The 1,026,624-nt window shown below is 44.9% G+C and overlaps 1 protein-coding gene across 1 annotated transcript; it reads left to right on the plus strand.

Annotated features, from left to right (window-relative positions):
• The first annotated feature begins 39,077 nt into the window (after positions 1-39,077).
• On the plus strand, positions 39,078-866,241 carry IQCA1 (IQ motif containing with AAA domain 1). The gene is made up of 19 exons (XM_030209164.1): positions 39,078-39,467; positions 64,221-64,548; positions 78,732-78,851; positions 113,491-113,682; positions 131,335-131,406; positions 286,348-286,553; positions 366,524-366,608; positions 379,630-379,761; positions 440,653-440,728; positions 460,529-460,635; positions 515,779-515,877; positions 584,676-584,737; positions 641,979-642,061; positions 713,487-713,594; positions 728,098-728,297; positions 789,086-789,172; positions 793,739-793,916; positions 840,258-840,496; positions 865,072-866,241. The coding sequence occupies exons 1-19, from the start codon at positions 39,457-39,459 to the stop codon at positions 865,234-865,236; spliced, it is 2,550 nt and encodes an 849-aa protein (XP_030065024.1). The 5' UTR covers positions 39,078-39,456; the 3' UTR covers positions 865,237-866,241.
• Positions 866,242-1,026,624: the final 160,383 nt, after the last annotated feature.

A 1,026,624-nucleotide genomic window follows, 5' to 3' on the forward strand; every position in this document is an offset into this window, starting at 1 on the left:
GTTCCCTCCATTGCATGCCTTTACATGAGCAGGTTTGAGGACCTGTTCGTGTGTGGGTCCAGATACAGTAATCATATGATATCATGGATGAGGTTCATCGATGATGCCATTATGATATGGAAGGGCTTGGAGGAACAGCTCAGGGAATTTGTGTCCTACATTAACGGAGTGAATCAGAATATCACATTCACATCCCAGTGGGATAAACATCATGTTATGTTCTTGGACATTTCTATAACTTTGTCTGATCAGGGAGTATTCAATACTTTGGTACACAGAAAGGTGACTGATAGGAATACAGTCCTTCATTATAAGAGTTATCACCCCAAGGCACTGAATAATAGCATTCCAGTGGGGCAGTTCCTCCGGCTGAAAAGATTGTGCTCCGATGTAGGGCAATTTAAGACACAAGCATAGGATATGTTCCAGATGTTTTGCCACAGGGGATACCCCATGAATGTAGTGAAAAGAGCATATAAAGGGGCGCTACATGCGGATAGGCAGTGGTTATTACAGGATGTTAGCAAGAAAGCCAATACTAGAGCACTGGTGTGTGTGCTTCCCTTTTCTCCTCAGGCCCATAAAGTAGCGAGTATCTTACATCAATATTGGCATGTGTTGAGCACGTCTGGAGTGTTTTCTGAACACCCCAAAGTTGCCTACAAACGAGGTAAGAATCTTGGGCAATTGTTAAATAATACAATTAAAGAGTCGAAGGCTGATAGGGGCCATTACAGATGTGGAAATTATAACACGTCAATATGTGATTCAGACTAAGGAAATAAAGATTCCCAACTCTAGGAGAAAATTTCAGCTAAGTGTAAGAACAGATTGCAATTCCCAGGGAGTGATTTATTGTGTAACATGTCCCTGTGGGCTGTATGACATTGGGCAGACTTCGAGGAAGATTAGGGTGCGCATTGGCGAGCATGTCAGCAATATAATGAAGATACATACCTGTAACAGGTATTCTCCGAGGACAGCAGGCTGATTGTTCTCACGACTGGGTGACGTCCACGGCAGCCCTAAGGAATGGAAATTTTCCTAGCAACAAAAGTTTGCTAGAGCCTTTGAGCGCGCGCAGGCGTGCGCACCGCACATGCGCAGCCATCTTCCCGCCCGTCGCATGAGAGTCCCGATCAGTTCGATAACAAAGCAAAGAGGAAAAGGACAACTCCAAAGGGGAGGCGGGCGGGTATGTGAGAACAATCAGCCTGCTGTCCTTGGAGAATACCTGCTACAGCTATGTATCTTCATTTTCTCCGAGGACAAGCAGGCTGCTTGTTCTCACGACTGGGTATCCCTAGCCCCCAGGCTCACTCAAAACAACAAAGAAGGTCAATTGGATCTCGCAACAGCGAGGACAGAACAAGGATTGACCTACGAAGAAACATCTAACTGAGAGTGCAGCCTGAAACAGAACAAAAATGGGCTTAGGGGGGTGGAGTTGGAATCTAAACCCCGAACAGATTCTGCAGCACCGACTGCCCAAACCAACTGTCATGTCTGGTATCCTGCTGAAGGCAGTAATGAGATGTGAATGTGTGGATTGATGACCACGTCGCAGCCTTGCAAATCTCTTCTATAGTGGCTGACTTCAAGTGGGCCACTGACGCTGCCATGGCTCGAACACTATGAGCAGTGACATGACCCTCAAGAGTCAGCCCAGCCTGGGCGTAAGTAAAGGAATGCAATCTGCTAGCCAATTGGAAATGGTGCATTTCCTGACAGCAACTCCCCTTCTGTTGGAATCGAAAGAAACAAACATTTGAGCGGACTGTCTGAAGGGGCTTGTCCGCTCCACATAGAAGGCCAATGCTCTCTTGCAGTCCAATGTGTGCAACTGACGTTCAGCAGGGTGGGTATGAGGATGGGGAAAAATGTTGGCAAGACAATTGACTGGTTCAGATGGAACTCCGACAGAGGACTACTCTATTATGATGAAACTTAGTATAGGGAGCATGGGCTACCAAGGCTTGAAGCTCACTGACTCTACGAGCTGAAGTAACTGCCACCAAGAAAATGACCTTCCAGGTCAAGTACTTCAGATGGCAGGAATTCAGTGGCTCAAAAAGAGATTTCATCAGCTGGGTGAGAACGACGTTGAGATCCCATGACACTGGTGGAGGTTTGACAGGGGACTTTGACAAAAGCAAACCTCTCATGAAGCGAACAACTAAAGGCTGTCCAGAGATAGGCTTACCCTCTACACGATAATGAAAAGCACTAATTGCACTAAGATGAACTCTTACGGAGTTGGTCTTGAGACCAGACTCTGATAAGTGTAGAAGGTATTCAAGCAGGGTCTGTGTAGGACAAGAGCTAACTTTCGGAGAACAAAACCCCCTTCCTCAGGTCAGGATAGGATACTGTAACAGAACTATACTGTATTGACCTGAGGAAGGAGGGTTTGGCCTCTGAAAGCTAAATGTATTAGTCTAATAAAATGGTATTATTTTATTTTCTATATTTGTTTTATTTCTATTTGTTAATTTGTAAAGTGGTGATTGGTACTTGTTAGTTTTTTCAAATTTACATCTGCTGTCTTTATATTTTGCACAGTACTAGGGGACATTTTCTGTTTCTGTAGTGTTGCATTGTATGCAGAGTCTGGCATCTTGGGGGTTCAGTTTAATTTTTGTCTAAATAGAAAGTTTATTATTACTTATTCTATAGTGGATTAGGGTGTATCTGTGTTTGTGAAAAAGACATGGCTCTCAGTTGGCATTGATTTGTGCAGGATTGACGATCTGTACTATTTGTCTGGTTTCGTTTTACAATAGGTGAATTGATGTTCTAGTGCTCACTGTAGTGTTTAAGATGCTTTCCTTTTCCTTGTGTGATTTGTAGAAATGACTGCTTATGGTACGGTAGAATTGCTCTCAGGGCCGGTCTTAGGCAGAGGCGACCAAGGCGACCGCATAGGGCCCCGCGCCTAAGGGGGCCCCGCACGGCGCGCCTAAGGGGGCCCCGCGCAGCGCCTCAACTCTGCCTTGCTCGTGCCTCTGCTCCGACCTCCGCCGCTGCTCGCCTTAGTCGCCTGAGATGATCCCCATTCCCGCGGCCCGGCCACTCCACTCCAGCCACCACCGGCGCGGCATCCACCCCCGGCTTGGGCCCGCTACTAATTCTAGTGGACTTGAACTGAATAATTTCTGGGGAGGGGAGGTTTCATGATAGCATTGTGCTTATTATTTCAATCAGTTTTTTTTGTACAAGTTTAGCTTCATTTGTCTTTATTTGAAATTTCGTAAATAAAAAAATGTTCTAAAAATGGAATAATCTTATCAATGGGGTGGAGCTAGGGTGGGGCGGGGCTATGATAGGCGGGGCTATGATGGGGCCCCCACCAAATTGGTCTGCATAGGGCCCCGCACTTGCTAAGACCGACCCTGATTGCTCTACAGGTCATGAGTGTTTTGTATTCTCGGCATGCCGAGTACTAGATTTTGGAGGGGGGTGTTAAAAAATGACCGGCCAAGGGTGTCAACTACCATAGCTACGCCACTGATTGGAGGATCTAGATAAAGATCTGGTCACAGATATCCATAAGTTGGGAAAGAAGAGAGAGGTGCTGTTGCTGGGAGATTTCAATCTGCCGGATGTAGATTGGAAAGTTCCGTCTGCGGAATCAGAAAGAAGTAGAGAGATCGTGGATGCTTTTCAAAGTGCTCTGCTCAGACAAATGGTGACGGAACCCACGAGGGAGGGATCGACATTGGATCTGGTGCTCACAAATGGGGATAGTGTGTCAAATGTCCAAGTGGGTGCCTACCTGGGCGGCAGTGACCATCAAACGGTTTGGTTTGATATGACGGCTGAAGTGGAGGGCGGCCACTCAAAAATCAAAGTCCTGGATTTCAAGCATGCTGACTTTAGTAAAATGGGGGAATACCTGAGGAAGGAGCTGATGGGATGGGAGGATGAACGAGAAGTGGAAAGACAGTGGTCCAAGCTGAAAGAAGCTATAAATAGGGCCACAAACCTTTATGTAAAGAGAGTAAATAAAAGCAAGAGAAAAAGGAAACCGATATGGTTCTCCAAACAAGTGGCTGAGAAAATAAAGGCTAAAGAGTTGGCGTTCCTGAAATACAGAAAGAGTCAAGAAGAGGAACACGGGGAGGAATACCGGATGAAACTGAAAGAAGCCAAGAGAGAGATACGTCTGGCAAAAGCACAAGCGGAAAAACAAATGGCTAGAAATGTAAGGAGGGGTGACAAAAATTTCTTCAGGTATATTAGTGAAAGGAGGAAGATTAAAAAGGGAATTGTGAGACTGAAAGATGCTGAGAACCACTATATAGATAATGATGAAGAAAAATCAAATTTGCTAAATAGATACTTTTGTTCTGTTTTCACAGAAGAAAATCCTGGAGCAGGACCGCAATTGACTGGAAAAAGTACATGTGAGAATGAAGTGGATATAGCACCGTTCACGGAAGAGAGTGTGTATGAACAACTTCAAAATCTAAAGGTGGACAAAGCAGTGGGACCGGATGGGATCCACCCCAGGATATTAAGGGAGCTCAGAGAGGTTCTGGCGGGTCCTCTTAAAGATTTGTTTAATAAATCCTTGGAGATGGGAGAGGTTCCGTGGGATTGGAGAACGGCGGAGGTGGTCCCTCTTCACAAAAGTGGTGATAGGGAAGAAGCTGGAAACTACAGACCGGTAAGCCTCACTTCAATTATTGAAAAAGTAATGGAAGCCATGCTGAAGGAAAGGATAGTGAATTTCCTGGAAGCAAATAAGTTGCAAGATCCGAGACAACATGGTTTTACCAAAGGGAAATCGTGCCAAACTAATCTCATTGAATTCTTTGACTGGGTGACCGGAGAATTAAATCAAGGACGTGCTATGGGCGTAATCTACTTAGAATTCAGAAAAGTTTTTGACACTGTTCCCCACAGGAGGCTCTTGAATAAACTGAAGATAAGCTGAAGATAAGACCCGACGTGGTGAACTAGATTAGGAACTGGTTGACGGACAGACGCCAGAAGGTGGTGGTGAATGGAGTTCGCTCGGAGGAGGGAAAGGTGAGTAGAGGAGTGCTTCAGGGATCGGTGCCGGGGCCGATTCTGTTCAATATATTTGTGAGTGACATTGCTGAAGGCTTACAAGGTAAAGTTTGCCTTTTTGCAGATGACACCAAGATTTGCAACAGAGTGGACACCCCGGGAGGGAGTGGAAAGCATGAAAAAATATCTGCGGAAGCTAGAAGAATGGTCTAACGTTTGGCAATTAAAATTCAATGCGAAGAAATGCAAAGTGATGCACTTAGGGACTAGAAATCCACGGGAGACGTATGTGTTAGGCGGTGAGAGTCTGATAGGTATGGACGGGGAAGAGGGATCTTGGGGTGATAGTATCTGAGGACCTGAAGGCGACGAAACAGTGTGACAAGGCGGTGGCCATAAGTAGAAGGTTGTTAGGCTGTATAGAGAGAGCTGTGACCAGCAGAAGAGAAGAGGTTTTAATACCCCTGTACAAGACGTTGGTGTTAAATTTTATAGGCCGTATCTTGCGAAGGATGTTAAAAAAATGGAAGCGGTGCAAAGAAGAGCTACGAGAATGGTATAGGATTTGCGTTGCAAGACATATGACCTGAACATGTATACCCTGGAGGAAAGGAGAAACAGGGATGATATGATACAGACATTCAAATATTTGAAAGGTATTAATCCGCAAACGAACCTTTTCCGGAGATGGGAAGGCGGTAGAACTAGAGAACATGAAATGAGATTGAAGGGGGGCAGACTCAAGAAAAATGTCAGGAAGTAGTTTTTCACGGAGAGAGTGGTGGATGCTTGGAATGCCCTCCCGCGGGAGGTGGTGGAGAGGAAAACGGTAATGGAATTCAAACATGCGTGGGATAAACATAAAGGAATCCTGCTCAGAAGGAAGGGATCCCCAGAAGCTTAGCCGGTGGTGGGAGGCAGGGCTGGTGGTTGGGAGGTGGGGATAGTGCTGGTCAGACTTATACGGTCTGTGCCAGAGCCGGTGGTGGGAGGTGGGGCTGGTGGGTGGGAGGCGGGGATAGTGCTGGTCAGACTTATACGGTCTGTGCCAGAGCCGGTGGTGGGAGGCGGGTTGGGTGGTTGGGGGGCGAGGATAGTGCTGGGCAGACAGGTACAAATCAAGGTAAGATATACACAAAAAATGGCACTTGTGAGTTTATCTTGTTGGGCAGACTGGATGGACCGTGCAGGTCTTTTTCTGCCGTCATCTACTATGTTACTATCCAGCTTATAATCAAAAAAGAAAAACGCCTATATTCCGACCCAAATTGGGAGATGGGTGTTTTTCTCGCAAAGGCGCCCAAATCGGTATAATCGAAAGCCAATTTTGGGCGTTTCCAACTGCACTCCGTCACGGAAACAAATAAAGTTGATGGGGGCGTGTCGGAGGAGGGACTGGGGTGTGGTTATAAGCTGAGGAGAGATGGGCGTCTTTAGCTGATAATTGAAAAAAAAGGCGTTTTGACCGCGATTTTGGGTCACTTTTTTTGGACCCTTTTTTCTCACGAACAAGTCCCAAAAAAGTGCCCCAACTGCCCAGATGATCACTGGAGGGAATCGGGGTGAACTCCCTGGACTCCCCCAGGGTCACTAACCCCCTCCCACCAAAAAAAACCCCACTTTAAAAACTTTTTTTCCAGCCTGTATGCCAGCCTCAAATGCCGTACCCACCTCCATGACAGCAGAATGTGTTTGATCCTGTCACAGCCTTTCCCTGGGTCAGATGAGGCTCTCGGGTGCAGTACAGGGTCACATCAGCATTGCATTGTGGTGGGTGTAGGGTATTGGGCTCCATGATTTCATTAGCTTGTGTTACAGTCTCACAATGTTGGTAGTTGGTAGGCTCTTCTCCCATGGTGCGTTTCCCCCTGCCTACTGGGTCAGAGTGTGCCCTGTTGTGTTTCCTGTTGTAGTCCATGCGGTAGTGGCCATTTTTATAAGCCAGTTTTAGTTCCCTTTCCTGTGTTAGCCACATTAGAGATCTTAGTTATTACCTTTAATGTGGCTGAAAGAGGGCATTGTACAGCATTCTGCCAGCTCTGACCTACTGCTAATCTCAGTACCAAGGAGACTCGTTGCCAGTGGGGCACAACCTCTGATTTGCAGTTAACTGTGAGTAAACGCGGTTATTCCAATAAAGGATGTTTTCGGAGAGATTAGTCTTCAGGTGTCAACTGCTGTGCCAATGTTATATAGCAGAAACAAGTCCTAGAGGCCTGCGTGTATGTAGGTCTGTGGAGCACTTTTAGTGGGTACCGCAGTGCACTTCAGCCAGGTGGACCCAGGCCCATCCCTCCACCTGTAACACTTGTGCTGATAAATGGGAGGCATCCAAAACCCACTGTACCCACATGTAGGTGCCCCCTTCACCCCTAAGAGCTATGGTAGTGTTGTACATTTGTGGGTGGTGGGTTTTGGGGGAGGGGGGTTGGGAGCTCAGCACCCGTGGTAAGGGAGCGCTGCATGAAGGAGCTTTTTCTGAAGTCCACCAAACTGACCTATGGTGCCCAGTTGGTGTCCTGGCATATCAGGGGGGCCAGTGTACTACGAATCCTGGCCCCTCCCACGACCAAATGGCTCAGATTAGCACATTTTTGAGCTTGTTTTTAGTTTCCATTATCCAGGGCTGTGCCAATGCAGTAAGCGGAGTAAGCAAGGCAGGGGGGCGCTTGCCTTTGAGGGGCACTGCTTCCCTGCCATCCGCTCACTTGCAAAGTCTTTTACCTGAAGTTGTGATTCTCCTATCTCCCCTGCCCTCCTTTTCATGGCAAACCGGAACGAAGCAGTATTAATTGAGGCAGGCTCTTCAAGTTATTTGAGAGAATGCAACCAGATTGCTATATATGTCTTTGGTTTGGGGATAACTCCTCACTCAGGGTGAGCTTCAGAGCTTAAACAGCATTCAAATTAAAGAGAACCTGAAATTTTAAAAGTGCTAAAAATAAGTTTTAAAAGTATTTGCATTAAATCTAATTGCAGAATTCAGGTGCTGGGAGTCTGTACTTGGTTGTCATATGCTCAGATTTGTTTAAATCATATGCAAATTAGTCTGTTTTTGGGAGGTTCTCATTTGCATATTTATGGATAAAAAATGATGGAAATGTTTACAGCCTTAATGTTAGGTCATGGCTCTGATCAAAAGTGTGAAGTTTGATCCAAAAACGAAGGGTTTATCTAGTGTTTTTCACTAAAAATTCCTATGAGTGTCTGTATGTTAATCTGCATTCAAATAGAGCTCTCTGATTGGATGATCAGCTTCTGTTAGAAGGGAAGGGAACAGAGTGAAACAGCAACTGACCATGGTTTGGCCAAGAGAGACATGCAGCTGTGAGTTCCTGTGTGTGTTGACTGAAATTATAAAAGAGTGCCTGATTATGTGGTAAATGAGAAAATATGAGTGAAAAGAGGTTGGTGGAGATTGAAGTTTGAGGTTTCTCTAGTGAGAAAAGGATCTGAATATTTCAGGATTACTTGAAGTTTATGAAGAATAGAAAAGGGTGAATTTCAGTTTAAGAGTGTTTAAATCCTATAAGCTATATAAAGGCTAGGTAGATTTAAGTGACTGTAAGCAAAAAAACCTTAATATTTGATCTGAAATAAATATTTGATCTGAGATAGTTGATCAGAGATAAATGTTTGATCTGAATTATATCCTTTGGTGCAAAGGAGATTAGAAAAAGAATCTTTGGAAACTAAGAGGACTTTGCTCACATTTTGAATTAGCATTCCTATTTTGAGTTGGAAATCTTTGAAGTGTTATGAAAATACATTTTGCTTTAATGAAATTGCTAAGCTTTAGAGTCAGAGACTTATCAATGAGGGATACATACAGTGCTATTTTTTCCTGAGGTCCGACTTACTTGCCTGCTCCCTTCTGTTCCTGCTCTGCTAGATGGAGGGGGGGGGGCTGATAGTCTGCAGGGGGGCACCAGAGACCCTAGCCACGGCCCTGCCATTATCGCTAACAAAAAACAAACGCCCAGCTCAAAAACGTCCATTTTTTCAAAAATACGGTTCGGCCCGCCCCTTCACAGACCCGTTCTCGGAGATAAACGCCCATGGAGTTAGGCGTTTGCGTTCGATTATGCCCCTCCACATTACTATGTATTGAAAATGACCCTCCATACATATAACTATCTAACAGTTGCCATCTACATTTCTTAACAGCACATAATGGATACCTGTGCTCCAACACTCTTTCATATCCTCTGAACAGACTAACCCAATTCCGCCACAAATGTACATTAAGCTCACAATTATTCTTCCAATGTCTTACAATTAGTTTGCAGGAAAGATATTATAGTTATAACTTCCTGAATCTGTGGTTAGGTTAACAGTTCTGAGTGTATTTATTCTGAGGATTTCTATAACTGATTGCAATTTTAATTTTATTTGTTATGTTTATCATATTTTTGTTTACAAAGGGAAAGGGGATGGGATTTGATATACTACCTTTCTGTGGTTACAATCAAAACGGTTTGCTTATTATATAAAGGTAATTATTTTGAACCTGGGGCAATGAAGGGTTAACATCTCCCTCTGGACCCACTGCTTATTTTATGCTGCTTTTTCTAGGATAAGCAGCATAAAATGTATTGTACTGTTTTTGGATCTTGACAAGTTCTTGTGACCCGGATTGGCCATACTCCTCCACTGTTTATTCATATTTATGTCATTTTAATATTTCCTGTCTTTCTTTTATAATATTGCTTAGGACTGTCAGTGATTATCAGGATATAAATGTTTTAAAATAAAAATCTATTAAGATTGTACTCAATGTCATAGAGCATCAGTAGGATTTGAACCTTGCTTCCCTTGTTCTCAAGCACTGCTCTGACCATTAGGTTACTCCTCCATGCTAAATTTCAACCAAATGTCATTTAAAAAGCGATGTAAAACCCTGCTTTTATGGTACAAACTGCTTACCTCATTGGCTTTAATCAAAACTAATGAAATGAATCAAAAGAAATATTCGGTATCCGAAAATGGATCAAATTGATCTGAAAATTAACAGAACAGAACATTTTCCCATGTGCAACCCTAGTATAAAACTCATTTAGCTGAACTCATCAACCCAGGCTGGACGCATCAGGCATTAGGACAATAGAATATGAAAATTACCATGGAAATTATGTAGAAAGAAAACATCCTTAGTGCTGTTTTGCTGATGTCTGATGACTCCACCTCATTTCTTCCACTGCAGAAACTAGGTCAAAGATTCTGACAAAAAGAAAGAAAGCCGCCACCTTGGATGAGGAATTTGTGCTCTATCATAGTGCATTGAAGTCCAGGGGAAAATAGGCAGACAAAACATACTAAAATTGGGAAGAAAAATAAGTATATAAAGTCCCCCTGATATTCAAAGCTATTTAACCACCCAGATACGGCCTCTGACCGGTTAAATGGCGTTTAGGTGCCCAACTGCGAATATTCAGTGGTCAGCACCGAAATGTTAACTGGTTATATTGTGTGATAACCTGCAATATTCAGCGCTGACTGGCTAAGTTTAGCAGACAAATCGGACTGCATAAATAACAGTCCTATCTTTCTCCACTCCACTATTAACTGGCTAGCACTGAATATTCACTTAGAGGTCCTTATACTAAGTTGCAGTAAAAAGGGCTCTTTGGTAGCAATTGCGGCTGTTTTTGCTGTGTGCTGAGGCCCTTTTTACTGTAGCAGGTAAAAAGGCTGCAAAAATACGTGGCCATATGGTAAGATTGCTCTTATCATGCCTCTTACTATGTGGCCAAGTAGGGATAAGAACTTACTACCACCCAGTGAGGTGACGATAAGGGCTCCTGCACTAACTCGGTGAGCGCTGCCTGATTACCACTGAGTAACATCACACAAAAAAATCAAGTCTTATTTTCCCCAGTGTGGAAAATAGCACACGCTGGGGTTGGAACTACCACCAGCGCCCACGTCGGGCCAGCAGTAGCTCCAAATTGGCATGCAGTAAACCCACGTTGGGCTTACCGCCACTTTGTAAAAGGGCCCCGCAGCCAGTTAAGTTAGTGCTGGCCAAAAAAAAAAATGGATATCCAATGCTAGTCACCGAAAACAGTCCACCATTGAATATCCGGGGTCAGAACTGACTGCAGCACTTATGAGGGCCAAAAAAATGGGTATCCAATGCTAGTCACCGGAAACAGTCCACCATTGAATATCCAGGGTCAGAACTGACTGCAGCACTTATGAGGGCTGTCTCCCTTTGGCTGCATATCAGTTCCAGTGAGTCTGGGGAAAAAAAGGGTTCAGCTATACCCATTTGAGGGATTGCCTTAAAAAAGACAACAGGAAGAAAACGATGGAAAACTAGTCAGTGAGACACCACAGCACTGGCGCCATATTTTGCTATACTAATGGCACATATTCAGAATTAGACCACCTCCACCTCATTTACTTGCAGTAATGTTTATGAGCACTGGTCAACATTCTTATCTCTGTGATTCTTGTTTCCATTCTGCATTTCTGTTCTCATCTTTGAGGAATGTTGATTCCCCACCTTAGATTTTAGCATAATTTGGATTTTAGATTTAATTATTTACCTTTTCCAAATCTGAATTCAAGATGAGTTTAAAACAAGAGGGCTTACAATCTAAGTTATCCTGGAGGCAAGGGGTGGTGATGTAAATTGCCCAGGGTCATAGGAAGTGTTGGTTATAGAGGTGGGATTTGAATCCCAGCTTCCCTGGTTCTCAGTCTGCTACTCTAACCACTAGGATACCCTTATTCCCTTTTACTTTCCCCCCCATACTCTATGTTAGGCTCCTGTCAGTCTTTAAATGGAAAAGAAAATGTCTGAGAATTCAGGATGCCATGTGACTGTCTTATACTGACACTCACAAGAGTTAACAGTCATTTTTATCATCAGATTATCATCTTGTGATAAAGTAAGTTAGGAACAGTAATTAATGCACAAAACTGGATGGTATGACCCTTATATACAAATTCCTGCACTGCATAACCATATGCAAGTCATTTTACTGGCCTCTATTCTCATTCCCCTTTAAAAGATGCAGGGGGAAATTATCAACATGGGCTACTGTTAAGTCAAATTATTTTAGCACAGGGTCTCATTGCATTAAATGGGACCTTGTGCTAAAATAACCCAACTTAACAGTAGCCCACATTGATAACTCCCCCTTCCCCCGCTATATCTTTGGTAATCAATTGTGCTGAGCCATTGATGACTGTAATGTGCATATGCATACTGTTTCAATGAAAATTTTGATGTAAACTGAGAGTAATTTTCTTAACATTTACTTGGGTATGTCTCAATTTACTGGGATAAAATGGCTGTTTGAAACTTGCCCACCTAACACCCATTAGTTAGGTAAGAAAATGTAAGTAGGCTCAGTAGTCACACATGTTGTGGATGCTCCCACCTCCTCCTGCAGCCTATTGGCTGGTTTAGGCAAGTCTGACCAATGGGCTAACAGGTGGGATCAGAGAGAAGCAGCAGTGTAGGTCAGACAGACTTCCTAACTTTGGTCTGCTACAAAGAGGGAGAGAGGTGCTGAATCTGATAGAGGTACCAGGAAAGCTAATGAGGAGGTGATAAAGAGGAAGGGGATGGAAAAGAAGGGTTGAGAGAGGGGCAGAGAACCAATGAGAGGTGCAGGCAGAGAACATGCTAGAGGAACTAGAAGAAGGGATGCTAGCTGTAAAAGGGAGTACTGGTTAAGAGATATATGACTGCTGTGAGGGTCTGGGAGAGTAACCAACAAGAAGGAATCCTGTCTTGTAAAGGAAGAAAAGAACTGAGGGGAAGAGGATGGAGAAGAGGTTGATAGCAAAGATGAGGGAGAGGGAGAAGAGAAGTTACAGGCACTGAAAGTTGGAAGTCATGGGTTTTGAGTGGAAGTGAAGCTGAGACATGGGCTGTGAAAGGGAGAAGAGAGCCAAAGTGAATGCAGGTTGGTGGGGAGGAGGAGGAGGGGGCATGGGCTGTGATACCAAGAGAAGTGGATGAAGGATGGGCTGAAGAAAAAGAAATAGAGATAAGGACAAGAAGAGGAACTGTGTGGGACTCAGAGAGGAGGGGAGCTGATAAGAGAGATAAGCTGACAAAAGGGTTTTGAGAAGAGGGGGGGGATCATGGTTGGAGGGCAGAAGCACTAAGAGAGGGATGGAAATAGTTGGAGAGGTGAGACTAGGAAGAGAAAGTCAAGAACACTTAGAGAAAGAGGATAGATTTAAGCCATAGGCACAATTTGAAAATTCTCAGCTGCTCCTCAGAATTATGCAAACCTAAGTATCACTGGATATTTGGGCTGGGTCAGTTGTGGGGTGGCAGCTGGTATCTGCCTTTCCCCCCCAGCCTTACAGGACTGGGGTAGGATGAAGAAGATTGTGGTAGCATTCAATATCATGAACTAATAATCTCCCTTTTACAAATTCCTTTCCCATGGCAGTTCCAATATTGAGAGGAGCTACAGTTAGGGATTGAACCAAGGGGGAATGGAAAGTAGAACTGATCCTGTTCATAGGAGCCGAGTTCATGGGTGCTGTGGATGCTTGAGTACCCACAATATTGAGATAATTTCTTGTATGTGTCCAAGGGTTATTTCCACTGGGCTTAGCACCCCTAATAATTTTGAAAAGTTGGCTCCTATGTTCCTGTTCTTCATAAAAAATACAAATATTATTCCCCCATTAGATCCCACAGAAGGTAGAAATGGTGGGACTAGTGGGGGCATTGGACTATGTAAACCTAAAGACATAGCACAGCAGTAGCATAGGGAAGAAGTGGCTGAAGAGAACTGGCAGAGTTTCTGAGGGGAGCGAAGGGCATATTGCCTCACAGACACTGTATTTCCTGGCTTGGCTCCCTGGATTTCCTCCTGCTTAATTGATGAATCCTTGCTCTGCTGTTGGTAAAGTTCTGCAGCCACCTCCCTCAGCTGGATATTTATTCCTTAGCCATTAGAGCAATAACAGGCCAGAACACAGTGACTCAGTATGAGTGCATGCCCCAAGCTCTGGGCTGCTGGAACATGTTCTCCCATTCTGTATGTACTTTCTGAAGTTTCAAGCTATGACCTTTGCTGATCTTCTAGGGCTCAGGGTGGGCATATGGTAGAGAATCTCATGTGGACTCACTGTGGGGGGCACTATCCTAGAATTTATGAATACCAGTAAAAAGTGCTGCAGTGTAGGAGATGGGAACTACAGACCTGCACAGGAATGGGGTTCATGGGAATCCCGCAGAATCTGCGGGAATCCCTTCTGGACTGAGGGGTTCCCGCATAGATGGAAGCAGCTCTGCGGGGTTACCGTGGGGACAGAAGCAGTTCCTGCAGGGTTCCTATGGAAGTGTAAGCTGAACCTGCTCCAGGTGCTCACCTACCAAGTTCTAAGTTGAGTGCCACCTCTTTCTCCTCTTTGCTTTAATAGCACAGATGTAGAAAGTCTTCCATTAACCCTCTCTGCTCCTGGGCTGAAGCACAGGCCTCAGCTCTGACACAGGCATGAGCATCAGAGGTCACCTGACCTATTGATGCATGCATGTGGTGACTTCTCAGCAAACAGTACCAAAGAATCAGAGACAAGCCTTACATGTGCGCACCAGAGTGTTCCAAATTCCATTTCTTCCTTGCTTGAAGTGCTGTGGCTTGAACCCAGAGACTGAGAGAGCCTACTGGAATTTTATTTTTAGGAGATAGGTGTGGGACGGGTTAAATAGTTGCAGGGACAAGTGGGGACAAATAAGATTCCAGCGGGGACAGGTGGGGATGGGTAAGATTCCAGCGGGAATGAGAAGGAACTGGTAAGATTCCAGCAGGGACGGGTTAGATTTCTGTCCCTGTGCAACTCTCTAATGGGAAATAGTTTTAGAAAATAGGAATATGCCTGGAGCCAGGGAGAACAGAGCAGGGAAATAATCCAAGTCTGTGAGAGCTGTGGATTCACAAATTGAAAGATGAGTTAAAATTGCTAATGAAAGGAAGTCTCATCTGCAGGGGCAACTGGGTATGGAGAGGTGCACTGGAGTTTGCTGGAGAGTTGTGGGAAATAGAAGTCTGGGTTAAGGGTAAGTGAGAAACGTAACAGGCTAAACCGATGTAGGGAGTAGAGTTATTAAACTCCCTGCCCCCAAAAATAAAACAGCAAATTATAGCTGTACAGGAGGAGAAAAATTAAAAAGTGTAGAGGAAATAAGAGGACGGGGGAAAAAAGAGTATGAGGACGAAGAAAAACTTAGGTGGTGTGAAAGAATGGGCGAAAGAGTGACTGTGGTGTAATTGGGCTAAAAGTAGAGAGACACCGGTGATAGACTGACTGCAGGGGGTAAGAGGTGGAGAGTCTGGCAGGACCATAGCTTTTGATTTGGCCACATGAGTCTTCCCTATGCGCATACTACTTCCCCTCTTCTTGACATTTAAAATTCAGGGTGATTACTCACCACTAACCATACTTTGTTTTTATTTTATTCACTGGACAACGGGAAATTTGTGCTGAGTTCATGAATTCAGCACTCCCAATCATTTTCAAAAGTTGGCTCCTATAGACTCAGTAGTGTGGTTATGTCTAGGGAGGTAAACATGCATAGATTAGATTTTCAAATCGATAAAATATCCCAGAAAAACAAGGAGCAAACTGTTGTAGGCACTTTTTCCTGAGACAATTTTTGGAGGGAAGGTACTTTCTTGTTTTCCGTTTTGAAAACTGATGCAAAGTCTGGGGGTAGAAGTACCCCCGGACTTGCAACTATGTGAGCAAACACAAAACTTGCCAAAAGTTTGCTTGTTTTAGTCATGTAACAAGCTTTACAAGCAATGGCTTGATTCACAAATTCTGCTGAACCTTAAATTACTATTTGCATTTCCCACAATTATGTTATTGACTTGGAAGCAGAAACCATTGTTCCAAGAATCTATTGTAAGAAAAAGAATGAAAGGGAAGGAGCAAAATGAAATGTTTTATTTTAACCCAATGTTGAGAATAATTGGGAACTGGAAACAGTTGGCTTCTGAACATTTTTGTAATGAAAAATATCTGACAATCATTCTGTCCAGTAGATTGAAATTCATTAGGGGCTTCTGGAAGTCATCTGGTTGTTAGAGCAGGTGTTCAAACAATAGGTCCTGACCTCCTCTGCATCTGCAATACAAAGACTTCCTCTGTGTTTACAAGAAACAGGATAACCTGCAAAACATCCTGTCTCCGGCACCTGACAGCAAATTTCTTTTTTTTTATTTTGTTTTTTGTACAAAGTCTGAATTTATTTATATATAATACATCTAAAGAAGTGGAGAAATAAAGCAAAAATGAATCAGAAATGCTTCTCTATAAGTGGTATTCTTGGTTGTGGAAAAGACCTGAAAAAATTCACTTCACATGCTACTACTTATTTCTATAGCACAACTAGACATATGCAGCACAGTACACATTATATAACGGTACTTTTTCTGTCCCTAATGGGCTTATAATCTAAGGTGTTTTTTGTATCTGGGGCAATAGAGGGTTAAGTGACTTGCTCAAGGTCACAAGGAGCTGCAGTAGGAATTTAACCCAGTTCCCCAGACTCTCAGCTCATAGCACTAATCCTTAGGCTATTCCTCCACTCCTGCATGTGATACACTCCAGACCAAACCCTCCCTATTGCAGATAGCCTGAAAATCCTCGGCGTCGGCGTCACTATCAACCGAAACCTTACACTTGAGAGCCAAGTTAAATCTACAATTAAGAAAATGTTCAACGCAATGTGGAAACTCAAATGCGTGAAACCTTTCTTCCCGAGGGAAACATTTTGCAGCATGATACAATCAATGGTACTAAGCCATGCAGATTACTGCAATGGAATCTATGCGGGATGCAAAGAAGAACTCTAAAAGAAACTTCAGACCGCTCAAAATACAGCAGTCAAGCTTATATTTGGCAAAGCATGATTCGAAAGTGCCAAACCACTCAGAGAAAAACTACACTGGCTACCAATCAAAGAACGTATTGCTTTCAAAATCTGCACCTTGGTCCACAAAATCATCTACGGCGCAGCCCGGGATACATGACAGACTTCATAGGCCTACCAATAAGAAACACAATCAGATCAACACGAACATACCTCAACCTCCACTACCCAAGCTGCAAAGGACTCAAATACAAATCAACCTACGCATCCAGCTTTTCCTACATAAGCACACAAATGTGGAATGCATTACCAAAAGCCGTGAAAACCATGTACGACCACCTGAACTTCCAAAAAGCACTAAAAACCTGTTCAAAAAGGCATACCCATCCGACCCAACCTAAGTGCCTAAACCTCACAACACAACGAAACCAAAGCTCGTAGCAGACTCTACGCAACTCTTCCCCTCTACAGTTCCCCAATGTGCCTATAACACATGAACCTTATTCGTCTACAACAACTCTTTGTATTTGTTTCACTACCGGAAATGGCAATTGCCTCTACGGTATTATGTAAGCCACATTGAGCCTGCAAATAGGTGGGAAAATGTGGGATTCAAATTCAATAAATAAATATGTTTTTCCATTGAGATCTACTGGAATCTCATTTAGATAAACTCTATAATCTTTTGATACAGAACAAATATCCTGCTGGAAGTAGCTCACTAGGAAGGCAGTCAGTGGATTTTACTGTATGTTGGAAAAATGTCCAGAAAAAAGGAAGGCACCACTAAGGCAAAAGTTTGACATGCTGAGTAGAGATTAAAAAAAGTCAACCTCTCTGCTCCGTGGAAAATAATAGACTGCTGGTTCTGCGCTCGAGCTTTGGGCGGGAAGGCACCCGGGCATGTACAATGGGGGCACTGCACCAAAAATTTAAAATGACAATGTACTTGGTAGAGTCCGCACCAGGCTCCGTGGATGTCATCACCCACACGTGAGAATGTCTGCTTGTCCTCCGAGAATGTTAATTACAATTCTCAAGAGTTCCACAGAGCCTTCTCAGTTCCCAGCACAAATAGCAATCGTTTTAAAGCCCTCTAAAAAGAAAAGGAGATTACAATTCAAGAAAAAGTTTAACCAAATAGCCACATCTTTGTCAATTATTGAACATTAATTAGTTTTTGCTGCAGTTCAATAGATGTGATCATTTTCAAAGCACATAAACTTACAAAGTTATGTAGGGGCTCATTTTCAAAACACAAAAATGTCTAAAAAGTGGCATAAAGCAGCAATTGGATGTTTTCCTCACCAAAATGTCCAAATTGGTATTTTTGAAAACCCATTTTTGCTCCAAATTCAGTGCTAACGGCAGACAGCTACAATAAAGGCAAGCCTTCTCTGTTCCTCCCTCCCTCCCTGTAGTTCTTATATCCTCTTCCTTGCCTGCTCATTTCACCTTGCCTTGATATTAGTAGTGGTGTAAGAGAGTTCCAATACTTTTCCTTTGGTCTCCATGAAGTAGCCAAAGTGAAACATGGTCCAAGTTGGGAACCAACAAAAAGGATAAAAAAAGAAAAAAGGGATAAAAATACTCAAAAAAATTATTTAGGACTGTTCTTTATTCACTATCATCACACAGATAAGCACTTTAAGAATACACAATACTATTGGTGAACTGGTATTGCTCACAGTTTTTGAAGTATTTCTATAAGAATAGGTTTCAGTTGTTTTTTATGATTTCATTAAACTGAAACAGTTGGCTATCATAACCTGAATGTTTGGCCTGGTGCCACTGTATGATATGAGCATAATAAAATAATTTCTGTAAATACTTTTGAAGATTTTTTGAAGATTATCAGGTTTATTTTCGAAAGAGAAGGACGCCCATCTTTTGACAAAAATCGGAAGATGGGCGTCCCTCTCACAGGGTCATCCAAATCGGCATAATTGAAAGCTGATTTTGGGTGTCCCCAACTGCTTTCCATCGCGTGTCGGAGGCGTAGTGAAGGCGGGACTTGGGCGTGCCTAACACATGGGCATCCTCAACCCATAATCGAAAAAAAGGGTGTCCCTGACGAGCACTTGGATGACTTTGCCTGGTCCTGTTTTTCTTATGACCAAGGCACAAAAAGGTGCCCGAACTGACCAGATGACCACCGGAGAGAATTGGGGATCACCTCTCCTTAATCCCTCAGGCCCAGATGCACTAAACCTTAACGACCCTTTTAACAACCCTTTACTGACCCTTAACGAAGGCCATTTTCCGAGGAAGCTAGCAGCTAACGAAAACGGAATGCAAACGAGAAACTACCATTGAAATGTGGACAATTCAGAATGCACTAACCATACCGACGATTGCAACGAATCATCTACCGTCTGAAATTTAACGTGAGCTCAGACCTGTGGTTAAGGCCTGAGCTGTCATCTCCTCGCTGGCCCCTGCACCATAAAAATCCCCTGGCATGTTTAAAAAGAAAAAAAACACAAACACGTGGCTCCCCGCTTCCCTCTGCCTAAAATAAAAAAATAAAACAAACATCAAAAAAGTATCGTGAGGGGGCAAAGGCGCTCAGGAGCGTCCTGTATGGACGGCCTTGCTCCCCCCCCCTGAGGTCACCACTGCTCCCTGCTTCTGCTGGTATAAAATAAAAAAATGAAAACAAAACTAAAATGTTTAGCAGCCCCGGTCCACCTCCCTTCCTGTCTCTCTCTGTACTGCTGTACTCCCGGCATCCTCCGCCCCCTTTGTATGAGGAAGGCTCACAAGGATTCAGACCATGAAAAGCACATCCTAGCTTCAGATCTGAGCTGTGTACCTGTAAATCTCTCTCTCATTGAAATCCTAGCTGCACAGAGCCACCTGACAGACTCTGCAGGCGAGGCAAGAAGAAGCTTTTCCTTTCCTACTGCCATACTCTCTGCAGCTGCAGCTCCGACACATTGGGGGGGGGGGGGGAAGGCAGTTACGTAGGTAACTTACGTCAGAGGAGGGCGGGCACAGGAAGAAGGAGAGAGACGTCGGTGAAGGCAGAAGAGATCGCTGATCAGCTGTTCCATCCCGTGCAGCGCCTTCACACAGAGGTGAGAGGCGCTGTGCGGGCCTGTAAAGCAGAGAGGGGTCCAGTATAGGGGGGGAGCGGCGGTGATGAACTCAGGGGGGCAGGGCACGGGGGCGGAGGATGCCGGGAGGCGGAGCTATGGGAGAAGCAGTACAGAGAGAGATGGGGCTGCTAAACTTTTTAGTTTTGTTTTAATTTTTTATTTTATACCAGCAGAAGTGGGGAGCAGCGGCGACCTCGGGGGGGGGGGGGGGGGGGCAAGGCCTTCCATACTGGACGCTTCTGATGAGCGCCTTTGCCCCCTCCAGATCCTTTTTTGATGTATGTTTATTTTTGTATTGATGCAGGGGGAAGCCGGGGAGCCACGTGTTTGTGTTTTTTTTTTGTTGTTGCTGTTTTGGACGTTTGTGGCATGCGCAGAGCAGCCAGCATAACGCTTGGCTGCTCTGTGCATGCTTTAGGGGCCGATTACCGATGGGGATTACGAATCTTTGATACATTGTACTTTTCAATACCGCACCGAACATGTGCGACTTGTTTTTTTTGGTGCATGCTTCGTTTTTTCAAATTCGTTAAGGACTTTAACGTTTTAGATTTTTTTACATATGGTTGATGCATCTGGGCCTCAGTGGTCACTAACCCCCTCCCACCCTCAAAAAAACATCTTTAAAAATCTTTTGTGCCAGCCTCAAATGTCATTCTCAGGTCCATCACAACAGTATGCAGGTCCCTGGAGCAGTTTTAGTGGATGCAGTGCACTTCAGGCAGGCGGACTCAAGCCCCCCCCCCCCCCCCCACCTGTTACACTTGTGGTGGTAAATGTGAGCCCTCCAAAACCCACCACAAACTAGGTGCCCCCTACACCCGTAAGGGTTATGGTAGTGGTGTACAGTGGTGGGTAGTGGGTTTTGGGGAGGGTTGGGGGGGCTCAGCACACAAGGTAAGGGAGCTTTCTGAGAAGTTCCGAGAGAAGAGGACATTTCTCTGGTAAGTGAATGCTATTTTGCTTTGTGCTTTGGGAACTTAAAGATAAAAAGCAAATTTTATCAACTAATCTCCATAATCTTTTCCACTTAGTTTTAAAAACTTTGTACCACAGCATTAACAGATAGAATCTAGCAGGCACTGCAGGATCTAGTTTAGTATTAAGGGGGGAATAAAGAGAGAGAGAGAGAAAAAAGCAAGCATCATTAACTAGTTGCCGTGGAGGGGCATAATTGAACGGGGACGACCATTTCTAAGGTTGCCCATCTCTAAGGACGTTCCAGCGAAGGGGCAGGAAAACCGCTATTATCGAAACAAGATGGGTGTCCATCTTTCGTTTCGATAATACGGTCGGAGATGCCCAAATCTCAACATTTAGGTCATCCTTAGAGATGGTCGTCCCCGGTTTTCGGCGATAATGGAAACCGAGGATGCCCATCTCGAAAATGACCAAATCCAAGGCATTTGGTCATGGGAGGAGCCAGCATTCATAGTGCACTGCCCCCCCTGACATGCCAGGACACCAACCGGGCACCCTAGGGGGCACTGCAGCGGACTTCACAAATTGCTCCCAGATGCATAGCTCTCTTACCTTGGGTGCTGAGCCCCCCAACCCCCCACAACTGTAGACCACTACCATAGCCCTAAGGGTTGAAGGGGGGCACCTACATGTGGGTACAGTGGGTTTTGGTGGGTTTTGAAGGGCTCACATTTACCACCAGAAGTTTAACAGGTAGGGGGGGATCGGCTTGGGTCTGCCTGCCTGAAGTGCACTGCACCCATTAAAACTGCTCCACGGACCTGCATGCTGCTGCCATGGAGCTGGGTATGAAATTAGAGGCTGGCAAAAAATTTTATTTTTTTTTTAGGGTGGGAGGGGGTTGGTGACCACTGGGGGAGGAAGGGGAGGTCATCCCCGATTACCTCCGGTGGTCATCTGGTCAGTTGGCACCTTTTTGAGGCTTGGTCGTGAAAAGAAATGGACCAAGTAAAGTCGACCAAATGCTCGCTCGTCAGGGACGCCCTTCTTTTTTCCATTATTGGCCGAGGACACCCATCTGTTAAGCATGCCTCAGTCCCACCTTCGCTATGCCTCCGACACCCCCCGTGAACTTTGGTCGGACTGCAGTTGAGGACACTCAAAATTGGAGTGGCTGTGAGGGTCAAAAATTTACATCAGGCGTGGATGCTGTTCAAAAACACCATCCTGGAAGCCCTGGCCAAATATATTCCGCGTATTAAAAAAGGAGGACGGAAGACCAAACGACAGCCGGCGTGGTTAAAAAGTGAGGTGAAGGAAGCTATTAGAGGTAAAAGAAAATCCTTCAGAAAATGGAAGAAGGAACCAACTGAAAATAATAAGAAACAGCATAAGGAATGTCATGTCAAATGCAGAGTGCTGATAAGGAAGGCTAAGGGGGACTTTGAAAAAAAGATTGCGTTGGAGGCAAAAACACAGTAAACACAGTAAACTTTTTTTTAGGTATATTAAAAGCAGGAAGCTGGCAAAAGAATCAGTTGGACCACTAGATGACCGAGGAGTAAAAGGGGCGATCAAGGAAGACAAAGCCATAGCGGAGAGATTAAATGAATTCTTTGCTTCGGTCTTCACCGAGGAAGATTTGGGTGGGATACCGGTGCCAGAAATGGTATTCGAAGCTGATGAGTCAGAGAACCTTAATGAATTCTCTGTAAACCTGGAGGATGTAATGGGGTAGTTCTACAAACTGAAGAGTAGCAAATCTCCTGGACCGGAAGGTATTCAGCCCAGAGTACCGATAGAACTGAAAAATGAGCTTGTGGAGCTATTGTTAGTAATATGTACTTTATCCTTAAAATTGAGCGTGGTACCGGAAGATTGGAGGGTGGCCAATGTAACGCCGATTTTTTAAAAAGATTCCAGAGGATATCCTGGAAATTATAGACCGGTGAGTCTGACGTCGGTGCAGGGCAAAATGGTAGAGACTATTATTAAGAACAAAATTACAGAGCATATTCAAAAGCATGGATTAATGAGACAAACAGGCTTATTTTCGAAAGTGATCGGCGGGCATCTTCTGACATAAATTGGGAGATGGCTGGCGATCTCTCAAAAGCGGCGAAATCAGTATAATCGAAAGCTGCTTTTTTGACACTATCGCCACTTTCCCGTCACCGAGCCGGCGAAAGTTCAAGGGGGCGTGTCGGCGGTGTAGCAAAGGCGGGACATAGGCGGGCATGGGCGTGGCTACCAGATGGCCGGCTTTCGCGAATAATGGGAAAAAAAGCGGTGTTAATCAGTATTTCGCTGGGTTTACTTGTACCTTTTATTTTCACGACCAAGCCTCAAAAAGGTGCCCCAACTCACCAGATGACCACTGGAGGGAATGGGGGATGACCTTCCCATACTCCCCCAGTGGTCACCAACCCCCACCCACACTAAAAAAATAAAAATAAAAACCTTTTTTGCCAGCCTCAAATGTCATACCCAGCTCCCTGACAGCAGTATGCAAATCCCTGGAGCAGTTTTTAATGGGTGCAGTGCACTTCAGGCAGGCAGACCCAGGTCCATCCCCTCCATACCTGTTACACTTGTGGTGCTAAGTGTTGAGCCCTCCAAACCCGCCCCCCAAACCCACTGTACCCACATGTAGGTGCTCCCCTTCACTAATAAGGGCTATGGTAATGGTGTAGAGTTGTGGGGAGTGGGTTTGGGGGGGATTTGGGGGGCTCAGCACCCAAGATAAGGGAGCTATGCACCTGGGAGCTATTTGTGTATTTTAAAAATTTTTTTAGAAGTGCCCCCTAGAGTGCCCGGTTGGTGTCCTGGCATGTCAGGGGGACCAGTGCACTACAAATGCTGGCTCCTCCCATGACCAAATGCCTTGGATTTTGCCGGGTTTGAGATGGCCGGCATTTTTTTCTATTATCGCTGAAAAACAAAACCGGCGATCTCAAACCCAGCGAACTCTGGCATTTGGCCGGGCCAAACCGTATTATCGAAAGAAAAGATGGCTGGACATCTTTTTCGATAGTATGGTTACAGACAGCTGTTGTGTCGCTGCCAAAATAGATCCGTTTGATTATGCCCCTCAAAGTCAACATGGATTTAGTGAAGGGAAGTCTTGCCTCACCAATCTACTACATGTCTTTGAAGGGGTGAACAAACGTGGATAAAGGGGAGCCAGTTGATATTCTGTATCTGGATTTTCAGAAGGTGTTTGACAAAGTACCTCATGAAAGACTCCAGAGGAAATTGGAGAGTCATGGGATAGGAGGTAGTGTTCTATTGTGGATTAAAAACTGGTTAAAAGACAGAAAACAGAGAGTAGGGTTAAATGGCCAGTATTCTCAGTGGAGAAGTGTAGTCAGTGGGGTTCCACATAGGTCTGTGCTGGGACCGCTGCTTTTTTAACATATTTATAAATGACCTAGAGATGGGAGTAACTAGTCAGGTAATTAAATTTGCTGATGACACAAGGTTATTCAAAGTCGTTAAATTGCTGGAGGATTATGAAAAATTACAAGAGGACCTCACGCAGACTGGGAGACTAACCTGCTTATTTTCGAAAGAGAAGGGTGACCATCTTCCAACACAAATCGGCAGATGGCTGCCCTTCTCCCAATGCCTGCCAAATCGGCATAATCAAAAGACGATTTTGGCTGGCTTCAACTGCTTTCCGTCGTGGGTACGCCGAAAGTTCAAGGGGGCGTGTCGGCAGGGTAGCGAAGGCGGGATGGGGGCGAGGTTAAGAGATAGCCGCCCTTGGCCAATAATGGAAAAAAGAAGGGTGGTGCTGACGAGCATTTGGCCGACTTTACTTGGTCCATTTTTTTTCACGACCAAGCATCAAACAGGTGCCCGAACTGATCAGATGACCACTGGAGGGAATCGGGGATGACCTCCCCTGACTTCTCCAGTGGTCACTAACCACCTCCCAACCTGAAAAAAACAACTTCAAGAACTTTTGTCTTTTTTTTTTAATAATACAGTGGGGGAAATAAGTATTTGATCCCTTGCTGATTTTGTAAGTTTGCCCACTGACAAAGACATGAGCAGCCCATAATTGAAGGGTAGGTTATTGGTAACAGTGAGAGATAGCACATCACAAATTAAATCCGGAAAATCACATTGTGGAAAGTATATGAATTTATTTGCATTCTGCAGAGGGAAATAAGTATTTAATCCCTCTGGCAAACAAGACCTAATACTTGGTGGCAAAACCCTTGTTGGCAAGCACAGCGGTCAGACGTCTTCTGTAGTTGATGATGAGGTTTGCACACATGTCAGGAGGAATTTTGGTCCACTCCTCTTTGCAGATCATCTCTAAATCATTAAGAGTTCTGGGCAAGCGACTCGCAGCTTCAGCTCCCTCCATAAGTTTTCAATGGGATTAAGGTCTGGTGACTGGCTAGGCCACTCCATGACCCTAATGTGCTTCTTCCTGAGCCACTCCTTTGTTGCCTTGGCTGTATGTTTTGGGTCATTGTCGTGCTGGAAGACCCAGCCACGACCCATTTTTAAGGCCCTGGCGGAGGGAAGGAGGTTGTCACTCAGAATTGTACAGTACATGGCCCCATCCATTCTCCCATTGATGCGGTGAAGTAGTCCTGTGCCCTTAGCAGAGAAACACCCCCAAAACATAACATTTCCACCTCCATGCTTGACAGTGGGGACGGTGTTCTTTGGGTCATAGGCAGCATTTCTCTTCCTCCAAACACGGCGAGTTGAGTTCATGCCAAAGAGCTCAATTTTTGTCTCATCTGACCACAGCACCTTCTCCCAATCACTCTCGGCATCATCCAGGTGTTCACTGGCAAACTTCAGACGGGCCGTCACATGTGCCTTCCGGAGCAGGGGGACCTTGCGGGCACTGCAGGATTGCAATCCGTTATGTCGTAATGTGTTACCAATGGTTTTCGTGGTGACAGTGGTCCCAGCTGCCTTGAGATCATTGACAAGTTCCCCCCTTGTAGTTGTAGGCTGATTTCTAACCTTCCTCATGATCAAGGATACCCCACGAGGTGAGATTTTGCGTGGAGCCCCAGATCTTTGTCGATTGACAGTCATTTTGTACTTCTTCCATTTTCTTACTATGGCACCAACAGTTGTCTCCTTCTCGCCCAGCGTCTTACTGATGGTTTTGTAGCCCATTCCAGCCTTGTGCAGGTGTATGATCTTGTCCCTGACATCCTTAGACAGCTCCTTGCTCTTGGCCATTTTGTAGAGGTTAGAGTCTGACTGATTCACTGAGTCTGTGGACAGGTGTCTTTCATACAGGTGACCATTGCCGACAGCTGTCTGTCATGCAGGTAACGAGTTGATTTGGAGCATCTACCTGGTCTGTAGGGGCCAGATCTCTTACTGGTTGGTGGGGGATCAAATACTTATTTCCCTCTGCAGAATGCAAATAAATTCATATACTTTCCACAATGTGATTTTCCGGATTTAATTTGTGATGTGCTATCTCTCACTGTTACCAATAACCTACCCTTCAATTATGGGCTGCTCATGTCTTTGTCAGTGGGCAAACTTACAAAATCAGCAAGGGATCAAATACTTATTTCCCCCACTGTATGTCCTTTGCTATGCTTCCGTCCCTGTGACAGCAGTTGAGGACGTCCAAAATGTTTCTGTGAGAAGGACAGCCATGCCTTTGCTATGCCTCTGACACCCTTTTTATTTATTTATTTGGATTTTGGATCACAAGTAGCAGCAGTGGAATTTGAACCTGCTACCTCTAGATTGCAAGACCAATGCTCTAACCACTAGGCCACTCTGCCAGTCCTCCACTCTCCTGAAATTTGGCCATCCCTGGGGGGGGGGGCAGTATGCAGGTCAATGGGGGGAGGTATGTGTGTGTCAGCGGAGGCATAACGAAGGCATGGACGTCCTTCTTTCAAACATTTTGGACGTCCTGAACTGCCCCCCACAGGGCTGGCCAAATTTCAAGGGAGTGGAGTACAGTAGAGTGGAGGAATGGCAAAGTGCCCTAGTGGTTAGAGCACTGGTCTTGCAATCTAGATATGGCTGGTTCAAATCCCACTGCTGCTACTTGTGATCCAAAATCCAAATAAATAAAAAGGGTGTCAGAGGCATGGCTGTCCTTCTCACAGAAACATTTTGGACATCCTCAACTGCCGTAGCTTCCCCTCCTTAGGAAGGAAATCGTGTGCAAATGAGCTAATAGCAAGCAGCTCATTTGCATGCAATTTCCTTCATGCATGCCCATTCCTTTCCAGATCGGTAAGGGAAGGGCTTTTTACATTCAGTTAGTGGGACCAGTGCACTACAAATGCTGGCTCCTCCCACAACCAAATGCCTTGGATTTGGCCGGTTTTGAGATGGCTGGCCTCAGTTTCCATTATCGGCGAAAACCGATGTCGGCTATCTCAAACCCAGCAATTTCAACATTTATGTCGAGATTTGGCCGGCCCCAACCGTATTATCGAAAAAAAAGATGGCCAGCCATCATTTTTTAAAAATACGGCTGGCTCTGCCCGTTTGCAGAGCCGGCCACGGAGATGGCTGGCGCCATTCGATTATGCCCCTCTGAGCGTCTAAATGGCAGATGACGTTTAATGTGAGGAAGTGCAAAGTGATGCATGTGGGAAAGAGGAACCCGAATTATAGCTACGTCATGCAAGGTTCCACGTTAGGAGTCACAGACCAAGAAAGGGATCTAGGTGTCGTCGTTGATGATACGTTGAAACCTTCTGCTGAGTGTGCTGCTGCGGCTAAGAAAGCAAATAGAATGTTAGATATTATTAGGATAGGAATGGAAAACAAAAATGAGAATGTTATAATGCCTTTGTATCGCTCCATGGTGCAACCACACCTCGAATATTGTGTTCAATTCTGGTCGCCGCATCTCAAAAAAGATATATTGAAATTTGAAAAGGTGCAGAGAAGGGCGACGAAAATGATAAAGGAGATAGGACGACTTCCCTATGAGGAAAGGCTAAAGCAGCTAGGGCTCTTCAGCTTGGAGAAAAGGCGGCTGAAGGGAGATATGATAGAGGTCTATAAAATAATGAGTGGATTTGAACGGGTAGATGTGAAGCGTCTGTTTACGCTTTCCAAAATTACTAGGACTAGGGGCATACGAATTGGAGAAAAGTTTTCTTCACTCAACATGTAATTAAACTCTGGAATTTGTTGCCAGAGAATGTGGTAAAGGCGGTTAACTTAACGGAGTTTAAAAAAGATTTGGACGGCTTCCTAAAGGAAAAGTCCATAGACCATTATTAAATGGACTTGGGGAAAACCCACTATTTCTGGGATAAGCAGTATAAAATGTTTTGTACTTTTTTTGGATCTTGCCAGGTATTTGTGATCTGGATTGGCCACTGTTGGTAACAGGATGCTGGGCTTGATGGACCTTTGGTCTTTCCCAGTATGGCGATACTTATGTACTTATGTAGCTATGTTCCTGGCAGCAATTTCTGAACTCCACTGCAATGCCCCCTAGGGTGCCCAGTTGGTGTCCTGACATGTCAGGGGGACCAGTGCACTACGAATGCTGGCTCCTCCCACGACCAAAGGGCTTGCATTTGGTTGTTTCTGAGATGGGTGTCCTTAGTTTCCATTATCGCCGAAAATCAGAAACGACCAAGTCTAGGGATGACCATCTCTAATGACGACCTAAATGTCAAGATTTGGGCGTCCCAACCATATTATCGAAACGAAAGATGGACGTCCATCTTGTTGTATTAATATGGGTTTTCCCGCCCCTCCACCAGGACGTTTTGCGAAGACGTCCTCAGCAAAACTTGGGCGTTGTGACAAGGCAAGCCCAGAGATTCCCCAGTGAAGCAGTTGAGCCCAGAACTACGGGTCCCAGAAGTCCTTGCAAGAATGAGAGAAGAGAGTAGTCCTACAAAAATGGAATGGATTCCCAGCCCCAGCAGGGGGAGCAATGGCTCGAGGCAGGGTGAGCCTGTTCTCCCTTCCCCACTAGAGGGAGAGGGAAGGATGAAGCTCAGTTTCCGTGGCTTCACCATCAGTATATAATTCCCCTCAGATGTGAGAAGGGGAGAGCAGATTTCTTGGAGGCTCTCAGTCAACAGGAGAGAGGGGAGATGAATGGAGAGAGAGATTCTATGGAGTATGTGAAGGAAGGAAGTAGCCTGCCACTAGAGCTGCCTAAGGGAGAGGAGCCAGCTACCATGGAGTGGGAGAATTCAAAGGTTGCCCTGCCCAGCACTTGAGGGCAGTGGAGGAGGCCACACCGGGTGTGGTGCTGAGAGCAGGGCCGGTATTAGCAAGTGCGGGGCCCTGTGCAGACCAATTTGGTGGGGCCCCATCCTAGCCCTGCCCCTGCCTTAGCCCCGCCCCAGCTCCTCCCCATTGATAAGATTATTCAATTTTTAGAAAATGTTTTATTTATGAAATTTCAAATAAAGACAAATGAAGCTAAACTTGTACAGAAAAACTGATTGAAATAATAAGCACAATGCTATCATGAACCCCCCCCCCCCCTCCTCAGAAATTATTCAGTTCAAGTCCACTACAATTAGTAGTTCCAATTCTCATAACCCCGGGGGGTCAGAGGTGCGGACACACAATCTCTCCACTGCAACACAATATACACAAACCTGTGCAAAAACACACTCATAACCTTACCAAACCATAACAGCATTAATTCCAAGGACAGGACGAGCTACAACCTTATGCGTGGAAAGGCAGAAGGTAAAATTATGTATCATACCTGATAATTTTCTTTCCATTAATCATAGCTGATCAATCCATAGACTGGTGGGTTGTGTCCATCTACCAGCAGGTGGAGATAGAGAGCAATCCTTTTGCCTCCCTATATGTGGTCATGTGCTGCCGGAAACTCCTCAGTATGTCGATATCAAAGCTCCATCCGCAGGACTCAGCACTTAGAGAATTACACCCACAAAGGGACACTCTGCCCAGCTCACCACCGCCGAAACGGGGGAGGGGAATTAACCCAGCTCATCCCCACACAAGTGGGGGAGGGGAATCCGTCCAGCTCATCCCCGCGGAGCGGGGGAGGGACACCACACCCGCCGATGCGGGGGGATCTGGCTTATCCTGCAACCGCAACCGCGGGAGGAGCTGACTGACCCTAACACCGCCGAAGCGGGAGGGGTACAAAGCTGCCCTACAGCCGCACGAAGCGGGAGGGAGTGCCGGCAGAATTTAAATCTCAATCCAGCCCCGTAAAACGGAGGGGAGAGGAATGCAGCAGCTCACTGTAACACAAACTCGTCTCAACTCTTGAAGAATCCAAGTGAAAAAATAACTTGAACACGAAGTCTTCCTGAACAGGAACTGAAGACTAAACTTGAATCTGAAATGCAACCAGAATATAAACAGTACAGATATCTGGGAGGGACTATGGATTGATCAGCTATGATTAATGGAAAGAAAATTATCAGGTATGATACATAATTTTACCTTCCATATCATCAAGCTGATCAATCCATAGACTGGTGGGATGTACCGAAGCAGTACTCACCCAGGGTGGGACATAGAAATCCCTGACCGCAACACTGAAGCTCCAAACCGGGCCTCCGCCCGAGCAGCCACAGTCAAGCGGTAATGCTTGGAGAATGTATGGGCCGAAGCCCAAGTTGCCGCCTTGCATATCTCTTCCAAGGAGACGGAACCGGCCTCTGCCATCGAGGCCGCCTGAGCTCTTGTGGAGTGAGCCTTCAGCCGGATAGGTGGCACCTTCCCCGCGGCCACATAAGCCGCTGCAATGGCTTCCTTGACCCATCTTGCCACTGTAGGCTTAGCAGCCTGCAGACCCCTACGAGGACCTGCAAACAGGACAAACAGATGATCCGATTTCCGGAAATCATTGGTCACTTCCAAGTATCTGATGATGACTCGTCTCACATCCAGACATCTGAGAGCAGAGTATTCCTCTGGGTAGTCCTCCCTACGAAAGGAAGGGAGACAGAGCTGCTGATTCACATGGAAGCGAGAAACAATCTTGGGCAGGAAGGAAGGCACTGTGCGAATAGTCACTCCTGCCTCAGTGAACTGCAGAAAAGGCTCTCGACATGAGAGCGCCTGGAGCTCGGAAACTCTTCTGGCTGAAGTGATAGCCACCAAAAAGACTGCTTTCAACGTCAGGTCTTTCAGAGATGCCCTCGACAAGTGTTCAAAAGGCGGCTTCTGCAATGCTCTTAGCACCAGATTGAGATTCCATGCAGGCACCACAGAGTGCAGAGGAGGGCGCAGGTGATTAACTCCCTTAAGAAAGCGCACCACATCTGGCTGGGAAGCCAGGGAAACACCCTTCAGGCGGCCCCTGAAGCAAGTCAGAGCCACTACCTGGACTTTAAGGGAACTGAGCGACAGGCCTTTCTCCAGACCTTCTTGCAGGAACGCCAACACTGAAGAAATTGGAGCAGTGAAGGGAGAAAGTGAGCCTGCTTCACACCACGCTGCAAAGGTACGCCAAACCCTGGCGTAAGCAGTAGAAGTAGAACGCTTCCTCGCTCTCAGCATAGTGGCGATGACCTTGTCTGAGAAGCCCTTCTTTCTCAGACGCTGCCGCTCAATAGCCAGGCCGTAAGACCAAAGGGGGAGGGATCCTCCATCACCACGGGACCCTGATGTAACAGGCCCTGCTCCACAAGCAGTCGCAGAGGATCGTCGACTGAGAGCCTGATCAAGTCCGCATACCAGGGACGTCAGGGCCAGTCTGGACCCACCAGGATTATCCGGCCCGGATGCTTTGCCACCCGGTCTAGCACCCTGCCCAACATGGGCCAGGGCGGGAACACATAGAGAAGCTCTTGTGTCGGCCACTGTTGGAGAAGAGCATCTACTCCCAGGGATCGAGGGTCCCGTCCTCTGCTGAAAAAGCGCGGCACTTGGCAATTGGCCGATGACGCCATCAGATCTAGGCTCGGCTGGCCCCAGCGCTTCGTGATGTCCAAGAACGCCTGAGCAGATAGCTGCCACTCTCCGGGCTCCAAGGTATGGCGACTGAGAAAGTCCGCCTTGACATTCATGACTCCGGCAATGTGGGCCGCTGACAGCTGTTCCAGGTTCGCTTCCGCCCACTGGCATAGATTCATGGCCTCCTTGGCTAGAGGGGCGCTCTTGGTACCTCCCTGACGGTTGACATAGGCCACAGCAGTGGCATTGTCCGACAGGACCCGTACTGGCTTCAACGCCAGTACCGGGATGAACTCCAAAAGCGCCAACCGAATGGCTCTGAGTTCCAGGAGGTTGATAGACCACTTTGCCTCTGCAGGAGACCAGAGCCCCTGCGCTGTCCTTCCCAAGCAGTGGGCTCCCCAGCCCGTCAAAGAGGCGTCCGTCGTGACGACAATCCACTCTGGGGTCACCAGAGGCATTCCTGCAGACAACTTGTCTGTCTGCAGCCACCAGCTCAGCGCCTTGCGCACTGCTGGGTCCAAGGGAAGGCGCACAGCATAATCCTCCGACATCGGAGTCCAGCGCTGCAACAGAGAGTGTTGTAGTGGTCTCATATGAGCCCTGGCCCAGGGCACTACTTCCATCGTGGCCGTCATAGAGCCCAACAGCTGCACATAGTCCCAAGCCCGAAGAGGAGAGGCTACTCGGAACTGGTCCACCTGAGCCTGAAGTTTGACAATCCGATTGTCTGGCAGGAACACTCTGCCCACTTGGGTGTCGAATCGAACTCCCAGATACTCCAGGGACTGAGTCGGGCGCAGCTGGCTCTTCTCCCAGTTGACGATCCACCCCAGGGAGCTCAAAAGAGCAACCACCCGGTTCACAGCTTTGCCGCACTCTGCATAAGAGGGGGCTCGGATCAACCAGTCGTCCAGATAAGGATGGACTTGTACTCCTTCCTTTCGCAGGAAGGCCGCGATGACCACCATTACTTTGGAAAAGGTCCGCGGAGCAGTAGCCAACCCGAAAGGGAGGGCTCTGAACTGGAAGTGTCGTCCCAGGACTGCAAAACGCAGGAAGCGTTGATGAGGAGGCCAGATGGGAATATGCAGGTACGCTTCCTTGATGTCCAAGGAAGCCAAGAACTCTCCTGCCTTCACTGCCGCTATAACAGAGCGGAGAGTCTCCATGCGAAAGTGCCGCACTTTCAAGGCCCGATTGACCCCTTTGAGGTCGAGGATAGGCCGGACAGAACCTCCTTTCTTTGGTACCACAAAGTAAATGGAGTAACGTCCCTTGCCAATCTGATTTTCTGGCACCGGAACGACCGCACCCAGGCGGATCAGGTTGTCCAAGGTCTGCTGCACTGCCACAGCTTTGACCGGAGACTTGCAGGGAGAGAGTACAAACCCGTCTCTTAAGGGTCGGCAGAACTCTAGCTTGTAGCCGTCTCTGATGACTTCCAGCACCCAAGCGTCTGAAGTTATTGTGGTCCACTCGCCCAGAAACGAGGACAGCCGTCCTCCAATCTGCACTGGGGCGTGGACCAAGGCCCCGTCATTGGGTACGAGACCCTGGGGGAGGACCGGAGGGAGCACCTCCGGGACGGCGGTCTCTGCGAAAGGAATGCTGCTTGGGGGAGAAAGTCCTCTTGAAGGAAGAGGGGGCAGAGGAGCCCGACCTGCCCGGGCGGTACCGACGGGCTTCCTGAAACCGTCCTCTGGAGGTACCGGAACGAGTACTAGCCCGAGCCCTGACCTCTGGTAACTTATTGCCCTTAGACGTGCCGAGATCGGTCACGATTTTGTCCAGCTCGACCCCAAAGAGCAGCTTGCCTTTAAAAGGCAATCTAGCCAGGCGGGATTTAGAGGCGTGGTCAGCAGACCAATGTTTCAGCCAAAGCCACCGCCGCGCAGAGACTGTCTGAGCCATGCCTTTAGCTGAGGCTCTCAAGACATCATACAGCAAGTCTGCCAAATAGGCTAAGCCCGATTGCAGGGCCGGCCAATCAGCCCTCAAGGAATGATCCGAGGGGGAAGCCCGCTGCACCATAGTCAGGCACGCCCTGGCCACATAGGAACCGCAAACCGAGGCCTGCAAACTTAAAGCAGTCGCCTCAAAGGACGACCTTAAGGCCGCCTCCAATCTTCTGTCTTGGGCGTCCTTTAGGGCCGTGCCACCTTCCACCGGCAAAGCCGTTTTCTTAGTCACCGCAGTGATTAAAGAATCCACGGTAGGCCACAGATAGGCCTCACGTTCACTTTCAGGCAAAGGATAGAGGCGGGACACAGCCCTAGCCACTTTGAGGCTCGCTTCCGGGACATCCCATTGAGCCGAAATTAAGGTGTGCATGGCATCATGCACGTGGAAGGTTCTAGGCGGGCGTTTCGTCCCCAGCATAATGGCAGAGCCAACAGGGGCTGAGGGAGAGACGTCCTCCGGAGAGGAAATCTTCAAAATGCCCATGGCCTGCACTAACAGGTTGGGCAAATCCTCTGAGCTAAAAAGCCGTGCTGCAGAGGGGTCATCCGCTCCAACCGAGCGGGGATCCGTCTCCTCCAAGGAATCCGCAAAGGACCGTTGGGAGAACTCAGATACGCTGCCCTCATCTACATCGGAGGAGACAAGGTCCTCCAAGGCCTGGGAATCAACCCAAGGGCGTTTACCTCCGGGGACCTCAACCTCTTTACCAAACGAGGGAGCAGGGGCAGCGTTTTGCATAAGGAAGGCCTGATGCAGCAGCAAAACAAACTCAGGGGAGAAACCCCCCCAGACTGTGCACTTCCGCAGCCTGGGCTACAGCCCTAGACGCACCCTCAACCGGCGCTCGCAAGAGCGGGGGAGAGACATGCTGCGCATCCAAAATGGCGTCCGGCGCGACACTCCGCGAAGGAGCCGTGCGGAAAAAATGGCGCTTAACTTTAGCCGCTTTGGTGCCGTCGCCCAAATTAAGGGCGTCCATGGCATTAATGTCTCCCTCAAGGGCGGCCCACGAAGAAGCCGTCCGAGCCGCGTGGCCGGCCAAGATGGCGGAGGCGAGCAGCGGGGGATGGGCGTTTATGGCGGGAAAAACCGCCACGCCGGAGGAAGGACCGGGACACTCATCGGTCACGAAACTGTCACCCAACAAGGGCGAATCAGACTTTAAGACCCCCGCATCCCCTCTAGAAGCGCCTAAGCGATCCGGGGAGCGACTCTTTGCGCCCTCGCCCTCCGACGCCATATGCCACGTGGAGATCAATTGGGGAACCCCCTGCCCGCTATAAAAAGGTAAAAATTACCTGCTTTCCGCTCCGAGCTGTAACGACCTGGTGTCCCAGTGAGTAGCTGCAATAAACGTTTAAATAAACGTCGAAATAAACGCCTTTAAGGACGTTCAAAATTTTTCTTTTTTTTTTTTTTTTTTAACGGAGCCAGCGGGAGGGGGGAGAAAAGGAGGGACCTGGCGCCACCAGGTTTGCACTTGCTCAAGAAGAGCCCTCAACCCCAGGCACTCAAGAAAACCTAAAAATTAGGCTTGGAGGCCTAGCCAGAGCTACTGCTGTGTGTGACCACCACCTGCTGAGATAGAGAACATACTGAGGAGTTTCCGGCAGCACATGACCACATATAGGGAGGCAAAAGGATTGCTCTCTATCTCCACCTGCTGGTAGATGGACACAACCCACCAGTCTATGGATTGATCAGCTTGATTATATGGAACTGTAATTACACCAGGCTCTAAAACACCAATACACTACCTCGTGAAAAAAAACAAAACAAAAAGGGCTGCAAATACTACACGCTAGCAGGATACTGCACCTTGATCACACATGAAAAACACATGACACAACAGATATGAAGGCAAAATACTGAACTGGAGAGTTACCTCAAGAAGTCAGACTCAGCATGCAGCAATACTAGAAAAATTGAAACTTACATGCAAAATATCACAGATGCACATTTCCAAAAGCTGACATATTCCAATTAATAAATTCTGAATAAAATACTTTTTTTTCTACCTTTGTTGTCTGATCATTTAGTTTTTCTATTCGCTTTGGTCCCAGTGTCTTCTGTTTTATGCAGTGTCTTCTTTCCATTTGATATTTTTTCTCTCACCATGTCCACCATCTTCCTGTGTCCTTATGTGTCCTGTCTACCTGTCTGTGGCCCTGTCCCTATCCTTTCTCCAGTTTCAGCATCTGCCTTCAAAGTGTTCCGATCCAGCCCTTAAATTCAGCAATTTCCCCTTCATCCATATCCAGCATTTCTCCTCTCTCCCTTCCCCTCCATCCATGTGCATCTCCTTCCTTTGTCTTTCCTTCCCTCCATTCCGGCCCGTTTCTCCTCTCTCCCCTGCCCTCCCCTCTATGTCCAGCAATTTCTCCTCTCTCCCTGGGCCCTGCCCTCCCATCCATGTCCATGCTTGTCCATCGATGCTCCTCTCTCCCCTTCCCTCCTCCATCCATCCATATCCAGCAATTCTCCTCTCTCCCCTGCCCTCCCCTCCATGCCAAGCAATTTCTCCTCTCTCCCTGGGCTCTGCCCTCCCATCCATGACCATTGATGCTCCTCTCTCCCCTTCTCTCCTCCATCCATCCATATCCAGCAATTCTCCTCTCTCCTCGCCCCTGCCCTCCCCTCCATGTCCAGCAATTTCTCCTCTCTCCCTGGGCCCTGCCCTCCATCCATGTCCATCGATGCTCGTCTCTCCCCTGCCCCCTCCATCTATCCATATCCAGCAATTCTCCTCCCTCCCATGTCCAGCAATTAATCCTCTCTCCCTAGGCCCTGCCCTCCCATCCATGTCCATCCTTGTCAATGCTCCTCTCTCCCCATCCCTCCCATTCCCATGTCCACCTGCCCGCCCTCTTCTCTCTTCTAGTTCAACTATTTAACATCCGTTTGACTACATTTGCATGCTATTTGCACTAATCTTTGGCATGCACATTTTCTCCCATGCTGGAGACCTCTGAGCATTCTGTTCTCGCTAATCGCCTCTAGCACTAGCATTACATTTTTAGCATCGGCTTGTTAGGGCACTAATAAAGCATTGTTCCCATACAAGGTTAAATTTTAAGCTCTGGTGATAAGGAAATAAATACCTAACATTCCTTGAATTACTATTGAAAGGCATGAGCTAAATCCAAATAAATAAAAAAATAAATAGGAGACAACCTTAAGTAAATGAGCCATTTAAACTGTAAGCCCTCCGAGGACAGGAAAGAACGTGCTACACCTGAATGTAACTCACCTTGAGCTAGAACTAAAAAGACATGTTGTACACTCTTCATAAAAGCAATTAACATATCTCAATAAATAAATAGATGCATCAAAAAAAATCGTTACCTCATTGATTGGTGCAAGAGGCATTTAATCCTTCACAAAGCAAGGAAGGAAGCCCTTCTCTGAACCATAGGGGCAGTGCCATGTTTGTAGTGGTGGTGCAAAAGAAGAATGGAGGACTATGGGAGGAAAAATAGGGAGGGGTTTGTAGGGGTGCCTGCTTAGCTAAGAATTTGTGAAGGGATCACTGGTGGGAGTTGAGATTACAGGGTGAGCAGAATGAGGAGAAAGTGACAGAGGGAATATCTGGGATGAGTGGGGGGGGGGCAGCATAGGAAGAAAATGCTTGAAGAATGAGGGGATTGGAGGTGGGGATCAGGGAGAAAGGGGATCAGAAGTGCTGTGGAGTATGAGTGGTAATTGAAAGCAACGGGAAGAAAATGAAGAGAGCCTTCTCCTGAGCACCCTCTCTACTGTAAGTTCTATTCATTCTCCATCACCCCTTCATAATTCCTTTCCTCTCCCTTTTCCTTTCCTTTCTCTGTTCCATGCTTCTCCCTACACCTCTGCTCACCATTCATCTTTCCATCCTCCCTCCCTCTTCATCTCCAGGTCCTCCTCCCCACAAATGCTCCAGGTGCTGGTACTGCATTTGCTCCCTTCCCTCGATCACCACCCTATTCCCCCCTAAAACTAAGCATGAATGTCTTTCCCCAAAATAGGCCCAAATAAAAATTGGACACATAAAAATAGTAGATGACATTTTTACGTTTTAAAAATTATATCAGCTAATATGCAAATTAATGAGAATGTACCACAAAATTTGCAAACTCTTGCTAAAGAATATTGAAAAATCTGCTATAGTAAATCGAGGCTGTGCACCAGATTTTTTTTTCTTTCCAGAGCACTTTCTACGTAAGTACATAAATACTGCCATGCTGGGGCAGACCAAGAGTCCATCGAGCCCAGCACCGTCACCGACAGCGGCCAAAAGAACAAGCAATTTGTCCCGCCCATCCTAGAAATACTATATTCCCTCGTCCATTCAATAACATTATCTGGCTTTTTCCTCCAGGAAGCCGTCCAACCCTTTTTTGAAGTCCGCTAAATTAACCGCCTCAACCACCTTTTCCGGCAGCGAATTCCAGAGTTTAACTACGTGTTGAATGAAGAAAAATTTCCTCCGATTTGTTTTAAATTTACCACACTGCAGCTTCATCGCATGCCCCCTTGTCCTAGTATTTTTGGAAAGCGTAAACAGACGCTCCGCATCGACCCATTCCATTCCACTCATTATCTTATAACCATCTATCATATCTCCCCTCAGCCGCCTTTTCTCCAAGCTGAAGAGCCCCAGCCTCTTCAGCCTATCATGATAGGGAAGCCATTCCATCCCCTGTATCATCTTTGTCGCTCTTCTCTGCACCTCTAGTCCTGTCTCTGCTACTCTCTAGAAATATAAAGGGTTAATACGCAACTTTCTAAGTGCTGGTGCCAAGTTTCCCTATGGCAAACCTTTCAAAATAATTCTAGTGTCTTTGGAACCATCTGAGGTTCCAACAGAAATCAATTCTCTCGAAAGTTTCTTCAGATTTTCAAGAGCCCAGAACGCAGGAACTGGATATTGTTTGTTTTCTCCTGTGTATATCAACGATTTCCCTATTCACGTCACACACAAATTATTCAAGCTTTGTCCCAATAACCGCATTCCTTCTGCTTTAAGATTCCAGTTTTGAAACACCAAGGTTTTAACCCAGCAAATTTTAAAGTGCAAACATCGCCAATGTTTTCTGTGGGTATTACAAAACATCACAGCAACCTTGAGCTAAATATCTTTAAAAATGGCTGTAAATTGGTTGAAATTTGGAAATATATAGTTAAAAGTTTGCGGCCTGCCCAAGGCCCTCCAGCTACCGTCGCCGTTGCTAGGAACAGGACGTCCCTTAGTAACGACAGCGTGGAGGCAGTACGCAGGCGCAGCGTCCAGTTGCTAACAGCGCTTGGTAGGAAGAGTGAGAGTGTGAAACACTGTAGCTAGGGCAGCAGCCTGGTGCTGGTGAGCAGTGAGTGAGGAATTGCAGAGCCTGGCTAACTTCAGCTGGGGACGCCACAGAACCCAATGAAAAACCAAAGAAATCGTGGGCTTCAGGACGCACGTGAGGACTGTGCTATTCATACTGATTGTTTAGTATTGAAAGCGTGTCGGTGAGACAGCAGCTTCATGATGGCAGAGTGCTACATGAAAGAGGCATGGCAGAATGAAGGATTTAGCAACACCTCGTTTATTTCTAGTAAAAGCCAACGGGTGGTTGCTTAAGTAATTGCTGAAGCACCTTAAGAAGAAGGACTGGGCACTTAATCCAACTTCTGAAATCAAATTATTTAGTTTTATGATTATCTACTGAATTGGAAATCTTTGAATGCAGAAACATGTCTAATAGGTAAGTAGAGCTCTACCTGGTGTGAGAATGCCAATGGGATTTTTTTGGGGGTGGGGTGGGGTGGGGTGGGGGTGGAAAGTAACTGAAAGAAAAATGTTATATTGAAATACTATGTTTTATATGATGGCTCTCAAGGGCAATCTCTCCAAATAGATTAGTTTTGCACATGCCAATGACAGCAGTGAACCTCATTCCTAAACCAGGGTATGCGGAGTACGATCCAGTTTCCCAACTTTACTGCTCAGGCATGCTGTAGTGCTTATATTGTGCCAAGATAGCTGTAAGAATCAATACTTATAAACAGGCTTGTGTTATAATGTTATCTTTTGTTGGTTTGTATTAAGGGTATCTTATTGGTGATAGAGTTGTACATAGGGAGGAGGAGGAAAATAGTCATTTTCTCTGTAACATTTTCCAGCATTTTATTTAACTTTCTAAGGGGTCCTTTTACAAAGGCGCGCTGAAAAATGGCATGAGGTAGTGTAAGCGCGGGTTTTGGGCGTGTGCCAATCCATTTTTTAGCACGCCTGTAAAAAAAAGGCCTTTTTAAAATTTTTGCCATAAATGGACGTGAGGCAAAATGAAAATAGCCACACGTCCATTTTGGATCTGAGACTTTGCCACCAGCCATTGACCTAGCAGTAAAGACAGGGCGGTAATGACCTACGTGTGCCAAATGCCACTTGGTGCGCGTCCATTACGCGTGCCCAAAAATAAAAAATATTTTGCAGACGCACGTATTGGACGCACGCCAAAAATGAAATTACCACAAGAGCCATGCAGTAGTCGGGCGGTAACTCCATTTTGGCGTATGTAGATGTTTACGCGGCTTAGTAAAATGGCCCCTAAATGCACTGAAATAACTTGTTCAGCAAAAATGCTGTGACTAGTTGAGACTTTTAACCATTTCTAGTATCTGGATTATGGAATTTGTAGCTCTTGTTTCTGTGTGAAATCAGCATAATACATTGATGGTGAGTTTGAAAACATCAGGACTATCTTATAGTTTCATTCCAGAAACTTGATCAATTGGTAGTTCTTCATGTTAAGCTGTATGGAAGCTAATGGACATTTTTGGATCTTTTAAGCAGATGTTCATCTAAATTAGGCCTATCCTTGGGACCCAAAGTGCAATGTGGGACAGGAAAAACTTTCTGCATCATATTTTCTTTTTGAATGACAAGGTATATACAGACTCAACATGGACCGTGTTTCAGCAATAAAATTGCCTGCCTCAGGAGTCAAGTATCTTCAGAATGTCTAAACTGTTAAAGAAACAACATCCACAAAAATGATGTCTGCAGACATACATACCCTCAACATGTAATATGTATTAGCTCCTATTTCTGTTTTCTATGGCAACTATTACTGCCATCCATCAATAAAAATAAAAACCATCAGCACCCCAGCATTATGCCACTGCTTCTTTCAGCATGACACAAAATTACCTAAGAGATTTTGTGTTTCTGTGAAATTCTGCATCAGTGCTGATAAACAGGATCCCAAATTTAAATAAGTGGCAAAGTGCGTGCTAGAATCATTCTAAATAGGCACATTTTGCTGATTGACTGGATGAAATACCATCAATGTAAGTGTGGGATTGGATAGGCAATAGCTCGCGTGTGTGCTGGATAGTGCAGATTCAGCAGCAGTACCCTACTGACAATCAATTCACCTGAACAGTAGAGGACCCTGATCTGATTGCTGTGTTGCTTGTTCCCTTGCTGCTGAGTCTGTTGTTGCTGCCATGTCTGCATCACATTTTAAGTTATTTATCTTTCCTTAAGAGACAAACTGGAGACATTTGGATTTCTTACTACATGTACATAAATAGCTAAAGGCTTTTCAGCAGTTCATGTATAACTAAATTCACAGTAAAGGCTGGAATGACTTAAACTGCTATATAACGGGCCTCTTAAAATGTTCCTGTTTTTGGGACTTGTAGCCAGTGAGTATTTGTAGATCCAGAATGACCATGCTGATATTTTATTCTAATTGTGCTCTTTTTCTGGGGTGGGGGAATGGGAAGTAAGATTACCATTTAACTTCCTGTAAGTAAGGTGAGGCATTCATTACTGGTTTCATTCTTACTGCATGAGGATTGGCATTAAGGGGTAATTTTGTAACAGGGTGCCTAGGCGAAATGTCAAAAAAGCACTTATTTTATGAACACAACTTAGGAACTTATTTGCCTTTTATAAAATAAATCTCAGAACTATATCTAACTCCTTACAAATTCTCTCCCACAAATTTGCACCTCTATTGAAGGATGTGTAAATGTATGCACATATTCAATGCATGAATATCTGTATTTTATAAAATATGCACACCCCACATCACAACTGCACCTCATCTTGTCCTATTTTACCCCCCAGTAACATCTACAGATAGTACATAAAAGTAGATGCTACCTTTCAGTGCACCTAATTTTTACACGTGTTCAATTTTTGTAATTTTTGAATTACCCATTTTCTGCATGCAAACCATGCTTTGGATTCAGAAAATGCTGTATAAAATTACCCCAATAAGTAAGCGTAGAAAGTCTTTCTGTGTGTAAAACCCAATTTTATACATACAGGACTAGATTCTATAAATGGCAGCGAGAAATTGATGCTGAAAAATGTTAATGCTGAGCGCTATTCTATAAAGTGTGCGCTTTGTAAAGGAGCGGCTAAGCATATAAACGGCATCTAACTTAAGGTGTTGGCGATTATGCCTGCTGTAAATGCTGGGGCCTAAGGGGTATGTTTACTGAGGTGCGTTAGCGTTTTTAACTCGCCTGTAAATTTAAGGCACTTAAAACGATAATACGCCTATACATTTCTATGGGTGCATTAGTGTTTAATGTGCGTAAACCATTTACGCACGTTAAAAACACTAATGTGCTGATAGCGCCGCTTAGTAAACATAGGTGATAGGTGCCAATCGGGTCTATTCTGTAACAATGTGCTTAAATTCTAAGAATGCTCCCTTGAATTTATGCTCTATGTAATGTCTGCACACATCGTTATCCCAATTAATGCCAAGTAACACCAATAATTGGTTGTTAGCAGCTAATTATTAGTGCTGACTAGCACATTAGTCAGTTAATTTGCATGTGCAAATTAGCAGTGTGCGTTGATTTGTGCACAGAAATGTAGTCACCGTATGTACAATCTGTGGGAGAAAGTGTATTATGTAAAAGTCAACACAAAACAGCAAAAGTAGAGGCTGACAAATGTGCAAACCAATAGGGAGATAATATCAAAAACCATTTTATTCAGAATATTCATATCAAGGCAATCCTACATATATTTTTATATGTGTATAAAGTAGGCATTCCTGGGAAGAGAATTAGCATTTTTCAAAGTATACATACAGGGCACTGTTTACTAAGCCAGGCTAGTGTTTTTAGCGCATGCTAATGCTAGAGACACCTATAGGAATATATCAGTGTCTCTAGCATTAGCGTGTGCTAAAAACACTAGCACACCTTAGTAAACAGGGTCCATAGTACTCCAAAGTACACATGTATAATCTGATAGACATACATATGTATTTACACCAGCTGTGAAGCAATCAAAAATATACACTTATATCTGCTGCCTCTGGCTGCACTTTTAAACGGAAAAATATATATGTACTAGTAAAAAAGGCCCGTTTCTGACACAAATGAAACGGGCGCTAGCAAGGTTTTCCTCAGAGTGTGTATGTTTGAGAGAGTGTGTGTGAGAGTGATTCTGTCAGGTTCTCAGGTTCAGAGCCCGCGGGACTGGGCTCTGGAGCAAACGTGAGCCCTTGGGCTGCTGACGAGGAGCGACAGCAGCAGGCAAAACCCACCAACCAACACTGGGTAAACACACCGGCAGGGACTGCAGGCACTGCTCAGCGAACCGGAACACATGGACTGGAATCCCCCGGACTGGAGGACACAGGACTGGAACACTGGACTGGAGCACACCGGACCGGAACACACTGGACTGGAGCACACTGGACTGGTCCCCCGGACTGGAGGACACAGGACTGGAACACGGGACTGGAGCACACTGGACTGGTCCACACAGCTTCACCTGCACTTAGCTACTAAGCCCCCCAGAAGTTGAGCTCCTGGGTTCGAGTAGCCGACAGGACTTACTGGATACCGGATGACATAGGGACCAGGACTGGAAACAGAAGTGCTCCTAAACCTAAACTGATCTACGTGCTCCCAATCCCTAAACCAGCAGGAGTGTTCCTAACAGTAAACTGACAAAAGGACTTCCTAAGCCCTAAACTAACAGAGCAGGGAACTAAACACAAAGCTAACACAGGTGCTACTAAGCACCAAGCTACAAGCAGAGCTTTACACTAATAAGCTAAACACAGAACTAACCAGCTACCTAAGCACTGCTCTAGCAAGCTAGATACAACTAACAAGGTGCTTCCTAAGCACTACTCTGGCAAGCAACCAGAAGAGCTCCTAGCACTAAAAGGGAAGACAGGGGAGGCACAAGGAAAAGCAGGGAAGCTAACACATAAGCCAAAAGTGATTCTAAATCACCAAACACCAACAGCAAAGACTGCAATGCTCCCAATAGCACAAACACCAGAAGTACTTCTAACAGCAAACCCTGCAGTGTTCCTAACAACACCAAACACTGAAGTACTTCTATCAGCAACAGAGCTTCCAAAGCCCTACACACAGCAATGCTTCCAAAACCAAGAGGGAAAAGCAGGGGAACCATAAGGGGAAAGCAGGAAAGCTAAACACACAGTCACCAGTGCATACTGCACTAACACTAACCAGGACCTTAGCAAAAGCAAGCAGGGAAACTAGACACAACGTCCGAAGTGCACACTGCACCACCCTACCTAAAGCAAACACCACTGTTGCAAAGGCCCTGAAGGAAACAAGACCACTTCCTTATCAAGGCCCTCCCTGATGATGTCACACTCCCTAGACCTAGGCAAAAGCACACTGACCCAGAGAGGCCCAACCCACACCAATGCAAAACCGTGAAACCCTTGAAGCCAGTACACCCAAAGAGAGTTAGAGCAACTCAGGCAACACACAGCTGTAGTAAAGTAAAACAATTAACCCCATGCTGCTGGAAGCTGCCAGCACAGAGAGACAGAGCCAGCTCAGAAAGGACAGAGAAAAGAAACAGAAGCCAGCTAAGAAGCTGACCCCCAGGAAAGAGGTAAGTTTGAGAGGGGTTCAGACCCCAATCATAACAGATTCTGTGTGAGAGAGAGAGTGAATGTGCGAGTGTGTGTGTGTGACAGAGAGAGAGTGAGACTGGGTGCGAGTGTGTCTGTGAGAGAGAGAGTGTGTGTGTGAGAATGAGAGTGTATGCCAGGGGCCCCCCTCCCTCCCTCTCTTTGAGTGCCAGGGTCGTCCCCCCTCCCTCCCTCCCTCTCTTCGAGTGCCAGGGTCGTCCCCTCCTTCCCTCCCTCCCTCCGAGTTTCAGGGTCTCCCTTCCTCCGAGTTTCAGGGTCCCTCTCAGTTTCAGGGTCCCCCCTCCCTCCCGCTCTCTTCCCCATCCCAATTCAGCATCTCCCTTCTGTCACCCTACTCCCACCATGTCTACTATCTACCCTTCTCTCCCTGAGCAAGCATATTTCCTTTCTTCCCTATCCTCTTTACTCCTCTATCCAGAATTTTTCCCTTGACCGGTGGCATAGCAAGGGCAGGACGGTGGGGGTGGTCCGCCCCGGGTGCATGCCGCTGGGGGGGGGGGGTGTCGTCTCCGCTGGTTCCCTGCTCCCTCTGCCCTGGAACAGGTTACTTCCTGTTCCAGGGCAGAGGGAGCAGGGAACCAGCGGAACTGACACCCACCAATGGCGTGCACACGTCAGGCAACAATGCACTCGGGGCGGGGGGGCTTGGGTGATACACTGAGAGGGGGTGTCATTCTGCACCCCCCCCAGGTTTTTCGGGAGGGCGGCTGTTGAGCGCGTCAGTGGCGTCAGGCAGGCTCAAGCCTTTTTTGTGTGTGTGTTGCTGTCAACCTGTATGGCAGTTTGGGGGGGAGGGGGTTGGATCAGCTGTGAGGGATGGGTTTTTTTTTTACCCCGGTTTCTGATGTTGATGTCACAATGCGTTTGCTGATGTCAGCCTGTGCTACAGAGCCTAGCAGACCAACTCAGAAGAAGTCACGAACACAGGCAGCAAGGCGCATAGAACGCTGGAGGTGAGAATTATTATATAGGTTACGTCCTGTTTCTAAAATTACTGCTTTTTAGATGTTTACCAGCCATGTCCACATATGAGACAGGTTCTAAAATTAATTCCTAAAGAAATGGTAAGGGCAAAGATATTAGTTTTTGGAAAATACAAAAGAGCATATACTGAAACATAGAAACAGAGAAAATGACAAAAGATAAAGACCATTGTAGGCCCATTCATACCAACTGATAAGCTATGCAGTCCTTTCCTCTCTCTTAGAGATCCTCTATTGATCCTCCCTGTCGAAGGTAAAGGTCGAATGAGAGAAGCTTGCATCTTGGAGATAAATGCCTGGCTGCGTGGTTGGTGCCGACGAGAGGGCTTTGGTTTCGTAGACCATGGGTTGATTTTCCAAGAGGCACTGAGCGGTGATGGTGTCCATATGTCAAGGAAGGGAAGAAGTATCTTCAGCAACAGGCTGGCTAAAGTACTAAAGAGGATTTTAAACTAAAATTGATGGGCATGGGTATAACAGGCCACGAAGCCATAATTAACCCCAAGGAAGGTAGGACATCTAATGCCTCTATAGAAGTGAATAAAAAGAGTAAAATCTGGAGAGCCTTGTATACCAATGCCCGTAGTATGGGAAACAAACTTCTAGAACTTGAGGCTACAATGATGGAAGTGGACTTGGATTTAGTGGCAGTCACGGAGATGTGGTTCACGGAGAGCCATGACTGGGATGTTGCTATACCTGGCTATAATCTATTCAGGAAGGACAGAGTAGGAAAAAAGGGTGGAAGTGTGGCATTATATGCTAAGAATGATATCCAAGTGACAGAACTGCAGGACATGTGGGGAAGGGAAAAAGTGCTGTGGGTTAAACTGGAAAGAGGGAAAGGAAAATGTATCTATATCGGAGTGATATACAGACAGGGCCGTGCCTAGGGTCTCTGGCGCCCCCCTGCAGACTATCAATTGGCGCCCCCCCCCCCCCCGTGAAAATGATCACGCCCCCCCCCCCCCATGAAAATGATCGCTCACCACTTGCCACACTGAAAGGAATTGTCAGCAATATTCTTAGAAACAAATTGGTATACATTGCAAAATAAGATAGCAGATGTAAATTCTCAAAGTGGACATATTCCAAATGCTAAAATGAAAATAAAATGATTTTTTTTCTACCTTTGTTGTCTGGTGACTTTCTTTTTTCAATCATGCTGGTCCAGTATCTGATTCTGCTGCTATCTGTCCTCTTAACTCCATTTCCAGGGCTTCCTTTCCATTTATTTCTTTACTTTTCTCCTTTCTTCTTCATTTCTTGCTCTATATCCATTTCCAGCAATTTCTCCTCTCTCCCTGGGTCCTGCCCTCCCATCCATGTCCATTCTTGTCCCTCTCTGCCCTTCCCTCCTCCATCCATAGCCAGCAATCCTCCTCTCTCCCCTCCCCTCCATTTCCAGCAATTTGTCCTCTCCCTGGGCCCCCATGTCCATCCTTGTCCCTCTCTGCCCTTCCCTCCTCCATCCATAGCCAGCAATCCTCTCTCCCCTCCCCTTCCAGCAATTTGTCCTCTCCCTGGGCCCTGCCCTCCCATCGATGCCTCTCTGCCCTCCCATCCATGCCTCTCTGCCCTTCCCTCCGCGCCCTGGGGCCTTTAAATCTTTTACTTCTGGTCGCAGCAGCGTCAGTGAAAGCGGAGCGCTGCCGACATCTCCCTTCCCTTTGCGCTCTTGGTTCCCTCAGTGTCCGCCTTCTTCTGACGTCAGAAGAAGGCGGGACACTGAGGGAACCAACGAGTGCAAGGGAAGGGAGACGTCGGCAGCAGTGGCGTAGCTAGGGTAGTTGACACCTGGGGCCGGTCATTTTTTAACACCCCCCCCCCCCCCCAAATCCAGTACTAGGCATACCGAGAATACAAAACACGACCTATAGAGCAATTTTACCATACCATAAGCAGTCGTTTCTATGAGTCACACAAGGAAAAGGAAAGCATCTTAAGCACTACAGTGAGCACTAGAACATCAATTCACCTATTGTAAAACGAAACCAGACAGAATAGTACAGATCGTCGATCCTGCACAGTCAATGCCAACTGAAAGCCATGTCTTTTTCACAAACACAGATACACCCTAATCCACTATAGAATAAGTAATCATAAACTTTCTATTTAGACAAAAATTAAACTGAACCCCCAATGCCAGACTCTGCATACAATGCAACGCCACAGAAACAGAAAATGTCTCCTAGTACTGTGCAAAATATAAAGACAGCAGATGTAAATTTGAAAAAACTAACAAATACCAATCACCACTTTACAAATGAACAAATAGAAATAAAACAAATACAGAAAATAAAATAATACCATTTTATTGGACTAATACATTTAACTTCCAGAGGCCAAAATCTCCTTCCTCAGGTCAATACAGTATAGTGCTGTTACAGTATCCTATCCTGATCTGAGGAAGGGGGTTTTGTTCTCTGAAAGTTAAGTCAAAATGTATTAAAATTAGTCCAATAAAAAGATTACCTTATTTACATGTTCTATTTATAAACATTTATTAACACAGCTAAAATACTATATCCTAAAGCAAAATAATAAAAATATATATTTACAGTTTGTTGTCTTTGGTTTCTGCTTTCCTCATCTTCTTTTCACCGTCTTCCTTCCATCCAGCATCTGTCTTCGCTCTCTCTCTGCCATCCAGTGTCTGCCCTCTCTAATGTGCCTTCCATCCACCATCTGCCCCAGTCTGCCATCTCTCTCTCCCCCTTCCATCCACCATCTGCCCTCTCTCTCTCCTTTCCCTCCAGCATTTGCCCTCTATCTCTGCCCCTTCCATCCACTGTCTGCTCTTTCACTCCCTTTTATCCACTGTCTGCCCTTTCTCTCTGCTCCTTCGATTCACCATTTGCCCTCTCTCTTTCCCCCTCCCATCCATTCAGGGTCTGCCCTCCCTCTCACTCCCCATTCCATCCAGGATCTATCCCCCCTCTCTCAATGCCCCCTCTTTTCAGCTCCCAGTTCCCACCTGCGGCTGCCCCTAGTTCCAGATCCATTGATTCTCCCATCCACCTCTGCCCCAGGCATGACCCCATTCTCCCTCCTGCTCACTTTTCAGACCCCAGTTCCATGCCCCTTCTCCCATCTGTCTCCCACCCAGTCCCTTCTGCCCATCCGAGTCCCCCTCACCCCATCTGGCTCCCACCCAGTCCCTTCTGCTATCCAAGTGCCCCCCACCCTCACCCCATCTGTCTCCCACCCAGTCCCTTCTGCCCATCCGAGTCCCCCTCACCCCATCTGGCTCCCACCCAGTCCCTTCTGCTATCCAAGTGCCCCTCACTCTCACCCCATCTTTCTCCCACCCAGTCCCTTCTGCTATCCAAGTGCCCCCCACCCTCACCCCACCCTCACCCCATCTGTCTCCCACCCAGTCCCTTCTGCCCATCCGAGTCCCCCTCACCCCATCTGGCTCCCACCCAGTCCCTTCTGCCCATCCGAGTCCCCCTCACCCCATCTGGCTCCCACCCAGTCCCTTCTGCTATCCAAGTGCCCCCCACCCTCACCCCATCTGTCTCCCACCCAGTCCCTTCAGCCCATCCGAGTCCCCCTCACCCCATCTGGCTCCCACCCAGTCCCTTCTGCTATCCAAGTGCCCCCCACCCTCACCCCATCTGTCTCCCACCCAGTCCCTTCTGCCCATCCGAGTCCCCCTCACCCCATCTGTCTCCCACCCAGTCCCTTCTGCTATCCGAGTCCCCCCCACCTTCACCCCATCTGTCCCCCACCCTCACCCTGCCTCGTCTTCTCCCTGCCACCCGGTCTTTAAAAATAAATTGCCGACGCGATAGGGAGCGCAGCACCTCGTGTGCAAGTAAAAGAAGCGGATCCGATCATCTCATTGGGCCTTCCTTCACTGTCCCGCCCTAGAGGAAATAGGAAGTTGCGTCAGAGGAGGGCGGGACAGTGAGGGAAGGCCCAATGAGATGATCGGATCCGCTTCTTTTACTTGCACACGAGGTGCTGCGCTCCCTATCGCGTCGGCAATTTATTTTTAAAGGGCTAGTGCGGGGGAGGGGCTGCCAGGAAGAAGAGCAGCGGGAGCGGCGGCACCCCCCTTTTTGATGACACTCGGGGCGGACCGCCCCGCCCTTGCTGGTCGGCAGCGCTTTCACTGACGCTGCTGCGACCCAGGTAAAATATTTAAAGGCCTTTGGGGCGCGGGGCGAGGGTAAGCACCGCGGCGGCGGCGCCCTCCAGAGGTGGGCGCCCCCCTGCGGCGCTTACCTCGCTTACCGCATCGGCACGGCCCTGTATACAGACCTCCCTCACAGCCGGAGGAACTGGATAGGGACTTAATTGAAGACATCCGCAAGATAGCTAGGAAAGGGGAAGTACTACTGATAGGTGACTTCAATATGCCAGATGTTGATTGGGGGTCGTCTAGAAGCAAAGAGATCTTAGATTCCCAACAGGAAGAATTGTTCCAGCAGTGGGTGACGGAACCGACGTAGGATGGAGCTGTTCTGAACCTGGTGCTTACAAATGGAGAGTATGTTTCTGACGTCAAGGTGGCGGACCATTTGGCATCTAATGATCATCGTATGGTATGGTTCAATATTGAAACAGAAGAGAGGGCTCACTCAAGATTGAAAGTCCTGGATTTCAAATGAACTAACTTTGCCGAGATGGGGGAATTTCTCAAAGGAACAGTTAGCGGGATGGGAACAGCTGAAGGATGTAGAACAGCAATGGATGAGACTGAAAGGAGCTATATTAAAGGCGACTAACCTTTATGTTAGAAAAGTACATAAAAGTTAGAGGAAAAGAAGACCTCTCTGGTACTCGAATGTAGTAGCTGAAAAGATAAGGGAAAGGAGGCTAGCCTTTGCATGTTATAAGACGACTCAGAAAGATGAAGACAGGAGAGAATACCTAAATAAGCGAAGAGAAGCTGGAAAAGCTATCAGGAAAGCGAAGCAGCAAATGGAGGAAAAGATAGCTAATATGGTAAAATTGGGGGGACAAGACCTTTTTCAGATATGTAAGTGACAAGAGGAAGTGCCATAATAGCATTGTGAGGCTTAAAGCTGAGGGAGAGAAATATGTGGAAGATGATAAGGATAAAGCTGAACTGCTTAACGATTATTTTAGCTCTGTGTTCACAAATGAAAAACTGGGGGTAGGGCTGCAGAAAGCAAAGGCTAAAGGGGATGGAGGTATGGTAGACCAAGACCCATTTACAGAGGACTGTGTTCATGAGGAGCTTGCCAAACTAAAAGTAGACAGATCAATGGGGCCTGATGGGATACACACGAGGGTGCTTAAGGAACTCGGAGAAGTTCTGTCGGCTCCGCTGACGGACCTCTTCAATGCTTCCTTACAAACTGGAGTGGTCCCAGTGGACTGGAGAAGGGCTGATGTGGTTCCTTTGCACAAGAGTGGAAGTAAGGAGGAGGTAGGGAATTACAGATCTGTCAGTCTGACCTCGGTGGTGAGTAAGCTAATGGAAACGCTTCTAAAGAAGAGGATTGTGACATTTCTTGAACTACATGGAATGTAGGACCCGAGGCAGCATGGCTTCACTAGTGGCAGGTTGTGTCAGACGAATCTGACTGTCTTCTTCGACTGGGTGACCAAACAGTTGGATGTGGGAGGAGCACTTGATGTGGTATACTTGGATTTCAGCAAAGCCTTTGACACGGTTCCACACAGGCGACTGATAAATAAATTGAGTGCCCTCGGTGTGAGACCTAGAGTAACTGATTGGGTAAAAAATTGGTTGAATGGAAGAAGACAGAGGGTGGTGGTAAATGGAGCTTGCTCTGAAGAAAAGGAGGTAGTCAGTGGAGTACCACAGGGATCGGTCCTAGGGCCGACTCTTTTTAACGTCTTTGTGAGCTATATTGCGGAAGGGCTGTCTGGTAAGGTCTGTCTCTTTGCGGATGATACTAAACTCTGCAACAGGGTGGACACCCTGGAGGGTGTGAATGACATGAAGAAGGACCTAGCGAAGCTAGAGGAATGGACCGATATTTGGCAACTAAGGTTTAATCCCAAAAAATGCAGGGTCATGCACTTGGGTCACAATAATTCGAGGGAACGGTACAGTATAGGGGGTGTAGTGCTTCAGTGTGCGAAGGAAGAGCGGGACTTGGGGGTGATTGTGTCTGATGACCCTAAAAGCTTTCAAACAGTTAGAAAAAGCAATGGCCCAAACCAGAAGGATGCTTGGGTGCATAAAGAGTGGCATGACCAGCAGGAAAAAGGAGGTGATAGTGCCATTGTATAAGTCTCTGGTGAGGCCTCATTTGGAGTACTGCATGCAGTTCTGGAGGCCGCACCTATGGAAAGATATAAACAGGATGGAGTCGGTCCAGAGGGCGGCTATGAAATTAGTAAGCAGTCTTGAATGCAAAAATTATAAGGACAGGCTTATGAACCTCAACATACATACGCTGGAAGAGAGGAGGGAGAGAAGAAACATGATAGAGACGTTTAAATACCTCAAGGGCATTTATGTACAGGAAGAGAGCCTTTTTCAAGTAAAATGATAAAAAAAAAAAAAGAAATGGGCATTGCACTCAATTAATGATTGGAGAGTACAGTTCTTTCTCAGGCTTTCTAACATAAACCACATACGGGGCAATTCTGTAACTTAGGTGCTAATGATCATGCACACACTACATGTGTGTTTAGAATATGGCATTTATGCAAGTATATCTTCCTATATAATAATTCTCACCTCCAACGTTCTAATGTGCCTGGGACCGTGGATCCCTCGGAATTGGTCTGCTAGGCAGCTTAGAACGCACTGACGTCAGTGACGTCACTGACAGCTGATTCCCAGGCAAGGGGAGGAGAAGGAAAACACGCGGAGCGTGTTTCCCTACTCCTTCCACTACCTGGGAATCAGCTGTCAGTGCGCCGCTCCCTGCCTCTTCAGAGCAAGTAGCAGGGAGTGGGGCAACACAGAACACCCCACCAACCGAAGAACATCAACACCCCCGCCCCCCCACACACACATGTCACTCCCTTCCATCCCGTTCAAGGAGTGCGCATCCCACCGGGCGCCGGAGGCTCGAGCCTCACAGGATGGCAGTGGAGTGAAAAGCCTGCCACAGAGCATAGGTAGAGTGGAGGGAAATGGCCGCGCCTCCCTGGGGACCCGCCGTGGCACTCACCGGGCCCTCTTCACGCCGCTGAGGTCATGCCGATCACCGTCCGATGCCCGGTTGTGCACAGGATGCTCCCGCTGCCACCTTCTTCCGCTCAGCGCCCTTCTGACAGGCTGAGGGAAGCCAAGCCGGAGCACAAGATGGCGGCTCCTCCATTCACCTCCCCTCTTCGTCCGATGCCCGGCTGTGCACAGGATGCTCCCGCCGCCACCCACTTCCGCCCAGCGTCCTTCTGATAGGCTGAGGGAAGCCGAGCCGGAGCATAAGATGGCGGCTCCTCCATTCCCCTCCCCTTTCTACTGCTCCGTCTGAAGAGGTTGGTGCGCGGGGTGGGCGGGGCATGGGTGGTGAGCGGCTGTGTGGCTCTCGCGAGAGTTCCTGGAAAAGCGCGGGAGAGAAAAAATAGCGAGCCGAGGGCGCGTAGTTAAGGCGGGACTGGATGGAGACGGAGTGAGAGGGAAGCTGGAGTAGATGCAACAGCACAGTTAATGCAGTGAGTAACCGGCTGGGAGGGAGGGAGGGGCATGAGGGGGCCTTGAACTGGGTGGGTGGGAGGGAGGGAGGGGGGTTTCAAACTCAGAAGGAAGGAAGGGAGGGAGGGAGGTCTGGAACTCAGAAGGAAGGGAAGAAGGGAGGGAGGGGGGTCTGGAACTCAGAAGGAAGGAAAGCAAGGGAGGGGGGTCTGGAACTCGGAAGGAAGGGAGGAGGGAGGGGGTCTGGAACAAGGGAGGGGGGTCTGGAGGGAGACAGGGAGAGAGGGAGTGAGGGGGGTATTACCTTGCTAGTGCCCGCTTCATTGCCTACCGAAACGGGCCTTTTATACTAGTATATAATAAAACGCACCTCCAACGTTCTGAAGCTGACTGCATGGCTGAGGCATTCCTGCTCTCTGTATCCGTCTCCTGAATTGACATTATGTACTTCCGGGTTCATCACAAGCAGAAGTGACCAACCACACGAGGTTTCTCGGCTTCAGAATGTTGGAGGTTCATTCTGTTAAATAGGATTGGTCAGTTCCTTGAAGCACAGCCAGAGCTCAGCGTTCTGCACAGTAACGCTCAGACACCAGAGAGAGAGGGGGGGGGGGGCTGACACCAGAGAGAGGGAGGGAGGGGGGGCCTGACACCATAGAGGGGGGGGGGAGGTATCTCTGTCATACATACACTCTCTTTCTTTCTCACAGTCAATGTCTTTCTCTCTCTCACTCTCACACACTGTCTCTCACACACTCTATGTCTCACACTGTATCACATTCACTCTCTATGTGTCACACAGTCACTCACACACTCTCTTGGTCTCATACACTCAGTCTCACAGAGAGTCTGTGTCTCACACACACTCTCTCTCGCACACATTGTATCTGTGTGAAACACACTCTCTCTCACACTGTGTCTCACATACGCACTTGCACACACTCTCATTCTCACACACACACACTCTCTCTCTCACACACACACACTCGCAGATTCACTCGCTCTCTCACACACAGTCACTCTCACATACACTCTCTCAAACATACACACTCCGAGGAAAACCTTGCTAGCGCCCGTTTCATTTGTGTCAGCAACGGGCCTTTTTTACTAGTATGTTCATAAATGCCAAAATTACACCAAAATGCTATTCTGTAAAAACCCGCTTAACTAAGGGGCCCTTTTACTAAAGGGTTGCTGCTCGGCAACCTGAAACTACAGCCGGCCCAGTGCAGCCACTGAAAGTTGTCCCACCATTTCCGGTTCTGTGGAAATTTTGTCTGTAATAGCACGGCACTAAACCAGTGGTAGGCACAGCCCGGTTACCGCTGGGTTACTGCAGGAGCCCTTAACAACACCTCAGTGGGTGGCATTAAGTGCGCCCCCTCCCCCTGCATGGCCACACGATAAATGCAATTTTATCGCATGGCCATGTAAAGTTTTGGCCTTTTTTACCCGCTGTAGTAAAAAGGACCCTGGTGCGTGGCAAGAACGGTGACTGCCACTACTGCAGGGCCCTTTTTGCCGCAGCTTGGTAAAAGGGCCCCTTAGTATGCATTTCCAAGGGGATGTGCACATGAGCTGAGCTAGGGCAGGGCTCAAACTTACGCACATAACTTGCAGCATATTGTAAGTTAACATTCACATGTATATTTAGGTGTGAGCATTTGAATATCCTCTGTAGTGTGTATATACCTTATGCTAGAACGTAGACATATACACTCCTTTATAGAATAGGATCCTACTGGTGCACTGCTATTGAATTGTCCTGCTACTGTCTACACTAATTTAATGATACTGAAAGAATATGCTCCAGATTTATTTGTAAGTCTGAGTTTAATCATTTGCATGTAGTTCTACGAGTGCTTCTTATTATTTTATTGTGAACTATTTCTTTAGTCCAAGTGCATTAGAGCTGCCACCTTGAAAATGCCTTTTGGCTGGTCTGGCATTGATAAGCCAATTTTGCTTAGACATATGGGGGCCAATAGTCAGCCGGTGGGAGGCAACCCACTGTCACGTTCATGACTGTTTCCTTGTCTGTGCTCACCTCGCTCCCTGGTGGCCAGAACCGGTGGCTGCTATGAACTGTCACCCGTTCCAGACTTCAGCCGAGTCTGGTCCGGATCTTCCGGGCTGCCAGACTTGCTTCTCTTGTTTGTGCCTGAACAGCACCCGTAGCTGCCTTGTAATTCCTGCAGCTGAACTTCAGCAGCTGATGGGCTTTGTTAACCTGCTGGAAACTTCTGTGTTTGCCTTTGCATCGTCTAAGGTCCCTGGTTTGTTGGTGCTTTGTGGCACTTCTGCCTAGTCTGGTTTCTTGTATAGTTCCTGGTCTGATTCTAGTTAGTCTGTGTGTAGTTTAGCTTAGGTTTATTGCTTATTTCTTAGTCTTGTTTCTGGTTAATATTCTTGGTCTAGTTTCTGTTTGTCTGTGTCTCTTGCTTAGTGTGCAGCTTTCAGTCCTGTCTCTTGTCTGTCAGTATCAGTATTTGTACCCTGTTTCAGTGGCTGCTTGGCAGCTTTCAGTTCCTGTCCTTTAGCTTGTTCCATTTCCTGCTTTGTGTAGTATTGTCTGTCTGTGAGTCCTAGCCTAGCTTCCTGCCTTGCTGTCCATGTATATTCCTTTCCCCTCTGACCCTCAGTCTCTGTTCAGCCTAGTTGGTATCCAGTTCCTGCCCTGTCTGGTAAGTCCTGCCGGCCCCTGCACCCAGGGGCTCAACTCCTGAGGAACGGTGGTCAAGTGCAGGTGAATTCTAGCTGTCCCTGTCAGAGTTCTGCCTTGTCTCTGGTGTGGGATGGTTTTACCTGCCACTGCTGCTCTGCGGCAGTGGCCCAAAGGCTCACGAACCTAGTTTCTGCTTTGAAAATGTGACACCCACATAGGTGCCGTGGACCCCGATATTCAGTGCCGGGCAGTTTCCGGCTACTGGCATTGAATATCTGGGGGGTGGGGGTCGGGTTTGGCTGGCGCTAACTTAACCAGCTAAGCGAATATGCAGCACAAGCTTTTTAAGGTAATAGTGGGCAAACATTGAACTGCTATTTATACAATCTGATTTGCCTACTAAATTTAGCTAGTCAGTGCTGAATATTGCCGGTCATTGCACAATAGTGGAGGAGTGGCCTAGTGGTTAGAGCTCTGGTCTTGCAATCCAGAGGTGGATAGTTCAAATCCCACTGCTGCTCTTTGTGATCTTGGGTAAGTCACTTAACCCTCCATTGCCTCAGGTACAAACTTAGATTGTGAGCCCTCCTGGGACAGAGAAATATCCAGAGTACCTGATTGTAACTCACCTTGAGCTACTACTGAAAAAGGTGTGAGCAAAAATCTAAATATAACTGGTTAAGCTTTTGGCGCTGACCATGAATATTCAGTGGAGATAACTGGTTATCTCACACTGAATATTCGCAGTTAGGCACTGAAATGCTATTTAACCAGTCAAAGGCTGTTTCTGGACGGTTAAATAACATTGAATATTGGAGAGATGGTCTGTATTACATATAGATTACAAAGCTTGGGGTGTAACGAGAACAATGGTAACAACGTTGAACTTTGTGCATCTGTGTGGAGAAGTTTCTTTGGCACAGTTTATATTTCTTACCTTTAGTCCCTTCAGTAGGAGCTGGCTTCATAAATGTAGTTATGAGGTTGATTGATATATCTAATAGGAAGCTAGCTCAAAGATTTTCATAGACATAAATGATTTATATATTCAAGAAATATTGGGTAGTATACCTTATTGTGGGCTAGTACATACTACTTTTAGTTAGAAATTGAACATGTTCCTTGCTGATTTCATTGGGGACCACATTTTTCAGCATCTAAACCTCTTGTGTTTTGTGCCTGGAGCACATGTATCTAATTGGAATCTTAAGTAGGAATGGGCAGCCCAAAAGTTTTCATTTCACTTGTTTTTCTTACGTCATTTCTTAGCATTGTTCATTTTGTTTGATTAGTCTTTATTTTTGTTTTGGGGGCAATGTTGTTAAGAGTGCTCTGTCTTTCCAAAGAGTGCACACTATTATTGGCAAATGAAAAAATACACAGAAAAAGAGTAGTGTAGTCAGCAAAGCTCTTCCATAAAGAGAACAGGAGGTTGACTGATTGAGAAGATGAAACTTTATTCTTCAAGAGACCCGACATGGCACATGTTTTGGCACCTGCCTCAGGGGTCTAAAAACAATAACAAATGACAAATATATATAGTATGCAAAGGGTTAAAAATAATATACAAATAAAACATTAAGGGCCCTGTTTACTAAGGTGCGCTAGCGTTTTTAGCACGTGCAAATCTTTAGCACTCTGGCATGCCTTAGTAAACAGGACCCAAAATAAATAGTTGCAAAACTCCATGATAGAAATAACAATAAATGAAAAATATTAAGAGAACATTTATCAAAACGAGACTATGAATACTAAAAGTCAGGAGAAGAGTATAAAAGTGCATGAAATAAACACAAACAGGAAAAGGAAAGGCCAAAAAATGCACCTGTCTGAAAAGTCTCAAAAGAATGTGACATATGGAGGGGCATAATTGAATGGAAACGCCTATCTCCATGGGCGTTTATCTCCGAGAACGGGTCCGTGAAGGGGCGGGCTGAACCGTATTTTCGAAAAAATGGACGTTTTTGAGCTGGGCGGTTTTTTTAGCGATAATGGAAACTAAAAATGCCCAGCTCAAAAACGTCCTAATCCGAGCCATTTGGTCGTGGGAGGGGCCAGGATTGGTAGTACACTCGCCCCCCTGATATGCCAGGACACCAACTGGGCACCCTAGGTCAGTGCGGTGGACTTCAGAAAAAGCTCCCACATGCATAGCTCCCTTACCACGGGTGCTGTGCTCCCAACCCCCCTCCCCCAAAACCCACTACCCACAAATGTACAACACTACCATAGCTTTGAGGGGTGAAGGGGCACCTACATGTGGGTACAGTGGGTTTTGGAGCACTCCCATTTACCAGCACAAGTGTTACAGTTGGGGGGGGGGGGGTATGGGCCTGGGGCCACCTGGCTGAAGTGCACTGCGGTATCCACTAAAAGTGCTCCAGGGACCTGCATACATGCAGGCCTCTAGGACTTATTGCTGCTGTATAACATTGGCACACCAGTTGACACCTGAAGACTAATCTCTCCGAAAATGTCCTTTATTGGAATAATCGCGTTTACTCACAGTTAACTGCAAATCAGAGGTTGTGCCCCTCTGGCAACGAGTCTCCCTGGTACTGAGATGAGCAAGAGCTGGCAGAATGCTGTACAATGCCCTCTTTCAGCCACATTCAAGGTAAGAACTAAGTTCTCTAATGTGGCTAACACAGGAAAGGGAACTAAAACTGGCTTACAAAAATGGCCACTACCGCATGGACTACAACAGGAAACACAACAGGGCACTGACCCAGTAGGCAGGGGGAAAAGCACCATAGGAGAAGAGCCTACCAACTACCAACATCGTGAGACTGTAACACAAGGTAATGAAATCACGGAGCCCAATACCCTACACCCACCACAATGCAATGCTGATGTGACCCTGTACTGCACCCGAGAGCCTCATCTGACCCAGGGAAAGGCTGTGACAGGATCAAACACATTCTGCTGTCATGGAGGTGGGTACGGCATTTGAGGCTGGCATACAGGCTGGAAAAAAAGTTTGTAAAGTGGGGTTTTTTTGGTGGGAGGGGGTTAGTGACCACTGGGGGAGTCCAGGGAGGTCATCCCCGATTCCCTCCAGTGGTCATCTGGGCAGTTGGGGCACTTTTTTGGGACTTGTTTGTGAAAAAAAAGGGTCCAAAAAAAGTGACCTCGAATCGCGGTCAAAACGCCTTTTTTTTTCGATTATCAGCTAAAGACGCCCATCTCTCTTTGGCTGATAACTACGCCCCAGTTCCGCCTCCACCACGCCTCCGACACGCCCCCATCAACTTTATTCGTTTCAGTGACGGAGTGCAGTTGGAAACGCCCAAAATCGGCTTTCGATTATACCGATTTGGGCGCCTTTGCGAGATAAACGTCTATCTCCCGATTTAGGTCGCACTATAGGCGTTTTTCTCTTTCGAAAATAAGCTGGACAGTGGTCAAATGAAACAATGTCTGTAAAAGGACACAGAATAGCATGAGTCTAAACACCGGTATTCAATGTGCACACCCAATTATAATATGTGTATGTATACGCCATTTAGCAGTAGCGATTCTAAAGAATATGACTAGAGAATGAAAGTGCTACAATGTTGAAAACTGTAGCATTTGTGCCAAAATTAAAACCGCATCCACGATCAAAAAAAGTAAGTAAAAACCTGACTGGCAAGTGGATACACCAGGTCTGACTTGAGAAACACTGGGCTACACCAAGAGAATAATGCTGCATATTTCAGTATGGGGATAATATTATATAACAGGGTGCCATGGGTTGGCGCCTACATAGGCCCTATTTTATAAAGAAAACTAGGCACCTGTATTTATACAATACTAGGGTAAGTTGCCTAGTTGCCCGATGTGCACTTAAATTGCAGAAACAGACCATTCAGATTTTTCTGTGAAGATGGTTTTTACAAGAAATCTAAGCACCAGATTTCAATGACTTCAGCCTAGAGAGCTTTGAAATTATAGAAACCTGATTTTAGGTTTCAGAAAAAAGGGGGTTCTCTTACTAATGCATGCTAAAATATAGGCCCTGCGGGAAATTCTATATATGTCATTTTAAAATTCAGCGTTGTAAAGCTACACGGTTAGCGTGATTCTATAAATTATGCCTAAAGTTAGGTGTACTTTATAGAACAGGCTCACTCGCCATTCTTTAACCCACCCATTTAGGCCATCTAAAACCAGGCCTAAATTGCTGCACCTAAGTTAGGCATAGATTGGGTGTATTCTATAATAGTACTCATAGTTTCTTGAGATGCCCACAACCCACCCATTCCATGCCCATGACCCCTTTTTATTTATTTATTTGTTACATTTGTACCCCACATTTTCCCACCTATTTGCAGGCTCAATGTGGCTTACATAGTACCGTAGAGATGTTTGCCAGTTTGGTTGATAACAAATACAAGGTTATGTTGTAATCAGATGAGGTAGGTATGGATCAGGCGTCATGGGGTCGAAGGGAATGAAGATTAGAAATTGTCCAGTACGATCATTAGTTATGCTGTGTTGCTGGGTGTGGGGATTTATGTTGGATTGATGGGTTAGGCCTTTTTGAAGAGGTGAGTTTTTAGCGATTTCCTGAAGTTTAAGTGGTCGCGGATTGTTCTCACCGCATTTGGGAGTCCATTCCATAGTTGTGTGCTTATATATAGGAGAAGCTGGATGCGTAAGTTGTTTTGTATCTTAGACCTTTACAGTTTGGGTAGTGTAGGTTTAGGTATGATCGTGATGATCCGATTCTGTTTCTGGTTGGTAGATCTATGAGGTCTGTCATGTATCCTGGGACCACGCCGTAGATGATTTTGTGGACTAAAGTGCAGATTTTGAAGATGATCCGTTCTTTGATTGGGAGCCAGTGCAGCTTTTATCGTAGGGGTTTAGCACTTTCGAATCGTGTTTTACCATATATTAGTCTGGCTGCTGTATTTTGGGTGGTCTGGAGTTATTTTGTGAGTTGTACTTTACATCCCTCATAGATTCCGTTGCAGTATTCTGCATGGCTTAGGACCATGGATTGTATTAGCTTTCGGAAAGTTTCCCTCGGGAAGAAAGGTTTTATACGTTTGAGTTTCCACATTGCATAGAGCATTTTCTTTATTACGGTATTTACTTGGTTCTCGAGGGTAAGGTTGCGGTCGATTGTGACGCCGAGTATTTTTAGGCTGTCTGAAGTAGGGAGTGTGTGTCCTGGGGTGCTTATGGTTGCGGGTTTGTAATTGTTATGTTGAGATGAGAGGATGAGGCAGTGAGTTTTTTCAGTGTTCAGTTTCAATTGGAATGAGTTTGCCCAAGAGTTTATGATGTTCAGGCCATCATTTATTTCATTGGTTATTTCTGATAAGTCATGTCTGAAGGGAATGTAGATTGTAACGTCATCTGCCTAGATGAATGGGTTTAGACCTCAATTGGACAAGGACTGTGCCAGTGGGATCATCATCATGTTGAAGAGTATTGGGGATAATGGTGATCCTTGAGGTACTCCGCAGGCTGCTTTCCGTGGTGGTGATATATTTGAGTTTGATTTTACTTGGTATGTTCTGGTGGTTAGAAAGTCCTTGATCCAGTTAAGTACGTTTCCATCAATCCCGAAGTGGCCAAGGAGTCTCAGTAATATGTTGTGGTTTGCCATGTTGAATGTGCTCGACATGCCGAATTGGAGGAGAAGTATGCTTTTACCTATGGCTATTTCCTGCTTGAATTTTTCCAGGAGAGTGACTAGGACAGTTTCAGTGCTATTGTGGGAGCGGAATCCTGATTATGAGTCGTGTAGTATTGAGAACTTGTCCATGTAATCCATAAGCTGTTTGGTCACCAACCTTTCCATCAATTTTACTACTTTAAATGTAATGACTTTAAGCATTAGAATGTACGTGCACCGCGCTATAGAATGTCTAGAAAGTTGTATGTGTAAATTTTAATTAAAGCCAATTGGTGCTGCTAATTGCTCGTTAACATCCAACTATTGGCACTGATTGGCTTGTTAATTAAGCTGTGCATGCAATTTGGCCATGTGGCTAAATTAGTGTGTACAACTTAAGGCACCACATATAGAATTTGGGGTTAGCGAATTGTAACATGGTACTTTCCCACATGGTAAGTCCATATTTAAGGCACCAGCATTTTAAGGTTTTTCTTCTTTTTATTGCAGGTCCCACGCAAATTTTTCGAATATTGCACATGACTTGCAAAAACTTAATGCAGGGACACTTACTGCCACCTATTTAGGAGGTGCTAAGTGCTCCTGCATTAACCCTGTGTTATCCAGTTAGCGTGTACTAATGTGAATGTGCTAGCTGGATAACGCTTCTACACTCATTCCTTACCATGACATACCCCCTCCCAAAAAAACTGCAAAACAAAAGTGTGATTGGCGTGAGTTGACAGGCAAATAACCATAACATGCTTTTAACACATTTTGTGGTAAGCTTTTTTTCCCATCTTAAGCATGTATTAGCACTTAACGCGATTTAATAAAAGAGCTCCAATGTTTGCAGATCTGTTTCTTTGCACAATTTTGTAATGGTGCATTCTTTTCAGAATAAAAGACAATGCTCTGCAGGTTCTGAAAGGGAAAACTTTCACAGAAGAATTTTGTGAAAAAACCTCGTTTAGAAAACACAGCAAGAATTTTGTAATAGTTTAGGACATGTGGAGGGGCATAATTGAAAGGGACGCCCAAGTTTTGCTGAGTGGAGGGGCGGGAAAACCAATATTATCGAAACAAGATGGACGTCCATCTTTCGTTTCGATAATATGTTCGGGGATGCCCAAATCTTGAAATTTAGGTCGTCCTTAGAGATGGTTGTCCCTAGACTTGGTCATTTCTGATTTTCGGCGATACTGGAAACTAAGGACGCCCATCTCAGAAACGACCAAATGCAAGCCCTTTGGTCTTGGGAGGAGCCAGCATTCATAGTTCACTGGTCCCCCTGACATGCCAGGACACCAACTGGGCACCCTAGGGGCAATGCAGTGGACTTCAGAAATTGCTCCCAGGAGCATAGCTCCCTTATCTTGTGTGCTGAGCCCCCCAAAACTCACTACCCACCACTGTATACCACTACCATAGCCCTTACAGATGAAGGGGGGCACCTAGATGTGGGCACAGTGGATTTGTGCAGCGTTTTGGAGGGCTCACATTTACCACCACAAGTGTAAAAGGTAAGGGGGGGGATGGGCCTGGGTCCACCTGCCTGAAGTGCACTGCACCCACTAAAACTGCTCCAGGGACCTGCATACTGCTGTGATGGACCTCAGTATAACATTTGAGGCTGGCACAAAATATTTTTAAAGATGGTTTTTTGAGTGTGGGAGGGTGACCACTGGGGGAGTAAGGGGAGGTGATCCCCGATTCTCTCCGGTGGTCATCTGGTTAGTTCGGGCACCTTTTTGTGCCTTGGTCCTAAGAAAAACAGGACCAGGTAAAGAAGTCCAAGTGCCTGTCAGGGACACCCTTTTTTTTCCATTATGGGTCGAGGACACCCATGTGTTATGCACGCCCAAGTCCCGCCTTCGCTAAGCCTCCAACACCCCCCCGTGAACTTTGGTCTTCCCCGCAACGGAAAGCAGTTGGGGACATCCAAAATCGGCTTTCAATTATGTCGATTTGGTGACCCTGTGAGAAGGACGCCCGTCTTCCGATTTGTGTCAAAAGATGGGCGTCCTTCTCTTTTGAAAATAAGCCTGATATTCTACACAATTAGCAGGGTTTTGTTTGGCTTTACAATTGGATTTATTTTTTTCAGTGTGTTTTGTACCCTTCAGAAGATGTATGATATCCTGGGGGAAAATGTGCTTTTTCAGAATTTTCAAGCAAACGTAGATTTTTAGGGCCCTGTTTACTAAGTTATAGGCGCATTAGAGTTTTTAGCGCACGTTAACCATGTATGCGCGTTAACAGTGTATGTTCCTACAATATCCTAATAGGCGCCTACACAATTAGCACGCACGCTAATTGTAGGTGCGTTAAAAACGCTAATTCGCCTTAGTAAACAGGCCCATAGAACACTATTACTCTAGTTTTGCCTAATCGTTTAATCATGCTTGGAATATTTAATAGAAACTGCAGAATTGTTAAGGAATTTTACCATTCTGGAATTTAATCTTTGTAGATTTTTTGAATCCGTGCAAAAATTCTCTGAGAATGTGTATGTGAGCTTTCAAAATTATAGTTGTCCCTGCACTACTTTGGTATTTAGATGCAGTAGTTTTCATTCCTGTTTGTTCAAGAAAAGATATCAAGCTATTCAAATAACACATTATTCTCTAGGAGCATTACAGTTACTTGAATATTGCACACATTCTGTTGCTAATCTTGTATTCTTTTTTTCAATTAGTGCTTATAACAAGATATGGGTGGATGCCCAAGAAGCTCTTGATCATCTGCTCAAGCAAGAGATAACAACAAAGCCCCCACGTCCAGAGAAAGATCATTTTGTTGCATTTCAGACATTAGGCACATTCTATGTAAAATATGTCCAGATCTTCCGGAACTTAGAGTCTGCCTATGACCAGATAGTGCATCCACAGAAGCGGCAGGTGATACGGCAGGTGCTTGATGGGGTAATGGGACGCATTCTGGAGCTGAAACATGAAATGGTGGAATTAGAGTTTTCTGAGTTTCATTACCTGGATGACATTCTGCAGGATTTCAAGCTGAGCCCTGTAAGTATACACCTCTTACTTGGTAAGAGAAGATTATGGAATATGATGATAGATAAAAATAGATCTCTGACTTTGTTCTTATCTCATATTTTCTTGAATGTGGGTTTTGTTGCTTCAACCTGTTATATTGGGAGACAGTTTCATGTATCTACTGATCCTTTTTTTTTATTTTTTTACTTTTCAATCCAGCAATTTCCTGTTAGTATTTTCAGAATTTTGATATTTTTGTGCTTTCAGCTCATTTAAAACTGGGCTTGCTGTTGCAAAATGACTTAGATCTTATGCCTCAGGGTTGTTATTGTCAAAAAATATTTCTCCAAGAGCAATCAGGATACTTTGTCAATAGAGATTGGTGATGTCAAATGAAGACCCAGACGGAGAGAGATAAACAAAGCTTTATAACATCAAAGACCCAGATGGAGAGAGGTAAACACAGCTTTTCAGATTATCCCCCTGCACATGTGCATGTTTCATTTGTATTCCTCTCATCACTCAATTTCAGCGTTGAGCATTGATACAGAAAAACAAACCAAAGAAATTAAATCAGTTACAAGATGGTATAATGGAATCAAATTTATTAGTGACCCAACATGGGTCATATTTTAGCTTAATGACTACCCCAGGGGTTATAAGGTGATAGGATCCGACAGACAATGTTTCCCTCGGTATCTATATCACATAGAATACAATGTTCAAAAGGGGTCAAACTCTCTTGCATTTGATCACAAAAAGTACCGCGCAGGTGCTCCCATTTGGGAGTGTGTGACAGTCTCCTAAGATACAGCTACTGATACATTTCAGGCAGCTCAGTCCCACCTAACAATAGAAAATGTACTTGAGGACTGGTCTACAAAACTCTTGCGGCTAGTGAACCACTTTACGTTCTGAGATACCTCACCCCTCACATTCAAACTCGTGCTCTAAGATCATCACAACTTAACCTCCTCTTTATTCATTCACACAGAGAAATCTCTCATGAACACAGCAGACACTTAATGTTTGCCTTCCAAGGGCCCAAGCTATGGAACGCCTTGCCATCTCATTTCCATCAAATCACCTCACTATCACTCTTTCAAATAGAACTTTTTTCTTCTCCTATACTTTGTTTTTTAAGTTGTGTGCCACCTAGATGGTTTATTCTGTTAGGCGGGATAGAAAGTTCTTAAACTTGAAACTTGACTGCAGGATGCAGGAAAGTGTGAACACTGATGTATTGGTACCTTACACCAGCCTTAAATGTATTGATTTTAGTGCAAAGGTAGATTGACCCTGTCATGGAAACCATGCAGCTACTGGAGGGTATGGATATGATGGTAATAGAGGACCTCAAATGTGATGCAAGCCATACCAATGTCAGTATTGAGGAGGAAGCCCTATGGAAGCAGAATTCAACATCAAGGTCTAGATCCCAATAGGCAAAGGATAACCATACAGAGGTTGTGCAGTACAGATTTACATTTTCCCTGTTCAGTATTATTTTGACATATAGTCTAAAGAGTCTTGGGGTCAGGTCTCTGGGTAAGCAGATTCTTATGAAGAGGAAGGATCCATTAGTCTTCCCTCTGACTCCTTTCCATCATAAGAAAGGAGAAAGTCACCTACAAAGGAATTACCCTTTATGGATTTTGTTAAGGAAATGGCAAGAGACTGTTGTAATTCAGTTAAAGGGCAGAGATGTTGGACATTCTCTTATTTCTTGACCCCCAAAAGATGGTGTTAGTGCCTATTGATAAAATCCTTAAAGAGGTACAGGTGACACTACAAGAGATATCCAGCTTGGTATATTCTGTCAACAATAAGGCATACTCTATGAATCATACATCAGGAATCAACCCTCACTCCCAGCCCTTAAACAGGCTTCAAAAACCCATATTTTCTCTATTTGTTTTCGTTAATTGTATGTATGTTTTTTAAATTGCCTTTGTACCTCTCTTCTATCTTCTTTTTATGTATCATGATTTTATAAACCACTTAGTTACCTATCCGCCTTATTTTTGAAAGAGAAAGACGCTCATATTTCGACCCAAATCGGGAGATGGGCGTCTTTCTCCCGTGGGCGCCCAAATCGGTATAATCGAAAGCCGATTTTGGGCGTCTTCAACTGCACTCTGTCGCGGAAATGGCCAAAGTTGATGGGGGCGTGTCGGAGGCATGGTGAAGGCGGGACTGGGGCGTGGTTATCGGCCGAGGAGAGATGGGTGGCTTTCGCCAATAATGGAAATAAATAGCCGTTTTTAGCGAGAATTTAGTTCATTTTTTTTGGACCCTTTTTTTTCACAAACAAGTCCCAAAAAAGTGCCCTAAATGACCATATGACCACCGGAGGGAATCAGGGATGACCTCCCCTGACTCCCTCAGTGGTGACTAACCCCCTCTCACAAAAAAAAAACAACTTTAAAAACTTTTTTTCCCAGCCTGTATGCCAGCCTCAAATATCATACCCAGCTCCATCACAGCAGTATGCAGGTCCCTGGAGCAGTTGTTAGTGGGTGCAGTGGACTTCACCCAGGTGGACCCAGGCCCATCCCCCCCCTACCTGTTACACTTGTGCTGGTTAATGCTGAGCCCTCCAAAACCCCCCAAAACCCACTGTACCCACATGTAGGTGCCCCCCTTCACCCCTTAGGGCTATGGTAATGGTGTAGACTTGTGGGCAGTGGGTTTTGGGGGGATTTGGGGGGCTCAGCACACAAGGGAAGGGTGCTATGCACCTGGGAGCTCTTTTACTGTTTTTTGTTAATTTGTAAAAGTGCCCCCTGGGTGCCCGGTTGGTGTCCTGGCATGTGAGGAGGACCAGTGCACTACGAATCCTGGTCCCTCCCACGACCCAGTGCGTTAGAGTTGTTTGTTTTTGAGCTGGGTGCCTTCATTTTCCATTATCGCTGAAAAACGAAACCACCCAGTTCAAATCCGCACAGATCCGATGCATTTGGCTGGCACAAACTGTATTATCGGAAAAAAGATGGACAATCATTTTTTTTCGAAAATACGGTTTGTCCCGCCCCTTCACGTACCCATTCTTGGAGATAGACGCCCATGGAGATGGGCGTTCGCGTTCGATTATGCCCCTCCATGTGTAGGCCTTTGTCGATATATCAAATGAGGGATAATAAATAATGCTATAACTGGGTGTCTGATAGTAGCCTATTCTATAAAGGAAAGTAGGTGCCTATTTTCCTTTATAGAATGCTAGTGTAACAAGTGAGGTGTATGCGTGTAAATTGGATGCAAGCACTTAATGGTAGCAATAGAGCTTATGAGGCATATTTTCAAAGCACTTAGCCTTCCAAAGTTCCATAGAAACCTATGGAACTTTGGAAGGCTAAGTGCTGATGATGCAGTGTCCAGCTTGGCGTGTCACCAGTGCTTCAGTGTTCTGTGTTAGTGTTCCCTGAGGAAGAATTGCGAAACGGGACCATCGGAATCTACACGCAGGAGCAGACTGTGACCCAGGCCATAAAGATAAAGTTGAAGATAAGTAACTTTGTGGCTTTTGGCACTATATATGAGTGATTTACACGCAATCTGGAATGGATAGTTCATGTATAAAGTGAAGACAATGGACTAATAATTTTTGGACACGTTTTTTGGATGGGATTAATTTTGGTTCTTGTTTGAATAAGCAAAATATAATTTTCAAAAAAAATCTGTTTTTTTTCAATGGGGATTTTTTCAGTCTATGATGACTTGTTGTGCGTGCAACACAGTTGAATCCTAATGTTGCCGTACTAGTTGAGACTTTTCCCCCTTTGATTTTTTGAAGTTTTGATATAGACAGTATCACTCTGCTATTTAGATTCTGTGTTCTGGAGATACACGTGTAACCTGCCCAGAGTCCACCTATATGTATGTCCACCCTCAAACTACACACATGGTGGGAAGTGAAGCCAGAACAGCTTGAGCACTTATGGATGGCATCAGTTGAGAACAGTAAATAAGACGCCTGCTCCTGAGGCAAATGTGATCTGTCAGCTATTACCCATGTAACATCTTCAGCGCAAGAAGCTAGAGACTTTCATCTTTAACATCTTTGCAGTGGCCCAGTACTGTGTGACTCATAACTGATTGTGATGGAAGGAGCAGCCAGAACAGCTTGGGCGCTTACGGATGGCATCAGTCGTGAATGCTAAATAAGATGCCTGCTCTTGAGCAGCCACCCCAAAGGAGAGAGCCAAAGGGGCATGTCACAACCCTTTGTGCACACCTTTGTGTGTGAGACTTGTGGACGTTATTTTATATTTAACGTTTTAATTTTTCTTTTAACCTTGGTGGTGTACTGAGGATTGGAATTATCATTAACATCAGGTCAGGTTGTCAATTTATTTGCCTTACATACAGACATTGTTAGTTGACTAATAACACCTATAAGTTTGTAACAATGTATTTGTTAGTATTAGTTTTGGGAAGAAAAGATGTGTGTAAAGATCTAGGCTGGCAGATTACAGTCATATCTCAGGAACGCAGTCCCAAATGGGGTTATGAGGTGGTGTGGCATTCTTAGTAACATAGTAAGTGACAGCAGATAAAGACCTGAATGATTCATCCCATCTGGCCAACGGTCAAATTCATTATTAATTTAAGATTAAGTAAACAATGAACGTGGTATTATGTACTTGACCATGGTCTTTCTTTGGTGTTTCTGGGACATAAACCGTAGAAGTCTGCCTGGCTCTGTTCTTATGTTCCAACTACTGGAATTGCTGTCTAAGCTCACGCCAGCCTATCCAAATCCATTTCGTCATTTGCGGGACGCAGACTATAAAGTCTTCCCAGTACTGTCCTCACATTCCAAATTGCTGGAGTTTTTGTCAAAGCACTCTCTAACAGATCCTACAATCAGATTAACCATACAAGCCTGCCCAGCACTGGTCTTAGTTGATACAGCCAGAGATACCATCTAAGCACCACTTGACATGCAAATACGTATGCAACCCTTTTTGTTTTTTATACCATTCATTTTCTAATTAAAGATCTTCTGTGTTCATCCCACACCTTTTTGAATTTTGCCACAGTTTTTTGTCCACCACCTCCCTTGGGAGGGCATTCCAGGCATCAGCCACTCTCTCTGAGAAAAATAATTTTCTGATGTTACTCCTATGTCTGCCACCCCGCAACCTCAATTCATGTCCTCTAGTTTTACCATTTTCCCTTCTCTGAAAAATATTGTTTCTATATTAATACTTTACAGGTATTTAAATGTCTGTATCATATCTCCTCCATCCCTTCTCTCCTCTAAGGTGTACATAGTTGGGACTTCCAATCTCTTCTCATACCTCTTTAGGCGCAAACTCAATATCATTTCTGTCGCCTTCCTGTGGACCACTCCAAGTCTTCTTACATCTTTAGCAAGATACAGCTTCCAAAACTAAACAAAGTACTCCAGGTGGGGCCTCACCAGTGACTTGTACAGGAGCATCAACCCTTCCTTTCTTCTGCTGGTTACACCAGGAGTAGCCTAGTGGTTATTGCAGCAGACTTTGATCCTGGGGAACTGGGGTCAATTCCCACTGCAGCTCCTTGTGACTCTGGGTAAGTCACTTAAACATCCATTGGCCCAGGTACAAAATAAGTACCTCTATATATAGTATGTAAACTGCTTTGATTGTATCCACAAAATGGAGGTATATCCTTTTCTTTCCCTCTTCCTATACAGCCTAGCAAAATGATGATTTTGCACTTGTTTGCATTGAATTTTAATTGCCAAACATTAGACCTTTCTTCTAACCTTTGCAGATCCTTTTTCATGTTTTCCACTCTCTTTGGGGTGTCCACTCTGTTGCAGCTCTTGGTATCATCTGCAAAAAGGCAGACCTTAACTTCTAACCCTTCGGCAATGTCACTCACAAAGATATTGAACAGAATCGACCCCAGCACTGATCCTTGAGGCACTCCACTACTCACTTTTCCTTCCTCCGAGTGAATTCCATTAACCACCACCCTCTGGCATCTGTCAACCAGTTCCTCTTCCAGTTTGCCACTTTCAGGGGCATAATCGAAAGAGAAGGGCACCCATCTTTCGACACAAATCGGGAGATGGGCGTCCTTCTCTCAGGGTCGCCCAAATCGGCATAATCGAAAGCCGATTTTGGGCGTCCTCAACTGCTTTCCGTCGTGGGGACAACCAAAGTTCCCGGGGGCGTGTCAGCAGTGTAGCGAAGGCGGGACAAGGGCCTGGTTAAGAGATGGGAGTCCTTGGCCGATAATGGAAAAAAGAAGGGCGTCCCTGATGAGCATTTGGCTGACTTTACTTGGTCCCTTTTATTTCACGACCAAGTCTTGAAAAGGTGCCCGAACTGACCAGATGACCACCGGATGGAATCGGGGATGACCTCCCCTTACACCCCCTGTGGTCACCAACCCCCTCCCACCCCCCAAAATAAATTAAAATACATTTTTTGCCAGCCTCTGTGCCAGCCTCAAATGTCATACCCAGCTCCATCACAGCAGTATGCAGGTCCCTGGAGCTGCTTTTAGTGGGTGCAGTGCACTTCAGGCAGGTGGACCCAGGCCCATCCCCCCCACCTGTTACACTTGTGGTAGTAAATGTGAGCCCTCCAAAACCCCCCGAAACCCACAGTACCCACATGTAGGTTCCCCCCTTCATCCCTAAGGGCTATGGTAGTGGTGTACAGTTGTGGGGAGCAATTTGTGAAGTCCACTGCAGTGCCCCCTAGGGTGCCTGGTTGGTGTCCTGGCATGTGAGGGGGACCAGTGCACTACGAAAGCTGGCTCCTCCCACAACCAAATGCCTTGGATTTGGTCATTTTTGAGATGGGCGTCCTCTGTTTCCATTATCGGCAAAAACCAAGGTCGCCCATCTCTAAGGTCGACCAGCTCTAAGGTCGACCTCAGTGTTGAGATTTGGGCATCCCCAACCGTATTATCGAAACGAAAGATGGACGCCCATCTTGTTTCGATAATACGGGATGCCCCGCCCATTTGCGGGGACGTCCTCAGAGATGGGCGTCCTTAGAGATGGTCGTCCCCGTTCGATTATGCCCCTCCACGGGGCCTAAATTTAGCCTGTCAAATTTATTCACGAGCCTCCTGTGAGGAACCGTGTCAAAGGTTTTGCTGAAATCTAAGTAGATTACATCTAACACATGTCCCCAATCCAATTCTCTGATCACCCAGTCATAGAATTCAATCAGATTCATTTGGCATGATTTACCTTTGGTAAAACTATATTGTCTCGGATCTTGTAATCTATTGGATTCCAGGAAATTTACTATCCTTTCCTTCAGCTTTGCTTCCATTACTTTTCCAATCATCGAAGTGAGGTTTACCAGCTTGATCCAGCTTCTTCTCTGTCACCACTTTTGTGAAGAGGGACCACATCCTCTCCTGTCTCCATGGATTTATTAAACAGATGTTTAAGAGGTCCTGCTAGATACCCCTCTGAGTTCCCTCAATATCCTGGGATAAATCCCGTCTGGTCCCATGGCTTTTGTCAACCTTCAAGTTGTTCATGAACACTTTCTTCCGTGAACGGTGCTATATCTGCTCCATTCTCACATATACATTTGCCAGTCAATCGTGGTCCTTCTCCAGGATTTTTTTCTGTGAACACAGAGCAGAATATTTGTTTAGCACATTTGCTTTTTCCTCATTATCCACATAGCAGTTCACAGCATCATTCAGTCTCACAACTCCATTTTCTGCTCTTCACTAATGTACCTGAAAAAATGATTGTTGCCCCTCCTTACAGTTCTAGCTATTTGTTCTTCTGCTTGTTCTTTTGCCAGACATATCTCTCTCTTGGCTTCTTTCAGTTTCATTCAGTATTCTCTCTGTGCTTCTCTTCTTGAGTTTTTTTGTATTTCATGAATTCCAACTCTTTAGCAGTTATTTTTCAGCCACTTTCTTGGAGAACCATACTAGTTTCCTTTTTCTCTTGCTTTTATTTACTCTCTTTACAAAGAGGTCAGTAGCCATATTTGTAACTCCTTTCAGCCTGGACCACTGCTTTTCCACTTCTCGCATGTCCTGCCAGCCAATCAGCTCTTTCTTCTGGTTGTTAGTCTGGTTGTGAGCCCTTGGGCCCCAGACGAGGCCTAGTATAGGGGTTAGGCCAAGGCCGAGGGTGGGCCAAGCCGGCACTACACACTACCCCAGCTTCCAAGCCCTGTACACACATGCAGCAACCAACTTGCACCTCTAGAAAAGGGAAGATAGGGCAATCAGGCGGGCCTCACGGCCTAACGGGAACCGATTCACTCAGAATTCAAGCATGCGGGCCTCACGGCTTAACTGGAACCGACTCATGCTTAGGGAGGGAAGAAAGAGACTAAACGAGGAGTTCCCCACGGGGACTGGAGCACCAGCAACACCCTCGGTGCTGGTAATCAAGGAGAAAGGGAAGCCTACATAGAAACACATCAAGCCAAAGCCCAGCACACACAAACAAAGTGAGGGACTGTAATATAAGATACTGTAGGCAGAGACCCTCAGCAGACAGGGAAGGGAAAAGTCCCAAAAACGGAGTGCGGAGCCTAACACACACACACCCAGCACAGAAAGAGACAGTGGTCTGTAATACAGGAGGTAGTACAACAAAGGACTGAAACAAAGGGAAGACTGCAGTAAACAGACAACTCCAGAAGCAGAGGAACTCTGCAAACAAAAGGTTAATCCAAGCTCAGCACACACACACAGCAACCAGAGGCAGGGCACCCTGCAGACAATGGGTTAATCGGGAGTACACAGAAAGAACAAACAAACAACCCCCACGGAGAGAAGCAAAGGGTCCACAAGGGCAAGACCTGCCAAGCAGAAAACAAACACGGCACAAAGGGAACTCTGAAGGAAGGGGAAGCAAAACATGCAAACTGGAACAGAACGAGGTAGGAACTCACCACACAGCCAAACAGAGAAACACAGGTGCAGTGAGAGAGGTAATTAAACACACGCAGGCAGGAGTCGGCAGACAGAGACAGAGCAACAGAAACTGCAAGCAAGGGAAAGAGTAACAATTCCCCACAAGCACAGAGCTAATAGCTCAGATAGAGCAAAGGTAAGGCTTCAGCAGAATTGGAGTAACGCCAAAGCAGGGGTTGTAGGGAAATGTAAGCGTAAGTAGATCAGACTGACATCAGCTCAGCCCCTGACGGACCAATCAGGAGCGGTTCCAAGCATTCCACTCTCTGACTAGCAGAACTCTACCAGAATCATAACACTGGTATTCCCTCATTTTACTAAAGTCAGCATGTTTGAAATCCAGGACTTTGAGTTTTGAGTGGCTGCCCTCCACTTTAGCTCTTATATCAAACCAAACCATTTGATGATCACTGCTGCCCTGGTTGGACATTAGACACACTTTCCCCATTTGTGAGCACCAGATCCAGCATCACTCCTTCCCTCATGTGTTCCGTCTCCATTTGTCTGAGCAGAGTATTTTGAAAGGCATCCCTGCTCTCTCTACTTCTTTTCGATTCTGCAGATGGAACTTTCCAACCTCCAACCTGCATCCGGCAGGTTGAAATCCCCCGGCAACAGCACCTTTCTTTTCTTCCCCAACTTTTGGATATCTGTAACCAGATCTTTATCTAGTTCCTCTGATTGTGTTAGAGGTCTGTTGACAACACCCATGTGGACAGAGGTTCCATCATCTCTTTTCAAGGTGATCCATATTGCTTCTTCCTGTTCCCAGGCTCCTGGCATTTCAGTCACTGTGATATCATTTCTAACATACAGAGCTATTCCTCCACCATTATGTCCAACTCTGTCTTTTTTTAAAAGAGATTGTAGCCTGCCATGTTTGCATCCCATTCATGGGCATCATTGAATCATGTCTCCGTGATAGCAGCAATATCTAAGTCTGTCTCTAACATCAAGGCTTGCAGATCGTGAACTTTGTTACTTAGACTGAGCATTTGTGGTCATCGCTTTCTAGCTACATTTCAGTGGCATCTCATCTTCTGTTTAGTTTTTTCTGTAGTCTCACTTCCTGCTGTGTTGCTAAGTAATTTGCTAAGATTGTTGCAGACTGTTAACCCTATTATAGTACACCTGTTCATACCCATTCCAACCAATCAAGATGACTTTTATTCTGTGTAATAATTGTGGTGCTTTAGTTCCAAGGCACACCATCTGGATGCTTTGATTAATATAGTTTCTGTCAACTTGACAAGAAACAGTCCGCCTATTCCCCCAGATTCTATGTAGTGCGACTTAAGTTGCAGATGCAAATCCAGTCGTATTCAAGTACTGTTCCATGTGCTTCACGATATTGCCCCTACTTCCATTGTTACCCCTGATTATGATCCTTCTGTTCTATCTTTGAACTCGCTAGCTTCTGCTTGGCAAACTGTTATTTCTGCATGCTGCTCTAATGGACCTGGCTATAACATCTGAGCCTGCCATAGAAGCTGGTGGGTACTATTTTTATTCAAATTTTGGGGGGATGGGAGGGGTCATTAACCACTGGGGGGAGTAAGGAAGGGTCATTCCTGAATCCCTCTACTGGTCAACTGGCCATTTAGAGCACCTTTTTGTGCCTTATTTGTTAGAAAACAGATATAGACCTAAACAAAGTTTTCACCCTAGACATTTTGGTTTTATTCCATTATAGCTGTAAAACATCCAAGTGTTAGGTACACCCTAAGCCTGCCCTAATCATGCCTTCAAAATGCTGCTAACATGCCTCCTTGTGATTTGGACACACTACCGACGAAATGCATAGGCAGATGTCCTCAAAACAGGTTTTGAAAATACTGACTTGGACGTTTTGAGAAGAGGAGTGTGGTAGCCGTGTTAGTCCACTCTTAAGGTTATCAATAGAAATCAAACAAAATAAAACATGGAAAAGAAAATAAGATGATACCTTTTTTATTGGACATAACTTAATACATTTCTTGATTAGCTTTCGAAGGTTGCCCTTCTTTGTCAGATCGGAAATAAGCAAATGTGCTAGCTGACAGTGTATATAAGTGAAAACATTCAAGCATTACTATGACAGTCTGACAGGGTGGGAGGATGGGGGTGGGTTGGAGGTATGCATGGGGACATCAAAGCATATCATTGATATTCTAACAGAATGGGTGTTAAAATATTCAATCATTCTGACTTCAAAGGACTTACGTTAGCAAGGATCTGTGGTTCCTAACCCATTATAAACCATAAAGCTGTATTTCTCTGTTGATCATCCCACCCCTCACCTATCCACACCCATCCTGTTAGAATATCAATGATATGCTTTGATGTCCCCATGCATACCTCCGACCTGTCAAGAAATGTATTAAGTTATGTCCAATAAAAAAGGTATCATCTTATTTTCTTTTTCATGTTTTATTTTGTTTGATTTCTATTGATAACGTTTTGAGAAGAAATCCGTCCAAATGGTGCTTTATGACACTTGGACGTTTTTCTCATTCAAAAATGGACCTCATTATGACCAAAACATCCAGAAAAGTAATCACAGAAGCAGTATAATGTGCCTCAAATTTAGATTGTCATCGATTCAGGTACTCAAGAAAACACAAAAAATCAGCAGAACTTACCTTCCACCCTAAAAATAGATCATCAGTGAAACGCCACCAACACAGTACTTGCTGGAGAAAAATCAAAGTGTTATCCACATTCCTCAAATTTTGCCATGAACACATTGAGGGAGCAAAGGAACTCCCATCGCTACTCTTAAGAGTTATTAATAAAAAGAGCCATCAAATGTTAAATAGTTATAGCACATAGAATCTCACTGAGGCATAACATAAGAACATAAGAATAGCCATACTGGGTCAGACCAGTGGTCCATCTAACCCAGTATCCTGCTTCCAACAGTGTCAATCCAGGTCACAAGTACCTGGCAGAAACTCAATTAGTAGCAACATTCCATGCTACCAATCCCGGGGCAATCAACTGACAATGGACTTTTTCTCCAGGAACTTGTCCAAACGTTTTTTAAATCCAGATACGATAACCACAGTTACCACATCCTCCAAGCAATGAGTTCCAGAACTTAACTATTCGTCGAGTGAAAAAATATTTCCTCCTATTTGTTTTAAAAGTATTTCCATTCAGTGGTGTAGCTACGGGGGGGGCCACAGAGGCCTGGGCCCCGCAAATTAATTCCGGGGCACACGGTTTGGCTGGCGGGGGTCCCAAACCCCTGCCAGCTAAGGCGTTTGTCCTGCACTGGTCTAACATTGCATGGCTAAAGTGAACCATTATCTGGGCCCTTCTGGTATGTACACATTGTCGTTGACCCTTTTCCACCCTCCCATCCTAGCTCTATTGAGCACATTCATTGGAGCTGCAGGTGCTTGTGGTCGTGCAGCCGCAGTTATGCAGCACGTGAATGAATGAAGGAGGCGGGGGGGGGGTTGTTTCTGAGCGCGTTCCTGTATAAGAAATGAGAGACGGAGAAGGGGAGAGCGCGCCTGGTGGGGGTAAAATCAACAATATTCATATTTGATAATCATAATAATAATGGCGGAAGAGGAGTGGCAGCAGTGGTGTCTCAGGTGTGAGGAGGGCGGGATAAGCATGTGTAGATATGTGTGTGAGGCGCCGGTATCCGTTATTCGAAGGGGAGCGGGTGGGAGATCTGCTGATGGAGTGGGTTTAAAAGAATAAAATGTTGTTGTGAGAGTGGGTGTTTCAGTCTTGTTTGGTATAGGCTGGCTCTTTTTATCTGATGTGTGCGCAATGTGTGGGACAAGGCTCGGGCTTTGGTGGGTAGGAGACATTTTTTTTCTTGGTTTTCATGCTGGACCGATGGTACCTCGGGGGATTCTCTCGCGTTGGCAGTGGCTGAGGTGTCTCTGGGTGTCACGTCATGGACAGATGCTGGCTTTGCTACCCGTTGCTCTTTTGTGGAGCTCTGGGAGGTTGGTTGGTTGCCGTGTCTGCTGCTCCTAGAAAGGAAGGGAGAATGAGGGAGAGGCGGGATCAGTTGTACTTTTTGGTCGTGCTGGTTTTCTGGGGTACTGTTACCATTTCGTCATTTTGGCGATGGGAATCTCGAACACATATGTGACCGGGAAGTGCTTGTGTATGTGCAGAAGCTGAGAAAAGGCATCAAGCTCATCTTCCTTCAGTCCGAATTGTATGCCTTGATTGTTTTAGTATCTAGGATTTTTTTTTTTTAGTTCAAATCAAAGTTATTTTCACGTTATTGTTAAACTTTAAATGTCATCAATGATATCACTAAGAATCAAAATGGCTCCCTTCACATTACTTAAATTTTAAGTTGTAGTGTTGAATAACATGTTGGTTGTGTCAAAACGTTTCCAGTATCATGCCGTTGATATCTTTTCAGTTCATATTCATTTGCGCAAAGGGCTAGTACTAGTGTTTAATGGCTTCTGGAATGTCTGTGACCCCACTACCAAACATATCTGATTGGCGCCCTGTTTGGCGCCCTGTTCTGTTTTCAGCTCCATGCATGCTCTTTTTAATGAAACTGAGCAGCATGCTCAGTTTCATTAAAATGAGCATGCATGACGCTGAAAACAGAACAGGTACCAGGCAATGTGAGACCAGCGCGGAAAAAACGCTTTAGCTGGCAGGGGGTTGTGGACCACTGCCAGCCAAGGTATTGGGGGGGGGGGGCAGAAGTGGCAGCGGGAGGGCGACAGCAGGGAGGCGGGCCAAAATGTGCCCCCCTACCTTGGGCTCTGGCCCTCCTCTCGTCAAGGTCTGGTTACGCACATGGTCCTGACCCTTGGTGCATAGGTGGTGGGGATCCCCAAACATCCCCAGCTAAGGACATCCTCCAAGGTACAGCCAGAACTCCTTTCTACCAAGCTCTGCAGTCGGCAACAGCATCCTTGAGCCACCGACAACTAAGCATGCATGTGGTGCTTGCATTGGTGGCTTAGGTACATTTCTGCTGCCTGCCAAGCTTGGTAAAAGGGAGCTCTGGCCTCCTTCAGAGGAAGCCTTCAGCTGACAGAGCTTGAGGATCCTCGTTAGCTAAAGTATTTATATTTCGAGGTAGGGGTAGGGTGGGACAGAGGAAAGTTTGTGCCCATCCACTTTTGACTCAGGCCTACCCAAAATTGGTTGTTTGGCTGCGCCACTGATACAAAATATTTAAAAAAAAAAACCCTATCTTATATTTGGGCCAGTAATATATACAGAGAGGATAGCTTCCTTTTAGAATAAATGGAAGATTTGCAAGCATTATTATTTATCATTTTAAAAGGACGTTATCATGATGTTTTTTTCTTTTTCATTTTCAGGAAGATCTTGAGATACCTATTCCCAAGTACTTTTTGAAGGAGAAAATCAAAGTGCTGAAAGAGCGAGAGAAAATCCTTGCAGAAATTTTATCAGATGGTGAATTCCAGAAGCCTGAGTTGGTTAGTATAGCATAGAATATGTTTAATCTCTATTCATATTATTAAGTTAAGTTACATAAACCCTACTAAAGCAAGGTTTCCTAACCATTTCAATCCCATGACACATCTGTATTAACAAACATACGTGGAATTGGCAGTACAGTCATGCAAGGAATGTAACGCAATCCAGAAGACATCCTCAAAACAGACCAGCTGAAAATCAGAAAATTCTTACTGGTAGGAGACTCCATTATAAGAGGCATTAACTTAGGAACACAGTTCAAGGGTCCCAACCTAGTGAAATACTTTCCAGGATCCTCTGCTACCAGAAGTACCACCCAAATACTGAATGTGAATCAAGAAGAGAGTAAGGATTCTAATGCTGATATTGTAATCCATGCCTTGTAGCACTATAGAAGTGATAAGTAGTAGTAGTAGTAATCCACATGAGGACAGGTGACCTGGCCAATAGTAGCAAGTTTGAAGCACAGAGAGTGTTACAGAAGCTTGGGGAGGGACTCAAGTCTTTGGTTCGGACTGCAGCCTTTTCTGAAGTTATTCCTACATATGGGAAAGGAGAGGAACAACTACGTAAAACAGGAATTCAATAAGTGGCTTGAAGCTTGGTGTAAAGAAGAAGGTTTTAGATACATAGGAGGATGGAGTAATATTTGGAAAAATAACATGCTATATTGTAATGATGGGCTATACCTTTCTGTGATATGAAGAAGCATCCTTGGGAAGAAATTCAGACATTATGTTTCTAATTTAAATTAGAGGGTGGGGGTGACAAAAGGAAGCAAGGGAATTCAGAAAGTCATCCACAGGAAAAACGTGATGGCATTGCGGAAGGTAATGTTAAAACTATCTAAACTCACTTAATAACACATGGAAAGCAGAGAACACAAACGCTTGCAGTCTAAGTAAAAAAAGTTCAGGATTTGCAAGCCCTGATGTTTGAGGAGGAGTCAGATAGTGTTGCTATTACAGAGACATGCTTCAATGATTTCCATGAATGGTGTGACCATACTGGGCTATAATCTTTTTAGGAAGGATAGGGAGGGCCAAAGAGGTGGAAGAGTGGCACTGTATGTAAAAAATAATATCAGTCCGGCTCAAATGCAGGGAATCTGGGGAAAGGAAGAAGCTATATGGGTCATCCTAGAAAGAGAAGATGGAACCTGCATTCACCTGGTGTTATCTGCAGACTTCTGGCACAAATGAAGAAGCTGGACAAGGATCTGATAGAAGATATCCATAAGCTTGGAATGAAAGGGGAGGTGCTGTTGCTGGGAGATTTCAACTTGCCTGGTGTGGATTGGAATGTTCCATCAGCAGAATCAGAAAGAAGCAGAGAGATAGTGGATGCCTGTCAAATTGCTTTGCTCAGACAAATGGTGACCCACAAAGGAAGAGTTGATGCTGCATCTAGTGTTCACAAATGGAGGAAGTGTTTCCGACATCCGGGTGGGTGCCCACCTCGGCATTAGTGATCATCAAACGATGTGGTTTGATATAAAAGCAAAATCGGAGTGCAGACACACAAAACTCTAAATACTTGATTTCAAAAATCCTGAGCAGTTGCAGTACTCCAGAGAGAAAGTTCCCGATGGAAAGGGGCCCTTCTCTTGACATTGCCAGGAGAGGCTTTTAAATTCTTAGGAGTGTATATCCCGAATGATCTGTCTCAATTATATAAGATGAATGTTTCTAAAATGATGTCTGAGACTTGTATAAGATTGCAGATGTGGCAGGCCTATCCGCTCTCGCTTTTGGGTTGGATAGCCCTATACAATATGATGATTGTTCCACGATGGTTATACACCTTACAAATTCTCCCATTGTATCTCTCTAATAAGGACGAGAAGCAATTAAATCGAATACTGCAAAAATTCCTCTGGCGGGGGAAGAGAGCAAGAATACCACTGTCAACACTTCAGATACCGGTGGAATATGGGGGTTAGGGTTATTAAACTTAAGATATTTAACAATCGCATGTGGAATGAGAAACATCAATGATTGGTTTCAAGCTATACAATACTTTTCAGCAACTACGCTGGAGACCCAGCTGTCTAAGGATATCCACTTTAACTATTTGCTACATGCGTCAGGTGGAAGAACGAATCCAATGCTGCGATCTACTTGCATTTTTTCAACCGCTAGAGCAGTGTGGCGATGGATCTGCCGCCTGCATCATTTCTCAGCCATCGTCACTCCATATTTACCTATTTGTGGCAATCCAGACTTTCCCCCAAGATTAATATATGGTGCTTTTTTGAGATGGAGGCGAAAGGACCTGGTTTATTTGACACACGTCTTAACGGAGGAGGGCCAGATAAAGACATTTGGCAAGTTGCAAAAATAATACTTGCTTTTGCCAGCCGACCTCTTCCACTATCACCAATTAAAACATTATGTTTCCAGTCTTCCATGGGAGTCCTTAACGGAGGATGTTCAGGAGGAGTTAGCAGCAGCATTTTCGCTGGGGGCACAACAGAAGGTGCTGTTGTCATTCCATCATAGACTTATTAATGACACAGTCCCAGAATTGGACTTTGCAAGGTTGGCAGGGACATGGAGTGAGGAATTGGGGGTGGAGGTAACTGCAGTGCTACTCAAAGAGCATGTCATTGGTCTTCGAAAAAGCTCCATGGTGACGGCCCATTGGGAACTCCAGTACAAGTTTGTATTGTGGGCATATATTTCTCCATGACGAGCTTTTCATATGGGATTGTCGCCTGATGGAGCATGCATGAAGTGTGGAGCAGAGGGAGCAAACCTGGGACATATGTTTTGGAATTGCCTAAATGTAATGGCCTTTGGAAAAGATTATTAAAATTGGTGTCAGTTATATGGTTGATCCAAAGCTGCTGTTTGGGCAATTCAGGATAGGGCCGCCGGTGCCCCGGGGATTTCGAGACTTTGTGGTGTAAGCTATAATCATTGCAAAAAAGACCATCCTGTTGAGGTGGCTGTTCATGCACACCCCATCAATTCAGTACTGGTGTGGTCAAATGTTGCTTCTGATGCAACTTGAGAGATTGGAGACAAACAACTCGACCCCAGCCAGGGTCCGGAGATTCCAGCATAGATGGTCACCCTTTTGGGAGACACTTACTCCCACAGCAAGAGGACGTTTATTGAACTTGTAATTGCAGATATAGAGAAAGCATTTTTTGGTAAACTTGAGCACAGCTGTTGATGTTGGGAGAAGGAGGGGGGAGGTAGGGGAGGTGGGGAAGAGAGATAATGCTTTGTGTTTATGGAACTGGAGAGTTATTGTTTGTTTAAATACGCTTAATAAAAATGATTGAAACATACTTGATCTCAGACAATCTGATTTTGGTAGAATGGGGGAATACCTGAAGAAATAGACTGTATGGTTAGGCATTGGAGAAGTGGAAGTTGGTCCAAGCTGAATGCTGATATAAATATGGCAACAGATCTTTGTACAAGGAAAGTAGACAAAAACAAGAGGAACAGGAAGCCTATATGGTTCTTCATACAAGTGGCCGAAAAAATAAGGGCAAAAGAGGCTTCATTCAAGAAATACAGAAGAATGCAACAAGAGAATCATGGAAAAGATTACCAGATTAAACTCAAAGAAGCAAAGGGAAATACGGCTAGCGAAAGCACAGGTAGAAGAAAAAATGGCTATAGAAGTAAAGAGAGGTGACAAGACATTTTTCTTATATATCGGGGAAAGGAGAAAAGATGCTACTGAAAAGTCTCACACAAAATATGTGAACGTACTTATCTGAAGCACAATCTTCACTGTTATGAATAGCCCCAATATGGGTGGAGAAAATGCAGTGAATTACCTTAAACACAGCAGTTAACCTTTTTTGAATTATAATGTTCATGGGACAAGGAATTCATGGTGTGCGCATTGGTTTGACCTGGACTGAAGCGAAAGAGATTTCTGCATTATTATTTGTTGATTACATTTCATCAAGAGTGGACTTTTGCACTGGGATATCTGCATTAGTGAATTGGACTGTTTTGTGGGATATTCATAATAGTGAGAATATTGAAGATTGTGCTTCAGATAAGTACTTTCACGTTTTTTGTGTGAGACTGTTCAGTAGCTTTATTAATGTTAGATCTGAATGAGTATTATGTATTATTTGTGCTAGTTGGTATTGTATTTAGTAGAGACACAGAAATATATATTTTTGAATTTCCTAGATATTAGTGATTACATTTTAACTGCCAGACCTTTGACCATTCTTCTCATTTTTAGAAATCTCTTCTCATGGTTTCTACTCCGTCCGGGGTATCCACTCTATTGGCTATCTTTGTGTCATCCGCAACCCCCCCCCCCCCCAAAAAAAAAATCCCCAAAAAGCTTTTCCTTCTAACCCGTCAGCAATATCTCTCACAAATATGTTAAACAGAATTGGCCCCAGTACCAACCCCTGAGGCACTCCATTGCTCACCTTCCCTCCAAGCAGATTCTATTTACCACCACCCTCTGCCACCTGTCAGTCAACCGTGGAACCTCTCCCACCTCTAAAGATGTTTGATACCTACTTTGATGAATAAATGTTGGAATCTTGAAAGTGTGGTAATGGGTTTACTTGTTGAACTAAATGGCTACAATGGGTGTATCTATATGAACTGACTACGTTTGTATCTTTTTACATGTTCTATAGGATTTTTTGTATGTTATGCTGTGCTAGTTGGTATTGTAGTTAAAATTGAATACCAAGAAGTGCAGAGTGATGTACTTGTGGTGCAGAAATCCAAAAGAGATGTTCCGGTGCCAGAAAATCAGCTTGGCAAGGGACATTACTCCATTTACTTAGGGCCGTGCCACCTTCCACCGGCAACGCCGTTTTCTTAGTCACCGCAGTGATTAAAGAATCCACGGTAGGCCAAAGAAAGGCCTCCCGTTCACTTTCAGGCAAAGGATAGAGGCGGGACATAGCCCTAGCCACTTTGAGGCTCGCTTCCGGGACATCCCATTGAGCCAAAATTAAGGTGTGCATGGCATCATGCACGTGGAAGGTTCTAGGCGGGCGCTTCGTCCCCAGCATAATGGCGGAGCCAACAGGGGCTGAGGGAGAGACGTCCTCTGGAGAGGAAATCTTCAAAATGCTCATGGCCTGCACTAACAGGTTGGGCAAATCCTCTGAGCGAAAGATCCGCGCTGCAGAGGGGTCATCCGCTCCATCCGAGCGGGAATCCGTCTCCTCCAAGGAATCCCCAAAGGACCGTTGGGAGAACTCAGATACGCTGCCCTCATCTACATCAGAGGAAACAGAGTCCTCTAAGGCCTGGGAATCCACCCGAGGGCGTTTATTTCGACGTTTATTTAAATGTTTATTGCATGCAGTTCACTGAGGCAGGAGTGACTATTCGCACAGTGCCTTCCTTCCTGCCCAAGATTGTTTCTCGCTTCCATGTGAATCAGCAGCTCTGTCTCCCTTCCTTTCGTAGGGAGGACTACCCAGAGGAATACTCTGCTCTCAAATTTCTGGATGTGAGACGAGTCATCATCAGATACTTGGAAGTGACCAATGATTTCCGAAAATCGGATCATCTGTTTGTCCTGTTTGCAGGTCCTCGTAAGGGTCTGCAGGCTGCTAAGCCTACAGTGGCAAGATGGGTCAAGGAAGCCATTGCAGCGGCTTATGTGGCCGCGGGGAAGGTGCCGCCTATTCAGCTGAAGGCTCACTCCACTAGAGCTCAGGTTATGCGAGTGTTAATAGGAAACCAATGTAAGCTTCTTAGGAGGGGTTTCGCGCTTTCGAAGCGTGTTTTTCTGAAGATGAGTCTGGCAGCCGTGTTTTGTGCTGTTTGTAATTTTCTTATGAATTGTTGAAAGACACTCAATGTACACAAAAGCCCCAGGGCACTTATGAAACAAATCAAAAGATAACATATAGTAACATAGTAGATGACGGCAGAAAAAGACCTGCATGATCCATCCAGTCTGCCCAACAAGATAAACTCATATGTGTATACCTTACCTTGATTTGTACCTGCCTTTTTCAGGGCACAGACCGTACAAGTCTGCCCAGCAGTAAATTACTAGGGGAAAAACTAGTAATTCTGGGAGACTCCATTATAAGAGGAACTTAAGACCTCTGAAGTTAAAATGATGAAATATTTTGACATCCACCAGAGAGGACATAACAAAGATCTGAGTTTCACATCACAGTATAAAACATAAAATTATACTACTTTGTCAACTTCTGATTACCTCTCCCTGTTTCTCCCTGCCAATCTCCCCCTCCCCCCACCCCTATGTCTCCCTCAAGACTTTCATAATTTTGAATGGTGACACTCCTGTGGAGTGATGTGTGTTCTGATGGCCATTGGTACCAATGGAAGCTTTATATCCCAGTTTCTAGCAGAAGTTGATACATACTTTTTCAAGATTCTAATAATAGTTTTATTAGCCCTTTCAGCTTGACCAGAGGACTGTGGGTGATAGGTGATATGATTCTTATTTTCTACACCCAGTACTACTTACTACTAATACTACTTATCATTTCTATAGCGCTACTAGACGTACGCAGCGCTGTACACTTGAACATGAAGAGACAGTCCCTGCTCGACAGAGCTTACAATCTAATTAGGACTGACAAACAGGACAAACAAGAGATAAGGGAATATTAAAGTGAGGATGATAAAATAAGGGTTCTGAACAAGTGAACAAGGGTTAGGAGTTAAAAGCAGCATCAAAAAGGTGGGCTTTTAGCTTAGATTTGAAGACGGTCAGAGATGGAGCTTGACGTACCGGCTCAGGAAGTCTATTCCAGGCATATGGTGCAGCAAGATAAAAGGAATGGAGTCTGGAGTTAGCAGTGGAGGAGAAGGGTGCAGATAAGAGAGATTTACCCAGTGAACGTAGTTCCCAGGGAAGAATGTAGGGAGAGATGAGAGTGGAGAGATACTGAGGAGCTGCAGAGTGAATGCACTTATAGGTCAGTAAGAGGAGTTTGAACTGTATGTGGAAACGGATAGGAAGCCAGTGAAGTGACTTGAGGAGAGGGCTAATATGAGAGTAACGACCCTGGCGGAATATTAGTCGTGCAGCAGAATTTTGAACAGATTGAAGAGAAGAGAGATGGCTAAGTGGGAGACCTGTGAGAAGCAAGTTGCAATAGTCTAAGCGAGAGGTGATAAGAGCGTGGATGAGGGTTCTGGTAGTGTGCTCTGAAAGGAAAGGGCGAATTTTGCTGATATTATAGAGAAAGAAACGACAGGTTTTAGCAGTCTGTTGAATATGTGCAGAGAAGGAGAGGGAGGAGTCGAAGATGACCCCAAGGTTACGAGCTGATGAGACAGGAAGGATGAGGGTGTTATCCACAGAAATAGAGAATGGGGGAGGAGGAGAGGTTGGCTTAGGGGGAAAGATAAGAAGCTCAGTCTTGGTCATGTTTAGTTTCAGATGGCGCTGAGACATCCAGGCAGCAACGTCAGACAGGCAGGCTGATACTTTGGCCTGGATTTCGGCTGAGATTTCTGGTGTGGAGAGGTAGATCTGGGAGTCATCAGTACCTTCCATACATGCTAGATGACTTGACCAGTGCATTGGGGTCCTTGGCCCAAATTGACCTGCATGGGGAAACCCACTTGCTGAAGACAAGGTTTATCAGAAGGATGGCTGTTGTTTCTGCTTTTGCAATTGGGAGCGGGCAAGCATTCAACCCATTTGGTAAATATTCAAATAACTGTGAATATGTACTGATTTTCATGAGAGGATTGGGCCACTGGACCTATCCAGTCAATTAGAATGTCAGACCAGGGTATGGTAATTCCTTTGTTTCTTGGAGATGCCTGATGAGATGGTGATGAAGTTTGGAATCTACAACAGGTTAAAGAGGCTCTGGTGTATGTTTTTATATCCTGCTGCATGTAGGGCCAGTATGTCACTTGTCTAAAGGTTTCATATGTAACCTTATCAACTCAGTGTCTGGCACAGGGCTCATCATGAGCATATTGCAGCATGAGTCCTCAATAGGATCAGGGTACAATTCATTGGCAAATTCCATCATTGCTTGTTTGAATATGCAGGTCTTTAAGGATTTGAAAATTCCTTCATAAGTATATAATATCCTCAATTCCTCATCACCCTGACAATCATTCTGGGTTAAAGGATGTTCCTTGGGGTTCACAGTATAGGCACAGAGCCTTCTAATGGTTGGATCCTCTTTCTGTGTAGTCACCAGAACAAAAGAAGGCTCATTTGGCACCAGTGTAGCACTGGGGTGCAGGTAAGTTGCTTGATTTTCTGTCTAGTGACAACTTTAACATTCAAAAGATCCAGGACTTTCACCTGAAATGGCACCTTCCTTGGTAGGCTGATCTGCGAGGTCATTTTCCACTTTGCCTAGTTGATCGATTTTAGCGTGCCCTTTCACCTTCTTCCAGTGTATGGTCATATCATAATGCTGGACCGAATTATCTAAGGTAAGGATTAGATCTCCATACATGACTGGTTTCCCTTTTGAATTAAAAAAATGATTGGCTTTCTATGTTGAAAGGTGGGTCATAAAACTTCGTTGAATGTAGTCTGAGTCAGTGCAAATGACCATGGCTTGATTCCTTTCTTGATAGTAGACTGAACTGTTGCTGTGGTGGCATCAATTTCAGTGTATAATATTTCAGGTGCTCACTGGGGTAGACCTGGTCCCATACCACACCAATGCCTGCAACTGTTTTGTGGTTGGTTCCCTTCATTAGGCACACCCGTCTGCATAGACCTGAGGGTAAATGTTGTCAAGCCTTTCACCATACAATTCCGATTCTGTGTCTGAAGCCATGGCAGCATCCTCGGTCATGGAATCATTTATTCAGCTAAAGCTTGTGCTACTGTGCTGTTTTGCTTCTGTGTATATCTCACTTCCATAGGCCAACCCCGAAGTACTAGCATCCAAGAGATGATGCAGCTATTGGAAACATAGCCATACTTAATACACATCCTACCAAAAAAGCTTATTGGTTGATGCCTGATCTCCACAATCAACTTTTCTTTTGCAGTGCTCATACAGTTGACAATAAGTCTTTTTTGCAATCAGTATACTTCTTCTCTACTTCCAACAAGGCTTTGCTAGCATAGGCCACTACTAAGTGATCAACGTCATATTTCTGATACAGAACTGCACTCATACAATCCTGAGTAAATTCAAGCTCTAGGAAGAACTCTATGTCCCTTTCATGATAAGCAAGGCAAGGAGAGTGACCTAGTGTATCTTTTAATTTCTACATAGCTGCATCTTGCTCATGGCCCCATTCCCAAGGTGCATCCTCCTTCAAAAGTTTGACTAGGGGCCTTATGATCTCTGTATATTGATCAACGAATGCCAAATGAACTGTATTTTAACAAGATCCTTAGGGGAGGTGTATACACACTCAGGTATTTCCCTCCCTCCCTCCCCCCACCTCTACGCCATGGAATGATTTTCCAACCAGAGATCACAGGGCTTCTCCCTTTCAGATGGTAACTGCTTCTAATATCAGGTTGATAATCAATAAGTACATAGTGGACTCAGTTGTCTCCATACAAGGTCATGCACAGATGATCATTCCCAACTCTCGAAAACAGGAATTTGGATTGAAGAAGGCTACCTTTTTGGGAGCTTTTTGATGTACAACTATGTGGGACATCCTGGAATTGTAACTTTCATAGCACTCTCCACTTCATAGACTTGTGGAACAGTTTGACCAGATATGAGGGCCTTATGCATCTCAGATAAATTTACGGATCTTCTTCCATTCTACTCCAGAGGACATTGTTCACTCGGTTGACTAAAGTACCCAGTCTGACCAGACAATCAGAGCCAAGGAATAGGTGTTGTTGAAGTCGCCTTGCAACAGAAAAGCTATGGATGAAGCTCTTATTTACTTGCCTTAAGGAAATGCTACAAACTCCCACAATAGGCTTGACCCCAAATTAGGTATGGGAAGGACATGGACTTTTGCTTCACAAACGCTAGGGATATCTTGTTCTGTAGTTGTGGAAAGTGTCTCACTAATGAGTGTGAGGTCACTTGGAACCACCAGTTCTTACCTTGCCAGGTATTTCCCAGTTGAACCTCTACACTCAGGTCCTCTCCTCATAGTATCTCAGCCAGTTTCTGTGGGTGTAACCAGTGTGAGCCAGGGTTTGAGGAGGTACTTACCTCATTTGTTTCAGATGTTATTTTGTAATAATTGTAAACGCTTCATCTGATATTGAAGAACACTGGCATAAATAATGTTACAGTATTCTAAATATGTAAAAATAAGTGTAATCACCAAGGTATGTAGAATCTCAAACTCAAACAAATAACATAGTATGAAGATGTCTGAGGACTAGAAGACCCAACTGCCTCACTGAGGACACTTGAGCCTTAAAAGATAATATTGAGTCGATTCAATATGGCTGCCGTTGTTTGAGTCGGATGCACCTATAGCTCCTCCGAACTCCCGCTTTCAATATAGCGATGCCGAAGAGAAGGGGCCGGCCCTCCTCCACGGCTCCTCAGCAGCAAAGCCTTACCTCCCAACCTACCTTACAGACTTTTATTCGGAGGAACGCGGTTCCATCTGAGACGCCGGAGAGCAGCCTGCTGGTCCGCTCCGGGGTGGATGGAGACCCCGTAGCGCTCCTTGGGCTAGAGCTTTCGCTTAGCCCCGACACGAGAACTCCTCCCCCTCAACCACCAGCTGGTAGTATCTCTCGGATGGCGTCCTCGACCCCGGAGCCCAGAAGAGTAACCGGGGCAGAGTGTGTGGTGGTGCAACCAACCGGGGAAACCCAGACCAAGGGAGATCAAAGTATCCAGCAGGAAGGAGTAGTTTTAGCTACTCCTCAAACAGCAAATGAGGCTCCAGCCATGAGGGAGGACTATGGACTTTCCGCTAACACAGAGGTAGCAACGACTTCATTTCCTATGTCATTAGAAAAGCCAAGTGAAGTAACACTGGACAGTCTTTGGTTACTAATTTCTGAACTGGGAAAAGTAATGTCACCACAGATTAAAAAACTCTCTCGAGATGTTACAACTTTAGACCAAAAGACATAGGATATTGAATTTAAAGTAGATACAATGATAAATAAAAATAAGGAATATGAAAATGATGTAAAAAATGCAATTGCTTCAAGAAGCTATGACCAAAGATTTGATATCTCTCAGAAGAAAAACTGAATCCCTGGAAAATGCAGTAAGAAATAATAATTTGCGCTTTTTAAATTTTCCTCAACAACCTATGATAACTCCAAAGGATATGTTAAGAAAATACATAAGAGACATTCTGGGAGTGACTGAGGAGGCAATCCCTCCCTTTTCACAAATATATTATCTACCAACAAAAAATAGAGAAATTCTAGCTCAAGAACTTGATGTTTCAGAAATGCTGGAGGCATCAGATAGTAGGATGGTGACTCCTTCAACCCTACTAGTAACTGTAGCATTAACGCCAGATAAAAACTGGCTAATGAGACTATTCTTTCAGAATAGGGAAAAAACTTTTCTTGGACTTAAAGAGTTTTTCCCCGATGACACTAAAGACACCCAGAAACGCAGGCAACAATTCCTTATGATGAAATCTAGAGTTCTTCACATTGGTGCAACGTTTTTCCTAAGTTATCCTTGTAAGTACATTGTTAAATATCAAGCTAATAAGTATGTCTTTTATGATCCACCACAACTCACGGCATTCTTAACATCTAAAGAGTGTATTGGGAGGGGTGAGAATAGTTCAGTTTAATTATATATGGAACCCTTTTAAGGGTGTCAAACTCAGCAAATTCCTCTTTTTTCCCCTTAGATAAATATCTATATATGTAACATCTTTGAATCCCCAATGTGGACTTGAGAAAAGTTTGGGGAATTATATTTTTCCTGTTTAATTCATAAGAATTTGATTGTATTTCTTTTTTTTGAAACTGAACTTTCTTTTCTGTACAAGTGTATGCTTGAATATAATTTAAATTGATAAAATAATAATATAAAACAAGATAATATTGAGTCAAAAACAATCCTCAGGTACTTAAAAGAACTCACAGGCTGTATAGGAGAATCCCAGAGAGATACAGGTAGAGTGGGGGGGGGGGGGGCTTCAAGTGTCCTTATAATCAGCATACAGTAGTCTTGGTGGTGTTAAGTATTAGCCTATGATCTTTCAACCATTCTACTATTCTTTTCAAACAAACTCGCAGTGGGCTGAGATCTATAGAGATTGGAGAAGTTGGAAAAACAAGTAAAATGTCATCTACATAAAGATGCACTGATCCCACATTCCTGAATCAGCATTGCCAGAGGATTCGTAAAAATATTAAAACTGGGGATAGAATCGAGCCTTGCAGAACTCCGCAAATGACTTTGTATGTCCGAGACTGTTGTCCTGACCAATTGATCTTAAAGGATCTACCAGTTAAGAAAAAAATTCAAACCATTTAAGGACGTGACTTTGAATAGCAACATTATATAAATATTGGAGCAAGGACATATGCGGGCTGATTTTCGAAAGAGAAGGATGCCCATTTTTGACACAAATTGGAAGATGGACGTCCTCACAGGGTCATCCAAATCAGTATAATCGAAAGCTGATTTTGGACATCCCCAACTGCTTTCCGTCACAGGGACGGCCAAAGTTCAAGGGGATGTATCGGAGGCATAGTGAAGGCGGGACTTGGGCGTGCCTAACATATGGACGTCCTCGACCCATAATAGAAAAAAAAGGGCATCCCTGATGAGCACTTGGATGGCTTTACCTGGTCCTGTTTTTCTTACGACCAAGGCACAAAAAGGTGCCTGAAATGACCAGATGACCACCAGAGAGAATCGGGGATGACCTCTCCTTACTCCCCCAGTGCTCACTAACCCCCTCCCACCCTCAAAAAAACATCTTTATAAATATTTTTTGCCAGCCTCTATGCCAGCCTCAGATGTCATACTCAGGTCCATCACAGCAGTATGCAGGTCCCTGGAGCAGTTTTAGTGGGTGCAGTGCACTTCAGGCAGGCGGACCCAGGCCCATCCCCTCCCTACCTGTTACATTTGTGTAGGAAACAGCAAGCCCTTCAAAACCCACTGTACCCACATCTAGGTGCCCCCCTTCACCTGTAAGGGCTATGGTAGTGGTGTACAGTTGTGGGTAGTGGGTTTTGGGGGCTCAGCACACAAGGTAAGGGAGCTATGTACCTGGGAGCAATTCATGAAGTCCACTGCAATGCCCCCTAGGGTGCCCGGTTGGTGTCCTGGTATGTCAGGGGGACCAGTGCACTACAAATGCTGGCTCCTCCCATGACCAAAGGGCTTGCATTTATTCGTTTCTGAGATGGACGTCCTTAGTTTCCATTATCGCCGAAAATCAGAAACAACCAAGTCTAGGGACGACCATCTCTAGGGACGACCTAAATTTCAAGATTTGGGCGTCCCTGACCGTATTATCGAAACAAAGGATGGACGTCCATCTTGTTTCCCCACCCCTCCATCGGGACATTTTGCGAGGACGTCCTCAACAAAACTTGGACGTCCCTTTCGATTATGCCCCTCATGGTCAACAAGAGCGTATGGTCAACAAGGTTCAATGTGACACTAAGATGTAAAGAAACTGCAATAACTATTTTCCCACCTTCCAAACTGATGAACTTCACTAAGCAGAGCAGTAATAGTGGTCTCTACTGTAACCCTTCCTAAACCCAGACTCTCTAGGATATAAAATATGAGAACTTTCTAAGAAACTAGATAGAAGACAATCTTTTCATAAGCGTGGATAGAAAACAAAGTTGAGACACTGGACGATAATGACCTGATATTGTGGGTCAAGAGAGTGTTTTTTCAAAATAGGTTTCATTAAAGCTGCCTTCCAAACCACAGGTACTTGAGCAGTGGCAAGGCTAGTAGATACCACTGAGAAAGCTATGTGTGGAAATTTTTATTCATTGTGTAGGAAAGGGATCCAAAGCACACATTGTTGTTCTTATAGAACAAAAGGTTTTAGGCAGCACAGTAAACGAAGGTAGGTTAAAAGGTGACCATATGGTTGTACTAAGAAAACCCTTAGAAAGTTCTAGAACCTCAGTCAAAATTGCTTCTTGAGAAGCAGTGGCGTAGCCAGACTGCCAATTTTGGATGGGCCTGAACCTAAAGTGGGTGGGCACAAAATTTTCTCTCTATCCCCCTTCCCCAGGGGTAAAGTGCTGCTTTTCAGTGCATCAGGTTTCAGAAAATTTATTTAAAAGCCTAACACCCTTTTCAATGAGCTTTCAGAGGCCAAAACCTCCTGCCTAAGGCAGCATAACGCTGTTATGGTATCCTCTCCTGACCTAAGGAAGGAAGTATTGGTCTCTGAAACTTTATTAACACAGGTACCATATTACTTTATCCTAAATTAAAATAAAATTATTTTCTTTACCTTTGTTGTATGGCCATTTACTTTTTCTCATTGTGTTGCTCTCAGTCTCTAGATTCTGCTTTCCTTCGTCTTTCTCTTGCCAGGGTTTCCTGTCCATTCACCACCTATGGCTTTTCATCTTTTCCTCACCCTTGTTCTCCACATGCCCCTTCCTCTTATTCTCCAGTCTTAACCTACTCTGTCCTCTCCCACTTTCCATCCAGCAGCTCCCCTCTTTCTTTTGCATCCAGCGTCTCCTTTTTCTCCCTACCCTTCCATCCAGTGTCTTCCCTCTTTCTCTCCTCATCCTTCCACCCATCTACCCTCTCTCCTGTCCTTCCATCTAGTGTCTCTATCTCTCTACCCTTTTCTGTTCAGTCTCCCCTCTCTCTCTCTCTCTCCACATCCTTCCAGTCTCTCCCCTTTCTCTCTGCATCCTTCCATCTATCTCCCCTCTTTCTCTCCCTATCCTCCCTTCTTCCTCTCCCTCCCATGTCCCAGCGGCTCTCTCCCTTCCCTCCAGTCCCTTCTTCCTCTCCCTCCCATATCCAGTAGCTCTCTCCCTTCCCTCCAGTCCCTTCTTCCTCTCCCTCCCATGTCCCAGCGGCTCTTTCCCTTCCCTCCAGTCCCTTCTTCCTCTCCCTCCCATGTCCAGTAGCTCTCTCCCTTCCCTCCAGTCCCTTCAGCCCCTTCCTCCTCTCCCTCCCATGTCCCAGCAACTCTCTCCCTTCCCTCCAGTCCCTTCTTCCTCTCCCTCCCATGTCCAGTAGCTCTCTCCCTTCCCTCCAGTCCCTTCTTCCTCTCCCTCCCATGTCCAGTAGCTCTCTCCCTTCCCTCCAGTCCCTTCTTCCTCTCCGTCCCATATCCAGTAGCTCTCTCCCTTCCCTCCAGTCCCTTCTTCCTCTCCCTCCCATGTCCAGTAGCTCTCTCCCTTCCCTCCAGTCCCTTCTTCCTCTCCCTCCCATATCCAGTAGCTCTCTCCCTTCCCTCCAGTCCCTTCTTCCTCTCCCTCCCATATCCAGTAGCTCTCTCCCTTCCTTCCAGCCAGCCCCTTCTTCCTCTCCCTCCCATGTCCCAGCAACTCTCTCCCTTCCCTCCAGCCCCTTCCTCCTCTCCCTCCCATGTCCCAGCAGCTCAGCCATTTTCCTTCCAGCCCGCCCATCCGCATCTATCCCTTTTGTCCCACGGAGGCAGCGCTTCCTTCCTGCCCTGTCTTCTCCCCAAGCTCCGCTGGATCGGTCCGCTGCAAGTGGAATCCTCCTTTGCCGGTCGCGCTGCGCTGCCATGCACACGCAGCTTCGCTCCTCCCCCTGCCGCGTTCATCCGGCCCTAAACAGGAAGTGCATCACAGAGGGCCAGATAGACGCGGCAGGGGGAGAAGCGTAGCTGCGTGTGCATGGTAGCGCAGTGCGACCGGCAAAGGAGGATTCCACTTGCAGCGGAGCGATCCAGCGGAGCTTCGGGAGAAGACAGGGCAGGAAGGAAGCGCTGCCTCCGTGGGACAAAAGGGATAGAGACAGCAATGCGGATGGGCGGGCCTGGAGGGAAAATGGGTGGGCCTGGGCCTGTCCAGGCCCACCCGTGGCTACGCCCCTGTTGAGAAGTGTTACATAATGGAAAAGATGAAAGCAAGTTGTTTACTTTTTGAAAAAATAAGAGGCTAAAACCTCAGGGGTAGGACAAGCTCTTAGGATTTCAGAGGTCAGAAATTCTGTTGTCTCTCTAAGAATTGAAAAGAGAGTTTTTGTTGGATTAGATGATGGACATAATGTGTGAATAATAGGCTTTCTTTGCAGCCTTCAGTTGAGAGTCTAACAATTTTCTGCATTCTGTGCATATCCTGAAGGTAGAGGAAGACCTTCATTTATGCCAAAGAAATTCTGCCCTCCTGAATTGGCATTTAAGAAGCCTAAGTCCAGCATGATACCACCTATTTTTCTTACAATATAAACCAGAAAATAATTGAATTGAAGCAATATCATCTAATATCATTGAAAGTGGAGTCCTAACAAAAGGCTTGTTCCTCTAGGGGAAAGCTACTAGGAAATGAAATGAAAAATGGAATAATGATGAAATGCCAAGTTTATGTAATTGTTTGGAAGAGTAAGCCTTTAGAGTCTGCTATGAAAGTGGCTGTACCAGGAACATGGAAAATGTTATTAAAGAGTGATCAGACCAGAAGAAGAAAATGACAAAAGAGAAATGGGAACTAAATTTAGGGCCATAAACCAGATCCAGATACTTACCTGCTTTGTGACCAAGACCAAGTTTGGCATAAATTCTCCCACTTCTCCATGGATAATGCATGGGACAGTAAGGTACACGGAGAGGGGTTGGGAGGCAATTTTAATTAACAGAAGGTCAGTATAAGGAAAGCAAGAAATGGAAACTTCTTTTTTTTTTAAATGTTTTTATTAATAAGAGTAACAGACTTCCATCTTACAACCATTTTTCCGCTCAAAGGCACACTGCCAGCGTAGAGCGTACATCAACTAGATTTCCAAGTACATTACCAAAACTATACATAACATATGTAGTACAGAGTATTTAACATTGAACGTGAACTCCTAAGCACCTATCAGCCATCTAACAATCCTTAATACCCCAGACCTATCTGGGCTATGTCCCCATGACTGGTGCGATACGTTATCCTCTTCATGTGCTTCTATCCATACACATCCATTTGTTCATGTCCGTTCTCTTAATTTTCTCATTATCCCCCCTCCCTTAAGAAATGGAAACTTCTATAACAGAAAATGTGTTAGAAAAGATAAAAGCCAAGCTCCACCTTGCGGAAAGAGTGGGAAGAGGAAAACACTGAGAAATTTGGAGGGAGACATTGATAAAGATTCGACACTTCTCCTCATGTACTTCTAAGCCAAGTCTCAGTGAGGCATTAGAAATGATAATGATCAGCAGACAGAAGGTCGTAGATATATGATGACATGGATTTAATGGATCTGTTGTTAATCAGACCCTAATTAAATAATAATGACTGTAACCTAGAGGAACTAACAAGTGGGCAGGGGACCATGTACTGCTCGCAATTTGAGAGGGATAGACAACAGTGATCTAGATGATGATTGTCCCAGACTACAAGGATAAGAGAAGACATATTTATTTTTATTTATTTTAGTTACATTTGTACCCCGCGCTTTCCCACTCATGGCAGGCTCAATGCGGCTTACATATACAGGTACTTATTTGTACCTGGGGCAAAGGAGGGTTAAGTGACTTGCCCAGAGTCACAAGGAGCTGTGCCTGAAGTGGGAATCGAACTCAGTTCCCCAGGACCAGAGTCCACCACCCTAACCACTAGGCCATTCCTCCACTCTGAATACAGGTGAATGAGAGATTGTAACTGAAAAGTAAACAAACAAAAAAAAACTAACTAAAGTACAATACAAGAAGTAGGCTTACCAGCAGAGGTTGATGGAATAACCTCTGTAAACGATTAGGGCTTGCTCCTTGGGCGTACGCTTGTATTGAGCACTCCCATGGTGCAAACATGGCTGTAAGCTTGATTAAAAAGAATAACTTCTGGATCTGACGTCATATGTGCTAGGGCCACATACAGTGGGGGAAATAAGTATTTGATCCCTTGCTGATTTTGTAAGTTTGCCCACTGACAAAGACATGAGCAGCCCATAATTGAAGGGTAGGTTATTGGTAACAGTGAGAGATAGCACATCACAAATTAAATCCGGAAAATCACATTGTGGAAAGTATATGAATTTATTTGCATTCTGCAGAGGGAAATAAGTATTTAATCCCTCTGGCAAACAAGACCTAATACTTGGTGGCAAAACCCTTGTTGGCAAGCACAGCGGTCAGACGTCTTCTGTAGTTGATGATGAGGTTTGCACACATGTCAGGAGGAATTTTGGTCCACTCCTCTTTGCAGATCATCTCTAAATCATTAAGAGTTCTGGGCTGTCGCTTGGCAACTCGCAGCTTCAGCTCCCTCCATAAGTTTTCAATGGGATTAAGGTCTGGTGACTGGCTAGGCCACTCCATGACCCTAATGTGCTTCTTCCTGAGCCACTCCTTTGTTGCCTTGGCTGTATGTTTTGGGTCATTGTCGTGCTGGAAGACCCAGCCACGACCCATTTTTAAGGCCCTGGCGGAGGGAAGGAGGTTGTCACTCAGAATTGTACGGTACATGGCCCCATCCATTCTCCCATTGATGCGGTGAAGTAGTCCTGTGCCCTTAGCAGAGAAACACCCCCAAAACATAACATTTCCACCTCCATGCTTGACAGTGGGGATGGTGTTCTTTGGGTCATAGGCAGCATTTCTCTTCCTCCAAACACGGCGAGTTGAGTTCATGCCAAAGAGCTCAATTTTTGTCTCATCTGACCACAGCACCTTCTCCCAATCACTCTCGGCATCATCCAGGTGTTCACTGGCAAACTTCAGACGGGCCGTCACATGTGCCTTCCGGAGCAGGGGGACCTTGCGGGCACTGCAGGATTGCAATCCGTTATGTCGTAATGTGTTACCAATGGTTTTTGTGGTGACAGTGGTCCCAGCTGCCTTGAGATCATTGACAAGTTCCCCCCTTGTAGTTGTAGGCTGATTTCTAACCTTCCTCATGATCAAGGATACCCCACGAGGTGAGATTTTGCGTGGAGCCCCAGATCTTTGTCGATTGACAGTCATTTTGTAGTTCTTCCATTTTCTTACTATGGCACCAACAGTTGTCTCCTTCTCGCCCAGCGTCTTACTGATGGTTTTGTAGCCCATTCCAGCCTTGTGCAGGTGTATGATCTTGTCCCTGACATCCTTAGACAGCTCCTTGCTCTTGGCCATTTTGTAGAGGTTAGAGTCTGACTGATTCACTGAGTCTGTGGACAGGTGTCTTTCATACAGGTGACCATTGCCGACAGCTGTCTGTCATGCAGGTAACGAGTTGATTTGGAGCATCTACCTGGTCTGTAGGGGCCAGATCTCTTACTGGTTGGTGGGGGATCAAATACTTATTTCCCTCTGCAGAATGCAAATAAATTCATATACTTTCCACAATGTGATTTTCCGGATTTAATTTGTGATGTGCTATCTCTCACTGTTACCAATAACCTACCCTTCAATTATGGGCTGCTCATGTCTTTGTCAGTGGGCAAACTTACAAAATCAGCAAGGGATCAAATACTTATTTCCCCCACTGTAACCCAAAATCATGGAACGTGGAGGATGTGAGCAAAGGCAATGTAGGAGTAGCTCGGGAGCCAGATGACCTGCATGAACAAACACAACAGGCAAGTATCATATACGAGCACTGAAAGAGAATAACCTAGGCGTGAATTCCACTGAAAGCTTGATTAAAAAGAACAACTTCCAGATCTGACGTCATATGTACTAGGATCACATGACCCAAAGTCACAGAACGTAGAGGATGTGAGCAAAGGGTAATACAAGAGTAGTTTGGGAGCCAAATGACTTCCAAGAACAATCACAACAGGCAGGTTTTATATCCCAGCACAGAAAGAGTCTGGTCATAGATATCAAAAATCTGAGAATGAAGGGAGAGGTGTTGTTGTAAGGAGATTGTAATCTACCAGATGTTAACCGGATCCCCTCTGCAGAATCAGAAAAGACTAGAGATTGTAGATGCTTTTCAAGAAGCTCTACTTAAGCAAATGGTGACAGAACCCATGAAGGAAGGGGTGATGTTGAATCTAGTTCTCAAAATTGAGGCGAGCCCGATATTCACACATCGGGAGGGAGCCCAACTAACTCCCACGGTCATTGATCAGCCCAGATATTCAGTGCTGGGCCATTTCCGGTGACTGGCATTGAATATACGGGTGTTTTTTGGCTGTTTTAAATTTAACTGGCCAAGCCAATATTCAGAATTGGCCGGTTAAATTTAAACTGGCCAAAGATATTCCTGCTATTTCTGCAGCCTAATTTGGCTGCCAAACTTAGTCAGTGATGTGCCGAATATTAGCGGATAGCTGGTTATATCACGTGATATAACTGGTTGTCTTCTGAGTGCTAACCAGTGATGTTCTGTGGAAATAACCAGCTGTCTCCCACAGATTTTGCCGGATAGCCAGTTAAGTGCCATTTAACCTGCCATCAGCCATTTCCAGCTGGTTAAATGGTTTTAAATATTGGGGGGGGGGGAGGTCTGAGTCCAACCAAATTAAGATCAGTGACTGCAATTCCCTGAGTTCCCAAATACCTGAGTAAAAAGAAAGGGCCCAATATTCAAGGATTTATGCCAGTGGCGTAGTTATGGGGGGGGGGGGCCACAGAGGCCTGGGCCCCCACAAATTGGCTCTGGGGCCCCTGGTTTGGCTAGAGGGGGTCCCAAACCCCTGCCAGCTAAGGCATTTGTCCCGCGCTGGTCTTACATTGCCTGGCTGCAGTGCAGTGGCGTTCCTAGGGCGGCTGACACCCGGGGTGGATCGCCGATGCACCCCGCCCCCCGGGTGCAGCGCGACCCCCCCCCCGGCGAAAGGACACCCCCCCCCCCATGAAAGAACCCCCCGGGTGCACGCTGCTGGGGGGGGGGCTGCGCGCCTGTCCGCTTCGTTCGTTTCCATGCTCCCTCTGCCCCGGAACAGGAAGTAACCTGTTCCGGGGCAGAAGGAGCACAAAACGAATGTAGCGGACAGGCGCGCGGCACCCCCCCCAGCGGCGTGCACCCGGGGCGGACCGCACCCACCGCCCCCCCCTTGGTACGCCACTGCCTGCCGCAGTGAACCATTATCTGGGCCTTTCCGGCTTGTGCCCATTGCCAACGACCCTTCTCCACTCTCCCATCCTAGCTGAGCACAGTTCGTTTCCTCGGCTGGCACGACTACAATCCAGAGGCATTTTGATACTGTGTGAAGTCTTACAGCAGACAGGGTGACACTAAATTTCAAGATTTGGGCATCCCCAAACGTATTATCAAAACGAAAGATGGACGTCCATCTTGTTTTGATAATATGGGTTTCCCTGCCCCTCTATCGGGACTTTTCGCCAGGACGTCCTCAGCAAAACTTCTGCATCCCTTTCGATTATACCCCTCTATGATTCCCATATAGGTAAAATTTTCCACTCTGTGAAAGCAGCGCATAGCCTGTGGTACTCATTGTCCATGGCCAACTAAACGTAGATCCAGTTTCGCAAAGTTTACCTAGTAGCCAGATACCCTGCTGCAATTCCTAAGCAACTTCATCAGTAGAGGTCCAGTGGTAGCCAGTCCTCGTAAAAACAGCAACACTTTGCTGGTGTAGATGGAGATTTAATGCTCTTGGGCCACCACCCATTACCGCTTTATAACAATTGATTCATGGATGGCCTGAGTGTCATGGATGGCCTTGCTTTGTCAGATAACAGTGGGGAGCCCTGCCTATTCCCTTCCCAAATATTTAAGTAACTAGTTAGATCCCCATTCATTATTAACCTTGCTCTGGGGGATCATCACTATCTATATCCTCATCAAAAGAAATTGGAAAATGTGATACCAGCCAGCGAGCCTTCTCAGGAGTAGCCCCCATGCTTTGGAATTCACTCTCAGAGAGGCTATGTATAATTGGAGACTACCTCTGCTTCAGGAAGCAGATGAAAGCCTGGCTTTTCTCCCAAGCCTTTCACATGTAGGGTGACTGACTATACACCCATTCTGCACCTGGACTAGCTTGCTACACATTCTGTAACTTAGATCAGTTCCTTATTTATTTGTTGCATTTGTATCCCACATTTTCCCACCTATTTGCTTATCTCTTGCTTAACTATACAAAGAACTTGCCTTGATTTTAGCTAACCATCAAATTATCCCAACTCTTTGTACCACGCATCTTGTTTCCATCATATATCTGCTCTTGGTCCCTCAGCTATATGGTAAGCCGTATTGTAGAAAATCTTTAGCATCATATCTATGTTAGTTGAATGTTCTAATTTATACTTATTAGGTGTATCATTAGTATTATGTTAACATAGTATTATATCTCTGGTATTTGAATTCCATTTCTATTAAATGTGTATATTTTTTTATACTGTTTCATGGTAGTTCTATTATTAGGTTTCACTTTACTGTTTTCAAGTTTACCTCATTTATTGTATTTATATTTATTCTTGGTTATTTTACTATTACAGTGAAACCTCGGTTTTCGTTGACTTCGGATTTCATCGATTTCGGTTATCATCTCGGTTTTCGTCGATCGCCTCAGATTTCATCGGCGTGACCATGCAGCTAATCTTGCGTTCTCACGTGTCGTTCTTCTGGGGCGTTGTTTCCGGTTGTGGGATCACACTGCTGCTCTTTTTGGACCCAAATTTTGTCGTTTTGCCACACTACTGCTGCTGCTGGTTGAGTGTCTGTATCAAAGTCCCTGCAGGTATTAGGACCCAAATTTCGTCGTTTTGCCACACTACTGCTGCTGCTGGTTGAGTGCCTGTATCAAAGTCCCTGCGGGTATTAGGACCCAAATTTTGTCGTTTTGCCACACTACAGATGCTGCTGGTTGAGTGCCTGTATCAAAGTCCCTGCTGGTTTTTGTACCCAAATTTCGTCATTTTGCCACACTACTGCTGCTGCTGGTTGAGTGCCTGTATCAAAGTCCCTGCTGGTTTTTGGACCCAAATTTTGTCGTTTTGCCATACTACTGCTGCTGCTAGTTGAGTGCCTGTATCAAAGTCCCTGCTGGTTTTTGGACCCAAATTCCGTCGTTTTGCCATACTACTGCTGGTTGAGTGCCTGTATCAAAGTCCCTGCTCTCATCATGGGGCCCAAAAAAGTTTCTATGGGCAGCAGTCCTTCAAAGAAGAAGGACAGGAACACGATTGAGTTGAAGAAGGAAATCATTGAAAAATATGAGAGTGGCATTAAGATTGCTGAAATCGCCCGCATGTACGGGAAGTCACCATCCACGATAAGTTCAATCGTTGCAAAAAAGGAAGCAATAAAGGAGGCAAAAGTAGCAAAAGGTGTAAATGTGATAACAAATCAGAGATCACAAACAATTGAAGATGAGGAACAGTTATTATTAATTTGGATCAATCAAAAACAGTTAGATGGCGATTCTGTTTCTGAGGCCATCATATGTGAAAAGGCCAGACTGCTGTATGCCGATCTCATAAAGAAAATGCCCAGGACGAGTGCTATTTCACTAAGTGATTTTAAGGCCAGCAGAAGCTGGTTCGAAAAATTCAAGAGGCGCACTGGCATACACAGTGTTACTAGGCACAGAGAAGCTGCGAGTTCGGACAAGTCTGCTACTGAAAACTTTGTGTCTGAATTCAAAGATTACATAGAGGCTGAAGGATTCATCCCCCAACAAGTCTTCAACTGTGATGAAACTGGCCTGTTTTGGAAGAAAATGCCAACGAGAACGTTCATTACACAGGAGGAAACGGCACTGCCAGGACATAAGCCTATGAAAGATAGGCTTACTCTTCTGTTGTGTGGTAATGCTAGTGGTGATTGTAAAGTGAAGCCCTTACTGGTATACCATTCAGAAACTCCTAGAGTATTTAGCAGAAACAATGTGATCAAAAGTAAACTGTGTGTGATGTGGAGAGCAAACAAGAAAGCATGGGTCACGAGGGCAATTTTCATTGAGTGGATGAATGAAGCGTTTGGTCCGAGTGTGAAAAAATACCTCCAGGAAAATCATTTGCCCCTTAAGTGCCTCCTGTTAATGGACAATGCTCCTGCACATCCTCCAGGTTTGGAAGATGCACTGTTGGAGCAGTTCAGTTTTATCACTGTGAAGTTCTTGCCCCCTAATACCACACCACTCATCCAGCCCATAGACCAGAATGTCATTTCCAATTTCAAGAAACTGTACACAAAAGCATTGTTTCAAAGGTGTTTTGAGGTGACATCAGATACAGAATTGTCCTTAGGAGAGTTCTGGAAAAACCATTTCAACATTCTCAACTGCATCAGCCTCATAGATAAGGCTTGGCAGGGAGTGACATCCAAGACGATAAACTGTGGCTGGAAGAAATTATGGCCAGGATGTGTGTATGACAGAGATTTAGAAGGGTTAGATCCTTCACCTGATGACCCTACACATGTTGTGCAGTCAGTTGTTCATTTAGGTAATTCCATGGGTTTGGAGGTGAGTGGTGAGGATGTGGAAGAGTTGGTGGATGACCACAGAGAAGAACTCACCACTGAAGAGCTGCAAGACCTTCAACTAGAAGTGCAACAGACGGCAGATGAATAAGTTGCTTCGGATAATGAGGAAGAAACAGTAGAGAATGTGCCTTCTTCAGAGATTAAGGACATCCTCTCCATGTGGAGTAAAGTACAGGTGTTTGTGGAGAAAAATCACCCAGACAAAGCTGTTGCAAGCCATGCCTGCAACTTGTTCAATGATAATGTGTTGCCCCATTTTAGGCAAATCTTAAAGAGGTGACAGAAACAAACCTCTTTGGACACGTTTCTTGTGCGGCATGGGTCCACAGACTCTGAAGCTGGTCCTAGTGGCAAAAGAACAAGAAGGGAAGTGACCCCCCCCCCAGAAGCTGGTCCTAGTGGCAAAAGAACAAGAAGGGAAATGACCCCCCCAGAAGCTGGTCCTAGTGGCAAAAGAACAAGAAGGGAAGTGACCCCCCCCCCCAGATAATATCCTTATGGAGGGGGATTCCCCTTCCAAACAATAATCTCTGCTCCTCTCTCTCTATCTTCCATACACCAAGAAGAGTCTTCAGAAAGGTAAATGCCATGTTAAATGTTCATTTATTCTATACACTAGTCTTTTTTATTCATTTAAAAGAAAAATAGCTTGTTGCCTCGGTTTTCGTCGGTTTCGGTTTTCGTCGATAGTTTTCGGACGAATTATCAATGAAAACCGAGATTTCACTGTATTATGCTGTTAACAAAATTGTAAGTTTTATGTTAAACTGTACCTGCTATACACCACCTTGGATGAATCTCTTCATAAAGGCGGTTAATAAATCCCAATAAATAAATAGAGTACAAGGTTTATATCTAATTAATGAATTCCAACTTGCTCAACACCACAGACAAGGAAGTCTACTGTATCTGATTAAAGGCTTTGTTTGTGTCAAGAGCCACCATCTCCCCACCGATGTGTTGCCTAGGAAAAAAACATAGGGGGAAAGTATGGACATTTTCCTCAGAGTCCCAGCAAGCTTCTCCCTACAGGCTTACAACTATCCCAGAACTGCTTACTGCTTTTTCTAATTTCCCATGGTCTAGCACCTCTGGGGCATTAAAAGCAACGTCCTTGGATGTTGAAGTGCGTGAAATCCTATCTTCCCCTAAAAACCTTCTGCAATTTGGTCCAATCCACTGTACTTACCCACGTTGACTACTGCAGTAGCATTTTCATTGGATGCAAGGCCCAAATCCTGAAAAAACTCCAAACCGCCCAAAACACGGCAGCCAGACTTATTTTTGGTAAGTCGCGGTTTGAGAGCGCAACACCTCTCCGTGTAAAGCTTCATTGGTTCCCTATTACAGAATGAATTCATTTCAAAGTCCACACGCTGATTCATAAGATTATCTACGGAGAATCCCCAGGCTACATGTACAATCTGATTGACCTTCCAACCAGAAACGGCTCTAGATCTTCTCGAACTTATCTAAATTTACATCTTCCCAACTGTAAAGGAGTTAAGTACAAAACATATTAAGCATCCAACTTCTCCGTCATAAGCAGCCAAATCTGGAACGCCTTACCAAGATCTATTCGAATAGTCAATGACCACTTACCCTTCCGGAAGCTGCTAAAAACTCCCTACCTCTACCACCCTCCTCCCTTACCCATCTTACTTACCCACATCTAATTGTCCACCTCTTTATACACTATATTACAGAACCTGAAATATGCTTCCCTAAATCCTTTCTGAATTCATCTTTCTTCCAACCCTCATTATAGATTCTTCCTTAATTAACAACACACTATCCCAATATACACCCTCTCCCACTCCCTACCTCTACCACCCTCCTCCCTTACCCATCTTACTTACCCACATCTAATTGTCCACCTCTTTATACACTATATTACAGCTGTTATCCATTCTATGTTATCTTGTAAACCTGTTATATTATGTAAGCCGCGTTGAACCTGCTAATAAGTGGGAAAGCCGGGGTATAAGTGTTACAAATAAATAAATAAATACAGTATTGGACCCTGTGTTGTGGGTAGCTCCATCTCCTTCTCTGATGGTGCCTTCACTCAGGATTTGCAGCTAGAGCCATCGCAAGCCAGGATGCAGAGTGGAATTCCGGATCAAGTGAAGAGACGCGGGAAGTTCAAACACTGTTGGTGAGAAGGTTTCTCAGACCCTGCATGTGCGAGGCACAGTGGTAGCTCCAGGAACATCAAATTCTGCCCAGGTACAGCAGCATGTTCAGAGGCCTTTATTGATTGTACTTCTGTTAACCAAGCCAGATAATGTTACTCTTGCTTCTTTATTGAATACTTGACTGCTGTTGTGACTTCTAATCAAGTGACTACAGTCACAAATATTGGAAAAGTGCAGCTTAGAGTGGATAAAATTGAGGAGCAGGCTACTGCCTTACAGAAAGTACAATTGGCTTTGGTGAAAGATAAAACGCTAACAACATGGAAACTAGAGTCTTCTGAGAATGCTCAGAGATATCTTCATTTGTGTTTTTTAAATTTTCCATGACACCCAATCTTATCCTCTATGAACTTATTGAAGAAATATATGGAACAGGTCTTACATATTCCTGAAGAGGCACTATCTCCTTTTTCTATAGTATATTGTATTTCATCAAAACATTTACCTGTAAGAGGGCAGAATTCTTCTTGGGAAATTAAAGACTTAACTCAAGATAGTTTGGATTTAACTAAGTTCTTAGAAACATCAGGATTAGAGACAGTGAGTCTTTCAATACTCATGTTTACCTTTGTATTCCCTCAGGATCATGAACATATTCTAAAACTATTTTTCTAATTTTAAAGTGTAGAGTACATAGGGCAAAAATTTGGGTTTTCCCAGATTTAACTAAAACAACTCAGGAAAGATGAAAGAAATTTTTAGCACTTAGCTAGTTCAATCTCTTGGTGGCACCTTCCAGTTGCGTTACCCTTGTAAATGTGTGGTTGATTTTTCTCCTACAAGATATGTATTTTTTGATTCTGACCAACTCCAATTTCTTATAGAAGCTAAATAATCGGGTCACCAGTCTTCTTCTTAGTTATTACTGGATGGTTTAATTGAGCTACCATGGAGCTTGTCAAATTTTGATATCCTTTATTTTGGGGCTTTTCTTTCAGTTCTATTTATTATTATTTTCTTTAAATTAATACCCTGAGCTTCAAGGGTTGTTACATGGTTCTCTCCTTTTGTTCTTATATTACTAGTCTTTTTATCACCTCCCCAAATTAGTACTCACCAACTACCCACAATTTAGAGAGATAAAAGACTAGGAAGGCCACATTTTATGAGAAAAGCAATTTTTTAATTTCTTACCAAGAGAAAGTTACATTTACAAATGCTAGTTTCTCATGTGGAGAGCAGGGGACACAAACTTGTGGTCTGCCACTGCCTCTCCAACGTAATGCTCTGGTTCAATTGTTTATATACCTTTTGTGTTAAGCAAGGCTTCACATTACTTCAGCACTTATCTTCCTGAGAGATCATTCTGTTCTCTGTTCTCACCATATATTTTCCCTTGTTACTAAATCACATTCTTCTGTCCATCCATAATTGCACCTTTCCCACTCCAGCCAGCTTGCCTGTAAATAGATCATAAATTCCTGAGTTTACACAGGCTCATGTTCTTTAATAAATTACATGCTTCTCAATCTCTGATAGATTCCAGAGTCGCACTGGCTTGTCAGCCTCTGTCCAATTTGACCTGTGCTGGGGTGCTAACCTGTGCTCATGATTCTACACATTATTTGTGGTTTAAGTAGCACATATCATTGCCTTGTATAGGATTACTTTGATGTATAGCTTTATCTGAGTTGTGCTTTTCTTGTCAAGTATTTTGCTTGTATAATTATTTTTAAATGCAAATAAAAAAGGCAGTGCATATTATCCGTAGACATCCTGCCCTATATGAATTAAATCTAGTAATTAACCTGCCAAATGCAGCTGCGAGACCTTAGCTAATATCTTTACATCCGTGTTAACTCATTCATCCCACCCATCCTTGTTCCTTTTGTGTAGCAACACCATAGTAGCGTCTTAACAGTTCACCTGCATTCCCTGGCTGATCCTGCAGAGTACTCACACAATGCCCAAGCTAATGTGTTATTCAGCTTTTTATAAAGAACAATTGAGTATCCATTTGGCCCTGCACATTTGCTAACTGGTAGACTGCTAATTCCTGCAAGACCTCCCGTAACATGATTGGATGATACAAAGCCTCCTTCTGGACAAAGATATCATCTCCAAAGATGCTTGTACCTCTTGCGCTGTTGCATCCCTTCCCATATATATATATATATATATATATATATATATATATATATATATATATATATATATATTCAAATGAATATGCTAATATGGAGGAAGGAAGGGAAAAAGAGCTGGCTTTTTTTGGGAATAACCATAATGAATATGTATGAGATATCAAGCCAGCTCTTTCACCCTTCCTTCCTTCCTTCCTCCTTACCCAGCACTCCCTCTTCCTCTCCAGTAGTATTTCCCCACCCCCTTTCCCATACCATGCCAGTGTTGACCTTAGAAATGCATAGGCTCTATATGTAGATCCTTCAAGAGGTAGTGTGTGTCATGATTTAGACTCCACACCCTTTCTGATGTTTTGGTGCCACCTCAGTAAGGCCAACACACAATCTCTCCACTGCAAAATGCAATACACAAACTTGTGCAAAAACACACTCATATCCTTACTAAACCATAACAGCACTAATTTCAAGGACAGGACGAGCTGCAACCTTATGCGTGAAAAGGCAGAACTGTAATTACACCAGGCAGGCTCTAAAACACCAATACACTACCTCGTGAAAAAAAAGCAAAACAAAAAGGGCTGCAAATAATACATGCTAGCAGAATACTGCACCTATATCACACATGAAAAACATGACACAAGGAACTAGAAATCAAAAAATATGAAGGCAAAATACTGGAAAGTTAACTCAAGAAGTCAGACTCAGCATGCAGCAATACCAGAAAAATTGAAACTTACATGCAAAATATCACAGATGCACATTTCAAAAAGCTGACATATTCCAATTAATAAATTCTGAATAAAATACTTTTTTCTACCTTTGTTGTCTGATCATTTAGTTTTTCTATTCACTTTGGTCCCAGTGTCTTCTGTTTTATGCAGTGCCTTCTTTCCATTTGATATTTGTCTTTCCTTCCCTCCATCCTTGTCCAACATTTCTCATCTCTTCCCCACCCTCCACTCCATCCATGTCCAGCATTTCTCCTCTCTTCCTTCCCCTCCATCCAAGTGCATCTCCTCCCTGATTTCTCTCTCCTCCCTCCATCCATCCATCCAGCAACTCTCCATTCTCCCTTGCTGCCCTCTCCTCCATCCACCCATATCCAGCAAATGTCCTGTGTCCCCTGCCCCTCCATTCATGCATCCATGTCCAGCAACTCTCAATTCTCCCCTGCCCTCTCCTCCATCCATCCATTTCCAGCAAATTTCCTCTCTCCCCTTTCCCCTCCATCCATCCACCAGCAATTCTCCTCCTTCCCCTGCCCTCCGCTCCATGTCCAGCAACTTTCCATTCTCCCCTGCCTTCTCCTCCATCCATCTCCAGCAAATTTCCTCTCTCCCCTGTCCCCTCCATCAATCCCTGTTGTCCAACAATTCTTCTCTCTTCCCTGCCCATCCTGTTTCTTTCCATCCCCTTCCCTTTCCCTCCTCATTCTATCCAGCGTCTCCCTCCCCCTTCAAAGCATCTCCCAAGAACAACAACGTGGATGCAGCAGCAGCATCAGCTCACACAGTTTTGCTTGCTGTGTTTGTGAACGGCGACGGCTGCGCAGGGGAGTGGAAATGGCTTCCTTACTTACAGACTCTTACAGTGGACTAGATGGGCCTGGCTCACTCCACTCCCGAAGATGCAGCGGCGAACGGGCGGGCGGGAAAGCAGCAAGCAAGCAGCCACGCTGAACTCCGTCTTTCGCTTTCGCTTCCTGAATCCTGCCCTCTCTACGTCCCGCCTTCCTCTGATGTCATTTCCTTTGGGGTGGGCGGGACGCTGAGAGGGCAGGAATCAGGATTCAGGAAGCAAAAGTGAAGGACGGAGTTCAGCGTGGCTGCTTGCTTGCTTTCCCACCCGCCCGTTCGCTGCTGTGGGAAAGAACTCGTTCATCATCTTCGTCATTTGGGGGGGCACAGCCCCCCCTCGCCCCCCCAGTCTACGCCCATGGATCCAACAGTGTGTGTTCAAGCTCCTCAGGGGAGGAGCATATTGCCCCTGGGTTATTCTACAGCTACATAATTATAATCTTGGTGTTCCTATGATGCACTGCTCGAGCAAGCAGTGTAGCTATATTGTTTCCATGTTCACAATATCTCAACCTGCTCTCTCCACTTTGCTGATTTGCATCATTCTAAGTTGTTCCCTGATCTCCGGAATCTGCTTATATACCCTTGAGGATCATCACCATTTATGCTGATGCTCCAAGGAAAGCTGCTGCTCCTCTGATTTAGCTCCTGTCTCCCTACTTAATTGAGGCAATCCAAAGAAGAAGCACAAAAGGCTCTCAAGAAATAGTACAAGTATGCTTTATTAATGACCCAACACGGGCCATGTTTCGGTATAAAACAACGCCTGCCTTCAGGGGTCAGTTCAACAGATCAACATTACCCACATGAGCTGTTACTAAAAGTGTAATGCTCAATATATTGACAATCCAGGGTTTTTTTGGCATGTTTCCTTGGCAGTTTGCACCACATTTAGGTGTCCATTTATGAAGCTGCGGCAAAAGCAGGCCACGCTGGCATCAGAGCATGTTTTTGACACACGCCGAGGCCCCTTTTACCACAGTGGGTAAAAGGTAGGTCTTTCATTGTTTAAAGGCAGTTTTAAGGGGGGGGGGGTGCATTTACCACCACCCATTGAGGTGGCAGTAAGGGCTCCTGTGCTAACCTCGCAGTAACCGGGAAGCAGGTGGTACTACCTGATTACCGCCAGGTACACACCGATGCTAGAAAAATTAAAATAAGGGAGAAGCAGATGGTTGTTCGTAGCACTTTGCTCAAGTTGCATGTTTTACCTTCTGGGACTCTGAATCAGTTTTCAACGAAATGCTGGCCACCGTTGGCCTGGGGGGCATGTTTGCTATCAGAAGCTGTTTGCTCAGCTTGTTTCTGAGATAAGTGACCTTCATTTCTCATTAGCACTTTTTTGATACAGAAATTACATTTTCCTGTTGATTGATATAATGCTATTTTTGGAAGGTTTTTGCCTATGTTGAAGCAAAGATTTATTGTGATCTTATTAGCTCTCTAAACCTTTATTGAGGTATTGAGCTTCTTTGAGGCTTTTCCTTCCTTTTTCATTATATACATTTTTCATTGTTTCATAATTTTGACATTGTTGTGGATTATTTTGTTATTATTTCCATAATTGAATAACTAATCAGGCATTTGGGACTGCATAAATTGATTTCCTAAATATGCCCAATTAGTTCTCCAGGTATTGCATTGAATATTCATGGTAGCCAGATAACTCCCGAGAGTCACTGAATGCCCAAATATTCAGTGATATCTGGATAGGATCCGGCACTGAATATGGGAGACCAAATCAGCCCATTGTGGTTAGCACTTAAAAAAAACTCTGACTACTGTAGCCTGAATATCTAGGGGTTTTTCTTTTGGTAGAATTCCAACTATTTTTCATGGCACTGGCATAAGATTCACAAGTCTATAGTTTTCTGAATCACCCCGGGAGACTTTTTAAAATATTGGCATTACATTCAGGCTTATTTTCAAAAGAGAAGGACGCCCATCTTTCGACACAAATCAGAAGATGGGCGTCCTTCTCACAGGGTCGCCCAAATCGGCATAATCGAAAGCCGATTTTGGGTGTCCCCAACTGCTTTCCGTCACAGGGATGACCAAAGTTCATGGGGGCATGTCCGAGGCATAGCAAAGGTGGGACTTGGACGTGCCTAACACATAGGTGTCCTCGACCCATAATGGAAAAAAAAGGGCGTTCCTGACGAGCACTTGGACGACTTTACCTGGTCCTGTTTTTCTTATGACCAAGGAACAAAAAGGTGCCCGAAATGACCAGATGACCACCGGAGAGAATCGGGGATGACCTCCCTTTACTCCCCCAGTGGTCAGTAACCCCCTCCCACCCTCAAAAAAACATCTTTAAAAATATTTTCTTCCAGCCTCTAAGCCAGCTTCAAATGTCATACTCAGGTTCATCGCAGCAGTATGCAGGTCCCTGGAGCAGTTTTAGTGGGTGCAGTGCACTTCAGGCAGGCAGACCCAAGCCCAGCCTCCCCACCTGTTACACTTGTGGTGGTAAATGTGAGCCCTCCAAAACCCACTGTACCCACATGTAGGTGCCCCCCTTCACCCCTTAGGGCTATGGTAGTGGTGTATAGTTGTGGGTACTGGGTTTTGGGTGGCTCAGCACACAAGGTTAAGAGAGCTGTGTTCCTGGGAGCAATTTATGAAGTCCACTGCAATGCCCCCTAGGGTGCCCGATTGGTGTCCTGGCATGTGAGGGGGACCAGTGCACTACGAATGCTGGCTCCTCCCACGACCAAAGGGCTTGCATTTGGTCATTTCTGAGATGGGCGTCCTTAGTTTCCATTATCACTGAAAATCAGAAACGACCAAGTCTAGGAACGACCATCTCTAAGGACGACCTAAATATCAAGATTTGTGCATCTCCAACCATATTATTGAAATGAAAGATGGACGTCCACCGGGGCGTTTTGCAAGGACGTCCTCAGCAAAACTTGGGCGTCCCCTTCGATTATGCCCCTCCACTCCTCAGGTGGTATTGCGATTTTCAGTGATAGCTTACAGCAGTGATTCTCAAACTTGTCATGTCATATCATGAGGGAAGGCAATGTATTCAGCAGTGTGAGTGACAAAGTCCTCAGAAACTCCACAGAAACTGAGTGATGCAGGGTGAGTTTGCAGACTGGCTGAGTTCAGTAGAAACCACAACTGCCTAAAAAATAAAAGGGCTGTGGTGACTTTCAGACGGACTGGCATAAATTTTGCCCTTTAAGTAGAGGAGTGGAGGAGAGGGCCTAGCTGTTGAGAGATGTGGAGGGTGACAGCTTTATCAAAGCAGAACCTGGAGGTGCTATGGTCATTTGTGAGATCTAGAAACTGGTTCCTGGATCTGTATAATCCTCTGATAAGGCTGCCTCCTCCTGGTCCTTCTCTATGCCATATGAGTCTGTTACAGAAAGGCTGCACAAATCAAGTAGTTAAATCATGCATATTGACCCCTCAAGTCCTCCTCCAGCACTTACTAATGCCCCCCATCTGCAGCCCATACCCTGATACACATGCACACATAGATACACAGACATACAGATGCACTCAAATGACAGACATACCCAAATATATGACAGAATATACAAAAACATAGGCAAAGAGTGGGAGAGGACCAGGAGCAGTAGCTGTGAGAGATGGGTAAGGGAAAAAGGGACAAAAGGAGTCAGACTGGGGAAGAATAAAGAATGATAATGGAGGGCTGTAAAATGACAAGATTAAAAGGAATTAAAGATAATGAAAAGGAACTGCAATCAAATTTCCTCCAGCCACCAGTGCTCCAGTTACGAGGTTGCAAAAAACAAGTGAGGTCAGCATTTGTGCATGATTTATAGCAGGTGCATATGCTGATATTTAAAATTGCTACCCTTTGCAAGATATCTCATGGATGTATATACTGCAGCATTGCTCATACTGGGCCCTCAAAGCACTTCCTTTGCAGATCTTGAAATGTCTGTGTTGCAGGCACTAAGCTATGTAAAGAGTACTTGTTTTGATATTGTCATTTATACATGGATCCCTTTTCCATGTAGAAAAGCTGTACAAGGTTTCTAAAATGACTTCATATCTGCTGTATCTTTCTTTATATTATCTGGAGGTGATCTTGTAATATTTTATGTATTTTTGTGATATTTTTCTAGATTGTCTTAATTTTTGTTATATTTATTAGATTTCATTGATGTTTTATTGCTATTGTATTTAATATGAATGTATATTTTACTCTTGTATTCATTTTATGTTTTATAGCATTAACGTTTTATGTTGTACACCATTTTGTTAAACTCAGGATTTCATATTTTGATCTCTGATCATATGATCAATGTAGCAGTATATTACATGACACTTTGGAGTCAGTCTAAAGTGAAGAACACCAAAAAATATAACAGCTTTTTATTCTTTGATCCCTTGTGGTGGCAGAAGGAAGTTTTGAAACCAGTGTCCATAGATGAAGCTACTCGAATAATACAAATTGCAGAGAGAGCACGGCAGGGCCGCCTAAGAGCTAGTTTCATGAGGGAGATCTACTTGGAAGAACTGCGACTGAAACGAGCACGACATCTTGGAGAGGTGGCAATAGATCCAGATGTTGCTGCAATTTGCATTCAAAAGGTAAAAATATAATATAATGTAAGAAATTATATTGCAGTTTTGTCTAAATTCTAGAACTAGCAGCAATTTTATTGAATAGTGTGAAAAAGCTTATTTACAGGCTAAACATTAAAAGCAGATGTTTTGAACTGCTCTGAAATCAGGAGAGGAGAGCAAGCATTGGGTTCTTGGTGGAGGGGCTTTTGTAACCCAGAAGGACAAATGCTTGCCATCCAGTGCAGAGTGTGTGTTTCATCATTTCACCCTCTGGATTGCTCCACTGCTTTCATCCTCTGGATTTCACTGCTGCCTGAAAAGTTCTGCCCACCAGTACTATTAGCTGGGAGGGGTCTGCAGAGCCAGGATGCATGTCAAGGCATCATGCCAAAGAGGCTTGACTAAGGGGCACACCTCTATATGTGCCTTTTTGGGTTACAATTCAGGCAACTGTTTGAGTCACTGGTAGGTTGATTGTGTGAATTTATTTTATAAGGTGAGTTTGTATGAGAGTGTTTTAAGAGTGTAAGGTATGATTGGAGGTTGAGAAAGGGCAGGATCTGATTGATTTGACAAGGGTAACCTGTACGAGGAGGAGAGGGAATTCAAGAGATGATTTAGGGAGAAAATCGTATTACATATTTCCTCTGCTGTAGGAGAGAAAATTCTAGCAGTTTTGAATATAGGAGGAAATGGAAGAAGAAATGGAGGTTGGAAAGGCCAGGAATGTGAGAGGGATTGAGAAGAGGAGGGTTTAGAGGTGTTTGAGGGAGTTCAGTAGAAGAATAAGTTTGGAGTTAGAGAGATTGTGCTATGAGTTGGTGAATGCCAAAATCTGTAATAAAGTAGGGATTTTGTATGCCTTAATCATGGAGGAAGCCTGGATATATTTTTGATTCAGTACTTCTAGGACAGTTATGCAGTGGGGTTGTGGGTAGTGTGCATGACTAGATTTGGAAGAAAGAGGGGGTGGATAGGTTAGGGAGGAAAATAAAATAAGCAACCTTATGCAGTGTTCAGGGGTCTGGATGTTTATTGTCATATTTGGAGGATTTGCAGATGGTGAGCATATTGTTGGTGTACATGATTCCTGGGGAAAAGGTGAAGCTTTGGATTATTTTGTGACAGTGGCGTAGCCACAGGTGGGCCTAGGTGGGCACAGGCCCACCCACTTTAGGCTCAGGCCCACCCATAAGTGGCACAACTCTGATGTGGCTGGCGAGCCTCAAGCCTCGTCAGCAGAAGACTCTCAGCATCTCTCCCTCCCCTCCTCCAAAGGCATTTTGGCATCTGTCAACCACCAAACCTCTCTGTACCTTTTCAATTTTTCAATGTTTCGCAAACAGCGACTCATACCTGCAGCTCGTGCCAGTTCAGAGCCTTCCCTCTGATGTAACTTCCTGTTTCCACAATAGTGGTACCAGGTCAGAGGGAAGGCTCTGGACTGGTAAGAGCAGCGGGTATGAGTCACTGTTTGCTGACAGTGAAGCACTGAAGATTTGAAAAAGTATGAAGGGAAGGAGGGGAGGGTGGAATTGAGAAATTATTGGTCGCCTGGGGGGGGGGGGGGGGGGAGTGCAGGGAGAGATGCCGGATGGGATTTTTATGCCCACTCACTTTAGGCTCAGGCCCACCCAAAATTGGGTGTCTGGCTACGCCCCTGTTTTGTGAGGGAAATAGTGACACCACCAAAGTGTTAAGGATAGGTGTGTAAACAATGGCACTTAGTCTAGAGCAGGGTTTCTCAACCCAGTCTTTAGGACACACCTAGCCAGTTGGGGTTTTGAGGATGCCATCAATGAATATGCATGAGATAGATTTGCATGTCCTACCTCCATTGTATGCAAATTTATTTCATGTATATTTATTGTGGGTATCCTGAAAATCTGATAGGCTAGGTGTGTCCCAAGGACTAGGTTGAGAATCCATGGTCTAGAGGATAAGCACACCTGATCACCGGTCCCAAGCTTGCAAAACCCTCTTTATCTACTGATAAGAAAGATAGACCATTAAAATATATAGAAAACAAGGTTTATTTTATTTATTTATCTATTTATTGTAACATTTATAATCCACCTTTTAACTAGGAGGGTAACAAGATACATACATAAAGCATAAAAAAATACCATCATACATAATTAAAAAAACAAAAATCAGAATTCCTCACACAGCCCTTCCAGTAGCATAGGATTATCTAAATCCCCAAATATGCTAAATAAAAAGGCTTTCAATTGCTTCTTAAAACTGTCAAGATCTTGCAACATACACAATCCCGATGGCAATTCATTCCACTTAATAAGTCCTATGCAAGATAATGCTGTCTTAGCAGTCTCACATAATGATGCAACCGAATTAATAAACCAAGAGATCATTGGCAAATGTCGATACTTTAAATTCTCGAGGTCCCAGTTTAATTTCTTCTATCTCGACATTTTCCAGAATTTCCCTAATCAGGGGATCCAAAGTAATGGCGAAAAGTAATGGAGACAGAGAGCATCCCTGTCTAGTTCCCCGATTTATTCGGAAACTTCGAGAGTACGCTCCGTTTACCAATACTCTTGCCACCGGATTCTTGTATAATATGGAGATCATTTGCGTAAAGTATCCCTCAAATCCATACACCTTCAGTGATGCAAAAAGGAACTCCCACTCAACCCTATCGAACGCCTTTTCAGCGTCGAAGCTGATCAAGAGGGAGTCCCCTCCTTCCCTACGCACTCTCTCCAATGTAGTCAAGATCAGTCTGATATTTTTCCCACTCTTTTTCCCCTGCACAAACCCCACCTGAGGGGACGCCACTATTCTTGGCAACACTTTCGCCAGCCTAGCGGCTAAAATCTTAGCCAATAGTTTAGCTTCGTAGCTAATGAGTGAAATTGGTCTATATATATATATTTTTTTTTAAATTTGTACCCCGCGCTTTCCCACTCATGGCAGGCTCAATGCGGCTTACATGGGGCAATGGAGGGTTAAGTGACTTGCCCAGAGTCACAAGGAGCTGCCTGTGCCTGCAGTGGGAATTGAACCCAGTTCCCCAGGACCAAAGTCCACCACTCTAACCACTAGGCCACTCCTCCACTATATGAGCCTGGTAAGGTCGAATCCCTCCCGGGTTTCAAAAAAACCATGACATCCGCTAGTCACAAAGATTGCGGTAGCTCCCCCAATTCAACTGACCTATTAAAGGCATTAGCTAGAGGGTCCCCTACGTCCTGCATTAAGATTTTATACATTTCAGCCCTAAATCCATCTGGCCCCGCAGCCTTATGCAATGCACTACCTCTGATTTCTCTAAGGACCTCTTCCACTTCTATCGGTTTGTTTAACTCCTTCTGCTGTTGCTCTGTGATCTTTGGTAAATTAACATTCTCAAGATATATATCTGGATCTAAGTAATCTATCTCATTCTTAGCATACAACTTAGCATAATAATCTTGAAACACGTCCTGTATCTCTGTATCAGTATGTACCAACCCCTCGGACCGCGTCCGAACCGCAAGCACTCTCCGTCGCCTCTTCGCTCTTCTCACTAATCCCGCCATCATCTTCCCAGGCTTATTACCAAACCTATACAGTTGATATCTATAGTATTCGGCAGATTTATTTGTGCGCTGATGCAGCAACTCATTAAGAGACGCCTGCGTGGCCAATAATTGCTCGCAGATATGGTCTGCGGACTGTTGCCCATAAGACCTCCTCAGGCGCTCTAACCGATCCCCCAATCTGATAATCTTGCGATCTCTTTGTTTCTTCCTCCTAGCACTAAAAGCTATTATCTCGCCTCTTAAATTAGGCGTGGACCAGGTGTATTCTGTAACAACACACATAGATTTTAGAAATACTCCTGACCCACCCATTCCACACCCATGACCATGCCTCCTTTTCAGCTATTCGACTAAGAATTTACATGCAGCACTTTATAGAATACTAGTAAAAAAGGCCCGTTTCTGATGCAAATGAAACGGGCGCTAGCAAGGTTTTCCTCAGAGTGTGTACGTTTGAGAGAGAGTGAATGTGCGAGTGTGTGTGTGACAGAGAGAGATTGAGACTGGGTGCGAGTGTGTCTGTGTGAGAATCAGAGTGTGTTTGCCAGGGGCCCTCCCTCCTCCCCCTCCCCTCTCTCCCCTCTCCCTCCCCCCCCTCCGAGTTTCAGGGTCATCCCCTCCTTATGATGACAAAAACCAGTACAGTACGGTGCGAGCCTTGGGGTTGAATGGGCTGGAGGCAGTGTCGCGGTGGTGCGTTGGCGGTGGGAGGGAGGAGTTTTAGGCAATTCTTTGTTTTTTAGTGGGTTGGCCAAGCATGGGGTTATCGGCGGGTAATAGGAGGCTAGCATGAGGGCAGGCTCCGCTGGGTATGGGCGGTTCCTGACACTCAGGTGGCTCGTGTTATTTTGTGGAGGCTGGGCCGTCCCGGTTCCACGGAGACACTTGTTGCGTGTATTTCTGCGGGGTCGCCCTCTACCGCCATCCTCACACATTTGTGAAATGTCCGCTGCCATTCCTGAAGGGCTGTGTTTGAAGAAGTGGAATTGTGTGTACAGATAGGCCCCCTCCCTACAAAGTTTTTAAGTCATCTTCACTCCTTCACACCTGTTTGGGTCGGGAGGGTGGCTAATTCGGGAGGCATGGGAGGGCGGCTGTTGAGTGTGTGGGGGGGTCTAGCGTTGCTGGCGAGCTGGGAGGGTGTGTCGTGTGTCTGTCATCGTTCCGCCCTCGACGTCATAGGTGGTTGTGATGCGAGAGCGGGGTAGAGAGACATGGTGAGTCGGATGGCTTCACCATTACGAACCCTTCACTGAAGCCACGGAGTCGGCTTCAGAATGTTGATGGTGCGTTTTATTATAGTAGATGATTAGACAGTTCTATGCGTAAATTCTAATCAATGTCAATTAGTATCAATAATTGCTTGTTAAGTGGCAATTATCAGTGCTGATTGGATTGTAAACCAATTAGGTTATACACATTATTATGGAATACGCTTTCATTTCTGCATAGACACCTCGGCGAGATATATAGAATCCGGGGGATAGTGCTTAACACCCACAAAAAATAAGCAAAGTAGATAAATGGCAAAAAGAAGTAAAGATTTCAAGGACAGTTTCTAAGAATCCCTAACACTAATTCCATTGATATTTAACAGAGATAATTAAAGCTTAATGAAAGCAAGCACCCGTGCCTTTGATTTAGAACATACTGGGTCAGACCAATGGTCCACTGAGTCCAGTAAACTGTTACCAGCAGTGGCCAGTCCAGGTCACAAGTACATGGCAGAAACCCAGATAGTAGCAACAGTCCATGCTACCAATCCCAGGGCAAGCAGTGGCTTTCCCATGTCTGTCTCAATAGCAGACTATGGACTTTTCCTCCAGGAACTTGTCCAAACCTTTTAAAAACCCAGATACGCTAACCGCTGTTATTATATTCTCTGGCAAAGAGTTCCAGAGCTTAACTATTCATTGAGTGAAAAATATTTCCTCCTCTTTGTTTTAAAATTATTTCCATGTAAATTCATTGAGAATCCCCTAGTCTTTGTACTTTTTGAAAGAGCAAACAATTGATTCACTTTTACTCGTTCTGCACTACTCAGGATTTTATAGACCTCAATCATATCCCCCCTCAGCCGTCTCTTGTCCAAGCTGAAGAGCCCTAACCTCTTTAGACTTCCCTCATATGAGAGGAGTTCCGTCCCCTTTATCATTTTGGTTGCTCTTCTTTGAACCTTTTCTAATTCCACTGTATCTTTTTAGAGCTATGGTAACCAGAATTGAATGCAGAACTCAAGGTGAGATTGTACCATGGAACAATACAGAGGTATTATAATATTCATGGTCTTATTTACCATCCCTTTCCTAATAATTCCTGGCATTCTGTTTGCTTTTTTGTCTGCTGCCGCACACTGGGCAGAAGATTTCAGTGTGTTGTCTACAACAACACCTAGATATTTTTCTTGGATGTTGACCCCCATGGTGGACCCTAGTATCAGGTAACTATGATTCAGATTATTCTTCCAAAGTGCATCACTTTGCATTTGTCCACATTAAATTTCATCTGCCATTTGGATTCCCAGTCTTCCAGTTTCCTAAGGTCTTCCTGCAATTTTTCACAGCTTGCAGGTGTCTTAACAATCTTGAATGGTTTTGTGTCATCTGCAGATTTAATCACCTCACTCACTGTTCTGATTTCCAGATCATTTACAAATCGGAGAAAATATTTCTTCACCCAACGCATAATTAAACTCTGGAATTCGTTGCCGGAGAACGTGGTGAAGGCAGTTAGCTTGGCAGAGTTTGAAAAGGGGTTAGACGGTTTCCTAAAGGACAAGTCCATAAACCACTACTAAATGGACTTGGGAAAAATCCACAATTCCAGGAATAACATGTATAGAATGTTTGTACGTTTGGGAAGCTTGCCAGGTGCCCTTGGCCTGGATTGGCCGCTGTCGTGGACAGGATGCTGGGCTTGATGGACCCTTGGTCTTTTCCCAGTGTGGCATTACTTATGTACTTATGTACTGTGTGAAAGATAAAAAGTCCCTGTAGTTCTCTTTGATTGGCCCTTTCTGTGCACATGTTTCCAGTGACTTAAGGGCTTTCCTTATTGGCTTGTCTCAAGGAGGTTTAATGACAGGAGTCCGCATGACGTCAGAAAGTTGAAGTCATTCTCTCCTCCACCCCCATCACCACCACATTGGCCAGAACACAACAAACTTCTATCGTTATTGAAACAATAGCAAACTTGTGAGGTTTTATTAAACCTCCTTGGTTTTGCATTCTGTCTGTTAGGAGGGGATTGGGGAGTTTTCGAGAGGTCATGTAATCAAAATGCAGGCTTAATTTTTGATTTGTTTTTCAATTGGCTAAAATCATTTCAATGTGGTATCAACCGATAAATTAAGCAAATAGTGCTAATTATCTTCCAGATTGTCTTTAAACATAAGGGATTGAAATATTATAATGGTCAATCTTAATTCTTAGTGTATGTGAAATACATACAGAATGTAGACCCAAATCTACTCCCAAATACCTTAATTGAACTACACTCATAAATCATGAGTATTAAGTCATGCTGAGCCCTGGTGCATTGCTGGCACATAGGAGATTCCTATAAGCCTGCCTTCCATATTCAAACAGGAGACCAAATTGCCTGGTATCCCATAAAATGCATAGACTGAAAATACTGGTAGATTGGGATGACCTGTTTGCCTGGCACCAAAAGTATACCACGAGATATCCTTTTCTTGCAGCCTCATATCTTTCTCCTATCCTCTTGACAATGCTACGCTCAGTTGGCAATGATTTTGTCATATAGTTCATAAAATGCAGATTGAGTATGACCTGATGCAAAAATCTTGAGAGAACGAAGTCCAAAGCTGCAATATTTTTTAAGTTCCTATGATCAATATGAGTTTCAAGAAACAGTTTTGAAGTTGTTGCCACTGAAATTCCTGTGTGCTAAGTAGTGCAAATTGAGATCTTAAAGTCACAAACAGGAGAAACCGCTTATTCACCACTAATTTCTCTATTGTCCAAATACCACAATCCATATAGCCCAATATTAAAGCTGGGATTATACCAAAGAGGAACTAGCCCTGTGCCAAATCTGGAAGTCTCTAAAGGGCCCTTTTACAAAGGCGTGACAAGTCCACAACGGGCTTGCCGTGTGCCAGATTGGCACACCCACCGTGCTACTCCAGGAACTTGGCGGTAGTGCCTGCCCCCACTGTTCATCATTTCCAGCACTCAATGCTTTTACTTTTGTAGCGCTGGGAGCTTACCTGGCAGTAATTGAGCATCCCCGCATGCTGCCTCGTTACTGGTGAGTTAGCACAGGAGCCCTAAATAGGTGGTGGTAAGGGCTCCCTGGGGAAATGACCACATGGCAAGTAGTTAAGCATGACCATTTCCTTAAAAAAAAAGTCTTTTACCTGCTGCAGTAAAAGGGGGCCTCAACCACAGCCACCCCAGGGGTCCTTTTACTGCAACTTCGTAAAATGACACCTAAACCTTTATTCAATTCCATGAGGGCTTGGATGGTGGTTATAATTTGTTCCGCTATGGCCTTTTGTGTCAGGAATTTTCACATATGGGAGAAATTTCAGGGGAATACGTACATAAGTATTGCCATACTGGGACAGAACGAAGGTCTATCAAGCCCAGCATTCTGTTTCAAACAGTGGCCAATCCAGGTCACAAGTACCTGGCAAAATCCCAAAAAAGTACGTCAGGAAGTATTTTTTCACGGAGAGAGTAGTGGATGCTTGGAATGCCCTCCCACGGGAGGTGGTGGAAATGAAAACGGTAACGGAATTCAAACATGCGTGGGATAAGCATAAAGGTATCCTGTGCAGAAGGAATGGATCTTCAGGAGCTTAGTCAAGATCGGGAGGCGGGGCTGGTGGTTGGGAGGCGGGGATAGTGCTGGGCAGACTTATACGGTCTGTGCCAGAGCCGGTGGTGGGAGACGGGACTGGTGGTTGGGAGGCAGGGATAGAGCTGGGCAGACTTATACGGTCTGTGCCAGAGCTGGTGGTGGGAGGCATGGATAGTGCTGGGCAGACTTATACGGTCTGTGCCAGAGCCGGCGGTGGGAGGCGGGGCTGGTGGTTGGGAGGCGGGGATAGTGCTGGGCAGACTTATACGGTCTGTGCCCTGAAGAGCACAGGTACAAATCAAAGTAGGGTATACACAAAAAGTAGCACATATGAGTTGTCTTGTTGGGCAGACTGGATGGACCGTGCAGGTCTTTTTCTGCCGTCATCTACTATGTTACTATGTTACATTTTATGCTGCTTATCCGAGAAATAAGCAGTGGATTTTCCTCAAGCCTTTATCATTTTTGTCACCCTTCTCTGTACGTTTTCTAACTCCAGTATACAGGGCCGTGCCAACCCGGTAAGCGAGGTAAGCATGGCAGGGGGGCGCCGACCTCTGGAGGGCGCCGCCGCGCCATGCTTACCGCCGCCACCTACCTCAGCTCCCGGACCCCGACAGCAGCGCTGGAGCCCGCCCACCCAACATCCCCTCGCATATCCTCCCCCGGGCAGTGGTGTAGCTAAAAATGGATTAAAAAAAAAAATGCAGGCAGGCACATTTTTTTTAATTTGTGCTTCCTCCCCTCCCTTTCCTCCCACCTACCGTTCCGCAACACGCCTCCCGAGACCCAGCCCCTTCCCAAGCCTACCACCAACCACGTTCCGTTCTCCCTCTCATCCTTCCACCCCCGGGCCCCGACTGTCAAGTTTTCTCTTACTTTGTTGCAGCAATAAGAAGCTGATTTGAGCCCAGCCGGCGTCGGATCCTTCCCTCTGCTTTCGTCACTCACGAGTCCCACCCTCGCGCAAACAGGAAGTGTGTGAGCGAGAGCAGGACTCGGAGGAGCGAGGGAAGGATGTGGGCAGTGTGCTTTCGTCGTTGCTAAGGTAAGGTTTGACGGTCCGTGGAGGGAGGAGTGACAAAAGGGGCGCTGGACACGGGGAGAGAGAGGAGGGGGGGGGGGAACAAAATGGCGCTGGACTTGGGGGAGAGAAAAAGGGGAAAACAAAGCGTTGGAGAGAGAGGGGGGAAACAGCGGTGCTCGGGGGGGGGGGGGGGTTGGAGAGAGGGAAAACAGCGGTGCTGGACTGGGGGGGAGGCTATCTAGACTTAACCCACAATGATAGTAAATGCTATTGAAAACAATAGCAAAAAGATTAGAAATAAGGGACCGCCGATGTGTGGGTCCATCTGTAAGAAGGGAAGAGGAGATGTTAGACTATGGGGGAGGGAAGGGCAGGACTGTTCCCAACTATGAGTAGGTAGGAGAGCTGATGCTGAGCTATGGGGGACAGGACTGATGTTGAGTTACAAGGAAGGATGGGGAAAGGGGTAGGCAAGGGCAGCGCAGATGTTGGGGCATGAAGGGTAGGGAAGGGCAGAGCTGCAGAGATGCCAAGCTATTCAGTTCCAGGCTGGAGATTTTGGGGCAATCCTGGTTTTGAACTTATATCCCAAAACAGTGTGGGATTTGTAGTGCCCATTGAGTGCTTCGAGTCCCATAATGCAACAGCATAGAATGGGCAGAAATGCAGGACTGTCCCAAAATTTCCAGCCTGGAACTGGGTAACTGGAACTGTAAAGAGGCCCGGAGGGAGAGAAGAGAACATGGCTGGAAACGGTAGGAGGAGAGAGAGAGGGAGAGAAAGAGGGGACATGGAAAAGAGCAGCAGAGAACCATGGACATGGAAAAGAGCAGGGGAGAGCCAGAAAGAGATGGGGAGAGAAAGAGGGGCCATGGAAAAGAGCAGGGGAGAGCCAGGGACATGGAAAAAAGCAGGGGAGAGCCAGAAAGAGATGGGGAGAGAAAGAGGGGCCATGGAAAAGAGCAGGGGAGAGCCAGGGACATGGAAAAAAGCAGGGGAGAGCCAGAAAGAGATGGGGAGAGAAAGAGGGGCCATGGAAAAGAGCAGGGGAGAGCCAGGGACATGGAAAAAACAGGGGAGAGCCAGAAAGAGATGGGGAGAGAAAGAGGGGCCATGGAAAGAGCAGGGGAGAGCCAGGGACATGGAAAAAAACAGGGGAGAGCCAGAAAGAGATGGGGAGAGAAAGAGGGGCCATGGAAAAGAACAGGGGAGAGCCAGGGACATGGAAAAGAGCAGGGGAGAGCTAGAGAGAAGATGCTGGATGGAAGGGGGTACAGAGAGAGAGAGAGAGATGAGTGGAAAGAGGGGACATGGGTAGGAGAGAGAGAGAAGCTGCTGGGGAGAAACTGGGGAAGACCCTAGTTGTCAGACTGAGAAAGGCTGGATGAAAGGAGGGAGAAAGGAAAAATGCTGGAAGGAGGGGTCAGAATGAGGGAGGGAAAGACACTGGAAGGATGGGGAGAGAGAAGACATGCTGAATGGAAAAGGGTCGAGAAAGAGAACTGTCTAGAAGGAAGGGGAGATAGAGGGAGACAATGGATGGAAGGATTGAGAGAGGGTAATGGGTGGAAGGATGGAGAGAGAAAGAGGGATGACACTGGATGGAAGGGTAGGAGAGAAAGAGGGAAGGTGCTGGACATGGGTGGATGGAGGGGAAGGCAGGTGGGAGAGGAGGGTTGCTGGACATGGATGGAGGGGAGGGAAGACAGGAAGGAGATGCACATGGATGAAGGGGAGAAATTCTGAACATGGATGGAGGGGAAGGAAGACAGAGGAAGGCGATGCAGATGGATGGAGGGGAAGGGAGAGAGAAGAAATGATCGACATGGATGGAGGGGAGGGAAGAGAGAGGAAGCAGATGAGATGAGGGAAAAGGGAGAAAACCTGCACATGGATGGAGAAAATAGGCAGAAGCTGGATCCACTGGACAATCAAGTCTGCAGAGGACCCAGCTTTTACTTACCAATGTAAGGCAAGAAAGGAGAAAAGTAAAGAAATAAATGGAAAGGAAGACCTGGAAATGGAATTAAGAGGACAGATAGCAGCAGAATCAGGTACTGGGCCAGCATGATCAGAAAAACAAAGTCACCAGACAACAAAGGTAGAAAAAATCATTTTATTTTCATTATAGTGTTTGGAATATGTGCACTTTGATAATCAGGTTCTCAACGTTAAAAGTTTATATTTATTTATTTATTTATGGCATTTTATACTAGACCGGGGGGGGGGGGGGGGGGGGGGCGCCAACTGATAGTCTGCAGGGGGGCACCAGAGACCCTAGGTACGGCCCTGCCAGTATATCTTTTTTAAGATGTGGTGACCAGAATTGAACACAATATTTGAGGTGCGGTCGCACCATGGAGCAATACATTTCTGTTTTCTATTTCTTTCCTAATAATACCTAATATTCTATTTGCTTTCTTAGCCGCCACTGCACATTGAGCAGAGGGTTTGAACGTATCATCAACGACGACGCCTAGATCCTTTTCCTGGTCAGTGACCCCTAATGTGGAACCTTACATTACGTAGCTATAATTCGTGTCCCTCTTTCCCTCATGCATCACTTTGCACTTGCTCACAATAAACGTCATCTGCCATTTAGATGCCCAGTCTCCCAGTTTCGTAAGGTTCTCTTGTAATTTTTCACAATTCTCTTGTGATTTAACAACTTTGAACAACTTTGTGCCATCAGCAAATTTAATTACCTCACTAGTTGCTCCCATCTCTAGATCATTTATAAATATGTTAAAAAGCAGCAGTCCCAGCACAGAACCCTGGGGAACCCCACTATCTTCCCTTCTCCAATGAGAATACTGACCATTTAACTCTACTCTGTTTTCTATCTTTAAACCAGTTTTTTTTTTTATTTCTTAATTTAAATTTGTTTATTGAATTTTTCAAATATATTTCAACATATCATTTGAAAATCGAAAAGATGATTTTAAGTCAAAAATACAAACATCAAAATAATAGTTAAACTTTTGTTTTCTCTTAAGGAATGATCTATTACTCATCTTTAGTCCAACAATTGGAGGCAATTCACAATTCTCAGGAAATCAAATATTTAAGGTAGATTAACAACATCTATCACTTAAAGAAAAAAAAAAGACATCTGAGGAGAGTGACCGGATTTTACATACTATTGCGGAGTCGATGTTATTACCATACTTGGCTGTGTCACTGGCAGAGTAGCCAGTTTAGCTTCCAAAAAAGAATTTAATTGGTTTGATTCATAGAAAACATATTTAACAGCATTAAGTTTTAAAACACACTTGCAAGGAAAGTTCAACCAGAACAATGCACCCAGTTGAACTGCCTTCGGACGCAGTTTTAAGAACTCTTGTCTTTTCTTCTGAGTTGTTCTGGAGATATCTGGGTAGACTCTTATTTTACAATCAAGGAAAAGTTGGTCTTTGTTAAGAAAATATTGTTTTAATACCCAGTCTCTATCCGGTTGTAGAATAAAAACAACTTTAAGTAGCAGTTGTCATTCCTATTTTGCCATCTTGCAAAATTTGTGTTAGATTCAAATCCAAATTCACTGAATGTTGATCAGATCTTTCTCCATGTACTTGTTTCTTGAGAAAAGGTTGAATGTAATATATTTTTGAAATTGGAGGATATGATCCTTCTGGAATTTTTAGTATCTCCGTAAGATACTTTTTAAAAGTTATTAGTGGTGAGATTGACAATTGCTTTGGAAAATGTGTTAATCTGAGGGTATTAGATCGTTGAGTATTTTCTAAGATTTCAATTTTATTATGTAGAAAAAGATTTTCTTTAATAAGCTCAGCTTGTATCTTTTGAGTATTTTGTATCAATTGTGAGTTCTTTTCTACTTCTTTTCCCATTTTTATTAACGTTTTGTCCATCGTTTTTATTTTTTCTGATTCAGAATTATGTTGTTGATTGAGAAGTAAAAACTTCTGCAAGAAAGAAGCTTCGAGACCAACCAAAGCTTCCCATATGTTTTCTAAAGATATCACTGTAGGTTTTTTAGGTAAAAAGGACTTACTTAGTAGGCCCAAGTCTGTAATGGAAGTCTCCACTGACTGCCTCTGGTGTGATTCACGATTTTCCCCAAGACTGGTATATCCTCCTGCTACACCCGCGTTCTCCATTGCGGGGAAAGTCAGCATTTCTCTCGAGTTGGCGCCCGTGCCAAGAAGCCCCGTAGATTCTTCCTCTGGGGTTTCCTGGTCCGTCCTCGGGTTCCCTGCCGGCATAGGAGGTGGTGCTCTCTGCTCGGGGCTAAACGATGTTTCAAGCTCAGGTTGCAGAACTGGCAACCCTCTCCCCAGACTCTGCAACAACGAGGTAGCTCCCGACACTCAACCCGGAATAAGGAATCGATCCATCGTTCCAGCAACAGGTAAGACTGGCGTCGCGGGGCTGGCGCGTTGTCTTCCTCTCCTTTTAGGCATTAGTATTGAAGAATATGTTTTTTCCAACAAAAGATAGAAGCTGGGACAGGAGCTGGTTCCTACACGTCTCACTCGGACGCCATCATGCCGGTACCTCCTTAACAGTTTTTCATCACAATAGGACACTACCTCCTATTCCATGACTCTCCAATTTCCTCTGGAATGTTTTATGAGGTACTTTGTCAAAAGCCTTTAGAAAATCCAGATACACAATCTCAACCGGCTCACCTTTATCCACATGTTTGTCCACCCCTTCAAAGATATGTAATAGATTGGTGAGGTAAGATTTCCCTTTGCTAAATCCATGTTGGCTTTGTCTCATTAATCCATGCTCTGTAATTTTGTTCTTTATAATAGTGTCTACCATTTTGCCCAGCACCAACCTCAGGCTCACCAGTCTATAATTTACTGGATCTCCTCTGAAACCTTTTTAAAAAATCGGCGTTACATTGGCCATTCTCCAATCTTCCGGTACTGTGCCTGGAATTCGTTGCCAGAGAATGTGGTAAAGGTGGTTAGCTTAGCAGGGTTTTAAAAAAGGTCTGGCCGGCTTCCTAAAGAAAAAGTCCATAGACCAGTATTAAATTGACTTGGGGAAAATCCACTGCTTATTTCTGTGACATGCAGCATAAAATGTATTGAACTCTTTTCGGGATCTTGCCAGGTATTTGTGACTTGGATTGGCCACTGTTGGAAACAGAATGCTGGGCTTGATGGACCTTTGGTCTGTCCCAGTTTGGCGATACTTATGTACTTATATTACTAAGAATAGTTCCACAAGTTGATTTTGTAATTCTATCAGGCCCTCCTCTATCTTTAGGTCCAAAATAGAGGTTAAAGAAAAAGGTTTGGAGAAACCAGGAAAACTCTTAAGGTTCTAAGAAAATAGAAGGCACCAGTTTAGAAAAAGAAATTTTATTGAGCGCACCCATTGCAGCCATGATTTGGCAACGCCTGCATCTAAAAAATAAAATAAAAGGAATCAATATAATAAAAAATCCCAACAGGAGAGACAATATAATTTCAAACTTCAAAATAGTCAATTCTACACCAGAATAATAATAAGAATGATAAAATTGGGTGTGTTGGAACATATGCCCCCACCAAAAATATGGCTAGAGATTTTTTGTTTTATTTTATTTACTGCTTGAAAAGAGAGTTCAGTGTAGGCTGTACATACAGCCGAGCATATTTTTGAGTGAGTCTAGCTGCTAAAAAAACGGCTCACTTCTAAGCTGTATACATCATGTGGTACTGTCTTAATTCAAGCCCCCTATATTTGTGTGAGTGAAAATTAAATTAAATTGTGTCATATTCCACACCTATAAATCCGTTTTACATTAAAAAAATTGTTATATATATTTTTTTGTATATTCCAAGACATCCGATACAAAATTAGACCCTCAAAAAGAGAAGAAAAAATCCATGACCATCTCCCTCCCGGAATTGCAAAATTTGGTTTTCCTTCCTTCAAAAAACGAAACTATCAAATTATACTGAGCACCGGAAAGTTTGAAAAAGGACAGAAGCAAAACTTTGCTTTCCAATTTAGTTGTGATTTCCACTGTCCATTCCTCTACGTCCAACAGAAATTTTTTGCCAGCCTCTATGCCAGCCTCAAATTTCATACCCAGCTCCCTGACAGCAGTATGCAGGTCCCTGGAGCAGTTTTTAGTGGGTGCAGTGCACTTCAGGCAGGTGGACCCAGACCCATCCCCCTCCTACCTTCCTACCTGTTACACGTATGGTGGTAAATGGGAGCCCTCCAACCCCCCCCCAAACCCACTGTACCCACATGTAGGTGCCCCCCTTCACCCATAAGGGCTATGGTAGTGGTATACAGTTGGGGGGAGTGGGTTTTGGGGGGGGGATTTGGTGGGCTCAGCACACAAGGTAAGGGTCATATGCACCTGGGAACAATTTTTGAAGTCCACTGCAGTGCCCCCTAGGGTGCTCGATTGGTGTCCTGGCATGTAAGGGGAACCAGTGCACTACAAATGCTGGCTCCTCCCACGACCAAATGCCTTGGATTTGGCCGGGTTTGAGATGGCTGCCATTAGTTTCCATTATCGCTGAAAACCAATGCCGACCATCTCTAAAGCTGGCCCAAATGTTGAGATTTGGCCGGCTCCAACCATATTATCGAAACAAAAGATGGCTGGCCATCTTGTTTCGATAATACGGTCGGGTCGCCTCTTTAATGGGCCGGCCTTGGAGATGGCCGCCCATATAGATGGCTGGCCCCGTTCGATTATGCCCCTCCACGTTACTATGTTATGCAAATAGAAGGGCCCTTTTACAAAGGTGTGGGAGGGCTATTGCATGGCTAGCGAGTGCCAAATAGGCATTATGGCCGGGGAAGTGCATGCACCCGGTGGTAATTCCGAGTTTGGCAGCACACCGAATCCCGTGGTAGAAAATGTTTTTCTATTTTCTACAGTGGGGGTGTTCCCAGCGATAATCAGCAGCGCACGCTGTATAGTTACCATGCGGGTAGAGTATGAGCCCTTACTGCTAAGTCAATAGCTGATGGTAAGGGCTCAGGCTGTAAATAGGCCAACACTAGTTTTAATTTTTGCACATACCCATTTCCCGGCCCATTAACAAATGGTCTTTTTCCCAGCCACGGTAAAAAGTGGCCCAGCGTGTGGCCAAAAATGCGCTTACAGTACCGCAGGCCATTTTTTACTGTGGCTTTGTAAAAGTACCCAAGAATAAGGCAGCTTGCATTGAACTTTGCAACCTGCCATTATTTTTCCTGATTGGGAACAATGGGCCCTTAACATGTGCCTTTGGGGATTGCTCCTACCTCCGACCAATAGAAACCAGAGATTGCAATGATAGATCAGTGGAATTTCTTTGGGGAGGGTTTAGGGGTCTTTTCTCAGAGTGACGCAATCTAGGGGAGGGGTCTCCTTCAGGGTTAGAGGAGTCTTTTTTTGTGGGAGATGGGTCTGGGGGGGGGTCTCTTTTTGAGAGTAAAGAATCTGTTTCGGGGGGGCTCTGATCATGGGGGAAGGGGAGGAGGGAGGGAATCAGAAGGTGGCTATGAGAAGTACTATACCTCTGGCTCCTTTAGTATGGTCCTAGGAAGAAAAATAAACCTAACTCAAAGCTGTCATCATATTTTTATGGATAATTCAGTTTGTGTAGTTTAACACAAATTGCATTATTCATTTACTGTAGGGGTTACTAACCTGTGGTACCAGTTACCACAGGTTAGTGACTCCTGTGGTAAATTAAGCTGTGGTAAAATGGATAAAACAGTATTAAAAGCTGGAGTAAAAAAAAGGATGGGTTATGTCTGCATTGCTGCGCAGCAGTTGCTAGCGTGGCTTTGTAAAAAGGGGGGGGTCAGTCTTTTGTATTGAATAACCTGTTATATTTGTGGAATTATAAATGTATCCTTTATCTGGAATAAAGTCTGGAGGCGAGCTTTAAGGTTTTAATGGTCAATATTTGAATGTCAGAAGGGAGAGGGGGAGGGTTTTTTTGTTACATTTGTACCCCGTGCTTTCCCACTCATGGCAGGCTCAATGCGGCTTACATGGGGCAATGGAGGGTTAAGTGACTTGCCCAGAGTCACAAGGAGCTGCCTGTGCCTGAAGTGGGAATCGAACCAGTTCCTCAGTTCCCCAGGACCAAAGTCCACCACCCTAACCACTAGGCCACTCCTCCATCATTATCATTATTCTTCTACTTTGGCCCCCACATAAATAGCAGGTAGCCAGCTATTGAGTACAAATTTGTTAGACTGCATTTCTCTTTTCTATATATTTTTCCTAAACTTGTTGCAGAAGAGGAAGCAGCCCTAAAGTCTCATTAAGTAATATAATTTTTATTTTCAATTTAGCATTGGCGTGGATATATCCAGAGGAAGAAAACTAAACGAGAAAGAGAAGACGAACTGATATTCTTGGGAATGGTAGGTTTGTAGTTTTTTCTTTCTTTTTTAAAATTATACTAATAACAAAAATCATTTGGACTCTGCAGTTGTATTTTGTAAAGAGACAAGAAGAAGGGAAGTGAAAAAAAATAAAGAACATGAATAAAGAGAGGAAGAATGGAGGGCTCTCTGAGTGGGACATAAATCGCACCTAGCATTCTTAATTGACTTGACAAGCCAATCAGCATTTTTAACAGGACTTAACAAGCAATAATGAGTACTAATTGGTAATAATTAGAATTTACATGCATAACTTGCGAAGTATATTCTGTAATGCAGAGCACCTAAATTCTGATGCGCGGAGCCAAAAAGGGGTGTGGTTATAGGTGGGGAAATAGGCATTTTGTGGTCACTCCCTTTATGCACACTGTTATAGAATATGTCTCTCTGTGCCTAAATGTACACACTGGTTTTTATGGCACGTTTCCTTTGGTGTAAATGGATACGCGTAGTTCTAGATGCTGTGATATCAACTAAGTATATTCTATATACTGTGCCTAAACCTAGGCACCGCTTATAGAATACGCTTTGGTGGAATTTCAGGTGCCATATATAAAATCTAGCTCAGTGTGTCTGCTTTGTTTGGAGAAGGAGACAAAAGTTAGAAACTCAGATTAATTATGTTTTTTTTTTTGGAGGGGGGGTGTTCCTCTCTCCTCAGATTGGCATATATTAACTTTATTTCTCCCACAACCTTTCCACCTATTTAGTTATAGCTGCAGCAGGATGAAGCAATAAAATATTTTTAAACCTTTTAAAATTTTTTATATAACCATTTTTATAGATAACCATTCTTTTATATAACCATTTTATATATAACCATTCTTCTCGAGAGAAATATTTCGCAACCTTGTACAGTCAAAGCCACGCAGATTACTGTAATGGCATCTATGCAGGATGCAAAGAACAAATTATAAAGAAACTTCAGAATGCCCAAAACACAGCAGCAAGACTTACAGTGGGGGAAATAAGTATTTGATCCCTTGCTGATTTTGTAAGTTTGCCCACTGACAAAGACATGAGCAGCCCATAATTGAAGGGTAGGTTATTGGTAACAGTGAGAGATAGCACATCACAAATTAAATCCGGAAAATCACATTGTGGAAAGTATATGAATTTATTTGCATTCTGCAGAGGGAAATAAGTATTTGATCCCCCACCAACCAGTAAGAGATCTGGCCCCTACAGACCAGGTAGATGCTCCAAATCAACTCGTTACCTGCATGACAGACAGCTGTCGGCAATGGTCACCTGTATGAAAGACACCTGTCCACAGACTCAGTGAATCAGTCAGACTCTAACCTCTACAAAATGGCCAAGAGCAAGGAGCTGTCTAAGGATGTCAGGGACAAGATCATACACCTGCACAAGGCTGGAATGGGCTACAAAACCATCAGTAAGACGCTGGGCGAGAAGGAGACAACTGTTGGTGCCATAGTAAGAAAATGGAAGAACTACAAAATGACTGTCAATCGACAAAGATCTGGGGCTCCACGCAAAATCTCACCTCGTGGGGTATCCTTGATCATGAGGAAGGTTAGAAATCAGCCTACAACTACAAGGGGGAACTTGTCAATGATCTCAAGGCAGCTGGGACCACTGTCACCACGAAAACCATTGGTAACACATTACGACATAACGGATTGCAATCCTGCAGTGCCCGCAAGGTCCCCCTGCTCCGGAAGGCACATGTGACGGCCCGTCTGAAGTTTGCCAGTGAACACCTGGATGATGCCGAGAGTGATTGGGAGAAGGTGCTGTGGTCAGATGAGACAAAAATTGAGCTCTTTGGCATGAACTCAACTCGCCGTGTTTGGAGGAAGAGAAATGCTGCCTATGACCCAAAGAACACCGTCCCCACTGTCAAGCATGGAGGTGGAAATGTTATGTTTTGGGGGTGTTTCTCTGCTAAGGGCACAGGACTACTTCACCGCATCAATGGGAGAATGGATGGGGCCATGTACCGTACAATTCTGAGTGACAACCTCCTTCCCTCCGCCAGGGCCTTAAAAATGGGTCGTGGCTGGGTCTTCCAGCACGACAATGACCCAAAACATACAGCCAAGGCAACAAAGGAGTGGCTCAGGAAGAAGCACATTAGGGTCATGGAGTGGCCGAGCCAGTCACCAGACCTTAATCCCATTGAAAACTTATGGAGGGAGCTGAAGCTGCGAGTTGCCAAGCGACAGCCCAGAACTCTTAATGATTTAGAGATGATCTGCAAAGAGGAGTGGACCAAATTCCTCCTGACATGTGTGCAAACCTCATCATCAACTACAGAAGACGTCTGACCGCTGTGCTTGCCAACAAGGGTTTTGCCACCAAGTATTAGGTCTTGTTTGCCAGAGGGATTAAATACTTATTTCCCTCTGCAGAATGCAAATAAATTCATATACTTTCCACAATGTGATTTTCCGGATTTAATTTGTGATGTGCTATCTCTCACTGTTACCAATAACCTACCCTTCAATTATGGGCTGCTCATGTCTTTGTCAGTGGGCAAACTTACAAAATCAGCAAGGGATCAAATACTTATTTCCCCCACTGTATATATGGAAAAGCACGCTTTGACAGCGCCAAACCACTCCGAGAAAAACTGCACTGGTTTCCAATTAAGGAACTTATCGCTTTCAAAATCTGCACGACAGTTCACAAAATTATTCATGGCGAGGCACCGGGATACGTGACAGACCTCATCGACCTGCCAATCAGAAATACTATAAAATTAGCACGATCATACCTAAACCTCCACTACCCAAGCAGTAAAGGACTCAAATATAAATCCACATATGCATCCAGCTTCTCCTACTTGAGCACACAACTTTGGAACTCACTACCTAAAGTAGTAAAAACTACGCTCGACTACCTGAATTTTCGGAAAGCATAAAAAACATATCTGTTCAGAAGTGTATACCCCACCGACCCAACATAAAAAACCTGGCACCTGCGACACAACGTAACCAAAGACCGTAATGGATATATCCTAGCTCTTCCTTTCCCTAATTAAGTTCCTCCAATTGTATTTATCATACATGTACTTCATTCTATTACCTGTAACTGTTCATACCTTGTATCTGTTCATATTGGAATTGGCTAATGCCGTTTACGATACTATCCAGCTTATAATTGAAAAAGAAAAACGCCTATATTGCGACCCAAATCGGGAGATAGACGTTTATCTCACAAAAACGAATAAAGCGGTATAATTGAAAGCCGAATTTGGACGTTTTCAACTGCACTCCATCGCAAATGCGGACAAAGTTGATGGGGGCGTGTCAAAGGCGTGGTGAAGGCGGAACTGGGGCGTGGTTATCGGCCGATCAGAGATAGGCGCCTTTCGCCGATAATGGAAAAAAAATATGCGTTTTTAGCGAGAATTTAGGGCACTTTTCCTGGACCCTGTTTTTCCACTAATAGGGCCCCAAAAAGTGCCCTAAATGACCAGATGACCACTGGAGGGAGTCGTGGATGACCTCCCCTGACTCCCCCAGTGGTCACAAACCCCCTCCCACCACAAAAATATGCAGTTTCACAACTTTTTATGTTCACCCTCAAATGTCATACCCACCTCCCTGGCAGCAGTATGCAGGTCACTGGAGCAGTTATTAGGGGGTGCAGTGGATGTCAGGCAGGTAGACCCAGGCCCATCCCCCCCCCCACCTGTTATACTTGTGCTGGTAAATGGGAGCCCTCCACACCACCCCCCAAACCCACTGTACCCACATGTAGGTGCCCCCCTTCACCCCTTAGCGCTATAGTAATGGTGTAGACTTGTAGGTGGTGGGTTTTGAGGGGGATTTGGGGGGCTCAACACCCAATGGAAGGGTGCTATGCACCTGGGAGCTCTTTTACCTTTTTGGTTTTTTTTGTAAAAGTGCCCCCTAGGGTGCCTGGTTGGTGTCCTGGCATGTGAGGGGGATCAGTGCACTACGACTCCTGGCCCCTCCCACGAACAAATGCCTTGGATTTATTCGTTTTTGAGCTGGGCGCTTTCATTTTCCATTATCGCTGAAAAACAAAAACGCCCAGCTCACAAATTGTCGAATAAAACATGGACGTCTATTTTTTCCCAAAATACGGTTCGGTCCGCCCCTTCACGGACCCGTTCTCGGAGATAAACGCCCATGGAGATAGACGTTTTCGTTTGATTATGCCCCTCCACGTAAGCCACATTGAGCCTGCAAAGAGGTGGGAAAATGTGGGATACAAATGTAACAAATAAATAAAAATAAATATATTCTTATTTTCTTCCTTTTTAACATTATTTCATTATGTTGTATTTTCATTTCTCTTACTTTTCCCTATTAATTTATTTTATCTTTTTCCACATTTCTACTTCCCATTGAAATCTAATTTTTTTTTTCATTTTATTCTCTTGGCATTCACTTTAGATTTTTCCATCTTGTTGTCATCTTTCTTTTGCTTATAGTATAAGTTCAATTTCTTTTGTTTTCTTGTTTTTCTTATCCTACCTATACTTTTCCATTTTCTCTCATTCCTCTTCAGCTCTCTTGCATAGCCCCCTTTGTTTCTGGCCTTCCCACTCATTCACTCATCTTCACATCTTCATAATTCCCTCATCTTTCACCTCTCTTTTGCATCTCTTCCACCCCTCCATCCTTGCTTCCTTCCTCCATACCACCTTCTCACTCCTTTTCTCTGTGCACTTCTGCTCTTTTCCACGTCTCCTCACCTTTATCTCAGTTCTTCTTCCTCTCATTTTTCCTTTCCTCACCTTTCCCTTAGCTCCTCTTCTCATCTCCTTTTTCCCTTCCTAAACCCTCCCCTCTTATTTCTCACATTTTCCCATCTTTCCTGTTCTTTTCTTCTCTTCTCTCCCACACTCTTTTTCACTCCTTCCTCATAGCTCACTGTCACCCTCCTGGTCACCCTCTCTGTCCTCTCTACCTCTCTATATGCGGCTGTCAGTAAAAAGCTTGAAGTGAAACAATATTCAGAGGAAAGAAATGAGGATATCTTATTAAATGATAAGAACGAGCAAATTTCTGCGGATGAATGCTGATCCAGATATGGTTTCAGGAACTGATGTTGTCTTGTTGATTCAGAAATTCTCACATAAACAAAGAGGGGCATGATTGAACAGGGCGCCCAAGTTTTCATGAGGATGTCCATCTTTCGTTTTGATAATAGGGGCGGGGACACCCAAATCTCAACATTTAGGTCAACCTTACAGATGGTCGACCTAAATGGTGAGATGGTCGACCTTAGAGATGGTTGTCCCCGGTTTTCAGCCATAATGGAAACCGAGGACGCCCATCTCAAAAACGACCAAATGCAAGACCTTTGGTCGTGGGAGGAGCCAGAATTCGTAGTGCACTGGTCCCCCTGGCATGCCAGCACACCAACCGGGCACCCTAGGGGGCACTGCAGTGGACTTCACAAATTTCTCCCAGGTACATAGCTCCCTTACCTTGTGCTGAGCCCCCTAACCCTCCCCCAAACCCCCCTCCCCACAACTGTACACCACTACCATAGCCCTAAGTGGTGAAGGGGGTCACCTACATGTGGGTACAGTGGGTTTCGGGTGGGTTTTGGAGGGCTCACATTTACCACCACAAGTGTAAATGCGCCTGGGTCTGCCTGCCTGAAGTGCACTGCACCCACTAAAACTGCTCCAGGGACCTGCATACTGCTGTCAGGGAGCTGGGTATGACATTTGAGGCTGGCAAAAAGTTAAAAAAAAATTTTTTTAGGGTGGGAGGGGGTTGGTGACCACTGGGGGAGAAAGGGGAGGTCATCCCCGATACCCTCCGGTGGTCAACAGGTCAGTTCGGGCACCTTTCATGGCTTGGTCGCAAGAAAAAATGGACCAAGTAAAGTCGGGCAAGTGCTCGTCGGGGACGCTCTTCTTTTTTCCATTATCGGCCGAGGATGCCCATCTCTTAATCACGCCCCAGTCCCTCCTTCGCTACTCCTCCGGCATGCACCCGTGAACTTTGGTCGTCCCCACGACGGACTGCAGTTGAGAATGCCCAAAATCGACTTTCAATTATGCCGATTTGGGCGACCCTGGGAGAAGGACGCCTATCTGCTGATTTGTGTTGGAAGATGGGCACCCTTCTCTTTCGAAAATAAGCCTGATAGTTTACTAGATTCTTGCCTGTCATATCTATTAGACTGTGCTACTTCTTGCCACTACTGATGTTTTTTCTTGGATAACTGTTCAAATTAATTTAATTTTGTGTTTGGGTTGTTTTCCAAAGGAGTTGGGACATATAATGTTGACATCTATACCAAAAAACAATAATTTGGATATGTCTTTACCTGTTAGTTTCAGAACTGTTGCCAGCATCCCACTGTTTGCAAAAGTGGTTGCAGCTATTGTTGGCATTAAGTTGACCATTTATCTAGAAAGGTTTTACATAAGTACATAAGTATTGCCATACTAGTACAGACCAAAGGTCCATCAAGCCCAGCATTCTGTTTCCAACAGTGGCCAATCCAGGTCACAAATACCTGGCAAAATCCCCCAAAAGTACAAAACATTTTATGCCGCTTATCCCAGAAATAGTGGATTTTCCCCAATTTAATAATGGTTTATGGACTTTTCCTTTAGGAAGCTGCCCAAACCTTTTTTAAACTCCTAAGTTAACTGCCTTTACCACATTCTCTGGCAATGAGTTCCAGAGTTTAATTACACGTTGAGTGAAGAAAACTTTTCTACGATTCATTTTAAATTTACTACTTTGTAGCTTCATCGCAATTTGCTACAAATTTACTACTTTGTAGCTTCATGACTCGCAATTTGGGTTCAGAAGCAATTATAGTATAGAATCTTTGCTTTTTGTACTGTTAGGTGAACTAAGGGCATCTTTAAGTGTTCAATCTTTACTGCTACAGTTTGTATCTCTGGGGCATTTGATATAGTGGATCATTCAATTTTACTTGCTAGGCTTGCTGAGATTGGAATAACAGATATTGTCTCCTCATGGTTTGAAGTTTTCTTAAGTAATTGTAGTTATTCTGTAATGCAGCAGGGGAAAATATTGGAGCTTTGGACACCTCTTTCACTTGTGCTATTTAATGTTATCATGGGCATGTTGAGTATGATAGTGTTGGTCCATGAAGCATGTTTACTGTCATATGCAGATGATATTTTCATATGGCTTCCTGTTGCAGCAAATATTGATCAAACGTACTCTGATATTTCGATCTGCATTACTAAAATATGACTTTGGGCAACAAAACATATATTAAAACTTAATGCAGATAAAACGAAAATGTTATGGTTTAGTAAAGCTCTGGCCTCTATTTCTGTGTCTATTCCAATTGATCAATCTCACATAAGCAACCAATGGTAAATCATTTTTGATTCTATACTATCAAACGAACCTCAAGTTCATAATGTAGTAAAAAAAAGTGTTCTTTTTAATTAAGGCAATTGAGATCTATTAGGTCATACTTCTTCAAAAAACATTATGTGCTGTTATGTCTTGGAATGTGAGCCCTTGTGCCCCGACTGAGCACGCGAAGATGGAGTGACACCGCACTCGGTCAGGCAGCCAGACAACCCCTAGCTTCACCTGGGAAGCGACCGCCATTCCCCGGGAGTTGAGCCCCCAGGTGTAGGCGGCCATCAGCACTTCCAGAACCGGTGGGGTTGCACGGCCACTGACCCGACAGGCAGAGAGAGCAGACACCATCCAGGAGTACAGGAATCAGCAGCGCAGTGAATAGTCAGAGAAACAGTCTAAGGTCTAGGCAGGCAGCAACACAGCGCGTAGTCAGGCAGCAATCCAGGGTCTGGTACACAGGAATCACAGGAACAAAGATAGCCGGCTGTAGAACACAGACGTAGACCACAACCTCTAAGCACTAGAAGCTGAAGCATGGAAGGACTGGTGGCAGGGCTTTAAATAGTGTAGGAATTAGGCTCAAACATGTGCAGCTGTTCCAAGATGGCTGCCCCCATCAGAGGAGATGCTCTACGCCCAAATATGGGCTTCCTTCCGGAAGATGCCCAACTTGAAGATGGCTGCCACAACCTGAGATGCCCATCTCCAAGATGGCCGCCCTAACCCACATCCAAGATGGCCGCCGCATCCTCGAATGCCCATACCCTGCGCAAGCAGGCTACGCCCCTGGGGAAGTGTAACAGAGTGTAACATGCGCTCATGATTCAATCTTTTATACTGTCACAATTAGATTATTGTAATTTGATCTATATAGGACTTTCCAAGACACAACTTGACAGACTCAGAGCACTGCTGCTAAGCTGGCCTTTGGATGCAATAAATATGATAGAGCTACTTCTTTACTGCTCGAGCTACACTGGCTCCCAATCAGATCTAGGATAATGTATAAGATCACCTGATTTGTTTATAAATCTTTATATGGCAAAAACTCTTGTCATGTTTATAATCTACTTTTTCACTCTTCCTCTTGGTTGAGGTTTAAATTTAGTAATAATAATCTTTTGCATCCATCTATTCAAGGTGTAATATCTAAGAGAATTTGTGAACAATTTTATTCCTATCAATCTGCAAAAAATTGGAACTTTCTTTAAGCTCTCAAACTCATTATGATTTGTTTTGAAAACAGCTAAACATTATTTCATTCAACAAACATTTGATCTCTAAATTGAATTGATAAATTTAGTTATTTATAGTTATTTTGGATATTACCTTTATTTGTATTTTGAATTTATTATTATGTATATTTGTATACTGCTTTATATCTATAGAGAATTTAGTGGTTAATAAGTGCTGGATTAAATTAGATTACATTACATTTGTTCTTGTGTAAAAGTTTGGAAAAGTCTCCATTATTAGATAGTGATGTTTACCTGTAACAGGGGCTCTCTGTAGACAGCAGGGAAATGCAGTCACAGCTGCTGGGTGACATAAGAACTTAAGAATAGCCATACTGGGTCAGACTGATGGTCCATTTAGCTCAGCATCCTGCTTCCAACAGTGGCCAATCCATGTCACAAGTACCTGGTAGAATCCCAACTAAAATAGCAAATTTACCCAATTAAGCCAGCATGGCTGGAGCCTTCCTCTAGAACAATAAAATTTAAAATTAAAAAGAAAATTTTGCAGGACAGTGCACAGGGATTCCTGCTGGGCCACATCAATCTATCAACATCAGTCTGTCCAAAACATTTAAATCTCTATCCTGTTCTTAAATTTTTGTTTACATTTCTTTTTGTTTGAGGGAATGGCAGAGGAGCAAATAATGTATGCATTCCCTTACTGTCTGCTAAAAACTCCTGTTAAGAACATAGGAACATAAACGTCATACTAGGACAGACCAAATGTCCATCAAGCCCAGCATCCTGTTCCAACATTGGCTAATCCAGGTTACAAGCACCTGGAAAGATCCCAAAACATATGACGGTAAACATGCTTCAGGGACCAACACTATCATTTTATGCTGCTTATCCTAAGCAGTGGATTTTCCCCAGGTCCATCTTAATAATGGTTTATGGACTTTTCTTTTAGGAAGCTATCCAAACCTTTTTTTAAGAATAAGCAAACAATTCACGTCTACCTGTTCTACTCCACTCATTGTTTTATAGACCTCTATCATATCTCCCCTCAGCCATCTTTTCTCAGAACTGAAGAGCCCTATTAGCCTTTCCTATAGGGAAGTCGTCCCATCCCCTTTATCATTTTTGTCGTCCTTCTCTGTACCTTTTTAAATTCCATAATATCTTTTTTGAGATGCGGTGACCAGAATTGCACACAGTATTTGAGGTGCAGTTGCACCATGGAGCAATGCAAAGGCATTATAACATCTTCATTTTTGTTTTCCATTACTTTCCTAATAATATCTAACATTCTGTTTGCTTTCTTAGCTGTTGCCACACACTGAGCAGAGGGTTTCAACTTATTATCAACGATGACACCTAGATCCCTTTCCTGATTGATGACTCCTAATGTGGAATTTTGCATCATGTAGCTATAGTTTGGGTTCCTCTTTCCTACATGCATCACTTTGCACTTGCTCACATTAAACGTCATCTGCCATTTGGATGCCCAGTCTCCCAGTCTCGTAAGGTCCTCTAATCCTCTTGCTATTTAACAACTTTGAATAACTGTGTGTCATCAGCAAATTTAATTACCTGTGATGGAAAATATTAAAAATTGCTTTTCAGTCTTGCTTTAATCGATAATACATGGTGTCAAGATGGCGCCGTGAGCGGTTGTGTAGGAAGTGGGCTCCTGCTTCTTCTTTGCCGAAATTTTTTCCTTCTCTAACTATGCCCCATACAAAGCGTAAAGGGACGATCCGAGAGGTTCCCCTAACTTCAGGGACATCCACGTCGGCGAGAATAGGCTTGGAACACTTCTTCCCCGCTATCTCTCGGTCAAGTGGGGTGGATTCCTTGGCGGCAGGAGCCAGTGAAGTGGCTCCCTTGCTGAAAGCGGAAACATCTCTCTCTCCCCCGCCGAGCTCTATGGTCCCTCCGTGTCCTGCAACTGCAGCGAGCCTGGTGGGGTTTCCTTCGGAACCCGGAAAGAGTGAAGCTGAAGAGACCACTGGCTCTGCGGAGACATCAACAGCTGTGGGACTAGAAACGGAGGTGAGCCTGGGTAAGATCTGGCTGAAACTGCTTGAAATAGAGAAAACTCTGAGACAATCATCTGAAGAGGTAAAAACTTTAAATTTACAAGTGCGGGAGGTGTAGAACGCTATAGTTGTGGTTAAACAGGACTTTTCAACAAAAATTGAGGCCTTGCAGAGAGAGTCAAAACAAACAGAAGAATTCAAAGTGGCAGTAATAAAAGATAACCTGGAAATAAGAAGAAAGATAGAACAAGTGGAGAATTATAATAGGAGATTGAATCTCCGTGTACTAAATTTTCCTAGACTTTTGGGAGTATCCCCAATGGATATGTTTATTAGAGTTTTGAAAGAAAACTTAAAGTTTTCTCAAGAAGTTATTCCTCCACTGAACAAGATCTATTATATACCAAGCACAATGAAAAAATAGAGGGAGAAAAATCTATTGATCTACAAAATGTTACAGCCATCTTGGAACAATCACTTGATGATGTGTCTGAAAGAGGGACGCTGATAGTCTCATTTGTTTTTCAGCAAGACTTAAATTCAATAATGAGACTTTATTTTAAATCGGCTAACCGTATGTTTGGTGGTCAAAAGATTTGGCTTTATCCTGATGTGACTAAGACTACTCAAGAAAAGAGAAAAATCTTTCTTTCTATGAGGTCTAAAATACTTGAATTGGGGGGCTCTTTCCTTCTCACATATCCCTGTAAATGTGTCATAAGGTTAAATCAGATAAAATATGTGTTCTATATACCTGAACAGCTTAAGACCTTCCTAGAAGCAAAACAACATTAGAGACGTAAATGTATGAGAGAATGGTGTCATAATTTCCTTTTAAACACTATTGTTTGAATTTAAAGTAATCTCACTAATTCATACCCCCCTTTAAATATTGAGGTCTGATGAAGCCAATTTATATTATTACTTGTTTGAAAGAATGTATCTAATGGCTGTATTTTACTTAACAGTTTTTGTCTGTTTAAGTTTAGAAAACTAATAAAAATTATTACGCATAATCGATAATACATTTTTAAAATCCCCTGTCTTTGACCCAAAAGTGACTTTCCTGGTAGATCTCAAAGAACAATGTATTTAATACCAATCGTCAGGGGTAAATCTACAATAATTAGCCCAACAGTGTTTAAATATCCATATTTAGTGACTAATATACTGTCATGGTCTCAGGCTCTCGGACACTGGACCCACATGAGCCCTTGGACCACTGCCGACAAGTGGCAGCAGTAGGCAAGACCCCAACCAGGACTGGGTAACAAGCAAGGCAGGAGAAGCTGTAGACTGACAAAGCTGGAACAACCGAACTGGAACCACAGGCCTAGAACTACAGCAGTAGACAAGCAGAGAATAAGCAGGACAAAGAAGCTGGTCTTTACCTGCGCTTGACCACCATTCCCCAGGGGTTGAGCCCCCAGGTGCAGGTGGCTGGCAGGACTTACTGGACTGAGCCTGAAGACAGACTGGACCAACAGGATTCTCCCATCGGACACAGGACTCTAAACAAGCTTGACTAAAACAGGGTTCTGGATTTCTGGATTCAGGAGACTCAGACAGAGTATAGGATACAGAAACAAGCTTGACTGAAACAGGGTTCAGGATTAGGGTTCTCAGACAGGAGGGAAAGGAAGCCAAAAGCAGACGGGGTTGGAATCAAGACAAAGGTGCCCACAGGCACCCAGACAAGAACAAGGCTGAAGTGCTAAGCACAAAGGATTCAGGGTTCTCAGACAGGACAAGAACCAAAGCAAAAGATAAAGGGCAAGATGGAGGCAGAACTCAAGGAAGACAAACAACAGAACAAGGCAGGAAGCTAGAAGGCTAGCAGGCAGCCACAAGGTCACATAAAACACACAACAGAACTTTAGACGACAACAAACAGAAGTGCCACTGGCACACCAACTAGAAACAAAGCAAGGTAAGGCAGAAATTCAAACTGCATACAAACTGACCTGCAGACCTTAGACGATGCAAAGGCCCACTAGAAAGTTTCCAGGTGGTTAATAAAGCCCATCAGCAGCTGAACCTCAACTGCAGGAATCACAAGGCAACTACGGGTGAGGCTAGCTGCCAAACTTCAAACCAAGTCTGGAGGGCTAGAGTATCTGGACCGGACTGCAATGAAAGTCTGGAATGGGTAGGGAGACAGCAAGACAGTCTATGGCAGCCACCGGTTCTGGCCACCAGAGGGCAAGGTGAGCACAGCCAAGGAAAATAGTCACTGTCGTGACATTACCTCCCCCTCAAGGCCCTCCCGACCTCCACGGGGAATTCAGGTCTCCAAGGGTAACAATGGTGGAACCTACGGAGGAGCTTCAAAACATGACCAGGGGTAGCTGGGCTGGAGCTTGAACAGGAGTCAGGACTGGAACCCGCATCTCGGCTGGGACTGGAACTTAGAGTGAACTCAGCATCTTGACTGGACTCGGAACTCGACCTGGACTTAGCATCTTGGCTGGAACTGGAACTCGGCTTGGATTCAACATCTGGGCCAGAACTGGAGCTTGGTTTAGACTTAGCCTCTTGGCTGGAACTGGAACTCGGCGTAGGCTCAGCATCTAGGCTGGATCTGGAACTTGGACTGCACTCAGCGTCCGGGCTGGAACTGGAACTCGGCCTAGATTCAGCATCCTGACTGGCACTGGAACTCGGACTGGACTCAGCATCTTGGCTGGAACTGGAACTCGGCATAGGCTCAGCATCTAGGCTGGAACTGGGACTCGGTCTGGACTCAGCCTCTTGGCTGGATCTGGAACTCGGACTGCACTCAGCGTCCGGGCTGGAATTGGAACTTGGCCTAGATTCAGCATCCTGGCTGGCACTGGAACTCAGACTGGACTCAGTATCTTGGCTGGAACTGGAACTCGACTTGGACTCAGCATCTGGGCCAGAACTGGAGCTTGGCTTAGACTTAGCCTCATGGCTGGAACTGGAACTAGGCATAGGCTCAGCATCTAGGCTGGAACTGGGACTTGGTCTAGACTCAGCCTCTTGGCTTGATCTGGAACTCAGACTGCACTCAGCATTTGGGCTGAAACTGGAACACAGAGTGGCCTCAGCATCTTGGCTGGCACTGGAATTCGGAGTGGCCTCAGCATCTTGGCTGGCACTGGAACTTGGAGTGGACTCAGCATGAAGTGGCACTCAGACAGGAATCCGAGGCTTGACTGGAAGCGCCACTTGGACTGGACTCCGAGGCTTGGCTGGAAGCGCCACTTGGACTGGAATCAGAGGCTTGGTTAGAAGCGCCACTTGGACAGGAATCGGAGGCTTGACTGGAAGTGCCACTCTGACTGGAATCAGAGACTTGACTGGAAGTGCCACTCGGACTGGACTCGGAGGCTCGGTTAGAAGCGCCACTCGGACCAGACTCTGAGGCTTGGCTGCAAGCGCCACTCGGACAGGAATCCGAGGCTTGACTGGAAGCGCCACTCGGACTGGACTCAGAGGCTTGACTGGAAGCGCCACTTGGACTGGACTCAGAGCTTGGCTGGAACTGGACCTCTGAATGGACTCCAGAGCAACTTGGCTGGAAGCGCCCCTCAGGTTGGACTCCAGGTAAGCCTGGAGCTTGGGATTCTCAAGACGGTTTCTTTCAGCGGCAGCTTCCGGAGTATTCTGCAGGGCTGGACAAGAGACCAATAGGCGGCAGTATTCGCAGAGCGGGGTAGAAGGGTCAATAGCAGAAATTGGGTTTTCAGCAATCATAAGCTCTCGTACACACTTTCTCTCTGCTGCCGCTTCAGGAAGTCTCTTCAAAGCTGGATCAGACAAAAGTGTTCCACGATACTTATAAAGTGTCATGAAAGGATCAAAAACCATAATTAAACTGTAAGTTTGTAAGCTCTGTTGAGCAGGGACTGTCTCTCTCTATGTCATGTGTTCAGCGCTGCGTGTGTCTGGTAGCGCTATACAAATGTTAATAATAATAACCGAACTTCACACGGGAAACAGGAGCAAAAGTCCTGGGCTGGAAGCCCAGCTGGAAGGATGATCTTGCCGAGCTCATGGCCTTTGCATTCTATCACGGTCTCAGGCTCTTGGACACTGGACCCATGTGAGCCCTTGGACCAAGTCAAGATATCTGCCTGCCTGTCTGACATTGCTGCCTGGATGTCTCACCGCCATCTGAAGGTCAATATGTCCAAAACTGAGCTCCTTATCTTCCCACCTAAACCAACCTATCCTCTTCCCCTACTCTCTATTTCTGTCAACAACACCCTCATTCTTCCTGTCTCATCTGCTCGTAACCTTGGGGTCATCTTCGACTCCTCCCTCTCCTTCTCTGCACATATTCAACAGATTGCTAAAACCTGTTGGTTCTTCCTCTATAATATCTCTAAAATTCGCCCTCTCTGTTCTAAGCACGCTACCAGAACCCTCATCCACACTCTCATCACCTCTTGCTTGGACTACTGCAACTTGCTTCTCACAGGTCTTCCACTCAGCCATCTCTCTCCTCTTCAGTCTGTTCAAAATTCTGCTGCACGATTAATACTTCACCAAAGTCGCTGTGCCCATATCAGCCCTCTTCTGAAGTCACTTCACTGGCTCCCTATCCGTTTCCGTATACAGTTCAAGCTCCTCTTATTAACCTATAAGTGCATTCACTCTGCTGCCCCTCACTACCTCTCCACCCTCATCTCTCCCTACACTCCTTCCCAGGAACTCCGTTCACTAGGCAAATCTCTCCTAATTGCACCCTTCTCCATCGCTAACTCCAAACTCCGTTCCTTTTATCTCGCCGCACCTTATGCCAGGAATAGACTTCCTGAGCCATTACGTCAAGCTCCATCCCTGGCTGCCTTCAAATCCAGGCTAAAGGCCTACCTGTTTGACCCTGCTTTTAATTCCTAACCTGTCACCTGCTCATAACCTTTATCTTGTCTTCCTCTCTTCAATAGTCCCTTTTCCCTATGTGTCCTATCTGTCTGTCCTACCCTTATCCCTTATTTGTCCTGTCTGTCTGTCTGTCCTGATTTAGATTGTAAGCTCTTTTGAGCAGGGATTATCTTTTCTTCATGTTCAACTGTGAAGCGCTGCGTACGACTGGTAGCGCTATAGAAATGATTTGTAGTAGTAGTAGTAGTAATTAGGGATCAAGCCTAAGTGGTTTATCAAATAAACCCAACCTTGAAACCTTACTTTTTTTTATTTCTCAATAAATCTTACATACAAATTATTGTAGTAAGAGGAAAACAAATCAAGTCCACATTAATGGGGAGAGAACTGAGAATGCGAAAGGCAATAAACAATATATACATATCATCTTTCACATTTTATAAATACCTACAATTTTTTGTCTCTCTTTAAGACTAACTAGCTATCTCTCATCTAACATAACACAACATATCAGGGAATTATTTAGCTTCTCTATCAACCAAAAGATGCTCCAATTGTGTTGGTTCAAAGAAAACTTAATTAGAGTCAGGAAATTGAATTAAGTATTGCAACGGAACTTCAAAAAGAAGCTTGCACCCACTGCAAGAACTTGTGGTTTTAGCTTAGAAAAACTTTCCTATATTGTTGTTAGAAATATCTAACTTAGAATCACAAAAAAGGAAATCTTTTTTTTTTTTTTAATATGATTTCATTATGGAAATATTATCTTTTTCACAAGCAAAGGAATCCCAACAAGGGTTGCTTGTTCTGAGATATTGTCCAGAGATGATACCAGAAAATTTGTTAAATTAAAAGATTCCATTGTGGTCAATACATCAGGTTCGCCCTCCTTCTGATTTACCTGAATGATATTCTTAGGCAAATAGTAACAAAAGGAAATGATAATTTTGTCAGATTCTAGTATAATTGAAATTTCCCTGAGATACTGTCTAAATAATATTTCATGTGAGAGCAAGGACAAACCGAAAAATGTTATACATGAAGGTTTTTCCTTTAGCTTCATTCTCCATATCCTCCAGTTGCTCCAGTTGTAGGATCAAGCTATCCTTAATTCCTGAAGTTTCTACAACATGCAATGTCTCACACTGAGTTTCTATAGCTGTTAAAAGACTGTCCAACTTCAGAATTTTATTATCAGTTTCTTCAATGTATTCCACTACTTGAGAAGAATATTCACTCAACTGAGATACTGGATTTCTAAAGAATTCTTCAAGACCATGAACAACCTTCCAGACATCTGCTAAGGTTACTTTACTAGGGTGAACAACTTCCTCCGTTGTTATTTTCTGATTCCATGTTACTGTCTTGAGAGATTTAGAAGTCTCATTGGCATGTGGCATCATGGACATTCTAGGATTGTAAAAATCTCTCCTTTGTGGAGTAATGACTTTCCCCAGTAACACTGATTATTTTGAATATTTAACAATTCTTTATTTGTTTATTACACCATCACAGAGTTACAAATCTGTAAAAACTCCCTTATCAGCAGTGAGGATAAGGGAGTTTTTACAGATTTGTAACTTTGTGATGGTGTAATAAACAAATAAAGAATTGTTAAATATTCAAAATAATCAGAGTTACTGGGGAAAGTCAATATATATTCAGTGTAACTTTATTGAAGAAATTTCTCACAGAGGTAGGATCCTTTGTGGAGTAGAGACATTAACATGGATATCACTTAAATCCACCGGATTCATGGAAGTTTTAGGTGGGGGTGGGGTGGGGGTCTATACCTTGAACTTGGTGAGATTCCAGAAACAGGGATACAGGAGGAAGCTGCCAGGGAGAGCACTAGTACCACATGTTTATCAATAAGTCCATCTTAATCCTAATAGGGGATATATATATAATAGGAGGTACCAGGAGTACTGTTTGTTGTTAATGGTTATCAATAAGTCCAACCAGTTTTTGAGAACCAAGTGTGGCCCTTTTGCTTTTACCTTACTTTTTCACTATTATGAGTCACTTCAGATAAGGAGATAAATGGTAAAAAAGTACCTGATGATCTCACAATGTCCAATTAGGAGATTCTCCAGGCTTCTCAGAGGCTTAAAAGAATTGTGCCTCTTTGGTCACACCCCTTTGGGCCATTCCCCTGTGACCATGTGCCACAGTAATAGGCAGGCTTTTGTTCTCTCCAGTGAGCTCTAAGGATGATGTCAGGGGGGCTGATTGGCACAGCAGCAACCGGGACACTCCTCCGGAGCCAAAACTCCCTTGCTGAGCCTCCGAGGTACCATATGCTCTCTCCAGTCTCCCCTAGAGATCAACTTTTATCTTTAGGAGTGTTAATTGATAGTACCCTTTCTTTTAACCACAAATCTCTCATGTAGCTTAGAAAGCATTTGTTGCTCTTTGGAAGATAAGATTTATTTATTTATTTATTTATTTTATTTATTTGTGGCATTTATACCCCGCTCTTTCCCGCTCAATAGCAGGTTCAGTGCGGCTTACAAAGTGTGGTACAACGTATCACGGAGGTAATACAGGTTTGGGAACTATCAACGAGATGACATAATTACATAAAGTAGGTTCAGTGCGACTTACAAAGTATGGTACAAAGTATCGCATGGATGATACAAAGTATAGAACAAAGTATGGAATCCTTAATAGACTTCTTAGAACCTCCTGCTTTGAAAACTTTGATTCACATACTTATTCTCAATCAACTTGACTACTGTAATGCCTTGCTTGTGGATGTTTCCTCTCTATTTATTGAAGTGACTGCAGTGGAAACTTGGATTAATACAAATATGCCAGTTAAACTGCTAAGCAATTTGAACATATTATGCCACTTTTGTACAAGCAACATTGGCTACACATTCAGTTTAGAATTCAATCAGAGGTTTTGCTCACACCACACAAAGCTCTTCATGCTGGGCTCACCCTCTATTTATTTGAATTGTTGATCCTATGACCATCACAAGTTCTTTGAACTTTTGTCAGACTCATCTTTTTGTTGTTTGGCCCAGTACTCTTGAACTAACTTCCAGCGGATATTCATATGGAATCATCATTTTAAAAAAATGTAAAAGCTTTCTTAAAACCTGGCTATTTCACCATGCCTTTCCTGAATTGGCTGCTTCAGACTATTCCTTACTTATGACTATATACTGATAGCTACCCAACACTTTTTTGACTGCGCCTCCCTCATGTATCTCTACAATTTAAAGTGTTATGATCTTTATTGTGCAAAATCTCTCCTCCTTCCTCAGCTGGATTGGCTATTGTGTTTGGGTGTTATTAATATTTGATAATTGTATGTGTTGACAGTGTTATGTTTTATTTGTGTGACCGCCATGATAGTTGCTGAATAGCAGTATACCAAATCACATTAAATAAATACAAATAAAATAAATATGCACATATTTAATCTGGTAGTTGTTTACCTGCTTTGAGATAGCAGAAAGAAATTCAATAAGAAACCCAGTTAGAGAGGGCTTGTTTAGAGGCTGGTTTTATTACAATAATTGAGATGATTTTCAAAGTGTTTTGGTGACTCTGAGGTGGAAAAGAAGCTCTGGTCTACAATCTAAAGAATGCAGAGCTAATTCCAATGGATTGTCATCAGAGGCCGACCAAATTTCTGTTTCAGTTTTGGTTACGGCACCAAAACCGGCCCCAAATCCATTTCCTGCCCGGTTTCAGTTTCAGCTGAAAGGTTATTTTAATTTTTGGCCATGTTTTTGGTTTCTGATGAAAATCACCGTGATTTTGATGGAAGCCAAAAATTTGTGCTTTGTCCTGTTTGTCACCCTCCCTCCCCTTGAACAGGAGTGGCCTCTTCTCCCAGCCCCCCAAATGTCTTCTCCCTTCCACCTGTAGGCCCCCCTGAGCCTGTCTTTTAATACCTGATGGTCTACAGGTGTAGTCGGGGTTGGAGCTGTTCTCAGTTACTTTTGCCCATTCTAGATCTGCTTTGAAAATGACTACTGCAACTGGGGCATCGTTCCATTAGACCACCAGAGATAGTAAGATGGTCCTAGAGGGGGCTACTCTTTGTATTCTTTTATTTTTTTTAAATTTTCTTTTGTACTGCAGTTATGATCTTGCACAATATTTTATATGGTAGAGTGCTCTGAATAAATGCTTTTGATACAAAATGTTAGTAGGAATTAAGGCCGTAAATTTGGGATGATAAACTCCTTAGGAATTAGTCTCTCTGTAGAGTTATGATGTCAGCTGTCACTCCACATGTGACACAGAGAGGGGCATAATTGAACGTTGCCAGCCAAATAGATCGCCGGCGATCTATGTTGGTGGCGGCGCTACAGCTGGCCAGAACCGTATTATCGAAAAAGATGGCCGGCCATCTTTTTTTCCGATAATACGGTTTAGCCAGGCCAAATGCCGTGGAGTTCGCCGGGTTTGAGATGGCCAGGTTTGTTTTTCAGCGATAATGGAAAGTTATGTCGGCCATCTCAAACCCCGGCCAAATTCAAGGCATTTGGCCGTGGGAGGAGCCAGCATTTTTAGTGCACTGGCCCCCCTGACATGCCAGGACACCAACCAGGCACCCTAGGGGTCACTGCGGTTGACTTCAGAAAAGCTCCCACGTGCATAGCTCCCTTACTTTGGGAGCTGAGCCCCCCAACCCCCCCCCCCCCAAACCCACTACCCACAAATGTACTGCACCCACTAAAATTGCTCCAGGGACCTGCATACAGCCTCTAGGACTTATTGCTGCTGTATAACTTTGGCACACCAGTTCACACTTGAAGACTAATCTCTCTGAAAAAGTCCTTTCTTGAAATAACCATGTTTACTCACAATTAACTGCAGATCAGAGGTTGTGCCCCACTGGCAAAGAGTCCCCTGGTACTAAGATTAGCAGTAGGTCAGAGCTGGCACAATGGTGTACAATGCCCTCTTTCAGCACCATTCAAGGTAAGAACTACGTTCTCTAACGTGGGTAACACAGGAAAGGGAACTAAAACTGGCTTACAAAAATGGCCACTACCGCATGGACTACAACAGGAAACAAAACAGGGCACACTCTGACCCAGTTAGCAGGGGGGAAAAGTACCATGGGAGTACAGCCCAGTACCCTACACCCACCACAATGCATTGCTAATGTGACTGTGCAGGGCACCTAACAGAAAAGGTGTCACACTCACCCGAGAGCCACATCGCAACCAGGGAAAGGCTGTCGGAGGATACAACACATTCTGCTGTCATGGAGGTGGGTACGGCATTTGAGGCTGGCATACAGGCTGGCAAAAAAGGTTTTTAGTTTTATTTTTTTAGTTTGGAAGGGGATTGGTGACCACTAGGGGAGTATGGGGAGGTCATACCCCATTCCCTCCAGTGGTCATCTGGTCAGTTGGGGCACCTTTTTGAGGCTTGGTCGTGAAAATAAAAGGACCAAGTAAAGCCGGCAAAATACTGCTTAACGCCGCTTTTTTTTCCATTATCGGCGAAAGCTGGCCATCTGGTAGCCACATCCATGCCCACCCATGTCCCGCCTTCGCTAATCTACTGACGCCCCCTTGAACTTTCGCCGGCGAAGCAACGGGAAAGCGGCGATGCTGTAAAAAAATGCCACTTTTGATTATACCGATTTCGCCGCTTTTAAGAAATCGCCGGCCATCTCCCGATTTGTGTCGGAAGATGGCCGGCGATCACTTTCGATTGTAAGCTGGAGAGTCAGCCACTGTAAAAAGCACCATGATTTTTAGTTTGTTTTCATTAGCTGTGGTCCATGGATGTGGAGGCTATTTTGCTTGGAGACAGGCCAGTAACAGTGAATGATCAATAAGGTCGAAAGCGGCAGAAAGATCTAAAGAAACTAGATACTGTTTTATACAAGTTGAACTATGATAAGCTGCTGAGAAACCTATCTTATGATCTGGATAGGTGGTGGCATGCAGAGGAAGATTTTTCCTATATTTGGAGGAGGAGGCCACCATGGGTTTCTAGAGCCATCTTAATTAAAAGGAGGATACAGGGAGGCCTTAGTGTTCTGGATCTTATGTATTATTATTGGGCTACTCAAGTTCGCTCCCCGATGGAGTGAACCAGAACCAAAACCATAGGTTAGAATTGAGTAGTCATTTTTTTTTTGGGGGGGGGGGGTCCCCACCAGGTTAAGTAGTGGAGGGTGGTGAGGATATCGTGGGGGGGTCATGTTCATAAACGCAGGTACTTTGACACTGATCCCTTTCTTTGACAATCTGTTGGGATATGGTGTAAAGTTAGAAACAGTTTGTTGGAATCTAAGGAACACTGTCAGTTTGCCCCCCTCTCCCTTTTGCAAACCTTTGCACCACAGTGGCACCAGGCGATTTTGCAGGATGGGAGAGGAGGAGCTTTGCAATATATGGGGCAGTTATATTATACTCAGGAGCTCAGGTTCTTCCAGGCTCTTCAGGAGTGTTTTGGGATTCCCCAAACTGAGTTTTTCTGTTATCTCCATTTGCACCATCCGCTTTTCAGCAACCCTATAAACAGCTAGTTGGGATCCAAATTGTTGTCTTTTGAGGGGAGAGCATGACATTGGAAACTCATTTCTAATATTTATGATCTGCTAGGTACCCCGGCTACCCCTTAGGTAGCATACATGTGTCAGTGGGAGAGAGATTTGGGTTGGACGTTTTCAGCTAAGGAATGGGACACTATCCATTATCATACCCTGCATTTATCTATAGCAGCTAACATGGTAAAGGGTGTGTGTGTGAAAACTCTGTATCGTTGGTACCTCCCTCCAACACTAAATTTCAGCCCATGCGGGTTAATCTTTGCTGGAGGGTTTATGGATAGGAGGGTATCTATTTTCATATTTGGTGGGAGTGTCCTGTACTTCAGTAGTTATGGTGTCAATGCACATGTTTATTTACTTCTATGTTCAGTTTTCAGATAGATGTGGATCCTATGTTTTTTTCTTCTTTATTTGCCACCGGACTCCATGGCAACTTCAGTAGTAAAGTTCTGCTGTGCTGCATTGCCATATTTAGGCGGGAGATTGCCCAAAGATGGACTACTGCTTTGGTGCCAGATATGCTTGTTTTGCAGCAGGCTTTTTGGAATGCATACTATTTATGTAAACTTAATGTTTAACAACAGGCTCTCTCCCCTCCCCCTCCCCCCCCAAAAAAGAAAAAAATCCCAAACTGTATATATGTATGTAACTGTATTATATGTTGTATTGGTACAAAGAATGTGTATGAAGCAATCAATTTACAAATAATATTAAAACATGCAGTATTCTTTACTGTAAATTCAATATGGCCAATTGATTTTCTCAGAATACTCTAGTTGATTTTTTCCACACTCTTGTATTTGTAGCCAACCTATGTTTGCTATTCATCCAAGATTTAACAAATGGAGTTGCATCCCAATTTGCTAACTCTTTTCCCAATAAATTTATTGACATTAAATCTGGCATATGATTTACTGTCAGACTATTTCTCAACTTACATACTCACTACTGGGAAACTGGAACAAGTGGAACTGTTACAAATTCCTACACAGACACTACCTGCTAGCAGAACCCTTCCCCTCAGTTTCTCATGCAGGACATGGACAGACCATCAACTAATTGAGAATAGGGGGCCACAAAAAACATGCAGACAAAAACTGGAGACCCCCCAAGAAAGCCAAATTCTATAAGCAATGAAAATATTGGTAAAAGTAACAGAAATGCCGCGGACAGCACACCAGTATTTGGTGTGCTGCTCACTGATCATTGGGGAGGGATACGATTAGCATGCATTTGCATGCTACTTGTGCTAAGAGCCCTGTTTAGCACAGCTAGTTACGTTCAGAGCCTGCGAGCATGTTGTTTCACGCTAGTATGGCGCTAATAGCCTCTAGTGCCCACATTTGCTTCTGATCATCTGCACATCTGTGCCTTATTACTGATATTATGAATGGCCAATATGTAGTCTCTGTGCTATTGCTAGAACTGCAAATTTCTTCTGTACCTCTCCAGCTCCCTCGAGCAAAAGATACTACATTTCAAAAGTCTTTGTTACGTATGAAACCTTGCAGAATCCATTCTACTGCTTCTGTTCGCTCTTTCATCTGCTAACAGAGATCAGTCTGTTTGGCTCTCAATAACAAGAAAGCAGGGCAGCAGTTCTTTAAATTGGTGTCTCATTTTAGGTGCCATAAGGGGCATGCTTAGCACCAATTTTATAACGACTTAAGGGTTCACCTAAGCTGTTATAGAATACTAGTGCAAAGCCACATCAGTGCACTAAAAGGTAAGCATGCCACTTGCACAAGTGGACGTTTCTAGGTGTGTAATACAATGCACGCAACAGCAGTATTCTGTAAATTGCATGCATCGTTTGGTGATACGTCAATGATATGCCCATGCTCCACCCACATGTACACCCCCTGACAGTTATGTGCTGAGTTATTTAGGTGCATTGTTTATAGAATAGCATCTGGTGCTTATGCACCTGACATAACTGCCAATTATTGGCGACTATCATGCACATAAGTGCTACTTTTCTATAAACAGGATACACTTTTGGCACAAATCTTTAGGTACTAGCTTATAGAATGGCTTTTTACACTATTACATGCACTTAATCCAATGCAACACATTTGACTTTACATAATCAGCATACAAGACAGCTAGAAGGAAATGTAGCAGTGTCTGTAAGCCAGAGACAATGACTTTTGTCTGTAGGGCCACATCTCTTTCTCATAAGACTATTGCAGGCAGGTGCACAGAAAAGATCTAGCTAATATACGGTTTGTCCAAATGCATGTAATTCTGTAAATAGACATAGAGGGGCATTTTCAAAAGAAATGTCCAAGTTGGGATTTGGACGTCTTTGTAAAACGTTCAAATCCAGGGGCGGGGAAAACCGTATTTTTGATAAAAGATGGACGTCCATCTTTCGTTTCGAAAATACCAAGGATGTCCTTGGATTTGGACGTCCTTAGACATGGACGTCTTTCTTTCAGCGATTTTCGAAACCAAAGACTTCCATGTCTAAAATGTCCAAATGCAAGTCATTTGGATGTGGGAGGAGCCAACATTTGTAGTGCACTGGTCCCCCTCACATTCCAGGACACCAACCGGGCACCCTAGGGGGCACTGCAGTGGACTTCATAAATTGCTCCCAGGTACATAGCTCCCTTACTGTGTGTGCTGAGCCCCACAACCCCCCCCCAAACTCACTACCCCCAACTGTACACCACTACCATAGCCCTTACGGGTGAAGGGGGGCACCTAGATGTTGGTACAGTGGGTTTGTGGTGGGTTTTGGAGGGCTCGCTGTTTCCTCCACAAACGTAACAGGTAGGGGGGGTATGGGCCTGGGTCCACCTGTCTGAAGTGCACTGCACCCACCAAAACTGTTCCAGGGACCTGCATGCGCTGACATGGACCTGAGTATCACATCTGAGGCTGGCACAAAATATTTTTAAAGATGTTTTTTGAGGGTATGGGGGGGGGGGGGTTAGTGACCACTATGGGAGTAACAGGAGGTCATCCCCAATTCCCATCCATTGGTCATCTGGTCATTTCAGGCACCTATTTGTGCCTTATTCGTAAAAAAAACACGTCCGGGTGAAAACGGCCAAGTTTTACTTTAGGGCGTCCCTGCTTTTTTTGATTATGGCTCAAAGACATCCAAGTGTTAGGCACACCCAAGTCCCGCCTTCACCACGCCTCTGACACGCCTTGAAATTTGGACGTCCTTGCGACGTACTTCAGTTAAAGACGTCCAAAATTGGATTTCGATTATGTCGATTTGAACATCTCTGGGAGAAGGACATCCATGTTCCGATTTATGTCGGAAGATGGATGTCCATCTCTTTCGAAAATGAGCCTGATAGTAACAGCCATAGACATTAGCCAGTTGCCCCAGCCACTCAATGCGTATGAATCAGAAATCCATCCACACCGCCATCAGAGATGTTAGCCTGCAAGAGGTGCTGCAAGGTAAAGGACAGCAACTAGTAGATTAGCCATGGAGACAGAGCAGGTCAGCCATGGAAAGGAGCTGTGAGGGGCTATGGTACCGTGACTGTGAAATTTCACCTTTGCTGGTGTTCCTCCATTTCCCCAAGGTTCTTGTAGTCCTCTCCCCTTGATGCATTTGCATCAGAGATCTGCCCACACCACCACTGGAAGATTTTTTAGTCTACAAGAGAAGCCGTCAGGTGACTCGCCAAAGAGAAGAGCCCAAGGAATCGCTCCTTAGGAAGCTGTTTTGTGGGAAATCCCTATTTGTTAATAGTTGTTCTGTATTGGTTAGGTCAGGAGAATCAAGGCATTGGAAAGGTAATGGAGATAGGTTGATATTGTGATAAATAGTATTCATGGAAAAATTCAGAGACAGGATGTGAGTGTTGGATGTGTGTGATGAGAGATTGGAGGTTTGCTTGTCAGGGTTTGGAACGATGTAGAGTTTGAAGAGCCTGCTTCTGAATGCTAGATCTGAATCTATTAAGATGCTGTTATCCTATGATTTGGTTTTGTCAGAAATGTCAGCTTTCATTTTTATTACTGAAAGATGGCTCCCTGAGGACTGAGGGGTGGCAGTATCTCACATGTGCTTTGAAGGTTGTTATATAATTTTTCAAACTCAAAGTGAAGGGGGATGGAGAAGTGACAATAATGTTTATGCAGGAGCTGAATTTACTGAGAGTTAGTTGTTTAACTATTCATGTAAGCAAGTATTTGTTTGGTTGACTGTATGCAGCAGGTTGAGATGATGTTTTTGGTGCTATATTGTTCCCCAGATATTGACAGTATGTATTGATGAATTATCAGAGTTAGTAACAAATTTATCCAGTTGATATGAATATTGAAATGTGATTGGGGACTTTAACTTACATGTTGTGTCTTTTCTGGAATCTGATAAATTGGAACAGCTAATGAATTGGCCAACTCTTGTAGGTAGCTATGCTCTGGATTTGATCCTGGGATCCTCTGAGACAACTACTGGGGTTAAGAGACTGTGCTTTGCAGGGTGGTATCCTGGACTGATCATTTTGTCTTGAATTTGTCTTTTACCAGAGGGTATGAAATGCGTTCATCAATGTGGGAAATGAGACTTGTCAAAAATAAGGGATAAAATCAATCCTCAACTCTTTTTTAAAGGAATTTGTTTACTGGTGGGGGCAATTTGTGAGGGACAGAAATCAGGAATGTCAGTTACAGAGAGGGTGGATTGCCTGATTAAGCAATGGCACTTTGGGATTAGTGAGAGTTTAGAGAAAGTGACCCCTGAGAGGTTAAATTTTCATTGAAATGATTTTCATTTCATTTGCATGGCCCGAGTAGATCTGTTAGAGTTACAGAGCAGTGTTCAAGGAAATCACATTCTTCAGCAGATAGACAAGATTGGAGGAGGGCTGCTAATAAGTAGAGATGGGCAGCCAGAATTTTTTTTCTTTTTTTATTGTTTCAAAACAGATGCTGATAGGAGTGTGCGCTATGGGGTAATTCTCAAAAGGTCACCTGAATTTAGGTACCAGGATGATCCACACTTTGGCAATTATGTGCATATTTGCTGTTGTAGAATACTAGCAAAAGTCTGAAGTTACGTGCCTAACTTTAGGCGCAAGCACTCATACCAAATCAAAGGCTGGTTTAAATGCTCACACCTAGCTGCTGTCATTTAGGTGCGTAACTGATAGTATTCTATAACCCAAACAGGTGAGTGCTAGGCATGCCCATTACCTGCCCATGCCCACTTTGCAGTTGTGCACAATGAACTTTGTGGGCACTATTTGTAGAATCCCAACTAAGGGCAGTTAAACACATAATGGCTAATTAGTGCCAATTAATACCAATTATAGCCAATAATTGATTAACTCTAATTAGCAGCTAATTATTAAATTAAATTAAATTTCGCACATAACTGACACTGTTCTATAAATTATGTGTGCAACTTTGCATGCTAAGGGCCTTATTCTATAAATTTACACTTCTAAATTTATAATCGTAAATTTATGCTCCTAAATTACGAGCATAATCTATGCTTCTAAATTTATGCTCCTAATTTAGGGCCTATTACACTCATAGATTTAGCATACATTTAGAAGTATAAATTATGCTCATACAGTAAATTTATGGGCATAAATTTATGAGCATAAACTTTATAGAATAAGGTCCTAAGCATAAAATTGTCCATGCAAGTTTATAGAATCATAGGGACTGTACACATGGGTGGCAATTCTGTAAAGATTGCCGAAACTTAAGTACAAAAATGCGTGTGAAATGGTGGGTGCTAAGGGCCTTATTCTATAAAGGTTATGCTTCTAAATTTACACTCCTAAAATTTACACTACTAAATTTATGCTCCTAAATATATGCAGTGGCGTAGCCAGACAGCCAGTTTTGGATGGGCCTGAGCCCAAAGTGGGTGAGCACAAATTTTCTTTGCCCCGCCCTACCCCCACATCAAAATATAAATACTTTAGCTAATGAGGATCCCCAAGCTCTGTCAGCTGAAGTCTTTCTCTGAAGGTGGCCAGAACTCTCTTTTCCCAAGCTTGGCAGGCAGAAGCAATGACCCTAAGCCACTGATGCCGGCACCCCACACATGCTTAGCTGTCGATGGTTCAAGGATGCTGTTGCCAACTGCAGAGCTTGATAGAAGGGAGTTCTGGCCACCTTTGGATGAGGTGCTTAGCTGGGGATGCTTGGGGATCCTCACCAGCTATACAGCAAGGGTCAGGACTGGTGTTAGACCTGCTTGGGCCCAGAACAGAAAATAAAGGAGGGCTCCCCTCACCGATTCCCTCTCCTCTCTGCTTTCCCTCCAATTTCCCACCTGCCATTACTATCACACTAACAGACCCTCAGCAAATACGGAACAAGGGATCACAAATCAGAAATAAAAATATTTAGACAAAAATTGGAAGGGAACCCCAAGAAGTTAAATATAACATTACTGAAACACTGGAGACATAAAACAGAGATGCATTTCCTTTTCTACAGAACACAATATAAAGACATTTGCTATGCACATTTCCAAAAGCTAACATATTCCATTTAAAACATTCAAAATAAAATGCTTTGTTTTTACCTTTGTTGTCTGGACATTTTATTTTTCCATCTTGCTGGTTCCAGTTTCTCTTTTCTGCTTTCCTCTCTGTCATCTGCTAATTCTTCTTCAAGCGGCTGCAGTCCATTTGTCTTTTCTCCTCACTCCTGTCTGTTTCCTCACTATTCCTGCCTCTGACATATTGATCATTCCTTTTTAGTTTTTTTTCTGCCTCTCTCTCACCCTTCTTCTCCTCATTTTAACTTTTCAACTGCATATCAAATTTCCATCTTCTTCTTTCACCCACTAGCTCTTCCAGGTTAGAGCTTAGCAGCTGCAAGGAGATTGTTGAGCGGCAGACAGCATGTGGGAATCGCTGCGAGCCTGCGACTGTCACCAGTGGAAGAAAACTACTTATGGGAACACTGCTGCTGGGCAGGCCTGACCCCAAATTGGGGTGGCTACACCTCTGAATATATGTAGGATCATAGATTACGCTCATAATTTAGAAGCATAAATTTAGGAGCTTTAATTTAGGAGCAAAAATTACGATCATAAATTTAGGAGTGTAAATTTTAGGAGCGTAAATTTAGGAACATAAACTTTGTAGAATAAGGCCCTTAGTGCTACTCTATAATAACATCTGTGTGGCCAGATTCCATTTTAGAATACTAAAATAGGTTCCTATTTGTGTGCCAACATTTAGGCACAGCCACTTATGCCTGGTCTAAATGCAGGTGTAAATGTGCACACCCAAACTGCTGGCTAAAGTACTGTTACGATTGTGGCCGTGACCTCTCCCAGGCTTACCTTATTCTGGTGGTCAGCTTCTGTGCTGGCTTCTGTTTCTTCTTTCTGTGTTGCTAGAGCTGGCTCTGTATCTGTGGGCTGGCTGCTCCCAGCATGAGTCTAATTGCTTTACTATACTGCAGCTGTGTGTGTTACCTGAGCTAGCTGCCTCTGTGTGCTGGTTGCTTCCAGCGTGGCTCTAATTGCTCTGCTATATTGCAGCTGTGGGGGTTAAGCCTGAGTTAGCTCTAGCTCTGTTTCAGTATGCTGTCTGCCTGGGTCTGATAGTGGTGACATCATCAGGCAGGGCCTTGATAAGGAAGTGGTGTTCCTCCCTTCAGGGCCTTTGCAACGTTTGCTTAGTCGTTTGCTTTAGGTCCAGGTTAGTGGTAGTGCAGTGTGCACTTTTGATCTGTGTTAGCTTCCCTGCTTTTCCCTTGTGACTTCCCTGCTTTCCCTTTTGGTGCTTTGGAAGCACTTCTGTGATTGGTGCTATAGTAGCACTTCTGTGTTTGGTGCTTTAGAAGCATTTCTGGGTTTGGTGCTTTAGAAGCACTTCTGTGTTTGGGGCTTTGGAAGCTCTGTTGTGTTTAGTGCTTTGGAAGCACTGCTGTCTCCTGTGTTTAGCTTCCCTGTTTTTTCCCTTTTGGCTCCCCTGTCTTCCATTTTAGTGCTAGGAGCTCTGCTGGTAGTTTGGTGCTTAGGAGCACCGTAGTTAGTTTAGGGTTGTAGAGCTGTTGTGCTTGGTGCTTAGGGGCCCCTGTGCTAGTTTATGTGTTTAGGTTCCCTGCTCTTTCCCTGTGGCTCCCCTGCTTTTCCTAGTGGTGCTATTGGTAGCACTTCTGTTTATATAGGGCTTAGGAAGTCCTTTTGTTGGTTTCTTGTTAGGAACACTTTTGTTGGCTTCTGTTTGGAGTTCTTCTGTTGGTTAGGGCTTGGGAGCACTTATGTCAGTTTAGGATTTAGGAGAACTGCTGTTTCCAGCTTGTTCTAGTCCTGGTCCCTGTGTCATCCGGTATCCGGTAAGTCCTGTCGGCCACTCGAACCCAGGGGCTCAACCCTTGGGGGGGCAGTGGCTAAGTGCAGGTGAAGCTGTACAGACAAGTCCAGTGTGCTCCAGTCCAGTGTGTTTCGGTCTGGTGTGTTCCATTCTGGTGTGTTCCAGTCCAGTGTTCCAGTCCTGTGTCCTCCAGTCCGGGGGTCCAGTCCAGTGTTCCAGTCCTGTGTCCTCCAATCCGGGGGATTCCAGTCCAGTGGTCTAGTTCAGTGTTCCAGTCCTGTGTCATCCAGTTTGGGGGATTCCAGTCTGTGTGTTCCGGCTCGCTGGGCGGTGCCTGCAGTCCTGCTGGTGCCGGTGTGCTTGCCCAGCGTTGGTTGGTGGGTTTTGCCTGCTGCTGTCACTCCTCGTCAGCAGCCCAAGGGCTCACATTTGCTCCAGAGCCCGGCCCCGTGGGCTCTGAACCTGAAAACTTGACAAGTACTCTTGGAGTTGAGCAGCCTCTTGGCACAGCACATTTAAATATCAACCAGGAGGTCAGAAACACTGCATAAGAGATTATTATGAATCAGAAGCTTAACATCACACAACAAAACATTCTTTCTTTCCTTGTGTTATCTAAAGAAAATGATTAGTAATTGTAAATTGCTATGATGCTATTAGTAATAGCGGTATATCAAATCTTGAATAAACTGTAAACTTTATTGTTCAAAGTAAGAAATCAAACGTGAGCCTCACATTGATCTCCCTTTTCCATTATTCTATTAAGGAAGAAAGCTGCAAGTTAAGTGATCTGGAGGGGCATTTTTGTTATGAAGTCTAAGTCTGACTTTGGACATTTTGCAAAAAACGTCCAAAATCCAAATAGGAAAGAAGGTCATTTTCAAAAAAGAAAAACGTCTATCTTTTGTTTTTGAAAATACTGTTCCGAACAACATTTTGTGATTTGGACGTTTTCTTTTTTGTTCCATTTTCGGAAAAAAACCATCCAAGTGCAAAATGCACAAAATCAAGCCATTGGGATGTAGGCGGAGCCAGCATTTTTAGTTGCCTGGTCCCCCTGACAGCAATAGGGCACCCTAGGGGGAACTGCACTGCACTTCATAAACTGCTCCCAGGTACACATCTCACCACTGCTCCCTTACCTTTTGTGCTGAGCCCCCCAAAACCCACTACCCCCAAATGTACACCACTACCATAGCCCTTACAGGTGAAGGGGGCACCTATATGTGGGTACAGTGGGTGTCTGGTGAGTTTTGGAGGGCTCACAGTTTCATCCACAGGTAAGGGGAGGTAGTCTATTAGATTGTAAGCTCTTTGAGCAGGGACTGTCTTTCTTCTATGTTTGTGCAGCGCTGCGTATGCCTTGTAGCGCTATAGAAATGCTAAATAGTAGTAGTAGTAGGAACCTGGGTCCACCCATCTGCAGTGCACTGCACCCAACACTAGACTACTCCAGGGACCTGCATGCTGTTGTAATGGACCTGAGTATAACATCTGAGGCTGGCATAGAGGTTGGTAAGTAATGTTTTTCATCACATTTTTTGGGTGATGAGAGGGGGTTAGTGACCACTGGGGGAATAAGGGGAGGTCATTCCTGATTCCCTCCAGTGGTCAGTGCTGCTATATTATATGCCCTAAGATCTGGCAGTACTATTCTCTCGACCACCATCAGGTCATTAGTTGAACCAGTGTCACTCGTGGCCTGATTCCCCACCACAAAAATATGTGTAGAATCCTATCGATTGCATGCAACCCCTCCAATCAGAGAAACAGTGGCAGAAAATGAAAAATATATAGCAATGTATGCAGGAGGATCATCTTGTAAAGGTATATCCTATCTTGCAGAGAAATTGGGAGGGGTTCCCATAACTGAAACACATTTTGCGACTCCTGAGCAAGAGATCCAGAACTCTTGTGTAATGGCTAGGAGTAGGAAGACCTCTGATTTGTTCAAAGTGAGTGTTAATCATGAAAAAAGACCCAGATTTCCAAAAGTGCCGATAATTTGGGCTGTGAAGTGCATAGTTCAGTCAAAACTACCAAGATGTTGGCTGTGAAGGTCGCACCCTTAAGGTAGGTGCAAATCTATCCCTTTTACCTCCCTTCTTTGCCTGACTGCCTACAACAATAAAGGCTCAAAAATAAGCAAAAACAGTAGCAAAGAAAGGATCTGCAATCATTTTTATAGGTTACAAGCTAAGCTGCTTAGAACCAAAATCACCATTCCCTTCTACTACTTGCCATAGATACTTCCTAGATCAGAGCCAGACCTTGACTTTGGGGGGGGGGGGGGGGGGGGGGAGGGGGGAGCCTGAGCCCAAACTGGGGGGTGGGGGCACATTTTGCCCCTCCTCCCCACTGTTCTCTGCCCCCGCTGCAACCCATATACCTGGGCTGGCGGGGGTCCCCAAGCACTGCCAGCAGAAGCTTTCCTGTGGCTTGGGGTTGCCAGATTGCAAAAAACTTTCCAGCCCAATCTGTGGCCAAAAGAAGCCCAAAAGGAGCCCAGAGTTAATATTCATGAGGAATTGCGAATATTCATGAAAAATCATGAATATTCATGAGGAAATCATGAATATTAATGAGGAACTTGAGAATATATGTATGTACTTTTCAAATTACATTTTTGAGTAGATTAATTTAAGCAAGAACTTAGCTTAAGTATCAAGAAGATCCTGACAGGAAATGCTGAGGCAACAGGAACAGGATGCCGACTGAGGCAGGAACAGAGCACCTGAAAAAAAAAATAGAAGCAGAGCACCTGGAAACACAAGCAGAGCACCTGGGAGCACAAGCAGCGCACCTGGAAACACAATCAGCGCACCTGGAAACACAAGCCGCAATGCTGACTGAGGTAGGCCCGGACCAGGAACAGAACACTGAGGCAGGCCCAGCAACAGGGTACACACTGAGGCCTGCCACAATCTTCCTGTTCCTGGAACTGCCCTGGTGTTCCTGCTGATGGCCAGTAATAGGAACAGAAACAGTAGCAGGAACACCAAGGCAGGCCCAGAGGGACAGGGATAGGAAGAGGACCATCACCGTCCATCACCAAGACAGGAACACTGAAACTGAAAGAGAAAAAGCAACCGATTAGGATGGAACAGTTAGAACTACACTGAAACAGATGAAAATGGAACTGTCTCACCCAATGGTCAGTAAGGCTACCCACACCCACCCCCTCCAAGCACAGTACTCACCGGGCTCTTACGGCCTGGAAACTCCGCTGCAGGAAGGTGCACAATCGTCATCGTCGGGTATCAATATCGCGTCATCCTCCTCCTCCTCTTGGGCCTGGCTTGTACTCGCATAGATATCAGACGTGAATAAACTCTGCATCCGATCTGTAGGAACAAACTCATTGCAGCATATGCCTTTGCGCCCCATGTAGCTACGAATACGCAACAAGGCTTCCAGAGTGCCTTGTCGCATTCTGTTTCTCAGTTTTGTCTTGATAAGATTCATCTGAGAAAAGGTTCTTTCCACAGCTGCATTGCTGAAAGGCAAAGCCAACATACATAGGGCAAAATTCCCCAGCAGGAGGAAGTCATGATATCCTGTAGCATCTGTGTGATTTGCTACAGTCACCCAAAACTGCTCGATCTCGTTGTCACTGTAGATTGGCCATAACACACTGCTGATCCACAGCCACTGTTGCTCCAGATCTCCCATACGACCGTTATACAGAGGTAGAAATGACAACTTCGACAGCTGTGGTTTCAGGGCTCCAAGGATAACAGATGGAGAAAGATCTGACAGAGACTCTAGCAGGTGGACATTTGACGGTAGCCTCTGACGCATTTCCCTCAGAAGTTCAAAGAGGTAATTTCTACAGCGTTCTTTTATGTGTTCTGCAGATGCGGGTTCGATTCCAGAGTCATGCAGTGCCAACTGGAATTCTATACCAAAGTTCATCGCTGCCAGTGGTAGATGCTTAGACCTGTCTTCCAAATCATACATCAGAGTTGCTCCCCACGATGTGAATGTGGTCGGTCTCACAAGTCGCAGCAGCATGGTGCGATACAATGTCATCAGCTCGTCGAGCAAATGGACAGGGCTCGCTTTATCAGACTGAAACAGCTTGTTCACTCGGTTGACTTCCAGCAGTATGGGCCTTGAAAATATCAAGTACAGCTTGTTTTGTGGTGTGTTGTACATCTGGTAGAGCTGGTCGGCAGTGTAGCAGCGTGCCTCATCCTTCGCTACCTGGAAGTGAAGCTTCAGTTCGTCATATTGATGAAGCACACGCTGAACACAAGCAGCTATGGACAGCCAGCGAGTGTCTGACAACCTCAGGATCTTTAGTGGTTCTTGACCAACATTAATGCATTGATATATCTGTTTGTATTTCTGCTGGCGAACAGTACTATGGCAGAACCAGTTATAGGTCTCAGCAACCATGAATTCAATGTTCCTTGGCAGCACCATCAGCGCATTTGAAGAACTCAGCTGAATTGAATGGCAAATACACTTTATATGTACAATGTTGGGGCACACTTCACGGAACCTTGTTATTACTGAATTAGTTCTTCCACACATGGTACTACAGCCATCAGTTGCTAAGCCAATGCATTTGTCTATTTGAAGATGATTTGCTTGAAGAAAATTGGTTATGGCACTGAATATGCCTTGTGCAGTACCAGTCTCAAGGGCTAATATTCCTAGAAATGCGGTGGTAATACACTTCAAGGAAGTACTGTAGTAGCGCACCATCACACACAGCTGCTTCGCTAGGCTGATATCTGTGCTTTCATCGATGATCAAGGAATAAGACGTGTCATTTGTGCACAGGTCCGAAATTAATTCTTGATGGACTGCAGGGCCAAGGACATTCTTGATCAGTGCAGAACATTTTGTGCGGTGTATAGCTATGTCTTTGCCTGAAATGTCCTTGAAAAGCTTGCCTAGGTGATCGATCGTTGCAATACTGGAATGGCACGCAACGTGTGCCGCCAACTTCAGCTCTGCTATCTTGGTCGATTTGTCGATAGTGGTAGACTGGCAGCCCATATCAAATAAAGTCCTATTACTTGAAAATGGAGCTGCATTCCTCTTATGTTTGGCTGTAATGGAATGGTTAACTAAATCAGCATGATGTGCACGTATCTCAGCTTTGCAAAAACGACAATATGCTTTGTTGTCGTCTCCTGGCACACTCCTTATCCAGTCTTTTAAGAGTGCCTCTTTCTCCCAGCTCTTGCAGTATTTCTTGGTATACGATGCCCACTTTCCCATGATGATATGAATAGGAACGGTCGGGAAGTAGCAAACTATCAGCAGGGACTGTCTTTTTGACTATGGTCTACAGCACTGCGTATGCCTTGTAGCGCTATAGAAATAAAAAAAGGGAAGTGCATTTTTACAATATAGCAGCAGCACTGCAAATAGCAATCCACAAAATTCTCATAAATGTCTGTTTTACTGTCCCTTTTATCAGGAGAAAACTAGAAAATTCACATGCTACCTAGGTGTCCCCCCCTATTAAACCAGCCAAATCATCATGGACAGACGCACATAAATTGGCACAGCACGCAGCACTACCCAAGTTGCAAAGGACTAAAATACAAAATTCTCATGTCTGTTTTACTGTCCCTTTTATCAGGAGAAAACAAGAAAATTCACATGCTACCTAGGTGTCCCCCCCCCTATTAAACCAGCCAAATCATCATGGACGGACACACATAAATTGGCACAGCACGCAGCACTAGTAGTGCTGTGCCAATTTATGTATGTCCGCCCATGATGATTTGGCTGGTTTAATAGGGGGGACACCTAGGTAGCATGTGAATTTTCTTGCTACCTAGGTGTCCCCCCCTATTAAACCAGCCAAATCTAAACAAGAAACTTTAAGTGCAGTGTGCCAAACTCCATGAAGGAGTTATCACGCGACGAGGGGGGGGGGGGGGTCCAGCGGCGAGTGGCTAGTCTGGCAATGGGGTTATTATACTTACAGTTAGTAGTAGTCTACAGTGGTGCTGGGTTAGCTGGACGATGCTCTTTTTTCTCTCTCATCGGGTCTACTGCTCTCTTCGTTCTCTAGAACTCTTCTTCTTTGTCTCCCACACAGACGGGCGGGCGGGCGCGGGCGGTGAGTGAGTGACTCTCTCTCCTGCTCGTTGCTCCGCTCACTGGCTCTCTGCTGCTCTCCTCTCTCTTCCGGGTCGGGTCTCTCTCTCCTCCTCGTGGCTTCGCTCACTGGCTCTCTGCTGCTCTCCTCTCTCTTCTGGGTCGGGTGGTCGAGGCTCCCTCCGTCAGCGTATAAGAAGGCTGCTCAGCGAGGCTTTCATTGGTGGTTACCGTGGCAACGCAGGGGAAAACCGGCCAATCGGCGGCCACAAAAAACCGCCCAATCCCGCGCCGTGACTGCTCGAAAACCCGCCCAATCCCCGCAACCCACACGATTCGAAAATTCCCCGCAGCCATTTCCGAAAACCCGCCCAATTGGGTTGGAAAACCGCAACCCTGGCAACTTTGGTCAGGTGGTCGGGGCTCCCTCCGTCAGCGTATAAGAAGGCTGCTCAGCGAGGCTTTCATTGGTGGTTACCGAGGCAAAGCGGGGGAAAACCGGCCAGTTGGCGGCCGCAAAAAAACCGCCCAATCCCGCGTCGCGACCGCTCGAAAACCTGCCCAATCCTCGTAACCCACACGATTCGAAAATTCCCCGCAGCCGTTTCCGAAAACCCACCCAATTGGGTTGGAAAACCGGAACCCTGGCAACTTTGACCATACTGCTTGAGCTGCTTTCCCGCCCCAGCGCGCATGCTCAGTTTTAGTGAAATTGAGCATGCATGAAGCTCACGCATGCTCAATTTCATTAAAGCCAAGCAAGCACACGAGGGAAGGGGAAGCAGGGCAGACAGCATGGCAGCAGATATCACCACAGGAAAGCTTCTGCTGGCGGGGCTTGGGGATTCCTGCCAGCCAAACCAGCAGACTTTGGGGGCCCAATCCCAAATTGGGAGGACCCAAGCCCCCAAGGCCCCCTGTGGTTATGCCACTGGTCTAGATCTTTCTGACCTAATCTCTGGTTAACTTATTAAGCTGTTTGCTATTTAAGTGGGTCTCTTGTAGAAAGGCTATGTCTGCCTTGTGTCTTCTGAGAGCCTGCAATATTTTATATCTCTTGAAGGGCAAGCCAATTCCACACATGTTTCAAGATACCCACTGTATCCTCTACCCAAAATGACTCGTTTCACAAACATTCTGCCGGGGGACTTTCCATCCTGTGATCTCTTATAATTAAGTCAGGGTGCCCAGCTCCCACACCATCACACATCCAGCCATACGCATTCATTGTCACATCCCATATCCACTTGATTCCATTCAGTTTCAGTACCCTTTCTCTCCCCACACCTTCCCCACTTATCTCATCTGCAGGTTTTCTTCTGTTGGAGTTTTAAGGATTGTACTGCTGTGGTTTGCTTCATATCTTCAAAATCAGAAATACTTGATTTTGTGGGAAAATTCTTACTCAAACCCCTATACTTTTGTGAAGTTCCACGGAGGTTTTCTTCTAGCCCTAGTTCTGCTTTAATATATTTACTAGTAAAAAAGGCCCGTTTCTGGAACGAATGAAACGGGCGCTAGCAAGGTTTTCCTGGGAGTGTGTATGTTTGAGAGAGAGAGCCAGAGTGAATGTGCGGGTGTGTGACAGAGTGAGACTGTCTGTGTGACAGTGTGTGTGTGAGAATGAGAGTGTGTGACAGGGCCCCCTCCCCTGTTCCTAATGCCCCTCGCCCTGTTCCCTCCCATCCCTCCTCCTTCCCACACTTTGGGTTCCTTAAGGCTTTCAAAAGTCTATGTACCCCCGTGGCCCTAACGCCCAGTATCCGGATACCCCACCGCTGTCCTCCTCACCCCTCCCCCAAGATGTAATACTTTCACGTCCTTCATTTTTTTTTAAAAAAAGTGTCCTATCTACCCTGTGTACAAATGCCCGGCATTCATATTGTGTTCCTCTCGTAAATTTTCATTTCTTTCATTCTTTCAGAACTTCCCCCCCCCCTGAACACTTTTGATTTCTTCAGTCTTTTAAAACTCTCCTATGTACCCTGTGTGCTAATGGCCAGCATTGAGATTGTTTTCCTGTCCCAAATTTGCATATCTTTCAGTCATTCACAACTCCCCCCGCCTCTCCAGTTTAACAGTTTTGTTTCCTTCAGTCTTTTTTTTTTTTTTATAACTCATCTTTATTAACATAAAGTTCAATAACAGGACACAAGTCATGAGAAAGAAAAATTACAAGTACGAAATTGGCCTGTCTTTTCTTATACAAGTACCAAGATTTCAACGTTTACAACATTTTCTCCCCCCCCCTCCCATTTCTACCCCATCCTCCCCCCTCCCCTCCCCATCTTCAGGAATTTAAGATTCTGCTGCGGGCTACTGAAGTCAATGTGTCCCAAAAGGGTGCCCAGGCTGTACAAAAGAGGTCTCCCTTAGTCCCTGCCAAGTCTGCAATCCCACTGCGTTCGAATGAGCACATATAAATCATGAATGAACGCCATTGGGCTATATTGGGGGAGTCCGATGTCATCCAGTGTTGTAAGATTGTTTTTTTTCCCCATCAATAGAGATCTATGTAAGAAGGCACGTAAGCCTGGCTTAGATTGTCCTTGTATTGTATAGTCTCCGAATAATTGAGTGGGAGTATGTCGCCATCTCACCTGCCACATAGACGAGACGTGTGACGCCAAGGCTATCCAGAATTGTTGAATAACAGGACAAGTCCAGAACATGTGACCTAAATGGGCATTTTCTTTCCCACATTTGCGACAGCGATCTGATTCACACAAAGTAGCCCGAAATGCTCTCCTGGGAGAGATGTGCAGGCGAAAAATAAACTTGTACTGAATTTCCCACCAGCTTACATTTTCAGTCAATTTATATGTTCCAGCCAAGATAGTCTTAGTGATCTCCGGGGTTATTTGTGTAGACAATTCCACCGTCCACTGCTGTGCCACCCGGTCGAAATCCGAAGAGTGCAGATGGTCCCTTAAGTGCGCATGAAAGTATTTCAAGGGGATCCGTAGTTGTGCATCAAGTCCAAACATTAAATTAAAGCATTCATACACTTCCATGGATAAGTCTTTCTTGGGCAAAGAGTGCACATAGTGTTGGAGTTGTAAAAATGCAAATGTATCTTGCCTGTGTAAATGAAACTCTCTACTGATTTCAGGAAGCAGTTTAATCTCACCCTTATCTGTTAGCACCTGGTGCAGAAAGGAAATTCCCCTGGCCTCCCATTCACGGAATGTTCTAGAGGTGTCTCCCACTGGGAACTCCGGGTTGCCCCGTAGCGATAACAAGGGAGAGGTCGATTTATTAAGACTAAAAAACTTACATAACCATCTCCAAGCCTGTCGCAATGGGCAAAGCACTGGGCCCACCATTCCCAAACTCAAGGATGGTCTCTGACCCTGATGTAGCCAATTTGAAAAATGTAGGGAACCCAACCAGCTAGTCTCTGCCGTTGCAAGGGAGAAGTGGTTAGTGGATCTAAACCAGTCCGATATGTGGCGCATGTTACTTGCCACAGAGAACAAGCGAAGATCCAACAATCCCAGTCCCCCCTTAGCTCTTGGGAGGATGGCTCTGCTTATGGTCATGCGCGCCCGTTTCCCTTGCCACAAAAATAAGTTTAACTTTGCCTTCAACCATTTTTCATCCCTAGCGGTCAGAAACATAGGTAGGGTTTGGAAAGCGTATATCCACACAGGGAATAGGACCATGTTATAGAGTGCTACTCTGCCCATCAATGAGACTGGAAGGTCTTGCCAACCCTGGAGGGACCGGGCCAACCGCCTCTTCAGGTGTACCATATTTCGTGAATATAGTGAGTGCAAATCCACAGGAATCCTTACCCCCAAGTAAGTCACCTCCTCCTGTGCCCACTGTAAGGGGAAAGGGCCCTCCCAATTCAACTGAATCTCTGCTTTAGATGGGAGTGCTGTGGATTTCTGCAGATTCAAACTAAGACCTGAATACAATCCAAACTCGTCAATAGCGGCTAGGACCCTAGGGAGAGACCGCTGGGGATGGGTCAAAGTTACTAGGATATCGTCCGCAAAAGATAGGACTTTTACCCGTTGACCCGGGAGAGACACCCCACATATATCTGGATCTTTCTCTAAAGTGCGCAGTAATGGCTCTACATATAATAAAAATAATAAAGGGGAAAGGGGGCATCCTTGTCTGGTACCCGCTCTGATCCGCAGTGGAGGGGACCTTGTTTCATTAATCAGAAGTTTGGCTACAGGTTCTCTATACAGTACTTTAATTGCTTCTAGAAACCAGCCTCCTATTCCCACATATGATAGTACTTGGAACAAATAATCCCACCGCACTCTGTCGAACGCTTTTTCGGCGTCCAGGCTGACTAGCAGCAGATCAATATCTTTGGCATGGCAGTGTGCAATTGTCAAAAGAACTTTGCATACATTTAGCACTGAGTTTCTATCCCTCATAAATCCCACTTGGTGCTCCCCAATCAATGTATTCATAAAGGGGGCTAACCGATCTGCTAAGACCCGGGCCAAGATTTTAAGGTCCACATTAATAAGGGAGATGGGTCTGTATGATTCCACTCTATCGCTCGGCTTGCCCAGCTTTGGGATTAAGGTAATTAAAGCTTCATTGCTCCCCAAGGGTAGCTCTCCTCGTTCTATCACTTCTTCCAAATAGCCAATAAAAGTGCTTATAAACTGGGGGGGCAGAGTTTTGTAGTATTCAGCTGAAAACCCATCGGGACCCGGGGCGGAGCCCAGGGGGAGAGACTTCAGCACTTTCTGAACCTCTTGTGCCCGCAGCGGTCCCGTAAGGACTCTCTGGGCTAGGGGAGAAAGGCGGGGAAACCCCGCATCTACCAGATAGTCTTCCACCGCCATATCTGTGAATTCTCCCCCACCTGCGTATAATCTAGAAAAATAGTCATGGAACACCTGGGCAATCCCCTCTGTGGATTGGATCCTGTCCCCCTGGGGAGTCAATATTGATGCGACCAATTTTCTCTGACTGCGTACTCTCGCCATTTGTGCTAACAGTTTTCCGGGTCTATTCCCATATCTACGGTAATTAAATCCCCTTACTGTTAGTCTCCTTTGAGTTTGCTCATGGATTAAGGAATTCAGAGCAACTCTCGTAGAGGACAGTAAATCACTCGCTTCCGGAGAGGGGTTCTGCAAATATTGTGCCTTTACTGAACGTAGGGTGCGTTCTAGTCTAATTATTCCCGCCGCTAGTCTCTTTACTCTAGCACTCATATATGCAATGATGGCCCCCCGCAAAACTGCTTTCGAGGCTTCCCACAGAATTACTGGGGAATCACAGGAGTCTTGATTGTTTAGGATGTATTGTTCCCACTGAGACCTTATATATTCATTAAATTTTTTGTCTTTATGTAAATAAGCGGGGTATCTCCAATAGTATGTTTGTTCCCCGGGAGCCTTGAACTGTAATTCTGCCCAGATCAAGGAATGGTCAGTGATTTCCATAGGGCCAATCTCAGCCTGAGTAATTTGAGAGAACAAGGGACGTTGCACCAGAATATAATCCAGCCTAGACCACGAATGATGAACCCTAGACTGGTGAGTGAAATCTATTGTGGATGGATGAAACAGCCTCCATGGATCTACTAAATTTAGGGACTGGCACAGAGCCGATAGCCCCCTCTCTCCCCTTCTCTCACTTCGCAGGGTTCCCCCGGATCTATCCACCTCTGGGTCCAATACCTGATTGAAATCTCCCGCCCACACCCAGGGTGCATCAGAGTATCGTAGGCCCAGGGAAACCAGAGATTGAAAAAACAGGGGTGAATATACATTTGGTCCATACACCGCACACAAATACAACTGTTGTCCGAACATTGTCAGGCGGATCAGGACCACTCTACCCTCCCGATCTTTATATATCAGTTTGGGCTGGCACAGGACACCCCTCCTAATCAAAATCGCAACACCACTTCTTTTTACCCCAGATGATGAGTAAAAGCACTCTCCCACCCATTGCTGCTTTAGCTTCTCATGTTCTTTATCGCTCAACTTCGTCTCCTGTAGACATGCAATTGAGGCCTTGTGGCGCTTCAGCTGGGCTAATATCTTGGCCCGTTTAATCGGGGAAGAAATCCCAGACACATTCCAAGACATCAGCCTCACTGGGACCCTATGGGATTAAGTTAATCTGTGAAGTTTGCTGACGTTTCACCGTAAGGAAACCCCAGGAGGCCCAGCCCCTCCCCCCGGGGAATGTTGTACTCCAATAGCTATAGATGTTGACTGCAGCCTGCCCTTTTATTATCCTTTGTGTACTTCCTGAAGAGAATCCCACCCCTCCCTCCCTCCCTCGTTCCCCACCCCCCTCCCTCTTTCCTCCCTTCCCCCCTTCCTCTTTTACCCATCCAAGAACCATATTCTCCTGACTAGCAGTTGAATAAAGGTCACTTCCATGCTAGAGGCCCCCCCGTCCCTCCACACCAACAATCACAATATCTCAGTCTTTTATAAAGTCTCAGTTCTCACATTCTACCAATACCTTCGCTTTACTCCAGTTGCACACATGAGTTGACTTTCAGGTTTCTGTCACAGCCTCCAGCCCACTATCTGGTGCAGTATCTAAGTGTTGAACAAAGTTGTGTGCTTCATCCGCATTATTAAATGCTTTCCACCCATTGCCTTGCTTGATTTTCAATACCGCGGGGTAAAGAAGCATAAATTTAATTTTCTGTCCATGTAGCTTCTGGCATATAGGGTTAAATAGTTTCCTTCGTTCCTGCAGTGCAGTGGAGTAGTCTTGAAATATGCGGATCAGCCTTCCATCATATTTAGTTGATTCCCTCTTCTGCCGATATCCGCGCAGGATTTCCTCCTTGTGTAGGTAGTTATGGATTTTAACAAGGACTACTCGTGGGGCCTGGCGGCCATCTTGGAGGCGCCCCACACGATGAGCCCGTTCGAGGCATAATGGGCCCATGCTGTCCGAGAGCGCGAACTCTCTCTTCAGCCACTGTTCTAATTCCGTGGCTAGGAATCTGTCTCCAATCGACTCTGGGAGCCCTACAATTCGTAGGTTTCCTCGGCGCGACCTATTCTCTAGATCATCGATTTTCGCTAGCAGTTGCTCGATCGTGCCATTTTGTTTCTTCACCTGCGCCGCATTAGCTGTACACGTGTCCTCCAGCTCCGAGACCCGTCGCTCTAGTTCTCCTGTGCGGCCCGTGGTATCCGCCTGTGAGGCCGTCAACGTAGCGATCTGGGACGCCAGCTGTTCAAATTTTGGAGCCAGCGCTAGCCCCACCGCCTCCGTGAGTTGCTTTAATTGCTTCGGGGTAAAAGTAGCATTATCGCTCTTGGCATGCTCTTCGTCGCCGTTCAGCGCTTTGGTTTTTTCTTTTTCCTTCTTCGCGCCTCTAGCGGGTAGGCTTTTGATTTGCGGTTCCACAAATTTATCCATGAGGAGTTCTTGTTGATCCGCTGTCAAGTTAAGACCGAAATTCTAAGTTTTAATCAGTTAGTTGGTGAAGATTAACGGAGGAGCCTCAGAGAGCACAGAAAACACGTCCTGAGCCCCCTAGCGCATCACGTGACCTCCTCCTTCAGTCTTTTAAAACTCTCCTATCTACTCTGTGTCCTAATGGCCAGCATTCAGATTGTTTTCCTTTCCCAAATGTTCATGTCTTTCAGTCGTTTAGAACTCCCCCCCTCCCCCCATTTAACACTTTCGGTTCCTTCAGTCTTTTAAAACTCTCCTATCAACCCTGTGTCCTAATGGCCAGCACTCAGATTGTTTTGCTTTGCCAAATTGTCTGTCACTGATGTCACTGAGGTCAGTGCGTGCCTGCCTAGCAGACCACTTCCGGCAGGCACGGTCCCAGGCACATCCTGTTGGAGGTGAGAATTATTATATAGGATGTGCCCTCTTCTCAGACTGATTCAGTTGCTAGACCTGACTGCATTTGCCTACGCAGATAGTAACGTGGAGGGGCATAATCGAACGTCGCCGGCCAAATAGATCGCCAGCGATCTATGTTGGCGGCGGCACTACAGCTGGCCGGAACCGTATTATCAAAAAAGATGGCCGGCCATCTTTTTTTTTCGATATTATGGTTTAGCCCAGCCAAATGCTTTGGAGTTCACCGGGTTTGAGATGGCTGGATTTGTTTTTCAGCGATAATGGAAAAAAATGCCGGCCATCTCCAACCCGGCGAAATCCAAGGCATTTGGTCGTGGGAGGAGCCAGCATTTGTAGCGCACTGGTCCCCCTGACATGCCAGGACACCAGCTGGGCACCCTAGGGGTCAGTAAGGTGGACTTCAGAAAAACCTCCCACATGCATAGCTCCCCTACTTTGGGTGCTGAGCCCCCCAACCCCCCCCCCCCAAAAAAAACCCACTACCCACAAATGTACAACACTACCAAAGCTCTTAGTGTAAAGGGGGCAACTATATGTGGGTACAGTGGGTTTTGGAGGGCTTCCATTACCAGCACAAGTGTTACAGGTAGGGGGGATGGGCCTGGGTCCGCCTGCCTTAAGTGCACTGCGGTACCCACTAAAGGTGCTCCAGGGACTTGCATACACGCAGGCCTCTAGGACTTGTTGCTGCTGTATAACCTTGGCACACCAGTTGACACCTGAAGACTAATCTCTTTGAAAAAGTCCTTTATTTGAATAAGCACGTTTACTCACAGTTAACTGCAGATCAGACGTTGTGCCCCACTGGCAAAGAGTCTCCCTGGTACTGAGATTAGCAGTAGGTCAGAGCTGGCAGAATGGTGTACAATGCCCTCTTTCAGCCACATTCAAGGTAATAATGTTCTCTAATGTGGATAACACATGAAAGGGATCTAAAACTGGCTTACAAAAATGGCCACTACCTCATGGACTACCGGAAACAAAACAGGGCACACTCTGAACCCAGTTAGCAGGGGGGAAAAGCACCATGGGAGTAGAGCCCAGTACCCTACACCCACCACAATGCATTGCTAATGTGACTGTGCAGGGCACCTAACAGAAAAGGTGTCACACTCACCCGAGAGCCACATCACAACCAGGGAAAGGCTGTCAGAGGATACAACACATTCTGCTGTCATGAAGGTGGGTACGGCATTTGAGGCTGGCATACAGGCTGGCAAAAAAGGTTTTTAGTTTTATTTTTTTAGTATGGGAGGGGGTTGGTGACCACTGGGGGAGTATGGGGAGGTCATCCCCCGTTCCCTCCAGTGGTCATCTGGTCATTTGGGGCACCTTTTTGATGCTTGGTTGTAAAAATAAAAGGACCAAGTAAACCCGGCGATATACTGCTTATCGCCGTTTTTTTTTCCATTATCACCGAAAGTCAGCCATCTGGTAGCCACGCCCATGCCCCGCCTTCGCTTTGCCGTCGACACGCCCCTTTGAACTTTGGCCGGCAATGCGACGGGAAAGCTGCGATGTTGCCAAAAAAGCGGCTTTCGATTATACCGCTTTTCCAAGATCGCCGGCCATCTCCCGATTTATGTCGGAAAATGGCTGGCGATCACTTTCGAAAATGAGCTGGATAGTAACATAGTAGATGACGGCAGAAAAAGACCTGCACGGTCCATCCAGTCTGCCCAACAAGATAAACTCATATGTGCCACTTTTTGTGTATACCTTACCTTGATTTGTACCTGGTCTTTTTCAGGGCACAGACCATATAAGTCTGCCCAGCACTATCCCCGCCCTCCCAACCACCAGTCCCGCCTCCCACCACCGGCTCTGGCACAGACTGTATAAGTCTGCCCAGCACTATCCCCGCCTCCCAACCACCAGCCCCGCCTCCCACCATCGGCTCTGGCACAGACCGTATAAGTCTGCCTAGCACTATCCCCACCTCCCACTACCGGCTCTGCCACCCAATCTCGGCTAAGCTCCTGAGGATCCCTTCCTTCTGAACAGGATTCCTTTATGTTTATCCCACTCAAGTTTGAATTCTGTTACCATTTTCATCTCCACCACCTCCCACGGAAGGGCATTCCAAGCATCTACTACTCTCTCCGTGAAAAAATACTTCCTGACATTTTTCTTGAGTCTGCCCCCCTTCAATCTCATTTCATGTCCTCTCATTCTACCGCCTTCGCATCTCCGGAAAAGGTTAGTTTGCGGATTAATACCTTTCAAATATTTGAACGTCTTTATCATATCACCCCTGTTTCTCCTTTCCTCCAGGGTATACATGTTCAGGTCAGCAAGTCTCTCCTCATACGTCTTGTAACGCAAATCCCATACCATTCTCGTAGCTTTTCTTTGCACCGCTTCAATTCTTTTTACATTCTTAGCAAGATACGGCCTCCAAAACTGAACACAATACTCCAGGTGGGGCCTCACCAACGACTTATACAGGGGCATCAACACCCCCTTTCTTCTGCTGGTCACACCTCTCTCTATATATCCTAACAACCTTCTAGCTACGGCCACCGCCTTGTCACACTGTTTCGTCGCCTTCAAATCCTCAGATACTATCACCCCAAGATCCCTCTCCCCGTCCGTAGCTATCAGACTCTCCCCGCCTAACACATATGCCTCCCGTGGATTTTTATTCCCTAAGTGCATCACTTTGCATTTCTTCGCATTGAATTTTAATTGCCAAACCTTAGACCATTCTTCTAGCTTCCTCAGATCCTTTTTCATGTTTTCCACTCCCTCCGGGGTGTCCACTCTGTTACAGATCTTAGTATCATCCGCAAATAGGCAAACTTTACCTTCTAACCCTTCGGCAATGTCACTCACAAATATATTGAACAGAATCGGCCCCAGCACCGATCCCTGAGGCACTTCACTACTCACTTTTCCCTCCTCCAAGCGAATTCCATTAACCACCACCTTCTGGCGTCTGTCCGTCAACCAGTTCCTAATCCAGTTCACCACTTCTGGTCCTATCTTCAGCCCATCCAGTTTATTTAAAAGCCTCCTGTGGGGAACCGTGTCAATGATTTCCAAATTTTAGCAATCCTTAATCTCTGATGCTGAAGAAATTGCTTCCCTGAATTTTAAGCTTGGCATACTTGCAGGTTTGTTAGTGGATTATAAGACGAAACTGAATCTGGAAAAGACTAAAGATATGATATTTAATAGGAAAGATTAGTTTATATCAAGCTCATCTGTTCAGATGATGGGCTCTCTAATTACTTGTTCCTTCTATTAACATCCTAGGTGTACTTTTAGATTATTTATCCTTTAGGCCACATTTTGTGATGAATAAGCTGCTTGTTCCTCTCTCTGCTGCCCCTCATCATAAAGGCAGTCAAGATAAATTGCAACCTAGTTTAAAGCCCAGGGCAGAGAGTTAAAACTAGTTTAGAATCCCACAGGCGGAAGGGATTACAGGCACCCTAGGGAAACCTCAGCCTAGTATTGAAGCCCTGGGAATGGAGGAAAATCTGGACTGGAATTCTACCAGGTAAGAGGAGACAATAGAGTCCTAAAGAACTTATGTTCATAGGCAGCAAGTCTGAGGAGAACCACTTCTTAGACTTACAAACTAGGATTATGAAGACGCAGTCAGAAGGGAGGACACAATAGCCCTGGAAGTTCTGGAAAGAAGCCACCCTGAGAACCCTGCCTGAGAAGTTCAGAAATGAAAAGGTAAAAAGGAAACAACTTGGTTAGCATTTGGGGACAGTTTAAAGAAAAGGTACTGAGTACTTGGTTTTGTATGTTTTGATGAGTGGACTGCAAAGATGAAGCCAGAAGCATGCTTTCCTGATCTTTTGTCTTTTTGGTTAATACAAAGCCAGGGGTGGAGGATAGTACTTTCAAAGTTGGTGTGTGCTTGGTCTTATCCAGAAGCGGTGGTACTATCCAGATTAGGTGCACCCTTAATCATTCTAGAATTGGTGCTAAGTGTGCCCCTTTATGGCAGCTCATTGCTGAAAGGGATACCTTCTGTTGAACTTCATCATCTCCAACCTGCACAGAGTAGTCATTGAAGAGTAAGAGTTTACTTCCTTCATATTCCAGGTGTCCTGCCTAGCGAAAGGCCCTCAGAAGAGCCTCCTTATCAGTCCAGCTGATATAGCGAGCCATCGCCATGCATGGTTTTCTTGCCTCCTGAGATTTAGGCCCAATCATGTGTGCTCTTACATCGTTGAACTGTGCGGGTTCTGCTTGAAGACCCAACTTCTCAGGAAGACATTTGCTAAACAGGTTGTACAGCTCCTTGTTGCTCACTGTTTTGGGGAGGCCCACCAGGCACAAATTGTTTCACCGGCTCCTATGCTCCTGTTCTTCCACCCAATCTTTCAGGTCAGCTGTTTCTTTGTTCAGATCCGCCATTTGCTGTGCCATGCTGATACAAGTGTCCTCCTATGCTGAAAGCCTATTTTTCACCTCCAATATATGTCGGTTTTGAGAATCAATTTTTTATTCAGTTCATGCACTGTGGATTGCAATTTGTTCAGGCTATCCACCAGAACTGCTGTGACAGAATGGGTAATCTCTTGAATCCATTCCCCCGCAGGTACAATGAACGAGGTTGACCCCTCCACCATTTGGCACCAGTAGCTTGGGCTTATCGTTAGGCATTTTCGGTGTCCTGATGGGCATATCTTGCCCCAGCGAATTAAGCTTTTGCCCACCGGTAGCCTTTAAGAGAGGCTTCTCAAAGGGTTGTGTTTCACATGAAAAAATGAGGGAAAAACAGATATAAGCTGGATTTTTCAGTGGTACCGCTGGAGCGCCACTCTCACACGTCTGGTCAGGCAGGCTGCATCACATAACCCATCCCCACAGGATTCCAACGCAGAAAAAGATTCTAATGCAGGAAGAATGGCTCCAAGGAGTTAGAGAGCAACTGGAGGAGGCCTTTCTGCTGTGGTCCATGAGTAGTATTGGATCTATTGCCAAGGATAAGGAGGTCTAAATTTCCCCCTGTAAAAGAGACTGCAGATGGTGGCCAACTGAAAAATAGTAGATGATTGGAAAGATTTACTCTCGTTATATGTGTATTGAAAACCCATGATTAATCTGTGTTGCTGCTTGAGGCACAGGCAATTTGTTTACTTTATATTCAAAGTTGTTAAAACATATGCAGACTGTGTAAAATTGGAGGAAGACCTTAGCAAATTGGAAGACTGGGCATCCAAATGGCAGTTGAAATTTAATGTGGACAAATGTAAAGTGATGCATGTTGGGAAGAATAATCCGAATAATAATTACCTGATGCTAGGGTCCACCTTGGGAGTCAGCACCCAAGAAAAAGATCTAGGTGTTATTGTAGACAATACGCTGAAATGTTCTGTCCAGTGTGCGGCAATGGCTAAAAAAGCAAACTGGATGCTAGGAATTATTAGGAAAGCAGTGGTGTTCCTAGGTCAGCTGCCACCAGGGGTGGATCACCGCTGCGCTCCCCCCCTCGGCACAGCGCCTCCCGGCGCATCACCCTCCCCCCCCAGCAAATCCCCCCGCCAATCATGACACCCCCCGGTGCATCACTTCCACCCCCCAAGCACCTCACTCTTAACTCTTGGGGGTGCAGGGGGTGCATGGCTGTCAGCTCCGCCGGTTCCCTACCACAGAACAGGAAGTAACGTCAGAGGGAGCAGGGATCCAGCAGAGCAGACAGCCATGCAGCTGCTCACTGCACCTCCTTGCAGCGTGCACCTGGGGTGGACTGCCCCCACTGACCCGCTCTTAGTATACCACTGTAGGAAAGGGATGTTAAACAAGACCAAGAATACTATAATGTCTCTGTATTGCTCCATGGTGTGACCTCACCTTGAGTATTGCATTCAGTTCTGGTCGATCATATCTCAAAAAGGATATAGCGAAATTAGAAAAGATTCAAAGAAGAGTGACCAAAATGATAAAGGGGATGGAACTTCTCTCATATGAAAAAAGGCTAAAGAGGCTCCAACTTAGAAAACAGGGCTGAGGGGAGATATGATTGAGGTCTAAAAAAATCCTGAGTGGTGTAGAAGGAAATCAATTTTTTACTCTTTCAAAAAGTAGAAAGACTAGGGTACACTCAATGAAGTTACATGGAAATATTTTTAAAACAAATAGGAGGAAATATGTTTTCATTCAACGAATAGTTACGCTCTGGAATTCATTGCTGGAGGATGTGATAACGGTGGTTAGCCTATTTGGGTTTTTAAAAGGTTTTGACAAGTTCCTGGATGAAAAGTTTGTATTCTGCTATTGAGATAGACATGGGGAAGTCACTGCTTATCCTGGGATTGGTAGCATGGTATGTTGCTACTATTTGGGTTTCTGCTAGGCAGGGCTTTTTGAGGGGGGTACTTGGGAGTACTGAGTACTGGCATCTTTTCCATTGTCTTTCAAAATTGACCCATGGTCCCCAAGTTTTAATGAAAGAGCTCAGGTTCTACACACCAATTATGTCTTGTCATAGATTCTGTGACTGGTTGCAGGGGGCCTGGCTATTATGGGGTGGGTTCCTCAGTGATTGCCCCATCCCTGAAGAGTGGCCTAGCATTTGAGTGCTGGCACCTTTTTTGCTAGAAAAAAATGCACTGTTGCTAGGTAATTGTGACCTGGATTGGCCACTGTTGGAAACAGGATACTGGGCTAGATGGACTATTGGTCTGACCCAGTATGACTGTTCTTATGTTCTTATGCTTATCATAAGTCAGTTCTCATGATGGGCTGATAGTTGGTGTTCCTTTATGACTCCAGAGTTGTCATCAGGGTCAGGCCTGCTGCTATAAGAGAAATAGTCCTTAAGAATGCAAAAATGTGTTTGTTTGTTTTTTTTTCCATATCTATCTATCTATCTATCTATCTATCTATCTATCTATCTATCTATCTATCTATCTATCTATCTATCTATCTATCTATCTATCTATCTATCTATCTATCTATCTATCTATCCCTATCCTTCCAGGATATGTGATCACATTTTGTACCAGAGGCAGTATAGAGTGATTAGTTTTTGGTCACTTGGGTTGTCAGCAGGGTTGAACCTACATTCACCAAGATTAAACCACAAGGCATCTGCAGGAATCTGGTGTAAAAGCCCCTAATTTTATTTATTGCATTTGTATCCCACATTTTCCCACCTATTTGCAGGCTCAATGTGGCTTACATTGTTCCGTCATGGCGATCGCCATTTCTGGTATGAGGAAATACAAGTTAGTAATGCATACATGTTCATAAGAGAAAGCAGATTATGGAGAGTTCATTATCAAGATCAGAGATATAGTGTTGTAGCATTAACGTTCATTCGTAATCATTGTTAAGGCAAGCAGGTATATGAAGTTTGGTTATGTCCAGTTCTGGTATAAATTTCATTGATTGGGATTTAGGATGGGTCATTGTGGTATGCCTTATTGAACAAGTTGGGTTTTAGTAGTTTTTGGAAGTTGGTTAGGTTATGCATTGTTTTTGTGGCAAGTGTTAGCGCATTCCATAGTTGTGTACATATGTAGGAGAAGCTTGATGCAAATGTTGATTTATATTTTAGTCCTTTGCAGCTGGGGTAATGGAGATTCAGGAATGTGCGTGATGAGTTTTTTGTATTCCTGGGTGGTAAGTCTATGAGGTCTGACATGTAGGCTGGGGCCTCGCCGTGAATAATCTTGTGAATTATGGTACAGATCTTGAATGCAATACGTTCCTTGAGTGGGAGCCAGTGTAATTTCTCTCTTAGGGGCTGGCGCTTTCGAATTTTGTTTTTCCGAATATGAGTCTGGCTGCTGTGTTTTGGGCTGTCTGGAGTTTTTGATGATTTGCTCTTTGCATCTGGCATAAATTGCGTTGCAGTAGTCTAGGTGGCTTAGCACCGTTGATTGTACCAAGCTGCGGAATACTTCCCTTGGGAAGAAAGGTTTTATTCTTTTGAGTTTTCACATTGTGTAGAACATTTTCTTTGTTTTATTTATTTATGTTACATTTGTACCCCGCGCTTTCCCACTCATGGCAGGCTCAATGCGGCTTACATGGGGCAATGGAGGGTTAAGTGACTTGCCCAGAGTCACAAGGAGCTGCCTGTGCCTGAAGTGGGAATCGAACTCAATTCATTGTTGTGTTTTTCATATGGTTTTCTAGTGTGAGATTTCGGTCAATTGTTACTCCGAGAATTTTCAGGTTGTCTGAGACAGGAAGGGAGAAGTCTAGGGTGTTTATAGTGATAGGTTTATTCATGTTGTATTGTGATGAGAGGATGAGACATTGTGTTTTTTCTGCGTTGAATTTTAATTTAAATGCGTCTGCCCATGAATTCATGATAATGCTTCTAACTTTGTCCAAATTCTGGAGACTCAGAGGTAAGCATACCTTCAAGCTGCAGGTTGCAAGCTGATGCTGTCTTACTATTTAATTATGGACATATTAAGACATGAACAGTGTATAAGCTAATACTGTGACTGAGAGCAGAGCAATGGAAAACTTTACAGCCTGGTTGGAAAAACTTAACAGCCTGAGTGAGCAGTGGTGACAGCAAATCCATTGCATAGGTGGTATTAAAAGACACCGGCAGGATGGGTTCCAGCAGCAGACTCTGTAAATGGTTCCGTGAAGTTAGATCTGCCACAATATGGATTGAGCACTGATGATAGGGAGCCATTACGGGTGTTAAATATCAGCTGCAGTGGTACTAAAGGAGTAATCATCGTTAGTAGTGATTTCGCTGGACGATCAGTACTGCCTGTGCTGTTGGGGTCCTGCAGCTGTGACCCATAGATGTGTTAGTTTGCAAGGTGATGAAAAGTATGAACCACAATTGGAGGAAGAAGGCCATTAGGTGGTATAGTTCTGAAGCTCTTAGCACAGTTGCTATCATTCACACAGTGATCCTTTGCACTGTGTATATTGATATGATTGGTGGCTGCAGGGGGAGTGAATGGTCCCAAAACATGTGGCAAATTGTACTGATGAAGGGCTACAGAGAGTGTTTGGAGCTGGTACCTGGGCACTGCATCTCTGTGCCAGGACCCTGGTACTCTATAGTAATGCCTGGTACCAAGTTTCTTTAAGACAACCTGACAGGTGCATGGAGGGGTGCAAAATTGAACCTATGCTCAAAGACTTGAGTCATCTGTGCCATGAAGAGTCAGCCCTGAATGGCTCTGTGCCAGCATTGGCACCAAAGGAAGCAGAGTCAATGGAAGTGAAGTGATGTAGCAGAGAGAGATGGACTCTTACTGAAGTTTGCATGAAGTTGGCCGGAGTGGATGCAAGAAGTATTGGAATGAGACCCTGCATACTTCCATGAGTATAATAGCTGGTGCCTTAATGTGAGGGGGCTCCATGGCAAAGTACATTGGCCTGCTGAGGCTGATTTCTGGGATAGTAAGGAGCAGTAACAAATGTAGGCTGTAGGGAATGCACAGGTAGGGCCTCAGCTCTCCAATCTTGCATCTGGACCCTGTGCTGCTAAAGGAGATGTATGACAAATTGCCAAGTTGCAATGTCTGTTACTGATTTGCATTGGCAGGAAGGCTTAGATGGGGCCTGAGAGTCTTGGGTACACCCAGTAATACGCATGGTTCTTCCTCTATTTCTATGATGGTACTTGAGGCCACAGCCTGGGGAGATTAGATAGGATTTGCAAGGGATTCTGAAAAGGTTGATCCCCCTCAGGTGAGATAGGTTTTGTCAGAGGCAGAAGGTCTCTGTGTCATGCAGTGGAGTCTTGCCTATTCTTTGCAATGAGAAAACTCTTTAGTAGATTCTTCTGTTTATGGAGGGCTAAGCAGCAACAAAAAGAGATGCCACTGGAGGTGGAGGAACAAAAGAACCAGTTTGAAAAACTGGAAATGAGTAAACAAGAATAGGGTTATCAATGGGTCTTCCAATACAAATTCTAATAACCATAAAATAAAAACTTCAAAAATATCTATTATTGATTCACTGCTGAGACTTGACATGGAGCCATGTTTTGGCATTACTGCCTGCTTCAGGAGTCTGTCAGTGTAACGCCACAAAACCAATGTTTGTTGCTTTTTGGTGCAAAGTAAAAGACATCTTTACTTAACACCAAACAGCAACAAACTTTAATGATCAATATATCAGTCCTGACAAAGGTGTTATATAGAGCATTTATTAGTGAATTTTATCACTAAAGTTATTATTTTCTGACTATTAGAATTCATATTGGAAGACCCATCGTTAACCCTGCTTTACTCTCTTTGGGCAAAGGAGCAACGACAGCTAAAGAAAAATACTCAACTGGGATATAAAGGAGAAGAAGAGAGAAGATTTTAAGGAGAGCAGGAAATCTGCCTGTCTTGCCAGGTGGATAGAACAGATGGGAGCAGAAATGGGTGGATACACTGGTTGGGATTTTTGGCTTATGCTTAGAACGGCCTTTCTGAACTCTAGGAGAGCTGATTCATCCATGATGCTGTCAGATGATGTCACCGATGTGTAGCTGATTCATCCCTCTTGTCGCGTAAAAGTATTTCCACGGCTCTGGATCATTCTGTGGGCCACAACTTGTCAAAGACAGGAAGTAAGTAGTCAAGCTTCCTCCCTTGGACAATGTCTTAGTGCCAGGCTCTTCTCAGCCTTACTATCAGTATTGAATAGACCAGTTTCTGCTCCTGTCTCCTATCTTGGGTCCTGGGAGGGCTTAGCCTTCACAAACCTCTTATACCAGGCACCTATGGATAGACATATGTATCCACTAAAATAAACTGCAAAATTTCTTTTTTTCCCCACTTTAAATTTTTATTATAATAATTGTGTAACAGTCAACTTTCAGAAAGAGCACATCCTGCTCATTCGTGCCCACACAGGGACTAACAATTTCTAGACTAATACAGCTCACTCAAGCTTATCAGCTACTTGAACTCCTCTACATTATTTGTTATATAATTAGTCCGTTAAACAACTTCCACACCCCAAATAGACTGTTCACCAATAATATGCGCCACCCCCACTCCCAGCCCTCCAACCTCTTCCGGCCCCTTCATAACTTGAGAATGCCCCTTGGTTTTTGAGGCACGCTCTCCCCCCCTCCCCCCCTTAACCCTCCCCCTCCAAGCCCATCAACATCCTCCATCTCTCCATCATCCTAAATGCATAGTAATCGCTGTTGGAATCGAGCCCACCCACCCTTATGTCGCAGAACCCCCTCCCTGCGATAAGCCATAAGGCGCTCCATTTGTATTAACTGACCTAATTTGCATTTCCAATCACCCAATGTTGGGGGGGGGGGTCTACCTTCTTCCAGTACTGTGCTATAACGCACTTGGCTGCTGCCAACCCCCATCACAGCCATTTGCTCTCCTCCCAAGAATCCCGCTCGTTATACAAACCCAAGAGGCATACCACAGGAGTACACACCAGTGATGATTCAATCAATATTACTAATGCGTTCATAACGGCCTGCCAGAAGGGAACCACTCTTGGGCAGGTCCACCATATATGTAGGAAAGAACCCAGCTGGGATTTACACCTCCAGCATATGTCTGATATACCAGGGTACATCCGTTTCAATCTCTCAGGTGTGTAATACCATCTGGATAAGACTTTGTATGCATTTTCCTGCACCAAAACACATACCGAAGCTTTCTGAACCTCCCCACAAATAACTTCCCACTCCTGATCAGAAGAACGGCAATTTAAATCTCCCCCTGAAAACCAAATGGTCTGGGATCACATCCCCTAAAAAATTTATATATTACTGATATTGGTCGGGGCACCCTCCTCAGCAAAAGCCACAGGTTTTCCAGACTTTCCAGCTCTTGAGGGTTCTCCCCCATCCAACCCAGTGTCCCCACAGTTCCACCAGATACCTCACAAATGGATTTTGTATCCCAGACTAAATCACTCCCACTCCTTCAGTAGTCCACAAGTAGAAACTCATTGGCTTATGAGGGCTATACGACTGCTCCACCTGACTAGCTGGCTTTGTTTTCTCCCTCTCCCAGTCTATAATCATTCGCAGTTGGGCAACAAAATAATACCACTCAATATTGGGCACCGCTCTACCCCTCCTCTCAGGAGCCCCCCACAATACACGTCCTGCCAAATGGGGATGTCTGCCCTCCCAAATAAACTGTGACAGAAAACCTTGCAGTTTTTAAGAGCCCGCCTCAGAACCACCACTGGCAGTGACTGAAACAGAAATAACAATCTAGGCAGCACATTCATCTTCACCACTGCCATGTGCCCCCACCAGGAAAGCTACAACCCCTTTCATCGGGCTAACTCCACCCGAATTTGGTCCACGATCCTCCTATAATTTAAACTATACACCCATCTCAGATCCCTGGGAATCTGAATCCCCAGATATCGAATGTGATTCTTGGCCCATTTGAAAGCAAACAGTGCTCTCAATCTACTCTCCTCCATGTGAGTTAGAGAAATCCCCAATAGCTCACTTTTATCCATATTAACCTTTAAACCAGCATATCTTTCAAATTCCCCAAGGATCTCCAACACCATAGGTAGCATCTGCTCCGGATCCACCACATAAAGTAGCACATCATCTGCAAACAGCGCAATACGATGTTCCATCCCCCCAACCCTAATACCCCAAAGATCTGCATGTTGATGTATCATTTCTGCTAATGGCTCTATGTACAGTCCCCTACCAATTGGAAAAAAAGATGTATACCCCCCATTAATATTAAGGCATGCCTTCGGATCTGCATATAAGGCTGCCAGCCAGGTACCAAAATTATCTCCAAGGCCCATGCAATTCATCACTGCTTGCAAAAACCCCTAACTGACCCGGTCAAAAGCCTTTTCTGCGCCTATGGCTAACATAGCTGTAGTAGACTGGGATCTTTGTGCCTCCCATATTAAATGAAGAGTACGCCTTATGTTATCCCCTACCTGCCTTTTTGTGATAAATCCAGATTGATCTATATAAATCTATTTTGGCAGTACCCTAGCCAATCTGTTAGCCAGGATCTTAGCCACTATTTTTGCGTCCACATTTAGAATTGAAATAGGTCTATATGAACCACAAACAGTGGGGTATTTCCCAGGTTTAGGCAGGACCGTTACCCCAGGCTCAGACATGGATACTGGGAGCCCATTGCCTTGCAAAACGCCATTACCCACTCGCACCAATAAATCTCCCAGCTCCTCCACAAAACACCTGTAAAACCTCACTGAGTATCCATCTAATCCTGGGGCCTTACCATTAGGAAGCCTTTTTATCACCCCCTGTACCTCCCCTAGACTAATAGGTTCCCCAGGCTGAGCCCTTTCAGATTCATCCAATCGTTGTAATGGAACCGGATCCAATTAAAGAGCTGTATCTGCAGCCGATGCACCCTCAGAGGCACTATATAAGTCTTGGTAATATTGCACAAAGCATTTTCCAATATCTGAATCAGCATAGTGCCAACCTCCCCCACCATCTTTCAACTGTTGGATAAGGGAACGCCCTCTCCTTGCCCGTAAATAATGAGACAACATTGCACTTGATTTATTGGCAAACTCAAAATATTGCTGCTTTAGCTTAGTTCTCATGAAATCAACGTCTGCCATCTGCAATTGTGCTATTTCTCCTCTCATTTGTTTAAGGTCTTCCCATATCTGTGGTGTAGGGTTTCGTTTGTGCAGCTTTTCTAAGTGTAATAACCTCATATGCAATGTTAGCGAGTGTTGTCCTTTTTCCCTTTTCTTGCGCAATCCCCACTTAATCAAGGCCTCCCTCACCACTACCTTCAACGCATCCCATAACACCCCGTCAGTTACTTCCCCATTATCATTAAAGCAATGGAACTCTTGAATATTAAGCTTAATATCTTCCTTCACTTTCTTATTGCCTAGCAGTGACTCATTAAGTCTCCAGACTCCTTGTCGCCTGCAATGACCCAGCCCAGTTAGTTTAATCCTCATTTGCGCATAATCAGAAACACAAATTGTCTCTATCTCAGCTGCCTCCACCATATGCCATCCATTATGATGCACCCACAACCCATCTATACGGGAATAGGTCTGAGCTGAATGCGAGTAAAAGGTGTAATTCCGCTGCACCCCATGTAACAACCTCCAACAATCCACCACTTCCAACCCCTTCATAAATTGCAACAATGCCTTCCGCCCAGGACCACTCTGCTGCCCTCCTCCTGTCGAATGGTCTAACCTTGCATCCGGGGCGAGATTAAAATCCCCCTGTACCACTACCTGCCCTCCAACAAATCCCAGAATCTCTCCTTTTAATGTTTGAAAGAATTTCTTCTGCCACACATTTGGTGCATAAATATTGATCAATGTCAGCTCCTTGCACTGCAACCACCTTCTAAGGGCCACACAGTGCCCACTAATATCTCGAAACACCTTTTTAATCACAATCCCACAATTTTGTCATCAATTTGGCCACTCCCTCCATCCTCTTTGGCATGGGCGTAGACTGGGGGGGGGCGAGGGGGGCAATGCTCCCCCAAACGACGACGACGTGAGACTGGCGCCAGTAGTTAAAAAAAAAAAGCAGGCACGCGCTCGTCTCCATCTGCTTCGCTTCCCTGCCCTCTCTGTCTGCGTCCCGCCTTCCTCTGATGTCATTTCCTTTCGGGCGGGACGCAGACAGAGAGGGCAGGGAAGCGAAGCGGACGGAGACGAGCGCATCCGTCTACCCCCTCTCTTCCTCCCTCCCTCCGGTGCAGGCAGCAAGCATGCTTCTTCGCTTTTCTGTGTTCCTGGCAGCGGTAGCAATGTACACGCTGCCTTCGGCTCTGCCCCGAAGCCTTCTCTTCAAGTTCCTGTTCCCGCATAGGTGGGAACAGGAACTTGAAGAGAAGGCTTCCAGGGCAGACCGATGGCAGCGTGTACGTCGCTACCGCTGCCAGGAGCACAGAAAGGTTGAAGAAGACTGCTGCCTGTGCCCAAGGGAGGGAGGAAGAGAGGGGGTAAACGGAGTCACGATCCTGGACCTCATGGAGGGTGGGGAGCAGAGGGAAGGAGCAAGAGATGGATGGGACTGGGAGGGGTGGGGAGCAGAGGGAAGCAGCAAGAGATGGATGGAACTGGGAGGGGTGGGGAGCAGAGGGATGGGACTGGGAGGGGTGGGGAGCAGAGGGAAGGAGCAAGAGATGGATGGGACTGGGAGGGGTGGGGAGCAGAGGGAAGGACCAGGAGATGGATTGGACTGGGAGAGGAGGGGAGCAGAGGGAAGGAGCAGGAGATGGATGGGACTGGGAGAGGAGGGGAGCAGAGGGAAGGAGCAGGAGATGGATGGGACTGGGAGGGGTGGGGAGCAGAGGGAAGGAGCAGGAGATGGATGGGACTGGGAGGGGTGGGGAGCAGAGGGAAGGAGCAGGAGATGGATGGGACTGGGAGGGGTGGGGAGCAGAGGGAAGGAGCAGGAGATGGATGGGACTGGGAGGGTGGGGAGCAGAGGGAAGCCTACTGGAAAGAAGACACTGCATAAAACAGAAGACACTGGGACCAAAGCGAATAGAAAAACTAAATGATCAGACAACAAAGGTAGAAAAAAGTATTTTATTCAGAATTTATTAATTGAAATATGTCAGCTTTTTGAAATGTGCATCTGTGATATTTTGCCTGTAAATTTCAATTCCTTCCTCCATATTAGCATATTTATTTGCATATATATATGTGCAAATGAATATGCTAATATGCTCCGCCCCATCCTCCCCCCCCCCACAAATGAAACAGTCAAACTATGCCTATGCTCTTTGGTCCTTCTCCCTGATGTACCACCACTTCCCGAAAAGGCCTACGACGCAGCATGTACTACTACTACTACTACTACTACTTAATATTTCTATAGCGCTACTAGGGTTACGCAGCGCTGTACAGTTTAAATATGTTTAAGCATGTGAGTATCTCTTGGTCTTAAGTGTGTTTCTTGTAAAAATGTTATGTCCCACTTCAGCCTGCTCAACTCCTTAAATACCCTACTGTGCGTCCCCTGATTATTGAGCCCGTTCACATTCCATGTACCCACCAGTAAGGTCTCTCCCCCCATCCCTCCCCCCCACCCCCATCCCCCTGTCCCCTTCCCCCCCCCCGGCCAATCCCCCCCTCCCCCTACTCCAAACCCACTCTCTCCTGCTTTAACTTATCCACAGTCCCTCCCCCTTCCTCCCCCTTCCTCCCCCTCCCTTTAGCCGATCTCTCTATCAGTAGATCAGTCATCCCATGAGGAATAAACGCACTCTCCCGGGCTTTGGCCTCACAACAGTCCATCCCCTGCCCTCCCATCCAGGGGCGTATCTGGAATCCGGCGGTAGGGGGGGCCAGAGAGAGGGGGCACATTTTTGCCTCCCTCCCCCCCGCCGCCGCCGCCACCTTTTTCCAACCTCCCCCCCCTGCCGTCAACCCTCCCCCGCTGCTTACCTTTGCTGGCGGGGGGCCCCAACCCCCGCCAGCCGAGGTCCGACCCGCAGTCTTCATATTTCGTCTTCCTCCGACTCCTCCGTGGCCATGCTGTAAGTAACGCTGCTGATTCGTTGAATCCAGTTCAGAGTCTGACGTCGCAGCACATTGTACGCGCGTACAACGTGCTGCGACGTGAGACTTCGAACTGGATTCAACGAATCAACAGCGTTACTTACAGCATGGCCACGGAGGAGTCGGAGGAAGACGAAATATGAAGACTTCGGGTCGGACCTCGGCTGGCGGGGGTTGGTGCCCCCCCGCCAGCAAAAGTAAGCAGCGGGGGAGGGTTGACGGTGGGGAGGGGGGCCAGGGTAAAATCTGCGGGGGCCCAGGCCCCTGTGGCCCCACGCAGATACGCCCCTGCTCCCATCACCCCACACTCCCCCACATCTGCTACATTTACTGAACTGTTACCCACCTGTCTAGCATTCCTCCACCCTTCCACCCCCAGACCCACACACATATTTCCCACACCCCAAATCCCTTCATTTCAATCTCTCAGCTCACCCCTCACAATGTTCCAACATGCTCCCATGCTCCCCACTCTCACCAGGGTGCCATGCCTACCCTCCCCTCTCCTCACCCGACCCCCTATGCTAGCACCCCCGTGAAATGGTTGCTTATCTACATAATGTCCTCAGTGAATTCATCAATCTGTCGCTAGTCCACTTAAGTCTGTTTTCCTTCAAGAAGCCTGCTTATCAGATTTCTTTCCCCCGATCCACCACCGTCTGCCACGCTGAATCCGCTCTGGGTTCCTTGGCGGTCTCCGGTAACTCCGTCTGTACTGGAGCACCTCTACACCCCAAAGATTGCAATGTTGACCAGGCATCACCTGGGGTCTTTACTTTGCGCGACTTCTCATCCACCGTTAGCCACATCGCAAAGGGGAATAGCCACCTGTAGTGGATCCCCCTTGACCTCATGAATATCATGGCTTCTCTTTTGTAAAGTAGTCCATGCCAGATCTTGAAACACTCCAATCTTGCAGTTCTTCTAAAGAATCTCTTTTTTGATGCCTCGCTTTAGACAATATCTGCTCCTTCATGGGAAAATCAGCGATACACACTACAATGTTCCTTGGGTTGGAATCTTGCTACAGGCCAGCCACTCTGTGCGCTCTCTGGATGTGGAGGTCTGGTAATTGACCCCCTTCCTCAGAATTCAATATGTGCCCACACAGCTTTCAAATCACTGCTTCACAGTTGCTGAACATATGTCTGGGAATGTGAGCCCTTGTGCCCCGACTGAGCACGGCAAAGATGGAGTGACACCCCACTCGGTCAGGCAGCCAGACAACCGCTAGCTTCACCTGGGAAGCGACCGCCGTTCCCCGGGAGTTGAGCCCCCAGGTGCAGGCGGCCACCAGGACTTCTGGAACCGGCGGGGTTGCATGGCCACTGACCCGACAGGCAGAGAGAGCAGACACCGTCCAGGAGCAAAGGAATCAGCAGCGCAGCGAATAGTCAGAGAAACAGTCTGAGGTCTAGGCAGGCAGCAACACAGTGCGTAGTCAGGCAACAATCCAGGGTCTGGTACACAGGAATCACAGGAACAAAGATAGCCGGCTGTAGAACACAGACGTAGACCACGACCTCTAAGCACTAGAAGCCGAAGCAAACTGATGACCATGTTCAGTTCTTAAATAGGCCTCTCATCAGGAGATCCCTGCCACAGCTGTCTTCAAGATGGCTGCCCCCACCAGAGACGTCCTCAAGCCCAAATATGGACTTCTTTCCTGGGGCTGCCCAGCTCCAAGATGGCCGTCCTCAGAGACTGATCAAATGCCCCTCTCAAGATGGCTGCCCCTCAACTGAACCTTCCAAGATGACCGTCCTCGGGGACTGATCAAATGCACCTCTCAAGATGGCCGCCGCCAGGAGCAACCAGGTAGGAGTGTAACAGAATGTAACAACATATCCAAGTCTGGGATTCCTTTAAATCTCAAATTATTTTGGCACGACCTATTCTCTAGATCTTCCAACTGCTCCTTTAATTGTTGCACTTCCACCATGTCAGCATTCACTACTTTATGGAGTCTTCCCATGTCCTGCTTAAGAGTCTCCATCCCCTCCTCCACCTCACTGACACGTGTTCCCAGGTCGCGGATTTCAGCCCTAATTTCTCTCAGGGCGTTTCGGACATCCTTTCCGACCCCCGCCAGATCGGCCTTCAAGTCCTGAAACCAACCTACCACATCCGATTTAGTAATCTCGCCAGAGTCCTCCAGTCCTTCCTCAGCATGCTCCTCCTCAGCTACAGCTGGAATTGCCGCCATCTTGGACTCGCTCCGCTCTGGCCCCGCCGAGACCGCTGGCATTTTTTTGCTTTGTTCCGTCGTGAAATGGAATTGCTCCAGCCCCTTCTTTGGCGGCATAGCTCTGGGACCTCTCCCCTGCAATCCAAGCTTCGAGATGCTGCTCAAATCTACAGGATTTGCTCATTTTTAATAGCGCCCCAACGGAACTCCACGTTCAAGCTGCCATCCTGGTCCATGACGTCACTTCCTCCCCAAGTGCAAAATTTCTTAATCTTAGATTTACATAAATTTGAACAAAGCATATTTCTGTAAATCTTCAAGTTATTTGTTAAATTTGAACTATTATATTCTCAGCATTAATGCTAATAGGCCTCTCATCTAAATCTGATTGGAGGCTCCACTGGGTTCTCATTGTGAATGAGAACAAAATGAATTTAATTAGGGGAGGGGAGGAGTAAAGGGATTGAGGGGAAATGATAGGAACGGAGGGTTTGGATTAAGGAGCAGACTTACTCTGCTCTTTAATCCAGCCTTGCCTTGTTCCCGTCCTGTTTGTATGACTTATGTCTATTACTGAATGGACATGTTGCAATAATGTCTGAAACAAACTTTGTACAAGTTGGATCTGCACATAGTTTATGATAATAGCACTAAAGAAATATGTTTGCAACCACTTCTAGGGTAGCTAACTTGACAGTACATTTCTGTATTGCCACACATATTCTAAAGAAGCATAGGAAGAATGAGATATGCTAAAGTGAAATGACCTTTGCATGCCTTAAAAAGGTATGGTAGGTAGATGATATATATGTGTATATATGTGTGTGTGTGTGGAGGAGGGGAGTGTTCCCTCCCCCGAAGTGACCTGCGCCCAGACTAGAGGAAAGTGGGTGCTTTGAAGTGAGTGCTAAGGCACGAAGAAGTTGCTTGTGTGAACTGTTTTCCAAGGCCGGGAGGGAGCAAGTTGCAGAGTTTTTTTTTTGTGGTGGACTGCGACCCGACGCTCACCTCCCTCCGAAAGGGGGGGGGGGGAAGTGGTGAGCAGGAGAGCCGAGCTGTTGGGACTGTTTAAGGTGGCTCCCCTTGGGGAAAGACCAGAAGGGAGGGAAGAAAGGGGCAGCTCTCCCGAGGGGCTGGGGCTGCCGTCCCCGATTCCAAAGGGGGGTATGGGGAACCTTGGGCCCGCCTTCCCCCGTTCTAAGGGCCAACCTCAGGGAAGGGACACGAAGGGGGAAGGGATGTCCCAAGAGCGCCTCTGCTACCAGTGTGGAGGGAGGGGGCATTTCCAAAGTAAATGTCCTGGTCGAGCGGGTTGGATCTCCCGGGTCTCCTCTAGTGCCTAATCTAGTTACACCCAGGAGGTAGAGGTCGAGGGCATTCCGGTGAAGGCTCTATTGGACTCCGGGGCAGATCAGTCGATGATGTCAAGGACCCTGTGGGAAAAGATAAGGAGGACCGGGATGCAGGACAAGGGGACTTATGAGGGGCAGGTGGTGATTCAGTGCATTCATGGGGCTAGTACCCAGTAAGGGCTGCACCGGGTGAGCATTCGGGGCCCCACAGGGAAGATAAAGCTAGCCGTAGCGGTTTTGCCCAGATTGCCCCAAGAGTTGATTTTGAGCAGGGATTGGCCGCCGTTTGCAGAATGTATAGAGAGGAAGAGGGTTATGGTGACCACTCGAGCGCAGGCCCGGGAGCGCCAGGCATCCGAGCCCAATTTGGATAAAATTTTCCCTTTTCAAGGTGAGGTGGTGGGGGAGCCCGGGAAGACTCGCAAGGCGAGGGCAGACAGAAGGGCGGAGAAAAGGGAACGGAGAGAGGCCTTTGACCAGGGCAAGAGGGAAGCTTATATACCCCAGGATGTAGGCCGACTCAAAGAGCAGTTCCCCCACTTCCCTAGGGAGCAGGAGTTGGACCCTACTGTAGAATATGCTTGGGAAGGTGCCTGTAGGGAGGAGGGTAGCCAGGTCCCAAGATTTGTAGTAGAAGAAGGTGTGCTGTATAGGGTGAGGCCCACCTGGGAGAATCCCGAAGGAGGGAAGCAATTGGTGGTACCCCGAGCATTCAGGCCCCTGGTAATTCGCCTGGCCCACGATCATCCCCTGGGAGGGCATAAGGGGACACAAGCCACATTGGAGCAGGTGCTGGAGAGATTCTACTGGCCCGGGGTGTACAAGGAGGTGAAAGGGTACTGTAAATCCTGTCCGAATTGCCAGAAGGTGGCTGATCGCCTACCCCCCCCCCCCCCCCCGGGCTCCCTTATGTCCTTTGTCCCGAGTGAGTCAGCCCATAACACGTATAGCTATGGACATAATCGGCCCAGTTACAAAGTCAAAGAGGGGCCACAAGTATGTACTGGTAGTGATGGATGTCGCTACGCGATTCCCTTGGGCAATTCCCCTAAGGAATATATCGGCGAAGGTGATAGCGGCCGAAATAATTAAACTTTTTTGTGAGGTGGGGTTTCCCAGGGAGGCGATGACAGACCGGGGATCTAACTTCATGTCCCGAACATTACAACGGGTGTGGGAGGCATTTCAGATACACCATGTGAGAACCTCAGCATACCACCCCCAAACAAATGGGATGGTGGAGAGGTTTAACCGAACCCTTAAGGGGATGCTGAAGAGAGGACTGGGGACCGAGTTAGAGAACTGGGATCAGCTGCTCCCCTTTGTGCTGTATGCCTGCCGGGAATCCATTCAGTCCTCCTTGGGGGTAGCGCCATTTGAACTCTTGTTTGGCAGACCACCAAGGGGGATCCTAGATATTCTAAAGGAGTAGTGGGTGGCCCCAGAGACAGAGGAGGAATCGGTAGGATCCTTCCTGCAGGACTTGAGAGGGAGGCTTGAACAACTAAGGGAATATTCTCAGGAGCAGCTTAGACAGAGTCAGGAAAGACAAAAGGAGTACTACGATCAGGGGACTCAGGAGAGGAAGTTTCAAGAGGGAGATAAAGTCCTCATATTAGTATCAGAAGCTCCACATAATTTTGAAAGCAGGTGGAGAGGTCCCTGGGTGGTGCATAGGAGACTGGGCCCTCTGACGTATGAAGTAGCCGAGGGTCTGGGAAGGGGCAGACCTTTCATGTCAATGTGATGAAGTCCTGGATCGAAAGGCAAGGGTTTCAGGCTTTGGCTAAAGAGGAGGCAGAGGAGGACCTGGGGTCCCAGATAGATGAGAATTTCAGGCCCAGGTTACCAGACATTAATGCCCAGTTAAGTTGTGCCCAGAAGAAGGAAATGCAAAAGCTCCTGAAGGAGTTTAAAGATGTCATTACACCCTGTCCCGGGAAAACTCACGTGTTGCAACACGAGATTGTAACAGAGGAGGGGAAGGTGGTTAGACAGAGGCCTTACAGGCTGTCCCCCCAGAAAAGGCAGGAGGTCATGCGGCAGGTTCAGGAGATGCTAGGCTTTGGGGTGATCGAGGAGTCTAATAGCCCCTGGTCAAGTCCGGTGGTGCTGGTGCCTAAACTAGATGGGTCATGGCGGTTCTGCATTGATTTTTGTCAGCTGAACACCATTGCGCGGACCGATGCCTACCCCATGCCCCATATTGATGAATTGTTAGATAGGCTGGGAAGGGTCCAGTTTCTCACCACGCTGGACTTGACCAAAGGGTATTGGCAGATCCCCCTGTCAGAGGAGGCCCATCCTAAGACGGCATTCCAGACGCCCAGGGGCTGTACCAATTTAAGCGGTTGCCTTTTGGGTTGAACTTGGCATCGGCTAGCTGCCAACGCCTTCTGGATAGGGTGCTGCGACCACATCAAAATTATGCTGCCGCATACATGGACGATATGGTCATTCACAGCAGGGACTGGCCTACCCACGTGGCCCGGGTCCGAGCGGTGCTTAGTTCCTTCTGGGAGGCTGGGCTAACCCTTAATCTGGAGAAATGCCACTTTGCCCAAAGGAGGGTGAAATACCTGGGTTATATGGTAGGGCAAGGCGAAGTACGGCTGATTATTGACAAGGTCCAGAGCGTCCAGGAGTTTCCCCGGCCTAGCACAACAGTTAAGGGGGTTCTTGGGACTTATCGGATATTATTGCCGGTTTATCCCACATTTCTCTACCCTGTCCGCACCCCTTACTGACATGCTGAAGGGAAATAAGCCCAATCAGTTAAAGTGGGAGGAGGAAGGGGCCTGGGCGATAGAAACCCTCCGGAGGGCCCTCTGTCAGGAACCTGTGTTGAAGAACGTAGATTTTAGGAAAAACTTTATCCTGCAGACTGACGCTTCCGGGGTAGGGCTAGGAGCAGTGTTGTCCCAGGTGCATGAGGGGGAAGAGCATTCAGTACTGTACTTGAGTAGGAAGCTCTTCCCACATGAAATCCACTACTGCACGATTGAAAAGGAGTGTTTGGCCATCAGATGGGCGGTCCAGGCCTGTCAGGTGTATTTGGAGGGGAGGGAGTTTAGGCTGGTAACAGATCATGCGCCCCTCAAATGACTTAATCAGATGAAGAACAATATTGGCCGCCTCATGCGCTGGTACCTGGCTCTGCAGCCCTTCCGTTATTCGATGGAGCATCGGCCTGGCAGTGCCTTGAGCAATGTCGATGCTCTATCTTGAATCGGAGAGGAGGATACAGAGCCTAAGGTTCAGGAGAGGGGCAGTCTCTTAAGGGGGGGGGGGGTTATGTGAAGAGGAGGACAAGGGGGTTGAACAGATGGACGTGGATGGGGTAGAAGGGAGGAGGCTCAAGAGCAGAAGGAGACAGAGCAGAGCCTTGCCTTTACTCCTTCCCCAGAGAGAAAGAGAGAGAAGAGAAAGGTTAGTGCCCCCTGGGAAATGGAGCAGAGAAAAAGACTACACTACCCAGCAGCCCCGGGGCAAGCCTTGGCACAGAGATTATCTTCCCCAGCAGGCCCCAGGTGAGAACTCGGACAAGGCAAGGGAGGGGCCCCTGGAGAGTAATCAAGTGCACGAGGAACAGCTGAAAAGGGGGTGGGACGTAGAGCCTATGGAGTGGGTAGGAGGCCGGAGAGAGAGAGAAAGAAGAGCGCAGGGAGGAACCGATGGACCTTTCTGCCTGGGCTCATTCCTTGTGGAAGAGTGGCCTAGTGGTTAGGGTGGTGGACTTTGGTCCTGGGGAACTGAGGACCTGAGTTTGATTCCCGGCACAGGCAGCTCCTTGTGACTCTGGGCAAGTCACTTAACCCTCCATTGCCCCATGTAAGCCGCATTGAACCTGCCATGAGTGGGAAAGCGCGGGGTACAAATGTAACAAAAAAAAAAAAAAACAACCAGGTGAACTTGTGGTGGGACAGCTGGGCTGGCAGGGGAAAGAGAAAGGGTCATGCGGGAGAAGGGTCAGTGCATTGATAGAGTGACCCAGAAAGGGTGGGATCTTTTCCTTTCCCCAACAAGAGTTCAGTCTGTGTTTGAACTATGTGTAAAGGAGTGCTAGTGTGTAGAGGAGGGGAGTGTTCCCTCCCCTGAAGTGACCTGCGCCCAGACTAGAGGAAAGTGGGCGTTTTGAACTGAGCGCTAAGGCACGAAGAAGTTGTTTGTGTGAACTGTTTTCCAAGGCCGGGAGGGAGCAAGTTGCAGAGTTTTTTTTTTTGTGGTGGACTGTGACCCGAGTGGTGAGCAGGAGAGCCGAGCTGTTGGGACTGTTTAAGGTGGCTCCCCTTGGTTCTAAACACAGCGGGGATTGAGTTGTTTCTTTTTCTTTTTACCCCTGCTGTGCTTTTGCCCTGAGAGGAAACAGGAGAAGACTGTTTTGAAGGGCTGCTGTATTTCTTTTGGACTTGCTGGACTGTGAATCCCTGAAATAAAAGGAACTTGTTGCTCTTTACTTTTTTTTGAGTTGATTTCTTTAAGCCTGCCCTGAGGACTTCTGTGGACTACAAGGTTGGGACAGGAATCCTGTGGGTGTAACAGCCGGTCCGAGGCAGGGCAAGATCCTCCGGACCCTGAGAGGCCGGTGGGATCTTTCACTATATATATATATATATATACACACACACACACACACACACAGTGCAATCCGCTTAAGTGCAAGGGTCTGGGACCAAAGAAATGCATGCAGTTAACAAGAGCGTGCACTTAACCGTTGTGACCCAAAGAAGCTTGACATCTGTTAAACATATGTACAGTACTGTTTATTATTATACATATAGTATACAGTCTCAGTTAACTGACATTAGGCTTACTTGAAGTAATCAGTTATAGTCCTCTGTACACTCTTGGGTCTGTGAGTCCCATAGACTACGTCTGCCAGACAGTAAAAACTGTCATAGCACTGACATCCAGTGGCCTCCAGATAGGCCCGCATGGTGTTGAGACTCTCCAGCGCTCTTGCAAAAGTGACAGGAGGAGGTTGTTGAATTTCATCAGCATGTGCCTCGCTGCTTATTTCTTCATCTGTTCCATCATCAGCCGTTGCTGCCTGGGTGTAGGAGCATATCTCGACATCAGTGCTGTCTTCAGCTGTTTGTAGATCGTAATCAACAGCTACTGATGATTTACACCCTATATGTGTGTAAACAAAGAAACTGACACCTGTTATAAAAAGAATAATCAAAATATTTTTATTTTTTTCAACTGTTCTCCGTCGAACAGAGGCAAATGAGGAACACTCATTTGGAAGCAAAGTCTGCTTATATAATATATTTTTAGCTATAATAGAGATATATATATATATATATATGCTTAGCAGTAATACAGAGATATATTTGCTTAGCTTTGCTCTTGCGTTTGCTTTGCTTAAGTCACATATATGCTGCTCTGTTTATATTCACTTTCTTTCATACTGAACCCATTGTGTACGTCATCAACCTCCTTCTCTTTGAAGCTTGTTTTCACATTCATTCCTTATCTACAAACACATTCTTTCTGTCCAGCAAAGACTGTCTCCCCTCCCCCTTACACTGTCTCTGCTTCACACAAGGTTACCCAGCTCCAGGCTGATTCTATGACTCCCTTATTATTCTCACAGGTTTATGACTCATATCTCGTTTGCCTTTAATGCCTGCATTCCACTGACCATAGGAACTTCACACTGCTCAACAGTTTCTTATTATATTTCATTATTATTAACACTACGTAGCGATGGAACTCCTCTTCAGTAAAACTGGCTGGGATGTCAATAAGCTCTTCATCTGACGCGTTTGCAACAGCTGCACCTGTTTCGTCCCTCTCCACATCCTTAAAAAGCTTGCCCACTTGTAGCAGTTCACAATGGTTGCCTGTGTAACATGATTCCAGGCTTCTTTCTGCATATGTAGGGAATCCAACAGTGATAGATTACGAGCCAGTTCAACAGCACGTTTATCCTTCCCAGCCTGGTCATCCATAACGCACATCAGACGATGTTGCACAAGAGCCCGATAATGTTGTTTGAAATTGGCTATTATGCCCTGTTCCATAGGTTGGAGCAGAGAGGTAGTATTTAGTAGCAGGAAGACCACCTTGACGTTAGACAGCCTGACATCATCCCTGTGTGCATCTCAATTATCATAAAGCAGCAAATTCTGACGCTTTTGTGCCCGCATTCTAGTGTCTAACTTCTTTAGCCACTACTTCCAAATTTCCCCAGTCATCCACGAATTTGCATTAGCCTCATATGACACAGGAAGTCGCTTAACTTTCTTGAAGCAATGGGGCTGCTTGCTCTTTCCAATGACGAGAGGTTCCAACTTCTCACTCCCATCCATATTGCAGCAAAGGAGGATAGTCAGTCGGTCCTTCGATGTTTTACCTCCAGTAGTTTCGACGTGTTTGAATGCAAGTGTTCCATCAGGAATCGCTCACCAGTAGAGACTGTTTTCATCAGCATTGAAAATATCACGAGGTGCAAACTCATTCAAGATGGTAGGAAGAACTGAAACAACCCAATTTTCAGCACCAAAGTCATCAGCGTCTTGTTTCTCACCATGCTGTTTCTTGAATTTTATGCTGTTCCTCTCCTTCCATCTTTCCAACCATCCAACAGTGGCTTTGAATTCAGTTAGTCCAAGACATTCAGCTAGCTGGTTAGCTTTCTCCATAAGCAGTGGACCACTGACAGGAAACTGTCTGTTCCTGACTCGAGAAAACCACCAAAGAAGAGCATCTTCTACCTCCTCAGCTTTTCCCGCATGTTTTCGTTTCTGTTGTGGATTTGTATTGTTTTGCCAGTCTTCCAGAAGCTGGTCTTTCTGCTTCAAGACACGTGAAATTTGACTGGGATTGACACCATATTCTTTAGCAATAGATACTTGACTTTGTTTGTTTTCTAAATTTTTAAGAACTTCTATTTGTTCAGCCAGTGTTAAAGTCTTACAGTTCAGCCGGTGCGATGACGACGATGACCCCGGTGCATGCTCCAACAACATTCTTTCCCCTAATCTGCCTGGGGCAGTTAAAGAGGCGGTAAATTTGAAATCTCGGTTGTCACGCACCAATCGGCTTCCATATTCCATGCGTGCGCTTATGCGCAGTCTTTCCTGCACAGGAGCGGTCTTAAACCATGCATATAAGCGAATCTTGCACTTATCAGTGGTGTGCTAAACCGAAGTTTGCCCCCATAGAAATTGATGGTGCCAAAAACGGGACCGAAGTATGGCATGCAGTTAAACAGATCATGCGCTTATCTGACGTGCACTTAAATGGAGTGCACTGTATATATATTAACCACCTTTATGAAGAGGTTTACCCAAGGCGGTATAGTTCAATATAAAATTTGCAATTTTGCCAACAGCATAACAATAGAAAAATAACCAAGAATAAACATAAATCCATTAAATGAGGTATACTTGAAAACAGTAAACTGAAACCTAATAATCGAACTACCATGAAACAGTATCAAAAATATACACATTTAATAGCACAGGAATTCAATTACCAGAGATATAATACAATGTTAGCATAATACTAATGATACACCTAATAAGCATGCATTAGAACATTCAACTAACATAGATATGATGCTAAAGATTTTCTACAGTACGGCTTACCATATACATGAGGGACCAAGTGCAGATATACGATGGGAACAAGATGCATGGTACAGAGGTGGGATAATTTGATTGTTAGCTGAAATCAAGGCAATTTCTTTGTATATTTAAGCAAGAGGTAAGGAACTGATCTAAGTTACAGTATGTGTAGCAGGCTAATCCAGGTACAGAATGGGTGTACAATCAGTCACCCTACATATTAAAGGCCTGGGAGGAAAGCCAGACTTTCACCTGCTTCCTGAAGTAGAGGCAGTCTTGAGTTCTACGTAGCCCCTCTGGGAGTAAATTCCAGAGCATGGGGGCTACTCCTGAGAAGGCTCGCTGGCAGGTATCACATCACACAATTTCTTTTGATGAGGGTACAGATAGTGATGATCCTTCTGAGAACCTTAGAGGTCTTGAAGGTGTGTAAAGTGTTAACTTTAAGTACTCTGGCCCATTTTGTCAGAGGGCCTTAAAAATCAAAGACAGGGTTTTAAATTTAGCCCTGTAAAGTACTGGTAGCTAGTGTAGCTTTTGGAGGAGGGCATGATGTGGTCATGTCACTTGCAGTCTTCTATCAGTCATTCTGAATTAGTTGGAGCTGATACAAAACCTTTTTGGTTTGGCCGGTGTACAGGGCATTCTCCGAGGACAAACAGGCTGCTTGTTCTCACGACTGGGTTGACATCCACGGCAGCCCCCACCAACCGGAAGAAAACTTCGCGGGCGGTCCCGCACGCAGGGCATGCCCACCGCGCATGCGCGGCCGTCTTCCCGCCTGTGCGTGACCGTTCCCGCTCAGTTTTTTTCTATTCCGCACTGGAGAGAGATGTGTTATCATCTCTCTCTCTCTGTCAGCCCCGGAAACCGGATTGCGGCCTAGCCTAGCCGCGACTTTTTTTCTATTTGCGTACGAATTTGCGTATTTTTTTCTATCGCTTTAAAAAAAAAAAGAAGTTTCCTCGTCGTCTTAGCCGCGAGGGCGCTTCGTTGCGGCCTTGTGGCCGCGTGGTCATTTTCTTTTCGGGTGTGCTTTTCACCACCACCATCGACGACTTTGACTTCACCGACGCGATTTTTCCGTCGATGTCCTCGAAGGTCCCGAGCGGATTCAAAAAGTGTGGTCGGTGCGGCCAGTCAGATCTCGCAAACCGATACCCACGCTTGGTGCCTCCAGTGCCTCGGCCCGGAGCATAATACCAAGACGTGCACCTTATGTCTCGGCTTAAGGAAGCGGACACAGGTGGCGAGGCAAATTCTTCGGGACCCTCTTTTCGGAACTTGCGCCGGCCCTTTGACGTCGACTTCGACGGCATCGGTGTCGACGGCCGGATCTTCGGTACCGGTACCAATGTCAACGAAATTGGCGCCGACTGTGGCACCGACCACAGGAGTACAGGTACCGTTGGCCCACCGGCCTGCCGGTGACAGCGGGGGTGAGCGGCCGCGCGAGCAGTCGGCCCCGGCCACTCCCTCTACCCAGGGCCATCGGGACCGAACCCTGTCGGACCCAATTCCTCGAGGCCGGGGGGGGGGGTTCTACCTCCTCTTCGTCTCTGCCGCTGAGCGCCGATGACGGGCATCGAAAGAATGCGAAGAAACACCGTCATCGGTCGCCCACGGCCGGTTCCTCGAGGGATGACTCGACGCCCAGGAAGCAGCAGGGCCGAGAGGAGTGTTCCCCCTCGGTTGAAGAGGTGTCGCTGCGTCAGTCCGCGGGTACTTCGGTACTGTCTCCTGGACCCAAGCAGCTTCCGGCACTGACACCCACACCAGCCCCCCTGCCTTTCCCAACAGCGGGCCTTGACGAGTGCCTCCGAGCCATCCTTCCGGGGATTCTGAAAAGGCTGATGCACCAGGCTCTGCCGGCACCGGGGGTGCTTGCGCCCCCAGCGCCGTTGATCAAGGCACCGGTGTGCTCTAGCCCGATGCCGAGGCCGCCGACGCCGCTTGCGGCACCGGTGTCGACCGCCACGCAGGTGGAGTCCCCGTCGACGTCGATGGAGGGAGCTTCGTCCCCGCCGGCGCGGGAGTCCACCGCTCAACGCCATCATCGAGGACGTGGTTCCTCGCAGTCGAGACGGGCCCGGTTAAGGTCTGAGCTGAGAGAGCTCATGTCCGACACCGAGGAGGAGGCCTCGTGGGGAGAGGAGGAGGACCCCAGATATTTCTCTTCAGAGGAGTCTGTGGGCCTTCCCTCCGACCCCACTCCTTCACCGGAGAGGAAGCTCTCGCCCCCTGAGAGTCTCTCCTTTGTTTCCTTTGTCAGGGATATGTCTATTTGCATTCCCTTTCCCATGGTCTCTGTGGATGAGCCGAAGGCTGAGATGCTCGAAGTCCTCGACTGTCCATCACCACCTAGAGTCTTCCACAGTGCCATTGCACAATGTCCTCAAAGTGACACTGCTTCGGAACTGGCTGAAGCCATTATCTAATCCCACCATCCCCAAGAAAGCGGAGTCCCAATACAGGATCCACTCTGACCCAGAGTTGATGCGGCCTCAATTGCCTCATGACTCGGCGGTCGTGGACTCTGCTCTCAAGAGGGCACGGAGTTCGAGGGATACCGCCTTGGCACCCCCGGGGCAGGAGTCTCGCACTCTGGACTCGTTTGGGAGGAAGGCCTACCAATCTTCCAAGCTCGTGACCCGCATCCAGTCATACCAGCTCTACATGAGCATTCACATGCGGAACAATGTGAGGCAACTGGCGGACCAGGTCGACAAGCTGCCCCCGGAGCAGTCCAGGCCTTTTCAGGAGGTGGTCAGGCAGCTGAAGGCGTGCAGAAAGTTCCTGTCCAGGGGTATCTATGACACCTGTGATGTGGCATCCCGAGCTGCGGCCCAAGGTATAGTGATGCACAGACTCTCCTGGCTGCGTGCCTCTGACCTGTACAACCGCACCCAGCAGCTACTGGCGGATGTCCCTTGCCGGGGGGATAACATTTTCGGCGAGAAGGTCGAGCAGTTAGTGGACCAACTACACCAGCGGGAAACCGCTCTCGACAAGCTCTCCCACCGGGCGCCTTCAGCATCCACCTCTGCAGGTGGACGTTTTTCCCGGGCCCGGCAGGCTGCACCCTACGCCTACAGCAAGTGTAGGTACACCCAGCCGGCCCGAAGGCCTCCTCAGGCACAGGGACAGTCCCAGCGCACTCGTTCCCATCGTTCCCATCAACGGCGTGCGCCTAAGCAGCCCCCTGCGCCTCACAGCAAAAGCAGGGGACGGGCTTTTGACTGGATCCTTGGGAACATAGCCGCCATCAAAGTGTCCGTACCAGACGACCTGCCAGTCGGAGGGAGGTTGAAAGCTTTTCACCAAAGGTGGCCTCTTATAACCTCCGACCAGTGGGTTCTCCAAATAGTGCGGTGCGGATACACCCTGAATTTGGTCTCCACTCCACCAAATTGCCCACCGGGAGCCCAATCCTTCAGCTCCCATCACAGGCAGGTACTTGCAGAGGAACTCTCCGCCCTTCTCAGCGCCAATGCGGTCGAGTCCGTGCCACCCGGGCAGGAAGGGCAGGGATTCTATTCCAGGTACTTCCTTGTGGAAAAGAAAACAGGGGGGATGTGCCCATCCTAGACCTGAGAGGCCTGAACAAATATCTGGTCAAAGAGAAGTTCAAGATGCTTTCCTTGGGCACCCTTCTACCCATGATTCAGAAAGACGATTGGCTATGTTCCCTGGATTTAAAGGACGCTTACACTCCCATCCCGATACTGCCAGCTCACAGACAGTATCTTAGATTCCGTCTGGGGACACGGCACTTTCAGTATTGTGTGCTGCCCTTTGGGCTCGCCTCTGCACCACGGGTGTTCACGAAGTGTCTCGTGGTGGTTGCGGCGTATCTACGCAAGCTGGGGGTGCACGTGTTCCCGTATCTCGACAATTGGCTGGTCAAGAGCACCTCAGAGGCAGGAGCTATTCGGTCCATGCAGTGCACTATTCACCTTCTGGAGCTGCTGGGGTTTGTGCTAAATTACCCAAAGTCCCATCTCCAGCCAGTCCAATCTCTGGAATTCATAGGAGCGCTGCTGAATTCTCAGATGGCTCAGGCCTTTCTTCCCGAAGCGAGGGCTCAGAATCTTCTATCCCTTGCCTCTCAGACCAGAGCGTCTCAGCAGGTCACAGCTCGGCAGATGTTGAGACTCCTTGGTCATATGGCCTCCACGGTTCACGTGACTCCCATGGCTCGCCTTCACATGAGATCTGCTCAATGGACCCTAGCTTCCCAGTGGTGCCCAGCCACCGGGAATCTAGAAGATGTCATCTGCCTGTCTGCCAGTTGCCGCAATTCACTGCACTGGTGGACAATTCGGACCAATCTGACCCTGGGACGTCCATTCCAAATTCAGCAGCCCACGAAGGTGCTGACGACGGATGCATCTCGCCTGGGATGGGGAGCTCATGTCGATGGGCTCCACACCCACGGACTGTGGTCCCTCCAGGAACAAGATCTTCAGATCAACCTCCTGGAGCTCCGAGCGGTCTGGAACGCGCTGAGGGCCTTCAGAGATCGGCTGTCCTACCAAATTATCCAAATTCGGACAGACAATCAGGTTGCAATGTATTACATCAACAAGCAGGGGGGCACCGGATCTCGCCCCCTGTGTCAGGAAGCCTTTGGGATGTGGCTTTGGGCCTGCCAGTTCGGCATGCTTCTCCAAGCCACATACCTGGCAGGCGTAAACAACAGTCTGGCCGACAGACTGAGCAGAGTCATGCAACCGCACGAGTGGTCGCTCCATTCCAGAGTGGTACGCAAGATCTTCCGAGAGTGGGGCACCCCCTCGGTGGATCTTTTCGCCTCTCAGACCAACCACAAGCTGTCTCTGTTCTGTTCCAGACTACAGGCACACGGCAGGCTGGCGTTGGATGCCTTTCTCCTCCATTGGGGGACTGGCCTCCTGTATGCTTATCCTCCCATACCTTTGGTGGGGAAGACCTTACTGAAGCTCAAGCAAGACCACGGCACCATGATTCTTTTTTATTTTTATTTATTTATTTATTTATTTGAGTTTAACATTTTATTACAAGTTAAACACTTGTGAAAGAAAACACAGCTTAAGATAAAGAAAGACAAAATGATATTTAACATATACAAGGAAAAAAGATCAGCTTTCTTAGACCACTAATGTTAAGGGGACGCAGCAGGATTAAAAGGAGTCAATTAGGTATAATCTAAACAATTCAACAAAAGGCTTACATGTGATTACCCTCCCCAATATTATCAATCTTTAACCCAACAAAATTACAACTTTTTCAAATCCAAAAATGCCCTTAACTGTTCAGGTGAATAAAATATGTACTTTACATCCAAATATCTTATCAAACATTTACACGGATAGGCTAAGAAGAAAGTGCCTCCCAAGTCCAGAACCTCCTTTTTCATAATCAAAAAATGTTTCCTCCTCTCTTGAGTGGACTTTGTGACATCTGGATATATCCAGATCCTATTTCCTCCAAAAGGAATTTTTGATTTGTTTGAAGTATAATCTTAAAATTGTATTGAGGTCCTGTTCAAAAACAAATATCACCAAAAGAGTAGCTCTCTCTAAACAATTTTCTAGCGATTGTTCTAAAATGTCTGAGATATTATTCACATCAATATTCAAGTCCGGACCTCCTCCATTACCTCCCGCAGTCACTGGGCTTTTAGGCAAATAGTAAATCTTGGATATAGGGGGAAATGCTTCTTGGGGAATTTTCAAGTTTTCCAGAAGATACCTTTTAAACATATGAATCGGTGAGATCCCAGGAACTTTAGGAAAATTTAATATTCGAAGGTTCAGACATCTATTATAGTTCTCTATTTGTTCAATTTTTTTTATGAAGAGCCAACTTATTTTTAGTAATTATATGATTAAAGTCTTGTATTTGCTTTACCTCAAGTTGTAATTGTTTAACTTGGGAAGACAAATCTTCTTTTACCACATCCACTTTCTTAACTAATTCCTTGAATTTTTGGTGCAAAGTAGATATCTCACCTGAAGATTTTTGAAGAGTTGAGTTCATACCAGTGAGCATTTTCCAAATTTGTCCAAGATCTACCTCCTTTGATGTTTCAGGGGCCTCAGGAAAACCATGGGCCTCTCCTTCCAGACACTGTTCCTGCAGCGATGAACCACCAACAGAAAACGCCGACGTAGCACTTCCGGCAGTATCTAAACCCAGCGGAGATACCTCTCCTTCGGCTTGTTCCGCAGCGGGAATGCTCAGACCTGGAAGGGAGGTACCGGTAAGGAAGCGGTCGAGCCTCTGTTGAACAGGGGAAGATGTTGAGGTAGGTTGGGGAACCGTCCTCACATTCCCTTTCCTCTTAGAATGGGGCATATTGGAAACGTGGTAATTGTGAATATTCAGCACGGAACTCAACAGCGTTCTCTCTACCGGAGTTCACAGCGCCATGTTGCCACGCCCCCCCCCCCCCGGCACCATGATTCTGATAGCGCCTTTTTGGCCCCATCAGATCTGGTTCCCTCTACTTCTGGAGTTGTCCTCTGAAGAACCGTGGAGATTGGAGTGTTTTCCAACTCTCATTTCGCAGAACGACGGAGCGCTTCTGCTCCCCAACCTTCAGTCTCTGGCTCTCACGGCCTGGATGTTGAGGGTGTAGACTTTGCTTCGTTGGGTCTGTCTGAGGGTGTCTCCCGCGTCTTGCTTGCCTCTAGAAAGGATTCCACTAAAAAGAGTTACTCTTTCAAGTGGAGGAGGTTTGTCGTTTGGTGTGAGAGCAAGGCCCTAGAACCTCGTTCTTCTCCTGCACGGAACCTGCTTGAATACCTTCTGCACTTATCAGAGTCTGGTCTCAAGACCAACTCAGTAAGGAATCACCTCAGTGCGATTAGTGCTTACCATCACCGTGTAGAGGGTAAAGCCATCTCTGGAAAGCCTTTGGTTTTTCGATTTATGAGAGGCTTGCTTTTGACAAGGCCCCCTGTCAAGCCTCCTGCAGTGTCATGGGATCTCAACGTCGTCCTCACCCAGCTGATGAAGCCTCCTTTTGAGCCACTGAATTCTTGCCATCTGAAGTACTTGACCTGGAAGGTCATTTTCTTGGTGGCAGTTACTTCAGCTCGTAGAGTCAGTGAGCTGCAAGCCCTGGTAGCTCATGCTCCTTTTACCAAATTTCATCATAACAGAGTAGTACTCCGCACTCACCCTAAGTTCCTGCCAAAGGTGGTGTCGGAGTTCCATCTTAACCAGTCAATTGTCTTGCCAACATTCTTTCCCAGACCACATACACGCCCTGCTGAACAACAGTTGCACACATTGGACTGCAAGCGAGCGTTGGCCTTCTATCTGGAGCGGACACAGCCCACAGACAGTCCGCCCAATTGTTTATTTCTTTCGACCCCAATAGGAAGGTGGTCGCTGTCAGGAAACGCACCATCTCTAATTGGCTAGCAGATTGCATTTCCTTCACTTACGCCCAGGCTGGGCTGGCTCTTAAGGGTCATGTCACGGCTCATAGTGTTAGAGCCATGGCAGCGTCAGTGGCCCACTTGAAGTCAGCCACTATTGAAGAGATTTGCAAGGCTGCGACGTGGTCATCTGTCCACACATTCACATCACATTACTGCCTCCAGCAGGATACCCGACGCGACAGTCGGTTTGGGCAGTCGGTGCTGCAGAATCTGTTTGGGGTTTGAATCCAACTCCACCCTCCAGGACCCGATTTTATTCTGTTCAGGCTGCACTCTCAGTTAGTTGTTAGTTGTCCTCAGAGAAAGCGAATGGTACATACCTGTAGCAGGTGTTCTCCGAGGACAGCAGGCTGATTGTTCTCACCTACCCTCCCTCCTCCCCTTTGGAGTTGCGTTTTCCTCTTTATTTTGCTTGTCATTCAACTGAGCGGGAACGGTCGCGCACGGGCGGGAAGACGTCCGCGCATGCGCGGTGGGCATGCCCTGCGTGCGGGACCGCCCGCAAAGTTTTCTTCCGGTTGGTGGGGGCTGCCGTGGACGTCAACCCAGTCGTGAGAACAATCAGCCTGCTGTCCTCGGAGAACACCTGCTACAAGTATGTATCATTCGCTTTACAATAATCTAATCATGATGTTATCTTGGCATGGACCACTGTGGTCAGACTCATCTTTTCAATATATGGAGAGAGATTTCGTAGCTGCCGTAGGTGATAGAGACAATTTTTGAAGGTTGTTTGAATTTGCAGGATCAGAGTGAGTGATGAGTCTAGCAGCATCCCAAGATTTCTGACCTGTGATTTTAGGGGGAGTTCATACTTCCCAAAAGGTATTTTGAAGTTGGGTATTTGTCCACTTGCGTTTGGTACCCAAAGATTATTTGTTGCTGTCTACTATATTACTATATCCAGAGTAGCCTGCATGGAGTGATGGTTGCATACCTAAATAGCACTAGAATGACTGCGCTGGGCTTCAGAGATAACTGAGATGACCTGCATAGAGAAATCATGGTTAAAAACAAGACTTCAGTGAGTAAAAGAAGACTGTTATAGTGGACAATAATCTAACTTGTTTAGGGGTTGAAGTGTTTATTATAAAACTTAATAAAAACACATGGAAGGGGGGAGTGGCAAGATGGCATCCTAGCTTGCTGCGTGAGCATCTCGGGAGCCTGCTGGAAATACCTCATTCCTATTCTTCTTGCGTTGAAATGCCTCATACTAAGCGGAAAGCGGCGATTAAAAGGCAACCGCCGATAGCCTTCACCTCGTCTCCAATCCAGCAGACCCTAGACCGCTACATGACAAGCTTCCCGGTGGAACATGGTTTGGCGAGTCCCGCGCTGAGTGACGCCGAAGGAGCGACGTCTATCTTGGGGCCTGATACCACGCTATCGCCGCCAGAGCTGACGCGACCTCCGTGTCCTGCAAGTTCTAGGGCGGGGTTAGTAGGTCAAGCTGAGACGGAAGACGCTGACAGTTTGAGCCTGATCGGCGGTTCCTCCCCTGGACAAGCAGAAGGAAGTATACTGGAGCAAGGAGCCCTACAGGAGGTTACCCTGACGGCTATTTGGCAAGCGGTCCGGGGACTTTCAGCTAAGGTGGCTAAATCAACTAAAGAAATGTCTACAATAGTGAGTAAACTGTCTACAATGTCGGAAGCTTTTGATAAAATTAAAACAGAGGTAACAAATCAAGTATCTCAGGTAAAAGAGGAGGTAAATATGGTGAAATTGACTGTGGACACCTTGGTTAAAGGTAAAATGTTAACATCTCGCAAAATAGAGCAAATTGAGAACTTTAATCGACGTCTTACACTTAGACTACTGAATTTTCCAGTTTCACCAGCATTATCATCTTACGATTTCTTCAAAAAATATTTACAAGAGATTCTGAAGTTCCCTCCTAAAGATATCCCCCCTTGTAATAAAGTTTATTACCTTCCAACTATTCAGAAACGTGGAGAGGCTTCTCAATCAGTAGATATGGTGAACGTAGCCCCTCAGAGAAATGATATTGACTTGCAGAATTTAACTGCATTATTAGAAGACTCTATGGTTGAAATATCTAATCGAAGGACTTTGATAGTATCCTTAGTATTTGAGCAGGACTTAAATATGATCATGAAACTATACTTCAAAAATTCCTCTGCATTGTTCTGCGGTCAAAAAATATGGGTATATCCTGATGTTACCAAGGTGACCCAGCAAAGAAGAAAACAATTTTTGACCCTGAGAGAAGATGTAAAAATTTTGGGCGCAACTTTTACATTAGTTTATCCCTGTAAATGTGTGATACGTTTATTAGGTGTCAAATATGTGTTTTTTGAGCCAAGTCAGCTGAAAACTTTTCTGGACTCTAAAAATCCAACTAGCCATCAGACTGGAACAACTGAATCAGCGAATAGAGAATAACGGGATAAAGAACAGGACTAAGCCAATTATGGTTTAAATTTTTGATTTGCTTTATTGAATTCTCCTTTTAGTTTTCTAAATCCACTCCCCCCAAACAAATATTGTGGTCTAAGGAAGAGTTAGAATATTATGATTAGATATATTTATCTTTTATTTTTCAATTGCCTTATAACTGTTTCTCTGTATTACCTTACAAATTGATATTCATTTGTAAAAAATTGAAATTCAATAAGTATAAAATTTAAAAAAAACACATGGAAGGGAACCTGGATATTAGATTAAAGCCCTTTAAATAAAATGCATTAAAACATTGCAGTTATTTTTTTTGTTACATTTGTACCCTGCACTTTCCCACTCATGGCAGGCTCAATGTGGCTTACATGGGGCAATGGAAGGTTAAGTGACTTGCCCAGAGTCACAAGGAGCTGCCTGTACCTGAAGTGGGAATTGAACTCAGTTCCTCAGTTCCCCAGGACCAAAGTCCACCACCCTAACCACTAGGCCACTCCTCCATCCATGTGCTGCAGCCAAACGTAACATACAGTAACTTCAAATCCTCTGCACCATTGGTAGTATGCCTAGCATCTTATCATACATATAACATGAGACAACATATGTACCATGTGCTAATTGCATTCCAGATATCACAGATACACTTAACGCCACCTAGCCCATGGGCAGTCCATGCCCATATCCCACTCATTCTCCATCCCATTCTATGCTATGCAGTTAATGATAGAATTAGAACATTTATTCTATACTAAGGTTTATTTTATCTAACTAGTCATGTAAGACTCACTCTTGTGTCCGTATGTTATAGTATTCTCTTTCCCTCTGGAAGCCTTTCTATGCGTAGGTTTTTGCCTTTATGCCTCTTTCATACCAACTTTTATATCTCTAGAGCCTTTGCAGATACTTATTGTCACTCCTTTCTAATTCTACCTTTCTTGTTATCTCTGTCATGCACCTTCACTACTTTCCCTTTCTTTCTGGTTTTCTTTCTCTCTGGTCCTTTCCTTTAACTCCTGTCTGTGTAGAAACTCACTCCTGTTCTTTCTCACAGATCTTATCTGGTGCCCTCTCTGCTGCTTGTCTCTTTTTCCAGGCCTAATATATAGTCTTTAGAGATATCCTTTTAAATTATGGTATATGTTACATGAAAATTGTATAAATTTTGTGGCAATGAAGTTAAACAGAGCAACGCAATTAACATATGAGAGGTTTCTCTAATTGTATGCATTGACTTGTAAAACTCTGATGTAGTTCACAATTCTGGGTATTTGATCATTGTCTTCAAAATTAAATTAAGATTAATTTTGAAAGCATGCTGTACCACCTCTTTTTATTCTCACTGTCATTGTGGGGCCTGAGGCAACAATACAAATGAGATAAGAGGTAGGCAGCATTCAGCCATTCAAGCGATCAGATGGGCTAAACACCCCCTGGTGTTTTGTAATATTGTTAAGTATTAATGTGCAGTGTTATATATAAAGAAAGATGCACGGGGGTGCTGTAATTGTATCTTGGGACTCCAGCAGTATTCATTAGTGTACTCCAGGATATCAGAAGGAGATTCCAACTGAAATACAAATAGTGTTCATCCATCATCCTCTAGAAATTTCTGTTCTCATTAATGCGGATTTTAACATGGCCTCCACTATTGATGGATAAAAACTGCAGTGTGACTGATGACTGATAAGGCTACTTTATGTCATATTGATTTTGTGATGACTTTAATACTTAAGTAAAAGCACTGGACTGATCAAAATCTTTATAGCCAAACTCAGATTATAATGCAACAAGCCTAGTAGCTTCATCATTTTTTAGCATTGTTTTTTAAACTTGTAGATCAAACAATGATGTCATTAATATGGGACAATATTTCATTTTTGAACACTTGGGGGTGCCATTTTCTTATTATTTTTGACATGTTAAATCAATTTGAAGGGATGCATAGCCACAAACACATTCTGAGAGAATAAAACTGGCTTCTTTGTAAGTCATGGTGCCTTACGAGACCAGTGTAAAAATAATGTGAAAATATTAAAGTGTATAAACGTTTGAGCTTATATTGGTCACTTCTTCAGATGTGTTTTAATTATTCTTACACTAGTTCAATAAAATATGTCACAAGTTACAAAAAGTACACCATCTGATACTCAAGGCAATTTAAGTGGGTAAGAGAGGTTCCTGCTTGCTTAAATTGCTTGGAGCTGGCTACTACCAATATTTTGTGGCACTTAACAAAGCAGTGCTGCTGAGTATCGGCACAAAACATCTATTCTTGAGTTGGGTTGCACAGGGGCATTATGAGGCAGGAGTCGGGGAGGAGCAGAGAGTTATGTGGGTGCCGGCAGTATTCAATGCTGGCACCCGCCTAGCTAACTGGGCAAATTTAGGACTTCTTTTAAGCAGTGCTAAATCAGTCTCATTATATGGGTGCTAGCACTGAATATTGGCCGGCACCTGTGTAGCTTCCAGGTACTGGTTTGAAGTGTGCCAGTCCCCTTTCCTTCCCTTTTCCCCTCCCCCAAACAGCTGTAAAGCTCCTGATCCCTTTTCCTTCCTACTCCCCCTCCACCAGAATAACTGTTAAGCCCCTTCTGATCCCCCTTTCTCCCTCCTGGGCAACCACAACTCCCCTTTCTTCTCCTGGTTCCTTTTGGGTCTACCTGTGCCTGATCCTTGGCAGTCTAACATGCAGGAGTGATGCCCATTCGCTCCTGCCTATTGTAGCTGTCTCTGCAAAATGATTACCATGACCTCTAGTGGCAACCTTGTGGTACTTCAGTAGAACTGTGAGGATTCCACTAGCGATAGCAGCAGCCATTTTGCAGAGGCAGCTGTGATGGGCAGGGATGAGTGAGTGTCACTCCTGCCCATTCCATCACTAGACTACCAGGGATATAGCACAGATAGGCCTGAAAGGATCCTGGGTGGGAGTGGGGAGTTATGGTTGTTCACTGGGAGAGAGGGGGATCGGAAGGGGCTTGACAGTTGTTTGGGGGGAGGGAAAGGGATCAGAATTTTCTGTTTTTTTTTTTGGGGGGGGGGGGGGGGGAAGAGGGTTCAGGACCTGGCCAGATACTCTTAAGTGGGTCCTGGCCAATATTTACCCAGGACCTGCATAATTTTGAATGCCACTCCCAGATGAATATTATCTGAGACCTGTATAAGACCTGGTGGCTAGCACAGGCCAAATTAGCCCCAGATATTCAATGCTGGGGCCCGGATATGACCTGACATTGAATATCTGGGAATAATTCTGATCTCAGTATTCAGCATTTTAAAAAACACACTGATTGCCGCAGGTTAAATATCTTCCAGACAATTCCTTTTAGGGTCAATACTGTTATTAGATGTGCATACTAGAAAAAAAAAGACTAAGGGACTTGTTACTAAAGTATGGTAAGCATTTACCGTGCAAATTAATGTGCAGTAACACTTACCGCATGGCCATGGTACTGTACAACCACAACACTTACTACATGGTAATATGTGCAGTAGTTGCTTCCTTAGCAGGAGGGCAGGAAATGGTTACAGAATGGGTGGGTTATGGGTGTGGAATTGCTTATAGTTAGTATATTAACAAACTATAAATTCCCATAATCACCATATCAAATAATTCAAATAACTCTAATATAACATTACTTGAAATAGTGTAATAACATGTTCATACATTTTCAGCAGACCTTCAGAGCCCGATTAGGTCTAATTGTGTCTATAAAGACATAATCATCGCACATCATTTAAATAAAAATTTTCAGTGCCATAACGTGCTTCACTTCAAACTAACATAGACTTATGTAACTTCACACTTAAACTTGAAAGGAGTGATCTTGGGTCCCAAATTGCCATCTCAAGGAATACAACTCAAAGTGTCAAACTGGCTGTTGGAATCCCTGATCAATTCCTTCCAATGCATAGGAGCCAACTCTTTGGGTGCTGTAGATGCTTGAGCACCCATAATATTGAGAAACTCCTTGAATTTGTCTGGGAGGACTAATTTCCACTGGGTTTAGCACCCCCAAACATTTTGAAAAGTTGGCTCCTATGTTACAATATGCAGAGGATGCTGGAGCCTTCAGCTTTTTGATTTTTTTTAATTTGATTTTTACCATTTTTCATGCTTGGGTAAAGTGGAAGGGCAAATTCGAGGTATTACTAAGGAAGCTTGAGAGTGTTTCTTTTTTCGATCCAGTTAATTTGCAGTGGAAGCTGGGGCATTTGTTATCTCCGATTAGCCATTGACAGGGTCAGGTGGACTGCTACACTTCCCAAACTTTGGATATTGCTCAGTTTAGAGTTGAGGAATATACCTTCCAGTCTTGCTACAGGGAACTTCAGTAATCAAGTAAAAGGACTGGTGGCACTTACTAGCAGCTGAGAGACTAGATGTGCCACACAAGGGTCTAGTGGCTTCTGTTTAATTGAAGCCAATTGGTTTTTAGTTTGGAATCCACCTCTGGCTGTTGAAACTCTAGTTGAGCCCCTTTCTGTTTGCTTAGGTTTGCTTACAATTAGGAGGAACAGTAGTGAATGTAACATCTTAAGAATTGGGACTTGCTAAAAGTATTTTCAGCTAATCCACATTTTGGTTACTTTTGAGGATGCCCACCAGATGCCCACCAGAAATCTCAGCTGAAATCCAGGCCAAAGTATCAGCCTGCCTGTCTGACATTGCTGCCTGGATGTCTCAGCGCCATCTGAAACTAAACATGACCAAGACTGAGCTTCTTATCTTTCCCCCTAAACCAACCTCTCCTCCTCTCCCATTCTCTATTTCTGTGGATAACACTCTCATCCTTCCTGTCTCATCAGCTCGTAACCTTGGGGTCATCTTCGACTCCTCCTTCTCCTTCTCTGCACATATTCAACAGACTGCTAAAACCTGTCGTTTCTTTCTCTATAATATCAGCAAAATTTGCCCTTTCCTTTCTGAGCACACTATCAGAACCTTCATCCACGCTCTTATCACCTCTCGCTTAGACTATTGCAACTTGCTTCTCACAGGTCTCCCACTTAGCCATCTCTCTCCTCTTCAATCTGTTCAAAATTCTGCTGCACAACTAATATTCCGCCAGGGTCATTATGCTCATATTAGCTCTCTCCTCAAGTCACTTCACTGGCTTCCTATCCGTTTCCGCATACAGTTCAAACTCCTCTTATTGACCTATAAGTGCATTCACTTTGCAGCTCCTCAGTACCTCTCCACTCTCATCTCTCCCTACATTCCTCCCTGGGAACTACGTTCACTGGGTAAATCTCTCTTATCTGCACCCTTCTCCTCCACTGCTAACTCCAGGCTCTGTTTCTTTTATTTTGTTGCACCATATGTCTGGAATAGACTTCCTGAGCCGGTACGTCAAGCTCCATCTCTGACCGTCTTCCAATCTAAGCTAAAAGCCCACCTTTTTGATGCTGCTTTTTAACGCCTAACCCTTGTTTACTTGTTCAGAATCCTTATTTTATCATCCTCTCTTTAATATTCCCTTATCTCTTGTTTGTCCTGTTTGTCTGTCCTAATTAGATTGTAAGCTCTGTCGAGCAGGGACTGTCTCTTCATGTTCAAGTGTACAGCGCTGCGTACGTCTAGTAGCGCTATAGAAATGATAAGTAGTAGTAGTAGTATAGAAACAAGCTGTCACTGATTAAGGTTAATACTTTTTTTAAATAATAAGACTGAAAAGTTAGAAAGAAAAAGAGAGGGAGAGATGGCCCTGGGAGGGAGGGTAGAGGGGGGAAGGATGAACATGGAAGCAGAGAAATAATGGACCCAGGGAGGGAGGAGGGAGTAAAGGAAGAAAGATGAGGGAGAAATGATGGACCTAGGAGGGGGTGGAGGGGGGGGGAAGAAAGAGAGATAATTCATCGATTTAATGGTGGAGGGCAGGGAGGTAGAGATGATGCACAATGGGAATTAGGTAGGGAGGGAAGGGAGAGGGGAAGAGATGTTGGACCACAAGGTCATAAAGGGAGGGAAAAAGAGATAGAAATGATGGATGGGGTAGGGAGAGATAGAGGGGAAGGAGGAAGAGAGAGAAATGATGGATGAGGTAGGTGGAGATAGAGGGGAACGAAGGAAGAACAAGAGAAATGATGTACCCGGAGTTGGAGGGGAGGGAGGAAGAAATTCTGGACAGTAGAAAGGAAGGAAAGAAGAGATGTTCGACTACAGGATCAGAGAGAGTGTCTTATGGAATATCCCAATCATAGGTACCAGTCTTGTGACCCCTGAGGCAGGCAGTTGTCCCGCTGAAACACTGGTCCATGTCGGGTTTTCTTTTTTTAGTCCCTAATAAAGGAATTTAAATTGGATTCTCCCTGCTTGGGAGTTGTGTTTCCCTTTACTCCTTCATGGTCTTTTTTGCATGACATTTGCTACATGTATTTTAAGATTATTTTCAGGTTTTATACTTCATAATGTGCCTGGTAATGGAGAGTTTTTTGTTGCTATTGCTCAGATGGCATGAGAATCAGAATATTTTTATGTATGGTGCCTTCCATGGAGAAATGTCCTACATCTGATCTGCACCTGTTATGGGGGGGGGGGGGGGTTCTTGTGGATGTAGTCATGCTTACATTTAACTCATAAAAATGCTATTTTGTGTGACATCAAAGGTCTGTGAGGGTCATGTATGCGGTGTTCCACATAGGCGAGAATAATCTGTCTGGTGTATCCCAGCTGAAAAACATGATAAGAACCACTGCCCTAGAGCCTCAGCAGCATTTAGTGTACTCAAATGTGATTCATCTTGATCTACTGCAGAATCACTTGACCCGTGCTCTTTCTCCTTCTCCATCTTAAATGTACAAAAATGCTTGTATGGGCTGCTGGTTCCCTTCCTTCCCATCTTTAATAATGTTCCCCATGGCCACCAGCCCTCTTTCCTCCCTGCTTTTCCTATATAATAATTCTCACCTCCAACGTTCTATGCTTGGGACCGTGGCTCCCTGGCTGCAAGTGGCCTGCGAGGCAGACACGCACAGACGTCACTGACGTCAACACAGCTGATTCCAAGGCAAGGGGAGGAGTACTACTGCCTCAGAATCAGCTGTCACCCCCCCGCGCTATGGCCCCCTCGAAACCCACCCCCTCCCGGAACGCCGAAAACTGCCGCCACCGCCGCCGCCGTTGTTGTGCTACCTTCCCTTCCCTTCCCGTAGGTTGTTCAATCATCTTCTTAGAAAGTTTACGTCAGACGCATGGAGTTAAACTTTCTAAGAAGATGATTGAACAACCTACAGGAAGGGAAGGTAGCACGATAACGGCGGCGGCGATGGCGGCATTTTCGCTGGCACGGGGGGGGATCGACAGGTTCGCGGGAGGGGGTGGGTTTCGAGGGGGCCATAGCGCGGGGGGGGGGGGGGAGGAATTGCCTGCCTAAGGCCCGTTTCCTTGCCTACAGAAACGGGCCTTTTTTACTAGTATATATTAAAATGCATAAAACTATCTCTTGCTTACAAAAAAAAACTTACTAGCAGGGTGATTCCCTACCCATTTTTTCCTTCTGCCCATAAAAAGAGAGTTTAGTTGAGGGACCCCACTACTATACTTTTTTGAACAGGAGGTAATCTCAACACTGTGCACCCCTCCCATCTATTCTTAAAACCTCAGACATCACAATCCCCATTTCCGACAACCTGAAAATCCTTGGAGTAATTCTAGACAACCACCTTTCACTTGAAAATCACGCTATATCCACTACAAAGTAGATGTTCAGTATGATGTGGATATTGAAACGTGTAAAACCCTATCTTCCCCTGAAAATGTTCCGGAATTTAGTACAATCACGGTACTTACCCACGTCGACTACTGTAATAGCATTTTCCTTGGCTGCAGAGTCCATATCCTGAAAAAACTTCAAACAGCCCAAAATACTGCAGCGAGACTCATTTTTGGCAAATCACGTTTTGAATGCGTAACCCCTCTTCGTGCAAAGCTTCACTGGCTCCCTATCAAAGAATGAATCAACTTCAAGGTCCATACATTAATCCACAAGATTATCCACGGTGAATCTCCGGACTATATGCTCAATCTGATTGACCTTCCTGCCAGAAACATGTCTGAATCTTCGCAAAATTACCTCACTTGCATTACCCTAACTGCAAAGGAATCAAATACAAGACTTACTATGGATCTAACTTTTCATTCTTAGGCAGCCAACTCCGGAATGCTCTCCCAGATCTATCCGATCAATCTGCGACTACTTACCCTTCCGGAAAGCACTAAAAACTCATTTATTCAGGCAAGCCCATCCAAACGACCCTGATTAATCTTATGAATCATCTACCTACAAATACCCCATGATAACAAAATTGACCCAGACTACATCTCCCAACTTACTCCCCTCCCCACTGCCTATTTCTACCTATTCATCTCGTCTTTTACTCTGGTATAATTAACTTTCACTCTCTAATAATATTCTGTATTCCTTTTTTATATGTAAGCCACATTGAACCTGCTTTGAGTGGGAAAGCGCGGGATACAAATGTAATAATAATAATAATGTGAGACAGCCCAGGAGGAGAGGGAGTGGATAATTTTATGCATGTTAAGATATAGCATAAAGAAGAGAATGCCTCTGATCGCCACAGGGAGTGAGCTTTTGAAATATTACAGTAGATGGAGAACCAGTAATCTCTATCAGATGGGAAGTTTGGGGGGGGGGGGGGGGGTTATAACCCATATTGTCCAGGGCCCAGATCACTGTCAGTCTGCCCCTGAGCAACATCCTAGGGATGAAAGCAGTCTCCTCCTATTTCAGTGCTGTATAGTTTCAAGTTTATTTACATCTTGATATACTGCCAATGAGCAAGCCATCTGAGTGGTTTACAACATAGTTATTGATAGAACAGGGATAGGCTGAGAGTTAAAAGAACAAAACAGGCCAAATGTGGCAAGAGGTGGTAGCTGATGTCCCGATCTTTGGAGGGGTGAAGGCAAAGGAACCAAAGGGGAAAAAAAACAACACAAGTTTTTATAGTCTACATTTCATGTATCTTGAAATAGAAATGTCTTTAGATGCTGTTTTAAATGTTGATTGGGAAAGTTCTGATCTTTGGGATGCTGGCATGGGGTTCCATAAAGTAGGGGCTGTGACACTAAAAATCTGGGATCAGATAGTGTCTGAGCATTTAATTTAGAAAGAAGGAATTGTTAAACGATTATGTTGTGATGACCTAAGAGGCCGAGAGGTGAGTATAGGGTATCAAAAATCGAAAAAGGTATAACAGTTGTTCCTAATGATAGATTTTGTGTGTAAGTACTAGGATCTTATAGGTTATTCTATGCCCATTGGTAACCAATATTCTTTATACAATAAGGGAGTCACATGATCAAATTTACGGGAGTTAGTGAAAAACCTTACCACTGAATTCTGTATGATTTGTAAACATCGTATATCCGAAATGCAAATTCCATGTAAGAGTGCGTTACAATAGTCAAGTCTACTAATAACAAAAGCATGGATCAGTGAACGAAGAGCTCCATAAATAGATGTGTAACTGAATAAAGCATACATAATTTGAAGAAACAAGAGTGTACAATTGCAGAAAATTAAGGTGTTGATCTAAGATCACTCCCAATACTTTAACAGTTGATAGTACACTGACCCTTGCTTGCTGCTTAAAAAGAAAAAAAGAGAAAAGAATGAATGAATTAATTAATTAATCCTTAAAACAAAGCCTTACTTCGGTTGAAAACAGACCTTTCCTGTACATAAACAGTTCAGAATTGCAAAAGCTTATATCTATACCTTCTACCTCTTCAGTAGGAAAAATACTTACTGGGTCTGTAGGACTTCCAAAGAATGGCTCCACTTCCATAGACTGTAACTACTAAGCTGGGTTGGGCTGTGCTGTCTCTTCTGTAGGGCCCTAGGAGGCCCTTTTACTAAGGCGTGTAGGCATCTACGTGCGTCCAACACATGTCAAATTGGAATTACCGCCCAGCAACTGCGTGCCCCGGCCGGTAATTCCATTTTTGATGCGCGTCCAAAACACGTGGTAGAAAATATTTTCTATTTTCTACCGTGTGGCACTTACCCAGCGGTAATCGGCAGTTTATGTGTGCTGACGCTTACCACCCAGTTAGCTCATGAGACCTTACTGCTAAGTCAGTGGGTGGCGGTAAGGTCTCAGACTGAAAATGGTCATGCTGGTTTTAATTTTGCCACATGTCCATTTTCGGCCACAAAAAAAAAGGCCCCTTTTCCAGGTGCGCTGAAAAATGAACCTGCGCAAGTCCAAACCATGCGCTTACACCTGCACAGGCCACTTTTCGGTGTGTCTTAGTAAAAGGGCCCCTAGGTTTTCTTTTTATTTATTTATTTATTAATTTTTCATTTTACATTCATGTAATAACATAAACATATAGTAATTCAGAAATAATTATCCTTTTATGATATTAAATAAAGAAAACTTTTTCAATAATTAGTCCACAAAAATAGAATAGTGATCCAAGAACAAGGAAAATTTCTATATAGATATTAATCAACAATTGAAACGGAAGGATCCCCTAATAAGCACAGCCGATGCATAGTATTACAATCAGGGATTCCAAATCGATTCTTTACTAGAAATAAATTCTAATAGTTTCCCAGGTTCAAAAAGATTTAATTTGAGGAATTCAAAGAAATAATACATCTACAGGGATACTTAAGGAGAAAAGTCCCACCTAAACTAAGCATTCTTGATTTTAATTGCAGAAATTCTTTTCTTCTTTTTTGAGTATCCCTCGCCAGGTCCAGAAACATTTGGATTTTTGATCCTAGACAATTATCATTTATATGGCGGAAATACAACTTGAATAAATTGTTACGATCAAGTTCCAGAGCAAACGTCACCAGCATAGTGGTCCTTTCAGTTACTATTTCCAATGAATTTTCAAGAAATTCCGTTAAATTCAGATCAGGTTGAAAAGAATTCTTCATATTTTTTATACCAGTAATGTATTAAGTTCTTGTTATAGGAGGGAAATTATCAGAAGGGATAGATAAAACTTCAGAAAAATATTTCTTTAGCATATGTACTGCGGAAGTAAGAGGAGATTTGGGAAATTTCAGTAATCATAAATTATTCCTCCTGATCTGATTTTCTAAATACTCAGTTTTTCGAGTTTGGAAATTTTTGTCTTTTGAAACAATCAATGTGAAATTCTTAAAAGATTTAACTTAATTTTCAAGTACCTCTATTTTGGTGGTGTGAGTCTCGAGCTTACCAGAAAATTGGTCTTGAGTTTGTTTGATTTCCACCATTTCTCTTCGAATAGAAGTAGAAATCTGCTGCAGAGTAGAATTCAGTCCCTGAATTGCGTCCCATAGACTCTCTAGTGTGACTACAGTCGGGCTCACAAATCCTCCGTTACCTCCGGAGGGAGTATCCTGTGAAGGTGATAGAGAGGACAGGTAATGAAAACCCTGTCTTCCCAAATCTGTTGTTCCCACAGGAGAAGAAGTAGCTACGGGGCCTCCTCCTGCAGCCGCTGGGGCTTGTCCATTCTCGGGTGCGCCAGCTTACTGCTCCTCCGGTGCCATTAGTACACCTCCGGGTCTCGGGGGGCAGTAGATGAGGGAGGACTCAACATAACTCCCTCAATACTATGTTCCCGTTCTTCTATTGGTTTCATCAAAGTGCTCATCGGGGATCCCGGCGCTCGCATTACCATCTCAACCAGGGTCGCCTGACGCATGGTGGGAGTCTCTACCCGGCTCGTGGAGGTGAGCACGTTAGTTTTCCCCTTTCTTTTCCCCATTGCTGGTTCTAAGAAAGTCCCAGGTTCTAGGATCCCAGCTGAGAATCAGGAGCTGCTAAAGCGCACATCCGTTTCAGACGCCATCTTGGATCCGTCGCCTCTAGGTTTTCAATTCCTCCCACAACCTTTTCCTGGGGTTCATGTTGAACTGTTTTTTCCTTCATGGGAACTCCTTCTCTTCAGTATTTTTCCCTTTCAGAGGACTTGTGGAAACCCAACCCCTTTCCCTTGACTTGTAAATGGAGCTGCCTAGTTCTCATATCTATTCCCCTCCTCCCCCCCTCTTCCCTCCCCTTCTCATGTGCACTGTGGAATGCCCACTCGATCTGCAACAAACTTCTCTTCACCCACGATCTCTTCATCTCTCATTCCCTTCACCTGCTTGCCCTAACTGAAACCTGGCTCTCCCCTGATGACTCTTCCTCAGTTGCAGCTCTATGCCATGGAGGCTATCTCTTCTCCCACACTCCCCGCCTAGTTGGCCGCGGAGGAGGCGTCGGGTTACTACTCTCGCCCTCCTGTAGTTTCCAACCCCTCCTCCTACCACAGTCTCACTGCTTCTCATCCTTTGAAGTCCACTCCATCTGTCTATTCTACTCGTTGCCACTCAGAATGGCAGTCATTTACCGCCCCCCTGATAAATCCCTCTTTTCCTTCCTCACCGACTTCAATGCCTGGCTTTCTGTTTTTCTTGAACTCTCATCTCCATCCCTCATTCTCGGAGACTTTAAAATACACGTTGATGACCCGTCCAACTCTCACGCTTCTCAGTTCCTCACTCTAACATCCTCCTTCAACCTCCAGCTGTGTTCCACCACCCCTACTCACCATGATGGCCATTGCCTTGACCTCGTCCTCTCCTCTTCCGGCTCACCCTCCAATTTCCACGCCTCAGCTCTTCCTCTCTCTGATCATCACCTGATCACCTTCACACTTCTTCACCCTCCTCCTCAGCCCCGCCTAACATTAACCACTACTTCCAGGAATCTCCAGGCTATTGACCCTCCCACCTTATCATCTAGTATTTCTAATCTCCTCCCCTCCATCATGTCCTCCGAGTCTGTCGACGAGGCTGTCTCCGCTTACAATGCCACTCTCTCCTCTGCTCTGGACACCCTTGCACCATCCACCTCCCGTCCCACAAGGCGTACTAATCCCCAGCCCTGGCTGACCCCTTGCATCCGTTACCTTTGCTCCTGCGCCCGATCTGCTGAACGCCTCTGGAGGAAATCTCGCACCCATTCAGATTTCCTTCACTACAAATTCATGCTATCCTCCTTCCAGTCCTCACTATTCCTTGCCAAACAGGACTATTACACCCAATTGACTAATTCTCTCAGCTCTAACCCTCGTCGTCTCTTCGCCACCCTTAACTCCCTCCTCAAAGTGCCCTCCGCTCCCACCCCCCCTCACTCTCTCCTCAATCACTGGCTGACTACTTCCGCGACAAGGTGCAAAAGATCAACCTTGAGTTCACTACCAAGCCATCTCCTCCTCTTCACCCTTCAATCCTCTCCCTCAACCAACCAACCCAGACTTCCTTCTCCTCCTTTCCTGATATCTCCGAGGAGGAAACCGCCTGCCTTCTTTCCTCCTCAAAATGCACCATTTGTTCCTCTGATCCCTTCCCCACCAACTTACTTAACACCATCTCTCCTACTATCACCCCCTCCAACTGTCATATCCTCAACCTCTCTCTCTCTCCACTGCAACTGTCCCCGACACCTTCAAGCATGCCGTAGTCACGCCACTCCTCAAAAAACCATCACTAGACCCTACCTGTCCCTCCAACTACTGCCCCATCTCCCTCCTACCCTTCCTCTCCAAGATACTTGAGCGCGCAGTCCACAGCCGCTGCCTTGATTTTCTCTCCTCTAATGCCATCCTCGATCCGCTTCAATTCGGTTTTCGCCCTCTTCACTCGACAGAAACAGCACTCTCTAAAGTCTGTAATGACCTGTTCCTTGCCAAATCCAGAGGCCACTACTCCATCCTCATCCTCCTCGATCTATCCGCCGCTTTTGACACTGTCAATCATGACTTACTTCTTGCCACACTGTCCTCATTTGGGTTCCAGGGCTCTGTCCTCTCCTGGTTCTCCTCCTATCTCTCCCACCGCACCTTCAGAGTTCACTCTCATGGATCTTCCTCCACCCCTATCCCCCTATCTGTTGGTGTTCCCCAGGGATCTGTCCTTGGACCCCTTCTCTTCTCAATCTACACCTCTTCCCTGGGCTCCCTGATCTCATCTCATGGTTTCCAGTATCATCTTTATGCTGATGACACCCAACTGTATCTCTCCACACCAGACATCACCGCGGAGACCCAGGCAAAGGTATCGGCCTGCTTATCCGACATTGCTGCCTGGATGTCCAACCGCCAACTGAAACTGAACATGTCCAAGACCGAGCTTATCGTCTTTCCACCAAAACCCACTTCTCCTCTTCCTCCACTTTCTATCTCAGTTGATAACACCCTCATCCTCCCCGTCTCATCTGCCCGCAACCTCGGAGTCATCTTTGACTCCTCTCTCTCCTTCTCTGCGCATATCCAGCAGATAGCCAAGACCTGTCGCTTCTTCCTCTTTAACATCAGCAAAATTTGCCCTTTCCTCTCTGAACACACCACCCGAACTCTCGTCCACGCTCTCATTACCTCTCGCCTGGACTACTGCAACTTACTCCTCACCGGCCTCCCACTTAGCCATCTATTCCCCCTTCAATCTGTTCAGAACTCTGCTGCATGTCTCATATTCCGCAGGAACCGATATACTCGTATCACCCCTCTCCTCAAGTCACTTCACTGGCTTCCGATCAGATACCGCATTCAATTCAAGCTTCTCCTTCTTACCTACAAATGCACTCAGTCTGCTGCCCCTCACTATCTTTCTACCCTCATCTCCCCTTACGTTCCCGCCCGTAACCTCCGTTCACAGGATAAATCCCTCCTCTCAGTACCCTTCTCCACCACCGCCAACTCCAGGCTCCGCTCATTCTGCCTCGCCTCACCCTATGCTTGGAACAACCTTCCTGAGCCCTTACGCCAAGCCCCCTCCCTGCCCGTCTTCAAGTCTTTGCTTAAAGCCCACCTCTTCAATGCTGCGTTCGGCACCTAACCCTTACCGTTCAGTGAATCCAGACTGCCCCAATTTGACTGCCCCTATCGGACCGACCGTTCACTTGTCTATTAGATTGTAAGCTCTTTGAGCAGGGACTGTCTCTCTTTGTTAAATTGTACAGCGCTGCGTAACCCTAGTAGCGCTCTAGAAATGTTAAGTAGTAGTAGTAGTAGTAGTTCTATCCCTCCCCATCCTGAGCTGCAATTCAGGGCTACTCTCCAAATTCATCTGTCCAGGGAGAATAAGTTACTGGTTTTAAAGGATGCAGGGGCTCCGTAGGAACCCTGTCCTCCTGACAGTATTCCAATGTTTGTATCATATCTCCCTTTTCCCTCCTCTGAACCAGTGTGTACATATTCAGGTCTTCAAGTCTCTTCTCAATCTCATACATATTTCAAATCCATTGCTGCTCCTTGTGATCTTGGGCAAGTCACTTAACCCTCCATTGCCTCAGGTACAAACTTAGATTGTGAGCCCTCCTGGGACAGAGAAATATCCAGAGTACCTGAATGTAACTCACCTTGAGCTACTACTGAAAAAGGTGTGAGCAAAATCTAAATAAATAAATAAATAAATAAATAAAATATTTCTGGTGCAGACCCCATACCATTTTGGTCTTTTTATGTCCTTCACAAGATACGGACTCCAAACTGAATATAGTACTCCAAGTATGGTCTGAAAGACAACTTGTACAGGAGCATTATCACCTCCTCCTTTCTGCTGGTTAAACTCCTCTCTATGCAGCCAAGCATTCTTTCGGTCTTGGCCTGCACTTTATCATGTAGTTCCACCACCTTGAGATTGCATGCAGCTCCTTTGGATTTCTGCCCCTCAAATGCATCATTCTATATTTCTTCACATTAAAGCTTAATTGCCAAACATTAACCCATGCTTCTAATTTTTGTAGATCACTTGTCATGCTTTCCACACCCTTTGAGGTGTCTACTCTTTTGCTAATCATCATCCCAAAAGTAATATTTTTCCTCTTACCCCTTCATCAATATTGCTTACAAAAATAGTGAATGTAATCGGCCCCAGGATTGATCCCTGAGGCACTCTACTATTCACCTTTTTTTCTTCCAAGCAAATTACAGTTACCACCACCCTCTGTCACCTGCCAGTCAATCAATTTTGATCCCATCCTCAAGTCACTGAGTTTATTTGTGAGCCTACTATGAGCAACAGTATCAAAGGCTTTGCTGAAATTTAAGTAGACCACATGTAATGTATATTCTCGATCCAGTTATTATTATTAATTATATTTGTACCCCGCACTTTCCCACACATAGCAGCTTACATAGTAAATAGAATTACAAAGTCTTGAAGGAGAATATTACAAGTTGTAGTAAACATAGTAGTAGTGGGGTTTTCAGGATATGTAAATTGAGCATGGAGAGGTAAACAAAGATAGGATGAGCAAAAGGAGAAGAGATTGGGAGGGGTAAGGAGTAGGAAGGATGGAGAGGAAGAGATTGAGGAATGAGCATAAGGAGATTGTGAGACATGGTCAAAGGTATAATAATTGTCGGGGCAGGAATCATGTGGGTGGGCTTAAAGAGTTAAGTAGGGTCATTAGGGTAAGCTTTCTTGAAGAGATGGGTCTTCAACATTTTTCTGAATGGTAGATGGCCGTTGATTGTTCAGTTATTATATCACCTTTGGTGAAGTCATCTTGCTTCAGATCTTGCATCCCATTGGATTGTAGAAAGTTCACCATCTTTTCCTTCATCAGTGTCTCCATTATCTTTTCCACCACCAAGATAAGGCCTACTGGTCATTTCTTCTGTATTACGAAGAGGGACCACATCAGTCTTTTTCCAATCCTGTATAACTTCCCCTGTTTCCAAGGATCTATTAAACATGATATGATAGAGGTCTATAAAATAATGAGTGGAGTGAAACAGGTAGACATGAATCGTTTGTTTACTCTTTCCAAAAATACTAGGACTAGGGGGTATGCAATGAAAACTACAAAATAGTTAATTTAATATGAATCAGAGAAAAGTTTTCTTCACGCGACATGTAATTAAACTCTGGAATTCGTTGCCAGAGAATGTGGTAAAGGCAGTTAGCTTAGTGGGGTTTAAAAAGGGTCTGGAAGGCTTCCTAAAGGAAAAGTCCATAGACCATTGTTAAATTGGCTTTGGAAAATCCACTGCTTATTTCTGGGATAAGCATCATAAAATGTATTGATCTTGCCAGGTATTTGTGACCTGGATTGGCCACTGTTGGTAACAGGATGCTGGGCTTGATGGACCTTTAGTCTGTCCCAGTGTGGCAATACTTATTTACTTTAGAAATGGGGGCAGTACCTCATCTAAAGAGAGATTTGCATGTGGCAAAACAACCAAGGAGTTCTCTAGTTGTCTCTGCTAGTTTGGACTTAACCACCTTTCTGGAACATTTTTGTGTGATTCAGATTACTCCAGTAACTTTTCGTGAGTTCTGAGTTCTCCGAGGACAAGCAGGCCATAAGATTCTCACAACTGAGTGATGTCATCTAATAGAGCACGGTGTGGATGCTGCCCCCAGTATACTGTCAATTTAAGAAGCCTTTGGCAACATCCCACTGCACATGCACAGGTGCATTCCCACCCGACATGCGAACGCAGGACAGAAGTCTTTAGTTTCCACGCAGCAGAGAGGTCATGTCTATGATCTTTCCTTAGTATGTCAGCTTTTGGCGATTTTGGGGTGCCTTCCCTCTGAGTATTTTTGCCTCCTGTTTGGCTTTTTTTTTTGTTCTCCCTACCCTGTTATTATCCTTAATCTGAATTTTGCCCAGTTTTAAGTTTCTTTTATTTTCCGGCTCCAGAGGCCCTCTTAGGCACGAGCTCCAGGTGTGATTTGTCTGCCACCAGCCGGGGCCTAGCTGACCTTCAGGTTGGTTAAGCAGCATCAACTTGGCTGTGGCCCAAGGCTCATCCTTCTAGCTGCGTGACACAAATCCACACCTTGGTGCTGTTTGAGGCCTGGACAATCCTCCAGTAGACAGAGGCAAGCACAGGTAGCATCAACTTTTTTTTTGGGGGGGGGGGGTGAATGGCCTTTTTCTCTCCTCATCATTGAGCCGTTTGATTTTGCATTGGCTGTTTTTCCCTTCATGTCCCAGAAGGTTCCCAATGGCTTCATGTGCTGTTCCCGCTGTAATAGGGTCATCTCTGGAACTGACACCCATAGTTGGTGTATCCAGTGCGTGGGGGGACCATGACACTTATTCTTGTGTCCTTTGCTTGTGCATGCAAAAAAGAACTCAGAAAGCCATAGAGGTTCATCATGAACAAATTTTTGGCACCAAGTCTGGTCCATCAATGTTGGCATTGGAAGTTTCAGTCCCAGTGGCTGAGGAGACTATTTCTGACACTGGGAGTGCTCCGGCTTTCGAGGAGGTCTCCCCCTGCCTTGATATTGAGCGCTGTGGTAGTTCCCCAGGAGTGACCTGTGTCGTACCCAATACCAAGGAGGCGTGGAGATTCGACTACCTCCTCATTGGTACTGAGGGACTCCGATGTCTGGTGTTAACCCAAGCCTGAGAAGTGTGAAGCACGGTACTCTGTGGCATCAGCATCACCTGCACCCGAAAAGCTTCAGTGCCAAGAAGAGTGCTCCCTCTCTAATGTATATATGCCGATGCTGCAGATGCCTCACAGCCAAGAATCTGCTTTCAATTTGGCAGCAATGTATGTGCAGGCTATCTCCACACCAGCTCCAGCCCCAGGCTTTGCCGATGCCTGATTCCTGTCTCCGATGATTGGTTCCAGTGAAGAGCTGACTGGCTTGCTGCAGTAGCAGAGAGCTATGGCATGAGGGTGCTTGCATCAGTCTCAGCACAGCCCCAGCCCTGCTTGGAGGCCAAGGCTGTGCCTGTGGAGAGACCACTAATGCCCATGTCTTGACAGACATTGGAATCGGGACAAGGACCCTCTTATGTGGTGACCTGCTCAACATCGGGGTAGGAAGCTTCTCTGGAGTTGGGTGGGAGACTATCACAGCCATGGCCATGCCCCCATATTCCAACTCACCTTACTCCGAGGTCCAGACTCCGCAGCTCATCCGGGTCTTCGGCAGCCCCCCCCCCCTCCCTTCATTCCAGGCTGCCTACACAACCACCCCTGGAGTTCTAGGGCACTCCTCCGGTCCTGCACTCTGCTTCCCACACTGCCCCAGCAGATGCTGGCTCCCCTGGGTACATGTGTGTGTCAGGAAGGTAGGAGTTTAATATGTCAGAGGCGCATTCCAATCCATTTCACAGTACCAAAGAGTTCCTTTTGTCTATTCAAAGCTTCATGTACCTTTAGCAGATGAGATTCATCTCTTGCCTGATTTACAGCAGTTTGTATTCATCCATTTTCACCAGAAAAGACTCTCTCAAATCAACAACTCCTGTAGTTCTCCAATTTTCTCTGTAGTTGTCTAAGGGGGTCTTTACAATAGCACGCTAGCATTTTAGCGCACTCTAAAAATTCACATGTGTTAAACCCTAAGAAACCCATAGGAATACAAGGGGCATCTTGGTGTTTAGCACAAGCTAATTTTTAGTGTGCACTAAAAAAGCTAGCAAACCTTTGTAAAAGTGGCCCTAATTTCTCTCCTTAATTGCTTCAGACCTTCAGAATACCAAAGTTTAATTCATTGGAACAGTTTCATCTAATGTGAATAGAAGGGAACTATTCCACTTTTCTACCAACTCATCTACTTCATTATCTTGAAAATCATTCTTCAGATATCCACACATCATCTCTGTCAATAAGGTAGTATCAATATTCAGTCGCATCATTTTCTTCTTTACATTTCAGCTGGTTTTACAACTTCTGTTACAGACCATTTAAAATTAATTAACTAATGGTTGGACCAAAGAATTGGTTTCACTAGCAAGTCAGACACGGAACCTTTTTGAAAACCAGAAACAAAAACTAAATCTAGAATATGGCCATCCATTTATGGGAAGCATCCAACTAAATTTGCAAACTATTAATTGAAGACTGAAGAAAAATAGTTTTATCTTCCAGCACAGGATTAGCTATTGGCAAACTAGATTCTTCTCCACCCACCCATAACAGAGTTGTCTTATCCACATTTTATTTTAAGAAGTCTAGAAAGCCAACTTAAAATTCTCTGAAAATGAGAACTCATAAGTTCAAATATTTATTAACCATAAAAGTTGTAGGGAAAATAATTTGTATGTCATTTGTATAAATATAGGACAAACTCAGTGATTTGAATTTTGAACCGAGAACTAAATAAATATTGAAAAGAATGGGAGATAACAGAGAACCCTGATGTATTCCACATCCAGGTGACCATGTTGAAGAAATCATTCCATTTTAGTAACCCTATTACCTCAGATTTTAAAAAATGCTGAGAATCTAGACCATACTCATCCTGTGATTCCAAATGAATCTAACTATTTTTAAATATCAAATCTAGCTGTATTAATAAAGCTGATGGATCCTAGTCAACTATAACCCTAAATTCTGACACAAAGGATAATAAACAGGTTTCTTTAGTATAACACTTGTGAAATCCTGATTAGGTGGAGGGGCATAATCGAACGGGTCGCCCAAGTTTTCATGAGGGCGTCCTCGCAGGACGTCCCTGCGAAGATGGGCGTCCATCTTTCATTTCGATAATACAGTCAGGGATGCCCAAATCTCAACATTTAGGTCAGCCTTACAGTTGGTCGTCCTTAGAGATGGTTGTCCCCGGTTTTCGGCGATAATGGAAACCGAGGACGCCCATCTCAGAAACGACCAAATCCAAGCCCTTTGGTCGTGGGAGGAGCCAGCATTCATTGTGCACTGGTCCCCCTCACATGCCAGGACGCCAACCGGGCACCCTAGGGGCACTGCAGTGGACTTCATAAATTGCTCCCAGGTGCATAGCTCCCTTACCATGTGTGCTGAGCCCCCCAAAACCCCACAACTGTACACCACTACCATAGCCCTTAGGGATGAAGGGGGCACCTAAATGTGGGTACAGTGGGTTTGTGGTAGGTTTTTGAGGGTTCACATTTACCACCACAAGTTTAACAGGTAGGAGGGGTATGGGCCTGGGTCCGCCTGCCTGAAGTACACTGCAGTACCTACTAAAACTGTTCCAGGGACCTGCATACTGGAGCTGGATATGATATCTGAGGCTGGCATAGAGGCTGGCAAAAAATATTTTTAAAGTTTATTTTTTAGGGTGGGAGGAGATTAGTGACCACTGGGGGAGTAAGGGGAGGTCATCCCCGATTCCCTCCAGTGGTCATCTGGTCAGTTCAGGCACCTTTTTGAAGCTTGGTCGCAAGAAAAAATGGATCAAGTAAAGTCGTCCAAGTGTTCGTTAAGGACACCCTTCTTTTTTCCATTATTGGCTGAGGACACCCATGTGTTAAGCACGCCCCAGTCCCGCCTTCGCTATGCTTCCAACACGCCCCTGGGAACTTTGTTCGTCCCTGCGACAGAAAGCATTTGATGACACCCAAAATCGGCTTTCGATTATGCCAATTTGGGCAACCATGATAGAAGGACGCCCATCTCTTGATTTGTGTCGAAAGATGGTCGCCCTTCTCTTTTGAAAATGAGCCCAATAGTCTCTAACAAGTCAAATGTATCTAAATATTTTTGAAAATGGGAAGCTGCAACTGCTTCTGCAATTTTTGGCAAAAATGGATTGCTTGCTGTTAGGCAATAATTCACACAAAAAACAGGGGGTTTGGAAGGATACTTCACATTTGGAGTGCAAGTAATAGTACAAATATCAGATGGACAACAACTTGAATCAAGGATCAAATTGGAAAAGGAAGAGAGCCAATACAGCTCCTTTGACAGAAGAAATTGTAACATAGCTGAAGGACAGAGATCAAGATCACAAAATCCTGTACTAAACTTAATTACAAACTTTGACAAATGTCTATGGTCAGCTGGGAGAAACTTATACCAGACACGGTTGGTAGGAATGTCTTGTGACCCAGGATTAATAACATAATGTAATCCCCTATTTAAATGAAGTGTCTGTAATTTGCTAATTAAAATAATTAGCCAACTATGATATTGAAGGACTAGTATGTTCTGTGTCCTAATCATAGGCACCACTTCTGTGGGTGCAGTCAGTGCTTGGGCACCCTCAATATTTTTATGACATACCCTTTATTACATTTGGAGCTGAAATGTTCATATTGCAAGACAGCGAAGGCAGGACGGAAGTGTTTCTGTATCCCAGTTACTGCTGCTGCCTCACTCTGTATCCAATTGGCTGGAATATCTGACCAATGGGCTCCAGTAGGAAGAGAGAGAGAGAGAGAGATAAGAAGGTTTAATAGACAGGTGTGGAAGTGAGCCTATCTAGTCCACTGTAAGCAAGGAAGCCAATTAGGTTAATCTCTGTTTCCACTCCCCCATGCAGCCATCATCCAGTACACTCAAAACAAAGCAAGCAAACCTATGAGCTGCTGCATCCACATTCTCGTTCTTTATTGTTGGTCCATCTGTAACAAGTCAAAAAAGAAATGTTAAAACAGTATAAGACTCATTCAACAAAAGGGTCAAATGTTACCCACCAAGTTGCCCATAAAGAGAGCCACTAAGGGGCAGGTCACACCCCTTTGGTGTACCCATTCAGTGGCACATCTCAGAACTGGTGTGCTTTTAAACTGGAGAATAGCAGAAATGATGTTACCAGATGGGTGGACCACTTTCAGTATGCTCAACTTCACATAAAGTATCTCTCTATGTTTTTCTTTTTACCATAGAACGTTCAAAGGCGTTCTTTTTAGTATATATTTTTAATTTTTAAAGGGATCATCAGATGCGCATACATATCTCTATAATGGCTGTGAGTTATTATGAGCCAAGCATTGTTTGAAAAGAGATGGTATCGCAATCCTCATCAATCCCAATTTTTTTACTTATTATTTTGTTAAAGCCTTCATCTGCACCCTTTATATCATTAATCTTCATTCTTACATAATTACTTATACTCTTTAGATTTCAAGTTAGTACTTAGTACTTAGCTTTTCAGCCGCAGTAGGTATTATGCAGTGGAGACCCAGAATCACCAGATAGGTGGAGCCATGCAACACCACCAAAGCCACTGAAAGAAAGAAATTAGGTTATCCTGATATTGAGATTAGATTGTAAGCTCCTTGAGCAGGGACTGTCCTTCCATGTGAAATTGTACAGCGCTGCGTAACCCTAGTAGCGCTTTAGAAATGTTAAGTAGTAGTAGTAGAATGTTGAAAAAGATGATTCTAAATTATCTGAATCAACAGCAGGTCTTAGGTGCAGGATCACATTATACCACTGACTACTCTGTCTATGATACCAGGTTGTTCTCTGAAGACAGCAATGCATCATCCTTTGTTTCTCCCACCTTCTGATGTAAAGCTAATTAAAGACAATTCTATAAACTAAGTGCTAACATTTAGGCAACCATTGCACATGTAAATGTTTAGAATGCTAGCATATACTTGTGTAGGCGCACACTGATGTATATATGTCAATATGCCGGCTAAGCTCTACTCTATAAATATGCTACTAGCTTGCATAGTGTATATTTGCAAGGGGTCTATGCACATTCTTGTAAGTTATACATGACCCTGCTGCATTTAGCAATACACATTCATGCCAGCTAGTCACCTAAATATTAAGTACATTGATACAGGGTTATATTAGTATTCTATCATGGAATCTAAGTTCTTAGGTACTGTTATAAAATAGGCTCCAAATGCCTTACCTTTGGGCACTAAGGGGCCCTTTTACAAAGGTGTGTAGGTGCTTACATGTGCCCAACGTTCATCAAATTGGCACTACTGCCCAGCTACCACGTGTCCTAAGTGGAAATTCCATATCATCATGCTGATCAATCCATAGACTGGTGGGTTGTGTCCATCTACCAGCAGGTGGAGATAGAGAGCAATCCTTTTGCCTCCCTATATGTGGTCATGTGCTGCCGGAAACTCCTCAGTATGTTCTCTATCTCAGCAGGTGGTGGTCACCCACAGCAGCAGCGGTCTCCAAGCCTAATTTTTAGGTTTTGTTGAGTACCTGGGGTTGAGGGCTCTTCTTGAGCAAGTGCAAACCTGGTGGTGCCAGGTCCCTCCTTTTCTCCCCCCTCCCGCTGACTCCGTTGAAAAAAAAAATAAAATAAAAAATAATTTTGGACGTCCTTAAGGGCGTTTATTTCAACGTTTATTTATACGTTTATTGCAGTTGCTCACTGGGACACCAGTTCGTTACAGCTCGGAGCGAGAAGCAGGTCATTTTACCTTTTTATAGCGGGCAGGGGGTTCCCCGTTCGGTCTCCACGTGGCTTATGGCGTCGGAGGGTGAGGGCGCGAGGATTCGCTCCCCGGACCGCGTGGGTGCGTCTAGCGGGGATGTGGGAATTTCAAAGCCTGAATCCCCTTTGTTAAGCATCAGTTTGGAGTCCGGTCAGTGTCCCGGTTCTTCCTCCGGTGCGGCGGTTTTTCCCGCCATAAGCGCCCATCCCCCGCTGCTCGCCCCCCCCCATTTTGGCCGGCCACTCTGCTCGGACGGCTTCTTCTTGGGCCGCCCTCGAGCTGGGAGACGTTAATACTATGGTCGCCCTTGATTCGGGCGACGGTAAGAAAGCAGCCAAAGTTAAGCGCCGTTCTTCCCACGCGGCTCCTTCTCGGAGTTTCGCACCGGATGCCATTTTGGATGCGCAGCACGTTTCTCCCCCGCTCTTGCGAGCGCCGGTTGAGGGTGCGTCTAGGGCCGTGGCCCAAGCTGCAGAAGTGCACAGTTCGGGGGGCTTCTCCCCTGAGTTCATTTTGCTGCTGCATCAGGCTTTTCTTATGCAAAACGCTGCTCCTGCCCCCCTGTCTGATAAAGGGGTTGAGGCCTCCGGAAGCAAACGCCCTCGGGTGGATTTCCAGGCCCTAGAGGACTCTGTCTCCTCTGATGTAGATGAGGGCAGCGTATCTGAGTTCTCCCAACGGTCCTTTGGGGATTCCTTGGAGGAGACGGATTCCCGCTCGGATGGAGCGGATGACCCCTCTGCAGCGTGGATCTTTCGCTCAGAGGATTTGCCCAACCTGTTAGTGCAGGCCATGAGCATTTTGAAGATTTCCTCTCCGGAGGACGTCTCTCCCTCAGCCTCTGTTGGCTCCGCCATTATGCTGGGGACGAAGCGCCCGCCTAGAACCTTCCACGTGCATGATGCTATGCACACCTTGATTTCAGCTCAATGGGATGTCCCGGAAGCGAGCCTCAAAGTGGCTAGGGCTATGTCCCACTTCTATCCTGTGCCTGAAAGTGAACAGGAGGCCTTTCTTTGGCCTACCATGGATTCTTTAATCACTGCGGTGACTAAGAAAACGGCGTTGCCGGTGGAAGGTGGCACAGCCCTAAAGGATGCCCAAGATAGAAGATTGGAGGCGGCTTTAAGGTCGTCCTTCGAGGCGGCTGCTTTAAGTTTGCAGGCTTCAGTTTGCGGCTCCTATGTGGCCAGGGCGTGCCTGACGATTGTACAGCGGGCTTCCCCCTCGAATCCTTCCTTGAGGGCTGATTGGCCGGCCCTGGAATCGGGCTTGGCTTATTTGGCAGACTTGCTGTATGATGTCTTGAGAGCCTCGGCTAAAGGTATGGCTCAGACAGTCTCTGCACGGCGTTGGCTTTGGCTGAAGCATTGGTCTGCTGACCACGCCTCTAAGTCTCGCCTGGCTAAGTTGCCTTTTAAAGGCAAGCTGCTCTTTGGGGTCGAGCTGGACAAAATTGTGACCGATCTCGGCACGTCTAAGGGCAAGAGGTTACCAGAGGTCAGGGCTCGGGCCAGTGGTGCTCACCCCGGTTCCTCCAAGGGACGGTTTCAGGAAGCCCGTCGGTATCGCCCGGGCAAGTCGGGCTCCTCTGCCCCCTCTTCCTTCAAGAACAACTTCTCCCCCAAGCAGCATTCCTTTCGCAGAGACCGCCGTCCCGGAGGTGCGTCCTCCGGTCCTCCCCCAGGGTCTCGTACCCAATGACGGGGCCCTGGTCCATGGCCCAGTGCAGATTGGAGGACGCCTGTCCTCGTTTCTGGGTGAGTGGACCAGGGTAACTTCAGACGCTTGGGTGCTGGAAGTCATCAGAGACGGCTACAAGCTAGAGTTCTGCCGACCTTTAAGAGACGAGTTTGTGGACTCTCCCTGCAAGTCTCCGGTCAAAGCTGTGGCAGTGCAGCAGACTTTGGACAATCTGATCCGCCTGGGTGCGGTCGTTCCGGTGCCAGAAGATCAGCTTGGCAAGGGACGTTACTCCATTTACTTTGTGGTACCAAAGAAAGGAGGTTCTGTACGGCCTATCCTCGACCTCAAAGGGGTCAATCGGGCCTTGAAAGTTCGGCACTTCCGAATGGAGACTCTCCGCTCTGTTATAGCGGCAGTGAAGGCAGGGGAGTTCCTGGCATCCTTGGACATCAAGGAAGCTTACTTGCATATTCCCATCTGGCCTCCTCATCAACGCTTTCTGCGTTTTGCAGTCCTGGGCCGACACTTCCAGTTCAGAGCCCTCCCGTTCGGGTTGGCTACTGCTTCGCGGACCTTCTCCAAGGTAATGATGGTCATCGCGGCCTTCCTATGAAAGGAAGGAGTACAAGTCCATCCTTATCTGGACGACTGGTTGATCCGAGCCCCCTCCTATGCAGAGTGCAGCAAAGCTGTAGACCAGGTGATTGCTCTTTTGAGCTCCCTGGGGTGGATCATCAACTGGGAGAAAAGCCAGCTGCGCCCGACTCAGTCCCTGGAGTATCTGGGAGTTCGTTTCGACACCCAAGTGGGCAGAGTGTTCCTGCCGGACAATCGGATTGTCAAGCTTCAGGCTCAGGTGGACCAGTTCCTAGTAGCCTCTCCTCTTCGGGCTTGGGACTATGTGCAGCTGTTGGGCTCTATGACGGCCATGATGGAAGTAGTGCCCTGGGCCAGGGCTCATATGAGACCACTACAACACTCTCTGCTGCAGCGCTGGACTCCAGTGTCGGAGGATTACGCTGTGCGCCTTCCCTTGGACCCAGCAGTGCGCAAGGCGCTGAGCTGGTGGCTGAGGAAGACAAGTTGTCGGCAGGAATGCCTCTTTTGACCCCGGAGTGGATTGTCGTCACGACGGATGCCTCTTTGACGGGCTGGGGAGCCCACTGCTTGGGAAGGACAGCGCAGGGGCTCTGGTCTCCTGCAGAGGCAAAGTGGTCTATCAACCTCCTGGAACTCAGAGCCATTCGGTTGGCGCTTTTGGAGTTTCTCCCGGTACTGGCGTTGAAGCCAGTACGGGTCCTGTCGGACAATGCCACGGCTGTGGCCTATGTCAATCGCCAGGGAGGTACCAAGAGCACCCCTCTAGTCAAGGAGGCCATGAATCTATGCCAGTGGGCGGAAGCGAACCTGGAACAGCTGTCGGCGGCCCACATTGCCGGAGTCATGAATGTCAAGGCGGACTTTCTCAGTCGCCATACCTTGGATCCCGGAGAGTGGCAGTTATCGGCTCAGGCGTTCTTGGACATCACGAAGCGCTGGGGCCAGCCGAGCCTAGATCTGATGGCGTCATCGGCCAATTGCCAAGTGCCGCACTTTTTCAGCAGAGGACGAGACCCTCGATCCCTGGGAGTAGATGCTCTTCTCCAATAGTGGCCGACACAGGAGCTTCTCTATGTGTTCCCGCCCTGGCCCATGTTGGGCAGGGTGCTAGACCGGGTGGCAAAGCATCCGGGCCGGGTAATACTGGTGGGTCCGGACTGGCCCAGACGTCCCTGATATGCGGACTTGATCAGACTCTCAGTGGACGGCCCTCTGCGGCTGCCAGCGGAGCAGGGCCTGTTGCATCAGGGTCCCGTGGTGATGGAGGATCCCTCCCCCTTTGGTCTTACGGCCTGGCTATTGAGCGGCAGCGTCTGAGGAAGAAGGGCTTCTCAGACAAGGTCATAGCCACTATGCTGAGAGCGAGGAAGCGCTCTACTTCTACTGCTTACGCCAGGGTTTGGCGTACCTTTGCATCGTGGTGTGAGGCAGGCTCCCTTTCTCCCTTCACTGCTCCAATTTTTTCAGTGTTGACGTTCCTGCAAGAAGGTCTGAAGAAAGGCCTGTCGCTCAGTTCCTTTAAAGTCCAGGTAGCGGCTCTGGCTTGCTTCAGGGGCCACCTGAAGGGTGCTTCCCTGGCTTCGCAGCCAGATGTGGTGCGCTTTCTCAAGGGAGTTAATCACCTGCGCCCTCCTCTGCACTCAGTGGTACCTGCGTGGAATCTCAATCTGGTGCAAAGAGCCTTGCAGAAGCCGCCTTTTGAACCCTTGGCGAGGGCATCTCTGAAAGACCTGACGTTGAAAGCAGTCTTTTTGGTGGCTATCACTTCAGCCAGAAGAGTTTCCGAGCTCCAGGCGCTATCATGTCGAGAGCCCTTTCTGCAGTTCACTAAGGCAGGAGTGTCTATTCGCACAGTGCCTTCCTTCCTGTCCAAGATTGTTTCTCGCTTCCATGTGAATCAGCAGCTCTGTCTCCCATCCTTTCGTAGGGAGGACTACCCAGAGGAGTACTCTGCTCTCAAATATCTAGATGTGAGACGAGTCATCATTAGATACTTGGAAGTGACCAATGATTTCCGGAAGTAGGATCATCTGTTTGTCCTGTTTGCAGGTCCTCGTAAGGGTCTGCAGGCTGCTAAGCCTACAGTGGCAAGATGGGTCAAGGAAGCTATTGCAGTGGCTTATGTGGCCGCAGGGAAGGTGCCGCCTATCCGGCTGAAGGCTCACTCCACTAGAGCTCAGGCGGCCTCGATGGCGGAGGCCAGGTCCGTCTCCTTGGAAGAGATTTGCAAGGCGGCAACTTGGGCATCAGCTCATACCTTCTCCAGGCATTACCGCTTGACTGTGGCTGCTCGGGTGGAGGCCCAGTTTGGAGCTTCAGTGTTGCGGTCAGGGATTTCTATGTCCCGCCCTGGGTGAGTACTGCTTCGGTACATCCCACCAGTCTATGGATTGATCAGCATGATGATATGGAAGGTAAAATTATGTATCATACCTGATAATTTTCTTTCCATTAATCATAGCTGATCAATCCATAGCCCCTCCCAGATATCTGTACTGTTTTTATCAGTGCTTTTTTTGTAGAAAAAAAGGTGCCGGTACTCATTATAGGCAGGGTCACCACATATGGCTCCACCCCTATGATAGCCACACCCACATTAACCACACCCCCTATACCAGCCATGGCGCATATAAACAGACATAATTGAAAATATTATAGTACTATAGGAGAAAAAAATAACGTGTTTTTTTTTCATTATAAATAATCTCTCTAAGCTCTTACAGCTCCAGTATACCCAGTGCAAAATAAGACAGCCAATGTAAATTCTCAAATTGGACATATTACAAACACTAAAATGAAAATAAAATAATTTTTTTCTACCTTTGTTGTCTGGTGACTGTTTTTCTTTCCATATTGGTCCCAGTCTGTGATTCTGCTTTCCTTTGTTTTCGTTTAACTCTTCTGTGCCATTTGTCATTTTTGTCTCCTTTTTCTTTGCTTTCTTCAATATTTTTCAGGCTCTCTCTGTGTCCAGATTTAATTCATTCTTACTATCCATTCTTTAATTTCCTTCATCTACCTGTGGCTTTTCATCTTTTCCTCACCCTTGTTCTCCCCATGCCCTTCCTCTTATTCTCCAGTCTTTCTCTATTCCCTTTTTCCATCCAGCAGCTCTGCTTTCTCTCCCCATCCTTCCAGTGTCTCCCCTATTTCTTTCTGCATTCTTCCATCCAGCGTCTTCCCTCTTTCTCTCCCTATCCTTCCGTTTTCCCTCTCTTTCTCCCCATCCTTCCATCTGTTTTCCCTCTCTCTCTCTCCCCATCCTTCCATCTGTTTTCCCTCTCTCTTTCCCCATCCTTCCATCTGTTTTCCCTCTCTCCCCAATCCTTCCATCTGTGTTTTTCCCTCTCTCTCCCCAATCCTTCCATCTGTGTTTTTCCCTCTCTCTCCCCATCCTTCCATCTGTTTTTTCCCCTCTCTCCCCAATCCTTCCATCTGTTTTTCCCCTCTCTCCCCAATCCTTCCATCTGTTTTTCCCTCTCTCTCCCCATCCTTTCATCTGTTTTTTCCTCTCTGTCCCCAATCCTTCCCTCTGTTGTTTTCCCTCTTTCTCTCTCTCCCTAATCCTTCCCTCTGTTGGTTTCCCTCTTTCTCTCTCTCCCCAATCCTTCCCTCTGTTGGTTTCCTTCTCCCTGCCAAATTTCCCGCGAACGGCGCGAAGTCGCGACGCACGCGGCACCAGTCCCTATTTCCGGCCACTGCTGCTTCTCCTGTTGAGCAGCAGCGGCCGCTACACAAAGAAAAAGAAGATTTTAAAAAAATTGAAACCTGCCTGAAACGCGGCACCCCGGCACTGTAGACAGCCATTAGGCATTGGCTGTTGCCCCGCAGCCGCTCCTCCTCTTGCCTCTACGTCACTGCCCCTGGAGGAAGACCCCAGAGGAGCGCAGTGACGTAAGGCAAGAGGAGGAGCGGCTGCGGGGCAACAGCCAATGCCTAATGGCTGTCTACAGTGCCGGGGTGCCTGCCGCGTTTCAGCCAGGTTTGAATTTTTAAAAAAATCTTTTTCTTTGTGTAGCGGCCGCTGCTGCTCAACAGGAGAAGCAGCAGCGGCCGGAAATGGGGGCTGGCACTGCGTGCGGGATATGGACTCACGGGGCGGGGGGAGCAAAAAAAAAAGGTGCCGGTACGCCGTTCCGTTGCGTACCGGCACAAAAAAAGCACTGGTTTTTATTCTGGTTGCATTTCAGGTTCAAGTTTAGTCTTCAGTTCCTGTTCAGGAGGACTTCGTGTTCAAGTTTTTTCAATTGGATTCTTCAGGAGTTGAGACGATTTTGTGTTACAGTGAGCTGCTGCATTCCTCTCCCCTCCGTTTTACGGGGCTGGATTGAGACCTAAATTCTGCCGGCGCTCCCTCCCGCTTCGTGCGGCTGTAGGGCAGCTTTGTACCCCTCCCGCTTCGGCGGTGTTAGGGTCAGTCAGCTCCTCCCGCGGTTGCGGTTGCGGTTGCAGGATAAGCCAGATCCCCCCGCATCGGCGGGGTGGTGTCCCTCCCCCGCTTCGCGGGGATGAGCTGGATGGATTCCCCTCCCCCACTTGTGTGGGGATGAGCTGGGTTAATTCCCCTCCCCCGTTTCGGCGGTGGTGAGCTGGGCAGAGTGTCCCTTTGTGGGTGTAATTCTCTAAGTGCTGAGTCCTGCGGATGGAGCTTTGATATCGACATACTGAGGGGTTTCCGGCAGCACATGACCACATATAGGGAGGCAAAAGGATTGCTCTCTATCTCCACCTGCTGGTAGATGGACACAACCCACCAGTCTATGGATTGATCAGCTATGATTAATGAAAAGAAAATTATCAGGTATTATACATAATTTTACCTTCCATTTTTAGTGCGCGCTCAAAACACAAGGTAGAAAATATTTTCTATTTTCTACCATGGGGCCCTTACCCATGGTAATCGGCAGTTGGTGCACTGCACACTTAGCGCGTGAGACCTTACCACTAAGTCAGTGGGTGGTGTTAAGGTCTCAGGTTGAAAATGGACGTGCACTGGTTTTCATTTTGCTGCACGTTCATTTTCCAGCACATTAAATATCCCCTTTTTTCCAGGTGTGCTCAGGAAATGGACCAGTGCCTATAGCAGAGCAGGCCACTTTTGGGCATGCCTTAGAAAAAGGGTCCCTTAAATTGTAGAATTGTCCCTATTAGCGTATTTAGAGAATTAGGGCATGCTGTTTGTCTGTGGGAGCTTGGATACAGCTATACATGTCCAGAGAGATCTCTAAGAAATGCTTGGAAAAATCTGAAACAGGCAAAATGTCTACTCTTCACTAATGAAATAAACAAAGCACCTGCTGTACCTATCCTTCTCTGCTCCTCTTCTATTCCAGTAGATTCAATTACAAAAATCTTAGGTATAATTCTTGACAATTAGCTCACCTTCACATCTCAAGTTGCTGCAGTTGTAAAAAGATCCTTTTTAAAGCTCCAACTGATCCGCTCCATAAAATCTCTACCGCATCCCCCAGCATTGAATATCATAGTTCATTCCTTAATCATTAGCCAGTTAGACTAATGTAATGCACTTTGAAATGGTCTAAGAGTAAAGGATCCTCAAAGGGGACACAAGATGAAATTAGAATGTGGTAGGTTTAAAACAAATCAGAGAAAGTTTTTCTTTATTCAGCGCGTAGTTAGACTCTGGAACTCATTGCCGGAGAAGGTAGTGACGGCAGCTGGCCTTGCTGAGTTTAAAGGGGGTCTGGACAGATTTCTGAAGGAAAAGTCCATTGATCGTTATTAAATTTTTGGTTTTTTGCCAGGTTCTTAGGGCCTGGATTGGCCGCTGTCGGAGACAGAGTGCTGGGCTTGATGGACCTTTGGTCTTTTCCCAGCGTGGCAGTTCTTATTTGCTTATGTGCTTATGAGTACAATTGATACAGAACACCGCTATCAAATTTATAGTAGGAGCTAGAAAATATGATCACATAACCCCCCCCCCCCCCTAAAAGCAGCACATTGCCTACCATTATCTCCTTGCATCACCTACAAAACTATACTCCTGGTGTTCAAGATCCAACAATCTGGTGATGCTTTATATCAGTGTTTCCCAAGTCAGCCCTGGAGTACCCCTTTGCCAGTCAGGTTTTCAGGATATTCACAATGAATATGCATGAAATAGATTTGAATATAATGGAGGCAGTGTATGCAAATCAATTTCATGCATTTTCATTGAGGATATCCTGAAAACATGACTGGCAAGGGGGTACTCCAGGACTGACTTGGGAAACACTGGTTTATATCTTTCATGTTTTTAACCCCTTGTTGTCCACCTAGATTGCTTAGATCATCACAGCAAAACCACCTGCTCGTGCCTTCTTTCTGAGAAATTGTTCACGATCTTACTTGACATTCAGTTTTCTTGGTCCAGGGCCCTGAGCACTGGAACATGCTACAGCAGCACCTTAGATTACAATCCTCTCTCCAACACTTCATAACTGACTTTAACACATTTTTATTCAATGATGCATACACTTGACAAAGACTCCTTTATTTCTTCAGACTGCATGATGCAGGCCTGGATATTATTATTATTTATTATTATTTATTGCATTTGTATCCCACATTTTCCCACCTTTTTGCGGGCTCAAAGTGGCTTACAATACATTATGAATAATGGAAATTACATTTTGTTACAATTCGGTTATGGATTACATTGTGAAGAGTTATACAAGACAAATCAAAGTATCGTTAAGGAATATATCAATGGAAAAGAACATAGAAACATTGAAAGGAAAACAACGAGAAACTAGAGGTTCTGAGGACAATATATAGCATATAAAAAACGAATAGCCTATGGTATACATTTTCTTTGATTAAAGGTATGAGTATGGTGCGATTTCAGGATTGAGAATTCATAAGTGGATGTGTTGATGTATAACGGAGCAGTGAGTGTGGATTTTATATGTTTTGGTTCTTTCCGTAGATTTTATCAAAAAGATGTGTTTTCAGTAATTTGCGGAAGTTGGTTTGTTCGTAAATCGTTTTCAGGTTGCGCGGAAGTGTGTTCCAGTACTGCGTGCTCATGTAGGAAAAGGTTGACGCGTGTAGCGTCTTGTATTTCAGGCCCTTGCAGTTAGGGAAGTGTAGGTTGAGGAAGGTTCGTGATGATCTTTTGGCGTTTCTGGGTGGTAAGTCAATTAACTCAGTCATGTAGGCTGGGGCTTCGCCGTGGATAATTTTGTGGACTAATGTGCATACTTTAAAAGTAATGCGTTCCTTAAGTGGGAGCCAGTGTAACTTCTCTCGTAAGGTTTTTGCACTTTCATATTTTGGTTTTCCAAAGATGAGTCTGGCTGCTGTATTCTGGGCTGTCTGAAGTTTCTTCAGGATTTGCTCTTTGCAGCCTGCGTACAGCAAGTTGCAGTAATCCAGATGACTGAGTACGAGGGATTGCACTAGGCTGCGAAAAACGGATCTTGGGAAGAATGATCTTAATCTTTTCAGTTTCCACATGCAGTAGAACATCTTTTTGGTTGTGTTGTTTGCATGGGTTTCGAGCGTTAGGTGGCGATCGATAGTAACTCCAAGGATTTTTAACGTTTCTGAGATTGGGAGGTTTAGTTTTGGTGTATTTATAGTGGTAAATTCCTTCGTGTTGTATTGGGAAGTGAGTATCAGGCATTGAGTCTTTTCTGCATTCAGTTTCAGACGAAATGCGTCTGCCCAGGTGTTCATGATGGTTAATTTCGTTGAAGATTTCCTTGATGTCTTGTTTGAAAGCGATGTATATTGTTACATCATCAACGTATATATGTGGGTTGAGGTTATGGTTTGATAGGATTTTTGCCAAGGGGATCATCATTCTGGCCGTAGCTAGAAGATTGCTAGGCTGTATAGAGAGAGGAGTGACCAGCAGAAGAAAGGAGGTTTTAATGCCCCTGTATAAGACATTGGTGAGGCCCCACCTGGAGTATTGTGTTCAGTTTTGGAGGCCGTATCTTGCGAAGGATGTTAAAAAAAATGGAAGCGGTGCAAAGAAAAGCTACGAGGATGGTATGGGATTTACGTTCCAAGACGTATGAAGAGAGGCTTGCTGACCTGAACATGTACACCCTGGAGGAAAGGAGGAACGGGTGATATGATACAGACGTTCAAATATTTGAATGGTATTAATCCGCAAACGAATCTTTTCCGGAGATGGGAAGGCGGTAGAACGAGAGGACATGAAATGAGATTGAAGGGGGGCAGACTCAGGAAAGATGTCAGGAAGTATTTTTTCACGGAGAGGGTGGTGAACGCTTGGAATGCCCTCCCGCGGGAGGTGGTGGAGATGAAAACGGTAACAGAGTTCAAACATGCATGGGATATGCATAGAGGAATCCTGTGCAGAAGGAAAGGATCCTCTAAAGCTTAGCTGAAATTGGGTGGCGGAGCAGGTGGGGGGAAGAGGGGGTGGTGGTTGGGAAGCAAGGATAGGGGAGGGCAGACTTATACGGTCTGTACCAGAGCCGGTGATGGGAGGCGGGACTGGTGGTTGGGAGGCGGGAAATACTGCTGGGCAGACTTATATGGTCTGTGCCCTGAAAAGGACAGGTACAAATTCAATTCAAGGTAAAGTATACACATATGAGTTTGTCTTGGGCAGACTGGATGGACCATGCAGGTCTTTTTCTGCCGTCATCTACTATGTTACTATGTCTATATTAGGTTGAAGATGGTTGGTGAGAGAGGTGATCCTTGCGGTACTCCACATTCAGGTGTCCATGCGGCAGACGTGGTTGAATTTGATGTGACTTGGTATGAACGCTTGGTTAGGAACCCTTTGAACCAGTTTAGGACATTTCCTCCAATGCCAAAGTATTCAAGTATGTGTAATAGGACTCCGTGGTCAACTATATCGAAGGCACTCGACATGTCAAATTGTAGGAGGAGTATATTGTTACTGGTTGCAATCATTTGTTTAAATTTAGTCATGAGGGTAATTAATACTGTTTCTGTGCTGTGGTTTGATCGGAATCCTGATTGGGCATCATGCAATATTGAGTGTTTGTTTAGATAGTTGATAAGTTGTTTAGTTACCATTCCTTCCGTTATTTTGGTTGTTAGTGGTATGGATGCTACTGGTCTGTAGTTGGTTATTTCTCTTGCGCTTTTCTTTGTGTCTTTGGGTATAGGCGTGAGTAAAATTTTTCATTTTTCTTTTGGGAAGAGTTCGTTTTGTAGCATGAAGTTTGTGTGGTTCATTAGGTCTGTTATAAATTGTTGAGGAGCTGATTTCATGAGGTTATTTGGGCATACGTCTAATTTGCAGTGGGATTTGGCATATCTTTTAAGTGTTTCAGAGATGAGGTCTTCTGATAGTGGTTCAAATTCAGTCCAGGTTCTGTCTGCTGGGTATATTCCGTCTTCGGGGTCTAGGCATTCACTATGGCTGGCAGGTATTCTGAGTCGTAATTGTATAATTTTCTCCTTGAAATATTTCGCAAGGTTGTCTACGTCTGGCATATCTTTGCTATTGTTAGTAACTGGTGTAGTGTCTAGCAGTTTGTGCACAAGGTGGAAGAGTTTATGTGTGTCTTTGTAGTTTGGTCCTATTATTGTTTTGTAGTGTAGTCTTTTAGTCTGTTTAATGGTGTATTTATATTTCCTCCGCAGTAGTTTCCAGGCATTTAGTGTATGTTCATCTCTTTTTTTTATCCATGCACACTCTAGTTTCCTGACTTGTGTTTTAAGCTTTTTCAGCTATTCGGTGAACCATGGGTTTGATTTTTTTCTGTGTGATGTTCTGGTTTGGATTGGGGCAATTTTGTCTAATGTTGTTGTGCATAGATCGTCCCATTCTTGGAGGAATTAGATGGTATCAGCATTGGTTGACCATTCTTTCTGGTAGATCTGTTGCCAAAATGTTGTGGGGTTGATTTTTCCTCTCGTGGTGTATGTTATTCGCTCATGTTTATTTATTGTGTGTATGTGTGTTTTTTGCCAGTAGAGAGAGACATTTGCTTTATTTATTTATTTATTTATTTTCATTTATACCCCGCCTTTTGCCACATTTTGCAGCCCCAAAGCGGCTTACAATGAACAATAAAATAGGTAGTTACAGTTACATTTCAAAATTTAGAGCAGAAGAACAGGATAAGAAGGGAGAGGTAAGGGAGACAAAGATGGGCAGCAGGCCCAGGTAGACCAAGGGGAAGTATAGAAATCCAGTCTGATGTGAACAGGGCCAGCACGGCGAATGAAGCTCTGGAGTAACAGCAGCTGCATGCAAAGGCAGAACGAAGTCGGAGGCAGACATCCTCTACAATGGAGTCAGCGGCACAGGATTCAAAATGGCAGACCAAACGGTCGTCCTCTACATCCCCAACCGTCAGAGCCAGAGTCCTCCTCCACGGACGAAGAGTCGACTCTTTATGGTGGTCTGACCATAATGTAGGTGTCCATCTTGTTTCAGTGAGTGTGATAGTTGAATCCTGGTCAAATTTGTATGTTATGATGTCCAGTGTGTGTCATTTTTCGTGTGTTGGTTGCGTGCTGGGTGCGTGTAGGTCCCAGAGTTTTAGGAATTCTTTGCATTCTCGTGTTCCTGTTGAGGTGTCATCTTCGAGGTGTAGGTTAATGTCTCCTATTATAAGGACGTTTGTGGCAGATACACATGTATTCGAGATGACGTCCATGAGTTGTGTTTGGGAGTCTTGCCATTTACCTGGTGGTCTGTAGAATAGGATTGCATTAAGGTGTCCTATGAGGTTTGGGTGGTTAATTCTTGTCGATGCGATTTCAAGTTGTGGTGAGGTAGATTCACCCGTGGTTGTGATGGTGAATTTGGGTTTGTAGATTATGGCTATGCCGCCCCCTCTTTTTCCACTCCTTGCCCAGTGAGTGATTTTGTATTCTGGTGGGCATGTTTCTAGGATGGCAGGGTCTGTGGGGCTATGGAACCAGGTTTCTGTGATAAATAGAAGGTCTAAATTCTCTGTGGTGATCCAGTCTAGTATGTCTACTGAGTTTCTTACTGCTGATCGTGCATTGATGTATACTAGTTGGATTGAGCGACGTGGGTCTGTGGAAGGGTTCGATGTGTTTATTTTTATTAGTTGTCTGTGGTTGAATTTGTTGCTGTTATTGTTTTCCTCCTTTAGTTGGTGGTGATTGTGTTCGGAGATTTTTCCATTTGGTTGGTTGTTGTTGTTGTGTTTTTGGTTTGGTAAGTTGTTGGTAGGTTGTGCATAGGGTTGGTGTGTTGTGGGTAGGTAATTATGGATGTTCTTTAAGGTGGGCATTTTGTGTATGTGAGTGTTGTGTGATTTGTAAATTATGGGGTTGTTGTATTCTGGGTTGTGGGTTGTGTTTGCATGTAAATGCAGGGTAAGACAAAGAATGGTTAGGAGTGTTCTACTGAAATTCATATCTGTGTATGGGCCCTGTGGCAAATATTTAGCTGGTTATCATTCAAGTAATTAAAGCATAGTTTAAACTTTTAAATCCAAGTTGAAAGCGGTGCATTCAATTAAAGCCTTTTGTTTAGAGCGGGCCATGCAGAGTATAGGCTTTTAAATCTAGTTAAAAGCAAATGTAGTCTTCTATTTTGAGCATGCAATGCACAGTGTTGGTTTTTAGTTCGAGCTGAAATCGATTAAAGCCTTCTATGTTAAGCAAACAGAGCAGGGAATAAACTCTCAGATCGAGCTAAGAGCAATTAGAGCTAGCTATTCAAACAAACAAGCAATACAGAGCATAAACATTCAAATTGAGCTGAGCAATTAAGTTAGATTAAATTAAATTAAATTAAAGCCTTCCCTTCAAGTAAGCAGTCCAAACTCCCATACCGAGCTGAGCAATTAAAGCCTTCTGTTCAAGCAGGCAGTGCAGGGCATACACTTTTAAATCACGCTGGAAGCAGTATATCTGTATATGCAGCCGAAGCAAAGCAAAGCAGTTATTTTGGTTATTGCAGATCTATTCAATCAGGCAATGCAGGGCATATACTTTTAATTCGAACTGGGAGCAGTAAATGCAGCCAGTGCAAAGCAAAGCAGGTGAAGCAAGCAGTTATTTTGGCTATTGCGGGTCTATTCAATCAGGCAATGCAGGGCATATACTTTTAAATCATGCTGGAAGCAGTATATGCAGCAAAGCAAAGCAGAGTAAAGCAAGTGAAGCAAGCAGTTATTTGGCTATTGCGGGTTTCGGTTTTGCTGCGCTCTGTCCCCTCCACGAGGTCGCTGCCGGGTCCGATCTGACCCCAGCAGGTATCGTGCTCCTTACTCTCCGCCTCCCTTTACCTATTTGGCATGAGATGTGGGGTTCGCTGTGGGAGCGAGCAGGTTCTCTGCTGCATTGCGATCGTTTCGCTCGTCGTCCCTCGGTTGCTCTCCTCCTTCCAGCGGTCAAGTGGCAGGATGGGGTCTGGGTGCTGGTCGGTCTGCAGCGTATCTGCGCCTCTGTTGATCGTCGCAATGTGGTTCGCGTCTTCAATAATATGTATTTACGACTGTTAGACTGGAGTGCCGATTCAGCCTCAGATTTATCTTAGCTCGAGGTACGTGCTGGTTGGAGTGATTCAAGGATGGGATTGGTGCCGGGTAGGCTTGGGCAAGATCGATCCCTTGCTCGGCCCAGGTGGTGGCCTCGACCCCCTTATATTATGACCCTTTTACTATCCTATCAAATTTTGTAGGTCAACCCCCCTCCCCTCCCCTCCCTCTCCACTCTGTCTTATCAAGTCTGTTTGTGTCTCCCCACCCCCAGTTAGATTGTAATCTGTTCAGATAACTCTGCTTGATGGATGGGATAGTAAATTTCTAATAACCTTAGAAACTTGGAAAAACATGTTCATATTGGTGCTGTTAGGATGTTACCCATGTGTATGACTGATGAACACCTGATACAAGTAGGCAACTTTGTTTTCCAGATATTTGCATGTTTGTACCCTGATAAACTATCATTTGTTTCAGCTTTCACACTACCTCCAGTGTCCTCAACTCATTGCCTTTCATGACAGATAGGGCTCTTCTTGGAAACAGCAGCAAAATGAAGTAGCGTTCCCCCCCCCAAAAAACAAAAAAAAATGCTATACATACATTCATTTGACTGATGAGTTTAATAATTGTTCATTTGACCAGACATCCATGGAGCCTTATTAATTGAAACAAGGGTTGTGTAAGCAGACCCCATCAAATATTTTCTGGTGTTCAAGCTAATGGGCCATTAATTGCCATTGTCCTAGGAAATAAGGAAGCTTCTGTATTCTGGCCTATGTTTACAGCAACCTCATTTATTAATATGTCTGCTTTTGCTGACAGAGAACCCCTGCTATCAAAGTGGGCTTAGTTATCCAGTTCTGGGTCATTAAGTTTGAGAAGCTTCTAAATATAATGATTTAGTCACATGGGAGGCCTACATTTAGATGTGTTCTTACACAGTTATTGCTGCAGTGTATATAGTTTGCTTCAGCATTGACTCTCTCCCACTAATATTCATCAGTTTAATCTGTATGCATCTGCATTACTAAGTATCTGCTTACAGGGTCGTTAAGTTTGCCTTTTCTCTTTGTAATTGTATTTTTTGTTCTTTTAATATAATAACTTTCATCAATCAGATGCCTCTATCTTGAAGGGAAGAACAGTTATTAATGCCTGAATTTAATACGGGCTCACTTGTAATCTACAGACAGCTATACTATGTGTGTAGTATGGGAATACACTACCTACTTATTTATTTTAAGGGTCATTTTTCACTTTCTGCTTAGTCATAAACTAATTATGTTTTATCAGCAGCCAGATTTTTTGTGAATATATGAAGATTGTTTTTACTTTAAACAAAGAGAGAGGATAACCGAGTTTGATTTCTATATTCAGTATATTTTCTTTGGCCTCCTAGAGATGGGAAGGCTGTTGAAAAAGAAGGCGTATGAGCCAAAAGGTCATTGAGGGACTGTTAAAGAGAAAATAGCATGCAAAAATGACCTTTTCTAAAATTACCCAAAGTATATGCGCTTAAACTTAGGCACATAGACCCCGTATACAAGTTTAACTTTACCTAAGTAGAAGTGTTTTCAGGGGTGGGTTTAGAGTGGAGTTTGAACTATATTTTTTATAGTATGGATATATGTATACAAAATAAATAAGCAAATTTATGTGTGTCAAAGAACAGCTGTAAATGTATGCCACTATTTTTCCTTTGAAAACTGGTGTAACTTATGTGCATGCATACCTACTGGTGGCCTCATAAACTTACCTTTCCTTTCACTGGCTCAAAAGCACAATTGAGCACAATTGAGTGGAGGAGTGGCCTAGTGGTTAGGGTGGTGGACTTTGATCCTGAGGAACTGAGTTCAATTCCCACTTCAGGCACAGGCAGCTCCTTGTGACTCTGGGCAAGTCACTTAACCCTCCATTGCCCCATGTAAGCCACATTGAGCCTGCCATGAGTGGGAAAGCGCGGGGTACAAATGTAACAAAAAAGAAATTGCACTGGAGTTGAGAGGGGAATATGCTCTGCATTTCTAAGTTGTTGGGTACATTAGCTTGGCTATATGAGAAAAGAGAAAGGAAATAAAAATATCAGAAAGGATGTCATCTCATGATGACTTCAAAGACCTGGGGCTCTGCGCAGATCTCCCCAGTAAAATGGCAAAATTATCTGACTCTCCATAAAGCACAACTAACCTTGACAACATCAATGGTTGAAAACTGACTATCAGTGGAGGTGGCGATGTTCAGAAAATATCTGCCAATTTAAAACACTATTTTCAAGCACTTTAGAAAGACCCCAGTACAGAACTACATGGCACAGAGATTGTGGCATTAGTGGGCTGTGTGGAGGAGGAGGAGCTGGACTCAGGAGAGGAGATTGGCATAGAGGTGCTGGCGCAAAATGATGAGGGACTTACAAAAGTTTCTCTGCAGCAGGTCTGTGAAACAGTGCAGCAGAGCTTAAAGGGCTCTTTTGTGAATTGCGATCAGATTTGATTGACTTAAGGCAGAGTGGAGGAAGCAGAAAAACAACTTGAGAAAAATGATAAAAGACCTGTTCACATCCTGCTGTATAAGCCAGTGTTGTAGCCAGGTTGGCATTTTTAGTAGTAGCAAAGGTTAACAGGACAGTTGATACACTTTGTAGTTATACTCACAATGTCTACAATAGTCATCATGTAAAACGGGTGAATCTCAATGACTTCAAGCACATACCAAAGTCAAATCATGTATGTACTTAAGGAAACATTTCAATTATATTTAAGAACTGCCTGTGTGTCCTCTCCACCTTAAAATTCTGTTCTGAAGTACTTCCTTCCTGTCCCAAGTGCAAAATATTTTCACAAATTTCCTGTACAATAATCCCAGAGTTTTCATCTCCTTCACACTCCGAGAGCCCTTTGTGTACATACATTGTTTCTCCAGGTCTTTCATTTTGGCCTCCAATTGCTTCAGCTGTGCCCTACACAGAGCTGCCAAGTTAGACAGCCTGACATCATCACTGTGTGAAGCACAATTATCACAAAGCAACAACATCTGATGCTTTTGTGCCCGCATTCTAGTGTCTAACTTCTGTAGCTACTGCTTCTAAATTTCCCCAGTCATCCATGAATTTGCGTTAGCCTCGTATGACACAGGAAGTCGCTTAACATTCTTGAAGCAACAGGGCTGTTTGCTCTTTCCAACTTCTCACTCCCATCCATATTGCAGCAAAGGAGGATCGTCAGTCAGTCCTTCGACATTTTACTTCCTGTAGTTTTGGCTTGTTTGAATGCAAGTGTTCCATCAGGAATCGCTCGCCAGTAGAGACCGTTTTCATCAGCATTGAAAATATCACGAGGTGCAAACTCGTTCAAGATGGTAGGAAGAACTGAAACAACCCAATTTTCAGCACCAAAGTCATCAGCGTCTTGTTTTTCAACGTGCTGTTTCTTGAATTTTATGTTGCTCCTCTCCTTCCATATTTCCAACCATCCAACAGTGGCTTTGAATTCAGTTAGTCCAAGACTTTCAGCTAGCTGATTAGCTTTCTCCATAAGCAGTGGACCACTGACAGGAAACTGTCTGCTCCTGACATGAGAAAACCACCGAAGAAGAGCATCTTCTACATCCTCAGCTTTTCCCGCCTGTTTATGTTTCCGGTGTGGATTTGTATTGTTTTTCCAGTCTTCCAGAAGCTGGTCTTTCTGCTTCAAGATACGTGAAATTTGACTGGGATTGACACCATATTCTTTAGCAATAGATGCTTGACTTTGTTTGTTTTCTAATTTTTTAAGAACTTCTATTCGTTCAGCCAGTGTTAAAGTCTTACAGTTGCGCGATGATGACAACTCCAGTGTACACTCTAACAACATTCTGTCGCTTATTCTGCCTGTGGCAGTTAACCAACGAGATTTCAAATTTACCGCCCCTTTGTCACGCGCCAATCAGCTTCCATATTTCGCGCGTGCGCTTATGCGGAGTCTTTCCTGCAGAGGAGCGGCCTTAAACCATGCATATAAGCGAATCTTGCACTTACCAGTGGTGCGCTAAACCGAACTTTGTCCCCATAGAAATTGATGGCGCCAAAATGGGACCGAAGTACGGCATGCTGTTAGAGCATGCGCTTATCTGACGTGCACTTAAATGAAGTGCACTGTATAGTATATATATGCATATTCACATCCATAAATCTAATCAATGTCCCAGAAAGTATGTGTGCCACCCCTTGAATCACCTATGTAGAGTAGCCATGAAGGACTGCACATACATCCTGACCTGCTCACACCTCCCTAAAGGACATGCACATGAACACCAGCTGTCACTCACTGCCCATTCCCACATCCTTGTGCACATGCTACACAGAAGGGGCACTCTCGGTCCCCATGTCCACCTCACCTCACATGTCACCTGTGCTTATGTAATGCCCCCCCCCCCCTTTGCACAACTTGGCTTCCAAAGGAATTATGTCTATCAAGGCAAGAAAGGCAATCCCCTGACCCCTGGTGTCCAAACTTGTATTTTGCAGGCATTTTGGCATACGGCGGGAGCTAGAATCTCTCAGTCTTCGGTACCGGCGCATCCGGCATGAGAATCTGGACATGATTCGGCATATGTAGTTCCGCATCATGACCCGATGTAAGTATCACAAACACAGCACCCCTATAACATCTCTGTCCCAGATCAAGGCCTGAGGTTGCAGCTACCTTCCCTCGAGTGTGTTTGCAAACCCCACATGCATTGTCCCTAACTCCCCACCTATGAGATGACATAGAAAGGAATGAGGGAAGGAGGAATCCCTTGTTCACCATACAACAGCCACCAAAAACTCACATTAAAACCTTTACTGCAGGGGACATCAAAAACATTGCCACCTAAGTTCAGCTTTTTTGCATTTCCCCTTCTCAGATCCATGTCTAAGGTGGCAAACTTCCCAATCTCCTTTTCTAAGGTGGATATTGTTTCCTGATATTCCTTCCTGAAGTCCTGGTATTTGCATGTAGTGTATATGATAGCATAGATAAGTCAGTGAAAGAAATTGCCCCCCCCCAAAAAACAAACAAACAAACAAACAAGCCCATCACTACCAATGGCCACAATGGGAATCAAACACACAATCCTTAGATACAGGTACCATAGTCACAACCAAAATCTAAACATGCTGGTGAGAAATAACTGGGCCCTGCCAATACATCCTATGTTCCGCTTAGTCCACCACCCTCCAGGGTTCCCTGTTGTGTCATCTCATGGATCTCACACCCCAGGCATATCCCCCAGAGATCACCACTGACCACACCTCTCCCTATCCTTGGCTTATGACAGGCAGTTGCTGCACTATGGAAGCCATGTAGGATGTGCTGATCTAAACGGTAAACCTTTTATACACATAGGGCATCAACAGGCCCAGCAGCGCCGGCAGCAGCAGCAAGCCCAGCAGGAGAGCCCGGAGCAGCACAACAAGAGGCCCCCTGAACAGCAAGAGGCCCCGGACCACAAGGAACCCCCAGACCTCCAGGAGGGCCTGGACCACCAGGAGGCCCTGGAACAGCAGGAGGCCCACGACCAGCCGAAGGTCCCTGGACAGCAGGAGGCCCTGGACCACCAGGAGGGCCCAGACCAGCAGGAGGCCATTGTAGACCTGGGGGAATGGGAGGTTCCCATAGGGCAGGATGACCACTGGAAAGACATGCCCATTCTTGAGGGAGGGGGAAGAAGAGGAGGAGAGACCTCAGCAGCAGCACCTGCCACCACTACCACCACCAGTGGAGAATACAATGGCCCTACTGTACCTCCTGCAGCAAGTGGTTATGATGCAAAACCACTTGCTGCTGGAGGTGGCTGCACTGAGGCAGCAGATGGAGGCAGAGATGGGGGCACAGATGCTGCTCCTGCTCTTGCTCTTTGTCCTCCAAATTGTTCAAGTGGTGGTACAGCAGAGAGGCAACCCTCAATGAGACACAATGACACTCTCCCTCCCCCTCCCCCTGTTTGTACATAGTCCCTGTGTGCTTTGAAATATAAAAGTTGTATATGTTTTTGCATACCTGGGTCTGTGTCTCAACTTTGTGCATAATATATTGATGGACTGACATACCAGGCTGACTGTAATAGGGCTGTTAAATGTACTATGCAACCCATGGAAAAGGGAGACTACATAAAAGTGAGGTTTAAAAGCACCACTGAAGGGGAGGGAATTGTGCAAAGGGCCATCTGAGTGCATAAGCATAGTGGCACACCCTTAATTTCTAGTGTCCCACATGCCCCCCTTTCACAGTCCATCCCCAATCCATCATGCTTTTGATCTGAATTAGGCCACCTTGTGGTAATATCAACTGGCTTATGGCGCTGTGATACCAGTTGAAGCAAGGTGTCCCACCACAACAATAGATACTGGAGTACCTAAGCACCCCTCCAAAGGGGGGAGAGGGTTGGGAAAACATGCCTGCAGTCTCCCTCTCCAATCCATTTGTTCATCTCATGGCTGTAGCACATGTGGGATTGAGGGCTTTCTGGCCCCACACCCTTTGGACACGAAGCACAGAGCTGCCTAAACAATAGGTATGTTGTATCGCGCTAGCAATCTGCCAGGTACAAACCTGAAGATATGCATAGACTGTGCCCAGACTATTGTTTGCTCTCTGTTCAGCAAGCTACCTTATCCACAACCAACATGACTGAGGGTCAGGAAGATCCTGCAAGCAGTAGAGTCATATTTTCTCATTGAGAATGTGTCAGCAATGGTATAAATTGGTGAGAAGGAAAGGGAAAACAACAATGTACAACTATGGGAGATACTAAAAGTAGTCAGGAGTTAATGAAACCATTAGATACATGAGACAAAGCCAACATGGATATAGTGAAGGGAAATCTTGCCTCACCAATCTATTACATTTCTTTGAAGGGGTGAACAAATATATGGATAAAGGCGAGCCGGTTGTTATTGTGTATCTGGATTTTCAAAAGGTGTTTGACAAAGTACCTCATGAAAGACTCCAGAAGAAATTGGAAAGTCATGGGATAGTGTCCTATTGTGGATTAAAAACTGGTTAAAAGATAGAAAACAGAGAGTAGGGTTAAATGATCAGTATTCTCAATGGAGAAGGGTAGATAGTGGGATTCCCCAGGGGTCTGTGCTGGGACCGCTGCTTTTTAACATATTTATAAAAGATCTAGAGATGGGAGTAACTAGTGAGGCAATTAAATTTGCTGACGATACAAAGTTATTCAAAGTTGTTAAATCGCGAGAAGATTGTGAAAAATTACAAGAAGACCTTATGAGACTGGGAGACTGGGCATCTAAATGGCAGATGACGTTTAATGTGAGCAAGTGCAAAGTAATGCATGTAAGAAAGAGGAACCCGAACTAGAGCTACGTAATTCAAGGTTCCTCGTTGGGAGTCACCGACCAAGAATGGGATCTCAGCGTCATTGTTGATCATACGTTGAAACCCTCTGCTTAGTGTGCTGTAGCGGCTAAGAAAGCAAATAGAATGTTAGGTATTATTAGGAAAGGAATGGAAAACAAAAGTAAGGATGTTATAATGTCTTTGTATCGGTCCATGGTGCGACCGCACCTCAAATATTGTGTTCAATTCTGGTCGCCGCATCTCAAAAAATATATAATGGAATTAGAAAAGGTACAGAGAAGGGCAACGAAAATGATAAAGGGAATGGGACGACTTCCCTATGAGGAAAGGCTGAAGCATCTATGGCTCTTCAGCTTGGAGAAAAGGTGGCTGAGGGGAGATATGATAGAGGTCTATAAAATAATGAGTGGAGTGGAACGGGTAGACGTGAATAATTTGTTTACTCTTTCCAAAAATACTAGGACTAGGAGGCATGTGATGAAGTTTCAAAGTAGTAAATTTAATACGAATCAGAGAAAATGTTTCTTCACTCAACGTGTAATTAAACTCTGGAATTCATTGCCAGAGAATGTGGTAAAGGCAGTTAGCTTAGCGGTTTTTAAAAATGGTCTGGACGGCTTCCTAAAGGAAAAGTCCATAGACCATTATTAAATTGATTTGGGGAAAATCCACTGCTATTTCTGGGTTAAGCAGCATACATTTCGGGATCTTGCCAGGTATTTGTGACCTGGATTGGCCACTGTTGGAAACAGGATGCTGGGCTTGATGGACCTTTGGTCTGTCCCAGTATGGCAACACTTATGTACAATTGCAAAACAATCAGGCACTGAACAGCAGAAGAGGTTTCCCATAGGAATAAATAGCCTCAATCTGGAAGCAGCAGGGCACAGGCTTGGGGAGTTATGTAGGCACCAGGCTGGAGCCAGCTGCAGGGGATTTACAGCAGGAACTGTAACTAGATGCCCTCTCCCTCACCATGACTTATGGGCTTGAGGCACCCACCTGTGGCCAGATAGAAAATGGTTTGCAGGATTGGATAGAAAAAATTTCCCTAACTATGGAGGATAGTAGGAGTGTGTTCAGTGCTCTGGAAAATACATTTGGTACATGTGGAGGGGCATAATCGAACGCGAACGCCTATCTCCATGGGCGTCTATGTCCGAAAACGGTACGTGAAGAGGCGGGACAGACCGTATTTTTGAAAAAATGGACGTTTTTCAGCTGGACGTTTTTTTTTTTTTAGCGATAATGGAAACTAAAAATGCCCAGCTCAAAAACATCCTAATCTGAGCCATTTGGTCGTGGGAGGGGCCACTCGCCCCCTGACATGCCAGGACACCAACTGGGCACCCTAGAGGTCAGTGCGGTGGACTTCAGACAACGCTCCCACATGCATAGCTCCCTTACCACGGGTGCTGAGCCCCCAACCCCCCTCACCCAAACCCACTACCCACAAATGTACAACACTACCATAGCTCTTAGGGGTGAAGGGGGCACCTACATGTGGGTACAGTGGGTTTTGCAGACCTCCCATTTACCTGGCTGAAGTGCACTGCGGTACCCACTAAAAGTGCTCCAGGGACCTGCATACACGCAGGCCTCTAGGACTTGTTGCTGCTATATAACATTGGCACACCAGTTGACACCTGAAGACTAATCTTTCAGAAAACGTCCTTTATTGGAATAAGCACGCTTACTCACAGTTAACTGCAGAGGTTGTGCCCCACTGGCAACGAGTCTCCCTGGTACTGAGATGAGCAGTAGGTCAGAGCTGGCAGAATGCTGTACAATGCCCTCTTTCAGCCACATTCAAGGTAAGAACTAAGTTCTGTAACGTGGCTAACACCTGAAAGGGATCTAAAACTGGCTTACAAAAATGGCCACTACCTCATGGACTACCGGAAACAAAACAGGGCACACACTGACCCAGTAAGCAGGGGGAAAAGCACCATGGGAGTAGAGCCTACCAACCACCAACATCGTGAGCATTTGCCACAAGCTAGTGGAATCACGGAGCCCAATACCCTACACCTACCACAATGCATTGCTGATGTGACTCTGCAGTGCGCATAACAGAAAAGGTGTCACACTCACCCGAGAGCCACATCAGAACCGGGGAATGGCTGTCAGAGGATAGAACACATTCTGCTGTCATGGAGGTGGGTACCGCATTTGAGGCTGGCATAGAGGCTGGAAAAAAAGTTTGTAAAGTGGGTTTTTTTTGGTGGGAGGGGGTTAGTGACCACTGGGGTAGTCCGGGGAGGTCATCCCCGATTCCCTCCAGTGGTCATCTGGTCAGTTGGGGCACTTTTTTGGGACCTGTTCGTGAAAAAAAAAGGGTCCCAAAAAAAGTGACCAAAATCACGGTAAAAACGCCCTTTTTTTCGATGATCAGCTAAAGATGCCCATCTCTCCTCGGCCGATAACCACGCCCCAGTTCCGCCTTCATCACACCTCCAACACGCTCCCGTCAACTTTACCCGTTTCCGCGGCGGATTGCAGTTGGAAACGCCCAAAATCGGCTTTTGATTATACCGATTTGGGCGCCCACGGGAGAAAGACGCCCATCTCCCGATTTGGGTCGCAATATAGACGTTTTTCTCTTTTGATTATAAGATGGATAAGCTCCCCCCACCCCAAACCCTGAGAATGGGTGGGCACTTAAGAAAAGGGGACTGGGGTTCACCACATAAATAGGGATGGAGCCTACTGGGGAGACACATGAGTTGCAAAGCGGGCGCATGGCCACCACATGTGAATACCTGTGAACCTGGTGAAAATATAGGTGAGATCTGAATCCCGAGAAAAGAAACAGGGTGGGGAGCCCTTGACCATGAGAGAATAGGGTACACACAGTGGTGTGCTGGTAAATATTTAACAACAGGCTCTCTCCCCGGTCCCCCTCTGCGCCCCTCCCCCCCAAATTACAGAGCTGGCTATAGCCGGGGAGAGAGCCTGGGGGGGGGGGGCAATGCATTACTCCAGTAAAAAAAAAAATTAAATGATCCCAGGTTCCAATCTAATTCATGTTTAATGTGCGATAAAATGCCATAAATAAGTAAATAAATATAAACTTTTAATGTTGAGCACCTGATTCTCAAAGTGAACATATTCCAAGCACTATAATGAAAATAAAATGATTTTTTTTCTACCTTTGTTGTCTGGTGACTGTTTTTCTGATCATGCTGGCCCAGTATCCGATTCTGCTATCTGTCCTCTTAACTCCGTTTCCAGGGCTTCCTTTCCATTTATTTCTTTCCTTTCTTCTTCATTTCTGGTCCTCAGCTTCTGTCTATTTTCTTCATCCATGTGCAGTTTTTCTCCTCTCTTCCTTTTCCCTCATCTCATCTCCTTCCTCATTCTTCCATCCCCTCCATCCATGTCAAGCATTTCTTCTCTCTCCCCTCCTCTCCCCTGCCCTCCATCCACCCATGTCCAGCGACCCTTCTCTCCCCCTGCCCTTCATCCACCCATACCCAGTGACCCTCCTCTCCTCTGCCCTGCCCTCCATGCACCCATACCCAGCGACCCTCCTCTCCCCTGCCCTGCATGCACCCATACCCAGCGACCCTCCTCTCCCCTGCCCTGCATGCACCCATACCCAGTGACCCTCCTTTCCCCTGCCCTCCATCCACCCATGTCCATTGACCCTCCTCTCCCCTGCCCTGCATGCACCCATACCCAGCGACCCTCCTCTCCCCTGCCTTGCATGCACCCATACCCAGTGACCCTCCTTTCCCCTGCCCTCCATCCACCCATGTCCAGCATGACCCTCCTCTCTCCTGCCCTGCATGCACCCATAATCAGCGACCCTTCTCTCCCCTCCATCCATCCACCCATGCCCAGTGAGTCCCTTCTCTCCCCTGCCACCCCCTCCCGAGTTGTTCAGCGAATTCTCCTCCCTCCCTCCGGATCCGGTCCCTCACCGACCTGACTCTGAGTCACCCTGCCTTGTCCTTCGAATTCTTCGGGGCAGGCAGTCTTACCTGCCCGCTGCCAGCGCTGACTCTCCCCCGCTGCCGGATTGCGCTTCAAAATGGCCACCGAAACTTACAAGGGTGGCCTCCAAGACTTTAGCAGAAGTCTCACGAGGCCGCCTCTGGAAGTGTCGGCGGCCATTTTTAAAGCGCAAACCAGCAGCGGAGAGAGAGTCAGCGCTGGCAGCGGGCACGCAAGACTGCCTGCCCCGAAGAATTTGAAGGACAAGGCAGGGTGACTTAGAGGGGCATAATCGAACGTCGCTGGCCAAATAGGTCGCCGGCGATCTATTGTGGCAGCGGTGCTACAGTTGGCCGGAACAATATTATCGAAAAAGATGGCCGGCCATTTTTTTTCGATAATACGGTTTAGCCCGGCCAAATGGCGTGGATTTCGCCGGGTTTGAGATGGCCGGGTTTGTTTTTCAACGATAATGGAAAAAAAATACCGTCGATCTCCAACCCGGCGAAATCCAAGCCATTTGGTCGTGGGAGGAGCCAGCATTTGTAGCGCACTGGTCCCCCTGACATGCCAGGACACCAACTGGGCACCCTAGACATGTGGGTACAGTGGGTTTTGGAGGGCTCCCATTACCAGCACAAGTGTTACAGGTAGGGGGGGGGATGGGTCTGGGTCCACCTGCCTTAAGTGCACTGCGGTACCCACTAAAAGTGCTCCAGGGACAGGACTTGTTGCTGCTGTATAAGCTTGCCACAACAGTTGACACCTGAACACACTAATGTCTTTGAAAAAGTCCTTTATTTGAATAAACACGTTTACTCACAGTTAACTGAAGATCAGAGGGTGTGCCCCACTGGCAAAAAGTCTTCCTGGTACTGAGATTAGCAGTAGGTCAGAGCTGGCACAATGGTGTACAATGCCCTCTTTCAGCCACATTCAAGGTAAGAACTAAGTTCTCTAACGTGGCTAACACATGAAAGGGATCTAAAACTGGCTTACAAACATGGCCACTACCTCATGGACTAACGGAAGTAAAACAGGGCATACTCTGACCCAGTTAGCAGGGGGAAAAGCACCATGGGAGTACAGCCCAGTACCCTACACCCACCACAATGCATTGCTGATGTGACTCTGCAGTGCACCTAACAGAAAAGGTGTCACACTCACCCGAGAGCCACATCACAACCAGAGAAAGGCTGTCGGAGGATAGAACACATTCTGCCGTCATGGAGGTGGGTACTGCATTTGAGGCTGGCATACAGGCTGGCAAAAAAAGGTTTTTAATTTTATTTTTTTAGTGTGGGAGGGGGTTGGTGACCACTGGGGTAGTATGGGGAGGTCATCCCCCATTCCCTCCAGTGGTCACCTGGTCAGTTGGGGCAACGTTTTGAGGCTTGGTCGTGAAAATAAAAGGACCAAGTAAACCCGGCGAAATACTGCTTATTGCCGGGTTTTTTTTCCCCTTATCAGTGAAAGCCGGCCATCTGGTAGCCATGCCCACGCTCACCCATGTCCCGCCTTCGCTTAGCCGGTGACACGCCCCTTTGAACTTTCGCCAGCGAGGCGACGGGAAAGCAGCGATGCTGTCAAAAACGCAGCTTTCGATTATACAGATTTCGCCGCTTTTCCGAGATCACCGGCCATCTCCCGATTTATGTCGGGAAATGGCCAGCGATCACTTTCTTTTTTTATGTTTTTTATTTCTTCATTTTTCCATTCAATACAAAGCTTTTTTTTTTTTTTTTTCCAACATTATTCAGTTCCATATTAACTGTGGTGCAACTTAACAATCATATACTTAAACATGCAAAATCTTTGTTTGTGATCAGATATATGAACCTCATTCTCTTTCCTTCTCCCCCCCCCCTCCCCATCCTTACTCTGTGTGTCACAATTATCCATACCCGTGTGATTAGACAACCATATGTTATACAAGTTCCATATTTTATGATATTGAACAATTTGACCAGTACGTAATGCAGTGAGTTTGGACATTAGCTGAATGGATCTTAATTTTTCTAGAACCATGGGTAGTTCAGGCAGTCGTGTTTTTTTCCATGATGCAGCCAGAACCATCTTACCCGCCACAAACACCTGCGTAACCAACCGATGGATATGATTTTTAATTCCTGGCGGTTTAAAGTGTAGGAGGCAGGTGTCTGGCTTCATGGGGTATGCTATTTCTGTCATTTTGTGTACCAGGTCCACTATACTTTCCCAGTACCTTTGTGCGTGTTCACATGTCCACCATATGTGGTACATATCGCCCACTTCCCCACATTTCCGCCAGCAGAGATCTGAGCCCGATTTAAACATACTGACCAGGCGACTAGGGGTATAATACCAATTATACAAAATCTTATGTCCATTCTCCATCATTGCACTGGATATTGATACTTTGAGTAGGGAGCCAAAGGCTTGTGCCCACTGTTTGGGTTCGTATGTGACCCCTATTGCTTTTTCCCATTTTCCTGTGTAATATTCCACCGGCTGGGAATGGGCTAATAAAGCTCTATATATCCTTGATATACTACCCCTGCCTCCTCCTCCCATTACCCCCTTTTCCAGCATTGTCTCAGCTAAGCTAAGCTCTTCCTGTGCTTTACGATGTATGAAATCTCGCACTTGATAGTACTGGAAGGCCTGAAGGGGTGACAATCCATGTTCTTGGCTTAGCTCTTGGAAAGTAGGAAAGTGCCCCTCGCCACACATTTGCCCCAGTTCCCGTAAACCCATAGTTTCCCATTCCTCATAGGTATTGTCAAGTGTTCCTGGTCCGAATTGAGGGGTATATCTAAGGAAGGCATGTTTAAAGTATATCCTCCCAGGAAAAAATTTCTCTCTAACCTTATACCAAATATTCAAAGGCCAATGAATCAGGGATGGACTGTTTCTTATTATCTCTTTCAGTTGTTGTTTCGGTAGCCATGGTATTGCCCCTAGTGGGAGCGGCTCTAGCCAACTCTGTTCTATACGGGCCCAAATCTTCCCTGTGCTCTGCAGCCAGATTGCTAAAATTCGCAAATGTGCTGCCCTATAATATTCCCGAAATGCAGGAACCCCCATGCCCCCCCTTTCTCTCAATTGACATAGCGTCTCTCGCCGCACCCGGGGTGGCCTTTTTCTCCAGATAAACGAGAACACTCTTCTCTGCAAGCCTCGGAAAAAGTGATCTGGAATGTCAATCGGTAAGGCCATGAATAAGTATAGAAGCTTCGGGAGGACAATCATTTTGATAGCATTGATCCTTCCCATCCATGATAATGTTAAGCCTTCCCATCTCTCCAATTCCCGAAATAGTTCGTGTGTCTTCATTGGGAAGTTGCTCTGAAAGACTTCCTCCAGCTTACGAGGAATATTAACCCCTAGATATCTTATGTATTTACTAGCCCATTTATAGGGGAACTGGAGTTTCAACTGATCTATTTGATGACTGGGGATATTTAATTCCAGTGCTTCAGATTTGTCAAAATTTATTTTGAAACCTGAGACGGTACCATATGCTTGAATTTCTTCTCCAATTTTTGGAAAAGCTGACAGAGGATCTTTTAAGATAAGAAGAATATCATCTGCAAAAAGGAGTATTTTAGTTTCTATCCCTCCCCCTCTCATACCTCGAATCCCCGGATTTGATCTGATTTTAGCTGCCAGGGGCTCCATCACTAGAGCAAAAAGCAGCGGTGACAATGCACACCCTTGTCTAGTACCTCTATGTAGTGAGAAGGGGGTGGACAGGACCCCATTGACCCGCACCGCCGCCCTCGGGATTTTATATATTGAGTGTAACCACCCCGCAAAATTCCCCCCAACACCCGCCTTCTTTAGTACTGCAAACAGAAATGGCCAGCTGACCCGATCAAAGGCCTTTTCGGCATCTAAGGATAGTATACACAATGGGGTGTTTGTTATCTGTGCCCCCTGAATAACCTGTAAAGCTCTTCTTATGTTATCAAAAGTTTGGCGATTCTGTACAAATCCTGCTTGATCCTCATGAGTTAGCAGGGGGAGATATTTTTGTAATCTATTGGCCAAAATTTTTGTAAATATTTTGTAATCTACCCCCAGTAATGAGATAGGTCTATAGGAGCTACATAGGAGAGGGTCTTTGCCTGGCTTGGGTAGCACTGTTATTGTTGCCATATTCCAGGTCGGCGGTAAGCCTGTCTTCTCATCTATGAAGTTGAGTACTTTCACCAGGAGGGGAGATAATGTTTTCCTAAAGGTCTTATAGAACTTATTAGTGAATCCATCTGATCCCGGAGCTTTATTGACAGACAATCCTTTGACTGTTTGTTCTACTTCTTCGATTGTGATGGGGCTGCCTAATATTTGATCTGCACCTTCTGGGAGTGCCGGGAGATCCATCTCTGCTAAAAATTGGGTTGCCTCTTCTGGATTCTGCTCTAACTCTGGTGTATATAGATTTTCATAGAATTCCCGAAAGGCGGACTCCAGAAACTTTTGATCTGAGTGCACCATCCCACCCTCGTCTCGTAATCCCTCAATCACATTTCTACCGGCATGTTGCTTTAGTTTGTGGGCCAGTAATCTACTAGGTTTATTGCCAAATTCAAAATATGACTGACGCACCCTTAGTAGTTTTTCAGAGATATCCGCTAATTCAAGCTCATGTAGCTGCGAACGTAGAGTAGAAGCTTGAGTTGTGAATTTCGCAAGGTCTAAGCCCTCCCCCCGTTGCACGAGTGACTCTATCTCAGCTAATTGCTGACGGATATCATTCTCCTTTGCACATCTAGCCTTCCATACCCGTGATCTGAGAGCTATCAAATGGCCCCTTATTACTGCTTTAAGACCTTCCCACAGAACTATTGGAGATACTTCTTCATTGTCATTGAAGCTAATATAATCTTTAATGAACTGTTCCACTTGGGACACATTGTTTGGATCAGACAACAATGCGTCATCAAGACGCCAAGGGGGTCTTGGTCTTTTGGGTCCCAGTCCACGGATCTGTAGGATCACCGGGGAATGATCAGACCAGGTGTGGGGGAGTATCTGCAAGGAGTCAATTCTACCCAAGAGAGAGGCATCTCCTAACCACATATCTATCCTGGATGAGGTGTGATGTACTGTAGAGAAGTGTGTATATGTTCGCGTCACAGGATTATCCTTACGCCAGTAATCTATCAACTGCCAGCGAGTAAGAAATTCCTGAAGCTTTCGCCTATCTTGCTTAGCATAAGCTATTCTTGTCGTGGAATTGTCTAAGCATGGATTCACTGTGAGATTAAAGTCTCCTCCCAATAGCAAGGATCCCTCAATGTTCCTAATGAGCAGTTGGTCTAATTCTTCAAGAAATTCTGCATGATGTGTATTAGGCCCATAAACATTTACCACCGTGTATATTTGGCCTGTTAGTTCAAAGACTATAAGTAGGTATCTCCCATTTTTATCTTTTATCACTTTCTTTATCCCCCAGGGCTTGTTACCTCGAAACACAGTTAACACTCCCCTACTTTTTGTATTGTCATTACTAGAAGCAAAATGCACAATTGGGTATTGCTTATGGTTACACAAGTATTCATAACGCGGCTTCAGGTGAGTCTCCTGTATAAAGCCAATATCTATCTGTAGCCTTAACAGCTCCCGGAATAGCAACTGCCTTTTCCTGGGGATGTTCAGCCCTCTTACATTCAGCGACATACATTTAACATCACCCATGATTTAGTTATGATGGTGTATCTTCTTTCATGTCCCTTTTTTCTCCTTTGGTCAATGTTCCATACAAAGTCTAGTCCCCTTGTCACACAGAGTAATTCCCTCCCCACCTTCCCCCCTCCCCAAATCCCCCTAATACAATTATAACACCCCATGGACCACCAATGGGTGTCTGAATAGAGAGGAAGCAGCAGGCACCCCGCTATCTACTCACCCCACAGAGTTGTTACATCTGGCGCTATTTTTATTCAGCGCAGGCAGTGACCTTAACTTAAGCAACTTTTCCAACATCCATAACTGTATAAGTCCAACTTTGTACCCCTACTTTTAGGCCTAATTGTTCTCAGGTGACTCTCGCAGCAGACTGCTGTCGTTGTAGTCTTCTGGGGCCTTTCCCCACTCTCTGCCATTTTGGTGGCAGGGATCGGGAGTTGATTTTCTTCTCATGGCCTGCATCTCTTCTGTCTTCTAGCTCTTCTGTTTCTGGATAGATTGCTCTTGCTTCTTCAATAGATTTTACCAAATGCATGGTCCCGTCTTTATAAAAGGCTAATGCAAAAGGATGTCTCCATCTATATTGAATGTTAAGTTCTCTCAGACGCCTAGTAAAAGGTTTCAGATCTGCCCTCCGTTTCAGTGTCATGGCTGCCAGATCCTGATATACTTCGATAGCATAAGAATCCCATTTAAAGTCTGGGGACTGGCGAGCCTTTTTTAGTACCTGTTCCTTAAGTTTGAAGCTGGAGAAGCAGGCAATAATATCCTTTGGTTTGTTATTGCGTGCCGCACCTAGAGCCCTATGCGCTCTTTCCAGCTGTATTGTTTCGGCCTCCACAATATCTCCATCCGTTGAAAGCAATGCACTGACCAATTGTTGGACCACGTGCTCGCAGTCTTGGTAAGTAAATGTTTCTGGCAGGCCCCGAAACCTGAGGTTGTTACGACAACCCCGATTTTCTAGGTCCTCAATTTTATCTAGTAGTTGGTGTTGATCTCCCTGCAGCTCACTCATCTGCTGATCCAGAACTCCAATTGCTTCATTATTCGCTTCGACCTGTGTCTCCGTTTCCTCTAGGCGAGAGCCCAATTCCCGGATCTCTCCCATCAGGTCTTCTTTAAGCGTTGCCACCTCGGCCCTTAAGGCTTTCAGGTCGGAGCTTATGTCATGGAGCCAGGCTTCTAATTTCGGGGGTACCTCTCTCTCTAGGTCTATTGCGGTTTGCCGATCTGGCGCTTTTTCTGCAAGCCTTGCTGTTCCTTCGTTCTCCGTCTCTTTTGTCCTCCGCGCATCCGCCATTTTGATTCTACTTGCCGCAGCTCCTTTTGAAAAGGCAAAGCGTGAGAGGTCCGCCACCTTCAAGTTAATTTTCAGAGCAAACCCGCTGCTCTAACGATGCTGCAACGTGCGGGTGCTATTTTTCTTTCCTTTTGCCGCGCTTAAATCGCTTTTATTGCTCTTTCCTCTGCGGGGCGGTAGGAGCTCAGCTCTCAAGCGGCCATGCCTCTAGGTGACGTCACTTCCTCCATCGCCAGCGATCACTTTCGATTATAAGCTGGTTAGAGTCAGGTCGGTGAGGGACCGGATCCGGAGGGAGGGAGGAGAGCCGGCTCGCGCTTTTTAACAACCGGCTCGCAAGTTGGAAGAAAATTTAACAACCGGCTCTAGCACACCACTGGGTACACATATCCATTCTGAGGGCCTCTACCCTTCTCTTCCCCTCCCCCTGGTAGGAATCCACAACTGAGCATGTCCAATTGAGAACAAGATATCTCTACATAGAGTAGAAACAATTATCACTATCATTGTCCACTGCTATCCCTTGCAATCCTGCTGACCAGCTGCAGTGCTCTATCCTGTCCTGCAAGAAGTGTTTGCTTAGCACTTACATAGTTCAGAGTCAGGTCAGCTGCCTAGCAGAAGTGGAAGGGGTGGCTGAGAGGTTTGTGCTTACCTGCAAAAGATGTGAAAAAAGAAGAGCTCATCTGGCTGAAAGCTTCCTAGGTGAGTCAGAGTTAGGTTTGGAAAATACAGAGTATGTTGTAATCCAACAACCAGTCTGAAACATTTTCAAAGCAAGGGTAGACTGCTCCCAAACCAATTCTCCCTCAATATAGTGCAATGATCCCCAAGTGTGTACACATGTGTAGCATAATCAAAAGAAAGAGTGTCAAGGTTTGGCCCATAATCCTGGCAGTGTCACCCATAATCTAAAGAAAAACATCCAATCATCAGCCCAGCCAGAGACATTTAGAAAGCACACCCATAATGGAAATTAAAAATGTTAGATCATCAGCACAGTTGTAGACATTTACAGATTTCACCCATAATCAAAACTAAGACGTTCATTTGTGAATTATCTAGTGTAACGTCCCTTGAATGTCCTTGGGGCAGTATATAAACGTCCTTCTCTGCAGTGGCGTAGTGAGGGCGGCCGACAACCGGGGCGGGTCGCCGCTGTGCACCCCCCCCGGGTGCAGCGTGTTGCACCCCCCCTCGGAGCGTATTCTTACCACTGGCTCTCCGCCCCGAGTGCACGTCGTCGCTGGGAGCTGCGTCGGCTCTGCTGGTTCCCTGCTCTCTCTGCCCCGGAACAGGAAGTAACCTGTTCCGGGGCAGAGAAAGCAGTGAACCAGCGAAGTCGACACCCCCCCCCCAGCGGCGCACACCCGGGGCGGACTGCCCCACCGCCCCCCCTTCCTACGCCACTGCTTCTCTGTATTTTCAAATATTCTGACACAGCTTTGAGAATGGCACCTACGCAGGCACCTACCCGCAAAGGCAGTTTCACAGAGACTGAGATTGAACTTCTGGTGCAGGAAATAGCTAGATGCCACATTAATGTTTGCCCCCAGGGGCCAGAGGCTGGCTGCTTCTACTAGGGGAGAGAATGGGAGTCAGTGAGGGACCGCCTCAGTGCAGTCTTCCACTTCAACCATCACACTGAAGACTGCAAGTAGAAGTGGCAGCAGCTCAAATGCGACATCAGGCACAAGGCTGGTGCCAACCTGCCAGAGAACGACACTGCCAACCTAACCCCCCTGAGCTGATTTTTCATGGGCTCCTACCCCTGGAGGGGATCCATGGTATTGGGTCCCAGGACACCCCAGCACAGCCTGAGGGCTCAGGTAGGTTTTAGATTAGGAAGCTGTGGTGTCTGTTGTGCTGCACTCCATTTTCCACAAGTGAGAATAGTGTGGTGTTCCTAAGTGGTTTAGGTAGGGAAGGGGGTGAGAAGGCACACCACACATAATACAAATAACTATTCATCAGATACTATGACCCATACTCTCAACAGTGAGTGGCCGGGGGGGGGGGGGGGGTTCCAGCTACGTTGGTGTAGGTTACCGCTGTATGACACATTTGGGTGCCCCCCCCACATATTTTACCATCATCAAACAGTGCATATCTGCGTTCCACACCTCAGTGCTCTAGCCACTGTGCACCCCTTCCACAGTCCTATGTCTACCCACCTGCCTGTATGGCTCTCTTGTACAGAGTGCTCCTTGTGCCAACAGTGTTGCATGAAGAATGACATCTGTGGGTTGCCTGCCAATGCCATTCCTCACAATCGTTTGCTGGATGTTCACATGTAGGGGTATGTATGTGAATGCTGCAAAACAGTGGCAGGTTGTTTATTGTTATATGCACACTTCCTCCCCTTTTGCTGTGCAGGTGATGACAGACTCAGAGGCCAAAGCTGGCCCTAGTGGCCACCAGCCCCAGCACAGTGAAGGGCAGGTTGAGGAGCCTGCATCAATAAGAGGAAACTAGTGGACATGGAGGTCTGGCTGCACAGGACACCATCCAGGGTCAGTCACATTTGGAGGAAACACAGGGTGCAGCAGGAGAAGACCTCCCTCCACCCCCCCACCAGTCTTTGCTGATATTGGCACTGAGGATGAAGAGGCAGAAGGGGAGGCTCACCCTCAGCACAGGCCATCCATCCAGAGAAGGCAGCTGCTGCGTCTTGCTACACAACAGCTTGGCCACAATGTGCAGCTGGAAGAATAGTGGCAGAAATTGGAGCTGCTAGGAGAAGGGGTACAGGCCCAAAGAAAAGTTGTCCAGCAGCTCACACGGCTGGAACATAGCAATGAGGGGCCACGTGATGACATTCAAGCTCACACTAGAGCCCTAACGCACCAAGAGGTGATGCAGCATCAGAATCTGCCACCATTTTCTCAAGTCTACTATATTCCAGAGAAAGACTCGAATCCTGTAAATGAACAACCTATAGATGTTTCTCTTTTGCTTGAATCTTCCAAAACGGAACTGGCAAAAGCCGCCACATTAGTGGCGACAGTTGCATTATTGCCGGACAAGAACTGGATCTTCCGTCTATTTTTCCGTAATAAAGATAAACCTTTTTTAGGTTTTAATATATTGCTTTTTCCTGATGTCTCTAAGGAGACTAGACGGCGGAGGAAACAGTTTTTGCTCCTTAAGCCGGAAGTTTTGCACTTGGGGGGTACCTATTTTTTAAGATACCCCTGCAAGTGCATAGTAAGGCTTGAGGGGAAAAATATGTATTTACAGAACCTGCCCAACTCTCAGCGCTTGTAAACTCAGTGAAAAAGGAAAAGCGTTAAAGACTATGTCAAGTTCACCTAACAGAGATTGCATTATCCTTATTCTCTCTTTTTGCTATTCTCCCTGTATTTCCGAATTCTTGGATCTCAATTTATGGACGAGTGTCTTTTTTCCTATAGTTTGTTACTGTTATTATTATATATTATTTTTAGGTTAATGGACGCTTTTCAACACAAGAGGTTTCTTGTATAATTACGTTAAATAAATAAATAAATAAATAAATAAATAAAAAGAGGTGATGCAGCAGCCCCCAGAAGCTACAGCTACTACCACTGTGGCCACCAGGCACTCTTCTCCTTCCACCAGTGGTGGTAGTGCACAGCAACCAGCTGCAAAGCACAGGAGGATAGGATCCTCAGCTCCCCCAGCCACTGGTCCACCAGCTCACAGGCCTCTATCAGCCACCACTCCAGCACCCATTCTGGGTCCTGTGCCCAGGTTGCAGGGCAACACCCAGACAACAAGGTGGCCAGACTTCCAGCTAAGACAGCACACTGCCTTGTCGCGACTGAAGAGAGTGGGAGCTCATCAGGGGAGGACTCTGAACAGAGTTCCCAGCAGCAACATCAACTGGACTGCCACCAGCTGCTCAGGAACAGGGTGGGAGGGGTAGAAGCCAACGGAGCCGGGGGAGGGGAAAGTAGGATATGCTGGGGGTGGGGGAGTGTGGGGGTGGTAGGGGTGGGGGTGTGCTGGGAGGTGGAAGGAAGGAGTGTGAGGGTTGGAGGGAGGGGAATATGCACAGAGCGGGTGATGGTGGTGGGAGGATGTGGTGGTGTGTAACTGGTGTGTCATTGAAATAAATGTTCATCACTTACTGTCACTAAAAATTTGTCTCGATGAGTCTTTGCCTGGCTTGGACCCCCAGCTGGTGGGCAATCTGCTCTGCTCTGTGGCCAGGTGATGGAGGGGTTCCTCATCATCTTGTTCTGGGGCCTGCTGCTCTGGTTGCTGTGGATCTTCTGGGAAGGCCTGTCCTCTGCACATGGCCAGATTAATTAGCATGCAGCAGATTATAAAGATCTTGACAACCTTTTGGAGGTTGTACAGGAGCTCCCCTCCAGAACAATCTAGACATCAGAACCTGTTTTTGAACTATCCAGAGGTGTGCTCAGTGATGCCACGTGTGGTCCGATGTCTGCTGTTGTAGTCGTCCTCTGCCCCTGTTTGTGGGTGCACTATAGGGGTCAAGAGCCAGGTCTGCTGTGGGTCACCTTTGGGGTATTGTATTGTCTGCAGTGGGTATCTTGTGGAGGTGGGGTGGGAATTGTGGGTTGTGGAGTGACCTGGAGGAAGACAGTGCTGAGGGTTGCCGGGTGGAGGAGTTATGGGTTTTGATGATCCATGTTGCACTTACTTAGGAGCCATCTGCCGGTGACCTCCCCTTGGTCAAACCTGCGGAATATTCCAGAGTGTTGTAATATATCGTCGTCATGGGTTGAACCTGGGTATCGGGCACACACATCTACAATCTGTCCCTGAGCATCACCCACAACTTGCATTTTCATGGAGTGGAATGCTTTCCTATTTCTATAGGTGGCCTCTCATGCCGGGGGTGGGGGGTGTCTGAGTGTGATGTGTGTGCAGTCAATGACGCCTGTGACCGAGGGAAAGTGAGCTATGGCGTAGAAGTGAGCCATGATGTTCTGCAGGGCCTGGGGGGGGGGGGGGAAGGTGATGTACCCTGAGTTGTGGGTAAGAAAGATATCAAGGAACTGGGTGAGGCAGTTTGAAATGGCAGTCTGGGTGAGGCCTGCATTGACAGCTAGCACAGACTGGAAGATACCAGTGGCCAAAAAAGAGAGAAAGGCAGTGATCTTGAGGTGGACAGTGATAGGATTGTTCCTACGGGTCCTGGCCTGCAGTAGGAGTTGGTGCTGGTCACAAAGGTACTGAATGGCAACCCTTTCAAAGGGGTACCCAATGAGACACTGCTGGTCAGTAAGGTCTAGGAAACGGGTACGAGGCCTGAAAACTCTGGGATGTGAGTATCTCCTGCGGCGACTCCCCTCCAAGCTCTCCTCCTCCTCTAACATGTGAGCCACCTGTGCATTCAGTGCATAAATTTCCCAACACCACAGGTGCAATCCAATAACCCTAGACATACCACTCTGCTCACCTCTCCCTACCAACCTGGTGAAACCCACCACCAACAAATACAACCTGACACTCACTCTCCCACCACTGACAAACAATGCAGTCACACACAGCACAGCCACACAGAAATCACTCTCTCAGCCATTGCAAACATTTGTGCCGCACACTCTACCCACTCACTTTCCAAGGTAAGGGGGTGTAATGAATGGAATGTGGGCTCGGGGACAGTGAATGGAGGGGGAGGGGATGGGGAGATACAGAGGAAGGAGTAGTTGTGGCTGGTGGGGCGCTAGCAGGGGTGGACAAGCTGAGAAGGTGAGACACAGAGGAGGCAAGTCAGGGAATATAAGGGTGAAAAGGTTCAGACTACGGCAGACAGACAAATGGTAACACAGCACTGAACAACTCTCAACTTTCTCTCAAACCAACTATTCTTCCACTCTCCAACTCCACAAAATCGCTAATTGGTCTAAAGACAACTTTGCTCTTACCCCAGATGCTTTTATATCAGATCTAAGTCTGTACGTTTAATTCCCGCCAATGTGAAATCATTTTGCTATCTGTTATGCTCTGGAGATGTTCATTCCGTAAGACGCCCAAAGCACGCTTGCAACATGCTCCCTCTAGAGATGTTCTAAACTGGACGCACTAGCAACACAACACGAGCAAATTTACCAACATCAACACACCAAAACTAAAGCTACCAATTTCGGAAACCCTGAAAATTCTTGAAGTAACCATTGATCGGCACCTAACACTTGAGAACCACGCGAAAAACACAACCAAAAAGATGTTCCATTCAATGTGGAAATTAAAAAAAGTAAGACCATTCTTCCCAAGGACAATCTTCCGTAATCTGGTACAATCATTAGTACTTAGTCATCTAGATTACTGCAACTCACTCTACGCTGGCTGCAAAGAGCAAATACTCAAAAAAACTCCAAACAGCCCAGAACACGGCAGCCAGACTCATATTTGGAAAATCAAAATACGAAAGTGCAAAACCCCTACGAGAGAAGCTACACTGGCTCCCACTCAAAGAACGCATCACATTCAAAATATGTACCCTAGTACATAAAATCATCCATGGCGATGCCCTAGCCTACATGTCAGATCTGATAGACCTACCATCCAGGAATGCTAAAAAATCATCCCGCACATTCCTTAATCTTCATTTCCCCAACTGTAAAGGTCTAAAACACAAACTAATGCACACATCCACCTTTTCCTATATGAGCACGCAATTCTGGAACGCATTGCCATGTAACCAAAAAGCGACCTATGAACTGACCAACTTCCGTAAACTACTAAAGACCCATCTCTTCGACAACATATACCACAAAGACCAAAACATGTGAAACTCCCACATTTACCCAGAAATGTTAATAATGCCTTCTGTTATATTACTATCATATATTCCATTACCATGTAACCCAAAATCCTTCTGTAACATCAAATGTCTACTCTTTTCTCTATTCCACTATCCATGATGTATTGTAAGCCACATTGAGCCTGCAAAGAGGTGGGATAATGTGGGATACAAATGCAACAAATAAAATAATAATTTAGATTGTTTTTTTTTGTTTGTTTGATTATAGCATTTGGACGTGTCCCACTAAGAAAAACATCTATCTCACTTTTAGACCACTTTTTATACATTTTTCTCTTTCAAAAATGAGCCCCAAAGTGCCTTTCTTTTCCTAACAAAGCGTGCCAAAAACTGGCCTGCAGTAGTGTGGGCACGTGTACTGGATGTGCGCTGGACCATTTCTCCACCATGTCTGGGTTGGGAAATGGATGTGTGGCAAAATTAAAACCAGTGTGCATCTATTTATGGCCTGAGCCGTTAATGCCACCCACTGACTTAATGGTAAGGGCTCAGGCGTTACCTATACGATAACTGTCCAGCATGCGCTAACTGCTGATTACTGCTGGGAATGCCCCCATGGTAGAAAATTATTTTCTACCATGTGTTTTTGATGCATGCCAAACTCAGAATTACCACCAGGTGCATGTGCTAGCTGGGCGGTAATGCCCTTTTCTGATGTCTGTGGGCCCGCAGATCTTTTGTTATTTGCTCTGCTTACTGGCATCTTACATTCCTTCCAGCTCTCCATCACAGCTGCCTTCTTCTTCCTCACTGGAATTGGCACGTACCACCATTCACTGCTCATGTCATCTGGAAGTCCTCTGGAATGTTTCCTTTTATTTGCGTTTAATTCTTTTTTTTTTCATTTTGGGGTACCATGTTACAAATAGTGTGCCCTATTAAAGAATATTGGTGTACTATTAGTCAAATAGTGTGCCTTTATCTCAATGGTATGCAGAATTGTGCAGTAGTGCACAATATTCTTTAGTAGTCCACAAGATGGAGTAATCCTTGCGGTGTTCCTAAGGGTTCTCCACTTTCTCCTGTATTATTCAACATCTTCATGCAATCTCTAAGCCTTTTATTAGAGAAACATGGCCTCATTCATTACATCTATGCTGATGATATTTCAGTATTAATTCCTATACAATCGATCTCTGAGCTAGATAATACAAATAATCATATATATATATATATAGTGGAAGGATGGATCAGGACCATAAGCTAAAGCTTAATTTGGAGAAAACTAAAATTTTATGTTTCAGTTACCATCCAGATTTAAATCCTTTAAGGATCACAATTAATAACACAGTTTTTACTCTTTCTCCAATCATTAAAATTTTGGATGTTTATTTGGATTGTTCTATTTCACTAGAATTTCATATAAACTCGATTATAAAAAGTTTTTTTTTAATGATGAAAAAAACACTTTATAAGGAATTTTTTTGATTTGGCTCAGTTTGAATGGTTGGTTCATTCATTGATACTTTCATCACTTGATTATTGTAATGTAGTGTACTTGGGCAGTCAGATTTGATATATGGTTTTTCCAGATATGACAATGTTTCCCCTCTTTACAATAGATTACACTGGTTGTCTATAGAGGCTCGAGTAAATTTTAAAAATGTGTGTTTTCTTTATAAAACATTGCATGGTCAAATTCCTAGCTATCTATTAATTCATTTCTGTTTTGTCTCATTTGAAAGAGCCAGGAGAGGTGATATTAATGTTTTTGTTTTTTTACTTTTCCATCAATTAAAGGGATAAGGAAATTTTCAATTTTTTGATAGACTGTTGGCCATTCGAGCAGTATTTCTATGGAAGGATCTTGTAGTACAACTTTCTTTTTCTCATTTGTATCTCTCCTTTAGAAAAAGTCTAAAGACAATTCTGTTTAGAAAATTTACCGCTTGATTATGAACTTTTGCTAATAAAATCCTAGGAGAATGTCCTAGCTCTCTTGTTCTATGTAACCCGCTTAGAACTTAGTGGTAATAGTGGGATATAAAAGAGAGTGTAATGTAAAGTAATGTAGTGGATTTATTGATAACTAGTGCACATTATTGAACAATAGGCCAGACTATTGAGCTATAGGGCACACTAGTTCAATAATCATGCACACTATTGACAACATGGGTTAAAAAACACAATTTCATTTTTATTCTTGTCATTTTGTGTTAAAAACATGAACCAACATAACAAATAAGGACTCCTTTTACTAAGGTGCGCTAATGATTAGCGTGTGCTAAATGCTAAGACACCCATAGGAATAAAATGAGCTTCATAGCACACCTTAGTAAAAGGGGCCCTAAATAAGGGGTCCTTTTTTTTGAGCTGCAGTAAAAGGGGGCCTGCGCTAGTGTCAGTGTGTGTTTTGGACGTGTGCTGAGGCCTCCTTTTACCGCAGCAGGTAAAAGGTTGTCTTTTTTTCTGGAAAAGAATTAGCCATGCTGTAAGAAACCACTTGCTACGCTACCATTTTGGGTGGGAGCACTTATCGCCACCCATTGAGGTGGCGGTAAGGGCTCCCATGCTAACCCGTGGTAACTGTTTAGCGTGCAGCACAGACCGATTACCGCTGGGTAAGCACCAGCACCTCAAAAATAGAAAATATTTTTGTAGCACCAGAAATGGCGTGCTGGGGGTGGGAACTACTGCTGGGCTCCTGCGGTAGCCCGATGGTAGTTCCAGATTGGCGCACGGCAAGGCTGTTGCCATGCATCAACCCTTTAGTAAAATAGCCTGTAAGTTAATTGAATCTCTGTACAAAAATATAGTCATCCAGTTAATAACACATAAAAGATATGTGAAAAAATATTAGACGTATGATCTGTGAATTACTAACACATAAAGGTTACGTAAAGAATCAGACATATAAATAAATAAATAAATAAAATTTACCATATATGCTTGAGGTGCCCCCAAAAAAGCCCCAAAATTGGGGTCTCAGCTTATAGTTGAGTCAGCTCTCGATTTTTTAAAAGCAGACCCGCCCTCTCCCCAGTGGCATAGCTAGGGCGCCAGGGGAGTGACCGCTCCCCCAAACAGACTTCTGCCGGTGCCGGCACCTATTTTTTTACTCAATGTCTTGCATTTAAAACGTGCGCCGGCAGAAGTCAGCTCATGCTCCCCCCGTGCCTTCAACCTGGCTCCACTTATGCCTCTCCCCCCATGTTTACCTCTGTAGCAGAGCTTGGGCTCTGGATTCTTTTCGCCTTCCTTGACACAGCATCAAATTCTTTGTCTTCCTCTGCATGGCTGGGCTCTGCAGATACTTGAGCTGCACCATGCAGAAAGTTGGGGAAGTTGGGGAAGTTTTGCAGGACTGGTGGAGTGGCCTAGTGGTTAGGGTGGTGGACTTTGGTCCTGGGGAACTGAGGAACTGAGTTCAATTCTCACTTCAGGCACAGGCAGCTCCTTGTGACTCTGGGCAAGTCACTTAACCCTCCATTGCCACATGTAAGCCACATTGAGCCTGCCATGAGTGGGAAAGCACGGGGTACAAATGTAACAAAAAAATAAATAAATAAAAATAAACAGTGAGACTTCCCCAACTTCCTGCACCACACTGCTTAAGTATCTGCAGAGCCTGGTAAATTGAGGTGTTAAAAGCCAGCCTTTTACCGTATCTTGATTAACTTCCCCCCTGATTCTGTTTTGTTTGAGAAGCTACATTTTTTGAAAAAGTGTGATTGGGTGTATTTAGGGGCTATTTTACTAAGCTGCATAGGTGCCTATCCAGCTTATTTTCGAAAGAGATCGCCGGCCATCTTCTGACATAAATTGGGAGATGGCCGGTGATCTCCTGAACCCGGCCAAATCGGTATAATCGAAAGCTGATTTTGGCCGGCGCCAACTGCTTTCCGTCACGGAGCCGGCCAAACTTCAAGGCAGGGTACAGAAGACGGGGCGGGATGGGGGCAGGGCCCGATAATGGAAAAAAGAAAGCCGGCCTTGACGAGAATTTGGTCCGCTTTATGTGGTCCCTTTTTTTTCAGGTCAAAGTCCCAAAAAAGTGCCGGAACTGACCAGATGACCACCGGAGGGAATCGGGGATCACCTCCCCTGACTCCCCCGGTGGTCACTAACCCCCTCCCACCCTAAAAAAAAAAACAACTTTAAAAACTTTTTTTGCCAGCCTCAAATGTCATACTCAGGTCCATCACAGCAGTTTTAGTGGGTGCAGTGGACATCAGGCAGGCAGACCCAGGCACATCCCCCCCCCCCCACCTGTTACATTTGTGGTGGAAAATGGGAGCCCTCCAAAACCCACCCGAAACCCACTGTACCCACATCTAGGTGCCCCCCTTCACCCTTTAGGGCTATGGTAGTGGTGTATAGTTGTGGGGAGTGGGGTTTATTTGGGGGGTTGGGGGGCTCAGCACCCAAGGTAAGGGAGCTATACACCTGGGAGCTATTTTAATTTTTTTTTTTTTTTTAACTTTTTAGAAGTACCCCCTAGGGTGCCCGGTTGGTGTCCTGGCATGTGATGGGGACCAGTGCACTACGAATCCTGGCCCTTCCCACGACCAAATGCCTTGGATTTGGCCGGATTTGAGATCGCCGACTTCGGTTTCCATTATGGGCAAAAACCGATGCCAGCCATCTCTGACATTTGGCCGGCCCCAACTGTATTATCGAAAAAAAAGATGGCCGGCCATCTTTTTCGAAAATACGGTTGGCTCTGCCCACTTGCGGAGCCGGCCCCGAAGATGGCCGGCCATGGAGATGGCCGGCACCGTTCGATTATGCCCTTCAAAGTGTGCCCATTGTGCACCAATTTGGAGTTACCGCCCAGCTACCATATGGCCCATGCCATGGGAGCCAACTTTTCAAAATGATTGGGGGTGCTGAAATTTTTTTTTTTTTACAGGTGGTGCATTCCTCCCTCCCCTCTCTCCCCCTCTCCCCCTCCATCACTTCCCCCTCCCCCCTCCACCTCTCCCCCTCCATTCATATCCAGCAATTCTCCTCTCTCTCCTGCCCTCTCCTCCATTCATATCCAGCAATTCTCCTCTCTCCCCTACCCTCCCCTCTCATCCATGTCCAGCAAATTCTCCTCTCTCCCCTGCCCTCCCCTCTCTTCATCCATGTCCAACAAGATTCATCTCTCCCCTGCCCTCCCCTCCATGCCCAGCGATTTCTCCTCTCCCCCCTCCCCTCCATGTCCAGTAACTCGCCTCAAACACCACCTGCCCCTTTTCAGCCGCCCTCTCCTCCGAGTTCCAGGCCCCCCTCTCATCTGATTTCCAGACCCTCCTCTCCTCCGAGTGCCAGTCCCAACCCCATCCCGACCTCTTCTCCCACAACAGTCCTCCGTCCTCGCCTTCCTGCCACCCAGAATGTAAAACTCATCTTACCTCGCTGGGTCCCGGCAGCAGTGAAAGGCGAGCAGGCTCAGCTTCAGCCTTCCCTTCTCTCTCAGCTCTGGTTCCCGCCCTCACAGAAACAGGAAATGAGGGCGGGACCAGAGCTGAGAGAGTTCGCGAGTCTGAAGCCAAGCCTGCTCACCTTTCACTGCTGCCGGGACCGAGCAAGGTAAGATGAGTTTTAAATTCTGGGCGGCAGGAAGGCGAGGACAGAGGACTTTTGAGGGAGAAGAGGGCGGGTGGGTTAAAATATTGGGGGTGCTCAAGCACCCACAGCACTCACGAAGTTGGCGCCTATGGCCCATGCGGTAATTTCATTTATTACGTGAGCCAGAAAATGTATTTTATTTTCTGGTGCACGGCAAAAATTGAGCGGTAACTATGACTTGACACGCGTAGGCGATTACCGCATGGTTAATGCAAGAGACCTTACAGCTGAGTCGATGGCTGGCGGTAAGGTCTCAGACCCAAAATGGACGTGCGGAAATTTTTATTTTGCTGCACGTCCATTTTTGGCAAAAAGTAAAAAAGGCATTTTTTGCTGGTGCGCTGAAAAATGGATCTGTGTGTGCCCAAAACCCACGCCTACACTACTGCAGGCCATTTTTCAGTTCACCTTAGTAAAAGGACCCCTTAGTTTTGGCAAAGAGAAGTGTGGTAAAATGCATTCACCGTCAAGGGTCTATGGCTTCAATTTATAGAGTCATCATATAGATATGACCTTCATTTTATAAGACTTCTGCCAGAATTAGCTGAGCCATCTCTATTGCATGAATGTTATGTTCTCACCTGGATTGAGACAGATATTAACTAGCATGCCATTAGCAAGTGCTCAGTGAAATAAATAGCATGGAGGATGAGCATCCCACATTTTTTAATGTTAAACCCGCTAAACACTCATTTATATATGATGCTTCCTCTTGCCCATGCGTGGAGATGCTAATTTCAGTGTGCGCTCCCTTTCTCTCAAATCTGCTGTTACTCTCAAAAGTGTTTTATAACAGGACACCTATGTTGAAGTTCAAAGAGGCACCTATCTTAAGCCTATTTTGGTGCAGATTGTATTTTATAAAAACATCATAAGTGCCTATGTGCCTTTATACATAGGCACCTAGAACCAGCCTCAGTAGTGAACAAAGTGATCCTTTTACTAAGCAATTAGCGTGTGCCAAATTGGCACTACCACGGGGTAGCTCGGGCGCCCTGCGGTACTTTCAAAGTTAGCGCATTCTGTTTCCTGCGGTAGAAAATATTTTTCTATTTTCTACCACGGAGAAGTTCCCAGCGGTAATTGGCAGTGCGGCCACATTGGCGTGCACTGCATGATAACCATGTGAGTAGCATGTGAGCCCTTACTGCTAGGTCAGTGGGTAGCGGTACAGGCTCAGGCAGTAAATAGCCGTGCGCCACTTTTAATTTTAGTACACGGCCATTTACTGCCCCATTGAAAAATGCCTTTTTCCCCAGCCACGATAAAAAATTGGCCCAATGCCTGCCAAAAACACACGCCCACACTACCACTGGCCACTTTTTACCACTGTTTAGTAAAGGACCCCAAAATCACATGTACAAATTGACCTCTGTTCCAAAGATGGTATAAATTTGTGCACATATTCTATGTGCGTACATGTATATTCTATAAAATATTTGCATATATCACAAATCCACCCCCAGCTCCACCCTAACTGTGCTCCAGGGAACGCCTACGTACACATTATATAAAAGTGTGTGCATTCTTTCCACCTACTTTTTATGCACATGTACTCCACACAATTTTGTAAGAGCTGTTTTTTGTGAGTAAAACAAACTTTACACTTTGAAAAAGCATTAGGAAATTACACTTCATTGTGGAAAGCCTAAGGGGAATAAAAATCTATTTTCACTAAGCAGTATCCGAGTATAAAAATGTTCTATTGATGTGTAAATTAAGCGAACGCTTTCTAAAAGAAAATAAGAATGCTTATACAGTATAGTTGGCATAGGGACATTTTGACTTATACAATCATTATCATTTGTCATAATATCATTAGGGGGCTCTTTTACTAAAGCTTAGCGCACTATCAGAATTAGCGCACCCTAAATGCTAAGAAGCTCATTGGTATAAAATGGGCTTCTTAGCATTTAGTGCTTGGTAATTCTGTTAGCGTGCACTAAGCTTTAGTAAAAGGGCCCCTGAAATATGTTTTCAGAGGTTTAAACATAGAGGGGCATAATCGAACAGCGCTGGCCATATAGATGGCCGGCGCCGCAAACAGTGGTCCCGAATGGTATTATAGAAAAAGATGGCCGGCCATCTTTCATTTCGATAATACAGTTGGGGCTGGCCAAATGTCAGAGATGGCCGGGTTTGAGATGGCCGGTATCGGTTTTCGCCGATAATGGAAACCAGTGCCTGCCATCTCAAACCCGGCCAAATCCAAGGCATTTGGTCGTGGGAGGAGCCAGCATTTGTAGTGCACTGGTCCCCCTCACATGCCAGTACACCAACTGGACACCCTAGGGGGCACTGCAGTGGACTTCAAAAATTGCTCCCAGGTGCACACCTCCCTTACCTTGTGTGCTGAGCCCCCCCAAAAAACCCCCAAAACCCACTCCCCACAACTGTACAACACTACCATAGCCCTAAGGGGTGAAGGGGGGTACCTACATGTGGGTACAGTGGGTTTTGGGGGGGGGGTTGGAGGGCTCCCATTTACCACTACAAGTGGGGTAGGGGGGGATGGGCCTGGGTCCACCTGCCTGAAGTGCACTGCACCCACTAAAAACTGCTCCAGGGACCTGCATACTGCTGTCATGGAGCTGGGTATGACATTTGAGGCTGGCATAGAGGCTGGCAAAAAAATGATTTTTAATTTGTTTGTTTTTTTTGGTGGGAGGGGGTTGGTGACCACTGGGGGAGTAAGGGGAGGTCATCCCCGATTCCCTCCGGTGGTCATCTGCTCAGTTGGGGCACTTTCTTATTTATTTATAGCATTTATATCCCACATTTTCCCACCCGCGGGCAGGCCCAATGTGGCTTACAACAGTAAAGGGCTGAAAAAGCATACATTAATTTGGCATAAACAATCAAGTACATGGAAGTAGGAGTGATCAGTAAGTAATTACAGAGAAGGGGAAGGGGTAAAAAGTGGAGGATGTCAATAAGATAAGTACAGTTCAACAGTTAGGGATGCAACAGCGGGACTTTAGCATAAGCTATTCCAAATAAGCTGGTCTTGAGTGCTTTCCTGATGGTCAGATGATCCGGAGTAGTTTTTACAGATTTAGGTAATCCATTCCACAAATGAGCACCAACATAGGGGAAGGTGGATGCTTAAGTGGCTTTATACTTGAGGCCAGAACATGTAGGGTAATGGAGAGTTAAGTATGAACGAGATGATCTGTCAGAGTTCCTAGGTGGTAAGTTGATAAGGTTATCCATATAAGCTGGAGCTTCTCCGTAGAGGATAAATATAATTCTTCATTTCTTGCCTTCTTATCTAGAACCAGATAGACTGTTCCAAAACTTCCGCTGCCAAGTTTCTGCTGTGTTATATATCTTCCTGCAACCACGGTCCCAGAACAAACAGAAGCAGATTCAGTACTACTACTCTTGAGAAGCTCTTGGAAATTCGGCATTGTTTGAAATTGCAGATGTATTTATATCTGTGTTTCTATTCTTATAAGCCAGGGACACTCATGGAGAACCATGTTATCTCCAACGATGTTCAGTGGAAACCACAGATGATACTGTGTCTGCTCTGCTAACAAAATAATTGGCTCACACATGCTCCTGTACCTCTTCCAAGAATTGCAAGAAGCAGCTTGACTGCCTTCTTCTACAGCTCCAGTTCCATTATTGGGCGAAGCCGTCCATCTCCTCACCATGCCCCGTCCCGTCCCCATGCCGCCTTTGCTACCCTACCGACATGCCCCCTTGAAGTTTGGCCTGCTCCGCGAAGGAAAGCAGTTGGCGCTGGCCAAAATTGGCTTTTGATTATACTGATTTGGACGGGTTCAGGAGATCACCGGCCATCTCCCGATTTGTGTCGGAAGATGGCTGGCAATCTCCTTTGAAAATAAGCAGGGTAGTGTCATAATTGAAAATGGTAGCTATGAATAGTGACAGCAGTGAGGTTTTAAGAATTGACTTTTTTTAGCTGGCCGCTATGTTCTTGAACAAATATTGTGTATATTTGTCCTCAGGTTCCACCGCCACATTTCCAGAAAGTTAGTGCTGCCAAGCAACAAGTCCAGATTATAGATGCCCTGCGGTGTAAAATCCAGGAAGATCATGAGATAGAGTACCAGCAAGCTCTAGTCCAAATCAAGGACACACTAAAGGAAATAGAAGGACCAGACATCAAGGGAAGCCTCCAGGATGTGATTCGCCAATGGTTCATTGAATGCCGGTAAGAAGTCTCTTGGTAGCCAAATTAATGTTTGATTACCTTAACACAGGTACCCCCCCCCCCAAATTCTATAAAGGTCACCTAAATTTGTGCACCCCAAATTATGCACAGATACCAGATCAAGCCCAAAACAATTAGTTAATGGGTTCCAATGATTTAATTATTGGAGCTAACAAGTACTTAAGTGGCACTAATTATGATTTGGGTGCCAATCTAACTATGTACCGTTCTGTAACAATGGTCACCTAAATTGGATCACACACAACTCAGAAGGGGGCATGGCCATGGGAGGGGCATAGACGGGTCAGGGCATTCACAAAAGATGTGTACAGTGTTACAGAATAGCAGGGATCTGTACTCAATTTGCACATCAGGATTTATACCAACCTGGTGGGCAGACTTACACGTCTGTGCCCTGAAAAGAACAGGTACAAATCAAGGTAAGGTATACACAAAAAGTAGCACATATGAGTTTATCTTGTTGGGCAGACTGGATGGACCATGCAGGTCTTTTTCTGCCGTCATCTACTATGTTACTATGTATATGTTACTATTGGTTCAAGGGGTTCCTAACCACACGATCATACCAAGTGACATCTAATTCGACTACATCAGCCACATGGATACCTGAATGTGGAGTCCCACAGGGATCCCCCGTCTCACCGACCTTATTCAACTTAATGATGATACCCTTGGCCAAACTACTATCAAACCAAAACCTCAACCCATACATATACGCAGATGACATAACGATCTACATCCCATTTAAACAAGATTTAAAGGAAATTTCCAACAACATCAACCTAAGTCTACATATCATGCATTCATGGGCAGACGCATTTTGACTTAAACTCAATGCAGAAAAAACCCAATGCCTAATACTCACCTCTCATTATAACACGAACAAATTCACCACCATTAACACACCTACACTGAATCTTCCAATTTCGGACACTCTAAAAATTCTCGGAGTCACCATTGATCAACACCTAACACGTGAGAATCATGCAAAAAACACAACCAAGAAGATGTTCCACTCAATGTGGAAACTAAAAAGAATAAGACCTTTCTTCCCAAGGACTGTCTTCCGAGGCCTGGTACAATCAATAGTACTTAGTCATTTAGACTACTGCAACTCACTCTATGCTGGCTGCAAAGAACAAATAATCAAGAAACTTCAGACAGCCCAGAACACGGCAGCTAGACTCATATTCGGTAAAACAAAATATGAGAGTGCTAAACTCCTACGAGAAAAACTGCATTGGCTCCCTCTTAAGGAATGCATCACGTTCAAAATATGTACCCTGGTCCACAAAATCATTCATGTAGATGCTCCAGCCTACATGTCAGACCTGATAGACTTACCACCTAGGAATGCTAAGAAATCATCCCGCACATTCCTCAACCTTCATTTCCCCAAATGCAAAGGACTAAAATACAAACTAATGCACGCACAAACCTTTTCCTACTTGAGCACACAATTCTGGAACGCACTGCCGCACAACTTAAAATCGTTCTACGAACTAACTAACTTCCGCAAACTATTGAAGACCCATCTCTTTAATAAGGCATACCACAAAGACCAACAAATATGAACTCCTCCACATATACCCAGAACTGTCTTTACTATTTGCTTATTATATTAATATCATGCTTTTCACTATCATGTTACCCAAGAGCCTTCTGTAATACTAAATGTTCAATTCTCATGTATCTCTACTATTCATGATGTATTGTAAGCCACATTGAGCCTGCAAAGAGGTGGGAAAATGTGGGATACAAATGCAACCAATAAATAAAATAAATAAAAAGCCCCATATGAGACTTTAGAGGAAGTTAAAACACCATGAATTAAAAAGCAATGTTCTGTTGTGGACTGGAAACAAATTAAAACATAGGCAACAGAGAAGGGGATTAAATGGGCAATTTTCCAAATGGAGAAAGATAAACAGTGGAGTTCTCCAGGAATCTGTGATTGTCTAGTATTGTTTAATATACTTATGAATGAAATGCAGATTTTCAGATTACACAACATTAGTCAAAGTGGTCTTCTGAGACCGTGAAACAGGGCATTTAAATGGTAGATGAAATGTAATGTACACAGGTGCAAAATAATTCTGGGAAATACTTAAATTTTCCGTTAAGTGTGGATCAGCAGCTCAAAAAGCAAATTCTGGTAATGTCTGGAATTAAGACAGGAATGGAGAACAAAACAGAGAATATAATAATGCCATACCTAGCCTTCTTTGTGTAGCTATAGCCTTGGTCTTCTTTCCCAATCCTTGACAGTTGCCAATGAGTCAAGTTTTCAGGATGTCCCTAATGAATATGCATAAGAGAGATTTGCATATAAGGGAGATAGTAGGCATACAGATCTCCTTCATACATATTCATTAGTGATATCCCAAAAACCTGACTGATTGGTGGTGCTCAAGGATTGGAAATTAAGACCCAGGAGCTATAGTCACCACATTTCAAACATAAAACACAAGAAGAAAAGCCACAGAGGAGGTAACAAAAATGACTTAGGGCAGAGTTGTCAAATATATAGCCTGAGGGTATAAATCAGAAATGACATCCAGAAGCCTTTAAAGACAGCTTCTCTTTCAGCTGCACAGCTAGTACCGAAGATTACCGCTTTTAGAGATAATTCAGTTGATAAGAAAGCTGCTGCAGGTTGTCCCTCCTTCTTCCACAGTGCACTCACAGCCAGAAGCTAATAGTAATATTTATTATTTTATAGCACTAGTGGACTTACACAGCACTGTACAGTGGTGTTAAGTATTCATGTATAATAGACCTATAGCCCTTGCCCCATAGATATTTCAATCTAATTGGGTACCTGAATTAATGTGAGATAATCATTATGACCTTGGGCTAGTCACTAATGGCAGAAACATAATTTGAACGCTGATTTTTCTGTTTCTCAGTCCATTGCTCTAACTTAGTGGTTCTCAATCACTTAGAGCTGGGAGGTGTGCCACCAAAAACCAAAAATTTGACAGACAGCACCCTTGTACTTTTCTTAACGTGTGTGGCAGGTTGAAAAACGTTGAGAAGCGTTGAGAACCAGGAAGTCAAATACTAAGAGGTCCTTTTACTAAGCAGTGTAGGCGCCTACGCGTGCCCAATGCACGTCAATTTTGAGTTACTGCCCGGCTACCGCGTGTCCTGTGTGGTAATTTCATTTTTGACCTGCGTCCATTACGCGCACCAGAAAAAAATATTTTATTTTCTGGCTTGTGACAAAAATCGGGCGGTATCTCCGACTTGACGCACGAATTATAGCTACGTCATGCAAGGTTCCACGTTAGGAGTTACGGACCAAGAAAGGGATCTGGGTGTCGTCGTCGATAATACACTGAAACCTTCTGCTCAGTGTGCTGCTGCGGCTAGGAAAGCGAATAGAATGTTGGGTATTATTAGGAAAGGTATGGAAAACAGGTGTGAGGATGTTATAATGCCGTTGTATTGCTCCATGGTGCGACCGCACCTTGAGTATTGTGTTCAATTCTGGTCGCCGCATCTCAAGAAAGATATAGTAGAATTGGAAAAGGTGCAGCGAAGGGCGACTAAAATGATAGCGGGGATGGGACGACTTCCCTATGAAGAAAGATTAAGGAGGTTAAGGCTATTCAGCTTGGAGAAGAGACGGCTGAGGGGAGACATGATAGAGGTATATAAAATAATGAGTGGAGTGGAACAGGTGGATGTGAAGCGTCTGTTCACGCTTTCCAAAAATACTAGGACTAGGGGGCATGCGATGAAACTACAGTGTAGTAAATTTAAAACAAGTCGGAGAAAATGTTTCTTCACCCAACATATAATTAAACTCTGAAATTCGTTGCCGGAGAAAGTGGTGAAGGCAGTTAGCTTAGCAGAGTTTAAAAAGGGGTTGGACGTTTTCCTAAAGGACAAGTCCATAAACCACTACTAAATGGACTTGGGAAAAATCCACAATTCCGGGAATAACATGTATAGAATGTTTGTACGTTGGGAAGCTTGCCAGGTGCCCTTGGCCTGGATTGGCCGCTGTCATGGACAGGATGCTGGGCTCGATGGACCCTTGGTCTTTTCCCAGTATGGCATTACTTATGTACTTATGTAGGCGATTACCACACGGTTAACACGAGAGACCTTACCGCGAAGTCAGTGGCTGGCAGTAAGGTCGCAGTCCCAAAATGGATACACAGGAATTTTTATTTTGCTGCACGTCTATTTTTGGCAAAAATTTGAAAAAGTCCTTTTTTACAGACGCGCCTACCCTAGTGCAGCCCATTTTTCAGCGTGCCTTAGTAAAAGGACCCCTTAATCTCCATGACTAGTCCCTACTCCTGTCTTCAGCTCCTTCTGGAAATGTTGCAGGCCTATGGCATACCCCTCTCCTCCACCCCAGAAGTCACCATCATTGCATCTGCATTTCTCTTGCATGATTGTCAGCAGCAGTGAAATGATACATAGGTTTTTTTTTTTTGTTCAGCTGTGAATTGTAGTATTCAGTGTGCCATGCAAGTGAACATTAGCTGTTAGGTGTGTCACAACAGAAGAAAGGATGTGAACCACTGCTCAAACTACTAGGTCATTTCCTTTCAGGTTGTTTTCCCTCAAGCTATAGTGCAGCTGTGCAGGAACACATTGTTAAACTCTACCCCCTCCCCTACTGCAGATTAGAAGTCAGTGGCATGTCTAGACAGAAATATTTGGTGGTGGTGGTGGTGGGGGAGGGGGCAAGCTAGGTACTGGGAGAAGTAAGCCAAAGTAATATTTTTGCACATATTTCACCAAGGTCTTCTAGGAATAAAGTACTCCCCCAAGCTAGTTTGAGCAACTTAGTAAAATTACCATTATAATTGATAGCATCATTTAGAATCCAAGGTCAGACAAGTATATTTTACTAGTAAAAGAGGCCCGTTTCCAACAGAAAGGAAACGGGCACTAGCAAGGTTCCAGGGCCCCCTCCCCACTCCTCCTCCTCCCCCCTCCTCATCAGCCCCCAGGACCCCCCACCCTTTCTCGTCTGAGGACCTCCTCCCCCTCTCAGGACCTCCACCCCTCCTCCCTCTCTCGTCTCAGGACCCTCCCTCGTCTCAGGAACCCCCTCTCCAATTTCTAGTGCCCAGCGCCTCCCTCCCTCTGTCTCTGTGGCCTCCGAGTGCAAGGAGGACGTGTGCGAGTGCCCCAGCCTTTCGTATGTGGCAACTGCTGTTTAAAACGTTTTACCTCCTGCTCGGCCGGCAACGCTCAAGTCCACCAAGTACAGACGCCACTTCAGACAGGCTGTGGTTCGCTGTTCCTCTGGTCCCGCCCTCATTTTCTGTTTGCGGAAGGGCAGGACCACAGGAGCAGCGAACCACAGCCTGTCTGAAGCGGCGTCTGTACTTGGTGGACTTGAGTGTTGCCGGCCGAGCAGGAGGTAAAACCTTTTAAACAGCAGCTGCCACGTACAAAGGGCTGGGGCACTCGCACAGGTCCTCCTTGCACTCGGAGGCCACAGAGACAGAGGGAGGGGGTGACGTACAGGGGGGAGGCCGGACTGCTGAACTGGGAGGGGATGGAGATGGTGGTGCAAACTCGTAGCGCCCGTGCTTGAGTCGCATCGCGGTTTCCCAGGCAACACAGTGACATCACCGGAAGGCTTCAGACATTACGAACCGGGCTTCAACTTCCTGGCAGTCAGCTTCAGAGCGTTGGAGCTGCAAATTATTATAGTAGATATGTACAGTGGGGGAAATAAGTATTTGATCCCTTGCTGATTTTGTAAGTTTGCCCACTGACAAAGACATGAGCAGCCCATAATTGAAGGGTAGGTTATTGGTAACAGTGAGAGATAGCACATCACAAATTAAATCCGGAAAATCACATTGTGGAAAGTATATGAATTTATTTGCATTCTGCAGAGGGAAATAAGTATTTGATCCCTCTGGCAAACAAGACCTAATACTTGGTGGCAAAACCCTTGTTGGCAAGCACAGCGGTCAGACGTCTTCTGTAGTTGATGATGAGGTTTGCACACATGTCAGGAGGAATTTTGGTCCACTCCTCTTTGCAGATCATCTCTAAATCATTAAGAGTTCTGGGCTGTCGCTTGGCAACTCGCAGCTTCAGCTCCCTCCATAAGTTTTCAATGGGATTAAGGTCTGGTGACTGGCTAGGCCACTCCATGACCCTAATGTGCTTCTTCCTGAGCCACTCCTTTGTTGCCTTGGCTGTATGTTTTGGGTCATTGTCGTGCTGGAAGACCCAGCCACGACCCATTTTTAAGGCCCTGGCGGAGGGAAGGAGGTTGTCACTCAGAATTGTACGGTACATGGCCCCATCCATTCTCCCATTGATGCGGTGAAGTAGTCCTGTGCCCTTAGCAGAGAAACACCCCCAAAACATAACATTTCCACCTCCATGCTTGACAGTGGGGACGGTGTTCTTTGGGTCATAGGCAGCATTTCTCTTCCTCCAAACACGGCGAGTTGAGTTCATGCCAAAGAGCTCAATTTTTGTCTCATCTGACCACAGCACCTTCTCCCAATCACTCTCGGCATCATCCAGGTGTTCACTGGCAAACTTCAGATGGGCCGTCACATGTGCCTTCCGGAGCAGGAGGACCTTGCGGGCACTGCAGGATTGCAATCCGTTATGTCGTAATGTGTTACCAATGGTTTTCGTGGTGACAGTGGTCCCAGCTGCCTTGAGATCATTGACAAGTTCCCCCCTTGTAGTTGTAGGCTGATTTCTAACCTTCCTCATGATCAAGGATACCCCACGAGGTGAGATTTTGCGTGGAGCCCCAGATCTTTGTCGATTGACAGTCATTTTGTACTTCTTCCATTTTCTTACTATGGCACCAACAGTTGTCTCCTTCTCGCCCAGCGTCTTACTGATGGTTTTGTAGCCCATTCCAGCCTTGTGCAGGTGTATGATCTTGTCCCTGACATCCTTAGACAGCTCCTTGCTCTTGGCCATTTTGTAGAGGTTAGAGTCTGACTGATTCACTGAGTCTGTGGACAGGTGTCTTTCATACAGGTGACCATTGCCGACAGCTGTCTGTCATGCAGGTAACGAGTTGATTTGGAGCATCTACCTGGTCTGTAGGGGCCAGATCTCTTACTGGTTGGTGGGGGATCAAATACTTATTTCCCTCTGCAGAATGCAAATAAATTCATATACTTTCCACAATGTGATTTTCCGGATTTAATTTGTGATGTGCTATCTCTCACTGTTACCAATAACCTACCCTTCAATTATGGGCTGCTCATGTCTTTGTCAGTGGGCAAACTTACAAAATCAGCAAGGGATCAAATACTTATTTCCCCCACTGTATATGTGACCTGTTATGTCATATTTTGTAAATGCTTATTGTTACCCACTTAGGAGTGTAGTGATAAGTAGGATATAAATAACATAAATGAAATGAAGTCGTTCAACAAATGCTTCTACAGTGGTGGAAATAAGTATTTGATCCCTTGCTGATTTTGTAAGTTTGCCCACTGACAAAGACATGAGCAGCCCATAATTGAAGGGTAGGTTATTGGTAACAGTGAGAGATAGCACATCACAAATTAAATCCGGAAAATCACATTGTGGAAAGTATATGAATTTATTTGCATTCTGCAGAGGGAAATAAGTATTTGATCCCTCTGGCAAACAAGACCTAATACTTGGTGGCAAAACCCTTGTTGGCAAGCACAGCGGTCAGACGTCTTCTGTAGTTGATGATGAGGTTTGCACACATGTCAGGAGGAATTTTGGTCCACTCCTCTTTGCAGATCATCTCTAAATCATTAAGAGTTCTGGGCTGTCGCTTGGCAACTCGCAGCTTCAGCTCCCTCCATAAGTTTTCAATGGGATTAAGGTCTGGTGACTGGCTAGGCCACTCCATGACCCTAATGTGCTTCTTCCTGAGCCACTCCTTTGTTGCCTTGGCTGTATGTTTTGGGTCATTGTCGTGCTGGAAGACCCAGCCACGACCCATTTTTAAGGCCCTGGCGGAGGGAAGGAGGTTGTCACTCAGAATTGTACGGTACATGGCCCCATCCATTCTCCCATTGATGCGGTGAAGTAGTCCTGTGCCCTTAGCAGAGAAACACCCCCAAAACATAACATTTCCACCTCCATGCTTGACAGTGGGGACGGTGTTCTTTGGGTCATAGGCAGCATTTCTCTTCCTCCAAACACGGCGAGTTGAGTTCATGCCAAAGAGCTCAATTTTTGTCTCATCTGACCACAGCACCTTCTCCCAATCACTCTCGGCATCATCCAGGTGTTCACTGGCAAACTTCAGATGGGCCGTCACATGTGCCTTCCGGAGCAGGAGGACCTTGCGGGCACTGCAGGATTGCAATCCGTTATGTCGTAATGTGTTACCAATGGTTTTCGTGGTGACAGTGGTCCCAGCTGCCTTGAGATCATTGACAAGTTCCCCCCTTGTAGTTGTAGGCTGATTTCTAACCTTCCTCATGATCAAGGATACCCCACGAGGTGAGATTTTGCGTGGAGCCCCAGATCTTTGTCGATTGACAGTCATTTTGTACTTCTTCCATTTTCTTACTATGGCACCAACAGTTGTCTCCTTCTCGCCCAGCGTCTTACTGATGGTTTTGTAGCCCATTCCAGCCTTGTGCAGGTGTATGATCTTGTCCCTGACATCCTTAGACAGCTCCTTGCTCTTGGCCATTTTGTAGAGGTTAGAGTCTGACTGATTCACTGAGTCTGTGGACAGGTGTCTTTCATACAGGTGACCATTGCCGACAGCTGTCTGTCATGCAGGTAACGAGTTGATTTGGAGCATCTACCTGGTCTGTAGGGGCCAGATCTCTTACTGGTTGGTGGGGGATCAAATACTTATTTCCCTCTGCAGAATGCAAATAAATTCATATACTTTCCACAATGTGATTTTCCGGATTTAATTTGTGATGTGCTATCTCTCACTGTTACCAATAACCTACCCTTCAATTATGGGCTGCTCATGTCTTTGTCAGTGGGCAAACTTACAAAATCAGCAAGGGATCAAATACTTATTTCCCCCACTGTATATGTGACCTGTTATGTCATATTTTGTAAATGCTTATTGTTACCCACTTAGGAGTGTAGTGATAAGTAGGATATAAATAACATAAATGAAATGAAGTCGTTCAACAAATGCTTCTACAGTGGTGGAAATAAGTATTTGATCCCTTGCTGATTTTGTAAGTTTGCCCACTGACAAAGACATGAGCAGCCCATAATTGAAGGGTAGGTTATTGGTAACAGTGAGAGATAGCACATCACAAATTAAATCCGGAAAATCACATTGTGGAAAGTATATGAATTTATTTGCATTCTGCAGAGGGAAATAAGTATTTGATCCCCCACCAACCAGTAAGAGATCTGGCCCCTACAGACCAGGTAGATGCTCCAAATCAACTCGTTACCTGCATGACAGACAGCTGTCGGCAATGGTCACCTGTATGAAAGACACCTGTCCACAGACTCAGTGAATCAGTCAGACTCTAACCTCTACAAAATGGCCAAGAGCAAGGAGCTGTCTAAGGATGTCAGGGACAAGATCATACACCTGCACAAGGCTGGAATGGGCTACAAAACCATCAGTAAGACGCTGGGCGAGAAGGAGACAACTGTTGGTGCCATAGTAAGAAAATGGAAGAAGTACAAAATGACTGTCAATCGACAAAGATCTGGGGCTCCACGCAAAATCTCACCTCGTGGGGTATCCTTGATCATGAGGAAGGTTAGAAATCAGCCTACAACTACAAGGGGGGAACTTGTCAATGATCTCAAGGCAGCTGGGACCACTGTCACCACGAAAACCATTGGTAACACATTACGACATAACGGATTGCAATCCTGCAGTGCCCGCAAGGTCCCCCTGCTCCGGAAGGCACATGTGACGGCCCGTCTGAAGTTTGCCAGTGAACACCTGGATGATGCCGAGAGTGATTGGGAGAAGGTGCTGTGGTCAGATGAGAAAAAAATTGAGCTCTTTGGCATGAACTCAACTCGCCGTGTTTGGAGGAAGAGAAATGCTGCCTATGACCCAAAGAACACCGTCCCCACTGTCAAGCATGGAGGTGGAAATGTTATGTTTTGGGGGTGTTTCTCTGCTAAGGGCACAGGACTACTTCACCGCATCAATGGGAGAATGGATGGGGCCATGTACCGTACAATTCTGAGTGACAACCTCCTTCCCTCCGCCAGGGCCTTAAAAATGGGTCGTGGCTGGGTCTTCCAGCACGACAATGACCCAAAACATACAGCCAAGGCAACAAAGGAGTGGCTCAGGAAGAAGCACATTAGGGTCATGGAGTGGCCTAGCCAGTCACCAGACCTTAATCCCATTGAAAACTTATGGAGGGAGCTGAAGCTGCGAGTTGCCAAGCGACAGCCCAGAACTCTTAATGATTTAGAGATGATCTGCAAAGAGGAGTGGACCAAAATTCCTCCTGACATGTGTGCAAACCTCATCATCAACTACAGAAGACGTCTGACCGCTGTGCTTGCCAACAAGGGTTTTGCCACCAAGTATTAGGTCTTGTTTGCCAGAGGGATCAAATACTTATTTCCCTCTGCAGAATGCAAATAAATTCATATACTTTCCACAATGTGATTTTCCGGATTTAATTTGTGATGTGCTATCTCTCACTGTTACCAATAACCTACCCTTCAATTATGGGCTGCTCATGTCTTTGTCAGTGGGCAAACTTACAAAATCAGCAAGGGATCAAATACTTATTTCCACCACTGTATATGCAAAAAGAAATCCTATACAGATTGCACAGAAACTCAGTATAGAACCGCACACACTCTACATTCTCTCAACAATGATGCTAAGACCTTTAGCCTTACTGAGTCACCATACAAAAATTTTTTTTCTATCTCCTACTAATCATTTCTGTAATGCTACTAGATGTATGCAGTGCTGTACGCATTATATACAGGTACTTTCTCTGTCCCTAGGGGGCTCACAATGTAAGTTTTTTGTACCTGGGGCAATGGAGGGTTAAGTGGCTTGTCCAAGGTCTCAAGGAGCTACAGTGGGAATCAAACCCAGGTTGCTAGGATCAATGCCCACTGCACTAACCATTAGGCTGTTCCTCCACTCTTGTTTAAACTGTGGTTTCACCTTAGGAACAGTAACACATTCTCCTTCTACTGCTAGACACTTCACAAGTCTTGTTTGCTTTTGAGACGTGTATAAACTGGCACTGAAATGTTGATCTTGCATAAACATCTAAGTTCCCATTTTACAAAGGCAGGATATGCACATCTAAAACCCTAGTAAGTTCAAATGACAAGGGTGCATGGTCTGGGTGTATTTTGGGCAGGATAAGAGTATAGTAAGTAAAATGGCTGCCAAGGTTTCTGTCTTGGCAGCCATTTTGAAAACCCAGGGGCGCTGCCCGCAACACAGGAGAGCAAAGCGGAGATGGAGGAGCAACAGAGGGCAAGAAAGATGGCATTCTTTCTTGCCCCCGCAGCCACAGAGGCCACTACACCACCAGGGCAGCTTTCTAGGATCAAGGTAGGTCTTCTTGGGAGGATTGTAGCCTGTAGGAGAGGAGGGTTGCAGTGTGCGGGAGGGGGATGGCGGCATTACTGCGGTGGCAGCAGCAGGGAGAAGAAGGGGGATTGGAACAGTATAAATCATCACAAGGACAAAATATAAGAAAACCAATGAACTGCATTAGGGGCTTATAGCCCATTTAGTTATGTTTAAGCAAATGAGAGATCTACATGAAAGAAAATATTTTTATTATTTTGTCTTCTGAAAACCACTTGTCCCTGAAACATGCTCAAAACAGAATAATCCATTTGTACAAAAAAACAGAATAATCCATTTGTACAAAAGAGATGAGGTGAAGATGTGATTCCATGTGCTCCAATGAAAGGAGAATTTAATTTTACTTCCAATCTTTATAACATCAGGCTTCCCATGGCAGATTACAACAACAGTTAAGATGAACCCATCAGTAAAAAGGATACCCTTACTGAAATTTGGCCATATATTACTGTTGTATAGAACAGTGTAGAAAAAGGAGCACAAAATACAGCCTTTTCCACCAGCTACAATAATTTTTAGGTAGCAGTTTTAGTGATATTCAATTTTATTTCATGGTATTTATATCTACATATGGGAAGCTTTTAAATAAATTAAAAAGCTATCGAGAAAAAAAAGCTTTAGTTCTTCAACTTTTAAGGCACTGGGCTGAGAAAGAGGGCTGGGTGGGAGAAGTAGGAGGTAGAAGAGAGAAAGGAGATGCTGGATGGGGGGGGGGGGGGGTGCCAACTGATAGTTTGCAGGGGGCACGAGACCCTAGCACCGGCTCTGGATCCAAGCACATTTAGGATTTGGTAAACAGCTGTTATTGAGCAGCACTCCATTGAAGGGATTAGGGGAAGTTGCCCCCTTAATTTCCCCAGTGATTTCTGTCCCCCCTCTCAAGCCAAACTGGTAGAGAAACAGATCTCTGTGATGGTGTCCTGATAATACATAGTTATGTTTCTAAAAATTGCAAAGATAAACAGGTATGTGCTAGCATATACCTGTTTATAGCCATTGTACAACATACAAGTGTATGTGCTGGCATTTGAAACCATCGCTATTTTTTATGTTTATTTTGCTAAAATGTATGTTTGTGCTGCACAAACCTGACCCATAACTGCCCATTTGCCCTGTATTTTTGAACAGATTCTATGTTGACAGATTCTGTTATAATATGCTTATGAAACTGGAGACATATTGACGTGCACATCTCAATGCCGTCTTTTACAACCTGTTTAAAATGGGACTGCCCATGAAATAACACAAAATGCTGAAAAAAGACTTTCAAAACCTACATAACAAACTAAACCATACTGTAACAGCCCTTCTGCCTGTACTGCAGTAACTTTATATATGGAAAAAACAGCATTGTAAATATTGCACTGATTGCTACAGCACTAATATAGCTACTGTTTGTAAACTGGAATGAGCTACAGATGCCAGAGAAAATTACATGTGTTAGCAGTATCTTTCACCTTAGACAGTCATACAGAACAAGGCAGAACCTTGCCTAATACAATAAGTCAAATGCTATAAACAATACAATACTGGAAAAAGAAGCTATAGTACATTTCCTTCTGTACTGTGCAAAATACAAAAGTAAAAGAGATGCACATTTCCTCCAAGCTGAACATTTCAGTTCTTAAAAATGTTAAATACCTGTTTCTGTTCTACCTTTATTGTGTGGATATTTAATTTTTCTAACCAAATTGGTTCCAGCCTCTCTCTTGCACACTCCTTGTGGCAGTCTCCTAAATTATTTTCTCAGGGTCTTATGATCACTGTTTTCCAGCATACTCAACACTGTTACCTCTCGTACTATGCCCTGCATTCCACTAAGGACTAGATCTGAAATAGCTCCCCCTCATGTCAGTTTCTGGACCAGTTGCTCCAAGAAGCAGTCTAGGAATTTCAGTGGCATACGTGGAGGGGCATAATCGAACGGGGACGGCCATCTCTAAGGGCGTCCATCTCTAAGGACGTGCCGGCGAAGGGGCGGGGAAACCCGTATTATCGAAACAAGATGGACATCCATCTTTCATTTCAGTAATACAGTCGGGGACGCCCAAATCTCAACATTTAGGTCGACCTTAGAGATGGTCATCCCCGGTTTTCGGCGATAATGGAAACCGAGGATGACCATCTCAAAAACGACCAAATCCAAGCCATTTGGTCATGGGAGGAGCCAGCATTCATAGTGCACTCGTCCCCCTGACATGCGAGGACACCAACCAGGCACCCTAGAGGGCAATGCAGTGGACTTCACAAATTGCTCCCAGGTGCATAGCTCCCTTACCTTTGGTGCTGAGCCCCCCAAACCCCACTCCCCACAACTGTACACCACTACCATAGCCCTTAGGGATGAAGGGGAGCACCTACATGTGGGTAAAGTGGGTTTCGGGTGGGTTTTGGAGGGCTCACATTTATCACCACAAGTGTAACAGGTGGGGGGGGGGGGCCTGGGTCCGCCTGCCTGAAGTGCTCTGTACCCACTAAAAACTGCTCCAGGGACCTGCTGTGATGGAGCTGGGTATGACATTTGAGGCTGGCATAGCGGCTGAAAAAAAATGTTTTTTAAATATTTTTTTTAGGGTGGGAGGGGGTTGTTGACCACTGGGGGGGAGTAAGGGGAGGTCATCCCCGATTCCCTCCATTGGTCATCTGGTCAGTTCGGGCACCTTTTCGAGGCTTGGTCATGAAATAAAAGGGACCAAGTAAAGTCGGCCAAATGCTTGTCAGGGATGCCCTTCTTTTTTCCATTATTGGCCGAGGATGCCCATCTCTTAACCACGCCCCCGTCCCACCTTCGGTACACTGCCGACACCCCCCCCCCTCCCCGTGAACTTTGGTCGTCCCCGCGACGTAAAGCAGTTGAGGACGCCCAAAATCGGCTTTCGATTATGCCGATTTGGGCGACCCTGAGAGAAGGATGCCCATCTCCCGATTTGTGTCAGAAGATGGGCGTTCTTCTCTTTCAAAAATGCCCCTGCTAGTGTATTTGACACCCGGGGTCGATCATTTTTTAACACCCCCTCCTCTATATGAAAATATTATTTTTAGTACCGTAATAATCCATGAGTCACACAACAAGGGTGTACCTAGGAAAGGCAGCATCTTAAACACTGCAGTGAGCACTAGAACATCAATACACCCATTGTAAAACTGAACAAGACATTAGTAAAAATGATCCTGCCAACAGAAAACCATGTTTTTTTCACAAACATAGAACACCTTAATTGTATTGTATTAATACTTTGCTCTTCTCACACCGTTAATGACGATTGTCATTGCGGCATAATGTAAGCCACATTGAGCCTGCAAAGAGGTGGGAAAATGTGAGATACAAATGCAGCAATTAAATAAATAAATAAAACACAGATACATCCTCACCAAGTACAGAATAAGTAACCACAAACTAAAATTAAACTGAACCCCCAAGAGGCTAGATTCCGCATACAATGCAACACCACAGAAACAATGATGAATGTCCCCTAGTACTGTGCACAATATAAAGATAGGAGGCGTAAATTTGAAAAACTGACAAATACCAATCACCACTTTACAAATTAACAAATAGAAATAAAACAAAAAATAGAAAATAAGATAATACCATTTTATTGGACTAATACACTTTTTAGTTAGCTTTCAGAGGCCAAAACCTCCTTCCTCACGTCAGTACAGTATACTGCTGTTACGGTCCTGTCCTGACCTAAGGATGGAGGTTTTGGTCTCTGAAAGTCTGTCAAAAATGCATTAAAATTAGTCCAATATAAAGATCACCTTATTTTCATTTTCTATTTATCACCACAGCTACAATACTACTTTATTCTAAAGCAAATAAATCAATTAATCTTTTTTTTCTACCTTTGTTGTCTCTGGTTTCTGCTTTCCTCGTCTTCTCTTCACTCTCTCCCTTCCATCCAGTGTCTGCTCTCTTTCTCTCTCCCTTTCATCCTGTGTCTGTCTGCTTTCTCTGCCCCTTCCATTCACTGTCTGCCCTCTCCCCCTTTCCATATGGTGTCTGCCAACTTTCTCTGCCCCTTCCATCCACTGCCTGCCTTTTCTTTCCCTTCTATCCAGCATGTGCCACCCTCTCTCATATTTACATGATGTATTCCAGCATCTCCCCGTCTCTCCATCTTTATTTCTCCACACTGTTCTCCATCCATATCCATCTTCTGCTTATCTCCTATCTATTTGACATTTTTCTCTCTATGTCCACTGTCATTCCCTCTTACATCCTCTCTCTCCTATCCATAACCTCCCATCTGTGTCTCTGTCCCTATTCCCCCATGTTCAGCATTTGCTCTCTGTGTCCCCATCCCTTCCCATGTTCCTCACCCTTCTTTTTCCCTCTCTCCTGCACTCTAAACCCAAGGCCAGTATCTTTCTCCCCTTCTACATAGTACTGCATCTCGTTCTCCCCCTCCCCTGATCCAGCTTTTTCCCAGTCTCCTCTCCCTCGTGCATCCCACCTTTCTCTCCCCTCCCCTTCTTGCTTCCCTTTGATCTGGCATCACTTTCAGTCCTTTCTCCACCCCCCTTTTCCCATTCCCCTGTCATTGCTTTCCTTCCTCTCTCCTCCACCCTTTCCCCTTAGATCTGGCATTGCTCTCTCCACCCCCTCTTTCCCTTAGATCTGGCATCACATCCTCCTCTCTCCACCCCCCTTTCCCTTTCCCTATGGTCTGGCTGGCATCGCTCTCCCTCCTTTCTCCTCCGCTCCCCCCCCCCCCCCCCGACTACTGCAGTATCGCTCTCCCCCTCCTCACTCTACGCTCGTCTGCTCCTGCATTCTTCCAAGCTTCCAGGCCTGCCAGCAGCATCTTAGCAATAAAAGTGCTGCCTTCGGCCTGCCCCGGAAGTCTCCTCTATATGGCTTCCCGCCAGTCAGGGGTGGGGGTGAAGATGGCAGCACCGCACCCATCGAGGGTGGGGGGGAAGACGTCCATGGCAGCACCCCCTCACGACCTGCACCCGGGGGAGACCACCTCCAACGCCCCACCCTCAGCACGCCACTGAGGAATTTTACCTCCCTCGTGCTTCCTGATGTAACATTTATCCAGCCAGTATTTCAGTAATTGAAATCACTCATTATTATACTGTTGCCCAGTTTGTCAGCTTTCCTAATTTCTATAAATGTTTCTTCATCTATCTGTTCATTCTGTTTTAGCAGATGGTAGTACAGCCCTACCAGTATACTCCTTCCCTTCACACATGTAATTTCTATCCGTAGGGATTCCATGCTTCTATCTATTTCATGTGGAATGTTTATTTTGTTTGACTCAATTGCCTCTTTAAGATATAGCTCAACCCCCCCCCCCCAATCCAATTTTATTCACTCTATCATTGGGATATAATTTATACCCTGATAACATGGAGGGGCATTTTTGATATGACGTCTAAGTCCAACTTTGGACGTTTTGCTAAAAATGTCCAAAATTCAAGTGGGGAACATGGCCATTTTCAAAACAGAAAAACGTCTGTCTTTTCTTTAAAATGGCTATTTGCTAGATGTTTTTATGCTCAGTGCGTTTATCTTTTTGGTCCAGTTTCAAAAAAAAATGTCTAAGTGAAAAATGCACAAAATCAAGCCATTGGGATGTAGGAGGAGCCAACATTCTTAGTAGACTGGCCACATAGACATCCCAGGAGAGCAATGGGGCACCCTAGGGGGCACTGCAGTGGACTTCAAATAAATGCTACCAGGTGTACATCTCACCACTACTCCCTAATCTTGTCTGCTGAGCCCCCCCCCCAAAACCCACTACCCCCAAATATACACCACTTCAATAGCCCTTATGGTTGAAGGGGGCACCTATATGTGTGTACAGTAGGTTTCTGGTGAGTTTTGGAGGGCTCACAGTTTCCACCACAAGTGTAACAGGTAGGAGGAGGTATGGGTCTGTGTCCACCTGTCTGTAGTGCACTGCACCCATGACTAGACTACTCCAGGGACCTGCATGCTGCTGTAATGGAGTTGAGTATAACATCTGAGGCTGGCATAGATGCTGGTAAGTAATGTTTTTAATCACATTTTTTTGGGGTGGGAAGGGGTTAGTGACCACTGGGGAGTAAGGGGAGGTAATCCCTGATTCTCTCCAGTGGTCATTTAGGGCATCTTTCTGTGCCTTATTTGTTATAAAAACAGGTCTAGCTCAAAACATCTTAGTTTTGTTTTGTTCCATTATGGCTGAAAAATGTCAAAGTGTTAAGAATGCCCAGATCCTGCCCTTAACACGCCCCTGACACACCCCTTTGTGATTTGAATGTACTTCTTACGGACTTCAAAGAAAAACCTCTAAATATAGGATTTGAAAATTTTAATTTGAACATTTTTGTGAGAAAAATGGCCAAATGCAGATTTATGCCACATTTTGGATGTTTTTCTCTTTTGAAAATGAGCCCCACAGTGTCCCTTTGATTGTCCTCCTTCCACCAGGTCTCAGAGATGCCTATTTTATCTGCTTCTTCATTTAGTGCTATATACTTTAACTCTCCCATCTTATTTTTTAGGCTTCTAGAATTTGAGTACAGACACTTCAAATTGTGTGTTTTACCTTGCATCTACAAGCTGCTTAGATGCTGATAGGGATAATTTGCATCTTTTATTCTGCTCTCCCCTTAAATCCTCCTGACTTTCTTTTCCCATTGTTGAAACCTCTCTATTGGGATTCCCTAAATGTCCTGTTTCAGTACTGTCCTTCAAGAATACTCCACACCAAACCATGCGCTCCTGGGCTACTGTCGGTTCCTCCCTCCCCCCCACTCTATTTTAGTTTAAATTGTGAAGCGCTGCGTACGACTGGTAGCGCTATAGAAATGATTTGTAGTAGTAGTAAAAGCTCTGTCTCCTTTTTAAAAGTTAGTTCCAGTAGTCTGTTTTTATCCCGGTTAAGGTGGAGTCCATCCTTTCAGAATAGGCTCCCTCTTTCCAGAATGTTAAACTAATACAAAGAGCCTTAAGATTACTGGTGTATGGTATATATTGTGTGATTTATTCCCCCTCCCTTTTTTATTTTTATTTTTTTTACAAAGCTGCACTAGTGGCTGCTAGTGTGATAATGCCAACACAGTCCATTCAAAGTGAATGGGCTGTGTCAGCATTGACACACAGCTTTGTGAAAGGGGGGAGGGGTTAGTGTTTGCTTCTCAAAAAGTAATGAAATATAATTCAGACTCTGTAACGAAAACTCCCCTCTTTTTATCCTAGTCAGAATAATTGAATATAAATTAAGACTATAAATGAAGAGATGTGCTTGGATGGGTGGGAGTTGGGAGGGTGGGTGGGTATAAAGACTGAACTGGGTCCTACTGTGCCTTCTAGAGACTAACTGTTAATGCAGGAAGCCTGGGAGAGAGCCAGCTGGATCATTAGATGATCATAGGGCAAAAGGGGTACATAGGGAGGACAAGGCCATAGTGGAAAGACTAATTTAGTTCTTTTGGCCTTTACTAAGGAAGATGTAAGGGAGCTACCCATGCCAAAAATAGGATTTAATGGTTAGTCTTCGTGGCCTGTGCTCCTGAATCTTTCCATGTAACTTCCTCGAGTGTCCCCTAGTCTTTGTACTTTTGGAACGAGTAAAAAATCGATTTACTTCTACTCGGTCTACACCACTCAGGATTTCGTAGACTTCAATCATATCTCCCCTCATCTGTCTCTTTTCCAAGCTGAAGATCCCTAACCTCTTTAGCCTTTCCTCATACAAGAGACATTTCATCCCCTTTATCATTTTGATCGCTCTTCTTTGAGCTTTTTCTAAACCCGCTATATTTTTTTTGACATACAGCGACCAGAACTGAATGCAATACTCAAATTGTGGACGCACCATGGAGTGATACAAAGGCATTATAGTGTTTTCGGTCTTATTCACCATCCCTTTCCTAATAGGAAAAACACATTGCCTCATCCTCTCCTCTCCATATAACAAATACAAACCCACAACCATAAATTCTCCAGGACATACCCTCCCTACCTCAGACAGTTTGAAAATACTCGGTGTCACACTCGATCGCAACCTTACCCTCGAGAGACAAGTAAACTCTGTAACAAAGAAAATGTTCTATTCAATGTGGAAGCTCAAACGATTAAAACCTTTCTTCCCAAAAGCAACTTTTTGATACCTAATACAATCAATGGTCCTAAGCCATGCAGATTATTGCAATGGAATCTATGCGGGCTGCAAAGAACAACTCATAAAAAAAACTCCAGACCATCCAAAATACAGCAGCCAGGCTGATATTCAGCAAAACACGCTTCGAAAGTGCCAAACGCCTCCGAGAAAAGTTGCATTGGCTCCCAATCAAAGAACGGATCATCTTCAAAATCTGCACCTTAATCCACAAAATCATGTACGGCGTAGTCCCAGGATACATGACAGACCTTATAGACTTACCAATAAGAAACAAAGTCAGATCATCAAGATCCTACCTAAACCTACTCTACCCAAATTGCAAAGGACTGAAATACAAAACAACTTACCCAGCCAGCTTCTCCTACATAAGCGCACAACTATGGAATGGGCTCCCAAAAGCTGTGAAAACAATCCACGACCACTTCAACTTCAGGAAATCACTAAAAACCTACCTCTTCAAAAAGGCCTACCCCAATGACCCCACGTAACCCTCTTCACGTAGCAACACAGCATGACTATGATCGAAAAGGACATCACGCAGTCTTCATCCATTCCGACCCTCCACTTATACCTCATACGATCACTATATAACTTTGTATTTGTTATCCACCGACTGGGCAAATGCCTTTGACGGTACTGTGTAAGCCACATTGAGCCTGCAAATAGGTGGGAAAATGTGGGGTAAAAATGCAACAAATAAATAAATAATTGCTAGCATCCTGTTTGCTTTATTGGGCGCTGTCGTACACTGAGCAGAAGATTTCAGCGTATTATCTACAACAACACTCAGATCTTTTTCTTGAGCGCTGACCCCCAAGGAGGACCCTACCATCAGGTAACTATGATTCGGATTATTCTTTCCAATGTGCATCACTTTGCATTTGGCCACATTAAAATTAATCTGCCATTTGGATGCCCAGTCTTCCAATTTCTTAAGGTCTTCCTGCAATATTTCAAGTCTGCATGTTTTTTACAACCTTGAATAGTATTGTATCATCTGCAAATTTGATCACCTCACTTGTTGTTCTGATTTCCATATCATTTGTAATTCCATATCATCAAGCTGATCAATCCATAGACTGGTGGGTTGTGTCCATCTACCAGCAGGTGGAGATAGAGAGCAAACTTTTGCCTCCCTATATTGGTCATGTGCTGCCGGAAACTCCCCAGTATGTTCTCTATCTCAGCAGGTGGTGGTCACACACAGCAGCAGCTCTGGCTAGGCCTCCAAGCCTAATCCTTAGGTTTTGTTGAGGCCTGGGGTTGAGGGCTCTTTTGAGCAAGTGCAAACCTGGTGGTGCCAGGTCCCTCCTTTTCTCCCCCCTCCCGCTGGCTCCGTTTAAAAAAAAAAAAAAAAAAAAATTTTAAACGTCTTTAAAGGCGTTTAATTCGACGTTTCTTTAAACGTTCATTGCAGCTACTCACTGGGACACCAGTTCGTTACAGCTCGGAGCGGCAAGCAGGTAATTTTACCTTTTTATAGCGGGCAGGGGGTTCCCCCGATTCTTCTCCTCGTGGCATATGGCGTCGGAGGGCGAGGGGCGCAAAGGTCGCTCCCCGGATCGCTGGAGCGCTTCTAGAGGGGATGCGGGGGTTTTACAACCTGATTCGCCCTTGATGGGTGACAGTTTAGTGACCGATGAATGTCCCGGTCGTTCCTCCGGCGTGGCGGTTTTTTCCCGCCATAAACGCCCATCCCCCGCTCCTCGCCTCCGCCATCTTGGCCGGCCACGCGGCTCGGACGGCTTCTTCGTGGGCCGCCCTTGAGGTTGGAGACATTAATGCCATGAACGCCCTTAATTTGGGCGACGGCACAAGCGGCTAAAGTTAAGCGCCGTTCTTCCCGCGCGGCTCCTTCGCGGAGTTTCGCGCCGGACGCCATTTTGGATGCGCAGCATGTCTCTCCCCCCGCTATTGCGAGCGCCGGTTGAGAGTGCGTCTAGGGCTGTTGCCCAGGCTGCGGAAGTGCACAGTCTGGGGGGTTTCTCCCCCGAGTTTGTTTTGCTGCTGCATCAGGCTTTCCTCATGCAAAACGCTGCCCCTGCTCCCTCTTCTGATAGAGGTTGAGGTTCCCAGAGGTAAACGCCCTCGGGTTGCAGGCCTTGGAGGACTTTGTCTCCTCCGATGTAGATGAGGGCAGCGTGTCTGAGGTCTCCCAACGGTCCTTTGCGGATTCCTTGGAGGAGATAGATCCCCGCTCGGATGGAGCGGATGACCCCTCTGCAGCGCGGCTTTTTAGCCCAGAGGATTTGCCCAACCTGTTTTTACAGGCCATGGACACTTTGAAGATTTCCTCTCCGGAGGACGTCTCTCCCTCAGCCCCTGTTGGCTCTGCCATTATGCTGGGGACGAAGCGCCCGCCTAGATCCTTCCACGTGCATGATGCCATGCACACCTTAATTGCGGCTCAATGGGATGTCCCGGAAACGAGCCTTAAAGTGGCTAGGGCTATGTCCCGCCTCTATCCTTTGGCTGTGAGTGAACGTGAGGCCTATCTGTGGCCTACCGTGGATTCTTTAATCACTGCGGTGACTAAGAAAACGGCGTTGCCGGTGGAAGGTGGCACGGCCCTAAAGGATGCCCAAGACAGAAGATTGGAGGCGGCCTTAAGGTCGTCCTTTGAGGCAGCTGCTTTAAGTTTGCAGGCCTCACTTTGCGGCTCCTATGTGGCCAGGGCGTGCCTGACTATGGTGCAGCGGGCTTCCCCCTCGGATCTTTCCTTGAGGGCTGATTGGCCGGCCCTGGAATCGGGCTTAGCCTATTTGGCAGACTTGCTGTATGATGTCTTGAGAGCCTCAGCTAAAGGCATGGCTCAGACAGTCTCTGCGCGGCGGTGGCTTTGGCTGAAACATTGGTCTGCTGACCACGCCTCTAAATCCCGCCTGGCTAGATTGCCTTTTAAAGGCAAGCTGCTCTTTGGGGTCGAGCTGGACAAAATCGTGACCGATCTCGGCACGTCTAAGGGCAAGAAATTACCAGAGGTCAGGGCTCGGGCTAGTACTCGTCCCGGTACCTCCAGAGGACGGTTGCTGGAAGCCCGTCGGTACCGCCCGGGGCAAGTCGGGTTCCTCTGCCCCCTCTTCCTTCAAGAGGAATTTCTCCCCCAAGCAGCATTCCTTTCGCAGAGACCGCCGTCCCGGAGGTGCTCCCTCCGGTCCTCCCCCAGGGTCTCGTACCCAATGACGGGGCCTTGGTCCACGCCCCAGTGCAGATTGGAGGACGGCTGTCCTCGTTTCTGGGCGAGTGGACCACTATAACTTCAGACGCGTGGGTGCTGGAAGTCATCAGAGACGGCTACAAGCTAGAGTTCTGCCAACCCTTAAGAGACGGGTTTGTACTCTCTCCCTGCAAGTCTCCGGTCAAGCTGTGGCAGTGCAGCAGACCTTGGACAACCTGATCCGCCTGGGTGCGGTCGTTCCGGTGCCAAAAAATCAGATTGGCAAGGGACGTTACTCCATTTACTTTGTGGTTCCAAAGAAAGGAGGTTCTGTCCGGCCTATCCTCGACCTCAAAGGGGTCAATCGGGCCTGGAAAGTGAGGCACTTTCGCATGGAGACTCTCCGCTCTGTTATAGCGGCAGTGAAGGCAGGAGAGTTCTTGGCTTCCTTGGACATCAAGGAAGCGTACCTGCATATTCCCATCTGGCCTCCTCTCCAACGCTTTCTGCGTTTTACAGTCCTGAGACGACACTTCCAGTTCAGAGCCCTCCCTTTCGGGTTGGCTACTGCTCCGCGGACCTTTTCCAAAGTAATGGGGGTCATAGCGGCCTTCCTGCTAAAGGAAGGAGTACAAGTCCATCCTTATCTGGACGACTGGTTGATCCGAGCCCCCTCTTATGCAGAGTGCGGCAAAGCTATGGACCGGGTAGTTGCTCTTGTGAGCTCCCTGGGATGGATCATCAACTGGAAGAAGAGCCAGCTGCGCCCGACTCAGTCCCTGGAGTATCTGGGAGTTCGATTCGACACCCAAGTGGGCAGAGTGTTCCTGCCAGACAATCGGATTGTCAAGCTTCAGGCTTAGGTGGACTAGTTCCTAGTAGCCTCTCCTCTTCGGGCTTGGGACTACGTGCAGCTGTTGGGCTCTATGACGGCCACGATGGAAGTAGTGCCCTGGGCCAGGGCTCATATGAGACCACTACAGCTATCTCTGCTGCTGCGCTGGACTCCGATGTCGGAGGATTATGCTGTGCGCCTTCCCGTGGACCCAGCAGTGCGCAAGGCGCTGAGCTGGTGGACGCAGACAGACAAGTTGTCTGCAGGATTGCCTCTGGTGACCCCGGAGTGGATTGTCGTCACGACAGACGCCTCTTTGATGGGCTGGGGAGCCCACTGCTTGGGAAGGACAGCGCAGGGGCTCTAGTCTCCTGCAGAGGCAAGTGGTCTATCAACCTCCTGGAACTCAGAGCCATTCGGTTGGTGTTATTGGAGTTCATCCCGGTACTGGTGTTGTAGCCTGTACGGGTCCTGTCGGACAATGCCACGGCTGTGGCCTATATCAACCGCCAGGGAGGTACCAAGAGCGCCCCTCTAGCCAAGGAGGCTATGAGTCTTTGCCAGTGGGCGGAAGCGGAGTAGCTTTCAGCGGCCCACATTGCCGGAGTCATGAATGTCAAGGCGGACTTTCTCAGTCGCCATACCTTGGAGCCCGGAGAGTGGCAACTATCTGCTCAGGCGTTCTTGGACATCACGAAGCGCTGGGGCCAGCCGAGCCTAGATCTGATGGCGTCATAGGCCAATTGCCAAGTGCCGCGCTTTTTCAGCAGAGGACGGGACCCTCGATCCCTGGGAGTAGATGCTCTTCTCCAACAGTGGCCGACACAAGAGCTCCTCTATGTGTTCCCGCCCTGGCCCATGTTGGGCAGGGTGCTAGACCGGGTGGCAAAGCATCCCGGCAGGGTAATCCTGGTGGGTCCGGATTGGCCCAGACGTCCCTGGTATGCGGACTTGATCAGGCTCTCAGTCGACGATCCTCTGCGGCTGTCAGTGGAGCAGGGCCGGTTACATCAGGGTCCCGTGGTGATGGAGGATCCCTCTCCCTTTGGTCTTACGGCCTGGCTATTGAGCGGCAGCGTCTGAGGAAGAAGGGCTTCTCAGACAAGGTCATCGCCACTATGCTGAGAGCGAGGAAACGCTCTACTTCTACTGCTTACGCCAGGGTTTGGCGTATCTTTGCAGCATGGTGTGAAGCAGGCTCACTTTCTCCCTTCACTGCTCCAATTTCTTCAGTGTTGGCATTCCTGCAAGAAGGTCTGGAGAAAGGCCTGTCGCTCAGTTCCCTTAAAGTCCAGGTAGCGGCTCTGGCTTGCTTCAGGGGCCGCCTGAAGGGTGCTTCCCTGGCTTCGCAGCCAGATGTGGTGCGCTTTCTCAAGGGAGTTAATCACCTGCGCCCTCCTCTGCACTCAGTGGTGCCTGCGTGGAATCTCAACCTGGTGCTAAGAGTATTGCAGAAGCCGCCTTTTGAACCCTTGTCGAGGGCATCTCTGAAAGACCTGACGTTGAAAGCAGTCTTTTTGGTGGCTATCACTTCAGCCAGAAGAGTTTCCGAGCTCCAGGCGCTCTCATGTCGAGAGCCTTTTCTGCAGTTCACTGAGGCAGGAGTGACTATTCGCACAGTGCCTTCCTTCCTGCCCAAGATTGTTTCTCGCTTCCATGTGAATCAGCAGCTCTGTCTCCCTTCCTTTCGTAGGGAGGACTACCCAGAGGAGTACTCTGCTCTTAAATATCTGGATGTGAGACGAGTCATCTTCAGATACTTGGAAGTGACCAATGATTTCCGGAAATCGGATCATCTGTTTGTCCTGTTTGCAGGTCCTCGTAAGGGTCTGCAGGCTGCTAAGCCTACAGTGGCAAGATGGGTCAAGGAAGCCATTGCAGCGGCTTATGTGGCCGCGGGGAAGGTGCCGCCTATCCAGCTGAAGGCTCACTCCACGAGAGCTCAGGCGGCCTCGATGGCAGAGGCCGGATCCGTCTCCTTGGAAGAGATATGCAAGGCGGCAACTTGGGCTTCGGCTCATACATTCTCCAAGCATTACCGTTTGACTGTGGCTGCACGGGCGGAGGCCCGGTTTGGAGCTTCAGTGTTGAGGTCAGGGATTTCAATGTCCCGCCCTGGGTGAGTACTGCTTCGGTACATCCCACCAGTCTATGGATTGATAAGCTTGATGATATGGAAGGTAAAATTATGTATAATCATACCTGATAATTTTCTTTCCATTAATCATAGCTGATCAATCCATAGCCCCTCCCAGATATCTGTTCTGTTTTTATTCTGGTTGCATTTCAGGTTCAAGTTTAGTCTTCAGTTATTTCAGAAAGACTTCGTGTTCAAGTTCTTTCACTTGGATTCTTCAAGAGTTGAGACGAGTTTGTGTTACAGTGAGCTGCTGCATTCCTCTCCCCTCCGTTTTACGGGGCTGGATTGAGACATAAATTCTGCCGGCACTCCCTCCCGCTTCGTGCGGCTGTAGGGCAGCTTTGTACCCCTCCCGCTTCGGCGGTGTTAGGGTCAGTCAGCTCCTCCCGCGGTTGCGGTTGCAGGATAAGCCAGATCCCCCCGCATCGGCGGGTGTGGTGTCCCTCCCCCGCTCCGCGGGGATGAGCTGGACGGATTCCCCTCCCCCACTTGTGTGGGGATGAGCTGGGTTAATTCCCCTCCCCCGTTTCGGCGGTGGTGAGCTGGGCAGAGTGTCCCTTCGTGGGTGTAATTCTCTAAGTGCTGAGTCCTGCGGATGGAGCTTTGATATCGACATACTGAGGAGTTTCCGGCAGCACATGACCAATATAGGGAGGCAAAAGTTTGCTCTCTATCTCCACCTGCTGGTAGATGGACACAACCCACCAGTCTATGGATTGATCAGCTATGATTAATGGAAAGAAAATTATCAGGTATGATTATACATAATTTTACCATATGTTAAATAGTACCAGTCCCAGTACAGATCCCTGTGGCACGCCACTGTTCACCCTCCTCCACTGAAAGAAATGATCATTTAACCCTACCCTCTGTTTTTTTGTTCAATATAACCAATTCCTAATCCACACCAGAACCTTGCCTCCTATCTCATGGCTCTTTAGTTTTCTTAGGAGTCTCTCATGAGGAACTTTATCAAAAGCTTGCTGAAAATCTAGATACACTACATCAACCGGCTCACCTTTATCCACATATTTATTCACGCCTTCAAAGAAATGAAGCAAATTGGTGAGGCAAGACTTCCCTCGGCTGAACCCATGCTGACTCTGTCCCATTAAATCATGTTTGTCTATGTGTTCTGTAATTTTATTCTTTATAATAGTTTCCATTATTTTGCCCAGTACCAACATCAGGCTTACCTTGTTCTCTGAGATCCAGGAGCTCATTCTACTGGGTACACACATGTGGCATTCGGTACAAAATACTAGTAGCCTTCATATTGCTGCTGGACTGCTATCTGCATTTCAGCATTGGTGAGTTGTTTAGTTAGCTAAAAGTTGCTAATTAAGTAGGAATACTTTAACTAATATGAAGTTCCTTAAGTTTATTAGGTATATTTTGTGCTATTATTTTATATTTGTTGGCAGTTCATTGAGAAGCAATCTAAAATTAATTGATTGTTAAAGGTTAATTACTTGCTAATGAACAATCCTAATTAAGCTCAGTCTTCTATCTTCTTAATTGAATTAAAAGACTATTACTCAAAAATTAAGGTGGGTGGGAATCAGATACTAATAGAAAGCTTTTAAACTTGCTTATTTTACTTTTTTCTAAAAGCCTTTGAGCCAGCCTGTAGTTTAACTTTAATTTATTAGTTTTACTAACAATCTCCATTTTCTTAAAGTTTTAAGACACACTTTCTCATCAGATAAATACTCATGCATGCAGTTTCTTTACCAGCAGTGGCAGATCCTGTGACCTTCAGGATGGAAGAGGAGGAAGGTGATAGAGCAAAGTAATATAAGCAGGAGCAGAACTGGAACCCGGGGAAGAACAATACAGCAACACATAAACACATAAATATACATACCCATGCAGTGGCATAGTTAGGACTGAATGACCCTAGGCGGATAAATTAAGATGGGCCCTTATAAAACCATTTCTTTCAAGGTAGTAGGGATAGGGCGAGGAGATCTACCTAACCAAACCCTACAAAAACCACATTCCAGACTTATATAAATAACCTGTCCTAATACATAAGCACTAATGTCTAGGACTCAAATAGCAACAAGCCTACCTGTAAAAGCAGAACCCAAAAATGCCAATATACTTACGGCTGGAAAAACAGAGCAAAATCAGACTGTTGCAGATTCCTACAAAGAAACTAAACACTATCAGAATACCTCACTTCTATCATTCCTGCTTAATACAGACAGAGCCTTAAATACAAAATAAGCAACCACTGAACCTCCTATGAACAATATAACACCAAACTAGTTGAACCAAACTTGGCATGCGTTACTAAGGATAGATATCGATGTTGTGTATAACAACTTCAAGCATGAAAATACAATTAAAAATTAAAGTTAAAAAAAATAAGAATAAGCAACCACAAACTAGAAATAGGAACACCGTGAAGTCTGAACGCAGTGTACCCCTGGAGAAGCAGAAATGTGTATTATTTTGTACTGTGTAAAATATAAAGTTATCAGTGTTGCACATTTCAACCGTTGTCCTATTCCAGTCACTTAAAATAAAATGTTGTCTCCCTTTGTTATCTGGCCACTTTATTATATTTATTTATTACATCTATATCTTACATTATCCCAAGAATTTTCAAGTTCAATGTGGCTTACAACAGAGATTATTCACAGCATTTATTTATTTATTTATTGCACTTGTATCCCACATTATCCCACCTGTTTGCAGGCTCAATGTGGCTTACATAGTTTTGTTAACATTGTCATTTCAGGATACCAGAAATTAAGAAAGTAGGGTTTCCGTGATACAATAACAGTATAAGGATGGTTAATTGTAGTACAATTCTAATAGATAGTAGAAATAAAGAACAACTGAATATCAAATAGTGAGCCCATTTGGGACAGTGCCAGTACCTGTAACAGATTGTAAACTACGGTATATAAATGCTTGAATCAATCAATCAATCAATCATTAAAGTATACACAGATTGAAAGACAGGGGATAGGAGGAGGAACATTATAAACCAAAATTAACACCAGAACTAGTTAATCTGAGAGTTGGGAGTTCATATTCTGTTAATAGAAATTTTTTTAAAAGGGAAATGGGACTTGATATACTGCCTTTCTGAGGTTTTTTGCAACTACATTCAAAGCGGTTTACATATATTCAGGTACTTATTTTTTGTACCAGGGGCAATGGAGGATTAAGTGACTTGCCCAGAGTCACAAGGAGCTGCAGTGGGAATTAAACTCAGTTCTCCAGGATCAAAGTCTACTGCACTAACTACTAGGCTACTTCTCCACTCCACTTTTAAAACTTTACAGAACTTCAGGTAGAGATAGTTATGTTGTAATTTAATGGGTTTAGGTAAGGAGTGCCTCCATTTTGCACTCTAATAAGTGAAATCTGCTAAATGAACTGACTTATAAACTAGATTCTTGCAGTTTGGGAAGTGATAAGTAATCTTGACAGCATTTCATGGAGGGAGTTCTACAAGGTGTTGCATATATTCAAGGGCTAAGCCATATATAGTTTAGAAGACAAAAGTACAGAGTTTGAAAATGACCCTGACTTTAATTGTGAGCAAATATAATTTAAGTAATAAAAGTGAAGCTTTTTCAAAACGAAATACTCTAAAGATCATTTGAGCCATGGTGTTTTGAGCAGCTTGAAGTTTTTTAAATATCTGCTCCTTGCACCCTGCATAGATAGCATTACAATAATCAAAGTGTCAGTAGACAATCAAATACAAAGGAATGCTCTTCCACACACTTGTAGATAAGAAAATTCAAAAAATGCAGTTTTTTCTTCCATATCACTTGAACATTAATCAAAATCAGTTTTTAAAGCGCCTGTGATGTAAATGAATTTAAACAGTGTCAACAGAAAATGTCTGCTGTATGAAAAACCAACGGGACCTGTTTCACTGACAAATATGGCTTCATCAGGGTCTTAAACAGTACAGACAACCAATCTAAAAAATAAACCAAAGAACAATTACTAGATTAGAAGAACATTTCAAGAAAAAATTGAAAAAGAATTTAAGGAAAAATAACTACGCAACACTTACTTTGCAGTTGCTGTGTATATGGCGAAGACAAACTTACATCTAAGCTGGGCGCTGCTGATGTCAGATGCCACAGCTTGGCGCTTTAATAACGGATGTGAACATGTGACCCACCATTACAACAAATCAAAAAAAATTACTCATATACTAGCCAGTACAAAATTCTAAAAAATTCAAAAATAACTCAGCTGCAAGAATTCAGCTGTAAAACATATAATACAACATCCAATGTTTCATAAAAAGCGTTGTTCAAAACAACGCTGCCCAATCAACATCTTGATTCAAACCCACTGGTTGTAAAGTATTAAGTTTATAGCTCCATTGTTCTTCATGTCTTTGTAATCTCTGTACTTGATTACCGCCATGATGCCATAAGGGTTCTTGATCAACAACGAAACATTTCAGATCTTTAAATTGATTCAAACTGTCCATACAATGTTCTACAAGAGGCGCATTTACACGGCCCATTTTCAGGTTGGATTTATGTTCACAAAGACGTAATCTCAAACATCTGCTGGTCATTCCCACATACAGTTTCTGACAGGGACATATTATTATGTAAATAACAAATTCACTCTTACATGTAGAAAAATGTTGTAAATGGTAAATCTTACCATCAAATGGATTACAGAATTCCTTACGCCTATGTTTACTAAGGTGCATTAGCATTGTTAACGCTCGTTAAAATGCTAATGCGCCCATAAAAATGTATAGGCGCGTTTGTGTTTAACACGCCTTAACTTTAAAGGCACATTAAAATCGCTAACACACCTTAGCAAACATACCCCTTAGTTTGTAACATAATGTCACAAACCGAACACTGCATACATTTGAAATGGCCTAAAACACCCTTTTGGGAGATATTGACATTCTTTTTATTTTCTGCCAAACATAAGATCTCCTTAAGATTTTTATTATGAGCAAAGGTGACCGTTAAGTCAACCTCTGCAAAGGCAGGATAGAGTTTTACAATGGCCCAATTTCTTACAATATTAACTGCCCCTGCATAATTGGAAGAACATTTCAGCACACAAGTTTGAGTATCATTATTGATACCCCTATTTTTGGGTTGCAGCAAAAAATCTTTATTATAAAATCTTGCTCTTTTATAAGATGATGTTTAAAATTTTTTTAGGATAACTTCTTTGTTTAACCCTCATCATTAATGCTGAACTCTGTTGTTTGAAATCCTGCAATTCTGAGCAATTTCTCTTTATATGTAAAAATTGAGACAAGGGCAAGTGTCACGCTTCTCCCGGTACCTCTAGGTTATTGAGCCCTTGGGCCACTGCCGAGGAGCGGCAGCGGCAGGAGAATCACCCCAACACAGGACAGGCAGAACAGACGTCCTGGCGACCCCGGGCTGGAACTCTCCGACGGAGGCTGCCGCCGCAGCAGCTCAGGCTGGCACCAGCTGGACCGGAAATAGCTCAAATTTCACCTGCACCTGACCACCGTTCCTCAGGGTTGAGCCCCAGAGTGCGGGCGGTCGGCAGGACTTACCGGACAAGGCAGGAAAGCAGAACTTCAGGGACCAGCAGGATAAAAGAACCAGGGACCCAACTGGGTCAGGGCAGGCAGCCGACAGCAGAGTAAGCCAGGAGCCAAGCCGGGTCTGGGCAGGCAGCAGATGGCAGAGTAAGCCAGGAACCACGCCGGGTCTGGGCAGGCAGCAGACAGTAGAGTAACACAGTAAACAAGCAGGTGCAAAACCTAAAACAGGAAAAACTCAGTAGCACTGCAAACGACTTCCACCAAAGGAAACTCCTCTGAGGACCTCTGTTGCAAGGCAACTAGGGACCTAACTAGGTAGTTAATAAAGGCAGCCCACAAGGGAGTTCACCAGGTACGGGTACTGCTTAGTTCCAAAAAACTCCCAAAACAATCTGGAGGGCTGGAAGATCCGGACTGGATCGGCATTCTTCTGGAACTTGGGAAACGGTAAACCATCAATTCGCAGCATTCCCTAGGTCTAACCCCCATGGACCGAGGTGACTGCGAGCCAGGAACCTGGGCACAACCGTGACAGCAAGCTATTTTTGAGACATCTTGGATGGCAAGGGTAAAGTCTTGGTTAACCGACCTTCGGTTATCCGATCCTCTGGATTAACTGCCAGTTGGTTCACAGGCTCAGCCCACTTTCCTTCATGCTGCACCTCCTGAAACACCCGCAAAGTGCCTCCTACCCTGCCTACCCTCGCAAAGAGATGCAGGGAGCCGTGCATGCTGAGTTTTTACACATGCTTTGGGTAGGAGCAGTTGAGAGAACACTGGTGGATGAACTCTTCGGCTGGCAAGGCTTGGGGATTCAATCAGCCATAGCAGCAGACACTGATGCTGCACTATGAGGGAGCCCAGGTCTTCGAGTCACCCCTGTTACTGTGGTCAAGCTGGTGATTGGGGAGGATCTTAAGGGGAATCTGGGAGCACAGGAGCTGCCTCTGTTTGGGAAGGTAGGCGGGGTAGGAGGCACTTGGGGGGGGGGAGGTTTGCAAGGTGCAGCAGGAAGGAGAGCGTGCACTGTTGAGTCTCAGATTATCCGACAATGGGTCGGTCCCATTTATGTCAGATTAGAGACTCTACTGTACTGCAAGGCTGCCATGAGAGGTTGTAGCATCCATTTTCTCCAGCCTTCCGCAAGGGGCAGGAGTGAGGGAGCTTTGCTACTGCCCCCAACACTCCACTGAAGCACCAGGGAACAGAGGTAGGCATGAGTGGGCCTACCTAGACTGCCAGGGTGGGTTGGGGCTTTTGCATGACACTTGGGAGAGAAGGAAGGGGGCCAGGAGGAGGATTGTAGCGCTGAAATAAAAAAATAATGTTATACAAGAAAAATAATAAGTTATGCAGGTGCCGGTAATATTCAGTGCTGTGACTCAAATAGCTGAGTGGGCAAATTTAGCACAGCTCAAAAGCTACCAGCTTCTTCCCAACGCCGCCCCCTGTTCTGCCCCTGACGTGCCCATTTTTTATTGGATGGTCAGAGGCAATATTCAGCAGCACTGCAGGGTTTATTGCTTCTGAATATCGGGGTAGGCAACCACAGGCTTAAATCCCTCTGAATATTGGCCAGTTAAATTTTATTTTTTTCATTTAGCAATTACAATCACGTGTCCACTTATTAAATGTAACATGGTAGGGGAAAAAAAGCAAGAGGAAATTATACAAACAAGGGAAAATAGATATTGAAAATCCCATACTCCTCATTAGACCACAATTCAGTGAGGGGGGAGTGAAAGTAAAATAAGGAGATCATTCGATGAAACAAGAATTATTATTATTTATTGCATTTGTATCCCACATTTTTCCACCTCTTTGCAGACTCAATGTGGCTTACAGAGTTGTTGTTGTTAAATAAAGAATAGCAAAATCGAGAATTAACAATTGGATGTAAGAAGCAAAACAGTTTTGATAATAGGTACAGGTGTCATAAGGTAACGTGGTCAAGATTTAAACAAGCAGATATAAGCAAAACATTTCTGATAGTAGGTAGGTAGGTAGTTAATCGTTGATAGTGGGTTGGCAGAGATGTCATGGAATTTATCGTGATCAAGTTCAGATAAACATATATCATCAGACACATTCATGATAGTAGGTAAGGTTGTGGTGTATTACATTGGTAGTAGCTGATCTTATTGGTATGCCTTGTTGAATAAGTGGGTTTTTAGGGATTTGCGGAAGTTGGTTAGTTCATAAGTAGTTTTTAAGATGCATGGCAGTGTGTTCCATAGCTGTGTACTCAGGTATGAGAAGTTTGATGCATGCATTAGTTTGTATTTTATGCCTTTGCAACTGGGGAAGTGAAGGTTGAAGAATGTACAGGATGACCTTCTAGCGTTTCTGGGTGGTAGGTCTACCAGATCTGACATATTTGCTGGGGCATTTCCGTGGATGATTTTGTGAACCAGGGAACATACCTTAAACGTAATTCGTTCTTTAAGTGGGAGCCAGTGTAGTTTCTCCCTTAGGGGTTTGGCACTTTCATATCTTGTTTTTCCGTAGATGAGTCTGGCTGCGGTGTTCTGAGCGGTTTGCAGTTGTTCAAGAGCAAAAAACCAGATATCTAGTTCCTCCAAGTCTAACCAAGCACTTGCATGAATAAATCAGCAAAAAAGTTGCTCCAAAATCTCTGATTTCTTGTCTCATGGCCAGGAAAACTGTCCTTTCTTATATGGATTTAGCCACATCTGGATTCATCCATATCTTCTAGCCATAAAACAGTAATTGAGAATTGTGATAATAAAGTTTCATCACTGAGTTCAAATCCTGTTCAAAAAATGAAATCCACCAATAAAGTGGACCTTTCAGTTGTCTCTGATGTAGATTCTTCTAGAATTGTTAATATATTATTTAAATCACTTCCTCCTTCCTGAATTTAGACTCCTGGTATTTCCCCTGGAGATTTTCTTCAAGAAATCAGAATAAAGTATACATTATTTAATGGGGGAACAGCTTCCAGTGTATACTTAAGAACCTCAATTAAATATTTTTAAAATAATTCTCCAGTTAGTATCCTAGGAGGTTTAGGAAAATTCAGTAAGCGAAGATTCAATCTATCATTCACGTTAATTGCATTAAGTTCTTGAAGAGCTTTAATATCTTATTTAACTTAGAAAACCTGATTGGTGTAAATCCATCTTTACTCCCACTACAGTCTTAGATAAAGAATCCATCAAGAGCCATTACCTCTGCTTTAGATTTAGCGACTGACCGTAGAGTTTATTTGTTTTATAGCCTTCCAGATACTTTGCAATCACTGTAGGAGCTTCTAAACCCAGTTCGGCTCCACTGTTCTGTTTAGCAGTTTTTCTCAGAAGGACAAGTGAGGTGATTAAATTTGCAGATGACACAAAACCATTCAAAGTTGTCAAAACACATGAGGACTGAAAAATTGCAGGAAGACCTTATGAACCTGGAAGACGGGGCATTCAAATGGCAGAGGAAATTTAATGTGGACAAATGCAAAGTGATGCAAATTGGGAAGAATAATCCAAATCATAGTTACCTGATCTTAGAGTCCACCTTAGGGGTCAGCACCCAAGAAAAAGATCTAGGTGTTATTGTAGACAATATGCTGAAATCTGCCCATTGTATGGCAGCGGCCAAAAAAGCAAATATGATGGTAGGAATTATTAGGAAACGGATGGAAAATAAGACCAAAAATATTATAATGCCTCTGTATGCCCCCATGGTGTCACCTCATCTTGAGGTCACTATCAGGCTAATTTTTGAAAGAGAAGGATGCCCATCTTTCGACACAAATTGGAAGATGGGAGTCCTTCTCACAGGGTCGCCCAAATCGGTATAATCGAAAGCCGATTTTGAGCGTCCCCAACTGCTTTCCGTTGTGGGGACGACCAAAGCTCACGGGGGGGGGGGGGGGAGTGTCAGAGGCGTAGCGAAGGTGGGACTTGGGCGTGCCTAACACATGGACATCCTCGACCCATAATGGAAATAAAAAGGGCATCCCTGACAAGCACTTGGACGACTTTACCTGGTCCTGTTTATTTTACGACCAAGACACAAAAAGGTGCCCGAACTGACCAGATGACCACCAGAGAGAATCGGAGATGACCTCCCCTTACTCCTCCAGTGGTCACTAACCCCCTCCCACCCTAAAAAAACATCTTTCAAAATATTTCTTTGCCAGCCTCAAATATCATACTCAGGTTCATCACAGCAGTATGCAGGTCCTTGGAGCAGTTTTAGTGGGTGCAGTGCACTTCAGGCAGGCAAAACCAGGCCCATCCCCCTCCTACCTGTTACACTTGTGGTGGTAAATGTGAGTCCTCCAAAACCCACCACAAACCCACTGTACCCACATCTAGGTGCCCCCCTTCACCTATAAGGGCTATGGTAATGGTGTACAGTTGTGGGTAGTGGGTTTTGGGGGGCTCAGCACACAAGGTAAGGGAGCTATGTACCTGGGAGCAATTTCTGAAGTCCACTGCAGTGCCCCCTAGGGTGACCAGTTGGTATCCTGGCATGTCAGGGGGACCAGTGCACTACGAATGCTGGCTCCTCCCACGACCAACGGGCTTGGATTTGGTCGTTTTTGAGAAGGGCGTCCTTGGTTTCCATTATCGCCGAAAATCAAGTCTAGGGACGACCATCTCTAAGGACGACCTAAATTTCAGGATTTGGGCGTCCCCGACCGTTTTATCGAAACGAAAGATGGATGTCCATCTTGTTTCGATAATACGGGTTTCCCCACCCCTCCACCGGGACGTTTTGCGAGGACGTCCTCAGCAAAACTTGGGCATCCCTTTTGATTATGCCCCTCACATCTCCTATGTACATAAGTATTGCCCTACTGGGAAAGTCCAAAGGTCCATCAAGCCCAGCATCCTGTTTTCAACAGTGGCCAATCCAGGTCACAAATAACTGGCAAGATCCCCAAAAGTACAAAATATTCTATACTGCTTATCCCAGAAATAGTGGATTTTCCCCGTCCATTTAATAATGGTCTATGGACTTCTTCTTTAAAAAGCCGTCCAAACCTTTTTAAAACTCCGTTAAGCTAACCGCCTTTACCACATTCTCTGGCAACAAATTCCAGAGTTTAATTACATGTTGAGTGAAGAAACATTTTCTCCAATTCATTTTAAATTTACTACATTGTAGTTTCATCGCATGCCCCCTAGTGCTAGTATTTTTGGAAAGCATGAACAGATGCTTCACATCCACCTGTTCCACTCCACTCATTATTTTATAGACCTCTATCATATCTCCCCTCAGCCACCTTTTCTCCAAGCTGAAGAGCCCTAGACGCTTTAACCTTTCCTTATAGGGGGGTTGTCCCATCCCATTTATCATTTTCGTCGCCCTTCTCTGCACCTTTTCTAATTCCACTAAATCTTTCTTGAGAGACAGCAACCAGAATTGAACACAATATTCGAGGTGCGATACAAAGGCATTATAACATCCTCATTTTTGTTTTCCATTCCTTTCCTAATAATACCTAACATTCTATTTGCTTTCTTAGCCGCAGCAGCACACTGAGCAGAAAGGTTTCAACGTATCATGAACGACGACACCTAGATCCCTTTCTAGGTCTGTGACTCCTAACGCTGAACCTTGCATGACGTAGCTATAATTCGGGTTCCTCTTTCCCACATGCATCTCTTTGCACTTGCTCACATTAAACGTCATCTGCCCTTTAGACGCCCAGTTTCCCAGTCTCGTAAGGTCCTCTTGTAATTTTTCACAATCCTCCCGCGATTTAACGACTTTGAATAACTGTATGTCATCAGCAAATTTAATTACCTCACTAGTTACTCCCATCTCTAGGTCATTTATAAATCTGTTAAAAAGCAGCGGTCCCAGCACAGACCCCTTGGTAACCCACAATAGGACACTACCTCCTATCCTATGAATCTCCCATTTCCTCTGGAGTCTTTCATGAGGTACTTTGTCAAACGCCTTCTGAAAATCCAGATACACAATATCAACCGGCTCATCTTTATCCACATGTTTGTTCACTTCTTGAAAGAAATATAGTAGACTGTGTGAGAAGGAAGAGGCTGTCCTACCCTGGTTAGGCCCCTAGATGGCGCTGTTCCCCTAAAATGTCCAGGGAGAAGGGCTGGGTGAGTCACTAAAGGGAGCCAGTAAGGGGTGTATAGCAGGAGGTCACTAGGACCGAGGAGAGTCCTGGGGATAGAAACAGGTGCAGCAGGTTATAGGCTGGGTCCTGTTTGGCCATTAACCATTTAATACCCCACCTGAGTGAGGGAGGAGGAGAGCTAGCAGCTAAAGAAGAGAGCTGGTAGCTGAAGCAGGAGGATCCCCATGAGAAGTACTGGCTGAGCCCTTTGGACTGGTGGTGAACTGTGTGCAAAGCAAGGAAGCTGGCTGGGGTAAGAAGGCCCTAGAGTGTTAGGTATAAGAACTGTGTGTTCAAAGAGGGACTGTGTGTCCAAGATGAAAAGACTGTGTGTCTAGAACAGTGTGTTACCAAGAAGGACTGAGTTAATACGGCTGGGGTAAGAAGGCCCTAGAGTATCAAGTATAAGAATTGTGTGCTACAAGGAAGGACTGTGTGTCCAGGACTGAGTTAGTACTGAGCCCAGATGCCTGTGTGGGAAGGCTCAAGGGGAAGAAATCTGTTGGGTATTGAACTGTGCAAGAAGAAATGTTTAAGCTGGAAGATTGCACTGAGTAGGAAGAAATGGTTAAGCTGGAAGAACTTGTTAAGCTTGTGAAAGTGTTTTAAGCTAAAAGAAGTGTGCCCCAGAGGCTGGAATAAAGACTTGTATGAGAAAAATCCTGTTGATGAGACCTGACTGTGTTTGCCTTTTTGAGAACCAGGTCACCCCGAGTAGAAAGGGGTAGTAGCCTACTTTGCATAAAATCTGCATACTGAGAACCAGCTCACCCTGAGTGAAAGAGGGACCTGGGATCCTGAGGTGGGAGCTTCATCTTCACAATAGCTTCATCATTTTCACAACTGGTGAGGCAAGATTTCCCTTCACTAAATCCATGTTGACTTTGAGGGGCATAATCGAAAGGGGCGCCCAAGTTTTCCTGAGGACGTCCTTGCAGAACATTATAGCGAAGGGGCGGGGAAACTTGTATTATCAAAACAAGATGGGCATCCATCTTTCGTTTTGATAATACAGTCGGGGACGCCCAAATCGCAAAATTTAGGTCGACCTTAGAGACTTAAAGATGGCTGTCCCCGATTTTCGGCCATAATGGAAACTGAGAATGGCCATCTCAGAAACGACCAAATCCAAGCCATTTGGTCATGGGAGGAGCCAGCATTTGTAGTGCACTGGTTCCCCTGACATGCCAAGACACCAACCGGGCAGCCTAGGGGGCACTGCAGTGGACTTCACAAATTGCTCCGAGGTGCATAGTTCCCTTACCTTTGGTGCTGAGCCCCTCCAAAACCCCCCAAAACCCACTCCCCACAACTGTACATCACTACCATAGCCCTTATCGGTGAAGGGGGGCACCTAGATGTGGGTACAATGGGTTTTGAGTGGGTTTTGAAGGGCTCACATTTACCACCACAAGTGTAACAGGTAGGGGGGGGTGGGTCTGGGTCCACCTATCTGAAGCGCATTGCACCTACTAAAATTGCTCCAGGGACCTGCATACTGCTATCATGGAGCTGGGTATGATATTTGAGACTGGCATAGAGGCTGGGAAAAATATTTTTAAAAATTTGTTTGAGGGTGGGTGGGGGTTAGTGACCACTGGGGGAGTAAGGGGAGGTCATCCCCGATTCCCTCCGGTGGTCATCTGGTCATTTAGGGCACATTTTTGTGGCTTGGTCATAAGAAAAGAAGGACCAGGTAAAGTCGTCCAATTGTTCGTCAGGGACACTCTTCTTTTTTCCATTATCGGTCGAGGACGCCCATGTGTTAGGCACGCCCAGTCCCGCCTTCGCTACGCTTCTGACACACCCCTGTGAACTTTGGTCATCCTCGCGACAGAAAGCAGTTGAGGGCGCCCAAAATCGTCTTTCGATTATGCCGATTTGGGTGACACTGTGAGAAGGACACCCATCTTGCGATTTGTGTCGGAAGATGGGCACCCTTCTCTTTCAAAAATAAGCCTGTTTGTCTCATTAATCCATGCCTTTGAATATGCTGTGTAATTTTGTTCTTTATAATAGTCTCTACCATTTTGCCCGGCACTGACGTCAGACTCACCGGTCTATAATTTCTCAGATCTTCTCTGGATCCTTTTTTAAAAATTGGCGTTACATTGGCCACCCTCCAGTCTTCCGGTACCATGCTCGATTTTAAGGATAAATTACATATTACTAACAATAACTGCGCAAGTTCATTTTTCAGTTCTATCAGTACTCTGAGATGAATAGCATCCGGTCCAGGAGATTTGCTACTCATCAGTTTGTAGAACTGCCCCATTACATCCTCCAGGTTTACAGAGAATTTATTAAGTTTCTCCGACTCGTGAGCTTCGAATACCATTTCTGGCACCGGTATCCCACCCAAATCTTGCTCGGTGAAGAGTGAAGCAAAGAATTAATTTAATCGCTACGGCTTGTCTTCCCTGATCGCTCATTTTACTCCTCAATCATCTAGTGGTCTAACTGATTCTTTTGCTGGCTTCCTGTTTTTAATATACCTAAAAAAATTTTACTATGAGTTTTGGCCTCCAACGCAATTTTTTTTCGAAGTCCTTCTTAGCCTTCCTTATCAGCTCTTTGCATTTGACTTGACATTCCTTATGCTGTTTCTTATTATTTTCAGTCGGTTTCTTCTTCCATTTTCTGAAGGATTTTCTTTTAGCTCTAATAGCTTCCTTCACCTCACTTGCCGGCTGTCGTTTGGTCTTCTGTCCTCCTTTTTTAATACACGGAATATATTTGTCCTGGGCTTTCAGGATGGTGTTTTTGAACAGCATCCACGCCTGATGTAAATTTTTGACCCATGCAGCCGCTCCTCTAAGTTTATTTTCACCGTTCTTGTCATTTTATCATAGTCTCCTTTTTTAAAGTTAAACGCTAATGTATTTGATTTCCTATATATATTTCAAAGCTAATATCAAATGCGATCATATTATGATCACTGTTATCAAGCGGCCCCAGCACCATTACCTCCCGCACCAGATCATGCGCTCCACTAAGGACTAGATCTAGAATTTTTCCTTCTCTCTGCTCCTGTACCAGCTGCTCCATAAAGCAGTCCTTGATTTCATCAAGGAATTTATACCTGCCTAGCGTGCCCCGATGTTACATTTACCCAGTCAATATCAGGGTAATTGAAATCACCCATTATTGTGTTGCCCAGTTTGTTTGCGTCCCTAATTTCCTTTAACTTTCTGCATCCATCTGTTCATCCTGGCCAGGCAGACGGTAGTACACTCCTATCACTATCCTTTCCCCTTTACACATGACATGTCAATACATAGTGATTCCAAGAAGTGTTTTGTTTCCTGCAGAATTTTCAATCTATTTGATTCAAGGCTCTCGTTAATATACAATGCTACCCCTCCACCAATTCGATCCACCCTATCACTACGATATAATGTGTACCCCGGTATGACAGTGTCCTACTGGTTATCCTCCTTCCACCAGGTCTCAGAGATGCCTATTATATCTAATTTTTCATTTAGTACAATATATTCTAACTCTCCTATCTTATTTCTTAGGCTCCTGGCATTTGCACACAGACATTTCAAACTATGTTTGTTGTTCCTATTTACATCATGCTCAGTATTATAAAGAACAAAATTACGGAGCATATTCAAAAGCATGGATTAATAAGACAAAACCAACATGGATTTAGTGAAGGGAAATCTTGCCTCACCAATCTATTACATTTCTTTGAAGGGGTGAGCAAACGTGGAAAAGGTTAACCGGTCGATATTGTGTATCTGGATTTTCAAAAGGCATTTGACAAAGCATCTCATGAAAGGCTCCTGAGGAAATTAGAGAGTCATGGGATAGGAGGATTAAGAACTGGTTAAAAGATAGAAAACAGAGTATGCAATATTAAGCATAACCTAATATTAAGCATTGGTAGAGCAACAAAAAAAAGATAAAATTTATATAAAAAATAGTAATGGAGGGGGTTGGTAGGGTGAGTCTATGATTACAACTGTCGCAAAACAGGGCGATAAGAATTGTAATTTAAACCCCACCAACTTATAAGACTCCCCTGCTTTCAAAAATACCATGTTGATTGCATACGCTCAATAATTCTACTAAATAACAAGAGGTGTGTTTATCACAATTGAGTAGAATATTGCCATTTACTAGTAGATAGTATTTCTGGGATAAGCAGCATAAAATGTATTGAGCTTTTCTGGGATCTTGCCAGTTATTTGTAACCTGGATTGGCCACTGTTGGAACAGGATGCTGGGCTTGATGGACCTTTGGTCGGTCCCAGTGTGGCAATACTTATGTACTTATGAGTATCCTATTTATATTAGCTATGAAATTGTAAATAATTAGAAAAATGCCACTTTCAGTCTTATTTGTGCACTTATGGTGGGCTATGTTTGTCAAGTATAAGTATGAAAGAGTAATTGCTGAAATGGTGTACTATATAAATTTGATGATGTCTGGTCTCTTATTGATGATTTTGTTAATCAGCTGCTTGTTATCTAGTAATCTGATCTATGTGTTGTTTTGGTGTTACTGTTGTTTACAAATTTAATAAAGTATGGGAACTAAAGAAAAAAAAGATGCTGTCAAACTTCAGATGCTGTCAGACTGCTACACAGCTAGAAGGAATCCATTTTGAGAAAAGGGAAGAAAGGTATTGCTACCTGACATTCTGAATACAAACTTCTTCTATAACATTTAAAAAGAATTAAGACTGAAGGCAAAGAAAGCACAGAGCACCGACAGATCCATACCTTAGGTAGGACAAGGTCATAGCGGAGAGACTGAATGAATTATTTGCTTCGGTCTTTACTGATGAAAATGTAAGTGATCTACCTGTACCAGAAATGTTTTTCAAGGGTGACGATGTGGATGTGGATGGACTGAAAGAAATCTCAGTGAACCTGGAAGATGTACTGAGCTAAGTCAACAAATTAAAGAGTAGTAAATTACCTGGACCAGATGGTATGCACCGCAGGGTACTAAAAGAACTCAAACATGAAATTGCTTGCAGTTAGTGATCTGTAACCTGTCATTAAAATCATCCACAGTACATGAAGGTTAATATTATGCTGATTTTTAAAAAGGGTTCCGGGGTGATCTGGGAAATTATGGACCAGTAAGCCTTGCATCAGTGCTGGGCAAAATAGTAGAAGCTATTATAAAGAATAAAACTACCAAACACATAGAAAAACATATTTTAATGGGAAAGAGTATACATGTATTCAGCCAAGAGAAATCTTGCTGCACCAATTTGCTTCATTTCTTTGTAGGTGTGAACAAACTGGTAGAAAAAGGTGAGCCAGTTGATGTAGTGTGTCTAGATTTTCAGAAAGCTTTTGAGAAAGTCCCTCATAAGAGACTTCTGAAGAAATTAAAATGCTATGGGATAGGAGGCAATGTTCTGTTGTTGATTGGGAACTGGTTAATAGAAAACAGAGGGTAGGATTTAATGGTCATTTCTCTCAATGAGGAAATGTAAATAGTGGAGAGCCCCAGAAATCTGTAAGGACTGGTACTATTTAACATATTTATAAATTATCTGGAATAGGAATATTGAGTGAGGTGATTAAATTTGCAGATGACACAAAGTTGTTAAAAAGCATGCGGACTGTGAGGAATTGCACGAAGACCTTAGGAAACTGGAAGACTGGGCATCCAAATTTGTAGATAAGTGCAAAGTGATGCACATTGAGAAGAATAATCCAAATCATAGTTACTTGATGCTAGGTTCTACCTTAGGAGTCAGCACTCAAGAAAAAGATCTAGGTGTTATCATGGATAATTACATTAACATTTTCTGTTCAGTATGCACGACAGCAAAGATAAAAAAACAGAATGCTAGAAATGACTATGAAAGGGATAGAAAATAAGAAAAAGAATATAGGGGCCCTTTTACCAAGCTGCAGGAAAAAGGGCTGTGTGCTAGCAGCGGGGGCTGTTTTTCCCCGCACACCAGGGTCCTTTTTACCATAGCGGGTAAAAAGACCCCAGACACACATGGCCATGCAGTAAGGAACCCTTACCGCCACCCATCGAGGTGGCGATGGCTGCCATGCTAACCCAGTGTAACCAGGCAGCATGCGGTGATGCCCAATTACCGCCAGGGTGCCGCCACACAAGTAATTTCCAGGGGTTTTCTTTTTCCCCCAGAAATGGCACATGCTCAGGGCAGGACTACCACCGGCGGCCGTGTTGGGCCAGCAATAGTCCCAGAAGAGCAAGCGGTAAGCCCATGTTGGGCAACTGAAAGGATTAAGGGGATGGAACTCCTCTTATACGAGGAAAAGCTAAAGAAATTAGGGCTCTTCAGCTTAGAAGGATATGATAGAGGTCTACAAAATACTGAGTGGAGTAGAACAGGTAAAACTAAATCGATTGTTCACTCTTTGAAAAAGTAGAAAGATTAGGGGACACTCAACGAAGTTACAAAGTAATATTTTTTCACTAAATGAATAGTTAAGATCTAAAACTCATTGTCAGAGGTTGTGGTTATCGATGTGATCATAGTACAGAGTCTTTGCTGCTGGTAATAGTAGACATGTTACAGGATCAGGGTTTTGATGCCCTTTGGATACAATTAGATTTATCAGCAGCCTTTCACACAGACTCTCTTTCTAAACTGTTAAAGCATCGTAGCGACACTGGTATTAATCCCAATGGAGAAACAGGGGTGATATGATACAGACGTTCAAATATTTGAAAGGTAATAATCCGCAAACAAACCTTTTCCGGAGATGGGAAGGCGATGGAACTAGGGGGCATGAAATGAGATTGAAGGGGGGCAGACTCAAGAAAAATGTCAGGAAGTATTTTTTCTCGGAGAGAGTGGTGGATGCTTGGAATGCCCTCCCGCGGGAGGTGGTGGAGATGAAAACGGTAACGGAGTTCAAACATACATTGGAAAAACATAGAGGAATCCTGTTCAGAAGGAATGAATCCTCAGAATCTTAGCCGAGATTGAGTGGCAGAGCCAGTGGTGGGAGGCGAGGGTAATGCTGGGCAAACTTCTACGGTCTGTGCCCTGAAAATGACAGATACAAATCAAGGTAAGGTGTACACATGAGTTTATCTTGTTGGGCAGACTGGATGGACCGTGCAGGTCTTTTTCTGCCTCATCTACTATGTTACTATCAGGCTTATTTTCGAAAGTGATCGCCGGGCATCTTCCGACATAAATCGGGAGATGGCCGGCAATCTCTGAAAAGTGGTGAAATCCGTATAATCGAAAGCTGCTTTTTTGACACCATCGCTGAGCCGGCAAAAGTTCAAGGGGGCGTGTCAGCGGCGTAGCGAAGGCGGGACATGGGCGGGCATGGACGTGGCTACCAGATGGCCGGCTTTCACTGATAATGGAAAAAAAAGCAGGGTTAATCAGTATTTCGCCGGGTTTACTTGGTCCTTTTATTTTGAGGACCAAGCCTCAAAAAGATGCCCCAACTCACCAGATGACCACCGGAGGGAATGGGGGATGACCTCCCCATACTCCCCCAGTGGTCACCAACCCCCTCCCATACTAAAAAAATAAAAACCTTTTTTGCCAGCCTGTATGCCAGCCTCAAATGTCATACCCAGCTCCCTGACAGCAGTATGCAAGTCCCTGGAGCAGTTTTTAATGGTTGCAGTGCACTTCAGGCAGGCCGACCCAGGTCCATCCCCCCCCCCTACCTGTTACACTTGTGTTGGTAAATGGGAGCCCTTCAAACCGCCCCCAAAACCCACTGCACCCACATCTAGGTTCCCCCTTCACCCATAAGTGCTATGGTAATGGTGTAGAGTTGTGGGGAGTGGGATTTGGGGGGCTCATCACCCAAGGTAAGGGAGCTATGGACTTGGGAAGTATTTTAATTTTTTTTTTTTTTACTTTTTACAAGTGCCCCCTAGGGTGCCCGGTTGGTGTCCTGGCATGTAAGGGGGACCAGTGCACTACGAATCCTGGCCCCTCCCACAACCAAATGCCTTGGAGTTGTTCGTTTTTGAGCTGGGAGGCTTCGGTTTCCATTATCGTTGAAAACTGATACCGCCCAGCTCAAATCTGCCCAAAATCCGATGCATTTGCCCGGCACCAACAGTATTATCGAAACAAAAGATGGACACCCATCTTTTTCGATAATATGGTTCGGCCAGCTGTTTGCGGTGCTGCCAAAATAGATCACCGGCAATCTATTTTGCCAGCGCTGTTCGATTATTCCCCTCCACGTTACTATCCAGCCTATTTTCAAAAGAGAAAGACGCCCATATTTCGACCCAAATTGGGAGATTTTATTTATTTATTTTATTTATTTATTGCATTTGTATCCCACATTTTCCCACCTATTTGCGGGTTCAGTGTGGCTTACAATACATTGTAAATGATGGAAATACAATTTGTTACAACTCGGTTATGGATCACATTGTGAGGAGTTATGCGAAGACAAAGTCAGAGTATCGTTGAGGAAAAAGAACAAAGGAACAATGGAAAGAGACAACGGGAAACTGATAGGGCAACAAAACAATAGTAGGAGATCATTCGGTATAACATTTTTCTGTAAGTAAAGCTATAAATGTGGTAAATTTAAAGGGGGATGAAAATTCCAAGAGAATGTATTGATGCATTACTGACAGTGTGTGTGGACTTCATGTGTTTTGATCCTTTCAATAAATTTTATCAAAGAGATGAGTCTTCAATAATTTGCGGAAGTTGGTTAGTTCGTAGATTGTTTTCAGGTTGCATGGTAGTGTATTCCAGTATTGCGTGCTCATATAAGAAAAGGTTGATGCGTGCAGCGCTTTGTATTTTATGCCTTTGCAATTAGGGAAGTGGAGGTTGAGGAAAGTTCGGGATGATCTTTTAGCGTTTCTGGGTGGTAGGTCTATTAAGTCAGACATGTAGGCTGGGGCTTCACCGTGAATGATTTTGTGGACTAATGTGCATACTTTAAAAGTAATGCGTTCCTTGAGTGGGAGCCAGTGTAGCTTCTCTCATAAGGGTTTTGCACTTTCGTATTTTTGGTTTTCCGAAGATGAGTCTGGCTGCTGTGTTCTGGGCTGTTTGAAGTTTCCTCAGTACTTGCTCTTTACAACCTGCGTATAGTGAGTTGCAGTAATCCAGATGGCTGAGTACGAGGGATTGCACTAGGCTGCGAAAGACGGATCTTGGGAAGAATGGTCTTATTCTTTTCAGTTTCCACATGCAGTAGAACATCTTTTTGGTTGTGTTGTTTGCATGAGTTTCAAGTGTTAGGTGGCGGTCAATAGTGACTCCGATTTTTAAAGTTTCTGAGATTGGAAGGTTTATTTTTGGTGTGTTTATAGCGGTAAATTCATTCGTGTTGTATTGGGAGGTGAGTATCAGGCATTGAGTTTTTTCTGCGTTTAGTTTCAATCGAAATGCATCTGCCCAGGTGTTCATGATGTGTAGACTTTGGTTGATTTCATTGAAGATTTCTTTAATGTCTTGTTTGAAAGGGATGTATATTGGGCACCTTTCTGTCATGGGCGCCCAAATCGGTATAATCTAAAGCCGATTTTGGGCGCCTCCAACTGCAGTCTGTCGCGGCAACAAACAAAGTTGACGAGGACGTGTCGGAGGCGTGGTGAAGGCGGGACTGGGGCGTGTTTATCTGCCGAGGAGAGATGGGCGCGCTCGGCCAATAATGGAAAAAAGAAGGGCGGCAATAGCGAGAATTTGGGCCGCTTTTTTGGACCCTTTTTTTCACGAACGAGTCCCCAAAAAGTGCCCCAGCTGCCCAGATGACCACCGGAGGGAATCGGGATGACCTCCCCTGACTCCCCCAGTGGTCACTAACCCCCTCCCACCAAAAAAAAGAACTTTAAAAACTTTTTTTTTCCAGCCTGTATGCAAGCCTCAAATGTCTTACCCAGCTCCATCACAGCAGTATGCAGGTCCCTGGAGCAGTTGTTAGTGGGTGCAGTGGACTTCAGGCAGGTGTACCCAGGCCCATCCCCCCCTACCTGTTACACTTGTGCTGGTAAATGGGAGCCCTCTAAACCGCCCCCAAAACCCACTGTACCCACATCTAGGTGCCCCTTCACCCATAAGTGCTGTGGTAATGGTGTAGAGTTGTGGGGAGTGGGTTTTGGGGGGATTTGGAGGGCTTAGCACCCAAGGTAAGGGAGCTATGGACTTGGGAAGTATTTTAATTTTTTTTTTTTACTTTTTACAAGTGCCCCCTAGGGTGCCCGGTTGGTGTCCTGGCATGTGAGGGGGACCAGTGCACTACGAATCCTGGCCCCTCCCACGACCAAATGCCTTGGAGTTGTTCGTTTTTGAGCTGGGTGGCTTCGGTTTCCATTATCGTTGAAAACTGATACCGCCCAGCTCAAATCCGCCCAAATCTGATGCATTTGCCCGGCACCAACCGTATTATCGAAACAAAAGATGGACGCCCATCTTTTTCGAAAATACGGTCTGTCCCGCCCCTTCGTGGACCCGTCCTCGGAGATAGTCGCCCATGGAGATTTGCGTCCGCGTTCGATTATGCCCCTCTATGTAATGTGTTACAATGGTTTAGTTTTTATTTTTCTGATCAGGCACACTCAGTCTGCTGGAATTCTGAGCTTTCTTCAAAAAAGATTTTCATCGTGAGACAAACCTCAGGGTTCTCTTCTTTCACCTGTCCTTTTTAACTTGTATTTTGAGCCTTTGGCTAGGTTATTGGACACTTGGCAAATTGATTTCCATTTTTTTGCTGATGATATTCAGATTATTGTTTTTGTGAAGAATAATCAAGAAGTCATCTCAGAATGTAATAGTAGACTCCAGATTCTTGCAGACTGGATGTGCTCGAATGACTTAGTACTAAATGTGGACAAGTCTTCAGCCATGTGGCTTTCACATAGGCGTGTGTCTTAAGAGTTTTGCCAGAAATTTGTGGTCATCCTTTATCTCTTTCTCAAGATATAATCATTCTGGGCATCCGATGTGATAGTGATTTGACTTTTAAATTACAAGTAGATCGTGTGATAGAATCTTGTTTCTATTATCTGTGTATATTGCAACAATTGAAGCCCATACTTACTAAAGGAAATTTGTTGAAACTGGTATATGTGTTTATTACTAGTAGACTGGATTATTGTAATTAATATTTGATTGGCTCTAGTAAAGTCTTCTACAAAGGTTGCAGCTGGTACAAAATACTGGTGCATGGCTGATTATTGGAGCTATAAAATATGACCATATTACTTTGCAAGAGCTACATTGATTGCCAGTTTCAAAGTGGATGGAATTCAAAGTGTTGTGTTTTGTTTTTAAACTTAGGCCACCCTGTATATTTATCTAGGACAGTATTCAAGTATTCTCTTTTGCAGGCATTGCGCTCTTCCGAAGAGTAAAAAGGTCATCTTCAATTACTTGATTTGGACACTGTCAGGTTGTCGTCTACTCAGAAGCGAGTTTTTTCATATATTGGACCTTCTTTATGGAATTTTTTGCTGAGTAGCTTTTTTCAAAAAACTACTTTAAGCTGGCACTTTGCTTTACTCATGATTAAATCAAAAAGTAATCAAATAGCAGCAGAGTCTGATTATCATAAAGAGGAAAAGACTCAGAACCCAACCTTCACTCTCAAATATTACTTATAGTGACAGGATGTATAGGGTGGCTCCAATCATTGACATAAAAAACCCTTTACTTTAAAATCATTAAATCTCACTGTTATATTAATGTGCTGGTCAACCTTTAATGTAGTGACTAAATTAAAACAAGAACTTAGCTTTTTCAGAAAGTGCTTCAAATCTTGTGCTGTAGATACCACCAACCAATGCTAGAGTTTCACTCCTAGCTGTTTCAAGGTGCTATGGTCAAATAAGCTGTTATCTGCACTTTTTCAGTGTCACCGGTGTATTGAAGAAGTATTTTAGTGAATGTAATTTGGAATCTGGATTTTTATTATAATTTGTTTGATGTATGTTTATTTTCTTTTATTTGTAAAACACTTAGACACAAAAGTATATTGTGGTATATTAACCAATAAATCCAATCCAGTCCCCAAAACACTTTGGACAAGTTCCTGGAGGAAAAGTCTATAATTTGCTGTTAAAATAGATATGGGGAAAGCCACTGCTTATCCCTGTGATTGGTAGTGTAAAATCTTACTACTCTTTGGGACTCTGCTATGGATTGGCCACTGTGGGAAGCAGGATACTGGTCTAGATGGACCATCGGTCTGACCCAGTATGGCTATTCTTATGTTTATGTTGTTTGGCAGCTTGATAGTTTCTGCTGTGTGACAACTAGCGAGTGTGTCCTTTATGACAACTGGCAAAGATCTGTGTGCTGTTTGACTTCTTGTCAGTGTATCCTACATGTCAGCTTGAGGTTGTTAGGCTGTATAGAGAGAGGTGTGACCAGTAGAAGAAAGGGGGTGTTGATGCCCCTGTATAAGTCGTTGGTGAGGCCCCACCTAGAGTATTGTGTTCAGTTTTGGAGGCCTTACCTTGTGAAGGATGTAAAAAGAATTGAAGCGGTGCAAAGAAAAGCTACGAGAATGGTAAGGGATTTGCGTTACAAGACGTATGAGGAGAGACTTGATGACCTGAACATGTATACTCTGGAAGAAAGGAGAAACAGGTGGTATGATACAGACATTCAAATATTTGAAAAGTATTAATCCGCAAACGAACTTTTTCCGGAGATGCGAAGGAGGTAGAACGAGAGGACATGAAATGAGATTGAAGGGGGGCAGACTCAAAAAAAATGTCAGGAAGTATTTTTTCACGGAGAGAGTAGTGGATGCTTGGAATGCCCTCCCGCGGGAGGTGGTGGAAATGAAAACAGTAACAGAATTCAAGCACGTGTGGGATAAACATAAAGGAATCCTGTTCAGAAGGAATGGATCCTAAGGAGCTTAGCCGAGATTAGGTGGCAGAGCCGGTGGCGGGAGGCGGGGATAGTGCTGGGCAGACATAGGTCTGTGCCAGAGCTGGTGGTGGGAGGCCCGGACTGGTGGTTGGGAGGCGGGGATAGTGCTGGGCAGACTTACACAGTCTGTGCCCTGAAAAGGACAGGTACAAATCAAGGTAAGGTATACACAAAAAGTAACACATATGAGTTTATCTTGATGGGCAGACTGGATGGACCATACAGGTCTTTTTCTGTCGTCATCTACTATGTTACTATGAAAGGGGATCCTGCAAGGCACCTGCTACATGCCAGCTTCAAAACTGTCTATTCCCTTGTAATTTGACAAATTTTCTGCATGGTGGCTTGGAAGTGCCAACTGCATGGCAGCTTCCGACTATCTACTATGTATGTATAAACTACAGAGTAGCTTGTAGATATTGCTGCATGTTAGCCTGACAGTATTTGCTACAGGCCAGCCTGAAAGTGTCTGTTACATGCCAGCCAGAAGGTGGTTACTTCATGGCACCTTGAAAATGTCTGCTGCATGGTGGAATGGGGATCTGGTTTCAGGGCAGCTTGTTAGGCTTAATTATTTTCATCTTAAATGTTCTGTGTGGCTGCCTGTCATTTTCAGTGATACTGCAGTACCGATGATTTTGCTCTTCTGCATCTGTAACCTATTTTTTCCTGTGCAGTTTCACTTCTCTATTACCTTTCTTTCTAAAACTCTCATCCTTACTGTATTTGGACATGTTCATCTGTATAGCAGACAAAAGGAGCTCTTGTGTTGCTGTGTAATGATTTCAGCAGAGTTGCAGCCTGGACATGTTACACCCTGTGATTTTATTTGGACTATAGCCTAAAGATATGAGCTATACTGTAACCTAGGGATATCAGCTGTACAGTACCAGAAGATTTCAGTGATACTATTGTCTGGCCATATCAGAAGCTGGACAACCTGATGGACTCTCTATGGCACTAGAAGTATCACCTGCACAGAGGCCTGTAAGTTTCTTCTCATACACAGCTTAAGCTCTTCTACAGCTCTGTGCTCTGTAGATTTCAGCAGTCCATGGAAGGATTGTCTGTATTCCAGCTTACTTTATGGTCCGTATTACAGCCTTAATGTTTCAGGTTCTGTGGTGATTTTCAATCCTTAAAAAAAAAAAAAAAAAATCTTCTAATGCAGCATAAGCATACACTCCTGGCTTACTGGAGAGTGCTGGAGGCCTGTTTTGTTTAATTTAGTCCATAGGGTCTATGATCAGTAATTCTCATTGATTTCCAATGGGAGGTACTTCAACTCTTTTCAGTTTTAACAAGCAGTTACTTTTCCAGTGCATCTGTTTTCCCTGGTTAACTCAGGGACCTTCTTAACCATGTTGAAGCAGAATCACTTACATATATTACATTTCAGAAGTGCATCTACTTAAAAAGAAAAAAAAAAGTGAACTACTGTGAGTACCCCCCCAAAATTGTAGAAGGACACATTCTCTTGACTTCTTCTGAAGACTCATGTTTAGCTCTTCTGGTATTTGGGTTCTTTTCAAGAGTATATGTGCTATCACATGTTTCACTATCAGTTCAGTCCCCTTCTGTGTGGCTTCAGAAGATTCAGTAAGCATATCATCAAATGCACTTATGGGTACTGCTGAGGAGGCCGTTTTGAAACCCTGTATAATACCTCTCTGATAAGTATTTTCTATTTCTAGATTAGGCAGTAGTCATTTTTCTTGGTGAAGGATTTCGCTGCTCAGCTGAGGAACTGGCTATGGGGTTAACTAGCCTTGTGATAGTCATCTAGGCCCAAGGATGTTTACTTTAGTGTTTCCCTTCTTCCTTCCCTTGCTTTCACTGGCTTGTGCCTGCAGTTCACGATTTTCCATTCCTGCAGCCTCCTATCTGCATTCACTTCAGCTATCCTGATGTTTTAGACTGAAGTATGTTTCCCCCTCACTTATTTCTCCCTCTAATATGCTGTATGGTTGAGAAACAATTCTTTCACTGTAATTCATAGAAAGACTACTACTACTTACCATTTTTATAGTGCTACTAAACATACGCAGCGCTGTACACTTGAACATGAAGAGACCCTGCTTGACAGAGCTTACAATCTAATTAGGACAGACAAACAGGACAAATAAGAGATAAGGGAATATTAAAGCGAGGATGATAAAATAAGGGTTCTGAACAAGTGAATAAGGGTTAGGAGTTAAAAGCAGCATCAAAAAGGTGGGCTTTTAGCTTAGATTTGAAGACGGCCAGAGATGGAGCTTGACATACCGGCTCAGGAAGTCTATTCTAGGCATATGGTGCAGCAAGATAAAAGGAACGGAGTCTGGAATTAGCAGTGGAGGAGAAGGGTGCAGATAAGAGAGATTTACCCAGTGAACAGAGTTCCTGGGGAGGAATGTAGGGAGAGATGAGAGTGGAGAGGTACTGAGGAGCTGCAGAGTGAATGCACTTATAGGTCAATAAGAGGAGTTTGAACTGTATGCGGAAACGGATAGGAAGCCAGTGAAGTGACTTGAGAAGAGGGCTAATATGAGCATAACAACACTGGCGGAATATTAGTCGTGCAGCAGAATTTTGAAGAGGTGAGAGATGGCTAAGTGGGAGACCTGTGAGAAGCAAGTTGCAGTAGTCTAAGTGAGAGGTGATAAAAGTGTGGATGAGGGTTCTGGTAGTGTGCTCAGAAAGGAAAGGGCAAATTTTGGTGATATTATACAGAAAGAAACGACAGGTTTTAGCAGTCTGCTGAATATGTGCAGAGAAGGAGAGGGAGGAGTCGAAGGTGACCCCAAGGTTACGAGCTGATGAGACAGGAAGGATGAGAGTGTTATCCACAGAAATAGAGAATGGGGGAGGAGGAGAGGTTGGTTTAGGGGAAAAGATAAGAAGCTCAGTCTTGGTCGTGTTTAGTTTCAGATGGCGCTGAGACATCCAGGCAGCAATGTCAGACAGGCAGGCTGATACTTTGGCCTGGATTTTGGCTGAGATATCTGGTGTGGAGAGATAGATCTGGGAGTCATCAGCGTAAAGATGATACTGAAAACCATGGGATGAGATCAGAGTACCAAGGGAAGAAGTATAGATGAGGTCCCAGGACAGATCCCTGAGGTACACCAACTGACAGTGGGATAGAAGTAGAGGAGGATCCACTAGAATATACACTAAAGGTACGCTGGGAGAGATAAGAAGAAAACCAGGAAAGAACAGAGCCCTGAAATCCAAATGAGGACAACATATCAAGTAGTAGGCTGTGATCAACAGTGTCAAAAGCAGCAGATAGACGTCATTGTGTCTCCTGTTACTCTAACTTTATTTATTTATTTAAACATTTGTAGCCTGCCTATTAACTAGGTGGGTTACAAAAAAATGCATACATATTAATTAGTAACAGTCACATATCAAATATAATTAATTAGTCTTGGAAGAGATATCTTCAGCTGAAAGTCATGCTCCTTCTTCAGATCTGCCTCCTTCCTTCCTTCACTGGGACTTCTAAGAAGAACAGTCAGTCTGTTTACTCCACTGGTCTCCAGCTTTTTCATGTAAAGGGCCACAAAGTGGATATGAGAAAGCTCCTGGGGCTACTAAAAGAACTTAGGCTTACACATGTAATTTTAAATACTAATTTTGATTTTAGAAGGATATATATGGAAAAGAATGTACTGGCAGGGAAGTTGCATTAGAGTAAGTGGGATGCACCTGAGAAGAGGCCCTGACGCGGGCAGAAGACTGACTGTCAATCGCTGGTGCTGGAGGGAGAAGATTTCAGGCCAGTAAAAACGACTACGCGGACAGGAGAGAGTGGGCATAAGAGAAGGAGAAAGCGGGTGGAGAAGGGAGAAAGAGCTGCCAGAGGATGGACCACAGGAGCAGGCCAGGGAGATATGTGTCCCCAAGGAGGATGGGGAGCGCTGAAAGAGACGGGGAAGGTTAACATGGGGAGAGAAAAGGATATAGTAAATGCTGGACAGGGAGGGGCAAGGACACAGAGAGAGAGTCAATATTGGACAGGGAGAGGGTAGGGACACTAGAACACAAAGAATCAGTGCTGTAAAAAGAAGAAATGGGGACACAGGGGCACTGCTGAAAAGGGGGGAGATAGGGGCTCTATTGAAAAGGAGGGGGATATGGACACAGAGGGGCACTACTGGAAAGTGGGGAGGAGATAGGGACACAGAGGGGCACACCACTGGAAAGGGGGGGGGGGGAGGAGATAAGAACAGAGAGGGGCACTATTGGAAAGGGGAGGAGGTAAGTAACCTAGTTGTTTATGTTTATATGCCAGTATATATGCGTAAAATGCTTCTTATAAAATTATCCTCCCACATACAACTATATACTATGACACATAGATGCATACTTGTGTGTGACCTGGATGTAGTGTATTTGAGGGAAGCGTTTAGGTGAATTGTATGTGACATCATAAATATGCACATATTTTTTAAAATATACACTTATATATCTACTTGAGCTGCCTATATTTACTCCTACTTAGGATGTAAGTGTTCATGGTCAGACTTTAGCCATGATTTTTGGCATCTTTTGTGGTAGCATTTTCTAAAGACACGTGGAGGGGCATAATTGGAAGGAACACCCAGGTTTTTCTAAGGATGTCCTCGCAGGACGTCTCCGTGAAGGGGTGGGAAACCCGTATTATCGAAACAAGATGGACGTCCATCTTTCGTTTCGATAATACAGTCAGGGATGCTCAAATCTGGAAATTTAGGCCAATCTTAGAGATGGTCGTCCTTAGACTTGGTCGTTTCTGATTTTCGGCAATAAAGGAAACCAAGGACGCCCATCTCAGAAACGAACAAATCCAAGCCCTTTCGTCGTGGGAGGAGCCAGCATTCATGGTGCACTGGTCCCCCTGACATGCCAGGACACCAACCGGGCACCCTAGGGGGCACTGCAGTGGACTTCAGAAATTGCTCCCAGGTGCATAGCTCCCTTACCGTGCGTGCTGAACCCCCTAAAAACCCCCCCAAACCCAATACCCACAACTATACACCACTACCATAGCCCTTATGGGTGAAGAGGGGCACCTAGATGTGGGTACAGTGGGTTTCTGGTGGGTTTTGGAGGGCTCACATTTACCACCACAAGTGTAACAGGTAGGGGGGATGGGCCTGGGTCCGCCTGTCTGAAGTGCACTGCACCCACTAAAACTTCTCCAGGGACCTGCATACTGCTGCAATGGACCTGAGTATGACATTTGAGGTTGGCATAGAGGCTGGCAAAATATTTCTAAAGAATTTTTTTGAGGGTGGGTGGGGGTTAGTAACCACTGGGGGAGTAAGGGAAGGTCATCCCCGATTCTCTCCGGTGATCATCTGGTCAGTTCTGGCACCTTTTTGTGGCTTGGCTGTAACAAAAAAGGACCAAGTAAAGTCGTCCAAGTGCTCGTCAGGGACACCTTTCTTTTTTCGATTATGGGTCGAGGACGCCCATGTGTTAGGCACGCCCAAGTCCTGCCTTTGCTATGCTTCCAACACGCCCCCAGGGACTTTGGTCGTCCCCGCGACGGAAAGCAGTTGTTTCACGTGCTCGAGAGCTCTAATCATGGGGCGGTAGCAAACATCGGTGCTAATAAGGCGCTAACAGCCTCTAGCGCCGGCGTTTGCTTTTGATCATGAGGGTGCTGGTCTGCTAGGCAGGGTCTGTTTCAAAGCAGAAGTGTAGTAAGTTGTTTTAATACACACAGCATTGGAGATTGGTTTCACAGTTAATGCAGTCCACAGATCTCTGGTTCTTTACGGCCCACCAACCCTGCCCCTCAGCCAGAGGCGTAGCCAGGTTTTGACATCAGGGGGAGCAGGATTTTATAAAATTGGCGCCGGTTGGTGTCAGCTAGACAGCAGTACTACTACTACTACTACTATTTAGCATTTCTATAGCGTTACAAGGCATACGCAGCGCTGCACAAACATAGAAGAAAGACAGTCCCAGCTCAAAGAGCTTACAATCTAATAGACAAAAAATAAATAAAGTAATCAAATCAATTAATGTGAACGGGAAGGAAGAGAGGAGGGTAGGTGGAGGCGAGTGGTTACAAGTGGTTACGAGTCAAAAGCAATGTTAAAGAGGTGGGCTTTCAGTCTAGATTTAAAGGTGGCCAAGGATGGGGCAAAACGTAGGGGCTCAGGAAGTTTATTCCAGGTGTAGGGTGCAGCGAGACAGAAGGCGCGAAGTCTGGAGTTGGCAGTAGTGGAGAAGGGAACAGATAAGAAGGATTTATCCATGGAGCGGAGTGCACGGGAAGGGGTGTAGGGAAGGACGAGTGTGGAGAGATACTGGGGAGCAGCAGAGTGAATACATTTATAGGTTAGTAGAAGAAGTTTGAACAGGATGCGAAAACGGATAGGGAGCCAGTGAAGGGTCTTGAGGAGAGGGGTAGTATGAGTAAAGCGACCCTGGCGGAAGATGAGACGGGCAGCAGAGTTTTGAACAGACTGGAGAGGGGAGAGGTGACTAAGTGGGAGGCCAGCAAGAAGCAGATTGCAGTAGTCTAAACGAGAGGTGACAAGGGTGTGGATGAGGGTTTTGGTAGAGTGCTCGGAAAGAAAGGGGCGGATTTTACGGATGTTGTAAAGAAAGAAAGAAACGACAGGTCTTGGCGGTCTGCTGGATATGAGCAGAGAAGGAGAGAGAAGAGTCAAAGATGACCCCAAGGTTTCGAGCTGAGGAGACAGGGAGAATGAGAGAGCCATCAACAGAAATAGAAAACGGGGGGAGCGGGGAGGTGGGTTTGGGGGGGAAAATGAGAAGCTCGGTTTTGGTCATATTTAATTTCAGGTAGCGTTGAGACATCCAGGCAGCAATGTCAGATAAGCACGCTGAAACTTTGGTTTGGATGCAAGGTGAGATATCAGGGGTAGAAAGGTAGATTTGGGAGTCATCAGCATAGAGATGGTAGGAAAAGCCATGGGATGAGATTAATGAACCAAGGGAAGAAGTGTAGATAGAAAAGAGGAGGGACCAAGAACAGAACCCTGAGGTACGCCGACAGGCAGAGGGATAGAAGTAGAAGAGGATCCACCAGAGTGAACACTAAAGGTGCGGAGGGAGAGGTAGGAAGAGAACCAGGAAAGGACAGAGTCCTGGAATCCAAGTGAGGACAGGGTATCGAGAAGTATGCTGTGATCGACAGTGTCAAAAGCAGTGGAAAGATCAAGAAGAATGAGGATGGAATATTGACCTCTGGATTTAGCCAGTAATAGGTCATTGGAGACTTTAGTAAGCACAGTTTCGGTTGAGTGGAGAGGGCGAAAACCAGATTGTAATGGGTCAAGAATAGCATGTGAGGAGAGAAAATCAAGGCAGCGGCGGTGAACAGCACGCTCAAGTAATTTGGAGAGAAAAGGAAGGAGGGAGATGGGTCGGTAATTAGAGGGACAAGTACATAAGTAATGCCACACTGGGAAAAGACCAAGGGTCCATCGAGCCCAGCATCCTGTCCACGACAGCGGCCAACCCAGGTCAAGGGCACCTGGTGAGCTAGGGTCAAGTGAAGGCTTCTTAAGGAGAGGTGTGACCACAGCATGTTTAAAGGCAGCAGGGACAGTCGCAGTGGAAAGTGAGAGGTTGAGAATGTGACAGATAAAAGGAATAAGAGTAGGAGAGATGGCATTAAGAAGGTGGGTGGGAATGGGATCAGAGGAACAGGTGGTACATTTTGAGGAAGAAAGGAGAAGTGTAGTTTCCTCAATAGTAACTTCAGGAAAGGAGGAAAGGGAATGAGGGGAAGGAGAGAGAGGGGAACGGACTAGTGGAGGGAGAGCTGGTGAGGTAGAGAAAGCAAGGTTTATCTTTTGAACCTTGTTGTGAAAGAATTCAGCAAGGGTCTGAGGAGATAATGAAGGGGGAGTTGGGGGAGGGGGCACCTTGAGGAGAGAGTTCAATGTGGTGAAGAGAAGTCGAGGATTAGAGCCAAGAGAGTTGGTCAGTTGGATATAATAATCCTGTTTGGCACGTAAAAGAGCAGATTGGAAGGAGGTCAGCATGAACTTAAAGTGTAAGAAATCAGCAAGGGCCCGAGATTTCCGCCAGAGGCGTTCGGCGGAGTGGGTACAGGAACGTAGGTAGCGGATATTAGAAGTCAGCCAAGGTTGGGATTTTGTACGCCTTACAGGGCGGGTCATCAAAGGTGCAAGAGTGTCTAAGGCAGAGGATAGAGTATTGTTGTAAAAAGAAACAGCCTCGTTGACAGACGTGGATGGTGCCACAGTAGAGAGGAGGTTTGAAACATGGGAGGATAGAGATGAAGGGTCAATATCGTGAAGATTCCTAGATAAATTAGATAGGATAGGACGGGACTGGGAGGGAGGAGATTTAAGTGTGAAAGTTATAAGATGGTGATCAGAGGAGGGATGATCAGAGGCAAGGAAACTAGAAGGTGAACAGTTGGAGGAGAAGATGAGATCAAGACAGTGACCATTTTGATGAGTGGGGGAGGTGGAGCATAGTTGGAGATTAAAGGACGACGTTAAAGCGAGTAACTTGGAAATATAAGAGTTGGAAGGATCATTAGCAGGAATATTAAAGTCACCAAGGATGAGAGAGGGGGAGGAAGGATCATGGAAGAAGGCAAGCCAGGCGTCAAAGTCACTGAGAAAGGATGAAAGGGACTTATCAGGGGGACGATAAATGACCGCTATTCGAAGAGGCAGAGGAGAGAAAAGGCGGATAGAGTGGACTTCAAAGGAGGAAAAACAGTAAGATTGAGGTGGAAGAAGGGGTTGAAATCTGGAAGAGGGAGAGAGAAGTAGTCCAACACCGCCCCCACGGCCAGCAGGGCGAGGAGTATGTGAAAATAGATAACCGCCATGGCACAGGGCTGCGACTGAAGCAGAGTCATCAGGGCAGAGCCAGGTTTCTGTTATGGCGAGCAGATGGAGGTGACGCGAGATAAAGAGGTCCTGGATATAGGGGAGTTTGTTACAGATAGAGCGGGCATTCCATAGGGCGCAAGAGAAGGGCAGAGAAGAGGAAGGGAGTAGAGGAATAGAGATGAGGTTAGAGAGGTCACGGTGAGATCTGTAGAGTTTGGATAATAGTTGGTGAGGAGGGCCAGGATTGGGATTGATGTCACCAGCTGAGAGTAAGAGAAGGAGTAAAAGAGAGCGGAGGAGAGTAGGAGAGGTGTGGCCACGAAGGCGTCGAAGGCGAGAGGTATTTAGGTGGAATGGGGAAGGCAAAATGGAGGGAAGAAAGAGACGGAGATTAAAAGCCAAGAGGGAGGAAGAGGGTAGGAGAGAAGGTGAGGTGATGAAGTCAATGGATGGGAAGTGAGTTCCTGTAGCGGAGAGAGGTAGGGGGTGAGGGAAAAGATTAGGAAGGGACAGAGCTAGGAAGAGAATGTGAATAGGGGCCATAAACGATTAAGGTACTTTAGCAACTGGAAAAAGATTAGATACAAAGAGAAAAATGCCCCGGCACCTAGAGTGGAGGCCCTGAGTGGATCGGAGTGGACCTGGGTGTCACCCCGGAGAAGGCTGTAAGGATATGCAGATGAGCTGCAAGTCCTCCACAGCACCTGAAAGGCAGCCGGTGGTAGAGGTGGGCACCTCTCAGCTGAGGAAAGGCTTACCAGGGGTTAGGCCGAAGCCAGCATTCCTCCCCATGAGGGTCGCCTGATCCTAGCCAAAAAGCACCTGGAAACTCTGTGCACTTGGAGAGAAGGCCCTGGGAAGATTGGGGTGGAACTGGAGTCACCCCGGATACAGCTGTGAGGAAATGCAGTGCTTGTGCTGATCTCAGGTGCAGTGGCTGTGGTGGGCAATGATTAATACAGACTGTCTCTGTTATGTCCTGCCTACAAGGAAACAGGAAATTACATCAGGAGACAGGACGCAGAAGAGGTCCCTGGACTTGTCAGAACAGGCTACCTGTCTTCTTAATTACAAGTAAAAATATTCAAATTGTGACCATCACCTCAGGAACAGCACATACACTCCTTTCAGTGCTGGATACTTTGTTTAAATTAGATGGGCCTTTGTTTGTGTGGTGACTCTACAGGATGTGGAGACCACTAGTCCTGAACATTTTTATTTTGGAAAACAAGGGCCATGAAAGACGGCCCTTGCCCCAGAGCCTACTTTCAAATAGGGTCACTTTTGTGAAATAACACAAAATCCTGCAAAATGACACCCAAAACCTATACTGAAAACTTACAACACCATAACAGCCCTAACCCACCTATGAAAAGAAGGTGCTACAAATATTACACTGTGCCCTAGAGCAGTGTTTCCCTAGGTGATCCTGGAGTACCCCCTTGCCATTCAGGTTTTCAGGCTATGCACACAAATTTGCAGTATGTGCAAATCAATTTCATGCATATTTATTGTGGATATTCTAAAAACCTGACTGGCAAGGGAGTACTCCAGCCCAACTTGGGAAACACTGCCCTGGAACACCAAACTTACCACACCTTAACAGCCCTAACCCACCTATGAAAAGACAGTGCTATATATATTACACTGGGCTCTAGAGCACCAATATAGCTACTATTGGGAAACTGGAACACGCTGTACACTACACTACATGCTACAGACTACACTACACTACACTACACTACACTACACAGACACTACATGCTAGCAGAATCCTTCATCTCAGTCGCATATGGACAGACCCTCATCTAACACAGAATAGGGAGCCACAAAAGAAACATACGGACAAAAGTTGAAATAGTGACTCCCTCCATTCTGCCCAAGAAAGCCAAACTCAATGAAATACTGGTAAAAGAGAAACAGAAATGCATTTTCTTCTGTACTTTTCAAAATAAAAATAGAAAAAAAAAGAAAAAAATGTATATTTTACAAAGCAGGTACATCTCAGTCCTTACAAAGTATTACATAAAAATATATATTTTTTCTTTTCTACCTTTGGGAATTTAACCCTGTAGTGTCCAATGTTTGTGTAATAAGCCATATGGGAACAGATTGATGGGAACATTGCACACTAAAGGGTTAATGTTCTAATTGGGTTGATCCCAGTCTTTTTTTTTTTTTTTTGCAAGTTTCGTGAGTCAGTGTTCCAAATTCTTTTCCAGGTTGGCCTTTCCATTTCTTCTCTCGCCTCTTGTCTTCTTTCTTTCCTTCTCTACATCTGTCTGGCATTGATCTTTCACTTTATGTCCCCGCTACCAGATGTGTACCTCTATATTTTTCTCATCAACAGCTGACTTAGAACATAAAGAGTAGCCATACTGGGTCAGACCAATGGTCCTTCTAGCCCAGTGTCCTGTTTCCAACAGTGGCCAAACCAGGTCACAAGTACCTGCAGAAACCTAAATCATGGCAACATTCCATGCTACAAATCCCAGGCCAGGGCAAGCAGTTGCTTCCCCATGTCTGTCTCAATAGCAGACTATTGAAGAGTTATGCTAGCCCTTGCTCTCAGTAAAATACAGGCCAATGGCTCATAATAAGAGCTAGGCCTCTCTTAGAAATCAAAATCATCTCTGATACAAAAGAGAGCTAGCTTGTAAGAATCAGTGATCACCTTTGACACAGTTACATTTCACTATAGCAAGTGCTGAGCTGGCAAGGGTGGGGGCAATCTACTCTATAAACAATCCTGAGACTGGCACCTGCAAGACGTCATGAGCAAGAGTTGCTATGGTTATGTAGAGATAGTACTGGGTCAGCTGCACCCCGGGTGAGAACATCCAAAGGGGGGGCTAGAGAAAGGTTTGGGAACATGTGAAGTCATTCTGATCAACTGATAAGAACCAAGAGCCCTGGTGAGAAAGACTGGGGTCCATTGAAATGAATAGGGCCAAAATTTTATATAAGGAGCAGTTTGAGGAGTATTAGATCAGACAAGAAGACCAGAGAAGGAAGACTCCAGAAGGCTAGAGAGAGAGAGGACGTGCCATGATATGCTGCTCCATTATGTGAATGCTTGACTCTTCTGTACTGCTATTGGTAAGATTATAATAAACTGTCTTATTATATCTATTGAATACTGGGTTCCTTTCTAATTACGAGGGTCCAGCCTGTCATGAGCAGATTTAAGGTTGGGGTAATTAAGCATCTAGAGGGGATTTGCAGTTCTCTGTAGGATAGTATAGAGAGCCCATGGCTTCCGCTGCCCAAATGGGTGAGGCAGACCTAATTATAAACACTATGGACTTTTCCTGCAGGAACTTGTCCAAAACTTTTTTAAATCTAGATACGCTAACAGCTGTTACCACATCTTCTGGCAAAGAGTTCCAGAGCTGGTGTTATAAAAATGGACTGTATTGAATTTAAATGGAAGTAAAATTAAATTAAACTCTCCTTTCATTGGGGCACATGGAATTGCATCTTCACTTCATCTGTTTTGTAGAAGTTTACATTGTAGATACACAAATGGATTATTCTGTTTTGCGACATGTTTCAGGGACAAGTGGTTTTATAAGTCAAAATAAAAATAAATATTTTGTTTCATGTAGATTTCTTCTGTTTGAACATAACTAAACGGGCTATAAGCCCACAAAGCAGTCCACTGGTATTCTTATGTTTTGTTCTTGTGATGACTTATACTGTGCCAAAACCGAAAACACTTCTCTCCATCTGGTCAGTAATAAAAGGAGCCCATTATGAAACTATCCAACATAAAAGGATGTTTTGTGGCTATATATGAGGAATTGTGATGTTGAATAAATAAGTGTATGTTTGTGTCCCTAGTCATGCATCCAAAGTTTATAGAATCTTTTTAAGAAAGTCAGTTAATCATTTAACTTATTAGTGGAACATAACCACAGAGGCATGATATGGTCGCATTTTCACTATGGTAATACTAGAGCCCAACTAAGGAACAGGTTATTTTGCGTTAGTCTTCACTGGACCAAACTTCCTTTCCTTGTGCCATCACCATAGAATTCAGTTATATCACGGAAGCAAGTACGTGGGCATGTCTGAAACATTTGACAAACTTGAGATTAGCGTATATACCCAACTTGGATTTTAAAGTCTGTCCTTTAATAATGCTACATGTTCAGAAATCATAGCCATAAGTATAGACCATTATTCAAATATTATCACATGCACACACTAGAACAGGCATCCATACACACACTGCAAAACAACAGCTTCTACAGAGTACATCCAAAACTTATTTTTTATATTCTCATTTCCATCTTCCAGAATTTTAGACAGCAGATGTACAGATCAGCAGGACCCAAAGCAGTCCAAAACAAGTAAAGTCAGAAAGAACAGTTTATACCTAATTGTTCAACCGTCCTTAGGATTCACCTTTGGGTTTAAGAAGCAAAACCATGTGCATGTGAGGACTGAATAAATGAATTAAAATAAAGTTTAAAGCAAATGTTCTTAATACGTAATACGTAGTAGCAATAATGAAACAATGATGGAATATTCAGTAGTAAGCAGCCTGAGCCAACAGATTTATTTTCCACTGAACATAATTAACTTTGTATGAACTTGGTGGCTAATAGCGGCCTGACGGACAATGTTGGCACATTTAGACTGACTGGACAGGACTTCTGCATAAAGAACACCCTCCCCTCATTATTCAGTACCTCTCTGTGAAATAGTAGTAATAAAAAAGGCAAGAGCATTTTTATAATATACCACTGCAATCCACAAAACAAAAGGAGCAAGTTCCCACATGCCATCTTTATCTTTTGATGTAGGAACAGGAAAAAGATATTAATGCTCTCAGGTTTCAACCTAATTAATGTTTTTTAAATATAAATATACTTTTAAATAGCAAGTCTGATTGTTAAGCACCTGAAAACATCTCTGCATGCATGATTAGCTCTCTGCTTGCTGGAGAGAACCAGGTGGGAGCCCGCCGTCTCTGAAATCTGCCCAGGTGGCCATTTAAAAGGAACTGAAAAGATTTAAATAAAAAAAAAGCATAAACCAAGCCCCCATGCCAGCAGATCAGCAGATTGGAAAGCCAGTTGGGTTGTTAGCAGAGGGTGGTGGTTCCAGGCTCTACTTCCCTCCTCCCTGTCTTTCTCCTGCCTGCAGATCTGCGAGCAATGTGTGTGTGTGTGTGGGGGGGGGGGGGGGGGGTGCTTCTGAAAAACAACCAGTGCTGTGGAGGTGCGGAACCTGTTCCAATTCCATCCCCAGCAGCACACACACACAGTCAGCGAGCCAGCCAGCCAGCACGCACCGTGGAATGGTCCCTTACCCCAGTACAGCCAGCAGTCAGAGAAGAACAGCTCAAACAGCGGAGGCCAAGTGCTGAACAGCCTGCACCACACACACGGAGTCGGTCATGCTTGAGCTGAGGACATCTCCGCAGGGGGCGTGTTAGAGGCGTGTTTTGGGCGGCGTTACAAAATGGGTATAACGAATAGCAAAATGCTTTCGCCTTGGTGGGAATGTGGACATCCATAGTTAGACCTGATATAAACGTGTCTAGGGTAAAAGGTAAGTTGTCTTTAGACCCATTAGCAATTTTGTGGAGTTGAAGAGTGGAGGAATAGTTGTTTGAAGAGAAAGTTGAGAGTTGTTCAGTGCCCTGTTACCTTTGTCTGTGTACCCTAGTCTGAACATCTACATCCCTGTCACAGTGGAAGACTGCGTTGACCCGGTCCCTCACTGCCTCCCTTTGTTGAAGCAGCCAGCCTCTGCCCCCTGGGAGCAAACTGATTGGTGTTCCTTTTTGCAATTTCTTGCACCAGGAGTTCTATTACAGGGTCACTGAAATTACCCTTGCGAGTGGGTGCTTGTTTTGGTGCCATTGTGATAATGGTATCCAAAAATTCAAAAATACTGAGAAGGACGTTTAAATACTGCCCCAAAGTCGTCTAAGCGAGGGCAGAGTAGTCGTCCCCAAGATGGACGTCCTTATTTCGATTATGAGCAAAATCTATGAACGTCCCCAGCTTCTCTGTCAATTTGGGCGTCCTAATTGTCATTAAACTATAGACGTCTCCAGCTGCTCTATGGTTTGGACGTCCTAATTTCGATTAAGGGTGGAAATTATAAACATCCATAGTTGTTCTGCCTTCTTTTTGCCACTGTATGCTAATATGTACACTTCTGGGCAATTCTTGAAAGATAACTGGTGTGTGGGCTGTGTACCTTTCCTTTGAAAAAGTTTCAGACAGGGTGTTAACTGACTGCTTAGCATATTTTCTACATCTGACCAACTCACCACTCTCTACCCTCCAGGAGCTGCTTGATGCGGTCCCATTCTCTGTCCTTAGTAGAAGCAGCCAGCCTCTGGTCCCTTGGAGCAAACAGATTGGTGTGTTGTCTGCCAATATTTTGCACCAGAAGCTCAAATTTCTCAGCCACCTTTTCCCCTTCTGCTATTTAGGTGCTAAACAAACACTTCTTGCATCTTGCAGGACAGGTTACAGCACTGCAGCTGGTCAACAGTATTGCAAGGGACAGCAGTGGACTCTAATACACTGGACTCTGATAGTGATGATTGTTTCTACCCAATTCATTGTACAGATGTCTTGTTCTCTATTGAACACACTCAGTTGCGGCTGCCTGGGGGGGGGGGGGGGGGGGGAGGTGAAGAGGCCCTGAGAATGGATGTGTGCATCCCTCATGGTCAACGGCTCCCCATTCTGTGTATGTTCTCTGGATTCAAATCTTACCTGTATTTTCACCAGGTTCACGGGTATCCACATCTGGTAGCTTTTCTCCCGCTTTGCACCTCATGTGTCTCCCCAGTAGGTTCCATCCTTCTTTATGTGGTGAACCCCAGTCCCCTTTTATGAAGTGCCCACCCATTCTCAAGGTTGGTGGGTGTGGGGAGGGGGGAAGCATATATGCACTGAAAGTATTTTCCACATTATTGAACACAGTCCTACAATCCTCCATAGTTATGGAACAACAACATTTGTAAATTCTATCCTGCAAACTATTTTCTAGGTGGCCACAGGTGCATGCCTACCACGGCCTTGAGCCCTTAAGTCATGGTGAGGGAAAGGGGTTCTCGTTACAGTTCCTGTTCTAAATTACCTGCAGGCGGCTACAGCATGGTGCCTATTATGAGGGGTCTGAAAGGAGTCTAGTTCCGGTAGTGCCGAAACAGGGACGGGGGAGAAGTTTTCCCTTTAGATGTAATGATTCTCCTTCACTAATTCCTTCTAGACAAAAAGTTCGCCCTCTAGTGGCCAAAGTGCCAGTGAAACCACTAGTTAGGGGAAGAAACTACCATCCCCAGAAACCACTGGGACACCAGCAGGGCTTTCAGGAAATGGAGGGAGTAGTGAATGATTGGGAAATGAGTTCTGATCAAGGGAATGAGCAGCAGCTGGAGGAACCCTGGGTGGAGAAAGACATGGAACGGGATAAAGAGGAAGTAGGGGAAGAGGGGAAGGAGGAGTGCATGGAGGTCTCAGGTCTTGCTCAGACTCCAGCAGGAAAGGTAAAAGGTTTTGTGGCGTCAGTATGGCCAAAACTGTGGATAGTTAGAGAAGAGAAAAGAATACGGTGGGGAAGGAGCTGGTGGAGAAAGCTAACCCATTAACTATCTGAGGATAGAAGATAGTGCCTGTGAGGGTTATGCTACAATTGGGAACAAGGCAAGGATTTACTGCTTTGTGGTATTCTGAATTAAGATTGAACTGTGTTGAGAAGGTGAATGTGAAAACCTGAACTGAATCTTTCGAGAAGATGAATGTGAAAACCTGAACTGAATTTTCATTGTTGGTGATGAAACTAAGTGAAGACCAAGGCTGTATTGAAGAAAAGGGTTTTGAGAAAATAAAAACCTGTGTTTTCAAGAAACTATGAGAATGCTGAGTTTTTGTGTCCCTGCCGTGAGCAGGAAAAAAGCTCAGGCCAGCCAGAGAGCGGCCAGACCGGGACGATTACCGGACAGAGGAGAGGTGGTTTGGATCCAATACCTTGGAGGGAGACAGCTAAGCTAAGCAGGGTTAGTCCTGGCCCCCATGTGGAAGTAGGACCCTGGTTACACTGTATAATTCCCCTAGCCTGTGCCCTTCTGTACCTGATGTATTATATTGCAATTGTGATGAAGTAAACATCCATCTCATGTTTTCACTGTTGTTTTCCCTTTTTTCCTCACCAGTATATACCATTGCTGATACATTCAATGTGAAAAAATGACCCAGCTGTTTGTAGCTCCTTCCTGGCCCTCACCAATGTTGTTTGGTTGTGGGTAAGATTGTCTGCTAAACAAGAGAGCAAACAATAATCTAGGCACTGCCTATGCTTATCTGCAAGTTTGTACTTCGCAGATCGCTAGTGCTAGACAACATACCTATTATTTAGACAGCTCTGTGCTGTGGGGCTGTATGGTAAAGGAGGAGAGGCTGGATGAGCATTTCTGTTTTGTTTGATTTCTATTGATTACCTTTAAAAGTGGACTAACACGGCTAACACACCTCTCTATTCTTCAACAGAAATGCCCATCCAGCCTTCCCCCCACCCCCTTACCATACAGCCATGCAGCTTGGAAGGAACAGGTGGCCTTCTACATGGCCACACTTATGGCACGTATGACCTTAAGTTTCTGTGTCACAGTTGACCTGTCATGCAACCCAGATTGCTGCCTTCTCTCACATCAACCCCATCAATGGATAATACATAGTGCACAAAGTAGTGACACACACCCTGGTATGTGAAAAATATCAAACATCTGTATTAAACTAAAAACCATAACTATGTACAAAAAATGTTTTTTTCCAGTCTGTCAATGGAGGCTTTCTCCTCCTCCCTCCATGGCCCTTTGCAACAGATTCACTAGCAGCAGCAGGAGCTGCCTCTGTGCAGCAAAGTGTTGTTCATTTGAGTGCCACAGTGCAGCCACCTCCTGCAGCAACTTGTTTTGTGTATGAACCAGTTGCTGCAGGAGGTGCAGTAAAGCAGCATTGTTCAGTGCTGGTGGTGGTGTTGCTGGTGGTGTTGATGGCGCTGGTGCCTGCATCTCCTCATTCCCCTCAAGGGGAGGCATATCCTGCCAGGAGTCTGGGACGTGCAGCACCTCCCATTCCCCTGGCTCCAGCACCACACACTGGCGCCCTTCCACCTCTGCCTCCTCCTCCTGTGCCTCCTCCTCCTCCCTGCCTGCTGGGGCAACTGCTGCCTCCTCCTCTTCCTGGAGCTGTTGCTGCTCCTGCCACCCTGTGTGTGTAAAAGGTTTGTCCTTGAGATCATCACATCCAACATGGCTTGCATAGTGCAGGAGTTGGCTGGCGTCGGGGGGGGGGGGGGGGGGGGGAGTGTGGTCAGTGCCCTGGGATATAGGCCTGGAATGGGAGATGCATGAGATGACATGACAGGGAACCCTGGAAGCTGGTCTGACAAGGAGTACACAGGATGTGTTGGCAGGGCACACTTATTCCTCAGCAGCATGTTAGCATTTTAACTTGTGACTATGGTTGGATGACTAATTATTTTTTTTTTGGGGTGGGGGGGAAGCATTATTTCTATACATTACTTTAAGTAGAGGTGTGTGGTAGCCGTGTTAGTCCACTCTTAAGGTTATCAATAGAAATCAAACAAAATAAAACATGGAAAAGAAAATAAGATGATACCTTTTTTATTGGACATAACTTAATACATTTCTTGATTAGCTTTCGAAGGTTGCCCTTCTTCCTCAGATCGGAAATAAGCAAATGTGCTAGCTGACAGTGTATATAAGTGAAAACATTCAAGCATTACTATGACAGTCTGACAGGGTGGGAGGAGGGGGGTGGGTAGGAAGTATGCATGGGGACATCAAAGCATATCATTGATATTCTAACAGGGTGGGTGTGGATAGGTGAGGGGAGGGTGATCAACAGAGACATACAGCTTTATGGTTTATAATGGACTAGGAACCCCAGATCCTTGTTAAGTCCTTTCTGTTGGGTGTTAAAATATTCAATCATTCTGACTTCAAAGGTCTTACGTTCTTGTATGGTTTTAAAGTTACCTTTGAGGATTCTCACTGTGAAATCACTGGTACAGTGTCCTGGTCCTGTAAAATGTTGACCAACAGGCGTGGGAACCCTGCTGGCACCAGTATTGTTCATATGATGTCTATGCAAATTGAATCTTGTCTTAAGCATCTGGCCTGTTTCTCCAATATAGCATCCTTCGTTACATTTTTTACACTGAATGATATATACCACATTGGAAGATGAGCAAGTGAAAGATCCCTTTATGTTGAATATCTTTCCATTGTGGATGACTTTGGGGTCCTGTGAAATATTTTGGCATAGTTTGCAACTGGATAAATTACAGGGAAGTGTGCCCTTCTGTTCCTTTTCAGTCTGTGAAGGAAGTTTACTTCTGATTAGCTTGTGTTTTAAATTGGGTGGCTGTCGGAAGGCCAGTACTGGTGGGGATCACGCCTGTTGGTCATAGTAATGCTTGAATGTTTTCACTTATACACACTGTCAGCTAGCACATTTGCTTATTTCCGATCTGAGGAAGAAGGGCAACCTTCGAAAGCTAATCAAGAAATGTATTAAGTTATGTCCAATAAAAAAGGTATCATCTTATTTTCTTTTCCATGTTTTATTTTGTTTGATTTCTATTGATAACCTTTACATTACTTTAAAATCATGTTATGACATCCACTAAGAGCAGGACCTCAGGCAGGAATACCATGAAACAGTATCCACCCCAGAAAGGGGGTTACAGAAGTGAGGCACGCTTCCCTGCTGTACCAGTTGCAATGTCAGCCGTTGCTTTGCATGTCATCTCATTCATCTCAGAGGAGGTTAGTTGGAAGTTGCAGCCACACTCACGGGAGGGTAGCTGCAACCTCAGGCCTTGATCTGGGACAGAGGTGTTATGACTTACTATTTGCCTATTAGCCACATGGAAACTGATATTGTACATGACATTTGCATTATTAAATAAATACATTTACAAATGACTACAGGTGCCCTGTTTATAATACGTTGAGCCCTGAGGCACTGTCGCACGCTGCTTATCATTTTAGGGCTCTCCCAACGTATGTGCCAGAACCTGCGTCTTAGGGATTCTAGGTCCCTCCGTATGCCATATCTTCTGCAAGATACAAGTTTGTACACCAGGAGTCAGGGGATGGCCCTTCTTGCCTTCACAACACAAATTCCTTTGGAAGCCAAATTGGAGAGACACACAATACTGATGGGGGGGGGGGGGGGGGGGGACATTACATTGGTATAGGTGATGTCATTGAGGTGGAAATGAAGACAGAGAGTATCATTTCTGTACAGTATTGTAGAGATGTGGGAATGGTTTTCTTTTCTAGTACCAATATCCTATTAACGGATGTGCATGTGCACATATCACTGAATACACTTGAATGCAGACTACAGTTAGTGCTTACATTGCCAAGGGAGCTCTTATATGTGGTGCTACAGGAGGGGGACTTGATAGCCCATGCCCAGTGCTGGGGAGGGCATTCACAGTTACCTTTCCAATGTGTCCCTTATTAGAGTCCATGCTGTTATGGAGATGGTTCTTGGGGGCAGATGGTGGTGGTGCATGAAGAGGCACCGTCTATACCTCAGGCAAAGCTGGATATGAGAGAGGCTTTCAGCTGGACACTATAATTAGGTTCCCGTCACAGAGCCATGTTTCTCAGTGAATAAATGTTGTAAAACGTGCATCGCCTTATATGGACGTCCAACACGTATGGCCATTGTTACAGATCCATATATGGACATCTAACCCATATATGGCCAGTCAGCATGTGGACATCCATCATGTGCATGGACGTCCTCACACGTGTGGGACCTTATATGGATCATTACGTCTTCACACGTGCAGAGCCTTATATGGATGATTATCAAGTATGCAAGTACAGTGAATGTTTGTAGTTGGCAACATTTGCCTTATGGACATCCTTCGGTGGTTCTGTAAGATGGACATCCTTCGTTGGTTCTGCGAGAAAGATGTCCTATTTACTTCACTTTGGACATGTCTCATTTAGTCATTTTGCACTGCAATTTTGGAATGTCTAAGGACGTCTATACTATCTTTTGATTATACCTGCTTGATTTTGGATGTCTTTGTGGGGACGTCCAAATTCAGACTTGGACATCCTTTTGAAAATGCCCCCCTTTATCTTTCTTCATTTACAAAACTTGTTCATCAGCTTAATCTAGACTTTTCTTTTTACCCCTACTTTAAAGGGGGTAAACAAGTTATACTCTTTATATAGACTGTATACAGATCTGGCTCTACTCAAATTGTTAGCAGCATTGGTATTGTTTGAAAGGATAATCAAAGAAGTCAGGTATTAATTACCTATTAATAGAGATCAATTTTATTCCTAGGTCTCTAATTAATAAGTTGAATCCCTTGAATTAATCCAACAAAGCAAACACACATTAGATACTTAAAACACATTTCTAAAGCCTGAAAGGATAAGCTAAATTACTGTATACCCTGATAATAGGCAAGGAAGTACATACGTTGAGCTACACCCACAGAGGGAATATAAACAGGTTCTTAGATCTCACATTGTAACTTACAGAACAGGTGAAGGAAAAAACAGGGTTGGGACTTTTATCTCTCTATTCACAGGTACAAAAAGCTCCTACAGTTGATGTATGGCTAAGAAACATTGTGCCCCAAAAGTTGCTGCTGTCATTACAGCCTCTGCCTCTGTCCAGACTGAATGTTTGATGCAAGGTGAGGAATTAGTTTCATGTGCAAGATGTATGCACATTAAATTCCTCATGAAAGAAATACAAGAACTAAGAGAGGAGATGGCAAGACTAAGAATTATCTGTGACAACCAGAAATCCATCCTGGAAATGCATCTTGAGGCATCAGAATCTCCAGTAAAGGGAAAGAGAAAGAGGACAGCTGGACACAGATCACCAGATCCTGCAAAATCAACTCCCCAACTCCATCTTCTGTTGAACTGAAGAATCGGTTTTCAGCTCTGGAGGTAGAAGAGCTGAAAATATCTTCAGAACTAAAGGAAACAAAGATCTAAAATACCAAAGTTGCTGGATCAGTGGCTAATAAGAAGTGAAAGATAGAGGTGGTTGATGCTTCTCCTCAGAGGGGTACAGAGGCACCCATATGTTGACCAGACATGTTGTCCAGGGAGGTGTGCTGTCTGTCTGGTATCAAGATTTGAGATGTAGCAGAAAGTTTGCAAGACTCATCAAACCTACTAACCATTAGCCTATACTGCTCATCCATGTTGGCACAAATGATACTGCCAGGCAAGCCACTGAAAATATAAAAAATAACTTTATGGCTGTGAGTCAGAGGGTGAAGCAGTTAGGTGCACAGTAGGTGTTCTCATGAATCCTTCCTGTTGAGGGAAAGGCCAAATGAGGGAAGCTCGCATCCTGGAGCTGAATGCATGGCTGCATGATGGTGTCACTGTAAGTACTTTGGTTTCCTAGACCATGGAATGATTTTCCAAGAGCTACCGAGCAGAAATGGTGTCCGTCTATCAAAGAAGGGACAAATTGTCTTCCGTAACAGACTGGCTAACGTACTAAAGAGAGGTTTAAACTAAATTGGCTGGGGATGGGTGAAAAAGTGCCAAAGTGATTAACAACCCTCAGGAATATAGAACATTAAATACCTTTATAGAAATGGAAAAATATCTAGAGAGCTTTGAATACCAATGTCTGTAGTATGGGAAACAAATTTCTAGATCTAGAGGCTATAATGGTAGAAGCTGACTTGGATTTAGTGGCGGTCATGGATGTGTGGCCCATGGAGAACCATGACTGGGATACAGTTATACCTGGATATAATCTATTAAGGAAGGACAGGGTAGGCAAAAAAGGTGACAGAGTGGCATTATATGTTGAGAATAATATTAAAGTTCCAATACTAACAATACAATAGTGCAGCAGATCTAGTGTCTAAAATACGGTAAATCTATACAAAAGAAAACAGAGAACACTAGAAGAAAATCCGCTACTGTGTAATTTTTTTGAGAAGAAAAGAATCCCTCAGAAACCTCTCAAACTCAAGGTCTTAGGTTAACAACGAGTATGTGGATTCTAAGAACTTCTCCTTTTTTTAACTTCTATATCAATTCAATAAGTGCTGAATGCTATGTTTTATGATTAGCATTTTAACATTTCAAATCTGAAGTGTACATTTTGCTGAAACAGCACCAATGAAAATGAAGCAACACTTAGCTTAAGCCCGACGGCGCCACCGTTTCACCTTCTCGTGGCTTCTTCAGGGACTTGCACTGCAGATATTGGTTCAATTTTCTAAAAGAAATTAAATTCAGTCAGCTCACAAATGCAATTTTTGAAAGCCGGGTAAGCTTAAAAACTCCGGTGTACTAACTTTCAGATTACATTCTACAAAAGAAAATGGCGCTGGCGCGTCACACGCAGAAACAAAAGGGGTTCGCAGTTTCCACAAAAATTCAACAAAAGAAGGAGGTGGAAAACACAACTTCAAGAGATCAATCCGAGACACAGGGTGAGATGCTCCAGGAAAAGGTTTTCCTGGAGCATCTCACCCTGTGTCTCGGATTGATCTCTTGAAGTTGTGTTTTCCACCTCCTTCTTTTGCTGGCGCGTCACACACCACGTCTGTTCTATAAAAAATTACACAGTAGCGGATTTTCTTCTAGTGTTCTCTGTTTTGTTTTGAATAATATTAAAGTGTCAGAATTACAGGACATATGGGATAAGGAAGCACTATGGGTTAATCTGGTAATAAATAGAAATATATCAAAACAAAGAAAATAAGATGATACCTTTTTTATTGGACTAACAATATATTTTTTTTCCATTAGCTTTTGAAGGTAACACTTCAGATCAGAATAAAAACTGTAATCTAGAAAGAGGGAATGGAAAATGTATTTACATTGGTGTGATATGCAGGTCTCCTTCACAGTCAGAAGAAATGGAGAGATTTAACTGAAGACATTCCCAAGATAGCTATGAAAGGGGAAGTACTACTAATAGGTGATTTTAATATGCCAGATGTTAATTGAGGTGTCACTACTGCAGGGTTGTCTAGAAGCAAGGGGATCTTGGATTCACTACAGGAAGGAGTTAGTTGGAGGGGGACAGTTAAAGGAAGTATAAAAGCAGTGGGCAAAACTTAAATGAGCTATTATAAAGAGAGCAAACCTTTATGTTAGAAAAGTACGTAAAATTAAGAGGAAAAGAAGGCTGCTTTGGTTCTCAAATGTAGTAGCTGAAAAGGTAAGGGAAAAAAAGGTTAGCTTTCATAAATTACAAGACATCACAGAAAAAGGAAGACAGGCAAAAATACTTAGAAAAGCTATGAAAAGCTTGAAAAGCTGTCAGGAAAGAAAAGATGCAAATGGAAGAAAAGATTTATTTTTTGTTACATTTGTACCCTGTGCTTTCCCACTCATGGCAGGCTCAATGCAGCTTACATGGGGCAATGGAGGGTTAAGTGACTTGTCCAAAGTCACAAGGAGCTGCCTGTGCCTGAAGTGGGAATTGAACTCAGTTCCTCAGGACCAAAGTCCACCACCCTAACCACTAGGCCACTCCTCCAATACAGTAAAACTGAGGAGGCAGTAGCTAAACTAAAAATAGACAAAGCGATGGGGCCTTATGGGATACATCTGAGCCTACTCAAGGAAAACAGAGCCGTTCTGGCAGCTCAGTTGTCTGACCTTTTCATTGGTTCTGTAGAGTCTGGAGTGATTCCAGAGGACCAGAGAAGGTTGTAAGTTAGGATGCAATTGTGAATTACAGGCTTATTAGTCTGACCTCAGTGTTGAGTAATCTAATGGAAATGCTTCCAAAGCAGAGGATTGTGAGGTTTCTAGAATCAAATGGACTGGAGGATCTGAGGCAGCATGGTTTTACTAGAGACAGGTCTTGTCAGACAAATCTGATTGATTTCTTTGACTGGATGACCAAACAGTTGGATATGGGAGGGACACTTGATGTGGTGTACTTGGATTTTAGCAAAGCTTTTGACAGGTTCCATATAGGTGACTGATAAATAAACTGAGTGCCCTCAGTATGAGCCCTAAAGTGACTGACTGGGTTAAAAACTGGTTAAGTGGAAGGAGTCAGAGGGTAGTGGTAAATGGATTTCGCTGTAAGGAAAAGGATATTATCAGTGGTGTGCCGCAGGGGTCTGTCCATGGGCCGGCTGTTTTTAACATCTTTATGAATGATATTGCAGAAGGACTATCTGGTAAGATTTGTCTCTTTGCTGATGATACCTAACTCTGTAATAGGGTAGACACCCCAGAGGGTGTGGATAGCATGAGGAGGAATCTAGCAAAGCTTAAAAATGGTCCACAACTAAGACATCTGGACTGAAAAAATCCAAGGAAACAGTATAGTATAGGGGGTGAAGTACTTCTGTGTATGAAAGAAGAGCGGGAGTTGGGGGTGATCGTATCTGATGATTTTAAGGTGGCCAAACAGGCAGAAAAGGTGACAGTCAAATCCAGAAGGATGCTTGGGTGCATAGGGAGTGGAATGGCAAGCAGGGAAAAAAAGGTGAATCTAAAGCAAAGATCCATCTTTGTTCCTTATAATTTAAATATTGTTCAAATTTGCCTCCCACCCAAATATTGTTCAAATTTGCCTCCTTCCCACCCTCTGTTTACAACATCAAGGATGCACCAGTTTCTGTATATATGATGTATATGCTCAACTTTGGAGGAATTTAAACAAAAAGCATCCTTTTTAAAATAGAGGTTTATTCTATGTGAATATCCACAAGGCATTGTGAAGAAATCTTATGTGAGGGCAAAGTATGGTTAACATGAGTTACTACTGCATTATTGCCTGAAATAACAAAGGGGCCCTTTTACAATGCCGTAGTAGAGCTACCACGGCATTGTTGTGCACCAATCCAGTAGTACCATTGATCCACAGTGGGAACCGGTGGTAGTGCTGCCCCCACCGCGTGCCATTTCTGGCGCAACCAGAAATATTTTTAATTTTTACTGCCTAAATAGGAGGAGGTAAGGGCTTCCCCAGGAAATAGCCGTGTGGCAAGTTAATGCACAGCCATTTCCTTTTTTTAACACCCTCCCCCCCCCCCCCCCCCCCACTGTGGCAAAAGTGGCCTCAGCACATAGCAAATCCACATGCCAATGCCACCACAGGGCACCTTTTACCACAGCTTGGTAAAGGATTTGCAGAACCGCATTCTCAAATATCTGCAAGGTTCTCTAGTATTATTTAAAAAAAACATAGGCATGTTCTTGAATTGTTGGATGTGTTTGCTGATAAACCGATTTCTGTACTACAAAGAAGTTCCACTATTGGAGAACATACATCTTGACTTGGATGTTTTTTTTCAAAAATGCCCCTCTTAGGGTCCTTACAAACACAAGTAATCATATTAATAAATTCTATAAGATATTGATCTGCCCAAGGCAGAGGCAAAGAGCAAAATCCACACAGGGTTCTTGAAGAGTGAACAGAAAACTGCATCAAGGATGTGTCCCGCATTATGGGTTGGAGTGGAACCATGTTGAATAAGGGAAAGGGCTTGGGTAAAACTGAGAAAGTCTAATGCCACCTAGTATGATTGGATGTAGGGAATCTAAAACATGATGTGAAATAAGACTTTGTAATTCTCCTATAGTATTCAGTGTTACAGGAGGTGGTTGGTATAACAGCAATTGAAAGGATGTTACGAGAGTTCAATCTAAAAGACAAACTTTCACAATTTGTATACTGTATATACCAATTTGTGTGTCCTGACACACTGGAAGTCCAAAACTTTTGAATACATAACAGCTCTGCCCCTGCCCTGCCATGCCCCTCCCTTATGAATACCCATCCCTCTTAAAATTACACTCTAAACCATTTTAGTACATAATTGTAGACTAGCAATTGGTTGCACTACTGCTATTTAGAGGGGAAGTTATCAACCTGACTACCATTAAGACGTGTTATTTATCCCACTTATTAGTAACTAGGTCTCATTTCACAAAATAGGATCTGTGCCAAAATAGCATGAGTTAGTGGTAAAATAACATCTTAATGGTATCCCACATTGATAACTATGTCCTCTACCTCCCGGATTCTAGATAGTTTGACTTAAGTTGCGCGCACAAATTTGGTCACATTCTGGATTTGCACGCGTAACTTAATTAGTTAAGAAGCCAATCAGTGTCAATAATTGCCACTTCAAAAGCAATTATTGACACTAGTTGGCATTAGAATTTATGCGCACAACTGTCTAAATGTATTCTGTAACATAATGCACATATAACATAGTAGATGATGCCAGAAAAAGACCTGCATGGTCCATCCAGTCTGCCCAACAAGATAATTTCACGTGTGCTACTTGTTGTGTATACCTTACCTTGATTTGTCTCTGCCATTGTCAGGGCACAGACCGTATAAGTCTGCCTAGCACCAGCCCCGCCTCCCACCACCGGCTCTGCCTCCCAATCTTGGCTAAGCTTCTGGGGATCCCTTTCTTCCGAGCAGGATTCCTTTATGTTTATCCCACGCATGTTTGAATTCCGTTACCGTTTTCATCTCCACCACCTCCTGCGGGAGGGCAGTCCAAGCATCCACCACTCTCTCCGTGAAAAAATACTTCCTGACATTTTTCTTGAGTCTGCCCCCCTTCAATCTCATTTCATGTCCTCTCGTTCTACCGCATTCCCATCTCCGGAAAAGGTTTGTTTGCGGATTAATACCTTTCAAATATTTGAACGTCTGTATCATATCACTCCTGTTTCTCCTTTCCTCCTGGGTATACATGTTCAGGTCAACAAGTCTCTCCTCATAAGTTTTGTAACTTAGAACATAAATTCTAAGTTGCATAGTTGAAAAGGGGCATGGCGATGGTCATGAATATTTCTAAAATATATGCGCATTGTTATAGAATGCACCCAGTCTGCACCTAATTTAGGCATCGGCATTTACACCAAGTTTTACTTGGCGTAACTGCCCGCAACTAAATTCAGTCATACGGACGGGCTCTCGGCATATTTTATAATCTGTGCGGATATTTAGGCTTACTCTATAACGTATGCCTAAATTTAGGTATACTTTATAGAATATGCCTATATGTATCTCGTTTTAGGTGCTGATTTTTTAAGCGTGATATATAATGTCTAGTCCTACATGCGTAATTGTACACTTATGCGCGAATGTGGTAGTTTGTTTTATAAATATAAATGTGAAAAGGCGCTTAAATTTAGGCAACCTGCTATAGAATGAGGGGGATAGGCACATATGTGTCTTTGGGGCTCATTTTCAAAGCACATAGACTACTATGGAACTTTTTAAGTCTAAGTGCTTTGAAAATACACCTCTTTATGAATTTGGCACTTACTTGGCCTTCTGACCTAAACACTCTCCTATAAAATTACCTCCTTTATGTGGTCTTTGAATGCCAATGAAGAAAATATTTTTAAAAACCCATTGGGCCCAATATTCCAATGATTTATGCTTCTGACTCATGTTATACTCCTAGAATGGCCTCTGTTAAAATTTACTGGAGATGAATGCCCGAATTTATGGTCGAAATTTCATTAAACTCTTACATTTAGGACACAGGTTCTTAACCAGTGCCTGGAGAGGTCATACAGGGTGCAGGAAAGGGTCTTGAAATCTGAGGCAATTTATTGTAACTTTCTAGACAGAATTAAAGCAGTTTTAGGATAGTTATTGGTAATATAACTAGAGGGCGAGTGAAACCATGATTCTCGGTTTCAACTGAAACTGTACCAGCAACTGAAATGTACAGTTCAGTTTGGGCCAAAACTGAAACCAACCTCCCCCCCAGCATGATCACTCTGGGTGTCTCCCACCTGCCCCCCTCATGGTCACTCTTGGTGCACCTTCCTCCATCAGCACCTGTGCCCACCCACCACCATCCTCCACCCATCAACTGAAGGACCTCTCCAGGCCTACCTTTAAATGTCCTGGTGGTTTAGTGGCTCTTCAGGGCAATCCCCAGTCGATCTCGGCCTCCACCTATTCCACAGTCAAAATAGCTGCTGGGACTTCTCATGGCAGCCTCACCAACCATTTTGGCTGCAAAACCGGTGGGGGCAAGAGCAACAGGGATTGTTCTTGCCCTGAAGAGCCACTATAACACCAGGCGATTTAAAGGTAAGCCCAAGGAGGACCTTCGGGTGATGGTTGGAGGGTGATGGTGGTGGGTGGGTACCAAGAGTGATCACAAGGGGGGGGGGGGTGGAGGGAGGGGGTTCCAAGAGTGATCATGGGGGGGTAGAGCAAGGGGAGGGGGGGTTCGGCCAAAACCTGAACCTGGATTTCAGGTTGGTTTCCGTTGGACTCTAAGTATAACTGTGTAGTACTGTAATTTTAATGACATGTTAGCAGGTAACAGTGACATATGTAGCTGTCAGAAGTCATTAGTGGACACGTGGTTTAGGAAAAGTGTGCAAGGATTTCATTGAACAGTTAAAGCGGTGCGGGAACCAAATAAATACCGTTGATATAGGAACATAAAAATCGGGTGGCAATAAGAGTAAATTTAGGGTGGAGAAAATAAGTTAGGAGCTTAGCATGGATTTTCAGACCTAGGCTTATAAATTAGGCTCATAAATGGCATGCCTAAATTTCTAAACATAACTTAAACTCCTAGTCTGAAAATAGGACACAAATTTAGAAGCCTAACTTAGGAGCCTAAATTTACAAGCTCAGCTTTTATTGAATATAGGACACAAACAGTGTTTTTGGTCCTATGATAGTGCTTTTATCCAGTTTCCTATTATCTTTGTCCATCCCTGACAACTGAGAAGAACAGAACTATCATAAGCTTCTATTATACACATGAACTAATATGTTTTGCTTTTTTTCCAAACATAGGCATGCAACAGGCACATTTCCAGACTTCCCAACGAATAAGGCAGGAGGATCAACTTCTCTTTTTGCTCAGAAGACACCTGAGCAGGTATTACTGCATTATTACCTTTTCAAGTAAAGAAATTAAAATACCGAAAGAAGAAAAGTTTTTAAAAAATTGTTTACCTGTAACTGATCGCCATTGATAGCAGGATAAGCTAGACACAAAAGTGGATGATGTCATCTGAAAGTAGGATTTTGGAGTGGCTCTCTGAGAGCTGAGAAAGTACTGGGGAAAAAAATCATAGCATATATGCCCCTTCTCCTGTGTCACATCTCCATGGACATACCTCATATAGCTTAGTGTCATCTGTCAGAGATGTAAGACGGGTTATGTGTCTGATTTATCTTATGGAGGACGTATTACCTGCCTAATGCCTTAATAAGGTTCAAAGCAGGATAATAAAAAATAACCAGGAATTACAGCATAATATAATCACTGCTTAAACAAAGAGAAAATCCTATTAAAAATTTTATGAAATAAATCTGATTTCACCAACTTTCAAAAGAGAAAATTGCATATAGAAGAGCGGATCTCTTTAGGCAAGTCATTCTAGAGCTATGTAAATGAATTTGTTACTAATGATCTATATTTAACATTTTTAACGGAGGGGAATTTGAAAAGCAGATAATTACACTTACAACTTTCTATAAATAAACTCAACAAATGAATCAAAGGGACCAATCCATTCGGGCAATGGCCTTCTAAGGTTTTGAAAATCAGACACACCATCTTTAAATGTATTCGGGCCTGCACTAGGAGCCAGTGCAGTTCTTTAAACAGTGGAGAGACATGGTCAAACTCAGACTTACAATAAGTCAATTTTGCCACCGTATTCTGAATAATCTGAATCCTATGCACTAATCTAGCAGATATCTCTCTATATAAAACGCACCTCCAACATTCTAATGAAGCCTCACTTTCCCAACGTTCTAAAGTGAGGCGGCTGAGACCACTTTTTGCTCCACGAGTGTCTGCCCTGCCCACGCGTCAAACGTAATGACGTCGAGGGCGGAGCAATGACACTCAGCAAATAACCGCGCTCAACCTAAAATGACGTCCCATTAGAAGGTTGGAAACACACTATCCGCCCTTCCCAACTTCCTCCACCCCCCAAAGTCGCCGACCGTTACCAAAACACCCCCCCCAAGGTTGACACCGCAAACACCAACCCAGGCCGGTGCTACAAAAAAAAAAAAAACAATCAGCTGACTAACCTGAGCGCAAACAACAAAAAATGTAAAAACAAAAAAAAAAACACAGCACCGGCGCCGCAGGCAGCCTTGAGCCAGGATCCGCCCGTCTCTTACGTCACTGCCCCTACTTCGCTCCGGGGGCAGTGACGTAAGAGACGGGAGGAGCCTGCACAGCCAGCAGCCAATGCCTCAAGGCGGGCGTAGCCTGCCTTCCGTGGGGGAGGAGTCCAGTGCCCGGGGGGAGGGGGCACATTTTAGCCCTCCCCCCGGCGCCGCCCCCCCACCGCCGACATTGCCGCCCCCCCCTCCCGCCGCGAACCCGCCGCCGCTGCAGCCTACCTTTACTTTTGCTGGCGGGGGATCCCACTCCCCGCCAGCCGACGTCTTCTTCTCAGTCGCTTCCTGCTCTTCAATTTGTTTGCTGATGTCCTGCACGTTGTACGTGCAGGACGTCAGCAAACAAATTGAAGAGCAGGAAGGACTGAGAAGACGTCGGCTGGCGGGGAGTGGGATCCCCCGCCAGCAAAAGTAAAGGTAGGCGGCGGCGGGGGCGGGTTCGCCGGGAGGGGGGTCCTGGGGTGCATCTGCGGGGGCCCCGGCCCCCTCAGGCCCCACGTAGCTACGCCACTGCCTCAAGGCTGCCTGCGGTGCCGCGTTTTTACATTTTCTTAAACATTTTTTGTAGTTAGCACTCAGGACAGCTGAGTGCTTCTTTTTATAGCGCCAGCCCTAGGAGTACCAAAGATACAACATCAAGTGGCAGGGCGGCCCGGAGGAGGAGACGGTGGGTGTGTACCAGGCAGGGGGAGGAGTCACGAAGATCGCCGATCAAGAGGCAGGGAGGGACAGAAGAGGAGGAGATAAACATCAGTGCTAGCAGACAGGGGGAGGAGTACCGAAGAATGGGATCAAGTGGCAGGGAGGGCTGGAGGAGGAGGAGGTGGGGAGAGAGGGAGAGGGAGGGGGTCCCTTTCAGGGAAGCAGACAATGAGGGAGGGGGGCCACCCTGGCACACACGCTCATTCCCCTACACACACTCTCTCTCTCTCTGTCACAAACACACACTTTCACCTGGGAGAGAGGGGGCCACCCTGGCGGACGGGGGCCACCCTGGCAAACACGCTCATTCTTACACACACTCACATTACCATACACACACTCTCTCACAGAGACACTCGCACACAGTCTCACTTTCTCACACTCACAAACATACACTTGCACCTGGCAGGAGGAGAGGGAGGGGGCCACATCTGAGGGAGGGGGGCCCATCCTGCCACACACTCTCATTTTCACACTCACTCTCATTCCCACACACACACTCTCTCACAAACACACTCACACACACTCACTCTCTCACAAATACACACTTAACATGGCAGGGAGACAGGGAGGGGGCACCTTGCAGGAGGGGGGACCATCCTGGCACACACTCATTCTCACACACACTCTCATTCCCACACACACACTCTCTCTCTCAGAGACACTCGCGCACAGTCTCACTCTCTCTCTCACACAGACACTCAAACACAGTCTCACTCTCTCTCTCCCAATCACTGTATCTGTGTAAAACACACTCTCTCACACTCACTGTGTCACACATACGCACTTCCACACACATCACACACACACTCATTCTCACAGACACACTCACACCCACACTCACTCACTCTCTGTCACACACACACACTCGCACATTCACTCTCTCTCTCTCTCTCTCACACTCTCTCAAAAATACACACTCCAAGGAAAACCTTGCTAGCGCCCGTTTCATTTGTTTCAGAAATGGGCCTTTTTTACTAGTACCTAAATAAAGAGAATTGCAGTAGTCAGTTACTGACAAAATTGAAACTGGACAATAACGTTATAATGATCAGTGAAAAAGCATGAATGTACTAAGTGTAATTGTTTAAATTTAAAAAAAAAAGCTTTCTGGACCAAACTATTAACCTGAGGCTCCATTGTCAATGAGGAATCCAAAATCATTCCCAGGACCCTCGATGTTTTTTTTCTGCACTAAATTGGGTTTCCTCAGGCAAACAACAATTGTGTGTTTGTTTGTTTTCAATCTAGTAGAATTAATTATCCTCACAAGTTGGTTCTCCCATGCTGAGGGTTGCAGAAATACATGTCCATACCTTAAAAGAAACCTTTGTAGATTTTAGATACTGCATGTGAACAATACCATTATTTGAAGGTTTGAGCAAACAAGATCACTTGCTGGTTCTGAAAACAATGATGCCACTAAGGAAGATTCTGTAACAGTGCCAATCCTACTGCAGTGTCTCTCCTAGATGTATAATCCAGATAACAGTGCAAATTGGAAGCACGTAATGAGGTGCTTGTGGCATGTCTACAGAAATCTTGTAGTGAAGTTTATCTGGGTTTAAAAAGATTTGGACAAGTTCCTGGAGGAAAAGTCCATAGTCTGCTATTAAGTCAGACATGGGGAAGCAACTGCTTTCCCCTGGATTGGTAGCGTGGAGTGTTGCCATGATTTGGGTTTCTACCAGGTACTTGTGACCTGGCTTGGCCATTGTTGGAAACAGGGTACTGGGCTAAATGTACCATTGGTCTGACCCAGTATGGCTACTCTTAGGTTGTTATGTTCTTATGAAAAGCTTTTTCTCTCAGATGAGCATGAAGTTAGTGGTTAAATACTGGCAGATTTATGTACTGGTTGGATAATTCTGGAGGTTAAAAAGGGAACATAGAAAGTTGCAGGGAAGAGGGATTATTCATTCTATTTGGCAACTCATAGCGCCTATTCTCAAATTGGTTTAATTTGTTTGGATAGAAGCTTAGGGTGATGGATAGTTGAGGCTGAGATAGAACCTATCACTTGGTCAAACCATGCCCCAGAGTAGATAGAGCTTGGGCGGGGATCTGGAGGAGTGGGCAGTCAGTATTGATGCTAAAATGATAATTTACTGAGGGATCCTAAGGTGGTTAGTTGTATAGAGGTGACCATTCAGGAGTATTTAGTTCATAACAGCATTGACAGTTATTCACCTGTGTTGATTTGTATGTGCTTAAAGTCAGTCTTAAGAGGTGAACTGATTGCAATAGTATCAGCAAAGTGGAAGGCTAGAGTGGATGAGAAACATCAACTGAGATCTGAATTGTAACGTTTAGGAAGACAGCATGAGAGGTTTTCTTTTGTAGGGTGATTTATTAGGTAAAATAAGAAAGGTGAGGGCGCAATTTGGAGAGTTATATGAAGAAGAACTAAAGTTTAAATTAGAATGAGTAAAGCAGTGTTACTTTGAAGTAGGCAAAAAAAGCTGAAAAGTTGTTAGCTCAAAGATGGAAATTACAGCAAACAAGAGCTAACATCGCAAGTATTAAGGGAAAGGGAAGGAGGGTACTCATCAGGGAGGAGGACATACAGAGATGGTTCATGAAATTTTATGAGGAGTCATATACATCAGAACATCAGCTGCAGATTGCAGAGATTGATACATGCTTTTTAGGGGTATACTTGCCCATTATAGAAGCTAGCCAAGCACAGACACTAGAAGATGGTGGCATGACAGAGGAGGAAATGATGAAGGCAATTAAACATTTAAGGGTAGGTTAATTGCCTAGATCAGATGGGTCTGCAGGGTTATTTTATAAAAATAAAATGTGCAGGTCAGGTGGGTCCATTATTGACATGCCTATTTAATTTTTGAAAGGGGACAACTGGTTGCAATGCTATTTGAGACTAGCAGGCATTACCATTCTTCCAAAATTGGGCAAAGAAGCAACCCATTGTGGTGGGCATCGATAAGTATCACTCTTAGGTTTTGACGCTAATATTATGGCTAAGATTTTAGCAGATTGGTTAGTGATAGTGTTGCCCCAATTGATACATCAAGATCAGGTGGATTTTATAGGAGGACAGCAGGAATCAGATGAGATTAGATTGGTCTTTAATATCATATGGAAGGCCAGAGGGGGATGAAATCCAATGGTGGCTGTTGCAGTCGATGCTGAAAAAGCGTTCAACTGGACTGATTGTGGGTTTATGGGCAGCATATTAGTAAGAGTGGGTATTGGAGGGAGGTTTATTAACTGAATGTGTAAAGGTGAACAGAAGATACTTATCAGAACTGTGAAAAGGAGTGAGGCAGGGGTACATGCTGTCACCTCTGCTATTTTCAGTGGTAATATAACCTTTAACTCAGAGCATTTGGGCATGCATAGACATCGAGGGGTAGAGCACAAAATTTCTTTTTGCAGATGACATCTTCATAATTATAAGGTAAGAGGAAAGAACCTTGGAGACTTTACAAGGCTGTATGACTTACTTTGGAACATTGTCAGGTTTTACAGCCAGTCTTTCCAAGATGGAAATATTAAATATCTCAGTACCAGGACAGAAGGTAAGCTACTTGAAAAGTAAGTTCCCTTTTCATTGGGTTTCCCATTTAATAAAGTATCTGGGGGGTGGCTGTGGGTATAGATCATTGCACTTTATATAGTTGGAACTCTGAACCCCTTGCAGCTACAGTGAATAGAGACTTAGAGAAGTGAGATAAGTTGATGCTCTCTTGGGTAAGGCACATAGAGGCAGTTAGGATCATGATTTTACTTAAGTTTTTATCTCTTTCAAGCAGTACCTATACAGATCCCTAGAAAAATATTTCAGAGATGGCATGGGAAGCTATTTAGATTTATCTGGGGGGGTGGGAGGAGGAAAAGGAAACCAAAGGTGGCCCAAGAGATTTTGTTTTAATCCAAGAGGGACAAAAATGCTGGTATGGGAGCAGGTGAGGAAGTTATTAGGGAGGAAAGGGCTCTCCAATTTCTCTGTCATTGTTTAGCCATCTACATGTCTTCTTTTTGTCATGGTCTTTCCACTTCTGGGTCTTTGGTTTTCTCATATGCAGATGATATGTTTGTTTTAATACCGGTTGATGTAGACTTAATGTCTGCTCTGTCCTGCATATCATCTTTTATCAATAGAATTAAAGAACAGAGTGTTATACATGGGTTTAAATTAAATGCAGATAAAACAAAACTTCTTTGGTTTAGTAGGAAAGAGAACACTATTCCTGTTGGTTTTGTTGGATGGTTTGACTTTAAAGGTGGAAAAAGTATCAAAGATATTTGGTGTTTTTCTGAACACTTCTTTAACAGTGAAACCCCTGGTCAATGCTGTGTTAAAGGTTGTAGGTTTTAAGTTACATCGGTATAGGAATATTTGTGCATTATTATCAGAGAAACACTTTTCTGTGCTAGTTCAGTCCATCATTTTATCTTCTTTAGATTATTGTAATAGTATATATTGAGGCTCATTTTCAAAGCACTTAGACTTACAAAGTTCCATAGGTTACTATGGAATTTTGTAAGTCTAAGTGCTTTGAAAATACACCTCATTGTCTGCTGTCTGCTCAATTAATTTCGAGATTATTCACATTACAAAAAACACTGCAGCCAAGTTGGTGTTTAAAAAGAAAAGATTTGATCATGCCACTCCATGTTTGGTTAGGCTGCATTGGCTTCCAGTAGATACTTGAATTTAATTTAAATTGGCCTGTTGGGTTTATAAAATGTTTGATGGTTCATGTCCGGAATATTTGATAAAACTCTTTTCTTTCTCTTCAGCTCCTACTTTTTCTACATCTGGAGATCATCATCTCCTTTATTTCTCATTCTTAACTGGTGTAAAGTATAACAAATCTTTACAAATATTTATTCCTTATCAAACTATTCAATTTTGGTGTTCTTTACCTATTTTACTGAGGGTAGCACCTACTTACTTCTCCTTTTGAAAAGGTTTGAAGACTTTTCTGTTTCAGAAATCTTATTTGTAATGTTTAGGTAAATTTGTAATTATACTTGGAATCCACTTTGAACCTAATTAGAGACTTGGCAGAATAGAAGTACAATGCACTCCATTTAAGTGCACATCGGATAAGCGCATGCTCTGTTTAACTGCATGCCGTACTTTGGTCCCGTTTTTGGTGCCATCAATTTCTATGGGGACAAACCGGTTTAGCGCACCACTGATAAGTGCAAGATTCGCATATATGCCTGGTTTAAGACCGCTCCTCTGCAGGAAAGACTCCGCATAAGCGCACATGGAAGCCGATTGGCGCATGACAACCAACGAGATTTCAAATTTACTGCCCCTTTAACTGCCACAGGCAGAATAAGCGAAAGAATGTTGTTAGAGTGTACACTGGGGTCGTCGTCGCGCAACTGTAAGACTTTAACACTGGCTGAACAAATAGAAGCTCTTAAAAAATTAGAAAACAAAGAGGCATATTTTCAAAGCACTTAGCCTTCCAAAGTTCCATAGGTTTCTATGGAACTTTGGAAGGCTAAGTGCTTTGAAAATATGCCTCAAAGTCAAGCATCTATTGCTAAAGAATATGGTGTCAATCCCAGTCAAATTTCACGTGTCTTGAAGCAGAAAGACCAACTTCTGGAAGACTGGCAAAACAATACAAATCCACACTGGAAACGAAAATGTGCGGGAAAAGCTGAGGAGGTAGAAGATGCTCTTCTTCGGTGGTTTTCTCAAGTCATGAGCAGACAGTTTCCTGTCAGTGATCCACTGCTTATGGAGAAAGCTAATCAGCTAGCTGAAAGTCTTGGACTAACTGAATTCAAAGCCACTGTTGGATGGTTGGAAAGATGGAAGGAGAGCAACAACATAAAATTCAAGAAACAGCATGGTGAAAAACAAGACGCTGATGACTTTGGTGCTGAAAATTGGGTTGTTTCAGTTCTTCCTACCACCTTGAACAAGCTTGCACCTCGTGACATTTTCAATGCTGACGATTCCTGATGGAACACTTGCATTCAAGCAAGCTGAAACTACAGGAGGTAAAACATCGAAGGACCGACTGACAATCCTCCTTTGCTGCAATATGGATGGGAGTGAGAAGTTGGAACCACTCATCATTGAAAAGAGCAAATAGCCCCATTGCTTCAAGAATGTTAAGCGACTTCCTGTGTCATACGAAGCTAACGCAAATTCATGGATGACTGGGGAAATTTGGAAGCAGTGGCTAAAGAAGTTAGACACTAGAATGCGGTCACAAAAGCGTCAGATTTTGTTGCTTTGTGATAATTGTGCTGCACACAGTGATGATGTCAGGCTGTCTAATGTCAAGGTGGTCTTCTTGCCACCAAACACTACCTCTCTGATCCAACCTATGGATCAGGGCATAATAGCCAATTTTAAACAACATTATCAGGCTCTTGTGCTACGTCGTCTGATGAGCGTTATGGATGACCAGACTGGCAAGGATAAACGTGCTGTTGAACTGGCTCGTAATCTATCACTGTTGGATTCCCTACATATGCAGAAAGAAGCCTGGAATCATGTTACACAGGCAACCATTGTGAACTGCTACAAGCGGGCAAGCTTTGTTAGGGATGTGGAGAGGGACAAAACAGATGCAGCTGTTGCAAACACATCAGATGAACAGGCTATTGACATCCCAGCCTGTGTTACTGAAGAGGAGTTTCATCACTGTATAGCTGTTGATTACGATCTACAAACAGCTGACGACAGCACTGCTGTCGAGATAAACGCCTACATGCAGGCAACGTCTGATGATGAAATGAGCAGCGAGGCACATGCTGACGAAATTCAACAACATCCTGTCACTTTTGCAAGAGTGCTGGAGAGTCTCAACACCGTAAGGGCCTATCTGGAGGTCACGGATGTCAGTGCTATGACAGTTTTTACCATCTGGCAGACGTAGTGTATGGAACTCACAGACACAAGAGTGTACAGAGGACTATGACTGATTGCTTCAAGTAAGCCTAACGTCAGTTAACGAAGACTATATAACATCAGTTAACGGAGACTGTATACTGTACGTATAATAAACAGTATAACAGGATCTGGGAACGGGATTTGGGTAGAGAATTGGAGGGAGAAGAGTGGGAGGAGATTTGTATTCACACACACAAAATGTAATATGCACCACAGATTATAGAAAATGTGCCTAAGGTGCCTGCATGCTGGTATTATAAGCGAAAAGCCGGTTAGTCGGCTAATAGGAACGCAGCTTTTCACTTATCCAAGGCCGAAACATGGCCATGTCGAGTCGTATTTTTTGACACCCCAATAAGGACTTTATTGTTATCCTCCCCAGATTTACCTTACTGTTTTCTTTGTATTTCTCACAGTTTCGTGAGGTTCGTTCCTCCTTTTTTTAGTTTCATTTTGCTGGTATTATACCTCAGACAGGATGGAACATTTTGTCATACAGGGGCCGGAAGTGCTGGAGAGAATGTGGAATATGTGGTACATATAGGCATATATGGTGGAACTGTGATAAGATTTAGAGTTATTGGGAGGCTGTTTTTGACTATGCTGGCAACTTAGTATAGGGACAGATTCTATGCATAATGAAGCATGCATTATTAAATAAGAAAGTGGTAGGGGTAGAGGTGCCCCTCAGTGATAAATTGTTATGAATGGGTGGAGCCTGGGGTTGGTGGAGAAGGGTACTGAGAGGAGGGATTTGTCCTGTGAGCGGAGGTTTTGGGCGGGAACGTAAGGGGAGATGAGGGTAGAGAGGTAATGAGGGGCTGCAGACTGAGTGCAGCAGCCTGAATGGTTTTGATTACCAGTTCATGCTCAGTGGAGGTGCCCGCATTTCTGGCAGTAAAGGAGAAATTGGGCTTTTTATGTGATAGATGTGGAGGGGCATAATTGAACGGGGCGCTCAAGTTTTCCTGAGGGCGTCCTCGCAGGACGTCCCCGCGAAGGGGTGGAGAAACCCGTATTATCGAAACAAGATGGGCGTTCATCTTTCATTTCGATAATACGGTCGGTGGTGCCCAAATCTCAACATTTAGGTCGACCTTAGAGATGGTTGACATAAATGTTGAGATGCCGACCTTAGAGATGGTCGTCCCCGGTTTTCGTCGATAATGGAAACCGAGGACGCCCATCTCAAAAATGACCAAGTCCAACTCATTTGGTTGTGGGAGGAGCCAGCATTTGTAGTGCACTGGTCCCCCTGACATGCCAGGACACCAACTGGGCACTCTAGGGTGCACTGCAGTGGACTAACTGATGGTAATTGGTGAGTGGGAATTGTCCGGTGGAAACTGTCCAGGTGGGAACTGACCTAGAACCCTACATAGACACCACATGCCAGCAGAATCCTTTACCTCAGTTGCAGATGCAGAACATGAATCTCACCTGATACAAAACAGGGTACTGCAAAAAACATACAGACAAAAACTGAAAGCAGAGATACCGGACTCTGCATGTCATGCAACACCAGAGAAATAGAAAGCAAGGCATGTCATACTGTACAGTGCAATATAAAGCCAACAGATGGAAATTCTCAACATTGACATAATTCAATCACTAAACTGAAAATAAAATCATTTTTCCTATCTTTGTAGTCTGGTCATTTTATTACTCCAATCATCTTGTTCCCGATCCTTGGTTCCATTTTCCTCTGTGTGTATTCTTAACTCTGTTTCCAGGGTCTCCTTCCATTTGCTATTTCTTCTCTCACCTTCTGCTGTATGTCTGTTTGGCACTAATCTTTCATGTTCAGCTTTTCAATTTCTCTGCCTCCTTCTCAAATCTGTCTTCTTTTCCCTCTCTCTTTTCTTCATGTACAGCCTGTCTCCCCTCTTCCCTTCATGTGCGGCATGTCTCCCCTTTCCCTTCTCTTATGTGTAGCCTGACACCCCTCTTCCTTTTCCTTCATGTTCAGCTTTCAATTTATGTGTAACATGTCACCCCTCTTCCTGTCCCTTTGTGTAGCATGTCTCCCCTATTCCCTTCCCTTTATGTATAGCATGTCTCCCTTTTTCCCGTGCCTTCATGTGTGGCATGTCTCCCCTCTTCCCTTCCCTTTATATGTAGCATGTCTCCCCTCACCCCTCTTCCTCTCCCTTTGTGTAGCATGTCTCCCCTATTCCCTTCCCTTTATGTATAGCATGTCTCCCTTTTCCCCGTGCCTTCATGTGTAGCATGTCTCCCCTCTTCATTCACCTATATGTACAACATTTCACTCATTTTCCTCTGTGGTATTGTCTTACCTCCTCCTTCTTTCCCCACAGGTCCTGGCACCTCCCTCCTCCTCCCCCCAAATCCAGCTCCTTTTTCCCTTTCTGTGCCCTTCTCTTCTTCACCCACCTCATTGGATATCTGTCTTCCCTAACTGACCTCCCTGTCCAGCACCGCTCTCCCTCCTTGCTCTCCCATGCTGGACCTTTCTCCCTCCTTGCTCCCCTCTGATGCAGCACCTCTCTCCCTCCTTGTTCCCCCCCCCCCAATGCAGCACCTCTCTTGCTCCTTGCCCCCTCCCCCGATGCAGCACTGCTCTCCTTCATTCTCACACACCCCCAGTCCAGCACCTCTCCCTCATTCTCAAATCCTGATCCCTAGCATTTCCCCACATTCTCATACCCACGGCCCCAGCCCAGCACCTCTTCCTCATTCTGAAACCCCCATCCCCAGCATCTCTCCCTCATTTTGAAACCCACAACCCCAGTCCAGCACCTCTCTCTCATTCTGAACCCCCCAGCCCCAGTCCAGCACTTCTCCATCATATTCACACTCCCCCAGCCCCAGTCTAGCACATTTCCCTCATTCGCAAACCCAGTTTGAAGGCAGGATGGAGGCAATTTGAGATTGAGGGGAGAGGTTCCGGATTGTGGATGGGGAAGAGAGGGGGAGATATACTGAACTAGGGAGAGTGGGAGAAATGGCAAACCATGGGGAGAGGATTGGTCCCCGAATTCATGTAAAGAGGGGTGCTCGGTATGTGATATGGTCCTTGAATGGTGTTGGTTGTGGTGGAGGGGATCCCCACGGCATACCTGGAGAGCAGCTACGGCACACTGGTTGAAAAATGCTGTGCTATGGAGTGAGAAAATGCTGAAGTTATCTTATTCACATGAGATTGTCTTCTAATTTTTAATAGCAGAGCCTTTTGTAGTGTTTTAGTAAATGGGAGAACTTGTTTGTGCTTGCTGTTAATTTGTGTCTGTTTAGATTCTACTATATAAGTGGAGTTTATTTTATTTTTTGAGGACGTGAACCTTCCCTATTTATTTATTTCTTTCTTTACTTATTTATTTGGGAACTTCATTATCTGATTTCCCAGTCAACAACAGACTGCCAAGGTAGCATATACATAGTCATACGAGCAGCTCAGTAATCATAACACATAAGAGCATAACCAGAAACAGAGGTTAAAACTCACATTATCAACCTCCTGCCAACACACTGTTGCCCCTCTAAATTACTTCCATTATTTCTCCCTGCCTTTGTTTATTCTTCTGCCCCCCCCCCCAAAAAAAAAAAAACAATCCAAAACCCTCAATTGTCCTCAAATATCAATTTAGAAGAGAAAGAGAAAAATGTAGGGGTCCATATGTAGTGGGACATATCTGGGTAGGAAAACAACTCTAACCCAGATAAGTTCCAGATAGTGCTGCTAAATATCTTTTCAAACTGCTGTGGTCAGGGGCAGCCAGGATGGAGACAATTTTCAGCACCACTACAGGGATAACTGTTCGGACAACTTAGGACAGCAAAAAAGCAAAAAAATCCATTAGGCATTTACTGCAGTATCTAGATATTCAGTGGCAGACACTGTCCATATACTGCTGCCGAATATTTGGATTTTTTGCCTTTGGCAACTGAAAGTTTAAAAAAAAAATGGTGACCACCACAGGCTGAATATTGGGTGGGAGAGGGAGGGAGTTTTATTAGGAGGTCCAGCTTCTACCCTGAGAGCCTGTGCAGATAGACAATTATAGAAGGAAATGTGAAATTGGTTGTCCTGTGGTCCAAGGCCTGACCTTTTTTTTGGTTACTTTTTGTTAATTGATTATTCATTTTTGTTCAGGTTGTTGCTGAAATTGCTAATTGATTATTCATTTTTGTTCAGGTTGTTGCTGAAATTGCTGCTAAAGAGGAAGAGAGAGCTAGAAAAAATAGAGGGAAAAAGAAAGGGAAAAAGCTAAAAGTAAAAAAGAAAGACAAGACAAAAGGAAAAGGTAAAAGAAAGGGGAAAGATGAGGTAAGAAACTTTAAATATCACAGCTCTCTTGGAATGATTATGGAAGAATATAATAACTATAAAGATCAATTCAGTGCCTAGTGAACAACTCCTACAGCCTCTGCAGTGCAGAATGGTCCATGACCCAAAGAGTTTGCATACCTATTCCTTTTCTTTCCTTTGGTGTACAAGAGTTGCACAGTCTCCTTCTTTCTCTGCCCCAGAGCTGTGACCAATTGTTTCCTCAGGAGTGGAAAGCCTTTGCTGTCCCTGGGAGGAACTATGTTCAGTTAATTTTGCTGGAGGCAGGCAGAAGTAGGTCAATGGCTCTATTATGCTGCTGTATGGCAGGTCCATTTCCTACTGGCTCTCCATCTCCAAAGAATTTTGTCTATATGGCATGCATATAGGCAAGCATGTCCTCCAGAGAGGAGTTGTTAAAACTGGCAAATTGACTGGAGTTAGTTATATCTTCTCCCAGCATAGAACCCCTAACACTTACATTTCAACACAGAAGCTGTTAAAGTTTTGCATGATGCAGAAAATCAGAATATAAAGAGATTTTCCACAGGAAGAAAATAAATCTTCTCATATTGAGAACAATTTGAATTGAGTAGCAAAAATGAAGGCCCAACAAATTATTTCTACTCTGAATATATTCAGGGTGGAGGCCTCTAATAAAAAAGTAAAAGGCATGTAGGTATGGGTATAAGTATTTATTTAGATTTTGCTCACACCTTTTTCAGTAGTAGCTCAAGGTGAGTTATATTCAGGTACACTGGATATTTCTCTGTCCCAGGAAGGCTCACAATCTAAGTCTGTACTACTACTACTACTTAGCATTTCTATAGCGCTGCCAGGGTTACGCAGCGCTGTACAAGTTTAGACAAGGGGAAGGACAGTCCCTTCTCAAGAGAGCTTACAATCTAAAGGTAATAAGCTATGTAGTCAGTGTAGGTATCAGGAATGGGGAAGGTGGTTAGGCGCCAAAAGCAAGGGAGAAGAGATGGGCCTTGAGTAAGGACTTGAAAATGGGCAGGGAGGGTGCACGGCGTATGGGCTCAGGAAGTCTGTTCCAGGCATAAGGTGAAACGAGGCAGAAGGGGCGGAGTCTGGAGTTAGCGGTGGTGGAGAAGGGTACAGATAGGAGTGATTTGTCTTGAGAGCGGAGGTTACGGGTGGGAACATACGGGGAGAGGAGGGTAGAGAGGTAATGGGTGGCTGCAGATTGAGTGCACTTGAAGGTCAATAGGAGAAGCTTGAATTGTATACGGTAGCGGATCGGGAGCCAGTGAAGCGACTCGAGGAGAGGGGTGATATGAGAGTATCGGTTCACGCAGTAGATAAGATGTGCGGCGGAGTTTTGGACAGATTGAAGGGGGCATAGGTGGCTAAGCGGGAGGCCAGCGAGGAGAAGGTTGCAATAGTCAAGACGAGAGGTAACAAGCGAGTGCACGAGGGTTCGGGTGGTCTGTTCAGAAAGGAATGGGCGAATTTTGCTAATATTATAGAGGAAGAAGCGACAGGTCTTAGCTGTCTGCTGGATATGGGCAGAGAAGGAGAGGGAGGAATCAAAAATGACTCTGAGATTGCGGGCTGAAGAGACGGGGAGGATGAGGGCGTTGTCAACAGAGACGGAAAGTGGGGGAAGAGGAGAAGAGGGTTTGGGTGGAAAGACAAGGAGCTCAGTCTTAGCCATGTTCAGTTTCAGATGCCTGTTGGACATCCAGGCAGCGATGTCGGAAAGGCAGGCCGAAACTTTGGCCTGGGTTTCGACTGTGATGTTGGGAGTGGAGAGGTAAAGTTGGGTGTCATCAGCATAGAGATGGTACTGGAATCCATGAGTTGAGGATCAACGAGCCCAGGGAAGAGGTGTATATCGAGAAAAGAAGCGGTCCAAGGACAGATCCTTGAGGGACCCCGACAGAGAGCGGGACGGGGGTGGAAGAAGAGCCATTAGAAAATACTCTGAAGGTGCGTTGGGAAAGATACGAGGAGAACCAGGAAAGGACGGAGCCCTGGAATCCAAATGAGGACAGTGTGTCAAGAAGTAACTTATGATTGACTGTGTCAAAGGCGGCAAATAGGTCGAGGAGGATGAGGATGGAATAGTGACCTTTGGATTTGGCAAGGAACAGGTCATTGCAGACTTTAGAGAGTGCTGTTTCTGTTGAGTGTAGTGGGCGAAAGCCGGATTGAAGCGGGTCGAGGACGGCCTGAGAGGAGAGGAAGTCAAGGCAGTGGCTGTGGACAGCACGTTCAAGTAATTTGGAGAGGAAGGGTAGAAGAGAGATGGGGCGGTAGTTGGAGGGACAGGTGGGGTCAAGTGATGGTTTTTGAGAAGTGGTGTGACTACAGCGTGCTTGAAGGTGTCAGGGACAGTAGCAGTGGAGAGAGAGAGGTTGAGGATGTGACAGATTGAGGGGTTAACTGTAGGAGAGATGTTGGTAAGCAGGTTGGTGGGAATGTTCCTGAGGCAATGGAGGGTTAAGTGACTTGCCCAAGATCACAAGGAGCAGCAGTGGGATTTGAACCAGCCACCTCTGGATTGCAAGACCGGTGCTCTAACCACTGGCCAGTTTGGGAGTATAAGAGGGACATCAGTGAGACATTAGAATAGCAATACCTCTTATCAACTTCAGATTTATTTTTTCAATCCATAATAAATGAAAATTTGTCTATGCCAAATATCCCCCAAATAAACCCTTTTACATTTGCTGTTCAGAAAGACCAAATATTTGCTGCTGTTTACTAAGGAGAAGCTCAAAATGGTGCACAGTGCAGGAAAAAAGTGCAGTAGATCACGGATGGACCTAAGAGGCGGAGTCTTGAGTAGGAGTTAGCAAAGTTTATTGAAGGACCCAACACATAAAATTTAAAAACAATTAAAATAAGTTAAAAATATGGAATATGCACAGATAGTGGTCTTGAAAACAAATGGCTTCCTATATATTTTAGTCAAAAGTGTGTCTCTAAACTGAATAAACTGTAAAATACAATTGGCATAATGAAATGACATTAATCTACTATAATAAAACGCACCCTGAACGTTCTGAGGACAAAGGTTTCTGAACTCACAGCACAAGGGTTCGTAACTTCATGGTGGTGAAGCCATCCCACTATGACTCGGAGCCCCGCCCTCACGTCAAACGTCATGACGTGAGTTCAGAACCTTAGAAAAAAGAACGTTCAGGGAGCGTTTAAAAACAAAAAAGTTAAGGAAAAACAAAAAACAAACAAGCAAGGGGAGCAGGATCTGCAACACCCACACCCCGCACTGCACACCCCCCACAAAGCCAAACACGACAAAGCGCAAAAAAAAAGAAAAAAACCCAGCCAACAAATGCTGCAGGAGCAATACACACACCCGCGTCCACCCCCCCCCAAGCCAACAAAGAAAATCCTGCAAAAAAAAAAAACGCAACACAATCCACATGAAGCAACCCCCACCCCTACCCACCCACCGACGTGTACCTTTGCCGCCGGGGAACCCGAAACCCCACAAGAACACGTCTGGCATGATCTTCAGCATTACTAGCCTCTGCAGGCAGGGCTTATGTGCATCTGACGACATGCACGTGCACGACGTAAGACGCACATAACCCCGCCCTGCACAGCCTACATGCAGAAGATCAAGCGGGACTCAGCAGAGCCCATGACAAAGGACTTCTGCTGGCGGGATTTTGGGTACCCCGCCAGCAAAACTAAGACACAGTAGGCTGGAATGGCGCCGAGAGGGGGGGGGGGAGCAACTCGCGGCGGCGGGTGCATCACGCGGAGGAAGCGGAGACGGAACACAACAAACAACCCCAGAAAGCAAGCTCCGCTTCCTTCGAAATTCAACACAATACAATCCCCCACCCAAAATGAAAGAAAAAAAAAAACACACACACTCTCACACAGGCACCGCTCCATGAAACCCCAGCCCCCACCACCCACACACAATCAATCACTCATCTGGCAGCGGTCCCAGAACCCACCAACCAAAAAACAAAACACTTACTCTCAATTGGCCACAACTCCTAAACGCACCCCCCACAACACACACTCACTCAAACATCTGGCAACCCCCCCCCCCCCCAACAGACACACACACACTCACTCACTCTCTAATCTGGCAGCGCTTCCTGAAACCCCTGCCCCCCACACACACACTCATACTCTCATTTTGCAACAGTTCCTGAACCCTCCCCAAACACGCACACACACACACACACACACACACACACACACTCTCTCTCATCTGACAGCGCTTCCTGAACCCCACCACACACACACTCTCTCATGTGGAAACACACAATAAACACACCCTCACACACACACTCATCAACTGCCAGCGCTTCCATAACCAACCCCCAAACCCCTCTTCTTCCCTGCTGAAACCCCAAACACACAAACCCCGACACCCCTAAAACACACACACACACACACACTCTCTCTCTAACTCCGGCAGCGCTTCCTGAACCCCCCCCCACACACACTCTCTCATGTGGAAACACACAATAAACACACCCTCACACACACACTCATCAACTGCCAGCGCTTCCATAACCAACCCCCAAACCCCTCTTCTTCCCTGCTGAAACCCCAAACACACAAACCCCGACACCCCTAAAACACACACACACACACACTCTCTCTCTAACTCCGGCAGCGCTTCCTGAACCCCCCCCCCCCCCCAAACCACTCTCTCACATCTGGCAGCGCATCCTAAAACCCTGTACTCACACACACTCACTCTCTCATCTGGCAGTGCTTCCTGAAACCCCTGCCCCCCCCCACACACACTCATATTCTTATTTTGCAACAGTTCCTGAACCCCCCCCCTCAAACACACACACACACATTCACTCTCTCACTCATCTGGCAGCGCTTCCTGAAACCCCTGCCCCACCCACACACACACTCACTTAATAATCTGGCAGCAGTCCCTAAACCCCCCCCCCCCCCACACACATACACACACTCACTATCATTTGGCCCTGCTACCTCAAACCTCCCCCCCCCCCCAAACACACACACTCACTCTCTCTTCTGCAAGTGCTTCATGAACCCACGCCACAAACACACACACACTCATCTGACAGTCACACAATCACTCACACACTCGCTTGGTTTCATACACTCAGTCTTACAGAGCATCTCAGTATCACACACACTCTCTCTCTCTCACGCACACACTGAATCTGTGTGAAATACACTCACAATCACACTGTGTCTCACATACGCACTTGCACACACTCTCATTCTCACACATACACTCACACCCACACTCTCTCTCTTACACACACACACACTCGCACTTTCACTCTCTCTCTCACACACACTCACTCTCACATACACTCTCCCAAACATACACACTCCAAGGACAACCTTGCTAGCGCCCGTTTCATATGTGTCAGAAACGGGCCTTTTTTACTAGTATATATATAAAACAAATCACTTGAAGCTTTATAGTATTTAACTTATAAAAATTATATGCAAATAGCACATGATCTGAAACAAATATAGATTCATATAACAAAACTACTTAAAAGAAACACATTTTAAAATCATATGTAAAAATAATAAGAAAAAAATATATATACTTTCAAAGATGTACAAAATCCACCAAATGCCGAAACCCCAGGCCATGTCAGGTCCTTAAATAAACTTTGCTTCTTTGTACTGAAAACTCCATCTCTCAGTTTCATCCACGGCCCATTGCATTTTTTTCATGCACTGTTTAGTTTCTGTTACTGATTCCTTCTTATTTGTCCGATAAGAAATATGGACCATCAGGAGTATATAGATAGAAAGGTTTATTTAGATAGAAATACGGATAACTAGAAAACTGTAGTAATGAGTCAGAAACAGTTCCTATGAAATCCAGCATTTATTCCTATGATTCATAATGCAAATACAAAGGTGTAATGAATGCAAGGATGATGCCATTAATTTATCACACAATTCATTTTCTGGTAAAAAAACAACTAACCTCAGCTTCAAATATGATCAAACAACTTAACACACACAGCCTGTAGATGGCAGTGCAGTCTTCTCCTCTCTTGATGGTGGTAGGCTGAGGACAGGTATAGTCACAGGAGATGGAACTGTGGGGCATACACAGTTACACTTTTTGGGGTGTAATAAAATTGGGAATGTTACACTTAGTATAGAATACAGAAAAACATTAAACTGCTACATTTTGGTATTACAGTGTGTAGTGTCTGGACAAGTAATCGTGTTCCCTTTATTTATAGACCTGAATTCCTAATGCCCAAAGGATAACAGAATTAACTCCACAGCCAAAGATATTATAAAAATAGATTGTGTATTTATTTAAAATAACAGCTCAGGAATAGCTCAGAGTAAATGCACATAAATCCCTAAGGGGTCCTTTTACTAAGCTACGGGGAAAACGGCCCTGCTTTAGCGGTGGGGGCCGTTTTTCCCGCAGTGTGTAAAAATCCCTCCCCCCAAAAATGGTCATGCGGTAAGATAACCCTTACCGTGTGGCCATGCGGTGGGGAGCACTTACCTCCACCCATTGAGGTAAGGGCTCCTGCGGTAACCCGGAGGTAACTGGGCAATGCACTGCGATGCTCAATTACTGCCAGGTTAGCACCGCGCTAAGGAAAAAAATTTCCCAGAAAGCCATAAATAGTGCATGCTCCAGCCGGAACTACCAACGGTAGCTGCATTGGACCAGCTGTTGTTCCGTTTTAGCATGCAGTAAGCCCACGTTGGGCTAACCACCGCTTTGTAAAAGACCCCCTAAGCTTAAGCTTCTAATACTACCAGTTAACTCCATGGCACTGTACAGCAATTACATGGCAGCTATACAACCTGAATGTTGATGAAGCCAGGCATCCAGCAGGTGGCAGAGTGTTCCTCATACAGTCAGACAGATGGTAGAGCAGGACTACTACTACTTAACACTTCTATAGCGCTACAAGGCATGTGCAGCGCTGTACACTAGATGGAATGCAAACAGCCATTTGCTTCAGATATGAACCTCTTTTATAGAAAAAGCACAAGCTGCAGCTGGGTTGATGACATGATACCTGGCCTTGTTTTTGATGCACAACAAACTGTGTTTGTCTCAGGTGTTGTGGCTTGAGGGGCCACAATATCATCCTGCTGGGATCATGTTGAAGGGGCACTTTAACCATGAGTTTAAATAGTTTAAAATAATTTGATGTACCACCCTTTTTATCAGACCAGTCAGAGTGGTAATGAGGCCATTATTTATGTAAACGAGGTGCTTTTCTTGGATGGAAATGAGCCTCAAAGACTGCAACCACCCAATTGTGAACCCCCTTTTGTGGTGATGTAATATGGTTCTTATTCTCCTCATTCACTGACTGCAGCTGCAGAGTTGTTCTGACCCTGAGATTACTGTTCCTGTAAACAACGCTGTTTCTGTTATTGGTCTTAGTTCTGTAACCTCGGCCATACTTAGCTGGGTCCTTCTATATGCAAGCTAAGGCCTAAGAAGCAACAGGCCTTGGCAGTGAAAGATGAACTTAGCCAAAGTCTGTATTTTAATATCAGGTTGATAATGCTGGAAGGTGCCATGTATTAATTCTATATAACTTTGTTATATAGTGGCATATAGTGCTGCATATAGGGCTAGATTCTATATATGGTGCCTGAAAATTTCACGCGGAACACAAATATGCCTGTCACGATTGTGGCTGTGACCCCTCTCTGACTCACCTTATTTCCAATGGTCAGCTGCTGAGCTGGCTACTGTCTGCATGGTTGTGTCTTTCCTCTGTGTTCCAAGCCTCACTTTGGTGCTCAGTGTGTATTTCCTGCCTCTGTTCTGTAGGGTTTCCACTTCCTCTGTGTTTCAAGCCTCACTTTGGTGTTGTGTGTATTTCCTGCCTATGTCCTGTTTATAAGGAAGTGGTGCACTTTCATTCAGTGCCTTTGCAATGCCAAAGGTCTCCAGGTTAGTCCGTGTGTGTAATCCGTTGGGTTGGTCGTGAGCCCTTGGGCCCTGGCCGAGGCCAGCAGGGCGCCGACCCAGGCCAAGGGGAGACCGACCCACCACCACACACCCCAGCTACACAATACCCCTAAGCTACCCCTCCCCACAGTCCCTCAGGAAGAAGGGAAATAGGCATACAGGCGGGTCTTGCGGCCGAACCGGAACCCACGCACACAGAGCCACTCGTGCAGGCCTCACGGCTGAACGGGAACCCAGACACACACAGGGAGGGGTGAAAGAACCCAGAGGCCCCCCCCCCCAAGATGCCAGACACGCGCTGAACACCAGCAATAGGGCAGAGGGAGAAACAAAGGACCACAGCAGGCCACGCCCACCCAGGGGACTAGCGCAGGACAGGGGAACTAACACAGCAACCCCCCCTCCACCAGGGTAGGAAGCCCCAGGCAGAAGCCAGAGGAACCAGACACAAAAGGAAGGCAGAAAGCCTTTGCCTCAAACCCACTGTAGACAGAGGCAAACAGAACACAAAGGGTTAAGTTTGTAGAGCCAGCAGAGAGAGAGAGTTCCATAAATCAACAAACAATCAGAGAGAACGCTTCCCTTCCCGAGAGGGAGCAGGGCCGATAGAACAAACACACTGGTAGAGGCAGGAACACAATACACACAGTACACAAAGGGTTAAACTCACTGAGCCAGCAGGCCAGGACACTGGGAAGAGAAATCCTTAAAACAAACAAACAAAGGAGATAACGCTCTCACTCAGCCCAGAGCCCCGGAGGCTGAGTAATGCCCAGCCCCCACTAAACAAACGAGCAGCTTACCCTGATTACAGAGCTACGCACGCACACACACACACACAGCAGCAGCAGCAGCTAACCCAGAGGGAAGGAAAAGAAAACTCAAACACAAACACAGATCCCTGTCAGAACCCAGAGCACGTTCTGAGAGAAAACTATCAGGCTTTCCAGTTACCACCAAGTGTAAGTAACGCAAAAGCAGAGGAACTCTTGAGCTGCAGGCTAAAGTACTATCCCCTGACGTCAGCACAAACCCTGGCAGCCAATCAGAAGAGACGTCCCCCCCCTCCCCCCTCAGCCAAACCGGCAGAATCATAACAGTGTGCAGTGTAGCACTTCTGCCTTGTTCTAGTCTGTGTGCCTGTGGGCACTTCTGCCTTGATTTCTTATTGCTTTGTTCATAGCCTGTGTGCCTGTGGGCACTTCTGTTTTAATTCCTTGTTCAGTGTGCCTGGGTGCACTTCTGCTTCTGTTCTTCTTGGTTTGTTTGTGTGCTAGGTTCAGCCTTTAGCCATAGTTCTGTTGTTTGTCTGTGTGGGTCAGCTTTGTGTTCTGCCTAGTCTGCCTTGCTTTTTCTAGTCCCCTCTATCTTAGCTTCTACCTTAGGTCTGTTGTTTGTCTTCAGCTCCAGTCCCCTTCCTGCTAGTCTCTGCCCTGTTTGTCTTCTGCTCCAGTCCCCTTCCTGTTTGTCTCTGCCCTGTTTGCTTTCTGCTTCTGTTCCTGCCAAGCTTGTTTGAAAATCCTGAATCCTGGTCCAGTCAAGCTTGTTCGAGTATCCTGAGTCCTGTTTGTTTGTGAATCCTGTATCTTGTTCCAGTCAGCTTGGTCGAGTATCCTAAGTCCTGTTTGTTTGTATATCCTGTATCCTGTTCCAGTCAAGCCAAGCTTGTTCCAGTCCAACCAAGCCAAGTCCATTCCAGCATTCAGTTCCAGCCAAGCCAAGTCTGTTCCAGCATCCAGTTCCAGTCTAGCCAAGCCAAGTTCATTCCAGCCTCCAGTTCCGGTCAAGCCAAGCTTGTTCCAGAATCCGGTTCCAGTACAGCAAAGCCAAGTCCGTTCCAGCATCCAGTTCCAGTCAAGCCAAGCGTGTTCCAGAATCCTGTTGTTCCAGATTGTTAGTCCAGTCCTGCTTGGGGGGTTTTGCCTCCTGCTGCCGTTCGATGACAGTAGGCCAAGGGCTCACGTTGTTCCAGAGTTCGTGACTGTTTGTTAAAGCCTGGGATCGTGACAATGCCTAGGTGTATTCTCTAAAGTATGCCTAAATTGTATTGAATAGGCTTAAATTTCCGCATAGTATATAGAATATGCCAAGTGCCAGTCCATGTAACTAAATGCAGTCGTAGTCAATTACGCCAACTAAAACCTCTGGCCACAGTTGGCCGTGGATAGCATCCAGACTGTATTTATTTATTTATTTATTGCACTTGTATCCCACATTTTCCCACCTATTTGCAGGCTCAATGTGGCTTACAAAGACCTGTTATGGCATTGCCATACCAGGGTAAAGAATACAATTGGTGTTACAAAGAAGTCAAGGAAAACAGGATCTGGTCAAGCAATTATAGAAAGATACATTCTGAGTAAAGGTGGATAGGTGTTGTGTTATAGTTAGTTATGGGTTCTGGTGGTAGGCCTTGTTAAAGAGAGAAGTTTTCAGAGATTTGCGGAAGTTAGTTAATTCATTCAGTGGCGTAGCTATGGTAGTTGACACCCGGGGCCGGTCATTTTTTAACACCCCCCCCACAAAATCCAGTACTAGGCATACTGAGAATACAAAACACTCAGGACCTATAGAGCAATTCTACCATACCATAAGCAGTAATTTATACGAGTCACACAAGGAAAAGGAAAGCATCTTAAACACTACAGTGAGCACTAGAACATCAATTCACCTATTGTAAAACGAAAACAGACAGATTAGTACAGATCGTCGATCCTGCACAGTCAATGCCAACTGAAAGCCATGTCTTTTTCACAAACACAGATATACCCTAATCCACTATAGAATAAGTAATCATAAACTTTCTATTTAGACAAAAATTAAACTGAACCCCCGATGCCAGACTCTGCATACAATGCAACACCACAGAAACAGAAAATGTCCCCTAGAACTGTGCAAAATATAAAGACAGCAGATGTAAATTTGAAAAAACTAACAAATACCAATCACCACTTTACAAATTAACAAATAGAAATAAAACAAATACAGCAAATAAAATAATACCATTTTATTGGACTAATACATTTAGCTTCCCGAGGCCAAAATCTCCTTCCTCAGGTCAATACAATATAGTGCTGTTACAGTATCCTATCCTGACGTGAGGAAGGGGGTTTTGTTCTCTGAAAGTTAAGTCAAAATGTATTAAAATTAGTCCAATAAAAAGATTACCTTATTTACATGTTCTATTTATAAACATTTATTAACACAGCTACAATACTATATCCTAAAGCAAAAAAATAAAAATATATATTTTATTTACAGTTTGTTGTCTCTGGTTTCTGCTTTCCTCATCTTCTTTTCACTGTCTTCCTTCCATCCAGCATCTGTCTTCACTCTCTCTCTGCCATCCAGTGTCTGCCCTCTCTGTCCCTTCCATCCAGTGTCTGCACTCTCTCTCTGCCCCTTCCATCCACTGTCTGCCCTCTCTCTCCCTTCTATTCACATCTGCCCTCTATTTCTGTCCCAGTCTGCCATCTCTCTCTCCACTTCCATCAATATCTTCCCTCCACATATGCCCTCTATCTCTGCCCCTTCCATCCACCATTTGCCCCAGTCTGCCCTCTTTCTCTCTCCCCCTTCCACCCACCATCTGCCCGGTCTCTCTGCCCCTTCAATCCGTCTGCCCTCCCATCCATTCAGGGTCTGCCCTCCCTCTCCCATCCATCCAGGGTCTGCCCTCCCTCACGCTCCCCCCTTCCATCCAGGGTCTGTCCCCTCGCTCTCTGCCCCCTCTTTTCAGCCCTCAGTTCCAGCCCCCTTATTCCACCTGCCCCTAGTTCCAGCCCCAGCCCACATCTCCCACCTGCCCCCCTTTTCAGCCCCACTATCCCACCAGTCCCCAGCCCTTTTCTCCCATCAGTCCCGAGCTTCAGCCCCAGACACTTCTCCCTGTCCCCTTTTCAGCCCCTAGTTTCAACCCCAGCCCTTTTCTCTCACCAGTCCTGAGCTTCAGCCCTGTCCCCTTTAAAGCCCCTAGTCCCCACAGTTTCAGCCCCTGCCCATTTTCAGCCCCCTTATCCCAACTATCCTCCTTTTCAGCTCCCAGTTCCAGCCCCCTTCATCCACCACATGCCTTGCACCCCCCCTTTTTTAGCCCCAGACCCATTCTCCCACCTGCCCCAGGCATGGACCCATTTTCCCTCCTGTCCCCTTGTCAGACCCCAGTTCCAGCTTCAGACCCCTTCTCCCCTCCCCAGTCCCCTTCTCCCCTCTGAGCACCCCACTCCTCCCCAATCCCCTTCTCCCCTCTGAGCTCCTCCACACTCCCCAATCCCCTTCTCCCCTCTGAGAACCCCTCTGAGCTCCCCCACCCCTCCCCAATCCCCCTCTCCCGTCTGAGCTCCCCCTCTCCCATCTGAGCCCCCCCCAACCCGGTCCCTTCCCCCCTCCGTCGAGAGCTGACAGAGCCCTCTTCTCCTGCCACCACCCTGCCTTTTTTTTAATCCATGCAGCGACGCAGGCAGCATCTCGCGTCTGCCCTGCGTGCGCTGTGAAAGGAGAAAATCCCCTCACTGGCATCGGGCCTTCCCTCGCTGTGTCCCGCCCTCTTCTGAGGTAACTTCCTATTTCCTTGAGGGCGGGACACAGCGAGGGAAGGCCCGACGCCAGCGAGGCGATTTATTCCTTTCACAGGGCACGCAGGGCAGACACGAGGCGCTGCCTGCGTCGCTGCATGGATTTAAAAAAAAAAAGGCAGGGTGGTGGCAGGAGACGAGAGCTGTCGGCTCTTGACGGAGCACCCCCCCCTACCCGCTGACACCCAGGGCGGACCTCCGCCCCACCCTTGCTAAGCCACTGAATTCATTGATCGTTTTTAGGTGAGTTGGAAGTGCATTCCATAACTGCGTACTCATGTAGGAAAAGCTGGTTGCGTGTGTTAGTTTGTATTTTACTCCTTTACAGCTGGGGAAGTGTAGGTTAAGAAAGGTGCGAGAAGATCTTTTAGCATTTCTGGGTGGCAGGTCCACGAGGTCAAGCATGTAGGTCGGGGTGTCTCCGTAAATGATTTTATGAACAATCGTGCAGATCTTGAACGCGATACGTTCTTTAAGTGGGAGCCAGTGTAGTTTCTTTCTTAGGGGTTTTACACTTTCATATTTTGTTTTTCCAAATATGAGTCTGGCTGCGGTATTTTGGGTTGTTTGAAGTTCCTTGATGGTCTGTTCTTTACAGCCAGCGTAGAGTACATTGCAATAGTCCAGGTGACTTAATACCATTGACTGTACCAGGTTCCGAAAAATGGCCCTTGGGAAGAAAAGTTTTACTCTTGAGTTTCCACATGGAGTGGAACATTTTCTTAGTTGTATTCTTCACATGATTTTCAAGTGTGAGATTTCGATCAATGGTAACTCCCAGAATTTTCAGATTGTTTGAGACGGGGAGGGAAAAGTTTTGGGTGGTTATGGTGGTGAATTTATTTGTGTTGTGTTGTGAGTATAAGACATTGTGTTTTTTCTGTGTTGAGTTTTAGCTGAAACGCATCCGCCCAGGAGTGTATGATTTGGAAGCTTTGGTTAATTTAGTTGGTGATTCCCTTTAGGTAGGTCATGTTTGAACGGGATGTAAATCGTGACATCGTCTGCATATATGTATGGGTTGAGATTTTGATTGTCTAATAGCTTGGCTAGGGGTATCATCATTAGGTTAAAGAGGGTTGGTGAAAGGGGGGATCCTTGGGGGACTCCGCAATCCGGTATTCATGGGGCTGATATCGCCGCATTGGTTGTTACTTGGTATGATCTTGTTGTCAGGAATCCTCTAAACCATTTAAGCACGTTACCTCCAACTCCAAAGTATTCCAGAATGTGTAATAATATTCCATGGTTGACCATGTCGAAGGCACTGGACATGTCAAATTGTAGGACAAGTATGTTATTGCCAGTTGCAATTATTTCTTTGAATTTATTCATTAAAGTTACTAGTACTGTTTCTGTGCTGTAGTTTGTAAGCCCCTAGGGGTGCTCTCCGGTGTGCAGTGGCCCTCTAGTGGCTTCTGCCCGGCCTCACCATCCCTTTGCCTCAGGGAACCACCTTGAAACCAGACATCTCTATGACTGCGTTGACTCAGGCCTCTATGTTTGGGCCTCCCCTTTCCCTCAGGGTGACCTCTTCATTAACCTTCAGTCCGGGCCCCGCCTCCCCGCTGTATCTCCTGGTAACCGACCCACCTTACCAGTTCTTCTGGTGGGGCCCCCTGGTCACCCTTCTCTGGAAGACAGCACAGCTTCCTCTGCTTGCAAAAATATGCAAATTAGCTGGTTGCATGTAAATTCAGTTTATTAGAGCTAGGTTACAGTCTTTTGGGAACCTGGCTTTCCAACTCTTCTTTGACTGGGATTCACCCCCCTGAGACCATTTACTGGGGGACATCTGGGTCTCAGGGTATAACAGCCACCTCCCCTGGATAGGACACACTTTATTCACCTTAACCACCCCACGGCTGTTTGTTCTTTTTAAACACTTCACAGTTCCAACCACAATATTTTGGGGACTTCTAACCCCAGGCTTTGCAGCCTGCTTTACCTCCTCGGACACACAGTCCCTCCTCCCCAGCACTGGGATCACACAGTCCAGGCTTCAGGCCTCCAAGCTCCCATCTTCTCTCCCTCGGGCAAAACTCCTTCCTCTGCTGAGAAGAAGCTATTTATGAGGTGTCCAATTAACTTCCCCACCTCTTGAGACCTCGCCCCTCTGGTTCCAGAAAGATCTGGCCTAGAAGACTCTTCTCACTCTTCCAGCTATCTCTCTGGAGCTCCCTCTACTGGCCAGAATGGGCATTTTCCCAGCTTTTCAGTAGGCGAGCGCCATCTGGCGGTCTCCTCATGTAAGGGCAGACACTGTGTTTTTCACATACCCCCACCCTTAAGATATTGCTGCTCCCTCAAATTTCTTCTTTGAGGAGCAGCAATTCCTGACTCCCCTAACTCATCTCGGGGTCAGGTTCCTTCTCTCCCCTGTTACCTAGGAGGGATCCTCAGGAAGGCTTTGTACCCAGTGGTCCGCCTTACCACAAAGGCTCTGCTTTGCTCTAGGGGACCTTCCTCTGTAACCCCTAGAAACTCAAAAATCTCTAATCCTTTCTTTCTACGCCTTCCTAGGCCTCGGCGTCTAATCTCTTCCCCTACTTTCCTAGCCCATGGGTACACCCCCTTCCTCACTGTGGGTTTCTGGCGTACTTTCCTATGGCCGGGTTTCCTTACCACACCAGGGCAATTTCTAGGCCTACCCTCCTGTTGTCTACCACCCTGGGCTGTACTTCTACGCCCACTAGGCCCTGACTGACCTTTGTGGGTTGTGTGTAGGGTTCTAAGTCTCCTTTTCCCTGAGACTTTTAAGTGTTTCCTATTCCTCCCTTTTGGACTAGGATAACCACTTTTAGCACAAGACTCCCCCCAGCCTCTGGGTGATTGGCACCCTTCCTGAGCCGGGGTCCCCTGCCTAGGAGCTCTTTCATCCCCCAACTCTATTGTGCGGTATCTGGGCCCTAGGATCAACCCTTTCTTCTGGGACCGAAGCCTTTCCCTCCCCTGGGTAGCCTCTTCCCTTTTCTGCTTGCCCTTCTGGGGTTTCTCACACTCCTTAAACTTTAGACCACCCCTCCATGTGGGTTTAACAGGGCCCTTCGGACTCTCCCTATCCTGACTCTTACTCATGGGTAGGAGTTGACTGACCCCTCCTGGTCGCTCCTTCCCCTTGAGCTTTTCCTGTAGGGCTACAATGCAGGAGTGGGCTTCCTGAAGCTCTCTTAACCTCCCTTGCCCATCCTGGAAGAGCACATCAACTGCTAGGGTCAGCACTCTGCACTTCTCTTCCATGGCCTCCCTGCATCTTTCTGCCCTTTCTGTGGTCTCTTTGGCTTGCTGTCTCTCTACAGCCCACTCAGCTTGGGTCTGCTGCAAGGCCACCATTAACTCTACCACAGCTCTATCATACCCCTGCTGTACTTCCCTCAGCTGGCTTTCCTGCTGGCCCTGTAATTATCCCAGCCAAGCCTTTACCTGGGTTAAACTCCCCCTCAGCTCTCCTATAGCTGTGTGCTGTAGTTTACCCATCTCCCTAATATTTTCCCTCAGGACCTCCTGCTCTTTATGCCACTCCTGGCGAGCATTCTGGAACTCAGTTTTAATTAGGGATACCCTCTGCTCCCGGTCTTGTTGCAATTTGTCTGTGAGGTCCCTTATCTCCTGTTCATGGGTGGACTGCAGCTTAGCTAATTGGGTCTCATGTAAGGCTTGGGTCTCTTTCAAGGTAGTTGTAAGCTGGGCTACTTCTGCTTCCTTTTCCTCCCTTAGCTTAACTTCTGTGTGCAGCTCAGCCCTAACCGTGGCCTCACAGCCTTCCTTCTGCCTAAGGGACTCTGCCAGTTTGGCCTCTAAGGCCTGCCTTGAAGCAGCCATCTCCTCCTTACAAGCTGACTCGAAGAGGATCCATTTCTGTTTATTCTCCCTCAGACTATTTTCCATCGCCTCCTGGGATGCCTCCTGCTGCTGCTGTATATGGCCCACTAAAAGTTACCATTAGTCCTTTGTTTAGTTCCAGGACCTCCCTCAGACATTGCTCCGGGTGCCTATAGACTTCCCCCGGTTTACCGAGGGCCTGTAATTCCCTTTCTAACTGCCAGACATTTTCTGTAAGGGATTTTAACAGCGGATTCTCATTCTTTTCCCGGGCCTCCCAGTATTTCTCCCTTGGGGCAACGCTCCCTGGTTCCCCACCCCATGGAAATACTGCCCGGTCCTCACCGTAGCCTGGGCAGCCTACTTTATCTTCAGCTGTCTCACCCCCCTGCTCACAGTGTATACTGACTTCCCCTCCACCATCAGGGCTACTCTTTATCCTGTTACCTGGGAAGTTTTCACCTGGGCCTACACCCCCTTTCCCATTCTTAGAGGGTTTACCCTTCTTACCAGGACTTTCACTATCCTGCAACTGGGGCTTTCCTTCCTTGTCCAGGCATCCCTCCTCCCTCTTGGCACTTTTCAGGTTTGTGGCCACCCCTCTCCCTGGGACATTGGGTACTCTCCCTTCAGCGGGTTCCTCCTGACCCTCATCTCTGCAGACACCTCTTTCCCCTGGGGTTCCCGGCCTACCCATGCAGTCTGCCTCTGAGGAATGGGTCACCTCCCGACTCCCATGGCCTTTGGGCTTCCTCTCGCCAGCCATGTCACCTAACCCCAACCAACCGACTGTAGGATTCCCTATCTCCTCCCAGTCTCCCAGTTCATCCTCTGAACTGCCTACTGCCAGACACCACTCCCCAACACGGCCCCTTTCCCCACATTGGTCACACTCTGGCTCAATCACTTCTCTTTGCCTCGGGGTCCTGTCTTCCCCAGACACCCCTTCAGGCTTAAACAATGTCCCAACAGTCTCTGAACACAGTCCCCCTCCCAAGTCCCAGAACGTGGATCATGGTGTCCAACTCTGCCATGTCCATTTCTTCTGCTGGCGACTTGGTCTCCGGCTCCTCGGGCCTCTGGACTTTTCTCTTCGGTCTGAACCGTCTCCGCCCTCCCATGGCTCCGACGTCCTTCTCGACCGTCTGATGGGATGTAGCCTGCAACACAAGAGAGATATCCAAGTGCGGACTGTCTTTTTCCCTGGTCCTACACTTGGCTCTACTTCTTAAACTTGTACCAGAATCTCCACAAGAACAAGCCTTTCTATCATTTACATGGACTGCTCTTCTCAGCTTACTGGATCCTCCCTCGCCTCCCCCCTAGGTACCCTTTACCTGGGTAGGTGAGTAATGCGCCTTTGTCAGCGTTGGCCCCCTCGACGGGCTTCAGGAACCTCCTAGACACCACCGTCACACTCTGGCCACTCGTCTGGTCTCTGGACTCTGGAACTCCTCTGACTCGCCTCCGGAACTCGACTGCTCCTCCTATCCCCACACAGGAGACCCCATGGAACTCTGCCGACTTGTCTCCGGAACATGACCGCTCCCCCTATCTCCACACAGAAGACCTCGTGGAACTCTGCCAACTCGCCTCTGGAACTTAACTGCTCCCACTATCCCCACACAGGAGACCTCCTCTGGAGACTGATGCCTTTTCCACTCAGCTTCACTTTGAGTTCTCTGGTCCTCCAGAACCAGCAGGTAGTCTGTTGGGCACACTTCCCTGGGGATATAATTACTGCCTGGGTCCAACCAATCCTCTGCTCTTACCTTGGCTTCAGCTTTCAGACAGTTGTATTCAATGGCCAAGGGTAGCAGGGATTCTCTGATGTCCTTATCAGGTGGTTATGTCAACAAGGTCCCATCTGGGATAGTGCCATTTGTAAGCCTAGGGGTGCTCTCCAGTGTGCAGTGGCCCTCTAGTGGCTTCTGCCCGGCCTCACCAGCCCTTTGCCTCAGAGAACCACCTTGAAACTAGAGTTCTCTGTGATTGCGTTGACTCAGGCCTCCATGTTTGGGCCTCCCCTTTCCCTCAGGGTGACCTCTTCATTAACCTTCAGTCCGGGCCCGGCCTCCCTGCTGTATCTCCTGGTAACCGACCCACCTTACCAGTTCTTCTGGTGGGGCCCCCTGGTCACCCTTCTCTGGAAGACAGCACAGCTTCCTCTGCTTGCAAAAATATGCAAATTAGTGGTTGCATGTAAATTCAGTTTATTAGAGCTAGGTTACAGTCTTTTGGGAACCTGGCTTTCCAACTCTTCTTTGACTGGGATTCACCCCCCTGAGACCATTTACTGGGGGACATCTGGGTCTCAGGGTATAACAGCCACCTCCCCTGGATAGGACACACTTTATTCACCTTAACCTTACGGTCCTATCCTCCACCCCACGGCTGTTTGTTCTTTTTAAACACTTCACAGTTCCAACCACAATATTTTTGGGACTTCTAACCCCAGGCTTTGCAGCCTGCTTTACTTCCTCGGACACACAGTTCCTCCTCCACAGCACCGGAATAATACAGTCCAGGCTTCAGGCCTCCAGGCTCCCATCTTCTCTCTCTCGGGCAAAACTCCTTCCTCTGCTGAGAGGAAGCTATTTATGAGGTGTCCAATTAACTTCCCCACCTCTTGAGACCTCGCCCCTCTGGTTCCAGAAAGATCTGGCCTAGAAGACTCTTCTCACTCTTCCAGCTATCTCTCTGGAGCTCCCTCTACTGGCCAGAATGGGCATTTTCCCGGTTTTCGGTAGGCGAGCGCCATCTGGCGGTCTCCTCAGGTAAGGGCAGACACTGTGTTTATCACAAGTTCGATTGAAATCCTGATTGAGATTCGTGCAGAATTTAGTGTTTGTTTAGGTGGTTAATGAGCTGTTTCGTCACTACGCCTTCCATAAGTTTGGTTATCAGCGGGATAGATGCTACTGGACGATAGTTGGTTAAGTCACTTGTACTTTTCTTTGCATCTTTAGGTAAAGGAGTAAGTAGAATATTTCCTTTATCCTTTGGGAAGAGACCCTTTTGTAGCATGTAGTTTAGGTGACTCATGAGGTCTGTTATGAATTGTTGACGGGCAAATCTTATAAGATCACTAGGACAGATGTCTAATTTGCATTGCGACTTGGCATATCTTTTGAGTGATTGAGAGATGTTTTCGATCGATAATGAGTCAAAGTTGGTCCATGATCGGTCTGCTGGGTATTCCCCATGTATTGGGTCTAGACACTCCAGGAGGTTTACATAATCAATTGTGTTGCTGGGTATCATAGTTCGCAGCGTTATAATTTTCTCCCTGAAGTAATTCGCAAGGTTGTCTGCTGATGGGGTATCTATGTTATTAGAAGTAACCGGCGTGGTGTTTAGTAGATTATTTACGAGTTGGAAGAGTTTATGTGTATCCTTGTAGCCTGGTCCGATTTTAGTTTTATAATATGATCTTTTATTCTGTCTGATGGTGTATTTGTATTTTCTTTGTAGTTGCTTCCATTCGTTGAGTGCAGAGTCGTCTTTTTTCTTATTCCATGCTTGTTCTAGTCTTCTGACTTGAGTTTTTAGTTCTTTCAATTCTTCATTAAACCATGGTATTGAGTTTTTTCTATGTGAGGTTCTGGTTTGGAGTGGGCCTGTGTTGTCTAATATGATTCTGCATCTGTTGTCCCAATCATGGAGAAATTGGGGTGACTCTGTTGGTGTTGTACATTCATTTTCATAGAATTGTTACCAAAAATTTAGTGGGTCTATTTTGCCTCTCGTGGTATAGGTTGATTGTTCTTGTTTGTGTTGTGAATATTTTGTTCGCCAGTGAAGGGAGATGTTCACTTTGTAGTGATCGGACCATGGTGTGGCTGTCCATTTTGTTTCTTTTAGTGTGAGATTTAGTTCATGTGAGAATTTGTATGTAATTATGTCTAGTGTGTGTCCTTTGATATGGGTGGGTTGCATGTTTGGCCATTGAAGCTCCCATAGTTGAAGGAAGTCTTTGCATTCATTCACGTTTGTTAAGTTAGTATCCTCAAAGTGGAGGTTGATATCGCCTGCTATAAGAAGGTTTTGGGTGAATACACATGTGTTCGATATGAAATCCATAAAGTGTGTTTGGCAGTCTTGCCAATTGCCTGGTGGTCTGTAGAACAGGAAAAGGTTTAGGTGGTCCTGTAGGGTTGGGTGGTTGATTCGAACTGAGGCAATTTCAAGTTGAGGAAGTATGGATTCAGCTGCTGTTGTGACGGTGAATTGGGATCTATAGATTATAGCTATGCCTCCTCCTCTTTTTCCGTTCCTTGTCCAATGGGTGATTTTGTACGCTGGAGGGCATAGTTCTAAAATTATGGGATCTTTGAGGTCATGGATCCAGGTTTCACTTATAAATAGAAAGTCGAGATTGTCTGTAGTGATCCAGTCGGTCATGTTGACGTTAGTGTACTTAGTGTTCAGCCGTGCGGTTCAGTATGTTATGGAATGGAGCATAGGAGATGGTTGGTGTCAGCTTTAGCAGATTACAGTTCTAAATTCAGTATAATGCTATGAGATGCATAAACAATTCAATTCTACAATGATTCAATGATTTTTACCCTGCATAGATTACATAGGTGGTTAGTGTCAGTTTTAGCAGATTACAGTTCTAGATTCAGTATAATGCTATGAAATGCATAAACAATTCACTGCTACAATGTTTCAATGATTTTACTCTGCATAGCTTACATAGAATATTGAACTAGAAGGTTAGATGCAGAAAAGCATTTAAAAAAATGTTTAGAGGTTTGAATTCGTCAAACAATTCAATGCTGCCATGATTCAGTGATTTAACCCTACATAAATTGCATAGAATACTGAACTAGAAAGTTTCTTCGAGAAGCCACTCTGCATGCAGCAAAACAAAGAGTTAATTTGTGCAGTTATTTTTACCTCACAAGATTAAGTTTTGTTGGTCCTCAGCTCACTTGTCTCGTCAATCTCATCAACAGGATGGACTGATATCTGGTTCCGGTGCCGCGGAGGAGGTTTGTTAGGGAGGTAGGCCCATTCGAGGGGGAGGGGGAGGAGGTTGACAATTACTTCGAAAGTCCGTACACTAATCCGGGCCCACCAATTTCTGCAGGGTACTTCTATCCTTGCGACTGTATCCTGGCAATGTTCGCTGGTTTGGCAAACTTCTAAACGGCTTCGTTTCAGGCTACGATGTAGCTGGGTCCCGGGAGCAGCAACAGCCTTTCGATCCCTGCTTGGTGGTTAATACCGTTTGCTTGCTCGGCTCCGTCTGCGGATGTTATCCTCCTTCAACCGCATACTGGGCAGACATGCGATACTCGGTGAGCTGTCCGATTTTTAGGTCCGTTCGAGGTGACGGCTTGGGAGCATCCACTCGCTCCAGGAATCTCTGGGCGCGGGTCGTCGGTGGTGGGAATGGTAAATTGGCCGTCACGTGGTTCCTTTATTCACCGAATCTTCGTTGGTGCAGTCCGATTTGTATTTTTGTGGAGATGATGGTCTCGGCTTGGGAATGGTAATCCGCCCTCTGGTGGTAGCTGGGGCAGCGGCGTATCCGTTCCACAGTGGCAAAGGAAGTCAGATCGTGGTCCTTTACGGGGCTGTTGTCTCAGCGTCCGGTCAGAGCGCTCCAAGCCCGAGGGCGGTACAGTGTGAAGGAGACAGATCGACTTGTTCTGATTCGTTTTCGGGTTCCCAGGTGTTGGCAGCAGGAGTGGTAGGTCGGTCTCCATATGGTTTCCCAGTCCCCCGGATCTCCATCTGTAAATTCTGATTGTCATTTCCCGGAACTATGTAATAACTTTGATTATGAGTGATTAAGATTCAGCACAGAGTGAATAACAGTCATGACATACTGGAGGTTTTTAGGCCAATGATGCAAGTGAGTACTCTGTAAAGTGTATGGCAGTGTAACTGCGAAGTTCGGAGTTATTTCACGACATGTGAGGCTTTTCCTGCAGATTTGTAGAACTATAACACACTGTTTATAGAAGAAAGGATTCCAGTATATGATTAGCCTGTATGGTATAAATATTTTATTTTGCTCCGTTAATGATTTAGATAAACTACTTATAACCATGCCCACTTTTCAACTATGAGACTTAGAATTTATGCACTCCACATTATAGAATACCCATGGATAGTAGTGAGTGTAAATTCTAATTAATGCCAATTAGTGTTGATAATTGTTAACATCCAATCATCAGTGCTGATTAGCTTATTAACTAATTAAGTTATGCACATTGTTTTAGATTACACTTTGATTTCCACACGGACATGTCGGCACGATATATAGAATCCGGGGAATAATGCTTTTTGCAGGGCCTTTTGCTCTTACAGTTTCCACCTTTTCAAGGGGTTCAGCTCTAAAAGGTGCTGAGCAGCTTGAAACACTAGCTAACAAACAGTAGTGTGTGTTTACCCACTCACTATAGATATCGTTAACAATGTTTCACATGTTGGTGAAACTTAAAGTTAAGAATGACAACTACATTTGTGCATCTAGGCTTAATAAATGGGTAGCAGATGTGACCAAGCTTCAAACAATAGCCTAAAATAGTAACAGATGTACAAGCATGAAAATTATACTTGAACATATGACTATGCAGTGAAGCAAAGCACATTAACTTGCATTCAATAACATTGTGTGCTATACAGACCTATGGATTAGAATTGACTGTCTACTACAAAAAATTACAATAGTGAAATGAAAAAGCAGAACCACCGTTTCATTAATAAACAGAAAGATTTAACAATATGTTTTTACTCTGTGCTTACAGATAGAGGATGACCGAAAATGTTTTTTTCCATTTTCAGCCATAACTGAAACTTCCATTGAAACTATTAATTCATTTTTGGCTGATACTGAAAATGCCGGGCACTTGGTTTCATTCAAAACTGAAACTAAATCAAAAGAAATGGCCTTGAGACTGGTTGTGTGAATGTGAACATTTTTTTTTTGTCATTTTTGAAATGTCCAGAAATGTGAGTCCCCTAAACATTTTGCAAACCTGCAAAGAATTAATTAAAATTAAAGCCAGTTTAAGCAATCCTTAGATGAAAGGGGTGTTAAGGCAATAGGTATTGAAGAGCAAGGCTTGTGCAACAGATGATGGTGTTGGGTCCCCTGGGAAACAGTAATCATAACATGATCGAGTTTGAGCTACTATCTGAGATGAACCTGCAAAGGAAATCTACTGTAGCTGCATTTAATGTTTGAAAGGGCGACTATAGTAAAAGGAAGAAAATGGTTAAAAAGAATCTAAAAAGATCAGCTGCTAAGGTTAGGATATTAAATCAGGCGTGGACGTTATTCAAAAATACCATCTTGGAAGCCCAGACCAGATGCATTTCACTTATTTGCAAAGGTGGATAGAAGAAAAAATGATAGCCAGCATGGTTAAAAGGTGAAGTAAAGGACGCTATTACAGCCAAAGGATTATCCTTCAAAGAATGGAAAAAGGACCCAAATGAAGAAAATAAGAAGCAACATAAGCATTGGCAAGTCAGATGCAAAGCATTAATAAAGAAGGCTAAAAGAGAATATGAAGAGAAACTTGCGCAGAGGCTAAAACTCATAGTAACAACTTTTTCAGGTACATCAGAAGCAGAAAGCCTGATAGGGAATCCGTGGGACTGTTAGATCATGAAGGAGCAAAAGGGGCACTAGGGAGGACAAGGCCATAACGGAAAAACTGAATGTATTCTTTGCTTCAGTGTTTACGGAAGAAGATGTAAGAGATCTGCCTGTACTGGAAGTAGTTTTCAATAGTGATGATGTAGAAGAACTGAAAGAAATCTTGGTGAACCTGGAAGATGTACTGAGCCAAATTTACAAATTGAAGAGTAGAAGGCAACCAGAGAGGGTAAGACAGTATACACAAATAGCAAATAGAAAAGAAGCACAACTGAGCCTTCAAGACTGAGACAACAGGAGTCCTTTATTGAGATAAGACACGACACTGGCCATGTTTCGGCATGCACAACGCCCACCTCAGGGGTCTATTGATAAAACACAAACATTGCAATTAACATAAAAAATATATAAAAATAATGAAAAAAAAATATATATATAAACAGCATAATCATAAATTATATTCATAAAAAAGCACATAGATTATCAAATAATTAAGAATCCATATTAGTGAGAACATAAAACATAAAGAAAACATACATATATAAAATGATACATTTTCATATAAATATGTTGTTCACTAATACTGTTAAACATAGCTTAATATTGTATGTCTTTTAGGTTTCAAAGCTATAAAAATATATTTAGAGAGAGTGTATGGCTGTCATTATTTTGTTAACTTCAGCATACTGTTGTAAATAAATGTAGAGTGTGGCTGTCATTATTTTATTAAGATAAACTATAGGTATCAAAGGGGAACTGGTTCCATCCAATGTCAACACATATAATTACAGAACACAGTTATCTATATGTAAGCAAGGAAGAATCCTTCCAAAAAAGGAGGAAAAACGCCTCAAGACAAAACCCCTCCCATATGTATAAAAGGGATAAGGGCTACAGTCTCATCATCATAGGCGATACTAAAAACCTCCTAATTTTTTTTATATATTTTTTTAAATATTTTTTCTAGTGATAAACAAAAATTGCTCTGCGAGATAAGCTACAAGTTTTACTTAACTTAGGCAGGCTGAAAGCTATCTCCTTCCAGACCGTGATCAGACTGTGGTCAACGGGTCCCGTTTCACATTAAGTTGCTTCAGGACCACAGCTTTTCAACCAAACAATTCAATGGTCATAATTCCTAAAAAAAAAAAAGAAAGAAAAAGCTTTAAACTTATAAACTTCTCATAACAAATCGTTCTTCTGAATACTATCAATGCTTACAGTCCGTTCATAGTGCCGACGGTTGCATGAAGGGCAGATACAGCCAAACATGGCTGCCATATATAAAGATTGTGACGTCACACGCTGTCATCAGTATCCAATCACAATACTCCAAAAAGAACGAGGCAAACCCTCGATAGTGTGTAGATATCAATCTTTCAAAATATCTAAACAAAACATATCAGAAAAAATGCATCCATTCGATTTTACCATTCAATCCCACAGGAATCATTGATTTTAAGTGAAAAATCCATTGTTGTTCTTTCCTTAACAGCCACAATTGGGCTTCCTCTCCTTGTAAGCGCCAATCAACTTGCTGTAAAATCAAACATCTAAGTGAATTGAAGCTGTGAGAAAATTCAGTACAATGTACAGCCAGTGGGGACGTGGTTTTTGGTCTATTTGAATAACTGTCATCCTAATATCAAGTTTACTATGAATGCCAATTTGGATCAATTAACATTTTTAGATGTGAAAGTGCAGAAGCAAATTGATCACTTTGAGACCTCAGTGTATAAGAAGAATACAGACGGGCCTGGAGGTGGGGACCCTCGGTGTGGGGGTTGGCGGGGGCAGGTATGGGGGAGTGGGAATATCCAGAGGGTGGTGGAGTTGGGTGTGGGGAGATGCCTAGTGGTAGATGTGATTTGGGAGGGAAGAGCGTAGAGGGTGGTCAACGTGTACGGGCCCCAGAGTAAGAGGGAAAGGGTACTCCTTTTTTGGAAAATTCGGCCCTACCTGTACACCTCATGCCAGGTAGTCTGGGGTGGGGACTTCAACACTATATTGAGGAAAATGGATAGTGGGGGACGGTTGATGCAGGTGAGCTATGATGGGGTGAGACTGGCAAGGATTATGCGGGAGGTGGGGTTGGTTGACGCACGTGGAGTTTTGTGAGGGACAGGAAGGGTTCACATTCTTCAGAGGACAGTGCAAGAGCAAAATAGATATATTCTTGGTGAAGAAAGGGGTTGGTCTGGGGGGCCCAAAGATTGTGGATGTGGACTTTTCGGACCACCATATGGTTCTCCTTCAGGTGGGGGGGGGGGGCGGGAGCACAGAGGCCAGGGAGAGGGTTATGGAGGCTGAACCTAAAGTGGTTAAGTAACAGGCAGGTGCAGGAGGAATTTCTTGGGTTTTTGGACGACCAGGTTACAGTGCAAGGAGCATTTTCATCGATTGGAGGGTGGTGGGACATGGTGAAAAGACGCACACAGTGTTTTTTTTTGAGGCAGGCGAGAAGAGAGGGTATGGAAAGGACAAAGCTGGGTCTGGCGGTTAAACAGAAGAGGGACAGATTAATTTCTCAGGGGGGGAGTGAGGTGGAAATAAGGGAACTCCAAGACTGGAGAAGGTGCAGTACAATCGTTACACCTTGTTGGTGTATGAACGAGATTTCGGGAACATGTTCAGCCCGGATTCCTTCACCTGTTGTAGGGAGAGGAGGGACCATAGGGTGGTTGAGGGAGTGCGGGGCACACGAGGGATCCTTCAGGATCCCAAGGAGGGGATTTTAGGTGTAGTAGGGGATTACTTTGAAGCATTCCTCTCAGCCCAGCAGATAGATAAAGAGCAGATGGAGAGCTGTGTGGAAGGGACCCCAGGGATAGGGGATTGGGGACCCCAGCTCCAGGGCCTTTTGCAACCATGGACCATGCAGGAGGTGGAAGAAGGCATTGGGGCACTCCACAAGAAGACCTCGCCGGGGCCGGACGGGCTGCCGACCGAGTTTTATCAGGTCTTTTAAGGCGCAACTGGGGCCGATCTTGTTGAAGGTATGGGAGGCAGCCCATTCGGAGGTTTCCCTCCCCAGGTCCCTGACAGAAGCAGCTCTGATTTTGCTGAGCAAAGGGAAGGACCCGTCGCTGCTGGCCAATTGGCGGCCGATAGCGCTGCTCAACACAGATCGGAAGATTTTCGCAAGAATGCTTTTTCAAAGGATGAGGCAGGTGTCTGCGGGTTTGTTAGCGGCCTCGCAAGCATGCAGGGTTAAGGGCAGAGGGGTCCTGGAAGCAGCAGCATGGGTACGGGAGGGAGTTGAACACAGTAGGGAGGGTGTGAATGGTCGGTTGGTGGTGACGCTTGACCAGGATAAAGCGTTCGACAGAGTGCAATGGGATGTCCTGTAGAGAATTCTAGAACACTATGGGTTCCCAAAGGGGTGGGTAGAGCAGCTGCAGATGCTGTATAGGTAGGCTGGGTGTTTCTCCTTGCTAAATGGGTGGAGGGGGAAGGGGTTTACGGTGGGGGCAGGGGTGCGGCAGGGGTGTCCGCTTAGCCCGCTGTTGTATGCATATGCCATCGACCCTTTTATAAGGCAGGTGGAGAAGGGAGGGGCGCAGGGACTGCAAGGTGTGCAGGTGGGGGAAGGTAGTCAGCCAAGGGTCGTGGCATATGCAGACAACGTCACGGTGTGGGTAGCAGACCAGAGGGAGGGAGGAAGACTGCAGGAGCTGATCCAGGACTACTCGCAGGTCACAGCGTCGAGGGTCAATTTTCAAAAATCGAATAGCCTGTGGGTTGGGGAAGATCAGGGGCACCAATTTGAGTTGGGTGGTCGGTTTCCAGCGCCAGGGGAGCGGCTCAGGGTTTGGGGGATTTATTTTGACCAGGGGGATTATAGGTTATACAACTGGGATAGGTGTCTCCAAGAAGCCAGGGCGCGGGTAGACAGATGGAAGGGGTGGAGAATGTCGATGGGGGAGCGGGTCCAGGTGATAAAGGCTCATTTAGTTCCCTTGTTTCTATTTGTTAGCTACATCTGCTTGTTGCCAGAAAGCCGCTATTAGGCCCTCTATAGCATGTTTTCCCAGTTGCTCTCGGGAAACAGGATGAACCCAGTGAAGCGTAATGTTACATATCTGCCCAGGAAGGGGGGGGGTGGGGGGGGGGTGGGTGGGAATGGTAAGCCTGGTCCTGTTCTTCAGTGCGCTGTTCCTGCAGTTTAATTTGGGAAGGGCATTAGGGCAGGAGCCCCCAGGGTGGGTGCGGAGTGGCCTGCAATGGTAGAGCAGGTACTGAGACCTATGGCAGCAAGGGGGGAGGGTAGTAGCTCTGCGGAAGGGGGCCCCGGGGAGGGTAGGCTACTGCAAGACCCTGGTGAAGCTGGTAAGGGTGTGGGGGGTGTCAGTTGCAGAGGTGAAGGAAGGACAGCAGGAGATTTGGATGGAGAGAGTTCGATCGCAGATGTTTTCAGCACCTCTAGCACTGCGGGATGCGCCAGACCCAGTGTTAAAGCAGGGATTGCGGTTGATTACATCTGACCGGATTCCTGTGAAATACACAGACATTGTGTGGCTGTCCTTTCATGGTAAACTGTATGTGAGAGCCAACTTGAAATTGCAAAGTGCAGGAAAGGGGATGTCCAAGGGGGAATGTGCTGGGGTCGAGGAAACAATGGAGCATTTCCTGCAGAAATGCCCATTTTCAGTCCAGGTTTCTGACCGGGTTTCCTCTCTGTTGCAGATCCCCAGTTTCCGTCAGTACACCTATGCGGACTGGGTGTACAGTCCATCTGTAAAAGTAGGGCGCTTGGACCCGGAGACACACTTTCTGATATCAGTGATACTCCGATACTGCCTCTGGATGGCGCGTTGTGGGGTCTCCCTGCACCAGGACGTCCGGTCGGCAGAAAACGTCAACTGGGATGTGGTGAGGGCGGTGCAGCAAGCAGCAAAGTGGGAAAGGGTGGAGAAGGGGGTGGAGAAATCCGCAAGGTGGTGGAAGCACATCAGGCTGAAACCACCATGAGGGGCTTTCAGTTTGCTGTTTGCAGGGGTTTTGGGGACTCTGTGGTATCTGGCGGATAGATTCAATGTATTATCATGTGGGGGGAGGGGGGTTTTTATATAGGTAGGTTGCTTGGGTATAGGTAGGATTCTGTTGGGGGATGTGAGGGGAGGGTTGGTTGCTTTTTCATGTGTGTAATTTGTTTTTAGTTTTTTTTTTCAATAAAAAGAGTTCTCCAAGCATCCACCACTCTCTCCGTGAAAAAATACTTCCTGACGTTTTTCTTATTAGTGTGTGTGGCCATCCTTTCCAGAGGGCTCTTAGAGTCCTGTGGGAGGATGTATAGGGTTGAGGTGACAGGGGTGCTCTGACGTAGTGAGGGACAAGGCCAAAGCAAGAGTCAGTATGTGGATATATAATTTTATGCTGGATGAAATGCAGCATTGGGATTCCCCTTTTACCATAACCAACCCAAGGGGCCTAACACAGTTAATGTCAACTTGAAACAGTCTGAAATGTTTAAATATGATGCTGAAAGTGTCCCCCTTTCACCCTAATAATTTACACAGTCGATCCTGCCAAAGCGGGATCAATAATTAAAGTCCAACAAGCGAATGTTGTAAGCCATAAATAATAGGGGGCGCTAGCAAGCGCAGCAGGATATGGCAGCATAGAAGAGGAGCGCCAGCGAAATCACAGCTAAATAATATTCCCAACCTCTCTTTTATGATTTCTACCACTTTTAAATGTGATAGCAACTGGGAAAGGAAACATAAGGTTGAAACAAGATCCCTTATCCCCGATTAAACAATCAAACAGCAAAGCAGATGAACTCAGATCACTTGCGATTCTTGTAGATTTGTGAATTAAAACTTCTGTTAACTGACACCAAGGATGATATTGCAGAGATGAAAGAAGACCTAATCATCATTAAAACAACTTACTCAATTCAAAACTAGAATTGAAAACATTGAGACTAAGCGTATTACGGATAGCCAAATCACTGACCTGAACTGCCATGTTAAGCGTGTTGCGCTGCTAGAGTGTGATCTTGACGATATTTGTAATAAGGTCCGTAAGCACAATTTTTGAATACTTGGTTTACCGGAGGGCACAGAAGGTAATAATATCATCTCTCTACATTCATAGCAGCAATATTTGAGATAAAATTTGATTTACCTTTTGAGATTTAATCTGCCATGTGCGTTCCTGTGAATCGGAAAGTTTCTGATAAATATCCTAGGCCTGTATCAGTCAAGTTGCTGAGATATACAAAAATGGCGCAAATCATGCAGGCTGCCAAAGCCCGTACTCCAATAAAATTTGAAGGCCATAACATAATGTTTGTGCCAGATCTCAGCAAAAACTCAGCTCGACTTTGTAAAGCTCTGCTGGCATACAGGCCTCGTCTGAAAGAACTGAACACCCATTATGGTCTCTTTTACCTTGCTCATCTGTGGGTCATACATAACAAAACAATGGATTTCACAAACTGAACAGTTAGGTAATTTTTTGGAAGCGATCATCTGACCAATTACAGTTGATTGTACTTGAAGTTAATATCTTATTATGCTGTCTCCTACTTGTGTTTTGCACCACTGTGATATTGTGTGCTTAATGTTGGTACCTATGTGCATACTCATGTTGGATAATTTGTCTTTAAGGTTACTCTTCATTATTTACATGTCAGTATTTTCCTGATGTGCATATTAATGTCTTTCCCATCCATAGAAGTTCTGCTAAGTATGTTTATTAATATGCCAATACAATCATATTATGGGATTGGTTTTGAAATATTAAATTTTTCTCTTTTGTGAATGTACTTGAAACTGTGTTTGCTATCTGAGTCCTCTCTTGTTTGTTGTGCCTCTGACCTTGCTGACCCACTGTTTTTGCATTCTATACTTATGTATCGTTGGTATAGAGTTTTTGGATATTGTGAATTTCAAATGATGTTATGCTTTAGTATGTTGCTTGATTCCTTACATCTACCAATTTTATATGATGATGCTTGCATTTATTTCTTTGAAGTCATAATCCAATTAAAAGATCTAAGATTCTTTTTTATATATCAAAATGTTATACTGATATAGCTCTTATACAAGAAACACACTATTTACAAAAGAATCGTCCAAATTTACATCACCTTGGGCTCATCTTTATCTCTTTTCTCCAGCAGATGGAAAAAATATGTTATGGTGTCCTCTTGATAAGAAAAAGAACTAACATTCAAATTCGCTCACAGTCTACTGATGCATATGGTCAATAGATCAAGACATCACAGATTGTAAACCGTACTAAACTCACTTTTATTAATGTCTGTGCACCTTATTCTGTCCTTCCTTTTTAAAGAATTTGCTGACTTAATAATTTCTAACGGTAATACCCCTTATGTTATAGGGGGTGACTTTAGTCTTTTGCTGAATCCTGATCTTGACAGAAAATCCTCTGCCTCCTAGATCAAGAGCAAGTCATGACACAAATTGCATGACATTAAGGAGCAATTAAACCTGATTGATCCATGGAGATCCTCAAGATAAAGATTTCACCTTCTTTTTGCCACCATTCGCTTCTTATATAAGGAGATAGTGCAGCTTTTAAACTAGAAGTGCATTGTTCGGGATAAGGTATCTTTCAAAGATATTACCAAAAAAGGGAAGATAGGGTATCCTGATAGTTAGGTTGAAAAAGAGACCATAGTAGATCAGGTGTCCTTAAATAAAAATAAAAAACAGACAAAAGATTGCAAATTAATACTGTCAAGTACTAAGCATGATGTAAATAGGAACAACAAATATACTTTGAAATGTCTATATGCGAATGCCAGAAGCCTAAGAAATAAGATGGGAGAGTTAGAATATATTGCACTAAATGAAAAATTAAATATAATAGGCATCTCTGAGACCTGGTGGAAGGAGAATAACCAGTGGGACACTGTCATACCAGAGTACAAATTATATCGTAGTGATAGGGTGGATCGAATTGGTGGAGGGGTAGCATTGTATATTAACGAGAGCCTTGAATCAAATAGATTGAAAATTCTGCATAAAACAAAACACTTCTTGGAATCACTTTGGATTGAAATTCCATGTGTAAAGGGGAAAAGGATAGTGATAGGAGTGTACTACCGTCCACCTGACCAGGATGAACAGACGGATGCAGAAATGTTAAAGGAAATTAAGGACGCAAACAAACTGGGCAACACAATAATAATGGGTGATTTCAATTACCCCAATATTGACTGGGTAAATGTAACATCGGGGCATGCTAGGGAGGTAAAATTCCTTGATGAAATCAAGGACAGCTTTATGGAGCAGCTGGTACAGGATCCGACGACAGAAGGAAAAATTCTAGACTTAGTCCTTAGTGGAGCACATGATCTGGTGTGGGAGGTAATGGTGCTGGGGCTGCTTGATAACAGTGATCATAATATGATCAGATTTGATATTAGCTTTGAAGTATGTATACATAGGATATCAAATACGCTAGTGTTTAACTTTAAAAAAGGAGACTATGATAAAATAAGAAGAACGGTGAAAAAAAAGGAGTGACTGCAAGGGTCAAAAATTTACATCAGGCGTGGATGCTGTTCAAAAACACCATCCTGGAAGCCCAGGCCAAATATATTCCACGTATTAAAAAAGGAGGACGGAAGACCAAACGACAGTCAGCATGCTTAAAAAGAGAGGTGAAGGACGCTATTAGAGCTAAAAGAAAATCCTTCAGAAAATGGAAGAAGGAACCAATTGAATATAATAAGAAACAGCATAAGGAATGTCAAGTCAAATGCAAAGCGCTGATAAGGAAGGCTAAGAGGGACTTCGAAAAAATGATTGCGTTGGAGGCAAAAACACATAGAGGGGCATAATTGAACGAAAACGTCTATCTCCATGGGCGTTTATCTCCGAGAACGGGTCTGTGAAGGGGCGGACCGAACCGTATTTTCGAAAAAAATAGACGTCCATGTTTTATTCGACAATTTGTGAGCTGGGCGTTTTTGTTTTTCAGTGATAATGGAAAATGAAAGCGCCCAGCTCAAAAACGAATAAATCCAAGGCATTTGTTCGTGGGAGGGGCCAGGATTCGTAGTGCACTGGTCCCCCTCACATGCCAGGACACCAACCGGGCACCCTAGGGGGCACTTTTACAAAAACAAAAAAAAAGGTAAAAGAGCTCCCAGGTGCATAGCACCCTTCCCTTGTGTGTTGAGCCCCCCAAATCCGCCTCAAAACCCACTGCCCACAAGTCTACACCATTACTATAGCCCTAAGGGGTGAAGGGGGGCACCTACATGTGGGTACAGTGGGTTTGGGGGGGTTGGACGACTAAGCATTAAGCAGCACAATTGTAACAGGTAGGGGGGGGATGGGCCTGGGTCCACCTGCCTGAAGTCCACTGCACCCCCTAACAACTGCTCCAGGGACCTGCATACTGCTGCCAGGGAGGTGGGTATGACATTTGAGGGTGAAAATAAAAAGTTGTGAAACATCATGTTTTGTGGTGGGAGGGGGTTAGTGACCACTGGGGGAGTCAGGGGAGGTCATCCCCGATTCCCTCTGGTTGTAATCTGGTCATTTAGGGCACTTTTTGGGGCCTTATTCGTGAAAAAACAGGGTCCAGGAAAAGTGCCCTAAATTCTAGCTACAAACGCATACTTTTTTTCCATTATATACGAAAGGTGCCTATCTCTCCTCGGCCGATAACCACGCCCCAGTTCCACCTTCGCCACGCCTCCGACACGCCCCCTGTCAACTTTGTACGCTTCCGCGATGGAGTGCAGTTGAAAACGTCCAAAATCGGCTTTCCATTATACCGATTTATTCGTTTTTGTGAGATAAACGTCTATCTCCCGATTTGGGTCGAAATCTAGGCGTTTTTCTCTTTCAATTATAAGGTGGATAGTAAAAAACTTTTTAGGTATATTAAAAGCAGGAAGCCGACAAAAGAATCGGTTGGACCGCTAGATGACTGAGGAGTAAAAGTGGCAATCAGGGAAGAGAAAGCCATAGCGGAGAGATTAAATTAATTCTTTGCTTCGCTCTTCACTGAGGAAGATTTGGGTGAGATACCTGTGCCAGAAATGGTGTTTGAAGCTGACGAGTCGGAGAAACTGAATGAGGAGTGGTCTAGTGGTTAGGGTGGTGGACTTTGGTTCTGGGGAACTGAGGAACTGAGTTCAATTCCCACTTCAGGCACAGGCAGCTCCTTGTGACTCTGGGCAAGTCACTTAATCCTCCATTGCCCCATGTAAGCCACATTGAGCCTGCCATGAGTGGGAAAGCGCGGGGTACAAATGTAACAAAAAAATAAAATAAAAATAAACCTGGAGGATATAATGGGGCAGTTCTACAAATTGAAGGGTAGCAAATCTCCTGGACCGGATGATATTCATCCCAGAGTACTGATAGAACTGAAAAATGAACTTGCGGAGCTATTGTTAGTAATATTTAATTTATCCTTAAAATCAAGCGTGGTACCGGAAGATTGGAGGGTGGCCAATGTAACACAGATTTTTGAAAAAGGTTCCAGAGGAGATCCGGGAAATTATAGACCGGTGAGTCTGACGTTAGTGCCAGGCAAAATGGTAGAGACTATTATAAAGAACAAAATTACAGAACATATTCAAAAGCATGGATTAATGAGACAAAGTCAACATGGATTTAGTGAAGGGAAACCTTGCCTCACTAATCTACTACATTTCTTTGAAGGGGTGAACAAACATGTGGATAAAGGTGAGCCGGTTGATATTGTGTACCTGGATTTTCAGAAGGCAATTGACAAAGTACCTCATGAAAGACTCCAGAGGAAAGTAGAGAGTCATGGGATAGGAGGTAGTATTCTATTGTGGATTAAAAACTGGTTAAAAAATAGAAAACAGAGAATAGGGTTAAATGGTCAATATTCTCAATGGGGAAAGGGTAGTTAGTGGGGTTCTCCAGGGGTCTGTGCTGGGACTGTTGCTTTTTAACATATTATAAATAACCTAGAGATGAGAGTAACTAGTGAGCTAATTAAATTTGCTGACAACACAAAGTTATTCAAAGTCGTTAAATCGCGGGAGGATTGTGAAAAATTACAAGAGGACCTTACGAGACTGGGCGTCTAAATGGCAGATGATGTTTAATGTGAGCAAGTGCAAAGTGATGCATGTGGGAAAGAGGAACCTGAATTATAGCTACTTCATGCAAGGTTCCACGTTAGGAGTCACAGACCAAGAAAGAGATCTGGGTGTCGTCGTCGTCGTCGATACTACACTGAAACCTTCTGCTCAGTATGCTGCTGTGACTAGGAAAGCGAATAGAATGTTGGGCATTATTAGGAAAGGTATGGAAAACAGGTGTGAGGATGTTATAATGCCGTTATATCGCTCCATGGTGCGACCGCACCTTGAGTATTGTGTTCAATTCTGGTCACCGCATCTCAAGAAAGATATAGTAGAATTGGAAAAGGTGCAGCGAAGGGCGACTAAAATGATAGCAGGAATGGGACGACTTCCCTACGAAGAAAGACTAAGGAGGCTAGGGCTTTTCAGCTTGGAGAAGAGACGGCTGAGGGGAGACATGATAGAGGTATATAAAATAATGAGTGGAGTGGAACAGGTGGATGTGAAGCATCTGTTCATGCTTTTCAAAAATACTAGGACTAGGAGGCATGCGATGAAACTACAGTGTAGTAAATTTAAAACAAATTGGAGAAAATGTTTCTTCACCCAATGCATAATTAAACTCTGGAATTCGTTGCCGGAGAATGTGGTGAAGGCAGTAAGCTTAGCAGAGTTTTTTTTTTTTAATTTATTTATCATTTTACTTAATTACATTCACATTTATCACATAAATGTAAGGAAATACAGAAATTAATATAAAAAGGAAAACATTTACTCTCAACAATATATATTTACATAATTGTCCACAATTGGAAGATCCAAGATCAGGAAAACAATCAAAGAAAATAAGAAAAACTCAAAATGGTTAATCTTAAACTTCACATTTTCTGAGGGAGGAAGGTTAATCGGTTATTGCAGCCGGTAGAGTGGTAACTGAAGGAAGTTGCTGCAGAGGATTCTTCATCTGTTTCCACAAACTCTTATAATTTCTTAGGTTGCCCTGGGATTGGTAGTGTGGAATGTTGCTAATAATTTGGTTTCTGACAGATACTTGTGACCTGGCTTGGCCACTGTTTGGAAATGGGATACTGGGCTAAATGTACCATTGGTCTGACCCAGTATGGCAACTCTTATGTTCCTTTCCCAGGCCCACTTGACTCCCAGTCCCAAGAAGTCTCCCAATTCCTCTTATCTTGCTGGCAGTCACAGTGTATACATTGGGTCAGTCTCTGTCAAGGGCTGGCAGTGGCTTGTGCTGTTGTTGTGTTCGGGGGGGGGGGGGGGGCGGATCACTGCAGCAAAGGACGAAGGGCCGGTCTTAGGCAGGGGAATGGGGTCGGTTTCACAGGGCCTCGCACTTCCAAGGGCCCCGCAGCGCTCCTTCCCACTCCCTGCTATTGCCACGACCTGACTGCTTTACCTCTCCTCCCTCGAGCCATAAGATGCCCTCCCAGCACATACCTGAAGCCACCCTGGTAGTCTAGTGGAGTCTTCGGGGCAAGAAAGATCCCCAATGTTTCCTGCCGGTGCTGACCCTCTTGCTGCCGCGTCACTCTTTAAAAATGGCTGCTGAGACTTCCAGCAGTGGCCTCTGCAAATATGCTCTCAATGTACTGTAAACAATGATAATATAGTCTAGGAAAGTGAACTGGAGCCTCAAACCCCACATATGTAGTATTGGAGTGCAGTTTAGTACTTATCTGACAAGAAATCTAATCTAATCTTTTATTTTGCGGTGGAATCCTCCAAACTATGGGGCATACACAGTTACACTCTTTTGGGGGTGTAATTGGGAACGTGACAGTATAGATTACAGAAAAATGTGACACCACCACGTTTTGGTATTAGACAGTGTAGTGTCTGTAAAGTAATTATGTTCCCTTTACCTATAGACCCAACTTCATAATACCCAAATGATAACAGAACTAATTCCATACTCAAAGATATTATAAAAATAGATTGCAAATTATTTACATTCTCAGCAATGACAATGAAATAAATGCAAGAATAATGACAGAGATGGTCTTATCATAGGAACAGCTCAGAATAAATGCACCTAAATCCCTAAGTTAAGCTTCTAATATGACCAGCTAGCCCCATTGCACTATACAGGAATTACATGGCAGTTATATAACCTGAATGTTGATGAAGCCAGGCATCCTGCATGTGGCAGAATGTTCCTTATACAGGTCAGGCAATGGCAGGGGTGGACTTCAGATGGAAATTAAAGAGCCATTTGCCTCATTTATGGAGAACACACAAGCTGCAGCTGGGTAGGTGACTTGATTACTGACCTTGTTGTTGAGGTCTTAGGTGTTGTGACTTTAGGGGCTACAATATTGTCCCACTGGCACCATGTTGAAGGTGCACTATAACTATTAGGTCATTATTCAAGTAAACAAGGTGCTTTTCTTGAAAGGAATTGTACATCAAAGACTGCAGCCACTGTTTGTGAACTCCCCTTTGTGGTGATGTTGCAGGAATTGATGCATGAATTACCCCTATTGTTAGCAGAATCTGTGGTACTTCAGGAGTCAAACAGCACACACCAGAATGAGGGAGAAATCTTCTTTATTTGCCAGCAAACAAAGTAGGACATCAGCATTAAGTCTCTTCTTCTCTTTCTCAGCTCTCTGTGTCTTTGTGGCTTCTGTCTCAGCTCCTTCTCTTCTGCTGTCTCTCCCTCTTCTGTCTGTTCCTTCTGACGTAAGCTGCTTCTACTCCCACTTATATACAGTGCTATCCCCCTCTCTAGCCCCCCTTACTTTCCAGATGGTAAAGAATAGATTAATTACCCTGTCTGAACTAATTATTACCATACATATATTCCAAATATCAGTTACATAGGTTTCAGACATTTCTCAAACTGACCTATGACCTGGGGCCTCTCACACCAGACATTTTGGCTCCAGAACTCCTGCATGTTCTTATTATGATTAATTTCTCAGCTATAGCTTAAACTGAGTTCATTTAGGGGCTAAGGGACATTCTCATATTCCTAGTCAACTTCATACTAACTGCTAACTGAACTCTGGCATTCATTAAGGGGTCAAGGGCCAGTCTTACTTAATAGCATACAGCTATAGTTTGTTATTACTTTCAGGACCATTCCTATACTTAGCTAATCAATCAAGGAGAAGAGAGTTGACTTCTCTGACCTCTTAGCTTCATACACTGAACCAGCTAGGACTGTGGCTAAGTCAAACCATATGCTGACCTTTTCACTGCAGTCCTACTCAGAACGTAAGGCAAAGAGTTGAACAAACATTAGATTTAAAAAGGTATTCTACATATTAACTACACAGAATAAACATATTCTAAAATAAGCATCCTTATAAGACATATTCTAAATATCAAGAACTTCTAAAATCTAACTATTGCCTCTTTCTAAACACTTTAAACTAATCCTTTAATCTGCCTACAGAGTCGTTCAGTATGCCTAATGGTATACAGATGTATGTGCTAGCATTAGCAATCCATCACTCACAAGGTGTCAAAGAAAGTTTCTGTCTCTGACCTTTCTAAGTAATTAAATCCAGCTGGCATTCCTTCACTTGCAGGGTGAAAAAGTTGAATTCAAACACCAAACTTTTAAACCCCAGATTTTTAAACAGAATTAACACTTAATATAATTTCTTATATATGTATAATTATGCCCATGCTGTCTCAGTGATGTATTGTGGTTGTTATTCTCCATGTCTACCAGCAGCAGAGTTGTTCTGGCCCTGAAGTCTCTGTTTCAGTAAACAACATTGTTGCTGTTATTGCTGTCAGATCTGTAGCCTTGGCCATATTTGGCTGGGTCCTTCTATATACAAGCTATGAAGCAACAGGTCTTGGCAGTGAAAGATGAAGTTAGCCAAAATCTGTATTTTAATATCAGGTTGATAATGCTGGAAAGTGCCATTCATGAATTTCCGGGTATATGGAGCCAGTGAAAACATAGCCGGTTAAGTTCAATATTGGCACTTAGTTCTTCATAGCTGATTGTCACGTCTGTGACCGTGACCACCCTCATACTTACCCTGTTTCTGGGAGTCAGTGGCTGTGCTGGCTTCTGCTTGTCTCTGTGTCTGTCTCTGTCTTAGTTTCTCTCTGGCTCTGTGTGCTGATTGCCTTACTGGACCTCACCTGTGTGGGCTATGCCTCTTCCAAGATGGCTGCTGCCTCCTCTATGCCAGTATCCAAGATGGCTCCTGCTTGTCCTTCCTGTGGGCTCACTGCCTCTGTGTGTCAAGCCTCTGTTTGGAGGCAAGGAACTTCCTGCTTCTGTCCTGCTGGTGGTGACTCATCAGTGAGTTCCTTTATAAGGAAGGCCTGTGCTTGCAGTCAGTGCCTTTGCATGGTGTCATTGTCTAGTGTCATGCCCAGAGGCCTTCAGGTTAGTCAGTATGTTGCTGCGCTGCTTCTAAGCCTGTCTTCTGTGTGGGCTTCTTGCCCTTCTGTCTTGTACCTGTGGGCCGGTTGCCCTTCTGCGTGGGCTGCTAGCCCGTCTGCCTTTAGTCTGTGTTTGGAGCCTGCAGCTCCGCCCGGGTTTCCCCGTCTGTGTTTGCAGCCTGCCCTACTCCCTGCTTGTATATTCTGTGTGCACATCCTGGACCTTGTATATCCTGTGTGCACATCCTGGTCCCTGCTTGTTCGTCCTGAGTCCTGGTTTTGGCTAGCTAGTGTTATCCGGCTTTCCGCTCTGCCTAGCTGCCATCTTCCCTGTGTGCACATCCTGATCCTTGTATATCCTGTGTGCACATCCTGGTCCTTGCTTGTTGGTCCTGAGTCCTGGTTTTGGCTAGCTAGTGTTATCCGGCTTTCCGCTCTGCCTAGCTACCTTCGGTCCCGTGTGTCTACCTTGTACCTTGCTTGTATATCCGGTGTGCTTATCCGGATCCCTGCTTATGTATCCTAATTCCTGTATCTGTCTAGCTAGTGTGTATCTTCTGTGGGATTTACCCTGTTACCTGCCTTGTCCTAGCTAGTGGGTTTGCCCTGTGGGTATTCCCTGTCTCCCCTTTTTCCCCTGCCTGCATGTCTGCCCTAGTCCCTGCTCCTGATAAGCTTCTGTCTGTCTTGTCTGTCCGGTGTGTCTGGCTTAGTGGCTGCATGCAGCGCTTAGTGCAGTCTAGTATAGTTTGTTCCCTCGTGTTTCCTAGACCCGGGGTCGGGTCCTCTGGATTCCAGTTCCACCTTGTCCTGCCAGTCCTGCCTGCCGCCTGCACACTGGAGCTCAACTCCAGCGGAACGGTGGCTAAGTGCAGGTGAAGAGGTTCCTGTTCTGCTAGATCCAGTTGCCTGCTTCCAATCCAGAGGTCCAGTCCGGCCCTTCCGTGTGTCCTGCTCCAGGGTGGTCTTGCCTGCCTCTGCCGCTCCTCGGCAGGGGTCCGCTATTCCCAGTTCCGCCTCGAGGACCCGACAGCATGTCAAGGCCCTCGAGAATGCGACACTGATTAAGATAGGACTGCGTTTTATGCAGTCCTATTTATGTGGTTTCATAGCTGGTTAAGTGCTGAAAATCGGCACTTAACTGTCTAAGTGCCGACTTTGCCCCCTGAAATAGCCAGTTTCAGCTTGGGCACTATCAGGGTTAAATGCCCTTGAAAATGCTTGGTTACTCCAGGACAGGCAACTTAATTGGCCAGGATCCATTTTGAATATTGAGCCCTAAATTTATTAGAGATCAGTAGCCTTTTCCACATCGCATTTGGGGTGCAGAAACCCAAAAGACAGATACCGAATAGGAGAGGAGAGATTAGTAAGCTCAACTCAGGAGAGAGACCTTGGGGTGTTAGTGTATGAGGATCTGAAGGTGAAGAAACAATGCGACAAGGCCGTGGCCAGAAGGATGCTAGGCTGCATAGAGAGGGGCATAACCAGCAGAAGAAAGGAGGTGTTGATGCCCCTCTACAAGTTGTTGGTGAGTCCCCACTTTGAGAATTGTGTTCAGTTTTGGAGGCCGTATTTTGCTAAAGATGTAAAAAGACTGGAAGTGGTGCAAAGAAAAGCTACAAAAATGGTATGGGATTTGCGTTGCAAACCGTACGAGGAGACACTTGCTGACCTGAACATGTATATCTTGGAGGAAAGGAGAAACAGGGGTGACATGATACAGATGTTCAAATATTTGAAAGGTATTAATCTGCAAATGAAAATTTTTTGGAGATGGGAAGGCTAGAGGATATGGATTGAGGTTGAAGGGGGGCAGATTCAGGACTAATGTCAGGAAGTATTTTTTCACAGAGAGGGTGGTGGATATGTGAAATGCTCTCCTGCGGGAGGTGGTGGAGATGAAAATGGTAATGGAATTCAAACATGTGTGGGATAAACAGTGGTGTAGCAAGGGCGGGACGGTGGGGGCGGTCCGCCCCGGGTGTCCGCGGGTGGGGGGGTGCTTCGTCGCGTCTCTCTCCTGCCACTACCTGCCTTTTTTTTTTTTAATCCGTGCAGCCACGCAGGCAGCGCTTCGCGTCTGCCCTGCGTGTGCTGTGAAAGAAGTAAATCGTCAGCGCTGGCTTCGGGGCTTCCCTCGATGTTCCGCCCTCGAGGAAATAGGAAGTTACCTCACAAGAGGGCGGGACATCGAGGGAAGCCCCGAAGCCAGCGCTGACGATTTACTTCTTTCACAGCAGCACACACAGGGCAGAGCTGAAGCGCTGCCTGCGTGGCTGCACGGATTTAAAAACAAAAAAAAAAGGCAGGCGGTGGCAGGAGAAGAGGGCTCTGTGGCTTCAATGGAGGGGGGACGGGACTAGGTCAGGGGGGGAGCTCAGAGGGGAGAAGGGGATTGGAGAGGGGGTGGGGGAGTTCAGAGGAGGGGTGCTCAGATGGGAGAAGGGGATTGGAGAGGGTGGGGGTGCTCAGAGGGGAGAATGGGGATTGGAGAGGGTGGGGGTGCTCAGAGGGGAGAATGGTTATTGGAGAGGGGGTGGGGGAGTTCAGAGGAGGGGTGCTCAGATGGGAGAAGGGGATTGGAGAGGGTGGGGGTGCTCAGAGGGGAGAATGGGGATTGGAGAGGGTGGGGGTGCTCAGAGGGGAGAATGGGGATTGGAGAGGGGGTGGGGGAGTTCAGAGGAGGGGTGCTCAGAGGGGTGAAGGGGATTGTAGAGGGTGGGGGTGCTCAGAGGGGAGAAGGGGACTGGGGAGGGAAGTGCTCATGGGAGAAGGGGTCTGGAACTGGGGGCTGAAAAGGGGAAGGGGCTGAAACTGTGGGGACTGGGGGCTTTAAAGGGGACAGGGAGAACTGGCTGGGGCTGAAGCTTGGGACTGGTGAGAGAAAAGGGCTGGGGTTGAAACTAGGGGCTGAAAAGAGGACAGGGAGAAGTGGCTGGGGGCTGGGAGAAAAGGGCTGGGGACTGGTGGGATAGTGGGGCTGAAAAGGGTGGCAGGTGGGAGATGTGGGCTGGAACTGGAACTAGGTGCAGGTGGAAAGAGGGGGCTGAAAAGAGGGGGCAGAGAGGGGACAGACCCTGGATGGAAGGGGAGAGCGTGAGGGAGGGCAGACCCTGGATGGATGGGAGAGGGAGGGCAGACGGATCGAAGGGGCAGAGAGAAAGGGCAGATGGTGGGTGGAAGGGGGAGAGAGAAAGAGGGCAGATGGTGGATGGAAGGGGCAGAGAGAGAAGGCAGACACTGGAAGGAAGGGACATTAGAGAGGGCAGACACTGGATTTCAGAGAAAGAGCGAAGACAGATGCTGGATGGAAGGAAGATGAGGAAAGCAGAAACCAGAGACAACAAACTGTAAATATTTTTTATTTTTTTGCTTTAGGGTATAGTATTGTATCTGTGTTTATGTGTTAATAAATGTTTATAAATAGAACATAAGGTAATCATTTTATTGGACTAATTTTTAATACATTTTGACTTAACTTTCAGAGAACAAAACCCCCTTCCTCAGGTCAGGATAGGATACTATAACAGCACTATACTGTATTGACCTGAGGAAGGAGGTTTTGGCCTCTGAAAGCTAAATGTATTAGTCCAATAAAATGGTATTTTATTTTCTATATTTGTTTTATTTCTATTTGTTAATTTGTAAAGTGATCGGATTTGTTAGTTTTTTCAAATTTTATATTTTGCACAGTACTAGGGGACATTTTCTGTTTCTGTGGTGTTGCATTGTATGCAGAGTCTGGCATCGGGGGTTCAGTTTAATTTTTGTCTAAATAGAAAGTTTATGATTACTTATTCTATAGTGGATTAGGGTGTATCTGTGTTTGTGAAAAAGACATGGCTTTCGGTTGGCATTGACTGTGCAGGATCGACGATCTGTACTAATCTGTCTGTTTTCGTTTTACAATAGGTGAATTGATGTTCTAGTGCTCACTGTAGTGTTTAAGATGCTTGTGTGACTTGTAGAAATGACTGCTTATGGTATGGTAGAATTGCGCTATAGGTCCTGAGTGTTTTGTATTCTCGGTATGCCTAGTACTGGATTTTGGGGGGGGGGGGGGGGGGGGTTAAAAAATGACCGGCCCCGGGTGTCAACTACCCTAGCTACACCACTGGGGATAAACACAAAGGAATCCTGTTTAGAAGGAATGGTTCCATGGAATCTTAGCGGAGAGTGGGTGACGGTGCCCATAATTGGGAAACAAAATGAGAGCTGGGCAGACTTTGGTCTATGCCCTGATTGTGACTGAATAAATCGGGATGGGCTGGAGTGTAAATTTTAAGGGGCTTCGACGTTAGCTTTAGAACTTAGTACTTCTACGGTTTGTGCCCTGAGAATGGCAAGGACAAATCAAACTTGGGTATACAGTACATATAAAGTATCATATGCCATGTAAATGAGTTTATCTTGTTGGGCAGACTGGATGGACCGTACAGGTCTTTAACTGCCGTCATTTACTATGTTACTATCCTGCTTATTTTCGAAAGAGAAGGGCGCCCATCTTCCGACACAAATCGGGAGATGGGCGGCCTTCTCTCAGGCATAGGCGCCCCGTTTAAGAGGCTTGGGGAGGCTAAGCCTCCCCAGCCCCAACTGCAATCTTTCCCGGACCCCACTGCCCCTCCTATCCTGTCTTATCCCATCTCTTTTTCCCCATTGAATCCACCCACCTTTCAGCACAATATCTCTCCCGCTTGCGCTAATGAACATGCATGGCAGAGGTGCGGGACCGTGGTTCTCTGCCTGCTGCTACTGCTTCCTGTGCCGACCCGGAAGTTAACCTCAGAGGAGGCAAGAACGGCACAGGAAGCAGTAACAGCAGGCAGAGAGCCACGGTCCCGCGCCTCTGCCATGCATGTTTATTAGCGCAGACCAAGCAAAGTGCAACGGGAGAGATATTGTGCTGAAAAGTGGGTGGGTGAAAGGGGCAGAAAGAGATGGGATGGGATAAGTGCAACGGGAGGGATGTTTATTAGTGCGGACCACGTGAGGTGCAATGGAGATACTGGATGGGGGGATGGGTACAAGAGAGGAACTGCTAGCTAGCGGGGGGGGGGGGGTAGGAGAGAGAGACAAATTAAAAAGAGGATGCTGACTAGCAGGGGGGAAGAGAGAGAAAGACAGGAGAGGAATTGCTGGTTGGCAGGGGGGAGAGACAAAAGAGGAGAGGCTGGATGTTTGTAGGGGAAGGGAGAGAGAGAAGATGCTGGATTGCAGGAGTAAAGAGAGAAGATGCTGGATGGAAGGGGAGAGAGGAAAGAGTTAGTGAAAGACTGGGGAGTAAGGGGAAGAAGAATGGGAGGGCCAGAGTAGGGGAAAGAAATGGTAAGCTGTATGTAGACGCAGTAAAAAAAAAAAAAAAGGGAGATTAAAGTCTGGATAACATGAATGAAATCAGAATGGCCAGGCAGAAAAAAATGGAAGCTGAAAGGAACAGATCAGTGCTGGAGTTGGATTTAGTGGAGGAGGTGAAGAAGACAGAAGAGAAAAAAAGAGACCCTTGAAAAGAGTTAAAAGAAGATAGGAAAGCAGGAACCAGAGACTGGGGCCAACACATTAAAAAAAAAATTAAGTGGCCAGACAGCAAAGATTAAAAAAAAAAGAATTTTACTTTTAATTTAGGATGAAATAATGTGGTGGCTGTGTTAGTCCACTTAAAAAGTTAATAAACGTAAATAAAAGACAAAAAGGAAAATAAGGTGACATCTTTTTATTGGACTAAATACATTTTTTTACTAACTTTCGGAGACCAAAACCTCCTCTTTTAGGTCTAGACATTATATTGCTGTTAAAAGTATGCTTGTCCTAAATTAAGCAAGGATGTTTTTTGGCTTTTCAAAACTAGTTAAAAACTGTAATAAGTTAGTAAAAAAAAAAGTATCTTATTTTCTGTTTTCATTTTGTTAATGTATAATGCAGCAATTGGACTATGAGAGTTTTTGAAATTTGCATCTGCTCTTTTTATATTTGCATAGTACAGAGGGACATGTGTCACTGTTCTTATTTTTCTGGTGTTGCACCATATGCAGAATGTAGCTTTTTGGGGGTTCAGTGTAATTTTTGTCTACATATTTCTGTTTTTAGTTTGTGGTTACTTATTCTATACTAGAGGGTCTTCCTGTGTCTGAAAAAGGCTGGTTATTCTGTTAGTACTGATTCTGTGTAGGATTGATCTTTACTAATCCAGCTTTTTTAGTTTTCAATTAGGTGTATTAATGTTCTACTGCCTACTGTAATCCTTATGATATGTCATGATATATAAATCCATTTTTACATGCACATGAAGGCGTTTATTGCTTGTCAATACCTTCCTTAGGACTCAATCTCTTCTCCATCTTGACAAATTGTATACACCAAATGCACTGCAAGAAAACCCTCACTTACTAGCCTTCAATCTCACTAATTAAGGTAGTACTCTTCAATGTTTGGGAAAGACTATTCTTAGCATCTCTGCACTTTGGTCCAGCATCTTCCTTCCCTCCCATTTTACTTTTTGTTTCTGTGTGTTGTAGAGCCTATCCCTGACCCCACCCCCTATGCTGCCCCCTTTAGCCTCCCCAAACAGCTGGGCCACCGACCGCATATGCTCTTAGGGCCGGCCAAATCGTCATAATCGAAAGCCGATTTTGGCCGGCCTCAACTGCTTTCCGTCACAGGGACGGCAAAAGTTCAAGGGGGTGTGTCGGCAGTGTACCGAAGACGGGATGGGGGCGTGGTTAAGGGTGGCCCTGACGAGCATTTGGGCGACTTTACTTGGTCCCTTTTTGTTGACGACCAAGCCTTGAAAAGGTGCCCGAACTGACCAGATGACCACTGGAGGGAATCGGGGATGACCTCCCCTTACTCCCCCAGTGGTCATCAACCCCCTCCCATCCAAAAAAAATTTTTTTTAACATTTTTTTTGCCAGCCTCAAATGTCATACCCAGCTCCATCACAGCACTATGCAGGTCCCTGGAGCAGTTTTTAGTGGGTACTGCAGTGCACTTCAGGCAGGCAGACCCAGGCCTACCCCCCCACCTGTTACACTTGTGGTGGTGCCCCCCATTACCCTTTAAGGGCTATGGTAGTGTTGTACAGTTGTGGGTAGTCGGTTTTGGGGGGCTCAGCACCCAAGGTAAGGGAGCTATGTACCTGGGAGCAATTTGCGAAGGCCACTGCAGTGCCCCCTAGGGTGCCCAGTTGGTGTCCTGGCATGTGAGGGGGACCAGTGCACTACAAATGCTGGCTCCTCCCACAACCAAATGGCTTGGATTTGGCTGAGTTTGAGATGGCCGCACTTAGTTTCCATTATAGGCGAAAACCAATGGCGGCCATGTCTAAGGGCGGCCCAAATGTTGAGATTTGGCCTGCCCTGACCGTATTATCGAAACGAAAGATGGCCGCCCATCTTGTTTCGATAATACGGTCGTGTACGCTTCTTTACAGGGCCGTCCCTAGAGATGGGCGCCCTTATAGATGGGCGCCCCCGTTCGATTATGCCCCTCTATGTTACTATGTAATTCTATATAACTTTGTTATATAATGGCAGGGCCTTTTGCTCCAACAGAATTGCTTGGCTGAGTCCTTGCATGGTCTGATTTGTTATCAGTGATGCCTTTCAAGTCATACTAGCATTGTGAATGGACACTGGCTGGGGATAATTGTTGAAAGAAAGCTGCCTGTCAGGGTGGGCTGACAGTGATCTGGGCACCCAGGCAATAAGGATTGATACTGTCACCTGTTCTGTTCAGTATCTGCCTCAAGCCACTGGCCAAGCTGATAGCTTATTACCTTTAGATTGTAAGCTCTCTTGAGCAGGGACTGTCCTTCCCCTTGTCTAAACTTGTACAGCGCTGCGTAACCCTGGCAGCGCTATAGAAATGCTAAGTAGTAGTAGTAGTAGTAGTGGTCAGTGGACACTCAATTCTACATCTATGTGAATGGCATGCAACTACTCTTACCCATTGAACCTGCCTTACCGACAGCCCTGAATAAACCTGTTGAACAGCAATTCAAAAATGGGCAAAAAACAACAAACTGTGCTTGAACCCAAGTGAAACTGAGCTTCTGTGGGCTCCTGACACAAGTGGGTACATACCTGATATCAAAATCTCTTTTGTAATTGTACTATACTCTGATGAACATTATTACATAAAAATTGTTAGACCTCTGGCCTTTTTACAGTGATTGATTTTATTAAAGGGGTATTTAAATTTTATCCTCTGGTTCCTCTTTCTTCTCCCTTTAAATTAAATTACAATGTCTAAAATAAAATATAAAATTTATATACAAACAACATTACGTTACATTAAAGGCTTCTAATCCCAGAATCGGGGCAGAAAGTTCAAATTTAAATTATTATCAATAACAAAATTTTCCTTACCCTCAATCTCTTTTGGGGAACCAAGCCAAATAATTTTTTTCTTGTCCTGATTTAGTTTTAGTCTAAATTCCTTTGCCCAATTTTCAATAACATACATTTCCAAATTTTACTCATTTATATTTTTGAAGCTGGTAAGAGAATGGTGATATCATCAGCATATATATATTTATATAAAAAAGACCTTCAACTGTACCATAATTCTCCTCAATAGCTGTAGCATTACATTGAATAGCATAGGGGACAGGGGAGAACCCTGTGGTACTCCACAAACAGGTACCCAGCTATCCGATAGAACACCCTGCAATTTAACTTTACAATTCCCACACCTCAGAAATCCCTTAAACCAGTTATTCCAAAACTATCCAACAGAAAACTATCCAACAGGGCTATCAAAATGGTATGAAAGGTTAAAAGCGCTTGATAAATGAAACTGAATGACTACCGAATTTTGACCTTTACTCACCATGTGCGTCCCTAGAGTAATAAGTGCACCTAAGATGGTTTTCTGTGCTATACCCCATTCTAAACCCTGATTGAGAGTAGTGTCAAACCTAGACAAATAATTCTCCAGCTGCATATCTACACAACCCTCCATAATCTTTATTAACAGAGGAATTAAAGCAACTGGCCTATAATTCCCTGCATCCTCTAGATTGCCTTTGGGGTTTTTAGGGATAGGTGTTAAAACTATATTTCCCCATAATTCTGGGAACGAACCTCTATTAAAACAAAAATTTAACCAATCTGACAAAAGGAGGAGCCGGGGTGCAGCAGAAGGAAGTTGCTGGAGCTGATGTGGGTAGCATTAGATGAAATACTGTCTGTGTTTTGGAGGGGAAAACTGCCTTTAAAGGTAGATGGGGGAAGGTGGCCTGGGAAAGAGAGAGGGTTGGTTTTCCAGCTCTTCTTTTTTTTTTTCCTGCACACGCAACGTCACCAGGTAAGCTCTTGGGCCAGCTTAAACTATAGGGCCAGTGACATCACAGGCTCATGCGTTTGGCGCCCTTTATCTCCAGCACTCTGGGCCAGTGTCACGGTCTTAGGCTCTAAACAGTCATGGACTCTGGAGCAATGTGAGCCCTTGGCCTTCTGTCATTGAGCGGCAGCAGGAGGCAAAACCCCCCAACCAGGACTGGACTAACAAGCAAGAATGGAGCTGAAGCTGTAAGCAGGCAATGGTGGAACAGACAAGACTGGAACAACAGGACTGGAGCTGAAGCTGTAGGCAGGCAGTGCTGGAACGGACAGGACTGAAGCTGTAGACAGGCAATGGTGGAACAGACAAGACTGGAACAACAGGACTGGAGCTGAAGCTGAAGGTAGAGGGGACTAGAGCAAGCACAGCAGACTAGGCAGCACACAAAGCCAACCCACACAGACAAACAACAGAACTAAGGCTGAAGGCTAACCCTAGCACACAAACAAACAGAGAAGAACAGAAGCAGAAGTGCACACAGGCACCCGCACACAGGCACCCTAAACAAGAAATCAAGACAGAAGTGCCCACGAGCACACAGACTATGAACAAGGCAGAAGTGCTTCACTGCACACGAACTAACCTGGAGACCTTTGGCATTGCAAAGGCCCTGAATGAAAGTCCACCACTTCCTTATAAAGGCCCTCACTAAACATGTCACAACTACAGGACAGAGGCAGGAAACACACTGAACACCAAAGTGAGGCTTGAAACACACAGGAAGTGGAAACACTACAGGAAAGAAACAACAATGCAAGGTGAAAGAACAGACAGGAGCCAGTTCAGAAGCTGACCATTGGGAAATAAAGTGAGTCAAAGAGGGGTCACAACCACAGTCGTGACAGCCAGAGCCTCACCTGGTTAAGCCAGCCCTGCCTTTGTGTGTACTTTGACCTTCTCTTCTACCATTCAGTTTTCTTTTAAACAAGAAGTAAGAAGGTTCATTCTTAACATCAAGAGGAAGATCATTCCAAATAGTAGCTGATTGAGAAGAAAAAGATCTATTTAATTGTTTTATATAACGAATCCCTTTTACTGAAGTAAAGTTTTACTGAAGAAAAGCTTAATAAACCTCAATCACTGGCTCTGAAAGTTTGGACAGAAGAAGGTCACTTCAGAATAGAACATAAATGTTCCAGAGCTGCCAAGGGGTCGCAATTTTTCAGAGGGAGATTTTAGTATATGCCCTGCCTCGCCCACTTTCCCTTGGCTCCACCCACTCTATATGGCTCTACCACCTCAAACCCACGGCCATTTCAAAAAATATTTTATTTAATAGCCTAATACCCTAGCTTTCAGAGGCCAAAACCTCCTGCCTCAGGTCAGTATAATGCTGTTTTGGTATTGTCTTGTATGGGAATTCTGTGAGCCCTTGGGTCCTGCTGGAGGCGGAGGTAAAGGTGACCGCTGGCCTCCAAAGGACAGCCGAACAACCCCGTGGCAACTGCCGTTCACCAGGAGTTGAGCTCCCAGCTGCAGGCGGCCAACGGGACTTCTAGAACCGCAGGGGTTGGCGGACTGGCCAGACGAGAGAGGCAGGAGCAAGCAAGGATAGTCAGAAACAAGCAGTGGTCAGGGCTGGCAGCAAGCGAGGATTATCAGGAACAAAGCAGTGGTCAGGGCTGGCAGCAAGCGAGGATAGTCAGGAACAAGCAGTGATCAGGGCTGGCAGCAAGCGAGGATTATCAGGAACAAGCAGTGGTCAAAATCAGGCAAAGGTCCAAAATGAGAAACACATACAAAAGGTCCAAGTGCACTGCAACTACCCAGGAACGGAATAGAAGACGAAGCACAGAAGGACTGAAGGCAAGGCTTTAAATAGGGAGGCAATCAGAGTCAACTATTTTCAGCTGAATCGAACATGGCTGCCCCCACAGGAGATCTCCAAGGACCAAATATGGGCTTCCTTCCTGTCCTCGTTACTCCAGGATGGCTGGACCCCTTGAGCTAACCAAGATGGCCGCTGCCATTGATCCAACCCAGATGACGGCTGCCAGAACTAGGAAACCGAAACAGACATTCCTAAGCCTGCTCCTTGTCCCTTTCCGATGGAACTGCGGAATCACCTAGTCGGGAGGAGCGTCACACAGGTGAGGGACGTGGCAGGTATCCTCTCCTGACCTGAGGAAGGAAGTGTTGGTCTCTGAAAGCTAATCAAAACTGTTTTAAAATCAGTGAAGGTGGTGGAAATGAAAACGGTAACAGAATTCAAATACGCGTGGGATAAACATAAAGGAATCCTATTCAGAAGGAATGAATCCTAAGGAGCTTAGCCGAGATTGGATGACAGAGCCAGCCGGTGGTGGGAGGCGAGGATAGTGCTGGGCAGACTTATACGGTCTGTGCCAGAGCCAGTGGTGGGAGGCGGGGCTGGTGGTTGGGAGGTGGGGATAGTGCTGGACAGACTTATACGGTCTGTGCCCTGAAGAGGACAGGTACAAATCAAAGTAGGGTATACACAAAAAGTAGCACATATGAGTTTGTCTTGTTGGGCAGACTGGATGGACCATGCAGGTCTTTTTCTGCTGTCATTTACTATGTTACTATTTTGTGTTTTATTTGCATTTATTAAACTGTATTAACACAGCTACCACATTACTTTATCCTAAATTTAAAATAAAATTATTTTATTTACCTTTGTTGTCTGGCCATTTACTTTTTCTAATTGTGTTGCTCCCAGTCTCTTGATTCTGCTTTCCTTCGTCTTCTCTAAACTCTTGCCAGGGTTTCCTGTCCATTTGTCATTTTTCTCTCCTTTTTGTTTGTTTTCTTCAATATTTTTCTGCCTCTCTCTCTGTCCAGATTTAATTCATTCTTACTATCCATTCTTTAATTTCCTTCTTTTTACTTCATCTACCTATGGCTTTTCATCTTTTCCTCACTCTTGTTCTCCCCATGCGCCTTCCTCTTATTCTCCAGTCTTTCACTACTCTGTCCTCTTCCCCTTTCCATCCTGTAACCAGGTACCTCTAAGTGCAGCCAAGGATAGAACAATCTCCTCCAGCCACAGCCCCCCGGTACAGTCAAGAAATAAATGTCCACCAGCAACTTCAATCTTAAGGACTTTATTCCATGCAGGTTTCTAGTAGACCTGATACACAGTTCCAACATCAGCATTCACCTGATTCACATATAAGCCACCTGAAAGTGTGTGGCAAATAGTCCCCTTTAAGCAGTAGGCTATCAGCACAGACCAGGATTCAATACAGGCTCACAGTCAGCTCCAGTCTGGGCTCTTTATCCAGGGCACAATAATAGTAGTTCATCTCCAAATAAAAGCAGTTCATTCAGTTCATCATCACAGTTAAATCACAAAGCAGAGGTTTCTACCTTCTACCCTCTTTACCTTCATAATAGGTTCCATACTTTAGGGACTTCTCATACCCAAGGGATTCCACCCTGCATCTGCTTCACTGGTAGACTTAATACTTTAGGGACCTCTATTACCCAAGGGTTTTCAGGCTGCCAAATACTTTTGGGACTTTCTCACACCCAAGGGATTTCACCCTGCATCTGCTTCACTCTCCCCTGGGACTCCTTCCCACCTGCCTAATCAATCCATGGCTTCTGCTACCACAACCAATCATTCTCCTTCCATTAGCTTCCCCCACACCCATACCAGCTGAGTTAAGCACTAGACTAACGATGAGCTCCTGCACACAGGGTTTCCTATCTCTCTTCCCCCTAGTGGCAGCCAATCTACACGTTCTGCCAACTTAAACCCATGTCTTCCCCTATTGCAGCTAGGAGTCCAGCCCGGGCTCTTCATCTCACCCCCTGGCTCCTTGCCTGCAATGCCTTCTGGGACTTGTATTTCAGACTGAAACTGCCTTAACCCAACTATCCAGCTCCCCTCTTTCTCTCCCCATCCTTCTAGTGTCTCCTCTTTTTCTTTCTGCATCCTTCCATCCAGCATCTTCTCTCCTTCTCTCCCCATCCTTCCACCCATCTACTCTCTCTCCTGATCCTTCTAGATTGAAGGATGCAGGGTGAAATCCCTTGGGTGTGAGAAAGTCCCAAAAGTATTTGGCAGGCTGAAAACCCTTGGGTAATAGAGGTCCCTAAAGTATTAAGTCTACCAGTGAAGCAGATGCAGGGTGGAATCCCTTGGGTATGAGAAGTCCCTAAAGTATGGAACCTATTATGAAGGTAAAGAGGGTAGAAGGTAGAAACCTCTGCTTTGTGATTTAACTGTGATGATGAACTGAATGAACTGCTTTTATTTGGAGATGAACTACTATTATTGTGCCCTGGATAAAGAGCCCAGACTGGAGCTGACTGTGAGCCTGTATTGAATCCTGGTCTGTGTCTCTCTCTCTCTCCCCTCCTTCTATCCAGTGTCTCTCTATCTCTCTACCCTTTTCTGTTCAGTGTCCCCTCTCTCTGTCTACATTCTTTCAGTCTCTCCCCTTTCTCTCTGCATCCTTTCATCCATCTCCCCTTTCTTTCCCTATCATTCTGCCCAGTGTCTTCCCTCTTTCTCTCCCTATCCTTCCATCCAGCGTCTCTCTCTCCCCATTCTTCCATCCATTTACATCTTTCTCTCCCTATCCTTCCATTCAGCGTTTCTCTCCCCATCCTTCTTTCTGTGTTCCCTTTCTCTCCCCATCCTTCCATTTGTCTTCCCAGGGCCGTGCCAACACGGTAAGCGGGGTAAGCACCGCAGGGGGGCGCCGACCTCTGGAGGGCGCCACTCCGTTCACTTGTAAAATCTTTTACCTGAAGTTGTGATTCTCCTCTCTCCCCTGCCCTTCCCGCGTCAGAAAGTGAAGGCAGCCCAGCAGTGCTAACTGAGGCAGACACCTCTGCTGAAGTTGCTTAAAAGAATACAACCAGTGCTATATATGTCTTTGGTGTGGGAACAACTTCTCATTCGGGGTGAGCTTGAAGTGAACAACATTCAAATTAAAGAGAACAGGTTTGGAGGGAGGTGTGCAAGTGAGACTGGGGAGAAATAAAAAATAAATAGTGTAATTGTTAAAATCTGTAAGTGGTTCAAAGTTTTTTTTGAGCATGTACACTGAGAGGAGGGCATGACTGCAATGATGTGTGCATAATTATCTTATCAGGTAACCTGAGATAGCTACAGCTAAAAGCCATTTCATTGGCTGATGGTTCAAACAGTAGGTTCAAAGAGGAAGTTTAGTTGTGAAGAGCTGGTAAGTGAAAATCTGATAGCTTTTTTTGTGTGTAATTACTAAATGTTTATTTCTTATATATCTCCACCATTCATGATGTATTGTAAGCCACATTGAGCCTGCAAAGACGTGGGAAAATGTGGGATACAAATGCAATAAATAAATAAATATAAAACATTCTGCTTGGATAGGAAGAGTTTGTGATATGTGAAAATACATTTTGTTTTAATGAAATTGCTAAACTTTAGAGTCAGTTGCTAAACTTTAGAGTCAGTGCTTTTTTTGTGTTTGTTTTTAGGTTATGGATTTTGTTTGTTTTTATTTATGTCAGAATGTGCCTTTGAGAAAGAACTTAAAAAAGAATCCAGCGCTGGCTTCTGTTCTTTATGACCTGGCAGAAAGGCATCTGCTCACCCTATTGGTAGTTAAAGATGATATACTGCTTAGTCTGGGTGAGAGAGATATGGAGAATGACAGAAGGGAATGACTGTAAGGCCCACTTGGGTCTGCCCAAGCCTGAAACAGTGCTGCAGAGATTGCACAGTTTCTGGCTTTTATGTGGTTCAGGGGAGAGAGGAGAATCGCTGGACATGGATGAGAGGGGAGGGCAGGGAAGAGAGATTCTCTGGATATGGATGGATGGAGGAGTTGGCGGGGAGAGAGGAGAGATGCTGGTCTTGGATGGAGGAGAGGGGAGAGAGAATTACTGCTTTATATGGATACAGGGGAGAGACGAGAGAGGAGAAATGCTGAACATGGATTGAGGGGATGAGAGAGGAGAAGTGCTGGACATGGATGGAGGTGAGGAAAGAAAAAATAAGATGCACATGGATGGAGATGAGGGACATAGAAGAGAGGAGAAAAACTGCACATGGATGGAGATGAGGGAACGGGAAGAGAGGAGAAAAACTGCACATGGATGGAGAAAATAGGCAAAAGCTGGATCCACGTTATATCTCCTCCAGTCAATTCCACAGAGGAGGACACAGCTTTTACTTATGGATGTAGGGCAAGAAATGAAGAAGAAAGGAGGAAAGTAAAGAAATAAATGGAAAGGAAGCCCTGGAAACGGAGTTAAGAGAACAGATAGAGAGCAGCAGAATCAGACCAATATGGATAGAAAAACAAAGTCACCAGACAACAAAGGTAGAAAAAAATCATTTTATTTTCATTTTAGTGTTTGGAATATGTCCACTTTGAGAATTTACATCTGCTATCTTATTTTGCAATGTATAGCAATTTGTTTTCTAAGAATATTGCTGACAATTCCTGTCAGTGTGGCAAGTGGTGAGCGATCATTTTCACGGTTAAAAATCATAAAAAATTATTTGCGATCAAGTATTTCGCAAGAAAGGCTTGTAAGCCTTGCCATCTTGTGCCACATGGGGGGGGGGGGCGCCAACTGATAGTCTGCAGGGGGGCACCAGAGACCCTAGGCACGGCCCTGTGTCTTCCCTCTTTCTCTCCCCATCCTTGCATCTGTCTTCCCTCTTTCCCTCCTTATCCTTCCATCCGTCTACCCACCTCCCGATCCTTCCATCCGAAGTCTAACCCCTCTCCTGATCCTTCCATCCAGTGTCTCTCTCTCTATCCCCTTCTTTCCATCCAGTGTCTCTCTCTCTATCCTTTTCCATTTATCATGCCCCCTCTCTCCCCATCCTTCAATGTCTCTCCTGTTTCTCTCCCTACGCTTCCTTCCAGCATCTTCCCTCTTTCTACTCTCAGCCAGGATCCCCCCCCTTTCTCCCCATCCTTATCTCCAGCAGCTTCTCTCTTTCTCCAGCCCTTCTCCATGGCCCCTCCTTCTCTCCCCATCTTCCCACTCTCTCCATTCTACCTCCTCCCTCCCACTCCCCCTTCTACCCGATATTCGTTTCCTGGCCACTGCTGCTTCTCCTTTTGAGCAGCAGTGGCCGCGACAAACAAAAAAAAAAGAGCTAACGAAAAGTTTTTAAAAAGCAAGCGCAGTGCCGCACTACACCAGCCTTCAGGCATGCACTGTCAGCTCTGCAGCTCCTCTCTCTGTCCCCAGAGCGGAGCAGGAAATCGATGTCAACTTCCTGCTCCAGGAGCAGAGAGAGGAGCGGCAGAGCCAACAGCGCATGCCTGAAGGCTGCTGCGGCACCGCGCTTACTTTTTTTATTTTTTGGTCGTGGCCGCTGCTGCTCAACAGGAGAAGCAGCAGTGGACAGGAAATGAATACCAGGTGGAAGGGGGAGCTTCTGCCACGGTGTCTCAGCGGGAGACTTTCCTTCTTTGGCGGGAGTGCGGGAGATGACCCGCCAAAGAGGGAGTCTCCCACTGAATGCTGGAGACTTGGCAGGTCTGATGTTCAGGTGTCATAAGAACATAAGTGTTGCCATACTGGGACAGAACTGAAGGTCCATCAAATCCAGTATTCTGTTTCCAACAGTGACCAATCTATGTCATAAGTACCTGACAAGATCCCAGAACAATGGAACAGATTTTATGCTGCCTTTCCTAGAAATAAGTAGTGGATTTTCCCAAGGCCATTTTAATAACGGCTTATGGACTTTTCTTTTAGGAAATTATCCAAACCTTTTTTAAACCCTTCTAAGCAAACTGCTTTTACCACATTCTCTGGCAACAAGGTATTCCAAGGTTCCTGACTTGTGATTTGAGCAGGCACATTTTAAATGCTATGCTATGCTACACAGCTCTCCTAACCTAGCTGAAATAATAGTTAATCACCTCTCTGACCTCATGTGCAACTCTCTTTAAATTAGTCCCCTTATTTTCTAAATCCTCCGACTCTCTTGCCTATCTATATGTTCTATCTTTGCTTATACCCTACACTGTCTATTAAAATGTTTTATTCATATTGTATTGACATTTGTAAGTAGTATACTATGCCATACTTTGTATTGTTATTTGAATATTTTTTATTCTGTAAATGTCTATTCAGTGGCGTACCTAGGGTAGTTGATACCCGGGGCCGGTCATTTTTTAACACCCCCCCCCCCTCCAAAATCTAGTACTAGGCATGCCGAGAATACAAAACACTCAGGACCTATAGAGCAATTCTAGCATACCATAAGCAGTAATTTCTACAAGTCACACAAGGAAAAGGAAAGCATCTTAAACACTACAGTGAGCACTAGAACATCAATTCACCTACTGTAAAACGAAACCAGGCAGAATAACACAGATTGTCCATCTTGCACAGTCAATGCCAACCGAAAGCCATGTCTTTTTCACAAACACAGATACACCCTAATCCACTATAGAATAAGCAATAATAACCTTTCTATTTAGACAAAAATTAAACTGAACCCCCAAGATGCCAGACTCTGCATACAATGCAACACCACAGAAACAGAAAATGTCCCCTAGTACTGTGCAAAATATAAAGACAGCAGATGTAAATTTGAAAAAACTAACAAGTACCAATCACCACTTTACAAATTAACAAATAGAAATAAAACAAATATAGAAAATAAAATAATACCATTTTATTGGACTAATACATTTAGCTTTCAGAGGCCAAAACATCCTTCCTCAGGTCAATACAGTATAGTGCTGTTACCAGGGGCGTATCTGCGTGGTGCCACAGGGGCCTGGGCCCCCGCAGATTTCGCCCTGGCCCCCCTCCCCGCCGTCAACCCTCCCCCGCTGCTTACTTTTGCTGGCGGGGTCCGACCCGCAATCTCCATATTTCGGCTTCCTCCGTGGCCATGTGCTTCCAGGAAGTAACGCTGCAGCGCTGATTCGTTGAATCTAGTTCGGCGTCTGACGTCCCACACGTCAGACGCCGAACTAGATTCAATGAATCAGCGCTGCAGCGTTACTTCCTGGAAGCACATGGCCACGGAGGAAGCCGAAATATGGAGATTGCGGGTCGGACCCCGCCAGCAAAAGTAAGCAGCGGGGGAGGGTTGACGGCGGGGAGGGGGTGGAGAGAGGCGGCGGCGGGGGGGGGGGGGGGGGAGGCAAAAATGTGCCCCCCCTCTCTGGCTCTGGCCCCCCCTACCGCCGGATTCCAGATACGCCCCTGGCTGTTACAATATCCTATCTGGACCTGAAGAAGGGGGTTTTGTTCTCCGAAAGTTAGCCAAAATGTATTAAAATTAGTCCAATAAAAAGATTACCTTGTTTACATGTTCTATTATAAACATTAACACAGCTACAATACTACTTTATCCTAAAGCAAAAAAAAAATAAAAATATATATTTTATTTACAGTTTGTGGTCTCTGGTTTCTGCTTTCCTCATCTTCTTTTCACTGTCTTCCTTCCATCCAGCATCTGTCTTTGTTCTCTCTCTGCCATCCAGTGTCTGCCCTCTCTGCTGTCCCCTCCATCCAATGTCTGCCCTCTCTCCCTGCCCCTTCCATCTACATCTGCCCTCTATCTCTGCCCCTTCCATCCACCATCTGCCCCTGTCTGCCCTCTCTCTCTCCCCCTTCCATTCACTGTCTGCCCTTTCTATCCCTTCCATCCACTGTCTGCCCTTTCTCTCTGCCCCTTCAATCCATCATTTGCCCTCCCTCTCCCATCCATCCAGGGTCTGCCCTCCCTCTCCTCCCACTTCCATCCAGGATCTGTCCCCTCTCTCTGCCCCTTTTTTTCAACCCCCAGTTCCAGCCCCACTATCCCACCAGTCCCCAGTTTCAGCCCCAGTCCTTTTCTCCCACCAGTCCCGAGCTTTAGCCCCCAGCCACTTCTCCCTGTCCCCTTTTTAGCCCCCAGTTTCAACCCCAACCCTTTTCTCTCACCAGTCCTGAGCTTCAGCCCCAGCCACTTCTCCCTGTCTCCTTTTCAGCCCCCAGTCCCCACAATTTCAGCCCCTGCCGCCTTTTAGCCCCCAGTCCCAGTACTAGCCCCCTTATCCCACCTACCCTCCTTTCAGCCCCCAGTTTCAGCCCCCTTCATCCACATGCCTTGCCCCCCTTTTCAGCCCGACCCATTCTCCCACCTGACCCAGGTATGCCCCATTTTCCGTCATGACCCCTTCTCAGACCCCAGTTCTAGCCCCCTTCTCCCATTTGAGAACCCCCACCCCACCCCATCTGAGAACCCCCACCCCAGTCCCCTTCTCCCATCTGAGAACCCCCACCCCACCCCAGTCCTTCTCCCATTTGAGAATCCCCAGAACACCCCTCTCCTCTCCCATCTGAGAACCCCCCTCCCCACCCCAGTCCCCTTCTCCCATCTGGAAACCCCTCCCCACTCCAGTCCCCTTCTCCCATTTGAAAACCCCCTCCCCATCTAAGAACCCCCACAACTCCCCTCTCCCATCTGAGAACCCCCTCCCCACCCCAGTCCCCTTCTCCCATATAAAACCCCCCTCCCCATGTGAGAACCCCCACAACACCCCTCTCCCATCTGAGAACCCCCTCCCCACCCCACCCCAGTCCCCCTTTCCCATATAAAACCCCCTCCCCTCCCCATGTGAGAACCCCCACAACACCCCTCTCCCATCTGAGAACCCCCTCCCCACCCCACCCCAGTCCCCCTTTCCCATATAAAACCCCCTTCCCCCCCATGTGAGAACCCCCACAACACCCCTCTCCCATCTGAGAACCCCCTCCCCACTCAGTCCCCTTCTCCCATATGAAAACCCCCTCCCCTCCCCATGTGAGAACCCCCACAATACCCCTCTCCCATCTGAGGAGCCCACCCCACCCCGACCCGACTCTCCTGCTCCCACCCTACCTTTAAAAAATTTTTTTGAAGCGTCGTTGCAGGCAGCGCCTTGCGTCTGCCCTGCTTGTTGTAAAAGAAGTAAATCTCTTCGCTTCGTCGTCGTCGGGCCTCACTATGTCCCACCCTCCTCTGAGGTAACTTCCGCGAGGGCGGGACATAGTGAGGCCCGACGACGACGAAGCGAAGAGATTTACTTCTTTTACAACAAGCAGGGCAGACGCAAGGCGCTGCCTGCAACGACGCTTCAAAAAAATTTTTTAAAGGTAAAGTGGGAGCAGCGGGAGCGAAGCGGATCACCCCCCCACCCACTGACACCCGGGGCGGACCGCCCCCACCGCCCCCCCTTGGTACGTCACTGTGTCTATTGCATATGTTTGATTTATTCTTACTGTACACCGCCTTGAGTGAATTCTTTCAAAATGGTGGTAAATCCTAATAAATAAATATACATGGGCTTGTGCCTTTGCTCCTGTCACTTTATGGTACTTCATCTGACTCTTCTGCTAGCCCTTCAGAAGATTTTAAAATAGAACAAAGTGGTGGGGACAAAAGCACATGCTCCCACTGTTGGCCTTTGAATCCTTTAAGGGCCCTGTTTACTAAGCCGTGCCATAGGTGAGCTGGTGTTTTTAGCGCACACTAAAAATGAGCACGTGCTAATGTTAGAGACACTCATATATTCTTAAGGGCTCTCCTGGTGGTAATCGGCAATTGGCATACGCTGGATGGTTACCACGTGGGTAACATGTGAGCCTTTACCGCTAAGTCAATGGGTGGGGTTAAGGGCTCAGGCTGTAAATAGACATTCACTGGTTTTAATTTTGCTGCACATCCATTTCCCGGTCCAAAACACGCACCCACACTACTGCAGGTCACGTTTTGGCATGCCTTTGTAAAAGGGCCCCTAAGTTTGGTAACCCTGAGCCAGTACCTCACTGGGTCAACCTTTAAGCTGTCCCTGATGACAAATGGGAGAGAAAATGTTTGTTACATTTGTATCCTGCGCTTTCCCACTCATGGCAGGCTCAATGCGGCTTACATATTGTATACAGGTACTTATTTGTACCTGGGGCAATGGAGGGTTAAGTGACTTGCCCAGAGTCACAAGGAGCTGCCTGTGCCTGAAGTGGGAATTGAACTCAGTTCCTCAGGACCAAAGTCTACCACCCTAACCACTAGGCCACTTTAATGAGGGTGGTTTCAATGAATCAGTGGGCCAGATTTGTGAAATGTTTTCCAAAAGGCAAATAGATTGGATTGGGATTATTTAAGGGTAAGGATAATGTAAAGAAATTGAGAAATAAAATCCACTTTGTTCTGCATACTTGAATGTTAATGACTATATTTTTATGTGTGCAGGAAGAAGAGCATGGTTGGAAAATGGCACCCAGTCATTTCCTCCCAGATATTGCAGGAGGACACCAAACCTTCAAAGGTCAGTCTGAGAAATAAATAAGGACCTCTGTGTTGTTCTTCCAAATGAATGCAAAGAGTGTAACAGATAGTAAAACTAAGTTCCCAATCTGGAAAGTATTGCACAAGTATAGACTATAGTTACAACAAAGAACAAATGCATTTATCATTAGGGTGCTAGAAAAAAGCAAGGTATATTTAATTTGGCTACCTTATACACTGAAAATGTACTATCCTGAAATCTTTTTGCCTTGCTGAAATTAATAGGCATTCTAAAAAGAATTTTATTCATTTTACTCTTAATTACTACCCAGTTCCTGTAAAGGTGGCATTATTTTTCCTGCTGCATGGGGCTGCTAATCAGTGGCCCTATGCTTCTGGGCCACTTCTTAAAGGAGCTGGCACACAAATTCAGAAACTGCACCCTCCCTGATGCCTTCCCATCTACCCCCCACCCCCCCAGCCTACCTTTAGTTCATACCTTGGGTTTAGTGGGGTCGAGGCAAGAGTAATCCCCAGTCTCTCCTGTCCCTGCCAGTGCTGAGTACAAAATAGCACTGATGATCCCTAGTACTGCCCCAGTATATGACAAGAATTACTAAAGGTAGGCCTAGAGGGACATACAGGAAAGTGGGGTGCTTGGGAAGAGAGGGGGTTCTTTGGGGCGATCAAATGTAGGGGGTTATCAGGGGGATTTGGAGGGGGTATGATGTTGGGAGGATATCAGGATGATGATCAGATATTAGGGAGGATAGATGGTATGATGTTGGAAACACATATTGGGGGGGGGGGGGTAGGGGGAAAACTAAAGATTAGCCCTTTTAGATATAGTCTAGTGATGTTGGGCTATGGATTTAAGGCCTAGTTTGGAGCCTGCTGTACTTCAGGCATAACTTTTCTTCTAACATCCTTCATCTCTTACCCCTCTCTCTCTTATATCTGGTGATTACTCCTCTCCCACCCTGGACCTAGTTCCCTCCAGGGTCTGTGCATGCTGGGGAAAGGTGGTCTCAGGGGTAATGATGGAAGTTTCTGGTGTAAAGGCAGGCCCTTCCCCTGTATCCATATCACAAGTCCTGGTGTGGCTACTTACAGAGCTGGATCTGCTTCCAGATGACTGTCCAGAATGCTCCTCACTTCTGGTCACATCAGTGTACTGCTCAGGTCTGTGTGAATCAGAAGGCTCCTCTGACTTGAAGAAATCCTATTACACTAGTGGCAATGCAAATCCATGAGGATAAGGTCCTGATCTCAGTAGCATCGGTGGCATCCCTGTACAGGATTAGCATAGGCATTAAATGGAGAGCCATCATGGTAGTCTGCTCTACTCTGGGTAATTACTGGCTTTGATTGTGGGATGATTGGCCTCATGTTAGATTGGGGCCTATGTCACTAGAATGCATGCTTGGATTCTCTACTACTATCAGGCTGGGGTCCTCCTTGCAATGGCACTAGCCCTCTAGGGCACAACTTAAATGCACATCCCTCTGCATGTGCTTTGTTGCTAGCTAGGGGAAAGAGAGGGGGTTGCAGGTGGTGGCAACAAACCATATTGATCTCACACAGAGAGCGTGAAAAATCAAAGGGCAGGCTACAGACCCGATCTCACACAGACAGAGAATAGTTTGCTTTGTTGGATAAAAAAGCACACAGCTCTGCCGTTCTTAAAAACAGACGATCCAATTTAAAAAGGTGTTCTTTTTTTAAAAGAAAAACAAATGCCCATTTTTCTATGTCCTTTTCTTTTGAAAGAAAAGAGAATAAACAAATGCCTATTTTTCTTTCCTGTGAGAAAAAAAGGTTAAGGTGCGCATGTGCAACTAAATTCCACTGAGGCTGTAGAGGGCAGTGTTATGTTTTTTTTTTACATCACTTCCCTTCACATGATCCCATCCAAGATGGCAGCTAGTAGTGGAAACAGGAATTGATGTGATGCATACAGTAGTGGCCACCTTTTTGAAAAAGGGTCATGGCTGTGACATCACTTCCTGTGTCATCACCAAAAAGGACAGGGTTTGGGGCAGGGCTATGCAAAAGGCAGTGAGGTCTGGGGCAGGGTTATGCAAAAGGGGTAGGGCTAAGCAAATAAGGTGGGGCATGGGGCTTGTTTGGGCTTGATGGACCGTCGGTCTGTCCCAGTATGGCAATACTTATGTACTTATATAGGGTTGGGGCTTGGGCAGGGTCAAGACATCATATCTGGTGATGTCAATGTCATCTAAGGGGGCAGGGAGTAGGCATGGCTTAGGCATGTTCTTGCTTCTGATTGGCTGAAAACCCAGAAATGGGCATGTCACCTGTCAAAATCAATTACTTTTTTGTTTTTAGTTCAAAAGGTTTTACTAATTTTCAAGGAAATATGAAAAAGAGTAAAATTTTACATTGTTGCAATAGCAAATAGAAACAGCAACAACAACAAAAACAACGCACATGAGCGTCTGCAAGAAAACAATGTGTCATAGCTGTATGCATAAAACAATTAAAATAATATAGAATATTATAACAAATTAGCAGTAATTGAGTACCTTAATACATAAGACAAAATAACAGGAAGAAAAGAAAAAGAAATTAAGCATATTAAGGAGGCTTATAGTAATCATGTAAAGGACACCAAGTTTTATCGAAAGACCTTAAAGATCTGTTTTTCTTAGCTGCAGCATGTTTGTATTTACCAGCTAGCAAAAAGAAGCACCAAATTGGGACACAGTTCTTTTAATTATATGACTAGAAAGTAAATTTTCCATTAGTGACCCATCACTGGCTGTGTTTCGGCGCACAGCTGCGTCAAGGCCCAGAGTCTGCGCCAAAAATAGACTACAATAAAAGTCAAACATAAACAATGAAAATGTATTCTTTTTTTTTTTTATGAGTGGAACCCCACAAAATAATGACATATGTAAAATGAACATGCATGTAAATTGTTTTTATAGAAAGCATTGAGCTTACCATGTGAACAAATGTCAGCACGTTAAAGGTATTGTATGCCGAAAAAAAGGGAGCAGCAAGGGATTAGCGTGATCAACAGGACACTTCCAAGGAGACAAGAGATGGCAAAATATTCTTTAATAGTGGATAGGACTCGACACGGCACCATGTTTCGGCAAACACCGCCTGCCTCAGGAGTCTGTGTATGGTGATCACTTGTAGATGCGGCTACAAAAGACTAATGAATAGTAAGTATGTGATCAGCGTGGCTTAAAAGCATCAACTACGCTTAGAAAAATGCTGGATTCTATCCTACTCTAAGCATAGTTGATGGCTTTAGCCACGCTGATCGCGTTTTTACCATTCATTAGTCTTTTTGAAGACTTGGGGCCCTTTAATTAATTCACAAAAATTGCTCCAGACTATTTAAATACAAAAAATCTTTATTAAACACATGTGCTTCAAAACTGCTCATGTGTATTTTAAAATCTAATTTTAATTAAGCCATGTAGGTGCCTATGCATGCCCAACACGCACCAGATTAGAGATACCGCCCAGTTACCATGTGGCCCTTGCGGTAATTTCAATTTTGGTATGTGTCTGTTACACGTGTCTGAAAAATATTTTTTTATTTTCTGACACGTGGCAGCTACGAGCATCAAGTGGCATTTGAAGCGCATAGACCATTACCTCCTGGTTACCGCATGAGACCTTACCACTAGGTCAATGGCTTGCGGTAAGGTCTCCAACCCAAAATGGAAGCACGGCAATTTTCATTTTGCTGCACGTCTGTTTTCGGCAAAAATAAAAAAAGCATTTTTTTTGTAGATTCGCTAAAAAATAATTCTGTGCATTCCCAAAACACACATCTACACTACCACAGGCCATTTTTCACGCACCTTTGTAAAAGGACCCCTTGATTGGGTTTGCTTGCTCTTTTGGCTGCATCTACAAGTGATCACCATACACAGACTCCTGAGGCAGGCGGTGCTCTCCGAAACACGGTGCCATGTTGAGCCTTATCCACTATTAAAGAATATTTTGCTATCTCTCATCTCCTTGGCTTTCCTTGGAAGTGTCCTGTTGATCAAGGTACTCCCTTGCTTCTGAATTTCTTCTCATAGCTGATCTAGTTTCTCCACTTCTGTGGCTGAAAAAAAAGGGAGCCCATATTTAGGTTATCTGAACAGAATGAATTTATCTTTCAAGCAGTGAAAATGAATCGGTCTTAAGTGTCTTACAAAAATTTAGAATGATAAGCATTGCCTGATTATTCAAACTCACCAAATTTGTTACAACATGTAATGGATTCAATGTGCAGCAGCGGAGCTTCCTCCTTTAAAGATAAAAGAAATACTAAAATCAATCCTATATAATAATTTCCAACTCCAGCGTTCTGAAGCTGACTCCTGTGGCACTGAAGGGTTCGTAGGGTCCGTGCGGTTCATAGGGTTCGTGCTGCCTGTAACCATCTGTCTCACTGTCCCGCCCTTGCGTCATAACGTTATGACTTCGAGGGCTGAAGACTGAGAGGGAAGGGGACACGCTGCTCTCTCCCTCGCCCCTCCTGAGTCGCTGCTGGAACCTGTACCCCGCCCAGAGCCGCACTCACTCACCCTCCTCCCCGATGGACACTCCCCGCAGCCACACGGAAGCCATCCTGCCAACCGCCCTCTCCTCAACCCGTCCCTCGCCCAGAGCCCCTCTCACCCACCCTTCTCCCTGATGGACACTCCCCGCAGTTGCACTCAAGCCACGGAACCCGTTCCAGTTCCATTCCCAGCAGCACATACACACAGTCAGCGAGCCAGCCAGCACGCACCGTGGAATGGTCCCTTACCCCAGTACAGCCAGAAGTCAGAGAAGAAGAGCTCAAACAGCGAAGGCCAAGTGCTGAACAGTCTGCACCACACACACCGAGCCAGCCATGCTTGAGCTGAGGAGGACCCTGGGCCTCTGCCCCTGCCCCTGCCCCCACGGTGCTGCCTGCACTGCTTGAAGCGAGGAGAAGGAGAACGTCGTTGAGAAAGCTCGGCTTTCTCAATGACGTTCTCCTTCTCCTCGCTTCAAGCAGTGCAGGCAGCATTGTGGAGACGGAGGTGGGGGGGGGGGGGGGGGACGACGACGACCCTGGAACTGGGAGGGAGGAAGGGAGGTGGGGATGACCCTGGAACTCGGAGGGAGGAGGGGGGACCCTGGAACTGAAAGGGAGGGAGGGGGGTCCCTGGCACATACTCTCGTTCTCACACACACACTTTCTCTCTCTCACAGATACACTCGCACCCAGTCTCACTCTCTCTCTCTGTCTCACACACAACACACACACACACACACACACATAAGCACATAAGTATATAAGTAATGCAACACTGTGAAAAGACCAAGGGTCCATCGAGCCCAGCATCCTGTCCCCGACAGTGGCCAATCAAGGCCAAGGGCACCTGACAAGCTTCCCAAACATACAAACATTCTATAGATGTTATTCCTGGAATTGTGGATTTTTCCCCAGTCCATTTAGTAGTGGTTTATGGACTTGTCCTTTAGGAAACCGTCTAATCCCTTTTAAAACTCTGCCAAGCTAACCGCCTTCACCACGTTCTCCGGCAATGAATTCCAGAGTTTAATTATGCGTTGGGTGAAGAAACATTTTCTCCGATTTGTTTTAAATTTACTACACAGTAGTTTCATCGCATGCCCCCTAGTCCTAGTATTCTTGGAAAGCGTGAACAAACACTTCACATCCACCTGTTCCACTCCACTCATTATTTTATATACCTCTATCATGTCTCCCCTCTGCCGTCTCTTCTCCAAGCTGAAAAGCCCTAGCCTCCTTAGTCTTTCTTCATAGGGAAGTCGTCCCATCCCCGTTATCATTTTAGTCTCCCTTCGCTGCACCTTTTCCAATTCTACTATATCTTTCTTGAGATGCGGCAACCAGAATTGAACACAATACTCAAGGTGCGGTCGCATCATGTAGCGATACAACGGCATTATAACATCCTCACACCTGTTTTCTATACCTTTCCTAATAATACCCAACATTCTATTCGCTTTCCTAGCCACAGCAGCACACTGAGCAGAAGGTTTCAGTGTATTATCAACGACAACTCCCAGATCCCTTTCTTGGTCCTTAACTCCTAACGTGGAACCTTGCATGAGTAACTATAATTCGGGTTCTTTTTTCCCACATGCATCACCTTGCACTTGCTCCCAGTCACATAAGGTCCTTCTGTAATTTTTCACAATCCTCTCGCGAGTTAACGACTTTGAATAACTTTGTGTCGTCGGCAAATTTAATTACCTCGCTAGTTACTCCCATCTCTAAATCATTTATAAATATATTAAAAAGCGGCGGTCCTAGCACAGACCCCTGAGGAACCCCACTAACTACCCTTCTCCATTGTGAATACTGCCCATTTAACCCCACTCTCTGTTTCCTATCCTTCAACCAGTTTTTAATCCACAATAGGACATTTCCTCCTATCCCATGACCCTCCAATTTCCTCTGTAGCCTTTCATAAGGTACCTTGTCAAACGCCTTTTGAAAATCCAGATACACAATATCAACCGACTCCCCTTTGTCCACATGTTTGTTTACTCCTTCAAAGAACTGAAGTAAATTGGTCAGGCAAGATTTCCCCACACTAAAGCCGTGCTGACTCGGTCTCAGTAATCCATGTCCTTGGATGTGCTCTGTAATTTTGTTTTTAATAATAGCCTCTACCATTTTCCCTGGCACCAATGTCAGACTCACCAGTCTATAATTTCCCAGATCTCCCCTGGAACCTTTTTAAAAAATCGGCGTTACATTTGCCACCCTCCAATCTTCCGGTACCATGCTCGATTTTAAGGATAAATTGCATATCACTAACTAGCTCCGCAAGCTTATTTTTCAGTCCTATCAGTACTCTAGGATGAATACCATCAGGTCCAGGAGATTTGCTACTCTTCAGTTTGCTGAACTGCCCCATTACGTTCTCCAGGTTTACCGTGAAGTCAGTAAGCTTCTCCGACTCGTCCGCTTGAAATACCATTTCTGACACCGGTATCCCACCCAAATCTTCCTCGGTGAAGACCGAAGCAAAGAATTCATTCAATCCATCTTTGTATTCCTTGATCGCCCCTTTTACCCCTTGGTCATCCAGTGGCCCAACTGATTCTTTTTCCAGCTTCCTGCTTTTAATATACCGAAAAAAAGTTTTACTATGTTTTTTTGCCTCTAATGCTATCTTTTTTTCGTAATCCCTCTTGGCCTTCTTTATCTGCGCCTTGTATTTGCTTTGACACTCCTTATGCTGCTTCTTGTTATTTTCAGACGGTTCCTTCTTTCATTTTCTGAAGGCGTTTCTTTTAGCCCTAATAGCTTCCACTCGCACATTTACTCTCTCTCTCTCACACACACAGTCACTCTCACACACACTCTCTCAAACGTACACACTCTGAGGAAAACCTTGCTAGCGCCCGTTTCATTTGTGTCAGAAACGGGCCTTTTTTACTAGTTTCTAATAAAACCTGTTTGTAAAAACTTTTAAAAGGGAGGTGCCAAAATTAGCTAATTCAGTGGTTCCCAAACCTGGTCCTGGAAGCACCCCAGCCAATCAAGTTTTCTGGATATGCACAATGAATATTCATGAGAAAGATTTGCATGCACTGCCTCCGCTGTATGTAAATCTCTCTCATGAATATTCATAGTGGATATCTTGAAAACCTGACTGACTGGGGTGCCTCCAGGACCAGGGTTGGGAGCCACTGAGCTAATGTCTACAATATGTTAATATTTGCATACTGGAAAAAGAGAATGGACGTCTATTCTTAAAACGCCTTCCTATGTGATTACTGAGGGTAAAGCTTGTGTATATAAACTCCACATTGCGACTATTTGATTGAAAAAATGCTAAAATTGAGTGTTCATCCACTATATCTTATTATTACATGCAGGAAATAATAATGTGTAAATTGATTAGGATGAGGCTTCTTTGATCTTTTGGATACAAAATCGATTGTAATCTTGATTATGACAAATGAATGGCAATCAAACTGCTCAAAGTTCTACTGCTATCTCAATAGTAAAAGGCCACCACTATAAGCTCTGCTGAAAATTAAAAAAAAAATCGGGATAAAGTGATAAATATTTCATGAATCATCACTATTTGGAAAAGGCGCCAAAATTAGCTGTACTTCATCAGTGTGTTGATTAAATACAAACAAACTGATGTGAAACAGACATAGGACTGAAATAGGACATCCATTTGAAATTCTACTCGTGGCTCGTTTCTGAAAAAAGGCGCCAAATTTGGCTTCTTGTTAGTGTGCCAGAAATGAAACGATGCACTATTTGGAGTAGCGTTCTAGTAGTCATACGATACACAATTTAAGGTAACATAGGTTCTCAAATATAGCATTCTTTTCCTTATAGTGTAAGAATGGTTGCTTCCTTTTAAAAATACCCGAACTGTTTCTATGTTGTACAAAAGAGGTATCACATACGGCAGTAATCACAGACAACGGAAAGTAAATAAGGGAATAAAACTTACCCATGCACGTTACAAAGTAATTATTCAGTGCATTTGGACAAAGACAGTCCTCTTATGCTTTGATCAGTGAATCAAATAGAAATGACACTGTTTCTCTCAATATAAATATTAAAACTCTTGGTGACATAAATGATGACATCTGCTCTTACGTGTATATGAAAACAGAATTAATTATTATATGGCGGCAAAAAATGTTTTCTCTACATCCAATGGAGACACGCTGTTTTAAAGCATATAAATCTTAAAAGTGTCAGAAGTGATTTAAGGCTAATGAATCTTGAATATATCAAACATCATTTTACTTCTCATCTGCTATATAATCCATATAAACTTCATTAGTCACTATTAGTGATTCTTGAATGCAAGTGTTGACGTGTGTTTACATAGTATATTGATTTGGATGAAATGTGTATGGACTGTAATGATATTTGAAATATGAAAAATAGCAAAGATGGCATAAAGATATTGCAATGCTCAACAAATAAACATTTTAAGTGATTAAGGATTATGGCAATTCATAACGTAAGACAAAAACAAAAAAACATATGTCTGCCAAGAACAGCATGCCTCTATCAAAGTGGTATGAAAACATACCAGTGCTGAGATGAACTTGTCATTGCTTAAATATTCCTGTACAAACATGCATATACAACCACATATTTTTTTTTATTTTTATTTGCATGAAGTCTTTATTGTCAAAAAAATACAGCCAATCAGTGACATAGAGCAATATACATTACACGTTACAATCTATTGAAGCATACCCTCAAAGACTGCTCCAGTACTGAACAGATGCTACATAGCATAATAGTCCTCCCAGTACAGTCCGAAGGAGCACACCGTAACTCAAGGATGTACCTATGTGGCTATACAGAATAAACAGTCCAAAACTTCAATCTTTATGTATTTTAAACAGTTCTCCAACTACCCAACCCCCTATCTACCTGTAACACAAACCCTCCCGACCACCCATGGCCCCCCTCCCCCCGGATCTTGCACCATCATAAAGTACAACATCATCTAAATTATACATGAAGGAGAAAAGGTTCCCAGATCATGCGCCATCTACCCAGTTGATTGCGCCTTTCCGCCAGCAACCTTTCCATCTCACAAACATGTCTCAATTTATGGAGCCACCTAGTTATCGGTGGGGTTGAGGGCTGTTTCCAACAAGCTGCAATTACAACTCGGGCGGCGCACAATGCATGTCTCAACAAGATTAACTGAGTAGGGGAGAAGCCCACTAGTTTCGATGAGAATAAGAAAAAGATCGGGTTCCAAGGAATCCGACTTCCCAGCCACAGCTGGAGCCTACTACATATCGATTTCCAGTAAGCGCTAACCTTCCTACATGCCCACCATATATGCCCCATTGTGCCCTTCACACCGCAACCCCTCCAGCACAGCCTCGACAGTATAGGGTTGATGCGCTGAAGACATTCAGGCGTCATGTACCAGCGAAACAGCACTTTAACTGCATTTTCCTTAAAGGGTACATGAGAGGACACCCCCGCCGCAGCATGTTCCAGTCTCTCCCAGGTCGCCTCCTCCAAGTCCAGGCCCTGGTCCTTCTGCCAGCTCTTCCTATGGAGCGTATAATTTGGGGTCTGCCTATTGATAGTTTGGTAAAGGCGGGATATAAGCCCACTTGTCTTAGCCGACCCCTCGCAGATGGCCTCAAGGGCTGATTTCTCCCTAGTCATCACCTCCCGTACTGCCTGTGTTTTAAGGAAATGGGTTAATTGAAGGTAAGCATATTCATCATTCCCCACTATCGGGAATTTCTCCAAGGCCTCAGGGTACGACTAGAGCCTTATCTTTTGTATTAGGTTACCTTTTTTGCTCTAGCGTTACTGCTTCTATTCTGTTGCTTGGTCTTACTACGACATTAGGGTCTCCCCATCAAACAGTTGACCCCACATTCGCAGACCTCCCTCTTGCCATCTAGTGAATGTTCCCCTTTCAGTGCCTGGATAAAACAGTGGATTATGGGCTATGGGGGACAGCCGGGACAGTGTGGAGCGTCGATTTGGAAACAGACTATCCCAATTGGAAAGGGTGACGTATATAGAAGGACACAATCCCATCCCTAACGCCCTAAGGAAGCCCGGGATCCAAAATAGTGCCCACAGTGGCCTCGAGCCTACAGTATATTGTTCTAAATGTACCCACTGTCGGTCAGGGTAGTCCTGGAACCACTCCACAGCCGCGCGCGCTTGAACGGCTCTATAATACCAAGCCAAATTGGGTACCCCCAGTCCACCCCTCCTCCGATCCTGGTACAGAACAGAACGTGCCAGTTGCGGGCGCTTTCCCGCCCAAATGAAGCGGACAATACGATCCTGTAAGGCTCCGAGGAATTTGCGAGGCATCTGGATTGGGACGGCTTGAAATAGGTAGAGCAAGCGCAGCAGAACGTTCATCTTTACTGCAGCTATTCGGCCGAACCAAGAGAGGTTAAGATCACCCCAATTACCCAGGTCTTCAGTGAGAGCCCTCGCCAGACCTGTATAGTTTGCTGTAAAAAGATCCGAGAGGTGAGCCCAGTGGCGTAGCAAGGGCGGGGCGGTGGGGGCGGTCCGTCGCGTCTCTCTCCTGCCACCACCTGCCTTTTTTTAAAAATCCGTGCAGCCACGCAGGCAGCGCTTCACGTCTGCCCTGCGTGTGCTGTGAAAGAAGTAAATCGTCAGCGCTGGCTTCGGGGCTTCCCTCGATGTCCCGCCCTCGAGGAAATAGGAAGTTACCTCACAAGAGGGCGGGACATCGAGGGAAGGCCCGAAGCCAGTGCTGGCGATTTACTTCTTTCACAGCAGCACACACAGGGCAGACGAGAAGCGCTGCCTGCGTGGCTGCACGGATTAAAAAAAAAAAAAAAAGAAAAAGGCAGGCGGTGGCAGGAGAAGAAGGCTCTGTGGCTTCAATGGAGGGGGGACGGGACTAGGTCAGGGGGGGAGTTCAGAGGGGAGAATGGGGATTGGAGAGTGGGTGGGGGAGTTCAGAGGAGGGGTGGTCAGATGGGAGAAGGGGATTGGAGAGGGTGGGGGTGCTCAGAGGGGAGAATGGGGATTGGAGAGGGTGGGGGTGCTCAGAGGGCAGAATGGGGATTGGAGAGGGGGTGGGGAGTTCAGAGGAGGGGTGCTCAGAGGGGAGAAGGGGATTGGAGAGGGTGGGGGTGCTCAGAGGGGAGAAGGGGACTGGGGAGGGAAGTGCTCATGGGAGAAGGGGTCTGGAACTGGGGGCTGAAAAGGGGCAGGGGCTGATACTATGGGGACTGGGGGCTTTAAAGGGGACAGGGAGAAGTGGCTGGGGCTGAAGCTCGGGACTGGTGAGACAAAAGGGCTGGGGTTGAAACTAGGGGCTGAAAAGGGGACAGGGAGAAGTGGCTGGGGGCTGAAGCCCAGGACTGATGGGAGAAAAGGGCTGGGGACTGGTGGGATAGTGGGGCTGAAGGTGGCAGGTGGGAGATGTGGGCTGGAACTGGAACTAGGTGCAGGTGGAAAGAGGGGGCAGAGAGAGGGGACAGACCCTGGATGGAAGGGGGGGAGCGTGAGGGAGGGCAGACCCTGGATGGATGGGAGAGGGAGGGCAGACCCTGGATGGATGGGAGAGGGAGGGCAGACGGATCGAAGGGGCAGAGAGAAAGGGCAGATGGTGGGTGGAAGGGGGAGAGAGAAAGAGGGCAGATGGTGAATGGAAGGGGCAGAGAGAGAAGGCAGACACTGGATGGAAGGGACATTAGAGAGGGCAGACACTGGATTTCAGAGAAAGAGCAAAGACAGATGCTGGATGGAAGGAAGACAGTGACAAGAAGATGAGGAAAGCAGAAACCAGAGACAACAAACTGTAAATAAAATATATTTTTTATTGTTTTGCTTTAGGGTATAGTATTGTATCTGTGTTTATGTGTTAAATGTTTATAAATAGAACATATAAATAAGGTAATCATTTTATTGGACTAATTTTTAATACATTTTGACTTAACTTTCAGAGAACAAAACCCCCTTCCTCAGGTCAGGATAGGATACTATAACAGCACTATACTGTATTGACCTGAGGAAGGAGGTTTTGGCCTCTGAAAGCTAAATGTATTAGTCCAATAAAATGGTATTTTATTTTCTATATTTGTTTTATTTCTATTTGTTAATTTGTAAAGTGATCGGATTTGTTAGTTTTTTCAAATTTTATATTTTGCACAGTACTAGGGGACATTTTCTGTTTCTGTGGTGTTGCATTGTATGCAGAGTCTGGCATCGGGGGTTCAGTTTAATTTTTGTCTAAATAGAAAGTTTATGATTACTTATTCTATAGTGGATTAGGGTGTATCTGTGTTTGTGAAAAAGACATGGCTTTCAGTTGGCATTGACTGTGCAGGATCGACGATCTGTACTAATCTGTCTGTTTTCGTTTTACAATAGGTGAATTGATGTTCTAGTGCTCACTGTAGCGTTCAAGATGCTTGTGTGACTTGTAGAAATGACTGCTTATGGTATGGTAGAATTGCGCTATAGGTCCTAATCCACTATAGAATAAGTAATCATAAACTTTCTATTTAGACAAAAATTAAACTGAACCCCCGATGCCAGACTCTGCATACAATGCAACACCACAGAAACAGAAAATGTCTTCTAGTACTGTGCAAAATATAAAGACAGCAGATGTAAATTTGAAAAAACTAACAAATACCAATCACCACTTTACAAATTAACAAATAGAAATAAAACAAATAATATCATTTTATTGGACTAATACATTTAGCTTTCAGAGGCCAAAACCTCCTTCCTCAGGTCAATTCAGTATAGTACTATTACAGTGTCCTATGCTGACCTGAGGAAGGGGGTTTTGTTCTCCACAGTGGCGTACCTAGGGTAGTTGACACCTGGGGCCGGTCATTTTTTAACACTCCCCCCCCCCCCCCCCCCCCCAAATCCAGTACTAGGCAGACCGAGAATACAAAACACTCAGGACCTATAGAGCAATTCTACCATACCATAAGCAGTAATTTCTACGAGTCACACAAGGAAAAGGAAAGCATCTTAAACACTACAGTGAGCACTAGAAGATCAATTCACCTATTGTAAAATGAAAAGAGACAGATTAGTACAGATCGTCGATCCTGCACAGTCAATGCCAACTGAAAGCCATGTCTTTTTCACAAACACAGATACACCCTAATCCACTATAGAAAAAGTAATAATAAACTTTCTATTTAGACAAAAATTAAACTGAACCCCCGATGCCAGACTCTGCATACAATGTAACACCACAGAAACAGAAAATGTCCCCTAGTACTGTGCAAAATATAAAGAAAGCAGATGTAAATTTGAAAAAACTAACACATACCAATCACCACTTTACAAATTAACAAATAGAAATAAACCAAATACAGAAAATAAAATAATACCATTTTACTGGACTAATACATTTAGCTTCCAGAGGCCAAAATCTCCTTCCTCAGGTCAGTACAATATAGTGCTGTTACAGTATCTTATCCTGACCTGAGGAAGGGGGTTTTGTTCTCTGAAAGTTAAGTCAAAATGTATTAAAATTAGTCCAATAAAAAGATTACCTTAGTTACATGTTCTATTTATAAACAACACAGCTACAATACTATATCCTAAAGCAAAATAATAAAAATATATATTTACAGCTTGTTGTCTCTGGTTTCTGCTTTTCTCATCTTCTTTTCACTGTCTTCCTTCCATCCAGGATCTGTCTTTGCTCTCTCTCTGCCATCCAGTGTCTGCCCTCTCTAATGTCCCTTCCATCCACTGTCTGCCCTCTCTCTCTCTGCCCCTTCCATCCACTGTCTGCCCTCTCTCTCTCTTCCATCCACCATTTGCCCCAGTCTGCCCTCTTTCTCTCTCCTCTTTCCACCCACCATCCGCCCTTTCTCTCTGCCCCTTCAATCCGTCTGCCCTCCCTCTCCCATCCATCCAGGGTCTGCCCTCCCTCACGCTCCCCACTTCCATCCAGGGTCTGTTGTCCCCTCTCTCTGCCCCCCCTTTTCAGCCCCCAGTTCCACCTGCCCCTAGTTCCAGCCCCCATCTCCCACCTGCCCCCCTTTTCAGCCCCACTATCCCACCAGTCCCCAGCCCTTTTCTCCCATCAGTCCTGAGCTTCAGACCCCAGCCACTTCTCCCTGTCCCCTTTTCAGCCCCTAGTTTCAACCCCAGCCCTTTTCTCTCACCAGTCCTGAGCATCAGCCCCAGCCAGTTCTCCCTGTCCCCTTTAAAGCCCCCAGTTTCAGCCCCTGCCCCGTTTCAGCCCACAGTTCCAGCACTAGCCCCCTTATCCCAAATACCCTCCTTTTCAGCCCCCAGTTCCAGCCCCCTTCATCCATCACATGCTTTGCATCCCCCCTTTTCAGCCCCAGACCCATTCTCCCTCTGCCCCCTTGTCAGACCCCAGTTCCAGCTTCAGACCCCTTCTCCCCTCTGAGCACCTCCACCCCTCCACAATCCCCTTCTCCCCTCTCAGCTCCCCTACCCCTCCCCAGTTCCCTTCTCCCCTCTGCGAATCCCTCTGAGCTCCCCCACCCCTCCCCAAATTCCCTTCTCCCCTCTGCGAACCCCTCTGAGCTCCCCCCACCCCTCCCCAGTTCCCTTCTCCCCTCTGCGAACCCCTCTCAGCTCCCCCACCCCTCCCCAATTCCCTTCTCCCCTCTGTGAACCCCTCAGCTCCCCCCACCCCTCCCCAATTCCCTTCTCCCCTCTGCGAACCCCTCTGAGCTCCCCACACCCCTCCCCAGTTCCCTTCTCCCTTATGAGAACCCCTCTCAGCTCCCCCACCCCTCCCCAATTCCCTTCTCCCCTCTGAGCTCCCCCACCTCGTTCTCCCATCTGAGCCCCCCCTCCCTCCGTGGAGAGCGACAGAGCCCTCTTCTCCTGCCACCATCCTGCATTTTTTTAAAAAATCCATTCAGCGAGGGACGCAGGCAGCGCCTCGTGTCTGCCCTGCTGTGCTGTGTGCTTTGAAAAAAGAAAATCGCTTCGCTGGCGTCGGGCCGGCCTTCTTTCGCTATGTCCCACCCTCGAGGAAATAGGAAGTTACCTCAAAAGTGGGCGGGACATAGCGAAAGAAGGCCGGCCCGACGCCAGCGAAGTGATTTTCTTTTTTCAAAGCACACAGCAGGGGAGACACGAGGCGCTGCCTGCGTCCCTCGCTGAATGGATTAAAAAAAAAACGCAGGGTGGTGCCAGGAGACGGCGGAGCACCCCCCCACCCGCCGACACCCGGGGCGGACCGCCCCCACCGCCCCCCCCTTGGTACGCCACTGGTTCTCCGAAAGTAAAATGTATTAAAATTAGTCCAATAAAAAGATTACCTTATTTACATGTTCTATTATAAACGTTTATTAACACAGCTACAATACTACTTTATCCTAAAGCAAAAAAATAAAAATATATAATTACAGTTCGTTGTCTCTGGTTTCTGCTTTCCTCATCTTTTCACTGTCTTCCTTCTATCCAGCATCTGTCTTCGCTCTCTCTCTCTGCCATCCAGTGTCTGCCCTCTCTCTCTGCCCCTTCCATCCACTGTCTGCCCTCTCTCCCTTCCATCCACTTCTGCCCCTTCCATGCACCATCTGCCATCTCTCTCTCCTCCTTCCATCAACATCTGCCCTTTCTCTCTGCCCCTTCAATCCGTCTGCCCTCCCTCTACCATCCATCCAGGGTCTGCCCTCCCTCACTCTCCCCCCTTCTCTCCCCTCTCTCTCTGCCCCCTCTTTTCAGCCCCCAGTTCCAGACCCCTTATTCTACCTGCCCCTAGTTCCAGCCCTAGCCCACATCTCCCACCTGCCCCCCTTTTCAGCCCCACTACCAGTCCCAAGCCATTTTCTCCCATCAGTCCCGAACTTCAGCCCCCAGCCACTTCTCCCTGTCCTCTTTTCAGCCCCTACTTTCAACCCCAACCCTTTTCTCTCACCAGTCCCGAGTTTCAGCTCCAGCCAGTTCTCCCTGTCCCCTTTAAAGCCCCTAGTCCCCACAGTTTCAGCCCCCTTCATCCACCACATGCCTTGCATCCCCCCTTTTCAGCCCCAGACCCACTCTCCCACCTGCGCCAGGCATGGACCCATTTTCCCTCCTGCGCCCTTGTCAGACCCCAGTTCCAGCTTCAGACCCCTTCTCCCATCTGAGCACTCCCCTCCCCCCTCTGAGCACCCCCACCCTCCCCAATCCCCTTCTCCCCTCTCTGAGCTCCCCACCCTCCCTAATCCCCTTTAAGCACCCCTCTGAGCTCCCCCACCCCTCCCCAATCCCCTTCTCCCCTCTCTGAGCTCCCCACCCTCCCTAATCCCCTTTAAGCACCCCTCTGAGCTCCCCCACCTTTCCCCAATCCCCTTCTCCCCTCTCTGAGCTCCCCCACCCCTCCCCAATCCCCTTCTCCCCTCTGAGTCCCCCCCGACCCGACAGCTGAGATCCGTTCTCCTGCTGCTCCTACCCTGTCCTGCCTTTAAAAAATTTTTTTCGAAGCGCCAGAGAGTGGCAGGTAGCGCGCCTTGCGTCTGCCCTGTTAGTAAAGAAGATCTCGTCGACGTCGTCATCCTTCCCACACTGAGTCCCGCCTGCTCTCGCGGTAATAGGAAGTTGCCTCAGAGGGGGGCGGGACTCAATGTGGGAAGGGCGACTACGTTAGCGAGATCTTCTTTACTAGCAGGGTAGATGCGAAGCGCGCTGCCTGCCACTCTCCGGCGCTTCGAAAAAATTTTAAAGGCGGAGCAGTGGGAGCGGAGCACCCCCCCACCCGATGACACCCAGGGTGGACCGCCCCCACCGCCCCGCCCTTGCTATGCCACTGGTTATATTTTATATCAGCACACAACAGGTTCTTTGGTATCCTCCCTGTTGTGTGCTGTTTGTGTTGCGTTCCATGGAGGATAGTTCTTCTGTGTATTGCTGTAGGTTGTTATATTTTATATCACCATCCAAGTCATTAATGAAAACACTGAGTACTCTGAGTCCTGGGAACTCAAATTGCTATACATATTCAGCTTGAATGGAACCACTTATTACTTTTAGTAATGTTTTACCAAAGATGTATGCACCCACCTTGAGGCTATAGGATTCATACTATACTTTTAGCTTACATGTAAGCATGTCATATACCATTGTTTCCCAGCTTCAAGCCAAGTACCTCCTAAGTCAAACAAATTTCAGCTAAGTACCCCCAAGCTCCTGTCAGCTCTGGCAAATGTACATTCAAAAAATAACACACAAATACTTGAGAAATGATACCCTACTGAGAGAAGTCTATTCAATTAAGTAAGGAAGGGACGTAGGTCAACCAAATGAGTAGGACTCCAGAGGTGGATCAATATATAAACTTTTATTGTCGAATCATGGACAATAAAATTTTATATATTGACCCACTTCTGGAGTCCTACTCATTTGGTTGACCTATGTCCCTTCCCTACTTCATTGAAAAGAAATGACACATTCTAATCCCGAAATAGGAAATAAAATTACTTTTTCTACCTTTGTTATCTGGCCATTTTATTTTTCTAATCATGTTGGTCCCAGTATCTGGTTTCTGCTTTTCTCTCTTAACTCTCTTTCTAGGGCCTCATGCCCATTTGACAATTCTCTCTCCATATCCATCATTCATCTTCCTGTTCTGTGTCCCTATCTTTCCCTGTTCCTAGTATCTCCTTTCTCTGTGTGTGTCTCTCTCTCCCCCAGCCATGCAGCATCTCCTCTGAGTGTATCTGTGTGTGTCTCTCTCCCCAGCCATGCAGCAACTCCTCTCTCTGTGTATGTGTCTCTCCCCCCCCCCCCCACCAGCCATGCAGCATCTCATTTGTGTGTGTGTTTGTGTGTCTCTCTCCTCAGCCATTGTCTCTTCCTCCACCATGCAGCTTCTCTTCTGTCTCCTCCCCCCACCTCGCAGCATCTCCTCTGTCTCCCCCCGCCCACCATGCAGCATCTCCTCTGTTTCCCCCCTCCATGCAGCATTGTGCCCACTGCTATGCAGCATCTCCTCATTGTCTCCCCCCACCATGCAATCTCTCCTCTCTGTCTTCCCCCTACCATTCAGCCTCTTCTCTCTGTCTCTTCCTCTTCCCCACAGTATCTCTCTGTCTCTCCCTATTCTTTGCTATCCAACTTCAGGTCTCTATTTCTGTCTCCCCCCCCCCTGCCCTGGCCATCCAGTATCTCATCTTTCTCATCTTTGTCTCTTTCTCTCCTCCCTGTCTTTCCCCTCCCACCTGTCTCTCTTGCCTCCCATCCTCCACTATCCATCCATCGCCTCATCACTTTCCCCTCACTCCTCTATCCTGCATTGCCCCATCTCTCTGTCTCTCTCTCTCTCTCTCTGGTTCTTCTTCATCAACCACCACCACTGGACATTTCTCTTTCTCCTTCTCCCTCCATTACCAATGTTGCCTCATCTCTCTCTCTCTTTCCTACCCAACCCCTAGTCACTCATTCCCTCACCTACACCTCCGCCAACTTTTTTGCTCACCCACTCACCGCTGCCTTCCCCTCTCTGCAACCACTTGCTCGCCTACAAGGCTACCTCCTTCCTATGTCTGCAGCAGCAAGAAGAAAAGGAAACTGCATCCTTCCTCTCCCTGCTGCCTTCCTGTTCGCTCACCTGCTGCCTCCCTGATTCCGTAGCTGCATACTGCAAACAAACCAGAACCAGGAGCTTGTGGCTCTTGTTAGTCCTGTCCCTCTGAAACAAGAAGTTACATCGTAGAGACAGAACCAGCAATAGCCACCAGTGGTACACACAATGCTATGGCCTCATGCCTGGTTTTGGTTTGCTTGCAGCATGCAGTCATGTAGAGGCCGTGGGGTGAGCAAATGGGTAGGCAGCAGGGAGGGGAAGGACACAGCTTCTATTTCATGGTGGTGCTGCTGCTGCAGACACGGGAAAGCAATGGCCCTGCAGGCAGAGGTGGTAGGGCAGAGAAGGCAGCAGTTGGGTACGACTGGGTGCTGCGTACCCCTTGCTAATGTCTCGCGTACTCCTTGGGATATGAATGCCGCAGGTTGGGAACCTATGTCATACACAACAAATCTTACTGAAGTCAAGATGTATCACATCTACTGATACCCCCTTATAAATATCTGACTAGGTATTCCATCATAGAAGAAAATTAGATTGATTTAGAAACATTTATTTTTCCTTGATCTGTTTTTTTTTGTCCTAGCACCTTGTTATCATCTAGGTAAAAATGAATTGTTTGATGTGCTCTGTGATCTAGATTTGTTCAAGGTATTAAAATAAAGTTCTCTCAATTTTTTAGTTTATAATTCCTAGGGTCCACCTTTTTCTACTTTTTAAAGGTAGGCATCAAATTATAACCATCACTTGTAACTTTCTATACTCCCCATCCCTTTGCTTCTGGATAACAGACATCTGGCAATACAGAGATGAGTCTTGGAATTTTCCCCAGCGGCATGACCCTGAGCTGGTCAAAGAGGAAAAACGGAAAGAAGTTGAAGAGGAGATCAGAGTGCAGGTTTGTGTTAAATATTAACTGTGTAGCGCATCATTGGCAATAATGGTTTCTCCCTGAGTATTAAGATTTTTGGGAAAAAATACCTGATATGATAAACAACTACATAATCTCTAAACTCAATTTGTTCACTCATTTTCTTTTTAATTTTTTTCCATCAAACCAAGTTTTCAAGGTGAAGCTCTGTAAATGAATAGACCAAAGGACTCCAAATTTACTATGCAACTATAGACCACATCTAGAATACAGGGTTCAGTTTTAGGCACCCACCCTTAAAAAGAAAATCCAAATGTTAGAAAAGATAAGAAAGCTTGGGCCATAGGGGGCCCTTTTACTAAGTTGCATTAGGCACTAATGTGTGCCTAACGCAGCAAAAATGGCCTAACACGGGATGTGCTAAAGTGTTCCACATTAGTTTAGCCATTGGCTACTTTGTTCAGTGTGATTGATTGATTGATATTTTATTATGATTTTAGTTTGTGGTTTTATTGTCTGAGTATTCTTTTTATGGTATTGTTTAGTTGTATGTTTGATTTTATGAATGTTGCTTTGTAATCTGCCTTGCTTCAAGGCAGAATGTAAATAAATAAGCAGTGAACAATAAGTAGACTATTACATAATGGTCCAGTGTACCTCTGAACAGTTTGTTTATCAGGACTTAAAATGTAACTAATGTATTACTTAATTCAAATGGCATAAATAGGTACTTGTGAAGCTCTATTTTGCATAGAATGTTGAGGGAGAGCTTGAGACGTCCAAGTCAGGTGTGCTCATTTCTCCTGGTATTTAAAAAAATACCAAGGGAAATGAACATAGAGCCTTTTGTAAAATATCTAGAAGGATTTTGGTAAGTACAAGGGAATTTGCCCACAGAGCCAGAGGAAGCAGCAATTTTAAAAACCTGCACATGGGGGAAAAAATAGCTTCTAATGTGTATTGAGGCAGGTTTTTAAAATTGCTGCTCCCAACACACAGTAATCCTCCACCCACACATTCCCCCACCCAACAGCACACGACATCCCCTGCTTCCAACAGCAGAGAAATCTCTGATAGCACCCTTATTTGGCATCGTGACCCCTAGTGGTAGACTACCCATGGGCCAGGAGCATTCGGAGGTCACTCCTGTCTCCACTTAAGGAAATCCCTAGTAAGTGTCAAGATGTGATCAGGTGTGGGAGTTCTCCTTGCTTTCATGGGTGGAGTTTGGGGTATAGAGAGGTTTCTGTGCTCTTGGGAAGGTCAGGGGTGCAGATTCAATGCTATCTTGGGTTTCTGTGCTCTTTGGGGTGGGATAGGGTGGGGTGAGGTGGGGGAATTGATGCTGGCAGATAAATTAAGGGGTGGTGGACACTGTTCCCTCTATGCTAAGTGGGAGTCCTCAAACTGCATTGCTGACAGTGGGGGCAGTTGCTTCAATATTATAAGTACATAAGTAATGCTACACTGGGAAAAGACCAAGGGTCCCTCGAGCCCAGCATCCTGTCCATGACAGCGGCCAGTCCAGGCCAAGGGCACCTGGCAAGCTTCCTAAACATACAAATATTCTATACATGTTATTCCCGGAATTGTGGATTGTAGCGGTTTATGGGCTTGTCCTTTAGGAAACCGTCTAACCCCCTTTTAAACTCTGCCAAGCTAACCGCCTTCACCACATTCTCTGGCAACGAATTCCAGAGTTTAATTATGCGTTGGGTGAAGAAAATTTTCTCCGATTTGTTTTAAATTTACTACACTGTAGTTTCATCGCATGCCCCCTAGTCCTAGTATTTTTGGAAAGCGTGAACAGACATTTCACATCCACCTGTTCCACTCCACTCATTATTTTATATACCTCTATCATGTCTCCCCTCAGCCATCTCTTCTCCAAGCTGAAAAGCCCTAGCCTCCTTAGTCTTTCTTCATAGAGAAGTCGTCCCATCCCCACTATCATTTTAGTCGCCCTTCGCTGCACCTTTTCCAATTCTAATTGAGATGCGGCGACCAGAATTGAACACAATACTCAAGGTGCGGTCGCACCATGGAGCGATATAACGACATTATAACATCCTCACACCTGTTTTCCATACCTTTCCTAATAATACCCAACATTCTATTCGCTTTCTGAGCCGCAGCAGCACACTGAGCAGAAGGTTTCAGCGTATTATCGACGACGACAACCAGATCCCTTTCTTGGTCCTTAACTCCTAACGTGGAACCTTGCATGACGTAGCTATAATTCGGGTTCTTTTTTCCCACATGCATCACCTTGCACTTGCTCACATTAAACGTCATCTGCCATTTAGCTGCCCAGTCTCTCAGTCTCGTAAGGTCCTTCTGTAATTTTTCACAATCCTGTCGCAAGTTAACGACTTTGAATAACTTTGTGTCATCAGCAAATTTAATTACCTCGCTAGTTACTCCCATTTCTAATCTGGCTCTGCCCTGATGACTCTGCTTCAGCCGCAGCCCTCTGCCATGGCAGTTATCTTTTTTCACATACTCCTCGCCCTGCTGGTCGCGGGGGCGGTGTTGGACTACTTCTCTCTCCCTCCTCCAGATTTCAACCCCTTCTTCCACCTCAATCTCACTGTTTTTCGTCCTTTGAAGTCCACTCTATCCGCCTTTTCTCTCCTCTGCCTCTTCGAATAGCGGTCATTTATCGTCCCCCTGAGAAGTCCCTTTCATCCTTTCTCAGTGACTTTGATGCCTGGCTTGCCTTCTTCCATGATCCTTCCTCCCCCTCTCTCATCCTTGGTGACTTTAATATTCCTGCTAATGATCCTTCCAACTCTTATATTTCCAAATTACTCGCTTTAACATCCTCCTTTAATCTCCAACTATGCTCCACCTCCCCCACTCATCAAAATGGTCACTGTCTTGATCTCATCTTCTCCTCCAACTGTTCACCCTCTAGTTTCCTTGCCTCTAATCTTCCCCTCTCTGATCACCATCTTATAACTTTCACACTTAAATCTCCTCCCTCCCAGTCCTGTCCTATCTTATCTAATTTATCTAGGAATCTTCACGATATTGACCCTTCATCTCTATCCTCCCATGTTTCAAGCCTCCTCTCTACTGTGGCACCGTCCACGTCTGTCAACGAGGCTATTTCTTCTTACAACAATACTCTATCCTCTGCCTTAGACACTCTTGCACCTTTGATGACCCGCCCTGTAAGGCGTACAAAATCCCAACCTTGGCTGACTTCTAATATCCGCTACCTACGTTCCTGTACCCACTCCGCCGAACGCCTCTGGCGGAAATCTCGGGCCCTTGCTGATTTCTTACACTTTAAGTTCACGCTGACCTCCTTCCAATCTGCTCTTTTACGCGCTAAACAGGATTATTATATCCAACTGACCAACTCTCTTGGCTCTAACCCTCGACTTCTGTTCACCATATTGAACTCTCCTGTCAAGGTGTCCCCTCCCCCAACTCCCCCTTCATTATCTCCTCAGACCCTTGCTGAATTCTTTCACGACAAGGTTCAAAAGATAAACCTTGAATTCTCTACCTCGCCACCTCTCCCTCCACTAGTCCGTTCCCCTCTCTCTCCTTCCCCTCATTCCTTTTCTTCCTTTCCTGAAGTTACTATAGAGGAAACTACACTTCTCCTTTCTTCCTCAAAATGTACCACCTGTTCCTCTGATCCCATTCCCACCCACCTTCTTAATGCCATCTCACCTGCTCTTATTCCTTTTATCTGTCACATTCTCAACCTCTCACTTTCCACTGCAACTGTCCCTATTGTCTTTAAACATGCTGTGGTCACACCTCTCCTTAAGAAGCCTTCACTCGACCCTCTAATTACCGACCCATCTCCCTCCTCTCTTTTCTCTCCAAATTACTTGAGCGTGCTGTTCACCACCGCTGCCTTGATTTTCTCTCCTCACATGCTATTCTTGACCCACTACAATCTGGTTTTCGCCTGCTCCACTCAACCAAAACTTTGCTTACTAAAGTCTCCAATGACCTATTACTGGCTAAATCCAGAGGTCTCTATTCCATTCTCATTCTTCTTGATCTTTCCACTGCTTTTGACACTGTCAATCACAGCATACTCCTCGATACCCTGTCCTCACTTGGATTCCAGGGCTCTGTCCTTTCCTGGTTCTCTTCCTACCTCTCCCTCCGCACCTTCAGTGTTCGCTCTGGTGGATCCTCTTCTACTTCTATCCCTCTGCCTGTCGGCATACCTCAGGGTTCTGTTCTTGGTCCCCTCCTCTTTTCTATCTACACTTCTTCCCTTGGTTCATTAATGTCATCCCATGGCTTTTTCTACCATCTCTATGCTGATGACTCCCAAATCTACCTTTCTACCCCTGATATCTCACCTTGCATCCAAACCAAAGTTTCAGCGTGCTTGTCTGACATTGCTGTCTGGATGTCTCAATGCCACCAGAAATTAAACATGACCAAAACCGAGCTTCTCATTTTTCTCCCCAAACCCACCTCCCCACTCCCCCCGTTTTCTATTTCTGTTGATGGCTCTCTCATTCTCCCTGTCTCCTCAGCTCGAAACCTTGGGGTCATCTTTGACTCTTCTCTCTCCTTCTCTGCTAATATCCAGCAGATCGCCAAGACCTGTCATTTCTTTCTTTACAACATCCGTAAAATCCGCTCCTTTCTTTCCGAGCACTCTACCAAAACCCTCATCCACACCCTTGTCACCTCTCGTTTAGACTACTGCAATCTGCTTCTTGCTGGCCTCCCACTTAGTCACCTCTCCCCTCTCCAATCAGTTCAAAACTCTGCTGCCCGTCTCGTCTTCCGCCAGGGTCGCTTTACTCATACTACCCCTCTCAAGTAGCTTCACTGGCTCCCTATCCGTTTTCGCATCCTGTTCAAACTTCTTCTACTAACCTATAAATGTACTCACTGCTGCTCCCCAGTATCTCTCCACACTCGTCCTTCCCTACACCCCTTCCCGTGCACTCCGCTCCATGGATAAATCCTTCTTATCTGTTCCCTTCTCCACTACTGCCAACTCCAGACTTCGCGCCTTCTGTCTCGCTGCACCCTACGCCTGGAATAAACTTCCTGAGCCCCTACGTCTTGCCCCATCCTTGGCCACCTTCAGACTGAAAGCCCACCTCTTTAACATTGCTTTTGACTCGTAACCACTTGTAACCACTCACCTCCACCTACCCTCCCCTCCTCCTTCCTGTATACATGAATTGATTTGATTTGCTTACTTTATTTTTTGTCTATTAGATTGTAAGCTCTTTGAGCAGGGACTGTCTTTCTTTTATGTTTGTGCAGCGCTGCGTACGCCTTGTAGCGCTATAGAAATGCTAAATAGTAGTAGTAGTAAATCATTTATGAATATATTAAAAAGCATCTATTGTATTTTCATTCACTAGGGAAAGGCAGGCTCCCTGGAGTCCTGCAAACCTTGCCTGTCCCTCACTATTTAAAATTCTATAGTGAAACAACACTTCCCACTGGCAGGACTGTAGGTAGAGAACTCCTGCTCAGCTTAGAGAAAACTGTGGTGGGGGATGAATGTTGTTTTCCACCTGGCACTGTACTATCCCTTGTGTGTCTTGGGATAGATGGAAAATCAATATGGGGTTTTTGATTTTTTTTATTAACATTGTTTTTCCATTGTAAAATGGGAAATACACATCTATGTTTGGGGGCCACCCAAAACACATTCAATCCCCTTCCCCCACCATGCCCCCAGGAAGCTGTGTGGCCCAGGGATCTCATTGCACAACCTATAAATGTTGCTATTTATATGTGTTAGATGCTTCTAAAAAAAAGAGCCTAAATGAGTATATCTGGTACAGAATGCCATTTACCATTTGTCCCCCTACCAGCTGCAAACTAGATTTTAGATTACCCTATGATCTACTTTGTGAAGGTCTGGGCAGACTGGTGATGTTTGCAGGGCCACCAAGAGCCGCCGTCGGGCCCAGGGCAAAAAATGCGCCCCTTCCCCCACTGCTGCTGCCACCGTCCCTGCCTGCCCACAGCTGCTACCTCCCCCTCCTGCCTGTCCTCTGCTGCTGTTGCCACCCCCGTCTGCCTGCCTCTGACTCCCCCCACTGCCTACCCACTGCTGCCACCACACCCCCACCTGGTTCAATATTTCTCTTCTTTCCCTCCTCCCCTTGGCAGTGTTCCAGCTGTGGGCAGCATCAACAAAGAAGCAACTTACCTCTACTCTGTCTGGCCTCCTTCAAATGTACTACTTCCCCGTAGTTATGGATTGTAGTCTTTATTAGTAACTTATTTTCTAAAGTCACTGGATATGATGATAAGGGGGAACAACCCCCCTTCATTGTCTGCTCATTTGTTTCTTGCACAAGAACTTTGTATACTGGAGAGCTGTGAGGTCCATGAAACATACAGATCATGGTGAGGGCTTGTAATATGGGAGGTTCAAGTTCCTAGTGAAGTACCTGAGCCAGTAAGTTTTATTTGTACTTGTCCAAAATTCTTTCCCCTCTTCTCTTGAGTTGAGGCTGGCAAGTCTGTGACTTATTCAGGCAGTGGAATTGTTGGTGCCTTATGAGCCCACAATAGAGACAGAGGCCTTCTAGATGACTCTTTTTTTTCTCCACTACTGACAGTTTATGCCATAATGCCATCAATTATGGATACATTCAGAGATCACAGCCACCCAGTACTCTGTGCTCAGGACCAGGATTTTCTTGCTTCTTCTCATATTTTTCATTCTGTCAGATATGTGATCAAGCCTTCTAAGCCCCATGGAGGCTACAGCTTTACATGGCTCTTAATGGGCCTAAAACACTGATTCATTCCACTCTAGAATCAGTGTTCCTCTGGTGAAACTACCACTATTTATTGGTCTTGAGAATGTTATAATGCCTTTGCATCTCGTAATGGTATGACTGCACATCGAATGCTATATGCAATTCTTGTCACCGCATCTCAAAAAAAGATATAGTGGAATTAGAAAAGGTACATAGAAGGGCAATGAAAATGGTTAAAGAGATGGGATGACTTCCCTATGAGGAAAGGCTAAAGTGGCTAGGGCGATTAAGCTTGGAGAAGAGATGGCTGAAGGGAGATACGATAGAAGTCTATAAATACTGAGTGGAGTGGAACGGACGTGACTCACTTGTTTACTCTTTCCAAAAATACTAGAACTCATAGGAACTGACTCTGTGGGTGCTGTGGGTGTTTAAAGATCCCAGCCTCTCTGTAAAGACTGTCTGCAGTAACAGAGAATATGCTGCAGAATTGATTACAGGTGCTACAGGCACAAGAAGAGAAGATTTGTGGTTGAGTCTTTGACCCTATACAGTGGAGAACTTTCACCATCCTGGCTCAGTCTTGGCTTACAGCTTTAAAATCAGCTGGAGCCGAGGGAAGAGAGGTCCATCATACGAATCTCATTGAATTCTTTGATTGGATGACAGGGACGAGCTATGGACGTAATCTACTTAGATTTCAGCAAAGCTTTTGACACGGTTCCCCACAGGAGGCTCTTAAATAAACTGGATGGGCTGAAGATAAGACCCGAAGTGGTGAACTGGATTAGGAACTGGTTGACGGACAGATGCCAGAGGGTGGTGGTGAGCTCGGAGGAGGGAAAGGTGAGTAGTGGAGTGCCCCAGGGATCGGTGCTGGGGCCGATTCTGTTCAATATATTTGTGAGTGACATCGCCGAAGAGTTAGAAGGTAAAGTTTGCCTATTTGCGGATGATATTAAGATCTGTAACAGAGTGGACACCCGGGAAGGAGTGGAAAACATGAAAAAGGATCTGAGGAAGCTAGAAGAATGGTCTAAGGTTTGGCAATTAAAATTCAATGCAAAGAAATGCAAAGTGATGCACTTAGGGAATAGAAATCCACAGGAGACGTATGTGTTAGGCGGGGAGAGTCTGATAGGTACAGACAGGGAGAGGGATCTTGGGGTGATAGTGTCTGAGGATTTGAAGGCGGCGAAACAGTGTGACAAAGTGGTGGCTATAGCGAGAAGGTTGTTAGGCTGTATAGAGAGAGGTGTGACCAGCAGAAGAAAGGGGGTGTTGATGCCCCTGTATAAGTCATTGGTGAGGCCCCACCTGGAGTATTGTGTTCAGTTTTGGAGGCCGTATCTTGTGAAGGATGTAAAAAGAATTGAAACGGTGCAAAGAAAAGCTACGAGAATGGTATGGGATTTGCGTTACAAGACGTATGAGGAGAGACTTGCTGAACTAAACACGTATACTCTGGAGGAAAGGAGAAACAGGGGTGATATGATACAGACGTTCAAATATTTGAAAGGTATTAATCCGCAAACGAACCTTTTCCGGAGATGCGAAGGCGGTAGAACAAGAGGACATGAAATAAGATTGAAGGGGGGCAGACTCAAGAAAAATGTCAGGAAGTATTTTTTCACAGAGAGAGTGGTGGATGCTTGGAATGCCCTCCCGCGGGAGGTGGTGGAAATGAAAACGGTAACGGAATTCAAACATGCGTGGGATATGCATAAAGGAATCCTTTGCAGAAGGAATGGATCCTCAGAAGCTTAGCTGAAATTGGGTGGCGGAGCAGGTGGGGGGAAGAGGGGTTGGTGGTTGGGAGGCGAGGATAGTGGAGAGCAGACTTATATGGTCTGTGCCAAAGCCGGTGATGGGAGGTGGGACTGGTGGTTGGGAGGCAGGAAGTAGTGCTGCGCAGACTTGTACGGTCTGTGCCCTGAATAAGGCAGGTACAAATCAAGGTAAGGTTTACACATATGTTGTCTTGTTGGGCAGACTGGATGGACCGTGCAGGTCTTTTACTGCCGTCATCTACTATGTTACTATGTTTGTCCAAAGTCACAACACATATCAGCAACAGAATGCAAATTCTTACATAAGTAGTGCCATACTGGGAAAGACCAAAGGTCCATCGAGCCCAGCATCCTGTTTCTAACAGTGGCCAATCCAGGTCACAAATACCCGACAAGATCCCAAAAATGTACAAAACACTTTATACTGCTTATCCCAGAAATAGTGGATTTGGGCGTCCCCGACCGTATTATCGAAATGAAAGATGGACGCCCATCTTGTTTCGATAATACGGGTTTCCCCACCCCTTCGCCGGGACGTCCTGCGAGGACATCCTCAGGAAAACTTGGGCGCCCCTTTCGATTATGCCCCTCCATGTGTTTAGGATGCTGTTGCACTGGGATCAGCAGAGAGATGGCATGTTTGGAATTGGCTGTGGCCTTCTTAGCAGATGCATTCTATGATCTCAGTAAGCTGCTAGTGAAGGCAGTAACAGTGACCACCTCAGCTAGGTGATGGTTGTGGCTACAGCATTGGTCAGTGGATGCAGTGTCTGTAGCCTGCCTCACTAAAATGGCATTTTGGGTTAAACTGTTGTTTGGAGAGGAGTTGGAGAAGCTGGTCAAAGATTTTGGGGAAGCTGGGCTACAAAATGTGCCTGAGAATGATCTTTGTGCATGGTCCAAGGAATCTTTGTCTTGAGCCCATTTAGGGATTCATGGAAGTACTACCCTGGACAACAGTCTTCTTCCTAGAATAGTAAATTTCAAGACAAATCTCAGCCCTTTAGGAGGTCTAGGAAGCCCAAAGTGTCCTCATCCTCAGTTCATGGTAGCTCTCACTCCAGTCATTGAGATGCATCAGGCCTACTCTGGTCAGATGCCAATAGGAGGCTGACCCAGCATGTTTCCCCCAGAGTGGGCCCACATCACTGTGGACCATCATGTCCTGGATATTATTTGCATGGTTATATCCTGAAATGTGCAGTCTTCATACTTGATGCCTTTCTGCTTTCCCCATGTGGATCAGAGATCAAAAACAGTGTGGTGGAGTCCACTTTGTAGAGGCTGGTCCAATTTATCACACTGGTATACCATTGACATTGTGGAAGTTGTAAATACTGTATGTACCAGGGAGGAAGTTGTGTTCTCCGAGGACAACAAGCAGGCTGATTGTTCTCACGATTGGGTCGACGTCCGCGGCGGCCCAGGAAACCGGCAAAATTTTGCAAGCAAAATAAAAATGTCTCTAGAATGCTCCGGTGCGTGGGCAGAGCGCACCGCGCATGCGCGAATGGCTTCCCACCCGCGGCATGAGTGTGACATCGTCAGTTACTTTTTTTCCGCGACTGAGGTGACACGGAGTTTTTTCGGTTCTGTGTTACCTTTGGCCCAGGAAATCGTAGCGTGTCCGCTTTTCCTTTTTGCTTCGTCTCTTTTTGTTTAGTTTTCTCAAAATTAAAAAAAAATAGTTTTTAGTCCTTATTTTCTTAGTTTTCTCACTGAATATAACTTTTCTTTCTTTTCGTCGCAGCCCTCTTTTAGGCCGTGCGGTCGGGTTTTTCTTTTTCCCTTTTCATGTGCCTTTTTAATTGGCACAATCGTGTCTTTTAATTTTGCAGCCACCGTTTTTCTGTCCATGTCATCGAGGACACCCAGCAGCTTCAAGCGTTGTACTTGGTCAACCGGGCCATCTCGGGTACCGACACCCACTCGTGGTGTCTCCAGTGCCTTGGGCCCGATCATCTTCCAGCTGCTTGTAAACTGTGTCCTTTAATGAAAAAATGGACCCAAGTGTCTCGGGAGGCTCAACAGGAAAAACCTTTTGCTCATCGGTCTGGTCCTTCGACATTGGCATCTGCATCGGTACCGAGGTTGGTGGCATTGATATCGACGTCGAGGGAAGCATCGACTTCGAGAGCACAGGTAATGGCTGCCGAACGACCACATCGCACTGGAAGCAGCGAGGCATCAAGTGGGTCTCCACCTGTCTCGAGGCCTACTGCTATGCAGGCCCCCCAGGACCGACCTTTGTCGGACCCGGCCCCGAGTAGGCGTGAGGATTCCACGTCCTCCTTTTCGGTACCGAGGAGCCTTGATGACGGGCGTTGAGTGAAGGTTAAGAAGTGCCGTCATCGTTCTCCTTCCATGCGTGGTACCGAGAGCTCTGGGGAGCCGAGGGATTCGGCATCCGAGAAGCGTCGACTCCGTGAGGACCGCTCACTCTCTATACAGGAGGTGCCGATGCGTCGGTCTTCTGGCAGACTGGTACTGGCTCTTGAGCCCCCTCAGATTCTGCCACCGGCTCCTGCACCGGCCCCGCAGCCTTTTCCAATGGAGGCTCTCGACGAGCGCATCAGGGCCCTTCTTCCAGAGCTTCGGGAGGGATTGCTGCGCCAGTCTACTTCGGTGTCAGGGGTGCTTGTGCCTTCTGCACCATCTGTTGATGCGGCATCTGGTCCGCCTGTGGTGAGGTCCCCAACCTCGGTGTCGCTTGCGGCATCGGCATCAGCTGCCACCTGGGTCGACTCTCCTTCGACGTCGGCGGATGAAGCTTCGCCACAGTCCAGGCAGGGGTCGACTTCTCGACATCCCCCTCGAGGTCGTCGTTCCTCAATGTTGAGACAGGCTTGGGTTCGGGCTGCTCTTAGAGAGCTTTTGTTCAATTCAGATGATGAGTGCTCGTGGGAGGAAGAGGAAGATCCCAAATACTGTAGGGGTATTTCCCTGTGATCTAGCCTAAGCTGGTCTTAGCCTATACAAGCCTATGACATCTTGGTATAATAAGATGGCTGCTGCAACATCTCTGTGTCAGCAAGATCCAGCTTCAGCTTGTGGAAAATCACTGACAGGCTTGCTAAAGCCAAGGACAGTCTGTGTTCTAAACACCCCCTTCTATCACCCTGAGAACGGAGTAGGGAGGCAGACATGGCTCCAGAAGTTACCATTCTCCAAGGTCACAAAACAAAGAACTCTTCTTGCCCATGTACTGAACTGGACAAGATCATGATTGGTTCCTACCGTCACCTGACCGAGAGGTACGGGGAAAGCGGGAACAGAAGTAAGTTAGTGAGTCGGGGACCCTTGGAAGAGGGGCAACTGGTAAGAGGACCTGAGAAATCCAGCAAGGCTCGAGGGGGAGCCAGAGACTTTGTATGATACCAACCTCGTGACCTGCATCCTGGTGCAAATACCTGTGGCAGAGATATTGGCTCTGATAACCAAAGGAGTGACGGGAACCGACGTGGGCTAATAAAGACCTGCACTACATAAGACACAGACAGCTAAAATAGCATCTGGGGAGATTCTGCTCCGGTCTTATCTGAAGCCGTCATCACGACAGCATGGTAAGATCACAGTGATATATTTCCTGGTCTGGGGTTAGGCAGTGGTGTTATCTAAGTACGACTGGTTTATGTCAGCTCTTGGTCAGGGACAGCAGCTAATGTGTATTTTGCATAAGATGTGATAAGTTTCATAAGGATTATTAGGTTATCATTTGTACTGTTCTAATCATTACCGTACCTAGTCTCAGGACGTCAGACTCAGTCCGAAACTGCATTCAGCTAGCAGCTTCTTTGAACAGCAGCACAGAGTGACAGAGGACGAATCCCGATGAAGAACTTAAAAAACCTCGCAGTGGCAGGAGGAAGCGGACCTTGGCTGGTGGGGGTTGGGGTCCCCCGCCAGCAAAGGTACCCACGGCGGCAGTAGGGGGGTCCAGGGCGAAATCTGCGGGGGCCCAGGCCCCTGTGGCCCCACGCAGATACGCCCCTGCTCTACACACCAACACCTGGAGAGGTGCCAGAAGCAAGATTCATGTATCTCACCCTAGACAGAGCTAGTGAGTCTGTTAGGCAGACTTATGCATCAGGGAATCTTGGTATAAGTAATCTGTGGGTACCTGTTGCCCTAGGTATTATTTATCTCACCCTACAATACTTTTCTGAAGAAGAGTCCTATGGAGTCCCCTCTGATCCTACTCTGCCCATTGAAAGAAGGATGTCTCCGCCTGAGAGTCTTTCTTTTTACTCCTTTGTTTGGGAAATGTCTAAGGATATTCCCTTCCCTATGGAGGTTGTGGATGAGCCCAGGGTCGAGATGCTCGAGGTCTTGAATTATCCTTCTCCACCTACAGAGGTTGCAATGGCTCCTTTGCATAACACACTCAGGGAAGTTCTAATGCGAAACTGGTCGTTCCCTCTCTCTAATCCAGTGGTCCCCAAAAAAGCTGAGTCCCAGTACAGAGTCCACGGAGAGCCGGTGATGGTGAAGTCTTAGCTACCTCATGATTCTATGGTGGTGGATTCTGCTCTCAAGAGAGCCAAGAGTACTAGAGACTATGCCTCGGCGCCCCCAGGCACAGAGTCTAGGACCTTGGATTCTTTTGGGAGGAAGACGTATCAGGCCGCTATGCTCGCAGCCAAGATACAGACATACCAGCTCTATACGAGCATCCACTTGCGGAACTCGGTGAGGCAACTGTCCAGTTTGGTCGAAGTGCTTCCTCAGGAGCTCGCCGAACCTTTTCACCAGGTGGTCAGGCAGCAGAAGGCGTGTTGAAAATTCCTGGCCGGGGTACTTACGACACTTTTGATGTAACATCCAGAATAGCTGCTTTCATGGCTGCATGTCTCTGACCTCGATCATAAGATCCAGCAGCGAATGGCCGACAGGTTGAGCAGGATCATGCAACCTCACGAGTGGTCACTAAACATGGGCGTTGTCCACAAGATCTTCCGAGCGTGGGGCACCCCCTCGGTGGATTTTTTTGCCACTCAGATCAATCACAAAGTCCCTCAATTCTGTTCCAGACTCCAGGCCCACGACAGACTAGCATCAGATGCCTTTCTCCTGCGTTGGGGGACAGGCTTTCTGTATGCGTATCCTCCCATACCTCTAGTCGGGAAGACTTTGCTGAAACTCAAGCAAGACCGCAGAACTATGATCCTGGTTGCTCCCTTCTGGCCTCGTCAGATCTGGTTCCCTCTTCTTCTGGAGTTGTCTTCCGAAGAACCGTGGAGATTGGAGTGTTTTCCGACCCTCAACACCCAGAACGAAGGGTCGCTTCTACATCCCAACCTCCAGTCTCTCGCTCTTACGGCCTGGATGTTGAAAGCTTAGAAGTGGCCTCTTTAGGTCTTTCAGAGGGTGTCTCCCGAGTCTTGCTTGCTTCCAGAAAAGATTCCACAAAATGGTGTTAGTCTTTCAAATGGAGGAGGTTTGCCATCTGGTGTGACAGCAAGGCCCTAGATCCTTTTTCTTGTCTGGTCTTAAAACAAACTCTGTAAGAGTTCACCTTAGTGCAATTAGCGCTTATCATCAACTTGTAGAGGGTAAGCCTATCTCTGGACAGCCTTTAGTTTTTCACTTCATGAGAGGTTTGCTTTTGTCAAAGCCTCCTGTCAAACCTCCACCAGTGTCATGGGATCTCAACGTCATTCTCACCTAGCTGATGAAAGCTCCTTTTGAGCCACTGAATTCCTGCCATCAGAAGTACTTGACCTGGAAGGTCGTTTTCTTGGTGGCTGTTACGTCAGCTCGCAGAGTCATTGAGCTCCAATCCCTGGTAGTGCATGCACCTTATATCAAGTTTCATTATAACAGAGTAGTCCTCCGCACTCACCCTAAGTTTTTGCCGAAGGTGGTGTCGGAGTTCCATCTGAACCAGTCAATTGTCTTACCAACATTTTTTCCTCATCCACATACCTGCCCTGGTGAGGACAAGCTGCACACCTGGGACTGTAAGAGAGCATTGGCCTTTTACGTGGAGCGGACAAAGCCCTATAGACAGTCCGCCCAGTTATTTGGTTTTTTTTTTTATCCCAACAGAAAGGGAGTTGCTATTGGAAAATGCACAATCTCTAATTGGCTAGCGGATTGCATATCCTTAACTTATGCCCAAGCTGGGCTGACTGGGCCATGTCACAGCTCATAATGTCAGAGCCATGGCTGCGTCAGTGGCTCACTTGAAGTCAGCTTCCATTGAAGAGATTTGCAAGGCTGCAACGTGGTCATCAGTCCACACATTCACATCTCATTACTGCCTTCAGAGGATACCTGACACGAAAGTCGGTTTGGGCAGTCAGTGCTGCAGAATCTGTTCGGGATTTAGAATCCAACTCCACCCTCTTAGGCTCATTTCTGTTCTGTTCCAGGCTGCACTCTCAATTAGTTCTGTTTCTTTTCAGGTCAATCTCTGTTATGCCCTCGCCATTGCGAGGCCCAATTTACCAATGTTCATTGTTTTTAGTGAGCCTGGGTGCTAGGGATACCCCAATCGTGAGAACAAGCAGCCTGCTTGTCCTCGGAGAAAGTGAAGATACATACCTGTAGCAGGTATTCTCCGAGGACAGCAGGCTGATTGTTCTCACAAACCCACCCACCTCCCCTTTGGAGTTGTTCTAGTTCTCTGGTTGCTTTTTATTGAACTGACGATGCCATGCTCATGCCGCGGGTGGGAAACCGTTCACTCATGCGCGGTGCTCTCTGCCCACGCACCGGAGCGTTCTAGAGAGATTTTTATTATGCTTGCAAAATTTTGCCGGTTTCCTGGGCTGCCGTGGACGTTGACCCAATCGTGAGAACAATCAGCCTGCTTGTCCTCGAAGAATACCTGCTACAGGTATGCATCTTCACTTTTTGGGGCTGAATGCTTGTTACAAGTGCCAGCAGTAACCTGTGTTTGGCTAGAGGTTACATATAAGAGGGCATTTTTTTATTTGGCACCCAGCCTGTGGAATCTGCCACTAGAGCTACGGGAGGTGCAATCCCTTGACCAGTTTAAGAGGTTGTTGAAGGTGTACTTTTTTCAGAAGAATTTTTCAGTCTCACTTCCTGAGGGTTAACCTGATTAAGCTTAGATGTAGAGGAAGATGGATATTATCTTTTTTTTATATTGTATGAATGAAGTGGATGGTTGAGTGGTCTCGGGTGATTGTACTTTACTATTTTTTATGGAGTTATTTTGATATGTTTTAATATGTTTATATTTTTGTTATTGTAAACCGCTTCAATTGGTATGGTGGGGAAGCGGTATATCAAGTGTGAATAAACAGTAAACTGTAAATTTTCTGTCTGTGTTAGAGCCTGCATTAGTCTAGTCATTTACCCGAATCCAAAGAAACTTTTATTTTGGTACCACATCCTAGATATTACTGTGTGCTAATTGCTCCTGCAAAGTAACTACACAATGTCCTTGTGTTACTACAAAGCACTAAGTGCTGTTCCATAAAATATGTGTCACAATTGCTTAGCATGTAGATGCAAGGGGGTATATACATGGGTGGAATCCTGTGTGGGCCATGCACCCAACTTATAGAATACTATCATTTAATTGTGCCAGTTAACACCAACCATTGTCCTGTCAGAAGTGGGCACACCTATATTTTTATGTGCCAACATGGTTATGCACTGTATTCTGTTACAGCTTAGGTGCACCCTAAAGCTGTTATAGAATCAATGCTAGCAACAAAAAGAAGCAACACTGGGCCTTCAAGATTGGGATAATCAGTGTTCTCCTTTATTGTGAACTTGCCTCGACATTGGCCATGTTTCGGCACACAAGCGCCTGCTTCAGGGGTCTGACATAAAAACAACATGTAAATGTATGAGTTAGAACATACACATATTATGAAAAAGTTTTCATCATCACATAAATTAAAAATATACGTATATATATACATATATATTTATAAAAAACTTATTAATCAGAAACACACATGTACATATAAAAACATGGATATTTTCATAGAATCATAGAATCAGTGCTAAGCATGCCTGATTGTAGCATCTACATCTTTGCACCAAATTAAAGAATTGCCCCAGTAGTGAACATAGTGACTGGTAGTGTATTGCTAAAAGAGGGTATGAGGGGAAACCCTCATACAAGGTAAGACAGTGAGGCACAGGGCTGGGCAAAGAGTGCATTTGAGGCAGATTGCCTGCCTTTGTTTGTCATCTGTCTATTTTATAATTTGTAAAGCATTACCAGGCATAGACAGCTCTGTACAGAAAGTTGTACATATATAAGCAAGACTATCTAATCAAATTATAATACTTAGAAAAAGTAGGCAGGGAAATGGTGGAAGAAGCAAAAGAGGGTCCATCCACATCTAAGCAGTTTATGCAATTGGCATGAAATATAGGAGGAGTGGCCAAGTGGTTAGAGCACCGGTCTTGCAATCCAGAGGTGGCAGGTTCAAATCCCACTGCTGCTCCTTGTGATCTTGGGCAGTCACAATTCCACCAACCAAGCTGAAGAGAGATTTCTTTAGGAAGAGAACACCAACAACTGTATCTTCCAGTTATTTGCCCCCATCTCCACAGAAGCACAAAAAGTGGTGGGAGACAGGGCTGGTGGTCGGGAGGCGGGGATAGTGCTGGGCAGACTTATACGGTCTGTGCCAGAGCCGGTGGTGGGAAGCGGGACTGGTGGTTGGGAGGCGGGGATAGTGCTGGGCAGACTTGTACGGTCTGTGCCAGAGCCGGTGGTTAGGAGGCAGGGCTGGTGGTTGGGAGGCGAGGATAGTGCTGGGCAGACTTATACAATCTGTGCCAGAGCCGGTGGTTGGGAGGCGGGGCTGGTGGTTGGGAGGCGGGGATAGTGCTGGGCAGACTTATACGGTCTGTGCCCTGAAAAGCACAGGTACAAATCAAAGTAGGGTATACACAAAAGTAGCAAATATGAGTTATCTTGTTGGGCAGACTGGATGGACCGTGCAGGTCTTTTTCTGCCGTCATCTACTATGTTACTATGTTACCTTGAAGTGCTGCTCCGATTGGGTGAGTTAACACTCTGAGAATCTCTCCTTTACTTACAAAAATTTTTTCTTTAGGATCCATATTTTGGATACTTGATTTATAATCCTTCAAAGTCAGTCTTCTCATAGTTCTCTTTAAGTTAGGACTCTGGTTTGTATTGTATTTTATTATTGTAACCTCTACCAGAGGGATAGTTGGGAATTATATTGAGCAAGTCTGTGCTCGAGGCTTCTATGAGCTCTGCATCACAGAAGTTTGTGCAGGGGTCTCAACTGCAGTTGATTGATATCAGTCTCTGCCACTTAACGCACTAGCAAGGGTTGGTGGCAGAGATGGTTTAGTGGCATTCACAGTGCACTGGTGGACAAAGGTGGGAAACCAAGATATAGGTGACAGGTTGCTAGTCATGCTACCAAAACTACTGCTTGATGACATGTCTACTGAATTGAACCAAAATTGGTATCCACTAATCTCTGGTAATATTATCAATAATGACAAAATACCATAACCAGGATATAATAAACCTAACAATTTCAACAATAATTTTTGTAATTTTTAATTTTTTAATGTTGTTGTTTTTTAAGAGCACCCTCAGATATTCCCACTATAAAAAATGCAACAAATTTTTGTTGCTTAGTGGTGTAGCACTTCTTTCATCGGGTTACTCATTTTTATTCTTCTTTTGTGAATCACCGAATAAGTGCTAGCAGGCTGGTATAATTCTTCAGATGGTATAATAACAATATCCTGCCAGCCTTGTGTGCAGTACAAAAAATATATATATACCTTGCCCAATATTCAACAAAATCAGTGATGTATAAAAAAGTAATTAGTGTCAAAATATTTAATGAACACTTATCTGAGTTTGTGCTGTATCCGCCTTACTTTTATGCTGTGTCCATAATCTCCTTATATCCAAAGTATATTTCTGATTATTCGCCTTCCCCTGAACTCGCCTGACGCTGTGGTTTTCAGTATTCTTTCCTCAGGGATTAGGGTTAAGACGGCCTCCTGTTCTGTTCATAACATTGTCAAGACACCAGCTGCAGAGATGTTTAAACATCTCCTCAATCACTGGCTGATTACTTCCGCGACAAGTTGCAAAAGATCAACCTTGAGTTCACTACCAAGCCATCTCTTCTTCACCCTTCAACCCTTTCCCTCAACCACCCAACCCAGGCCTTTTTCTCCTCCTTCCCTGTCATCACTGAGGAGGAAACCGCTCGCCTCCTTTCCTCCTCGAAATGCACCACCTGCTCTTCTGATCCCATCCCCACCAACTTACTTAACAACATCTCTCTTACTGTCACCCCCTCCATCTGTCATCCTCAACCTCTCTCTCTCCACTGCAACTGTCCCTGACACCTTCAAGCACGCCGTAGTCACACCTCTCCTCAAAAAACCATCACTTGACCCTACCTGTCCCTCCAACTACCGCCCCATCTCCCTCCTACCCTTCCTCTCCAAAATACTTGCGCGTGCCATTCACAGCCACTGCCTTGATTTTCTCTCCTCTCACGCCATCCTCGATCCACTTCAATCCAGCTTTCGCCCTCTTCACTCGACAGAAACAGCACTCTCTAAAGTCTGTAATGACCTGTTCTTTGCCAAATCCAGAGGCCACTACTCCATCCTCATCCTCCTTGATCTATCCGCCGCTTTTGACACTGTCAATCATGACTTACTTCTTGCCACACTGTCCTCATTTGGGTTCCAGGGCTCTGTCCTCTCCTGGTTCTCCTCCTATCTCTCCCACCGCACCTTCAGAGTTCACTCTCATGAATCTTCCTCCACCCCTATCCCCCTATCTGTTGGTGTTCCCCAGGGATCTGTCCTTGGACCCCTTCTCTTCTCAATCTACACCTCTTCCCTGGGCTCCCTGATCTCATCTCATGGTTTCCAGTATCATCTCTATGCTGATGACACCCAGCTATATCTCTCTACACCAGACATCACCGCAGAGACCCAGGCTAAGGTATCAGCCTGCTTATCCGACATTGCTGCCTGGATGTCCAACCGCCACCTGAAACTGAACATGTCCAAGACTGAGCTCCTCGTCTTTCCACCAAAACCCATGTCTCCTCTTCCTCCACTTTCTATCTCAGTTGATAACACCCTCATCCTCCCCGTCTCATCTGCCCGCAACCTCGGAGTCATCTTTGACTCCTCCCTCTCCTTCTCTGCGCATATCCAGCAGATAGCCAAGACGTGCCGCTTCTTCCTCTTTAACATTAGCAAAATCCACCCTTTCCTCTCTGAACACACCACCCGAACTCTTGTCCACGCTCTCATTACCTCTCGCCTTGACTACTGCAACTTACTCCTCACCGGCCTCCCACTTAGCCATCTATTCCCCCTTCAATCTGTTCAGAACTCTGCTGCACGTCTCATATTCCGCCAGAACCGATATACTCATATCACCCCTCTCCTCAAGTCACTTCACTGGCTTCCAATCAGATACCGCATTCAATTCAAGCTTCTCCTTCTTACCTACAAATGCACTCAGTCTGCTGCCCCTCACTACCTTTCTACCCTCATCTCCCCTTACGTTCCCGCCCGTAACCTCCATTCACAGGACAAATCCCTCCTCTCTGTACCCTTCTCCACCACCGCCAACTCCAGGCTCCGCTCATTCTGCCTCGCCTCACCCTATGCTTGGAACAACCTTCCTGAGCCCTTACGCCAAGCCCCCTCCCTGCCCATCTTCAAGTCTTTGCTTAAAACCCACCTCTTCAATGCTGCATTCGGCACCTAACTCTTACCGTTCAGTAAATCCAGACTGCCCCTTTTTGACCGCCCCTATCGGACTGACCGTTCATTTGTCTCTTAGATTGTAAGCTCTTTGAGCAGGGACCGTCCCTCTATGTTAAATTGTACAGTGCTGCGTAACTCTAGTAGCGCTTTAGAAATGTTAAGTAGTAGTAGTAAAGGCGCCTTTTCAATGGCTACGCCCCGAACGGTCCTGAAGTGACGTCACTACAAAATCAAAAAAACTTTATTGACCTTTATTGAGTCTAATAAAAAGTTTTTAATATTGCTTCTCTAAGTCTAAACACTTCATGTCCCTTGTAAAAAGAGAACCATACTATGGTGTTCCACTCTTTGTTCTCATTAAGGCCTGTAGGATTGATGGTATTTAATTTAAATATCCACCACTGTTCTCGTCGGGCAAATCGTGTGGCCTGATCAGTACCTCCAGGAAGCTCTGTAATATGGTCCGCAATAAACCATTTTAAATCCCCAAATGTGTGGTTGAACTGCAAACAGTGAGCTACTAAAGGGGCAGTGACAGTTTGTGTAGTTTAAATGACTTTTATGTTCTATTAGTCTGACCTTTATCTGTCTGATCGTGCGTCCCATTTAATATAAACCGCAGGGGCACACTATCAAGTATACCACAAACAATGTCAAACAAGAAGTATTATGTCTTAATTTGAAAGTCTGTTGTGTCTGAGTATGTGTCCATTCCTTTACTGTTGTAGTTTGGGAACAAAATTGGCAATTGCCACAAAGTTGATGTACCCCTTCCTCAGACATTTGGTTGGTATGTGTTCCAGTAGTAAGGACTAAATTGTCTCGTATGTTCCGCCCCCGGGTATATGCTATGCAAGGGGATTGATCAAAAACTGGATGAAAAGTCAACACTTGCCAGTGTTTAAAAATCAGTTGAGCTACTTGAGGAGCTAAAGTGGAAAAACCCAATACGCAAACAAACTTGTTAATTTGTTCTTTGGGTTTGTCCAAAAGCAACAACGGACGTTGAGCATATAATGCCCGTCTATATGCTTGTTAAATACAAGACTTAAAATATCCCCGTGCTTGGAGTTTCGCCGATAATTGTATCGATTGTTGTTTAAACGGGTATCAGTGGAACATATCCTGCGTAAACACAGGAACTGTCCAATTGGTAAAGACCATTTTAATCTATATGGATGATGACTCGCAAATGATAACAGTGTGTTCTGGTCCGTTTGTTTTTGATATACTGTAGTGTGTAAATTACCATCTTCCTTTGTGATCCATGTGTCCAAAAATGCAATATGTTTCACATGTTTTGTCACTGAAAATTTTAGACATGGGTCCCGACTGTTGATCCAATTCAAAAATTCAGACAACCGATGTTCTGTAGATGTCCAAATAAAAAAGACATCGTCGATAAAACGATGCCAATGGACTATGTCTGAAAACCACTGAGATTGATATAAATGAGTGTCTTCAAAATGACTCACGTATAGATTTGCTACACTCGGGGCAGCTGCTGTGCCCATGGCGACCCCTCGTATTTGAAGGAAAAATTGAGAATGGAACATGAAATAATTATTCTTCAAAACAAGTTGGGCCAAAGATATCAAAAAAGTAGATGGTATCCGTTCCTCTGTAGATCGTCTATTCAGTGTATGTTCCATAATAGACAAAGCCAAATATTTTGACACTATTTACTATTTATATATCACTGATTTTGTTGAATATTGTGCAAGGTATATATATATATTTGTACCGCACACAAGGCTGGCAGGACATTGTTATTATACCATCTGAAGAATTATACCAGCCTGCTAGCACTTATTCAGTGATTCACAAAAGAAGAATAAAAATGAGTAACCCGATGAAAGAAGTGCTACACCACTATGCAACAAAAATTTGTTGCATTTTTTATAGTGGGAATATCTGAGGGTGCTCTTAAAAAAACAACAACATAAAAAAATTAAAAATTACAGGAATTATTGTTGAAATTGTTAGGTTTATTATATCCTGGTTATGGTATTTTGTCATTATTGATGACATGCCTCAGGGCCGTGCCAACACGGTAAGCCAGGTAAGCACCTGCCTTCAAGGGCGCCGTCGAGTTGAATTAAAAAAAAAAAAAACCTTACCGCATTGGCAAACTGGCGGGCGGGGCACCAGTAGTAAAAGCAACAAGCAGGCACGCTCGTCTCCGTCTGCTTCCCTGCCCTCTCAGTGTCCATCAGAGGAAGGCGGGACGCAGAGAGGGCAGGGAAGGAGACGGAGAGACGAGCGTGCCTGCTTGCTGCTTTTACAACCTTCTTTCCTCGTGCACGTATTGATGCGGTGCCGGTGCTATTTACAAAACTGTGACTCACAATAGGAGAAAAGTTGCTGCTCTAGTATTAGCTCAGATCAGATTTCAGTTTCACAGGCTGCTCGCAGCAGGAGAGAGGCTGCCTGCACCTTTAAGTGGTTCAGGAAGTGTGAGGTTCAGGAGAGTCGAGGCACAGCCCCCCCCCCCCCCCCCCCCCGTCTTTACTTCTGTGTTAACAGAGAGTGCTGCTGCTGCTGTGCCCCTTGCTAAGCTGCACAGACACAATATGTGGCTGTTTATCACATTTGGCATTGGTCCAATTGGTACTACTGCTTTTGAAAGCATGTTTTTCCAGGAAGAAGTCCCTGAATCCATTTGCTTTAGACTCCCGGAGACCTCCTGCATCGCTGATGATTGACAAAGCAGAGAGGAGAAAAGTGATCAAACAAGGTAAAGGTCACAGGCTGGACTGGGCATTCTCGTGTCCTGGAGAGGTATCCCTTGCCGATCCATGGCACAGAGGAGAATGAAGCGCCCCCTGATCATAAATATTTATTTATTTGTTCATTTAGGATTTATTTACGCCTTTTAAATTTCATAATTATTTACTATTACTTAAGCAGCTATTTTAAAGAATAAGCATTAATTTATGATTTGAAGGTACTATTCCCAAAATTTAATCAATCAGAAGAAAATTGAAATTATGAAGAAAGGCAGGGCATCCTGCTTAAATAATGAATGACAAGTTCATATAAGAGACTACATTTTACTGTTAGTATTCCAAGGTCTTTTGTACCGGACATATATGGTATAAGCATAGCAAGCAAGCTTTCCTGTTCAATTTTGCTACTTAAAACAACAATTACTGTACTTTTAATAGTGCAATAACTGATTCTAGATGATCCTTACAGTTCTGTGGCCCTGTGCTTCAGGAAAAAAGGTTTTCTTCTTTGCAAAACAAACAGAACCCAAGGCTATTTGCTGTGATTGACAAAGTAGGGCATTGACCCTGGATGAAACATAGAACAGACACTGATCATTTTAAAAACAATTTACATGTTGATAGTAAGGAAATTTGCTAACACTGCTAGCCGAAATTCACCAAAGTGTGTTCTATAGAATATGCTAATATGCTCTGCCCCATCCTTTGCCCCCCCAAATGAAACAGTCAAACTACACCTATGGCTGCTGCTGCCTTCCCGCACGCAGCGCTCGGCTCCTTGGCACTGCCCAGCTCTTCCACGCGCCTTGGAGCCAGGCAGGTCCGGGGGGGGGGGGCGCCCCAACTTATAGTCTGCAGGAGGCGCCAACTGATAGTCTGCAGGGGGGCGCCAGAGACCCTAGGCACTGCCCTGACATGCCTACTGCATCCCCACTGCCTCTTTACCTCTGCCACTCTTTTTCCTCCACCTTGCTCATCACCTTATGCTTCCAGTACACACATGTTGCACTGGAGGAAAATACTCACTTTAATCTGTGGGTCATATGTAGTATGGCAATCATATAAACATTCTCCTTGGTGAAGGGTTTCAATCTATTTTCTGCTTGCACACTCAAATAGTACACCAGCAAAAGCACCATCTCTGCTGCCAAGCCCTCTTGCTGCTGAAAATCCTGGTATCTTTTCCTCAAGGATATTCACTATGGGGATAACAAGACCCAGGAAGGCCTATTCTTGAACTCAATTCCTCCATTCCTTCTTGAAGAGCTTCAGGACTTCTTTGATCTGAGTTATGTGTATCCAATTCTCTGTTGCCAGTGATATCTGATGGAAGGCTGCCTGTTTTTCCACTAACCACTGTATTACCATCAGAAATGCTGAGCTCCTACTCTCACTGTAAGCCTGCACTTACTTTAGAACTGTTAAGCTCCCACTTCCAGGTGCTGGGACTGAACCAAGCTCCTACAAAAAGGACAGGTTTATTCTGACCCCTAAATCCCATACTTCTCAAATTGACTGGCGTTAGGTGAGAAACCTACCTGATATTGTCTTAAATTTTTAAGGCTTGTTGCTTAATCAATTTAATTAGCACTGGGAAACCTCTCTTTCTGTCTTTCTTTCTTTCTGTTCCTGCCAAACTCTGATAGAGGGGAGGGGCATTTTTACATAGCTGCTACACTGCTATAATTATTGGCAATATCTAGATTTATTTAAAAGGAAAGTTATTAATATCTAGGGCAGTTTTAAAAAGTAAAATAAAGTGTAAAGTCCTGGATCAGACACTACCAGTTGGTCCATTCAGCTAAAGAATTCCCTTGATAGCAGCACTTAGCTGACCCATTGGGACTTATAATCCCACCCACCCCAGGGTTTTCCACTCATTTATAGACAAACCAAACCTCATTAACTTTACTCCACAGTCATACACAGGCAGTCTTGCAGGCTGATACTCCAACATAATACACCTGTTCATACCCATTTCAACCAATCAGGATGACTTTTATTCTCTGCAATAATTGTGCTGCTTTAGTTTCAAGGCCAATCATCTGGAAACTTAAAGCTTGTCCTACCTGTCTTCAGCTATCTACTTTAAAACAAGAGCTCTATAAAGTAATGCAAGAATTAGATGCAATTAAAGCAACTTATAGGACTGTGCAGAATCATAACTTCTCACCACTGCCTCAGAGAATAAAACCACAAAGGAACAGATGGCTCACAGTAGGCTCAGGCAGAATTCGTCATGTGACACAAAAGCATCCGCCCACACAAGTGTTGCCACTAAAAATTCTTTTGCGCCACTACAGCACTGTGATGTTCCTGAAATTAAAATTGAAGCAGAAGAAAAAGAAAAAGCAAGGAAGAGGGAACAAAAAGAGGAGAAGGTACCCAAAGAGAAAAGACACTCACAAATCACTAAACCCAAAACACATACTAGGAAATGTAGTTGGAAAGCAATGACCACAAATGCTCACAGTCTAAACAATAAAATTCATGACCTTCAAGCCCTGATGTTGGAGACTGACTTGGACATAGTTGCAGTCACAGAGACATGGCTCAATGGTTCCCATGAATGGGATGTAAACATACCAGGCTAGAATCTTTTTAGGAAGGATAGAGAGGGACGTAAAGGTGGAGGAGTAGCTCTGTATGTGAGAGATGATATCGCAGCAACTGAAATGACAGGGAAGTGGGGAAAGGAAGAAGCGATATGGAGCACCTTAACAAGAGAGGATAGAACCTTGGTCCACGTGGGTGTTGTCTACAGACCCCCGACACAATTGGAGGAACTGGATAAAGATCTGATCGCTGATATTCAAAAGTTGGGGAAGAAAAGAGAGGTGCTGTTGTTGGGAGATTTTAATCTGCCGGATGTAGATTGGAAGGTTCCTTCTGCAAAATCGGAAAGAAGTAGAGAGATTGTGGATGCTTTCCAAAGTACTCTGCTCAGACAAATGGTGACGGAACCCACAAGGGAGGGAGCGACGCTGGATCTGGTGCTCACGAATGGAGATAGTGTGTCAAATGTCCGAGTGGCTGCGCACCTGGGAAGCAGTGACCATCAAACGGTTTGTTTTGATATAACGGCTCATGTGGTTAGCGGCCACTCTAAACTCAAAGTCCTGGACTTCAAGCGAACTGACATTAACAAAATGGGGGAATACCTGAGGAAGGAGCTGATGGGCTGCGAGAACGCACAACATGTGGAAGGACAGTGGTCCAAGCTGAAAGAAGTAATAAACAGGGCCACAGACCTTTATATAAGGAGAGTAAATAAAAGCAAGAGAAAAAGGAAACCGATATGGTTTTCAAAGCAAGTAGCAGAGAAAATAAAGGCTAAAGAGTTAGCGTTCCAGAAATACAAAAAAACTCTAGTAGAGGAACACGGGGAGGAATACCGGATGAAACTGAAAGAAGCCAAGAGAGAGGTACGTCTGGCGAAGGCGCAAGCGGAAGAACAAATGGCTAGAAATGTACGGAGGGGAGACAAAAACTTCTTCAGGTATATTAGTGAAAGGAGAAAGACTAAAAAGGGGATTGTGAGACTAAAAGATACAGCAAAACGCTATGCAGAAAATGATGAGGAAAAAGCCAATTTGCTAAATAGATACGTTTGTTCTGTTTTCACTGAAGAAAATCCTGGAGAAGGACCGAGAGGGACTGGCAAAAGTACACCTGAGAATGAAGTGGATAGAGTACTGTTCACGGAAGAGAGTGTGTATGAACAACTTGGAAAGCTAAAGGTGGACAAAGCCATGGGGCCGGACGGGATCCACCCCAGAATACTGAGGGAGCTCAGAGAGGTTCTGGCGGGTCCTCTCAAAGATTTGTTTAATAAATCCTTGGAGACGGGAGAGGTTCCGAGGGATTGGAGAAAGGCGGAGGTGGTCCCTCTTCACAAAAGTGGTGATAGGGAAGAAGCTGGAAACTACAGGCCGGTAAGTCTCACTTCGGTTATTGGAAAAGTAATGGAAGCCATGCTGAAGGAAAGGATAGTGAATTTCCTGGAAGCCAATAAGTTGCAAGATCCGAGACAACATGGTTTCACCAAAGGGAAATCGTGCCAAACGAATCTAATTGAATTCTTTGACTGGGTGACAGGAGAATTAAATCAAGGACGTGCTATGGACGTCATCTACTTAGATTTCAGCAAGGCTTTTGACACGGTTCCCCACAGGAGGCTCTTGAATAAACTAGAAGGGCTGAAGATAGGACCCGAAGTGGTGAACTGGATTAGGAACTGGTAGACGGGCAGACGCCAGAGGGTGGTGGTAAATGGAGTTCGCTCGGAGGAGGGAAAGGTGAGTAGTGGAGTGCCTCAGGGATCGGTGCTGGGGCCCATTCTGTTCAATATATTTGTGAATGACATTGCCGAAGGATTACAAGGTAAAGTTTGCCTTTTTGCGGATGACACCAAGATTTGCAACAGAGTGGACACCCCAGAGGGAGTGGAAAACATGAAAAAAGATCTGAAGAAGCTGGAAGAATGGTCTAACGTTTGGCAATTAAAATTCAATGCGAAGAAATGCAAAGTGATGCACTTAGGGAGTAGAAATCAAGGGAGGCGTATGTGTTAGGTGGGGAGAGCCTGATAGACACGGACGGGGAGAGGGATCTTGGGGTGATAGTATCTGAGGACCTGAAGGCGATGAAACAGTGCGACAAGGCGGTGGCCGTAGCGAGAAGGTTGCTAGGCTGTATAGAGAGAGGTGTGACCAGCAGAAGAAAGGAGGTTTTAATGCCCCTGTATAAGATGTTGGTGAGGCCCCACCTGGAGTATTGTGTTCAGTTTTGGAGGCTGTACCTTGCGAAGGATGTTAAAAAAATGGAAGCGGTACAAAGAAAAGCTACGAGGATAGTATGGGAGTTGCGTTCCAAGACGTATGAAGAGAGACTTGCTGACCTGAACATGTATACTCTGGAGGAAAGGAGGAACAGGGGTGATATGATACAGACGTTCATATATTTGAAAGGTATTAATCCGCAAATGAATCTTTTCCGGAGATGGGAAGGCGGTAGAACGAGAGGACATGAAATGAGATTGAAGGGAGGCAGACTCAGGAAAGATGTCAGAAAGTATTTCTTCACGGAGAGGGTGGTGAACGCTTGGAATGCCCTCCCGCGGGAGGTGGTGGACATGAAAACGGTAACGGAATTCAAACATGCGTGGGATAGGCATAAAGGAATCCTGTGCAGAAGGAATGGATCCACAGAAGCTTAGCTGAAATTGGGTGGCGGGGGGGGGGGGGGGGGAAGAGGGGTTCGTGGTTGAGAGGCTAGGATAGGGGAGGGCAGACTTATACGGGGACTGTGCCAGAGCCGTTGATGGGAGGCGGGACTGGTGGTTGGGAGGCGGGAAATACTGCTGGACAGACTTATACGGTCTGTGCCCTGAAAAAGACAGGTACAAATCAAGGTAAGGTATAGACATACGAGTTTATCGTGGGCAGACTAGATGGACCGTGCAGGTCTTTTTTTGCCGTCATCTACTATGTTACTATGTTACTATGTTTTACATCAGCGTACACATTTATTAGAACTGCTGAGCTCCCGTTTTCACAGTATTCTTCACTCTTATTAGAGCTGCTGAACTCCAACCTTTATTGTAGCCTGCTCTTGGGGAAGGCTTTCCTCAGCCTTCAACTCTCACAACATAATTTCAAACCAGGCAGACGGCTGGTGACACCCATTTTTTAAAAAAAGGTTCCAGGGGAGATCTGGAAAATTATAGACCGGTGAGTCTGACGTCGGTACCGTGGAAAATGGTAGAGGCTATTATTAAAAACAAAATTACAGAGCACATCCGAGGACATGGATTACTGAGACCAAGTCAGCACGGCTTTTGTGTGGGGAAATCTTGCCTGACCAATTTACTTCAATTCTTTGAAGGAGTAAACAAACATGTGGACAAAGGGGAACCGGTTGATGTGGAGGGGCATAATCGAACGCGAACACCTATCTCCATGGGCGTCTATGTCCGAAAACGGGTACGTGAAGAGGCGGGACAGACCATATTTTCGAAAAAAATGGACGTTTTTTCAGCTGGGTGTTTGGGTTTTTTTGCGATAAAACTAAAACGCCCAGCTCAAAAACGTCCTAATCTGAGCCATTTGGTCTTGGGAGGGGCTACGATTCGTAGTGCACTCGCCCCCCTGACATGCCAGGACACCAACTGGGCACCCTAGAGGTCAGTGCGGTGGACTTCAGACAACGCTCCCACATGCATAGCTCCCTTACCACGGGTGCTGAGCACCCAACCCCCCTCCCCCAAAACCCAGTACCCACAAATGTACAACACTACCATAGCTCTTAGGGGTGAAGGGGGCACCTACATGTGGGTACAGTGGGTTTTGGAGACCTTCCATTTACCAGCACAAGTGTTACAGGTAGGGGGGATGGGCCTGGGTCCACCTGGTTGAAGTGTAGCTGAAATTGGGTGGCGGAGCAGGTGGGGGGAAGAGGGGGTGGTGGTTGGGAAGCAAGGATAGGGGAGGGCAGACTTATACGGTCTGTGCGAGAGCCGGTGATGGGAGGCAGGACTGGTGGTTGGGAGGCGGGAAATACTGCTGGGCAGATTTATATGGTCTGTGCCCTGAAAAGGACAGGTACAAATTAAATTCAAGGTAAGGTATACACATATGAGTTTGTCTTGGGCAGACTGGATGGACCATGCAGGTCTTTTTCTGCCGTCATCTACTATGTTACTATGTTACCCACTAAAAGTGCTCCAGGGACCTGCATACACGCAGGCCTCTAGGACTTGTTGCTGCTATATAACATTGGCACACCAGTTGACACCTGAAGACTAATCTTTCAGAAAACGTCCTTTATTGGAATAAGCACGCTTACTCACAGTTAACTGCAGATCAGAGGTTGTGCCCCACTGGCAAAGAGTGTCCCTGGTACTGAGATGAGCAGTAGGTCAGAGCTGACAGAATGCTGTACAATGCCCTCTTTCAGCCACATTCAAGGTAAGAACTAAGTTCTGTAACGTGGCTAACACGTGAAAGGGATCTAAAACTGGCTTACAAAAATGGCCACTACCTCATGAACTACCGGAAACAAAACAGGGCACACTCTGACCCAGTAAGCAGGGGGAAAAGCACCATGGGAGTAGAGCCTACCAACTACCAACATCGTGAGCATTTGCCACAAGCTAGTGGAATCACGGAGCCCAATACCCTACACCCACCACAATGCATTGCTGATGTGACTCTGCAGTGCCCTTAACAGAAAAGGTGTCACACTCACCCGAGAGCCACATCAGAACCAGGGAAAGGCTGTCACAGGATAGAACACATTCTGCTGTCATGGAGGTGGGTACGGCACTTGAGGCTGGCATAGAGGCTGGAAAAAAAGTTTTTAAAGTGGGGTTTTTTTGGTGGGAGGGGGTTAGTGACCACTGGAGGAGTCCGGGGAGGTCATCCCCGATTCCCTCCAGTGGTCATCTGGTCAGTTGGGGCACTTTTTTGGGACTTGGTAGTGAAAAAAAAAGGTCCACAAAAAGTGACCCAAAATCGCAGTAAAAGTGCCTTTTTTTCGATTATCAGCTAAAGACGCCCATCTCCTCCTCGGCCGATAACGACACCCCAGTTCCGCCTTCACCACGCCTCTGACACGCCCCTGTCAACTTTACCCGTTTCCGCGACAGATTGCAGTTGGAAACGCCCAAAATCGGCTTTCGATTATACTGATTTGGGCGCCCATGGGAGAGAGACACCCATCTCCCGATTTGGGTCACAATATAGGCGTTTTTCTCTTTCGATTATAAGCAGGATTGTGTATCTGGATTTTCAAAGGTGTTTGACAAGGCTACAGAGGAAATTGGAGGGTCATGGGATAGGAGGAAAAGTCCTATTGTGGATTCAAAACTGGTTGAAGGATAGGAAACAGAGAGTGGGGTTAAATGGGCAGTATCACAATGGAGAAGGGTAGTTAGTGGGGTTCCTCAGGGGTCTGTGCTAGGACCGCTGCTTTTTAATATGTTTATAAATGATTTAGAGATGGGAGTAACTAGCGAGGTAATTAAATTTGCTGATGACACAAAGTTATTCAAAGTCGTTAACTCGCGACAGGATTTTGAAAAATGTCATTGATTTCTGTTAAGTCATGTCTGAAGGGACTGTAGATTGTTACATCATCTGCATAGATGTACGGGTTAAGGCCTCGACTGGATAGGGACTTTGCCAGTGGGATCATTTACAGTATTCTACACTCTTATTAGAGCTGCTGAGCGCCAGCCTTATTGTAGCCTGCTCTTGGGGAAGGCTTTTCTCAGCCATCATCTTTCACAACATAATTTCAAACCAGGCAGATGGCTGGTGACACCAGAAAGCACCTCCCACAATAGGCAGTTTACTTCTGAGGTTGTACTTCTATCAGAACTGCTGAACTCTCACTCTCACTGTGAGCCTGTATTCCCATCAGAACTGCTGAGCTCCCACTCTCGCTGTAAGCCTGCACGTACTTTAGAACTGTTAAGCTCCCACTTTTACAGCAGTCTACACATTTATTAGAACTGCTGAGCTTCCGTTTTTACAGCAGTCTACACTCTTATTAGAGCTGCTGAGCTCCAACCTTTATTGTAGCCTGCTCTTGGGGAAGGCTTTCCTCAGCCATCATCTTTCACAACATAATTTCTAGACATAATTTCTAGACATGCGGGACTCCGGCAGATAATCACTGGCCCTCTTTGTCCTGCCCCGACGGATGCTCTTCCTGCCAGAGCCCAAGTCTGAAGTGGAGAGAGCCGCGGAGCTGGGAAACGGACCGGAGAAATGGGAACATCTGCTGGTGATTTCAATCCAAATCACTGGACCCCTGTCTACATCTACCCTTCCGATGCAACACTATTGAAAAGCCTACAGTAACCTGCATCGGTTGGGTCACCCAGGGTCGTCAGAACCAGAGACCTTAAAGGTCAAACCTGTAATCTGTGAGTAAAGAAACTTTCCTTAACTAACTGAACTAATCCTATAACTCTGAATCTTTTGGATTCCTTGGAACTAAAGGAAGCCTATGCACTGGCTCCGGAATTCACACAGAGATGCTAAGTGTATCCATTTGTTCCTGTATTTGATCTAAGATTCAGTTGATTGATATGCATTCGAGCTAACTGAAATAACACACAAGATCAAAACACCGAACTCATACCAAAGAACAAAACTATTCCCACACACCCAATCATCAGGAACAACCCCACTACTACTCCACAGCGATCAGAAATCAAGATGAATACCCCCAAACTACTCCTAATAATCTACTACTTATCACTGATTCACCTTACACTAACCACCCCTCTTTCAGACAGTAATACCATACGAGTACTGCACAACCATCAAAGACTGATCAGACACACCACATCCCATCAAACAGACAACAACCTAAGCAAAGGTAGAACACCAATATGTAGCAATCAAATCAGAGCACACAAAGGGCCCTAACAAAAGCACCCCCAGCTAAGAAAAGACAACTAATAAAAGTTCCCACAATACCAAATGCAGAAGACCCATACGAAACAACCTAAGTGGGTATATCAATGCCAGATCCGCAGTAAACAAAACGGCAACACTACAGACTGGATCATGGCAGAAGACCTTGACTTACTCTTCATCAGTGAAACCTGGATCCATGACCAAAAAGACCCCATAATCCTAGACCTGTGTCCCCAGGATCCAAAATCACACACTGGACCAGGAAGGAAAAAAGAGGAGGAGGCATAGCACTAATCTATCAATCTCACTTTATCACCGAAATCATTGCCGAGTCCATAACACCCCAACTTGAAATCGCTTCAATCAGAATCCACAACAAAACCCTATGCGATTACTTAAATTGTGTACTCTTTTACAGACCCCCTGGTAATTGGAATGAAGGCCAGACCAACTTCATGGAATTCATTCAAGCACATGTGCGACCAACTCCAATGTACTAGTACTAGGAGACATCAACCTTCACCTAGAAGACCCAAACTCTACCAATGCATGAGAATGTAAGGAATCCCTTCACTTATGGGATTTCAAATGGCTACAACTGCAAGCAACCCACGTCAAAGGGTACACACTCATTCTCATATCACACAAACTATTAACAGACCAGAACATAACAATAACAGATATTAAATGGACAGAAAACCCTGGTCTGATCATTATAAACTAATAACCTATCATTACACTGGCAAAAGAAGGGATACACCAAACACAAGAACACACTACATATACATCCAGAGGCCATGTAGACACGAAAACATTCTGGCAACTGTTATACAATAATGGATGGACAGCACTAACTGAATCCACAGATTACCTCCTGGAATGGGATAAAAGATGTAATATAAACTAGATGAATATCACCTTTACGAACAAGAACGTCACGAAAGCACAGCTCGATACCATGGTTCAACGATGAACTGAAAAAGCTAAAACACATACCAGGCAACATGAACGAGTATGGACACAAAACAAAAGATGAACACACATTCAACACATGGAAACAATCACAAAGAAAATACAAATATGCAACAAGACAGATCAAAAGATCATACTATAAAACCAAAATAGGAACAGATTACAAAGACACAAAGAAACTATCTAGCTTATTTTCGACACAAATCGGGAGATGGGCGTCCTTCCCGAGGTTGCCCAAATCGGCATAATCGAAAGCCGATTTTTTGTGTCCTCAACTGCTTTCCGTCGGGGGACAACCAGAGTTCACGGGGCATGTCAGCAGTGTACCGAAGGCGGGAAAGGGGCGTGGTTAAAAGATGGGTGTCCTCGGCCGATAATGGAAAAAGAAGGGCGTCCCTCACGAGCATTTGGCCGACTTTACTTGGTCCCTTTTTTCTCACGACCAAGCCTTGAAAAGGTGCCCAAACTGACCAGATGACCACTGGAGGGAATAGGGGATGACTTCCCTTACTACCCCAGTGGTCACCAACCCCCTCCTACCCTAAAAAATAAATTAAAAAACATTTTTCCTGCCTCTATGCCAGCCTCAAATGGCATACCCAGCTCCATATCAGCAGTGTGCTGGTCCCTGTAGCAGTTTTTTAGTGGGTGCAGTGCACTTCAGGCAGGCGGACCCAAGCCCATACCCCCCCCCCCCACCTGTTACACTTGTGGTGGTAAATGTGAACCCTCCAAAACCCACCCGAAACCTACTGTACCCACATGTAGGTGCCCCCCTTCATCCCTAAGGGCTATGGTAGTGGTGTACAGTTGTGGGGAGTGGATTTTAGGGGGGTTGGGGGCTCAGCACCAAGGTAAGGGAGCTATGTACCTCGGAGCAATGTATGAAGTCCACTGCAGTGCCCCCTGGGTGCCCGGTTGGTGTCCTGGCATGTGAGGGGGACCAGTGCACTACGAATGCTGGCTCCTCCCACGACCAACGGGCTTGCATTTGGTCGTTTTTTGAGATGAGCATCCTCGGTTTCCATTATCGCCGAAAACCGGGGACGACCATCTGTAAGGTCGACCATCTCAACATTTAGGTCGACCATCTCTAAATGTTGAGATTTGGGCATCCCCGACTGTATTATTGAAACGAAAGATGGACGTCCATCTTGTTTCGATAATACGTGTTTTCCCCGCCCCTTCTGCCGAATGTCCTAAGAGATGGATGCCCTTAGGGGGCGCTGGTGAGCCTTTGACTCTGATGGACGTCTGAGATGTGCTCTCCCGCGCTCAGACCAAAAAAAATCGTATGGAAAAGCGCTTTTCATCAAGTTTTTTCTTATAAAACAGTTTCTGCATAGAGGAGACATACCTTAAACATCGGATGTCTTCATCAAAGTCAGAAACCTTTTTGAATCAGCAAGGCAGACCAAAGCGACTGAAGCACGATCCCCCACACCTGAGAAAATGGCTTTGGGGGAAAAAGTGCTCAACCGCTACTATCAGATCCAGCTATGGAAGAGCTGCGAGCCCTGCGTGACCTCTCATCTAAACACTACGAGACACATGCCAGCTAAAAGAAGAGATAACAACTATCTCAACTACTCTTAAGGCCTTTCAGCATGGAGTTGAAGTAATAGAAGAAAGATCAGCACAACGTTCTGCATTATCACAGCTTGATCTCTAGGTACTTCACACTTCAAGAAACTTGAATCAGACCTGGAAGACCTCGCTAACACATCCGACGAAACAACATAAATCCTAGTCTCAAAGAAGGATTGAAGGGACTAATATAATTGAATTTTTATCAAATGGATCCCAGCAGTTTTAAACATAACGTTTGATCCCCTTTGAATTTGAGAGAGCCCATCGCTCCCCTTCCACATTAAAGCTCAATCACAACATCCCAGAATTATAGCTAAACTGCTTCGGTTTCCACATGCTCTCCAGATTCTCACCACTGCTCGTGCACATCATCACTCATATAGAAGGTAAAAACATACTAATTGTGCCTGATCTCGCAAAACAACTGCACAAAAAGGAAGGCCTTTCTCAGCATGCGTGCCCACTTGAGAGATGGGAGCACGCTCCAGCCTCCAGTATCCCGCCAGAATGACGGTTACAATCACAATTCAACTAAATCATACGACTCTCCGGAGCAATTACAAGCCTTCATTGATCAATATCACTCTCAGGAATGACATAATTATCATACAAATTTCACCCTCATGGTATAGCATATTTTTCTTTTTTCTCTTGCATATATAAACCATGCATTAACTCTGTTGTCTCTTACTGAAAACTTCCTATTATAAAAACAACGCCTCCAGCAACTTTTCAAATCATCATTTTTCCACTTCCATAGCACTACTTAACATTTTTCTTCCTTTTAATGGGCATTTGAAATCCAAATCTTTTTTTTATAAACCTCCTTTTAATCAGATGAGGGTATTAATAATAAAGAACATGACTTTTCGCTCTAATGGGATTTTGCTCTCCATATCATTTAATTAGTTTCAACTCCAACGACTACTTCATTAGAGAACAATCAGAGCGATTGTCATTAAAAATGTGGCCAAACTTCTGACTAAATCAGAATACATACAACTACTCCTATGGTCTAGATTAAATTGTGTCTCGATTTGGTCTCAAGAATCACTGGGATACCTTCACACATAATGAAGAAGAATTCGTCCTGCCTGAGATGTCACTTTTTAACTTCAGTTTAAATGGCACACCTCTCCATCTTCACAATGCAACTAAGGCACCTTCATTTTGCAGATTGCCAGAGGCAAAACAGTGGTCAGGGCTTGATGCTCTCTCTTTGCCAGACTTGTCTCCTTGCATCTGAGAGTAACCATATCCACACACTGGGACTTTATCTCTTTGCTTCACAGGTGATTTAACCCCCTGGAGAGAGCTTCAAAAGCTATGAGACTCTTTGAATTCGCCAACAAAGGAGTGAACTTGAGACCACAGAGAATATCACAAGCTTTTACCAAATGATTTCAATCTCAGAAGTGAAAAGAAGACTTAGTATATGGTAAAAGATTTTCCCTAAATGACTTATTCATTTATTAACATCAGTTTAAAAAAAGGGAGAAATAATGTCTTTATTTCATTTTATGTAAATCTAAAAATGTATTTTTTCTCATAACGTGCACTGTTATTTTACATTTTACTTTCCTGAAATAAGATGGCAGATACTTTACTGTCAAATATGTTGTTATATAATTAATCTCAATTTACACATCCTTATCTAATGTTTTTTTCATATCTAATGTGTATTGATATTTCAGACTCCTCTCTCCTCCGATATTAGAATATGGTAATATACAAACTCAAATTTCAGAAATGATGAGAAAATCTAGTGTACTGGCAAAGGATTTTCCCCTAATGGATACATCATTCTCAGGCATCAATTTAACAAAAGTAAATAATACTTCTATCCAACCTTACACATTCTTAACTAATGTATGTTCTAACATAATTTATTTTCTTAATTTACTCTTCTTATATGAAACTATGATGGCAAATATCTTACTATCAAACATGATATTATATGTTTCATCATCTTTTATACTCTATCTAATGTATCTTCTATATAATATTCACTCCTATCTCTAGCTCTTCCTCTTTCATGATGTCAGAAATATGGTAATATACAAACTCAATTCTCAGTAATGTCAAGAAATCTAGTATAATGACAGAGGAATTTTCCATACATGGCTATTTCATTTTAACATCAGTTTAACAAAAAAAAAAAGAAGAAGGGGGGGGGGGGGAAATACTTTTATCTCAGTTTATATATAACTAAATAATGTATTTTCTTTCATAATGTAAACTCTTATTTCAGATTTTTTTTCTCGTTGAAAACAATGGTAAATGTCTTATCAAACATACTGATATACAGTGGTGGAAATAAGTATTTGATCCCTTGCTGATTTTGTAAGTTTGCCCACTGACAAAGACATGAGCCCATAATTGAAGGGTAGGTTATTGGTAACAGTGAGAGATAGCACATCACAAATTAAATCCGGAAAATCACATTGTGGAAAGTATATGAATTTATTTGCATTCTGCAGAGGGAAATAAGTATTTAATCCCTCTGGCAAACAAGACCTAATACTTGGTGGCAAAACCCTTGTTGGCAAGCACAGCGGTCAGACGTCTTCTGTAGTTGATGATGAGGTTTGCACACATGTCAGGAGGAATTTGGTCCACTCCTCTTTGCAGATCATCTCTAAATCTAAGAGTTCTGGGCTGTCGCTTGGCAACTCGCAGCTTCAGCTCCCTCCATAAGTTTTCAATGGGATTAAGGTCTGGTGACTGGCTAGGCCACTCCATGACCCTAATGTGCTTCTTCCTGGCCACTCCTTTGTTGCCTTGGCTGTATGTTTTGGGTCATTGTCGTGCTGGAAGACCCAGCCACGACCCATTTTTAAGGCCCTGGCGGAGGGAAGGAGGTTGTCACTCAGAATTGTACGGTACATGGCCCCATCCATTCTCCCATTGATGCGGTGAAGTAGTCCTGTGCCCTTAGCAGAGAAACACCCCCAAAACATAACATTTCCACCTCCATGCTTGACAGTGGGGACGGTGTTCTTTGGGTATATGCAGCATTTCTCTTCCTCCAAACACGGCGAGTTGAGTTCATGCCAAGAGCTCATTTTTGTCTCATCTGACCACAGCACCTTCTCCCAATCACTCTCGGCATCATCCAGGTGTTCACTGGCAACTTCAGACGGCCGTCACATGTGCCTTCCGGAGCAGGGGGACCTTGCGGGCACTGCAGGATTGCAATCCGTTATGTCGTAATGTGTTACCAATGGTTTTCGTGGTGACAGTGGTCCCAGCTGCCTTGAGATCATTGACAAGTTCCCCCCTTGTAGTTGTAGGCTGATTTCTAACCTTCCTCATGATCAAGGATACCCCACGAGTGTGATTTTGCGTGGAGCCCCAGATCTTGTCGATTGACAGTCATTTTGTACTTCTTCCATTTTCTTACTATGGCACCAACAGTTGTCTCCTTCTCGCCCAGCGTCTTACTGATGGTTTTGTAGCCCATTCCAGCCTTGTGCAGGTGTATGATCTTGTCCCTGACATCCTTAGACAGCTCCTTGCTTGGCCATTTTGTAGAGGTTAGAGTCTGACTGATTCACTGAGTCTGTGGACAGGTGTCTTTCATACAGGTGACCATTGCCGACAGCTGTCTGTCATGCAGGTAACGAGTTGATTTGGAGCATCTACCTGGTCTGTAGGGGCCAGATCTCTTACTGGTTGGTGGGGGATCAAATACTTATTTCCCTCTGCAGAATGCAAATAAATTCATATACTTTCCACAATGTGATTTTCCGGATTTAATTTGTGATGTGCTATCTCTCACTGTTACCAATAACCTACCCTTCAATTATGGGCTGCTCATGTCTTTGTCAGTGGGCAAACTTACAAAATCAGCAAGGGATCAAATACTTATTTCCACCACTGTATATTTCATCTCAACTCACACACTCTCATCTTGTATATCTTCTATCTAATATATATTCTTATCTCAGACTCTTTTACCTTTCTGGTGTCAGAAATATGACATTATATAGACACAATCTCAGAAATGACAAGAAGATATAGTATAATGACAATGGAACTTCCATGAGTGACTATTTCATGTATAAACATTAGTTTAAAAAAAGAAAAAGCAATGTCTATATTTCACTAAAACGCCCAAGTTCCGACCTAAATCAGGAGATGGACGTTTATCTCACAAAAACGAATAACAAGGTATAATCGAAAGCCGAATTTGGACGTTTTCAACTGCACTCCATCGCGGAAGCGTACAAAGTTGACGGGGGCGTGTCGGAGGTGTGGTGAAGGCGGGACTGGGGCATGGTTATCACCTGAACAGAGATGGGCGCCTTTCGCCGATAATGGAAAAAAGTATGCGTTGTATCTAGAATTTAGGGCACTTTTCCTGGACCCGTTTTTTCACGAATAAGGCCCCAAAAGGTGCCCTAAATGACCAGATTACCACCAGAGGGAATCGGGGATGACCTCCCCTGACTCCCCCAGGTGGTCACTAACCCCCTCACCACAAAAAATGATGTTTCACAACTTTTTATTTTTCACCCTCAAATGTCATACCCACCTCCCTGGCAGCAGTATGCAGGTCCTTGGAGCAGTTGTTAGGGGGTGCAGTGGACTTCAGGCAGGTGGACCAGGCCCATCCCCCCCACCTGTTACAATTGTGCTGCTTAATGCTTAGTCGTCCAACCCCCCAAACCCACTGTACCCACATGTAGGTGCCCCCTTCACCCCTAGGGTTATAGTAATGGTGTAGACTTGTGGGTAGTGGGTTTGAGGGGGATTTGGGGGGCTCAACACACAAGGGAAGGGTGCTATGCACCTGGGAGCCTTCTTTTACCTTTTTTTTTTGTGTAAAAGTGCCCCCTAGGGTGCCTGGTTGGTGTCCTGGCATGTGAGGGGGACCAGTGCACTATGAATCCTGGCCCCTCCCATGAACAACTGCCTTGGTATTATTCGTTTTTGAGCTGGGCACTTTCATTTTCCATTATCGCTGAAAAGCAAAAACGCCCAGCTCACAAATTGTCGAATAAAACATGGACATCTATTTTTTTTCGAAAATACGGTTCGGTCCGCCCCCTTCACGGACCCATTCTTGGAGATAAACGCCCATGAGATAGACGTTTCGTTCGATTATGCCCCTCTCTATATACTGTCAACTAAAGTATTCTCATCAACTAATGTATACTCATCCAATATATTCCTAACTAAAATTACTTTCTTATCTTAGATTCTATCCCTAGAATTATAGCAACAGATATCTTGTTACCAAATATATTGTTACATACCTGTTAAACCCATATTTACATTTTTGAAATATGGCAATGTTTTCTCTTATTATTAACTCATAATGTAATTTAAATAACCAAGTGCATTATTCCATATTACAATATATCACTTATCCCCTTCTTGATCTCTCTGAGCGGGGATAGGACTCTTAGATGTCCCTATCACGGGAACCAGCACCATGGTCTTTTTCATCAAATTATGGTTTATGCTTAATTTTTTTTGTATTTTGTAGAAGCCTAGTTGTTATTGGCTTTCATAGTAAGTTTTTCTGTTCTTTCTCTGTGCCAAGAATTATACACTCGCTCATGTTTCTGAATTTCCCTCAGTCAATAATACTGAAAATTATAAATCTTTGAAATATGACCTCTTTAACACCTAACACTCCTCCAACTCCAGCTATCTCTTTAATATCTTGGAATGTAAATGGCTGAGACATCCAGTAAAGCGGAAAAAGTGTTTACACACCTAAAGAAATTAAAACCTTCTATCATTTTTATACAAGAAACTCATGTAACTGATCTTACACATATGCTTACTCCATACAAGTGGATATCTAATATAATAGATGCTCCATCTGTTGGAAGGAAAAATGGTGTATCAATCCTTTTCTCTAAGGATACACAGGTAACTGTAGTAGAAAAGGCTGTAGATAATCAAGGCAGATGGATAATTGCTCATGTAGAAATTGTATCTCAACCCTTACTGTTAGTTAACATATATGCACCAAAATGTGATTCTCCAGAATTCTTCTCCTCCCTGTTTAAAAATATATCTTCCTTTAAAGTATGCCTATATGCTTCTCAGGAGATTTTAATCTTCCACTAGATGTTTGGATGGATAATCACTCCTCAGCAAAAAAATTGAGACAAAAGTTGCTCAGACTCTAAAATCCCTTCTGACACAATTCAACTTGGTTGATCCATGGAGAATTTTCCATCCCGCACCAAAGAGTTTTCTTCCATTCGCTACCACATAATAGCTTTTCAAGAATAGATTATTTTCTCCTCTCAGCTACTCTCTTACCACAAGTCTTAAAATCTGATATACACGCTAAGAGTCATATCAGATCATTCTCCCATCTCTCTTCACATAGCATTTTCAAATACACAAACATCAAAATCACCAATTTGGAGACTTAACTCTCAGATTTTGAGAGACGAGTCTATCAAATCCCGGTTAGAATCTTTCATATCAGAATTCTTTAAATTTAATCCTCCGGGTACAGCTGCCCCAATCACCATCTGGGAGTCATTTAAAGCTACCCTGCGAGGAGATTCATCTCAATATCAGCTCATATTAAAAAACAACAAAATACTCTTATTAAAATATGGAAACTGAGCTAAAGGACTATGAACAAAAATATCTCATAGCTCCAGATCAGAATCTTCTAAACTCTATTTATAAATTAAAATATGCTTATAATAAATTGTGCACTAGTCTTGCTAGAGAAGAAATATTTCAAACCAAATCCAGATTCTATCTTGAAAGTAATAAAAGCAGGTAAACTTCTTGCCAATTACCTTAAGCGTAAACGTATCAAAATTCAAATACCATCAATTAAAAATATAAAAATAAAGTAACAACTATTACCTCGGATATCCTACAGACATTTTCTGAATTCTATCAAAAACTATATCAATCTGAATTTACTGGAGATTCAAAAGAAATAGAAGCTTTCCCTCTCCCCTTTATCTCATCCTAAATGGTCACAAGCTGATAGTAATTTATTATCTAATTCGATGGAATTGAAGAACTACTGATCGCATTATCTGATCTCCCATCTGGAAAGCCCCAGGACCAGACGGATACCCAGTTGAAATGTATAAGATTCTCAAAAACTCTCTATCGCCGAATCTGCTGAGTTCTATTCAATAATTTATCTCCCACTGAAACTAGTTTCAATCATTTCTCTGAGGCTGTAATAACAGTAATACCCAAACCAAATAAGGATCCCCAACTAGTCCAAAATTATAGAACAATATCTCTTCTTAATTTGGATTATAAAATATTTGCCAAAATTCTCTCTATAGATTAAAAAAAGTAATTGGAAAAATATCTCCCTCGCAAGTTGGATTTATGCCAAACAGGCGCATCATAGATAACTCAAGACTATTCTTTCACATTTCCCAAATAGCGAAAACTTGTCCTGTCCCTGCCATGGCCATGTCTCTAGACGCAGAGAAGGCATTCGACAGGGTCGAATGGCAATTCTTATTTGCAGTGCTTAAATGGTTTGGAGCCCCTGACAACTACATCGATAAAGTCAGAGTACTATATACTAACCCATCTGCAAAAATTATAGCAAATAATACCCTGTTGGGATCCTTCACACTGGGTCAAGGAACCCGACAGGGTTGTCCACTTTCTCCGTTCTTGTTTAACTTAGTATTGGAACCTCTCTTAATTGCAATAAAAGAAAAAACTGACATTATCGGTATATCATACAAAAGTAAACAGTACAAATTATCAGCATATGCTGATGATATTCTTATTTATATCACCATCCATCCTCTTCCATACCAGCATTACTCCTCACTCATTAATAACTTCTCTGCTGTCTCAGGTTACAAATCAATCAATCCAAATCTGAAGTCCTTCCACTCAACATTCTCATGTCAAAAGACTTGATTGATCCCTTCAAACTATCCTGGTCTAATAAATCAATTAGATATCTTGGTATCGATCTCTACTCCTCAATACATGACACTATCAAATTTAACTGTAATAACATATTGACCTTTCTCAAAAATCTTCTTTTATCATGGCACCCCTTAAATATTTCTTGGTGGAGAGAATTGAAACAATCAAAATGATGGTAATGCCCTAAAATCAATTACATACTCAGCATGATACCTGTATTATTCATTCATCATTTTACAAACAAATAGACACACTCCTAACATCTTTCCTATGGAAATCTAAACAATCCAGAATTTCATTAAAAAAACTCAAAGCCCCAAAAGAAAAAAATTGGTATCCTTTTTCCAGACTTTATGCTTTATCATAAAGCCCTTATAGCTCAGCAGGGATGTCAATGGTTTTCTACTAACATTGATTATACTCCTACTTGGCTATCAATAGAACAAAATATAGTTCAACCTTTTCACCTTCCCCATCTTCTTACATGTACATTAAGTGCATCACAAAAAGAAAATATAATCATCACTAACACCAAAATATGCCTTTTACACCTAGACGGTATCCTTGAGCATCCACTTAATAAATCTCTACATTCCTCACTATGTATAATCCAGATTTTCTTATAGATAAACCTTTTTATTGGAAAATATAGTCTGATTGTAACATTTGGTATCTCAAAGATACATATAACAGCAAAGAAAAATCCATTAACTCATTCTCAGATCTCCAACTAAATATAATATTCCTTCTTCACAATATTACAGATGGCTACAAATATCACAATGTATAAAATCATTTAGTAAAAAAAAGAAAATTCCTTCTCTTTCAACTCCCACAATATTCCAACTTTGTGAGACTGTACTTCACACAGGACATGTAGCATCCGCATTATACAAACTATTCTTGTCTTGCATCTATAAAAAACACAACACGCTAATACAAACTTGGGAGAATGACATACATACAGTGGTGTGCTGGAGCCGGCTCGCACCGGCTCGCAAGAGCCGGTTGTTAAATTTTCTTCCGGCTTGCGAGCCGGTTGTTGAAAATAGCGAGCCGGCTCTAGCTCTCCGCCCTCCCTCCTCCCTCCCTCCGGATCCGCCTCACCGCCCTCTTGTTTTTTAAATTCTTCGCTTCCAGTGCCGAGTCGCCGACTGTCCTGAGTCCTCCCTTGCCGATTTGCGCTTTAAAAATGGCCGCCGAGACTTCCAGAGGCGGCCTCGCGAGACTTCGTCTGAAGTCTCAGCGGCCATTTTGAAGCGCAAATCGGCAAGGGAGGACTCAGGACAGTCGGCGACTCGGCGCTGGAAGCGAAGAATTTAAAAAACAAGCGGCAGTGAGGGACCGGACTGGGAGGGAGGGAGGGAGGGAGGAGGAGAAGAATTCACTAAACAACTCGGGAGGGGATGGCAGGGGGGAAAAGAGAGTCGCTGCTGGGCATGGGTGGATGGAGGGGGTCGCTGGACATGGGTGCATGCAGGGCAGGGCAGAGGAGGGTCGCTGGGTATGGGTGCATGCAGGGCAAGGCAGAGGAGGGTCACTGCTGGACATGGGTGCATGCAGGGCAGGGGAGAGGAGGGTACACTGCTGGACATGGGTGCATATAGGGCAGGGGAAAGGAGGGTCACTGCTGCACATGGGTGCATGCAGGGGAGAGGAGGGTCACTGCTAGACATCTGGGTGCATGCAGGGCAGGGCAGAGGAGGGTCGCTGGGTATGGGTGCATGCAGGGCAGGGGACAGGAGGGTCACTGCTGGACATGGGTGCATGCAGGGCAGGGGAGAGGAGGGGAGAGAGAAGAAATGCTGGACATGGATGGAGGGGAGAGAAGAGTGAGGAAGGAGGTGAGATGAGGGAAAAGGAAGAGAGGAGAAAAACTGCACATGGATGAAGAAAATAGGCAGAAGCTGAGGACCAGAAATGAAGAAGAAAGGAGGAAAGAAATAAATGGAAAGGAAGCCCTGGAAACGGAGTTAAGAGTACAGATAGCAGCAGAATCGGATACTGGGCCAGCATGATCAGAAAAACAGTCACCAGACAACAAAGGTAGAAAAAAAATCATTTTATTTTCATTATAGTGTTTGGAATATGTTCACTTTGAGAATCAGGTGCTCAACATTAAAAGTTTATATTTATTTACTTATTTATGGCATTTTATCCCACATTAAACATGAATTAGATTGGAACCTGGGATCATTTAATTTTTTTTTCCTGGAAAGAGTAATGCATTGCCCCCCTCCCCCGCTATAGCCAGCTCTGCAATTTTGGGGGGGGGCCCAGAGGTGGACGGGGGGGGGGGGGGGGGCGCAGTGGTGGACTGGGGAGAGAGCCTGTTGTTAAAAATTTACCAGCACACCACTGCATACATATATTAGTTCCTGAACACACTAAAGATAAACTATGGCTCTCTCTCATCAAACCACTACCATCTGCTAACATAAGTACATAAGTAATGCCATACTGGGAAAAGACCAAGGGTCCATCAAGCCCAGCATCCTGTCCATGACAGCGGTCAATCCAGGCCAAGGGCACTTGGCAAGCTTCCCAAACATACAAACATTCTATACATGTTATTCCTGGAATTGTGGATTTTTCCCAAGTCCATTTAGTAGCGGTTTATGGACTGGTCCTTTAGGAAACCGTCCAACCCCTTTTTAAACTCTGCTAAGCTAACCGCTTCACATCCACCTGTTCCACTCCACTCATTATTTTATATACCTCTATCATGTCTCCCTCAGCCGTCTCTTCTCCAAGCTGAATATCCATAGCCTCCTTAATCTTTCTTCATAGGGAAGGCGTCCCATCCCCGCTATTATTTTAGTCGCCCTTCTCTGCACCTTTTCCAATTCTACTATATCTTTCTTGAGATGCGGCGACCAGAATTGAATACAATACTCAAGGTGCGGTCGCACCATGGAGCGATACAATGGCATTATAACATCTTCACACCTGTTTTCCATACGTTTCCTAATAATACCCAACATTCTATTCGCTTTCCGAGCCGCAGCAGCACACTGAGCAGAAGGTTTCAGTGTATTATCGACGACGACAACCAGATCCCTTTCTTGGTCCGTAACTCCTAACGTGGAACCTTGCATGACGTAGCTATAATTCGGGTTCTTTTTTCCCACATGCATCACCTTGCACTTGCTCACATTAAACATCATCTGCCATTTAGCCGCCCAGTCTCCTAGTCTCATAAGGTCCTCTTGTAATTTTTCACAATCCTGTCGCGATTTAACAACTTTGAATAACTTTGTGTCATCAGCAAATTTAATTACCTCGCTAGTTACTCCCATCTCTAAATCATTTATAAATATATTAAAAGCAGCGGTCCTAGCATAGACCCCTGAGGAACCCCACTAACTACCCTTCTCCATTGTGAATACTGCCCATTTAACCCCACTCTCTGTTTCCTATCCTTCAACCAGTTTTTAATCCACAATAGGACATTTCCTCCTATCCCATGACCCTCCAATTTCCTCTGTAGCCTTTCATGAGGTACCTTGTCAAACACCTTTTGGAAATCCAGATACACAATATCAACCGGTTCCCCTTTGTCCACATGTTTGTTTACTCCTTCAAAGAATTGAAGTAAATTGGTCAGGCAAGATTTCCCCACACAAAAGCCGTGCTGACTCGGTCTCAGTAATCCATGTCCTCAGATGTGCTCTGTAATTTTGTTTTTAATAATAGCCTCTACCATTTTCTCTGGCACTGACGTCAGACTCACCGGTCTATAATTTCCCGGATCTCCCCTGGAGCCTTTTTAAAAAATCGGTGTTACATTGGCCACCCTCCAATCTTCCGGTACCACGCTCGATTTTAAGGATAAGTTGCATATCACTAGCAGTAGCTCCGCAAGCTCATTTTTCAGTTCTATCAGTACTCTAGGATGAATACTATCCGGTCCAGGAGATTTGCTACTCTTTAGTTTGCTGAACTGCCCCATTACGTCCTCCAGGTTTACCGTGAAGTCAGTAAGTTTCTCCGACTCGTCAGCTTGAAATACCATTACAATCAATGTATTTCCTCTACCATAGATCTGTGTGGACACCGAGGAAACTACACTCTGCACGTCTAACCCCCACAAACCTATGCTGGCATTGTAATGGAACATGTGGAACATTACTGCACATGTTATTTGATTGCCCTCATATTCAAAAATTTTGGAAAGCAATATGGACCATCATTAGTAAAATATTTGATTCAGATATTCCACTAACTTCCTCATTAATAATTTTGAAATTCTGTTCTCCAGAATTCACGTTCTCTCCCAATAATTACAAATTGTTTGACATATTAGTTACTATAGCACAACGTATGATTCTAAATAATTGGAAAACCTCTTCAGTGTGAAATGAACATTTCTGGTTGCAATCTGTTCTAATGTACCACAAGCTAGAATTGGCTTCCGCCACATTCACAGGATCAATAATTAAAACAAATACTGTATGGTCTCCAATTGCTTCCTATCTTGATTCCATTACAAATGAAACTACATAAACGATAACTACTTATCTTAGATTACTATTATAACTATAATTATATAATTCCTTGGCACACTATAATCCATTATATATCTCCATAATGCATCTTTATTTCTTTTGGTTAATGTTATGTACTATTTACATTGTACTAAAATCAATAAAAAAATCTTAGAAAAAAAAAAAAGAGATGGATGCCCTTAGAGAAGGCGTCCCCATTCGATTATGCCCCTCCACATCAACTAGTGAATAAACTCCTAGATACCAACCGGGTCATTGCATCAAAAATAGACACCCCATCTGCAGACAAACTTGCTAAGTATTTCAACGAAGAAATTGTAAATCTACGCAACATGTTACCCTAAGGAAACACAGACATTGAAAACTTCGTAGACGAGCTGGACCCAATAAATGGAGAACACCCGGCGGACCGCACTTGGCTAAACTTCGCCCCCCTTACCGTCGATACTGTAGCATGGGCGCTCAGGAGTTTCACCAACACTCACTGCAAATTAGATACATGTCCCAACTACTTACTGAAATCAGCCCCTGACCGCTTCATAGTAGATCTCATATCCTACCTAAACTACGTGCGTCAAAAAGGTCTCTTCCCGATGGAAAAGAGTATAATATTCTACTCACCCCGATACCAAAGGACCCCACGAAAAAAGCAAATGAAATCACCAACTACTGACCAGTAGCATCCATCCCGCTGTCAGTCAAACTGATGGAAGGTATGGTAGCCAAACAGCTAACAGACTACATAAACAAATTCTCAATATTACACGAATCACAGTCTGGCTTTCGCCCGTTACACAGCACAGAAACAGTACTACTCACCATACTAGCCAAATTCAAGCAGGAAATAGCAATAGGAAACAACATCCTCCTCCTCCAATTCGACATGTCTAGTGCATTCGACATGGTAAACCATAACATAGTAATAAGATTACTTGACAAATTCGAGATTGCTGGCAACATACTTAACTGGATCAAGGGTTTCCTAACCACAAGAACCTATCAGGTAAAGTCAAAATCAAACATATCATCACCGTGGAAAACAGATTGCAGAGTACCACAAGGCTCACCGCTATCCCCGATCCTCTTCAACCTAATGATGACCACACTAACCAAGGCCTTATTTAACCAAGGTCTTAACCCTTTCATCTATGCAGACGATGTCACTATATACATCCCTTACAGATCCACAGTGACAGAAATCGCTAACTAAATCAAGACTGGCTTAAATACCATGGACTCTTTGGCAAATGCATTTCAACTAAAACTCAATAAAGAAAAACTCACTGTCTTATCCTGTCATCCCAATACACCACGGACAATCCCACAACTATCAACAACCAGACCACACCCTCCCTGTCTCAGACAGCCTGAACATACTCGGCGTTACACTGGACCGCAACATTACACTAGAAAGCCAAGTAAAATCCACAACAAAGAAAATGTTCTACTCAATGTGGAGGATCAAACGCGTGAAACAATACTTCCTGAGGGAAACATTCCGCAACCTGATACAATTGATGGTACTGAGCCATGCTGACTACTGCAATGGAATCTACGCAGGATGCAAAGAACAAATCCTAAAGAAACTTCAGACCGCACAAAACACGGCTGCAAGACTCATCTTCGGAAAAACACGATTTGAAAGCGCAAAACCCCTTCGTGAAAAACTACACTGGCTCCCAATCAAAGAATGCATTGCCTTCAAAATCTGGTTCATAAAATCATATATGGTGAAGCACCGGATTCTAATTCCACTTTATCTTTTTTGAGATGCAGCGACCAGAATTGAACACAATATTCGAGGTGCGGTCGTACCATGGAGCAATACAAATGCATTATAATGTCCTCATTATTGTTTTCCATTTCTTTCCTAATAATATCTAACATTCAATTTGCTTTCTTAACTGCCACAGTACACTGAGCAGAAGGTTCCAATGTATCATCAACGACGACACTTAGATCCCTTTCTTGGTCGGTGACTCCTACCGTGGAACCTTGCATGACGTAGCTATAATTTGGGTTCCTCTTTCCGATATGCATCACTTTGCACTTGCTCACATTAAATGTCATCTGCATTTAGACGCCCAGTCTCGTAAGGTCCTCTTCTAATTTTTCACAATCCTCCCTCAATTTAACTACTTTGAATAACTTTGTGTCATCAGCAAATTTAATTACCTCACTAGTTACGCCCATCTCTAGGTCATTTATAAATATGACACAAAGTTATTCAGGGTCATCAAGTTGCAGGAGGAGTGTGAAAGATTACAGGAGGACCTCGCGAGACTGGGGGATTGGGCGTGCAAGTGGCAGAAGAAGTTCAATGTTGACAAGTGCAAAGTGATGCATGTGGGTAAGAGGAACCCGAATTACAGCTATGTTATGCAAGGTACCGCGTTAGGAGTCACGGACCTAGAAAGGGATCTGGGAGTCATCGTTGATAAGATGTAAAAAACTTCTGCTCAGTGTGCTGCAGCGGCTAAAAAGCGCACAGAATGTTGAGTATTATTAGGAAAGGGATGGAAAACAAACACAAGGATGTTATAATGCTGTTGTATCGCTCCATGGTGCGACCGCACCTCGAGTATTGTGTCCAATTCTGGTCGCCGTAGCTCAAAAAAGATATAAAGGAATTAGAGAAGGTGCAGAGAAGGGCAACGAAAATGATAGCGGGAATGGAACGAATTCCCTATGAGGAAAGGCTGAGAAGGTTAGGGCTCTTCAGCTTGGAGAAAAGGCGGCTGAGGGGTGATATGATAGAAGTCTACAACATAATGAGCGGATTAGAGCAGACAGATGTGAAACGTTTGCTTGCACTTTCAAACAACAATAAAACCAGGGGACACAAGATGAAGCTAGAATATGGTAGATTTAAAACAAATAGGAGAAAGTTTTTCTTTACTCAGCGTGTAGTTAGACTCTGGAACTCGTTGCTAGAGAATATAGTGACAGCAGCTGGCCTTACGGAATTTAAAGGGGGTTTGGACAGATTCCTGAGGGGAAAATCCATTGAGCATTATTAAAATTTTATTTGGGGGGGGGGGGGGTTGCCGGGTTCTTGAAGCCTGGATTGACTGCTGTCGGAGACAGGATGCTGGGCTTGATGGACCCTTGGTCTTTTCCCAGTATGGCGGTGCTTATGTACTTATGTTAAAAAGCAGTGGTTCCAGCACAGACCCCTGGGGAACCCCACTAACTACCCTTCTCCTTTGAGAATACTGACCATTTAACCCTACTCTCTGTTTTCTATTTTTTAACCAGTTTTTAATCCACAATAGGACAGTACCTCCTATCCCATGACTCTCCAATTTCCGCTGATATTTTTCTTGATGTACTTTGTCAAACGCCTTCTGAAAATCCAGATACTCAATATCAACCGGCTCACTTTTATCCACATGTTTGTTCACTCCTTCATAGAAGTGCAATAGATTGGTGAGGCAAGATTTCCCTTCACTAAATCCACGTTGACTTTGTCTCATTAATCAATGCTTTTGAATATGCTCTGTAATTTTGTTCTTTATAATAGTCTCTACCATTTTGCCTGGCACCGACGTCAGACTCACCGGTCTATAATTTCCCGGATCTCCTCTGGAACCTTTTTAAAAAATCGGCGTTTCATTGGCCACCCTCCCATCTTCCGGTACCATGCTTGATTTTAAGGATAAATTACATATTACTAACTATAGCTCCACAAGTTCATTTTTCAGTTCTATCAGTACTCTGGGATGAATACCATCCGGTCCAGGAGATTTGCTATTCTTCAGTTTGTAGAACTGCCCCATTACATCCTCCAGGTTTATAGAGAATTCATTCAGTCTCTCTGCCTCGTCAGCTTCGAATACCATTTCTGGCACCAGTATCTCTCCCAAATCTTCTTTGGTGAAGACCGAAGCAAAGAATTCATATAATCTCTCCGCTGTGGCTTTGTATTCCATGATCGCCCATTTTACTCCTCGGTCATCTAATGGTCCAACCGATTCTTTTGCCGGCTTCCTGCTTTTAATATACCTAAAATCAAATTTCACTATGTGTTTTTGCCTCCAACGCAATCTTTTGGAAAGCTCCCTCAGTAGGGATCTTCCTTGAATGGTGACTGGAGCCACAAACCCCAGTGGGTCGTTCAGGACTATTGACTGTAGACAAGACACCTCTGCATGTTTATGGCTTCTCTTGGGTGGAAACTTGAAAGGTAAAAATGTCTCTCTTCAAATCCCAATATAACCAATGGTTTCTCTGAAGCAGAGGTGTGTCTACTCTTAGATCTAGATCCTTTAAATCTTTGACAAAATCCTCTGCAGGAAATGCTCTCATTACTTCTGGACTGTTAGAGATGATTTTATGAAATCTCAGATTGGCCTCTGCCAGCATTGTTTGCCTTAGCAAGTCAATGGCTTCTCCTTTGGTAGATAAGGACTTCAAACTATCATCTACATAAAAGTCTCTCTCAGTGAAATGTCTGGCATCTGTACCATATTCCTTTTCTCCCTCTTGGGCTGGCCTTCTAAGCCCGTAGGTTACTACTGCAGGTGATGGACTGTTATCAAAGACTTGAACTCTCATTCTGTATTCCGCGATCTCCTGGTTGATGTCATTGTAATGGCACCACAAGCATCTCAAATAATCTGTAGTTTATGTGTACAACAAAGCAATAGAATATTTGCTGTTCTGGCAATAGGGTTCTTTCTGAAGGAAATCAAGACTCCTAATAGGCTGTTGATCATGCCAGACCCAGAAACAGCACATTGTTGACCTTGAAATTCCTTGAAACTGAGCATCGAGCACAATCCTGATCTGGCCTGGTTTTTTGGATGATACACACCAAAGGTAGGTAAAGGGGTTGGGCTGCATCTGCAGAGCGGACCAGTCCAGGCATCAGAACAGTAAGTGACTATGCTAGGTGTGGGGAACCTGGCAGGTAGCTGAGGCAGTGATGTTGATGTTGTACATGCTGACTATGGAGTCCCATTCCAAGGGAGTATGAAGGGGAGAGACTCAAGAGGCCCAGAGGGGTGTTATGTTGTTAGGCATGTCACATGGGAAACATTGTGGGGGCAGAGCAGGGCAGGGGGTTTGCAACTTGGGTACGATTTTGACCACCAATGTGGGGACGCGTTTCGAATGGCGCCACTGAGATTGGGGAACATTGTGGGAGTGGGGTGGAGGTTTGCAACATGACAGGGACGCGACCAGCCGACCACGACCTCGGGGCCCCTGTGAGCATGAGGCCGTATGCAGTCGCCCCTGTCACCCCTGCCTTAGACCAGCACTGATTGATCCAACCAGAAAGGTGTGGGTCTATATCAGAAAACATCAAGATGAGCCTTGGAACCTAATGTGGCTAATGTGAATACCCTAGAAGGAAAAAGGGAGAATACTTGATAAACACTTACTGAATCCTTATTTTTTCAATGGCTTCAGTTATGGTCAGTATTAAGAAATGTAACCCCCCCCCCCACCCCCATTTACAACCTTTTCACGAACCCCTGATATCATCAAAATTTGCTTCCAACTACAATCTACTGGACACGTAGTTTCCTATATTTACAAATGCTTTAAAAACACCACACCAATTAAAACCACAGGTTTATGTAAATGCTGGGAGGAATATATTTCCCAGCCTATTCCTGATAATGTTTGGGAAACTTTATGGTCCTGTATATATGTCTACCAGATCTTCTTCTATTGCATAATCTCTAGGGGGGGGGGGGGTTCCTTCACAGAATATACTGGACAGCTCTCCGATCATATCACACTAACTCTTCTCTTTCAAAATTACGTTGGTCTTGTAACCAATCGATTGGCTCATAGAAACATATGTTATTTCAGTGTCCCCATGTTCAATTATTCTGGTTCAGGGTGTGGAAAACCATATGTCATATCTTTAGTATTTCTAATGCCACATGTCTTTAAACATTTACTACTTAAAAGTGTATGTTTTCAACATATTCTATCTGACAATGATTGCTCCATGTTTAACACCCTAATTGATATAGCTTTAAAACTCTGTTTGCATTTTGGAAGAACTTAGACTTAGTTAAATATGAGATTTGGTGGAATTCATTATCCTCCATATATAAGTATGAACGGTACATTGCTAAAAAATCAAGTTCTTCTCTGAATGTTACTAAGAAATGGTCTGCTTTTTCTCAATATTTACAATCCTCTAATCATTCACCCTGATACAATAGATATGATTTATCTCTGTATATCCTTGATGCTTCCCCATTATATCATTTTTGATTGCCCCTCATGTGTTATTGTTTAATGTTTGTACTTTTCCTGTTTTTGATTTTTCTTATAAAAAGATATCGACATTTAATTACTTATAAAGTTGTTAATGCACAAACAAACCTTTTCCGAAGGAAAGGAAGCTTCAAGGAGGTAGACTCAGGAGGAGCAATGTCAGAAAACATTGGGGGGGGGGGGGGGGGGGGTCATGGAGATGCCTAGAATGCACCCTCAGAGAAGATGTTACAGACTAAAACAGTGATGGAATTCAAAAAGGAGTAGCATTTACAGGGAGGATCTCAATATAGCAAGGAAAAGCACTTCAGCTCCAAACAGCAATGAAATGACTTGTGCTTTTCAAGAAATCATGGGGGGTGAATGGAGGGACCAGCACAGAGTAGTAGTTATAGCACTGAATAAAGACATGGGGTCTAACCTGCATGCAGCAACAATTACAACCCTAATGATCTTACTGGGCAGAATAGATGGGCCATATATATCTTTATCATCTAGTATTTACTATATTTGTCAAAAGCTATTGATTTTTGGACATTGCCTTAGGACTATTATGGAGGCACACCTAACCAGTCTGATTTTTAGGATATCCAAAATAAATACTGGTATTCATGAGAGAGGATTATATACACTTGGTCTCCAATGTATGCAGATCTATCTCCTATATATATTTTTGTGGCACTTATGAAAACCGAGTTAGACTGATGTGCCTCCATAAGAGGCTTGTGAAATACTGCTGTAAAAGGTAGCCCTTCTTTCCCAAACAGTATCAACAATTTCCAGAATCCTCCAAGTCTGCCTTAAATAATTTTGGTGGTATCTAGTACTCTCTGGTAAGAATTTTAGAACTGTATCAAATTTAACTTTACTGCCCTAAGGTGCAGTCCAAGACTGGTTAGCATCTTGTTCCATCTTTTCACAGTAATTGATTTGTTCAACTCATGTTCCTGAAAGCAATTTAATTTCTTAACAGGGTCTTTTACTAAACTGCAGTATTGTTTTTAGCTTGCGGTAAAAATCAGTTGGCACTAAACACTGAGATGCCCTCAGGAATATAATGGGTATCTTGGCATTTACCTCCAGCTGATTTCTACTGCAAGCTGAAAATGCTACCACAGCTTAGTAAAAGACCCCCTAAGAGAGGCAGTAGGGGGCATATATATTAGAATCAAGCAACAGAGAAATAAAATTGGATATATGTTGGCATACCTTCAAGTAAGATATCAAAAATGCCTTAGATGGATCATAAGATCTCAGCATAAGCACAAGGTATCAAATGAATTTGCTCCAAATCTTTATTAATCAGTGTTTTGTATTCAGTTTGTGTTTCTAATTGATGATATAAATATTTTTGAAGATAGATATCTTTCATTTAGACCAGATATGCACAGAATTATTTATTTTATTATGATACTAATCAGTAGGTTGCATGAGACCTTGATGTAAACTATTCTATGAGAAAGGAAAATGCCACTATTCATTGATATGGGTGTGGAAATGTTTAATTACTTAAGTAACAGATATCTTCACCCTTAACTCCTTTGGAGCAGGTGGATGAACTGATGCGGCAAGAACTGAAAAACCTGAAACTGGCTGTGGACAGACAGAAGGGAAGAAAACAGAAAAAAAGTAAAAAAGGCGGAAAAAAGGTAGCTTGTATTTTTTTTTTAAAGAAATGTGTCTTTTATTCCATATTTAATTGTATTCCTGTTGCACTCCTGTCCTTTCCTCTGTGACAGGAGTAGCCTTCTGAAGGTCTCCTGGAGGGTGGACTCTCGAGTAATCTCCCCCCCCCCCCCCCCAGGCAGAACCCCAGGCAAGAAAATCTCTGGCTTCCAAATAAATATTAGACTTAATAAATGTTTATTCAAAGAAGCCAATAAGTAATTATTGAAATATTAACAAATAAAATCCCAATAGAGTATAATATGTAGCAAAGAAAAAGAGTTTTCCCTGGGAGCTATCAATATGTCTACCTGCTAGTATAGACACACTGAGGCTCTCCATCCTCAGTTCTGTTTCCTGTTATATAACTTTTCTTCCTTTCTTAATTACCATTCCTACCTAATGAATATGCATCTTTCCAGAACATCCTATTTCCTTTTATGGTGAATCCTGTTCTAGCACTTTCTTTCATCTTCCAACTCCTATCATTTATTCCCTATTTGCATGGACAGTTAGGGCCTGTCATGTACATAAGCATACGTTTTCATTAGATAATGGTGGACCTATATACCACTTATGCATAGTCACTATGATAGTGCCCACACCCTCTTGCTGGAGCTACAATTTTACCTAAACCCACATACTTCTCCTTTTGATTGTTTATCTGGATACTGCCGTTGTCCTCAGTCATAGGGGTCTCTGACTCTTGGTTGCTGACAAGCAACTTATCACAAGTTAGCACAGGCCAAGTTAACATAGAGGGGCATAATCGAATGGCGCCGGCCAAATAGATGGCCGGCCATCTATATTGCCAGTGCCGTAAAGGGGCGGAGCAAACCGTATTATCAAAAAAGATGGCCAGCCAGCTTTTCTTTCGATAATACGGTTGGCGCTGGCTAAATCTCAACATTTAGGTCAAATGTTGAGATCGCCAGGTTTAGAGATGGCTTGCTTCGGTTTTTGGCCATAATGGAAACCTGGCCTGGCCATCTCAAACCCAGCGAAATGCAAGCCTTTTGGTCGTGGGAGGAGCCAGCATTTGTAGTGCACTGGCCCCCCTGACATGCCAGGACACCAACCGGGCACCCTAGGGGGCACTGCAGTAGACTTCAAAAATTGCTCTCAGGTGCATACCTCCCTTTCTTTGGGTGCTGAGCCCCCCAAAACCCACTCCTCACAACTCTACACCACTGCCATAGCCCTAAGGGGTGAAGGGGGGGCACCTACATGTGGGTACAGTGCGTTTTGGGGGGTTTTGGAGGGCTCAACATATACCAAAACAAGTGTAACAGGTAGGGGGGATGGGCCTGGGTCCACCTGCTGAAGTGCACTGCACCCAGTAAATATTGCTTCAGGGAGCTGCATACTGCTGTCAGGGAGATGGGTATAACATTTGAGGCTGGCATAGAGGCTGGCAAAAAAATGTTATATTTTAATTTTTTTGGGTGGGAGAGGGTTGGTGACCACTGAGGGAGTAAGGGGGGGTGATCTCCGATTCCCTCCGGTCGTCATCTGGTCAATTGGGGCACTTTTTTCAGACTTGGTCCTAAAAATAAATGGACCAAATGAAGCCGGCGAAATGCTCATTAGAGCCGGACATCTTTTTTCCATTATCGAACGAAGCCGGCCATCTCATAACCACGCCTCCATCCCGCCCCTGTCCCACCTTCTGTATCCTGCATTGAAGTTTGGCGCTGGCCAAAATCGGCTTTCAATTATACTGATTTGGCCGGGTTCAGGAGATCGCTGGCCATCTCCCGATTTGTGTCGGAAGATGGCCGGCGATTTCCTTCGAAAATAAGCTGGATAGGCCAAATGTCAAGCCACAAATTTCTACAGCCTTAGAAGGGTAGTTACCAGAAAAATACATTTCTAGCTGTCTTACAATTTCAGGTCTGCTCCCAGCTCTAGAAATGCAAGATGGCTAAAATAAAAACTAGAAATGTGGAGGGTTTGAACCTTGCCATGGCCTTTGTGATATATACTATATAATGCTGCAATGCAACTTTAAATGTAAATGAGTAGATAAACAGTCCTTATAGCTGCAACAAGTGCTAATTGCATTACAGAGCATTAAGATTGCATTTTAATTAGATGCTCCACAACATCAGAGATCTTCTTTTGCTCAGAAATCTTAGCAGATGCTTCTTCAGAAAAGTAACACAACTGAGCCAAATGACCCTGCATAGCATTCTCTATCAAGTCATTGTAGCCCGAACATCTTTCAAAGTCACCTCAGCTTTATTTGAAATAGAACTAAAGCTGAATTCTGTAACAGGCATAAATGTAACAGGAATAGGGAAAGGTTTGCTGCTACTCCCTTCCTTAGTAGAAATGAGAAGTGGCACTACACAAAGCATTATCTCTGGAGGCGTCTCATTTAATGAGGACAGATACTTCTCTAATATTGCAGCAGGTTTGGAGGGTAGGGTTTGTTTACCCAATGTGAGAGAAGATTCAACAAGAGACAGAACTAGATCCAACAGAAGCAGTTCCTCTCACCATGCTCACTTGTTGATCCATGGGGCCTTTCAATTGAGAAACTTGCCCTACTCCTGCTCTTGCACCTTTGATCTTCCATTTCCCCAAAATTTAAGGAAAGCAAAATTCTTGGCTCCTCTGCAACTCAAATGGCTCCATAGGGGCTGAATCTGCCTCTTACGTCATACCTCTTTGGGTAAGCACCCGCGGCTGTGTACTGAGGTGGGGACTCTGATTTAAAAGAGATGGATCCTTGTCTGATGTCACCAAGCTCACCTCCATCTGTGGCTGTGAATATGTCGCAGACTCAACTTTTATTTGGACTCCACTAAACCTGTTGCTTGGGAGCACTACAGTAGGGGATCTGACTTCTACTACTACTACTACTACTACTACTTAGCATTTCTATAGCGTTGCCAGGGTTACTTAAAGGCATATGCAGCATGTACATGTAGTGGATTGGAAACTGGTTGACTGACAGGCGACAGAGGGTGGTGGTAAATGGAATTCGCTCGATGGAAAGGAAGGTGAGTAGTGGAGTGTCCCGGGGTTGGTACTGGAGCTGATTCTGTTTACTATATTTGTGAGAGACATTGCTGAAGGGTTAGAAGGAAAAGTTTGCCTTTTTGCAGATGACACAAAGATAGCCAATAGAGTAGATACCCTGGAGGGAGTAGAAAACATGAGAAAAGATCTTCAAAATTAGAAGATTGGTCAAAAGTCTGACAGTTAAAATGTAATGCAAAAGAAGTGAAGAGTGATACATTTGGGACAGAAATCCAAAGGAGATTCACGAGATAGGAGGAGAGAGATTGATAAGCATAGCTCAGAAGAGGGACCTTGTGGTGATGGTGTCTGAGGATTTCAAGATGACAAAACAATGCGACAAAGCGTGGCCAGAAGGATGCTAGGCTGCATAGAGAGGGGTATAACCAGCAGAAAAAAGGGAGTTTTGATGCTCCTGTACAAGTCATTGTTGAGGCTCCATTTGGAGTATTGTGTTCAGTTTTGGAGGCTTCACCTTGCTGTGGACATAAAAAGACTTGAAGCAGTTCAGAGAAAAGCGACAAAAATGGTATGGGGTTTGCACTACAAGATGTATGAGGAGAGACTTGTTGTCCTGAAGATGTACACCTTGAAGGAAAGAAGAGACAGGGTGATATGATACAGACATTCAAATATTTGAAAGGTATTAATATACAGACAAACCTTTTCCAGAGGAGAAAAAGTGGTAGAACTAGAAGACACAAATTTAGTTTACAGGGGGGCTGACTCAGGAATAACATCAGGAAGTACTTTTTCATGGAGAGGGTGGTAGATGTCTGGAATGCCCTCCCATGGGAGGTGGTGGAGAAGAAAATAGTAAAAGAATTAAAAAATGCATGAGATAAACATAAAGGAATCCTATATAGAAGGTATGGAACCAAACAAGTTTAGAGGTGATTAGATGGCAACACCAATTATTGAGAAGTGTAGCAGTGGTTAAATGGTAACACCAGTAATTAATAAGCAAAGCCAGTGTTGGGCAGACTGTGACGGTCTCATGGCTGGACAGATTCAGCTTCAGTAGTTGGAGAACAAGGCCAGTGCTGGCAGACTTCTATGGTCTGTACCCTAATCATGGCTTGGACATATATATTATTTTATTATTATTATTATTTATTGCATTTGTATCCCACATTTTTCCCACCTATTTGCAGGCTCAAAATGGCTTACATGATGTTGTTAACAATGTCATTACAAGATATTAGATACAGTTAGTATTGTGCAGAGATTGAGTAGCGAAGAGAGAGGAAGGGAGAGAGTGATCGGGAGTTATATATTTATTTATTAGGATTTATTTATTTCCTTTTTGAAGGAATTCACTCAAGGTGGTGTACAGTAAGAATAAATCAAACATGAGTGATAGGCAATTACAGCAGTAAAAATATTAAAATAACAATTCTTACAATGTCAACACAATATTTAATAGAACAGTGTAGGGTATAAGCAAAGATGGAACATATAGATAGGTAACATGGAAGGGCATAATCGAGCGGGGCGCCCAATTTTTCATGAGGGAGTCCTCGCAGGACGGTCCCGCGAAGGGGCGGGGAAACCTGTATTATCGAAACAAGATGGGCATCCATCTTATCGAAACAAGATGGGCATCCATCTTTCGTTTCGATAATACGGTCGGGGACGCCCAAATCTCAACATTTAGGTCGACCTTAGAGATGGTCGACCTAAATGTTGAGATGGTCGACCTTAGAGATGGTCGTCCCCAGTTTTCAGCCATAATGGAAACCGAGGACGTCTATCTCAAAAATGACCAAATCCAAGCCCTTTGGTCGTGGGAGGAACCAGAATTCGTAGTGAACTGGTCTCCCTCACATGCCAGGACATCAACCGGGCACTCTAGGGGGCACTGCAGTGGACTTCACAAATTCCTCCCAGGTGCATAGCTCCCTTACCTTAGGTGCTGAGCCCCCCAACCCCCCCCCCCCAAAAAAAAAAAACCCACCCACCACAACTGTACATCACTGTACATAACCCTAAGGGGTGAAGGGGGGCACCTACATGTGGGTACAGTGGGTTTCAGGTGGGTTTTGTAGGGCTCACATTTACCACCACAAGTGTAACAGGTGGGGGGGATGGGCCTGAGTCTGCCTGTCTGACGTGCACTGCACCCACTAAATCTGCTCCAGGGACCTGCATACTGCTGTCATGGAGCTGGGTATGACATTTGAGGCTGGCAAAAAAAAAATTTTAAGTTTTTTTTAGGGTGGGAGGGGGTTGGTGACCACTGGGGGAATAAGGGGCGGTCATTCCCGATTCCCTCCAGTGGTCATCTGGTCAGTTCTGGCACCTTTTCACGGCTTGGTCGCAAGAAAAAATGGACCAAGTAAAGTCAGCCAAGTGCTCATCAGGGACACCCTTCTTTTTTCCATTATCGGCCGAGGACGCCCATCTCTTAATCACGCTCCAGCCCCGCCTTCGCTACGGTGCAGACATGCCCCCATGAACTTTGGTTGTCCCCGTGCCAGGAAGCAGTTGAGGATGGCCAAAATCAGCTTTCGATTATGCCGATTTGGGCAACCCTGAGATAAGGACGCCCATCTCCCGATTTGTGTTGGAAGATGGGTGCCCTTCTCTTTTGAAAATAAGCCTGATAGTAACATAGTAAATGATGACAGATAAAGACCTGTATGGTCCATCCAGTCTGCCCAACAAGGTAAGAGAGTAAGAGGAGTTAGAAAGTAAGGTGACTAATTTAAAGAAAGGTCAAAGATATGGTTAAATATTATCTCAGCTAGCGAAGAAGTGGACAAACATGTACTGCTGCAGTATGTGCAGCCCGTGTCACTCCTTGTGTGTGTGAGTGAGACTAACAAGTTAGTTACTTCTTCCATTAAAGGCCTGGTTGAAGACCCAAGCTTTAACCTGCTTCCTGAAGCAGAGATAGTCTTGTGTTAAGCGGAGCCTTTTAGGGAGTGCATTCCAAAGTGTGGGGGCTACTCCGGAGAAGGCTTGCTTGCAGGTATCACATCGTGTAATGTCTTTTGGAGAGAATGTACAGTAACCAAAACATGATACCTAACATGCTCAAGAACTAACAAGCACTAGTGCAGGTGAAGGATTGATGAAATAGAAATGTCTTCAGCAACTTACAAAATAATAGACAATCAGTAACATAATACATTGGGCAAAGAGTTCCACATCTTAGAAGCTTGGTAGGTAAAACCTACACTATGAATAGATGTTGAGTGAAGATCCTTACAACTGGGATTGTGAAACATGAGATACTCCCTAGATATAGGAAAAGCATATCTTGGAGGCAGTTCTATCTAGTTCTGCATGTAACTAGGCAATAAGCCATACAAAATTTGGTAAACAAGTACGCAAAGCTTAAAGGTGATCCTAGAATTTATTGGAAGCCAATTAAATTTAACCTGGAGAGGAGTTACCATAGAATAGCAGGGAGCTCCACACAGAAGGTGGGCAGTAGTATTCTTCACTGATTGTAATTTCCTTAAGAGCACTTCAAACCTGAGTAAACAACATTACAATAATCAAATTTGGAAAGGACTAATGTTTGGATCAAAGAATGGAAGACAGAGTTTGAAAAGAAAGGGCGTAATTGCTTCAATCTCTACAGTGAATTGAAGACACAAGACACCACCTTAGACACCTGAGGTCCAAAGGACAGATCTGGTCAAAGATTATACCCAGGATTTTCTTAGTAGTAGCTAATGGGCAAGTTATATTATCTGAATAACCACAGGGTGATAGGGATTAGTCAGAATCAGGAATTTGTCTTTGTCTTTGTTAAGTTTAAATTTGAATTCAGTGGTCCAGGATTCCATCAGATTTAAGACAGATTTGATGGTAGGCAAGATCTCTGATAAATTCTCCCAAAATCTATAATAATAATTCTCACCTCCAACGTTCCAAAGCTCACTCCGTGGCAGTGAAGCACTGAAGACCTGTACTGTTTGTAGGCTAGGCTGTCAGCACCACTCACCCTCACTCATAGACCCACCCTCAGCCATGCCCCATCCACACATAATTCGCAACTCCAACGTTCTAATGAAGCCTCAAATCTCCCAATGTTCTAATTTCATGGTGGTGTAGACTGAAATTTGCCCATGAGTGTTTGCTTCGCCCTCGCGTCACAACGTGATGACGTTGAGGGCGCTCATAGGTTTGCTTGCTTTGTTTTGAGTGTACTGGATGACGGCTGTGCGTAGGAGTGGAAACAGAGATTACCCAAATTGGCTTCCTCCTTGCAGCAGCTCATAGGTTTGCTTGCTTTGTTTTCAGTGTATTGCAATGACGACGATGTGGGGGAGTGGAAACAAAGATTAACCAAATTGGCTTCCTTGCTTACAGTGGACTAGATAGGCTCACTTCCACTCTTGTCTATTAAACCTCCTTCATACATTGAAGCAAGCAGAAGGCGGGATAATGTCATCAGTTGAAGCCACTTAGGTAAGTCAAGCAAGCCTTTGAGCTGCTGAATACAAGTTGTCGTTCTTTATTATTGGTAGCATATTTATTTCATCTCACTTATATGTGCAGCATAGGAAGTGTTGTGTCATTTGGAGGGGTTGGCTATAGGGACTCCCTGTATTCGTGCCGCAGATGTTTTCACTTACTGAAGGCCCACCAAAACAGAAATCATGTTATGAGAATCAGGTACTTAACAAGCAGACTTACTATTTATAAGTACAATTAAAAAGAAAACATTAATTAGGTTCAAACTGGAGAATTTAAGATCGTTTTTTTTTCCTGTGCCTACATCAAAAGGAAAAGATAGCATGTGGGAACTTGCTCCATTTTGTTTTCTGGAATGCAGTGGTTATTATAAAAATGGTCTTGCTTTTATTTTTTTTAATTACTATTTCACAGATATATATTGAATACTGAGGTAGGGCCTGCCTTTATGACTGTCCACAGTCAGTCTAAATGTGCCAGCATTGTCCAGTTCAACACACTATTAACAACCAAGTTCATACAAAGTTAATTATGTACAATATGGAGAGGGGGGCCTTAAGACCACAGAGGGGGGTCCCTAACACTACAGAGAGGGGGGAAGGGGGGTCCCTAAGACCACAGGGAAGGGGGGTCCTCACACCACAGGGGAGGGGGTCCTGAGACCTGACAGGGGGGAGAGGGGAGGACACTCACTGTCTCACATACGCACTCGCACACACTCATTCTCACATACACACACACACTCTCACAGACACACTCGCACCCACTCTCACTCTGTCACACACACACACTTGCACATTCACTCTCTGTCTCTCACACAGTCATTCTCACAGACACTCTCTCAAACATACACACTCCGCGGAAAAACTTGCTAGCGCCCGTTTCATTTCAGCCAGAAACAGGCCTTTTTTACTAGTAGAATATAATGGTAACATCATCAGCATATATGAAGGTCTTAAAACCTCTGGATTCCAGTAAACTATATAGTGAAACCATCATCAAAGGGGGGGGGGGGGGGTCCTGAGCAACACCACAAACTGAGGATAAGGATGGAGGCAAAAAAACAGCCTTCTTTATTTGATAGTGTCTACATTTTAGAAATCCACTGAACATAGTAACATAGTAGATAACGGCAGAAAAAGACCTGCACGGTCCATCCAGTCTGCACAACAAGATAACTCATATGTGCTACTTTTTGTGTATACCCTACTTTGATTTGTACCTGTCCTCTTCAGGGCACAGACCGTATAAGTCTGCCCAGCACTATCCCCGCCTCCCAACCACCGGCTCTGGCACAGACCGTATAAGTCTGCCCAGCACTATCCGCGCCTCCCAACCACCAGCCCCACCTCCCACCACCGGCTCTGGCACAGACCGTATAAGTCTGTCCAGCACTATCCCTGCCTCCCACCACCAGCTCTGGCACAGACCGTATAAGTCTGCCCAGCACTATCCCCGCCTCCCAAACACCAGCCCCGCCTCCCGATCTCGACTAAGCTCCTGAGGATCCATTCCTTCTGCACAGGATTCCTTTATGCTTAGCCCATGCATGTTTGAATTCCGTTACCGTTTTCATTTCCACCACCTCCCGCGGGAGGGCATTCCAAGCATCCACTACTCTCTCCATGAAAAAATAGTTCCTAACATTTTTCTTGAGTCTGCCCCCCTTCAATCTCATTTCATGTCCTCTTGTTCTACCACCTTCCCATCTCCGGAAAAGGTTTGTTTGCGGATTAATACCTTTCAAATATTTGAACGTCTGTATCATATCACCCCTGTTTCTCCTTTCCTCCAGAGTATACATGTTTAGTTCAGCAAGTCTCTCCTCATACGTCTTGTAACGCAAATCCCATACCATTCTCGTAGCTTTTCTTTGCACCGCTTCAATTCTTTTTACATCCTTAACAAGATATGGCCTCCAAAACTGAACACAATACTCCAGGTGGGGCCTCACCAACGACTTATACAGGGGCATCAACACCCCCTTTCTTCTGCTGGTCACACCTCTCTCTATACAGCCTAACAACCTTCTAGCTACGGCCACCGCCTTGTCACACTGTTTCGTCGCCTTCAAATCCTCAGATACTATCACCCCAAGATCCCTCTCTCCGTCCATACCTATCAGACTCTCCCCGCCTAACACATATGTCTCCCGTGGATTTCTATTCCCTAAGTGCATCACTTTGCATTTCTTCGCATTGAATTTTAATTGCCAAACCTTAGACCATTCTTCTAGCTTCCGTAGGTCCTTTTTCATGTTTTCCACTCCCTCCCGGGTGTTACAGATCTTAGTATCATCCGCAAATAGGCAAACTTTACCTTCTAACTCTTTGGCAATGTCACTCAAATATATTGAACAGAATCGGCCCCAGCACCGATCCCTGAGGCACTCCACTACTCACCTTTCCCTCCTCCGAGCGAATTCTATTCACCACCACCCTCTGGCTTCTGTCCGTCAACCAGTTCCTAATCCAGTTCACCACTTCGGGTCTTATCTTCAGCCCATCCAGTTTATTTAAGAGCCTCCTGTGGGGAACCGTGTCAAAAGCTTTGCTGAAATCTAAGTAGATTACGTCCATAGCTCGTCCCTGATTCAATTCTCCTGTCACCCAATCAAAGAACTAAATGAGATTCGTTGGCACGATGTTCCCTTTGGTAAAACCATGTTGTCTCGGATCTTGCAACTTATTGGCTTCCAGGAAATTCCACTATCCTTTCCTTCAGCATCGCTTCAATTACTTTTCCAATAACCAAAGTGAGGTTACCGGCCTGTAGTTTCCAGCTTTCTTCCCTTTTGGAAGAGGGACCACCTCCGCCGTTCTCCAATCCCTCGGAACCTCTCCCATCTGCAAGGATATATTAAACAAATCTTTAAGAGGACCCGCCAAAACCTCTCTTGAGCTCCCTCAATATCCTGGGGTGGATCCCGTCCGGTCCCATGGCTTTGTCCACCTTTAGCTTTTCAAGTTGTTGATACACACTCTCTCTTCCATGAACGGTGCTCTATCCACTTCATTCTCATTTGTACTATTTCCAGTCCATCGCGGTCCTTCTCCAGGATTTTTCTTCTGTGAAAACAGAACAAAAAGTATCTATTTAGCAAATTTGCTTTTTCTTCATCATTATCCACATAGCGGTTTCGCAGTATCTTTTAGTCTCACAATTCCCTTTTTAGTCATTCTCCTTTCACTAATATACCTGTAGAAATTTTTGTCACCCCTCCTTACATTTCTAGCCATTTGTTCTTCCGCTTGCGCTTTTGCCAGTCGTATCTCTCTCTTGGCTTCTTTCAGTTCATCCTGTATTCCTCCATGTGTTCCTTTTCTTGAGGTTTTTCTGTATTTCTGGAACGCCAACTCTTTAGCCTTTATTTTCTCAACCGCTTGCTTGGAGAACCATATCGGTTTCCTTTTTCTCTTGCTTTTATTTACTTTCCTTACATAAAGGTTTGTGGCCCTATTTATAGCTTCTTTCAGCCTAGACACTGTCCTTCCACTTCTCGTACTTCCTCCCAGCCCATCATTTCCCTTCCTCAGGTATTCCCCCATTTTACTAAAGTCAGCACGCTTGAAATCCAGGACTTTGAGTTTTGAGTGGCCGCTCTCCACTTTAGCTGTTATATCAAACCAAAACTGTTGATGGTCACTGCTTGCCCAGGTGGGCACCCACTCGGATATTTGACACACTATCCCCATTTGTGAGCACCAGATCCAGTGTTGCTCCCTCCCTCGTGGGTCCCATCACCATTTGTCTGAGCGAAACACTTTGGAAAACATCCACGATCCCTCTACTTCTTTCCGATTCCGCAGACGGAACCTTCCAATCTACATCCGGCAGATTGAAATCTCCCAGCACAGCACCTCTCTCTTGCTTCCCAACTTATGATATCTGCGATCAGGTCTTTATCTAATTCCTCCAATTGTGTCGGAGGTCTGTAGACAACACCCACGTGGACAGAAGTTCTATCCTCTCTTTTTAAGGTGATCCATATCGCTTCTTCCTTTCCCCAGGTCCCTGTCATTTCAGTCGCTGTGATATCATTCCTCACATACAGAAGCTACTCTCCACCTTTATGACCCTCTCTATCCTTCCTAAATAGGTTATAGCCTGGTATGTTTGCATTCCATTCATGGGAACCATTGAGCCACGTCTCCGTGATTGCAACAACATCCAAGTCTGCCTCCAACATCAGGGCCTGAAGGCCATGAACTTATTGCTTAGACTGTGAGCATTTGTGGTCATCGCTTTCCATCTACATTTCTTGGTATGCGTTTCAACATTAGTGATTTGGGGGTTTCTTTCTCTTGGGTACCTTCATATCTTTTTGTTCCACTTTATTGTTTTGTTTCTTTGGCTTCCGTTCTGTTTTCAAGAATATCACAGTGCACACTGCAAGCTGTACCACAAATACCAAAATGATCTATCAAGCTTAGTAAAATGCAATGATCAGCTGTATCAAAGCACTGGACATGTCCAAACTGCAAAAATTAAAATTTCCTAACTAGTTTTTTCCTGAAATTGGATATCAGGGTGGTTAATTCAGTTTCTGTGCTACATGCAGGTCCTGAACCCAGATTGATAGCTATGTAGAATGGAATGTTGAATGAAAGAATTCCATGAGTTGAGAGGACACCAAACCTTCCATCCTCCTTTACAAACAACAAATTCCACCAAATGTCAGCATCTGAGCTGGTCAGCACTATTTAGCCTGGTAAGATTCTAGTTAAGTGGGTGCTGAATATCAACCCCCTGATTTTTATACAATACCTATATAGATAACACATTAGAAAAACAACACTACATATTTGAAAGAGGCATATTCTGGGTGTAGTTTGAGTGGACATTTGAGATGCATGTGTTTCTGCAGCCTCAGAACGTTGGAGGTGAGAATTATTACATAGGAGATTATATATATATATATATATTCTATAATATATATATATCTCCTATGTAATAATTCTCACCTCCAACGTTCTGAGGCTGCCTGGAACCGTGGTTTCCGGCCAGAGTTAGATGGAGTAGATAAGTGACGTCAGGGAGAGGGGAGAAGCCGTGAAGCAGGGAGCAGCGAATTGGCTGCAGCGAGTGTACAATGACAGAGGGAGGAGCAGTTTCCCTACTCCTCCAACCCAGCCAGCAGCAAAAAACAACTCAGGCAGGGGGAGGAGTAGGGAAACACGCGGGGGGGGGGGGGGGGGGGATGGTGATACGCCGAGGGGGGGTAGGAGCTTGGTGATGCGCCGTTACAACATACCCAAACAATGCCCTCTTGCCACCTATGGGGTTCCACACTCCTCCTCTCCCCGTGAAAGCCGGAAGCACCCGGTTCCTGGGAGTATTCCATGTGAAAAACAAACCACCCACACCATCACTGTTTGCCGACCAAGGCCCCCCCCCCCCCCCCCCCAACTAACAAGATTCCTCCACCTCTCATAAAAACACACTGCAGCAAACCCCTCCAAGTTCACCAGACAACCCTCTCCCTGTTATATTGTTACACACACACACACACACATACAATTTCTCAACCCCACACACCAACTTGGACACACTCTCTATCACATCCACACACACAAACACCGCCACCACCCCCTTCAAAACCCCAGCAAAAAACATTCAAACACATATACACTGATGCAGAACATGGAGAGATGCACAATCTCTCTCTCTCTCTCTATATATATATATATATATCACCCCTGCAACAATAACCACCCTCAAAGACCCCCTCCACTTCCTCCCACTTTGCCAGCATGGCACCCCCCCCCCCCCCTTGAACCAAAAAAAACCCCACACACACAAGAAAGCACCACACTAATACCAGACAGCAACAACACGGCCAACCCCCCCCCCCCCACCACCACCAGCAACGCTGACCCCCCTCCAAGCCCCCTGCCACACCCTCTCAGTTCACCACCACACACTCACTCACTCTCTGTCTCTCACATACACTCTCTCTGACACACTCACTGTCTATCACACTCTCTCTGTCACACACACACAGTCTCTATCTCTTTGTCCCTCTCTCTCACACACACACACAGACAGACACTCTGTCGCTCACACAGTCTCTCTCACACACAAACATACGCACTCTCTCTCTCACATTCTCTCTCTGACAGACACGCTCCATCTCTGACACACGCTCTTTGTGAAACATACACTCCATGGAAAACCTTGCTAGCGCCCGTTTCATTTCAAACAGAAACGGGCCTTTTTTACTAGTATATATATATATATAACCCAGTAAATTTATTCATCGACATTTATACCTACGTCAAGTCGTGTAACTGTGAGCTAACTTTTCCTGTGGGTCTGGGCTTGGGAGGAGAACTTGAATGGAGAATTGTGCTTACCTCTCTGGCATTGAATACTACTGTAAATTTGAAGATGATCTCACCTTGGATGTACAATTTTCCAAATAGGCTAGGGTCTGTATATCACTAACTGCTTCAATATGTGCCTGCAAGGCTTCCACAGTCTTGGGGGATGACGTCTGCAGCTGTACAGAAGGTGTTGATGATTCATGCTCTGAGTAACATCCATAGTAAGGAGACAAAATGGTCCACCTATCTCTGGCAAGGCCCTACAAGGCATCGGCTCACCAGATCTCTCAACCCGAGCCATTTTGTGTTTGACAAAAGAGTCCATAGGCCCAGAAGTAAAGGTGACCGGAGTCTTAGAGGGAAAGACTCAAGGTCTATCCATACTCTTCCTCTTCAGGAAAAAAGGAACCAAGTAACAGAATGCCAGAGATAGTCAGCCTGCCACCATCTTGGCTGCGCCTGTTTATTTATTTGGATTTAGCTCACACTTTTTTTTGTTAGCAGTTCAAGATGAATTACATTCAGATACCATAGCTATTTCCATGTCCCTGGAGGGCTTACATTTTTTTGCTGGCACCAAGATCACAAGGAGTGGTAGCAGTGCCGGCGTTTGGGGGTGGCAAACAGGGTAATTGCCTGAGGTCCCCATGCCACAGGTTTCCCCAACCTTCCTCAAGCTGAAGTTTACAGGCAGGCTTTGGGGGCCCCTTCCCAGATTCTGCCCTGTGCGCCTGCATGTCTAATACCAGCCCTGAGTGGCAGCACTGGTTTTTGAACTGGGCCTTTCTGGTGCCCTAACTACTAGACTACTCCTGCATTCCTGCCACATTTAGGTGCCTGCACTTACACGAGCTCTATGGCTGTTGTAAACGCAGATGTCTTAATGTTAGGCATACCAATACCAGATTATGCTAGCGTTATATAACAGCACCTAAGCACCTAAATTCTGTTATAGAATAGGCTCCAGCTGCCCACCCTTGGGTCACCTAAATGGAGGCTCTTTGCTATAGATTTAGCCCCTCAGTGTATAGAAATTGTAGGGGCTGGATGGTTCTAGGCAGTATGAATAAAGCAGCATGTGAGGTTGGAATAAACTAAGGTGACTCCTGTGGTAAGCTAGCCTGACTTTTACCACTCCTTAATAACTACCCTAAATAGGCAATTTCTGACTGGTCAGGATTTTGTGAATTCTTTAACCACAGTTTGTGATTTTTTTTTTTTTAATTACATTTGTACCCCGCGCTTTCCCACTCATGGCAGGCTCAATGCGGCTTACATGGGGCAATGGAAGGTTAAGTGACTTGCCCAGAGTCACAAGGAGCTGCCTGTGCCTGAAGTAGGAATTGAACTCAGTTCCCCAGGACCAAAGTCCACCACCCTAACCACTAGGCCACTCCTCCACTAAATTTTATTGTGGCAGTTGGAAAGAATTAGTCTTGAAAGTAAGATTGTTAAGGTTATAGGTGTCAATGAGGAATCCCTAACTGGTGAAAAACAACTAGCAAACAATATCACACAATTTATACAGGATACCAGGCTAGATGGACCATTGGTCTGACCAAGAATGGCTATTCTTATGTTCTCATACCTCTGGCATTAATCCCAGAAATACAATGACAGGCTGTGTCTGGCACTGGCATTGAATTTCTGGGTTTCTGGAGCCAGCTAAAGCATAAGTACATAAGCATCACCATGCTGGGACAGACCAAGGGTCCATTGAGCCCAGCACCCTGTCTCCGACAGCGGCCAAAAGAACAAACAATTTGTCCCGCCCATCCCATGATAAGTGTTGGACATCACAAATAAACTGGCACTCAAAAAAGCAGTTAACAACTGTTAAAGCATAACTGGTTAAGTGTGATATTCAGTACTAAGGAGCCCTTTTACTAAGCTATGGTAGGGGTACCACGCGGGTAGCATGCGCAAAATTGGTACTACCACCGGGGTAGCATGGGCACCCGGTGGTAATTCTGAAGTTTGTGCGCACTGTTTCCCGTGGTAGAAAATTATGTTCTATTTTCTACTGTGTGTATGTGGGGGAGGGAGGCATTTCCGGCGGTAATCAGGAGTTCGGCCACATTGCCGCTTACTGCCTGATTACCGCACGAGTAAGGGCTCAGGCAGTAAATAGCCATGGGTTACTTTTAATATTAGCGAACGGCCATTTTCTGCTCCATTTTTAAAAAGGCCTTTTTACCCGCTGCAGTAAAAACAATGCTCCAGCGCATGCCAATTTCATGTGTCCACATATCACTTTTTACTGCAGCTTAGTAAAAGGGCCCTTAACTTGTTATGGGTTACCACATAAAGATAGCACTGACTTTTATGCTATCCTATTTATGTGGTTAATTTGGCCAGTTATGGGGCCATTTTACTAAGACGTGTAAGTGCCTACGCACGTTCAACATACATCAAATTGGAGCTACCACCTGGCTACCGTGTGCCCTGGGTGGTAATTCCATTTTAAATGCATGTCCAAAACACACCTATCTATATGTTCCTTCTTTGATTATACCCTTCACTGTCAATTAAAATGTTCTATTACATATTGTGTTCACATTGTAAGTAGTATACTATCAGGCTTATTTTCGAAAAAGAAGGGCGCCCATCTTCCGACACAAATCGGGAGATGGGCGTCCTTCTCTCAGGGTCGCCCAAATCGGCATAATCGAAAGCCGATTTTGGGCATCCTCAACTGCAGTCCGTTGCGGGGATGACCAAAGTTTACGGGTGCATACCGGAGGCGTAGCGAAGGAGGGACTGGGGCGTGCTTAAGAGATGGGCGTCCTCGGCCGATAATGGAAAAAAGAAGGGTGTCAGAAACGGGCCTTTTTTACTAGTAAAATATAATAAAAAGTATAATGGAAAATATAATAAGAAAACATCACTATAAGTTGTATATATTCATAAAATATTATAGTGGCTTTATATAAACACTCAACAGTAAAGAGGACATTTCTGTATATAAATTCAAATAATAAAGAATCATTCTAAATAATAAAATACCTAACAAACAAATACGAAAGACTTACACCACAAGAGTAAAAATCGATCCGGTCAAATTCTGGCAACAGATCTACAACAACGAATGGACAATAAAAACAGACACAATCCAATTCCTAGATAATATTGCCCCAATCCAAACCAGAACCTCGCACAGAAAGAACTCAATACCATGGTTCAATGAAGAACTGAAAAAACTCAAAACACAAGTCAGGAAACTAGAACGTGCGTGGAACAAAAAGAAAGACGAGCCCACACTTAACGCTTGGAAGCAACTCCGAAGGAAATACCATAAGACAAACCAAAAGACAATATTACAAAACTGAAATTGGACCAAATTACAAAGACACACACAAACTCTTCCAACTCGTGAATAAACTACTGGACACCACTCCAGTCACCAACAACAGCAAAGACACACCAGGAGCTGACGACTTAGCGAAGTACTTCAAGGAGAAAATCATACAACTGCGACTCAAAATACCCGCCAGCCCCATTGAATACACCACACTCCTAGACTGCCTAGATCCAGACCCTGGAACTTATCCAGCCGACAGGATCTGGACCGAATTCACAATACTACCGGAAGTTCTTGTCTCACAAACACTTAAAAGATTCGCCAAATCTCACTGCAAATTAGACATATACCCAAACAACTTCATGAAGTCAGCCCCTCAACAATTTATAACGGACCTAACAAACCACGTGAACTTTATGCTACAAAATGGACTCTTCCCAAGGGAAAAAGGTAATATTTTACTCACCCCTATACCCAAAGATGCAAAGAAAAATGCTAATGAACTAACGAACTATAGACCAGTAGCATCTATTCCCTTAATTACCAAAATAACAGAAGGCTTGGTAACCAATCAACTCACGGATTATCTAGACAAGTTTTTAATTTTACACGACTCCCAATCAGGATTTCGCTCTAATCACAGCACTGAAACCGTACTAGTCACGCTCATGACCAAACTCAAACAACTGATAGCAAACGGCAATAATATTCTACTGTTACAATTCGACATGTCAAGCGCATTTGACATGGTTGACCATGGAATTTTATTACACATCCTCTAATACTTTGGAATCGGAGGCAACGTTCTCAATTGGTTCAAGGGGTTCCTAACCTCACGCTCATATCAAGTGACATCAAATTCGACCACATCAGCTACATGGACACCTGAATGCGGAGTTCCACAGGGATCCCCCCTCTCACCAACCATATTCAACCTAATGATGACACCCTTGGCCAAACTACTATCGAATCAGAACCTAAACCCATATATATACGATGATGTAACGATCTTCATCCCATTCAAACAAGATCTAAGAGAAATATCCAATGAAATCACGCAAAGCCTACACATCATGAATTCCTGGGCAGATGCATTTCAGCTGAAACTTAATGCAGAGAAAACCCAATGTCTGGTACTCACCTCGCAATACAATAAGAATAAATTTACCACTATTAACACACCGAAACTAAATCTACCAGTTTCAGACACCCTAAAAATTCTTGGAGTCACCATTGATCGACACCTAACACTTGAGAATCATGCGAAAAACATAACTAAAAAGATGTTTCATTCAATGTGGAAACTAAAAAGAGTTAGAGCATTTTTTCCAAGGACTGTCTTCCGCAATCTGGTACAATCATTGGTACTCAGTCATCTGGACTACTGTAACTCACTCTACGCCGGTTGCAAAGAGCAAATACTTAAAAAACTCCAGACGGCCCAGAACACGGCAGCCAGACAAATATTCGGCTCATCAAAATACGAAAGCACGAAACCCCTACGAGAAAAACTACACTGGCTCCCACTAAAAGAACGCATCACATTTAAACTCTGCACCCTAGTCCATAAAATAATCCATGGTAACGCCCCAGCCTACATGTCAGACCTAATAGAATTACCACCCAGGAATGCAAAAAAATCTTCTTGCACTTTCGTTACTCTTCATCCTCCCAAGTGTAAAGGTCTGAAATACAAATTGATGCATGCATCTACCTTTTCCTATACGAGCACGCAGCTCTGGAACGCGTTGCCACGGAACCTGAAAACGGCTTATGAACTGACCAATTTCCGAAAACTACTGAAAACCTATCTCTTCGACAAGATATATCACAAAGATCAACATGTGTAACTGTACAATCTTTAAAACTTCTAGAATTGTCTTATAATGTCTGCTGCTTTATCACTATTATGTATTTCACCACCATGTAACATGTAACCCTCTGTAAACCAAATGTATATTCTCTTCTACTTCCAGTATCCATGATTAATTGTAAGCCACATTGGCCTGCAAAGAGGTGGGATAATGTGGGATACAAATGCAATAAAATAAATAAATAAAATATATACAAAAGATATCAAAAGATAACCATCTATATATAGATAGGGACTACTATGGAACTGTATCCATAATTCTCAATAAAGTTGAATTGCATATATATGTGTTCTTCTGGAATGTAGGTGTGTCATCTGGGAAATTATCTGAATATATTATTGATATACAGCATAGTAATGAAAAGCAAATACGTTCATAAAGCTGTGATAACATTATTATTTAATTTATTCACATGAACTGTGAAGCATGCATACTGTTGGCCAATTTTATGTATAAACTTACTCATAACTGTTTTGAAAAAACATATAGAAATCAATATGTTCATACACTATTATTATAAGTCAGCAAATCGTAATGACAATTTTTATGTTAATCTTAACTGTAACTGCTCACAATAAAAGTAGTTTTTAGAAAATAAATATGACTAGAATTCTTACCATGGTTTGGATGTAAATTGTTTAGAATATATTTGTGTCCAATGCCTATGGGGGAAAAACGGAATGATCCTCAGAATATAAAAATAAGAAGATATAGAAGTGAAAATCAAGAGGTTTAGTGATATCGTACATAATCACTGTGGTTATGTTTTAACCTTAAATTAGATAGTAGTTCTTGTTCCACAAGACTGTGTACATTAAGTGATCAAACAGATATAAACCGAATGGGTCCAGGGGTGGAGTTGAGGCGGAATTGTTAGCTAACTGGGCAGTGTGATATTCAACCTGCTACACAGTTATTCAACTGGGTAGCAGGCTGAATATCGGCTTAAATATTTGGCCAAAACTGCTTCCAAATCTCCCCCCAAACACATGATATTACTGTCTCTCCTGACCCAACCCATGATCAGCCCCCATCTCGAACCCCCACCCACACACACTCATTATTTTATTCTCCCTCCCAACCCCCCTCTCCTACTAGTAGCCCCTACTCCTGGCCCCTGGTAGTCTAGTGGTACTTCAGGCAGGAAGAGATCCCCACTAGCTCCTGCCCATGCTGCTCCTGCTGCAAAATGGCTGCGGTGACCTGTAGCCGCAGTGTAACAGTTCCGAGGAGAGCCGGGAAATTATAGACCGGTGAGTCTGACGTCGTGTCCAGCAAAATGGGTAGAGACTATTATAAAGAACAAAATTACAGAGCATATTCAAAAGCATGGATTAATGAGACAAACAGGCTTATTTTCGAAGAGAAGGACGCCCATCTTTCGACACAAATACGCAAGATGGACATCCTTCTCACAGGGTCACCCAAATCGGTATAATGGAAGGCCGATTTTGGGAGTCCCCAACTGCTTTCCATTGTGGTGGGCGTGTCGGAGCATAGCAACAGGCGGGACTTGGGCGTGCCTAACACATGAGCGTCCTCGACCCATATGGAAAAAAAGGGCGTCCCTGACGAGCACTTGGATGACTTTACGACCAAGCCACAAAAAGGTGCTTGAACTGACCACTGGAATGAATTGGGGATGACCTCCCTTTACTCCACCAGTGGTCACTACCCCCTCCCACCCTAATATCTTTGCAGCACTCAAATATCATACCCAGCTCCATGACAGCAGTATGCAGGTCCCTGGAGCAGTTTTAGTGGGTGCAATGCACTTCAGGCAGGCGGACCCAGGCCCATTCCCCCCCTACCTGTTTCACTTGTGGTGATAAATGTGAGCCCTTCAAAACCCACGAGAAACCCACTGTACCCACATCTAGGTGCCCCCCTTCACCCATAAGGGCTATGGTAGTGGTGTACAATTGGGTGGAGTGGGTATTGGGGGGATTTGGGGGGCTCAGCACACAAGGTAAGGGTGCTACGTACCTGAGAGCTTTTTCTGAAATACACTGCATTGCCCCCTAGGGTGCCCGGTTGGTGTCCTGGCATGTCAGGGGGACCAGTGCAATACGAATGCTGGCTTCTCCCAACGACTAAAGGGCTTGCATTTGATCGTTCTGAGATGGGCGTTCTTAGTTTCCATTATCGCCGAAAATCAAAAACGACCAAGTCTAGGGACAACCATCTCTAGGGACGACCTAAATGTTAAGATTTGGCGTCCACAACCGTATTATCGAAACAAAAGATGGACGCCCATTTTGTTTCAATAATACGGGTTTCCCCGCTCCTTCGCCAGGACATCCTGCGAGGACGTCCTCAGGAAAACTTGGGCGCCCCTTTCGATTATGCCCCTCATAGTCAACAGGGATTTAGTGAAGGGAACCTGCCTTACCAATCTACTACATTTCTTTGAAGGGTGATATGTGGATAAAGGTGAGCCAATTGATATTGTGTATCTGGATTTTCAGAAGGCGTTTGATAAAGTACCTCATGAAAGACTCCAAGGAATTGGAGAGTCATGGATAGGAGTAGTGTTCTATGGTGAATTAAAAACTGGTTAAAAGGTAGAAAACAGAGAGTAGGGGTTAATGGTCCATTATTCTCAATGGAGAAGGGTAGTGGTGGGGTTCCCAGGGGTCTGTGCTGGAACGCTGCTTTTTAACATATTTATAAATGACCTAGAGATAGGAGTAACTAGTGAGGTAATTAAATTTGCTGATGACACAAAGTTATTCAAAGTTGTTAAATCGTGGGAAGATTGTGAATAATTACAAGAGGACCTTACGATCCTGGGAGACTGGGCGTCTAAATGGCAGATGATGTTTAATGTGAGTAAGTGTAAAGTGATGCATGTGGAAAAGAGGAACCTGAATTATAGCTACGTCATGCAAGTTTCCACATTAGGAGTTACAGACCAAGAAAGGGATCTAGGTGTCGTCGTTGATGATACATTGAAACCTTCAGCTCAGTGTGCTGCTGCGGCTAAGAAAGCAAATAGAATGTTAGGTATTATTAGGAAAGGAATGGAAAACAAAAATGAGGATGTTATAATGCCTTTGTATCGCACCATGGTATGACTGCACCTCGAATATTGTGTTCAATTCTGGTCGCCGTATCTCAAAAAAGATATAGTGGAATTAGAAAAGGTGCAGAGAAGGGCGATGAAAATGATAAAGCGGAAGGGACAACTTCCCTATGAGGAAAGGCTAAAGTGGCTAGGCTCTTCAGCTTGGAGAAAAGGCAGCTAAGAGGAAATATGTTAGAGGTCTATAAAATAATGAGTGGAGTGGAATGGGTAGATGTGAAGTGTCTGTTTATGCTTTCCAAAAATACTAGGACTAGGGGGCATGCGATGAAGCTACAATGTAGTAAATTTTAAATGAATGGGAGAAAATGTTTCTTCACTCAACGTGAAATAAAACTCTGGAATTCGTTGCCAGAGAATGTGGTAAAGGTGGTTAGCTTAGCGGAGTTTAAAAAAAGGTTTGGACTGCTTCCTATAGAAAAAGTCCATAGACCATTATTAAATGGACTTGGGGAAAATCCATTATTTCTGGGATAAGCAATATAGAATGTTTTGTACCTTTTTGGGATCTTGCCAGGTATTTGTGACCTGGATTGGCCACTGTTGGAAACAGGATGCTGGGCTTGATGGACCTTTGGTCTGTCCCAGTATGGTAATACTTATGTAGTTATGTAGTACTAGGTCAGTGCCATCCACATGATTTGCATCTGGACAGGCATATAGCAACACCTCAGTGCTGTGTACCATTAAAAGGACCTGAAGGAAAAAACAGAAAGACCTGTGTGTTTGTGCCCACAAAAAGTAGACTGATGGCTATCATGAGGGCCCCCATAGATGTGTTGACCACCTGTGACAATGAAATCCTCACAGAGATCTGCCAGCATGACACAGCATGGAGGGGATCCCATGAAAATTGTCCTGTTCTATTCTCTACTGTACACCTATGAGGTAAGCATCTGCTTAGCCTCTGTAGTATTGGCCTCTACATATGCATCCCTCTTCTCCCTATCCTCACGTCCTTTCACACACAGAGCCTGGAATCCTATGATACTGGTGAGTTAGGTAGATAGCCATTGCCATTACATGAATGCTTCTCTGTGGGCTATGAAATACATTACAAATTGTATGCTGTGATGTCTTCTTTATAACAAACTGGGGTTGTGACTTTTTGTCCCCTATCCACCCTTCCGCAGTTCAACTGCTATCAGGTAAAGGTATCACTCCCTACCCTAAAGAAGTGTTGAATAGATTGCAAAACAGATCCACCAGAATTTTATTATGTTTCTTCAGTACTTTCTATCTTGTTAAGCTCCACTGCTTTGTCTGCTCCTAGTTTAACTAATTCTTCAGGAACCTAGTCTTCACACAGCGTTTAGACAGTGGCGTAGCCATAAGGGGACCTTAGAGGCCCGGGCTTCCCTAATTTGGGTGTGCTCCCCCCTGAGATTGAGATACCATCTGCTGCTTTGGCTGGTGGGGGTCCTCAAGCCCCACCAGCAGAAGTCACCCTTCTCACAGAGCCAGGCAGGTGGCAGAGCTTTATCTGGGCCCCCCTCCCGCACATACTTGGTTTTATGAAATTGAGCATACACAGGGGAGGCCTGCCTCCTGCATGTGCTCATTTTTTTGCAAATGTGCAGGGGGAAGAGCCTTCCTCACGCATGCTCAATTTCACAAAAAGGCAAGCATGTGCATGGTGAGAGCCTTTGCCTGGCACGGCAGCGGCCTAGGAAAATTGCCACCAACTGCCTGGCTTTTCGAGGAGGAGGGCTTCTTCTGGTGGGGCATGAGACCCCCCACCAGTTCAGCTATGAGGGTGTGGGGGACAAAATGTTGTGCCTCCCCCCTACTTTGGGCTTGGGCCCCCCCCCCCCCAAAAAAAAAAAAAAAAAATCTGAGGTCTAGACTGTGCGTCTGGTCTAGCAGTGCTCTTATAGGCTAGATTTAGGTGAATTTGCAGCTGAAAATTTAGCCAATTTAGCTGAACATTCATTTAAAGTTAAATGGTTGTTTCAAAATTGACCTGTACTGTATGTTTTAAACAAATGTTTTGAATTGCACTAATTGGTACAAAATATTTTTGGATGGACTTGGATGGTTTGTCAAATTGAGATGATATCACAAATAAGATGTGTATAAAAGTGTAATATGATGAATTTGTGAAACAAACACAGCCAATGTATGAACTATGTGGCTAATTCATTATCTGCATTAATCTTGCAAGATTACCTTGTATAGCATTGTAAAATTACCTCTCACGTTAAATTGGGCCTTACCACCTGATTTACTTGTATAATTAAGTACAGAATGCAATCATGCTGAAGAGAGGACAGATCTTTGAGTATGACTGCAGTCTTGATATAGTTGTCTTTTATAGTTAATCAACTCAAATTGAAATGGCTGATTAACCAGGAACAATAATTTCCCCATAGACTCCATTAATTGTCACCCCTCCCCTCCCACATTCATTTTCCCAGCTCTGAGCCTCATCATTTCACAATCCCAGGCTCAAACAGGTTCTCTGCATTTTAACTGAACATTACCAGACTTGTGAACCAGCAAAAGAAAATCAACCCATTGTCTGAAAAACACTACTTGCTAGGGATGTACTTCTGTGGGAAACGTTATAAGAAATTTCAATGATGTTTTATATCTTGTTTTCCTTTCATTGTCAAAATCAAAGAAAAACAAAATATGTTTTGTTAGTTTGCATTTCATCTTAAAAATTAAAGCACTGACCCACCAGCAAAAAAAAATAATAATAAAAAATCCTTCCAAGTCCTTTCCCTATCCTTGGAGCCTGCCACTTTCAATTTTTTATCCCACATATAGGTGGAAAAGGGACAGGAGAAATTTTCAAAAGGGAGGTGGAATATAATTTTTAAAAGAAAATTATATATATATTTTTAAACTATAAATTACAAAACAGCAACATCACAGATAACAAGGAGGTTGTAATCACTTGGAACATATCCATTCCAACAAATAAAAAATTGAATTCCAGGAAACTGGGCATAGTAGTGAAAGAGAAAAATACCAGATGGTCTTGATTATAGTGGTGTAAGTCCCAAGTGATTACTTGCAGGCTCATTTTCGAAAGAGGACACCCATCTTTCGACACAAATCGGAAGATGGGCTCCTTCTCACAGGGTCGCCCAAATCGGCATAATTGAAAGCCAATTTTGGACGTCCCCAGCTGCTTTCTGTCACGGGGATGACCAAAGTTCACGGGGCGTGTCGGAGGTGTAGTGAAGGTGGGACTTGGGCTTGCCTAACATGTGGGCGTCCTTAGACCCATAATGGAAAAAAGGCGTCCCTGATGAGCACTTGGACGACTTTACCTGTCCTGTTTTTTCTACGCCAAGCCACAAAAAGGTGCCTGAAATGACCAGATGACCACCGAGAGAATCGGGGATCACCTCCCCTTATTCCCCCAGTGGTCACATACCCCCCTCCCACCCTCAAAAACATCTTTAAAAATCTTTTGTGCCAGCCTCTATGCCAGCCTCAGATGTCATACTCAGGTCCATCGCAGCAGTATGCAGGGCCCTGGAGCAGTTTTAGTGGGTGCAGTGCACTTCAGGCAGGCAAACCCAGGCCCATCCCCCCACTACCTGTTACACTTGTATTGGTAAATGTGAGCCCTCCAAAATCCACCAGGAAACCCACTGTACCAACATCTAGGTGCCCCCCTTCACCCGTAGGGCTATGGTAGTGGTGTACAGTTGGGGCTAGTGGATTTTGGGGGGGGGGGATTTGTGGGTCTCAGCCACATGGTAAGGGAGCTATGTACCTGGGAGCAATTTCTGAGTCCACTGCAGTTCCCCCTAGGTTGCCCGGTTGTGTCCTGGACATGTGAGGGGGACCAATGCACTACGAATGCTGGCTCCTCCCAGGATCAAAGGGCTTGCATTTGGTCATTTCTGAGATGGGCGTCCTTGGTTTCCATTATCGCCGAAAATCAGAAACAACCAAGTTTAGGGACGACCATCTCTAAGGACGATCTAAATGTCAAGATTTGGGCGTCCCCGACCGTATTATCAAAACGCAAGATGGACGTCCATCTTGTTTCGATAATACGGGTTTCCTCGCCACTTCGCCGGGACATTTTGCGCGGACGTCCTCATCAAAACTGGGCGCCCTTTCGATTATGCCCCTCCACTTGAATCTTGTAGAGAAAGAAAAGATCTTAAGCACGCGTGAAATGCAGTCTGAGACCAAGAAAATGTGGCATCATTTGGGTGACCCAGGGCTCATTAAGAAGAATTTCCAAGCACACCTGGATAATTGCTTATACATGTAACATTTATGAACTCAGAAAGAAGATGTCTTTGGCACACATTAGCAGTAAGTTGAAGGACTGATATCATCTTCACATACCCCTTCTTAGGAGGTGAGATTCATTACTGTCATGGTATGTGCAGAAATAACCCAGATTGGAGGAGTAGCCCTAGTGTTAGTGCAGTGGACTTTGATCCTGGGAACTGAGTCCGATTCCCACTGCAGCTTCTTGTGATTCTGGGCAAGTCAACCCTCCATTTCCCCTGGTACAAAATAAGTACCTGAATATATATAAAACCGCTTTGAATGTAGCTGCAAAATAAACCTTAGAAAGGTGGTGTATCAAGTCCCATTTTCCTTTCCCTTTCCCCCCTTTCCCAATATGTCAAAATAGATAAAGCAGCAAGACTGGTTGGATTCCAGGACCCCCCCCCCCCCCCCAGATAAAGAGGAAGATGCATAAAGTGTGAAATGAGTGGATGAGTGAGAAGAAAGGGGAGAAGAATGAGAGTAAAAGGAAATGAAGGGAAGGGGGAGAAAGAGAGGAGTGAGAGGAAGGGGAGGGAAAAGGGGTGAGAAAAGAGAGAGAAGTAGAGAGGAAACAAAAGTGTAGCAGAGCCAAGTGTGTCACACATATCCATGCCAGCAAACTTGGATATGAATTCATTTGAAAACAAAATGAAAAATGTAGTAAAGTAAATGTGCTTCAGAAGTTCCAAGATGGCGTCTGAAATGGACGTGCGCTGCAGCAGCTTCTGATCTCTAGTTGGTATCCTAGAACCTGGGATCTCCTTTAAACCAGCAATGGGGAAAAGGAAGGGGAAAACTAACGCTCACCTCCACGAGCCGTTCAGAATCTTCCACCATGCGACAGGCGACCCTGGATGAGATAGTAGTGTGAGCGCTGGGACCCCCGATGAGCACTTCAGTGAACCCAAAAGAAGATCGGGAACATAATATAGAGGGAGTCTCAGGGTTCTGTTCTCGGTCCTCTCCTGTTCTCCATCTACACTTCTTCCCTTGGCTCTCTAATATCATCCCATGGCTTTCAATACCATCTTTATGCTGATGACTCCCAAATTATCTCTCTACCCCTGAAATCTCAACCAGCATCCAGACCAATGTTTCAGCCTGCCTATCTGATATCGCTGCCTGGATGTCTCAACGTCATCTGAAACTTAACATGGCCAAAACCGAGCTTCTCATCTTTCCTCCTAAACCTACCTCTCCTCTCCCCCCCTTTCTCTATTTCTGTGGATAACACTCTCATTCTCCCTGTCCTCATCAGTTCGTAACCTTGGGGTCATCTTTGACTCCTCTCTCTCCTTCTCTGCTCATATTCAACAGATTGCCAAACCTGTTGTTTCTTTCTCTATAACATTAGCAAAATCCGTCCCTTCATCTGTGAGCACTCTACCAGGACCCTCATCCACATTCTTATCACCTCTCGTCTTGATTATTGTAACCTGCTTCTCACCGGCCCTCTTAGCCATCTCTCTCCTCTTCAATCAATCCAAAACTCTGCTGTATGGCTCATTTTCCGCCAAAGTCGCTATGCTCACATTAGCCCTCTCCTTAAGTCACTTCACTGGCTCCCTATCTGTTTCCATATTCAGTTTCAAGCTTCTCTTATTGGCCTATAAGTGCATTCACTCTGCCACTCCCCAGTACCTCTCCACTCTTGTCTCTCGCTACGCCCCCCTTCGAGTACTCCGTTCTGTAGAAAAATCTCTCTTATCCGTCCCCTTCTCCCCTACTGCTAATTCTAGACTCTGTTCCTTTTATCTTGCTGCACCTCACGCCAGGAATAGACTTCCCGAGCCTGTACGTCTAGCCCCGTCTTTGGCCGTTTTCAAGTCCAGACTTAAAGCCCACCTCTTTACCACTGCTTTTGACTCCTAACCATTACTCACTTGTCCTGTCCTTTATCCTCACCTCTTCGTTCCCTTACCCTTAATTGTTCTGTCTGTTTTCCTGTCTTATCTAGATCGTAAGCTCTTTGAGCAGGGACTGTCTCTTTTTTTGTGTATGGTGTACAGCACTGCGTATGCCTTGTAGCTCTATAGAAATGATAAATAGTAGTAGTAGTAGTAGTCACATTGAGTCCTCCCTCGTTTACAGCCCCCCCCCCCCCGAGACCCGGAGGTGTTATAGTTGCGTCGGAGGAGCAGCAATCAGGTGCACCCGATAGTGGGCGAGCACTAGTTGCTGCAGGAGGAGGCCCCGTAGCAACTTCTTCTCCTGTGGGAACCACTGATTCGCGAAGACAGGATGTACATTCCCTCTCTTCACAATCACAGGAGATTCCCTCCGGAGGTAACGGAGGATATCAGAGACCTGCTGTAGTCACTTTAGAGAGTCTTTGGGACGCAATACAGGGACTGAATTCTACTTTGCAACAGATTTCTAATTCTACTCGAGGAGAAATGGCAGAAATAAAAAAAATTCAAGACCAGTTTTCCGGTAGGCTCGAGACTCACACTACCAAAATAGAGTTACTTGAAAATGAAGTGCAATCTTTTAAGAATTTTGCCTTGACTGTTTCTAAAGATAAAATTTCCAAACTTGGAAACGCGAGTATTTAGAAAATCAGATTAGGAGAAATAATTTAAGACTACTAAATTTTCCTAAATCACCCTTAATTTCCACAGTAGAAATGTTTAAGAAACATCTTATGGAAGTTTTGCTTACTTCTTCTGATAATATTCCACCTATTACAAGGATTCAATATATTTCTGGTAAAAGAAATGTGAGGAATTCTCTTCACTGACTTGACTTGAACTTAACTGAATTTCTTGAAAACTCATAGGAAATAGTAACTGAAAGGATCACTATGCTGGTAACCAAGCTCCTACAAAAAGGACAGGTTTATTCTGACCCCTAAATCCCATACTTCTCAAATTGACTGGCGTTAGGTGAGAAACCTACCTGATATTGTCTTAAATTTTTAAGGCTTGTTGCTTAATCAATTTAATTAGCACTGGGAAACCTCTCTTTCTGTCTGTCTTTCTTTCTTTCTGTTCCTGCCAAACTCTGATAGAGGGGAGGGGCATTTTTACATAGCTGCTACACTGCTATAATTATTGGCAATAGCTAGATTTATTTAAAAGGAAAGTTATTAATATCTAGGGCAATTTTAAAAAGTAAATTAAAGTGTAAAGTCCTGGATCAGACACTACCATTTTGGTCCATTCAGCTAAAGAATTCCCTTGATAGCAGCACTTAGCTGACCCATTGGGACTTATAATCCCACCCACCCCAGGGTTGTCCACTCATTTATAGACAAACCAAACCTCATTAACTTTACTCCACAGTCATACACAGGCAGTCTTGCAGGCTGATACTCCAACATAGTACACCTGTTCATACCCATTTCAACCAATCCGGATGACTTTTATTCTCTGCAATAATTGTGCTGCTTTAGTTTCAAGGCCAATCATCTGGAAACTTAAAGCTTGTCCTATCTGTCTTCAGCTATCTACTTTAAAACAAGAGCTCTATAAAGTAATGCAAGAATTAGATGCAATTAAAGCAACTTATAGGACTGTGCAGAATCATAACTTCTCACCACTGCCTCAGAGAATAAAACCACAAGGAACAGATGGTTCACAGTAGGCTCAGGCAGAATTCGTCATGTGACACAGAAGCATCCGCCCACACAAGTGTTGCCACTACAAAATTCTTTTGCGCCACTACAGCACTGTGATGTTCCTGAAACTAAAATTGAAGCAGAAGAAAAAGAAAAAGCAAGGAAGAGGGAACAAAAAGAGGAGAAGGTACCCAAAGAGAAAAGACACTCACAAATCACTAAACCCAAAACACATACTAGGAAATGTAGTTGGAAAGCAATGACCACAAATGCTCACAGTCTAAACAATAAAATTCATGACCTTCAAGCCCTGATGTTGGAGACTGACTTGGACATAGTTGCAGTCACAGAGACATGGCTCAATGGTTCCCATGAATGGGATGTAAACATACCAGGCTAGAATCTTTTTAGGAAGGATAGAGAGGGACGTAAAGGTGGAGGAGTAGCTCTGTATGTGAGAAATGATATCGCAGCAACTGAAATGACAGGGAAGTGGGGAAAGGAAGAAGCGATATGGATCACCTTAATAAGAGAGGATAGAACCTTGGTCCACGTGGGTGTTGTCTACAGACCCCCGACACAATTGGAGGAACTGGATAAAGATCTGATCGCTGATATTCAAAAGTTGGGGAAGAAAAGAGAGGTGCTGTTGTTGGGAGATTTTAATCTGCCGGATGTAGATTGGAAGGTTTCTTCTGCGAAATCGGAAAGAAGTAGAGAGATTGTGGATGCTTTCCAAAGTGCTCTGCTCAGACAAATGGTGACGGAACCCACAAGGGAGGGAGCGATGCTGGATCTGGTGCTCACGAATGGAGATAGTGTGTCAAATGTCCGAGTGGCTGCGCACCTGGGAAGCAGTGACCATCAAACGGTTTGTTTTGATATAACGGCTCATGTGGTTAGCGGCCACTCTAAACTCAAAGTCCTGGACTTCAAGCGAACTGACTTTAACAAAATGGGGGAATACCTGAGGAAGGAGCTGATGGGCTGCGAGAACGCACAACATGTGGAAGGACAGTGGTCCAAGCTGAAAGAAGTAATAAACAGGGCCACAGACCTTTATGTAAGGAGAGTAAATAAAAGCAAGAGAAAAAGGAAACCGATATGGTTTTCAAAGCAAGTGGCTGAGAAAATAAAGGCTAAAGAGTTAGCGTTCCAGAAATACAAAAAAACTCAAGTAGAGGAACACGGGGAGGAATACCAGATGAAACTGAAAGAAGCCAAGAGAGAGGTACGTCTGGCGAAGGCGCAAGCGGAAGAACAAATGGCTAGAAATGTACGGAGCGGAGACAAAAACTTCTTCAGGTATATTAGTGAAAGGAGAAAGACTAAAAAGGGGATTGTGAGACTAAAAGATACAGCAAAACGCTATGCAGAAAATGATGAGGAAAAAGCCAATTTGCTAAATAGATAATTTTGTTCTGTTTTCACTGAAGAAAATCCTGGGGAAGGACCGAGAGGGACTGGCAAAAGTACACCTGAGAATGAAGTGGATAGAGCACCGTTCACGGAAGAGAGTGTGTATGAACAACTTGGAAAGCTAAAGGTGGACAAAGCCGTGGGGCCGGACGGGATCCACCTCAGAATACTGAGGGAGCTCAGAGAGGTTCTGGCGGGTCCTCTCAAAGATTTGTTTAATAAATCCTTGGAGACGGGAGAGGTTCCGAGGGATTGGTGAACGGCGGAGGTGGTCCCTCTTCACAAAAGTGGTGATAGGGAAGAAGTTGGAAACTACAGGCCGGTAAGCCTCACTTCGGTTATTGGAAAAGTAATGGAAGCCATGCTGAAGGAAAGGATAGTGAATTTCCTGGAAGCCAATAAGTTGCAAGATCCGAGACAACATGGTTTCACCAAAGGGAAATCGTGCCAAACGAATCTCATTAAATTCTTTGACTGGGTGACAGGAGAATTAAATCAAGGACGTGCTATGGACGTCATCTACTTAGATTTCAGCAAGGCTTTTGATACGGTTCCCCACAGGAGGCTCTTGAATAAACTAGAAGGGCTGAAGATAGGACCCGAAGTGGTGAACTGGATTAGGAACTGGTTGACGGGCAGACGCCAGAGAGTGGTGGTAAATGGAGTTCGCTCGGAGGAGGGAAAGGTGAGTAGTGGAGTGCCTCAGGGATCGGTGCTGGGGCCCATTCTGTGCAATATATTTGTGAGTGACATTGCTGAAGGGTTACAAGGTAAAGTTTGCCTTTTTGCGGATGACACCAAGATTTGCAACAGAGTGGACACCCCGGAGGGAGTGGAAAGCATGAAAAAAGATCTGAAGAAGCTGGAAGAATGGTCTAACGTTTGGCAATTAAAATTCAATGCGAAGAAATGCAAAGTGATGCACTTAGGGAGTAGAAATCCAAGGGAGGCGTATGTGTTAGGTGGGGAGAGCCTGATAGACACGGACGGGGAGAGAGATCTTGGGGTGTTAGTATCTGAGGACCTGAAGGCAATGAAACAGTGCGACAAGGCGGTGGCCGTAGCAAGAAGGTTGCTAGGCTGTATAGAGAGAGGTGTGACCAGCAGAAGAAAGGAGGTTTTAATGCCCCTGTATAAGACGTTGGTGAGGCCCCACCTGGAGTATTGTGTTCAGTTTTGGAGGCCGTACCTTGCGAAGGATGTTAAAAAAATGGAAGCGGTACAAAGAAAAGCTACGAGGATAGTATGGGAGTTGCGTTCCAAGACGTATGAAGAGAGACTTGCTGACCTGAACATGTATACTCTGGAGGAAAGGAGGAACAGGAGTGATATGATACAGACGTTCAAATATTTGAAAGGTATTAATCCGCAAACGAATCTTTTCCGGAGATGGGAAGGCGGTAGAACGAGAGGACATGAAATGAGATTGAAGGGGGGCAGACTCAGGAAAGATGTCAGGAAGTATTTCTTCACGGAGAGGGTGGTGAACGCTTGGAATGCCCTCCCGCGGTAGGTGGTGGACATGAAAACGGTAACGGAATTCAAACATGCGTGGGATAGGCATAAAGGAATCCTGTGCAGAAGGAATGGATCCACAGAAGCTTAGCTGAAATTGGGTGGCAGGGGGAAGAGGGGTTGGTGGTTGAGAGGCTAGGATAGGGGAGGGCAGACTTATACGGGGTCTGTGCCAGAGCCGTTGATGGGAGGCGGGACTGGTGGTTGGGAGGCGGGAAATACTGCTGGACAGACTTATACGGTCTGTGCCCTGAAAAAGACAGGTACAAATCAAGGTAAGGTATACACATATGAGTTTATCGTGGGCAGACTAGATGGACCGTGCAGGTCTTTTTCTGCCGTCATCTACTATGTTACTATGTTTGCTCTTGAACTTGATCATAATGATATATTTAAATTGTATTTTTTCCATATAAATGATAATTTTCTAGGATCAAGAATTCAAATGTTTCCGGACCTATCGAGGGATAATCAAAAAAGAAGAAAATAATTTTTGCAACTAAAATCAAGAATGCTTAGTCTAGGTGGAACTTTTTTGCTTATGTATCCCTGCAGATATGTTGTCTCTTTCAATTCTTCAAATTATATATTTCTTGAACCTGGCAAATTATTAGAATTTATCTCAAGCAAAGAATAGAATAAGAACCCCTGATTGTAACACTATGTATCGGCTGTGCTTATTGAGGGAGCCTTCTGTTTTCAATTGTTGATTAATACTATGAAAATTTTCCTAGTTTTTGGATCATATTCCAGCTCATTTTCAAAATCGGGAGATGGCCACCGATCTCCTGAACCCGGCCAAATCGGTATAATCGAAAGCCGATTTTGGCCGGTGCCAACTGCTTTCCGTCGTGGAGCAGGCAAAACTTCAAGGGGGCGTGTCGGTAGGGTAGTGAAGGCAGGACAGGGCGGGACGGGGGCGGGACAGGGGCGTGCTCACGCGATGGCCGGCCTCGCCCGATAATGGGAAAAAAAAGCCAGGCTTGACGAGCATTTCACCGGCTTTAGTTGGTCCCTTTTTTTTCACGGCCAAGTTTCACAAAGGAGCCCCAACTGACCAAATGACCTCCGGAAGGAGTCGGGGATCACCTCTCCTTACTCCCCCAGTGATCACCAACCCCCTCCCACCCAAAAAACAAACAAACAAACAAACTTTTTTGCCAGCTTGAAATGTCATACCCAGCTCCCTGACAGCAGTATGCAAGTCCCTGGAGTAGTTTTTAGTGGGTGCTGTGCACTTCAGGCAGGTGGACCCAGGCCCCACCCTCCCCCTAGCTGTTACACTTGTGGTGGTAAATGGGAGCCCTCCAACCCCCCAAAACCCACTGTACCCACATGTAGGTGCCCCTCTTCACTCATTAGGGTTATGGTAGTGTTGTAAAGTTGTGGGTAGTGGGTTTGGGGGGGATTTGGGGGGCTCAGCACACAAGATAAGGGAGCTATGTACCTGGGAGCTATTGTTATTTTTTTTTTAATTTTTAGAAGTGCCCCCTAGGGTGCCCGGTTGGTGTCCTGGCATGTGAGGGGGGCCAGTGCACTACAAATGCTGGCTCCTCCCACAACTAAATGCCTTGCATTTTGCCGGATTTGAGATGGCCGGGCCGGGTTTCCATTATGGCTGCTAAAGGAGCTGTGATTGGCTGACAGAAACTTGGAGGGACTTAATGGTAAGGGAAGGATGTCCAAACAACTGATTCATGTGGTGCAGTACTTAGAGCACTGGCCTGGGAATCAGAAGGTGGCTGATTTGAATCTCCTTTTTACTATTTTTTAATTTGGATGTCCCCAACTGCACTTGCATGTTTTTTTTTTCTTCCGATTTTTGCTCTCTGCATGGGTCCGGCCAGCACCAACTAAACTAAATTTGCTCAGGGGACTTGCATACTGCTCTCATGGAGCTAGGGATGATATTTGAGGCTGGCATAGAGGCTGGAAAAAAAGTGTTTAAAGTTCCGGTGTTTTTGGTGGGAGGGGGTTAGTGACGACTGGGGGAGTCAGGGGAGGTCATCCCCGATTCCCTCCGTTGGTCATCTGGTCATTTAGGGCACTTTTTTGGGACCTGTTCGTGAAAAAACAGGGTCCAGAAAAAGTGTCCTAAATTCTGGCTAAAAACGCCTTTATTTTTTCGATTATCGGCCGAGCGCGCCCATCTCTCCTCAGTCGATAACCACGCCCCAGTCTCGCCTTCACCATGCCTCCAACACGCCCCGTCAACTTTATGCGTTCCCGCGATTGAGTGCAGTTGGAAACGCCCAAAATAGGCTTTTGATTATACCGATTTGGGCACCCACAAGAGAAAGACGTCCATCTCCCAATTTAGGTCGGAATTTGGGCGTTTTTCTCTTTCGAAAATAAGCTGGTGAGTGTCCCCTAGTCTTTGTGCTTTTTGAAAGAGTAAAAAATCGATTCACTTCTACGCATTCTAGAGCACTCAGAATTTTGTAGACCTCAGCTGTCTTTTTTTCCAAGCTGAAGAGCCCTAATCTCTTTAGCCTTTTCTCATAAGAGAGGAATTCCATCCCCTTTATCATTTTGGTTGCTCTTCTTTTTTTTTCATAGTGCAGTGGCGATCCTAGGTCGGCTGCCACCCGGGGCGGATCGCCGCTGCGCACCCCCCCCCCCCCGGGTGCAGCGGCATCCGTCCCCCAAGGGTGCAGCACAACACCCCCCCCCCCCCCCGGCACAATGACACCCCCCTCCCTGGCGCATCAAGCCCCCCCCCCCCCTCCCCGGGTGCATTCTTGGCTGCTGGAGGGTGCAGAGAGCAGCCGTACGCCTGTCGGCTCCACTGGCTCCCTGCTCCCTCTGCCCAGGAACAGGAAGTAACCTGTTCTGGGGCAGAGGGAGCAGGGAACCAGTAGACGTGAATTGATTGTTTACTCTTTCCAAAAATACTGGGACTAGGGGGCATTCAATGAAGCTACAGAGTAGTAAGTTTAAAATGAATCATAGAAACTTTTTCTTCACTCAACTTGTAATTAAACTGTGGAATTCATTGCCAGAAAATGTAAAAGCAGTTAGCTTAGCGGAGTTTACAAAAGGTTTGGACGGCTTCCTAAAGGAAAAGTCCATAGACAATTATTAAAATGAACTTGGGGAAAATCCACTGCTCATTTCTAGGATAAGCAGCATAAAATGTATTGTACTTTTTTGGGATCTTGCCAGCTATTTGTGACCTGGATTGGCCACTGTTGGAAGCAGGATGCTGGGCTTGATGGACCTTCGTTCTGTCCTACATAGTTACATAGTAGATGATGGCAGAAAAAGACCTGCACGGTCCATCCAGTCTGCCCAACAAGATAAACTCATATGTGCTACTTTTTGTGTATACCCTACCTTGATTTGTACCTGTCCTCTTCAGGGCACAGACCGTATAAGTCTGCCCAGCACTATCCTCGCCTCCCAACCACCAGCCCCTCCTCCCACCACCGGCTCTGGCACAGACCGTATAAGTCTGCCCAGCACTAACCCCGCCTCCCAACCACGTCCCGCTTCCCACTACCGGCTCTGGCACAGACCGTATAAGTCTGCCCAGCACTATCCCCGCCTCCCAGCCACCAGCCCCGCTTCCCACCACCACGATTCAATGCACTTTGCTTTCATCAAATGAAATCTACAAGTGGACTTCCAAAGCCCGTTCTAGAGTGCCATTGCATCTCTCTGTCTATATAGAACCCATCTTAGCCTTGTTGTCACACTGAAAGGGGGAGCCCGAAGAATGATACAGCCTAGGAAATAATAAATAGCATGCATATTTATTAGAAGTAGACATGGTCAATCAAAGTTGGTCTCATCTAGAGAGTTGCACGGGAACGGGGTTCGCGGGAATCCCGCGGAACCAGCGGGATTCCCGCGGGGACGGAGGCAGTTCCTGCGGGGTTCCCGCGGGGATGGAAGCAGCTCTGCGGGGTTCCCGCGGGGACGGAGGCAGTTCCTGCGGGGTTCCCGCGGGGATGGAAGCAGTTCTGCGGTCTTCTCGTAGAAGTGTAAGCTGCACCTGCACCAGCCTCTCATCTACCGAATACCAATTTCTTTGAGTGCTGTCTTCTCCTCCTCTTCTTCTTCTTTGCTTTAACAGCACAAATGTGGAAAGTCTTCCATTAAGGAGGTGGTAGAGTCACAAATGATGACTGAATTCAAAAAGGCGTGGGATGAACACAGAGGATCTCTAATTAGAAAATGGACGTTATATAAAACCTAACCTTAAATGGCTGCATGTGTGTGGATGTGTCAGTGACGCTTAGATGGCGACTCTGGCTGTGTTGAACTAGGGCTGATACCTGGCAGACTTGTATGGTCTGTGTCTCATACATGGCAATCTGGTTTAGGATGGGCTGGAAAGGGCTTAGACATCAACTTCAGTGGCTGGAACATGAGGACAGTGCTGGACAGACTTTTACGGTCTGTGTCCCACAAATGAGAAGACGGATAGACTGGAGTGGGCTTCAACGGCAACCCCAGTAGTTGGAACATAAGGATAGGGCCAGATAGACTTCTGTGGTCTTTGTTCTAGAAACACGAAAGAAAGACCATAATCAAGTATATAATATCACACTCATTGATTTAATGATGAATTGATCATGAGTGTGACTATTGGGCAGAGTGGATGGACCGTTCAGGTCTATTTGCTGTCACTTACTATGTTACTATTAATCCTCTTTGCTACCAGGCTGGTGCACAGACCTCAGCTCTGACACAGGCACGAGAATCAGATGTCACCTGACCTACTGGCGCGTGCATGTGGCGACCTCTCAGCACACAGTGCAAGTGAATTGGAGACAAGTCTTACATGTGCGCACCAGAGTTTTCCAACTTCCAACTTCCATTCCTTCCTTGCCTACAGTGCTGTGGCTCAAATCCAGAGAGAGACTGAGGGAGCTAACTGGAATTTTCTTTTATGTACCATTAAAATTCTTACGGGGACGGGTGGGGATGGGTTAAATTCTTGCGGGGACGGGTGGGGACGGGTTGGGATGGGTTAAATTTTTGCGGGGATGGGTGGGGATGGGTAAGATTCCAGCGGGGACGGGTGGGGACGGGTAAGATTCCAGCAGGGACGGGCGGGGATGGATAAGATTTCTGTCCCCGTGCAACTCTCTAGTCTCATCAAGAAATTTAAGCCTAGTGGTTCTCAAAACTCTATTCTTGGGAGAACCCTAGCTCAGTCAGTGTATCTCAAACCTCTCTTGGTGACCCAATTGTTAGCTGGATTTTCACAGTTACCCATGAATATGTAAGAGACATATTTATATATCCTGGGAAACATTTATCTCATGTATATCCGTTGTGGATACCCCTGAAAACCTAGTTGATTCTAGGGCAGCAGTCCAGGTTTGGGAACCACTCTGGGTAAGGTTCTCACAAAATCTGGGTTGAGAGTCGCTGGATGTGGCCATGTCTTGTTTCTGTCACTGAGCAGTCCACAAAAGCAGCTCACACGTCTTTATCATTTTTTATTTATTTATTTTTATTATACTTATGTTTCTATATGGTTGTAGCCCCTGATGCAACCTTTAGGAAGGCGAAACGTGGCTATGTCAGGCATAGTTTGTTTTAAAATGGTGGGAATAAAAGCCTTTTAAGATCAGAAGATGTGTTCTGCTTACAAACTACTGTTTCATCTTCTGGACTTTCTCGTTTCTCCTACTTGCACCCCAATACCTTCTACAGTAGGGGTGGGCAACATGGTCCTCTAAGGTCACAACCCATTTGGATCTTCAAGATTTCCGCAATGAATGTGGATGAGATCAGTTTGCACTCTCATCTCTCCCTGGGCAAATCTCTCTTATCTGCACCCTTCTCCTCCACCGCTAACTCCAGACTCCGTTCCTTCTATCTAGCTGCACTGTATGCCTGGATTAAACTTCCTGAGCTGGTACGCCAAGCCTCATCTCTGGCCATCTTCAAATCTAAGCTAAAAACCCACCTCTTCGATGCTGCTTTTAACTCCTAAACCTAACCCTTCAACTGTCCCTTATCCCTAATATGTCCTGTCTGTCCTAACCCTTATCCCTTACTTGTGCTGTCTGTCTGTCATAATTAGATTGTAAGCTCTATCAAGCAGGGACTATCTCTCCATGTTCAAGTGTGAAGCGCTGCGTACATCCGGTAGCGCTATAGAAATGATTAGTAGTAGTAGCAGCATACAATGGATGTAGTACATGTAAATCAATCTCATGCATATTCAGTGTGGAAATCTTGAACACCCAACTGGATTGTGCCCCTTGAGGGCCATGGTTGGTCACTTCTGCTGTAGAGTGAATGAAATAAGAAAACCAGGTACGGACACTGGTGAATCACAAGGGCATAAACTTAGACTGGGAAAATGAGACTGTTATTTGTTCTGTAACAAACGGAAGAGATCGAATTAGAAAGATGACCGAGCATTGCAATTTCACCCATTTGAGGAGAGGCCAGGGACCATCCCATAGCTACCAGGTTGAGCCAGTCCAGGTTTTTTCTCCATGGCCTTCCAGGGCTATGAATGTGGTTGGTCAAAATAAAACCAGGAATGGTTCAGTCTCACTGATGACCTGAAACATGCTGATAGCCCAGGCTGGCTCAGCAGCTCTGAAGTGATAAATAGTCAGATGGCGGATGCTTGCTTTGTTTGTGCATATAGTGACAAAGGGAGAGATCCTAGCATCTTCCTCCCCCCCCCCCCCCCCCCAACATTATTTACAAAGTTCAGACAAAGGAAAGGATGATGAGAAAGGTCCCTGTTCTCCACTCAGATGTTTCCTCACTCTTGACCGCCAGCCATGTCCTGGCAGGAGCAGCTGCAGTGATGCTGTGCCTGGAAAGGCGAATCTCACTTGGTACTGGAATGTGTCCATAAACAGGGGAAGCAGAGAGAAAACACTGGGAATTGCTGAAAAGCATTGCCTGCTGGTGTATCCCATCGAAAGATCCATGGCCAGCTAGGTACCTAGACTTGCAGTGTCACAGGAAGCCTCTTCACTGTGGTTCCCCCCCCCCCCCCCCCCCCGACCACTGATGGTCCCAACACCAATATCCTCTTTCCGGTTTAGTAAACAAGGTCGCCTACAGCACCTGTAGGTTTCTTTGTTGGCAGGAGGCAGAAGTGCTAGTATGGCCATACTTAATGTACTTATGAAATAAGAAAATAAAAATTAAATTTTGGATGTACTCTGTAGAAGTTGTTGTTTACTTTTGCAATGTGTGTATGGATGCCTGTTCTGGTTTGTGCATATGATAATATTTGAATAACTGTCTATACTTATGCCTGTAATTTCTGAATATGCGGCATCATTAAAGGACAGACTTTTAAATGCCCATTTGGGTATATATGCTAATCTCAACCTTGTCAAATGTTTCAGACATACCCATGCACTTCCTGCCATGATATAACTGAATTCTATAATTCTGTTTCTCTGTATCTCTGTATTTTCAGATGTAAGCCACATTGAACCCATGTTTGCTAGGGATAATGTGTGATACAAATTTCAAAAAATAAATCCTATATCGTCCACCTTTTTAAGACACTGCCTATCCAGCTGGATGGTGATGGCCATAGGCGGTCGGTGGCCCAACTGTTTGGGGAGGCTAAAGGGGGTGGAGTTAGGGATGGGGCCAGGGGTGCAGCTTAAATCCATAACTGTCTGATAACACACAGAAAAAAAAAATACAAATAAAAGTCACAATACTTTTATTAAATTTAGATATTAAATATGTATCATATGTCAAAGAATAAAGTGATTGCTCAAAGCATACAGTGGTGGAAATAAGTATTTGATCCCTTGCTGATTTTGTAAGTTTGCCCACTGACAAAGACATGAGCAGCCCATAATTGAAGGGTAGGTTATTGGTAACAGTGAGAGATAGCACATCACAAATTAAATCCGGAAAATCACATTGTGGAAAGTATATGAATTTATTTGCATTCTGCAGAGGGAAATAAGTATTTAATCCCTCTGGCAAACAAGACCTAATACTTGGGGCAAAACCCTTGTTGGCAAGCACAGCGGTCAGACGTCTTCTGTAGTTGATGATGAGGTTTGCACACATGTCAGGAGGAATTTTGGTCCACTCCTCTTTGCAGATCATCTCTAAATCATTAAGAGTTCTGGGCTGTCGCTTGGCAACTCGCAGCTTCAGCTCCCTCCATAAGTTTTCAATGGGATTAAGGTCTGGTGACTGGCTAGGCCACTCCATGACCCTAATGTGCTTCTTCCTGAGCCACTCCTTTGTTGCCTTGGCTGTATGTTTTGGGTCATTGTCGTGCTGGAAGACCCAGCCACGACCCATTTTTAAGGCCCTGGCGGAGGGAAGGAGGTTGTCACTCAGAATTGTACGGTACATGGCCCCATCCATTCTCCCATTGATGCGGTGAAGTAGTCCTGTGCCCTTAGCAGAGAAACACCCCCAAAACATAACATTTCCACCTCCATGCTTGACAGTGGGGACGGTGTTCTTTGGGTCATAGGCAGCATTTCTCTTCCTCCAAACACGGCGAGTTGAGTTCATGCCAAAGAGCTCAATTTTTGTCTCATCTGACCACAGCACCTTCTCCCAATCACTCTCGGCATCATCCAGGTGTTCACTGGCAAACTTCAGACGGGCCGTCACATGTGCCTTCCGGAGCAGGGGGACCTTGCGGGCACTGCAGGATTGCAATCCGTTATGTCGTAATGTGTTACCAATGGTTTTCGTGGTGACAGTGGTCCCAGCTGCCTTGAGATCATTGACCTTGTAGTTGTAGGCTGATTTCTAACCTTCCTCATGATCAAGGATACCCCACGAGGTGAGATTTTGCGTGGAGCCCCAGATCTTTGTCGATTGACAGTCATTTTGTACTTCTTCCATTTTCTTACTATGGCACCAACAGTTGTCTCCTTCTCGCCCAGCGTCTTACTGATGGTTTTGTAGCCCATTCCAGCCTTGTGCAGGTGTATGATCTTGTCCCTGACATCCTTAGACAGCTCCTTGCTCTTGGCCATTTTGTAGAGGTTAGAGTCTGACTGATTCACTGAGTCTGTGGACAGGTGTCTTTCATACAGGTGACCATTGCCGACAGCTGTCTGTCATGCAGGTAACGAGTTGATTTGGAGCATCTACCTGGTCTGTAGGGGCCAGATCTCTTACTGGTTGGTGGGGGATCAAATACTTATTTCCCTCTGCAGAATGCAAATAAATTCATATACTTTCCACAATGTGATTTTCCGGATTTAATTTGTGATGTGCTATCTCTCACTGTTACCAATAACCTACCCTTCAATTATGGGCTGCTCATGTCTTTGTCAGTGGGCAAACTTACAAAATCAGCAAGGGATCAAATACTTATTTCCACCACTGTATACTAACCATAATCGCTCAACTGCAAAACACTATGCACATCTTTGTGGAAAAACACACTCAGAACTTTACTGTACCAAAAATATTACACTGGGCAGAACCTAATACACCATTAGGGGCTTATAGCCCATTTAGTTATGTTTAAACAAAAGAGATCTGCAAAAGAGATCTGCATTAAAAATATTTATTTTTATTTTGACCTATAAAACCACTTGTCCCTGAAACATGCCTAAAAACAGAATAATCCAGTTGTGTATCTAAAATGCTAATTCCTACAAATGAGATGACATTAAAATGTGATTCCATGTGCCCCAGCTTTAGCCTTGTTATGATCAACAATCAAGAACAACCTGGATGCAGCAGCTCAAAAGTTTGTTTGTTTTGTTTGGGCTGAAGGCAGTGAGGATGTAATGCTGGGGAAACACATTAACCAAATTGGCTTCCTTGTTTACTTACTGGGCTACAAAGGCTCACTTCCACTCGTTTTTGGGAGTCTTGCATCTTTCTCCCTGTTTCTTCTGCTGCCTGCTGTCTCGCACTGAAGAGTTCTGCCTCGGCACCGGCAATTCAGAGACTCAGAGTCAGCCTTCTGTCAGCGTCGGGGCTTCTCCTCAGGGGCGTCCAGGACTCTAACGTAACTTCCTCTTTTCTGCAGAGCTGGGAGGGAGTGAGACATGCCTGAAGAGAAAGCCCCGATGCTGGCAGAAGGCTGACTCTGAATTGCCGGTGCCGAGGCAGAACTCTTCAGTGCAGTAAAAATGACGATGGAGACGGCGGGCAGCAGAAGAAACACAAGATGGTCAGGGTTGGGCTGGGGAGGCTTAGCCTCCCCAAACCTCTTATACGGGGCGCTATGGTGATGGCACAAGGAAAGCAAGTTTGGTTCAGTGAAATAACCTGTTCCTTAGTTGGGCTCTAGTATTACCATATTGAAAATGCGGCCATAGTATGCCTCTGTGGTTATGTTCTACTAATAAGTTAAACAATTAACTAGCTTTCTTGAAAGGATTATATAAACTTTGGATGCATGACTAGGGCCACAAACATATACTTATTTATTCAACATCACAATTCCTCATGTACAGCTACAAAACAACCTTTTAGGGTGGATAGTGTTCACAATGATCTCCTTTTATTATTGACCAGATAGGAGAGATAACAGTTTTCAGTTTTGGTACAGTATAAGCCATCACAAGAACAAAATATAAGAAAACCAATGGACTGCATTAGGGCTTTTAGCTCGTTTGGTTATGTCTAAACAAAAAAGATCTATATGAAAAAAATATTTATTTTTATTTTGACTTATAAACCACTTGTCCATGAAACATGCCTCAAAACAGAATAATCCATTTGTGTATCTAAAATGTAAACTTCTACAAAACTGATGAAGTGAAGATGTGATTCCAAGTGCCTCAATGAAAGGAGAGTTTAATTTAATCTTAATTCCACTTAAATTCATCTTTATAACACTAGGTTTCCAGTCAGCTGTGCAGGGAAAAAATACAGAGGTCCAGACTCTTCCTTTTCAGAGGATTTTGCCTAATATGGGAAGGTTAGGGCTAGTGGATGTTTCTCAGAGGAGTCCTGTTGTCAAAGGACTCCCTGACTCGACTCCCTTTAGGGATCCTCCACACGTAGTAGATCCTCTTTCTTTAATTTTGTCAGGTTCTCATCAGGAATCCTTCCCCTTACAGTACTTTTCCCTAATCCCTCTCCACTTGTTCTTTTTTGAAAATTTAGCTCAAGTTTCCTTCTCCTTTCTTTTGGCTCATTTGGATCTACGACTGGAATCAGGAGCCAGGGCCTTCATTTATAACCATGCCCTATTTTATATCACTCCCAACTCCCAAACATTTACATAGTGCAGGCCTCAGCTAAGTCACAGTGAGGCATATTTTCAAAGCAGTTTGGGAGGCTAAGTTCCATAGGTTTCTATGGAACTTTGGGAGGCTAAGTGCTTTGAAAATGAGCCTCAGAGCCATATGCTAGTGCTCCTTCCATCACCTTGCAATCAAGGACCCTAAATCCATATACCAACTGTTGCCTTTGTAAGGTGTAATATTGCATGGAACCTCCACACAGAGTTTCCAAGTTATACAGTTCCATGAGGGAGAGTTTAGACCAGTCATAGATTTCTGATAGCCCTATCCTGGTGCATTATGGAACCTGCAGCACAGATTTCGATGGCTAGATTCAGGAACTGCAAATCCCACATGAATATGGGATGTGAGTTCACACTAGGACTATTTGAAAAATCTCTCTCCTGGAACTGGATCACTTGGCAGCTCTGTATTTGATAGTGGGAATTGTTTTTTTTCTCCGAATCTGCCTTTGCTAATCAAGCAGCGGAAGCAGTGGCCTGTCTCATCTCTCTCTGGGCAAAGTTACATATGCCCTCCAAATATCTAGCTTTCCCAACTTTGAATCTGCTCATGACAGGCTTACACCATCAGGCAGTATGGACTCTTGTAATTAGAAAGGAACCCAGTATGTAGTAGATATAATAAGATAGTTTATTACAATCTTACCAATGGTAATACAGGTAGGTTAAGCATTCACATAATGGAACCGCATATCATGGCACGTCCTCTCTCTCTAGCCTTCTGGAGTCTCCCTTCTCTGTTCGTCTTCTCCTCTCATCTCCTTCTTCTTCTCGTCTCGTCTCGTCTCGTCTAATACTCCTCAAACTGCTGCTTATATACAATTTTGGCCCTATTCATTTCAATGGACCCCAGCTGTCTCAACTGGGCTCCTAGTCCTTATCAGTTGATCAGAATGACTTCACATGTTCCCAAACCTTCCTGTAGCCCCCCCTTTGGATGTTCTCACCCGGGGTGCAGCTGACCCAGCACTATCTCTACGTAACCATAGCAACTCTTGCTTATGACGTCTTGCAGGTGCCAATCTCAGGATTGTTTATAGAGTAGATTGCCCCCACCCTTGCCAGTTCAGCACTTGCCACAGTGAAATGTAACTGTGTCAAAGGTGATCTCTGATTTTTACAAGCTAGCTCTCTTTTGTATCAGAGATGATTCTGATTTTAAGAAGCCTAGCTCTTATTATGAGCCATTGGCCTGTATGTTACTGAGAGCAAGGGCTAGCATAACTCTTCATTCCCCTCTTGCCAGGCCCCTCAGAGGGGGCTGGCACACATGACTACTAGTGGGTGTGGCCGTCCTTTCCAGAGGGCTCTTAGAGTTCTGTGGGGGGAATGTATAGGATTGAGATGACATGGGTGCTCTGGCACAATAAGGAACAAGGCCATAGCAAGAGTCAGTATGTGGATACATAATTATATGCTGGATGAAATGCAGCATTAGGTTTCCCCTTTTATCATAACCAACCCAAGGGGCCCAACTTTCTTACACCCACCCCTCTAGGGCGGAGCTAGACTTGGAAACATGTGAAGTCAATTAAGTCTAGGTACCATACAATGGAATCAATAAGGTCAAGTGCATATGATTGTGATTGATTAATATATCATGATTACAAAGCTGATGTTGGAAGGCGGGGGAAAGAAAACTTTCAATCAAAGTTTATCATTAGTCAAACTTTGAATGTGTAAATATAGCTAAAACTGGTGTTAATAGGGAACAAATATTTCATTTTAGCATTTAAAAAGGATTAATATTGGCCAAATAATGAATAACTACTGAAAACTCATGCGCATTACAAGTATTGCAAAGGCTAAGCTATGGGTGTTATAGGCCTACATTATATATGAAGGGCCTGCTGCTTAACCTGCAGTAGTCTTATAATTATGGGCAGGATAATAGTTTTGTAATTATCTTACTGCTAGGTGTAATGGATCTAGATCATACATGAAGGCACTGTTGAGTTATAGTGTTTTTGGAACACACATAGGAACATAATCTTCTTGTTCCTTTATACAGAATATGAAGCAAAAATGTGTTAAATGAATTGATCTGCTTCACTTTCACTTGATGAGTAAGAAATCATCAATAGTAGAAAACAGTCTGCTTAGTTACTATTTGAGGTATAGCGAAGATGAAAGGTACAACAGTTTAGAAATGGAAGGAAAACAATCTAAACCTGTCTATACAAATTAGCAAAATGTAACAAACTAGAAAGAAACATATGATAGTTCGATTAAACAGCATAAGCAGAATAAATATCTTCCTTAATAAAAGAGGTACACTTGCGTTACAGTTATTAATAGGTAAAAATGAGTAAAATAAATAGCAGTGGTCCTACATTTATGGTGGAAATGTAGTTTGTCTTGAACTGAGAGTAGTTACAAGGAGGCTTAAAACAAACCTCTGAACATAGGGAATAATCCACCAGATAACAGTATCAACACCTGATTTAGTAGTTAATTTTGTCTGCTAAGGCAAAAAGGTTTTGTAATGCCTTTATAAAGGAATCATCAGTGTCAGTATTACTGGGAATGTAAGTATAACAATAATTTCTGGCTTTAAATTAATCAAGTACCCCTCTTGATAGTGACAATAGAGGATGAAAAACCAAGGATGCCACCCACTTTGATCAATGCTGTAAGTGACATACCAAAAATATACAGGTTCTCTGATAGAGGGTCTGATTGTTGGATGTGTAATCTGTTAATTTTAATTTGTCCACATCCCTGAAAAATGTCAAAGTTATCAAACATGGACCTATTAGATCTTGTAGTCCATGTATCAAATATAGGGTAACAGAAAATATTTAATCTAGTTAAAGGGTCTCAGTTAGGATCATCATCCATTCCAGGATCCCAATTTAGGGGGTGAATGGGACAGGTACCGTTCAGAGGCTCATTAGAGTGAGCACCAGCCATTTAATAGCTAGGCAGGTGTAATGCAAAAAGTATGGAATGTAAAGTCAAAAGAAAATAATAAAACAAAACAAATGATGATTGGTATTGTCAGGAATTATAAAATTAAATAGAATTAAAAAGGGCAAGTAATGATTAGATATAGGGTTTCAATTAAAACAGAGTAAATCAACTGTTGGGGTACCTAGGGTGGATTTTTGTGATTATTACTATGTATACTGAAAAAAACTGTGAGTCTTTTCAAATGTATATTCCATATCATCAAGCTGATCAATCCATAGACTGGTGGGTTGTGTCCATCTACCAGCAGGTGGAGATAGAGAGCAAACTTTTGCCTCCCTATATGTGGTCATGTGCTGCCGGAAACTCCCCAGTATGTTCTCTATCTCAGCAGGTGGTGGTCACACACAGCAGCAGCTCTGGCTAGGCCTCCAAGCCTAATCCTTAGGTTTTGTTGAGGCCTGGGGTTGAGGGCTCTTTTGAGCAAGTGCAAACCTGGTGGTGCCAGGTCCCTCCTTTTCTCCCCCCTCCCGCTGGCTCCGTTTAAAAAAAAAAAAAAAATTTTTAAACGTCTTTAAAGGCGTTTAATTCGACGTTTCTTTAAACGTTCATTGCAGCTACTCACTGGGACACCAGTTCGTTGCAGCTCGGAGCGGCAAGCAGGTAATTTTACCTTTTTATAGCGGGCAGGGGGTTCCCCGATTCTTCTCCTCGTGGCATATGGCGTCGGAGGGCGAGGGCGCAAAGGGTCGCTCCCCGGATCGCTGGAGCGCTTCTAGAGGGGATGCGGGGGTTTTACAACCTGATTCGCCCTTGATGGGTGACAGTTTAGTGACCGATGAATGTCCCGGTCGTTCCTCCGGCGTGGCGGTTTTTTCCCGCCATAAACGCCCATCCCCCGCTCCTCGCCTCCGCCATCTTGGCCGGCCACGCGGCTCGGACGGCTTCTTCGTGGGCCGCCCTTGAGGTTGGAGACATTAATGCCATGAACGCCCTTAATTTGGGCGACGGCACAAGCGGCTAAAGTTAAGCGCCGTTCTTCCCGCGCGGCTCCTTCGCGGAGTTTCGCGCCGGACGCCATTTTGGATGCGCAGCATGTCTCTCCCCCGCTATTGCGAGCGCCGGTTGAGAGTGCGTCTAGGGCTGTTGCCCAGGCTGCGGAAGTGCACAGTCTGGGGGGTTTCTCCCCCGAGTTTGTTTTGCTGCTGCATCAGGCTTTCCTCATGCAAAACGCTGCCCCTGCTCCCTCTTCTGATAAAGAGGTTGAGGTTCCCAGAGGTAAACGCCCTCGGGTTGATTTCAAGGCCTTGGAGGACTTTGAGGCTCATTTTCAAAGCACTTAGCCTCCCAAAGTTCCATAGAAACCTATGGAACTTAGCCTCCCAAAGTGCTTTGAAAATGTGCCTCATAGTCTCCTCCGATGTAGATAAGGGCAGCGTGTCTGAGGTCTCCCAACGGTCCTTTGCGGATTCCTTGGAGGAGATAGATCCCCGCTCGGATGGAGCGGATGACCCCTCTGCAGCGCGGCTTTTTAGCCCAGAGGATTTGCCCAACCTGTTTTTACAGGCCATGGACACTTTGAAGATTTCCTCTCCGGAGGACGTCTCTCCCTCAGCCCCTGTTGGCTCTGCCATTATGCTGGGGACGAAGCGCCCGCCTAGATCCTTCCACGTGCATGATGCCATGCACACCTTAATTGCGGCTCAATGGGATGTCCCGGAAACGAGCCTTAAAGTGGCTAGGGCTATGTCCCGCCTCTATCCTTTGGCTGTGAGTGAACGTGAGGCCTATCTGTGGCCTACCGTGGATTCTTTAATCACTGCGGTGACTAAGAAAACGGCGTTGCCGGTGGAAGGTGGCACGGCCCTAAAGGACGCCCAAGACAGAAGATTGGAGGCGGCCTTAAGGTCGTCCTTTGAGGCAGCTGCTTTAAGTTTGCAGGCCTCAGTTTGCGGCTCCTATGTGGCCAGGGCGTGCCTGACTATGGTGCAGCGGGCTTCCCCCTCGGATCTTTCCTTGAGGGCTGATTGGCCGGCCCTGGAATCGGGCTTAGCCTATTTGGCAGACTTGCTGTATGATGTCTTCAGAGCCTCAGCTAAAGGCATGGCTCAGACAGTCTCTGCGCGGCGGTGGCTTTGGCTGAAACATTGGTCTGCTGACCACGCCTCTAAATCCCGCCTGGCTAGGTTGCCTTTTAAAGGCAAGCTGCTCTTTGGGGTCGAGCTGGACAAAATCGTGACCGATCTCGGCACGTCTAAGGGCAAGAAATTACCAGAGGTCAGGGCTCGGGCTAGTACTCGTCCCGGTACCTCCAGAGGACGGTGGCTGGAAGCCCGTCGGTACCGCCCGGGCAAGTCGGGTTCCTCTGCCCCCTCTTCCTTCAAGAGGATTTTCTCCCCCAAGCAGCATTCCTTTCGCAGAGACCGCCGTCCCGGAGGTGCTCCCTCCGGTCCTCCCCCAGGGTCTCATACCCAATGACGGGGCCTTGGTCCACGCCCCAGTGCAGATTGGAGGACGGCTGTCCTCGTTTCTGGGCGAGTGGACCACTATAACTTCAGACGCGTGGGTGCTGGAAGTCATCAGAGACGGCTACAAGCTAGAGTTCTGCCAACCCTTAAGAGACGGGTTTGTACTCTCTCCCTGCAAGTCTCCGGTCAAGCTGTGGCAGTGCAGCAGACCTTGGACAACCTGATCCGCCTGGGTGCGGTCGTTCCGGTGCCAAAAAATCAGATTGGCAAGGGACGTTACTCCATTTACTTTGTGGTTCCAAAGAAAGGAGGTTCTGTCCGGCCTATCCTCGACCTCAAAGGGGTCAATCGGGCCTGGAAAGTGAGGCACTTTCGCATGGAGACTCTCCGCTCTGTTATAGCGGCAGTGAAGGCAGGAGAGTTCTTGGCTTCCTTGGACATCAAGGAAGCGTACCTGCATATTCCCATCTGGCCTCCTCTCCAACGCTTTCTGCGTTTTACAGTCCTGAGACGACACTTCCAGTTCAGAGCCCTCCCTTTCGGGTTGGCTACTGCTCCGCGGACCTTTTCCAAAGTAATGGGGGTCATAGCGGCCTTCCTGCTAAAGGAAGGAGTACAAGTCCATCCTTATCTGGACGACTGGTTGATCCGAGCCCCCTCTTATGCAGAGTGCGGCAAAGCTATGGACCGGGTAGTTGCTCTTGTGAGCTCCCTGGGATGGATCATCAACTGGAAGAAGAGCCAGCTGCGCCCGACTCAGTCCCTGGAGTATCTGGGAGTTCGATTCGACACCCAAGTGGGCAGAGTGTTCCTGCCAGACAATCGGATTGTCAAGCTTCAGGCTCAGGTGGACTAGTTCCTAGTAGCCTCTCCTATTCGGGCTTGGGACTACGTGCAGCTGTTGGGCTCTATGACGGCCACGATGGAAGTAGTGCCCTGGGCCAGGGCTCATATGAGACCACTACAGCTATCTCTGCTGCTGCGCTGGACTCTGATGTCGGAGGATTATGCTGTGCGCCTTCCCGTGGACCCAGCAGTGCGCAAGGCGCTGAGCTGGTGGACGCAGACAGACAAGTTGTCTGCAGGATTGCCTCTGGTGACCCCGGAGGGGATTGTCGTCACGACAGACGCCTCTTTGATGGGCTGGGGAGCCCACTGCTTGGGAAGGACAGCGCAGGGGCTCTAGTCTCCTGCAGAGGCAAGTGGTCTATCAACCTCCTGGAACTCAGAGCCATTCGGTTGGTGTTATTGGAGTTCATCCCGGTACTGGTGTTGTAGCCTGTACGGGTCCTGTCGGACAATGCCACGGCTGTGGCCTATATCAACCGCCAGGGAGGTACCAAGAGCGCCCCTCTAGCCAAGGAGGCTATGAGTCTTTGCCAGTGGGCGGAAGCGAACCTGGAGCAGCTTTCAGCGGCCCACATTGCCGGAGTCATGAATGTCAAGGCGGACTTTCTCAGTCGCCATACCTTGGAGCCCGGAGAGTGGCAACTATCTGCTCAGGCGTTCTTGGACATCACGAAGCGCTGGGGCCAGCCGAGCCTAGATCTGATGGCGTCATCGGCCAATTGCCAAGTGCCACGCTTTTTTCAGCAGAGGACGGGACCCTCGATCCCTGGGAGTAGATGCTCTTCTCCAACAGTGGCCGACACAAGAGCTCCTCTATGTGTTCCCGCCCTGGCCCATGTTGGGCAGGGTGCTAGACCGGGTGGCAAAGCATCCCGGCAGGGTAATCCTGGTGGGTCCGGATTGGCCCAGACGTCCCTGGTATGCGGACTTGATCAGGCTCTCAGTCGACGATCCTCTGCGGCTGTCAGTGGAGCAGGGCCGGTTACATCAGGGTCCCGTGGTGATGGAGGATCCCTCTCCCTTTGGTCTTACGGCCTGGCTATTGAGCGGCAGCGTCTGAGGAAGAAGGGCTTCTCAGACAAGGTCATCGCCACTATGCTGAGAGCGAGGAAACGCTCTACTTCTACTGCTTACGCCAGGGTTTGGCGTATCTTTGCAGCATGGTGTGAAGCAGGCTCACTTTCTCCCTTCACTGCTCCAATTTCTTCAGTGTTGGCGTTCCTGCAAGAAGGTCTGGAGAAAGGCCTGTCGCTCAGTTCCCTTAAAGTCCAGGTAGCGGCTCTGGCTTGCTTCAGGGGCCGCCTGAAGGGTGCTTCCCTGCGCTTTCTCAAGGGAGTTAATCACCTGCGCCCTCCTCTGCACTCAGTGGTGCCTGCGTGGAATCTCAACCTGGTGCTAAGAGCATTGCAGAAGCCGCCTTTTGAACCCTTGTCGAGGGCATCTCTGAAAGACCTGACGTTGAAAGCAGTCTTTTTGGTGGCTATCACTACAGCCAGAAGAGTTTCCGAGCTCCAGGCGCTCTCATGTCGAGAGCCTTTTCTGCAGTTCACTGAGGCAGGAATGACTATTCGCACAGTGCCTTCCTTCCTGCCCAAGATTGTTTCTCGCTTCCATGTGAATCAGCAGCTCTGTCTCCCTTCCTTTCGTAGGGAGGACTACCCAGAGGAGTACTCTGCTCTTAAATATCTGGATGTGAGACGAGTCATCTTCAGATACTTGGAAGTGACCAATGATTTCCGGAAATCGGATCATCTGTTTGTCCTGTTTGCAGGTCCTCGTAAGGGTCTGCAGGCTGCTAAGCCTACAGTGGCAAGATGGGTCAAGGAAGCCATTGCAGCGGCTTATGTGGCCGCGGGGAAGGTGCCGCCTATCCAGCTGAAGGCTCACTCCACGAGAGCTCAGGCGGCCTCGATGGCAGAGGCCGGATCCGTCTCCTTGGAAGAGATATGCAAGGCGGCAACTTGGGCTTCGGCTCATACATTCTCCAAGCATTACCGTTTGACTGTGGCTGCACGGGCGGAGGCCCGGTTTGGAGCTTCAGTGTTGAGGTCAGGGATTTCAATGTCCCGCCCTGGGTGAGTACTGCTTCGGTACATCCCACCAGTCTATGGATTGATCAGCTTGATGATATGGAAGGTAAAATTATGTATAATCATACCTGATAATTTTCTTTCCATTAATCATAGCTGATCAATCCATAGCCCCTCCCAGATATCTGTTCTGTTTTTATTCTGGTTGCATTTCAGGTTCAAGTTTAGTCTTCAGTTATTTCAGAAAGACTTCGTGTTCAAGTTCTTTCACTTGGATTCTTCAAGAGTTGAGACGAGTTTGTGTTACAGTGAGCTGCTGCATTCCTCTCCCCTCCGTTTTACGGGGCTGGATTGAGACATAAATTCTGCTGGCACTCCCTCCCGCTTCGTGCGGCTGTAGGGCAGCTTTGTACCCCTCCCGCTTCGGCGGTGTTAGGGTCAGTCAGCTCCTCCCGCGGTTGCGGTTGGAGAATAAGCCAGATCCCCCCGCATCGGCGGGTGTGGTGTCCCTCCCCCGCTCCGCGGGGATGAGCTGGACGGATTCCCCTCCCCCACTTGTGTGGGGATGAGCTGGGTTAATTCCCCTCCCCCGTTTCGGCGGTGGTGAGCTGGGCAGAGTGTCCCTTCGTGGGTGTAATTCTCTAAGTGCTGAGTCCTGCGGATGGAGCTTTGATATCGACATACTGAGGAGTTTCCGGCAGCACATGACCACATATAGGGAGGCAAAAGTTTGCTCTCTATCTCCACCTGCTGGTAGATGGACACAACCCACCAGTCTATGGATTGATCAGCTATGATTAATGGAAAGAAAATTATCAGGTATGATTATACATAATTTTACCATAGATTAGTCCTGGAACCAAAATTAGGAATAATATAAGTACAACAAGTCCCAATACAGTTGGTGGCGTACAGAGTACAATGTCCTCTTGTGGGTAGGTGGACTTGCATCACACGGTTCCACTGGAAAGATGGCAAGTGCAGTAGTAGGCTCTCTTTGATGGGAAATGTTCCATTCAGGTAAGGTGGTAACGCCTGTAGTTGTCAGATGCTTGGAAAATGTTCTTGTAGTCCAACAACTTGAAGTGGTGGCGAAGGCTGCAGAACCAGTGGTAACTGCTGAGCTGGTGGGGATGGCTTGAAACGGACTGAATCAGGAGCCTTGTAGATGCAGATGTCTGTTAGGTGGACCCAGCATGTGTGGTCTCATAACTTGACTAATTTGGAAGGGTCCTATGTAAATAGGGATGCAGTACTTCCGGTGAACCAAATCTCCAACTTTGAGAGCTTTTGGATAACCGGTGGCAGGGAAAGGGCTATCATTACCCCTCCCCTCTTCTGACTGAGATTTCCTGTGAAAATCGAAGACAGAAAAAGTAATGATAATAAACAGAATATTGGCAGGCAAGTTGTTATCAGGATTAGCTTTAAAAAGGCAAATGGGGTGGCTTGAAGAGCTAACAAGGCAAGCAGCAGAGCATTGAGCCAAGAGTGAATTCAATTTACCATAAGTTGTATTAATTTAGTTTTTTAAAAGTGCATTGTAGTGCTCAACTAGGCCATTGCTAGTAGGTTTGTAAATACAAATAGTATGTTGTGAAATACTTAGTACAGGAATAAAAAGACTTTAGGAACTCATCAAAAATGAAAACCATTGTCTGTAGTAATTTTGCAGGAATTGCCAAATATAGGAATAATCTCTTTGATGCAAGGATAATCTTCTATTTATTATTATTATTTTGTTAAAAAAATTTTTAGAAAGCATCTATGCAGACAAGCAGGTACCTTTTATCTTTCACAGGTATCTGCATATCTGTAAAATTAGTATAGGCCTGGCCCTTGCACAAGTGACCAGTAGGTATTCAGCAGATGATACACTGATCTGGAATGACATTAGATAGAGAAGCCTGCTCATGTGGTATTTAAATTTGTTGCCAGTAATTCTTATACATTGCCTGAGAAACAGAAAAGCATTATGAACAGAAAAAGTTAGAGAATTAGGGAAATTCAGTATTGGGTAAATTGTAAGGGATACCCATTCTTGTGAAATACCTAATCCAGGTAGGGGTACTTATTATTATGAAAAAGAAATAAGCAGTTTGTGTAGAGACTTCAACTATTGTTGTGTGTAAATAAATGTGATCTGTTTGAGAGCATATACAGAGAAATAGAAACAAGATATAAATATTATATGGGCATAACACTGTTTGTTGTTATTGTGTAGACAGACAAAAAGCATTATAACTCAAAAAGCTTAAGGTAGAATAGAAGGCCACACATAGAGCACAGAGGATAGCAGATACATTACCACATTCAAACTTTTCAAAATTCCTCTGAACCTTCTACGACTTTGCTCTGCACCATCGCGACTTGCGAAAATCTTTCTTAAGGGTCTGTCATGTGAATGTCTACATATATGCACTTATAGAAAGCACATCCAATGATACATGAACAGCTAAACCATTTTACATTGCAAACATTTCTGAAACCTATCATATTTGAAAATATAATTTCCTTATAACCTTTATAATTATCCCAAAAATGAATGGGATTCTCACATCCATTAGCCTTCCTCCGCAACTTAATCAAAACTATACCGGAAATTTGTATCATGATAGCCCCCATGGTGGCTAAAAAGAAGGAAAAAAAAACAATTTGCAAAGTCAGAAAAATAAAAATAATTTAAAAATAAATAAAGTTGAATGGCAGGCTTTGAACCCATCAACTTGGTCATAAGGAATGAGTGCAGTAGAAAAGAGAGTATGGACTGAGTAAATGAGCAGGATTGAGAAAGCAGCCTGTTCATTTCCATTGCATAAGTTCTGCTTGTGTAACTCAAGACTGCAAAATATAGGGAAATCAGGAGAAGGAGGGGGGAGTGGGCTGCCAGGGGGAAGGGGTGTGTAGAGAGGGGGCTGTATGGGAAGGTGGGAGGGAGAGGTAGGAGGTAGAGAGGAGGGAGGGGCAGGGTGGGGGGAGGAAGGAGGGGGAGTAGTGGATAGGGGAGGGGTGGTGAAGGGAGAGGAAGGGAGGGCTACGGGGGATAGAGGAGGGGTAGAGGAGGGAGAGGAAGGGAGGGCAGCGGGGGATAGAGGAAGGGAGGGCTGCGGGGGATAGGGGAGGGGTAGAGGAGGGAGAGGAAGGGAGGGCTAGGGGGGGTAGGGGAGGGGTAGAGGAGGGAGAGGAAGGGAGGGCTAGGGGGATAGGGGAGGGGTAGAGGAGGGAGAGGAAGGGAGGGCTGAGGGGGAAGAGGGGGGGCTATGGAGGGAGAGGAAGGGAGGGCTGAGGGGGAAGAGGGGGGCTGTGGAGGGAGAGAAAGGGAGGGCTGAGGGAGAGAGAGAAAGGGAGGGCTGAGGGGGAAGGGGGGCTGATGGGGGATAGGAAGGAGGGGGTAGAGGTGGAGTATGGGGTGGGGTTAATGCATCCGGGGTGCGCAGTGGCAGGGTGAGATCAGGACCAAAGGACACCTGACCTGCTGTTACCTGGCGTGCCAGGTCATCAGCTAAATTGCTGTTATTAGGGTATTGGATGAGTGATCTTTATAATATAGATCAAGCATAGAAGAGTCTAGAATTTGGACATGAAAAAGTGCAGTGCATTTTTAAATATTCCTCTGTCCTGTAATTCAGCAGCTGTGAAACAGAAAATAGTTAATTTGTAGGCAGACGAATCTGCGCTTGCGAACAGAAAGACAGTTCATAAATCTTTACACACACAGTGATGTCGGAGAGAAAATGGAAGGGAAAGAATTTCCTTTAAAGTTCTCCGGTAGCAGAAAATACAAATATAAATCAAAAGTGAGTTGAACAGAAAGCAGTAAACGGTGGGAATTTATTAAAAATCAAAAGTGAGAAATAATGAGTTTTATCTTGTCAGCGGCATTGCTTATCTTTAAAAGTTTAAAGAAAACTGTTCAGTGCTACAGACAAGTATTATAGACAAGTAGCAGAAGAAAATACAGCTGTTAATCAAAAGAAAGTTAGTCAGAAGGCAGTGAACAGTGAGACTTCATTATTCAGATGTGTGAAATAAAGGAAAAAATAAACAGAGGATCACATTTTTTCTGTTTTTGTTTCCAGTCTGTGAATAACACAGTAAGGAAAAAACTCTACCTGTAAACTAGTTTGCGGGAGTTCATAGTGAATGTTTAAAGAAGCAGGCTAGGGGCTTCCGGTGGCTTCAGGGGGAAGCGCCGTAGAATTCTGTCTCAATCAGGTAATAAGGTTTTGGAAGTAGCGGCACTTCTGCTAGGGGAGGGGAAGGAGTACTCAGCATGACCTTGAAGTACAGAAAAATGAAACTGTCAGGCTTTCCCTTGTGAGCGTTTACACAGAGAAAAGTAGAAAAGCAGAGATGCAGCTTCAAGCATGAAGCACAGAAGAATGCATTTGTAGGTCTGAGTAACTCGGGCTCAAACCATATGGACACAAGACCATTCTGTTGTATTTTTTCTCTAAGAATGAGTTGCACAATATATTTAAAAAGTTAGCCAAAAACAAATCTATTACAGGGGATTCTGGAGTTGAAAAGCCTGACGAACTGGGACCATTTCATTTCTAAGTAAATATCAGATAAAGTAATGGCATTAAACCATGGCATGTTAGCACAAGGTATGGTAAAAAACAAATATGGATAATACAGTAATTCAAGACAGTGTAGGAAGTAACCACTATTTAGAATTAAGTCAGAAGAGACAGTAGGACTACTAAAACTAGAATATTACCAAACACACTCAGGATAACTTCTAATCTTTAATCTAATAGTTTAAGCATTGTTCTTCACAATAGTACAGTTGAGCAAAGTGATTATAGGGTCCAAATAATTTGCTCAGGTACGGTCCACACCTAGTTATTGAGAATGGCTTTGGTCCGGGTTCCACAAAGGGAATGATTGCCGGACAGGGGGATTATTACGCCGGGCATGCTTGTGAAAAGATTGTCAACATATGGCAGAAAAATGGCCCAACCTATGACAGCGCCCACACCTAATATGCTCGTCACAATCTAGGCTGGCAACTTCTGGTTGTCGCAAGACATTGGGAGCTTTGTCTATTTTGTCAAGGGTAGACACAGAGTTAATTTGTAACTGACCTAGATTAGCATTGCCCGAAGTGATAGGGAGTGACAAGGGGTTCACTGGTGTAGATGGCTGTTTAAATTCTACTGTTTTAGAGGGTTGTTTAAAGGTGACAGATCTCGGGACTGAAGGGCGGGTCTGGAGTCGGGATTCTGGTCTAGAGCTAGAAGGGATTGCAGTAGTAGGGACACTTGGCAGGGGTACAGGTTGAGGAAGAACGGGAGGAGGAACAGATATAACAGCACCTGGGATGACAGGTTGAAGGATAATAGGGATAGCAGCACCTGCAACTGTGGTGGCGGCACCTGGAACAATGGTCGGAGGAATGGCAGGGATGGCAGCATCTGGATCAGTGGGCTGGGGGATGGCAGGGGCAACAGCACCTGGAATCATGGGTCCTGGACCGGAAGGAACAGGGACAGGTGACAGATCTACCGTACCGGAGATCTGTACAGATGTGGGCTTGTTCAGAGTGATGGGATGGGTGGGGGGAAGTGGAGGTGTGGGATTCAGAAGGTGGGGTGGTATGGGCGTATATCCAACGGCAATGCCACAATTTAAAAGTTTGTTGGAAAGACCTGGCTCATATGGAGGCGGAGTCCCCTCATATGAAGGTACAGCCATGGTTGCAGTGTCATCCAAAGGTGGATGTGCTGGGCTTTGGGTGTTGAGCAGAGGATTAGAATTACCGTCTTGCTCCCCAATAAGAATAAATTTGTCTATGGCATTGAGATTTTTATCTCTGGACTTCACTTTTTTTATGGGAGTTGTTGTAAGTAATTAAACCACGTAATTTGGCAGGTTCAAAAAAGCTGGACATGGGCCAATCAAGGGTCTTATCCTTGGCATTCCAAACTTTGAACCATTTCTTACAGATACGGGTGAGAGCCTTTGTTTCATTCTGGAAGAACTTTAGAATTGTGTCTAAGGGCTTGGGCTTGGTCATAGTCAGAAAAGTATATGGCACAAAGGGTGGTACAACTGGTGTTGTGTAATTATGTGCTTAACTTTATTACAGTGTGAAAGGGGTTTAATAGACTGACTAAATCTTCATTAGAAATTGATTCTAACAAAAATGAAGTGAATTTTATACTTACCTGTCTTCAGAACTTTCCAGTGTGCAGGGATACTTCACAAAAGGGAAGGAAACCTGTGAATAAGTCTAAGTAAAAAGAAAAGGTTGCCTAGGGCAATTTCATAAAGGTACAATTATAGCTGAACCGGTCAAAAACAAAAAAGAAAATTGCAATGTGCACTCAAACAAAAAATTCTCAATATGTGTTTGTAATAGTCAAGGTACTTAGCAAAACCCCGCGGTCTAAACCTGGCCCATCAATTAGTGCGTCCACTTATTGAGAGTACACTCAGGATCCATTACAAGACACTTAAGACAGGGTGGCTAAAGGTTACCTGTATTACAAAAAAAACGCGGTTCACCTGGAACCGGAAGAAAACAACCCTCAACCTCTGTCAGGAGATCGGACAAAAAAACAAACAAACCCTCAGTTACTCTGAACTGGACAAACTCTCGGTCATGCTAGACCGGGGAAAAGAAGCAAACCCTCAGTTACTCTGAACTGGACAAACTCTCGGTCACGCTAGACCGGGGAAAAGAAGAACCCTCAGTTCCTCAGAACTGGACCCTCAGTGTCACTGGACTTGACCCTCAGTTTCACTGGACTGGACCCTCAGCCTCTCTGGACTGGACAAACTCTCGGTCACGGTAGACCGGGGAAAAGAAGAACCCTCAGTTCCACACCTAGAACTGGAATAACCCTCAGTCAATTTAGACTGGAATACAAAATATCCCTCAGTATTAAACTGGAACTGTTGGTCACCTTGACCAATATAAAACCTCTCGGCCAACTGTAGACCGGTGAAAGAAAAAAAAACCTATTATAAAAAAAAAAACATAATGGTCAGCTAAAATTATAGTACCTGAATGAGGGCAACCCCAAAAAACCACTTGTTGGTATTCACAATAAAAAATTAATCTGGGGGACAATTTGGAAAGTACCCCATATAGAGGCACCTAGACAATCAATTCTATATATTCACAACGGGCTGGGACAGTAAGGATAAAACTACTTTTAAAATCAGCGTGGCTATGCCGCTTCAGCAGGACTGAATTGGTAAGCAAGCTAGGATTGGCAGCCTTCCCAGAAACAAGAAACCCTGAAAACAAAGTAATATCAGTGCCCAATATTAAAGATGCCCAGATTTAAAGGTGGCAGATTTAAAGAGGGACCCTAAGAGAAACCCACAGCTGTGCACAAGGACAGTAAAAAGTGTGTTTGAAATCAGCTTGTCTATCCTGCTTCAGTGAGTGTCTTTAGACAGCACAAGCAGGGCTGAATCGGTAAACAATGTATGGTTGGCCACTTGCCCAGAAACAAGACAAAGAAAATGTACTATGCAATGGCCAGTCTCAAAAAATTGTCCTACACAAAGCCTAAAACTTTCAAAAGTACCTTGGTAGAGGTTAGAAGGTGCTTCTTACTCCCTTTATTAGTACTGGGGAAAGCGCAGCAACCCACAGACTGTAAGAAGTCCAGAACCTACACAAAGGGTGGGGTCAGTCTCCAGTAATTGGAAACTGGCTAACTAAAAAAAATTAACCCAGCTAAAGGTGGTAATTTGGGACCGCAGCCAGGGGAAGGCTGTTTGTGTATCAGAAAGTGCTGCCGAAGGAGGCAGACTGAAAATCTAGAGATAGGGAATCATAAATCTCATCGGCGTTAAGGGAAGGACCCTTGCATAAGTCCACCGTCGAGAATATGTTGAAAAAAAAAGTTGTACCAGTTTCGAGATGAAACCGGAGTTGAAAGATATGGAAAAGATAAGAGAGGGAGTTAGTTAGATGGATTTAGGAGTAATACAGTTGACAGAGGATAGACAGCGAGAGGTTAAAAAGAATACCTGTGTAAATGACTGTTTAACTTGTACCACTTCAGCATAGAACAGGGACAAAAAACGAACGGAAAAGGGGGAAAAAAAAAATCACTTTCTGAGCTTTTAAAAGTGAACTGTAGAGCCTCCTCTGCCGAAGCAGTGCTGGACTGATAAGGCAGCTAAAGTGGGCAAGCTTCCCAGATTCTCATGTCCTTGAGATAGTGAACTACAGCACTTGTTAGGGAAAACTTTTAAAAGCTACAGAAAGAAATGGCAGTTTTGGGACCCTGGATAAGGATATTAAAAAATGTGAGAAAAAGGGTTTAGAACTTACAGCTCTTCGGGCAATTTAAAATAAATTTACAAAGGCAGATTTGAAGCACAAGAGGGAGTAACCATCCTCTGGCTACCAATATGTTTATTTTCTCCGAATCTGCCTTTGCTAATCAAGCAGCGGAAGCAGTGGCCTGTCTCATCTCTCTCTGGGCAAAGTTACATATGCCCTCCAAATATCTAGCTTTCCCAACTTTGAATCTGCTCATGACAGGCTTACACCATCAGGCAGTATGGACTCTTGTAATTAGAAAGGAACCCAGTATGTAGTAGATATAATAAGATAGTTTATTACAATCTTACCAATGGTAATACAGGTAGGTTAAGCATTCACATAATGGAACCGCATATCATGGCACGTCCTCTCTCTCTAGCCTTCTGGAGTCTCCCTTCTCTGTTCGTCTTCTCCTCTCATCTCCTTCTTCTTCTCGTCTCGTCTCGTCTAATACTCCTCAAACTGCTGCTTATATACAATTTTGGCCCTATTTATTTCAATGGACCCCAGCTGTCTCAACTGGGCTCCTAGTCCTTATCAGTTGATCAGAATGACTTCACATGTTCCCAAACCTTCCTGTAGCCCCCCCTTTGGATGTTCTCACCCGGGGTGCAGCTGACCCAGCACTATCTCTACGTAACCATAGCAACTCTTGCTTATGACGTCTTGCAGGTGCCAATCTCAGGATTGTTTATAGAGTAGATTGCCCCCACCCTTGCCAGTTCAGCACTTGCCACAGTGAAATGTAACTGTGTCAAAGGTGATCTCTGATTTTTACAAGCTAGCTCTCTTTTGTATCAGAGATGATTCTGATTTTAAGAAGCCTAGCTCTTATTATGAGCCATTGGCCTGTATGTTACTGAGAGCAAGGGCTAGCATAACTCTTCAGAATATAAAGTGAAAGATCAGTGTCAGACAGATGTAGAGAAGGAAATGAAGAAGAAAAGAAGAGAGAGAAGAAATAGAAAGGCCAACCTGGAAAAGAATTTGGAAGGCTGACTCATGGAATTTGGAAAAAAAGACTGTGACTAGCCCAATTAGAAAATTACATTTCCAGTCAACAAAGGACTGATATGTACCTGTTTTGTAAAATGTACATTTTTTTCTATTTTTATTTTGCAAATACGGGAGAAAATGTACTTCTGTTTCTCTTTTATAGAGTCTGGCTTTCTCGCGCAGAGAGGAAATTAACCAAAAGTATACAAAAATCTTTTAAAAATAAAAGAGGAGATTTTTCAGACCTGTGAAGACATTCGCATGGCTTTTTTGTTGTAACAACAGTGCAACAGGTCAAGCATCTGAGGTCTTTTCCTTCCTCTAAAATAATAGATCTTTAAAATTAAAAGATTAAATTTGAATGACAACAAGTGAAATCAATTGAACTTGCTATTCTTTTTTGATTTGGTGATATTATAGAGAAAGAAATGACAGGTTTTAGCAGTCTGTTGAATATTTTCAAAGAAGGAGAGAGAGGAGTCGAAAATGACCCCAAGGTTACGAGCTGATGAGACGGGGAAGATGAAGTGTTATCCACAAATATAGAGAATGGGGGGAGAGGAGAGGTTGGATTAGGGGGAAAGATGAAAAGCTCAGTCTTGGAGAGCGGCCACTCAAAACTCAAAGTTCTGGATTTCAAGCGTGCTGACTTTAGTAAAATGGGGGAATACCTGAGGAAGGAGATGATGGGCTGGGAGGAAATACGAGAAGTGGAAGGACAGTGGTCCAGGCTGAAAGAAGCTATAAACAGGGCCACGAACCTTTATGTAAGGAAAGTAAATAAAAGCAAGAGAAAAAGGAAACCGATATGGTTCTCCAAGCAAGTGGCTGAGAAAATAAAGGCTAAAGAGTTGGCGTTCCAGAAATACACAAAAACTAAAGAAAAGGAACACAAGGAGGAATACAGGATGAAACGGAAAGAAGCCAAGAGAGAGATACGTCTGGCGAAAGCGCAAGCGGAAGAACAAATGGCTAGAAATGTAAGGGGGGATGACAAAAATTTCTTCAGGTATATAAGTGAAAGGAGAATGACTAAAAAGGGAATTGTGAGACTAAAAGATACTGCGAACTGCTATGTGGATAATGATGAAGAAAAAGCAAATTTGCTAAATAGATACTTTTGTTCTGTTTTCACAGAAGAAAATCCTGGAGAAGGACCGCGATGGACTGCAAAAAGTACAAATGAGATTGAAGTGGATAGAGCACCGTTCACGGAAGAGAGTGTGTATGAACAGCTTGAAAAGCTAAAGATGGATAAAGCCATGGGACCGGATGGGATCCACCCCAGGATATTGAGGGAGCTCAGAGAGGTTCTGGCGGGTCCTCTTAAAGATTTGTTTAACATATCCTTGCAGACGGGAGAGGTTCCGAGGGATTGGAGAACGGCGGAGGTGGTCCCTCTTCACAAGAGTGGTGATAGGGAAGAAGCTGGAAACTACAGGCCGGTAAGCCTCACTTCGGTTATTGAAAAAGTAATGGAAGCAATGCTGAAGGAAAGGATAGTGAATTTACTGGAAGCCAATAAGTTGAAAGATCCGAGACAACATGGTTTTACCAAAGGGAAATCGTGCCAAACGAATCTCATTGAGTTCTTTGATTGGGTGACAGGAGAATTGAATCAGGGATGAGCTATGGACGTGATCTACTTAGATTTCAGCAAAGCTTTTGACACGGTTCCCCACAGGAGGCTCTTAAATAAACTGGATGGGCTGAAGATAGGACCCGAAGTGGTGAACTGGATTAAGAACTGGTTGACGGACAGAAGCCAGAGGGTGGTGGTGAATGGAATTCGCTCGGAGGAGGGAAAGGTGAGTAGTGGTGTGCCTCAGGGATCGGTGCTGGGACCGATTCTGTTCAATATATTTGTGAGTGACATTGCCGAAAGGTTAGAAGGTAAAGTTTGCCTATTTGCGGATGATACTAAGATCTGCAACAGAGTGGACACCCGGGAGGGAGTGGAAAACATGAAAAAGGATCTGAGGAAGCTAGAAGAATGGTCTAAGGTTTGGCAATTAAAATTCAATGCGAAGAAATGCAAAGTGATGCACTTAGGGAATAGAAACCCTCGGGAGATGTATGTGTTAGGCGGGGAGAATCTGATAGGTACGGACGGGGAGAGGGATCTTGGGGTGATAGTATCTGAGGATCTGAAGGTGACGAAACAGTGTGACAAGGCGGTGGCCGTAGTTAGAAGGTTGTTAGGCTGTATAGAGAGAGGTGTGACCAGCAGAAGAAGGGAGGTGTTGATGCCCCTGTATAAGTCGTTGGTGAGGCCCCACCTAGAGTATTGTGTTCAGTTTTGGAGGCCGTACCTTGCGAAGGATGTAAAAAGAATTGAAGCGGTGCAAAGAAAAGCTACGAGAATGGTAAGGGATTTGCGTTACAAGACGTATGAGGAGAGACTTGCTGAACTAAACATGTATACTCTGGAGGAAAGGAGAACGTGGTGAAGGCAGTAAGCTTAGCAGAGTTTTTTTTTTTATTTATTTATCATTTTACTTAATTACATTCACATTTATCACATAAATGTAAGGAAATACAGAAATTAATATAAAAAGGAAAACATTTTCTCTCAACAATATATATTTACATAATTGTCCACAATTGGAAGATCCAAGATCAGGAAACAATCAAAGAAAATAAGAAAAACTCAAAATGGTTAATCTTAAACGTCACATTTTCTGAGGGAAGAAGGTTAATCGGTTATTGCAGCCGGTACAGTGGTAACTGAAGGAAGTTGCTGCAGAGGATTCTTCATCTGTTTCCACAAACTCTTATAATTTCTTAGGTTCAAACAAATAAGTAATAAGGAAATAAAACACTTACAAGGGAATCGCGCTAGGAAGGTCCCACCTAGGGCAATGATTCCTGGCTTAAAAGCCAAGACCTCACACCTCACAGTCTGCGATTCCCTTGATGTGTCAGGAAATATATGCATCTTTGAACCCAAAAAACTATCAACCATGTATTGGAAATACAATTTCAAAACATTGTTCCTATCTAAATCAAAGACGAAAGTCACTAATAATAACTCTATCTATGACTTCTGAATTTTCCAAAACGTCAGTTAAACAAACTTACATCTCTTTTCTCTGATAAAGAAGATTTTAAAGGAAATATAATTTTAGTCACCAAAAGGTGGCTATCAGAAGGTATTAGCAAAGTATCAGAGAAATATTTCTTCAAGAATTCAGTAGCTGATATATAGGATATTATAGGTAAATTTATCATTCTCAAGTTATTTTCCCTTAATTGGTTCTCCAGAAATTCCAATTTTTACAAGAAAGATAACTATTCTTCATTACCAAATTATCTGACTTTCATAGAGAAGCCATTTCCATAATCAAAGTCTCTATTTTTATATCTTGGACTTCCACTTTGTTAGATAAGTATTAATATAAATTCTTTAAGTCACATGGAGGGGCATAATCGAACGAAAACGCCTATCTCCATGGGCGTTTATCTCCGAGAACGGGTCCGTGAAGGGGCGGACCCAACCGTATTTTCGAAAAAATAGACGCCCATATGTTATTCGCTACTTTGTGAGCTGGGCGTTTTTGTTATTCAGTGATAATGGAAAATGAAAGCGCCCAGCTCAAAAACGAATACATCCAAGGCATTTGTTCGTGGGAGGGGCCATGATTCGTAGTGCACTAGTCCCCCTCACATGCCAGAACACCAACCGGGCACCCTAGGGGGCACTTTTACAAAACAAAAAAAAAGGTAAAAGAGCTCCCAGGTGCATAGCACCCTTCCCTTGTGTGTTGAGCCTCCCAAAACCCCCTCAAAACCCACTGCCCACAAGTTTACACCATTACTATAGCCCTAAGGGGTGAAGGGGGGGCACCTACATGTGGGTACAGTGGGTTTGGGGGGGTTGGACGACTAACGCATTAAGCAGCACAATTGTAACAGGTAGGGGGGGGATGGGCCTGGGTCCACCTGCCTGAAGTCCACTGCACCCCCTAATAAGTGCTCCAGTAACCTGCATACTGCTGCCAGGGAGGTGGGTATGACATTTGAGGGTGAAAATAAAAAGTTGTGAAACGTCATATTTTGTGCTGGGAGGGGGTTAGTGACCACTGGGGGAGTCCGGGGAGGTCATCCCCGATTCCCTCCAGTGGTCATCTGGTCATTTAGGGCACTTTTTGGGGCCTTATTCGTGGAAAAACAGGGTCCAGGAAAAGTGCCCTAAATTCTCGCTAAATTCGCATATCTTTCTTCCATTATCGGCAAAAGGGCGCCCATCTCTGTTCGCCCGATAACCACGCCCCAGTTCCGCCTTCGACACGCCTACGACACGCCCCCGTCAACTTTGTCCGCATCCGCGACGGAGTGCAGTTGAAAGCGTCCCAAATTTGGCTTTTGATTATACCGCGTTATTCGTTTTTGTGAGATAAACGCCCATCTCCCGATTTAGGTCGGAACTTGGGCGTTTTTCTCGTTCGATTATAAGCTGGATGGTGAAAAATTTTAAACATCTGAAGAACAGAGTTATTCACATTCTGCTGCAGTTCATATAGTACGTCCATTATTGTCGTGTTCTCGAGGACCTTGGCATTCTGTCAGGCTTCTTCCCCGGGAACCCTGGGTATGTGAGTCCTTGGACCACGGCCGAGGAGCGGCAGTGGCAGGCAAGATCACCTTCGGAGCAGAGAAGAGACAAGGCTGGACTGGAACCCCGGACTGGAGTCCTGCACTGGAACACTCGGGACTGGAACGCACCGGACCGGAACACACTGGAGTAGGCTTCACCTACGCTTAGCTGCCTTTCCCCGAGGGTTGAGCCCTCAGGTTCGAGCAGCCGGTAGGGCTTACAGGAAAACCAGAACTGGAACCAGCAACAGGAACAACCGGAGTCAGGATCCAGCGGTGCTCCCAGGTACCTAGGCTAAAGCAAGGCAGACAGGCAGGGAAGAGGACACAGGAGCTACATACAAGCTAAGCTCAAGAGAATGAGAATGACAGCTACGCTTGCCAGAGGAAGGGTTAGACTGGAGCTACAGTAGCTAACAGATAGAAAGGAGAGAAATGGCTGCAGCATCAACCGCTGACCAACCTCAGACAGGGGGCAGCACCACTGCACAGGGATAACAGAAAGGCTAGAAGCCCACAGAGAATAATATACACAGAAAGGCTGAAAGCCCACAGAGCAATAAACACAGAAGGGCCAGAAGGCAAGGCCCACAGGTGATAGTAACTCGCAAAGCAGAAGGGATGGAAGCCCACAAGAAAAGACAAGGAAAGCTAACTGTGCAAACAGCACACTAACCTCGGGACCTAAGGCACTGCGGAGGCATTGGCAATGCAAAGGCAAAGGCTGCAGTCTCTAAGTGCTTAATAAAGCCCTTCAACACCAAAGGCACAGCTGCAGCAATCTCTAAGCACTACGGAGGCTGTTCAGGCACAAACCACAGAGCAGGCAGAAAGCACAGTGAAACACAGAGAGGCTTCCCACACCCAGGTGTAGTGTAGTGAAGCAATTAGAGTCATGCTGGAAGCAGCCAGCACACAGAGAGAGAGAGAGCTAACCCAGGCAACACGCACAGGTGCAGTATAGAGGCAATTAATGTCATGCTGCTGGATGCAGCCAGCACAGAGAGCCAGACCTAGCTCAGAAAGGACAGACAGAAGAAACAGGAGCCAGCTAGGAAGCTGACCCCCAGGAACAAGGTAAGTCTGAGGGTGGTCACGGCCACAGATGTGACAATTATGACATTATTGGCTTCACCAAGTCCAATTTCTCCACAGAAACCGCTCCAGATATCTTCGTGGGGAAGAGCTCACTCTCCAATCCCCCAGTTGGTTTATTATCCGAGTTGATGCTGCGCCAGGACCTCCTCGGGTCACATGAAAATCCTAAGCCACTTCGGGCGTTTCCATTATTGACCTCCATAGCGAAGCATTACTATTTCCGGGTCTTGGAGGGGTCATGCCAACAGGGGGACTCAAAGACACTCCCTCCACTGAGATTCGGCAATAAAGCCTTGCTGTTCCCCGAAGCAAGAACCGATATCCCCGACGTTATGACCCCGAATCTCCAAAATAAACTGAGAAGTGGTGGGAACCCCAGCCGTGTTCGAGGAGGACAGCACCACGGCTTTGCCTTTTCTCTTCCCCATTCTCTGGGGAGCGCGCCCTCTTCTTCAGGCATTCTGGTGTAAAACGGGAACTCAACTAGCGTACGTCCTCCCTCAATGCCATCTTGGATCCTCCAGGTTGGGACACTCTTTGTCTGGTTTCTCCTCAGAGGCCTGTCTGATATGGGCAACCCTACAGCACAGCCCTCTGAGTCATTGAAACACGGAAGCCCCTCCACCACTTACAAGGTGGTGTCCCTTTGGAGGGGCATCCAAACCTTTTTTAAACTCTGCTAAGCTAATCACCTTTACCACATTCTCTGGCAACAAATTCCAGAGTTTAATTACACGTTGAGTGATGAAAAAGTTTCTCCGATTCGTTTTAGATTGTAGCTTCAGCGCATGCAACCTAGTCCTGGTATTTTTGGAAAGCATAAACAGATGATTCATGTCTACCCATTCAACTCCACTAATTATTTTATAGACTTCTATTATATATCCCCTCAGCCGCCTTTTCTCCAAGCTGAAGAGCCCTAGCCGCTTTAGCCTTTCCTCATAGGGAAGTCGTCCCATCCCCTTTATCATTTCCGTTGTCCTTCTCTGCACCTTTTCTAATTCCACTATATCTTTTTTGAGATGCGGCGACCAGAATTGAACACAATATTCGAGGTGCGGTCGCACCATGGAGCGATACAATGGCATTATAATGTCCTCATTTTTGTTTTCCTTTCCTAATAATACCTAACATTCTATTTGCTTTCTTAGCCGCAGCAGCACACTTGCAAGACATTGCTTCCTGAAGTAGAGATAATCTTGCATTAAGCAAAACCATTGGGAGTGTTATCTAGAAATTTGGGCTACTCATCATGTGATTTCTGTTGAAGAGAGTATGGTTAGGGATATTCTTTGGAGTCCCTTAGCAACCTTGGAGGTGCGAAGAGGGAGATCCTATTCTTCAAGTACCCTGGCCCATTTCCATTAAGGGCCTTGAAAGTCAGACATAGTTATAAATTTAGCCCTGTAATGTACCACTAGACAAAATTGGTTAAAGCTATCATCTAATTTCACTGAATTGCATTGATGTGATGAATGCTAAAGCTGGTTTTTGCTACGAGATGTTTTGGTAACCTGTAGTACTTATGATAACATGACCTCTTATGATTTTCAGAAAAAGAAAAAAAACAAAAAGAAATTCAGGAGAAAGAAAAAGAAGGACCTGACTGATGGCAGGTAAATAATGCACCACCTCATCTGAAGTATGGCCAATGGTATTTGATATAATTAGGCCTTTTTTAAATTTTTACTTACTTGAAATCTTACATATAGGGGCCCTTTTACTAAGCCGCATAGGCATGTATGCTTGTCCTATGCATGTGAATTTGGAGTTAATGCCCAGCTACCGGATGGTAATTTTGTTTTTTACGTACGTCCGCTACATGTGCCGGAAAATAATTTTTATTTTCCTGCGCTTGGTGGAACCTGGGCGGTAATTGGCATTTTATACGCGTAGATGATCACCGCACGGTTACCACATGAGACCTTACCGCTACGTCAATGGGTGGCAGTAAGGTCTCAGACCCAAAATGTAGGCATGCCAATTTTTATTTTGCTGCATGTCCATTTTAGGCAAAAATTTTAAAAAGGCCTTTTTTTACAGGCGCGCTGAAAAATGGATCTGCGTGCACCCAAAACACACGCCTACACTAGCGCAGCCCATTTTTCAGCGCACCTTAGTAAAAGGACCCCCTAGTTACCAAGAAAGAGGTGTAAGTAGGAAAGAAACAAAAGAACTTTAGGGATGCCAAACTGTATGATTCCAGTTCTGCTACTGTCTCAAACTTGGAAATTGCTCCTTGATTTCCCTGTGCTTCACTTCAAATCGAAACTCTGCCAGTGACTTGATTGTGACCCTTGACAATATATTTTAGCTCCCTGTTCACCAGGCTAATAAACTGTATAGTAAGTAATCTTCTTGGTAGACTGTCCTATTTATATTACATTAGGACATTTATATCCCACACTCACCTCAAGAGTTCAGTATAACTTACAAAAATTAAGAGCATGAGCATTACCCAGGAAATGCATTACTGAAACAATAGCATTGCTAATATTTATAGTTATCTTAGAACAACAAACTTCTGACATAGGTAAGTCTTTAACAACTTACGAAATCGGATATAACTAGTTTGACATCATTCCACCACCTAGCAGCTTGATATAGGAGAACATTGCTGAAGAAATTGTTTTATAAATAATTTCCTTGGATTTGGATAATGTAAAATTAGGAGATCCCTAAAAGCTGATTTCTGGCAGATAGATTAATAAACTACAAAATATTACTAGGGGCCAATCTTTGTATAATGCAAAAAATTAAAGAACATAACTTAAAAATTAAACGAGATTCCACAGGCACGAGGGAGGGAGTGATATTATGCTAGGAGATGGCTGCATGAAGATAGAGGTCTGTTGGGTCTATAGTGGTTTTTTTGCAATTATCCATCCCGATTGCTTGTTACTGGGCCTGAGAAAGTGCACCTGCGATGGGGCAAGATGTCAACCTGCAAGAGATTGGAAGGATTTCATTATATAGCCGAGACAGGGGACCTTCCGAAGCTAGATGTGATGGCGGATCCTAGTGCTAAGCGCAACATGGTGGCGACGGGATCCGATTCTGAGGAGGAAGACCCTAGACAGGCGTGGGGGGGGGGGGGGGGGGTAAGGGATCTGAAATATCTAAAAAGGATGTGGTGAGCTAATTTCACAAATTGAAGCAGATAATGTTAGCTGTTTGCCAAGATGTGCAGGAAGCATTGGCAAGGATCCGCACGAAGGTGGGAGAGTTGGGCATGCGTATCAGCCAAGCAGAGGACCATGTGACTGCCTTGTCAATGGAGGTGAAGGCTTTTTGATCAGATCTCAATAGGGAGAGCAGCATGATACAGGAGCTGTGGGACTAGATAGAGGATTTAGAAAACAGATCTCGCAGAGTTAATCTGTTCTTCAAGGTTATTCCAGAAACTGAGGCTTTTAAGAACAACAAAGCAGCGGTGCTTGAAATTTGCAAGACTCTTAAAAGATGACCCGGACCTGGACCAGTGTGATTTTAAGTATTGAGAGCTCATAGAGGGATGGGGCCATCATAAGAGGGGTACCCTCTGGATATAGTGGCCTTCTTTGTGGATTTTGACACAAAAGAATGTATGTTGCAGAGAGCGCGCCAATAAAAGGACTTTACTTGGAAAGAATTAAAAGTAATGGTGTTTCAAGATGACGTGGATTACCTTACAAAAATGGCGCTTCCTTAGAAAGGTTACCCTGTTCCAATAATGGATATAAATGTCACTGGGTGTTCCCATTTGCAGTTGTGGTTGACTGTGAGTGGCAAATCCAGGAGTACTAAAATGGTGATGGAAGCTGGCTGCAATAATATCTCTGGAAACCATAACAGGCACAGCAAACAGGAAGAACCTCTACGAAGGAATAGCATGAGAAGGAGAAAATAGAGGCTGGCCAAAGGATGATCCAACACAGGAAATGGTGCTTAAATACACATTATTTGCAGCAACAGTAAAGGGACCCGACACGGTCGGTGTTTCAGCAGCACAATCCACACGCTTCAGGGGTCACAATCGAATTCTAAAAAAATACATATATATGTCATAAAAAGAATACAAAATAGAGCATAAAGAACTAAGCACACACAACTAAAAGGGACTAAACATAAGAAAGACAGAACAGATTTCAACTTCTGAGGACTGGAACAGAACATAAAACAACTCCTAATTGACCAGTGGACTGTAAAACTAAAAATCTTATCTAAATAAATGTGCATCAAGGTATGGACAGAGGCTTACATTGTAAATATTGAGACACCTCATATGTGAAAGAGCAGGAACATACCTCTGTAGGCAAGAAAGGGATCTTTCAGCCCTTTTTCAGTGCAATTATTCAGCATTATTGCAACAGGTCCAGCAGGTTCTAGGGTGGTGGAAAGGGTTGTGGCTTTTGTGGTGGGGCTGAATATCTGTGCACAAAATGAGTTCTTTACCCCATTTCCTTTTTCTGTTTCAAACTTTGCTCATAGTGGTGCTTCGAGATACTATACAGGGCTTGCATTGGATCTGGGAGTTGTTTTTATATCCAGGGAGCAGAAGCAGATTTTCCTGGAGGTATGCAGAAAAATGCATACAAAGTGGTTACACATTGGTACTATACTCCACAACGTTTACAGAGTATGTTTGCCACAGCCTCAGACTGGTGTTGGTGTTGTGAGGATGACCTGGGGACCTTTTACATATACGGTGGTCCTGTGCTTGCATACAAGTCTTCTCGAAAGGGGTATGTGCTGAACTGTCTGGGGTCTTGTCTCTTAACTTTCCTGCTTCACCACAACATCGCTTGCTGGGACTGACCAATTGCTTGGGTGGATGGTGGCATCAGCAGATCAAGCATTTGGGTCTTGTGGCTGCCCGTTGTGTCATAGCAATCCAGTGGAAAACGTCCGAGAACTCATCTCTAAACAACTGGAAACTCCAACTGTGGTTGCTTGTGGAGATGGAGCGCCTTATAGCACAACGTAAAGGACTGTATGAGAAACACTTGACAGACTGGGCCAAGATTCTTCAGTGGGTTCATAGTTTGGGGGGGGAGGGATGGTAGTGGAGATGGACGACATGTTGAAGGAACAACGGCACATGTTGTTAGTAGGACATTTGGGAGCGGGGGTGAGTAGGGAGGCTTTACTATTTATCTTTGTCTTGGGGGATTCCTGTTGATGGAGGGGGGTGTGTGGGAGGGGGAGGGGAAGGGGTTCTTGTTGTTATGGTTCTCGAAAGGATAATGTATGTGTTGTTTCTATGGTTCCCATGTTGTTTTGTGCCTTATTGGAAAAAATCAATAAATATTTCAAATTAAAAGAGATTTCACAGGCAACCAATGTAGTTTCAAAAATAAAGGTGTGACCCTTTCAAATTTTGAAACTTATATATCATTCGCGGTGCTGTTTTTTTTTTCTGCGATTAGAATATCTTACAAAGACAAATCTTTGAACAAGAAACAAGCTCAGGAATGATAAACATCTAATACATGGATAAAGGAAAAATAAAATAAGATTATAGTCCACCTGGAAGGAGACAAAGAGGGGCATAATCGAAAGGGGTGCCCAAGTTTTCCTGAGGACGTCCTTGCATGACATCCCGGTGAAGGGAAGGGAAACCCGTATTTTCTAAACAAGATCGGCGTCCATCTATTGTTTCGATAATACGGTCAGGGACGCCCAAATCTTAATATTTAGGTCGTCCCTAGAGATGGTCATCCTTAGACTTGGTCGTTTCTGATTTTCGGCGATAATGGAAACTAAGGACGCCCATCTCAGAAACTACCAAATGCAAGACCTTTAGTTGTGGGAGGAGCCAGTATTTGTAGTGCACTGGTCCCCCTCACATGCCAGGACACCAACCGGGCACCCTAGGGGGCACTGCAGTGTACTTCAGAAAAAGCTCCCAGGTACATAGCTTCCTTACCTTGTATGCTGAGCCCCCCAAAGCCCACTCCCCACAACTGTACACCACTACCATAGCCCTTATGGGTGAAGGGGGACATCTAGATGTGGGTACAGTGGGTTTCTGGTAGGTTTTGAAGGGCTCACATTTACCAACTCAAGTGTAACAGGTGGGGGGGATGGGCCTGGGTCCGCCTGCCTGAAGTGCACTGCACCCACTAAAACTGCTCCAGGGACCTGCATACTGCTGTCGTGGAGCTGGGTATGATATTTGAGGCTGGCATAGAGGCTGGCAAAAAATATTTAAAAAATTTTTTGAGGGTGGGAGGGGGTTAGTGACCACTGGGGGAGTAAGGGGAGGTCATCCCCGATTCCCTCCAGTGGTCATCTGGTCAGTTCGAGCACCTTTTTGTGGCTTGGTTGTAAGAAAAATAGGACCAGGTAAAGTCGTCCAAGTGTTCGTCAGGTACGCCCTTTTTTTTCCGACATGCCCCCAGGAACTTTGGTCATCCCCGCGACGGAAAGCAGTTGGTGACGCCCAAAATTGGCTTTCCATTATCCCGATTTGGGCGACCCTGTGAGAAGGACACCCATCTTTTGATTTGTGTCGAAAGATGGGCGTCCTTCTCTTTCGAAAATAAGTCTGAAGATGATCCAAAAAGGCCATGGGAAAGTGGCCAGCATGAAGAAAAGAAAGGAGAAAAAAATCCCTTAACAATTTCAACAAAGATAAGTAGGGACATTAATACTCAAATTATTAATTCTACATCCAGATATAGTAAGGACAAAAAGTTACACCTTTACCTTCTAGGAAAATCTTAACTGAGATGCTCATGAAAACATATTTTGTATGGGAATCACTGTTGAAAGGTAGCTCCTACTGAAGTTACTGACTGCTTTAATTCCAAAAATTGCCTTCTTATTTGAGTCCATTTAGACACATCTATGAAAATAGAGATTTTCCTTCCATAAAAACTTGTATCTCTTGCCTTATAATAAATTTTCATTATTGCTTCTTTATCTTGCAAAAATCACACTGCTGTATTTAATATCATTGTTTCTTCAGAACAACCTCCTTACATTTCAGATAAATAATGTTACTGTAATCAGTGTTGGCCAATACCATCATCATTTGAACAATTAAATGGAATGTATTAGAAGTAAAGTTTGATCTAATACGTCTGAGTTTCCATAATAACTTAAAACTTTTTTAACAGCAGTTGTCTGTTTTGGGGGTTCAAAAGTAAGACACTTATCAATGCACAGATTGTTTATGGTCAATGCATTGAAAGAGCTACTAAGCACCCGAAATTTAGTTTTTTCCTTGTTCATCTTCAGTGTAAAAGTTGAGGCCCATAATTCCACAGAGTCTAATCCTTTCTTCACCTCTGAAACTGTATTCTGGATATCACCTCAAAAAGGGTTTTATATTGTGATATCATTCGCATATATCAAGGGATGAAAATCCATAAAAGATGGTTTCTTCCCCAGAGATGACATAATTATTTTAAATAATATAGATGAGATAGGTGAAGCTTGAGAAACTACACATTTTGATATACAGGCTGAAGACAATGCCATTTTCACCTGGTAAGATCTACTCATTAAAAAACCCTGAACCAGTCCAGGACCATTCTTCCAATACCATAATAATTCAAACAAGCCCAGGAAGATATCATGATCCACCATATCAAATGCACTGGACATGTGAAACTGCATCAAAAGAACTCATTTTCCAACACTATTTTCTTGCCTGACTTCTGAAAGTAGTGTGGTCAATACTGTTTCTGTATCCAAGGAATCGTTTCTTACTTGAGATATAAAATATTCTAATTTGGCTCGCCTAATCATTGTTTTACATTCATTTACTGTTTTCCTCCATATATTCCTGTTTATCTCTATTTGGTCCTTACGCCATTGCCTCTCAAGCTTCCATCATTTCCTTTTTCCTGACAACAATACCCCATTAAACCAACTAAACTTCTTCATACCTGAACCTTTCTTCAAAAATACAGGAACCACTTCATCTAAAACCTTCCTACATCTGGAGAGCATTTTCAATATGATGTCTAAATCCGATTTTGAACGTTTTGCTGAAAATGTCCAAAAATCAAGTGGCGAACATAGTGATTTTCAAACCAGAAAAACGTCTATTTTTTTGTTTTTTCTTAGTACTCTGGCCACACAGACATCCCAGCAAAGCAGTTAGGCACCCTAGGGAGCACTGTAGTGGACATCACATAAAAGGTCCCAGGCACACATCTCACCATTACTCCCTTTTATTGTATGTTGAGCCCTCCAAAACCCACTAAAAAACCTACTGTACTACACCACTGCAAAAGCCCTTTTGGCTACAAGTATCACCTATTTGTGGGTACAGTAGTGTCACGTTCCTCACCTGTTCGGCGCTCCCCCCGACTGGAACCGGCCACAGGCTCCTCAGAAAGGGAGGAGGATCAGGCTTAGGAAGGTTTGGTTCGGTTTCCTAAGCCTGGCAGGCATCATCTAGCTTGGAGCAAGACCACGGCCATCTTGGTTAACTCAGAGGAATCAGCTATATTTCGGTTTTCCTAGTCCAGCAGCCGTCATCCGACTTGGAGCAAGGGCAGCAGCCATCTTGGCTAGCTCAGGAGAGGGCAGCCATCTTGTAGTAACAAGAAAAGGAAGGAACTCCATATTTGGTCTTGGGAGGATCTCCTATGGGGGCAGCCATGTTGGATACAGCTGAGCATGGGTTGACTCAGATTGCTTCCCTATTTAGGGCCCTGCCTTCAGCCCTTCTGTGCTTCGACTACTGCTCTGTTCCAGGGTAGTTGCAGTGCGCGTGGATCTGTTGTCGGTATTCCTGGTTCTGGACTTTACTGCTTGTTCCTAATTATCCTTGTTTGCTGCCAGCCCTGACTACTGCTTGTTCCTGACTATCCTAGTTTGCTGCCAACCTTGAATACTGCTTGTTTCTGACCATCTCTGCTTGCTCCTGCCTCTCTTGTTAGGCCAATTCGCTGACCCCTGTGGTTTCCTGAAGTCCCATTGCCGCCTGCAGCTGGGGGCTCAACTCCCAGTGAACGGTGGTCGCCGCGGGTGAAGTTAGGGGTTGTCTGGCTGTCCTTTGGAGGCCAGTGGTTTCTGCACCTCCAGCAGGACCCAAGGGCTCACAGTATTCGAAACGAGACAAGTAGGTGTTTGGTGGGTTTTGGACGGTTTATACTTTCCACCACAAGTAACATAGTAACATAGTAGATGACGCAGAAAAAGACCTGCACGGTCCATCCAGTCTGCCCAAGAAGATAAATTCATATGTGCTACTTTTTATTTGTACTGTCCTCTTCAGTGCACAGACCGTATAAGTCTGGCCAGCCCTATCCCCGCCTCCCAACCACCAACCCCGCCTCCCAACCACCAGCTCTGGCACAGACCATATAAGTCTGCCCAGCACTAGTCCCGCCTCCCAACCACCAGCCCCAGCACAGACTGTATATGTCTGCCCAGCACTAGCCCCGCCTCCCAACCACCAGCTCTGCCACCCATTCTAGGCTAAACTCCTGAGGATCCCTTCCTTCTGCACAGGATTCCTTTATGTTTATCCCACGCATGTTTGAATTCCGTTACCGTTTTCATCTCCACCATCTACCGCGGGAGGGCATTCCAAGCATCCACCACCCTCTCCGTGAAAAAATACTTCCTGACATTCTTCTTGAGTCTGCCCCCTTCAATCTCATTTCATGCCCTCTCGTTCTATTACCGCCTTCGCAACTCCGGAAAAGGTTCTTTTGCGGATTAATACCTGTCAAATATTTGAACGTCGTATCATATCACCCCTGTTCCTCCTTTCCTCCAGGGTATACATGTTCAGGTCCGCAAGTCTCCTCCTCATACGTCTTGTAATGCAAATCCCATACCATCATCGTAGCTTTTCTTTGCACCGCTTCAATTCTTTTTACATCCTTAGCAAGATACGGCCCTCCAAAACTGAACACAATACTCCAGGTGGGGCCTCACCAACGACTTGTACAGGGGTATCAACACCGTCTTTTCTTCTGCTGGTCACACCTCTCTCTATACAGCCTAGTAACCTTCTAGCTAAGCCCACCGCCTTGTCACACTGTTTCATCGCCTTCAGATCCTCAGATACTATCACCCAAGATCCCTCTCCCCATCCGTACCTAGCAGACTCTCACCCGCCTAACACATACGCCTCTCTTGGATTTCTACTCCCTAAGTGCATCACTTTGCATTTCTTCGCATTGAATTTTAATTGCCAAACCTTAGACCATTCTTCTAGCTTTTTCAGATCCTTTTTCATGTTTTCCACTCCCTCCGGGGTGTCCACTGTGTTACAAATCTTAGTATCATCCGCAAATAGGCAAACTTTACCTTCTAACCCTTCGGCAATGTCACTCACAAATATATTAAACAGAATCGGCCCCAGCACGGATCCCTGAGGCACTCCACTACTCACCCTTCCCTCCTCCGAGCGAACTCCATTCACCAACACCCTCTGGCGCCTGTCCGTCCACCAGTTCCTAATCCAGTTCACCACTTTGGGTCCTTTCTTCAGCCCATCATTTATTTAAGAGCCTCCCTGTGGGGAACCGTGTCAAAAGCCTTGCTGAAATCTAAGTAGATTACGTCTATAGCACGTCCACGGTTCTATTCTCCCGGTCACCCAATCAAAGAATTCAATGAGATTCGTTTGGCACGATTTCCCTTTGGTAAAACCATGTTGTCTCGGATCTTGCAATTCATTTTCTTCCAGGAAATTCACTATCCTTTCCTTCAGCATCGCTTCCATTACTTTCCAATAATCGAAGTGAGGCTTTACCGGCCTGTAGTTTCCAGCTTCTTCCCTATCACCACTTTTGTGAAGAGGGACCACCAATCCCTCGGAACCTCTCCCATTTCTAAGGATTTATTAAACAAATCTTTAAGAGGACCCGCCAGAACCTCTCTGAGTTCCCTCAATATCCTGGGGTGGATCCCATCCGGTCCCATGGCTTTGTCCACCTTAGTTTTCTAGTTGTTGATACACACTCTCTTCCGTGAACGGTGCTATATCCACTCCATTCTCAAATGAACTTTTGCCAGTCCATCGTGGTCCTTCTCTCCCGGATTTTCTTCAGATAAAAACAGAACAAAAGTATCTATTTAGCAATTTGCCTTTTCTTCATCATTATCTACATAGCGGTTTGCAGTATCTTTTAGTCTCACAATTCCCTTTTAGTCGTTCTCCTTTCACTAATATACCTGAAGAAATTTTTGTCGCCCCCTCCTTACCTTTCTAGCCATTTGTTCTTCCGCTTGCGCTTTCCGCCAGACGGACCTCTCTCTTGGCTTCTTTCAGTTTCCTCCGGTATTCCACACCCGTGTTCCCGTCTTGAGTTTTTTGTATTCTGGAATGCGAACTCTTTAGCCTTTATTTTCTCAGCCACTTGCTTTGGAGAACCATAGAGGTTTCCTTTTCTCTTGCTTTTATTTACTTTCCTTACATAAAGGTTCGTGGCCCTATTTATAGCTTCTTTCAGCCTGGACCACTGTCCTTCCACTTCTCGTACGTCCTCCCAGCCCATCAGCTCCTTCCTTAGGTATTCCCCCATTTACTAAAGGTCAGCACGCTGAAATCCAGGACTTTGAGTTTTGAGTGGCAACCCTCCTCTTCAGCCGTCATATGCAAACCAAACCGTTTGATGGTCACTGCCGCCCAGGTGGCACCCACTCGGACATTTGACACGCTATCCGCATTTGTGAGCACCAGATCCAGCGTCGCTTCCTCCCTCGTGGGTTCCATGACCATTTGTCTGAGCAGAGCACTTTGGAAAGCATCCACAATCTCTCTACTTCTTTCTGATTCCGCAGACGGAACCTTCCATCTACATCCGGCAGATTGAAATCTCCCCGCAACAGCACCTCTCTCTTCTTTCCCAACTTTTGAATATCTGCGATCAGGTCTTTTTCTAATTCTTCCAATTGTGTTGGAGGTCTGTAGACAACACCCACATGGACAGAGGTTCTATCATCTCTTTTTAAGTGTACCAGTTGAGTGGGATATGAGCTTGGGGTTTCCTTCTCTATACCGACCACTGTACCAACCACTAGGCTACTCCAGGAACCTGCTTCTATAGGCTGGCTGTAACATCAGAAATCTGTTATAGAGGCTGATATGTACTGTTTCTTTCACATCTTTGGGGCGGGAGGGTGGGTCAGTGACCACTGTGAGAGTAAGGGGGGGGGGGGGTCATGGCTTGATCCCTCCAGTGGTCATTTTAGGGCACCTTTTTGTGGGACTTAGTCATGATTGAAACAGGTCTAGACCAAAACGTCTAACTTTTAGCCCTGGTCATTTTTGGCTTTGTTCTATTATTGGCAGAAAAATGTCCAAGTTTTGGGAACGCCCAAATCCTGGCCCCCAACATGCCCGCTTGTGTAATATCCTTAAGCTGTTATATCTAAGAAGTATGACCTCTGCAAGTCAGCACACACCAGGAGTTTATTTTCTTTCTGAAATGTACTTTATTGAATAAAATGTAGCTAATTTATTCACAGTAGACTTCTCAGATGTTACTGCCCCAAGGCAAAAGACTTTGTAGTTCTGAAGCTGTATTAGTGGGTACAGATGGAAATTTGAAGAGAAAGAAGCTTTATGGCAGAGATGAAGGAGTTTTAGGTAGATGAAGGTAGTTCAGGGATGGGATGCAGATTCGGGCAGGGGAGCAGGGACATGTGCATCCTAGACAATATGGAGAATGTCTGGTTCGTGGAGACAGGGAGGTCAAGAAGAACACCCATAAGATTGGGGAGGGGGAGATAAAGGAATCAATAGGGACAAAACTTGAGACCAGGTAGTAGAGAGATTGTAAGCTCCTGAGCAGGGGACTGTCCTTCCATGTTAAATTGTACAGCGCTGCGTAACCCTAGTAGCGCTTTAGAATGTTAAGTAGTAGTAATTGTCTTAGAAGGAAATCCTTGATTCGAGAGAAAGGTCATACCTTTGCTGACCCATCATAGTAGTGAAGCTGATACAAACAAGCAGGGGTGGCTGCAATATAATGAGACTACATTACACACAATGCATTGCTCACATATTATGCCAGGAAGTGACTATAGCAGTAAAAAATTCTAAGAAATGAAAATAACAGTAAAGCATCAACACATTATAGGACTATGCTGTAGAGACTAGTATAAGGCTGCCAGGGTCAGATACTCCCCGCCTGGTATTGGTAGATAACACTATTACTACTATTAACAATTTAACACATTAATGACATGCAAAGGTCCATTATGTATATTCGGAGCAGTACATTATCTGAGGAGTCATCTTCTTCATCACACAGGAGGCTAAAACGAGATCCAGACAACAATGCTAGACAACATAAAGGGAGAGAGAGTCTCTGATCTTCAAGGGTGGATGGCAGTTATGCTCATTCTTCTTCATGTGGTATGAGGGAGCACGATCTCAGTGATGGTTGTACAGGCTGTTCACTGTAGACAAGATGCCTCTTCAGGTGTAAGGTTTCTCTTGGGTGGAGACCAAAAAGGAGAAGGTGCCCTTCAGGGCCCTAATTAGGCTAGGCTTGCGTTGTAGTGGAGGTGTGTCCATCCAAAGTCCTAGGTCCTTCAAGTCTTAGCATGGTCCACTGAGGGGAACTCTTTCATTACGTTGGTTCTATTGAATGTGATTTTGTGAAACCTAAAGTTGGCTTCCACTAACATTGTCTGTGTTCTTTTCGGCATGTTGATAGCATCTGTTTTGGTAGGGCAAGGACTTCAAACCATCATCAACATAGAAGTCTCTTTCTATGAACTGCCTGTCATCGGTACCATGTTCTTTTCTCCTTCCCTTGCAGTTTGTCAGAGCATGTAGATGGGCTGTTCCAATGATGTCGACTCGTATCCTGTATTCAACGACATCTCCACTGATGTCATTTTTCTGGAACCACAGGAACCTTAAGTAATTTCTGTAGTCTTGTGGACAACAAAGCAGTAGAAACATTTGCTGAATGTTGACTGTTATGGCAATGGGCTGTTTCTAAAGCGGATTAAGATCTCCAGTAGACTTCTGATCACGTGGAGGAGTGGCCTAGTGGTTAGGGTGGTGGACTTTGGTCCTGGAAGCTGAGGAACTGAGTTCGATTCCCGGCACAGGCAGCTCCTTGTGACTCTGGCAAGTCACTTAACCCTCCATGCTTGCCGCATTGGAGCCTGCCATGAGTGGGAAAGCGCAGGGTACAAATGTAACAAAAATAAAATAAATAAATAAATCATGTCGGGCCCAGTGAGCATCACATTGTTTAGAGAGGTTACATGAAACTGGGTGCTGGAATTAATACATTCAGATTTGCCCTGGTTTCTGTGGGTGGAATACTCTTCATCCTTTCTCAGAGGTGAGGGAAGCTCTGCAAGGCCATTGGCAATTATGTCCTGCATGAAGGTCACAAAATGCTGTCTCATCTCCGGCTTCATCCTCTTCAAGGTTTCTTGCAGTGAGGCGAACTGAGAGAGGGCATGACTTCTAGTGTTTGGGAGTTGAGGCCTGGACTTACAGAATTGGAGGGGTGCCACCCAGCTGTTCGACTCGTCTTTACTGAACTCTTTGTTCATGATGTTAAGAACTCTCTATCTTCTATGGGAAAGGCAGGTTTGTTGTCATCCTTTGTGATCTGGAACACTGAACGTCCCAGGAGTTCTCCTAAATTTGCTGAGGGAGACTGTGTTGGGTCAGTGCTCTATCCCTTGTAAACAGGAGCCTCCATGGTGATTAAGTGGTTGGTACATGGCTCGACAGGAGACACATCTGCTTTCTAGGGACATTGATAGAGAATACTTTGATGCTTGGCCTTCTGTTCATTTGAGGCAGATGTCACCCACTATTGTCCAACCCAAGTCGAGTCATGCATAGGGTGTGCTACGTGGGCCTTTGCATGACTCATGGATGTCCAGCAGTTCTGGTGAATCTCTGTCCAGCAAGAGCAGGATCTCAGCATCTGGATCCAAAGGTGTGAGCTGGTCGACTATAGGCCTCAAGTAGGGGTGCTTCCAGGCAACCTCTGGCATGAGAATCTCATCCTTTTCATCTGGTACCTGGTGACATTTGATTAGGGTGGGTAATCGTGACTTGGTGCCACCATCCATCACCTCTATCACTTAGACCGCTTACTATTCTTCTCAATACTTATAGGACCCCTGCACAAGTTTTGAGGCTAGATAAAGAACAGTCTTGATGGATATCAAACAGGTTGTAGAATTCTGATCTTGCAAGGGATCTGTTGCTCTGCTCATCTATGATAGTGTACATTCTGGCTGCCTTGTCAGCTGTCCATCAGAATATACTTTGGCTATTCATATCTTAGTGCACGATCACCTTCTCAGTTTCATCCACATACCTTTGTACACTTTGAAGTGGCTTGGATTGTTGATGCCTTCTCTTCCTCTGTTTCCCCGCTATAACTCAAATCAGGGGTAGAGCTTGGTTTAACACTATCTTGATGCAAGGCATAGATATGTTGGTTGCTGCTGCATTCTGTGCACTTGATGGGTGCTCTACAGTCTTTAGCTGGTCTGAGAAAGAACAGCATTTGTAGCAGATATCTTTTTTTATTATTTCTTTATTACATTTACAATTTTTTTCCAAGTAGAAACCTTGATAAAGAATAGATTACCTTAGGTCTTTAAGAAAAAAAACTAAGGAAACTAATTTGTACAGAATATAATTCAAATCATATCATAGCCTTTGCTCATCTTTAGTCCTCTATATGGAGGCAATTTCCTCAATACATAGGAAAAGCTTATACTTATTAACTAAGTTAATAAAAGAAAAAAAAAAAGCAGCAGAAAAGAAGTACGAGTAATTTTTAAAGTTATCACGGCGTTGAAGTTCTTATATTCCTTGGCTGTGGCATAGATAGGCCAGCAATCTTGGATTCCAAAAAAGAATTCAATTGTTTAGAATCATAAAGATATATTTAACAGAGTTTAACTTTAGAACACATTTGCAGGGAAAATTCAACCAAAATAAAGCGCCGAGCTGCAATGCTTTTGGACGCAATTTTAGAAACCCTTGCCTTTTCTTCTGTGTGGTTTTGGAGACATCTGGATGCATTCTTATTTTGCATTCAAGAAATTTTTGATCTCTATTTAGAAAAAACTGCTTAAGTATCCAGTATCTACCGTGTTTCCCCCGAATATAAGACACTGTCTTATATTAATTTATCCTCCCCAAAAACGCGCTAGGTCTTATTTTGGGGGGGATGTCTTATTTTCGCCCCCACCCCGAGTCGCCGGGCCCCCCCTCCACCCGCCCTCCGGAACTAACCTATAAACTCCTTTCAACCTTCGCAACGCAAGTTCCCAGCAGCAAGCAGCAGCAGGGCAGACCTCTCCTTCCTTCCATGCCCCGCCCTCACCTGACGTACCGTAACGTCAGGCGAGGGCGGGGCATGGAAGGAAGGAGAGGTCTGCCCTGCTGCTGCTTGCTGCTGGGAACTTGCGTTGCGAAGGTGAAAGGAGATTAAGTTAGTTCTGGAGTGACGGAGGGCGGGTGGAGGGGGGCCCGGCGACCTCGGGTGGGGGGGGGCGGTCTTGTCCGGCTCTCGGCGGCTCTGCTGCAAAAAAAAAGTTTGCTAGGTCTTATTTTCGGGGGGAGGCCTTATATTTACAAATGTAGCAAAATCGCTACTAGGTCTTATTTTCGGAGGATGTCTTTTTTTCGGGGGAAACACGGTATCCAGCTGTAAAATAAAAGTTACTTTAAGTGTGGCAGTTGTCAATCCCACTTCATCATCCTCAAGTATTTGTGTTAAATTCAGATCTAAAGTTTCCAACAGGTTCGTCGAGTCTATTTCCTCGATCTAATTCTTTCTTCATAAAGGTGTAATATTATATAGTTTAGATATTGGAGGATGCGACTCTGCAGGAAGTTTCAAAACCTCTGTTAAATATTTTTTAAACATTATAAATAGGTGACATTGATAATTGCTTAGGAAAATTATAAGCCTAAAGGGATTAGACCTCTGATAGTTTTCCAAGATTTCAATCTTATTTTGAAGCAAAAGATTTCCTTAATCATATTCACTTGAACCTGTTGGCAATCTTGTAAAGTCTTAGCATTTTTTTTCCATGTCATTACCCATGGCTATAATTTTTTTCCTCCAGTATCGGATATTTTTCAAACCTTTGGTTAGATTGTTGAGTCATTTAAAGTAAATTTCTGAGAAAAGGAAGCTTCTAAGCCCACTAAAGCCTGCCATTTTGTGTCCAAAGTTATAGTCTCTGGCTTCGGTGGCAGAAAAGACTTATTAATCCGTTTTCAGGTATTGGCTCCATCGATGGCTGACTTTCAAATGCCATGTGATTTCCCCCTAGGTTATTCTCCCCTCCGTCACCTGCCATTCCAAGTGCGGGGAAAGTCGTGTTCTTACATCAGGAGGCGGCACCCGTATCTGGAGACCCTGTCGGCTCTTTGGCGTCCTGGCGTCTCCAGTGCCGCTCTCGGAGTTTCCGCCGGCATCGGTGGGGGTTGACGCGTCTCGGGCTGATAGTAGTTTCGGCTTCAAGCCGGGAGACTGGCTTTCCTCTCCCTAGACTCACTGGTAGCGAAGCAGCTCCCAACATAGAACTCGTCTGTAGGAATGGTCCAACGTTCCTACCGAAGGCACAGGCTGTGCCGTGAGGCTAGAGCGTTGCCTGCCTCTTCTCTTTGCCATCAGGAAATGAGGTTGTTGAAAAAGTTAAGAGATAGGGTGTGGAGCGGCTTCCCTTACATCTCATTCGGGCCGCCATCTTGCCTCTCTGTTTGTAGCAGATTCTATACCTTTTGAGAGCTCTTTGTGCTCTTTCAGAGGTTTCTTTCTGACCCTCAGCACTTTCTGAGAAGATGAGGTTTCTTGTGTATGAGGCATTGTCAGTTTAGGTCCTCTGCTTTATCTGTGGTGGAAAAAGAGATCAGGCTGTGTAGATACTGAGGCTGACACCTTCATCTTATATACAGGTATAGGTTTCCTTCTGTAGCTATACTGCTTGACTGGCTTCTCATTCAGGAATTGGCTTGACTTGCTTGATTCATGTTACTCTACCATAAAGTAGGGATTGTTTCTCTTCTCAGCTATGTCTCTTGTGAACTTTGTGAAGACGTTAAAGGGAGAGCTATTCCCTTGATTTTCTTCTTTGTATTTTGTACCAACTGAATGACCATTTCTCCCTTATTTCATATGGTAATTTGCTTAGATGGACTTTGTGCCCTGAGCTGTATGCAGCAGGTTGAGGCCTGAGAAGCTGTGCTCAGCCTTGGCTTCCTCCAAGTCATGAAGGAGGTTTCCCAGCTCTTGCAGCTTGTAGTTCTCTCTAGCGGATATCTCTGGGAATCTGTCCAGCCTATTGAACAATGAATTTTCTACAGATTCTAGGCTGCCATAGTACTTTTCGGGTCTTTCCAACATCCCTTTTAATCCCTTAGTGAGGTCATTCAGATACAAATATTTGAACTCTTCTATATGTTCAGCTGATTCCTTTCCCAGCCAGTGTAGCGTCATTAAGAGTAAGCTTCATATTTGCTATGGCATCCTTGAAGTTGGATTTCCATGCTCTGTAATGCTCAGGACTTCTATTGAACTGGGTAAACCCTGTGCCCCCCCCCCCCCCCCAGATCTTTGCGAGCCAGGTACCCTTTCTGAGATGTTCTAAGAGAAGAGGACATTTCTCTGGTAAGTGAACATTATTTTGCTCCGTGTTTTGGTAACTTAAAGATCGGGGTTTAAAACAGGAATTGTAGGTTATTGATAAAGGCAGAATTTAAAAAAAAAAAGAAATTTTATTAACAAGTCTCCATACCCTTTTCCCCATAGTTTTAGAACTTGAACTTTCTGCCTTACAGCATTACCAGACAGCCTCTAGAAGGCACAGCAGGGCCTAGTTCAATCTTCATTCACACCCCTCCACTCCCACCCACCCCTAGCACATCTGTTCATTTATAGTCAACTAGTAAATAAGGCCCATTTCTGACACAAATGAAACAGGCGCTAGCAAGGTTTTCCTCGGAGTGTGTATGTTTCAGAGAGTGTGTGTGAGAGTGAGTGTGAGAGAGAGAGAGTGTGCGAGTGTCTGTGTGTGTGTTACACCTGTGCTCACCTCACCATCTGGTGGCCAGAACCGGTGGCTGCTGTGGACCGTCACCCATTCCAGATTTCAGGCCAGTCCGGTCCAGATCTTCCGGGCTGCCAGACTTGCTTGCTCGGATTGAACCTACACAGCACCCGTAGTTTCCTGGTGGTTGTTGCAGCTGAGCTCCAGGTGCTGCTGGGCTTATTAGCCATGCTGAAACCTTGCTGCTTTGCCTTTCCATTGCGTCTAAGGCCCTGGTATGTTGGTGCTTGTTGCACTTCAGCCTGAGTTTGTTTCCTTGCTCTTGTTCTTACCTGAAGTCTTGCCTGTTCTAGTTAGTCTATGTGTAGTTTAGGGTATTGCTTGTTTACTGTATTGCTTGTTTCCCAGTCTTGTGTCTTGTTTATAGGTCTTCAGGGCCGGTCCTAGGGTTTCTGGTACCCTCCTGCAGCCTATTAGTCGGCGCCCCTACCCATCCAGGGGCGGGATCACTATGGCTCCGCCCCTACAGTAGTCACACCCCTTTTACTAGCCATGGCATCATTGAAAATATTACACCTGTCTTCCCTGCCCTCCCCTCCATCCACCCATGTCCAGCAACTCCCCTGCCCTCCATCCATCTATCCATCCATATCCAGCAATTCTCCTCTCCCCGGCTGCCCTCCTCCATCCATCCATATCCAGCAATTCTCCTCTTTCTCCCCTGCTCTCCCCTCCATGTCCAGCAATTTCTCGTCTCTCCCTGGGCCCTGCCCTCCCATCCATGTCCATCCTTGTCCATCGATGCTCCTCTCTCCCCTTCCTTCCCTCCTCCATCCATCCATATCCAGCAATTCTCCTCCCTCCCCTCCATGTCTAGCAATTTCTCCTGTCTCCCTGGGCCCTGCCCTCCCATCCATTTCCATCTTTGTCCATCGATGCTCCTCTCTCCCCTTCCCTCCTCCATCCATCCATATCCAGCAATTCTCCTCCCTCCCCTCCATGTCCAGCAATTTCTCCTGTCTCCCTGGGCCCTGCCCTGCCCTCCCATCCATGTCCATCGATCAATGCTCCTCTCTCCCCTGCCCTCCCGCTCCCATGTCCACCTGCCCGCCCTCTTCTCTGGTTTAAATCTTGTGTTTACATTCACCTCCAACGTCGCAGCAGCTGCGCAGCGTCAGTGAAAGCGCTGCTGCCGACGTCTCCCAGCCTTCCCTTTGCTCGTTCGTTCCCTCAGTGTCCCGCCTTCTTCTGACTTCATTTCCTTGCGAGGGCGGGACACTGAGAAGGGAACGAACAAGCGAAGGGAAAGCTAGAGAGGTCGGGCAGCAGCGCTTTCACTGATGCTGCGCAGCTGCTGCGACGTCGGAGGTAAATTTAAATACAAGATTTAAATGCCCTAGGGCAGCGTGGGTACCGGAGCAGGAAACCGAAGGCAGGGCTGCTGTCGGGGTCCCGGAACTGAGGTAAGCAGAGAGGGTCAAAGGTCGGCGCCCTCCTGCCACGCTTACCTCGCTTACTGGGTTGGACCGGCCCTGTAGGTCTTTGTCTAGTTCTGGGTTTATCTGTGTTAGTTCCCTGCTTCAGTGGCTGCTTGCAGCTTTCAGTTCAGTCTTGTGTCTGGCTGTGTTTGTTCCCTGGTTCAGTGGCTGCTCGCAGCTTTCAGTGCTGTCCTTTAGCCTATCCTTTCCCTGCCTTGCTGTCCCTGTGCTGCCTAGCTGTTAGCCAGTCCTGCCCTGTCCAGTAAGTCCTGCCGGCCACCTGAAGCCTTGAGCTCAACTCTTGGTAGAAAGTGGCCAGGTGCAGGTGAAGCCTAACTGTTTGTCAGAGACCTGCCCTGTCTCTAGCGTGGGGTGGTTTGAAAATGTGACAGTGTGTGACAGAGAGAGAGTGAGTCTGGGTGCAAGTGTGTCTGTGAGAGAGAGAGTGTGTGTGTCAGAATGAGAGTGTGCAAGTGCGTATGTGAGACACAGTGAGTGTAAGAGAGAGTATGTTTCACACAGATACACTGTGTGTGAGAGAGAGAGTGTGTGTGAGACAGAGTGTGAGAGAGTATGTGTGCGATACACAGAGTCTCTGTGAGACTGAGAGAGTGTGTGAGGGTGACTCAGTGACACATAGAGAGTGAATGTGATACAGTGTGAGAGACTGTGTGAGAGTGAGAGAGAGAAAGACACTGACTGTGAGATAGATAGAGAGTGTGTGTGTGACAGATACCTCCCCCCTCCATCTGTGGTGTGGGGACCCCCTCCCCCCCCTGCGTGGTTGGCAGCACCGTGTGAGTGTGTGTGTGTGTGAGAGAGAGAGAGAGAGTGAGTGAGACTGGGTGTGAGTGTGTCTGTGAGAGAGCGAGAGTGAGTGAGACTGGGTGCGAGTGTGTCTGTGAGAGAGAGAGAATGTGTGTGATTGTCCTCTGTTCCCTGCCCTCCTCCAGGCACCCAGCGATTCTCCTCTGTCCCCTGCCCCCCCCCTGCAGCCACCCAGCGATTCTCCTGTCTCCCCTGCCCCCCCTCCAGCCACCCAGCGATTCTTCTCTGTCCGCTGCCCCCCCCTCGAGCCATCCAGCGATTGTGCTCTCCCCTGCCCCCCCTTCAGCCATCTAGCGATTCTCCTGTCTCCCCTGCCCCCCTCCAGCCACCCAGCGATTCTCCTCTGTCCCCTGCCCCAAGTTTCAGGGTCCCCCTCCCTCCCTTCCTCCCTTTTAGTTATAGTGTCGTCGTCCCTCCCTTCCTCCCTCCCTCCCAGTTCCAGTCGCTCAAAGTTTTAGAAATCATTGTTAAAAGGCGTGCAGCCTCGGTCCTTTTCTCTGTGTTAGCTCTGGTCCCGCCCTCATTGCGGAAAGAGGAAATGAGGGCGGGACCAGAGCTAACAGAGAGAGAAGGTCCGAGCCTGCACGCCTGTTGGTGGCGACCTAGGGGGGGTGGCGTTGCGGCGAGGGCGGCAGGGGCGGGGCCTCGTGCGGTTGGTCAGTGCTGCGGCTGATGTTCCCAGAAGTACGTGATGTTCAGTAGCCAAGCAGAGCACACAAATGCCTCAGCCATGAGCCACGCAGTCAGCTTCAGAACGTTGGAGGTGGGTTTTATTATATAGGATTATTCTAATTAGGATAACAAGAGGAGAGATTTCTTTAGTTTTGATTATATTTAATTAGTTTCTGAGAGGCAAACACTAAATAAATTAAATATTACATCATATAATCTTAAGGCTCTTTATATTCATCTAATATCCCTAGTACCTTAAGAAGTTTTAATTAAACAATGTTTCTAAATTGAGACACCTCATATGTGAAAGAGCAGACAGCAGTCCAGCAGAGAGAGGTGCCATCCAGTCTTTTGCATTGAGTGTCACATGTATGATTATCTCCCAGTTGGTGAGAGGTTATATGTGTGTGCTTCATGCAAAGGGCTCTTAGCTCTCAGAGAATGAGTCCATTCTCTTGAGGCTAGAGTATCAGACTTGGATGAACTGAGGGAGACAGAGAGGTACATAGAGGAGACCTACAGGGTCGTTGTAGAGAAGTCCCACCACCAGTCTGGCAGCCCCTGTACTGCCTTGGAGGAGGGATCACCCTGGAGAACATAAGAACATAAGAGTAGCCATACTGATGGTCCATCTAATCCAGTATCCTGTTTTCAAAACAGTGGCCAAACCAGGTCACAAGTACCTGACAGAAACCCAAATTGTGGCAACACTCCATATTACAAATTCCAGGGCAAGCAGTTGCTTCCCATGTCTGCCTCAATAGCAGACTATGGACTTTTCCTCCAGGAATTTGTCCAAACCTTTTTAAAACCCAGATACACTAACTGCTGTTACCATATTCTCCAGCAAGGAGTTCCAGAGCTTATTTGTTGAGTGAAAAAAAATGTCCTTCTATTTGTTTTAAAAGTATTTGTATGTAACTTTTTTGAGTGTCCCCTAGTCATTATACTTTTGGAATGAGTAAAAATTCGATTTACTTCTACTCATTCTACACTACTCAGGATTTTGTAGACCTCAATCATTTCTTTCCTCATCCATCTCTTTTCCAAGCTGAAGTTGGAAATAATCTTGTAGCCAAGACCATCCCACCAGGGATGCAATTCCTCTGACAATCGAGGATGTGTCTCCAGGAGCTTCTGCCCAGGAGGGAAGGGTTTGGATGGCTGTTTTGATTATTAGGCATGTAGATAGCTGGGTGGCTGGTAGACATGAGGATCACCTGGTCACATGCCTACCTGATGTGAAGGTGGCAGACCTCACGTGTCACCTCGATAGGATTTTTGATGGTGTTGGGGAGGAGCCAGGTGTTTTGGTACATGTGGGTACCAATGACCTAGGAAAAGTAGTAGGGAGGTCTGGAAGCCAAATCTAGGCTCCGAGGTAGAGATCTGAAATCCAGATCCTCCAGGGTAGCATTGTTAGTGTCAGGTTCTCAGGTTCAGAGCCCGCGGGGCCGGGCTGTGGAGCAAACGTGAGCCCTTGGGCTGCTGTCAAGGAGCGACAGCAGCAGGCAAAACCCACCAACCAACGCTGGGCAAGCACACCGGCACCGGCAGGGACTGCAGGCACCGCCCAGCGAGCCGGAACACATGGACTGGAATCCCCCGGACTGGAGGACACAGGACTGGAACACCGGACTGGAGCACACCGGACTGGTCCACACAGCTTCACCTGCACTTAGCTACTAAGCCCCCCAGGAGTTGAGCTCCTGGGTTCGAGTAGCCGGCAGGACTTACTGGATACCGGATGACACAGGGACCAGGACTGGAAACAGAAGTGCTCCTAAACCTAAACTGATCTACGTGCTCCCAAGCCCTAAACCAGCAGGAGTGTTCCTAACAGTAAACTGACAAAAGGACTTCCTAAGCCCTATACTAAACAGGAGCTCCTAAGCCCTGCTCAAGAAAGGGACTTCCTAAGCCCTAAACTAACAGAGCAGGGAACTAAACACAAAGCTAACACAGGTGCTACTAAGCACCAAGCTACAAGCAGAGCTCCTCACTAATAAGCTAAACACAAAACTACCAAGCTACCTAAGCACTGCTCTAGCAAGCTAGATACACAACTAACCAAGTGCTTCCTAAGCACTACTCTGGCAATCAACCAGAAGAGCTCCTACCACTAAAAGGGAAGACAGGGGAGCCACAAGGAGGGAAGCTAACACATAAGCCAAAAGTGCTTCTAAAGCACCAAACACCAACAGCAAAGACTGCAATGCTCCCAATAGCACAAACACCAGAAGTACTTCTAACAGCAAACTCTGCAGTGTTCCTAACAACACCAAACCCTGAAGTACTTCTATCAGCAACAGAGCTTCCAAAGCCCTACACACAGCAATGCTTCCAAAACCAAGAGGGAAAAGCAGGAAAGCTAAACACACAGTCACCAGTGCACACTGCACTAACACTAACCTGGCCCTTAGCAAAAGCAAGCAGGGAAACTAGACACAAAGTCAGAAGTGCACACTGCACCACCCTACCTAAAGCAAACACCACTGTTGCAAAAGGCTCTGAAGGAAACAACACCACTTCCTTATCAAGGCCCTCCCTGATGATGGCACACTCCCTAGACCTAGGCAACAGCACACTGACCCAGAGAGGCCCAACCCACACCAATGCAACAGCTAACTCAGTCCACCCACACAGCTGTAGTAAAGAGAAACAATTAACCCCATGCTGCTGGAAGCTGCCAGCACAGAGAGACAGAGCCAGCTCAGACAGGCCAGACAAAAGAAACAGAAGCCAGCTAAGAAGCTGACTCCCAGGAAAGAGGTAAGTTTGAGAGGGGTTCTGACCCCAATCATAACAGTTAGAAATGCTTCTCATTCCACATGCAGGACCCAAGAGGCAGTCAGAATTCCGAAGTCTCAGTGCGTGGTTGAGACAATGGTGTAGGGATGAGGGATTTAGATTTGTTAGAAACTCAGCAAAATTCTGGGGTAGGGGAGCCTGTACCAAAAGAATGGACTCCAACTTAACCTCGATGAATCAGGCTGCTGGCATCAACATTTAAAAGGAGTTAGCGAAGCTTATAACCTAGAAATTAGGGAAAGGCTGATAGTCACTTAAAAGTGAATGGTTCGGAGCAAAGTGTCTTGCTAAGTAGTCTTCCCTGCACAAGTTGCTACCTCCTTCCATCTGCATTGCCTGCAGTAGTTCAAAGCTAGTAACTTGTATTTGTCATCTTCTTTCAAGTGCATTGAATAAGGAAATTCGCAAACTTGTGACCATTTGAACTGAGTATGAGAAAATATTAAGAAAAGGAAACTGGCTTAAAGTGAATCTTGCAGATTTGAGAGAGCAACCTTTGAAATAGGAGCTCAGATACAAGAATCATTCAAATTAAGCTCTTTTGTGTTGTAAATTTCACACTTTCAAGCTAACTGCTGTCAGAGCCATCCTGCCCCTCCCTTCTGCCCCCTTCTCCTGTGCTCTCCCCTTCTCTGTCTCTGTTTTATTCCCCCCCACCCCCTCCTCCTCTTCCTCTGCTAGCCCAGGTCTTCCCCAGGCTCTCAGAAGTGGCACCTTCTGTCTGCAGAACTGCACTATAACCACCTCCTCTTCTGATCCTCAATTGTTCTCCATCTGGCTGGAGCCTGCCTGTGTCTTCCCGGCTTCTCTTCCTCAGGATCTCCCCCATCCAGCTGCTAGTATGTGGGATGGGAGTTCTCAAACGTTTACCAATGAAAGGTACAAGATGTCCAGTGATAGACAAAGATCAGATCAAGTACCAGCAGTGGTAGTTCAGATGCAGATCACAGAGATCCACCAGCACCTGAACCAGAAGAGCAAGAAGAAAAAGTCTTCAGCAACTCAATAGAGCTATCGAGCAAAACTACTGCTGAGCTATCCACTAGTGCTAAAATAATTCAAAAGGAGCTAGCTGAAATAACCCTTGATTCTCCTCCTAAACTGCAGGTATGTAACATTTTCTTAATAAGAGGTTTCAATAGGGAGCTACTAACTTTGCTGCTTTTCGGTTGTGTTAAGAAAAACAATTTTTTCTCAGGATTTGCAAATGATTATTATGTATGGAAATGTATGTGCAGGCAGTGTAATTGAACAGATATGGCAAAAACATTTGAAAAAAGTATATCTAGTACAGCTTGATTTTGTAGTGCATTGATTTTATTTATTTATTTATTTATTTATTTATTTATTTATTTATTTGGATTTATTTACCGCCTTTTTGAAGGAAATCAATCAAGGCGGTGCACAGTAAGAATAAATCAAACTTAAGCAATAGACAATTACAGCAGTAAAAATATTCAAATAACAATACAAAGTATGACGTGGAAGGGCATTTTCGATCAGGGACGCCCATCTCTGAGGACGGCGCCGCGAAGGGGCCAACCGTATTTTCGAAACGAGATGGCCGGCCATCTTTCATTTCGATAATACGGTTGAGGCCGCCAAAATGTCAGAGATGGCCAGGTTTGAGATGGCCGGCCTCGGTTTTCGCCCATAATGGAAACCGAGGCCGGCGATCTCAAACCCGGCCAAATCCAAGGCATTTGGTCGTGGGAGGTGCCAGCATTTGTAGTGCACTGGTCCCCCTCACATGCCAGGACACCAACCGGTCACCCTAGGGGGCAATGCAGTGGACTTCAAAAATTGCTCCCAGATGCATAGCTCCCTTCCCTTGGGTGCTGAGGGCCCCCCCCCCCCCAAGTCCCCCCCCAAACCCACTCCCCACAATTGTACACCACTACTATAGCCCTTATGGGTGAAGGGGGGCACCTACTTGTGGGTACAGGGGATTTTGGGGGGTTTTGGAGGGCTTAACATTTACCACCACAAGTATAACAGGTAGGGGGGGTATGGGCCTGGGTCCACCTGCCTGAAGTGCATTGCACCCACTAAATACTGCTCCAGGGAGCTGGGTATGACATTTGAGGCTGGCAAAAAAAAAAAATTAAATTTTTTTTTTTGGGTGGGAGGGAGTTGGTGAACACTGGGGGAGTAAGGGGAGGTCATCCCCAATTCTCTCCAGTGGTCATCTGGGCAGTTCGAGCACTTTTTTGGGACTTGGACCTAAAAAAAAAAGGGAACCAAATAAAGCGGACCAAATTCTCGCCAGGGACACCCTTCTTTTTTCCATTATCGGCCGAGTACGACCATCTCTCCTCGGCTGATGAACACGCCGCGGTCCCGCCTTCATTACGCCTCCGACACGCCCCCATGAACTTTGTTCGTCCCCACGATGGACTCCAGTTGGGGGCACCCAAAATCGTTTTTCGATTATACCGATTTGGCCGGGTTCAGGAGATCGCCGGCCATCTCCCGATTTGTGTCAGAAGATGCCCGGCGATCTCCTTCAAAAATAAGCTGGATAGTATACTACTTACAATGTCAACACAATACATAATAAAACATTTTAATAAACAGAGCAGGGTATAAAAAAAAGATGTAACATATAGATAGGTAAGAGTAAGAGGAGTTAGAAAATAAGGGGACTAATTTAAAGAAAGTTGCACATGAGGTCAGAGAAGGACCTTTGGTCTGTCCCAGTGCGGCAATACTTATGTACTTATTCTGAACATTCTGATTTCACCATTTTGCTAATCGGGACCTCACTAAATGTAACCCTGCCTATATATGGTGCTTGCACATGAGTTGTGCTGTGATCCTCTGGGCACTGCTTCAAACTCAACCTTTCCAGGTTGCCTCTAATGGATCTCCATGCCCTCATTAGGTGCTAGATTGATATGAAGGGTAGCATTCATGGATTTTGTGAATTTAATCTTTTGTAAAAGTGTCTTCAAATCTGGTAAACATTGATTACTAGTAAAGAAAAAAAAGGCCCGTTTCTGACACAAATGAAACGGGCACTAGCAAGGTTTTCCTTGGAGTGTGTATGTTTGGGTGAGTATGTGTGAAATTGACTGTGTGTGAGAGAGAGAGTGAATGTGTGTGTGTGTGTGTGTGTGGTTTTTTTGTGTTTGTTGCTTTTGTGGAATGTTGGTTTTTCCTTTTTTGTGTGTATGTGTGTGTGGGGGGGGGGGGGGGGGGGGTGTAGCTCCTGTAAGCACTTGGGAACCTGCCTGTCAAGTCGTTAATATGCCTGTGTTCTGGTGAGCTGTGTTTGCAAATTTGAACTGCATGTGTATTTGTCAGTATTCCTTGTTCTGTGGAAGGCTGTGTTTTGATGTGGTTTTTTTTGGGGGGGGGGTGGGGAGGAAGTTCCTTTAAGCACTTGGGTACCTGCCTGTGAAGGTCGTTAATGTGTGTTGTGGATAGCTGTGTTTGCTTGTGGTTGGGGGAGTGTGTCTTTTGAAGCTCCTGTAAGCACGTGGGAACCTGCGTGCTTGCTGGTTTTATCTCCATTTGTATTTGTTTGTTTTTTCTGGTTGTGTGGAAGTGTGCGTTTAGATTTTGTGTGGGTTGGGGGGGGCGAGGGGGTGCAGACGCGAGTCAGTGGTTAGTTTGTTGTGGGTGGGTCGTTTCTTAGGGTGGCTGCACATACCGGGAGCAGGAGCATGGGCATCCAAATAGTTTTGTCCTTCCAGCGACGTTCCTCGTTTCTCTGTGCTGCACAGAAAGTGACTGGTTGTGCTGCTGAGTCTCCTCGGAAGAAAAAAAAAACGTCAGTGTTCTTGGTTTTGAGTGTATGGGAATGACGGCTGTGTTGGGGAGTGGAAACAGAGATTAACCAATGGGCTTCCTTGCTCGTGTGTAGTAATCGTCATGCACCATGGCCAGAGTCAGAGAGGAGAGGGAGGGCGGTGGAACGGTGAGCGAGCGGCTGCGGGAGGGTGGTAGAGGGGGACTGTGGGGCGGGGGAACGGGGTCCAGCACCGTTTTTGGTTGCTTTTTTAGTGTATGGGAATGACGGCTGCATTGGGGAGTGGAAACAGAGATTACCCAATGACATTTCGATTTGTTGTGTCATTGCTCCGCCCTCAACGTCATCACGTTGTGACTCGGGGGCGGGGCAGACACTCATGCAATCTTGCAACTACAAATTTAGAACGTTGGAGGTGCCTTTTATATAGAGAGATTATTATTACAGAGATGAATGTTCAGTAAACTTTTTTTATCTAAATGTTAGCAGTCGTTAACTGATTTAACCCCTCAATTGTTGAGTGCTTTAAATATTTAATGAGAGGATATTTTACTAAGGCACGCTCATGTTTTTGGCGTGCACTAGAATTACAGTTCGTCAATAAGCATTTCAGACTAAGATCTGTATCTGGCACTAAGGAATAAAAATTTCAGTTCAATTCCTCTTTAGGGAATTTAAAAGATGGATACTTGACTGAAGTGCCTCTGTCTTGATAGCCAAGGAGTAGCCTATTGGTTAATACTGTGGGCTTTTATCCTGGCAACTTGGGTTCAATTCCTTCCACAGCTCCTTCTGACCTTGATCAAGTCACTTAACCCTCCATGGCCCCAGGTACAGAAACTTAGATTATGAACCATCTAGGGACAGAGAAAAGTACATGCATATAATCTATATAGTGCTGTATATTTCTAGTACTGCTATAGAAATTATTAGCAGTAGTAAAGCTTCTTGGTTAGATTTGTATAATTTTATACAGTGTTTTCCATATATTTAATGTTGCAGATAGTTGCCTACCATGTGTAATTATGACTTAATTGTATGTATAGTAATCCACCTACTGTATCTAAATGTATCTAACCTTGAGCATGGGTTTAGAAAGGCACATAATTAATTTGAAATCCAATTTGTCATGTTCCTAGTTGATAGGTGATTAAAAAAACATAATTTTTTCTCTGCAGAACTGCTTGCAATGGATTCCATAGTTACATGCTCTAGCATAGTGGAGAAGTAGCCTAATGGTTAGTGTACTGGGCTTTGATCCTGGTGAGCTGGTTTCAATTCCCAGTGCAGCTCCTTGTGATCTTGAGCAAGTCACTTAAAACCTCCATTGCTCCAGATACAGAACTTAGGGCATTGTTTACTAAAGTGTGCTAGCATTTTTAGCACATGTATAAAATTAGCGCACGCTGTGTAGGTGCTTATAGGAATATTGTGGGCGCCTACACAGATAGCACGCGCTAATGGTTAGCACGCACTAAAAACGCTAACGCGCCTCTAGCACAGCTTAGTAAACAGGGCCTTTAGATTGTGAGACCTCTAGGGACAGAGTAAGTACCTGCTTATAATGTGTACAGCACTGCATATGTCTAGTAGTGCTATAGAAATAATTAGTAGTAGTAGTAATTTTATATATTTGAATAAATGTTCAGTACTTCTAATAAATACTTTTCTCTTTCTAAGAATCTGTTCTTACAACTTTTGATTCAGAAGTTGCCCTTGAGGGGCATAATGGAAAGATCGTCCAAGTACGAATTAGGACATTCTTACGAAAACGTCCAAAAATAGACATGTATAATGGGAAATAGTGTGGGCGTTTTTCGATAATCGATTATCCCTGTAAGAAAACAATCAAATGACGAGCGCATAAGCGTGACTAAATTGGGCGCCCTAACACGGTCGATTATTGCAGGTGCAAACGACCAAATCACGTGGTGTGTAAAATATTGTACATAGGTGTATCGCAAGTACAGTACATGTTGTTCAGGCCATCCAGGTACGGGAAAATATGAGGAACGCGTATATGTGTCAACTACAGACATATCATGCTGCTCCACCCATACTTTCATCATATGTGCCCATCTGAATGTCCGGATCTGCATGCACTGGTACACCTACTGAACATGCAGCTATATGCATATTGTGTATATGTGAAAAGGGTTGGGTGGGGTGCGTCATACTCATCTATATAAGGCACGTTCCACACACATGCAGGCATGTGCACGTCAAAGACGTCTATGCTTACGAGGGCGTCCACGTGCTGATAGGGGCCATATATGGAATGGTCATCCATATATGGAGCTGTGCATGAAACGACGTCCCTCACGCAAGGTCGTCTATATAAGGCACTTCTTTTCCAACACGTGGAAAAATGGCACAACGCAGAGAACCGAATTTTGGACAGGAGGAGAGCCTGCTGCTCGTCCGCCTCTGCCTAAGGCACCGCCATCGCCTGTTTGTGCAACACCACCACCTGCCCCCCAGGCTGCAGGCCATGCGAGCCTGGTCCCGCATCCGGGACAGGCTAGAAAGGTAAGGTTATGGCCCAACCCGCCTCCCCTCCTGTACCTACACATATAACAGCTCCGTCATCAATGTTACCACCAGTAACTGGAGTGTCCATGCAAGGATCATGAGTAATATAGGAACATGCACAATCACTAATAATTTGTATGGTATTGAAACGACGACCATTCCCATATCCCTACAAGAATGTATTTCGTTAGGTATGTGACTATTATATTAGTGTTATGTGACAATTTCGTTAGTTATGTGAAGGCCACATTTTCCAACCCCTCTTTGCAGCCAGTGGCTTACAACGCATCCGAATAGTGGAAACATGAGACCAATGAAACCTATACCATACTTTATAACATGGTCATGATAACACATATAAAGTAGTTTAACAAGCATACATTATAATGTATACAAACGGTACTGTCTGGCCTCATGCCCACCTCTCTGGCATCATCTGCATAGGAACCAACTCGGTGGCTGCTGTGGGTGCTTGACCACCCCACCCCCAATATCAAATAAATGCCTTGTATGTATGGAGGGGTCATCTCCACTGGGGGTTCCACCCCCCAAAAAGTTAAAAAGGTGGCTCCTATGATTCAGTACCAATGGAGGTGGCCCTCCCCCCCAACACTGTAGACCCTCTCTCTCTGGTATGTGAATAGCAAATGAATGTGTGCAGAGGACAAAAAGGACCAACCCCCCTGACCCCTGCTCTACAAACTTATATCTTACAGACGGTTTGGAGTCCACCGGGACTTGGAGTCCCTCAGGAGGCGGTTCCGCCGTGTGAGGCGGGAGAGGCCCGACCTCATCTGGGCGGTGCGAAGGCACCTCAGGGCTCGCCGTAAGTATTCAAAAACAGGACACCTGTACATTTCATGAATAATGCAAATGTGTTGTACAATATCAATTCCCATGTGCCTAATAGCCGCCTAGTAAGTAATAACATATCTGTCCCAGATCAAGGATGCAGGTTGCAGGGGTTCTCCCATGAGCGTGCCTGCAACTTCCGACCATCCTCCCGAGATGAATGAGATGATATGCCTCACTTTACTATTCCCCTTACTGTGGTGGCTGATTAGTGTGTCCTGGTACACTTGCCTGAGGCCCTACTTTTACTGCATGTCATGGCCTAACTCACATAAAAGAATTGTACTCAACACCCTTCCCACTGCCCCCCCCCAATAACTCCTACAACAACTGCCCATCAACCCCTCGTTGCATCTCACAATGCAAACATGCTGGTCAGCAATGAATTTGGTATGGCAACATGTCCTGTGTGGTGTGTGTCAGAGGAGGGTCCAGGGTTCTGTGTCATGTCACCTGATGCAGCTCATTCCCCATGGGCATAGGCAACGCCTTACCACACCCTGCCCCATCCCTTGCCTCACGCCACCCAGCTACTGCACTATGCAAGCCATGTTGTATGCGCTGATCTCAATCACACTCCTTTTACATACACAGGGCTCCACCAGCAGGAAGCCGAGCGCCAAGATGAGGAGGGCCACCACCTCCAGGAGGAGGAGCAGGAGCAGCAGGAGGAGCAGGAGCAGGAGGAAGAGGAGGAACGGCACGAGGAGGAGGAGGATGAGGATGCGCAGGAGGAGTCATCGGGCTCGGAGGAGGGGTGCTCATCATAGATGAGGACTATATGGAGGCCCCCTCCCCACCTGTACCAGCAGCAGAGCCCTCTCCCTCCCCTCAGCCATCCACATCCCCTGCAGCAGCAGCACCATCACCTGCCCCACTGCGTTCCCCTGGGTCTGCTCCGTCACCTGGGCCTGCTCCAGCCCGTGCCCCACCTCCACCTGCCCTAGGTGCAGGGGCCATGATGCGCCTCCTGCAGCAGCTGGTAGATGGCCAGCAGCAGCTTGTAGTTGGCCAGCACCAGCTGCTGCAGGAGGTGAGAGCCCTACGGCAGGGCAATGAGCAGCTCCAGGGCTCACTAAGGGTACTGCTGGGCCTGCTCATTGCCCTGCTACAGAGGGCCTTTGTCAGAGGGCGTGGCCGCCCTTAATTTAAATAGGGGGGGGCCTGTTGGGGGTGTGGGGAGTGGGTGGGGGAGGGAATTGTTTGGGGTTGTGTGTGTGGGGGGAGGGAAATGTTGGGGGTTCTGTGGGGGGGGAGGGAATTGTTGGGGGTTATTTTGTAGGGGTGGGGGTGGGGGGGAAATAAATGTTTCTCTTACAATATAACTATCAGGGTGTGTGTGTGTGTTTGTCTCCCTTGTGCATTACATATCACCAAATGGTGCTGTTGAGTTGAGAGGAAGGAGGCAGCAATATGCATAGCATTAAATGTGCAGTGTGAATGAGAAGGTGATGCATGTCTGAGAATGTTGGCCATACAGAACGCCACCTGTTCATTCCAACCTGCATGGCCATATGTGCAGGGGGGTTGGGCCGGGGAGGCTGGATGGATATTTCTGTTCATGAATAAAAATGGCCAGCCAGCATCTCTCCCTCCCTCCCTCCCTCCCTCCCTCCCCTCCACCATACTGACCCACAACACAGAGTGCCATCAATAAGAGATTAATAGTGTACCACGTGTGATCTGCCAGGTAGACACTTCCACATAACCCCAGGTACCACATACACAGTGTTCGCTGTCTGATGGACACATATCCTTACCCACAAGCCACATTGGTGGGGGGGGGGGGGGCAAGAAGGACCTACAAACAGCTGGCTCATATTTTCACATTGAATACATCAGCTATGGTATATAATGCTGAGGAGAAAAGGGGAAACAATGGGAAACCCAATAGATGGATGGTTACTTCATCACAGTTGCAATGTAATACTTGTGTTAGAGAAGGGCACAAATAAAAATGGTGCTCATTATTTGCAGCTGTGATCACACTTTCTCCAGTAGTCGATCAAGGTGTGTTACATTCAGGTATTCTGGGTTTGTGTCAAACTTTGTCCCTGAAGTGACTTGCCTTAGGTGGGATTTGAACCAGCAACCTTATGATTATAAGGCTGGTGCTCTAACCACTAGGCCACAGCAGCCACCAGGCTTTAGCCACCAGCAGGTACTTTGGTTGGGACCTGTACACACACCCCTCTCCCTCACCACCACGTCATAGGCCTCAGTGGCACTACCTGTAGCCACCTTGAGCCACCTTGAGCATTTTGTCCAGGTCTACCGATTAAAAACAATGTGCATGTTCCCTACTACCTATGGAGCAATTTATGAAGGTGTTCCATAATGTGCTATACACATCCATTGCATTAATCATTCTCCCCTCCCCCGCCTATGGACCTTGAGAATGGGTGGCCACTTCATAAATGGGGACTGGAACCAATACAGCACCTCCAACAGCTGGCCCACACACCACTGAGGACCTGCCAACCCCACAGTACAGTGCACAGGAACCTGGTGAAAAGAGAGCTACCTAACATCTGACTCCAGACTACATACAAACAGTGAATGCACACTCCTTGACTATGAGCACAAAGAGAAGAGGTGTCAGACAAATGAGAGCTTACCATGAACGTTTGTTTCAAGACTGTGTAGTGCGCCTTTTATCTTCTGGAACATTAGCTGCACATCTCCCTGATTGAAAATGACCCTTACCGAGGGGTGCTTGATTTGGGGCCGACTGTAGTAAATTCTTGGCCCCCACACACTGCCTGCTACAACCAGGCAGAGAGAATGGGAGAAGGAAGGGAGCATCAGGGGATGTGGAAGAGAGGAAACGGAAGGCGTGGTGGCTGAGGGCCAATAATAATTCCCCCCCCCCTAAATACATAGGTGTACCCAAGCATACATTGCTAAACACATACCTTCATATAAGTGAGGGTAAAACCCTGTAAATGATTATTACGAACAACCGGCAAGGTCTCAGTGCAGGAAATGGCAGGTAAATGGCAATGAAGAAAGGGAAGGCAGGTGGAGACGCCCATACTTATCTACTCATAATCGAAACCATGTGTTCCTAATCGCTATCTGAGCTGGGCACGCTTAGGAATTTTGTGTATAATTGAACAACAAACGCCCATATCAGAAACACCTATTCCCCCGTCTCAATGGGCGTTCTTGGCGACTATATAAACGCCCACTCCGTATTTTCGATAACCCCATTGGTACAATGCCACCACGTATGCCGCCAACCCGGAAGGGTAATTTTGTTGAAGCTGAGGTGGAGCTCCTGGTGCAAGAAATACTACAGCGGCACCGGAGTCTGTTTGCTCCCACAGGGCAGAGGCTGGCTGCAACAACAAAGCAGCGCGAATGGGAGGCAGTACGGGACAGCCTGAATGCTGTGTTCCATGCTGGGAGAGACGTGGAGGATTGCAAGAGGAAGTGGCGGAAGCTGAGGAGGGATGTTCGGAGGAAGGCGGGGGCCAATCCCCCAGGCAATGACACTGCCAACCTCACGCCCATGGAGCTGATGGTGCATTCCCTCCTACCCCAGGAGGGCATCCATGGGATTGGCTCCCTGGACACCTCGGGCCAGGCTGAGGACTCAGGTAGGTGTTTCATTATGCAGTTGGGGTATCTGTTGTGCTGCAGTACACTTGTGTTATAGAAGTTGGGTCCAGGGGGAGGGAGCTGAGGAGTGGGGGGCAGGAGGAGGGAGGTGGGGGGGAGTGTCTCTGGCTGTCTTTATGTACATTAACAGGCCACCTTTATGATGCTGTTGTGACCTGGTAACCCTACTCACTAGCTCTGTACCCTTACTCCCTATCCCTACCGTTGTCATTGGGTTTCCTCTTACTTGTCCTGTGTGCCCATATTTATTGAATTGTAAGCTCTATTTGAGTAGTGGTAGTGGTCATGTGTGTTATAGGAGCAAGCAGACAGGGTGGGTGCTGTGTGTGTGTGTGAGCACCCCCAATATTGAGGAAAGATCATGTAGCTGTGCAGGGAGGAGTGTTGGTCACTGGGCTTAGCACCCCCAATACTACTTTCCAGTTGGCTCCTATGGGTGTGTGTAGGTTACTACTGTGGCAGAACTTTGGGGGCCGTCCTTCCCTACTACTCCCTCCTATTTTCCCATTAACAAACTGTGCCTAGTTCCTCCTGTGACCTCTGTGCTCTACTGAGTGTGGGCCACATGCATTCAACTGAAGGAGCCTGTAATGGGGGTCATGAAGCAGTTCTATGCAGTCTAGCAAGTCAGTAGTAACACAACACATGCTACAATGTTGTTCAGTTTAACAATTATACAACTAACAGCTTGTCCACAACGTTGTGACTGGTGTCCTTCTCTTGGCTGCTCATCCACCACCTCTACCCAGCTGCCTGTGGGGCTCTCTCTTTCACACCCGTGTCAATTCCATTCCTCCTCACCATCTCTTTGCTGGGTCATCAGGTTGGGGGACATGCCAATGTATATGAATGCTGAAAGACAAAGGTGGGTTATTTGCACCAACACTATTCCTCACTCTTGTGCTATACAGGTGATGACTCAGAGGAGGCTGGCCCTAGTGGGCTGCAAGGCCAACGCCCTACACCAGCAGTCCAGCCTCAACCTCCACAGCCTGCAGCACCAGCAGTCCAGCCTCTGCCTCCACCCCCTGCAGCACCAGCAGTCCAGCCTCCACCACCTGCACCAGCTGTGCAGCCTCTGCCTCCACCACCAACCTGCACCAGCTGTCCAGCCTCTGCCACCACACCACCAGCTGCAGCACAGGCACATGCACCACCAGCAGAGGCCGCACCTCCAGCACCGGAGGACTTTGGTGAGGAGGAGGGCCCAGCTCCCCGCCAGAGGCCATCCGGCCAAAGGAGGCAACTCCTGTGGCTGGCCACGGAACTACTCTGCCACAACGTGCGCTTGGAGGAGTACCGGCACCAGAAACTCGAGCTGCAGCGCCAAGCACTGGAGGCACAGCAGCGAGCTCACCAGGAACTCCTCCAGGCGCAACGTGAAGGCCACCAGGAGGTGCTCCAGCAACTGAAACGGCTGGAGCAGAGCATCCACACCTGCGCCCTCAGGGCACAGCACCTACTCCAGCCCCCGTGCTGCTGGAGCAGCCCCTGCCATCAACGTCCTCCTCCACTGACCACCACCAACCACCAGCTAAGAGGTGGGCGTTGCGATCATCGGCCTCCGCACCCACTCCTGCAGCACCCACCAAATCTGCTCCCATTCTGGGTCCTGTGGCCAGACCACTAGAACCAACAAGGTGGCCCGATTTCCACGGTGCAGCCGAAGCCGCAGGCTGCCGTGGGGATAGAGAGGAGGACACTGGGAGCAGCAGCTCAGAAGAGGATGAAGAGACTTCCCGTGCAGCACCAGCTGCAAAGGAAGGGCGTGGGAGGGGTAGGAGGGGACGGGGGAAGGGAAGGGGAAAATGATGGGACATGCTGTAGGGTGAGGGTTGGTGGGAGGGGGGTGGGTGTGGGAGGGGGGTGGTGGTGGTGGGGTTGAACACACACATGCACTTAATGTAAATAAATAAATGTTCACTTACTTTCACCTAAAACTTGTTTCAATGAGTCTTTGTCCTGCTCTTACGCCAAGCTGGTAGGCATTGAGCTCTGCTCTGTGGACTGGGGGTGGAGGGGGCTCCTCTTCCAGCTCATCTGGGGCCTCTTCTGGTGGTGGCTGTGGCTCCTCTGGGAGAGGCTGTCCTCTGCGCTGGGCCAAATTGTGTAACATGCAGCACGCCACAAAGATCTTGGCCACCTTTTCTGGACTGTAGAGCAGCTCTCCTCCAGACCGGTCCAGACAGCGGAAGCGGTTTTTCAATAAACCAAAGGTGCACTCAATGATCCCCCGGGTGCTGCGATGTCTCCTGTTGTAGGTTTCTTCTGGCCCTGGTTGTGGGTGGATCAGGGGGGTCATGAGCCATGTCCTCTGCGGGTAGCCTCGGTCACCTTTGCAGAAAAGCAGAATGAGATAGATGAGTGTGTATCGCTTGGAGCAGGTACAGGGGGGGCGGGGGGATTTGGATAGTGGGTTGTGGTGGAGGAAGCCAGGGCGGAGGGTTGCCCAGTGGATGAGGTCTAGTATGGGTGGTACATGCATGTTGCACTTACCTAGTAGCCATCCACCAATGAACTCCCCTCGCTCGAACCTACGGAAGATGCCCGAGTGCTGTAGGATGTAGGCATCGTGGCTGGAGCTGAGGTACCTGGCACACACGTCTAATATCTCCCCCTGGGCATCACATACAACTTGCATGTTCACAGAATGAAATGCCTTCCTATTTCTGTAGGTGGCTTCGTGTGCCCGGGGGGGTCTGAGGGCTAATGTGTGCAGTCTATCACACCGATGACCGAGGGGAATCTAGCAAGAGCATAGAAGGCGGCCATGTTGTTGTGCAGGGCCTGGGGGGTGGTGGGGAATGTGATGTAGTGTGAGGTGTGAGTTATGAAGGCATCCAGGAACTGGGTGAGACAGTGTGAAAAAGAAGCCTGGGTGAGGCCTATGTTAGCAGCTAATACGGATTGAAAACTGCCAGTGGCCAGGACAGAGAGAGAGGAAGTGATTTTGAGGTGGGCAGGGATGGGGTTATTCCTACGTGTCTGGGGCTGAAGGAGGGGTTTCAGCTGCTCACACAGCTGACGAATGGTGGCCCTATCAAACCTGAACCTTGTTAGACACTGCTGGTCAGTGAGTTGTAGGAAGGTGGTGCGGGGCCTAAACACTCGGGGCCGTGAATACCTCCTGCGGTGGGTGGCCTCTTCGTGTAGCATGCATGCCACAAGTGCATTAAGTGCATCCATATCCCCACCACCAGTGCAAGTATTAGGACTAGTAGTCAAACAGCAACACACACAGATCTGTCACTTCCAGCCACCACGCCCTCTGGCCACTCACTCGCCAAACACTACAGGAACACAGAGACAAACGGAGGTCAGGGAATAGAGTATACACGTGGGAGGAGTGAATGGGGAGGGATAGGGGGAGGGGAAGGGGGCGATGGAGCAAAGGAGTAGGAGTAAGGAACGGTCAAAGGGTATGACACAAAAAGAGGCAGGGCACACAGATGACCGTCACAGGTACTCAACACGCTCGGCTTTCTCTCTGCAACCACCACTTCAGCTCTTCCACCAACAATGTCGCCACTCTCCAACTACGCACAATCGCTAATGGGTCTAAAGACGCTTTCCCCCTTGCTCTGGTCGCTTTTATATCGGGTCCATCATATTACGCCCATCTTCCCGCTCAACCAGAGCCATTTCGCTATTCGTTATATGTTGTACCCGTCCACGTCGTATCACCGCCCCTAACACGCCCCCGACACGCCTCTTATTTGGACGTTTTTACGTGAACGTACGAGCGACACGGACGCACTGAAACATTGGTTTCCATTATATGGATTTACTCGTTTTTGTGAGATTAACGTCTATCTCCCGATTTAGGTCGTAATATAGGCGTTTTTGTCTTTCGATTATAAGCAGGCTTGTCATCTAGCTGTTCAATTTTCTTTTTCTCAATTAAAAAGCAATAGTTTTTAGCCAAAGTTCATGCAGGAAGTATTTTTTTTAATTTGTTTTGATTATTCCATCTGCTTTTGAAAGAATTAAATTTATAAGGGGCCAATTCAAAAGTCTACAAGATGTTCCATACTTTTTAAGATTTGGGTTTTAGATTTGATTACTTGCCTTCTCAAATTCAATTTCAAGATGAATTACAAATTAAGTTGATGGATCCTTGCTTTAGAGGGCTTGTGGTCTTAAGCTGTATCTGAAGTAATGAAGGGTAAGGTGCTCAGAATAGTTGTCAGTGATAGAAGAGGGATTTGATCCTTTGCTTCTCTGGTTTTCAGCCTGATGCTTTGGCCACTATCCTGCTATTTTCGAAGGAGAAGGGCAGCCATCTTCCGACACAAATCGGGAGATGGCCGGCCTTCCCCTAAAGCCGGCCAAATCAGTATAATCGAAAGCCGATTTTTGGCTGGCTTCAACTGCTTTCCGTCGCAGGGCCAGCCAAAGTTCAAGGGGGCGTGTCGGCAGTGTACCGAAGGCGGGATGGGGGCGTGGTTAACAGATGGCTGTCCTCGGCCGATAATGGAAAAAAGAAGGCCGGCCCTGACAAGCATTTGGCCAACTTTACTTGGTCTCTTTTGTTCATGACCAAGCCTTGAAAAGGTGCCCAAACTGACCAGATGACCACCGAAGGAAATCGGGGATGATCTTCCCTTACTCCCCCAGTGGTCACCAACCCCCTCCCACCCAAAAAAAAAAAATTAAAAAACATTTTTTTGCCAGCCTCTATGCCAGCCTCAAATGTCATACCCAGCTCCATGACAGCACTATGCAGGTCCCTGGAGCAGTTTTTAGTGGGTGCAGTGCACTTCAGACAGGCGGACCCAGGCTCATCCCCCCCTACCTGTTACACTTGTGGTGGTAAATGGGAGCCCTCCAAAACCCACCCGAAACCCACTGTATCCTAGGTGCCCCCGTTACCCTTTAAGGTCTATGGTAGTGGGGAGTGGGTTTTAGGGTTTTTCTTGGGGGGGCTCAGCACCCAAGGTAAGGGAGCTATGCACCTGGGAGCAATTTGTGAAGTCCACTGCAGTGCCCCCTAGGGTGCCCGGTTGGTGTCCTGGCATGTGAGGGGAACCAGTGCACTACAAATGCTGGCTCCTCCCACGACCAAATGGCTTGGATTTGGCCGGGTTTGAGATGGCCGCCATTAGTTTCCATTTTTAGCGAAAACCAATGGCGGCCATCTCTAACGCCGGCGATCTCTAAGGGCGGCCCAAATGTTGAGATTTGGCCGGCCCCGACCGTATTATTGAAACGAAAGATGGCCGGCCATCTTCTTTCGATAATACAGTCGGGTACGCCGCTTAACGGCATTACAGATGCCGCCCTTATAGATGGCCGGCCCCATTCGATTATGCCCCTCCATTCTACTCATCCATATAACAGGATAAACCACCTTAGAAAGGTTCTAAGAGGTGTTAACTATTTGTTGTTGGTTTTTTTTGCATGTGAATGTATAGATATTAATCTAATTTATTGTAATGTAGAATACTTAACAAGCTTGGGACAAATACATAGCATCTCTAAGGGAGTGATAGGGAGAGCAGATGGCATAGATGTGCAGATGATAGACCATATGGTCTTTATCTGCCTTCATTTTTCATTTTTCCAAGTTTCTGTGCATAGATAAATGTCTTTAAAATTGGTTTCAAAAATAGTGATTTGAACTTTTTGGCAAAAAAATGTCCATCTGCTGCTTTGTGCCACTTTTTTAGCGTTTTTTTATGTTTCGAAAATGAGCCTCATATTATCCCAATAAACCATAGATTCTTCCAAGGTTTCTATTTGATGTTCTAAATTACCAGTTATATTTCCCAGAATTGCTGTCTGTCAATTTTATCCCAGTTTCATATTGCAATAATTCACCTTTTTTAAATTTTCATATCTTTCTCCTTCCACTGTAACACAAATTCTCCAAGGACAAGCAGGCTTATAGATTCTCACAAGTGAGTGATGCTGACTCGCGTCACCCAGTCTGGGACTTATGAAAAGCATAAGTAGAGTTTTTGTGGAGCACAAGACACACTCCACCGTATATGTGCAAGTGCCTTCCTGCCCGCCATGAGAACGTGGTCTCCTCAGTTCCTTTTCTACTGTGATGAGGAGAGGGTATGCTTTTTTACTGTCTCCAAAGAGCTTTTTTTTTTTTGCCTTTCTGCGATTTGTTTTCGTCCTTTATTTTGTTCCCATTTTTTGGAACCCCTTTTTTTGAATATTTTCCTTTAGTTTCTAGTTTATTTTGCAAGGTTTTAAGTTTCCTTTCTTTTTCATCATAATTCGGACGCTTTTAGGCCTTGTCTTTAACCAGGATCTTTCTCTTCATTTTTGCTGTGCCTTGCCCATTTTTCCAGGCACCATTGCTTCATTTAATTTAGCCGAGGAAGTTTTTCCTTCTATGTTCACGAAGGTTCCCAGAGGCTTTAAGCGCTGTACCCAGTGTAATCGGACAGTCTCTGGGAAAGACACCCTTTCATGGTGTCTTCAATGTCTCTGGCCTGACCATAGCCCTACTAACTGTGTTTTCTGCTTTCGTATGAAGAAGAAGACCCAGGTTTCCAGAGAGGCTCAAGTGAGAGAGGATTTTTGGGGCCAAGTCTGGTTCATCGATGGCATCGCCATTGACGTTGAGCATCTCACCAGCATCGGGAACATTGGTAAACATGGCTACTGCTACACCCTTAGACACTGGGAGCAGTGAAGCATCAAGTGAGTCTCCGCGTGCCTTGAGGCCTCCTACTGTGCAGGGCTCCTGGGACCGTTCATCGTCGGACCCAACCCTGAGGCAACTTGTGGATTCAACGTTGTCCTCTTCGGCACTGAGAAGTCTCAAAGACAAGCTTTGGGTGAAGGCCATTGATCACCCTCGAAGCATGGTGCTAGGAGCTCTGGGGAGTCAAAGGATTCGGCATCTGAGAAGCATTGGCGCCTGGAGGACCACTCTCCCTCTATACAGGAGGTGCCAATGTGTCAATCTCCCAGCCAAGACCCAGCTCCTGCATCGACCACAGAGGCTCTGCAACCTGCTTCTGAGCCAGCATCCCAGCCTTTCCCAGTGTCGGCCCCCAGTGAGCGCATCTGGGCCTTTATCTCTGAGTTGCTGGATGGCCTTCTTCAACAGTGTGCATCAGCATTGGGGGTGCTTGTGCCTACACTGCCTTCTGTTGTGGCCCTGCTTGGCCCTCAGCCTGTGGTACGGCCACCAATGCCGGATGTGGCTCTGGTGTCAACTGACACCCAGGCCAGCACTCCCTTGATGTTGGTGGAGGAAGCTTCGCTGGATTTGAGGCAGGAACCGACTTCTCAACACCATTCCCAAGAACATGGCTCCTCCACATTGAGTCAGGTTTGGTCTCGACACTCCCACCAAGGAGATATTGTCTGACACTGAAGAGGAGTGCTCATGGGATTCAGAGAAGGATCCAAGGTACTTTTCCTCAAATGAGTCCTTTGGAATTTCATCTGAACTCTCCCCTCCACCTGAAAGGAGAAAGTCTCCTATGGAGAGCCTTTCATTCCTTTCTTTTATCAAGGAAATGACTAATGCCATTCCATTTCCTTTGGAAGTTGGTGGACGAGTCCAAGGCCAAGATGCTCAAGGTCCTGGACTATGCGTCTCCTCCTAGGGAAACTGACTGTTCCTCTCTAAGAGGTACTCCAGGAAATCCTCATTAGGAATTTGGAGTCCCTTCTTTCAGTCCCGGTCATGCCCAAGAAGATCGATACCATGTACTGGATCCACAGTACACCTGGTTTTGATATGCCTCAGTTGCCTCACAATTCCATGGTGGTGGAATCAGCTCTCAAATAGCCAGGAGTTCCAGGGACCATGCCTCAGTGCCCCCAGGCAGAGAAGTTGCCTGTTTTGGGAGAAGAAAGTTCCAGGCCTCAATGCTCATCTCCCGAATAAAATCCTACCAGTTCTTCATGAGCGTCTACTTGTGAAACTCGATGTGCAAATTGTCAGACCTGGCTGAGAAGCTCCCTCCAGAGCAGGCCAAGTCACTTCGCAAGTTGATCAAGCAGCAGAAGTCGTGCCGAAAGTTCTTGGCCAGGGGCACTTCTGACACTTTTGATATGGCATCCTGGATCTCTGCCCAGAGTATTGCAATGCGCAGACTCTGATGGCTGCATGTTTCTAACTTGGAACACTCTGTTCAGTAGAGGTTGGCAGATGCTCCATGCTGGGAGGATAACCTTTTTGGAGAGAAAGTTGAGGAAGTTGCAGACTAAATTAAAAAAAAACATACTGATACCATCTCTTCTCTCTTCTGCCAGGTGCCTTCTGCATCTACCTCCTCAGCAAGGAGGACTTTTTGCAAACCGAGGAGTGCCTATTACTATCAGAGGTAGAGGTACAACCTCTTGGATCACCAGCCTGCTCAAGCTCAACCCCAGTGTGCTTGTCCATATCAACAGCATTCACCAAAGACCCCTGCGCTCCCCAGGCAAAGCAAGGGAAGAGCTTTTGACTGGCTCCAGCAGAGCATAGCCACAGTAAAAGTGTCTGTCCCAGATGACTTGCCGATCAGGGGGAGGCTGAAGCTTTTCCACAAAAGGTGGCCCCTTATAACCTCTGGTGGGTTCTTCAAATAGTCTATCTAAGATACATACTCAATTGGTATCTAAAGCCTCCAGATTGCCCACCGAGAGTTCATTCATTCAGCTCACAGCATGGTTAGGTACTTGCAGAGGAACTCTCAGCCCTTCTTAAGGCCCTGCAGTCAAGCCCATTACACTAGGGGAGGAAGGGCAGGGATTTTATTCCAGGTACTTCCTTGTACAAAAGAAACAGGGGAGATGCATCCCATCCTAGACCTAAGGGCCCTGAACAAATTCCTAATCAGAGAAAAGTTTAGGATGGTTTCCCTGGGCACCCTTCTCCCAATGATTCAGAAAAATGATTGGCTATGCTCTCTGGACTTAAAGAATGCATATACTCACATCCTGATACTTCCAGCCCACTGAATGGATCCTCTATTTCGGCTGGGAACACATCACTTTCAGTACCGCGTGTTGCCTTATTGCCTTGTGTCAACTCCCAGGGTCTTCACCAAATGTCTTGCGGCAGTTGCAGCATCACTACATAGACTGGGAGTCCATGTGTTCATGTATCTTGATTGGCTGGTAAAAAGCACCTCTTCAGTTGGTGCTCAGGAGTCCATACTGATGTTTATTCGGGTGCTCAAGCTACTAGGGTTTGTTTTAATCTACCCCAAATCCCATCTTTACCCTGTCCAACGATTGGAGTCATAGGACCCCTGCTTGATACTCAGCAGGTTTGCGCCTTCCTTCCAGAGATGAGAGTGAACACTCTTGTCACACTTACTTCCACAGTTCAAGCCTCTCAGCAGGTTTCAGCTCGGCAGATGTTGAGATAGTTGGGCCACATGGCTTCCACAGTGTATATTACACCAATGACACATCTTCACATGAGATCAGCTTAATGGACCCTAGCTTCTCAGTGGTATCAAGCCAAAGGGAGCTTGGAAGATGTCATTCAAGTGGAGCTTGTACGCTCCCTTCAGTGGTGAACCATTCGATCCAATTTGACTGGGACTTTCATTCCAAATTCCTCAGCCACAAGAAGTGCTGATGACAGATGCATCTCTCCTGGGATGGGGTGGGGGGGCTCCTGTAGATGGGCTTCACACCCAGGGTGTTTGGTTCACCCAGGAAACAAATCTTCAGATCAATCTCATGGAGCTCCGGGTGATGTGGAACGCTCTAAAGCCTTTCAGAGATCGATTATCTCATCAAATTGTGCTCATCCAAACAGGTAATCAGGTTGCAATGTATTACACCAACAAGCAGGGAAGCACCAGATCACGCCTTCTGTGTCAGAAGGCTGTTTGGATGTGGCATTGGGTTGTGCTCGCGACTTCGAGCCACTTATCTGGTGGTCAAAAACAATACCCTCGCCAATAGACTGAGCAGGATAATGTAACCTCATGAGTGGTCTCTCAATATAGGCATAGCTGTAACATCTTCTGAGGCACCCCATAGGTAGAGCTTTTTGTCACTCAGATCAACCACAAGGTTTTCTGTTCCAGTCTTCAGGCCTACGACACACTAGCATCAGAAGCCTTCCTCCTCAATTGGGGAACAGGTCTGTATGCGTATCCTCCCATACCTCTAATGGGGATAACTTTGTTGAAACTCAAGCAAGACTGTGGAACCATGATTCTGATTGCACCGTACTAGTCGCAACAGATTTGGTTCCCTCTACTTCTGGAGTTACGCTCAGAAGATCCGTGTAGATTGGAGTGTTTTCCAACCCACATCACGTAGAACAAGGGCATCTTTTACATCCTAATCTCCAGTTTCTAGCTCTCACAGCTTGGATGTTGTGAGCCAAGATTTCACTTCCTTGGGTCTTTCAGAGGGTGGCTTCTGGGTCTTGCTGGCTTCCAGGAAAGACTCCACTAAGAGGTGCTGTTCTTTCAAATGGAGGAGGTTTGCTATCTGATGTGAGAGATCTCCTTTCTTGCCCTGCACAGACCCTGCTTGAATACTTTCTACATTTATCCAAGTCTGGTCTCAAGACCAACTCCGTAAGGTTCACCTTAGTACAATTAATGCTTATCATCAGCGTGTAGAGGGTAAGCCCATCTCTGGACAGCCTCTAGTTTTTCACTTCATGAGAGGTTTGCTTTGTCAAAGCCCCCTGTCAAACCTCCACCCATGCCATGGTACCTCAATGTCGTTCTCACCCAGCTGATAAAAGTTCCTTTTGATCCACTCAATTCCTGCCTTCTGAAGTACTTGATGGCATTTTCTTGATGGCTGTTACTTCAGCTCATAGAGTCAATGAGTTTTGTCAGGAGTGCTGGAGGTCAAAATTATTGCTGGACATACTTATATTAATATGAAACCAGCTTGACATAATATTAAACCAGCTTCTGACCTCTGAGAACTTCCCCCTCCCCTTCAGGAATCAGAGGATGGCAAAATGGAACAAATGGTGTTGAGCTGCCTGCTAGTCCTGTGTTTAATTACTCTTGATCAGCATACTTTTTGTTCCATCTGAGAGCAGGGCTCTAAGAACAAAGGAAGCCAGACATAGAGGCTCCATCACTAAGGACTTCAAACAGGAGAACCTGTGAAATTGCTCACCTCTCCTGACTTCAAAGAAAGTACACTGAAGTTTGGCTGGGAAGGAAGATAAGTTTTTTAATCTCTTTGTTCTGGAGGTTTAAAAGCAGAGCACATGCTCAAGGCACTGCTCTTTCCAGGGCACTGCTCTCTGTCTAGGGCACCTCTCCCCCCTCATCTGTCTCCCTGCAAGCAGAGCACACAGGGCTCTGCATGCACTACTTCTCTCTCTGTCTTTCCCCCTGCACCTACCCATCTCCAACCACCAGAGCTCCGGCTCTGCCCCCCCTTTCTTCCCCAAAGCCTTCTCTCCCAGAGCACATGGATGTGTTTTCTTAGGCCCTTCTTTCTCTTCCTTTCTCTCTGCACACATATATACACCTCTTGTAGCACAACCCCAAGGCTTCTCTCTTCCTCTGAACAAACACCCTATCCTTTCTATCTCTCTCTAAACACACACCCAGAGGCAGCCTGTACCAGTTACCTGTACTAAGTGCTGTAAGCCTATATATATCTGCAAAATATAATATACTTTATATATCCAAACCCGTGTGGAGTGTGTATTCTTTGGGAACCTACTGCCTCTGTGAACTGGACTCGGGAACAACCCTAGACAACGATTGCTGAGATTTGGGGGCTCGTCCAGGATGCAAGTTTTAGGCCTTATTGGTGGACACACCTTATACTAAGTTTCATCACAACAGAGTAGTCCTCCGCATTCACCCTAAGTTCTTACCAAAAATGATGCCAGAGTTCCATTTGAACCAGTTGATTGTCTTGCCAACATTCCTTCTCCAATCTCATGCCTATCCTGGTGAAAGCAGCTTGCATACCTTGGATTTCAAGAGAGCATTGGCCTACTACATGGAGTGGACCAGGCCCCACAGACAGTCCGCTCAAGTTTTTATTTCTTTTGATCCCAACAGGATGGGGGTCGCAATCGGGAAACACACCATTTCTAATTGGCTAGCAGATTGCATTTCCTTTAACATTCCCAGGCTGGGCTGGCCCTAGAGGGTCATGTCACAGCTCATAATGTCAGAACCATGGCTGTGTCAGTAACCCACTTGAGGTCAGCTTCCATTGAAGAAATTTGCAAGGCTACAACATGGTCTTCAGTTCACACATTCACATTACACTTCTGCCTTGAGCAGGATACCTGATGCGACAGTTGGTTTGGGTAGATAGTGTTGCAGAATCTTTTTGGGTTCTAGAATCCAACTCCAGACTCCTAGGCTCGTTTTATTCCATTCCAGGCTGTACTCTCATTCAGATTGTATATATTCTCAGGTTAATCTCTGTTATGGGGGCGCTATTGAGCTGCTTACAAGATGGATGCCTGAGTCCATTGCTCTCCCTGCTCTACAACAAGATTACTCCAATTTATCGACATTTTTGAATATTTTTCAAAGCTCGTTAATCTGCATTGACTCTTAATAAGATGTAGATAAAATGTCTGTATCGAACCCTGCAAAATGCAACATGCAAAATATGATTCCAGCTGGCACCAAAAGAATGAAGCATAGTCCTCCATCCCCTGAAAAAATGGCGGAGACAGGAAAACATACCCAATCAGCTTCAGATTTAATGATAGAACTACGAACCTTAAGAGACTTAACATCTAAACAATATGAAACTACTTGCAAACTCAAAATTAATTTAGAAGCTCTTACTGAATCGCTCTCTGCCTTCCAGATTCATGTTGAACTATTGGAGGTGCGTGCAGCTCAGGCAGCCCTGTTAATGGTGCAGCAACAGGAACAAATTAACAAACGCTTTAAAAAACTGGAACAAGATGTTGAAGATCTCTCTAATCGGCATCGTAGGAACAACATTCAGATCACTGGCCTCAATTAAGGAAGGGAAGGGACAGACATAATAAAATTTTTGCAGTCATGGATCCCTTAAATTTTGCACATTACAGAAGATCTCTTGCTTCAATTCAAGTGAGCTCATTGAACTCCTTCAAAACTTAAAACTGGATTACAACACTCCAGACGTATAGTGGCCAAACTATTAAAATTTCCACAAGCTTTGCAGATATTGACTAAAGCACACAATGCTACAATCGTAACATTTGATGGTAAGAAAATATTTTTTGTGAAAGATCTTGCTCAGTCTACTGCACAGAACAGGAAATCTTTTCTAGAAATGCGCGCTTGCCTGAAATCATTAGGAGCCCGTTATAGTCTGCATTATCCAGCCACAATGACTATTACTTTGAATAACACAACTTGTGTTTTTGACTCTCCAGACAAGCTTCAGCTATACCTTGATCATTATCAATTTCAGGGTATGGTTACTTGAACTTTTCACTCAAATGCTGTAATTTTTTTTTGTTACATTTGTACCCCGCGCTTTCCCACTCATGGCAGGCTCAATGCGGCTTACATGGGGCAATGGAGGGTTGGGTGACTTGCCCAGAGTCACAAGGAGATGCCTGTGCCTGAAGTGAGAATCGAACTCAGTTCCTCAGTTCCCCAGGACCAAAGTCCACCACCCTAACCACTAGGCCACTCCTTCACTCATCAATTTCTGATGCATATTAGTCTATACAGTGGTGGAAATAAGTATTTGATCCCTTGCTGATTTTGTAAGTTTGCCCACTGACAAAGACATGAGCAGCCCATAATTGAAGGGTAGGTTATTAGTAACAGTGAGAGATAGCACATCACAAATTAAATCCGGAAAATCACATTGTGGAAAGTATATGAATTTATTTGCATTCTGCAGAGGGAAATAAGTATTTAATCCCTCTGGCAAACAAGACCTAATACTTGGTGGCAAAACCCTTGTTGGCAAGCACAGCGGTCAGACGTCTTCTGTAGTTGATGATGAGGTTTGCACACATGTCAGGAGGAATTTTGGTCCACTCCTCTTTGCAGATCATCTCTAAATCATTAAGAGTTCTGGGCTGTCGCTTGGCAACTCGCAGCTTCAGCTCCCTCCATAAGTTTTCAATGGGATTAAGGTCTGGTGACTGGCTAGGCCACTCCATGACCCTAATGTGCTTCTTCCTGAGCCACTCCTTTGTTGCCTTGGCTGTATGTTTTGGGTCATTGTCGTGCTGGAAGACCCAGCCACGACCCATTTTTAAGGCCCTGGCGGAGGGAAGGAGGTTGTCACTCAGAATTGTACGGTACATGGCCCATCCATTCTCCCATTGATGCGGTGAAGTAGTCCTGTGCCCTTAGCAGAGAAACACCCCCAAAACATAACATTTCCACCTCCATGCTTGACAGTGGGGACGGTGTTCTTTGGGTCATAGGCAGCATTTCTCTTCCTCCAAACACGGCGAGTTGAGTTCATGCCAAAGAGCTCAATTTTTGTCTCATCTGACCACAGCACCTTCTCCCAATCACTCTCGGCATCATCCAGGTGTTCACTGGCAAACTTCAGACGGGCCGTCACATGTGCCTTCCGGAGCAGGGGGACCTTGCGGGCACTGCAGGATTGCAATCCGTTATGTCGTAATGTGTTACCAATGGTTTTCGTGGTGACAGTGGTCCCAGCTGCCTTGAGATCATTGACAAGTTCCCCCCTTGTAGTTGTAGGCTGATTTCTAACCTTCCTCATGATCAAGGATACCCCACGAGGTGAGATTTTGCGTGGAGCCCCAGATCTTTGTCGATTGACAGTCATTTTGTACTTCTTCCATTTTCTTACTATGGCACCAACAGTTGTCTCCTTCTCGCCCAGCGTCTTACTGATGGTTTTGTAGCCCATTCCAGCCTTGTGCAGGTGTATGATCTTGTCCCTGACATCCTTAGACAGCTCCTTGCTCTTGGCCATTTTGTAGAGGTTAGAGTCTGACTGATTCACTGAGTCTGTGGACAGGTGTCTTTCATACAGGTGACCATTGCCGACAGCTGTCTGTCATGCAGGTAACGAGTTGATTTGGAGCATCTACCTGGTCTGTAGGGGCCAGATCTCTTACTGGTTGGTGGGGGATCAAATACTTATTTCCCTCTGCAGAATGCAAATAAATTCATATACTTTCCACAATGTGATTTTCCGGATTTAATTTGTGATGTGCTATCTCTCACTGTTACCAATAACCTACCCTTCAATTATGGGCTGCTCATGTCTTTGTCAGTGGGCAAACTTACAAAATCAGCAAGGGATCAAATACTTATTTCCACCACTGTATTTACAAGCTAAGCTTGATTAATCTTCTTTCTTTTATTTTTTGCAAAGTGATATTTCAATAACTTTCTCTTACTATTTACTTACATTTGCTGTCAAAAACAAAGTAGCACTCACCGATTTATATTTCATAGAGTAACTTATACAGTTGCTCTAATGTATCTATACCACACAACATTGTTGGTGTTTATTCATTGATTGGTTTTACACTTTCTTATTATAGATTGTGGAGTATTTTTCCAACAATTCTTCTTTTCATTTATTAGAACAAGGACTCGGTGTCTGAACGCCACCTTCTCATAGCTCCGCTTTTTTTTCTAGTTTCACTGCTTGAACTATCATGGTTCTTTATACTGTTCTTTTTTTGTGTTGACCACAGATGAGCTGCTTTCATTTTCTATTACTTTGATTTTCCTGGTATTTGCATTGTATAACAATATTATGTGTTTCAACACTTTTCTTGCATACAACAACAGCTAATAATGATATTCCTCTAACCTTAGTTTCCCGGATTGTTAATGGTCTAAGACACCCCATAAAAAAAAAAAATCTTAGTATACTTAAAAAAAAATTTGAAACCCCATAATTTGTCTACAGGAAACCCATATTTCAAATACAAAAGCAATCATTAAACATTGTAATTGGATCTCACTCTCCATTGACTCTCCCTCCAATGGGAGACAAAATGGAGTATCTATTCTTTTCCGTAAGGATATTTCCCCTATAATATTGTCCCAAGATATAGGTACACAAGGTAGACGGATAATCTTAAAACTTTCTTTACTTGATGAAACTATGGTTATTGCTAACATATATGCCCCAACTTCTGACTCTAGAATTTTTCAATGCATTGTTTCAAGAATTACAAGCTTTTGAAGATATCCCTGTTGTTCTAGTTGGAGACTTTAACATCCCTCTTGACTTATATCTTGATAGACATTCTAAAGCACAACTTCTACCATCTAAATCTTCTATCATTTTTCACTTTTTCTTGTCACACTTTAATTTGTTAATTTGTTAGACCCTTGGAAACTTCAACAAGAGATTACACATTTTTCTCTGCCTCACATAACAGTTTCTCTAGAATTGATTATTTTTTACTTTCTCATTCCTTAATTGACTCTACTCTCTATTTCCCCTGTAGTCATATCAGATCATGCTCTGATCCAGGGGCGTAGCCAGACCTCAAAGAGGGAAGGGGCCAGGGCCCAAAGGGCGGGCACATTTTGGTCCGCCTCCCCACACTGCCAACTTGACGCTCCCTACCCACTGCCGGCGCTACACATACCTTGGCTGGTGGGGGTCCCCAACCCCCACCAACTAAAGCACTGCTGCTGCATATACCTTGGCTGGTGGGGGTCCACAACCCCTTCCAGCTGAAGCACCGCTGCCGCCACTGCACGTACCTTGGCTGGCGGGGGTCCACAACCCTTGCCAGCTGAAGCACCGCCACCGATGCCGCTGCACATAGCTTGGCTGGCGGGGGGTCCACAACCCGTAGTAACATAGTAAATGACGGCAGATAAAGACCTGTACGGTCCATCCAGTCTGCTTTATATGTATACCCAAGTTTGATTTGTCCTTGCCTTTCTCAGGGCACAGACTGTAGAAGTCTTGCCAGCTGAAGCACCGCTGCCGATGCTGCTGCACATATTATGGCTGGTGGGGGTCCCCAACCCCTGCCAGCTGAAGCACCGCTGCCGCCACTGGCATACCTTGGCTGGCGGGGATCCACAACCCTTGCCAGCTGAAGCACCAATGCCGCTGCACATACCATGGCTGGTGGGGGTCCCCAACCTCCGCCAGCTGAAGCATTTGTCCAGCACTGGTCTCCAGCACCGCTGCATTGCCTGCCCTGCTGTTTCTTCCCCTCATGTTTGGCATACTCGTTTTAATGAAATTGAGCCTGCTAGAGGCTGTTAATGCTGTGGTAGAAAGTTTTAAAACTAGGGGGGAAAAGGTATAGAGGTTAGTTGATAAAGTTTGCTTTTTCTTTTCTTTTCTTTTTCTTTTGTTTTTATTCTGCCTATCAATAACCTACAATTCCTTCTTTAAACCCCAATCTTTAAGTTCCCAAAGCACAGAGCAAAATAATGTTCTTTTACCAGAGAAATGTCCTCTTCTCTTAGAACTTCTCTCAGAACTTCAAGACAAGGGTGTCCCCTGTTCCCTTATCTTTTCAATATTGCCTTAGAATCCCTCCTTATATCCATTAGAGATCACTCAAATTAAAGGGATTGTCTATAGAGATTATGAATATAAACTTACTGCCTATGCTGATGTTGTCCTTTTATATATAACTAATCCTGAAGTCTCTATCCATGATCTTTTCCAATTGATATCTTAGTTTTCTTTTCAGGGTATATGGTAAATCAACAAAAAACTGAAACTATTCCCCTCAATCCATATTCTAAACCTCATATAGCTAAAGACTTGAATTTGATTTGGTCTAATTTGAAAATTAGATATTTAGGTATAGAATTATGTACAAACTTGGAAGATTCAATCAAACTAAATTGTAATAACATTCTTAATTTTGTTAAAACTTTACTGCATTCATGGCATTCTCTTCATCTTTCTTGGTGGGGATGTCTTGAAACTTTTAAAATGATGTTCTCTCCCAGGGCCAGTTGCATTATTAGTATGATCCCTGTTTTGTTTCATATGGCCTTTTATACACAACTTGATAAGCTCCGCAGTTCCTTTTTATGGAATTCTAAACAACCTAGAATCGCTTTAGAAAAACTGAAAAGCACAAAAGCAATGGGTGGTGTTTTGTTTCCAGACTTTATTTCTTATAAGGCTTTTATTTTATATATGAACATAAGCGTAGCCATACTGGGTCAGACCAATGGTCCATCTAGCCCAGTATTCTGTTTTCCAAACAGTGGCTAAGCCAGGTCACAAGTACCTGGCAGGAACCCAAATCGTGGCAACACTCTATACTACAAATCCCAGGGCAAGCAGTTGCTTCCCATGTCTGTCTCAATAGCAGACTATGGACTTTTCCTCCAGGAATTTGTCCAAACCTTTTTTAAACCCAGATATGTTAACGGCTGTTATGATATCCTCCAGCACAGTTCCAGAGCTCAACTATTCGTTGAATGAAATAATGTTTCCTCCTATTTGTTTTAAAGGTATTTCCATGTAACTTCCTTGAGTGTCCCCTAGTCTTTGTACTTTTCGAACGAGTAAAAAATTGATTTACTTCTACTCATTCTACACCACTCAGGATTTTGTAGACCTCAATTATATCTGCCCTCATCCGTCTCTTTTTAAAGCTGAAGAGTTGCTCTTGGCTCACTTCTTAAACAAACTATAAACCAGCATGATTGACTTTGGAAGAATCAGCAATTCACCCATTAGTACCTTATATTTAATGTCTGCTTCCTCCTTTTCTTCTAAGAATTTGAATCCAGTTATATATTCTACTTTTCATTGTCTGATTGAATTTGATAAAATGTTGACTCACTCCATCAATTCAACTACTCATATATCCTTATGGTATAATCCACGTATCCTTATTAACAAAAAATATATATTTTTTAAAGAATGGAACAATAAAGGAATTCACTCTGTTAACATCATATTTAGTCCTGACAATCATCTTCTTCCATTTCCTGAGGCACAGCAAAAATGAAGGGAAAGATCCTGGTTAAAGACAAGGCCTAAAAGCGTCCGAATTATGATGAAAAAGAAAGGAAACTTAAAACCTTGCAAAATAAACTAGAAACTAAAGGAAAATATTAAAAAAAAGGGGTTCCAAAAAATGGGAACAAAATAAAGGACGAAAACAAATCGCAGAAAGGCAAAAAAAAAAAAGCTCTTTGGAGACAGTAAAAAAGCACACCCTCTCCTCATCACAGTAGAAACGGAACTGAGGAGACCACGTTCTCATGGCGGGCAGGAAGGCACTTGCACATGTACGGTGGAGTGTGTCTTGCACTCCACAAAAACTCTACTTATGCTTTTCATAAGTCCCGGACTGGGTGACGCGAGTCAGCATCACTCACTTGTGAGAATCTATAAGCCTGCTTGTCCTTGGAGAATTTGTGTTACAGTGGAAGGAGAAAGATATGAAAATTAAAAAAAGGTGAATTATTGCAATATGAAACTGGGATAAAATTGACAGACAGCAATTCCGGGAAATATAACTGGTAATTTAGAACATCAAATAGAAACCTTGGAAGAATCTATGGTTTATTGGGATAATATGAGGCTCATTTTCGAAACATAAAAAAACGCTAAAAAGGTGGCACAAAGCAGCAGATGGACATTTTTTTGCCAAAACGTTCAAATCACTATTTTTGAAACTAATTTTAAAGACATTTATCTATGCACAGAAACTTGGAAAAATGAAAAATGAAGGCAGATAAAGACCATATGGTCTATCATCTGCACATCTATGCCATCTGCTCTCCCTATCACTCCCTTAGAGATGCTATATATTTGTCCCAAGCTTGTTAAGTATTCTACATTACAATAAATTAGATTAATATCTATACATTCACATGCAAAAAAAAACCAACAACAAATAGTTAACACCTCTTAGAACCTTTCTAAGGTGGTTTATCCTGTTATATGGATGAGTAGAATGGAGGGGCATAATCGAATGGGGCCGGCCATCTATAAGGGCGGCATCTGTAATGCCGTTAAGCGGCGTACCCGACTGTATTATCGAAACAAGATGGCCGGCCATCTTTCGTTTCGATAATACGGTCGGGGCCGGCCAAATCTCAACATTTGGGCCGCCCTTAGAGATCGCCGGCGTTAGAGATGGCCGCCATTGGTTTTCGCTAAAAATGGAAACTAATGGCGGCCATCTCAAACCCGGCCAAATCCAAGCCATTTGGTCGTGGGAGGAGCCAGCATTTGTAGTGCACTGGTTCCCCTCACATGCCAGGACACCAACCGGGCACCCTAGGGGGCACTGCAGTGGACTTCACAAATTGCTCCCAGGTGCATAGCTCCCTTACCTTGGGTGCTGAGCCCCCCCAAGAAAAACCCTAAAACCCACTCCCCACTACCATAGACCTTAAAGGGTAACGGGGGCACCTAGGGTACAGTGGGTTTCGGGTGGGTTTTGGAGGGCTCCCATTTACCACCACAAGTGTAACAGGTAGGGGGGGATGAGCCTGGGTCCGCCTGTCTGAAGTGCACTGCACCCACTAAAAACTGCTCCAGGGACCTGCATAGTGCTGTCATGGAGCTGGGTATGACATTTGAGGCTGGCATAGAGGCTGGCAAAAAAATGTTTTTTAATTTTTTTTTTTTTTTGGGTGAGAGGAGGTTGGTGACCACTGGGGGAGTAAGGGAAGATGATCCCCGATTTCCTTCGGTGGTCATCTGGTCAGTTTGGGCACCTTTTCAAGGCTTGGTACAGGTCAATATGTTTTGTATGAAAGGATGGTGTGCGGTGTTGCATCTCCTGTGCCTCCCACCATTGATGAAGCCTTGGATCATGTAACTCTTACTGGTGTTGCTGTTGATGACTATGTTGAAAGTAAACTGTAAATACATTCTAGCTTTGTCATCTTCCCTTCTAATCATGTTTCATACACAAAAGGGTAACATTTGTTAGCCCAACTGTAGCTTATCTTAAGTATGTTGCCATTAAGATTTTACCATATCCTCTTACTACATCATGCCTTACATCTGTACTGTGCTATAGCTACTCAGACGTTTGACTACACTTACCCCTGTTTTAATACCTTTCTTGTACATGAGACTTGCTGCTCCCCACTGGAATAGTTGGGATTTAGCAGGAGCTCCAGTACTTGTGAAGCCCTTACTCTCGAAGGCCTTCAAGGGGGGAGCTGTAGATATAGGACATGCTGGACATGAACCCTAATGACAGGACTGCAAAGGCAGCCTGACAATTGTGAGTAAAGCTAGGCCTCACAGTACAGGTCAAGAGGGCAAGCCACTGAGAAGCTTGTCAACAAGTGTGACACAGAATCTCATGTACTTTTTTTGCTTATGAAAGAGCAAAATCAGCTGACATGGAGAAATAACAGAAATATGCTTTGCAGAAGAATATGGTTAATAACTCTGCTTATCTAAGGGGAATTTTCCGTTAACCTCTGTTAACCACAGAAGCAGGTGAGTGGAGAAACAGAAATATGGTTACTGAGAAGATGATTTCGCAAACAAGAATGTCTTTGTTGATCATAAGTAAAAATGCTTTAACATGATGATTCTGCAGTTATAATTTGATGAACCTTAATGAACCTGTAACCCCAATGAAATATGCTTTGACATGATGATTTTGTGTTTCCAATGATAAGTATATGGGGCATGAAGTTATAAAAGTTAGAACCATGGACCAAAGCAACCAGAGAACTAATGTCAATGGTCATGCTTGTGTCACTGTTAGTCTCTCATATGAGAATTGATTATACTACTCAGCTTATCTGATTATATCCTGTATCCTTGCTTGGTAAGTGAAATAAATAATTATTATTCTCATATATCCGTAGCCTTCTGAATCTTTTTGTCTCCTCACTTAGTGGGTGATATTTACATTATTGCCTGGAGTGGTGGACACTCTAGGCGATGGGTAATTTGTAGTTAATTACTTGGGGAGGGCTAAAAGAATTTACAGAAGTCCACTGCAGTGCCCCCTAGGGTGCCTGGTTGGTGTCCTGGCATGTCAGGGGGATCAGTGCACTACGAATGCTGGCTCCTCCCATGACCAAATGCCTTGGGTTTGGTCATTTTTGAGATGGGCGTCCTCGGTTTCCATTATGGCCGAAAACTGGGGTTAACCATCTCTAAGGTTGACCATCTCAACATTTAGGTCGACCATCTCTAAGGTTGACCTAAATGTTGAGATTTAGGCGTCCCCGACCGTATTATCGAAAAGTAAGATGGACGCCCATCTTGTTTTGATAATACGGGTTTCCCCGCCCCTTCGCCAGGACGTCCTTAGAGATGGGCGCCCTTAGATATGGTCGTCCCCATTCGATTATGCCCTCCACATATGTTTTGAGTATTTTTTTATAATATGTTTGTTTTTAAGTTATGTATGTTTTTTGACTAGACTCTGATGCAGGTGGTTTCACTGAAACACAGACCATGTTGGGTCTGTTCAATAAAGTACTGAAGTCTCCTTGTGCTTTTTTGACTACATATATGTGCTTAACATTTAAAAGTGAGCAATTACACCAGACATAGAGTTATGTAAGTGTTAGAATCTAAGCACAGTATTTGTAAGTTAAATATGCAGCGCTGTTTTATGTACAATGCTGTGTACATATAGTAGCACTACAGAAGTGATAAGTAGTAGTAGTAATAGCAGGTTTGAGCCCCATGTGTATCCTCCCTCCACCCTTGCAAATATAGCATATGTAAGTTAAGCAGATATTTACAGAATAGCACTTATGTGCATATGTTTCCCCATGTTGAATGTCTATTTCCACACATAAAACACTGCTTTATGCACACAGATTGCTTTTAAAATTCTCCACCTTCATATCTACAAATAATAATAAACTGTATTATCTGAAAGTGATGTCTATTCTGTGTTAATTTTCACGATATAGAACAGTACAAATGACTCACAAATTTTTAAGTGTTTATGGGGACCTTTTACTAAGCTGCATAGGCGCCTATGCGTGCCCAACTCATGCCAATTCAGAACTACCGCCCAACTACCGCGTGGCCCGGGTGGTAATTTCATTTTCTACATGTGTCCACCACGCTCCCTGGAAACTTTATTTTATTTTTGCAGCACGTGGCACTAACCAAGTGGTAATCGGCATTGTATGCGTGCTGACGATCACCGCCCTGTTAGCATGTGAGACCTTACCGCTAAGTGAATGGGTGGCGGTAAGATCTGAGGCCCAATATGGATGAGCGCCAATTTTCATTTTGCTATACATCCATTTTTGGCCAAAAAAAGACCTTTTTTACAGGTGCGCTGAAAAATGGATCTGTTCACGTCCAAAATACGCCCTACACTAACACAGGCCATTTTTCAGCGCACTTCGTAAAAGGACCCCTATACTTTTAATTGATGCCATATCTAAAATCTCCAAAAACTTTTAGGTTTAATATAGTTTGGTGATCCAAATTTGGAAGAAAATAAAATCCAGGGGTTAGATGACCTAAATAAATAAATTTACTTTTGTTTCAAGTGGTGTATTTTATCTGCAGGACCATTGATTCCCTATACAAGGAACTTGTGGAAGAAGGTTTGCTAATACGGCCAAAGAAAGTATATCTGTCAGATTACATTGGTAAGGTCCACATGTCATGTTTTTAAAAACCTTTTCTAATAGCAAAGTTATTGTGCTATCTTTGAGTTTGATGTGTAAGTAATATTCTCAGCCTTCACGAGATGAATCCAGTAATTCAGAGTGTAGTAGAATGTATGTACTGCTTGTGCCTCTGGGTGTTTATATAAAACTTAAAGATGATTAATAACAGATACATAAACTCAGTATAATTCAAGGCTTGTTTTTTTCCCAGACAAAACTCTGGCAATAATCAAGGTAGCTCACAAGGTTACCTAGGGCTTCATTTACAAAGCAGCGGTAAGCCCAACGCGAGCTTACCACTTACTAAAAAGGAAGTATCACCGTGCTACCACAGCAGCCCAGCAGTATTTCTCACCCCCAGCGAGCCGTCATACCTTGCGCTACAAAAATATATTTATTTTTGTAGCACCGGTGTGTACCTGGCGGTAATCGGGCAGTGCCGGTCGCTGCCCGGTTAGCACAGGAGCCATTACCGCTACCTCAATGGGTGGCGATAAGGGCTCCCCCATGAAATGGCTGTGTAGCAATTCTTTACTTGCAGCATGGCCATTTTCTGCAGAAAAGAAAGACCTACCCTTTTACCCGCTTCGGTAAAAGGGGGCCTTGGCGCGTGTCAAAAATACGAGCTGATGCCAGAGCAGGTCCCCTTTTGCTGCAGTTTGGTAAAAGGGACCCCTAGTAAAAGTAACACAGTACTAAAATACATAGGGGCCCTTTCACAAAGGCACAGTAGGGCTACCATGCAGGTAGTGTGCTCCAAATCGGTCGTACCACAGGAGTAGTGCAGGAGCCCGGCGTAGTTCCGAACTTGGCGTGCACAGTTTTCTGTGGTAGAAAATAATTTTCTATTTTCTACCACGTGGGATTTCCCAGCAGTAATTGGTAGTGCAGCCACATTGCTGCACGCTGCCCAATTACCACAGGGTTAGTGCGTGAGCCCTTACTGCCTACTAAATTGGTGGTGGTAAGGACTCAGGCAGTAAATAGCCGCACTCTAATTTTAATATTAGTACATGGCCGTTTACTGCCCCATTTTTAAAAAGGCCCAGCGTGCACCAATTTCATTCACCAAGACTAGCGCAGACCACTTTTTACCACGGCTTAGTAAAAGGGCCCCATAGAACAGCATTTTAGAAAGGATGTATAAATCAAGTTCCGCTAATATTTTAAAACAGGATCTGCCGAGCCTGTTCTAAAATCTAAAATACATCAAGGAATGGATGCTTATGCAACAGTTATGTGTGATGGAAGCATCTATTTTATAACCATAAACATCTGAAATATCAATGTGGTCAGAATGACAACATAAGTATTGCACAATAATCCTGATATTGTCATTAGAAGAGATGACAAAGGAGGTGCTATCCCGTTGTACAAGACATGGAGGAGCATTTTCGAAAGGGACATCCATGTTTTGATATGGACGTCCTCGCAAAACGTTCCGATCCAGGGGCGGGGAAACCCATATTTTCAAAACAAGATGGATGTCCATCTTTCGTTTCGAAAATACCGTCAGGGACTCCAAATCCTTAAATTTGGTCGTCCCTAGATTTAGTCGTTTCTGATTTTCGGCGATAATGCAAACCAAGGTCGTCCATCTCAGAAACGACCAAATGCAAGCCATTTGGTCGTGGGAGGAGCCAGCATTTGTAGTGCCCTGGTCCCCCTGACATGCCAGGACACCAGCCGGGCACCCTAGGGGGCACTGCTGTGGATTTCATAAATTGCTCCCAGGTACATAGCTCCCTTACCTTGGGTGCTGAGCCCTCCAACACCCCCTCCAAACTCACTACCCACAACTGTACACCACTACCATATCCCTTAGCGGTGAAGGGTGGCACCTAGATGTGAGTACAGTGGGTTTGTGGTGGGTTTTGGAGGGCTCACTGTTTCCTCCACAAACATAACAGGTAGGGGGGTATGGGCCTGAGTCCGCCTGCCTGAAGTGCACTGCACCCACTAAAACTGCTATAGGGACCTGCATACTGCTGTCATGGACCTGAGTATGACATCTGAGGCTGGCATAGAGGCTGGCAATCAATATTTTTAAAGATGTTTTTTGAGGGTGGGAGGGGGTTAGTGACCACTGAGGGAGTAAGGGGAGGTCATCCCCGATTCTCTCCGGTGGTCATCTGGTCATTTCGGGCACCTTTTTGTGCCTTGGTCGTAAGAAAAACATGACCAGGTAAAATCGTCCAAGTGTTCGTCAGGGACGTCCTTGTTTCTTTCGATTATGGGTCAAGGACATCCAAGTGTTAGGCACTCCAAAGTCCCGCCTCCGATACGCCCCCTTGAACTTTGGCCATCCCTCTGACGGAAAGCAGTTGGGGATGTCCAAAATCGGCTTTCGATTATACCGATTTGGATGACCCTGGGAGAAGGACGTCCATCTTCCGATTTATGTTGAAAGATGGACGTCCTTCTCTTTCAAAAATGAACCTGAGAGAAGATTACCATGCTGAAGCCTTGAAACAGTTGTCGAATACACATAACATGACTATCCGCCTTATTTTCGAAAGAGAAAGACGCCCATATTTCGACCCAAATCGGGAGATGGGCTTCTTTCTTCCGTGGGCGCCCAAATCGATATAATCAAAAGCTGATTTTGGGCGTCTTCAACTGCAATCTGTCGCGGAAATGGCCAAAGTTGACGGGGGCGTGTCGGAGGCGTGGTGAAGGCGGGACTGGGGCGTGTTTATCGGCCGAGGAGAGATGAGCGTCCTCGCTGATAATCAAAAAAAGAAAGGCGTTTTTAGCGTGAATTTGGGTCACTTTTTTTGGACCCTTTTTTTTCATGAACAAGTCCCAAAAAAGTGCCCTAGATGACCACCGGAAGAATCGGGGATGACCACCCCTGACTCCCCCAGTGGTCACTAACCCCCTCCCAGCCAAAAAAAAACAACTTTAAAAACTTTTTTCCAGCCTGTATGCCAGCCTCAAATGTCATACCCAGCTCCATCACAGCAGTATGCAGGTCCCTGGAGCAGTTGTTAGTGGGTGCAGTGGACTTCAGCCAGGTGGACCCAGGCCCATCCCCCCCCTACCTGTTACACTTGTGGTGGTAAATGGGAGCCCTCCAAACTGCCCCCAAAACCCACTGTACCCACATCTAGGTGCCCCTCTTCAGCTATGGTAATGGTGTAGAGTTGTGGGGAGTGGGTTTTGGGGGATTTGGGGGCCTATGGACTTCAGAGGTAGTTAACTTTTTTTTTGTTACAAGTGCCCCCTAGGGTGCCCAGTTGGTGTCCTGGCATGTGAGGGGGACCAGTGCACTATAAATCCTGGCCCCTCCCATGACCCAATGCCTTGGATTTGTTCATTTTTGAGCTGGGCGGCTTCGGTTTCCATTATCGCTGTAAAACGATACCGCCCAGCTCAAATCCGCACAAATCCGATGCATTTGGCTGGCACAAACCGTATTATCGGAAAAAAGATGGGCGCCCATTTTTTTTTGAAAATACGGTTTGTCCCGCCCCTTCACGTACCCGTTCTTGGAGATAGACGCCCATGGAGATGGGCGTTCGCGTTCAATTATGCCCCTCCACGTATTACTAGAGTCTTATCCCACTGAGACTTCTGAAATTCAAACCAAAATGTATAAAGCTATACTAGCCACTTAAATGACATGAGAACTATAGTGCAAAAAATCATGTCAGTGAAAGAAGCATTATTTAAGAAACTTTTTTTTTTAAAGGAAGGAAAAAGCTTCAAAAATGTCTGAATAGTACATAAACCAACATTTCAATCATGAGCCAAAAAAGTCCTTTCAAAATGGTTGAACTCCTTTATGTGTCAAGGTTGCAAAACTAGTGAAAACATATCTGGACATGCCCTGCTTCTGACAATGGTCAGAGTTTTGTGAAATTGCTTCAGGGAAAGCCGGGCAATATCTAAAAAACAACATCTTAAAGTTAAAATTCCATGCAAGATTGAAAGCATAGAATATACTAAATAAAAGTGCAGTGCTCATGTACTTAATCTGATGCCAATCACACTTATACAATACTCTCAGCGTTCAAGATATTACAAACATGACCGCGTTGTCATTGAACTCTTTCTTCAAATAATTAACCATTGACAGAACTGAGAGAACACCTTTAAAAAAAGTGCTGTCATTCAAACCTGGATTTCATACGATATGGCTCAATTGAATTCAAACAAGAAATCCATTGTTGTTTCAAATGGAGCAGCTGTACTTTACAATCCCCTTCCTCCTAAGAATGATTAAAGAGCCAAACTATATTCAGCGATATTCCTGACTTAATGGTCCTGAGTATAGTTAAGACCAGACAAGTATCTTAAGTACATAAGTAATGCCATACTGGGAAAAGACCAAAGGCCCATCAAGCCCAGCATCCTGTCCCCGACAGCGGCCAATCCAGGTCAAGGGCACCTGGCAGCTTCCCAAACGTACAAACATTCTATACATGTTATTCCCGAAATTGTGGATTTTTCCAAGTCTATTTAGTAGTGGTCTATGGACATGTCCTTTAGGAAACCGTCCAAACCCTTTTTAAACTCTGCCAAGCTAACCGCCTTCACCACATTCTCCGGCAACGAATTCCAGAGTTTAATTACACGTTGGGTGAAGAAACATTTTCTACTATTTGTTTTAAATGTACTACACTGTAGTTTCATCGCATGCCCCCTAGTCCTATTATTTTTGGAAAGCATGAACAGACGCTTCACATCCAACACTGTTCAAGAACAGATGCAATCAAAAGTAGATGAGCTTAAATCTACACTAGCATTGGAAGATTTTTATAAACAACACAGTGAATTTAAGAAGAAGCTCGATTAATTTCATTCTGACATACAAAACAATAAGATCAATAAGTTTTGTAGGAATGAGCAGGACTACCCTAATTATTCAGTTTACCTCTGGTTAAATCCTCAAAATGAAAAGAAATCCAAACGAGCAGCATTTACATTCTCTTCAGGTTCATTGGACTCATCGAGCTCCTCAAATGCTGATGAGCCCATAGGCGCTGACTCCGTGGGTGCTCGAGCACCCTCAATATTTCACCCACCAGAAGTTTGTTCCCTCCCTCCCTCAGAGTTCCAGGGTCGTCGTCGTCCGTCCCTCCCTCCCAGTTTCAGGGTCGTTGTCCCTCCCTTCCTCCTTCCCTTCCTTCGAGGTCCAGGTCCCCTCCCTCCGAACTTTAGAAGTCATCTTGAGTTACCTCATCTGGTTTATGGCGGCCGGCAGCAGCGATAAAAAGTGTGCAGGCTCGGCGCTTACTTCAGTTTTCCCTTCTCTTTCTCAGCTCTGGTCATTTCCTGTTTCTGCAAGGGCGGGACCAGAGCTGAAAGAGAGAGAAGGGAAAACTGAAGTAAGTGCTGAGCCTGTACGGTTTTTATCGCTGCTGCCGGCCGCCGTAACCCCGATGAGGTAAGTCAAGATGACTTTTAAAATTCGGAGGGAGGGGGCCTGGAATTGGAAGGGAGGGAGGGAGGAAGGGAGGGACGATGACCCTGGAAGGAGGAAGGGAGGGACAACGACCCTGGAACTTGGAGGGAGGGGGGACCCTGGAACTCAGGGGGGACCCTGGAACTCGGAGGGGAGAGGGAGGGAAAGGAGAGACAGAGAGGGAGGGAGGGGGCCTGGACCTGGGAGGGACTGGAACTGGGAAGGAGGCAGGGGGGCCTGGAACTGAGGGAGGTGGAGGGGGGAGGGGGAACGAGGGGGAGGGGGGAATGCACCACCTGTTAAAAAAAAACATTTTCAGCACCCCCAATCATTTTGAAAAGTTGGCTCCTATGGATGAACCTGTTGTAGAAGAACAATCAAAGAAAAAGTTCTCTGTGTGACAAGGAAGGGCACAAGTTCCCGCAGATAGTGGACAACAGACACGTTCTCAAAGCAGAGTGCAAAGAGAGAGCAAATAGTAATTTTCAATTTGTCATATTACCAGTTAACTATCGCAGAGACTTTCAATCATGGTCAAAAATCCTTCTAAACAGTTAAACATTAATATGTCAATGTTGCAGAACTAGTGAACACTTATTTGGAAACACCCTCTCAGTATTCAAGGTGATGATACATCGTTGTTGATGATACGTTGAAACCTTCTGCTAAGTGTGCTGCTGCGGCTAAGAAAGCAAATAGAATGTTAGGTATTATTAGGAAAGGAATGGAAAACAAAAATGAGAATGTTATAATGCCTTTGTATCGCTCCATGGTGCGACCGCACCTCTAATATTATGTTCAATTCTGGTCGCCGCATCTCAAAAAAGATATAGTGGAATTAGAAAAGATGCAGAGAAGGGTGACAAAAATGATAAAGGGGATGGGACGACTTCCCTATGAGGAAAGGCTAAAGCGGCTATGGCTCTTCAGCTTGGAGAAAAGGCGGCTGAGGGGAGATATGATAGAGGTCTATAAAATAATGAGTGGAGTTGAACGGGTAGATGTGAAGCGTCTGTTCACGCTTTCCAAAAATACTAGGACTAGGGGGCATACGATGAAGCTACAATGTAGTAAATTTAAAACGAATCGGAGAAAAGTTTTCTTCATTCAACGTGCAATTAAACTCTGGAATTTGTTGCCAGAGAATGTGGTAAAGGCGGTTAGCTTAGCGGAGTTTTAAAAAGGTTTGGACGGCTTCCTAAAGGAAAAGTCCATAGACCGTTATTAAATGGACTTGGGGAAAATCCACTATAAGCAGTATAAAATGTTTTGTACATTTTTGGGATCTTGCTAGGTATTTGTGACCTGAATTGGCCACTGTTGGAAACAGGATGCTGGGCTCGATGGACGTTTGGTCTTTCCCAGTATGGCAATACTTATGTACTTCATAAATAGCCGCATTGAAATGGAGGAGCACTAGTTTTGGTTTACGTGCTATCCAGACATTTTTGGGGCTTTTTCTGTCTTTTAAAAAAATATTTCTTAAATAATGTTTCTTTCACTGACATGATTTTTGAAGAATATTTTGCACTACAGTTCTCATTTCATTTATTTGGCTAGTATAGCTTAATACATTTTGGTATGAATATATCTAGCTCTTCTACTTTTGAGTTTGATATTCTGAAATTCCAGCATGCACATGAATGTGCAGGAGCATACACATTTATGTCAGTCATTTTAGAAACATAGGGGCCCTTTTACTAAGATGCGTAGACGCCTATGCACCAATTCAGAACTACTGCCCGGCTACCACATGGCCCAGGCAGTAATTTAATTATTTTACGCATGCCCACTACGCGCACCGAAAATATATTTTATTTTCTGTTGCACGGCGCTAACCAGGTGGTAATTGGCATTGTACATGCACTGACAATTACTGCCCGGTAAATGCATGAGACCTTACCGCTAAGACAATGGGTGGCGGTAAGGTCTCAGGCCCAAATTGGACGTGCGCCAATTTTCATTTTGCCGTATGTCCATTTTCATCCAAAAAAAGGCCTATTTTTACTAAGGTGCAGTGAAAAATGGACCTGCGCACGTCCAATACATGGGTCTACACCAGCGCAGGCCAGTTTTCAGCGCACCTTAGTAAAAAGATCCCATAGTAATTTTTCTGAAGTTGTCACACAGTTCGATATCCTTTGCCACTATTGCTTTCGGGAGTGGGATGAAGAGGACAAAAAACATTGGGGGATTAAGGGAACATTTACCTCTACTACCTCCAGTGGAGTGCTGCACAAAATGAGCAACTTTCTAACACCTAAGCATCACTTGGAGCAGGTGTAAATCATAATGTTACTGGACATAACCATGAATTCCCCTTCTGAAATGTCGAATGCACATGTATCTTTTCAGCTGCCTTGACACGCTCAAAATACATGACTTGATTTTGTGTGTTTTTCACTTGAATGTTTTTTTTTTTTAAAATACACAGAGCACAAAAACATCTAGCAAATAGCCATTTTTCAAGATAGATGTTTTACTGTTTCGAAAATGGCTATTGGGCTCATTTTCGAAAGAGAAGGAGGTCCATCTTTCAACATAAATCGGAAGATGGATGTCCTCCCAGGGACATCTTCAACTGCACTCCATCGCAACGACGGCCAAAGTTCAAGGGGGCGTGCACTTCTCCTTGTATTATTTTATACATTTTAGGTTTGTTCCTAAATTTTGCGGAATGTTTTTCAGCGCTTTGTCTTTTGTACATTTTTACATCAAATAGATTATGTTTTGGTCCTATATGTTTGCATGTATTTTATGAATTTATTTTTTAAAATCTTTTTATTTATTTATTTTAATACTGTTTTAAATATATTTACACTTTCATATTTGTATTTTTATATCAACTTTTCCACACATTGTGTTTGATTGTACATCAATTTTTATATCTTGTTTTAGACTCCTGAGGCAGGTGCTCTGCACTGAAACACGGTTCCGTGTCAAGTCTTCAAGGTGCATTTATTGAAATAAACACTGTGGGGATCTTTTACTAAGGTGTGCTAGCATTTTTAGCTCATGCTAAAAATCAGCTGGTGCTAAACAGTGAGATTCCTATTATATTCCTATGGGCATCTCAGCATTCCGTGCCAGTGATTTTTAGCGTGAGCTAAAAATGCTAGTGCACCTTAGTAAAAGACTCCATTCCCTTCACCCTACTTAGTAAAAGCGCCATTCCCTTCACCCTACTCCATTTATCTTTCTTTTCAAAATATGCCCAGACCATGCTTCCTTGCCAAAAGCACATTTTTAGTTTTAGACTTGTAAATCTCAGCTTTCTAAAATTGGGATTAGACATATATGCAGTATATACATTTAAATGCTGATTTATGCAAAATAATATCAACAAATAGATCCAAAATCAGTCACCTTTTCCCAGAGATGGTCACATAAGTCACCTGAAACAAAAAATGAGCTTTTAATGAATTCTTTTAGAGCAAACAATTTGTAATATAACAGTCGAAACCCCTTCCTTTTATGTGAAAAAAATAAAAAAGTTACAGAAGTTCAAACATGGAACTTTGCAGACTGCTTATGAATCCATGACACAAAAAATTGACCATTCTCAACATTTTGGACAGACTACTTTAGTCACCTTTTCCCAGAGATGGTCAATTTGCAGGGTAAAACCTAAAGCAACTACATCATACTATACCTTAGACCTTGATCCTCAGCTATTCTAACTCTAAAATAGTAAAAAAGAAGAAAGAATAAGGCCCCTGTTTACTAAGCCATGCTATAGGCGAGCTAACCTTTTTAGCGTGCGCTAATGCTGGAGACACCCATATATTCCTGGGTGTCTCTAGCATTAGCGTGCGCTAAAACCGCTTGCGCACTTTAGTAAACAGGGTCCTAAGTAAGTTAAAACACCTGCTTCCCCAAGCTTGATGTTTAAGGAGTAATTAAAAAAAACATGTATGTGAAACAAACGTTTATATGCAGAAATTGCTTTTATAAATTGCCCAAACTATATGGAGGTGATTTTATAGAGGTCTTATAGGAGATGTGTGCACATCAAAAAAATGAGCCACCTTAAATATGCACCTGTACTTTACAAACTATGCATAAGGGACGCAAAGTTTTCAAAATATGTATGACATAAGAAATATCATCTTAGGTCAGACCAAAGGTCTACGTAGCCTAGCATCCTGTTCCCAACAGTGGCCAATCCAGGTCATAGGTGTCTCACAAGATCCCAAAAAGTAGCAAGAGTTTATGCTACTTACTGCCAGTGATAAGCAGTAGCTTTTTCCAGGTCTACCCTAATAACAGTTTATGGACTTTTCCTCTAGGAGTTTGTCCAAACCCTTTTTAAACCCAGGTACGCTAACTGCTTTTACCATATGCTCCTGTAATGATTTCCAGAGCTGAATTATGCATTGAGGGGTCCTTTTACTAGGCTGCAGGAAAAAGGACCCTGTGGTAGTGGCGAGGGCCATTTTTCTTGCGTGCATGGGCATAGTTTGACTTTCATTTGGGGGGGGGGCAAAGGATAGGGTGGGGCATATTAGCATATTCATTTGCATAAATATATATATATATTTATTTATTTATTTATTTATTTATTTATTTATTTATGCAAATGAATATGCTAATATGAAGGAAGGAAGGGAGAAAGAGCTGGCTTTTTTTGGGAATAACCATAATGAATATGTAGGAGATATCAAGCCAGCTCTTTCTCCCTTCCTTCCATCTTTCCTCCTTACCCAACACTCCCTCTTCCTCTCCAGTAGTATTTCCCCACCCTCTTTCCCATGCCATGCCAGTGTTGACCTTAGAAATGCATAGGCTCTTTATGTAGATTCTTTAAGAGGTAGTATGTCATGATTTAGGCTCTAAAACCCTTTCTGATGTTTTGGTGCCACCTCAGTAAGGCCAACACACAATCTCTCCACTGCAAAATGCTATACACAAACTTGTGCAAAAACACACTCATAACCTTACCAAACCATAACGGCATTAATTCCAAGGACAGGACGAGTGAAAACCTTATGCGTGAAAAGGCAGAACTATAATTACACCAGGCTCTAAAACACCAATACACTACCTCGTGAAAAAAAGCAAAACAAAAAGGGCTGCAAATACTACATGCTAGCAGAATACTGCACCTTGATCACACATGAAAAACACATGACACAACAGACATGACACAAGGAACTAGAAATCAAAAAATATGAAGGCAAAATACTGAACTGGAAAGTTACCTCAAGAAGTCAGACTCGGCATGCAGCAATACTAGAGAAATTGAAACTTAAATGCAAAATATCACAGATGCACATTTCCAAAAGCTGACATATTCCAATCAATAAATTCTGAATAAAATACTTTTTTCTACTTTTGTTGTCTGATCATTTAGTTTTTCTATTTGCTTTGGTTCCAGTGTCTTCTGTTTTATGCAGTGTCTTCTTTCTATTTGATATTTTTTCTCTCACCATGTCCACCATCCTCCTTTGTCCTTATGCGTCCTATCATCTGTAGCCCTGTCCCTATCCTTCCTCCAGTTTCAGCATCTGCCCTCAAAGTGTTCCGATCCAGCCCTTAAATTCAGCAGTTCCATATCCTGCACTTCTCCTCACTCCCCTCCCATCCATCCATGTGCATCTACTTCCTGTCTTCCCTCCCCTCCATCCATGTCCAGCAACTCTCCATTCTCCCCTGCCCTCTCCTCCATCCATCCATATCTAGAAAATTTCCTCTCTCCCCTTCCCCTCCATCCATCCATGTCCAGCAATTCTCCTCTCTCCCCTGTCCTCCTCTCCATGTCCAGCGATTTCTATTCTCTCCCCTGCCCTCCCATCCATCCATCCATGTCCAGCAACTCTCCATTCTCTCCTGCCCTCTCCTCCATCCATCTCCAGCAAATTTCCTCTCTCCCATGTCCCCTCCATCAATCCCTATTGTCCAGCAATTCTCCTCTCTCCCCTGCCCATCCTGTTTCTTTCCATCCCCATCCCCCTTCTATCCAGCATCTCCCCTCTCTCTCCCCCTTTGCAGCATCTCCCCTCTCTCTCTCATTCCTTTCCATCATGTTCTCTTCCCCCTTCCATTCAGCATCTCCCCCCCCTCTCTCTCCCCTTTGCAGGATCTTCCATCTCTCTCATTCCTTTCCATCCAATGTCTCCCCTTCATCCCTCCATCGAACATCTCTGCCTCACCCCTCCATCGATGTCCTCCTTCACTCCCCTTCCTTGCCTCATCTGTCCTCTCACTCACTCTCTCTACCCCCCCCCCCCCCAGCAAGGTTAGGGACATAGGTGCTATTGTGCCAAACTACTAGCTACTCCTGGCTGTTGCTAAGGCAGCCAAGAGGAACCGCAAGCTTACATGTTCTTCGCTTTCCTTCCCTTCCTCTCGCTAGCTCGCTCACTCCCTCCCTCCCTGGCAAAGCATAATGCAAATGTGAGTGGGGCCGTGCTCCTGCTGCGTGTGTCGCTGCCGGCTTCCCTCCTTTCTCCGGAAACAGGAAGGAACTTGTATTATGAGGCGAGTGAGGGAGATAGAGGGAGGCCGGCAGCGGCATGCAGCAGGAGTACAGCCCCGTGCACGTTTGCATTATGCTTTGCCAGGGAGGGGGAGGGAGTGAGTGAGCGAGCGAGAGGCAGAGAAGGAAAGGGAAGAGCATGTAAGTTCACGTTTCCTCCAGGCTGCCAGGTAGGAGCAGCTCATTTGGTGGGGCACTGCCCCTCCTTGCCCCCCAAACTACGCCCATGCTTGCGTGCCAGGGCCCTTCTTATTGCAGTGGGTAAAAGTCCCCCTCAAAATATTGGTCATGAGGTAAGATAATCCTTACCACGAGGCCATGTGGCGGGGAGCATTTACTGCCACCTATTGAGGTGGTGGTAAGGGCACCCCCGGTAACCTGGCAGTAACCAGGCAGTGCGCAGCAATGCCCGCTTACTTCCAGGTTAGTGCCGTGCTAGGGAAATAAAATTTTCCAGAGCGACAAAAATGGTGCACACTCCAGCTGGAACTACCACCGGCAGCTGCGTTGGTGCACCTGCTATCAGAATGTGCATGCACAAGTGTACGCATATATTTTTATATGATATACATGCTGAAGTTGCAGATGCACAGCTATCAGTAAAATGGCTTCCATGGCTTTTAAGCCAAATTCTTGCACTGAAGACACCCTGATGTTGGCCCAGTTGCTAGATAGCCAGCAGGAGAAACATTTTCCCTAGCCCTGGATGGATGGACCAGGAGACCATGAGCTGGGCCTGGGCTCAGCTCCAGCATGATATAGTGGAGAGAGGTAAGAGCTGAAGGTGAGTTGTATTTAGGGGCCATAGCATAGCCTTAAATTTAGGTAGACATGAATGTAACAAGAGGAAATAGCTATTTAGCGTGGGCTTGGATGCGAATCTAGTAAGGACATTACCAAAACCTATTTCTTGTATAGCCAGCCATCTGTCCAGTAGGCACAATCTTCCCTTGAAACTTGCTGTTGTCTTGGCCATGGAGATTCAAAATCACAGAAGCCTGGAGGGGGCTATAGGTGTAGGTAGCAGTATTCTGCAGATATAAGAGGATATTTCTAATTCTCCATGGACAAGCAGGCTTATCCTCACAAGTGGGTGACGCTGATCCACGTCACCCAGTCCAGTATTTACCAAAGGTAAATGAGAACTTTGTGGACAGCGAGCTGTGCTCTACCTCACATGCACAAGTTCCTTCCCACCTGTCACATGAATTCGGTCTCCCCAGTTCTTCTTTTCCCACGTGAGGAGAAGGTGTTTTTTCTTATCATCTCCTCATTCGCTCTGTCTTAGAGAGCTATTTTTTATGCCTTCCAGCTATTTTTTCAGTTTTAAGTTTTGTTTCTTTTTTTGTCCTGATCAAGCCGTTTTTAGGCCCTGACTTCAGCCAGGGCTTTCACTTCCCTTTTTTCCGTGCCTTGCCCCTTTTTCAGGCACTATTGTGTCGTTTAATTTAGCTGACAAACTTTTTCCGTCTATGTCCACAACGATTCCCAGTGGCTTCAAGTGCTGTACCTGGTGCAATCAGACAGTCTCTGGAAAGGACATCCATTCTTAGTGTCTGCAGTGTCTTGGGCCCTACCATAGCCCTGCTAACTGTGTTCTCTATCTTCACATGGAGAAGAGGGCCCAACTTTCCAAAGAGGCTCAACGAGAGAGGATTTTTGGAGCCAAGTCCAGTTTCTTGACGTCGGTATCGGCATTGAGGTCAAGCATCGCACCGGCATCGGCATGGATGGCTACAACTACACCCATATACACTGGGAGCAGTGAAGCATCAAGAGGGTCTCCACCTGCTTCGAGGCCTCCTGCTGTGCAGGGCCCCTGGGAACATCCATCGTTGGACCCAACCACAGGGCGACGTGAGGATTTGACATTTTCCTTGTCATTACCGAGGAGACTTGTTGACATGCTTTGGGCAAAGGTCAAAAATCATCGTCATCAGTCACCCTTGACACATGGTGCCTGGAGCTTCGGGAAGTCGAAGGATTCGGCACCTGAGAAACGTCGGCACCAGGAGAACTGCTCCCCCGCCATACAGGAGGTACCAATGCACAGCGCCAGTGTCGACCCCAGCAGTTCTGCATCCTGCACCTCATCTGGCACCCCAGCTTTTCCCAGTGTCATCTCTCGATGAGCACATCTGGAACTTACATAGTAACATAGTAGATGATGGCAGAAAAAGACCTGCACGGTCCATCCAGTCTGCCCAACAAGATAACTCATATTTGCTGCTTTTTGTGTATACCCTACTTTGATTTGTACCTATGCTCTTCAGGGCACAGACCGTATAAGTCTGCCCTGCACTATCCCCGCCTCCCAACCACCAGCCCCATCTCCCAACCACCGGCTCTGGCACAGGCACAGACCGTATAAGTCTGCCCAGCACTATCCTCACCTCCCCAGCCCTGCCTCCCAACCCCGGCTCTGGCACAGACCGTATAAGTCTGTCCAGCACTATCCCCGCCTTCCAACCACCAGTCCCGCTTCCCACCACCGGCTCTGGCACAGACCGTATAAGTCTGCCCAGCCCTATCCCCGCCTCCCAACCTCCAGCCCCGCCTCCCGAACTTGCTCCCTGAACTGCTGGGAGGCCTTATGCAACAGTGTGCATCATCATCGGAGTGCTTGCATCTACCCTGCCTTCCATTGAGGCCCTGCTTGGCCCTCAGCCTGTGGTGTGGCCTCTGACACCGGTGCCACTTGTGGCCTCGGTATGGACTGCACCCAAGCTGGCACTCTCTTGACGTTGGTGGAAGAAGCTTCGCTGGAGTCAAGACGGGAGTCGACTTCTCAACAGTGCTCTCGAGGACACGGTTCGTTGGCACCGAAGCAGGTTCGGTCTTGACAATCCCATCAAGAGATACTATTTTATACTGGAGGCCTCATGGAATTCAGAGGAGGATCCCAGGTACTTTTCCTCAGACAAGTCTTACGGGATTCCCTCTTAACCCTCCCCTCCACCTGAAAGGAAAAAGTCTCCTCTGGAGAGCTTTTATTTCCATCTTTTGTAAAGGAAATAGCTAATACAATTCCATTTCCTTTGGAAGTGGAGGATGAGCCCAGGGCCAAGACGCTCAAAGTCCTGGACTACATATCTCCTCTTAAGAAGGCTGTAACTGCCCCCTCACCATGAAGTATTCAAGGAAGTCATCAGGAACTGGGAGCCCCCTCTGTCAGTCCCTGTTACGCCCAAGAAGATTGACACCCAGTATATGCTCCACAGTGCGCCTGGTTTTGATAGGCCTCAGTTGCCTCACAGTTCCATGGTGGTGGAATCCGCTCTCAAAAGAGCCAGGAGTTCCAGGGACTATGCCTCGGTGCCCCCAGGCAGAGAAGCTAGAACCCTGGATTCTTTTAATAGGAAGATGTACCAGGCTTCAATGCCCATTTCTGTATACAATCTTAACAGCTCTTCATCAACGTGTACTTGAGATACTCGGTGTGCCAGCTGTCGTACTTGGCTGACATGCTCCCTCCAGAGCAGGCAAATCCTTTTCACAATTTGGTGAAGCAGCAGAAAGCATGTTGAAATTTCTTGGCCAGGGGCACTTATGAAACTTTTGATGTGGCATCCAGGATCTCTGCTCAAAGTATAACAATGCGCAGACTCTCATGGTTGCGTGTTTCTGACTTGGAACATTCTGTTCAGCAGAGGGTGGCAGATGCCCCTTACCGAGTAGATAACCTCTTTGGAGAGAAGGTTGAAGAGGTCGCTGACCAAATCAAAAAACACACTGATACCATCTCTTCTCTTTCCCGCCAGTCACCTTCTGCGTCAACCTCCTCAGCTAGGAGGACTTTTAGAAAGCCAAGGAGGAGTCCCTATTACTATCCTAGGCATAGGTACAACCCTTCGGCTTACCAGCCTACTCAGCCTCAACCCCAGTGTGCTCGTTCATGTCAATAGTGTGCGCCTAAGGCCCCTACTGCTCTCTAGGTAAAGCTGGGAACAAGCTTTTTGACTGGCTCCAGCAGAGCAGAGCCACAGTAAAAGTGTCCATCCATGACTTGCCAGTTTTGGGGAGGCTGAAATGTTTTCACCAAAGGTGGCCTCTTATAACCTTCGACCGTTGGGTTCTTCAAATAGTCCGTCTTGGATACACCCTCAATTGGTATCTCAAACCTCCAAATTGCCTACCGAGAGTTCATTCGTTCAGCTCTCAACACAGGCAGGCACTTGCAGAGGAAATCTCCGCCCTTATTTTTATTTTTTACATTTGTACCCCGCGCTTTCCCACTCATGGCAGGCTCAATGCGGCTTACATGGGGCAATGGAGGGTTAAGTGACTTGCCCAGAGTCAAAAGGAGCTGCCTGTGCCTGAAGTGGGAATCAAACTCAGTTCCTCAGTTCCCCAGGACCAAAGTCCACCACTCTAACCACTAGGCCACTCCTCTACTCCATGAAGGCCCATGCGGTCAAACCCATTCCACCAGGAGAAGAAGGGCAGGGATTCTATTCCAGGTACTTCCTTGTGCAGAAGACAGGAGGATGTGTCCCATCATAGACCTGAGGGCCCTGAACAAATTCCTAGTCCGAGAATAGTTCAGGATGGTTTCCCTGGGCACTCACGATTGGCTATGCTCTCTGGACTCACATCCCAATACTTCCAGTCCACTGGAAGTATCTTCGATTTCAGCTGGGAACACACCACTTTCAGTACTGTGTGTTGCCTTTTGGCCTCGTGTCAGCTCCCAGGGTCTTCACCAAGTGCCTAGTGGTAGTTGGAGCATTTCTACGCAGACTGAGAGTCCTTGTGTTCCTGTATCTCGACGATTGGCTGGTGAAGAGCACCTCGGAGAAGGTTGCTCAGGAGCCTATGCGGATGAATTTGGGTGCTCGAGCTACTAGGGTTTATTTTAAACTACCCCATCCTATCTCTGCTCTGTCCAGTCATTGGAGTTCATAGAAGCCCTGCTCGATAAACAGAGGGTTTGAGCCTACCTCCTGGAGATGTTAGTGCACAATCTTGTCTCATTCACATCCAAGGTTCCTGCCTCTCAGCGGTTCACAGCTCGACAAATGTTGGTACGGTACACCCATGACACGTCTTCACATGAGATGAGATGAGCTCAATGGACCCTGTCTTTTCAGTGCTATCAAGCCATGGGGAGTCTAGAAGATGTCATCTAAGTGTCCCCAGAGCTTCTACGCTCTCTTTAGCGGTGGACCATTCGATCCAATTTGACTCAGGGACTTCCATTTCAAATTCCTCAGTCGCAAAAAATGCTGACAACAGATGCATCTTTCCTGGGTTGGAGAGCTCATGTAGGTGGGCTTCACTCTCAAGATGCTTGATCCTCCCATAAAGCGAATCTTCAGATCAACCTCTAGAAGCTTCGGGTGATCTGGAACGCTCTAAAGGCTTTCAGAGATCAGCCTTCTCACCAAATTGTTCTCATCCAAACAGAAAATCAGGTTGCAATGTATTACACCAACAAGCAGGAGGGCACTGGATCACGCCCTCTGTCAGGAGGCCGTCCGGATGTGGCATTGTGCTCACCAACATGGCATGTTCCTTTGAGCCACTTATCTGGTGGGCAAGATCAAATACCCTGGCTGATAGACTGACTAGGATAATGTAACATCACAAGTGGTCTCTCTATATGGGCATAGCCCGCAAGATATTCTGAGCATGGGACACCCCCTCGTTGGATCTTTTTGCCACTCAGCCGAACCACAAGGTTCCTCAATTCTGTTCCATGCTTCAGGCCCACGACAGACTAGTATCAGATGCCTTCCTTCTCATTTGGCTGACAGGTCTTCTGTATGTGTATCCTCCCATATCTCTAGTGGGAAAAACTTTGTTGAAACTCAAGCAAGACCGTGGAACCATGAATTTGATCCTGCTGTACTGGCCGCAGTAGATATGGTTCTCTCTTCTTCTGGAATTATTCTCCGAAGTACCGTGTAGATTGGAGTGTTTTCCAACACTCATCACACAGAATGAGGGGTCACTTCTACATCCCAACCTCCAGTTTCTGTCTCTCACAGTTTGGATGTTGAGAGCCTAGAATTTAGTTCCTTGGGTCTCTTGGAGGGTGTCTCCCAGGTCTTGCTGGCTTCCAGGAAAGATTCCACTAAGAGGTGTTACTCTTTTAAATGGAGGAGGTGTGCCATCTGGTGTGAGAGCAAGGCCCTTAATCCCCTTACTTGCCCTCTGCAGACCCTGCTTGAATGTCTTCTACACTTATCAGAATCTGGTCTCAAGACCAACTCCGTAAGAGTTCACCTTAGTGCAATTAGTGCTTATCATCAACGTGTAGAAGGTAAGCCCATCTCTGTACAGACTTTAGTTGTTCGCTTCATGAGAGGTGTGCTTTTGTCAAAGCCCCCTGTCAAACCTCCACCAGTATTATGGGATCTCAACGTCTTTTTCACCCAGCTGATGAAAGCTCCTTTTGAGCCACTGAATTCCTGCCATCTGAAGGACTTGACCTGGAAGGTCATTTTCTTGGTGGCTGTTACTTCAGCTTGTATGGTCAGTGAGCTTCAGGCCTTAGTGGTGGATGCACCTTATACTAAGTTTCATCACAACAGAGTAGTCCTCTGCAAGCACCCTAAGTTCCTTCTGAAAGTGGTGTAGGAGTTTCATCTGAATCGGTCAATTGTCTTGCCAACATTTTTTTCCCGACCTCATATCCGTCCTGGTGAAAACAGCTTGCACACCTTGGATTGCAAGAGAGCATTTGCCTACTACATGGAGTGGACAAGGCCCCACAGACAGTCATTGTAACATAGTAACATAGTAGATGACGGCAGAAAAAGACTTGCATGGTCCATCCAGTCTGCCCAACAAGATAAACTCATATGTGTATACCTTACCTTGATTTGTACCTGCCTTTTTCAGGGCACAGACCGTACAAGTCTGCCCAGCAGTATTTCCCGCCTCCCAACCACCAGTCCCGCCTCCCATCACCGGCTCTGGCACGGACCGTATAAGTCTGCCCTCCACTATCCTCGCCTCCCAACCACCAACCTCTCTTCCCCCACCTGCTCCGCCACCCAATTTCGGCTAAGCTTCTGAGGATCCATTCCTACTGCACAGGATTCCTTTATGCATATCCCACGCATGTTTGAATTCCGTTACCGTTTTCATCTCCACCACCTCCTGCGGGAGGGCATTCCAAGCATCCACCACCCTCTCCGTGAAAAAATACTTCCTGACATCTTTTTTGAGTCTGCCCCCCTTCAATCTCATTTCATGTCCTCTCGTTCTACCGCCTTCCCAGCTCCGGAAAAGATTTTTTTGCGGATTAATACCTTTCAAGTATTTGAACGTCTGTATCATATCACCCCTGTTCCTCCTTTCCTCCAGGGTATACATGTTCAGGTCAGCAAGTCTTTGTTCATACGTCTTGGAACACAAATCCCATACCATTCTCGTAGCTTTTCTTTGCACCACTTCCATTATTTTAACATCCTTTGCAAGGTACGGTCTCCAAAACTGAACACAATACTCCAGGAGGGGCCTCACCAACGACTTGTACAGGGGCATCAACACTTCCTTTCTTCTGCTGATCACACCTCTCTCTATACAGCCTAGCAACCTTCTCGCTACGGCCACCGCCTTGTCACACTGTTTCGTCGCCTTCAGATCCTCGGATACTATCACCCCAAGATCCCTCTCCCCCTCAGTACCTATCAGACTTTCACCGCATAACACATAAGTCTCTCGTGGGTTTCTACTGCCTAAATGCATCACTTTGCATTTCTTCGCATTGAATTTTAATTGCCAAACCTTAGACCATTCTTCTAGCTTCCTCAGATCCATTTTAATGCTTTCCACTCCCTCCCGGGTGTCCACTCTGTTGCAAATCTTAGTATCATCCGCAAATAGGCAAACTTTACCTTCTAAACCTTCGGCAATGTCACTCACAAATATATTGAACAGAATCGGCCCCAGCACCGATCCCTGAGGCACTCCACTACTCACCTTTCCCTCCTCCGAGCGAACTCCATTTACCACCACCCTCCGTCGTCTGTCCGTCAACCAGTTCCTAATCCAGTTCACCACTTCGGGACCTATCTTCAGCCCATCTAGTTTATTTAAGAGCCTCCTGTGAGGAACCGTGTCAAAAGCTTTGCTAAAATCTAAGTAGATTACGTCTATAGCACGTTGAAGATTCAATTCTCCAGTTACCCAATCAAAGAATTCAATGAGATTCGTTTGGCACGATTTCCCTCTGGTAAAACCATGTTATCTCGGATTTTGCAGCTTGTTGGCTTCTAGGAAATTCACTATCCTTTCCTTCAGCATGGCTTCCATTACTTTTCCAATAACCAAAGTGAGGCTTACCGGCCTGTAGTTTCCAGCTTCTTCCCTATCACCACTTTTGTGAAGAGGTACCACCTCCGCCGTTCTCCAGTCCCTCGGAACCTCTCCCGTCTGCAAGGATTTATTAAACAAATCTTTAAGAGGACCCGCCAGGACCTCTCTGAGCTCCCTCAATATTCTGGGGTGGATCCCGTCCAGTCCCATGGCTTTGTCCACCTTTAGCTTTCCAAGTTGTTGATACACACTCTCTTCCATGAACGGTGCTATATCCATTCCATTCTCAGGTGTACTTTTGCCAGGCCCTCGCGGTCCTTCTCCAGGATTTTCTTCAGTGAAAACAGAACAAAAGTATCTATTTAGCAAATTGGCTTTTTCTTCATCATTATCTACATAGTGGTTCGCTGTATCTTTTAGTCTCACAATTCCCTTTTTAGTCATTCTTCTTTCACTAATATACCTGAAGAAATTTTTGTCGCCCCTCCTTACATTTCTAGCCATTTGTTCTTCCGCTTGCGCCTTTGCCAGACGTACCTCTCTCTTGGCTTCTTTCAGTTTCATCCGGTATTCCTCCCCGTGTTCCTCTTCTTGAGATTTTCTATATTTCTGGAACGCTAACTCTTTAGCCTTTATTTTCTCAGCCACTTGCTTGGAGAACCATATCGGTTTCCTTTTCCTCTTGCTTTTATTTACTCTCCTTACATAAAGGTCTGTGGCCCTATTTATTATTTCCACCCAGCTTTTTGTTTCTTTTCATCCCAACAGGATGGGGGTTGCCATCAGGTAGTGAGTTTTGGGGAGGGGAGTTGGGGGGCTCAGCACCCAAGGTAAGGGAGCTATGCACCTGGGAGCAGTTTGTGAAGTCCACTGCAGTGCCCCCTAGGGTGCCCAGTTGGTGTCTTGGTATGTTAGGGGGACCAGTGCACTACGAATTCTGGCTCCTCCCATGACCAAAGGTCTTGGATTTGGTCGTTTTTGAGATGGGCGTCCTCGGTTTCCATTATGGCCGAAAACCGGGGACCACCATCTCTAAGGTTGACCATCTCAACATTTAGGTCGACCATCTCTAAGGTCGACCTAAATGCTGAGATTTGGGCGTCCCCGACCGTATTATCGAAAGGAAAGATGAACCCCCATCTTGTTTCGATAATATGGGTTTCCCCGCTCCTTCACAGAGCCGTCCTGTGAGGATGGCCCCAGGAAAACTTGGGCGCCCCGTTCAATTATGCCCCTCCATGTAACCTGTAGGGGAAGAGGGCTGGAGCCAGGGAAGATCAACTATTGGGGGCAGTACCACATTAGAATCCTGGCCCTTGGATGATGTGACTGACGGGGATTGCGGAGGGTGTAGTGGGGCGTGATTAGAATGCAGGTTATCATGTTGTCATATATCACATGAAGCATCTGCTTGAAGAGGATTGGATTGGGGAAGGTCTTGTCATAAAGTGGGAGAAAAAGAAGACTTTTTCACGTGGCTTTTGGCATCTGCTTGAAGGGGATTGAATCAGGGAAGATCTTGTCATAAAGGGGGAGGAGGAGAAGAATTTTTCATGTGGATTTTTGCAGAGGCTAAGCACTGATCTCTAGGTAGAGCAGGAGAGTGGTTTATTTTTTCAATTGTGGCACTAGGGGAGAAGACAAAAGAAAACTAAGCTAGACTTGAGCACAGGGCGGTGACAAAAATAGGCCACCTGCCTGATAGTGTGTGCGTGTGTTCCTGTTCTTATAGGAAAGCTGACTACCATGTCTCTCTCTCCCTCTCTCTCTCTCTCTCTCTCTCTCTCTCTCTCTCTTTCTCTCTCTAAGTACATAGGTATTGCCACACTGGAACAGACCAAAAGTCCATCAAACACAGCATCCTGTTTCCAACAGTGGCCAATTCAGGTCACAAATACCTGGCAAGATCCCGAAAAAGTTCAATACATTTTATGCGTTTTTTATTTATTTATTTATTTATTGCATTTGTATCCCACATTTTCCCACCTCTTTGCAGGCTCAATGTGGCTTACAATACATCATGAATAGTGGAAGCATATAAGGAAATATACATTGAGTATTATGGAAGGATCTTGGGTAACATAATAATGATAAGACATAATAGTAATTTAACAAGCAAAAATAAAAATGATAAAACATACGAGTAGTTTAACAAGCAAATATTGCTGCTTATCCAGAAATAAGCAGTGGATTTTTCCCAAGTCATTTTAATAATGGTCTATGGACTTTTCTTTCAGGAAGCTGTCCAGACCTTTTTTAAATCCTGCTAAGCTAACCGCCTTTACCACATTCTCTGGCAATGAATTCCAGAGTTTAATTACACGTTGAGTGAAGAAAAATTTTCTCCGATTCGTATTAAATTTACTACTTTGTAGCTTCATCGCATGCCTCCTAGTCCTAGTATTTTTGGAAAGAGTAAACAAATGATTCACGTCTACCCATTCCTCTCCACCCATTATTTTATAGACCTCTATAATATTTCCCCTCAGCCATTTTTTCTCCAAGCTTAAGAGCCCTAGCCACTAAAAGAAGAGGAGAGGTACTGGATTGCAGGCGGGGGGAGGAGGGGAAGGACAAAGAGGGAGAGAGATGCTGTATGGTGAGGGGGACAAGGAAAAAGACAGGTGCAGCATGTTGGGGAGGGGCAAGGAGAGAGACAGGTGCTGCATGGAACGGGGACAAATGCTGGACCAGGATAAGGTAGAAGGAGAAAAGGGACAGACACTGGAGACCAGGAAGGTTGGGGGGGGGGTGAAAGGGGAGGGACGCTGGAACCAGGAAGGGGGGGCAGAATGGAAGGAAGAAATGGGACAGATTCTGGAACTGGGAGGGAGAGGAAATGGGACAGATGCTGGACTTGCAAGATGGAGAAGGGAAAGAGAGGTGCTGGACCTAGGCATAGAAAGATGAAGGAGGTGCTGCTTTACCGATGAGGGGGGAGTTATAGAGGGAGGAATGGACAGACAAGGAGCTGGAGGACCAAGGAGCTGGAGGGAGAGGGATAGATGCTGGACCAGCTGGGGGGGAGTAGAAGGGAGGAAGAGAGTGAGACTGGAAGAGAGGAAGGTAGGGGAAAAAGACACTAGACCCAGGAGGGAGATATAATGGGGTGGAGGGGGATGAAGATAGACAGTGAAGGAGAGAGATATTGGCCCCAGGGTAGAGAGTAGGGGGTAGGAGATGTGAGATATGAGAGTAAAGGAAAAGAGAGAGGAGTGACAATGACAGAGAAGAGATACTGGGCATGGAGGGAGCATAGGGACAGGGACACAAGTGCAAAGTAGGATAGAGAGGAAATAGGGACACACAGAGACAATATTGGACACTGGGGATGGAGTGCTGATCACAGAGGAAAAGAAATAGACTGCAGGAAAGGTCAAGATACACCAAGGAACCCTCAATTTATGTAAACATGTATATATTCATACAAACAGATTCTACAAACTAATTTTTTAAGGAAGAGAGTTTGAGGATATCTATGGTTATGAAGAACTCAATTAGGGAATCACTGGAATAAGATATGGTACTCTGCTAGCATGTAGTGCCTGTGTAGAGATCTTGTTGCAGTCATGTTTGTTTTGTGTTTTTTTCTACTACTACTACTTAACATTTCTAAAGCGCTACCAGGGTTACGCAGCGCTGTACAATTTAAACATAGAAGGACAGTCCCTGCTCGAGGAGCTTACAATCTAAAAGACAGGTGTACAATCTAGAGACAAGTGTGCAGTCAAAGACAAGTGTAGAGTCCGTCTGATAGGGCATACTATATTTCACGAAAGGTTAGGTGCCGAAAGCAGCATTGAAGAGGTGAGTTTTAAGCAGAGATTTGAAGATGGGTAGGGAGGGGGCTTGGCGTAGGGGTTGAGGAAGGTTGATCCAGGCATAGGGCGAGGCAAGGCAGAATGAGCGGAGCCTCGAGTTGGCTGTGGTGGAGAAGGGAACTGAAAGGAGGGATTTGTCCTGGGAGCAGAGGTTACGGGCGGGAACATAGGGGGAGATGAGGGTAGAGAGGTAGTGAGGAGCCGCAGACCGGGTGCATTTGTAGGTAAGGGGATCTTGAATTGAATGCGGTATCTGATCGGAAGCCAGTGACGTGACTTGAGGAGAGGGGTGATGTGAGTATATCGGTTCTGGCGGAATATAAGACGTGCGGCAGTGTTCTGGACGGATTGAAGGGGGGATAGATGGCTAAGTGGGAGGCCGGTGAGGAGCAAGTTGCAGTAGTCAAGGTGAGAGGTAATGAGAGCGTGGACGAGAGTTCGTGTGGTGTGCTCAGATAGGAAAGGGCGAATTTTGCTGATGTTGAAGAGGAAGAAGCAACAGGTCTTAGCAGTCTGTTGGATATGCGCAGAGAAGGAGAGGGAGGAGTCGAAGATGACTCCGAGGTTGCGGGCAGATGGGACGGGGAGGATGAGGGTGTTATCAACTGAGATAGAGAGTGGAGGAAGAGGAGAGGTGGGTTTGGGTGGAAAGACGAGGAGCTCGGTTTTGGACATGTTCAGCTTCAGGTGGCGGTTGGACATCCAGGCAGCAATGTCGGATAAGCAGGCCGATACCTTGGCCTGGGTCTCCGCGGTGATGTCTGGTGTGGAGAGATATAGCTGGGTGTCGTCAGCATAAAGATGATACTGAAAACCATGAGATGAGATCAGTGAGCCTAGGGAGGAGGTGTAGATTGAGAAGAGAAGGGGTCCAAGGACAGATCCCTAGGGAACTCCAACAGATAGTGGGATGGGAGTGGAGGAGGATCCATGAGAGTGTACTCTGAAGATGCGGTGGGAGAGAAAAGAGGAGAACCAGGAGAGGACAGAGCCTTGGAACCCAAAAGAGGACAATGTGGCAAGAAGTCATGATTGACAGTGTCAAACGCAGCGGATAGATCGAGGAGGATGAGGATGGAATAGTGTCCTCTGGATTTGGCGAGTAGCAAGTCGTTGCAGACTTTAGAGAGAGCTGTTTCTGTCGAGTGTAGAGGGCAAAAGCCGGATTGAAGTGGATCTAAGATGGCATGAGAGGAGAGAAAATCAATGTAGCGACTGTGAATGGCGCGTTCAAGTATTTTGGAGAGGAAGGTGAGGAGAGAGATGGGGCGGTAGGTGGAGGGGCAGGTAGGGTCAAATGATGTTTTTTTTAGGAGAGGTGTGACTACGGCGTGCTTGAAGGTGTCAGGGACAGTTGCAGTGGAGAGAAAGGTTAAGGATGCGACAGATGGAGGGGGTGACAGTATGGGAGATGGAGTTAAGTAGGTTGGTGGGGATGGGATCGGAGGAGCAGGTGGTGCATTTCGAGGAGGAAAGAAGGTGGGAGGTTTCATCCTCGGTGATCTCAGGAAAGGAGGAGAAAGAGGCCATGGTTGGTTGGTTGTTGGATAGGGCTGCAGGCTGAAGAGGAGATGGCTTGGTAGTGAACTCCAGGTTGATCTTTTGTACCTTGTCGCGGAAGTAGTCAGCCAGTGATTGAGGAGAGAGTGAAGGGGGAGTGGGAGCAGGGGGCACTTTGAGGAGGGAGTTAAGGGTGGTGAAGAGACGACAAGGGTTGGAGCTGAGAGAATTGGTCAATTGGGTGTAATAGTCCTGTTTTGCAAGGAATAGGGAGGAATGGAAGGAGGATAGCATAAATTTGTAGTGAAGGAAGTCTGAATGGGTACGAGATTTCCTCCAGAGGCGTTCAGCGGATCGGGTGCAGGAGCGAAGGTAACGGATGCAAGGGGTCAGCCAAGGCTGGGGACTAGTACGCTTTGTGGGACGGGAGGTGGATGGAGCGAGGGTGTCCAAAGCAGAGGAGAGAGCGGCATTGTAAACGGAGACCGCTTTGTCTACAGTCTCAGAGGACATGATGGAGGGGAGGAGATTAGAGATGCTAGAGTGGGGGGGTCAATAGCCTGGAGATTCCTGGAGGTGGTGGTTAGAGTTGGACGGGCCAGAGGGGGGGTGAAGAAGTGTGAATGTGATCAGGTGATGATCGGAGAGAGGGAGAGCAGAAGCGTGGAAATTGGAGGGTGAGCCGGAGGAGGAGAGGACTAGGTCAAGACAATGGCCGTCACAGTGAGTGGGGGTGGTGGAGCACAGCTGGAGGTTGAAGGAGGATGTTAGGGTGAGGAACTTAGAAGCGTTAGGGTCGGATGGGACATCAACGTGAATGTTAAAGTCTCCGAGAATGAGGGACGGAGATGAGGGTTCAAGAAAGATGGAGAGCCATGCATCAAAGTCGGTGAGGAAGGAAGAGAAGGATTTATCAGGGGGGCGGTAGATGACTGCGACTCTGAGTGGCAGCGGGTAGAATATCCGGATGGAGTGGGCTTCAAAGGATGAGAAGCAGTGAGACTGTGGTAGGGGGAGGGGTTGGAAACTACAGGAGGGTGAGAGTAGTAGCCCAACGCCTCCACCGCGGCCAACTGGGCGGGGAGTGTGGGAGAAGAGATAGCCTCCATGGCAGAGGGCCGCGACTGAGGCCGAGTCTTCCGGGGAGATCCAGGTTTCGGTTAGGGCGAGCAGTTGAAGGGAGCGAGAGATGAAGAGATCGTGGGTGAAGGGCAGTTTATTACAGACTGAGTGGGCATTCCACAGGGCGCATGAGAAGGGGAGGGAAGAGGGGAATAGAGACGAGATTGGAGACATTTCGGAATCGTTTACATGGATAGGACGGGGACAGGTGAGGGGGACCTGGATTAGGGTTAATGTCTCCCGCGGATAGCAGGAGGAGGAGCAGGAGAATGCGGAGGAGGGTGGGGGAGGTCGGGCGGCGAAGGCGACGAAGACGAGGTGTACTTAGGAGGAATGGGGATGGGTTAATGGCAGGAAGGAAGTGTTGAAGGTTTAGAGCTAGGAAGGAGGCGGGGGACAGGAGGGATGGTGAGGTGGTGGGGGATGAGGGTGAATAGGGTATTGCTGTGGCGGGCAGGGCGGGAGGGTAGCGAGTTCTAGTGGTAGACAGTGGGAGTGGGAGGGAAAGAAGATTAGGAAGGGACAGGGCAAGGAAGAGAACGTGGACAGGGGCCATAAGTCATGACTGAGTAGTGACTGAGGTGATAAGCAGTTAACAGGCGACTATGTAGTGACTGAGGTGTTAAGCAGATAGATAGAGCTGGAAAGCTGGGTTTTGGACTGGCGAGTAGGTAAGTCAATGGCTGACAAGCTAGCAGGCAGGTAGGTAAGTCAATGGCTGACAAGCTAGCAGGCAGGTAGGCAGGTAGGTAAGTCAATGGCTGAGAGGCTCGCGAGCAGGCAGGCAGGTTGCTCGATGTGTTAACAGGCAGGCAGGTAGCAGCTGGAACAAGCGGTCAGGAACAAGCTGGGGTATATGGACAGGAGCAAGCTGGAACAGGCAGGCAGGTAGCAGCTGGAACAAGCGGTCAATAGGTAGGGTATTGGTGTTTTAGGACATGGTATAATATTTACAGTGCTGCTTTTTCATGAGTAAGGTTGTCACTTTTTAAGTCTTGGGAGCTAGTGCTTTTAATGTATGGTAAGGTCCTGCATGTGTTTTTACACAAGTTTCTGCATAGTGTTTTGTAGTGGAGGGATTATGTGTTGGCCTTACTGAACTGATACCAAAACTTTAATCTAATTTTAGTTTGTCATAACATCAGATGGGGTTTTAGAAACTTTTGCAGAATCTGTTGTGTGTTGAGGTAGTTGTCTTTATAGCAGACGTGCGTGATCATGTTTAAATCATGAGATACTGCCAGATATAAAAATGCTAAATAGTAGTAGTAGTAGTAGATGATGGATCTTTAAATACAGTTGAATTGTTTCCATAAGTTTCTATGTGGTTTCATGTTAAGTGTTTGAAATAATTGTGTTTAAAATATGTAACATGTCATCCATGAAGACACATGAAGGCATTACTTTTCAATAAGTGTAGCCAGCTGCCCTTCCTTGGACTTCAATACCTTCACCACTATTTCAAATTTATAAATTGAATGCACTGTGAGAAAAAACTCACTCATTGACCTTCAATTTCACATGTCACTCTTCTGGATGGGCCACCCTTGACATTTCTGACAGCAAATGTAGAAAAAATAATTTTATTTTCTATTTATTGATTGGAATATTCAGTTTTTGGAATGTGCATCTGCCAGAACTAGTTTTAGACATGGCTGGGGCTCGCGAGGAAAATCTGGCTCATTTAGCCTTCAGTCTCCAGCATTGTGGTGGTAAATCTCCAGCATTGGGATGGGCCACCCTTGGCGTCTCTGCAGTGGCGTTCCTGGACTCGATGGCACCCGGGGCGGAGCGCCGATGCGCCCCCCCCCCCCCCGGGTGCAGCGCCCCCCTCCCCTGCTAGATGACACCTCCCCCCCTCTGGCGAAATGACACCCCCCCCCCGGGTGCACGCCACTGGGGGGGGATGCCGCCGCGCGCGCGCGCCTGCTCCAAGTTCGCTAAACTTCATTTGTTCGCTGCAGCTCCCTCTGCCCCGGAACAGGAAGTAACCTGTTCCGGGGCAGAGGGAGCTGCAGCGAACGAACGAAGTTTAGCGAACTCAGAGGAGCAGGCGTGCGCTGCGGCATCCCCCCCATTTATTGAACAATTAATTGCGATTAAAAAACTGTAATCGAAGTGTAGCCCTAGTTTAAATCATTTTGAATATTGAGCCCTTAGATAATTGTACTAATGGGCAGTATATCAAATAAAAATGGCCAATGTTGATCAGTCAAACAAATTCTTACTGTAGTGCATTTTACATTGTATTTTTTTAAACATCAGGGTTTGAAAAATGTACTAGGAAGTGAAGCATTTTACAATGCACTTAAGTCTTCACAGTCTTGTATGTTTTTCAGTTTACTTTTTTGAAATGCAGCCAAAGTAAACTATAGGGGAATGTACCATCATTAGTATATCCATCCAATGCATTTGTGCATCTTAATGATTTAAGTGCACAGAAATGCATACATATGTGCATATGAAGTAATGTGCATATAATACATTTTCACACATTAAAAAGCTCTAACATGCATTTAAAAATTTTTTATTAAAGAAAAGGTGTGAAACAAATCAAAAAATACCCAAAATCTGGAAAAATTTAGAACATATTGGTTACAATGTGGCTGATTTTTAAAACCATTTAATCGGACAGGAATGACTTCTGGCCAGTTAAATTGCACTTAACTGGCTATCTGGCGATATTCAACGGGAGATAGCTGAATATTTCCCGCTTATTATTCCTGGCTAGTGCTTAGTGGATACCCAGTTATACTGCATGATATAACAGGCTATCCTCCAATATTCAGAGCATCGCCAACTATATTTGGCATCCAAATTAGGCTGCCAGAATAGCTGGAATATTGTTGACTTGTTTAAACTTAACTAGCTAGTGCTGAATATCGGCTTGGCCAGTTAAATTTAAACCGGCCAAAAAACACTCTGATATTCAATTCCAGTTACTGGAAATGGCCCAGCATTCTTCCTCCCATAGTCTGAATATTGACCCCAGTGACTACAAGATCCTTTTCCTGAGTAGTAACTCCAAATATAGAACCTAGCATCATATATTTGTAGTTAGGATTATTTCTTTTTATGTGAATCACTTTGCACTTGTCCACATTAAGCCCTTGAATGAAATTTGTAGTTACTGTAGCTTAATGAAGGAATATATCACATGTAGCTGCAATTTTGGGCTTCTTTTACAAAGCTGCGCTAGCGATTCTCGCTTGGCAAATGAGAGGAAGCCCATAGGAATTGAATGGGCTTTCTCTCATTTGCCGCACCAAAAATCGGTAGCATGGCTTTGTAAAAGAGGCCCTTTATATGGCAACCAGTGGGATCAGAACCAGTATTTTCTTATTCTGGTCCTGTGTTAAAGTGCAAATTAGTTCATGGCTGAGATTAACACGGGAAGACAGCACCTCATATTTCGCAGGCAGTAAATGTTCATGCATTAACTACGCATTATATAAGCATTTACAACTGACTCTCAAGTTACTCAGTAATATAACAACTACTACTGTAGTAATACAAAATATTCTATAAAAATCTGCTGCTGTTTAACAATCTAATCACAGAGGGCTTCTTTTATAAAGCTGCCCTAGCGATTCCTGCCCGGCAAATGAGAGGAAGCCCATTCAGTTCCTTTGGGCTTCCTCTCATTTGCCGTGCAGGAATTGCTAGCTGGCTTTGTAAAAGAAGCCCAATGTGAATATTATTTTCAAAAGAATGGATCTTCAGAGGTGAGATTCCACTTAAGCCTTCGGCTTTGAAAAAATGGAAGTAGGTGTCACGGTCTGCCCCGATCTAACAATGGCGTCTTGAGGGCAGCCTCGGGTGGTGAGCCCCTGTGCAGATCCTAGAGTAGAGGTACCAGATCCAGAGATGAGGAACCAGTTCTAGGATGGGCAGTCAGAAAGCCCAGTGCTTCACCTGCGATGACCGCTGTTCCCCAGAGGTTGAGCCCCTGGGTTTGAGCGGGATTTTGAGGAAATCTGGGCAAAGACCACTAGGAAGGTACCAGTCCAGTCAGCAGAAGTGCTAGCAGTGGGTGCAGAGAGAGGAGGCCCTCTCCAGCCATAGGTGGAGTCAGGTTCAGGCAGGCAGCAATCCGAAGACTCGGTCAAGTTCAAGCAGAGGTCCAGGCATGCGGCTGACAGAAGACAAGGTCGGGTTCACGCAGCGGTCCAGGCAAGCAGCAAACATGAATCAAGGTCAGGTTCAAGCAGAGGTCTAGGCAGGTGGCAATCAGAAGGCAAGGTCAGGTTCAAGCAAAGGTCTAGGCAGGCGGCAGAAGGCAAGAACGCACCAGTACTAATCAACAGAGTTGTAGCTGAGGTAGAGAAACAGTGATAGAATCCTGCTTAAGAGCTGATTGCATCTGATGTGAAGGAGGGCCGCGCCCACAGGTATGCGGCATACCAGGTGCGTAGAAATGACATAGGTAGCCTGAGGGCACATGGGAATGACACAGGCAGTCTGAGGGTGTGCAAAAAACGATGCATCATGCGCTGTGTCTAACTCAGGAACGTCATGGGTGCATGCATCCAACTCCATTCTTCAGACTCCGGGTTTGTGACAGTTGGTGTTTCACCTTTTATCTTCATCAGTCCGTGATAGTTTCTCAATTTTCTTAGGGCTCCTTTTACTAAGCGGCAGTAAGCCCAAATTGGGCTTGCCGCTCACTGTACAGGAAGTACCGCTGGGCTACCACAGCAGCCCGGCGGTACTTCTCACCCCTAGTGCGCCGGAGTGTACCTGGCGGTAATCGGTCAGTGCCACACGCTTCCCGTTTATCGCTGGGTTAACGCGGGAGCCCTTACCACCACCTCAGTGGGTGGCAGTAAGGTCTCCCTCCCGAAATGGCCGTGCGGCAAGTGCTTTACTTGCCACCCGGCCAGTGCCGGCCCCCTTTTGCAGCAACTTAGTAAAAGGGGCCCTTAATTTTTTCTTATATTTTCTTATTTTACTATTTTCATTTAACAAACAAAGGACCCTGTTTACTAAGCTGCGCTGTATGCACGCTAGTGTTTTTAGCGTACGCTAAAATTTAGTGCATGCTAATGCTAGAGACACCCATATGGATGTCTAGCTTTAGCGTGCGCTAAAAATGCTAGCGCGCTTTAGTAAACAGGGTCCAAAATCATTTACATTTCTTTAAGCATCCAATGTGCTATAACTTATGCATTACTGCTTTTCCATTACTTCAACAAGTAGTACTTATCTGAATTGTATTACAAGGGGTAAAGGTGCTACTTTGTATTGCATGGGCACGTTTACCCCTTGTAACATAATTCAGACAAGCGGTAATGCATAAGTTATAGCACATTAGCTGCTTAAAGAAATCTAAATGACTTTGTTATATGAAAATAGTGAAATAAAAAATATCACAGTTTGGTGAAGATAAAAATGTGAAACACCTGCTTCCATTTTTTCAAAGTCAAAGGATTAAGTGGAAGCTCACCTCTGAAGATCCGTTCTTTTGTAAATAATATTCACATTGTGATTAGATTGTTTAACAGCAGCGGATTTTATAGAATATTTTAGCCAGTTGGTGCATGGTAAGTGCAGGGCACTAGCTGGCAAATATGCCCACACCCCTTCTCTGCCCATGCCATGCCCCCTAACACAAAATGTACCTAATACATGTTTTACCATGTGGTAACTGCTAAAATAATGCAAAACCCCTTAATACGGTTGTGCACTAGCAGTTATCACATGGTATAATGTGTGTTGTGCTTTACGCACTTTAGAAAAGGGGCCTCTAAATTTCTTATGCCATTTAGAATCCAGTCCCAGAAACAGCCAGGTTGCGATGCATTCAATCCCCTGGTGCCCCACCTAGATACGCTTCTGGCCAGTCCCCCATCTCACCATGATTGAACTTGCTCCCTTTTTTGAATTATTTTTAAATATGTTAAAAAGCACCAGTCTCACATAGAGACTTTCAGCAGACAAGATGCTAGGAATTATTACGAAAGGGATGGTAAGACCGAAAATACTATAATGCCTTTGCATCACTTCATGGTGCATCCGCATCTTGAGTATTCTGGTTCCCGTATCTCAAAAAAGATATAGCAGAATTAATAAACGTTCAAAGAAGAGTGACCAAAATGATAAAGGGGATGAATCTACTCTTGTATGAGGAAAGGCTAAAGAGGTTATGGCTCTTCAGCTTGGAAAGCAGACGGATGAGGAGAGGTATGATTGAGGTCTACAAAATCCTGAGTGGTGTATAATGAGTAGAAGTAAATTGGATTTTTTACTCATTCCAAAAGTACAAAGACTAGGGGACATTTGAGGAAGTTACATGGAAATACTTTTAAAACATATAGGAGGAAATATTTTTTTCACTCAATGAATATATAAGCTCTGGAACTCTTTGCGGAGGATGTGGTAACAGCGGTTAGTGTATCTGGGTTTAAAAAAGGTTTGGACAAATTCCTGGAGGAAAAGTCCATAGTCTGCTATTGAGACAGACATGGGAAGCAACTGCTTGCCCTGGGATTTGTAGTATGGAGTGTTGCCGTGATTTGGGTTTCTGCCAGGTACTTGTGACCTGGCTTGGCCACTGTTTGGAAAACAGGATGCTGGGCTAGATGGATCATTGGTCTGACCCAGTATGGCTACTCTTATGTTCTTAACTTTATCTACTGGGAAAAAAAAAAGGGAAAACAAAACAAACAAACTGACCATTTGGTCCTAGCCTCTGTTTCCTATTTTCTAGTCAGTTCCCAATCCACACTAGGGCATGTCTCTTGATGTTCCCATTTTTTAGTTATCAAATGACTTTTGAAAATCCAGAAATACTTTCTCAGCAGGTTTACCCCGATACACATATTTATTAACACTTACAGAAAATCTAACTTATTCGTAAGGCAAGCTTTGTCTTTCCAAAATCCATGCTGATTGTGCTCCATTAAGCCATTTTTGTAACTTTCTGGAAGAATTTTGTCTGGCTGTAAATATTTCTAGCTGAGGAAGACAACTGCTGTTGTATGGTGATAGTATCTTTGCTACACAATGCTCACTTTGCTTAGCACAGAATAGTGCATGTGCTTTTCTGAGTGAGGTGAAGAGAAAAGGTCAGGTTCTGCCAGGAGCCATTTGTAGTTCATGGGTTATAAGAGAAACTGAAATGGTTAAACCCATTTTCTCGGTCACCTTTATTGAAATTACTTAGAAAGATCTGTCAGAATTTATGACCAGTTGCAATTAAAGCTTTTGGTGCTTCCTAATTAAATCTGTAAAGATTAATTTCTGTCTGGTTCCTGTAATCTCTCTATGGGGGGAAAAAAATTTCTCCTTGAAGGGACACTGTCAGCTCCCTATGGTCCTGGTCTGTTTCTTTTAAACAACAATAGGCAGTGCACACCTCTTACAATCTTTTGTAATTGCTATCTGTTAAATGGAGCAATCTCAATTAAAATCAGTGAGAATCAAAGGTGAAGACTGAATCAAAGCTTACTAGGCAGAAAAGACAGGGTCTTACCCAAAGGCACAAAGAAAACTATTTTATTTAGGGCCCCGTTTACGAAGCTGCATTAAATACCTATAATATTCCTATGGGCGTCTACATGGTTAGAGCACACTAATTTTTAGCACGCGCTAAAAACACTAGCGCACCTTAGTAAACAGGGCCCTTAATCTGCTTTGTTTTGGAAAATGCGATGGTATAAAAGTGATATTCCATGCATCCCTACGGGACTACATTGCAGTGGATAAAGGTTGTTTATTTCTGTTGAGGCAAGAAGATGGCTCCCTTTGCAAACAAAATTGTGTAACTTTATTTTCAAGGAAAGGACAGCTAGATGCTAATAAGTTCAGGATTGCCAAGTGGAAAAAAATGCTACTTTCACATGTTCTCCTGTCTTTATCCTATCCTTATTCTTCTCATTTTGCCTACCTCTTCCCCCAGGATTTAGTTTTTTCTTAGTTCCCCAACAGCATTCACCCACTCTTTACCACTTTTGCTAACAATCATTACCTTCACGCCCCTGACATCTAGCTTTAACCCCGTCTTCTCAGTCCTCTAGATTTCATCCTCTCCTCATGATTTGTTACCACTAAAGTCACATCCTTCTTCAGCTCCCACTAAAGGATCCCCTTTCTGATCACCACAAAGGAGTAGTCTCATGGTGAAACCAGGGGCGCCAAGTTCAAATCCCATTGCCACTACTTGTAATCTTGGGAAGCCACCTAACCCTTCATTGCCTCAGGTATAAACTTAGATTATAAGATCTTTACAGACAAGAAAGTATCTACTGCACCTGAACATAATTCACCTTCAACTACTACCTTTCCCTTTCCCAAGCATTCACACCCTCATTGTCATCTTCTCTCACTCCCATTTGCCCCTTCTGACATTTCCCACTGTCAGGAACTGATGTCCTGTGTGGTTACCATGAGTTTAACACTGTTTTATCATGGGATAGCAATGCACAAAAGGTTAGAGCATGGGTATTAACTTGTGTGGAAACTCTGACTGCAAACTGCACTAGAATGAATTCAAATGTAGTGTTTAGATATTGCAAGGCATGCAGATTAAAGAAAAACAGTTTTGGTCATGTGACTAATGCTAGAAGAATTTTGCCAAGTCTTGGGCAGTGTAGAAGGATTGGTTGAGAGTCACCAGCATCCCCTCTTTCCTCCCAGCCTGACCACTCTGCCCCAGATAACTTTCTGCATCACCTCCTCCCTGACTCAATGTTTTGATTAAAAAAAAATATCCCTGATGTCTAGTAGTATCCCCTCACCCACCTGACTCTTCCTGCAGGTACTTCTGACCCCTGCCTACACTCAAAAATAAACTCTATCCCTTGGTGTCTAGCAGCATCCTCCCTTCCCTCCCCCCCCCCTCCCGATTTGAAAAAATCCATGGTGATTAGTGGCACCCTCCCCAACTCTACTTCCTGCTGCCTAGCGGTACCCTCTTCCCTCCCCCAACTAAAAAAAAATAATCCCTGGTGTCTAGTGGCCCCTCCCTGTCCCCAGGTACCTGAAACCCCTGTTATACCCTGATTCCCACTCACTCCTACCTCATGTGCCGCCATCTTGGAAAATAGTGATGCCCTGCTCGGCGCAAAGCATCTTGGGGTGCATTAGACGGTGGCCAGTCTGCCATATAAGGGAACTGTTACAGGCAGCCATAATGATCAGGGAACATGGAAAGACCAGCTGAATACTATCTGCTTGGCAACCCAGGGCAAGAACCGGGGTTTCCTATTCTAGGACAAAGAGTAAGCAATTGGTTCAGATTTCTAAGTGTTTGGATGTTAATGAAACTTTTACACCAGTCCCTTGTGCCTATGTAAATGCCAGATCTGTGTCAAGTAAGATTAATATAGTTAGAGACACAGTAACTGATAAAAAATAAAAAAAAGTAAACCCAACTGCTTAACTAAAACATGGCTGACAATGACTGAGGACCTCAGACTGAGAGATATATGTCCTCCTGGATATAAGATTGTTCATCTGCCAAGGAAGAATAGGCAGGGAGATGGACTTGCTATTTTATATGTCTTTTTTAAATATTAAACTATTAGATTAGATTAGCTCTCCTTCTGTGGAGGTAGTATCATGTGAAATTAGAGATGATTCTTTTATGGGTTCACTTAACTGTGTGCTGTTTTATTGTGGAAAATGGAATGAGTGTAAAGACTCCTTTTATGAGCTGGTAGCAAAACAATTAGTTCAAAATAATCACATTTTATTGATTGGTGATATAAATTTACATTTAGATGATATTACAAATCCTGCAGTAGGGAATGCAATGGAATTTTTAGAATCCTCTGGGTTTTTTGGCCCAAGTTTAAACAAACTCATGAGAAGGGCCATCAATTAGATTTATTGGCATTACCAGTGCTATGATCTGACCATTTTCTTATTGATTTTATGTTTCATTGGAGAGACCTTTCAAATATGAGAAATAAGAAAAATCAGGTTACAGTTTCAAGAGGTAAGACAGAGCCTGCAAATCTTTGATATAGAATGGACGAGGAGGTAAATCAAAATTCAAGTCACTCTGAGGTTTTTATTTCCAACTGGGATATTGTAAGTAAGGAACACTTGGATGAAATTGTTCCATTTTCTAAGAAGACTAGAGTAAGTAGGCGATCTAATAAGTGGTTTGATCAAGAATTGCTTTCTTTAAAAAGGGAGTGTAGACAAAAGGAAAGGTTATAGCAGACAGTTCCCACAGAGGCAAATAAACATAATTGGATAATAGCAATTTGTGCTTATAAGAGGACCATCTCAAAATAGAAAAAAGAGTTTTACTCTAAGTTAGTGGGTAAGGATAAGCTTGATATTAAAAAGCTGTACAATTTGGTTGATTCCTTTGTTAGATCTGAGGATTCAGTTCAGCTAGGTGGGCATCAAATTCCATCAGTTAAGGAACTTGCCCAATATTTTCAAAATAAAGTTGAGGATATAAGGGTACAGTTGCCAATGCGAGATGATTTTATTATGAATGCAGTCTTACCTAATGCTGCCATTTTGGCAGATAGGATGTGGCTGGAATTTGATAAAATCACTATCAGTGATACTAAGAGAGCACTATTTGAAATATGCTAAGTCTTCGTGTAACATAGTAACATAGTAGATGCATGCCCTGCATATTTAATGAAATATGCTTCTCCACTATATATACATCTGTTGACTCAGTGGATTAATAATCAGTTTCAAGAGGGTATGTTTCCATCAGATAAAGACAGTATTGTTCTTAGCCTATTCCAAAAGACCCAAGTGGAAATCTAAATGAGGTTAGTAATTATAGACCTATAGCCTCTATACTACTTGTAACAAAATTAATGGAAGGTCTTGTTATACAGCAGCTTCAAACATATTTGGATAAATATGATATTTTACATTATTCTCAGTCTGGATTTCGATGGTTGTATAGTACAGAAACTATGGTTGGTTCAATTGTTGCCGTAGGAAAAACATTGCTGAGCCCAGGCAAATGTGCCATCCTAATCCAATTCGACCTTTCATGTGCCTTTGATCTAGTGGATCATGAAATCCTGTTGTTTACTTTGAGCAAATTTGGTATATTTGAATCTGTATTAAAGTGGTTTCAAAGTTTTTTTTACAGCAGGTCTTATTCAGTAAAATAGAATGAGGGATTTTCAGGCTACTGGAAATCGGCCTGTGGAGTTCTGCAGGGCTCTCCCTTGTCCCTAAAACACCTTCAGTGTTTTATTACAGTCATTGGGTGTTCTTTTGGAGGAAGCTAATTTAACTTTTTTCATATATGCAGATGATATTTTGATTGTGTGCTCTGTTCAATCAAACTGGTCTGATACACTTACAGGTATTATGAAATGTTTTGTCATAATAGAAAATTGGATCACGCGCACCTGCAAAAAGCCCTTTTTTGGCTGAAAATGGATGTACAGCAAAATAAAAATTGGCACGTGTCCATTTTGTGCCTCAGACCTTACTGCCACCCATTGACTTAGTGATAATATCTCATGCATTAGCCTTGTGGTAATCGTCAGCACAGCACGCATATACTGCTGATTACCACCTGGTTAGCACCACGCAGTAGAAATTTTAAAAATGTGTTCTGCTTCACGTATCGGACGCACATAAAAATTAGAATTGCCACCTGGGGCATGCAGTAGCCAGACAGTAGTTCTAATTGGACATGCGTTATATGCGTGTAGGCAACTACGCGCCTTAGGAAAAGAGCCCCTTAGTTATTAAGAAGTCTTTTTTCTTGTTAAAAAAATTGCAGTATATTGAGAAATATTTTACCACCTCTACCTTTAGAATAGTGATTCAATCTTTAATTCTTTCTAGGATCGATTATTGTAATAATGTTTTTTCAGTCTGTACCAAAGCATCATTGCATAGTTTGCAGATAATAAAAAATACAGCGGCCAAGCTGATTTACCCTCTGAATCAATTTGACTCAGTTTCATCATATTTGCTAGAGGTGTGGTAGCCGTGTTAGTCCACTTTTAAAGGTAATCAATAGAAATAAAATAAAACATGGAAAAGAAAATAAGATGATACCTTTTTTATTGGACATAACTTAATACATTCTTGATTAGCTTTCGAAGGTTGCCCTTCTTCGTCAGATCGGAAATAAGCAAAAGTTGGTGGATGACAGTATATATGAATGAAACATCAAAGCATTTCAGTGACAGTCTAACAGGATAGGAGTGGATAGGTGAGAGTCAGAGAGACAGGAGAGCAATACAATTTACAAGGCAATACAATTTTATTCTTTGCAATGGACTAGAAAACCTAGATCTTTGTTAAGTCCTGTCTGTTGGGTGTCAAAATATTTAATCATTTTGACTTCAAAGGTCTTACGTTCCTGTATTGTTTTAAAGTTCCCTTTCAGGATCCTTACCATGAAATCACTGGTGCAGTGTACTGGTTTTGTAAAGTGCTGTCCCACAGGCGTGACATCTTTGTTTGTACTGGCATTTTTCATATGATGTCTATGTAAATTAAAGCTCTTCTTTAGCAGGGGCGTAGCTACGGGCCCACCCAAGCGCACACACACTGCAGCAGCAGCCTAGAGTATGGCAGAGACGGCACCCGCTCACACTCTGGCTCAGCTGATGATCTCTCCAGGAGGTTCCTTCCTTCCAGCCTGATTTCGGCACTCAGGCCCGCCCACCACACCACCCAAGCAAGCACACGCACATAACATACTCACTGTGACTGACTGCAGCAGCGTAGCAGCCTAGCGTAAAGCGTACTACCACGTCGCGGGCACCCACTGGCGCTCAGGGCAGGCTCAGATGATCTCTCCAGGCGCGTCATAGGTGTTTCCATCCATCCTACGCGGACGTGGCTGTGCACGGTGGCGGGCGGGCGTGCTCAGCCTTGCTCCGCTCGGCTCCGTCATCGGCTCGCTCGTGGCATCTGAGAGCATAGCTGCACTTGCACGCACGGCACACAGGGGTTTGACTAGTATTGATTAGTGCGAGCCTCAGCCTAGCCCTGCCCTGAAACGTGGGAATTTATTGGGAAAGAAAAGTTCTCCTGGAATCGAGATCATTCCAGAAGCCCAGCCCAGCAGCAGCAGGTAATAAAACTGTAATTGCTTTTTTTTTTAACATCATATAATTTTAACATCATCTTGTAATTTTTTTAAATTAAGCTAGCTGGGGCCTGGGCACTATTAACATTTATTGTTGTGGAATTTCTGAGTGGGGTAAGCATTTCACTGCCTAGGGCAAAAATTGTATATATCTAATTATTAAAATATACCTTTTTTTACCCTGCAGTGAAGAGCCCACCCCCACCCAGAAGCCCACCACCATGACCTGCCAGCATTTTGATTACTCTTTTGTAATCAAAATGATGGCTGTGGCCTGGTGGGCTTCTGGATGGGGGGGGGGGGTAGACGTTTCACTGCCAGTGCCGCCCTAGGGCAATGAGGAGCCCATCCCCACCTAAAAATTCCCCAACAATAAATTTTAATAGTGCCAAGCTAGCTTAATTTTTAAAAAGTTTGTCTTTCTCTCATTTTGGTGGGTTTTTGGGTGGGGATGGTCTCTGCAGTGCCTAGTTTAAAATTAAAAAAAAAAGTGTAGGCACCTGGGTGGACCAGGTGCGTGCAGAGGTGGGCATGAAAAAAAAAGTTGTTTTTTATTTAATTCCATAGGGGGTGGGTAGGGAGTAGGTCAGGGCTCATGCTAGGCTACAGGGAGGAGTGGGGTGAAGGATAGAGCTGATGTTTAGCTATGGGATGGATGGTGGGGAAGGGAAGGATTGATACTGGGCTACAGATGGTGGGGGGGAGGGGTAAGGTAGAGAAGGTAAGGGCTGCATCAGAATAGAGAAAGAAAGCAGTAGAGCCAAAGGAAGGGAAAAGGTCTTCAAAGGTTTTCTTCCTGCTGTGATTATACTGTTATGTGTGTTGTCATATTTGCCATTATAGTAGACATATCTGATCAAGTTTGATATGGCATAATGTAACTATATTCTGTTGGGCAGAATACTTAGAAATCCATCATCAAGTGCATTCAAGGCATGTCTCTCTCTCTCTCTCTCTCTCTCTCTCTCTCTCTCTCTCTCTCTCTCTCTCTCTCTCTCTCTATATATATATATATATATATATATAGTGCCCACCCATATTAGCTCTGGGCCCACTCAAAATGTCAGGTCTGGCTACGCCACTGTTCTTTAGCATCTGACTTGTTTCTCCAATGTAGCAGCCTTCATCGCACTTTTTACACTGAATGATATATACCACATTGGAAGATGAACATGTGAAAGATTCCTTAATGTTGAATATTTTTCCTTTGTGAATGATCGTGGGGTCCTGTGAGATATTTTGGCATAGTTTGCAGCTGGATATATTGCAAGGATGTGTGCCATTCTTTTCTTTTTGAGTCTGTGTTGGGAGCTTACTTCTAATTAGTTTATGTTTTAAGTTGGGTGGCTGTCGGAAAGCCAGCACTGGTGGGGATGGGAATATCTCTTTCAGTAATTCATCCTCCTGGAGTAGAGGCTGCAGATCTCTTATGATTTTTCTTAATTTTTCCAGCTCTGGGTTGTATGTCACTATAAGGGGGATTCTGTCTGTAGCTTTTTTTTTTCTTTGTACTGTAGCAGATTTTCCCTGGGTATTTTGAGGGAGGAGGCAATATTCTTGGAGATGATTTTAGGATTGTAGCTTTTCTGTTCAAAGGATGCAGTCAGGGTTTCGAGGTGTCTGTCTCTGTCCCCTGGGTCAGAGCAGATGCGGTAGTATCTTGTGGCTTGGCTGTAAATAATGGATATTTTTGTATGTGAAGGGTGGAAGCTGGAGTTGTGGAGGTAGCTGCATTTGTCTGTGGGTTTCTTGTATATGGATGTTTGTATATTGTGAAAAGGGTTCACTGCTTCCCAGCAAGGTGGAGCCGTCTACCAGCCATTTTCCAGATCTCACCACAACTGCAGACAGTGGCTAGGTTAAACGATTTTTATTATCAAGCCAATAACAGCTGTCACCACCTTCAGTACATAGGTAAACCCCAAACAAACAGGTTCCAACCACATAGGTTTCCAGTAAAGCAGGTAAATAAAGCAGGCTTCCAAATAAGTCAGGCTTTCAATAAAGCAGATGAATGAAGCAGGGTTCCAAATACATCAGGCTTTCAATAAAGAAGGTAAATAAAGCAGGTTTCCAAATACATCAGGCTTTCAATAAAGCAGGTAAATAAAACAGGGTTTCAAATACATCAGGCTTGCAATAAAGCAGGTTTCTCTCACCTCCAACACTCTTCCAAACCCTCAGGAGCTGGCCATCCCTGCCTTGGAACTCTCCCACTCCATAGAGGCTTCTCCCCTTCCTTGGATTCCTCTCCCTCCTGATCTACCCCTCCTTCCATATAATCCATCCAATCATCTTCTTCCCCCTCCATGGGCCCCTCTCTATTCCAGCTGGGCCGCATGGTATATTGATTGCATATCCAGGGGAACTGAGCTTTTTCCCTCTGCCTCCCCCTAGTGGGTGATGAAGTTATAGGCTCAACCTGGCTATCCCTCTGGCTCCCTCTGCTGGAGCTGGGAATCCATTCCCTTGTCTCCAGACTACTCTCTGCCTCTCTTCTTGCAGTAGCTTCTGGTACTTGTATTTCAGGGTCTAAATGCTTCATCCTAGCCACCCTGACAGTAGCCTCGTCACACACCCCCTCCCTCAAAAAATTGCGACCCTTGGAAGACCACAGAGGACTCTCCCGAGGGTCCGCAATTCGGGTCAGGGCATCTGCGTTTCCATGTAACTTCCCTGCCCGGTGCTGCATTATGAAGGAAAACGCCTGCAGGGCTAAATACCACCTCATAAGGCAGCTGTTCTGGCCGTGCACCTGCTGCAACCATTTTAACGGGGCATGATCTGTTATAAGCGTAAACGATCGTCCCTGGAGGTAATTCACAAACCACTCACACAACCCATACACAATATGCCTATCCAAAAAACTAAAAAAGGCCATGAAAAACCTACTATCCACGGACACCATCAACAGAAAGGAAAGAAAGAACTTAACAAACTCACATATCAAGAAGACAGACAACTGATAGAAATCACCACTAACCCGAACCCAATTGAACACCACCAACGATTACAAATAGGTTACATTAATGCCAGATCGGCAGTTAATAAAACCACAATAATAACCGACTGGATTACTGCAGACCATCTTGATTTCCTTATTAGTGAAACTTGGATCCATGACTTCAAAGATCCAATAATCCTAGAGCTCTGTCCTCCAGGATACAAAATTACCCACTGGACAAGAGAAGGAAAAAGAGGAGGAGTCATAGCAATAATCTACAAATCTCAATTCACAATCACAACAACAGCAGAATCTATGCTTCCCCAACTTGAAATAGTCTCAGTCAGAATTAACCACCCCAATCTACATGATCACCTAAACCTAATCCTATTTTACAGACCCCCAGGCAATTGGCAAGAGTCACAAACGCACTTTATGGATTTCATATCGAATACAAGACCTTCTCATAGCAGGAGACATCAGTCTTCACCTTGAAGATACTAACTCAAGCAATGTACATGAATGCAAGGACTTCCTCCAACTATGGGAGTTCCACTGGCCAAACATGCAACCCATCCATAACAAAGGACACACACTAGATATTATCACCCACAAATTCTCATCAGAACTTAACCTCACACTTATAGATACAAAATGGACAGCCACACCATGGTCCGATCACTACAAAGCAAGCCTTTCCCTCCGCTGGAGAGCAAAAAAGGCACAACAAAAACAAGAACAAAAAACCTATACTATGAGAGGCAAAATAGATCCACTAACATTCTGGCAACAATTCTATACTGACGAATGGACAACACCTACAGACTCGCCCCAATTTTTCCAAAAATGGGACAACAGATGCAGAACAGTACTAGACAACATAGCACCGCTTCAAACCAGAACCTCACGTAGAAAAAACTCAACACCATGGTTCAATGAAGAATTAAAAGAACTAAAAACACAGGTCAGAAGACTAGAAAGAGCATGGAGCAAGAAAAAAGACGAACACACACTCAAAGACTGGAAACAACTACAAAGAAAATACAAATACACTATCAGACAAACTAAAAGAACGTACTACAAAACCATAATAGGACCAAACTACAAGGATACACACAAACTCTTCTCACTCGTAAACAAACTCCTAAATACTACACCGGTCACCTCTAATAACACAGACAGCCCATCAGCAACCAATCTTGCGAACTACTTCAATAAAAAATTATAAAGCTCCGACTCATGATACCTACCAACATCACTGAGTACACAAACATCCTTGAATGTCTAGACCCAAAACCTGGGGAATGCCCAGCAGATCGATCATGGACCAACTTTGACACAATATCGTCAGATGAAATCTCACATTGGCTTGGAAAATACACCAAGTCACAATGCAAATTAGACATTTGCCCTACTAGCCTCATAAGATCCGCCCCCAAACAATTCAAAAAAGACATCATGAATCATGTAAACCACAGGCTTCAAAATGGTCTCTTTCCCATGGATAAAGGAAACATCTTACTTACTCCATTACCAAAAGATGCTAAGAAAAGTACAATGGACCTAACCAACTATCACCCAGTAGCATCTATTCCGCTCATAACCAAACTCATGGAGGGCATAGTGACAAAACAACTCACCGAATACCTAAATAAACACTCAATTCTACATGAGTCTCAATCAGGATTTCGGTCAAATCACAGCACCGAAACTGTACTAGTGTCCGCAATGAACTCATTCAAACAAGCAATAGCAACTGGTAACAACATACTCCTCCTACAATTCGGCATGTCCAGTGCCTTTGATATGGTTAATCATGGAATACTATTACATATACTAGAATACTTCGGAGTAGGAGGTACAGTTTTCAAATGGCTCAAAGGATTCCTGACCACAAGATCATACCAAGTAACAACGAACGCGGAAATATTACCCCCATGGATACCTGAATGTGGAGTTCCCCAAGGATCCCCACTCTCACCAACTCTCTTCAACCTAATGATGATACCTTTAGCCAAACTTCTAGCCAATCAATACCTCAACCCCTACATATATGCAGACGATGTCACGATTTACATCCCGTTCAAACATGATCTAAACAAAATCACCAACGAAATCAACCAAAGCCTCCAAATCATGCACTCCTGGGCGGATGCATTCCAGCTAAAACTCAATGCAGAAAAAACACAATGTCTTGTACTCACTTCTCAACACAACACAAACAATTACTCCACCATAACCACACCATACTGTTCTCTCCCCATCTCACAAAATCTGAAAATCCTTGGAGTTACCATTGATCGAAACCTCACACTCGATGCCCACGTGAAGAATACGACGAAAAAGATGTTTCACTCAATGTGGAAACTCAAAAGAGTAAAGCCATTCTTCCTGAGATACATCATCCGTACCCTGGTACAGTCAATGGTAATAAGTCTTCTGGACTACTGCAACGCATTGTACGCTGGCTGCAAAGAACAGACTATCAAAAAACTCCAAACAGCCCAGAATACCGCAGCCAGACTCATATTTGGAAAAACTAAATATGAAAGTGCAAAACCCCTAAGAGAGAAACTTCACTGGCTCCCACTCAAGGAACGCATTGCGTTCAAGATATGCACAATTGTACACAAAATCATTCACGCAGACGCCCCAATCTACATGCTAATCCTCGTGGACCTGCCTCCCAAAAACGCCATAAGATCAGCCCGCAAATTCCTCAATCTGCACTTCCCCAGCTGCAAAGGACTAAAATACAAGCTGACACACGCCACCACCTTCTCTTACATGAGTACGCAGTTGTGGAACGCATTACCCACAGCCCTGAAAACCATTGACGAAATAACTAACTTTCGCAAATCTCTGAAGACACATCTCTTCAACAAGGCCTACAAAGAGAACCCATAACCTTACAAAACTACCTCTCCAAAGTCCACCTTCTATACTATCCTGCCTAACACCTTCCTTCTCTCTTCCATTACTAATTGTATCTGATATCTTGGAATGACTATGTCATAACAAAACTCTGTAAGCCACATTGAGCCTGCAAATAGGTGGGAAAATGTGGGATACAAATGCAATAAACAAACAAATAAATAAATATATATTTTAAAGCCTCCATGGCCCACTTAATGGCTAGGCACTCTTTCTCTATTACCGTGTAGTGCCGTTCTGCGGGCGTCAGTTTCTTACTCAGAAACAGCACTGGGTGTTCCTCCTGCCCAAACTCCTGGGACAAGACAGGCCCCAGCCCTGTTTTGGAGGCATTGGTTTGTAAAAGGAAGGGCCTCCCAAAATCTACCCCCCTCAAGACGGGTTATTGACACAAGATGCGTCATAGTGTGTTGAAGGCTGCCCTCCCTTGTGTCTCCCATATCAAGGTATTGGGGTGGGTCCTTTTTAACATATCTGTCAAGGGTCCGGAGATCTCCGCAAAGTTAGGGATGAAACGTCTATAGTACCCCACGAGTCCCAGAAAGCTACATAGTTGTTTTATGTTGAGGGGCAAGGCGAAGTCCCGTATACCCTGCACTTTATCGGTTAGGGGTTTTATGACTCCTCCCCCTACCCGATATCCTAGGTACGTCACCTCTTGGGCGGCGAACATACACTTTTTTGGGTTCATCGTCAATCCTGCTTCCCGCAGGGATTCTAACACTGCTGCAACCCGCAGCAAATGGGACGCCCACTCCCTGCTAAATATTACGATATCATCCATGTAGGCGGCTGCATACTCGTGATGCCCGCGCAGGATGTGATCGGCTAAGCGCTGATATGATGCCGCCGCCCCATTCAAGCCAAATGGCATTCTCCTAAATTGGAATAGCCCTAGAGGTGTAATAAAGGCAGTCTTAGGCTTGGCCTCCTCTGCTAAAGGAATTTGCAAATATCCTTTTGTAAGGTCTAGAGTAGTAAGATACCTGGCTTGTCCCAACCTATCTAATAAATCATTGACTCGGGGCATAGGGTAGGCATCAAATCTAGAGTTGGTGTTAACCCTCCTGAAATCAATGCAAAATCTTTGGGAGCCGTCGGATTTTGGTACCAGTACTAATGGACTAGCCCACAGACTATGGGACTCCTCTATGATCCCAAGGTCCAGCATTTCTTGCAACTGCCTGATAATCTCCTGTCTTCGAGCCTCAGGCACCCGGTAGGGTCTTTGGTGAATGATCCACCCTGATTCTGTATGAATATAGTGGGTGATCACCCGTGTTTCCCTGGGAAGGGGGTTAAGCACATCCTGAAACTGCCTCAACAGTGCCTCCACCACCTGCCTCTGCTGGGGCTCGAGGGAAGTACCTATACCCGGAGTACCCCCTGCCTTGAGGTCACTAAGCTGGGGTCCTAGGTCCTCCTCCTGGACCGCTACCATCCCGCTTTGCTCTATCCATGGGCGTAGTACATTCACATGATACACTTGGACTCTTCCTTTGTCATTTTTAACCCGGTAGGACCAAGGACCTACTTTACCGTCTATGGTGCAAGGCCCTTTCCATTGCGAGAGGAACTTATGAGGGTCTGAGGGGATCATTACCAGGACCCGCTCCCCTACCTGGAAGTGCCTAGCTTTGGTACCCTGGTCATAGTACCCCTTTTGAATCCCCTGGCACCTTCCCAAATTGCTCTGCGCATACTCTGATAGGCGATGTAACCCGGCCCTTAATTCCCGGAAATATATACTGATGGCTTGGGGGTCTTCTGTTCTCTCCACCCACTGCTCCTGTATAATGTCCAGAATTCCCTGGGGTAGCCGTCCATATACTAACTCAAACGGGGACACCCCCAGTGATGCCTGAATATTTTCCTGGCAGGCGTATAGAGCAAAGGGAAGTAGCTGATCCCAATCATCATACTGCCGGTTCAATCCCTTCCTCAGCATACCCTTAAGGGTTTTGTTGAACCTTTCTACCATACCATTTGACTGGGGATGGTAGGCGGAGGTTGTTATATGCCAGATGCCAAAGGCCTCCCATAACTGTTTTAAGCTCTCTGACTTGAAATTAGAGCCCTGGTCAGTAACGACCTCCCTAGGGAACCCTATCTCACAAAAGAGTTTAACTAACTTGGTGGCTATTCCCTTGGCCTTTATGTTTCGTAAGGGAACAGCCCAGGGAAACCGCATAGCTCGGTCCATGATGACCAGAATATACAGAAATCCCCTAGGGGTTCTAATGAGGGGCCAGATAATGTCCATGGCTAGGCTAGTCATAGGTTCCTTTATGATGGGAAGGGGCAGCAACGGGGCTCGTGAGGGAAGCCGGTCAATCAGTGTCTGACACTGAGGGCAGCTTTGACAATATTCCTGTACCTCCCGATGTACCCCTGGCCAGTAAAACCGCTCCAGGACTTGTTTTAGCGTGTTCTGAGAGCTCTTATGACCCGCTAACGGATGATCATGGGCGCCCTTGAGAATAACTTTTCAGAATACCTGGGGGATTACTAGTTGCTGTCGGATAGTGCCTCCCACCGGTTCCCGAATTTCTCTATATAATAACTCCTTGTCTAGCCTAAAGCGGAGAAAACGCTCTGAAAGAGCTCCCCCAGTTTGCTCAAAAGCTCTCTTGAGGACAGGATCCCCTCTCTGCTCCTGGGCGAAGGCAGGGAAACTTGCTACCACCTCCCCTGCAACCCAGGGCATGGTTTCCCCTTTACCTATATCACGGAGGGCCTGGGCTCTCTTCCGCCTTTCTAGGAGCTGGGAGTCCCTAGCCTTCCGTCCCTTCCCTGGAGCTGCCAATACTGTCTCATGAAAGGGGAAGATTTGCCCAAAAAGTCATCCCCAAAGGGTTTTGTCCCTCCTTTTGCCGGTTGGGCCCGCGTAGTTACCCACCCATGTAATTCCTAGGGACACCTAGAGAAAGGACCCCAGTCTCTCCCCAACACCAGGTCATAGGGTAGCCCAGGCAGCACTGCTAAATTGAGGTACCCATTAAAGAAGGGGCTGTGCAGCATCAGCCACACTACGCCTCCTCTCCTTCCCGGGTACCCTTTACCTTCTGCCATAGACGATTGATTGGCTCCCAAAAGGCCACTAACAGGAACTCCCTCCAACTGAACTTCATGGGGAAAAAAAGGAGCCCGGATCTCCCCCACCCTGGCCCATGAACCCTACTTTCTCCTTACAATCCCTCAGAAAATGACCCCCTTGGCCACACTGAAAACACTTGCCCCCTTTAGGTGGGGACTCCCTCTTCGCAGGTTCTCGCTCCCTTACCCGGGTCTGGGATGCCATTTGGCCCATAGGTCCCTTACTCCGCGGAAAGAAAGGATTGAGGGAGAGTTTCTCGGCCTCATAATACAGTTCTGCCCCCCCCCCCCCCCCCGGGTTACTTCCGCTAGGGAGCGAGATCCTTGTCTCACTAACCACTCACGTACCAAGCAGGGGATAGCGACGAGGAACTGTTCCACTACTACTTCCTTTACCACCTGCTCGGCTATTATTTTCACAGGCTCCAGCCACTTAATCGCCAGATCCCTGAGTTTCTGGGCTAAGGCCTTAGGCCTTTCTTCTCCCTTAAGCATGGTCTCCCTAAAAAGACGGTGATAGTAGTCTTGGGTCAAGCCCAATCTACTTTTAATGGCCGCCACCACCTCCTCATAGTCCATAGCACGAGCAGGGCTTAAGGCCCTATAGGCAGCCAGCGCTTCAGCAGTCAAACAGCCTTCCAGCCTCACAGCCCACTGCTCCAATGGCCATTTCATGGCCCTGGCAATCCTCTCAAAAGTTACTATTAAGTCCTCCTTGTCATCCTTTTCCCCCATTTTCCCCAAAGAGAAAGGCTGATAGGGAGCTAAGCCTACCGCCATAGGGGTAATCTCTTTCCGCACCAAATCAGCCTCCTCCCACCCGATCGACTGGAAAACTTACCTGTAGTGCAGGAAGAGAGGCCGCCAGAGTTAAGGAAGTTCTTGCGGAGAACTGAAAACGAGAAATACCGCTGAACTGCTTGGTAGGCGACCGCCGCTGGGACTGATCACATCCCAACAAATCTCCCTCGTGGCTTCCCTCCAGGGAACTCAAACCCCGCATGCCTGCTTGCCCGATGGGGAAACGAACTGCGGAGCGGAGAGAGAGACCTCTGGAGCTCGGACGGCCCCTCCGGTGAACTGTACGTGGGGAGAACAGCTGAGCCGGTGGCGGACGACAACTGCTGCCGCTGTCTACCGGATCGGGAGCCACACCATCGCCCTGATCAGAGTCCCAGGTCGGCGAAACAACGGAGACCGACAGGCGCACATGGACCAGACCGACGGAAGCTCTGACCGAAGCACCCATCTAGGCCAAGACAGGAGACGCGACCCAGCAGAACAGCAGATGCTGACTGTGAGCGACACAGGATCCAGGGGGTTTGAGTGCTGGAGACTGAACTCCTTTGGACTAGTAGACAGAAAGACCTCCTTTATAGGTACCTTCTAAAGATCTGAATGCTCTGTTTGCTCAGCAACACTGCAGCTTGCTGAATGTTCTCATTTAAATGCTCCCTCAGAATGATTAAATGCTCTACTTGTTTAATAACGCTGTAACATGCTGAAAGTCTCCCTACTAATGCTCAGAATGATTTAAATGCTTTACTTGTTAAACAGTGCTGTAATAGGCTGAAAGATCTCATTTAAAGGCTTTATTTTTAATTGCTATACTTGTTTGATAACACTGTAGCATGCTGAAAGTCACCCTAGTAATGCTGTAATTAATCCCCTCTAAATGCATCAAACACTTTAATTGTTTAGCAACGCTGCAGCAAGCGGAAAGACTTCCTTTAAAGCTTTAAGGTTATATCTGTAGCACACTGAAGGACTTTCTTGTATGCTCTAAAAACTTTAAATTGCTTCCTTTAAATGTTCTAAGTGCTCTTAAATAATGCACTAAATCCTAAATACATAATTAACAAGACTATAACTTTAAAACAATAGTATAACCTCTCCTAACGCTTTAGACACACATATTAATACACAAGCTCACACTGATATAAAAACCCAGCAAATATTAAACTAATACTCAAACTAACACTGGGATGAGCTCCAATAAAATATTCTTAATTATCTACTGTCTCACCCTAATCCAACACGCACTCATAATCACGAACATAAACAATAGACCCACACCTCACAAACCATCCACGCAACTCACGCACAACATGCCTATTCAAAAAATTTTTTAAAAACCATGAGAAACCTACTATCCTCGGACAACATCAACAGAAAGGACAAAAAGAACTCAACAAAATCAAATACCAAGAAGATAGACAACTGATTGAAATCACCCCTACCCCGATCCCAACTGAACACCACCAACAAATACAAATAGGCTACATCAATGCCAGATCGGCAGTTAATAAAACCACAACTATAACCGACTGGATTACAGATGAACACCTCGATTTCCTATTTATTAGCGAAACCTGGATCCATGACTCCAAAGATCCAATAATCTTAGAGCTCTGTCCTCCAGGATACAAAATTACCCACTGGACAAGAAAAGGAAAAAGAGGAGGAGGCATAGCAATAATTTATAAATCTCAATTCACAGTTACACCAACAGCAGAATCTGTGCTACCCCAACTCGAAATAGCCTCAGTCAGAATTAACCACCCCAAACTACGTGATCACCTAAACTTAATCCTATTTTACAGACCCCTGGGCAAATGGCAAGACTCGCAAACGCACTTTATGGACTTCATATCGAACACTTACATCTCAACCCAGGACCTTCTTATAGCAGGAGACATCAGTCTCCATCTGGAAGATACCAACTCAAGTAATGTACTGGAATGCAAGGAATTCCTTCAACTATTTATTTTTGTTACATTTGTACCCCGCGTTTTCCCACTCATGGCAGGCTCAATGCGGCAGGCAATGGAGGGTCAAGTGACTTGCCCAGAGTCACAAGGAGCTGCCTGTGCCAGGAATCAAACTCAGTTCCTCAGGACCAAAGTCCACCACCCTAACCACTAGGCCACTCCTCCACACTATGGGAACTCCACTGGCCAGACATGCAACCCACCCACAACAAAGGACACACATTAGATATCATCACCCACAAATTCTCATCAGAACCCAACCTCACAATTATAGACACAAAATGGACAGCCACGCCATGGTCTGATCACTACAAAGCAAACCTCTCCCTCCGCTGGAGAACAAAAAGACACAACAAAAACAAGAGAAGAAAACATACACTACGAGAGGCAAAATAGACCCACCAACATTCTGGCAGCAATTCTATACAAACGAATGGACAACACCCACAGACTCGCCTCAATTTCTCCAAGACAGTGGCGTAGCCACAGGTGGGCCTGGGTGAGCCGGGGCCCACCCACTTAGGACTCAGGCCCACCCAACAGTAGCACATGTTTAGCGGTAGCTGTTGGGGATACCAATCTCTGCCAGCTGATGGTAACAAAACACTGCTGTCCATGATAATGGCACCTGCACATTCTCAGTTTTTAGCGCATGCTTGCTACAGACTGCCAAGGTGGAAAGAAGTGTTATCCCACCAGCTGAGATATTTTTTTTGGTGGTGGGGGAGAACACTTGGTGCCCACCCACTTCTTGCCTAGGCCCATCCAAAATCTGTTGTCTGGCTACGCCCCTGCTCCAAGAATGGGACAACAGATGCAGAACAGTACTAGACAACATAGCACCATTACAAACCAGAACCTCACATAGAATAAACTCACTACCATGGTTTAACGAAGAATTGAAAGAACTAAAAACACAAGTCAGAAGATTAGAACGAGCATGGATCAAGAAAAAAGACGAACATACACTCAAAGACTGGAAAAAGCTACAAAGAAAATATAAATACACTATCAGACAAACTAAAAGAACATACTACAAAACCACAATAGGACCAAACTACAAGGACACACACAAACTCTTTACACTCGTAAACAAACTCCTAAACACTACACTGGTCACCTCTAACAACACAGACACACCATCTGCAACCAATCTTGCAAAGTACTTCAACGAAAAAATTATAAAGCTTCAACTCATGATACCTACTAACACAACTGAATACACAAGCATCCTTGAATGCCTAGACTCAAAACCTGGGGAATGCCCAGCAGATCGATCATGGACCAAGTTTCACACGATATCTTCAGCTGAATTCTCAAAATGGCTCGGAAAATACCCTAAGTCACAATGCAAACTAGACATCTTCCCCAATAGCCTAATAAGATCCGCCCCAAAACAATTAAAAAAAGACCTCATGAAGCACATTAACCACAGGCTTCAAAACGGTCTCTTTCCCACGGAAAAAGGAAACATCTTACTCACTCCACTACCAAAAGAGGCTAAGAAAAGCACGATGGATCTAACCAATTATCACCCAGTAGCATCTATTCCACTCGTAACTAAACTCATGGAGGGCATAGTGACCAAACAACTCTCTGACTACCTAACTAAACACTCAATTCTGCACGAATCTCAATCAGGATTCCGGCTAAATCACAGCACCGAAACGGTACTAGTATCTGCAATGAACTCATTTAAACAAGCAATTGCAACCGGAAACAACATACTCCTCCTACAATTCGACATGTCCAGCGCCTTCGACATGGTTAACCATGAAATACTACTACATATACTAGAATACTTCGGAGTAGGAGGCACAGTTCTCAAATGGTTCAAAGGATTCCTGACCACAAGATCATACCAAGTTACAACCAATGAGGACATGTCACCCCCATGGACACCTGAATGCGGAGTTCCCCAAGGATCCCCCTTATCACCAACTCTCTTCAACCTAATGATGATACCGCTAGCCAAACTTCTAGCCAACCAAAACCTCAATCCCTATATATATGCAGACAATGTCACGATCTACATCCCATTCAAATATGATCTAAATGAAATCACCAACGAAATCAACCAAAGCTTCCAAACTATGCACTCCTGGGCGGATGCGTTCAAACTGAAACTCAATGCAGAGAAAATACAATGTCTTGTACTAACCTCACAACACAACAAAAACAACTACTCCAAAATAACCACACCATACTGTTCTCTTCCCCTCGCACAAAACCTAAAAATTCTTGGAGTGACATTCGACAGAAACCTCACACTCGATACCCATGTGAAGAACACAACGAAGAAGATGTTCCACTCCATGTGGATACTCAAAAGAGTAAAACCTTTCTTCCCGAGATAGATCTTCCGCACCTTGATACAGTCAATGGTAATAAGTCACCTGGACTACTGTAATGCACTATACGCTCGCCGCTAGACTCATATTTGGAAAACATAACTATGAAAGTGCAAAACCCCTAAGAGAGAAACTTCATTGGCTCCCACTCAAAGAACGCATTGCATTCAAGATTTGCACGATTGTACACAAAATCATTCACGCAGACGCCCCAATCTACTTGCTAAACCTCATGGACTTGCCTCCCAGATACACTGTAAGATCATCCCGCAGATTTCTCAATCTGCACTTCCCCAGCTGTAAAGGACTAAAATACAAGCTGCTACATACCACTACCTTCTCCTACTTGAGCAAGCAGCTATGGAACGCTCTACCTACAGACTAGAGAGCTGCACGGCTTCCGTCCCCGCGGGATTCCCGCGGGGACGGAGGCAGTTCCTGCGGGGTTCCCGTGGGGATGGAAGCAGTTCTGCGGGGTTCCCGCGGGGACGGAGGCAGTTCCTGCGGGGTTCCCGCGGGGATGGAACCAGTTCTGTGGGCTTCCCGTGGAAGTGTAAGCTGCACCTGCACCAGCCTCTCATCTACCGAATACCAATTTATTTGAGTGCTGTCTCCTCCTCCTCTTCTTCCTTGCTTTAACAGCATAAATGTGGAAAGTCTTCCATTAAGGAGGTGGTAGAGTCACAAATGATGACGGAATTCAAAAAGGCCTGGGATGAACACAGAGGATCTCTAATTAGAAAATGGAAGTTATATAAAAGCTAACCTTAAATGGCTGCATGTGTGTGGATATGTCAAGTGACGCTTAGATGGCGACTCTGGCTGTGATGAACTAGAGCTGATACCTGGCAGACTTGTATGTTCTGTGTCTCATACATGGCAATCTGGTGTAGGATGGGCTGGAAAGGGCTTAGACAGCAACTTCAGTAGCTGGAACATGAGGACAGTGCTGGACAGACTTTTACGGTCTGTGTCCCACAAATGAGAACATGAATAGGCTGGAGTGGGCTTCGATGGCAACTCCAGCAGTTGGAACATAAGGATGGGGCCAGATAGACTCCTGTGGTCTTTGTTCCAGAAACACGAAAGAAAGACCATAATCAAGTATATAATATCACACTCGTTGATTTAATGATGAATTGATCATGAGTGTGACTATTGGGCAGAGTGGATGGACCGTTCAGGTCTATTTGCTGTCACTTACTTTGTTACTATTAATCCTCTTTGCTCCCAGGCTGGTGCACAGACCTCAGCTCTGACACAGGCACGAGAATCAGATGTCACCTGACCTACTGGCGCGTGCATGTGGCGGCCTCTCAGCACACAATCCCAGTGAATCAGAGACAAATCTTACATGTGCGCACCAGAGTGTTCCAAGTTCCAACTTCCGGTCCGTCCTTGCCTACAGTGCTGTGGCTCAAATCCAGAAAGGGAGCTGACTGGAACTTTCTTTTATGTACTATTAAATTCTTACGGGGATGGGTGGGGATGGGTTAAATTCTTGCGGGGACGGGTGGGGACGGGTTGGGATGGTTTAAAGTTTTGCGGGGATGGGTGGGTACGGGTAAGATTCCAGCGGGGATGGGTGGGGACGGGTAAGATTCCAGCAGGGACGGGCGGGGATGGGTAGGATTTCTGTCCCCGTGCAACTCTCTACTACAGACCTAAAAGCTACTGACGATATAACAAACTTCCGCATATCTCTGAAGACACATCTCTTCCAAAAGGCATATAAAGAAAACACATAACCTACAAACTACCTCAACAATCCACACAATTAATACAGCTCTCCTCTATTCTACCTAACACCTTTCTCTATCTTCCCTCACCTAACCTTCAAACTTTAATAATTGTTCCCATTATCATGAAGTGATTCTGTTGACCCTCCCTTACCTAATCTTCAAACACTAAGAACTATACCTGTTATCTTGAAATGAAATGATTATGTCATTATCATACTCTGTAAGCCACATTGAGCCTGCAAATAGGTGGGAAAATGTGGGATACAAATGCAATAAATAATAATAATAATAATAAATCTTCCATTGCTTGCATCTGCACCTGGAGGGCTTTTAATAAGGGTCCTTGTTGCTCCCTGTTAGCTTCTACCACCTGGTGCAGGGCTTGTTGTGAGTCCTCTTGCTGTTTCTGGAACTGTGCTGAGTGGTCTAGTGGTTAGGGTGGTGGACTTTGGTCCTGAGGAACTGAGTTTGATTCCCACTTCAAGCACAAGCAGCTCCTTGTGACTCTGGGCAAGTCACTTAACCATAGGTGGTCGGTGGCCAAACTGTTTGGGGAGGCTAAAGGGGGCGGGGTCAGGGGTGGAGCTTAAATCCATAATTGTCTGATAACACACAGAAAAAAAATAAATAAAAAAAAGTCACAATACCTTTTATTAAATTTAGATATTAGCTATGTATCATATGTCAAAGAATAAAGTGGTTGCTCAAAGCATATACTAACCACAATCGCTCAACTGCAAAACACTATGCACAACTTTGTGCAAAAACACACTCAGAACCTTACTGTACCATAAATATTACACTGGGCAGAACCTAATATACCACCCATATGGAAAATGCAGACCGTCAACAATATGAAACAAGGGATCAATATTATGATGATGCCTTTAGCCACAGCACTTGCAAATCTGGACCTCAACCCTTTCATCTATGCGGACGATATTACAGTCTACATCCCTTTTCAATCCACAGTATCAGAAGTTACCAACCTCATAGATGCCTGTTTCTCCACTTTAGAACATTGGGCCAGGGTGTTCCGCTTCAGGCTAAACAGGGAAAAAACTCATTGTCTCATCCTATCGTCCATGCACTCTCATGTATCCGACACAATGCTTCCAGTTCTGGGCTCTACCCTCCCGATTACCAAAAGCCTGAGACTTTTAGGAGTGCATCTGGATTCACATCTCCAGCTGGCTGACCACGTACAATTAGTCTCCAAAAAAATGTTCCAGGCCATGTGGAGACTTCGGCGCATCAGATATCTCCTTCCCAGAGACCTGTTCCGTACCCTTGTCCACTGGCTTGTCCTATCCCACCTGGATTATTGTAGTGGTATTTATGTGGGTTGCCAGGCCTCCTTATTGAAAACGTTCCAAACGGCTCAGAACACTGCGGCGCGGCTCATCCTTAAAGAAAGGCGTTTTGCACATGCTGAACCCCTGCGATTTAAACTTCATTGGCTGCCAGTACAGGAGCGCATCGCTTTTAAGATCTGCTCCCTAACACATAAAATCATTTATGGGGCCTCCCCGGATTACATGCTCCCCTTGATCGACCTTCCGCCTAGAAATGCCAACCCTGCTGCTCGGTCCTATCTCCACCTCCATTTTCCGAATTGTAAGGGAGTTAAGTATAAGAAAATCTTCGCCTCGTCCTTCTGTTATTGGAGTCCCAAATACTGGAACACATTACCTCGTCACCTTAAAACTCAAGAGGATCATGCCCTTTTTAAGAAGTTGTTAAAGACATTCCTCTTTGCTAAGACTTACCACTCAACTTGCCATGTTGATTAAAGTATCCCTTGTCCCTTACCCTACCTAGTTCACGTTGTTAGTTTCTTCCCTTCAACCTACTTCTTTATGCTTGACTAAGCTATTAAGTTTGTACTCTTATTTAATTCTCTGTGAGCCACATTGCGCCTGCATGAGTGGGAAAATGTGGGATATAAGTAATAAATAAAATAAAAAAATAAAAAAAAATCATAATATCATGATACGTGTAGAGCCACAAAACACCCTAATTCATGTTTAATGTGGGATAAAATGCCATAAATAAGTAAATAAATATAAACTTTTAATGTTGAGCACCTAATTCTGAAAGTGGACATATTTCAAACACTATAATTAAAATAAAATGATCTTTTCTACCTTTGTTGTCTGGTGACTTTGTTTTTCTGATCATGCTGGCCCAGTATCCAATTCTGCTGCTATCTGTCCTCTTAACTCCGTTTCCAGGGCTTCCTTTGCATTTATTTCTTCACTTTCCGCCTTTCTTCTTCATTTCTTGCCCTACATCCGTAAGTAAAAGCTGGGTCCTGCGCAGACTTGACTGTCCAGTGGATCCAACTTCTGCCTATTTTCTTCCTCTTCCTTTTCCCTCATCTCATCTCCTTCCTCACTCTTCCCTCCCCTCCATCCATGTGCAGCAACCCTCCTCTCCCCTCCATCCACCCATGTCCAACAACCTTCCTTATGTACAGAGCAAAATATACAGATAGCAGATTTTAATTCCCAAAGCTGACAAATTTCAATCAATAAATGGAAAATAAAATTATTTTTCTACCTTTATGCCTGGTAATGCTATTTTTCTAAGCATAGTAGTCTCATTCTCTCTGTGTATCCCTTAGATCACTGTCCAGGGCCTCCTGTTCATTTGCCATGTTATATTTTCTCAATTTCTTCCACTCAGATATTGATTTTTTTTTCATGCTCATCTTCCCCCAATACATTTTTTGCCTCTCAAACTTTATCCCTCTTTCTCATCCTCCAGTCTTCCAGCTCCCTCTTTTTATTGCTTCTATCTAGCTCTGCATCTCTTTCCCCACCCATTTCTAACATCTCCCCTCTCTCCTCTTTCCTTTCCATTGATGCCAAGCATCTCTCCTTTCTTCCCTTCCTTCTTGCCCAGCATCTTTTCCTGGTTTTCTCTTCCCCCTTCCTTCTTGCCCAGCATCTCTTCCTGGTTTTCTCTTCCACCTTCCTTCCTAACCAGCAATGCCAGCATCTCCCTGATTTCTCTTTCCACCTTCCCCTCTCCAGCACCACCCCCTGATCTTTCCTCCCACCTTCACTCCTCTGTGCCCAGCATGTCACCCTAATCACCCTTTTTCTACCCTCCTCCATGCCCAGCATGAACCCCCCATTTCCTTTCTCACATTTCTCCATGCCCAGCATGTCCCATAATCTCCATTTTCTTCTTCCTTTTTCCCAATCTTTCCTCCCACCTTCCTCTGTATCCAGAATCTCACTCTGATCTCCCATTTCCACTTTCCTCCTTGCCCACATGCCCAGTTAATCTCCCTTTCCACCTTTCTCCATGGCAGCACAGCATGTCCCTCGATCTCGCTTCTACTGTCCTCCAGCTCTGAGCTTGCAGCGACTCTTCTCTCCCTCTATCCGCCCCTTGTTATTAAAGGCTGAGGCGGCGATGCACATAGCCAGCCTGATTCTGCTGCCTGCGTCGGACCCTCTCTCTCTCAGACGCGTCCCGCCTCTGCGTACGACAGGAAGTTGAATTCGAGGAGGCGGGATGCGTCTGAGAAAGAGAGGTTCCGACGCAGGCAGCAGAATCAGGCTGGCTATGTGCATCGCCGGCATCAGAGGGAGAACGCCTCAGGCTGACCGGAGACGGAGTGACCACGCCAGGCGAATGGATGGGTGAGTGAGATTGGGAGGGGGTGTGTGGAGGTGCAAGACTCGCGCGGGAGGGGGGAGGAGGCAGACACCGCCGGTCACTGCAGCATTTTGGCGCTTAGGCGCCATCTCTTTTAAAGAGCAGCCAAGGGAAGTCCACGATTGGGCTGGGGAGGCTTAGCCTCCCCAAGCCTCTTATACGGGGCGCCTATGCACTTAACCCTCCATTGCCCCATGTAAGCCACATTGAGCCTGCCATGAGTGGGAAAGCAACGGGGTACAAATGTAACATAAAAAAAAAAAAATCCAGTGCAATAACTCCTTTTGCTCCATCATTGGCAATGGATAAGCCCCTGTAAAGCAAAAGAAACAAATCCAAGTGCGCTACCTTTTTTTTTTTCTTCCAGCAGGTCCCCTTTAAGAATCTGCCTGGGTTCTCTACCCTTTAGTTCCCCCTCCCTTAACCGTCTCCTTATCCAGCCTTGGCCTCCCTAGGTATAGCTTACCTGAGGTGCCTGCTGGTCTGCGCCTTAATAAAGGGAACCAAGGGCCTGTCTCCCACAACTCGTCTCTGTCAATCAAGCTTCAGATCCCATCTGGGATAGTGCCATTGTGAAAAGGGTCCACTGCTTCCCAGCAAGATGGAGCCGTCTACCAGCCATTTTCCAGATCTCACCACAACTGCAGACAGTGGCTAGGTTAAATGATTTTTATTATCAAGCTAATAACAGCTGTCACCACCTTCAGTACATAGGTTATCCCCTAACAAACAGGTTCCAACCACATAGGTTTCCAGTAAAGCAGGTAAATAAAGCAGGTTTCCAATAAAGCAGGTGAATAAAGCAAGCTTCCAAATAAGTCAGGCTTTCAATAAAGCAGATAAATGAAGCAAGGTTCCAAATACATCAGGCTTTCAATAAAGCAGGTTTCCAAATACATCAGGCTTGCAATAAAGCAGGTTTCCAAAGACATCAGGCTTACAATAAAGCAGGTTTCTCTCACCTCCAACACCCTTCCAAACCCTCAGGAGCAGGCCATCCCTGCCTTGGAACTTTCCCATTCCATAGAGGCTTCTCCCCCCTCCTTGGATTCCCCATCCCTCCTGATCTACCCCTCCTTCCATATAATCCATCCAGTCATCTTCTTCCCCCTCCATGGGCTCCTCTCTATTCCAGCTGGGCCGCATGGTATATTGATTGCGTATCCAAGGGAACTGAGCTTCTTCCTTCTGCCTCCCCCTAGTGGGTGATGAAATTATAGGCTCAACCTGGCTATCCCCCTGGCTCCCTCTGCTGGAGCTGGGAATCCATTCTCTTGTCTCCAGACTACTCTCTGCCTCTCTTCTTGCAATGGCTTCTGGTACTTGTATTTCAGGGTCTGAATGCTTCATCCTGGCCACCCTGGCAGTAGCCTTGTCACAATATAGCCATCGCTGATTGAGACTGTGGTGTCCAAAAAATTGACTTTTTCTGGGAAGTAGTCAATTTTGAATCTGATTGTAGAATGGTATGTATTGAAGGAATTGTAAAATTGTTTCAGAGTTTCTTCCCCCCCCCCCCCCCCCCAGTCCAACTCATAAAAATGTCATCGATGTACTGGTAGTATTTTAGGGGTTTGGTCTGGTATGTATTCAGAAATGTCTCTTCCAGCTCAGCCATAAAGAGGTTGGCATATTGGGGTGCTGTCCTAGTGCCCATCGCAGTGCCCATTATTTGTAGATAGATATCATTGTTAAAGCGGAAATAGTTGTGAGTTAAAATAAATTTGATTAGTTTTGTAATGGTTTCTGGTGAATATTGATGGTCCAGTGTGGATGGTTTTAGGAATTTCTCACATGCAGCAATGCCATCTGCATAGGGAATGTTGCTGTATAGTGATTCTACATCCATCATGACCAGAAGGGTGCTTGGTGGTAATTGCTTGATATTTTTCAATTTATTCAGAAAGTCTGTGGTGTCTTGTTTGAAGCTGTTTGTTTTGTGCACAAGAGGTTTCAGAATTCCCTCTATGTCCAGATATTTCCTCCGTGAGCGTGCCAATACCCGATATGATTGGTCTGCCAGGGTTTCCAGGTTTGTGGATTTTGGGTAGCATGTAGAGTGTGCCCACAGCAGGCTGGTTTGGTATCAGTTTCTTCAGATGTGGCTGTACTTGTTTAGGAAATGTTTTACTCATTCCCTGTCTCCATGCATATAGACTATCACTGAAATGCTTTGACGTTTCACTCATATATACTGTCATCCACCAACGTTTGCTTATGTCCGATCTGACGAAGAAGGGCAACCTTCGAAAGCTAATCAAGAAATGTAAAGTTATGTCCAATAAAAAAGGCATCATCTTATTTTATTTTCCATGTTTTATTTTGTTTTATTTCTATTGATTACCTTTAAAAGTGGACTAACACAGCTACCACACCTCTCTACTCAAGATGGAAGATACCGCATACAGCCGCATGAAAAAGCAAATTAACAAACTTATGGAAAAAGAAACAAAAGTGAACAGTCATCTTTACTTTCTGACAATCTACAAGAAGAATGACATCATTCCTAAAGGACTGAGGATCAAAAATCCTTTGGCTACTACTTACAATTCTGACTATGCAGAGAAACTCTGCAGACGCACTAGTCAGAAACTAAGAAATGAACTTATACATCAAATCTACAAGAAGAAGAAAATAATACAAACTCAAAGGGATGAAATCATGAGGAACATGGAGGAACTACATCCACACTGTATGAGCCAACTTAAGGAGGACCTGCATAACATCCAAGGAAAAAACAATACATCGCTATCCGCAAAAAAAGAAATAAAGCTGCCTTCTCTCGTACAGAATTACTGAGAAAAACAGCTTATCCTGGAACAGAAACAGCTCTGCAAAACCAACATCCCCAGACACCTTGGAGACACTTGGATATACATCTGAGGCATGTGAAAATCAGAGCCCAAACAAACCAAGAAACACTGATCACACCTTTGGAGAAGCAGTCAGATCAGATGGGGATAATAAACCTCTCGAACCATCAATCATCACTGCATGAAGTCTCTGTACTCTCCAAAGGAGTTTCATTATGCCCATCCAGCAAGCTGGACGAAATCCAATTATACTCAGATCTGGAAGAATTCTTTAGAAAAATGCACCTGAAGGCACATTTCCACAACAAAGGGACCCCCCAACATACTGGAATACAGTTTTAAACAAAAGAACACTTATTTCACCCCACAGGATGGACAAAACTACAAACTGGACAACTACATAGAAAGCTTCAGGCATAGAGTAAAATCACAGCTTTCCAACATAATCTTACTCCACCAGAGAGAGCGGCCATAAGAACTCTGCAAACTAACCAACACATCACCATCAAACCCACAGACAAAGGTGGCTCAGTGGTAATTATGGACACAAAAAAATACATTGAAGAAGGGCACAGACAGCTCTTAGACAATACATACTACAGGAAACTAAGTGAGGATCCCACACAGGATTGTACAAAACAGCTGAAAGACCTGATCAGAACATTTCCTAAACAAGTACAGCCACATCTGAAGAAACTGATACCAAACCAGCCTGCTGTGGGCACATTCTACATGCTACCCAAAATCCACAAACCTGGAAACCCTGGCAGACCAATCATATCGGGTATTGGCATGCTCATGGAGGAAATATCTGGACATAGAGGGAATTTTGAAACCTCTCGTGCACAAACCAAACAGCTTCATACAAGACACCACAGACTTTCTGAATAAATTGAAAAAAATCAAGCAATTACCACCAAGCACCCTTCTGGTCACGATGGATGTAGAATCACTATACAGCAACATTCCCCATGCAGATGGCATAGCTGCATGTGAGAAATTCCTAAAAACATCCACACTGGACCATCATACTCACCAGAAACCATTACAAAACTAAACAAATTTATTTTAACTCACAACTATTTCTGCTTTAATAGTGATATCTATCTACAAATAATTGGCACTGCGATGGGCACTAGGACAGCACCCCAATATGCCAACCTCCTTATGGCTGAGCTGGAAGAGACATTTCTGAATACATACCAGACCAAACCCCTAAAATACTACCGGTACATCGATGACATTTTTATGATTTGGACTGGGGGGGAAGAATCTCTAAAACAATTTTACAATTCCTTCAATACATACCATCCTACAATCAGATTCAAAATTGACTACTCCCCAGAAAAAGTCAATTTTTTGGACACCACAGTCTCAATCAACGATGGCTATATACAAACATCCATATACAAGAAACCCACAGACAAATTTAGCTACCTCCACAACTCCAGCTTCCACCCTTCACATACAAAAATATCCATTATTTACAGCCAAGCCACAAGATACCACCGCATCTGCTCTGACCCAGGGGACAGAGACAGACACCTCGAAACCCTGACTGCATCCTTCAAACAGAAAAACTACAATCCTAAAATAATCTCCAAGAATATTGCCTCGTCCCTCAAAACACCCAGGGAAAATCTGCTACAATACAAAGAAAAAAAAGCCACAGACAAAATCCCCCTTATAGTGACATACAACCCAGAGCTGGAAAAATTAAGAAAAATCATAAGAGATCTGCAGCCTCTACTCCAGGAGGATGAATTACTGAAAGAGATATTCCCATTCCCACCAGTGCTGGCTTTCCGACAGCCACCCAATTTAAAACATAAACTAATTAGAAGTAATCTTCCAACACAGACTCAAAAAGAAAAGAATGGCACACATCCTTGCAATATATCCAGCTGCAAACTATGCCAAAATATCTCACAGGACCCCACGATCATTCACAAAGGAAAAATATTCAACATTAAGGAATCTTTCACATGTTCATCTTCCAATGTGGTATATATCATTCAGTGTAAAAAGTGCGATGAAGGCTGCTACATTGGAGAAACAAGTCAGATGCTAAAGAAGAGCTTTAATTTACATAGACATCATATGAAAAATGCCAGTACAAACAAAGATGTTATGCCTGTGGGACAGCACTTTACAAAACCAGAACACTGTACTAGTGATTTCATGGTAAGGATCCTGAAAGGGAACTTTAAAACAATACTACTACTACTGTTTAGCATTTCTATAGCGCTACAAGGCATACGCAGCACTGCACAAACATAGAAGAAAGACAGTCCCTGCTCAAAGAGCTTACAATCTAATAGACAAAAAAATAAATAAAGTAAGCAAATCAAATCAATTAATGTGGACGGGAAGGAAGAGAGGAGGATAGGTGGAGGCGAGTGGTTACAAGTGGTTACGAGTCAAAAGCAATGTTAAAGAGGTGGGCTTTCAGTCTAGATTTAAAGGTGGCCAAGGATGGGGCAAGACGTAGGGGCTCAGGAAGTTTATTCCAGGCGTAGGGTGCAGCGAGACAGAAGGTGCGAAGTCTGGAGTTGGCAGTAGTGGAGAAGGGAACGGATAAGAAGGATTTATCCATGGAGCGGAGTGCACGGGAAGGGGTGTAGGGAAGGACGAGTGTGGAGAGATACTGGGGAGCAGCAGAGTGAATACATTTATAGGTTAGTAGAAGAAGTTTGAACAGGATGCGAAAACGGATAGGGAGCCAGTGAAGGGTCTTGAGGAGAGGGGTAGTATGAGTAAAGCGACCCTGGCGGAAGATGAGACGGGCAGCAGAGTTTTGAACCGACTGGAGAGGGGAGAGGTGACTAAGTGGGAGGCCAGCAAGAAGCAGATTGCAGTAGTCTAAACGAGAGGTGACAAGGGTGTGGATGAGGGTTTTGGTAGAGTGCTCGGAAAGAAAGGGGCGGATTTTACGGATGTTGTAAAGAAAGAAACGACAGGTCTTGGCAATCTGCTGGATATGAGCAGAGAAGGAGAGAGATGACCCCAAGGTTTCGAGCTGGGGAGACAGGGAGAATGAGAGAGCCATCAACAGAAATAGAAAACGGGGGGAGTGGAGAGGTGGGTTTGGGGGGGGAAATGAGAAGCTCGGTTTTGGTCATATTTAATTTCAGGTGGCGTTGAGACATCCAGACAGCGATGTCAGACAAGCACGCTGAAACTTTGGTTTGGATGCAAGGTGAGATATCAGGGGTAGAAAGGTAGATTTGGGAGTCATCAGCATAGAGATGGTAGGAAAAGCCATGGGATGAGATTAATGAGCCAAGGGAAGAAGTGTAGATAGAAAAGAGGAGGGGACCAAGAACAGAACCCTGAGGTACGCCGACAGGCAGAGGGATAGAAGTAGAAGAGAATCCACCAGAGTGAACACTAAAGGTGCGGAGGGAGAGGTAGGAAGAGAACCAGGAAAGGACAGAGCCCTGGAATCCAAGTGAGGACAGGGTATCGAGAAGTATGCTGTGATCGACAGTGTCAAACGCAGCGGAAAGATCAAGAAGAATGAGGATGGAATATTGACCTCTGGATTTAGCCAGTAATAGGTCATTGGAGACTTTAGTAAGCGCAGTTTCGGTTGAGTGGAGAGGGTGAAAACCAGATTGTAGTGGGTCAAGAATAGCATGTGAGGAGAGAAAATCAAAGCAGCGGCGGTGAACAGCACGCTCAAGTAATTTGGAGAGAAAAGGAAGGAAGGAGATGGGTCAGTAATTAGAGGGACAAGTAGGGTCGAGTGAAGGCTTCTTAAGGAGAGGTGTGACCACAGCATGTTTAAAGGCAGCAGGGACAGTCGCAGTGGAAAGTGAGAGGTTGAGAATGTGACAGATAAAAGGAATAAGAGTAGGAGAGATGGCATTAAGAAGGTGGGTGGGAATGGGATCAGAGGAACAGGTGGTACATTTTGAGGAAGAAAGGAGAAGTGTAGTTTCCTCAATAGTAACTTCAGGAAAGGAGGAAAGGGAATGAGGGGAAGGAGAGAGAGGGGAACGGACTAGTGGAGGGAGAGCTGGTGAGGTAGAGAAAGCAAGGTTTATCTTTTGAACCTTGTTGTGAAAGAATTCAGCAAGGGTCTGAGGAGATAATGAAGGGGGAGTTGGGGGAGGGGGCACCTTGAGGAGAGAGTTCAATGTGGTGAAGAGAAGTCGAGGATTAGAGCCAAGAGAGTTGGTCAGTTGGATATAATAATCCTGTTTGGCACGTAAAAGAGCAGATTGGAAGGAGGTCAGCATGAACTTAAAGTGTAAGAAATCAGCAAGGGCCCGAGATTTCCGCCAGAGGCGTTCGGCGGAGCGGGTACAGGAACGTAGGTAGCGGATATTAGAAGTCAGCCAAGGTTGGGGTTTTGTACGCCTTACAGGGCGGGTCATCAAAGGTGCAAGAGTGTCTAAGGCAGAGGATAGAGTATTGTTGTAAGAAGAAACAGCCTCGTTGACAGACGTGGATGGTGCCACAGTAGAGAGGAGGTTTGAAACACGGGAGGATAGAGATGAAGGGTCAATATCGTGAAGATTCCTAGATAAATTAGATAGGATAGGACGGGACTGGGAGGGAGGAGATTTAAGTGTGAAAGTTATAAGATGGTGATAAGAGGAGGGATGATCAGAGGCAAGGAAACTAGAAGGTGAACAGTTGGAGGAGAAGATGAGATCAAGACAGTGACTATTTTGATGAGTGGGGGAGGTGGAGCATAGTTGGAGATTAAAGGACGATGTTAAAGCGAGTAACTTGGAAATATAAGAGTTGGAAGGATCATTAGCAGGAATATTAAAGTCACCAAGGATGAGAGAGGGGGAGGAAGGATCATGGAAGAAGGCAAGCCAGGCGTCAAAGTCACTGAGAAAGAATGAAAGGGACTTATCAGGGGGACGATAAATGACCGCTATTCGAAGAGGCAGGAACGTAAGGCCTTTGAAGTCAAAATGAGTAAATATTTTGACACCCAACAGACAGGACTTAACAAAGATCTGGGTTTTCTAGCCCATTACAAAGCATAAAATTGTATTGCTTTGTAAATTGTATTGCTCTCCTGTCTCTCTGACTCTCACCTATCCACTCCCATCCTGTTAGACTGTCACTGAAATGCTTTGATGTTTTACTCATCCCCTGTCTCCATGCATATAGACTGTCACTGAAATGCTTTGATGTTTCACTCATATATACTGTCATCCACCAACTTTTGCTTATTTCCGATCTGACGAAGAAGGGCAGCCTTCGAAAGCTAATCAAGAAATGTATTGTTATGTCCAATAAAAAAGGTATCATCTTATTTTCTGTTCCATGTTTTATTTTGTTTTATTTCTATTAATCATATTTGCTCAGGGTGGAGCTCAGGGTGCAGTTTAAACTTGGGATTCTTGTATTTTGGATATTACATGGTGAGTCCCCTTATTATTTCAACCAGGTTAATATTTCCACCAGTTGTAAGTCTGACTGTTTAAGACAACAGTGTTTACTGCACTTTCCGTTGGTGCGTAATGTTACATTTAAGAGATTGCTGTCTACTTCTATTTCTTATGAGGCAGTGTTATTTTGGAATTCCTTACCATTAGAACTAAGGTTGATAGGAAATTATCTACATTTTAGAAACAGGCTCATTTTCGAAAGAGAAGGATGTCCATCTTTCAACATAAAACGGAAGATGGATGTCCTTCTCACAGAGACGTCCAAATCGGTATAATTGAAATCCGATTTTGGATGTCTCCAACTGCAGTCCATCGCAAGGACATCCAAATTTCAAGGGAGCGTGTCGGAGGCGTAGCGAAGGCGGGACTTGGGCGTGCCTAACACTTGGACATCTTTGAGCCATAATCGAAAAAAGCAAGGACGTCCCTGACGAACACTTGGACGTTTTCATCGGGACGTGTTTTTTTTACGAATAAGGCACAAAAAGGTGCCCGAAATGACCAGATGGCCACTGGACAGAATTGGGGATGACCTCCCGTTACTCCCCCAGTGGTCACTAACCCCTTCCCACTGTCAAAAAACATCTTTAAAAATATTTCGTGCCGGCCTCTATGCTAGCCTCAGATGTTATATTCAGGTCCATGACGGCGCATGAAGGACCCAGGAGCAGTTTTAGTGGGTACTGCAGTGCACTTCAGACAGGCAAACCCAGGCCCATATTCCCCCTACCTGTTACATTTGTGGAGGAAACAGCGAGCTCTCCAAAACCCACCACAACTCCACTGTACCCACATCTAGGTGCCCCCCTTCACCAGTAAGGGCTATGGTAGTGATGTACATTTGTGGGTAGTGGGTTTTGGGGGGCTCAGCACACAAGGTAAGGGAGCTATGTACCTGGAAGCAATTTATGAAATCCACTGCAGTGCCTCCTAGGGTGCCTGGTTGGTGTCCTGGCATGTCAGGGGGACCAGTGCACTACAAATGCTGGTTCCTCCAACATCCAAATTTTCTTGAATTTGGACGTTTTTGACATGGACGTCTTTGGTTTCGAAAATCGCCGAAAGTCAGAAACGTCCAGATCCAAGGATATCCAAATCTAGGAACATCCAAATTTAAGGATTTGGACGTCTCTCACGGTATTTTCGAAACGAAAGATGGACGTCCATCTTTTTTCAAAAATACGGGTTTCCCCGCCCCTGGATTTCGACATTTTGCAAAGATGTCCAAATCGCAACTTGGACGTTTCTTTCGAAAATGCCCCTCGAAATCACTTGTCTTTTTTTTTTTTAATTTCAGAAGTATTTTAATGTATAGAAATTGGTTTTTTGTTAATGTTTCCTTATCTTTACTATACTTATTAACTGATTTGATATGCAACATCTGAACATTTGGTTCACTCTTGCTTAATATGTAACCCACTTTGAACTATTCATGGTATTAGCAGGGTTTAAGTCTAGTATAATGTAATGTAATAAAATGTAATGTAATGTGTGGTTTGATGTATTATACTAAGCCAAAGACTACCAGTCAGTATTTTTGCAGCTTCAAATAGTCCACTGGCCCAGTAGCCATACTGCAGAAAGACCTGGTTTGATTCCTAGACATGCTTATGTGGTTGGCAAGAACTGGAGTGAATGTAGTCATGTAACAGTGGTACCCATGAGTGAGATTCAGGGTATATGCATTGTATATTCTAAAGCAAGTTGTGACCTGTGATATCTATCAGTCCACACTATAGCAAAGAGTGTGATTCTGGTAATTGTGAATGAAAGCCCATTGTGACTCAGGGGTCCTTTTACAAATGCACGCTAGCATTTTTAGTGCATGTGTTAAATATGTGTGCACTAATAGCTAGAGATGCCCATATAGTTTTGTGTATATCTCTAAATACTCGGCTTCATAGGTAATGTATCAATATCTAAATACGAAGATCTATACATCAGTGGCGTTTTAGCAGGATCGGCAGATCAGCGTGCCTGCATGCTGATCTGCCGATCCTGCTAAAACGCCACTGATGTATAGATCTTCGTATTTAGCACATACAGCAACACTGTAAAAAGAAAAAAAAATACATTAAATGAGAAACTACAACTCCAGTGGCAATTATGGAGAGTGGAGCTGACATTCGAGATTGTTTTGAAGGTGAGAAGCTGGTTAGATAAGTCAGATCAAAAAATATATAGCGCACAAACTGATATCTAATTATGCATTTACAAGGACGTTTTTAAAAAATTGTGCACCCAAATGTATCACCACTGGTCTCAGCAGTAAAAATTGCTTCATTCTTTTTTGAGTGTCTTTGGAGACTTCCAGGAAAACATTAATCTTTAACTTTAGAAACAATATATTTTGATGCCTAAAAACATCCTAAACATCCACTCCTTATCAGATACCATGGTGAATTATCCCTGTTGTCTAGTGGTATCCCCCACCCACTCAACTCCAATATTGTTGAACTAGTAAAACAGGCCCGTTTCTGACACAAATGAAACGGGCGCTAGCAAGGTTTTCCTCGGAGTGTGTATGTTTGAGAGAGTATGTGTGAGATTGACTGTGTATGAGAGAGAGAGAGTGAATGTGCGAGTGTGTGTGTGTGACAGAGAGAGAGTGAGACTGCTGGGTGCGAGTGTGTCTCCTCTGCCCCCCCTCCAGCCACCCAGTGATTCTCCTCTCTCCCCCCTGCTCCCCCTCCAGCCACCTAGCGATTCTACTTTTTCCCTTGCCCCCCTCCAGTCACCCAGCGATGCTCTTCTCTCCCCTGCCCCCCCTCCAGCCACCCAGCGAGTTTCCTCTGTCCCCTGCCCCCCTCCAGCCACCCAGCAAGTCTCCTCTGTTCCCTGCCCCCCTCCAGCCACCCAGCGATTCTCCTCTCTCCCCTGCTCCCCAGCCACCCAGCGATTCTCCTATTTCCCTTGCCCTCCTCCAGCCACCCAGCGAATCTTCTCTCTCCCATGCCCCCCTCCAGCCACCCAGCAATTCTCCTGTGTCCCCTGCCCCCCTCCAGCCACCCAGCGATTCTCCTGTCTCCCCTGCCCCTCTCCAGCCACCCAGCGATTGTCCTATCTCCCCTGCCCCCCTCCAGCCACTCCTCCACTTTAATCAGCATATATTAAATTCCCCCATTTGCTACAGAAAAGCACTGAGCACATCCTATATAATAAAACGCACCTCCAACGTTCTGAAGCTGTAGTTCCGGAACGTTGCAGGAATGCTTCAAAGCTTGAAGGCTTCACTTTCTTGGCTTCAGAACGTTGGAGGTGCATTTTATTATATAGGATGAGTTACAATATTAGAATCGGAACATTCCAGAATATCTGAAACATCCGACATGACCATTTCAACCAGAACATCCCTTTGGTTTTGCAAACTCTGTTTCTTACCAGATGGCAAATAATAAACATGTGTATAGGAGGAATCACCTGTGAAGAAACTCCCAAAACGTCAGTTAAAATTCTTTTAAACATATAACATGGAGATGCTAAAAGGCAGTGGCGGATTATTATGATATTTCAGCTGCCTCAATAACATTTCTATCCTGTGGCTAATACCATTTCTGTTCCATGACAGTCACCATTCCACAAGTGGTGCTCTTTTTCTTTGAAAGTACTTTTTCACATGGGTAGTGCGCTTTTTTGTGGCAGGACTATTAATGCACACCACATCAGATCTCTAGCCTGTGGTTGTCTTCTCTGTGCTGTATATACTCTATTTGTATATTGTTTGTAAACCAGTCAATGTTAATTAATCTGTAATTAGCTGGATCCGTAACTCTGACTGACCCAGCAAGAGCAAGACCTGAACTGGGATTTGACTCCAGTTCCCTCCAGCCTGATGTGTTCTTTCTAAGCTTTAATTTGTGTACAGCATTTATGCAGTATCCATATATGTATGTATGTATCCATCTATATATGTAAGTCAGCATTAGTGAATTAGATTATAATGATTAAAGTGCATTTCATTTTGGACCAGTATAGTATTTGCTTTGATGACTTCTCATGATACTTCTGCTTTCCTTTCAGGCGAGTACAACTATTTGGGGGCCACACTGCGTCAAATGGACATAGAGCCCATGCCCTCCCTTTCAGATGTCCAACAACTGATTGTGCTTTATGGTGTCCTGCCATTAGGTAATTGCAGATCAACCTTTAGAGAGATCTTTCATGTACAAAATTCAAGGAGATTCATTATCCAGCCATGTGAAAGTATCCTCTATCTAGAGAATATATTCTAGATCCACTCTTATTGTAAAATAGCTTACCTTAACAAAGGATTGTTTAATACTGGTGAGAGCATTCATTTTGTTCTAGTAATGAAGTAGTAATATTATCATGTGAATGTCAGCATGACATTGTAACATTACTTACTGCTCTACTGCTTTTGGCAAAAAGTAGATGATATATTATGATGGCAAGATAATTGAGTATCTGTTTTTAAATTAACAATCTTAAATGTATAGGTGATGTTATAAACATAGAAATGTAATTGGTAATTTTGTTGTCAGTTCCTTTTTTTTTTTTTTTTTTTTTTTTTTATATCTTTATTGAGTCAAAGGTTGAACATCACATCAGCAGTAAAACAACATTCAGACTGCTTCTTTCAACATGGTCTGGACAACAACATGGATCCTAGCTGCTGGAGGTGGGAAACCGAGGCCAGTGGTCGACAGAGCACTGCTTTTATTACGGTGACTCGTTTCTGGGGCCTAAATTAGTAGTCAGTTCCTTCTAATTGGAAGTCTTCTTGAGACTGTAATCCACTTTGAATTATTTGGTTAAAGGCGGAATAAAACTCATACAATACAATATAATACAAAGATTTCCCACACCGGGTCAGGCCAAAGGTCTGTCAAGCCCAGCATACTGATAGTGGTCAAACCAGGTCATGAGCACCTGGTAGAATCCCAAGTAGATCATTGTTCACACCAAGAGAAAAGTAGTGGCTTCTCCAGGCCTATGTGGCTAATATTGGTCTATGAATTGTTTCTCCAGAAGGTTGCCTGAACCCAGTTTAAAACCCTGCTGTGCTAACTGCTTTGATCACATCTTCTGACAAGAAATTCCACAGCTGAATTCTATCTTTAGTGAAAACTTGCTTTCTCAGGTTTGTTATAAATGTGCTATTTGTTTCATGTAGAGGGGTATTTTCGATCGTGGACGCCCATCTCTAAGGGCACCCATCTCCGAGGACGGCGCCACGAAGGGGCGGGGCCAACCGTATTTTCAAAACGAGATAGCCGGCTATCTTTCATTTCGATAATACGGTTGGGGCCGCCCAAATGTCAGAGATGGTCGGGTTTGAGATGGCCGGCCTCGGTTTTTGCCCATAATGGAAACCGAGGCTGGTAATCTCAAACCCAGCCAAATCCAAGGCATTTGGTCGTGGGAGGACCCAGCATTTGTAGTGCACTGGTCCCCCTGACATGACAGGACACCAACCGGGCACCCTAGGGGGCACTTCTAAAAATTTAAAAAATAAAATAAAAATAGCTCCCAGGTGCATAGCTCCCTTAGCTTGGGTGCTGAGCCCCCCAAATACCCACAAAACCCACTCCCCACAACTATACACCATTACCATAGCCCTTATGGGTGAAAGGGGGCACCTACATGTGGGTACAGTGGGTTTTGGGGGGGGGGGTTGGAGGGCTCCCATTTACCACCACAAGTATAACAGGTAGGGGGGGGTGGGCCTGGGTTTGCCTGCCTGAAGTCCACTGCACCCACTAAAACTGCTCCAGGGACCTGTATACTGCTGCGATGGACCTGAGTATGACATTTGAGGCTGTCAAAAAAAAATTTTTAAGTTGTTTTTTTGAGGGTAGGAGGGGGTTAGTGACCACTGGTGGACAGTGGCGTAGCCACAGGTGGGCCTGGGTGGGCCAGGGCTCACCCACTTAGGGCTCAGGCCCACCTAACAGTAGCACATGTTTAGCGGTAGCTGGTAAAGATCCCAAGCTTTGCCAGCAGAAGACTCCCCGCTGATGGTAATGAAAATGCTACTCTCCACGATACCGGCACCTGCACATGCTCAGTTTTCAGTGCATGCCTGCTGCAGACTGCCCAGGTGGAAAGAAGCATTTTCCCGCCAGCGTAGTGGGGGAGAACACTTGGTGCCCACCCACTTCTTGCTTAGGCCCACCCAAAATCTGTTGTCTGGCTACGCCCCTGCTGGCGGAGTCAGAGGAGGTGATCCCCGATTCCCTCCGGTGGTCATCTGGTCAGTTCGGGCACTTTTTTGGGACTTGAACCTGAAAAAAAAGGGACCAAATAAAGCGGACCAAATTCTCGCCAGGGATGCCCTTCTTTTTTCCATTATCGGGCAAAGCCGGCCATCTCAAAGCACGCCCTCGTCCCGCCCCGTCCCACCTTCGCTACGCTACCGATACGCACCCTTGAAGTTTGGCCGCCTCCGCGATGGAAAGCAGTTGAAGCCGGCCAAAATCGGCTTTCAGTTATACCGATTTGGCCGACTTCGGGAGATCGCCGGCCATCTCCCGATTTGTGTCGGAAGATGGCCGGCGATTTCCTTCGAAAAATAAGCTGGGTAGTGTCCCCTCATTTGTATACTATTTGAAAGGGTAAAAAACCTGTTCCTTATTTAATATTCTATCCCATGCTTAATTTGTATCATAATAAAGTGCTTCAGTATTATTAGTAGTGCTGCATTTCAATAAAAAATGTAATGATGATTAATCGCACAATTAAAGGCATGTTATTTATTTATTTATTTCCCACTGCAGGTCCTTGTGACTATGGAAAATGGAAGGTTAGGTGGCTTGCCCAGAGTCAGAAGGAGCTGCAATGGGTATCCCCCCAAAACAAAACTTTAATCGCGATCACAAATCTTAATCTAAATGCATCCCTAAAAAATTAAAGAATAAAAAGTAATGAAAAGATAAGAAATACAAAATACAAATTGAAAAATTACAAATTAAAGAATCTAAAGCAGCCTACTTCAGAAAAGCAAGCCTAATTAGTAATAATATTATTTAACTCATGCCTTTTCATTGGTAGTTCAAGATGAGTTATATTGAGGCCTAAGTGTTATAAACTGCATTAATTTCAGCACAGCGGTTTATTTCTAGTTTAGCGCTGATTTTTTGTGTACTGCAATTACTTTCAATATAGCAACTATCATAGCAAAAAAATCAGCACTAAACCACAAATAAACTGAAGTGCCAATCTTAATGTAATTAGAATGTAAATGCATGCTGATAAGCAGTATACAAATTACTTCCAATGTTGCAAACTACACTAAAGCTTAGTGTAGATTTTAACTTTCAGATTAGTGTTCAAACTTTACTTCACCTTCAGAGAGAAAGGGGCTCATTTTTGAAAGAGAAAAATGTATAAAAGTGGCAAAAAGCAGCATTTGGATGTTTTTCTCGCCAAAACGTCCAAATCAGTATTTTCAAAACCCATTTTACAGATGTTTTTCTATGCTGTTCATCTACAGTGTGTCCAAATTTCAAGGGGGCGCATTAAGGGCAAGATATGGGTGTTCCTAAGACCTAGACATTTTTTAGCCATAATGGAACAAGACAAAAACATCCAGGATTAAAAATAGGACATGTTGCACTACACCTGTTTTAATAATGACTAAAGCCACAAAAATGTGTCCTAAATGACCACATGACCTCTGAAGTAATAAAGGAAAGACCTCCCCTTACTCCCCCAGTGGTCACTGACCCCCTCTAACCCCCCAAAGATTTAAAAGAAACAGTACATGATAGCTTCTATACAGTGGTGTGCTGGTAAATGTTTAACAACAGACTCTCTCTCTCCCCCCCCCTAAAAGCGATATATATATATATGTAATCTTTTATATGTTTTATTGGTACAAAGGTACAGTGTAGCAACCAATTTACAAATAATATTAAAATATACTTTACTTTAAATTCCATATGGCCATGCAACCCCAAGAACCCTTCCCCTCCCATACTCCCCTCCCTTCCTATAAGCCCACCCAACTATTTCCACTCAATAAAATAACACAACAGATGTACAGATCAGAAGGACCAAAAGCAGTACAAAACAAGTAAAGTCATAAACAACACAGTTTATACCAAATTGTTTAACCACCCTTAGGTTTTACCTTTGAGTTTAACATGCAATACCATGTGCATGTAAGGTCTAGATAAATGAATTTAAGCAATCTTTGTTTTAAGGCATATGCTCTAAATATGTAATACTTGGTAGCAATAATGAAAGAGTGATGGCAGGCAGCCAATAGATTTAATTTCCACTGAAAATAATTAACTTTGTATGAACATAAATATCATTCAGCTTCAACTGTTTTACTGCTACTTTGCCGTAGCCATCATTATTCCTGGGATTCATCTAATTACAAACACATATCCAGGAGACAAAGATTAGCCCCCACTCCACAAAAAGCCATGCCTTTTACAACCAAACAGACTTGAAGAAGAACTGGAAAATGTTGGCACATTTAGATTGACTCTGTACTAATGCATAAAGGTAGCTCTGTCCTCATTATTCAGTCTCTCTCTGTAGTAATAAACAATATTAAGTGCTTTTCTATAATAAAATACCACTGCATTCCAACAAAACACAAAAGAAGCAAGTTCCCACAAACCATCTTTTTCTTTTGATCTAGGCACAGGAAAAAAAAGGACATTTTAAATGCTGTCTGTCCCGCCCTTGCGGAAATAGGAAGTTGCGTCAGCGGAGGACGGGACAGACAGCATGAGGGAAGGCCCGATGAGGATCCATGCTTCTTTTACATGCAGGCGCGAGGCGCTGCGCCTCGCCTCTCCACGGCTTCGGAAATTTCTTTAAAGGTAGGGTGCGGGAGCTGGTGGGAGCCGGAGGAAGCTGAGGAGGGTAGGCACTGTTTGGGGGGGGGGGGTGTTGATGCACCGAGGGGGGGGTGTCATCGTGCTGCACCCGGGGGGGGAGCTGGCAGGGAGCACCCCCCCCCCCCGAGCTGACACCCGGGGCGGATCGCCCCTCCCGCCCCCCCCCCCCCTTGCTACGCCACTGCTCTGAATGTTGAGAACCTGATTCTTATAACATTTTAGTGGCCCTTTACACATTCTAGGGTGTCCCTATAACAAATTACTACACTATTTAAGACAAGTTATTCCATTATTATACTTTCTGATCTCTGTGTACATCCATATGCTGCACAGGCTGGCATGTTTGAAAATATAAGTGAGATTAAATTAAAATGCTACCAACAATAAAGAACGACAACATGAATGCAACACCTCATAGGTTTGCTTGCTTTTGTTTTGAGTTTACGGCGAAGACAGCTGCGCAGAAAGGGGAAACAGACTAACCTAATTAGCTTCATCTTTTTTTTTTACTTAATGACCTCTCCTGTTCTCAACCAAACACAGCATCATCTCCTGCTCCTCCACAAGTCCATACCTCTCTCAGCTTCCTAGATGATCCATTCCCTCACCAGCCATCCTTCAAACCTTACTCTTCCAGCAGCCCTAGTAGTAACATGCTGCTTGGCCGACCCAGAGCCTTTTCTCTGCCATTTCCTGCCCTGCTGATGCAACTTCCTGCTTACGAGTGGGCGGGATCTGGCAGAAAAAAAGGCTCCGGGTTGGCCAGGCAGCGTGTTACCACTAGTGCTGCTGGAAGAGTAATGTTTGACAGATGGTGGTGAGGGGGGATGGACCTGAGGGAGGATATGATAAGGTAGGAAGCTGAGGTATGCTGGACTCACGGACGGGTGGGGACCGGGGGAGGAGGGAGAGAGAACCACCCCCCCCCCCCCAGATGTTTGTGTGCTGGTTGCCTGGCTCCATCAACAATTGGCTCACAAAAGTCAGCAAAATTTAACAACCAGCTTGTGCGAGCAAGCTCCAGCACACCACTGCCTCTATGACAGCATCAGATATTATAGCCAGTCCTATTAGAGCAGCAAGAAGGTCCCTGAAGTAGCCTAATGGTCGGTGTAGTTCACTGTGAAGAAGGGGACCCAGGCTAATAATCCATAACTGTTACACTTGTGGTGGAATGTGTCAGCCCTCCCAAACCTACCCAAAACCTATTGTACCCACATATAGGTGACACCTGCAGCCATAAGGGCTATTGTAATGGTGTATATATTGGTACAGTGGGTTCTGGAGGGCTCACTCTACAATATAAGGGAGCAACGTCTATGTGTGTACCTGCAAGCTTTTATGTGAAGTCCGCTGCATTGCCCTCTAGGGTGCCCCACTGCTCTGCTAAGATGTTTGTGTGAGCAGTCTACTAAGAATGCTGCTCCTCCTACATTCCAGTGGCTTGATTTTGTGCATTTTTCACTTGGTTTTGTTTTTTTTTTTTTCAAAAATGGACCATAAAAATAAACACACAGAGCACAAAAACAGTGGCCATTTTTGGGAAAAATAAAATAACGTTTTATTGTTTCAAAATTTGCTGAGGGGCTCTGTTACAAAGCCACAGGAGGGCTAACATGTGGGTAGCGCATGACAAATTGGCTCTACCGCTGGGGTAGCACTTGTGGCCAGCAGTAATTCTGAGTTTGGCGTGCACTGAATCCCATGGTAGAAAATATTTTTCTATTTTCTACTGCTGAGGGCATTCCAGGCAGTAATCGGCAGTGCAGCCATGTTAGCGCATGCTGCATGGTTAATGCACGGGTTGCATGTGAGCTCCTACCACTAAGTCAATGGCTGGTGGTAAGGGCTCAGGCCGTAAATAAGCGCACACTAGTTTTAATTTTTGCGCATGCCCATTTCCCGGCCAATTAAAAAATGGTCTTTTTCCCAGGTGCGGTAAAAAGTGCCCAGTTCACGATCAAAAGATGCACCCACACTACTGCAGACCTCCTTTTACTGCAGCTTTGTAAAAGGACACCTATATTTGCCATTCAGATTCTGGACATTTTGAGCAAAATGTCCAAAGTCAGACTTTAAATGTCATATTGAAAATACTGAAGGCATATATACACTGAAACAGGAATACAGGGAGTACTGAAAAAGCCAAAGAGGGGCATAATCGAAAGGGGCCGCCCATCTCTAAGGGCACCCATCTCCGGGAACGGCTACGAGAAGGGGCGGTCCCAACCGTATTATCGAAAAATATGGGCGGCCATCTTTTCTTTCGATAATACGGTTGGGCCCGGCCAAATGTCCAAGATGGCCGGGTTTGAGATGGTCGGCATCGGTTTTCAGCAATAATGTAGTGTAGTTTTTCTCTTAGGGGTTTGGCGCTTTCGTATTTTGCTTTTCCAGATATGAGTCTGGCTGCTGTGTTTTGGGCAGTTTGTAGTTTCTTATTGATTTGTTCTTTGCATCCGGCATAGATGGCATTACAGTAATCTAGGTGACATGGAGGGGCATAATCGAACGGCGCCAGCAGAATAGATTGCCGTCGATCTATTTTGGCGGCGCCGCAACAGCTGGCCGGAACCGTATTATTTTTTTCGATAATACGGTTTAGCCCGGCCAAATGCCAGAGTTTGCCAGGTTTGAGATGGCCAGTTTTGTTTTTCAGCGATAATGGAAAAAAATGCCAGCCATCTCAACCCCAGCGAAATCCAAGGCATTTAGTCGTGGGAGGAGCCAGCATTTGTAGTGCACTGGTCCCCCTGACATGCCAGGACACCAACCGGGCACCCTAGGGGGCACTTCTAAAATTTTTTTAAAAATATACAAATAGCTCCCAGGTGCATAACTCCCTTACCTTGGATGCTGAGCCCCCCAAATCCCCCCCCCCAAACCCACTCCCCACAACTCTACACCATTACCATAGCCCTTATGGGTGAAGAGGGGCACCTACATGTGGGTACAGTGGGTTTTGGGGGGGTTTGGAGGGCTCAACACTTACCACCACAAGTGTAACAGGTAGGGGAGGGGATAGACCTGGGTCTGCCTGCCTGAAGTGCACTACACCCATTAAAAACTGCTCCAGGGACCTGCATACTGCTGTCAGGGAGCTGGGTATGACATTTGAGGCTGGCATACAGGCTGGCAAAAAATGCTTTTATTTTTATTTTTTTAGTGTGGGAGGGGGTTGGTGACCACTGGAGGAGTATGGGGAGGTCATCCCCCATTCCCTCCGGTGGTCATCTGGTGAGTTGGGGCACCTTTTTGAGGCTTGGTCGTGAAAATAAAAGGACCAAGTAAACCCGGCGAAATACTGATTAACGCCACTTTTTTTCCATTATCCGCAAAAGCCGGCCATCTGGTAGCCACGCCTATGTCCCGCCTTTGCTACGCCGCCGACACACCCCCTTGAACTTTCGCCGGCTTGGCGACGGGAAAGCGGCGAAGGTGTCAAAAAAGCACCTTTAGATTATATCGATTTCGCCGCTTTTGAGAGATCGCCCGCCATCTCCCGATTTATGTCAGAAGATCGCCGCCGATCACTTTTGAAAATAAGCCTGTTAGCACCATTGATTGTACCAGGCTGCGGAATATTTCCCTTGGGAAGAAAGGTATTACTCTTTTGAGTTTCCACATTGAATGGAACATTTTCTTCATTGTATTTTTCACGTGGCTTTCTAGTGTGAGAGTTCGGTCTATTATAACGCCGAGAATTTTCAGGCTGTCCGAAACAGGAAGGGTGTAGTCTGGGGTGTTTGTAGTGGTGGGTTTGTTCATGTTATATTGTGATGAGAGGATGAGACATTGTGTTTTTTCTGTGTTGCGCTTTAGTTGGAATGCATCCGCCCATGAGTTCATTATTTGGAGGCTGTGTTTGATTTCATTTGTGATTTCTGTTAGATCATGTTTGAACGGGATGTAGATCGTGACATCGTCTGTGTAGATGTAAGGATTGAGGCCTTGGTTGGATAGCGATTTGGCTAGTGGTGTCATCATTAGGTTGAAAAGGGTTGGTGAGAGCAGTGATCCTTGGGGTACTCCACATTCAGGTTTCCATGGTGATGATGTATTCGAATTTGATATCGAATTTGATATGGAATCTATCCTTGAAAAAAGCAGTGAAGTTGAGGTCTTCCCCAGCCCTAATCAGTCTGAATGAAGGATCATTGCTCATAGACCTCAGAACTAATATTGAAGAGAATGTAACAAAATCCCTTGGTCTGGCTAAAAAGATGTTGAGGTCCATCTGGCAACTCTTGTACATTGCTTGCTGTGGGTTGTTGTTTTTGTTTTTTTGTTGTTGGTTTGTTTTTTTATAAATCAAGTTCTATGTCTGTTTTATTATTACAATCTTCTGCTTGCTTGAATCACCTTGTCCATTGCCATGGTTATTAACTGACACTTGGCCTGTCATAGCCCTGCCTATAAGCCTGCTGCCAGCTTGTATTATTTTGTCCATTGCCATGCTCCTTAACTGATATAGGACCCAACATAGCCCCACCCATAAGGTTACATAATTTCCTCAGAGAATTTAATCTGCTATTGTTGCAGGAATGTGCTCAAGGAACATAACATACAATAATCCTTTGGGTATCTCCTCAGACACTTCTCGGTCCTTCCATTTTTTTCATGCTGCCTGTTGTCACCTTATTTTATTTGGAGTCATCATCACTTTCTATCATTATGATTATTGATTCATCAAAATACTGGTATAGTAAATATTTATATTCTAATATCACTCTTGATGATTTTTATCCTGCTGTTGGTCTGGTCAAATTGTCTAATACATATCTCATTGTTCCCTTGAAGACTTCTGTTGTCTCCTTGACTTCCTTTCTCCCTTATGCCTTCTATTGGTCTGATTAATATTTGTTCCATTAACAATAAGGGGCCTCTTATCTTTGATCGTATTCTGCACTCTGGCCTTCAAAGTCTCTGTGCTACAGAGACATGGACAAAGGCAGGTGACATCTTGTTGTATCTTTGTAAGGCTGCTTCATCTGGTTTTTCATTTTTTTATGTGGATCAGATAGGTAAATCAGAAGGTGGAGTCACTCTGTTTTATGATGACACCTTGCAGTTTCTAAGCTTCTTCTAGATCCTCTCATTCATTCCATTTAGCTTTGTTTGGATCTCCTATACCCCTTGCAATACTTGTGTTTTACCATCCCCCTTTCTATCATAACGATTGTATGGACAAGGTCCATAACTTAAACTCAGATATTACTTCTCATTTCCCTAATCTTATCATTTTGAGGAACTATAAAGTGCATGCAACCACAGGATAGGGTGTTTTTTCAAGCTATAGAAACACTCAGTTTGTTAATGTGCCCTCTCATAGTACAATGCATATACTGGGCTTAATTGTTTTCCTTATGGCTATCCCTTTACTCTGGTCCAGGAGTTGCTCTTTTGCCTGTGTCTTGGTTACATCATGTCTTTCATTTTTCCCCCTGATCTCCCCTTTATAGATAAGTAGTACTACTAAGACTTCCAAAATTGTCAGAGAGTTTAAATAAGTTTTAACTAATTAATTTATTAAATGCTTGATATACTGCCAATCTTACATCAAAGGTGCCACTAGGTAGTTTACAGGGCAATATAAAATAAGGGAAGGGGAGAGGAGAGGAGGCAAAAACAAAGTGGAATTCTAGAAGCGCCTACATTTAAGAGTGTAAATTTAGGAGCATAACCTTTATGGAATAAGGCCCATTCATGGGGATCCGGTGCTATATCATTCGTAGATGACCTGATTCTGGGTCAGGGTTTTGTACGTAGCAGAGCAGCTACCTTACTACGATCTACTGAAAAACATCCCTTGAGCCGTGCTTTTGTTTGGAGTAGAGGAGTAGCCTAACGGTGACCTGGGTTCAATTTCCACTACAGCTCCTTGAGACCTTGGGCAAGTCACTAAACCCTCCATTGCCCCAGGTACAAAAACTTAAATTAGAGCCCTCAAGGGATAAAGTAAGTACCGGAAAATAATGTGTACAGTGCTGCATATGTCTAGTGACACTATAGAAATGATTAGTAATAGTATTAATACTTTTTTGGAAAAGAGGCAGCCTTTTTTTTTGACTTTCCAAGATTCAACATCAATCTGTGTGTTTTATGATTTAGGACAGAGATAGCATTTTGATCACTGCAATCAGATTTAGCAGATGTTAGTTCAGTCAGCATAGAAAATATTTGACTTTCTGGCTTCCATAGTTCATAATCAGGGCAATTTTATAATAGGGAGGAGGTGATCCACCGAGGTGGATGAACACTAACTCCCACGAGAAAACAACAGTACCAGAATCATTTAAGACTCCTGAGGCAGGCCTGTGGCCGAAACACGGTACTGTGTCGAGTCTGTGAATAAAGTGGTACTTTATACATCAGTATCCCGTCTCCCTGGAGTCATTGGTCCACTTCCCACTTCCAAAAACAGCAATTTTATAATAGGGCATCCACATTTAAAAGCCACTTGAGCGTGTAAGTATACAGAATACTGTCTTTTTTACGGGTAAAAAGTGCGCACTTTACGGGTAAGTGCACACTTAGATGCATAAGTGGCAGCAAAACACTTACCGCTCAATATTCAGCCAGCAGAAGTCAGCAGTTTTTTAAACGCTGACCATCGCTGGTTGAATTAGCCCCCAATATTCAGTGTCGGGCCATATCCAAGCAAGGGCACTAAATAATGGGGGCTACATGTGGGCAGGCAGGCTACCGGACCTTATGCAGGTCCCAGCTGAATATCAGGCGGGTCCCACATAACCTTTTTCCTCTAATTCTGGTCCCCAAGCCCCCTCCAGCCCCCCAACAAAGGGGAAGGTGTTGATGGTCACAGGTTAAGAAGAGGGAAGGAGGGAGTTTTGTCGAGGGCATGAGGGGGCTCGGGGGACCAGAATTAGAGGAAAAAAATTATGTGGGTCCTGACCTGATATTCATTGCTGGCACCCGCATCGCTCAGCGGCATAAATTAGGCTGCTGAGCTATGCGAGTGCCGGGCACTGAATACTGCCAGCATCCACATAACCCCGAGCTCCTATCCAGTGCCATCCCTTGTACTGCTCCTGACCTGCCCACTTCCTGATATTCATTGCTGGCACCCGCATCGCTCAGCGGCATAAATTAGGCTGCTGAGCTATGCGAGTGCCGGGCACTGAATACTGCCAGCATCCACATAACCCCGAGCTCCTATCCAGTGCCATCCCTTGTACTGCTCCTGACCTGCCCACTTGTTTGGTGAGCAGCCAGAGACAATATTCTGTGGCACTGCCTGATTTAGTGCCACTGAATATTGGCAGTTGGGCAGCTCAGAGCGAGTTAAGTGGTCCGGAGCCTCCATTGCCCACATAACTTGCTCTGACTGTCGGCCAGATAAATGCTATTTTTTAAGGCGTGCATAAATGGCATAACATGTAAACAGACCTACCAAGTATCCTCCATTCAACAGGAGACTCCCGCTTTGGTGGGTCATCTCCCGCACTCCCGCCAAAGCGGGAAAGTCTCTTGAAATATGAACTGTTCCAAACACTCCAAATTCTTTTAGGAACCAGGTGGTCAACAGGTTTCCCAGTTCTAGTAAACAAGTGTTTATATTCTACCTGAACAAAACAGGAATGGGTTCCATTTTCTGTTCCAGAAAAATTTCAAGTTGTGGAACTAAACCATCTTTAATAAAGATAACCCTAAAAGCCATACATCTGATATGAAAAGATAATATCCTGACAGACGTGGAGGGGCATTTTCAATATGACGCCTAAGTCCGACTTTGGGCGTTTAGGAAAAAACATCCAAAATCTGAATAGGAGAGAAGGCCATTTTCAAAAAAGAAAAAGGTCTATCTTTTTTTTTTTTTTTTAAATACTGTTTTGAACAAGGTTTTGTGATTTGTACGTTTTTTTTTTTTTTTTGGTCCATTTTGAAGAAAAAAAAAGGTCCAAGTGCAAAACGGACAAATCAAGCCATTGGGATGTAGGAGGAGCCAGCATTTTTAGTAGACTGGTCCCCCTGATATCCCAGGAAAGCAGTAGAGCACCCTAGGGGGCACTGCAGTGGACTTCATAAAATGCTCCCAGGTACACAACTCACCATTGCTCCCTTACCTTGTTTGCTGAGCCCCCCAAAACCCACTACCCCCAACTATACACCACTACCGTAGCCCTTATGGGTGAAGGGTAAACTATATGTGGGTACAGTGGGTTTCTGGAGTTTTGGAGGGCTTACAGTTTCATCCACAAGTGTAACAGGTAGGTGGAGGTAGGAGCCTGGGTCCACCTGTCTGCAGTGCACTGCACCTACCATTAGACTACTCCAGGGCCGCCGAGAGACTAGGCCGGGCCCAGGGCAAGGCCGCCCCGCCTCCGCCCCCCCCCCCCCCACTGCCGCCCCCCATCGCTCCCCCTGCCGCTGTCGCTCCCCCCGCCGCTACCACCTCCCCGTCGCAGCCCCGCCGCTGCAGTCCCCGGTCTCACCTGCCTGCCTCCATGGCTCCGGGCCCTCTGCATTCAAAGCGGCAGTCGCAGATTGCCTCTCGAGTATCGCCTCTCTTCTGGCCTTCCCTCCCTGTGTCCCGCCCTCATCTGATGTAACTTCCGGTTTCCGTGATCTGTGACTGCCACTTCGAATGCAGGGGGCCCAGAGCCGAGGAGGCAGGCAGGTGAGACCAGGAACTGCAGCACCGGCGGCCTGACCCCGGCGCCGGGCCCCCTTGGAGGTCCGGGCCCGGGGAATTTTGCCCCCCCTGGCCCTCCTCTCAGCGGCCCTGAACTACTCCAGGGACCTACATGCTGTTCTAATGGACTTGAGTTTAACATCTGAGGCTGGCATAGAGATTTGGCAAGTAATGTTTTTCATCACATTTTGTGGGGGTGGGAGGGGGTTAGTGACCACTGGGGGAATAAGGGGAGGTCATCCCTGATTACCTCCAGTGGTCATCTGGGTATTTAGGGCACCTTTTTGTGCCTTATTCGTTATAAAAACAGGTCTAGCTCAAAATGTATTAGTCCTGGAAGAGTTTGTTTTGTTCCATTATGGCTGAAAAATGTCTAAGTCTTAGGAACACCCAAGTGCCGGCCTGAACATGCCCCTGAGATTTGAACCCACTTCTGATGGACTTCATAGAAAAACGTTTAAAAATAGGTTTCGAAAATACTGATTTGGACGTTTTTGTGAGAAAACGTCCAAATGCTGCTTTATGCCACTTTTTAGGCGTTTTTCTGTTTTGAAAATGAGCCCATTAATCAATCTTGGTCCCCCTGCAACAGCTCAGAACAAGAAAGTATAATTCTCCAGGAAGGGATCAGCAAATAGAAGAGTCATAGACATTTCATTAGGAGACAGATCTATATGTTTATCCTCCCATATTTGAACCAAAACCTTGATAAGACTCAAAGAAACCAGGGAACAATATGATCCTCATACCTACTTTTTGCCACAGAAATTTTGTTTCACTGATTGTGACAGAAACCATCTTATATCAACTGAAAGAACCAAACCTTCCAAACCACAAAGATGAGTTGCAAGTCTAACTAGCAAATTACAATTGAATAACATTAGTACTCATTGTCAATAAACTTCAAATCTGCATCCATCTAAGACTGTCCATCCAAAAGTAGGTTCACTTCTCTTCATGCTTTTTGTATTATAGCAGCAATTATCACTTATGGAGTACTCATGTTTGTGACTCTTTACATCGGTCAGTTTTTCCTTTGTTCAATATCTCCTTGCCTCATTGTTTTGTCCCTCCTCTGGTTCAACATAGTTTTGTTTTCCCATTCATTGTTTCGATTCCTTAAATGAAAGAGTACTAATGACATGGCTTTTCCCCCTAGGTTCTCAAACAGTGCATGAGAAAGCGCCTGCGGTGAAATCTCTGCTATTGGCTGGGCCTGCTGGGGTGGGAAAGAAAATGTTAGTTCATGCCCTCTGCACTGAAACAGGAGCCAACCTCTTCAATTTGTCTGCAGCTAACATCGCTGAGAAATACCCTGGCAAAAAGGGCCTGCGCAGGATGCTCCATATAGTCTTTAAGGTACTCTGCAGTTACCCTTCTTTTCTCTCATTTTCTATGGTGTTTAGTATGTGCCTTAGAAATTCACAATACACATAATTGAAAAATTTGATTTAAAGATAATCCATCATTTTGCCCAATCCTCAGTACTTCTATTTGAATATATGTGATGTGATTAATAGCATTCTTTCTGGCATTCAATTGCATACAATCTAGGTGTGGGTTCCCTTAAGTATTCAAAAGATTTGTCCAAATAACTTTTGAAGTTACCCATTCAGATCTGTGGGTTAGAAGTTTCTTTCTTCCTTCCTTCCCACCCACTCAGTGTTTTTACATTTTATTGGCTGGGACAAAATTTATCTGCTGTCAAAGAGATGATACAGGAGGCAGTATGAAGGTATGGTTTGACTTTAGTCAGATTTTAAGGGCTGTTCAGCTTAAGTTAACTGGACAAGTCTGATCAGGTTTAAAAACTGTTTTAAAGTTAACCAGATATCTTTATCCAGCTACTTTACCAGATATTCAGCAGCACTTATAAATATCCAAGTGGTTATCTTTTCTGATTAGAACATGGTTGTATTTCTAATTTGCCCATGTAATAATGATATGAGACTAAATTTGTGTATTGCTTCTGTCACCAGTTATAAGACTAGGCTATATTATCGTAATATGTATTTCACTAATTATATAATTAGACTGTACTGCTGTTTTGCTTGTCTTGGATTTTGTTTTTGGAATATTGCTAAATCTACCCACTTTGTTTATTTTTCTATTACTTATCCATCATAAAATTGTTATTTTATAGTAGGAAATGAATGTAAAAGAGTGGATTCTCCTTTTCAAGAAACTCTCGTAGAAAGAACTTATATATTTCCCATGATTCCTGGGACGCTCCATCCTTTTGCTTTAATTTTCTGACATTTGACTACAGGTATGTAATTCAGTGGCGTAGCCAGACAGCCAGTTTTGGGTGGGCCTGAGCCCAAAGTGGGTGGGCACAAAATTTTCTCTGCTCCGCCCTACCTCCACCTCAAATATAAATACTTTAGCTAATGAGGATCCTCAAGCTCAGTCAGCTGAAGACTTTCTCTGAAGGTGGCCAGAACTCTCTTTTACCAAGCTTGGCAGGCAGCAGCAATGACCCTAAGCCACTGATGACAGCACCCCACACATGCTTAGCTGTCGATGGCTCAAGGATGCTGTTGCCAGAGCTTGGTAGAAGGGAGTTCTGGCCGCCTTTGGAGGAGGTCCTTAGCTGGGGATGTCTGGGAATCCTCACCAGCTATACACCAAGGGTTAGGACTGGTGTTAGACCTGCTTGGGTCCAGGTCAGAAAATAAAGGAGGGCTCCCCTCCCCGATGCCCTCTCCTCTTTGCCTCCCTTCCAATTTCCCACCTGCCATTACTATCACACCAACAGAACCTCACCAAATACAGAACAAGGGATCACAAATTAGAAATAAAAATATTTAGACAAAAATTGAAAAGGAACCCCAAGAAGTTAAACATAGCATTACTGCAACACTGGAGACACAAAACATGCATTTCCTTTTCTACAGAACACAATACAAAGACATTTCCTATGCACATTTCCAAAAGCTAACATATTCCATTTAAAACATTCAAAATAAAATGCTTTGTTTCTACCTTTGTTGTCTGGACATTTTATTTTTCCATCTTGCTGGTTCCAATTTCTCTTTTCTGCTTTCCTCTCTGCCGTCTGCTAATTCTTCTTCAAGCGGCTGTAGTCCATTTGTCTTTTCTCCTCTCTCCTGTCTGTTCCCTCACTATTCTGCCTCTGACATGTTGGTCATTCCTTTGTAGCTCTTTTCTGCCTCTCTCTCACCCTTCTTTGTCTCCTTTTTACTTTTCAACTACCTATCAAATTTCCATCTTCTTCTTTCACCCACTAGCTCTCCCATTCCCCATCTCTACTTTCTTGCTCTCCCATTCCCCATCTTACTCCTCCCCATCTCTACTTTCTCTTTTTATCTTTAATCTACTTCCCATTACCATATTTCTACTCTCTGTAATCACTATCTCTCATTCATTTCCTTGCCCTCTCCCACAGGGTTCCACCATTCCCATCATCTTCTCCCTCCACCCTTCTAACCAGCATCTGATCCCCTCCCCACCCCACCATGGTAGCCTTATATTTTCCTGCCCCTTCTCTCTTCATTCCTGTTAAATAGTAATAGTAGTAGTCCTCTCCCCCATGGCCCAGCATTTCCCCCCTCACCACCTACTGTGTACCTCTCATCCACCCCCATGTCTGTCTCCCCCTCTCATTCCCACTGTCCAACGTCTCTCCCCCCTTCCCATACAGCATATCTACCTTCCTCCCCTCTACCAGCATGTCTAACATTTCTCCCTTCCCTCCACCCCTATGCCCACCATTTTGCCCTCCTCTCCACCCCTATGTTTAACATTTCTCCCCCTCTCACCACCTATCCCCTCTCTATGCAGCATGTCTCCCTCTCCTCCACCTCATATGCAGCCAAGACGTCTCCCTTCCTGACCCCTCCACCCCTTTACTGGATCTCTCCCTTCTTCCCCATGCAGCTTCTCCCCCACCCACCATGCCTCATCATTCCATCTTCCCTCCTCCCTGTGCAGCATCTTTCCTTCCATCTTCTTCCCTCCCCCCATCCAACATCTTTTCCCCATCATCCCTTCCCCCGTGGCGTGCCACAACTTTCACCCCCATCTTCCCTCACCCTCGCAGGCCCGCCCAGCAGCGATTCCGATCGCAGGCAGCTCCTTCGGCTCGCACACGCTGCCTGCCGGCTGCCGCTCAAATCTCCTTGCAGCTACTAAGCAGCAGCGCTAACCCGGAAGCCTCTCCTCTGAGCTTCCGGGTTAGCGCTGCTGCTTAGTAGCTGCAAGGAGATTTGAGCGGCAGCCGGCAGGCAGCGTGTGCGAGCCGAAGGAGCTGCCTGCGATCGGAATCGCTGCTGGGCGGGCCTGCGAGGGTGAGGGAAGATGGGGGTGAAAGTTGCGGCACGCCATGGGGGAAGGGACGGTGATGGGGACTGGAGCCTCCGGAATCGCTGTGCTGCTGGGCGGGCCTGACCCCAAATTGGGTGGGCCCAGGCCCGCCCGTGGCTACGCCCCTGATGTAATTATGATTTGCTGCTTCTTGAATTTGGAATCTGCTGGTATGCAACTGGCTTGTGCACATTAATGATTTTGTGCTTTAAAATTCAGACGGACCATGATTTGAACTATAATACACCACATTAATAGAAAAGTTCATAGAGCAGTGGGTGTCCAACCTCGACCCTCGCCAGGTCGAGTTTTCAGGATTTCCCCAATGCATATGCATGAGATCAATTTGCATACAATGCAGGCAGTGCATGTAAATAGATCTCTTCATTCAGGAAATCCTGAAAACCCAACTGGATTGCAGCCCTCAAGGACTGAAATTGGACAACCCTGTCATAGAAGAATCTATAGCTCTAGATTTCAAACTTTCTATTCTTTAGTACAGGAGGAAAAAGCCTCAACAGACTCCCAAAACAGCTCAACGGCTACTATTTCGTCGGAGTTCTTGCTGTCATCATAGGCTCAAAAAACCTCCTTCTCCCTGCTGTTTATTCACAGTCTATATCTTAACAGACTATTGTTCCACTTTAAGGTCAAAACTACTTATCTTTGCTTTGACTTGTTGCTGCTTCCGTTTTTTCTATCGCTCAGTCTTCCACGGCCGACACTGGTCCAGGTTTCGGTGTTTCTTACACTTCCTTCCTCAGGGTCCGTGGTACTGGCTATTCACTAGCAATAACATCATATTGTCAATAGTCCTTCTTTCAAATTTACCTCATATTGAGCTTACTTAACATACCTCACTGCTCAATAGTCCGTTCCCCCGGACGTATTCTATTACTTCTTGTCCTCATTTTATACCCTATGTAATCTGACGTCATCTCCTTACTACTGTATTTCTTAGAAAAAATGGACCCACTTAATTCTAGTATTCGGCCCCTTCGGTTGTACAGTTTGCAATCGGTAAATCCATTTCTGTTCTTGTTGTAGTAATACAAGTTTCTTGTTTCCACCCTTTGTTGTAAACATTATCTTTGGATAGGGATAACAGCCTGCCAGTTGCAAAAGGCAGCTTTATTTGGAACTGCATTCATACTTAGATGCTACTTCTACAATTGTACTGAGAAAAGCAATTCAAGATTTGATGAATGTATAGGATCGAGAATGGGGTTAGTATTTCACTTATAAGCTTCAATGCAAAATTGTTAATGTAAACAAACCACAGTTTCTTGCAAATTCAAGAAAGTAACAAATCATTCAGTGCCTGTAGTCAAATGTCAGAAAATTAAAGCAAAAGGAAGGAGTGTCCTAGGAATCATGGGCTTAGTTGTTATAGATGAACATAACTAAGCAACTGAATTTAATTAACATCAGTTTACACGTTAAACAGGACATCAAGTGTAACCTCAATGGAGCATCGGGTACAACTGTGGCTGCTTTGTTGAGCAGATCAAATGGGCCATACTGGTCTTTCTCTGCCACCATTTATTACATTACTATGCTAAGACCTGTACCTGGATTACTCTCTTGCCTGCCGCCTGCCTACTGACTTTCGCCTGTACCTGGATTACTCTCTTGCCTGCCGCCTAGGGGCTCAACCTCTGGGGAACGGCGGTCAGTGCAGATGAAACCCAGGGTTGTCCAGCTGCCAAGCAAAACCTGGTCCGAGTACTGGGCTCAGCAGCGCTCTACTTGGTACAAGAACTCACAAGTCTGACACTAGTTAGGCAAAGTTTTACTGATTGGCTCTGAAGTCCACCCTATGGAATCCACCCTGTGTATCAGCAATCTTACTAATTGGCATTGCAGGGTTAAGGCTTTAAATAACCTAAGAGAACAGACCTTTTTTAAGCTGTAAATTCAGATCAGGCCTGTGAGATCAAAGGCTTCCAGCAATAGAGAAAGAAATGGCTGTACTTAGTACTTCTATGTGAATTTCTTTGGAGACTTAATACAGAGGCATTAAGTCTCCAAGATGGTGCCGATGTGTCAGTCACTGTGTCTACAAAGCTTAGCACCACCAGCAAAGGGTCTTAAGCATCTGCGCTTGCTCAAGGCCTGCCAGATCCTGCTCCTCAGAACTTCCTGATTCAGAGGGGCAGAAGCAGGAAATCCTTGAGCACGTGCCAGCCATGCTAAGCTTTTTGTGGGACCCTCCAATAGTGCCACCCTAGTGGTTAAACCACTCTTCAACACACTGCTTGAAACTAGGGGCGACAAAGGGGTAGCAAGCTATGAGGACTTCATAAAATGCTCCTAGGTACACAGCTCCCTTACCTTGTGTGCTGAGCCCCCCAACCCCCCCCCCCAAAAAAAAAAAAAAAACCCACTACCCCCAACTGTACACCAACTGTACTCTCACTGTGGGCCTGTGTTCCCATCAGAGCTGCTGGGCTCCCACTCTCACTGTGGGCATGCATTTACTTTAGATCTGTTGGGCTCCCACTTTTACAGCAGTCTACACATTTATTGGTACTGCTGAGCTCCCGTTTTACAGTATTCTACACTTTTATTAGAGCTGCTGAGCTCCAACCTTTATTGTAGCCTGCTCTTGGGGAAGGCTTTCCTCAACCATCATCTTTCACAACATAATTTCTAACCAGGCAGACAGTTGGTGATACCAGAAAGCACCTCCCACAATAGGCAGCTTTCTTCTGAGGTGTCACGCTTTCCAGGCAGAAACTAGGTTCGTGAGCCCTTGGGCCACTGCCGTGGAGCAGCAGTGGCAGGCAAAACCACCCCACACCAGAGACAAGGCAGCACTCTGACAGACACAGCTAGACTTCACCTGCGCTTGACCGCCCTTTCCCAGGAGTTGAGCCCCTGGGTGCAGGAGGCCGGTAGGACTTACCGGACAGGGCAGGCACTGGATACTAACTAGGCTGAACAGGGACTGAGGGTCAGAGGGGAAAGGAATATACATGGGCAGCACGGCAGGAAACTGGGCTAGGACTCACAGACAGACAATACTACACACAACAGGAAATAGACAAGCTAAAGGACAGGAACTGAAAGCTGCCATGCAGCCACTGAAACAAGGTACAAATACTGACAGACACAAGCCAGGACTGAAAGCTGCAGAGCAGCCACTAAAACAGGGTACAAATACTGACAGACAAGAGACAGGACTGAAAGCTGCAGAGCAGCCACTAAGCAAGAGACACAGACAAATAGAAACTAGACAAGGAGTACAGACCAGAAACAAGACTAGGGAAGTAAGCAAATAAACCTAAGCTAAACTATACACAAATAACTAGAAACAGACAAGGAACTAAACAAGAAGCCAGACTAGGCAGGAGTGCAACAAAGCACCAACAAACCAGGGACCTTAGACGATGCAAAGGCAAACTCAGAAGGTTTCCAGGTGGTAATAAACCCATCAGCAGCTGAGCTCAGCTGTAGGAATCATGAGGCAGCTATGGGTGAGGCTAGCTGCCAAACTTCAAACCAAGTCTGGAGGGCTGGAATATCTGGACCGGACTGGACCAGGAAGACAGTCTGGAAAGTCTATGGCAGCCACCGGTTCTGGCCACCACAGGGCAAGAGGAACACAAACCAAGACACAGGCAGAAAGCATACTGAAGCACAGAGAGGCTTAACACACACAGAGGCTCATTTTCAAAGCACTTAGACTTACAAAGTTCCATAGGTTACTAAGGGGCTCATTTTCAAAGCACTTAGCCTCCCAAAGTTCCATAGAAACCTATGGAACTTAGCCTCCCAAAGTGCTTTGAAAATATGCCTCTAAGTAACTTTGTAAGTCTAAGCGCTTTGAAAATACACCTCACAGGTGCAGTATAGTGGAGTAATCAGAGCCATGCTGGAAGCAGCCAGCACACAGAGACAGAGACAGAACTAACTCAGGAAGAACAGACAGAAGCCAGCTCAGAAGCTGACCGCCAGTAATAAGGTGAGTCTGAGAGGGGTCATGACCACAATCGTGACATGAGGCTCTACTTCTATCAGAACTGCTGAACTCTCACTCTCACTGTGAGCCTGTATTGCTACCAGAACTGCTGAGCTCCCACTCTTACTGTAAGCCTGCACTTACTTTAGAACTGTTAAGCTCCCACTTTTATAGCAGTTTACACTCTTATTAGAGCTGCTGAGCTCCAACCTTTATTGTAGCCTGCTCTTGGGGAAGGCTTTCCTCAGCCATCATCTTTCACACCACTGTTACCTGTATCCTCTGTTCCAGCCTGTGTCTGTGTCATCTGCTCCAGCCTGCATCACCTACTCCAATCTGCATCGTCTGATCCAGCCTGCATTGTCTGCTCTAGCCTGCATTCTTTGCTCCAACCTGCTTCATCTGCCCCAGCCTACTTCGTCTGCCCCAGTCTACATTCTCTGCTCCAATTTGTATCCTCTGCTCCAACTTGCGTCAGCGTCATCTGCTCTAGCCTGCATCACCTACTCCAGCCTGCATTCTCTGCTCCAACCTGCTTCATTTGCTCCAGCCGCTTCACTTGCCCTAGCCTACATTCGCTGCTCCAACCTACAACTGTACTAATCTGAAACAATCCTAGCAAATTCTATACTCACAAGTTATATTATCAAAATGAATATCACAACATTATTTTTCATCATCTACTCAATCACCCTAATTCATCACATGCTTTCCACCCCCTACCAGAAACTAATATTATTCCTACAATTTGCATGCCTCACCGACCATCCAAATACAATACTAATCACTATAATAATAATAATAATAATAATAATAATAATAATAACCAAAACAATGGAATCATCACCTCAACTGAACATCATCAAAACAAAGGAAATAATAATCACAATAAACCTTTACAACAAGTTAATAGACAATTAAGAAAAATCAATATAATTCCTAACATATCTGATCCCTTTCAAAAAATCCAAATTGGTTATACAAACGCTAGATCAGCTGTCAACAAGACAACAATTCTATCAGATTGGATCATTGATGATAATCTGGATTTATTAATCGTTAATGAAACTTGGATCCATTTCCAAAATGACCCAATATTAACAGATCTCTGCCCTCCAGGTTACAAAATAATTCACTGGCCTAGAAATGGAAAAAGAGGAGGAGGCATTGCATTTATTTTTATTTATTTTTTTTATGACTAGAAGTTGCCTCACTTAATATTAACCATCCTACATTATCTGACCACCTAAACATTATTCTGTTTTATAGACCGCCAGGAATCTGGCAAGAATGTCAACAAAATCTTATGGACTTCATCTCAAATTCTTGTTTATCTAATTCCAATCTACTCATACTAGGAGATATAAATTTGCATCTAGAAAACTATAATGCTAAAAACACACAAGAATGCAAAGATTTTTTCCAGCTTTGGGATTTCAATTGGATAAATACTCAATCAACCCATATCAAATGTCATGCACTTGACCTCATTACATACAAATTTACTCCTGATCAAACCTTTACAATAACAAATATCAATTGGACACAAGTACCCTGGTCAGATCACTTCAAACTAAAAGTATCCATGCAATGGAGAATAAAAATAAATTTGAGCCTGAATCAAGAACGAAAAACTTTCACCACAAGAGGTCACATTGATCCAGTATTATTCTGGCAAGAGGTCTACAGGAATGAATGGTCAGTATAAACAGACTCCAATCAATATCTTTTAAACTGGGACACAAGATGCAATAGCATACTTAATACAATAGCACCAATACAAACAAGAATATCACAAAGAAAAAACTCACTCCCATGGTTTAACGACAAATTGAAAAAACTAAAAACCCAAACAAGGAGACTTGAACGTGCTTGGAACAAAAAGAAAGATGAACAAACATTCACTGCTTGGAAAGTAATGTTAAGAAAATACAAATATACCATCAGGCAATCCAAGAGGTCATATTATAATTCCAAAATAGTACAAAACCATAAAGACTTACACAAGTTATTCCAATTTGTACATAATCTTCTAGACACCACACCAGTTACCTTAACTAACACAGATACCCCATCAGCAGATAAACTAGCTACCTACTTCAATGAGAAAATCATTAAACTAAGATCCACCTTATCAGCTAACTCCTCCGACTATGTAAAATTCATTGACGACTTAGACCCAACAACCAATGAGTATCCAACAGATCGAATTTGGACAAATTTTTATTCACTATCGGAAGATACTGTCGCCCAAGAGATCAACAAATTCACCAAATCCCACTGTAAATTGGACGCATGCCCCAGCTACTTAATAAAATCTGCCCCCCAGTGTTTTATAGTAGATCTCACCTCCTACCTGAATCACATGCTTCAACATGGATCCTTTCCCACGGATAAAGGAAATATCCTACTAACACCAATTCCCAAAGACCAGAAGAAAAAACTAAATGATATATCTAATTATCGTCCAGTGGCATCCATCCCATTGGTAGTCAAACTGATGGAAAGCCTGGTAACTAAACAACTTACCAACTACTTGAACAACTTCTCAGTATTGCAAACATCCCAATCTGGCTTCCGTGCCAATCACTGCACTGAAACAGTTCTTTTAACACTCATGACCAAATTTAAACAAATTATTGCAAATGGTAACAATGTTCTTCTTTTACAATTCGACATGTCCAGCGCGTTCGACATGGTTGACCATGGTATCCTATTAAACATTCTTGAATATTTTGGAATTGGAGGTAATGTACTGAATTGGTTTCATAGTTTCCTAACAGCAAGAGCATACCGGGTAATACCTGAATCGATCATATCATCACCATTGTAGCTGGGTCACCCTTCCAGCTGCCTGCTCCTTCACACGGCTGCTGCCTCTCTCCACAGCAATCTGGCTGCTCTGAGCCTCAGCTCCAGGCCCTGAGAACTTCCAGGACTCCTTCCTCCCTCCGTTCCTTTCACAGAGGCACATTCAAAGCACAACATTTATAAGTAAGAGCTTTTATTTTCTTGCTTCAAGTCAACATAAACGCCCAGGCACACCTTAACTCCAGGTTGTTTAGGGCTTGCTGCCAAAAACACAAGTCAGGTTCAAAACAGTCCATATAACTTCACTTCGCTTTACCTAAGATTCCTTCTCTTAGGGAACAGTACATTACCAGAAAGAAAACACAGTAGCTGGGTAGGTTAGAGCCCAGACCTTTTCAGTATGAAACAGTTTACACAGTCTTTCTTGCACCTCCTTACAGCACAGTTACACAGCTTCGTTCCCACCTGGTTCAGGCTGGGGTTTCAATTGTGCCCAGCCCTCTTTCTCTCCCAGGGGCTGCACCTGTTTCCTCTTTAGTAGAGATCTCCCCCAGCGCCTCAGCCTCTCTCCTCCGGTCTTCCACCAGTCTCTCCAAGGCACGGCTAGCCACCCTCTTACAGCAGCTTTTCGGGTTTGAGCCAGAGCTCCAATCTCCATCTGTTCCTCCTCTAGCCCTTCAGTAATCTCCATTTTATCCTCCTCTTCAACTTCCCCCGCCCCCAACCTTTCCAGCTGGCCCTCATCACCTTCCTCAGAGACCATTTCCCAATCTTCTATCTCCTCCCCTAACTCTTGCACAGCCGGGTGGGGAAGAGAAGGATTATGGGACTGGTAGTTCCTCCCCTTCTTCCTTAACCCAGCCAACCTCTCTGCCTCCGGTAGCCCAGCTTTCTGAATGTGGGTGTTGTGCACATGAAATCTGCCCCGTTGGGATTCCCCGGCTCCCTGCACCCCCTTTCTTTGTGCCTTCCCGGATCACCTTTCACCTGCCCTCTCACACCATGGAGATCTGAATGTGGTGTGCCACAAGGATCTCCACTTTCCCCGATCCTCTTTAATTTAATGATGTTACCACTAGCCAGATCTTTATCCAACCTAAACCTAAGCAATAAAATTCATGACCTTCAAGCCCTGATTTTGGAGGCTGACTTGGACATAGTTGCACTCACAGAGACATGGCTCAATGGTTCCCATGAATGGGATGTAAACATACCAGGCTATAATCTTTTTAGGAAGGATAGAGAGGGACGTAAAGGTGGAGGAGTAGCTCTGTATGTGAAGAATGATATCGCAGCGACTGAAATGACAGGGAACTGGGGAAAGGAAGAAGCGATATGGATCACCTTAAAAAGAGAGGATAGAACCTTGGTCCACGTGGGTGTTAGACCCCCGACACAAATGGAGGAACTAGATAAAGATCTGATCGCTGATATTCAAAAGTTGGGGAAGAAAAGAGAGGTGCTGTTGTTGGGAGATTTTAATCTGCCGGATGTAGATTGGAAGGTTCCATCTGCAAAATCGGAAAGAAGTAGAGAGATTGTGGATGCTTTCCAAAGTGCTCTGCTCAGACAAATGGTGACGGAACCCACGAGGGAGGGAGCCACGTTGGATCTGGTGCTCACGAATGGGGATAGTGTGTCAAATGTCCGAGTGGCTGCACACCTGGGAAGCAGTGACCATCAAACGGTTTGTATTGATATAACGGCTCATGTGGATGGCGGCCACTGTACACTCAAAGTCCTGGATTTCAAGCGAGCTGACTTTAACAAAATAGGAGAATACCTGAGAAAGGAGCAGATGGGCTGGGAGGACATACGAGAAGTGGAAGGACAGTGGTCCAGGCTAAAAGAAGTAATAAACAGGGCCACAGACCTTTATGTAAGGAGAATAAATAAAAGCAAGAGAAAAAGGAAACCGATATGGTTCTCAAAGAAAGTGGCTGAGAAAATAAAGGCTAAAGAGTTAGCGTTCCAGAAATATAGAAAATCTCAAGAGGAGGAACACGGGGAGGTATACCGGATGAAACTGAAGGAAGCCAAGAGAGAGGTACGTCTGGCGAAGGCGCAAGCGGAAGAACAAATGGCTAGAAATGTAAGGAGGGGAGACAGGTACATTAGTGAAAGGAGAAAGACTATAAAGGGAATTGTGAGACTAAAAGATACAACGAAATGCTATGTAGAAAATGATGAAGAAAAGGCCAATTTGCTAAATAGATACTTTTGTTCTGTTTTCACTGAAGAAATTCCTGGGGAAGGACCGAGAGGGACTGGCAAAAGTACGCCTGAGAATGAGGTGGATAGAGCACCGTTCACAGAAGAGAGTGTGTATCAACAACTTGGAAAGCTAAAGGTGGACAAAGCCATGGGACCGGACGGGATCCACCCCAGAATACTGTGGGAGCTCAGAGAGGTTCTGGCGGGTCCTCTTAAAGACTTGTTTAATAAATCCTTGGAGACGGGAGAGGTTCCGAGGGATTGGAGAACGGCGGAGGTAGTCCCTCTTCACAAGAGTGGTGATAGGGAAGAAGCTGGAAACTACAGGCCGGTAAGCCTCACTTCGGTTATTGGAAAAGTAATGGAAGCGATGCTGAAGGAAAGGATAGTGAATTTCCTGGAAGCCAATAAGTTGCAAGATCCGAGACAACATGGTTTCACCAAAGGGAAATCGTGCCAAACTAATCTCATTGAATTCTTTGACTGGGTGACAGGAGAATTAAATCAAGGACGTGCTATGGACGTAATCTACTTAGATTTCAGCAAGGCTTTTGACATGGTTCCCCACAGGAGGCTTTTAAATAAACTAGACGGGCTGAAGATAGGACCCGAAGTGGTAAACTGGATTAGGAACTGGTTGACGGGCAGACGCCAGAGGGTGGTGGTGAATGGAGTTCGCTCGGAGGAGGGAAAGGTGAGTAGTGGAGTGCCTTAGGGATCGGTGCTGGGGTCGATTCTGTTCAATATATTTGTGAGTGACATTGCCGAAGGGTTACAAGGTAAAGTTTGCCTTTTTGCGGATGACACCAAGATTTCCAACAGAGTGGACACCCCGGAGGGAGTGGAAAACATGAAAAAAGATCTGAAGAAGCTAGAAGAATGGTCTAACGTATGGCAATTAAAATTCAATACGAAGAAATGCAAAGTGATGCACTTAGGGAGTAGAAATCCAAGGGAGACGTATGTGTTAGGCGGGGAGAGTCTGATAGGCACGGACGGGGAGAGGGATCTTGGGGTGATAGTATCTGAGGACCTGAAGGCGACGAAACAGTGCGACAAGGCGGTGGCCGTAGCGAGAAGATTGCTAGGCTGTATAGAGAGAGGAGTGACCAGCAGAAGAAAGGAGGTTTTAATGCCCCTGTATAAGACGTTGGTGAGGCCCCACCTGGAGTATTGTGTTCAGTTTTGGAGGCCGTATCATGCGAAGGATGTTAAAAAAATGGAAGCGGTGCAAAGAAAAGCTACCAGGATGGTATGGGATTTGCGTTCCAAGACGTATGAAGAGAGACTTTCTGACCTGAACATGTATACCCTGGAGGAAAGGAGGAACAGGGGTGATATGATACAGACGTTCAAATATTTGAAAGGTATTAATCCGCAAACGAATCTTTTCCGGAGATGGGAAGGCGGTAGAACGAGAGGACATGAAATGAGATTGAAGGGGGGCAGACTCAGGAAAGATGTCAGGAAGTATTTTTTCACGGAGAGGGTGGTGGACGCTTGGAATGCCCTCCCGCAGGAGGTGGTGGAGATGAAAACGGTAACGGAGTTCAAACATGCGTGGGATATGCATAAAGGAATCCTGTGCCGAAGGAATGGATCCTCAGAAGCTTAGCTGAAATTGGGTGGCGGAGCAGGTGGGGGGAAGAGGGGTTGGTGGTTGGGAGGCTAGGATAGGTGAGGGCAGACTTATACGGTCTGTACCAGAGCCAATGATGGGAGGTGGGACTGGTGGTTGGGAGGCGGGAAATACTGCTGGGCAGACTTACACGGTCTGTGCCCTGAAAAGGACAGGTACAAATTCAAGGTAAGGTATACACATATGAGTTTGTCTTGGGCAGACTGGATGGACCATGCAGGTCTTTTTCTGCCGTCATCTACTATGTTACTATGTTATGCTGACGATGTGACGATATATATCTCATATAAAAATGACTTGTCTGAAATTGTAGATAAAATTAATCTCAGCTTCCAAGTTATGAATTCATGGGCAGATGCATTCCAACTGAAACTCAACGCAGAAAAAACACAATGCCTTATATTATCATCGCAGTATAATAAAATCAACTATACCAATATAAATATACTAAATCACACTCTTCCTGTTGCGGACAACCTGAAACTCTTAGGTGCAACAATCGATCGTAACCTTAGTCTAGATAACCACGTGAAAAATGTTAAAAAAGAAAATGTTTTATGCAATGTGGAGGCTTAGAAAAATAAAACCTTTCTTCCCAAGAGAGACATTCCGCAAACTAGTGCAATCACTGGTATTGAGCCATTTGGATTACTGCAATCACTTATATGCGACATGCAAAGCTCAAACCATTAAGAAACTCCAGACGTCCCAGAACACCGCAGCCAGTCTGATATTCGGAAAGGCGAAATACTATAGTGCTAAACCCCTTAGAGAAAAATTACACTGGCTTCCACTAAAGGATCGAGTTACATTCAAAATATGCACCTTAGTTCATAAAATTATTTATGGAGATGCCCCATCTTACATGTCAGATCTTATAGATCTACCAGAGAGAAACAACAAAAGTTCATCACATACTTTCTTAAACCTCCATTATCCCAATTGCAGAGAACTTATAGTTATCAATAGAAATCAAACAAAATAAAACATGGAAAAGAGAATAAGATGATACCTTTTTTATTAGACATAACTTAATACATTTCTTGATTAGCTTTCGAAGGTCGCCCTTCTTCCTCAGATCGGAAATAAGCAAATGTGCTAGCTGACAGTGTATATAAGTGAAAACCTTCGAAAGCTAATCAAGAAATGTATTAAGTTATGTCTAATAAAAAAGGTATCATCTTATTCTCTTTTCCATGTTTTATTTTGTTTGATTTCTATTGATAACCTTAAGAGTGGACTAACACGGCTACCACACTCCTCTACTTAAGAGGACTTATACAAATCAGTACATACATCTAGCTTTTCTGTACACAACGATGGAATGAATTACCAACCGCTATAAGAAAAACACGCGACTTGATGACCTTCCAGAAACTACTGAAGACTTACTTGTTCAAAAAAGTGTACAAAATGGATCCCTCATAACGATCTGACTCCTAAACTACACCAGACACAATTTTATATTGGAACTCTTTTATTTTGCCTATTTTATTTACACCCTAACTACTGATAATCATACCCTGTCCTGATATCATTATGTTATGTTGTTATCCATTTATCCTAATTACTGACAATTATACCTTGTCCTGATATCATTATATTATGTTGTTATCCACTTACCCACTTCTTAATCAACATTATTTTCGTATGAACCTTAATAGCAATAATTCTGAAATTCTTCTCCGTTAATATGATTGCCATAATATTCCTATGCACCTTATCTGTTATATATATTCTGATTCTCTATTCCATCAATGTGATTGTAGTTGTATTATATTGTAAGCCACATTGAGCCTGCAAATAGGTGGGAAAATGTGGGATATAAATGTAGCAAAATAAATAAATAAATAAATACTATAGCCCTTACGGGTACAGTAGGTTTCTGGTGGGTTTTGGAGGGCTCATAGTTTTCTGCACAAGTGTAACAGGTAGTGGGGGGGATGGGTCTGGGTCCACCTGCATGCGCTGTAATGGACCTGAGTATGACATCTGAGGCTGGCAAGTAATGTTCTTCATCACAATTTTTGAGGGTGGGAGGGGGTTAGTGACCACTGGGGGAGTAAGGGGAGGTCATCCCCGATTCCCTCCAGTGGTTATCTGATCATTTCAGGCACCTTTTTGTGCCTTATTCATAAGAAAAACAGGTCTAGCTGAAAACGTCAAAGTTTTAGTCCCAGACGTCTTTGCTTTGTTCCATTATGGCTCAAAGACGTCCAAGTCTTAGGAACTCCCAAGTCCCGCCTTAAACACATCTCCAGTATGCCCCCTTGAGATTTGGACGTCCTTGCGACGGACTTCGTAGAATGACGTCCATAATGCGTTGTTGATTATACCGATTTGGACGTTTCTGTGAGAGAGACGTCCAAGTACCGATTTATGTCACTTTTTAGATGTCCATCTCTTTCAAAAATGAGCCTGATGGTATTCTACAAAGGGGTTGACATCCTAGAATTCTGGAATAACAGTATTGAAATAACACCCTGTCATGGTCAGACCATTTTCTAATTACGTTTTCCCTAAGTGACCACCTGAATCAAATGGCACCTCCCAGAGTTTGGAAGCAGATCAGAGACAAAAAAAAGCTGACCGTTGAGAATTTACTAGAGGCCTTGGACTATCCACGTGTAGATGAAAAGACAACAGTGTCGGAACAGATTGACATTTGGAATACACACTTAGCCAAGACCTTAGAGAAAACAGCACCACTAAAAAAGGTTGTATGCCCCACTAACAAGCACTCACCTTGGTTTTCTCCAGAACTTTGAATCCTTAAACGTGATTGACGGAAGCTGGAAAGGAGATGGTGTAAATCTTGCCTGGATAAAGACAGGCTAAACTGTAGGAAGCACACAACAAAGTATTGCCAAGCCTTAACAGCAACCAACCCCCCCCCCCCCCCCCCCCCAATATTTCTCTTAATGCATTGCACAGGCTGCCAATTCAACCAAGCAGTTGTTCAGTATAGTAAACAGTCTACTGCAACCCCCACAACAGAACCAGCCTGCCCAGTCTAAACTGAACTGCAATGATTTTGCTGCATACTTTGCCAACAAAATTAAAAGTCTCTGACAGGATTTACAGGCAATCCCACCCAGTGTCCAATCAGTTAACCAGGAGTGCACAAACTCGACCCCTCCTGACAGAGACAGATGGGACACTTTTAAACCATTGACAGAGAACAGCCTTGACAAAATCCTAAGAGACCTTCGACCAACTACCTGCTCCCTCGACCCCTGCCCATCAAAGATAGTGCAGCAGGCAAGTATGGGCCTCATAGAAAGTGCCCCCCAAAAATTGTGAACTCCTCTCTTTCTAATGGGCAACTACCAACAGCATTAAAAAGGGCATTGGTTCACCCTGTGCTAAAGAAAAACAACCTTGACCAGGACAAACTTGAAAGTTACCGGCCAGTATCCAACATCCCATTTCTAGGGAAACTTATAGAACAAACATTCTGTGTTCAACTCATTGATTGGCTAGACGAGAGAAACTGGCTAGATCTATGTCAATCCAGATTTAGACTCGGTTATGGAACAGAAACGGCCCTTGTACCCCTAATACATGATCTTCACAGAAACCGAGACAGGGGATTTGCCTCGGTGTTACTACTGCTAGATTTCTCAGCAGCTTTTGACACTGTGGATCATGATATCATGCTAGCACGCTTGGGGCAAGAGGTATCGTTCTGCCCCTATTGTGCGAGGCCAGAAAGAACGTTTTGTTTTTACTGCATGTGGACATAGTCCCGTTTGTAGTGCACTCAGCTTTTGGCTGGCTTTCTTATATTAAGCAAGAGAGATTAAATTACCCCTGACGCAGATCCTGTGTGCTGAAACATGGCCCATGTTGGGTCAATGATGCAAGATTGATCTACAAGATTTATGCTGTGCAATTAAAGGACCTGTCCCACATTTAAAGTAGCACATACCATGTAAAATGAGTTTATCTTGTTGGGCAGACTGGATGGACTGTTGAGGTGTTTATCTGCCATCATTTACTATGTTACTATGTTACTTTTGAAGGCTCCAAGTACTTCTTTCTGCTCTTTGGACTTTGCATTGTGCTTTGGACCCTCTCTGTGTTGTTTTTTAGCATGACTGACAGAAACAGGTATCAATGGAACTGTACTTGCTTCGTTTAGATCCTATTTATCAGACAGGCAACAATCCATAATGTTTGGCAGCAACTTATCGCTACCATGGGCACTGACCTGTGGGGTACCACAAGGATAGATACTGTCACCTATTCTGTTCAATACCTACCTCAAGCCACTAGTTGAGCTGATTCAGTCAATGGATACTCAGTTCTACATCTGATTTAGATTGTAAGCTCTTTTGAGCAGGGACTGTCTTTTCTTCATGTTCAACTGTGAAGCGCTGCCTATGACTGGTAGCGCTATAGAAATGGTTTGTAGTAGTAGTAGTAGTACGTGGATGATATGCAGCTACTCATACCCATACCTACAGCCCTGAATAAACTGATTAGCTTTCTAACATCAATTCAAGAATGGGCTAAACACAACAAACTGCCTGAACACAAGTAAAACCGAGTTTCTCTGGGTCCCTAACACAAGTGGATATACCTGACATCAAAATCTCTTTGGAAAGTATGAACTCCCCCTCAAATCACAAGTCAGGAACCTTAGTTAGATTCACCACTTACTCTGATTCCCCAAATCCAAGCAACCTTCAAGAGCTGCTTCTACTATTTGCAACAACTACGCTGCCTCTCTCCTTACATCGAGAAGGTAAATCTTATCGTAGTTGTGCATGCCATGATAACATCAAGACTGGATTACCGTAATGCACTCTACAACGGTCTGACTATAAAGGGCCTGCACCAGCTCCAATTGATTCAGAACGCTGCAGCAAGACTAATAAAAGGTTGCAAATGACATGACCACATCAAACCATTTTTGCAAAACTTCACTGGCTACCAGTACAATACAAGGCCCTTAAAAAAATGGCCCCGAGTACCTGAAGAATGGAATGATCCTCTACACACCTCCAAGGACACTAAGGTCCTCTCAAGGACTATCACTAACCACACCCTCTCCAAAAGACATTACACAATGTTATACCCACAAGCGAGTCTCCTCCGGAGTAGCCCCTCCTGAAAGGCTGTGCTTAACACAAGACTATCTGTACTTCAGGAAGCAGGTTAAAGTTTGGCTCTTCAACTAGGCCTTTAATGGAAGAAGTAACTAGCTTGTTAGTCTCACTCACACACACAAGGAGTGACATGGGCTGCACGTACTGCAGCAGGAAATGTTTATCCACTCCTACCCTAGCTGAGATAATATTTAACCATCTCTTGACCTCATGTGCAACTTTCTGTAAATTAGTCACTTTATTTTCTAACTCCTCTTACTCTCTTACCTATCTATATGTTCCATCTTTGCTTATACCCTACACTGTCAATTAAAATGTTCTATTATGTATTGTGTTGACATTGTAAGTAGGCAGGGCTGGTGGTTGGGAGGTGGGGATAGTGCTGAGCAGACTTATACGGTCTGTGCCAGAGCCGGAGGTGGGAGATGGGGCTGGTGGTTGGGAGGCGGGGATAGTGCTGGGCAGACTTATATGGTCTGTGCCAGAGCCAGTGGTGGGAGGCAGGGCGGGTGGTTGTGGGGCGGGGATAGTGCTGGGCAGACTTGTGCGGTCTGTGCCCTGAGAAAGACAAGTACGGGTCGGGGTAAGGTATACACGGGAAGTGGCACATGTGAGTTTGTCTTGTTGGGCAGACTGGATGGACCGTGCAGGTCTTTTTCTGCCGTCATCTACTATGTTACTATGTTACTATATGTATACTATCAGGGGCATAATCGAAAGAGGACGCCTATCTTTTGACACACATCGGGAGATGGGCGTCCTCTCAGGGTCGCCCAAATTGGCATAATCGAAAGCCAATTTTGGGCATCCTCAACTGAGTGGAGGAGTAGCCTAGTGGTTAGTGCAGTGGACTTTGATCCTGGGGCACTGAGTTCAATTCCCACTACAGCTCCTTGTGACTCTGGGCAAGTCACTTAACCCTCCATTGCCCCTCGTACAAAATAAGTACGTGAATATATGTAAACCACTTTGAATGTAGTTGCAAAAACCTCAGAAAGGCAGTATATCAAGTCCCATTTCCCTTTCCATCACAGGGACAACCAAAGTTCCCAGGGGCTTGCTTCTTTGAAGGAATAAACAAACATGTGGACAAAGGGGAGCCGGTTGATATTGTGTATCTGGATTTTCAAAAGGTGTTTGACAAGGTATCTCATGAAAGGCTACAGAGGAAATTGGAGGGTCATGGGAATAGGAGGAAAAGTCCTATTGTGGATTAAAAACTGGTTGAGGACTTCCGGTTGGGGAATGAAGCGGTGAGACGGAAGATCGCACTGCTCCGGGACTTTGAATAAACTGCACTCGCAAACAGCGTCCGAACTCCATAAAAAATATACGGAAGGCACTGGGAGAGAGGCGCCCCCAAAAAGCCCCACAAAGGAACGGCGAAAAGCGCTGGATGGCGGCAAAATCAGGGCGGAAAGAACCCAAAGAGAGAGCGAAACCGTTGGACGCCAAGATGGCGGACAAAAGCGCGCCAGACTCACCGTCACCGAGCTCCCTGTGGGCAGCTGAAATTACCGAAGAAGTAAAATTGGCGGTAGAGCAAACGATGGGGCACAAGTTGCAGCTCATCCTAGACAAACTAGACGGGATGGAAGAACGGCATGCAGCATTAGTAACAGATATGCACGAGGCACAGCAGCGCTTGGGGCAAGCGGAAGATGAAATCCGGAAATTAACGGAGGTGCAACGCAGGCATGAATCCCGGTTATCGGAATTAGAATCGAGGTTGGCGGACCTAGAAAATCGTTCTAGGAGGAATAACCTGCGGCTGGTAGGACTGCCAGAAGCCCTGCCTGAAAAAAACCTTGGCGCCTTTTTGGAAAGATGGCTGCCGGAAGCGCTGGAGGAACCAGGTCTGGAGGGCAGGCTGAAAATTGAGCGGGCTCACAGGTTAGGACCACGAAGAGATACCGCAGACAGACCAAGGGTGGCTATATTGAAGATCCTAAACTACTCCCATAAAGTTGAAATCCTGCAGAAGCTGAGAACTGGGAAGCAGCTGGAGTACCAAGGCAGAAAAATCCTGTGCTTTCAGGATTATTCCCTAAAAGTATCAGCAGCCAGAAAGGAGTTTGCTCCTCTTTGCTCCAAACTGTTTGGGCTTAAATATAAGTTCAGCTTATTATATCCGGCTCGACTGAAGGTGATCAGCAATGGGCAAGTATTGTACTTTGACTCCTTTAGAGCGGCGAAGGAATACGTGGATAAGTTGACCATGGACACAGCTGGAATACATGGGCAAAACAACGGTTGATGCATGGTGGAATTACAGAATTGACGAGCTACAAGAAGCTTTGTTGGCGGGAGGAGAGGTGGCGGAGTGGAGATTTTTGTTTGGATGTTGCACCCGTTGGTGCAGGCTGGGCATGCGGATATAATACATACATATTTGAACTCATGAAAGAGCAAGGTCAAGTGACCAGGACAAGAAGAGGGGTTGAACCCTCGCAGACATTATGAGAAGTCCCAAGCCCTGAGAGGGAAGTTCGAATGCCAATTGGCATGGAAGGGGTAACGTATGAGGGGAGGGAGAGGAAGGGGAGGGGTGAGGGAAGTCCGGGGGGGATGGATGGGTGGGGGGAGGGGTGGGAGGGCAGGGGGAGGGAGACGGAGGGGGGGAGGCGGGAAGCAGGGATACGAATGTGGGTGCAAGATGTGAGAATGTGGAGAGAAGGAATAGCTGGCTTCCAACATAGGAAAGTTGTAGAACGAGGTTGGGGAGTACACCTGGGGGGTGGAGGTTGGGACGCCCTCTGGGGGAGTGAGTTACAGGAACAACTGACCAGAGAGTGGGATATGGTGGGGGGATGCCAGTGTTAAACATCGTAACTTGGAATATAGGAGGTATACATTCCCCCATCAAGAGATATAAAATTTTAAAAGCACTCAATGATCAGAAAACAGCAGTAGCCTTCCTTCAGGAGACCCATCTATCTAAAACGGAGCATGAGAAATTGAAGCGCTGGTGGGTGGGCGAAATTGTGGAGTCACCAGCGGTAGATGGAAAAGGGGGGGGTGATTATCTTGTTCCGGAAGGGATTCCAAATGCAAATTAAAAAAACAATTAGGGATAAAAGGGGAAGGTTTGTATTGGTGTTGGTGGAATTGGACAGACACCCTCTACTGCTATGCAACATTTATGCACCTAACAAATTTGAGAAGCAGTTCTATAGGCAACTTATCTGCAGGATGCGGGACATGGGTGAGGGGCCAGTGGTAATGGGAGGGGACTTTAATGAGGTTATGGACCCCAAGATGGACCGATCACACCCAACAGCACAGGAGCTGTCTAGAACTTTGCGAGGTCTTGGGATGTTAGGGGAGGCCCTGGACGTGGTGGACGTTTGGAGAACTTTGCACCCGCTAGAGCAGGACTTCACGCATCTTTCACGGGCACACGCTACGCTTTCCCGTATTGATTATATACTAGTAGGCAGGGATATCTTTACTCGGGTAACGGCGGCTACAATAGGTCCCATAGCGATATCTGACCACGCATGGGTCTCTATGGGATTACATTTGGATAGGGACAGGAGGAGAGAATTCCTATGGCGTTTCCCCGCATATCTTTATAGAGATAGTCAGTTTATGCAGCACCTGAAGACATGTTGGGCTAACTTTCAAGGGGATAATGCGGGACATAGGGACGATCCAGTACTATTCTGGGAGACCGCTAAGGCGGTCCTCAGGGGAGAGACCATAGCATACGTGAGCTTTAAGAAGAAGGTGAGACAGAAGGAGGTGATGCGATTGGAGAGAAGGGTGACTGCATTAAGGAGGCAATATGGAAAGGTCCACTCGCAGGAGCTGAGGTCACAGTTATTAGAGACACAGCAGGCGCTCAATGAGCTGTTGCATCACAATACGCAGAAAACAGCAGTATATTATAAATACCAGCTATATCGATTTGCCAATAAGGGAGGGCGATTTCTAGCGAGGCTCATAAATAGAAGGGAGGGCCCCCGAAAGGTACTCACTATGACAAACACTCAGGGGTTAGGGTGCACACTGATAAAGATGTAGCTGGGGTATTCAAAAAATTTTATGAGGAACTATATAAACCACAGGGGGAGATTGTAACACCTAGTAGAGCTTACCTGGACAGTGTAGACCTACCCCGTTTGGACAGAGAAGAGCTGCATATCCTAAACGCTCCCATAACGGAGGACGAAGTAGATGGGGTGATAAAGCAGAGCCCACTCGGTAAGGCGCCTGGGCCTGATGGACTCCGAAATGAATTCTATAAACTGCTTAGATCAGAAATAGGCAAGGTACTCTCAGAGATCTTTAATGTAATAACTCGGGAGGGAAGGATGCCCACACATCTGAATCAGGCCCATATTACAGTACTATTAAAGCCTGGTAAACCGGCACACCTCCCGGACTCCTATAGACCCATATCACTACTGAACACAGAGACCAAGTTATTGGCTAAGATTCTGGCCAACAGGTTATCCCGGTTTCTACCGACTCTGATTGAGGAGTCTCAGGTAGGTTTTGTTCGAGAAAGGAAAATCGCAAAGAACATGAGAAAGATCCTGGGGGCGCTGGAATGGGTCAGAAAAGAGGGCCAAGAAGCTATGTTAATTAGTTTCGATGCAGAGAAGGCCTTCGATAGAGTGGACTGGGGGTTCCTGTTTGAGGTACTGCAGGCATATGGCATCGAGGGGTTTTTTGCGGATGCAGTGGCAACACTTTATAACGGGCCTATGGCGCGAATCAGTGTCAATGGGCTGTGCTCAGAATGGTTCTCTATTGGGCGGGGAACTAGGCAGGGATGTCCCTTATCACCTCTGTTATTTGTACTGACCTTGGACTCGCTTTTGAGGGAATTAAGGAGGAATGTGGACATAAAAGGAGTGAGTATTCAGGGTAGAGAATTCAAAGCAGCGGTCTTTGCAGATGATTTGCTGGTTTTGATCACAGAACCCCAAACGTCATTGCGCTACTTAATGGAAAGCCTACGAGAATATGGAGAGTTTTCAGGGCTCAAACTCAACTTGGCCAAGTCGGAGGCTTTGGCTAGTGAGGGGGTGAAACAAACAGTCTGGGATCAAGTCCCCTTGCGGCAGGCGACAGAAGCATTCAAATACCTAGGGGTGCAGCTGCCGCTTAATCCGATGAAACTGTATAGTTATAATATTCCCCAGTTGCTTAGGGATACCAAAACACAACTATCTGCGTGGGCTTCGCTACCACTGTCCTTTATGGGTAGAATACATTTATATCGTATGGTTATATTCCCGAAGTGGCTCTATGTGCTGCAAGCATTGCCGCTCAGACTGTTGAGGAAAGACTTGAGGAGATTACAAAGCCACGTGGTGCAGTTTTGCTGGGCGGGGAGAAAACCAAAAATGCGATGGCAACATTTACTTGGAGCCCAGATGAGGGGTGGAATGGGTATGCCCGAGATGAGAGATTACAATCAGGCTTGTCTGTTGAGACACTTAAGGGACTGGATCCTGGGAATGTCCACCTATACAGATCTTGGATGGGAGAAAGCGTACTTTAAGCCCTGGTCTATGAGTTATTTGCTGCATGCAAAAAGTGAGGGACTTCCAAAGCAGGTTAGGGATAGTGTGCTTTTAAAGCCCATGCGACACGCTTGGCGGACTTTATCAGGATATTGGGGACAGAATCCGGAGAGTAGTGGGTTGCTGTCAGTTGTGGGGAATGCAGACTTCCCGGCGGGAAGAGATAGTCGGGTCTTTAGAGACCTGGAGAGGAAGGGTGTATCACTGCTGGAACACTTTGTTCAACCTGATGGGAAGGTAATACCATATACGGAGTTCTCTGGGAGATATGCGGGAGGGCCTATGACAGAACTGGCATATATGCAGTTGGCGCATTATATCCGGGGTCTGCCCCAGTCCACTCTATCGACGGAATTTGGGGGGAAGGTTAGGGAATTTCTAGCCGGAGATGCAGCGGGACAAGTGTCAGTATCATGGTTCCATAAGGTTCTGAGAGAATTTAAGCCTCAGAGGGATGTTAGCGAGGTGGTCGATCGCTGGAGAAAGGAAGCAGGGGGGAACATAACAGAAGGGAAGGTTTTAACAGCACTCAAAAGAATTCCGGAGGTGGTGCACAGTGCAGAGTTGCAGGAATGCCACTTCAGATCAATACACAGGGCCTATTTTTCAGGTAAGCAGGCATGGCGAGCAGGGGTTAAAGACTTGGATAAATGCAGGAAATGTGGGGCGAGCATGCCATCGTTAACACATGGGATGTGGCAATGTAGGGCCATTCGGAAGTTCTGGGCAGCTCTTGCCCGATTTTTATCGGGGATTCTAGGGCGGCGAGTACCCATCTCATTCGATCAAGCACTGTTCAGTTCGGGAGCAGTGTGGCCAATGGGGAGTCGAGAGGAGAAATTGTTCCTTAGTAAGTCCTGCATCCTGGGGAAAAAATGTATACTCAACCATTGGATTTCAAGCACCCCTCCATCCTATTGGTATTGGAGGAATAAATTACATGCACTGATGCTATGGGAAGCACAAGGGGCCCGTCATTCTGGGAACAGGAGGAAGTTGTTCATTAGAGTATGGGGAGCTTCTTCGAGGACAAGCAGGCTGCTTGTTCTCACTGATGGGTGACGTCCACGGCAGCCCCTCCAATCGGAATCTTCACTAGCAAAGTCCTTTGCTAGCCCTCGCGCGCCCGCGCGCACCGCGCATGCGTGGCCGTCTTCCCGCCCGAAACCGGCTCGAGCCGGCCAGTCTTCTTTTGTCCGCACTCGGTACGGTCGTGTTTTCGCCGTGTCGAGCCCCGGAAAGTCGACCTCGCGCGTCCTTTTCTTTGGCGTGTTATTTTTTTCTTCGGAAAATCCTTAAAAACTGTCGGGAAGTTCTCCGGAAGCCCCCCGGGCTTCGTTTGCCCCTTCCCGTATTTTTCAGTCTTTGCCCCGGTAAGTTTTCTTTCGTCGTCGGGGTAGGCCTCTTTTCGGCCTCGGTCGAGATTTTCTCCCTAAAACTTTTTGGTGCTCAAATTCGTCATTTCGGATTTTGATTTCGCCGGCGTGATTTTTCCGCCCATGACATCGAAGCCTTCCAGCGGCTTCAAGAAGTGCACCCAGTGCGCCCGGATCATCTCGCTCACTGACAGACACGCGTCGTGTCTTCGGTGTCTGGGGGCCGAGCACCGCCCTCAGGCCTGTAGTCCTGTGTTCCCTTTTGCAAAAGCGGACTCAGGTAGCGAGATTGGCCCAGTGGAACGTTTTGTTCTCGGGCTCTTCGTCGGCATCGGCACCGAGGGTATCGAGTGCATCGACGTCGTCAGCGTCCAGAGCTTCATCCTCGGCCGCCAGTGCATCGAGTGCATCGAGGCATCGGCCCTCTGCATCGGCGCCGGGACATCGGATAGCTGCATCGACGTCGGTGGTACCGGGACCCCGTCTGCTGATGTCGTCGGACGGTGGTGCATCGTCGGGAGTGCAGGTGAGGGCTGTCCATTCCCCTGCTGGTGGCGGTGAGCCTTCGGGTGGGTCTCCTCCTACCCTGAGGGTTCCTGCGGTACAGCCCCCCCGAGACCGACCTCCTTCGGCCTCGGCCCCGAGGAAGCGACGGCTGGATTCTACGTCCTCCTCGTCGGTGCCGGGGAGCTCCGGTGACATGCTTCGGAAGAAGTCGAAGAAGCATCGACACCGGTCTCCTCCCCGCGTCGGCACCGAGAGCTCTGGGTCGCCGAGGGAGTCGGCACCCAGCAGGCATCGGCACCGAGAGGACCGCTCACCCTCTGTTCAGGAGGTGTCGATGCGCTCCACTCTGGACAGCCCGAAACAGCCTCCTCGCCCGGAACAGGTTCTGACGTCGACGCCTGCATCGACCTCTCTGCCTTTCTCTGCAGCCGCTCTGAACGAGAGCCTCCGGGCCGTTCTCCCAGAGATTCTGGGAGAGCTGTTGCGCCCTACCCCTCCGGTACCGGCGGTGCTTGCGCCTCCGGTACCGTCGAGCGTGGCGCCGGCTGGCCCATCGCCCGGGGTGAGGTCCCCGACGTCGGTACCGCGTGCGGTGCCGACTGCGGCCACCTCCCAGGAGGGCTCCCCGACTACGTCGGCGGAGGGAGCTTCGCCGATGCGGGCGAGGGAGTCTACCTCTCAACGCCCCCATCGTGGACGGGGCTCCACGGAGTCGAGCCGGGCGAGGTTGCAGACACAGGTTCGTGAACTTGTGTCTGACACCGAAGGTGAGGCCTCGTGGGAGGAAGAGGAGGACCCCAGATATTTCTCTGACGAGGAGTCTGAGGGTCTTCCTTCTGATCCCACTCCCTCCCCTGAAAGACAGCTTTCTCCTCCTGAGAGTCTGTCTTTCGCTTCCTTTGTCCGGGAGATGTCTACGGCCATCCCCTTCCCGGTGGTTGTGGAGGACGAGCCCAGGGCTGAAATGTTTGAGCTCCTGGACTATCCTTCTCCACCTAAGGAAGCGTCCACTGTTCCCCTGCACCATGTCCTAAAAAAGACATTGCTGGCGAACTGGACAAAACCATTAACTAATCCCCACATCCCCAAGAAAATTGAGTCCCAGTACCGAATCCATGGGGACCCAGAGCTGATGCGCACTCAGTTGCCTCACGACTCTGGAGTTGTGGATTTGGCCGTAAAGAAGGCTAAGAGTTCTAGGGAGCATGCTTCGGCGCCCCCGGGCAAAGACCCTAGGACCTTAGACTCCTTTGGGAGGAAGGCCTACCATTCTTCTATGCTCGTGGCCAAAATCCAGTCTTACCAGCTCTACACGAGCATACACATGCGGAACAATGTGCGGCAGTTGGCGGGCTTGGTTGATGCTCTCCCCCCCGAGCAAGCCAAGCCTTTTCAGGAGGTGGTCAGGCAGCTGAAGGCGTGCAGAAAATTCCTGGCCAGAGGGGTGTATGACACCTTTGATGTTGCGTCCAGGGCCGCTGCTCAAGGTGTGGTGATGCGCAGGCTCTCATGGCTGCGTGCCGCCGACCTGGAGAATAGACTCCAGCAGCGGATTGCGGACTCGCCTTGCCGTGCGGACAACATTTTTGGAGAGAAAGTCGAACAGGTGGTAGAGCATCTCCACCAGCGGGACACCGCATTCGACAAGTTCTCCCACCGGCAGCCTTCAGCATCTACCTCTACAGGTAGAAGATTTTTCGGGGGAAGGAAGACTGTTCCCTATGCTTCTGGCAAGCGTAGGTACAATCCTCCTTCTCGACAGCCTGCGGCCCAGGCTAAGCCCCAGCGCGCTCGCTCTCGTCAGCAGCGTGCGCCTCAGCAAGGCCCCTCGGCTCCCCAGCAAAAGCAAGGGGCGAGCTTTTGACTGGCTCCAGCAGAGCACAGCCGAAGTCCAAGTGTCAGTGCCGGGCGACCTGCCAGTCGGAGGGAGGTTGAAAGCTTTTCACTAAAGGTGGCCTCTCATAACCTCCGATCAGTGGGTTCTTCAAATAGTCCGGCAAGGATACACCCTCAATTTGGCTTCAAAACCTCCAAATTGTCCACCGGGAGCTCAGTCTTACAGCTTCCAACACAAGCAGGTACTTGCAGAGGAACTCTCCGCCCTTCTCAGCGCCAATGCGGTCGAGCCCGTGCCATCCGGGCAAGAAGGGCTGGGATTCTATTCCAGGTTCTTCCTTGTGGAAAAGAAAACAGGGGGGATGCGTCCCATCCTAGACCTAAGGGCCCTGAACAAATATCTCGTAAAAGAAAAGTTCAGGATGCTTTCCATGGGCACCCTTCTTCCCATGATTCAGGAAAAAGATTGGCTATGCTCTCTGGACTTGAAGGACGCCTATACGCACATCCCGATACTGCCAGCTCACAGACAGTATCTGCGATTTCAGCTGGGCACACGTCACTTCCAGTACTGTGTGCTACCCTTTGGGCTCGCCTCTGCGCCCAGGGTGTTCACGAAGTGCCTGGCTGTGGTAGCAGCGGCGCTTCGCAGGCTGGGGGTGCACGTGTTCCCATATCTCGACGATTGGCTGGTGAAGAACACATCCGAGGCAGGAGCCCTGCAGTCCATGTAGATGACTATTCGCCTCCTGGAGCTACTGGGGTTTGTGATAAATTATCCAAAGTCCCATCTTCTCCCAGTGCAGAAACTCGAATTCATAGGAGCTCTGCTGGATTCTCAGACGGCTCGCGCCTATCTTCCAGAGACGAGAGCCAACAACTTGTTGTCCCTCGTCTCGCGGGTGCGAGCGTCCCAGCAGATCACAGCTCGGCAGATGTTGAGATTGCTGGGCCACATGGCCTCCACAGTTCATGTGACTCCCATGGCCCGCCTTCACATGAGATCTGCTCAATGGACCCTAGCCTCCCAGTGGTATCAGGCCGCTGGGGGTCTAGAAGACGTGATCCACCTGTCCACGAGTTTTCTCAAATCCCTGTATTGGTGGACAATTTGGTCCAATTTGACTCTGGGACGTCCTTTCCAAATTCCTCAGCCACAAAAAGTGCTGACTACGGATGCGTCTCTCCTGGGATGGGGAGCTCATGTCGATGGGCTTCACACCCAAGGAAGCTGGTCCCTCCAGGAACGCGATCTGCAGATCAATCTTCTGGAGTTGCGAGCGATCTGGAACACTCTGAAGGCTTTCAGAGATCGGCTGTCCCACCAAATTATCCAAATTCAGACAGACAACCAGGTTGCCATGTACTATGTCAACAAGCAGGGGGGCACCGGATCTCGCCCCCTGTGTCAGGAAGCCGTCAGCATGTGGCTCTGGGCTCGCCGTTACGGCATGGTGCTCCAAGCCACATATCTGGCAGGCGTAAACATCAGTCTGGCCGACAGGTTGAGCAGGATTATGCAACCTCACGAGTGGTCGCTCAATTCTCGTGTAGTGCGACAGATTTTCCAGGTGTGGGGCACCCCCTTGGTCGATCTCTTCGCATCTCGAGCCAACCACAAAGTCCCTCAGTTCTGTTCCAGGCTTCAGGCCCACGGCAGACTGGCATCGGATGCCTTCCTCCTGAATTGGGGGGAGGGTCTGCTGTATGCTTATCCTCCCATTCCTCTGGTGGGGAAGACTTTGCTGAAACTCAAGCAAGACCGAGGCACCATGATTCTGATTGCTCCTTTTTGGCCGCGTCAGATCTGGTTCCCTCTTCTTCTGGAGTTGTCCTCCGAAGAACCGTGGAGATTGGAGTGTTTTCCGACCCTCATCACACAGGACGAAGGGGCGCTTCTGCATCCCAACCTCCAGTCTCTGGCTCTCACGGCCTGGATGTTGAGAGCGTAGACTTTGCCTCTTTGGGTCTGTCAGAGGGTGTCTCCCGCATCTTGCTTGCTTCCAGGAAAGATTCCACTAAGAGGAGTTACTTCTTTCTATGGAGGAGGTTTGCCGTCTGGTGTGACAGCAAGGCCCTAGATCCTCGCTCTTGTCCTACACAGACCCTGCTTGAATACCTTCTGCACTTGTCTGAGTCTGGTCTCAAGACCAACTCTGTAAGGGTTCACCTTAGTGCAATCAGTGCATACCATTACCGTGTGGAAGGTAAGCCGATCTCAGGACAGCCTTTAGTTGTTCGCTTCATGAGAGGTTTGCTTTTGTCAAAGCCCCCTGTCAAGCCTCCTACAGTGTCATGGGATCTCAATGTCGTTCTCACCCAGCTGATGAAACCTCCTTTTGAGCCACTGAATTCCTGCCATCTGAAGTACTTGACCTGGAAGGTCATTTTCTTGGTGGCAGTTACTTCAGCTCGTAGAGTCAGTGAGCTTCAGGCCCTGGTAGCCCAGGCCCCTTACACCAAATTTCATCATAACAGAGTAGTCCTCCGCACTCACCCTAAGTTTCTGCCGAAGGTTGTGTCAGAGTTCCATCTGAACCAGTCAATTGTCTTGCCAACATTCTTTCCCCGTCCTCATTCCTGCCCTGCTGAACGTCAGCTGCACACATTGGACTGCAAGAGAGCATTGGCCTTCTATCTGGAGCGGACACAGCCCAACAGACAGTCCGCCCAATTGTTTGTTTCTTTTGATCCCAATAGGAGGGGAGTGGCTGTGGGGAAACGCACCATATCCAATTGGCTAGCAGATTGCATTTCCTTCACTTACGCCCAGGCTGGGCTGGCTCTTGAGGGTCATGTCACGGCTCATAATGTTAGAGCCATGGCTGCGTCGGTAGCCCACTTGAAGTCAGCCACCATTGAAGAGATTTGCAAAGCTGCGACGTGGTCATCTGTCCACACATTCACATCTCATTACTGCCTGCAGCAGGATACCCGACGCGACAGTCGGTTCGGGCAGTCAGTTCTTCAGAACCTGTTTGGGCTTTAGGATCCAACTCCACCCCCCGAGGGCCCTGTTTGTTCTGTTCCAGGCTGCACTCTCAGTTAGTTGGTAAATTTTTTAGGTCAATCTCAGTTATGTCCTCGCCGTTGCGAGGCCCAATTGACCATGGTTGTTGTTTTGAGTGAGCCTGGGGGCTAGGGATACCCCATCAGTGAGAACAAGCAGCCTGCTTGTCCTCGGAGAAAGCGAATGCTACATACCTGTAGAAGGTATTCTCCGAGGACAGCAGGCTGATTGTTCTCACAAACCCGCCCGCCTCCCCTTTGGAGTTGTGTCTTCCCTTGTATTGTCTTGCTACATACTGGACTGGCCGGCTCGAGCCGGTTTCGGGCGGGAAGACGGCCGCGCATGCGTGGTGCGCGCGGGCACGCGAGGGCTAGCAAAGGACTTTGCTAGTGAAGATTCCGATTGGAGGGGCTGCCGTGGACGTCACCCATCAGTGAGAACAATCAGCCTGCTGTCCTCGGAGAATACCTTCTACAGGTATGTAGCATTCGCTTTACTTAAACATCATTGCACCTAGATCCAGAAGCCAGGTGATGAATGTATTGGGATGAATGTGGAGTGAATGAGATGGCGGGGGGGGGGGTCAGAGCTCTGGGGGGATGAGAGACCTTATCCTATTATACCAGTTAACTGCAGGGAGATATATGCTCATTGAGGGGCGCGTTAGGGATCACTTTGTGATCAATCAATGGCATCTTCATGAAGGCTGGCTGAATAGAGGATTGGGGGGTACTAAGGGAAAAAGGACCCCTCATCTGGAATTTGCTGTTGTCCACACTTGAAAGTTGCCCATAGTGGAACGACACATATACTAGGGCAAAACGATCTTATAATTGGCTGGGCAAACATCTACCCTGGGGACTGGGGGATGGGTAGGGCAGGGAGGGGAATGTTAAAGGTTGGCACTGGGGACAAAACACTGCTATAGTACTATCTTGATGAATATTAGGGGGGGAGATAACAGACAAAGCTTGCTGACTGATATTAATGTTCTGTTGTGGGGGAACAAATTTTGATGTTTGACTTTATGTACATCACACTTGTTGGAGATGATTGTCTGTTCTGTCATCAATAAACAAATTATTGAAACATAAATAGTTGAGGGGGAGGGTTAAAATGTAAAAGTTTGATGACTATCAATAAGGATGAGTGCCAGTTGTGTTACTGTCAAACATGATATAAATGTGTTATAGTAAAGTTGTATTTTCTGATTTGTCATAAATAAAAACCGTTGAAACATAAAAACTGGTTGAAGGATAGGAAGAGTGGGGTTAAATGGGCAGTATTCACAATGGAGAAGGGTAGTTAGTGGGGTTCCTCAGGGGTCAGTGCTAGGACTGCTGCTTTTTAATATATTTATAAATGATTTAGAGATGGGAGTAACTAGCGAGGTAATTAAATTTGCTGATGACACAAAGTTATTCAAAGTCATTAACTCACGATAGGATTGTGAAAAATTACAGAAGGACCTTACGAGACTGGGCGGCTAAATGGCAGATGACGTTTAATGTGAGCAAGTGCAAGGTGATGCATATGGGAAAAAAGAACCCGAATTATAGCTACGTCATGCAAGGTTCCACGTTAGGAGTTACGGACAAGAAAGGGATCTGGGTGTCGTCGTTGATAATACACTGAAACCTTCTGCTCAGTGTGCTGCTGCGGCTCGGAAAGCGAATAGAATGTTGGGTATTATTAGGAAAGGTATGGAAAACAGGTGTGAGGATGTTATAATGCTGTTATATTGCTCCATAGTGCGACCACAGCTTGAGTACTGTGTTCAATTCTGGTCGTCGCATCTCAAGAAAGATATAGTGGAATTGGAAAAGGTGCAGCGAAGGGCGGCTAAAATGATAGCAGGGATGGGACGACTTCCCTATGAAGAAAGACTAAGGAGGCTAGGGCTTTTCAGCTTGGAGAAGAGACGGCTGAGGAGAGACATGATAGAGGTATATAAAATAATGAGTGGAGTGGAACAGGTGGATATGAAGCGTCTGTTCACGCTTTCCAAAAATACTAGGACTAGGGGGCATGCGATGAAACTATAGTGTAGTAAATTTAAAACAAATCGGTCGGAAAAAATGTTTCTTCACCCAACGTGTAATTAAACTCTGGAGTTCGTTGCCGGAGAACGTGGTGAAGGCGGTTAGCTTGGCAGAGTTTTAAAAAGGGGTTAGACGGTTTCCTAAAGGACAATTCCATAAACCACTACTAAATGGACTTGGGAAAAATCCACAATTCCGGGAATAACATGTATAGAATGTTTGTACGTTTGGGAAGCTTGCCAGGTGCCCTTGGCCTGGATTGGCCGCTGTCTTGGACAGGATGCTGGGCTTGATGGATCCTTGGTCTTTTCCCAGTGTGGCATTACTTATATACTTATGTAAGAGATGGGCGTCCTCAGCCAATAATGGAAAAAAGAAGGGCGTCCCTGACAAGAATTTGGCTGACTTTACTTGGTCCAATTTTTTTCATGACCAAACCTCAAAAAGGTGCCTGAACTGACCAGATGACCACCGGTGGGAATCGGGGATGACCTCCCCTTACTCCCCCAGTGGTCACCAACCCCTTCCCACCCAAAAAAAAAAATTAAAACATTTTTTGCCAGACTCTATGCCAGCCTCAAATGTCATACCGAGCTCCATCACAGCAGTATGCAGGTCCCTGGAGCAGTTTTTAGTGGGTGCAGTGCACTCTAGGCAGGCGGACCCAGGCCCACCCCACCCCCACTACGTGTTACACTTGTGGTGGTAAATGTGAGCCCTCCAAAACCCACCCGAAACCCACTGTACCCACATGTAGGTGCCCCCCTTCACCCTTTAACGGCTATGGTAGTGTTGTACAGTTGTGAGGAGTGGGGGGGGGGGGGGTTGGGGGCTCAGCACCCAAGGTAAGAGAGCTATGCACCTGGGAGCAATTTGTGAAGTCCACTATAGTGCCCCATAGGTTGCCCGGTTGGTGTCCTGGCTTGTGAGGGAGACCAGTGCACTATGAATGTTGTCTCCTCCCACGGCCCAATGGCTTGGATTTGGTCGTTTTTGAGATGGGCATCCTCGGTTTCCATTATCGGCGAAAACCAAGGTCGCCCATCTCTAAGGTCGACCATCTCAACATTTAGGTCAACCATCTCTTAGGTCGACCTAAATGTTGAGATTTGGGCGTCCCCGACCGTATTATCAAAATGAAAGATGAACGCCCATCTTGTTTCGATAATACAGAATGCCCCGCCACTTCGCAGGGATGTCTTCAGAGATGGGCGCCCTTAGAGATGGTCATCCCCATTCGATTATGCCCCTCCACATCATACTTTGCATTATTATTTGAATATTTTTACTGCTGTAGTTGTCTATTGCTCATGTTTGATTTATTCTTACTATACACCTCCTTGAGTGGATTCCTTCAAAAAGGTGGTGAATAAATGCTAATAAATAAATAAAATAAAATACGGGAGGGAAGCAGTTGACCATCTCTAGGGAATGTGGGATGAGATGCTGAACATCTCAGGAAGGGAAGGAAATGGAAGACGCTGAACACTAGGGGGGGGGGGGTTAGGGAAGGGAGATGCTGGACACTGCATGGCAGAGGAAGGGAAAGGGAGATGCTGGAAACAACAGAGGGAGGGGAGGTAGCGAAGGGGAGATGCTGGACACCACAGGGGGAGAGGAGGTAGTGAAGGAGAGATGCTGGAAGGGGAAAAGATAGGGAAGAAGAGAGATGCTGGACTAGTATGAAGAGTAGGGAAGGTCAGATGATGGACATGGGGGGTACAAGGTGAAGGTTCAATGAGTTGCTTGAAACATATAGCACTCTGTCTAGTAAGGTGCATGCACAATTAAAACAACACATTGAGCTTCACATGCTGTCATCCATGGCTGCAAGAAGTAAGGTGAGGTATAATTACTGACTGCCTCTTTACTTGAGTTTCACCAACTTCTTCTTTGCCTTGTCTTGTACAGGTACTAACTGCTTCCTTACTTGGGCTACATTGAATAAATCTTTAGTCCACTTAGAGCAGAAAGGACTCTTGACAAAGGGTCATATACTCCCATTACACTTTAATTTTAAGTGCTTTGGAGAGGGAGTTACTTATACTAGATGACTGCAGGGAGGAGGGATTCAAGGATTAGGTGAATGCTTGGGGAGAAAAGGAAGGAGAAGATTAGCTGAGTGCTTGGGGAAAAGGGGGGCTTAGCAATTAGAAGAGTGCTGGGACAGAAGAGCACTTGGAGATTAGATGCATGCTTGGGATAGAGGGGGATTTGGAGATTAGGTGAATGTTTTAAGTAAGTGAGAACAGGGATTTAGGGATTAGGTGGGAGAGTGGAAGAGCATAGACGGGGACTGGGTAGGAGAGTGAGTGGGCAAACGTGTATCGGATGGGGAGTAGAGTGAGGACTAAGAAGAGTGGGTACTCAAGAGTATTGAGGCATCAGTAATGAAGGGCATCAATCAGAGTGTGTTAGATAGGCTGTATGATATGAGACTGGGTGGTGTGAGATGGTATGAAAGATTTAGAGGAGTTGGATAGGAGTTGAGGGGCAATGAAAAGGGACTGGGGCTGAGGAGTACCTGTACAATTGTATGTAAACCGCCTCAACTCAAGTTCGAAAGAGGCGGTATATCAAATTAATAAATGATAAACTATTCTAATATCAAAAATAGACTGGACTATAGCCAGTGGTGTGCTGGTAAATGTTTAACAACAGGCTCTCTCCCCGGTCCCCCTCTGCACCCCCCCCCCCCCCCCAAATTGCAGAGCTGGCTATAGCCGGGGAGAGAGCCTGGGTGGGGGGGGGGGGGGGTGGCGGCAATGCATTACTCCAGGAAAAAAAAATTAAATGATCCCAGGTTCCAATCTAATTCATGTTTAATGTGCGATAAAATGCCATAAATAAATATAAACTTTTAATGTTGAGCACCTGATTCTCAAAGTGAACATATTCCAAACACTATAATGAAAATAAAATGAATTTTTTCTACCTTTGTTGTCTGGTTTTTCTGATCATGCTGGCCCAGTATCTGATTCTGTTGCGATTAACTCCGTTTCCAGGGCTTCCTTTCCGTTTATTTATTTCTTTCTTTTCCTCCTTTCTTCTTCATTTCTGGTCCTCAGCTTCTGCCTATTTTCTTCATCCATGTGCAGTTTTTCTCCTCTCTTCCTTTTCCCTCATCTCATCTCCTTCCCCACTCTTCCCTCCCCTCCATCCATGTCCAGCATTTCTTCTCTCTCCCCTCCTCTCCCCTGCTCTCCATCCACCCATGTCCAGCGACCCTTCTCTCCCCCTGCCCTCCATCCACCCTTGTCCAGCAACCCTTCTCTCCCCCTGCCCTGCATGCACCCATACCTAGTGACCCTCCTCTCCCCTGCCCTCCATACACCTATACCCAGCGACCCTCCTCTCCCCTGCCCTGCGTGCACCCATACCCAGTGATCCTCCTTTCCCCTGCCCTCCATCCACCCATGTCCAGCAGTGACCCTCCTCTCCCCTGCCCTGCATGCACCCATACCCAGCGACCCTCCTCTCCCCTGCCCTGCATGCACCCATACCCAGTGACCCTCCTTTCCCCTGCCCTCCATCCACCCATGTCCAGCAGTGGCCCTCCTCTCCCCTTCCCTGCATGCACCCATACCCAGCAACCCTTCTCTCCCCTCCATCCACCCATACCCAGCGACTCCCTTCTCTCCCCTGCCACCCCTCCCGAGTTGTTCAGCGGTGACTTCTCCTCCCTCCCTCCCTCCAGATCCATCCCTCACCGACCTGTCCTTCAAATTCTGCGGGGCAGGCAGTCTTGCCTGTCCGCTGCCAGCGCTGACTCTCCCCTGCCAGTTCGCACTTCAAAATGGCCGCCGAGACTTACAAGGGCAGCCAACAAGACTTCAGCAGAAGTCTCACGAACCGGCAGCGGGGGAGAGTTAGCGCTGGCAGCGGGCAGGCAAGACTGCCTGCCCTGAAGAATTTGAAGGACAGGTCGGTGAGGGACGGATCCGGAGGGAGGGAGGGAGGAGAGCCGGCTCGCGGGTTTTAACAACCGGCTCGCAAGTCGGAAGAAAAGTTAACAACTGGCTCTTGCGAGCCGGTGCGAGCCGGCTCCAGCACACCACTGACTATAGCTAAATCAGATACTTCTGAAAGAGAAACGTTTTCAATCGCTTTCTAAATAAATCTAAATTAACCATTTACCTAACATTAAGTGGAAGAGTGTCCCAGAATCTAGTTGTTTGACAGGGAGAGAAAGCTCAAATAATTTCTTGTAATGTACCCCGTTAACAGCTGAAAAAGGTAGATAAAATTGTTTCCTTAAATTATCCATGGACAAAGATGGTAACATGATCAAAGAGAATATATAGTCAGGAATTTGACCATGCAAAATTTAAAAAGCTTTTGAACAAATTAAAAAAAAAATAAACTTTGCCTCTAATGGAAGCCAATGCAATTTGTTTAACAATGGGGTCCCTCTGTTGAATTTGTGTCCTGAGCACAATAATGTCTCTGCTATATTCTGCAATGTCTGTAATTTCCTCTTTGTAGACATTGAAGAGCCCACATAGATTATATTATAATAATCCCATTCTTGTTAATACCAGTTCCTGGATTTAAACTTTGAATTTTTTAAATTCAAAACAGTGCCTAACAGTGGCTTAGCTTGGTTGCCACCTGGGGCGGAGCATCCCCTCCTCCAGGCACATCTTCACCCTCCCCCACCCCCCCGCCCTCCCTTCTCCAAGCAAGGGGGTGCACCAGCAGTCATGTGTGACTGTCAGCTCTGCTAGTCCCCTGCCCCAGAGCATGATGAGCTGACAGCCTTGCTGCTCAGAGCACCCCCTTGCTGCCTGCACCTGGGGTGGGCCACATCCATTGCCTCACCCTTGGTACGCCACTGGTGCCTAAACCTATAAAGTTTCCTTAAAGTCATAAAAATATTTTTTTAAATCATGTACTTGTATTGAGAAAGTCAGGTTAGAATCCAGCCAAACACCTAAAATAGTAAATGATTGATCTAGTGAAAAGCAACAGTTTCCTCAAATCAAATTTTGATAAGGTATTGGAACCAGGGCTGCTCTAACCATCTATGAGGCCCTGAGGAAACATTTGTGGATGCCCCCCCCCCAAGTCAACATAGCAGTACAGCTTCTGTAGTCCCCTATCAAACAAGACATTTTCTGTCCATCCCCCCCCCCCCCCCCAAAAAAAAACCAAACAAACAAACCAACAAATCAAAACAGTGGAGCAATTGTCTAGGCTATGCTGCTGATGACTTCTTCCATAAAGACAGAAGCAAAGAATTCATTGAGTTTCTCTGCTATGGCCTTGTCCTCCCTGAGTTCCCCTTTTGCTCCTTCGTGATTTAACAGTCCCACGGATTCCCTCACAGACTTTCTGCTTCTGATGTACCTGAAAAAGTTGTTACTGTGAGTTTTAGCCTCTGCAGCAAGTTTCTCTTCATGTTCTCTTTTACCCTTCTTTGTTAATGCTTTGCATCTGACTTGCCAGTGCTTATGTTGCTTCTTATTTTCTTCATTTGGATCCCTTTTCCATTCTTTGAAGGACAATCTTTTGGCTTTAAATTTATCCTCTTCGTTATCCAATAAAAAAAATGATGTGAAGGCGTCTTAAATAGATAAGGTGGACAAATATCAGGATGGTATTGAGATATGAAGAAAAGTCTTAACGCTATCAATGTCTAAAACTGAGAATGAATTCCAAATTCAATCTACTGACACTGCACTAGTGTTAAAGCCAGTCCTTTACATTTCACTCTATATAAAATGGGCAACCAATGAAAATTCAAAAAAGAGGTGTAATGTGATCATACTTAGTTACCTAATAATCAAAATGCTGTGTTTTATAAAGTTTGTAAATGTCTAAACCACATTATAATAATCTAGTGTAGAGACCAATGATACATGAAGTAAAGTATGAAGTGTTTTTTTCATCAAAATAGTGCCCAGTGCTTTTTTTGTGCCGGTACGCTGGGGTGAATTACTGGACGTGGAGAGGAGGATAGGGGGCAAAGGAGAACCGCTGGACATAGAGGGGAGGGCAGAGGAGAATCGCTGGACATGGATGGGAGGGGAGGGCAGGGGAGAGAGGAGAAATCGCTGGAGTAGATGGGGGGGAGGGCAGAGGAGAATCGCTGGAAAGGAGGGCAGGGGAGAGAGGAGAATTGCTGGACATGGTTGGGAGGGGAGGATAGGGGCAAAGGAGAATCGCTGGACATAGATGGGAGGGGAGGGCAGAGGAGAATCGCTGGACATTGGATGGGAAGGGAGGGCAGGGGAGAGAGTAGAGTTGCTGGACATGGATGGAGGAAAGGGCAGGAGAAATGCTGGACATGGATAGAGGAGAGGGAAGACAGGAAGGAGATGCACATGGACGAAGGGGAGAGGAGCAATGCTGGACATGGATGGAGTGGAGGGCAAGGAAGACAGGAGAAGTGTTGGAAGGAAGGAAAGAAAAAGGAAGGAGATGCACACAGTTGGAGGGGAAAGGAGTGAGGAGAAATACTGGATATGGATGGAGGGGAGGGAAGAAAGAGGAAGTAGATGCACATGGAGGGAGTGGAGGGGGAGAGCAGAAATGATGGGTCCCGAAGTGGTGAACTGGATTAGGAACTGGTTGACGGACAGACGACAGAGGGTGGTGGTAAATGGAGTTTGCTCGGAGGAGGGAAAGGTGAGTAGTGGAGTGCCTCAGGGATCGGTGCTGGGGCCGATTCTGTTCAATATATTTGTGAGTGACATTGCCGAAGGGTTAGAAGGTAAAGTTTGCCTATTTGCGGATGATACTAAGATTTGCAACAGAGTGGACACCCGGGAGGGAGTGGAAAGCATGAAAAGGGATCTGAGGAAGCTAGAAGAATGGTCTAAGGTTTGGCAATTAAAATTCAATGCGAAGAAATGCAAAGTGATGCATTTAGGGAGTAGAAACCCACGAGAGACTTATGTGTTAGGCGGGGAGAGTCTGATAGGTACTGAGGGGGAGAGGGATCGTGGGGTGATAGTATCCGAGGATCTGAAGGCGACGAAACAGTGTGACAAGGCGGTGGCCGTAGCGAGAAGGTTGCTAGGCTGTATAGAGAAAGGTGTGATCAGCAGAAGAAAGGAAGTGTTGATGCCCCTGTACAAGTCGTTGGTGAGGCCCCACCTGGAATATTGTGTTCAGTTTTGGAGGCCGTACCTTGCGAAGGATGTTAAAAAAATGGAAGTGGTGCAAAGAAAAGCTACGAGAATGGTATGGGATTTGCGTTCCAAGACGTATGAGCAAAGACTTGCTGACCTGAACATGTATACCCTGGAGGAAAGGAGGAACAGGGGTGATATGATACAGACGTTCAAATACTTGTCTGCCGCCAGTGCCGCTGCCGCGGTTCTCAGAGGCCGACGCTCCACAGAAAAATCTGCTGCCAGTGCTGCAGCTCAGCTGAACGGATCCCTCGGTGTGCCACAGGCTGCCAGCAATAGCTGGAGAAGCTATTGGGGCCTTGCTTCATCTTGCCCCTTGCTCCATCTGCGTTTGATTAAGACCACTCCACTGTGGTCCCAGAGGCAGCAAAGGGAGCACACATGCACTGCTCTTTGAATCTGGCCCTGCCCAGGTAAAACAACAACAAAAGTTTTATATCTACAGTATAATGCTGGTGCTGGGCTTCTATGTGGGGGTGGGTTCTGTTCTTCACTGCCTAGGGGAAAAAGGTATATTTAATCATTACATATACCTTTTTTTTCCCTAGGCAGTGAAAAGCCCACCCTCACTCAGAAACCCACTAACAATAAATTTTAATGTTGGGTTTCTGGATGGGGGTGGGCTCAGTCCCCAGTTTAAAATTTAAAAAAAAAGTTGTATATTTGTTCATGTTGGTGGGTTTTCGGGTGGGGATGGTCTCTGTAGTGCTCAGGTTAAAATAATGTTTCAAAAATATTTAACGTAGGTGGGATGTTGATGTGCTTCAGGGTGGGTGGGGAGGAATACTGAGAAGGGCAGAGATGCCAAAACTGGGGGGGGGATGGGTAGGGAGTAGGACAGTGTTGATGCCTAGCTACAGGATGGATGGTGGGGAAGGGAAGGCTACAGGGATGGAAAGTGAAGAAGGGCTGATACTGGGCTATGGAGATGGATGGGGGATGGGGGGTTGGGAAGGGCTGATGCCGAGCTATAGGACAATTTCTAATTTTTGGTCTTTTATTCTATAATTGATGAGTGTTGTTTTTTGTTCTTCATGTGACCGAACAGGTGAGAGATTCTGCTGGCATGTGGTTTGTGTGGGTATCTATGAGTCTGACTTGTTTGGCTTTTCCAATGGGATGTGCATTGCTGTTGTGTATATTCACTGATGCAGTTTTAAAGGTACTGTTATTGGTATTCATGTTCAGAATTGGTGCTAAGGTTTGCAATACAGGCTCTAAGAAAATTCTTTGCAGGATTTAGTGTTACTTCACAAAGTACCTAGCGGTGAAGGGATTTTGTGTTATTGAGGTGCTACCAACCAGAATTTGAATACATTTTTCGTATGAAAAGCTGTAAGAGGAAACATTCTAGCTGTGTTCTGAATTCTACGGATTCCACAGTAGGTGGAAAAATATCTTGATGACAGTAGGATTTTTCTTATTTAATTAGTGAGAAATCTTATTTCATCAGTGAGAATTCTGCGGCTTTGCTTCATGCAGTTTTTGACATGTTGAAGAACAGACAAAGATTAACATTTTTGAAAAATGTAGGTATTTACCTGTTTTGCTTAAACAGTCATTTACATTTGTTATAAAGCCATTGCTGTAATTATACTGTAAGATCCTGTCACATGAGTTGAGATGTTTGCCATTATAGTAGACTTACATCAGGTCAAGTTTAAGGTATGGAATAATGTAACTATATTTATCATTTTTTCCTTTTAAGTATGTATATATGTGGTTTATGTTGATGCAGAGCAGTTACTGGGCAGAGCAATCCATCATCAAGTGCATTGTAAGGCATTATTTTGTAGTATCCCAAGAAACACTACTCATACCTATATACATAGTGCTAGTGCCAACCCATATTAGCTCTGGGCCCACCCAAAAATTCAGGTCTAGCTACGCCACTGTTCAGTACCCTGCAATGAGTCAACAAACTCTTGACAACTGTAAACAGAAAAGCATGGGTAATCCTAATTGCTAGAATTTGTCCAAAAAGCACATTTTCATACAAAGGCAATTGTATAAGTGGGTGTCTCCATTTAGGCATCCCAGTGCCACATAGTGAGAGTCTATTCTATAGTGGTATCTTGGTGCTTAGATTCTGTTAGAGAATACTAGTGTAATCCCAATATTGGCACGTCTAACATTTATACACCTGCAGTTACATCAGCCATAGACCTGGCATATCAGTGGTTGCTTAAATCTGGGCACCATCAATATTCAGTGCTGGTACCTGGAATCTTATCTGGGTAAGTTAGGACTGCCTATGTATACACTCCTATCTTCACAGTCCGGGCAATGGCATTGAATATTTGTGGTGCCCGGGTGGCATAGGCGCCCCGTATAAGAGGCTTGGGGAGGCTAAGCCTCCCCAGCCCAGCTGTGACCTTCGTGGCGGCCCCGCCTGCCTCCCTCTCCAAATTTAGCCAGAGACTCCCGACGACAAAATCTTCTGCTGCCGCCGCTTCTATTGAGCAGTGCAGCGGCAGCCAAGAACGACATCTACCCTCATCTGCTGCCGCCGCCGCTTCTCTCAGAGCCAGCATAAGCATAACATAAGAAGAAAAAGAAGCGCGGGGCCGCAGCAGCGTTCAGACATGCGCTGTCGGCTCTGCCGGTCTCTGCCCCGTGACGTCAATTTCCCATTCCGGGGGCAGAGGCCCGGCAGAGCCTACAGCGCATGTCTGAACGCTGCTGCGGCCCCGCGCTTCTTTTTCTTCTTCTGTCAGCGCTGCTGTAAAGAGGCCCGGTCCAGAGGGAGAGAAGAGAACGTGTGGAAACGGTAGGAGGAGAGAGAAGGAGAGCAGGGGAGAGCCAGGGGACATGAACAAGAGCAGTGGACAGCCAGAGAGCGATAGGGAAAGAAAGAGGGGGCATGGAAAAGAGCAGGGGAGAGCCAGGGACATGGAAAAAAGCAGGGGAGAGCCAGAAAGAGATGGGGAGAGAAAGAGGGGCCATGGAAAAGAGCAGGGGAGAGCCAGGGACATGGAAAAAAGCAGGGGAGAGCCAGAAAGAGATGGGGAGAGAAAGAGGGGCCATGGAAAAGAGCAGGGGAGAGCCAGGGACATGGAAAAGAGCAGGGGAGAGCCAGAGAGAGATGGGGAGAGAAAAAGGTGACATGGAAAAGAGCAGGGAAGAGCCAAGGGGAGAAAGGGGGGCCATGGAAAAGATACAGGGGAGAGCCAGGGACATGGAAAAGAGCAGGGGAGAGCCAGAGAGAAGATGCTGGATGGAAGAGGGGTACAGAGAGAGAGAGAGATGAGTGGAAAGATGGGGACAGAAAGAGGGGACATGGGCAGGAGAGAGAGAAGCTGCTGGGGAGAAACTGGGGGAGACCCTAGCTGTCAGACTGAGAAATGCTGGCTGGATGAAAGGAGGGAGAAAGAGAAAAAATGCTGGAAGGCGAGAAGAAACTGGTAGGGAGGGAAAGAGGAAAGACACTGGAAGGATGGGGTGAGAGAGGATATGCTGAATGGAAAAGGGTCAAGAGAGAGAACTGTCTAGAAGGAAGGGGAGATAGAGGAAGACAATGGACGGAAGGATTGGGAGAGGATAATGGGTGGAAGGATGGAGAGAGAAAGAGGGATGACACTGGATGGAATGGTAGGAGAGAAAGAGGGAAGGTGCTGGACATGGATGGAGGGGAGGGAAGTATATGCACATGGATGGAGGGGAGTGAGGAGAAATGCTGGATATGGATGGAGGGGTAACTGTTGAATTTAAGAGCTGGATCGTGATACTGAAGGATAGGGACAGGGCTACAGATGGTAGACAGGACGCATAAGGACACAGGAGGATGGTGGACCTGGTGAGAGAAAAAATATCAGATGGAAAGAAGACACTGCATAAAACAGAAGACACTGGGACCAAACCTAATAGAAAAACTAAATGATCAGACAACAAAGGTAGAAAAAAGTATTTTATTCAGAATTTATTAACTGGAATATGTCAGCTTTTGGAAATGTGCATCTGTGATGTTTTGCATGTAAATTTCAATTTTTCTAGTATTGCTGCAGGCTGAGTCTGACTTCTTGAGGTAACTTTCCAGTTCAGTATTTTGCCTTCATATCTGTTGTGTCATGTGTTTTTCATGTGTGATCAAGGTGCAGTATTCTGCTAGCGTGTAGTATTTTCAGCTCTTTTTGTTTTGTTTTTTTTTGTTTCACTAGGTTGTGCACTGGTGTTTTAGAGCCCGGTGTAATTACAGTGCTGCCTTTCCACGCATAAGGTTTAGCTCATCCTGTCCTTGGAATTAGTACTGTTATGGTTTGGTAAGGCTATATGAGAGTGTTTTTGCACAAGTTTGTGTATAGTGTTTTGCAGTGGAGAGATTGTGTATTGGGCTTACTGAAGTGGCACCAAATCATCAGAAAGGGTTTTAGAGCCTAAATCATGACACACTACCTCTTGAAGAATCTACATATAATCGTTCATAAAAGGAGCTCATTGTGAACACTTTCCACCCTAAAAGGGTGTTTTGTGGCTCTACATGAGAATTGTGATATTATGATCCCTTGTTTCATATTGTTGACGGTCTGCATTTTCCGTATGGGTGGTATATTGGTTTATTAGGGTCTGCCCAGTGTTATGGTACAGTATGTTTCTGAGTGTGTTTTTGCACAAATTTGTGCATAGTGTTTAGCAGTTGAGCAATTGTGGTTAGTACATGCTTTGAGCAACCACTTTATTCTTTGACATATGATTCATATTTAATATCTAAATTTAATAAAAGGTATTAATTGTGACTTATTTTTACTTATTTTTTTTCTGTGTTGTCAGACAATTATGGATGTAAGCCTCACCCCTGGCCCCACCCCTAACCCCCCCCCCCTTTAGCCTCCCCAAACAGTTGGGCCACCGACCGCCTATGCCGGGTGGCATTTGGCACTGCCTCTGCTCTGCCCCCATCTGCCCTTGCACTAACCAGAGAGAGTTGTGGCACTCTGTGTTGATATTTAGCAGTACTCTCTGGTTATCTGTCACTGAATATCAGCACTGGATCCAGACTGTATGATTTAACCAAGAAGGAGCCCTCCTTTCTGATTAAGTCACGATGAATATCAGCCTTGCTGTCCTCTTTGTATTTGTCAGTATTTCTGCCCTGCTGCTCCTTCCTTTAAATAATTATTAAAGATTTTTTTATTTACTTAGTATCATATTTTTCCCATAGTTTATGTATTGTAATCTCTTTTCTGTATGTGTATGTCCATGTCTAATGTTCTGTGTTTCAGTTTTTTTCTGAAAGTTATCCTATTTTGTATACTACCTTGGTGCATTTGGAAAAAAGACAGTATCTCAAATAAATAAACCATAAATCTTAAAATAACCTTAATTATACTTTCCTTTAGGTTTGCTGATTGGTAGCATTTTTGGTCAGACTGATCCAGATCTGATTTTATGCCATTCCAAACATGAATTTGTGGCTTTTCTTTTTCTAAGCAAAGCAGGACTAGATTAACCCAGTCATCAAAAATAAAGCCATTGGCATCTCTATTTCTTTTTTTTTTTTTTTTAAATATCTTTATTAACGTATGGAGACAAGTACAGCTTTTCACTTACAATACATTTCCAATCCTTGCTCTACACCATGTCAGTATGCACTATAGAAACACGACTGTGAGTACACCGTCTTCCATATCTATTTTTCATTTTTCCCCCCTCCCCTCTCCCCCCTTCCAAAATATAAAGAAGCCTACCACTGTGGTGAAGTAGATGACTGTAACTATTATTTAAATTGTGTGCATAGAATATTAATAAATAAAGCCAAGTGTGCAAATTAAAGTAAGGAACAATACCACCAGAACCAAAGCTTTATTTTTGTAGACTTCTTTTCTGTGAAGAAAATACCAAAGAATCCATTAATCTTTGTCTTAGACCCATTTCTTCCTTATTGTACATCAATATAGCTTACGACAAATAAATATGAGATACCTTGGGTGTGCAATGGTATTAGTAAATAGAGTTAAAGTGACCTCTAGTGGTACTATAATCAAATTGCATGCTGCTGGAAAAAAATTATTTAGAGATTGCAGCTATTTGTGTTAACAAAAATTGCATTAAAAGAGCATGAGTGCAATTTTTAGAAGCATTTACCTTGTTAAAAAATATGTGCCTAGATTACCTTGCCTATAAATTGTACCTCTCAGAGCAGTTAAAATTATATGCGAACTAACATACCCCCCTTTAAGCTGCACAAGTGGCTGCCGGTGTGTTAATGCCAACACAGCTTATTCAAAGTGAATGGGCTATGTTGGCATTACTGCGTGGCTTTGTAAAAGGAGGGGATATTTATTAATGACCTAGAAATGGAAGCAATTAATGAAATCATCAAGGGCCTCTTTTACCAAGCTGCGGCAAACGGCGGCCTGCACTGGCATCAGCGTGTGTTTTTCACATGCACTGAGGTCTCCTTTTACTGCAGCAGGTAAAAGGGAAGTCTCTCTTTCCTGCAAGAACTGGCCGCATGGCAAGTTAAGCACTTGCCTTGTGGCCATTTCTGGGGGGAGCCCTTACCACCACCCGTTGAGGTTGTGGTAACCGGACAGCACGTGGCACTGCCCGATTACTGCTGGATACACTCCAGCGCTACGAAAATGAATATATTATTGTAGTGACGGATATGACAGCACGCTAGGGGTGGTAAGTACCACCAGGCTGCTATGGTAGCCTGGCGGTACTTCCTATACAGCGAGCAGCAAGCCCATGTTGGACTTACCGCTGCTTAGTAAAAGGAGCCCTAAGAAAATTGAGAAAATATCATGGATTGATGAAGATAAAAGCTGAAACATCTACTGTCACAAACCCGCAGTCTGACACATGGAGTTAGACATCGCGCTTGACATGTCATTTTCAGCACACCCTGAGACTGCCTGTGTCATTCCCACTTGCCCTCAGGCTACCTGTGTCATTTCTATATGCCTTCTGGTATGCTGCATACCTATCGGCGCGGCCCTCCTTGACGTCAGACGCCTTCAGCTCTTAAGCAGGATTCTGCCACTGTTTCTCTGCCTCAGCTACGACTCTGTTGATTAGTACTGGTGCCTTCTTGCCTTCTGCCGCTTGCCTAGACCTCTGCTTAGTCAAAGGGGCCCCAAATTTGCATCTGATACAAAATTATTCAAAGTAGTTTAACTCACATCTGGATATGATGGTTTATATATATTACCACAGGGCAAATTGATAGCCTAGGCAAATGTAATTCAGGATTTATTTATCATACTTGATATACTGCCTTTCTGGCATATACCAACCAAAGTAGTTTACAATTCTGCTCTAGTTAATTAGAGGATAATACCTAGAATTAGCAAAACTTGACAGAAAATAAAGCAAATCAGATGTATACATTATTGGAGACATGAGGCTGTAAATATTCATCTAAGAGATCGAGGAAGTGAATTCCATAAAGCCAATGCCAAATAAAGCAGTCTCTCATAGTAGATAGGTGTGGTAGCCGTGTTAGTCCACTCTGTCATGAAATCCAGTCTAGCACATGAAGGTGGTGAAATAACCAGTCAGGTCTGCGCCTGGGATCTCAGAGCCCATGTTTGACAATAGGGAATTAGTATATTAGCCAAATATTGAGGCTAGCCCAGATAAAATGCCCTGTGTGCAAAGACCATAGTCTTGTAATTAATGCAATATGAACAAGGCAGCCAATGAGCTTTTTTCAAAAAGTGGCGAACTCTTTCAAAGCATCTTGTTCCGGTACTGACTCTAATAGCAGTATTTTGGATTGTCTGTAAACATTTGACTGTGTTTTAAGTGTTACCATAATCAAGCCTGCTGAGAATTAGTGCATGTGCAAGTTATTGCAATGATGATTTATCTAAAAAAAATGTTGAACAGACCTAATTATACACAGTACATCAAAGTACTGTGAATGAGTAAATCAATATGTGATTCTAACATTATGCGTGAGTCAAAGATAACTTCTAATACTGTTATTTCCAATGTCAAGGGATGGCCAAGAAGTACGGGGGCTATATTTGGTGAAGGTATAAAAAGAGTTATTCAAATTGCTTTACATTTGGTTGGATTCAGTTTTAGGAGGTGTTTTTCTGACCCATGTGCTACTGACTGAAGAGTGGTACTAAAGACCAAGAGGTTTGGCTGTTTAAGATCCAAGTCCCACTGTAAACTAGACATATGCCCTAATGACCTTATAAAACTCGCCACTCAACAATTCATATCAGATCTCACCATGCATCTGAACTATGTTACAGAACAGACTCTTCCCAAAGGACAAAGGAAATATTCTACTCACCCCTATACCTAAAGATGCAAAGAAAAGTACAAGTGACTTAACCAACTATCGCCCAGTAGCATCCATCCCGCTGATAACCAAACTAACGGAAGGCATGGTTACCAAGCAGCTCACGACTCTCATTCAGGATTTCGTGCTAACCAGAGGTCCGAAACAGTACTAGTTACTCTCCTGACTAAATTTAAACAAACAATTGCAACTGGCAACAACATACTTCTCTTACAATTTGACATGTCCAGTGCCTTCGACATGGTCAACCATGAAATACTACTACACATCCTAGAATATTTCGGAGTTAGAGGTAATGTTCTTAATTGGTTTAGAGGCTTCCTGACCACGAGGTCATACCAAGTGATATCTAACGCGATCACATCAGCCCCATGGATACCTGAATGTGGAGTCCTTCAAGGATCTCCCCTCTCGCCGACCCTCTTCAACCTAATGATGACACCCTTGGCCAAGTTACTATCCAATCAGAACCTCAATCCATACATATACGCAGATGACGTCACGATCTACATCCCATTCAAACATGACCTAAAGGAAATCACCAATGACATCAACAATAGCTTCCAAATCATGCATTCATGGGCGGATGCATTCCAATTGAAACCTAATGCAGAAAAAACACAATGTCTCATACTTACTTCACAGTCACAAAACAGAGGGAAAACAGCATACAAAAGCAACCAAACAAACAGAAAAAGTAAACACTGGGCCTTCAGGAATGAAAAAAATGCAATCCTTTATTAATAAAGGATTGCATTTTTCTCATTCCTGAAGGCCCAGTGTTTACTTTTTCTGTTCATACTTACTTCACAACATAACACAAGTAAATTCACCACTATAACCACACCAAACTTTTCCCTCCCCGTGTCAGACACCCTGAAAATTCTCGGAGTTACCATTGATCGAAATCTTACACTTGAAAGTCACGTGAAGAATACAACTAAGAAGATGTTCCACTCCATGTGGAAACTTAAAAGAGTAAAACCTTTCTTCCCGAGGGTCATCTTTCGCAACCTGGTGCAATTAATGGTGCTAAGTCACCTTGACTACTACAATGCATTGTATGCTGGCTGCAAAGAACAAATCATCAAAAAACTTCAAACAGCCCAGAACACTGCAGCCAGACTCATATTTGGAAAAACAAAATACGAAAGTGCAAAACCCCTAAGAAAAAAGCTACACTGGCTGCCACTTAAGGAACGTATCACGTTCAAGATCTGCACATTAGTTCATAAAATCATTCACGGAGATGCCCCGGCCTACATACTTGACCTTGTTGACTTACCACCCAGGAATGCTAAATGGTCAGCCCACACATTCCTTAATCTACAATTCCCAAGCTGTAAAAAACTGAAATACAGACTAACACACGCATCCAGCTTTTCATACACGAGCACACAGATGTGGAATGCACTACCACGTAATTTAAAAACAATCTATGAACTAACTAACTTTCGTAAATCTCTGAAGACATATCTCTTCAACAAGGCATACCATAACGTTCAATAATTGTGACTGTAAAACATCACCACTCTACCTTTATTTTGACTGGTTCCTTCTATGCCTGTCTGCTTATTTTTATCATGTCAACCTATTCTCTATGTAACACCAACTGTAATTTTGACTCTGAAATGGTGAATGCCATAACGGAACATTGTAAGCCACATTGAGCCTGCAAATAGGTGGGAAAATGTGGGATACAAATGCAACAAATAAAATAAATAAAGAGTTGAATATCATCTGCAAAGAGATGGGCTGAAATTCCAAGTTCTTGGGCTAAGGGTACCAATAGGTCTTAAAAAAGGTTAAACAGCAATGAAGAAAATACACAGTCCTGTGGGACTCTGCATGATAGATCCTGGAGATCAGATTCATCTTCATTATAAATTACATAAAAGGATCTGGTAAGAATGTACAAAACTGCTCAAAAACTGTCTTGGACCCCTATTTCTTTCAAATAGCAGAGGAGTCAACTATGATCTACAAGATTGAAAGTGTAGTTGTGCAGGTCAAAACAGAAGAGGATTGGACTAGAAAGTAGGACAAAACTTCAATAAAACACAGACTGGTAGTCAGCAGAATGTTTAACAGTGCAGTTTTTTGTAGTGCACACTTTATTTGTTCAGGCCTTCAGAGCCAACACAAGATATAAGCAGGCATCTCAAGTTAACCAGGTGTAGCCAAATGAGAAACAGTCTTTTCCCTAAAATACTTCCAGGGGTTCCATTCCAGTCTGCCCAACAAGATAACTCATATTTGCTGCTTTTTGTGTATACCCTACTTTGATTTGTACCTGTGCTCTTCAGGGCACAGACCGTATAAGTCTGCCCAGCACTATCCCCGCCTCCCAACCACCAGCCCCTCCTCCCAACCACCGGCTCTGGCACAGACCGTATAAGTCTGCCCAGCTCTATCCTCACCTCCCAACCACCAGCCCTGCCTCCCAACCACCGGCTCTGGCACAGACCGTACAAGTCTGCCCAGCACTATCCCCGCCTCCCAACCACCAGCCCCTCCTCCCAACCACCGGCTCTGGCGCAGACCGTATAAGTCTGCCCAGCACTATCCCCGCCTCCCAACCACCAGCCCCGCCTCCCGATCTCGACTAAGCTCCTGAGGATCCATTCCTTCAGCACAGGATTCCTTTATGCTTATCCCATGCAAAAAAAAGTTCCATTAGTTCATATCATCTGTTCACTCAAACTTCAGGCAAACAGTTTGAGGTAGTGAAAGTTTCAGCATGCTTCACAGGGTTTAACAAACAATGGTGTGAAACAGGGACCACCTCTCTCTCTCTCTCTCTCTCTCTCTCTCTCTCTCTCTCTCTCTCTCTCTCTCTCTCACTTTCTTGTAGAGGAGTGTGGTATAAACCATAAAGCTGTATGTCTCTGTTGATCACCCTTCCCTCACCTATCCACACCCATCCTGTTAGAATATCAATGATATGCTTTGATGTCCCCATGCATACTTCCTACCCACCCCCCTCCTCCCACCCTGTCAGACTGTCATAGTAATGCTTGAATGTTTTCACTTATATACACTGTCAGCTAGCACATTTGCTTATTTCCGATCTGACGAAGAAGGGCAACCTTCGAAAGCTAATCAAGAAATGTATTAAGTTATGTCCAATAAAAAAGGTATCATCTTATTTTCTTTTCCATGTTTTATTTTGTTTGATTTCTATTGATCACTTTCTTGTAGAAACAGTAATGGAGAAATCTGCCCCAAGGGTGTATAAAGCTCCATAAGTCCTTCCAAACCCAAACATTTCATCCCTCAGGTTACCTTCCACTCCATGGAAGCCCTTTAGCTGACTGCCTTCTCAGGAGTCAGGCCTTTCTTACATGTCTGGGTTACCTTCCCAATCCATGGGAAGCCCTTGAGCTGGCTGCCTGTCCATCTGCCTCCCTTTTCCAACCGCTTGCTCACTCCATGGGCGTCTATCTCCGAGAACGGGTACATGAAGGGGCGGGACAAACCGTATTTTCGAAAAAAATGGGCGTCCATCTTTTTTCCAATAATACGGTTTGTGCCAGCCAAATGCATCAGATTTGTGCGGATTTGAGCTGGGCGGTTTTGTTTTTCTGCGATAATGGAAACCGAAGGTGCCCAGCTCAAAAACGAATAAATCCAAGGCATTGGGTCGTGGGAGGAGCCAGGATTCGTAGTGCACTGGTCCCCCTCACATGCCAGGACACCAACCGGGCACCCTAGGGGGCACTTGTAAAAATTAAAAAACAAAAGTTAACTACCTTTGAAGTCCATAGCTCCCTTCCCTTGGGTGCTAAGCCCCCCAAATCCCCCCCAAACCCCACTCCCCACAACTCTACACCATTACCATAGCACTTAGGGATGAAGGGGGGCACCTACATGTGGGTACAGTGGGTTTTGGGGGTGGTTTGGAGGGCTCCCATATACCACCACAAGTGTAACAGGTAGGGGGGGATGGGCCTGGGTCCACCTGCCTGAAGTCCACTGTACCCAGTAACAACTGTTCCAGGGACCTGCATACTGCTGTGATGGAGCTGGGTATGACATTTGAGGCTGGCATACAGGCTGGAAAAAAAAGTTTTTAAAGTTGTTTTTTTTTGGGTGGGAGAGGGTTAGTGACCACTGGGGGAGTCAGGGGTGGTCATCCCCGATTCCCCCTGGTGGTCATCTGGTCATTTAGGGCACTTTTTGGGGACTTGTTCGTGAAAAAAAAAAGGGTCCAAAAAAAGTGACCCAAATTCGCGCTAAAAATGCCTTTCTTTTTTCGATTATCGGCCGAGGATGCCCATCTCTTCTCGGCCGATACCCATGCCCCAGTCCCGCCTTCACCACACCTCCGACACGCCCCTGCCAACTTTGGTCGTTTCCGCGACAGATTACAGTTGAAGACACCCAAAATCGGCTTTCGATTATACCGATTTGGGCGCCCACGGGAGAAAGACACCCATCTCCCGATTTGGGTCGAAATATGGGCATCTTTCTCTGTCGAAAATAAGCTGGATAGTGTACAAACCCTTTTCCCATAGTTTTAAACTGAAATTTTCTCTAGAAATAGGCTTTTTCCCCATAGTTTTAAACTGAAACCTTTTCTAGAAGTAGAAACTAAACAGCCAAAAACTCTTGTTCTAAAAGACAGTTATTTTCTGTTCCTTGGCTGCTGGAGAGATAGCTCATCCAGCGACCTCAATTACGTGTTAATTAAGGTGTGGGGAAGTAGAATACTTGCATAGGTTGCTGAGTCAGCTTCAAAGAGCCTGTTTAAAAGAGGCCCCTTAGATTCAAAACTATATAAAGAGGAAAGGTCCCACTGAACTTTCTTTCTGAGAAGTTCTGAGAGAAGAGAACATTTCTCTGGTAAGTGAACGCTACTTTGCTTTGTGCTTTGAGAACTTAAAGATTGGGGTTTAAAGGAGAAATTGTAGGTTAGTGTTAGGCAAAATAAAAATATAAAAAGCAAATTTTAACAACTAATCGCCAGGCTTTTCCACTTAGTTTTAAAAGCTTTGTATCACAGCATTAACAGATAGAATCTAAAAAGCACTGCAGGATCTAGTTTAGTCTTCCCACCCACCCCTAGGACAACTCTTCAATTATAGTCAGTTATTGTAATTAGGGTAACAAGCAAGGAGTGCTCTTACAGAGTTTTAAATACATTTTATTACCATCTAAGAAGGAAACACTAAATAAATCATACAAAATACTATATAAACTAAAAGACACTTTTATATTAGGCTAATATCCTTAATACTGTAGCAAGTTTTAAATTATTGAAAAACTCAAAAACAGTAAGATGGAGTCAGCAGCCTAGCAGCGAGAGGGGTGCTATCCAGTCTTTTGCGTTGAGTATGATTATCTCCCAGTTGCTGAGATGTCATATGTGTGTGCCCGATGCAAAGAGCTCCTAGCTCTTAGAGAACGTGTCCGTTCTCTTGAGGCTAGAGTAGCAGACTTGGTGGAGCTGAGGGAGACAGAGAGGTACATAGAGGAGACCTACAAGGATGTTTTAGAGAAGTCCCACTTCCAGTCTGGTAGCCCTTGTGCTACCTTGGAGGAGGGAGGTCTCCTAGAAGAAGAGCATCACCCTGGTGAAGTAGAAAGTACTCCTGTGGCCAGAACCTGCCCACCAGGGGATGTACTATCCTCTTGCACCGAGGATATGTCTCCAAGTGCTGCCCGGGAGGGAAAGGTTAGGACAGCCATTGTAGTTGGTGATTCAATCATTAGGCATATAGATAGCTGGGTGGCTGGTGGACGTGAGGATCGCCTGGTGACTTGCCTGCCTGGTGCGAAGGTGGCGGACATCACGCGTCACCTAGATAGGATTTTACATAGTGCTGGGGAGGAGTTGGCTGTCTTGGTACATGTGGATACCAATGATGTAGGAAAATGTGGGAGAGAGGTTCTGGAAGCCAAATTTAGGCTCTTAGGTAGAAAGCTCAAATCCAGATCTTCTAGGGTAGCATTTTCTGAAATGCTACCTGTTCCACACGGAGGGCCAAAGAGACAGGCAGAGCTCTGGAGTCTCAATGCGTGGATGAGACGATGGTGCAGGGAGGAGGGTTTTAGATTTGTTAGGAACTGGGCAACATTCTGGGGAAGGGGAGCCTATTTCGAAAGGATGGGCTCCACTTTAACCAGGGTGGGACCAGGCTGTTGGCATCGGCATTTAAAAAGGAGATAGAGCAGCTTTTAAACTAGAAATGGGGGGGGGGGGGGAAGGCCGACAGTCGCTCAAAAGCGCATGATTCGGGATAAGGTATCGTGCAAGGATATCTCACAAACAGGGAAGATAGGGTTTCTGGATAGTGAGGTTGCACAACAGACCGTGGTAGGCCAGGTGCCCTTAAATACAACCAAAGATCAGACAAAAGATGGCAAATCATTAGTGTCAAGTACTAAGCATCATGCAAATAGGAACAACAAACATACTCTGAAATGTCTATATGCAAATGCTAGGAGTCTAAAAAATAAGATGATAGAGTTGGAATAAATATATTGCACTAAATGAAAAATTGGATATAATAGGCATTACTGAGACCTGGTGGAAGGAGAATAACCAGTGGGACACTGTCATACCGGGGTACAAAGTGTATCGTAGTGATAGGGTGGACTGGACTGGTGGAGGGGTAGCATTGTATATTAACGAGAGCCTTGACTCAGATAGATTACAAATTCAGCAGGACACAAATCACACCTTTGAATCATTGTGGGTTGAAATTCCATGTATAAAAGGGAAAAGGACGGTGATAGGAGTTTACTACCATCCGCCTCGACAGGATGAGCAGGTAGATGCAGAAATGATAAAAGAAATCAGAGACGCAAACAAAATGGGCAATGTGATAATAATGGGTGACTTCAATTATCCAAATATAGCCTGGGTAAGTGTAACATTGGGACACGCTAGAGAGGTACAATTCCTTGATGAAATCAAGGACAGCTTTATGGAGCAGCTGGTGCAGGAGCCGACGAGAGAAGGAAAAATTCTAGACTTGGTCCTTAGTGGAGCGCATGATCTGGTGAGGGACATTATGGTGCTGGGGCCGCTTGATAACAGTGATCATAATATGATCAGTTTTGATATCAACCTTGAAGTAATTATACACAGGAAGTCAAATACGTTAACGTTTAACTTTAAAAAAGGAGACTGTGATAAAATGAGAAGAATGGTTAAAAAAAACTTAGGGGGGGGGCAACTGAGAGGGTAAAAACTGTACAACAGACATGGACGCTGTTCAAAAATACCATCCTGGAGGCCCAGGCGAAACATATTCCGCGAATTAGAAAAGAAAGACGGAAGTCCAAAAGACAGCCAGTGTGGTTGAAAAATGAGGTGAAGGAAGCTATTAGGGCTAATAGAAATGACTTCAGAAAATGGAAGAAGGAACCATCTGAAAATAACAAGAAGCAGCATAAGGAGTATCAAAGCAAATGCAAGGTGCAGATAAAGAAGGCCAAGAGGGATTACGAAAAAAAGATAGCATTAGAGGCAAAAAAACATAGCAAAAAATGTTTTCAGTATATTAAAAGCAGGAAGCCAGCAAAAGAATTGGTTGGGCCACTGGATGACAGAGGGGTAAAAGGGGCGATCAAGGAAGATAAAGACGTAGCGGAGAGATTGAATGAATTCTTTGCTTCGGTCTTCACCGAGGAAAATTTGGGTGGGATACCGGTGTCGGAAATGGTATTTCAAGCGGATGAGTCGGAGAAGCTTACTGACTTCACGGTAAACCTGGAGGACGTAATGGGGCAGTTCTGATAGAGTACTGATAGAACTGAAAATTGAGCTTGCGGAGCTACTGTTAGTGATATGCATTTATCCTTAAAATCGAGTGTGGTACCGGAAGATTGGAGGGTGGCCAATGTAATGCTGATTTTTAAAAAAGGTTCCAGAGACTGAAATGTGCAAGTATACAAGGGGGAGAAGAGGTATGAGGGGTTGGGGGGGGGCTTGGAAGTGGGGGAGAAGGGGGGAGGGAAAGGGAAAGAAAATAATAATAAAAGCAAATGATGTCGATGTTATAGTTGGTTATTGTTAACTTGCGGTTTTGATAAAGTGGATTGTATACAGTACTCAACTGTAATGTAGAAGTGCATTTTCTTCAATAAAAAATTATTGACTTTAAAAAAGGTTCCAGAGGAGATCTGGGAAATTATAGACCAGTGAGCCTGACGTCAGTACCGGGCAAAATGGTAGAGACTATTATAAAGAACAAAATTACAGAGCATATTCAAAAGTATGGATTAATGAGACAAAGTCAAAATGGATTTAGTGAAGGGAAATCATGCCTCACCAATCTATTACATTTCTTTGAAGGGGGGAACAAACATGTGGATAAAGGTGAGCTGGTTGATATTGTGTATCTGGATTTTCAAAAGGCTTTTGACAAAGTACCTCATGAAAGACCAGAGGAAATTGGAGAGTCATGGGATAGGAGGTAGTGTCCTATTGTGGATTAAAAACTGGTTAAAAGATAGAAAACAGAGAGTAGGGTTAAATGGTCAGTATTCTGAATGGAAAAGGGTAGTTAGTTGGGTTCTCCAGGGGTCTGTGCTGGGACCACTGCTTTTTAACATATTTATAAATGAGCTAGAGATGGGAGTAACTAGTGAGGTTATTAAATTTGCTTACGACACAAAGAGGGGCATAATTGAAAGGTGCGCCCAAGTTTTCCTGAGGATGTCCTCGCAGGATGTCCCGGCGAAGGGGTGAGGAAACCCGTATTATTGAAACAAGATGGGCGTCCATCTTTCGTTTCGATAATATGGTCGGGGACGCCCAAATCGTGAAATTTAGGTCAACCTTAGAGATGGTCATCCCCGATTTTTGCTGATAATGGAAACCTAGGACGCCCATCTCAGAAACGACCAAATCCAAGCCATTTGGTTGTGGTAGGAGCCAGCATTCGTAGTGCACTGGTCCCCCTGACATTCCAAGACACCAACCGGGCACCCTAGGGGGCACTGCAGTGTACTTCAGAAAAAGCTCCCAGGTACATAGCTTCCTTACCTTGTATGCTGAGCCCCCCAAACCCCATTCCCCACAACTGTACACCACTACCATAGCCCTAAGGGGTGATGGGGGGCACCTACATGCGGGTACAGTGGGTTTCTGGTGAGTTTTGAAGGGCTCACATTTACCACCACAAGTGTAACAGGTAGGGGGGGTGGGCCTGGGTCCGCCTGCCTGAAGTGGACTGCACCCACTAAAACTGCTCCAGGGACCTGCATTGCTGTCATGGAGCTGGGTATGATATTTTGATGCTGGCATAGAGACTGGCAAAATATATTTAAAAAGTTTTTTATGGTGGGAGGGGGTTGGTGACTACTGGGGGAGTAAAGGAAGGTCATCCCTGATTCCCTCCGGTGGTCATCTGGTCAGTTCAGGCACCTTTTTGAGGCTTGGTCGTAACAAAAAATGGACCAAGTAAAGTCGCCCAAGTGCTCGTCAGGGACGCCCTTCTTTTTTACAATATCGGTCGAGGACACCCAGGTGTTAGACACACCCCAGTCCCACCTTTGCTAAGCTTCCAACTGCCCCCGTGAACTTTGGTCATCCCCGCGACGGAAAGCAGTTGAGGACGCCCAAAATTGGCTTTCGATTATGCCAATTTGGGTGACTCTGGGAGAAGGACACCCATCTCTCGATTTGTGTCAAAAGATGGGCGCCCTTCTCTTTTGAAAATAAGCCTGAAAGTTATTCAAAGTTGTTAAATCGCAAGAGGATTGTGAAAAATTACAAGTGGACCTTACGAGACTGGGAGACTGGGTGTCTAAATGGCAGATGATGTTTAATGTGAGCAAGTGCAAAATGATGCATGTGGGAAAGAGGAACTCAAATTCTAACTACGTAATGCAAGGTTCCACGTTAGGAGTCACCGACCAAGAAAGGGATCTAGGTGTTGTCATTGATGATATGTTGAAACCTTCTGCTCAGTGTGCTGTGCCATCTAAGAAAGCAAATAGAATGTTAGGTATTATTTGGAAAGGAATGGAAAACAAAAATGAGGAGGTTATAATGCCTTTGTATCGCTCCATGGTGCGACCACACCTCGAATATTGTGTTCAATTCTGGTCACTGCATCTCAAAAAAGATATAGTGGAATTAGAAAAGGTGTAGAGAAGGGTGACGAAAATGATAAAGGGGATGGGACGACTTCCCTATGAGGAAAGGCTAAAGTGGCTAGGGCTCTTCAGCTTGGAGAAAAGACGGCTGAGGGGAGATATGATAGAGGTCTATAAAATAATGAGTGGAGTGGAAAGGGTAGACGTGAAGCGTTTGTTTACTCTTTCCAAAAATACTAGAACTAGGGGGCTTTCAATGAAGCTGCAGAGTAGTAAATTTAAAATGAATCGGAGAAAATGTTTCTTCACTCAACGTGTAATTAAACTCTGGAATTCATTGCCAGAGAATGTTGTAAAGGCGGTTAGCTTAGCGGGGTTTAGAAACGGTTTGGATGGCTTCCTAAAGGAAAAGTCCATAGACTATTATTAAAATGGACTTGGGGAAAATCCACTGCTTATTTCTGGGATAAATAGCATAAAATGTTTTGTACTTTTTTGGGATCTTGCCAGGTATTTGTGACCTGGATTGGCCACTGTTGGAAGTAGGATGCTGGGCTTGATGGACCTTTAGTCTGTCCCAGTATTGCAATACTTATGTACTTATGGGATGTGTTCATGCACAGAAAGAAAGGCTCCTGATAAGAATAAAGATTAGAATTAAGTTCAAAGATATGACGTTAGGAGGGGGGTTTTATCAGGGCAGTGTTTTTTGAGAAATGACCCTTTTTACTTCTGATGGAAAATGTGTTTCTTAAATTTTTTTTCATCTTTGTCTTTAACTTGGTTGTCATATTTTCTAGTTAACCATGCTATTCTTCAAAAAGGTGAATCTTCCTTTTCACAATCCTTGACTAGTTTAAGAGGTTGTTGAAGGTGTACTTTTTTCAGAAGGCTTTGTCAGTCTCACTGCCTGAGGGATAGCCTGATTGACATATCGCTGAGCACATGCAAGCCTGAACATAAGAATAGATGTAGATAAAGATGTAGAGGAAGATGGATATTATCTTTGTTTTTATATTGTATGATTGAAGTGAACGGTTGAGTGGTCTTGGGTGATTGTGCTTTACCATTTTTGAGGGAGTCCTTTTGATATGTTTTATTATGTTTTTTTATTTTTGTTATTGTAAACTGCTTCAATTGCTATGGTAGGGAAGCGGTATATCAAACTAGTAAAAAAGGCCCGTTTCTGACACAAATGAAACGGGCGCTAGCAAGGTTTTCCTCGGAGTGTGTATGTTTGAGAGAGTGTATGTGAGAGTGATTGTGTGTGAGCGAGAGAGTGAATGTGCGAGTGTGTCTGTGAGAGAGAGTGTGTGTGTGATAATGAGAGTGTGTGCAAGTGCGTATGTGAGACACAGTGTGAGAGAGAGTGTGTGTTTCATACACTGTGTGCAAGATAGAGAGTGTGTGTGACACACAGACTCTCTGTGAGACTGAGTGTATGAGACCAAGAGAGTGTGTGAGTGACTGTGTGACACATAGAGAGTGAATGTGATACAGTGTGAGACTGAGTGTGTGAGAGTGAGAGAGAGAAAGACATTGACTGTGAGAGTGTGTGTGAGAGAGAGAGAGTGAGTGTGTGACAGAGATACCTCCCCCCCTCTGGTGTCAGCCCCCCCTCCCTCCCTCCCTCTCTCTGGTGTCAGCCCCCCCCCCCCCCCCCTCTCTCGCTGGTGTCTGAGCGTTACTGTGCAGGACGCTGAGCTCTGGCTGTGCTTCAAGGAACTGACCAATCCTATTTAATAGAATGCACCTCCAACATTCTGAAGCCGAGAAACCTCGTGTGGTTGGTCACTTCTGCTTGTGACCAACCCGGAAGTACGTGATGTCAATTCAGGAGATGGATACAGAGAGCAGGAATGCCTCAGCCATGCAGTCAGCTTCAGAATGTTGGAGGTGTGTTTTATTATATAGGATGTGTGAATAAACTGTAAAACAATATTCCTGGTCATTGTTATATTTTATTAGAGAAACTGCAAACATATTTGACTCTAATATCCAGATCAGGGTACCCCAGGTGTTAATATTGGAATCTGTTCATTGTTTCATTCATTTGTCGTGCTTTTATCCCTCTACCTGTAAGCCTGTTTCTCTGAATCCATATTCATCTTCTAACCCATATTTATGGTATTGTGGCAATTTAAAGGCCATAGACAACAGACAATATTTATTTGGATCTGTCTTGTTTCTTATTCTCCTGATTTGTGGGAACACAAATTTGCCCATAGAAGAGATAAACTGTTAGTGACCAAATGAAAAGGAGGAGCATTCCCACAGAACAAGAACATTCTGACTGATTTCATGTTTTTGCTCTGACAGGTGGCACGCAATTTACAGCCTTCAGTTGTGTGGATTGGTGATACGGAGAAAACATTCTACAAGAAAGTGCCAAAGACTGACAAGCAGGTAATGAATTCTTCTGTTTTTAATGCTAATACTCCTTTTAGAACAAGATTCTTCTTGTCTTTGCTGCTAGCTGGTAGTTTTTCCTGAATCACATTTCATATAAAAATGTAATTAAAAATAATTCAGGACCCAGTTTACTAAGCTTTTCCCCTACAGAGACAGAAGGGCCGATGTAGAAAGCCATGCATTAGAGAGAGCTCTATGCTGAAGTTCACCTCAGGATTTCCTAACACACACAAAAAAAACTTTTGCATGCAATAGAATTAGCAAATAGTATACAAATAAGCTGTGTGCAAAGAAATGCATGTTAACACGGGAGTGACATCTTTAGCCATTTTTTCTTCTGCTAGCACCTTTGCTAGCCATATTTCCCTCTTCGCTTCTTTGAGTTTAATCCAATAGTCTTTTCCATGATCCTCTCATTGCGTTCTTTTGTATTTCTTGAACAAAGCCTCTTTTGCTCTTATTTTTTCAGCTACTTGTTTGGAGAACCATATAGGGTTCCTGTTTCTCTTGTTTTTGTTTACTTTCCTCATGTAAAGATCAATTGCCTTATTTATAGCAGCCTTTAGCTTTGACCACTGATTTTCCACTTCTCCTATGCCTTCCCACGCCAACAGCTCCTTCTTCAGGTATTCCCCCATTTTATCAAAATCAGTACGTCTGAAATCCAGTACTCTGAGTTTTGTGCGTTCACACTCTGCCTTTGCCCTTATATCAAACCATATCGAGTGATAATCACTATTACATAGGTGGGCACCCACCCAGCTATTGGAAACACTTCCTGCATTTGTGAGCACAAGATCCAGCATCGACCCTTCCCTCATGGGTTCTGTTACCATTTGTCTGAACAAGGCACTTTGACAGGCATCCACAATCTCCCTACTTCTTTCCAATTCTGCAGACAGGACGTTCCAATCCATATCAGACAAGTTGAAATTTCCCAACAGTAGCACATCCCCTTTCATACCAATCTTTTGAATATATTCTATCAGATTCTTTTCTAGCTTCTCCATACCCAAACGATCCTGAAAAAGGGACCTCCTTGGCTACCTCAGGCTGGGCTGGACCCAACCCACCTGCAGGCTCCCAAGCTATGCTAGACCAGGCCCACCCAGCGACCCTCCTTGCTGGGCGACCAGGCTCAACCCAGCCCCCTGACTTAGGCCTGCCTGGAGGTATAGTGAGTAACCACCCCCTTATACCCTGTACCCCATACCTTAAAAGTTGGAAGCAGGAGCAATGCCTACTCGGTACTTCTTCTATGGCCACTATCTTGAAAATGTCAGTGCTCAGCCCAGCCCTGTGCATCCTGGGATACACTAGGAAGGGCCTAACTGCCATATAAGAGAATCCATGGTTAGTGTCTTGAAATGGTGTTTTCTTATACTGCTGATATTTATAAGCAAGTTTCAAACAAATGTCATAAAATTTGGATGGAAAACCCATTGTTAAGAGTCTAAAATTGTTTCCCCTATTGACTTTAAATCCAAGTTCCCAAGTTTATTTTAGCCTTGTTATATAACATCTATTGTTACTTACATGAAGGCAGTTTACAATGACAAGTGTATAAGGGGGTTAAAAGAAGTTGTAAAGATAGGAATGAGGGAAAATAATGTCAGGGAGTTATAATGCAACATTGAGAGGAAGGGTAGTAGAGGTATGTGCTGCATATTTTTTTTTATTGAAAACAAATGAATCAAATGACTTGTCAACTGATCTGAAAATGTTATGTTATGTTACTATGTTATGTTACTATCCAGCTCATTTTCGAAAGTGATTGCCGGCTATCTTCTGACACAAATCGGGAGATGGCTGGCGATCTCGCAAAAGCGGCCGAATCGGTATAATCGAAAGCCGCTATTTTGACACCATCGCCGCTTTCCTGTCACAGAGCCGGCGAAAGTTCAAGGGGGCGTGTTGGCAGTGACGCGAAGGCGGGACACGGGCGGGCATGGGCGGGGTTACAAAATGGCCGGCTTTAGCCCATACTGGAAAAAAAACCCAGCGATGAAGAGCATTTGGCCGCTTTTACTTGGTCCCTTTTTTTTGAGGTCCAAGCTTCAAAAAGGTGGCCGAACTGGCCACATGACCACCGGAAGGAATCGGGGATGACCTCCCTGTACTCCCCCAGTGGTCACCAACCCCCTCCCAGCATAAAAAACAGGTTACAAATACTTTTTTGCCAGCCTCTATGCCAGCCTCAAATGCCGTACCCACCTCCATGACAGCAGAATGTGTTCTATCCTCCGACAGCCTTTGCCTGCTTGTGATGTGGCTCTGGGGTGAGTGTGGCACCTTTTCTGTTATTTGCACTGCAGAGTCACATCAGCAATGCATTGTGGTGGGTATAGGTATTGGTAGTTGGTAGGCTCTGCTTTTCCCTCTGCTTACTGGGTCAGAGTGTGCCCCGTTTTGTTTCCTGTTGTAGTCCATGCGGTAGTGGCCATTTTTGTAAGACAGTTTTAGATCCCTTTCCTGTGTTACCCACGTCAGAGAACGTGGTTCTTACCTTGAATGTTGCTGAAAGAGGGCATTGTACACCATTGTGCCAGCTCTGACCTACTGCTAATCTTAGTACCAGGGGACTCTTTGCCAGTGGGGCACAACCTCTGATCTGCAGTTAACTGTGAATAAATGTGGTTATTTCAAGAAAGGACTTTTTCAGAGAGATTAGTCTTCAGGTGTGAACTGCTGTGCCAAAGTTATACAGCAGCAATAAGTCCTAGAGGCTGTATGCAGGTCCCTGGAGCAGTTTTAGTGTGTGCAGTACATTTGTGGGTAGTGGGTTTTTTTTTTTTGGGGGGGGGGGTTGGGGGGCTCAGCTCCCAAAGTAAGGGAGCTATGCACGTGGGAGCTTTTCTGAAGTCCACCGCAATGACCCCTAGGGAGCCCGGTTGGTGTCCTGGCATGTCAGGGGGGGCAGTGCACTAAAAATGCTGGCTCCTCCCACGGCCTTGAATTTGGCTGGGGTTTGAGATGGCCGACATAACTTTCCATTATCGCTAAAAAACGAAGCCGGCCATCTCAAACCCCGGCCAAATTCAAGGCATTTGGCCGTGGGAGGAGCCAGCATTTTTAGTGCACTGACCCCCCTGACATGCCAGGACACCAACCGGGCTACCTAGGGGTCATTTGGCTGGCCGGAACCGTATTATCGAAACAAAAGATGGCCGGCCATCTTTTTCGAAAATACGGGTCTGGCCAGCTGTTTGCGGCGCCACCAAAATACATCGCCGGCCATGTATTTCGCCGGCGCCGTTCAGTTATTCCCCTCCATGTCAACTGATCTGAAAATGAACCAAATTCAAACTAATTATGAGTACATTCCTACTCAGAACTCCCAAGCCTGCTCATTGTGTTGCAGTTCTGTGGAGGATGAGATTCCTTCTCATGTGCTATTTCAAGAAATTATTCAGTAGACAATTTCTGCATATTTTCCCAAATACATTACACAACATAGAAAATAAATACAATTATTTATGAAAATAAGGTGTTTCATTCAGTACAAAACACTTGATAGGAAAACAATAGCTTATCAGTGGTTTGGGGTATATACTTTGCGCAATTAATCTTGGTAATTTGTAAAATAACTTCCTGGTGGGGGTGGTGGAGATGAAAACTGTTTCTGAATTCAAGAAATCTTGGGACAAGTACATAGGATCTCTAAGGGAGTGAAAGGGAGAGTAGATGTCATGGATTGGTAGACTAGATTGGCCATATTGTCTTTATCTGCCTTCATTTTTCTCTGGTTTAATATGCAAGTAGAAGCCCCATCCATGTCTCATCTGATGTACACATAGAAGAAACAAAGTCCTCACAGACTTGAAGATGCATAGGAAAACAGTGAAGGCGACTCAAGAAAAATACACAGATGATGCTCCAAAGGGTCTAAAGGTTTATAATATGGGATTCTGATTTGTTCATAATTTTGCCCTTTTATAGATTATTTATTTGTATTAGTGTATGTTTTGATTTAGTTGTTACATGTCTTTTTAATATGTTTATAGACTCCTGAGGCAGGCCAGATTTGCTGAAACACGGCCATATCGAGTCTTAGTTGTCAGACAATAAACTTTTAGACCCTTTGGAGCATCGTCTGTATTTTTCTTGAGTCACCTTCATTGTTTTCCTGTGCGCCATCCATGCTCTGCCCATGCACTTAGGTGCCTTACTGGTACTTTCACATGTAAATGTACACTTATGTCCTAGTATTCTATTTATTTATGTATGGAAGGGGAATGTAAATACAAGTATCTAATTATAGAATTGCCCTTTAAATCCTTAATCCTGTTCCACACAAAAAAGTGTTTGAATACCTTCTACATATTTCACAGTCTGGGTCTTGTACTCCATCAGCCTTCTTGCTTGGTTTCCCTAAGGCAGGTTTATTTTGATGATTCTGGGAGACTCCTCCTGCTAAGTTTATATGGAAGGAAGAAACCTTTTTTTTTTTTTCCAAAAAGGTAATTTTTCAAAGCTTCTGCTGCCCATGTCACTGATTATACTTGACAGTGTTTGTCTGTAGAGCTCTCATTTTACTTCTAATATGTCTTTTTCTTAAAGATTAAACCTCTACGACTGAAAAAGAGACTCCCCAGTCTGCTGAAATCCTTGAAACCTGCAGAACGCATCCTGATTATAGGCACCAGCCGTTGCCCCTTTAATGCTGAACTCAAGCCTTTATGTAGAGTGTACAAAAAAATTATTCTGATTCCCAAACCTGACTATGCTTCAAGACTAGGCAAGTATACTACATCTTTGTAGGGACAACTGTCTGCTTTGCAATCAAATAAGTTATACAAATCCATGTCCTGGGAGCAAAACATAAGGATAAATAGTGTATTCAGAATAGTGTAGCAATTTCCTGCTTCAGAGCTTTCAACCTGCTGAGTCACTTCTACAGAAAATGTGTTGTTGTTGTTATTATTATTAATAATAATATGATTAATAATATTTATTATCCTTTGAGTAGGGACTATCCTTCTTTGTTAAACTGTACAGCGCTGCGTAACCCTAGTAGCGCTTTAGAAATGTTAAGTAGTAGTAGTAGTAGTTTTGTTACATTTGTACCCCGCACTTTCCCACTCATGGCAGGCTCAATGCGGCTTACATATTGTATACAGGTACTTATTTGTACCTGGGGCAATGGAGGGTTAACTGACTTGCCCAGAGTCACAAGGAGCTGCCTGTGCCTGAAGTGGAAATCAAACTCAGTTCCCCAGGACCAAAGTCCACCACCCTAACCACTAGGTGTCATCTTAGTGCACAATACTCACAAGAAAATTCATCTCGTAGTTTCAGAACTCACAAAATCAAGTGCTGGCCTGCCAAGTTTTCTGGTTTGGATGGGAACCTCCCACTTTAGGAGCCCATCTCCTACCTTCTCACAACCCCTCCCCCCCCCCCCCCCCCACGCCCAAAAATAAGCTAGAAACTTCTACCTAGCAGAGATTTGGGCAGATAGTGACTTTAGGTATGCATAGATTATGGAGCGAAGGAGTAGTCTAATGGTTAGTGCAGCAGGCTTTGATCTTGGCAATCTGGGTTTGATTCCCACTGCAGCTCCTTGTGACCTTGAGCAAGTCACTTAACGCTTAACCTTCCATTAACTCAGATACAAAAACTTAGATTGTGAGCCCTCTAGGTACAGAGAAAGTACCTGCATATAATGTGTACAGTGCTGCATACATCTAGTAGCACTATAGAAATGATTAGTAGTAGTAATATGGTCATGAGCTTGGTGGTGGGAACCTGTCCAGTAACAGCCATTGCTTGGTGTCTTCTTTGCTGTCATTAATAGACCAATACTTCCTAATGCTACTATCTCTTACAGTAGAAAGGGTGATGTAGGGATGAAAAGGGGAACATATCAGGACAGAGCTGATCCTGGGGAAAGGAATACATAGGGCAGAAGATAGTCACTGAGGAAAGAGGTAAGAGGCAGGGATCAGATTCCAAGGTAAAAAGGGGATCAAAGGCAAGAGGGTAGATGTTGGATCTGAGAGAACTGAAAGGCTGATAGAAGCAAGGAATAATAATAGGAAAAGAGACATTGAAGAGGGTAATTTTGTAACATAGCACTGAAGCAAGGATGGCTCATAAGTGCCTTTGTAGAAAGCTGCCATGAGAATTGTACACCTGCTTCAAGGCAGTAATAACTTTGTGCATGTTTGTACCAATAGGAATCAGTACTTTATAAGATGCTTGCATACTGACCCCTCCCCTACTGCACCTATTCTCCATCCCTAAAAACCCCATATATTTTCCTGGTACCTACTTTTATGCATGTTTATGTCATGGCAATTTTATAGAAATTGATCCCAAAATGGGAATCTACCACCTTAAATCGTCATCAGTCCATAAGGATCTTCACTATGTTTTTCATCTCATTTTATATATATTTATGACACAATCATGTTTCACCTTAGCTATTTTAAATAGAGTGAATAGATAAGATCGCATGACTTTGGACTACATAAATCCCAATAATATTCATAGCAATTTGACATTATGTTTTGTTATTTAGGGGACAAGCCTGGAAACAGTTTGTGTAGTAAGGTGGTAAATTCCTGTTTTGGGATCAAGTTCCACATGAGCAAGAAATTGCATTTCCAATGGTTCTTTACCTTTTATGAGAGAAATATATAAGGTACAACAGCGGGTACTACAAGGATATTGTTATATTTTGAATATATCTGCTGTTTGAATAACTTTGTGAGTAGCCACTGGCATTCATTGCAATTTTATAAGCATCTGCTTGAGCTTGTAAAATGCTGTTCCATAATTCATGTAGCTTATAAACTTACCCCCTACCCCACAATGGAAGAGGTGGTGAGAGAGAGGAGACAAAGGCAATAGAAGGGAAGTAGAGAGAAAAATAATGAGAAGATTTGAGTGGGGGAATGCAGAAGATGGAGGTGGATGCAGGTAGAAGGCTGATTGAGGCAAGATGATAAGAAAAGGAGGGCTGATGGAGAAAAAAGATAAAAATATGATGGAAGCTCTAGAAGCCAAACTTAGACTTTTTGACAGAAATTTGAAATCCAGACCTCCATAGTATCATTCTTAGAAATTCTCCCCGTTTCACATGCAGAGCTCTGGAGTATGAACACACAGATAAATGGTCATTGGCATGATATACTGCCTTTCTGTAGTGTAACCAAAATGGTTTACATTTTTACAGGTTCTTTTTCCTGCCCCTAGTGGGTTCACAGTAAGTGACAGTAAGCACTAATGTGTGTTTACTGCACGCTAAAAGGCACTATCATAGGACGCAGTCAGGAATCCCATGGTAGTTCTGGGATCAGGGTGTGCCAGTCACTTGCTAAAAAATAGCATGGGTGTGTGTTTGGGGGTGGAGAATAGGTATGCCCTTCGCTAATCAGCAAATTGCCACATGCTGCCAATTAGCGCGGTAGCCCTTACTGCCTAGTATATAGGTGGAGGTAAGGGCTCCTGTGCTAATGGCTGCGTGCTAATTGCTATACTCTTCTATGTTATCTGTTGCTTTTATTCTGCAAATAACATGAATGATTCATTGTGGATTACAAAGGTAAGGCCAAATAAAGAAAGTGACACATATCAACCAAAATTACAGAACTAGCAGTCACATCAAATTGATTCTGTATTTAGAAATGTCTTGAGAGCTGTTCTGAACCCTGTTCTGTAGAGGTAGCATATTCTAGATGGAAGCTGCTTGATAATAGAGAGAGGAGTCAAGCACCATTCGTTTGATAATACCTTTAACAGAAGGAACACACAATAACATTAGATTTTGGATTCTATCTGTAGCTTGTGTGTGAAGAAAAGTAACCCAATCTGTTAGATAATATGGAGCATCACCATAAATTATTTTAAATATCAGAGTGCAAAGCCTGAAGTTTGATCTTGCAGATATAGAGAGCAATTGGAAAATTACCGTGTGGCTATTAATGGAAAAAAATGAAATTGCAGCCATTTTACCACCATACTAATGATGGCCTCAGCGCATGGAAAATCCACACGCTAAAAATAGCACAGGCCACTTTTTAGTGCGGCTTTGTAAAAGGACCCCTAAGTATTGTACCTGGGGCAATGGAGGGTTAAGTGACTTGCCCAGGATCACAAGGAACAGCAGTGAAAATTGAACCTGATACCCCAGGTTCTCAGCCCACTACACTAACCATTAGGCTACTCTTTCACTCCTGCATAGTTAACATGGTGCAGGGAAAAGAAATTTAGATTTGTTAAGATCTGGGCAATTTTTTTGGGGGGGGGGGCGGGGGATATAGAGCTTACTCGAAAAGGATGGGCCTCACCTTTACCAAACTGTTGATTCTAAAAATGGAAATAAGATAAAGCAGCTTTTGAACTAATCATGGAAGAAAGCTGACAGTTGCTGAAGTGCACATGATTCAGAAAAGTGGCATAGCCAGACCTGACATTTTGGGTGGGCCCAGTGCTAATGTGGATGGGCACTTTATATGTAGGTGTGAGTAGTGTTTCTTGGGATACTCCTAAATAATGACATAGAGTATACTAGATGAAGGATTTCTAATAAACAGTCTGCCCAACAGCTGTCCTGCATCAACATAAACCACATGCAAACTCGGAGCCTCTATTGCAAACCTTAACACCATCAATTCTGAACACAAAAATACCAATAAGAGTACCTTTAAGAAGGCAGCAGTGAATATACACAACAGCAATGCATGTCCCATTGGAAAAGCCAGACAAAGCAGACTGATATAGATCCCCATACAAACCACATGCCAGTAGAATCTCTCATCTTGGTCACAGAATAAAGGACCAAAAATGTGAAATTGTCCTATAGTCCAGCATCAGCCCTGCCCTTCCATATCATCAAGCCGATCATGGTGGAGATAGAGAGCAATCTTTTGCCTCCCTATATGTGGTCATGTGCTGCAGGAAACTCCTCAGTATGTTCTCTATCTCAGCAGGTGTGTGGTCACACAGCAGCAGCTCTGGCTAGGTCTCCAAGCCTAATTGTTTAGGTTTTGTTGAGTACCTGGGGTTGAGGGCTCTTCTTGAGCAAGTGAAACCTGGTGGTTCCAGGTCCCTCCTTTTCTCCTCCCTCCCGCTGGCTCCGTTTTCAAAAAAAAAGAAAACAACAGAAAAATAGACGTCTTTGAGAGAAAAACATCTTTGGTTGCAGCTGCTCACTAGGACTCCAAATCGTTGCAGCTCGGAGCGAGAAGCAGGTAATTTTACCTTTTACTAGCGGGCAGGGGGTTCCCCTAATGGTGTCCACGTGGCTATGGCGTTGGATGGCAAGGGCGCGAAAAGACGCTCCCTGGACAGCGTGCGCGCGTCTAGCGGGAAAGCGGGGGGTTCAAAGGCAGAGATGCCTTTTTTGGGCGCCTTTTCAGAGTCGGGAGAGTTCCCCGGGTTTTCCTCCGGTGCGGCGGTTTTTCCCGCAGTAGGCGCCCATCCCCCGCTGGCCGCCCTCCTGGTTGTGGCCGGCCACACTGCTCGGACGGCTTCTTCTTGGGCCGCCCTTGAGGTGGGAGACGTTAATAGTATGGTCGCCCTTGACTCGGGCAACAGTAAAAAGTCGGTGAAATTAAAGCATCATTCAACCCGCGCGGCTCCTTCGCGGAGTGTTGCGGCGGACGCCATTTTGGATGCACAACGCGCCTCTCCCCCACTCTTGGGAGCGCAGGTTGAGAGTGCCTCTAGGGCCGTGGCCCAGGCTGCAGAAGTGCACAGACTGGGGGGTTTCTCCCCTGAGTTTATTTTGCTGCTGCATCAGGCCTTTCTTATACAAAACGCTGCCCCTGCTCCCCTGTCTGATAAGGGTGACGAGGCTTCTATGATCAAACGCCCTCGGGTGGATCTCCAGGCCCCAGGGGACTCTGTGTCCTCTGATGTGGATGAGGGCAGTGTATCGGAGTTCTCCCAAAGGTCCTTAGGGGATTCTTTGGAGGAGACTGATCCTCGCTCGGATGGAGCGGATGACCCCTCTGTAGCGCGGCTTTTTCGCTCAGAGGATTTGCCTAACCTGTTAGTGCAGGCCATGAGCATTCTGAAAATTTCCTCTCCGGAGGAAGACCCTCTCTCAGCCTCGGCGGGCTCGGCCATTATGATGGGAACTAAGCGCCCGCCTAGAACCTTCCACGTTCATGAAGCCATGCAGACTTTAATCTCGGCTCAATGGGATGCCCCTGAAGCGAGCCTTAAGGTAGCCAGATCCATATCCCGTCTGTACCCTCTGTCTGAGGGTGAACGGGAGGCCTTTCTCTGGCCTACAGTGGACTCTTTAATCACTGCGGTGACTAAGAAGACAGCTCTGCCAGTGGAAGGTGGCACTGCCCTGAAGGACGCTCAGGACAGGAGATTGCAGGCGGCCGGCCGGAGTTTGCAAGCCTCGGTTTGCGGCTCCTATGTGGCCAGGGCATGCCTGACCATTTTGCAGCGGACTTCCCCCTCGGATTCTTCCTTGAGGGCGGACTGGCTGGCCCTGGAGTCGGGCCTGGCCTACTTGGCGGACTTGCTGTATGATGTCTTGAGAGCCTCGGCTAAAGGTATGGCTCAGACAGTCTCTGCCCGGCAGTGGCTATGGCTCAAGCACTGGTCGGCTGACCATACCTCAAAATCTCGCCTAGCCAAGCTGCCTTTTAAAGGCAAGCTGCTCTTTGGGGACGAGCTGGACAAGATCGTGACGGAGCTCGGCACGTCTAAGGGCAAGAGGTTGCCGGAGGTCAGGGCTCGGGCCGGCAGTGCTCGCCCTGGTTCCTCCAAGGGCCAATTCAGGAAGCCCGTCGGTATCGCCTGGGCAAGTCAACCTCCTCTTCCTCCTCTTCCTTCAAGTGGAACTTCTCCCCCAAGCAGAATTCCTTTCGCAGGGACCGCCAGCCCGGAGGTTCATCCTCCGGCCCTCCCCCAGGGTCTCGTACCCAATGACGGGGCCCTGGTCCATGCCCCAGAGCAGATCGGAAGACGGCTATCCTCGTTTCTGGAAGAGTGGACCAGGGTAACTTCAGACGCTTGGGTTCTGGAAGTCATCAGAGACGGCTACAAGTTAGAGTTCTGCCGGCCCTTGAGAGATGGGTTTGTGAACTCTCCCTGCAAGTCTCCAGTCAAAGCAGCGGCGGTGCAGCAGACTTTGGACAACCTGATCCGCCTGGGCGCGGTGGTCCCAGTGCCAGTAGATCAACTTGGCAAGGGACGTTACTCCATTTACTTTGTGGTGCCCAAGAAGGGAGGCTCTGCCCATCCTATTCTCGACCTCAAGGGAGTCAATCGGGCCTTGAAAATATGGCACTTCCGGATGGAGACTCTCCGCTCCATAATAGCTGCGGTGAAAAAAGGAGAATTCCTGGCATCCTTGGACATCAAGGAAGCTTACTTACATATTCCCATCTGGCCGCCTCATCAGCGCTTCCTGCGCTTTGCAGTCCTGGGCCGACACTTCCAGTTCAGAGCCCTCCCGTTTGGGTTGGCTACTGCTCCGCGGACCTTCTCCAAAATAATGGTGGTCATCGCGGCTTACCTCCGCAAGGAAGGAGTGCAAGTCCATCCCTATCTGGACGACTGGCTGATCCGAGCCCCCTCTTACGCAGAGTGTGGGAGAGCTACAGACAGGGTTATTGCTCTTCTGAGCTCCCTGGGATGGATCGTCAACTGGGAGAAAAGCCAGCTGCGCCCGACTCAGTCCCTGGAGTATCTGGGAGTTTGATTCGACACCCAAGTGGGCAGAGTGTTCCTGCCAGACAACTGGAGTCTCAAGCTTCGGACCCAGGTAGACCGGTTCCTAGCCTCCTCTACTCTTCGGGCTTGGGACTATGTGCAGCTGTTGGGCTCCATGACGGCCACGATGGAAGTAGTGCCCTGGGCCAGGACCCATATGAGTCCACTTCAGCACTCTCTTCTGCAGCGGTGGACTCCAGTTTCGGAGGATTACGCTGTAAGCCTTCCCTTGGAACCAGCGGTGCGCAAGGCGCTGAGTTGGTGGCTGAGGCCAGACAAGCTGTCTGCAGGAATGCCTCTCATGACCCCGGAGTGAGTTGTCGTCACAACGGACGCCTGTTTGATGGGCTGGGGAGCCCACTGCCTGGGAAGGACAGCGCAGGGACTCTGGTCTCCTGCAGAGGCGAAGTGGTCCATCAACCTCCTGGAACTCCGAGCCATTCGGTTGGCGCTTCTAGAGTTTTTCCCGATTCTGGGGCTGAGGCCTGTATGGGTCCTGTGGGACAATGCCATGGCTATGGCCTTTGTCAATCGCCAGGGAGGTACCAGGAGCGTCCCTCTAGCCAAGGAAGCCATGAAGATATGCCTGTGGGCGGAAGCGAATCTGGAACAGCTGTCGGCAGCCCACATTGCAGGAGTCATGAATGTCAAGACGGACTTTCTCAGTTGCCAACCTTTGGATCCTGGAGAGTGGCAGCTGTCTGCTCTGGAGTTCTTGGACATCACGAAGCGCTGGGGCCAGCCGAGCCTGGATCTGATGGCGTCCTCAGCCAATTGCAAAGTGCCGCGTTTTTTCAGCAGAGGACGGGACCCTCGCTCTCTGGGAGTCGATGCTCTTCTCCAGCAGTGGCCGGCACAGGAGCTTCTCTACGTGTTCCCGCCCTGGCCCATGATGGGCAGAATTTTAGGCTGGGTAGCAAAGCATCCGGGCCAGGTGATCCTGGTAGGTCCAGATTGGCCCAGACGTCCCTGGTATGCGGACTTAATCAGGCTCTCAGTGGACGACCCTCTGAGGCTGCCAGCGGAGCGGGGCCTCTTGCATCAGGGTCCCGTGGTGATGGAGGATCCCTCCCCCTTTGGTCTTACAGCCTGGCTCTTGAGTGGAAGCGGCTGAGGAAGAAGGGCTTCTCAGACAAGGTCATCGCCACTATGCTGAGAGCAAGGAAGCACTCTACTTCTACTACTTACGCCAGGGTTTGGCGTACCTTTGCATCGTGGTGCGAGACAGGCTCTCTATCGCCCTTCACTGCTCCAATATCTTCAGTGTTGGCTTTCTTGCAAGAGGGTCTGGAGAAAGGCCTGTCGCTCAGTTCACTGAAAGTCCAGGTGGTGGCTCTAGCTTGCTCCAGGAGCCCTCTGAAGGGTGCTTCCCTGGCTTCGCAGCCAGATGTGGTGCGCTTTCTCAAAGGAGTTAATCACCTGCGCCCTCCTCTGCACTCGATAGTGCCTACGTGGAATCTCAATCTGGTGCTACGGGCCTTAAAGAAGCCGCCCTTTGAGCCCTTGTCAAGGGCACCGCTGAAGGACCTGACGTTGAAAGCGGTCTTTTTGGTGGCTATCACTTCAGCCAGAAGAGTTTCCGGGCTCCAGGCACTCTTGTGTCGAGAGCCGTTCCTGCGGTTCACTGAGGCAGGAGTGTCAATTTGCCCAGTGCCTTCCTTCCTGCCCAAGATTGTTTCTCGCTTCCATGTGAATCAGTAGCTTTATCTACCCTCCTTTCATAGGGAGGATTACCCAGAGGAGTACCCTGCTCTCAAATGTCTGGATGTTAGACGAGTCATCATCAGATACTTGGACGTGACCAATGATTTCCAGAAGTTGGATCACCTGTTCGTGCTGTTTGCAGGCCCTCGTAAGGGTCTGCAGGCATCTAAGCCTACTGTGGCACGTTGGGTCAAGGAGACGATTGCAGCAGCTTATGTGGCGGCAGGGAAGATTCCGCCTATTCAGCTGAAGGCACACTCTACTAGAGCACAGGCGGCCTCGATGGCGGAGTCCAGATCTGTCTCCTTGGAAGAGATTTGCAGAGCGGCTACTTGGGCGTCGGCTCATACCTTCTCACGACATTACCGCTTGGATGTGGCTGCTCGGGCCGAGGCCCAGTTTGGAGCTTCAGTGTTGCGTTCAGGGATTTCCATGTCCCGCCCTGGGTGAGTACTGCTTCGGTACATCCCACCAGTCTATGGATTGATCGGCTTGATGATATGGAAGGTAAAATTATGTATCATACCTGATAATTTTCTTTCCATTAATCATAGCCGATCAATCCATAGCCCCTCCCAGATATCTGTATTGTTTGTGTTCTGGTTTTCAAGTTATATTTCAGGTTCAAGTTCAGTCTTCATTTCCTGTTCAGAAGGACTTCGTGTTCAAGTTCTTCCAATTGGAGTCTCATCGAGTTGAGACGATTTTGTGTTACAGTGAGCTGCTGCTTCCTCCCCCCGTTTCGACGGTGGCTGGATTGATAACTAAATTATGCCGGCGCTTCGTGCGGCAGTAGGGCAGCTTTGTATCCCTCCCGCTTCGGCGGTGTTAGGATAAGCCAGCTCCTCCCGCGGCTGCGGTAGCAGGATAAGCCAGTTCCCTTCCCCCGTTTCGGCGGTGGTGAGCTGGGCAGAGTGTCCCTTTGTGGGTGTAATTCTCTAAGTGCCGAGTCCTGCGGATGGAGCTTTGATATCGACATACTGAGGAGTTTCTGGCAGCACATGACCACATATAGGGAGGCAAAAGATTGCTCTCTATCTCCACCTGCTGGTAGATGGACACAACCCACCAGTCTATGGATTGATCGGCTATGATCAATGGAAAGAAAATTATCAGGTATGATACATAATTTTACCTTCCCTACCTTCCCCCATCCCTCCGTGTAGCACAACATCAGCCCTTCCCTTCCTACCCCCCCCCCCCCCCATCCATCCCTGTAGCCCAGTATCAACCCTACCCTTCCCTTCCCTCCCCCATGCATCCTTGTCGCTTGACAACAACCCTACCCTTCCCTTCCTACCCCTCCATCCATCCCTATAACCAGTGGTGTGCTGGTAAATTTTTAACAACAGGCTCTCTCCCCGGTCCACCTCAGCGCCCCCCCCCCCCCCCCCCGTCCACTACTGCGCCCCCCCCCCCCCCCATCCACCACTGTGCCCCCCGAAAATTGCAGAGCTGGATATAGCTGGGGGGGGGGCAATGCATTACTCCCTCCAGGAAAAAAAAATTAAATGATCCCAGGTTCCAATCTAATTCATGTTGAATATGGGATAAAATACCATAAATAAGTAAATAAATTTAAACTTTTAATGTTCAGCACCTGATTCTCAAAGTGGACATATTCCAAACACTATAATGAAAATAAAATTATTTTTTTCTACCTTTGTTGTCTGGTGACTTTGTTTCTCTGATCATGCTGGCCCAGTATCTGATTCTGCTGCTTTCTATCTGTTCCCTTGACTCCGTTTCCAGGGCTTCCTTTCCATTTATTTCTTTTCTTTCCTCCTTTCTTCTTCATTTCTGGTCCTCCGCAGACTTGACTGTACAGTGGATCCAGCTTCTGCCTATTTTCTCCATCCATGTGCAGTTTCTCTCCTCATTTCCTTTTCCCTCATCTAATCTCCTTCCTATATCTTCCCTCCATGTCCAGCATTTCTTCTCTCTCCCTTCCCTCCCCTCCATCCATGTCCAGAATCTCTCTTGCCCTCCCCTCAATCCATGTCCTGAAACTCTCCTCTCTCCCCTGCCCCCCTCCATCCATACCCAGCAATTCTCTTCTCTCCCCTGCCCCCCTCTACCCATCCATGCCCAGCAAATCTCTTCTCTCCCCTGCCCCCTCTATCCATTTTTGCCCAGCAATTCTCTTCTCTCCCCTGCCCTCCATGCCCAGCAATTCTCTTCTCTCCCCTGCCCCTCTCTATCCACCCATGCTCAGCAATTCTTTTCTCTCCCCTGCCCCCCTCTACCCATCCATACCCAGCAATTCTCCTCCCTCCCCTGCCCTCCCGCTCCCATCCATGTCCAATGATTCTCTGTTGCCCCCAGGGCCGTGCCAATGCGGTAAGCCAGGTAAGCAATGCAGGGGGGCGCCTGCCTTTGAGGGGCGCTGCTGCCCTGCCTGCGGTCCCTGCCTTCCACTCACTTGCAAAATCTTTTAGCTGAAGTTGCGATCGCCCCTGCCCTCCTCCTTTTCATGGCAAACTGGAAGTGAAAGCAACAGCAGTATTCACTGAGGCAGGCAGGCTCTTCAAGTTATTTTAAAGAATGCAACCAAATTGCTATATATGCTGTGGTTTGGGGCTAATTCCTCACTCAGGGTAAGCTTCAGAGCTTGAACCGCATTCAAATTAAAGACAACCTGAAATTTTAAAAGTGCTAAAAATAAGTTTTAAAAGTATTTGTATTAAATCTAATTGCAGAATTTAGGTGCTGGGAGTCTGTACTTGGTTGTCATATGCTCAGATTTGTTTAAATCGTATGCAAATTAGTCCGTTTTTGGGAGGTTCTCATTTGCATATTTATGAATAAAAAATGATGGAAGTGTTTACAGCCTTAATGTTAGGGCATGGCTCTGATCAAAAGTGTGAAGTTTGGTCCAAAAACGAAGGGTTTATCTAGTGTTTTTCACTAAAAATTCCCATTACAGTGTCTGTATGTTAATCTGCATTCAAATAGAGCTCTCTGATTGGATGATCAGCTTTTGTTAGAAATCTGCCGGGAAGTGAACAGAGTGAGACAGCAACTGACTGTCGGTTTGGCCAAGAGAGACATGCAGCTGTGAGTTCCTGTGTGTGTTGACTGAAATTATAAAAGACTGCCAGATTATGTGGTAAATGAGAAAATATGAATGAAAAGAGGTTGGTGGAGATTGAAGTTTGAGATTTCTCTAGTGAAAAAGGATCTGAATATTTCAGGATTACTTGAAGTTTATGAAGAATAGAAAAGGGTGAATTTCAGTTTAAGAGTGTTTAAATCCTATAAGCTATATAAAGGTTAGGTAGATTTAAGTGACTGTAAGCAAGGAAACCTTAATATTTAATCTGAAATAAATATTTGATCTGAGATAGTTGATCAGAGACAAATGTTTGATCTGAATTATATCCTTTGGTGCAAAGGAGATTAGAAAAAGAATCTTTGGAAACTAAGAGGACTTTGCTCACATTTTGAATTAGCATTCCTATTTTGAGTTGGAAATCTTTGAAGTGTTATGAAAATACATTTTGCTTTAATGAAATTGCTAAACTTTAGAGTCAGAGACTTATCAATGAGGGATACATACAGTGCTATTTTTTTCCTGAGGTCCAGCTTACTTGCCTGCTCCCTTCTGTTCCTGCTCTGCTAGACGGAGGGGGTGGGGGCGCCAACTGATAGTCTGCAGGGGGGCACCAGAGACCCTAGGCACGGCCCTGGTTGCCCCCATCCTCCCCTCCCGCTCCCATCCATGTCCAGCGATTCTCTGTCGGCCCCATCCTCCCCTCCTGCTCCCATTCATCTTTTTTTATTACCTCCGTCGAAGCGGCCCCATTATTTAAAGCCCTGCCCGTCTCTAGCCTTCCCTGCTTGCTTCAATCGTGATGAGTTTGTTCCCTCAGTCCCGCCTTCACGGAAAAAGGAAATGATGTCAGAAGGCGGGACTAAGGGAATGAACTCATCATGAAGCAAACAGGGAAGGCTAGAGACGGGCAGCAGGGCTTTAAATAACGCGGCCGCTTCATCGGAGGTAATAAAAAAAGATGGATGGGAGCGGGAGGGGACATAGATGGGAGTGGGAGGGGAGGTAAGCATGGCCTGTGGTGGCGCCCTCCTGCCATGCTTACCTTGTTCACTGGAGCCGGCTCATCCTGGAGAACAACCGGCTCGCAAGATCTTGCAAAATTTAACAATCGGCTCTTGCAAGCCGGTGCGAGCCGGCTCCAGCACACCACTGCCTATAACTTGGAATAAGCCCTACCCTTCCATACCCCCCCCAATCCATCCCTGGAATCTTACCTACCCCCATCCCTCCCTGTAGCCCAGAATGTGCCCTACCCTTCCCTCACTCCTACCTGTAGCGTAGTGTCAGCCCTGCCTTACCTCCTACCCATCCCCCATAGTCTGGAACCTTCCCTGCCCTTCCAAATCTCTCCCCCCCCCCCCCCCCCCCCATGCACACCAACATTAAATTTAAAACCACTTTTGTATTTTTTATGTCCTGGGCACAACAGAGCCCACCTCCATCTAGAAACCCACCAATATTCATTATAAAACATTTTTTTTATTATTTTAACCTGGACACTGAGCCCACCCCCACCCAGAAACCCACCATTAAATGTACCTTTTTTCCCCAGGCAGTGAAGAGCCCACCCCAACCCAGAAGGTCACATATTAACACATATTAAAATATTTGTTTACCTGGGCCTCAGTTTTCCAAAAGAAGCTATGGATATACACACTATAAGTCAGTGAGTGTGTACGTGGTGCAAAACACTGACTGTATGGCTCCTTGCAGTTTGTGCCTGTTGTGAGGCCTGAGAAGGCTGATCACTGAGTGCCTAATCCCAGTACAGCAAGGAGTCCGGGTTGGGGAGCTCAGTGTTCGCACAGGCACAGTAAGTGGTGCGGTTACCGCAACCGCACCTGCATGCATATGGTACTGAGGAGGAGACCCGCGGCCAAGCCGTGGCAGATTCTGTTGTGCATGCCACCGCAGGACAGATGCCAAGTGGGACTGAGAGCACTATCAGCAGCCGCCACCAGAGACAGAGAGGCAGAGAGGTATTGCCGCGTATTGGAGCAAATCCCGACTCAGGTACTGAGTTCCCATTCTCGAGCACACTGCAGGTAGGAAAAATTAGGCAGGTAGGAGGGCTGAGGGCTGCTGTTGTTCGCTGCTGGCTGCCACTGAAGTGAAGGGCTATGCAACGCTGCAGCCTAACCAGCTCCGATTGGAGGGTCAGAAAGAGTAGGTGGGCCAGAGCGGTGATTGGGTGGGCCTGGGCCCACTCGTAGCTATGGCCCTGGTTCAGAATAAAGTATCTGCAACACATACTGGCCAAATGAAGACTTTAAAATATCCTAATAGGTTGTGGTAAAGGGTAAAGTAGCCCAGATGCATTTAAATAAAGAACAGAGATAAATGATTTCAAATTGCCCTCATCAACTGCTATACAGGTTGTAAATACAAATAAAAACATACTTTGAATTGCCTGCATTTAAATGCAGATATGCCAAATATAAGATTGGAGAGTTAGAATGTATGGCACCAACCTCCAACCTCTATATGCGGTGCTACTAATTGCATGCAGAAACTTGGGCATGTGCCCAATTTGCACATGCAGTTTAATTGAATAACAAGCCAATTAGTGCTCCTCAATGAGTGATCAATTATTGGCGCTAATTGGCATTAATTAAAATTTACACGCACATTTTTAAGTGTCAGGATCCATGCATAAAATTTACGAGCGGATCTTAAAAGGGGCACAGCCATAGGATGGTCATGCACAGATTAGGGGCATTCTGCAATTTATGTGCGCTGTTATAGAATAAGGGGGAACCACACTTAATTTAGGCACGAGGATTTGTACCAGAGTTCAGTTGGTGTAAATCCTCACACCTAAAGTTAGGCACAAATCCCAGTGCTAAGCTCTATTCTATAAATGGCACTTAATTTTGAGCATAACAAAAGAGAGGGAACGAAGTACAAACTAAAGTCCAAACAAAAAAAACAGCACCACGGGCCTTTAAAAATGGAACACAGTTCTTTAATGAATGAGCCTTGACAAAAAGACCCAACACGGGCTGTGTTTTGGTGACTAGCACCTGCGTCAGGGGTCCCCACGTCTCATATAGTAAATGCTACAAAGCACCAAGGCACTTTCACTTTCTGTATCCAAACGTCACCGAAACACGGCCCGTGTCAGGTCTTTTTGTCAAGGCTCATTCATTAAAGAACTGTGTTCCATTTTTAAAGGCCCGTGGTGCTGTTTTTTTTGTTTGGACTTAATTTTGAGCACCATATATAGGATAGTACTTGGCGCTATTTTCTGGCACTATTTATAAAATTTGGTCCCAAATGTACAAAGTACCTGTGAAATTGTTCATTCATCTTTTGTAGCAGTAGATTTTGAATGAAAATAACCCCCATACTCGAATATACAACCTTTGTGCATTATTTTCCAATCCTGCCAAAAACAAAAACCAGGACCAGGTTAAGGGGTGAGCTAAAGAGGCACTGGCTTAGGTCACTAAAGTTCAAAGAGCTGAAGGCTTTCCTCACTGGCTTGCACTTCATAGTGATGGAAGTTTGTGCCTCCTGCTGCTGTGCTTTTCATCTACTGCTGTCACCGTGGTTGGTTTTAAACACGAGAACCAGCACTTCCTATTTTCTTTTGAGCAGTGGCGTAGGAAGGGGGAGCGGTGGGGCGGTCCGCCCCGGGTGCACGCGCTGGGGGGGTGTCGGTTCGCTGGTTCCCTGCTCTTTCTGCCCCGGAACAGGTTACTTCCTGTTCCAGGGCAGAGAAAGCAGGGAAGCAGTAGAGCCGACGCAGCTCCCAGTGACGTGCACTGGGGGCGGATCGGCCCTCCCGCCTGCCCCCCGCTGAAAGGTAGGGTACGTTTCGGGGGGGGGGGGGCGCTCCGGAGGGGGGGTGCCGTGCCCTGCACCCGGGGGGGGGGGTGCACGCAGCGGAGACCCGCCCCGGGTGTCAGGCACCCTCGCTACGGCACTGCTTTTGAGAATACAGGAAGTGCCAGTTCTCATATTTAAAATAAGCCATGCTCCTTTGAAAGTGTCAGCACAATACAGAAGACAGTAGTGTGCAGTCAAAGCCTTCAAGAGATTCAGTGAATCTCCAGCCATGTCATGACACTGTTGAATTTTTAAATTCTTAATTAATTACTTTATTTTTCTAATGTTTGCAGCATATCTTTCTCTTCTCTTCCTTCCTTCCCCTCCCACCAACCCCCTCCCCATAAGTCCAACACCTCTCCCTTTTCCTCTCTTGCTCCTCCCCATCTTTTGAATCTGAGTTCTTTGCCCTCAGCAACAGCAGCAATATTTTGCCTGGGCCTGGATCCTACCTTCTACCATGTTCCATCTTTCTGACACAACTTCCTGCATGAGTGGGGTACAGCAGAGGGAAGGATCCAGGACTGGCCCAGACAGCATGTCATCGCTGCTGGCAGAGAAGTCAAGTTTGAAGGATTGGAAGGATCTGAGGAAGGAAGAGGAAGAAATGTTGAAACTGAGTTTGATATGGTAGTGGGGATGGGAGAAGAGGATGAGGTGTTGGACCCATGGCAGGGCGAGTGGTAGAGGGAGAGAGAGGTGTTGTAAATATGGGGGAAGGGGACAGGAGAGATACCAGGTATTGAGTAAGGGAGCCAGCAGAAAGTGGGGATATTCTGGACTATGGAGGGGGGGGGGGGGCTGAGAAGAAGGGTAGATGCCAGACCATGGGTGGAGAGAATAAGAGAGAGAGAGAGATGCTGGACTTCAGTTTGTGGAGGAAAGAGAAGGGGAGAAATGCTAGGCATGGAGGGAGGGGAAGGAAAGAGAGACAGTGAGAGATGCCAGCTTATGAGGAATAGAGGGAAGAGAGGAGAGAGCTACTTGACCCACAGAAGGAAAAATAGATTATGGACAGGGGAGGGGGGTTGAGAAGTTTTACCTTTTTTTTTATCTACACTGATGACGTCCAACTCCACCCACTTGATTCCCACTCTCCCATCAGCAGTTCAACCATTTCCTCAAAGCTAGATGGAGTGGTGGACTGGCTTGTTGAGAACAACTTAAAACTGAATACCAGTATGTCCGTTGTCATGCTATTCCACTCCCATCCTCCAACTACTTCTGTATTGGCCTTCACTATTAGGGGCATACCTCATCCTTACCACACCTCGATTAAAATACCGAGCATCACTTTAGATGACACCATGTCCTTCCATTCTCATATCTCAAATGTAGTTTCCTCGTCCTTCCTCGCCCTCAGACAAATACGCTCCATACATCCACTCTTTGAGCCATCCTTTTTGTGAATTCACTTGCATTCACAAGTGTCGTGGGGCTAATTAGCTAATAATTACTCTGGTTAGAGTTTGTGGCAGACTGGATGGACCATACAGGTCTTTATCTGCTGTCATCGACTGTGTTACTATCCAGCTTATTTTCGAAAGAGATCGCCGGCCATCTTCCGACACAAATCGGGAGATGGCTGGCCATCTCCTGAAGCCAGCCAAATTGGTATAATCGAAAGGTGATTTTGGCTGGCTCCAACAGCTTTCCGTCGTTGGGACGGCCAAAGTTCCCTGGGGCGTGTCAGAAGGGTAGCGAAGGCGGGACAGGGGCGTGCCAGGGCGTGCTTAAGAGATGGGCGTCCTCGACCAATAATGGAAAAAAGAAGAGCATCCCTGGCGAGAATTTGGTCCACTTTATTTGGTCCCTTTTTTTCAGGTCCAAGTCCCAAAACAGTGCCCAAACTGATCAGATGACCACCAGAGGGAATCGGGGATCACCTCCTCTGACTCCCCCAGTGGTCACTAACCCCCTCCCACCCTCAAAAAAACAACTTTATAAACTTTTTTTGCCAACCTCTATGCGCCTCAAATGTCATACTCAGGTCCATCGCAGCAGTATACAGGTCCCTGGAGCAGTTTTAGTGGGTGCAGTGGACTTCAGGCAGGTGGACCCAGGCCCATCCCCCCCTACCTGTTACACTTGTGGTGGAAAATGGGAGTCCTTCAAAACCCACCCGAAACTCACTGTACCCACAGGTAAGTGCCCTCTTCACCCCTTAAGGCTATGGTAGTGGTGTATGGTTGTGGGGAGTGGGTTTGGGGGGGGGGTTGGGGGGCTCAGCACCCAAGGTAAGGGAGCTATGCACCTGGGAGCTATTTTTTTTTTTTCATTTTTAGAAGTGCCCCCTAGGGTGCCCAGTTGGTGTCCTGGCATGTCAGGGGGACCAGTGCTCTACAAATGCTGGCTCCTTCCATGACCAAGTGCCTTGGATTTGGCCAGGTTTGAGATCATTGGCCTCGGTTTCCATTATTGACGAAAACCGATGCCAGCCATCTCAAACTCGGCCATCTCTGACATTTGGCCGGCCCCAACCATATTATCGAAACGAAAGATGGACGCCCATCTCGTTCGAAAATACGGTTGGCCCTGCCCCTCCGTGGCGCCGTTCTCGGAGATGGGCGTCCCCGGTCGAAAATGCCTCTCCATGTCTCGTCTGTTTGGAGTATGATTTTGCCCTAAAGTGATCCCAAAACAAAGAAAAGGGTTCTTTCAAAAGTTTTGCTGGCAATATGAGAGAAAGAATGTCACACTTTGGAAATATATTGCAACGTATTGGATAGATATATTAGTATGGCAAAACAGTAAGGAAAACTTAGCAGCAAACTTAGTACATGGTAGAACAGTAAGGTAACAATATCAATGCAACTAATCATAACTACCAGTGCTAAACTAAGACCACTTGCCAAAAGGTTCTGACTCATTTGGAACATGATTCTAGAAAACAGGTGGGCAAGTGGTCTGCTAGTCCCAGTAGAATGGAAGATGTAGAAGCCAACACAGTGAAAGATGAATGACAACCTTTAATGTAAAATGCGGGTAAAAGGGTGCCCATGGTTGTCCCTTTTGTTTGTAGATAATATGTTTCCTGAAATTTGAAATAATTCTATGTGAGTGCAATGGTGGCTACTTCAACTACAAAATGTGTTGGGGTATGCAGGAAAAAGTATCTTTGTGACAAAATTTCTGCAAAAATCTGTAGTGTTTCTTGCTGAGGAACATTAGTGTAGAGGGACTCTATGTCAAAAGTAACCAGTATAATATCACTGTCAAACTGAAGTGTTTGTATTCAATATATTGAGGCTTGGTAGTTATGCCACTATTGGTGCCTTTTTCGTGCCACTTTTTCAACATCAGCTCGGGTTACTTCCCTTTTTATAGCTGCTTTCTGACGTTCACTACTCTCTGTTTGTCTATACGATATGCTTTTTGCCTTGTCATTTTACTTATCAGCTCTTTGGATGCTGAATTATTGGATCTTTTTACCCTTACATTTGCAGTTTGTCATTTGTGGCTGAACACAATTGTTTGACTCCTGAAGCAAGCACAAGTGGTACCAGGGGCGTATCTGCATGGGGCCACAGGAGCCTGGGCCCCCGCAGATTTGGGCCTGGACCCCCCTACCAATGATCCTCTCCACCCCCCCTCCCACCGCCAACCCGTCGCCGATCTTTGCTGGCGGAGGACCCCAACCCCCGCCAGCCGAGGTCATCTCTTCCGTTGCAGGCTGCAAGTTGCAAAGCTTCCTGTTCTTCTGAGTCTGACGTCCTGCACGTACAACTTGGAAGGAAGCAACTTGGAAGTCCTGCAAAGAGACAGGAGAAACCCAGACCAGACACCTCGAGATCACCCTCCAGCCAGGGGTCTCCAAGGAAGGGGTCGGAGCGGTGGAAGCCCTCATTCCCCTGAACATACCGTAGCCCCTTTTTTTGGGTGTGAAAAAGATACTCCCCCACCTGTTTTATATGTGGAGGAATATGTCATATGGCCAGAGACTGCCAGGATACAGAGAAGGGTGCTATGGATGTGAATTTGGTGGCCACTTATGACTTCAGTTTTGTGGAAGCTATTCAGCCAGGAACCAGAAATTGTGTACTATAAGTAGAGCTAGAAGGGCACCCATACCAAGCCCTAGTGGACTGTGGCAGTGTCAGGACCCTTGTCCGATGAGAAGTACTCAATCATTCACAGTTGAACTACGAGCGAACTGTGACCTTGGCCTGTGTACATGGAGACAAGAGGCAGTAACAGCTCAAATGTCATCTACAACACCTGTGGGGCAAGCTCATCAGGAGGTAGCAGTCCTGCCATGGCTACGAACCTAGTGGTGTTCGGCCGGGATTTCCCCAACTTCAGCGCCATCTGTGCTCAGCTGATTGATGGCCCAAAGAAGGAGGAGGCGTCTTTTCCAGAAACCTTCCCACTAGAGGATCCTTAATTATATGTTGAAAACCCAAAGTTGCCAAAACCCTGCTGCCAGCGGCGATTGTAGAAACTGTGATACTCTCTGAATTTAGAACAGCTGTAGATGGAGATCCGGAGCAAGAAGAAGATGACGGGTTGGACAACTCCGACCCTTTGGACACTGTACCCGAATGAAGTAGGGAGGGAGCTATGGGGAATTTCAAAAGGGTGCAACAGTACAAGAAATAGTATTGGCTCTCAGCATTAGTAGTTTTACAGAACAGTCTAACAACAGTAGCTTTGGAATTTGTAAAAGAATCAGTCTGAACTCAGAGAAAAAGGAGGAAGGAAAGTTTATTCCTCACTGTCATACAAAGGTCACAGAGCTGAGAGAAAGAAAGGAAGAAAGAATGAATGAATGAAAGATTCTTAGCTGCAAAGAATTAGTTCTCACGGGGGGGGGGGGGGGGGGCGGGGAGTACACCCCCCGGGGAAATAGACTTTGGCAAGGATATGAAGCTTCTCTTGCCACCGGGCTATTTCAGAGTCTCTTTGTCTGCTTAGTACCTTTATAGGACTGTGGTGCCCACTCATCTTTCCCCACCCTGGACCAATCAGACACCCCGCAAATATATAGGAGACCTGTGATAGGGTCCTTGCCACACCTCTTCTCAGTAAATTATATTTGTAACAAGTTATACCAGGCAGTTGAGTTGCCCTAGCAACGGGGGGGGGGGGGGGCTTATCAGAGTTTATGATCAGCCAGAAATACCTGTCTTGCAACTGTCAGTGGAAACTCACAGAAGCACACAGAAATAAGCAGACCCAAAAGAAAAGGCAAGAAAACTCCAGAACACAGTACACAGAAATGCAGTGCCGTAGCGAGGGTGCCTGACACCCGGGGCGGGACGCTGCTGCGCGCCCCCACCCCGGGTGCAGGGCACGGCGCCCCCCCTCTGGAGCGCACCTCCCCCCCCCCCGAAATGCACCCTACCTTTCAGCGGGGGGCAGGCGGGAGGGCCGATCCGCCCCCAGTGCACGTCACTGGGAGCTGTGTCGGCTCTGCTGCTTCCCTGCTTTCTCTGCCCCGGAACAGGAAGTAACCTGTTCCGGGGCAGAAAAAGCAGGGAACCAGCGAGCCGACACCCCCCCCAGCGCGTGCACCCGGGGCGGACCGCCCCACCGCCCCCCCCCCCCCTTCCTACACCACTGCAGAAATAGAATAATGGACTTAAAAAAAGAAAAGAAAAATGACCCCATACATACCATACATACGAGTTATACTCTAGTTCTGCTCAGTCTAAGTGGGGCAGATCCTGGCCAGGGTGACCAATCAGGCTCTTGCCTTCCTTGCATGGAGAGGGGACATAAAGGGTCTGGACTGCGGACATTTGTGGCTAATACCTCACAGTGCACAGAGATGGAATAATGGACTAAAAAAGAGAAAAATGGCCCCATACGTACGAGTTATACTCTTGTTCTGCTCAGCCTAAGTAGGGCAGATCCTGGTCAGGGTGACCAATCAGAGCACGTGCAATGTTTCTTTTCTCAGTTATTAACTGATAAAGGAGGTGAAGACTCCTTAGTAAAGCTCTTTAGAAGTCTGTGGTAAACAAGGGTGTGTCAGATAAGAAAAACAGACCAAATATGTGAAGCCAAAGATAAAAGGATTAAATGAAGGCCTTGGATATCTAGGGAGCCTAAACTCCAGCACAAAGTTGTGAGCTCAATTTGTAGTAACAGAAGCAGATTAGTTTTGTTCTGCATCACTGGCCTACCAACCTCCTAGATATCTGCTACCCCCCACCCGATATGTGTTACCGCGCTTTGATTATTGTAATGCCTTGTTGTGTGGATTACTGTGTAGAGTATTGCAAGCTCTGTAGGTGGTACAGAATGCTGCAGCCTTACTGCTTAATAGAGCAAGTACATTTGAGCATATTACCACATATTAAAAAAAAAATTGCATTGGTTGCCCATTGCCTGGCAGATTCAATTTAAACTTCTGGTATTGGTTTTCAAGGCGCTGCATGATGAGGCTCCTTATGCTGTGGTTCAAAAGTTGCAGAAGCATTATCCTGTGAGATCCTTGCGATCGCAGGATGAAGAATTGTTGACTGTTCCCTCTATCCGCAGTATTCTACTGCAGACTGTTTGCGTGCAAATTGTTTCTGTTGTCAGACCTCAATTGTGGAATGTTTTGCCTCTTTCTGTATGGCAATTGACTTCTTTGGTGGTATTTAAGAAGCAGATAAAGGCTTTACTGTTTCAGAGAGCATTTTCTGAAGCATAGTTGGTGGGGGACTTGGGCTTCAAGATTAAGGTTCTGTTTATATTTGTTGAGTGTATTGATAGTGTTTTATGTAATTTGATTATGTTTGTTTTATTGTACTCTGCCCAGATTTTTGCAAGGGCAAATTTAAATTTTTGTAAATAAATTCAAAACAATTTAATCGGCCAGAAATAGCTCCTGGCTGGTTAGTATTTAAGTGCCTAACTGCAGATATTCAGCAGGCTATAATCGGTTATCTCCTGCTGAATACCCCAGTTAGTGGTTAGCTGCTACCCAGCTATATCGCTCAACATAGCCAGTTAGGTGCAGATATTCAGCACCAAACCAGATATGTTGAGTGGTCAGAATAGGCTGCTTAAATAGCAGACCTATCTTTGACTGCTAAAAAGTTAACCAGTTAGCACTGAATACCGGCATAGCTGGTTAACTTTTTAGCGGCCAAAATAATCCCGGATATTCAGTGCCAGTCGCATTGAATATCAGGGGTCACTGCTGATCACGGCACTTATGCAGGCTGCCTTCTCTGGCTGAATATTGGCTCCACAGACTATAGCTGATTCAAATCACTCATCTATGACTATAAGAACTATGACCATCCTGGTCATTTTCGAAAAAGAAGGGCGGCCAAAAAGCGACACAAAAGGCAGATGGGCGTCCCCGTGAAAGAAGGTCGGCCAAATCCAATAATCAAAACCGGGCCGTAAGGGCGTCCTCAACGTTGTGTGCCCCCAGCGTATAACGACTTGCGAAATGGTTTCGCATGGGTCGGAACATGGGTGTTTTCAATTAGACCTGAAATAAAAGCTGCCAGAGTAAGGGGGAAGTCATCTTTAGACCCATTAGCAATTTTGTGAAGTTGGAGAGTGGCGAGATCGTTGTTGGGAGAGAAAGCTGAATTGTTGTTTGCAGAGAAAGCTGAGAGTTTGTTGAGTACCTGTTACCTTTGTCTGTGTGCTGTGGTCGGAACATTTTCACCCTCACCTGCCTCATTTGTGTTTTACCTTTTCACCTTTCCCTACCTACCCCATCTAGCCCTCAAACCCAGACACCACTACTCCTTCCTCTATCTCCCCATCCCTCTCCATTCACTGTCCCCAAGTTCATATTTCATTCCCTTATCTTTTTGTAGTCTCTGTTTGTCTCTTTGTCCTGTGTACTGCTGCACCGTGTTTGTGAAGACTGCTTGGAGAGTGATTGGATGGAAGGTGTGGCAGGAGTGCTTGCAGTGTGGCTATGCTGTGTATAACTGCATTGTTTGTTGGTGGTGGGAGAGTGAGTGTCAGCTTCTGTTTCTTCCTGCTGTGTTTCACCAAGTTGGTAGGGAGAGGTGAGCACTGGTTTCACTGCATTGCACCTCTAGTGTGGGTAAATGGAGGCACTAAATGCACAGGTGGCTTACATGTTGGAGGAAGAGGGGAGGCACTGCAGGAGGTATGCACGCCCCAGAGTTTTCAGGCCCCGTAGCAGTTTCCTAGACCTCACTGACCTGCAGTGTCTCACTAGGTACCGCTTTGATAGGGCTGCCATTCAACACCTTTGTGATCAGCTCCAACCCCTCCTGCAGCCTGGGACCCGTAGGAACAATCCCATCCCTGTGCACCTAAAGATCACTGCTTCTCTCTCTTTTCTGGCCACTGGGAGTTTCCAGTCTGTCCTAGCTGTGAACACGGGTCTCACCCAGCCTTCCATTTCTAACTGCCTCACCCAGTTCCTTGATGCCTTCCTTACCCACACCTCTGAGTACATCAGTTTCCCCACCACCCCCCAGGCCCTGCAGAACAACATAGCTGACTTCTGTGCCGTAGCTCGCTTCCTCTCGGTCATAGGTGCCATTGACTGCACACATGTCGCACTCAGACCTCCCCACCCCCCCACAGGGCACGAGAGGCCACTTATAGGAACAGGAAAGCATTCCACACCATGAATATGCAAGTTGTGTGTGACGCCCAGGGGGAGATTCTAGACATGTGTGCCTGATACCCAGGTTCCACCCATGACGCCTATATATTGCAGCACTCAGGAATCTTCCGCATGTTTGACCGAGGGGAGATCACCGGCGGATGGCTCCTAGGTAAGTGCAGCATGGATCTGCCCAAACTATACCTCCTCCAATAGGCAGCCCTTAGCACTGTCTCCCTCCAGCTCACTCCACAACCCACTATTCCCCCCCTACCTCCACAAGGTACCCACTCCAAACAATACACACTCATCTTTCTCATCCTGCTTCTCTGCAAAGGTGGCAGAGGCTGCCCACAGTGGAGTTGACTCATGACCCCCATGCACCCACAAAGAAGGTCAGAGGAGAACTACAACAGTAGACATTGGACTACCCGTGGCATCATTGAGCGCACCTTTGGACAACTTAAGAACAGATTCCAATGTCTGGACCGTTCTGGAGGGGAGCTCCTGTACAGCCCCCCAAAGGCGGCAAAGATATTCCTGGCCTGCTGCATGCTACATAATTTGGCAATTCACAGAGGACAGGCCCTCCCAGAAGAGCCACAGCCACAGCCACCAGAGCAGCAGGCCCCAGATGAACAGGATGAGGAGCCCCCTCCACCTCCTGCCCATAGAGCAGAGTGCACACCAGCTGGAGGTCAGAGCCAGGCAAAGACTGATCGAGACAAGTTTTCTGTGAGAGTAAGTTGGCATTTATTTATATCACATAGTATTTACACACCACCACCACCACCCCTCACCACCATCACCCGCTCTGTGCATATTCCCCTCCCTCCAACCCTCACACCCCAGCATGTCCCATCACTTTCCCCGCCCCCTCCCCTGGCCCCGTCCCCGACCCCTCCTACCCCTCCCACCGTGTTCCTTTGCAGCTGGTGCTTCAGTGGAACTCTGTTGAGAGTCCTCTGATGAGCTCCCACTCTCCTCCACTGTGTCCACAAGGCAGCCTGCTGCCTGGGCTGCCCTGTGGAAGTCCAGCCACTTTGCGCTCTGTGGCTTGCCCTGTAACCTGGGCACAGGACCCAGAAGGGGAGCTGGTGTGGTGGCTGCTGGACCAGTGGCTGGGGAGGCTGAGGATGTCAAGCTCCACTTCTTAGCAGGTGGTTCATGTGCAGTGGTGAAAGTCGACGCCAGTTTTGCTGCATCAGGGCTGTATTAGGTGCTCTCAGGTCAGGGTGTAGGCCCTCGATGCGGTGCTCCAGCCGTTGGAGCTGCTGTATCACATCACGTTGGGCCTGGAGCGCTTCCCGTTGCACCTGGATCGCTTCCCGTTGGGCCTGGAGCACTTCTGTATGGCCACACTTATCACACATATTTACCAAAGTTTCTCTGTCTCAGGTCACCTCTCAAATCAACCCCAGCATTTGATAATATGTAGTGCACAAAGTAGAGACACACACCCTGTTATATAGAAAAATATCAAACGTGTATTTAGCAGAAAAAAAATTGAACTATTTACAATTTTGGCTTCTGTTTTTAAAGTCTCTCAAGGGAAGCGTTATTCTCCCCCCTGAAAGGCCCTCTGCAGCAGGCTAATGAGCAGCACCAGGAGCAGCCTCTGCACCCTGAAGTGCTGCTTGTTAGTCTGCCGCATCGCTGACACCTCCTGCAGCAACTGGTTTTGGCTATTCACCAGTTGCTGCAGGAGGCGCAATGCTGGGGCTGGGAGTGCGGCTGGGAATGGGGGTGGGGCTGGGGTGGAGAGGGCGGGTGGTGTTGGGCCCTCATCATCATCCCCCTCAAGGGGAGGCATGTCTTTCCATGGATCCGCCTCGGCCTCCTCCTCCTCAGCCTCCTCCTGCTGCCGCCCCGTGTATGTAACAGGTTTGTCTTTGAGATCAGCACATCCAACATGGCTTGCATAGTGCAGGAGCTGGCTGGCCTGAGGCGGGGGATGAGGAAAGATGTGGTGAGCCCTGGGCTATACCCATGGGGTGTGAGATGCATGAGATGACATGACAGGGAACCCTGGATGCTGGTCTGACACAGAGTACACAGGCAGACCACACTCAATGCTCAGCAGCATGTTTGCATTATGATTTGTGACTATGGTTGGCTGACCATTTTGGGTTTTTGGGGGGGGAAGCACATAACTTTAATATGAGGCAATGACATCCACTAAGAGTAGGACCTCAGGCAGGAATACCATGAAACAGTATCCACCCCAGAAAGGGGATACAGAAGTGAGGCATGTCATCTCATTCATCTCAGAGGAGGTTAGTTGGAAGTTGCAGCCACACTCACAGGAGGGTAGCTGCAACCTCAGGCCTTGATCTGGGACAGAGGTGTTATGACTTACTAGTTGCCTATTAGCCACATGGAAACTGATATTGTACACAACATTTGCATTATTAAATAAATACATTTACAAATGAGTACAGGTGCCCTGTTTAGAATACTTACATTGAGCCCTGAGGCGCCGTTTCACTTCCCTGATCATGTCAGGGCTCTGCCTCCTGATGTGGCGGAACCTCCGCCGGAGGGACTCGAGGTCCCTCCGAATGCCAAATCTTCTGCAAGATATAAGTTTGTACACCAGGAGTCAGGGGATGGCCCTTCTTGCCTGCAGCACACAAATTCATTTGGAAATCAAATAGGAGAGACTCACAACACTGATTGGGGGGGGGGGGGAAGACATTACATTGGTACAGATGATGTCATTGAGGTGGACATGAGGACAGAGAGTACCGTTTGTGTGTAGTATTGTAGGGATGTGGGAATGTTTTTGCTTTCTAGTACATAGATTCTGTTAATGAATGTGCATGTGCACATATCAATGATTACCCTTGAATGCAGACTACAGTTAGTGCTTACATTGCTGAGGGAGCTCTTATATGTGTAGCTACAGGAGGGGACCCTGATAGCCCAGGAGGGGGGTGAGCAAACACTTACCTCTCCAACTTGTTCCTTATCTCACCCCAGGCTTGGATGGAGAGAGTCCTGGGGGGCAGGTGGTGGTGGTGGTGAAACAGAATTCTCCTGTGCTTTACGCACAGGTGCACTAGGCACAGAGTCTCCTGCTCGGTAAAATTTGGTTCTCTCCGGAGTGCCATGTTTCTCAGTGAATAACCATTGGAAAGCATGCATCGCCTTATATGGATGCCCATGCGTCATGGGTGTCCTTACATGCACAGTTCCATATATGGACGACCATCCCATATATGAACAGGTCAGTACGTGCACATCTTGGCATCTATAATGGCTCCACACATGGATGGCCGTGACGCATGGACGTTCATAGACTGTCATCATGCGTGCAGGGCCTACGTGCGGAGTTTTCCTTATATGGATCATTATCAAGTGTGCGAACTTCATAAATACACAATAAAATACGTATGTTCCTTATATTTCCCATAGCTGCATGTTCCGCAAGCACAGCGCATGTAGTTGTGGGCATCCAGGTACGGGGAAAATATAAGGAACATTGAGAAGTATAAACTACAGTAACAAGGACGCGTTTCTCACATAACTGCCGTATTTTCGTATACTTTGGGCGTTTTCAACTGCAATAATGGAATGTCTAAGGGCGTCCTTTTTCCTATACTTTGGGCGTCCCTGATTTGGGCGTTTTCAACCGCGATAATGGAATGTCTAAGGGCTCCCATATTATTTTCTGATTATACCTGCCTGATTTTGGCCAACTTCGTGAGGGCACCCAAATTCAGATTTGGACGACCTTATCGATTATGCCCCTCCATGTCACTTAACACTGTCTTCCAGTTGCCTATAGTATTTTGTTCAAACTTAATACTCTGTGTCTTCGGATCCAGTCTTCTGGACTCTCCCCTCTCTTGGCCAGCCTTCTCTTCCCATACTCCTTTGTGAGGAGTCTGCATTCTTCACAACAACGCCCCCTAGCTACGCCCTCCTTCCATCAAGTTTATTTTGATACTGTGAGAACTTCTTGTTTCAGTGTAGTTGATCCCATCTTGGAACTCTTGTTGCTTTATCCAAGGCTTGAAACATCCTGTGAGAGGTTTAAGTATCAACTGAAAGCTTATTACTTTTCCCTTGCCTTCCCAAGTACTTCTACAGACTAATCTCACTTGGAGTCCCTCTTAACAACTATGGCATCCTCATGTAGGAAGTTTCTGGAAAATGAGAACTGTGCTTGTGTTTATCCTCTTTATGTATTTTCCTCCCGCTTGCATCCCCTATGTTGGACTCTGTAACTCTTCCCACCCTTTCTCACCCTTTTGTCTATGTAACATGTCATCTTGTCATGGAATGTGATTTTCTGTAATTGCAACCCCCCCTCCCCCGCCCCCCCCCCCCCCCCCCCCCACACACACACCATGTTGGCAACAGAAACAAGCAGATCAGGTGCAAGATAAAACAAATCTTTATTAGTAACATGAAAACCAAGAAAGCCTGACAGTGGCCGTGTTTCACCAAGCTAGGGCTGCCTCAGGGGCTAGAAAATATTAAAACATAACAAACACATATTAGTAAAAATAATAAATAATAAAAACAACTTAACCTTGAACCATAAAACTTAATATTATATAACATATAAAAATAAACCATGACATGGACAGTATGGTAAATGAGCCACATTACCCAAAACACATTATAAAACAGCAAATTCAAAAGTAAAAACAGGACATCTACCTAAGTGGTGTTCACCACCTTGGTACAACTAAAGGAATTTAAATAATGTAAAAAAACAATCATGGAGATGATTCAGGCAATAAAGTATATCTTACTAAAAAGGATTGAATCAAACATTAGTCAGAAAACTGGTGCCACCAGCAGCACTAAAAGCGCTTAATAAAAAGAGTATACTTAATAGACAAGAAAAAATGCATTTTACCAGTTATATCCTGAAGATGGCAGCCTTTGTAAAGGAATCCATCAATGTTAACACAAGCAGCATTTGGTATGCAATACTGAAGCTGCTAGTTATAGCTTAACAGGGGTCAAAGGTCACAATAAATAAACCCCAAAAACCAGAACAAAAACTGTTTATTTCACCAATTAAAATGACAGTGCTATTTATCTATGCTCATCTCATCAATATCTTTGATGCTGTTTTAGTGTACACATTTGCTCTTATTGTCCTTTATTCATCATTTGTAGCTGACAATATATATGCTTGACTCCTGAGGCAGGCACATCAGGCGCTGAAACGCAGGACTGCGTTGAGTCATATTTAGCCATTATTCATCAATAAACGACTTACTTTGGAACCACATTGGACCACCCCCTTCTTTTTGTTTCTGTTTTGTGGACTGTGGTTAGGGGGATAATTCTGTGGGGTTTTATTGTTTTTGTTTTGTTAATTTTTTCTAGTTCCTGATGCAGCCCTTGCATGGGCGAAACATGACCAGTGTCGGGCTTTCTTGGTTTGCATGTCATTAATAAAGATTTGTTTTACCTTGCATCTGTTGTGTTTATTTCTGTTGCCATCTTGGAGTTTGCAGATTGATTGCCCTGTTGTTTTCTTGAACCTCACCCCACCCCTCAATATTTACTTATCTTTGTAAACCGCTTACCTTCTTTTCATATTTGTGATATATGAATAAACTGTACTTGAACCTGAGAGAGAGACAGAGAAATGCTGGACCACATGGGGGTGGGAGAAAGATAAGGCAGAGAGAAACTGTTGGACATGGAGGATAAAAAGGAGGAGAAGCTGGTCACAAGAAGTGCTAGGGACACAGAAAGGAGTTGCTGGGCATGGGGAGCACATAGGAACATGGACACAGAGGGGCAGAGCTGGACATGGAATGGGAATGGATATAGAGGGGCAATGATGGACATGGGGGTTATGGACACAGGAAAGATGCTGGACATGGTGGGGGCATAGAGACAGGGATACAGTAGTAATGCTAGTCACTGGGGGTAAGGAACACAAAGTGGTGACATTTGACATGGGAGGAAAGGGAAACAGTGACAACATTGAACAAGGGTTGGAGGTCAGGTCCATGGAGGGGCATTGCTGGAGACAGGGGGATAGGAATACAGAGAGACGATGCTGAATACAGGGGGAAGGATATGAACACAGAAGAGACATGCTGGACATGAGAACATAGGGATACAGGGAAGGGAAATGTTGAACATGGGGAGAAGATAAGAGCACAGATGAACTGGGGGAGGATAGGAGCATAGAAAAAAGATGGAAGATAGACATGGAGAAAGAAGAAATGTCAAATGGACAGAAGACACTGTTCAAGAGACAGAGGAAAGCAGAAACCAAAGACTGAGACCATTACAATGGAAAAAAATAAAACAGCCAGATGATAACTGTAGAACAATAATTGTATTGTCTATTTATTGATTAGAATATGTCAGATTTTGGAATATACAACTTCCAGAGCTGGTATTAGACATTGGTGGAGCTCAGAGTAGAAATTTGGGAGGAAACACCAAACCCCACTACAAATCTGTGCCCTTTTTAGGTTCAGGCATGTTTGGGCTGGCTGCTCTCTGGCCAAGGGGTCAGGGACAGTTGCCCTAGTTGCACCTCCCTCCCCCAGTACTATTCCTGAAATCTACTATCTTTATATTTTGCACAGCACAGGAAGAAATGCACCTCTTTCCATTTCACTGGTCTAGCAAGGTCTAGCTTCTTGGGGTTTCAGTTTAAATTCTGTCTACATATTTCTACTGTATTTCTAGTTTGTGGTCAGTTATTATGTATTTGGTATTTGTGTTCTGTGTGTGTGATCAAGACCAGGTATTCTTTTAACATAAAGGTTCTCAACCCAGGCCTAGGGACACACCAAGCCAATCTGGTTTTCAAGATATCCACAATGAATATGCATAAGATAGATTTGCATACAGTGGAGGCAGTGCATGCAAATTTATCTCATGCATATTCATCATGGGTATCCTGAAAACCTGACTGAGTTTATGCTTATGAGAACGACTGTTTTAGCAAGAATTTTCTATTTAGCAATCTGTAGTAATTTGGCTTATTCAATATTCCCCAGGGCTTTTTTTGAGGGGGTACTTGGGGGTACTGAGTATCGGCACCTTTTCCATTGTCTGCTAAAATTGACCCATGGTCTCAAAGTTTTAATGAAAGAGCTCAGACTCTACACACCAATTCTGCCTTGTCATAGATTCTGTGACTGTTTGCAGGGGGCTTGGCTATTGTGGGATGGGTCCCTCAGTGATCACCCCACCCCTGAAGAGTGGCCTGGCATTTGAGTATTGGCACCTTTTTTACTAGAAAAAACGCACTGGTATTCCCAATAGAAGTATTGATGTTCTGTGGCCCACTGTAATATTTAGGGCACTGCCTTTCGTAGGTAGGATGTATGTTTGGAAGTTAGTGTTGGCTAAAAAGCTTTACTCTAGATCCTTTGTATGGGGAATGTTATGTGGAAATTTCCTAGCTCTGCTCTGCACCTATTCTTGAGAGATGGTCAGGGAGGTTCTCTGGATGTAGAATTTGTTTGGTTTTAATAACGTATAAGGAAAGCATATATGTGTTGGGGGAATATAGTTCAATGGGGACTGAAGATTGTACCTCTTGTACTTCCTGTGCCATCCAGCTCTCAATCTGGCCTTCAGAAACGGAATCCTGTTCTGCTGCCCTAGCTGCAGTTATTTTGGGGGGCAGGACAGGAAGTAGAGTGGGGGAAGTAGCATGGGACAGAGCTTGGTTGTGACTGATAGGGGCTAGAACTTGAAGAGGCAGGTTCTGGGATTGGGGGGGGGTAGATCTATAAGGGAATGAATGCTGGGTCTGGGAAGAGGTTGATACTGGAGCTGGAGGGGATGGAGGCTGTAAGAGGGCTGATCGTGGGGGACCTGGGACGAACAGGGCTGATGCTAGATCTGGGCCTAGGCTGGAAGAGGGCTAATGCCGGTGGGGGTGGGGAGAGGAGCAGAGGGTCTGGAGGTTCTAAGTACTACTACTACTTGACATTTCTAAAGCGCTATTAGGGTTACGCAGCGCTGTACAATTTAACATAGAAATAAGACTGAAATAGGGCTGATATTGGAGCTTCGACTGATGCTGTGGGAGTGGGGCTGATTCTGGGGCATGGACTAGAAGGAGGCAGATGGAAGAAGGGGGTGGTGCTTGGACAAGGGTATGCTGGCAGATGTCGTGGGAGAAAGGACTGGGCTGGGCTAGAAGGGATATGATGCTGTGGAAGTGGGGCTGATTCTGGGGCATGGACTAGAAGGAGGCAGATGCTGGGGTTGGAACCAGGGGTGATTCTAGGACAAGGGATTCTGGCAGATGTGGTGGGAGAAAGGGGAAGATGCTGGGAGAGTAACAAGGGAGAGGAGTACAGTTGTTATTGGGGGTCGAGAACAAGGGCATATGTAGGGGAATATGGAGAGGGAGGAGCATAGGGATGGATTCTGGCATAAGGAGGTGGAAAGACAGAGTCAATGTTGTAAACTCCCTCCTTCCACAGCAGGGCCGGGTCACCTTCCCGAGCTCAGCACTCCACACTCAGCCACAGCCAGTGAACACCTTCATAAGGCCAGTTGAGGGGGAAAATCCCTTTTATTGCAGTCCACATTCACAATTCAGGAACAAGTTTATTTACACCCCTCCCAACCCAGTCTCAACCTGGGAAAGCAGTCCCAGTACTTCAAGAGTCCTCTGCCCTCCCTTAAGCGATGGACAGGCTTCTCCTCTTTCTTCCAAAATAAACACTTTTACCTCCAGTTATATCAGTCTTTAGTCCTCTGCATAAACAGCACAATGCTGTCCTCTTCCCCGCCAGGAACCTCAGTCCTTGAGGTTCCCTGCCAGAGCAGTGTTCCTCCCTCTGCATAGCAACAAACAACCCTGTGCCCTCCCACACACTGCCCTTTTCTTTATGCCAAAGTCACTTATCTGAACTCCTCCACCTCCATATGTTCCTCCTCACCGGGTGTAACAGCAGGTAGATTTGTCTCACTCGCTTCCCATTCCATGTCCTTCCTCTCCTCTTCCTCCTCCCTCTCCCTTCTCTTCAAAGACTCCAGAAAAGCCGCCTTCTCTTTCCCACAGTTGGTAGGAGTTATGTATTGATTCTTAAGCCAGGGGAACTGATTTCCCTGGTTCATGCGCCCCCTTCTGGTAACCACTGCCTCTCCATTCCCCTCACTGCTAATGCTGGCTCCTGGAAGGGGAATCCGCCCTGGGGTTTGGGCTCCACCCCTCTCCTACTGGATTCTGGGCATGGTAGTTCTGGCTCCAGTGGCTTCAAGGGGAGTTCCCAGGGTCTTATCCTATTACAATGTATATTGGTAAAGGAAGCATTCCTAGTATATCTGAATGCACCTCACCTCGAGCTACTACTGAAAAGCATGAGTTAAGTCCAAATTAATAAATAGTGAAGGGAGACAGTTTGAGGGACCTGGAGGAGTTGGAAGGCAGTTAAAAGGGACAAAGGCAATGAAGAGAGTGACAGACAGGTGTTTGAAGGAAGTGAGAGAGGTTGGAAATGGAGGATGTAAAAAGAGGCATGGGACCCTGGATAAGGGTAAGATATAAGAAAGAGATTGGAACTAGAGAGGGGATAAGTAACAGGGAAGGAGCCGATTGATATTGTGTATCTGGATTTTCAAAAGGTGTTTGACAAGATACCTCATGAAAGGCTACAGAGGAAATTGGAGGGTCATGGGATAGGAGTCCTATTGTGGATTAAAAACTAGTTGAAGGATAGGAAACAGAGAGTGGGGTTAAATGGGCAGTATTCCCAATGGAGAAGGGTAGTTAGTGGGATTCCTCAGGGGTCTGTGCTAGGACCGCTGCTTTTTAATATATTTATAAATGATTTAGAGATGGGAGTAACTAGCGAGGTAATTAAATTTGTTGATGACACAAAATTATTCAAAGTTGTTAACTTGCAAGAGGATTGCGAAGAATTACAGAAGGACCTTACGAGACTGGGAGACTGGGCGGCTAAATGGCAGATGATGTTTAATGTGAGCAAGTGCAAGGTGATGCATGTGTGAAAAAAGAACCCGAATTATAGCTATGTCATGCAAGGTTCCACGTTAGGAGTTACGGACTAAGAAAGGGACCTGGGTGTCGTTGTTGATAATACACTGAAACCTTCTGCTCAGTGTGCTGCTGTGGCTAGGAAAGTGAATAGAATGTTGGGTATTATTAGGAAAGGTATGGAGAACAGGTGTGAGGATGTTATAATGCTGTTGTATCGCTCCATGGTGCGACCGCACCTTGAGTATTGTGTTCAATTCTGGTCGCCGCATCTCAAGAAAGATATAGTAGAATTGGAAAAGGTGCAGCGAAGGGCAACTAAAATGATAGCAGGGATGGGATGACTTCCCTATGAAGAAAGACTAAGGAGGCTAGGGCTTTTCAGCTTGGAGAAGAGACGGCTGAGGGGAGACATGATAGAAGTATATAAAATAATGAGTGGAGTGGAACAGGTGGATGTGAAGCGTCTGTTTACGCTTTCCAAAAATACTAGGACTAGGGGGCATGCGATGAAACTACAGTGTAGTAAATTTAAAACAAATCGGAAAACTTTTTCTTCACCCAACGTATAATTGAACTCTGGAATTCGTTGCCAGAGAACGTGGTGAAGGCAGTTAGCTTGGCAGAGTTTAAAAAGGGGTTAGATGGTTTCCTAAAGGACAAGTCCATAAACCACTACTAAATGGACTTGGGAAAAATTCACAATTCCGGGAATAACATGTATAGAATGTTTGTACGTTTGGGAAGCTCGCCAGGTGCCCTTGGCCTGGATTGGCCGCTGTTGTGGACAGGATGCTGGGCTCGATGGACCCTTGGTCTTTTCCCAGTGTGGCATTACTTATGTACTTAAGTACATAAGTAATGCCACAGTTACTTATGTACTTATGTAACTCCTAACGTGGAACCTTGCATGACGTAGCTATAATTCGGGTTCTTTTTTCCCACATGTATCACCTTGCACTTGCTCACATTAAACGTCATCTGCCATTTAGCCGCCCAGTCTCCCAGTCTCGTAAGGTCCTTCTGTAATTTTTCACAATCCTGTCGCAAGTTAACGACTTTGAATAACTTTGTGTCATCAGCAAATTTTATTACCTCGCTAGTTACTCCCATCTCTAAACCATTTATAAATATATTAAAAAGCAGCGGTGCTAGCATAGACCCCTGAGGAACCCCACTAACTACCCTTCTCCATTGTGAATACTGCCCATTTAACCCTACTCTCTGTTTCCTATCCTTCAACCAGTTTTTAATCCACAATAGGACATTTCCTCCTATCCCATGACCCTCCAATTTCCTCTGTAGCCTTTCATGAGGTACATTGTCAAATGCCTTTTGAAAATCCAGATACACAGTATCAACCGGCTCTCCTTTGTCCACATGTTTGTTTACTCCTTCAAAGAATTGAAGTAAATTGGTCAGGCAAGATTTCCCCACACAAAAGCCGTGCTGACTTGGTCTCAGTAATCCATGTCCTCAGATGTGCTCTGTAATTTTGTTTTTGATAATAGCCTCTACCATTTTCCCCGGCACCGACGTCAGACTCACCAGTCTATAATTTCCCAGATCTCCCCTGGAACCTTTTTTAAAAATCGGCGTTACATTGGCCACCCTTCAATCTTCCGGTACCATGCTCGATTTTAAGGTTAAATTGCGTATCACTAACAGTAGCTCCGCACGCAAGCTCATTTTTCAGTTCTATCAGTACTCTAGGATGAATACCATCCGGTCCAGGAGATTTGCTACTCTTCAGTTTGCTAAACTGCCCCATTACGTCCTCCAGGTTTACCGTGAAGTCAGTAAGTTTCTCCGACTCGTCCGCTTGAAATACCATTTCCGACACCGGTATCCCACCCAAATCTTCCTCGGTGAAGACCGAAGCAAAGAATTCATTCAATCTCTCTGCTACGTCTTTATCTTCCTTGATCGCCCCTTTTACCCCTCAGTCATCCAGTGGCCCAACCGATTCTTTTGCCGGCTTCCTGCTTTTAATATACTGAAAAAAAATTTTGCTATGTTTTTTTGCCTCTAATGCTATCTTTTTTTCGTAATCCCTCTTGGCCTTCTTTATCTGCGCCTTGCATTTGCTTTGTCACTCCTTATGCTGCTTCTTGTTATTTTCAGATGGTTCCTTCTTCCATTTTCTGAAGTCGTTTCTTTTAGCCCTAATAGCTTCCTTCACCTCACTTTTCAACCACGCCGGCTTACTTATGTAAGTATTGTTTATTGTTTATCATTTTTTAAACAGAAATCAAAACGGTTTACAGTATGTTAAAATAGAATTAAAAATTAAATTTGAAAAGGAATACCATAAAATAGGAAAGCAAAGTCACTCAAGAGCAATCAAGCAATTCACAAACATCTCACTCAAATCAAAGTACAATTTGCATATGGTAGTCTGTTATTAATTACATTTGCGTTTCCTCCTCCTTCCACAGAAATCCAACCAAAATGATCCTTAAAGTCCATAAGCCATAAGTTTGAAAAAATACATTTTCAAGGAAGCTCAAAAAGAGGTATAGAAATCATCTAATCTTAGATTTGGGGGAAGCGAGTTATAGAGGGCGGGTGCAAGAAAGAAAAAAGCAGATTACCAAGTAGACTCCCATCATGCCTTAGAGGGGTGCGATATAGCAAGCCTATTATCAGTAAGTGAACATAAGGTATGAGAGGATGTATAGGAAACAATCAAAGAAGCCAAATAGGAAGGAATGGCAGCATGTAAAGCTTTGTGTTATTGCAAGAATTATATATTTAATTTGAAAGTTGATAGGTATCCAGTGAAGATGTTTCAACAGTGGAGAAACTTGATTGTAACATTTGGCAGGAGAGATTATACGTGCAAACAAAGAAATTATTGTTGTCCAAAATAAAGCTCCTGTAAGAAACAAAAAAGTTGTTGTTTTCAAAGTGAGTCCAGTTGCTTAACTCCAACGGCAACACCATTCCAAAAGCAATATCTTTAGATAGTCAAATAGATGTTGATTCTCATGCAGCACAACCTGAGTCTGTCATCTTTCAAGATGGAAGATAAATAATAAGTCTTCAAAGCGGTTTGCTTTTACTCACAGTCCGCCAAGCAAACTCATAACACAGCTTCAACAAGATGAGCATTAAACACCCATTAGGTCAGCAATTGAGAACAGAAATCAATAGCTCCTCTGCTCCCCAATGTGAGACCACATTTTGTGTATCTTCTTCAGGAGAAGCAAATAAAGTCACTAAACAACAAGCCAATAAAAAAAAAACCTACCTGCAGCAAATTATAATCAACCTTTAAACAAACCAATCCCCAAATCTCAAACAATAAAATAAAGAAAATTTATGACTGCTTACCGAAGGGCTAACGTCTAAGTCATTCCAAAAGTGCCCTAGTGCCTAAGCAGAAGTGCCCTTACAATCTACTTCCAGGTTTTGTTTGCAGCATTCTGTTCAGCTATTTGGCCAGACAGATATATGTATGTACATGAAGTATGGATGTGGTGGATGGGTGTGTGTTCATTAATAAAATGTTTTTGATATTGTTTTCATTATTTAGTGATATATCTATACTCCAATTTATCTCATTGTTCCCATTGTATGGTTCATATTTTAAAATTTAATGTCAAGAAGTGCAGAGTGATGCACTTGGATGGCAGAAACCCAAATAGAGATACCGGATAGGAGGGGAGGGATTAGTAAGCTCATCTCAGGAGAGACCTTGGATGTTGATGTCCAAGGATCTGAAGGTTAGGAAACAATGTGACAAGGCGACGGCCATAGCCAGAAGGATGCTAGGCTGCATAGAGAGGAGTATAACCAACAGAGGAGGAGTTGTTGATGCCCTGTACAAGTCATTGGTGAGGCCCCCTTGGAGTATTGTGCAGTTTTGGGCGGCTGTATCTTGCTAAAGATGTAACAAGACTGGAAGCAGTGCAAAGGAAAAGCTACAAAAATGTATGGGATTTGCATTGCAAACCGTATGAGGAGAGACTTTCCAACTGAACATGTATACCTTGGGGAAGGAGAAACAGGGGTGACATATACAGACGTTCAAATATTTGAAAGGTATTAATCCGCAAACAAACCTTTTCCGGAGGACGGGAAGGTGGTACAACTTAAGGACATGAATTGAGGTTGAAGGGGGGCAGACTCAGGAGTAATGTCAGGAAGTATTTTTTCATGGATACATGGAATGCCCTCCCGTTGGAAGTGGTGGAGATCCAAACGGTAATGAAATTCAAATATGCATAGGATAAACACAAAGGAATCATTTTTAGAAGGAATGGATCCACAGAATCTTAGCAGAGATTGGGTGGCAACACCGGTAAATGGGAAGCAAAAGCAGTGCTGAGCAGACTTCTACGATCTGTGCCCTGATCGTGACTGAATAGATATGGATTGGCTGGAGTGTAAATTTTAAGGGGCATTGATGTTAGCTTCAGAACTTTAGTACAAGAACAGTGCTGGGCAGACTTCTGTGGTCTGTGCCCAGAGAAAGGCAAGGACGAATCAAACTCGGGTATACATATAAATTATTACATACCACGTAAAATCTTGTTGGGTAGACTGGATGGACCATACAGATCTTTATCTGCGTCATTTACTATGTACTCATGTAATTTACTATATTTAGAGTTTGCTGCTACTGAGTTAGTAACTTATCTCCTTTTTCCTTTATAAACTATTCCTTTATATTGTGGAATGGATCTCCCTTAAATGGTGGACTAGTGTAGTTTGCAGATACTATATAATTGTATTTTTAATATAATTTCCTTTGTATTTTGGTTGTACTCAAGCCTCTTTTCTATAACATAATTTTTTGCATGTGATGGTATATTAAAAACTTATAAAAGTAAATAAAAATAAATATTTCTTTGCAAAATCATATGCTGGAACTTCTGAGAACCTGGCAATCTAATGAGACGTGGAGGGGCATAGAAAGAAATTATGGCCGCCGACTGAGGAACATGCAAGCAACTAGCTCCAACGATTGTAAGCTGTTGGTACGACTGGAATTGACTGGAATGACCATAAACCTAGGCTTAAATCGGCCTTAAATTCAACTTGGAATTGGCCCAAGCGATCAGATATACCCGAGAGTTGCTGGAGATGGTATCGAGCAGCAACCCCTATTGATCTCTTGGCCGCAACAACCAACGTGCCGATCTTCACCCTGTTTGGGGTCACAGACATCCCGGCAAGTGCTTGGAGAGGTGGTTGCCGCAGAACATCAGGTGCAATTTCCACACTGTTTGGAAATCGCCTTACAGTGGCTGAATCGGAGAAAGCCGTACTGCTTCGATACTGCTGTTGACTGCTGTCTTCGGCGTTGTGGAGCCTGTGGATTTAGGCTTTCTCCGCTTCCCTGCTGTGCTGTATCGTAGCAGCGGTCCAGATACAATCCTAGAAGGTGCTATTGCATGGTCGGATGCTTGTTATGGACCAACGGAGTGCGGGGAGATACGAGAACCGAACTAGCCAGAATGAAGCTTATAACCGTTATGCCAGTAAATGCACGACAGGAGAGTTAACGGTCGCACGGCGTTCACGAGGGCCGGCCCACAAGGTGACAAACTGCCAATGCTGCCGGTAGATGATCCACATTATTCATAGGAAGAAGTTTGATATCGAGTTGTTAAAAATCAAACAAACTGTCCAAATAACTTCAGACCTCTGATTTACCTCTCTTATCTACATCATTAAATCGATCTCCTAGCCTTGCTTTTTGATGACTGAAGTTTTCTAGCTGGTAGATAGTAACACTTATTCATAGGAAGACCGTTTTTCATATCGTTATAAAGATTCAATAACGCATTCCAAAGACCTTTAGATCTCTGCTATACCTTCCTCTCCTAATTTTATAAAAGTGATCTCTTAACTTTTGCTTTTGAAAGGATAAGATTTTCTAGCCATCACCAGCAATTCACCATTGTCCCAGCTTTCACAATTGACCTGTTTTACACAATATAAAATAGCAGTAAGGAGATCAATACCTTTTATTGCATCATTTTAGTTCTATGACTTTCTAGTAATTCTCATTATCTATTTGTTGTTAACAGTCTCTTAATTGTCTATACAACATCGTATTGTATAATTTTGATTTGTATTAATGACTTGAATTTTAGTTCTGATCTCTAACTGCCAATATGGCATTATACTGCATTGCAACACTGACTTATAATTTTGATTATTGTCCTATAAGGGCCTATATTGCATCATAATGCATTATTTTGAATATCATTACTGTCTGTTAAAATAATATTAGCTAATTTGCTCTCATTGTATTAGATTGCATTTTACTAAATTGTACTATTAATTGTAAGTTTCATTAGCCATACTACCTTAAACCAGTAGCCATTAATTTCCATTAACCTCTTTGAATTATACTAATCTACGCCAAAATGAATATTACCAAATTGATCTTAATAGTATATTCCATATCCCTGTTCTCACATGTATTGACCATCTCTCCCACAGATAACAATATACCTACAATACTTAATCCTTATAGATTACCTAAATACATTACTCCTTACCAGAAGAATAATAACCAATTAAAGGGAAAATCTACTTCATATGGAAACAACCAATTTAAAGGAAAGAAAGGACAAAATAAGACCAGATTCCAGGAGGACAGAAAACAAATAAAAATTAATACGTTTACGTCCCTTACCGAATCCTACCAATCAATCCAACTGGGTTATATAAATGCTAGGTCAGCAGTCAATAAAACAACAACTTTAACAGACTGGATTGTATCAGACAATCTTGATTTTCTTTTTATCAGCGAGACTTGGGTTCATGATCCTAATGACCCAATAATTCTAGACTTATGCCCCCCTGGTTACAAAATCACCCACAGGACAAGGATTGGAAAAAGAGGAGGAGGTATAGCTATAATTCATAGATCCCAATTCACTTTTACTACCATAACCGAATCTATACTTCCCCAACTCGAAATTGCCTCAGTCAGAATTAATCATACAAAACTACTTGACCACCTTAATGTAGTCCTATTTTATAGACCTCCAGGGAATTGGCTTGATTGTCAAACATATTTTATGGGCTTTATATCAAACACATGTATTTCAACCTCCAATCTTATTATGTGTGGGAAAATGTGGGATACAAATGAACCTTAAATAAATAAATAAATAGTAGGTGATATCAATCTTCACCTTGAAGACCCTGACTCTATTAATGTACGTGAATGCATGGATCTGTTCCTATTATGGGATCTTTACTGGCCAAATATGGAACCAACCCATATCAAAGGACACTCACTTGATATCTTCACGTATAAATTCTCATCAGACCTAAATCTTTTATTAACATCTACAAAATGGATACCATGGTCTGACCATTACAAATTAAATCTTTTCCTTCAATGGCAAAAAAATGGCTTACAACACATTAAAGAACGCTTATCTTATACCACTAGAGGCCAAATTAACCCAGCTATATTTTGGCAACAATTTTATAATGATGAATGGTCAGCTCAAGCGGATTCAATTCACTTTCTTCAAGAATGGGACAACAGGTGTAGAGACATCCTGGACAACATAGCACCATTACAAACTAGAACCTCACGCAGAAAAAACTCAATACCATGGTTTAATGTTGAACTGAAAAAACTAAAAACCCAAGTTAGAAGGTTAGAATGAGCATGGAATAAAAACAAAAATGACTCCACATTCAAAGATTGGAAACATCTACAAAGAAAATACAAATATACCATCAGACGAATCAAAAGAGATTACTACAAAGCTAAAATTGGACCAGATTACAATGACACACATAAACTTTTCCAATTAGTGAGCAAACTATTAGACACCACGCCAATTACCTCTAACACTATATACATCCCATCAGCAGATATTTTTGCTAATTACTTCAAAAAGAAAATTGTTAAGTTACGACTCACGTTACCTATTAATTCCACAGATTACATAAAATTTCTTGAATGTCTTGATCCACTTCCCGGTGAACATCCAGCAGACAGAACCTGGACTAATTTCGATACACTTTTGGATGATTCCATCTCTCAAGTGCTCAAAAAGTTTGCAAAGTCCCACTGCAAACTAGATATCTGTCCTAACAACCTTTTAAAATTAGCTCCTCAACAATTCATATCTGACCTAACGCTACATCTGAACTATATGCTACAAAATGGACTATTCCCACAGGATAAAGGAAATATTTTACTTACCCCTATACCTAAGGACTCAAAGAAAAACGCAAATGATTTAACCAATTATTGCCCAGTAGCGTCTTTTCCCCTGATAACCAAATTAATGGAAGGTATGGTGACCATACAACTTACAGAATACTTGGATAAATTCTCAATTCTTCACGATTCTCAATCAGGATTTAGGTCTAACCATAGCACTGAAACAGTATTAACTACTCTTCTCACTAAATTCAAGCGAGCAATTGCAACTGGCAACAACATACTCCTCCTGCAATTTGACATGTCCAGTGCATTCGATATGGTAAACCACAAAATCTTATTGAATATCTTGGAATACTTTGGAGTGGACATGTAGTTAGAAAACTTTTAAACCAATTGAGAACTACAAGGTCATACCAAGTGAAATTTAACTCTAATACATCAGCTCCATGGATACCGGAATGCGGAGTTCCCCAAGGATCTCCACTCTCCCAGACCCTCTTTAATCTAATGATGACACCCTTGGCCAAAACACTATTCAGTCAAGGCCTCAATCCGTACATATATGCAGATGATGTAACGATCTACATCCCGTTCAAATATAATCTAATGGAAATTATGGACGACCTCAACCACAGCTTCCAAATTATGCATTCTTGGGCGAATGCTTTTCAATTAAAACTTAATGCTGAAAAAACACAATGTCTTATACTTACATCACAATATAACACAACTAAATTCACCTCCTTAACCACACCAACCTTCTCCCTTCCTGTCTCAGACACCCTGAAGATTCTTGGAGTGACCATTGATCGAAATCTCACACTTGAAAACCATGTGAAGAATATAACCAAGAAGATGTTTCAATCAATGTGGAAACTCAGAAGACTGAAACCATTCTTCCCCAGAGGCGCTTTTTGCAACTTGGTACAATCAATGGTGCTGAGTCACCTGGACTATTGTAATGTGTTATATGCTGGCTCCAAAGAACATATCATCAGGAAACTTCAGACAGCCCAGAATACTGTAGCTAGACTCATATTTGGAAAGACAAAATACGAGAGTGCAAAACCCCTAAAAGAGAAACTCAATTGGCTTCCAGTTAAAGAACGTTCGGTGTTCAAAGTTTGCACCCTGGTTCATAAAATCATCCATGGAAATGCTCCAGCTTCCATGTCAGACCTTACCGACTTGCCATCCAAGAACGCTAAAAGATCAGCACGCACATTCTTGGGACTTCACTTTCCTAGCTGTGTCGGAAGATGGCCGGCGATCTCCTTCGAAAATAAGCTGGAGAAGCACAGTAGGTATGCCCCACATAATCACTGCCAAATCCTGATTCACTGTCTCCCATAACCCCAGCCTCAGATTCAGAAGAAGAAGACTCAGAAGAATTCTCGTAATCTGAATCCAAAAACTTAGGAGCCCTTTTACTAAAGTTTAGCACACTCTAATGCTATAAAGCCAATAGGTCTATAAAATAGGCTTCTTAGGGCCCTGTTTCCTAGGCCACTCTGTAGGCATGCTAACTTTTTAGCACACGCAAAAAAATGAGCGCACACTAATGATAGAGACACCCATGGTATTCCGTATGGGTGTCTCTAGCATTAGCACATGCTAATTTTTTTTTTTTTTTTTTTTTGTTATTTTATTTATTTATAAGATTTTACATATATAATCAAGTACATACGTGTTTGAAAAGCAATATGCACCCGAATCAATAACGAAGAAAATTAAATTACAAAAAAGAAAAAAACTTAAACTTCTGCTCAAGTCCACAATTTGAAACAAGGTGTTTAGAAATGGAATATGTTTTACGCGTATATTTTTTACTGATGCAAAACTAACAAAAATAACAGGCTAGTGTCAAACAGCGTTTAAAAACCTAACATCAACGGGTAGGTGGTAAGGTCCCCTATTTTGCCTTGAGATAAGAAATGTTGTTAGTTGAGCAGGATCAAAAAAAGTAAATTTATTTGACTGGTATCTTACCACACACTTACATGGATACCGCAAGAAAAATGTAGCACCCAGCTGCGTTACTGCTGGTTTCATTAATAGAAATAGTTTCCTACGTTTTTGTGTCTCTCTAGAGACATCAGGGAACATCTGAATTTTCTGACCAGAATGTTTATGCTTATTTTTAAAAAACATAGACATCAACCATTGCTTGTCTGGTGCAAGCGCCACAGTCACTACTAACGTAGTGGGTATTATATCTTCAGTGTCTGTTGATTCTAATATGCCGTTACATTCAGCGAGTGATCTTGTTCTTTTTTTTCCTCCAAGTTTTCTTTAGTTGGTAAGTAGTAAACATACGTAAAAGGGGGAATCAGCTCCTCTTTATTCCAGCACCTGCTAATTTTAAGCGCACGCTAAAAAGCTTGCATGTCTACAGCGTGGCTTAGTAAACAGGGCCCTTAGCATTAGAAGTGCACTAAGCGTTATTAAATGGCTCCTTACATAGGCCCAATCCTCTTAACCCTTATATAAACCATCTCTGCTTGTCCAACCTCTTAATAACACAGTAGAAAAGCCACTAAAACCTCTCACAATTTCCATACTAGCTGCTTCCCACTCACCAACACCATTCTGATCATACTCCCCTCCAGATGCACCTGCCATCATTACTACTACAGTGCTCACTATCTGCTCCAAATTGCTGTGCAAGCACTCTGGGCTCACTCCCAAAGATGAATCTGCTCTGCTTCCCCAATTCAAAAGATGCCCACTAACTCCCTCAATGATCAGGACCCCACCACCAACAACCTTCCCTCCTCTCTGCCACCTTTCATCTCCAGCTTAGCTGAACTGACCCCTGCCTTTATGAAGCAAACATATTTTCATGAAACCCTTTTACTGGCCACCTTCATCTGTTATGATCCCCTCCCTTTCTCAATCACCCAGCTGCCATATCCCTCCCCCCCCCCCCCCCCCATTCAATCTGGGTGAATCAGGGGCGGGGGTTGCAGTGTATATGCATATTTTTATAAATTACTTGAGTAATAGCATAGAGTACATGCCCATGTTTGTGCTTTCTTGGAGCAGATGTAAATTTACGCATGGGCATTTGTACACTATTGTGGATCTGGGAGCCTAATTTTAAAACAGATCCCTTTTTGGACTTTCACATAGGGGTCATTTAATACAAATCAAGCCCTATGTTCTTACCTGGTTATAAGACTATAACATACTAAATAATTTCAGACAGAATCTGGACAGTTTTATATCTAAAATTACTCAATGAGCAAGTCTCTTTCATAGGGATACTGTCAGGTTTCATTAAATGGGAATTTGAAACTGTGTAAATGAAGCATTCTGTTAAATTAGTATTATTTTTTATACCGGGTTCTATGCTTGGTATTGCTTTCTTCCATGACTGCTTAGATAAATCTTTTTAATAAAATATGAACATACGTCACTTGCAGTAACATAAAAAAAATAGGTTTGCAAAATCAGCATTAGAGTATCAACAGCATTTTGCAAGATGGGACAATTTTTGCATTGTTTCACAATTTGTAGGTAGTTGCTGCAATAATTGGCTAGATGTACTAATTTACGTTAATGGAATTGAATGTGTGTTGTAAGTAAATAGGCCCTATTGACAATAATGGCACATGTTAAATTCCATTAACACATGTTAACAGTTCTAGCCCAAAGATTTTACTTGTTGGTACTGAGGCTATACATATTGAATCAATAAGAAATACATCACGTCAAAGAACTATTTGATGAGTTATTCATGATAGTCCTTTATAAATCAGTGATTCATGAATGGAATAACTTGTACATAACACCAATTTATTTCTCCAGTTTGTTTATAGTAGCTAGGTAGGTAGAATCTAATGACATAGAACAGTGTTTCCCAAGTTGGTCTTGGAATACCCCCTTGCCAGTCAGGTTTTCAGGATATCTACAATGAATATGCATGAGAGATATTTGCATACAATGGAGACTATATATATATATATATACACACACATATGCAAATCAATCTCATGCATATTTATTTTGGATATCCTGGAAACCTGACTGGCAAGGACCGACTTGGAAAACACTGACATAGAAGGTTGTATCTTCTATTCCCGATAACTGTACTAGCTTTATAAGTCACTATAGTTTTTTCTCCCTTCTTATTCTCAACTGAAACAGTGCTATGGAGACATATCATTCTTCAGAATGGAGGCTCCATCACCAGCTCCCTGAACCTCAGCTGTCTGGCCAAGGTGACTGATGGCTTTACCCAAGGACATATCGTCTATGCAGTGCAGACTGTCTTGAATGAGCGACGTATTCAGCAACTCTACAGAAAGCCACTTACAGCTATTGAGTTCATGGGTCCTCTGGCCACTCAAGTTCCTGTGTACAGGGAGGAAGAAGAAGCTTTTAAGGTAAAATAGCTCTCATCTTAGGAAGGATCACCACTCTCCAGGACTTGGGAAAGGGGCATCACATTTCAAAATGTTGTGTGATGGTAATAAAATTCACCTCTTAAGTTATATTATGGCTGTCCAGAAAAAGAAGATCTACAGTAGCAAGCAACATTCAGAGGAATTTTTTCAGACAGAAACCTTTGTATAATAAAACCAAGATACTTACCTGTATCTTGTGTTCTCTATGGACAGCAGGATATAAGCCCTCACAGCACGGGTGACATCACTGATGGAGCTCACATGAGAAAGCTTCTCCAGCTTAGTATATAAGCTTCACTGTGCATGCACATCACTTACCACTTGCCATTGTCATTCAGATCCACCTCAGTCAGTTATTGAGCTTGTGTAGAATACATTTCCATAGAACGGTGGATGGATATGTGAGGACTTGTATCTTGCTTTCTATAGAAAACACCTGCTACAGATAAATAACTTGGTTTTCTCCAAGCACAAGCAGGATAATTAGCCTTCACAGCATAGGATTCCCTATTATAGGCTGCCTTCAACAGTAAAAAAAGGAAAATAACAATATGGCACTGCAAAGAGCAGACACCAACATGTTTTTGGTGACAACTAGCCTTATTTATATTTCTTCTTCATCTCTTCTTTTTATTTTTTGGAAAGCAGTCTAGAACAGAAAGGAAATGAACCTGGGGAGGATGGAGTTGGATTGTAATCCCCAAAGAGATTTCAGAGACATGACTAGTAGTGGGTTCTGAATGTATGAACAATGTGTGAATAGATGTCCGTGTCAAAGCTCTTTAAATTTCTTCCATAGAGACTTTTCTCATGTAGGCTACTGACTAACTTTCGGAGAACAAAATCCCCTTCCTCAGGCCAGGATAGGATATTGTAAAATCACTATACTATACTGTGCTGATCTGATCTGAGGAAGGAGGTTTTGGTCTCTGAAAGCTAAATGTATTAGTCCAATAAAATGGTGGTATTTTATTTTCTGTTTGTGTGGTGTATGCTCAGTCTGGCCTCTTGGGGGTTCAGTTTAATTTTTGTCTAAATAGAAAGTTTGATTACTTATTCTATAGTGGTTTAGGGTTTATCTGTGTTTGTGAAAAAGATACGGCTTTCAGTTGGCATTGACTGTGCAGGATCAACGATCTGTACTATTCTGTCTGGTTACGTTTTACAATAGGCGAATTGATGTTCTAGTGCTCACTGTAGTGTTTAAGATGCTTTCCTTTTCCTATGTGACTCGTAGAAATTACTGCTTATGGTATGGTAAAAATTGTTCTAGAGATCCTGAGTGTTTTGTATTCTCGGTATGCTAGTACTGATTTTGGAGGGGGGTGTTAAAAATGACCGACCCCGGGTGTCACTACCTAGCTACACCACTGCTCCTAAAGTGGAACCTTGCTGATGTAGCTATAATTCGGGTTGCTTAAGTCCAACCAAAAAGAAGAGGGATTTATGGTGATGGGCACATGGCTGCAGGTGCATGCCTGAAGGGGCATACCTAAAAGGACATACCTTTAGAGTCCAGTGAAGACTCAGCAAAGCAAGGTAGAACTGTCAGTAGTGAATTCCTGGCTCATGCATTTGCAGTGAAGTCCTGTGTTTTTTTCCCTTCTCCAGTTATTATGGCAAAGTTGTTGTCTACAGTTAGATGGATCATCATGTCACTGCTGTTTATGGGCTAGCTGTGGCCTCTACTCCTATTAAGTCTCCAGTGAGACCTCATTTAGAGTACTGTGTATAATTCTAGAGACTGCATCTTCAAAAAGATAGAAACAGAATGGTGTCTGTCCAGAGGGTGGCTACTAAAATGGTCAGTGGTATTCATTATAATGTGTGTGGGAACAGATATAAAGACTTCAATATGTATACTTTACTAACTCTATTTAAATAAATCACTGTACTAGTTTTATAACCCTGTTGTTGTATAAGAATGTGTATACTTTGGAAGAAAGGCAAGAGAGAGTAGATATGATAGAGACGTTTTTAATACCTCTGGCTATGATCACTTTCCTATGCTGATATAATGACCCTGCCTCGCATAAACCTAATAAATATAATTTTGGATCCAATGCACAGTCCATCCCACTTATATGCTTTTTCTCCTTTTGCATTTTCATACAAAACAACTTGATCTTGGAACACTCCAGAAGGATACATCTTTTTCAGTCTGTCAGGGGTTAGATACCAGCAAAACAATTTTTTAAAATAATTTTTTTTTACTTACCAATTTTAACCATACAACAATGAATGAAACAAACAAACAATTCCACCAACCTTATTCCAACCTTACTATGAATATAACCTCCCCCTTCCCCCATAGTGATAGGCTCATGAACCTCAACATGTATACGCTGGAATAGAGGCAGGAGAGAGGAGATATGATAGAGATATTTAAATACCTCAGTGGCATTAATGTACAGGAGGCGAGCCTTTTTCAAACAAAGGAAAGCTCTAGAATGAGAGGGCATAGGATGAAGTTAAGAGGAAATAGACTTAAGAAGAATCTAAGAAAATACTCTTTCACTGAAAGGGTGATAGATTTGTGGAATGGCCTCCCGGTGGAGGTCGTGGAGATGAAGGCTGTGTCAGAATTAAAGAAACATGGGACAGGAACATGAGATCCCTTAGGAAAAAGAGGCATTAGTGTTTACTGAGGAAGGGCAGACTGGGTGGGCCATTTGGCCCTTGTCTGCCATCATGTTTCTATGTTTCTATCTCATTACCATGCAGATTGAAAAAAAACATCCCACAAGTCTGCAATAGAAAAATCATTTCTCCTCAAGTAGATGTTGTACCTCCATCTTTCATATGCTTAACACACTCTCCTAAACTCCTCCAAATTTTTATATTTCATGGGCCATTCAGAACACAAAATTCATCATAATCATCACTTAATCTCAGTCAGACAAATCAACTTTCTTCCAACTGCTGGATATTGTCAGCTGTGCTACTGTAGCCACATATTACACAAACTTACTCCATGCATGCTTCATTCCTGAATTAGGACTGTTTAATAAGTCTTCAAATTCTAAATGCTCAAGTTGCTATGTGACTCCACTATTGTCTCATTATCAGGAGGAAAAAGCCTTCAGATGCTCAGTCTTCAATTGCCATATTAGCATGTTTTTAATGAGCGAGCTTCCTCATCAGGCTGTAAAAAAAAAGCCTCCCTGTTTTTTTTAATTTTCAACACTTTTTTAATTATTTTATCCTTTTAACTAAAATTGCATAGGTGTTCAATAAATTTTTTCTTCTTTATGCTTCATTCATTAAACAATATACTATCTTGACGTTAACTATAAACCTGTGTTAACTCATAGTAGAATGAAGTCGACGCTGGGTGTTCATAGATTTGCTCAACAGTGCCACTCTGTTTCACATAATGCTTCCTCAGGAGCAAAGACCAGCTATCATCACTGTTTAGTGTCCTGCAAAGATGTTTGAAATTAGTGAATGTAAGTCCCCTAAGACTAATCAGCTATTTTTAAAGATGAAGATTACCCTGTCAAAAAAGACTTTCCAATCTATGCAGATGTTTAAACCTTGGGGTTCATGGATTGCAACCTATTGATACCACGTTGTTCAACTCTATAATAGCTTGCATCGCCCTGAGACCACCGGGGAGAGAGATGCCAGACTGTGTGTGGGGGGGGGGGGGGCCATACTGGCCCCAAGGGGATGGAAGGGGAGATAAAGGAAACACAAAGATACGTACCCATGGATTTGGGAGGGGGTGAGAAGGATAAAAAAGATGGGACATCACTGGGGGAGGAGATTAGAGAGAGAGATGCCAGACTGCTGGGGAGAGGGAGGGGGAAATGAGAGCTCTGATGGGGAAAAGAGGGGGAGAGAAGCGGACCCTCAGGGGTGGGGGGGAGAGAGAGAGCGAGAGACATGCTAGAATGGGGCAGAGACCGATGGGACGTGTGTGTGTTTGGGGGGGGGGAGATCTTAGGAAACATGCTAGATCCAGAAAGAGAGAGGAGAAGGGGCAGGGGTTGAGGAGAGGGAGAGATGCTTTCCCTGGGGTGGGGGTTGCAGGCGACAGGGTAAAGAAGAGGAAAGAGCTGAACAGAAGGCAGACCATGAAACAGAAGGAAGGATGGGGACACAGAGGACAGATCACGAATATGGGGGGAAGAGGGGAAGTGCTGGACAGAACAGATAGGGACACAGAAGGAATGATGGTGGACATTAAGAGAGGAGAATGGACAGGAGCTACTGAAGGCAGAAGATGGATGGAACTAGGGGTGTGGATGTGAGTGTGGGGGGAGGAGGGGAAAGAGCAGATGGCACCAGGGGTGTGGGGGGAGGGAAGGAGCAGATGGATAGGATTAAGGGATTTGAGTGGGGTGGGTGAAGGAGAAGGAGCAGACGATGGATGGACTAGAGGGTTGTGGGTGGGGGACAGAGAAGGAGCAGAAGATGCATGGGACTAGGGGGTGTGGGGGGAAGGTATACAGAGCAGACGATGACTGGGACTTGGTGACTGGAGAGTGTTGGGGAGCAGAGCAGGGAATTATGGATAGGAGAGATGGCAGGGGAGTTTTCGAGGAACTAATGAATACATGGCAATTTTAAGTATGAACGGGGGTATATGATAGGTTGGGAGAATGAGTGAGGGTGTTAAATGAGGGATAAGAAAAAAGGGTTTGACTGTGTGGAATGGTGAGACATACTGCAAATGACCTGGAAGATGGAGAGAGGATGAGGCATTGAAAGGGGATGGGGGGTACTGGGGAGGGGGTATGGGAGAAAGAGGATGGGTCTCTGAATGGGTTGAGTGAGGGTGGAAATGGGTCTGAAAAGATTTGAAAGAGAGGCAGTAGGACATGGGGTATAGGTTAAGAGATAGAAGAAATGGCCTTGGAGGCAAGGGAAGGAAGGAGAGACAGGGATGGAGCTAGAATGATAGGGTGATGAGATGCAGTGGAGGGTAGATGAGGGCTAAGAGAGTGAATACAGAGCAGGGCTGTGGAATCGGTACACCAAATCTTCAACTCTGACACCTCTATTTTTCTACTGTCCAACTCCAGCTCCAACTCCATAGACCTGCTACAGATGATGGGGGACTAAGGAAGTGGATGAAAGATGGGGGAGGGGTAGGATACTGAGAAAGGAGAGACAGAAGGGGCTTTGGGAGTGCTGGAGGGAATGAAAAGGAGATGGAAAAAGCAGAGAAGGAGATAACATGAAATGAAGACTAAGGACTAGAGGGTGATAAAAAGGGGAGATAAACACGGAATAGAGAAAAATGGGGTGGGGGAAAACATAAAACAAAAGATCAGCACCAGACAGATGTAGAAAAGAAAAGGAAGACAACAAGAGGAGAGAGAAGAAATGGAAAAGCCAACGTGGAGAAGAATTTAGAAGACTGACACATAGAAAGTGGAAGAGACTAGTACCAGCCCAATCAGAAAAATAAAGTGCTCAGACAACAAAGGTAGACAAGAAAAAAATATTTTTATTTAATACTTTTTAAGAATTGAGATGTTCCTGCTTTGTGAAATATATATATATTTTTTAAGTTTTGTATTTTGCTAGTACAGGAGAGAAAAACATTTCTGTTTCTGTCTTACCAGTATTGCCCTGCTTGTAGAGTCTAGCTTTCTTGGGTGGAGGTGGGGGGGGGGGGTGGTGTCTGCATTTCAGCTTTTGTCTGCATGGTTTTTTTTGTGGTCCCCTATATTGTATCAGGTAAGGATCTGTCCATGTTCTGCATATGCAACTGAGGTGAAGTATTCTGCTGGCATGTAGTGTCTGTGTCGGAATGTATAATAGTCCAGCATGTTCCAGTTTCCCAGTAGCAGATATATTGGCGCTCTAGGGCCCAGTGTAATATTTATTGCACTATCAGGTGAATTTTCGAAACAGAAGGGCGCCCATCTTCCGACACAAATCGGGGAGATGGGCGTCCTTCTCGCAAGGTCGCCCAAATTGGCATAATCGAAAGCCGATTTTGGGCGCCCTCAACTGCTTTCCTTTGTGGGGACGACCAAAGTTCACGGGGGCATGTCGGCAGTATAGCGAAGGTGGGACTGGAGCATGCTTAGGAGATGGGCATCCTTGTCCGATAAGGGAAAAAAGAAGGGCGTCCCTGACAAACACTTGGGCGACTTTACTTGGTCCATTTTTTTTTTTTTTGCGACCAAGCATCAAAAAGGTGCGTGAACTGACCAGATGACTACCGGAGGGAATCGGGGATCACCTCCCCTTACTCTCCCAGTGGTCACTAACCCCCTCCCACCCTCAAAAAAATCTTTAAAAATACTTTTTTGCCAGCCTGTATTCCAGCCTCAAATGCCATACTCAGGTCCATTGCAGCAGTATGCAAGTACCTGGATAAGTTGTAGTGAGTGCAGTGTACTTCAGGCAGGCGGACCCAGGCCCCTCCCCCCTACCTGTTACACTTGTGGTTGTAAATGTGAGCCCTCCAAAACCCACCAGAAACCCATTGTACCCACATGTATGTGCCCCCTTTCATCCCTAAGGGCTATGGTAGTGGTGCACCGTTACGGGGAGTGGGGGGGGGGGGGTTGTGGGGCTCAACACGCAAGGTAAGGGAGCTTTGCACCTGGGGCCTTTTCTGAAGTCCACTGCAGTGCCCCCTAGGGTGCCCGGTTGGTGTCCTGTCATGTCAGGGGGACCAGTGCACTACGAATGCTGGCTCCTCCCATGACCAAATGGCTTAGATTTGAGATGGGTGTCCTCGGTTTCCATTATCGCCGAAAACCGAGGACGACTATCTCTAAGGTCAACCTAAATTTCATGATTTGGGCGTCCCCGACCGTATTATCGAAACGAAAGATGGACACCCATCTTGTTTCAATAATACGGGTTGCCCCACCCCTTACGGGGCTGTCCTGCGAGGATGCCCTCATGAAAACTTGGGTTCCCCGTTCGATTATGCCCGTCCTTGAGGTGATAATCACAATTTGAATATTTTTATCTGGTGAATTGTAAGGGAATGAAGCACTTAACCAGCTAAGATAACCACATAAAATACAGTACTATCTTTATGTGTTTCATCCTAGCCAGTTAAGTGCTGAACATGCACTTAACCAGCTATGCTTTATCCAGCTGCGTATGCCTGGACATTCAGTTCCTGTACCTGGAAATGGCCCTGGCACTGAATATCTGGGAATAAAGCCTGCTGAAATGCTCTAGTTCAGTTCTACACCCATTGTTGCATGAGGAAAGCTCCTGTGGATGCAGAATGCATGCTTGCACTTAACACTGTGATAATGTGGAATCAGGGGTCAGTATTTTTTTTATAGCAGAGTTCCTTGCAACATAATTTAACTTAGATAATTTTTGTTGATTATAACAAATGTTGTCAAATTTTTTTTGTGTGTTTATTGCTTGGGAATATATAAATTGCATTCTTTTTTCTTGGGGCAACTGCCTAACTAGTGTTTAATGTGAGGGGAGCTCTTCACCCTCCTTCCTGATCAGAGTTTTCAGGAGGCCTTCTCTTTTGGGTGCTTGGGGGAATGCCACATCATCCCTAGCCTCAAGCAGCAGATTGCTATGAGTTGCCCATGGGGATAAGTGCTGTCAGTGGCGGGGGCCAAGAGAAAAAAAGGTATGCATGGGAGGTAAGTGCTGCCTCTGGAGGAGAAGGACTAGAAAGAATATACTGCCTCTGGGTGGGGGGGGGGGGGGGGGGGGGGGAGGAAAAAGTGCTGCCTGTGGATGGCCCAAGGAAAAATGTTTTGCCTGTTTAGGGTGGGGTTGGAGGGGGTGCTATGTGTTTCTATTCATATGCATGGTATGGGGAAGTATTGGTAAGGAGGAAGGGAGGGAGGGAGAAAGAGCTGGGATTTGAAGAAGGAGAAAATGGGTGGGTGATGGTGTCAGGCCTAGTTAAGAGGAAAGTGAAAGTACACTCTCCCCTTGTTAATTTATGTGAATGTGAGAGGAGGCGTAATGAGAGAAATTTTCCCATGGTGCTGGATCATTACAGTTAAAAATAAAAAAAAAATCTATCTATCTATCAAGATATATCCATTGTTTTGAATGCTGGCTTCATATTCAGTGTTTTAGGCTTATGTGTGTGGGTGTGTGTGTGTTTTGAATAACCTTAATGAATATCTTTGGTACCACACAAAAAGCGAGCAAAAACTCAAAATTTGATTCACACCACTTTAACAAAAAATGCATATATACAATAAATATGCTAATATGCCATGCCCCCCTTCCCCTCTCCAAATCAAACAGTCAAACTATGCCTATGAAGCTGAGGTTTGGTACACCTTATAGAATGAAGGAATGGGAGGAGTAAGAGTATCCAGAACAAAGGAGAGAAAAGTATTATAGGAAGAGACAGTCTCATTGACAGACTCAGATAACATAGTGGCTGAAATTGAGATGAAACAGTGGTGGAGAAAGTGCAGGGGTCAGTAGCCTGAAGATTTCTAAATGCATTGGTGGAGATTGGATGGGACTGGGGGAGGGTGATTAAGTGTGAAAGTTATCAGACGATGGTCAGAAAGGGGAAGGACAGAAGTGAATAAATTGGAGAGTGAGCAGTTGGAGAAGACAAGATCAAGACAATAGCCATTCTAGTTAGTACGGGAAGTGGAGTACATCAGAAGATTGAACGAGGATGTTAAAGCGAGAGTCAATGTGGTCATTAGCATAAATGTTAAAATCCCCAAGAATGAAGGAAGGAGGTGAAGGTTTAATAAATAAGGAAAGCCAGGAGTCAAAAGTAGCAAGAAAGGAAAAAGGGACTTATCAGGGGATTGATAAATAATTGTCACATGGAGAGGTAGTGGAGTGAATAGACAGATGGAGTGGATTTTAATGGAAGAAAAGCAGTAAGAATGAGGTGGAAGAAGAGGTTGAAATCTACAGGAAGATGAGAGTAGCAGCCTGATACCTCCTTCACAGCCAAATGAGCGAGGTGTATGAGGGAAAAGGTAGCCTTCATGAAAAGGGCAGCAACTGAAGCAGAGTTTTCAGGACAAAGTTAAGTCTCAGTTATAGCAACAGATGGAGAGTATGAGAGGTAAAGAGGTCATGGATGTAAGCAAATTTGTTGGAGACAGCACAGACATTTCACAGGGCACATGAGAAAGACCAAGACGAAAGGGAAGGAGAGGAACAAAAATAAGACTGGAGACATTGTGGTGTGACTTGCATAGGTAGGGTGAGTGTTGATTTGGAGGACCAGGATTGGGATTGATATCCTCAGCAGAGAGCAGGAGAAAGGAGCAAGAGAATACGGAGAAGAGTAGGAGAGGTTTGATGACAACGATGGAGATGAGATACACTTAGACAGAAAGCAAATGGTTGAATGAAAGCAAAATAATTTTGAAACTTGAGAGCTGAAAAGAAGGTAGAAGACAAAAGGGATGGTGAGGTGATGAGAGCAGAAAGTGTGCAATATGGGCTTTAGGTATGCAGTGGTTTGAGATGAGGAAAAAGACTGGGAAAAGTCAATACCAAGAAGGGAAAGTATAGTGGAACAATTGGAAATAGGAAAAAGGAAAATAAAAACCTGGTAGGTGTCCGGTGGGAGCACTGAGCAGCAAGAGCCCTGAAAGGATAAGGGTGGGCCTGGGAGACACCCCAGAGAATTCTGGGAGGAATATGCAGATGAGCTGCAAGACTTTCTCAGCACCTGGTAAATGGCTGGAGGCAGGGCTGGGCAGCAGTAGTGGAGGCCCCGAATGGATCAAGGTGGACCTGAGAGTCACCCCAGAAAATGCTGGGAGGAATATGCAGATTATTATTATTATTTGTTGCATTTGTATCCCACATTTTCCCACCTGTTTGCAGGCTTAATGTGGCTTACATTATGCCGTAATGATGATCGCCATTTCCGGGATGAGAAATACAAAGTGGTATTGCATTAAGGTTCATAGTTAATAGAGTAAAGTATAGAGTAAGTTAGACAGTCAAATATCAGGCGTTCATTTCGGCGTGGGGAATAACGTGGTAGTGCGTTAACGTTCATTAGTAACAGAGTCAATGAAAGAGTCAAGTGTAGAGAGTTCGGTTTTGTCTGGTTTTGGTAGAGTTTTGTTGTCTAGTATTTAGGGTGGATCATTGTGGTATGCCTTTTTGAGCAGGTTGGTTTTCAGTAGTTTTCGGAAAATTGTTAGGTCGTGCATTGTTTTTATGGCATTTGGTAGTGCGTTCCATAGCTGCATGCTTATGTAGGAGAAGCTGGATGCATATGTTGATTTATATTTGAGTCCTTTGCAACTGAGGTAGTGGAGATTCAGGAATGTGTGTGCTGACCTTTTTGTGTTCCTGGTTGGTAAGTTTATAAGGTCTGGCATATAGGCTGGGGCCTCTCCGTGGATGATTTTGTGGACCAGGGTGCAAATTCTGAACACAATTCGTTCTTTTAATGGTAGCCAGTGTAGTTTTTCTCTTAGGGGTTTGGCGCTTTCATATTTCGTTTTTCAAAATATGAGTCTGGCTGCAGTGTTTTGGGCAGTTTGGAGTTTCTTAATGATTTGTTCTTTGCATCCAGCATAGATGGCGTTGCAGTAGTCTAGGTGGCTTAGCACCATTGATTGTACCAGGCTGCGGAATATTTCCCTTAGGAAGAAAGGTTTTACTCTTTTGAGTTTCCACATTGAGTGAAACATTTTCTTTGTTGCATTTTTCGCATGGCTTTCTAGTGTGAGACCTGAACATGTATACTCTGGAGGAAAGGAGAAACAGGGGTGATATGATACAGACATTCAAATATTTGAAAGGTATTAAATCCGCAAACTAAAACTAAAACTTTTCTGGAGATGCGAAGGCGGTAGAACAAGAGGACATGAAATGAGATTGAAGGGGGGCAGACTCAAGAAAAATGTCAGGAAGTATTTTTTCACGGAGAGAGTAGTGGATGCTTGGAATGCCCTCCCGCGGGAGGTGGTGGAAATGAAAACGGTAATGGAATTCAAACATGCGTGGGATAAACATAAAGGAATCCTGTTCATAAGAAATGGATCCTAAGGAGCTTAGCCGAGATTGGATGGCAGAGCTGGTGGCGGGAGGCAGGGATGGTGCTGGGCAGACTTACACGGTCTGTGCCAGAGCCGGTGGTGGGAGGCGGGACTGGTGGTTGGGAGGCGGGGATAGTGCTGGGCAGCCTTATACGGTCTGTGCCAGAGCCGGTGGTGGGAGGCGGGGCTTGTGGTTGGGAGGCGGGGATAGTGCTGAGCAGACTTATACGGTCTGTGCCCTGAAAAGGACAGGTTCAAAACAAGGTAAGATATACACAAAAAGTAGCACATATGAGTTTATCTTGTTGGGCAGACTGGATGGACCGTGCAGGTCTTTTTCTGCCGTCATCTACTATGTTACCATGTTACTATTTTGGTCAATTGTAAATCCAAGAATTTTCAAGTTGTCCGAAACAGGAAGGGTGTAATCTGGGGTGTTTATAGTGGTGGGTTTATTCGTGTTATATTGTCATGAATTCTTTGATTGGTTAACTGGAGAATTGAATCATCGACGTGCTTACCTCTCTACCCTCATCTCCCCTTACGTCCCTACCCGTAACCTCCGCTCTCAAGACAAATCCCTCCTTTCAGTACCCTTCTCCATCACCGCCAACTCTAGGCTCCACCCTTTCTGCCTCGCCTCACCCCATGCTTGGAACAAACTCCCTGAGCCCATACGCCAGGCCCCCTCCCTACCCATCTTCAAATCATTGCTCAAAGCCCACCTCTTCAGTGTCGCTTTCGGCACCTAATCACAACACCTCTACTCAGTAAATCTAGACTACCCCAACTTGACATTTCGTCATTTAGATTGTAAGCTCTTCTGAGCAGGGACCGTCCTTAGTTATTAATTTGTACAGCACTGCGTAACCCTAGTAGCGCTCTAGAAATGTTAAGTAGTAGTAGTATTTTAGCAAAGCTTTTGACACGGTTCCCCACAGGAGGCTCTTAAATAAACTAGATGGGCTGAAGATAGGTCCCGAAGTGGTGAACTAGATTAGGAACTGGTTGACGGACAGACGACAGAGGGTGGTGGTAAATGGAGTTCGCTCGGAGGAGGGAAAGGTGAGTAGTGGAGTGCCTCAGGGATCGGTGCTGGGGCCAATTCTGTTCAATATATTTGTGAGTGACATTGCCGAAGGGTTAGAAGGTAAAGTTTGCCTATTTGCGGATGATACTAAGATTTGCAACAGAGTGGACACCCGGGAGGGAGTGGAAAGCATGAAAAAGGATCAGAGGAAGCTAGAAGAATGGTCTAAGGTTTGGCAATTAAAATTCAATGCGAAGAAATGCAAAGTGATGCATTTAGGGAGTAGAAACCCATGAGAGACTTATGTGTTAGGCGGTGAGAGTCTGATAGATACTGAGGGGGAGAGGGATCTTGGGGTGATAGTATCCGAGGATCTGAAGGCGACGAAACAGTGTGACAAGGCGGTGGCTGTAGCGAGAAGGTTGCTAGGCTGTATAGAGAGAGGTGTGATCAGCAGAAGAAAGGAAGTGTTGATGCCCCTGTACAAGTCTTTGGTGAGGCCCCACCTGGAGTATTGTGTTCAATTTTGGAGGCCGTACCTTGCGAAGAATGTTAAAAAAATGGAAGCGGTGCAAAGAAAAGCTACGAGAATGGTATGGGATTTGCGTTCCAAGACATATGAGCAGAGACTTGCTGACCTGAACATGTATACCCTGGAGGAAAGGAGGAATAGGGGTGATATGATACAGACGTTCAAATACTTGAAAGGTATTAATCCGCAAACAAATCTTTTCCAGAGATGGGAAGGCGGTAGAACGAGAGGACATGAAATGAGATTGAAGGGGGGCAGACTCAGGAAAGATGTCAGGAAGTATTTTTTCACAGAGAGGGTGGTGGATGCTTGGAATGCCCTCCCGTGGGAGGTGGTGGAGAGGAAAACGGTAACGGAATTCAAACATGCGTGGGATATGCATAAAGGAATCCTGTGCAGTAGGAATGGATCCTCAGAAGCTTAGCCGAAATTGGGTGGCGGAGCAGGTGGGGGAAGAGAGGTTGGTGGTTGGGAGGCGAGGATAGTTGAGGGCAGACTTATACGGTCTGTGCCAGAGCCAGTGATAGGAGGCGGGACTGGTGGTTGGGAGGTGGGAAATACTGCTGGGCAGACTTGTACGGTCTGTGCCCTGAAAAAGGCAGGTACAAATCAAGGTAAGGTATACACATATGAGTTTATCTTGTTGGGCAGACTGGATGGACCATGCAGGTCTTTTTCTGCCGTCATCTACTATGTTACTATGAGAGCATGAGACACTGTGTTTTTTCTGCATCCGCCCATGAATTCATTATTTGGAGGCTGTGTTTGATTTCATTTGTGATTTCTGTTAGATCATGTTTGAACGGGATGTAGAGTGTGACATCGTCTGCGTAGATGTAAGGATTGAGGCCTTGGTTGGATAGTGATTTGGCTAGCGGTGTCATCATTAGGTTAAAAAGGGTTGGTGAGAGCAGTGATCCTTGGGGTACTCCGCATTCAGGTTTCCATGGTGATGATGTAATCAAATTTGATATTACTTGGTATGTTCTTGCGGTTAGGAAGCCATTGATCCATTTAAGTACACTTCCTCCAATCCCGAAATATTCTAGGATGTTCAATAGTATTTGGTGGCTAACCATGTCGAACGCGCTGGACATGTCGAATTGTAGGAGAAGTACACTATTGCCAGTTGTAATGGTTTGCTTGAATTTGGTTAGGAGGGTGATTAGTATTGTTTCGGTGTTGTGGTTGGATCGAAATCCTGATTGTGATTCATGTGGTATTGAGAATTTGTTTAAGTATTCGGTGAGTTGCTTGGTTACCATACTTTCCATTAGTTTGACTGCCAGAGGGATGGATGCTACCGGGCGGTAGTTGGTTATGTCATTTGCTTTTTTCTTTCAATCTTTAGGAATTGGGGTGAGTAGTATATTTCCTTTATCCTTAGGGAAGAGTCTGTGTTGTAACATGTAGTTTAGGTGTGATGTGAGGTCTGTTATGAAGCGTTGAGGGGCGGATTATATTAGGTTGTTGGGACATATGTCCAGTTTGCAGTGGGATTTGGTGAACCTGTTGATTGCTTGGGTGACGGTTACTTTGGTCAGTAGATCGAAGTTTGTCCAGATTCGGTCTGCTGGGTATTCATCAGGGATTGGGTCCAGGCAGTCAATTAATTTTTCGTGGTCGGTGGTATTAAGTGGTAACGTGAGTCATAGTTTTATGATTTTCTCATTGAAGTAATTAGCAAGGCTGTCTGCTGATGGGGTGTCTGTGTTGGATGTGGTAACCGGTGTTGTGTCTAGTAGTTTGTTCACGAGCTGGAAAAGTTTATGCGTGTCTTTGTAGTCTGGCCCTATTTTGGTTTTGTATTATGACCTTTTGGTTTGTCTTATTGTATATTTGTATTTTCTTTGCATTTGTTTCCATGCATTAAATATGTACTCATCTTTCTTTTTTTTCCATGCTCGCTCAAGTCTCCTAACTTGTGTTTTTAATTTTTTCAATTCTTCGTTAAACCGTGGTATCAAGGTGTGTCTTTGTGAGGTTCTTGTTTATAGTGGTGCAATTTTGTCTAATGTGCTCCTGCATCTGTTGACCCAGTTTAGGAGGTAGTGTTTGGAGACTGTTTGTGCTGTTCATTTGTTCTTGTAGATCTGTTGCCAGAATGTTACAGGGTCGATTTGGCCTCTCGTGGTGTAGGTTGTGCATTCTTGCTTGTGGTATGAGCCTTTTTTTCACCATCGTAGGGCTAGGTTTAGTTTGCGGTGGTCTGACCATGGTATGTCTGTCCATTTTGTGTCTCTTAGTATTAGGTTTGCGTCTGAGGATAGTTTGTGTGTGATGAGGTCGAGTGTGTGTCCTTTTGCATGGGTTGCTTGCATGTTAGGCCAGTTGAGATCCCATAGTTGGAGGAAATCCTTGCATTCACGAGTATTGGTTGCGTTAGGGTCATCTAAGTGTAGGTTTATGTCCCCTATTATAAGTAGATTAGAGTTAGATACACAGGTATTCGATATGAAATCCATGAAGTGTGGTTGGCATTCTTGCCAGTTACCTGGTGGTCTGTAAAATAAGACAACGTTTAGGTGGTCGAGCAAGGTAGTGCATTGGATTCTAACTGAGGCGATTTCAAGTTGTGGTGTTATAGACTCGGCTGTTGTTACAGTGAAGTGGGATCTATAGATTAGTACTAAGCCTCCTCCTCTTTTTCCTTTTCTTGTCCAGTGAGTGGTTTTGTAGCCTGGGGGGCATAGATTGAAAATTATGGGGTCTTTAGGATCGTGGATCCAGGTTTCACTGATGATTAGTAGATTGAGGTTGTCTTCTGTGATCCAGTCTGTTATTATTGTTGTTTTGTTGACTGCTGATCTGGCGTTTATGTATCCCACTAGAATTGTTTGGTAGGGGTCTGTTGGGTTAATGGGCTGCAAGACCTCTTCAGCACTTGGAAGGTGGCCGGAGGGAGCGCTGAGCAGCAGGAGCAGAGGCTCTGAGTGGATTGGGTTCGACCTCTAAGGTTATTGCAAAGATTGAACATACTAATCTGTATTTGGACTTTATATCAATCTCTGATTTTTAATATGTAATAATAAGGGCATCAAATCATGTCTATCTATTTTAAGACAAGAGATTGATATCTAAGACAAGAGTCTGAATTTAGGGATTGTTCCCAAGCCCTGGACATATGCGGTGGTTAGACCAATACTAAAAGATTTGAAGGGAGATAGGCTTAAAACTTTAAATTATAGACCCAGCTAAAATTGTTTAATAATTACTTTTGGAAAAACTAGTAAGGTTTGTAGAATCTGCACACATTTTACACCCCTGACAGGGAGGATTTAGAGAGGGCCATAGTACAGAGACCCTAATTGCAGCAATGCTAAATGAAGTTTATGAGCACTTAGATAATGGCCATATTGTGCTGGTAGTATCTTTGGATCTATCACCAGCGTTCGATTTGATAGATCATTAACTATTATTACAACGGTTGTGAGAGGTTGGTATTGCAAGGGTAGTTCTAGAGTGGTTTGGCTCATTTTTCAGCAAAAGAACATTTCAAATAACCTGAAATTCTCAGTTCTCCTCTAATTTTACTATTGACTGTGGAGTTCCACAGGGCTCTACACTGTCCCCCATGTTATTTAATATATTTTTAAGCCCCCTTATGACATTGATACAAAGTATGGATTTCAGTGCATTCTGTTACACAGGTGATATTTTAATTTTAGTTCATATAGATCCATACACTTTGGATATTTCAAGAGTGTAAAATGCTCTCGAAGCTGTATCTGATTGGTTGTTTCAACACCATTTAGTTTTAAACATTCAAAAAAACAAAGTCTATTAGATTATGGGGCACTGGGATAGGCCCGCGATTACACCCATTTTATTTGGTAATCCCATACAACCGGTGGAATGCTTTCATTACTTGGGCGTGCTTATTGATTCAAGATTAACATTTTAAGACCAGGTCAACAAGGTGGTGAAAGAGGGTTTTGTAATTCTGAGAAGATTGTGATCTATAAAATACATGTTTGACGAAGAAGCAATATATATTTTATTACGCGCTTTGTTAATGTCAAGGCTAGATTATGCTAATGTGATTAGTGTAACCATTTGAAGAGATTGCAAACCCTTCAAAATGCTGCAATTAAGTTCTTGGGAATAAAAAGAACTATGATCATGTATTTATAATGTTTTTTATATATACTTTGCAATTTAGTCAGCATACTGATTCATTTCCAGCTGTTGAATACAGTCCCCTGGATTCTAAGGAGGTCATACAAATTTGGGTGCAATCCTGAGTTGTATGTGCAACTAAATAATTTTATGAGCTGTTAACACTCAATAATTGGCTACTAAGAATCAATTAATGGTGTTAATTGACACTAATTTGGAGTTGCATTTGCAACTGCTTTTGTGTGATTCTATAAAGAACCGTTCCTAAATTCTGTTGCGTGCAACCTAAAAGGAGGTGTGGCCAATGGGAGGGACATTGTCATTCCCAAAGGTTAAATATCACTATCCCAAAGTGACTATAGGCCATACAACATAAGATATAATATATTCTGATGTATTTAACATTGCAAAGTATAAGTTGACCTTGTTCAATCTTGCCTGGATTGTTTTTTCTTGTATGTTTACAACCTTGTATGTGTTTACTTATGCTATATAGTTGATGTCTTTTTATAATTTTTTTAATTTAAATTTTTGTAAGTTGGATTTCATTTTCATTTGTATTTTGTCCCTATTTTTTTAAAGAGTGCTTCTACTCACCCTGATTCAGGTGTTTGCTGAAATATGGGCATGTTGAGATTTTAGTATATCTTTTAGGGGTCCTTTTACTAAGCTGTGGTGGTAAAAAGTGGCCTATGATAGTGTGGGCATGTGTTTTTGGCGTGCGCTGGGCCATTTTTACCATGGCTGGGGAAAAGGTTTTTTTCAATGGGGGCAGTAAATGACCGTGCACTAGAATTAAAAGTAGCATGCAGCTATTTACTGCCTGAGCCCTTAACGCCACCCATTGACGGACCGGTAAAGGCTCATGCGCCAAATGCATGGTACTCATGCATCACGTGCCAATGTAGTCGCACTGCCAGTTACCACTGGGAATGCCCCCATGGTAGAAATAGTCAAATACTTTCTACCGCAAGAAACAGTGCGCACCAACTTTGACATTACCACTGGGTGGGCACATTATCCAGGTGGTTGTGTCAATTTGCAGCTCGCTACACATGTGGTAGCCCTAACACTATTTTGTAAAAGGGCATTTTAATTTCTTATATACTGCTTGGCTCTTATTAAATTTTAAATTTTATAGAGTAGTGATAGGACTCCCTTTCCATGTTTCTTCTGTTCTTGTGTATGTGTTCCTGGCCTGTCATATTTGGATGATTTCTAATCATATACAGGAAATTCCATACATATGAAAGTATCACAGGAAAAAAATAGATATAGGTTCCAAAATCAAGCTGTTATATGAAATAATGGTTTTATTATTTCAAATAATTAAGGGCCCCATTTACAAAATCTGTGGCAAAATATTTTTGGGGCTTACTGCCGCTTTGTAAAAGGACCCCTAAGTTATATGAAATTATAGGACATTCTAGTTTCATGGACCTTGGGCAATATATGGTCAGAATATCCAAGAACACTTATTCAAAATAAGGGCTTTTTTTATTGAAATCTCTTTAGATCTATCAAACTGGAGAAATTTTTGAATATCTTGTTTATCTCACTTGTGGGATCAAAAGGAAGCGTTTTAGAGAAGGACTGATCATTAAGTTGATGATTTAGCACTTCAATATCTTTATCACATCAGAAAAGAACCACAGCATCTGCGTTACAGGCAGGCTTAACAGTACAATATATATTTTGATGGATAGACTTCAAAGTTATGTTATCATTCTTAGGTTGAAGAATGATTTCTTAGTGCCACCCTATACCATAGTAATATCCTGAATTACCAACCATTGCCAAGTATCAATAAGGGAATCCATGGCACCTGGAGTCTACCATGTAGATTTATTCTTAATAAAAATGTAATAACAATCTAGTGACCACTCTTTTACAGTTTTCATACACTTTATTATAATCCTCACCAAAATATTATAAAAATCTAATATTTTTTAATTTTTATGGGTTTCTTGCATCCTTCCATTCAACCACTATCATTCTACGACTGCATCCTCTCTTCTCATTCAATTACTCATTTCATACATAAGATCCTAGGGAATCGCAGAATACAAAAAATTCAATAATCCCTTATGTTTTCAGGATATAATTATAATTTATCTCAAATGCAACCTTTTCTCTGTGCTGTATAGGAAGTTCTCCTTTTCTCTGTAATATTCCTTTCAAACAGGTTCTATATCCTCCGATACGGAATAGTTATTCCAAACTGATAACTTTCTGGTCAGATTTTCCCAAAGTACTTATAAGTTGTTTAATATAGTTCTTTTGACCATCCAATGACTTATTGGTCAGATTTTCCAAAATACTTATAGGTTGTTGAATATAGTCCTTCCAACCTAGTTTCACGCTCCTCCCTCGGTATCTCAATGAAATCTTCTCATAAGATGGCGACGGTTTGACTAGCGTCAACGGATGCGTTCCGATTAGTACTCTAGCTGACCCTCGAAAGAGCGCCTTACCTGTTGCTCAGATGGGTAAGAGACGAGGAAAAGTCAGGGAAATTCCCTTTATCCCAGGTGATAAACCCCAGCTCCGACAGCCAACGCTCGAGTGATTCGGAGTGGCGTCCGGTTCAGCGATGACCTCTATCCCCGCTGCTGGAGTCAGCATATCGGAGCTGACCGACAGTGTCGATGGGGCTTCCTTCAGCCCTGTCCTATGTACAGCACCCCCTCAACCAGGAAGAGAGAGCTCCGAGACGAGTCCTGTTGCTTCAATCCAGATAGGAGAAGGGAGCATTCAGAGAGGGAACTTGCTCGAAGCCAGAACAGCAGCTGCAACTTTGAGTTTACCAGAGGAAAGTTCTACTCCCATTGTGATTGCTACAACTGTGAGTATCCTGGAACAAGTTGTTAAAGCACCTCCATTGGTTTTTGAGGGGAAATTTGAAAAAAACAGCTGTGACATTAGAGTCACTTTGCGATCTGAATTCCACAACTCTCTCTGCTTTACAAACTATGATATCAAAGAATTCTGAAGATATCAAGGTTATGGCTGGGACTGCATTAAAACAGTTACAAATTAATGATGTCCATGCCGCAGAAGTAAAACACCTGCCTGAGAAATTTGCCAAAATGGAACTAGTGGAACAATCGTTGATTAAAGAGAGGAACTTTGCTTCTAAATGCATGGAGTATTTGGAGAATCAATCGAAGAGACTTAACCTATGTATTATTAATTTTCCTAAATCTCCATTGGAGTCTCCTGTACAAATGGTTAAGAAATATTTAGTGGAAATCCTAGGAATGCCTGACAATTCATTGCCACCAATTACAAGAGCATATTATCTACAAATTACTGGGAAAAGTCCAGAAATTTGAACCCTCAAGGTGCTATGAATTTGACTGCGTTCCTGGAATCATCCCTTGAGGTTGTCACACAAAGAACTACTTTGTTAGTGACATTTGCTTTGGAGTTAGATAGAGATGCAGTACTCAGGCTGGCCTTGAGACATCTGAATTCTATATTTTTGGGTTCAAAAGTAAGGGTTTTCCCAGATTTATCCAGGGAAACCCCCAAAAAACGTAAATTATTTCTTTCACTGCGTCCTAGGGTAGTGGCCCTGGGTGCAAATTTTCAGTTGAAATTTCCTTGTGTTTGCAGGATACTGCATCAAACAAAACAAATCCAGTTTTTTGAACCCAAACACCTTGAGGATTTTCTAAAAAACAAGGAGGGTATAATTGTGAACATTTAGTCCTGAATGTTACACTGTATAGTAGCTTGGAGTAAGTCAACAGAACAAGACGCAGTCTCTGGTTTAAATATTTGAGATTAAGCTTTGTTGTATTACATAGTAACATAGTAGATGACGGCAGAAAAAGACCTGCACGGTCCATCCAGTCTGCCCAACAAGATAAACTCATATGTGCTAGTTTTTTGTGTATACCTTACCTTAATTTGTACCTGTCTTTTTCAGGGCACAGACCGTATAAGTCCGCCCAGTACTATCCCCGCCTCCCAACCACCAGCCCCGCCTCCCACCACCGGCTCTGGCACAGACCGTATAAGTCTACCCAGCACTTTCCCCGCCTCCCAACCACCAGCCCTGGCACTGGCCGTATAAGTCTGCCCAGCACTAGCCCCGCCTCCCAACCGTCTCTGCCACCCATTCAAGGCTAAGCTCCTGAGGATCCCTTCCTTCTGAACAGGATTCCTTTATGTTTATCCCACGTATGTTTGAATTCCGTTACCGTTTTCATCTCCACCACCTCCCGCGGGAGGGCATTCCAAGCATCCACCACCCTCTCCGTGAAAAAATACTTCCTGACATTTTTCTTAAGTCTGCCCCCCTTCAATCTCATTTCATGCCCTCTCGTTCTACCGCCTTCCCATCTCCGGAAAAGGTTAGTTTGCGGATTAATACCTTTCAAATATTTGAACGTCTGTATCATATCACCCCTGTTTCTCCTTTCCTCCAGGGTATACATGTCCAGGTCAGCAAGTCTCTCCTCATACGTCTTGTAACGTAAATCCCATACCATCCTCGTAGCTTTTCTTTGCACCGCTTCAATTCTTTTTACATCCTTAGCAAGATACGGCCTCCAAAACTGAACACAATACTCCAGGTGGGGCCTCACCAACGACTTGTAGAGGGGCATCAACACCTCTTTTCTTCTGCTGGTCACGCCTCTCCCTATACAGCCTAGCAACCTTCTCACTACGGCCACCGCCTTGTCACACTGTTTCGTCGCCTTCAGATCCTCAGATACTATCACCCCAAGCTTATATTTATTTCCTTTTCTTGGATCACTTTTCCTATATTTTATGGTCGATATAGTTTGATAATTTCTTTTTGATTCATTACTTTTCATGATGAAGACTTTGCATGTATTGTGTATTTTATTCAAGTTTGATTGACTATTGTAAAGATAAAAATCTTAAAATTAAAAAGTTAAAAAAAAAAAATCTTCTCATATCAACGTCCTGAGTTCCAACTTTACTTCCATTGGAAAATATAGATGAACAGCACCTTATTACTATAATTCCTATGCAATCGATGCGTTTCACCAGTGGCGTCTTCAGGGGTTTGACTATAAGACACAAAACCATATATGTATCCTATACCACAATTTACTCTTCAAGCACTTAATTTTTTCTAATCAAACTGGTATATAACAATACCTTTCTTTCACAGACCGGCTGCTTGCACAGGATTGATCTTCCACAGGAGTCCCGGACTAATGACGCTGCTGCTAAAAGACGCCAGTGCATGCGCTCTCTTTAAATACGGTGGAAACATTATGCAGCCAACCAGTGTCAAGAACTCATATCCCCGCCCATTCCACTTCCTTGTTGAGGCCAGTTGGCGTTGCCATGCCCCATTCATAAATCAATCTTTGTTCTTTAAGCATCATTTTCTGCAAAATATTTCCCCCATTGGCCACCTCAAATTGTATTAGAACCACAAACCGAAGCTCAGTAGTTACAGCATGGTTCAGGGTCAACCAGTGCTCCACTAACGGAGTATCCATTTTAGGCAGCCTGATATTGCTAAGATGTTGGGCCAGACGAAGTTTTACTTTTTTAACAGTCTGCCCGATGGAATGGAAGGATGCAAGAAAACCATAAAAATTTAAGAATATTAGATTTTTATAATATTTTGGTGAGGATTATAATAAAGTGTATGAAAATTGTAAAAGAGTGGTCACTAGATTATTATTTAATTCAGAAATTGTGACTAAAATGAAATAAGGGGTGCTCATATAAAGGGAGTAATAAAAATGTAAGGGATATCCACAGAATGTCATGTAAAATATAGCTGAATATGTAATAATCAAATATATTTCAGAAAATCAATTCTAAAACATAAGAGATTATGTGGAGTTCTTAAACCCTTTCTCGAGAGTCTTCACTTGAAAGCTAGATAGCTGTTTTCCAGTTAGATTTATGACTGCTGATCCTACATTTGGGTTCTAGTAACAGGATGATCCCCTCAGTCCACCTGTGAGCATCCTCTGTTTTTATATGAAGGCAATTCTGTGTCTCTGTCTAAAGGGTTTATTTTTCAGTTTTTAATTCAAAAGGCAAGTAATACAATCTAAAATACAAATCCATATCTTTGTGCAGATTTCTTATTGGGTTTTAACTAGGTATAAATAGAATCTTTACTATAATCATGTTCAGCCATCTTGAATTTTTTTTTTTAGTTCATATATCTCAGTGATCTTTTCAAATTCAGTCATTTGAAAATAAAAAAAAGTCTCAGACTCCTATTTCAGATTCTAACTTGTCATCAATATGCAAATGTAGCACATTGATATTGAGGGCAGACGGTCTGCAAACTATGTCATTCTCTCCCTTTTGCACATTGATATTGGTCTCAGAAATCTATATATTTAGTAATAGTAGCCTAATGGGTAGAACAGTGGGTGGAAAACCTGGGGAGCCTGGTCGAAATCTTACTGTGGCTGCTTGTGACATCAGGCAGGTTACTCCATTGCCTCAGACACAAATGTAGGAGCAATTCTTCAACATGGAACTTCTAGTTGGGCACACTAAGGGATAAATTCAAGAAAGATTGCTTAAAGTTAGGTGCCAAACATTTGGGCACTAAGCATCAATTCTTTAATGGCAGTTTCACATAGAACTGCCATTATAAAATACTAGTGCAAGTCAGCATTTATACGCTTAACTTTAGGAGTGAGCACTTTCACCAATCCAAAGTCATAACTGCATATATTCTATAATATATGTAAGCAAGTCCTGGGCATGCCTCTGAGTCCACCTATTCCCCTTCCTAGTCCGCCCCCACCCCGTAATTGCTTGTTATGGATTTTGCATGCACATTTTATAGAATACCAACTAAGTTTAACCACATGCATAATTGCTAATTGGTGCCAATTAACATTACATAGTGCCAATTTTTGCTCGTTAACATCTATTATCAGCTCATTATTATGTTACATTCCATGTGCAACTAACCTAATAACTTGTGCATGCAACTTTGCACACTAAGCTTTCAGTTGGGTATGCAAGTTAGAGGCCAATTCTTTAATAGCATCTGTTGCACTAGAATACTAGCATAAACTGAATTGGCACTTCTAAAGTTAGGCATATCTAAATGAAAGAGCAACCATGTAATATTCAAAACATAGCATTCTAGAAATTGTGTGCAGATGTAGAAGATATACTCACACCCCTCCCATGTGAACGCCTCCCTGGTTGGCGTTATAACACATGCTCAATTATTGAATTGCCTTTCACAATTGTGAGCCCACTAGGGAAGTGAAAATACTTACTCTTCATGAATGTAACTCACCTTGGAAAAAAGTCATGACCTAAATTCTTTTTTATTTTGTTTGATCAAAATAAAATTCCATTTTCCCAGACAGCCTTCAACTCCTGCATGCAAGTTTGAGAGTTTTTGTCATTTGAAATCCTCTTGTAATTCTCTTATACTGACAATGATCTGTACAAAACTATTTGTTAAATTTAACAATATCAGACCAGCTAAGCGTACACTGAATTAAATGCCAGCTGGTAAATAAAGGCTAACTCTTCAACAGTTTATTTAAGTGCTCATTGGAATAATTAAATACTTCATTGCACAAAACATGGGGTATGATTGCTTCAGAATAAGATGGAACACAACCCAACAAAGGTAATAAACATTAACCATGCAAGAATCATAAAACAAGAGTAGCATTGAACTATCTTAATAATATAATTATATATGGTATATGAAATTTCCATCTATTTGTTCTTTGGACTTGTCTTTTTAACCAATCATAAATATGATGAACAACTTTCTTACTGCAGTGGTTTGATTAAGGAATGCCTCGATCAACTGAATAATTGGATGTTGAGCTTTATGAGACATAATATATGCTTTAAAATGTTCAGCTAATGTAACATAAATAATTTGGGAGCTAAATTATTGATTTAATTGTATTCTATTTTATTCTAGGCATGGTATGCCAAAACACCTCTGGGAAAAAAAAGAGACCATGTCTTAAAGGGAGAGGAGCAAGACAACCAGAAAGGAAAAGGCAAAGGAAAAGAAAAGGATAAAGGCAAAGTGAAGGCAAAAAGGAAAGAGAAAGGGAAAAGGGGAAAAAAGAAGAAAACATAATCTCTTCCCTCAGCTCTCTCCTTGAAAACCACAGCACAGCAAAATAGAAAATTCTCTAGAGCAATTGTGAAAAATACTGAACATAAGTAAAATGTAGAAAAAGAAACAAAACCCATGTGGAGCGAAGCCTAAGAATGAGCAGACTTCTAACTCTACCGAGGTTGAGTTATCAGAGTTATCAGACCTTGAATAGTGTGACATTACAGTGTTCCAGCAAAGCCAGTAGCTAATGACCACTGAAACATATCGAACATTCCTTAGAACTGTATACGCTTCGCTTGGTTTCCTTCAATATATGAACCACTGACTGTACTGTTTCTTCTGCAAAAGGAAGAGAGGCCTGGAGTGTTCTCCATTGTCATCTCTGTGATTCTATAATATATCAGAACATTACCAAGGCTTTTTTTTAAGATGCTTTATACTTAATGAATTAAGTAATTGCTAATAAAACGCCTATAGCTAAGTACATAGTACTGTAATCATTGGTTTGAAGCCATACTTCCTTTCATGATAGTATTTTAGCACAGCTGTCCTGAATATTCCAGTACTTCTTATTTTGTTTACTGCTATTGTGTTTTCCAAAAATTGTTAACTCTGAATTTTGAACAGGCTAGCCTTTGTATTATTCTATTATTCAGTGTATGAAAGAAAATATGTGGGGGGTGGGGTGGCGGGGGAAGGTGGAGAATGAAACTTTAAAGACGATATTTTTCAAAAACTGATATTACCAAGCCTTTTCTACTTTCTGATGCTTCCTCATTCCCAAAGAACCATCCTGGGAACTGCATTTTCCTGCAATTACTTTTTATTGGAAAAATTAATATAGTCTGACTGATATTCTGTGCTGTTTAACTGGCCACGAAGAGCTCTTGGCCAGTTAAATAGCACTTAACTGGCTAAGTGCTATTCAATGCAAGGTAGCTGGTTATCGCCACTGAATATTAGCGCATATGACCTTATTCTATAAAGGATTTGCTCCTAAATTTACACTCCTAAATTTATGCTCCTAAATTGTGAGTGTAATCTATTTTGGAGCATAGATTAGGCTCGTAATTTAGGAGCCTACATTTTAGGAGCATAAACCTTATAGGATAAGGCCCATAGTGGCTAACCGACTATATCGCACGATATAACCAACTAGCCATGAATATTTATGGGGGATCTAGTCACATCCTAATTAGATGATTTCACTTGTGTGTCAATAATGGGACAAGGAAAATCTTACCAGAGGAATACCTATACATCCATCTGTGATTTAGTAGCTGAGGAGGGGGCCATGTACATCCTTATTGATATGGCATGGGAGATGGCAAGTAACAGAGAATACCCCTTGGTTTAGTAACTGACCTGCTGATATGTAAATGAGACATGTAGATAGGTATTTACTCCCAAACTGTATAACATATGTATATTGTAATAAAATGTCAGGTCATATGTACATGAAAGCAAATTCTAACTGTATAGATAATATATGGCAACTTAATAAAATATCTGCTATGTTACTCTGTTGTGAAAATAGTGCATGGGGGTGGGTGGTTCAGCAGCAGTTGTTACTGCTGATTGAGGGAGTGGGGGTCTCGGAGAGTGGGTGGCAGTGCTGGGATGGTGGAGGTGAGATACATATATATATTATACTGCGGGGATCTACTCCACACGCAGTCAACATGAACATCAACAACCTACTCATGATAATCTACTTCCTCCCCCTAATCCACCACGCATGGACCACTCCCAATATAAACAACAATCTACCCACGGCATACAAACCTTACAGACAACCCAATAACAACTCACCAGACCAAAAGAATAATAACCAAATAAAAGGAAAAACAAATACATTTTGGAAATAACCAACAGAAAGGGAAGAAAGGACACAACAAAACCAGACACCAAGACAACAGGCAACTAATAAAAATCAATACATCCACTTCCCAAACTGAACCTTACCGACCAATCCAAATAGGATACGTAAATGCCAGATCAGCAGTAAATAAAACAGAGACTATAACAGACTGGATTACTTCAGACAATCTTGACCTACTATTCATCACTGAAACCTGGATTCATGACCTCAAAGACCCCATAATCTTAGATTTATGTCCACCAGGATACAAAATTATCCACTGGACAAGAAACAGAAAAAGAGGAGGAGGATGTTATGACTGGGGATGTGAGCCCTTGTGCCCTGACTGAGCACGGCGAAGATGAAGTGCACCGCACTCGGTCAGGCAGCCAGACAACCCCTAGCTTCACCTGCACTTAGCCACTATTCCCCAGGAGTTGAGCCCCTGGGTTCAAGCGGCCAGCAGGACTTCCGGAACCAGTGGGGTTGCAGGACCACCGACCAGACAGGTAGCCAACAGACACAGTCCAAGAGCCAGGAAAACAGTAGAGCTGAGAATAGTCCAAACACAGTCCAGGGTCAATAGGCAGGCAGCAACACAACGCGTGGTCAGGAAACATGCCAAGGTCAAAACACAGGAAACTCAGGAATCAGGTAAGGAACATGGATGCAGACCACAACCTCTGCGCAGCAGAAGCCAAAGCACTGAAGGGCTGGAGGCAGTGCCTTAAGTAGAGGAGGAATTAGGCTAAAGCATGTGCAGCTGAACCAAGATGGCTGCCCCCATCAACAGAGCTCTAAGGACCAAATATGGGCTTCCTTCCTGTCCTTGTTAGTCCAAGATGGCTTCCTGGGATATGATCTATCCAAGATGGCTGTACCATTGGTCTAAGTCGGATGATGGCTGCCAGACTTAGGAAACCGAAACAGACCTTCCCAAGACCGATCCTCATCCTAGCCGGGAGGAGCGTCGTACAGGTGAGGGACGTAACAGAGGAATAGCCATAATATACAAAACCGAGTTCACAGCCACAGCCGAATCCATCCTGCCACAACTTGAAATCACCTCGGTAAGAATTAACCACCCAAATCTACAAGACCACCTTAACGCCATCCTGCTCTACCGACCGCCAGGCAACTGGCAAGATTCCCAAACACACTTCATGGACTTTATTTCAAACACTTGTGTTTCTACCTCAAATCTTATCATAATAGGAGATATCAACCTGCACCTCGAGGATCTCAACTCAACAAACACCCAAGAATGTGAAGAGTTCCTACAACTATGGGATCTTCACAAGACAAACATGCAACCATGTCAAAGGACACACACTAGACATCATCACATACAAATTCGATCCCAACTCAAACCTTATATTAACAGACACAAAATGGACACTGACACCGTTGTCTGACCACTATAAAGCAAACATTTCCCTCCAATGGTGAACAAAAAAATCACCGAACAAACTAGAACGAAAAACCTACAACACGAGAGGAAAAATAGACCCGGTAATATTCTGGCAACAGATCTACTATAACGGATGGACAATAAAAACAGATACAAGCCAATTCCTTCTAGATTGGGACGAGAGATGCAGATCCATATTAGACAGTATTGCCCCAACCCAAACCAGAACCTCACACAGAAAGAACTCAATACCATGGTTCAATGAAGAACTGAAAAAACTTAAAACAAGTTAGAAGGTTAGAATGTGCATGGAATAAAAAGAAAGACGACCCCACACTTAACGCCTGGAAACAACTCCAAAAGAAATACAAATATACCATAAGACAAACTAAAAGACTATATTACAAATCTGTAATTGGACCAAACTACAAAGACACACATAAACTCTTCCAAATTGTGAATAAACTAATAGATACTACAACAATCACAACCAACAGCAAAGATGCACCAGGAGCAGACAATCTCGCGAAATACTTCAATGAGAAAATTGTACAACTACGACTTAAGATACGTACCTGCCAATAACATCAACTATGCTGAACTCCTTGACTACCTAGACCCAGACCCTGGCATATGTCCAGGAGACAGAACCTGGACCAACTTCGAAACACTATCAGAGGATATCATCTCTCAAACGCTCAAACGATTTGCCAAATCTCATTGCAAACTAGACATATGCCCAAACAACCTTATGACATCTGCTCCCCAACAATTTATAACAGACATAACGAAACACCTGAACTACATGTTACAAAACGGAATTTTCCCAAAGGAGAAAGGAAACATTCTACTCACCCCCATAACCAAAGATGCAAAGAAAAACACCAGCGAACTAACCAACTACAGACCAGTAGCATCCATTCCCTTACTAACCAAACTAACGGAAGGAGTGGTGACCAAACAACTCACAAACTATCTATACAAATTCTCAATACTCCAAGACTCCCAGTCAGGATTTAGGTCTAACCATAGTACTGAAACAGTATTAGTTACACTTATGACTAAATTCAAACAAACGATTGGAACTGGAAAAAACATACTACTCTTACAAGTTGACATGTCAAGTGCTTATGACATGGTCGATCATGGCATACTACTACATATCCTTGAGTACTTCGGAATCGGAGGTAACGTTCTCAATTGGTTTAAGGGTTTCCTAACCACATGATCATACCAAGTGACATCTAACTCGACTACTTCAGCCACATGGACACCTGAATGCGGAGTCCCACAGGGATCCCCCCTCTCACAGACTCTATTCAACTTAATGATGATACCCTTGGCCAAACTACTATCAAACCAAAACCTCAACCCACACATATACGCAGAAGACGTAACGATCTACATCCCATTCAAACAAGATTTAAAGGAAATTTCCAATGACATTAACCAAAGCCTCCATATCATGCATTCATGGGCAGATGCATTTAAGCTGAAACTTAATGCAGAAAAAAACCCAATGTCTAGTACTTACCTCTCAATATAACACGAACAAATTCACCACCAACACACTAAATCTGAACCTTCCAATCTCAGATACCCTAAAAATTCTTGGAGTAACCATCAACCGATACCTAACACTTGAAAACCATGCAAAAAACACAACCAAGAAGATGTTCCAATCAATGTGGAAATTAAAGAGACTAAGACCTTTCTTCCCAAGGAATGTTTTCCGCAACTTGGTACAATCAATGGTGCTTAGTCATCTAGACTACTGCAGACAAATAAATACATGCCTCGAGGTGCCTAATGGCTACTGTCAAGGCATGTATCTCAAATCGCATCCCCTCCTTAGCACTAACCATAAGATCCATGATCCTGTTGTGATAGGTGAGGACTGTTTGAAGCTCACAGTAGAGATTTGAAATCACCAGGCAATCCACATTCACACATTATGGCTCATGGACCCCATGCTCAGCAGCATTTGCACCTGGGATGAGGGCTCAGGCACCCCACAACCAATGAGCCTTAGAAATGGTCCCTGCACCCCATGTTCAGCAACATGTGCACCTGAAGTGAAGGGGATCAATGCTGAGGGGGGGCATTGGCTGCAAGAACATGACCAGTGAGCATCAGGAATGGCCCCTGCAGGTGGTTTCCTCAGATGGTATGCCACATGTCCTGGCCTGGGGATGGCTTCAAGGGATGGCATAGCCACATGGGCACCCCTCAGCACACCAGTCAAAAAATGCAGTATTAGCCCATGAATTTCTATCCATAAGTTGACAGTCTGGGTGCCTCGGTCTCATCCTAACTACCAGATCCCACACATAATTGCTCAAGAAATAGGGCTGTGTTTCAAAGTGGCAAGATTAAAAGACTTTTTAACTATTAGAAGACATGTATTCTGCTTTTGTGGACTGTCCTTAATCCCAAGAAAATTTGTCAAGGCCTGTCTTAAGTAGCTTCACATTCATATGTATAGGAGGCCCCCCTTCACCCTATCTCCAGCTTCACCTCCACCTCCACCCCAGTCCAATTTCATTGGACACTTTTAATTTTCAGCAGTCTACAGATGGAGCCCACTGCTGTAATCAGACAGCTAAGAAAAGGTTCCTTCTACTGTCCACAATGATGACCATCCATCATGTTGTTGAATAAAGTTAGGAAGCTTCTGTCTCTGTTTGCTTTATGTCCTGACATTTCTTGCATGATGTTCTGTTCCAAACCAATAATCAGCTTTTGGCAGACTTACGCAGTTCTGCATTTGATAGCAATTGCCACGGTTAGCTTTTTGGTATCTATCTTATATATTGCAAGTATTCCTCAGTTCCAGACTTCAGCACATGGAACAACAGGGAGCTCAAGTAATCAACATTGAGGGACATAATCAAATGCGAACGCCCATCTCCATGGGCGTCTATGTCCAAAAACAAGTATGTGAAGAGGCGGGACAGACCGTATTATCGAAAAAGATGGGCGTCCATCTTTCGTTTCGAAAATACGGTTTGGACGAACCAAATGACATGGATTTGGTCCCTTCTGAGATGGGCGTGGTTTTTTTTTTTTTTTTTTTTTGCGATAATGGAAACTAAAAACGCCCAGCTCAGAAACGTCCCAATCCAAGCCATTTGGTCGTAGGAGGGACAAATGTACAACACTACCATAGCTCTTAGGGGTGAAGGGGGCAACTACATGTGGGTACAGTGGGTTTTAGAGGCCTCCCTTTTACCACCACAAGTGTTACGGGTGGGGGGGATGGGCCTGGGTCTGCCTGCCTGAAGTGCACTGCAGTACCCACTAAAAGTGCTCCATGGACAGGACTTGTTGCTGCTGTATAACCTTGGCACAGCAGTTCACACCTGAAGACTAATCTCGCTGAAAACGTCCTTTATTTGAATAAGCACCTTTACTCACAGTTAACTGCAGATCAGAGGTTGTGCCCCACTGGCAACGAGTCTTGCTGGTACTGAGATTAGCAGTAGGTCAGAGCTGGCAGAATGGTGTACAATGCCCTCTTTCAGCAACATTCAAGGTAAGAACTAAGTGCTGTAACGTGGCTAACACATGAAAGGGATCTAAAAGTGTCTTACACAAATGGCCACTACCTCATGGACTACCGGAAACAAAACAGGGCACACTCTGACCCAGTAAGCAGAGGGAAAAGCACCATGGGAGTAGAGCCTACCAACTACCAACATCGTGAGCATTTAACACAAGCTAGTGGAATCACGGAGCCCAATACCCTACACCCACCACAATGCATTGCTGATGTGACTCTGCAGTGCCCTTAACAGAAAAGGTGTCACGCTCACCCGAGACCCACATCAGAACCAGGGAAAGGCTGTCAGAGGATAGAACACATTCTGCTGTCATGGAGGTGGGTACGGCATTTGAGGCTGGCATACAGGCTGGGGAAAAAAGTTTGTAAAGTGTTTTTCTTTTTTTGGTGGGAGGGGGTTAGTGACCACTGGGGGAGTCAGGGGAGGTCATCCCCAATTCCCTCCAGTGGTCATCTGGTCAGTTGGGGCACTTTTTTGGGACTTGGACCTGAAAAAAAAGGGTCCAAATAAAGCGGACCAAATTCTTGTCAAAAACGCCCTTCTTGATTCGATTATCAGCTAAAGACGCCCATCTCTCCTCGGCCGATAACCACGCCCCAGTCCCGCCTTCACCACGCCTCCGACACGCCCCCGTGATCTTTGTTTGTCTCCGTGACGGACTGCAGTTGAGGACGCCAAAAATCGGGTTTTGATTATATCGATTTGGGCGCCCACGGGAAACGGACGCCCATCTCCCGATTTGGGTCGAAATATGGGTGTCTTTCTCTTTCGAAAATAAGCCTGATTATGTATCAAGCATGGTACCAAAAGATTGGAGAGTGGCCAATGTAATGCCAAATTTTAAAACGGGTTCCAGAGGTGACCTGGGAAATTATAGACCAGTGAACCTGATATCGGTGTCAAGCAAAATGGTAGAGACTATTATAACGAACACAATTACTGAGTATATATACATAGGCATGGATTAATGGGACAAAGCCAACATAAATTTAATCAAGGGAAATCTTGCCTCACCAATCTGCTACATTTCTTTGAAGGGGTGAATAAACGTGTATAAAGGTAAGCTGGTTCATATTATGCATCTGGATTTTCAGAAGGCATTTGATAAAGTACCTTATGATTGACTCCTGAGGAAATTAGAATGTAATGGTATAGGAGACAGTGTCCTATTGTGGATTAAGAACTGGTTAAAAGATAGAAAACAGAGTAAGGTTAAATGGTCAATATTCTCAATGGAGAAGGGTAAATAGTGGGGCTTCTCAAAGGCCTGTGCTGGCACTGCTGTTTTTTTAACATATTTATAAATGATCTGGAAACAGGAATGATGAGCAAGGCTTAATTTGTGGTGGAATGGAGCAGAATGGCGTTCCAGCATTTCTTTGGGCTCAGGAAGTGATGTCACCATCCATGACTTCCTTTCCCCCTGAGCCTCTCTCCATTTGCTTCTTCTCTAATACGCGATGGCCTCCCTTCCTTCCAGTCCCCCCCCCCCCCCCATAACTTTTTAACATTGTCTTGTTTTAGAGGTTGCCAGCAGTGAGCAGTGATTCACAACGTGCTGCTCATGCTGACATCGGAGCCTTCTGTTTGATGCAACTTCCTTTTTCCGCATAGGAGGGAAGGTCACAGAGAATGTGCAGCGTGTTGTGAATCACTGCTCACTGCTGACAGGGAGGGATGGATACCATCACGCATTAGAGAAGGAGCAAAAGTGAGAGAAGCCCAACTCTTTTCTGTTGTGCTGCTTGAGACCAGTATTCTGCTACTATTGCTGCTGCTACTTGTGCTGTGTTAAACCCCTTACTCTTCTGGCTGCTTGGTAACATCAGGTGTGGGAGATTGGTTCCGCCCACAAGTGACATCAGATGCAGGGGAAATTAAAATTGCTGTGCCTAGCAGTGTACTTCATCTATCTGTTTGCTATCGTGCTGCTCGAGACTGCTATTCTGCTACTATTGCTGCTGCTACCTGTGTTGTGTTAAATCGCTTGCTCTTCTGGCTCCTTGGTAACATTGGGTGTGGGAGGTTGGCTCCACCCACAAATGACATCAGACATGGGAGAAATTAAAATCACTAAGACACAAGTCAAAGGTGTGTTCCTTAGCGCAGCAACGAGTGCAGCGACTGGAAATGGTAGAGCTGGTAGTTGAATGGTGAATTCTGAAATCTTTAAGCATGAAGTGGTCATTGTGGTGTTGGACTTATTATTAACTGTCAGTTGGAGTCAGGAGGAGTCTTGGGGGGCCCAATTGTTATTATGGCACACTGTATTGGCTATTCGCCCTCATGACCAGTTATGTCTGTCGTTTGGACTTTTGGTCACTGGAGGCTATCTAATTGATTGTTCAGAACACATGATGCATGAAATTGGCAGACTGATAATGGGTAACAGTAGAAGATGAAAGGTTAAGAACTTAAATTTGGATCAAGCTGGCTGTAGACAATTAGTTCCAATTCCCAGAATTTTAGGAGGGCAGGAGAGTTTTACCCCCATTCCATGTGCTTATGTGAATTCTAGATCAGTGGTTAATAAACTTGATGTCATACGGGATTTGCTTGTTGATAACCATTTAGGTTTGCTTTTTCTGACTGAAACCTGGTTGCCTAGAAAAAATCCCCAATTGCAGGATCTGTGTCCTGTGGGCTATAACAACTTGCAATGGTAGAGAATTGGCTATACTTTATAAATCATTATTTAAAGTAACTTTGCTTGATACCATCAGTACTCCTTCTTTAGAAGCGTTATCTTGTGAGATATTTGATGACTCTATTTTAGGTTCTCTTAGTTGTGTGGTGGGTTTTTTTTGTCCTCCAGGGAGGTAGCGTTCTGTATTATAATTGGTATATGACCTTATTGCAAAGCTGTTGGTTCAGAGTGATCATATTTTAGTACTGGGGGATACTAATCTGCATTTGGAGGATGAGACTAAATCAAATGAAAAAGATCTTGTTGATTTTCTGAATCTTTCGGGTTTAGAATGGCCATGTTTACATCAAACATATGAAAAAGGCCATCGCCTGAATTTATATGTTTTTTTCAAATGGTTGGACTCCAACCATTGGAGTAACAATTGTTTAATGGAAATAGCCTCATGCACCCCAATTCCTTGGTCAGATCATATTTTGATTCAGTTTAGGCTGTATTGGCAGGAAAAGAAGATCTCAAGGGAGAACAGTACACAGATCATATTATCTAGGTGTCACATCAATCACGTCCAGTTCTGGAACAGAGTTGATAATCTTGTGCTACAAGCTGGTGACCGACCAGAGATACTGGTCTCTGCATGGGACAGAGTGAGTGGCTCAATCTTGGATGATATTGCTCCTCTGTTTACCAGACTATGGAGAGTTAGAGAGTCAGATAAGTGGTTTTGATCAGGAATTGTTGTCCTTAAAGAGGTGTTGTAGGCGTACGGAACAGAAATGGAGGAAGTGCTGAGAATAGAAGGAGCTGGAGAGTTCAGGTACAAGAGTATAAGACTTTGATTCTATCTAAGAAAAAATAGTTTTATGGTAAACTGGTGGGTGGTACTAAGGTTGATTTGAAGAAACTGTACAATCTGGTGGATTCATTCACTCTGGTGGAGAATCTAGTGATGCCAAATGGGCATAAGAGGCAACCAGCTGCTGAACTTGTGCAGTATTTTGAGTCAAAGGTTAGAAATATTAGATTGCAGCTCCCTCTAGCTCTTGATATTACTCAGATTTTTAATGATGAGTTATGTGCATTACCAGTTGATAGACTGTGGTCACAATTTAAGGAAATTGATGTAGCTGATGTAAGGGGGTCTGTTGTTGAGGTATGCTAAATCATCTTGAAGTTTGGACTCTTGCCCAGCATATTTGATGCGGTATGCGTCAGCTCCATTTCTTTTTTCTCTAACGGATTAGTTGAATGAGCAGTTAAGCATGAAGATTTTCCGCTTGAGGGGGGAAAATTGCATTAACTCTGATACTTAAAAATATCAAGGGAAACTTGAAGTCAGTTAGTAACTATAGGGCAATTGCCTCCATTCCATCATTGATTAAATTAATGGAGGATTGTGTTCTGTGGCAATTGGAGGATTATTTAGATCAGTTTGAAATTTTGCATTATTTATTTTGTAGGTGATACAGCATGGAAACAGTAATAGGTGCCATCGTAGCATTAGGTAAAACTATTGTGAGTAAGGGAAAATGTGCAGTTTTAATTCAGTTGGATCATGAACTTTTATTTGATCTGTTGAACAGCTTTGGACTGCATGGAGTGGTCTTGCAGGGGTTTCAAGGATTTCTGTCTCATCGTTCCTACAAAGTCAGGTGCAGGGAAGATGTTTCGGAAGTTTGGGTGTTACTCTGTGGGGTTCCACAGGGTTCGCCCCTTCCGCTGATTTTTTCAATATGGTTTTACAGTCTCTGGGGGTTATTTTGGAGCAAGCACAGTTTCAAAGTTTTATATATGCGGATGACATTTCGGTGTTATGTCCGGTTTTAGAAGATTGGAATGCTACTTATGTGCAAATTTTAAAGTGTGTGGATTTGATTGAATCTTGGATTGTGCAACATAGGCTCAAGATTAATAAAGAAAAGACACGGTACTTATAGTTGGGACCTTTGGACCATCCTTTCCACTACAATACAGTAATTGTGGGGTCAGATTGTTTAAGCTTTAGGACAGAGTCTAAATTATTGGGAATGATGATAGATAGTACACTCAGAAAGCCGCAAATTAACTTGGTTGTCAAGAAATCTTTTTATCAACTCAAAAAACTTTGTTGTATTAAGAAGTATTTTGAAACCTCAATTTTTAGACTTGTGGTTCAAGCGTTAATCTTGACTATTCTTGATTATTGTAATCTAATGTACATGGATTGTGCTAAATCCTCTTTAAAAGGCCTGCAGATAGTCCAGAATACAGCTGTGCACTCTATTTATTCTTTGAATACGTTTGAGCCTCTATCATCTTACTTTTTGAAAGTACATTGGCTTCCGATAGAGGCTCGGCTTTATTTTAAGCTAGGTGTTACAGTCTTCAGGATGCTGCAGGATGAGGCCCCCTTCTATGTTACTGAATTGATGATTGCATTATTGGGGGGAAAGCTGGACTGTTTAAGGGCTCAGTGTTTACTGTCTTTTCCTTCTGTTAGGAATGTTAAGTATGAAAGAATGTTGTCTTCTTCATTCTCTTACCAAGCTCCAGCTTTTAGGAATTCACTGCCCTTGGAGCTGAGGCACAGCTTAGACTTTCTTACATTCAGAAGGTTGCTTAAGACTTTTTTGTTTAAGAAATTTGTAATGGGGTCTTCTAATTCAATTATTTTATTTTTGTATATGTATTTTGTATATGTATATATTGAATTATACGCTGAACATTGTGTTCAATCTCTTACTTTGTGACCTGCAGTGAACTGGACTGGTTTTAGTGGGCTATAAGTCCTGTATAAAATTAAAAAAATAAAACAAGAAGATGGCTTTGAAAATGTATGGGGATGGGGTGAGGATAGGGAGGGAGGGATGCCATCACACATTACAGAAGGAGCAAAAGGATGAGAAGCCCAACCATGGGGGGAGGGGAAGAAGAAATGCAGGACCAATGGTGAATGGAAGGGGGGAAAGGAGAAAAATTGGACCAATGGTGGGTGGGTGGGGTGGGGAGAAAGAGAAAAACTGGACCAATGGTGGAGTGGGGTAGGGGATGGAGGGAGGGAGGGAGAAGGAAAAATGCTGGACCAATAGTGAGTAGGTAGAAGGATAAAAGCTGGACCAATGGTGGGTGGGGTGGGGTGGGGTGGAGAAGGAGAAAAGCTGGACCAATGGTGGGTGGGGTGAGTTGGGAAGAGAAGGAGAAAAGCTAGACCAGTGGTGGAAAGAAGGAGAAAAGCTGTACCAATGCTTGGTTGGTGGGTAGAAGGAGTAAAAACTGGACCAATGGTAAGTGGGGGGAATGGAGAAAAGCTTGTCCAATGGTGGGTGGGTAGGGGGGAGGAGAACTGTTGGACCAATAGGGATGTGGTGAGGTGGGGTGGGTGAGGGGGAGAAGAAGGAATAGTGGACCACTGATGGGGGGAGGAGAAGAAATGCTGGACAGGGAGGAGAGGACATAATGGGGACAAGGGGAGGGAAGAGACAGTGGTATTCTATATGAAGTGGGAAAGAATGGGGAGCTGTTGACTACTGGGGGAGAGGAGAATAGAAGAAAGTGAGAAGGAGATGGAGTGGAGAGAGAGGAAGATGAGGGGAAGGAAAAGAAAAGTATAGAGAGGGGTATGCTGACTATGAGGGAAAGGATAGAGAGAAAAAAAGGAGACGCTACATTGTTGACTAGTAAGGAGAGAAGCTGCACTGTTGGGGTAGGGAATGAAGAGGGGACAGAGAGATGATAGGCTACAAATGTTGGTGGGGGGGGGGAGATGTTTGGTTATAAGAGTATGGGGGTGGAGAGAAGGAGAGAGGGAAGATGTTAGGCTACAACAGTAAGGAGGTTAAAAGAAGGAGAGAGAGATGAGATGCTGAGCTACAAAGATGGAGGGTGGAGAAATGCTGGACATGTAGAAAGAGGCCATGAGGGGTTGTCAAGGAGATGAGTGAGAGGAGAGTGATGAATACAGAGGGTAAAAATATGATAATGGGGGAGACAGAAGGAAATAGGAGAATGGGGAGAGATCGGAAATGGGAGCGCTAGGGACTGAGAGAAGGAGATGGAAAGTTGATAGGTATGTGAAAAGTAAAAAAAGAAGGAGTTGGAGAACTGAAAGGTGAGAAAAAGGGTGAGATTTGGATGGACAGAAAGGCAGAAAAGAAAGGGAGGAAAGAGCTACAAGGGAAAAATAAATATGTCAGAGACAGATGTGAGGGAATAGAAGGTACAAGGAGAAAGGACAAATAAAGAAAACAGAAGACAGACAGGAAAGCAGAAGAGAGAAATTCACTGGGGCCAACATGGTTGGATCAATAAAATGCCCAGACATCAAAGGTAGTAAAAAAGTGTTTTTAGTCTGAGTTTATGAAGTAGAATATGTTTGTTCTGGGGAATGTGCATCATGGATATCTTTGTATTGTGTTCAATTTTTGTTTTCATATTCTATTTCTAATTTATGATCTCTATTTATTTATGCATTCTTGTATCCCATGATTATCCAAAAACAAGTATGAGTTCAAAGTGGCTTACAATTCAAGTTCTGGTTTAGATTAGAATAATTGGTGAAAGTTGTGGTATTGATTTACATTTAGGAGGTGATTAACGGTTAAGAAACGACTAGAAGTGGGGGTTTACAGATAGCAAGCGGAAAGTTCGTTGACGGTGTAGTACTTATTTGTAGAATTTTTTAAAGAGATAGGTTTTCAATTCTTTTCTGAACTGGAGATAGTTGGTGATGCTTCTTCTGATTCTCAGTATTGAGTTTCAATATTTGTATCCTAGGTAACTAAATCCAGCCATGTATATGGTTTTGTAGATTATATTTCTGCAGTTGGGTAGGTGTGAAGCAGGTACCCTCTGGTTTATGGGCTTGTGCTTCTTGGTGATGGTTCGATCATATCGAGCATATATTTGGCAGACATGCTGAATGGTATTTTCTAAATGATGGTGCTGGCTTTGAAGATTATTCTGTCCTTGATTGGTAGCCAGTGTAGTATTTAGAGCATTGAAGTGGTTCTTTTGAATTTCTGTTTCATGAAAATTAGTCATTCTGTCATGTTCTGGACGGTTTGTAGAGATTGTAGTGTGTTCTCCTTGCACCCTACATATGCTGCATTGCAATAGTCTAACTTGATAATATTAATGATTGTACTATAATCCAGAATGATTGTCTTGGAAAATAGTCTCTGATCCTTCTCAATTTCCATAGTGTTCTGAAGCATTTTGTTGTTAACGCCACTACTTGGTTGTCCAGTGTTAGATGTTTGTCAATGATAATTCACAGCATTTTTAGCTGTGTTTCAATTTTATATGTTTGATGGTTGATTATGATGCTTTGGTGTGATGTGGAGTTGTGCGGACTTGAAAGAACCAACAATTTAGTTTTGTCCGTATTTAGTTTGAGTTTGAACGTTGCAGCTCAGTTTTCCATAAGGTCCAGGCCTGTTTTGGCTTTGTCCATTATTTCTGTAACACTGCTTTTAAATGGTATGTAAATAGTGGCACCGTCTGTGTATATGTATGGATTGAAGCCCATTCGTTCCAGTTTTTTCCCTAGTGGAGCATCATTGCATTGAACAATATTGGAGATATTGGAGAACCCTGTGGTACCCCACACTCAGAGATCCAAGATGCTGATAGCTGGTTGACATCTTCACTATGTAGGATCTAGTCTTTAAGAAGCCATCGAACCAAGCAGCCACTGTCCCACTGATTATCATGTAATTGAGCTGATCTTGCGTTTATATATCCTATTTGTATTAGGGTGTATTTATTGTGGTTGTTTTTATTGTGGTTGTTTTTGTTGCATTTGATTTTTAGTAGTTGTCTGTGTGGTCTATCTGTTTTAAGATTTTGGTCCTGATTCTCCAGGGTGATGCTCTTCTTTTAGGTGACCTCCCTCCTCCAAGGTAGCACAGAGGCTGCCAGACTGGAGAAGAGACTTCTCTACTATGTCCCTGTAGGTCTCCTCTATTGAACTCTCTGCCTGCCTCAACTTCAAGTCTCCTACTTTAACTTCAAGAGATTGGACTCATTCTCTGAGAGCTAGGAACTCTTTGTACTGAGCACTCACATATAACCTCTCACCAAGTGGGAGATAATAATACATGTGACACTCAATACAAAAGATCCGATAGCACCCCTGTTAACACTAGACTGCATTCTGTATCTTAGTATTAGTTTGTTGTTTAATTATAACTTGTTAAAGTACTAGGAATATTAGAATAATATAAAGAGGTTATATGGTGTAGAGTGGCATTTTAGAAAAAAAACACCCATGGTAGAAAATGAATGTTTTCATTGAAATGGCAAACAAATTAAAATGATTACAGAAACTGGGAGATGGACATCCATCTCCAATGGAAAATTGCCCAAACAATCTGGACATTTTCCACAATATGTAAATGCACAATACATGAACATACATAGGTATAAAGTAATACATAGCAGAATGTCCAATCATGGATGTCCAGCCTATATAAAATGTGATGGAATATCCAACTTTTGGCATTCATCGTAGGACACCCAGCCCATCCAAAATATGTTGCAGAATGTCCATCCATGGAGGCCATGTAAATCGTTGAGTGGAGCCACAATGTTCAGGTTCTGGGATGTCCAACATAGCATCCTCCTTATACATTGACATGTCCCTGCACAATCATGTCTGTGAGGAGAGATTCCAATTTCACCAAGGAGGAGAGCAAACACCTTGCAGTGCTCTGTGTCCTGCATAGCAGAACCCTGTTCTGCAGTGGCAGAAGACTGCATGTTCATGCTGATGCCACCAAAATGTGGTGGAAAATGGAGACTGCACAGGTAACAACACAGCCATGAATCCTGCGCCAACATGATATATTGCATACAAATGACATTGTTGTCAAATAAGTTTCCTGTAATGCCAAATCCAGTGGCCACAAGACTTGCACTGCTCACTCCATCACTGACCATGTGGCCAAAAGAATCTGCAAATCTTCAGACCAAATACAGAACATCAGGGGACCACATATGACCAGTTGCCTCTTTAATGAGGAAATCTATTTTCCTGATGAGAAAACTGCGGAGCATTCATAGCTATTTTGAGGCGACCCATTTCTGTCTATTGATTCAAGCACTTATACTTTCACAACTGGACTACTGTAATTTTTAGCATATCTGGGATGTGCTAAATCTCAATTAAAATGTTTACAAACATTGCAGTATGCTTAAGTTTTGGTCTAACTAAATATAATAGTATTTCTTCTTATTACATCAAACTCCATTGGCTGCCTCTAGAATCTAGACATTTTTTTTAAAAAACCTTCACACCAGGCAGGCAAGTGACCAGACAGCCCTCACATCCTCCAGCCACCCAGCTATCTACATGCCTAATGATCAAATCGCCAACTACAATAGCTTTCCTAACCCTTCCCACCTGGGCAGAAGTTCTTGGAGCCATATTTTATTTATTTATTTATTTATTTATTTATTTATTTTGTTGCATTTGTATCCCACATTTTCCCACCTATTTGCAGGCTCAGTGTGGCTTACAATACATTGTAAATGATGGAAATACGATTTGTTACAACTCAGTTATGGATTACATTATGAGAAGTTATGCGGAGACAAAGTCAAAGTATCATTAAGGGAATAGGACCGAGGAAAAGAACAATGGAACAGTGGAAAGAGACAGCGGGAAACTGATAGGGTAATAGAACATTAGCAAAAGAACATTTGGTATAACATTTTCTGTGAGTAACGGTATAAATGTGATAAAATTATGGGGAATGAAAATTCAGAAGAGAATGTATTGGTGTATTTCTGAAACAGTGAGTGTGGTGTAGGAGGATATTGCATCCCCTTGTAGGCAGGTCCTGGCTACAGGAGTACTTCCTACTTCCCAAGGGTAATACTTTCCTTTTAGGAGCCCTTCCTCCTCCAAGGCAGGCCAGACTGGAGGTGGGACTGCTCTATAATGTCCCTGTAGGTCTCCTGCATGTACCTATCTGTCTTGCTGAGCTCCTCTCTGGCCTTAAGAGAATGGACTTAATCTCTGAGAGCTAGAAGCTCTTTGCATCAGCCACATACATATAATCTCTCACCAATTGGGAGACATTTGCTTATGTGACACTCAGTGCAAAAGACTGGATAGCACAGCACTCCTCTTGCTGCTAGGAGTGGAGGGAGAATAATAAAGCTAATCAAGCCTAAATCACTGAGATAAAAGATCAATAAAGAATATTTTAGAAGACTAAAATTGATACTGAATAGTGCATTGACATGACAGAATAAGATACAAGCCATAAATCAGCTGGTAATTCTCATACTGTCATGTAGCTTTGGAATTATTGACTGCTCTCTTAAAGATATTGAAAAACTGAATATACGAACAAGAAAACTCCTTCATGCCCATGAGATCATTTATAAGAATCAGTGTATGCCAAGATTATACATTCCCCAAAATGAAAGGGAAATGGGTCTCAAAGAAATAAAATAATCTTTAGGGCTACTATCCTAGGCATCCAGGCTTAGTTAACAGCATCATCATCAGATCCAAATAGACAAAAGGTGCTGAAATAAGAAAGACTAGTATAAAAGGCCCATTTCGGTAGGCAATGAAACGGGCACTAGCAAGGTAATCCCCTCCCTCCTTCCAGACCCCCCTCCCTTGTTCCAGACCCCCCTCCCTCCCTCCCTTCCGAGTGCCAGACCCCCTCCCTCCCTTCCGAGTTCCAGACCCTCCGTTCCTCCCTTTCAAGTGCCAGACCCCCCTCCCGAGTTCCAGACCCCCCTCCCCAGACCCCTCCCTCCCTCCCTTCCTTCCTTTCCTTCCATCTGAGTTCCAGACCCCCCTCCCTTCTGAGTTCCAGACCCCCCTCTCTCCCTCCCTTCCGAGTTGCAGACCCCCTCCCTCCCTCCCAGTTCAAGGCCCCCTCACAGCCTTCCCTCCTTCCCTCCCAGTTCAAGGCCCCCTCACACCCCTCCTACCGAGTTCCAGACTCCCCTGTCCCTCCGATTTCAACACCCCCACTCTGCGTTACTGACCCCTGAACCCCCGGGCCGCGACCCTCTCGACCCCCCTTCCATCAGAAAACCCTCTCCCGCTGGTGTCGCATACCTGTGCTGAAGACAGCCAAAGTTCTCTTCTCGTCTCCGCCGGCGATGCTTGTTGAATGATCATCTGTTGAAGTTTCTGTGCATGCGTCTGATGTACAGAAACTCGAACAGATGATCATTCATCAAGCAACGCCCCGGTGCAGCCAAGAAGTTTGGTTGTCGTCAGCACAGGAACGCGACAGCGGCGGGGGAGGGTTTTCAGCAGAAAGGGGGGTCGAGAGGGTCGCGGCAGGGGGGTCCAGGGGTCAGTTACGCGGAGGGGGGTTGTTGAAATCGGAGGGAGGGGGAGTCTTGAACTTGGCATGAGGGGGCCTTGAATGGGATGGGATGTGTGTGTGGGGGGGCGGGTGTGTTGATGTTCTTCAGGTGTGGGGGGTGCTTTGGTGATGCTCCGGGGGGGGGGGGATTCTGTGTTGCAGGGAGCGGCGCACTGACAGCTGACTCCCAGGCAGGGGGAGGAGTAGGGAAACACGCTCCGTGTGATTCCCTACTCCTCCCCTTGCCTTGGAATCAGCTGTCAGTGACGTTACTGATATCAGTGTGTTCTAAGCTGCCTAGCAGACCACCTCTGAGGGAGCCACAGTCACAGGCAGGTTAGAACATTGGAGGTGAGTATTATTATATAGGAAAACATCCAGAATATATCACCATCATTAAACCTGAACATGAATTATGACAAATAGAAGGAATGAGCGAGAATCTACATGTATATATAGGGATGGAAGCAACAGAATTGCAAAAGAAGAAAAAAACTTCAAAGAATTAGATCTGCAATTGAGGAAAAATAAATGGCAAATGTATAAGTACAGTGGGAAATATAAAGTGTTGCTTCAGGAACCATTCATTGATCAAAGCCAGACACATGAATGGTTGAGAGTGGCTGTTATGTAGTGATTAGACTCTAATTTCTCAAACTCTGTCATCATGCCTGAATTTTTAGATTATCATTTGGATGAGCTGTTTTTGATACCCTTGAGAGATGTTTTGCTCTCTTTACTCTATGCTACATGATTTGCTAGCTCATTTATTTATTTAAAGCATTTATACCCCGCTCTTTCCCGCTCAATAGCAGGTTCAGTGCGGCTTACAAGGCATGGGTACAAAGTATCACAGAGGTAACACAATGTATGGGTACAAAGTATCAAAGAAGTAATACAATGTATGGGTAAAAAGTATCACAAAGATAATACAACTGTATAGAGAAGGACAAGAGGAAGAGATGTGGGGGAAGGGTTGAGACATGTTTAATGTTAGTGGTGTGGATTAGAATCGTAAATTAAGTTGGGTCATTTGGATAGGCTTGTTTGAAGAGGTATGTTTTCAGCAGCTTTTGGAAGCGTAGATGTTCGTTTGTTGTTCGGATGAATCTTGGTATGGCGTTCCAAAGTTGGCTGCCTATATCGGAGAAGTTGGATGCTTAGTAAGTTTTGTATTTGGAACCTTTGCAATTAGGCAAGTGAAGATTGAGATACGTTCGAGAAGATTTGGACCTGTTTCTGGCTGGAAGGTTGATTAGTTTGGTCATGTAACTTGGAGATTCTCCGTGGAGTATCTTGTGGATCAGTGTGTGGACTTTGAAGTTTATTCGTTCCTTGATGGGGAGCCAGTGGAGTTTTTCACGGAGAGGTGTTGCACTTTCGAACCGTGATTTGCCAAAAATGAGTCTGGCTGCCGTGTTTTGGGCGGTTTGGAGTTTTTTTTAGGATTTGGGCATTACAACCAATGAAGATACTGTTGCAATAGTCAGCATGGGTGAGTACTGTGGATTGTACCAGATTGCGGAACGTTTTTGGGGGGAGGAATGGTTTTACTCTTTTTAATACCCACATCATGTTGAACATCTTCTTTGTCATGGCTTTTGCGTGAGTTTCTAGAGTTAGATGGTTGTCTAACGTTAATCCTAGGATTTTCAAGTTGTCGGATATTGGAATTGTAACATCGGGGGTGATTAGGGTGGATGGGAGTAGAGTGGAGTGTCTTGAAGAGAGGATTAAGCATTGAGTTTTTTCTTTATTCAGTTTCATTTTTAAGGTATTGGCCCAGGAGGTTAGGATGTTCATGCCAGTGATTACTTTAGCAGAAATTTCTGCAAGGTTAGATTGAAAAGGGATGAATATGGTGATGTCATCAGCATAGATGAAAGGGTTTAGGCCAGCTTTGGATAGGAACTTAGCCAAAGGAATCATCATAAGGTTGAAGAGGATCGGGGATAGAGGCGATCCTTGGGGGACTCCGCATTGTGAGGACCACGCAGATGATACCGATGAGGTTGATTTGACTTGGTAGGTTCTAGTGGTGATGAAACTTTTTATCCATTTAATGATGTTTCCACCTATTCCTAGTTTGTCCAGAAGTTTTGTAAGAATATCGTGGTCTACCATGTCAAATGCGCTGGATAGGTCAAACTGCAGAAGGAGTATGTTGTTGCCAAATGAAATTTCTTGCTTGAACTTGGATATTAGGGTGAGTAGTACTGTTTCAGTGCTGTGTGCAGGTCGAAAACCCGATTGTGACTCATGAAGTATAGAGAGTTTTTGTATGAATTTGTTGAGTTGGGAGGTCACTTGATTTTCCATTAGTTTGGTTAGGAGAGGGATGGAGGCTACAGGTCGATAGTTAGTGATGTCTTTCGCTGATTTTGGGGGGTTTTTTTTGGTAATGGTGTGAGTAGAATATTACCATGTTCGGAGGGGAAGGAGCCTTTTTGAAGTAGGAAATTTAGGTGGGTGGTGAGGTCCGTAATGAAACGAGCTGAGGCATTTTTCATTAGATAGTTGGGGCATGGGTCCAGGTGGCAATGAGATTTGGAGAGTTTGGATAGTGCTATGGAAATTTCCTTAGTGGCGAGAGGGGTGAAGTTTGTCCAGGAGCGGTCTGCCAGGATCTCTTCTGAGTCGGGGTCCGGATCGTTGAGGAAAGTTTCAATGTTTGTGTCATCATGGGGAATTGTGTTGCATAGATTATTGATTTTGTCATTGAAATATTTGGCCAGTTGGTCGGCGGATGGGCAGTTTGAAGGTGAAGTTGTTACCAGATTCGTGTTGAGAAGGTTCTTTATGATTTCGTATTGTTTTTTTATGTCTGTTCTGGTGGCTGTGATTTGTTTTGTGCAGTATGTTCTTTTGGCTCGTTTGATGTCATTCTTGTATTTCTTTTGTGTTTGTTTTCATGCATTCAGAGTAAGATCATCTTTTGATTTGCTCCAAGTTTGTTCTAGTTTCCTGGTTTGTTTTTTTAGCTTTTTTAGTTCCTCGTTGAACCATGGTGAGGATTTTTTCTTTGTGCGTAGAGATTTGGAGTGTAGCGGGGCGATTTCATCCAGAATAAGTTTGCATCTGTGGTCCCATTTTGTGAGAACGTGGTTTGAGTTTGGATCAGTTGACCAGTCGTTATCATAGATTTGTTGCCAGAAGGTTTCCTTGTCAATTCGTCCTCTGGTTTGGACTCATGCTGGCAAGGATCTAATTGAAATGGAATTTAAAGATTTAAAAAGATTTTTTATAAAAAAAAATACCCGACTGAATATTGCTATGTTTCAACTCATTTTTCTTATGATTTCCTCAAATGCTTCAAGTACTATGATAAGAAATGTAAGGAGGACCCATAGGGTCAATTTCATCAGAGTTTAGGGTAATTCTATCACAGGGCACCCACATTTACACACCACTTGAGTGCATAAGTTCATGTGTAAGTGGCATAGTGCATAGATGCAACGGGGCTGTTTACATGGCTAGAGCATGGAAGGGGTATAGGTGAGGCTGTCACATGCACAACTTATAGGATACAATAAGTTGCTTGTGCTTATGTCACATTTGGGCACCCTCAGTTACACCAGGTCTATGCTAGGTGTAACTATGGGCACCTAAATATAAGGTGCATTGATAATGAGTTACATTACTATTCTATAACAGAATATGGGTGCCTAGATGATGTTATAGAATAGATTCTCAAACTAAATAGAGAACCACATAGATCCACTTATCACAAAAGGGAAAAAAGGACCTCAGCCAATTCAAGATGTTTAAATTGCCACTTAACTGTGTGGCTTAACACAACATCTCTAGCATCAATTCAATAATTGGTCCAAAAACCCCAAAGCTAAATTTTAAAGTATAAAAGCATCTTGAGGATAAATTAGCGAGGCACTTATCTGAGACAAAAGATCATGACAGGCACCCATTTTGCCAACGTTGCTTCATCGGAGGATCTTCTACATATGTTACAAAGCCATCGCTTAAATTGCGTTTCCTCTAGCGATTTAAGCGATGGCTCTGTAATACATATAGAAGATCCTCCAATGAAGCAAGGTTGGTGAAAAGGGTGCCTGCCAGGACCTTTTGTCTCAAATGAGTGCCTTGTTAATTTATCCTCAAGATGCTTTCAAGATTCGTGAACAATGAATAACATATGATGTAAAAAAAATCTGTTTTCATTAAAATTCAGCTTTGGGGTTTTCAGACCAATGGTTGAATTGACGCTAGAAATGGTGCGTTTAGCCACACAGTAAAGTAGCAGTTTAAACATCTTGCATTGTCTGAGATCCATTTTCCCCCCTTTGTGATAAGTGGATCTATGTGGTTCTCTATTTGTTTGAGTTTTGTACTATTTGAATTGAGAGAACAAAACATTTTTGTCATTTTTTTATTTCTATAGAATAGGTTTTCACCATACTGTATTGGGGAATTAACCCATTGGTGCCCCATAGCTTTCATTTGTTGCAATCATTCTAGATTCACAGGGAAAAGGAGTGTCATGTGCAACCCAATCTGTTCTGAGCAACAGGGCTACACTTGAATAGAATGAAATAAGTCAATTGTCAAAATTTAAAATAGATAAATCAATCTAGGCTCACTGATATGCTGAAACCATTTATTAATGGCAGTGTTTTGCACGTAAATGTATTTCATCCTGAGAATTCATTCTTAGAAATCACCAAGCAATATATAGACAGCAGAGTAAGGGAGATGAAGAGTGAGTGTAGTGATGACTACTATTACTAAATCATCAACTTATACAATTAACTAATTAATCATTAAAGCAATCCATAAATAATTTGATTTCAAGGTAAACAGTTGCTAAATAAGTCATGCTAATCACTGGTGATTAACTGAATTTATCTGACATTAAAATATCATAATGAGCTTTTAAATGTTGCCTATCATTACACAACATCCATTTATTCTATCAACAATAATTGATATGAAGCTCAAAAATTAGTATTCAATAAATTCATAACATATACATTTTTCACATTTATACCACATGAAAATCAATGTCAAAGCTGCTGAATATCATAGAAATTATTATATGATTTTTAAAAATTCATTCAACTTATTAAAAACTGTTCTATACTTTAAAATTCTCATATTGTCCAATGAACAGTACCATGAAAAATTATCATTTACAAAAAGGGCACACTGTTTCTTGATTTCATTCAGAGTAGGCTGGTGTTTGTGCTGGTTGTATTATTCTTAAAAGATACCTCAAAGCATCATAACTGACATGAACGGTTCAGGGCTAACTGCTTGCCTGTTGTCAGATATGTGTTCTAGTATATGCTTCAGCTTTAAACATACAGCTTTTTTCAGTTGTGGAATCTAAAACTAAATGGAAATATTTTTTGGATGATATAGGGGCTCATTTTCTCACAGAAAAATGTCTTAAGTGCATAATCAAACAAACAAAAAAAAACGGTATTGCTAGTCACTTAAAAGAAAATGTTCCTAGAGGGGGTGTTATGTAATGAATGTTTTCTACCCATAACGGCTAGCAAAGTGACTTCCTAGTGACAGGAAGAAAAACGTCCCGAAGTAGACTTGCTTTAAAGGTGTCTAGGTTAAGGTCAAACCTGTCTTGACCCACTTGTGATTTTGCTGAGTTGGAGAGTGGAGAGGTGGAAGTGGTCGTTTGTGAAAAAGATTGGAGAATTGCTGAGTGCTGTGTTACCTTTGTCTGTTTGCCCCAGTCTGAACCTTTTGCTCTTTACATTTCTTGACTTGCCTCCTCTGTGTCTCACCTCCTCAACTACTTGCCCCCACCTGCTATCCCCTCTGCCACACCCATCCCTTCCTCTGTATCTTGCCCCCTTCCCTCATCCAAACCCTCATTACCTGCTTGTCTTCTGTTTCTCATTATTCCTTGGCTTGTCCTGTCCCAGTTTGTCACTGTGCTGTGTGCTACTACTGTTTGTATGAGGGCTGTGTGCTGTTCCTGGGAGAACAAGTGCTTAGTGCGGCAGCTCTGTGTATCTAGATTGTTTGTTGGTGGTAGGAGAGTGAGTATTTTGGGCAGCTGGTGTGTGTCTCACAACCGTGCTGCTGCAGGGGCTGCTGCTGGGTCTCATGACGTGCAATATGTGTAGGTGTGTGCAGTAGTGTTTCTGGGGTCAGTGGATTGCACCTGTTGTGGTGGGACACCTGCACGCTAATCATGGATGCACTGAATGTTTTGATAGCTCACACTTTGCTAGAGGTTGGTGAGAGCTTGGAGGAGAGGCCTGAGAAGATATCCCTATCAGAGAATCTTCAGGCTCCACACCTGCTTCCTGGACCTTAATTTTTTTTTTTTGTTACATTTGTACCCCGCGCTTTCCCACTCATGGCAGGCTCAATGCGGCTTACATATTGTATACAAGTACTTATTTGTACCTGGGGCAATGGAGGGTTAAGTGACTTGCCCAGAGTCACAAGGAGCTGCCTGTGCCTGAAGTGGGAATTGAACTCAGTTCCTCAGTTCCCCAGGACCAAAGTCCACCACCCTAACCACTAGACCACTCCTCATATAATGACCAGGAATGCCTGACTGACTAGTTTTCACTTTAACAGGTCTGCTATATAGCACCTTTGTGACCAGCTACAACCCTCCCTCCCCCCCAGCCCAGGACACACATGAATAATCCTGTGCCAGTCCACCGGAAGGTCACTACATCCCTCGCCTTTCTGGCTGCTGGAACCTTCCAGTCAGTGCTAGCAGTCAATGCAGGCCTCACTCAACACACCATCTCCAACTGCCTTGCCTAGTTCCTCGATGCCTTCTTCACCCACACCTTTGACTATATTACTTTCTTTACTACTGCTCAGGCACTTCAGAACAACATGGCTGAGTTCGATGCCATAGACCGCTTCCCCTCGGTCATAGGCATCATCAACTGCACACACATCACACTCAGACTCCCCCAGCACACAAGGAGACCTATAGAAATAGAAAATCATTTAACAGGTCGTTTGTGATGCCCAGGGGGAGATTGTGGTTGTGTGTACCCACTACCCAGGCTCCATCCATGTTGTCTAAAACCTTCAGCATTCAGGAATCTATCATAGGTTTAACCGAGGGGAAAGCATTGGTGGCTGGCTCCTAGGCAAGCAGTACAGGGATTCCCAAACTACATAACCACTCTCCCTCATAGCCTTCAATACAATCCCTCATTCTAGATGCCCCCACACCCCCCAACCATTACCCCACCTCCACAAGGTTACTATACCAACCAATACAGACCCATATCTGTGATTCTTCTTCTCCCACAGGTGACAGAGAACCTGGCTCATGACTCCATAGAAAGCAAAGGGGCAGACGATCTGCAAACTCCAAGGTGGAAACTATACAAAGCAGATCATTAATAAATCAAAATATATTTTATTGATGTAACCAAGTTAAAATATGCATACAATAGCCCCTCCTTAAAACTGAGAATGTCCTTCCAGGGTGAAAAGGACATGGTGCCTGTAAGTACAGGTTCTATAATGCCCAAAAGGGAGGGTCCAAGAAAGCAAAGGGGCAGACGATCCGCAAACTCCAAGGTGGAAACTATACAAAGCAGATCGTTAATAAACCAAAATATATTTTATTGATGTAACCAAGTTAAAATATGCTATTGTATGCATATTTTAACTTGGTTACATCAATAAAATATATTTTGGTTTATTAACGATCTGCTTTGTATAGTTTCCATCATGACTCCATAGTCCACCCCTAAAATGAGGCAGAGGAGGAGTACAACAAGAGGCATAAGAGCACCCGCACCATCAAAGAATGCACCTTTGGCAGTTCAAGAATAGATTCTGATGTCCAGCCCTTTCCGGAGGGGAGTTCCTTTACAGCCCTGAAAAGGTGGCCAAAATATTTGTGGCCTGCTGCATCCTGCACAACCTGGCTCTCCAAAGAAGACAAACCCTGCCAGAGAAGGGCCAGCAACCACAGCAGCAGCCACCAGACCCAGAGGATGAAGAGCCCCCCTCTCCCCCCTGCACACAGAGCTGACTAGGGAGCCCACCAGATAAGGGTCTGTGCCAGAAAAAGACTCATTCAAACAAATTTTCAGTAAAGGTAAGTGTACAATTTATTTGTGTGCAGCACCTCTTACATCCTACACCCCCCCACCCCCTCCCCCAGCACACACCTCCCTCTCCCTTCACACAGGGCTGCCGAGAGGGGGGGGGGGGCAGGAGGAACAAAATTCCTCGGGCCTAGGCCTCCAAGAGGGGCCCGGCACAGCGGTCTCTCTCCTTTTCCTGCTCCCAGGCCACTGGCACTACAGTCCCCTGTCTCACCTGCCTGCCCTTGGCTCCATCGGCGGCCCCCTTCTGTCTACCACCGGGCCCCCTGCATTTGGAAAAGGGAGAGTCTCTAGTTGGCAGCGCAGCACCTCGTGTCTGTTTGAGAGTGGTGGATCACCTTAGGCCTTCCCTCACTGTGTCCTGCCCGCGTCTGATGTAACTTCCGGTTTCCGCGAGGGCGGGGCACAGCGAGGGAGGCCCGAAGGGAGGCACTGCCGATTTGAATGCAGGGGGCCCGGTTGCGGACGGAGGGGGGCTGTTGACGGGGATGGGGGTAGGCGGGTGGAGATTGGGGACTGTGACGCCGGCCTCATCCTCTCCCCCAGCTCACATCAACACAGCTTGGCAATTAGGTGGCTTACTGCCTTTCTTCTCCCTCCTCCTCTCCATCCCCTCTGGGATCCACCTCTCCTACCTTGTTCCCGAGCTTCTGTCAATGGCCCAGTGTAACCCGAGGGGTTAATAAAATAAATAAAATTACCTGAGTCCCAGAGTTCCATTGTGGCCAGCAGCATAGGTCCTTAGAATTTGCTGAGACCTGAGCTTCTGTTGACTTGGTAACAGCAGCTGGCAGTTGAGAGAGAGTGAGTTTGGGTCTCAGAGGGAGAGGAAGCACTGCACTGGTTGTGTGTGAGTGAGAGAGGAGTAATTTGAGTGGAAAAAGAAAGGAAAAATAATTTTAAAGGTAGTTGGGATAATTGAAGGTGGGGAGAGAAGTAGGAGAAGTGTCTGTTTTAAGAGGGAAGTGTTTTTGCTGCAATTTATGTGTTTGGTGGGGTTAGTGTGTGAAAGGTATGTGTAAGAGCTTAGTTAAAATTTAATGAATGTGAGAGAGAGGTTAAGTAGGGAGGTTAAGTAGGGGGGTTGAGTAGGTTTAATACATTTTTGGGGAAAATTATACATTGTAAGGGGAAAAGAATTTAAAAAAAAACTGTGTATGTAGGGTGAGAACAGTGAGTGGAATGTTCAGAGCTGTGCTGCTGGTGGAATGTTGAAACTGCTGCACCACTGAGAGAGAGACCAAACGTACTGGTTAAGAGTAGGGAAGAGAAATCAATAGCATAGGCGCTGGAAAGTAAGGGCCATTTATTTATATTGATTTTACTTAAATAGAGCCCACAGTTCCGCTGTTGACAGCACTCCCTGTTAAAGATTATTAAAAGAAGAAAGTAGGAAGAGTAAGGTTTTCCTTCCAATTATTTTAATTAAGAGAGAGGTGAAGGAGGAAGACCATAGAAAAAGTGAAGAAAACCGGACAACTCACGAGCTCCAACGCAAGCAAGGCCGGGAAGAGAAAGAAACAAAACTTCTACAGCTAAGTAACTGTATACACTGAACAAGAAACATAATAGGAAAGAAATATACACAGAAATACATGAAAGAAAATAAAAAAAGAGATACTTACCCAAAGTCCATGGCAAAGAAAATTGGCTGAAAACCTGAAAAGAGAGAAAAGCAAAGAATCAAATTCTTGTCAAACTATACTCACGTGAATGATACACAATAACATTTACATCTCCCAAGGAAAAGGTTAAAGAAAGAGACACTTATCTGACAGTGCGCTGAATACAAGTAGATGTTTGATTTATCTGTAGGAAGATAAAAAGTTATTTTAATAATAAAAAAAGTATTATATGTTTGGTTATAGAGTTTTAAGCAAACTTTGATTAACTGTACAAGAGAGTTGAGTTTATGTTTGTTTTAAATGCTTAAGTTATTAAATTAAAACTGTTTAAAACAACATGGGAAACTAAGTTTGTTCTCCTTTATCAGAAAAATCCTGAACTTTAGTTTTAATTCCTCTTCCGTCCTTTGAGGGCAGAAGACGAGGATAGTATCCTGCACTAGTCCCCTAATCCTGAGTGTGTTTTCTGACAGCAGCCACGACTATAACATCGCTGTCCTGAGACCACATCTCTGGGAAATAACCCTGTCTGGGGTGGGGGACTAAGTACAGATTTGGCGTAGTCGGCAGGATTTTCCTGAATTTGGGGGGCTTAATCTGCAGAATTTGGAGTGTGGGTATAGCCACTCCTGAAGAAATTCTTTAAAGGGAGGCAACTATCAATAAAGATAATTAATTAAATAAAAGTGTGATTTATTTAGGGTAAGGTTAAGTGTTCTGGTTAGATATTCTTGGGTTTGCCTGGAGTCTCTGCTTCAGTGATAACACTCGTTCCTGGAGCAAGAAGAACATGGAAGGAGAAGTGTCTGGAACTCACGCTGTTCCTGTGCCTCAAGTTGTAGTGCATACGGTAATCATCCCACAAGACCAGTCTGTTCCTGATTTTTGTGGATTCCCTAGAGGACCAGAGGGTTTGAAGATCAGTGAATGGATTGAAAAAATGAAGACCAGGATGAGACTTATGAGGGTTCCAGTGGAAGACCAGGTTGACATGGTGCGTGACCATCTGAAGGGGATAGCCTTGGACACAGTGAAGTACTCTCTTCCCAGGGATTGTACAGTTGAGGAGATCTTTGAACTGTTGAAGCAGGTGTATGGCGACAAGGTGGCGTTGGGTTTACGAATCCAAGAATTCTACAATCTTCGCCAAGGGGATAGGGATTCAATCAGAGTATATGCATATAAATTGCAGGAGAAGCTGGAGGCAATCATCGCCCGAGACCGAAGACGTGTTGGAGACCCTGACGAGACATTGAAGGAGCAGTTTATTTTGGGCTTGAGAGATGAGTCATTGAAGCGAGAAGTGGCTAAGCGAAGCGAGGACAACCCGAGATTGTCTTTTGCTGAGTTGATGCAAGCGGCCATCAGGTGGGCCGGGGAGGAGAGAGGTCTGGCAACCTGGGAGTCAGGGACTAAACGTATTCTACAAAGACCAAGAGAAGATGCCGGAGATTATTACCGTCCTGAGGAGTCTGCAACAGTTTCCATGATGCAGCAGTTGACCAACATGGTTGCTAAATTATGTGAAAGGCAAGATGAAGAATGGAGACGTCAAAGGATGGAGAGAGAGCAAATGAGGTACTCCAATATTAGAAGAGAATACCCTAGGAATTCCTATGGAGAGAGACCCTCAAGAACTGCCATGGGTGAGCTGATTTGTTATCGATGCCAGGAGCCGGGGCACATAGCTAGGAATTGCCAGTCTGAGAGAGGTAACCTTCCAAGAAGTGAGCAAGGAGGCAAAAATCCGGTTGTTAGGGACAACAGGAATAACCCAGAACAACCCAGTACAAGTGGTACTTTTAAAACAAATAATGCTCGGGAGGATACTTTGGCTCCTGTGAAGGGGGGTGATGGAAAGCCATCTGTCCGGATGCAGAAATATGTGAATAAAGAAGAGAATCCGGAAGAAAGTTATTTTGGGGAGCGAGCGATTGGAAACAGCCCAATACTAAAAGTTTTAATAAATGGAGTGGAAACGCTCTGCACAGTAGATACTGGCTCCAGTGTCTCAACCATCTTGGCGAGCTTTTTCTATAAAAACTTCCCGGATACCGCTTGCCTGCAAGATGCCAGTCAACTGAAGTTGGTAGCAGTGAATGGGACTGATCTGCCTGTGCTTGGATATATCGATGCCGATGTTCAGTGCTTGGGACAATTAGTGCCGGAGCGATGCATTTTCGTTGTCAAAGATAATTTCAATAATGGACAAGTAGAGAGTCAGACAGTACACGGCATAGTGGGCATGAATGTCCTTCGGTACCTGGAAGGATTATTCAGAGACCTGTTTTCTTTGATGGGCGAGCCCATGAAGATGGCGAGTATTCGGTCCAGCATTTCCCAGAAGCGTTGCAACAAAAGTAGGGAATCTATTAGCATGATAAAGATGCAGGGAAATGTGAGCAAAATCATACCGGCAATGTCAGAAAAGTTCTTGATTGGTCAACAAACAAGGAAGAGTATAGCAGCGGCACTGGCTTCTGCTACCAAAAAGATGCACTTACCCAAGAAGAGCCTAGTAGCTAATACCCTGGTTACACAGAAGCACAGGGAAAAACAAACCAGAACAGACAGTGATCAATCGTTAAGAGGTAACGTTTGTGGAAAGAGTAAAGAAGAAGTGATCGTGACTGGCTTGGAAACGAGCAAGAAGGAAATGCTGAATTCTGGACAGAAGAAAGAGGAAAAGCTAACCACTTGCCCGGACACTGAATATGAAGAGAAAGAGATACAGAAAGTGCTGGGTAACTTTGAGTGGTTGGAAATAGCAGAGTTGGTGGTACCATGTGAGGCGGATCCTGATCTTTCCAACATCATGGACATGACCAAAGAATTTGAAGAGAGCAAAGAGAACGAGAGGCCTGCAAGTTTCCAGAGTGAGATGGTCTGGCTGCAGCAGTATGGTCTGGAACGTGAGAGGGACAGACGGGATCGGAAGCAAACACTAACACAGAGTACCCTGAAAATGGAGGCTCAAAAATTGAAAGAAGACGTGCACATTAAACAAGTCATGGGACCAAGTCTTCAAGAGTTGAACCGCCCATTTCTGGATGATACAGGTTCTGAAGAATATCCTGAAAGTGTGGAGGTGTTAGACAAGAAGTACGCAGAGGCTGAGGCGGTAGAACTGAAAAGGAAGGCTGGGACAGTTACCCATTCTGGTCGTCTTGTCAGTGGAGCCAGACAGGGTCCAGCAGCTGAATCGTCCTTGATCAAAGAGAAATTCAACCAGAGTTTATGTATCTCCTCCAGACACAAGAAAGGATGTTGGTCAAGGTTCCTCACAGATGTCTTGAGTGCTGCAGGAGGGGGATTGGGTCTTGTTGCGGAGGCAGAGATTTCCAGGCAGACACAAGATACAGGACACCTGGGAACCTTGTCCCTATAGCGTGGTGGAAATGTATGGAGAGAATTTTAATGTTGTAAAAATTAGAAATGAAAAGTTTGGAGAGAAAACGGTCTACAGTGACTGGTTAAGGAAATTTGTATTAGAGGAAATGGATAGGGATAGAGGAAATGGATAATGGATTGCTCACAAGAGATAAAAAAAAAAAAAAGTATGCCAAAAGAGACACAAAAAGGTTACGCTGTTATTACAGAATTTGTGTTCAATCCTGTGTTCAAGTCACATGTAACTGAGACAAAGGAACCAATAAGAAGTTCCACAAGGTGTAACAAGGGTTTATGTTCCTCGTACCTCAAGGAAAATTTTATTTTGGGTTGATTTGGGAAAAAGAAAGGGGATTAGCTTAGAGAATGTGAGTATGAGATGGTGAATAAGGTAAAGTGAAAGTAGTTTATTTAATGGATGAGGTTTGTATGGAGTAAGTTTGCTTTGGGCTGTATGAAAGGATGAGCGATTGTATGAATTTTGGAAGTGGTGGATTGTGAATATTGGGGACAATATTTATTTTAAAGCCCGGACGAATGTAACCCGAGGGGTTAATAAAATAAATAAAATTACCTGAGTCCCAGAGTTCCATTGTGGCCAGCAGCATAGGTCCTTAGAATTTGCTGAGACCTGAGCTTCTGTTGACTTGGTAACAGCAGCTGGCAGTTGAGAGAGAGTGAGTTTGGGTCTCAGAGGGAGAGGAAGCACTGCACTGGTTGTGTGTGAGTGAGAGAGGAGTAATTTGAGTGGAAAAAGAAAGGAAAAATAATTTTAAAGGTAGTTGGGATAATTGAAGGTGGGGAGAGAAGTAGGAGAAGTGTCTGTTTTAAGAGGGAAGTGTTTTTGCTGCAATTTATGTGTTTGGTGGGGTTAGTGTGTGAAAGGTATGTGTAAGAGCTTAGTTAAAATTTAATGAATGTGAGAGAGAGGTTAAGTAGGGAGGTTAAGTAGGGGGGTTGAGTAGGTTTAATACATTTTTGGGGAAAATTATACATTGTAAGGGGAAAAGAATTTAAAAAAAAACTGTGTATGTAGGGTGAGAACAGTGAGTGGAATGTTCAGAGCTGTGCTGCTGGTGGAATGTTGAAACTGCTGCACCACTGAGAGAGAGACCAAACGTACTGGTTAAGAGTAGGGAAGAGAAATCAATAGCATAGGCGCTGGAAAGTAAGGGCCATTTATTTATATTGATTTTACTTAAATAGAGCCCACAGTTCTGCTGTTGACAGCACTCCCTGTTAAAGATTATTAAAAGAAGAAAGTAGGAAGAGTAAGGTTTTCCTTCCAATTATTTTAATTAAGAGAGAGGTGAAGGAGGAAGACCATAGAAAAAGTGAAGAAAACCGGACAACTCACGAGCTCCAACGCAAGCAAGGCCGGGAAGAGAAAGAAACAAAACTTCTACAGCTAAGTAACTGTATACACTGAACAAGAAACATAATAGGAAAGAAATATACACAGAAATACATGAAAGAAAATAAAAAAAGAGATACTTACCCAAAGTCCATGGCGAAGAAAATTGGCTGAAAACCTGAAAAGAGAGAAAAGCAAAGAATCAAATTCTTGTCAAACTATACTCACGTGAATGATACACAATAACATTTACATCTCCCAAGGAAAAGGTTAAAGAAAGAGACACTTATCTGACAGTGCGCTGAATACAAGTAGATGTTTGATTTATCTGTAGGAAGATAAAAAGTTATTTTAATAATAAAAAAAGTATTATATGTTTGGTTATAGAGTTTTAAGCAAAGTTTGATTAACTGTACAAGAGAGTTGAGTTTATGTTCGTTTTAAATGCTTAAGTTATTAAATTAAAACTGTTTAAAACAACATGGGAAACTAAGTTTGTTCTCCTTTATCAGAAAAATCCTGAACTTTAGTTTTAATTCCTCTTCCGTCCTTTGAGGGCAGAAGACGAGGATAGTATCCTGCACTAGTCCCCTAATCCTGAGTGTGTTTTCTGACAGCAGCCACGACTATAACATCGCTGTCCTGAGACCACATCTCTGGGAAATAACCCTGTCTGGGGTGGGGGACTAGTTACACCAGCTTTAGCAGGAGCAGAAAGTATGTCAGAGTCCTCCTCTGTGGGTTTCCCACTGTACTCACTGTCATCACTCCATCCTGCTACCTCTGCTGCATCCTGAACATAAGAATGTAAGAAAAGCCATACTGGGTCAGACCAATGATCCATCTAGACCCGTATTCTGTTTCCAATAGTGGCCAAACCAGGTCATAAGTACTTGGCAGAAACCCAAGTAGTGGCAACATTCCATGTTATCAATCCCAGTAGCTTCCCCATGTCTGTCTCAATAAAAGACTATAGACTTTTCCTCCAGGAACTTTTCTAAACCTTTTTTAAACCCAGATATGCTAACTGCTTTTACTACATGTTCTGGCAAAAAGTTCCAGAGCTTAACTGTTCGTTGAGTGAAAAATATTTCTTCCTATTTGTTTTAAAAGTATTTCCATGTAACTTCCTCGAGTGTCCCCTAGTCTTTGTACTTTTGGAAGAAGTAAAAAATCAATTCACTTCCACACCACTCAGGATTTTGTAGACCTCAATCATATCTCCCCTCATCTATCTTTGAAAATCAGGCCACCTGAGACAATCTTCGGACGAGGTAAAGACTCTGAGTTTGAATGTGCAGGATGTGAAAAACTCCTTAGATATGGCAAAACAAGACTTTTCTTCTAAGATTGATGCCTTACAGAGAGAGACAAAGCAAACTGATGATTTTAAAATGGCTGTGATAAAAGATAATATGGAAATTAGAAGAAAATTGGAACAAGTAGAGAACTTTAATAGGAGATTAAATCTCCAAATATTGAATTTTCCTAGAATATTGAGAGTACCCCCAAAAGATACGTTCCAGAGATACTTAAAAGAAAACTTAAATTTTCCCCAAGAAGTATTTCCTCCTTTGAACAAGATTTATTATATACCAAGCACGATGAAAAAAGTTGGGACAGAAAATTCAATAGATCTACAAAATGTCACAGCCATTTTGGAGCAAACAATTGAAGAACCATCTGAAAGGGGGACGTTGATAATTTCTTTTGTATTTCAACAGGATTTAAATGCAGTAATGCGTCTTTACTTTAAATCAACTAACCGTGTATTTGCTGGCCAGACGATCTGGCTTTATCCGGATGTGACTAAGTTTACACAAGAAAAACGTAAAAAGTTTCTCTCTATGAGGTCAAAAGTTTTGGAATTGGGAGGTTCTTTCCTCCTGGCCTATCCCTGTAAATGTGTCATCAGGTTAAATCAAGTTAAATATATATTATATGTCTGATCAGCTTCAGACCTTCCTAGACAATAAACAACGATAGAGTTGAGATATATATGGGACTGACGGAACCATATTAATTTTTATTTATATATTATGATTGTGTTATCTTCACTAATTCCTACCCCCCTATTATTGAGGTCTAAGGAAGCCAAACTTTGTCTTTATTAGGACGTTTTTCAATTATAATTTTCCTGTATTATTATTTAATGGCTGTATTATACTTTTGCAGTATGATAATCTCTGTAATAAGTATATAAAATTAATAAAAATTATGAACAATAAATGTGGATGTAGGTGAAAAGATGCCTGACAGATGATGAAAGTTGCTCTTCATTTACAGAATTAAATTCATGCTCATCTAATCTAATGGAGGTTTTTTTTTAAAAAATGGATTATTTTCCCATTCTCAACAATGTTAATGTGAATTATTGAGACTGTTTGCCAAGCACATAATTAGCATTCAGGAAGAAGCATCTTGTTTGGGATGGATCTTTCTAGGGAAAGAATTTGAGACACCAGTTTTCCAGTTAGCCCTCCCCTCATCTATCTTTGAAAATCAGGCCACCTGATTGGCCAGGTGTCAGATCTGCTGCAGAGCCCAGCACCCAACAAAAGATGGGTCTGCTGGCCCTGGGGGACTTGGCCTCTAGATTGTCCCCCTGGCCTGGGGTGCTGTGGGTCCCATCCTTGGAAATTTTCAGGGTGGTTGTGGCTCGGAACCTGAGGTAGGTGCAACGAAGTTTGTCTAGTCTGTGTGGCCACTGGTGGTACTTGCAGCTGGTGTAGAGAGCGTTGGTGCAGGACTGGTGGCTTTACTGATTGTAGTTGAGGCTCAGGTGCTTGCTGTGTTGCCAATGTGATTGACAAAGCTGCTGTGTAATCTTAAGATCCTGCTGGATCCCTAGAAGCTGCTGTCACATATTCTATGCTGCCTTCCAGCTCCCCAGTTGCATTCTATCCAGCAACTTCTTGCATTCTCTATATGTTTTGACTCCCTCCTGCAGCAGTTGTTGTTTCTGCTGCCTGTAGTCCACCAGCTGCAAATTCTGCACCAGTAGAATTTTTCCCATGAAAGGGTGGTCTGGCTAGGGCCTTGCAGGATGGGTTCTGGGCCTGCTGGAGAATCCAGGGTGAGCAGGCACTGGTTGGGAGGTAGTAAGCACTGCACTGTTGCACTAATGGGGCCATTGTTACCATTTTTGTCAGGGATGTGGACATAGGCGGTCAGTGGCCCAACTGTTTGGGAAAGCTAAAGAGGGAGGGGTTAGGGGTGGTACCAGGGGTGGGGCTTACATTCATAATTGTCTGACAACACAGAAAAAAAATAAGTAAAAGTAAAATAGTCACAATTAATACCTTTTGTTAAATGTAGATATTAGATATGTATCATAAGTCAAAGAATAAAGTGTTTGCTCAAAGCATATGTTAACCAATGCATACTATTCAAAAATTTTATCAATTATTAAACTCTGCTATTTCCATTCATGGAAAATCCCAAAATGAAATGGTCACATTAGTGAAGTAACATCCGGCGACTGGACTTCACATCATAGGTGTCAATGATCTGCTCAGGGTTAATATCTCCAACAAGATCACTTTCAATGTTCAGTAAACATAAAGCTATCAGTTTTTCCTGACCCATTGTGGATCTCAACCAGTTTTGTACATGTCTCATGGCAGAAAATGATCTCTTACACCACCCATACGGAAAACACAGACCGTCAACAATATGAAGCAAGGGATCATAGCATCACAATTCTCATGTACAGCCACAAAACAACTTTTTAGGGTGGATAGTGTTCACAATGAACTCCTTTTATTAATGTCCAGATAGAGAGAAGAGTTTTCAAGTTTGGCACAGTATAAGTCATCACACGAACAAAATATAAGAAAACCAATGGACTGCATTAGGGGCTTATAGTCCATTTAGTTATGTTTGAACTAGAGAGATCTGCATGAAACAAAATATTTATTTTTATTTTGACTTATAAAACCTCTCTCTCTCTCTGCCCCAATCCAATATTGCCCCATTATGCCATTAAACTGGTACCAGGACAAAGTGTAAAGAGTAACATATCCAATCTGTTGCCTTTACCAAAATCCACATAATATCAAAGTGTCTCACTGTGTATACAACACTGAGGTACTCTAACTTAGAAAAACCGGTTTAATATGTTTAATAATATAATACTGTACAATAAGAAATCTACTTGTTGCGTTTTAATAATTTATAAATGTGGATGTAGGGGCATGTCAAGATGGCGCCGTGAGCGGTGGTGTTAGAAGCGAGCTCCTGCCTACTAACTGCTGAAATTTGATTTAAATACCTGCTTTTGAGATATGCCGCATACTAAACGTAAGGGGACGATTCGGGGGGTTCCCCTTCATCCCGCGACGTCCACACTGGCAAGTGGAGGTTTGGAGCGCTTCTTCCCCGCACTGTCCCGAAGAAGCGGAGCGGAGTCCTTAGCGGGAGGGACCGGTGAAACGATCCCCCCGCAGGAAACAGAAATATCTCTCTCCCCGCCTTTCTCTACGACGCCTCCTTGCCCTGCAACTGCCTTGAGCGGGACGGGGTTTCTCTCGGAACCCGGAAAGGGTGATTCCGAAGAGCTCAGAGGGGAGTCCAACTCTGTAAGGATATCCGCAGCTGCAGGAGAGATAGAGGTGAGCCTGGGTAAGATCTGGCTGAAGTTACTGGAAATAGAAAAAACCCTGAGACAATCTTCGGACGAGGTAAAGACTCTGAGTTTGAATGTGCAGGATGTGAAAAACTCCTTAGATATGGCAAAACAAGACTTTTCTTCTAAGATTGATGCCTTACAGAGAGAGACAAAGCAAACTGATGATTTTAAAATGGCTGTGATAAAAGATAATATGGAAATTAGAAGAAAATTGGAACAAGTAGAGAACTTTAATAGGAGATTAAATCTCCAAATATTGAATTTTCCTAGAATATTGAGAGTACCCCCAAAAGATACGTTCCAGAGATACTTAAAAGAAAACTTAAATTTTCCCCAAGAAGTATTTCCTCCTTTGAACAAGATTTATTATATACCAAGCACGATGAAAAAAGTTGGGACAGAAAATTCAATAGATCTACAAAATGTCACAGCCATTTTGGAGCAAACAATTGAAGAACCATCTGAAAGGGGGACGTTGATAATTTCTTTTGTATTTCAACAGGATTTAAATGCAGTAATGTGTCTTTACTTTAAATCAACTAACCGTGTATTTGCTGGCCAGACGATCTGGCTTTATCCGGATGTGACTAAGTTTACACAAGAAAAACGTAAAAAGTTTCTCTCTATGAGGTCAAAAGTTTTGGAATTGGGAGGTTCTTTCCTCCTGGCCTATCCCTGTAAATGTGTCATCAGGTTAAATCAAGTTAAATATATATTATATGTCTGATCAGCTTCAGACCTTCCTAGACAATAAACAACGATAGAGTTGAGATATATATGGGACTGACGGAACCATATTAATTTTTATTTATATATTATGATTGTGTTATCTTCACTAATTCCTACCCCCCTATTATTGAGGTCTAAGGAAGCCAAACTTTGTCTTTATTAGGACGTTTTTCAATTATAATTTTCCTGTATTATTATTTAATGGCTGTATTATACTTTTGCAGTATGATAATCTCTGTAATAAGTATATAAAATTAATAAAAATTATGAACAATAAATGTGGATGTAGGTGAAAAGATGCCTGACAGATGATGAAAGTTGCTCTTCATTTACAGAATTAAATTCATGCTCATCTAATCTAATGGAGGTTTTTTTTTAAAAATGGATTATTTTCCCATTCTCAACAATGTTAATGTGAATTATTGAGACTGTTTGCCAAGCACATAATTAGCATTCAGGAAGAAGCATCTTGTTTGGGATGGATCTTTCTAGGGAAAGAATTTGAGACACCAGTTTTCCAGTTAGCCCTGACCAAACAGAAAATAGAAAGGCAAAGCCTCTTTCAGCTACTGCATATTCTGAAATACACAACCAGCATCACAAAAAGGTGTGAACCAGATTATTCTGATTAACAAAAGAGAACACTTACATGCTTGCTCGATCCACTGCCTCCCTCCCTGGCTTAGTGACTGACTGAAAATAAGAGCCGCGTGCTGTAGCATTCACAGGCTCACAGTCACAGCCAGGCTCTGCCACCAGAATGGCAGGAAGTGTGTCATGGGGGAGGTTCCGTCAGAGCCTTAACCACTGGGGAAGGACTCGGAGTCTTAGGGAGATAGCAGGAGTCATGAGTCAGGCAGGCAGCCGGTAAAAAAAGAAGTGAGGAGTCACGAGCAGGGAGTGGGCACCCGGCGGGGAGAGGAGAAAAAGATACAATTTTGTTCCATCCTGCCCCGAATTTGAGGAGGAGGCAGGGGAAGGTCACGGTTGGGCTGGGGAGGCTTAGCCTGGTCCACTTCCCACTGTTCTTGTCTCTTTGTGTTCTTTGTGGGATTTCAGCATTCATCTGCCCAGGTGGATTTCCTCTCTATCCATGCACTAATTGGGAAATTAGCATGTGGCCATTAATTGAAGATTGGCCATTTTACAGCCACGCTAAAAGTGGTATCAGCATGTGGGAAAACCATGCACTAGTCATAGCACAGTTCACATTTTAGTACAGCTTAGTAAAAGGGTCCCTACATCAGCTCTATGGCTGGCATAAGTGCATGTGTTTAATCTACAGTTGCATATTTTCATTGTTACTCTAGTATTCTATAAAGGAACACAGCTGCCTACATTCTTTTATAGAATAGGCTACCTATTTATAAGTGCCTCTAGCGTACCAAGGGCAGGGCGGTGGGGATGGTCCACCTCAGGTGCAGGCAGCAAGGGGGTGCATGGAGCAGTTGTGCAGCTGTTGGCTCTGCCAGTTCCCTGCCTCATCTGACGTTACTTCCTATTCCAGAGCAGGGGACCAGTGAAGCCAACAGCTGCGCGACTGCTCCGTGCACTCTCAGGTATTGAGGATGATGCACTTAAGCATGTAGTTTTAGGCGCTAGGATATCAATTAAGCATATTCAATATACCACACCTAAATATAGGCCTTTCTTTTAGAAAACTCTTAGGTGGAAATATTTTCTGCACAGATTTTCTAGGCACCATATATACATAGAAGACACTATTCCTGACCTTTGCAATGTGATAGCAACTTGGCAAATGGTATAATCTTCAACCTCAGATGCAGTGTCAAATGAAACTCGGTACAGAGTCAGGTTTCAAGGACCACATGTATATAAAACTTTGCAGAAGTATTGAAGCAGTGTGCTGTTCTAGATAAGACACAATTTTTGTTAAAGTGAACTATGATTTATGACTTGAAAATGTTTTTTGATAGGGAGATATGAGTTTTCACCTTGGAAGTGGGTTAATGTAACATCGGTACATGCTAGGGAGGTGAATTTTCTTGATGGAATCAAGGACAGTTTCATGGAACAGCTGGTTCAGGAGCCCACAAGAGAAGGAAAAATACTAGACTTAGAGGGGCATAATCGAATGAAAACGTTTATCTCCATGGGCGTTTATCTCCGAGAACGGGTCCGTGAAGGGGCGGACCGAACCGAATTTTCGCAAAAAATAGACGTCCATGTTTTATTCGACAATTTGTGAGCTGGGTGTTTTTGTTTTTCAGTGATAATGGAAAATGAAAGTGCCCAGCTCAAAAATGAATAAATCCAAGGCATTTGTTCGTGGGAGGGGCCAGGATTCGTAGTGCACTGGTCCCCCTCACATGCCAGGACACCAACCGGGCACCCTAGGGGGCACTTTTACAAAAACAAAAAAAAGGTAAAAGAGCTCCCAGGTGCATAGCACCCTTCCCTTGTGTGTTGAGCCCCCCAAATCCCCCTCAAAACCCACTGCCCACAAGTCTACACCATTACTATAGCCCTAAGGGGTGAAGGGGGGCACCTACATGTGGGTACAGTGGGTTTGGGGGGGTTGGGTGACTAAGCATTAAGTAGCACAATTGTAACAGGTAGGGGGGATGAGCCTGGGTCCACCTGCCTGAAGTCCACTGCACCCCCTAACAACTGCTCAAGGGACCTGCATACTGCTGCCAGGGAGGTGGGTATGACATTTGAGCGTGAAAATAAAAAGTTGTGAAACATCATTTTTTGTGGTGGGAGGGGGTTAGTGACCACTGGGGGAGTCAGGGGAGGTCATCCCCGATTCCCTCTGGGGGTAATCTGGTCATTTAGGGCACTTTTTGGGGCCTTATTCGTGAAAAAACAGGGTCCAGGAAAAGTGCCCTAAATTCTAGCTACAAACGCATACTTTTTTTCCATTATTGGCGAAAGGCGCCCATCTCTGTTCAGGTGATAACCATGCCCCAGTCCCGCCTTCACCATGCCTCCGACACGCCCCCGTCAACTTTGTACGCTTTTGCGATGGAGTGCAGTTGAAAACGTCCAAGTTCGGCTTTCGATTATACCGCATTATTCGTTTTTGTGAGATAAACGTCCATCTCCTGATTTAGGTCGGAACTTGGGCGTTTTTCTTGTTCGATTCTAAGCAGGTTAGTCATTACTGGAGCTCATGATCTGGTGCGGGGGGTAACGGTGTGAGGGCCGCTTGATAATAGTGATCATAATATGATCAGTTTTGATATTGGCATTGAAGTAAGTGAACTTAGGAAATCAAACACACTAGCATTTAACTTTAGAAAAGGTGATTACGACAAAATGAGAAAAACGGTGAAAAAAAGACTGAAAGATGCAGCTCACAGGGTAAAAAACTTGCATCAGGCATGGATGCTGTTTAAAAACACCATCCTGGAGGTACAGGACAAATATATTCTGCGTATTACAAAAAGGGGAAAAAAGACCAAACGTCAGCCGGTGTGGCTAAACAGTAAGGTAAAGGAAGTCATTAGAACCAAAAAACAATCATTCAGAAAGTGGAGAAGAGAACAGACTGAAAGTAACAAGATAAAACATAAGGAATGCCAAGCCAAATGCAAAGCAGAGATAAGGAGGGCAAAAAAGTATTTTGAAAAAAAGTTAGCGTTAGAAGCGAAAACACATAGTAAAATTTTTTTTTGATACATTAAAAGCAGGAAGCTGGCTAAAGAATCAGTTGGGCCGCTGGATGAAAATTGTGTTAAAGGAGTCAGGGATCAGGGATTACCGAGCCGTAGCGGAGAAATTAAATGAATTCCTTGATTCGGTCTTCACTGAGGAGGATTTGGGAGGGACACCGGTACCAGAAAGCATATTTGAAGCAGGTGAGTCAGAGAAACCAAACGAATTTGCTGTAAACTTGGAGGATGTAATGGGCCAGTTCTGCAAACTGAAGAGTAGCAAATCACCGGGACCTGATGGTATTCATCCCAGAGTATTAATAGAACTAAAAAATGAACTTGTAGAGCTACTGTTAGTAATATGCAATCTATTCCTAAATCGAGTGTGGTACCGGAAGACTGGAGGGTTGCCAATGTTATGCTGATTTTTAAAAAAGGTTCCAGAGGAGATCCGGGGAAATTATAGACCGGTGAGTCTGACGTCGGTACTGGGCAAAATGGTAGAGGCTATTATCAAGAATAAAATTACAGAGCACAAACAAAAACATGGACTGATGAGACAAAGTCAGCACGGATTTAGTGAAGGGAAGTCTTGCTTCACCAATCTACTGCATTTTTTGAAGGGGCGAACAAACATGTGGACAATGGGGAGCCGGTGGATATTGTGTATCTGGATTTTCAAAAAGCGTTTGACAAAGTGCCTCATGAAAGACTCCTGAGGAAACTGGAGAGTCATGGGATCGGAGGTAAGGTATTACTATGGATTAAGAGCTGGTTGAAAGATAGGAAGTAAAGAGTAGGGTTGAATGGTCAGTATTCTCAGTGGAGAAGGGTAGTTAGTGGGGTCCCGCAGGGGTCTGTGTTGGGACCGCTGCTTTTTAACATATTTATAAATGACCTAGAGATGGGAGTAACTAGTGAGGTAATTAAATTCGCAGATGACACAAAATTATTCAGGGTCGTCAAGTCGCAGGAGGAGTGTGAAAGATTATAGGAGGACCTCGCGAGACTGGGGGACTGGGCGTGCAAGTGGCAGATGAAGTTCAATGTTGACAAGTGCAAAGTGATGCATGTGGGTAAGAGGAACCCGAATTACAGCTATGTCATGCAAGTTCCACGTTAGGACCTAGAAAGGGATCTGGGAGTAATCGTTGATAAGACGTTAAAAACATCTGCCCAGTGTGCTGCGGCGGCAAAGAAAGCGCACAGAATGTTGAGTATTATTAGGAAAGGGATGGAAAACAAACACGAGGATGTTATAATGCCATTGTATCGCTCCATGGTGAGACTGCGTCTCGAGTATTGTGTCCAATTCTGGTCGCTGCATCTCAAAAAAGATATAAAGGAATTAGAAAAGGTGCAGAGAAGGGCGACGAAAATGATAAAGGGAATGGAATGACTTCCCTGTGAGGAAAGGCTGAGAAGGTTAGGGCTATTCAGCTTGTAGAAAAGGCGGCTGAGGGGTGATATGATAGAAGTCTACAAGATAATGAGCGGAGTAGAGCGGACAGATGTGAAGCAATTTTTTACACTTTCAAACAACAACAAAACCAGGGGACACAAGATGAAGCTAGAATATGGTAGATTTAAAACAAATAGGAGAAAGTTTTTCTTTACTCAGCGTGTAGTTAGACTCTGGAACTTGTTGCCGGAGAATATAGTGACAGCAGCTGGCCTTATGGAATTTAAAGGGGGTTTGGACAGATTCCTGAGGGAAAAGTCCATTGAACATTATTAATTTTTTTTTTTTTTTTGGGGGGGGGGGGGGAGGTTGCCGGGTTTTTGAAGCCTGGATTGGCTGCTGTCGGAGACAGGATGCTGGGCTTGATGGACCCTTGGTCTTTTCCCAGTATGGCAGTGCTTATGTACTAAGTCTTTTTGGTGATGATACCGGTGGTCCTAATGAGTATAAATTCAACCTAGCCAAATTAGCAGCTTTGTATTTAAAAACAAAAACAGGCTGTGCTGATAGCTAGTATTTTATATACACACACAATCCAATGGGGTTTCCCCATTTACAGAATTAATTTGGCATTATTGATTTTTGCATGGAGTTCTCATCCAGTAATACAGGATAATTTGTCAGTGGCTTTGGCATTTATATCTTGGAAAAGGGAGCTTTGGATGTTTTTGGTGTTTATGTTCATTGTAGTGGCACTGAATATATGTATTTTTAAATGCTGTGGCTGACATTTTAAAAAATGTGATCACTGTCACCACAAAAAACTGGTCCATGAACTTTTATACAGATAATTTTACACAGGTAACTTATCTGTATATTCAGCTAATATAAACGGATAATTTGAACCACTAAATATACGCATTTGAAGAGCAATTCTATAACCTAGGTGCCTAAATGTATGCACTTAAATGTTTAGAATACTAGCACCAACACATGTATGTGTGCACATACCGACATAAGTGCTAACAGGGCACCTAAGTACTACTCTGTCCTGAAAAGCCAAAATACAGTAACTGTTGAGAATGTAACAGTGGTGTAGCTATGGGGTCACGGGGCCTGGGTCCTGGTTTGGCTGGCGGGGGTCCCCAACCCCCACCAGCTAAGGCATTTGTCCCACGCTGGTCTCACGTTGCCTGGTGCCCTGTCCTGTTTTCAGCGCTGTGCACACTCATTTTAATGAAACTGAGCATGCAGTTTCATTAAAACTAGCGTGCATGGTGCTGAAAACAGGACAGGGTGCCAGGCAATGTGAGACCAGCGTGGGACAAATGCCTTAGCTGGTGGGGGTTGGGGACCCCCGCCAGCCAAGGTACCTTCCAGTGGGGGTGGGGGCAGAAGTGGTGGTGGGAGGGCAGCAGCAGGGAGGGAGGCCAAAATGTGCCTCCCCCCACCTTGGGCTCTGGCCCCCCTCCCATTGAGAACTGGCTATGCCCCTGGAATGTAAATATGAGAAAAGTCCAAAAACCTGATTTCTTTGAATAAATCCCCATGTAATTCTTGACCAAAGTAACACAGTACTGTGGCTTAACATATCTCCTATTTAATACGAGATATTATGTTTTGGACTTTTGCTACAGGATTGATAATGCATCTGAATGTTAAATGGCTCATGGATGGTTAAATAGTTTTAAGCCGGCTAAGCGCTAATATCCAGCGCCAGATAGCCAGCTATCTCGGTTGGATATTACCACTTAGTGGCTACCCTAGTCACCATCTATGTCACCTGAAATATACGACTAATGCCAATATTTATTGGCTGACCAGCTAAGTTTAGCAGCCAGACAGACCCAGGTAAATAGCAGGACTATCTTTGGCCGCTATAACTTAGCCAGTTAGCTGATGAATATTGGCTTGACTAGCTATGTTCTTAGCAGGACCAGCTTTAAACATTGGCCCAGGTGAGGCTCTGGCCTAGGTCACCAGTGACTAAGGGCACCAAAATACCCAAACTTTGATCTCACCTGGTCTATAGTTCTGGGCTTGCCCTATTGCATTCAGGAACTTGTGATTCTAATTTCCCCATTGGATTCCCTAAGAAAAGCAAGGCTACAAGTCCCTGCATGCATTGGGGTAAGCCCAGGACTAGATCAACCCTACCGGGAGAATCTGGATCTAGTTGGCAGCCTTAGGAGAATTGGATTTAGCCCGGTCCAGGAAGCATGATATCAGCTACAGCCAGTCTGCTGAAGGCTGGTAGTGATGCAGCTCTCTCTCTGCACATGGAGGCTCTACTCACCACAAACCTCTGCTACACTGGTGCCTCTTCCCCCTGGACATGCAGGGCTCCCTGCTCCCTAGTTTGACTAGGCATGAGCACAAGAGCTTTGCTTACTGCATAGCTCTTGTGCGCATGCCCCAGGCACAATCCTACCCCTTAACTTCCTAATGCTCAATGGTAACAGCGCACAGATGATTTGCATACTATTAATGTTGAGCATTAAAGAGTTTTTTTTAGTGCTGTTCCGGTGCTATTTTCCAGCGCTGTTCCATACAGTGCCGGAGTTTTGAGCATTGGAACCTGTGTGATTAAGGAGAGGTCTTGCCTTAATCCCTCCAGTGGTCAGCTGCTCAATTAGAGCAACTTTTCATAACTTGGACAAGACTGAAAGAGGTCTAGATAAAAAGGACCTTTTTAAGACATGGACATTTCTTCCCATTCGAAAATTTCTGTTAAACGACATTCCTTTGAACCCTCCCTAGTCCCACCCAAAACACACCTACAACACACCTTCAAACACTGGCATTGTAGCACATATACCACATGGGATGATCTGCAGTCCGTATAAGCAATGGACCGGTATATCCTTTGATCTAACGGATTGGTGAAGGAATCTCCTTGCAAGGTGATGTCACAGGTCTTGCAATGACCGCATCTGTAATGCCCTATTTCGGTCACTGTCGGTGGGTCCACCAGAACCGCTGGTAATTCTGATGGACTGATGATTTCCTTGATGTTTGTCCCTCTAGAAAAGGCAATTAATAATTCTTGATCTTGTTGTTCAGTTCTTTTTAAACAGTTTTGTAGAGTACGTGGGACATTCAACGTTCATTCATGATGTGTTTTGTTTTTTTTAGGAAATCGCTAATTGCTATTTGAGCAGTGATCCTCAATTGGGCATCCTTTCCCCTGAAGAAGCCCCACTGGCGAAATGGGTCCGTTGGGCGGGGAGGCCCATTCCTAACGCTGCTTCAAGCTGTTTTTTTGCATTTGATGTTTTTTTGCATCTGATGTCTTGAAAGTTTTGATTGACACAGTGGATGTAGCATTTTCTTTATAAAAATTTCCTTAAAAATATATTTTTCCACACCAAGGGAGGAGGTTGGGTTATGACCGATGATTGAAGTTTGGTGATTCTCTATGAGTAATTTCAGCAATTTGGCTGATTGTCACGCATCTGAGGTCTTCCCCCCCCCCCCCCCTTCCATTCATTTTTTGATATCCTACATTCTGTTAGAATAGATTCGCTTATTGACAATTGTTGTATTTCACAAACTAAAGCGGAGTTTTCCCCTTTTGTGCTTGTTGCCTTTTTGAAAGCAAATTTCAAAGGCGATCATGTTATGATCACTGTTGTCAAGCGGCCCCCAGACCGCTACCTCCCGTACCAGATCATGCACTCCACAAATGACTAAGTCTAGAATTTTTCCTTCTCTTGTCGGCTTCTGTACCAGCTGCTCCCTAAAGCTGTCCTTTATTTCATCGAGGAAGTTTACCTCCCTAGCGTGCCCTGATGTTACATTAACCCAGTCTATATGGGGGTAATTAAAATCACACTATGTTAATTGGAACTTGTAGAATTTAATATCAAAACTTATACCAATAATTCTACAATTGTGGATAAGGTATTTTAAAGGCGTGTATAGCAAGTTTGAATGAAAAATTGTGGAAAAAAAAAAAAGACCTCAGTAGACTCAGAGACACCTGTCATGTAATAATGCTCCAATCTCCCGGTATTTTCGTACAGTGGTAATCAAATCTCCCTTTTATTCGCCTTGTTGGTCTTGTCGGTCTCAGTACAGCACTTTCACAAAATGGTCATGAATATAAAAGTAAAGTGGAGTTTTTTTAAGACTTACGATTAATGAAGGAGTCCTCTTTATTCAAAAAGGTGTGTCCTTTAAAGGAAGGTATCTCTGAGTCTACTGAGGTCTTTTTTTTTCTCCACAATTTTTCATTCAAACTTTCTATACACGCCTTTAAAATACCTTATCCACAATTGTAGAATTATTGGTATAAGTTTTGGTAATTAAAATCACCCATTATTATTGCGTTGCCTAATTTATTTGCCTCACTAATTTCCTTTAACATGACTGCGTCTGTCTGCTCATCCTGGTCGGGCAGACAGTAATAAACCCCTATCACTGTCCTTTTCCCCTTTACACATGGAATTTTGATCCACAATGATTCCAAGAGGTCTTTTGTTTCCTACAGAATTTTCAATCTATTTGATTCAAGCCTCTCGTTAACGAACAATGCTACTCCTCCCCCAATCCGGTCCACTACGATATAATTTGTTCCCCAGTATGACAGTGTCCCATTGGTTATCCTCCTTCCACCAGGTTTCAGAGATGCCTATTATGTCTATTTCTTCATTCAGTGCAATATATTCCAATTCTCCCATCTTATGTCTTAGGCTCCTAGCATTTGCATTTAGACACTTCAAGCTAGACTTGTTATTCCTTATCACATCATGTTGATTACTTGACTGTACAATTTTACTATCTTTTGTCTGGTTTTTATTATTTTTATTTAAGGACATTGGATCTACTACAGTATCTTTTGCAACCTCACTATCAAGAAACCTTGTCTTCCTTGTTTGGGTGATATCTTTGCAAGATACCTTATTCCAAACCATACACTTTTGTGCGACTGTTGGCCTTCCCCACATTCCTAGTTTAAAAGCTGCTCTATCTCTTTTTTAAATGATGATGCCAGCAGCCCGATCCCATCCCGGTTAAGGTGGAGCCCATCCTTTCGGAATAGGTTCCCCCTTCCCCAGAATGTTGCCCAATTCCTGACAAAACTAAAACCCTCCTCCTTGCACCATTGTCTCATCCACGCATTAAGACTCCAGAGCTCTGCCTGTCTCTTGGGCCTTGCGCGTGGAACAGGTAGTATTTCAGAAAACACCACCCTAGAGGATCTGGATTTGAGCTTTCTTCCTAAGAGCCTAAATTTGGCTTCCAGAACCTCTCGCCCACATTTTCCTACGTCATTGGTACTCACATGTACCAAGACAGCCGGCTCCTCCCCAGCACTATCTAAAATCCCGTCTAGGTGATGTGTGAGGTCCGCCACCTTCGGACTGAACATAGCCAGACTTGATTGCAGCCAGCCCTGTTTATCTAAACCTCACTATGGTGGGAAGTTATCCAGCTGCATTCATGACTTAAAGTACAGAGCCCTAATGCAGTGCTAAAAAGTCACCCTTGGTAGCATTAGGCCACCAAGCCATGGCCCACATTGTACTGGGGTCAGCACCAGCACAAAAGGTCACTAGTATAGGGCCCCCCTCCACAAACTGAATGCCCTTTTAGGGTATCTCCTCTAAAAGAGTTCCCCTCGCCAAAATGAACCCCCTTACAAGATTAACCCCCCCCCCCCCCCCCCCGAGGGAGTGGGCAACATGAAAAATGATCTGCAAAAGTTAGAAGAATGGTTTAATGTCTGGCAGTTAATGTTTAATGCGAAGAAGTACAGAGTGATGCACTTGGAGAGTAGAAATCCTAGGGAGCTGTATATGTGAAGAGGTGAGAAGCTGATATGCATAGAAAGGGAGAGGGACCTTGGGGTGATAGTGTCTGATGATCTCAAGGTGATGAAACAATATGACTAAGTGATGACCATAGCCAGAAAGATGCTAGGTTGCACAGAGAATGGCATAACCAGCAGCTGAAAGTAATACCACTATACAAGTTACTGGTGAGGCCCCATTTGGAGTACTGTGTTCAGTTTTGGAGGCCGTATCTTGGTAAGAATGTAAAAAAAATTGAAGCAGTTTATGATGTAAAAAAGAACTGAAGCAGGATGGTGACAAAAATGGTATGAGGTTTGTGCCAAAGGAGATATGAGAAGAGACTGATACAGATATTTAAATAATTGAAAGGTATTAATATAAGAGATGGGTAATAATGAAGTACAGTTACTTGGTTACAATAAAGCTGTACTTTAGTACTTAGTAACGAAGTACAAATATGGAAAGTAGTTTTTAAGAAAATATATTTTCTATACCTCTGTTTTTCTCCCTCTACAGCTTTCCAAGTGATGTCAGACATAGCTTTTATCTGATTGGGCCCAAACTTCCGGTCCCAAAAATGACTGAGTTGAGATTGGAAGTTCGGGCCCAATCAGATGCAAGCCAATGTCTGACATCACTTGGAAACCCTAGTTCCTGCCATCTACACCCACAGAGGTTGAGCTTTCTTCTAAGGTATATTGGGTTCTATTTTAGGCTGTTTCTTCTGTCATCAGTTGCGGAAAAAAAGCTTGTCTGTTATAGTCGTAAAAGCTCTTCTCTCTCAGCTCCAACAGAATTCTTCAGAGCCTTTTTACTCCCATGCCAGTCATGTTTTTTCATGAGCACCTCAGCCAAAACTTAACAAGCCAGCCATGTGGTTTACAAGTTAGCAAAGAACCCTTTCTGAAATAAGAACATGTAGCCAGTGCAGTAGGTCATATGATCATAGCAAAGTAAATTGGAATTCTTCATTTACAAGGGTAAGCTGGTAAAATGTTAACTTTAATCACTGGCTGACCACTTGGATTACCTAATTTTAAAAATGCCATTAGGAATTAAATCACCACTTTAATAATGGAAAACTTCCTGGAAGAACTAGAACTGCTGAGTTTTGGAAACTATTTTTTTTTACCAACTGTAGTTTAAGTAAAAATAAATATAAGCCATAAGTACAAACACAGCAGAGTTTGCTTGACCTACTAGCACATGTGTGTGGCAACTTCCACGTGCAGCCCAGTGAATCTCCTAGAGACTCTAGAAGATTTGCCGGTACTGCATGTGGAAGTTACCCTGTGCTCCTGTCAGTAAGTCTGGCATCCTTTGCTGCTGGCCCGTGCTTGTGTCAGAGGTCCAGACTAGAGTCTTCCACATGACATGCAGCACTGAGCACTGCAGCCAGGAGATTAGTGCTGTTGATCGCATTGGAGTGCTCACTGTTCGCTCAATCCATAGCAAAGTAAAAAAAAAAAACTCACACCGACATGAAGAGGCTGAATTCACACAGGTACTTTACTGTAAAGTTATTAATTGTGGAATAAAAATGTGAAGTTCAGATTATGCTGTCCAGGAAGAATTCTAAAATAGTGGAATTTAGAACTGCACAATGGCTGCCCTAAAATTAGAAAAAAAAAAAGATTAGTCTTTAAGTATCAAAAAACAAGAACTGCAACAGTACCCCTATTTATGGTTTTAGTAACCCTCTTAAGTCCATCATGCCCATCATACTTAGTAACATGAAACATATGGAAAACACATTAGGTGTAGGATTCCTACAGTTGGAAAAATATTGACTGCAGCCTGGAAAAAAAGGGTAAATTGTGATGTTTACACCATAAGTGCAAAGAAATCGGGAGAAAAACCAAAATAGACCAGAAAGAAACCGCAAAGAGTAACAGCACCAAAAAAGTTTATTAAGACCCAACATGGGCCGTGTTTCGGCCAACCGGCCTTCTTCAGGGGTCTTCAAATGGCAAAAGTGCAAATGAAAATGGAGTAGATATAGCACCGTTCATGGAAGAGTGTGTTTATAAACAACTTGAAAAGCTAAAGGTGGACAAAGCCGTGGGACCGGACGGGATCCACCCCAGGATATTAAAAGAGCTCAGAGAGGTTCTGACGGGTCCTCTTAAAGATTTGTTTAATAAATCATTGGAAACGAGAGAGGTTCCGTGGGATTGGAGAACAGCAGATGTGGTCCCTCTTCACAAAAGTGGTGATAGGGAAGAAGCTGGAAACTACAGGCCGGTAAGCCTCACTTCAATTATTGGAAAAGTAATGGAAGCGATGCTGAAGGAAAGGATAGTGAATTTCCTGGAAGCAAATAAGTTGCAAGATCCGAAACAACATGGTTTTACCAAAGGGAAATCGTGCCAAACGAATCTCATTGAATTCTTTGACTGGGTGACTGGAGAATTAAATCAGGGATGTGCTATAGACGTAATCTACCTAAATTTCAGCAAAGCTTTTGACACGGTTCCCCACAGGAGGCTCTTAAATAAACTTGACGGGCTGAAGATAGGACCCAAAGTGACTAGTGGAGTGCCTCAGGGATCGGTGTTGGGACCGATTCTGTTCAATATATTTGTGAGTGACATTGCCGAAGGGTTAGAAGGTAAAGTTTGCCTTTTTGCGGATGATACTAAAATTTGTAACAGAGTGGACACCCGGGAGGGAGTAGAAAACATGAAAAAGGATCTGCGAAAGCTAGAAGATTGGTCTAAGGCTTGGCAATTAAAATTCAATACGAAGAAATGCAAAGTGATGCACTTAGGGAGTAGAAATCCACGGGAGATGTATGTGTTAGGTGGTGAGAGTCTGATAGGTACCGACAGGGAGAGGGATCTTGGGGTGATAGTATCTGAGGATCTGAAGGCGACGAAACAGTGTGACAAGGCATTGGCCGTAGCTAGAAGGTTACTAGGCTGTATAGAGAAGGGAGTGACCAGCAGAAGAAAAGAGGTGTTAATGCCCCTGTACAAATCATTGGTGAGGCCCCACCTGGAGTATTGTGTTCAGTTTTGGAGGCCGTATCTTGCTAAGGATGTAAAAAGAATTGAAGCGGTGCAAAGAAAAGCTAAGAGGATGGTATGGGATTTGCGTTACAAGACATATGAGGAGAGACTTGCTGACCTAAACATGTATACCCTGGAGGAAAGGAGAAACAGGGGTGATATGATACAGACGTTCAAATATTTGAAAGGTATTAATCCACAAACGAACCTTTTCCGGAGATGGGAAGGCGGCAGAACTAGAGGGCATGAAATGCGATTGAAGGGGGGCAGACTCAAAAAAAATGTCAGGAAGTATTTTTTCACGGAGAGAGTGGTGGATGCTTGGAGAACTCTTTTTATTGAAAAAAAACTAAAAACAAATTACACACATGAAAAAAACAACCAACCCTCCCCTCACATCCCCCATCAACATCCTACCTATACACAAGCAACCTACCTATATACAAACCCCTCTCCCCCCACATGATAATACATTAAATTTATCTACCAAATACCCCAGAGTCCCCAAAACCCCTGCAAACAGCCAACTGAAAGCCCCTCATGGTGGTTTTAGCCTGACATGCTTCCACCACCTTGCGGATTTCTCCACCCCCTTCTCCACCCTTTCCCACTTTGCCGCTTCCTGCACTGCCCTCACCACATCCCAGCTGACGTTTTCCGCCGACCGGACGTCCTGGTGCAGGGAGACCCCACACCGTGCTATCCAGAGGCAGTATCGGAGTATCACTGATATCAGAAAGCGTGTCTCCGGATCCAAGCGCCCTACTTTTACAGATGGACCGTACACCCAGTCCGCATAGGTGTACCGACGGAAACTGGGGATCTGCAACAGAGAGGAAACCCGGTCAGAAACATGGACCGAAAATGGGCATTCCTGCAGGAAATGCTCCATTGTTTCCTCGACCCCAGCACATTCCCCCCTTGGACATCCCCTGTCCTGCACTTTCCGATCTTTCAAGTTGGCTCTCACATACAGTTTACCGTGAAAGGACAGCCACGCAATGTCTGTGTATTTCACAGATGTCAGATGTAATCAACCGCAACCCCTGCTTTAACACTGGGTCTGGCGCATCCCGCAGCGCTAGGGGCGCTGAAAACATATGTGATCGAACCCTCTCCATCCAAACCCCCCGCTGTCCTTCTTTCACCTCTGCCACTGACACCCCCCACACCCTCACCAGCTTCACCAGGGTCTTGCAATAGCCTACCCTCCCCGGGGCCCCCTTCCGCAGAGCTACTACCCTTCCCCCTTGCTGCCATAGGTCCCAGTACCTGCTCTACCATTGCAGAACACTCCGTGCCCACCCCGGGGGCTCCTGCCCAACCGCCCTGCCCAAATTAAACTGCAGGAACAGCGCACTGAAGAACAGGACCGGGTTTACCATTCCCACCCCCCCCCCCCTCCTTCCAGGGCAGATATGTAACATTACGCTTCACTGGGTTCATCCTGTTTCCCCAGAGCAACTGGAAAAACACGCTATATAGGGCTGTATAGCGGCTTTCCGGCAACAAGCAGATGTAGCTAACAAATAAAAACAAGGGAATTAGATGAGCCTTTATCAACTGGACCCGCTCCCCCATCGACATTCTCCACCCCTTCCATCTGTCTACCCGTGCCCTGGCTTCTTGGAGACACTTATCCCAGTTGTATAACCTATAATCCCCCTGGTCAAAATAAATCCCCAGAACCCTGAGCCGTTCCCCTGGCGCTGGAAACTGACCACCCAACTCAAATTGGTGCCCTTGATCTTTCCCAACCCACAGGCTATTCGATTTTTGAAAATTGACCCTCGATGCTGTGACCTGCGAGTAATCCTGGATCAGCTCCTGCAGTCTTCCTCCCTCCCTTTGGTCCGCCACCCACACTGTGACGTCGTCTGCATATGCCACGACCCTCAGCTGACTACCTTCCCCTACCTCCACACCTTGCAGTCCCTGCGCCCCTCCCTTCTCCACCCGTCTTATAAAAGGGTCGATGGCATATGCATACAACAGCGGGCTCAGCGGACACCCCTGCCGCACCCCTGCCCCCACCGTAAACCCCTTCCCCCTCCACCCATTTACCAAGGGGAAACACCCAGCCTGCCTATACAGCAGCTGCAGCTGCTCTACCCACCCCTTCGGGAACCCATAGTGTTCTAGAATTCTCCACAGGACATCCCATTGCACTCTGTCAAATGCTTTATCCTGGTCAAGCGTCACCACCAACCGACCATTCACACCCTCCCTACTGTGTTCAACTCCCTCTCGTACCCATGCTGCTGCTTCCAGGACCCCTCTGCCCTTAACCCCACATGCTTGGGAGGCCGCTAACAATCCCGCAGACACCTGCCTCATCCTTTGAAAAAGCATTCTTGCGAAAATCTTCCGATCGGTGTTGAGCAGCGCTATTGGCCGCCAATTGGCCAGCAGCGACGAGTCCTTCCCTTTGCTCAACAAAATCAGAGCTGCTTCTGTCAGGGACCTGGGGAGGGAACCCTCCGAACGAGCTGCCTCCCATACCTTCAACAAGATCAGCCCCAGTTGCGCCTTAAAGGCCTGATAAAACTCGGTCGGCAGCCCGTCCGGCCCCGGCGAGGTCTTCTTGTGGAGTGCCTCAATGGCTTCTTCCACCTCCTGCACAGTCCATGGTTGCAAAAGGCCCTGGAGCTGGGGTCCCCAATCCCCTATCCCTGGGGTCCCTTCCACATAGCTCTCCATCTGCTCTTTATCTATCTGCTGGGCCGAGAGGAATGCTTCAAAGTAATCCCCTACTACACCTAAAATCCCCTCCTTGGAATCCTGAAGGATCCCTCGTGTGTTGCGCACTCCCTCAACCACCCTATGGTCCCTCCTCTCCCTACAACAGGCGAAGGGATCCGGGCTAACCATCTTCCCGAAATCTCGTTCATACACCAATGAGGTGTAACGATTGTACTGCACCTTTTCCAGGAGCTCTTGGAGTTCCCTTATTTCCACCTCACTCCCCCCCTGAGAAATTAATCTATCCCTCTTCTGTTTCACCGCCAGACCCAGCTTCGTCCTTTCCCTACCCTCCCTTCTCGCCTGCCTCAAAAAAAACCCCCGTGTGCGTCTTTTCACCGTGTCCCACCACCCACCAATCGATGAAAATGCTCCTTGTACTGTAACCTGGTCGTCCAAAAACCCAAGAAATTCCTCCCGCACCTGCCTGTTACCTAACCACTTTAAGTTCAGCCTCCACAACCCTCTCCCTGGCCTCTGTGCTCCCGCTCCCCCCACCTGAAGGAGAACCATATGATGGTCCGAAAAGTCCACATCCACAATCTTTGGGCCCCCCAGACCAACCCCTTTCCTCACCAAGAAGCGATCTATTCTGCTCTTGCACTGTCCTCTAAAGAATGTGAACCCCTCCTGCCCCTCACAAAACTCCACATGTGCGTCAACCAACCCCGCCTCCCGCATAATCCTCGCCAGTCTCACCCCATCATAGCTCACCTGCATTGACCGTCCCCCACTATCCATTTTCCTCAATATAGTGTTGAAATCCCCACCCCAGACTACCTGGCGTGAGGTGTATAGGTAGGGCCGAATTTTCCCAAAAAGGAGTACCCTTTCCCTCTTACTCTGGGGCCCGTACACGTTGACCACCCTCAACGCTCTTCCCTCCCAAATCACATCTACCACTAGACATCTCCCCACCCCCAACTCCACCACCCTCTGGATATTCACCCGGTGCGTCTTAAATAAAATTCCCACTCCCCCATACCTGTCCCCCGCCAACCCCCACACTGAGGGTCCCCACCTCCAGGCCCGTCTCGCCCGCCTGATCTTTTCCAGAGACGTCAGCCGGGTTTCCTGTATCAGGAAACAATCCGCCCGGACCCGCGCAAACCTGTCATACGCCAAGCATTGCGCCTTTGGGGAGGAGATACTGGCCACATTAAGGGTAGCAAATGTTAATACAAGTCCCGCCATTCTCATGGAGAGTAACCGAGCTGCTCAACACCTCCTATACTCTGTACCCGAACCTCCTGATGTTCCCCCTTCGCACCCTGAGACAGGTCCTCTTCCGTGCGGCCATCGTCCTCCCCCACCCGATCCCCTCCCCCCCCCCACCAGTCCCACCTGTACCTCCCCTCCCCCTTTCTTCCTTCCTTTCTTCTTCTTTGTGCTATCCAATCCCACTTCATTACCCCTCACCCTCCCTTTCCCCCTTCCCCCAACCTCACCCCCTAACTCCTCCTCTAGGTCCTCCCTGTCCTCCAAAACCTCCTCCAATTCCACTCTGTCCCCCCACTCATACACTTGGGCCCACGCCCCCTGCACAACCCCCTCGGCCTTCCTCTTACTCCCCTTCCCTCTCCCATCCCTTCCACCCTCCCCTCCCCCTGCCTCCTGTCTCCCCCCTCCCTCTTCACTACTGCCCTGAACCTCCCCTCCCTTCTTCCGACTCCCTGTACTTCCCACCTGAACCTCTTCATATTTCCTTTTGCCTTCTGCTGTCCCCCCTGCCTCTGCTCCCTCCTCCATCAACTCCACCCTCGTCCCCTCCATCTGCTTGCCCTCCTCACCCTCAGCCCCCCCATCCTCCTCTCCTAACACCTGATATCTATTCCCCCCCCTCACCCCCTGCTGCAGCACCTCCCCGCCTACCGCCCGTGTCCCCCCCTTTCTAGACTTCCTCCTCCTCTGTGGAACTCGCACCCAATCCCCCTCCTGCTCCTCCCCTGACGCTCTTTCCTGCCTCCCCTCCCCTTCTCCTACCAGCTCCTCCCTGCCCAGCACCCCGTGCCCTGCCCCCTCCTCTTCCCCTACCACCCCGCCATACCCCTTCCTCCACATGTCCCACTCATTATGGGACGCCCGAGGGCAATTCCGGAATGCATGCCCCAGCCCTCCACAGAGATTGCACCGAATCGAGGTACAATCCTCCGTGGAGTGCTGGGTGTCCCCACATCTCCCACACTTTACCACAGGGCAGGACATGCTAAAATGTCGAAATGAACCACACCTAAAGCACTGTCGTGGCTGACCTTTGTAAAAACACAGTATCCTGTCACGGCCGATGAAAGCTGCCGAGGGGATGTGCTGAACGACATAGCTGTCCTGTTTTAATTTTACCTGGGCTCCCCAACCTCCTGCCCAAACCCTACTCGGATCCGGTAGCTTAGTAAGTGGTGACTTCAGCTCCGCATACCGCTGGAGCCAGTAAGCCAGATCTGCCCCTGAGATAGACTCATTCCGCACAAGTAGGGTAACCTGCACCAGGTCCGGCTTGCTGATCGGAATCACCCTGAAGTCCCGCCACTCCCCCTTCCCCCTTACTCCCTCATACCGTTCCCAAAAGATTTCCATCCCCCTCTGGGTCATAAAGCTTACATCATATTTGGGGATGTTGACGGGGTGTATACAAGCATAAAAGTCCTCAGGTATGAACCCCATCCCCATCACCTGTTTCAAGACCTTTTCCCGGGACGGCATTGCTCCGTCCCCTATCCATTTAAGCTGAACCACATTGCGTCTTTTTGGTAACTGCCCATCCCCTTTCCCCATTCCCCCAAAACCCCTGCCTGTCCCTTCATACCCCACAAGTCCTACCCCCTCCCTGGACCACTGCAGCAAAGGACACAGACCCTTGCCCCCATCGCCCCCCTACCCCTGAGCTGGTGCCAGCCCTACCCTCCAACTCCACCCCCCTCCCTTGCTGCCCCTCAGCCTTACTGTCTTCCCTACTCCCCCCACCTCCTGCCCCCCCGTACCCATAATGATGTCATCTCCCCCCTCCCACTGCCCCTCCCCCCTGCCTCCCCCCCTTCCTTTTACTCTGGGGCCTCCCTGCCCCTCAGGAACCATACCCCCTCTTCCCTGATGCTGCTGGCCCACCGACATACCTCCATCCCCTGCTGCCCAGACACCTGAGTCCCCTGCATCAGGCAAATCTACACCAAAAGAACCTTCCCACTGCAAACCTTCAGCAGCCCCAGAATCCCGCAACAAACCCCCTTCAGCCTGCCCTCCCTCCGGCTGAACCAAGTCTGGTACCGCATTACCGGCAGTCCTTGCGGCCATTACTTGCTGCGGGGCTGGCGCTGCAAGAATCTCCCTGTCTGCCCTTTCTTTCTCACAGCCTTCTGGGTGCCTTGACTCCTTTCTCTCTGATGGCTCTGCTCCGGTCCCATTGTCGAACCCGTGCAAACTCCCTCCTCCTGCGCCCCGATTGGGCAAACCTGCCCTCTCATCTGCTGTGAGTGGGCAGAGCTTCCTCGAACCCGGAAGCTCCACGTATCGTCTCTCCGCTCCTTGCTGAAAATTAGCCTCTGTCCCCCTTAGTGCTACAGCCTTCTGGCTCGCCTCCGATGTTCCACCGGCTGTCTGTGATGTCCCTTGCAGCTGCGAACTGCCCTCTGCACACTGCAAATCAGCCGTCTCTCGATCAGGTATGACGTCCTGCCCCTTCGATCCTCGTGGGCGGACCTGCTGCGCTAGTAATGGCACTGCGCTTGTAGGTTGCTGACCTCCCGAAACCGATGCCTCCAGTGGAAAAAGAACCACCTGTGGCTGCAACCGCTTGTCCTTGCTTGCAGCCCACTGCTCCATTCCGGGTACACCGCCCTCTTTCTTCTGCATCGGCTCAACCAGAACTGCATTAGACAACAGGCTCTCCCCTGTAGCGCCTGACCCTGTGTCTAGTATCTGGAATGATTGTCTCTGAAACTCTCTCGCTTCTGTATTTTCCTCCACAGGTCTCTGTGTCTGAGAAGTCTGATCCAGACCAGCCCTGACGTCCCTGAGCTCTGCTGTCTCTGGAAGAGGACCGGGCTGGCTTGCCAGGTACTGCATATACTTTAATGTGGCTTGTGTACCGCTCCCGGTCAGTTCTGGCACTGAAGAATGCAGGGACCCAGGAACTGAACCCTCTGTCTTCTTCCCTCTCCGTTCTGCTGTGGGGTCTGATCGTTTACTTCCCTGGCCTCCAGCGAGAGAACCAGAAGCATTCTTTCCTTGTTCACATAAATCTCGCGCAAAGGGTTCCCAGGGCCTTTTTTTAAAACCCCAAGCAGCTGTTCTTTCTTCCCAAGCATTTTTTTTAGACGTGTTTCTTCCTTTTCATATAGGTTCTTGTGTGTTGCTGGAGCTACTTTAATCATGGTTTTAGCCATCTTGATACGTTTACCCAGATCCACCACCTCTTTCTCCACGGCCTTGATTCTCCTAACCACTTTAATCAAACCACTAGCCGGGTCCTCTGGGTCCTGGATTCTCTCCCAAAAATCATCCTCTTCCGAGGACTCGCTGTCCTCACTGCCTGTCTCCTCAGATTCAGGCTGACTCTCCTGACAGGTATCCATCTCCTCCACCTTCTCTCTGCTCGGCAAACTCCCTTCTTGGGCCTTCACCAGCTCTCCCCCCCTCTCACCTTCTGGATGTTGTAGGCCAGTGAGGGGGGTACCGGACTGGCTTCCGCCCTCGGGCTGCTGTTCTCTCCGGTCTACCGGGCTCCTCTCCCTCCTCTCTGCGGCTTTAACAGAGAGGGAACCGTTCTTCCAGGCCTTCTGGTCCTGGGCCCCAGGAGGCTCCATATCCTGGGCCTTGCCTGAGGACCGCTCCCCAGGGACCTTCCTCATTTCTGGGGAAGGGGCTAGGCCTCACTCCCTTCCCCCTGGAAGCCTGCAGAGCCTCTGGCAACACTTCCTCCTCCTTCCAAGCCTCAACAGCAACTGCCTTGGAATGCCCTCCCGCGGGAGGTGGTGGAGATGAAAACGGTAACGGAATTCAAACTTGCGTGGGAATTCAAACATAAAGGAATCCTGTTCAAAAGAAATGGATCCTCAGGAGCTTAGCCGAGATTGGGTGGCGGAGCTGGTGGTTGGGAGGCGTGGATAGTGCTGGGCAGACTTATATGGTCTGTGCCAGAGCCGGTGGTGGGAGGCGGGGATAGTGCTGGGCAGACTTATACGGTCTGTGCCAGAGCCGGTGGTGGGAGGCGGGGCTGGTGGTTGGGAGGCGGGGATAGTGCTGGGCAGACTTGTACGGTCTGTGCCCTGAAAATGACAGTTACAAATCAAGGTAAAATATACACAAAAAGTAGCACATATGAGTTTGTCTTGTTGGGCAGACTGAATGGACCGTGCAGGTCTTTTTCTGCTGTCATCTGCTATGTTACTATGTATACAGATGTGCCTCCAGAATTCTCATGGAGTGCAAGGCATAAACGCTGGTGCTATCTAACATTGAACGTCAGCTTTTACCAGTATACCTGCTGATGTTCAATTTAGATAGCACCAGCGTTTATGCCTTGTACTCCATGAGAATTCTGGAGGCACCTGTATACGTCAATTTGAAGACCCCTGAAGAAGGCCGGTTGGCCAAAACACGGCCCGTGTTGGGTCTTAATAAACTTTTTTGGTGCTTTTACTCTTTGCGGTTTCTTTCTGGTCTATTTTGGTTTTTCTCCCGCTTTCTTTGTTGTTTTATGTGTTTTGCAGGAGACCTGGACCTTTTTTTTGTTGGTTACACCATAAGTGCCACATTTTGAAATTTACAGCTAAGGGAGAGAGGGCTGTAATATCATTTTAAAAACTAAGTACTGGTAAACATTGATTATTGTACATTTTGTAAAAATGTCTTTCGAATAGATAGGCTTTCAACTGTTTGCGGAAAGATCCAAAATGAATTATGGTCCTTATCTGAATCGGTAACTCGTTCCAATATGTTGTGGATAGGTAAGGCAAAGTCAATGCATGTAATGAACTGAATTTGATGCCTTTGCGGGAAGGGAATGACAGATCCACAAGATTGCCAGACAGTCTTCTACTCTTGGGATTGGGTAATAATATCCATTGGTTTAAGTATTCTGGTGAATTTCCATACAACATCAAATAAATCATTGTACATAGCTTGAAGAACCCTCTTGCCTCCACTGGTAGCCAGTGCAATGCTATGTACAGTGGAGTAACAGGTTCAAATTTAGATGGTGAAGATTAGTCTTGCCGCTACATTTTGCACCTATTGTAGTCTTTTCCTAACTGATGTGGAACAACCACCGTTTAGCACATTGCAGTAGTCAATCTGTGCTAGGATGAGGGATTGTACCATCAGTCTGAAATTATTCACGCTAAAGCAGTGACATACTCGCTTTTTTGATTATCTTTTGGCAGTGATTTTCCAGGTTGAGATGTCTGTCCATCATGATCCCTAATACTCTTAGTTCTGGTTTGGTTTTCATGGGGATGCCATTGAAGCTCAGCTGTATATCTGAGATACCAGTGTTGAGTACTGAGACAATTAAGCACTTGGTTTTCTCACTGTTTAATTTGAGGTGAAAACTCGTCACCCATTTCTCCACTAAGGTGAGACCACGAGATATCAAATTGTTAACATCATCTTTGTCTTTAAAAAAAGGAAAGTATAAAGTAATGTCATCTGTATAGGAGAAACAGTTTATTCCCTCTCTTTATATAAAAATCATTGGTGAGGCCCCACCTGGAGTATTGTGTTCAGTTTTGGAGGCCGTATCTTGCTAAGGATGTTTGATTTCTATCGATAACCTTTAAGAGTGGACTAACACGGCTACCACACCTCTCTACTTAAGATGGAAGATACCACATAGAGCCGCATGAAAAAGCAAATGAACAAACTTTTGGAAAAAGAAACAAAAGTGAACAGTCATCTTTACTTTCTGACAATCTGCAAGAAGAATGACACCATTCCCAAAGGACTGAGGATCAAAAATCCTTTGGCTTCTACTTACAATTCTGACTATGCAGAGAAACTCCTCAAACGCACTAGTCAGAAACTAAGAAATGAACTTATATATCAACTCTACAAGAAAAGGAGAATAATACAAACCCAAAGGGATGAAATCATGAGGAACATGGAGGAACTACATCCACACCTTATGAACCAACTTAAAGAGGACCTGCATAACATCCAAAGAAAAAAACAATACATTGCTATCTGCAAAAAAGAAATAAAGCTGTCTTCTCTCCTGCAGAATCAGAGAGGCCTGCTATTTAGGTGGTCCTATTTAACTGGTTATCCCAGCACTGAATATTGGCGCTAATTAGCTATATTGCATGCCAGTTAACCACTATGCACTAACTGTGAATATTCAGCAGAGATAACCAGCTATCTCCCACTGAATATTAGCAGTTAGTCAGCTAAAAGCTATTAACCAGCCAGGAGCCGTACCTGGCTGGTTAAATAGCGCTGAATATTGGGGGGAAGGACTTTTTTCTTTCTCTTTAATGTTTTATGACATGGCATGTCCTGCAATTAATATCACAAGGGTAGCAAACAAAAGCAAAAGGAGTGGGAAAGTCCTTCCACAAAAATCAAACAGCAAACAGGGTGGAGGAATGTCCCAAAGAACGAACAGAAGTCAGATATCTTCCAATAAATTTATTCTCCTTAAAAAGACACATGAATCACCTTGACCCGACATGGTCTGTGTTTCAGCTGTTATGCCTTCTTCAGGAGTCACACCTTGAAAGCATAAAAATGCACACAGTGATACCAGCTGTGAGGTATATCAGACTGAGTTTTCAGAGACATCTCACAGCTGGTATCACTGTGTGCATTTTTATGCTTTCAAGCTGTGACCTCTGTACTGTACTGGGATGTTTGTGAGCCCTTGTGCCCAGTTGGAGCACGGCCCAAGAGTCTATGTCCCACTGGGCGGCCGAGCAACCCTGAATCTTTGCCTGGGAATGCTGCCGTTCCCCGGGGGTTGAGCCCTCAGGTGCGGGCAGCCTACAGGGCTTCAGGAACCTACAGGGATTGCGGGGCCAGAAGCGGAGAGTGGCAGGACTCCAGCAACAGTAGGGCAGGCGACAGGCCAGAGAAATCAGGATCCAGCAGAGGTGAGGTCCGGCAGCAAACAAAGAGTAGTCAAGTTCCAGCAGAGATCAGGGCAGGCAGCGAGCAGAGATAAATCAGATTCCAGCAGAGGTCAGGTCCGGAAAGACGTTGTCAGGGGAATCGCCACAGAATCCACCAAGGTAGAAGCCAAAGCAACTACTGAGGGGAAAAACAGCCTTAAATAGTCCTCCCATCAGAGAAACCTAGGCACAGGTGAACGGCGAGGAACCTCATTGGCTGTTCTCCAAGAACTAGCATGAAAAAGCCTATCAAGATGGCCGCCCTCCATGCACCATCCAACATGGCCATCGTCATGAGCCATCCAAGATGGCCGCTGCTCAGGCACTGCTCCGACTGAGCCTCCCAAGATGGCTGCCGCCAAGAGCAGAGAGGAAGGAGTGTGATACCACTCTGGTTGACACTAGTCCACCCCTACGACGAACTGGGGAGTGGACTATCCGGAAGGAGCGCTGAACAGGTGAGGGACGCGACAACCTCTGAAGAAGGCATAACAGCCAAAACACGGACCTCGTCGGGTCCAGATGACTCATATGACTTTTTATGGAGAATAAATTTATTGGACGATATCTGACTTCTATTCATTCCTTGGGACATTCCTCCACCCTGTTTGCTATTTTTCTGCAATAAATATAATCAAAATATGAAATAAGAAAGTGATTATGTTTTGTTTTTGGAATGCTTAATCTCAAATCCAAAATGCTAAGACTGGCATTGCCGCACCACACTTCTACTGATTCTGTTGATCTTTACTCAGCTCTGGGTTGCCTGCCACTGTCCCAGGAGTTTAAGCTCACAGATCTACAATTTATTTGAGATTCTAAAGATAAAACATTGGTTAAAAAATTTGCAAGGATTACCTTCTTTGCAATCTCTCCTTCTCTTCCTAAACCAGGTCTCCAGCATCTCTCAAGGTGTGTGTGTGTGTGTGTGCGTGTAAGTGAAACAATGGAGGTGCAAAGTCTGATGTGCTATCTATTTCTCTGTGGCCTAATTTAGATAAGATGTTTAAATGTGTTAGCTTTAATGTTAATAAGTATAATTTTCTTTGCTTATTATTTGCACCAAAACCAAAACAAGTGTTGGCCTATATGAATTTGCCATGTAATCCGAGGGATAGGGGTTGCAGCAGTAGACTTTCCTGTCAGTGCCTGAGCCAATCAGCACACAAGCACTGACAGGAAAGTAGTACGGGAACCCCAACAACAGCTCAGGAACTGTCCTTAGTTTTTTGCCTGTTTTCCCTGGGCTGATTTTCTGTGCATTGCTACAGAGCTCATTCTAATACAAGCGAGCTCATTAGCATGGGGCTTTCTATCACTGCTTCCATGCACAGTAAAGCAGTGGCTGAAAGCCTCTGTTCATTGCATGGAAAAAAAAATGTTTCATTTTGACTGCTTTGAGCATCAGGCCCTGAATTGTCTAATTGCAGAAAAAGGCACCAAGGTCATGAATTCAGTCTGCAAACAGATGTTTGTTTAACGCAGAATATGTCTCTGTAATAAAACTTTGATGCAAGCTTTTGACATTTTTCAATATGAAACTAAAGCATTTGTGGCCTACCTTGTGCCCACTCTGGTACTGTTGTCAGAGAAACTACAAGCATTTAAGAAAAACAACACACTTCAGACTTGTAAGCCATTAGTAAGAGGATTACTAAGTGGCATACAGAAGCACTTTGAAGAGTAGTTAATGGATGAGGAACTTATAGCAGCTGCAATATTATATCCAAAGTTCAAGGCTGTATAGATCAATGACCCTGGACAGAAATGACTAGAAATGGATTTGCTGTAAAAAAAAAAAAAAAACAAGCCAAGAGTTCAGTCACAGTTGATGCTATTGCAGATGCCACACCTGCTCAGACGCAATTGGATGTGGATGATGACTGCAGACACCAACACCACAAATGGCAAAAACTATTCTGTCTGCCCATATGAACAGTGTAAATACTGTGGCAGATGTCCTCTTTTATTGAAACAAATCTTGCTCTTCACCCTAAACAATCTGGCTTTAGAGTATATTTTAGTAATGAAACAATTCTAGCAGCACTTCTCAATGAGATTTATTCCCATCTTGACAAGCATGGTACTTGCCATTTCACTAAATCTTTCTGCAACCTTTGATCTGGTCAATCATTCATTATTACTATCTCTGCTCTTATAAGGTCACTACTGCTACATACACTCAGGGGAATTTTTGAAAGAGAAGGGCGTCCATCTTCCAACACAAATCAGGAGATGGGCGTCCTTCTCTCAGGTTCGCCCAAATCGGCATAATCGAAAGCTGGTTTTGGGCGCCTTCAACTGCTTTCCGTCGCGGGGACAACCAAAGTTCATGGGGGCGTGTCGGCACCATACCGAAGGTGGGACTGGGGTGTGATTAAGAGATGGGTGTCCTCGGCCAATAATGGAAAAAAGAAGGGCGTCTCTGACGAGCATTTGGTCGACTTTACTTGGTCCATTTTTTTTCACAACCAAGCCTCAAAAAGGTGCCTGAACTGACCAGATGACCACCGGAGGGAATCGGGGATGACCTCCCCTTACTCCCCCAGTGGTCACCAAACCCCTCCCACTCCCACAAAAAATTTTAAAACATTTTTTGCCAGCCTCAAATGTCATACTCAGCTCCATTACAGCAGTATGCAGGTTCCTGGAGCAGTTTTTAGTGGGTGCAGTGCACTTCAGGCAGGCGGACCCAGGCCCATCCCCCCCTACCTGTTACACTTGTGGTGGTAAATGTGAGCCCTTCAAAACCCACCTGAAACCCACTGTAGGTGCTCCCCTTCACCCCTTAGGGCTATGGTAGTGGTGTACAGTTGTGGGGAGTGGGTTTTTGTTTGGGGGGTGGGGGGCTCAGCACCGAAGGTAAGGTAGCTATGCACCTGGGAGCAATTTGTGAAGTCCACTGCAGTGCCCCCTAGGGTGCCCGGTTGGTATCCTGGCATGTGAGGGGGACCAGTGCACTACGAATGCTGGCTCTTCCCATGACCAAATGCCTTGGATTTGTTCGTTTTTGAGATGGGCGTCCTCGGTTTCCATTATGGCCGAAAACCGGGGTCAACCATCTCTAAGGTCAACCATCTCAACATTTAGGTCGATCATCTCTAAGGTCGACCTAGATGTTGAGATTTGGGCATCCCCGACCGTATTATCGAAACGAAAGATGGATGCCCATCTTGTTTCGCTAATATGAGTTTCCCTGCCCCTTCACTGGGACGTCCTTAGAGATGGGCACCCTTAGAGATGGGTGTCCTCATTCAAAAATGCCCCTCCATGTGTCCCTCTTTTTGGTGTTCTTTTCCTTAGGTAAAAGTATACAAGGGATCACTCTGGTGTGAATGCAGATTAGAGATAGAAACAGTGGTTTCTGGTTTCCCTCAGTGCTTCAATATGAGTTTAGGGGAAGGGGCCTTTTTCACCAAAATAGTTTCAGCATAGGCTCACAACTAAATTTAACAAGCTTGTTAAAAAGGTATTAATTTAACTTTGTAATTTCATTTATTAACTTTCTGTTCCTTTTTTCCCTCAAAAATCTAGACAGATTACATTAATATGTATATATTCACAGTACAGTACTGCTTGTAAACATACCAGATTTTGTAGTTCAACTTGTTAAGAATATTTTTTACTTTATAATAAAAAAGTAGTTTTAGGAGACTGAATTTTATTACTTTTACTTGAGAATTATATTTTTGGGGGGGTGGGGTAAGACTTCCTACTTTTATTTCATATTTTACTACTTTTGATGACAGCACTTTTACTTTTTACTTAAGTTCTTTTAAAAAAAGTAATTATATATATATATATACCTTTTGGCCTCTCAGTCCAGTAACACACTTTACTTGAGCCTGGTCTGCTTTCTCAAAGTTAAGAGGGAAGTCTCTAGCAATTATTCAGGTCAAAACACAAAATCTGCAAGGTTCCCAGTGGAGCTTGATCTAGCTGACTGGAGGAGGCACAAGCCGTGGGATATCGCTGCTTCCCTCTGGGCCTCCTTAACCTAGCTATGGCCTAAGCTTATATGCTTCCTGAATTATGCCTTCCTGGCTCCACCTCTCCCGTGTCACTTCCGCCTTGGGGACTGTGGGGTTTAAGGTGGCTCTGACATGGTGAGGGAGTGCTATTAAGGAAGAGGTGCAGTATCCTATAGACTCCCTCACATCATATTACAAAAAGGATGAAGTTGTATTAAGAAAATAAATAAATAAGATAACAGCTTCTTTAGACCTTAAACTTAAAGGAGGGACCGAAGAAACTATGGGAATTGCAAAAGAATTCTATAAAAGAAAAAGGTGTTAAGCATGACAGCAGCAGATATCTGTCTTCCACACCTCAAACTGGAGTTGAAACTACAAGATTAGGCAATTGCAGTAGTACCGCAAGGTTGCCGCTAGAGGTCATGGTAGCCATTTTGCTCAGGCAGTAGCAAGTGTGCATCTCTCCTGCCCATTCCTCTGCTAGACCACCAGAGATTGGGCACAGGAAGGCCCATAAGGATCTGGTGGGGGGGGGGGGGGAGCAGTTCTGATTGTCAGGGGAAGGGAGGGAAGGGGATTGGTGAGGCTTGAATGGTGTTTGGGGGAGTGGTGAGAAGGAGGAAAAGAGATCACAGGGGCTTGACTGGTGTTCAGGGGGTGGATCAGAAGGATTTGACAGGTGTTCGGGAAGCAGTGGGAATGAAGGGGGAACATGCGAGGGGGGGTCATATGTTTCAGGGAAGTGGCAAGGAAGAACGGGGATAAGAAGAGGGGTTCATGTGTTTTTGGGTGGGGAGGGAGGGAAGTGGCAGCACATCAAGCTGTGACCCAGAAGTTAACTGGGCACCTGCCAATATTCAGACCAGTGCCATATTAACTTGCTGCTTAAAGTTAGGACAGCCTTTTTCTGTCCTAACTTTATGCAGTTTCTCAGCCAGTTAGCAGACTAAAAATCACAGCTAACCAGCTAAGTTTCTGCTCCGCTCTAATTCTGCCCCCAGACCATCCACAGTTTCAGCTTGGGCGGTTAGTGCAGATATTAAGCTGCATTATCCAGTGAAGTGCTGCTGAATATCCCAGAATAGATCCATACATGTGATTTAAATAGCCATGAGCCTCTCCCGGCTATTTAAATCAAATTGAATATCTACCACTCTCTCTCCTTCGAGAGCTACAATTTTGTCTTCAGTCTGCTGCATTTTGTTTTTGAACACCAACATTAAAGCATTTAGCTCTTTCATGCATGTTGGTAAAAAGTATCAGATCTTACTAGAACATTCCAAATTGAGTCAGGGTTACTACTGGTGGCTTGTTGGTCATAGGGGGAATAGGTGAATGAGATTATTGGAGTTGAAATCGCTACTACAGGAGCTGCAAATCCCCAGAAAGGGGCAAATCCAAACATTGTGCCTCCTCCCCTTCTGCACCACTGCCAGCACCCGAGCTTGCAAACAGCTCAGCCGATGAAGATGATGCCATCTGACACAAACTTTCACCTCTGGGTGACTCATGTTATCCTCTACAAGCCCAGCTGATCATAATACCAGTAAAAGCTGCTGGGGAGGGTGGAGGAGGGGGCTGAGGACAAACTAATTTCCCTCCTTCAGGTGGACAGAAGGAGCATTCTGACCCGCTTCCTTCATTACTCTGCCATTCTGCATAAGCAACAATTGTACGTTGAACAGAATGAATACCAACTCAGGAGATGCTCAGGGCTGCGACCTTGCCCTTCAGATTTTGAGACATAAGGGGAAAAAATGCAAAATATGAAAGAATTCTTGTTCAAGTTAAACATGCTTGCAGCATATCACACCACCATCTTGACTTCATCCCTCGCATATTTGATTAAACAATAACAGTCTTTAGCAGTTTTCTCTCCATGTTCAAGTGTGAAGCGCTGCGTACGTCCGGTAGCGCTCTAGAAATGATAAGTAGTAGTAGTAGTAGTTTTCCTTATGAACACTCACTCCTACCTTGGTAGAGGTTCTTGGTAAAAGTCCTATCAGTTAGTAGGGCTCTCTGAGTCTTCAGGTACCATGTCTCTTCCCTGCTAGGCACACTGTTACTGTCCTGTTGCTTCTCCTGGAACCCTCATCTGGTTCCCTCTTCAGGCTTGTTACTCCTTCTCCCATTACTTCTGTGTAGGCTCTCACTTGGTACAAATGCAGCAGTTATGTGAGCTCTGTTAGACGCACTTTCCTCCTATTCTTTCCATGAGCAGAGGCTTCAGTCATTACTTTTTAAAAGTACTTAAGTAAAAAGTAAAAGTACTAGCTTCAAAAGCGCTGCGTATGTCTAGTAGCGCTATAGAAATGATAAGTAGTAGTAGTAGTAGTAGTAATAAGCAGAAAGTATTATTCAAAAAAAATATTAAAGTAAAAGTAATAAAGTACAGCTCTTAAAATGACTTTTTTTTTACTACAAAGTAAAAACTATTCTTAACAAGTTAGACCAGTGGCATAGCCAGACCTGACATTTTGGGTGGGACCAGAGCTAATATGAGTGGGCATTGTGTATATAGGTAGGTAGCAGAAGGATAATAAAGTGGCCCTTTTACTAAAGCTTAGCACTCCCACCCCCCACAATCTAGATCAGTTATTCTCAACCATAACGTTCATGTAGGCAAAACACTGAATGCTGCAGTCTGTGGCACAACTAAAAAAGAGCCCACATATCATTTATTTTAATTTAGTTATTTAAAAAAAGGACACAAGGTAAATATAAAGTACTCTTAACAGAATTTACTTTTATTTCAACAACAATTGATTTATCTACTCTTCAACATATCAAAAACTGCATGAAACAGATTTCTAACTAATGAAAAAAGAAAAATCACTGTCAATGTTAAGATTTGTTTCTACCTACTGTGGAATCTGTAGCATACAGAACATAGCTAGAATGTTTCCACTTACTGCTTTCCATAGGAACAATGTATTCAAATTCTGGTAGCATCTCATTAATAGCAACAAAAAATCCCTTCACTGCCAAGTACTTTGTGAAGTAACACTAAATCCTGCAAAAAGGCTTCTCAAAGCCTATGTTGCAAGCCTTAACACCAGTTCCAGTAACAAAGGCACAACCCTCATCAATTACAGAAAAAAGGACCAAAAATTAGAAATTGTCCTATAACCCTGCACCAGCCCGTCCCTTCCCTACCCATCTATCCATCTTCATAGCCTGGTATCAGATTTACCCTTCCCTACCCCCCAATCCATCCCCGTAGCCCAGCATCAGCCCTTCCCTTCTCTATCTTACCCCAATCCATCCCTGTAGCTCTTCCCTTCCCCACCATCCATCTCATAGCTAGGCATCAGCCCTACTCTACCCCCCCCCCCCCACACACTCCCTGTAGCATAGCATCAGCCCTATCCTACCCCCTATCCATACCTCCTGGATCTGGCATCTCCCCCGCCCCCCCGGCAGAGCCCACCTCCAGCTAGAAATCTGCCTACCTTAAATTTAAACTTTTTAAAAAGATTATTTTAACCCGGGAGCTGCAGACCATCCCCACCTAAAAACCCACTAATATGCAATCTTTTGAAAATGTTAACAGGGGCACTAATAAAATTTAATGTTGGTGGGTTTCTGGGGGGGGGGGGGCGGCTCTTCACTGCCTAGTGAAAAAAAGGTATATTTAATGATTAAATGTATTTTTTTTTTCTTGTCCTAGGCAGTGAAGAGCCCACTGGCACCATCAGCCAGCAGCATTACACTGACTTTACTTTTTAACTTAATTTCTTTTACTTGGGCAGCTGGGCTTTAGTAGTGGTATGTGGTTGGAAGAAGGAATCCATAATCATCAAACCACAAATGGCCAGCTTTAGTCTCCAGGATTTCAGGTTTCCAGGAAGAACCATGCTCAAGGGCTGTCAAAATACTGTACAGTAAGTGGTTTGGGAGGGGGGAATATAAAATGAAAGGATGACAGATCTCAGAATCACTGTAAAAGAGACCAGCAGAACATCCCCCTTCACCCCCTAAAAAAAAACAGTTTCTGAGGAAGGGGTTTGGGAGAGGGGCCATTGTAGTCACTCAGTACCAATTTTGAAAACCACACAAAATCCTGGGACCCATATGGAACGTTCCAAATGTAATCTGCTACCCCATTCCATAACCAAATCTAAGCTGATTACAATAACAGCATTAAACAATTTAATAATAAATCACATACAGAGAATTACTAGTCAGCCTGGCCTCAGAGACACAGGTGTACTTTGAACACAAACATGGAAGTAAAAGTTTAAGGAAAGCTCTGACCCCTGCCATCCAGAACTTCTAGCAAAAAGTTTCTTATGAGCCCCAGTGGTAACGCCCTTGCTACCACCTATTGCACAGCGAACCTACTATTAACACATAAACTTTCACACGAATTACCACAGATAAAACGCATACACACACAGTGAACCCAGCCTGCCGAGAAGTGGGGGGGGGGGGGGGCTCGAATACCCCCCCCCAACCCAGCACACGCAATCTGTTCAGATGTAGCTGGAAGACACCTTTCTTTTAATTGCAGAACGAAAGACTTTCTGAAGGGGGGAGGGGAGGATAACCTGCATGCAACCTCAGAGAGCTCAGCACACTGTTCTCCCCTCCATGTGTGCTGTTGTGGGGCTGCGGAGGAGTGCTGAGGCCTGGGGGGGAAAGGCTGATCTTTCCAGCTGCAGCGAGAACCACAGGACACTGACAGCAGCTGGCAGATTTCTGCACTGCGGCGCCGTTGGGTGCACTGGGAGGGGGAGAGCAAGGCAAAGCAGGAGCAGAGTCCACACTGGATGGAGGCAGTAGGTGACAGTAGCGGCACTGGCATACAGCGCTATGGCCTACAACTTCCAGGTCAATTCAGGACCCGACTGACCTGCCTGCACTAAAAAAAAAACCAAATAAATGTAGGCACAATCGTGGCATGCCAGGTAGGACTGGATGAGGAGGACCGAAAAGCTGCCGGCTGCCTGGGTGAGCCTGAGCCGAGATTGGGTGAGCCTAGGCCCACCCAATATTCTCTACCATTTTGCCTGGCACCGATGTCAGGCTCACCGGTTTGTAACTTCCCAGATCACCTCTGGAACCCTCTTTAAAAATTAGCATTACATTGGCCACCCTCCAAACTTCGAGTACCATGCTTGATTTTAAAGATAAATTACATATACTAACAATAGTTCTGGAAGCTCGTTTTTCAATTCTATCAATACTCTGGGATGTATACCATCCAGTCCAGGCGATTTGCTACTCTTCAATTTGTCAAACTGCCCCATTACATCTTCCAGGTTTTCAGAGGTTTGATTCAGTTTCTCTAATTCATCAGCATTGAATACCATTTCTGGCATCTTTCTTGGTGAAGATTGAAGCAAAGAATTCATTTAATCTCTCCACTATGGCCTTGTCTTCCCTTAGTGCACCTTTTAAGTTTCAAGTTTATTAGTTATTTACTATCCCACCCTATGGAAGACCTTCTGGGCGGCTTATAATCTAAAATAAGGAAAGAAAGGCAAGAAACGAAAATAGTAAAAAGTAGACAGACATGACTTGAAGGAAAGGAGGTAGAATTACAATATAAAATAGCACAGATGGGGGGAAGGGTAAAAACATGAGGAAAAACACGTGGAGGGGCATAATCGAACGAGGCGCCCAAGTTTTCATGAGGGTGTCCTCTCCCGGCTATTTAAATCAAATTGAATATCTACCACTCTCTCTCCTTCGAGAGCTACAATTTTGTCTTCAGTCTGCTGCATTTTGTTTTTGAACACCAACATTAAAGCATTTAGCTCTTTCATGCATGTTGGTAAAAAGTATCAGATCTTACTAGAACATTCCAAATTGAGTCAGGGTTACTACTGGTGGCTTGTTGGTCATAGGGGGAATAGGTGAATGAGATTATTGGAGTTGAAATCGCTACTACAGGAGCTGCAAATCCCCAGAAAGGGGCAAATCCAAACATTGTGCCTCCTCCCCTTCTGCACCACTGCCAGCACCCGAGCTTGCAAACAGCTCAGCCGATGAAGATGATGCCATCTGACACAAACTTTCACCTCTGGGTGACTCATGTTATCCTCTACAAGCCCAGCTGATCATAATACCAGTAAAAGCTGCTGGGGAGGGTGGAGGAGGGGGCTGAGGACAAACTAATTTCCCTCCTTCAGGTGGACAGAAGGAGCATTCTGACCCGCTTCCTTCATTACTCTGCCATTCTGCATAAGCAACAATTGTACGTTGAACAGAATGAATACCAACTCAGGAGATGCTCAGGGCTGCGACCTTGCCCTTCAGATTTTGAGACATAAGGGGAAAAAATGCAAAATATGAAAGAATTCTTGTTCAAGTTAAACATGCTTGCAGCATATCACACCACCATCTTGACTTCATCCCTCGCATATTTGATTAAACAATAACAGTCTTTAGCAGTTTTCTCTCCATGTTCAAGTGTGAAGCGCTGCGTACGTCCGGTAGCGCTCTAGAAATGATAAGTAGTAGTAGTAGTAGTTTTCCTTATGAACACTCACTCCTACCTTGGTAGAGGTTCTTGGTAAAAGTCCTATCAGTTAGTAGGGCTCTCTGAGTCTTCAGGTACCATGTCTCTTCCCTGCTAGGCACACTGTTACTGTCCTGTTGCTTCTCCTGGAACCCTCATCTGGTTCCCTCTTCAGGCTTGTTACTCCTTCTCCCATTACTTCTGTGTAGGCTCTCACTTGGTACAAATGCAGCAGTTATGTGAGCTCTGTTAGACGCACTTTCCTCCTATTCTTTCCATGAGCAGAGGCTTCAGTCATTACTTTTTAAAAGTACTTAAGTAAAAAGTAAAAGTACTAGCTTCAAAAGCGCTGCGTATGTCTAGTAGCGCTATAGAAATGATAAGTAGTAGTAGTAGTAGTAGTAATAAGCAGAAAGTATTATTCAAAAAAAATATTAAAGTAAAAGTAATAAAGTACAGCTCTTAAAATGACTTTTTTTTTACTACAAAGTAAAAACTATTCTTAACAAGTTAGACCAGTGGCATAGCCAGACCTGACATTTTGGGTGGGACCAGAGCTAATATGAGTGGGCATTGTGTATATAGGTAGGTAGCAGAAGGATAATAAAGTGGCCCTTTTACTAAAGCTTAGCACTCCCACCCCCCACAATCTAGATCAGTTATTCTCAACCATAACGTTCATGTAGGCAAAACACTGAATGCTGCAGTCTGTGGCACAACTAAAAAAGAGCCCACATATCATTTATTTTAATTTAGTTATTTAAAAAAAGGACACAAGGTAAATATAAAGTACTCTTAACAGAATTTACTTTTATTTCAACAACAATTGATTTATCTACTCTTCAACATATCAAAAACTGCATGAAACAGATTTCTAACTAATGAAAAAAGAAAAATCACTGTCAATGTTAAGATTTGTTTCTACCTACTGTGGAATCTGTAGCATACAGAACATAGCTAGAATGTTTCCACTTACTGCTTTCCATAGGAACAATGTATTCAAATTCTGGTAGCATCTCATTAATAGCAACAAAAAATCCCTTCACTGCCAAGTACTTTGTGAAGTAACACTAAATCCTGCAAAAAGGCTTCTCAAAGCCTATGTTGCAAGCCTTAACACCAGTTCCAGTAACAACGGCACAACCCTCATCAATTACAGAAAAAAGGACCAAAAATTAGAAATTGTCCTATAACCCTGCACCAGCCCGTCCCTTCCCTACCCATCTATCCATCTTCATAGCCTGGTATCAGATTTACCCTTCCCTACCCCCCAATCCATCCCCGTAGCCCAGCATCAGCCCTTCCCTTCTCTATCTTACCCCAATCCATCCCTGTAGCTCTTCCCTTCCCCACCATCCATCTCATAGCTAGGCATCAGCCCTACTCTACCCCCCCCCCCACACACTCCCTGTAGCATAGCATCAGCCCTATCCTACCCCCTATCCATACCTCCTGGATCTGGCATCTCCCCCGCCCCCCCGGCAGAGCCCACCTCCAGCTAGAAATCTGCCTACCTTAAATTTAAACTTTTTAAAAAGATTATTTTAACCCGGGAGCTGCAGACCATCCCCACCTAAAAACCCACTAATATGCAATCTTTTGAAAATGTTAACAGGGGCACTAATAAAATTTAATGTTGGTGGGTTTCTGGGGGGGGGGGGCGGCTCTTCACTGCCTAGTGAAAAAAAGGTATATTTAATGATTAAATGTATTTTTTTTTTCTTGTCCTAGGCAGTGAAGAGCCCACTGGCACCATCAGCCAGCAGCATTACACTGACTTTACTTTTTAACTTAATTTCTTTTACTTGGGCAGCTGGGCTTTAGTAGTGGTATGTGGTTGGAAGAAGGAATCCATAATCATCAAACCACAAATGGCCAGCTTTAGTCTCCAGGATTTCAGGTTTCCAGGAAGAACCATGCTCAAGGGCTGTCAAAATACTGTACAGTAAGTGGTTTGGGAGGGGGGAATATAAAATGAAAGGATGACAGATCTCAGAATCACTGTAAAAGAGACCAGCAGAACATCCCCCTTCACCCCCTAAAAAAAAACAGTTTCTGAGGAAGGGGTTTGGGAGAGGGGCCATTGTAGTCACTCAGTACCAATTTTGAAAACCACACAAAATCCTGGGACCCATATGGAACGTTCCAAATGTAATCTGCTACCCCATTCCATAACCAAATCTAAGCTGATTACAATAACAGCATTAAACAATTTAATAATAAATCACATACAGAGAATTACTAGTCAGCCTGGCCTCAGAGACACAGGTGTACTTTGAACACAAACATGGAAGTAAAAGTTTAAGGAAAGCTCTGACCCCTGCCATCCAGAACTTCTAGCAAAAAGTTTCTTATGAGCCCCAGTGGTAACGCCCTTGCTACCACCTATTGCACAGCGAACCTACTATTAACACATAAACTTTCACACGAATTACCACAGATAAAACGCATACACACACAGTGAACCCAGCCTGCCGAGAAGTGGGGGGGGGGGGCTCGAATACCCCCCCCCAACCCAGCACACGCAATCTGTTCAGATGTAGCTGGAAGACACCTTTCTTTTAATTGCAGAACGAAAGACTTTCTGAAGGGGGGAGGGGAGGATAACCTGCATGCAACCTCAGAGAGCTCAGCACACTGTTCTCCCCTCCATGTGTGCTGTTGTGGGGCTGCGGAGGAGTGCTGAGGCCTGGGGGGGAAAGGCTGATCTTTCCAGCTGCAGCGAGAACCACAGGACACTGACAGCAGCTGGCAGATTTCTGCACTGCGGCGCCGTTGGGTGCACTGGGAGGGGGAGAGCAAGGCAAAGCAGGAGCAGAGTCCACACTGGATGGAGGCAGTAGGTGACAGTAGCGGCACTGGCATACAGCGCTATGGCCTACAACTTCCAGGTCAATTCAGGACCCGACTGACCTGCCTGCACTAAAAAAAAAACCAAATAAATGTAGGCACAATCGTGGCATGCCAGGTAGGACTGGATGAGGAGGACCGAAAAGCTGCCGGCTGCCTGGGTGAGCCTGAGCCGAGATTGGGTGAGCCTAGGCCCACCCAATATTCTCTACCATTTTGCCTGGCACCGATGTCAGGCTCACTGGTTTGTAACTTCCCAGATCACCTCTGGAACCCTCTTTAAAAATTAGCATTACATTGGCCACCCTCCAAACTTCGAGTACCATGCTTGATTTTAAAGATAAATTACATATACTAACAATAGTTCTGGAAGCTCGTTTTTCAATTCTATCAATACTCTGGGATGTATACCATCCAGTCCAGGCGATTTGCTACTCTTCAATTTGTCAAACTGCCCCATTACATCTTCCAGGTTTTCAGAGGTTTGATTCAGTTTCTCTAATTCGTCAGCATTGAATACCATTTCTGGCATCTTTCTTGGTGAAGATTGAAGCAAAGAATTCATTTAATCTCTCCACTATGGCCTTGTCTTCCCTTAGTGCACCTTTTAAGTTTCAAGTTTATTAGTTATTTACTATCCCACCCTATGGAAGACCTTCTGGGCGGCTTATAATCTAAAATAAGGAAAGAAAGGCAAGAAACGAAAATAGTAAAAAGTAGACAGACATGAAGGAAAGGAGGTAGAATTACAATATAAAATAGCACAGATGGGGGGAAGGGTAAAAACATGAGGAAAAACACGTGGAGGGGCATAATCGAACGAGGCGCCCAAGTTTTCATGAGGGTGTCCTCGCAGGATGGCCCTGTAAAGGGGCGGGGCAACCCGTATTATCAAAACAAGATGGGTGTCCATCTATCGTTTCAATAATACGGTCAGGGACGCCCAAATCAGGAAATTTAGGTCGACCTTAGAGATGGTCGTCCTTAGGTCATTTTTCAGATGGTTGTCCCCGGTTTTCGGCTATAATGGAAACCGAGGACGCTCATCTGAAAAACGACTAAATCCAAGCCATTTGTTCGTGGAAGGAGCCAGCATTCGTAGTGCACTGGTACCCCTCACATGCCAGTACACCAACCGGGTACCCTAGGGGGCACTGCAGTGGACTTCAGGAAAAGGTCCCAGGTGCATAGCTCCCTTACCTTGGGTGCTGAGCTCCCCAAACCCGCCCAAAACCCACTCCCCACAACTGTACCCCACTACCATAGCCTTTAGGGATGGAGGGGGGCACCTACATGTGAGTACAGTGGGTTTGTGGTGGGTTTTGTAGGGCTCACATTTAGCACCACATGTGTAACAGGTAGGGGGGATGGGCCTGGGTCCAATTGCCTGAAGTACACTGCACCCACTACAACTGCTCCAGGTACCTGCATACTGCTGCGATGGACCTGAGTATGGCATTTGAGGCTGGCATACAGGCTGGCAAAAAAGTATGTTTCAAGATTTTTTGAGGGTGGGATGGGGTTAGTGACCACTGGGGGAGTAAGGGGAGGAGATCCCCAATTCCCTTTGGTGATCATCTGGTCAGTTCGGGCACCTTTTTGATGCTTGGTCATGAAAAAAATGGAACAAGTAAAGTCGCCCAAGTGTTCGTCAGGGACGCCCTTCTTTTTTCCATTATCATCCAAGGATGCCCATCTCCTAAGCATGCCCCAGTCCCGCCTTCGCTACACTGTCGACACGCCCCCATGAACTTTGGTCGTCCCCGCGATGGAAAGCAGTTGAGGGCGCACAAAATCGGCTTTCGATTATGCCTGATATGCGAGAAGGACACCCATCTCCCAATTTGTGTTGGAAGATGGGCGTCCTTCTCTTTCGAAAGTTCACCTGATAGTATCTTCTAGAGTTTTCCAGAGTGCCACTTGGAAGATACTTAATGGTATACATCATTGAATAGAGGAGTAGCCTAGTGGTTAGTGCAGTCGACTTTGATCATGCAGAACTGGGGTCAGTTCCCACTGCATCTCCTTGTGACATTGGTCAAGTCATTTAATTCTCTGTTACCCCAGGTACAAATAATACATGTATATACTATGTAAACCACTTTGAATGTAGTTGTAAAAAAACACAGAAAGGTGGTATTTAAAGTCCCTTTCCATTTTTAAGTCTTTGTTAAATTTCTAGAGCAATGTTTGTAAGCAAAGGACAGCTGGAAGACTGCTCCAAAGTTGGGTCCTTGTACACTAAAAATGCTGTATCTTGTATGCTCATGATTTACCTCTCGATAGCTTGGGATGACTAATTGATTTTTGTTGTGCTGATCTTAGTGTTCGAGCCGGGCAGTAATGAACAAGGTAGAGGAAGAGATAGAGGGATTGCTCTGTCTGTAATGTTTTGAAGACAAGTAGTAAAAATTTATAGATAATATGATGGTTTGCTAGTAGCCAGTGGGCTTCCTTAAGATATGGAGTAACATGGTTATATTTATGTGAATTGGTGATTAGACGAATAGCAGAATTTTGAATGTTCTGAAGGTGGCGGGTGTCTTTGACTCAAAGGGCTTTGTAAAGGGAGTTGCAGTAATCGATCTGAGAGATGACTAATGAATGGATCCATATATTCAGTGCTGTCAAGAGAATTAGAGTACATATAGAACAAATTAATTGCATCTTGTAGAAGCAGTGTTTAATGACCTGAGAGATTTGTGGACCAAATGATGATTTGGAGTCTATAAGAATAATTATGGTTTTGACCTGGGATATGGAAATATTAGTTAGAGGAATTGGTGTAGGTAAGGTGGGACCAAGTTTATGTTGAAAAAGTATGGTTTTAGATTTATTTGGGTTAAGAACTAATTTGTGGTGTCTAAACACACTCAACACACCGAACAAATGTCAGTTAATAAATGTCCCATTAATCTCAGCTTCAGAAGATACTTAGAAGCAGATCCTTATGGGCTACATAAATGCCAGATCGGCAGTAAACAAAACTGAAACTATAACAGAGTGGATCACTCATGAAGATCTCGATCTAGTATTCATCAATGAAACATGAATTCACAACCAAGAAGACCCCATAATCCTAGATCTCTGCCCACCAGGATACAAAATCAACCATTGGACCAGAACAGGAAAGAGAGGAAGTGGCCCTAATCTATGAAGACCAAGGCACTTTCACTTTCTGTATCCATTTGGATACAGAAAGTGAAAGTGCCTTGGTGCTTTGTAGCTTTTACTATATGAGACGTGGGGACCCCTGACGCAGGTGCTAGTCACCGAAACACGGCCCGTGTCGGGTCTTTTTGTCAAGGCTCATTCATTAAAGAACTGTGTTCCATTTTTAAAAGCCCGTGGTGCTGTTTTTTTTGTTTGGACTTTAGTTTGTACTTCGTTTCCTCTCTTTTGTTATATCCTAATCTATGAAGACCACTTCACTTCAGCAACCACTGTGGAATCCATAACACCACAACTTGAAATCGCCGCAGTCAGGTTACAAAGCAAGTCTCTCCTAGCACACCTGAATTGTATCATATTTTACCGACCCCCAGGAAATTGGAAAGAAGCCCAGACAACTCTCATGTACTTTATATCTAATATATGCATTGCAAACCCTAATATGGTGATCATAGGAGATATAAGCCTACACCTGGAGGACACAAACTCAAACTACACAAGTGAATGCAAAGAGTTTCTCCAACTGTGGGACTTCCACTGGCCACAAGTAAACTCAACACATGTAAAAGGTCATGCACTAGATTTACTAACATACAAACTCTCCACAGACCGAACTTTCTCGATAATGGACCAACAATGGAAGAACACACCATGGTCCGAACATTTCAGACTAAATATGACCTTATGCTGGAAGAAGAAAGGACCTCTCCAAACACAAGAATGGTCATCATACAAAACAAGAGGAAAGGTGGACCCAACAACATTCTGGCAAACAATACACGATACCAACTGGTTGCCACAAACCAACTCCATAGACTTCCTCGCTGAATGGGACGAAAGATGTAACAAGGTACTAAACAAAATAGCACCCATATGAACCAAAACCACACACAAACACAACATAATATTTTGCTTCAACAAAGAGCTAAAAATACTAATAACACAATCCAGAAGACTCAAATAAAACTGGAGAAAAACTAAAAATGAACAATCACTAAAAGCATGGAAAGAGATTTTTAAAAAATACAAAATAAGACAATCCAAAAGAAATTTCTATAAAAAACAAATAGGCACAGACAACAAAGACATGAAGAAACTATACAAATTAGTGAACAACATACTCTACAGCAAAACAGTATCAACACCGAATGCAAAACCCCCACCTGCAGAAGAACTAGCCAGATACTTTGAATAAAAAATTACTAACCTACGCAAAAATCTACACCAGGGAAACATGAAAACTGAAACCTTCATAAACAAACTAGATTCTAACCCAGGAGAATACCCAGCGGACCATGTCTGGACAAACTTCACCCATCTAACTGTTGAAACAATGGCTCAAGGAATTAGAAAGTTCTCTTCCACCCATTGCCAACTAGACACCTGTCCCAACTATATCATGAAAGACCTCCTGAGCGCTTCATCACCAAACTCGCAGACCACCTGAATTACATTCTCCAATAAGGCCTATTCCCACGGGACAAAGGAAACATTCCACTAACATCCATCCCAAAATACACCAAGAAAAAAGCAGAGGAAATTACAAATTACAGGCTGATTGCATCCATACCTCTAATAACCAAGATGATGGAAGGATAGTGGCCAAACAAACAACAGAATACCTCACCACATTCACTATACTGCACAAACCCAATCTGGCTTCAGACCCCAACATAGTACAGAAACAGTACTAGTCACACTCCTGTCCAGATTCAAGCAGGAAACAGAAATAGGCAAAAACATCCTTCTACTCCAATTCGACCTGTCAAGCGAATTCAATAAGATAGACCACCACACATTGTTGAGAATCTTCAACAAGATAGAATTACAGGAAAAGTACTTAGCTAGATCAAGGGATTTCTGACCTCCAGGACATACCAAGTTAAATTCAGATATCTCCCCACCATGGAAAGCAGAATGCGGGGTACCACAGGGTTCACCACTCTCGCCCATATTATTCAACCTAATGATGATCCCACTTGTCAGATCCCTAGCCAAACAAGGCCTTAACCCATTTCTGTAAGCAGAAGACATCACAATCTACATACCCTTCAAACAGAATCCCTCAGAAATCACCAAGGAAATAATAAACAGCATGACCGTTATGGAATCCTGGGCATCAGCATTCAAGTTAAAACTCAACAGAGAAAAAAACACAATGTTTCATTCTCTCTTCCCAATACAACACTGAACGCTCCACTACCATCAATGCATTGGGCTCATCTCTCCCAGCCTCACACAACCTGAAAATCTTAGACATAACCATAGACCGCAACCTCACACTCAAAAACCAAGCCAAAGTCACAATAAAGAAAATGTTCTACACAATGTGGGAACTCAAACGCATAAAACCTTACTTTGTTAGGGACATATTCCACAATATGATCCAAACAATGGTACTAGCCCAAGTAGACTACTGCAATAGAATCTACATGGGTTGGAAAGACCAAATCATAAGAAAACTACAGACAGCACAAAACAAAGCGGCCAGACTTATCTATGGAAAAACATGATTTGAAAGCATGAAACCCCTCCTACAAAGTCTACATTGGCTACCAATTAATGTGCGCATAGCCTTCAAGATATGCTGAATCGTACACAGAATTATCTACGGCCTTGCACCAGGCTACATGACCGAATTAAATGATCTACCAATAAGAAACATGGTGGAAACAGCGAGATCATACCTAACCCTCCACTACCCCAGAAGCAAGGGCCTGAAATACAAATTGTCATATGCCTCCAGCTTCTCCTTTATAGGCACCCAACTCTGGAACTCACTGCCAAAAGACCTGAAACTCACGAACAACTACCTGAACTTCCAAACAAAAATTAAAAACACAACTTTTCAGGAAGTTCCTTCTCTCAGCGTCTGCCTAATTTTAGATACCACTGAAACATATCCAAAATACTCTCAGAAGTGGACAACAATAATGCAAACCATACAAAGTGTAAACACAGACTACGTAATTGCTCATAATTTGTGACTACGCAATTGCTGATCATTTGTATTAGTGCTCTACATCAACTAACCTGAAATCTGTAACCGTCTCTCTTGAAATATGTAAGCCACATTGAACCTACCAATGGGTTGAAAATGTGGGATAAATAAATAAAAATAAACTAATCAGTGATCTGAGCAATTTTATGGTTAACAGTAGAAATTTCAGTCGTTGAGCCGGTGTCAAGAGGAACAAGCACCTGAATGTTATCAGCATATACGAATGCAGTCATGTCCAGGGGAAGAGGGGTTGGTGGTTGAGAGGCTAGGATGGGGGAGGGCAGACTTATACGGGGTCTGTGCCGGAGCCAGTGATGGGAGGCGGGACTGGTGGTTGGGAGGCGGGAAATACTGCTGGACAGACTTATACGGTCTGTGCCCTGAAAAAGACAGGTACAAATCAAGGTAAGGTATACACATATGAGTTTATCGTGGGCAGACTAGATGGACCGTGCAGGTCTTTTTCTGCCGTCATCTACTATGTTACTATGTTACTATGATTGAATAAGAGTCAAAAGAGGAGTCAAAAAGATGTTAAATAGTGTTGGAGATAAAATAGACCATAGTGGTACTCCTGAATTAGGACTGAAAGGGGTGGAAAAGGAGATTTCATGGAATACTGTATAGCGACTATTTTGGAAGTATGAGTTAAACCAATCTAGCACTGTACCCAAGATTCCAATAGATTGAAGACTGAGCAAAAGAATCTGGTGATCCACCAGGTCAAAAACTGCAGAAAGATCAAGGGACAGGTAGGATGGATTTAGTTTGATCTAAAAAGTGATATATACAGGATGCGATGCCTAATAGAGCTGCCTCAGTACTGTGATGGTGACGGAAAGCAGTTTGGTTAGGATGCAAAACTTGTTTTAGTAATAAAATTGACCGTGTGTGTACTACAGATTCAAGAATCTTAGCAGTGAAGGGAAGGTTAGCAATTGGATGATTGTTATTAGGATCCATAGAAGAGACAGAAAGAACTTTGATTTTTGCACGTTTAATGGCTGATTTCCAGTATTCTGAGACAGAGCCCATAGGTACGCTGAGACAGACCACTGAATGAATGAAGGAATCCAAGGAACACTTTAGAATGTGTTTTGAATTGAGGGGTCCCGAGCCCCCCCAAGAAGGCTGAAGTGACCTTAAATCTGACTCCATCTCTAAATAACACTAGTACTGGGGTAATCAAGGAGTTGTGAAGTTCTAAAAGGAATTGCCATTAAGGGAGACGTTAGGTCTAAGGAAAAGATACCAGCCTTATGACAAACTGGATTTAGATTACAAGTTATACAATGCAGAGAGAGATAGCCTGATACAGCAAAAGCATTTATACTTACAGCCTTTCATCATTAAGTGAAGTCCACAAATCATCATTTGGAATGAGGAGTTTATTTGCCAAGGTACAAGTCAAATAAGTGATTGACAACAGGCACGTACAATCAATTAGTTATAGGAATATAATAATCCAGCTGCAAACAGGTATTAATTAGTTCCTAATCTTTTATAATTTCTTTTACCAATTAGAGGTTTTACAAGGGAAAGCAATTAGGTAATTTGTCAATTCTGCTGGACACATTGGTTTCCCTTGGAGAGAGTGAGTGCCAACCCTTCTCTCTCTAGCTTAAACCAGGAAATACCCTGATTTTTATAGGTGCCCTCAGGATATGGATAATATGACAGTAGATATACCTGATTGGATCTATGCTAATGTCATGGTTGTCACTGATTGGCTCATGCTAATGAGTTGCTTCTATCTTGCTAACATGGTTTTGTCTTTAGCTCGCTTGACCACAAATCTTAAGCAAGGCCCTGCATCCAGCTACACCTGGAATGACTCACTCATTTCTCAACTTGTTTTTCTAACTTACATTAGAGAAAATTCCACTTTGTAACAGATACGGGCTTCCATTTTGTGCTGAAATCCTCCATTTTGTTTCCATATCTATTGACCTAACTTTTAGGCCTCAATCCGGGCTACAAACTAGGCCATACTTTTCCAGTAAGCTCCCAGTTATGTCAGCCATCAGATTTCTGACTCAGCCAAGGTCTGTAATGGCCTGAGCTCTATGACTGGGCCCGCCACCATTCCAGTGGAGGGGTCTCTGGCTGGACCATAATTATACAAATGCTAGATGGAATGGCGTCATTTGGTGATGCTGCAGTGTTAAGTTGCTTAATGATTCTATTAAGCTCTACAAGAGATAGTTGGGTTAATTGGGGCATGGTGTTGCAAAAAAATAGATGAGAGATGCAAAGTTGGGGATATAGGTGGGGACTGGTGGATTACTGGAAAGCTGCAGCAAAGAATATCTATTTTATTGGTGGTCAGCTAGCGGTCCAAATGATTCTTTGTGTTGGATTCTTGCTTTTATATAATAAGAAAGTTTTTTCTCTGTGTTTTTGCCTACAACGCAATCTTCTTTACAAAGTCTCTCTTTGCTTTCTTTATCAGCGCTTTGTATTTGATTTGCCATTCTATATGCTCTTTCCTAATATTTTCAGTCGGATCCTTCTTCCATATTCTGAAGGATTTTCTTTTAGCTCTAATAGCTTCCTTCATTTCACTTTTTAACCATGCCGGCTGTCGTTTGGTCCTCCTTCCTTCTTTTTTAATACGCGGAATATATTTGGCCTGGGCTTCCAGGATGGTATTTGTGAACAGAATCCACACCTGATATAAATTTTTAACCTTCGCAGCTGCTCCTCTAAGTTTTTTTTTCACCATTCTCATTTTATCATTGACTCATTTTTGAAAATTAAATGCTAACATATTGGATTTCCTACGTGTACTTATTCCAGATCTGATCATGTTATGATCACTGTTATCAAGAGGCCCCAGCACCATTATTTCCTGCACTAGATCTTGTGCACCAGTAAGGACTAGGTCTAAAATTGTTCCTCCTCCTGAACCAGCTGCTCCAGAAAGCAGTCCTTGATTTCATTAATGAAATTTACCTTTCTAGCATGCCGTGCTGTTACATTTACCCAGTCAATATCGGGGTAATTGAAATCTCCCATTATTATTGTGTTCCCAATTTTGTTATGCCTCTCTAATTTCTGACAACATTTCTACACCTATCTGTTCATCCTGGCCAGGTGGACAGTAGTACACTCCTAGCACCATCTTTTTCCCCTTTACACATGGAATTTCAATCCATAGGGATTCCAAGATGTGTTTTATGTCCTGCAGAATTTTTAGTCTATTTCGATTCATGGTCCTCCTTAACATATAATGCTACCCCTCTACCAATTCGATCTACCCTATCTCTGTGATATCATTTGTATCCTGATATGACAGTGTCCCAATGATTATCCTCCTTCAACCAGGTCTCAGAGATGCCTATTATATCACATTTTCAATTTAGTGCAATATATTCTAACTCTCCCATCTTATTTCTTAGGCTTCTGGCATTTGCTTATAGACATTTCAAGCTATGTTTGTTTTTCTTATTTACAACTTGCTCAGCATTTGTCACTGATAATGTTCAAAAAATCTGTCTGCTTTTTATTTAAAGACAACTGGACTACTATTGTTTGTATTGGAACCTCACTATTGGGATGCCCTATTTTCCTGTTTTGGTGATACTCTTATTCTAAATCATGTGTTTTTGAGTGACTGTCACCCCTACCCCAGTTTCTAGTTTAAAAGCTGCTCTATCTCCTTTTTAAATGCCGATGCCAGCAGCCTTTCGGAATAGGCTCCCCTTTCCCCAGAATGTTGCCCAGTTCCTAACAAATCTAAAACCCTCCTCCCTGTACCATTGTCTTATCCACACATTGAGACTCTGGAGCTCTGCCTGTCTCTTGGGTCCTGTGTTTGAAACGTAGAACATTTCTGAAAATGCTACCCTGGCGGATGTAAATTTCAGCTTTTTACCTAGTAGCCTATTAGATTGTAAGCTCTTTGAGCAGGGACTGTCTTTTTTCTATGTTTGTGCAGCGCTGCGTATGCCTTGTAGCGCTATAGAAATGCTAAATAGTAGTAGTAGTAGTAGCCTAAATTTGGCATCCAGAACCCCTCTCCCACATTTTCCTATGTCATTGGTACTCACATGTACATAATATAAGTACGTAAATATTGCCATACTGGGATAGACCAAAGGTCCATCAAGCCCAGCATCCTGTTTTCCTGGTTACAAGTACCTGGCAAGATCCCAAAACAGTATAATATATTTTATGCTGCTTATCCTAGAAATAAGCAGTGGATGGAAGGTATGGAAGGTATGGAAAACAGATGTGAGGATGTTATAATGCCGTTGTATCGCTCCATGGTGCGACCGCACCTTGAGTATTGTGTTCAATTCTGGTCGCCGCATCTCAAGAAAGATATAGTGGAATTGGAAAAGGTGCAGCGAAGGGCGACTAAAATGATAGCAGGGATGGGACGACTTCCCTATGAAGAAAGACTAAGGAGGCTAGGGCTATTCAGCTTGGAGAAGAGACGGCTGAGGGGAGACATGATAGAGGTATATAAAACAATGAGTGGAGTGGAACAGATGGATGTGAAGCGTCTGTTCACGCTTTCCAAAAATACTAGGACTAGGGGGCATGCGATGAAACTACAGTGTAGTAAATTTAAAACAAATTGGAGAAAATTTTTCTTCACCCAACGCGTAATTAAACTCTGGAATTCATTGCCGGAAAATGTGGTGAAGGTGGTTAGCTTAGCAGAGTTTAAAAAGGGGTTGGACGGTTTCCTAAAGGACAAGTCCATAAACCGCTACTAAACGGACTTGGAAAAATCCAAAATCCCAGGAATAACATGTATAGAATGTTTGTACGTTTGGGAAGCTTGCCAGGTGCCCTTGGCCTGGATTGGCCGCTGTCGTGGACAAGATGCTGGGCTCGATGGACCCTTGGTCTTTTCCCAGTATGGCATTACTTATGTACTTATGATTTTCCCCAAGTCCATCTTAATAATAGCTGATGGACTTCCAGCCAAACATTTTTTAAATCCCACTAAGCTAACTACTTTTACTATATTCTCTGGTAATGAATTCCAGAGTTTAAATATACGTTAAGTGAATAAATATTTTCTCTGATTTTGTTTTAAATTTACTACTTTGTAGCTTCATTGCATGCCCCCTAGTCTTTTTGGAAAGAACAATTGATTCATGTCTACCCATTCCACTACACTCATTATTTTATAGACCTCTATCATATCTTTCCTCGGTCATCTTTTCTCCAAACTGAAGAGCCCTAGCTGCTTTAGCCTTTGCTCATAGGGAAGTCTTTCCATATCCTTTATAATTTTCATCGCCCTTCTCTGTACCTTTTATAATTCTACTATATCTTTTTGAGATGTGGTGACCAGAATTGCACACAATATTCGAGGTGCAGTCGCACCATGGAACAAAATACAAAGGTATTATAACATCCTCATTTTTGATTTCCATTCCTTTCTTAATAATACCTAACATTCTATTTGCTTTCTTAAAATAGAATTGCCCGCACAGTGCTTAAATTTTGGCAATATTTTGGGATATTTGCAGCAATTCTTTGTAAACTATTTTGTAAAATCCCTTTGCACTTTAGTATGTCTAGTTTAATGCCGGCTCCTCCCCAGCACTTTCTAAAATCCTATCTAGGTGATACATGAGGTTCACCATTTTAGCACCAGGCAGGCAAGTGATCAGGCAATGTCCACCAGCCACCCAGCTATCTACATGCTTAATAATTACATAGTAACATAGTAACATAGTAGATGACGGCAGAAAAAGACCTGCACGGTCCATCCAGTCTGCCCAAGAAATGTGCCACTTTTTTGTGTATACCTTACCTTGATTTGTACTTGTCTTTTTCAGGGCACAGACCGTACAAGTCAGCCCAGCACTATCCCCGCCTCCCACCATTGGCTCTGGCACAGATCGTATAAGTCTGTCCGGCACTATCCCCACCTCCCAACCACCAGCTCCGCGGCTCTGAATCACATACTACAACAGCCGTCCTAACCCTTCCCTCCTGGGCAGAAGCTCCTGGAGACACATCCTTGGTGGGTTGGTCCTGGCTATAGGATTACTTCTAACTTCACCAGGATGATGTGTCCTTCTAGCAGACCTCCCTCCTCCCAGGCAGCACAGGGGCTGCCAGACTGGAGCTGCCAGACTGGAAGTGGAACTTCTCTACAACGTCTCTGTTTCCTTCAGCTCCTCCAAGCCTAAAACTATATTCTCAAGAGAACGGACGCATTCTCTGAGAGCTAGGAGCTCTTTCCATTAAGCACACACATATAACCTCTCACCAACTGGGAGATAATCATACATATGACACTCGGTGCAAAAGACTGGATAGCACCCCTCTTGCTGACAGACTGCTGTCTGTATCTTAGTACTATAGAGTTGTTTAATTAAAACTTCTGAAGGTACTAGGGATAGTAGATGAATATATTGGGCCTTAAGATTATATGGTATAAATTACACATCATACCATGTGTGTTTGCTTCTCAGAAATTAACTAAATATAATTAAAACTGTAATGAAAACACTCCTCTTGTTATCCTAATTAGAATAATTACTATAAATGAAGAGTTGTGCTAGGGGTGGGTGGGAGCTGTGGATGGGTGGGTGGGAATGAAAAAAGAACTAGATCCTTCTGTGCCTTCTACAAGCTATCTGTTAATGCTGCATCAGAAAGTGAAAGTTTTAAAACTATGGGGGAAAGGGTACGAAGACTAGTTAATAAAGTAGTTTTAAAAAAAATGTAACTGTATTTATCAATAGCGTACAATTCCTCTTTTAAACCCCAGTCTTTAAGTTAACAAAACACAAGCAAAATAATGTTTACTCATCCAGAGAAATGTCCTCTTCTCTAAGAATTTCTCAGAAAGAAAGATAAGTGGGACCTTTTCTCTCTATATAGTTTAGATTCTAAGGGGACTGCTTCAAACAGTTTCCTTGAAGCTAACCTAGTAATCAGATTGTTCTTAGTAACCTTTGCAACTATTCTACTTCCTCACACGTTAATTAACACCTAATTCAGGTCAGTAGCAGTGATACCTCTCCAGCAGCCAAGGAACAGAAAATAACTTTCTTTTAGGACAAAGTTGAGCCTTATCCTTTTTTAATGCTTTTGGCTGTTAAGTTTCTACGGCTAGAGACATTTTCAGTTTAAAAACTATGGGGAAAAGGGCTGTACACTATGGAAACTAGTTAATAATGCTTGTGTCTCCTTTTTATTATTATTTTTCTCTAACACTGTACTAAACCCTGCTATGCCTTCTACAGGCTATATGTTAATGCTGTGTCAGAAAGTTCAAGTTTTAAAACTATGGGGAAAAGGGTATGGAGACTAGTTAATAAAGTTTGATTTTTTTTTAATTCTATCTTTATCAATAACCTACAATTCCTTTTTAAAACCCAAATCTTTAAGTTACTAAAACACAGAGCAAGAATAATGTTCACTCACCCAGAGAAATGTCTTCTTCTCTCAGAACTTCTCAGAAAATTCTGAAATATCTATATGGATATGTAGGCGTGCACATCAATTTGGCTGCTCATGTAGTGGGAGCAGTCATTTTTCAAATATATATGTTGAAGAAATGAACAAAACAGCATGAACTCAGCATCTTCCAAGTGGAAGCAGCAATTTTGCAACTCGCAGATGAAAATGGTGCTGCTTCAAAATGTAGCTGTCCTATTTTACAAACCTAGGGGCTCTTTTACTAAAATAAACTAAAATTTGCAGTTAGAGGCCTTTCCCATTTTTGGAGGGTAGATCGTCCACTTCAGGTACAAAAAAAATAGATTGTGAGCCTGCTAGTGACAGAGAAAACACCTGCATGTAATATATGCAAGTGCTTTGGTTGTGCTACAGAAAGGTGGTGTATCAAATCCATAATCCCCTTCATTTAATGTTGCCATTAGCATGCAGTACCTGCAAAGAGCTAATGTGGGAGCAATTACCACTTTGCTCAGAAGCAAATGCGAGTGCTAGTGGCCATTATCACTGGACTACTGCCCACATTTGCTATCACAAAATGTTCAGAGCTGGCAAGCACATGAAATAATGAGCTCACCGGCTCTGAACGCAATGAGCATACAAATGCATGCTAAACAGGATCATCACTATTCCTCCCCAATGCTTAGTGGGCAGTGTGCCAAACAAGGGTGCTGCTCCTGCATCAAACCCTACACCAGCTCAGAGCTTGCGCTAGGGTTTACCAGCTGATTGAGGAAGGATGAGGAGACCCTTTTCAGCATGCATTTCCATGCTTCCAGGCCCCCCACTCCCCAAAACACAAGGGCCATCCTGGAGGTCAGGTGGACCTTCAAGCCCCCACCCCTTCAAACACAAGGGCCAGTAGGTCTGGTGGACCTCCAGAACCCTTACCCCTAAGCACATAACCCCCCACTGCAAATATATTGAATCCTGGTGGTCCAGAGCGACTCTTGCCTGGCTTCCCCCACCTGAAGGATAGCCCTGGTGGTCTAGCATTGTTCTACCCCAAGCCCCCTTGTACCTTTAAAAAAGTCTCCTAGATTCAAATAGGAGGAGGGACTAGCACTCCCTCCCTCCTCTTGTGGGCACCACCTCAAAATTGTGGTGCTCTGCCCTGCCCAGTGAATCCTGGGATGTACTGGGTGGGGCTTAGCTATGGTAGCTATGGTATAAGTAGTTAAGTCCCACTTAGTGCATTCCAGGATGCACTGAGCAAGGCAGGGCGCCACCATTTTGAAGCGGTGCCTGCAGTAGGAGGGAGAGTGTGCTAGTCCCTCCTCCTATATGAAGCTAGAAGACTTTTTTAAAGGTATGAGGGGGCATGGGGGGGAACAACACTAGACCACTAGGGTTAGCTTTTGGGAGGGACGGAATAAGGGTCCCACTGGACCACCAGAGTGCAATGTATTTGCAGTGGGGGGGGGGGGTATGAGCTTGGGGAAAAGGATCTGGGGTTCCACTGGATCTCTAGGCCCTTGTGTTTGAGAAGATGGAGGGGGGTATGGCTTTAGTTTTGACAGGTCTCTGCTTTTTACTTGCCTGGACCTGTCAAACCTTTTGTCTGTTGGAGGATTGTTCCCTGAGTGCATGCCCAGGCAAATCCTCCTGCACTTTCTTTCTATGAACAACGCTAATAATGCGACTATTTTTGCATGTTATTAGCATTGATCATAAGGGCATTTTTTTTCCTGCGCTGTTCCAGCACAAATTTTACAGCGCTGTTCGGGAGCAGCACAGGGAACTGATCATCAACCCCTAAGTGCTCCTGTGTTAACTCTGCATTAGCCAGTTAGCGCACATTAAGTATAACGAGCTAGCAGGCTAACACTTCCAAACCCACTCTCTGCCCATACCACACCCCCTGAACAAAAAATTTGGAAATAATTCAGCAATATGCAGTTTAACATGCGGACAGAAAAATCCGTGATCAGACGGAGAACTCGAACGCCCCACGGGAAACCACAAATACAGGTAAAAGTGGGATGTTTTGACCACGGAAATACAAATCCTGGAGACAAATATCTTAAAAAACTTCTTTATTGATGAAAAAGACTTGACACAACTATTGTGTTTCGGCCTACCGGTCTGCATCAGGAGTCTGCCCCAATGGCGTAACGTATATGAATCACCTCTTCGCTTCACACGCTCACTTCACTTCCTGTTTACGCACATGCAGAAAACTCCTGTAAAGCACCTTAACGCATTTGTATAATAGCCTCTTACCATGCACTAGCCACTAAACGCATGTCAAATTGCTTAGTGCACTTTAGTAAAAAAAAGCCTCGTAGACACTTAAGTGCTGCCAATTAAGTAGTAAGGCAGACATTTTTATTTTTTATTTTCTTCATTTTAAAGGGAGAAATGGGGGATTAAGGAAAAGTACTCTCTTAATACCTTGAGTAAAGTCCTGGCCAAAATGAACTCTTTTCAAAAATCTGCCTCTGAGCCAGTGTAATTCTCAGTGGGTACATTTTTTCCTGTAAAAGTGTATTCCTTGTGTAAAATGGGGAATACACATATAGATATTTGTCCCACCCAACTCATACCCAAAACATGTCCCCACCACACTCCTTTAAAATCTCACTGTGGTAGTGCACATACAAATAGCCACTTTCTAAAACTGCCCTTTACATGTGTTTGCAGTCTCATGTGTAAATGCCACTATTTACATATGGATAAGTTTCTAAACTAAAGGCTCCATGTCCCAAGCAGTGATTGCAGACATCATGATCATCAGTCAGAAATACCTTGTTCTGCAACAAAAGCAAGATTTGGAGGTTTGGGCATGATTTGACATCATATCCACAAATGATTTTTACATTTTCAAGAAACAAAATCAAATTGCTCATATGATTTCAGATATGTTGACAAAAACCAATGAGAAGCTTAAGAAGTGGTTAGTTAAAAAAAAACCAAACATTATACAATAAAAAAAAGGTCTATCAAAACTAGACAGGAGGTTAGAAGAACAAAAGCACAGGAATTCAATGAAAACAACAAAGTTTTAAGGAAGCCTCTTTTCAACTAGTAGCAAAAAGGAACTGAATAGTTTATTCTATTGATTCCCATACCACCTACTTGTGAACACACGTTGAATCCTTTCTGGAACTTGGAAGAAGCTCTCTCCTTTTCATCAGGCATGCATAAGGTTGTATGAAACATCAGTGTGAATATATCAGATCTGCTTATTTTTGGTTTTGCATTTGGGTGTTATACTTTGAACATTAAACTAGTTTAAGTTTTGTCTTGTGGTTCTCTCTATCAAAGTAAATATGTGAGACCTCACATGATGGTCTTCCACAACACTATTTATGTTTAAAGAATGTTTTCACAGGAGAAAGAGAATAATGAATGAAAGAATGAATTCTGCTCTCATTGATATATTGCTTTGACAGACCTTCTCATTTTGACTTTTTGTAGTTTAAATATAATACACTATTGTAGATCACCCATCATGTATAATGGCCAATTAAACATTGTTTTCTATTCAAGTGGTAATACTTTTATATCTTGCTTCCTTCTTTCATGCAAATCTTTAACTTAGACTGCCCTGGTAACCTTCTATTAGCAGTTTTCTAAAGCATCTAATAATCGAATGTTTTATTCTATTAGACAATGTCATTTTTCTTATTACCAGTTAACTGTCACTAATATATTTCAGAAAAACCTTTCATTCAGCCAAATTTCAATGGTCTCTCAATAAAATAGAAATTGAACATTACTACATTTGCTTGGACTTTTTGTAGGAGCATGGCGCTATAGTCTTTTTATATTAGTATCTCTCTTTTCTCATTAAGGAGACCTTGTACCAAGCTGTGTTAAAAAAAAGGCCTTGCACTAGCTGTGGGGGCCCTTTTTGCTGCACACTGTGGCTCTTTTTACTGCAGCAGATAAAAAGGCCAAAAAATGGCATGGCCATGTGGTAAGACTTCACTTACCGCATACGGGGGGGGATCATTTAATGCCACCCATTGAGGTGCCATTAAGGGCTCCCACGCTAACCCAGCAGTAACTGTGTAGTGCAGGACACTGCCCAATTACCACTGGGTTAGCACTGCGCTGGAAAATAGCTAGCTATTTTTCATAGCGCAGCAAATGACATGCACTGTGGCTGTAACTACCACCTGTTCCCGAGTTCAGCCGGCAGTATTCCAGATTAGCATGCAGTAAGCATTGGGCTTACTGCCACTCCGTAAAAGGGCTCCTATGGGCTCATTGTCATTAGAGAGTGGAGGAGTAGCCTAGTGGTTAGTGCAGTGGGCTTTGATCCTGGGGAACTGAGTTCAGTTCTCACTGCAGCTCCTTGTGACTCTGGGCAAGTCACTTAACCCTCCATTGCCCTGGTATAAAAATAAGTACCTGAATATATGTAAACCACTTTGGATGTAGTTGCAAAAACCTCAGAAAGGCAGTATATAAAGTCTCATTTCCCTTTCCCTAATAATGCCTTCTACCAAAATTCACTGCAAATCTGCACTTCAGAAGAGGTAACACAATTCCACATGCCATGCCTGGTAGTGGAGCTTATCCTAAAAAGGAACATAAACACCTAAGTTCCTTTATAGAATACTAGTGTAACTGGGTATATATGTGTCTAAACGTTAGGTGCAACCATTTACATCAAGTATAGAGCCAGTATAAATGCTCCTGCCTAAATGTCTTTAATAACACATGTAACAGAGTATTCTGTATTTTGTTATGTATGTATGTAATTGTTTGCAGCCCATTTCAAATACACACTGCTATGTAAGTTACACAAGTATTTGCAGAATAGCACTTAAGTGGACTTGGTGTTTATGCTTATATGTGCACACATACATGTCATTATTCTAAACTTTTATGCATGTGCATGAATGTTGGCACCAATTTTATTGAATTGCTTTCATAGTGCCAGACAAAATGACTTGTGGTTCCAAATTCCAAGTTCAGTTTATTTGATATACCACCCTTTTGTTAGGCTATCAATACAATTTACACAGTAACAATTAAAATAAGCCATGGAGGGGCATTTTCAATATATCTAAGTCCTCCCAAAAAAACATCTATAAGAAAATGTCCCAAAAAAGTGATGCCGCAATGGGTGACTGAAAAAAAACTTCTTTTGGAGTTTGAAAATTCACCTCCAAAACGTCCAAAATGGAGATGTACCACAGAGCGAGATAAATGTAATGAGATAGTTGTGTCCGCCAATAGAAAATAAATAGCGGCAAACAACCAAATGCAGAAGTGGCCCCGCTTTGAGAAAATGTTCTCGCTTGACGTCAAGCCATTCACTCCATGTGCAAAATGACCATATATAGTGTTGCACGTGGTTGGATGTGTAACCCCTCCCCCATAGTATAGGGGTCACTGAGAAGACAGAGCCCTAGTAGGTATCCTGAAGGTTCCTGGTTGGGGAATAAGCCCAGCCCAGGGGGGCGGGTTAGGAAATAAAATGCAGCAAGAAGGTGCAGAAAAGAAATGAGTTAAGAGGAGATAAATGTGTTATCATGTGCTTGCACATGGTCTTTTTGTGGTCCACGACTCCCCTGCCATTAGATCAGTGGAGAGAGAAAGGGAGTCCCTAGTTAAGAACTGGGAACCCGGAGGTGTGTCAAGATGGTGGCACGAGGTTGTCGGCAGAAAGAGCTTCGCTTACCATTTTGCTGGCTTTTTTTTCTTTTTGCAATGATGCTGCACACCAAACAAAAGGGCACTGTCCACCAGGTACCTTCACAGGTTCAGACATCTTCACTCATCCAGCAAACGGAGCGATTTGCCTTCAGGATGCCCGCCCACAATACCGGAGTGAGTTATTCTGGTGTTGTGTCAGAGGAAGAAGCCTCTGGACCTTAGGACATGACATCAGTCTTTCTCCTCCAGTGGTTGACTCTCCTCAATGTCCAGCAGCTACTGCTGTAGCCTGTAAACAGAGCTCTATTCCCAAAGTTGGTCGGAAGCCCTGTGATGAGGGTGTGACTGTTGGTGAAAGCTCTGCTTCGATAGACATCCAGGGAGCAGATGATAATGGCTCCTCCATGGAGGTAACATTGGAAAGTATTTGGAAAGCCATGCAAAGTTTAAAAGCAACAGTGATGAACTCAATGGGAGAAATGTCTGCTACTGTGAGTAAGGTAGATTTGCTTACTACCAATATAGAGGAAGTAAAGACTGCATGTACCACTCAAATAGATCAAGTACAAGGTGGAATATGGAGAGGAGAATACATCTAAGCACTACAGAAAAGATAAAGCAGAACAGCAATAGTGGAATAAAGACAAAGAAAGGTGCAAAGCCAGCAAAGAAGAAGGGCTAGCATCTAAGAACAAAAATGTGGAGCCCAATTTTACCCAGAACATGGAGAACGGAATTCAAACGTCCAGATCAGGACATACTCAATTTCAGCAGTATTTTAGAAAATGCTCTGCAAGTGATGTTGATCTCTATTGTAGAAAGATAGCTTGAGGAGTGCCCCTAGAGGGTTGGCAGATAAAAGTAGGGAATATGAGAATATTAATGTGCATCCATTAATGGTCATTCAGTTCATTAGTGCACCTGAAAAAATTTACTCGTCAATATTCAACTGGCCTACTTTGGATATCCGTGGAGGGGCATTTTCGAAAGGTCGTCTAAGTATGAATTAGGGCGTCCTTGTGAAGTCGTCCAAAATCAGGTAGGTATAATAAAAAAATAGTATGGACATCCTTAGACATTCCATTATCGCAGTGCAAAATGCCCAAATCATGGACACCCAACGTAAAGTAAAAAGGACACCCATCTTCCAGAACCGTGAAAAGACGTCCCTAAAAAATTCACTGTACTTGCCCAATTTGTCATATCAACGACCTTCGTCGGTTCTAAGAGAAAGATGTCCTTATTACTTTTATTATATTTTGGACTTCTCTGATGTACTTGGTGGTTCCACATGTAGTTGCGGACATCCAGGTACAGGAAATATAAGGAACATTCATAAGTACAAAGTATAGTAAGAAGGACATGTTTTTTGCAGAATTGCCGATGGACATCCATCTTACTAGGTCTGCTGAAGGATGGTGGGCCTATAAGAGGAACGCCTTCGGTAGTTCTATGAGAAACATTATTACTATGAATTTTTTTTATATTTCTCGTACCTGGATGTCCGCAATTACATGCACTGTACTTGCGGAACATGGTGCTATGGGAAATATAAGGAACATACATATTTTATTGTGTATATATGAAGAGGTTGTTTTGCTACTGTTTTGTTTGACCTCGTTTTCGTCCTCCTTGGGCTATTCCATACGGAGGATTGAACGTACTAAGTTCATCCAGAAGATTCTGAATTGTTTTTCTTACTTCCATTGTCACCCAGTCCCATGGGGGTCTGGTCTGGGCAGGCATCAACAGCCGCAATTCGAAACTAATTCCCATAACTACTGCTTTCTGTCTTTCTGGATCTAGATATATTCTGGGCCATTTATGTTCCCACATATAGTCCGTTAGAATCTATCAGTATTTTATGCACCACATGAGTGTCTGGTGCGTGTTTAGTTATGTTTAGTTAGTAAAATAAGGAATACTTGAAAATGAAGACAGAAATAGATTTCAGATAGAAAGATATTTATTCTTACCAATGTTTCAGTTCAGTACAGACATCGGACAGATTCTGGGTTCAATAGCACAGCGCTCCGCCGTCTGAGAAGTGCTGAGGACGACTTCTCAAATTAAGCCAAAATCTCTCTTCTTTTATACACTTGCCTCTCCATAGAAGTCTATGGAGAGGTACAATTTTTGTCAGTTATTTCTCAATTTCTGCGGTTATTCTTTCACATCCTGCCATCTGTGCATTTGTACCCAGCTCCTTCCGTTCCATCTATTTCAACAGGTTGCCACATTTTTCCGGTTATGTCAACATGTTTTTAGAACAAACTGTTTTTGCGGTTACTAACATAATTTTCTGTTGAGATACCAGTTTCACATACTGTTTTTGCAACACCTCTCATCACATCTTCTGATCTCTGTATCATTTTATACATTAATATAAAAATAAACCCCATTTTGGGAGCCACTGTTTTTCCCATTTTATCCATCATTCTTTCATTACAGGTGCTATATTTTATTTGAACATTGTACCTGTTTGTGTAATTGAGTCATAGTTCAGACCTGCTTTCTGCAGATTCTCAAATATTAATTCATTTGTTACTTGCTTGGCCTAATCATTACTTTTTCAGATGTTTTTGGCTCTGTGGCTTTGTCCATCACAATTCCAGTGGTAGATCTAAAACCAGGCCATATATTAACATTCCCCTCTTCACCCTATCCCATAGGGTGACACCAGGGTTAATGTCCCATGGTACCATCCATTCCAGAAGGTATCCTACAAGGCCATCAAATTTTCTGTGTCTCAATGCAAACCGGTACAGTCTGAATTATTTGGTTTCAGATTACCATCCGGGCACCACTTCAATTATTTCTATCCTTCCTACTTATCTATATCTATGGTTATACAAAAACTTATAGTTACTATGCTTCTACCCTTTAATATGCAGATTCTATCTTATTCTTACCTATTTTATCATTAATTCTTTGGTTATATACTGATTATATCTTATCTTATAAAGCTTTATATGGTTATATTGTATCCCTGTGTGTGCTATTACCTGATTATACAGATGCAGACATCTCTCTAGTGTCTCTAGCAGTTGCATAGCGATTGGTCCTTCTCAGAGGGAGATAGTCCAATGTGTCATCTCCTGTGGTGTTGGGAAGGAGATTTTCGTACAGGACATATTGTCCTGCTGTTGTCTTTTTCGTGATTGCGGTTTCAATTAAGCGTTCTACTAAGCCTCTAGCACAAGGGATTATGCAACACCCTACTAGCACAAAAATTGCTACCACTATGATTATAGTTGTGGCTGCTGAAATGATAAATGTCTTCCATTTACCAAAAGCTTTATCCATCCAACCAGTCCAGGATGTATCAACGCCAGAGTTTTCTGCCAATTCTTGTGACAGTGAGGTTAAGCCTTCCAAAGCTCTGGTGATTGATCCATCTGGAGCTGTATTGTTGGGGATAAAGGTGCAACACTGTGTACCTATCTTTTGGCACACCCCGCCATCCGCTGCTAGAAGTTGGTCAAGAACTAATCTATTTTCCAACGTCATCCTGCTGGTGGCGTCTAATTGTGTTGCAATTCCTTTAACTGCGTCCCTAGTGTAGTTCACAAATCTCTGCTGGTTGTAATATATATAATTAATCCAGTCTACGTTCTTATTGATAGTAGCCCACCAAAAGAAGGTAGATTCGAATCCTGCAGCTATTTGGTTTCTGGCTTTGAACTCATCAGGGACCCCTCTTGGAACACCAATAGCATCTATATAGACCCGATCATCAAAAGATCCAGGCATTGCATTTCTCTTCACTCGTGAGGAGGAGCTGCTGTGAGGAGGGAGTAAGGACGCTATTATGATTGGAATTACCAATTTTACCAAGACACATCTGCCTGTCCAACTGTTAGGAAGTGTATGGCGAATAGTACGGGTTCCACAGTACCACCATATGTCTGCTCTACCTTGTGAGAACTGGGTTAGGTTCAGATTTTTCAGAGTCCCATTTCCTAAGGTTGTATTACAATTGGTTAAGTTTCCTAAAAACCGTGTCTTTTTCACCCCATATCGTTCCAGACATGTATGATATCTGGTAGCAGGATTTGGAATCCTGAATACAGGTGGAACCCTCATCCGAGGGGGTAAGTAGGGGTGGTGCTCGTCAAGATATTGACAAGACTGATTTACTTCATCTTTTACCTGCAATAATTCTAACATACACCAAAAACCATCTGGATCATTGTGGAGATCTAAAGGGAAAGGAACTACCGTTGGTTCTGCTCTTGCATGGGAACAAAAATAACAATTAGAGACATTCAAGCTCTTTGTAGTATAATGTGCCCATTCGAGCCATAGGTTTGTTTCTCCAAATCCTGTTTCTAAGGCTATTAAATCTTTGGAATTATTAATTGGCACGATCTGGTAAGGAATTTTTACTTCTGGGATCTTTGTTGGCACCAAAGGATTATTGGTCGCTGTAGGTTGGGCTGGGGGTGGAATAATCTTGAACGTTCCAACTGGATCTCTACCTGTGGCATCAATTCCTATGGAATAAGTTCTGTATGTAGTGGCTGTTACTCCTCTGAAAGTGATAGCCACTTGATTACATTTGGTCATTGGACAGAGGCCATTCACTCGCACTTTCATGATAGAAATGCTCTTCTTGAGATCTGGAATCTCACTACCTGAGTAGGGGACCCACGAACCTGTATACCACCATACTTGTGCCCAACTCCCGCAATTGGAGAAGGGACACAGGTATACCTCAAAAGCAGACAAATACTGCTGTACTGGATGTTCCCCACACATAGTATAAGAACATACATCAAGGGTTATTGTGGTTGTGTCCTTGGTAGTGGGTAATGTTATTTCGTAAGTGGTCGTGAATTGTTGCAGAAAACTTGCTAGATATTGTGTTCCTTGTATCATGGGTATGGTGTGCACACACAACAGGAGGAAGACTAAGGACTTCATGTTGGTAGTTTTCATGGTTAAATGTAAGATCTGGATTGTACCAAAGGTAATTGGCGGTTAATGAAAATGAGTAACACAATAAATCCTAGGGTCTTGACCAGAACTGTAATTGCTATAATTAATATTCCTAGGTATACCAAAGCTTGATATATCATTAGGAAGAATTTGGGTTGGGTTGGTAAATTCTAATGACTGGGTAGGGTGGGTAAATTCTAACAGCTCCTCTTTCAGGAGTGTCGGGGATAACAAAAAGACTGTATACTTCCAAAGGTCCCAATCCAACCTCTCTAATGAACACAAAGGGTATCCAATCAGTGCCCAGTACGGCGTATGTGATAATCCAAAAATCTACAACGTCACCAGTTCCTGGTCTTATTAGGAGGTCGTCGGTTTGTTCTATTTGTAAACCTAAGGTTCCTCCAAACAGTATCACAGTGTCTGTAACCGTTCGGCTAGGACCTAATGTCCAATTCTCAAACAAAGGTTCACACAATGTCAGATATCGGGTGAAGGGGTCCCAATTGGGATCGTCTTCTGGAGCTGGGTCCCAATGAGGATGTATTAACTCTCTTAGATCAAAAAGGTACTCTGGGGGTTCAGGGATTAAGTGTACACCTATACTAAAAGGCGATGGTGGGGGAGAATCAGGTGGAGAGGGCGGGTTATCTGGTAAATTCTGGGACATATATTGATGGTTACTTAAGGATGATGAGCTATCTGGGAGGTCGAGTGGCTGGGACGGTGATGTTTGAAGTGGCTAAAGTAGTATTCGTGGGAGGAGGAGCGTCACTAGGAGGAACCAGAGAATAAGGAGGAGGGGTGGGTCGTAATTCAAGCAAGGTAATATTATCCTCAAAAGTAGTTGTAAGATTGGGGACAATATGGACCGAGCTTACTGATATTATTGGGAACAGTTGTAGGATGCAAAACAGGAGAATCAGTGAGGACAGGAGTAGTCGCAGAGGTTTCAATAGGCTCTGGAGGATAGCCAGTTGAAAAGTCTGTCGTGGCAGATGTATCTGCCCAGGGGGTGGGATGACTGGTGGCAATGGGACCTATCTTTGAGGTCGTCTGGGGGGATCTGTATCCAAACAGGCGTGTAAATGCGGTGTATTGTTGGGGCTCTGTGTAGGCTGCTGTAGCAAGTGGTGGAGCAGGAGTAGATGTAAGTACCGAAGTAGTTACAAGTACTGCTGGAGTAGTTGCAAGCACAGAAGTAGTTGCAAGTACTGTGGCGTTTCCGGCTGGCAAGGTAACGTTGCCAGTGGGAAAGGCAGTAAGTGTGATCCAAAGATCCAGGAGGTTACTGTCAGCAGTATAGGTAAACAGGGTAGTGAAAAACAAAACCAAACCTATACAAAGTAGGATGATGCACACGAGTCCAACAGCAAACAATCGAGCAGATGGAAAGCAGAAGAAGAGGGTGTATTGATGTAACACCGTCACTGCTGCTGAGACAACACTTGGGCGGGTACTGGTTCCGTCCGTGTCGTCAGGATTGGTGTCGCCTTCCAAATAAGTGTCGTCGAAGTCGTTCGACCAATGGGAATTGGTTTCAGATACCTGCTCAGAGTTACACTTATCAACAGGGTAAAGTCCAATGTCCAGTGGGTCTGGTGGATCAGGTTCCTTGATATTGTCGAGGGCAGCAAGGTTCTCAGCAGTTGGTTCCCTGCGGAGACTCTTACCAGCGGGGGAGGGTGGTGGTATCAACACTTTCACAGGAGTGGTTGGAAAGGGTGGTATTGGAATAGGAACTTTATGTAGAGAAATAGTCTGTAAGGGAATGAGTTCTTCTGGAGTGAAAATCGGTGGGAATTGCTGTGGCATTTATCTGACTTGATTGGGGAAGTACAAATGTAGAATGTCAAGCAGCTCACAGATGTTGCTGTGCAGATTCTGTACTGTGGAAACCGCAACAGACTCTTGTTCTTCCGGATTCAATTGTCCTGCTAAGTTGCGGATTTGGGTGAGATCTTCTGCAAGGTTACGGATTCGGATGAGACGGATGTGAAGATCTACGTATGGAAGTGGGAGTGCTGGAACAGTTGGAGGAAGAGGTGAGGACGGCAACTCAAAAGCAGGTTCCAATACAGGTGGTTGTTCAGATGGTGACTCTGGAGAATCAGCGAAGGTTTGGATGACAATGTCAGCCAGATCAAGGAGGTGGGATTCAGGAGATGGATGGTCTAAGTTGATTAAGTGGTTAAGTCTTTGGTCGAGTTGGTCAAGATGGTTCAAGAGTGTTGGATGTGGGGTCGGTGGTCTTGGGCTCAGTGGTGGTGGAGATGGAGTTTGTGGTGGGACTGGTCTCTCCAGTGACTGTTGTGCTGGAAACATCAATGGAAACATCCAGGAGGCCTGATTGGGTATCCAGGAGGCCTGATTGGGTATTTGGATAGGCGCGGATATCTTTCAGATGGACCCAGGATGTGTGGTCCTCAAGCTTGGCAGCTGTGGCTGACAGAGCTTCTATCTTGAAGGGCCCAACGTAGATGGGATCTCGCCAGGTCTTGTGCGTGTAATAACGCCGGTGCACTAGATCGCCCACTTTATAAGGGGGGGATCTATTGGCATCACAATCCCCTCTTCTGTCCGAAATGGCCTGTGGAATTGAGGACAGAGAACTTACAATAGTCTGCAAGATATCCCAATATACTGAGTATTGATCGGGTACTTGAGTGTCTGGATTGCCAGGTAGGAGTCGCATCTGGCGACCTGTACATAATTGGAACGGCGTCAGTTTAAGGGAAGAGGATGGAGTGGCACGGAGAGATAACAATGCCAAAGGGAGGGCATCAAGCCAATTCTTTATCCCATTTGCCATAAGCTGACGCATTTTTGTCTTGAGCAATCCATTGTATCTTTCAACCAAACCATTACTGGTGGGTTTGTAAACACAGACAGTTCTATGTGTAATGCCAAGTGCTGGAAGGAGGTTCTGCAAGAGTTCATTCACAAAGTGTGTACCATTATCTGTGGTAATTTTGCCAGGAATACCAAATCGAGGAATAATTTCATTACACAGTGACTGTGCCATGGTTTGTGCGGTTTCTCTAGTGCAAGGGAAAGCTTCCACCCACCTAGAGAAACTGTCCACGCAGACAAGCAGATACCGTTTACCACGCACAGGTGTCTGCATATCTGTGAAATCAATATACCAATGTTGGCCAGGTCCCTGGACAACAGGCAGATGACCGGAAGGGATGACAGGTCCTCGTTTAGGTGTATACAGAAAACATTTGTAGCAATTATGAACTACGGTGTGACACATGGGCATCATTTGGGGAGCCCATAACTTGGAAGACAATTGATCATACAGTGTATTAGCATTTAAATGTAAAGGATAATGGAGGGCATGCAAAAGAAGGGATAAAACATGCTGTGAAACACATAATTGACCATTAGGATGGGTCCAAATACCATTTGGATTAAGAAAACATCCAGCTTGCCTCCACAAAGTGAGTTCTGCTTGTGAAAGAGAGGAAGTGAGGGTGGTAGAGAAGTCTGAGGTTAGGGATTCAGAGGGAGGGGACGTAACAGGGGGCTCTGACTCAGGAGATAGTAAGGAGGTTATGACAGGAGGTACAGGGAAAGTAGGTGGGGTGTTTGGAGAGGAGGATTCAGAGTGTGTGGAGTCTGAAGGAGTAAAAGGAGGTGTGTCAAGGGGAGGCACTTCGGTTGCAATTACAGGAAGCGCCACATCAGTAGGGGATTCAGAAGGAAGGCTGGAAAAGGAAGTGACCTCACGGGCTAGTTCATCAGCAGCATGGTTACCATTAATGGCGAAAGAAAAAACTGTCTCCTGATGAGCTTTAATCCACGAGATACTGGTGCGGAGGCCTTTTTGATGGCGCTTCTCCAACGCATCAAAAAGTGCAGTCCACAAAGGTAAGTGACTGAGAGGTTGTCCCGTAGAGGAAATCATACCCCTCTGGTTCCATTTGCGAACATGGGAATGCAAGGAAGCAAAAACATAGTCTGAGTCGGTGACAATGCTCAAATCAGAGTGTAGTGCTTTATACAGTAGGACGTATAAAACCGCTGCAAGTTCTGCGGTTTGGGCTGTAAATGCATCTGGTAACCTGAATTGTATAGGATCCAGTATGTGTTCTTCCGGTGTATAATGGAGGGCGGCAAAACCAGCAACTCCGTTTTGCTGAGAACCATCTGTAAACCAAACCTCACCACTCTGCAAGATTTCTGAATGCAGATGGAGGGATTCGGGAACAGACAATTGGGTAGTGCACTCATGGGGAAAGATAGCATTCTGTGCTGTCTCTGTTACCGTGAGTAATGGATCTAGGCGTTGAAGGTCAGTTAAAGTTAATGGGTGAATAGAGTGCACTACACTGAACAAAAGTACTTGATACTTTTGCAATCGGCAGACAGTCATGTGACTAATCTGTTTGTCCAACAGATATTTTACATCATGGGACGTGTGAAGAATCACCGGAAGGTGAGGAATGTAGCTGTATAATTTCGTGACAGCTGTGCTGGCGGCAACAAGGCCTTTCTCACAAGTGGCAAAGGCTCTTTCAACAGGGGAAAAAGTACCTGAAAGGTAACCACAGGCAAGATCATCATGTTCTTGAGTGATTAGGCAAGACCAAGTAGTCTCAGTATGCACGACCCAAAGGTGTACATCCTGAGAAACATCAATGGTTGCTAATGGGGAGGAAAGCATAACATCCTTTACAAGAGCCATAAGATCTGATGTTTCCTGAGCTGTGAAGTTAATGGGTTCTCGTTTAATTTTCTGTTTACCCTGTAGTTTCATATAAAATGGCTGTGTTCGAGCTGAATAATTGGGTATCCAAAGGCGACAAAAATTCAACATGCCAAGGACACCTCTGAGATCAGAAACGGTAGTGGGCATTCGCAAGGAGGATACATGTTGGAGAGTATCGGGACCTAGGCCCTTCTGCCGGGGGCCTATGTGGTGTCCAAGGAAGGTAACATGTGTCTGAGCTACTTTCAATTTCTTTCTGTTAACTTTATAGCCTTTCGTAGCAAGGAAGCCAAGAAAGTCACAGGTGACCTGAACGCATGTGTCAAAGTCAGGGCAGGTAATGAGCATGTCGTCTACATATTGTACAATAGAGGTTTGTGGTGGGAGATCGTATCGGTACTGTTTGAATTCCTGTATGTGTCCTGCTAAAGTTTGCGAAAAGACTGTTGGACTGTCAGTAAATCCCTGGGGGAGACGGGTCCACTGATATGTTGTGTTATTGAATTGGAAAGCCGTTAACGGGCGGCTTACAGGGTCAAGGGTGATGGAAAAGAAGGCGTTGGACAGGTCAATGGTGGAATGGTACGTCTGCAAGGAGATACTATTGAGGAGTGTAGTTGGGTTTTCCACATTTGGAAATACCGCGTACGTGAGGTCATTTAGCGCGCGTAAGTCCTGTACTATACGAAAGGCGCCAGGTTCCTTCTTTGGAACTGGGAATAAAGGGGTATTGTATGGCGAATTACACTTCTCAATGATGCCTTGCTGTAATAAGGAATCAATTTGTTCCTGAGCACCAGCAATAACTTCAGGTTTTAGTGGATACTGGGCAATTTTAGGGCCTTTGCAACCCGGTAGCAGCTGAATACGATGGGGAGGGCCTTTAACCTCACCATAGGGTTTCTCAGGTGTGGCCCAAAGAAAACTTGGTAGGTCATTCAGAGCGACCTCTATTTGTTTCTCAACCATAGAGGTGACAGCCATAATGAGTGAAGTGGTTTCATTAGGGGAAGGATCAAAATGAATTTCAAAGTGAAACAATGTCAACAGGTCTCTCCCAAGTAAGTTGACAGGGCACAACGGAGCATACAAAAAGGGAGCAGATAGTTGTTGATCCGCATAGGTAATTGGTAAAGGCTCAAGCAGGGGTGTGTCTGTTGGGACACCATCAAAGCCGGTGGTGGTAATATTGTTAGGGGAAACTTTAAGAAGTTTCTGCAATTTGTGCGGGACATGGGCTAGCACAGAGCGAGAGGCGCCCGTGTCTATTAAAAAGGGAACGGGGACATCACAGATTAACAAGGTGATCATGGGATCATCCAATCCTGCAGCAGTGTGGACCACGCCTAGTCACTGTGGGCGGCGTTGGTCGGGGTTCCATAAAGGGAATGACTGGCGTTCTTGTCGTTCTTGCCGGACTATATGTCTAGGTCTGTTTTGTAATGGTAGTGGACATTCACGTGCATAATGGCCGTATTCCTGACAGCGGAAGCACAGGACATCTGGAAAGCGATCATGACTAGGCCAGGAACGGTAGTCTCTGGGTCGTCTATTGGAATCAGGGGGCCCCCGTGGGGGACCTCGCTGAGGTTGAGAGCGGCGACCACGTTCTTCAGGGTACTCAGTTCTACGGTCTGGGCGGTAGGGCCGTGGGCCCTGATTACGGGTGTTATTGTCATAGCGTTGGTCAGCATACATAACAATAACAGGGGGAGAGGTCTCGGGGGTATTGGGATCTGTGTCAGCGTTCTTAGAGGCTCTCTTTTCTTTGAGATCTTCAGTCTGCAGCACTTCTAAGTTAGTGTGTACTGTCTTACGATGTTGGACCTCATCTTGCCTGCTTTTGATAAGCTTTCTACAATGATGAAGGATGTGTTCACGAATCTTTGGCCATTTTTCTAGTTGGAGACCAACTGTGTCCTCTAGTTTGTTTTTGATCTGTGAAGGTAGGGTTCCCTTAAGTAAATGATAGAACACCGGAAGAGCATTATCGGAGTCAAATGTCTCCTCTGTCTCTTCTTTATAGAGTTCTTGGAGTCTGAGTAAATAAGCCTCAATAGGCTCTGAATCCATTTCCCACCTTTGGGAAGTGATAACTGAGAAATCTTTAAGGGTCGGATACATAGTCCGGATTTCCTGGAATACTTTGGTCTGAATCTCTGTTAAAGGATTGCCATCGTACTGAGTATCTGTCACAAATTCGGCATATCCTGATTGGGTGAATATGTCAGTGACACTGGCGTGTGGGGTTCTGCCCAATAAAGCTTTCATGTCTCCAACTGACAGAGTGGTACCTAATGTGATGTCCTGAAATTTCTTTAACCATCGGTTACCTCCCATTGCAATATTCGGGAGTTGCAGTATGAGGCTATTTAATTCAACCGCTGAAAGTGGAATGTACTCCGTATGAGGTACACCACCTGACATTTTATTTAGCAAGGGAAAGAGTTTTACTTTCTCAAAGGGTTTAATCAATGAAGATGTAAGGAGATCGATTGATGCGGTTGGGGGAAATTGATTCTCGTACTTTTTCCAAACCTGGAGACCTTGGATTAGGTAGAGGGTTGTTTTCTGATCCCAATGGGGGTCAGGGTGGTCATAAATAAGATCTCTCACTAGTGAGAGTTTGTCAGACCGCAAGGATCCTTCACGTGGGAAGAGGGCGGACTGGGGCTGAAGCGCCTCAGACCATCCTGCAAGATTATCAATCCATGGTTGAACATAATACCATGAATTTTCATGTAATGCTACATATTGGGCGGGTGTGCTAGGTGGACCAGATAAGCCAGGTTCTGTATCAATGTTCAGACCTGTAGGGTGACGGGGACCGTCAATGACTGCAAGGCAGCGACTAGATCCCTCATCAGTAATATAACTTTGAGGGTGGCGCTGTCTGGTATGATGTGAAATAACATCATGTTGTTGGGGTATTTTGGATTTGGATGCAGCAGATGCTATAGTATCCGGGAGTACTGAAATGGACTTACGTAAGGAACGAAGTCCTTCTGAAACGAATGCGAGGTCATCTCCCATACTGGCCAATGTGGTGCCATGTTGTGGCATACAACATGCCCCTGAAGGAACGTGAGTGTCAGGGGGACGGGTCTTGGGTAGTTCAAGGTGAGATGAATCTCCTTCCACCGAGGAGGAGAAATTTAGCACTGGGGGAGGTTCATTTCGAATATCCTCCAGGTCAGATTTAGCCGGGAGTTGTTGTTTCAAAACTTCCCATGCTTCGTCTAATGGGGAGGGTATTATTTTTGGTAGATCCCCAGTACCTGGTTTGGCTGGAAGTATGAGAGGTCGGCGGAGACGAGCCAGTTCCTCTGCTAATTGGGGAATTTGACCCTTGGGGCGTGCACCCAATTGCTCCCATCTAGGAGGAGTAGAACACTCAGGTTCTAGAGTCGGCATGGAAGGGTTCACTGGAACATGGGGCGCTTTAATAAAACCCCGATCATAGAGTTCCTGACAAATAGCCCGTGTCTGTGTAGCTGGACTACATGGAATGAAGCCCATCTGTCGTAACTGAGACAGGATAGGGTAATGCAGGGATGCGGGAGGCAAGGAACCAGTTTGGACAGAGGAGTCCAAATGTGGCGGTGGAGGTGATGTCTGAGTTGAATGTCCCATGTATGGGTAGGTAGCCGTTTGAGTAGTCATGTGTGAGGTCAATCCTGATCCTGGCACAGGACAGGTGGAGGTCTGGGCAGCCGCATCAATCTGACTGGTAGCCGGGTGGTGAATGGTGACCGGAACCAAAGGGTCCTGGACACAAGGGTAATGTTCAATAATGGGGGGGGGTATGTCAATCTCATAACCCCCAATAGTACGATAGACATGAGGTTGTGGAGTTAGCGTTTGGGTGGTTGCTTGCAACGTTGGGGCAGTCGTGACCGTGGGCGACTGGGCGTTAGTCGGGGCCACTGGGATTGTTGAAGGAGTTAAGGGTGTCTGAGTCTGTGCTGACCCCTGAGATATTGGGATTGAGTTTTGTTGTAATGAGGGAAGAGATAGATCAACAACACCGGCAATGTGCACGGTAGTGGGTGGGTCAAATATCATAGGAGCGGGAGATACCGCAGGCAGCGGGGGAGTTACTGTCTGAGATCCTTGAGAATTCTGCAGCAGAGGACTTGTGACCGGTTTATCACAATATCCTGGGGGTATCGGGGTATATCCCACTGCACATGGTAGAAGCTTTGTCGTACCTGCAGCGGTAGCAGCATCATAAGGTGGTGGGGCAGTAGGTATTACTGCCTCCTGGTAGGGGGCTTGGTCGCAATCGGACTTACCCAGACTCCTATCGTTCTGGTTTTGTGCAATAAGTATGAATTTATTAATGGCAGCTAAATGTTTATCCCTAGATTTTCCTGTTTTGTGGGACTCATTGTAACAGACCAGAGCTTGGAGTTTGCCCTGATCAAATGAGCCCTTAGATGGCCATTCCAGTCCTTGATCCTTAGCGGACCAACCGGTATGCCAGGTTTGACATAAGCGGGTAAGTTCTTTTCTATCAGCGGGAAAGAAATTAAGGACTCTTTCCAGGGGACTAGGGGATGAGGAGGGGGACATAGTGGGATCTGAAATAGGGGGAAGACAATCCACATAGGAACTCATAGAAGAGTGTATCCTATATAACGCAATATGTATAAGTGAGATGGTTCAAGTCAAATTTCTTAGATGTATAACAAGGGCAGTTAAAGTATACAAACAATAACGTGCAAGGGAAAATTATCTAAACAAAAACATGCATCATGCATATACCAAACACTGTTATACTCACGCGTCTTCAAGAGCGTTCCGGTGGCGGAACCTAGAACAGAGATTACTAATTGGCGGAAAGCCCGAATGCTTTTGCCGCATGTTAAATGAACAGGTAAATGTATGCCACAAAGGTGATCAAAGTGTTTAAGAGAATAGTGTCAACGTGTATACTACTCTACCCCTAATTAATAAAAAAACTACTCCCCAGAGTGTGCTTCTAAAGACAGGAATAAATCTCGGTTGCTACTGCCTGCCAAGAATTATTCCGGTTACAATTGGCCATGAGCTCCAGCCCATGATAGAGCCCCCAAAAAGGGACATTGCAACCACTCCCAAAAAGAACCCATAGGACCCGCGAAAAAGGTCTTCTGAGTCGAAGAGCAGCGGTCCACTGGATTTCCGCAGATTAGGAATCTTCTCTTTTACAACTAACCCCTCCGATGGACCTACAGTGGTTTGGAATGTTTCTCGTTTACAACAAAACACTGAGAAATTTTAAGGTGAGGAATTTTCTCTGTTACCACAAACCCAACTAAAACATTGAAAGACTAGGAATTTTCTCCGTTACCACTAACCATTCAAAAATATTGAATGCCCGAGTCAACCTGTACACAATCGCAACGAAAGTCGTTAGACGTCTCTGTATTAACCCCGCGGTCATCTGTACAAGTAACTCATAGGTGGGCAATAATGCCGAGACCGCAGGCCACTCCGAAAATGGAATGGAAGTCTGCTTAAAATCTAATAATAGAGATACCGTCATCCATTGAAGGGTTTGTGGCCCTCAAATGGGTGTGAGTCCCAGACATCAGACATCGGTATCTAGCCCAATAGTTATAGCGTGACACTGGTATATAAGGGGAAAAAAAACAAAGAAATTTTTAAGTAGAATAAAAGGTATAGCCCATCCCAGGGAAGAGCCCCTGTAACAAACTGCAAAAATAATAAAAAGAAAATAAATTTAGTTAAAAGAAAATTGAAAGAAAAATTTAACACTAAACACATGTAAGCTCTTGGGGGAAGGTACCATAAAAGATTGCTGAATAAATAATTCATAAAAAGGAACTCAAAAGCATTAAAATAGGACTGCCGACAGTGAAGAGAACCGCAAAACCAAAGCCATATAATAGAAAATAAAATCATTCACACTGTTATACAGCATATACATGCATAAAAGTTATACGCAAGAGTGACAGACGCAAAGTAGGAGAGTAGGTGGGACTTGGAGAGGAAGGAAAAAATGCATTTGATGGACAAGCTGAGCTGTTCCCCATATCAGAGGGGGAGGAAAAAAAAAAAATTACTGTACAACAAAATTGGATTTTCAAGGAATGAAACAAAAAAAAAAAATCCCCTAGAAAAAACAAACTATAAATCATTATAATGGAGCTCGCATAATATTATACTGCAAAAACAAAACCCATTCTGGACAAGCAAAGATGTAGCGCTACGATCGCTACAACTGAAACCAAAAGCATTCAAACTCTGCTGTTAGTCATTGCGCATACTGAGACTAGGTACCACAAAACAGGGTTAAACTTGCAGAGAACATTGCCGTACACTATCTATTTATAGAACGCAGGCACAGTATCGTAAGCTTAAATCACTTGTATGCAGGAAAGTTACGGGCAAGCAGTTTTACAGGACATGAGTGCATATTAATCATGCCAAGCAGAAATCATGGCAGAAGCTCAGTCCCCAAAGCTCATGCAGCAGTGGCCAATAAAAACAAAGCAAGTGTTTGAAAAGGACCGTAGAAAAAGGTTGATTACTAAATATGTTTAAGTTAGGCTCCAAGGTCAAACAGATGCAGGTCTAAAATTCTTAGTAGCATTGTCCATTTCAAATACAATAATAGCCAGGTGGCAGGCAATACTCCAAACGGGAGTTTTAGCAGAAAAGATAAAAATAATTAACAGCACGGAAGACGGTAGCAGTTTGTCAAAAATGATGACACACAATCTCTACAACGTATGACCTGACAATAAGCTCTCAAAGACAAAAAATAAAAATACGAGCTGACAATACTTAAACTGGCAACAGACCTGTCACCAGAAAAATGTATAGTTAAAGCAATAAGGAACAAAATGATAGAGCAAAGAACTCACAGACAGAGATAAGAACGTAACCTTGCTGACATAAGGGCAGGGAATATAGGCAAGAGAAAAAGTAGATTCCAATGCGGGAAACACCGGAAGTGGTACCAACTGCAGGGCAAGAAGTTATAACAGAAATTATTTTTAAACAAAATGTTACAAGAGATGCCCAAGCTAAAGATAAGCAGAGTCAAGAGGGAGAGAATATTGAGAAGAAGAAGGAAGTGGGCACCGCCCTAAAAAAAAGAGAAGTGAAGCATCAACGCACTTTTAATGTGAAAGGAAAAAGAAGAAGAGAAAAACAGAAAGACGGGACTTATAAGGACTTATAAGGACCAGGTTCCATACGGAAAGAATGAACAATATGTAGAAATGTCCGATGTTAGACAAAGAGAGAGAGAAACAAAAAAAAATTTTAAAGCAAAGTAAGCATATGTAAGCTCTTCGGATAAGATACGTTCACTATACAATACAGACTATAATAGCTTAAGAGGAAGCAGGTGTTTCCTACAGTCATACAGTGATGGCGTACTGAGATGAGACATAAGAAATGCAGAGAAGAAGAAAGGAAATAGGCTATAGATTAGTGTTATATTATGATTTTAAAACCCTAAAAGGCTGTGCCGTAGTCCTAAAAGTGAAAGCAAGAAGAAGGAGGAAAAAAATTACTTCCGTACATTGCTACATGCACAGAGGTGCACATATACTGAACTCGGCAACATGAGCCATCGAAAGATAAGTAAGTTTACTACTTTGATACTTGCAGAAAAACAGTACCTAACATGCAGATGAGGCAGATTAAACATGTATAAAGCGGTAAATGCGATACCACAGGAAACAATGGCATCCAGTAATTTTTGTGAACACGGTAAGCGAAGTTCCGGAGGCACAAAAACTGTGTTACATGGGGCTGCAAAAAGAATAGCTTTGCAGGGCATCAAAATTGAAAGGTGATACTAATGTCTTTTAAGCTTGCAAAGGAACAAAGCAGTTTTGAAAAAGAGGTCAGTAGGACAACGCCTTAAAGAAGGAACAGGAAATGTGCTTTATAGTGAGAAAACAAGCAATGTAAGGATGCTATAAGAAATAAGAAATACAGAGGTGGACCCGTAGGCTCACCGATTAGGGAAAAAAATTAGATGAGACGGACATAAGAGACGTGAAACATATAGAAAAAAGCAAACGGGAGGGCGCACGCCCACAGACGAGAAGATGAGAACAGAAGGTAAAGACCAGGGAATGGGCGTAAAAGCAGAAAAGATAGCAAAGAATCATACAGTTTGAAAGAAGGGGAAAACCCAAATCACAGGTTTCCGCGAAGCCGAAGTGTTTTTAGATGGCAGGCAAGGGCAGTGAAACAGAAGTGTTTGGGCAGGAAGAGGGGGGGGGGGGGCCATGGGCTGTCAGAATGACAGAAGATAGAAAGACCAGAATGATTTGAAGGCAGACATAAGGCTACACAGGGGTACAGGCAGAAAATAGGCTAGGAAAACACATGTGGGACAGAGACGAAAGACACGAAATGTCAAGGCGTTAGGCAAAGAGTAGCCCGCATTAGACCGCACACTGACAATCGTGGTGAAAGAGAAAATACAGTCACCATCTGCTAAGTATGGTCTCCCAAAACTTAGAATCGAGATGGCATACAGATTCTTTCATACAGCAAACGCTCAAAAGGAACAGTATATAGGCAAGGAATACAAGATGAAATATAAGGACCGTCAGATGGACAGAATCATACAAGGACAAAAATACAGCTGTGTTAGTCCAGCATAGGAAGCCTAGTAAAATAGGAGACAATGGGGAGAAAGGTGAGAGGTAAGAAAAGAATGGACAGAATAATAGTGCCCAATACCCCTCAAGTGGGCAATGTCCGTAAGAGGCAGAAGTAAGGAGGGAAATAAAAGAATGCAGGAGAATAAGACATGCAGAAGACAAAGGAAGAAGGCAGAAACATAGGAGAGTATTTAATGCAGGGGTGAGAAAAAGAAACGGACAGAACATGAGTGCCCATTACCCCGCAATAGGGCAATGTCCGTAGGAGGCAGAAGGAGAGAGAGGAAAAGGGAAAAAACGAAGGAATGACAGAGGAGGGACACGAAAGAGATAATGGCCACGGGGAGAAAGAAAAAATAGGACATTGAACGCACAGTTAAACATCCCCTCTTGCGTTCAAATGGGGGGGGGGGGGGAAGGTCAGCGAGTACGCTCAGCGACCGGGGCTCACCACTGTTTTGCTACTGTTTTGTTTGACCTCGTTTTCGTCCTCCTTGGGCTATTCCATACGGAGGATTGAACGTACTAAGTTCATCCAGAAGATTCTGAATTGTTTTTCTTACTTCCATTGTCACCCAGTCCCATGGGGGTCTGGTCTGGGCAGGCATCAACAGCCGCAATTCGAAACTAATTCCCATAACTACTGCTTTCTGTCTTTCTGGATCTAGATATATTCTGGGCCATTTATGTTCCCACATATAGTCCGTTAGAATCTATCAGTATTTTATGCACCACATGAGTGTCTGGTGCGTGTTTAGTTATGTTTAGTTAGTAAAATAAGGAATACTTGAAAATGAAGACAGAAATAGATTTCAGATAGAAAGATATTTATTCTTACCAATGTTTCAGTTCAGTACAGACATCGGACAGATTCTGGGTTCAATAGCACAGCGCTCCGCCGTCTGAGAAGTGCTGAGGACGACTTCTCAAATTAAGCCAAAATCTCTCTTCTTTTATACACTTGCCTCTCCATAGAAGTCTATGGAGAGGTACAATTTTTGTCAGTTATTTCTCAATTTCTGCGGTTATTCTTTCACATCCTGCCATCTGTGCATTTGTACCCAGCTCCTTCCGTTCCATCTATTTCAACAGGTTGCCACATTTTTCCGGTTATGTCAACATGTTTTTAGAACAAACTGTTTTTGCGGTTACTAACATAATTTTCTGTTGAGATACCAGTTTCACATACTGTTTTTGCAACACCTCTCATCACATCTTCTGATCTCTGTATCATTTTATACATTAATATAAAAATAAACCCCATTTTGGGAGCCACTGTTTTTCCCATTTTATCCATCATTCTTTCATTACAGGTGCTATATTTTATTTGAACATTGTACCTGTTTGTGTAATTGAGTCATAGTTCAGACCTGCTTTCTGCAGATTCTCAAATATTAATTCATTTGTTACTTGCTTGGCCTAATCATTACTTTTTCAGATGTTTTTGGCTCTGTGGCTTTGTCCATCACAATTCCAGTGGTAGATCTAAAACCAGGCCATATATTAACAAGGTTCACACACTTGATAATGATCCATATAAGGAAGGTTCTGTACGTGTGAAAACGTACTCATCCAGATAAGACCCCACACGCGTAAAGACGGTCCATTCACATCATGGATGTCCATGCGTGACAGTCGCCCACATGCAGACCCATTATATGTGCCAGGACATCCACGTGCTGACCCATCCATATATGGGATGGTCGTCCATATATGGAACTGTGCATGTAAGGATGTCCATCACGCATGGGTGTCCATATAAGGCGATGCATGTTTGTGCGCCGGGAGCCTAATTTCAGCCTCGCGGAAAATCTTCGCTTGATTGAGCTGTGCCTAAGGCACCGACAGGTACTATTTATGCACCACCATCACCTGCCCCCCAGGACTGTCTCTATAAGAGCCTGGAGTAATATAAGAGACAGGTTGCAAAGGTAACTGTTTGTTTCCCCCCCACCGTCCTGGCCTATCAGGTCCCCCTCCTGTAGCTACACATGTAAGAGCTCCCTCAGCAATGTAAGCACTAACTGTAGTCTGCATTCAAGGATAATCAGTATGTGCACACCCACATTCATTAATAGAATCAATGTACTAAAAAGGAAAAATATTCTCACTTCCCAACAATACTGCACACAAACAGTACTCTCTGTCCTCATGTCCACCTCAATGACATCACCTGTACCAATGTCATGTTCCCCCCGCCCCATCATCAGTGTTGTGTGTCTGTACAATATGGCTGCCAAATGATTTTATGTTGTGAAGGCAAGAAGTGCCATCCCCTGACTCCTGGTGTACAAACTTGTATCTTACAGATGTTTTGGCATCAGGAGAGACCTGGAGTCCCTGAGACACCAGATCCGGCGCATAGGGCGATCACCCTGATATAATTAGGAGCGTGCGACGGCACCTCAGGGCTCAACGTAAGTATTATAAACAGGGCACCTGTAGTCCTTTGTAAATGCATTTATTTAATAATGCAAATGTCATGTTCAGTTTCCACGTGGCTAATAGCAACCAGTAAGTCATAACACCTCTGTCCCAGATCAAGGCCTGAGTTGCAGCTACCCTCCCATGAGTGTGGCTGTAACTTCCAACTAACCTTCTCTGAGATGAATGAGATGACATGCCTCACTTCTGTATCCCCCTTTCTGGGGTGGATACTGTCATGGTATTCTTGCTTGATGTCCTGCTCTTAGTGGATGTCATAGCTTGATTTGAAAGTAATGTAAAGAAATAGTACTTCCACCCCTCCCCCTCCCCCCCCCCCAAAAAAAAAAATTGGTCATCTAACCATAGTCACAACTCAAAATGCTAACATGCTGCTGAGGAATGAGTGTGCCTTGCCAACATATCTTGTGTACTCCTTCTTCAGACCAGCTTACAGGGTTCCCTGTCATGTCATCTCATGCATCTCTCACCCCATGTGTCTAGGCCAGGGCTCACCACTAATCCCACATTTCCCCATTCCTGCCTCATGCCAGCCAGCCAGCTCCTGCACTATGCAAGTCATGTTGAATGTGCTGATCTTAAAGACAATCCTTTTACATAGACAGGGCGCCAGCAGCAGCAGGAGGAGGAGGAAGCGGCAACAACAATAGAAGCGCCAGACCCCTGGCATGACATGCCTCCCCTTGAGGGGGATGAGGGCCAAAGACCACCTGCCCTCTCCACACCATCCCCATCCCCATCACCAGCCCCTTCACCAGCCCCAACCCCAGCCCCTTTACCAGCCCCAGCCCCAGCACTGCGCCTCCTGCAGCAACTGGTGAATAGCCAAAACCAGTTGCTGCAGGAGGTGTCAGCGATGAGGCTGGAGGTGTTGGCAATGCGGCAGACTAACGAGCAGCACTTCAGGGCACAGAGGCTGCTCCTGGTGCTCCTCGTTAGCCTGCTGCACAAGGCCATGCAGGGAGAAGGATGTGGCCTCCCTTGAAGGACTTTGGGGGGGGGGGGGATTGTACCTGGTTTTATTTTTTGGGTTCACTTAAATACAAATTTAATATTTTTCATATTTATTTATTTATTTATTTGTTGCATTTGTATCCCACATTTCCCTACTTTGTGCACTACTTATAATCAAATGCTGGGGTTGATGTGAGAGGAGGCAGCAATCTGGGTTGCATGACAGGTCAACTGTGACAGAGAAACTTTGGTACATATGTGTCATAAGTGTGGCCATACAGAAGGTCACCTGTTCCTTCCAAACTGCATGGCTGTATGGTAAGGGGGGGAGGCTGAGTGGGCATTTGTGTTGAGGAACAGAAATGTGCATCCAGCCTCTCCCCCCCCCCCCCCCTTACCATAGAGCCCCACAGCACAGAGTAGTGTAAATAATAGGTATGTTGTCTAGCATCAATGATCTGCCAAGTACAAAACTTGCAGATAACCATAGGTAGTGCATAGACGATGTTTGCTCTCTGATCACCAGACACCCTTACCTATAACCAAACCACATTGGTGAGGGCGAAGAAGGAGCTACAAACAGCTGGGTCATCTTTTCACATTGAATGTATCAGCAAAGGTATATTGAGGAGAAACGGGAGAACAACGGTAAAAGCATTAGATGGATGTTTACTTCATCACAATTGCAATATAATACATCAGGTACAGAAGGGCACAGGCTAGGGGAATTATATAGGCACCAGGCTGTAGCCACCTGCAGGTAATTTAGAATTGGAACTGTAACTAGAACCCCTCTCCCTCACCATGACTTAAGGGCTCAAGGCCATGGTAGGCACGCACCTGTGACCACCTTGAAAATGGTTTGCAGGATAGAATTTAGAAATGTTGTTGTTCCATAACTATGGAGGATTGTAGGACTGTGTTGAATAATGTGGAAAAGACATTCAGTGCATATATGCTTCCCCCACCCCCAGCAACCTTGAGAATGGGTGGCTACTTCATAAAAGGGGACTAGGGTTCACCACATATAGAAGGATGGAACCTAGCAGGGAGACACATGAGGTAGAAAGCGGGAGAAAAACTACCAGCTGTGGATACCTGTGAACCTAGTGAAAATAGAGGTAAGATTTGAATGCAGAGAACAAACAGAGAATAGGGAGCCGTTGACCATGAGGGATGCACACATACATTCTCAGGGCCTCTTCCCCTCCCCCTCCCCCACCCCACAGGCAGCCACAACTGAGTGTGTCCAATAGAGAACAAGACATCTGTAAAATGAATTGGGTAGAAAAAAAATCATGGCTCTCAGAGTCCAGTGTATTACAGTCCACTGATGTCTCTTGCATTCCTCTTGACCAGCTGTCCTGCAAGATGCAAGAAGTGTTTGTTGAGCACCTACATAGCAGAAAGGGAAGAGGTCGATGAGAGGTATGAGCTTACCTTGAACTTGTGGTGCAAGAATCTATTGGCTCCAGGGGACCAGAGGCTGCCTGCTTCAACAAAGGAGAGAGAGAATGGGGGGCAGTGAGGGAGCACATCACACACAGCAATGAACTCCTGGAGGGTAGAGAATGGAGAGTTGGTCACATATAGAAAATGCAGAGTATATGCTAAGCTACCAGCTAACACCCAGTCTGAAACAAAGCCCACACACCAGTTATCTTTCAAGAATTGGCCAAAAAGTCTCCCCCCAACCCCTCCCCCCAAAAAACAAACAGGTATACAAAAGCATACAGTAGCAAAAACAAGGTTTACAATAACTGAAGCTAAAATGCTTTGAAATACCACCCCATAATCTAAAGAAAAATCTCTAACGTACAAGCACAGAGAAAGCCATTTGAAAGAGGCACCAATAAATGGAATGCAAACTTCCAAATAGGAAGAGCAGCTGGGGATGTTTATCATTATCACCCATAATTGAAATGAGGACGCCCAAATCACCAGAACAGCTGGGGACATTTAGGGATTTTGTCATTAATCGAAATTAGGACGCCCATCGCGTTCTTACATGGGCGTCCCTGGGATAGTATTTAAGCGCCCTTCTCTGTATTTTTGATTCTTTGCATCGCATTGGTACAATGGCACCAAAGCAACCACCCACCCGCAAGGGTAATTTCAGCGACCCTGAAATTGAACTGCTGGTTCACGAAATACAGAGGAGGCACACGCGTCTCTTTGCTCCCATGGGCCAGAGGCTGGCTGCTACAATGAAACAGAGAGAATGGGAGGCAGTAAAGGACCGGGTCAACGCAGTCTTCCACTGTGGAAGACTGCAAACGGAAGTGGCACCGGCTGAGGCGTGATGTCAGGAGGAAGGCTGATGCCAACCCCCCAGCAGATGACACCGCTAACTTGACCCCCATCGAGCACATCATTCATGGGCTCTTGCCCCAGAAGGGGATCCACTGCATTGGGTCCCTTGACACATTAGCACAGCCTGAGAGCTCAGGTAGGTTGACCATTAGGAAGCCGGGGTATATGTTGTGCAGCACTACACTCTGTTTTATACAAGTGGGGGACAGTGTGGTACTCCTCAGTAGGGGAAGGGGTGACAACACCACATGTAATACAAATCACTATTCCTTACAGACCATGACACAGGGAGTAGCCGGGGGAGGGAGGAGGATTTCCAACAATGTGTGTGTAGGTTACCACTGTTTCACAGCTTCGGGGGCCTTCCCCACTCCCTCCTCTTTTTCCATCACCAAACTCTGCATATCTCCTTCCCACACCTCTGTGCTGTAGCCACTGTGTCCTCTGCACTCCTTCCACAGTTTTATGTCTACCCACCTGCCTGTTTGGCTCTCTTCTACATCAGTCTCTGTAGTACATTGCACTCCTCTTCTCCAGCTCTGCACCATGTACAATGACATCTGTGGCTTGCCTGCCAATCCCATTCCTCACCATCTCTTTGCTGGGTCTTTGCGTGTGGGGCTATGTATATAAATGCTGAAAAACAAAAGTGGGTTATTTTGACCAACACACTTCCTCCCCTTTTGCAATACTGGTGATGACAGCCAGTCGGAGGAAGAAGCTGGCCCTAGTGGCCACCAGCCCTAGCACACAGAGCAGCAAACCAGTGGGCCTGCACAAGAAAGCACAGAGGACCATGGGATGGAACCACAGGACCCAGCAGCAGCAGCAGCAGCAACACCGGCTGTCTCTCCACCACCTGCAGCAGAGGCTCTCCCTCCACCACCCACAGCAGAGGCTTTTGCTCCACCACCCCCAGCCTTTGCCGATGGTGGCACTGAAGAAGAAGAAGAAGATGCAGAAGGGGGGGGGGGGGGCACTTCCTCAACAGAGGTCATCCAGCCAGAGGAGGCAGCTACTGCACCTTGCCACACAATTGCTGGGCCAGAATGTGCACATGGAAGATTACCGGCGCCAGAAATTGGAGCTGCAACGGGAAGCGCTCCAGGTGCAATGGGAAGCACTCCAGGTGCAACAGGAAGCGGTACAGGCCCAACGTGCAGTGGTACAGCAGCTCCAACAGCTGAGGCACAGCATCAAGGGCCTACGCCGTGACCTGAAAGTACCTAGTACAGCCCTGATGCAGCAACAAGTGGCATCTACTTCCACCACTGCACAGCAACCAGCCCGCTAAGAAGAGGAGCTTGAGATCCTCAGCCTCCCCAGCCACTGGTCCAGCAGCCACCACACCAGCTCCCCTTCTGGGTCCTGTGCCCAGGTTACAGGGCAAGCCACAGAGCGCAAGGTGGCCGGACTTCCACAGGGCAGCCGAGGCAGCAGGCTGCCTTGTGGACACAGAGGAGGAGAGTAGGAGTTCATCAGAGGACTCTCCCCTGCAGCACCAGCTGCAAAGGAACACGGTGGGATGGGTAGGAGGGGATGGGGACAGGGGAGGAGGCAGGGAAAGTGATGGGACATGCTGGGGAGGTGAAGGGTAAGGGTTAGAGGGAGGGGAATATGCACAGAGCGGGTGATGGTGGTGGGAGGAAGGGTGGTGGTGGTGGTGGTGTGTAAATACTATGTCATAGAAATAAATGTCAACTTATTCTCACACAAAACTTTTCTTGATCAGTCTTTGCCTGGCTCTGACCCCCAGCTGGTGTGTACTCTGCTCTGTGGGTGGGAGGTGGAGGGGGCTCCTCATCCTGTTCATCTGGGGCCTGCTGCTGTGGTTGCTGTGGCTCTTCTGGGAGGGCCTGTACTCTGCACATTGTCAAATTATGTAGCATGCAGCAGGCCAGGAATATCTTTGCCACCTTTTCGGGGCTGCACAGGAGCTCCCCTCCAGAATGGTCCAGACACCGGAACCTGTTCTTAAGTTGTCCGAAGGTGCACTCGATGATGCCACATGTGGTCCGATGTCTACTCTTGTAGTTCTCCTCCGACCAGGGGCGTATCTGGACTCTGGCAGTAAGGGGGGGCCAGGGCCAGAGGGAGGGGGCACATTTTAGCCCCCCCCCCGGCACCACCGACGTGGTGCGACGTCAGACTCTGAATCAACAGCGTACAGCATGGCCATGGACGGAGGAGGACGACGAACAAGAACTTTGAAGACCTCAGCGGCTGGTGGGGGTTGGGGTCCCCCGCCAGCTGAAGAATTATTTTTAAAAGCAGGCGGAAGCGGACCTCGGCTGGCGGGGGTTGGGGTCCCCCACCAGCAAAGGTAAACAATGTCAGCGGGGGAGGGTTGGCGGCGGGAGGGGGGCCAGGGCGAAATCTGTGGGGGCCCAGGCCCCTGTGGCCCCACGCAGATACGCCCCTGCCTCCGACCCTGTTTGTGGGTGCACTATGGGGGTCATGAGCCAACTCCGCTGTGGGTAGCCTCTGTCACCTTTGGGGAGAAGCAGGATGAGAAAGATGAGTGTGTATTGTTTGGAGTGGGTACCTTGTGGAGGTAAGGGGGGAGGGAATAGTGGGTTGTGGAGTGAGCTGGAGGGAGACAGTGCTGAGAGTTGCCCAGTGGAGGTATAGTTTGGGCAGATCCATGCTGTACTTACCTACGAGCCATCCGCCGGTGATGTCCCCTTGGTCAAAGCTGCGGAAGATTTGTGAGTGCTGCAAAATATAGGCGTCATGGGTGGAACCTGGGTATCGGGCACACACGTCTTGAATATGCTCCTGGGCGTCACACACAACTTGCATATTGAGTGAGTGGAATGCTTTCCTGTTCCTATAAGTGGCCTCTCGTGCCCGGGCGGGTATGAGTGCGACATGTGTGCAGTCAATGGCGCCTATGACAGAGGGGAAGCGACCTACGGCATAGAAGTCAGCCATGTTGTTCTGCAGGGCCTGGGGGGTGGGGGGGTGGGGAGAAGGTGATGTACTCAGAGGTGTGGGTAAGGAAGGCATCAAGGAATTGGGTGAGGCAGTTAGAAATGGAAGCCTGGGTGGGACCCGTGTTCACAGATAGGACAGACTGGAAACTCCCAGTGGCCAGAAAAGATAGAGCAGCAATGATCTTTAGGTGCACAGGGATGGGGTTGTTCCTACAGGTCCTGGGCTGCAGGAGGGGTTTGAGTTGGTCACAAAGGTCAGGTGAGGGGGAGGAATGCTGGCTTCGGCCTAACCCCTGGTAAGCCTTTCCTTGGTTGAGAGGTGCCCAGCTCTCCCACTGACTGTCTTTCAGGTGCTGTGGAGGACTTGCAGGTCATCTGGATATCCTCACAGCCTTCTCCAGGGTGACTCCCAGGTCCACTCCGATCCACTCAGGGCCTCCACTCTAGGTGCTGCGTGCCATCAGGCACGCAGGGCATTTTCTCTTTACATTGATATTTTCACCCAGTCACTACTTATGGCTCCAGTACACTTTTTCTTCCTGGTACTGCCCCTTCCTAATCTGTTTCTCCATCTGAAACCACTGCACACTGCACGAACACATTGCCCACCCTCTGCTTTCATCATCTCACCATCTCTTTTGTCCCCTTCCTTCTTCTCAGCTCTCAACATTCAACATTTCCTTCCTTCCATTCATCCCTCTCCTTTCTATCTGAGTGCATCTCACCTTTGTCGCTGTAGTCATACCGCTCCAACTCTTCTCAATTCTCTCTTGCTCTTTCTCCTGCTCTCCACTGGGGACATCAATCCCAATCCTGATCCTCCATATCAGTTCTCCTCCTATTTGTGCAGGTCACACTGTGATGTCTCCAATCTAATCTCTGTTCCTCTCCCCCCCCCCCCCCCCTTCTTGCCTGCCTTTCTCATGTGCTCTGTGGAATGCCCGTTCTGTCTGTAACAAACTTTCATACATCCATGACCTGTTTATCTCTCATTCTCTCCATCTGCTTGCCCTAACTGAAACTTGGCTTTGCCCTGAAGACTCTGCTTCAGTCGCAGCCTTATGCCATGGAGGTTATCTTTTCTCCCATACTCCTCGCCTGGTTGGCCGCGGAGGTGGTGTCAGTCTACTACTTTCACCCTTTTGTAGATTTCAACCTCTTCTTCCACCTCATTCTCACTGCTTTTCTTCCTTCAAAGGCCACTCCATTCATCTATTCACTCCTCTGCCTCTCTGAGTAGCAGTCATTTATCAACCTCCTGATAAGTCCCTTTCTTCCTCTCTCACTGACTTTGATGCCTGGCTTTCCTTCTTTCTTGAACCTTCATCTCCTTCCCTCATTCTTGGGGATTTTAACATTCATGCTAATGATCCCTCTGACTCTTATGCTTCTCATTTTCTCACTTTAACATCCTCTTTGAATCTTCAACTGTGCTCCACTACCCTCACTCACCAGAATGGCCACTGTCTTGATCTTATCCTCTTCTCAAACTGCTCTCCAGCTTCTGTGCCTCAGCTGTTCCCCTCTCTGACCATCATCTGATAACTTTCATATTTAAACACCCTCCTCCCCAGTCCCGTCCAATCTCAACCAATACATTTAGAAATCTTCAGGCTATTGACCCTTCTACTCTGTTCTCCAGTGTTTCAAATCTCTTCTCTACCACTGTGTTATCCAAATCTGTCAATGAGGCTGTCTCTTCCTATAATACTATTCTCTCCTCTGTTCTTGATGCTCCTCCCATTCCCAGTCCTGTAAAGCGTACCAAACCCCAGCCTTGGCTGAACTCTAGAATCCACTACCTAGGTTCCTGTGCCTGCACTGCCGAATGCCTTTGGCTGAAATCCCGTGCCCATGCTGACTTCATACATTCAAATTCTTGCTGACCTCCTTCCAGTCTGCTCTTTTACTTGCCAAACAGGATTATTACATCCAGTTGACAAATTCTCTTGGCTCATACCCTCGACGTCTCTTTGCCACACTGAACTCTCTCATCAAAGTGCCTTCATCTCCAACTCCCTCTTCACTTTCTCTCCAGACTCTGGCTGAGTACTTTCATGATAAGGTTCACAAGATTAAACTTGAATTCTCAACCAGGTCACCTCCACCTCTCCTTCCCTTAGTCTATTCTCTCAACCCTCCAACCCCTGCCTCCTTTTCTTCCTTGTCTGAAATCACTGAAGAGAAACTACACATCTTCTTTCCTCCTTGAAACTAACTACCTGTTCCTCCGATCCTATTCCCACCCATCTATTTAACACTATCTCTCCTACTGTCATCCCTTTTATCTGTCATATCCTCAATCTTTCACTTTCCACTGCAACTGTTCCTGATGTCTTCAAACATGCCGTAGTCACACCACTCCTTAAAAAACCTTCATTGGACCCTACCTGTCCTTCCAACTATCACCCCATCTCCCTCCTCCCTTTCCTATCCAAGATACTTGAACGTGCTGTTCACCGCCGTTGTCTTGACTTTCTTTCTTTTCAAGCTATTCTTGATTCCACTTCAATCTGGCTTTCACCCCCTTCATTCCACTGAAACAGCACTTGCTAAAGTGTCCAATGACCTGTTCCTGGCCAGATCCAAAGGCCTCTATTCTATCCTCATCCTTCTCGATCTATCTGCTGCTTTTGACACTGTTGAACACAGCCTACTCCTTGATACGCTGTCCTCACTTGGATTTCAGGACTCTGTTCTTTCCTAGTTTTCTTCTTATCTCTCCCATTGTACCTTTAGTGAATACTGTGGTGGATCCTCCTCCACTTCTGTCCCACTGTCAGTTGGTGTACCTCAGGGATCTGTCCTGGGACCTCTTCTTTTCTCCATCTATACTTCTTCCCTTGGTAGTCTGATCTCATCTCATGGTTTTCAGTACCACCTTTACGTTGATGACTCCCAGATCTACCTCTCCACACCAGAAATCTCAGCAGGAATTCAGGCCAAAGCATCAGCCTGCCTGTCTGACATTGCTGCCTGGATGTCTCAGCGCCATCTGAAACTAAACATGACCAAGACTGAGCTTCTTATCTTTCCCCCTAAAGCAACCTCTCCTCTTCCCCAATTCTCTATTTCTGTGGATAACACTCTCATCCTCCCTGTCTCATCAGCTTGTAACCTTGGGGTCATCTTCGACTCCTCTCTCTCCTTCTCTGAACATATTCAACAGACTGCTAAAACCTGTCGTTTTTTTCTTTACAACATCAGCAAAATTCTCCCTTTCCTTTCTGAGCACACTACCAGAACCCTTATCCACACTCTTATCACCTCTCGCTTACACTATTGCAACTTGCTTCTCACAGGTCTCCCACTTAGCCATCTCTTTCCTCTTCAATCTGTTCACGACTTTTATTCCGCCAGCGTCACTATGCTCATATTAGCCCTCTCCTCAAGTCACTTCACTGGCTCCCTATCCGTTTCCACATACAGTTCAAACTCCTCTTATTGACTTATAAGTGCATTCATTCTGCAGCTCCTCAGTACCTCTCCACTCTCATCTCTCCCTACACTCCTCCCCGGGAACTCCGTTCACTGGGTAAATCACTCTTATCTGCACCCTTCTCCTCCACTGCTAACTCTAGACTCCGTTCTTTTTATCTTGCCGCACCATATGCCTGGAATAAACTTCCTGAGCCAGTCCGTCAAGCTCCATCTCTGGCCGTCTTCAAATCTAGGCTAAAAGTCCACCTTTTTGATGCTGCTTTTAACTCTGAACCCTTACTCACTTGTTTTATCATCCCCACCTTAGTAATTCCCTTATCTCTTATTTGTCCTGTTTGTCTGTCCTAATTAGATTGTAAGCTCTGTCGAGCAGGGACTGTCTCTTCATGTTCAAATGTACAGCGCTGCATACATCTAGTAGTGCTATAGAAATGATAAGTAGTAGTAGTAAAGGTGCTGAATGGCAGCCCTATCAAAACGGTACCTAGTGAGACACTGCAGGTCAGTGAGGTCTAGGAAACTGCTACGGGGCCTGAAAACTCTGGGGCGTGAGTACCTCCTGCAGTGCCTCCCCTCTTCCTCCAACATGTAAGCCACCTGTGCATTTAGTGCCTCCATTTCCCCACACTACAGGTGCAATGCAGTGACACCAGTGCTCACCTCTCCCTACCAACTTGGTGAAACACAGCAGCAACAAACAGAAGCTGACACTCACTCTCCCATCACTGACAAACAATGCGGTCACACACAGCAGAGTCACTCTGGGGCTTAACATTGCTCACTTGCCTCCTTTGTGAGTCAACTCTTTAAGGGGGTCTTTTACTAAAGCTTAGCTCGAGTTATCTGCAGCAGGGCCCATTTTATTCCTAAGAGTGGTATACAGATATGGTTGTGGTCATTTCCCCTACCCAGGTGTCTATTCCTTACTCCTACTCTGCCCACTTCTGTCCTACCTTCCCTCCATCTACCAAGCCATTGTCGTGTATATAAACCAAAGCTAATACTCGCTTATACATTTTGACTAGAGAGGTTGTGGCTAATGTGAGGTCTATACACATTCCTGTTTACATAGATGTGCAATTGACCATGCAATGTGGAGTTTATAACAACATAACAGCAATGCAAAAATTGTATGAAAATGTTATGTGTGGTTAAATCATGTTATTAACCTGAAAGTGGGGGGGGAGGACCATGCACACGTGCACAAAGGTTTTGGGGTAAGTGTAGCTATTCTGTGCATGCCCAGACAAAAACAGACATTGGTGTCTTTTCTTCTGCACCTAAATATGTGTGCTTTCACTTTTGTTTATTTAAGTGTGCAGTGAACCATTTTCTTACTGTACTATTTTCTTACTGTATAATTTTTTATATGACTCTCAGGGGATGCTTTATTTTATTTATTTTTGTTACATTTGTACCCTGCGCTTTCCCACTCATGGCAGGCTCAATGCGGCTGGCAATGGAGGGTTAAGTGACTTGCCCAGAGTCACAAGGAGCTGCCTGTGCTGGGAATTGAACTCAGTTCCTCAGTCCACCACCCTAACCACTAGGCCACTCCTCCACTTTAGTGGCTTTAGGTCTCATATAGACAAAAATCTTTGTCCTTTTTATTTTAGTTTATTTTATTTGTGCAGATAGTGTTGACTCATTTGGAGGGGCATAATCGAACGAGGCGCCCAAGTTTTCCTGAGGGCGTCCTCGCAGGACGTCCCGTGAAGGGGCGGGGAAACCCATATTATTGAAACAAGATGAGCATCCTTCTTTCATTTCGATAATACGGTTGGGGATGCCCAAATCTCAACATTTAGGTCGACCTTAGAGATGGTCGACCTAAATATTGAGATGGTCGACCTTAGAGATGGTCGTCCCCGGTTTTCGGCCATAATGGAAACCGAGGCCGCCCATCTCAAAAACGACCAAATCCAACTCATTTGGTCATGGGAGGAGCCAGCATTCGTAGTGCACTGGTCCCTCTGACATGCCAGGACACCAACCGGGAACCCTAGAGGGCACTGCAGTGGACTAACTGATGCACTAACTGAACGGAAAAAGCCCTTCCCTTACCGACCTCTTAGCAATTCGGAAAGTAACGGGCATTCATGAAGGGGAAGCCAGTGCAGAGCAGCCAAGCGTTATGCGTGCCTGCTCTGCACATGCCAAAGACGGCTTCATACACGCAGACAAGCTAAGTGTATAATAGCCATCTACAACCTTAAAAAAACACAAGTCCAGGTGAAAACGTTCAAGTGCTTGTCAGGGACATCTTTTTTTTTTTTTTTGAGTATGGTTGAAGGATGTCCAAGTGTCCTTTGCTATGCCTGAGGACGTCCAAAATGTGGATGTTTCTGTGAGAAGGATGTCCATGCCCTTGCTATTTCTCTGACACCCCCTTTATTTGGCTTTTGGATCGCATGGAGCAGCAGTGGGATTTGAACCAGCTACCTCTGAATTGCAATACCAGTGCTCTAACCACTAAGCTACTCCTCCACTCCTTTTGAAATTTGGCCATCCCTGTGTGTGTGTGTGGGGGGGGGGGCAGTTCAGGACGTCCAGAATGTTTGAAAAAAGGACATCCACGCCTTCGCTATGCCTCTGCGGACACACACACACCTCCCCCCACCCCCACCCCAGGGACCTGCATACTGCTGCGATAGACCTGAGTATGATATTTGAGGCTGGCAAAAAAAGTTTTAAAGTTGTTTTTTTCAGGGTGGGAGGTGGTTAGTCACCAGTGGGGGAGTCACAGGAGGTCATCCCCAATTCCCTCCGGTGATCATCTGGTCAGTTCAGGCACCTTTTTGAGGCTTGGATGTAACAAAACATGGACCAAGTAAAGTCGCCCAAGTGCTTGTCAGGGACGCCATTCTTTTTTTCATTATTGCTTGAGGATGCCCATCTGTTAGGCACACCCCAGTCCTGCCTTTACTAAGCCTCCGACACGCCCCAGGGAACTTTGGTCACCCCAGCGACGGGAAGCAATTGGGGATGCCCAAAATCGGCTTTCAATTATGCCGATTTGGGGCGACCCTGAGAGAAGGACGCCCATCTCCCGATTTGTGTTGAAAGATGGGCACCCTTCTCTTTCAAAAATAAGCCTGCTAGTGTCCCTAAGGCAGCCCCTGGCAATGGCAAAACATAGCCATTTAATAAATTGATCAACAGGTCCATGTGGTGCCTGATGGCCCCTAGAGCACCTACCATCTGTGATGTTTGGGAGGTCATCTACTTCTACATCAGCAGTAGAAAGCGATCTTCCTCTTTCTCATGCTCCTCTTCTATGCCCTCTCCACTTGACTAATATGGTGAGGAAGGGTGCAGAGCTTCTGGCCTCTCCAGCTGGCCCACAGCTGATGCTGTCTCCAATTAGTACCCAGGGGATGGTGGCTTCTCTTGCTGGTCCTTGAGGGAAGGAGGCTCTTCTGTTTCTCTCTCATGATGGAGGTTCTTCTGGCTGCCCTTCATCCAATGTAGGATCATCTGGCGCTCCCTAAGTTGGTCTGATATCCTACTGCCTGGAAGCGTCATGCTGTGATCCCCCTGTGGACAAAGGAAAAACAAGATGGCCATAAGCCACTAACTGCAGGCATTGTAGGACCAGATGATAAGGAATAGGGAAGTTTTTTTTCCTAACTCGGGAAGAACTGCCCCTCTTCCATGCTGGACAACAGTCCAGATGACAGAGGGGAGTCTCCCAGAAGGCTTTTAATATACTCCCTAGCCATAACCTCTTTTATCTGACTCCTGGTATCCGTGAGTATCTGTAAGTGAGTGTATGTCCTATCCATTAATAATTTAGACCCAAAAGATTAAGCATCCCTCTAGATATTATTTAAGAAGGGGAGAAGATAGGTTGCAAAGATAGATAGATTTATTGATTCTTACCAAAGCAATACAGAGCGATCATGAACATCAATCTGACTTCAAGTCTGTCCGACAGCATCTCTGGATGGAATTTGCAACTTCTCCAGCTCCACCCAGATTTGCTCTGTCTTTTATACAATTCTGAGTACATAGAAAACCAATGCATTTACATTGACTCCAATGTTAAGAGTTGTTTATTCCAAACTCGCTTAACCACAACCTCCGGTACTGCCTGTATTTCAACAGAAAATTTCCCCACTCTTGCACCTGCCATGATGTTTTTAGACAAACACTTTTTTTCTAACTCAGATGGGGAAATTGGGGAAAATCCACTTTATAACTGACACTTTAGTTTCCATTTTGTTTTCTGATCTTCCATTTTGTTTCATATTTCCCTGACCTATCTTTTTCTGTTTCAAGCCTTAGTCTGGCCTTTAGGCTAGGCCCTGCTTTTCCAGCAGACTTTGGCTGGCTGAGCCAATTTAACTTTATGTCGACCTAGTTTCTAATAGACCAAACCCTTCAAACCTGGCCTCCCACCATTCCGGTGGGGTCTTGTAGCTGTACCATAATTCTACAGAAGACATCCCTCCTCCTGCACCTTTACTCCACACCTACCCAATTGAGCTGATAAAACTATAATCCATACTGTTTATGCATTATTTTTCTCTCTCTTCAACAGATATGCTGTCTGATATATCTACTTGATGCATGGGCATCTGGCAATGAGTAAGCAGTTCCTTCCAACATAACTTCCTTTTTCTATAGGGGCTGAACACAGCAATGGGAAAGTTCCAGGGCTGGCCCAGCAGCATTATGTGATCCCAGGGCTGGCCCAGCAGCATTATGTGAATCACTACTGCTGCCAGCTACCTCTAGAGGGGAGAAAGACATGTTTAAAAGTAGAGGGGTTTGAGAGAGGGAAAGCTGCCAAACCATGGGCAGGTGGGAATTGGAGTTGAGACACAGGGGGTACTAGACTGGAGAGGAGAGGTAGAGGGGAGAGGTTGGAGATGCTGCACAAGCACAGAGTTGTTTGCTCCTTGGGGCCCCAAGAAACAGGCTCTTGGAGCCCAGTGCTCTGAGTTAGTACCTTACCTGGTCCATGCCTTGAGCCAGCCCTGACTGGCATGGTACAGTTTATTTTGTTACATTTGTACCCCACACTTTCCCACTCAGGGCAGGCTCAATGCAGCTTACATATTGTATACAGGTACTTATTTGTACCTGGGGCAATGGAGGGTTAAGTGACTTGCCCAGAGTCACAAGGAGCTGCCTGTGCCTGAAGTGGGAATCGAACTCAGCTCCCCAGAACCAAAGTCCACCACCCTAACCACTAGGCCACTCCTCCACAGTTGATTGCTCTGTCGATATCCAATACTGACCGGCCAACACATAGCTGTTTTGTGTGTTATTTTCAATGTTAACTGGTTTGTAAGGTGCCAATGAAGATATTGCCATTCATGCATCTTCATATGCGGTTCTGAAGATGTGGATATTGAGTAAAATATCCAGTTATTTTCTGGCTTTAAAAATATGGGTATCAATATATCCAGTAATTTTTAAAGGGTTTTCCTGGTGCCTGCCATGTTTTTGAATATTGGCCCATGCATGTTTGTATATATGTATAAAGGTGAAATTCAGCATCACTGAACTTATAGGGTCTGATATTCAAAATGCTTTTACCAGGCAGGATAGGCTCATGCATGCCTGCTTACATCATGCTGAGTGGGTCAGAAAGGGATATTTAATGTCAATATCTCAATGTCAATATTGTTCTTATCAATTGCTATTTCCCCTAAAATTAGGGTTCAATGAAATGTACAAATAAAACTAATACTAAATTAAACATAGCACAATTGACATAATAGAAGATTAATAATAGATGTAGTAAATTAGTAACAACATTCAAAAAGATGAGTTTTCAACTGTCTACAAAATTTCAAATAGTTCATCTCAGTTCTAATAAATAATGGGAGAGAATTCCATAGTGGTATTTTAACAACAGCAAAAATAGAATTAAGTATCCTAAAAAACATATTTTACCATAAGACAAAGGACATAAAATAAGCTGTTTAAGCAGCCTAGGAGAGGGACTAAAAGGGATTTTGAAATCAAGCTAATCAATAAATGCAAAGTGGAACCATAAATTTTATTTAGATTTTGCTCACACCTTTTTCAGTAATAGCTCAAGGTGAGTTACATTCAGGTACACTGGCTATGTAAGACAATGGAAGGTTAAGTGACTTACTCAAGATCACAAGAAGCAGCAGTGAGATTTGAAGCGGCCACCTCTGGATTGCAAGACCGGTGCTCTAGCCACCAGGCCACTCCTCCACTCCACTAAATAATCTGATTTAAAGCAGAATGCTTTAAATAAAACATGTTCAGCTACTGAAAGCCAATGTAACATCTTCAAATAACCTGAAACACCTATTTATTTATTTATTTTATTTGTTACATTTGTAGCACACATTTCCCCACCTATTTGTAGGCTCAATGTGGCTTACATAGTACCGGAGAGGTGTTTGCAGACTCCGGTGAGAACAAATACAAAGTGATGTTGTGGTAAGATGAAGTTCATGTAGCATAGCCACATTATGGAAACATACATCGGAAGAGTTGTGTTTTGTCCGTTATGTACTTTAGTTTTGTTGTTTTGCAGGGATCAGCATTTAAGTTGGATCAGTGGAGTATAAATATAAATCTATTCACTTTAAAAATTAATTTTACAGCAATTTTTTTTGTATAAGTTGAAGCTTCTTTAGATATTTGGAACTGAGCCCCAAATACAGCTCATTACAATAATCAAGATGGGGCAATATCATCATCTGAACCAAAAGGACAAATGCCTTCCTAATGAAAAAAGCTCATATCAACGTCAATTGCCACAGCTTAAAAAAGATCTTCTTCATAAATGATTCACCTGAGAGCCATAAGACAATGAGGAATCCAGAATCACTCCCACTACCAGTGATTCCGTTTCAATAGGTAAGATCTTATCCTCAGCCAGTCTGATAGTAGGAGGAATAATTTGAACTGGTTATTGAACCACAATACCTTAGTCTTGTTAGGCTTTAATTTTAACCTATTTAATGAAGCCCATTCCTCAATTTTAAATATCCACAACATCTGACAGCTCAGAGATTTTAAGAGGAACTGCAAAAGAAGTAAAATATCATCTGTATAAGATAATAACATCTCTCCAATATTCAACATAAGTTGTCCTAAAGGTGACATAAAAAAATTAAAACAATACCGGGGATAAAGGTGATCCCTGAGGGACTCCACATCCAGGTGACCAATATCTTGAAAACTCTTTATTTTGATATACACAATAGCTATGGTTCCTTAAAAAAATCAGTGAAACAGTTAAACACGGGCCTCAAGATACCAATATCTACCAGCATAGAGAATAATAAAGCATGATTGACAGCATCAAATGCTGCCGAAATATCAAATTGTAAAAGGACGATCTGTCTCCCAGCACTCAAAATCTCCTTCACACTTATTTATTTATTTGGATTTATTTACCACCTTTTCAAGGAATTCACTCAAGGCGGTGTACAGTAAGAATAGATCAAACATGAGCAATAGGCAATTACAACAGTAAATATATTCAAATAACAATGCAAAGTATGGCAAAGAGGGGCATAATCGAACACAAACGCCCATCTCCATGGGTGCCTATATCCATGGGCGCCTATTTCCGTGAACGGGACAACTTGTATTTTCGAAAAAAGATGGGCGCCCATCTTTTTTCCGATAATAAGGGTTGTGCGGGGCAAATGCCTAGGAGTTGGCCGTTTTTCAGATGGGCACTATCAATTTTCAGCGATAATGGAAACCGAAGGCGCCCATCTCAAAAACAAACAAATCCAAGGCATTGGGTCGTGGGAGGGACCAGGATTCATAGTGCACTGGTCCCCCTCACATGCTAGGACACCAACTAGGCACCCTAGGGGGCACTTTTACAAATTAACAAAAAACAGTAAAAGAGCTCCCAGGTGCATAGCACCCTTCCCTTGTGTGCTGAGCCCCCCAAATCCCCCCCAAAACCCACTGCCCACAAGTCTATACCATTACCATAGCCCTAAGGGGTGAAGGGGGGCACCTACATGTGGGTACAATGGGTTTGGGGGAGTTTTGGAGGGCTCAGCATTAACCAGCACAAGTGTAACAGGTGGGGGGGGTGGGCCTGGGTCCGCCTGGCTGAAGTCCACTGCACCTACTAACAACTGCTCCAGGAACCTGTATACTGCTGTGATGGAGCTGGGTATGACATTTGAGACTGGCATACAGGCTGGGAAAAAAAGTTGTTAAAGTTCTTTTTTTTTTTGGTGGGAGGGGGTTAGTGACCACTGGGGAAGTCAGGGGAGGTCATCCCCAATTCCCTCCGGTGGTCATCTGGTCATTTAGGGCACTTTTTTGGGACTTGTTCGTGAAAAAAAGGGTCCAAAAAAAGTGACCTAAATTCTTGCTAAAAACGACTATTTTTTTTCTATTATCGGCGAAAGCCACCTATTTCTGTTCGGTCGATAACCACACCCCAGTCCCGGCTTCACCACGCCTCTGACACACCCCCGTCAAGTTTGGCCGTTTCCGCGACAGAGTGCAGTTGAAGATGCCCAAAATTGGCTTTCGATTATACCGATTTGGCCGCCCACTGGAGAAAGACGCCCATCTCCCTATTTGGGTCGAAATATGGGCGTCTTTCTCTTTCGAAAATAAGGCGGATAGTATACTACTTATAATGCCAACACAATAAGTAATAAAACATTTTAATTGATAGTGAAGGGTAAAGCAAAGGTGGAACATATAGATAGGTAAGAGAGTAAGAAGAGTTAAAAAGTAAGGTGACTGACTTAAAAAAAGTTGCACATGAGGTCAGAGAGATGGTTAAATATTATCTCGGCTAGGGTAGGAGTTGTCATAACTAAAAGAAGCATTCCAGTGCTGGGAGCAGGTCTAAATCCAAATTAAGAGAAGTGTAAACAGGAAAATCTATCCATATCTCTCTATATAAAACGCACCTCCAACGTTCTAATGAAGCCATAAGTCTCCAAACATTCTAAATTTGTAGTTGTGTAGATCGCTGTTCCTCCATGAGTGTCTGCCCCGCCCTCGCGTCACAACGTGATGACGTTGAGGGCGGAGCACTGACACTCAACGAATCACATCGCCCACCCGTTGCTACGCGATGAAACGTGACATCAGACGCATCGCAAACCTATGCGAACGACCTGCAAGAAAGAAGGGAGGACTACCATCGCCCCGAGCCAGCCTGAACGTGCGAGGGAGGGAGGGAGGGAGACAGGCAGGCAGCCTGAACGTCGGAGGGTAGGAGGGAGGGAGCGAGCCAGCCCAGCCAGCCCAGCCAGCCAGCCAGCCAGCCTGAACGTGGGAGGGAGGGAGGGAAGGAGCCAGCCTGAACGTGGGAGTAGGAGGGAAGGAACCTGAACATGGGAGGGAAGGAGGGAGGGAGGGGGGACCACGACCCTGAAAGACAGAGGGAGGGGGGACCACGACCCTGAAGCTGGGAGGGGGGAGGGGAGGATAAAGGGGAGGGGAGGAAAAAGGGGAGGGGAGGGGAAAGGGGAGGGGAAGGAAGGGGGGAGGGAAGACAGGGGGAGGGGGAAGGAGGGCGGGAGATGGAGGGGGGGCCCCTGCCGCACACTCTCATTCTTTCTCACAAACACACTCTCACACAGACAGCCTCACTCTATGTCACGCCACACACACTCGCACATTCACTCTGTCTCTCTCTCTCACATAGTCACTCTCACACACACTCTCTCTCAAACATACAGTACATACTCCGAGGAAAACCTTGCTAGTGCCCATTTCTTCTGTTAAGGAAACGGGCCTTTTTTTACTAGTATTCCATAAAAATTTGGCTTACATAAGCTTCAATTATCTTAATAAAGAGAGGTATACTTGTGATAGGGTAGTAACTTGAAGGCTGAGAAAGATCAACGGTACTGCCTTTGTATTGGTGTCAATAGAATTTTACCCATGTCAAATGGTAAAGAACCAGATGTTCGTAAAGAATTCAATTCATCTGTTAGCCATTGTAAATTCACCTACGGAATAGTTGAAAACAGAGAAACAGAACAGTGATCTAAAACACACTGAGAATGGGAACATTTTCTTAATAGAGAGGCAGTAACTGTAGATGTCAAAAGCAGAAAAGAATGCCATATTTGATCAGTTTTAACCCCATTCACCAAAGCTGAGGAAAAATCAGTTGTAAGATTAGTATAATTTAATGTAGTATTTAATACATCAGAATGAATCTGTGTTACCTTATTAGAAACAAAAATCAGCTAAGTCCTGAGCAGTGGGCAATATTATTTGAGTATGTAATGAAAATCAACTGGAGCAATGAAGGACTTCACTAAAGTAAACACTTTATTACTATTTGTTATATTTGTACCCCATGCTTTCCCACTCATGGCAGGCTCAATGCAGCTTACATATACAGGTACTTATTTGTACCTGGGGCAATGGAGGGTTAAGTGACTTGCCCAGAGTCACAAGGAGCTGTATGTGTCTGAAGTGGGAATTAAACTCAGTTCCCCAGGACCAGAGTCCACCACCCTAACCACTAGGCCATGTCAGGTTCTCAGGTTCAGAGCCCGCGGGGCCGGGCTCTGGAGCAAACGTGAGCCCTTGGGCTGCTGACGAGGAGCGACAGCAGCAGGCAAAACCCACCAACCAACACTGGGTAAGCACACCGGCAGGGACTGCAGGCACTGCCCAGCGAACCGGAACACATGGACTGGAATCCCCCGGACTGGAGGACACAGAACTGGAACACTGGACTGCAATCCCCCGGACTGGAACACTCGATTGGAATCCCCCGGACTGGAGGACCCAGGACTGGAACACCGGACTGGAGCACACCGGACTGGTCCACACAGCTTCACCTGCACTTAGCTACTAAGCCCCCCAGGAGTTGAGCTCCTAGGTTCGAGTAGCCGACATAGGGACCAGGAATGGAAACAGAAGTGCTCCTAAACCTAAACTGATCTACGTGCTCCCAATCCCTAAACCAGCAGGAGTGTTCCTAACAGTAAACTTACAAAAGGACTTCCTAAGCCCTATACTAAACAGAAGCTCCTAAGCCCTGCTCAAGAAAGGGACTTCCTAAGCCCTAAACTAACAGAGCAGGGAACTAAACACAAAGCTAACACAGGTGCTACTAAGCACCAAGCTACAAGCAGAGCTCTACACTAATAAGCTAAACACAAAACTAACAAGCTACCTAAGCACTGCTCTAGCAAGCTAGATACAACTAACAAAGTGCTTCCTAAGCACTACTCTGGCAAGCAACCAGAAGAGCTCCTAGCACTAAAAGGGAAGACAGGGGAGCCACAAGGAAAAAGCAGTGAAGCTAACCCATAAGCCAAAAGTGCTTCTAAAGCACCAAACACCAACAGCAAAGACTGCAATGCTCCTAATAGCACAAACACCAGAAGTACTTCTAACAGCAAACTCTGCAGTGTTCCTAACAACACCAAACCCTGAAGTACTTCTATCAACAACAGAGCTTCCAAAGCCCTACACACAGCAATGCTACCAAAACCAAGAGGGAACAGAAGGGAACCAAAAGGGAAAAGCAGGAAAGCTAAACACACAGTCACCAGTGCACACTGCACTAACACTAACCTGGCCCTTAGCAAAAGCAAGCAGGGAAACTAGACACAGAGTCAGAAGTGCACACTGCACTAGGGTTACCATACGTCCGGATTTCCCCGGACATGTCCTCTTTTTGAGGACATGTCCGGGGCGTCCGGCGGATTTTGCCCGCGCCCACGTTTGTCCGGATTTCTGGACAAACGTGAGCGCGGGTGCGGGGAGGCGCGTGCGTGCGGTGGGCGGGCGATCGTCGGCGCCGTGGGTCACCTGGTCTCCCGTCCTCTCCCCTTCCTTACCATGTTCCCTGGTGGTCTAGTGACGTCTTCGGGGCAGGAAAGAGCCCCCTCTTTCCTGCCCGGAGCGCTGCCTCCCCTGTCTATCATCCTTCTCGGTCTGGCTGGGGATTCAAAATGGCCGCCGAGAATTGAACTCTCGCGAGGCCGCTTCAACTCTCGTTGGCCATTTTGAATCCCCAGCCAGACCGAGAAGGATGATAGACAGGGGAGGCAGCGCTCCGGGCAGGAAAGAGGGGGCTCTTTCCTGCCCCGAAGAGAAGACACTACTAGACCACCAGGGCTAGATCGTAAGTGAGGGGGGGGGGGGTATGTGATGGGGGGAGGGGATTATGCGACGGGGGGGGGAGTAGGGGCGGAACCCGACCTGAAGGGGCGTGGCATGGGGCGTGGCGGGGGCGTGGCATGAGGCGGGGTGGGGGCGGGGTAGGGGCGTGACATGTGTCCTCTTTTTCAGAGGACACAAAATGGTAACCCTACACTGCACCACCCTACCTACAGCAAACACCACTGTTGCAAAGGCCCTGAAGGAAACAACACCACTTCCTTATCAAGGCCCTCCCTGATGATGTCACACTCCCTAGACCTAGGCAAAAGCACACTGACCCAGAGAGGCCCAACCCACACCAATGCAAAACCGTGAAACACTTGAAGCCAGTACACCCAAAGAGAGTTAGAGCAACTCAGACTACCCACACAGGTGCAGTATAATGAAACAATTAGAGCCCTGCTGCTGGAAGCTGCAAGCACAGAGAGACAGAGCCAGCTCAGAAAGGACAGAGAAAGAAACAGAAGCCAGCTAAGAAGCTGACTCCCAGGAAAGAGGTAAGTTTGAGAGGGGTTCAGACCCCAATCATAACAGGCCACTCCTCCACTATCAATATTACTTTCACTAATCAGTTGGCTATAATTAAAAAGATAAAATAATTTTTACTAGTTTGTCCCACACTTTTCTTATATTGTTTGTAGGCAGATTTCCATACCAATATGTCATCTATATTAGTTTCTCACCAATGTCTTTGTATCTTTGACAGTGTTGTTTTAAAATCTTAAGTAGAGGAGTGTGGTAGCCGTATTAGTCCACTCTTAAGGTTATCAATAGAAATCAAACAAAATAAAACATGGAAAAGAAAATAAGATGATACCTTTTTTATTGGACATAACTTAATACATTTCTTGATTAGCTTTTGAAGGTTGCCCTTCTTTGTCAGATCGGAAATAAGCAAATGTGCTAGCTGACAGTGTATATAAGTGAAAACATTCAAGCATTACTATGACAGTCTGACAGGGTGGGAGGATGGGGGTGGGTAGTAGGTATGCATGGGGACATCAAAGCATATCATTGATATTCTAACAGGATGGGTGTGGATAGGTGAGGGGAGGGTGATCAACAGAGAAATACAGCTTTATGGTTTATAATGGGCTAGGAACCCTAGATCCTTGTTAAGTCCTTTCTGTTGGGTGTTAAAATATTCAATCATTCTGACTTCAAAGGTCTCTTCAACAAGAGAACCCATAACCTTACAAAACTACCTCTCCAAAGTCCACCTTCTATACTATCCTGCCTAACACCTTCCTTCTCTCTTCCCTTATTTAATCTTTGTACACTACTAATTGTATCTGATATCTTGGAATGACTATGTCATAACAAAACTATGTAAGCCACATTGAGCCTGCAAATAGATGGGAAAATGTGGGATACAAATGCAATAAATAAATAAATAATTGCAACATAAATTCTAACCGAAAATGATCAGACCACAGAACAGCTGATCACACACATGTTTCTGCCAGATGGGAAGGAATACTAAGAAATCAACCCCCCCCCCCCTGTTTACAAATCTTATTAGGGGCAGACCAGTACCTGTAAAATGAAAAACTATAAACCGCTTAGGTCTAAGCGGTATATAAATAATGAAATAAATGAATAAGGGCAAAAGTGGAGTGCAGATGCATAAAACACAAAGTATTGGATTTCAGTCATGCCGATTTTGGTAAAATGGGGGAATACCTGAAGAAGGAGCTGATGGCATGGGTAGGCATAGTAGGGGTGGAAGGTTAGTGGTCCAAGCTGAAAGATGTTATAAATATGGCAACAGATCTTTATACAAGCAAAGTAAACAAAAACAAGAGAAATAGAAAGTCTATATGGTTCTCCAAACAAGTGACCAAGACTGTGTTCAAAAAATACAGATGAAAGGAACAAGAGGATCATGGAAAAGATTACCTGATTAAACTAAAAGAAGTGATGAGGGAAATATGACTAGTAAAAGGCAAGCAGAAGAAAATATGACTCAAGATGTAAAAAGAGGTGACAAGATCTTTTTCAGATACATTGTGGAAAAAATTTACTACTTTGTACCTTCATTGCGTGCCTCCTAGTCTTAGTATTTTTGGAAAGAATAAACATGCAATTCACATATACCATTTCCACTCCACTCATTATTTTATATATCTCTATCATATCTCCCCTCAGCTGTCATTCTCCAAGCTGAAGAGCCCTAGCCACTTTAGCCTTTCCTCATAAGGAAGTTGTCTCATCACTTTTATAATTTTTGACACCCTTTTCTGTACCTTTTCTAATTTCACTATATCTTTTTTGAGATGTGATGACCAGAATTGAACACAGTATTCGAGGTGCGGTTGCACCATGGAGCGATACAAACGTATTATAACATCCTTATTTTTGTTTTACATTCCTTTCCTAATTACACCTAACATTCTATTTGCTTTCTTAGCCACCGCCACACACTGAGCAGAGGGTTTCAATGTATCATCAACAATGACACCTAGATCTCTTTCCTGGTCGGTGACTCCTAATGTGGATTTTGCATTATGTAGCTATAGTTTGGGTTCCTCTTTCCCACATGCATTACATTGCACTTGCTCATATTAAACATCATCTGCCATTTCGATATCCAGTCTCCCAATCTTGTAAAGTCCTCTGGCAATTTTTCACAATCTGCTTGCAATTTAACAACTTTCAATAACTTTGTGTCATCAGCAAATTTAATTACCTAACTAATTACTTCCATCGCTAGATTATTTATAAATATGTTAAAAAGCAGTGTTCTCAGCACAGACCCCTGGGGTCTCTTCTCCATTGAGAATACTGACCATTTAACCTTACCCTCTGTTTTCTTTTAACCAGTTTTTAATCCACAATATAACACTACCTCCTATCCCACGGCTCTCCAATTTCTTCTGGAGTGCATTTTGAAAATCCAGATACACAATATCAACCGGCTCACCTTTATCCACATGTTTGTTCACACTTCAAAGAAATGTAATAGATTGGTGAGGCAAGTTTTCCATTCACTAAATCCATGTTGTCTTTGTCTCATTAATCCATGCTTTAGAATGTGCTCTGTAATTTTGTTCTTTATAATAGTCTCTACCATTTTGACCAGCACCCATGTCAAGCTCACCAGTCTATAATTTCCCAGATCACCTCTGGAACCTTTTTTAAAAATCAGCATTATATTGGCCACCCTCCAATCTTCTGGTACCATGCTTGTTTTTAATGATAAATTTCATATTACTATCAATAATTCTGCAAGTTCATTTTTCAATTCTACCAGTACTCTGGGATGAATACTATCCAGTCCAGGTGATTTGCTACTCTTCAGTTTGTCAAATTGCACCATTTAATCTCTCCTCTATGGCTTTGTCTTCCCTGAGTGCCCCTTTTACACCTAGCAGTCCAACTGATACTTTTGCCGGCTTTTTGCTTTTAATATATCTAAAAAAAAATGTTTACTATATGTTTTTGCCTCCAACACAATCTTTTTTTCAAAGTACCTCTTTGCCCTCCTTATACTGCTTCTTATTATTTTCAGTTGGATCCTTCTTCCATTTTCTGAAGGATTTTCTTTTAGCTCTAATAGCTTCTTTCACCTCAATTTTTAACCATACCGGCTGTCGTTTGGTCTTCCTTCCTTCTTTTTTAATACATGGAATATATTTGGCCTGGGCTTCCAGGATGGCATTTTTGAACAGCATCCATACCTAATTTTTGACCTTCGCAGTCAGTTTTTTTTTCACCGCTTTTCTCATTTTATCATAGTCTCCTTTTTGAAAGTTAAATGCTAACATATTGGATTTCCTGTGTGTACTTACTCCAAAGCTGATATCAAATATGATCATATTACAATCACTGTCATCAAGTGACCCCAGCACCAACACCTCCTGCACCAGGTCTAGAATTTCTCCTCCTTTTGTTGGCTTCTGTACCATAAAGCAGTCCTTGATTTCATTAAGGAATTTTACCTCCCTAGCATACCCTGATGTTAAATTTACCCAGTCAACATCAGGGTAATTGAAATCACCCATTATTATTGTGTTGCTCAGTTTGTTAGCCTCCCTAATTTGTGATAACATTTCTACATCTATCTGTTCATCCTGGCCAGGTGGACGATAGTACACTCCTATCACTATCCTTTCCTCTTTACAAATGGAATTTCATTCCATAGGGATTCCAAGATGTATTTTGTTTCCTGCAGAATTTTCAATTTATTTGATTCAAGGCCCTCTTTAACATACATTGATACCCCTCCACTAATTCGATCTACCCTATCACTACAGTATAATTTGTAGTCTGGTATGACAGTGTCCTACTAGTTATCATCCTTCCACCAGTCTCAGAGATGCCTATTATATCTAGTTTTTCATTTAGTACACTATATTCTAACTCCCCTTTTTATTTCTTAGGCTTCTCAAACTACATTTCTTGTTCTTATTTACATCTTGCTCAGCAGTTGACAGTGTTAATTTGCAATCTTTTGTCTGCTTTTTATTTAAGACACCTGGAGGGGCATTTTCGAAAGAAACGTCCAAGTCGTGCTTTGGACGTCTTTGCAAAATGGCGAAATCCGGGGGCGGTGAAAACTTTAGTTTTGAAACAAGATGGATGTCCATCTTTCATTTCGAAAATACCGTCAGAGACGTCCAAATCCAAGGGTGTCCTTAAATTTGGACATCCCTAGATTTGGACATCCTTGGATTTGGACGTCTTTAACTTTCGGTGATTTTCGAAACCAAAGACGTCCAAGTCAAAAACGTCCAAATGCAAGCCATTTGGACGTGGGAGGAGCCTGCATTTGTAATGCACTGGTCCCTCTAACATGCCAGGACACCAACTGGGCACCCTGGGGGGCACTGCAGTGGACTTCACAAAATGCTTCCAGGAACATAGCTCCCTTACCTTGTGTGCTGAGCCTCCCAAAACCCACTACCCACAACAGTACACCACTACCATAGCCCATACGGATGAAGGGGGGCACCTATATATGGGTACAGTGGGTTTGTGGTGGGTTTTGGAGAGCTCGCTGTTGCCGCCACAAATGTAACAGGTAAGGGGGTATGGGCCTGGGTCCGCCTGTCTGAAGTGCACTGCAGTACTGACTAAAACTGCTCCTGGGACCTTCATGCGCTCTCATGGACCTAAGTATGACATCTGAGGTTTGCACAAAATATTTTTAAAGATGTTTTTTGAGAGTGGGAGGGGGTTAGTGACCACTGGGGGAGTAACGGGAGATTATCCCCGATTCCCTCCATCTGGTCATTTCGGGCACCTTTTTATGCCTTATTCGTAAAAAAAAAACACGTCTGGTTGAAAATGTCCAAGTGTTCATCATGGAAGTCCTTGCTTTTTTCGATTACGGGTCAAAGACGTCTAAGTGTTAGGCATGCCCAAGTCCCACCTAAGCTACGCCTCCGACACGCCCCCTTGAGATTTGGACGTCCTTGTGATGGACTACAGTTGGAGACATCCAAAATCAGGTTTCGATTATACTGATTTGGATGTCCCTGGGAGATGGACATCCATGTTCCAATTCATTTTGAAAGATGGACGTCCTTTTCTTTCGAAAATGAGCCTGCTGATCTACTATGGTCTCTATTGCAACCTTGATATTGGGATACCCTATCTTCCATGTTTTGGTGATATCTTTGAAAGATAACTTGTTCCAAACCCTGCTTTTTTGAATGACTGTTTGCCTTTCCCCAGTTTCTAGTTTAAAAGCTGCTCTATCACCTTTTTAAATGCTGATGCCAGCAACCTGGTCCCATCCTGGTTAAGGTTGAGCCCATCATTCTGGAAAAGGCTCCCCCTTCCTCAGAATGTTGCCCAGTTCCTTACAAATCTAAAATTCTCCTCCATGCACCATTGCCTCATCCACGCATTGAGACTATGCCTGTCTCTTGGGCCCTGTGTGTGGAACAGGGAGCACTTCAGAAAATGCTACTTTAGAGGTTCTAGATTTAAGCTTTCTACCTAAGAACCTAAATTTGACTTCCAGAACCTCTCTCCCACATTTTCCTATATCATTGGTACCCACATACCTAGACAGCCGGCTTCTCCCCAGCACTATCTCTAATCCTATCTAGGTGATGCATGAGGTCCGCCACCTTCGCACCATACAGGCAAGTGACCAGGCAACCCTCACTTCCACCAGCCACCCATGCGTAATAATTGAATCACCATCTACAACAGCTGTCCTAACCCTTCCTTCAAGGGCAGTAACTCCTGGAGATACATTCTCGATGCAAGAGGATATAGCATCCCCTGGTGGGCTGGTCCTGGCTACAGGATTACTTCCAGCTTCACCAGGGTGATGCTCTCCTAGCAGATCTCCCTCCTCCAAGGCAGCATAGGGGCTGCCAGACTGGAGGTGGGACTTTTCTACAACATCCCTGAAGGCCTCTTCTATGCATCTCTCTGTCTCCCTCAGCTCCTCCAAGTCTACTGCTCTAGACTCAAGAGATTGGGCTCATTTTCTGAGAGCTAGGAACTCTTTGCATTGAGCACACACATATGACCTCTCACCAACTGGGAGATAATCATACATGTGACACACAATGCAAAAGACTGGATAGCAGCCCTCCCACTGCTGGACTGCTGTCTGCATCTTAGTATTATAAAGTTATTTAATTGAAACTTCTTAAGGTACTAGGGATATCAGATCAATATAAAGAGCCTTAAGATTATATGTTGTAATTTGTAATTTCTTTAGTGTTTGCTTCTCTGAAACTAATTAAATGAAATTAAAACTCTAATGAAAACTCTCCTCTTGTTGTCCTAATTAGAGTAATTGACTATAAATGAAGAGCTGAGCTAAGGGTGGGAATGAGGACTCTACTAGGTCCTGCTGTACCTTCTAGAGTCTATCTATTAATGCTGTGGCAGAAAATCAAGTTTTAAATCTATGGGGAAAAGGATATGGAGACTAGCTAATAAAGTTTGTTTTTATTTTTTTTAATTCTAACTGTATCAATATCCTACAATTCCTCTTTTAAACCCAATCTTTAAGTTACCAAGCACAGAGCAAAATAATGTCACATACCCACAGAAATGTCCTCTTCTCTCAGAACTTCTCAGAAAGAAAGTTAATTGGGACCTTCCCTCTATATAGTTTGGATTCTAAGAAGACTGTTTCAACCAAACTCTTTGAAGCTAGCCCAGTAATCATATTGCCCTTAGTAACTTTTGCAAATATTGTACTTCTTCACACCTTAATTAACACCTAATTCAGGTCAGTAGCAGTGCTACCTCTCCAGCAGGCAAGAACAGAAAATAACTTTCTTTTAGGACAGTTTAAACCTTGGTACTATACTTTTTATATTCTTGGCAGTTAAGTTTCTACCTCTAGAGAAAGTTTCAGTTTAAAACTATGAGGAAAAGGGTTGTACATTATGGAAACTAGTTAATAATGCTTACTTCTCTTTCTTTTATTTTGTTGGTAGCTGTCCATTAGAAAGAGAGGAATTAATGATTTTTATGGCGGCTTCTATGATGCTCATACTTGCCTGCTGAACTATCTTTGATGGGCAGAGGTCGAGGAAGTAGGTAGTTGGTCAAAGGATTTTGTCAAGGCTCTGTTATTGGGTTAAAAGTGACCCATATATCTGTGTCAGGAGGGGGTGAGCTCATGCACTCCTGGTTAGCTGATTGGAGGCTTGGTGGGACTGCCTGTAAATCTTGATGGAAATGTTTAATTTTATTGGCAAAATGTGCTGCAAAATCATTGCAGTTCAGTTTTGACTGGACAGACTGGTTCTGTTGTGGGGGTTGCAGTAGGTTGTTTACTATACTGAACAGCTACTTGTTTGAATTAGCAGCCTATTCAATACATTGAGAGAAAAAATTGTTTTTTGGTTGCTGTTAAGGCTTGGTGATCCTTTGTCATGTATTTCCTATAGTTTAGCCTGTCTTCATCCAGGCAAGATTTATGCCATCTCCTTTTCAGTTTCCGTCCTTCATGTTTAAGGATCCGATGTTCTGGAGAAAACTAAGGTGAGCGTTTATGAGTGAGGCATAAGACTGTGGTGCTGATTTCTCTAAGGTCTTGACTAGGTGTGTATTCCAAATATCAACCTATAGAAAGGTGGATGGGGTGGGGTGTCCAATGAAGTGGGGTGTGCCAAGAAGGTGGCAAGAGAAAAGTGGATGAACTATGTGTGTGTGCCATGGAAGGGGAGTGGAGGACTGTGGAAAGGTTGATGAGGTTGTGTATGCTATGCATAGTAGCTGGAACCAGGTGAACAGGGTGGTCTGTGTCATGGGATGGGAAGACTGGAGAAAGGTGAATGGGGTGGTCTGTAGTATAGAGGGGGGCTAGAGAAAAGTGGATGAGGTGAGTGTGTGAATGTCTGTGATGGGAAAAGGGGGGCTGGAGTGTTGCATGCAATGGCAGGACTGGGAAAAGGTGGATGGTGTGTGTGCCATGGGGAGATCTTGAGAAAGATGGCTAAGATAGGTATGTACCATGGGAGGGGAAGGAGAAAAAGACTAAAGAAAGATGGATGGGAGATATGTGTGCCACGAGAGGGAGAGGGCTGGAGAAAGTGGATGTAGTGTGTGTGCTGTGGGGAGAGAGGCACAGAAAAATATGGTGGGGGTTTGCTTTGGGGAGAGGGGAAAATACCTTGGAGCAGACAGAACAGGGGTCTTGCTGGGAGTTAAGGAGAAAGAACGGGGAGGGCAATGAATGTTGAGGGTTGGGGGAAAGAATGGGAATGGCAGTGAAGTCTGAGGGGTGGGGAGAGAGAACTGTAGAAGGCAGAGGGTAGAGATCAAGTGAACAGAAAGGGAGGAGGAAAGAGGAGAAAAATGAGAGGCATTCACCAAGGAGAAGGAGCAGAGAAAGCTGGGAGTTGAACTTACTAGGAAATAGGAAGGGAAGAAAGCTAAGAGAGAAATGGAAAAAGTGTAACCTGAGGAGGAAAATGTCTGTGGTAGTGGTGGGGGTGGGGGTGGGGGGGGGGGGGTGACATTTCATGCCTGGAGTGAGGAATCAGCTCTTATAATGGAAGAATTCTGTACACGAAAATTACAAAAAAAAAATGTGTCCAGAATTTCAAATATTGTGCACAGAATTTTCAATTTCTTGTGTGTAGAATTCTCCTAGGAGTAAGTACTTCACTCTCATTCTCCTGTGCCCTTTCTCTTTATCCTTTGTCTGTCTGTGTTTCTGTTCCTTCTACCCTGCATGCATCTCTTCAGTAGCTCAGACTCTCTCCTAGCCCTGCACACTTTCAACAAGCAGGACTGACACAGTGATGATGCTGAAGATCTTTTGGTATTATGGAAAGCTGTTGCCAAGGGCTATGCTGTGCCCAGCTACCTCTTCCCATAGTCTGCAATCATATAGGAAAAGAGTTGGGGGCAGGCACGGAAATATAGTAAGGTTCACAGCTGTGTGGTGCCAGTGTTGCTCTGTATCCTTTATCCAAACTAGGAAGTGCAGGGTAGAGGCCAAGAGGTTTGACCGAGTGAGCTTATTAGAGACCAGATTTTTAGTGTCCAGTTAAAACCAGGTTCATTGGGAACTGGATGGGCATTTAGGCTGGCTGGGCAGGAATGAAGGAGATGGCTTATGAAAGCCAGGCTGCTTAGGCAAGAGTAAAGGAGATAGCTCATGAAAACTGGGATGAACATTTATGCTGCTTGGGCAAGAGTGAAGGAGATGTATAGGCAACTGTCTATATTGCTTACATATAAATTCAGGTCAGACAACTGTCTATATTGTTTACATATAAATCTAGGTCAGACAGCTGTCTATATTGCTTACGTATAAATCCCTGTCTACATGTGGCTTTTATGTCAAAAAAGTGTTTGGCACCATTGAAACAGAATCTTAGACCTCAAGATGCTAGAGTCTTCGTTTAACAAGACCTCAAATAGTCCTAAGGAATAAGTTAATAGTACCCTTTGATAAGAAATTTAGGGGCCCTTTTACTAAGCTATGGTAAGCACTAACGTATGCTTCCATAGGTTAAAATGCACTACCACGAGGAGCACTCAAGGGTCCCATGGTAGTTTTTGCATGTTCATACACTACCAACGTGCTAAAAAATAAAATTTATTTTCTTAGCAATGAGGACATGTTTGGGAGCTAACTGATTAGTGCACTAATAGCGCATGAGCCCATACTGCCTACAAAATAGGTGTTGGCAAGTGATCACATAATAGCAATGTGCTAATGAAAAAATTAGCATGTGGCCATTATTTCAGAAATAGGAAATTTGCTCATTTAATGGCAGTGCTAAAAGTGGCCTTAGACTGTGTAAGAAAGCCCCACACTGGGGATAGTGCAGGTCACTTTTTAGTGCTGCTTAGTAAAAGGGCCCCTTATTGTTAGAATGAATGCTTTGCAAATGTTTTGTACAAATTCCTGGTATATCTTATATTTTTCTTGACCCAGAACATTTGAAGAATTTTCTAGAAGCAAGGACACATTTGTCAGTATCTTCTCTTTCTGTTAGTTCAGATGCAGGACTAAAGTAAATTACAGTAATTATGGAATACATCTAGCACCATTTTTAAAATACTTTTCCAGTTGTTTTTTCTACTATCTAAGGCAGGGGTGGGCAACCTCAGTCCTTGAGGGCCACAATCCAGTTGGGTTTTCAGGGTTTCCCTTTGCATGCACTTTCTCCATTGTATGCAAATACATCTTATGTACTTTCATTGGGGAAATCCTAAAAACCTGACTGGATTGCAGCCCTTGAGGACCGAGGTTGCCCACCCCTGATCTAACGAGTCATTCCCCTTGACCTTTTGGTATTTAGCCCCCCCCCCCCCCCCCCCATTTCCTTGATTAGTGGTTGATGATATCTCGTAAGAACTAAGAATAGCCATACTGGGTCAGATCAATGGTCCATCTAGCCCAGTATAATGTTTCCAATAGTGGCCAATCCAGGTCACATGTACCTGGCAGAAACCCAAATAGTAGCAACATTCCATGCTACCAATCCCAGGGCCAGCAGTGGCTTTCCAATATCTATCTCAATAGCAGGCTATACATTTTTCTTGATATGTATTGTTTTATCAGTATTTCACTTTTAATTATTCTTGCTGCAAAATGTATCTTTGTGTGTCACGTTATACTTGTAATTTGATAGATAGATAGATAGATAGATAGATAGATAGATAGATAGATAGATAGATAGATAGATAGATAGATAGATAGAACAGAATGGATGTTTTGCTAACTGTAAATCTCACTCCAGCAATCTCCTCCCACATGGTTTGGGAATCTCTCCAAATTCTCATTGCTGTAACACAAGACAACCTATTCTATCTTTAGCAAAGCCTTGCTTTAAACTTACACCATATATTCATAGGCACTGACTTCTGCTTTGTATTTTGGTTTTAAATAATAATTTAAAAAATGTTTCCCAGATCCAAACCCTCTAAAGTGTCCAGTTTTAACTACCTCCCTGACTACACACTGGATTCTGACCTTGTTCAGAGACTGAAGCCTGCTTTGGAGGAAGGAAACAAAGGTGCAGTGGCACAGCTGATCCAAACTGAAATCAGGCATGTGAATGCCACAATAGAGCTGGCAAACAGTGACTGGATGAAGGACCCATCAGCTCAGCTGGAACCATTGGTCTTAGTAGGTAATGTTCAGAATATAGAAATTTAACAACTGTAGAGCTCCACTTAACTTGGAAGCGAACGTAATGAGCTGTACATTAGATCTATATGTTGAGTATGCGCTACAGAAGTTTTACTCCAGATGCAATAAACTAATGACACACAAATTACTGTTGTGCTAAAAAATGTACACTGATAGAGAAAAGGTGCACACAACCATGGGAACATACTAGAGTTTTCTGCATGGGGCTTAAATCTTATTTCTCCTTTCCCATTAGTGGAATGAAGAAAAACCTGTTCAGTATTCCATATGAAGATTGGCTCATTCCTGTCAATGAATTCACTGAAAGGAGAAAGAAAAAAGACTTCCCCTGTTTACAGAGGCTCTCAGGTCCTCATTATAGGGAGACCCTCAATGAGAGAGCCCCCCCCCCCCCAAAGCTGCCCAATGCCCCCGATGGACCAGTAATACTTATCTTTTCCTGGGGAAACATCCCATACAGTGGTGGAAATAAGTATTTGATCCCTTGCTGATTTTGTAAGTTTGCCCACTGACAAAGACATGAGCAGCCCATAATTGAAGGGTAGGTTATTGGTAACAGTGAGAGATAGCACATCACAAATTAAATCCGGAAAATCACATTGTGGAAAGTATATGAATTTATTTGCATTCTGCAGAGGGAAATAAGTATTTAATCCCTCTGGCAAACAAGACCTAATACTTGGTGGCAAAACCCTTGTTGGCAAGCACAGCGGTCAGACGACTTCTGTAGTTGATGATGAGGTTTGCACACATGTCAGGAGGAATTTTGGTCCACTCCTCTTTGCAGATCATCTCTAAATCATTAAGAGTTCTGGGCTGTCGCTTGGCAACTCGCAGCTTCAGCTCCCTCCATAAGTTTTCAATGGGATTAAGGTCTGGTGACTGGCTAGGCCACTCCATGACCCTAATGTGCTTCTTCCTGAGCCACTCCTTTGTTGCCTTGGCTGTATGTTTTGGGTCATTGTCGTGCTGGAAGACCCAGCCACGACCCATTTTTAAGGCCCTGGCGGAGGGAAGGAGGTTGTCACTCAGAATTGTACGGTACATGGCCCCATCCATTCTCCCATTGATGCGGTGAAGTAGTCCTGTGCCCTTAGCAGAGAAACACCCCCAAAACATAACATTTCCACCTCCATGCTTGACAGTGGGGACGGTGTTCTTTGGGTCATAGGCAGCATTTCTCTTCCTCCAAACACGGCGAGTTGAGTTCATGCCAAAGAGCTCAATTTTGTCTCATCTGACCACAGCACCTTCTCCCAATCACTCTCGGCATCATCCAGGTGTTCACTGGCAAACTTCAGACGGGCCGTCACATGTGCCTTCCGGAGCAGGGGGACCTTGCGGGCACTGCAGGATTGCAATCCGTTATGTCGTAATGTGTTACCAATGGTTTTCGTGGTAGTTGTAGGCTGATTTCTAACCTTCCTCATGATCAAGGATACCCCACGAGGTGAGATTTTGCGTGGAGCCCCAGATCTTTGTCGATTGACAGTCATTTTGTACTTCTTCCATTTTCTTACTATGGCACCAACAGTTGTCTCCTTCTCGCCTAGCGTCTTACTGATGGTTTTGTAGCCCATTCCAGCCTTGTGCAGGTGTATGATCTTGTCCCTGACATCCTTAGACAGCTCCTTGCTCTTGGCCATTTTGTAGAGGTTAGAGTCTGACTGATTCACTGAGTCTGTAGACAGGTGTCTTTCATACAGGTGACCATTGCCGACAGCTGTCTGTCATGCAGGTAACGAGTTGATTTGGAGCATCTACCTGGTCTGTAGGGGCCAGATCTCTTACTGGTTGGTGGGGGATCAAATACTTATTTCCCTCTGCAGAATGCAAATAAATTCATATACTTTCCACAATGTGATTTTCCGGATTTAATTTGTGATGTGCTATCTCTCACTGTTACCAATAACCTACCCTTCAATTATGGGCTGCTCATGTCTTTGTCAGTGGGCAAACTTACAAAATCAGCAAGGGATCAAATACTTATTTCCACCACTGTAGCATTCTCTTCCTTTGCCAACATAAAAGCATAGCGGTCCAGCTATTAGATATTGGATCCAATTTAAAGGATATTCCAGGTACTCATGACCAGGACTGACCACTGTCAGAGACAAGATATTGGGCTTGATGAACCTTGGTCTGAGTCTGCATTCTTATGCTGTCCTTCAAGATAGCACACAGACTGCTATACAGGAGATGGGATCTCTTTTCTATATACCACTCTTCTCAGCTCTTTCATATCTGTCATTCTTTCCTCCAGAGCTCAAACTCATTCTCTAAGAGCCAGAAGCTCATTGTACTGAGGGGGGAATTCTATAAATGGTACTCAAAAATCAGGACTGGAAAAAATCTGCACTAAGCATAATTCTATAAAGGGCAAGCACCCTTTATAGAATCACACTTTAACGCCATCTTATCTCTACACCTAACTTTGGGCACCAGGCTTACACCTGTTGAAACCTGGTGTAAATGCTAGTCTCCAGGTTAGGCATGCTGAGGCAGTATTCTGTAAGAATGCATATAACCTTTTGAAAAACCCGACATGCCTATTGCCCTCCCATGGTCACAAACCCTTTTGAGTTACATGCTATTAGAGTTAGGCACCATGCCTTAAAGAACTGTGTGCAGCTAGAAGCATCCACAAATTTTAATGGGTGCAAATAATTGGTTATTAGCACCCAATTATTGATGTTAATTCACTCATTAGCTAATTAATTTGCCCAAATTTTGGCAAGCAAATGTAAGTGCCATATATAGAATCTGGGGGTGAGCTCACACATACAACCTCTCACCAGCTGCTAAATAATCATACACATGACACTCAGTGCAAAATACTGGATATAAGAGCATAAGAGTAGCCATACTTGGTCAGACCAATTGTTCATCTAGCCCAGTATTCTGTTTTCCAAACAGTGGCCAAGCCAGGTCACAAGTACCTGGAAGAAACCCAAATTGTGGCAACACTCCATACTACAAATCTCAGGGCAAGCAGTTGTTTCCCATGTCTGTCTCAATAGCAGACTATGGACTTTTCCTCCAGGAATTTGTCCAAACCTTTTAAAACCCAGATACACTAACCGCTGTTACCACCCCCTCCGGAAAAGAGGCCCTCATATCACTGCTAGACTGCTGTCTACATTGTAATCTTGTTCAGTTATTAATTACTTAGCCTTTTATTAAGCTGCATTAAGCAGCTAACATGGGGATTTCCGCATGGTAAACACTAGCTCAAACCCATGCTACTGTCTATTGCACTTAAAAGAGAGCCTTTACATTAAAAATCCTGTATTAGGTATCTAACATAAGAGTGGGTGAGATCAAAAGCGTAGCCAGGTTGAGATGTTGGGGGGGCGCAGAGAGCGGACTGTGCAGGCGCACGTATGTGTGTCAGACTGGTGGGACCATGGAAAAAAATAGGCGCCGTCGCCATCAGAAGTCTGTTTGGAGGAGCAGCCGCTCCACTGGCGACCTAACTAGCTATGCTACTGGGTGGGATCTGGCTGTGACGTAGCTGGGCAGAGGTGTGGCCAACTGTGACAGTTAGCGCTCAGTTCAGTACCACTCGCTAGCTGTTGTGACATCTGATAGCACAGCTGAATTTATCACTACTTCAAGGCAGTAAGTGCAGTTGCACTAAGAACATAAGAATGACCATACTGGATCAGACCAATAGTCCATCTAGCCCAGTATTCTGCTTCCAACCGTGGCCAATCCAACTCGCAAATACCTGCCAGAAACCCAGTTAGTAGCAACTAGGGCTTTTTTTGAGGGGGTACTGAGTACCGACACTTTTTCCATTGTCTGCTAAAATTGATCCATGGTCCCCAAGTTTTAATGAAAGAGCTCAGGCTCTACACAACAATTCTGCCTTGTCATAGATTCTGTGACTGGTTTCAGAGGGCCTGGCTATTGTGGGTTGAGTCCCTCAGTGATCACCTCACCCCTAAGGGTGGCCCAACATTTGAGTACCGGGACCTTTTTCACTAGAAAAAAAATGCACTGGTAGCAACATTCCATGCTATCAATCCCAGGGCTAGCAGTGGCTTCCCCCATGTCCATCTCAATAACAGACTATGGACTTTTCCTCCAGGAACTTGTCCAAACCTTTATTAAACCCAGATATGTTAACAGTTGTTTCCACGTTCTCCAGCAACGAGTTCCACAGCTTAACTATTCTTTGAGTAAAAAGTATTCCTCCTATTTATTTTAAAAGTATTTCCATGTAATTTCCTTTAATGTCCCCTGGTCTTTGTCCTTTTTGAAAGTAGCACAGTGAGCTGCCATTGGTCTTTCAGTAGCACAACCCTGAATCCCCTTCCATCTTATACCAGTCTTTATATGGCACAGCCCAAATCCCTTGACACATTATATTAATCCTTATATGGAAGGATGACTCCTAGTGGTAGTACCAAACAGCTTTTTTTTTAAGTTTTGGCCAAAATATTGCAGCAGAAACTGTTTTAATGATTTCAGCTGAAACTGAAATTACTGATGAAAATCATTGACTTGTTTTGGCTGTAACTTAAACTGAAAATCTATTCCTTCCGCTTATGAACAGGAGTAGTTCTCCCTTCAGAACCCACACCAATGTGCCTCCCCCTACCCATGTATATGTAGCCACCTACCTTACTATCCCTGGGGGTCTAGAGGTATAGTTGGGGCAGGAATGATTTCCATTTGCTCCTGCCAATGCTGGCTCTGCTATCAGTATGGCTGCCATGACCTCTAACAGCAGTCTCATGAGAGGTCATGGCAGCCATTTTGTGATTGTAAGGTAGGTCTGGTTCTGCTCTCAAAATGACTGCCATAACCTCTACATTACAATTGCTAGAGATTGGGGCTGTTGCTCCTGCCCCAAGCCTACGAGTGGGTATGTGGGGGAAAGGGGATATTCTTGATTGAGTGGAGAGAGGGAGGAAGAGAAGGAGGCTGCTTCTGATGGGAGGTGGGGTTAAGCAGTGGATTCAGCAGAACTGACCACAGGCAACAAATATTTTTTTGACATAGCCAAAAAATGATTGAATATGAATTTTAGTGCAGCTTAAGGCTGAATCTGAAATTGAAACCAAATTTTGGATGGCCTCTAAGTGAGACTACAGTTGAGGGCATTGATGCCATTTTGAATGATAGTGCTAACCCCGGCGACAGCAGATGAGGATCACTGTTACCTGGGGATTTGGGGAAGGTTATGCCTTTGGAGGTGGGGTTTTCTGTTGGGTGGGGAAGACTTGCTGAAAGGGGGCAGGGTTTGTTGTTTGGAGGTTAGGCTGGCATTGGGAAGTTGAGGATTGTTCATCAGAGGTCAGACTGTCATCGGATGGTGGTGGAAATTGTTCATCAGGGGTTGAATGTGTGACCAGGATTGGTGAAGCTTATGTTGGGGAGTTGGAGATTATTGCTCTTAGGTCAGGTTGGCATGGGGGGTTGAGAATTGTTCATCAGGGTGCGGGTATGTGCTCATGGGATTGAGCTTGTGTTGGAGGGCTGGGGATGATATTAGGGGTATCAGTTATGTGATGGGGGTTGGGATTGCCAGCGGGGGTTCAGGCATGTGATGAGGGGGCGCTGTTGTGTTTTGAGGGAGCCACAGACTGCTAGTGCTGCTGTAGGTAGCTGTCATGCTGCCTTTCATGCACTGTCACACATTACATGCCCAGGCCAATAGCTTGGAGGGCCCACACTATCAGCATGTAATGTGGTGGCCGTGCATTGTTTGCCCTGTCTGGTAAATACAGGGCAGATGCAGGGCATACTTCCTGCATTTACTGCAAAGGTTTTGAACTTAATGCATGTTGTTTTTTGCATTATGGACCAAATTCTATAAATAGTGCTGAAAAATTGGCGCCAGAAAACCATGCTTAGCGCTATTCTATAAGAGGTGCTGAAAGTTAGGTGCCATTTATAGAATAGTGCTTAGTGCTGGGATTGGCACCTTAGATGCGAGGATTTGCTCCAAGTAAACCCTGGTATAAATCCTCACGCCTAAATTAGGCACAGAAAACCTGTATTCTATAACAGCGCGCAAAAATTATAAGAATGTCCCTGATCTGCCCATGACTACATGTAGTCCACTCTGGATTGTGAACAGCACCAAGCGGTGTCCAGCATGTGGTGTCCTTTGCCATGTCCTTTGCCTTATCAAGTGATCTCGTGAGTTCCAGCTATAATGCCAGTAACTGAGTCAAGGTTTTTGTGGCTGAAGGATCCAGATTGAAACAGGATACTACAGACTGTGTTAGTTGTGCCTATTTGTTTTCAGCACGGACACTGGTGAACTGTTAATAACTGAGAGGAACCTTTCAGTGCTGGATTGTTAATGGGATCTCCTGCTTTGAATTGATTTCACACGCAGCACTAGAATTTTTAATTTTCATCTTATGGGGCAGGATTGAATCCATCAGTGACACCTATCAGGCTTGACTTTAATACAGTGTTTATTTAAAGTTGTACTTGATATGAATAAAAATAATGCTCAATTATTAGTAAAAGTATATTGTTATAGTCAATCATAGTTAGTATATAATAATCCTGTAGGGTAAATTGATGAATATTCATTGTGGTTATCCTGAAAACCTGACTGGCTGGGTTGCATCCAGGACCAGGTTTGGGAACCAGTGCATTAGGCAATCCCTCGTATTATTATAGGTCAGTCTGTCTGTCTATCTGTTTACAAAGCAGAACCTATTCTACTGTAAACTAATTTTTGCACCTTAAACCGATATAGCCTACGTAAGTACATATATAAGTACTGACATACTGTAACAGACCGAAGATCTGCCAGCATCCTGTTTCCAACAGTGGCAAATCCAGGTCACAAGTACCTGGCAAGATCCCAAAACAGTACAATACATTTTATGCTGCTTATCCTAGAAATAAGCAGTGGATTTTCCCCAAGTCATTTTAATAATTATGGACTTTTCTTTTAGGAAGCTATCCAAACCTTTTTAAAACCCCACTAAGCTAACCACTTTTAATACATTCTCTGGCAACGAAATCCAGTTTAATTACACATTGAGTGAAGAAATATTTTCTATGTTTCGTTTTAAAATTACTACTTTGTAGTTTTATTGTGTGCCCCCTAGTCCAAGTCCTCATAGGAAAGTCATCCCATTCCCTTTATCATTTTCGTCGTTCTTCTTTATACCTTTTCTAATTCCACTATATCTTTTTTGTGATGCAGTGACCAGAATTGCACACAATATTCAAGGTATAGGCGCACCATGGAGCGATACAAAGGCATTATAACGTCCTCATTTTTGTTTTCCATTCCTTTCCTAATAATACTTAACATTCTATTTACTTTCTTAGCTGCTGCTGCACACTGAGCAGGGGGTTTCAAAGTATCATCAAAGATGACACCTAGATCCCGTTCCTGGACGATGCCTCCTAATGTGGAACCTTGCATTGCATAGCTGTAGTTCGGGTTCCTCTTTCCCACATGCATCACTTTGCACTTGCTCACATTAAACGTTATCTGCCATTTGGATGCCCAGTCTCTCAGTCTCATAAGGTCCTCTTGTAATTTTTCACAATCACAATTTAACCACTTTGAATAAATTTGTGTTGTCAGCAAATTTAATTACCTCACTAATTACGCCCATTTCTAGATCATTTATAAATATGTTAAAAAGCAGCGTTCCCATCACAGACCCCTGGGGAACCACACTATCTACCTTCTCCATTGAGAACACTGACCATTTAACTCCACCCCCTGTTTTCTATCTTTTAACCAGTTTTTAAACCACAATAGTACACTACTTCCTATCCCATGACTCTCCAATTTCCTCTGGAGTCTTTCATGAGGTACTTTGTCAAACGCCTTTTGAAAATCCAGATACACAATATCAACCGGCTCACCTTTATCCACATGTTTGTTCCCCCCTTCAAAGAACTGTAATAGATTGGTGAGGCAAGATTTCCCTTCATTAAATCCATGTTGGCTTTGTCTCATTAATCCATGCTTTTGAATATGGTTTGTAATTTTCTTCTTTATAATAGTCTCCACCATTTTGCCCAGCACAAATGTCAGGCTCACCGGTCTATAATTTCCCAGATCACCTCTGCAACCTTTTAAAAAAATTGTCATTACATTGGCCACCCTCCAAACAACTATATTAGGAGTTAGCGTAACTTAGGGCCCCTTTTACCAATCCGCAGCAAAAGGGGGCCAGCACTGACTTTGTCACATGTTTTACATGTGTGCCGAGGCCCCCTTTTACCGCAGCTAGTTAAAGGGAAGTCTCGCTTTCCTACAGGAAATGCCATGCGGCAAGTAAAGCACTTGCCACATGGCCATTTCAGGGGGAGCCCTTCGCACCACCCATTGAGGTGGCAGTAAGGGCTCCCACGTTAACCTGGCAGTAATTGGGTAGCGCACGGCACTGCCCAATTACCGCCGGGTACACTCCGGCACTACAAAAATAGATAAAGTTTTATAGCACCAGAAATGATGGTGCGCTAGGGTTGGGAAGTACCGCCGGGCTGCTGTGGTAGCCCAGCAGTACTTTCTGTTTAGCAAGCTGTAAGCCTGCATTGGGCTTACTGCCGCTTAATAAAAGGAGCCCTTATTTTATTAGGGCCCAATATCCAACAGCACTTATCCAGTAGGTATGGCTGCTACCTGGAAAAGTGTTGCTCACCAGGACCAGTCACTGATTTTCCATAGCATTATCCAGAGGAAATCAATACAGACTACACCACCGCTGTGTGGATAGTGCCAGGGCAGTCCAGAGTTGGAGCTAAAGTAAAGCTGGATTTTATCTGGGTATCGGCAATATTCAGCACCAGCAGCCAGATGAGTATTCAGATACAGTAAGTTAGGACAGCAAAATAGCTGTAGTACCCTGGATCTTCAGTGGCAGCCAGTGCCTTGATACCAGCACAGAGTATCCAGGTATAAGCCACCCATTAGAACTTATCTGGGTATGGTCAATATTCAGCACCAGTACTGGGATAAGTATCTGGGTAAATTAGTGCAGCTACGCCATAGGTATGTGTTTTTTTTTGCCTGTGCCTTACTTCTGACCTGAACAGTACTACTATCTATCCTAGTATACCAGCTTTGTTAATCTAACTTACCTGGTTACTTATCTGAATAATGAGGTTGAAAATTGGCCATATTCAGATCAGGGGCGTAGCCATGGGTGACCCTGGATGGGCCCAGGCCCAGCCACTTTCCCTCCAGGCCCGCCCATCCACATCCTTGCTCGCTGACACTGTCGCTGCCTTTTCTCCCTCGGCTCCACAGGGTATGGCCGTCCGGGAGGCAGCGTTCAGCGTAGCCTGCCTGCCTGACCTTAATTCTTCTCCCCAGGCTCCGCTTTGCTGCATCACTCCATCGCTCCCTGCATTCTTCTCGCCTGTCATGCAGCGCTGCCATTCACACAGGCAGCTGCGCTCCCCCCTACCGCGTCCATCCGGTCCTAACAGGAAGTGCATCAGAGAGGACCGGATGGACGCAGCAAAGGAGAGCGCAGTTGCCTGTGTGAATGGCAGCGCTGTGTGACAGGCGAGTAGAAGAATGCAGGGAGCGATGCAGCGAAGCGGAGCCTGGGGAGAAGAATTAAGGGCAGGCAGGATTTGCACATGTGCAAAAATTGAGCACGCGCAGGATAGAGCCAGTGGCTGACAGCTGTGGCTCGTGGACGTGGACACTGCCACTGGCCACCCATGAGGTAAGGTTCTTCAGCAGGGAGGAAGTCTTAAGCTGGCGGGGCTTGAGGATCCCTGCCAGCACAGGTATTTTGTTTACTTTGGAGGGGGGGGCACAGGTAGGGGGAGGAGTGGAGATAAAATTTTTGGCCCACCCACTTTGGCCTTGAGCCCACCCTAAATCAGCTGTCTGGCTACACCACTGATTCAGATATGTTCCAGTAGGCGACTTAAACCCAGATATTCTGCATTGGTATCTGGTACAGACTGTCATTAAATGGTGTAACTTTAAATGCCAAAGAACAACAAAAAGCACCAAGAGCCTTCAGAAACGGGACACAGTTCCTTTAATCATGTAAATCAATATTCCAGTGTGGACCCGACACAGGCCGTGTTTCGGCACACAGCGCCTGCATCAGGGGTCAAATACAGTGTAAAAAGGTTGCTGTGTACAGTGACCAAACTTCTTGTTATTGAATGAAAAAGAATTCCACCTGCTCTGTAAAGTGGTTGCACTATGTAATTGGGAATAGAGAGCCCCTTCGTTCCTTAGTAGAGGAACTTTAAATGCAGAAGTCAGTGATTGATGTCAATGCTGATTGTGGTGTTTAAATATCAGGGGTTAAGTTTTTATTCTTTCTGTTCACACTTTTGAAATAACATATCTTTTGCTCAAAGCTCAATATTCTACAATGCCTTAAATATAGTAAATTGCACAAAATCTTCCGTAAAAAGCAATGAGGAACATTTAAAAAACAAGTTTAAGACTCACAGCACTTCTTGTCTATATTATTACCTTGCACAATATTTTCTGTAGAAATTTTTCCTTAAAGAAAGTGATATCCATGGAAAAGGATGTGATGTTTCAATATTACACAAGCAGCAGATTTGCAAGCTTTTTCATTGGGCCCAGTTGTCAGTCAGGTGGATTCATTAATATAGGCAGACTGCACACACTCTTGCCCCCGGCTCACACACATAAGGCACACAATGGCTGAGCAAGAAGCAAGTTTACTTTTGGGAATAAATGGCCACAGCATTATTAAACCCCTAGGAAGCACCCGAGCCATGAGTTCTATGTTGTAGAGGCTTTCCCTCCCCGCCATGCCTATCCAGCTGGGGAGCACGACTCACTGTTCCATGTGGCGGCCAGCCATATGTCCACCTCCAACGTGGCCATGTGTCTATCCGCTATGGACTGCACCCCAGTCCAACATTCCACCTGCCATTTTTAGCCAGCTAGGTGATTAGTCTGCCACCAGTGAGTGCTCCTGTCCTTGCCTCAAGTGACCGAACTCTCTTTCACCCGCTGTTCCAGCACCTCCAGCAATTCCTAGGCTCGGGTGCCTCTGCCACAACCCGGGGTTGCAAAGCTTTCCCTGGGTCCTCCCCCCTTCCCCTTATGTCCCCCCCTTTAGCTATATGCCTCCAGGGCCTCCTGGAAGTCGCTGATGAGCAGGTCCCCAGCAACTCCTGAAAGATGAATTGCATCCTGCCTGAAGTTTCCTGTGATGAGAGAGCATAAGAACATAAAAGTAGCCGCACTGGACCAGACCAACAGTCCATCCAGCCCCGTATCCTTCTTTCCAAATGGTGGCCGAGCCAGGTGACAAGTACCTGACAAAACTCAAATCATGGCAATGCTCCATACTAGAAATCCTAAGGCAAGCATTTGCTGTGCCAATAGCAGACTAAGAGATGCCTGTTACTCTACTAAGGTGCTCTGTGTGATGTCATTATTGACCTAGGCATTCAGAAGAGGAGTGCATTGTCCGATGTTATTGCCCTAGGCATCTTGGGGGGGGGGGGGGGGGGGGTTGTCCAGCAGCATCTGAACAAATGGGAGGAGATGGTGACA

This window comes from Microcaecilia unicolor, chromosome 7 (assembly GCF_901765095.1).
Source record: "Microcaecilia unicolor chromosome 7, aMicUni1.1, whole genome shotgun sequence".
Lineage (NCBI taxonomy): Eukaryota > Metazoa > Chordata > Amphibia > Gymnophiona > Siphonopidae > Microcaecilia > Microcaecilia unicolor.

Coding starts and splice junctions, on each gene's coding strand:
- IQCA1 (XM_030209164.1), top strand. Junction 713,595..728,097: donor TTATGGTGTCCTGCCATTAG/GTAATTGCAGAT, acceptor TTTTCCCCCTAG/GTTCTCAAACAGTGCATGAG. Junction 728,298..789,085: donor TGCTCCATATAGTCTTTAAG/GTACTCTGCAGT, acceptor TTGCTCTGACAG/GTGGCACGCAATTTACAGCC.